This window comes from Hyperolius riggenbachi, chromosome 3, assembly GCF_040937935.1.
Source record: "Hyperolius riggenbachi isolate aHypRig1 chromosome 3, aHypRig1.pri, whole genome shotgun sequence".
In the NCBI taxonomy this organism is placed as follows: domain Eukaryota; kingdom Metazoa; phylum Chordata; class Amphibia; order Anura; family Hyperoliidae; genus Hyperolius; species Hyperolius riggenbachi.
Window position 1 is genome coordinate 385,346,666 of NC_090648.1, and position 1,021,164 is coordinate 386,367,829.

Here is a 1,021,164-nt window from a genome sequence, read left to right on the forward strand (position 1 = left end):
AAGGAACCACCGCCACTACCGCTAGGGCGAATGCGATCCAAACAGACAGAACGGTTTCCTGTCGACCGCCGATGGCGACAAGACAATCGCAACAGATAGACAGTACAAGGCAAAACAAATAATACAACCTGATTACGCTAGAAGGAATGCTTAGTGCACTCCCAAGGAATTACTCTAATATAATCTTAGCAAACAATTAGCAAAGGCTGAGACTCCAGGTAAGTTAGCAGGAACAAACCATCATGACCAGCAAGGAATTCTGGGAAGAAATGGTTTTTATACTGCAAGACATCAGAGGAAGCAGCTAAGCAATTTGCATGACAAGTGGATGCAAATTCCTCACCAGAACAGCAGCTCAGCAAGTTGCAGAGTGAAGACAGGTCTCCTTTTCAGAGACCTGCAACACTCAGACCTACAAAATGGTCAAAAAGCTGTCTGCCTGTGCAGACAGCAGAGCAGATCATTACAAAAAGAAATTAATTTGAAATTGTTATCTAGGTGGTATAGGACACCAGATAAATTAGCTGTAATGTATCAAGGAATAAGTGATAGATGCTGAAGAGGGTGTGGGGCAAAAGGTACACTGTTGCATTTAGTGTGGGAGTGTCCAGGTTATTTTGGGGTACTGGAAAGGTGTATTGAAGTGAATTGTGGGATTGTGTGAAGGAGAGGGTGATTTAGATGCTGTGAAAGTGTTGTTGAATGGAACAAGTGCATCTATTGGTAGATATAAGAGATCTTTGGTACCTCAATTATTGATTGCAGCTAAGAGTCTGATTCCGGTTAAATGGAGATGCCAGAGTTCTCCATCCCTTAAAGTGGACCCACATTAAAAATACAAGATTTCAGAAATAAAATCGATTTTCTAAATTATAATAATAAATAACCTTTTTTCAGCTTCATGATGACAAATATAAAATATTTTACATTTATTGGAGGAACCCCTCCCTTCCTTTCAAATTGCCGGGACAAAATCTGGCAAACTGGTGGAGTAGGTGGTGTCCGGCAATGGAGGAATTGCTAATGGCTGACCCCAGTATAACCCTGAAAAGAGAAGGGTGAAAAGCATGCACTGAAATGCTCATAGGCTTGAAGGAGTGTTTATTTATCTTTGTATGTGTCAGAGTGGTGCAACTAAATATTTAAAAATTAAAAAAAAATGTTTGGTTTGGGTCCGCTTTAAGGAATAGGTTGGAAGAGTTTTTTAATAAGGTAAAGGGGTTGGAGAATCAAATTGCATTACAACAAGATAAACTAGAGGGTTTTAATGTAGCACTGCGTAATATGTTGGCGCTTTATAAATACAATAAATAAATGGGAAAAATGGAATGAGTTTCAGGATACAAGGGAATACGGGGATATGATGAAGATGTAGGAGGAGGAGTACTCAGGAAAATGGAAGGGGGTGTTATAGGATGGAATGGAATCTAGGGGATGTATGAACATTATGGAACTTTTTTTGATTTTCTGTTATGAGATATTGATATGAGGATACTGTCTGTGGATAAGGGAGGAGGAGGGGATTGGGTAGTTTTTGTTTTTGTATCATTTGAAAATTTGGTGAAATGTATACCGTTGTCAGGAATATAAGATTGGAATGTTCAATTTTCCTTAATAAATTATGTGAAAAAAGAGAATGTAAATCAGGGATTTAAAAGTTTTTGCAATGGGCAAACAGACTAAATCATTTATACATAATTATTGTAAAAATGAAGCACTTTTTTATTACATTATTTTCACTGGCGTTCCTCTTTAAGTGTCCCCACTGTGCCTCCTCACCATATAAAGCATATAAAGGGCCCCCTCAGTGGTCCCCTCTCTTGTATTGTTTGTACTGTGGCTTCCTGTCCTGTTGTCCTCACTCTGACTCCCTTACGTCCCAGTTTTCCTCTCATGGTATTTAGTGTCCCCACCCTTTCTTCTTGTGAGCACAGTCCAATCTTGTGTCTTCATTGTGACCTCTTTCTGTCTCCGTACTATGCCCAGTTTGTCCCCACCTCATTGTGTCTCCCTAATCTCTAGTGTTTCCACTGAGTCTCCCTCTGCTCTCGACAGATTAGCACTGGTTTTCCACTGTTCTAACTGTACCACATCTCTAGAAACACATACAAAACTAGTGCAAAATTATTTGTAAGGAGAGACTCTCAGAACAATGCAAGTTACAAGTGTGGTGAAGTAGGTAGGAAATAAGAAAAAACTGTCTTAATTATTTGATAAATCTGTCTCTCTGTCTTTAGTGTCCTCATCTCCTCTGATGTCCCCACTGTTTAAGCCTCTTTCCCTCTAGTGTCCCCACTGTGAACTTTCTCCCCTTATAGTGGCCCCATTGAGAGCCTCCTATACTTTAGTGTCCCCAGTGTGAGCCTCCACCCCTCTAGTGTTACTGGTGTGAACCCCTTTTTCCTCTTGTGTTAGCAGTGTGAGCCCCCTTCCCTCTAGTGTTATCAGTGTGAGTTCCCTCCAGTGTTGATCCTTTAGTCCCTTGTAATAAAGCCACCCTTTTCTGGGTCACCTCTAAAGCACTCACTTATCTTCCATAATCAGTGCACCACTGTGTTCCTACCATTCTGCTCATCTGACTGTGCCCAAACTCTCTTAACAGAACTCATTTTTGGCAAGCTCCCTGCAGTTGGGTATTTTCTGGATTCCTAAGCTGGTGTGGAAGTAGGAAAACTGTGGGGGTGGGGAGACCGAGGAACAGCACCTTGAGGAGGGGGCCAAGAGAAGGGCATGTTGTTAAATTCTAGTGACTGTGGCTGGTGCCCGGGACACCTGAATATCCGCCTTGCGGCCCAGGTCCGAGGTAGACCCCTTGTTCTAGCCAAACACACTGGATGCCTGGAGAACACTGTTGAAGGGTCCTCTGGACCTCAACGGAGCCGGTGCCTTGTCTCAGCCAGATTGCTCCTACGGCTTCAGGGTATCTTCCACACAAAACAAAAGAGACGGCACACCACTGGCTACAATGAACTTTGCTGTATTAGAACGAGTACACTACATGTTACGGATATTACATCCTTCCTCAGGTGTCAAGGAAGGATGTAATATCTGTAACATGTAGTGTACTCGTTCTAATACAGCAAAGTTCATTGCAGCCAGTGGTGTGCCGTCTCTTTTGTTTTGTGTGGAAGACCCCTTGTTCTGCCTTGTGGATGATCTTCCTGTGACATTGTTACAGATAACTAGGGGTGGTCAATGAAATGCAAATATTTCCCGAGTTCATATAGAATTATGTACATTTTGATGCAAATATATGCAGCTTGAAAATGGAGCAATCAATTTAAACCTGGGTGGGACTTGATTGGTCCATTTTCAAGCTGCACAGATCTGCATAAAAAATTACATAATCCTGCGTGAACTTAGCAATATTGATCATCCCTACAGATCTCTCTGCACAGTGGTTCAAGAGCTGCATTTAGCAGCTAATCGCAGACTTTGACTGCTCTTCCCTATTCTGACTCAGGGATTTCCTTCTTGCGTTATTGGTTGTTCTGCATCATGTGATACAAAGAACATGAAAAGGGGAGCATAATTTTATCTGATAAGAAATACTGTTGAAATGGGAAAAGAAATCATCAAAATATGTTTTATGGCTATTAATAAATATGCCTCTTAGGGTTTCCTCAGTGGCTATTTTGTTTTAACATAGTGAAAATGTGTGGATAGAAATAGTTCCTTTTTTACAAAAATTGTCAAAACGGGCAGCTGTGCCTGTTCCTGGTGACAGAAAACAAGCACCTGTGATTGCATTGAAGGTGCAGAAAAGTAATGCTCAATGAGATGCAAATAATTTCGAGTTGATGCATGATTATGCAAATTTTATATGCAGCTGTAGACATTAAGGTATACTGCGCCAACCGCATAAAAAGTCCGGTATCAGCAACTGATAAGGGGTTCGCACATAGATAAGGTTCCAGGGTAAAATACAGTCTTTAACCTCTTGAGGACTGCAGGGTTAAACCCCCCCTAGTGACCAGGCCATTTTTGGTAAAATTGGCCACTGCAGCTTTAGGGCTAAGCTGCAGGACCGCACAACACAGCACAGAAGTGATTCCCCCCCCCTTTTCTCTGATCGCTCCCCCCATGTTTATTTTTTTAATAATACATATTATTGTTCCTGCTTTTAAAAAAAAAAACTGTGTCTTTAAAACCCTTCCCTCCCTCCTTCCCCACAGCCAGCCAATTACTGCGATCGGCTGTCATAGGCTTCTGCCTATGAGCTCTGCCCTCCGAGCATGAGATGCGTGCGCAGCGTGCGCGCGATCTCATGCAAATTACAGCCCCAGGACTTTACGCCAATTGGCGTTAGGCGGTCCTGGGGCTGCCGCCGCGGCCACGCCCATCGGCGTGACGCGGTCGGAAACAGGTTAAAGATACCAGTGCGCACTCCACAGTGGTAAATATCTGAAAAGAAAGCATAAAGCTCCCATAGCGTAATACTGCAACTGTAACTAATAAAAGGTCAGCAGCACACAGTGACCATAAAATCAGAATCCTCAATCAGACAGGGGCTCACTGGATAGTTGCCACCTCATACACCAGGTGGATCTAGCGCTTAGGCTGTCATCCAGCCAGTAAGGATAAACCAGGAACGATTCCACAGATAAGTTTATTCCAGCAAGCATCCACAAGGTTCCATAAAAGATAAGGCGCACAGAACATTACTTCTCCGGGGCACTGTAAGTGTAAACGCGGCGTTCCGCCAGTGAACTTTCCCAAGAGCATACAAACTACACAAGCACTCTTTTCCTTAAAGGGTCACTTAAGACACCAAAAAAAAAGTTTTACTCACCTGGGGCTTCCATCAGCCCCCTGCAGCTGTCCGGTGCCCTCGCAGCCTCGCTCTGATCCTCCTGTCCCCACCGGCGGCTACTTCCGGTTTCAGCGACAGGCGCCGACCGGCGCCGACAGGCTGGGAACGTGAGTGATTCTTCGCGTTCCTGGCCACAATAGCACCCTCTATACTGCTATTGCGGCCAGGAACGCGAAGAATCACTTGCGTTCCCAGCCTGTCGGCGAAACCGGAAGTAGCCTCCGGCGGGACAGGAGGATCGGAGCAAGGCTGCGAGGGCACCGGACAGCTGCAGGGGGCTGTTGGACACCCCAGGTGAGTAAAACTCATTTTTTTGGGTGACTTAAGTGTCCCTTTAAGTCTAATGATGTCAATGTGCACTGGCTCCGCCCTACGCCGTTTCTTCCAATAGGACTCATCAGGGGCTGATGAGTTCTATTGGACGAAACGGCATTGGCCCCTGATGAGTCCTATTGAACAAAACGACGTAGGACGGAGCCAGTGCGCATTGACGTCATTACACTTAATGAATAGAGTGCTCGTGTAGTTTGTACGCTCCTGGGAAAGTTCACTGGCGGGACGCTGCGGTGTTTAAACTTACAGTGCCCCGGAGAAGTAACGTGCTGTGCACCTTATCTTTTATGGATCCTTGGGGATGCTTGCTGGAATAAAGTTTTATCTGTGGAATCGTTCCTGGGTTATCCTTACTGGCTGTATGACGGCCTAAGCGCTAGATCCACCTGGTGTATGAGGTGGCAACTATCCGGTGATCCCGTCTGATTGATTGAGGATTCTGATGTTATGGTCACTGTGCTGCTGACCTTTAATTAGTTACATATGCAAATGTATTTATGCAAATTATTTGCATCTCATTGACCATCCCTAGTGCAGAATGAATCTACTGTTTTACGGTAGATATATTCCAGGGAGCTGCCTGATATATCTGCTTTTTCTAGTGCTGTATTTAGATCTTATTCTTATGTCCGTGCATCTTCTGACATCTCTTAGGATGGAGTGGCCTCCAGACCAGTTTATTCCCCCTTACGTCCCTCGCTTCAGAAATGGATGGGAACCACCGCTGCTAAATTTTGCTGCAACAAGTAAGGAGCAAGAAATGAACCAGCTGGCAGTTTCTGTACCAAAAACGACTGAGATCCAGCAAAGACCGGAACCAAAAAGTTTTTCAACTGAGGTACAGGTTTTATATATTACAGGAGAAATAAACTGAGTGTATTGTTTGTTACCAAGTTCTTCACACCAGGCTTTGTTCCTGAAGAGCTAACCCTGTAATATACTTACCACATATACACACTATTATTACCGGTACATATTTTGATTAAGCTTACGGTACCTATTCTTACATATTCTACAGTGATGCACGCAGATCAATGATCCATTCACATCAGTCTTTGCACCAGAGGACTCACACTTTAATGTCCCTACTCAAACCACACACTATTATAATAACACATTTATGCTTTGACCTTTTCTACCACTCTGCACAGAGATCACTGATCCATCGACATTAGTCCCTGCGTCAGAGATGCTTTTACTGTAATGACCTTACCACAGTCACACATTTTATATAGCTTAGACACATTTAACATCACTGTTAGGGCCTTTTTCCACTAGCCTGCGATTTGCGATTTGCTTCTGATCGCAAATCGCAAGGTACATTAAACTAATGGAAACTGCAGCAGCAATTTCCATTAGTGCGATCCGATTGCGATGCGATTTTGGTCAAAGCGCAATCGTCGTCCTGCCGCGTTTTGTATGCGATTGAGCTGTACTATAATGAGTATAGTAGCTCAATCGCAATCACAATCGCATGGTGGAAATTGAAACGCGATTGCGATCGCAATTGCGATCGCAATCGCGATCGCATTTCATAGTGGAAAAGAGCCCTTAGGGATGGTCACTGCTTTCCGCGGAATTGTATTTTCCGCGATTCCAGGCAGAAATTGGTCATTCCGCCGGTTTGAAAAAGCAATTCCATTCCGACCAAACGGAATTCCGAAATTGGCTGTGAAATTCCGCCGGTATCCATTGATGGTTTAAAACTGAAAATTCATCTCTCTCTCTCTCTCTCTCTCTCTCTCTCTCTCTCTCTCTCTCTCTCCTTCCAGGGATTTATAGGCTGTCAAAAGCAAGCTCACATGCATTGGCCAGGGTTCCAGGTCAACTGCTTGGAAGGCAGCTATGCTCACCACTATACCACCAACGCTACATGCTGAAGCCAGCCTCGCATGTACCATTGCAATATACCCAAGAGAAAAATGAGCCAATGTGTTAAGCTTTAGGTTACTTGGTATAGGTGAAACTCCGCTCACACTCTCCAACTGCCGAATGTGGTGATGGATTTTAGCCTTATGTGATTCACTAAAGCCATTTTGATTCTATCGACATCGTGCAGAACTCACTTTCTACAGTACTAAGCTTTAGGTTAGCAGGAATGGTTGCATGGCCACCTAGCTTTTCATGCTTCCCACCCTTGCCCTGGAATCTTCCAGACTTCAAATTGCTGTCCTTTGCTGTGTGTGTTACACCAGCATCATCCAGGGGGGCACATGATCTTTCTGAAGTCTTGAATTGAAGCCTGTAAGCAGTATCACCATGTATCCCACTGCTTTCATCTAGCAAATTAGGCAAATAAGCAAGCTCATTTTTCTCTTGGGTATATCGCAATGGTACATGCTAGGCTGGCTTCAGCATGTAGCATTGGTGGTATAGTGGGGAGCATAACTGCCTTCCAACAAGCAATTGATCTGGGTTCGATTCCTGGCCAATGCATGTGAGCTTGCTTTTGACATCCTACAAATCCCTGGAAGACGAGAGAGAGAGATTTTTCCGCGGAATTTGGAAAATTCCAACGGTATGTAGTAACGGAATTTTGTGTTTGGCGGAATCCTGCAATTCCGGCAGAGTGGAAATTGCACTTTCCGATCATCCCTAATCACTGTAGTCTAATACAGTGTTCTCCCCAGGATTTTTTTCCAGCCGGGTGGCATGAAAAAGTAGCCGGGTGGGGTGTGACAGGGGAATGCAGGACCAGTGCAACTCTGCTTACAGCATAGGTGGAGGAGGAGACAAGCTGATGTACCTGCTAGGTACACGCAATGCAATTTTCTGACAGATTTACTGTCAGATCGATTTGCAACATGGTAAATCTGAATTTCAATCGATTTTCCGTTCACTTCTATGGGAAACCGAGCAGAAATTTGATCAGAAATCAGATTGGACGTGTTGGAAATGGTCGATCTGATGGTAAATCTGTCAGAAAATTGCATCATGTGTACCAGGCATTAGGGAGAAATTGTTTCAGATGATGGTGCTCAGGTTCCCCCAGCGACATGATTGACGGCAAAGATTAGATTGTAAGATCTTCTGAGTACAGTTAGTAACATTACCGTAGGGTTTAGATTGCAAACTCCTCTGTGGATAGTTAGTGACATCACAGCAGGGATTAGATTGTAAGCTCCTCTGTGGATAGATAATGACATGAAGTCAGGAATTAGATTGTACGCTCACCTGTGGATAGTCAGTAACATGATGGCAGGGGTAATTCAATTATCATAAATGATCATAGATATTGATCCAAAATAGGCAGCAAAAAGCTGGATTAATAAAAAAAAACACACACACAGGTGACAGCCACCACGTATATTATCTCAGATGATCACCTGCACGCTGCCATCAGGCTATCTAACAAAGCCTTGTGACAGGACAAGCAGAGTCCCCTCGGTATGCAGCTGGCCAGTGTCCGAGATCTGCAATCCACACACACCGGGTCATCTTGAGGAGTGAGTAGGGGGAGGGAGGGGGAAGGGGTGTGAATCCACACTGCCAGCGCAGCCGCTCAGTAAGTGAAAATAAATTCCTAACATTCCAGCCAGGCAGACTTCACATTAAGCTAACCTGTATTTGTAGCTGCTTCTCTCTGCCTGGCTGTTCCGTGCGTGGTGCCCCGGCTCCCTCCATGATCTATCATTTGCCGCCAGCTGCCTCCACGTGTGTCACAGCACTGCATAAGCCACTCCCCAAGCCATGCTAGGAGCACAGCGATTGGCTGCACCATTACACAAGCCTGTTTTCAACATAAGGAAGCCTGGCAGCTCTAAAAGTTTCACCGGAGCCTAGAGAAAGAATTCCGGGCAGAATCCGTGATAGGCAAGACCCTCCAGCCTGCCCGCGGCCACACCCACTGCTGCCTATCTGCATAGTTATGCAGGCTACAGACGGAGGTAGAGATGAGGGGAGCCAGAGGACTGACTAGGAGGGGAGAAGGCGTGCGTGCAGACTGCAGCTGTCGGCATGATGTAGTGTAGCACGGTCGGACGCTTCTGCTTTGGCTGTCTTTTTCCTAGCTAGGTGGGCCAATGACAACAGGCGGGCGGGGTTTAAAAACACTCGGGCGGCCCGCCCCCCTGATTGGCCCTGGGGAGAACACTGTAATATTCCCATCATAGTTGCAAGCGATTATTACTAGAAGTTTATGTAGATTTAATGTATTCCAGAGTGCGGCACAGAGACCACTGATTCATTGTCTCTGTACTACAGGGGCTTACAAGCTGTATTCAGTGCAGCCTCACATTATTATTATACAATGTTGTAACCCGATTTATCCTTAAGCACTCGGCCCCGGCTGAGAGGAATCCACCAGACACTGACTCAGATGCGATTATCATGGATTTATTTGAGACCTAACAGTGGCCACTGGTAACTTCTCTCAACCAGTAACTCTCAACACAAATATACACTTTCCTTGCACATCAAAGGTCAAAATAATACAATCTTCTCCTCTTCACAGCCGGTGCATCGGTAAAAGCTGCAGAATAAAAAGGTTAAGTTGCACAGAAATTTTTAGATAGATTTGAGCTACAACAGGTCTTCTTGTACAATCATCAACCACTTTACAATACAACACCTTTAAATTACAGTACCATTACTGAGGTATAGGGGCTTGGGTAGGTACAGGTCTACTGAGCAATTCAGTTCCTATGCAGTCTCAGTCCCTTGTAGCCAATTCCAAGCTATATTGCTTAGCAAAACCTTAGGGGATCAATGACTCTCTCCAATATGGTACTGAGCAGGTTCCACAGTTCATTGGCCTCAATTCACTAAGATCATGCTGGAGATAAGGCAAGAGAAAACTTACCTCCACACAGTGAGAGAGTTATCTTATCTCTTCATTCCTTAAGTTACCTCCTCTGTAGTTAATTTACCTCCTCTGTAGTTAATTTACCTCCTCTGTAGTTATTTTCACACGCAGTTAATTAACAGCCTGTCTTTAACTCTGGAGTTATTTTAAGGATTGGAGAGTTAACTTAAAGACAGAAGAGTTAACTTTAGGCTTGCCTGAGGTAAAATGTTTCCTGAATACTACATGCCTTATCACCATGGTAACAACTCTAGAAGAGTTATTAAAGACAGGAGATAAGCTTAGTGAATTGAGGTCATTGGCTGGCAATATGGCATCCAAAAAGAATGTTCACTCTACTCAGAAGATCTCTGACTTTTGCTCTTTATACTGTATGTCTCAACTCACTATACTCTTGAGCACCACTTGTTTCGATAGGGCTTCCCAAAATAATAAACAAAATAAAGAAAGAATCAAACAATCAAAAAGGGGTTAGAGAAATAAAAATAAATCAAATAAAAGCACAAAATTGACCAATGCACCTAGCTATACCATCAATATCTCACTCCTTCAATATAACTCTTTTCTTATGCTATTTGAACTGTATGCTGAATAAACTCTAATTTTGATATGTTGCAAAACTTGTAACTCCAACTTTGACTCTTTATCTCTGTCAGATGTCACTCTGCTTTTTACTGTAGTTCACGGCTTTTGGTTATCTTTCTCTCTCTCAGGCCGTGCACTTAGGTAACACATAAATCACACTTTGGTTCACTTCTTATATCAGGCTTTTAGTAAACACTGCAAAACACATCAACTGATAAACTGATGAATTATGAACTGATGACTTGAAGCAGATTGACAGGAACAATGTCTTTGAATCAGGATTACTGCGAACGGCTAACTGTGTCAGTTCTGAGGGGGCTTAGTGGAGGCTGATCACTTTTCTGATGACAGAAAGGCACTTAAACTTAATATACTTGTTTGCAGTTGCTATTTTTTTTGGCAGGGCAGTACTATCTGGCATCAACAAACTGATTATCATTACAATGTCACTGTCTCTTTAAGGCTTTATCAAAAGTTTTTAGTCACACCACTTTCATCAGAATATGCCTCTTCAGTAACTTGCATTAACTGTCTCTATACTTAGCAAACCTCCACTGAACGCTGGCCCTATTCTGAACACACACACTGTGGCTTGTAGCTGGCGCAAGGCCCATATTCATCTGGCCTGTCAGGGTCTCTCTCATTCTGCGCTAGCTCGGATCTTCTCTGCAAACACTGCACTTGGCCTACGGTAACTTTCTGGCTTGGTTACCGCTGCCCTCCTCTCTCTGCTGGTGGTCTCTGGGTTGCCGCCGGGTCCCCTCTTTGCCTCATCGGTGACTGCTGCGGACGTTCTCTCCCCAGCCTCCTCTCTCTCTCCCTCTCACCGTCGCCTCCTGACTGACTCCAGAGCGCTGAGGGAAACTGGTTGAAACCAGTTCCCTCCGGCTGTGTCTTGCGCGCTCTGCCCCTCTGCGCCTACGCTGTGCTCTCTGCCTGGCCGCGCGGAGCTCCTAGAAGATTCCACAGCTTTGTATACATGGTCACCTTAGCGCTTAGGCTTCTCTCTCCATGTGCTGTTTTAGTTCCACCATGCTAATTTCCAAGGCGAATTTCCGCCTTAGATGCTAAGTTTACTCCACACATAGAAATGCATTAAAACAGTATATTACCCTCTTTTGGAGGGTTACACTTAACACTTATTTTGTGCCTGTTGGGTGTAGCACATATTGGCTTGGATAGATGATGGGAGCAGGTTGTTATGCAGGGTGCAGTCACTGGGTCTGGTAAGGTAGGTGCGCATAGTAAACTGGATAGTGTGTAAAAGAGGGGAATTAAACAATACTGATGAAGTTTATAGAGGAAGGTGTTTGATTGTAACATTGGAATTGAAAAGGAGGAAATGTAGGGGTTGATTGGGAAGAAAATGTGGATTCAAATTTTTTTTTTCCTGCATGTGTTTTTTATTGGTTTGCTTTAGATTTGATTGGCAAATGAGACAAAACGGGCATACCCTGTTGCAATGTGATAATTTAAGGGATGTGTAAAAAAACAAAAAAAAAACACAACTAATTGTTCAAATTGATGAATAATGAGTGACAGATTAGGGTAGTGTATGAACTGGAGTTAGGCTGAGCAAACGAAGTGAAGAACCGTGAAGATACTAGGACAGGTTGCAGTTTTTTTTTTTCTTTCTTTTTTTAGAAGGGTATGGTGTTAGTACAACAAGCGGTAGAAGTCGTGCAAAATTTAACGGTGGGAGCATGAAGTGTAGAGGTTGTGTGGTTGTTAGATGTGTAGGAATGTACAGAGGAGCAGTTAGTAGAAGTGAACAAACATGTAAGAGGGCTATCACTGTAGGCTGGGGCATGGACGGATCGGGGGGGGCAAGCGGGTATCTTGCCCCAGGCGCAGTTTGTTGAATTCTTAAAAAGGCGGCAAAATGAATGGCAGTTTAGGCGCCAAAACCTGACCTTTAGGCGTCAAAACCTGACCTTGCCCCAGGCGCAACTTGGTCTTGATCCGTCCCTGGGCTGGGGATTTAAAGAACAAGTGACACCCATGCTAACCTAGAAATAAAAAACACATATATAAGTAGATAAATACTACTTCTACTTACATAACCGATGCATTGTGCTATCCACTTAATGATTCCTGTGAATTTTTATAAAGGAAAATCAGAAAATCCTATTCTAGGCAGTGGCCATTTGCCAAGCTAATGCGGACATCCTATCCTCCCTGACTCTTGTTTTCCCCACTCCCTTCTCTTGCTTATTGTGTATTCATTAGCTGCCCTCCTCCCAGTGTCTTTAGACACTCCCACTGAGGTGTATACTAGGAACTGCACTCCTTTAATTTTTTTAATTTTTTTCTCTTCCAATCGCTGAGTCACCTCAGCCTTGCTTGTAAACACAATTGAGCAGAGGTGTTTCAGATAAGAAGCTAGGCAGGGACATGAGGTAAATGGAAGAGGAAGAATGTATTATAGATAAAAAGAACCCCCAGCATTCAACTGTTTGGCACTGACTACTAAAGGGCCAGTGCTCCTAAAGTATGTGATAACTCCAAATCATAACAGCAGAAAACGTTTTGCAAGTTTTGAATGCAGGATTAGCATCTTTATCACTTAAAGAGCAAGCGACACCCATGCTAACCTAGTAATAAAAAACACATATTTAAGTAGATAAATACTACTTCTACTTACATAACAGATGTATTGTGCTATCCACGTAATGATTCCTGTGAATTTTATAAAGGAAAAGCAGAATATCCTATTGCAGGCAGTGGCCATTTTGCCAAGCTAATGCTGACATCATATCCTTCCTGACTCTTGTTTTCCCCACTCCCTTCTCTTGCTCATTGTGTATTCATTAGCTGCCCTCCTCCCAGAGTCTTTTTTTTATTTACACATCCAATCACTGAGTCACCTCAGCCTTGCTTGTAAACACAAGTGATCAGCTAGGCAGGGAAATAAATGGAAGAGGAGGAATATATTATAGATAAAAAGAACTCCCAGCATTCAACTTTTTGGCACTTTTTGGCACTAGGGCCCGTGCTCCTAAAGTATGTGATAACTCCAAACCATAACAGCAGAAAAAGTTTTGAATGCAGGATTCTCATCTTTATCACTTAATACACTCAGACCAGGTGCTGTTGAAATTTGATTTTTATGGTGACAATACCGCTTTAATACACTCAGACCAGTTGCTGTTGAAATCTGATTTTTTTTCTTTTTTTTATGGTGACAATACTGCTTTAAACAAGATGGGTTGAAGTATGAGATGAGATGTTTGGAGTGCTTATCAATACTATCTGTCCTTGGTGTGTTCAACAATTGCCGACCACAATTGCTTCTGAAATGTTAAGAGATCAATTATTGCAAGGTGATAGATTGATTTCTACTCTCTGATCTACTTTCAAGTAGAGCCTGGCTGATTACTTTAGTGAATTTGGGTTTGTAAAGGAGGTGAGCCAGCTGGGTGTGAATGTTTGTGTTGATTGGTTTGGTGAAGTGGAGCAGCTGAGAGGGATAAGTATTTATTGTGTATGACTGTAGGCCATGGATTTAGAGAATATATATTTGAGTAGGAATTGGGTTGCAGACTTGCAGTAGGGCAGAAGCATACACTGGGGGTTGTAGGTCCATTTGCTAGAACACTATGGGTTTAGTTGGAATTGGCTACACTTGAAAAGCATAAACTGTTGGAATGTTTGCGGAATTCAGATAGTTGAGGTGGTAGTAGGGTGTGTTATGTTGGTGAAACTGACCTAACCATGTAAGTTGCGAAGTAAGTGTTTATAGGGGTGTTGGGAAGACCACAAATGTCTTTCCTGTGGTGAAAAAGGCAGAAAAAAGTTGCTAGAGATGTGGAGGGTTTTAGTAAGAGTTGAGGGACAGAAGGGTCTTTTCTTTGGCGGTAGGAGGTTAGAACACACACAGGAGTGGAGTTGAATTGTGCAGCATTTGATAACTTTCATTTTGTGGGAGCAAGGATAGTAATCAGTATTGTTAAGGGCAGAATGCATTGAAAGTTCTCTCAGCCGCAAATGTGGGTGGTTCTGACTAATGCAGCCTTATGATGTTCTAGTTTGCATGGAAACTCATACATGAAAATAAGGCAAAATAAGCAATTTTGTTGTATTTGTCTTTTTTGAGAAAATGAAGTACTTTTAACAAAATATGATTGTGACAAAAAGCAGAAAATCATACGAATGTGTCCCCTTTTCATAATGTCATGGCAAAAGACTGCAGTCTAAAGTAATTGGTATGATTTGGTTTAATTCAAGTGTCATATAAGATTCTAGAACTTTTCTTAGTGATGCTGTTTTTTTTTTCAATGATTGAGTGGATTGTCTGAACCTGCTGAGTTTGTTTGTTTATGAATCCACAGTGTCTTTAAAGTGAACCTGAGTTGAGACATATGGAAGCTGACATGTTTATTTCCTTTTAAACAATGCACATTGCCTGGCTGTCCTGATAATCCACTGTCTGTAATACTTTTAGCCATAGACCCTGAACAAAAATGCAGATCAGATGTTTCTGACCGCAATCTGACAAGATTAGCTACCGTATAGGTTTGTTTCAGGTATGTGATTCAGACAGTACTGACCAGAAAGATGAGCAGAATTGCCAGACAACTGGTATTGTTTTAAAGCTAATACATATGTCTCTCACCCCAGGTTCCTTTTAAGATTCCCGAAATAGTCCACAGTGTTGCCATAGTCAAAGGCTGCAAGCCTGTAAACCAGAACCGCATCCTTGCAGCCTGGACAACAAAATATAGGTTGCTGCCGCTTTAGAAAGTGGGAAAAGTTTATAACCAACCTTTTTTTATAACCAACCCAAGTTTTTTTATTAGCATAGCAAATTGGAGTCTATGTGACCTCATAATCAATCAGTTACATTGCCCAAAGAAGGATGAGAGATGCATTAAGAAGTAGAGATGGCCCGAACCGCCTATATTTGGTTTGCAAACTTCCGCGAAAGTTCGGTCCGCGCGAACTTCCGCAAACCACAATAGACTTCAATGGGGAGGCGAACTTTGAAAACTAGAAACATTTATGCTGGCCACAAAAGTGATGGAAAAGATGTTTCAAGGGGTCTAACACCTGGAGGGGGCATGGCGGAGTGGTAGATGCCAAAAGTCCCAGGGAAAAATCTGGATTTGACACAAAGCAGTGTTTTAAGGGCAGAAATCACATTGAATGCTAAATTGCAGGCCTAAAGTGCTTTAAAACATCTTGCATGTGTATACATCAATCAGGGAGTGTAATTAGAGTACTGCTTCACACTGACACACCAAATTCACTGTGTAACGCACTGCAAACAGCTGTTTGTGTAGTGACGGCCGTGCTGGACTGGTGCGCACCATGGCCAGAGTGCAGGCCATGGCGGTTTTCAAGCTCATATGGTCACCGGGCTGTGGTAGCTCAATGATAGAACAACAGTAACTGTCCAGCTGATCAAATTTGGTCTGTCCACAATGAAGCAACGACCTTATTATCTTGCGTGTGCCCCCCCACCCCACCCCCCTGAGACACTCATATAGCCGGCGGTACTTGCTTCATTGTGATACGCAAGCCCCTTCACCGCGGCAAGGTAATGATCACGAAGGGGAATTGGCACATGTACATGCCTTTTGTTTTGTTGTTGCCAGAAAAATTAGGCAGGCATGTACACGCACCGGAAAAATTATTATAGCGGCCGCTGCTAGCAGCGGCCTTAAAAATTCAGGAATCCTCCTGGAGTCCTGGACCCTGTTGGTGGTGGCGGAGAAGGCAGTCAAGCAGCTTGCGGGCAGAGGTGCTTTGTGGGTAGCGACTTAGTCTTGGGGCAGACAGTCGCACGGCGTGTAGGAAGAGATGCTGTGTGTGGGGACTGACTTAGTCTTCAGGGGGGCAGTAGCCCTCCGGGATCCATGCCTCATTCATTTTGATAAAGGTCAGGTTCTGAACAGTTTTGTGACTTATGCGACTTCTCTTCTCAGTGAGAATGCCTCCAGCTGCGCTGAAGGTCCTTTCTGGTAAGACGCTTGAGGCAGGGCAAGACAGAAGTTGGATGGCAAATTGGGACAGCTCTTTCCACAGGTTAAGCCTGCGCACCCAGTAGTCCAAGGGTTCATCGCTGCTCACAGTGTCTACATCCACACTTAAGGCCAGGTAGTCAGCTACCTGCCGGTCCAGGCATTCGTGGATGGTGGATCCGGAAGCGCTAAGGCGAGGCGTTGGACTAAAGAATGTCCGACATCACCATGAGATCGCTAGAGCGTCCTGTCCTTGCCTGCGTGGACATGGGAGAAGGATTACTGGCAGTGATACCTTTATTGCATTGTGCTGTGACATCACCCTTAAACACATTGTAAAGCATAGTTGCCTTCAGGTGAGTTGGTGCCTATACCGAGGGTCTAGTAGCATGGCCAGCCAGTACAGCTCATTCCCCTTGAGTTTTTGTATACGGGGGTCCCTCAACAGGCTGGACAGCATGAAAGACGCCATCTGGATGTAGACGTACTATCCATCTTCTTTTGCTCTTCCTCAGTGATGTCAGCTAAGTCCTCCTCCTCCCTCCAGCAACGAACAATACCACAGGAGCGTTGAGCAGCACAAGGCCCCTGCAACGCCTGCTGCGGTTGTTCTTCTGCCGCCGCCTCCTCCTCCTCCTCCAAAGAAACACCTTCCTCATCATCTGAATCTGACTCCTCTTCCCCACACGACTCTTCCTCCTCCTCCCCCCTCTGTGCGGCCGCAGGTGTTGAGGAAACATCTGGTTCTGATGCAAATTGATCCCACAACGCTTCTTCCCGTAACTGTTCCTCTTCACGCTCCTCCACAGCTTGATCCACCACTCTACGCACGGCACGCTCCTTGAAGTAAGCGTACGGGATCAAGTCGCTGATGATACCTTCACTGCGAATCACCAGGTTGGTCACCTCCTCAAACGGCCCCATGAGCCTGCATGCATTTCGCACGAGTGTCCACTTGTTGGGCCAGAACATCCCCATCTCCCCAGATTGTGTCCCTCTACTGAAATTGTAGAGGTACTGGGTGACTGCTTTCTCCTGGTCTAGCAGGTCTAGAAGGAGAGTCGAATTCCAGCGAGTCAGTCCATCGCAAATAAGGCATCTCACCGGCAACTTGTTTCTCCGCTGAATTTCGGCAAAGTGTGCCATGGTTGTGTAAGACCATGAAATGCTCACACAACTTCCTGGCCTGCTTCAGGACATCCTCTAAGCCTGGATACTTTGATTGAAATCTTTGAATGACTAGATTCAGCACATGTGCCATACAGGGTACATGTGTCAGCTTTCCCAAATTCAAAGCTGAAATGAGATTGCTGCCTTTGTCACACACCACATTGCCGATCTCAAGCTGGTGCGGGGTCAGCCACTGATCCACCTGTTTGTTAAGAGCAGCCAGGAGAGCTGCTCCAGTGTGACTCTCCGCTTTGAGGCAAGACCTGTCTAAGATGGCATGACATCGTCGTACCTGGCATGCAGCATAGGCCCTGGGGAGCTGGGGCTGTGTAACTGGAGAGGAAATCGCAGCACCAGTAGAGTTGAACTGCCACTCAGCCAAGGAGGGAGGAGGATGACGACAGCGAAGAGGATGTAGCAGGAGGACAGGAGGTGGAAGGAGGCCTGCCTGCAAGCCGTGGAGGTGTCACAAGTTGGTCCGCTGCACAGCCACGTATTCCCTGCTTGCCATCGGTCACCAGGTTGACCCAATGGGCTGTGTAAGTAATGTACCTGCCCTGACCGTGCTTGGCAGACCAGGCATCGTGGTCAGGTGGTCCCTTGACCCAACGCTGTGTGCCAGAGATGACACCACTTACCTCTCAACTTCACGGTACAGTTTGGGTATCGCCTTTGTAGAGAAATAATTGTGACCTGGCATCTTCAACTGCAGTGTCCCAATGGTCACAAATTTACGGAAGACCTCAGAGTCCACCAGCTGGTATGGTAACAGCTGGCGAGCTAACAGTTCCGCCAAGCCAGCTGTCAGATGCCAGGCAAGGGGGTGACTGGCAGAAATTGGCTTCTTCCGCTCAAAGATTTCCTTCACAGACACCTGGCTGCTGTGGGCAGAGGAGCAGGAACCGCTCAAGGTCAGAGGCGGAGTGGAGGAGGGTGGCTGTGAAGGTACAAGGGAGAAAGCGGCTGAAGATGATGCAGCTGAAGGAGGAAGAGTAGAAGGAGGGTGGTTTTTCTTTTGTGTGCTGCTTTTGCTCAGGTGCTCTTCCCATTGCAGTTTGTGCCTTTTCTCCATGTGCCTTCGTAAGGCACTTGTCACTATGTGGGTTTTGGCCTTTCCACGGCTCAAATTTTGGAGGCAGAGAGAACAGATGGCATTGCTCCGATCTGAGGCAGACACATTAAAAAATTTCCAAACAGCTGAGCCCCCTGGGGTGATGGCACTATGGTGTGGCTGTACATAGGTGGCGATACATTGCGCTGAACACTGCCACCAGCTATTTCTGACGACGAGCTCTCCCTGCTGCTTTCAGGAACTTGTTTCCTCCTACTCCTCTCTGACTACCCCTCTGAACTGTCCCCCTGTTAATCTCCTCTATTGGGAACATACGTGGCATCCGTATCATCATCATAATCATCCTGCCCAGCTTCGCTTGCCTCAGACACCTCCAAAACTGCACCAACAGCAGGTACTTCATCATCCTCTTCCTCACACGTTACATCCATAGTGTCTCCTAACTCAGACATATGAGGTGGTGTAACTTGCTTAGTGCCTTCATCTGGTTGTAACAATAATGGCTGTGCATCAGTGAGTTCCCCACCAAATAACTCCTGCGAACTGTCAAATGTAGTGGATGTGGTACTTGGAGTAGTGCTGGTGGCTGCGGAAGATGAGGTGTTCTGTGTTAAATAGTCAACCACGTCCTGACAATCTTGGGAGTTGATGGGACGTGCCTTCTTCTGAGCTGAACTTTTGTCCAGGGCCGCACGAAATCACATCACCACGACCTCGCACAGACCTGCCGGGTGGCCTTCCTCTGGGTCTGCCACTACCTGTTTTGTCCGTTTTGTCCATATCGGGGGGGATGAAGTGAAAGGTATGCACTTACTTGAGTAGTGCAATGTGCAGTCACACAGGTGCAGTTAACAGGTATGCACGGAGTGGTTAATCACACTGCATGCACTCACGTAGGTAGGTGGGTGCACTGAACACAACCGGTAGGTATATGCAGTGATGTGTATTACAAATGTGCACCTGTCACACACACACAGGTACCGAGTAGGTACAGTGACACTGCGTCCGCTCACGTAGGTAGGTGGGTGCACAATGAACAACAGGTAGGTATATGCAGTGATGGTTATTACAATGTGCACCTGTCACACACAGACAGGTACCGGACAGGCACAGTGACACTGTGTGCCCTCACGTAGGTAGGTGGGTGCACTGAAGTGAACAACAGGTAGTATGTATATGCAGTAATTGGTATTACAATGTGCACCTGCCACCTGTCACTGAATGTGCTGGGCCTGGCAGTGGCACACACAGTAGGAATTACCAAGGCTGTCTATGCAACACAAGTGTCAGTGGGACACGCACAAAAAAAAAAATAGATCACAAGTACAAGATTCGCTCTCAAAAGAGCTGTTGAGGCATGCTTTTTTAACAATAAAAATCAGCAAGAAGCAAGCTAAGAAGCCTACAAGAGCCTAACTAAGCTTTCCCTATGAGCGTCTGCAGCAGCTTTCCCTTCTCTAATTAATGCAGGCACACGAGTGAGTCCAATGCCGGACACTGCCTGCCTTTTATAAGGGGGGGGTGGAGCTCCAGGAGGGAATGTAGCCTGATTGGCTACAATGTGCCTGCTGACTGTGATGTAGAGGGTCAAAGTTGACCCTCATGATGCACTATGGGGCAAACCAAACTTCCGGAAAAGTGGCCACCAAAGTTCGCTGGGAACCGTACGCCGGCGAACCGCTCAGGCCATCTCTATTAAGAAGCAGAACCTCCTTCTCTGATTGTTAACCTCTCAGTGACAGTAGCTTCCCTGTCTTTCTAGTTTTTATATGGTAGGGACCAAGCAGGGGCCTTGCTAGGACCCTAAAAGATTTGGGGCACTGAGGATAGAGAAAATGCGTGGCCAAGTCATGGTGAGAAAATAGGCGTGGCCATGATGTGGACATAGCCAACTGTAATGTAACAAACTCAAAAGGGCCCTGAGTTTTTTTCTCCCAAAACACAGTTAGGTGAAGTGATCCTAAAGGTTATTAGACATTTGTTCCCCTCCAAAAGCACACATACTGTATAAGGCAGCATTCCCCCCGCAAAAAAAAAATACATACTAAAGAAGTGTTTCCCCACATGCTGGAAATGCAAAAACTGTTATCAAAGATGTGAGATGCAGAAAACATAACACCACATTCATGTAATGAAGAAACTGTTACCACAGATTTGGAATGCATAAAACCTTACACCACAGATTTGGAATGGATAAAACCTTACACCACAGATTTGAAATGCAGAAACTGTTACCACAGATGGGTAATGCTGAAACAGTTAACAAAAAAACTTCTACCCCCAGCACACAGGTGCTTCCCAGCCCACATAATTGTTTCAAGCACCCCCAACCACGACTTAAACACTTTTTCCCCCCTCCTGCCACCACACGTCTCACCACTAAAACACAGGTGCTGCACCACCTAAAAAAACCACACACACACACACACACACACACACACACACACACACACACACACACACACACACACACACACACACACACACACACACACACACACACACACACACACACACACACACACCCCTCGCGAACCTAAAATCGGAGGTTCGGCCCAACTCTAACAATCACACAGTGTGCAGTGCACTGTGCTGTCTGTCTCTTCCCCCTTGCACTTACTTTCTGGTTTACATTGGCTGCTTCTGCCCTGGAGGAGGATGAGGCACTGGGTTGGCAGCAGGCAGGTAGAGGTGGTGGGTGACACTGGCACTCTATGTGTGGCCCATAGTCCTTACTTGTTTCCAAGCCTTGATCTGGCTTGCTTATTGGTGGCAGAAACAGCCAGAGAGCAGGAACCAGGCTGAGGACGCCATGTGGTTGGCGGGCAAAGGGCTCTGCATCCACACGTGCAGCGGGCGGAGCTACTTGCACTCGCTCCACCCCCTGCCTTTTTACTTCAAATCACCGCCCCTGCCAAGTGATATAGGAGCACGGGCCACGGATATATGACCCTAACAAAGTGCCTGGGACCAAGGAAGCTGGTTTCACTCACATGCTGAACTGGTATTACATGTTAATGTAGAGTAATCTGTATTCTTTTGGGGATCTTTGCATGGATCTTAAGGCCTTGTGGGATTCAAAAAGTTTTGAAAGGCACTGTACGTGCCTCAATAGGAGATCCTTCAGACCCCTACAGAGATAAATATTAGGAAAAATCTGTCTCATCCCTAATTCCTGAGTTTGAAAATGCTTGCAATTATAGGCATCTCCCTGTTTTGGTAGGATTGGGGGGGGGGGGGGGGGTATGAACAAAGTGTGTAATTTGGGAAGGTCAACGAGGAATTTATGATGTCTAATGCAAATATATCCAGCTTGCAAGTGGACCAATCAAATGAAGCAGAGGGTGGGATTCAGTTATTCCATACTGCATACTGTACATTTCAATTAGAAATAGGCATACTTCTGCATCAACTTGTAATGTATTTGTATCTCCCTGATTATCACTAGTTTACATGTGTGATATTCTCAGCATTGTCCCAGGAGTCTGATTCAGTGAAAGTGATGACATGTCACTGAGCCGTCAGGAAGTCATCCAGAGTAACCTTGCTCTAACATATTTTATGTGCATGTCTTAATCACCAGTCTTTGCATTGGAGGAACTTAAAGATTGGCCTCAATTCACTAAGCTTGACTCCTGTCTTTAATAACTCTTCTGAGCTGTTTTACAGTTATCACCATGGTGATATAATTATGATAACTGGAAAACAGCTCAGAAGAGTTATTAAAGACGGGAGTTAAGCTTGGTGAATTGAGGCCAATATTCCCTAATATAGTTTAACACTATTGTTCTTAAAAATGTATACATTTAAATACATCTGACATTCTCCAATGATACTGTCCAAAAAAATGACTAATCTATTCCCATCAGCTTGTGCATCTGGAACGCTTACACTTTGTCCTCACTACAGGCACACATTATTGTTTATTAGTATTATTATTAGTAGTAGTAGTAATAATACAGAAATACAGCAAAATCTCATTATAGTACACTTCAATGGACCTGGCCAAGTAGTTTGCTATATCAGTAGTTTAGTATATCAGAATTGGTCAAACATAGCTGGGGACTGAGTTCACTCTAGCCAGAGGTTTAGGGCCCGTTTCCACCATTGCGAATCCGCATGCGTTGTCTGCATGCGGATTCGCATAGCCAATACAAGTGGATGGCCCTGTTTCCACTTGTCAATAATCCTGAGCGGTTTTCTGTGCGGGAGAAATTTGCATGGAAGAGCCCTCTGAATTCGCACCCCGCACATCGCTATGTGAATCGCCGCTAATGTATTAGCATGCGGTTTTGGTATGTGGTTTTTACCACGATTTCGCATGCGATTTCGCATAGAAAGTAATGTTAAATCACACAGGCAGTGACATGGTTAAAATCGCATAAATACTAACCTATGCGAACTCGCATGCGAAATCGCGGTAGAAAAGGCATGCAGAATCGCACCCGCATGCGATTTCGTCAGCGGGGAATCAACGGCGATTCCGCACCGCACAAGTGGAAATGGGCCCTTACTATATCACAATTAACTTTAAAGCGTATCTGAGATGAAAAACTAACTATAACAAGTAACTTGTCTATATATCTTATCTAAAGTTTAGATAATTTACTGCAAACCGCTTCAACAGTTTATGATTTATTCCTGTGATACAATGAGGGCAGCCTGTGAAAACTTCACTCCCCTCCTCCCCTCTGTCTCTGAAATCTCTGGCTAGTAACCTCCTCCTCTTCTTGCCCAGACTGTGCTCTCATAAGCCCTTGCTACTAAGGCTGAGAGTGCCAAGGCTCTCTGGAGAAGCTGTGGGCGAGGCTTGTTAAGTTTATAGGGAATTGGAGTGTTAAAACAAAACACAAAAAGTATTTGGCTTGAGGAATGCCCTATAAACTATATGAAAGGAATACAATTATGCAATGAGTAAAAGTTTATCTCGGATCCACTTTAAACAGATTCTACTTTAGTTGCAATAGAATTATTCACCTGTATAGTTCTGAAATATTCCACAGTGCTGTATAGAAATCACAAATGCATTCACTCCAGTTTGTTGTTTTTTTTTGCCATTGAACAGCTTACACTCCAGTATTTTCACCACAATCACGTACATTATTATAATCTACTGCTGTATACCTCTGTTAATCTCCACAGTGCTGAACATAGATCACTGATCCATTATTGTGGTTCTGTACAATTAACAAGCTGACACATCATTGCATTCCAGTGGTTCTGGAGGTGTGGCTAGCTTACAGGGACAACAAGGGATAATCAGCAGTGATGCATTGTGGGAGATATATGCTCACTCCAACCTGAATTATCACAAATTCCTTCTGTTTTAAGAAGGCAAACTTTTGTTTTGTTTTGTTTTGGGCTTTTTGGTCCTTTGTAGCTCCTTACACACTCCAGTTAGTTACATAGTTACATACATAGTTACATAGTTATTTTGGTTGAAAAAAAACATACGTCCATCGAGTTCAACCAGTATAAAGTACACCAGCCTGCTCCCTCACATATATCCCTGTTGATCCAGAGAAAGGCGAAAAAAACCCTTACAAGGCATGGTCCAATTAGCCCCTAAAGGGAAAAATTCCTTCCCGACTCCAGATGGCAATCAGATAAAATCCCTGGATCAACATCATTAGGCATTACCTAGTAATTGTAGCCATGGATGTCTTTCAACGCAAGGAAAGCATCTAAGCCCCCTTTAAATGCAGGTATAGAGTTTGCCATAACGACTTCCTGTGGCAATGCATTCCACATCTTAATCACTCTTACTGTAAAGAACCCTTTCCTAAATAAATGGCTAAAACGTTTTTCCTCCATGCGCAGATCATGTCCTCTAGTCCTTTGAGAAGGCCTAGGGACAAAAAGCTCATCCGCCAAGCTATTATATTGCCCTCTGATGTATTTATACATGTTAATTAGATCCCCTCTAAGGCGTCTTTTCTCTAGACTAAATAAACCCAGTTTATCTAACCTTTCTTGATAAGTGAGACCTTCCATCCCACGTATCAATTTTGTTGCTCGTCTCTTCACCTGCTCTAAAACTGCAATATCTTTTTTGTAATGTGGTGCCCAGAACTGAATTCCATATTTCAGATGTGGCCTTACTAGAGAGTTAAACAGGGGCAATATTATGCTAGCATCTCGAGTTTTTATTTCCCTTTTAATGCATCCCAAAATTTTGTAAGCTTTAGCTGCAGCGGCTTGGCATGGAGTACGATTATTTAACTTGTTGTCAATGAGTACTCCTAAGTCCTTCTCCAAGTTTGATGTCCCCAACTGTATCCCATTTATTTTGTATGGTGCTAGACCATTAGTACGTCCAAAATGCATGACTTTACATTTGTCAACATTGAATTTCATCTGCCATGTATGTGCCCATATAGCCATCCTATCCAGATCCTGTTGCAATATGACACTATCTTCCTGAGAGTTAGAGTTCTGGTTCACCATGAGGATAGTCTGATCCATTCAGAGCAGCAGAGAAGTATACTTTCTAACTCCACACTACAGTCGCATGCGGTTATTATACATGCATAAAGATCATTTATATCTCACATAGTCCACAGTTCTATACAGGGATAATGTCTACTCCAGTCATTTATATGTAATAGAAGTATTGTTTGAGTAGATGTCTGCAGTGAACACAGCTGTGCCTTTGGTAAATAACTTGCATCACAGGCAGGAGTAGTGTACATTGTGTCATGCTGTGATTATGATCTGTGTTTCTCTTACAGTTCCCTCCATACTCCCAGGTGTCAGACTTTGCAGCGGAGAGGTGAGTTGGAAGGGTGAGTGAGTGAAAGGGGGAGGGGGATATAAGTGTGTGTGGGTGGGGGGATGCAGATGTGAAGACCAGGAATAACCAGGGATGGGGAGGGAGCATGGTGTTAAGTTGGCTATACACCTCATATTGTTTCCTGTCAATTCCCAGCAAACTGGATAACTGTGTGGTAATCGATGTTCTAACATGCCAATGTGATCGGTAATTGTAATAGATTTTGGACAAAAATCATTTGAAAGTACGATCATACATAACAGGAAATTTAGAATGATTGGGGGCGGTTCAGTAGCAGTGGTAGGTTGATGGCCTGTAGCGCTGCACTGTTCCGATCAGCAGTTCGTTAGATACTCAAAAGATTTCATGTTGAAAGCGTGGAAGAAATAGATTCTAAACAGAGAGTGATCTATCTTTTGAACATTTCGGGTAGCCATCTTCCAATGTATGGTCATCCTTAGTAAACAGAGGGTAAGAGTGGAGATTAAGTAGAGATGGGAATCAGAAATGCATATTGCATGCAGCCTAAAATTCAACTAAATAAATGCTACATATTTAGCTTTTTTCACTTGCTAACAGACTGCAGGCTGAATGTATGCAATTAACATATGAATTTATATTCTGTCTCTCTGATAGGGGGGTTGAGATTCAATGGGGAAGTGGAGTGGTGAGAGAGGAGGGGGAGAGTAAGTGGATGTGGAACGAGGTGAGGGAGTGTTTTAGGATGGGGAAGGGGGGGGGGGGTGGATTTGGGAAAGAGGACAGCAGGGATGTTGTTTGTTATACTGTGGGGGGGGGGGGATCCATCACTGTTATCCTGTGGTGGGGATCCATCACTGCTCAGTGTAGACGGCATCATCTTCACTCTAACCCATCCAATATTTCTCCAGCCTACCGCCATGCTGCATTACATAATGGCAGTAGCACCTACTAAACGTAAGATTTAAAGGGGAAATTAAGTAAGAGGTATACAGAGGCTGCCATATTTATTTCCTTTTAATCAATACCAGTTGCCTGACAGCCCTGCTGGTCTATTTCTCTGCAGTAGTATCTGAATAGCACCAGAAACAAGCATGCAGCTAGTCTTGTCAGATCTGACTTTAAAGTCTGAAACACCTGATCTGCTGCATGCATGTTCAGGGGCTATGGCTAATAGTATTAGAGGCAGAGGATCAGCAGGGCTGCCAGGCAACTGGTATTTCTTAAAAGGAAATAAACATGGCAGCCTCCATATACCTCTCTCTTTAGCCCCCCTTTAAGTGTAAAGTCTATGGTTGCTTTTTATGATTTCTGGCTTTGTGATCTGTGTGCCCGCTATGATTAGTTCCCATGGTACACAAGCCCAAGGTGAGAATTGTGTTCTAAAGTACCTTGTTCGTTTTCTTCCACTGACCCATCTGCTTCTCTTTTCATCATAGGAATTCTTATTTCTATAACTGATAACCCCCAACCATGCTGGAATGGGCACAATAACTGCACGTTACCGCCTGTTGAAGAGCAAGTGACGCAACTCGCCCCCAATGCTGTCACTCGCTGCCAATGTGACTGCATTCAAATTGGCGCTATTTGCCGCCATTTGATTCTGCATGCCTCCTAATTTTGCCAGCTTTGTAAATAATGCAGATGCACATACTAATTATTATATATTTCTGTTCCACTGATCACTAATTATCTTTCTTTAAACAAGATTCTCAATTTTTATTTAAATAAATTACTGCTTCGAATACGAAGTTCATCCACAATCTAAAATCCTAATTAACCAGTCGATATGGGTGTCCTCCTTACAGATCACATGACTGATCACATGGCTGTTCTGCATGAAGCATGTGGCTTTTGAGGAGGCTCCCTTGCTGTAATCACTCATAAATTGTGTACAATAATAATATAGATCTCGATCAAAGTTAAAATCAAATGGTGCAAATCTATATGTGATGAGCCATGCTAAACCTGTTTATACTGAAAAAATACAGACACATCACATTAACAATAAAATTATTTTCACATGTTTGGTTTATTTTTGAATTATCATTAACAGAGTTGGTTATCTGCATTCTTTTTGTATTGGCTATACATTGTAGTACTGCAATGTGTAGTGTGATGAGCACCAACCGCATGGTAGTACTGCAACATGTCGCCTACTGTCACTACTGTGTGCATACATGTAAAAAGCACATTACTTTAATTTGGACGCCGCCGGGTGAAACTGCTAGTAGAATATTGGCTATCCTTCTCCCAGCTTCTCCTAAATCTAGCCCTACTGTACACCTTATGCTTCTTTAAGTAAATTCGGGCTCCAACTATTTCTGGCACGCTAACTATACACTAGGTCCTGCTGTAGCCGCAGTTAACATTGTGATGATGCATAAATTATGTTACAGCCACTCAGCTGCCTGCTCTGCTACACTGCCCCATGCCTTCTCACCACACAAGTCCCAGGCCTCTGTGGCCTTTGCAGAAATCGAGGCCGGGTGTAGCGCTGTGACATATTTGTGTGGTTTTTATTCATCACACCTGCACTGTAGCATATAGTGTGATCATCTTTCATCACATGGTGTAGCATTGTGACACTTGGCCAACCACACAACAAAGTACTACATTAAGTGATGGCAAGGCTTTGCAAAATGCTGTATGGTTAGCTCTTACCACTTCTTTCTCCTGTAGTTTCTTCAAAGTGGACCATTTCTGCTGGTAAACATTGATATTGCAGACCTAATACTTAAAGCAAACCTGAACCGAAAATTAAAAGTCAAAATAAACATACACATGTCATACTTGTCTGCTGTGTAGTCTACTCCTCAATCTTTCTCTTCTCCCATGTTCTGTTTGTCCACTGTGATTGATGTAATTCTCTGTTCTCCATTTAAAAAAAAGGCAATGACCCTGTAACAGCTTCTGGATCAGCACACTGTTAAACTGTAATATCGCCCACTTGAGCCATAGGGAAACATGGACATTACATTGCACATTAGTTGTCCTTTCAGTTATAACTGACAGCAACTGATATATTTCAGTTCTGACAAAATGTTGTCAGAACTGTAAGGAGTGATTTTTAGAAGATCATTCTGTGAGGAACTGACGGCAAGGTAAGTATGCAATATTCATTTGCAGGTGCATCATGTGTTTAGGTTAAATAATTTTACTCGGTTCAGGTTCACTTTTAGGATATTAATTGCCCAGATAGCATGCTAATCTCCTGGCTTCAGTATTTTCACGCATATGCCTGCAACAAACATGCAGCTAATGTAGTGACATGTCTACAGTGAGAAGTCAGAATAACTAATCTTTACAAAAAAGAAAAAACGGAACTAAGCACTGCTTCAGAATTTCATACAATGCATATGAATCGCCACAGCCATGCATGGCACGGCTAGAAAGATTTGAATGCGTAATCACGCTGTACAAGTGCCGGCATCCATCTAGGAGGCAGACGCCCGGCTCTAGTGAGAACCCGTCCTAACTCTGACATAGGCATTCAAGGAAGTATGCATGGATAGATGCACTGCAAATAGTGTGTGCAAACAACAACAAACAATTTCTTTACAGGTTTCAGTCAAAAAAACGCATGCTGAAAAAGTCAGAGCCTGTCTCTATTAATAAATACCGTATATCGGCATGGATAGGCTGACGTTTTGACATCCAAATTTTGGGTGTAAAGTATGGGGGTTGCCCTGTCCGGGGGTGATAATCCGTGGGTGACCTGTGCTGCATTATATATAGCTAACTGTCATTGCTCTGGCTTGCATCCTCAAGTGTGTGGTCCCATGGAAAGGAGTCCAGAGCTCTAGTTGCCAGTTTGAAAAGATGCCAGGAATGCAAGCTAGAGCGAGGACGGGTAGCTATACACACTCGTCATGCTCCAATGTGAACGCTGCATGGAGAGTGGCGGCTAAACATTGGGAGTTTACCTAATGGGTGCGTATAGCTTTTGGACTATATTTTAGTTTGTGTGTGTGTGCTGCTGTTCAGTATAAAAAATATTCCCCAAAAAAATCTCTTACTAATGAACAACTAAAGAATGATGATATATTTTGATCAGTTGGGCAGGTACCTAGTGCTATGATTAATTCATGCAGGATAGAATAAACAGATTATAAGACCAATTAATTCTAGAAATTTAATATAATATTACATATTGGCTGAAAGATGTACAATACATGTACAAGATGTACAATACAGGTGCAGAAAACGTATGAACGATTACAAATGGCAATGTGCAACAACGAGGAAATTAGAATTTTCTGTCAGGATTAGGGAAGTTTACCACTGTAATGTAAAAAGTAGGAGAAGTGTTGATCAAGATGTATGAGGTAAACACAATACGCAAGAGTACTATTTAAGAGGAGCTGAGGTAGACAGGCTGAGAACAGGAGCATAGGAAATGGAAAAAAAATTGTGGGCACACAATCATGGAGCAGTGGACTGGTATGCTAAAAGACAAGTGGACCGTTTCCTTTCCTCAGACGAACCTTGCGCGTATCGACATGGTTTGTTTTTTTAACTCTGGTTGAAACCTGTAAAGAAAACATTGTTTGTAATCTACACTGAAGTGAAAATAAACGTAGGAGATTATGAATTGTATGTGTAGTACGGATAATTAATAGAACATTAGTAGCAAAAAAAATCTCATTTTTAGTTATACAGTAGTCATATTTGTAGTTTAGAAACCACACTCTTGTATTTTAAGCTGTACTACAAAGCAGAGTGAATGACTTTTTGAACTTTCCTGCAGTAAAACCTTATCGCAAGCTCTCTCCCACTATTTTTATGGCTGTTTAACCTCCCCTGTGGTAACTCTGGGTAGGAAAAAAAAGTGCGATATAAATGTTTTGTCTTGTCTAATTTTTCTCTTGACAACTGTTAAACACAAAAGGCAAGGCCATGCCTGGCTACAAATCCTTAAAGAAAACCTGTACTGAAAATAAAAGTCAAAATAAGCATACACAAGTCATACTTACCTTCCATGTAGTCTACTCCTTAGTGTCTTTCTCCTCTCCTGCGTCCTATTTGTTCACAATGATCAAGGGAATTTTCCGTCCTTCATTTTGAAAATAGCCATTACCCCATAACAGCTTTCTGGTCAGCACACAGTTAAACTGTAACATCGCCCACTTGAGCCATAGGGAAACATGAACATTATCTGGTACATCCGTTTTCCTCTCAGCTATAACTGACAGCAACTGATATTTTACTGACAGCAACTGATATATTTCAGATCTGACAAAATACTGTCAGAACTGGAAGGGATTATTGTCAGAGGAAAATGGTGAGCTTCTGAGAGGAACTGATGGCAAGGTAACTATGTAATGTTCATTAGAAGTTACCTCATGTGTTTATTTTAAATATTTTTACTCAGTACAGGTTCTCTTTAAGCAGTGGCTGGATGGTGTAATGGTTAAGCCTCTGACACAGGAGACCAGGGTTCGAAATCTCGTCTGTCTGTTCAGTAAGCCAGCACCTATTCAGTAGGAGACCTTAGACAAGTCTTCCTAATACTGCTACTGCCTATAGAGCGTGCCCTAGTGGCTGCAGCTCTGGCGCTTTGAGTCCGCCAGGAGAAAAGTGTGATATAAATGTTATTTGTCTTGTCTAATTTTTCTCTTGGATTGAGCATAAATGGTACATGCTAGGCTAGCTTCAGCTAGTAGTGTTGGTGGTATAATGGATATGTTAGTTACCTACCATACACTGAGACCTGGGTTCAATTCTCAGCCATGGTATGTAAGCTGGCTTTTGAAATACTATAATTCCCTGGCAGATGAGACCCTCCTCCCTCCGGTAGAAGGGTAGGAGGGTAGAGGGTAGGAGGGTGGAGGGAGGAGGAGGGACTTCCTCCAGGTATTAGATCTCTGGAAATATGTTTTATATCATTTTTCCAGCCAGTAGAAATGTTTCTAAAATTGTAAGTTCGCCTGCCCATTGAAGTCTATTGCGGTTCGCAAACTTTTTCGCAAACCGAACTTTCCGCGGAGGTTCGCAAACCGAAAATCAGAGGCTCGCGACATCACTGCACAGAACATCATCAGTTAAATGTATGCATATTTATCCACTGTCAGTGTAAACCTAGCCTAAGGTAATGTGATACCAAGCTGATAACTAGGGATGCTCATTCGGATTCAGCGGAAATGCAATTTCCGAATTTCTGATCGGAAATTGCATTTCCGCATCGAAATTCCGAAATCTGTAATGGAAGTGCGGTAGGCGGATTTTTGCAGAAATCGCGGAAATTTCAGCTGAATTTAACATCAATTTTCTCAAAAACTACAAGGTCGTTTTGAAAGATTTTTTTTCCTCTTGTTTCTACTTTTCTGCTTAACATTCCCTGCAAATTTGGTGTTTCTTGCACCTATGGGGGATTTGCTATTAACCTCTAAATTCGGCACCATACCGCATAGCAGTTCCAATGCGGATTTTCGCTGTAGTTTCTGCCGATTTTAACATGGATTTTCTCAAAAACTACACGGTCTTTTTTAAATCTCTTTTTTCCTTTTGTTTCCACTTTGAAAATTTGGTGTTTGTAGAACCTACGGGGGCTTTGTTATTAACCGCCAACGTTTTTCACTGTTGAATGTAATGTAAAATGCAGAAATTTCGCAATACTGATATGCGGTATTATGCCGACTTTAGAGGTTAATAGCAAAGCCCCCATAGAAGCTAGAAACACCAAATTTTCAGAGAATGTTAAGCAGACAAATGGAAACGAGGGAAAAAATGTCAAAAATACTTTGTAGTTTTTGAGAAAATTAATGTTAAAGTCGGCGGAAATTACCGCGAAACTCCGCATCTGAATGCGGAAATCGTAAGCGGAAATGGTAGTGGTTAATTAGCGATGGCAGAATGCGGATTTTCGGCAGAAACGGAAATTGGCATTTCCGAGCATCCAGACTGATAACACTTACACACACACCTACGGATTTCTGGAAGTGCAGTTTTTTTAATCCACATTCAGGTCAGGTAGAGGTGTCCAAACGACCATATGTTTTAAGGCCCATTTCCCTTAGGAAATTCGCAAGGTTTCCACACACGTGAATTCGGATGGGGAAACAGCCTTTTGAATCAATAGGCTGCGCTCCAATTCGCAAGTGGAGAAAAAGATCTGATGACGTGATGCATCACACATACGAATCCCTAGAGCCATGCATGGCACAGCTAGAGGGATTCAGACGCGTCTTTCAAGACGCATGCCGAGCACAGTGGAAATGGGCCCTATTGATAAAAGGAAATAAGTTACATGAGTATTTACAGAAAAAGGAGATAAAGCAGTGACAAAGAAAGTTGCCTATAGTGTAAAAAAAACAGGATGGAAATAATAAGTACAGCAAAGATTTTTAGGGCCATATGCAATTCACTTTTTCAGTTTTTTCCTATTTTTAAAATAGATTTTCAGCATTTTGTGATCAAAAAAGTACCAAAAAGTACAGTGCTGCCCATAATTATTCATACCCCTGGCAAATTTTGACTTAGTTACTTTTATTCAACCAGCAAGTACATTTTTTGACAGGAAATGACATAGGTGTCTCCCAAAAGATAATAAGATGATGTACCGTATTTGTCGCCGTATAAGACGCACTTTTTCTCCCCCAAAAATGGGGAGAAAAAGTCCCTGCGTCTTATACGGCAAAGGCAGGGAATCCCCAACTTCCGAACGCCCGCCGATACGACCCGCCGCCATGTTGGGGATTCCCTGCCTTTTTGTCCGCTTCCCCCTTGCATCTCCTGGCCCCCCGTGCTGCAGAGCATAGATAGCCGCAACTTACCTAATCAATGCGCCCGCGGCGACGTCAGACCTCCGCGCTACCCCCCGCTAGCCTCCTCTCCCTCCCCCTCGTCTTTCCTGGCCCCCCCCCCCGTGCTGGAATGTATGGCGGCAGCTTACCTTCCAAGCGCCCGCGCTGGATGCAGACATCGGTCTCCACGCGACTTCTCGCTCTTGTGTCCGGCTTGTATTGATGACGCGTCATCAATACAAGCCGGACACAAGAGCGAGAAGTCGCGTGGAGACCGATGTCTGCATCCAGCGCGGGCGCTTGGAAGGTAAGCTGCCTCCATACATTCCAGCACGGGGGGGGGGGCCAGGAAAGACGAGGGAGAGGGAGAGGAGGCTAGCGGGGGGTAGCGCGGAGGTCTGACGTCGCCGCGGGCGCATTGATTAGGTAAGTTGCGGCTATCTATGCTCTGCAGCACGGGGGGCCAGGAGACGCATGGGGGGCATATTGGACACATGGGGGGGCATAATTGACACATACATGGGGAGCATATTGGACACATGGGGGGCATATTGGACACATGAGGGGGCATATTGGACACATGGGGGGGCATATTGGACACATGGGGGGGGCACATTGGACACATGGTGGGGGGGCATATTGGACACATGGGGGGGCATATTGGACACATGGGGGGGCATATTGGACACATGGGGGGCATATTGGACACATGGGGGGCATATTGGACACATGGGCAGACACACAGGGAGACACATGGGCCAGACACATGGGGCAGACACGCTGGATACATGGGGCAGACATGGGTTACACAGTAGCACACATCAGGACACATGGGGATACACTAGGACACCATTTGGGCTAGAACATGTACAAGACGCTCCTGGAACATGGACGCACCAAGTTTAGTATGTATATTTTTTTTTTCCCTGGTTTTTGCCCTTTAAACCTGGGTGCGTCTTATATTCCGGAGCGTCTTATACGGCGCGAAATACGGTAATAAGGGGCATTATTGTGGAAAATAACATTTCTCAGCTTTTTATTTGCATTTGAGCAAAAAGTGTCCGCTCCAAAATTATTCATACCCTTCACAAACTGTCACAGTCTGTGGGGAAATCCAAAGTTCTAGACCATTCCAAATAATCCAAGCTGTTCTAAAGCATCCTAATTACACTGATTATTTGGGAACAGCTGTTTTATTAAACTCAGCAGATGAAAAACAACAGCTCTCTGCAGTTGGTTTGTGGACAGTCATGGCTAAGACAAAGGAGCTCAGTGAGAATCTTCGGGGTTGCACATTGTGGCTGCTCGCAAGTCAGGAAAGAGCTACAAGGCCATTTCTAAATGTTGGCTGAATACAATTAACGAGTATAATTTGACATTTGTATGTGAGTATAGTACTAGTGAAGTAAATTATCTGGATTTGAATATTTTTGTGGAGGAGGGGAAGGTGAAAACTAAGACCTTTTTTAAGAAGGTCGATACTAACAGCTATATACTGAAGGACAGCTGCCATTTATTGAAATGGCTCACTAATATTCCAAAAAATCAGTTCACACGAATTAGGAGGAACTGCACGGAAGTGTCAGATTATGAAAATCAGGTAGAAGTTATTAAAAAACAATTTATTGAGAAGAATTATGATATAGATGAGCTGGAAGAGACAGCAAAGTTAGTGAAAAATTATGTTAGAGAAGATCTTCTAGTAGTGAAAGAGAAGAGTGTTAGAGTTCCACCTGTGTGTATTAAACTACAATATAATCAGCAGTCTAAGTTTATTAAGAAATCAGTAGAGAAATATTGGCATATCCTACAGCAGGACAAAACTTTGAATGGGATCCTTGATGACAGACCGAGATTTGTCTTTAAGAAGGCCCCTAACATTAAGACAATGATTGCACCCACAGTACCGCAACAAAGGATTAAAACAAAGGGTAATGGGTCCTTTAAGAGGTGTAGTTTCTGTAAATCTTGCAGAGACACTAAACATACAGCACCGGTGGAGAAATTTAAGTCTTATGTTACAGGAGAAGAATTCAATATTGTTGATAAAATGGATTGCAATACGACTGGCGTTATTTATATTATAGAATGTGGCTGTCGGAAACAGTATGTAGGGAGAACGAAGCGGAAGTTATTGGAGAGAATTGGGGAACATGTAAACAATATTAAGAAGAAAAGCACCAAGCATCCATTGAGTAAACATTTTATAGACCACCATGGGAGTAGTCTGCAGACTTTTAGTTTCTTTGCTATCCAGAAAGTAATAAAAGATTGGAGAGGAGGAGATTTTATTAAAAAAATGTCCAGAACTGAGACAAGTTGGATATATACGCTGGACTGTTTGGTTCCACGTGGTTTGAACTCTGACGTGGAACTATTTGCTTTTGATTAAGTCAATGGAAGAGAGAGCGGAGAGACTGGAATGTGGGAGGGAACGGAATCAGAGGGCGGAGTTGAGGCAGAAGGTTAAAAGAGCGAGAGACCCAATGAGAGCCAGCTCTGAAGAAGGTGGGCGGACCCACCGAAACTAGTAAGCGGATTGGCAACATACCTGTGGTGACGTCACCTGAATTTCCGGCAGACTGCGCCGGGAACTCCGTTATGCTCTTGGGTCTATCTGGCACATGCAATTTGTGAACATCCATTGGAGAGTCACCGGCCGGGACTCTTTGCCTTGCAGAAGACCGTATGGACTCTTGATACACTACTGCCTACTCCCGACAATTCAGGAATTCCGTGAGTCATTTATATCCCATATGCAAAGTATGAATATCTTGCTTTGAAGTGCCGATCTAAAAAGGGAACCACTATTGATGTGAGAAATCCCGCTGTGGCGGACATTAGGTGCAATACGGAATCTGTCTAAACACGGAAAGACCCAGCTGTTATCACTGGGCTGTTGAGGCTATTGCGCTTGTTGATTGGAAAGGGCGTTTCTGCCGTTGGAGGTGCTTATGGACTGGCAGATCTACATCAGTTGCCACTGGTTCTGTTGAAATTAAAAAGGCATTTGGAGCTTAAGTGAAACGCTGCTTTAGTATCTAAAAAGCGCAGCAAAAACGCAGCAAAAACGTCTATGAGAGCATACTGCTCATTTTATCTTATGAAAATTCCTTACAAATGACCCAATAGTGCACTATTGTTAGACAGGTGGATTGCCTTCAGAGGAGATTAATGGGTAATGAATGGCAGTTGCGATCTGTATGTATGTGTGCATGAAATGTCATTACGCCAATTGGTAATTTTATTGTGTTTTATATTGCTATTTTATTAAAGTACTTTATTTGTAAAGTATTTAGGGCGCCGGTGTCTACAAAAATTTTTTTCCATATTTTCCAGGTGAGGATGAGAGTAAACCCCTTGAATACTGTTGCAGCCCGAGTAGATTTAATTAGTTATATTCAGCGCCTCAACGTATTTTTTATTTATTTTGGATTTTATACTCTCACCAGTTGGGAGCGCTGTTGTAGAATGGAGGATATCTCCTTTAACAATTTTGAGCACAGTGAAAACTTATGGAAATATCGTGAAGATCGTTTAAACAGAATTGAGACTTTTTTTAATTTAGGGGAGAAGAAGACTCTTAGTGATTATAGAGATGATGAATTTATTAAAAATCATTGTAGGAAACTTGAAAAATTATTGATCCATGAAACAAAGAATTTATGGGAAATCTATGCACTAGATAAATATAAAGAGCAAGATAAATGCCCACCAGGATTAATTTTATATAAAACTCTGGCTTCTGATCTTCAAACTGAAGAAGTTCAGGAGGATTGGGATAGAATGTTTAAATCCTTTTCCATGCAGGTTCTAGATTTTATAAGAGAGGTAAGAAAAATGCAGGTGATGAGCAGGAGTGAGGAGGTCAGGAATCTATATGGTAAATTGGAACCACATTTAGAAAATGATACATTTAAAGAAATAGACTGGAGTATCCAAGGGAGGTTAATAAGATTAGAAGAAGATATTATGCATAGGAAAATGAAGAAGTTTACAAGGGATGAGGTGATGTATGACGATATGCCATGTTTCTTGGGAGCAGATAGAGAGGAAGTAGGTGATTGTGAGGAGGAATGTCTTGAATTAGAGGAACCCGCAGAAGTACTAAAGGTAGGGAAGGGGGAACTGAGGAGGGTGGAGGGGTCATCTCTAGCAGATGTTGAAGTGGTCAGTCAAATGAAGGGGGAGGGGGTTGGGGAGGTTGGGGGGGAGGGGGGAGGGGGAGGGTCATTAGGACAGAGAGAGGAAGAGATTAGGGAGGAGGTCAGTCCCCCACATGTAGAAAGAGGAGGTCAGTCCCCAATCTGTAGAAGTAGAGGAAGTTAGGTCACTTGAAGTGATAGAAAATCATAGGGTGAGTTGTATAGAGGAAGCACCATCGAGGGCCCCAATACCAATTGAAGCTGAGGTGAATGTCCAGATTCCTACACACAATAGGTTCTCCCCTTTGGATAGGCGGCCAGATTTCCCCAGACCCTCAGTAAATTTTTTTGACCATAGGATTGAACTGGACCACAGACCTGTTGAGAATAATATGAAGAAGCTAGAAAGAATGAAATTAAGATCACATATTAGTAGAACTAAAAACCAGAACCCGCCTGATCCACAGAATCAGAACCCTATATATAAAAATCAGGATTATCAATACAAAAATCAGAATCCCCAAAAGAAACATCAGTATAGGAACCCGAGGGGTTCCATACCTAAACCAGAAAATAAGATTACGAATCATTTTTTATACAGAAGAAAAGGAGGCCCAGATGTAGGGGGAGTAGAGGTAGAGGACTCAGTAAGAAAAAAGAAGTAATGGAGTTGGCTATTGGTCCAAAGGAAGTTAATGGGGGGATATTTAATTTGAGTAGTAGAGCACTCAAGCCAGCAGAGGTAGCACTTTTGAAGAAAGGATTGAAATTTGCCCCCTCTAATAAACTAAATAAAATAGACACCTTTGTTGGTATCAAGAAATACATGAGACAGCTTTGTCTAAAAAAGTATTTTGTAAAAAAACCGCCCACACAGGAAATAGAGAAGGATCCCTTTGTGCACACTGATCTTAAAGAAAAATCTAAATTTAATCCTAAGCATGAAATGAGCGATTCTATGTTAACTTTTGAAACAATGGTTCTGAATGATGTTAGGAAGATGAGGATTAATAAAGGATCTAACCTAAAAAGAGACGAGAAGGAAGCTATAAGAACATTACGAGAGGACACTAAAATTATTATCCGGCCAGCAGATAAGGGGGAGGGGTGGTGATACAAGATGTAGAGGAATATAATAATGAAGCACTACGACAGTTAGCAGATAGGACCACTTATGAGAGTTTAAAGAAGGATCCCTGCTTAGGATATCAGAAAGAACTAAAAGTACTGGTGGAGAAAGGGAAGGAGAAAGGGATCTTATCTGAAAAAGAGTATCAATATATAGTGCAGTCACACCCCCGACTGCCTGTATATTATCATCTCCCGAAGATTCACAAGAAGATTTTTGACCCTCCCGGGAGACCGATTATTTCCGGGATTGGGTCACTTACATCCAATTTGTCAGAATACGTAGATAGTTATCTACAGGAAGCTGTGGTTCAGACTGATTCTTATGTGAGGGATACTGGGCATATCTTGCGGATTTTGGAGGCTTTTGAATGGAAGGAGGGTTATCTGTTGTGTGTGGCAGACATCAGTTCATTGTATACTGTGATTAAACATGATATGGGGGTGAAAGCAGTCAGGCATTTTCTGACGAAGCTGACTAAGATCCCAGGCGATCAAATAGATTTCATTTTGGAGGCCATTATGTTCATTTTATCTCATAATTATTTCAGTTATGAATCTGAGTATTACCTACAGAAGATTGGGACCGCCATGGGGACGAGGTTCGCTCCGGGTTTGCTAATTTATTTGTGGCTTATTGGGAGGAGGTTATATTGGGGGGATTGGAGGGCCCCGGAGCGGACCTCGTCCTATGGAAGCGTTTCATTGATGATACATTGTTTATTTGGAAAGGAGGGGAGGAAAGTTTGAAAGAATTCATATGTTGGCTGAATACAATTAACGAGTATAATTTGACATTTGTATGTGAGTATAGTACTAGTGAAGTAAATTATCTGGATTTGAATATTTTTGTGGAGGAGGGGAAGGTGAAAACTAAGACCTTTTTTAAGAAGGTCGATACTAACAGCTATATACTGAAGGACAGCTGCCATTTATTGAAATGGCTCACTAATATTCCAAAAAATCAGTTCACACGAATTAGGAGGAACTGCACGGAAGTGTCAGATTATGAAAATCAGGTAGAAGTTAGTAAAAAACGATTTATTGAGAAGAATTATGATATAGATGAGCTGGAAGAGACAGCAAAGTTAGTGAAAAATTATGTTAGAGAAGATCTTCTAGTAGTGAAAGAGAAGAGTGTTAGAGTTCCACCTGTGTGTATTAAACTACAATATAATCAGCAGTCTAAGTTTATTAAGAAATCAGTAGAGAAATATTGGCATATCCTACAGCAGGACAAAACTTTGAATGGGATCCTTGATGACAGACCGAGATTTGTCTTTAAGAAGGCCCCTAACATTAAGACAATGATTGCACCCACAGTACCGCAACAAAGGATTAAAACAAAGGGTAATGGGTCCTTTAAGAGGTGTAGTTTCTGTAAATCTTGCAGAGACACTAAACATACAGCACCGGTGGAGAAATTTAAGTCTTATGTTACAGGAGAAGAATTCAATATTATTGATAAAATGGATTGCAATACGACTGGCGTTATTTATATTATAGAATGTGGCTGTCGGAAACAGTATGTAGGGAGAACGAAGCGGAAGTTATTGGAGAGAATTGGGGAACATGTAAACAATATTAAGAAGAAAAGCACCAAGCATCCATTGAGTAAACATTTTATAGACCACCATGGGAGTAGTCTGCAGACTTTTAGTTTCTTTGCTATCCAGAAAGTAATAAAAGATTGGAGAGGAGGAGATTTTATTAAAAAAAATGTCCAGAACTGAGACAAGTTGGATATATACGCTGGACTGTTTGGTTCCACGTGGTTTGAACTCTGACGTGGAACTATTTGCTTTTGATTAAGTCAATGGAAGAGAGAGCGGAGAGACTGGAATGTGGGAGGGAACGGAATCAGAGGGCGGAGTTGAGGCAGAAGGTTAAAAGAGCGAGAGACCCAATGAGAGCCAGCTCTGAAGAAGGTGGGCGGACCCACCGAAACTAGTAAGCGGATTGGCAACATACCTGTGGTGACGTCACCTGAATTTCCGGCAGACTGCGCCGGGAACTCCGTTATGCTCTTGGGTCTATCTGGCACATGCAATTTGTGAACATCCATTGGAGAGTCACCGGCCGGGACTCTTTGCCTTGCAGAAGACCGTATGGACTCTTGATACACTACTGCCTACTCCCGACAATTCAGGAATTCCGTGAGTCATTTATATCCCATATGCAAAGTATGAATATCTTGCTTTGAAGTGCCGATCTAAAAAGGGAACCATTATTGATGTGAGAAATCCCGCTGTGGCGGACATTAGGTGCAATACGGAATCTGTCTAAACACGGAAAGACCCAGCTGTTATCACTGGGCTGTTGAGGCTATTGCGCTTGTTGATTGGAAAGGGCATTTCTGCCGTTGGAGGTGCTTATGGACTGGCAGATCTACATCAGTTGCCACTGGTTCTGTTGAAATTAAAAAGGCATTTGGAGCTTAAGTGAAACGCTGCTTTAGTATCTAAAAAGCGCAGCAAAAACGCAGCAAAAACGTCTATGAGAGCATACTGCTCATTTTATCTTATGAAAATTCCTTACAAATGACCCAATAGTGCACTATTGTTAGACAGGTGGATTGCCTTCAGAGGAGATTAATGAGATTAATGGGTAATGAATGGCAGTTGCGATCTGTATGTATGTGTGCATGAAATGTCATTACGCCAATTGGTAATTTTATTGTGTTTTATATTGCTATTTTATTAAAGTACTTTATTTGTAAAGTATTTAGGGCGCCGGTGTCTACAAAAATTTTTTTCCACATTTCTAAATGTTTTCAAGTTCCAGTGCCACAGTGCAAAGTATTATTAAAAAATACAAGATGTTCCGCACTGTGGAAAATCTCAGAGGACGTGGTCGGTGTAACGATCAGTGTAACACAGAGAGGGTCTGATTACCGGTGATCTGCAGTATCACCGAGAATACAGATATATACCCGATTATTGATGATCTGCAGTATCACCGATAATCAGATACATCTTCTAACCTCTGGACACCTGAGAGATGAGTGTTTGGTGCAACAGTAATACTTTGAGGAAAGCACCTGTGAGATAAGTGCTAGACAGTAAGGGATACTGCTCTGGATCAGATTCCTTCCACAGGTCTAATGCTCCCCAAGGGGCGGAGCCAGGCTCAGAGAGTCGGAAGGACAGAGCGTGAGTGACACCAAGAGGCAGTGTCACTAACAGATCTGTGAACTATCTCTTAACAGGAGAGATAGCTCTCGAGGTCGGACAGGCCAGGTCGTAAACACACGGACAGATACAATACAGAGACAGGAGACCGATGCAGAATCCTGGGACTAACAGAGTTTGGCAACAAGGTATCAGAAAGACAAAGGTACAGAATCAGAGATCAGAAGAATGGTCAGGAAAGCAGAAGGTCAAACAGACCTAGACTTGAGTGTGAGCTCCAAGATTCTCACACTCCAGGGACTGGACTAGATAATAACAACAATACAGATGGTACAGAATTCCTAGACTAAGGTGTGAGTTCCTTGGCCATCAACACCTTGGAAACTGGTCTAGATAATAATACAGATAACAGAACTCCTAGGCTACGGTGTGAGCTCCGTGATCATCAACACCTACGAAACTGTCTAATAACACAGATACTGACAAGGTCTGAGTGCTACCACGTAGTGATCGCAATGCCAGACACCAGAAGAATGACCAGCACCCAGTATATATACCCTAGCGCTCTCCAGCGCCTCCTCTAAGTGCTGGACCAATGAAAGTTGCTGAAATTGTCAGCTGACCGGCTTGGTCAGCTGAACCCCTTCTGACTGCCATAAAGGCCCTGCCTCTCTGCGCGCGTGCGTCCTCCTAAACCAATGTGGACTATCAGTCCCAGCCACACCAGTCATGTGTTGTAATGTTTCTGCTTTGTTGGATGCGGAAACCGCCGCACCGCTGTCCGTGCGTGCGGCGTTTTTTTTCGCATTCCGCATTACTGAGAGGAGCAGGCCTATGCGTGCAACTTGTCGCATTGGACGCGGAATCCGCCGCCCTGTTGTTTGAGCATGCGGCGGTTTCTCTGCGCTCCGACTGCGCGCCAGCAGCCATGTTGAACGCGGAGTCAGCCGCCTCACTCTGAGTATTAGCGGCGGCTTATCCGCGTTTCCTCACAGTCGGAAGCCAAAAGTGACAGACAGAGAGGTGAAAAAGAATCCAAGGATCGCCACCGAGGCCATTCTGGTGAATCTGGGCTCTGCTGGTGGCAATGTCTCAAGGTAGACAATCCAACGGACACTGCACACTGCTGGGTTCCACAGATGCAGACAAAAGCTCGCTTGGCCTTTGCAAATGCTCATCTGGACAAAGAAGACGACTTCTGGTCTTCTGTGTTCTGGTCAGATGAAACAAAAAATTCATTGTTTGGTCACAATGATGTTTCCTTTATTTGGCGCAAAAAAGGAGAAACCTTCAACCCAAAGAACACCATCCCCACTGTGAAACATGGTGGTGGGAACCTAATGCTTTGGGGGTATTTTTCAGCCAATGGACCAGGGAACCTAATCACAGTAAATGGCTCCATGAAAAAAGAGCAATACATGAGCATTTTCAACGACCATATCGTTGAAAATGTCGTCTGCAGAGAAGCTTGGCTTTAGGCACCAGTGGACATTTCAGCATGACAATGACCCAAAACACATAGCAAAAGTGGTGAAGAAATGGTTAGCAGAGAACAACATTAACATTTTGGAGTGACCCAGCCAGAGTCCTTACTTGAATCAAATTGAGAATCTGTGGAGGGAGCTAAAGATCAGGGTGATGGCAAGAAGCCTCCAACCTGAAAGATATGGAGCTCACTGCTAAAGATGAAAGGGCAAAAATACCTGGGCAAAAAGCTGGTCTGCAATGATGGTAAGCATTTGATTACTGTAATAGCCTATAAAGGCTTTTCTATTGATTGAGAAGGGTATGAATAATTTATTTTGGACTGGACACTTTTTGCTCAAATGTAGATAAAAGCTGAGAAATGATTTTTTTCCACAATAATGCCTCTTGTACATCGTCTTATTATCTTTTGGGAGACACCCATTTAACTTCCCTTCAAAAATGTACTTGTTGATTGAGTAAAAATAATTTTAAGTCAAAATTTGTCAGGGATATGCATAGGGTGAAAAAGTACTATCAAAATTATTTTTGTATTTTCTTGCTTGCTGGTGGATATTGGCTAAAAGGGAATTTTATTAAGTTTAAAAATATCTTCTAGGAGAAAACTCAGGAGGAAAAGTTAATTGCATATGGGCCTTAGTGTTTTGGTTCCCAGCTGCTGTATTTAATCCTGTGGTAGTTAGCTCTTTTCTTTGAGCCCTTTATGGTCCTTCAGCAGCAGCAAGCAGATGGCCTAGGAGGACCCAACAATGTCTTTATTTGGATTGGGCTAGGCCAATTTATTGACTCAAATAAATGGTCATCCTCCATAGTTATGACCAGGTACCTGTCATGCAATCATTTTCCTCCATGTATCTCACTTAAAGGATCTCTGTCGCGAAAATCTTAAAATTTTAAATTATGTAAACATATATACATTTCTTCCACAGCAAAGTGAACAGGGAGGCTGGTCAGCATCTTTGTATACATTTTTTTCATAGAGTGTCTTTATAAAGAATAAAGGCCATGCTGAGAATCCCATATGGAGAGATGGACTAACCCAAAACCTGTCAATGTCAGATTTCTACTACTTTCTGTAAATGCCAGCAACATAGGAGAGAAGTAATTTATGGCTCATACTCAGGAAGAAATGTACTTCTTATTTGTATGTGTTTTAAATTTTAAGATTTTCACAACAGTGCCTCTGTAAAACCAATGTAGTTTGGCACCTGAATTCATGCTGTCTGTGTGTTTATTTGGGCTACAGTGTTTTAGGAATCTGTTTAAAGGAAACCAGAGCTGACCCAAAACAAAGATTTGATACTCACCCGGGGCTTTCTCTTGCAGCATAAACCCATTGGAGTCCCACTCCGTCCTCCCATGGTCTTCCATTCAGCTGCGATCAGCCCCGGTAATAAGCTCAGTTGCATCCAGTCTGGGTCTACTGTGCATGCTTGGACCTCGCGCTCATGCACAATAGACCCCGACTGATGCCACTGAGCCTATTACAGGTGCTGATCACAGGTGAACGGCAGACCGCGGGAGGACAGCATGGGACTCGGATGGGTTTATGCTACAGGAGGAAGCCACGGGTGAGTATCAAATCTTTGTTTTAGGTTAGCTCTGATACACTATAAAGAAAACCTTTTGAAATCTAGGTAATTTTATTTTGCAGGTGTGAGGATCCGCTTGGCTGCCTGCGCAGGCAGGCAGCCTTTTGACCACTGTTCAGATCTGCATTCTGCAGGTCTCTGGAAGAGAGACATTTTGTCAGTTGTGCAGCTTGCTGCTGAGGAATTTGCATACGTTTGTCATGCAGATTGCCTAGCCACATCCTTTGTGGGCTTGCTCTATAAAGAGCTATGTTTCCCACAGTAAGTTACTGGTCATAAGGGTTAGATTCTGTGAAACACTCCGGAGAGTGTCAGCCTTGCTCATTGTTTGAAGATTAGCTTAGAGTAATTCCTGGGACTGCACTAGGCAGGTTCCCCTAGTGCAGTTAGGATTGCAGTATTTGTATTGCCTGTTCTGTCTGTCTGTGGGGTGCTACCAGAGCAGCAGTTGTTACTGGTAGGCCCTTCTGTTCTATTGTTACTATACTTGGATCGCACTCGCTCTGGCGGAAAGAGCAGTGGATCGTATCGTTTACGTATTCCTGTTTTCGTGTATCTGTTTTGTCTTGTACAAACGCTTGCTGGAGGCTCGGTGAGGTAACCGTTAAGCAAGCGCTCGCGTCCTCTGTTTTATGTTTGTCTGTCGGTGGTTAGTTAGGCATGCTTGTCTCTATTGTGCTTATCACATGGAGGCCGCGCATAAACGCGTGCACTGTTGCGAATGAGTGCGGTGTTCGCGTTTAGCTAGCATTTATTTTCCTTATCTTCTCATTGTATGATTTGCTGTGCCTTTGCTACTCTCGTGTTCTGCCTTGCTGTAGCCTTGTGTCACCTCTGGCAATCACCTCTCTCGCGATTGCGTTCCTACTTCATATCTGCTGTTGTGTATGCACCGTCGCGGGTTGGCGACTAGTTTGGTGCGCACCCATACAATCTGTCCCTTTACTCAATCTCATTCGCAATCGCTTCTCAGGCGATTGCGTTCTCATTCGGTTTCCTTGTTGTGCGTCTGCAGTCGCAGGTGGCGGCTAGATTGGTGGACATGCATACATTCCTCATCTGTGCTTATTCGGTCTTGTGTCTCTGTTAGCAATCGCCATCTCTGACAATTGCCTTCTCACTTTGTCTTCATGGTTGTGTGTTCATCGTCGCAGGGTGGCGACTAGTTTGGTGAACACGCATACCCTCTGTCGCTTTGATCTCTCTCTTTCAGGGCTATCTTGCCCTGCGTTTCTTCCCTTCGTACAATTCCTGTCTGGCGTGTGTGGCAGGGCAGAGGAGCTGTTCCTCTGCACTCCACAGCTCCCCCTGTCGACAGGAATTTCCCTCTACAGGTGCATTGCACCTTTTGCTGGGTTCCCGCAAATTACACGCTTGTGGAGGATTTCCGCAGTGTCAGCGCACGTCTTGTGCGCTGATCATGGAGAGAATTCCACAACCGTTACAGCAGGTTTGAAAGAGTATGCATGAAAACGTGTTAAAGATGCCATTACATTGGCAAGAAGGTTAGAGCAATCATTTAGGTCTTTAACTTAAGGGAGGACTGTTGCGTCATGAAAATTAACATCAACACCCTAGAAATATCAAAAGGGATACTAATCACCAATAACATTTCTAGGGACACTAGTCACTAGACTGTTTTTACCATCATGAACATTACTAAGGGCACTAACCACCAGCTCCTCCAAGTACATTTTCACAGATCTTAAACAGAAGCGTGGATATTTCCAGGAACATGTACTGCCCATTGCTAGGGATACTAACCAGCAATATCACCAAAGACATTACTAGGCATGGTAACCACATTTCCATTAATGACATTACAGGTAGTACTGGGGATTAGTTTACTTGATAATATCACCAAGAGAACACTTCACCTCAGCATAGTCAGGAACACTAACTAGCATCACCACCTGGAAGATTTCTACTGACATTAACCAACAGCAACAACAAAGATATATTATCAAGGATACTAACCATCAGCTCTACCAGGAAATAACCAATGACAATATATACAGTATTAGGATCACCAGGAATAATAACCACTAGGAAAACTGTCAGGGTTATTAACCACCAGGAATATTACAAGGAACTTAATAAATCAGCAAATTATTGCCAAGGATTGTAACCACCAAGCAGGCATGTCACCAAGAATGCAACCTATCAAAGTTATTTCTAGGGACACAAGCCAAAGCATCATCAAGGACTTTACTAAATATATAAACTTAGATCACCGGAATGTTTCTGGGGATACAAACCAATAGGGTCTAGTAATAGTAAACATCAGAGACATTACCAGGAAATCCAGCTACCTGCATAGCTATGGACATTTACAGGGTCGTTAACCACCAGCACCAGGGACATCACTAGGGCTGTAAGTAACTGAGAAATTACCAAAGATTCAAACCATCCACCCCATAAGGGACAGTACCAAGGATACTAATACCAGCGCTAGCAGGAACATTGCATGCACATTGTGAAGAGACAAATCTCTTGTTGCCAATAGTTGAATTATTGGTAATGTTGTATTATTGATATTTTACCATTGGCTTCCTTATCTCGTAACACTAAACCCCGCAAAGCAAATTCCTTTGTATACGATTAATACTAACCCTCGAAGTCAGATCCTGCTTCAAATTCAATAGAAAACTTTATTCAAAAATATAGAAAACACTGTATTGACACTGTGTGTCTCTTAAAACCATAAAAACAGAAACAGAAACCTTTTTGCTGCTATCTTAAAACCATAAAAACTGCAAGATGTATAATGCACAGCCAGCTGGGCTCACACAGACCGCACTACTCTGTCACACCCGTCACACCAGGGATCCCATCACACATCTGTTATAATTAAAGCAAAGATGGTAGCTAGCAAAGCGTAGTCATGCTGAGCAAAGTCCCAAATGGAGAAACCTATCGCACAAGCAGGGCTGTCCATCCGCTAAGAAGCATAAACTGGTCATAGATATCACAGCTTAGCACAAGTCCGCAGAGCTTAGTATACTTGCACATAAACATAAACAGCAGGGTTCTGCCTCACTGAGGCTCTCACCACTCAGTGGATAAGTTCAAGGCCATCACGCATCCTGTTGCTGTGAAAGTGCTGCACTGCATGGACAATGGTAACTTCCACTGCTGCTAACAGTTCGCATGTTCAGCAGTTCTGGCAGGGTCCCTCACGTGTCATGGTAAGGGGACGTGTGCACACGTATTTAGCTAGCCAGGGTAACTCCAGCATCACTACCCTTTATGTATAGGGCTTCCCGCACGGTCAGCCGGGGCCGGGCTCCGTTGTAGGCTTCAAGCAGGGTATGTGGCCGAACTGTGCATGGTAGACAGTGAGGAGGCCTTCACCTTCACCATGCTAAACACCATCACCACCAGAAGCCGACACTAACCTCCAGTGCCACAAGGAACATTACCAAGGACTGGATATGGTCATTGAGATACTTGAAAGGTTGGAATTGGGCATGAATGGCAGGCAAAAAGTACATTTAAGTGATGAGAAAGTCATTTCTTCAGAGTGAAGATTGCTTTTTGTGGCTGGAAGAGTTAGGGACACACTAGGCAGAATGGAATATGCATTTTCCATAGCACATAGTTTCTATCATTAGGAAAAGTATTTTGTAGACAGGAAATGTTTTCATTGCTTCTCGCTGCTGTTGCAATAACAGGCAAGTGTGACAGCCAGGCTCAGGTTATTTGCTGATTAGGAAAGGTCAATGAAATGCTAATTTTGTGCATATTTATACTGTTTGAAAAAGGACCGGTGAAGTGCCACAGTAGCTGAAACCAGGGGCGTAACAATAGACCCTGCAAGGGATGCAGCTGCAGGTGGGCCCAGAATTCACAGGGAGTCCTGTCCTAAGAGACTGCAAAATTTCAGGCAAGGAGAGAAAAAAACGTTCTGCTCTCTGCACAATTGTTCTAATGACTGCATCTGCTTAGCTACTGATAAGGAATAATACAAAGTTTTGCAGACAACAATTTGTAGACAATCCCTTTTCAGTGTTCAGCAAGGTCTTGTTTACAGCGCTGTTCTAACCCCAGCCTTTCTACCCCTCCCAAGTGCTGTGTCCTATAGTGATGCTTGAGGAGTCTGCAGAGCCAGTTCTGCTCCATGGACAAAATGAGTGTAATAAGCTGAGGCTGGGAGCACACTTGTCTGTCGGTTTTCTGTATGTGTTTTCTGTACACCATGTGTGTCTGTATGTGTGAAAACATGTGCGTTTTATCACAGAATCTAATGTACAGGGAGTGCAGAATTATTAGGCAAATGAGTATTTTGACCACATCATCCTCTTTATGCATGTTGTCTTACTTCAAGCTGTATAGGCTCGAAAGCCTACTACCAATTAAGCATATTAGGTGATGTGCATCTCTGTAATGAGAAGGGGTGTGGTCTAATGACATCAACACCCTATATCAGGTGTGCATAATTATTAGGCAACTTCCTTTCCTTTGGCAAAATGGGTCAAAAAAAGGACTTGACAGGCTCAGAAGAGTCAAAAATGGTGAGATATCTTGCAGAGGGATGCAGCACTCTTAAAATTGCAAAGCTTCTGAAGCGTGATCATCGAACAATCAAGCGTTTCATTCAAAATAGTCAACAGGGTGCAAGAAGCGTGTGGAAAAACCAAGGCGCAAAATAACTGCCCATGAACTGAGAAAAGTCAAGCGTGCAACTGCCAAGATGCCACTTGCCACCAGTTTGGCCATATTTCAGAGCTGCAACATCACTGGAGTGCCCAAAAGCACAAGGTGTGCAATCCTCAGAGACATGGCCAAGGTAAGAAAGGCTGAAAGACGACCAAAACTGAACAAGACACACAAGCTGAAACGTCAAGACTGGGCCAAGAAATATCTCAAGACTGATTTCTCTAAGGTTTTATGGACTGATGAAATGAGAGTGAGTCTTGATGGGCCAGATGGATGGGCCCGTGGCTGGATTGGTAAAGGGCAGAGAGCTCCAGTCCGACTCAGACGCCAGCAAGGTGGAGGTGGAGTACTGGTTTGGGCTGGTATCATCAAAGATGAGCTTGTGGGGCCTTTTCGGGTTGAGGATGAAGTCAAGCTCAACTCTGTCTTACTGCCAGTTTCTGGAAGACACCTTCTTCAAGCAGTGGTACCGGAAGAAGTCTGCATCCTTCAAGAAAAACATGATTTTCATGCAGGACAATGCTCCATCACACGTGTCCAAGTACTCCACAGCGTGGCTGGCAAGAAAGGGTATAAAAGAAGAAAAACTAATGACATGGCCTCCTTGTTCACCAGATCTGAACCCCATTGAGAACCTGTGGTCCACCATAAAATGTGAGATTTACAAGGAGGGAAAACAGTACACCTCTCTGAACAGTGTCTGGGAGGCTGTGGTTGCTGCTGCACGCAATGTTGATGGTGAACAGATCAAAACACTGACAGAATCCATGGATGGCAGGCTTTTGAGTGTCCTTGCAAAGAAAGGTGGCTATATTGGTCACTGATTTGTTGTTGTTTTGTTTTTGAATGTCAGAAATGTATATTTGTGAATGTTGCGATGTTATATTGGTTTCACTGGTAAAACTAAATAATTGAAATGGGTATATATTTGTTTTTTGTTAAGTTGACTAATAATTATGCACAGTAATAGTCACCTGCACACACAGATAGCCCCCTAAAATAGCTAAAACTAAAAACAAACTAAAAACTACTTTCAAAAATATTCAGCTTTGATATTAATGAGTTTTTTGGGTTCATTGAGAACATGGTTGTTGTTCAATATTAAAATTATTCCTCAAAAATATAACTTGCCTAATAATTCTGCACTCCCTGTAATTGATGGAGGAAATGTGTGCAGTGCTTCACTGCTGTCTTTATATACGCGTCTAGTTAAAAATGGCGCCGGCAAAAAAATAGCACCCCCTTCTGCCCGATATATGTTTAAAACGATATTTATCGTTTTAAAGGTTAAAATAGTGCAGACCTTTTGAACGAAATTTATCGTTTTAAAACTTTTTTTTTTTGTCGTGCCTGAACGATATTTATCGTTTTAACCCTTGCTTTGCTGCCGTTTGGAAAATATCTGCCCGCAGGCTTTAATGTTTAATAGCAAAGCCCCCTTAAAAGCTACAAACACCAAATTTGCAAGGAATGTTAAGAAGAAAATTGTGAAAAAGAGGAAATTTTTTTTTTTTTAAAAAGACCTTATAGTTTTTGAGAAAATCGATTTTGAATATTCTTCTTTTGACCATGGGAAAATTAAACGCCCGCCGACTTTAGCGGTTAATAGCAAAGCCCCTTTAAATGCCAGAAACACCAAATGTGTAGGGAATGTTAAGAAGAATAGTGGGAACACAAAGATAAAAAAAATTGTTCAAAATGACCTTATAGTTTTTGAGAAAATCAAGTTTAAATCTTCAAAGAGGAAATGTAGCTATTTAAATCGCGTACTGACATTTCCGTGGAAACTTTTTCCGCCGACTTTAGCAGTTAATTGCAAAGTCCCCTTAAATCCTAGCAACACCAAATTTGCAGGATATGTTAAAAAGATACTGGGAAACAATATTTAAAAAAAATTTTGAAAAGTTTTTTTTTTTTTTTTTAAATTAAAATTTGTGGGTTATGTTCAGAGTGTGGGAAATGTTTTGAAAAAAATGACGTGGGGTCCCCCCTCCCGAGCCTCTGTAACCCCTTGTCTCCCATGCAGGCTGGGATAGCCAGAATGCGGAGCCCCGGCCGACTGGGGCTTCGCACCCTGAGCTATACCAGCCCGCATGGTCCATGGTATGGGGGGGCTTCGGGGGGAGGGGCGGCCAAGCCTTCCCCTCCCCCCCGGAGCCCTTGTCCAATCCATGGACAAGGGGCTCTTCCCCACCTCCGGTGCCCCAGGAGGAGGTGGGGGCGACGACTCCCTGGGGGGGGGGGGGGGGGTTGATGGTGGCATCTGGGAGTCCCCTTTAAGAAGGGGACCCCCAGATGCCCACCCCCCTCCCAGGAGAAATTAGTATAGGGCTACTTTGTACCCCTTACCCATTTCCACAAAGGGTTAAATGAAATAAAAACACAACAACGAGAAAAGTCCTTTAATGTTCTAAATTATCCAGAAATACTTACCTGTACCTTTAAGAAAAAAATCCCACGTCAATTAGGTCCCACGACAGTATCCTCTGTCTTGCGACCTTCTGTTACATCTTGATTGAAGATCTCCGCCGCCCCGACGCCACCCACGCCGCCTCCGCCGCACTGCTCTTAGCTATACTTAGTATAGCTAAGAGCAAAAAGCATCTTGAAATTTTAGCTTCAATGGTCCCCATTGGTTCCTTAACAGACCAATGGGGATCAGGAGGATCCCCATTGGTCGATAAGGAACCAATGGGGAGCCTTGGAGCCAAAATTTAAAGATGCTTTTTGTTCTCAGCTATACTTAGTATAGCTGAGAGTTGCGTCTATGCATCTATATAGACGCATTAGCGCTAGCTGCCGCTGCCCTCCCTGCCTCCCCCCACCTGTCACCCTCACCCATGCTGGCACCCATGGGTGCATTGGGTGTCAGCATGGGTGAGGGTGACAGGTGGGAGGAGGCAGGGAGGGCAGCGGCAGCTAGCGCTAATGCGTCTATATAGACGCATAGACGCAACTCTCAGCTATACTTAGTATAGCTGAGAGCAGTGCGGCGGAAGCGGCGTGTGGCGTCGGGGCGGCGGAGATCTTCAATCAAGATGTATCAGAAGATCGCAAGATGGAGGATACTGTCGTGGGACCTGATTGGCGTGGGATTTTTTTCTTAAAGGTACAGGTAAGTATTTGTGGTTAATTTAGAACATTAAAGGACTTTTCTCGTGGTTGTGTTTTTATTTCATTTAACCCTTTGTGGAAATGGGTAAGGGGCACTTTGTACCTCTATACTCATTTCTCCTGGGAGGGGGGTGGGCATCTGGGGGTCCCCTTCTTAACCTTCTTGGCGGTAACCCCGAACGTAGTTCGGGGTAAGCCGCCGGAGGGTGCCGCTCAGGCCCTGCTGGGCCGATTTGTTTAATTTTTTTTTTGCTGGACGCAGCTAGCACTTTGCTAGCTGCGCCAGCACCCCGATCGCCGCCGCCGCGCGCCCGATCGCCGCTATCCGGTGCGGCGCGCGGCCCCCCCCAGACCCCGTGCGCTGCCTGGCCAATCAGTGCCAGGCAGTGCCGAGGGGTGGCCCGGGACTCCCAATGACGTCCCGACGTCAGTGACGTCGGTGACGTCATCCCGCCCGTCGCCATGGCGACGGGGGAAGCCCTCCAGGAAATCCCGTTCTTTGAACGGGATTTCCTGATCGAAGAGGGCGGGGGGATGCCGCTGAGCAGCGGCTATCATGTAGCGAGCCCTGGGCTCGCTACATGATATAGAAAAAAAAAATTAAAAAAAAACTGCCGCGCTGCCTCCTGGCGTATTTTTTTATACCGCCAGGAGGGTTAAAGGGGACTCCCAGATGCCACCATGAACCCCCCCCCCAGGGAGTTGTCGCCCCCCGCCTCCACCTGGGGCAAGGGAGGCGGGGAAGAGCCCCTTGTCCATGGATTGGACAAGGGGCTCCGGGGGGGAGGGGGAGGCTTGGCCGCCCCTCCCCCCCGGAGCCCCCCCACACCATGGACCATGCGGGCTGGTATAGCTCATGGTGCGAAGCCCCAGTTGGCCGGGGCTCCGCATTCTGGCTATCCCAGCCTGCATGGGGGACAAGGGGTTACAGAGGCTCGGGAGGAGGGACCCCACATCGTTTTTTTTTTTTAAATTTGGTATCAATTTTTATTTTTTTAATGTTCTGAGTGTGGGAAATAAATTTTAAAAAAAACGACGTGGGGTCCCCCCTCCCGAGCCTCTGTAACCCCTTGTCCCCCATGCAGGCTGGGATAGCCAGAATGCGGAGCCCCGGCCGACTGGGGCTTCGCACCCTGAGCTATACCAGCCCGCATGGTCCATGGTATGGGGGGGCTTCGGGGGGGGGGGGAGGGGATGCCAAGCCTTCCCCTCCCCCCGGAGCCCTTGTCCAATCCATGGACAAGGGGCTTTTCCCCACCTCCGGTGCCCCAGGAGGAGGTGGGGGCGATGACTCCCTGGGGGGGGGGGGGTCATGGTGGCATCTGGGAGTCCCCTTTAAGAAGGGGACCCCAAGATGCCCACCCCCCTCCCAGGAGAAATGAGTATAGGGCTACTTTGTACCCCTTCCCCATTTCAACAAAGGGTTAAATGAAATAAAAACACAACCACGAGAAAAGTATTTTAATAATCTTAATTAACCACAAATACTTACCTGTACCTTTAAAAAAAATGTTCCCACGCCAATATATCCTCGGAAATGATCCAACGAATAACAATATCCTCTTATCTTGCGATCTTCAAATAACTTGATTGAAGATCTCCCACGCCAATTAGAATACTATACCTTACAATGCGTCCTGCGTAGGGACACATAGCACGGCTCCCGCTGTCCTCCCCGCCTCCTCACCTGTCACCCTCACCTAGCCTGGCACCTGGTGCACCCATGGGTGCCACCCTAGGTGAGGGTGACAGGTGCAGGCAGACGGGGAGAGACAGCTGAGCTGGCAGCTATACGTCCGCACAGGACGCATCCTAGGGGATAGTGACCGGCTCATAAATGAGCCGGTTCTTTTTGTATTGAATCAAATGGGAGAAATGGGTAAGGGTTACAAAGTAGCCCTATACTCATTTCTCCTGGGAGGGGGGTGGGCATCTGGGGGTCCCCTTCTTAAAGGGGACTCCCAGATGCCACCATGAACCCCCCCCCAGGGAGTCGTCGCCCCCACCTCCTCCTGGGGCTCCGGGGGGGAGGGGAAGGCTTGGCCGCCCCTCCTCCCGAAGCCCCTCCATACCATGGAACATGCGGGCTGGTATAGCTCAGGGTGCAAAGCCCCAGTCGGCCGGGGCTTCGCATTCTGGCTATCCCAGCCTGCATGGGAGACAAGGGGTTACAGAGGCTCGGGAGGGGGGACCCTACGTCATTTTTTTCAAAACATTTCCCACACTCTGAACATAACCCACAAATTTTAATTTAAAAAAAAAAATAAATAAAATTTTTCAATTTTTTTTAAAATATTGTTTCCCAGTATCTTTTTAACATATCCTGCAAATTTGATGTTGCTAGGATTTAAGGGGACTTTGCTATTAACTGCTAGTCGGCGGAAAAAGTTTCCACGGAAATGTCAGTACGCGATTTAAATAGATACATTTCCTCTTTGAAGATTTAAACTCGATTTTCTCAAAAACTATAAGGTCTTTTTGAACAATTTTTTTTTCTTCGTGTTCCCACTATTCTTCTTAACATTCCCTACACATTTGGTGTTTCTGGCATTTAAAGGGGCTTTGCTATTAACCGCTAAAGTCGGCGGGCGTTTAATTTTCCCACGGTCAGAAGAAGAATATTCAAAATCGATTTTCTCAAAAACTATAAGGTCTTTTTGAAAAAAACATTTTTCCTCTTTTTCACAATTTTCTTCTTAACATTCCCTGCAAATTTGGTGTTTGTAGCTTTTAAGGGGGCTTTGCTATTAAACATTAAAGCCGGCGGGCAGATATTTTCCAAACGGCAGCAAAGCAAGGGTTAAAACGATAAATATCGTTTGGGAGCAATACAAATATAAATGATAAATATCGTTTTTAAAGCTGGCGCCATTTTTTAGCTGTCGAAAACGAAAAATAACTAGCGATAGTGGTTCTCTATGGGGCGCCGTTTTTTAACTACGATAACTGGCGCCATTTTTAATGGACCCCTTTATATACATGGGGAAGAAAACACATACAAGTGTGCACTAGCCAATTGAATAACGTTGGTTCTCAGTTTACCTGTGCAGAAAATAGGGGAGGCATTCAAAGTTTTGTAGGGGGGCCCAGTGATTTCTGGTTACGCTCCTGGCTGAAACAATAGCGGTTTTCCTCAGCTTTTGGAACTATGCCCCTTACATAGTTACATAGCTATCTGGGTTAAAAAAAATAGACATGCGTCCATCAGGTTCAACCAGAAAATAAGGAACAACACTAGCCTAAACCTTCACATAACCCTGTTGATCCTCAGAGGAAGGCAAAAAACCCTTACACGGCATAGTCCAATTAGCCCCAAAAGGTAAAGAAAATCCTTACCGACTGCAAGTGGCAATCAGATAAAATCCCTAGATCAACACCAGCGGAAATTATCTAGCAATTATAGCCATAGATGTCTTTCAACTCAAGGAAAGCATCTATACGCCCTTAAACACTGGTATAGAATTTGCCATAACTACTTCCTGTGGTAATGCATTCCACATTTTAATCACTCTTAGGGCTCACACACACTATATAAGTGCTTTTTTTCTGAGCACTTTTTAGCCATCAGCGCTTTTTTGAGAGCTTTTTAAAAAAAAACTCTCCCATTGACTTACATTAAAACCTCTGTAAAACTGCAATTTTAATGTAAGTCAATGGGAACATTTTTAAAAAAACTGTCAAAGCACCCCCCCCCCCCCACACACACACACACACACCTTTATAGCACTATCAGGCAGACTGTGGCTCTCCTTCCAACCAAGTCACAGTGTAGCCCACAGTGGAGGCAGAGACTCGCCTCACCTGTCCCTCTTGATCAGCTTCCAAGCTTCTTTTCAGGCAAAGATGTGGTTGCCAATATGCAGTGGTTGCTAAGCATTAGCAGGTGCAAAGCTGCAGTAAGTGCCAAGGTGCAGTGGGTGCCCAGATGCAGTGGGTGGTAAGATGCAAATGTCCCATTTGTGCTAAGTTGCAGTGGGTCCCGAGATGCCAAAGTACAGTCTCACAAGCTGCTGTGGGTACCAAGGTCCAGTTTGTATTGGGTGTTTATTTGCAGTGGGTGCTAAGCAATATGAGTAGCAGATGGTGATAAACAATAGTGGGTGCTTTGTAAGTGCTAATTGGTACAGGGAGCCATGTGAGTGATGGGCATGAGTGAGTAGGGAGTGCCATGTGTGGTCTGGATGTGTGCCATGGGAGAGTACTGAGTCTCATATGGGTTCAGATATTGTAAGAACAGAGGCGCCAACAGAACAAAATACATCTAAAAACTTTAAAATTCCTCGGGAGGCGGTGATAAACTGATCTCCCCGAAGCAGACCTGATACTGTCAGTTTTAGTACAAACAAATTTATTTATATACTCCAACATACAGCGCAGCGCGTTTCATGGGCATATTCCCGCTTCTACAGGCAATAACAAACAGGAGTACACACTGAAAGACAGAGACAAATACAGTGTCCTCAGACTAATGAAATCATGTTTAAGTGTTGTCATTAAAGTCATTGGTAAGGGGGCATAAAAAAAAGGGGGGGGGATCATAATGTAATATATACCGGGGGGTGCAGGGGGACGGGTTGCCAGGCTGGGAAAAGCCTGCTAGGGTGCTGGATATGGTGGGTGGACTTAGTAGTGGTGGACCAAGTCCACCCACCATATCCAGCACCCTAGCAGGCTTTTCCCAGCCTGGCAAATCCCCCCCTGTATATATTATATTATGCCCCCCCCCCCTTTTTTATGCCCCCTTACCAATGACTTTAATAACACTTAAACATGATGTCCATTAGTCTGAGGACACGATTTGTCTCTGTCTTTCAGTGTGTACTACTGTTTGTTATTGCCTGTAGAAGCGGGAATATACCCATGAAACGCGCTGCGCTGTATTTTGGAGTATATAAATAAATTTGTGCTAAAACCGACAGTATCATGTCTGCTTCGGGGAGATGAGTCCACCACCGCCTCCAGAGGAATTTTAAAGTTTTTAGATATATTTTGTTCTGTTGGCGCCTTTGTTTTCCTTACAATATCAGCATCCGCCCCTGGTGGAGGAGTTGAATACCCTTTCTTCTCCCTATCTACAGAGAGCGACATCTTAATCCTGAGTGAGGACAGGCCTAATCGCCTCACCTGCCTACACAGTGGTTGCCTAATTGGTAACCCTGACTTGTGAGTATATCTATCATATACTTTTTCCATTTACTCATCACCCAACTTACTACACTGTATTGGGCTCTCGGTGTCCCATCTTTTTCATATGGGTTCAGAGCAAGGGTAATTACTGGGTGCTATTTGGGTGCTAGCCATGGACGGGTACTAGATGCATATAATGGCTTTGGAACTTAGTTCCGTGTGAGTACTGTGCCATGTGGGGGTTGATTATGGGGGGTATAGGGTGTAATGTGGGTCTTAGGTGCAAATACTAAGTGCCAAGTGGTTACTAGAAGTAAGTACATGGTGACATATGGGTGATGAGTGCTGCTTAGTGTGGTATTTGTTGTCATGTGGGTGCTAAATTCAGGTGCTGGGTGCCATGTGACATAAAAACTCGAGATGCTAGCATAATATTGCCCCTGTTTAACTCTCTAGTAAGGCCACATCTGGAATATGGAATTCAGTTCTGGGCACCACATTACAAAAAAGATATTGCAGTTTTAGAGCAGGTGCAGAGACGAGCAACAAAATGTATACGTGGGATGAAAGGTCTCGCTTACCAAGAAAGGTTAGATAAACTGGGTTTATTTAGTCTAGAGAAAAGACGCCTTAGAGGGGATCTAATTAACATGTATAAATACATCAGAGGGCAATATAATAGCTTGGCGGATGAGCTTTTTGTCCCTAGGCCTTCTCAAAGGACTAGAGGACATGATCTGCGCATGGAGGAAAAACGTTTTAGCCATTTATTTAGGAAAGGGTTCTTTACAGTAAGAGTGATTAAGATGTGGAATGCATTGCCACAGGAAGTCATTATGGCAAACTCTATACCTGCATTTAAAGAGACTCCGTAACAAAAATTGCATCCTGTTTTTTATCATCCTACAAGTTCCAAAAGCTATTCTAATGTGTTCTGGCTTACTGCAGCACGTTCTACTATCACCATCTCTGTAATAAATCAACTTATCTCTCTCTTGTCAGACTTGTCAGGCCTGTCTGGAAGGCTGCCAAGTTCTTCAGTGTTGTGGTTCTGCTATGAACTCCCCCTTCCAGGCCCCTCTCTGCACACTGCCTGTGTGATATTTAGATTAGTGCAGCTTCTCTCTGTTCTATTATCTTTTACAAGCTGGATAAATCCTCCTCTGAGCTGGCTGGGCTTTCACATACTGAGGAATTACATACAGGCACAGCTGTCTGCACTCTGCAGGAAGAAATAGCCTGACACTTCAGTGGGAGATAGCTGCAGGGGGAAAGAAACACACAAATGATCTCTTGAGATTCAAAAGGATGGCTGTATACAGCCTGCTTGTGTATGGATGTATTTTCTATGTGTGGACATACTGTACATCAATCTACTTCCTGTTTTGGTGGCCATTTTGTTTGTTTATAAACAAACTTTTAAAAACTGTTTTTAACCACTTTTAATGCGGCGAGGAGCATCGAAATTGTGACAGAGGGTAATAGGAGATGTCCCCTAACGCACTGGTATGTTTACTTTTGTGCGATTTTAACAATACAGATTCTCTTTAAAGGGGGCTTAGATGCTTTCCTTGCTTTGAAAGACATCCATGGCTACAATTACTAGGTAATGTCTGATGATGTTGATCCAGGGATTTTATCTGATTGCCATCTGGAGTCGGGAAGGAATTTTTTCCCTTTTGAGGCTAATTGGACCATGCCTTGTAAGGGTTTTTTCGCCTTCCTCTGGATCAACAGGGATATGTGAGGGAGCAGGCTGGAGTTGTACTTTATACTGGTTGAACTCGATGGACGTATGTCTTTTTTCAACCAAAATAACTATGTAACTATGTGGGTTCTGGGTGCTGGCACAGGGTGTCATCTGGATTCTGGCTGTATGGGTGGGTATCAAGTATCATGTAGGTGTTGACTGCAGATATTCAGTCCCTTGTGAGTTCTGGGTGCAAGTACTGGATGTCATGCAAGTGCTTGGTGTGGGTGCTGGGCAGGGCCGCCATCAGAAATTTTGGGGCCCCTCACACATCATCAGGCCTGGGCCTTCCAGGCCCACCCACTGGCTGATGTGCCCACTCACTAGACACCCCTCCTTGTGCCCGCCAGTAAGTGCTTTCATAGTATAGGATTAACCACCCTGGCGTTCTATTAAGATCGCCAGGGCAGCTGCATGAGGGTTTTTTTTAAATAAAAAAAAAACTATTTCATGCAGCCAACTGAAAGTTGGCTGCATGAAAGCCCACTAGATGGCGCTCCGGAGGCGTTCTTCTGATCGCCTCCGGCGCCCAGAATAAACAAGGAAGGCCGCAATGAGCGGCCTTCCTTGTTTTGCTTAGATCGTCGCCATAGCGACGAGCGGAGTGACGTCATGGACGTCAGCCGACGTCCTGACGTCTGCCGCCTCTGATCCAGCCCTTAGCGCTGGCCGGAACTATTTGTTCCGGCTGCGCAGGGCTCAGGCGGCTGGGGGGACCCTCTTTCGCCGCTGCTCGCGGCGGATCGCCGCAGAGCAGCGGCGATCAGGCAGCACACGCGGCTGGCAAAGTGCCGGCTGCGTGTGCTGCTCTTTATTTGATCAAAATCGGCCCAGCAGGGCCTGAGCGGCACCCTCTGGCGGTAATGGACGAGCTGAGCTCGTCCATACCGCTAAGGTGGTTAAGGATACCTTAATGGAAAACAAAATGAAAACCTGGGGGAGCAGGCACGTTTAGTGGGCTCTCCTCATGCCCACCTTTCCCCCATTCTCCTCCATCCCCTTCAATTAGTCAATAGCGATCCTCCTAACTTACTTCCGGGTCGCAGCTTACTGCGCAGGTGCTGCCTGGAGAAGCGTAGCCTTGTACACGTTTACCCGGCCAGGAGCGCTCTGCACAGGCCCACAGAGTTGTGATTTCATAACTAAGTAGTTCGCCTGCACAGAGCGCTGCTTCTCAGCCATGTGAACAAGTACAAGTGTACGCAGCACCTGCGCAGTAAGCCGCGACCACCCTTCCCCAGAAGTAAGTTCGGGGGGTAAGGATTTCATAAGAATATGTTGTTTTATAATTTAAACCACACTGGTCCTTTCTACCCTAGTTCATTTTCCTTCATTTTAGCAGGGATGGGGTTCTGCTAGCTACAAGTTCATAGCTACTCAGATTTGAAATCTTAATGAATGCAGGTGTGCCCACGGGAGACGGGTTAACTTACCCAGACGTCTGTGGGATCCTATGGTTATCACTCCCCTCACATGTGACGTATGTCTCCCCTGTTGGCACTTTCATTCTGCTCTTTGCACTGCATGTTTCCCCGTGGTGGGACTGCTGTTGTCTTTGTATCACCACTTTGTCACTTTCATGCACTTATGCACTTTGCAGAGTCCTGCATACTTACTACTGTTTTTGCACATAGCACGTGATACTTTCTCACCCTGGTCCTGTACCTATTGAACTATTTCTGGCTGTGAGTGAAGGTTGGGCTGGATTTATTTCTTGTATATCAGCTATCATTGTATTACCCTTAGCCATTGGGCTTGTTACACTGTGTCTACCTAGAATTCATTGTTTTAATTGTTTTTAATCTGAATTTTTGCAATATTGGTAATAAAGCTCATTATTTATATTTGATTACTCGTGTGGTGCGGTCTCTTAGGATTCACCTTTGTTGTTGCTTAGCCTATTGTTTGGAATCCCTTTCTGCACACACGGTTTATATTATTATTGTTTTTGAGCTTCTATTCTTGTACTGGTGCTACCCAAACAAGTGTTATGAACATGTGACGTATGTGGCGCATTCCACCGCTGACTACCGCACATCCTCCTTTCGGCTTGAAGAAGGAAGTGCGATAGTGAGTCGAGGAACGTGTTACATACATTGCATGTGAGGGGAGTGATAACCTCCCGCGGTCACACCTGCATTCATTAAAATAAATTAGCATTTTAAATCCGAGTAGCTATGAACTCGTAGCTACTTGGAAGCCCATCCCTGCATTTTAACATTTGAAAACAAGAAATCTATCAAGTTAAAGGATGGGAATAAAGTTTAGAGTCAGAAATATTTTTCAATAGAAAAATAAATATATTTACAGAGATTTGTACAGCGTGTAGAAAGAGGGACACATGAGGAAGACAGAGGGACAGGGCTCCCAAAGAGAGACTGTCAATCCAAACAAGAGACTGGGAGCTGTGTCAATACCTGAGAGAGAGAGTAAGCCTGCCTCCTTTTGTCATTGATAAGCTGGCTGTGGGAGATCTTCCTGCAGAGTCTTGCTGGCTATTCCGTGAGTGGCAATGTTGTATTTACACCAGTTTATACTGGTAAAGCACAATATCACTGAGCAGTGAAGGCCAGGAAGAAAGGTCTTGTGAAATGAGACCTGTTGCATGGCTGGTTAAGCAAGCGTCCGTGATGATCTTCACAGCGGGGAGCCTGCTATCTCCCTTCCTGGCTGTCTGCAGCAGACATGTGAGACACTGAGCCGCTGTCCCATTCAAACTCTGCATCCGCTGATCAGCTCTGCCAGCCGGAAACAGAGAAGGGATGAGGGGGGGGGGGGCGGAGTAGTGTCTTCCTGCTCGGAGCTCTGTAAACAGAGCCGATTCAACAAGAGGGCAGATACAGTCTGTGGGGAGACACAGATGCCGTTAACATGCAGAATGGCACCCTAAAGGGGGAAGAAGAGTGAAATTGAATTCAGGTTGGATGAGGGATATGCTTTAATGCCAGTGCATTTCGGAAGGGGCCACTCTGGGGCACCTAGGGGCCCTGGGCCCCTCACTGTTGTGATGGCTCACCGCCCCCCCCCCCTCCCCCGATGGCGGCCCTTTTAGGGTATGTCTCTATCAGCTTTGCACATTTAGAGACTGAAATCCTTTCCCATTATTCTTTGCAAAACAGCTCCAGCTCAGTCAGATTAGATGGACAGCATTTGTGAACAGCAGTTTTCAGATCTTGCCACAGATTCTCGATTGGATTTAGATCTGGACTTTGGCTGTGCCATTCTAAAACACACATGGATATGTTTTGTTTTAAACCATTCCATTGTTGCCCTGGCTTTATGTTTAGGGTCGTTGTCCTGCTGGAAGGTGAACCTCCACCCCAGTCTCAAGTCTTTTGCAGACTCCAAGAGGTTTTCTTCCAAGATTGCCCTGTATTTGGCTCCATCCATCTTCCCATCAACTCTGACCAACTGGGGGTGCTTCTCTTCAGCTCTGACCAGCTTCCCTGTCCCTGCTGAAGAGAAGCACCCCCAGAGCATGATGCAGCCACCACCATATTTGACAGTGGGTTCAGAGTGATGTGCAATGTTAGTTTTTCCGCCACACATAGCGTTTTGCATTTTGGCCAAAAAGTTCAATTTTGGTCTCATCTGACCAGAGAGCCGCCTTCCACATGTTTGCTGTGTCCCCCACATGGCTTGTGGCAAACTGCAAATGGGATTTCCTATGCTTTTCTGTTAACAATGGCTTTCTTCTTTCCACTCTTCCATAAAGGCCAACTTTGTGCAGTGCACGACTAATAGTTGTCCTGTGGACAGATTCCCCCACCTGAGCTGTAGATCTCTGCAGCTCGTTCATAGTCACCATGGGCCTCTTGATTGCATTTCTGATCAGCGGTCTCCTAGTTTGGCCTGTGAGTTTAGGTGGACGGCCTTGTCTTGATAGGTTTACAGTTGTGCCATACTCCTTCCATTTCTGAATGATCGCTTGAACAGTGCTCCGTGGGATGTTCAAGGCTTTGGAAATCTTTTTGTAGTCTAAGCCTGCTTTAAATTTCTCAATAACCTTGTCCCTGACCTGCCTGGTGTGTTCTTTGGACTTCATGGTGTTGTTGCTCCCAATATTCTCTTAGACAACCTCTGAGGCCGCCACAGAGCAGCTGTATTTGTACTGACATTAGATTACACACAGGTGCACTCTATTTAGTCATTAGCATTCATCAGGCAATGTCTATGGGCAACTGACTGCACTCAGACCAAAAGGGGCTGAATAATTACGCACACCCCACTTTGCAGTTATTTATTTGTAAAAAATGTTTGGAATCGTATATGATTTTCATTCCACTTCTCACGTGTACAGCAGTTTGTATTGGTCTTTCATGTGAAACTTCAATAAAATTGATTCATGTTTGTGGCAGTAATGTGACAAAATGTGGAAAACTTCAAGGGGGACGAATACTTTTGCAAGCCACTGTATATACAATGGAGCGTTGAAGGGCATGTGTACCATAAAGCCAAGATCTTGAAATTCCTCTCCTGTGAGTTATTACTCCTAGAGAAGCTATGCATGGATGTAGACTACTCTTCTGTGGAGAGTTGTCTATTTATTGTAGTCTCCTAATATCTCATATAAGGGAGCAGACCCTGGTACGTCTTCTCACTGAGCAAGGCATATACCTCACAAAGTAAATCAGTAGGCTTTTAAGACCTAGAGTAAAGGCGTTCAAAGTCAGTAAGGCCATTCTTGATGTAGACCATTGTATTATAATTATTTAAAAAAAAAACACTAACTGAGCCCACTAACGCAGTTGTGTGCGCTTTTGTCAGCTTTTCAGCATCTGTACCATTGATGTTTAACGAAAAAGCAGATATAACTGCGTTCGTGGGCTCTGGCCCTTAAAGAGAACCAGTGACAAGGCCCTCTCATTTATTTTACCATATATATCAGTAGGAACATTAGAGAAAACACCTACCTTGCTCTCTGTTTCATTCTTCATTCTCAGCCTGCTTCTGATCAGCTCTGATATAATCCCCGACTGTGCATTGTCTGGCTTTGCTCAGGAATTTTAGACCTTTCTAGGGCTACAAACTGTCTGGTCAGTCTTAAAGTAAACTTGCTATATTGGCGTTTGAAGACACATTTTGGGCAGAGCCTTTCCTTGAGTTTCTGAAAAATGGCTGCATGTGAGAAATGGTGTGTCCTCTGACACCAATATATCAACTTTTTAAAAACGCATTCTTTCTCTTTCAGTGGTATAGCCCAAGCAAAGGTGGTGTACCTGTTGGGGACCTGGCACTGACTAACTGCATCTAGCGACTAGTGGTTACAGAGCAGAGATGGACATTCTCTACTACCTACCAGGTCTCTTAGGCTTTACAAGGCATACTTACCACCTGTACCACCAGGATATTGCCTGGGCTGCTAAATACTAGGAACTACACCAAGGATACAAACCACTACCAACAGATAACCGGTATACTAACCACCAGAGACTTTAGCAGGGATGCTAACCACGAGCGCCTACAAGTAATTTTTAGCAATGCTAACCACTAGACGCTTTACCAGGGAAACTAAACTGAATCTAAGTTTCAAAGGCCTAGAGGCCCCAAAATCCCTTAAAACTAGGGTGACCATATTTTGATTTCCAAAAAAGAGGACGATCACAACAGCATGTGGGCGTGGTCATGGGTGGGGCCAAATATACAAGACCTTAGCAGTGTGCTGTTCAACTTCGTGGGCATGGAGGGACGTTTTTTTTTTCCAGACCACATGGTGGAGGGCCTGCCAACCACAAAATGCAATCAGATTCGCAGAAGAATTTTCCACAAAATGCAATGAGATTGGCAGATTTCCCCACAAATGTGCGGACAAGGTATATGTCCGCAGTATAGGTTAGATAGGAATATGGCCCCAGTATAGGTTAGATAGGAATATGGCCCCAGTATAGCTTAGAATCTCAGACCCTTATGCTCCCACAGGCTGGCCACACAGCAGTGACTTCACTGCTAACAACTCAGGCCCTTATGCTCCCACAGGATGCCCACACAGCACCAGCATGACTTGAATCAATTCACTGACACTGACAGACTGAACTCAGGGCTCAGGCTGTGCTGCTGAGCTGCTCCCACAGGTCACACACAAACAGCACCAGTGATCAGCCCAGCGTGAGTCCCACTGAACTCAGGCTGTCTCTGGCTGTCTCCACCCCTCTGCTCTGCAATTTGCTCTGTCTCAGTGGATGGGGGCGGCTGGAGGTGGAGCAGAGCAGCAGGAAGGGATTGACTCACTGCCTAGCCCGAGGAAGAGCCGTTTGAGTCAGGAGCTGAATGAGATGAGCCGAACACTGGGAGCCCAAGCTGCAGAAGAACAGCTTGCAGAGAGAGAAGATCCACTGAGGCTGAGATGAGCCAAACACTGTGAGCCAGCGACAGAAGAACCACTTGCAGAGATCCACTGAGGCTGAGATGAGCCAAACACTGCGAGCCCAAGCAGCAGAAGAACCGTTTGCAGAGAATCTCTGCAAATGGTTCTTCTGCCTTGGGCTCGCTGTATTCGGCTCATCTCAGCCTCAGTGGATCTCTGCAAGCAGTTCTTCTGTCACTGGCTCACAGTGTTCGGCTCATCTCAGCCTCAATGGATCTCTGCAAGCTGTTCTTCTGCCACTGACTCGCAGTGTTCGGCTCATCTCAGCCTCAATGGATCTCTGCAAGTGTGTTCGGCTCTCCGGACAGATCAAATATCCGGGAGGACAGCCCGGACAGGTCTGAAAAAGTGGACCTGTCCGGGCAAAAGAGGACACATGGTCAGCCTACTTAAAACGCTCTTCACCCTAAATCAAGCCGCTATCTTGTGATCGCACTCACCCCGCACCTTGTACACAGTGATGGTTTTATTTACAAAGCAGCGGCTCTAAATCAGCTTGACGAATAGACCTACAAGCGGCACCCTATGCTTACATCCGCCAGCACTCAGAGGAATAATCAAAATATTACTTTTACTCACCAGTATCTGAACTCTCAGAGAAGTGTCGGCCCCTACCAGCACCCAAAGATGAGTCCAGCAACATTTCCTGCTTTTACATTTCAGCTCCCAGTATAATGTCCCATAGCACCTTCTGCAGTCTTATAACTGCATCCAGAATAATATCCTGCAGCACCCCCTGCCTACACATGCCAGAACCTAGAGTAATACCCAGGGCTGCTCATCAGGATTCCAGCACCTTGGCCAGTCCCACCTGACCTCATTGAGCCAATCAGAGGCTTCCCAGCCTAAGCCCTGGCACCCGATCACAGAAAGGAACACTGGCCAGCCCCCCTGTATAATAAGGAGGGCTGCCATTATGAGACAGATCATACTAGCTTGCTGAATACTCACTGAGAGACATGCTCCAGTGCTGGTGGCCCACAAAGGGCTGTACACAGTGATAAACCTAAGCTGTTCAGTGATTAACTCCTTCACTACTATCACTACAGTATTGTTAAATCGTTAATTAGCTTGATTGATGTCATAGACTAGTGTGACACATACAGTGTGTACTCCAGTGCTGCTGGCCTAGGGCTGTACACAGTGATAAGCTGTTGCGTGATTAACCCCTTCACTATCACTACACTATTGTTAAATCGTTAATTAGCTTGATTGATGTCATAGTGTGACAGTTAGTGTGTGCTCCAGTGCTGCTAGCCTAGGAAGGGCTGTACACAGTGATAAACCGAAAGCTGTTCAGTGATTGACCCCTTCACTATCACTACACTATTTGCAAAATCATTAATTAGCTTGATGTCATTTGTGTGACAGTCAGTGTGTGCTGCATGCAGCTGCTATGTGTCCGTGTGTGTGCTGTGCACAGACCAGGCCAGCTGCTGCCTGCTAGCCAGCTATTAGCCTTAGGTATAGGTTAGTTTAGGGATTAGGGGATAGGATTACTGTGTTATTGTGTAGTTAGTACTGTAGTACAGCAGTCAGTGCTAGTAGTTGTTAGAGTAGTAGTACCACTGTGTTGGCTTTCTACAGAACTGCAGTGCCAGTGTGACAGTTAGCGTGCACTAGTGTCTTCTCCTCTGCTGTCTGACTGTCACTCGGCACTTGTCACGTTGCACTTGCCAAGTGTCATTTGGCACATGTCACTTGGCACGTGCCACATGACACTTGGCAAGTGCCATGTGACACGTGCCAAGTGACACTTGGAAAGTGCCAAGTGCCGCGTGACACTTGGCACGTGTCACATGGCACTTGTGACACTTGGCAAGTGCCACGTCTGGCATGCTCCTGACACACGTTACACCTGCTGCTGCTGCATTGCCCTGCTCCTGCTGCCTGTGCAGCTCCCACCACCAGGCCACCTATATTTAACCCAAAACACAATTGCTGTGTAATTTTTTTGGAGGTGTCTTGGCTGAAAACTGTCATGTCCCAGTTGTGCGGTTGGACTTCAGACACAAGGGGGGCTGCACGGCCGCTGTCTGGAACCTAGGCCTAATGTTAATTGACGGCTTTTTTTTGGGGGGGGGGGGGGATTTGAAGTCCCCACATTATCAGTGTTCCAGTGTTCCCCTTTGCAAAATAATGATACATGCCTCATTTACCTTAAAACCCCTTTTTAAAGCAATTCAAAGAGCACTTCCGGTTTTTCTATCCAAATCCGGCCGGATACTGAGGTTGGATATCCGATTCGGTTCGAATTAGTTCCAGATAGTGAAAAGTGGTATCTGAGCAGCACTGGTAATACCCACCAATGCTGCCACCTTACATTGAAGCACCCAGGGGAGCCTCTAGGCATAGGCAGTACAGGCCATTGCCTGGAGTGCCATTGGTCCTGGGGGCGCCATGTTGCTGGATTAAGCCTCGCCCCTGGACCAAACCGCACCCCTGACTATGCCCCACCCCCACGGGTGTTCTACTACTTGCTTCTAATGCATCTGCTTAGTGTAAGTTGCAGGCTGCTGCCACTGTGTCCCTCTGTGCCTTGTACATCCTCCCCCCTCCCCCCTTTGTGCCTCCTTCTGTCCCTTTTGTGCCTCCTTGAGTGTATTTTCTGGTGAAACGCTGTGCATTGTGTATTTTCTGTTGAAACACTGCCGCATTGTGTATTTTCTGGTTAAATGCTGCCCACATTGTGTATTTTCTGGTGAAACGCTGCCGCACTGTGTATTTTTTGATGAAACGTTGTCCGCATTGTGTATTTACTGGTGAAATGCTGCCACAATAAGTGTAATTTCGGGTGAAACGCTTCCGCATTACGATTTTTTTCTGGTGAAACGCTGCTGCAATACGATTATTTTCTGATGAAACGCTTCTGCAATACGTGTATTTTCTGGTGAAACGCTGCTGCATTATGATTATTTTTGGTGAAACACTGCCACATTACGATTATGTTCATAGGGGGGGCGGCGGGTTGGTAGCCACAGGTTTTCTTGCCTGGAGTGACAAAATGGCTAGAGGCGCCCCTGGAAGCACCAAAGTTGTATTCAGCAGCACTGTTCAAGACTTGGGATGAGTGAAATTGGTAAAATCTGTTTTTGATTTTTGTTCCAAGTTTACAGACCAAAGTACACCTAAAATTCAATTTTTTTGCAGACTGCATATGGCAAAGGGAATGTTGGGATGAATACATTATGCACATATATGTATGTGTAAAAATGGGAAAAGAAGAAGAGATATGTGTGTGTATGTATATGTATGTATATATTTATGTGTATATGTATATATATATATATATATATATATATATATATATATATATATATATACTACTGTATATAGTTAACTCCCGTACTTCAGACATGATCACTCCCATTAGTATTTATTAAGTCTATATATGTGTAGTGTATATCGTAGTTTAGAGCCAATTTAGGGGGAAGCTGTATACTTATCTGTATATTTATGGGGTGTGGGAGGAAACCAGAGTGCCTGTAGGAAGCCCACACAGACATGGGGAGAACATACAAACTCCATGCAGATAGTAACCTGGCTGGGATTCGAACCGGGAACCCTGCACTAACCATTACGCTGACCATAGTCGCAACCCTTTTGCAGAGTATATGGTGTTGCTAACTGTCCCTCAGAGAGATTTGCAGTTTAATTCCTACCATAGTCCTATATCCATTTTATTCTATGGCCTCTTAACTAAGCCTTTATCCACCTTTCTAAACCGTGAATGGTTGGTTCTAGGTACTTGTTTTAGAGATGATGTCAAGCAGCATGCAGTTAGTACTACGGTGGTATTCTGGTATTCTACCATTACTGTAGGCCTGAAGGAGGGGGGGGGGGGGGGGGGGGTGATTCAATACAGGGTCTCACTGAGAAAGGAACTAGTGAAAGTTATCCATGCTGATTTAGGCTGCTTTTCACAGTGGGACGTTACAGGCGCACGTTAGAGCAGCCTGTAACGCAGCCCAACTCACAGTAATGAACGCTGGACGTTCAAAGAAAGTGCAGCATGCTGTGCGTTATAGGTGGTTTTAGCTGCGTTAGACTGTTTGCACATGCTCAGTCAGGGGAGAGTCCCTATTGTTCCTAGCCACATGGCTAATTAATATTCACTGCACTGTAGTGTTGTCCAGATCATGAACAATTCGGATCTTTGGATCTTTTTTGTGAGTCGAATCATCCCGATCATCACAATGAAGGATTCTGTTCACAGTGGATGTCTGGAAGAAACAGGAACTGCAGCTTCTGTGCACAAGCCCAATCTTCCTGCTGCATCTCTCCCTTCCCCATTAGCACCCTCAATGTGCCCTCATTCTCCTGCACCTCTCACTCTGCTGCACCCCTGCTTCCCTAGTAAAATGATTCAAAGATTCGGTTCAAAGTTCCGGATCTTTTCAATGATCCGATTCGAATCATCTGAATCATTGAAAAAATCCGGACTTCCCAGGATAGCACCAAGAGCCTCATAATGCGGCTCAATCTGACGTCCAACTTCAACACCACCATACGTTGCGTTAGGGGCACGTTATGCGACCTTAACGTCCCATAAAACGCAACGTCTTGGTGTGAAAGAGACCTAAGGGAAGAGGAATATGTCTCGTGTAAGCAAGTCTGTGTAAGTCCTTCACTGGCCTCCTCGGTGTGAAGATTCCTGCAGGTAAGCATGTAAGCATTCCTGTAGTTAGCACATACATTGATAATCTGGTTGTGAATGAATACTGAAACATGTCCCACCCATTTATACCACTGGACATTTATTCTCTTTTTGTATATCAGCCTGTTGCTGCAGTCTCAATAATATAATGTTAATGAAAAATCCAGCAAGGAGAGTGGGTGGAACCAGTATCAGAGGGCATGATCTGGGAGCTAGTGTGGAAGAGACCTGTTTAAAGGGGAACTTCAGCCTAAACAAACATAATGTCATTAAGTTACATTAGTTATGTTAATTAGAATAGATAGGTAATATAATCTTTTACCCACCCTGTTTTAAAAGAACAGGCAAATGTTTGTGATTCATGGGGGCTGCCATCTTTGTCATGGGGGCAGCCATCCTTTTGGTTGAAAGGAGGTGACAAGGAGCAGGAGACACAGTTCCAACTATCCTGTGTCCTGATCACCCCTCCCAGCTGCACATGCTAGGCTTCAAATGTCAAATTGAAAGTGTAAAAAAAAAAAAATTGCCCCAAAACAGCAGAACGAGAACAACAAAATCAGAAATCCAATCATGCTTTGCTCAGCATGAGGGGAAAAAAGCCCGGGCAGTTTTCTTCTGTGCAGCTAAAAATGAGGCTTGTATAAGAGAAACAAAGTTCTGAAGCTGTGAAACTGTTAAAGAAACACAAAGCCTTTTCAGTGCTGCGGAGTCGATTTTTAGTCTGGAGGTTCACTTTAAACAAATGTGCTTGTAAGGTGACTTATCCTGCTTACATGCAAGTAAAGATTTCATGGCCCTTATTCAATTCATTTTTTCTTCTAAGTTGTCTCCTAGGTGTTATTTTCACATCTTATCAATAAAATGCCACCAGCAAGCAAGTACTGAGAATAATGTGGACGGTACCTTTTCACCCACTTTTTGGTACTATTTAAAGTTACACTGAAGCAAAAAATAAATAAATGATATAATGAATTGTACGTGTCATAGAGATAATTAATAGAACATTAGAAAAGAAAAGTCTTATTTTTATTTTCAGTTATATAGCTTTAAAAAAAAAATAACATTACATAATTTCTCAAATATTTTATCAGTTTACAAACTACACTTTGTATTTTAAACTGTGAAAGAGAGCAGAGCTAATGACCCTTTGAACTTCCCTACATTAAAAACTTATCTAAAGTTGTCTTTCACTGTTTCTTTGATGTTTAAAAAGCACTGCCATCCCAAGTTTTGTGGAAGCGCTTAGAGAAGCTCTTTTGCATAGATAACTGAAGTCTCTCTTAACTCTTCCTGTACTGAAAACAATATGAGACCCATATCTTTGCTACTAATGTTCTATTTCTTAGCTAAATCGCAGACTATGAGGGAAAGTTAAATCACAATGTGATTTAAGTTGATCTTTCTATGGCTGGATTCGTGCTGCTTTGCATTATTTGGTTCAATTTGCCTGTTTTTGTCCATTTCTTAGCTACACATACAATTCATTATCTCATAAGTTTATTTTCACTTCAGAATCCCTTTAAACTGCAGAATGCTAAAAATTTATTTTAAACTGAAGATGAAAAATTATCTCTCAGGAGGGACATTATTATTATTCATTATTATTATTATTAATAATATTATTATTGCTTTATATAGCGCCAACATCTTCCATGTGCTGTACAGAATGCAAGTTATAACGATACAATATAAACAATACAATCAAAACTAACAGTAATAGTACAAGGCAATGGTTGATTATAGATTATGCAGTGAACAAATGAATGACAGATTTTTACACAATAGTGAAAGATCTGCATGCATATTACACAGCATTAGGAGACAAAATGGAAAGAGAGCCTGACCCCTGGTCAATCAGCCTTACAGTCTAAATGGATACGGGATAAGACAATAGGTGAAGGGAAAACTTAGAAGAAAATGAGAACTGAATAAGGCTACATATCACAAAGCTGTCTAATAATACATATTTTGAGTTAACTTATAACTTGAAAGTAACTTGGGAGCTAGTCTACTTTAGGGGACCCACCGCAAATCCCCATAGACAATATTAGCTGGGTTGCAAAACGGAACAAATGTCTTCCGTTTGCTTGTTTAAACCTCCACAAGCCTTATAGCCTCTGGTAGCTAAGCATGTCCTCTAACGAATTTTGCGGGTTTCGGTCAAAAAAAAGTTGTAACTGACTGTACAGGAGCCGCCGAACGGCCGCAATTTCGGGTCCGTCAGCCAACTTGGTTCTGCTCTGCAGGTCGTTTCTTCCTCCTCATTGGAGGGATTGTTCGGTGGGGGGCGTGCCAGCTTCTGTCAGCAGCTAACAAACCCTCCAATGAGGAGGAAGAAAGGACCTGCACAGCAGAACGAAGATGGCCGACGGAACCGAGATTAAGGCCGTTCGGCGGCTCCTACACAGCTAATTTCAACTCTATTTTGACCGAAAACCTCACAATTTGTTACAGGATATGCTTACCTATCCATGGGTATAAGGCTTGTGGGGGTTTAAACAAGGTGAAAGCGGACATTTGTTCCGTTTCTGCAGCCCAGCTGAAAGTGTCTATGGGGATTTGCGGTGGGTCCCCTAAAGTAGACTAGCTCCGTAACTTGACTTTACTGGAAACCGAATGCAGCCAATGAGCAAGGTAATGGCTTCCATTGAGTTAATGTAATGATTTTTGTGACCTCTTACAGTCATGTTTATTTGTGCTGTACAGCTTCTTTGATGAAACTTTGCATTTCCAATCATTAAACTGTGTTCCTTTCAACCTAGACCTCTGGAGTCGTCGCCCAAAAAACACGCTATATGCAAGTATGACTTTGTAGCCAGGAATGTGAATGAGCTCTCCGTACTGAAGGACGACATTGTGGAGGTAAAGAATCAGTTTTCCAGAAGGCAACTGTTCTTCAGCTCCTTTGCAGATACCAGATTATGGTGGGCTTTTTTGTTGTAGCAGCTCTTTAATTACGCCCTCTACTGCAGGCTCTCTCTTGGATATATCATAATGGTACATGCTAGACTGGCTTCAGCATGTAGCATTGTAGTGTGTTGTGTTGGTGATATAATGGTTAGGATAGCAGCCTACAGAGCGGTAGGCCTGGGTTCTATTCCTGGCCAATGTGAGTTGTTTTTTGACATACTACAAATCCTTAAAGGAACACTTAAGTCCCAAAAAAAAATGAGTTTTACTCACCTGGGGCTTCCAATAGCCCCCTGCAGCTGTCAGGTGCCCCCGCCGTCTCCCTCCGATCCTCCTGGCCTCGCTGGCAGCCACTTCCTGTTTCGGTGACAGGAGCTGACAGGCTGGGGACGCGAGTGATTCTTCGCGTTCCTGGCCACAATAGCGCCATCTATGCTGCTATAGCACATAACATATACCATATAGCAGCATAGAGGGTGACCGAAACAGGAAGTGGCTGCCGGCGGGGCCAGGAGGATCGGAGGGAGACGGCGAGGGCACCGGACAGCTGCAGGGGGCTATTGGAAGCCCTAGGTGAGTAAAACTCATTTTTTTTGTTTGACTTAAGTGTCCCTTTAAGCAAGCTCATTTTTCTCTTGGATATATCATAATGGTACATGCTAGGCTGGCTTCAGCATGTAGCATTGTAGTGTGTTGTGTGGTGGTTTAATGGTTAGGATAGCAGCCTACAGAGCGATAGGCCTGGGTTCTATTCCTGGCCAATGTGAGTTGGAGGGTGGAGGGAGGGAGGAAGGAGGGAGGGGGGAGGGAGGAGGAGGAAGAGGAAGGTATAACAATCAGCTAGGAGCAAGCCTACAAGAGCCTAACTAAACTCTCCCTAGCAGAGTCTGTCAGCAGCTGTCCCTAAACTAATTACTGTAGGCAGACGAGTGAGTAAAACGACAGGAGAACCTTGCCTTTTATAAGGGAGGGTGGGGCACCAGGAGTGAGTGTGAATGTGCCTGCTGTCATGTAGAAGGTCAAGGTTGTGCTCAATGGAGCATTATGGGGGCGAATCGAATTTCCGCAAAAGTTCGCCGGCGAATGCGAACCATCTAAAGTTTGCGGGCGAACTGTTCGGACCATCTCTACTACTCACGGTTTAGGTCCCCTAAAATTCCAGGGCAGTATAGGAACACCACAAATGACCCCATTATAGAAAGAAGACACCCCAAGGTATTCCGTTAGGAGTATGGTGAGTTCATAGAAGATTTTATTTTTTGTCACAGGGTAGCGGAAATTGTTTTTTTTTTTTTCCACAAAGTGTCATTTTCTGCTTACTTGTGACAAAAAATACAATCTTCTATGAACTCACCATACTCCTAACTGAATACCTTGGGGTGCCTTTTTCTAAAATGGGGTCATTTGTGGGGTTTCTATACTGTTCTGGCATTTTAGGGGCCCTAAACCGTGAGGAGTAGTCTTGAAACCAAATGTCTCAAAATGACCTGTGAAATCCTAAAGGTACTCATTGGACTTTGGGCCCCTTAGCGCAGTTAGGGTGCAAAAAAGTGCCACACATGTGGTATCGCTGTACTCGGGAGAAGTAGTATAATGTGTTTTTGGGTGTATTTTTTACACATACCCATGCTGGGTGGGAGAAATATCTCTGTAAATGGACAATTGTGTGTGTAAAAAAAAAAAAAAAAAAAAAAAAAAATCTCATTTACAGAGATATTTCTCCCACCCAGCATGGTAAAAATACACCCCAAAACACATTATACTATTTCTCCTGAGTGCGGCGATACCACGTGTGACACTTTTTTGCAGCCTAGGTGCGCTAAGGGGCCCAAAGTCCTAAGAGCACCTTTAGGCTTTACAGGGGTGCTTACAGTTTAACACCCCCCAAAATGCCAGAACAGTAAACACACCCCACAAATGACCCCATTTTGGAAAGTGGACATCCCAAAGTATTCGGAGAGGGGCATGGTGAGTCCGTGGCAGATTTCTTTTTTGTTTGTCACAAGTTAGCAGAAATGGAAACTTTTTCTTTCTTTTTTTTTTTTTTTGTGTCATTTTCTGCTAACTTGTAACAAAAAATAAAATCTTCTATGAACTCACCATGCCTCTTAGTGAATACTTTGGGATGTCTTCTTTCCAAAATGGGGTCATTTGGGGGGTATTTATAATATTCTGGAATTCTAGCACCTCATGAAACATGACAGGTGGTCAGAAAAGTCAGAGACGCTTCAAAATGGGAAAATACACTTTTTGCACCATAGTTTGTAAACGCTATAACTTTTACCCAAACCAATAAATATACACTTATTGGATTTTTTTTTTTTATCAAAGACATGTAGCACAATAAATTTGGACAAAAATGTATATAGAAATTTTACTTTATTTAAAAAATGTCAGCACAGAAAGTTAAAAAATTCATTTTTTTTGACAAAATTCATGTCTTTTTTTGATGAATATAATAAAAACTAAAAATAACAGCAGCAATCAAATAGCACCAAAAGAAAGCTGTATTAGTGACAAGAAAAGGAGGTAAAATTTCATTTAGGTGGTAGCTTGTATGACCGAGCAATAAACCGTTAAAGCTGCAGTGGTCTGAATGGAAAAAAAGTGTCTGGTCCTTAATGGGTTTTATGACTGCAGTCCTTAAGTGGTTATAGGACAACTGTAGCAAGAAGTATATGGTGGCAGCTATATTTATTTCCTTTTAAACAAGACCAGTTGCCTGGCAGCTCTGCTAATCTATGTGGCTGCTGATTAACACCAGAAACAAGCATGCAGCTAATCCTGTCAGATCTGACAATACTGTCAGAAACACCTGATATGCTGCATGCTTGTTCAGGGTCCATGGCTAAATGCATTAGAGGCAGGGTATCAGGAGGATAGCCAGGCATCTGGTATTGCTTGAAAGGAAATACATATGACAGCCTCCACATTCCTCTCCCTACAGTTGTTTTTTAAGTAGTAGCATTGGTGTCACAAATGATAAGAGCAGCAATTTGTTGGCAGATTAACAAACTGCAAATCATTTTTTTCACCAGAGTCTGCTTATAACACATATAAAAGTTTATTAAATATATCTGCTAAGCAATAGAACCCCAAACCACTCTAAAAATGGGTACCTCAGTGGTTCAAACTGGCCTGATCTACTCACAGCTAGCTGGGTCACCCGTACACCAAATACATACTGCATACATCCCAATAAGTCCATATATTCCTGGGAGTTTTTACCAGCTGCAATGCATTGCTGTAATGGCATTTTACCAGGTTCTTTATGATCACTTCGAGTGTATGCAGTGCTATCCGGATTAAGTTGCTAAGTACTGGTTGTAAGATCACAGTTCAAGTTCACTTACTCACTGCTGCGTGAGTAAGGTCAGCGGGATTAACACTGCTGTTAGCGGTTACACACGCTGCCCTTAGGGCTCTCACCACCTCCTGGCAGCTATTGCATGTGTCCTTCGGCCGGCCTCACATACCCGGCCCTACCGTTCCATCAGTGTGACTTCCTCTGCCCTGCGTTATGTGGCTCACAGAGCGCTCAGCCTTGTACAAGCCTCTGTTCCGAGACAGACATTGCAGTGACGTCACCACGGTTCCCACATCATTACTAGTCTCACCCACCCACTGGGCTTCCATTCGTGGTGGCGTCACCAACTCCCATACAGACCCACCATGTGGGGGCTTGCCAGTGGTGGTCAGCAGATGGCAGGCTGGCAGCACGCCTGCCTTCTATTCGTGGTGGTGTCACTAACTCCAATGCAGAGCTGACCATGCTTTGCAGACCAGGTATCAGTGGTTAGACGGACCCTTGCCACAACACTGTGTGCCAGAGATGTCTTGACTTGGCTTTCCACGTTACGGTACAAGTTGGGGATTGCCTTCCTGGAAAAATAAGTTTTGCTGGGTACCTTCCACTGCAGTGTTCCAATCGCAACAAATTTTTTAAAGGCCTCAGACTCCACCAGCTTGTATGGTAACAGGTGGCAGGCAAACGTTCCGACAAGCCAGCTGTCAGATGCTGGGCAAGTCGGAGACATCGGCTTCCTACACTCAAAAATTTGAGAGAGGCAGAGTGGAGGGTGGCTGCGAAGGGACGTGGCTGAAGAAGCTGGACCAGGAAGAAGGTGGCTTAGACTTTGGGTGCTGATTTTCCTCATGTGTTGCACCCATTGGCATTGGTGTTTGGAGCTCAGGTGCCTTATCAAAACTGTTGTACCTAGGTGGGTGTTGGACTTCCCACCTGTCAGAGGCAGATACACAAAAAAATTGCCACACTTGTGAGCTTTGGGTTGACTGCATTCTGCTGGCAGTGTTAGTAACAGCAGAGGTTGGCGGGCATGTTGGCAAGCTGCGGGCTAGTAAAAAAGGGCGCACAGGGATAGTGGACAAAAAGGGCGCCGCCATAGAATGCAATGCAAAATATCGGCTATTCGGCGCCCGACAGGAAAAAAGGGCGCCCGAGAAATGGCGGTTACAGGGATCGTGTTAACAAGTTTTCGTTTACAGGATAAGGTTTATAACAAGTATTGTTTATATTTTATCTTATATTATTAATGTATACGTGATTTTAAGGCTAGTTATTCTATTGCAAATATATAAATTATTTTATTCATGTTATTTGTAGTGAAGTATTTTAAGGATTAAATATATGATTGTTTATATGTGTTTAGCATGTTTGTGCGGTGGGGATGGTTAGGTTTAGGCATTACCAGGGGGGTCTAGGGGTTAGGGACAAAGAGGGTTAGGTATAGGTATAGTTACAGTGCAATATATACCACCAGAGGGGTGGTTAGGTTTAGGCACCACCAGGGGGGTGGTTAGGTTTAGGCACCACCAGGGGGGTGGTTAGGTTTAGGCACCACCAGGGGGTGGTTAGGTTTAGGCACCACCAGGGGGTGGTTAGGCTTGAGGACCACCAGGGGGGTGGTTAGGTATAGCCACCACCAGGTGGGTCTTAGGTTTAGGCACCACTAGGGGGTCTTAGGTTTAGGCACCACTAGGGGGGTCTTAGGTTTAGGCACCACTAGGGGGGTCTTAGGTTTAGGCACCACTAGGGGGGTCTTAGGTTTAGGCACCACTAGGGGGGTCTTAGGTTTAGGCACCACTAGGGGGGTCTTAGTGGTTTAGGCACCACTAGGGGGGTCTTAGGTTTAGGCACCACCGGGGGGACTTAGGTTTAGGCACCACCAGGGGGGTCTTAGGTTTAGGCACCACCAGGGGGGTCTTAGGTTTAGGCACCACCAGGGGAGTCTTAGGTTTAGGCACCACCAGGGGGGTCTTAGGTTTAGGCACCACCAGGGGGGTCTAGGGGTTAGGGATAGGTACAGGGAGGGCTCTGTATGAGAGTAAGGTTAGCTATAGTTACAGTACAATATATGTAATACATACAATTTATTGCATTATGTGTATTTACATAAAGGGGGGTCTAGGTGTGAGGGATAGGGATAAGGAGAGATATCGGTGACCCTAAAGTTAGGTATAATTGCAGTAAAATACCTGTAAAATCTACCCTTCTATTACTATGCTTAATACAAGTGTAAATATAATTTTTGTTATAGACGCTATTTGACGTTTCATTTCAGAATTCGTTTGCTGTTATAGACGGTGTTTTGCTATTTCATTTCCATTTATTTAACCTATTTAGCACTACATTATCGTTTATAACCTCCTAAACGAAAAATATGGTTTTGCATTCAAACTTACAATTTCGGCTATACCCAGCAACCTTTTTTCCAGGCGCCCTTTTTTTATACACACGGCTAGCTGACCCCAGGTGCTGATACATGCCGTATGGCAGTGCCACTAGCTCCGTTTGATGATCTCCCCGTTAGTTACAACAACTCGTCTCCTCCTCCTCTCGGTCTCCCCATCTGAACTGTCCCCCTGTTCTTCATCTCTGCTTGCGGGAATCCATGTGACATCCATGGAAAAATGGTCATCATCATAAGCATCATCAAGTGCTTCACTTGTATCAGACACCTCCAAAAAGGCACCAACAATGGGTACTACATCATCATCATCTTCCTCACACCTTACGTCCATGTGTGTACTGATGCCTGACTGAGGCAAATCAGGTGGTGTAACATCCTTATCGCCTTAATCTTCTGCCAATAATAGTTGTGCATCACTAAATTCATCACACAAAAGTAGATCGGCTGTGATGCTAGTGGTGGTTTTTGCTGCTGGGTGAATGGTAAGTTGTTGTGGGGTGCCTGAATCAGAGCAGGAGGAGGATGGTGCATCAAGGTTTCATGCGGAAGCTGTAGAAGAGTGAGTGTGCTGTGTAAATCATCAAGGTTTCATGCGGAAGCTGTAGAAGAGTGCGTGTGCTGTGTAAATCAGTCAACTACATCCTCTGAATTTTGGGTGTTGATGGTACGTGCCCTCTAAACACTGGGCATTCTTCCAGAGCTGCAGGAAATCACAGCAGCACAACTTTGAGGACCCCCTGTGCGGTGGCCAGTCTCTGCCTGCCATTTTTTTATTTGTCTGACTGCCTACAACAGCAATAGTTTACACAGCTCTGGGTGTCAGTGAGCTGTGTAGTGTCGCACACAGAGAAATGCAGTAGTTTTATCACAATACAGTAAAAAAATAAGGCACTAGAGTAGTACTGTGCTTGTCTAATGTGAATACTATTATAGCAGTAGTAGTGGGCAGTGGGCACAGCTCTGAGTGCCAGTGGGCTCTGTGGAGTGTCACACGTAGATATATGCAATAGTTGAAACACAATACAGTGAAAAATAAGGCACTGTAGTAGTACTGTGCTTTGTGTCTAATGTGGTACACATTAGCAGTAAGCAGTAGTACTGGGCACAGCTCTAAATGTCAGTGTGTGCTGTAGAGTGTCACGCACACACACAAAAAACCCCCCAAAAAAGCCAGAAGGATGTAGTAGCCCTCAGAAGGGCTTTTTGGGTTGCTTTAACAGCAAGTCAGTCAGCGAGGAACAACAAAACAGGCCTAGCTAACGCTTTCCCTGTGTGCAGCAATGTCTCTCCTTTCCTCTGACTATAGTTGGCTGCCATTTGTCTGCTGACTGTGTGGTAAGGGGTCAAAGTTTATCCCAATGATAATGTATAGGGGCGGGTCGAATATGCCATGTGCTCGCCACCCGCCACAGGTGCGAACGGCTAATATCTGCCGGGTACTGTCTGCCAGCAAAGCATTCGGGCCATCTCTATAGATCAGTTCAGAGTCCAAAATACCCGTCTGGCTTAAATGCAGGTCCCACCCCACTGAAAATATTACGAAGAAATTTGATGAATTGCACTATGGTGGAGTGCTGTTGTCCTGAGTAGCGCAAGGCGAATGCCGCTCTGCTGTCTGTGCCATTGCGCTAAAACTGCCAAAGTCCAAAATGCCAAATTGAGGACCCCATACTCAGATTCCCAAGCTCAGATCATGGGATGTGTTGAAGAATCAGGCTCCGTCTGTGTTACGCTTCATGCTTCATCAGGTTGTGGCCCTGCGTACAAGGCTTATGTAGCACAGGGTCTATGATCCCCTTCCCTATCTATGCTAATTACTTTCTGCAACACAAGCACATATGGATGGGCAGGTGGCAATCCTAGCACACAAAGGGTGTGGATCAGATTCTGAGGGTTCGCGCAGAAGTAGCTTTAACAATTGCAGTAACGTGCTACAGAAAGTGGTTGATTTATCAAGAAGGAAAAGGAAAAAGAGGGCTAGGGGGAAGAAAAAAAAAGGGGGGGAGGAAATGTTTTCCTCCTGCAAATATCAACACCTGGGCAGGCAAACGAGCCCAATTCAAGTCAGTCAATCTACCTAGTAATAGTATATTACTTCTATATGGCCTAGTCCTACACCAACCCCTCATTCAAAGGGAAACCCTTCAAAACAAAATCAGGTATGCCCCAGGGGAATAAATGTTTGGAGTTTCTATAGCCAACTGCTTCCTTTCTGTTTAAGAATACAGTCAAAATCTTCTCTATGTGTCAAAAGATTTCATTTATAGATGCCCTTTATTATTTAAAATGTTGTGCCAAAGGTGTTGTATATTCAACACCTTTATATAAATCCGTCATGCATTATTTCAACAATGTTATTATGACATCTTGAAAAAGAAAATTCATAAAGAGAAAATCATAAAATTTAAGAATAATCCAATATCTCTGACACAATGAGACTAATTACTTCTACAATCCTGCATCATCACTTGTACAGTGTGAATACTACAACAGAACATTATTACTACTAAATAACTACAGAGAAAGAGTCATTACAACAGCATCACCAGAGAGAAAGTCCTTACTACAAGATTATTTCAAAGTCACTCCTACATCGCTACCAGATTACTTCTACATCACCACCACAGTGCATAATTACTACAAAATCAGATCGTGACTGCAACATCACAAGCATAGAGCATTGGTACTAAAAAAAAAAAATCCCTACCCTAATGAATAGTTTATCATCACTGCTACAGATCATTATTATTACACCATCATTAACATCCTCATTAAAATGTCACTACATCATCACGCTCACATAGCATTATTACAACTACATTACTGTTACAATATTATTACGCCATCACTACCACAAATCATGATTACAATATCACCACAAGAGAATGTCTTTACTTTGACACTATCACAGCGCATCATTACTACATCGCTACCACTGAGCATCATTAACACACCATCACTGTAAGAGACATTTCTATATCATGGTTACAAGAAAACTGTTACTACATCACTATCACTGTGAGACATTGCTATGTCATCACTAGTACCACTGTAGTTTTTAGGCTACATTACACCCAGGGCGAGGGTGTAAAAAATGCACCCCCTTCTCACCACCCAGTGGACTTGCAAACCCTTACTCTTTAGGGACAGTCACACAGCCACAGGTCACAAGTAGATCGGCCTTCTTACTAGTTACCAGCCGCTCTTCCAGGGGGTAACAGGGACCAGGAGAACACACAGGCAAAGAGAGCCCAGAAAGCCGACTCCCCCATGGATGCCGTACACTGACAGCCTGCAGTACCACTACAGGACATCAGGTGTCATCACACGCTGGTGACGTGATGACTTGACTTCTGACGCAGGCAACCCAGGAGGAGTCAAGGAACGTGATTGCGCTGTAATTTTCCTCTTCCATTTGGCTGCACCATGTGTCACCAGCTCCCTAGCGGCTATGTCCTTCTGCCTGCGCCCCCATTCTTCTACTTGCCGACAGTCCAAGGATAGGTTCGCACACCAGCTTCTCCAAAGAGCCAAAAGGTAGTTTTATTTCACCATAATGTGTCAACACAGAGTATGACAATTGTTTCGGGGCCACAAGGGGTCCCCTTCCTCAGATAAGTGCAGACAAACATTTCGCTATGAAGTGCACACCACATTAAATACATGCAAAGACTAAAGCAGGACAACCCACTGAGGCTGGGCACACACCCACTCATTAGAATATAAACATGTAAACATGTAATGAACATGTAAACATGTACTACATGGGGCTATCAATGCTACTGATACATGTTAAACACAAACTGAACAACTGTGCACATTATGTATACAATGCCCACTAATGGGTCTCCTGGCAAACTTTTGCGGGTTACCAAAGATACACAAAGGTGTAACCCCTTTAAAATATCGTCCGATTATATCAGGATCTGACTCGGTGACCCAACCCATTGCTCAATTCATTGACTTTCATCTTCAACCCATAGTACAATCTCTTCCAGCTTATCTTAAAGACACACAGCACTTTCTCGCTAAATTGAATGGGATCACAGTGCATTTGGATGGCATCATCCTTTGCACAATGGATATCGGCTCTCTTTATACATCCATACCGAACAGAGAAGGCCTCGATGCGGTAAGACACTTCTTTTTACAACAACAACAGAATGTACTTTTGCCGTCTGAATTCATTGTAGCAGGCCTGGAACTCATCCTTACATGTAATTGTTTTAGGTTTGAGAATAATTGATTTAGACAATGTAGGGGAACAGCGATGGGCAGCTCGGCCGCTCTGGCCTATGCCAATCTATTTGTTGGATATTTGGAGGAGACACTTGTGTTTAAGTCGTGGATGTACCTTGCCCACGTGGTTATGTGGGTGAGGTACATTGACGACGTGTTCGTGTTGTGGAGGGGGGGTCGTGCTGACCTCCTTAACTTCATTGAATTTTTGAACTCACTTTTTGTCGGCATTGTTTTCAATCCAGAAATTTCTGACAGTACTGTACCTTTTTTAGATGTCATGGTTTCTAAGACTACGTCTGGCCTGAGTACCACACTATATAGAAAGCCGAATGATCGGAATACTCTGTTAATGTATAATAGTGCTCACCCTAGCCACTTGATGAATGGGTTGCCTGTTTCACAATTTCTCAGAGTACTTAGAATCTGCTCAGATGTACAAGATGCAGAGAATTAAGTGAATAAAATGAAGGTCAGATTCACTAAGAGAGGATACCCTGAACATATTCTGCAAGGGGCAATCACTAAGGCATATGCTATCTTCCAGGGCACAACGATCAAACAGGTTAAGAACAGTATTCCATTTGTACAGGATTTCAGTCCAATGTCTACCATTGTGAGAAGATCAGTTGAGAAGAATTTGTCTATCTTACAATCAGATAAAAATCTAAATCCAGCTCTTAGAGAAAAACCTTTGGTTTCCTATAGGTCAAGTAGGAACATTAGAGATATTTTAGTACAAGCGGATCCATGTGAAAAATATAACAGACAGCAACCTGTATTCTCTGCAAAGAAGGGATGCTACAGATGTTGCAACTGTAAGGCCCCGTTCACACTGCACGCGTTTCCAGCTGCGTTTTGGAAACGCGTGCAGGTGGCCGACACGCACGACATCAGACATTGCATAGAGTGCAATGTCTGATGTTCACACTGCATGCGTTCCGGACCTGTGCGGTCCGGGAACGCATGCTGCACGCATTTTTGTAAAAACGCGTGGCTATCCCATTCACTTTTCAGTGATGGGATCAGCCACGCAACGCACACAAACGCGGATGGCGTACGTTCGCATGCGTTGCGTTCCGCATGCGTGGCCATCTGCGTTTGTGATGTGAACGGGGCCTGATGTGTGCAACTCTCTTATCACAGGTCCTTCTTTTGTGCATCCTAGATCTGGCAAAAAGTTCTTTATGAATCAATACTACAACTGCAACACTGAACATTGTGTCTACTTATTGAAGTGCCCATGTGGCTTGGGTTATGTTGGCAAGACGACTGGGGCCTTTAAGGTCAGATTCCAACGACATAGGAGTGACATTTGGGTTGCAATTAAGGCGAAAATGGAGGGGAAACCTCTTGACTCTACTAAACCTGTAGCAGTTCACTTTGTGGAAATGGGTCACTGAGTTAGTGAATTAAGGGGTCTTGTTATTGATCGTGTAAGGAAACCCAGGAGAGGAGGAGATTGGGACAAACTTTTGTTACAGAAAGAAACATTCTGGATTTATACCATGGATACAGTTACACCTAAGGGACTGAACCAGTTTAATTCCTTTACATGTTTTTTGAATGAAAGATAGCGCTTCTCTCTGCTACCTGCTGATTATTGTCATGTTCTTCTGAGATATGTTTTTTTATGATATGTGATGTAGATTGCGTTTATGATATCTGTACAGTATGCAACTGCACTGTTTTGGTTTGCAGGTCCCCCAGGAGCTACCCTTTTTTTTCCCATTTTATCCCTTTCCGGTCTCCTTCCCTTTTCCTTATTCCCCACCCCGTTACTTTTCCCTTTTCTTTATTCCTTACTTTCCCTCCCATGTTATCCCTTTCTGTACCTGCCTCCCTCCTACCCAGATCATTATTATTGGACATGTGGGTGTGGTCTTATTTGTTACTGTCCCTCACTAAGAATAGTGGCCCTTTTTTACTATGTGTGATGACATCCTTGCATTTCCTAGGATTCAATGGCTGTCATCACTGCTGTCCAGACTGCTTTAGGATTTGGTGTAATCCTCATGCTGCAATATCCATTATTATAGCAGCGAACTTTATGACACGCTCTTTCAGCATGTCTGTTTATTGCGTGTGCGCGTAACCATGGTTACGCGCTCTTTGGTTTGTTTACTGCTAGGATGACACGAGTTCAGGCATGCGTAGGAGGGTCCTAGCTATTGGATCCCACACGCAGTCGTCTGACACGCCCCTTCCTGGCCAGCGGCTCTCTGGCACTTGCTGTAATGCCTTTACGTCACGGGCTCGGTGATTGGCCAGACGTAGCTGAGCGTACCGGAAATACGCAATACGAGCTCCGGCCGCTCGGTATCGTAGCACGGTTAATGTGGGCAGCATGAGTGATCTCCTATGGCGGGAATTGACAGCCAATCAATTGAAATACACTGGTGAGTGACAGCATTGGTTTGCATTACATTTAGGACTATCATATGCTATTAGCAAAAGTTTGCCAGGAGACCCATTAGTGGGCATTGTATACATGATGTGCACAGTTGTTCAGTTTGTGTTTAACATGTATCAGTAGCATTGATCGCCCCATGTAGTACATGTTTACATGCTCATATATTCTAATGAGTGGGTGTGTGCCCAGCCTCAGTGGGTTGACCTGCTTTAGTCTTTGCATGTATTTAATGTGGTGTGCACTTCATAGCGAAATGTTTGTCTGCATTTATCTGAGGAAGGGGACCCCTTGTGGCCCCGAAACAATTGTCATACTCTGTGTTGACACATTATGGTGAATTAAAACTACCTTTTGGCTCTTTGGAGAAGCTGGTGTGCGAACCTATCCTTGGACTGTTTGAAATTATGATAGATGTAGCTTTGCATCTAAGGTTCAGCACCCTCAATATACGGAAAGGTGTGCCGCTCCTAACCATATGACTGCATTCTTCTACTTGCCGGTCTGTGCACAATGCGGTAGCCCTGTCTACACTGCCCAAAAAAGGGCCCTGACTAGTACAAAAGCACTGTTACTACATCATTATCACAGAAAGATATTACTACAAAATATGCATGGAGTCAGTTCAACTAACGAGCAGTAAAATATAGTACTGTGCAGTGATGAGCTACGGATTACTAACGGATGAAATCCGAATGGGTTTCATTCGGATTTCATACTCCTAATTAGTGCACCTGAGCGGCTTGTTTAGTGGGGGTTAAATTTACAGAGAAGCAGTCTTCTTTAATCTGTCCCATGGCGCCTCCCAAGCTACATTCCAATCTGCTGTCATGTGACTATACACTTCCTCCTTCAATCCAGAAGGAGGAAGTGCTTGTAGTCAGATGACCACAGATTGGAACAAAGCGTGAAAGGCGCCGTGGAACGAATTAAAGAAGGCGGCTTTTGAGTAAGTTTAACCCCCACTTAAGCCGCTTAGGTGCATTAATTAGGAGGATGAAATCTGGATGAAATCCGAATGAAACCCATTCGGATTTCATCCGTTAGTAATCCATAGCTCATCACTGGTACTGTGCACACTATTACCATTAGGTACTACAGCTTGATCTTTGATCACTAATTTTATCAGCAGATACGGGGATATCCATGGGGGCAGCATGTGCTCCTGCCTAGGCTAATCTGCACCTAGAATTTTGGGAATGCAGATGTGTGTATTCGCATCATCTTTGGCAGGTGTGGGCCGCCCTCTAGATTAGACACATAGATGGTATACTGGTGGTTTGGACCTATACTGAGGACTAAGTCTGTTCTTTTATGGATGATCTGAATGGCAATGTTTTTAATATTAGGCTGACTCACACTGTGAGCAATAAATCTTTGACTTTTTAGATCTCCAAATAAGAACAGAAGATGTTAAATTGGTGTCCTCTAGTTATAGAAACCTACAAAATGTAATACAGTATTATATGCCACTAGCTGTCACCCCCATCCTAAATTAAAGCAATCACCATTGTAGACTTTCAGAGATCAAGGTGCAATTGCAGCTCAGTTGAGTCCTCCACATAAGAGACCGGATAAAATGTACTCTCATTTTAGAGAGACGATTACTCATAAAATACTTGAGCCCTAGGAAAAAAATGTTGACAGTATTTTCTTAAACATGAGTAAAAAATAGGGATGTAGGGATTGTCTATAAAAGGCAAATAATTCTGAGCTGATGCAGGATGGTTCAAATTCTATATGGAAATGTATGTAGCTCAAAAATGGACCCAATTCCACCTTAGCTGGATTTGATTGATCAATTTTTAAGCTGCATATATTTGCATGCTAAATTTGCATAAACTTGCATTAGCTTGGAATTATTTGCCTATCATTTACCATCCCTACTAGGAAGCACTTGGTATCTATGCCTTTGGTATCTCTCTATTATATCAGAGCAGCTCCCACAATTAAATAGAGGAGGAGGGTCAAAAGCACATAAAGAGCAGTGTTTGGGGAGATGGGTAAACAAAAACACAACGGGGCGTATTCACTAAATACTGGTAAAATTGCCATTTGTAGAGACCATTACTAATATTACAAGTAATGTGCATATTGCTAGTGTAATGCACGCCATGCAACTGGCATAAGTACAGCAAAATTGCTGTGTGCTTCCTAAGCACTGGCAGACAGTTACATTGTACATTGTATAGTTTGATGTCCCCATCTGTATCCCATTTATTTTGTATGGTGCTAGACTATTGGTATGACCAAAATGCATGACTTTACATTTTTCAACATTGAATTGTATCTGCCATTTATGGGCCCATATAGCCATCTTATCCAGATCCTGTTGCAGAATGTCACTATCTTCCTGAGAGTTAATGGTTCTGGATTGATGCATACTTTTGTATCTGCAAATATAGCAATATTGCTTTCTACTGCATCTACTAACTAGGTCATTAATAAATACATTGAAGAGCATTGGACCCAGTAGTGACCCCTGTGGGACCCCACTGCTAACAGTCACCCATTTTGAATACGATCCATTGATCACAACTCTTTGTTTTCTGTCCATTAGCCAGTTTCCTATCCATACACACAGACTCTTCCCCAGTCCTTGCATCCTCAACTTTTGCACCAGAGTGTTGTGGGGAACGGTGTTTAAGGCCTTTGCAAAGTCCAAGTATATCACATCTACTGCATTCCCAATATGCATATTAGCGTTCAGTACCTCATAAATGCTGAGCATGTTAGTCAAACAGGACCTGCCTTTAGTAAACCCATGCTGATGCTGATAAATAAGATTTTCTACTATGAAGTATTGTATAGTATCTCTTAGTAACCCCTCAAACAGTTTGCACACAACTGATGTTAAGCTTACAGGTCTATAATTTTCCGGATCTGATTTCTTGCCCTTCTTAAATAATAGGAAAACGTGGGCTGTATGCCAATCTATTGGAACTCTGCCAGTTGAGTCACTAAAGATAAGATAAAAGGGTGTATTGATAACTGAACTTAATTCCCTTAGGACCCGAGGATGTATGCCATCTGGGCCAGGTGCCTTATCTATTTTTAATTTATGTAGTCTTGCCTTCACTTCTTCCTGCGTAAAGTATTTAATATTACAATTAGAAGATTGAGACCCTTCCGCATCTGTAATTTGCAACAGCGATGTTTCCCTTGTGAAGACAGAAGCAAATAAATTATTTAATAGCCTTCCCTTGGTCATGCACCATTGAGTTTCCATCCTCCTATTTTAGGAGTGCAATACAGTCGACCTTTCTTTTTTTCGTTTATTTCTTTTTTTTTTTCTTTTTTTTTTAAGAGTTGAAGTACTTGTAAAACTTCTTTGGGTTAGATGTGATATCCCTAGTGATTTGATTTTCAGCTTCAATCTTTGCCAGCCTAATTTATTTTGTACAACTTTTATGGCACTTCTTATAATTGCTTAATGCAGCCTCTGCCCCCTCCTGTTTTAGGACCTTATAGTCATTCTTTTTCCACTTAATTTTATCTCTAACCTTTCTATTCATCCATAGAGGCCTTTTTTTTATTCCTAGATGTTTTGTTTCCATATGGGATATATTTACTACAATATTGATTGAAAATCATTTTAAAAGCTTGCCATTTGCCTTCAGTGTCCTTCCCTTGTAGTACATTATCCCACTTCACCAAACTTGGTGCCTGCCTGAGTTGATTGAACTTTGCTTTTATAAAATTCATAGTTTTAGTTGTCCCGATGCTCCACGACCTATCAGTCACCAGATCAAATGTTAAGTTGTGATCACTATTTCCCAAATGTTCTTGAACCTGCACATTTGATACATTATCTGATCTATTTTGAACGATCAAATCCAGTAAGCATCCCCCCTAGTTGGTTCAGTTACCATTTGATTCGGTTGATTGGGAGAACAAAGAAGCGGAATTCCGGGCACCTTCCGTCCAATCTGTTTATTAGCAGTGACATCAAATTAGATGGCTTGTGTATGGCACATCCATATGGTGGATACTCAGATGATGGTGAGATGGAGGTGGGGGGGGGGGGGCACCGGGCACCAGATGGGGCTTGCGACGGCCGTTTCGCGTCTCACCGGACGCTTGGTCACGCTGCGCTCCAATACAGAGGCGAAATGCGGATTTCCGGAAAAAATGCGGGGATAGTCCCCGCCTCTTCCGGATTCCGCACACGCCATTGGTGAGAGGAGATATGTGGGGCAGTCCTACCAGCGGAAACGTCTAGCTACCATCACCTAACTACATTACCCATACAGCAATGCGGATACAATCCATGGGAGGGGTGTAGGCTTTCGCCACGCCCTGCTTGGCTGTCACTCATTCTGGACTGCCACTCCCCTTGATCCGCGCTGTCCCATGACCACTGTATGCATTTTAACAGTATACCATGACACGGGCATGTAGGAATGCAATGCTAAATTCATTCCATTGCTATTCAGTGGTGCGGTGCGAGACGTCACCAACTGGTGGTATCCTTATTTATGTGCATAAAAAGTGCATAATAAGTGCATAAGTGACACATGATTAAAAGGAAGAGTAAATTAAAATCCGGGCTATTCAGACCCAGCTGCAGCCAAACAAGCCCAACTGTTCAAGTACTTAAATAGTGGCACTGGACTATACTGCCCATTCGTGACCTATAGCTGTTCAAGACTACCGGGGGCTAAGCGGTTAAAGGGAAACAGCAGGAGCATGGCGGGGCGGTGAAAGGGCATGAAGGACCCTAATTCCACCTCCATCAGACCAGCACTGATCATTAACATTGACAGACTTCATAAGGATCAAGGGGACAGTGAACAATCATAATTCTCCATAACATACTGATATTTATCACACCATACTGGCCCGCTGTGCAGATCCTCAGGGATCCAACATGCAGGCCAATTCGATTTTGTCATTGAGGCCTGCTGGCCCCATTGCTTCAGTCCGCAGTATGATGCATGTTTCCCTCCTTAAAAGGAGTTTGTCCCTATCCCCTCCCCTTCTGGGGACCTCGATCCTGTCCAGAACTGCAAACTTTAGTCCATTGCAGCTGCCCCCATGTTCGTCCCTCATGTGGGAGACCAATCTGGTGCAGCTCTTCCCAGCTTTGATTGTACTGGTATGTTCCCCAATGCGTTTCTTAATAGATCTCGTTGTTTGACCAATGTAATACCTTTTACAAGGACAGAATAGAACATACACTACATAATCAGTTTGACATGTGATTGCAATCGCATTTCAATTTCCACCATGCGATTGAGCTACCATACTGATTATAGTACAGCTCAATCGCATCCAAAACGCGGCAAGACGATTGCGCTTGGACCAAAATCGCATCGCAATCGGATCGCACTAATGGAAATGGCTGCTGCAGTTTCCATTAGTTTAATGTACCTTGCAGTTTGCGATCAGAATCAAATCGCAGGGTAGTGGAAAAAGGCCCTTAGACCTGAGCACGTTCCTTTTTGTTTTATATTTTATTTATGTGCATATATACACAGTTGTGCTACGGATCTGCGCTCCACGTACGTCTAGTGATTCCACTATTTCCTATGTGCATTACTCGTGTTATTTTTACTAGCAAAGAGTGTATGTTTACCTTAAAATGTGAGATGGCAGTTACCTATAAGTTTATTAAGAATTAATGTTTGTTACCACTGTTCATTAACCTGAAAGGACCCGTTTCCACTAGCCATGGTGTGATGCGATAATCGCTTCAAATCGCAAGCAAACTGAAACCAATACAAGTCAATGGAGTAGTTTTTACCAGCAGAGTAGACAATGGAGTAGAATTTACCTATGCGACGCAGGGGAAATTATGGATAGCGTGCTGCAGATTTTCAAACTCTAGTAGAAATGGGCCCTAAGTAATCTATGTGTAGGTTTAGGATGGGAGAACAATCATCTTAGTGATGTTTTTATAATGACTCTTTTATAGGAATGATGTGTTCTAGGAATAGCTCTCTGTGGTAGTGATGTTTTAGTAATGTCTTTCTCTTGCAGTGATGCTATTAGCATATTGCTCTGTGATAGTAATATTGTAGCAATGATTGTCTATAGTTGTGATTAAAGATGTGCGAATATGGCCATTGTCACATTGTCGCACAAATGAGAATGTTTGCAAAAATATATTTGCACAAAAATATAAATGCACTTTTAAATCTATGGGCACGATGATGATGGTAACTCTCCTTTGGGTTTCATCTCTTCAAGGTTGTTGATGACAGAAAACAATGGTGGAAGGTCCGTAATTCCAGTGGCTCCTGCGGTTTTGTGCCAAACAACATCTTGGGCTTTGTGAAAGCTGAAGAGCCGTCATTGGCCCGTTCTGACCCAGTCTACAGCCAAACCATTCAGGTAAGAGATCCCTGAAAGCAATTCATTTTGTCTTATCATATATTTTATGAATTTATATTTCTGGAAGGTTTCAGTTTTATAATTTTAACCCCTTTAGTGTAGATCTTAATTTCCAGCCCTGATAGATCTCTAACCTGATAGATTTATTTTTACAGGGAGCCTTTCCAACGCATTGTTGTAGTATGAAAGGAAGAGAAAGCAAGGCACTGCTTTCTTACAAGCACTTTATTGTGGAATTGGTAGATGGGTGGGAGGTGGGGCGGACAAAGATGCCTGTCAGCTGTTTCACGAACTAGTCACTTCTTCAGAGGCAGTAACATGCAATGATGGAAGAGGTCAGCCTTTCTTGTGTATGACCAGCACACACCTATCAGGTTTGTAAACTTATGCCGAGTCTTTGCTCAGCCATTTATGATATTGTGTGCAAATGGAGGTGTAAGTGATCAGCTCTCACTAATCTCTGATGTGGGCATGTGGCAGAGTTATCCAAGTCCAAACTCTTTATCTGGCACTTTAGAGTACAGCTGTAGCTTCTGTAGTTCAGCATGCATGGCAAGAGTGACCAAGCAGCATGCACAGCAAGAGTGGTAGAGCAGCATACATACAGTGAAAAGAGGGGAGGCCAGCACTGCACGAACTCATGTTTATTTTGGCAACTTGCACTCACAGGTGGATAGACAGATGTTGCAGGAGTTCAAAAAGACATGTGGGTACCTGGTGCTATAGACCAGCCAACAGCTTGCACCCTCCTGTGCTTGTTCACAGCATTTATAATATGTATTTTTTTATTTTACTGACTGTAGATTTAAAGGTACACCTTCTTCTAACTATATTTTTATAAACTAAATCCTGAAGAAGTGAACCTTGTTTCACAAAATGCTTTGAATGTACGATAAATTAAATGCAGCCTATGTCATTAAATCTTTACTCACCTCTCAAAAGTATCTCATCTTCTCTTTAGCCCAACCTCCTTTGCAATCTAATACTACTTAGAATGCGGAGTCTATTATCATTATTATTATTATTGTAATTTTTTGAAATGATTTAATTGCATCCATTGGGCTATCACAATCTGTGAGCGCTCAGGGTTTTGCTTCTATGGAAACCTTACCTTCCAATGAATGGAGTTTACCAATGTGCTACCACATTGTCACTGTGTTGTAGCTCAGTTGACTAGACATATTGTATGGTACTAGTAGTAGGAAAAGAACACCTCAAAAATATACCGCCCCAAACTGGAATAGGCAAATAATCAATCCATCTTTATTGAAAAATCACATAAAAACAATTAATGACCAAAATTCAGGAGGTGGGCCAAATAAGACGAGATTGACACGAATATACCGTAGCAAGTAATAGCACGGGGGCCCTTTAAGGGAATACATAAGGTGCTAATAGTGCATAAAGTCCCATGATATTTATGTAGTACAAACAATTGTGCAAATGAGCAAACTTGTAATAAATATCACAAAGTGCAAATGATAATGAAAACAATGAAGCAAAATAAAAAGAAAGCTTTGAGCATCAGCAAACAGTAACGACACAAATAAGTGCAATAAGGATGGCCAAGAATGGAATGAACAGACAGTGAATATAAAGTAAGAATAAGAAAGGATCCCTCCCATGACAAGCCCTTACCTCCGCTATCGCGATTTGCGGTACCTCAGAGCACTTATTGTATATAGTATGGTAGTTTAAAATGATATCATGGTAAACTGCTCCAACACTATTGAACTCCCTACCTCCACCCGTTAGGGCAGCCCCCTCCTTCAACATCTTCAAGAACCCCCTCAAAACTCACCTTTTCACTCTGGCCTACCACCCCTCACAAGTGCTCTAAACCCGCAGCTGAACTCTGGTCGCCTACCTTTCCTGTCCCTACCTCTCATGTCCCTACCTCTCCCTCTAGATTGTAAGCCTTTGGGCAGGGTCCTCCTCCTTTTGTGTCCTATCTGATCATGCACCTCCATTACTGTGCACCCATGCTATGCATCTGAGTGAACCTAACTTGCCTAATCTCCATGCTCCATCCAGTGACTGACTAAGCATTACCTTGTATTCATACTGTGCTGTGTGATCTGGTCTTTCTTGTATTCCTGTATTGTCATATTGCTGTATGTCACCCCTAAATATTGTCTGTAACCTAAAATAATGTCCAGTGCTGCGTAATATGTTGGCTCTTTATAAATACAATAAATAAATAAGCCAAAACGGCCAATAATCTATTACAGGAGTGATTGCTGCCTCACACCAAGAGTTCTGAGCACTGGATAAGTATCTTATATCTATGGCAATGGTAGTGTTAGTGGCAGTGGTAGTGGCCAGCCAAAGAGGTCTCGCCAAGCTAAAGGTCTGAGAGCTAAGGAAGGCAGCCTGTAAGTGATCAGGTAGATGAGAAGAAGCAGAGAAGGGGTGTGATGTATACGCAGTCACTCTCCAATTCCTGTTCCCTTTGCCGCAGTTTACCATTCAGCCTTAGAGGGATTCCTGAAGGCAGTCAGCACTGCAAGCAATCCTTTTGGATTGATTGGCGAGTCCACACACAGTCCAATTTTGATTGTATGTACAATCTGTGGCCTCATATAGACCAGGTTGCTGCCACCAATTCGCAACTAAGCGTGCAAATACGCGAAGTCTAACTTTAGCTAAAACCTGTAGGAAAAAAAGAGTCAATTCACAACCTTTCTAGAGATAGCAAAACTAACAATATTAATATTTTTTTTCATTGACCAAAAGGTTTATTGAATAAAAAAAGGGGGCATTACAGAGTATACAAAATGTACAAACAGGTACAAGCAGTTGTGATATCTGAAAAGTACATATAAATTTACAGAGTCTTAAAGACAACATGCATCAAGTGAACACAGTACCAAGTGTGCGAAAAGGATTTAATATAAAGTGTATTAAAGTGAACCTCTGGACTAAAAATCAACTCAGCAGCACTGAAAAGGCTTGGTGTTTCTTTAACAGTTTCACAGCATCACAACTTTGTTTCTCTTATACAAGCCTCATTTTTAGCTGCACAGAAGAAAACTGCCCGGGCTTTTTTCCCCTGATGCTGTGCAAAGCATGATGGGATTTCTGATGTTGTTGTTCTCGTTCTGCTGTTTTGGTGCAATTTTTTTTTTACACTTTGAATTTGACATTTGAAGCCTAGCGTGTGCAGCTGGGAGGGGTAATCAGGACACAGGACAGTTGGAATGGTGTCTCCTGCTCCTTGTCACCTCCTTTCAACCAAAAAGATGGCTGCCCCATGACAAAGATGGCAGCCCCCATGAATCACAAACATTTGCCTGTTCTTTTAAAACAAGGTGGGTAAGAGATTATATTACCTATCTATTCTAATTAACATAACTAATGTAACTTGATGACAATATGTTTGTTTAGGCTGAAGTTCCCCTTTAAGTAGAGTGTACCCAAATGTCCTATCCTGTGGATTCTAAGGCCTGCACAAGAAGGAAGGTGAGAGGCTGTGGGGTTAGAGGATAGGAAACAAGTGAGTCACCACTTGTTTAATGGGCGGAGTTCTCCAGAAAGAAGCAAGATAGTCAGGCAGAAAGACCGGAAGCGGGAGGCATTAGCTTGTAAGGTTCCTATAAGTAGATGACAGGCTAATCAGGTAGTATTGTTCGTCCATCTATCCCAGATTTTATTAAATTTAGAAGGACAACCCCTATGCTGATATACTAATTTTTTTAAAGGGAGAGAATTTTTAACCTTAGTTTTCCAGTCAAGAAACGTGGGGAGAGTGGGGGATAGCCATCTAAATGCTATACACAATTTGAGCATGAATAAAGTCTCCAATAGAAAGTATTTGTCAAACTTATTTATGTCTTGGTCATATATGTTGAGGATACAGCTTTTAATATCCAAGGAGGCCGGGGAACCCATGGTATCATGAAGGAAGTTCACAACTTGTTTACACAGGTCGGCAATTGGGGGACAAAGCCATAGAAGATGTAGAAAGGAGGGGTCGGACAGTGCACATTTAGGGCAGGAGTTTGTGGTGTTCTGAGCATATTTTGAGATGCGGCTGGGGGTGAGGTAGCTTTGGTGGATTATATAAAGTTGGGACAGGCGGTCTCTAATGCTGGGAGATACGTAGCGAGTGGCTAGCAGGCAGTCTTCCCATTCTTCCTCATCTAGTTGGACATCCAGTTGTAACCATTTTCCTTTGGAATTTTCCACTCTTGGGCCTGAGATCTGTTCATTAAGTGTATTGTATAGGATACCGATATGGTGAGGAAGAGGGCCGTCTTTAAGGAAATCCATAAGGGTTGAGTTTTCAGTGAGTGGGAGTCCATTAGGGAATTGGGAACCCAGGGCATGTCTCAATTGTAGATACATATAGTGGAATTGCGGGGGAAGTGAATATTGACTTTGGAGGTCAGTGTAGGGAAGGAGGGTTGATTGCTTGATTATTTGACCCATGTAGTGGATACCCCTGTCTGCCCAGCGATTGGCATTATTGAGTTTAAGTAATTCAGGAAGTTTAGGGTTGTGCCACAGGGGAGTGTAGGATTCCCAGACCGGGGAGGACATCAATCTATTTGCAGTGCGCCAGATTTTGGAGGCTTGGAGTAGAATAGTATTTGAGGGGGATTAAGAGGTAAGCGTGCCCTTCAATAGAGCAAAAGGTAAGTTGTTGGAGCTGTCTGTGGAGGAAAAGCCAAGCAAATCTGGTGATTGCAGAGAGTTTGTTACAAACCAGTGGGCTAGCTGTTCTAGTTGGGAGGCGATATAGTACAAATGTGGGGATGGTAAAGCTATTCCACCCAGGGAGGTAGGGCATTGTAATATTGCATGTCTGAGTTTGGCCCGGGATTTATTCCATACTATAGATAGGAAAAGGGATCTGAGTTTATTGAAGAAGAGTAAAGGTAGATGTACAGGCGAGTTGTGTAGTATGTAGAGGATTTTTGGCATGAGAACCATTTTAATTAGGTTAGTTCGACCCATAACAGATAAAGGTAGTTTTGTCCAAGAGGATAGTTTATTTTGAGTGAGTGATAGTAAGGGAGTGACATTGTCCTGATAGTATTTAGCTATTGAGGCTTGGACTACTACTCCAAGATATTTGAAGGATGTGACTGGTTGAAGGGGGCATGTTAGCGAGGAGGCCGAGATCTCCAGACCGTCAAGAGAGAGAATAGCAGATTTGTTCCAGTTGATTGATAAACCTGAATATTCCCCCATTTCAGTAATCAGTTCAAAAGAAGTGTTGAGGGAATTATGGGGGTCTGCTAGGTATAGGATAGTGTCATCAGCGTATTGACTGATCTTCTCCTCGGTGTTGCCTATTTTAAAACCTTCTATTCGTGGGTCTGCTCGGATCTTACATGCCAGTGGTTCGGCAGAGAGGGCATATAGTAAGGGCGAGAGGGGACAGCCTTGTCTGGTCCCCCGGCCTATAGGGAAAGGGTCTGAGATATTTGAGTTGGTGCAGATCTGGGCCATAGGGTTTGTGTAAAGGATTTGCACCCATCTGATGAAATTATCACCGAACCCAAACCTGGAAAGTGTGGCTAGTAAGAACGGCCATTCTACGGCATCAAATGCCTTAGCGGCGTCCAAAGAGACCACAATTCTGTTGCCTTTGTTTATATGGTTGGCTTGGAGATTTGCATATAGCCTTCTAATATTAAGAGAAGTTTTTTTGCCTGGCATGAAGCCAGTTTGATCATCGTGGATAAGGGATAGAATGACTTTGCTCAGTCGTGCAGCTAGTATTTTGGCCAGAGTTTTAACGTCAGTTGGGAGTAGGGAGATGGGCCGGTAGGAGTCACATAGTGATAAATCTTTTCCAGGTTTGGGGATCAGAATGATAAGGGCGGTACGCATGGAGGCCGGGAAGATGCCCTGCTTGAAGGAAAATTGGAATGTCTGGAGGAGAGGGGATGAAATAGTTTCAGAAAATCTCTTAAGAACTTCACTAGGGATACCATCTATTCCAGGGGCTTTTTTATTGGGGAGCGAATGGAGAGCAAGTTCTAGTTCCTCTAAGGAGATGGGTGCATCCAGTAATTCTACTTGTTCTGGGGTGAGGCGGGGGAGAGAAATTTCAGATAAGAAGATCTCGGCCTCCTCGCGTGTAAAAGCAGATTTAGCAGTGTATAAATCTTGAAAGTAGGTGGCAAAGCACTTATTAATTAATACTGGACCAGTGATTATTGAGGACTTTTCGTCTTTAATGCTGCTGATAAAGCCTGTAGAGTTTCTATCCCTGGCCATTCTGGCCAGTATTGTACCAGTTTTTTCACCCTGTTCATAGAATGTTTGTTTGTAGAAAAAGGCTTTGGCTTGTGCTTTCCCCTTTAATATACCGGAAAGATGAGCTTGTTCCTTTTTCCAGGCTCTCTCATTCACCTGAAATATAAGCTTGTTCTAGTAACGGAATGTTAACCTGGAGTTCAGAAATAGATTTATTGGTTTCTTTTTTATAATGTGACACCGCACTTATGAGGAGGCCTCGTAGGTAGGGTTTAAAGGTATTCCAGATGAGTGCTTTATCATTTTCCTCTCTGTGTATGTGGAAAAAAGATGCCAGTTTATCAATTAGCCAATCGTCTGAGGTGAACAGAGATAACCAGAAGGGGTTAAATTTCCAAATAAATTGCATGGGTGAATCATCCCAGGATATTGTCATGCAGATTGGAGAGTGATCGGAAACTATACGGGGGAGGAACTCCGTGGACATTATTACCGGCAGCAAATTCTTGGAGACAAAGAAGTAATCCAGTCTGGATAGAGTATTGTAGGAGGTTAAAAAGCATGAGTAGTGTTTGGATAAGGGATGTAGATGTCGCCAGACATCAACCAGGGACATCTCAGACATTAAATGGGCAAAGGCAGTTGGTTTGTTCAGTGCAGCAGGAAATCTGTCCATGGCGGGGTTGCAGACCATAGTAACCTCCTGAGCGATAATCCCGAGCTGAGCTCGGGGTATATCGCGCAGGAGGATTTCTCAGGCCCTGGTGGGCCGATTTGCATATTTTTTTTTTGTTACACGCAGCTAGCACTTTGCTAGCTGCGTGTAACTTCCGCTCGCCGCCGATCCGCCGCCGCTCGCCGTGCCGCGCAGCCCCCCCTCCTCCCCGACCCCTTGCGCAGCCTGGCCAATCAGGCCAGGCAGCGCTGAGGGGTGGATCGGGACTCCCTCTGACGTCACGACGTCATCCCGCCCCGTCGCCATGGCGACCGGGGAAGCCCAGCAGGAAATCCCGTTCTGAACGGGATTTCCTGCTTACTCTGATCGCCGAAGGCGATCGGAGTGGGTGGGGGGATGCCGCTGCGCTGCGGCTATCATGTAGCGAGCCCTGGGCTTGCTACATGATTTAAAAAACAAAAAATTTAAAAAAATAGTGCTGCGCCACCTCCTGGGCGGTATAATTGTATCGCCCAGAGGGTTAAAATCGCCCACCCAGATACTAGGACATAGGGGTAATGTTGATGTAAAGGCCAGACCTTCTTTTAGGAGTAGTGAGGAGTAAGGGGGAGGAATGTAGAAGGTGAGTAAAGATATAGGCTTGTTGTATAACAGGCCGTGTAAAAAAATGTATCTGCCGTATTGGTCAATTTTGACAGAGTGGGATTGAAAAGGGACAGACTTCCTGATGAGAACAGATATTCCCCTAGAGTATTGAGAAAACTCAGTGGTATGCCCTGCCCACCCACTGTCTTTCCAGTGTTTTTAATTTGCTGCCTGTAATATGAGTCTCAATTAGAATGAGGATATCTGGCTTCTTTTTGTTCACTTAGTTCAAGGCAGTGGAGCGCTTGATAGAATCATTTAATCCCCTCACATTCCAACATATTATATTTAGGTTATTGGTGTTACTAGCCATCTAAAGAGCAGAGTGGGTATGTGAAGGGAACATCGGGGTAGAGAGAAAGGAGCAAGGGTATACATCATGTTAACATTATACTGGAACTGTGTTGTAGAGAGCAGGATTCTTATATGGTCAATGGGTAACTTAGAAAGCAACATAACCAACAAAAACAGACCACCTCCGTAGTAAAGTCGGGATAGAATGAGATTGTGGTACTTTCATATGTAATGGTGCCCTTTTCACGCGCAGCGCGCAGAACTGCGTCTCGGTCACGGTAATTTAAAAGTTTAAAAATAAAAGTGCGAGGTGGCTGACCTGGAGCTGGGATTTTGGGGGAGATCCTGTGGGCCCGTTCAACCACAAAGACGTGGGAGAAGATTTCACTGCCAAAGAGAGACTTCAGCAGCTCCTCTGTGAACTGCTCCGGGGTAGTGCCTTCGGCCTTCTCAGGCAGGCCTACGATTCTAACGTTGGAGCGCCTTTGGCGGTTCTCCTGGTCTTCCTGGCGGTCCGATGTGGACTTTGCTGTCTTTTGTACCTGGCCTATCTCCTTTTGGAGCGGGCGTACTGTGTCCTCCAGGTCGCTAATGCATTTTTCGGATTCGCACACACGGTCCTTTAAGGCGCCCAGGTCTTGTCGGAGAAAGGTAACGTCCGCCCGGACTGAGCCCAGAGTGGTGGTAATGGCGGCCAAACTGGCTTGGCAGTCTGTAATGGCTGTAAGCACTTGCGCCAGAGTAGGTGTTGCTTGTTCTGGATCCGGGGACTCCGGGTTTTCTTCGTCAAGGGCTGGGGGTGACGGCGCTTCCGCGCCATCTTGGTTCCCGCGGCGGAATTTCTCCAGTTTGGCAGCAGCTCGAGGGGTCGTCATGGCTGGTAAGAGGTTGGGAGTATCTTCAGCAACTTTAGGGAAAAGTTGGGAGAAGTAAATTGCAGTCAGGATAACTGTAAAGTACTAGCTGGACGGGAGCTCACTCGACACACGTCCTCACACCATGAGCTTGCGGCCACGCCCCAACAATATTAATATTAAAACGGTTATGGTAGTTTTCTCTCAGGAAACGTGAACTCTTTGCAGAGATTTCAAAACACTTAGACAAAAGATTTTTGAATTATTTATGTAACCACTTAAGTACCAGCGGCCTCTGCCCTCTTAAGGACCAGAGACCGCTGGTACAAGCAACGGTGGAATAGTGTTGAATACCGATGAATCGCTGCACATATTTATTTATTGTATTTATAAAGCGCCAACATATTACGCAGCGATGAACATTAATTTAATTTAGGTTACAGACAATATTTAGGGGTGACATACAGCAATATGACAATACAGGAATACAAGAAAACCAGATCACACACCATAGTATGAGTACCAGGTAATGCTTAGTCAGTCACTGGATGGAGCATGGAGATTAGGCAAGTTAGGTTCACTCAGATGCATAGCATGGGTTCACAGTAATGGAGGTGCATGATCAGGTAGGTAGGACACAAAAGGAGGAGGACCCTGTCCAAAGGCTTACAATCTAGAGAGAGAGGTAAGGACACGAACGGTAGGGGACATGAGTTCAGCTGTAGGTTTAGAGCACTTGTGAGGGGTAGTAGGCCAGAGTGAAAAGGTGAGTTTTGAGGGCTTTCTTGAAGATGTTGAAGGAGGGGGACCCACATACCCACCGCAGTCGCCGTCAATGCCGCACATTGGGAACCTGGGCCACCCACTCTTCAGTCTCTATGACGACAGAGTTCCTGTGAACTGGCCAGGAACCGATTTCGTTGGCTCCTGACCCGATCACAGGACTCTGCCATTATAGAGTAGCAGAGTGAGTGAGCTGCGGCAGGGAGACCGTTGCGAGATCGTCAGGAGCGACGAAAGCGGCGAGAACGCGCGGCGTCTGTGGATTGAAATCTATGCCCTGGCAGCCATCAAAACAGGGCGTAGATTTCAATCATCAAGGTCCTAAAGTAGTTAAAGAAATAATTAAATATAGCAATTGAAACAAATCCATACAGTAAAAATGATTAAAAGTGAAAATAACTGGCGATAATGTCATGAGCAGTCTTTGAGTCAAATTACTGTATTTCCTTTGGAGTATAAAGTCCAATTATAGAAAGTTCTGTGGATAGAAGTCCATGAATAAAATAGCCAATCCCAGATGTTACATGGATCGCTGGGCTCTCTCCCTGTGTCCAACAGTATTTTTAACCCTCCCACCACTGCAGGGTGGAGTTTGTAAAAGGAGATGGTCTGTATCTGCTAGACTGCTACAGGGCCCCTCTCCCCCCCCCCCTCCCTTGGTCATGACAGGCAGAAAAGAATATGCAATATCTGAAATGGTCATATCTCGGCGACAGCCAATCAGAACCCGCAAAGAATGCCACAGGCGCACTCCTGACCATTCCCAGTGTCACACAGACACCAAAAACGTGTATTGAGATATTCCACTTCTGAGCATGCTGTAACTTGTGGTAGGAAGATGTTAGACAAGCGCTGAGTGGTCCAGCCACAAACAAATCCTATTTAATACTCATCTGCTAATTTTGACTTGGCCAGCATAGACGGAAAACTAATTTAGTAAAATGTCTAAATGACTTATTCTTTCATCCCAAGATGAATTAAAAGTCATTTCTGTAACTCTGGTTCTAAGAAATGTATGACCGGTTGATGTTCTGACTCCGCTATAGTGCCCTTCTTATCAAAACCTTTGTAGTAGATCGTGACAGTATGATATGCCTCTGGTTTAGGGTTTATGGGGCGCCCTCTAGTGAACAATGACTAAAGTGAATCTGTTGTTTTATGGCACTCTCTCCAAGGGAGATAGATAAACAACCTTTTCCTGTGTAGCAGAGGTCCAGGCTGAAATTAAAACAGCTTTTCTTTTAAGCAAAATTAAAGGAGCACTCCTACTCAGGCTTTGTTTGCTCATTTTCATATGATTGGAGCATTTCTGCCGGTGAATCTGTCCATCCTAAGGGGTAGATAGGTGGTAGTAGCACTCACTACACATTACCACCCACTGCAGCTGTGCAATCACTGTGAATGAGCACCCACTGCAACCAGGCACTTGTCTCTTGCCTACTGCTTGTTACCCACAGCATTGATGTGTTATTGTTTAGTAAGGCTGATGTCATGTACCCATGTCATGCTGACAGAGCTTTTAAATGTCCGGTTTTGGGAAAAACAATGCCTACTTTGGAACTGAATCTCTCTGTCCCTCTTTTACTGTTGACTTAAATGTGCCTATGCAACGCTAACCATCATTCTTATCCTCTTAATTGATATATAGCTTATTTAAATTCTGAAAAATGTATTTTACTCATAAAGTCTTCTTGATATACTTGACTAGGGATGTGTGGGGGGCGTATCTGAAGGTGTTAGGGATGTGTCTAAAGGCGTCACTCTTTCGAATCTCAGGAAGTTGGAAGATATGCCAGAGTATCAAATGTGTAATTGGAATTTGGTAGAAAAGTTTTTTTTATCTTTTTCTTTTTTTAAATGAATTGAATATGGCACAGTGTAGCTTAATATATATATATATATATTGATGCATAGCTCATAACAAGTAGAATATAGAGAAAACTAGATCCCACATCCCAGTAACAGTGTATAACAAAAAGTAACAATTATCTTGCTTCACCAAAAGCTTTTGATGCCGAAGAAGGAGTTTGAAATATTCAAGGTGGGTCTGGCCATGTTGTGTTGGTTTGCTGCTATGTTTTCTCTGGGTGTGAATTAGTTTGTAGGTTTGTTTCAGTTCTTGTCTCGCTACAGATTATACAAACTGTCATAATACACAGTCATTTTCGAACCTCAACTTCTGGAATAAGTATTACAAGGACACGGAATGTATCTTGCTGATTATTCCCACCACAAGGTTTTCTTCTTGGTCATCCTGCATGTCCATCACTGAGTAGACAAGTGTGCTCTTTTGTCTAATGTTAAATGTTGTTCTTACTCAGCACACTAGTCACTAGTCATGAGGGTGACCTCTAATGGTGAACCTAACTAGAAGTGATGAGAAAAAATATATCCTAGAAAGCAAATAAGATAATGAGCAAGTCAAAGCCAGCAGCTGCCAAACAGAAGGCAGATGCTTAATTGGCCAACAGCCAGATGTAATTTTGGCTTAGTTTAATTCCCTACCTAGTAGGGTTGCAACGGTATGAAATTCCACGGTATGATAACCGTGAAAAAAAATACCACGGTATTACGGTATACAGTATTATACAATTATTTGTACACTTGGCCCCCCTTACATTAAATAATGTGGGGGTGCCCCACTCCTTCGGCATACATCTAATTAAGCCACCGAGAGATTTGGGGCCCCGGGTAAAACTGGAAAAAAGGGTCACCCTGCTCCTGCAAAAGTCCAGGTGGCGTTAGAGATAGGTGTAGCCAGTAATAGGTGGCCGCAGCATAGGTAGCCAGGGATAGGTGTAGCCAGTAGTAGGTGGCTGCAGCATAAGTAACCAGGGATAGGTGTAGCAAGTAGTAGGTGGCTGCTGCATAGGTAGCCAGGGATAGGTGTAGCCAGCAGTAGGTGGCCACAGCATAGGTAGCCAGGGATAGGTGTAGCCAATAGTAGGTGCCTGCAGCATAGGTAGCCAGGAATAGGTGTAGCAAGGATAGGTGCCTGCAGCATAGGTAGTAGTTGCTCCTCTACATGGGTGGCCTAGTCTGCTGCTGGAGCAGTGGCATCTGAAGGTGGTGTGGAGAGTGAGAGATCATTGACCAATTACAATCAACTGAAGGATTCATATAGACATTCTTCAGGGCTTGCAGTAGGCATAACAGTGTTATTTTAATTGAGTTTTACTTAAAGAGAACCAGAGACGAAGAATAAATAGATTTATACATACCTGGGGCTTCCTCCAGCCCCATAAGCCTAGATCGCTCCCACACCTTCTTTCTCTGTTGCCTCTATCCGCCGGCACGGGGTCCCGTCATTTCAGCCAGTCAGGGCCAGTCGACGCAAGGGCAGCTTGCTCCCTCCGTACTGTGCAGGCACATGCGTAAAGAGACGGAGGGAGTCCCTGTGGATGCGGAAAACTGGTTGCGTCCGGCAGAAGTGACGGGACCCGGTACCGGCAGATAGAGGCCGCGGAGAAAGGCGGCGTTGGAGTGATCCAGGTTTATGGGGCCGGAGGAAGTCCTAGGTATGTTTAAAATCTTTTTCCATTTTAACCACTTAAGGACCGCATGGTTTTTCTGTTATCTGTGCTGCGTGGGCTCTGCAGCCCACAGCACAGATCGTGTAAAAGGCAGGGCGATCAGACTCCCCCCCCCCCCCCCCCCCCCTTTTTTCCCCACTAGGAGGATGTCCTGCTGGGGGGGGGGGGTCTGATCGCCGCCTGTTTGTGGGTAGCGGGGGCTCCTCAAAGCCCCCCTCCGCAGCGCTATTCTCCCCTCCCTCTCCCCCTTTTTTCCTCCTCTGTATGGGCTTCAGCCTATCAGACGACGGCGATCCCCAGCCAATGATTAAGGTTGGAATTATCCTATAATTGAGTAAACTGAGAAATATAATGTTGTTCCCCAACATATTTAATCGTATTGGTCCACACTCTGCACACCGTAGTCATCGGGGTTCTACAACGTTCACCGCAGATGTACCTCAAAATACCAGAAGAGTAGAGTGTTCATATGAACCTAGTTTGGCAGCTTCAGAAATAATAGCAGCATTATAGGCATCCTGGGAAAACCACCACCTCACCGAGACCAACACCGATGCATAATAAATATAGTTGCATATTTGGTAAGGCCAAACCCCCCTGGTCAATGGGCAACTGCAGTGTTGTGAGAGCAATCTTATGCTGGGCATACACGGACAGGAGGGAGGCTCATCAATCGAGCCTGATGGCTCGATTGATAAGATCCAACTTGTCCGATACCCCGCCGAATCGATAGTGCGCTCAGTACCGGCCACCGGGGACGAGCGGGGATCGATCCGCACGGACAAGCGGGGATGCTCCGGCATTGAGCCAGCGGCTCGATCCGGCGCATAATCTATGTCGTGTATGCACGGCATTAGGGGTTTGGCCATTCCAGATAAAATAAGATATCATTGAATGGAGATTTTTGAATTCTTTTTTTTAGAAAGTGTTATAGATGTTTGCCTATTTGAGTAGGAATACTATTTTAAAAAGGTTAATTCTTCCTATAAGAGATAACGGGAGAGATTTCCAGACCTGGCTCTTCTGACGGAAGGCCTCTATCACTGGCTATATATTAAGTTTGTAATAATCATTAAGTTGTATCAGGATATGAATACCTTAGGACAAAAATATTTTTATATGTTCCGATATCCCTGGTTGAGTGCTGTGTTTGCATGTAGTGTGCTATAATGATGACTGTATATAACCAGCTCTGTCTCTTAACACACAGCAATTGCTGGGGGAGCTCTCTGAGGTAATCAGCTTATTATTGAATATTTTAAATGAATGCTCCCCTTAGGCCCGGGGCCCACTAGAGTTGTTTCAGCAGCAATTTCCACTGTCAAGGGCTAATGCAAGCTTATGACGGCGATTCCACAGGCTGGAAAGTGATTTGCCAAAATTGCAATCACGCAGCCTGCAGCGTTTTTGGAGCACTGGTTAAGTGCAAAAATCACGATTTTGTATCTCTAGTGGGTCCCAACCTCTACTCCTCCTATGTCTGTCCTACTGCTCATCTGCAGTGGCTGCAATTTGATGCACTCTTTCCCTGCTCTTTCTAGTCTCAGTGGCATCCTTTACCTATCCTGCCAAACATATTGCTTTTTTTTTTTTCTTTCTTTTTTTGCTTCGAGAATAAGTAACTTCTTGCTGTGCCAGGGTGTAACTGTATGCAGTGGGCCACCATAGGCATAGGGCCAGGAGCCCCCAAAGTATTTATTTCCCTCTAGACGAGTTCATTGCTGTAAGAAATAAGATCAGGCCCACAAAGTATAGTGACTGCAGAGCTCTACCAGCCATATCTGAACTGCTTCTCTAACCATCCTGCCAGAAGTGATAATCATTTTTATGTACAATTAATCAAGGCCCTGGCATAATCCTATCTCTGTTAATAAGAAAACTGAAATTGACATGAGGTTACTTTATACATATTAGGTTTAAAAATAAACTGATTAGGTTTTTTTTTCTTATCAATGCTATATAAATAAAGTAGACCCTACAAAATGGAATAAATATACTTTATTACAGCTCTAGGACAACATACATAAAGGGGCCTCTCTGCATGCTGCATTGTGAGGAGGCTTAGGACACTGTAGGATGAGTTGGAAAGGGGAAGGTTTCCTTCATTCATTGATTTTATTTTTTTCACATTATAGATTCATACAGTATTAAAGACATTGAAACTATGAACGAACACACAATGGAGAAACACATTATGTAGAAATAAGTGTTAAGCCAGAATGGTTTATATTTTAGTTTTTCTAAGTAGCTGTCATTTGCTTTGGCCACTTCTGGCATTATCTCAGTCTACTTTGTGAGGTAGTCACCTATAATGGTTTTCTATCAATCTTGAAGGTAATTCCAGAAGTGCTGAGCATTCGGAAGAAAATGCCTTTTTTTTTTGTCACCGCACTGGCTAAGGTACAATGTACACTCTTACATTTGATCTTGGCCATGTCCCACATTGGCTACCCAATGAAGGAACTGGGTACACTTCTGGCTTTGGCTCCCTCTATTTCCCTGGATAATGTTCACAAATCACAGTAATCTTTTTTTGGTCTGGTTAAAGATTACCTTAAAATTGCCCTTGTATATATTTCTGTGGGGTCAATTCACCAAACTGGTAACGCATAACACACCACACATTGTACGCACTAAGATATAAGAGAAGATATTCATTATCGTGAGTTCATAAGGTGTTACCTCCAAGTTTTTTTTTTTAATGTTAAAGCAAACCTGAAGTGAAAAAAACAAATATTTTTAAAACTACTTAAATGTCCTTCTTTTTTTTTTTTTTTTTTTTTTGTAATATTGCATTATTCTGTCATATTTGCGATTTGCAAACCACACTCTGTATTTTTATATATAAAACAAAGCAGAGCTAATGACCCTTTGAATGTTCCTGCAGTAAAACCTTATCTCAAGCTGTGTCTCACTGTCTCTTGGCTGTTTAAGTTCCTTTTGGTAACAGGACTGTATTCCACCCAAGTTGTGTTGAATAGTTCAGGGCAGCTCTTTTACATAGATAACTGAAGTTTAACTCTTGCTGTACTGGAAAACAATGAGACTCTCTTCTTTGCTGCTAATATTATCTATCTTATGCTGCGTACACACTTGAGATAAAAGTCTTTGGAAAAGGCAAGATCACAGACCAATTTTACCCCATTCCATGTAGTATGAGAGCCATACTCTACACAGTCTATTCTATGGAGCTGCACTCCCCATCAGATAAAAGCTTTGCAAGATGCTGCACACAAAGATGCCCTTACACATTCAAAAGATCATTATCTGCAAACGATCTGTTCCTGCAAAAGATCCATTCCTGCAAAATGCAATTCATAGGGCTTGATTCACGAAAAAGTGCTAACTGTTAGCACGGCCGTTTTCGCGCGAATTTTCGCATCGCACACGATCACGAATTTTCACGCGAAACGATAACGTTTTTGCGCGCAAACGCGAATTTTACTGCAAAATCGAGATCGTTTTCGCACGAAAATTCGCATTTGCGCACGAAACGTTATCGTTTAGCGCGAAAATTCGCGATCACGCGCAATGCGAAAATTCGCGCGAAAACGGTCTTGCTAACAGTTACTGTGTAATACAAACGAAAAAACCACAGAGACACCGGGAGCCCCTATAGTGTATTATCCTTGCGATATGGTCAAAAATTGTAATTAGTACTACTCACAAGTGTGGGTTGCTTGAAGAGGCAACCACTCGTATGCGCAGGTGGAGAAAGCCCGTCTCCACTCGGTCTTTGCGGTTTGAGGTCGCTGCTCCTTAGAAAAAAGATTTTTCGCCACAAATGTGGCTAAAAATAACACTCCCACTATGTGGGATGTTAAACTCAGGTAAAATAGCAGTAGGAGGCGCCCTTGGAGTGGTATTTGCACTTATGCGTACTTATAACAGTAGATGTATAATATATTGTAGATTGCCTACCTTAAGAATGGACACTCCACTCGGTAGGATGAGATTTAAGAGTTTAATGAAGATTAGCACCTAGGACAACGCGTTTCGCGGTACAAAACCGCTTCATCAGGTCAATATAGTGCTGTAGTAAGTCGGTGGGTATTCTGAGCACCGTCCTAGGTGCTAATCTTCATTAAACTCTTAAATCTCATCCTACCGAGTGGAGTGTCCATTCTTAAGGTAGGCAATCTACAATATATTATACATCTACTGTTATAAGTACGCATAAGTGCAAATACCACTCCAAGGGCGCCTCCTACTGCTATTTTACCTGTGCTAACAGTTAGCACTCTTTTGTGAATCGAGCCCATAGTCTATGAGATCTGCAGATCATCATACACACCTTGTTTAACAGGCAATCATCTGCAGATCAGATCCACCAGGATGGATTTTCAGATCTGCAGATGATTGCCAGATATGCAGATGAAGTCTGTTAAACAAGGTGTGTATGAGGATCTGCAGATCTCATAGACTATGAATGCATTTTGCAGGAATGGATCTTTTGCAGGAAGAGATCTTTTGCAGACAATAATCTTTTGAATGTGTACAGCATCTGTGTGTGCAGCATCTTGCAAAGATTTTATCTGATGGGGAGTGCAGCTCCATAGAATAGACTGTGTAGAGTATGGCTCTCATACTACATGGAATGGGGTAAAATTGGTCTGTTATCTTGCCTTTTCCAAAGACTTTTATCTCAAGTGTGTATGTAGCATTAGTTGTACAACACATACAATTTATTGTCTCATAAGTTTATTATTTATTTAGGTTTGCTTTAAATTAACTAATTTGTTTGCAATTCACAAAGACTTACCAGGTGGGGATTTATAAGTGTTTGAATTGCTCAGCATCCTCCGACCAGTTTTTATGTAGCTAGGCAAAGTAGGTTATTTTGTCTGCGTGTGTTTATTTATTTATTTTCAATCTTTGTCTACCACTAAACGTGGTAGCTTCCTTAATGCTCTTTTGTGAATTGACCCCTAGATTGCTTGGAACAGACCATGTTTTTGATTATAGGCGTTGTAGTGAAGCCAGCACTAGCTACCAGTTGCAGTAAAGGACTTATTCTTTACTAGAAAATAAAGTTGTTGTTGAAAAGGACTTGGATAAAGTTATTGATAGATTAGGAAAAAGCCAGTGCCCTAAATGGTCTGTGGATGCACCCTACATCTCGAGCTATTAGAGAATTAAAAAATGTAATCTCAAGTGAATAGGTCGCAGCCTTATCTGAGGGCTGATCAGTCAAGCCTTCAAAAAAAAAACTGCCAGCAGGGGGCTGGGGCTCACCCACACATGTAGTTTTCAGTCTAGCAGGTTAGCAAATAACATTTTTTGGCTTGTGAATTATAGTTTTACAAAATATTAGAAACTTAAAATTTAAAGTTGAGTACATTTAAGGTGCTCTTCAAGGTGAGAAAAAAGGAACACGACCTAATTCTTTGTAGGACTGGAACTCAACTTTCTTATGCTTAACTCATCATGTCATTTCAGGTATCCTTTAATGTCAAGTCTATTAATAGGGTTGCTGAAAAATCGTTGATAAGTTTATATATTTTTATAGCTAATCTCAAATTGTTCAATATAATCTGTATGTGGCTAGACAAGGCTTGCCCCTTGTGGCAATCACATGGCTTGTCTTGCAGCTGCAATTTTAAATTGGTCAAATTGTGCAGCCATAGCCAGGTAAGCAGATTTCCTTTCTGCTCTAAATTATCAATTGAAAAACACATGAAGAAACATATGATGTGTATACTGATAGATCAGTATTTCTTTGTTGTGGTAGGAGATTCGTGTTGAGCTATACATGTTTAAACATAGGAAAAGAAAAGTGGCATAATTGCTTTTGGCTAGATCAGATATTTTTTTTCCCCCACCAAAGGTCTTTGCAGATTGATGGATAGATGTTTAAAAATGGTTTAAGGAGTCAGTTTAGATTAAATCCCCTCTATCCACCTGCTACAAATCAGTACTTATGCTTCTTCCTCTTCTTGCCGTCCTGACAGCTGTCATAAGAATTCTTTATTCTGTTCTCAAAATTGAGGAAAATATTTTTGGGGTGTTTTGATTTTGCTTTCTATCACTTTTTATTTTCTTTAGTGTTTTTGAGTTGACCTAAATTATTAACAATGTGCCAGCTTTGAATTACTGCTTTTTTTATGCCAGCATCGTCTATATTTACCCAAAGTTATTTATAATATGCAAAATAAAAATTGGGCAACACAAACATTTGTTTTCATGTTGCACTGCTTTCCCCTCAACTTTCATAGAAGGCACACAATGTGGGCACAGATGATGGTGAACTGTCCCATAGGCAACAAATTTGTTACTGCAAAATGGGTTAAGTTTTGTCTGTCCTTCCAGAAACAAAAGTCGGAGATCACCTTAAAGCAAGGGGATCCAGGTTTGACTGCTCCTGCACCCCCTCCACACCCTGCCCCTTCTCCTCTTTCTATACCGGCATCAAAATCTTGTCCATCTGGAACCCTGGTTAGTCGCCAAAGCAGTACGTCCAGTGACAGCGGAGGAAGCAGTCTAAGAGACCACCAGAGACCACCTATTGATCGTAAGTAAGAAATACTGCAATTTTTTGTACTGAAATAAAAATTTAAAGCCTCTTGCAATTGCATTTATATCTTCAGTACTGACTTAAAGTTTTTATAACAGTAAAACCCAGCTGATCTGTTGAGAAGAATTCTATGTGTTTCTGAAATAAAGCTATTTAATAATTTGTGTCAGTTGTAGGATGCAGTAATGAGTATTTCATGTGAAATCTGAATGCATAATTTGATTGGTGAATGTTGTTTTTCAGGCAGGAAATCTCAGATGGAGGAGGTACAGGATGAGCTGGTACAGAGATTGACTATTGGCCGCAGTGCAGCCCAAAGGAAATTCACTGTACCACGGCAAAGCACCCTGGCAGCCAATATTTCCTACTCCTCATCTACAGAAGATGTGAAATTGTGGCTACAAGCAAAGGGATTCAGTTCCGTGTAAATTGTCATATTTTTGTAGAATTAAGAGCTATCATCATCCCCTACATATTCAACATGCTAACTTACATCTATTCCAATCACCATCATTTCCCCCTCCTTCAGTATATCCTGTTAACATGCCAGTGCAGCTTTTGACAGAGTTTGTGTTTTATTTTTTTTTAATTTTTTTTTTTACCACTGCTCAGATTTAATGATCCCTTTATCTTTCCTAGTGCCTAACCCCAACTGCCCCTTTCACAGACAGCTCTTCCAAATGTCTAACACTACACCCCTCCCCATATAAACCTCTTTTTAAGACCCCACCCCCTCCCCTTGTTATTTACTATGATGTATACTCAAGCTCATAGTGCTTGGCCTTTAGAGATGGCCCAAACGGTTCGACCGCGAACGGTTCCATGCAAACTTTGGGTGGTTCGCGATCGCATTCGAACGCAAACTTTCCCAGAAGTTCGGTTCGCCCCCATAGTGCACCATTAGGGTCAACTTTGACCCTCTACATCACAGTCAGCAGGCCCATAATAGCCAATCAGGCTACACTATCTCCTGGAGTCACCCCACCCCTTATACAAGGCAGGCAGCGCCAGCCATTATAGTCGTTCGTGTCCCTGCAGTAATTAGTGAAGGGAAAGCTGCTGACCAACTCTCATAGGGAAAGATTAGTTAGGCTCTTGTAAGCTTGTTAGCCTGCTCCTGGCTGATTCTTATTCCTAAAATAGCACCCCATAACAGCTCTTTTGAGAGCTAATCTTGTTCTTGTGTTTTTTTTTTTCTCCTCCCTTCCTCCCTTCCGCCCTTCCTCCCTCCTCCTCCTCCTCTCTTTTCTTCCAGGGATCTTGTCTTCCAGGGATTTGTAGGATGTCATGTCAATAGCCAGCTCACATACATTGGCCAGGAATCTAACCCAGGTCAGCTGCTTGGAAGGCAGCTATGATCACCACTATACCACTACATGCTGAAACTTCTTGGAGCAACAACAACAACAACAACAACAAATAACATTTGTAAAGCGCTTTTCTCCCGTGGGACTCAAAGCGCATAAGCATGGCTCCGACCATCGTGGTACAGGGGAAGAATTTTATAAATCTGGAAATGCCAGGCTAAACAGGTGGCTTTTCAGTCTGGATTTGAATAGCTCCAGGGATGGTGCTGTCTTTACTGGGTGTGGTAGGGAGTTCCAAAGAGTAGGGGCAGCATGACAGAAGGCTCTGTCTCCAGATTTTTTGAGGTGCACTCTGGGAGTGACCAAGTTTATAGAACTTGCTGATCTGAGGTTGTGAGAGGTGTGGTGCAGCTTCAGCAAGTCCTTCATGTATCCAGGGCCCAGATTGTGCAGGGATTTGAATGTCAGCAGTCCAATCTTGAAGAGTATTCTCCATTCTACTGGTAGCCAGTGCAGTGAGCGAAGGATCGGTGTAATGTGACAGTGGCGAGGCTGGTTTGTTAGCAATCTGGCAGCAGCATTCTGCACTAATTGCAGGCGACGCAAGTCTTTTTTGGGGAGGCCAGCATAAAGGGCATTGCAGTAGTCCAGCCGTGATGTGATGAAGGCGTGGACTAGGGTTTGAAGATCCTCTGGGGGAATCAGATGTTTAATCTTTGCAATGTTCTTCAGATGAAAGAAGGAAGATTTAACTACAGATGAAATTTGGTTTCTGAAACTCAATTCCCCATCGATTAGTACGCCAAGGCTGCGCACAAGGTTGGAGCTGTTTATGTCTGAATTCCCAATCCTGATTGGTGTTGCTTTAGGATAGAGCTGTTTTGATGGCGAGCACTGGCTTTGGACAAACAGGACCTCAGTTTTGTCAGCATTCAGTTTCAACCAGTTATCATTCATCCATGCCTGAAGCTCAGCTAAGCAAGAGTTTATTTTTGGGGTAGGGTCTGTTCCACCAGGTTTGAAGGACAGGTATAGCTGTGTGTCATCGGCGTAGCAGTGGTACGTCAGGCCATGTCGTTGGATAAGTGTACCGAGTGGCAACATGTAGATTGCAAACAGCAGAGGGGATAGGATTGATCCTTGTGGCACTCCGAATTGTAGAGGTGCAGGTTTGGACATTATAGGTCCTAGGGATACTCTCTGTGTTCTGTCAGTCAGGAATGATCTGAACCACTTCAGGACTGATCCACTGATGCCACAGTACTCCTGCAGTCTGTTAAGCAGGATTTCATGGTCAACTGTATCAAAAGCAGCTGAGAGATCCAACAGGATTAGGATGGAGCATTCCCCTCTGTCCCTTGCCATGAGCAGATCGTTGCAGACTTGGATGAGGGCTGTTTCACAGCTGTGGTGTTTCTTAAAGCCAGATTGTAGAGGGTCCAGGATGTTGTTTACTGACAGCCTGGTTTCAAGTTGCAGATAGACAGCCTTTTCAATAACTTTACCTAAGAAGGGGAGGTTGGAGACAGGTCTGTAGCTGCTCATAGCATCTGGATCCATGGAAGGTTTTTTGAGAAGGGGCTTGATGATTCCTTCTTTTAGAGAGGTAGGAAACCTCCCTGCTTGCAGAGAGCAATTTACTATTTTGTGAAATGCTGGACCAAGCAGGTCAGGGCATTTCAGCATATGTTTAGTTGGTCCAGGGTCCAGGTCGCAGGTTGTCTGGTGGAGACGACAGAGGGTGTCTGAGATCTCTTCCTCACTAATACTTTTGAAATCAGTCCAGGGTGTTAGGTTGTTTTTGCAGCTATTTCCATTAGTTGCATGAGTCTTGGGTGCTGTGGACTGAATGAGAGACCGAATAGAAGATACTTTGTCAGCAAAGTAGCAGGCAAATTTCTCACATAGCTCCTTTGAGGGAGTTATAGTGGGTTTTAGACAGGATGGATTACATAGTCTATCAACTGTGCGGAGCAGACTTACTTCCTCCCTCCAAAAGACACACATACATCCCCATAAAATAATTCAACAGCAACTGCATGCACAGTCTCTGTGGCACAATCGGTTAGCGCATTCAGCTGTTAACTTCAGGGTTGGTGGTTCAAGCCCACCCAGGGACAGCCTTGCCTTTTGCATTCAACAGTTGTCCAAAGAGAACACCAGATAGCCATATAGGATCATATCTTTCTCTCTCTGGGCTTGAACCACCAACCTTTCGGTTAACAACCAAACATGCTAACTGATTGCACCACAGAGGCTGTGCACACAGTTGTTGCTAAACGATTTTATGTGGATGCATGTGTGTCTTGTGGAGGGAGGAAAAAAGTCTGTTCCAAGAAGTTTAACGCCACTTTAAACAAAACCTGTATATATCAAATTTCTACATATATTTCTATGATCCTTTCATGATGACAAAGGCCAGAAAGAAGTAGGCAAAGGAGTGCCCATTTTTTCGTACGGCTAAGCGGTCTCACTCACTTTTTCCTACAACGAAGCATCTGCTGTACAGCGGCAGAGTGGCGCAGCGGAAGCGTGCTGAGCCCATAACCCAGAGGTCGATATATCGAAACCATCCTCTGCTAGGTGTACTTTGGTTTTTACACCTTGCTTTTTCACATGGGCCAATCGGTGGCCATAGCCCCGTAAGAGAAAGTGTCATTAGGGCCTTGCTGTAACATAGATTGTAGTGTAACTATTTCAACTAATGAACCCTTCTTAAACTTGAAGGTTATATACAAATAAAGGCAGAGTGGTGCAGCGGAAGCGTGCTGGGCCCATAACCCAGAGGTTGATGGATCGAAACCATCCTCTGCTAGGCATGATTTCATTTTTACACCTCGCTTTATCGTATGGGCAAAACGGTTTCCATGGCCCTGTAAGAGAAAGTGTAATAAGGGCCCTGCCGTAACATAGATATTATGGTAGCTAAGATTACTCCTGGGCCTTTCTTGTACTTGAAGAGATGAGTGAACTCTGACACCACACTTAAAAAAAAAAAAAACAAAAAAAAAAAACAGCAAACAGAGAAGCTTCCCCATATTGGACCATTGGATTTGGTAAAGTCATCAGACAATGTGTTGTAAGACACAAGTAAGGTAGGTTAGTAGGTTAGCAGGAATGGTTGCATGGCCACCTAGCTTTTCATCCTTCCCACCCTTGCCCTGGAATCTTCCAGACTTCAAAGTGCTGTCCTTTGCTGTGTGTGTTACACCAGCATCATCCAGGGGGGCACATGATCTTTCTGAAGTCTTGAATTGAAGCCTGTAAGCAGTATCACCATGTTTCCCACTGCTTTCATCTAGCAAATTAGGCAAATAAGCAAGCTTCTATTGGGTAAATCACAATGGTACATGCTAGGCTGGCTTCAGCATGTAGTGTTGGTGGTATAGTGGTGAGCATAGCTGCCTTCCAAGCAGTTGACCTGGGTTTGATTCCCGGCCAATGTATGTAAGCTGGCTTTTGACATCCTACAAATCCCTGGAAGAAAAGACAAGACAGGAGGAGGGGAAGAAGGATTACACTCCCTGATTGATGTATACACATGCAATATGTTATAACGCAGTTTAGGCCTGCAATTTAGCATTCAATGTGATTTCTGCCTTTAAAACACTGCTTTGCGTCAAATCCAATTTTTTTTCTGGGACTTTTGACGTCTATCCCACTGAACCATGTCTCCCTCCAGGTATTAGACCGCTTGAAACATCTTTTCCATCACTTTTCTGGCCAGCATATTTTTTTCTAATTTTCCAAGTTCGCCTCCCCATTGAAGTCTATTGCGCTTCGCGAAAGTTCACGTGAACCTAAAATCGGAGGTTCGGGCCATCTCAATTGGCCATATGCTATAACTTATATCAGGCAGGCAGTTGTGACAATACCCAAGTTCCATCACCCAAACATTTCATCTGGAATAGTGGCTTCTTGCTGCTATTTAACAACTGAGCCTATATGTGTCATGTTGCCATTCAATGTCCCCACCTCTGTCTATCACTATCAACACCCATAGGCTTCACACTACTATCCTTTGTCCTGGCCACAACCACCAACATTAGTTGCATAGTTATTTGGGTTGAAAAAAGATGTCCATCGAGTTCAACCAGAAAACAAAGTACAACACCTGCCTGCTCCACACATATCCCTGTTGATCCAGAGGAAGGTGAAAAACTCTTACAAGGCATGGTCCAATTAGCCCCAAAAGGGAAAAAAAATCCTTCCCGACTCCAGATCCCATATGTATCATCCTGTGTCCTCACCACACTAACCATTACTTTTTTTATTTGCATTGTGTTGCCATCCTGTGCCCTCCAAACACATACACAGAGACTTCAGGAGGCTCTCAGCTGGCTGCCCTATCCCTGTCTACATTTGTCAGTAAAAGCACAGGTGTTTGTGATTATGATTAAAAAGCATGTTCAACCACTTTTTCCACCATTACAGTATATCTGTCTCTCTGTGACTTCATCTAAGCCACCAGGACATAGATATAAGTTGTGTAGGTGAAGCACAGCGGTGCACAATTGGGCTTGCTTCTAGAGATGGCCTGATTTTAACTGTTTGCATGCAAACATATTCGCGCGAACATCGGTGGTTCGCGATCGAACGCAAACTTTATGCGAGTTCAACCCGCCCCCTATATTACATAATTGGGCTAAACTTTGACCCTCTACATCATAGTCAGCAGACACATGGTAGCTAATCAGGCTACATTCCCTTCTGGAGCCCCCCCCCCCCCTGCGTCAGCCATGATTTCACTCTGTGTGCTGCGTAGTTAGTGAGAGAAGGGAGCGTGTTGCTGCAGAGATTAGGGGAAGCTTAGTTAGGCTGTTGTTAGGCTTGTTAGCTTGCTCCTTGCTGATACTTATTGCTAAAAAGCACCCCCAAACAGCTCTTTTGCGCTAATGTTGTTCTTGTGATCTGTTTTTATTTTTATTTATGTGGCCCACTGACCAGGGCTGGATTTCTGGCAAGGCCACCTAGGCAGTGGCCTAGGGCGGCAGATAATCAGCCTTTGTTTAGGGCGGCTGACGGGTGTCAAAGCAAGCACACTATCAAAGTGCTTGCCTGCCCGCGCCATCATTCATTCTGGCCAGCTGCTACACTCTACCATTACACAAGCAGCCAGCACTGTAATATGACATGAGGCAGCCAGACCCGATCCATCCACGGCCACCCTCTGCTATCTTCAAACTCTTATGCAGGGCGGCCACAAACGGACCGGGTCTGGCTGCCTCACATTACAGTGCTAGCTGCTTGTGTAATGGTGGAGGAGAGTGGATCCGGTGCTCCAACACTCTATCCTACATGTCGAACTAACCTACATCCCATAGACTTTTACTATCCCTTCCCCTCCCCCAACCCTAACCCTAACCCTCCTGGTATACGTTTGATAGTGGATGTAGGCAAATTCGACGTGTAGGTTATCACGTCGGAACACCGGCAGCCAGAGTGAATAATAGCGCGATCGAGCAGCGGGCGCTTTGATATCATGTTTGCACAGTGCAGGAAGGCTGGATGGCCGGGGCAAAGCACAGTGCAGGATCTTGAAGGCTGGGTGGCCGGGGCTGCAGGCACAGGTGGAGGAATATACCGGCGGGAAGAAGCAGCAAATATACAGCTACGTGAGCCTGCATTTCAGCCTGGCCAGGGAGAACTTCAACTTCTGCAGAGATTAGGAGATGCAGGGCAGCTGTTTGTTCCTTTCCCCTCCGGTAAGAGTCAGACGCAGCAAAGCACAGGGGAAGGGGAGAGTGCTCAGCTGAGCGGAATTCAGCTCACATGGGGAGAAGGACTCTTATGGCTGGCTGCAGGAAGCACGATGATTGATGTGGCTCTGATGTGAGTCTCTGAAGCTGTTACCTGGCCTGCATGCATGCGAGTACCTGTCCTGCTCCTAAATCCTGACACCCTCTCTCCCACCCCACAGCATTAGGTGCTCCATTTTCCCCCTTCCTCTCTATCAAGGCACCACTGCTCCCAGCAAGCTCCCCTCCCTTTCCATAGAGCTACCACTGCACAGCAAACTCCCCCATCTTTAATATACAGATACTACCACTGCTCCCAGCAAGCCCCCCACTTCTATAGAGAGGTACAACTGCTCCCAGCACACCCTCCCTTGTTATAGAGGCAACACTGCTCCCAGCAAATATCCCCACCATTTATATAGTTACTACAGCTGCCAGCATGCCCTCCCCCCCCCCCCTCTGTATATGCATTAGAGATTCCAGCATGCTCCTCCTCCATATAGTATTGTGTTTTCCCTCGGCTCGGGGACCCAGTGCCATCTGGCGTGCCCCCCCCCCTTTCCCTGGTCTCCCCTACAGTGAATAGTGGTCCCCCAGAGCTTTGCAGAAGAGCACACAGACACACAGCTGGCATGCTCCTCTGAATGTTTTTCCGTCTTGAGTGTGTACATGCCGTCAGGTCACAGAGATGAGGCACCCACGAGGATGAAGCACACAGAGGAGCAAGGCAGCCACACAGGTGAGTGCGCTCCACTGAAAATGTTCTGCAGGGGACCACTATTCACATTGGAGGAGGCCTGGGGGGCCCAGCAGCCATCTTTGAGGCCTTAGGGGATAACCTGATACTATGTGGAGCGTGGTGCCTCTATGGAAGAGGAGGTACATGCTGGGAGCTGTGGTGCCTCTATGGAGGAAGGAGCATGCTGGGAGCTGTGGTGCCTCTATGGAGGGAAGGAGCACGCTGGGAGCTGTGTTACTTCTATAAACGGGGTGTAGGGCTTGCTGACAGCTGTGGTGCCTCTATGGAGGAGGGGGTAGTCCAGGGGCTTCCTGTAATTTTCCTATACCTCACCTTTCCAGTGCTGGGTTCCTCTCTAGTTCAATGGGTATCTTCAGTACACAAGTGTGACTGTGAGTGAGTGTATCAGTATTGGGTATGGACAAGTAAGGTCCGCACATGCCCAGTTAGAGTGAAAAAGCATTGCACAAGTGCCTTAGTTCTACTGGGCTTGCGCAGACCCTACTTGTACATGCCCAGTACGGACATGCTCATGCCTGCACAATGGAGAAACCTATTCGAGCAGAGTGACCCAGTGCTGGAACAGTGGGATGTAAGACGGTTTCTTTAGTAGTTTCAGGTACAGTTGTGGGGTTTTTATTTGGGGGGGGGGGGGGTTCAGCTGGTGACAGATGGCCTTGGGCAGTAGAATGTACAAATGCGGCCCTGGTGATTAGACACAGATGGGGAATTAAACAGCTAAAAGCTAAATACATACTTGGTGCATTTCTCTGTTTTCCTTCTGTCCTGTGCAAGAATGCATATGTTTGCTGGGGGAAAATTGTGTGTGTGTGTGTGTGTGTGTGTGTGTGTGTGTGTGTGTGTGTGCGTGCGCGGCGATTGGGGGGTGTTTGCGGTTAGTCAGGGGGCGGCTGATGGTAGTTGGCCTAGGGCAGTAAAAGGTACAAATCCAGCCCTGAACTCTACAATATTTTTAATTCAGGTTGATTTTGATGCCCGATCTGGGTGCTGTCCTAACTCTGGATCATAAGTATGTTCCAGAATACAGCAATGATTGTAGTGTTAATTTGGATTCTGTAGCCAGCGGTGGTAGGGCTGGCTTCGTTCTAGGGGTTTTCTGGCAGCAGCTGCTATTTTCCGGCATGTTTATCTCCAATGCATGTCCTGCTATTAGGGATGCTAGTCATAGGATCATGGCCAATACAAAGGTGGCTTAACCACTTTGCATTCAGACCTTGTTTCCCCCTTATGGACCAGAGCAGTTTTTACATTTTAGCTATGTCCCTGTTTAATCAGCAATAACGTTATCCCTACTTATGACACCTAAATAAAGTGTATATCATTTTTTTCAAGACTAACTAGACTTTCATTGTATGGCAATTTTACCCTTGAACAATTTTGTTTTCTATGCATTTTAATAGGAAAAAAAAGAGGGAAAAAAAAACCAAACATTATTTCAGTTTTACCAATTCCAGTTTAAAAATAAAAAGAGCTATTGTAGAAAATAAAAATAAAAAATTTGTTTGGCTATTTCTACTGTTTATCACAAAACCTAAATTACATTCCTGGCACAATTTATGGTGAAGATATTTGATTCTGAAATAATGCTACAGTGTGTATTTTTCACTATGAACTGAGAAAATAAAAGTATTTTTAATGGTAAAAATCAATCTGATTGGCTGAGGGAACATGTATGCGCTTTCACCAATAAGTGCTACAGCATATAGTGCCATAGGTTCTGCATAGAAGCAAGATGGCTCGAACCTCTGATTTTAGGTTCACGAACCTCAAACGTGAACTTCCGAAAAAGTTCGTGTTCGCGTGAACTTTGCGAACCGCAGTAGACTTCAATGGGAAGGTGAACTTTGAAAACTAGAAACATTAATTCTGGCCAGAAAAGTGATGGAAAAGATGTTTCAAGGGGTCTAACCCCTTGGATTAGGGCATGGCGGAGTGGGATACACACCAAAAGTCCCGGGGAAAGATCAGGATTTGACGCAAAGCAGCGTTTTAAGGGCAGAAATCACATTGCATGCTAAATTGGAGGTATAAAGTGCTTTAAAACATCTTGCATGTGTATACATCAATCAGGTAGTGTAATTAGTGTACTGCTTCCCATTGACAGACCAAACTCGCTGTGTAACGCATCGCACAAACGGATGTTTGTGTAGTGACGGCCATGCTGGACTGGTGCGCAACATGGTGAGAGTGCAGGCGATAGCGGTTTTCAAGCCCATATGGTCGCCAGGCTGAGGTAGCTCAATGATATAACAGTGACTGTCCAGCTGATCGATTTTGGTCTGTCCACAATGAAGCAACGACCTTATCTTGGGTGTACCCCGCGACACTTTCATGTAGCCGGTGGTCATTGCTTGTGATACGCAAGCCCCTTCACCGCGGCAAGGTAACGATCACGAAGGGGAATTGACACATGTACATGCCTTTTGTTTTATTGTTGCAGCCGCTGTGCAGCCAGTAAAATTAGGCAGGCATGTACGCGCACCAGAAAAAATTGTTATTGTTTTTGTTAGTGGCTGCTGCTAGCAGCGGCCTTCAAAATTCAGGAATCCACCTGGAGTCCTGGACCCTGGTGGTGGTGGCAGAGAAGGCAGTCAAGTGGCCTGCAGGCAGAGATGCTGTGTGGGGACTGGGGACCGACTTGAGGCAGGCAGTCACAAGGCGTGCAGGCAGAGATGCTGTGTGTGGGGACTGACTTGGTCTTCGGGCAGGCAGTAGCCCTACAGGATCCATGCCTCAGGTGAGGTACTGAACACTTTTTTGACCTAGGAGACTTCTCTTCTCAGTGATAATGCCTCCAGCTGCGCTGATAATCCTTTCTGACAGGATGCTTGAGGCAGGGCAAGCCAGAAGTTGGATGGCAAATTGTGACAGCTCTGGCCACAGGTCAAACCTACGCACCCAGTAGTCCAGGGGTTCATTGCTGCTCAGAGTGTCTACATCCACACTCAAGGCCAGGTAGTCGGCTACCTGCCGGTCTAGGCATTGGTGGAGGGTGGATCCGGAATGGCTAAGGCAAGGCTTTGGACTAAAGAATGTCTGCATGTCCGGCATCTCCATGAGATCGCTAGAGCATCCTGTCCTTGCCTGTGTGGACATGGGAGAAGGATTACTGGCAGTGGCACCTTTAAGGGTGATGTCACAGCACAACGGAATAAACGCACTGTAAAGCATACTTGCTAGCTTGTGGTGCAAGTGCTGCATCCTTTCTGCCTTCTGGTGAGTTGGTAACATCTCCACCACTTTGTGCTTATACCGAGGGTCTAGTAGTGTTGCCACCCAGTACAGGTCATTCCCCTTGAGTTTTTTTTATACGGGGGTCCCTCAACAGGCTGGACAGCATGAAAGACGTCATCTGCACAAATTTAAATGCAGACGTACTATCCATCTCCTCTTGCTCTTCCTCAGTGATGTCGGGTAAGTTCTCCTCCTCCCCCCAGCCATGAAGAATACCACGGTAGAGTTGAGCAGCACAAGCCCCCTGCGACGTCTGGTGTGGTTGTTCTTCCGCCGCCGCCTCCTAAAAAAAACCCACCTTCCTCATCTGACTCCTCTTCCCCACACGACTCTTCCTTCTCCTCCCCCTCCTCTGTGCTGCTGCAAGTATTGAGGAAACATCTGGTTCTGCTAATAATTGATTTCACAACTCTTCCACCTGTTTCTGTTCCTGTTCACGCTCCCCCACAGCTTGATCCACCACTCTACGCACGGCATGCTCCAGGAAGAAAGCATATGGGATCAAGTCGCTGATGGTGCCTTCACTGCGACTCACCAGGTTTGTCACCTCCTCAAACGGCTGCATGAGCCTTCAGGCATATCGCATGAGTGTCCAGTACTTCGGCCAGAACAACCCCATCTCCCCAGAGCATGTCCTTTTACTGTAGTTGTACAGATACTGGTTGACAGCTTTCTCCTGTTGTAGCAGGCGGTTAAACATCAGGAGCGTTGAATTCCAGCAAGTCGGGCTATCGCAAATCAAGCGCATCACCGGCAAGTTGTTTCTCCGCTGAATATCGGCCAAGTGTGCCATGGCCGTGTAGGACCGCCTGAAATGCCCACACACCTTCCTGGACTGCTTCAGGAGGTCCTGTAAACCTGGGTACTTACACACAAATCTCTGAATTATTAGATTCAGCACATGTGCCATGCAGGGTACATGTGTCAACGTTCCCAAATCCAAAGCCGAAATGATTGCTGCCGTTGTCACAACTAGGTCCTCTGCACACCCACATACTCCCTACTTGCCAGCGGTCACCAGGTTGACCCAATGGGCTGTGTAAGTAATGTACCTGCCCTGACCGTGCTTTGCAGACCAGGCTTCCGTGGTCAGATGGACCCTTGACCCAATGCTGTGTGCCAGAGAGGACACCACTTGCCTTTCAACTTCATGGTACAGTTTGGGTATCGCCTTTTTTGAGAAATGATTGCAGCCTGGTATCCACTGTGGTGTCCCAATTGCCACAAATTTTCGAAAGGCTTCAGAGTCCACCAGCTGGTATGGTAACAGTTGGTGAGCTAACAGTTCCGTCAAGCCAGCTGTCAGACGCCGGGCAAGGGGGTGACTGGCAGACATTGCCTTCTTCCGCTCAAAGATTTCCCTCACGGGCACCTGGCTGCTGCTGTGGGCAGAGGAGCAGGAACCGCTCAAGGTGAGAGGCGGAGTGGAAGAGGGTGGCTGTGAAGGTGCAAAGGAGAAAGTGGCTGACAATAATGCACCTGAAGGAGGAAGAGGAGAAAGCTGGTGGCTTTTCTTTTGTGTGCTGCTTTTGCTCAGGTGGTCTTTCCATTGCAGTTTGTGCTTTTTCACCATGTGCCTTCGTAAGGCAGTTGTCCCTATGTGTGTCTTAGCCTTTACACGGCTCAATGTTTGGTGGCAGAGAGCACAGATGGCATTGTTCTCATCTGAGGCAGACACACAAAATAATTTCCACACCCCTGAGCCCTGGGGTGATGCCACTATGGTGGCATCAGCAGCTGACATTGAAGGGCATGTTGGCTGGCTGTCTATAGGTGGCGATACATGCCGCTGGACAGTGCCATGAGCTGTTTCTGATGACGAGCTCCCCCTGCTTCTTTCAGCAACTCGTCTCCTCCTACTCCTCTCTGACTCCCCCTCTGAACTGTTCCCCTGGTCATCATGTCTATTAGGATCCCACGTGACATCCATGCCAGTATCATCATCATTGTCATTATTATAATCATCCTCCACAGCTTCACTTGTATCAGACACCTCATAAACTGCACCAACAGCAGGTACTTCATCCTCCTCCTCACACCTTACGTCCACAGTGACGCCTAACTCAGACATATGAGGTGGTGTAACTTGCTTAGCGCCTTCATCTAGTTGTAACAATAATGGCTGTGAATCAGTTAATTCCCCACCAAATAACTCCTGTGAAGTGTCAAATGTAGCGGATGTGGTGCTTGTAGTAGCGCTGGTGGCTGCAGAAGATGAGGTGTTCTGTGTTAAATAGGCAACTACGTCCTGACAATCTTGGGAGTTGATGGCACGTGCCTTCTTCTGAGCACTGTACTTTGGTCCAGGGCCACACGAAATCACATCAGCACGACCCCAAACAGACCTGCCGGGTGGCCTGCTTCTGGCTCTGCCTTGGCCTGTTTTGTCCATATTGGGGGGATGAAGTGAAATGTATGCACTGACTTGACTAATACAATGTGCAGCCACACTGGTGAAGTGAAAGGTATGCAGTGACTGGTATTACAATACAATGTGCAGCTGTCACACAGGTGCAGTTAACAGGTATGCACGGACTGGTATATAAAACAGGGTGCGGTCACACAGGTGCAGTGAACAGATATGCATGTACTGGTATTACAAATATGCAGCTGTCACACACACAGGTGCAGTGAACAGGTATGCATGGACAGGTATTACAAATGTGCAGCTGTCACACACACACACAGGTACCGTGCACAGGTATGCAGTGACTGGTATATAACACTGTGTGCTGTCACGAAGGTGCAGTGAACATGAACAGGTGTGCATGGACTGGTATTACAAATTTGCAGCTGTCACACACAGGTGCAGTGAATAGGTAGGCACTGAATGTGCTGGGCCTGGCACAGTATAGCAATTAGCAAGGGCCAGCTGCGACTGACAAGGCTGTATATACAACAAGTGTCAGTGGCAGGGCCGGATTTGTACCTTTTACCGCCCTAGGCCAACTATCATCAGCCGCCCCCTGACCAACTGCAAACACCCCCCCCACCACGCACACAATTTTCCCATTTTTCCCCCAGCAAACATGCAGTCTTGCACAGGACAGCTGGGGAAAACTGCAGCCAGTCTTTGTGCATTTTGTGGGGAAATCTGCGGTCAGTCTTTGTGCATTTTGTGGGGAAATCTGCGGCCAATCTTTGTGCAAAGACTGACCGCAGATTTCCCCACAAAATGCACAAAGATTGGCCGCAGATTTCTCCACAAAATGCACAAGGATTGGCAGCAGATTTCTCCACAAAATGCAGTCAGATTGGCCGCAGATTTCTCCACAAAATGCAGTCAGATTGTCCGCAGATTTCACCACAAAATGCAGTCAGATTGGCCGCAGATTTCCCCACAAAATGCACAAAGATTTGCCGCCGATTTCTCCACAAAAGGCACAAAGATTGGCTGCAGATTTTTGTGGGGAAATCTGCGGCCAATCTTTGTGCATTTTGTGGAGAAATCTGCGGCCAATCTGACTGCATTTTGTGGAGAAATCTGCGGCCAATCTGACTGCATTTTGTGGAGAAATCTGCGGCCAATCTGACTGCATTTTGTGGAGAAACCTGCTGCCAATCCGACTGCATTTTGTGGAGAAATCTGCGGCCAATTTTAGTGCATTTTGTGGAGAAATCTGCGGCCAATCTGACTGCATTTTGTGGAGAAATCTGCTGCCAATTTTAGTGCATTTTGTAGAGAAATCTGCGGCCAATCTGACTGCATTTTGTGGTGAAATCTGGGGCCAATCTGACTGCATTTTGTGGAGAATCTGCTGCCAATCTGGTTGCACTTTGTGTTAAAATCTGCTATCGCGCTAATTGCATTTTGTGGGGATACTGCTGCTAGATTTTTTTTTTCCCCCTTGGGGGGGGATCTAGCAGATGGAATACAGCGTAATGTTGCCGTCTTTGCAGATGATATAAAATGATGCAGAATTATAAACACTAAGCAGAGTAGTGCCATTTTACAACAGGTTCTCAACAGCATGGTTATATGGGCAGACAAATGGCAGATGAAATTTAATGTAGATAAACTTTACTTGCCAACTGCTCCATGCCAGTCGGCGTGAGCGGCAGCCCCAGGACCGCTCCATGCCGATTGGTGTGAATGGCCGTTTATGGGGCTATCAGGAGATCACGTGCAGGCTGCGCACGCATCTCCTCCTTCAGACTCCGAGCGGAGACTGTTAGACGGCGAAACCGCTGTCTAATTACTTTGTACAGCGCTGCAATCTGCAGCAGCGCTGTACTGGGGACAGCCGTGTGACACGGCTCTCCCCCTGGGACACAGGAAAGCGATCCACTGTGACAGGCTGAAGCCTATCACAGCCGATCGTGCTGATAGGCTGGCCAGGGGAGAAAGGGCAGGTAGTAAAAAAAAAAAAAAAAAGCAAAATATTTAAAAATAATACAAATAAATATTTATAAAAAAGAACAAACATTGGGGGAGCGATTAGACCCCACCAACAGAGAGCTCTGTTGGTGAGGAGAAAGGGGTAGGGGAATCTGAGTTTTACGGCCCTGCAGCTTGGCCTTAAAGCTGCAGTGGCCTATTTAACTAAAAATGGCCTGGTCTTTAGGGGGGGTTAACACTGCGGTCCTCAAGTGGTTAAAGGGAACCTAAACTGAGAAGGATATGAATTTTACCTTATAGAATAATACCAGTTGCCTGACTCTCCTGCTGATCCTGTGTCTCTAATACTATTAGCCACAGCCCCTCAACAAGAATGCAGATCAGGTGCTCTGACTGAAGTCAGACTGGATTAGCTGCATGCTTGTTTCAGGTGTGTGATTCTGCCACTGCTGCAGCCAAAGAGATCAGCAGGGCTGCCAGACATTGGTATTGTTTAAAAGGAAACTTCTTTATCCCTCTCAGTTTAGGTTCCCTTAAAGGTCATGCACCTTGGGCGTGCAAAGCAGCAGATAGAGCAGCATATAAGATACCGTAAATGGCTTACAGCTGGGAACACCAGACTGAAATAAGTACTTGGGAATACTGGTTGATAACAAGTTGAACACCCATATTCAGCACCAAGCAGCAGCAGCAGCTAAAGCAAATAAGTCTGGGATGCACAAAATGGGTAATAAAATCATGAGAGGTTAGTATACTACTCCCTCTGTATAAATCACTTGTGAGGCGACATCTGGTGTATGGGATAAAGTTTTGGGCACCACACTTTAGTTGGACTTCACCATACTAGAAGGGGTACAGAGACTGACAACTAAATTAATCAAAGGGGACCTGTTAAGATGTAATGTATATAGCTTAGACAAATGTCATTGACAGTGCCTTACTATGTCAGTTGTTTGCGCTATATTGTTTTCCTTCCAAAATAAAAAAAATGTCTGAAATTAAATGAGTCATAGGAGATGTATAAATACATTAGAGGGCAATACAAAAGCTTGGCAGATCACATTTTCACTGGGCTTGGACAAATGGACATGATTTGCGTATGGAGTAGAAAGGTTTTGCCATCTATTTAGGAATGGGTTATTTACAGTAAGCGTTGTTAAAATGTGGATTTTTATACCACAGGAAGTAGTTATGACAAATTCTATGTCTGCATTCAAAAGAGGTATGAATGCCCTGCATTGAGGGAAATCTACAGCTATAATTACTAGTTAATTCCCAGCAGATTTCATCCAGGAATTTTATCAGACTGCCACCTGGAGTCATACTTTGGTGGAAAAAAAAAACACTGTCCTGAATCCACGTATATATCCGTTTATCCAGAACAAGGCAACAAACTTTAGAAGGCCTGGGCCAATTGGCCTTAACCCTGGCGTTACACTAAAATTGCCAGGGTGGTGTGCGGACAGGTTTTTAAAAAAAAAAAAAATTTCTTCTGAATCATTGTAGCTAACTTTCAGTTAGCTACACGATTCACCACTAAAGGGTGCATCTGCCCATCTAATCCGCGGATTGCCGCCGGCTTTTACAGCAAGCAGAAAATACCGTTGTAAATGGGATTTTCTGCTTGGCTTCCCTCATCGCCATAGCGACGATCGGAATGACGTCATCCACGTCATGGTGTCGGGGGGTGTCCGATCCAGCCCCGTAGCGCAGCCTGGTAATGATTGGCCAAGCTGTACAAGGGGTCTGGGCAGGGGGAAGCTCCCTTACGATCGTACCCCACACGCAGCTAGCAAAGTATGAAAAAAAAAAATCAAAATCGGCCCACAGGGGCCGGAGATATCCACTGCGGCGGTAATGGACGAGCTGAGCTCGTCATTACCGCTAAGGTGGTTAAAAGGGAAAAATTCCTTCCCGACTCCAGGTGGCAGTCAGATAAATTCCTGGATCAACTCTCATGGGAATTACCTAGTAGTTATAGAGCCATGAAAGCATCCAAGCCATTTTTAAATGCAGATATAGAGTTTGACATAACTACTACCTGAGGGAAGCTATTCCAAATTTTATCCACTCAGTGGCGTACTGAAGGAATTTGACACCAGGTGCTGATGATTTACAGACACTCCTACACACACACACCCCACAAAAAAAGAGAGAGAAAAACAACCAATTTTTTTTATGGAAGGGTTGACAGGTTGGAGCACCGAGCGAGCGTGTCGCTGCAAATTTTGGGGGATTTGGGGGTAAAAGTCATCAGGATGTGGACGGAGCTAATAGTTATGAAACTCTGTACTCTATACAGTCCTGCAGAAGATGTCAGTGCTATATAAATATACAAAAATATTATGGTAGGACATTAGACTATGACTATGGTAGGGATTAGATTGTGAGCTCCTCTGAGGACGGTCAGAAAAGAGGGACATACGAAAGAGGGGGATGCATAGGAGGAGAAGGTGGGGGGGGGGGGGATAAAGAGGTAGAGACACAAGTCAGAGAGACTGGTGGAAGAGCAAAAAATAGCAGGCAGACCTCTCACCAGGACTGAAGACATCACCAGTGCTGTTTGGCAGGGACATGCTGTTAAAAGAAGCCACTAAGATCTGAAAAGAGTAAAGGGTCATGGGGTAGACAACAGGGTGGGAAGCGGAGCTGGGAAAAGAGATACGATTACCTGCAATCAAGCTAATCTAAATTGCATAGAGCTTGCTTCTCTGCTCACTACAGAAGTCAGCTGTCTGCAGCTGTATCACTGGCTTCTGCAACAGCAGACTGCCCTGCATTATTGGTTAATTACTCTGATCAGGATAAATAATCAATAGTCTAGGGCACTCTGGTATTACAGAAGCCAGTGCACATGGCTACTAATGACATGCAACTTCTGAAGCACTAAACACATCCTGCCACCTCTCCCTGCTAATGTCCCAGCTGCAGCACAGCAATCATTCTCTCTGCTCACCCTGCTGCTCTGCATATTCACTCACTGGAGGCTATGTGTAGACACATTGCCCACGGGACAAGAAGGGGGAGAAGTGCTACATGTAGTGCTGGAAGTAGTACAGTCCCCTGCACTGCCAGCTGCTATTTTCCCAAATGTTGCCAAATTATGAAAACGGGCCCCAGGTGGAAGAACACAGTGGCTGAGCACCACAGCGGCGCCTCTAGCCATAGTTACACCCGATGCTGTAAGCATCTGCAGCCTTATGGTAGGTACGCCACTGTCTACTCTTTCTGTGGAGGCAGGAATAAAGGTTTCCCCTTAAAGTGTACCTGAGACGAAGGGGACTAAAAGTTTTATACATACCTGGGGCTTCCTCCAGCCCCCTTCATGCAGATCGCTTCCACACCAGCGTATAAATCCTCTTAGATGCTCCAGTAGCTGCCCCATTCTCTGCTGCAAGTCGGGGCCAGTCGGCGCAGTGTGGACAAGCGCACTTTCCCGTCTCACCCCTGTGGTTAGGAGCATTTTGCAGTGCATTAGTACTGCACAGGCGCAAAACGCTCCCGGCAACATGAGTGTGCACGGCCAAGCCACACATGCGGAGAACAGGACTGCCATCTGAGCATCTAGGAGAATTTAGACATCGGCCTGGGAGCGATCTGTACGGAGGGGGCTGTAGGAAGCCCCATTAGGTATAAAACTTTTATTCCCTCTCGTCTCAGGGTCTCTTTAAAGGTTAATTGTCTCAAGCCTTGTGAGGGTTTTTTTTTTTTTTTTTTTTTTCTACGCTTTCCCCTGGCTCAACATGAATCTGTGAGGGTGCAGGAGAGAAACATACCTATTTTATGTTTATTTTTTTTTCTAGTTGATGGACTTGATGGATGAATGTTCTTATTTTATTTATTTTTTCTTTCAACCAAACTATGTAATTTTACCATCCTGCATGCTAGTCACATCCGCCATCATCACCACCAACCTATCTTGTTACCTTCCTGTGTCCGTATTAAACCCAACAACATTGTGTGTCCTGGCCGTGTGTACCTCCCTTCCACCCCCCCCTTCCCCAATGAATCACGTTAGCATCCTGTGTCCTCACCACATGCATCATCATCTCACCTACATTCATCCCCCTATTCTTATCACGTTGCTTTCCGGTGGCTTTACCACCACATCCAACTTTACCTTTATATGTATCATGTTACCATCTTGAGTTTTTGGCACATTGTCCCCCAAATCTAGTCTTCTAACCCGCCTTCATGCACCCATAACTATCATTTTACCATTTACAATTAATACTATAGAGAGTGGAGGAGGAGGAAAAGTGTGCTTACACACATCCAATTTTGATTGGCCAATTTTACCACTTCCATATAGTATGAACAGATTGTGTAAGTAAGTTCTCATACTATGTGAAGTGGTAAAGTTGGTCAATCAAAATTTGAAGCGTGTACGTACCATTAGAACAGGGATGTCCAAATACAGTCCTCAAGGGCTTTGTACAGCCTTTAGTTTGTACATCCCCCTGCTCCTTTGCATGGTATAATACAGTACATGCATACATGCAGCACCCTTTCCCCTCTTCACAGTTCAATACATGCAGCTTGCAGCTTGTTATATCCCCTCTTTTCTATAGTGCAAAAACTCTAAATAAAATGCTAACATTTGCAGCTGCTGAGTGCGCTCTTAGTGGGCCACCCTTGAGTGTTGGGGAGTCTTTGCTCAAAGACTCCTTACTTGTTTGGTAGAGGGCCCATCAAGCAGCGCCGGGCCAAGGCAGTGGCAAGAGAAGCTCCAGCCTCAGGGTGCAGTGTAGGAGGGGGCACACAGCTCACTCAGCTATCAATCTCCAGTTGTGTTTGAAGCAGAGAGAACTAAGAAAATGGCATACATGGCAGTGACTGCAAGCCAGATAACTAGAGATTAAGGTGTTGGGGACCCTGGGGCGCCTCTTAGTCTAATAGCAATCAGTGTGTGATGGCTGGTGTGGTAGGGATGGAGGGGCGCACTTTGGTGTCTTAGCCTTGAGTGCTGGAGAACCTTGTCTCTGCTCTACCATCAAGAATGTCATTAAACATGTCTATTCAAAAATTGCTTAAGTATGACCTGAAATGGCAACAGATTTTCAGTAGCGTGTACATGACTTTTGTCACCAGTTACTTCTTAATGTCCTATAATCCCCTATTCTTTCTTTTGTTTGGCATTGGTGATATTTCACTGAATGGAAATATTCCACGGACTATTGACCTTTTAATTGCCATCCACCTGTCCATTGCTATTAAATTTCAGCTAAAAATCGGGTTGAATGTAGACTCAATCAGATTGAATGTAAAGTCATCCATCACTATCTTTGAACTGCACCCCTGTGCTTCCACCATACTTGATTGATGAAAGAAAAGCCTTTCTTAATCAACATTAAATTACTTTTGTTTTTAATACAGTATTGTAGCCTTTAACATTATTTCTCTTGCTTGAAGGAGGGTTTTGAACTAACATCCAAATGGTTACTTTGCATCTCCACACATGATGTTGTTCACACTCGATTGACCTACCTACTTAGGCCATTTTATCTTCCTGTAGGACCATTACCAGTCTGGGAGTCCTTTCTGGTGCCCAACTGTTCTCGCTCAGCAAGGATGAACTGAGGACAGTTTGTCCAGAGGGAGCAAGAGTTTACAATCAGGTGACTCTACAGAAAGCTGCTATGGAGGTAACCATCTGTTTACATATATTTGTGATAAAAATGGATCAATCAGCTAGCCAGCCACAACATTGAAATTGCTTACAATTGGAGTGAAGAACATTGATTATCTCTTTACAATGCCAAGTCAACTAAAAGTTCTTGAAGGCAGGCGGATCTGAGTGACTTTTAACTTTGACTTTTTGACAATGGCAAAATTTTGATAGTTAAATGCCAGGGTCAGAGCATATCCAAAATGACAGGTCTTGTTGGATGATCACAATATGTAGTGGTTAGTAACTTCCAAAAATAGTCCAAGGAAGAGTAAACCGTTGAGTCATGGGCAGTGGGCACCCAGTGTTTATTGAAACCCATGGGGAATAGTCTGATCCTCCAGAAGAGCTACTGTAGCAGGGATGCTCGGATAGTACTTTTTAAAATCCGAAATGATCCGTATATCCAGATATCCGGATCCGGTTCGGATATCCGAATCCGTCCTTTTAGATATCCGCGTGAACGCGGATATCCGAACGCATTATCCGCAGATATCCGACCTATTCGGATATCCGGATAGAGAAACCGGAAGTGCCTTTTAAAATGCTTTAAAATCGTTTCTAACCTTTAAAAAATCTCTCTCTCTCTCCTCTCTCCCAGGTATTTGTAGGCTGTCAAAAGCAAGCTCCTATACATTGGCCAGGAATCGAACCCAGGTCAACTAACATTACAGGCTGAAGCCAGCCATTTCACTCATCTCTTCAACTACAAGAAAGGCCTAGGAGTAGTCTTCGCTACCGTCCGTAATATCTATGTTATGGCAGGGCCCTTATTACACTTTCTCTTACAGGGCTATGGAAACAGTTTTGCCCATGCGATAAAGCGAGGTGCAAAAATCAAATCATGCCTAGCAGAGGATGGTTTTGATCCATCAACCTCTGGGTTATGGGCCCAGCACACTTCTGCTGTGCCACTCTGCAGTCTGCTTACATTTGTATACAATCTTCAAGTTTAAGAAGGGTACATTAGTTCCCTTCACAAAACACAAAAGGCAAGGCCATCCCTGGGTGGGCTTGAACCACCAACCTTTCGGTTAACAGCCAAATGCACTAACCAATTGTGCCACAGACACTGTGCACACAAGTGCTGCTAAATGGCTATCTGGGGTTTTCTTCGGACAACTGTTGAACACAAAAGACAAGGCCATCCCTAGCAGGAAGGGTTGCATGGCCACCTAGATTTTTATCCTTCCCACCCTTGCCCTGGAATCTTCCAGACTTCAAATTGCTGTCCTTTGCTGTGTGTGTTACATCATGACGGTGCCAACTGCCTTTACTTCATCTAGCAAATTAGGCAAATATGCAAGCTAATTTTTCTCTTGGGTATATCACAATGGCAAATGCTAGGCTGGCTTCAGCATTTAGTGCTGTCGGTAGTATAGTGGCGAGCATAGCTGCCTTCAAAGCAGTGGACCTAAGTTTGATTCCTGGCCAATGCATGTGAGCTTGCTTTTGACATCCTGCAAATCCCTGGAAGGCAAGATAGGAGGAGGAGGATGATAATACCTGTACTGTAGCACACATTGCTAAAAAGTTAATGTTGGTCATGAGAGAAGGTTGTCGGCATACAGCCGATCAGAGCTTGCTGCTTAGCTGCACAGTAGTTAGAATTTTCAGGCTGACCCTGTTCACGAGTGCTAGTGAACTCTTGGAAAGCAGCTTCAGGAGATGTCTTGTTCATATTTTATTGTAGACAGTTAGGCCCGGTTCACATTAGCGGTGGCTATCCGGAATAGCCGTGCCGGAGCCGCACCGCATGCTGGCCGGACGAAACGGACGCACGGCATAGCAATGTAAGTCTATGCCAGGGTTCACATGTGTCCGTTTCGTCCGGACCGGAGCCGGACCGGATCCGGACTCCGGTGTCCGTTCCAACATGCGCTATTTTTTGGTCCGGCTCCTCCGGCAGCCGTATCCGGGGCGGAGCCGGACTGCACCATCCGGCCAATGGAAACCAATGAGAACCGGAGAGCGCACAACACACTGGCAAAAAATCCGGATGTTCTACCCCACTTCCTATGAGGATTGTTGCGGCGATATTGTATCGGGGACACATGGGCAACCATTTTGGAGTGGAGCAGCACGAGCTGGAGATGTTGGCAGCATGTTGGAGGTGGAGGTGAGTGCTAAACAGCGGAGGGCCTGATTCCACAGGTCCCCCTTCTGCTGACCTCCCAGACCCCAACATTTTTTTTTGTTTTTATACAGGTTGTTATCTCTTTTAGAATCCGGATCCGGACCGCAACCGTGTTCATACCGCACGGAAACCGTATGCAACCGGACCGGATCCGGACAGGAACCGTACGGTTCAGGTCCGATCCGGCTCCGGTGCGGTCCGGACATCCGGTGCGGTTTTTGCAAAACCGCAAGTGTGAACCGGGCCTTACTGTATATAAGATGTAGGAAACAGAGGGGGACTCGGCTATCTGTTCACTGGTTTGCTGGCTGGGAGATGGTATGTTTGATTCTAAGCTGACATGGCATGTTCAGTGTAACGGCTTGCAGCATTGTAATCAAAACAAGTGTAGACAAAATAGCACTGTCAAGTGAATATTCCTGCATTTATTGCTCCTGTGCGTAAAACATTTAAAGGATTTCACAGCTTTTACAACATACCATTATTGATGGTGGGTGCATAGTAGGAGAAACACACTGCTTTTTCTTCCAGGCAAAAGTTCAATTATTTGAATGTTTTACGTACAAGAGCATTAAATGCAAGATATTCACCTGACAGTGCCATATTTTATTTTAGATGGTTTGATTTTCTTTGACACAGTCTACCGACCTAAAGATTGTTACACTTACATCCCTTCATGGTAAATGTATTTTCTGCTGGTATTAAAGAGAACACATGTTAAGTATGCAAAATCGACGGCAGGAACGATCGAAGCCCGAATCAAGCACATCGGAAATAGTTGAATCGATCCCGATCGACCCACTGATCGAAAGAGAAAACGCATGGTGTGTACCCAGCATAAGGGCTCTACTCTCTCTGCTGTATTCTTCTACCTTATCAAGAATACCGTGCCACAAGAAGAATCTTGTGCTTTCCACCTGACTTACCTACACTGGTAGATTTGGCACACAGTTCACCACTATGGAAAATACACTTCATAAATATCACTATTGGATGACCATCTGCAATACCAGAGTAACAGGGTTGTATTTGTTAAGGTGTTTACAACTTAAAGTTCCTGATATTTGTCACACTTTAGCTGTGTCTCTTTGATACAGCAGTAACTTTTTAATTATCTATGCCATCTTAGTGATACATACCTTGTTTTTTTCAGTACAATCTAGACTTTCTTTGGTTAATATTTTCTCCCAAAACTATTTTGTTTTATAGTCCATTTATGGGAAAAAATAGGCGTAAATGCAGAAAACAAACATTTTTTTCATTTTTCACCCTTCCTAATTTTTACATCACATGTCCCACAGTTCTAAAACCTATACAAATAAATTGACAATGACACATTTTACTTCTAGGCGAACTGTTATCCCCAGTCTGCATGTCTGTGGTGATCAAATGCGTTCACTAGGGTGACTGTTCAGGGGGCATAGAGCTGTACAGATGCATCACTAGGCAATGGCCGAGCGTTACATCTGTAGAGCATTGGAGCCTGAAATTTTCGCCCTAGCGATTGCATCCGATTGCTACTGGTGGCAGTTAAACGTTTATAAACAGGCATAGGTATTGCAGGGGTTAATAATGGGTTAGTAGGCTAAGTTTGGGTTAAAAATTAATGGGGAAATAAAAAAAAAATACTTTTTATTTTATTGGACCCATGTCACTTTTTAATTTTAATTTTTTTTTAACTTTTACAACTTTTTTTCCTAACTTTATTGAATGATTGTTGGTAGCTAACAGCAATAATCATTCACAGGACCATTCACGTGTCTGTGCACTCGCGTGCATGGTCACATGCACTCGCGGGAGCTTGTGGTCATGTTTACTCGCGGGAGCGGCAGATGGTGGGATTTAACCAGCTGAGCGGTCTGGACGAGCTCAGCTCGTCCAACACCGCCAGCGGCTGCCGCTCAGGCCCTGCTGGGCCGATTTTAATGAAATAAAAAGCAGCACACGCAGCCGGCACTTTGCCAGCCGCGTGTGCTGCCTGATCGCCGCCGCTCTGCGGCGATTCGCCGCGAGCAGCGGCGAAAGAGGGTCCCCCCAGCCGCCTGAGCCCAGCGTAGCCGGAACAAAAAGTTCCGGCCAGCGCTAAGGGCTGGATCGGAGGCGGCTGACGTCAGGACGTCGGCTGACGTCGATGACGTCACTCCGCTCGTCGCTATGGCGACGATATAAGCAAAACAAGGAAGGCCGCTCATTGCGGCCTTCCTTGTTTATTCTGGGCGCCGGAGGCGATCGGAAGATCGCCTCCGGAGCGCCCTCTAGTGGGCTTTCATGCAGCCAACTTTCAGTTGGCTGCATGAAATAGTTTTTTTTTTATTTAAAAAAAACCCTCCCGCAGCCACCCTGGCGATTTAATCAGAACGCCAGGGTGGTTAATGCAGGATGTAGATTCTACGTCCTAGAACACACAGGGGGACTAATTAGGACATAGAATCTACGTCCTGGAACTGCATTCTGCCACAATGCTCCTACTTTGCATTTTCTTAGTGATGTGGTAGTTTTCATAAAATTTTGTTATAGGGAGTTGTCACCCATATGTAGATATGTCAATGCCAGATTTGGAGGCATTTGATATGCACCTGCCATCACGTTTTCTGTGGGATATATATTGTATTATTGTCACTTGTGTCTGTCCCAAGGACCATATCTGACTCGAGCACGGCCAAGACTTTTCGGATAGATTAGATTTCTGCAATTCCCTAACCTCAGCCAAGCATGACCAGTGTCCATTATGGCAACATCTATCTAGTTGGTGTGGGCGAAAGCTGTGTATGCAGCATAATTTAATACAGTACATATGATGGCCTGCAACAGTTGACATTTTCTCCTTCTTTGTGTCCTTCAGGAAGTGACTGGAAGTTCTGAGCTCCAAGAAATAATGAAAAAACGCCAAGAAAAGATTAATGCCGCTGCCAGTGATTCTGGGGTTGAGTCTTTTGATGAAGGAAATAATCACTAAAGATTTTCTAGAATAAACGATCTCAGGAAAATCTTCAGGTTTTACTTCGTCGTTTTGCCAACTAAAGACTTCAGAGGATTTGTCTGACTTTTCCATCGATTTCTGTGTGGTATGAGTGTCTATGCTGGTCTGGACAGCTGCAGTTCTCCTGTATGAGAAGAGGACACAACTATTTTGTTTCCTGTGTGGAGAGTATGTACAGTATATTGCTTCCTGGAAGGAGCTGCAGTTCTTGCCTGCATGAATGGAGCAGCTGAAGTTCTCTCCTGCATGGGAAGAGATACGCTGCTACTGTTGTTGAGAGTAAATATCCCTCTGTATAGAACCCTCCCAGAGAGTATGTTGCCATGTGCAGTGCCACTCACCTGCAGATGGCAGAGCTGTAGTTATTTTGTGTGTGGAGAGTTAAAGCCCCCCTGTATAGTGCTACCCAGGAGGAGCTGCAGTTCTCACCTCTACCTGTAGGTGTTTGAACTGTATGATACCCAGTATGGAGATCTCACTCTGTGTATAGTGTTACATGGAAGGACCTACAGTTCTTACCTGCAGAGGGGCAGGGCTTGTATTTTTCCTGTGCTGGAGTGAATGTCCCCCTTTATAGTGCCATCCTGGGGAAAATGGAGAGCTTACCTACACTTGCAGAGTACAGTGCTCTATTTTTATGTGTGGAGAGTGAATGTAAACCTGTATAGTGTCACCTGGGAGGAGCATATTGCTCGGGGTTTTTGCAGTAACAGTGTTGCTATGTCGACTTTCATTTTTCGAACTGCCATTGGACAAAACTTCTGCACTTCCTGTATATTTATTTGCCTTTATGTTTGTATAAAGCTTTGACCTGCTAGAAATAAAGGTTTATAAAGTTATTGTGGAAATGATGGAAGTCTTAAAATGATAAATTACGTTTTCTGTTTCATCCATTCAATCTTCCATTTGTGCTTCTATATTACAGAGTATCTGGAAACCTCCACATGACCCAGAACCACTAGGAGCATGTAAGGGACAAAATGGAACCAAAAAGCTCCCACACTAAAAAAAAAAAAAAAAAAAAAAAAAAAAGCTATGCAGAATACACACAACAACCTAATAGTGGGGGAGCATCTAGCTATCTGTACTAGGGAAGAGAGCTGCACAATGCTGGGTACATACTTGGCTACCTTTTATCGGGGAAGTGTGTTGCCTAATACTTGGGGGCACATCCTGCTACCTATACTGGGGAAAGTGGCTGGCTAGAACTGCGGTATCTACCTGTACCGGGAAGAGGGGGGGGTGTTCTACTTAATGATGGGTGCACATCCTGCGTAAAGGAAGGGAGCTACCGAATACTGGGGGCATTTATGGCTATATACAGTGGTGTGAAAAACGATTTGCCCCCTTCCTGATTTCTTATTCTTTTGCATGTTTGTCACACTTAAATGTTTCTGCTCTTTAAAAACCGTTAACTATTAGTCAAAGATAACATAATTGAACACATAATGCAGTTTTAAATGATGGTTTTTATTATTTAGTGAGAAAAAAACTCAAAACCTACATGGCCCTGTGTGAAAAAGATATTGCCCCCTGAACCTAATAACTGGTTGGGCCACCCTTAGCAGCAATAACTGCAATCAAGCGTTTGCGATAACTTGCAACGAGTCTTTTACAGCGCTCTGGAGGAATTTTGGCCCACTCATCTTTGCAGAATTGTTGTAATTCAGCTTTATTTGAGGGTTTTCTAGCATGAACCGCCTTTTTAAGGTCATGCCACAACATCTCAATAGGATTCAGGTCAGGACTTTGACTAGGCCACTCCAAAGTCTTCATTTTGTTTTTCTTCAGCCATTCAGAGGTGGATTTGCTGGTGTGTTTTGGGTCATTGTCCTGCTGCAGCACCCAAGATCGCTTCAGCTTGAGTTGACGAACAGATGGCCGGACATTCTCCTTCAGGATTTATTGGTAGACAGTAGAATTCATGGTTCCATCTATCACAACAAGCCTTCCAGGTCCTAAAGCAGCAAAACAACCCCAAACCATTACACTACCACCACCATATTTTACTGTTGGTATGATGTTCTTTTGCTGAAATGCTGTGTTTCTTCTACGCCAGATGTAATGGGACACGCACCTTCCACAAAGTTCAACTTTTGTCTCGTCGGTCCACAAGGTATTTTCCCAAAAGTCTTGGCAATCATTGAGATGTTTTTAAGCAAAATTGAGACGAGCCTTAATGTTCTTTTTGCTTAAAAGTGGTTTGCGCCTTGGATATCTGCCATGCAGGCCATTTTTGCCCAGTCTCTTTCTTATGGTGGAGCCGTGAACATTGACCTTAATTGAGGCAAGTGAGGCCTGCAGTTATTTAGATGTTGTCCTGGGGTCTTTTGTGACCTCTCGGATGAGTTTTCTCTGCGCTCTTGGGGTAATTTTGGTCTGCCGGCCACTCCTGGGAAGGTTCATCACTGTTCCATGTTTTTGCCATTTGTGGATAATGGCTCTCACCTGGAGTTCGCTGGAGTCCCAAAGCTTTAGGAATGGCTTTATAACCTTTACCAGACTGATAGATCTCAATTACAGTACTTTTGTTCTCATTTGTTCCTAAATTTCTTTGGATCTTGGCATGTCTAGCTTTTGAGGTGCTTTTGGTCTACTACTCTGTGTCAGATAGCTCCTATTTAGGTGATTTCTTGATTGAAACAGGTGTGGCAGTAATCAGGCCTGGGGGGTGACAACAGAAATTGAACTCAGGTGTGATAAACTAAAGTTAAGTTATTTTTTAACAAGGGGGGGCAATCACTTTTTCACACAGGGCCATGTAGATTTGGAGTTTTTTTCTCACTAAATAATAAAAATCGTCATTTAAAACTGCATTTTGTGTTCAATTATGTTATCTTTGACTAATAGTTAACGGTTTTTGATGAGCAGAAACATTGAAGTGTGACAAACATGCAAAAGAATAAGAAATCAGGAAGGGGGCAAATAGTTTTTCACACCACTGTAACTTGTAAAGGCATGCAGGGCTGGCACAATGTTCTGAAGCAGGTGGTTTCAGCGCTTAAACAGTAATATCATACTGCGCAGGGAGCGTAAGGGTAATTTGGGGTTAATATCAGACCCTGAGTGGCTATGACTCGGAGGGTAAATAGAATTTAATACTACTGGGGATTTGAGCGGCAGCAGGGTGAGCCGTCATTCAGCTCATCCTGTGCCCTGCTCACTGGCGGCGTACACATACATTCTCCAGCACTAGTAGTTGAAGGCATTTAAGGATCTGGAAGCGCAGCATTGCATATCACTGCAACTGGTGATGGTAGTGATCATTGGTGGGTAAGGTTGACAATGCTGGGGGTGAGCAGTCTCTGGATGGGACACAGGGCCAGGTTGGCATTGTTGGTAAATGACAAGAGATACCCACCACTAGTCATCTAAGGCCTTGATGGCCTGTATAAACATCCAGATCAGTCAGAGCGGTGTCACTGCATGTCAATCAGCCAGGGTAGTGGATGGACTAGTTGCCAGGAAAGCCACCAGGCCAGCACCAAGCCGTTACCCCCATTCATCAACTCCTTACCTCCCTCCTACCTATGCCTAACACTTGCCTTTTCCTGACCTATGCCTAACTCTAAACCCCCTACCTACACCTAATCTCTAAACACTCCATAAGTTGCCCAAGGAACCCCGAGCCCTGCTCTTGCCACGATGTCTGAGGTATGTGGAGTATGGCTACATAACACCTGCGACTCTGTGCACTGTTCAGAAACCAACTATCATATAGCTGATATTGACTGTGGAGAACTCCAGGTGCCACTTAATGACCCATGCTGCTGGTCGACACTTTGCCGAATTTGGCTATATAACAGCCAAAGCCCAGCACCCAAATTATATTGTGTTCTATGGTGGCATCCACTATACTGAACAGGCTTGTGTGTTATCTAAACCCAATAATCTGCAGGGGCAGGAGTAAGACACACTCTCCTACAACCCTGAAATAAGTTACTGGGGCTCTGCAGTCCTTTCTCTGTTACAGGTCAACTTAACACAGGCAATAAATCATTGTTAGGGCTGATTCACACTACAAGAGTTTTTTTAAATGCTATAGATTTTAAAAGCTCTTGCTAATGTAATGCTATGGGGACTTTTTACAAAACCACACCGCTCCAGTGTGCACACACACATAGGATAACATTAACAAGAGCTTTTAAAATCACAAAACACTTAGAAAAGCTCTTTTAGGGCCCTTTTCCACCAGCGCAAAGACGCAAACCGCTAGCGATTTTACAATCGCTACGGTTTGCTTTTTAACATAGGAATCGCGGTAGGTCATTTCCACTACCGCGATTCGTTTTTGACGGGAACGCGAACGTGCGGCGGAGCGATATTTGCTGCGATTTTGCTATGCAGTGCATAGCAAAATCGCGGCCGCGAACGTCGGGGAATCGCCGGTAATTGCGATTCAGCAATCGCTAGCGTTCAGCGTGAACGCTAGCGATTGCTAGTGGAAAAGGGCCCGTAGTGTGAATGAGCCCTTATTCTTACCTGTGTTAGATTTTACATTTTTTATACACTAACAGCAGTAATTTAAGCATTAGCTGTGCAGTGACCGTATGGCTGTTCAACAGAGGCGGCTCCAGCTTCAGATTTTTGAAGGGGCATAATGGTTAGCTGAGGAGGCCCATAGGGCAGACAAAAAAATTACCAGGCAATATTCTATTCTATAATGTACAGTATGTTTAGCAGAGACAGTATTCCATGTGTTCCACTTAAACTTATTTTTTCTTTTAAATGAACGTGCCACGTTCAACAAAGACCATTTAAAGAAGTATAATGCTCTTATTTCACTGAAAAACAATCTGCCACAGGATGACTAGTACTGCAGCATATTAAGAAAACCATAATACACCTGCATTTGTACAGGATAAGATCACAATAAAAATCATGACTGAACTCAGTAACTACTAACATTTGCACCCGTAAAATAGCCCACATTCTCAGAAATCAATGCACAAGTAACTTTTTGCCAATTCCAAACTGTTGGTCACATGGCCTGTGCACTGCTCCAAGACTGCTTCAGCTTAGCTAACTGAAATTATCCTTTATAACCTCCATTTATGGTATGCAACAATCATAACTGTGGCCCTCTAAGTCCCCCTCTGTCACATTGGAGCTCTTTGTCCCCATTAGAAAATGTGCAGCCCCCTTAACAGCAAGCCTGGCCTGCTTTGTGTACATGTGGCCGCTAATATGTCGCCCTGTCTCTCTTTATCTGTCTATTATTTCCCCAATAGCTCAAATAAATACAGTATATTCACCGCTTTCAGCCCTCATCTCAAAGCGTTTAGGGCTCTTTGAGAAGGGGAGCTGAGAGCGGTGAATATTTATTTTTTTAGACAGCTGAAGGAGTTGTGGGTTGTTATTGACCTTGCTGGCTGATGGCCTAGTCATTAGGGATGACGAGCAACATCGTCACTGGTAAGATTTTTGTCAAAATTCTGATTGGAATTGCGAAACTAGCATTATAATGGAAAATCGATTAGAGAAAACATCTATTGCAAATCAAATTGAAATTTTTTTTTTTTTGTTGATCATAAAATAATCATGCTAATTTTGCTTGATTAAACATTTGAACACACAAAACATCCAATTGATCGTAAATTTAAAATATATTAATTCACATCTTTCTAAATATTAGGGCTAAAATTGATTGAAGTATTGAATATCAATGGTTAATTTTTGTCAATCATGAAATAATTATGAAAACATTGATGAGATTAATTATTATAAGATTGTACTTCGTCGTTGTTCCCTAAACCTGCCACATGCCAAACTTGGCTGTCAGGTTCGAGAATCTTGCTAAGCAAAATTGGGACTGATTCACCATTAGACCGAACGTATCAATTTCGCTCGTTAATCCCTACTAGCCATACACAGGTTATTAATGTCCCCATTTGCCTAGCCGATCAATCACTCCTATCACAGCAAGCTTAATTTTGGCAGGTTTCACTAGAACTCAACCATCAAGCTTCAAACTGCAAGCGTTGTACTACTAAAACTAGGACAGGTATGAGCAGGGGATCATACGGTCTTGAGAAAGCCCACATTGCAGGGCTAAACGATCCTGGACCCTCCTCTGCACCTCTCTTACTGTCTACATGTGCCGATAAGTATACTGGATTTTAATGGCTGTCTTGCCTTTTTGAAGATTTAAAGATTAAACTATTGAGAAGTGTGCTGGTAAACAGCGTGTTGCTCCTGGAGTTTTTTCTATTTGAACATATCTATCCAACTGTTTTTTCTTATCCGGATGTTGCACCGCAATATGATTTGTTACCTCAGGTTATTGTAACCCGTAATACTAGCATACAGGCAGTGTGCACTCACTGGTTTTTCGTGATTTGCTGTACTGCTCAAGGTAGGGCAAAGCTATGGACCATTGATCCCCTATTAGTCTTGTCCTGCCCCCATTCAAAGAGCTTTTCCAACATGTCCAATCAGACTGTCGATCGATAAACTGCACAAAATTGATATAAAGTTAAAGAATTGGATATGTATGATATAGATAATAAATTACTGGCCGATTCAACCAAAGTAATCAAAATTAATGTGTGTATGGCCAGCTTAAAATATTTTTTTTACCTAATTTGGGTGTTAAAATGAAGGTTAATTAGTTCAACAATGACAGGAACCGAATGTGGACATTTCAAACAGAGCTCCTAGGCTTTTGAGCAGGGCAGATTACCCAAATTATGGTGCTATTACGGATGAAAAGTTAAACAAAAAAAACTACACATGTATCTGGCTAGCACACCTCAATCCAACTTCACCAGCAGGTCCTCCTATGTGGACAGGTCACAGACTGTGCATTCCAGCCCCCAGCTTGTCTGACTGCTCTACAAAACTGAGCCAAGAGATGAGGAAGGAGGAGAGTGAGAAAAACACCAAATGTGTACCTGTGTAATTTCTTATCTTTGCAGCAGAGCATTGTTGCAGACTAGAGCTTGATTTTTACAGACCCCAAAGAGCCTGGAAACAGTTAACTGTATTTTATTAAAGGGACCCTGAGCAGTGCGATAATAAAGAAATCTGGATTTACCTAGGGCTTCCTCCATCCCCCCTGTAGCCTGCAAGGTCCCCCGGCATCCTCCTGGTCCCTCCTGTGGTCTCACTGGCGGCTTTGGTAATCCAGTTTTAGCAGAACCATGGAGGGACCAGGAGGGTGCCGGGGGACCTCGTAGGCTACTGGGGGCTGGAGGAAGCCCCAGGTAAGTCTAGATTTTTTTTTTTTTATCACACTGCTCAGGGTCCCTTTAACTACTTGCTGACCGCTTCACGCCAATTGGCGTGAACGTGGCGGTAGCCCCAGGACCAATCCATGGCGATTGGCGTGAATGGCCTTCAATGGGGCTAGCAGGAGCACATCTCCGCTTGGAAGGTGGAGCTCCGCTCTGCCTTCAGTCTCCCAGCAGCGATCGCCGCTTGGAGACTGTTAGACGGCAAAACCACCATCTAATTACCCTGTACAGCGCTGCGATCTAAGGCGTGTGACACGGCTGTCCCCTCCAGAGGCAGGGAAGTGATCGGCTGTCATAGGCTGAAGCCTAAGACAGCCAATCACGCTGATTGGCTGGCGGAGGGGGGAATACAAAAATAAATAAAAATAGACCATTTTTATTTAAAAATAAAAAATATTTATAAATAAATAAAAAAAAAAACACTGGGGGAGTGATCTGACAGAAAGCTCTGTTGGTGGGGAAAAAAGGTAGGGGGGGGATCACTTGTGTGCTGAGTTGTGCGGCCCTGCAGCTAGGCCTTAAAGCTGCAGTGGCCCAATTAGTACAAATGGCCTGGTCTTTTGGGCGGAGGGGTTAACGCCATGGTCTTCAAGTGGTTAAGCAGATGGGGGGCACTCAAGGTGGCACAGTAATTTCCAGGATAGGGGGGTTGGCAGTGCTCCCAGCTCATCCCAGTGTAGCACTGTCACTGCTTCTGTGAATACATTTTTCTTCACCAATGTTCAGCGTAACACCCTGAACTCATTCTACATTTGTTTTTACCTCATCAAGATATCTCTATCTGATGAAGGGTCAGGACTGTGAATCCATCACACGGCAATGATAAAGCTGAAGTAAAAAGAAAGCAGTTTCTCTTCATCTCACTATTGTCCATATTTTATTTAATGTGCAATTTGCCTGTCCCATCCAACAACATGAAACAAATCCAGTTAGGGTTTTTACACTGAACAAATCCTGGCTGAGTACATGAAAAGTGTGATATAAAAAAATACATGAAAGTGATGTATCTGGGACTTCGGGGGTTCCCTGCTGGGAGGGTCTTTTGCCCCCATACGTGTGTCCTCTGCCCAGCTCAAGCCAGGTACAGGTAGCAAAAGCTGTACAAAGTGCTCACACAATTTACAGAGAACAATAAACATGAATGGACGCCTCTCATAATCCACATGAAGCAACGGCCAGAAGAGGCCTCTAATCACAACATGATTGACGAAATACAGACAGACTGTCACTTCGGCCACTTCTTTCTGGTCTATAATGAGGTATTGACTGCCAGACTCATATATGCTGTTCCTGACAATATTGTCAATCGTCTATCCTTGCATCATCTTCCTGGCCTTCTGCTTGCATTTGGTCCAGCTTTGGAAAGAAAAGTTCATGGAGGAAACATCCAAAAGACACATCAGGTTTTAAGGCTTCCCAGGGCTCGTCCGCACTTTCAGGCTGGGCGAGTCAGTAAAGAAAGTCTGAAACTGGGGAAGATGATTGTACGCTTTTCACCTAAGAAGCAAGTTCAAAAGGTTTATATTAGTCCGAGGCTAGACAAACGTATGCTGTTATAGCAGGAAGAGACTTTTTAACACTACTCTGTGCAGCTAATGTCAGACCTGAGGCTGAATAGAGCTATACTGTCATTGGCTTCAATTCACTAAGCTTATCTCCTGTCTCTAATAAAGTTTCTAGAGTTATCACCATGGTGATGAGGCATTTAGTATTCAGGAAACATTTTACCTCAGGCAAACCTAAAGTTAACTCTTCTGTCTTTAAGTTCACTCTTCAATCCTTAAAATAACTCCAGAATTCTAAAGTTAACCACTTCAGTACCAGCAGCCTATGCCCCCTTTAAGAACCAGAGGCTGCTGGTATACTAAAACGCCGCATCCCGACGAATCGCCGCAAAAATGCACCGCTTTCGCCGGTCACCCTGCTCTGTCCCTGCCGCAGGCTGCTTTCTCTGCCGTCTCTGTGACAACAGAGCGCTGTGCGCCGGTCAGGAGCCACTTTCATTGGCTCCTGACCCTGTCACTCAATGTAAGCCAATGGGAATGGCTTACAGTAATGACAGGGCCAGGAGCCAATGAAAACGGCTCCTGCCCGGCTCACAGTGCTCTGCCGTCATAGAGACGGCAGGGCGAGCAAATTGCGGCGGGGAGAAAGCGGCGGGAATGGCGGGGACGCGCGGTGAATGGGACGTAGAGCTTACGTCCAGTCAGAACCGCAGTGCCCGCTGCCCGAGGTAGATTTGTACTGCGTCGGTACAGAAGAAGTTAAAGACAGGCTGTTAATTACCTGAGTCTGAAAATAACTACAAAGGAGGTAACTTAAGGAATGCAGAGATAAGATAACTCTCTCACTGTGTGGTTACAAGTTATCTCTTGCCTTATTATCTCCACCATGATCTTAGTGAATTGAGGCCAATGTAGTAGTGAGATATAGACATCATTTCAGCATTACTCTGTATAGCTAATCTGAGACCTTAATTAACCAAGAAATTATACAGCGCTCAGGTGCCTACCCTTTATCTAATCAATATGATTTAGGTATATTGTATACAATCAATATGATTTTCCAACTATGACACACATATAATCCTTATATAATAAGCATACATCAATTCGGTGAGTCTACACAATGGGTTTGTAAAATATAGTCCCTGTATGCCACACACAGTTCTATGGGTGCGCTTCTGGAAAAAAAGCTTGAGTTGGTCCTTTCTTGTAAATACTGTCTCTATACCAGACCAGCGCTCCAACCATGAATCCTCTTTGTATAGATTGTAGCCACCACCAATGTATAGAGACAGTAATCTGAGACCTTTTTTTGTGTAGATACAGTAGTATAATGCTAGGTACACACCATACAATTTTCTGGCAGATTTATCTGCCAGATTGATTATTTCCAACATATCCGATCTGAATTTCAATCGCTTTTTCCATTTTTTTTAATAGTTTTTTAATCATTTTTGCAATCATTTTTCTGATTGATTTCTCAAAGAAGTGAATGGAAAACGATCAAAACAACGCTTAAAAAAAACAATAAAATCGATTGAAATTCAGATCGGACATGTTGGAAATAATCAATCTACACAAAGTAAGGTCTCAGATAAAGACATAATTCCAGCAATACTCTGTATATCTAATCTAACTACTACATTGACAGTAAAGTTCTGTTCAGCCTCAGGTCCTAGCAAGTGGACAAGTCACAGCCATTTTTTTACAACTTGTCAATAAAATACCTTTTAAATGATGAGCTAGCAAGAAAATGCTCAAAATATTTTTACTTACTTTTTGGTATTTTTTTCAATTGCGAAGTTCTGAAAAGTTATTTTAAAGGAGAACTGTAGTGAGAGGTATATGGAGGCTGCCATATTGATTTCCTTTTAAGCAATACCAGTTACATGGTAGCCCTGCTTAGCTATCTGCCTGCAGAATCACACCAGAAACAAGCATGCAGCTAATCTTGTCAGATCTGACAAAAATGTCAGAAACACCTGATATGCTGCAAGCTTGTTCCAGATCCAGGGCTAAAAGTATTAGAGGCAGGGGATCAGCAGGATAGCCAGGCAACTGGTATTGCTTAAAAGGAAATCGGCATGGCAGCCTCCATATACCTCTCACTACAGTTCTCCTTTAAAACAGATTAAAAATGATCCTCTAGGAGATATAGTTAATTGCTTACGGTATTGCAGCGTTAAATCAACAGCTGACCTGAGAACTGAGGCTTAAAGGGATACTGTAGGGGGGGCGGGGGAAAATGAGTTGAACTTACCTGGGGCTTCTAATGGTCCCCCGCAGACATCCTGCGCCCGCTCAGCCACTCCCCAATGCTCTGGCCCCGCCTCCGGTTCACTTCTGGAATTTCAGACTTTAAAGTCTGAAAACCACTGTGCCTGCGTTGCCGTGTCCTCGCTCCCGCTGATGTCACCAGGAGTGTATAGTACAAGCCTAGTATGGTCTGTGCCTGCACAGTACGCTCCTGTGACATCAGCGGGAGCGAGGACACAGCAACTCAGGCGCAGTGGTTTTCAGACTTTAAAGCAGGTATGTCAAACTGGTCCTACGAGGGCCGAGATCCTCACACATTTTTGATACAGCTCAAATGAATTAATGGGTCTGAATCAGTAAAGGTGTGGTCCATCAGGTAGAACACATTCCTCTCTTTCTCAGTCCATCCTAAACACAGGCATGGATGTGGCCCTCCAGGCCTGGAGTTCGACACCTGTGCTTTAAAGTCTGAAATTCCAGAAGTGAACCGGAGGCAGGGCTGGAGCATCGGTGGGTGGTTGCGCGGGCGCAGGATGTCTGTGGGGGACCATTAGAAGCCCTGGGTAAGTTCAACTCATTTTACCCCGACCCCTACAGTATTTCTTTAACAGAGTCCCAATGTTGACAGCATAATGTGTCAATCCAGCACAATACTGAACCCTGTATGAAATCTGAGGCAGAATAAAACCCTTATTTTACCATTAAAGTGAAGTAGGTCATTCTAGCACTAGCCTGTAAAATATTAAAGCTGGTATGAAATCAAATGTCAACCACAGCAAAAAGAAATGCAATTCCAGTACTCTTCTCACTCTATATCCAGCCTCAACTCATCTCTGTCATTGCAGTGGTGGTACTGGGCAGGGGCGTTCCTAGGATCCTAAAAGATCCAGGGCACTTTTGAGCACTGCAGCCAAAAGATGGGTGTGGCCATGCACCAGAATGTGGGTGTAGTCATGGGTGGAGCCCAATTTACATGACGTAACAGCAGTCTAAGTAGGCCTGCACACCAAAATGTTGGATGAAGCCCCTCTCTCCATTAATACAAAACAAAAATGCAGCATATCACATAGTGTCACTTAAACATAACTAGGCAGAGTTACCTGGCTTCTGTGCTGGCTGGTCTGGCTTTCTGCTGGATAAGCTGGTGGCCTACTGCCAGTAACCCCCCCCCCCCCCATAGCACCCAGCATACCCATCATTGCAGTGTGCTGTGGTGCCATGCTGGGGGCTATGGTGCCTCTATGGGCCATGCTGGACGCTGTAATGCTATGTTGGGTGCTGTAGTGCCATGCTGGGTGCTGTGGTGTCCCTGTGAGGCATGCTGGGTACTGTGTGCTGCCATGCTTGGTGCTGTGGTGCCTCTACTCTGCCAGGGGGACATCAGGGGCACCACAGAATAGATCCGGGGCATGTGCCACTGATATTTGGGGCTAGCAACGCCCCTGGTACTGGATCCAACCTCATATTTCATACAGGCTTCTTGACACTATAATTATGGTACTCTAGTGTAATGACATCTTTGGCTGTTATGACACTAGATCATTGTCCAGTTCGACACAGAATAGTGTGGAAGGACTTATCAGGCTGTTGCTTTGACATTGTGAAATTGATACCTGAGTTGAGGCTAGATTTAGATACTGTCATTATAACATGAGACTGTGTTCCAACACTCTCTATCTAGACTCAACTTACATTCTGGTTATAAAGACCCAGTATCACAATAAACAGCAGGATACTGTATATCATTCATGCACTGACTTGTGAACCTGAAATCTGAGGCTGTAAAGAGACCTGGGACCATATGCAATTCACTAATTCACCTGAGTTTTCTCCTTGGTGAAATTTTCACAGCTTGCGAATAAAATGCATTTTAAATCACCGGTAAGCAAAAAAATACTCGAAATAATTTTAGCAGTTGTTTTTCAATTTCTTTTTGGTACTTTTTCAATTCCAAAATGCTGAAAAGTTATTTTAAATACAAGATTTAAAATGATCTATTAGGAAAAAACTCAAGAGAAATGGTGAATTGCATATGATATGAGCCCTGCTGTCAGTATACACTCTGTAATGTTATTGCAGCATTACCCTCAGCTGGTGAAGTTGGTACAAGACCCAAGGCCACTGGCCTAGATTTACAAAGGTTCTCCTAGGCTTAAAAGATACCCGGGCCAATGTATTTTGTATAAACTATGCTTCCCCTGCAGCTGCCTGCTCCCTCCGTTTGTAAAAATGAGACTGCCTTGGGTATCCTATAAGAGCATAAAGGTGGCCATACACTGGTCGATTTGCCATCAGATTGACCAGCAGATAGATCCCTCTCTGATCGGATTTGATCAGAGAGGGATTGTATGGCTGCCTTTACTGCAAACAGATTGTGAATCGATTTCAGCATGAAATCAATTCACCATCTGTGGAGCTGCTGCCGCTGCCCCCCCCCCCCCCCGCCCCTACCAGCTATACATTACCTGATCCAGCCGGCGCGAGTTCCCCGGTCTCCGCTGTTAGTGCTGCTCAAATCCGGAACCGGGAAAAACACGGATAGTTGCTATCCGGATATCTCCCAGTAAACCTGTGTGGGCTGGGCGGGGTTCAATCTTACCTGTCTGACGTCCGTCCCTCGACGCCTCCCATGATGCGCTCCACGCGCGTCACGTGATTACAAACACTTCCTCCTTCAACCCGGAAGGAGGAAGTGTTTGTACTGACGTGACCGCCGCGTGGAACGCATCGTGGGAGGTGCCGAAGGACGGACCGAAGAAGACGTCAGACAGGTAAGATTGACCCCCCTGCCCAGCCCGCACAGGTTTACTGGGAGATATCCGGATAGAACTATCCGGATGTCTCCCGGTTCCGGATTTGAGCAGCACTGTCCGCTGTCTCGTCTCCAGTCTGGGCTCCTCCAGCTTCACTTTACTTCCTGCCGGGGGAAGTTTAAACTGGAGAGGGCGCTCTACTCTTTAAACTTCCTGCCGGGACAGGAAGAAGTGAAGCCTGCCGGACTCGGAGCCCAGCGCTGAGAAGGAGCAGCAGTGACCAGGGGACTCGCGCCGGCGGAACAGGTAATGTTTTGCTGCTGTATTGCGTCGGTCATCGTGCATTCGAACGCTGCTATCGATGCACTCCCGACCCGTCGACGATCGTGCGAAATCTTCCGCATGGACAGGAACGACGGGAACAATTGATTTCAGACAGATATCGATCGTTCGGTCAGCGTTTGCGCGACGATTTCACAGCTGATTCGATCACAGTGATCGAATCGGCTGTGTATCGGCGGGAAAATTGGTAAGTGTATGGGCCCCTTTTGTGACTCTGCAGATCTGGCCTGATCTCCTGATAGGTGGCAGAAACATGCAACACTCTTCCTACCAAAGATAAAAAAAAAAAAAACATCAGCAGGATGTTCTCCAGCTCAAGTGAACTGTAGTAAATTAAAGGGAACCTAAACTGAGAAGGATATGGATTTTTCCTTTTAACATAATACCAGTTGCCTGACTCTCCTGCTGATCCGGTGTTGCCAATACTTTCAGCCACAGCCCCTCAACAAGCATGCAGATAAGGTGCTCTGACTGAAGTCAGCAGGGCCGGGCCGAGGCATAGGCTGGAGAGGCTCCAGCCTCAGGGCGCAGTGTAGGAGGGGGCGCAGAATTCATTCAGCTGTCAATCCTAATTGTGTTTGAAGCAGAAAGAAATAAGAAAAGAGGATACATGGCAGTGACTGCAAGCCATATAACTAGATATTAAGGTGTTGGGGAGGTTGTGGGCCCTGTAGCGCCTCTTAGTCTAATAGCAATCAGTGTGTGATGGCTGGGGTGGCAGGGATGGAGGGGCGCACTTTGGTGTCTCAGCCTTGGGTGCTGGAGGACCTTGTCCTGGCTCTGGAAGTCAGACTGGATTAGCTGCATGCTTGTTTCAGGTGTGTGATTCAGCCCTACTTCAGCCAAAGGGATCAGGACTGCCAGGCAACTGGTATTGATTAAAAGGAAACATCCATATCCCTCTCAGTTTAGGTCCCCTTTAAACCCAATGACATTGTAATATAGATGTAGATGTCATGAGAAAACATTGACCTGACCTGAGATCTAAGTACATGGGAATTTCTGGACCTCCATTGACTGATGGTACAGTTTATAAAGCTATGAATTTATTACATTACAGTTTCATTGTATATCCAAATTGCTAATGTAACCTCACATTTGTAAATGCATTTTTAACTACTGGTCCCATGGCCTCTCCCACCCCTTCCCTCTATTGAGAGGTTACCTCTCTGTGGCCTGCATTACATCAACCTCTGTCTCATGTTAATAACAATCTGCTTAGCTTCAGTGCTGGCCGCAAACCGTTCATATTTCAGCAGCAGAGGGAGGAGCTGAAGAATGAGAGCTGCCCACTAGCTGGGAACACCAACTTTTCTCTCTAGCTTCCAATTTTCTGGTGGGAACTCTGCCTCGCACAACTGTCTTTTACAAATGGATTTTTCTGGAATGGCTGCATCAAATATACACACTGATGTGTGCAGTAGTGGGCGTGAGACCCCGAGAACCTATCTTCACAGGTAGTAAGGGATCTGTATACCAAGTTTGGTTGAAATTGGTCAAGGTGTTTTTAAGTGATGAACACACACATGCACACATTTTTATATATGTAGATTAATTGTATGTGCAGTACGGATAATAAATAGAACATTAGTGGCATAGAAAAGAGAGACTTGATATTGTTTTCCAGTACAAGAAGAGTTAAAAACATGAGTTATCAATGCAAAAGAGCTTCTCTGAGCTATTTGACTAACTTGGTCAAACTCCGTCCTGTTTTCTCAAAAGCTTAAACACTGGGAGCACAAATTTTGCAACATGGAAATTTACGTTTTTACCATGAATTGCAGTATGAGAATCTCAACACAATCACCCCCAAAATGCTGCATGCAGCAAGTTTGCGTTTTCTGCAAATCTCAAATGCTGCAGTGAGAATAATCCAATAGACATAGGAATACATTAGTCACAGCGCTTTGCTGATCGCTGGCGATCAGCAAATTGCTGTAAAGCTCCCAAGTATGAACGGGCGCTCAGAGACAGCTTGACATAAGGTTTTTCTGCAGGGAGGTTCAAAGGGTTATTAGCTCTCCTCTGTATTACAGCTTAAAAGGCAGCGTGCAACTGTGACAGTATGATGCAATGTTATAAAGATATAATTGAAAATAAAAATATGAAACTCTTTTCTTTGCTAATGTTCTATGAATTACCCATACCATATATACAATTTATTTTCTTAAGTTTATTTTCGCTTTATATTAGCTTTAAGGCACAGAACAAACAGTAAGGTTTTATAGTGCCTCAGTAATATTACAGGGATGTCTGTTATGCCACGTTTGATATGACAGTTGCAATTATGGCACTGGAGGACAGCTGTGTTATCTTGCAATACAAAAAAAAACCCCTTTCTGTATTGTTAAATATGATATTCGTCTAATGCGGCATTTGTATTTTTTTCCCCTTTTTTGCATGACATCACACTTCACCACTAAATGTTTTGTAAAAAGAACTGCAATAAGAGTAGTGGCACAATTAACTCCGCTTTACAAATAAGTACTCAATCATTAACACTCACAAGATAAAGTCTCCTCTATGACTTGCTGACATTCTCATAAATGACATCACTGATCCGGAACTGCTGCCTTTTCTTCTTCCATATTAAGTGAACACACTGATGGATAAAAATAAATTGTTCCTAGAAAAGTAAGAAAAGACAATGAATTGGGTAGCTGTGCAGACAAGATTTATTCCCATCATCTTTCCTTAAAGTGTAACCAGCTGTTACTTCTGGAAGTCAGAGATACTTGCGAAGAGGTAAGTTATGCAGTGGTGCAGCAATAGTGGATGCAGAGCTTGTGACTCATTCCTTTTCTACTGATCAGATATGGAGTATTCATTCCTCTCCTACAAACTGTGTATGGATGAATCATTTTCCCCACAGGTTGTGCATGAGTAACTCTTTCCTCCCTACATGACTTGTATATGCAGAGGCGCCTCTAGAGACCAGCTGATAAGCTAATTGCCTAGAGCGGCAGATTTATCTAGGGGCGCTTTGAGGGAAAAAAAAGTTGATTTTTCCTGTCCTTAGAGACTGAAAACTAAGGGAATGGAGAGAAAAAGCTCTAATGAAAGCCTCTGCTGCTCAGCCTCAAATAAGAAATCTACAAACCCTTTGTCTACAACACTTTGTATGGCATTCCCTAATATTAGTGTTATCGGAATCTAGAGTGTGTCTGTGTGACTCCTGTCCCGCCTGCCCCTCCTTATGACTTGAAAAAAAAGGGAGGATGAGGAGGATGGTGTCTTTCTGTGCATTCCAGAACGGACTGGCCAGGAGGAAGGAGGGAGATTTTCCCCCAGGCTGCTGGTACAGTGTATAAGGCAATGTGAAGCACTAGGCTGGTTGAGGGAAATAAAATAATAAGTACAATTTGACGGCAAGCTGGCAAAGGTGCGCCCAGTTAAAAATGGCGCCAGCCAAATAATGGCGCCTGGTTGCGTACGATATTTTTTTAAAAACGATATTTATCGTTTTTACGAAAAACAATATTTTTCATTTTGAGAGTTTAAAGTTCCTTTACTGGATGTGTGTGTGTGTGTGTGTGTGTGTGTGTGTGTGTGTGTGTGTGTGTGTGTGTGTGTGTGTGTGTGTATATATACATGTGTGTGTGTGTGTGTGTGTGTGTGTGTGTGTGTGTGTGTATACACACACACACATATATACATATATACATATATACATATATACATACATATACACATATATACATATATACATACATATATACATATACATATACATATACATATACATATACATACATACATACATACACACACACACACACACACACACACACACACATCTATATATACACACACGCGTTTAAGCTCACCAACTGCGCCAAAGTGTCACCGATCTGGTGAGATCTCATCCCTTGGCTTATATTATTTTCCCCTGTGAGCGTGCATAACCACACCCATCTCTAGCACAGTTAAGCATATAAATGAGCGGTGCTCATAGTTCAGTTAGTAGCTAGTAGAAGGTGAGGTGTTTTTAATTTCATTTCTCCCATTTAGCTGACCCCTGGGCTTTTGGCATGGTTCCCACTAGAACGCTGATAAAAACTAGTATGTTTGCCTGGTTAGAGTAGGACTCACCAGATCGGGGACACTTTGGCGCAGTTGGTGAGCTTAAACGCGTTAAAGCGTAACCAAGAGCCCCTGTCACTATTTTCCTGTTGTGTGCTGCAGCACCCTCTGTATTTATATATTTCTTATGGAGATTGGGGTTCTCCAGTGCTGCATGCATGCTTTGCATAGTATTGCATAAAATTCGGTTTGTGCTGCTCATCCCTTGGCTTATATATATATATATATATATATATATATATATATATATATATATACATACACACACACACACACACACACACACACACACACACACACACACACACACACACACACACACACACACACACACACACACACACACACACACACACACACACACACACACACACACACACACACACAGCAAAACCCATATTCAACACATTTCAAAACGATATTTATCGTTTTATGACTTACATTTCAAAACGATATTTATAGTTTTATGGAAGTCCTAAAACGATAAATATCGTTTTAGTGCGGCGACATTTTTTAACTCATAAAACGATAAATATTGTTTTATAATGCAAATTAATGCGGCGCCATTTTTACACTGTAGGCTCTGGCGCCATTTTTAACTGATCCCGGTAAAGGTACACAGCATGATGTAGAAGAGAGGCTTGCCTCCTACAGTGTCCATAGAAAAAAAACTCTGTCTGCTCTCTCACCATTGTAAAGACTGCATGTGGTCAGCTAGATAAGGTATTACACAGGTTGAAAAGATTTAGACAGTCCCTAGACTCCATGTGGCTGTTGCAGCCTTGTGTGAGAGACTGGCAGGGCAGGAGTCACATTACAAGCAAGTCGCCTCTGTGTTATGTGGCTGCAATACAGATACGCTCTCTGCTTCATCTCAGGTTATTCTCAGTCTCTCTCCACTCCTCCTCTCTACCTCATTCACTTTCATTTCCCCCCTTCCCCTAGTGCTGGTTGTCTTCTTGTCTTAAAGGAAAGCTAAATAAAAATGCTTTTCCTCCTCTCTCTGGATAGTGTAATTGTTAAGGGCTCTGCCTCTGGCACAGGCAACCTGGGTTCCAATCTCTGCTTTTTCCTACTCAGTAAGCCAGCACATATTCAGTAGGAGACCTTTGGCAATACTCCCTAACACTGCTACTGCCTACTGAGCGAGTCAGCACTTTGTCTGCCAGGAAAAAAGTAATTATAAATGTTCCTTGTTACTCTCTACTTTGCCCCACCCAATCTTACCCTTACAATTGAATCACCCAATCTTGTTATTAGTAACCCTAGCCTATAGCTTTCAATACATGCATTCATTTTTACAGACAGATTCTTTCAAAATGATAGAATCTGGCAATTATCAACCACCACATCGATTAGAATTTCAATCAATCCATGGCAAAAATGTATCAAAAGTACAATCAAACAGTACATTTTTACAATTGGACACAGTGGTATAGTGGCGGTAGATAGGCGGCTCGTAGTATTGCACTGAACCACTACCATACTACAATTATTTTCTGGTGAAATGCTGCCGCATTGTGAATATTTTCGGGGTGGGGGGGTGATGGGCGCCACAGGTTTCCTCGCCTGGAGTGACAAAATGGCCAGAGGCACCCCTGTGTATATGGGATGCATTCCATCCTCTCTATAAGCCAAGCATGGAAAAAAAATCCCTCCCCTACAGTCATGTATGGTAAAAATGTTAGGCACTGAATGGGTGGATGCAGGCTCTTATATGTTTGGAGCAGGAATATGTGTCTCCTGAGGAAATGGAGGGGGTTGTTTAGGTGTTGGTGGGATGTCTGGAGAGTCCACAACTCTGCAAGTCATATATGGATTTACTATTTTGCTGAATATGCTTGGAAAAGTAACAACTTTTTCATGTGTGGAGGAGTCAACTCTCAGCATGCCGTGTATGTAGGAGTCAGCCCACAGCTCTCCTGTGATTCAGGATTACATGTGATCTCTTAGGAGGCTTTGGGGGCTGGAGTCAAGGAAAAAAATTAAATGCTAACATTTGTATTTACTGCTCTGCCTGGATCCCTATATGGTCTTAATTTAATTCTGGTTCATTAGCATGGGTTTACTAAGACAGTTCTTGTCTCACCAACATGCTCAGCCTTTATGAAGTGGTGAATGCAAATTTAGATCTTGAGAAAGCAATAGATGTAGTATACTTTCACTGGCGCACGGAAGGGGTTGTTCCGGGTGTCTGGAACCACCCCCTTGCACCTAGACCGGAAGTGCCTCCGGAATCTGAGCAGCGGCAGCCACTGAATGTAATAGTGCAGCTGCCGCTTGCTCATGTGTGTGCGCAGTAGGGGGGCCCGGGGCCCGCTAGCCGTGTGGGGGGGGGAGCGCTGTCACCCTCCCTATTGAGGGACCCCCCAGCCAGATATGCTGCTTCTTCCCCGCAGTCTCCCGGAGGCAGATCAGGGCTACGGCAAGATGGCTGCCGAAGCCCTGCTCTGGAGACTGTGTCTCCAGTACAGGGCTTCGGGAGCCATCTTGCCGTAGCCTTGCACTCTGCCTGTCAGCGCGGGAGATGTGCTGCAGGAGGATCATCGGGGAGCTGGTGCCAGATGCCAGGAGAGGAGAAGACTTCTGTCAGGTAAGTGATTTGTTTTTTTTCACAGGTGCATTTTTTTTCTAGTTTCTGCTGCCCACATTACGATTTTCAGGTGTCTGCTGCCCACATTACGATTTTCAGGTGTCTGCTGCCCACATTACGATTTTCAGGTGTCTGCTGCCCACATTACGATTTTCTGGTCACTGCTGCCCACATTGCGATTTTCAGGTGTCTGCTGCCCATATTACGATTTTCTGGTCACTGCTGCCCACATTGCGATTTTCAGGTGTCTGCTGCCCACATTACGATTTTCTGGTCTCTGCTGCCCACATTGCGATTTTCAGGTGTCTGCTGCCCACATTACGATTTTCAGGTGTCTGCTGCCCACATTACGATTTTCTGGTCACTGCTGCCCACATTGCGATTTTTAGTTGTCTGCTGCCCACATTATGATTTTCAGGTGTCTGCTGCCCACATTGCGATTTTCATGTGACTGCTGCCCACATTACGATTTTCTGGTCACTGCTGCCCACATTGCGATTTTCAGGTGTCTGCTGCCCACATTACGATTTTCATGTGACTGCTGCCCACATTACGATTTTCTGGTCACTGCTGCCCACATTACGATTTTCTGGTCACTGCTGCCCACATTGCGATTTTCAGGTGTCTGCTGCCCACATTACTATTTTCAGGTGACTGCTGCCCACATTACGATTTTCAGGTGTCTGCTGCCCACATTGCGATTTTCAGGTGTCTGCTGCCCACATTACGATTTTCTGGTCACTGCTGCCCACATTGCGATTTTCTGATGACTGCTGCCCACATTGCGATTTTCAGGTGTCTGCTGCCCACATTGCGATTTTCAGGTGTCTGCTGCCCACATTACGATTTTCTGGTCACTGCTGCCCACACATTGCGATTTTCTGGTGCCTGCTGCCCACATTGTGATTTTCTGGTGACTGCTGCCCACTTTACGATTATTTTCTGATGACTGCTGGCTGCTGCCCACATTACGATTATTTTCTGATGGCTGCTGCCCACATTACGATTATATATATACACTGGCTGTATGCAGGGGGAACTGGCTATATACACTGGCTATATGCAGGGGGATCTGGCTATATACACTGGCTATATGCAGGGGGAGGCATCTGGCTGCATACAGTGGGTATATGGGTATATACAGGGGGGGGGGGGGATCTCTGGCTATATATACAGGGGATCTGACTATATACACTGGCCATATATACAAGGGGGATCTGGCGAAATACAAGGGGGAATGTACTGAACGGGGAGTTATCTGGCTATATACTATAAATGGGGATCATATGGTTACTTATCCTAACTGGGGGGGGCCTCATCTGGCTACCTGTGTGATAAATGGGGGTCATCTGGTCACCTATACTAAAGAGGGGTGGGGTAATTTCATTATCCATAATAAAGGGGGGTTATCTGGCTACTTAATCACTGCCACATTATATATATTTTGGCGAAACGCTACTGCATCATGTGTATTTTGTAGGGAAACACTGCGCATTGTGTGTATTTTGTGGAGAAATGCTGTGCATCATGTGGATTTTGTGGGCAAATGCATGCGCGGTAGTGTGCGGCTTGCCAAAAGAGACCTATCAGGAAACCCCCCCCCCCCTTGAAAATCCTGGATTTGCCCCTGACTTTACAAAGACTTTTGACACTGTTCCCATAGGCAAACACAGGGGGGATTACAGCTGCCCAGAATCCCCCCCTCAGACCAGGGCTAGAGCAGTGTCTGGGGACAGGCACAAGTTGAGACACAAGAATATCTGTAGGCATCCTGCAGCTCACAGCACCGCCCCCTTTCTTCAGAATCAGAATCATATTTATTCGCCAAGTGCAGCAGTTGCCACACCCGGAATTGTTTGTGGTACACATCGGTAAAGAGCATAGTGCAGCAACACCATTGAAACATAGTGGTGCAATACAGAAAACATTGAAGAACAGACATGGCATTGAAAACATGTAGTGCAAGTACACGTGCAGTGAAGACAGGCAAAAGATGGGTGCATGGCCGCTGGTTCTGCTAAAAAAGTTAATTAGTCCTAGGTGCATAGACACATGGAATGAAGAACCGCCCCAGGCCTGGGTGACAGTCCTGTCCTGCTATTTGACATTGAATGAAACAGCAGCATGTGTACAGAGCATGGAGCAACAGCGTGTGTACAGAGCATGGAGCAGCAGCATGTGTACAGAGTATGGAGCAGCCCTGGGGATCTCAAAGCGGAATATAACCCAGCATTTCATCTTTGCTCTAAAACATTATTTACAGCATATTATATGCAACCAGCATTTTTTTTTTACTTGACCAGCATTCGACGGGTTACACACAGAGATTGAAAGTTCAGTGCAGTGAAATGTGGATGCATCCGAAGTTGTAGATTATGTTATCTTGTGTTTACTTAATTGTATCAAGTAAGGAATGTGACACATTATTTGACTGTGGAGAAGCAGCTCTACACAGATAGAGAGTCAAAGCATGTCTGCCTTCAATACATAATGAATAAAACCAGTTATTAATAAAATGCAAAGTCAGCTCACAAAGCAAAAAACTACTTTTGGGAACCTATGATTTCTAAATGAATAATAATACTTATGCACAAATGCAAATATAACTGTATGGCATATAAAAAGTAGGAAAACATGTTTTTATTGAATATTATGTCAGGGTTTTAAACCGCTTTAACAGAGTCAGGTATGAGCACAGCCCTGTGCCCTGCTGTGTGAATACTTCACTTTCCCCTTCATTAACAATGTTGGCTGTCCTCATTATTGTCTGTATCCAAACTGCTCCTGATCGATCCCATTTGGTTGGTCTGATGGGAAATTGCATTATGTGTACCCAGCATGATGTCCTGCAATATTATAATGTATTGTGTGTGGCTGAGGGAGACCTTTCAGGAAAATCCTGGGTTTGCCCCTGGTTTCCACAATTAGTTGGTGAAGAAACTGTGAATACAGGGACTAGGAGACAATTTGTGTTTGTGGATAGAGAAATGGTTAAGGGTGGTGGTAAATGGATCAAACATAAATTTGAAACTGCCATCAAAGGGATATATGGAGCTGGTTGAGGCGCCCCAATAATTATGGTGTTCATTCAGACAGTGGTGGGGGTGGGTTGAATATATAAAAACTATATAGCAATAAAGAGAAAATAATTTTATTGGACGTGCATAAAGTGACGTGTTTTGCAGGTCTTTGCCTGCTTTCTCAGGTCTAGTAATCAGTGGTTGAAAACAGAAAAACAGACAAAAAACATACAGAAGCTCATAGTATGGAAAGAAGAAAATAAAATAGTAGAAAAAACAGTATGCATGAATATGTGTACGCTAAAGTAAATGAATACATGAATGCTATGGCATCCTGCATCCATAAATAACCTGCACAGGGTGCACACAACAAATAAATGGATTGTTCCAGCAGGCTGAAAACCAAGATACAGTGGCTTGCAAAAGTATTTGGCCCCTTGCAGTTTTCCACATTTTGTCACATTACTGCCACAAACCTGAATCAATTTTATTGGAATTCCACATGAAAGACCAACACAAAGTGGTGTACATGTGAGAAGAGAAAATCATACATGATTCCAACCATTTTTTACAAATAAATAACTGCAAAGTGGTGTGTGCATAATTATTCGGCCCCCTTTGAGCTGAGTGCAGTCAGTTGCCCATAGACATTGCCTGATGAGTGCTAATGACTAAATAGAGTGCACCTGTGTGTAATCTAATGTCAGTACAAATACAGCTGCTCTGTGACGGCCTCAGAGGTTGTCTAAGAGACTATTGGGAGCAACAACACCGTGAAGTCCAAAGAACACACAAGACCGGTCAGGGATCAAGTTATTGAGAAATTTAAAGCAGGCTTAGGCTACAAAAAGATTTCCAAAGCCTTGAACATCCCACGGAGCACTGTTCAAGCGATCATTCAGAAATGGAAGGAGTATGGCACAACTGTAAACCTATTAAGACAAGGCCATCCACCTAAACTCACAGGCCGAACAAGAAGAGCGCTGATCAGAAATGCAGTCAAGAGGCCCATGGTGACTCTGGACGAGCTGCAGAGATCTACAGCTCAGGTGGGAGACTCTGTCCATAGGACAACTATTAGTCATGCACTGTACAAAGTTGGCCTTTATGGAAGAGTGGCAAGAAGAAAGGCATTGTTAACAGAAAGCATAAGAAGTCCCGTTTGCAGTTTGCCACAAGCCATGTGGGGGACACAGCAACCATGTGGAAGAAGGTGCTCTGGTCAGATGAGACCAAAATGGAACTTTTTGGCCAAAATGCAAAACGCTATGTGTGGCGGAAAACTAACACTGCACATCACTCTGAACACACCATCCCCACTGTCAAATATGGTGGTGGCAGCATCATGCTCGGGGGCTGCATCTCTTCAGCAGGGACAGGGAAGCTGGTCAGAGTTGATGGGAAGATGGACGGAGCCAAATACAGGGCAAACTTGGAAGAAAACCTCTTGGAGACTGCAAAAGACTTGAGACTGGGGCGGAGGTTCACCTTCCAGCAGGACAATGACCCTAAACATAAAGCCAGGGCAACAATGGAATGGTTTAAAACAAAACATATCTATGTGTTAGAATGGCCCAGTCAAAGTCCAGATTTAAATCCAATTGAGAATCTGTGGCAATATCTGAAAACTGCTGTTCACAAACGCTGTCCATCTAATCTGACTGAGCTGGAGCTGTTTTGCAAAGAAGAATGGGCAAGGATTTCAATCTCTAGATGTGCAAAGCTGGTAGAGATATACCCTTAAAGACTGGCAGCTGTAATTGCAGCAAAAGGTGGTTCTACAAAGTATTGACTCAGGGGGCCGAATAATTACGCACAGCTCACTTTGCAGTTATTTATTTGTAAAAAATGTTTGGAATGATGTATGATTTTCGATCCACTTCTCACGTGTACACCACTTTGTATTGGTCTTTCACGTGGAATTCCAATAAAATTGATGCATGTTTGTGGCAGTAATGTGACAAAATGTGGAAAACTTCAAGGGGGCCGAATACTTTTGCAACCCACTGTATATATAAACATACACACAGGGTCGGCCTGGGACTCTAAGGGCCCACCAAGGAAGTTTCAGCCTGGGGCCTGCCAACCTCTCCTCCTAACCCCCCCCCCCCCCCCCTCCTCGATCGCCTCTCCTCCTCCACCCCCCTTCCCATTTTGGGCTCACATATACATGTACTCCAGAAATTTTGCATGATTTTATGGTAAGGAGTAGATTGTGAGCACTTCTGAGGACAGTCTCCAATAGGGATATGTCCACATGCGGCGAGGCTTCCCCCCCTTCCCGCTGCTCTGTGCACAATTTCCCCCATTCCTGCGCTGTGCCCCCCTGAGCCCCCTCCTTCTTAGCTCTGGGGCCCTCAGGAGGCGGGCTGGCCGGGGCCCACCGATGGGACCATCGGCACTTCGGCGGCTCAGTACGAGCCTGCATACACACCTACACATCCGCATCCATCCCTTTTTAAGAGTACATGGCATCTTGGCACCAGGCAGTTCATCGCAGGGCGAGCTGAATGACGGCTCTCCCGGCTGCCGCTGAACTCCCCAGCGGTGTTAAATACTATTTCCCCCTGAGTTGTCACAACCCGGAGGGAGATGTAATTTCAGATCTGGCAACCGCCGTGGCCCCGAATTACTGCTACGCGAGGCTTCACTTTTAAGGGATGGAATATGGTAAATCAACAAATGAATAGAATGTATATAATCCTAGATCTAATAGTTAAATCATGTTTGGACACCAGTTCATATAATCATGGAATAGTACTTCATGGTCTAAATGTACATAAAAAAGTAATTATATAACAATCATCGTATATATAAAATAATCAACTGTGGGTAGACATTACTTTTAAATGTAATCACAATTCCTTAATACAATCCAATTCATTCAATAATTGTAAACTACTTCACAATTGCATATAATCATAGATCAAATCATATTGCTTGTAAATAAGTTCATGATCATATGAACAATCTAATCCTATCTATCTATGACCTAGCAAATGGAATGCATAGTAATGTTTGCCGATGACACAATTATACAGAATTATAAACACAAAACAGGATAATGACATATTAAGACAGGCTTTTGACAGCATGGCCCATTGGGCAGGCATATGGCAGATGAAATGCAATATTGATACATGTAAGGTTCTTTGGGCGTGCCAATGGTAAAGGACCATATAAAATAGATTGCATACAGCTAGGAAAATAAGACTTGGACAAGGGCTCAGGAATACTGCTTTATAACAAGTTAAAAGGAACCTGAAGTGAGATGGATATGGTGCTGGCATAATTTCTTCTGCTTTTAGCCGTAGAATCAGAACAATCATGCACAGGGTTCTTTACAGTAAGAGTGATTAAGACGTGGAATGCATTGCCACAGGAAGTAGTTATGGCAAATTCTATATCTGCATTTAAAGGAGGCTTAGATGCTTTCCTTGCGATGAAAGACATCCATGGCTATAATTACTAGGTAATACTCAGTGGTGTTGATTCAGGGATTATATCTGATGGCCATCTGGAGTCGGTAAGGAATTTTTCCCTTTTGGGGCTGATTGAACCATGCCTTGCAAGGGTTGTGCTTTGTTTTGCAAGGGAGCAGGCCGGTGTTGTGCTTTGTTTTCTGGTTGAACTCAATGGACGTATGTCCTTTTTCGACCCAAACAACTACCGTATATACCCGAGTATAGGCCGAGTTTTTGGGACCAAATAATTGGCTCAAAAGTGGGGGTCTTGGCTAGTGTTGGGCGAACACCTAGATGTTCGGGTTCGCGAACGTTCGCCGAACATCGCCGCGATGTTCAGGTGTTCGCGCCGAACTCCGAACATAATGGAAGTCAATGGGGACCCGAACTTTCGTGCTTTTTAAAGCTTCCTTACATGCTACATACCCCAAATTTGCAGGGTATGTGCACCTTGGGCGTGGGTACAAGAGGAAAAATAATATTTGAAAAAGAGCTTATAGTTTTTGAGAAAATTGATTGTAAAGTTTCAAAGGAAAAACTGTCTTTTAAATGTGGAAAATGTCATGTTTCTTTGCACAGGTAACATGCTTTTTGTCACCATGCAGTCATACATGTAATACAGAGAAGAGGTTCCAGGAAAAGGGACCGGTAACGCTAACCCAGCACCAGCAGCAGCACACGTGATGGAACAGGAGGAGGAGACGCAGGAGGAGAAGGCCACGCTTTGTGAGACACAACAACACAGGCCTTGCATGAGGACAAAAAGCGTGCGGATATAGCAGCAATGCTTTTTGCCGCCATGCAGTCATAAATGTAATACAGATGAGAGGTTCAATAAACAGGGACCGGAAACGCTAAACCATCCCAGATGTTCATTGGTCATGTTACTTGGTTGGGGTCCTAGAGTGCTGCGTAGTCGTTTCCAATCCAGGATTGATTCATTTTAATTTGAGTCAGACGGTCTGCATTTTCTGTGGAGAGGCGGATACGCCGATCTGTGACGATGCCTCCGGCAGCACTGAAACAGCGTTCCAACATAACGCTGGCTGCCGGGCAAGCCAGCACCTCTATTGCGTACATTGCCAGTTCGTGCCAGGTGTCTAGCTTCATGCCCGGTTTCAGGTCCAGCGGTGCCAGCCACAAATCCGTCTGTTCCTTTATTCCCCTCCAAATTTCCTCCCCTGTGTGCTGCTTATCCCCAAGGCAGATCAGCTTCAGCAACGCTTGCTGACGCATGCCAACAGCTGTGCTGCACTGCTTCCACGATCCTACTGCTGCTGGTGCTGGGTTAGCGTTTCCGGATGAGGTACAGCTTTGAGATGCGTTGGAGGAGAAGGAGTCAGAGAGGTAGGTGCTGCTGTTGTTATCCAGTGGGAGGGACGGCGGTGCAGCTGTTTGCGGCGTGGGCAACACCCGCGCCGTAGCATGTGAGGAATCGCTGCCAGGCTCCACAAGGTTCACCCAGTGCGCGGTAAGGGAGATGTATCGACCCTGGCCGAACGCACTCGTCCAGGTGTCAGTGGTGAGGTGAACCTTGCAGGCAACGGCATTCTTCAAGCTTCGGGTTATTTTGCTGACCACGTGCTCATGCAACTCAGGCACTGCAGAGCGCGCAAAGTGGTAGCGGCTGGGAACCACGTAACGTGGGATGGCCACTGACATCATGCCCTTGAAGCTGTTTGTCTCCACCACTCGATATGGCAGCATTTCGCAGGCCAGAAGCTTGGCTATGCTGGCTGTTACTGCCACGGCCCGGGGGTCATTTGCTGGCAATTTCCTCTTGCGCTCAAACATCTCCGAGACAGACAACTGAACCGTGGGGCTGCACACCGAAGGGCTGTTGGTTGTTGTGTTTGATGAACACTGGGAGACCTCAAGAGCACTACTCCGGAAAGTGACAGTGTCAACGTCGTCTGATGTTTGTGAATGTTGTGAACCACGCAATGGCTGGGCTACTGCTGCTGCTGAGGCGGGTCTGGTGGTGAGTCTGGTGAACCCAAGGGAGGCAGTGTTGCTGGTGGTACCCTGTCCTGCCGCGTTTGCCCACAGAGTGGGATGTTTGGATAGCATGTGGCGGCTCATGCTGGTGGTTGAGAGGTTGTTAATACTTTTCCCCCTGCTCAGGTGGGTCTTGCACACCTTGCAAATCGCCATGGTAACATCCTCAGTGCAGTCTTCAAAGAAAGCCCAGACTTTGGAGCACCTGCCTTGCTGGCGATTTCTGTTTGCGCCTCTTTTGCCTCTCACTTGAACTTCCACGCTTGTGGTGCCTGAAATTGCGCGCCGCCTACCTTGTGGCACAAGGCGAACTCGTGCAGCAGTGGGTTCTTCAACAGACTCATCTGTGCTGCTGCTACGACGGCGATGTTCTCGTTCACAAACAAAATCTGGGTCTATGTCCACATTGTCCATACCCTCCTTTTCCATCTCCTCAAACTCGTCATATGTCATTGTGGGGGGCCGCCGCCGTGGAGTAGAGCTCCCCAGAACAACCTCTGTGCAGCTCACTCCAACGTCGTCTGGTTATCTGGCAGTTGTGTGCGTGGTGTCGCTGCCAGTTGTGTCAGCTTTGTGCCCACTGGATCCTTGTAACTGGCTGAGGACTCGGACCTCGTGCGTGATGTGCTGGTGCTGCTTAACCCACTGCTGGACGCTTGAGAGGTCATCCAAGTAATTATCTGGTCCTGTTCTTTTGGATCTGTGAGGGTGGTTGTCCTGGACAACATGGGCGGTATTGAGTGGGTTTTCTTGGGTGCTCCCCTGTGGCCTGTACGTGAACCGTCAGGGGAAACACCTCTTCCCTTGCCCCTCCCTCTTTCACCGGATTTCTTCCTCATTTCACTTATCCTTAAAGTACACGCTGACTGGCAGCAGTACAGTGGCAGTACAGAAATGCTATACAGTGGTGGGTGAGCGGTGTACCACTATTGCCAGCAGCGACACAGAGCACAATGCTATACAGTGGCGGGTGAGCGGTGTACTACTGTTCCCAGCAGACACAGAGTGGCAGTAAACACAATGCTATATAGTGTGGCTGAGCCGTGTACACAGAGTGGCAGTAAACACAATGCTATATAGTCTGCTATATAGTCACCCCGAACGGGGTGATGTTCTGCAGAACCCGAACAGTGGCGAACACTGTTCGCCCAACACTACTGGGAACGCAGATTTTAGTACCTAAACACACGATACAACATGTTTTCCGGGGTCGGACTCTGAGGCACATACAGATGGTCCCGATCATCATCCTCATCATACAACTCTTCTCCTGAGTCTGACCCACCCACCACCTCTGCCACCCCAACATCCCCAGACACAGACCCCTCATCGTCCTCAACATTAACTTGGGATGCTGGCCTGAGCCAGACCTCCTCCTCCACATCAGGCCCCATCATCTCCTCAATGGCAGCCCTCATTAATCGCTCTGGCGACGGACCGATGGACACAACGTTCTCCTCCGGGGAGGGCTGCTGCTGACCACTGGCTGCTGGGGTGGATGTTATAGCTTGCGTGGGGCGTTGGCTGTTGCTGTTGTTGGGAGTGCTGCTCACAGCGGAGGTCTCTGAGGAACTCATGGTGAGCTCATATAGTGGTTGGCGGTGAGTGGAGTATTACTGATCCCAGCAATATACACACTGACTGGCAGAGTACGCAATGCTATATAGTGTGGCTGAGCGGTGTACACAGAGTGGCAGTAAACACAATGCTATATAGTCTGGCTGAGCGGTGTACACAGAGTGGCAGTACACACAATGCTATATAGACTGGCTGAGCGGTGTACACAGAGTGGCAGTACACACAATGCTATATAGTCTGGCTGAGCGGTGTACACAGAGTGGCAGTACACACAATGCTATATAGTCTGGCTGAGCAGTGTACACAGAGTGGCAGTACACACAATGCTATATAGTCTGGCTGAGCCGTGTACACAGAGTGGCAGTACACACAATGCTATATAGTCTGGCTGAGCCGTGTACACAGAGTGGCAGTACACACAATGCTATATAGTCTGGCTGAGCCGTGTGCACAGAGTGGCAGTAAACACAATGCTATATAGTCTGGCTGAGCGGTGTACACAGAGTGGCAGTAAACACAATGCTATATATAGCGTGGCTGAGCGAGGTACACAGTGGCAGTACACACAATGCTATATAGTCTGGCTGAGCGGTGTACACAGAGTGGCAGTAAACAATGCTATATATAGTGTGGCTGAGCGAGGTACACAGCGGCAGTAAACAATGCTATGATATATGTAGTGTGGCTGAGCGAGCGGTGTACTACTGTTCCCAGCAGCGACACACAATGACTGGGGGGGACCCTGGCTAGCGTGGCTGGAGAGCGAACTACCCTGCCTGCCTACCCAAAGCTAAACCCACAGAGAAATGGCGGAGATATGACGTGGTTCGGGTATTTATTTACCCGAACCACGTGACCGTTCGGCCAATCAGAGCGCGTTCGGGTCCGAACCACGTGACCCGTTCGGCCAATCACAGCGCTAGCCGAACGTTCGGGGAACATTCGGCCATGCCCTCTTAGTTCGGCCATGTGGCCGAACGGTTTGGCCGAGCACCATCAGGTGTTCGGCCGAACTCGAACATCACCCGAACAGGGTGATGTTCTGCAGAACCCGAACAGTGGCGAACACTGTTCGCCCAACACTAGTCTTGGCTTATACTCGAGTCCTAAAAACACGAAAGTGACCCCCCCCCCCCTGTCACATTCCCAAAGCAGCCATGACCGCCGAGTGCCCCCTCTGCCAAATGCCGGGCAGAATCATGCTGACAAAATCTCAGCTCAGTGAGCTGATACGTGGGATGTCCCACCCCCTCTCCCTGTCCCCCCAAATCTTCTAACATCCCACTGGCAGAGCAGAGTAGCAAAGTAGTAGTTTATCCGCAGCGTGTCTATTAGCAGAGTGTACAGCGGAAGCTTTCACTCACCGCTCCTCGCCGTTAAGATTCCCCTGCTTGCCTGTTTTTCCCGGCTCATATCTATGATGCCATCTAGTGGTCTAGTGGTGAGGGGCCACTGCATAGCATCATAGATGTGAGCCGGTAATAGGCAAGCAGGGGAATCCTAACGGTGAGGAACGGTGAGTGAAAGCTTCTGCCGTATACTCTGCTAATAGAGCCTGTATGTGCCAGAGGGGGGCGGACACACTGCGGATAAACTACTACTCTGCTACTCTGCTCTGCCGGAGGGATGTTAGAAAACTTGGGGGGACAGGGAGAGGGGGCGGGACATCCCACACATCAGCTCACTGAGCTGAGATTTTGTGAGCACGATTCTCCCTGGCATTTGGCAAAGTGGGCACTTGGGGGTCACCTCTGCTTTGGGAATATGACAGGGGCACTCAGGTTTCTTTTTTTAGGATGGAGTGTGCATACCTGAACCACAGATTTACCAGTGTGGCGTTTGCATACCTGAACCACAGATGTACGAGTGTGGAGTGTGCATACCTGAACCACAGATGTACCAGTGTGGAGTTTGCATACCTGAACCTCAGATGTACCAATGTAGAGTGTGTATACCTGAACCACAGATGTACCAATGTGGAGTGTGCATACCTGAACCACAGATGTACCAGTGTGGAGTTTGCATACCTGAACCTCAGATAAAGCAATGTGGAGTGTGTATACCTGAACCACAGATGTACCAATGTGGCGTGTGCATACCTGAACCACAGATGTACCAATGTGGAGTGTGTATACTTGAACCACAGATGTACCAATGTGAAGCCCAACCAAACCTAAAACTTAAAAAGCAAAGTCTAAAGCCTATTATGTTGATTAGTGTTAATGAGTATTACCTTTGACATTTCACTTTTCAGCTTGGAGTTGAATTCAATTGTAGTTGTTCCTCTCTGCCTGGGGAATTTGTAGACTCTGGGAGTGAGTGAGGGTGGTGGGCACACGTCACTGGTTACTAGTCACACAAGGTGGTGCTGATGAATTTCAGCTGGCTGGGCTAACAGGTAGTACGTGGAGAGTATTTACAGCTTCTGTATTTCCTACCCCCGGCTTATACTCGGGTCAATCCCTTTTCCCTGCTTTTTTTAAGGAAAAGTTGGGAGGGCCGGCTTGTACTCAAGTATATACGGTATGTAACGCTGTACAGAGTATATTGTCACCTAAATGTCCTTCAGAGGGTAATCTTATCCCTACCATAGTCATATGTCTATGTATGTATCGTGTAGTGTATTGTAGTCTAGGGCTAATTTTAGGGGGAAGCCAATTAACTTATATGTATGTTTATGGGATGTGGGAGGAAACCGGAGTACCCGGAGGAAACTCAAGCAGACATGGGAGAACATACAAACTCCTTGCAGATGTTGACCTGGTTTGGATTCGAACCGGGGACCCAGCGTGGCAAGGCGAGAGCGCTAACCACTACGAAACCGTGGTGCATATCTGTTGTCCCTGACAAAAATCAGACCAGATTACCTACATTCTTGTTTCAGTTGTGTAATTCAGAAAATACTGATGCATAAAAAAACAAACCTCTGTTTGCACCATACACATCCTATAGGAGCGAAGTTCTCCCACCAATCCCAGAACATCAACATATTCATGATCGCGGATGTGCTGCATCAATCGATCGAGGGCAATAAAGGTACCTGTCCGACCAACTCCAGCACTGTCAGAAAAAGAGAGACACAATATAATAATATTACCTACCATATATTTACTCTACCATATATCATTATATGCTATCCTTTACTTCAACATAGAATAATTCAATTCAGTGCAACATAATATAACACACAGATATGGACATGTAGTAGATAATATATGCAGTGAACAGACTGGTGCAGACAATTCACTGTATAGATGTATACTGTACATATGCACTGGTTGGTAAGGGTCACTGTATGCCAGAGCTCTGTATACAGAGGAAAGGGGCACAGAATACAGAAGCACTGGGTACAGAGATGAGTGGGATACTAAATACAGAAGCCCGTGATGCAGAGCAGTAGGAGCCAATAGAGGTGAGAGCACTCAGTACCAGAATATGGGGCACAGAGTGGAAGAGTATAATGTGCACTGGTTGCAGAGAGGATGGGTCACTGAATGCCCTGGGTTAGGTACTCAGGGGAGGAAGCATGGAATACAAGAGCAGAGGGTAGCGAGGCAATATGACACTGGATAGAGAAGAACTAGGCAAAGAAGGGAAGTTCCATGGACAGAAGAGCACTGAGTAAAGAGTGGTGAGAACACTGGATACATGAGTGTGGGTATAGACAGGAGGGAAATAATGGCTATAGCAGCGCTGGCTCATGAGATGAGAAGGCATTGAAAACAGACGGAATGGGTACAGAATACCGCATACGGAGGGTGCGGAGCTACTAATGTAGACCCTAAATACAGGAGAACTAGATGTAAAGGGGAGGGGCTCTGCATCCGTGGCGGTACTACACTGGGGCCAGCTGGGGCACTGCCCATCCCCCCCTGGAATGACTGTGCCCTCTTAATGCCCCTCCCCCCACACACACACTGTAACATACAGTTTACTGTTTTCAGGCTACAGCAGTGTGCCCTGAAAGTGATAGGGTCTGTAATTCCTGTTGCTGGCTGGCAGCATATAGCCACTATTTAACATTTATTGTCAATGCATTTCCACAGTTTGCCACAGTGTGCCACAGTGTGGTCAGAGTTTCTGGCAGTGGTCACTTTGTAATTAGTCAGGTTTAGCTACACCCTGTCAGTGGGCTCTGCAGGCTCAGGAAACAAGGTAATGGACACTAATTTGGTGGTCATAAAGGCTATGCCAAGTAAGAGGAAGGTTCATTTGGAATTTCATGTTGGGTTCTGTTGATCTAAGGGCTACGTTCTAGGGTTAGCAGCAGTATTTGATAATGTTTCCTTCAACCTGATGGAGAAGTTACTCAACTCTTGGTGACAGAATCTTTCTTCAGCCACTGTTAGCATTAGCCAGCTGCGGCCACTGTATCCCCGCCCCGTGTGTAAAAGTGTTCAAGGACGCAGGGTGTATGGCATGTAATATGTGTTGAATACACTTTACATACTGTACAGAGGGGAGAGGGCACTGGATTATGGTGCACTGGGTACAAAAGGGAGAAAATGCTAAATATAAGAGCTCTCAATACAGAGAGGTAGGAGCACCACATGATGGACGGATGTCTTTTTTTTCAACCAAACTATGTTACTATGTTACATTGAGCACTGAGAGTAGAGATTTTATTAACTCACCCGCTGGGATTGACGAGTCACGTCTCTGGCTACCAAGACAGGGGGGTTCTCTGACTACAAAAATGGGGGTGGGAGAGAAGGTTCTGGCTACCAAGATGGGTGGCACACTAGCTCCCAGAATGAGGGCCTCTCTGACTACCTAAGTGAGCTGGGGGGAGGGGGGGGGGCTTCTCTTGATACCTAAACAATGGGAAACAATGTGGTGGCCCTCTGGCTACCTGAACAGGTGCTCTCTGGCTACCCACAGGGTGGACTCCTTGGCTACCTACATGGAGGGCTCCCTGACTACCTACAAGGGGGGGGGGGCCCTCTGGCTGCCTGTACTGAGGGCATCTTATACGGGAAGGGGGGGAGAGGGGCTGCATGTGGCTACCTAGTACTGGGGGCTCTTGTAGCTACCTATACTGGGGGCTGCATCTGACAAATACTCAGGCTCCTCTGGCTACCTACATGGGTGGCGGGTTTGTCTGGCTAACTAATACAGGGGGCCTCTGGCTAGCTATATTGGGGGCTATTTAATACTAGAAGGAACCTCTGGCTACTGCATCGCAATAGTGTGTCCAAGTCTATGAGAGGGCGCAATTTATATACCCTCGCCCTGGGAGCTATATGATCTAGAACAGTGACGGCTGACCTTGGCACTCCAGCTGTGATGGAACTACAAGTCCCATGAGGCATTGCAATACTCTGACAGCTCTAAGCATAACTCAGGGAGGCAGAGGCATGATGGGATTTGTAGTGTTGTCACAGCTGGAGAGCCAAGGTTAGCCATCACTGATCTAGAAACTGCCCTGATCAAATGATAGACATGAGATGTGCAACTAATCCAGGATACTATGGGTTACTGTGTAAATCATGATGTGGATGGCTGTTCAGGATTGAGTTCTTCTCTCTCTGCTAATATTTAATGGGTTATTGAATGGGGCACATTTGGTGCTTGAGGATATTAACAAGTACATGGTGGCTGTCTTTGAACTTTATGAGATGTATTAACTGTGTGGCAGTTGCTGCAGGTTAACTTTGTGTGATGGGGTTAATGAATGCAAAGATGCAAACTATGGCATTGAGAGATGCAGAGCTTGGAGTGGTGAACTTTTAGGTATATTGTTACAGGTAGTTGCTGTCATTGGACTAAGTAGGGTACCGTAAACAGTGGACACTGAATAAAGCATATCTGTGTTCAGTAGGCCATGTGGGTTGCAATAAGTTCTGTCAGAGTTGCTATACAGCTCATTTTTGTTTTCTGAAGGATATGTGGTTGCAGTGAGTGGAGAACAATTGATATCAGGGATGCTGATCAGTGCATACCTGCTGTCAGTGGACCATGTGTGGTGAACTAAGTGTTAACCTTTAAACAGTGCATATTGGCTGTCAGTAGACTATGTGAAGTGCACTGAATGTATGGAGAGCTGTTGTTTGGAGAAAAAAAAATGGAGAATGTTCTTCAAGATTGGACTGCTGACGTTCAAATCCCTACACAATTTGGGCCCTGGATACATGAAGGACTTGCTGAAACTGCACCACACCCCTCATAACCTCATACCAACAGGATCCATAAACTTGGTCACACCCAAAGTGCACCTCAAAACCTTTGCAGCCAGAGCTTTCTGTGATACTGCCCCTACCCTTTGAAATTCCCTACCACAGCCAATAAAGACAGACCCATCCCTGGAGCTATTCAAATCCAGACTGAAAAGCCACCTGTTTAGCCTGGCAATTGTGGACTTATAGAATTCCTCCTCCCTTACACCACAATTTTCTTATCAACCAATTACTGGTCTGAGCCATGCTTATGCGCTTTGAGTCCTAAGGGAGAAAAGCACTTTACAAATGTTATTTGCTATTGTTGTTCGCTATACTGAGGATATTGAGAATGCACTGATTGGTGGACACAAAACAGTGTATTCCTGACGTATTCCTTTACTACTGCTTAGGGGAAGCTAGCTCTTTTTTTTTAGAGCTTTTCTAAGGCAGTAGAATAGCATCAAATTACTCCCGAAGATCTGTACAAATAAGCTCAGATTTTCTCTTTTCTAAAAAGTTAAACTGGACAGAGATCTTTGCTTGATAAACATTACCTGCAGTGCACAGTTATCGGTCCTTTGGCTTTGGCTGCCTTCTGCCTCACCATGTATACAAATTGCAAGATGCTTTCTGCAGCACTGGCAGCTGGGACTCCATGGTCTGGCCAGGCTGTGAAGTTAAAGTGCATAACGTGCTGAGCATCATCTGCCTGATGACGGAAAAAAAAACCTGTTACAGCAGTAATAGTAATAATTAAAGACATCTGTCAGGACACTTAGCCTGGAGACTGCAGGAAAGGGGCAAAGGAGGCACATTAGCACCAGAGGTTTAGACAGCAGGGCAGGGTGGGTGATATTTAGGGTGGATAGTAGACTAGTATGAGCAATGCTACATCATAATTTGTAGTACTAGTAAAGATGTTTGTGAAGTATAAGTAGGTGAGCATAGCGAAAGTGGATAGGCAAATAGGTGGGCCAGAAGGAAGTTAAGGCACAAAAAGAGGTGGGCAGTAAAGGGGCTGGGTCAATAATAAGTGGTGGGCAGGTATTATTTTACATAAGCTGCTGGTGAGCTATTACAAGGCAGCTCAGCTACAGAACATTTGGGGGCCATTGGGTGCAGTCAGCGGGAGACCACCTGGGGGTCTGGTGGCACGGGGGCCCCCGGAGTGGTCGGGGCCCTGGGGCTATTGCCCCCTCTGCCTCACTGGCAGCACCAGCCCTGATATTGGCAATTGTATAGACTACTGTACTATATATGCCTATTTTCATAATGTATCTCCTTTTTGTAATTATGTTCAAGAATGAGCGATATTGGATTCATTTTTGAAATACTAGTCTTGCAGAATGCACTAATAATTATTGACTTCATGTTACATATATGGCTAGTGAAGTTGTATTAAGATAGCTAAATAAATCAATTACAGAGGAGTATAAAGGTCCTTGGAGCTTTATTATTTTTTTTTTTTAAATAACACTCAGCGATGTATCATCCAGCTTTCTAGTGTTAACTTGACGAAGTGGTTAAAGATTCAACATACAAAGAACTTACTTGTGACACCCGAAATACCCGGAGGGCCCAATCTGGCTGTTCATCTTCTGATACCATCTCTACTGTAATGTCACCATAGTTTACAGGTTCCACAGTGAAGGGCCAGTAGTGATCACATTTTATCTGCAATGTACAATATGACACATGAATAAATGAAAAATCAAGTGATGAATATCAAATTGTAAAAATATGGATATCCGCGCCTATGGAAAATGTCAGCAGCTAAGTGGACTAGGCAAATCCTCCAATATCTTGATCTATAGTTGAGTATATAAGTGAATGTCCACAGCACTATTTGAAAAATTAAATAAATTTATTAGTGAAATTAAAATGTTGCGTTGACCCTAGGCTAATGAAAAGCACCTTCCCCCTTAAACATTCCTGTCCTACAAAAACACTCATACAGTTTCACTGCAGTGAGCATTCATACAAAAATTGTAAAAAAAAAAGGGGATTCCAGTAAAAGGTCAAGGCTGATAATGGATTCAATATGTGCGTTTGCAGGGCTTTCCTTTCAGAGTAAATCAATTCCACAATGTAATAAAATACCTCAGTTTGGGGTCAAGTCCATGCATATGGTTAAAATTGCGTTTTAGTATGTATTGATATACTACACCGGTATCCTCTTCGGTAGGTGGATCCTTCAGTTGCCGTTTCCTCACACCACATGTATCACTGGCCTTGTGATAAAAAGCTGAGGAGTCAGCTGATACCGCCGGACTTAGATGACAAGTCCGTATGGACGCCCCTTCCGTCCTCTGCAGATGGACGGTCTCGTAAGCGGCTAACTCGTTACACACTGGCTTGGGCAATCCCCCAGTGACGTCACTGATTGCGTGGATACGTAGGACACTGACGTTTCGAGAGGTAACGCCTCCCTTCTTCAGAGCTGTCCATCAATTGCTTCCACCAGCTTATAAACGATCCTACCTCTCTTAGGATCCACCCACTTCTCCTTGGTAACAGCTTGCACTACGGAACTTCTTTAGTTCATATGGCAATGAAAATCTGTATAGCGGCCACTGTAATATATGCAATATTCCTTATCTTGTGTGTAAAGGGGAAGAAAAATGGTTGTCCCCTTCTTTTCATTGTTTTTTGGAAACAAAATCCTTGTAAATGTCTTTTTAATTTAAAAAAGCATAAAATTCAAAATCACAATTTAACCCCTTAGGAGTCATGGGGCTTGATTCACAAAGCAGTGCTAACCTACTTAGCACGTCTAAAGTCTTTAGACGTGTTAACCAGGGTGCTAAGTAGGTTAGCACCGGATTTCTCAATCAGATCGCGCGCAAAGTTTTGCGCGCAAAGTTTTACGCGCGCAAAGACCTATGCGTGTGCTGAGTCCCATACGCTTTAATGGGCACTTCGCGCGGAGCGCCCTGCGCTCTGTGCAGTGCACGCGTAAATTTTTATGCCCATAAAGTTTTGCGCGCGAAAAGCTGGTTTAGATGTGCTAAGGGGGTTTTCACAGGTGTGCTAACAGTTAGCACCGCTTTGTGAATCAAGCCCATGGTGTCCAATGAATATATCCATAGTGATTCAGTACATGATAACTTTCTTATATAGTCTCCTCCCCTCCAATCTTTCTCTACTATTTGCAGTCCACAAAATGTCGAGCCCTGTATCGAGCATTCATGGAATTTTTTATAATGCGCAGATAGGGGATGTTTTTCATTTCCTTTTCCTATATTATATAGATGCTCCCCTACTCTTTCTCTTGCTCCACTAAATGAGTAGTATATATGATATGCTGCCCCTGTCAAAAACAGTATGTAGAGAGAACCAAAAGAACTCTGAAGAGAAGATTAGGGGAGCATCTATATAATATAGGAAAAGAAAATGAAAAACATCCCCTATCTGCGCATTATAAAAAATTCCATGAATGCTCGATACAGGGCTCGACATTTTGTGGACTGCAAAAAGTAGAGAAAGATTGGAGGGGAGGAGACTATATAAGAAAGTTATCACGTACTGAATCACTATGGATATATTCATTGGACACCATGGGCTTGATTCACAAAGCGGTGCTAACTATTAGCACGCCTGTGAAAACCCCCTTAGCACGTCTAAACCAGCTTTTCGCGCGCAAAACTTTATGCGCGTAAAAATTTACGCGTGCACTGCACAGAGAGCAGGGCGCTCCGCGCGAAGTGCCCATTAAAGCGTATGGGACTTAGTGCGTGCATAGGTCTTTGCGCGCGTAAAACTTTATCTGATTGAGAAATCCGGTGCTAACCTACTTAGCACCCTGGTTAACACGTCTAAAGACTTTAGACGTGCTAAGTAGGTTAGCACTGCTTTGTGAATCAAGCCCCATGACTCCTAAGGGGTTAAATTGTGATTTTGAATTTTATGCTTTTTTAAATTAAAAAGACATTTACAAGGATTTTGTTTCCAAAAAACAATGAAAAGAAGGGGACAACCATTTTTCTTCCCCTTTACACACAAGATAAGGAATATTGCGTATATTACAGTGGCCGCTATACAGATTTTCATTGCCATATGAACTAAAGAAGTTCCGTAGTGCAAGCTGTTACCAAGGAGAAGTGGGTGGATCCTAAGAGAGGGAGGATCGTTTATAAGCTGGTGGAAGCAATTGATGGACAGCTCTGAAGAAGGGAGGCGTTACCTCTCAAAACGTCAGTGTCCTACGTATCCACGCAATCAGTGACGTCACTGGGGGATTGCCCAAGCCAGTGTGTAACGAGTTAGCCGCTTACGAGACCGTCCATCTGCAGAGGACGGAAGGGGCGTCCATACGGACTTGTCATCTAAGCCCGGCGGTATCAGCTGACTCCTCAGCTTTTCATCACAAGGCCAGTGATACATGTGGTGTGAGGAAGCGGCAACTGAAGGATCCACCTACCGAAGAGGATACCGGTGTAGTATATCAATACATACCAAAACGCAATTTTAACCATATGCATGGACTTGACCCCAAACGGAGGTTTTTTATTACATTGTGGAATTGATTTACTCTGAAAGGAAAGCCCTGCAAACGCACATATTGAATCCATTATCAGCCTTGAACTTTTACTGGGATCCCCTTTTTTTTTACAATTTTTGTATGAATGCTCACTGCAGTGAAACTGTATGAGTGTTTTTGTAGGACAGGAATGTTTAAGGGGGAAGGTGCTTTTCATTAGCCTAGGGTCAACGCAACATTTTAATTTCACTAATAAAAGTGTTTAATTTTTCAAATAGCGCTGTGAACATTTACTTATATACTCAAGTGATGAATATGCTGAGGCACACTGGCCACATTAGTAACAAACATGGGAAGGGGAACATTCTATAGATAATTCTTCTTAGCTTACTTGTAAGCGCAAATGTTATTTTTTGTTCTCCAGCTGTCTGAAATCTGATACTGTAGTGTCAGAAAGCTGAACAAATTGTCTGTTACTTTCTTCTTTTGTAGTAGCAGTAGGGTATTGTACCGTGTTAGCCATCAGTAAAAGCAAGAAGTTTTAAATCAGGATGATACCATTTATTGGCTAACTAAAAATGAATAAAAATAAGCAAGCTTTCGGCCTTGCAGCCTTCGTCTGGCTTATATCCTGTTAGTTTGCAAGCTGGTGGTACAGACAGCTTTATACATGCAACATCAAAAGGGAAAACAGATATTTTTTTCAAGCATAAATACATGTCATTAAGACATCACTTCAATGCCTTCCATCCTACAATCAAATTGAAACTTACCTACTCTCACACAGAGATTAACTTTCTGGACACCACCATATACATCAGGGGTAACAACATACAAACCTCTGTGTATCGCAAACCTACAGACCGTCCCACATACCTAAGATATGACAGTTTTCATCCCAAGCACATTAAGAACTGTATAATTTACAGCCAAGCTATAAGGTACAACCGAATTTGCTCTGACAGGATGGACAGAGACAAGCACCTGGATCGCCTTAAGAACACTTTCATAAAACAAGGTTACAGTCCTCCTGTGGCTGAGGCCCAAATCAGGAAAGCCAGCAACATCCCCAGGACTGAACTCCTGAAATATAAGCAAAACCAGAAAGAGGAACGTGTCCATTTGGTTGTCACCTACAACCCACACCTAGAAATCTTAAGGAGGATTGCTAAGGAACTTCATCCCATTTTACACAAGGATCACAGACTGAGAACGATATTCCCTAAACCTCCACTCTTGTCATATCGGCAACCACACAATCTAAAACAGATGATTGTCAGGAGTTCTTTGAATAGGCCTCAACAAAACATCACCCTGCCGACAAAAAAAATGTGGGACCTGCAGACACATTTACTCCACTGACAGGGTAACGATACCAGGTTCACAACAGGAGTACAGAGCACAAGGTACATTTTCCTGTGGTTCCACCAATCTGGTATATCTGATCATGTGTGCTAAATGTCCCAATGTTATGTACGTGGGAGAAACTGGACAAACTCTGCGCAAACGTATGAATGAACACAGGCACACTATTAATGATACCAAATCTGGACTCCCAGTTGCTACACACTTTCGGTCCAACGGACACAGCATGGATGATCTTCGTGTCACTGCCCTGAAGGGTGACTTCAAAACGTCAAATGATCGATTAATAGCAGAAACAAAATTTATAAATTTGTTCAAAGCTGTGCAGAACGGTTTGAATAAGGACAACAACTTTTTATATTGGTATGGGGCTGATGATATTTGAACTTTCTCAGCCATTCTAGCTGAACTTGTGAACTAAGAATTTACGATACCTCTGGGTCAATCCTAATCCCAGGTCTGTGAGCATCGAGTAAACAAGGATCCTTATCTTACCTAACAACCTCTAACCCAATTGAGATGGTCTGTTTGAATTAAGGCATCTTAATGACATGTATTTATGCTTGAAAAAAATATCTGTTTTCCCTTTTGATGTTGCATGTATAAAGCTGTCTGTACCACCAGCTTGCAAACTAACAGGATATAAGCCAGACGAAGGCTGCAAGGCCAAAAGCTTGCTTATTTTTATTCATTTTTAGTTTGCCAATAAATAGTATCATCCTGATTTAAAACTTCTGGTTTCTTCTTTTGAAGTCTCTTCTAAGCATCTGGTGCTCTTATTGTAGTAGTATAATTATTTCATATCAAAGTTACATACATTTGTCAATGCCAGAATGCTGCTGTTCAAAGTGCCGACAATGTCCAGGAGACATGCATCCCAACGAAGACCGTCAAAATAAACGATAAACCCTGGTGCAAGCTGCGGAGACTCCGAAGAATCAAGGAGGAAGCACACAAATCCGGATCCCCAGAGGAGTTCAGGGTGGCCAGGAACACCTTAAACCGTGAGCTGAAGGTGGCAAAGAGAGACTACTCTAACAAGCTGAGTCTGAACCTTCAGTCCAACAACTCACGGGTCCAACAACTCACGGGACGTCTGGAAAGGCCTCAGAGCAGCCACTAACTTCAAGCCCCCTCCTCAACACATACTTCCTAGCGTTGCGTTAGCTGAAGAGCTCAACAAATTCTATTGCAGGTTTGAGAAACAACCCACCCTTCCTGTGGACCTAGCACTCACCTCTTCTCCAAGGGAGTCTCCTCCCACTTCATCTCCCAACGCTGCTAGTGTCCCTCTGGCACTGAGGATAGCCCAGGAGGCCGATGTCTTACGACACCTCCGGAAGCTCAACACCAGGAAAGCTTCAGGCCCGGACGGCATATCTCCAACTTGCCTGAAGACATGTGCAAGCCAGCTAGCCCCAATCCTCACCTCCATCTTCAGCAAATCCCTGACGCTAGGCAAGGTTCCCTCCTGCTTCAAAAAATCAGACATCATCCCAGTCCCCAAGAAACCAGGAGCCACTGATCTGAATAACTACAGACCTGTTGCTCTAACTCCAATCATCATAAAGACCTTTGAAAGACTGGTTCTCACCTACCTGAAGGGACACACAGCCACCTTAATGGACCCCCTGCAATTCGCTTACATGGCCAACCGGTCCATGGAGGATGCCATTAATATCAGTCTAGCACACATCATGGCTCATCTGGACAAATCCAACACCTATGCCAGAATCCTGCTCCTGGACTTCAGTTCCGCTTTTAACACCATCTGTCCGAACATTTTGCATGACAACCTGGCACGACTCGGTGTGGACCTCTCTCTCTGCACCTGGATCAAGGACTTCCTCACCAACAGGACACAACTAGTGAGAATCGGCGGCTGCTCCTCTGGAGTCAGAACTACCAACACGGAGGCCCCGCAAGGGTGTGTGCTGTTCCCAATTCTTTTTTCCCTGTACACAAACAGCTGTACATCATCCGCTGACTCTGTCAAGGTCATCAAGTTTGCGGATGATACCACCATCCTAGGTCTCATTGCGAGATTGAGCGGATCCTCAGGTGGTGCACGGACAACAGACTGGTACTAAACACAGCAAAAACTGTGGAACTGATTGTGGACTTCAGAAGGAATGCCCCATCTCCCCATCCAGTCTACATTGATGGCACTGAGGTCTCCAGAGTACACAGCGCACGGTTCCTTGGCACCACCATCACTGAGAACTTAAGGTGGGATGTGAACACCTCCGTAACTCAAAAAAAAAATCCCAGCAGAGACTGTTCTTCCTAAGGCAGCTGAGGACGTTTGGAATGCTGCGGGAGCTAATGACTAGCTTCTACACGGCCACCATTGAGTCTGTCCTCTGCTCCTCCATCATTGTCTGGTACTCGGGGGCTAATACAAAGGACAAGCACAAACTTCAGAGGGTAATCAGCACCGCTGAGAAGATCATCGGGTCACCTCTGCCTCCCCTGGACCTCCTCCACACATCCAGAATGAGGTCCGGGGCCAACAGGATTACTGACGACCAATCCCACCCTGGCAGTGGCTTCTTCGACTCCCTGCCCTCAGGCCGCCGCTACAGGACCATCCCCACCAAAACCACCAGGCACAGAAACACCTTCTTCCCCCAGGCAGTTCTCCTACTCAACGAATGAGAGCATGCGTGCATGCCTGTAGTCCACACTGTTCCACGTGTTACAATCGTATCACGCTACTCTTGCACAATGGGGCTGTTCAGCCACACTATGCTTTTGTTATTGTTACTATCAATGTTGTTGTTATATTGTCGCTGTTAACTGTTGTATTCCTATATTGTTGCTGTTATACTGTTGCATTCCTATGTAGCTACTACTGATGCTGTCAGCCATGTCTGCCATGTGTCCACAAATAATTCTGGGTGCGGCACCTGTCGCACTTGGCGAATAAAGCTGATTCTGATCCCCGGTTGCTAGTACATGCTGGGAGATGAGGCATCCCCAGCTGCTGGTGCATGCTGGAAGATGCAGTGTTCCTGACTGCTAGTGCATTTTGGGAAATGTAGTAAATAATGTCTTGACTAATTAATGATATTCACTACATCTCCCAACATGCACCAGTGGCCGGGGTCACACTGGACATTGTGGGCACTTTGAACTGTGGCATTGCGGCATTCACAGCTGCAAGATGGATGACCTCGTGCAAACACTGATAAAACATTTTACGAAAACGGATTGAAAACAGGTTTCCCTTTACTAGGACTAGGTTAATGCGGTAAGGTGATACAGTGACAAAGCGACAAAGCGACTTGCACTTTTGCAATGGTTACGTAAGGTCACCCTCACTTACCCGTCTCTTCTCATTGCACTGGGTCAGCATCACAATGACCTGCGACTTCTGCTGCAGAATCATCTTCCAGAAGTCATTGCGAGTATCAGGCAGTGGTCCTTGTGTGGCTATGTATTCCTGCACAGAGGCGTATCCCTGCAGAGAGACACATATAATGTACAGCATTAATTCTCACAGAAATAAGTTTGTGTACAAAATAATCAGTCACATTCTAAAGCTGTTAACCCTGACAATTTAAATTCACTGCCTAAACTTTTCAAGGTATGTACACACTTGCAATAATTGTTTGCCGAAATGGCCAATAATGACCACTTCAGCCGACAATTGTTCTGTGTGTACATTGACCACCGATCCATCTTGCTCAGGCATCGTAGGTTGTTAAGGATCCCTCTTACTGGATCCTTAACGATTTCGGATACCCGAACATGACCAATTTCAATGTTATTTTCAAACCCCCCCCCCCAACCAATCGAAGCCGCTCCATTGTGTGCTGATTGCCGGCCCTATAGCCCCCTTCATGGGCACACTATAAGATTTTATATGTACACGGGGCTTCCTCCAGCCCCATGAGCACCTTGACATCCTCCCGAGTTCCTTCTTTCTCATAGTATTGGTCCCGGTATCCTGGCTCAGTGGCGCCAGTCGGCTCTTCTGCGCATGCGGTTGAGCCAGTTCCCAGAACCAATACCACCTAAACAGAGGCACTTGGGAGGGTAAGTATAACATCTTTTACTTTGCTGATCTCAGGTTTACTTTAAGGCTAGGAATGTGTCTGTGCAGCATTGTTCCCCGAATTGTCACCTGAGGATTGTTTCCCAATCCCTGACAGCCAACAATTTTTGTATGTGTGTACTTAGCTTCAATTCTGACACCAACTGTTCATACAAAATAGACATAATGTACAATGCTGGGTACACACATGTAAATACAAAGACACACACTCACTCACTCTCACTTTGGTTCAGTTCTGGAAAAGTCGATACGCTTTTTCATAGCATATAAAAAGGAAATTAATGTTAAACTGAAAGGCCGACTTTAGCTAACTTACAGGAATATAATTTGCATTAATGTAATCTGCTCCATCCTCCTCATCTGTGGAGACCAGCTTCACTCGGCTAAAGTCATCTGAGATAAAGAAAGAAAGTTAGTTCTGCACTCTTTATTACAAGCCTAAATTGTTCTTCCTGCCTTATAACTTAGGAAATACTTAGGGTCCTGCAATAAGTAGTAAACTTCCTCCTTGGAGGGCTTAATGTATCTTTCTTGGAATTAACATATCCTGTAACTCAGCAACAACATACCTTCTTCTATGGGGGTTCTACATTCTGGCTTCTAAATCACATTGTTTCTCCTAATAGGGTCTTGCATTTCCTGATACTGACACATCTTCTCTTTGGAGGACACCACAATCTTACTACTATGTAGCACAATAACACCATAGGGGGGTGGAATATTCCTGCTAGGTGACACACTTCCTCCTAGGAGGTGCCCACACTTCTGCTACTAGGTGACAACTTTCCTCCAGGAAAAGCTACACACTTTTGCTGTCTCTCTCTCACTGCTAAGGGCCCACATTCCTTCTACTAAATGACTCAGGGCCTCAAAGTTCCAAGTATCACAGCTCCTCACAGGAGAATCCCACTTTTGTGCTATAATGGAAGAAATTTTGTCATAGTCATTCCCCACTAGGTGATAAACTTCCTCCCAGGAGGGCTCCACATATTTTGCTGATAATCAATACACTCCTCCTAGTATGGCACCACACTTCAGTTACTATGTGGTACACTCCATCCTATGTGGGGCCCACAATCCAGCTAGAAATATACCTCTCCCTCAGAGAGTTCACCCTCCTATGATTAAGTGATACACATCCCCTAAGGAGGGCCTCACACTTCAACTACTCCATGACACACTCCCCCATAAAGATGCCTTTTTTCCAAGGATGACCCTACATTTTGTTCTACTAACTAGCACACTCTCTCTAGATAATCCCACATTCCTGATACTAAGTGGCACATCTCCTCCTTAGAAGGTCCTGCCGTGCCACTGCAAAATGGCAAACCTCCACTTAGGAGGGCCCCACAGTTCTAATACTAAGCAACCCATCTCTTGTTAGGAGGAGTCCACATGCCTGACATAAATAACATATCACTCAAAGGAAGGCTCCAGTTCCTGATGTTGATACATCATCTTCTCCTAGAAAGGGGACTATATCACCCCCACATTTCTGTTACACATCTCCTGTTAGAAGGGCCCCGTATTCATGCTTCTGAGTGATACACTTCCTCCTATGAGGGTCTCACATCCACCATTGAAAGGTCCTACACTCCTTTAGCTAAGTGGCACACCAATTCCTAGTACGATCATAGATTCTGCAATATAAAGGGTATTTGAACTGACATGTGACATGATATGATAAACGTCACATGTATAGTCCCAAACCTACACAGAACTAGGCTATATTCCCTTTCTTTCTTGCTGGAAGGCCAAAAAGCTAAGGCTGTAATTGACACTTTCTCTCCAATCATACTTGAGTCAGACTGTACCAAACTGTACTGGCCATACAACTCATGCTTGACAGAAAAACACTTGTGAGTTCAGGGAACCGATAAAAAAGGAAAATATTTTAAATCAGTGCTGTAAAACATTATACAACATTAGGTACACAAAAGAAGACTATGGCCTCAATTCACTATGCTTATCTCCTGTCTTTAATAATGTTTCTAGAGTTATGACCATGGTGATAAGGCATGTAGTATTCAGGAAACATTTTACCTCAGGCAAACCTAAAGTTAACTCTTCTGTAGTTAAGTTAACTCTTCAATCCTTAAAATAAATCCAGAATTCTAAAGTTAAAGACATGCTGTTAATTGACTGCTTGTGAAAATAACTACAGAGGAGGTAACTTAACTACAGAGCAGCTAACTTAAGGAATGAAGAGATAAGATAACTCACTGGCCCATATGCAATTCACTTTTTAATTGTTGTTTATCTTCTATATTCTCTCTTCTGTCTGTTAATGGACACAAGGAGCCATATGCAATTCATTTTTTCTTCTGAGTTTTCTCCTAAAAGATAATTCTTTATCTTCAATTTAAATTAACTTTTTAGCACTTTGCAATGGAAAAAGTACCACAAAGTAGGTGAAAAAGTACTATCAAAAATCAAGCGAGCATTTGCTTGCTTGCTGGTTGTGTAAAAGGCATTTTATTTACAAGTTGTTAAAGTATCACCTCGGAGAAAACTCAGGTGAAAAAGTGAATTGCATATTGCCCACTGTGCGGTGGCAAGTTTACTCTTGCCTTATTATCTCCAGCATGATCTTAGTGAATTGAGGCCACTGTGGACAGGTTTCACTTGTAATGTGGCAAATGCAAGAATAAAAGCAATAATAGGAATGGTGCATGGACTGTCTTTTTGTACCTAAACATTATAAAACAGTTGTTGTTCACCTGAGACAATCATAACTTGAAACATGTTTATTTTTTTTAAGCACACACACACAAAAAAAAAATCAGACTACAGGATTCCAGGAAAGTCTTATTTAGGATTAGTACTCATCAGCGCGTACGTTAAAAAGGGGCGCTGGGAAAAAAGGGCGCCGGGTTTTTAACGATAAGCATGGATAACGTTTAAAAATGTATTGTACTGTATTTCGTTTAAAATTAATGTTTTTTAAAGTTATAAATCATTAAATAATGTGCATTAAATCGGCAATTGTAAAAAACGTTAATCTTTCGTTTAAATACTGAAACGTATAATAACGTTTAAAAAAAAAAATTACTAAGTAACCCTCCCTGTACCTACCCCTAACCCCTAGACCCCCCTGTTGATGCCTAAACCTAAGACCCCCCCTGTTGGTGCCTAAGTAACCCTCCCTGTACCTACCCCTAACCCCTAGACCCCCCTGTTAGTGCCTAAACCTAAGACCCCCCTGTTGGTGCCTAAACCTAAGACCCCCCTGTTAGTGCCTAAACCTAAGACCCCCCTGTTGGTGCCTAAACCTAAGACCCCCCTGTTGGTGCCTAAACCTAAGACCCCCCTGTTGGTGCCTAAACCTAAGACCCCCTGTTGGTGCCTAAACCTAAGACCCCCCTTTTGGTGCCTAAACCTAAGACCCCCCCTGTTGGTGCCTAAACCTAAGACCCCCCTGTTGGTGCCTAAACCTAAGACCCCCCTGTTGGTGCCTAAACCTAAGACCCCCCTGTTGGTTTTTTCGTTTAAAAATAATGTAAAAAAAAATGTACTGTTTTTCGTTTAAAAATAATGTTTGAAAAAAAATATTGTACTGTTTTTCGTTTAAAAATAATATTTAAAAATGTATAAATCATTAAATAATGTGTAATCACGAGAAGCAGTAATAAAACATTAAGTCTCCGGGCGCCGCTTTTAAAACGTTATTTTTCTCCGGCGCCCTTTTTTCCTATCGGGCGCCCATTAAACGATATTTATTATAGGAGTGAATGGCGGCGCCCGATTTGTCCACTAGCCTCAGGCGCCCGAATTTACTGTTACCCTCATCAGCCTACTTTCAATTCAGGTTTGCTTTAAAGGAAACCAGAGCTAAAGTACAGAAAACGATTCTATACATACCTGGGGCTTCCTCCAGCCCCATACGCGCTGATCGATCCCACGCCGCCATCCACTGCTGCCCGCATCTACGAGAACCGGCTCCCATCACTGACGTCATTGGAGCCGGGCTACGCTGGAGAAGTGCGCCCTCTACATATCTCTCCAGCGGCTGCTGCAGAGATACGCAAAGAGCGCACTTCGGCTACGCTAGACTGGCTCCGACTGACGGAAGAGCAAGGAGCCGGTTCTCGTAGATGCGGGCAGCGGTGGATGGCAGCGTGGGATCGATCAGCGCGTATGGGGCTGGAGGAAGCCCTAGGTATGTATAGAATCTTTTCATTACTTTAGCTCTGGTTCTCTTTAAGTTTCCAGAAATCCATCTACAATGTCCACCAAAGTCTTTTACAAAGTAAACAAATATGATGTTAGAGAGGATTCACAAAACCTGCAACAAAGACACTGGAACATGGCTAAAATGTGTTTAACCTCCTTGCCGGTTCAATTCCTCCGGCAAGGAGGCAGCGCTGGAGGTTTTTTTTGGTTTTTTTTTTTTTTTTAAATCATGTAGCGAGCCGAGGGCTCGCTACATGATAGCCGCTGAGCGGCGGCATCCCCCCACCCACTCCGATCGCCTTCGGCGATCAGAGTATGCAGGAAATCCCGTTGAGAACGGGATTTCCTGCAGGGCTTCCCCGGTCACCATGGCGACGGGGCGGGATGACGTCACCGACGTCATGGACGTCGGGACGTCATAGGGAATCCCGATCCGCCCCTCAACGCTGCCTGGCACTGATTGGCCAGGCAGCGCAGGGGTCTGGGGCGGGGGGGAGCGGCTCGGCGCGGCGGATCGGCGGCGATCGGAAGTTACAAGCAGCTAGCAAAGTGCTAGCTGCTTGTAACAAAAAAAAAATTATGCAAATCGGCCCAGCGGGGCCTGAGCAATCCTCCTGCGCAGGTTACCCCGAACTGAGTTCGGGATAACCGGCAAGGAGGTTAAAGGACACCTGAAGTGAGAGGTATATGGAGGCTAACATTTATTTTCTTTTAGACAACAGTTATTTCCTTCTAAACAATGCAATTGGCTGGCGGTCCTGCTGATCCTCTACCTCTGACAGCTTTAACCATAGACTCTAAACAAGCATGCAGATCATGTGATTCTGACTGAACTCTGACTGGATTTCATTGTTTCAGGTGTGTAATTCAGACATTACTGATGCTAGAAAGATCAGCAGGACTGCCAGGAAACTGGTATTTTCTATAAAAAAAAGAAAAATAACAAAGTCAGCGTGCATATATAGTTCCACAAAAGATCTGAGTTCCACACTGGCTGCCAATTTTCTGTTGTGCTAACACAAAGTCCAAATGCACAAAAAAAACCTTCCTTATAATGGGCACTTCTAAGACACTTTGCAACGTATGTCAGAATCAGAATCAAATTTATTCGCCAAGTGCAGCAGTTGCCACACCCGGAATTGTTTGTGGTACACATCGGTATAGGGCATAGTGCCAGAACAACAATAAAACATAGTAGTGCAATACAGAAAGCATTGAAGAACAGACATAGGCATTGAAAACATTTGTAGTGCAAGTACACGTGCAGTGAAGACAGACATAGGGTAGGTGCGTAGCTGCTAGTGCAAAAAACGCATGGAGTGAAGAACCGCCCCAGGCCTGGGCCTGTGTGACAGTCTTGCTATTTAGCTTTGCTGTGTGCAGGGCTCGAGTTCAAAAGGCGCACTGCTTGGGGGAAAAAGGAGTTCCTGTGTCTGGAGGTTTTGGTGGAAATAGCTCTGTACCGGTGGTCGGAGCGCATGCGGTTGAAGAAGCGACCGCACAGGTGCAGGGAATCTTGCGTGATCCTATTTGCCCCTGTCCTCAGCCTGGATGCAAGGAGGAGGTCCAGTGGTAGCAGGGGTGTACCTTTATATGTCCTTTATAGGCATACAGCTTAGCGCAGGTGTTGTAAGAGTAACTGCGGGCAAAACTGCTACAGTGTTTACCACTCCACGTGGCTCCGGATGTCGGCTCTCCCTCTGCTCGTCCATCACCTAGCACCTCTCTGATCACCAATCCCCGACCGGTTTCATCGTTTGACTTCTTCAAGGGGACATCTGACGGACAAGCGAGTGGAGGGAGAACTTACAGTCAGAGTCAAGTTTAACGGCAATGGAGCCCCCTAGAGACCAGACACGCATAGGATTTACACAAGCGCATATGATCATTTGGTATAATCATAGAACCTGGTGAGTGTGATCAGTTTTTGAGGTGTGGTGAGGGTGATTGCAAGATTTAGGAAGATTGTTTGTCTAAGAAGCATCGATTATAAGGAAGATTGTCTATAGAGAAAAACAAATATGTTTGCCTCCATATGCCTCTCACTTCAGGTGTGCTTTAATAGAATAACTCCTGATATGCTGATATCCCAGCACCATCATCTGGTCACAAATGTCTACAGAATCATCTTCAAACAGAAATCTCTGAAGTGCTAAATAAATGATTAGTATATGGTTACTTACAAGGTAATATGTTTGTGTAGCGATTCTTGCAGCGGTTGGGTGAAAGGTCTGCAGCGCAGTGTGGTATGTCCAGACCAATCAATTTCAGCTCCTGGAAATAAAAGAAAAGTGAATGCAAGTGAACAGTTGTGGCAATATAGTGGACACAGAAGGAAAAATACTGAAAAATGTGTATAGTACACATGTTTTTTTCCATGAACAAACACCTTATTTACCAGCTAGTACTGACAGCTGCACTCCAAGGACATTTCTAGAGCTTTATGCAACTTAAAAAAACATTCAGAAAGACAAAATTAACCAGTAGACAAATGTAAACAGATTATGCAATACATATTGGTGCTCCTAGGTGCTGTGGTAATTACTATGCTTCGATCCGAGGTTGTCTTCGGTCAATTCACATCCTTAGTAGACATCCCACCAGGGAGACATTTTGATATCCTATTGTAATAAATTTAATATATATATATATATATATATATATATATATATATATATATATATATATATATATATTATAAATATATGGGATGTCTTGCTAATTGCCGATAATTTCCACCTGCTGTCTATTCCATTTGCACAACTTGTGAAACTGATTGTCAATCAGTGTTGCTGACTAAGTGGACAGTTTGATTTCACAGTGTTCCCTTTATATTTTTGAGCAGTGTATATTTAAAGGGTCAAATGTCAGTCTGCATTGTTTAATGTTATTCAATAAATGGTATCATCTGGATTCAACACTTCCTCCATTCAAGCTATAGAGACCTAAAATCACAGATAAGGTCCGTACACACGCCGGACTGCAGGCAACGACGGGTCTGTCGTCACCTCCCGCTGGGCGGGTTTTCAGCAGACAGTCCGGCGTGTGTACAGTCTGTCGGCGGACTGATACGGCTGTTTCGGAGCGATCCGCCGGGGGGATCGCTCAGAGACAGCCGTATCAGTCTGCAGACAGACGGTGCACACGCCGGACTGTCGCTGGAACACCCACCCAGCGGGAGGTGACGACGGACCCGTCGTTGCCTGCAGTCTGGCGTGTGTACGGACCTTTATTCTTTAAGTGGGAAAAAAAAACCTATGCCAAGTACTGTTTTGTCTTCAAAAAGCATACATTATTTCAGGGTATTTAGCTTCACAGGAGCAAGAGGTTACCACTATATTCAGTGAATATACAAGTCACCTGCTCCTTGACAAAAATTCGAATGGTTTTGCTTCTCTGTTACATAACTGGGTATTGCACAATACCTTTCCTTTTTTAAATTAGCAGTGTTCAACCATTTTGGCAAAATAGGGGACACTAGTTTAATTTTGGGCAATTTTAATTGTGCGTCTACTTCATATCAATACTAAATCAAATGTGAGCAGCTACAGTGTACTATTGAAATACGAATGAGTTCATAAGACATTACAGGCTTACTGCACAATCACATTTTATACATCACACTACTATTACTTCTCACTTTGCCTTGTCTTGTCAGTCCCATTTTCATATGTGTATAAATAACAGTGGTGTACCTAGGGAATTTGACACCTAGTGCTGATTATTTACAGACAACCCTCCCCCACCCCACAAAACCACCATTTTTTTTGATGGGACGGTTGACGGGTAGGGTGCCAAGCATGTTGCTGCTGTGGACGGAGCTGACCATTATGAAACTCTGTACTCTATACAGTGCTGCAGAGGATGTCAGTGCTAAATAAATACACAATAATATTATGGTAGGGCATTAGACTATGACTATAGTACGATTAGATTTTGAGCTCCTTTGAAGACAGTCAGGAAAGGGGGACATACAAAAGAGGGGAATGCATAGGAGGAGGGGGGATAAAGAGGTAGTGGCACAAGACAGAGAGCCTGGTAGGAGAGGAGAAATGGCAGGAAGGACTCATCCTAAAAAGAAGACACTAAAATCTGAAAAAAGCAAAGGGTCATGGGGAAGACAACTAGAGATGGCCCGAACGGTTCGCCGGCGAGCGGTTCCAGGCAAACTTCCGTGGTTCGCGATCACGGAGAACCGCAAACTTTCCCGGAAGTTCGGTTCGCCCCCATAGTGCACCATTAGGGTCAACTCTGACCCTCTACTTCACAGTCAGCAGGCACATTGTAGCCCTCCCTCCTGGAGCCACTCCCAGCCTTATAAAAGGCAGGTAGCGCCGGCCATCTTACTCACTCGTGTGCCTGCATTAATTAAAGTAGGGAAAGCTGCAGCAGACTCTCTCATAGGGAAAGATTAGTTAGGCTCTTGTAGGCTTCTTAGCTTGCTCCTTGATGATTGTTATTGCTAAAATTGCACCCCACAACAGCTCTTTTGAGAGCCAATCTTGTTCTTGTGATCTATTTTTTTTTTTTGTGTGTGCTTGTCCCACTGACACTTGTGTTGCATAGACAGCCTTGATAATTCATACTGTGTGTGCCACTGCCAGGCCCAGCACATTCAGTGACTACCTCTGTGTGTGACAGGTGCACATTGTAATACTCATCACTGCATATACCTACCTACCTGTTGTTCACAGTGCACCCACCTACCTACGTGAGCGCCAGCAGAGTCACTGGGCCTGTCCGCTACCTGTCTCTGTGTGACAGGTGCACATTGTAATACCCATTACTGCATATACCTACCTACCTACCTGTTGTTCACAGTGCACCCACCTACCTACGTGAGTGCACGCAGAGTCACTGGGCCTATTCGCTACCTGTCTGTGTGTGACAGCTGCACATTGTAATACCCATTACTGCATATACCTACCTACCTACCTGTTGTTCACAGTGCACCCACCTACCTACGTGAGCGCACGCAGAGTCACTGGGCCTGTCCGCTACCTGTCTGTGTGTGAAAGCTGCACATTGTAATACCCATCACTGCATATACCTACATGTTGTGTTGAGTGCGCACACCTCATCACTCATATACCTACCTGTTGTGTTCAGTGCACCCACCTCATCACTGCATATACCTACCTGTTGTGTTCAGTGCACCCACCTCATCACTGCATATACCTACCTGTTGTGTTCAGTGCATCCACCTCATCACTGCCTATACCTACCTGTTGTGTTCAGTGCACCCACCTCATCACTGCATATACCTACCAGTTGTGTTCAGTGCACCCACCTCATCACTGCATATACCTACCTGTTGTGTTCAGTGCACCCACCTCATCACTGCATATACCTACCTGTTGTGTTCAGTGCACCCACCTCATCACTGCATATACCTACCTGTTGTGTTCAGTGCACCCACCTCATCACTGCATATACCTACCTGTTGTGTTGAGTGCACCCACCTCATCACTGCATATACCTATCTGTTGTGTTCAGTGAACCCACCTCATCACTGCATATACCTACCTGTTGTGTTCAGTGCACCCACCTCATCACTGCATATACCTACCTGTTGCGTTGAGTGCATCCACCTCATCAGTGCACATACCTACCTGTTGTGTTCAGTGCACCCACCTCATCACTGCATATACCTACCTGTTGTGTTGAGTGCATCCACCTCATCACTACCTCGGGACGTGCATGCCATGCCTGCTGCCTTCCTTGGATGTGTGGTGGTAGCTGTTTCTCAGGCTCCAACTCCGGACCGGAATCTAACCCTGATTCCCCGGCCATTACCCGTGGTTACAATGGCAGACTTGCCCTCCAGAACTGATTCTCGTAAAAAGCAAGATAATCTGTTCTGGAGGGCAAGTCTGCCCTCCAGACTTGCCCTCCATAACTGTATTGTTATTTTTGGTCACTACATCGGGACGTGCATTGCCAAGCCTGCTGTCTTCCTTGGATGTGTGGAGGTAGCTGTTCCTTCTCCTTTGCCCACAGCGTGCCTGCGGCCTTCCTTGGATGTGTGGTGGTGGTGGTGGTAGCCGTTTCTTAGGCTCCCACCCCCACCCCGGCCATTACCCGTGGTCACCATGGTACTCAGAAAGTACCAAAGAACGTTTATCGCACAGTTGAATGAATGGCACACTTTCCCTCCATAACACATTCTTGGCAAATGCTTTCGATTTGGTTCGTCTTGCGCTGGGTCATGGGTCCATCTGACCACAGATGCCTGGTCTGCAAAGCACGGTCAGGGCAGGTACATTACTTATACAGCATGGGTCTCAGTCTCCCACTCCGGACCGGAATCGAACCCTGATTACCCGTGGTCACAATGGCAGACTTGCCCTCCATAGTAGATTCTCGTTGCAGGTACTGAACAGAAAGCAGAAAATGTAATTTAAAAAAATAGATGGAAGCTTTAACAATGGTAGAGAAAGAACCATCGAAAGTTGATAAGGCAGTCAGACATTACCTGATATCACTGAGTGAGGAAGAGCAATCTCGCCATGGTGCGCAGTAGTCCAGTACGGATTAGCTGGACAGTCACTGTTGTTCTATCATTGAGCTACCACAGCCCGGCGACCATATGGGCTTGAAAACCGGCATGGCCTACACTCTCGCCACAGTGCGTACCAGTCCAGCACGGCCGTCACTACGCAAAACAGCTGTTTGCGGTGTGTTACACAGTGAGTTTGGTCTGTCAGTGTGAAGCAATACACTAATTACACTACCTGATTGATGTATACACATGCAAGATGTTTAAAGCACTTTAGGCCTGCAATTTAGCATTCGCTGTGATTTCTGCCCTTAAAACGCTGCTTTGCATCAAATCAAGAATTTTTCCCCGGGACTTTTGACATGTATCCCACTTCACCATGCCCCCCTCCAGGTGTTAGACCCCTTGAAACATCTTTTCCATCACTTTTCTGGCCAGCACACAGTAAGTGTTTCTAGTTTTCAAAGTTCACCTCCCCATTGAAGTCTATTGCGGTTCGCGGAAGTTCACGCGAACCAAACTTTTTGCGGAAGTTTGCGAACCGAAAATCGGGGGTTCGGGCCATCTCTAAAGACAACAGGGGAGAAGAAGGAGATGCGAAAAGAGATGAGATTACCTGCATTCAAGCTAAATTCAAGCTAATCTAACTTGCTTGGAGCTTGCTTCTCTGCTCACTACACAAGTCGGCTGTCAGCACCTGACCTGTATCACTGGCTTCTGCAACAGCAGACTGCCCTGCATTATTGATTAACTACTCTAACTAGGATAGATAATCAATAGTCCAGGCACTCTGGTATTACAGCACATGGCTACTAATGGCAGGCAACTTCTGAAGAACTAAACACATCTTGCCACCTCTCCTTGCTTGTCCCAGCTGCAGCACAGCAATCATTCTCTATACTTACCCTGCTGCTCTGCACATTCACTCACTGCAGACTGTGTGTGGAGAGGAAGGAAACACATTTTCCCACAGGACAGGAAGGGGAGGGGTGCTACATCTAGTGTAGGAAGTAGTTCAGTCCCATGCACTGCCTGCTGCTTTTTTCCCAACTGTTGCCCAAACTATGAAAAAAAGTCCCAGGTGGAAAAACACAATGGCTGAGCACCACAGTGACATCCCATGGCTACACCCGGGACTGTGAGCTCCTGCAGCCTTGTGGTAGGTACACCACTGATAAATAATTAAAATAAATACGCCACTGATAAATAGTTAAAATAATGCAAACCCTTCAATTATCAAACTCCTGATAAAAAAGGCGAAAAAAGTTTGTATATTACAAATACATGTCTCACCTCAAACTGAAGAGAAAACTTGTAATCTGAGTCCTTTGACATATCCGCCATGTAAGAGTCAAAGTCATCCAGCTGAACAGGGCTTTGACAGAAAGAAAACAATTTATTTAAATCAGGCTGGGAGCACACATAACATAGCGTGAAAGGCTGTGTTTGATGTCATGTTTTATGTTAATGTTGTGTATGTTTTTGCTGCGTTTTTACTGCATTTTTGGTGCATTTGTGATGCGTTTTTCAAGCGTTTTGCGTGTGTTTTTATGCGTTTGCGGGTTTGCATATACAAAACTCATATCTGTTTTGTATGCATTTTCCATGCGTTTTTATATTTCCATTTATGCAAATCACTAGGAAGACAACAGGAAGCGGAAATACAGGGAAAAAAATATTATTGGGGAAAAACGCATATAAAAACGCATGGAAAATGCATGGAAAACACATACCATTGCATTCCCATTGACTTCTTATTATGTGCATTTTTGATGCATCTATGAATATTATGCAACAAAACCAGCGTTTTTTCCTGCGGCCCATAGACTTCCATTAGCAAAATTGCATCGTTTTACGCAATGCTAGCGTTTCTGCTATGTTTGCACCCGGCTCACAATTTCCTTGCTGTGTCATTAACAGATGGCATATTGATATTTCTTTTGTGCTGTGACTTCGTAATGCACAGCATTATTTTATATTAGAAATAAAAAGTCAGCGCTCAAAGTCATAGGCTAATAATACAGAAAGGTCTCACGTCCCTTATTCAGATCATCCACAGACAGTCTAAAGCAAGGGTTTAAAGAGGAACTCCAGTGAAAATAATTTAATAAAAAAAGTGCTTCATTTTTACAATAATTATGTATAAATGATTTAGTCAGTGTTTGCTCATTGTAAAATCTTTCCTCTCCCAGATTCACATTCTGACATGTATTACATGGTGACATTGTTACTGTGGGCAAGTTATGTAGCTGTTTCTAGCTGCTCTGGCTGTTACAGACAGCTTTAAACAGCCATTTCCTGTCTGTGAACATTGTTACATTGTGGCAGTTTGCCCAGAGTACCGCTGTATTCAGAGCCTCTTGTGGGAGGGGTTTCAGCACAAAATTAGTCACACAGCTCCCCCTGATGGTCTGTTTGTGAAAATCATTCTATTTCTCATGTAAAAGGGGGTATCAGCTACTGATTGGGATAAAGTTCAATTCTTGGTTGGAGTTTCTCTTTAAACTGTATCAGCCGCTCCAATCTGCATAAGCCATGACTCACGTCACATGCAAAAAAACAAAACACATATATAATGTATGTCAGGAGGATTACAGGTCAAGGGTCCTTCCTTCACTTCCGAGAAGAGGTTGCCTTTTTCTGTTAAAAGAGGGAAGACCGGGAGCCCAATAGTGCAGTATGGTTATAGATGCCTAATGGCTCGAATTCTTATAGAATGGGTACTCACAAACACGGGTTGCAGTCCTGCAACCACCGTATAAGCATTCGGGAAAAGACCATTATCGGCTATGACGTAGGCCGCCGAGCGCGAACAGGAAGAGCGCACTCAGTGCTTAATACTTAATGTTTAGTATATAAGAGCCGCGAGAGATGGACGTGTTTTGAATAAGGCGCCTGCGCTGCGGACGGTTCTTTGTAAAGGTAAGCCCCAATTTTATTTGAGGCGGGAAAAACAGAGGCCCCTGTTTTTCCCGGCTCAGTCAGTCAGCCAGCCAGCCATCAGGAGTGAATGCATGTGGCTCGGCTCGCTGACAGGACCCAGACTGTGAAGAGTTTTGCTTTCATGTGCCCAGCCAGTTTGTGGTCGGGGAGCAGCTTCAGGAGCTACCAGCAGCAGTGACTTGGGAGACAGAGACTGGATAGAAGGAGTCCGAGTGTGTATACTGAGGAGCAAAAGTGCTTACTGAGAAGCAGAAGTGGACTGCTTGGATTGCTGATGGCCCCAAACCCCCAAAAGCTGTCATTCTAACCTCCAGATATCTTGGAGGGTACTTGGGTAAGTGCGGGCACTTAGGGGTGGTCCCAGCACAGATGGTGTAGCGTGGGGTGACAGACAGAACACTTTGGAGAGGTGTTGGAATACTTCAGTCTCGCAGTTATACACTATATACGTGAGTCATGGCTTATGCGGATTGAAGCGGCTGATACAGTTTAAACCCTTGCTTTGGACTGTCTGTGGATGATCTGAATAAGGGACGTGAGACCTTTCTGTATTATTAGCCTATGACTTTGAGCGCGTACTTTTTATTTCTGATTTATATTGTTTGACACAGCAATAGTGGAACACGAACCACGTCTTCAATTATTTTATCCTAAGCGCATAAGAATTTCTTTAAGATTATTTTATATTAATTATATTGCACTGTATTTAGGCCATATTTGGATTATATGACTATGCTGTGTTTCATACAGTATATCACAATGAGCAATGTTCCTCACACTGCGCTACAGGCATGGAGATGGCAAACGCAAACAGATTTTTTCAGGTCTACTTGTACTACACAAATAACTGAGAAAATAAATCTTATTGCTGCACATGCCCAAACGATAAGTCTCTGATCATGTGCATTTATAAATTATGTCATAGCTCATCAGCTAGAAAAGTATTTTTTTAGAGTCATCTTCAAATATAGTTTAGTTTTCCAGCAGGCACCCTGTAGAATGGTGTACGTTAATGAAAGGCGCCTGGAAATTTGGATGCACAGGAAAGCCGATAGTAACATTTTGATATTAAATGCCAATATTTTTCTATAGCCAAGCCTAACCCTACCCTCACACAGAACCCTCCCACCCGACGCCTAACCTTAACCCCCCCCCCAGGCCGCACACTACCTGCCCGCACACACTACCTGCCTAATGCCTAAACCTAAACTCCCCCCCCCCCCCCCTCACACACTGCCTGCCTTATGCCTAATACAAACACCTCCTCCACACACCACCAGGTAGTCTACCTAATGCCTAAACTTAACCTCCATCTCCCGATGCCCCTGTAAACACTCCCTACCTAATGCCTAAACTCCCACCACCCGCACACGTTACCTACCTAATACCTAAACCCAACCCCTCCCTGGTAAATTTCTGTTCTACACTTTCACATATTCCAATTGATCTGAGGAAAGGTGAAGAACTCTTACAAGGCTTGGCCAATTATCCTTTAAAGGGAAAAACATTTTTTCCAACTCTAAGTGGCAGTCAGATAAAATCCCTGGATCAACTCTGCAGGGAATTACCTATTGGTTATAGTCTTGAATGTCCTTCAATTCAATGAAAGTATCCAAACCTCCTATAAATGATGAATACTTCCTGTGGTAAAATATTCTATATTTTAACCACTCTTACTGTAAAGAACCCCTTCCTAAACAGATTGCAAAAAACATTTTCCTCCATACACAGATCATGTCCCCTTGTCCTTTGTATATGCCAAGGGACAAAAAAACGTATCTGCCAATCTTATGTATTGCCCTTTGATGTATGTATGTCTGTTAATCAGATCACCCCTTAGCCCTGTTTTTTTCCAAGCTAAATAAACCCAGTTCGTAACCAATTTTTTCTTGGTAAGTGAGACCTTCCATCCCTTTGATTAATTTGGTTGCCTGTCTTTGTACCAGTTCTAGTTCTTTCTATAGTATGCTGCCCAAAACTCTATTCCATGCTCCAGATGTGACCTCAAAAGTGATTTATACAGAGGGAGTAGTATACTAGCATCTCATGATTTAATTTCCCATTTTATGCAAGAATTGGTTATTTAACTTGTTATCAACCAGCATTCCCAAGTCCTTTTTCAAGTCTGGTGTCCCCAGCTGTATGCCATTAATCTTTTATGGTGACCTACAACTGGCAACAGTGGCGTAACAATAGGGGATGCAAGGGATGCAAAGGGGGGGGGGATCTGGGGCCGCCCAAGGCCGTTTTGGGGGGAAGGAGGGATTGCAGCACATGAGGGGAGAGCATTGGCCACCTACACTGGTGGGGAGGGGGGCCCACTCCCCCGCTCCCTCACCTTTGGCTCTCCTTTTAGCGCTCTCCCTCCAGCATTAATCGACGGCAGCGGCAGTGGGAAGGAACAAGGAATGCAGATACACTTTTGCATTCCACGCAACGGAAGTTCTTCTCTGCAAGCATCTGATGCTACTTCCTGTTTATCAGGAAGGAGCATGAGGCGCTTACAGAGATTGGACCTCCAGCGCATGTATGGAAGAGGTATGTCTGCGTTCCGTGTTCCTGCCCTGCTGGAGGCGGGAGTGCTGAAGGGAGAGCCAAATGTGAGGGAGGGGGGAGAGGGCCCCCCTCCCTGCTGCTGTGGGTGGCCAATGCTCTCCCCTCATGCGCTGCGACCCTGGGCCTGGGGCACCTAACTGGCTGTCTATACCTGGCTACACTGTGGGCACCCATGCCTGGCTATATTGTGGGCACCTATACCTGGCAATACTGGGGGCACCAAAACCTAGCCATCCTGTGGGCACCTATACCTGGCTATACTGGGGACACCTATACCTAGCTATACTGGGGGCACCTATACCTGGCTATAGTGGGGGCACCTATACCTAGCTATACTGAGGGCACCTGTACCTGGCTATACTGAGGGCACCTATACCTGGCTATACTGGGGACGGGCACCTATACCTAGCTATACTGAGGGCACCTATACCTAGCTATACTGAGGGCACCTGTACCTGGCTATACTGGGGGCACCTATACCTAGCTATACTGAGGGCACCTATACCTGGCTATACTGGGGACGGGCACCTATACCTTGCTATACTGGGGGCACCTATACTTGGTTATCTGTACTGGGGGCACCAGTGAGCTCCATGTGCCAAAACCACCTGCTTTAGCACCTATACCTGGGGTGGGGGGCATCCAAATTTTCGCAGGGGGGCCCTGTGATTTCTAGTTATGCCCCTGACTGGCACGTCCAAGGTGCATGACCTTACATTTATCTACAATAAATTTCATCTGCCAGCTGTCTGCTCATATGGCCATGCTGTCAAAGTGTTTTTGTAAAATGTCACTGCCATGCTTAGTGTTTATAATTTTGCACAATTTTGCATCTGCAAAGATGACAACATTACTCTGTATTCCATCTGTTAGATCAGTGTTTCTCAACATTATTTTGGCATGTTCCACTTTTGAAAGTCTTTGTTCACCAAGTACCACTTGATATACAGTAGTAGAGATTATTTCAAGTACTCCTTGACACAGCTATATTTAAGGGGAACCCAAGGTGAGAGGGATATGGAGGCTAACATGTTTATTTCCTTTTAAATAATGTACATAGCCTGGCTGTCCTACTGATCCTCTGCCTCTATTACTTTAAGCTATAGACCCTGAACAAACATACAGATCGTATGTGTATGACAAATCAGACAAGATTAGCTGTATGCTTGTTTCAGGTGTGTGATTTAGACCCTACTGACCTGACCAGAAAGATCAGCAGGACTTCCAGGCAACTGGTATTCAAAAGAAAAAAAATATGGCAGCTTCCATAGATCTCACGCCTCAGGTTCCTTCTAAGAGCAGTACACAGTAATTGTTATTAAAAAGTTTCCAGTCATTCACTACTGCTTTTAATAAGCTAAAATATGAATTTGGTGTTATAGTTTATATAGTCTTCTCATTTTCTAAAACTCTAAATTTGTTACACTTAATTAACAACATTATAAGTGTGAATAGGCCCTAATTGTTATAAAAGCATCAGAAGAAGATTCTAAAAGAAATTGGTTATTATATATTTTTTTGTAGTACAGTATTTCTAATGGATGCTGTATTATCTGTTAGAAAATATGATTGTAGGAAATAATATTTTGTACTAATTGGTTTATTCAATAAGGCAGTAATCAAGAAAGACCACTCAGAAGTTATTGTCATCTGATCTATCTTCATTCCATAGACATTATTACGGTAGGTTAGTGCACCTTGGACCATATGCAATTCACTTTTTCACCTGAGTTTTCTCCTAGGTGAAATTTTCAAACTTGCCAATAAAATGCATTTTAAACCAACAGCAAGCAAGAAAATATTCAAAATAATTTTGATAGTACTTTTTCACCTACTTTTTGGTAGTTTTTTCATTGCAAAGTGTTCAAAAGTTATTATGAATCGAAAATGAAAAATTTTCTCCCAGGAGAAAACTCAGGAGAAAATATGAATTGCATATGGCCCTTGTGTCTATTAACAGACAGAAGAGAAAATATAGAAGATAAGCAACAACATACTTTGTCAGCTTCCTCTTCTTGAATCCATTCTTGTTCCTAGAAAAACACAAATATATCAAAAGGAATGTAATCTCACTAGCTAATTTTAGCATCAAGGAAGACAAGACACATAACATTTATGTCACACTTTTCTCCTGGCGGACTCAAGGCACTTCAGAGTTGTAGCCACTTAGGCTTGCCCAAAGACTCCATACTGTTTTTTTTTTTGCACTGGCTTAAGCCGGGATTCAGACTCCCTGGTCAAAGGCTCAAACCCTACATTGGAGGAAAACCCCTTAAAGAAAATCTGTAACTGGCAGATGGGAACCATGGGCGGTGCTACACTGGGGCATGCAGGGGCACTGGCCCCCCCTGGGTAACACTGTGCCCCCCCCCCCGCCCCCGAGTGCTCCCCCCTGCTCATTAACCAACAGGTAACTGTTTCCATGCTCCAGCAACGTACAGTGAACAGGATAGGGTCTGTAAAAAAAATCTCCATGTTAGCCTATGTCTATGTAGGCATTAAGTAAACCAAGGGTCTTATATATTTTCCATACATACCTCACAATCCTTGTAAGATTCCTTATAATGTATGTATCTAGATGCCACTTATGTTTGCAAAAAAAAAACCTCTCTACCTCCTTCTGATTGTATGTTCTAACATTGTCAGTCAACAGGAATAGAAGGCTTCCAAGCTCAAAGCTTACTGTTTTTCTTTTAAATTAGGCAATAAAATAGAGCTTGTATTTTACAAATAGGAAGTTTTGAATTATAATACTATTACAGGTAGTCCCCGACTTACGAACGCCCGACTTACGAATGACCCACCGATACGAACGGCATGGATTTTTAAATTGGACTTGTAGTTTTTGAGAAAATCGTTTTTAAAAAAACCAAAAAATGGCTTTTAAACTTGTATAAACAGGTTCAAAGGGCAGAGGTGACACAGAGGGGGACACTGGAGGTACAAGGTGGCACAGAGGAGGTACAGGGAACAGAGATGGCACAATATTCCGACTTAAGAACAGATTCAGGTTAAGAATGAACCTACAGTCCCTATCCCATTTGTTAACCGAGGACTACCTGTATAATAAAATACAAGCTTAGGTCTCAGACCAGCAATGCTTAGCTACACTGTGTGTGTAATTAGGAATTACACGCACAGGTTTTCTCTCCCTCTTGCTTTTTGCCGCTCCCCTTGCTTGTAGAGTTATCAGACATAGGCTGGGGGTTGGAATGATTTGTCTGTGATCAGTCCACACAGGAATAGCTAGCTAGCAAGTAAAGATTAAAGCATGTCAGCAAACCAGTCAAGTACATCTGTATTCAATATTAGCACATAGACAATCTGCTCTGCTCTAAAATATCTATTTATAATGTTTACATTTGGCTCCTATCATTGCTAAACTAGTTAGCCTTTAGTTTATCACCTGAGTTAGGCAAAAAAAAAAAAAATCTAAAGCTTGCCAGACAAGCATCGATTTTGATCATCCAAATGGGCCTTACCAATCCGGCCATCGTGCCCTCTCTGTGCCCCCCCAAAAATGTGAAGCTGGAGCTGCCACTGGTGGGAGTTGCTCCCAAAAACTAACATTTCAAAAACCTAATGTTAGTGCAAATACAAATAATATAGTATACTCAACTTCTTTGTTTGTGCTACAAGTGCACTAGCATGGCTATAATTATCGGACAACTAATTTCAGGCAATAATTAATGCTTTATAGTGCTGAGAAAATAGGAGATCCTGGACCCTCTTTCAGGGGTTCAGCTTTGAAAGGGCAAATACTTTACTGCAGCTGTAAAGAATAGATAACATTGTGTAAGTTCACAAGTAGCAGTTAATGTGAAGACCCAAATAAACGACCAAATTCACATTTTAAAGTTTGGAAGTGTGTCATCATGAGTATGTACAGTATATGGATTTGAAGGTGTGTAAGGTGTTTTTATGAGTCTGAATGTGTGTTAAATATGTGTACTATTAGATGTGTGTTTATGAGTGTAAATGTGTGATATGTGTGTATATGAGTGTGAATGTGTTACATGTGAGTATATACCGGTAAGTGTGTTTGTATATGTGTGTCATGAGGGCAAGGCACAGACAGAATGACATCCAGCAGAGAGTAATAAGCACAGATGCAGTCGGTGAAACATAATGGTAGCTTTCCACTGTCCATACATAGCAGACAGTTTCACAACTTACTATGTGAAAATAAAAGTAATATACAGCACATGTGAATTTGAAAGAACAAATATTAACCCATGAAAATTGGCCAGTATTGATCCTCATCATAATTCTGTCTTCTTCTCACAGTTAATCTGACCCTACTCCAGTGCATTCTTTTCACCATACCATCTCCTAATGCTGGGTTCTGTGGTATTCTAAAAATCAAACAAGCTGACACTTACTTCTATCAGCCCCCTGCAGCTGTAATGTCCCGCGCCATCCTTCTCCGATCATCTGTTCCCCGCCGCCGGTCCTGGTTTAATATTCGTCTGTTTAATGCTCGCTCCCACTTGCGTTATCTATCGGGAACTTACTGCGCAGACGCAGTACGAAGTTTTCTTGTACTGCGTCTGCGCAGTAAGCTCCTGATGACGCAAGCGGGAGCTTGTGTGATTACACCGGGACCGGCGGCGGGGAACGGAGCATCGGAAGAGGACAGCGTGGGACATTACCGCTGCAGGGGGCCGATAGAAGCCCCAGGTAAGTGTCAGCTTGTTTGATTTTTAGGATGCAAAAGAACTCCTTCAAGTCTTTTATCCTCCATACTCATCAGTCTGATCCAACCTTTATGCTATCTTCCCACCATTCACATCAGCCTGACCCTACCCATCCCAGTGCATTTTCTCCACCATATAACCACTCTCTCCCTAACTTTATGCTTTCTCCAGATCATACCTGCCAGTCTGATCCTACCTTTATGCATTCCCTTGACTCATTAGCCTAACACAACCCGTATGCCTTCTCCTCAACATATCCATGAACCCACCCCTACCCCTATGGATTTACCTCATCATGCCCATCACCTTGACCCTACCATTATGCATTCTCCTCACTACAATCATCGGTCTGACCCTATCCTTATACCTTCTTACTATGCCTATTACCTAGACTTTACTCTTTCAGTGATGAGCGAAAATGCCAATATTCTTTTTGCAAAATTCGAATTTCGACTGTAATTGCCTTCAAACATTTTTTTTATATGTTTGTGATTTTTTTTCTCGATTTTTTTGCGCTAAAAAGTATGATTTTTCATGGTTTTGCTAATTTTCGCATTAAAAGGAGTGTTGCATTATAGCTCCCCTTTGTGAATCCCTGCACTAGCTCCCTATCCATTTCAGGATAACTTTCAAGATTCTATGCCTGGCGTATAAATCTTTGCTCAAAGCCTGCCCTACCTACATCTCGGAGCTTGTTCACAAGTATACACCAGGACGACCCCTCCGATCCTCCAATGACCTTCGCCTCACCACCCCACGCATTTACCACTCCCATGCCCGCCTGCAGGATTTCTCAAGAGCCGCCCCCACCCTCTGGAATGCCCTTCCACCACCCATCAGACTTGCTCCCTCTTTCAACACATTCAAGCAAGCCCTCAAAACCCACCTCTTTAGGATGGCCTACCCAACCCCTACCACACAGTAACTCTCTACTGAATATTTCACAGCCCCACCTAGTGTTTCCACCACACCCTTTAGATTGTAAGCCTCTGGCAGGGTCCTCCATTCCCTAGTGTAATCTACAGGATCATGTGCTCCTGTCCTATGACAGCCTGTACTTGTATTACTGGGCCTACCTAACCAGCCCATATCGCATGATGATGTATTTTGTACAATTTGCATGTATAACTTTGTTCTATGTTGTATAACCTTGTTATGTCTGTTATCCTTGTATCATTGTATATATTTATTATCCAGTGCTGAGTAATATGTTGGCTCTTTATAAATACAATAAATAATAATAATAATAATGACCTGTGGGGCTAACATTTGTTTCATGAACATTAAACATTATGCAGTATAACATAAAAATACTTTTTTTTATAAAGAGCAACATTCAAGGGTGCATGTGATTGTGGAGTAGACCGCACAGACGTTCAACCAGAATAGTCAGCGACTAACCTAACTGGGCTTTGCAGCTCCAGACAAACGTTGCTACTTCTCTGGTAAAATATTCGGGTAACACTATGAGAAAAAACAGAGATCTCTTCATTGTGTGAAGCCTGCCAGAAGGCAAATTACAATTCACTTAAACCAGGGTTAAGGGTAAATGGGGCTTTACAGATATGAGATAAGTGGCCACCATTCAGAATATTCCATGCATTGCCAGACTTATTTTATCATACATTGCTAGATGTTTTCCACACACTTAAACTAACAAGAAGGACTTAAAAACATCACCTGCAGCTCAAATTCATCTCAAGATTTCAATAGCATTATTCAGCATTGTTGCATGGTGATGTGGTCACACAATAGCAAGTTAATGGATAAATTTGGTGTTTGCTTAACTCTACCAAGTCCTGCAAGCTAATGGGTTGATGCAGATGTTAACTAATGTTATTTATTTTTAGAATGTGATAAAAAGCTGCCTTTTCTATACATTAACACAAGGAGTTCCATCATGGTTAGCGCTGACCCAACAGTGAACAGATTGTGCAAAGGTGGACACATGGAACTTAGTAGAGGAATGGGAAGGACTTACCATGGATTAATATAAAAAGCCAAGAGGTAGTCGGTCCACAGACACGAGGGCAGGAGTGTTAGGAAAGCAAAAATGCTTCGACGCCTGTCAGCATTAATAAGCGAGGACAGAGAAATGGAGGTTAGAGAATGTGGCGGTCACAATGCAAGGATAATAAGAGATACTAAGTACAGGAATAAGAACTGACTCAAGCATCAACACTGCAAAGTTTTCTGCCATTTTGATGCCATACATGAAATAAATGTAGAGGAGTAGAAGACAAAATTCATTTCAAAACACTTACCAATTGTATGGAAGTTTCCCATCCCTTTCTAGCGTAGCAAAATTGACAAACGTTCCAGCACCACATTCCCTAAAGGAAAATATTGAAATGTATTTATTGTACTACCTAATGAAGTGAAACTCAACTCTGGTCTGCAGGGACCCCAACAGTGATGTTTTGTTGCTCTTTGTCCAAACTCCTGAGTCCCTGGTGAGGTGAGACCTTAACTTACTGATGGCTTTAGACATAAGATGATTGTTGGTTGCCAACCCCGAGGACTGCAAATGCGCATAGTAGCAGCAACACAGATGTGAATTATCTGACATAAAGGAATTGTATTCATAAATTTTCCTGTCATTCTGAAAACACGTTTTATTATAATCCCCTAGAATATTTTATATATATATATATATATATATATATATATATATATATATATATATATATATATAGTACATGGATCCATCTGAAAATGGCGCCTGCGAAAAATGGCGCACAGTGTTGCCGCGAATCCGTTTGTTGCTTATCACTACATAACGTTAAAGCCTTATCGTTATTTAGCTCTGTTTATTTTATTGAAAATTAGCGTTAACACACAGAACCCTCTCTGTACCTATCCCTAAACCCTAGACCCCCCTGGTGGTGCTTAACCTTAAGGCCCCCCTGGTGGTGCCTAACCCTAAGACCCCCCCCTGGTGGTGCCTAAGCCTAACCACCCCCCTGGTAGTGCCTAACCCTAACCACTCCCTGGTGGTGCCTAACCCTAACCACCCCCTGGTGGTGCCTAACCCTAACCACCCACTGGTGGTGCCTAATCCTAACCACCCCCCTGGTGGTGCCTAGCCCTAACCACCCCCTGGTGGTGCCTAACCCTATCCACCCCCCTGGTGGTGCCTAACCCTAACCCCCCCCTGGTGGTGCCTAACCCTATCCACCCCCCTGGTGGTGCCTAACCCTAAGACCCCCTGGTGGTGCCTAACGCTAACCACCCCCCTGGTAGGGCCTAACCACCCCCCTGGTGGTGCCTAACCCTAAGACCCCCCCCTGGTGGGGCCTAACCCTAAGACCTCCCTGGTGGTGCCTAACCCTAAATCTCCCCTGGTGGTGCCTAACCCTAACCTTGACATTAAATCCATTCACCGTTTTGCTGTTAAATAACGTCTGCAGTTTGTCTTATGTAGGGCGCTATTGATAAATAATGTTACTGTGCGCAATAACCTCTGCTGTTTGGCATATGAACAAATAACATTACTGTGTGCCGTTTTTCTTCTTTTTTCCCTGTGCGCCATTATTATGCAGTGCTAACGATAAATAGCGATAAGCGTATCTTTTTAATGCAGCGCCATTTTTAAGCATAGGCGCTGTGTGCCATTATTCACTGATCTGACAGTGGATATAGATATATATATATATATATATATATATATATATTTGTTTGTTTTTTATAACTATCTACAGATTGGATTTCCCTGTGCTAAAACGTTCCTGTATGCAGCAAGTACAGTGAGTCAAGGTAGCCATAAGACATTTATCCAGATGAAAATGCTCACAATTTTTTTTTTACTCCAACCCCAGAAAAAGAAAAGAAATAATCAATGTTAATAAAATACAGTTAGTGGGAATTTCATTAACTGCATTAACTGCAGTCATTATCTCAGTTAGGGTTTGATTTGATTGACTCATTATTGATCATTAAAGATTGTAATTGAGATGCTTATAATTCTGGCTTGCAAATGTAATGCATATTGTATGCAGATTGGAACTGGAGCAATCAAACTAATTAGAAAATGCAGATCACTGGGAAGTTGCTTTCCTTCCAGTAAGCCATTGTCCTAGAGCAGGGGTGTCAAACTCAATTGTATAAGGGCCAAAAATCTAAAACAAAGTCTAAGCTGCAGACGAAGTTGTTTACTAAGATTTAACATTTATTGACCTATTTCAAACTGACAATGTTTTAACCAGAAACATGAACAGAGCACGGCATTATTTCTCCTTATTAAACTAAATAAAAATATATGTTACGTTACGGCCAGAACCCGAAGTTTGGCCACTTCTAGTTCTGGCCAGCCACTTCGGGTTCTGGCTGGCCAATGTGCAAAGTGGCCGCTGCGCTGCGGCCAATGTGAGAAATGGATTGATTCCTGTGACATTAAGGTATCTTCTGGCCGCAGCGCAGCGGCCAAACGTATAACAACTTAGTTAATTTAATGCAATTAAGGCGGCGGCAATGTAACAATTCAAGCCGCCGGCTTTTTCTCTGCCTCTCTCCTCCCCCCGCCTCTCTCGCTCAGTCGCTCTCCTATGGGCAGCCGGCGGGGACATGCGTGTCCCCTCCGGAGTCGTTCGTCGCGGCAGGGGAATCCTGCCGTTCCTGCAGAGCGGGTGCTGGCAGAAGCAACGTCTGCAGCCTTCCCGCTCTGCTTCCCTGGTGCGACGAATTCGACTCTCCGGGACACGCATGTCCCCGCCGGCTGCCCATAAGAGAAGGAGGAGAGACGCGGGGGGGGGGGGGGAGGAGAAGGGGAGAGAGGCAGACCAAAAGCCGGCGGCTTGAATTGTTACATTGCCGCCGACTTAATTGCATTAAATTAACTAAGTTGTTATACGTTTGGCCGCAGCGCTGCGGCCAGAAGATACCTTAATGTCGCAGGAATCAATCCATTTCTCACATTGGCCGCACCGCAGCGGCCACTTCGCACATTGGCCGACCAGAACCCGAAGTGGCCGGCCAGAACTAGAAGTGGCCAAACTTCGGGTTCTGGCCGTAACATATATACCTGCAGAGCTCTCAACTGGCCCTCTCTTAGCACCCAGTCCCTCTTTCCCTTTGTCTTCCTCATCTGTCCCTTTTTCAGGACCGTTGTAAAGATCTATATAAATATATGTATTTTTTCGACTGAAAAATGTATTTAATTAACTCTAAACTTTATTCTTGTCTTTTAAATTGTTATATGTCTTTTTTTAATCAAATTTTAATATGAAGGAAACATAGTAATGATAAAAAGGACCAGTGTTCTTTGAATGATAAAACTACATCTTTGCTTCTGAATTCTTTACGGTTTGCCTGACTAGGGTGCAGTGGTCGTGTGACTAGGGATGTGCCAGGGGTGTGTCTTACAGGTGTCCCTTTTCCTTATCTCAAAATGTTGGGAGGTATGAACCTGCTCACATACTTTAAGCATGCAATGCTTTAAAAAAGCATCATCTGAAATATACCTCAAAAGGTCATATTGCCATATTGTCACTTCCCAGATCATGAAATCAAAGTTCGAGGTAGGAAATTTAGTTTATGGGAAATGTATGCTTTAAATTAGCATAGATCTTGTTTGAGACAACTGAGCACATTTGAAGCTCTTGTGGATCACATAAAAAGGCTAGGAGAGCCAGATAAGGCCCACGGCCTTGAGTTTGACTGTATAAGCTGTCTGATGTTCAGGTACAGAATGGCTTTTGGTAAATTACCAACTTTTCCTGCAAGCAGAAATTTTGTAGTTATTGCAGGTAAAAGTCTAAAATACTAACTTCAATATTTTACCAACCTATATTTTGTTACTGAACATGTCTTAGTGAATTGAAACCATAGGGTCTCCATGCTGGTTATTTTGTGCTCATGCATTTAATTATATAGTTATTTGGGTTGAAAAAATACATACGTCCATCAAGTTTAACCAGAATGAGATCCTGTAGCTGGCCAGCATTTTACTCATATTTCCCCAGGTTATAAGATCAACAGGGCTCCGTCTCTAATGCAAACTGCTCTCGTGGTACTGCTGGTCCATACAGCAAAACAAGTTCTTAGGATTTTTTTAGTAGGCATACACATTCCTTCCTACATTGGGTCCACAAATAACCACCAGCGTGTTGCTGTATGCTCACCAGTACATCTCCCGCCAAGGTGTTAAGACTCCACTGGGTGTACAGTAACATTATTTATAGGATGACAGTATCCGATCTTTACTGTACCCTCATCTGTAATTTAACAACATTAAGACGGTACTAAACCATCTTCTATCATGTGTAACCTCAGGACTGTACTATAACTTTGTCAATCAATGGAAAAACTGTATAAGGACTATACTGAATAATTACTGACTGTGCTGTACCAACAATTAGCAGATGACAACATCCAGTCTTTACTGTACCATAATCGACCAGGTATTGTCATCAGGAGTGTAAGTCACCACTCAGCACAATGTATTAGCAGAGATCAGGACTGTTATGAAACATCTTCTACCAGGGATTAAGATCATGGATGTGGTGGACTATCATGTATTGGGGAAGACATCAGGATTGCACAGAACTATCATCTGTTGAGTGATAATACCAAGATTGTACTAAACAATCATGTATCGTGGGAAGGCATCAAAATTGAACTGAACCTTCATGTTTCAGAGGGCAACATCAGGGCAGTACTGTTCCATCATTTATCAGATTATAACATCAGGTTTGTACTGTACCATTTTCTATCCAGGGAGAACATCTGGACTCTACTGTATAATGTACTATCTTATATTAGGTAAAACACAATTAAAAGACAACCGAGGGCCAAATATAGTGTAGTATATTAACCACTTACTGGCAAGCCGCCAAATTAAAATGTCCTGCTGGAGCAAAGCGGTTCATTTTGGAGCCTGGCGGCGAGTTCCGAAGCTGGGTGCCGTCATAGCAGCAATGCTATGCTGCACGACCTGCTTACCAGTAATTCTGAGCTCTGGTGGTTGCCAGACCCCGAATTACATGCGACAACTCGGAGGGAAAATAGTATTCAATGCCGCCTGGGAGTTTAGTGACAGCAGGGAGAGCCGAAATTCGGCCGAACTGCCGAACTGCCAGGCGCTGGAATAACATGCCCCGACAGTGTGTGTGTCCCCCCCTCCGCTTGAGTCTCTTAACTGCTCAGGAACATTTTTAATGTGTTGCCCGCTCCAGCCGCCGTGCATGCATTCCCCCCCCCGCTTGTACTCATTGGGAAACAGATATCCGTAATCGCAATGCCTGGAGTGAATGGACATGAGCCCCCAAACCCCCCCACACACACACACACGCACGCAAAACACTTGGAAAAAAGTTTTTTAAAAATACATAAATAGTTGCCTTAGATACTCAGCTTTTTCTTAATATCTCTTTTATGCGGGTATATTACTGTAATTTTACTTTTACTAGGACTTGTATTTATGGACCGGGCGCAGAAAAAACAACCAAACAAAAAACGCCAGAAAACTTACACCTATATTTCCAAATAATGTATTGTTGCCATACATTGTGATAGGAACATAATTTAAACAGTGTAATAACCGGGACAAATGGGCAAATCAAATAAGTAGGTTTTAATTAGCATGGTAGCATGTTTTATTTTAAAACTATGATGGCTGAAATCTGAGAAATAATGATTTTTTCTCATTTTTTTTTCATATTATTCCCATTAAAATGCATTTAGAATAAAATAATTCTTAGCAAAATGTACTACCCAAAGAAAGCCCACTCACACTTGTTGGCACCTCTGTTACATTCTTTGTACAGCTTATATCAGGGATCAAGATAAGGGATGAGCTGAACCATCAGTTATCAGGGAACAGCATTAGGACTGTACTGATTTATCATCTATCTTGAGTGTTCAACTTTCAAAGTAATGATTTGAATATGACATATGACAGAATTTATTTTACTTTTGACCATAGACACCACCCATTTATCATTTATTATCAGACCACTGTATAAGTTCATATTTACCGGGACATCTGTAGATGTTTCCGTCGCAGGACAATAAGAGTTAGCAGCAGGAGTCCGATGAGAAGAATGCTTAACACAGCCAACAGTGAAATCACCAGCACATTTGGGTTCATCTCAATAACTAGAAGCCAAAAAGAAGATACATCTTACCAGAAATCTGTATATATTAAAAACCTGCCTTTCTAATATGTAAATTGAACCTACATCCAGTTGCAGAATTTAACTAGCAGTAACCAATATTATACTAAATAGGAGATGCAGAGTTTGCGACCACACCTGAGCCCTTGAGCTATAGCCCCCCCTTCAACTGCAGTATTAGCTTTTTATTGGTCCTGTGCTGATATTTATTACTTCTATAGATGCTTTGAATAGTGGTAATTATTAACAAATTGTTCCCCATCCCCTTCTTGCACCTCTAATATTATTTTTCACTACTTTGCTACTGTCATAACTTCTGCTGCCTGTGCTAATAGCGTGGGTTTTATTTTTACAGTGGAGATCTGCTTTAAGTAGTATTAGGTATCCAGGTGTGCCTTTCATGTATTATATAAACAGAGGTGCCCCTAAATATTATTAGATAGCCAGAAGTAACCCCCAGTTTACCCCAGTGTTAGTGTAATGATCCGCTCAGCTGTCTGCACAGGCAGACAGCTGTTTGACCATTCCTTACGTCTGAAGGCTGCAGGTCTCTGGAAGTTCTGTCTTGTCTTTGCGATTGCACTGTCGCCAGTGGTTGGCGATGGTGAAACGTTTGGTCCTGAACCTGGATCGCACTTGCCCTAGTGTTAGTGGCAGTGGATCTCTCTAGTCTTTGTCTTGGAGTTTTACTGTAGCGGCAGTTGCTACTGGTTACTCCTTCTGTCGCACTCGCTCTGGCGGAAAGAGCAGTGGATCCTGCTAGGCCTATTCCTGTACCTGGATCACACTTGCTCTGGTGGAAAAGAGCAGTGGATCCTGTTAGCTCTGTTTCTGTACTTGGATCACACTTGCTCTGGTGGAAAAGAGCAGTGGGTCCTGCTAGCTCTGTTTCTGTACTTGGATCACACTTGCTCTGGTGTAAAAGAGCAGTGGATCCCGCTAGCCCTGTTTCTCTACTTGGTTCACACTTGCTCTGGTGGAAAAGAGCAGTGGATCCAGCTAGCTCTGTTTCTGTACTTGGTTCACACTCGCTCTGGTGGAAGAGCGGTGGATCTTATCTGACCTATTCCTGTTGTTCGTTCGTCTGTCTGTCTGGAGCAAACGCTTGCGGTTGCCTGAGGTAAGGCAGCCGTTTAGCAAGCGTTTCTGTTATTTGTTCACGTGTGGTCATTCGTTAGTCAGGGTGGCGTGCTTGTCTCTGTTGCGCTTATCGTGCGGAGACCGCGCCGTAAACGCGCTTGTCGCTGTTGCGCCTAACGCGCGCTGACCGCGTTTAGGTATTGCGTTTGTTATTTTCTTTGTCATTCTCATTGTATGATTTGCTGTGCCTTTCGCTCTGCTCCTGTGTTTAACCTTTACTCTGTCTTGTGTCACTGTTGGCAATCGCAACTCTTGCGATTGCGTTCACACTTTGGTTTTCGCTGTTGTGTGTCGACCGTCGCCGGGCGGTGTCTAGATTGGTAGACATACATCAATTCTGTCTCTGTGCTCTCTCCCTCGAGAGAAACTATCCTGCTCCGTATTGCCCCATTACGTACAATCCTTATCTGACATCTGTGGCTGTGCAGAGGATCTGTTCCTCTGCACTCCACAGCTCCATCTGCCGGTTGGAATTCCTCTCTACGGGTGCATCCGCACCTTAGCTGGGTTCTCTTATCCAAACGTTTGTGGAGGATTTCCTTGGTGTCGGCGCACAGGTTGTGCGCCGACCACGGAGATAATTCCACAATCGTTACAATTAGGTATTCAGAGATGCCCTCAAGTATTAGGTCATCAGATGTGCCCCCAGTAATATGTAGGCAGAGGCATTTCCCCAGTGTTAGGTAGCCAGACTTGCCCCCAGTATTAGGTACCAGAGATGTCCCCCAGCATTGGCTAGCCAAAGATGGCCCTGTATTGGGTATTCAGAGGTATCCCCCATCACAGTATTCAGTAGCAAAAGGGCCTACCCAGTATTACAGCAGGTAGCCAGAGATTCCACCAAGTATTAGATAGCCAGATTTTCCCCTCAGAATGGTGTACAGAGTGAAATCTGCAGGGAGGTAATTCAGAGGTAACTCCAGCAACACATTCTTCCTTCACTCTCCACAGCATTCAATCTCTGTGGCTCCAGCAGTGTTTCTCATCACATAACCTGCTGGAATGTGCCTGCGGACCACGTGATGGAAGATTCTGCTGGAACCATGGCGAGAAGGAGAAGGAAGGAAGATCATGTAGCTATAGGGTTGTCAGGTGAGTTACCTCTCCACAGGATAAAGGGGAAAGAGGCACCCAGAGAAGATAAAATGAAAAAAGTAAGGTGGCTTACTTCAATGAAGACAAATTCATGTATTAACAGAATTTTATTGCACTGGCAACGCATTTTGTTGGGGCATACCCACTTCCTCAGGGAAAATAACAGTGCCTAGTAGTACTTGTAGCCACAAATAAGGCACCTCTCCACAGACTCCACTCTATTCATTACTCTGCAGTTCAGCTGTCTTGTTCGCCGCACAATCACACAAGGCCCGCCACACAATCACACAAGACTACCTCAGTTGTTCTATCGGTAGTCTGGCCCTAGACAGGCCCTCCTAGCTCCTGAGGCCCTAACATGTGAAGGCTTTTGTTATTCCATTATGTGCGCCAGCTCTCTTTGTCTGCCCTTCTTTCCACTCAGCTTTCTCTTTTGCTTTCTTTTTTTCAAATTCTTTATTTAGATCCAAAGGCAGTCTAACAGTTATCAAAACAGTAGTCCTGTACACACTTGGACTTTTGCAATCAATTAGCATATGAGAATGTGAACCACAGGATATTTGTACATACATCAACCGCATGTGCTTACTCATAGAATTAGGTATAGCTTATTGTGTTAGGTGAACAGCGGAGGCAGCCGTAAGCCAAGACCCTCAACAGCTTGTAGGGCACATCCCCGGCCCATGCGTGTCATAGGCAGACCATCTCCCCTGTTCACCTCTCTGACCACCTAAGATCTTTACCAATTTTATCAATAAACTAATAAACATGTATTTAACTGAAACAACCCGGTTTTCTCACCTAGGACGGCAGATGCTTTCCCTAGCTAGACAGGAAACCCTCCGCCCTATATAAAACCAGTCCAATTACATGACAACACACTACTTCTTAGCTGTAGACGTAATGCCAAACAGTTCAGGGTAGATACCATCAAGCCCCAGGCCCCAGTCTGCCCACAGTAAGTGCTATTTTGCTCTGCTACTCATCTCCCAGTATTGTACCCAATTCCTCAGAGTCACGTATACCCGACCAATACCTCCAAGTCTTCCAGAACTTCTCAGGGTCATTGTTAGAGATATGTGCCATATTTTCCATCAGATATATCCGGTCTATTTCTGCTACCACTTCTTTAATACTAGGAGGGGCTGGGCTTCTCCAACGCCTGACCATCACACACTTTGCTGCATTAAGGATATGTCTTACTACTGACTTTTTGTATTTTTTATACGACCAGGAGTTTATGTGCAGGATGTAAAAACCTAAGGTAAAGGGGATGTCCCCATCAATGACCAGTTTCACTAGGCTTTCTACCTTTTTCCAGAAGGTGTTTAATTTGGTACATGACCACAAGATATGTGATAACGTCCCTCTTTCTGTGGAGCATCTCCAGCAATCTGGGCTAATTGAGGGGAAAATCCTATGGAGTTTACAGGGTGTTAGATACCATCTGGTCAGGATTTTGTAGTTGACCTCCTGGATATTGGTGGCCCTGGAAGACTTATGGGTGAAGGAACAGATCTTGGTTCTTTGTGCTGGACTAAGAGGCATTCCCATCTCCACCTCCCATTTGTCAAAGAATGACATAACTGGGGTGGTCTGCTCAATTAATAGCGAGTAAATAGTTGAGAGGGTTTTCTGTACAGGCTCGCCCTCGGAGCAGAGTTCCTCAAAAATGGAGGGTTTTCTCACCCCCGAGGGCGAGATTCTAAGGCTACGTAGGTAGTATCTAATTTGGAATAGGGTCCACCAGTTAAGATTCAAGGCTGGGTATTGGAGTTGTAGGTCCTCCAACGTCAACCAGTTATTCTGGACACAGAATTTTCCTAGGGTCAGCTTCTCCTGAGGTCTATGAGGTCTGTCATCTCTACTGCAGGCCAGGTGTAACTCTGGGTTGTGGGAGAGCGGGAGCAAGGGCGAGGGTAGAGGCGACATTTCTGGTAGGTGCCTGACTCTGCTGAGGCATTTAAACGTGTATATACTCAGGGGGGAAAATTGTAGCTCCCTTGTGTCATGCCCCTTTGTCCACAGAAAATCTAGCGGGGAATACATTGTTAGTCCTGTTTCTAAGACGGTCCATTGCTTAGTGCCTCTGTGTCTAGCCCAGTCCACTGCTCTAGTTAGAACAGCCGCATAGTGATATAGTCTGACGTTGGGTACTGCCAGGCCACCTGTTTGCTTGGTGCTATACAAGATCTCTCTCTTAATTCTAGGTGGTTTACCTTTCCAGACATATCTGTTGAAAAGAGTTTGGAAACGTGTCAGGAAGCTTGAAGGTATTGGTATTGGCAGAGTCTGGAATAAATATAGGAGACGTGGCATAACATTCATTTTTAAGACAGCAATACGCCCTAGCCATGATAAGTAAGGTAGGTTCCATCTCTCAAGGTCACCCGTTATGGTATTTAGCATGTGTGGAAAATTTAGTGCAAAGGTTTCGCAGGGAGAGTGTGTAATATTGGTACCCAAGTAGCGTATATATTGCTTATTCCATTTAAAGGGGAACTTCTGTTCTAGTCTCCGTCTAGCCAATTCAGAGATCCCCACATTGTAGGCCTCACATTTGTCCAGGTTTATCTTAAATGCTGACAGTTTTCCGAAGGTATTGAATTCTTCTAGTAGCCTAGTGAGAGATAAGTCTGGTTCTGTAAGGAAGAACAACAAATCGTCTGCGTATGCAGCTACTTTATTGCTAGATTCTCCCACCTCGATCCCTTTGATGTCTCTGCAGGCCCTAATGTGATTAAGGAACGGCTCCAATGTCAATGCAAATATCAATGGTGACAGGGGGCACCCTTGGCGTGTACCATTTCTAATAGGTAGTGGTTTTGAAAGTTCTCCATTAGCTTTGATTCTCGCTGTAGGATTTGAGTACAGGACACTAATTGCGGATAACATACGGGGGCCCATCCCAGTGTTTTTAAGTATTGCCATAATCCAGCTCCAGCTCACCCGGTCGAAGGCCTTTTCGGCGTCAGTGGAAAGTAGCATACAGGGCGTATTCCGAGACCGGGCAAGCTGCAGCAGAATCTGGGCTCTGATAGTATTGTCTCTTGCCTCTCTATGAGGTATGAATCCCACTTGATCCCAATGCACTAAAAGACCCATATGTTGGGCCAATCTGTTTGCCAAAGCTTTGGCAAATATTTTTATGTCTATATTTAGCAAAGATATTGGCCTGTAACTGCTACAACTAGATGGGTCCTTATCGGGTTTTGGGATCACGGTTATATGTGACTCCAGCATCTGTGTCGAAAAATTTGTGTTGGTCCTGTTATCTGCAACAGAGTTAAATAATCTGCACAGGTAAGGGGTCAGGGTTCCTTTAAATTTTTTGTAATAGTCAACCGAGAAGCCGTCTGGCCCCGGTGCTTTTCCAGTTTTTAAGCTTGCAATTACATCATTAATTTCCATTTCAGTGAATGGAGCCTCTAGTTCTTCAGCTATGGTTGCGTCTAAGTGGGGGAGTCTAGCTGCTGCGAGATAGTTTTCAATGGCTTCCTGTCTCCCTTGTACGTCTCCAGCGTCCTCTTTAAGTGATAAATTGTATAGGGTGGTATAGAATTTTTGGAAGCTATTGGCAATGGAGCCGCTCCTAACGTGCTTTACTCCCTTCTCATCAATTATCTGGGGTATGTATGTCCTCTGTTGCTGTTGCTTAAGGGCCTTTGCCAGCAGCTTCCCCGATTTATTACCCCGGGTGTAGTACATGTTCTGACATCTGTAGGCCGCCTGTTTGGCGTACTCCTGTAGGAAGGTATTCAACTTCCTTCTTTTTTCCTGCAAGAGTGTCAAATCTACCTGTCTTGGGCTCCGCTTATGTTTTTGTTCCAATACATGGATCTCCTCTAGTAGTGTCTGGATGGCCCGGTTTCTTTCCTTCTTGCGCTTTGCCCCCAATTGAATAAAAAACCCCCTCAGTACACATTTATGCGCATCCCACAATGATGTGGGGTGTATATTTCCATTGTCATTAATTGCAAAGTAAGCTTCCAGTTCTTTTAGAACACTTAAACTTGCTATTTCATCTTGGAGAATAGATGCATTTAGCCTCCATGTGAACGGTAGCTCTCTTTTAAGCCTGCAGTTAAGAGTGACACATACCGGGGCATGGTCAGAGTAGGAGATCACTCCAATGTCCGCCAAAGTATGTTCTGTCAGCAGATTATGGGATATTAGAATATAGTCTATTCTGCTGTAGGTTTGGTGGACACTGGAGTAATAGGTGAAATCTTTTGTGTCTGGGTGAGACAACCTCCACACATCAACCAATTGTCTTTCATGTAGCATGCGTTTAATCTTGTTTATTTTTGCAAAGGACAGGGATGCCTTACCCTGTGAATTATCAATTTTAGGGTTCAAAGTTGTGTTGAGGTCTCCCCCCAAGATAATGCTACCTTCTGCGAAGGAATCCAGGGCCTCCAGAAATTTAGCCAGGAAAGAGACCTGGTCCATATTGGGAGCATAAACGGAGCACAAGGTATATTTGAGATCATTTATGAGACACTTTACTAGGACAAATCTTCCATCAACGTCAGATTTCACATCAAGCATAACAAATGGTAAGTTTTTGTGGATTAGAATAGCGACCCCTTTTGTCTTTGAAATCGGGGAAACTCCCAGGAAGGAGTTTGGGTAGTTTTGGTCCCGAAAGGCGGGGTGGTTACCTGTCTTAAAATGTGTTTCTTGGACAAACACAATGTGTGCATTTTGTTTCGTCATGTCTTTTAGGAGAATTCTCCTTTTTTCTGGGGTGTTAAGGCCCCTGGCGTTGATGGAAATACACTTCACTCCTGCCATATATGCAGTCTGTTGTCTCCAGCTACAGTGTGTGTCATGTAGATACTATCAGGAAATCCGGGTTGTAAATGTATAACCAAACATATGTCCTTCAACATGAAGGAAAAACTAATAGCAGCTATTGCCCACTTTTGGGTTAAGACTACACGAGTCTTCCTATGTGGGTTCTGATCAACCATTGACAGCGTGGAGAATGGGACTCCCCCAACCCACACCGCCCAGTGCATTTTATCTGAATAATAAACAACCATATATTATAGATAGTAGAACCGATCCAGGGTACACATAACTGACCAGGTGTCTGCGGCCCATTACATCCTTACCTGTACGTCCTTCCCACCTCCCCCCTTTTGCCTCTGATGGTGACCCCTACCCCCATTCCTTCATGCAAAGACGTGGCAGTGATGGCCCTGTCAAGTGGGAGAGAAAACGGCCCAAGGTGTGTACATTCTCATTTTGGTCTCGCCTCTGTTACTTTGCAACAGCCACATAGATACTTCCAGATTGATTTTATGGGTTGCACTAATCCTGAGGTGGACCGCCGCCTTATAGCAGCAGCCCAGTCCCAGGTCCCCTTCCCCTCCTTCAGTGCCCACTAGTTTGCCTACTCCCACTAATAGATGTAGTATGCCACCATTACAGTTATGAACAGTAATCCCATTTATCAAAAGCGTACATATGTCCAGTGAACAAGTTGCCGAGCTCCCGTAACCCCTTTTCATAAAAGGCATATCTGGTAGCACCTATATCCAGTGAACAAGGTGGTATACGGGGGCCCCAGGCCCTGTGCTGTTAGCAATGCACGTACAGACGTGCGCCGTCTTCTGAGTGCTAAGTGGTAAAATTGTTCCGGTAAGGCACTCTCCATGCTAAGGATAAGCAGCGGGGGGGCTCAATCACATAACTGGCTAGACCATTCTCCAATGAATGTATTCAGAGGTATGGTCACTGCGTAGATAATCATATGGGGATTTCACATAGCGGCCAAATGGGCTGTGCCCACTCCATAGGAGGGAGAAGGTCTGAACAGTCTACATAGTAGGAATAAAATAAAATAGGGCTACAGTACCTGGTCCGTTGTAGTGTATTAAAGATAAGATAGCTTAAGGTGAGTCATCATTACCACCGTTACGCGGGTTCGACCTCTTGCGCCTATTTCTTTGCGGCAGGCCTAGGACCATTTGATCGGGGTTCCATTCCGGGAGCTCCACCGGTTGCAACTGTAGGGTCTCAAACAGCTCTGGGAGGTCTGAAGGGCTGCGGAGGATATGAGCCTTGTCGTCTTCCATGATTACCAGGTGAAACGGGAAGCCCCACCGGTATTTCCAGCCTTTGTCCACTATCAGCTTCAGTAGTGGTTGTAGGGCTCTCCTCTGAGCTAAGGTTCCTGGAGCCAGGTCCTGGAAGAGCTGCACTTTGTGGCCTTCGTGGTCGATGCTATCCTTCTGCCTCGCTGCTTGCATGATGGCGTCTTTCAGGCTATAGTGATGCAGTTTGCAAATTATGTCACGTGGTGGATCCCCCTCCGCCGGTTTAGGCCTCAGGGCTCTATGCGCCCGGTCAAATTTAATGACCTCTTCTGCTGAACGGTTCAGAACACCGTTGAAAATCGCCGTTAATGCTGGATCTATTTGTGCTGCGTCATAGGTCTCCGGCAACCCTCTCACCCTTATGTTGCAGCGGCGGCTACGGTTCTGCAGGTCTTCCAGGCCCGAGCGTAGTAAGGCATTGGTCGTGGCTTGCTGTTCTTTCTCCTTTTTTAGTTTTTTCACGTCCGCCTTTAGGTCGTCCAAATCGCTCTCCAGGCGTGCTATTCTGGAGTCATGTAGTTCGACCTCATCCTGTACCACCTGTAGCTCTGCCCGGGAGGCCGCCGTGATACGGTCCGCCAAGTCAGCGAGATCATCTTTAGTAGGTAAGGTGTGGAGGAAATCACGGATTTCGTTTAGGGACTTCACCGTGGCAGCCTCGGTGTCTGCCATCTTCGCTGCTTTGCTAGCGGATGGGGAGGCGTCGGCCATTTTGACTGGAGTCTGCGTCGCTTCGTTTCTCTTGGGAGATTTAGCGGCCTGTTGTTGTGTCTCTTGTGTCTTCCGCGGGGTGGGTTTTACTCCTGTTTTGTTCTTGGATTTCCCTGGCATGTTGCAGGAGTTCTACCTATATCAATTCTGGTCGTTTTAGCTAGTATTGGGCGGTTGGATCAGGAGCTCCAAGGAAACGTGTCTTCACGGCTGCATGGCTAGCTCCGCCCCCTCTTTTGCTTTCTATGAAACCTTTCCCTTTTTTCCAGTTTTGTTTTTTTTCCAGTCTTGTTTTTGTAAGGTTGCTTCTCTGTCAATCAAAATGGTCACTGTCAAATACTCTTACACTATCTAAGGCCAGTTCTGGATAAAACCAGTCTACCAGTATATTTTTTGCAATTAAGAGGACCAACAGGATTAGCCATAAAAAAGCTGCGTGTATAGGTCTAGAGTGATTCCATTCTTTGGCTAACTAAGGTGATAGAAAAAAAGTTATCTTTAAAAACACTGTATTTTTGATAAAATAAATGTATTAAAAAATGAATTATTTTACAACAATGAAATTCAATACAGCTGTATCATCAGCTCAATTTGTAACTGAACTCTCTAGCCAATGCACATTTCCTAAATTTAAAATATTTAAAAAAAATTCAAAATGCAAAACACATATGAATGCACAAACAATGTGATGCCAGTGAAATACATCAGATGTGCAATGATCACGATTTTGGTAAAACGCACTTGAAATCTAACTGTGAAATCTAAGTGTATGCTGACTTTTAGTCTAAAAGGATGTAAAAGTAAGTATGTTTTTCAAATGTGAGTTGTAACAATCACCGTTTGGAATAGTATGGCAGACTCATAGAGTTAATTGCTACCAAACATTCACAGGGTTGGCAAATGCCAGTCTGTTAACGCAGATATTCTCACCAGCTTTTGGTAGCAGTTTTACTCCATAATATTATTCTTTGAAGTACTCCTAGCACATTTACCCATTTTGAAACCACACATGGATAAATCTATGTTGCCTGGCATTGATTTAGCTTCATCAGCTCTTCACGCTTCCACCACAATTGTGTGCATGCACCACTGTTAACTCATTTTTCATTATACAGCTGAGTTCTATGTAAGGAACTGGCTTCTGATCTAAGTGATCACTATGAGCCAATCACAGTAAGCACATGGTGATAATTGTAAAAAGTGCACCAGTTCCTAAGGGGGGTATCATGTTGGTACGAAGTAAGTCAAGTATCAGGGCATTACCACTTTATTTTGCAACTGTGGCTCCTGAGGAAGAAAACTCTGTGTTACAAAACACTTATTAATCTTTGTGAATCTTGTTTACATGGGCATATACTGGGTTTCCTGTGGTGGCCACTGGCCAATCATTTGTCAATTTTTACTACACTCTAAAACCTCCACGAATACCAAAGCTGTCCTTTTTAAAGAGAACCCGAGGTGTGTTTAAAGAATGTTATCTGCATACAGAGGCTGGATCTGCCTATACAGCCCAGCCTCTGTTGCTATCCCAAACCCCACTAAGGTCCCCCTGCACTCTGCAATCCCTCATAAATCACAGCCGTGCTGTGAGGCTGTGTTTACATCTGTAGTGTCAGTCTCGGCTGCTCCCCCGCCTCCTGCATAGCTCCGGTCCCTGCCCCCGTCCCTTCCCTCCAATCAGCAGGGAGGGAAGGGATGCAGGCAGGGACTGGAGTTCTGCAGGAGGCGGGGAGAGCAGCAGACTCACACTATAGAGATAAACACAGCCAGCTCTGACAAGCTGTTTGTCAGCAGCGTGGCTGTGATTTATGAGGGATTGCAGAGTGCAGGGGGACCTTAGGGGGGTTTGGGATAGCAACAGAGGCTGGGCTGTATAGGCAGATCCAGCCTCTGTATGCAGATAATATTCTTCAAACCCACCTCGGGTTCTCTTTAAATACTTGTATTTGCTGACATGCATGTATTCTTCTGTCCTATCACTTTATATATCCATTAAAGATCTTTGATGTATTGTTTTTAAACTGTAATTGATGGTAACCTTTGAACACACTCATATATGGGTTTTTAATTGATGTGAATACAATTTTTATATTTTATCTAACATGTTCAGAGACATTTGGATTACTCCATTGATTTTCCATTAAAGTCTTATTGCAGGCTTCCTTTCCCTTACTATTCACACTACAGGATAATGGGATACATATATACTTGGTTCTTTTTTTCTGTGCACCCAAAAAGATGTACTTTATTTCTCTACCTACCATTAGTAATACCTGCAGATCATTGATATCTGCCTCTTATTGGTTTAACTGCACACCCTTGGCATTTGTCATGCATAAAAATGTAGATTTTCAGGCAATGCTTCCTTGTGGCACGTGGTGAAGAGGATTGTGGCACTTTATTACAGTGCCAATGGCATACAACCTACATTCATATATTTTTATGATATGCCAAATGTTTGAACATGCTCAAAATATGTTGTGGAAACACTGACCTTTTGCTGCAGCACGCAAAGAGATGCACCGTGTATTCTGGCATTCTAGCAACTCCTCCAATCAGTTTTCAGAGAATTATGGTTGCAATGGCGAAAGTACTTACATTTTTTTTATCATTATTTTACCCTACAGAATTTCAGATTATATATTTAAACAAGTTATTTTACTGTGTTAGTAAAAAGTAAATGTTGGTCATGTGGTGACACAGATGACCATGTTTTTGACATCAGATAGATCAGAAACGGACCAGATTTCATCACCAGTAAGGGACTAGCATCAATAAGTATCAATTCCTGTAACAATTTGCACTTTTCAAACTTCTTTCAAGTTTCTTTGGATGAGAATACCCTGCACTGGATCATCTGCATTTTCTGAATAGTGACTTGAGACTTTAAAATTCAGAGCAGATGTAATATTCATTTATTAAATGGGCCAATAATAAAGCTGTATTGATTCATTTTATTTCATTTTTATTTTGGACATTTACTTTATTAAAAATACAACAGGAATGTGATCGACACCTATGCAATTAGTTTAATGGTTAGATATACAAAAAAAAAAGGTATCTTCTCTGATGTTAGAAAATTTCCAACAACAGCCAAGCAATCGGCTTACCTAGCGTGGAGATGCTGATATACGTGGGCACACTTGCACTGTGATGACTGACACTGGTAATGCTGCAGTTATAGGATGTGCCAGGCTGTAGACTTGATATAGTCACCACATGAGAGAATACCATCACTGGGTCCTGCCATGAAGAACACACAAGAAACAGGCATTAATCAACAGAGACTCTAAATATGCAAAATTCGACAAATAACTTCTCTGAATCTTCTGTTGCCATTTTGGTTGGAACAGATTTCCAATATATTTTAGAATGAAATGTTTTGGAAATCGATCTAAATGCATTATTGGACCATTTGATCCAATGCAACTCTATGGGCCCTTGATTTGCTGCCAGCAGCAGATCGACCTAGATTTTCCATCCTGTCAGATAGATCAACTCGAATGAAATCGATTGAAAATGAGCCGCAAATTGATCGATAGATTTGATAGAATCGATTTCCGATCGATCAATTGATTCCATAGTTTCGATTGATCAATTGATGGCTAAAATCGACCAGTGTATGGGCCCCTTAAGAGGTGGGATAACCACGCTGATTCTGCTTTGTAATCTTATCTTGTGAGCAAATCTCTGACGAAGGATAAACTGCACACAGACACCATGCTTTGGTTTCTCTCAGGAGCACACATTGTTCTCCTTTGTCCTCGCTCTCTTCTCTGCTCTTTGAGTAAACTTTATTTAACACTTTCTGGTTAACAAACAGACAATGTTGTCACATGACTCTACAGTATATCAGTGGATAAGCTGTATAAGGGCATATAAATCATGACATATCTTAAAACCCCCACTTGCTCTTAAAATTCTAACATCTGTACTGCTAAAAAGGAATCATTTGGTACAGTTGCATCATAAATTGCTTATACACCAAAATTGTAACAGAGAAATCTATCTAGCTTAAACTTTGTTATTGGTTTAGTCATAATATTAGCTACCATTTTTTTTTTATAAGACAATAGTCAAGATCTGTCTTCCCCTCACTTATGCTGGATACACACGGTGCGTTCGTGCACTCGATTTTCCAGTCGATTCCCGTCGATTCGTTTATTTCCAACATGTCCGATTTGGATTTCGATGGATCGTTAGGTCGATTCGCATGCAAAGTATGCCGAATCGACCTAACGATCCATCGAAATCCAAATCGGACATGTTGGAAATAAACAAATCGACGGGAATCGACGGGAAAATCGAGTGCACGAACGCACCGTGTGTATCCAGCATAAGAACAGATCTATAGAAATGGAGATTAATGTCAATATGTTTGCACCTTTGATGGCAAACTGGGTTCTTTGTGAGAGCTATCACACTCTGATTGTCTTCAAGAATCTTTACTGGTTCATACTGACATTCACTGTCCAATGCTTTAACCTCCCTGGCGTTCAATTATACCTGGATTTTTGTGTAAAAGTGATTCAATACATTTTTCATAACCTTTTTTCCTGTAACTTACCAAAATGTGCCAAGCATACATACAAGCCGATACCCAGTCGATTTCAGGATGATATCTCTTGGGAATCAGCCGCATCCGCCGCCTTGTTACTGCCCCCCTAGTGGACAAATGTACCCCCATTTGTGCATTTATACATTACCTGTGCTGTGTTGCCCACCATGTGGTGGCTATCCATCTTCTGAATCCCCCACAGGTTATTGTATTGAATGCAATAATAATAAAAAGCAAAATAGTTTGCCGCCAGATGATGATGATGATGCTGTGTGACCTTGGCATAGTCAACACTGAAACCCCCGGGGAACATGTCAATATCGGAGGTATGCAACAAGGGATCAGCATACCAATTGTGAGTATAAGCCGACTTGAGTATAATACCCCCCCCCCATGTACGTGATGTAGAGATGCTAAGTTTCAGCTTCCAATCAGGGCAATTTGTAGGCCAAATTGCTCCCAAGGGTGCAAAAATTGCGCCCCCAACCCCCCGCAGGCTCGATAACTTTGTGTACTCCCAATATAGGTATCCAGGGATAGGTAGCTAGGTATGTGTCCCACTATACTGTAGGTAGCTAAGTATAGGTGCTCTAGTATAGGTAGCTAAGTATAGGTGTACCAGTAAAGGTAGCCAGTATATGTGCTCCAGTGTAGGTAGCTAAATATAGGTGCCCCAGTAGAGGCAGCTAAGTATAGGTGACCCAGTAAAGGTAGCCAGTATAGGTACTCCAGTATAGGCAGCTAAGTATAGGTTCTCCAGGATAGGTAGCTAAGGATAGGTGTCTCAGTAAAGATAGACAGTATAGATGCTCCAGTATAGGTAGCTGAGAATAGGTGCCCCAGTAAAGGTAGCCAGTATAGGTGCTCCAATATAGGTAGCTAAGTATAGGTGCTTCAGTAAAGGTGGCCAGTTGGGCAAGAAAAATAAGTTAAAAGCAATATGCCTGACACAGTGTCGGGCATGCTGCTCAGGAGGTTTTCTGTTAAATATTTTTCCCCAGAATAGGATAGCAAGGCATAGGTGGTCCCAATAAAGTTATCTAGCTATAGGTCAGCTAGTATAATTGCTCACACCCCTTCCTCTCTCCTTCCCCCACAGTGATCCTCGTTGCCGTTACTCACCAATCCTCTCTTCCGCGATGATTGCAGCAGCTCCGATCACAGCATCCCGCTGCACACAGCCCCAGTCTTCTCAGTGCAGAGCATTGGGAGTCGGCGTTATAACTTCAGATGCTCCACACAGAGAGTACCAGGGCTGTGTGCGGCGGGGATGCTGTGATCGGAGCTGCGGCGGTCATCGCGGGAGAGAGGCTTGCAGAGTAACGGCAATGGGGATCGCTGCAGGGGGAGGGGGAAGTTGAGGGGTGGCAGTAACTATACTAGCTGACCTACAGCTAGATACCTTTTTTGGAATACCCTATGCCTTGCTATCCTATTCTGTCCATTTGAAATCAAATATGTATTGTATATGTCTGCAGCAATGAAGTTTTGCATTGTGCAGTTCAAGCAAGAAGTTTTAAATAAGTTTTATGCTAGGTACACACCATACAACTTTCCGTTAGATTTTCTGTTATGCTGGGCATACACGGCTCGTTTTTGCGCCGGTATCGAGCCAGCGGCTCGATGCCGGCGCTTCACCACTCGTCCGCGCATATCGATCCCCGCTTGTCCCCGTGGGCACTTCCTTCTCAGCACTTATCAGCGCTTTGTTTTTGCCTATTGTCCGCCCACGGGGATCAAGGAGGGAATCGATCCCCCACGTGATCGGACATGTCGGAAATTATCAATCGAGCCATCAGCGGCTTGATTGATAAGAAGAATCTGGGCCGTGTATTCCCAGCATTAGATTTACCTGCCACATAGATAATTTCCAACATGTTGGAAATTATCTATCTAACTATCTATAATGACCATTCTCTACAGAAAATAATCTAATGCTGGGCATACACGGCATTCTGGCAGGCTTATAAATCGAGCCTGATAGCTTGATTGATAATATCAATAGATTCCCCGCTCGATCCCCGCCTGCGGACAATAGCGGGGAATCGAGCGGCTGATTAGGAGCACCCTTGGGGACGAGCGGGGTTCGATCCGCGCACAGGTGCGGACGAGCGGGGACGCGGCGGGGGTCGACCCATGTATGCCCAGCATAGCAGAAAACCTACCAGAAACCTCTAATGCTGGGCATACACGGCACTTTCTTTCCTTATCAATCGAGCCGCTGATGGGCTCAATTGATAATATCCAACAGGTCCGATGACCTGCCGGACAGATTCCCCGCTCGATCCCCGCCGGCGGACAATAGCAGGGAATCGAGCAGCTGATAGGGAGCGCCGGCGGGGACGAGCGAGAATCGATCCGGCGCATAATTGCATCCAGAGACGTGCCATGTATGCCCGGCATTACAGAAGATTGTATGGTGAAATCTAACACAAAATTGTATGGTGTGCACTAGGCATTAAGTTATGCTGGGCATACACGGACAGTTTTTGCGCCGGTATCGAGCCAGCGACTCAATGCCGGTGCGTCACCGCTCGTCCGCGCTGATCGATTGCTGCTCGTCCCCGCGGGCGCTGCTTATGAGCCGCTCGTTTCTTGCCACTGTTCTCCCCGCCGGTATCGAGCGAAGTATCGATCGGTATCGGACAGGTTGAATATTATCAATCGAGCCATCAGCGGCTCGATTGATAATATAAAACTTACCGTGTATGCCCAGCATTATATGTCTGAGTGATTTTGAATGCTGGAGGTGTTTCAAGTCAGAATAATGTTTGTCACCATGTTTGTCACCTTTTCAAAGTCATTACGCATCATGTCTGAGCACCAGCAGAAAACTTCAAAGTAGTCAGAAAAACCTTCTTCCACCCACAGGAGAGTGACTGACGTTTGTGTCTTATTCACTGCAAAAAGTGACTTTGGTGGAGCTGGATCTGTGGAAACAAAATAAGTGACAAAATCTCTCCACCATGGCTAGACTACTCACATTATGATTGGATATTCCAGACTAAATCTTAATTATAATATGTAATATGTAAAAAACAATTTCCCCATGATCACTGGATGGTCAGTGGTGTAGCAATAGGGAAGACAGAGGTTGCAACCGCATCAGGGCCCTTGAACCACAGAGGTCTACTAGGGGCCCTCTTTTATCCATCCTATTAGCTTTTCATTGGTGATATGCTGGTAATGTACTCCTCTATATGTGCATTGAATAGTGGTAATCCTAACCAAAAGGTTTATTTTCTTTGATGACACTTTTCTGACACTGCAGCTGTCCTTGGTAGGTGTTGGGGCTCTATATAAATAGAGCGCTTAGGGCCCCATGTAAAACTCACTCTGGAGCACCAAGCTCCTTGGTTACGTTACTGTGGATACTCCAGACTTATCCTTGTCATCCCTGGATATTGCAGACTACAACCCCTCAATAGAATGACTGGCTGTAAACAACTACTCCCCCTTCAACTCCGTAAATCATCATTTGAAAATTCCTTACTCGCTCACACAAGATATGGACTATAGGAACAAAATTACTTTCTAAATGTTATTACCAAGTTTGACCAGATAAGGCAATGATGAATTGCTGCTCCTCTCGGTGAAGGCAGTGACAGTGATATTGTAGATGTCCCCTGCAGGTAAAGCCATCATTGCTGTCATCATGTTACGGGATATCTGAAATGGAAATTAAGTTATAAGGCATGATATTTTACTTAACTGTAGCTACCAATTATGTGCATTGTGCCTAAGCAGCTAGTACTTGGACATTCTGGCTAAGCAGCTAGAACTCTTGGCTAGGACACTATCTACATGGAGTTTGTATGTTCTAATCTGTTTGTGTGGACGTTTTCAAGGTGCTCTGATTTCCTCCGACACCCAAAAGATGTTAAGTTAGTTTGTTTTGACCTTAGACTATGGCAAATCATCATTAGGCTATGACTATGTTAGATGCAGTAGATTGTGAGATACTCCAAGGAACATGTAATGAGGTGTACTGCAACTTTAAACTTTTTTTATTTGCTGTAGAGAAAAAGGGGAAGAATGTTCTGCAATGACAGCAAGTGTTAATGTGGTGCAGAAACTAGTGTTGATCGTAATCTACTAATTATGATTACGTATTGCCGCCATATATATTTACGATTTTGAAATTCAATTGATTTTGCGTAATCCATTTGTAATTTTGCATAATTACGCATAATTTAATAGCAAGGCCCCCATACATGTTTTTGTCACCAACATTTTCAAAAAGACCTTGTCGTTTGAGAAATTCGATTAAAAAAAATGTTTTTAAACTCAGCAAAATGAAAAAATGAAAACCATTTCTCTTTTGCAATTTTAAAATCTCTGAGAGAATTCTCTCAAGAACTACAAGGTCTTTTTGAAAAATTCTGTTTTCGAGTTCTTAATATTTCCCTTTATTGTATGTAGCAATTTTTGTGATAATAGCATGTATGTATGTGTTAACTGCTAGTCAGTCAGTACAAAATTACGTGGAATTGCGAAATGACAGTTCATGATTATGGTTACAAACAAAATGAATTAAAATGTTTCCTGAAGTTTCACATCAGGATTTTGCATTGTAATTGCAAATTACAATGCAAAATTATTATTTTGCAAAATTCATACTCATCACTAGCAGAGACACAGAGAAGAAATGTGATTCAGAGACAGAGAGCAGAAATGTGCTGCAGAGACATGGGAAAGGAAGCAGGAATGTGTTGCAAAGACAAAAAGGAGGAATGTGCTGTAGTGACAGAGGAGGAATGTAGTGGAGATGCAGAAGGAGAATGTCCTGCAGAGGCTCTGAGGAGAAATGTGTTGTGGATACAGTAACGGTAAATGTACCACACAGACACAGAGGAGAAACATGCTGCAGAGGCAGAGACAGTGAGGGAGGATGTGCAGTCGAGGCAGGAGGGGGAAATGAGAGGAATGTTCTATAAGAGGAGAGAGGAGATGGAGATGTTTCATGTTTCTGTACCAAACAGTGGAAAAAAAGGTAAAGGAGGCACCCAAAAATATATCAAATAATTAAAAACTATTTAAAAGTGGCAAGTATTGGCTTACCTTAAAGGGACACTTAAAGAGAACCCGAGGTGGGTTTGAAGAATATTATCTGCATACAGAGGCTGGATCTGCCTATACAGCCCAGCCTCTGTTGCTATCCCAAACCCCCCTAAGGTCCCCCTGCACTCTGCAATCCCTCATAAATCACAGCCATGCTGTGAGGCTGTGTTTACATCTATAGTGTCAGTCTCAGCTGCTCCCCTGCCTCCTGCATAGCTCCGGTCCCTGCCCCCGTCCCTTCCCTCCAATCAGCAGGGAGGGAAGGGATGCAGGTGGGGACTGGAGTTCTGCAGGAGGCGGGGAGAGCAGCAGACTGACACTATAGAGATAAACACAGCCAGCTCTGACAAGCTGTTTGTCAGCAGCGTGGCTGTGATTTATGAGGGATTGCAGAGTGCAGGGGGACCTTAGGGGGGTTTGGGATAGCAACAGAGGCTGGGCTGTATAGGCAGATCCAGCCTCTGTATGCAGATAACATTCTTCAAACCCACCTCAGGTTCTCTTTAAGTCAAACAAAAAAAATGAGTTTTACTCACCTAGGGCTTCCAATAGCACCCTGCAGCTGTCCGGTGCCCTCGCCGTCTCCCTCCGATCCTCCTAGCCCTGCCGGCAGCCACTTCCTGTTTCGGTGACAGGAGCTGACAGGCTGGGGACGCGAGTGATTCTTCGCGTTCCCAGACACATTAGCACCCTATATGCTGCTATATGGTATATGATATATGCTATAGCAGCATAGATAACGATATTGTGGCCAGGAACGCGAAGAATCACTCGCGTCCCCAGCCTGTAAGCTCCTGTCACCGAAACAGGAAGTGGCTGCCGGCGGGGCCAGGAGGATCGGAGGGAGACGGCGAGGGCACCGGACAGCTGCAGGGGGCTATTGGAAGCCCCAGGTGAGTAAAACTCATTTTTTTTTTACTTAAGTGTCCCTTTAAGGTGCCCATAACACTTGTCAGATTGGCAGCAGATAGATAAGAAATGCATCTGATGATCTATCTGATGCGTTTTTAGAACATTTTTTACCAGGATAGAATTCCAATAGATTTCAGTTTGAAATCTATTGAAATTCGATCTGATGGCATTTTTTTGCCATCAGATTTCCATTAAGGCCAATGCAAACTGATAAGCAACCTCATCAGATCGACCTAAATTTTCCACCCTGCCAGTTCGATGGAAATCCATCGAAATCGATCGATTGGCCAACCGATTTGCAAACGATCAATCGATCGATCGGTCGGCCAGAAAATCGGCTGAGTGTATGGGCCCCTTTAGTTATGTAGACAACTAATGTGGCCAAAACTAATTTATTGAGCACAATCAGACGTCAGGTTTTGGGAGAGTACATTTTGCTACATCAGGATCAGGTCATAACCTAACCCTATGACTGGCATACAGCTAAGGTTTTTCCCTTATTTAAGAAAGGAAACAAAGCAGAACCAAGAAACTACAGACCTGTAAGCTTAACATCAGTTGTATGTAAACAGTTTTACAACGTGGGTTTTACTAAAGGCAGACCCTGTCTCACCAACATGCGTAGATATAGTGCACTTGTACTCTGCAAAGGTATTGACACTGTTCCCCACAATATCCTGGTGCAGAAGCTGAGGCTACGGGGATTAGGAGAAAATGTGTATATGTGGATATAGAACTGGACACGGGACAGAAGGCAAAGAGTGGTGGTAAATGGATCATACTAAAAATGGCAAAATGTTAGCAGTGGGGTCCTGTAAGGATCAGTACAAGGTCCAATCCTTTTCAATGGTTTAAAGTGAACCCGAGGTGAGAGTTGTATGGAGGCTGCCATATTTATTTCCTTTATAGCAATTACCAGTTGCCTGGCTATCCTGCTGATTCTCTGCCTCTAATCATTTCAGCCATAGACCCCAAACAAGCATATGCAGATCAGGTTTTTCTGACAATATTGTCAGAACTGACAAGATTAGCTGCATGCTTGTTTCTGGTTTACTTCTGGCACTACTGCAGCCAAACAGATCAGCAGGGCTGCCAAGCAACTGGTATTGTTTAAAAGAAAACAAATGTGGCAGCCTCCATATCACTCTCACCTCGGGTTTACTTTAATAATGATCAAGTAAACAGAATACAGAGTACTGTTGCCATCTTTGCAGATGATACAAAAGGTTGCAGAATTATGAACACTTAAAGAGACACTGAAGCGAAAAAAAATATATGATATAATGAATTGGTTGTGTACTATGAATAATTACTAGAAGATTAGCAGCAAAGAAAATATTCTCATATTTTTATTTTCAGTTATATAGTGTTTTTCTAACATTGCATCATTCTCTAATATGTGCAGATTACACAACACTCAGCATTCAAAATGATTCTTTTAGAGCAGTCTGTGAACTAATGACCTCTCCTCTGGCAGAGAAAAAGACATTTGTTTACTTACAGTTGAGATAATAAAAGTCAGAAGACAGCCCTCTCCACGACTTTGAAAGTCGTAGAGCTTAAAGCCTGTTTTGCATAGAGATAACAACTGGAGTTTCTTAACTCTTCCTGTACTGGAAGCAATTAGACTGATGTATCTGATCTTAATGTTTTATTTCTTAGCTGTACTACACATACAAATCATAATATCATATTTTTTTTTTCGCTTCAGTGTCTCTTTAACAGGATATTTACATTCTACTACATGATCTTCACAGCATGACCATATGGTCATGAACATAGTAGATGACATTTAATGTAGATAATTGTGAGGTCATGCACCTTGGACATGCCAAAGGTAGACCACCATATTTGATAAAAGGCTTACAGCTGGGAACATCAGACGTGGACTTGGGAATACTGGTTGATAATAAGTTAAACGTATATATTCAAAGGCAAGCAGTAGCAGCTAAATCAAAATAAAGTTCTTGGATGCAAAAAAATGTGAAATAAAATCATGAGAAGTATATTATCCCTTCTGTATAAATCACGTTTGAGGCCACAACTGGGATACAGTTTTGGGCACCTTACTATAGGAAGGACATTGGCATTCTAGAAGCAGGTACAAAGAAAGGAAACTAAATGAATCAGAGGGATATAAGGTCTCTCTTACCAAGGAAGGTTGGAAAAATTGGGCCTCAAATAAGCTGCTTGGAAAAACAATGACGGAGAGGTGACATAATTAACATGTATAACTACATCAGAGGGAGACACAAAAGCTTGGTAGATTAGCATTTTGTTGCTAGACTAGTAGGCTTGTACTTAGGACAAGAGGGCATGATCTGCATATGAAGGAAAACAAGGTTTTGCCATTAATTTAGGAAGGGGTTCTTTGCAGTAAGAGTGGTTAAAATGTAGAATATTTACTTCAGGAAGTAGTTATGGCAAATTCTATGTCTGCTTTTAAAGGAGACTTGTGTGCTTTTCTTGCATTGAAGGACATCCGCAGCTACAATTACTAGGTAATTCCTAGAGGTGTTGATCCAGGGATTTTATCTAACTGCTACCAGCAGTATTTTTTCCCTTTAAAGGCTAACTGGCCCAGCCTTGTAAGTTTTTGGGGGATATTTTGCCTTCTACTGGATCAGCTGGGATATGTGAGAGTGGAGGATATCAAGTTTGTATTTATTTTTTTCTCTTTCATGCTTGAACCTGATGGTTGGATGTCTTTTTTTCAGCCAAATTAACTATGCAACTAATTAACTGTAAGGAATACTGAAAGTAGCCAAGGTTCAGAAACATACACTCTTCTTTATTCTTTTCTTCCCTTCTGCCGTCACCTGCCAGTGGAGCATTCTGGAATGTGACAAATCAAAGCTTTTGTCTCCATAACGCCATGTTATATACAGCAAATTCTTCACATAATCCACCTGGGTGATGCGAGGAGCTACAGGGGCTACAGAAACACAACATGGTCAATTCATTGATATAACAAGAAATACGTTTTATTTTTTACTGCATATGAGTAAGACAAGATGAGTTGGGAGGATTTGTACATAACACAAAGTAGGGATCAACATAAAACCAAACACTAAGCAATGACTACCATAATTAGTCCTTGAATTGGAAAATTGCTGCTCATCTAAAAAGGCTGACACACACATAAGTACAAGGGGGATAGGGCACTAGGGTATGTGATATGTAAAGAATGTACTCAAGCTGCTACTACTACTAAATGTCTAGTGCTCACTGCTCCCACTCCCACAGCCAGGCTCATCTGATAGTTGCTCTGTTGCACATTTGCACATTTTTGGCGCTATATAAATGCTAAATAATAATAATAATAATATTAATAAATATCCCTGACTGAGCCCTCAAAGGAAGGTAAAGCATATGTGATGTATAGTGGTGTTATATATGAGTTTATGTATGTTTAACTAGTGGGGGAGATCAATTACTGACCCTACATCCCCCCACTGTAACTTATAGTAGGAGCAGTGAACACTACACATTTAGGAGTAGTAGCTTGAGCACAATTTTGCAAGGTTACAAATCATAGTACCCAGCAAGCTTGGACTGGGCCACCAGGAACACAGGAATTTTCCCGGTGGGCCTAGCCCCTTTAACTTTAAATAGGCCCTCTCAGGCCCTGCACCGAGCAGCAGGAGAGGAGGGGGTAGCAACACAGGAAAGGGGGGCTTGGGCACACAGCGGCGGTGAGGGGGCCCAACTCCCCCCTCCCTCACCTGGGACCCCCCCTTTCCACACTTCCCCCTCCAGAATTTCACACAATGGCAGGCTACTTACTTCTCCTGCGTTCCAGGCGCTGGGGATCTGCGTCACTTGTCTTCCATCTCCAAAGCCTCTTACTGTACTTCCTGATTAGCGGAAGTACAGTGAGCGGCATTGGAGACAGAAGATACGTGACACGCAGAGACTCTGCAGCAGAACACCGGCGTCTGGATCCAGGATGAGGTGAGTCGTTCCCTGCCTTGCGCCACCAGCCCAACATTGCACTAAAAACTGGAGGGGGAGCGCAGAAGGGGAGGGGCGCAGGTGAGGCAGGGGGAGTTGGGCCCCCTCTTCACCGCTGTGTGCCAGCAAGCTCCCCCTTCCAGGCTATTGGGGACACCTATAGCTAACTATGGGGACACCTAAAGCTAACTACCTGGAACACCGGTAGCCAACCGTTTGCGGTTAGCGATAACCGCAAACACGCTGCATGCAGCGGTTTGGCAGCGATTTGCGTTTCGCGATTAGCGATTGTGATCGCTAATCGCGATCGCTCCAAAACCGCCGCAGTTTCCAGTGATTTTTCCACGTTAATCGCGGAGAAATCACTCCCGCAAAGCCGGCATTTTGCGATTCTAGGTGTGAACGGGCGCTTACATTTATACATCATCAGAGGTATCGATTTTGGTTTATAGAGGAAAAAGACTAGACATTGTTGTAACTCAGAGAGTGTGTTGTCTACTGAAACATCTGATGCTACTGTTGCTACATATAAGGACAGTGTTGCCAGCTTTTTTGTGAAATGTGCACGGTAATACCTGAACGGAGCATTTCCCTTTAGGAAAGGATCTTGGGAGTGTTCTGTTTTAGCATTTGCACTGTGAAAGCAGCATTCAGAACTACCCTGTTGATTAGCAGTGCTAGGTTTGTATGATTGTCTGTTACACAGTTGAGTTGAAAAAAAGAAAAAAAAAAAACATACCTCCATCGAGTTGTGTAGCCATTAGTGTGATACTCGACTTTTGCACAATCTGAACAGAACATATTATTGTTTTTTTAAGATCTAGGAGGGTGGTAACGCCCATAGTATTATCTTTTGTTTGTTTTTTATGGAAAAGACAACCATGTGTATAGGTGCTCAGGGCAGTTTTTAGGCTAAAGGTCCCCCCCAGTATAGGTAGCTAGGCATAGGTGCTTCCAGTATAGGTAGCCAGGCATAGATGCTCCCAGTATAGGCAACCAGGAATAGGTGCACCCAGTATAGGTAGCAAGGAATAGGTGCACCCAGTATAGGTAGATAGGCAAAGGCATTCCCAGTATAGGTAGCAAGGAATAGGTGCAGCCAATATAGGTAGGGAGGAATAGGTGCTCCCAGTATAGCCAGGCATAGGTGCTCCCAGTATAGCCAGGCATAGGTGCTCCCAGTATAGCCAGGTATAGGTGCTCCCAGGCATAGGTGCTGCCGGTATAGCCAGGCATAGGTGCTCCCAGTATAGCCAGGTTTAGGTGCTCCCAGGAATAGGTGCTGCCAGTATAGCCAGGCATAGGTGCTCCCATTAAAGCTAGACCTAGGTGCTTCCAGTATAACTAGCAAGGCGCGGCGGGGAGAGCGGACGTAGCGCTACAACTCACCGTCCGTGATCCACACTTCTTCCTCTTCTTCCTACCAGGTGTCCGTTGCGACGTTGGTAACAGTGGTCTCTGTGATAACATGCGGTTATGACATCACGGGAGTACTGTTACCCACGTGACAGACACCTGGGAGGTACAAGTATGAAAAAATGTGGATCACGGAAGGTGAATTGTAGCGCTATGACCGCTCTCCCCATCGCTGCTCTCCCCCACGCTCAGGGCAGTCACCCGGTCTGCCTGGCCCTGGAAACGGGCCTGTAGGTGCTTAGTAACTGTATAACATTTAGGGGTGCCAAATTCCTCAACTATGTGCATATTAATGGCTGGTGTTCAGTTATTTTGATAGGACAACAAATGTACACTGCTATACAAGCTGTACACTGACTACAGCTTGTATAACATCAACAGTATTTCAAACTTTTCTATACTGTATGCTTTATTAGTATTTTATAACTTTCATCTGGTTCATATTCAAAAGAGGAGATTAGATAATGCAAAATAAAAAACAAGCAGATGCATTTTATCAACAAGTACAGAGGACCACATTTTTAATAAAGGTGACTGATTGAGAACAGGTAGCAATGAGCTGGCTAAATTTAAAAAATTGCTTTTTTGGAAAAACACCCCACATTTTTGCCAGAGGAGACATTTTTGATAAAAAAAATATTTATTTTTCACATGACAACAACAATTATGAAGACCGTTTTCATAATAACCATTATTTTTTGATAAAACCAGGCTTTTCATGAAAATATAATTTCTTATGCTCAATTTACTTCAACTCCCTCCAAGAAAACAGGCATGTTTGCAAAAATGAAGTATAGGGTTTTGCAAAAATTCTCATGATGATATTTTAGCAAAAATAATTGTACAGCAAAAACATTTATATATTTTCTCATTTGTACACAGGAGTCCTGAAGTAAACCCCTTAAAGGACCACCATAATGAAAAACTGATCTGACAGGTTTTGGACTAGTCCATTACGTCATGGGGTTTCTCTGGGCTTTTTTGTTGCTTAGTCCAACTGCCAAAATAGTGTGCAAATGAGTAGGCAGACTTGGCCAGCATTTTTGTATAGATCATTTCCAGTGATTGCTTTTGTATAAAATAAAGCAAATACGGTGAATTCTCCATGAGGAGATGGACAAGTCCAAAACCTGTCAGATTTTTACTGCCTACTGTAAGTGACTGCAACATAGCAAAACAGTAATGTATAGTGCATTTTACTCTGTGAGAAATGTACTTCTTATAAGTATGTGTAATAATAATGGCAGTATTTGTATAGCGCCTTTCTCCTGTCGGACTCAAAGCGCTTGCGAGGCAGCCACTAGAGCGCACTCAGTAGGCAGTAGCAGTATTAAGGAGACTTGCCCAAGAAACTCCTTACTGAAATAGGTGCTGGCTTACTGAACAGGCAGAGCCAGGATTTGAACCCAGGTCTCCTGTGTCAGAAGCAGAGCCCTTAACCATTACACTATCCAGCCATGTGTACACATGTATTTTAAATTTAACTTTTTTTTCGCAATAGTGGTCATTTAAGACTTCTAGAAATAAAATACTAAAACAAACTGTATCAAGGGGAGGTTAGAATTTTTTTCCTGGAAGTCTGAATTGCCAGTACTTACCTGTAATAAAGCTTATGGTTGCTGTGTCACAGCAGCTTTGCTCTGGTTCAGCCCATGTCACCATTGTCACCCTGAAGTTATAATACCAGGCAGGAAGCAAACTGGTCAGTCTCTGCAAGAAGAAACCCATTCACACCAATGAGGGAAAAATACAATCTTTAAATATTCTCTTAAATTCTTCACATGTACAAAAACTCAGTTTGCCTATACAGTACTCTACATATGATACTCAGGTTCTGAAAATGCAGAGGAAATGCACATCATATTTCCTCAGCTTAGAGCTGCTGGCAAGTTTTGGTGAATGTACCATTATATTGCATTAATAAATCACCCTCCTGATATATCACATGACCAAAAAACTGCATACTACCCACTCAATGGAGGGAAGTGTGTGGCAATTTCATAGCTGAATAGGGTACTGTGCTGACTAAAGTCACTAACGTCTATACTACTATGATTCAACATGGAGAATGGGGCCATTATGCAATTTAATTAATGATAGTGATGCTTTCTTTTGTTACTTTTCACTAACATTCAGTGTATCTACCTGTATCTGCCTCTTTCTTTTTACATGTACATCATTCTTGTCAACCAAAAGTTCAGTGTATGTTTGAGAACATTTCTCCTCTAGCAAAAAACATACTTTTCATTGTGAAAACCATTTAGCAAATTTCTTCAGCTCATCATTATCCCAATTTTCATCAGAAGCTTTGACTACAGTTTGACTCCTTTCTTGCTGATAGAAGGCTTCTGCTTGTGTTGTTTAAAGTCTTACTCCTACTTTGTAGTCTTATTAATAGACTTAACAGGGTATGCAACAGACTGATGCAGCTGATGTATGCTGGGCATGTTAACTTTTTCACCCACCAGCAAGACCCAAAACCAAGTCTATAAACGGAAGGTGAAGCTGGTAGCAGCTCTTTAGTTGAGCTCTTAAGAGCATGGACCACTTAAAGGGCTCTTCATACAACACAGAATACTGCAAGCAACATGTCAAAATTAGCTTCTTTTAACAAGACAAAAAACAGCAGATGCATTCTATCAATTAGATGTTTTTGCAAGAGGTGAAATTTTGGACAAAATATATTCATTCTTCACAAGATAAATATGATCATGAAAATGGTTATTTTTGTGACGCCAGGATGTTTCCGAAATTTTTATCCTTGCAAAAATATGCAATTTTAGCTAAAACGGAAAAGAAAAACTGGCTATATTCTCCCCCCACTAGACAGGGGTCCTCAAAAAAAAAATCCCATAAGACTTCTAGAACATAAATACTACAAAATATACTGTACCTTTAGCGCAGCCTTGCACTGTATTAAGCCAGAACACACTGATGATGCTGGCTGAAGAGGAGTGGTGTTTTTAGGCAAATTCCCCCCATTTTTTACTACCCAAAACTAGTGTTGGGCGAACAGTGTTCGCCACTGTTCGGGTTCTGCAGAACATCACCCTGTTCGGGTGATGTTCGAGTTCGGCCGAACACCTGACGATGCTCGGCCAAACCGTTCGGCCACACGGCCGAACTAAGAGCGCATGGCCGCTGTGATTGGCCGAACGGGTCACGTGGTTCGGGCCCGAACGCGCTCTGATTGGCCGAACGGTCACGTGGTTCGGGTAAATAAATACCCGAACCACGTCATATCTCCGCCATTTGTCTGTGGGTTTAGCTTTGGGTAGGCAGGCAGGGTAGTTCGCTCTCCAGCCACGCTAGCCAGGGTCCCCCCCAGTCATTGTGTGTCGCTGCTGGGAACAGTAGTACACCGCTCGCTCAGCCACACTATATATAGCATTGTTTACTGCCACTGTGTACCTCGCTCAGCCACGCTATATATATAGCATTGTGTTTTCTGACACTCTGTGTACACGGCTTAGCCTGACTAATATAGCATTGTGTGTACTGCCACTGTGCACCTCGCTCAGCCACGCTATATATAGCACTGTGTGTACTGCCACTGTGCACCTCGCTCAGCCACGCTATATATAGCATTGTGTGTACTGCCACTGTGCACCTCGCTTAGCCACGCTATATATATAGCATTGTGTTTTCTGACACTCTGTGTACACGGCTTAGCCTGACTAATATAGCATTGTGTGTACTGCCACTGTGCACCTCGCTCAGCCACGCTATATATAGCATTGTGTGTACTGCCACTGTGCACCTCGCTCAGCCACGCTATATATAGCATTGTGTGTACTGCCACTGTGCACCTCGCTCAGCCACGCTATATATAGCATTGTGTGTACTGCCACTGTGCACCTCGCTCAGCCACGCTATATATATAGCATTGTGTTTTCTGACACTCTGTGTACACGGCTTAGCCTGACTAATATAGCATTGTGTGTACTGCCACTGTGCACCTCGCTCAGCCACGCTATATATAGCATTGTGTGTACTGCCACTGTGCACCTCGCTCAGCCACGCTATATATAGCATTGTGTGTACTGCCACTGTGCACCTCGCTCAGCCACGCTATATATAGCATTGTGTGTACTGCCACTGTGCACCTCGCTCAGCCACGCTATATATATAGCATTGTGTTTTCTGACACTCTGTGTACACGGCTTAGCCTGACTAATATAGCATTGTGTGTACTGCCACTGTGCACCTCGCTCAGCCATGCTATATATAGCATTGTGTGTACTGCCACTGTGCACCTCGCTCAGCCACGCTATATATAGCATTGTGTGTACTGCCACTGTGCACCTCGCTTAGCCACGCTATATATATAGCATTGTGTTTTCTGACACTCTGTGTACACGGCTTAGCCTGACTAATATAGCATTGTGTGTACTGCCACTGTGCACCTCGCTCAGCCACGCTATATATAGCATTGTGTGTACTGCCACTGTGCACCTCGCTCAGCCACGCTATATATAGCATTGTGTGTACTGCCACTGTGCACCTCGCTCAGCCACGCTATATATAGCATTGTGTGTACTGCCACTGTGCACCTCGCTCAGCCACGCTATATATATAGCATTGTGTCTACTGCCACTGTGCACCTCGCTCAGCCACGCTATATATATAGCATTGTGTTTTCTGACACTCTGTGTACACGGCTTAGCCTGACTAATATAGCATTGTGTGTACTGCCACTGTGCACCTCGCTCAGCCACGCTATATATAGCATTGTGTGTACTGCCACTGTGCACCTCGCTCAGCCACGCTGTATATAGCATTGTGTGTACTGCCACTGTGCACCTCGCTCAGCCACGCTATATATAGCATTGTGTTTTCTGACACTCTGTGTACACGGCTTAGCCTGACTAATATAGCATTGTGTGTACTGCCACTGTGCACCTCACTCAGCCACGCTATATATAGCATTGTGTTTACTGCCACTCTGTGTACACCGCTCAGCCAGACTATATACCGTTGTTTACTGACACTCTGTGTACACCGCTCAGCCAGACTATATACCATTGTTTACTGACACTCTGTGTACACGGCTCAGCCTGACTATAAAGCATTGTGTGTACTGCCACTGTGCACCTCGCTCAGCCACGCTATATATAGCATTGTGTTTTCTGACACTCTGTGTACACGGCTTAGCCTGACTATATAGCATTGTGTGTACTGCCACTGTGCACCTCGCTCAGCCACGCTATATATAGCATTGTGTTTACTGCCACTCTGTGTACACCGCTCAGCCAGACTATATACCGTTGTTTACTGACACTCTGTGTACACCGCTCAGCCAGACTATATACCATTGTTTACTGACACTCTGTGTACACGGCTCAGCCTGACTATAAAGCATTGTGTGTACTGCCACTGTGCACCTCGCTCAGCCACGCTATATATAGCATTGTGCTTTCTGACACTCTGTGTACACGGCTTAGCCTGACTAATATAGCATTGTGTGTACTGCCACTGTGCACCTCGCTCAGCCACGCTATATATAGCATTGTGTTTTCTGACACTCTGTGTACACGGCTTAGCCAGACTATATAGCATTGTGTGTACTGCCACTCTGTGTACACCGCTCAGCCAGACTATATAGCATTGTGTTTACTTCCACTCTGTGTCTGCTGGGCCTGGGAACAGTAGTACACCGCTCACCCGCCACTGTATAGCATTGTGCTCTGTGTCGCTGCTGGGAATAGTGGTACTGTATAGCATTTCTGTGCTGCCACTGTACTGCTGCCAGTCAGCGTGTACTGTAAGGATAAGTGAAATGAGGAAGAAATCCGGTGAAAGAGGAAGGGGCAAGGGAAGAGGTGTTTCCCCTGACGGTTCACGTACAGGCCACAGGGGAGCACCCAAGAAAACCCACTCAATACCGCCCATGTTGTCCAGGACAACAACCCTCACAAATCCAAAAGAACAGGACCAGATAATTACTTGGATGACCTCTCAAGCGTCCAGCAGTGGGTTAAGCAGCACCAGCACATCACGCACGAGGTCCGAGTCCTCAGCCAGTTACAAGGAGCCAGTGGGCACAAAGCTGACACAACCGGCAGCGACACCACGCACACAACTGCCAGATAACCAGTCCTATGAATTACCTCAGGACACAATGGGGTATTCGCAGGAGCTATTCCCAGCCCAACAAACTTCCACCTATGAAAGGTCAATGGAGGAACAGCCAGAAATGTTGTGCCCGGATTCACAACCATTAACTGTGGGAAATGCACCGCGCACTGAAATACAAGGCGAGTCCGAGGAGGACTCGGAAACCCAAATCCCAGAGCAAGTTGGGCAGGAGGGGTTGCAATTGCAGGAGGTCGGCCGACAAGATCTGGAAGACGACGTTGGAGTGAGCTGCGCAGAGGTTGTTCTGGGGAGCTCTACTCCACGGCGGCGGCCCCCCACAATGACATATGACGAGTTTGAGGAGATGGAAGAGGAGGGTATGGACAATGTGGACAGAGACCCAGATTTTATTTGTGAACGAGAACATCGCCGTCGTAGCAGCAGCACAGATGAGTCTGTTGAAGAACCCACTGCTGCACGAGTTCGCCTTGTGCCACAAGGTAAGCGGCGCGCAATTTCAGGCACCACAAGCGTGGAAGTTAGAGTGAGAGGCAAAAGAGGAGGAAACAGAAATCGCCAGCAAGGAGGCAGGTGCTCCAAAGTCTGGGCTTTCTTTGAAGACTGCACTGAGGATGTTACCATGGCGATTTGCAAGGTGTGCAAGACTCGCCTGAGCAGGGGGAAAAGTATTAACAACCTCTCCACCACCAGCATGAGCCGCCACATGCTATCCAAACATCCCACTCTGTGGGCAAACGCGGCAGGACAGGGTACCAGCAACACTGCCTCCCTTGGGTTCACCAGACTCACCACCAGACCCGCCTCAGCAGCAGCAGTAGCCCAGCCATTGCGTGGTTCACAACATTCACAAACATCAGACGACGCTGACACTGTCACTTTCCGGAGTAGTGCTCTTGAGGTCTCCCAGTGTTCATCAAACACAACAACCAACAGCCCTTCCGTGTGCAGCGCTACGGTTCAGTTGTCTGTGTCGGAGATGTTTGAGCGCAAGAGGAAATTGCCAGCAAATGACCCCCGGGCCGTGGCAGTAACAGCCAGCATAGCCAAGCTTCTGGCCTGCGAAATGCTGCCATATCGAGTGGTGGAGACAAACAGCTTCAAGGGCATGATGTCAGTGGCCATCCCACGTTACGTGGTTCCCAGCCGCTACCACTTTGCGCGCTCTGCAGTGCCTGAGTTGCATGAGCACGTGGTCAGCAAAATAACCCGAAGCTTGAAGAATGCCGTTGCCTGCAAGGTTCACCTCACCACTGACACCTGGACGAGTGCGTTCGGCCAGGGTCGATACATCTCCCTTACCGCGCACTGGGTGAACCTTGTGGAGCCTGGCAGCGATTCCTCACCTGCTACGGCGCGGGTGTTGCCCACGCCGCAAACAGTTGCACCGCCGTCCCTCCCACTGGATAACAACAGCAGCACCTACCTCTCTGACTCCTTCTCCTCCAACGCATCTCAAAGCTGTACCTCTTTCGGAAACGCTAACCCAGCAGCAGTAGGATCGTGGAAGCAGTGCAGCACAGCTGTTGGCATGCGTCAGCAAGCGTTGCTGAAGCTGATCTGCCTTGGGGATAAGCAGCACACAGGGGAGGAAATTTGGAGGGGAATAAAGGAACAGACGGATTTGTGGCTGGCACCGCTGGACCTGAAACCGGGCATGGTTGTGTGTGATAATGGGAGTAATCTCATTCGCGCTTTAAGGTTGGCTAAGCTGACACACATCCCTTGCCTGGCGCACGTGATGAACCTAGTAGTTCAGCGGTTCCTGAGGACATACCCAGGCGTGGCCGATCTTCTGTTGAAGGTGCGTCGAGTGGCCAAACATTGTAGAAATTCCAGTAATGCTTCGGGGGCACTCGCCAAGATGCAGGAGCGCTTCAATCTCCCCCACCATCGCTTGCTGTGTGATGTCCCTACGCGCTGGAATTCTACGCTGCACATGCTAGCACGCTTTTGTGAGCAGAAGAGTGCAGTGGTCCAGTACATGACGGCGCAGTACCGAGGCGCATCCGGACAGCTGCCAAGCTTCTGTGGATCCGATTGGGCCAACATGTTGGACCTCTGCCAAGTCCTCCAAAATTTTGAGCAATCCACGTTGCTTGTGAGCAGTGACAACTCTTCAGTCAGCATTACCATACCACTGCTGTGTTTACTGAAGAGGTCGATGTTAAAAATCAAGGAAACAGCTGTCATGATGCAACTGGGGGAATCTGAAGGAGAAAACGATCAGCGTGATGGTACCAACATCAGGCCATCCGCCTCAGGGAACGCTGGCCCCAGCAGCTATGACGAAGAAGAGGAGGAGGAACAGCTGGAGTTGGAGCAGGAATTTCATGCCACCACTGACGAGGGCCAGAGCGGTGCACGTTGGACTTCCACAATTCAACGCGAATGGTCAGCAGAAGCAGACCAGGAGGAAGGTGACGACTATGATGCATCACAACAACTATCACAACGCTCACAAGAGGATGATGAGGATTCTGGTAGGACTCTGGCACACATGGCTCAATTCATGCTAGACTGCATTGAACGTGACCCACGCATTGTGCGCATTCTGGACAACACCAATTACTGGGTTTATACCCTTCTGGATCCACGGTACAAACACAATGTTCCAAAACTGCTTGAAGAAAGAGTCAGACAGGTCAAAATGGAAGAATACCAGCAGGCCCTTGTGGAGACTTTAGAGAGGAGATTGACATCCTCCCCCTCCTCTAGCCAGTTGTACGCAGACAGACTGACTTCCGCAAACCCAGGACGACCAGGAGGGCAGCAAACAACGCAAGCCGCAGCTAGTACCCAAAAGGGAACGGTATCGGCAGTGTCCTTGGAGTGGGAAAATTTTCTGACACCCATGCAGCAGCAGCCCACTGAACAGCAAGCGTGCAGATCCACCTCCAACACCGATCGCCTGGAGAAGATGGTCAAGGACTACATGTCAGATGACGTAGCTGTGTCGAACAATCCATCTGCACCCTTCAACTATTGGGTATCGAAGCTAGACACCTGGCACGAACTGGCAATGTACGCAATAGAGGTGCTGGCTTGCCCGGCAGCCAGCGTTATGTCGGAACGCTGTTTCAGTGCTGCCGGAGGCATCGTCACAGATCGGCGTATCCGCCTCTCTACAGAAAATGCAGACCGTCTGACTCAAATTAAAATGAATCAATCCTGGATTGGAAATGACTACGCAACACTCCAGGACCCCAACCAAGTAACATGACCAATGAACATCTGGGATGGTGTAGCGTTTCCGGTCCCTGTTTATTGAACCTCTCATCTGTATTACATTTATGACTGCATGGCGGCAAAAAGCATTGCTGCTATATCCGCACGCTTTTTGTCCTCATGCAAGGCCTGGGTTGTTGTGTCTCAAAAACCGTGGCCTTCTCCTCCTGCGCCTGCTCCTGTTCCATCACGTCTGCTGCTGCTGGGTTAGCGTTGCCGCGTGGTCCCTGTTTATTGAACCACTTATCTTTATTACATTTATGACTGCATGGCGGTACAAAGCATGCTATCCGCACGCTTCTTGCCCTCATGCAAGGCCTGGGTTGTTGTGTCTCACAAAGCGTGGCCTTCTCCTCCTGCGCCTCCTCCTGTTCCATCACGTCTGCTGCTGCTGGGTTAGCGTTGCCGCGTGGTCCCTGTTTATTGAACCACTTATCTTTATTACATTTATGACTGCATGGCGGTACAAAGCATGCTATCCGCACGCTTCTTGCCCTCATGCAAGGCCTGGGTTGTTGTGTCTCACAAAGCGTGGCCTTCTCCTCCTGCGCCTCCTCCTGTTCCATCACGTCTGCTGCTGCTGGGTTAGCGTTGCCGCGTGGTCCCTGTTTATTGAACCACTTATCTTTATTACATTTATGACTGCATGGCGGTACAAAGCATGCTATCCGCACGCTTCTTGCCCTCATGCAAGGCCTGGGTTGTTGTGTCTCACAAAGCGTGGCCTTCTCCTCCTGCGCCTCCTCCTGTTCCATCACGTCTGCTGCTGCTGGGTTAGCGTTGCCGCGTGGTCCCTGTTTATTGAACCACTTATCTTTATTACATTTATGACTGCATGGCGGTACAAAGCATGCTATCCGCACGCTTCTTGCCCTCATGCAAGGCCTGGGTTGTTGTGTCTCACAAAGCGTGGCCTTCTCCTCCTGCGCCTCCTCCTGTTCCATCACGTCTGCTGCTGCTGGGTTAGCGTTGCCGCGTGGTCCCTGTTTATTGAACCACTTATCTTTATTACATTTATGACTGCATGGCGGTACAAAGCATGCTATCCGCACGCTTCTTGCCCTCATGCAAGGCCTGGGTTGTTGTGTCTCACAAAGCGTGGCCTTCTCCTCCTGCGCCTCCTCCTGTTCCATCACGTCTGCTGCTGCTGGGTTAGCGTTGCCGCGTGGTCCCTGTTTATTGAACCACTTATCTTTATTACATTTATGACTGCATGGCGGTACAAAGCATGCTATCCGCACGCTTCTTGCCCTCATGCAAGGCCTGGGTTGTTGTGTCTCACAAAGCGTGGCCTTCTCCTCCTGCGCCTCCTCCTGTTCCATCACGTCTGCTGCTGCTGGGTTAGCGTTGCCGCGTGGTCCCTGTTTATTGAACCACTTATCTTTATTACATTTATGACTGCATGGCGGTAAAAAGCATGCTATCCGCACGCTTTTTGTCCTCATGCAAGGCCTGGGTTGTTGTGTCTCACAAAGCGTGGCCTTCTCCTCCTGCGCCTCCTCCTGTTCCATCACGTCTGCTGCTGCTGCTGCTGCTGGGTTAGCGTTGCCGGTCCTTGTTTAGGGAACCTCTTATCTTTATTACATTTATGACTGCATGGCGGTACAAAGCATGCTATCCGCACGCTTCTTGCCCTCATGCAAGGCCGGGGTTGTTGTGTCTCACAAAGCGTGGCCTTCTCCTCCTGCGCCTCCTCCTGTTCCATCACGTGTGCTGCTGCTGGGTTAGCGTTACCGGTCCCTTTTCCTGGAACCTCTTATATGTATTACATTTATGACTGCATGCCGACAAAAAACATGTTACCTGTGCAAAGAAAACAGACATTTCCCGCATTTAAAAGACAGTTTTCCCTTTGAAACTTTAAAATCGATTTTCTCAAAAACTATAAGCTCTTTTTGCTAATTTTTTTTTTCCTCTTGTACCCACTCCCAAGGTGCACATACCCTGTAAATTTGGGGTATGTAGCATGTAAGGAGGCTTTACAAACCACAAAAGTTCGGGTCCCCATTGACTTCCATTATGTTCGGAGTTCGGGTCGAACACCCGAACATCGCGGCCATGTTCGGCCTGTTCGGCCCGAACCCGAACATCTAGATGTTCGCCCAACACTACCCAAAACTACTTGCTGTACCCACAAAGCCTTGCACTAATGGAAATTGAAAATGGCAATCTCTGTTAAAATCCATAGCACTAAATACCACTCATAATGGTACGTTTATTTTTAATCTTCATGCAATGTGTATGCTGTAACTCATGAAGTAACCGAATTAAAGAGCAAGTAACAGCAGTGCCAGCCTTTCTCCTCCTTCTCTCTTTTTGTATTAGTATCCGCTGCACAAAGCCAGAGCATGCTGATGATACTGGCTGAAGAGGAGTGGTGTTTTTAGGTGAATTCTCCCCCATCTTTGATTTGCATCTAAGCTGTAGTGCCAACAGTCCTTTCATTACCACAAATACACACACACACAGCCCAGACGACCAACGTAGACACACACACCTTGTATATGCTCATACATCCCCACAGATGTGCACAGAGGCGGCTCCAGCTTCAAATTTTTACAAAGGGAACACTGTGGCTGGCAGGTAGGGCCCATATGGGTGATCAAAATTGATGTTTCTATGGTGAGCTTTAGATATTTTTTCCTAACTCAGGTGATAAAATTGGGGCTAACTAGTTCAGCAATAATATGAACCAAATGTAAACATCACAAACAGAACTTGAAGGCTTTTGAGCAGAGCAGATTATACAAATGATGGTGCTATTATTGAAGAAAATGTACCTACAGATATACTTGGCTATTTTGCTAGCATGCTTTAATCCTTACTTGCTAGCAAGCTGCTCATGTGTGGGCAGATCACAGACAGGTATGAAGACAAATCCACAGCGCTTGGTGATCAGTTAGGCATCTGCAGTATCACCACAGTGCTCAAAAATTAACATATTATAGTGACCATCACCAAGAAGCAATATGACAACAGGTCACTTTTCCATCCAAATAAAAACGATTTATTTCTAAATGCATTAAAAAGGCACATATACAATAACTTACTTCAGGGGTCCTTTTGACAGGGACCCTTAGTAGATTGTATCACTCATACACAAAGAGTACACTCACGGTATCAGACAAATGCCCAGTCTCTAGTTTCGACCGGTTCCGGCCTTGCGCCGTTGTCAGTGAACACTGGAGACTGAGCTTGGATGGAATATATAGGCATTGACTTACATTGATAGTAATCCGGGACCGCCGCAGGCTCTAACGGGGGTAATTCAAAGCTGCCGGTTTCTCTGGGAGCTGATAGGCGCATAGGAGTCACATAATGACACGCTATGATCTCTGGGAGTAGTATACATACACCAGAGACTAATCGCATGTTGGCCACTGGTTGCTGGCTGTCACGTGGGAACGGGCGCACTGGCTGACGGGAGGTGTAGTTCTAAAGACCCTCCCATAGCCCATCTATGCCGATGCAAGGTTATTATTGTCGCATTCTATTATGAAAGTGCAGGCTATATTGACACGCATGCGGACTAGTAAAATTAAAAGTAGCAGAGTGAGAAAACACGGAGAAGCCGCCGCGTGTACTGGCGGCAGGGCGGCTGATTCCGCGTCCAGCACGGCGGTTTCCGCGCAGCAATGCATGTCTGGGTCGGCTGGGGTCTCTAGTGCACCTGGACGAAGAGCTACGCACGCGCACGCCAGAAGTCAGGACCTTTATGCCAGCAGGAGATGTGTCAGCTGATCAGGATGATCAGTTGATTGGCTGAGTGGCTTGGGCGGGGCGGCAGAGTCCTGCAACTATATATACAGCTTGCTTGTCAGTTGCTGGTTGTCTGCCGTTGCGATCACTACGTGTAAGTACTCAGACCTTAGTCAGATCCAACAGTGTGTTTGAACCAGGAGGACCTGGGAATTCACACTGAGCCAGATTACTTGTATTATCATTCTGTTATACTTCAGACTAGTTCCAGGGTGTAGAGACCACGGACCTCACACCCAAGACTAGGGAACTTGTATTATCATTCTGTTAAACTTCAGACTAGTTCCAGGGTGTAGAGACCACGGACCTCACACCCAAGACTAGGAAACTTGTATTATCATTCTGTTATACTTCAGACTAGTTCCAGGGTGTAGAGACCATGGACCTCACACGCAAGACTAGGGAACTTGTATTATCATTCTGTTATACTTCAGACTAGTTCCAGGGTGTAGAGACCACGGACCTCACACCCAAGACTAGGGAACTTGTATTATCATTCTGTTATACATCAGACTAGTTCCAGGGTGTAGAGACCACGGACCTCACACCCAAGACTAGGCATTGTTTGATATTTGTTATGACCTGTTGCTTTCCTGACTATCTCTCTGCTTTCTGATTCGGTACCACGCATATCTGATATCACGTTGCCAAACCCGGCCTGACTTGGATACCGAATCAGCCTTCTGTCTTTGTACTTTATCTGTCTGTGTGTTGTCGACCTGGCTTGCCCGATCTCGAGAGCTATCTCTCCCCACTTAAGAGATAGTCTCCAAGATCAGTCAGTGACATCCACCTTCAGGTGTCACTCACTCTCTGGTCCTTCCTACCTTCAGCCTGACTCCACCCCTTGGAGAGTCTCAGGCTGCTGGAAGGTTTCTGTACCCTCCATAGCAGTATCTTCTGTACTGCTTAGGGTCACCTGTTCATCAGGTGGATTGCTCAAAGTCATACTGTTACACCAAACACTCACCATATATATATATATATCTAGAGGTGTCCAGAGGTTAGCACTATATCTGTATTATTGGTGATTCTGCAGATCATCCATAATCAGGTATAGATTTGTATTCTTGGTGATACTGCAGATCACCAATAATCAGATTCTCTCTGCGTGCCGACACCGATCGTTACAAGCAGATATAAAAAATATATATGTATGGAAACACTAATACAAGATTTAAATCACATCTTAAATCACACAGTATAATCGTCAAAGATTAATAAATAAACTAGTAATACCGTGTTTCCCCTAAAGTTAGACATCCTCTGAGAATAAGACCTAGCAGGAATTTCAAGAATGCTTGAAATGTAAGACATCCCCCGAATTTAAGCCCTAGCTAGCAGCCCACATGATACCAGCAAGTCACGCTGAATACAAATCAAATCAAATCAAAGATAGCTTTATTGACATGACCAAGATTCAATACAGGTATTGCCAAAGCAAGGGGAAAAGGGGGACATGGAAGGGGGGTGGGGTAGGGGAACAATGGCTAAGCAGTCTGTGGACATTTTTTAGGTTTACAGTTCCGTTATTCTCCTCTCAGTCTGTGGCATGCTGTGACATAGCGCACAGCGAATGTCACTGTGGATTCCTCTTCTCCCAGTAGGATATATGTTTTTCTCTCATCTTCTAATGTGACAAAGTCTGGGAATAGTTCCAACAATTTCTTAAAGTAAGTTTCCCTGGTTGCAGTAAATTTGGGGCAGTGCAGCAGGAAGTGGCTTTCATCCTCAAGGGTCTTCTGCTCACAGTGTTGGCGCAGTCTCTCCTCCCTTCCTCCCTATCTGTGTCTCCCAGACTCTATTTCGAGGTTGTGAGCACTCAATCTGTAGACACTCAGGATTTTCCTCTCTTGAGAGTTTTGGAGCTTTTCCAGGTATGGGGCCATTTTATATTCTCTTTGTAGAGACTGGTATATGGTTAGCTTTTGTGTTTTATTTCACGCCTCCATTTTTCCACATAGTCCTCTTTGATCTTGGCTGTGGTCTGTTTTATCCGGATTAGTTATGACCTGTGGGTCGAGGGTTGGAGGGAGTATAGAGCTGACCACTACTTTCAGTGCACACGGCTTTTCTTGGTATTCATTGTGCAGCATGGCTTTGTAGTGGGGTGAGTCAGGGCTGCTGCTCTGTAGGTGGGCCCAGAAGGACAACACTCTCTTCTGTATCTCAAACAGTAATGGGAATCTCCCCAGCTCAGCTCGGCAGACATTGTTTGAGGTAGTCCAATGGACATGGAGAAGGTGTTTGCAGAACTCGAGGTGGAATACTTCTGTTGGGCTGGATTCCAATTTTGATTGGTCTGGGTAGGTGGTGGGGCTCCATACTTCACTTCCATAAGGTAGGATTGGGGTGATGACACTGTCAAATACTTTCAGCCAGACCTTTACTGGTGGTTTGAGGTGGTATAGTTCTTTCCTGATGGCATAGAACGTTGGGCATGCTTTGGCTTTTAGCGCCTCCATAGCTGGCTTAAGGGTTCCTGATTGGTTGATTTCCAGACCAAGGTAGGTATATTTATTAGTTCTGCTGATTTCACAGTCATTGAGTATACAAAGCCTGGATACAGGAGAGCAGCAGTATAATGTGAGTTCTACACAGTCCTATATCTGTGTCAGGCAATTTGTGTTTTTGTTGGAGCCAGCCCTCCTGATCTGTTGTGATAAGCATCAGCAGCACTTCATCTCTTTCCAGGACACACACACAGCTTATCTTATGCTCTGGGGAGCCTGACAGAGTTCTCTGCCTGCAACAAATAGACCAGCAGAATCAATTTCTTGTAAGTGAGAGCCAATATCTGCATACCACAAGCTCCTATTGCAACGCCGCAGTGGTGTAGCAATAGGCGTTGCAGAGGTAGAAACCGCATTGGGGCCCTTGGGCCGGAGGGGCCCTCCCTCAACCACAGTATTTGCTCTTTATTGGTCCTGTGCTAATAATTAATCACTTCTATAGATACTTTGAATAGTGGTAATTATTAACAAACTGTTCCCCAGCCCCATTTTGCACCTCTAATGCTGTGGTTGTCTTTGATTGGTTTTGGTGCGCCGTATCAATTGTTATGTATATAGTGCTTGGGGGGGCCATATGTAAAACCTGCACCGGGGCCCACAGCTTCTTAGCTACACCACTGGTTGCACGTGTTTTAGCATGGCATACAGTATGTACATTTTCTATAGGAAAACTACCAGTATTTGCCCAAAAATAAGACAGCCTCTAAAAATAAGCCCTAGCACATCTTTTAGAGCAAAAATTAATAACAGTGTCTTATTTTCAGGGGAAACGCGGTATAAAATTGTAAATTTAAAAATGTTCACATGATTCGTCCAGGCCAAAGCCTTCTAATGTCCACAAAAGTTATTGAACTTATGAATTATCTATAAAACAGTTTGTATTAAAGTCAATGTTCAGACCCCTAGGTTGCATAGTCACTAATGTAAAAATCCATTTTGTGTTAAGTTTATACACGTCTCTCTCCTTGTTTGTCCCCCTCCAGTCAGGTTTCAGCTGGTCAATAATACAGTATTTTAGTACAGAGGGGTCTTTGCTATGAGCAATTTTAAAATGATTAGACAGACAAATCATTCCAGCTCCCAGCCTGTGTCACACGACAAGCAAGGGGAGGAAAAGAGACAGGAGAGAGAGAGAAACAGTGTGTGTGTGTAATTCCTTATCTTAGTAGCTAAGCATTGCTGGAGATTCGAGCTAGTATTATACAAAAAGGAAGTTTTGAATCAGGATTATTATGCTGAGGTAGTGCCCCAGTGTAGCGCCACCCACGGTGCACACATGTGTACATTCATAAGTTTTAGTAAACTCTAGCATGTTGATATTTTGTATATACTATAAAATATGAGAATATTTTACCACTGTAGATGTTAAGGACACAGTTGCAGCAATTTCATAATAGGGTGTCCATTCAGATGTCATGGTTACAGGATTAAAGTAAAACATTTCCACAACATATTTCCGGAATGCGCTATGATATGGACGGCTCCAACTCAGCACTACAGCTGACGGTCCCAAAGGGTAAAGCACTAAATCTTTTACTCCAGTTGGCTCTGTGGATTGAAAAGCAGATAATTCAGTAGGACACACAATATGCATACTATATAATACACTTGCATGGTGAGTTACAGGGATGATCACTTTATCCTACATTAATACTCCTCAAGCAAGACCCATGAATAAATGTGATTAGATTGATCAGATGAGTGATTTGTAAGTCTCTAAATGACTCCATGCAATCATGTGACTATTGCTCACTAAACTCCTTTAGGGCCTAAGCTACAGTGACCAGTATTTTCTGGGTCCAACCTGGGACGGGGATTGGGGGCGGGCGTTGAAAAAATGGGCATGGCCATGACACTGTATGGGCGGAGCGTAACCCCAAAGCAGCAAATATAGTCAACTTTGACCATTAAATAATAAATGTAGCAACAGTTACCCCAGACACCAGAAAATAAACGCAACTTGGGCAACATTTCAGCAAAAAAACAAACGCAATTTAGGCAACATTTCAGTAGTAAACAAACGCATTTTGTGCAACATTTCAGCAGAAAACAAACGCAATTTGGGCAACATTTCAGCAGAAAACAAACGCAATTTGGGCAACATTTCAGCAGAAAACAAATGCAATTTGGGCATCATTTCAGCAGAAAACAAACGCAATTTGGGCAACATTTCAGCAGAAAACAAATGCAATTTGGGCAACATTTCAGCAGAAAACAAACGCAATTTAGGCAACATTTCAGCAGAAAACAAATGCAATTTGGGCAACATTTCAGCGGAAAACAAGTGCAATTTGGGCAACATTTCAGCAGGAAACAAACGCAATTTGGGCAACATTTCAGCAGAAAACAAACGCAATTTGGGCATCATTTCAGCAGAAAACAAACGCAATTTGGGCAACATTTCAGCAGAAAACAAACGCAATTTGAGCAACATTACAGCAGAAAACAAACGCAATTTGGGCAACATTTCAGCAGAAAACAAACGCAATTTGGGCAACATTTCAGCAGAAAACAAACGCAATTTGGGAAACATTTCAGCAGAAAACAAACGCAATTTGGGCATCATTTCAGCAAAAAACAAACGCAATTTGGGCAACATTTCAGCAGAAAATAAACGCAATTTGGGCATCATTTCAGCAGAAAACAAACACAATTTGGGCAACATTTCAGCAGAAAACAAACGCAATTTGGGCAACATTTCAGCAAAAAATAAACGCTATTTGAGCAACATTTCAGCAGAAAACAAACGCAATTTGGGCAACATTTCAGCAGAAAATAAACGCAATTTGGGAAACATTTCAGCAGAAAACAAACGCAATTTGGGCAGCATTTCAGCAGAAAACAAACGCAATTTGGGCAACATTTCAGCAGAAAACAAACGCAATTTGAGCAACATTTCAGCAGAAAACAAAAGCAATTTGGGCAACATTTCAGCAGAAAACAAACGCAATTTGGGAAACATTTCAGCAGAAAACAAACGCAATTTGGGCATCATTTCAGCAAAAAACAAACGCAATTTGGGCAACATTTCAGCAGAAAACAAACGCAATTTGGGCAACATTTCAGCAGAAAACAAACACAATTTGGGCAACATTTCAGCAGATAACCAACGCAATTTGGGCAACATTTCAGCAGAAAACAAACGCAATTTGAGCAACAATTCAGCAGAAAACAAACGCAATTTGGGCAACATTTCAGCAGAAAACAAACGCAATTTGGGCAACATTTCAGCAGAAAATACACGCAATTTGAGCAACAATTCAGCAGAAAACAAACGCAATTTGGGCAACATTTCAGCAGAAAACAAACGCAATTTGAGCAACATTTCAGCAGAAAACATAGGCAATTTGGGCAACATTTCAGCAAAAACAAACGCAATTTGGGCAACATTTCAACAGAAAACAAACGCAATTTGGGAAACATTTCAGCAGAAAACAAACGCAATTTGGGCAACATTTCAGCAGAAAACAAACGCAATTTGGGCAACATTTCAGCAGAAAACAAACGCAATTTGAGCAACATTTCAGCAGAAAACATAGGCAATTTGGGCAACATTTCAGCAAAAAACAAACGCAATTTGGGCAACATTTCAGCAGAAAACAAACGCAATTTGGGAAACATTTCAGCAGAAAACAAACGCAATTTGGGCAACATTTCAGCAGAAAACAAACACAATTTGGGCAGCATTTCAGCAGATAACCAACGCAATTTGGGCAACATTTCAGCAGAAAACAAACGCAATTTGAGCAACAATTCAGCAGAAAACAAACGCAATTTGGGCAACATTTCAGCAGAAAACAAACGCAATTTGGGCAACATTTCAGCAGAAAATACACGCAACTTGGGCAACATTTCACCTGTAAATAAAATAATTTACTCACCTGACAGAAGTCCCCTCTCCCGGCCGGCCTCTGGCACGCAGCTCCCCTGGAGATATTGCTCCTGCATATCTCCCGCAGTGAATGGAATAGCAGGGCTATGGGAAGATGGAGCCCGAAGCCCTGTACTCGAGACACAAATAGTCTCCAGTACAGAGCTTCGGACGCCATCTTCCCCTAGCCCTGCTCTGCCTGCCGCAAGACTATGCAGGCTGGAGCGGGGCTGCGGGCTATGAACTGGCGCGGCGTCTATTAGACGCTGCGGCCAGTTCATGCAATGGACGGTGGCCAGAGTCCCGAGGCCGGGACGTTTCCCGGGACCTAGCGCAGCCTGGGACAGGGGACCCCGAATCCGGGACCTGTCCTGAGTAAAGTGGGACGTATGGTCAGCGTACCTAAGCACACTGGTGATACTCTCGGCCTTTCAGCAAAGCGTATAAGTCTGTAACATTGATGTGTTGCTGAAAAGCGTTCAGAAGCATGTTAGCGTGTTCAGGCCCTTAGTGCTTTAACATCTGTTTTCTGTCTCTCACTTTCTTTTTTTTTTTATTATATTGCAGATTTCTCATAATTCAATAACTCCTCATTCCTACTTGAGGCAAATGTTCACTGATAACACACTGGCAACTTGTAATTTTGTCATTTCAAACAAACATTTGCTCAATCTGGCATTGTTTTTTTTTTTTTTTTGTGAGTAAGCAAAAAATAAAATGGTGTGGGGGTATATACTACCTTCTGACATACTGGCTGGTAATTAACAGTGAGACATCCAGTGGGTACTTCTCAACTCTTATACAATAATAAAAATTGAAACAGCGCTCACAGTTTATCTGGCAGACGAGTCAAGTGCTAAAGTCCCACACCGCACTCCGTTGACACAAAAAATCTGCACAAACTTTCTATACACTGATATCTCACAGTCTATAGTGAACTTTGTGTACAGTTCTCTAAAAGATCAATGTTGTGGAAGTGCAGCAGGACACACTAGGTTACACTAGTTCAATCAATTACAACAGGACAGTCCGTGCTCTTCCTTCAATGTAGTATTCAATTATGTTGGTAAATAAACCCCCTTAGGGTACAGACTCACCAGATCTTGAGGTTTAACGACCAATACTCGCATCCGGGGTGTAGGCCCCCCGTCGCCACTCGGGCACCGTGTCAGTCATCTGGATGACGCCTCGTGACCTGCTTCCTGATATGGATTATGCTTGTAAAACAATATGAATGACAGAGGACCAGCCTCTAATAGCGCATTACTCCTTTAATAAAAGATCAATAAAATGTCCATAAAAACAATATTACGGCACTATAGCGGGTATAGTTACACAACTGGGATAGGAGGAGTTAGCTCCCGGGTGGCCCACTGAGAGAGGAGTGAGTACAAGCCAGGCGAGGAGTCATCCAGACGACCGACACGGTGCCTGAGTGGCGACGGGGGGGACTACACCCCGGATGCGAGTATTGGTCGTTAGACCTCAGGATCTGGTGAGTCTGTACCCTAAGGGGGTTTATTTGCAAACATAATTGAATACTGCATTGAAGGAAGAGCGCGGACTGGTCTGTTGTAACTTCTCAACTCTTATAGTGCATTATGCCTGCAACTTAGCAGGCAGTTGTCTTGCAGGGGGTGGGTAGCACAACTTTCTCTTATCACAAAGCACCATGACCACTGTTGGGAGCTCAGAAGCTTTTCAGGAACCCCTTGGCCCCGTGTCTAAGAATAAGGTGAGAATTCATAGGGGTATGAAATTGATTTTTTGGAGTGATCAAGCACCCAATTTGCTCCAATTTTACTTGTCCTGCTTCTGATACATTTTCCCCCCTGAAAGGAGTATCTGTCTTCTTAGAGCACTACTTGCCAAACTGGTGTAATCCTACTGGCTGCTCCTATTTATAGACTTCTGGGGAATGATGCAGTAGATGCTACTGAGTTATATCACTGGAGATTACGCCACTTACATAACAAAGCTGAAAGTTTGGCAAGCAGGACAAATGTTCAACGCACAAGCCTGGCTGTCAGATTTTCTATTTTGACTATTGATGAGCTTTAAGATGAAAAAAATATTGATATAACTGTGTGGTTGATTTCCCTTCACCCCCTGTATGCGTACGTTAAAAAAGGGCGCCGGGAAAAAAGGGCGCAGGGTTTTAAACGATAAGCATAAATAACGTTTAAAAAAAATTATGCTATATTTCGTTTAAAAATAATATTTTATAAAGTTATAAATCATTAAATAATGTGTATGATATCGGCATATGTAAAAACGTTAATCTTCCCTGTTTAAAAAGTGAAATCTATAATAACGTTTATAAAACACTAATAAGAATTTTACTAAAACTATACCTAACCCTACTCTCACACAGAACCCTCCCTGTACCTACCTCTAACCCCTAGACCCACCCCCTTGGTGGTGCCTAAACCTAAGACCCCCCTGGTGGTGCCTAGCCCTAAACCCCCCCTGGTGGTGCCTAAACCTAAGACCCCCCTGGTGGTGCCTAAACCTAAGACCCCCCTGGTGGTGCCTAAACCTAAGACCCCCCTGGTGGTGCCTAAACCTAAGACGCCCCTGGTGGTGCCTAAACCTAAGAATCCCCTGGTGGTACCTAAACCTAAGACCCCCCTGTGATAAGCATTAATAATGTTTTAAAAAAAATATTGTACTGTTTTTCTTTTAAAAATAGTGTTTTTAAAAAATATTGTACTGTTTTTCGTTTAAAAATAATGTTTAAAGAATTATAATTTTATAAATAATGTGTAATCATGAGAAGCAGTTATAAAACATTAAAAGTCTCCATGCGCCGGTTTTAAAACGTTATTTTTCTCCGGCGCCCTTTTTCCCTGTTGGGCGCCCATTAAACGATATTTATTATGGTAGTGAATGGCGGCGCCCTTTTTGTCCACCTGCCTCATGCGCCCAAATTTCCTGCCTCCCCCTGTATAAAGGGCTGTTGTGGGATCTATAGTGATCATTTGCTGGGACAGGCTACGCATTGTGGGAACAAGTTATTGGCCAAGTAGAAAGAGGTTACCATGCTCCCATTCTTTTCCTGCTGGCCTGCCCTGTCGGTTGTACTATTATTATTATTATTTTTATTATTATTTAGTATTTATATAGCGCCGACATATTACGCAGCGCTGTACAGTGTATATACATATATATCTTGTCACTAACTGTCCCTCAAAGGAGCTCACAATCTAATCCCTACCATTGCCATATGTCTATATTATGTAGTGTAAGTACTGTAGTCTAGGGCCAATTTTTAGGGGGAGCCAATTAACTTATCTGTATGTTTTTGGAATGTGGGAGGAAACCGGAGTGCCCGGAGGAAACCCACGCAGACACGGAGAGAACATACAAACTCTTTGCAGATAGTGCCCTGGCTGGGATTCGAACCAGGGACCCAGCGCTGCAAGGCGAGAGAGCTAACCACTACGCCACCGTGCGTGCTATGTACTATCATACTTCCTTGTTCTTACCAAAATCTGGCCACATGGTGAGTATGGCTGCAGAGTTTGAGGAAAATATCAGGGAGATCGGGCAAATTCTCAGTGAGACTAAACTTGTGGTTATCGCTCGCTCATCCCTAGTAATGAGAATGCTGGTGGCAAGAAGTGTTGAGAATAACGGTTGTAATGTTGGAGTGGAATTGATGGAGAGGTTAGGCTGAGTCTGGTGGTGTGTAGCCGAGGCAAGATTAGTGATGAAGATAATGGTTTAGATTAGTGATGGAGAGACTTGGGAGAGGGAATGGTGATGGAAAGTTTAGCTTGATATTAGATATAGGGAGGTTCAGGTGAGATTATTGGGAGGAACCTGGAAAAGATATAAGTAAGATTAGTTAAAGGGATACTGTAGGGGGGTCGGGGGAAAATGAGTTGAAGTTACCTGGGGCTTCTAATGGTCCCCCGCAGGCATCCTGTGCCCACGCAGCCACTCACTGATGCTCCGGTCCCACCTCCGGTTCACTTCTGGAATTTCAGACTTTAAAGTCAGAAAACCACTGTGCCTGCGTTACCGTGTCCTCGCTTCCCCTGATGCCACCAGAAGCGCACGACGCAGGCACAGACCATACTGGGCCTGCGCAGTACACTCATGGTGCCTTCAGTGGGAGTGAGGAGACGGCAACGCAGGCACAGTGGTTTTCAGACTTTAAAGTCTGAAATTCCAGAAGTGAACCAGAGGCGGGGCCGGAGCATTGGGGAGTGGCTGCGTGGGCACAGGATGTCTGTGGGGGACCATTAGAAGCCCCAGGTAACTTCAACTCATTTTCCCCCGACCCCCTTACAGTATCCCTTTAAGGTGGACATTATGAAGCCTAGCAAGTGAGACAGTGGAGGAGAGGTTGGAGTAAATGTGTGGCGTTAATGGGGTTGAAATGGTGGGGAAAAATTGAAAGTGAAATTAGGGGTGGAGAGGTTGGGGTGAAATTGCACTGTAGATTTTAGAACTGGGAATGGATGTAAAAATGGGAAGATGACAAAAATGCTGGAGATATTGAGCTGGCAATGGTGGGGTAAGGCTGAGCTGAGACTAGTTGTGGAGAGGCTGGGAATGAGGCATCACTAGAGAATTTGAGGGTGGGTATGGTGATTGCAAGGAAAGGTGAGATTAGTCCTGAAGAGGTTGCAATGAGGTTAGTGGTCAAAAATTTGAGATAATGGGGTAAAGAGGGAATGGTAGTTTGATCATAGAGAAGAGATTAATGGTTGAAATGGTTAAAAGAAAAATTAGTTCCAGAGAATCTCGTAAAAGGGTATTGGGGGTAAGTGGAAATGGTGACAGAAGGCTGGACAACAGTTTAGTAATGGAAATGTTTGGAGTGATATTAATGCTGGAGAGTTTCAGTGCGGCAACGGTGATGAGAAGAAATTTGCAGTGAAAAGGTGAAGTATGACCCTGATACTGTTATGTATGTACTCAAGAAAAAAGAGATACTGCACATAAAGATTTATTTTATGTGTTTGGCTAATGATGATGATTATTATTTTTTTATGCAGAAAACTGAATACATTGTTGAAGACGTACCAATAGAGAAAAGAAGTGGGTCTGATGGCGGTCCAGTCAATGGGGCTTTCTGCAAGTTGACAACTACTCTGTACTGGGCACCAGGCACCAAGTTTGTGATGATATTCCCAGTTAAATTGACCTAAAAATACAGAACACAGTCATCTAGTATGAATATTTAGTTCTCTGACTTGCTGCTTTGATTAGCAAATGCCTCCCACATAAGAGTTACTATAATTTGAAATTATCATTTGTAATTCTTTTGCATGACAGTTTTTTGATGAACATTATACACAGTGCTGGATCTTTGCCAAGCAACCTGTTTTATTTTATGTAGAGAGAAGGGAGGAGGATAAGCAGGTGGTGCTATCGGAGTTGCTGCAGGAACAGCGATGGTAGTTGGTTCTAGTACCCCTGAACCAGGACTTGGAACAATACACTTTTCATACTGTTTTATGTATGGTGGTGTGACAAATGTGACAGCACCATCCTTCCCCTCCAGCACCCTCGCTCTGCTCAGCCCAAATATTCTACTGAGCAGAACGTCGATGATGGGTGTGTTACTGCACAGAGCACACAAGGGAGCTGCTCTGTGTGTGTCTGTGGTGATTGAGGTCAGAACAATATTTTACTAATACAACTATGAGTGCATCGTTCTGACCTCAATTACCACAAGCCCGCACACAGCACAGCATCTCTGTGTGCTGTGTGCAGTAACACATATGAGGCCAGGGGGCAGAGCTAAGGACAGGCAGAGAGGAGGAAGAACTACCACTTCCTCCTCACCCATCATCCACAACTGAGTAGAGCGGGGGACACAGGGGGAGCTGGAGGCGGAGAAGGATGGTGATGTGACATGTCACAGCACCACAACTAAGACTGTATGAAAGTATATTGTTCAGTTCCGGGGTACTTTAAGGCTACTTTCACACCAAGACGTTGCGTTTTAGGGGACGTTATGGTCGCATAACGTGCCCCTAACGCAACGCCTGGTGGTGTTGAAGCAGGACACCAGAGTGAGCTGCGTTATGCAGCTCTTTGTGCGCTCCGTCTGTCTCTGTGTGTCTCCGTGGCGCTGATCGGCTTGCAGGACCACGTGATGCGGAGTGTTCCACTCCGCATCACGTGGTCCCACCAGCCAATCAGCGCACAAAGCAGCCGCTCCAGGAAGAAAACACTGCACGTCAGCAGTGCAGTAAATATTAATTAGCCATGTGGCTAATTACTGCACATAGGCAACCAGTCTAACGTGGCTAGAGTCGTGTAGAGGGCACAGTATGCTGCACTTTCTCAGAACGTGCAGCGTTACAGTGTAACGCAACGTGGGCACTGTGAACAGCCCATTTAGTTTTCAGTGCTGTGAGTTAGACTGCATTACAGGCTGCACTAACATGCGCCTGTAACGTCTTACTGTGAAAGCAGCCTAAAGGACTATTCTAGCAAAAAAGTAAGCAGTTACAATGTCAGAACTGACATGTTTTGGACTAGTCCATCTCCTCATAGCGGATTCTCAGGGTTTTATTTTTTTCCAGAAGCATTTTCTGAATGGCAGTTGCTAAGTCTGGCAAATAGTAATATACTAGCTAACCTTCCTACTTACTTGCACACTATGTTGGCAGTTATACTTAACTGCCGTGCAGGAAATGCTTTTGAAAACAAAGAAAGCCCAGATAATCCTCCATGAGGTGATGGACTAGTCCAACACCTGTTGGTTCTGTCAGATTTTAACCACTTTTTCTGCTGTAGTCCAACTCGGCAGATAATCAAAGTGTAGGCCATTGTTGATGAAAGATATCTGTACTCAGACTAGATCTGTACCTAAAATCACCGTGAATGGTAGTCTTGTGCTATAAAAATGTGTTGCTAAATTCTGCAACACCTGAGTTGGGAGTGATGATCCCAAATTTTCCTTAAAGAGAAACTGTAACGAAAATCTTAAAATTTAAATCACATACAAATGAGAAGTACATTTCTTCCAGAGTAAAATGAGCCATAAATGACTTTTCTCCTATGTTGCTGTCACTTATAGTAAGTAGTAGAAATATGACATTACTGACAGGTTTTGGGTTAGTCCATATCTCCATAGGGGATTCTCAGCATGGCCTTTATTCTTTATAAAGACATTCCCTGAAAAAGATTTATACAAAGATGCTGGCCTGCCTTCCTGGTCACTGCACACTTTTTGGCAGTTGGACAGAGCAACTGCCATTCACTAAGTGCTTTTAAAAAATAAATAAAACCCTAAGAACCCCCTAAGAGAAGATGGGCTAGTCCGAAATTTGTCGGTAATGACAGATTTCTACTACTTACTGTAAGTGACAGCAACATAGGAGAAAAGTAACTTATGGCTCATTTAACTCCGGAAGAAACGTAATTCTTATTTGTATATGTTAACATATATCTTAAATGTTAAGATTTTCGCGAAAGAGGTCCTTTAAGCATGAATGACGAAATGTGTTGTTTAAGAGAAAATAGTAAAGCTAATACAAAAGCTGCCACTTCTCAGTAACTCAAGCCTTACACTTAAACCTGTTTCTTAAAATGCAGCAAGCAATGGTGATGTAGCCAATGGTTAAACTTCCCTATCTGCAGTAGCTGGACACCAAAGCTCTAAACACTTTCCACTCACTGGAGGAATGAAAAACCGCTGCCAAAAATTTGCACGATAACTTACATGTAAAAATATATAAATATCTAGTTACCTCCTTGCAGTAATTCTTCTCCAGTCTCTGACTTTCCTTCTGCCTCTGACATGTCAGCGATTGGACAGAAACAATATTGTCAGTGGCACCTGTCAAAGAGGGCATCCATGACACCAGTGCTGTCGTAGAATTCCGGACTGTCACCGTCACATTCTTTGGTTTTTCTGTCAGTTCTTCAAACCATTTCCCATCAGGACCTAAGAAGACACAGAAAGTAAAATATGGGGTGTATTGGTACCCTGATATGCTCCAATTACTTTAAAAAAGAACAGTATAGTCCAGTCATCAAATGGTGTTGGTTGAATATAACTTTGTTTGGTTCGAAGACAGTTCAGCCAAACAAGTCAAAATGTTTGTGATTTGGATGAGATCGATTATGAACACCAATGAAATCAGGGGAAAAAAAATTCTGCCATTTTGTCCTGACCTCTGAAAGGCAATTATAGCAGGCAAATCTAACAAAATATCATGCAGGGCTTGATCTGTACTCTTTACCGCCCAAGGCCAATGTCACCAGCCACCCCCCTTCAGTATAGCTAGCGAGATTACCCCTATCCAGTTCCCTCCAGTATAGGTAGCCAGATATACCCCTTCCCTCTCGTATAAGTAGCCTGATGACCCCTTCCCCTCCCGTATAGGTAGCTAAATGACTCCCTTAATCCCTCGCTTACCCATTCCCCCTATTTTAGTACAGCTTGCCTCCACACTGCTACAGCCATCAGTGTCACTCACTTCTCTGCTCATCTCCAGTGCAGAAACTTCCTCTTCCCCTCCGTCTCCAATGCTGCCCAAGTCCATAGCTGCCAGCCACAACGCCAACGTGAACAGAGAGCAAGGTGGCCACTGCACAGGTGGCTGGCAGCAGGGAGATTAGGCGCTCACCTGATCTGCCTGCATTGCAGCATTTGCAAATGCTGCACCAATTTAGCCCACTTTGGTGCCCTTGTTCCTGTGGTTCCCTAGGCCATGGCCTAGGTGGCCTTGGCCTAAATCCAGCCCTGATGTCATGCAAAGCCCACCATACATATCTGAGGAAAATATATATTTTTTAGGAGAGGAAAAAGCGGAGAGTAGCAAATTTGTGTGGCTTCAAGGGCGACAGAAACAAGATGAAAAACTGTGAGGAAACGCGGAAAGCCGACGCGTGTGCCAAGAGCTAGGCGGCTGACTCCGCGTCCTACGCGGCGGTTTGCACGCGTCTGGGTGTGTGGTGGAACGCGGAAAAGCCGCCGCATGTCCTGACAGCAAAGCAGCTGTTTGCATGCAGCAGCGTGTGCTTGGTGTGGCTGGGTCTGTTAGTGCACTTAGGCAGATGGAGAGCTATGCACGCGCGGGCCTGAATCCAGGACCTTTATACTAGCAGGGGAAGTGTCAGCTGATCAAGAAGGTCAGCTGATTCCTGCAGGACTCATGATTGGCTGAATGGTTCGGGCGGGGCGGCAGTGTCCAGCAACTATATATTCTGCTGCTTGGTCAGTTGCTGGTGGCCTGTCGTTGCGATCACAATGTGGGAGCACGCAGACCCTTAGTCAGATCCTTAAGTGTGCCGGGACCAGCTGGAGCTGTAATCCTACACTTAGCTAGATTCTGTTGATAGCTTAAAGTACTAGTTTGATTGTGATTATCTGTTATGACTTTCTGCCTGTCTGACTACTCTCCTGATATCTGATCCTGTACTTTGTTTGTCTGTGAGTTCTCGACCCTGAGAACTATCTCCATCGATAGGAGATAGTTCATGCCTTGTATGTGCTGGGCACCTGCTCCACAGGGCCAGCTCTGTATGTGCTGGGCACCTGCTCCACAGGGCCAGCGCTGTATTTGCTGGGCACCTGCTCCACAGGGCCAGCTCTGTATTTTCTGGGCACCTGCTCCCCAGGGCCAGCACTGTATTTGCTGGGCACCTGCTCCCCAGGGCCAGCGCTGTATTTGCTGGGCACCTGCTCCCCAGGGCCAGCGCTGTATTTGCTGGGCACCTGCTTCCCAGGGCCAGCGCTGTATTTGCTGGGCACCTGCTCCACAGGGCCAGCGCTTTATTTGCTGGGCACCTGCTCCACAGGGCCAGCTCTGTATTTGCTGGACACCTGCTCCCCAGGGCCAGCACTGTATTTGCTAGGCACCTGCTCCCCAGGGCCAGCGCTGTATTTGCTGGGCACCTGCTCCCCAGGGCCAGCGCTGTATTTGCTGGGCACCTGCTTCCCAGGGCCAGCGCTGTATTTGCTGGGCACCTGCTCCACAGGGCCAGCTCTGTATTTGCTGGGCACCTGCTCTCCAGGGCCAGCACTGTATTTGCTGGGCACCTGCTCCTCAGGGCCAGCGCTGTATTTGCTGGGCACCTGCTCCCCAGGGCCAGCGCTGTATTTGCTGGGCACCTGCTTCCCAGGGCCAGCGCTGTATTTGCTGGGCACCTGCTCCCCAGGGCCAGCACTGTATTTGCTGGGCACCTGCTCCCCAGGGCCAGCGCTGTATTTGCTGGGCACCTGCTCCACAGGGCCAGCTCTGTATTTGCTGGGCACCTGCTCCCCAGGTTCTCCAAGCTTGTTACTATTCTTCTGTATTCTGATCTTGTACCCTGTCATTCTGATACCCTGTTGCCGAACCTCGGCTCGCTCTTAGACTCTACATCTGAACGCGGAAAAGCCGCCGCATGTCCTGACAGCAAAGCGGCTGTTTGCATGCAGCAGCGTGTGCTTGGTGTGGCTGGGTCTGTTAGTGCACTTAGGCAGATGGAGAGCTATGCACGCGCGGGCCTGAATCCAGGACCTTTATACTAGCAGGGGAAGTGTCAGCTGATCAGGAAGGTCAGCTGATTCCTGCAGGACTCATGATTGGCTGAATGGTTCGGGCGGGGCGGCAGTGTCCAGCAACTATATATTCTGCTGCTTGGTCAGTTGCTGGTGGCCTGTCGTTGCGATCACAATGTGGGAGCACGCAGACCCTTAGTCAGATCCTTAAGTGTGCCAGGACCAGCTGGAGCTGTAATCCTACATTTAGCTAGATTCTGTTGATAGCTTAAAGTACTAGTTTGATTGTGATTATCTGTTATGACTTTCTGCCTGTCTGACTACTCTCCTGATATCTGATCCTGTACTTTGTTTGTCTGTGAGTTCTCGACCCTGAGAACTATCTCCATCGATAGGAGATAGTTCATGCCTTGTATGTGCTGGGCACCTGCTCCACAGGGCCAGCGCTGTATTTGCTGGGCACCTGCTCCCCAGGGCCAGCGCTGTATTTGCTGGGCACCTGCTCCCCAGGGCCAGCGCTGTATTTGCTGGGCACCTGCTTCCCAGGGCCAGCGCTGTATTTGCTGGGCACCTGCTCCACAGGGCCAGCGCTGTATTTGCTGGGCACCTGCTCCACAGGGCCAGCTCTGTATTTGCTGGGCACCTGCTCCCCAGGGCCAGCACTGTATTTGCTGGGCACCTGCTCCCCAGGGCCAGCGCTGTATTTGCTGGGCACCTGCTTCCCAGGGCCAGCGCTGTATTTGCTGGGCACCTGCTCCTCAGGGCCAGCGCTGTATTTGCTGGGCACCTGCTCCCCAGGGCCAGCGCTGTATTTGCTGGGAGCCTGCTTCCCAGGGCCAGCGCTGTATTTGCTGGGCACCTGCTCCCCAGGGCCAGCACTGTATTTGCTGGGCACCTGCTCCCCAGGGCCAGCACTGTATTTGCTGGGCACCTGCTCCCCAGGGCCAGCGCTGTATTTGCTGGGCACCTGCTCCACAGGGCCAGCTCTGTATTTGCTGGGCACCTGCTCCCCAGGTTCTCCAAGCTTGTTACTATTCTTCTGTATTCTGATCTTGTACCCTGTCATTCTGATACCCTGTTGCCGAACCTCGGCTCGCTCTTAGACTCTGCATCTGACTCCTGATTCTGTACCCCGATATTTCTGATACCCTGTTGCCGAACCCTGCCTGTTTATTAGACTCCGCCTCTGCTTTCTGTATCTGTACTGTATCTGTCCGTGTGTTACGACCTGGCTTGCCCGACTTCGAGAACTGACCTTGCTGTTAGAGGCAGTTCCCAGATCTGTTAGTGACGCCCTCTCCTAGGTGTCACTCACGTCCTGTCCTTCCTACGCTCCACCTGACTCCTCCCCCGGGAGAGTCCAGGCCTTCGGAAGGAATCTGTATTGCTGCAGTACTTCATACAGTACTGCACTTGTTTCTGAGGCTTAGTCCTCACGGTATTACTGTTGCACCAAGCACTCACACTACTCAGGTGTTCAGAGGTTAGCGTTATATCGGATTATCGGTGATACTGCAGATCATCAATAATTGGATATATATCTGTATTCCCAGTGATACTGCAGATCACCGAGAATCAGACCCTCTCTGCTACACCGATCGTGACAAAAATCTTCAGTTTAAAGTATTGAGGGGTCTCTTAAGACTGTAAACTCTGTTACATAATCACAATGGGTCTGAGAGTGACACATAACATTGGCAGTGTATATTTTGCTCTATATGGTAGCGCTTTATTAAAAAAACATACTTTTGCTTGTACAGTTTAGAGATGGCCCGAACCTCTGACTTTTGGTTCATGAACCGGGTTCCCGAACCTCCCACGAAAGTTCGGTTCACGCGACCTTTCGCAAACCGCAATAGAATTCCTTGAAACATCTTTTTCATCACTTTTCTGGCCAGCATAAGTGTTTCTAGTTTTCAAAGTTCGTCTCCCCATTGAAGTTCATTGCGGTTCGTGGACGTTCGCGTGAACCGAACTTTTTGCGGAAGTTCGCGAACCGAAAATCGGAGGTTCGGGCTATCTCTAATCCTGGGGGAGAAAGAGAGGAGAGGATAAGGAGAGAAAGAAAGATAGAGAGAGGAGGTGAAAAGGTGTCCGAAACAAGCTGACTGCAAGTGGAGTTGGTGTGGCTCTGTAAAATTTTAAGCTATAGGTTTGCTATACACCAGCGGTTCTGGATGTATACCTGGTTTAGGAGCATAAAGAGATAATTTGCATATTCAGTAGTGGTGCATTGTGGGTAACCACAGAATTATCACAAATCATATTCTACATAACCCATTATGCCTCATCCAAACCTTCAACCACCACTATCCCAGTCTCACTATAAATATTTTGACCCACACTACACATACTACAATAGAGATACCTAGTCCACCAAATCACACCCATTACACACAGTTATAATGTTGAATTTTTTTGCTCTTAATTAGTAGACGTATAGGCGGATACATACATGCAATTATGATGCATCAGTTAGTGGCCATTTGAAACACCTCCATGTAATATTCAGCCTTGGTAAAAAAAACAGTATACTAAGCTAACAGTCTTGACCAGCATACTACATGAAGGTGAAAACAATTTATACTAACTGAACAAAAATCAGGTGATTACTGCATAGCATTTAAAGGACAACTGTAGCGAGAGGTATGTAGAGGCTGCCAACACGATGCAAAACACAAAAAGCAAATGCTTCGGTCGGACATAATAGATTATGTCACTCAGCAGGGACACCGAGGGCAGGTACAGCCCCCACTTGGTCCCCTCCCTAACCACTCAGCTATCAACTGCATCCTGGAAGCCGCAAAAAGAAATGTAAAACCACAAAACACTGGTTCACACGACAATCAAGGGTCCCGGAATCTGCCACAGACCAGGACCCCTAAACTACCATGTGATACCCAGAGGGAGATACAGGTGAGCCATGGAGCTCTCACCACCAGGGGAATCACCCTCACTACCTCTGAACTGAATGCTGATGCAAAACACAAAAAACAAATGCACACTCTCAGCTAGCACATTCCTACCTTATATCTGATCAGCAGACGCCTGTCAGCCAATCAGGTGCAATGGTATACACCCTTTGTCTGCCGTATCAAATCTAGCAGGAATTGCATGAATTACATAAATTTAGCAGCATGGGAGGCTTTGCTCAGACGTAATCGTAGATTATGTCACTCAGCAGGGACACCAAGTGCAGGTACAGCCCCAACTTGGTCCCCTCCCTAACCACTCACCTAACAACCGCATCCTGGAAGCTGCAAAAAGAAGATTAAAACCTCAAAACACTGGTTCACACGACCGTCCGGGGTACCAGAATCTGCCATAGACCAGGACACCTAAACTACCATGTGATACCCAGTAGGAGATACAGATGAGGCCTGGATCACTCACCACCAGGTGAATCACCCTCACTGCCCTTGAACTGAATGCTGATGCAAAGCACAAAAAGCAAATGCACACTCCCAGCTAACACACCTGATCTGCTGCATGCTTGTTCAGAGTCTATGGCTAAAAGCATTATAGGTAGAGATTGCCCAAACCTCCGATTTTCGGTTCGCAAACCGGGTTCGCGAACCTCCCGTGAAAGTTCGGTTCGCACGAACTTTCGCGAACCGCAATAGACTTCAATGGGGAGGCGAACTTGGAAAACTAGAAACATTTATGCTGGCCACAAAAGTGATGGAAAAGATGTTTCAGGAATCCGCCTGGAGTCCTGGACCCTGTTGGTGGTGGCGGAGAAGGCAGTCAAGCGGCCTGCAGGCAGAGACGCTGTGTGTGGAGACTGACTTAGTCTTCGGGCAGGCCTGACCGTGCTTTGCAGACCACGTGGTCAGATGGTCCCTTGACCCAACGCTGTGTGGCAGAGATGACACCACTTGCCTTTCAACATCACGGTTCAGTTTGGGTATCACATTTTTTGAGAAATAATTGTATATCTTCCACTGCGGTGTGTGGATTTGCTTTTGTGTGCTACTTTCCCTCAGGTGGTCATCCCATTGCAGTTTGTGCTTTGTAATCATGCGCCTTCGTAAGGTAGTTGTCCCTACGTGGGTGTTGGTCTTTCCACGGCTCAATTTTCGGTGGCAGAGAGTACAGATGGCATTGCTCTCATCTGAGGCAGACACAAAAAAAATGTCCACACCGCTGAGCCCTGGGGTGATGGCACTTTGGTGGTGGCGGACGGAGTGTTAAGTGGGGTAACAGAATAAGAGCAGGAGGAGGAAGATATGTCACGCTTCTGTGCGGAAGCTGAGAAAGATGAGGTGTTCTGTGTTAGTCAACTACGTCCTGACAATATTGAGGGTTGATGGCACGTGCCTTCTTCTGAACACTGTACTTTGGTCATGGGCCGCACAAAATCACGATAGCGCGACCTCGAACAGACCTGCTAGGTGGCCTGCCTCTGCCTTTTGTTTTATCCATATTGGGGGGGATGAAGTGAAAGGTATGCACTGACTTGACTAATACTATGTGCAGTCAGTCACACAGGTGCAGTTAACAGGTATGCACGGAGTGGAATATCACACTGCCTGCACTCACGTTGGTAGGTGGGTGCATTGAAGTGAACAACAGGTAGTAGGTATATAAAGGTTGGGTATTACATGTGCACCTGTCCCACACAGACAGGTACCGGATAGGCACAGTGACACTGCGTGCGCTCACGTAGGTAGGTGGGTGCACTGAAGTGAACACAACAGGTAGTAGGTATATGCATTGATGGGTATAACATGTGCACCTGTCACACACAGACAGGCACAGTGACACTGACTGACAGGGCTGTATATAATGCAAGTGGGCCATAAAAAAAAAAAAAAAATAGATCACATAAACAAGATTAGCTCTCAAAAGAGCTGTTGAGGGGTGCTTTTTTAGCAATAACAATCAGCCAGGAGCAAGCTAACAAGCCTACGAGAGCCTAACTAAGCTTTCCCTAGGAGAGTCTACAGCAGCTATCCCTTCAGTAATTACAGCAGGCACACGAGTGAGTCCACTACCTGACGCTGCCTGCCTTTTATAAGGGGGGGGGGGGGGGGCTCCAGGAGGGAGTGTAGCCTAATTGGCTACAATGTGCCTGCTGACTGTGATGTAGAGGGTCAAAGTTGACCCTCATGATGCACTATGGGGGCGAACCGAACTTCCGGAAAAGTTCCCGGTTCGCAGCGATTGAGAACCACAGAAAGTCGCCGGGAACCGTTCGCCGGCGAACTGTTCGGGCCATCTCTAGTACAGTTATGATACTTGGCAGGTTATAACATTATGCCTTAGCCCACCAATCAGTGGTCAGGAAGGGGGGGGGGGGCTCTTTCCTATATTTAGGCTGCTGCCATCTTCAGTATAGCAGCTGTCAAAATATCAGTCACATAGGAAGCACTGCTGGCAACCTCTCCAATCAGAGCTTTCCAAAAATAAGTATTAAACATGACAAGGGTGTCTTTGACTTATAAAGTGATGGCTATTAAAACTATGTATTCATTTAAAAAAAAATCATGCTACATTATTGATCTACAAGTTGGCAGGGAAGTTCTGTTTCTAGGTCTCAGGTCAGCAGTGACTTTATAGAGGTAGCAATACCGTAAGTGCATTAGCCCTAATCTGATTAGCAAAGCAAAGCTTTATTTTTTTTACACTTATATTTTACATTGTGCATCCCACCTCAATGTAAAAAATGACAAACATATGACAGAGTGCTCCAACATGTTCATATGCATAGTGCCGCCTCCCGCTCAGTGACATACTCTCTGCTGGGCAGGAAGTACGTCACTGGGATTCCCGTGGGTCCACGCATATGCGCTGCTGCATCCCTGTGGAAGTCATACAGTAACGCGCTGCAGACTTTGCGTCAGCTTGGCAGCAATCTGGAAGCTTCTGGCGCAACATCATGCGATGAGGTAAGTGTGCAAGGCCCCATACATTTGCATTGCTCTTGCATCACCCTCTGATAAAAAGGGTAATGCAACGCATACTTGCAATGCAAGTGTAATAGAATTGAAGTCTATGATACCAAATGCCGCTGCCTTGCACCCTCTGAGAGTTCACAGCTGCGGCCCTATTTTTGCATGAGTGCGGCTGTACTGTGCCTGTGTGAGTTACAGCCAAGCCTCTGCAGTAACATGGAGCTGCTCATCAGGCTTACTGTGCAGACGAGGCCATACTAGCACAGGTGCAGTATTACCGCTGCAATCGTATACAGGAGTGAGGGCAGCCATAAGAACATATCCAACAAGCTCTTGTTGGATATGTTCAGAGTGTCCATGCACAGCAATTGTGGGGTCAAGGAGGAGATAGTTAAGAATCTAACTTTAATTTTTGGTCGACCACGGGTTCACTTTAATATCGTTTTGACAAATGGAGACAGTCATTGATGCCACTGTGGTAGAAGGAATGGCAGCTCTAAGTTGGATCAGATTGGATGGTGGCATTTCCAATCTTTGAAGTGATCTTTCGACTTCATCCAACAAATGCTCAATAGGATTAAGGTCAGGGGACTGAGCTGGCGATGATAGCAGGTTAAACTGTGATTGATGTTCCTGAAAAACAATTTGAGACCAATCAAGCATGGTGGCAAGGGCCCACAACAGGCGTCTTTTCCTATTCTTCTGTGATACCAAAAGCACTCTCCACTACTAAAGTCTAAAATTTCCAAAGTCCGCCTTGTTGTGCGCTGTGGTATGCTTTGTGATGCACCTGCATTGAAGTCAGCTGTAATTTGTTGTGTTGTTGCCCTTCTGTTGCTGCAGACTATGCATGCTACTGACCTTTTAGCTTTCTCATTCACCAGCCTTTTTTCGGACTAAAATCGTCCTTATCACTTGAAGTTTTATTTTTCCTCAACTGCTTCTAAAATCCTAAAAGATTTGTCATTTCAGAGATACTAGCACCAGCTCTTTTGCACCGACGATCAACCCTCGTTCAAAGTCATGTAAATCTTTCATCTTACCCATTTTGACATTAACTTCCATTATAACTACATTGTTTCGAAGCTGACCTTTCCTTATATAAGCAACTCTGCATGTTTAAGTCACTCAATGTCACTCTTGGACAGGTTTACTTTCAAATACAGTATAATTAATTTATTTCTTGGTTGAACGTGATTGATGAAATTCTTTTTTCAACCAAACTATGTAACAGCAGCTCATCTCTACTCATAACCTCTCTACAGGGTCTGCATCTATACACACAACATTTTTGCTCTCTACTTACTGATATAGAAGCTGAGTGCTTTGGCTTCATTGCTTTCTCTAGCATCACAGGATCCAGCTGAACTAAATGTTCTTACTGTAAATGTGTATTTTCCTGGCTCAAATAATTCTGTTGTAAACTCATGGGAGTTTTCATCCACCGTAGAAATCAAAGTCATATTTCCTAAGTGAAGAAAAATATTATTTAATTTTTCATAGAGGAAAATGATTTGTTGTACTTGATCTTAATTTATGTTTCTTCAGTGTAGTCACAATTCACTAATGGGCCCACAGCTCAGGAAGATGTGGGGTAGGTGTGGTCTACTATATGTGGAAGGATGCCTATAGTTATTTTAAAGGGATACTGTAGGGGGGTCGGGGGAAAATGAGTTGAACTTACCCGGGGCTTCTAATGGTCCCCTGCAGGCATCCTGTGCCCGTGCAGCCATTCCCCAATGCTCTGGCTCCGCCTCCGGTTCACTTCTGAAATTTCAGACTTTAAAGTCAGAAAACCACTGCGCCTGCGTTGCCGTGTCCTCGTTCCCGCTGATGTCACCAGGAGCGTACTGCGCAGGCACAGACCATACTGGGCCTGCGCAATACACTCCTGGTGATGTCAGCGGGAGGGAGGGCGTGGCTGTACAGGCACAGTGGTTTTCCGACTTTAAAGTCTGAAATTCCAGAAGTGAACTGGAGGCGGGGCCGGAGCATCGGTGAGTGGCTGCGTGGGCACAGGATGCCTGCGTGGGACCATTAAAAGCCCCGGGTAAGTTCAACTCATTTTCCCCCGAACCCCCCCTACAGTATTCCTTTAACCTCCTTAGCGGTAACCCCGTGTGTGACACGGGGTAAGCCGCCGGAGGGTGCCGCTCAGGCCCTGCTGGGCCGATTTAAATATTTTTTTTTTTGCTGGATGCAGCTAGCACTTTGCTAGCTGCGCCAGCACCCCGATCGCCGCCGCGCGCCCGATCGCCGCTATCCGGTGCGGCGCGCGCCCCCGACCCAGACCCCGTGCGCTGCCTGGCCAATCAGTGCCAGGCAGCGCCGAGGGGTGGATCGGGTCTCCCAATGACGTCCCGACGTCGCTGACGTCGGTGACGTCATCCCGCCCCGTCGCCATGGCGACGGGGGAAGCCCTCCAGGAAATCACGTACTTTGAACGGGATTTCCTGATCGGAGATCGCCGAAGGCGATCGAAGAGGGTGGGGGGATGCCGCTGAGCAGCGGCTATCATGTAGCGAGCCCTGGGCTCGCTACATGATTTAAAAAAAAAAATTAAAAAAAAAACTGCTGCGCTGCCCCCTGGCGGTATTTTTCATACCGCCAAGGGGGTTAAAGAAAACAGACATACCATACCATACAGTGGTGTAGATACAAAGCCACTAGCCCTAGTACACATTTTAAACTCATCTACTCAGCCTCACAGTTTGTGGTTTAGATAGATAAAAGCCTGTGAGTTCAGATACGAATATTCATTATAATGCACTAGAAAATATGTGAGCACTATATAAATAGAGGATGATGATGATGACAGTAATGATAATAATAATAAATATAATAAGATCACAGCTGTGAACTGAAAAGGCCATTTTTAATTTCATTAAATAATTAAATGGCTGGTGTGTCATCAACATAAATCATGAAAACTGTATTTATACTTTAATGGGGAACTAAGTTGCTATAGAGCATACATGTCAAACTTTGGTCCTCAAGTGGTTTCCCTACTTTACATTGTGTTTGGCCCACTCTAGACCACCAGGGAAGCTATATTGGAGGTGAAGCACTAGAATACCAGGGAAGCCATATGGGGATATGGGGGAAATAACTAAACACTAGGGAACTGTATAGAGGAGGGTGGGGGCATCTATATACCAAGGAACTTTATAGGGGAGGGAAGACCACTAGACAACAGGGAACTATATACTGGCTGAAGGGGGCCATTAGACACCTGGGAACTTTTATAAAGGAGGAAGGTGGCCACTAGACATTGAGGTTGGCCCGTGACTAGGTCCCAGTGTACAATTTTGGCCCACTTTGTATTTGAGTTTGACACCCCTGCTATAGAGCATCATTCATTCAATTAATATGAAGACTTCAACTGACAAAAGGACAGTTTTTGAAAGGGTGGTCAGTCACTTTGGTCTGTGACATCATTAAATTCACTTCTATTATTGTTACTTCTCTTATAATCTCACCAACAATGTGGATATTTATGAAATTTCACATTTAAAGAGAACCAGAGATGAAGCACCCTCATGTATTTTATTACATTTATCAGTGGGAACATGACAGTAAACACCTACCCTGCTTTTAGTTGTATTCTTCTCAGTCTAATCTATCTGTTATCAACTGTGATAAGAATCCACCGACTATTCAGTCGAGGTTTGACCTGGAATCATTATAGCTGAGTCACTCTTCTGTGGAGTGTTTTCAAGCCCAAGCCTTCCCCCTCCTGGCTCAAATTTCATGCTTTACATGTTGAGAGCTGTGATTACATGGGTGGAGCTGCTGCTGCAGGAAAAATCTCTGTCTAACAGACAAGTGTGGCTGTGTGATCTGTGTGCTCTGTCTGTGCAGCCAGTCATCATTATTATCTACTGTATGCAGTTTCATTACTATGAGAGACACTTCCTACAGGCAGCCACAAAGCATACCAGAATATGAAGTTGAAAGCACACAGATGAAAGCCTACAGCCGCCCTGCTTTTCTATAGTCTCATATAGCCTAGACAGCACATCCAGAACACCTCATAACCTGGAAACAGAAGGAATATGAGCCGGCGGCCATATTGGATATTTCCTGGAGAAATAATGGATAAAAAACACTCAAAAAGGCACACCAGAGTGGCGAAATTATCGGGTAGAGCATTTATTCTTTACAAGCTATCAACTGATATGTTTATTTTGTGTGAATCGTTCATCTCTGGTTCCCTTTAAAGATCTATGAATAGTTAGATTCGTGACCAAGTTAGATTCCTGACCAATTTGAATATTTAGATTCCTGACCAAGTTCTGTTGTTAATTTTTTTATCTTTTTAGTTTCAAAGATAAGTATTGAAAACTGGTAGCAAAAATTGAAAAGAACATTAACAGCATTAGACTATCCCCCATTAACCCAAATGGGGTAGCCAGCAGTATACAAATATACAAGTGATAAATAAAACAACAGAAAAAATTGTTAAAATAGCCAAATATTGCAGAGGTGACATAACAGTTGATAAGGCAAACCTCATTAGAAAATAGGGGAGGGATTAATGTGTACTGTGCAGAGCCAATATCAAGCCTGTAAAATACACCGAGACCAAAGTCCCCTCTAAACTTAATCTATGGCTCTGATATATTAGAGAATTGGGTAATTTTACCCTGGATTTGGGCATATAATTGCTTACAGACCATAATATGGTGTACGCAACCTTCCAGAACTGCTATTGATAGAGTTGGCTTAAGCCACTGGAAGTTTTAGCCGCCACCAAAATTTTCTCTTTTTTTATACAGCAACAAAGTCAAGACATAATAATCTGCGTAATATGTTGGCGCTTTATAAATACAATAAATAAATAAATACATAATAAATACTGCCTCAAACTTCCTGGCAATTTCTGTAATGTGGAACACCACACCAAAACTGTCCTCATTGCAAGTTGGATCTCTCACCTGTATTCCTTCATTGAAAAAACTTTCAGTTGACCAAAATTAACCTTGTGTGCACTACCATATTACTAGTGAACTATAGTAAAAGCAGACAGCTATGACCATTGGAAAAATTTGTTAGAATACTAGTCTGGCAAGCAGTAAGGGTGCTATGAACATCTCTCATTGGGCATAATGAATATCAGAGAAGCCGACAAAACAGCTGTAAATGGCATAGTGTTAACACTCTTGCTTGCAGAACTCCAGTTTGAATCTCAGCTACTATCTTCAAAGAGTTTGTTAGTTCTCGTGTCTGCAATGCATTGGTTTCCTCCAGGCACTGCAGTTTCCTCCCACATCCCAAAAACATACAGATAAGTTATTTGGATTTCTTCTTAATTGCCACTAAACTATGATACATACACTACACTAGACATAAATTGACCCATACTATGATACATACACTATGCATAAATTAGCCCTAGACCAAGATACATACACAGCACTATACATAAATCGGCCCTAGACTACGATACATACACTACACTATACATAAATTGGCACTAGACTACGATACATACACTACACTACACATACATTGACCCTATAATATGATATATACACTACACTATACATAAATTGGCCCTAGATTACAATACATCCTGGCCCAGAAACTTCTGACAAGCTTCTACTCCACTATAATTTAATTTGTCCTCTGCTCTTTCATCCTGGTCTGGTAAGCCGGCTCCTCCTCCAGCGAAGACACAAATTGCAGAGGGTCATCAGATCAGCGGAGAGAATTATTGGGCAACCTCTCCCCACACCACCTCTACCACTACAGGCTGTGCTCCAGAGCATTGAGGATTGCCAACAATCCCTCCCTCACACCCAGGCCACCGCTTCTTCAGTTGGGCTGGAGGTATCAATACACCTCCACCAAGACCTCAAGACACAGGAATAGCTTTTTCCTCCATGCTCTCTGCAATACCACCTGGCTTTTCTCTGAATGTGAAATGGTGTTCTATTCCTTTTGTGTGCCCTTACCTACTTGTATCCTGTATGTGCAAAGCCCAATTCTGAGCAGGACCCAGTCATGCTTGGCGAAATAAAAAAATTCTGATTCTGACATACACTATATTGTACATATTGTAAATTGGCCCTAAACTCTGATATATACTGTACATACATACATATACATACATACAATAATAATAATACTTGTCACTTATAGCATTCATTTTTTCAACTAATTGCTACACCATTGCAGACTTGTTACACAATTACTTTTTAGTTTATGCCATATTGATCTTGATCCAGTTTAATTAGTTCAACACGTTATAACAATTCTTAATTTTCCTTACCATCCTTCTGTATATAGATGTTTAAACCATCAAGTGCAGTTGGTGCTTTTGGTGGCAACCAGCTGAGGGAGACTTTATATCTGGGAGGCAGAAAATCCTGGAAAGTTTCAGTTGAATAGCTTACTGTGGTGGGGTTCTCATAGTCTGCAGGAATCTCATTCACAAAACCTTCAATATCCACTGTTGCAGTCTCACTGACCCACCAGTAAGGTGGAGCTGTAGTTTCAGAGCTGTCATTAGTTGCATATTTATCATAAGTCCAGGTAGAAGCGTTACCGGGCACTGAAATTTCAAATGGCTCATCAAATATTTCTTCTGTTGGTGTGATGAGGTTGTCTTCAATTGCTGACGCCTCTATAGAACTTCTTTCACCAGGATCCTCTGATTTGGTGCTATTTATAACTAATATTTGTATAGAAATGTTTCGGGGTGGGTAAGGAGCTTAAAGAGAAAAAGAGAAGAGGGGATGAATTAGCCAAGTCATTTGTTACAAAACTTGAGGCATTTACTTTGGAGTGGAGGTGAGGTTATTGATGTTATTAATCAAAGACTATTCAATACATTTTTTTTTTTGCTGCAAGAAATGAAAGTGTTAATAGAACAGCTTAAATTAAAGCTAAATTTAAGCTTTTAAACCCTAGGCCTGTACATAATACATGATCAGCGCATGGAGGAAAAAGGGGTTCTTCACAGTAAGAGTGGTTAAGATGTGGAATATCTTACCACAGCTTAGAAGTTATAATGAATTATATATATTGCAGTTATAAAGAGTTTGAAGGCTTTCTTAACTGGGAAGGGAATTCATGGCACAGCATCTTACACTTTGGATCTAGAGATGGCCCGAACGGTTCGCACGCGAACTTATTCGAGCAAACTTCGGTGGTTCAGGTGCGCGAACGAACGTGAACTTTATGGCGGTTTACATGTAGCACCCATCTACCTACGTGACAGCACGCAGTGTCACTGCACCTGTTCACGGTACCTGTGTGTGTGTGTGTGTGTGTGTGTATGTGTGTGTGTGTGAGACAGCAGCACATTTGTAATACCCATCACTGCATATACCTACCTGTTTTTCAGTGCACCCACCTACCTACGTGAGCGCACACAGTGTGATATTTAATACCACCAGTCACTCTACCTGTTTACGGTACCTGTGTGTGTGTGACAGCTGCACATTTGTAATACCCATCACTGCATATACTTACCTGTTGTTCAGTGCACCCACCTAACTACGTGAGCGCACGCAGTGTGATATTTAATACCACCAGTCACTGTACCTGTTCACGGTACCTGTGTGTGTGTATGTGTGTGTGTGTGTGTGAGACAGCTGCACATTTATAATACCCATCACTGCATATACCTACGTGTTGTTCAGTGCACCCACCTACCTACGTGAGTGCACGCAGTGTCACTGCACCTTTTCACGGTACCTGTGTGTGACAGGTGCACATTTGTAATACCAATCACTGCATACCCACCTGTTGTTGTTCAGTGCACCTACCTACCTACATGACCGCACGCAGTGTCACTGCACCTGTTCACGGTACCTGTGTGTATGACAGCTGCAGTCATTGCATAGTGTGTATGACAGGTGCAGTCATTGCATAATTGTTCACAGTACCTGTGTGACCGCACGCTGTGTAATATACCACTCCGTGCATACCTGTTAACTGCACCTGTGTGACAGCTGCACATTGTATTGCAATACCAGTCAGTGCATACCTTTCACTGCACCTGTGTGACTGCACATTGTATTAGTCAAGTCAGTGCATACCTTTCACTTCATCCCCCCTCCCCCTCGATATGGACAAAACAACAGGCAAAGGAAGAGGCAGACCCAGAGGAAGGCCACCCGGCAGGTCTGTTCGAGGTCGTGCTGATGTGATTTCGTGCGGCCATGGACCAAAGTACAGTGCTCAGAAGAAGGCACATCCCATCAACTCCCAAGATTGTCAGGATGTGGTTGACTATTTAACACAGAACACCTCATCTTCCGCAGCCACTAACGCTGCTACACGCACCACATCCGCTGCATTTGACACTTCACAGGAGTTATTTGGTGGGGAATTAACTGATTCACAGCCACTACTGTTACAACAAGATGAAGGTGCTAAGCAAGTTACACCACCTCATATGTCTGAGTTAGGCGACACTATGGATGTAAGGTGTGAGGAGGAGGATGATGAAGTACCTGCTGTTGGTGCAGTTTATGAGGTGTCTGAGGCAAGCGAAGCTGGAGAGGATGATTATGATGATATGGATGCCACATGGGATCCTAAGAGACAAGATGACCAAGGGGACAGTTCAGAGGGGGAGTCAGAGAGGAGTAGGAGGAGACGAGTTCCTGAAAGAAGCAGGGGGAGCTCGTTGTCAGAAACAGCTGGTGGTAGTGTCCAGCGCCATGTATCGCCACCTATGTACAGCCACTCAACATGCCCTTCCAACGTCAGCTGCTGATGCCACCATAGTGCCATCACCCAAGGGGGGCTCAGCGGTTTGGACATTTTTGTGTGTGTCTGCCTTAGATCAGAGCAATGCCATCTGTTCTCTCTGCCTCCAAAAATTGAGCCGTGGAAAGGCAACAGCCGCGTAGGGACAACTGCCTTACGAAGGCACATGGAGAAAAGGCACAAACTGCAATGGGAAGAGCACAAGAGGAAAAGCAGCACACAAAAGAAAAGCCACCCTCCTTCTCCTCTTCCTCCTTCAGGTGCATCATCTTCAGCCTCTCTCTCCCTTGCACCTTCACAATCACAGCCACCCTCCTCCACTCCACCTCTCACCTTGAGTGGTTCCTGCTCCTCTGCCCACAGCAGCAGTCAGGCGTCCGTGAGGGAGATCTTTGAGCGGAAGAGGCCAATTCCTGCCAGTCACCCCCTTGCCCGGCGTCTGATAGCTGGCTTGGTGGAACGGTTAGCTCGCCAGCTGTTACCATACCAGCTGGTGGACTCTGAGGCCTTCCGCAAATTTGTGGCCATTGGGACACCGCAGTGAAAGATACCAGGCCGCAATTATTTCTCTAAAAAGGCGATACCCAAACTGTACCATGAAGTTGAGAGGCAAGTGGTGTCATCTTTGGCACACAGTGTTGGGTCAAGGGTCCATCTGACCACAGATGCCTGGTCTCCCAAGCACGGTCAGGGCAGGTACATTACTTACACAGCCCATTGGGTCAACCTGGTGACCGCTGGCAAGCAGGGAGTACGTGGCTGTGCAGCGGACCAACTTGTGACACCTCCACGGCTTGCAGGCTGGCCTCCTGCCACCTTCTCTCCTTCTGCTACATTCTCTTTGCTGTCGTGATCCTCCTCCACCTTGGCTGAGTGGCAGTTCAACTCTACTGGTGCTGCGATCTCCTCTCCAGCTACACAGCCCCAGCTCCCCAGGGCCTATGCTGCATGCCAGGTAGGGATGCTCATTCGCATTCCGCAGAAATGCAATTTCCGCATTTCTGATCGGAAATGCCATTTCCGCATCGGAATGCGGAAATCGGTAATACAAGTGCGGTAGGCGGATTTCCGCCGGAAATCGCGGAAATTTCCGCCAACTTTAACATTGATTTTCTCAAAAACTATAAGGTCTTTTTGAAAACTTTTTTCATCTTGTTCACAAGATTCTGTTTAATAAACCCTGAAAATTTGGTGTGTCTAGGGGCTTATGGGGGCTTTTCTATTAACCGCTAAAGTCGGCGGATTTTTACTGTAATGTAAAATGCAGAAAATCTGCATTATCCGATATGCGGTAATTTTAAGCCAATCGGAAGACTCGGAATTAATAAACCAATCAGAGAATGGGGATTAAGGTTGAAATTTCCGCATTCTCTGATTGGCTTATTTATTTATTTTAAAGTTGGCAGAAATTTCCGTGATTTCCGGCGGAAATCAACATCGGAATGCGGAAATTGGTAGCGGAAAGCGGAATCGGTAGCAGTAGCGGTAATTGGCAATGTCGGAATGCGGATTTTCCGCGAAATTGGAAATTGGCATTTCCGACCATCCCTAATGCCAGGTACGACGGTGTCATGCCCTCTTAGACATGTCTTGCCTCAAAACGGAGAGTCACACTGGAGCAGCTCTCTTGGCTGCTCTAAAAAAAACAGATGGATCAATGGCTGGCCCCGCACCAACTGGAGATCGGCGATGTGGTGTGCGACAACGGCAGCAATCTCATTTCGGCTTTGAATTTGAGAAAGTTGACACATGTATCCTGCATGGCACATGTGCTGAATCTCATAATTCAGAGATTTGTGTTTAATAGAGATGGGCCGAACGGTTCCCGGCGAACTTCGGTGGTTCGCGTTCGCCTCCCGCAGGCAAACGTTTCCGGAAGTTCGGTTCACCCCACAATGCACTATGAGGGTCAACTTTGACCCTCTACATCACAGTCAGCAGGCCCAGTGTAGCCAATTAGGCTACACTAGCCCCTGGAGCCCCACCCCCCTTATATAAGGCAGGCAGCGGCGGCCATTACGGCCACTCGTGTGCCTGCATTAGAGAGAGTAGGGCGAGCTGCTGACAGACAGCCTGTCTGTCTCTCATAGGGAAAGATTAGTTAGGCTTAGCTTTTCCTGGCTGCATACCTGTTCAGTGATCCTGCCACTGCATACCTGTTCTGTGAACCCACCCACCACTGCATACCTGTTCAGTGATCCTGCCACTGCATACCTGTTCTGTGAACCCACCCACCACTGCATACCTGTTCAGTGATCCTGCCACTGCATACCTGTTCTGTGAACCCACCCACCACTGCATACCTGTTCAGTGATCCTGCCACTGCATACCTGTTCTGTGAACCCACCCACCACTGCATACCTGTTCAGTGACCCTGCCACTGCATACCTGTTCTGTGAACCCACCCACCACTGCATACCTGTTCAGTGATCCTGCCACTGCATACCTGTTCAGTGATCCTGCCACTGCATACCTGTTCTGTGAACCCACCCACCACTGCATACCTGTTCAGTGATCCTGCCACTGCATACCTGTTCTGTGAACCCACCCACCACTGCATACCTGTTCAGTGATCCTGCCACTGCATACCTGTTCTGTGAACCCACCCACCACTGCATACCTGTTCAGTGATCCTGCCACTGCATACCTGTTCTGTGAACCCACCCACCACTGCATACCTGTTCAGTGATCCTGCCACTGCATACCTGTTCTGTGAACCCACCACTGCATACCTGTTCTGTGAACCCACCACTGCATACCTGTTCTGTTCAGTGGACCCGCCACTGCATACCTGTTCTGTTCAGTGGACCCGCCACTGTATACCTGTTTAGTGAACCCGCCACTGCATACCTGTTCTGTTCAGTGAACCCGCCACTGTATACCTGTTCTGTTCAGTGAACCCGCAGCTGCATACCTGTTCTGTTCAGTGAACCCACCACTGTATACCTGTTCTGTTCAGTGAACCCGCCACTGCATACCTGTTCTGTTCAGTGAACAGTTTGGTGTGTCAGTGTGAAGCAGTACCTTAATTACACTCCCTGTTTGATGTATACACATGCAAGATGTTTTAAAGCACTTTAGGTCTGTCATTTAGCATTCAATATGATTTCTGCCCTTAAAACGCTGCTTTGCGTCAAATCCAGATTTTTCCTGGGGACTTTTGGCGTGTATCCCACTCCGCCATGCCCCCCTCCAGGTGTTAGACCCCTTGAAACATCTTTTCCATCACTTTTGTGGCCAGCATAATTATTTTTTTTTTTCAAAGTTCGCATCCCCATTGAAGTCTATTGCGGTTCGCGAACTTTAACGCGAACCGAACCTTCCGTGGAAGTTCGCGAACCCGGTTCGCGAACCTAAAATCGGAGGTTCGGCCCATCTCTAGTGTTTAATTACCCAGGCTTACAGGATGTCCTGAAGCAGGCCAGGAAGTTGTGTGGGCATTTCAGGCGGTCTTACACGGCCATGGCATGCTTTGCCGATATTCAGCGGAGAAACAACTTGCTGGTAAGACACTTGATTTGCGATAGCCCGACTCGCTGAGATTCGACCCTGCTGATGTTCAACTGCCTGCTACAACAGGAGAAAGCCGTCACCCTGTATCTCTACAACTACAGTAGAAGGATACACTTTGGGGAGATGGGGATGTTCTGGCCGAAGAACTGGACACTCATGCGAAATGCCTGCAGGCTCATACAGCTGTTTGATGAGGTGACAAACATGATGAGTCGTAGTGAAGGAGCCATCAGCGACTTGATCCCGTATGCTTTCTTCCTGGAGCGTGCCGTGCGTAGATTGGTGGATCAAGCTGTAGATGAGCATGAACAGGAACAGGAGGAAGAGTTGTGGGATCAATTCTCATCAGAACAAGATGTTTCCTCAACACCTGCGGCGGCACAGGGGGGGGGGGGGGAAGAGTCATGTGGGGAAGAGGAATCAGACTCAGATGATGCGTAAGGTGTTTTTTTTTTTTTGGAGGAGGAGGCGGCAGAAGAACAACGGCAGCAGGCATCGCAGGGGGCTTGTGTTGCTCAACGTTCCCGTGGTATTGTTCGTGGCTGGGGGAGGAGGAGAACTTACCTGACGTCACTGAGGAAGAGCAAAGGGAGATGGATAGTACGTCTGGATCCAAATTTGTGCAGATGGCGTCTTTCATGTTGTCCAGCCTGTTGAGGGACACCGTATAAAAAAACTCAAGGGGAATGAGCTATACTGGGTTGCCACGCTACTAGACCCTCGGCATAGGCACAAAGTGGTGGAGATGTTTCCAAATCACCAGAAGGCAGAAAGGATGCAGCACTTGCAGAACAAGCTGGCAACTATGCTTAACAGTGTGTTTAAGGGTGATGTCACAGCACAACGGAATAAAGGTACCACTGCCGGTAATCCTTCTCCCATGTCCACTCAGGCAAGGACATGATGCTCCTGCGATCTCATGGTGATGTCGGCCATGCAGACATTCTTTAGTCCAACGCCTCGCTTTAGCCCTTTCTGGATCCACCCTCCACCAATGCCTCGACCGGCAGGTAGCCGACTACCTGGCCTTAAGTGTGGATGTAGACACTGTGAGCAGCTATGAACCCTTGGACTACTGGGTGTGCATGCTGGACCTGTGCCCAGAGCTGTCCCAATTTTCCATCCAACTTCCGTCTTGCCCTGCCTCAAGCGTCCTGTCAGAAAGAACCTTCAGCGCAGCTGGAGGCATTGTCACTGAGAAGTGAGGTCGCCTAAGTCACAAAAGTGTTCAGTACCTCACCTTTATCAAAATGAATGAGGCATGGATCCCAGAGGGCTACTGCCTGCCCAAAGACTAAGTCAGTCCCCACACACAGCATCTCTGCCTGCACGCCGTGTGACTGCCTGCCCCAAGATTAAGTCGCTCCCCACACAGCATCTCTGCCTGCAGGCCGCTTGACTACCTTCTCCGCCACCACCAACAGGGTCCAGGGCACCAGGCAGATTCCTGAATTTTTAAGGCCGCTGCTAGCAGTGGCCGCTATAATAATTTTTCTGATGTGTTTACATGCCTGCCTAATTTTTCTGGCTGTGCTGCAGCTGCAACAACAAAACAAAAAGCATGTACATGTGCCAATTCCCCTTCGTGATCGTTACCTTGCCGCGGTGAAGGGGCTTGCGTATCACAATGAAGCAATGACCGATGGCTATGTGAGTGTCTCGGGGGGGGGGGGGGGAGGGGGGGAGGCACACCCACGATAATAAGGGCGTTATTTTATTGTGGACAGAACAAATACGATCAGCTGGACAGTCACTGTTGTTCATTGAGCCACCTCAGCCCGGCGACCATATGGGCCTGAAAACCACTATTGCCTGCACTCTGGCCATGGTGCGCACCAGTAGAGCATGGCCGCCACTACACAAACAGCTGTTTGCGGTGCGTTACACAGTGAGTTTGGTGTGTCAGTGTGAAGCAGTACACTAGTTACACTACCTGATTGATGTATACACATGCAAGATGTTTTAAAGCACTTTAGGCCTGCAATTTAGCATTGCATTGTGAGTTCTGCCCTTAAAACGCTGCTGTGCGTCAAATCCAGATTTTTCCCCGGGACTTTTAGCATGTATCCCACTCATCCATGCAAAAACTCAGATATTAGACCCCTTGAAACATCTTTTCCATCACTTTTCTGGTTAGAATTAATGTTTCTAGTTTTCAAAGTTCGCCTCCCCATTGAAGTCTATTGCGGTTCGCGAAAGTTCAGCAAACCAAACTTTTGCGGAAGTTCGCGTTCGAGGTTCGGGAACAGAAAATTGGAGGTTCGAGCCATCTCTATTTGGGTCACACCGGCCTGGAGTCTGAGTCCTTTGGTTGTCACAACATTAAACTAAGAAGACTTTGACCTATGAACGTGGAGTTGAAAGTCTCCACATGCTTGTTGGCGTGGTTTCCTTCTAGCAACCCAATGCTACTTACTTTTGTAAGTAGCATTTCTTTTACCCATTATCCCATTCATTGAAATACTACACTATAATGGTGCTCCTGGTGTTCTCAGACTTTTTTTTTTTCTCTGGATCCTGGAGTTAACCTATTAAAGTTCATCCACCAGATACACCCACTAACTGGCTTAGGAGACACATATTACCGGTATATTGTACACCTGTTCCATTAGATAATTTGTTCCTTTATAATATGATTCAATTTCAGGCATTATTTATACAGTATTACAATTATTATTATATTATGTCCTTACCTGTGCGGTGCCGTTGTGGCTCATGTCCCACTCCACTACTTTCCACCAGTGTGCTTTTATTAAAGGGAGCCTCAGACACCAGCTGGAAGGTGATGTTACTGTAGCACATTCCAGGCAGCCAATGATTAAATACAGTTTTGCCCTTGAAAAAATCTAAAACAATTATTTGAAACATTTCATGTTAGTAAAGGTGATGGATAATTTTCCTCATCATAATTACAACTTTCTTGTCAAGTCATGGTGGAAAATTATCCAGTATGGCCATGCATTGCTAAAGTATTCATAGTCTGAACAAGGAAATAGAAGCAAAGCTGCAGATTCCATCTTCAGTCAGATGCACACAATGGAAGTGTCCAACAAAATGTATTCTTTGACCCACCCACATCTTGCTCGGGCTCTGCCCCTTTAACCATCCTTAAGAATAAATAAGATCAGGGCCATCAATACATTTACTTTTTCTCCTAAGTTTTCTCCTAGGTGATATTTTCACACCATATCAATAAAATACCTTTTATGGCACCAGCAAGTAAGAAAATACTCAAAATTATTTTGGCAGTACTTTTTTTCCTACTTTTTGGTACTTTTCAATCTACAGATTGCTGAAAAAGTTACTTTAAACAGAAGATGAAAAATTATCTCTAGGAGAAATTGTAGGAGAAAAAGTGAATTGAATAGGTGACCAGGGCCCATATGCGATTCACTTTTTCACCTGAGTTTACTTTTTCCTCTTCTGTTTAAACTAGCTTTTCAGCATTTTACAATTGAAAAAGTACTGACAAGTTGGTGAACATGTACTAACAAATTTATTTTGATTATTTTCTTGCTTACTGGTGGTTCAAAATGCATTTTATGACAAGTTGTGAAAAGATCACCTAGGAGAAAACTCAGCAGAAAAAGAGAATTGCATATGGGCCCAGGTCTCCATGATACAGTCAAAATGAAACGCTGATTAGAACATGCCACCAGGGAGGAGGACAAAGCAGCAACAATTAGTAAGTTACTAAAACCAAGCTGAGGCCAATGCAGTACATCAGTTTAAACCCGGTAAACTACAGTACAGAATAAAAAAACTGGTATAGTCATCTAAAAATCATTGCTCTACCATTTAAATCAGTCCAGTTGGGTTGGAGGGTTTAATGTTTGGATGCACATGTACATAACAGAGGTTGGAAAACTAAAGATTACAAACAAAGAACATTTATATTGCGCTTTTCTCCTGCTGTACTCAAAGCGCCAGAGCTGCAGCCACTAGGACGCGCTCTATAGGCAGTAGCAGTGTTAGGGAGTCTTGACCAAGGTCTCCTACTGAATAGGTGCTGGCTTACTGAACAGGAGGAGCCAAGATTCAAACCATGGTCTCCTGCATCAGAGGCAGAGCCCTTAACCAGTACACTATCCAGCCACATATTTGGTCACATATATCCACAGAAGCACATCTGGGGTGTACAGGAATACATACGATATGGAAAACTAGGGGTTGGCACACTTAAGGTGCCCATAGACCTAAAGATTATGGGATGATTCGACAAAGAGACAAATGTATCTCTTAATCGAATCTGATTAGAGATAAATTTGTCTCTTGTCAATTCTGCCCATACACTACAGGCCGATTCCTGTCCGATTTCAGCATGAAATCACCAGGGAATCGCCTGAGCCCGCTGCCCCCGCACCGCCGCTGTCTCCCCCAATGTATAAATGTGCCCCTGTGTGCATTTATACGTTACCTGTCCTGTTGCAGCCTCCGCGGTGTCCCATAACCTCCGGGTGGTATTCTATATGCGCTACCGGCGCATAGCATCTGACGCCGGTGCATAGAGTCTGACGTCAGACGTTATGCGACAGTAGCGTGTACGGATAGCCGCCCGGAGGTTACAGGACACAGTGCGGAGGCTGCAACAGGACAGGTAACGTATAAATGCACACGGGGGCACATTTATACATTGCAGCAGGGGTTTCGTCGTCTCATCGCTCGCTCGGAAATCGCTGCTGTACTGCCGCACACCCAACCAACCAACTTTGTCCCGACATCTTGCAGCATGTGTGATAGAAAAAGCAATACATTTCTGTCCCGAAATTGCTCGCTTTTTCAGTCAGGCATGCACTTGTCGGCAACGATTTTCATACAATTTGATTATAATAATCGAATTGGATGGTCGATCGGCCACCAAGTCGCCTGATGTATGGGCACATTTAGTGTTTATTCATACAAACAGGATAATTGTGCAAATAATCACTAGATCTGATGATCAGACCGAGGTAAATGGCTAGACTGGGAGCACAGTTAAGTCGCATGTGTACATATCAGGTTGCATATGTACATACTAATGGAAGTTTCTACTTTGCTTCAACTTTGGATTCTTTGGAACTGTAGATAGACAAAATACTGACCTTTATAAAGCATAGTGCGAAAGGTGTCACCTTCCCAGTAACTGATATTCACTCTGGTGAAGACATTAAACTTTTCTGGGTATTGAACCTCAAATACGACACCAGTTTCTGGAGATGGTTTATAGTCATGAATGAAAAGTCGGCTCACTGGAAGGGGTTCTAGAAGAGAAAAGAACAGGCAGGAGGGCAGCCTTCCTATAGCATCACATATATAATTATTGCTCAAGTCTGAGATGCATAATGTAGATATACCTTAGCCAAATGTCAGCATCATCTTTGTTTTATTTTTGTACATAGTTTCAACTAGAGATGGCCAATAAGATGCAAATGATTCCAGCTTGCATACAAATGTATGCAACTTGGAATCTCGATCAAAATCGAAAGCTTAATTTGATTGGCCCAGTTCCAAGTTTTAGCTAACTTTTTTTTTTACTACTTAAGACACTTCTTTTTATTGTTTGCCAGCATAGCTGTAGCACAAACACGCCTCTTTCACAAGTCTGGCCCACCCTTGTATACTATTACCTCCTTCTCTGCCTCTCAGATCTCGCACATGCGCATCTGTGCCACTTCCCTGCAGTGCTCAGGAGCGAGATCTGAGAGGCAGAGAAGGAGGTATGGTAATAGGATACAAGGGCGGGACAGACGGGTGAAAGAGGCGTGTTTTTCTGGGCACAGTGCCACTCGATCTCTTTTTTCATACCCCGAGTGTCCCGAACGCCTGCAGCTTGCTCGGCCCTTTACTTACATGTTCCCAGCGAGGTGCAATGGCAGAAGTTAGGAACACTACCACCACCGCTGTACAGCCCAAGGGAGCAGGAATCACAAATCTCAGAGCATGTAGGCAAAAAAGGGTAATACCGCTACACCAAGGATGGGTAAAAACTTGTCTTCAACTTTATTAGCACATCAGAAAACACACAAAAGACTGACGCGTATTGGAGCTTCGATACGCGTCAGCCTTTTGTGTTTTTTCTGATGTGCTAATGAAGTCGAAGACAAGTTTTTTTTCTGATGTGCTAATAAAGTCGAAGACAAGTTTTTACCCTTCCTTGGTGTAGCGGGATTACCCTTTTTTGCCTACATTCCCAGCGATGTGCTTCCTCACCTCAACATTGGGACCCCGTTAAGTCACTTCTTACCATGAATCCTGGTGACTGGATTTCCTTCTACCATACTTGTACAGCACCGCCCTTGCTGCTTTCATACGGTTGCTGCATAAGTCGGTGATGCGGCCACGGACGTGTTTGAACTCCCCCAAACATATGCGGCAACCGCAGATTCTCCAGTCTGGCTTGGAAGTTTCAGCACCCGCCCTATAAGACAACCCCCGATGTCTAAGACAACCCCCGACTTTTGAGAAGATTTTCCTGGGTTAAAAAGTAGTCTTATATGCCAGAAAATACTACAGCTTTACCCTATGTGTTTAGGTCAGGTTCCCAAGAAGATGACCCTTAAACCCACTGGAGACTTGTAGTTTTTGAAGGAAAGGTGAACTCTGTGTCTGTGAGCCCAACTAAATACAAAAATTTCAGATAAAACATTTGTAATGAGGTCCATCCAATGATGCAGATGGCTTTTTAAAGCCATTGTAATCCAGAAAATGCAGTTGAGACAGGACATAGTCTTTGGACTGTGCAGAATAGCAGCACACAGATGGATTATCCATCTGCTTTATATTCCTGTAATAAGAAAGCTCACAGTGTAAAACTAGCAGTTGCCCCTTTCTCTTCTCTGTCATTCCCCCTGCTGCCTGTTCTTCTCTTTCTCTTCTATGACTCCTACTGGCAGCTCCTCTCTGTCATTCTCCCTGCTGGTTGCCCATAAACAAACAAAAAAAAACACAATTCAATATTCTGCTTATTATAATATTATCTGCTCTCTGATTACTATACTACACTAATTTAAAAAAAATACTACACAATTTTCAGTCTGCCAATGTTCTTCTCTAATCCACTCCAGTCACCTATTTCAAATCCCACAGTTGGGTTTCTTTCACACAGAAGGCTTAACTTGTTCAGCAGTTCTGCCTCCTGGCCACAAGCACCATTTGAGTGCAAATATAATACAGCCAAGTGTCAGCATTTGTAACACCAAGCATATCAGTGCTTGACACTTTACTCGGAGGCAGACAAGATGTGCCTCAGATAAGATGGCCGTCTCTTTACTGACGGCATTGGGTGCTAGCTGGTGCAAGGAAGCAGCAGAAAGGTGGTGAATTCACATTATTCAATCGCTGTATAAAATAAATCATAGGATTCCTAATCCTAATGCACCTTCTCCCTGTCCTGAAAAGGTTCCCTAAATCTTTTTGGCTTTTGTCAAACGTTGATATTTTAAAACACACTGTAAAAAAAAAATCACCTGTTTAGGCAAACACATACTTGGATCTAGAGCAGTTTTGCCAGTTGCTGAGCAACCCTTGTTTTCTTGCTTTTTTGCCAGCTGCTGAGTCACCCTTATACAAAGTACAATTTCTTAAGTATACTGTATGTCTTGCAATTAACAAAAAAACATTTAATGTAAGGTTCCTTTGTATTTTAAGTTTGAAATATCCTAATTTATGGTGGTTTTCTTAAAAAAAAAAAATCAAGCTCCGATGATGTATTCTTTCCCAGCATTGTTTAGATGTTTATGTCATTTCAATAATACTGCAGCCTATTCATTACCAGCCAGTGGTACTCCTTTCCTTGGTTATTTCAACCATGTATTAGAAAGATGTGTGCAGGTTGAGGAGAATCGTTAGGCTTGCACAGGAGACAAGGTTTTTTTTTACCAGAAAAAAATCTGTCGTTTGTGATGTGAAGTCCATACTTACTGGTCAGCACCGTCACTGATTTGGCTGGCCTGGAAGCCAGGTTGGCATTTACCACCATTAATGTCACTATGTAATACAGGCCATGGTAAGTCGCATTAAATAACAGTGGACTGGGCAACGTGCTATTAAACTCCTCAAACTGGAAGAAATAATTCTTGGACTCTCCAGTGATTTTGACAACATAGACAGAGGATGAAGCCATTATATCAGAATCTTCCAGAGACATGACGAGAAGGTTGTTGTCCGTAACACCCACTTGAAACATGGAAGTTTCCTGCAAATAGAAAGAAACCAATTCAGTGACTAGAATGAATGGAAAGGATTCTCTACTGTGTCAAATTAAAGAAAAACATTAAATCACACTTTACAGTGGTTTCTCAGTAGAAAGATTTAGGTTAACTTTAGGCACCTACAAAATACAAAAAAAAAAAAATCTTGGCGAGTTCTCTAAAACTTCAAGAGGAACTGAATATTGAACCATACTGAATTAATAAAATTGCTGATTTTTTTTTACAATATTTATTTACAATGTATTTAGTTAATGTTTGGCCATTGTAATAGCTTACCTCACCCTGAATAACATTTTTAAATGGAACCTGAGAGGAATACTCAGGGTGCCAAATTCATTCTTTAATTAACAATACCAGTTGACTGACTAATATGCTGATGGTTTGCTGCTAATACTTTAAGTCACTGGTCATAATGAGCATGCAGATGAGATGCTTTGACTCTGGGTGAGTCCACTGGCTGCATGCTTGTTACAAGTGTGTGACTCAAAAACAACTAAAGCCAAAATCTCAGCATGACAGGGAGGCAAATTGCATTGCTTACAAAGGAACGAAGGTAGCAACTTCTGTATTTCTCTCAGTTCAGGTTCTCTTTTAATGCATCACTGATACCGGCATCTTTACTGCTGGCAAGGCGAATCACTGGGGGATGTGTTATTTCTTCATCTGTGTAGTGAGCAGTCATGTTTGCTGATTTCACAGAGTGATCTGAGGCAGAACGCAGCATAACATTAAGCCTAGGCTAAAAATCACTAAGAGGGCAGGTTAACATGCCAATATACAGTACAGCACTATATATTTAGAAGAAACATTTCTAATGCTGAAACCAGGACAATTAATGTAAAACCAGATATCCTGTTTTTTTTTTAGGTTCTGCTATGAGTTGTTACAGGTTCTCTTTAACTGGGTAACCTATAATTTGAAAAAGATAATTGGTTGTCAATTATTGGATATTCAATTTAGCTAGGAAAATCCTGTGGAGCCTGTCATAGACCGCACGGGCCGGTCTTTGATCGGGTCAATCACTCAGAGTCAGAAACTCGGTCTCACTGTCCCTTTGCGCATTGATGCCCATATGTGGATTCACAGTCTATGAACCGACTAGCCGAGGGAACATCCTGACTCCAAAGGATTCACCACACACGTAAAATTCAAAAGCTTGCCACCACATGTGAGTCATCACATGACTGTAAATATATTAGCACACTGCGAACACTATAAGTTAACCCTTAGCTGTATGCAGGGATCGGCACCAGATTCATAGGCGTCCGCAGAAAATTTTCCAGGGGGTGGCAAAAAGGGGGGAGGAAGAAGTGGGGCGGCGCACTCAGCGTGTCGCGCCAAAATTTTGGGGTGGAGTTGTGTGGGGCTAGCCGAAAAATGGGTGTGGTCATGAACCACAATGTGGGTGTGGTCGTGGGTGGAGACAAGTTTACATGAACTTAGCAATGGTGGGACATTGGATTAGGACAGTGGTGGCGAACCTTTTGAAGGTCGAGTGCCTAAACTGCAACCCAAAAGTCACTTTACTATCGCAAAGTGCCAACAGCAATTTAAACTAAATACAAACGTTTTAACTCATACATGAACATTTTGGAAAATCCAAGTTAAAAACAAACTGTGAAGATAAACAATTTCATCCATCCGACTCCAGAAAAATGTGTTCATTTTTTTAGAACCTCCCAGTTTCATTTTCGGTTTTAAAAAGCTGAAAAAGTAGGTTTAATGCTATTGTCTCATATGATGATGATTCAGCTTTTTCCATAGTCTCGCAGTTAGCAATCATGTGACCCCCATCAAGACAAATTCAGCAATCATGAGGCCCCCAATATGACCAACTCAGCAATCATGAGGCCCCTAACAAGACAAATTCAGCAATCATGAGGCCCCCAACAAGACAAATTCAGCAATCATGAGGTCCCCAACAAGACAAATTCAGCGATCTTGGGGCCCCCAACAAATCATGAGGCCCCCAACAAGACAAATTCAGTAACCATGAGGCCCTTAACAAGACAAATTCAGCAGTCATGAGGCACATAAATAGACAGCATTTCACATAAATAGGCAGAATGCCCCCTTAATATGGTAGACACCTCTCACCAGGGATGCTCGGATGTGCCTCATCCACGAATTCGGCAATCCGCGTGGTTGCAAAAAAAAATCCGCATGCGGCCCCGCCGCATGCGGATTTTCGTCCGCGTCCACGCAACCACGCGGATTTTTTCCCGTGAATGGCGTAATCACGCGTGGATTCACGCCCGGAGGCGGATTTTCTTTTAACGTTAATAACAAAGCCCCCATACATGCTACAGTCCCCCAAATAGCATGGATTATCGAGGTGATAAGGGGCAACATAACTTCAACATAAACAATTCCCCAAAAAAATTTTTTCTAGAGAAAATGGATTTTAAAGTGAAATCAACACTTTAAATGGGGCTATTAATTGGTAATAAGTGGTTTTAAAAAGGGATATACGCGTTAAGCAGTCAAAGAGGTGAAGGCGAGTTCCAATGGCACTTGGCAGCGAAGGTACCACTGGAGGAGGATGAGTGGCTGACGGCAAAAAGGTTCCAGAGAGGTTTTTGTAAAAAAAATTTTTTGTTTTTTTTGCAGCAATTAGCAATGACATTGCAGCAGAGTTGTCAGTGGACACGGGCAGTGTGAACGCAGAGTGCAGTGGTGGTAGCGACTGAGTCAGGAGAAGGGAGCTGGGAAAAAAGGGCGCATGCCGCTAGTGGACAAAAAGGGCGCCGCCATTCACTCCCATAATAAATAGAGTTTAATGGGCGCCGAGTAGGAAAAAAGGGCGCCGGAGCTAAATAAAGTTTATAAACGGCGCCAGGAGCTAAATAAAGTTTACAAACGGCGCCCGGCGATGTTTAATGATTTATAACTGAACTTGTGGTGATTTACGTTTATAAAATGCACCCGTGCCGAATAACGTTTATGAAAATACTAAACATATTTATCTTATTTAAATAATTAAAACATTATTTAAAGTTTTATCCCTTACTGTTTGTAAAACATTATTATTCACAAAATAAAGCGATCAGTACGTAACATAAATTGCAAAATATTTTTTGAATCCACAATTAGTAAAACATTATTATCCACATAATAAAGGGGGGTCTTAGGTTTAGGCACCAACAGGGGGGTCTTAGGTTTAGGCACCAATAGGGGGGTCTAGGGGTTAGGGGTAGGTACAGGGAGGGGTACTTAGGCAACAACAGGGGGGGTCTTAGGTTTAGGCACCAACAGGGGGGTCTTAGGTTTAGGCACCAACAGGGGGGTCTTAGGTTTAGGCATTAACAGGGGGGTCTTAGGTTTAGGCACCAACAGGGGGGTCTTAGGTTTAGGCACCAAGAGGGGGGTCTAGGGGTTAGGGGTAGGTACAGGGAGGGTTACTTAGGCACCAACAGGGGGGGGTCTTAGGTTTAGGCACCAACAGGGGGGTCTTAGGTTTAGGCACCAAGAGGGGGGTCTAGGGGTTAGGGGTAGGTACAGGGAGGGTTACTTAGGCACCAACAGGGGGGTCTTAGGTTTAGGCACCAACAGGGGGGTCTTAGGTTTAGGCACCAACGGGGGGTCTTAGGTTTAGGCACCAAGAGGGGGGTCTAGGGGTTAGGGGTAGGTACAGGGAGGGTTACTTAGGCACCAACAGGGGGGGGTCTTAGGTTTAGGCACCAACAGGGGGGTCTTAGGTTTAGGCACCAACAGGGGGGTCTTAGGTTTAGGCACCAACAGGGGGGTCTTAGGTTTAGGCACCAATAGGGGGGTCTTAGGTTTAGGCACCAACAGGGGAGTCTAGGGGTTAGGGATAGGTACAGGTAGGGTTCTATGTAAGAGTAGGCTTAGGTATAGTTTTAGTATAATTTTAGTAATAATTACTAATGTATTACAACACTTATTACGAACGTAGTTATATTTATATCATCTTTATAAACAATATTTTCAGATTTTATTATAAGAACAAACCATAAATGACGGTTATTCACAATAATATACAATTATAACAATTAAACATATATTATTGTTTTTTTTATAAACGTAATTATAAGTTTAACTTTTGAAACAGGGAAGATTAACGTTTTCACAATTTCCGATTTAATAAACATTATTTAATGATTTATAATTTTGTTAAACATTATTTGTAAACGAAATATAGCACACTATATTTATAAACCCTATTAATGATTAATTATTATTTAGAGTTTACACCCCGCGCCCTTTTTGTCCAGGCGCCCTTTTTGTACGTACGCCAGGAGAAGGACTATGCGGGCGGTCAGTTCAGCAGCACAGAAGGACCACGGCAACATACTGGTGGTAGTAGTAGCAGCACAGCGTCATAGTGCTGGCCAAAAAATTAAATGAACCCGGTGACCCGGGCAGTGTGAACGCAGAGTGTAGTAGCGACTGAGTCAGGAGGACAAAGCGGGCGGTCAGTTCAGCAGCAGCAGCACAGTAGTAGTAGCACAGCGTCATAGTGCTGGCCAAAAAATTAAATGCACCCGGTGACCCGGGCAGTGTGAACGCAGAGTGTAGTAGCGACTGAGTCAGGAGGACAAAGCGGACGGTCAGTTCAGCAGCTCAGAAGGAGGACCATGGCAACTTACTGGTAGTAGTACCATAACACCAAAAAATTAACCAAGGTAGGCACTAGGCAGGTAGTAAATGTCTTTATAAAGGCAGGCATAGTTAACAACAGCACATGCAGCAGCTACTTCATGTCCCCCTGTGTCCGACAATAGGGGCCAGGAACTCACCTTCCACCCAAGCCTGGTTGATTTTCAGGAAGGTGAGTTTGTCCACAGAGGCGTGGGAGAGCCGAGAGCGCTTCTCTGTGACCACGCCACCGGCCGCACTAAAGCATCTCTCTGAGAGGACACTGGAAGGAGGGCAGGATAGGAGTTCCAGGGCGTACTGGGAAAGCTCGCTCCAGATGTCCAGTCTCTTGACCCAGTACTCCAAGGGGTCCACGGGGCTGTCGGTGTCATTGAGCCTGCTGGATGACCCCATATAGTCAGACACCATGGTGGTCAGTCGTTGGTGGTGGATGCTGTGGCGGGCACCTCTGTTCTGGGCTGCTGCACTGCATACAGGCTCTTGCTTAGGCTCTTCAGGTCTCCGGGGCGCCAGTTGCTGCTGCTGCTGCTGGTGGTTGTTGTTGTGCTGCTAGTGGCAATGGCAGGCACCTCTTGCTGGCTTGGCAGAGCAGTTACAGTGGGGGTGGAAGGCTGGGGGAATGCTTCCAGTAGTCTGCGCACAAGGGCCTCCTTCAACTCCCTTGTGCGTTGCTCGGTGGTGGATGGCGTCATTAAGTCTCCCAGCTTCCCCTTCAGACGGGGATCAAGCATCAAGTTAATCCAGATGTCCTCCCTTGAACGCATCTGGATCACCCGGGGGTCCCTGCGAAGGCAGCGCAACATGTGCACAGCCATGGGAAACAAGTGGGCCCTGCCAGCAAGATCTTCCTCGTCCTCGCCATTGTCCCATAACGCATGCCTGTCCTCTTCCTGTGCCATGTCGTTGTCCTCCTCAAACCGCCATCCACGTACAACGCCTGCTGCACTCTGCTCCTCCTCCTCCTCCTCATTCAGGTTAGGGACCTCCAACTCTTCCACTACCTGCTGTGAGCCCTCCTCTGAGCTGGACTGTGCTGCCATCTGCTCCTGTTCTTCCAACTGCCTCAGGGCTTCATCCCCACGCTCAATTAAATTGTCCATTGCCTGCTCCAGTAGACAAACCAAGGGCACCCACTGGCACACAGAGGCCCGCTCCTCACTGACCATTTTGGTTGCCTCCAGGAAGGGACTCAGCACCAGGCATACTTGCTGCATCAGTGTCCACTGAGTGGCAGTAATCATGGGGACTTGCTGGTTGCTGGGGACACTTGGGTCTAGCATGTAGGCCCTGAGAGCCAGCCTGTGCTGACACAGCCGCTCCAACATGGCCAGAGTCGAATTCCAGCGAACTGGCATGTCGATGATCAGCCGGTGTTGTGGCCTTCCATACTGCTGCTGTAAGGTGGACAAGAGTGCAGAGGCAGTGGCTGACAGGCGGAAAAAGCGTACCACCGCCCGGGCATCCTGCAGCAGCTTGCTCATCCCCTGGTAGGTGCGCAAGAAGCGCTGCACCACAAGATTGAGCACGTGGGCCAAGCAGGGGATGTGCTGGAGGTTTCCCTGCTGCACTGCTGCCACCAGGTTGGCCCCGTTATCGGCTGCCACATACCCCACTTCCAGGCCTCTGGGGGTCAGCCACCTCCACTCCTGCTTCCTGAGGGCGGCCAGGACGTTGGTGGCCGTAAGCCTCTCCTTCCCCAGGGTCACCAATTTTAAAAGGGCTTGGCAGTGCCGAGGCTTGGCGCTGCTGCTGCCGAGGCGGGCTTGCTTTCCGGGTGCTGAGGGAGTGTCGTGACAGGACCCTTCTGCATCCCCCCTGATCCCGCGTGGTGGCACCACTAGCTGGGCTGATGCGCTCTTGTCCTCCCTCCCTTCCATCAGTGTCACCCAGTGGGCCGTAAAGGACAGGTAGTGACCTGTCCCAAATCTGCTACTCCACGAGTCCATGGTCACGTGGACCCGCTTGCCCACAGAGTAGTCCAGGGAACGGGCCACGTTTTCCACCGCAAACTTGTGGAGTGCTGGGATCGCGCTCCTGCTGAAATAGTGGCGACTGGGGACTTGCCACTCGGGGATGCCAAATTGGAGCAGCGTCCGCATGGCGCTCCCCTCCTGCACCAGGGAGTAGGGAAGCAGCTGTGATGCCATGGCCCGGGCCAGCAAGCCATTTAGTTTGCGGATCCGCCTGTGGCTTGGAGGCAGAGGCTTGGTCAGACCCTGAAAGGTGTCGCTCAGCAGGGTCTGACGACGCTGGGATGCAGGGGAGACAGAGGAGAGAGACGAACACTGGCTGCCAGCCTCAATGTCTGTGTCCTGAGTAGCCGAGGTGGAAGAGCGCTTGCGTGCTACTACTGCTGCTGCTGTGGGGGATTCACGACCCTGAGGGAGGGATGATGCTTCTGCGCTGGTGGGCCTTCTGCTCTCAGGAACCCCTGCCAGCAGTGCCTGCTTCCTCTTAAACTCCGCATACTCGCGGCAGTGGCGGCTTCTCAGGTGGCCCTGGAGGGATGAGGTACCCATCTTGCTCAGACTTTTCCCACGGCTCAATCTTTTGCTGCATAACCTGCACACAGCATACCTTTTGTCATCAGTACATTCCTCAAAGCAATCCCACACTGGTGACTTTAATTTACTGCGGCCCCCACTAGCAGAGGGTGCAGCGGAACAATGTGTGGTAGTAGTTGCCGGGGGTTGCATGGTGGTGGTGCCGGCTGAAGCAGTGTCCTGTCTACTTCCTCCACGCCCACTGCTGCCGATGCCCCTGCCTGACATATGGCAATATCCTTGCCTAGGCCGAGGTGACTCGTCATCCTGCTCTGCCTCTGACCATTCTTCCACGGACTCAGCAGGCTGCACATAGTTAGGGTCCACAACGTCGTCATCAACAGCAGCATCTTCATAATCCAGCTCTTCCTCTGACTCCCCTGCCTCCTCTTCTGTCCCTACATCCCCAGACACAGACCCCTCTTCTTCATCATCAGAACTCAACAACGCTTGTGATTGTGGCCCGATCTCAATCTCTGCCACATCAGTCCCCAGTAAGTCCTGAGCTTCTTGCATCAGCAGGTTCCCAGAAGCCGGACTGAGGGACAGAACGCTGTCATCCTGGGAGGGCTGCTGACCAGTGGGTGCTGGGGTGGATGTCACAACAAGCGTGGGACGTTGGCTGCTGCTGCTGCTTGGAGTGGTGCTCACAGTAGAGGTCTGGGAGGAAGTCATGATGTCCATGAGTACGTCAGGTTCCATTTGCTCAACCACCACACGGGGACCAGAAACTTTAAAATATTTGGACAATGGCGTCCGCTGACTCGGCCCAGGCTTTGCTGCCCCCCTTTCTGCTGCATCACGACCACGTACAGCTGGGCGTCCTCTCCCTGGACGTGGAGCAGCCCCAGAAGTGGCTGAGGCAATTGAACTCCCTTTCCTCTCACCCCGCGAAACCCTGCCAGACATGTTGCTAGTAATGAATCACTGGATGCAGTGGGCACAGTACAAGGTCACTGAAGGATGCAGTGGGCACAGTACAAGGTCACTGAAGGATGCAGTGGGCACAGCAGTGGGCACTGGATATACAACTAGGTCACTGAAGGATGCAGTGGCCACAGTACAAGGTCACTGAAGGATGCAGTGGGCACAGCAGTGGGCACTGGATATACAACTAGGTCACTGAAGGATGCAGTGGGCACAGTACAAGGTCACTAAAGGATGCAGTGGGCACAGTACAAGGTCACTGAAGGATGCAGTGGGCACAGCAGTGGCCACTGGATATACAACTAGGTCACTGAAGGATGCAGTGGCCACAGTACAAGGTCACTGAAGGATGCAGTGGGCACAGTACAAGGTCACTGAAGGATGCAAGGGCCCAGCAGTGGGCACTGGATATACAACTAGGTCACTGAAGGATGCAGTGGCCACAGTACAAGGTCACTGAAGGATGCAGTGGGCACAGCAGTGGGCACTGGATATACAACTAGGTCACTGAAGGATGCAGTGGGCACAGTACAAGGTCACTGAAGGATGCAGTGGGCACAGTACAAGGTCACTGAAGGATGCAGTGGGCACAGCAGTGGCCACTGGATATACAACTAGGTCACTGAAGGATGCAGTGGCCACAGTACAAGGTCACTGAAGGATGCAGTGGGCACAGCAGTGGGCACTGGATATACAACTAGGTCACTGAAGGATGCAGTGGCCACAGTACAAGGTCACTGAAGGATGCAGTGGGCACAGCAGTGGGCACTGGATATACAACTAGGTCACTGAAGGATGCAGTGGGCACAGCACAAGGTCACTGAAGGATGCAGTGGGCACAGTACAAGGTCACTGAAGGATGCAGTGGGCACAGCAGTGGGCACTGGATATACAACTAGGTCACTGAAGGATGCAGTGGCTACAGTACAAGGTCACTGAAGGATGCAGTGGGCACAGCAGTGGGCACTGGATATACAACTAGGTCACTGAAGGATGCAGTGGGCACAGCACAAGGTCACTGAAGGATGCAGTGGGCACAGTACAAGGTCACTGAAGGATGCAGTGGGCACAGCAGTGGGCACTGGATATACAACTAGGTCACTGAAGGATGCAGTGGCCACAGTACAAGGTCACTGAAGGATGCACTGGGCACAGCAGTGGGCACTGGATATACAACTAGGTCACTGAAGGATGCAGTGGGCACAGTACAAGGTCACTGAAGGATGCAGTGGGCACAGTACAAGGTCACTGAAGGATGCAGTGGGCACAGCAGTGGCCACTGGATATACAACTAGGTCACTGAAGGATGCAGTGGCCACAGTACAAGGTCACTGAAGGATGCAGTGGGCACAGCAGTGGGCACTGGATATACAACTAGGTCACTGAAGGATGCAGTGGGCACACAAGGATGTCACACTGTGTAATGAGATGCTCATATGCCAGCGAGCGAGCGAGCAGTGGGCACTGGGCACGGCACAAGGTCACTGACAGAATGAATGAACAGCGCTGGCAGAGAGTGGCGGCGCCGGCGGTGTGACTGGCTGCCTGCAAATAGTACAAGTGTATAACTGTCACTGGAATATACAAGTGAACACTGCAGCTGCACTAACCTGCCTGCCTGCACTCTACACACAGATAATCCCCACTCCCACTACACTGCAGCACTGAACCTGCCTACACAGCACTACACACAGTTAAATAATCACTAGACTCCCACACTCCCACTACACTACACTGACTACAACTAACTACAGCAATCACTCACTGACTAGCTAACTGTGTACAGTATAAGAGCAGTGTTAGCAAAAAAAACGCTTTGTTTTTAACACAATAAATGCACTTGCTCAAACAACAATGGCCTGGAGATAATCCTCTCAGCACCACAGTCTAGCAAGGACAGAGCTTTTCCATCATGGCCGCAGCTTTATATTCAGGAGGGGAGGGCATAGCTCCCCTCCTGTGATTGGTTGCTAGGGCCTGGCTGGGGCACTCTGATTGGCCTGCAATTAGTCACTTCCACATAGTTTGACGCATTTCCGCAAACCACGACTTCAGCGCCGGGTTTCACGAGCGTGAATGCGGATTTCTGTCCGCATTCACGCGTAGCCGAAGCAGATTTTCGTGGTTGAAAATCTATTCACGGCTTAGCGTGTCCGAGGCGGAATGCGTCAAAATGGTCGTGAATCCACGCGTAAGCGTGATCACGACCTGGCGGTGAGCACCACTGCCTCTCACCTGGCAGCAGTTCCCCAAAAATAGGTAGCCCCAGGTCTATAGGTGTCCCCAGAATAGGTGGCCAGCGGTATAGATGTCCCAAGAACAGGTAGCCAGGGGTAGAGATGTCCCCAGTACAGGTAGCCAGGAGTATATGTAGGCAGGGGTATATGTGCCCAGTATATGTAGGCAGGGATATATGTGCCCAGTATATGTAGTCAGGGGTATATGTGCCCAGTATATGTAGCCAGAGGTATATGTGCCCAGTATATGTAGTCAAAGGTATATGTCACCAGTATATGTAGCCAGGGGTATAGATGACCCCAGTATATGTAGTCAGGGGTATATGTGCCCAGTACATGTAGCCAGGGGTATATGTGCCCAGTATATGTAGCCAGGGGTATATGTGCCCAGTATATGTAGCCAGGGGTATATGTGCCCAGTATATGTAGCCAGGGGTATATGTGCCCAGTATATGTAGTCAGGGGTATATGTCCCCAGTATATGTATATGTATATATGAACTTCCGGCGCTTGGAGCGAGACGGAGGTAAGTTCCACCCGCTGCACAAAACTTCGTTCCGGAGGGGGCGTCCGCAGAAAATTTTCCAGGGGGTGGCAAAAAGGGGGAGGAAGAAGTGGGGCGGCGCCGCGCCAAAATTTTGGGGTGGAGTTGTGTGGCGCGCATGGCGCGCCAAAAGATGAGGCTAGCTGAAAAATGGGTGTGGTCATGAACCACAATGTGGGTGTGGTCGTGGGTGGAGACAAGTTTACATGAACTTAGCAATGGTGGGACATTAGATTAGGACAGTGGTGGCAAACCTTTTGAAGGTCGAGTGCCAACAGCAATTTAAACTAAATACAAACGTTTTAAATCATACATGAACATTTTGGAAAATCCAAGTTGAAAATAAATTGTGAAGATAAACAATTTCATCCATCCGACTCCAGAAAAATGTGTTCATTTTTTTAGAACCTCCCAGTTTCATTTTCAGTTTTAAAAAGCTGAAAAAGTAGGTTTAATGCTATTGTCTCATATGATGATGATTCAGCTTTTTCCATAGTCTCGCAGTTAGCAATCATGTGACCCCCATCAAGACAAATTCAGCAATCATGAGGCCCCCAATATGACCAACTCAGCAATCATGAGGCCCCCAACAAGACAAATTCAGCAATCATGAGGCCCCCAACAAGACAAATTCAGCAATCATGAGGCCCCCAACAAGACAAATTCAGCGATCTTGGTGCCCCCAACAAATCATGAGGCCCCCAACAAGACAAATTCAGTAACCATGAGGCCCTCAACAAGACAAATTCAACAGTCATGAGGCACATAAATAGACAGCATTTCACATAAATAGGCAGAATGCCCCCTTAATATGGTAGACACCTCTCACCTGGCAGCAGTTCCCCAAAATACACTCAATCTGACAGCAGTGGTTCCCCAAAAATAGGTAGCCCCAGGTCTATAGGTGTTCGCAGAACAGGTGGCCAACGGTATAGATGTCCCCAGAACAGGTAGCCAGGGGTAGAGATGTCCCCAGAACTGGTAGCCAGGAGTATATGTAGGCAGGGGTATATGTGCCCAGTATATGTAGGCAGGGGTATATGTGCACAGTATATGTAGCCAGAGGTATATGTGCCCAGTATATGTAGTCAGGGGTATATGTCCCCAGTATATGTAGCCAGGGGTATATCTCCCCAGTATATGTAGCCAGGGGTATAGATGACCCCAGTATATGTAGTCAGGGGTATATGTGCCCAGTATATGTAGCCAGGGGTATATGTGCCCAGTATATGTAGCCAGGGGTATATGTGCCCAGTATATGTAGCCAGGGGTATATGTGCCCAGTATATGTAGCCAGGGGTATATGTGCCCAGTATATGTAGCCAGGGGTATATTTGCCCAGTATATGTAGTCAGGGGTATATGTCCCCAGTATATGTAGCCAGGGGTATATGTCCCCAGTATATGTAGCCAGGGGTATAGATGACCCCAGTATATGTAGTCAGGGGTATATGTGCCCAATATATGTAGCCAGGGGTATATGTGCCCAGTATATGTAGCCAGGGGTATATGTGCCCAGTATATGTAGCCAGGGGTATATGTGCCCAGTATATGTAGCCAGGGGTATATGTGCCCAGTCTATGTAGCCAGGGGTATATGTGCCCAGTATATGTAGCCAGGGGTATATGTGCCCAGTATATGTAGCCAGGGGTATATGCGCCAGTATATGTAGCCAGGGGTATATGCGCCCAGTATATGTAGCCAAGGGTATATGTGCCCAGTATATGTAGCCAGGGGTATATGTGCCCAGTATATGTAGGCAGGGGTATATGTGCCCAGTATATGGAGGCAGGGGTATATGTGCCCAGTATATGTAGTCAGGGGTATATGTGCCCAGTATATGAAGCCAGAGGTATATGTGCCCAGTATATGAAGCCAGAGATATATGTGCCCAGTATATGAAGCCAGAGATATATGTGCCCAGTATATGTAGCCAGCGGTATATGTGCCCAGTATATGTAGCCAGGGGTATATGTGCCCAGTATATGTAGCCAGGGGTATATGTCCCCAGTATATGTAGCCAGCGGTATATGTGCCCAGTATATGTAGGCAGGAGAGGGGTATATGTCCCCAGAATAAGTAGCCAGGTGTTCCCCTAGCAGGAGGGGAACAGCGCAGAGAAGAGGGAGAGCTATGGGCACAGTGGGGAAGGGCGGACGTCTCCCCCCCCCTTCCCTCACCTTAGGGCTCTCCCTCCCTCGCTCTCCCCTCCGGAACGAAGTTTTGTGCAGCGGCTGGGCAGCGGGCGGAACTTACCTCCATCTCGTTCAGGCGCCGGATGGATTTTCCGCTACTCTGGTCTGGTCCAGACCAGCGGCACCAGAACTTCCGGCGCTTGGAGCGAGACGGAGGTAAGTTCCACCCGCTACCCAGCCGCTGCACAAAACTTCGTTCCGGAGGGGAGAGCGAGTGAGGGAGAGCCCTAAGGTGAGGGAAGGGGGGGGAGACGTCCGCCCTTCCCCACTGTGCCCATAGCTCTCCCTCTTCTCTGTGCTGCTATTAGCAGCTGAGTGTGACCAGCTAGAACAAGCTTAGACATATTACACCAGGCTAGGGTTTCACACCCCTTGGCTAATTAACAAGTCACTGGCCAGCAAGGAATTCCTTTTCAGGGTGGGTGATGGGTTTGCTTTCACTCAGAAGAGAAGGAAAAGACATCTGTTGTACGTTTAAACACAAAGTGACATTCTGCTCTGCTGTGCGGAACGATACCGAATCACTAATCGTCTCGACTGTCGTATCATTCATGACAGAGCCAGCCAATGAGCTCTTTTGGGTTCAAGTTATGAAACTCAAAGCCAAAAAAATCTGTGCAAATATTTCCTAATCTGAAATATTTAAAGGACCACTATGGTGAGCATTCCCAAAAATGTAAATACATGTGTATGAATACATATAAGCTGAGTAAAATGCGGTATGAATGTATTTGTTCCTATGTCACTATTATTTACATCATGAAGTAAGAACCTTATAGGGGAACCTCACGAATTAATTTATTTTCAAAAGTACCCTCTGGATGGCAGTGGCGCAAGCGAGCTGTCAAAATAGTGAATACGTGGGGAGACAGGGTTGCCAACATCTTTGCATAAGTCCTTTCCATGGAGAGTATTTGTAAGACTGTAAACACTGAAAATCTCCCACAAGGAAATGGACTAGCTCCAAACCTGTCAGAGCTGGTATACTTTTACTATCTACTGTAAGGGAGAGTTACATAGGAAAAAGATAATTTATTGTGTATTTTACTCATCAGCTAATGTACATTTTATATGTATGCATACACATATTTTTTTGTAATAGTGATCCTTTGATCAATTCCAATTAAAGGAATACTATCAATACCCAAGTGTTCTAAAATGACAATGTACAAATAATGTCTACGTAGCTGTGTAAACATTTTTTATTCTTTTCATGTTAAATATCAGAAGCAAAAGCTTTAATTCACTGTGTGTAGGATTTAGCTCTATTGGGACAAATCATTCACAAAGGGGTGTCTGTTTCAATGCACAGCCAGTGTTGTTTTTTGCATATCAGACCACAGAGTATTTTTCCCTGAAAGGAAAAAAAAGTATGAAAAGCTGTGGTGTCACAGACAAGTACATGTTTAACTTGTTGCTGACTGGCTAACGCCAATGGGCGTGGCCACGGCGACAGCCTCAGGGCTGCCTAATACCAATCGGCTTCAAGTTCTGGGGCTCTATTTTGCAGGAGATCGCATGCAGGCTGCGCGGCATCTCCTGCTCGGGGGACAGAGCTCCGCCCCCTCTTCAGTCTCCGAGTGGCTATTGCCGCTCGTGAGACTGTTAGACGGAAAAACCGCTGTCTTCACACATAGTACAGCGCTGCGATCGGCAGAAGCCTATGACAGCCGATCGCAGGATTGGCTGGCTGCAGGGAGGGAGGGGAATATGAGAAAAAAAAAGGTACAGTTTGTTTAAAAAAAGTGACAGATAAATATTTATTAAAAAAAACAAAACACCTGGGGGCGATCAGGGGGGAAAAGCGAGGGGGGGGGGGGGGGCGGGGGCTTTTGTGTGCAGTGTTGTGCAGCCCTGCAGCTTGGCCTTAAAACTGCAGTGCCCATTTTAGTTAAAATTGTCCTGGTCTTTAGGGGGGTTTACCACTGTGGTTCTCAAGTGGTTAAAACAAGTTACATTTCCTCTGCTCTCTTGCAGACAGCTCAGAAACCTGCAGCTTCTCCCTCACATACAGAGTTAAGGCAGCCATACACTGGTCGATGTGCCATCAGATCGACCAGCTGACAGATCCCTATCTGATCGAATCTGATCAGATAGGGATCGTATGGCTGCCTTTACTGCAAACAGATTGTGAATCGATTTCAGCCTGAAACCGATCACAATCTGTTCAGCTGCTCCTGCCGCCTGTCCCCCCCCCCCGTATACATTACCTGATGCGGGCTCCCGGGCGTCTTCCCTGCATCTTCTCAGCGCTGCACCCGCTCCATCCCGGCACTTCCTGGGTCACTCCGTGACCAGGAAGTTCAAATAGAGCGCCCTCTATTTGAACTTCCTGGGTCACTGCAGTGACCCAGGAAGCGCCGGGATGGAGCGGGTGCAGCGCTGAGAAGATGCAGAGAAGACGCCCGGGAGCCCGCATCAGGTAATGTATTTTTCATCGGATCGGCCGCCGCTAGCGACGCGCACTTAACCGCGGGCGATCGAGGGTAATTTCCCGCACGGCGCGATCGACGGACCGATCCGATTTCGGGAGGAAATCGGATCGTCGGTGGCGTTTACCGCGAACGATTGGCAGCAGATTCGATCCCAGGATCGAATCTGCTGTCGAAACGGCCGGGAATCGGGCCAGTGTATGGCCACCTTTACACACAGAGTTAACTGATGCACTGTGAGGTAAACCCCCCTCCCCTCATTTTTAACTCTCAGAAATGAGCAGACTGCCATCAGTTCAGAGTGAAAGGAATTTGTTACAGTAAACAAAAGAGATAAGCAACTGAAATGTATACATCATTATTTACCAGCACTTCAGCAACTCTCTCAAACTCAGGTTAAAAAACACATGTTAATCGATAGTATCCCTTTCATTTTATCCCACCAACAGTGCAATTTTTTGGAAGCATGATCAGTGACTTCATATCGACAAGGGAGACCTGCAAGCCACAAACTCAACTCAGGTGATAAGGTTTTACTGTCTGCTCAGAACCTAAGGTTTTACTTAGCACCCAAGAAGCTTCTGAGAATATTTACTAGGTCCATTCCCACCAAAATGGAAACACATCTTGTGTCTTCAGTAAGTCTATCTTGTGTCTCACATTTTGTGCCTAAATATTTTCTCTGAGGACCTCAGTTTGAATATGTCTTATTATAGGACAGGCCATGAATCTAATTAAATTGGATGATTGGAGATGGAATTTAATGATTCTGAGAATTCACATGTTTGGACTGTGGATGTTCATGTAGAAAAATTGGTCAGAGGTTAGAACCTCTGTCAGACCTTCCATGCTGTCTGTGTCCTTGTTAGAACAGCTGGATTTATACTTATTCATGTCTTATGCTAATTTTCTTGTGGCTCCACATTCTATGTGCAGCCATTCTTTTAACTATAGCAAGCACCACTAGCAAGTGTTGTAGCCCTCTCCCATTCCACCAGCAGCTTTTCTTCCACATTTAACATCCTTATACAACAGCCTCACTCTACCATGTGCAGCTCACTTGGGAGGCAGCTCCCTTCTTTCATGTGTTGTTACCAGTAGTGTAGCTAAGGATCTTTGAGCCCCAGTGCAATTTTCACATTGGGCCCCCTCAGGCACTCCATACATAACAATTGTGCCAAGGACAACCACAGTGTCAGAGGTGCAAGAAGAGGATGGGGAAAAGTTTGGTAATGATTACCACTATTCAAAGCATCTATAGAAGTAAAAATGATCAACACAGGACCAATAAAGAGATAATACTGTGGTTGAGAAAGGGCCCTTAGGGGCCCCTCTGGCCCAAGAGCCCCAGTGCAGTTGCAACCTCTGCACCCCCTTATTGCTTTGCCACTGGTTGCTCCTAATGTGCAGCCTCTCTATTAATTTGATGAATCCTCTTCCATATGCAGCAACCATTCTTCCATGTTGGTCGTACGAATGGTCTAGCACCATACAAAGTAAATGGGATACAGATGAGGACATCAAACTTGGAGAAGGACTTAGGAGTACTCATCGACAACAAGTTAAATAATTATATTCAATGCCAAGCCGCTGCAGTTAAAGCTAATACAATTTTGGGATGCGTTAAAAGGGAAATAAAAACTCGAGATGCTAGCATAGTATTGCCCTTGTTTAACTCTCTAGTAAGGCCACATCTGGAATATGGAATTTAGTTCTGGGCACCACATTACAGGAAAAATATTGCAGTTTTAGAGCATGTGCAGAGACAAGCAACAAAATTGATACTTGGTATGGAAGGTCTCACTTACCAAGAACGGTTAGATAAACTGGGTTTATTTAGTCTAGAGAAAAGACATCTTAGAGGGGATCTAATTAACATGTATAAATACATCAGAGGGCAATATAAAAGCTTGGCAGATGAGCTTTTTGTCTATAGGCCTTCTCAAAAGACTAGAGGACATGATCTGTGCATGGAGGAAAAATGTTTTAGCCATTTATTTAGGAAAGGGTTCTTTACAGTAAGAGTGATTAAGATGTGGAATGCATTGTCACAGGAAGTTACATAGTTACATAGTTATTTTGGTTGAAAAAAGACATACGTCCATCGAGTTCAACCAGTTATGGCGAATTCTATACCTGCATTTAAAGGGGGCTTAGATGCTTTCCTTGCGTTGAAATACATCCATGGCAACAATTACTAGGTAATGCCAAGTAATGTTGATCCAGGGATTTTATCTGATTACCATCTGGAGTCGGGAAGGATTTTTTTCCCCTTTGGGGCTAATTGGACCATGCCTGGTAAAGGTTTTTTGCCTTCATCTGGATCAACAGGGATATGTGAGGGAGCAGGCTGGTGTTGTACTTTGTTCTCTGGTTGAACTCGATGGACGTAAGTCTTTTTTCAACCCAAATAACTATGTAACTATGTTAAACGTGGAAGAAAAGCTGCTCATGGAATGAGAGAGGGCTACTGCACTTGCAAGTGGTGCTTGCTATAATTGTTAAAAATAAAAAAAGGCAGAGTAAATCCAGGCACCCCTGCTAGGAATAACTTTAACTTTAAAATGTGCACATTTTCATGACCCTGTGAGAACAGGAAGGGGGGAAATCACCACAAATGCAAAACAAACAATATTTTAATCCCTATTTTTATTTACACTGGAGCATACAGACAACTCACATTTTATGTATTTGGATTCTTATGCTTAGCTGGTCCTCTGCAGCAATTATATGGTCTGTGTAAAAATATTATAATGTCTACCAGCAGGCTTTAGCTGTTGTTTTGTAATCTCAACTATATTTTCTAGCTGTTTCTAAAGCTGCAAAATTCATTAAATTAATGTTCAAAGAGCAGCTAAAAATACTCTGAATAATACCATCTAAAACCTTATCTATACCCAACAATATGTGTTTGTGTATGCTGATAATCCCAGCACATCACTAAAAGCCTTCTAAAGCCACTGTAAAGCTTCACCAACACAAGGGGGTTGATTCACTAACAAAAATAGCGTGAGTAACTTCCTGTTACTCGCGCTATTTAATCAGCGCGCCTTAGTTTTAAGACCCAGCATGCTACGCACACTAGTGGTAGCGTAGCGTATAATTAACCTCAGACACAGGAACATGTGCTCAGTGTTCGCTATGCTGCGGTAGTGCAGTGTAGCGAGCGCTGGTAACTTTTGTCCACTCCTTGCCAATAACGGGTGCTCCACTCATCCCACCCTGAGCCACAGTTTGTCCAGTGACTTTAAAGGATGTGATCTCTGTACTTGGATTGGCCCAATAGGCTGCCTGTCACCTGACAGGCTTGCTGATTAAATAGCTTGAGCAGGGGCGCTTCTTGCCACAGGCACTACAAGCAGTCGCCTGCAGCGCTGTGCCAATGAAAAGGCGCAACTGCGGCCGCCTGTCGCTACTGCCATGTCATTTATTTTTGTTCATGTCAGTGTTCCTGTCGGCAGCAGCAGCCAGCTTCTTTCTATGCTACACGTGCGTGTAGCGACACTTCCATCTCCCCTCCGCCCCCTGGCGCCAGCCGGCCAATAAGCAAAAGGGTAAGCTCTGCTCCAAGCCTCAGCTCTTGTAAGCAGCCACAGATGCAGTGTTTACTGCGAGTTGCCGTGCCCCCCTAACCCCGCCCCTGCCAGTCAAGCATGGAGTTAGATGCCGATCTGGATGCTGCTGACCCCCTGAAGGTGGCCAGTCTATGTCTCCCTGCATCCCCCCTGAAGGGGCATCAGAGTAGAGAGAGGTGGGCAGGCAGATGGCTCAGCTGCAGGCTGTGCTCGGAGGGTACAAGAGAGAGACAGCTACCAATCAGCAGAACGGATGGAGTGCAAGGAGGAGCACAGAAGCTGCACAGCTGAAGTGTGGGTAGAGGGACAGGACTGTCAGTGACACTGTGTTGTGAGGCAGCACCCCCTCACCTAGTGACAGGAGCAAAGACACAGGCTCTGTAGAAGGTAATCTGCCTTATTTACATAACATAACGTGCCTTGCATTTGTAACAGGGCTGAAAAGTTCCTGTGTTTGAGTGCCCTGTGATTGCCCTGATGCACTCCATCCCCCTCTCCCTCCCTCCTCTCCCCCTCCCAGTGCTTCAACATGCTCACTGTGTGCTCTCTGTCAGACAAGCCCACCTGTGGCGAGACACATCTGTCTCTCCCACATTCACTCTGACTCTCCTCCATTTTCCTCCATTTCTTCCTCCTATCCACCTATTTTCTTCACCATTCTCCTTTTCATGTGCCTCCTCTCTTTTGTGACACTCTCCCACTTTCCTGGTCTGTTTCTGTTATCTGCTACTGTCTCTCTCTCTCAGGGGCGCCTGATCCACCAATCGGTTGCCTGAGGCACCGTCAGTTTGTGTCACCTGAGGCGCAGCCAGATTGTGTGACCCCCATGGTGAAGTGGCTTGCAGCGTCAATTCGCTGGCCGAATCCTGCAGCTCACCTCAGCCTGCAGAGTCTTCCGGCAGGCAGAGCAGGGCTATGGGAAGATGGTTTCCAAAGCCCTGCACTGGAGACTATTTGTGTCTCCAGTACAGCGCTTTGGGCTCCATCTTCCCTTAGCCCTGCTCTGCCTGTGTTAGCGCAGGACTTTCACAGCGGCTGGCTGCAGGGAGATGACTGGAGGAGCTGTGCGCCGGGAGAGGAGTCTTCTGTAGGCTTTTTTTTTTTACAGGTGCATTATTTTTTGGGTGAAACGCTGCCTATATTATGATTGTTTTCTAGTGAGACATTGCGGCATTGCGATTATTTTCTAGTGATAAATTGCTGCATTACGATTATTTTCTGGTGAAACATTGCTGCATTATGATTATTTTCTAGTGAAACATTGCTGCGTTATGATTATTTTCTATTGAAACTTTGCTGCACTGTAATTATTTTCTGGTGAAACGCTGCCCACATTATGATTGTTTTCTACTGAAACATTGATGCATTACGATTATTTTATGGTGAAACGTTGCTACATTACGATTTATTTTTTTATGGTGAAACATTGCTGCATTACGATTATTTTATGGTGAAACTCTGCAAACATTACGATTATTTTCTGGTGGAAATTGCTGTATTACGATTATTTTATGGTGAAACTCTGCAAACATTACAATTATTTTCTGGTGGAAATTGCTGTATTACGATTATTTTATGGTGAAACATTACTGGATTACGATTATTTTATGGTGAAACATTAGTGCAGTACGAGTATTTTAAAATGAAATATTGTCGCATTACGATTATTTTCATGGGGAGTTGGACGGGAGGGGGGCGCCACAGGTTTTCTTGCCTGGAGTGACAAAATGGCTAGAGGCACCCCTGAGCTCGAGTAACAGGAGGTTACTCACGCTATTTTTGTTAGTTAGTAAACCACAAGGAATATTGCTGAGGATATCCTGTACTGTAACTTCAGGTAAGAAATAAGAGGTAAGGGGGATGCTTCAACAAAGGCTATTAGGCTGGGTGCCCACTTGCGTTGCAAATCGACATCACATTCACTCAGCATTTTATACAGTGATTTCTAGACAGACATCTAGGACTTTTAGAAGCAATTTAAAGAGTGACTGAGATTCGTGATTGCATTTTGCAATTTTTTTTGTGTTTAGGTGAAATTTTGCACAGCAATTGCAAAGCGATTTTGCAGCATTTTTTTCTTTTGTATTGGAGCTCAATCCCTGCAACAAATTTATTGGACCCGCATCTGTAATTTCTCAAATTGCAATCAGTCCTGTGGGTTTGCCACCTTTGGCTTTCATATGCTTATTGCTTTTGGAATTCTCGCGATTCCACAGCACGGCTAAAAGTGCTTTAGTGGGCCATAGCCCTCAGTGTGTTAATGCATAAATAAAATTTTATCTCGTGATAGTCAAAAATGTGCTTTATTGGTGCAACAATCTGCACCTAAATGACTTCATATGCACAGATTAGTGTGAAGCTCATGGTCAGCAGTGTTAAAATTCAAAACAGCATCTCAGCTGCTTTTAGAGTTTTTAGAGTTTTTTTCCCCACTATTGCCTGCTGGGACCTTCAGCACCTAAGGGAATAATATTTAAAAGAAGTGTTGCTACAGAGCCAAGGACTCCAGTGCAGATTTTACATTACGCCCCCCCCACCCACACACACACACACATACACACACATACACACACACATACACACACATTGCATTTACAACACCCACATTATAAGGAAAGCTAACACCTGCTTTCCCCGAAAAAACAACCTGTTAAAGAGGTAGTGCATTATATACGTAGCCAGGCATAGGTGCCCCTCCCCCCCAGTATAGGTTGCTAGCTATAGGTGCCCCTAGTATAGATAGCCAGGCATAGGTGCCCCCAGAATAGGTAACCAGGCATAAGTGCCCCCAGTATAGGTAGCTAGCTATAGGTGCCCCCAGTATTGGCTAGCTAGCAATAGGAACTCCCAGTATAGGTTAGCTAGCTATAGGAGACCCCAGAATAGGTTAGCTAGCTATAGGAGCCCCCAGTGCCCACGTATGGGTGATGGAGGGGGGAGCCACAGCCACACTTGGACTCAGCTGCAGGGAGAGAGGCCCTACTTATCCCTCCCTCGCTGTCCCTGGGGCCCCCCTTTGTGCTTCCCCCTCCAGTGCAGAGTATGCATTCAACGGAAGCCTCTAAACACAAGGAATCAGGAAGTAATCAGGAAGTAGAGCGATTAAGCGATGCTGCAGACAGGGAGCCCGGCTCAAGTGAACATCGCCTGGAGCAAGAAAGGAGGTGAGTTGTGTTGAGAGGCTTTCGTTTTGTGCAAACTCTGCAGTGGAGGGAGGAGCATGAAGGGGGCCCCCGTGGAGAGCGAGGGAGGGAGAAGTAGGCTCCCCCTCCCTGCGGCTAAGTCCAAGTGTGCTCCTCCCTTCAACTCTGCAACCCCCCCACCACCACCACAGTGCCCAGGGCGGACACCCACCTGGCCCACCCTAGAAAAGGGACTGAATACAATTATTTACATTATTACAAACGTTATTTATATCATGCAGACAACAATAAAAATTATGTAACTTATTTGTAATTTTATTTCCATAACATTATTCTTAAATGTTTTTAATATTTGGCCATTTACAGAAAGGTATACTTCTACCCTTTAGAGACTCAGCCTCTCTATAATATTCTTTTTACACCTGGTTATATTACTGACCTGCTGTCAACCTAATTAATTGAAACATATTCTGCCATATTTTTTGCAGCATGTGATATGCTGTCTTTCTAATTCCAATTAAATATATGGTTTAAATGGTTTTCAAATCAACAAATCTTTTTTGTTGAGCTATTAGATCCCTTGGGCTTGATTCACAAAGCCAGGCTAACTGTTTAGCATGGGTGTGCTAAACAGCACGTGAAGTGCCAATCGCAGACTTTTGCGCACGCAAAAGTCCACGATCGGCACTTCACATGCTAACTGTTTAGCACGGGGGTGCCCACACTTTTTCGCCTTGTGAGCTACTTTAAAAAATCAGCAAGTCAAAATGATCTACCTGTGTACAATTTTAGGAGCACACTTGTATATACAGAATGGAAAATGTAGTGGGGTCGGGATCTACCATGAAGGCCTTTGCGATCTACTGGTAGATCGCAATCTACCTAATGGGCACCCCTGGTTTAGCACACCCGTGCTAAACAGTTAGCACGGCTTTGTGAATCAAGCCCCTTGTTTTCCTCCTCATCTTTTTCTCTCTCATTTTGTTGCTTTGTTGCTTGAAGCCTTCAAGTGTCTGAGCAAAAAGGTGAGAGCAGAAACAGACAACAACAGATCAACAGACTCAGTCCATGTTGTCACACAATAGCAATCTGAGGCTTAAACCACAGAGACACACTAACAGATATCCAGAGAGTTAAAAGTCTGAGTGCTTGATACCGCAACATCCCTACCCCTAAGAATTTCAAACTTTACTGGTTGAGGCAATCATTGCATATAACTTGTTGGTTGGAAGTGAACCTACATTAGGCCTCTTGCACACTGCAAGCAATTCAGATTCAGATTCCGCTTTTTAATCTGTTTTTACTTCCGATTCAGATTCAGATTTGCAGTTTGCTCCTTGCACACTGCAAATCTGAATCTGAAACGGAGGTAAAAACTGATTAAAAAGCGGAATCTGAATCTGAATTGCTTGCAGTGTGCAAGAGGCCTAAAGGAATGACATGAATTCCATCACCAGGCAGCAACGCATCCCCTTTGTCATGACCAGGCAGATGATTAACTGTAAAAGGAATACCTGTAGAGCTTTAAAGCATGATGGGACTGTGACGCCGGGCGACGCCCAGTCGTCCGAGGATTCGCGGCCGATTGTCCGATCGCAACCGTGATCGGAAAACTGACATTCTTTATTTTTAAAATAGAAGTTTTTCTTTCCTGCCTTCCCCCCCCTTTTTGCCATGAGGGCTGAATGGGCCTGCGTTAGCATATGGCTAAAGCAACCTGGTTTAGCAAGAAATCCTGTTAAGGCTCCCGGAAAAGCTCTGGTGACACTAATGTGCTAATTGGGCAGAGCTGAAATACCAACAGAGTCTATTCAACAGGGGAAGCTAGCACAGCATGAGGTCTATTGACACCTACATTCCTCCCAGTCTTGACGGCACCGACTAAACTGAGTATGGAATGCATGGTGTTGATAACTTTGTCACATTTTGCAAATACCATCCATGGGAGGAATATGAAAATTACATAATTTTGTTTCCCTAATTCTGTAGAATATGGTGATACTAGACATAGCCAGGTAACCCGAGCAGGGGCTGAGATATGAATAATGGGGTCCCCGTGCGCCCCAAATATTGCAAGTTTGATGTCCTATGAACGTGTATTCTCAGCCCAATCTGAATATGAAATCGGTTTGCATGTGCGACAAAACCCCGGCGGGGTATGAAATTGGACATATTTTGTGGATGGTTGGAAGTTCCTCCCCTGAGAACTCACTGCCTGACACGCCCCTGGGCTGAGCTTGAGACTCCGCCCAGAAATGTCAGTGCTCAAAACTGATTGCATGAGGACCCCCAGCCAATTCCCCCACTTTCCATCATACCGAAAAGACTGCCACTGCTTGGGGAAATAGCAGTGGCCATCTTGCAGGCGGAGCAACGGCCATGTGGTTCGGCCATATTGCGAACTAACTGCAACAAAGGAACTTTGTCTTTTCCCGAACGGACTTTCCACAGAATCATAAGTATTCGTTCTTTTTATCCCTTTTTCTTTTATGTACTGTGTTATCACTGTCTCTCATCGTTTAATTGTTCACGATTGTCTGTATATATTAATTATTTATATTGTAACAAATAAAGGCTTTTTAAAAGGTCTTTACCTCTCAGTAAAACCTTCTATTCAGTATACACAGACGAGACCTAAACTTCCGAAGGGACGCTACTGTTTTGATAGATAGATAGGAATTGCACAGTTTTAACCGGTTGTTTGTTTCACAGGTCTATAGCCAGTTAGCAGTTATCTCTGGGCTGATAGAAAACAGAGATGGTGGCAAATCTACCCCTGGGTTGGAGTAAAAGTGTATTTTCGTAACCTCACAGGCTCCCTACTGCGTCGTGACGCTCAAACTCCGCCAATTCTACGCAGATTGCGTCCATAGCTCTCAATCTGTGTGCTAGAATCGGATCGGACGGTTTTGCGTGTTCACGGCCAGTGGGGCTCTTGTGACAGTGGTCGGCAGCGTTTGGGATCTGTGTGTGCTGATAGTATCTCAGGTAGGGCTATCGAATTAGCCCTATCGAGAAACGAACTAATTCGTTGGTAGTGACTGAGTGCAATATATTTTTCATATATACAGAGAGACTGTGTAACCAGTACCCCTCCCCTAAGTTTTCTTTTATTTGGCATGGAAATGTCCGGGAATTACAAGGTCATGGTCCTATCCGACCTGCAGAGTCTGTGCGAGGCGAGAGGCATGGACATCCGCGGCAAGAAACAGCAGGACCTGATAACGGACTTGTACCGATGGGATAGCCAGAATCTGCGGACGCTGGAGGTGTCCACTGTGGAGGACACCGGCTCATCTAACGCAAGTCGAGGGGAACCAGAGACTGAAGATCCTGTGCGTACCGAGGTTGAGCAACCCGCGGGCAATGCGGCAACAGATACGCAGGAGGCTGTCAGTGTGATCCCCGACCCCAGAACCCCTGAAAGTACTCGCCTGGAACCGGCCAGTACTGGACTGTCCAGTTATGTTGATCCAGTAATGCAGCAGGCATTGCAAAAGCTGATGGAAACTGATGTGGACAAGTACCTGCAGTACATGGCGGAGCAAAAGCGAGAGGAACGCCAATCTGCAGAGGCGCGGGAGAGACGACAGCATGAGCTGAACATGGCGAAAGTGCAGCAAGCCAGCCGGAGTTCAACGCCCAGCCTCCCTGCTGAAGGGACTGCCGCTCCAGTAAGTGCAAAATTTAAATTTGCTATTATCGAAAAAGACACTGACATTGACTTGTTTTTGAGGTCTTTCGAAAAGGCCTGCCGTCAGTATCGTCTGTCCCAAGACCAGTGGGCCAGACATCTGACACCCTTGCTGCGCTACAAAGCGCTTGATGCTTTCTCAGAGCTGCCTGTGGAAAAGGACAATGATTATACCGCTATAAAGGAGGCTATAATCACTAAGTACCAGCTGACGCCAGAAGCCTACCGGAAGAGGTTCAGGTCCTGGCAGAAAAAATCTACTGATTCTTATCAAGATGTGGTCAGCAGTCTGCTCACCACACTCCGCCAGTGGACGCTAGGCCTCACTAAAGGGTCTTACGGTGTCCTGGAGGACTTAATCGTCCTGGAGCAGTTTCTGAACATTTGCCCGGCTGATGTACGCCAGTTTGTGCTGGAGCGCCGACCGGCGTCAGCGACGGTCGCTGCAGACCTCGCTGAGACCTTTGCAACGACCAGGGTGCCGGAGACCCGCAGGACTGCCCCATCTAGCTGGAGAGGAGGTCAGTCCCACAATTTTGCAGACTCTCCTACCTCTGTGAGCCGTGCGCCCCAGAGGCCCTCCAGCGCAGCTGCTGCGTCCAGGCCTGCAGTAACAGAGGGCATCACCTGTCACTTTTGCCGCAAGCCCGGACACATGAAGTTTAACTGCCCGGAGCGGAGGCAGACCGCGCCAGCTCCTGCACCACCTACACCTCGCCCACGGCAACTGCCGCCAGCCAGCGCACCCCAGCCGGGAGCACCCAACAACGTCATGTTCGCAGGTGGGAGAGGGATCCACTCCGCTACGAGCAACCACCAGCTGGTTACAGTGAACGACCAGCTTGTTACCGGTTTCCGCGACACTGGAGCGGATGTCACCCTGGTGCGTGCGCACCTGGTCCCGACGGAAAATATCCTCCCTGACAAATACCTTACCCTCACTGGAGTGGGGGGCACTCTTTCTCGCATTCCCCAGGCTCGGGTGTCCATCGATTGGGGGGTGGGGGTTCAAGAGAAGGTTGTTGGGGTCCTGGACCAACTGCCGGTCCCAGTTTTGTTGGGGACCGACCTGGGCAAGCTTGTGTCCTATTATGAACCTGCCCCAAGCCCCTCAGACTGCCAGGAGGGAGACGGACTCTCCGCCCACACTAAGGTACTTTGCACCAAGGGGCAAGAACAGGGGGGAGGTGGGTTGAATGTGCCCAGTCCAGGGGTACCGAGTCCAATAGTACCTGTGTCACAGGTACCTGTGTTTGATATACCGATTGTTTGTGATGAAAATGTTGTTGTACCTGTCACTGTAATTCATGCATGCAGCCAGGATGTGAGTAATGCCAGTATGTGCCAGTCTGAAGGTGTACCTGTACTGGCAGTAACACGCAGCCGCGCTGCTCAGAACCTGGGCTCAGAGCAGGTGGAAGAGGTTCCGGCCTCCTCCCCCTCCTCTGACCACAGGGATGGTAGCCTTCAGCCACTAACTGCATATGCCACGGGCCAGCTGGCTGAGAGCGAGAGTGCTGCATTTGTGCAAGCACTCCAGACTGACCCTAGCCTCGAGGCACTCAGAAGGCAGGCTTCGGAGCCCCTCACGAATGAAGATACCTTCAAGGTATATTGGGAAGGTGGTAAGCTGTACAGCGAGCCTGTACAGCCCACCGAAGGTGAAACAAGTGTGGGTACCAAGTTGCTTGTGGTACCCAGTGCCTTCCGGGGGCATGTGCTGAAGTCCGCACATGACATTCCCCTGGCAGGGCACTTGGGAATCCACAAGACACTTGACCGTATCCAGGGTCATTTCTACTGGCCCAGGATGCGGATCGATGTGACCAACTATTGCCGCTCATGTACTGTTTGCCAAAAGGTAAAACGGGCTGGGAACCCCCGCAAGGCTCCCTTGTGTCCACTGCCAATCATAGGTGAGCCCTTTCACAGAGTGGCAGTCGACATAATTGGACCATTGCCCACTCCCAGCAGCAGTGGCAAAAGGTACATCCTGACGGTGGTGGATTACGCCACCCGCTATCCTGAGGCCATGGCGCTTTCCTCCCTGAGGGCTGACAAGGTAGCAGACGCGCTACTTAACATTTTCTCCCGAGTCGGGTTCCCTGCGGAGATGCTCTCCGATCAGGGATCCCAGTTTATGTCCGAACTCATGGAGGCCCTGTGCAAAAAGATACACATGACGCACATTGTCTCCAGTCCCTACCACCCGCAGACCAATGGACTGTGTGAACGGTTCAACGGGACGCTGAAGCAAATGCTGACCACGTTTGTTGAGTCGCAAGGTGGGGACTGGGAACGATACCTGCCTCATCTGTTGTTTGCGTACAGGGAGGTGCCGCAGGAGTCAACCGGGTTTTCCCCGTTTGAACTCCTGTATGGGAGGAATGTCCGAGGACCCTTACAATTGATGCGGGAGACATGGGAGGGCAAGGGCGACCCCACTGATGTCTCCGTGGTCGATTACGTCCTCAAGTTCAGGGACAAAATGGAGTCCCTGTCCGCAGTAGTGACCAACAACCTGGCCCAGGCTCAGGCCAAACAAAAAGCATGGTACGACCGCACTGCTGGAGAGCGGTCATTTGATGTGGGTGACAAGGTATATGCCCTTCTTCCCGTGAGGCAGAACAAGCTGCAAGCAGCCTGGGAGGGGCCTTTTACTGTAGTGCAGCGGTTAAACCCTCTGACGTATCTAGTGAACATGGGGGGCAGGAAGCAGAAGAGCTTTCATGTAAACATGCTGAAGGCCCACCATGACAGGACCCAGTATGCGCTGCCAGTGTGCAGCCGGTTAGAGCAGGGAGAGGCAGACCCCCTGTTAGACCTGCTGGCTGACGTACGAGATGTGGACGGCGACCTAAACGTCAATCCACAGCTCGCCTCAGCCCAGCAAGAGCAGTTACAGAAGGTGCTGGGCCAGTACCAGCACACCTTCTCCGGTATCCCGGGGCGGACCAGTATGGCGGTGCATGGGGTAGATACAGGTACCCATCCCCCCATCAGGCAATCCGCTTACCGTGTCTCTCCCGAGGTACAGGCGGACATGCAGAAGGAGGTGAGGGAGATGCTGGAGTTAGGGGTGGTTCAAAAGTCCAGTAGTGCCTGGGCAGCCCCTGTTGTCCTGGTCCCCAAGAAGGACCAGACAACTCGGTTCTGCGTAGACTACAGGAAACTGAACGCCATCACCACTACAGACGCCTACCCCATGCCTCGCATTGATGAGCTGCTAGATACACTGGCATCAGCCAGGTACCTATCAATCATGGATCTGAGCCGGGGGTATTGGCAGATACCACTTGCACCTGACGCGAGGCAAAAGTCGGCCTTCATCACCCCTTTCGGCCTCTTCGAGTTCACGATGATGCCCTTTGGGATGAAGAACGCCCCCGCCACGTTTCAGCGGGCCGTGAACGACCTGCTAGAGGGAATGCAAGGGTTCGCTGTAGCGTATCTGGGTGACATTGCGGTGTTCAGCCCCACCTGGGAAGAACACCTCAAACACCTGTCCCAGGTACTAGAGAGGCTGGCCATGGCCAATCTGACGGTTAAACCGAGTAAGTGTCAGATTGGCATGACCGAGGTGCAGTACTTAGGTCACCGGGTGGGGGGTAACCCCCTGAAACCTGACACGGGAAAGGTGGACGCCATCCTGGCATGGCCTCGACCTATCACGAAAAAGCAGGTCCAGGCGTTCCTGGGGACCGCCGGCTACTATAGGAAATTTGTTCCCGCCTATAGTACACTGGCGAAGCCCCTGACCGATGCCACTAGCAAGAAGCACCCCAAGGTTGTTAGCTGGACCCCCGCTTGCGAGAATGCCTTCCAGGCCTTGAAGCAGGCCCTCGCAAGCGCCCCTGTGCTTCAGGCCCCAGACTTCAGTCGTCGGTTTGTGGTGCAAACCGATGCCTCTGACTACGGTCTCGGCGCAGTCCTCAGCCAGGTGGATGGAAAGGGGGATGAACACCCTATCCTCTACCTGAGCCGGAAGCTCCTGCCCCGAGAGGTAGCCTACTCCACAACTGAAAAGGAGTGCCTGGCGATCGTGTGGGCCCTACAGAAACTGCAGTCGTATCTGTACGGCCGCTCCTTCACGATCGTCACTGATCACAATCCCCTGAGTTGGCTAAACCGTACTGCTGGAACCAACGGCAAGCTCCTACGGTGGAGCCTGTCATTGCAGCAGTACGACTTTACGATCCAACACAAAGCAGGCAGCCGACACCAAAACGCTGATGGGCTGTCGCGGTGTCAGGGGGAACCCGACCCAACAGCGCCAATAGCTGCTACGGAAGGCGTCCTGTTGACACCTCCCTGAGCAGAGCTCGGGAAGGGGGAGGTGTGACGCCGGGCGACGCCCAGTCGTCCGAGGATTCGCGGCCGATTGTCCGATCGCAACCGTGATCGGAAAACTGACATTCTTTATTTTTAAAATAGAAGTTTTTCCTTCCTGCCTTCCCCCCCCTTTTTGCCATGAGGGCTGAATGGGCCTGCGTTAGCATATGGCTAAAGCAACCTGGTTTAGCAAGAAATCCTGTTAAGGCTCCCGGAAAAGCTCTGGTGACACTAATGTGCTAATTGGGCAGAGCTGAAATACCAACAGAGTCTATTCAACAGGGGAAGCTAGCACAGCATGAGGTCTATTGACACCTACATTCCTCCCAGTCTTGACGGCACCGACTAAACTGAGTATGGAATGCATGGTGTTGATAACTTTGTCACATTTTGCAAATACCATCCATGGGAGGAATATGAAAATTACATAATTTTGTTTCCCTAATTCTGTAGAATATGGTGATACTAGACATAGCCAGGTAACCCGAGCAGGGGCTGAGATATGAATAATGGGGTCCCCGTGCGCCCCAAATATTGCAAGTTTGATGTCCTATGAACGTGTATTCTCAGCCCAATCTGAATATGAAATCGGTTTGCATGTGCGACAAAACCCCGGCGGGGTATGAAATTGGACATATTTTGTGGATGGTTGGAAGTTCCTCCCCTGAGAACTCACTGCCTGACACGCCCCTGGGCTGAGCTTGAGACTCCGCCCAGAAATGTCAGTGCTCAAAACTGATTGCATGAGGACCCCCAGCCAATTCCCCCACTTTCCATCATACCGAAAAGACTGCCACTGCTTGGGGAAATAGCAGTGGCCATCTTGCAGGCGGAGCAACGGCCATGTGGTTCGGCCATATTGCGAACTAACTGCAACAAAGGAACTTTGTCTTTTCCCGAACGGACTTTCCACAGAATCATAAGTATTCGTTCTTTTTATCCCTTTTTCTTTTATGTACTGTGTTATCACTGTCTCTCATCGTTTAATTGTTCACGATTGTCTGTATATATTAATTATTTATATTGTAACAAATAAAGGCTTTTTAAAAGGTCTTTACCTCTCAGTAAAACCTTCTATTCAGTATACACAGACGAGACCTAAACTTCCGAAGGGACGCTACTGTTTTGATAGATAGATAGGAATTGCACAGTTTTAACCGGTTGTTTGTTTCACAGGTCTATAGCCAGTTAGCAGTTATCTCTGGGCTGATAGAAAACAGAGATGGTGGCAAATCTACCCCTGGGTTGGAGTAAAAGTGTATTTTCGTAACCTCACAGGCTCCCTACTGCGTCGTGACGCTCAAACTCCGCCAATTCTACGCAGATTGCGTCCATAGCTCTCAATCTGTGTGCTAGAATCGGATCGGACGGTTTTGCGTGTTCACGGCCAGTGGGGCTCTTGTGACAGGGACTGCATCTGCATTAAAGAAATTCAAAGATTTATATTATATATTTATAAAAATATTGTTGTCCACATATATGGTAATACTGGGGAATCTGGATTTCCCACCTAGCATATATCAGAAAACCTTCATAGTGTGGGAAAGTATGGGCATAGGATAGGGACACTGGAGAACCTCCTGTATATATAGGAAGGTTCAAAACCAAAGAAAAAAGATCTCACAACGCACCATCTTTGCCAAGTGTATAAAATATAATTTTATTAATCCATCATAGTACATATAAAGACTACAAAGTACTACACCATAGATTACACAAAACGGTAGACATAAACAATAGTAAAAACACCCCACAATAAGGATAGAGTGGCTGAGAGAAATATTTATGTATACACACTGGCAATGTGGAAGCAAGCAGCAGGATCTATAATGAATAGAAATATATAATTAATCTCTCACAATAACAGGAAGGCAGGGAGACCCAACTATCTGGATATAGTAAACAATCCTGTACAAACAAATAGAATCACTGACCCTAACAACCCAGAATGAATTAATTTAAACATGATGCATCATGGTGCAATAAGCAATATGAATTTCATAAAAAAGCATGAATTCTGTTCAGAACAAAAATAAATATAACTGTATCAATATATACAACCGTTATACAAAAATTAATTGTGCAAATAGTTCAAAATGTATAGTGCAATTAAATGCTTGATAGGGAAAAGAGTCCTAATCTATAAGGTGCAAAAGGGGTCAGTCTAAATGTCCATATAGTGCTAAGTAACAGCGCAACCACAGCGGTGAACAATGCAAGTGTATGAGCCACCGCCAATTTACCAGCACGAAAGCCCCATGCCAGTACCCATAGAGTACGCCACAGCCACCCTCGAAAACGTAGATCTGACACATGTGTCGCCGGCTATCCACCGGCTTCCTCAGAGACCACAATTCGTCCCCAAAAGACCGGATGGGGCAGGTGCAATACAGTTATGTGCGCTCCCCTTTTGCGGATGGGCCGTGCATGCACAGTTTGCGGCCAAATTGCGGAGGATCCAGGCCATGGACAAACGCAGGGGGGATTACAGCTGTCCATAATTTCCCCTTCCCTCAGACCAGGGCTGGTGCAGTGCCTGGGGACAGGCACAAATTGAAACACCAGAATATCTGCAGGTATGCTGCGGCTCACAGCACTGCCCTCTTTCTTTACCTGCTAAAGTTGACTTTAAATGTAGCAGCAGCGTGTGTACAGAGCATGGAGCAGCTCTGGAGAACTTAACAGAGTCAGGTATGAGCACAGCCCTGTACACTATTGTGTGAATTCTTCACTTTCCCCTTCATTACCAATGTCGGCTGTTCTCATTATTATCTGTATCCAAACTTCTCCTGATCGATCCTGTTGTCGGTCGATCAGTTAGACGGGAAAGTGCATTATGTGTACCCAGCATGACGTCCTACATATTATTATACTGTTTTGTGCATGACTGAGGGAGACCTTTCAGGAATCGCCCCCCTCCCCCCCCTTTGAAAATCCTAGAGTTTGGCCACAAAATGCAGTGGGCATGCCCATAACATACAGTGGGCATGAACAATGAACATTTCCTAGTAAGAGTGCAACCCAAAGTCGGTGGGCCTGTGTTTCCTCCCCAGATATGAGTAAAGTGACCCTAAACAACAAGTAGGAAAGGTTCCCATCATAAAAACACATTAGCCAGTGTTCTCTTCCACAAAATAGTGGTAGGTATTAGATTTGAGCTCATCTGAGAAAAGTCAGTAACATGACTATTGTGCTGTAATATGTACGAACAGAGGCGCCAAGCAGAGTAAAACAATGTTCTAAAAATATAAAAAGAGGGAAGTCGAGGTGGACTTACCTCCCTCTGGTAGTGGACATATACTCAAATGCAGAGTAAAAATATATACAATTTATTCACAACTCCATAAAATCGCAACGCGTTTCACGGTCAACAGTCCCGCTTCATCAGGCAGTATAGGAGCATATAAAACTGGTTCAGGTCCATAAAGCGTGTGAGCACGTTGCGATTACGATTTTATGGAGTTGTGAATAAATTGTATATATTTTTACTCTGCATTTGAGTATATGTCCACTACCAGAGGGAGGTAAGTCCACCTCGACTTCCCTCTTTTTATCATTTTTAGAACATTATTTTACTCTGCTTGGCACCTCTGTTCGTACATATTACAGCACTATTAAGTCCACCCCTGGTGGAGGGGTTCTTTCTCCATTTTCCTATCTACAGAGAGCGACTTTTATACCTGAGTGGGGTCAGGTACTAATACCCCCACCTGCCTGTCAAGTGGTTGCCTGATGGTAACCCACCTTTGTGAGTATAAGAACCTTTGACATCATTTTATATATTGAGCTTACCAGACAATATTGCACTATTGGGCTCTCGGTGACCTCTGTTTTGTTTTTACAAGTAACATGACTATGCTCTCTGCAAAGTGCTGCAGAAGATGCCAGTGCTATATAAATACGTAATAACATGGTAGGACGATAGACTATGGCAGGATTAGATTGTGAGCTCCTCAGAGGACAGTAGTGACATGACTATGTACTCTGTGAAGTACTGATGAAGATGGCAGTACAATATACAGGATCTTCTCAAAAAATTAGCATACTGTGATAAAGTTCATTATTTTCTGTAATATACTGATAAACATTAGACTTTCATATATTTTAGATTCAAATACACACAACTGAAGTAGTTCAAGCCTTTAATTGTTTTAATATTGATGATTTTGGCATACAGCTCATGAAAACCCAAAATTCCTATCTCAAAAAATTAGCATATTTCATCCGACCAATAAAAAAAAGGGTTTTTAAAACAAAAAAAGTCAACCTTCAAATAATTATGTTCAGTTATGCACTCTATACTTGGTCAGGAACCCTTTTGCAGAAATGACTGCTTCAATGCGGCGTGGCATGGAGGCAATCAGCCTGTGGCACTGCTCAGGGGTTATGGAGGCCCAGGATGCTTCGATAGCGGCCTTAAGCTCATCCAGAGTGTTGGGTCTTGCATCTCTCAACTTTCTCTTCACAATATCCCACAGATTCTCTATGGGGTTCAGGTCAGGAGAGTTGGCAGGCCAATTGAGCACAGTAATACCATGGTAGGTAAACCATTTACCAGTGGTTTTGGCACTGTGAGCAGGTGCCAGGCCATGCTGAAAAATGAAATCTTCATCTCCATAAAGCTTTTCAGCAGATGGAAGCATGAACACACTTTTGAACCAGAAACAGCGGCAGAAGCGCCTGACCTGGGCTACAGAGAAGCAGCACTGGACTGTTGCTCAGTGGTCCAAAGTACTTTTTTCGGATGAAAGCAACTTTTACATGTCATTCGGAAATCAAGGTGCCAGAGTCTGGAGGAAGACTGGGGAGAGGGAAATGCCAAAATGCCTGAAGTTCAGTGTCAAGTACCCACAGTCAGTGATGGTCTGGGGTGCCATGTCAGCTGCTGGTGTTGGTCCACTGTGTTTTATCAAGGGTAGGGTCAATGCAGGTAGCTATCAGGAGATTTTAGAGCACTTCATGCTTCCATCTGCTGAAAAGCTTTATGGAGATGAAGATTTCATTTTTCAGCACGACCTGGCACCTGCTCACAGTGCCAAAACCACTGGTAAATGGTTTACTGACCATGGTATTACTGTGCTCAATTGGCCTGCCAACTCTCCTGACCTGAACCCCATAGAGAATCTGTGGGATATTGTGAAGAGAAAGTTGAGAGACGCAAGACCCAACACTCTGGATGAGCTTAAGGCCGCTATCGAACCATCCTGGGCCTCCATAACACCTGAGCAGTGCCACAGGCTGATTGCCTCCATGCCACGCCGCATTGAAGCAGCCATTTCTGCAAAAGGATTCCCGACCAAATATTGAGTGCATAACTAAACATAATTATTTGAAGGTTGACTTTTTTTTGTTTTAAAAACACTTTTCTTTTATTGGTCGGATGAAATATGCTAATTTTTTGAGATAGTCCAACACGAGAAGTCCACAGCACCACGTCAGTAATGTATAGCTCTTTTATTAAAAGAAATACAAAGAGATAGCCATAACAGCGACAGACGCTGTTTCGGACAAGGTCCTTCCTCAAGCTGTATCAGGCTCTCTCTGAAATACAAACCAATTGCTACTCCTATATATACTAGCTGTCAAAACGACATAACCAATCAGGATGCAGGATATATGGAGGACCTGATGGGGAACTGCAAGAAAGCCAAGTAAGCTACACCCACTAAGATGAAGAGCCAATCGCTGTCAGACCCAATAATTCAAATATTCCCTTACCTCCTCCTTCCAACTGACAAAAATGTAGAGGACCTGATGGGGAACTGCAGCTCACTCCCCGTGTGCCATGCCAAAACACTTCCTGGAACGTCATGGTGACATCATGACGTACGCATTGACGCATGCGTAAACGTAAATATACGCGTCCAAAAATCCGCATGATTACATGCGTACAAGTGTCTGCGCATGCGTAAAAATGTCCGCATGAATCCCAAAAGTGGGAAATAGAAAAAATGCAAAAAGGCACAATCAACATGTACACAAGTATAGAGCGTACAATATGCAAAGTGATGATGGCATGACAATAGGGGATATCAAAGACCATGCTAACCTACATTAGCCAAAATATGTTCACCCATAAAAAATTAATGGTTGAAAAATGGGCCTATCTGTGACTATCAGAAATCAAAACACAGGTTCCCCCATATCATATCTGCATCCCGACCACATAAAAGAGACACACATTACAAATATTAAAGCCATAGATATAAACCAACAACCACTTACACTAAAAAAGAAAGAGATTGTGGATCACAATATATCACAAGCATGCCACCCCCCAACCTCCACCCATAACCAAGCTAGACCAAGTATCGAAGACAACGGAGTTAGATACAAAAAGAGAGATCATAGTCCCTGTTCAGTCCACTATTACCCAATGCTCCCAGGCGTTTAATCCAGAAAGCTTCCTTCCTGAGAAGATCCTTCGCTCTATCCCCCCTAAAGTCGCTGGGAACCCCATCTATGACTTGAACTCTCAGTTGCGAGACCGTGTGGCGGCACACAGTAAAATGCTGAGAAACAGCTTGTTCCATATTAAGTGTTCTAATAGCAGATTTGTGAGAGGAGATACGTTCGCGCAGCCGTTGTGTGGTTTCACCCACATATACCAACCCACAAGGGCATCTAAGCAAATATACAACATATGAAGAATCACAGGTGTAGAGGCCCCGTATAGAGAACCTCTCACACCTGGATGGATGCGCGAACGTATCTCCCCTCACAATGTGGCTGCATAAATGGCAGCCTAAACACGGGAAAGTGCCCCTTCTAGAGGTCACCGCAGGGATAACAGGCCTAGATTTAATTTTATCCCTCACTGTAGGGGCCCGCTTAAATGAAAAAAGGGGCGGATAGCGGAACTCCTCAATATGAGGAAAGGATTCTTTCAAGAGGCCCCAATGTTTCCTCACAATAGACCCCAGCTGATTGCTGCAGGTATTGTAACGGGAAACAAAGGGGAGTCTTGGCCCAGAAGAACGTTTCCTACGTGAAGGCAATTCATCTAAGGTATATTCAGGATAACCTCTACGCCTAAACTTATCCCTCATTTCCACAATACGGGTCTCCCTGACGGCAGGATTCGAGACAATCCTCCTGACTCTACCCAACTGGCCACCCGGAATATGTTCACGGGTAGACTTAGGATGAAAGCTGGTAAATTCCAGCAAAGAATTTCGGTCAGTTGGTTTGACAAATAGATCAGTTTGGAATGTCATTCCAGAACGGATTACCATAGTGTCCAAGAAGGCAACACGATCGGGGTGCACATGCGCCATCAACCGGATACTCGGACAGCTCTCATGAAGATCATTAAGGAAGACCGCCAGGGCCTCCTGGGGCCCCCTCCATACGCAAAATATATCATCGATATATCGTAACCAGCACACAACATGCCTACGATAATATTCATGAGTGTAAACAAATGCCTCCTCATAGAGGCCCATATAAAGGTTTGCGTAGGAGGGGGCCACATTTGATCCCATGGCGGTCCCCCTGCACTGTTGATAGTATACGCCCTCAAAGACAAAATAGTTTTCCTCCAATATAATCTTAAGTAGAGAAATAGCAAATTTTCTCTGCCCCTCAGAGAGATCCGATTGGGTAAGTAAGAACCAATCCACAGCCTCTACACCCCCATCGTGTGGGATGGAGGTGTAGAGGCTTTCTACATCAAGAGTTACCAAATAAAAATCAGAAGATCCGACATTCAACAACTTCAACTTATCAAGGAACATGGTTGTATCCTTGAGATATGAATCTAATAATACAACAAACGGTTGCAATAACTTATCCAAAAATTTGGCCAAAGGGACAAAAATTTAACCTACCCCAGCCACAATGGGTCTCCCCGGTGGCTGGAGTAGGTTCTTATGGATTTTCGGTAGCGTATAGAATTGGGGGGTTGCAGGGTGGTCACATAGTAGAAACCTACGCATATCCTCATCTATGATATTTCTAGAATAGGCCTGATCTAAGGCAGTCTGTATTCTTCTGCGTATATGGTGAATAGGATCACCAGTTAGTCTCTTATAGACATCAGATTGACTCAATTGAGAGGAAATTTCATCCTTATAGTAGCTCGTATCTAGGACCACCACTGCTCCCCCCTTATCAGCCGCCCTTATAGTGATGTGAGAATTCGCCTGCAGTCTCTGAAGAGCAATCTTGTCAGATTGATTCATGTTGGACCTATATTGTAAATGTCCACTACGAAAATTGCGCTCCAGAGATTGTATATCTTCCAGAATTCTTGAAGCGAACATGTCAATTGCAGGGTTGCTTGGCGGAGAGAAAGAACTTTTATTTCTCAGGCCAAATTCTCTAGCTGAAAAAGTTCCCTCCTCAGAGGATCGAGGTCTAGACAAAAAGGAATTATTAGCGGAAAAAACTTTAAGTTTGACGTTGCGTAAAAAACGGAAACACTCTTGTTCAATGAGGAAAAAGTCAGGCGGATTGGTTGGACAAAATCCAAGGCCATGGTTCAATACTCGTAACTCCGTGTCATTCAGTTGATAACTGGATATATTTACAACTAACGGAGGGTCTGATTCTTTCGTTCTCTCAAGTTCACCCTGTTGGATGATGGCATGCGTACTCCGTCGTTGTTGTTTCCGCTTGAATCGCTTACCACCACGTCGTTTTTTCGTTGGGAGCCACTAGCAGCGCTATCATCAGACGACATCGGGGCATCAGTAGAATTATCACCTCCACCAGATCTAGGTGCCCGTTTAGATGTATGTCGAGGTTTCTTTGGTTTTGATACAGGAGGCCTTCTGCCTCTACCAAATGAGACTTTTTGCCACGCATACACAAAGCCAGACGTGTAGTCGTTACTATCTCTCTGGAACTTCTCCTATTTTTTGAGATAGGAATTTTGGGTTTTCATGAGCTGTATGCCCAAATCATCAATATTAAAACAATAAAAGGCTTGAACTACTTCAGTTGTGTGTATTTGAATCTAAAATATATGAAAGTCTAATGTTTATCAGTACATTACAGAAAATAATGAACTTTATCACAGTATGCTAATTTTTCGAGAAGATCCTGTAAATACATTATAATAATCATAAGCAGTTTACCCCAAAATACTAATAATGTGGCAGCGTTCCCACAACATAAACATAATGCAGCAACGTTCCCCAAAAAACACATAATGAGGCAGCGTTCCCCACAAAATAAACAATGTGGCAGCGTTCCCACAAAATACACATAATAGGGCAGCATTTTCACAAAATACTGCAGCGTTTCCACAAAATACACATAATGAGGCATTTCCTCGAAAATAATGTGGCAGTGTATCCCTCAAAATAAACACAAAGTGGCACAGTATCTCCCCATATACACACAATGCGGCAGCATATCCCCCAAAATATATACAATGTGTCTCTTGTCCCCCTGTGCCACCTCTGTTCTCCCTAGCCTAGGTAGCCATGCATAGGTGCCCTAGTATAAGTAGCCAGACAGAGGGGCTCCAGAATAGGTATACAGGCATAGGTGCACCCAGTATAGGTAGCCAGGCATAGGTGCTCCACAGTATAGTTAGCCAGTCAGTCATAGGTGCCCAAGTATAGGTAGCCAGACATACGTAGGTGCCACAGTATAAGTAGGTAGGCATAGGTAGGTGCCCCAGTATATGCAGCTAGGCATAGGAAGGTGCCCCAGTAGGTAGTTAGGCATAGGTAGGTGTCCCAGTACAGGTAGTTAGACATAGGTAGGTGTCCCAGTATAGGTAGGTAGGTGCCTCAGTATAGGTAGGTAGATGCCTCAGTATATGTAGCTAGGCATAGGTAGGTGCCCCAGTATAGGTAGCTAAGCATAGGTACGCACCCAATATATGTAGCTAGGCATAGGTGGGTGCCCCAGTATAGGCAGCTAGGCATAGGAAGGTGCCCCAGTAGTTAGCTTGGCATCAGTGGTCTCCCAATATAGGTAGCTAGGCATAGGTAGGGGTCCCAGTATAGGTAGCTAGGCATAGGAAAGTATCCCAGTATAGGTAGGTGCATGCTCCAGTATACATAGCTAGGCATAGGTAGGTGCCCCAGTATAGGTAGCTAGGCATAGGTAGGTGGCTAGGTGCCCCAGTATAGGTAGCCAGGCATAGGTAGGCACCCCAGTATAGGTAGCCAGGTATAGCAGGTGCCCCAGTATAGGTAGGTAACCAGGCATAGGTAGGTACCCCAGTATAGGTAGCTAGACATAGGTAGATGCCCTAGTATAGGTAGCCAGGCATAGGTAGGTGCCCCAGTATAGGTAGCCAAGCATGGGTAGGTGCCCCAGTATAGGTAGCCAAGCATGGGTAGGTGCCCCAGTATAGGTAGCCAGGCATAGATAGGTACCCCAGTATAGGTAGCTAGGCATAGGTAGGTTTTCCGGTATAGGTAGCAAGGAGGGCGGGGAGTGGAGCCATAGCAGCGATGCAGTGCTGGGCTGAGCAAGCTGAGGAAGCCCCATGTATGAATAATATTTTTTTAAATTCCCCCGTCTCAGGTTACCTCTCTGGCGGTGCATTTCTGTCTGGATTAATCTGCCATCTATGCCATGGCAGTCAGGAGACACAGGGGAAAGATCAAATTACAACTTGTGATTAGAGACAAATGAGGAGTAACCCAGGCAAACATTAGGAGCAGCAGTTTTAGCTAGCCTGAGCTTACCGCTTTCAGCTCCTGCATCCTTGCCCGAGCACAGCTCGGGATTACCACCAGGGGGGTTAATGATCTGGTAGACAGAATACAGGGCCAGATTTAGCAAAGCATTATGGACAGTTTTTTTCTTCTTAAACAGTTCTAACCAGCAGGGGGAACTCTTCTGCATGATAATAAGAAACGTCTTAAATCCTACTTAATAGCGGCAGTTTAGCATGAATTTCTAAAACTGCACTACAGTTAAAGGATACCTGAGGTGACATGTGATATGATGCAATAGACATATATATGTACAGTGCCTAGCACACAAATAACTATGCTGTGTTCCTTTTTTTCTTTCTCTGCCTGAAAGAGTTAAACATCAGGTACGTAAGTGGCAGTTCCTGTCTGAGTCAGGACTGGGTCAGACTACAGTATGACCCTCACTGATAGGAAATTACAACTATAAAACACTTTCCTAGCAAAAAATGCCTTCTGAGAGCTTCTGATTTTGTAAATCGCCACGATCACCGCTGGTACACTGTTGACGGAGCTCAGCTCCGTCATTTAAGCAGGAATGCACACGCAATCCCCGTTAATCTCCTCCACCCAGGACTCCTGGGGGAGCCACCTTCCAGACTCCTTTCGGCGTTAGGTGGTCGGGAAGGGGTTAAAGAGCAAACAGAATTGCCAAAAGAATTAAAAGGACTAAAATTCTTAAAAACGTATACAAAGGAGACAGTGGGGGACTTACTTCCTCCAAACAGACACACAGAACTGTTGGTTTGAACAGGCATAGAATTTTTTATTTTACGCACTACACCAATAACCCTGTGTGTCTGCTTGGAGGGAAACAAAAGTTAGCTTTCTTAAAACAGAAAAAATTTGCGATAATTTGGGTTGGAGTGAGTTTGAGATGTCTCCCAGTGCATCACTGCTGAATATATGCAAACCATTGTTGTCCCTAGAAGCTAAACGCACCTCCAGATCCGCTGGAATGCAATGATGTGTCAGCTTGTTAATTGTACAGAGCCATAATAATCCAACATGCATACAGACTGTTTCGGATTGGTTGATCCTCATCAGTGCATGGCATTGATTAATTTGGCTCTATGGAGTAGGACTTGAAACACCCAGAGGTCCAGACTAACCAGCAAGCTCATGGCGAACCAGAACTCATTGGATTATTATGGCTCTGTACAAATAACAAGCTGACACATCATTGCATTCCAGTGGATCTGGAGGTGTGTTTAGCTTCTAAGGACAACAATGGTTAATTTGCATATATTCAGCAGTGATGCCCTGGGAGACATCTCAAACTCACTCCAACCTGAATTATCGCAAATTCTTTCTGTTTTAAGAAAGCTAACTTTTGTTTTCCATAACATTTTAGTAAGGGGGCTTCTTGGACCATTGTAGTCCCTTACACACTCCAATGAGTTCTGGTTCGCTATGAGCTTGCCGGACCGGACCGGCATTATAAGAATTAAAAAAAAAAAGTCCTCTGCTGAGCCACAGGCCCCCTGTGACGTAGGGCTGCCGCGGGCCCCATAGCAACCGCTATGGTTGCTATACTGATTGCTACGCCCCTGTTGGTAATGGGTGGTAACGGACCGTGACATCTTACTCTGTGGGGGGCTACCTGTACAGCGAGTGCTAACAAGCAGTGGCGTAGCTAAGGAGCTATGGGCCCTGGTGCAAGTTTTACATTCCCCCCCCCCAAGCACTCTATACATAGTTGATACGGCACACAAAAACCTGCCAAGGACAACCATAGTATGTTAGGTGCAAGAGGGGGATGGGGAACAGTTTATTATTGATTACCACTATTTAAAGCATCTATAGAAGTTATAATTACCAGCTCAGGACCAATAGAGAGCAAATACTGCAGTTGAAGGAGGGCTCCTCGGGGCCCTTCTGGCCCAAGGGCACGGGTACAGTCAGTTCACATCGATATGCTATAGTAAAATATCGGTAGAATTTACTATTATTTTACTAAACAGCGGAACATGAAACTAGCAGCTGCGGCAGGACTTTACCTGAGTGTTCATCTCTCTGCAGCTAATATCGCACACAGTTCTGCTTCTGTGATCATCATGGCTACAGGCACTTGCCTGAGCCGATCCTCATTGTACAAAGTCTGCCTGCTCCCTGGGACCTCACCACAGCCAGTATAATGATGTTAGCCACAGAGAGATGGAAACTCAAGTCCTGCCGCAGCTGCTAGTTTTGAGTTCCGCTGTTCTGTACATTATCGGTAAACTCTACCGATATTTTACTAATGACATAAAACGCAAAATAGCATTTTGGCGTCATTTTTTTACAGATACGCATTGGTGCAGACCATGCACCATTTTTAAACACTAATGCTGCTAAATACTTTTTTACAATATAATTAAATGCGGCGCCATTTTTATACTGTCGGCGCTGTGCGCCATTTTCATCTGTCCCGCAAGGGCCCCGATGCGGTCGCAACCTCTGCAACCCCATTGCTACGCCACTGCTAACAAGCGCCTGGCTGGTGCAGGAGAGCAGTGAATTCCCCTGCTGTCATCTGCCCATGTGAAAGGGGCCTTAGATTTTTATTGCCTTCTGTAATTGACAGCAAAATAAATAGTGAATTTTAATCTGGGAGAAATGTTCTTCTTATAAATATATGTTTGAATTTCTTTTTTGAATTTCTTTTTTTTTTTCGCAATAGGGGTAATTTAAAGAGTAACTGTCAGGCTGCAAAAGCTAATTTAAACCTCTATTCTCCTGTGTTAAACAGTTTAGAAGGAAGCCAAAAAGGCAATACTGAAGTTAAAAATCTCTCTTACTTTGATGTGTGCTGAACAGCAAGGCTGGTTATTCCCAAGCTCGTAAGGAGGCCGGCAGGACGCATAACAGATACTGCAAAGCATTCTGGGGCAGCCTCTTCTCCCCACTGCACTACCTTGGGTCATCCCCTTCATTTCCCTATCACGCCCTAAGGCTGCTTTCACAGTGAGACGTTACAGGCTCATGTTACAGCAGCTTGTAACAGCAGCCTAAACTCACAGCACTGAAAAATCACAGGGCACATGTTCCGTTACAGTATACTGCATGAGTCCGCTATTGTTCCTAGCCACATGGCTAATTAATATTCACTGCATAGTAGTGTTTTCCATTTGGATCTTTTTTTGTGAGTGGAATCATCAGGAAGCAAGAAGGATATGACATCACAATTGGCTTCACAGGAGACAGACAAACATGGAACCTGCCATGAGCTGTCAGGAGCATCATTCTCTGCAAATACTATATCAAAATTCTGTGAAATCCAAACGTGGACAGTGAAATGCATATGTAATGTAAGTACCGGCAATATTTAGCTACTGATATATGTGTTTTTTTCTCCTCCTCTTTAAGTAGCCTTATTCTCCTTTGTTTGGTACTATGTGTTGTTGGTTGGCTTAGAACTCTCTTCTAAAATCTGTTTTACTGTAATTAATTGTCTATGTTTCAAGTTGAAAAAGATTGTATTCAGGCTCTGATCACTACTGTGTTTGCAAACTTTGTGCAGCTGCACATCAGCGGACAAAAAAAAACATTGTTTAAAAATGGTAAGACCTGTAGATACAACCACCAATTCTGGTTGCTGCCTGAGTTTTTATAGAAAACACATGGTGGTAGACATTGGTTTGTGTGTGGGCATGGACTAGCAGATTGGCTAACACTGTCCTGTGACTGTCCTTCTCAGGCCGCTGGTAAGTAGATTATTGTCCTGAGTACTGGAAATCATTGTGCATGGTGAAGCGGAGAGGACAATTATCGCAATGTCCACTTACAAACATACACAAAACTCTATACTTTTAATGGTCCCCTTACACAGATACACATACTATACAAATAATATACCTGTAATACAATACAGTGTACAAGTATATTCATTTTACACCAGGCCCGGATTTACCTCACAGGAGCCTGTAGGCACAAATGTCCTGGCACCGACCTTAGACTTAGCCCTACATGAACCTAACCCCTGCCAAACTGCACCACAAGCATGCTGGCTGTCCCAGCTGTCAATACACCCTTATTTCCCTTGCCGGTCATAGGCAGCTACAGGTGCCCCTTGGTATTAGGTAGCCAGAAGTGCTCTCAATATTAAGTAGCTAGAGGTGCCTCCCCAAGTATTAGGTAGCCAAAGGAACGTTAGTATTAAGTAGCTAGAGGTGCCTTTGACTAAAGGAGGGGATCTCATCAGTGGAATGCCTAGAGCAGGGTGAGTAACCTCTCATTTATACTCTCATCAGGTGTCTATGTAGGGAAGGAGGGAGGAAGGCACTAGGGGAAGGGAATTAATCGCCTTTCCATCATCAGGCGCCTGTAGGCACGTGCCTACAGTGCCTTATGATAAATTTGTCCCTGTTTTACACAAATACACACATGAAATATACAAGTAATGTCCCCTTACACAGGCACACACATTGTACCAGTACTGTCACGGTACAGAGAATCACACAATATATAACGATACTTATTATTATTTTTATTATTATTTACATAGTGCTGACATTTTCCACAGTACAATACATAATCAATAATAATATCACTTTAGGTCAGGCAAGCCTTTGTTCCTAGCTAATTAACAATTCACAGGCATCCTACACTTAGGTTGCTTTTCAGCTGCTGTGAGAGGGAGAGACCTCAGGCTGGGCTGCCAGGCAGCCCCTACAACTTCCATCCAGATTCTATCGTTAATCGCAATCGGTGCAAAAAATCGATTGCCATCGCATTTTTTCACGTGCAGGTCAAGGACGCCTTCTGCGGCAGCAAAACCGTCCGTGACAGATAGGACTATATGTTATGGGAAAGGAATGTTTTAAGAATACTGAGAAATCAGGGGATCAGGCTTCGGCATTTATGTGGGAAGGAGTTAGGTAAAGGAGTTAGGACGTTTGGCAAAAGTATCTAACATGGAGAAGGTTAGGGGAAATCAATACTTGGACAATTTAAGCTTAGGGGTTAGGATTATGGTAATAGGGATAACATTAAGGGAAAGTAGTAAGGTGGCCATACATGTACAGATTTTTGCCCCATGTAGCAAATAATATATCAATCCCTCTCTTATCTTAACCACTTCCCGACCGCCTAACGCACAGGGGCGGCCGGAAGTGGAGCCCTTAAGGACCAGCTCACCCACAGAGGCGGCGGTCCTTGTAAGGGCATGGGCGGAGCGATCGCCGCATACAAAGTGTATAATACACTTTGTAATGTTTACAAAGTGTATTATACAGGCTGCCTCCTGCCCTGGTGGTCCCAGGGTCCGAGGGACCACCAGGGCAGGCTGCAGCCACCCTATGTCGCACCCAAGCACACTGATTTCTCCCCCCCCCTGCCCCAGATCGCCCACAGCACCCCTCAGACCCCCTCTGCCCACCCCCCAGTGTTTGCACCCAATCACCCCCCTAATCACCCATCAATCACTCCCTGTCACTATCTGTCAACGCTATTTTTTTTATCCCCCCCCTGCCCACTGCCCCCTCCTGATCACCCCCCCACCCCTCAGATTCTCCCCAGACCCCCCCCCCAGACCCCCCCCCCCTGTGTACTGTATGTATCTATCCCCCCTGATCACCTGTCAATCACCTGTCAATCACCCATCAATCACCCCCTGTCACTGCCACCCATCAATCAATCAGCCCCTAACCTGCCCCTTGCGGGCAATCTGATCACCCACCCACACCATAAGATCGCCCGCAGATCCGACATCAGATCACCACCAAAACGCAGTGTTTACATCTATTCTCTCCTCTAAACACCCACTAATTACCCATCAATCACCCATCAATCACCCCTATCACCACCTGTCACTGTTACCCCATCAGATCAGACCCTAATCTGCCCCTTGCGGGCACCCAATCACCCGCCTACACGCTTAGATTGCCCTCAGACCCCCCCTTATCAATTCGCCAGTGCAATATTTACATCTGTTCTTCCCTGTAATAACCCACTGATCACCTGTCAATCACCCATCAATCACCCCCTGTCACTGCCACCCATCAATCACCCCCTGTCACTGCCACCCATCAATCAGCCCCTAACCTGCCCCTTGCGGGCAATCTGATCACCCACCCACACCAATAGATCGCCCGCAGATCGACATCAGATCACCACCCAAGCGCAGTGTTTACATCTATTCTCTCCTCTAAACACCCACTAATTACCCATCAATCACCCATCAATCACCCCTATCACCACCTGTCACTGTTACCCATCAGATCAGACCCTAATCTGCCCCTTGCGGGCACCCAATCACCCGCCTACACGCTTAGATTGCCCTCAGACCCCCCCTTATCAATTCGCCAGTGCAATATTTACATCTGTTCTTCCCTGTAATAACCCACTGATCACCTGTCAATCACCTGTCAATCACCCATCAATCACCCCCTGTCACTGCCACCCATCAATCACCCCCTGTCACTGCCACCCATCAATCAGCCCCTAACCTGCCCCTTGCGGGCAATCTGATCACCCACCCACACCAATAGATCGCCCGCAGATCCGACATCAGATCACCACCCAAACGCAGTGTTTACATCTATTCTCTCCTCTAAACACCCACTAATTACCCATCAATCACCCCCTATCACCACCTGTCACTGTTACCCATCAGATCAGTCCCTAATCTGCCCCTTGCAGGCACCCAATCACCCGCCTACATGCTCAGATTGCCCTCAGACCCCCCCTTATCAATTCGCCAGTGCATTAGTTACATCTGTTCTTCCCTGTAATAACCCACTGATCACCTGTCAATCGCCTGTCAATCACCCATCAATCACCCCCTGTCACTGCCACCCATCAATCACCCCCTGGCACTGCCACCCATCAATCACCCCCTGTCACTGCCACTCATCAATCAGCCCCTAACCTGCCCCTTGCGGGCAATCTGATCACCCACCCACACCAATAGTTTGCCCGCAGATCCGACGTCAGATCACCTCCCAAGTGCAGTGTTTATATCTGTTCTCTACCCTAAACACCACCTAATCACCCATCAATCACTCCCTGTCACTATCTGTCAACGCTATTTTTTTTATCCCCCCCCCCGCCCACTGCCCCCTCCTGATCACCCCCCACCCCTCAGATTCTCCCCAGACCCCCCCCCCCCCCCCTGTGTACTGTATGCATCTATCCCCCCTGATCACCTGTCAATCACCTATCAATCACCTGTCAATCACCTGTCAATCATCCATCAATCACCCCCTGTCACTGCCACCCATCAATCAGCCCCTAACCTGCCCCTTGCGGGCAATCTGATCACCCACCCACACTATAAGATCGCCCGCAGATCCGACATCAGATCACCACCCAAACGCAGTGTTTACATCTATTCTCTCCTCTAAACACCCACTAATTACCCATCAATCACCCATCAATCACCCCTATCACCACCTGTCACTGTTACCCATCAGATCAGACCCTAATCTGCCCCTTGCGGGCACCCAATCACCCGCCTACACGCTTAGATTGCCCTCAGACCCCCCCTTATCAATTCGCCAGTGCAATATTTACATCTGTTCTTCCCTGTAATAACCCACTGATAACCTGTCAATCACCCATCAATCACCCCCTGTCACTGCCACCCATCAATCACCCCCTGGCACTGCCACCCATCAATCACCACCTGTCACTGCCACTCATCAATCAGCCCCTAACCTGCCCCTTGCGGGCAATCTGATCACCCACCCACACCAATAGTTTGCCCGCAGATCCGACGTCAGATCACCTCCCAAGTGCAGTGTTTATATCTGTTCTCTACCCTAAACACCCCCTAATCACCCATCAATCACTCCCTGTCACTATCTGTCAACGCTATTTTTTTTATCCCCCCCCCCCGCCCACTGCCCCCTCCTGATCACCCCCCACCCCTCAGATTCTCCCCAGACCCCCCCCCCCTGTGTACTGCATGCATCTATCCCCCCTGATCACCTGTCAATCACCTATCAATCACCTGTCAATCACCTGTCAATCACCCATCAATCACCCCCTGTCACTGCCACCCATCAATCAGCCCCTAACCTGCCCCTTGCGGGCAATCTGATCACCCACCCACACTATAAGATCGCCCGCAGATCCGACATCAGATCACCACCCAAACGCAGTGTTTACATCTATTCTCTCCTCTAAACACCTACTAATTACCCATCAATCACCCATCAATCACCCCTATCACCACCTGTCACTGTTACCCATCAGATCAGACCCTAATCTGCCCCTTGCGGGCACCCAATCACCTGCCTACACGCTTAGATTGCCCTCAGACCCCCCCTTATCAATTCGCCAGTGCAATATTTACATCTGTTCTTCCCTGTAATAACCCACTGATCACCTGTCAATCACCCCCTGTCACTGCCACCCATCAATCACCCCCTGTTACTGCCACCCATCAATCAGCACCTAACCTGCCCCTTGCGGGCAATCTGATCACCCACCCACACCAATAGATCGCCCGCAGACCCGACATCAGATCACCACCCAAGCGCAGTGTTTACATCTATTGTCTCCTCTAAACACCCACTAATTACCCATCAATCACCCCCTATCACCACCTGTCACTGTTACCCATCAGATCAGACCCTAATCTGCCCCTTGCGGGCACCCAATCACCCACCTACACGCTCAGATTGCCCTCAGACCCCCCCTTATCAATTCACCAGTGCATTAGTTACATCTGTTCTTCCCTGTAATAACCCACTGATCACCTGTCAATCACCTGTCAATCACCCATCAATCACCCCCTGTCACTGCCACCCATCAATCACCCCCTGGCACTGCCACCCATCAATCACCCCCTGTCACTGCCACTTATCAATCAGCCCCTAACCTGCCCCTTGCGGGTAATCTGATCACCCACCCACACCAATAGTTTGCCCGCAGATCCGACGTCAGATCACCTCCCAAGTGCAGTGTTTATATCTGTTCTCTACCCTAAACACCCACTAATTACCCATCAATCACCCCCTGTCACTGCTACCTATCAGATTAGACCCCTATCTGCCCCTAGGGCACTCAATCACCCGCCCACACCCTCAGAATGCACTCAGGCCCCAGCCCTGATCACCTCGCCAGTGCATTGCTTGCATCTATTCCCCCCTCTAATCACACCTTGAGACACCCATCAATCACCTCCTGTCACTCCCTAGCACACCTACCCATCAGATCAGGCCCTATTTTGCCCCGTGTGGGCTCCTGATCACTCGGCCAAACCCTCAGATCCCCCTCAGACCCCCTTCCGATCACCTCCCCAGTGCATTGGTTGCATCTATTTTTCCCTCTAACCACCCCCTGAGACACCCATCAATCACCTCCTGTCACCCCCCCTAGCACTCCTATCCATCAGATCAGGCCCAATACAACCTGTCATCTAAAAGGCCACCCTGCATATGACCGGTTCCACAAAATTCGCCCCCTCATAGACCACCTGTCATCAAAATTTGCAGATGCTTATACCCCTGAACAGTCATTTTGAGACATTTGGTTTCCAGACTACTCACGGTTTTGGGCCCGTAAAATGCCAGGGCGGTATAGGAACCCCAGAAACTGACCCCATTTTAGAAAAAAGACACCCCAATGTATTCTGTTAGGTGTATGACGAGTTCATAGAAGATTTTATTTTTTGTCAAAAGTTAGCGGAAATTGATTTTTTTTTTTCACAAAGTGTCATTTTTCACTAACGTGTGACAAAAAATAAAATCTTCTATGAACTCGCCATACACCTAACGGAATACCTTGGGGTGTCTTCTTTCTAAAATGGGGTCACTTGTGGGGTTCCTATACTGTCCTGGCATTTTAGGGGCCCTAAACCGTGAGGAGTAGTCTAGAAAACAAATGCCTCAAAATGACCTGTGATTAGGACGTTGGGCCCCTTAGCGCACCTAGGCTGCAAAAAAGTGTCACACATGTGGTATCGCCGTACTCAGGAGAAGTAGTATAATGTGTTTTGGGGTGTATTTTTACACATACCCATGCTGGGTGGGAGAAATCTCTCTGTAAATGGACAATTGTGTGTAAAAAAAATCAAACAATTGTCATTTACAGAGGTATTTTTCCCACCCAGCATGGGTATGTGTAAAAATACACCCCAAAACACATTATACTACTTCTCCCGAGTACGGCGATACCACATGATTGGCACTTTTTTGCAGCCTAACTGCGCTAAGGGGCCTAAAGTCCAATGAGCACCTTTAGGCTTTACATGGGTGCTTACAAATTAGCACCCCCCAAAATGTGAGGACAGTAAACACACCCCACAAATGACCCCATTTTGGAAAGTAGACACTTCAAGGTACTCAGAGAGGGGCATGGTGAGTCCGTGGCAGATTTCGTTTTTTTTTTGTCGCAAGTTAGAAGAAATGGAACCTTTTTTTTTTTTTTTGTCACAAAGTGTCATTTTCCACTTACTTGTGACAAAAATTAATATCTTCTATGAACTCACTATGCCTCTCAGTGAATACTTTGGGATGTCTTCTTTCCAAAATGGGGTCATTTGGGGGGTAATTATACTATCCTGGAATTCTAGCCCCTCATGAAACATGTCAGGTGGTCAGAAAAGTCATAGATGCTTGAAAATGGGAAAATTCACTTTTTGTACCATAGTTTGTAAACGCTATAACTTTTACCCAAACCAATAAATATACACTGAATGTTTTTTTTTAATCAAAAACATGTTTGTCCACATTTTTCGCGCTGCATGTATACAGAAATTTTACTTTATTTGAAAAATGTCAGCACAGAAAGTTAAAAAAATCATTTTGTTGCCAAAATTCATGTCTTTTTTGATGAATATAATAAAAAGTAAAAATCGCAGGAGCAATCAAATAGCACCAAAAGAAAGCTTTATTAGTGACAAGAAAAGGAGCCAAAATTCATTTAGGTGGTAGGTTGTATGAGCGAGCAATAAACCGTCAAAGCTGCAGTGGTCTGAATGGAAAAAAAGTGGCCGGTCCTTAAGGGGGGTAAAGCCCACGGTCCTCAAGTGGTTAAAGGGGCACTATGGCAAAAAAATGTTTAAAATTTAAGATATGTGCAAACATTTACAAATAAGAAGTAAGTTTTTCCCAGAGTAAAATGAGCCATACATTATTTTTCTCCTATGTTGCTGTCACTTATAGTAAGTAGTAGAAAGCTGACAGAAGCGACAGGTTTTGGACTAGTCCATCTCTTCATGGGGGATTCTCAGGAGTTTATTTATTTTCAAAAGCACTTAGTGAATTGCAGTTGCTCTGTCCAACTGCCAAAAAACTGTGCAGCTAGCAGGGAAGCTGGCCAGCATCATTGTTTAAATCCTTTTTAGGGAATATCTTTATAAAGAATAAAAGAAAGAAGAAAAGAATCCCCTATGAAGAGATGGACTAGTCCAAAACCTGTCGGTTCTGTAAGATTTCTACTACCTACTGTAAGTGACGGCAACATAGGAGAAACATAGGAGAAAAGTCATTTCGTTTTTACTCTGGAAAAAACGTACTTAATTGTCTGTTTGCACATATTTTAAATTTTATGATTTTTCACCATAGTGCCCCTTTAAGGTGCCCACTAACGATCTAATTTCTAATGAAAAATCATTCGAGCAATCAGATAATTCTGATCGGAAGTGAAATATCATAATACATCATTCACTACAGCATCACCGAACCAATCCTTACTTCCTATCTATCAAAACCAACAAGAAAATCCAAATTTTGGGTCAACGAAAATCCAATCAGATTCGTAATTCATTGTGCCCAATAACAGAGATTATTTGCAACCAAGCCGATTACATCTGATCAGAATTATCTGATCGCTCAAACGATTTTTCTCTAGAAATTGGACTGTTAGTGTCCACCTTTAATCTGATCAGAGATGGATAAATTCTCCCCATACACTGCACACAGATTTGAACTACAGCTTTGCACAGTTCGATATAGTGCAATGCTACGGGCCGTCAATCTACCACCACTCCACGCTGTGTCCAAATGACCCAAATTTACCGTTTGATAGAAATTTTTAAATTACGATCAATGTGGCTGGTTGATAACCAGCAGATATGATCATAGTAAAAGAATTTGTCGGAAATAATAGATGCATGTATCGCCAGCTTTAGGTTAGGGTTCCTAATAGCAAGATTGGGGTGATTTAACTGTGAGGGTAAGATGGGGCTAGGGGCAAAGTAGAGAGTAATAACAGAGGAGAGAAAAGGGGAGAGGCAGTGAAGAGAGGGTAGAAAATCTGAAAGAGGGAAGAAGATTTTTGCCTCACCAGGATTGCACTTTTATTTAGCTTTTCTGCATGACAAGAAGACACAGACATCCAGCACTCAGGGAAGTGGGGAACAAAGGTGAATGAGGGAGAGAGTAGGAGTGGATAGAGACTGAGAATAGCCTGAGATGGAGCAGGGAGCTTACCCGTATTGCCTCCACATGAAATCCAGATCACAGACAGGACATCATTGTAATATTATATGACTCCTGTCCCTGTCAGTCTCTCGTACAAGTCTGCAGGCAGCCCTCCTGGAGTCTAGGGACTGTCAAAAACTTTTCAGCCTGTCCAATACCTTATCTAGCTGTGCTTGTGCAGTCATTACAACAATGGTGAGAGAGGAGACAGATTTTTTTTTCTGTGGACCCTGGAGGCAAGTCAAGCCTCTGCTCTGCATCATGCTATGTACATTTACCAGCTTGCCCACCCTTTAATTGCTCTGTAATTGTCATTTTATTTCTCTCAGCCAGCCTAGTGGTTCACATTGCTTTATACAAAAACATGAATGCACCAGGCACTGCTCTGGCTCTAAATCATTAAATGAGAGGCAGCCTGAAGGGAAATCTCACCCCTTCCCCCCTAGTGAGTCCGTGCCTGTGTTACAGTAGTAATGCTCCGTAGAAACAAACAATTATATTTCTGCTGGCACGGACTCAAACACACACACACACACTGTATCAGTAACGTCCTTTTTACACATACACACATGCTATACCAGTAATGTCACCCTTACACACTGTATCAGTAATATTCCTGTCACACAAATTATTCAGCTGATATTCATAGATGGAAGGATGGAGAGGCCTTGTCTCACCTGAACACTGTAGAGCAGAAGATAGAGAATGGGAAGGATTATGGAGACTCTTCTCCTCTCAGGCATTATTGTGGTGCTATGTCATCAAAGAGACAATAGAGAAGGCACCGGAAAAGAAGCAGATGTTCCCGGGGAGGAGAGGGGATAGAAGCGAGAGGATGCCGGAGGAAAGCGATCGGCCTCATCAGGACCACACAGAGCCCTCCTCACATGACATCACTCCTTACCAGCCCAGGGCCCCTCCTGCCACTATTACTACATCCGCTTTCAAGAAAAAGCATTTATATTTATTTTCTGATTATAAATCTACTTTTCACATATTGCTGAAAAATATGTTTTATGTATAAAGCACACTAGGAAATTATTAAATGCTGTCCTGTTGATGGAGAGCAAAAAAATAAATAAAATAAAGATTTTTTTTTAGACATAAATCTTATTACACAGTGGTTAATCATGTCATACATTCTGAGTATTGCTCCTGTCACACAGCATTCTACAGTGCCCCATGCTGTGACTTCTGCTTTTTTTTGGGCAATCTATAAATGCTACACAGTTACAACTGCTCCTTTGACACACGACTCTACAGTTTCACACTCCTGGACCACAGCACGCCTCACACAGCATTCTCCAGCGCCATGCTACTGTGTCACACCCTGACCAAAGGGCATGCAGCCTGAAACGTTGTGATCACCTGTTTTTGATGTATCACCGCGTATTGATTAAATAAATTACTGAAAATTTCTTCGATGAAGGGTTGAGTCCAGATTGGATTGTATGTGTATGGACACTACTCTGGTTACACTGTATTCTACGATGTCACAAACAATAACCTCTTTTCCTCTTAACCAGCACCCTGACAATGTTTCACAATCCATGCAATGCTCCCATCACACAAATCTCTGTCACTTACCATTGCCACTGATCCTGTCAGCAGGTCCACATTTGTACTTTTTACTGCCCAAGGCCCACTATCATCAACAGTATCCTAGCCTGATCACCACCCCAGGCAGTGGTGTAGCTGAGGAGCTTGGGGCCCATGTGCGAGTTTTACATGGGGCCCCAAGCACTCTATTGATATGAAGCCCCAAAACCTAACAAGGACAGTTTCAGTGTCAGAAAGGTGTAATAAGATTAAGGAAACAGTTATTTAAGGATTACTTCTATTCAATGCAAATATAGAGGTGTTCGTTACCATCATAGCCATGGCCGGATTTCTGGAAAGGCCAGAAGGGCCACGGCCTAGGGCGATAAAATCAGATAAGATAAGAAGGGCGGCATGACTTGAAGAGAGAAGAGGTCATATGTCAAAGTAAATCATCTCTTCTGGTCCCGCAGCGCAGCCAGGCAGCGCCCTGCTCTGCTGAATTCCAGAGTTCCCCAATCCCTGCTTCTCTCTCTCACATTTCCTGATGTGTTATAACAATCAGGATCAATCATAACTGTCACCATTCCTCTGTATGATAGACAAACAGATGATGTGAGAAATACCAGGGATTTACATTACAAAGCAGATAGAACTAAGTTACGCTGAGTTTTAATGCAGGCATTCCCAAACATCAGTGAGGTCTGCTAGTTTCTTCACCTCTTTTACAGCTTTGACACTGACCCAGCAGTTGTAAATTACTTTAACTAATCCTAATTTATGACTCTTTTTTTTCCCTAGCTAGCAGTGATGGCTTGTCTGATTTAGAGTTGGGCCGAACCTCCGATTTTAGGTTCGCGAACCGGGTTCGCGAACTTTCGCGGAAGGTTCGGTTCGCGTAAAAGTTCGCGAACCGCAATAGACTTCAATGGGGATGCGAACTTTGAAAAAAAAAAAATTATGCTGGCCACAAAAGTGATGGAAAAGATGTTTCAAGGGGTCTAACACCTGGAGGGGGGCATGGCGGAGTGGGATAGATGCCAAAAGTCCCCGGGAAAAATCTGGATTTGACGCAAAGCAGCGTTTTAAGGGCAGAAATCACATTGAATGCTAAATGACAGGCCTAAAGTGCTTTAAAACATCTTGCATGTGTATACATCAATCAGGTAGTGTAATTAAGGTACTGCTTCACACTGACACACCAAACTGTTCACTGAACAGAACAGGTATACAGTGGCGGGTCCACTGAACAGAACAGGTATACAGTGGCGGATTCACAGAACAGGTATACAGTGGCGGGTCCACTGAACAGAACAGGTATACAGTGGCGGGTTCACAGAACAGGTATGCAGTGACAGGTTCACTGAACACAACAGGTATGCAGTGACAGGTTCACTGAACACAACAGGTATGCAGTGGCGTGTTCACTAAACAGGTATACAGTGACGGGTCCACTGAACAGAACAGGTATACAGTGGCGGGTTCACAGAACAGGTATACAGTGGCAGGATCACTGAACAGGTATGCAGTGGCAGGATCACTGAACAGGTATGCAGTGGCAGGATCACTGAACAGGTATGCAGTGGCAGGATCACTGAACAGGTATACAGTGGCGGGTCCACTGAACAGAACAGGTATACAGTGGCGGGTTCACAGAACAGGTATGCAGTGGCAGGATCACTGAACAGGTATGCAGTGGCAGGATCACTGAATAGGTATGCAGTGGCAGGATCACAGAACAGGTATGCAGTGGCAGGATCACAGTACAGGTATGCAGTGGGCTGAGGGCTCACTGAACAGAACAGGTATGCAGCCAGGAAAAGCTAAGCCTAACTAATCTTTCCCTAGAGACAGACAGCAGCTCGCCCTACTCTCTCTAATGCAGGCACACGAGTGGCCGTAATGGCCGCCGCTGCCTGCCTTATATAAGGGGGGGTGGGGCTCCAGGGGCTAGTGTAGCCTAATTGGCTACACTGGGCCTGCTGACTGTGATGTAGAGGGTCAAAGTCGACCCTCAGGTGCATTATGGGGCGAACCGAACTTCTTCCGCAAAACGTTCGCGTGCGGCACCCGCACGCGAACCACCTAAGTTCGCGCGAACCACGTTCGCCGGCGAACCGTTCGGCCCAACTCTAGTCTGATTCAGTTAACTCTTTCCTGGCTTATTTCTTTCCTTCATCTCCTACCATCTATGAGAACTGCTTGCTTCCCTTTCATTGCTAAACAGTGACTTTAAAGGACACCTGAGCTGTTACTACCTCTAAGCTAGCGTGTTTGGTTTGGAATCCTTCTGCTTTCCTGTAGCAGTAGAGCATTGTACCATCTTAGCCATCAGCGAAATCAGAAAGTTTTGAATCAGGATGATACCATTTAATTGCTTAAAAGAAAAAGAGAAAGCTTTCTGCTAATAAGCCTTCTTCATACTTTGTTGCTGTATACTGTCAATATGTTAGAGCACTCAGCACACCACCATATGTACATTCAACATTCAAAAGAGATGCATAGATTTTTCAGTAAATATAAATAAATGTAATTTAGATGCTTTAAAGTGGAGCTGAACTCTTGCACAGGACTGAAGGAAAACAGAGAAATGTACGTATGTAGAGAGCCTGTCTAATTCCCCCTCCTCTGTGTCTAATCACAAATTGTAATTTATCTCTACAATGTGTCACCTGACTGCCACAACATCTAAGCTCATTTGAAAGCAAAGGATGTTAGCAATACGTCTGCTTCCATAAAAGCAGGAAGTAGACACACTGCAGATTTATTGCAGGATTTGTATCAGAGGTAACAAATAAATGTTTTTCTTTAAAGGTTAAGTTGTTGCATATCTTTTAGAGCAGAGAGGAAGTTTTGAGTTCAGGTCCACTCCAATTACAACAGAACATCCAAAGTGGGTCTTGACAGGATGTTTGCTACTTACCTGTTCTCTGTATTGGATGGGCTTCTCTCCATTGCACTGCCCTGCCACCTGTTTGTGGCTCCGACTGCAGCCAGTTGCACAGAGGACAAAGAAGCAGCGTATGCTCTGGCCACTCGCGCTCCCTGTAATTTCTCACTCCTGCTCAGATGTGCACAGCAACCAACGCCAGTATAGTGTTATGCATTCTTGACAAGTACCGGTCATACATCAGCGTCATTTCTCAAGTATGCATGCCCAGAACACTATCGGCTGCTGTGCAAATTCGGGCAGGAGCGCAAATTACAGGAAATATTTGCTGACTGGGGGGCAGAGCAGCACAACTGAAATGAGCCCATTCAAACCAGTGATTGCTAGTCAGAGTGTTGGACAAAATATATATTTTTTTTGGGGGGGGGGGGGGCACTTGGTGACTGCAGGCCTAGGGCACTGGAAAGTACAAATCCGGCCCTGAGCATAGCACCAATTAAAAGATAATTTAATGTATTAAGGAGGGCCCCTAATGGGCCTCTCTGGTCCAGGGGCCCTGATGAGGCCGCTACCTCTGAAACCCCTATTGCTACCCAATGCCCCCAAGTCTTGTTATCTATGTCTCTCTCCTCACCCACCCTGCCCCAACCCCTGGTCTCACTCTCACCTGCCAGGCAACTCAGTTTTAATTCTTCAGGGAGATCACAGTGACATCACTCTCTCTGCATCTGCACCCTAGGGTTTCTCTAAGTGGAACCCCACTGAGTGCTCACAGAGAGAAACAGATGGGTGGAAGGAGGGTCAGGACTCAGAGAGAGCCAGGTGTATGGCAGGAGAGCCATGGAACAGAGAGGGCCAGGTAGATGGTGGGAGAGTCAGGGCACAGAGATGGCCAGTTGGATGGCGGGAGAGTCAGGCCCCTTCAACACTTAATCAGTTGCTCTCAGTTAAGACAGAAAGAATATTGATTTTCAAAGTAATGCCCATGTTTTCCTATGGCACAGTTCCCACTATATGTGTTTTAACTAAAAGCTTTTTCACAATGCACTGCTATGGAAAAAACTAATGCATACTAAAGCATACCAACTTATTAAGTGTAAAAGGGCCCTCAGGGCACAGAGACAGCCAGGTGGATGGTGGAAGAGTCAGGGCATAGAGAGAGCCAGGTGGATGGCAGGAGGGTCAGGGCATAGAGAGAGCCAGGTGGATGGCAGGAGGGTCAGGGCACAGAGAGAGCCAGGTGGATGGCAGGAGGGTAAGGGCATAGAGAGAGCCAGGTGGATGTCAGGAGAGTCAGGGCATAGAGAGAGCCAGGTGGATGGTGGGAGTGTCAGGGCACAGAGAGGGCCAGCTTGATGGCGGGGGAAGTCAGGGCACAGAGAGGGCTGTAAAGTCACTGTCCCTGGGACAAAGAGAGCTAGATGGGTGGGCTGTCCGGTCACCTTCCCCCCGTGCATAGAGGGCTGGATGGGTGGTCTCTCTGGTTGGCTGTCCAATGAGCATAGAGGGCTGCATGGGTCGGCTGTCCGGTCACTTCTTTGTAATCCAGCAGCATGTACTGTATCTACTGTACATTAGAGATGTGGCGAATGGTTCCCGGACCGTTCGCCAGCGAACATCTCTAAATCCATGGGGGTTTTACTACTTCCGGGTCGCTCTGACCCGGAGAAGTACGCCTGCGCTGCCCGGCGAAGCGCGTCCTAGATCGCGCTCCTGTTGCCGGGCACTCTCTGCGCATGTGTGTGACGTCATGAGTGACATCACGCTCATGTGCAGAGAGGGCCCGGCAACAGGAGCGCGATCTAGGACGCGCTCCGCCGGGCAGCGCAGGCGTACTACTCCGGGTCATTGCAACCCGGAAGTAGTAAGAGGCCCAGAGAGGTTCGCCAGGCGAACGGTTCGGCCCATCACTACTGTACATACTCTGCAGAAGGGGGGACCAGTATTCTCTTTGGGGAGACCGGAGGGGGGGTCCTGTCAGCCAGCTCTGGGTCCTTGGGCAGTCGGCCCTGCTGGCTTTAAATCTCTAGGTGGAAGTTGGAGCTTTTGACTGATCTGATCAAAGCACGTAACTTTCTTGTTAAGCAAAGATGCATATACATTATATTGGCAATGGGTAATGGATGTTGGCAATCAGCCAGGTGTTAGTGTTCATCAAACACCCTGTTACCAGTACAGCAATACTTGCAGGTTACATATCGCATCCACTGGTAGCAGCTGAAATAGGGATGCTTGAAATGTGACCCCCTTATAATGGTTCAAATTTCTGGTATATACCCTGCTCCACTAATATACCTTTTGAGTATTTTGAGTGATGTTTTCTACTTTACAACATTATTATATGTTTTTTTATTTCTATAGCACCAGCATCTTCCAGTGCTGTACATACAGTGGGATGCGAAAGTTTGGGCAACCTTGTTAATTGTCATGATTTTCCTGTATAAATCGTTGATTGTTGCGATAAAAAATGTCTGTTAAAGAGACTCTGAAGTCTCAAAAAAACCCATCTTTTTATTTAACAAATATGTAATATGTTTGCCCTAACTAAACCGCCGCATTCTCGCCTCTCTAATCTATCTAAATCCCCCCAAACTCCCCGGGGGGCAGTCTGGGCAGCGCTTCCGTGAGGGGCAGAGCTATGAGCCGCAGCTCTGCCTCTCAGCGCGTCTGTCAGCCCGGATTGCCGCCTCTCCCCCACCCCTCTCAGTCTTCCTTTGCTGAGAGGGGCGGGGGAGAGGCAGAGATCCGCCGCTGATAGCGCATGGAGGAAGAGCTGCAGCTCATAGCTCTGTCTCCTAGAGCAGCAAAATCCACGACCAAGAAAGTAGTGCATTTTGCAGGGGAGAGGGAGGGCGAGTTAGGGGGGATTTAGATAGATTAGAGTGACGGAAATGCGGCGGTTTAGTTAGGGCAAACATTATATTAAACACATTTGTTAAATAAAAAGATGGGTTTTTCTTGAGACTTCAGAGTCTCTTTAAATATATCATATAGGAGACATACACAGTGATATTTGAGAAGTGAAATTAAGTTTATTGGATTTACAGAAAGTGTGCAATAAGTTTTTAAACTAAATTAGGCAGGTACATACATTTGGGCACCACAAAAAAGAAATGAAATCAATATATTCTATGACTTCTAGAATACTAAGACTCATGAATCATGACACTCAGCTGTTTTATTGCTCCTTCTGATAATTCTGTTCTGGTTTTATTCATCCCATTGTTATACCTATTTGCCATTTTTTCTTTGACTTAATAAAAACAGTGTTACAAAAAAAAGAAAAGAAATGAAATCAATATTTAGTAGATCCTCCTTTTGCAGAAATTACAGCCTCTAAACGCTTCCTGTAGGTTCCAATGAGAGTCTGGATTCTGGTTGAAGGTATTTTGGACCATTCCTCTTTACAAAACATCTCTAGTTCATTCAGGTTTGATAGCTTCCAAGCATGGACAGCTCTCTTTAACTTACACCACAGATTTTTAATTATATTCAGGTCTGGGGACTGAGATGGCCATTCCAGAACATTGTACTTGTTCCTCTGCATGAAGGCCTTAGTGGATTTTGAGCAGTGTTTAGGGTCGTTGTCTTGAAAGATTCAGCCCCGGTGCAGCTTCAGCTTTGTTACTGATTCCTGGGCATTGGTCTCCAGAATTTGCTGATACTGAGTGGAATCCATGCGTCCCTCAACTTTGACAAGATTCCCAGTCCCTGCACTGGCCATACAGCCTCACAGCATGATGGAACCACCACCATATTTCACTGTAGGTAGCAGGCGTTTTTCTTAGAAGGCTGTGTTTTTCCTCCATGCATAACGTCCCTTGTTATGCCCAAATAACTCAATTTTAGTTTCATTAGTCCACAGTACCGTATTCCAAAATGTGCTTTAGCATACCTTAAGCGACTGTTTGTGCTGTGGTCATCACTCTTGCATACAGCATCTCCTTGTGTAAAGTGCACTGGATGGTTGAACGATGCAGAGTGACTCCATTTTCAGCAAGATGATGTTGTAGGTCTTTGGTGCTGGTCTGTGGGTTGACTCTGACTGTTCTCACCATTCGTTGCTTCTGTTTATCCGAGATTCTGCTTGGTCTGCCACTTCAAACCTTAACTTGAACTGAGCCTGTGGTCTTCCATTTCCTCAATATGTTCCTAACTGTGGAAACAGACAGCTGAAATCTCTGAGACAGCTTTCTGTATCCTTGCCCTAAACCATGATGGGGGAAAATATTTGTCTTCAGGTCATTTGAGAGTTGTTTTGAGACCCCCATGTTGCTACTCTTCAGGGAAAATTAAAAGAGGAGGGAAACTTACAATTGACCCCCTTAAATACTTTTTCTTATAATTGGATTCACCTGTGTATGTAGGTCAGGGATCACTGAGCTTACCAAGCCAATTTGAGTTCCAATAATTAGTTCTAAAGGTTTTGGAATCAATAAAATGACAACAGTGCCCAAATTTATGCACCTGCCTAATTTTATTTACACAATTATTGCACACTTTCTGTAAATCCAATAAACTTCATTTCACTTTTCAAATATCACTGTGTGTGTCTCCTATATGATGTATTTAACTGACATTTTTTTATCTTAAAAAAAAATATAACAATTTTATACAGGAAAATCATGACAATTAACAAGGTTGCCCAAACTTTTGCATCCCACTGTAGTACAAAACAAATATTGGGCAACATATATACATGAGAAGTTCAAGACACTGTTGTGACGTATGCGCAGTCACCCACCAATTCCTGTTCCCTTTGCTGCAGTTTACCATAAAGCCTCAGACCCTGAGGGAATCCTGAAGACAGTCAGAACTGCAGGCAAAGTAACCTTTTGGATTGGTTGGTGAGTCCACACACAGTCCAATTTCGATTGTATATACAATCAATACAATCTGTGCTCTCATATAGAGGCCAGGTCGCTGCCACCAATCCGCAATAAAAGCGCGTGAATGCGCTAATTCTAACTCTAGCTAAATCCTGTAGGAAAAAGGGTTAATTTGACAACCTTTCTAGATATAGCAAAACTAACAATATTTAATATCATAGAGGTGTACAGAGGCGCCGGCAGGATAAAAATAACTAAAAAGTTTAAAATTGTTGTGGTTGTGGTGGTGGACCGAACAACCATAAACGGACAACAGCTGTCAAATTTCAAAGCATATAGACAGTTTATTTAATTACTCCTGGTACAAGAGTCGCAACGCGTTTCGCAGGCAAGAACCCGCTTCTTCAGGCAATAAGGGACAGGAGCAATACACTGGAAAAATGACAGAGATACGTAGCAGTAATCAGAACACTATGTGTGATACAATTGCAAAGTACAGTATGTTCTATAAGCACATGGTTATTATAGGTATCAATATATATTCACTGGTAACAACATGCATATAATCTCAGTGTGGGGTACAGTACTATGCTGTGATTTAGTCTCCCAAAAGTGCCATATTGGAATCATGTATTAGTTTCAATGTTTATATGTATGGCTTTTTCTTTTTTAGCTGTGAGATAAACATAAGCCCAGTGTGATGATATATGTGTGGGCTGTGTTGTATAGGTAAGGTAAAATTATTAGTGGTCGAGCTGAATGTATCAACCATTGTGTTACTGTGTGAGAAACCCTGTTGCCGGGCTACAAACACGTGAAGGGAAGGAATAAGGACTTACCAGCGTGTAGTCTGAGTAGAGCTTGGCACCTCTGTGCCGGCATGTTGTTAATGTGAGATTTAAAAAGGGAGCTGTTGACGTGGAGGACAACGTGGCGTGGGCGGGGCGATGAGGTGGGCGTGAATGAGCGGCCAGGTTTGTTTGGCCGCTATGGAGGGAATAGGCGCGGTCTGGAGGGCGGCTGAGTTCAGAGCGTTGCGTCGTATGAAACGTACGCACGCAGTGGAAGGTGGGGCGGGTCTGTTAAGGTCCTAGTCTTATGCGCATGTGCGCGCTGTGTATGTGGGCAGTGTAATGCGCACTAAGAACTTCCGCATCCACAGCGGACATTTTGGAATAGGGAAGGGTGGGGATGGCATGGATGGCGAATTTACCTTATCCAGAGAGTGTATGAGCACTGCATATTACAGTATGGTATATCCAACAATACAGTGCGTGGCTATAACAAATGAATATATACATTTATTTACTGTTATAGATTATGTGGCCATTCGTATATTCAGTTCTATTCTACAGAGAGCTCTGCTGCCCTCCACTGGACTATACGTATATATCATTGTCAGAGTTTGCATAGAGATAAAAAACAATGTTTTCCTGCCATTAATATATACTGTTTTAGCTAAAAATAAGTTCCCACTATTAAATGTTATTTCTGTTAATACAAAGCAATCTGGTTCAGTACACATTTATCTTAACACACGTGCAATGGAAAATATGAGTCTGCACAAGGGTACATATAAAAATACATATAACAGTTTCTAGTCATATAATATAAAAAACAAATAAAAACCGTGTTCAGATTATTTCTGCCTTACCCAAACAAGTGTTTAAATGTGGCTAAAATAATGCAATATACCATAAAACATATAATTATAGTATACCTTAAAAACAAAATCTCATATTTCTAAAAGGAGAGGAGGGATAAAAATTGTAATATTTAAAGGGATGGTTCATTAATCGATTTTTTCCAGTTGTTCATTAAGACCCCCTGGAGTAATATCAAACAGTTATGGTAACATGTCTCTCTTTGAAGATGTGAATTCTTTTGGCGGAGATTTGTTTAAGAACAGAACTTAGACGAACGATTTTTTAATCGTTTATTTAAAGAAATAATGCAGAACAAAATATAGCAATAGAAACAAATTGATACAGAAATAATAAGGGTTCAATATGAAAATAATAGCTGATTACAGTCTGAGCAGTTTGTCAAGTTACCGTGTCCTTTGCGGTAAGTCCCACAGAAGATATGTAGTACCATTCTGGAAAGTTCTGTGGAATGGGTATTAATCCTTTTATCATCCAGCCCAAATCAGTGATGGTACAGGATGGCTGGGGTCTCTCTCTCCAGGCTGAGTGTCAGTCGGTTTTAACCCTTTCTCTGCCAGAGGGTGTGGATGGTAACAAGAGAGGTTGCTCCACCCTTAACAATCTGACCTCAGGCTGCTGAAGTCCGCCCCTGTTGTCTAAGGGACAGAATTGGCAGTTTCTCCAACTATGCCATAACTCAGCGGATATCTGACATATCATATAAAACCAAACATTTTACATTCCGTCATCATGCGCTGATGACGGAATGTAAAATATCAAACTCGCTTGGAGTGCCACCTTCCCTGCCTATGTAATCTATATCTCAGGCTGGGAGATGACCAGGTGATCGATTAACGTCTCAGAAGGTGTGCTGCGCTGGTCGCATGGCGCACTGTGAGTTGTGGACCGCTGGGCCCAAACGATTCCGCAATATCCATCAAATGATGGACTACTATGAAATGAGATATCAAAAGCTCATTAAGCCAGGGACATGTCTCTGGGTATTCTCAGGACAGGCAGGAATGTGAATGGGTCCTAATGAGTTTATGTGGGGATCTGTTCCTCTCCTTATCTTTAAAACTAGAATGGGAGAAACTTCCTGGAGAATCTTTATTGCCCCCCTTATAGATAACCTTTTTCCTGTGTGAATGGTCTGGTTTTAGGGTGAATGGCTTCTCGCAGTAAGTACAACACAAACAAATACTCACTCACTCACATTCCCCAGGTCAGGGGTGGTGAGATGGAAGAGCACTGAGTTTCTAAAAGCCAGGCTAATGAATTAAAGGGGCTCTCCAGATCATAGTTTGGGCGCATTTACATGCGCTTGCCGCAATGACGTTCGCAAAATCGTGACACCTCCCCCCGAACTCGTTGTGGTAGGGCTAGGCATTCCCACAATGCCTTGAACTGAGCAACTTACTCCTTTGGTGTTGTAGGGTTCGCCACAGCGAGAAAGGCCATCTGCGTTTTGGTGGCGACTCCCAGCCTTATGCTGGATCGGGAAATCGCACTGCTGTAGCGCCAGGCTCCAACATAGGAGTTTCCCGTTGCTACCCGCAGTGCGATTCAGCCAGTTAAGGGGGTTGTGGTCAGTGATGACCGTAAAGGACCGTCCATAAAGGTACGATTGTAACTTTTGGAGGGCCCACACAATCGCCAGGCACTCTTTCTCAGTTGTAGCGTACACTACTTCTCTGGGGAGTAACTTTCGGCTCAGGTAGACGACAGGGTGCTCGTTTCCGGTCGCGTCCACCTGGCTGAGAACGGCTCCTAGACCAAAGTCAGAGGCATCGGTCTGTGCGATAAACCGACGGCTAAAGTCTGGGGCTTGAAGGATGGGAGCGCTAGCCAGCGCCTCCCTCAAGGCCCTCAAGGCCTCTTCGCAGTGTGGTGTCCACTGGACAGTTTGGGGTTGTTCTTTACTCGTTGCATCAGTCAGGGGTTTGGCCAGGGTACTATAGCTGGGAACAAACTTCCTATAGTATCCTACCGTCCCCAGGAACGCCTGCACCTGTTTCTTGGTGACAAGTCTCGGCCATGACAGGATGGCGTCGATCTTTCCTGTCTCGGGCCTCAGTTGCTGACTTCCTACTCGGTGTCCAAGGTACTGTACCTCAGTCAGGCCAAAGGGTGTGATGAACGCCGATTTCTCTCGTGCATCAGGCGTGAGGGGAATCTGCCAGTATCCACGGCTCAAATCCAAGATTGTTAGGTAGCTGGCAGAGGCCAGCTGATCTAACAGTTCATCGATTCGAGGCAAGGGATACGCATTGGTTGTGGTGATGTCATTCAGTTTCCTGTAGTCAACACAGAACCGCGTGGTCTTGTCCTTCTTGGGAACCAGTACGACTGGGGCAGCCCATGGACTAGAGGATTTCTGTATGACTCCTAACTGCAGTATCTCCTCAATCTCTTGCTTCATCTGTGCCTGCACCTCCGGAGAGGTCCGATAGTAGAATTGCCTTATGGGCGCATGGGTATCTACCCTGTGGACTGCTAAAGAGGTTTGCCCAGGGGTTCCCGAGAATGTGTGCCTATAGGTGTTTAGCACTTTTCCCAGCTGGGCTTGCTGGGAGTGCGAAAGATGGGGGTTGACATTCAAGTTGTCGCCCACTTCTCGTGTGGGAGCTATCAAGCCTAACAGGGGGTCTGTCTCTTCCTGTTCTAACTGGCTGTACACTCCTAGGACTTCCCGTGTTCTGTCTGCATGGGCTCCTAACCCATTCACAGGGATCATGCTTTCACCTGGTCACCTGTCTGCTACCTGGGGAATGGGGTCACTGGAGTATTTACCATTCTCCCGCCACACCTTTAATTGAGCTTCAACTGCTGGCAGCTTAGCGGTCAGGCCCGCAAGCATATCCAGGTGCTCTGTAGTATCCTCACGGATGTGGGACTACAAGTCTCAGTCAGCTGTTTAGTAGGGTTTGCGGTCAGCTGCTGAGAAACATACTCCCTGCTGGGGTCAGAGCTGACAGGCATGCCTGTATGCTCTGAGCTCAGGTTACTGGAAACACTGGGAGTGTCTTCCAGCACAGTTACACAGGTATTGTCATCATCACACAATATGTCCCTTACAGACTTGTCACAGTCCTGGTGATCACAGTGATCAGAGTGGGCTGGAACCCCTTCTGGTGGCTGTGAGCTCAGGCTCTTAGCCATATGACATGCACTGGCTAAAGTGGGCACAACACAATCTACATCACATTTTGTGTAAATCACATTAATATTGACATTGGTCTGGGGGTCAGAGATATCAGGGGAAGTCGAGACTTCTCCAGATAGTCCTGAGTCCAGACTGCTGATGTCACTGAAAGCATCAGCCAGCGTACTCTCAAAATCATGCACAACATTATCACAAACATTTGCATAACATGACATGTCATATTTAGCAGGAGTGTCACCCGCCTGAAGGTCAAGACAAGACAAGACAAGACAAATAACATTTATATTGCGCTTTTCTCCTTGCGGACTCAAAGCGCCAGAGCAGAGCAGCAGCCACTAGGGCGCGCTCTCTTGGCAGTAGCAGTGTAAGGGAGACTTGCCAAAGGTCTCCTACTGAATTAGTGCTGGCTTACTGAACAGGCAGAGCCGAGATTCGAACCCTGGTCTCCTGTGTCAGAGGCAGAGCCCTTAACCATTACACCTTCAGCCAACTGCCGATGAATCGTCCGAGAGAATCCTTCCTGTCGGCTCTGAGTTCATGCGGCTGGCCATGGCTAATGTACTGGCGAGAACAGGTACAGCAGTATTTACATAACAATTGGTAATACTGACACATGCATTTTTCTCAACCAATATATGACTTTCAACATTATCACAGGCCTGTCGGTCAGAGTGATCAGAGTAGGCTGAGACCTCCTCTGGTGGCTCTGAGCTCAGGCTCTTAGCCAGATTACGGGTAATGGCTAGAACCGGTACAATACAATCCACATCACAGTTATCATGGACACATGCATGTTCATCAGTAATGACAGGTGTAGAAACATGTAAACGGCAATCAGTGGGTTGTAAGTTTACATCTGATACCTCCCGCCTAGCTGCGTTAGGTACGGTAGAAAGAACAGTTAAAATGTCCCCGTCCCCCTGTTTCCCCAAAGGTTTGCACAGTACCTGGTTTTGTTCAGGGAGTCTGGCTTGGGCCTCCTGCATGTCCGCAGGGTACTCGTAACGGCACACAAGGGTGCCCAGATCCGTGCCAAGCACTGTTTCAACAGGAATATCATCCAAGACCCCAACAACCCGCTCTTGGCATCCCACTCCCCAGTCAATCACAACTCGGGCCTGGGCAACATGGGTGTGAGTACCACCGACTCCTGTCAGGGTGAGGTACTTTCCTGGGAGGATATCCTCCTCCTTAACAAGACTTGAGCGAACTATGGTAATATCTGCTCCGGTATCATGGAATCCGACGACGGTCTGCCCGTTTACAACAACAGGCTGGTGATTGCTGGATCCCTGTTGCATTTGGGGACCACCGACGAGCAGCACATTGGATGGAGGTGCGGCGTTGCTGACCCCGGCTGGGCCAGATGGTGGTGTGGAGTTGCTAGCCCCCTGTGGGCTAGATGGCTGGGCTGACTTCCTTGCATAGCAGTTTTGCTTGGTGTGTCCGGGCCTGTGACACAGCTCACACCAGGGCTTCCTTGCCTCACGGTTCCCAGGACCAGCAGGCCTGCCTTCTCTCCAGTTCTGGGACAGGGCTCTGTCTCGGTCAGGTACCAAGGATTTTCGAGTATCTGGTACCGCCGGTCTGCGGGTATCCGGGGCCGTGGGTTTGCGAAGATCCGGCACCTGGGTGGCAACAAACATGTCTGCCAGCGCAGCAGCTTCTTTGGCAGACGGCGGTTTCCGCTCCAGCACAAACTGCCTCACGTCTGTAGCACATATAGCGAGGAACTGTTCATGGATCATCAGATCCGCAATAGCTTCAAAAGTCTTTTCTTTAAGGACTCAAACCCATTGATGGAAGGTGGTGCCCAGACGGCTAACCACATCTGCGTGAGAGTCTGTGGGTGCCTTCTGCAGGGCACGAAACTTTTTCCGGTAAACTTCAGGAATTAACTGGAACTTAGCGATTATAGCCTCCTTGATAGCTTTATAATTGCCGTCTTGATCGGTGGGCATCTCGGCATAGGCATCCAGTGCTTTACCCGTCAGCTGGGGTGTCAGGTGGCCCACTGTGCCTCTGGGATGCGAAACTGTCGGCACGCTTTCTCAAACGACCGCAGATAGAGGTCAATGTCCACCCCCTTTTCCATGACAGGAAATTTTGCTTTGGGGGTCACAGGCACAGGTGTACCCCCTGCCAGAAGAGGGATAGGTGAGGAAGGCTGGCTGGCCTGGTTTACCTTAGCCATTTCCAGTTCATGCTGGAGTCGTCTCCCCTTTCTCTGGATTTTGAGTTGCAATCGCCGTTCATCTCCTCGAGAAGTAACTGCAGGTATGCCTGGTCGCCAGTGTCCCTCAGGTGCTGCAACAGCTGCTGTTCCACCTGATCAGTGACAGGAAAGGATGGGCCAGGGCTGTCGGTCCCTCTGTGGGTGTCATCCACAGCCTCTCTGGGTGCATCAAAGTCCCTGTGGGTACTTTCAGTTTCCTGAGCTGCGTCTGCAACATCAGCACTTTCCGGCTCCAGAGTATCCTGTCTCTCTGGACTGGATTGTGGCAAGACATCAATCACCTGGCCTTCGGCTTCCATGAGGATGGTCCTCAGTTTAACTTGGGGTTTCCCCCGAACATCGATGCCCCGAGCCTGACAAAGGTTTTGTAGGTCGGGCAAGGACATGTTTTGGTAATTGACTTGCTCAGACATAGCCAAATAAAAACTGTAACAATCTGTTTCTATGCTATATCAAGATGCACCGTCTATGTGCTCAAAGCTTAAGCTCTGTAGAACAGTAAGTTAAATAACAATGTTCTAATGTTCTGAAAATGAACTCCAAACAACTACAAAAATTAACAGCAATTTGGGCTCTGCCCCACCGCTGCCTACCAATGTGACATATGAGCAGTCACCCACCAATTCCTGTTCCCTTTGCTGCAGTGTACCATAAAGCCTCAGACCTTGAGGGAATCCTGAAGACAGTCAGAACTGCAGACAAAGTAACCTTTTGGATTGGTTGGTGAGTCCACACACAGTCCAATTTCGATTGTATATACAATCAATACAATCTGTGCTCTCATATAGAGGCCAGGTCGCTGCCACCAATCCGCAATAAAAGCATGCGAATGCGCTAATTCTAACTCTAGAGATAGCAAAACTAACAATATTTAATATCAAACAGTTATGGTAACATGTCTCTCTTTGAGGATGTGAATTCTTTTGGCGGAGATTTGTTTCAGAACAGCACTTAGACGAACGATTTTTTAATCGTTTATTTAAAGAAATAATGCAGAGCAAAATATATAGCAATAGAAACAAATTGATATAGAAATAATAAGGGTTCAATATGAAAATAATAGCTGATTACAGTCTGAGCAGTTTGTCAAGTTACCGTGTCCTTTGCGGTAAGTCCCACAGAAGATATGTAGTACAATTCTGGAAAGTTCTGTGGAATGGGTATTAATCCTTTTATCATCCAGCCCAAATCTGTGATGGTACAGGATGGCTGGGGTCTCTCTCTCCAGGCTGAGTGTCAGTCGGTTTTAACCCTTTCTCTGCCAGAGGGTGTGAATGGTAACAAGAGAGGTTGCTCCACCCTTTACAATCTGACCTCAGGCTGTTGAAGTCCGCCCCTATTGTCTGAGGGACAGAATTGGCAGTTTCTCCAACTATGCCATAACTCAGCGGATATCTGACATATCATATAAAACCCAACATTTTACATTCCGTCATCATGCGCTGAACCAATCGATATCAAACTCGCTTGGAGTGCCACCTTCCCTGCCTATGTAATCTATATCTCAGGCTGGGAGATGACCAGGTGATCGATTAACGTCTCAGAAGGTGTGCTGCGCTGGTCGCATGGCGCACTGTGAGTTGTGGACCGCTGGGCCCCAACGGTTCCGCAATATCCATCAAATTATGGACTACTATGAAATGAGATATCAAAAGCTCATTAAGCCAGGGACATGTCTCTGGGTATTCTCAGGACAGGCAGGAATGTCAATGGGTCCTAATGAGTTTATGTGGGGATCTGTTCCTCTCCTTATCTTTAAAACCAGGATGGGAGAAACTTCCTGGAGAATCTTTATTGCCCCCTATAGATAGGCAGCATGGTGGCGTAGAGGTTAGCTCTCTCGCTTTGCAGCGCTGGGTCCCTGGTTCGAATCCCAGCCAGGGCACTATCTGCAAAGAGTTTTTATGTTCTCTCTGTGTCTGCGTGAGTTTCCTCTGGGCACTCCGGTTTCCTCCCACATTCCAAAAACATACGGATAAGTTAATTGGCTGCCCCTAAAAAAAAAAAAAAAATTGGCCCTAGACTACAGTACTTACACTACATAATATAGACATATGGCAATGGTAGGGATTAGATTGTGAGCTCCTTTGAGGGACAGTTAGTGACAAGATATATATATATATATATATATACACTGTACAGCGCTGCATAATATGTCGGCGCTATATAAATACTAAATAATAATAATAATAATAATAATAACCTTTTTCCTGTGTGGATGGTCTGGTTTTAGGGTGAATGGCTTCTCGCAGTAAGTACAACACAAACAAACACTCACTCACTCACTCACTCACTCACATCCCCCAGGGCAGGGGTGGTGAGATGGAAGAGCACTGAGTTTCTAAAAGCCAGGCTAATGAATTAAAGGGGCTCTCCAGTTCATAGTTTGGGCGCATTTACATGTGCTTGCCGCAATGGCGTTCGCAAAATCGTGACAACTGTACAGTCATGACATCCAGTAAGACAAGTACAAATACATACATAGTCATACAAATACATACAAAAACACCATGGTGTATGCTAGCCACATAACCTGAAGACATCGGTCTGCATTATCAGATGAACTGTGGACACTTATTACAAAACTTTACATTTTTTTCAGTATTTTACCGTTTTATGTTTATTTTATGTTACTAGGTTACATTTATTATGTAAAAGACAGCAGCACATATTTTTTGAGCATGGAACTCTGATTTCAGAACACATGGAGATGAGGATTTGGATGCCATTTTGAAAGAAATTACAGAGTGTCATGAATAAAATAAGGGATTGACCACATGGTGGGATGTAGCAACTCTAAAAAGGTATCAAAAGAAAAGTATAGTGCCAAAAACAATACAATGGGAATTGGAGGCAAATGATAGGGAGGGGAATGCAGAAAGCAAGGAGGAATGGGAGGATCATTTCATTACCATAAATCAGGTCTGGGAGCCATCAAAATACTAGTCAAGAGAAAAGGTAAAAGACTAGACAGACTTGGTGTGGAGCTTGATAAACTTATCCTAGACCTATATAAGAACTCAGAGGAGTTCAAGGTTAAGTAAAAAAAACTACATGACCTACAAAAAAACAACATGTAACCTTAATAAAAGTGAGAAATCCATAATTAGTGACAAGCAAAAAAATAAAAAATAAAAAATCAGCTAGAAACAGTGATGCTCGGATACCTCCAATCTCAAATTCGGGTAAATCCGACCAAGACAGAATCGAAATCCGGATATGCCGTGATCGTGATCCGGAATTGTATCGGAGCTCCGAATTCAGTTTTTAGCCGTGATTACATGTAGAATCCGTGATCATGGACGAATTTGACTTTAACGTTAATAGCAAAGCCCCCATACATGCTACAATCACCAAAATTGCATGGATTATAAAGGTGAACAGTGGATACAACTATAAAAAAATCAAAAAGAAATTTTAGTTTTTGAGAAAAATCGATTTTAAAGTTTCAAATGAAAAAAGTATTCATGTTTAAAAACCCACCAAAACCCACAGACTTTAGCAGATAATAGCAAAGCCCCCTTACATGCCATAGACAGAAAATTAGCAGGATATGTTAAGTAGAACAGTGGGAACAAGGGGTTTTGGAATTTTTTTTTCAAAAAGACCTTATGGTTTTTGAGAAAATCGATTTCAAAGTTTCAAAATGTGGTAAATACATTAACCTTAAAATGTGGTAAATACATTAACATTGAAACTTTAAAATCGATTTTCTCAAAAACTATAAGGTCTTTTGGTGTTTATGGCATGTAAGGGGGCTTTGCTATTAACCACTAAAGTCAGCGAGTTTTCAGGTAATAATCACGGCTAAATCCGTGATCACTAGCCAGATTTGGACCACGACCACAAGAGCATTCGGAACTGAATCCGTGATTGAGAGGCAATCACGAATTCGGAATCCGACCTCGTGATCAGGAAAAACAGCTCGTGATCACGGTTTTACCCGTGATCTCGAGGCCGTAGAGAGCAACACTGGCTAGAAACTGTTAAGAGTTCAGTAATCATGTGGCAGGTGAGGAAACAAGATAAGGATAATCCTGTGCCCACAGGCTGCTCTAATCTGCGTAATGGGGGAGTTATCCCCAAATGGACCACCCTTGCAGCCCCCATGACTCCAAGGGGAAGAGGAGGAAGACAAATGTACCCACACCCAAAGCCCATCACCCACCCAGTGAGGGCAATGGCTATGGCTATGGCTATTCAAAACTTAGGCCTTACCAACACAGACCAAATGTTCACAATGTATTAAAAATCAGGTCAGTCATCCTCCCACCTTTAGGAATCCGCAACCAGGTAATCAGGAAAGTAAGTATAGTGTTCCCACATACAATAAGTATAAGCCCATTCAAGAGCAATGTGAGGACACCCCTTTTCCATGGGGCTCCCCGAGACCCAGAGACCAAGATGAGCAGATGAGGGGGGGGGGGGGGGGGGAATCAGAAAAGAAGAAGAGCTGAAGAGGGTGTAGAGGGGGGAGAAGGGAAAAAGCAAAAAATATAGGCCGTCCAAAGGATAGGATATCCAAAATTAGTGGCTGCCCACTAAGTAAAGTACACCTCAAATTGATAGAACATGAGGTAGAATATGCCCCCCCCCCCCCCAAGCTTCATGAACAAATTCGATACCTGTATTGATGTCCACAAATATGTCAGAAGAATTAACATTAAGAAATATTTTGTCAAAAAAGAAGGTCCTAACACAAAAATTATTCTACCTGACAAGTACAGGCATACTACTCTAAGAAATAGGTCAATTTTAAATCGCCAGGTCCATGATAGTGGAAGCACAATAGAAACACTTAAAAATATGGTACTTAGTGACTGCAATAAGATTAAGATACCAAGAAATGTGAGTAACATTCATTTCGTGGTAAAAGACCTGTTGAGTGAGAAGCCACTAGTAATTCGTCCTGTGGATAAAAGGGGTAATTTATACTCAACCAGGACCAATAAACCACGTAATTAAACAGACTGGTATATGATGAGGAAACATACTCAAAACTGAGTGGTGACCCAACCAGGACCTATTACAGTGAACTGAGAGCCATTTTGAAAATTGGGCTGCAGGAGGGCATTTCGAATGACAGGGAGTACGAATACCCACTATTGTCGGCTCCCCATAGCCCTGTCATTTACCAGACTCCCAAAGTCCATACAAAATCCTGAGCAGCCACCAGGGCCCCCGATTATTAGCAGGATGGGCTCTATCACCCATAGGCTTGGCGAGTATTTAGATGATATGTTACAAACAGCTGTGGCTCTTATTCATTACCTACTACAGGACACCAGACATACCTTGCAGTTCCTATGGGGGGTACAGGTGACTGAGGGAACTCTGCTGGGTGCAGCGGATGTGTCATCTCTGTACACCTGCATCCAGCACTATCACGGACTATGGGCTGTTAAGTATCTTAATACAACAGTTTTAAACCCGATTAAACCCGGTTTATCCTCACCCTCCTAGAGTTTGCTTTGAGACACAATTATTTATGGCATCCCCCCGAGCATACTTTGTCCAAAAGCCAGTTGTGCAATGGGGATGGGGTATGCCCCCAACTTTGTCAATATCTTTTCGGCTGTGTGGGAGGAGAAAATACTAGTGAGACCTGAATCAGCCAAGGTGGTCAAATGGACCAGCTATGTCAAGAGTTTTATACATACATTCAAATGGTGAATGATTTGTGTAATTCAGTAGCGTACCTAGGGTATTTGATACCCGGTGCTGATTATACACAGACATCCCTCCCCACCCCCACCAAAAAAAGAAGAAGAAGAAAAGTAGTGAGCGTGACAGCTAGACATTGGTATGATTCGATTGTGAGCTCTCTGAGGACAGTCAGTAAATGTAGTCAACATCTGTTTAAAGCATCAGATGTAATTTTAGCTCAGGTAAAAGTAGCTCTCATGCAGCCAAGCAATGGACCAACACCATCCCACATAAGGTGGAGATGTTCCCTAGTGTGAGTACTAGTATTTGAATCTTATTGGCTGTCAACATGCCATAACATTGCCGAAGTTCCCAATCAGGTCCTCCTGGGTAGTGATTGGTGGGGAGAGGAGGAGACAGGTATATAAAGAAGTGGTGATGCACACTTCAGTGCATTACCTACTTGACAAAGGATGGAGATACCGTCCAAAACGGTGACAGTCCATTGTTGGAATTATGCCACAATGTGACACTGCCCACTCCATCTGGTAGTTTGTCCATTTCTTGGCAGCATGAGAGCTATTTTTTACCTTAACTATAAATACATCTGATGCTTTAAATGGATGTTGGCTACATTTTGTTCACTATTGGAGGTGAATAAAATACCCTTTCTTCAAAGTCTTCCAGTGCCGGTCATTTTCTGCAATATACGTTGAGGGGATCTGTCGATGTAGGATGAACTGGACCATTGCATGGATTGAAAGTTTAAGGAAGGTGTGCCCTCACACTCTGGTTATACAGAGGACAGTCAGTAACATGACTATGTACTCGGTGAAGTGCGGCAGGAGATGTCAGTACTATATAAATACATAATATTGAAAGACATTAGACTATGACTATGGCAGGGATTAGATTGTGAACTCCTCTGAAAAAAGTCAGTCACATACCTATGTACTCTGTAAAGTGCTGCAGGAGATGTCAGTGCTAAATAAACAAATATAATGTCAGGACATAGACATTGACTATGGTAGGATTAGATTGTGAGCAGCTCTGAGGCAAAGTGGGTGTGGCCATGACATGATGTGAGTGGAGACACATTATATAGCCAGATGTGGGTACCGACCCCACCCCCAGTATAGGTGCCCAGATGTCCCATAAATATGTAAGGTGTCCCCAGTATAGGTAGTAAAGTGCCCCCAGTATAGGTAGAAAGGTGACCCGAGTGTAGATGGTACAGTGTCCCCACTATAGGTGGTAAGGTGTACCCTGTATAGGTAGTAAGGTGCCCCCAGTATAGATCGTAAGGTGTTCCCAGTATAGGTGGAAAGGTCCCCCTCAGTATAGGTGATAAGTGTCCCCAGTATAGGTAGACACAGACACAGAACATTTATTGTGCACGTTTCTCCAGGCATACTCAAAGCGCCAGAGGTGCAGCCACTAGGACATGCTCTATGGGCAGTGGGAGTGTTAGGGAGTCTTGCCCAAGGTCTCCTCACTGAATAGGTGCAGGCTTACTGAACAAGGAGAGCCAAGATTATATCCCTGGTCTCCTGTGTCAGAGGCAGAGCCCTTAACCAGAACACTATCCAGCCACTTTCCGTACAGTATCCAGCCACTAGCAAGGTGCCCCCCAGTATAGTAGTAAGGTGCCCCCCAGTATAGGTGGTATGGTGTCTCCAGTGTAGGTGGTAAGGTGCCCCCAGTATAGGTAGTAGGATGTCCCCGGGTGGTGGATGGGTGGGTAGGTAGGTAGGTAGCAGTGTGTGGGTTTAGGTAGGCAGGTAGCAATAAGTGGGTTTAGGTAGGTAGGTAGCAGTTTGTGGGGTTTCAGGTAGGTGGGTAAGTTCAAACAAGGGTCAGCAGCACACAGGTCCCAATTAGTGGGTGCACGCAAACAGCGAAGGTCCCCACCTCCACAAAGTAATGGCAATAAACACAAGGGGTTTGCAGCACACCAGCTCTTTTATTCAGAGCAAACAGATTACAAGCATCAGCAAGCTTTCGGACAATCTCTGTCCTTTGTCAAGCCAAGATACAAATGAAACAGCTTTGCATATAAGCACCTAGCAGCAGGAAATGACATCACATATAATCAAGCTTAATTGACACAGGGATTAACCCTATAATCAAAAAACAAAGACAAAAGAATATTCACGTCATCCTGCAGCTTTCCCTTGCATAAGGTAAAGTCCATTCCCTTCTTTCCCTCGCATAAATGTTGAATGGAACAAAGTCCATACGTGACCTGTAAAAATTAGAGAAATAAATGCAAGTCAAAATCATGATTTAGACCCTGTGGGGTTAACGTATCCAATTCATTAATCCAGAACACTTCTTTCCTTTGCAAAGTAAGTATGCGATCACCTCCTCTTTGTAGCCTGGGTACATGATCGACTACCATAAATTTGAGGTCATCACAGGTATGTCCCTTCTCTCTGCAGTGCCGGGGGATAGGTAGATCCAAGGTACCCGATCTCACAGTGGATCTATGTTGTGAGATCCTTCATTTAACTGGTTGGGTCGTTTCGCCCACATAAAGAAAACCGCAGGGACAACGGATAATGTAAATAGCAAAATTTGTTAGACATGTCAAAAATTGACGAATCTCATATTCCCTTGTTCCTGTGGAGTTCTTAAATGTGGTTCCCTTGAGTATATTAACACACTCTGAACAAGATAAACAGGGGAAGCATCCCACATGTTTAGAAACAGGGGCCATACCAGCTGTGCTTGGGGATTTGTCATCTGCCCTTACTATCCTGTCACCAATGGTAGGATTCCTACGGAATGCCTGTAATGGAGGGACTAAAAATTCCTCAACATGAGGGTATGCATTGGTCACTAAATGACAATGTTTCTTAAGGATGGCAAAGACTCTGTCTGAAAAAGAATGATACTGACATACAAATGGTAACCTTTTTGTATTAGACCTCTTGACCTCAGATCTATCTCTGCATGTATTAATGAAATCAATGGGGTAACCCCGCTCAGAAAATTTGTGGCACATTTCCTGTTCCCTCAGCCCAGCCAGATCGACCGGGCCCACAATACGCTGAACCCTGTCCAGCTGGCTGCGAACAATGGAACTAAACACTCTAGGGTGGTGATAGCTGTCAAACCTCAAAAGTCGGTTGCGATCAGTGGGTTTTTTATACAAATCAGACCAGAATTCGTTATTCTCAAAATGGATGGTGGTGTCTAAGAAGGAGACCCGAGATGAATGATGCTCAATATTGAAAGTGATTGATTCATGAATGTTATTAATCATTGAAGGCCATCAGGGAACCAATGTCGCCCCGCCATACCGCAAATATGTCATCAATGTAGCGCCACCACGCCACACAGTGGGTGGTGAACGCCACATTGGAAAAAATGGAGTTAACCTCCAACTGATTCATAAACGCACCCGCGAAGGACGGGGCGACATTGGATCCCATTGCTGTACCTTTCCGCTGTAAGAAAAAAGAATCCTGAAAACGAAAATAGTTGTTTTCAAGCACAAAGTGAAAAAGATTCTCAAAAAACTGTAATTGTTTATCATCATAAACATCACTTTCATGTATGAGATCCATGGCAGCCCGGATACCCAGGTAGGTAGGTAAGTGTGCTTATTTAGGTAGGTAGGTAGCAGTGGGTGGGTGGTTAGGTAGGTATCAGTGTGTGGGTGGGTGGTTAGATAGGTAGGGTTTTAGGTAGGTAGCAGTGTGTGGGTAGGTAGGTAGGTATGTAGATGGGTAGCAGTGTGTGGGTGGGTAGTTAGGTAGGTAGGGTTTAGGTAGGTAGGTAGCAGTGTGTGGGTAGGTAGATGGGTAGCAGTGTGTGGGTTTAGGTAGGTGGGTAGGTAGCAGTGTGTGGTTGGTAGTTAGGCAGGCAGGTAGGTAGGTAGGCAGGGTGTTTCTCTGCCCTCCCCGGCACAGACCTGCAGATCAGCGTGGCGAGCGGGGACAGACCTCAGATCAGTGTGGGACTTAGCGGGCACAGCGGGCCTGGAGAGAGTATAGGGGCATGGTTAATGCTAGCCCCCAACAAATGGCCATCAAGGGTGGGCTCAAAGCTGTTGCTTGCCTTAGGCACCATTTCAAGTTCCAAAAAATTGCATTGGTCTTCATAAGGCAGAGCAGTCAGAATATACCTACCTGTTGTGTTAAGTGACCCCCACCTCATCACTGCATATACCTACTTGTTGTGTTCAGAGCAGGGACAAGGTCCTCCAGCACCCAAGGCTGAGACACCAAAGTGCGCCCCTCCATCCCTCCCACCCCAGCCGTCACACACTGATTGCTATTAGACTAAGAGGGCCACAGGGCCCACAACCTCCCCAACACCTTAATATCTAGTTATCTGTCTTGCAGTCACTGCTATGTATCCCCTTTTCTTACTTCTTTCTGCTTTATACACAATTAGGAATGACAGCTGAATGAATTGTGCGCCCCCTCCTACACTGCGCTCTGAGGCTGGGGCCTCTCCAGCCTATGCCTCGGCCCGGCCCTGGTTGTGTTCAGTGCACCCACCTCCGGACGTCACTACCTCGGGACGTGCATTGCCATGCCTGTTGCCTTCCTTGGATGTGTGGTGGTAGCCGTTTCTCAGGCTCCAACTCCGGACCGGAATCGAACCCTAATTCCCCAGCCATTACCCGTGGTCACAATGGCAGACTTGCCCTCCAGAACAGATTCTCATTACACAAAAAACAGATGGAGAGGAGCACCAGAAAAATGTGTAACATGCCAATGCCCAAACCCCCAGTGTCTCCTGGGGAGCACACATTAATATACACCAGACGGGCCGGCACCGTTTAAAGTATTATAGCTCTTTATTTCATAAGTCTGGCAGCAGTGACAGACCGCTGTTTTGGGGTATTCCCCTTTCTCAAACTGCAAAATTGCCAATAAAAACACATACACACCTTACACCTTCAAATACGCCCGCCTGTGTAGGCGGGGTTACCAGAGCGGACCTGATGGGAAACCTGAGTCAGTACCATAGAAACACTCACTGGCAAACCAAGGAACAACAAATCCCAGCTGGCAGATCAGCGCACTCAGACACATCATCACACGTCCACTAAGCACGTCATCATGTGCAAGCCAGTCACGCTCTATTAGGTGTCACCGGTTCCTCCTCCTTCCTTCCCACGTGATCTTGACGACCACAATGCGCCGCTTGAGACGCATAGCTCCCAAAGTGGAGCGTAAATGCGTCCCAGTGGTCCTGTGTCATCAGGAGGAGTAGCCAGCACACCCAAGCAGGAAAATACCAGGTTGCCAGAAAGTAAAAAATAAAAATTAAAAATCAAAAATCCAATTACAGACACAGGCTGCAAGGAACATAAGGGTATCCATAAGAGGAGATCCCTTCCCAAAAATATTCCCACAAACATCTTAAAGAGACCGCAGTCTACCACAATTCGGGAACAGATGGGAGACCTTCACTCAATATGCGCCAGTGCCTGCGTATAGAACGTGCAACAAAATCACTGCAGACACTGTACGTTGAGACAAAAGGTATCCTGGGGCCTAATTTCCTAATGCTCTTCCTAGATCTGTTTTGAAATGTTCATTCAGGGTAACCCCGGGCTCTAAATTTCTCTCTCATTTCATCTCCTCTGACCACCCTCCTAGACTCCTCGCTCACTATTTTGGAAACCCTCGATAATTGGCTCATGGGGATACTTTCCCTAGAACTATCTGGGTGAAAGCTGTTAAAGTGTAGTACTTAGTTTCTGTCAGTTGGTTTAATAAACAAATCTGTTGAAAACACGCCATCCCCCAGAGTGACCAATGTGTCCAAAAAAGGAATGGACACAGGATCACTATGGATGGTCAACTAAATATGAGGACAAAGTCCATGCAGCTGGAAGACAAACTCCACAAGAGCCGAATGCGGCCCCCTCCACACGCAGAAAATGTCATCAATAAATCTCCACCAGCACTAGGCGTGGCGGTGGAATAGGGAATTGGTATAAACAAAAAGCCTCTTCATAGAGCACCATGAACAAATTCGCGTAGGAGGGGGCCACATTCGACCCCATGGCCGCCCCCCGTCTCTACATATAAAACCTTCCCGCAAAGGAGAAGTAGTTAAACTTCAACACAATTTCAAGCAACTGAACAGCAAACCTCATCATCATGAACCAGTCGACAGCCTCCACACCTCCATCATGTGGGATGGAGGTGTAGAGGCTCTTAACATCCAGGGTGACCAGAATTGCATCCCCCCCCCCCCCACATTCCCCAGACTCTGCAATTTCTCCAGGAACATCCCAGTGTCACACAAATAAGAAGGCACAGCTTGAACCAGAGGCTGCAATAGGCCATCCAGGAATTTAGCTAAGGGCACAAAAACTGAGCCCACCCCAGACACGATGGGTCTACCTGGAGGCCTATCCAGCCTCTTGTGAATTTTCAGCAAAATGTATAGATGAGGCGTAGCTGGAAAGTCTTCCCTAAGGAATTTAAATAAACCAACATCAATGATGCCCTTGGCTAATGCTACATTTAATACATTATCAATTTTACCACGTATTAACAACACAGGATCATATTCAATGCTCTCATAAACATCACTGTCTGCTAATTGCCGATATATTTCCTCCTCATACATGACAGTGTCCATCACTACCACCGCAGCCCCCTTATCCGCAGGGCAGATGGTGATGGTAGTGTTCCCCTGCAAAGATCCCAAAGCAGCCCGTTCACCCGGGGAAAGGTTGAAACCCACCCCCACCTTTCTCTGTATAAAGTCTCTCTCCAAAGATTCTACATCTCCCTGCACCTTGGAAACGAAATAATCTATAATAGGGTGGCTAGGTGGAACAAATCGACTTGGATTCCGTAGTCCATAGTCCTGTAACCTAAAACACCCTTTAGGTGTAGAAGTGGATGATGGAAATTGCAGCAGGGATGCAAAAAAATGTTTTAACTTAATCAATCGAAAAAAACGATAAAGTTCCTGATCAAGAACAAAGAAGTCAGGATAATGGGTGGGACAGAATGTCAGGCCCAGTTCGAGTACCCTCTTTTCATCAGCAGTCAAAGTATAGGAACTAATGTTGACCACCAGAGATTCCCTTAGTGTCTCTTCCTCAGGACTCTTGGGCTTACGTGGCATCCTCGCTTGTTGTTCCCGCCGGTACCGGCGCCCTCCCCTCCTCCGGCGGCCCCTTCGATGGCGTTTGGGGACCCATCTCTGGAATTACCACCTAATACATCAGAGGCTACATCAGACTCAGTTTGAGTCCCAGCCGGATCACGTGTTTTTTTACCCCGGGGAGGTTTTCCCTTTGGTGTAGGTCTGCGTGGACCAGCAAACCTCTGCCAGGAATATACAAACCCTGAGGTATAGTCGGTTTAATCTCGTGTGAACTTGTTTTTCTTTTCAGCTTCCACGGTTTTAGTAAAGGTCTCCATTTTAGTTTTGAAGGAGACCATATATTCCGTGAATTGATTAGCTGGTAAAACTTCCTCCAATTGTTGAATCAGAGTCTCTTTTTTTATCCAGCATCACGAACTCCTTATGGATCCTTACTATAGTGTGGAGCATTGCATCATAAGAGGCTTTATTCCAGATGCGTTCCCAGATGCCTGTAAACTCCGGGTCCTGTGAAAACATCAAAGGAGCCACCTGAGATCTCATGGCTCTTGGGATCCTTCGCACCCGGCAATATTCCCCTAATGTGTCCGCAAGGAGGTTCAGATTAATTCTCCTTTTCTTAAGGGTCTCCAGATCACGTTGCAGGGGGTTGGCATCCAGTGTCCTCAGATAAGGGACCTCTTTAGTAAGAAGAGCCAGTATCTCGCCAGCTTGCTGCTCACTGTAGCAAAAGATATCGGGGGTGGCCATGTTCACCCCTAGAAATAAGTCTGTGCTCACTCTCTGAGGCACTTAGTAGCACAAAAAACAGATGGAGAGGAGCACCAGAAAAATAGAAAAATGTGTAACGTGCCAATGCCCAAAACCCTAGTGCCTCCTGGGGAGCACTTGTCAATATACACCAGACGGGCCGGCACCGTTTCAAGCATTATTTATTTCATAAGTCTGGGGTATTCCCCTTTCTCAAACTGCTGGAGGACCTGATGGGAAACCTGAGTCAGTACCATAGAAACACTCACCGGAAAACCAATGGACAACATTAGGTGTATGCAGTGAGCTGGGTTCACTCAACACTACAGGTAGTCATGTGCAGTGATGAGGTGGGTTAAGTAAACACAACAGGTAGTAGGTATATGCAGTGAGCTGGGTTCACTCAACACTACAGGTAGTTATGTGCAGTGATGAGGTGGGTTAAGTAAACACAACAGGTATTAGGTGTATGCAGTGAGCTGGGTTCACTCAACACTACAGGTAGTTATGTGCAGTCATGAGGTGGGTTAAGTAAACACAACAGGTACTGGGGGTATATGCAGTACTGGGTAGTACAATGTGCAGCTCTCTGTCACACACACAGGCAGTCAGTCACTGAATGTGCTGGGCTGCTGGCAGTGGCACACACACACTATCAATTAGCAAGGCTGTACATGCAACAAAAGTGTCAGTTTGACACACAGTAAAAAAAAAAGTACAGGATGAGCTCTGACAAAAGCTAGGGTGCTATAAAGCAATAACAATCAGCCAAGGAGCAAACTAAGCAGCCAAAAACCTAACTAATCTGTCCCTAGAAGAACAAGTCTGCAGCAGCTGTCCCTTTCCTCTCACTAGCAGGCACACGAGTGAGTGTAATGGCCGCCGGAGCCTGCCTTATATAAGGGGGGGGGGGGGCTCCAGGGCTTACTGTAGCCTGAATGGCTACAATGTGCCTGCTGACTGTGATGCAGAGGGACAAAGTTGACCCTCATAGTGCATTATGGGGTGAATCGAATTTCCGTAAAAGTTCGCCTGGCGCAGGCGAACGCGAACCACCAATGTTCGCCTGGAACCGTTCGCCGGCGAACCGTTCGCTACACGTCTAGTCTTAACTAGAGGCGATGTGTCTGGATATATGTGTTTTTTTCTGAATACAAATAATGAGGACAACCGCCATTGGTAATGAAGGGGAAAGTGAAGCATTCACACAGCAGGGCACAGGGCTGTGCTTATATATGACTGTTAAGTTCCCCAGAGCTGCTCCATGCTCCGTACACTGCTGCTGCTACATCCAAAGTCAACTGTAGCAGGGAAAGAAAGGGGGCAGTGCTGTGAGCTGCAGGATATCTGCAGATATTCTGGTGTCTCAACTTGTACCTGTCTCCAGACACTGCACTGACCCGGTCTGAGGGGGGATTCTAGGCAGCTGTAATCCCCCCCTGTGTTTGCCTATGGGGTGGGAGAAATATCTCTGTAAAGGACAACTTTTTCCATTTTTTTACACTAAATTGTACATTTACAGAGATATTTCTCCCACCCAGCATGGGTATGTGTGAAAAGACACCCTAAAACACATTGTACTACTTCTCCTGAGTACGGCGATACCACGTGTGACACTTTTTTGCAGCTTAGCTGTGCAAAGGGGCCCACAGTCCAATGAGTACCTTTAGGATTTCACAGGTCAATTTTACTCATTTGCTTTCCAGACTACTCCTCGCGGTTTAGGGCTCCTAAAATGCCAGAGAAGTATAGGAACCCCACAAGTGACCCCATTTTGGAAAGAAGACACCCCAATAAATTCCGTGAGGGGTATGGTGAGTTCATAGAAGATTTTATTTTTTGTCACAAGGTAGAGGAAATTGAATTTTTTTTTAGTTTTTTTCTCACAAAGTGTCATTTTCCACTAACTTGTGACAAAAAATAAAATCTTCTATGAACTCACCATACCCCTCACAGAATACCTTGGGGTGTCTTCTTTCCAAAATGGGGTCACTTGTGGGGTCCCTATACTGCCCTGGCATTTTAGGAGCCCTAAACCGCGAGGAGTAGTCTGGAAAACAAATAATTAAAATTGACCTGTGAAATCCTAAAGGTACTCATTGGACTTTGGGCCCCTTTGCACAGCTAGGCTTCAAAAAAGTGTCACACATGTGGTATCGCTGTACTCAGGAGAAGTAGTACAATGTGTTTTAGGGTGTATTTTTACACATACCTATGCTGGGTGGGAGAAATATCTCTGTAAAGGACAACTTTTTCATTTTACACTAAATTGTCCATTTTCAGACATATTTCTCCCACCCAGCATGGGTATGTGTAACATTACACCCCAAAACACACTGTACTTCTTCTCCTGAATACGGCAATACCACACGTGTGACCCTTTTTTGCAGCCTAGCTGTGCAAAGGGGCCCACAGTCCAATGAATACCTTTAGGATTTCAAAGGCCAATTTTACTCATTTGTTTTCCAGACTACTCCTCACGGTTTAGGGCCCCTAAAATGCCAGGGAAGTATAGGAACCCCACAAGTGACCCCATTTTGGAAAGAAGACACCCCAAGGTATTCCGTGAGGCGTTGGTATGGTGAGTTCATAGAAGATTTTATTTTTTGTCACAAGTTAGTGGAAATTGATTTTTTTTAGTTTTTTCTCACAAAGTATTATTTTCCACTAACTTGTGACAAAAAATAAAATCTTCTATGAACTTACCATACCCACCAAACTCACCATACCCTTGTGACAAAAAATAAAATATTCTATGAACTCACCATGCCTCTCAGTGAATACCTTGGGGTGTCTTCTTTCCAAAAATGTGGTCATTTGTGTGGTCTGTCCAGGCATTTTAGCGTCTCCACAATCATTACATGTATGGCCAGTATTAGGAGTTTCTGCTATACTCCTTATATTGGGCATACGGGTGATGCACTTTTTTTTCCATAAAAGGAAAAATGAACTGCAAAGATTCTCACATTCGCATTGATAAATGTGGATGAAAAAATATCTGCCGAAATATGAGAAAAAAAGAGGGGGGGGGGCATGGCAAAATTTTCCAAACCCACTTTGCTCCTATGCCCTGGCAAACTGGATTAATCCATTTACATCGATCGATGTGGATGAAAAAACCTTTGCCAGTTTTGATACAACGTGCTTGCCAAAGCATATGAACTCCAACACCGCCCCTCAGCTCATATGCTTGGGCAAACGTATCTTACTGCGGAGGAGAAATCTCGTCCTGCAGTGCTGCATGCACCGACTTGTGTGTAATCTGACAGACGCGCAATGCTTCTGTCAGGATGCACCATCGGTGCTGCAGCTGGTTGTTCGATCAGTCGTTCGCTCGATCCATCTGGAAGGGTAAAGAATGGAAAAAGAGAGAGAGAAAAAAAACACACACAAAAAAAAACCAAAAACAAGCAAGCAGCAATGCAAGAAATTCATTAACATTAACATTAACTTTCATAAACATTATTGAACCTTTTTAACCAAACATTAACATTTGGAACTTTTACCTTTTTACTTACCGTCCGAGGACAAACTTCTCCTTCCCCATGGGACAGCATGGAAAGTGCAAATTGCACAGAGATATGGCGAAGTACACGATGCACTTTGTCCCAAGTGGAAGGAGAGGTTTCTGGCAGTCCTATGTATTTGTGTCTCTTGAAAACTGATGTGTGGTTTCACACTGCATATTGGTGTATCGGGTGAGTTACGCTGGTCGCACCGCATCGCCAAAAACAGACCTTTAGGGACAACTGCGTTAGTACATGGTATTCCCTGTCTGGCATTCGGCCAAGTAATCTTTGCGTTGCCATCCGGCCGACGCAAATTGCCGCAAGAGCCGCGCAATAGCGTAGGTATGCACTAGCGTTAAGTCACACACCTCCGGCGTAGTGGGGACCGCAAAGTGAGACTTTCGCTAGGCAATTTGCCGCAGCGTATCGTGCCAGTGTGAACGAGCCTTGAGAGACCTTTGTGTGCCTACTCTGTGTCTCGCGTTCCCTACTCTAATAGCGTACCTGCTCATGGTAGTTCTCAAAACACTCCCCTATGCATAGGGCAGGCCGGTCAGGACAGTAGGGACAATAAAAAGGGGTGTCACGCCTCATTCCAGCCCTGCTGCAGACACGACAACATTCTTTGGGGAAACTACATTTTGGGGATGGGCCACGGCTCCTCCTGGATACAGGAGTTCCGAAACCATATCTTCCTGAAATTTAAAGGAGTCATCAGGGATAATTAAATAAAATAAGTGCTACTTACCGGGGCCTTCCTCCAGCCCCAAGCTCATTGCTCCGGCCCACATGGCGGTGATTGACAGCACCGCTCGCGCAGGCGCAGTACAGGCCGACCTAAAGGTCACCCTGACGTCATTGCCAGGGACCGGGACGGAGCTGCGGCGAACGGCTGCGGGGAGAGCTGCGGCGAGGACATGCTGGGAGCTTGGGGCTGGACGAAGCCCCCGGTAAGTAGCACTTATTTTATTTAATTATCCCTGATGACTCCTTTAAAGAAGGATCCTGTTGTTCTACCAGCCTTACTGTAGAGAAACCCTCTCCCCCCGTGCAAGTCGGATACTAGTGAGCCATTGGGGGAAGCAAAGGCGACTAGGCTGCACGGTGCCATACCAGCGAATTCCAAGTAGCTGTAAATGCTGATAGAGGGCCACGCTTGTGTAATAATTGTCCACATAAAGATGGTACCCCTTCTGGAACAAGGGTGACACCAAATCCCAAACAATCTTGCCACTGCTCCCCAGGTAGTCAGGGCATCCGGCTCCAATTTTGTGTCTTTTCCCTCATAGACCCTAAAACTATATGCAGGGCCGGATTTACAACTGTGGAGCCTATAGGCACAGAAGTTCTAGCGCCCTAAACTCCGCCCCTCAGCACGACCCCTTCCCCCTATTCTTATGAAACAAAATGCTCATGCTATAAACAATAATAACATGTTAGGACATTAGACTATGTCTATGGTAGCATAGGATTAGATTGTGAGCTCCAGGACAGTTAGTGACATGACTATGTACTCTGTAAAGTGCTGCAGAAGATATCTGTGCTATATAAATACATAATAATAATAATAATATCACTATGGTAGGACATTAGACTATGACTATGGTACGGATTAGATTATGAGCTCCTCTGGGGACAGTCAGTGACATAAAAATGAGCTCTGTAATGTGCTGCAGAAGATGTCAGTGCTTTAGAAAATACATAATAATAATAATATGGTAGGACATTAGACTATGACTATGGTAGGATTAGAGTGTGAGCCCCTATGAGGACAGTCAGTGACATGACTATGGACTCTGTAAAGTGCTGCAGAACATGTCATTGTTATATAAGCGCATAATAATATGGGAGGACATTGCACTAGGACTATGGCAGGATTAGATTGTGAGCTCCTCTGAGGACAGTCAGTGACATGACTGTGTACTCTGTAATGTGCTGCAGAAGATGTCAGCGATATATAAATACATAATAATAATAATATGGTAGGACATAAGACTATAAATATGGTGGGTATTCTAGTGTGAACTTCTCGGGGGATGGTTAGTGACATTACTATGTACTCTGTAAAGTGCTGCAGAAGGTGTCAGTAATATATAAATACAATACATACTAATATGGTAGGATTAGATTGTCAGCTCCTCTGAGGACAGTCAGTGACATGACTATGTACTCTGTACAGTGCTGCAGAAGATGTCAGTGCTATATAAACACATAATAATAATATGGTAGGACATCAGACTATGACTATGGTGGGATTAGTGTGTGAACTCCTCTGAGGACAGTCAGTGACATGACTATGTACTCTGTAAAGTGCTGCAGAAGATGTCAGTGCTATATTAATGAATAATAATTATACGGTTGGACTTCTGTGATTATGGTAGGGTTAGATTGTGAGTGGCTCTGAGGCCAGTCAGTAACATGTGCTCTGTAAAGTGCTGTAGAAGATTTTAATGCTTCATAAATAATTTATAATACAAATGATCTAGGACCGTAGACTAGCTATGGTAGGAACTACAGGGTGGGCACATGGGGAATGCACAGAGGGTGGAGACGCACAGAGTGGGCAAGCAGAGGTCACAAAGAGGATGAGCACACTGGGGATGCACAGAGGGTGGGCATGGGAGACACATACAAATGGTGGGCATGGAGGGGGATGGGCATGTGAGGGACACTCAGGGGGTGGGCATGCGGAGGACACACAGAGGGTGGATACATGTGGGGGGCATGTAAGGAACGCACATGGGGTGGGCATGCAAGGGACACATAGAGGACGCATGTGGTGGGCATGCAAGGGACACACATGAGATTGGCATGCGAGGGACACACAGAGGGTGGGCAGTGGAGGACACACAGAGGGTGGGCAGTGGAGGACACACAGAGGGTGGGCAGTGGAGGACACACAGAGGGTGGGCAAAGGAGGATACACAGAGGGTGGGCAGAGGAGGACACACAGAGGGTGGGCAGTGGAGGACACACAGAGGGTGGGCAGTGGAGGACACACAGAGGGTGGGCAGAGGAGGACACACAGAGGGTGGGCAGTGGAGGACACACAGAGGGTGGGCAGAGGAGGACACACAGAGGGTGGGCAGAGGAGGACACACAGAGGGTGGGCAGAGGGTGGGCAGAGGAGGACACACAGAGGGTGGGCAGAGGGTGGGCAGAGGAGGACACACAGAGGGTGGGCAGAGGAGGACACACAGAGGGTGGGCACCAAGATCGTCAGAGAGATGGAGGATACTAGTAAAAGAGAGAGAGAGATAATGAGTAATGGCAAAAGAGAAGAGGCCATACATGGTACATTACCTCCTCCCTCACGGTCATTGCTCCGGACTGGCAGCTGTCTGGCTGTCTCTGTGTGCACACTGCTGCTTCTGGGTATTGCTGTATCCTCTGTGTCTCTCCGTGCAGCGGCTTCAGTCTCTGCTCTTCATGTGTGACAGGCTGCTTGCTGTGCACTGACAGCTGAGTGCCTGCCCGAGTTTCTCTTTCCTCCCATCTGCTCTCCCCCTCCTGCTGGGTGGGCTGCTGTGCTCAGTCGTGGTCCAGCGCTTCTCTCAGAAGATCAAATTCCCCGCCACAGCCGTCCATGTGTGACGCACAGCTGAGCTGAGCTCTCAGCATCCCGGGAGGAAAGGAGGAGGCGGTGCTCTAGCTGCCACTCAGTACCAGGACCAGAGCGGCTCTAGTCTGCATTCTGAATAAAATGGGGGTATTTTGCCAAAACACTGTTTCTACGGAGCAGCTCCAGCCTGCCCCTGACTGTGCAACTGGTCCGCAACTCCGTATCAGATAGCCGAGCGCAGGGCGGCGAGTGACATGATCACTCTCTCGCTCTGCATATAGAGAGGGGAACGTCGGGAATTAGACCCGCCCCTGACTAATGAGGCGCCTGTAGGCACGTGCCTAGAGTGCCTTATGGGTAATCCGGCCCTGACTATATGTATAGCCTGTGGCCCTGTCACAGAGCTTATACAGCTCGACCCCACACCGGGCGCGCTTGCTTGGTATGTACTGCTTAATGCCAAGGCGCCCGGTAAAATGTACCAGGGACTCGTCTATGCAGATATTCTGTTCAGGAGTGCAAGCATCTGCAAATTTGGATGACAAGTGGTCTATGAGGGGCCGAATTTTGTGGAGCCGGTCATAGTCAGGGTGGTCACTTTTATGACAGGTTGTATTGTCATTGAAGTGAGAGCTAAGCAGTGGTGCTCAGCAGAGCTCGAATATTCGAGTAGCTCGAATATTCGAGCTCTTTTTCAGCTATTCGAGCTCGGTATTCGAGCTCCGAATAGCTGCAGATATTCGAATGGGCTATTCGAGTAAACGCGAATAGCCCATTCACTATTCGAGCTATTCGAGCAAACGGCGCTATTCGAGCTCGGGTACCGAGCTCGAATAGCGTCATAGCCCAGATTGATGTCCTTAGAGCCAATCAGAGGGCTCCCAGGCCCTCTGACGGCAGCCAATCACAGAGGGGGACCCTGGCCAGCCCCTACCCTATAAAAAGCGGCCGCCATGTTAGGTTTCTCCGTCCTTGCCTGAGACTTGCATAGAGAGAGAGTTGCTCCTTTGTGCTTTGGCTTAGCAAGAGCTCTATTGTGGTCATTTACCTAGCGTTTTTGCTCACATACACCTCCTATACACACCTATATTGTTGTTAGTTAGATAGACATTGTATTTTAGTTAGTAGCTTTTGTGTTACATAGACAGAGACAGCTGCTGCAGGCAAGCTTACAGCTTTAGGCCTCAGGGCCTGCCTGTGTGGGCAGCTGTTCTCTCCTGTCCTCTGTTAGTATATTTCTCTCATCTATACCAGTATTTCTGCTGTCCTTTACTACTGATTGATTCTGTATTTAGTATTGTAGTTATACTGTACTAGGACACTCACTGTCACTGTTCATAGGCTAAGGCTAAGGCTACTAGCTCCTGCGTGTGTGCACTCACTGTCTTGTACACACACACTCTATTTCCTTCTGATTACTGATTGATTATTGTAATTAGTTGTATTTACTGTTACTACTTACTCTTACTGTACTAGGACACTCAGTCACTGTTCATAGGCTAGCTCCTGCGTGTGTGTCTGCACTCACTGTCTGTGTAGTGTGTACACACTACACACACTCTATTTCCTTCTGATTACTGATTGATTATTGTAATTTCTAGTTGTACTTCCTGACTCTTACTACTTACTTACTGTAGTAGGGACACTCACTCAGTCACTGTTCATAGGCTAGCTCCTGCGCGTGTTTTTGCGCGTGCGTGCACTCACTGTCTGTAGTGTACACACACTAAATTTCCTTGTGATTACTACTGATTATTGTAACTTCTAGTTGTACTTCCTGACTGTTACTACTTACTTACTGTACTAGGGACACTCACTCAGTCACCTCACCCACCAACCCACTCCATTAAAGTACCCCACTTTTAACCCGCCCTTTTAAAAAACTTTTGTCTTTACGCCCAAAACATCGAAGATGTCTGGAAGTGGCAGCCAGCGCGGTTTGGGCAAGGGGAAGGGCAGCAAGGGAATCAGGAGGAGAGGGAGCAGCATTGTGGCAGGCCGCGGCCGCGCCACCATGCACAGTTCCGCAGCAGCAGCAGCAGCGTCAGTGGCTAACATTCCTCCCATAGCCACTGGCCGTGGACGCCTTGGGCGCCGCCCAGCAGGAGCATCTGCAACTCACGCTGCAGAGACACAGCAGCAGCAGCGTGTAGCACCTGCTCCGATTTTCCTCCAGCCGGGTCGGAAACGTCCCATTGAGGAAAAGCATGCAGACACTGTGGTGCAACTCATGACGGAGGATGAGCAGCCCGCCATCAGCTCTGCATCCGAGGCCTCCACCCTCACCACCACCACCACCACCCCTGTTCGCAGCAGCCGCCCAGCAGGGTCTGGGGAGGAGGCCAGTTCACCGTCACAGGTTGGCGACCTGTCACTCAGCAGTATTTTTACCCCAGGCACCATCAGGGTATTGTCTGCTGTTGTTGGCGATTTGGAGGAGGAGATGCTGATGGGCACTTTGGGGGATGAGGGATTGGACAGCAAGACTGTGGTGACAGTCAAGCAGCCCATCCATGCATCAGGAGAGGAGTTTGGGGGGTCATCATCCCAGCAGGACATGTTTCAGGAGGGGGAGGATGATGATGACCCGGTGACAGACAGAGACTGGGTGCCACCACCTCCAGGGGATGTCGTCCTCAGCAGCTCTGAGGAGGAGGAGGAGGATGCGCTTGTGGGCCTTGCAAGGAGGCGCATCATTGCAAGCATTGGCAGCAGTAGGCAGGTCCCACAGCCTGCTGGTGTCTCAGGCTCAGCAGCAGCAGCATCTGCCAGTACCACCACCAGCCGCACCCAAGCCCCCCCCCAACCACCACAGGGAGACAGGCGGCAGCAGCGCTTCCATGCCGTAGGGGGATGTTTCTGTCACCAATCTGGCGATTTTTCACCATGCCCACTGTGTACAGCAAGTACGCCACTTGCAACCACTGTCAGCGGAAGTTGAGCAGAGGTGCAGACCCCTTAAAGTTCAGCACCAGCTCGCTCATAAACCACCTTGCTGCGAAACATTTCCACCAGCATGAGGAGTTCCAGAGGCTGAAGGCATCTGGTGCTGGCAGTGGCACCACACCCATCACTGCACAGCCTTCAGCTGCAGCAGCAGCAGCAACAGCAGCCACCCGCCCTCCTGCTCCTCCAGCAGCACCAGCAGGAGTGCGGAAACGCACTGCTCCTCCCCCCCTCTGCAACTCCTGCCGCCGACACTGAGGCCTGTTCTGGCAGCCAGTCCTCAGTGGCCTCCTCCGCTGTGTCTGCTGATTCCCGTGCCAGCAAAAGGCCACGCCAGAGCCTTTTGAGCGAGTCCTTCCAGGGGGTGGTTAGGGCTCTGCCTCCCAGCAGCCGTCGCGTGCGGCAGCTGAACGGCTTGCTGGCACGGGCCATGTGCTCCCAACTCCTGCCGTACACGCTCGTGCAGGAGGGGAGCGACATTCGTGCGCTGCTTGCTTGCGCAGCCCCAGACTGGCAGCTCCCCAGCAGACACTTCTTTGCCCGCAAGGCCATTCCTGCACTGCACCGCTTTGTGATGGCCAATGTGGAGCGAGGGCTGGAGCACGCGGTTGGTGAAAGGGTCCACGTCACCATGGACTCCTGGAGCAGCCGCTTCGGGACAGGCCGCTACCTGTCCTTCACTGTCCACTGGGTCAGCTTGGTGGAAGGGGGTGAGGATGGGAGAACAGCAGCGGGCACAGCAGCAGCAGCAACACAGTGGGTGGTGCCACCCCGCAGGGTCAGGGGAACTGCAGCAGGTTCCTCCGATCCTCTGCCATCCTCCGGCACACCTGGCCAAACCCCCCGCCTCAGCAGCAGCGTGAAGGCCCGCCACTGCCAAGCGCTGCTGCACTTGGTCAGCCTTGGGAAGACCAAGCTGACGGCAACCCATGTGTTGGCCAAACTCCAGGAGCAGGAGAGGATTTGGCTGACCCCCAGAGGCCTCAGAGTCGGAGAGGTGGTGGCCGACAATGGGGCCAATCTGGTTGCCGCAATAGACAGGGGAAACCTGACCCACATCCCCTGTCTTGCCCACGTGCTGAACCTGGTGGTGCAGAAGTTCTTGCGCACCTACCAGGGGATGGGCGAACTGCTGGAAACGGCAAGGAACGTTGTGCGTCACTTACGGCGCTCGGCTGCAGCCTGTGCGAGCCTGGAAGACGTGCAAAAGGAGCTAGATCTGCCACGCTATCGGCTGATCCTTGACGTTCCGACTCGCTGGAACTCCACCCTGGCGATGTTGGAGCGTCTGGTTGAACAGAAGCACGCTGTCAACCAGTACCTTGCCCTGGCCACTGTTTCCGCCGCTCAGAGAAGGGACAAGACCAGCAACATCCCGTCCATCGTCCCCGATGATGACTGGAGGCACATGCAGCAGGTGTGCTTAGTGCTGGCTCCCTTTCTGCAGGCCACTAACATGGTGAGCAGGGACCATGCTATGGTCTGCGAGTGGGTGCCCCTGGTTTGTCTGCTGAACAGGGCCCTCGATGCTTTGCTGGAACAGGGAGCGGCAGCCTTGGACCAGCAGGAGCGGCAAGCAGCTGCACAGTCCACCTCTGAGGGGGAGGAGGAGGAGGACTTGGTGGAGGTCCCTGACCTTGCTGCTGATGAGGGGGAGCAGCACAGTGCAGCTGAGTTGGTGCGGGGGTGGAGAGAGGATGAGGCTGAGGAGGCAGAGGAGGAGGATGAGGACAGCAGCACTGCCGTCGATGTGCCAGCAGACGTGGCCCGCCTCTTCCCAATGGCAGCGCACATGCTGACGTGCCTGCGCAGGGACCCCAGGGTGATCCAGATGAAGCAGAGGGAGGACATCTGGATCAGCATGATGTTGGACCCACGCCTCAAGGGGAAGTTGAGCCAGTTCCTGCCGCCTGCAGGAGGAGACCCAGCGCAACAAATAAGGAGCTTGCAGCAGGCCCTTGTTGAGCGCTTGGAGGAAGCCTTCCCCCAGCCTTCCACCCCCACTGTCCAGCAGCCAGCACAGAGGCAGCAGCAGGTGCCTGCATCCAGCAGCAAGCGCCCCACAGACCTGCTGTCTCTCAGCCACGAGCTCTACAGGACTGTAGAGGCTCCGGCAGCAGTGACTAGAGAGGAGGTGCATGCAGCAGCATCCTCCTCCGGTCACAGCCAGCGCCTGACCCGCATGGTGGCTGACTACATGGGGTCCTACAGCGGGCTTGACAGCAATGCCCCTGTTGATCCCATGGAGTATTGGGTCAAGCGCCTGGAGATCTGGAGCGAGCTGGCGCAGTACGCCCTGGAAGTGCTGTCCTGCCCCCCTTCCAGCGTGCTGTCCGAGCGCTGCTTCAGTGCAGCTGGTGGTGTGGTCACCGAGAAACGCTCACGTCTGTCTCACAAGTCTGTGGACAGACTGACGTTTCTCAAGATGAACCAGGCGTGGGTGGAAGGCGAGTTCCTGGCCCCTGTTGTCGGCGAGAGGGGGACATGCTCTGGCTAAGAACCATCGTTAATGTGCCTTACCACCCTTTACCACCTCCTGGCTCCTGCTCACTAAGCCAGCCTGGTTCACTTTGACTATTACGTCGCCTGCAGCCACACATTTTACACCTACAGTGGGTTGCTGTGTACTGCCCTTCTGCTGTCTGTCTGTGTTTCCCACTGCCAGGGTACACAGATTTACCTTCTGCTGCCACTCTGCCACCAGCTATTATGTCAAACAATAGCTATATATCTGTGTAATTTGTTTTACAAACAAAACCAAAAAACCATTAAAAAAAAAAAAAGGTTTAATTTTTCTGAGGTGCCCGGGTTGAAAACTGTGTTGTCCCAGTTGTGTATTGGACACGATGTGGGCTGCACGACCGCTGTCTGGGACCTCCTGTTGTGTTCATTTACGGCCTGGTATCACCGCTAGGTACCAGGGCTATTATGTCACGCTGCCTGCCTGCTGCCACACTCACACTACTCCTCCATTCCTCCTGCTGATGCTGCTGTCTGTCTGTGTTTCCCACTGCCAGGGTACACAGAATTAGCTTCTGCTGCCACTCTGCCACCAGCTATTACGTCAAACAATAGCTGCTCACATAATTACTCCTCCATTCCTCCTGCTGCTGCTGTCTGTCTGTGTTTCCCAACGCCAGGGTACACAGATTTACCTTCTGCTGCCACTCTGCCACCAGCTATTACGTCAAAAAATAGCTATATCTGTGTAATTGGTTGTAAAACCAAAACTACAAAACCATTACAAAAAAAAAGGTTTAATTTTTCTGAGGTGCCCGGGTTGAAAACTGTGTTGTCCCAGTTGTGTATTGGACACGATGTGGGCTGCACGACCGCTGTCTGGAACCTCCTGTTGTGTTTATTTACGGCCTGGTATCACCGCTAGGTACCAGGGCTATTATGTCACGCTGCCTGCCTGCTGCCACACTCACACTACTCCTCCATTCCTCCTGCTGATGCTGCTGTCTGTCTGTGTTTCCCACTGCCAGGGTACACAGAATTAGCTTCTGCTGCCACTCTGCCACCAGCTATTACGTCAAACAATAGCTGCTCACATAATTACTCCTCCATTCCTCCTGCTGCTGCTGTCTGTCTGTGTTTCCCAACGCCAGGGTACACAGATTTACCTTCTGCTGCCACTCTGCCACCAGCTATTACGTCAAAAAATAGCTATATCTGTGTAATTGGTTGTAAAACCAAAACTACAAAACCATTACAAAAAAAAAGGTTTAATTTTTCTGAGGTGCCCGGGTTGAAAACTGTGTTGTCCCAGTTGTGTAATGGACACGATGTGGGCTGCACGACCGCTGTCTGGGACCTCCTGTTGTGTTCATTTACGGCCTGGTATCACCGCTAGGTACCAGGGCTATTATGTCACGCTGCCTGCCTGCTGCCACACTCACACTACTCCTCCATTCCTCCTGCTGCTGCTGTCTGTCTGTGTTTCCCACTGCCAGGGTACACAGAATTACCTTCTGCTGCCACACTGCCACCAGCTATTACGTCAAACAATAGCTATATATCTGTGTAATTTGTTTTACAAACAAAACCAAAAAACCATAAAAAAAAAGGTTTAATTTTTCTGAGGTGCCCGGGTTGAAAACTGTGTTGTCCCAGTTGTGTATTGGACACAATGTGGGCTGCACGACCGCTGTCTGGGACCTCCTGTTGTGTTTATTTACGGCCTGGTATCACCGCTAGGTACCAGGGCTATTATGTCACGCTGCCTGCCTGCTGCCACACTCACACTACTCCTCCATTCCTCCTGCTGCTGCTGTCTGTCTGTGTTTCCCACTGCCAGGGTACACAGAATTACCTTCTGCTGCCAGTCTGCCACCAGCTATTACGTCAAACAATAGCTGCACACATAATTACTCCTCCATTCCTCCTGCTGCTGCTGCTGTCTGTCTGTGTTTCCCAACGCCAGGGTACACAGATTTACCTTCTGCTGCCACTCTGCCACCAGCTATTACGTCAAAAAATAGCTATATCTGTGTAATTGGTTGTAAAACCAAAACTACAAAACCATTACAAAAAAAAGGTTTAATTTTTCTGAGGTGCCCGGGTTGAAAACTGTGTTGTCCCAGTTGTGTATTGGACACGATGTGGGCTGCACGACCGCTGTCTGGAACCTCCTGTTGTGTTTATTTACGGGTTGGTATCACCGCTAGGTACCAGGGCTATTATGTCACGCTGCCTGCCTGCTGCCACACTCACACTACTCCTCCATTCCTCCTGCTGATGCTGCTGTCTGTCTGTGTTTCCCACTGCCAGGGTACACAGAATTAGCTTCTGCTGCCACTCTGCCACCAGCTATTACGTCAAACAATAGCTGCTCACATAATTACTCCTCCATTCCTCCTGCTGCTGCTGTCTGTCTGTGTTTCCCAACGCCAGGGTACACAGATTTACCTTCTGCTGCCACTCTGCCACCAGCTATTACGTCAAAAAATAGCTATATCTGTGTAATTGGTTGTAAAACCAAAACTACAAAACCATTACAAAAAAAAAGGTTTAATTTTTCTGAGGTGCCCGGGTTGAAAACTGTGTTGTCCCAGTTGTGTATTGGACACAATGTGGGCTGCACGACCGCTGTCTGGGACCTCCTGTTGTGTTTATTTACGGCCTGGTATCACCGCTAGGTACCAGGGCTATTATGTCACGCTGCCTGCCTGCTGCCACACTCACACTACTCCTCCATTCCTCCTGCTGATGCTGCTGTCTGTCTGTGTTTCCCACTGCCAGGGTACACAGAATTACCTTCTGCTGCCAGTCTGCCACCAGCTATTACGTCAAACAATAGCTGCTCACATTACTCCTCCATTCCTCCTGCTGCTGCTGCTGTCGGTCTGTGTTTCCCACTGCCAGGGTACACAGAATTACATTCTGCTGCCACTCTGCCACCAGCTATTACGTCAAACAATAGCTATATATCTGTGTAATTTGTTTTACAAACAAAACCAAAAAACCATAAAAAAAAAGGTTTAATTTTTCTGAGGTGCCCGGGTTGAAAACTGTGTTGTCCCAGTTGTGTATTGGACACGATGTGGGCTGCACGACCGCTGTCTGGGACCTCCTGCCTGCTGTGTTTATTTACAGCCCTGGTATCACCGCTAGGTACCAGGGCTATTATGTCACGCTGCCTGCCTCATTGACTGCCTGCTGCCACACACTCATCCTCCTCCTCCTGCTGCTGAATTTACCTCCTGCTGTCTGTGTGTTTCCACTGCCAGGGAGCACATACAATGGCGCTTCCAACATGCGTGCGCCACCAGCTATTTGTTACGCTCAAAAATAGCTGCATTTCTTTAAAAAAAAAATTGAAAAGAGAAATAAGTGAAGAAGAAGACGATATAGAAGAAGATGAAGAAGATGAAGAAGAAGAAGATGAAGAAGAAGAAGAAGAAGAAGAAGGAGAAGAAGAAGAAGATGAAGATGAAGAAGAAGAAGATGAAGAAGATGAAGAAGAAGATGAAGAAGATGAAGAAGAAGATGAAGAAGATGAAGAAGATGAAGAAGAAGAAGATGAAGAAGAAGAAGAAGAAGATGAAGAAGAAGAAGATGAAGAAGATGAAGAAGATGAAGAAGAAGAAGATGAAGAAGATGAAGAAGAAGATGAAGAAGATGAAGAAGGAGAAGAAGATGAAGAAGAAGAAGATGAAGAAGATGAAGAAGAAGATGAAGAAGATGAAGAAGAAGATGAAGAAGATGAAGAAGAAGAAGATGAAGAAGAAGAAGATGAAGAAAAAGAAGATGAAGAAGAAGAAGATGATGATGAAGAAGATGAAGAAGAAGAAGAAGACAATATAAAAGAAGAAGAAGAAGATATAGAAGAAGATATAGAAGAAGAAGATATAGAAGAAGAAGATATAGAAGAAGAAGAAGAAGAAGATATAGAAGATAAAGAAGAAGAAGAAGAAGAAGAAGTATATACAGTACTGAACAAAATTCTGGACACAACTTCTCTTTTCACCTTTTTTTTTTTAAAGGAACATCCCCACATAATCACTTGCTGTTGTTACTTGGAAAAAAAGATGTTTCTTGCATCATTCACCCTCAAAACAAGTGTAGGAAGCTATTTAAGGCCAATTCGAATAGTCAGCTCGAATAATGAGCTCGAATACCGACTCGAATAGTGAGCTCGAAGTCCGAGGTCGAATCGAATAGTAAAATTTATTCGACTCGAATATTCGACTGACCTCGAATAATTTACTATTCGAATTCGACCAAACTCGAATTTTGAAAAGGGGTATTTGAGCACCACTGGAGCTAAGTCGCTCCCCACACAGCATCTCTGCCTGCAGGCCGCTTGACTGCCTTCTCTGCCACCACCAACAGGGTCCAGGACTCCAAGCGTATTCCTGAATTTTTAAGGCCGCTGGTGCATGTACATGCCTGCCTAATTTTTCTGGCGGCACTGCAGCTGCAACAACAAAACAAAAGGCATGTACATGTGGCAATTCCCCTTCATGATCGTTACCTTGCCGCGGTGAAGGGGATTGCGTATCACAATGAAGCAATGATCAATGGCTATATGAGTGTCTCAGGAGAGGGGGGGGGGGCACACCCAAGATAATAAGTGGTCAGACCAAATTCGATCAGCTGGACAGTCACTGTTGTTCTATTATTGAGCTACCACAGGAAGTGAGAGTCTTTTGAGAGCTAATCTTGTTCTTGTGATCTATTTTTTTTTGTGTGGCCCACTTGCATTATATTTATATACAGCCCTGTCAGTCAGTCGCAGCTGGCCTTTGGCCCCTTAATTCCTACTGTGCCACTGCCAGGCTCAGCACATTCAGTGACTACCTGTGTGTGTGTGACAGGCAGCTGCACATTTGTAATCCCAATCACTGCACCTGTTCGCTGTTTAGTCCACCTACCTACCTACCTACGAGAGCGCACGCATTGTTAATACCATCAGTCATTGCACCTGTTCACGGTACGTGTGTGTGTGTGAGAGACAGGTGCACATTTGTAATACCCAGCAGCACTGCATATACCTATCTGTTCAGTGCACCCACCTACCTATGTGAGCACATGCATTGTTAATACCACCAGTCATTGCACTTGTTCATGTGTGTCACATTTGTAATACCCTGGGGCGTAGCTATAGGGGGTGCAGAGGTAGCAACTGCATTGGGGCCCTTGGGCCTGAGGGGCCCCGAAGGACCCTCCCTTAACTACAGTATTAGCTCTCTATTGGTCCTGTGCTCATAATAATCACTTCTATAGATACTTTGAATATTGGTTATCATTAGCAAACTGTTCCCCATCCCCTTCTTGCACCTCTGACACTGTAGTTTCCATTGGCAGGTTTTGGGGCGCCGTATCAATTGTTATGTATAGAGTGCTTGGGGGCCCCATTGTAAAACTTGCATCAGGACCCACAGCTCATTAGCTTCACCACTGGTAATACCCATCACTGCATATACCTACCTGTTGTTCAGTGCACTCACCTACGCAGTATGCTATTTAATACCACCAGTCACTGCATACCTTTTCACTGCACCTGTGTGACCGTACATTGTATTAGCCAAGTCAGTGCATACCTTTCACTTCATCCCCCCCAATATGGACAAAACAAGAGGCAGAGCCAGAGGCAGGCCACCTGGCAGGTCTGTTCAAGGTCGCGCTGTCGTGATTTCGTGCGGCCCTCGACCAAAGTACAGTGTTCAGAAGAAGGCACGTGCCATCAAACCCCACTTTGTCAGGACGTAGTTGACTATTTAACACAGAACACCTCATCTTCCTCAGCTTTCGCACGGAAGCGTGACATATCTTCCTCCTCCTGCTCTGATTCTGGCACCCCACTTAACACTATGTCGGCACCCATCACCAAAGTGCCATCATCCCAGGGCTCAGCGGTGTGGAAATTTTTGTGTGTGTCTGCCTCAGATGAGAGCAATGCCATCTGTACTCTCTGCCACCGAAAATTGAGCCGTGGAAAGACCAAGATCCGCGTAGGGACAACTACCTTACGAAGGCACATGATTACAAAGCACAAACTGCAATGGGATGACCACCTAAGGAAAAGCAGCACACAAAAGCAAAGCCACACACCGCAGTGGAAGATACTAGGCCACAATTATTTCTCAAAAAAGGCGATACTTAAACTGTACCGTGATGTTGAAAGACAAGTGGTGACATCTCTGGCACACAGCGTTGGGTCTGCAAAGCAAGCTCAGGCCTGCAGGAAGACTAAGTCAGTCCCCACACACAGTATCTCTGCCTGCACGCCGTGTGAGTGCCTGCCCCAAGATTAAGTCGGTCCCCACACAGCATCTCTGCCTGCAGGCCACTTGACTGCCTTCTCCGCCACCACCAACAGGGTCCAGGACTCTAGGCAGATTCCTGAATTTTTAAGGCCGCTATAATAATTTATCTGGTGCGTGTACATACCTGTCTAATTTTTCTGGCTGCACTGCAGCTGCAACAACAAAACAAAAGGCATGTACATGTGCCAATTCTCTTGATCGCTACCTTGCCGTAGTGAAGGGGCTTGCGTATCACAATTAAGCAATGACCGCCAGCTATATGAGTGTCTCGGGAGGGGGGGGGGGGGGGTTTAGCTTGAAAACCGCCACGGCCTGCACTCTCGCCAGTCCACCACCTGTCCTGCACGGCCGTCACAACACAAACAGCTGTTTGCGGTGCGATACACAGTGAGTTTGGTGTGTCAGTGTGAAGCAGTACTCTAATTACACTCCCTGATTGATGTATACACATGCAAGATGTTCCAAAGCACTTTAGGCCTCCAATTTAGCATGCAACGTGATTTCTGCCCTTAAAACGCTGTTTTGCGTCAAATCCAGATTTTTTTCCCCGGGACTTTTGGCATCTATCCCACTCATCCATGCAAAAACTCAGATGTTAGACCCCTTGAAACATCTTTTCCATCACTTTTGTGGCCAGCATAAATGTTTCAAGTTTTCAAAGTTCGCCTACCCATTGAAGTCTATTGCGGTTTGCAAAAGTTCGCAAGTTCACGAACGTTTGCGGAGGTTCGCGATCCCGGTTTGCGAACCTAAAATTGGAGGTTCGGGCCATCTCTAATTGATGGTAAAATCAAGTAGTGTATGGCCTTCTTAAGAGGACACCTACAACATCTAGGTAAGCTTCTATAAAGACAAAATAGTAATTCTTTTTATACACATTAGGTCGGAAGCAGTAAAAAAGGGCGTATATGGCTAATGGACACAAAGGGCGCGGCCATAGACTGCAATGCAAAATATCGGCTATTTGGCGCCCAAATTTGGGCGCCCGAGAAATAGCGGTTGCAGGGATCGTGTTGACAAAAGTTTTCGTTTACAGAATAAGGTTTATTACAAATATCGTTTACAAATTCGTTTTGACTTATGTTGACTTGTGTTATACTTATTTTTTCGTTTTTAAATTTCGCTTATAGGAGGTATTACTTATTTTTTTGTTTTTAAATTTCGCTTTCAGGACTGTAACAAGTACATTTTTGTTTACACTTATATTACCATTTTTAAATTAGTTTTCATACGTATAATGATTAAATATCGTTTTCAACCTTATTCTATTAGAAATACATCACTTTTGGTATTAACTTTGTTTTACACTTATAATACGTAGATTATAGTTTTCAGATTTATTAACTTACTAATATATGGCTTTTAATATTACCGTTATTTTAAGATTTTTAATGCATACGTGATTGTACAACAACAACAACAATAACAAATAACATTTGTAGAGCGCTTTTCTCCCATAAGACTCAAAGCGCATAAGCATGGCTCAGACCATCGTGGTACAGAGGAAGAGTTTTATAAGTCTGGAAATGCCAGGCTAAACAGGTGGCTTTTCAGTCTGGATTTAAATAGCTCCAGGGATGGTGCTGTCTTTACTGGGTGTGGCAGGGAGTTCCAAAGAGTAGGGGCAGCATGACAGAAGGCTCTATCTCCAGATTTTTTGAGGTGCACTCTGGGAGTGACCAAGTTTATAGAACTTGCTGATCTGAGGTTGTGAGAGGTGTGGTGCAGCTTCAGCAAGTCCTTCATGTATCCAGGGCCCAGATTGTGCAGGGATTTGAATGTCAGCAGTCCAATCTCGAAGAGTATTCTCCATTCTACTGGTAGCCAGTGCAGTGAGCGAAGGATCGGTGTAATGTGACAGTGGCGAGGCTGGTTTGTTAGCAATCTGGCAGCAGCCTTCTGCACCAATTGCAGGCGACGCAGGTCCTTTTTGGGGAGGCCAGCATAAAGGGCATTGCAGTAATCCAGCCGTGATGTGATGAAGGCGTGAACTAGGGTTGGAAGATCGTCTGGGGGAATCAGATGTTTAATCTTTGCAATTGTAAGGCTATTTATTCTAATATATATATATTAAATACACATTTTTCTATTTATAATAGTATTAATGTGTATGTGATTTTAGGCTATTTATTCTATTACAGATATATAAATTATTCTATTCATGTTATTTATAGTGAAGTTGTCACGCTCACACGGTTCCCGAGAAAACCGTGTGTGCGCCCTTTACGTCACAAACGCAAGTTTCATTGCAAGAAACCAAGATTACCTTTTTTAAATCAACTTTTTTTTTTCCTCTCTCTTCCCTGGCACTTTGATAGCTTCTAATTACAAAACACCTCACCTATGTGTAAAAGCTGTTCCCAAGCATCCCTGGAAAGTTTATGGCTCATCCATCAGATGAAGTCAGATATGAGCTTGACAGAACCAATCTAGACCAAGAATGTCAGAATGGCCAGCATCAATCTCAGCAGGGGTCCCCTAGGGTTCCCTCAGCTGCAGAGATCAAAGGAGGCCATCTCCCAGCTGAGATTCTCACTAAGTTAAGAAAACCTTTCTGTGAACTCACAAATATGAAATCCATCTTTTGTCATAAATATGACTTTCGAAACGGGCGTTGGCCGTTAGAACCCGCTTATTATGAAATTCGGAACAAATCACACGATTGGATGTTTCCAAATTCATGGTAAGCCCTGCCAAAGCAGAGATATGCATTTTGGGGTCACAGTTCACTCCAGACCCCTCAATTTCGATATCATTGTTATCGATAAACTCTGATCGACCTAAAAATGTTATTAGATTTAACTTGACCTGTACGGTTTTGGAGATACAACACCTATCCTGATTTAGATATATTTTGGTCTCCATGAGAAGGGGCTGGTTTATCTCAGGTTCCAAAGAGGTGTGTAATCCCCGCCCTAATTCATCCTTGCTGGAGTGAGGGGTATAACTTAACTGGGCCCAGGTTGTCGAGGGTCCAAAGTCCATCATCTGAAAGCTTTGTCAAATAACATCTGACAGCCAGCTGGACACTGGCAAAAATCCCTTGGATTATTTCACACAAAAGGGCCCCTTGGCCTCTATGGCAATCGGCCATCTTGGACTTTCTCCAAAGACTTACGATTGCCGTATGGACTACCAATAACGGTATTTGAACTGTATTTTAAGACATTCTGTTTCTCTCATCTCTACTCTCTTTCTATCAAACCAATCTGTTCTGCCGGGCAGGTATATTTATCTGTGGGCTAAAGTATGCTGTGTGTATGTAGTTTTAGAATAAAACGAATGATTTTATCGTTCATTCTTGTGCCTGTTCTGGTCATTTGATTGTTGCTACAAAGAATCTGCCCTCTGGAGAGTCATACTACCGCATTGTTTTATTATTTTCTTATAAATTGTTGATTTTCTAGTTAGGTTGTAAATAACAGTTTTCTTCCTTTTAGGAGTAGCTAGTTGGAGACTGTCCACTCCATTCATCATGGACAGTGGTGGCAGTGAAATTACCAGATTTCCAGCGTGAAATCGATATTTTTAGTTTATTGATTGTACATGCAATCGTGATTGTACATGTATGGGCACCTCCAAACAATCTTAACAGTTTACTACGCACACAGTGAATCTGCCTCCAGAAGTCTAGTACACGAGACCTGCATGGCAACAGTGGCCTAGTAATATGGGATTGGTGAGTGATTGTCACGTTACATATTGTCGGCAGTTGTGCGACCAATCGTTATTGTCAGTCTTCTGACCGTACTTCCTGCTAATGGTAACGGGAGCAGGTTAGACGAGATTGGCACGCTCTGTCACATTAACCTTCTTTTTCTGATGATCCAGCAACCGGTCTTTTAACGTCTTTTAGACCGCATCGCGGGGCTGGATTGTCACATTGGTTGGTAGTGGTGGTGATAGCACACGCCAAAACCAGGCATAGCCAGCTTTTGGGAAATCAGAGTGCAAAGATCTGACAAAATCAGTCTTTGCAACCAGAACAATAAGACAGTGGTCACTGAGTATCCTATCTTGCGGAGTTCCGGACACAAAACGGTACACATTGATAGCGAATAGATTGGTCTACATTTCCTAACGTTTTCTTTGCTATATTCTATTCTTTCTTGTACTCTTCTCTTCTGAATGTCTGATTCAGTTCAGAATCACCAAAATTGGTCAGTCCCTGACTTGCAAGCCCTCTGCAAATCGCACGGCATTGCTACTTACAGCACAAACAAGGCTAAGCTGGTGGTATTACCCCAGAGATGGATACCTTGTCACCACCTTGCTTAATGCCTCTATACCCTGCAATCCTGATATGCCTGTCATGGTTGCCAAACCTGACCGGCCAGGATCTGCGCATATTCCTAGAGTCTCGAAGACGATAACTTCGGCTCCAGCATGAGGCAGAGGTGCCAAGAGCGTCTGCGCCAGTGGGATCTCCAGATCAAAGAGCTACGGCTCCAGCAGGAATTGGAGTTGGCCCAGCTAACCCAATCGAATCTACACTCTTCACTATGTGCTTTGATGGAGAGCAGCGGACCTCTACCCATGACCCCCACAGCAAAACTTCCTGTCATGGAAGAGGGCACGGAACGAGACTTCCTGTATGCGCCTCTGAGCGGGCGTACCATCGGGTTTCTGTACCTGACAGCCAGAAACCCTGGTGCTGGACAGTCCCAGAACACTGTCCCAGGACTTAGAAGCAGGTAAGTGTACTGCATTTGCTCCACCTGGTCCGGTGAGCTTTGCGCCACCGAGACCTGCAGCTGCTGCTATTGCTGCATCCCAGTCAGACACACCTGCCGTTCGCATGTGTAATCTTTGTGGTGAGACAGGACACATACAGTTCTTCTGTCCCAAGACGAAGAGGACGACTGTCCCTAGCCCAAAGATGGCTAGAACCCCTGATCCGTCACCTGCATCACCCTCTGCACTGCCTGTCAGCGTGTCAGAGATGCTCTATGGTTCTGGAAATCTTCAGAGTGCTCCAGTGGACGACCAGATCTTCTTTTGCTGCAGTGCTCCAGAAGCATATGTCCCCTTGGTCTGTTCCAACCTTGCCACAGAGGAAGATATTCTCCCATGAAAGCTCCTCACCCTGACTGGAGTCAGGCCCAACCACCACAACCCTGTTGTCCAAGGTCCCGAGAAGGCCGGATGGAGGATGGGTTTTCAAGAGCGGGCTGTTGCAGAGATGCCCTCTTCTACCGTGCTTGGCACTGATCTAGGCACGCTTGTGTGCCCTTCTGAATTTTCTGCTGATATGCAGGAGATCCCAGCAGGACTCCCTGACAACCAGATACTGTACCAACCTGTGGGGAAACAGGAGGATGTAAACCTTACCTGACCTGCTATTACTACTGTACCTAACGCCGCTGGGCCGGAGGTATCCTCAGATTTAAATGAACCAGCAACTGACTTTTTTATCTATTTCTGCACCTGTTATTGCTAATGAAAATGCATGTGTCAGCGATCATTGTGATGGAAATGCTGTACATGTTCTGGCCATTACATGCCCTATGGCCAGCTGCATGAACTCAGAGCCGACAGAAGGGATTCCATCTGGCAATTCTGACCTTCAAGCGGATGACAATCATGCTAAAAATGACAAGTCATGTTATGCAAATGCTTGTGATAATATTGTGCATGATTGTGAGAGTACGCTGGCTGATGCTTTCAGTGTCACCGGTAGTCTGGACTCAGGACTATCTGGAGAAGTCTTGACTTCCCCTGATATCTCTGACCCCCGGACCAATGTCAATATTGACGTGATTTACCCCAAAATGTGATGTTTATTGTGGTGAACCTGTGCAGACAGATACGCACCATACTGTTGTTAACCTATAAATAAACCTATAAATACTAAATAATAATAATAATAATAACCTGAGTTAAGAGCATACAGGCATTCCTGTCAGCTCTGACCCCAGAGAGTTTTATTTTCAGTAGCTGACCTCAGATCGCATTAGGCAGCTGGCTGAGATTTGTAGTCCCACATCCATGAGGATACTACAGAGCGACTCCAACCTGCGTGTGCATAGTGGCCAGACCACTAAGCCACCAGCAGCGGAAACTCCATTACAGGTGTACAGGGAGAAAGAGATGTGCTCTTTCTTTAAAACAGCAACACCATGACCATTGCAGATTCTCACGAACCTGCTGTCAGTGGTGTCTGGGGATTGGTGGGTTTGAAGGGTGACAGTGGTGGGGGGAGGAGTTGAGAGTAGGGAGTTAGAGGGAGAGGGCGAGGTAACGTTAGTTACCTCAGATTAGCAGCGAGAGTGAACGTCTGTTCACTGTAGCTGCAGTGTCGGGTGATTTATTAGTTCAGGATGGCAGAGCGGGGATTTGCGGACATGGTCCGCAGACTCACCGAGGAGGCGGTGGAGCGGGGGGAAGGTTGGCTGCAAGAGCTGTTTGCGGCCGGACCTTGCTGCCCGGCGATGCAGGATCCTTCGGCCGCACAAGAATCCGCCGCGGGGAGCGGCTTACCACTGCCTGGTCATGCGGCTGCTGGGGACCCAGGTAATGCACTGCCAGAAGGAAGGCGTTCAAGAGCCAGGCGGGCAGTAGAGCGACTGTCCCCTCCACTTCACCAGCTCGCACCAGTGAGACACGTGCGGCCTCAGCCGGGACAGCAGGCGCCAAAAAAAAAGAAGGCCCAGGCCGGCACCAGAAGAGGTGGAGCAGTGAGTGCACACAGGGGGTCTGGTACGCGTGGGGGGCTCAGGGGGCAGCCGTTGGCGGTTGGGGGGGAACAGGACACCAGTGTAGGGAGTCCCATGGAGGTGGGGGGTGATTCAGCAGGGATTAGAGGCAGCCAGAGCACGAGCAGCTCCTGGGATAGTTTGGGCCCTAGCAGAGGGGTGGAGAGTGCTGTGGCCAGTTCAGACAGGGGGGCCCAGGGGGGGTCAGCAGCAGCAGCAGCCCAGACAGTGGGGTGGGGGTTCCCTGCCCCTGTCAGCATTTTATCCTTCCCTTCATTTCCTTTCGCGGGGTGGGGGGGATCTGGAGTAACTCCTGGCCCCCCTGCAGATGCTGCACAGCTGATGCAGGATACCAGTGTGGGCTGGCAGGGGGCACCGATGGTGCCACCGGGATGGAGCACCATGCCCATGTGGCCCACAGCGGGAGCCATGGGTCCAGGGGGTGGCCGTTTGGCATTTATCCTGGGGGCTTGTTTTGGCCGGGTACTTGTCCTCCTTTGCCTTTACAGGGTGCGGCCGGGTCAGGAGCTGAGAGAGCTGGGACCTCTTCAGGACCACAGCCTGGGCCTCGACAGGGAGAAGATTCCGGAGACAGGTCTGCGAGCTCAAGAGGATCAGGTGGCAGGAGTGATACACCTGCGCATCTTGCTGATGAGTTTCAACGTGTTGCACAGCAAAGTAGAGCGGGGGAGGGTCAAACTCTGCCTGTGGGGGATAGTGGCATTAACTTGTTGTCGGGATTAATGGATGGGGTAAGGTCACTACTCGGCCATTTTGAACCAGGCCAGAGGGGGGCAACGGTGGATGTGGCGCGGGTTTGGGATCCGGAGTCGGCGAGGGGTGGGGATATCCAGACAGCGGTGGGGGAAGCAGCAGGGGTTGTAGTGGAGGCCAACGTCGACAGTGCACCGCTTGCGACTTCAATGGAGGTTGTTGTGGCAGAAAAGGGGAAGGATAAACGCGTTCCAAATTGGGATTTAGCTAAGGGACATGCATATACTTGTTTTGAGGGACCGTTAGGAGCTCATTTGAAAGCAGAGGTAAAAGAGAAAATGTGGAAGAGGGAGTACGTAGATATATTCACGCTGCTGGCTCTCGAGCATTTTAATATACATCGTTGGGTTAAGGGGAAGGAACATCAGAAGGAGGAGGACAAGGATCGGAGGCGTTTTCGTCTGATACCCAGGACGTTTGGGAATTGGTTGCAGGTGTTTACGATAATGGGGAGTGTAATCGGGGAAAAATTCCCAGAGAAGTGTACGCCGTTATTTTGCTACTTGGATGCAATATGGGAGGCACACAGAATGTACGGAGGGTTAGCTTGGTTAAGGTACGATGAGCAGTTTAGGCAGAGGCTGTCAGTGCTAGAGTTGGGCCGAACCTCCGATTTTAGGTTCGCGAACCCTGTTCGCGAACTTCCGCGAAAGGTTCGTTTCGCGAAAAAGTTCGCGAACCGCCATTGACTTCAATGGGGAGGCGAACTTTCAAAGTTTTAAAAAAATTCTATCAACTGGAAAAATGATAGAAAACATGTTTCAAAAGCTCTAATACCTGGAGCCACACCTAATTGAGTGAAATACACATCACTGCTGGAGGACCCGCCCACCCTCCCTCCTCCAAGCAAGGTCCTTTATACCATTTGCCTACCTACACTAATTAGTTATGGGACAGCTGCTACACTCTCTGCTAGGGAGATTTTAATACCTCCCACCTCCCTCCTCCCTTCTACCGGAGGGAGGAGGGTCTCTTCTGCCAGGGAATTATACTATTTTAAAAACCAGTATACATCATACCATAGCTGGTACATCATACCATAGCTGGGAATACATACATGAGTATACATCATACCATAGCTGGGAATCGAACCCAGATCTCACTGTGTGGTGGACACGTCACCCTAAGCACTGTACCACTACAGAAGTAAGTGAAACTAGCCTAAAATGTAACATTTATGCTCAATGCAATAGAATCATTAGGTTGCTTAAAGGAGAACTGTAGTGAGAGGTATATGGAGGCTGCCATATTGATTTCCTTTTAAGCTATACCAGTTGCCTGGCAGCCCTGCTGATCTATTTGGCTGCAGTAGTGTGAATCACACCAGAAACAAGCATGCAGCTAATCTTGTCAGATCTTACAACAATGTCAAACACCAGATCATACCATAGCTGGGAATCAAACCCAGATCTCACTGTGTGGTGGGCACGTCACCCTAAGCACTGTACCACTACAGAAGTAAGTGAAGCTAGCCTAAAATTTAACATTTATGCTCAATGCAATAGAACCATTAGGTTGCTTAAAGGAGAACTGTAGTGAGAGGTATATGGAGGCTGCCATATTGATTTCCTTTTAAGCTATACCAGTTGTCTGGCAGCCCTGCTGATCTATTTGGCTGCAGTAGTGTGAATCACACCAGAAACAAGTATGCAGCAAATTTTTCCTTTTAAAATAATACCAGTTGCCTGAATTGCCTGCTGATCCTGTGTCTCTAATACTTTTAGCCACAGCCCCTGAACAAGCATGCAGATCAGGTGCTCTGACTGAAGTCAGACTGGATTAGCTGCATGCTTGTTTCAGGGTGTGATTCAGCCACTATTGCAGTCACAAAGATCAGCTGGACTGCCAGGCAACTGGTATTGTTTACAGGAAACAGCCATATCACTCTCAGTTAAGGTTCCCTTTAAAGGAGAACTGTAGTGAAAGGTATATGGAGGCTACCATATTGATTTCCTTTTAAGCAATACCAGTTACCTGGCTATCCTGCAGATCCTCTGCCTCCAATACTTTTAGCCCTAGACCCTGAACAAGCATGCAGCAGATCTGGTGTTTGACATTTTTGTAAGATCTGACAAGATTAGCTGTATGCTTGTTTCTGGTGTGATTCACACTACTGCAGCCAAATAGATCAGCAGGGCTGCCAGGCAACTGGTATAGCTTAAAAGGAAATCAATATGGCAGCCTCCATATACCTCTCACTACAGTTCTCCTTTAAGCAACCTAATGGTTCTATTGCATTGAGCATAAATGTTAAATTTTAGGCTAGCTTCACTTACTTCTGTAGTGGTACAGTGCTTAGGGTGACGTGCCCACCACACAGTGAGATCTGGGTTTGATTCCCAGCTATGGTATGATCTGGTGTTTGACATTGTTGTAAGATCTGACAAGATTAGCTGCATGCTTGTTTCTGGTGTGATTCACACTACTGCAGCCAAATAGATCAGCAGGGCTGCCAGGCAACTGGTATAGCTTAAAAGGAAATCAATATGGCAGCCTCCATATACCTCTCACTACAGTTCTCCTTTAAGCAACCTAATGGTTCTATTGCATTGAGCATAAATGTTAAATTTTAGGCTAGCTTCACTTACTTCTGTAGTGGTACAGTGCTTAGGGTGACGTGTCCACCACACAGTGAGATCTGGGTTCGATTCCCAGCTATGGTATGATGTATACTCATGTATGTATTCCCAGCTATGGTATGATGTACCAGCTATGGTATGATGTATACTGGTTTTTAAAATAGTATAATTCCCTGGCAGAAGAGACCCTCCTCCCTCCGGTAGAAGGGTAGAAGGGGAGGAGGGAGGAATTAAAATCTCCCTAGCAGAGTGTGTAGCAGCTGTCCCATAATTAATTAGTGTAGGCAGACAACTGAGTCAAATGGTATAAAGGACCTAGCTTGGAGGGAGGGAGGGCAGGTTCTCTAACACTGAAAGCAGTGTGTTTGACAATAACATGTCTGCTGACAGTGAAATGGAGGCTAAAAATTTTGCTCAATACAGCATTATGGGGCGAATCGAACTTCCGCAAAAGTTCGCCTGATGCAGGCGAACGCGAACCCCCAAAGTTCGCCTGGAACCGTTCGCAGGCGAACCGTTTGGCCCAACTCTAGTCAGTGCAGCCTGACCTTGATTGGCATCATAAGGACATCGGTATTTGGCTGCGGGTTATGAACGCAAAAGGCGGGCTGTACGGTACCACAAGCAGCTCACCGCCCTTTCCGAGCAGCACCTCCTCTGCAGGTGCAGGGGCTTCTAGCTCAGCCAAAAAAGGTGTGTGCTGGGCTATTAATGACTCCCAATGCAAGTGGGGAGCTTCCTGTAAATACCGCCACGAATGTTCCTTTTGCGCCAGCAATCATTCGGTGATTCTCGAGGCGATGGTGCCCTGGCTCGATCGCTATGAGGGTCGGCAGGCGGCGGCGGTGCTAAGGGAGGGTTTTAGTTGCGGTTTTGTGATCCCATCGTCAGCTCAATTTCGGCCCCCAAAAAAGAGGAATCTGAAGTCTGCAAGATTGCTTCCACAAGTCATTAGGGATAAATTAGAATAAGAGGTTAAATTAGGGAGAATGGCAGGCCCGTTCTCTACGCCACAGATGCAAGATTTGATTGTGTCTCCCCTGGGGGTTGTCCCAAAAAAGGAGGCAGGTAAATTTAGGCTGATCCATCATTTGTCATTCCCAAAAGGGGAATGATGGCATAGTCAGAGAATTGTCTTCGGTGTCTTATGCCCCATTCGATAAGGCACTGGGCATGGCACGAGTGGCGGGGGAGGGAGCTCTCATGGCAAAGACTGACATTGAGTCAGCATCCCAGCTGCTCCCAGAGCATGAAATTACTTGGATGTTATTTAGACGGTGGTGGCTACTATGTCGATAGAGCGTTCCATCTCCTGTACCCTCTTTGAAATGTTCAGCACGTTTTTAGAATGGGTGGTAAAACAACAGATGGGTTTTTATGCGATCACGCACTACCTAGATGATTTTTTCTGGGTCACGCCATCTGGTCTGCGGATGTGTGAATTGATTTTGAGGGAAGTGGGGCACATCTTCCATGAGTTCGGGGTTCCCATTGCAACTGAAAAAACTGAAGGCCCCAGTACAGTGTTAAAATATTTGGGGATAGAGATAGACTCCATTCAAAAAGTTTGAAGACTGCCAGAGGATAAATTGCAGGATTTAATTGCAGGTGTGGCAAAGGCAAAGGGAGAAGGAAGATGACTCCGTGAGGTCCAATCATTGTTGGGTAAGTTGAATTTTGCATGCAAGGTCATTCCCATGGGTCGGATATTTTCAGAGATTGTCTTTGGCCACGAGCGAGGTACTGGAGCCACACCATTTTATCCGTCTTAATAGTGATCACAGGGAAGATTTGGGGGTATGGTTGGAATTCCTACTGCAATTTAATGGCTTGTTGTCTTATTGGCTTGAGCCAGTGGCTGATAACGAGCAGCTGGAGTTGTTTACTGACGTGGCTGGCTCAGTGGGTTTCGGAGCGTATTTCGTGGGCAGGTGGTGTACGGAAGCATGGCCGGAGGATTGGATGAAGCGTTCAGTGGCTCCTGCCATGTGGGATTCATATTACAAGGTATGGTCTCTCTAGGTTCGGGTGGCAGTCGGAGCTGGATTTCCCCGACACTCGTGGGGGCAGACGGGATCTCTTCCTTTGGTTAGTGGGGCAGTGGTTGGAGGAAGGTGTATCACCATCGGTGCTTGACAAAAAGCTGGCAGCGTTAGCCTTCCTGTCTAAGATGTGGGGGTGGGAGGATTTTACAAAGAATTTCCTAGTGGGCCAGGCGTTAAAGGGTTGGCGTAGAAAATATCGGGTTCCCGGACAGTCGACGGCCAATTACTTGGGAGATACTGGGGGGTTTATTTCAGCAGTTGGCGATAGCGTGCACCTCTCCTTTTGAGGTGGCATTGTTTAAATTGGCTTTTGCGTTGGCGTTTTATGCAGCACTGCGGGTGAGCGAGCTTGTAAGCGCTAACCATCAGATATCGGGGGGTCTGCAGGTCAATAATGAGGTTGTGAGGGGAGGGGTTTTGTCAGTCCACATACATTCTTCAAAAACTGATCAGGTGGGGAAAGGGGTGAGTCTGGATCTTTACCCCTTACAAGGGTCTGAATTGTGCCCTTTGGTAGTATGAGTGAATTATATGAGGCTGCGGCCCCAAACCAGGGCGCAGCTATTGATTCATGAGGATGGCTGTTCTTTATCGATGTTTCAATTCCGGGTGGTTTTGAAGCGATGTCTAGTGGGCTTGGGCTTACGGAAGGAGGAATATGGGGCGCATTCGTTTAGAATTGGTGCAGCTACAGAAGCGGCAAGATTGGGAATGTCGCGGGGCATGGTTCAGAGGATTGGGAGGTGGCAGTCGAACAGATATAGATTGTATGTGTGTCCGCATATGGCCCAGAATATAGTGATACACTGATGAGCAGCAAGCAGAGGGGGACCGGGCTGGTATATTGGAGCGGCCGGAGCTGGATGTGTGCGGGGTGTCAGGATGGTGTTAGATGTGTGTGGGTGAGCATAAAAAAATAAAAATTAAAAAAAAAGTGTTATTATCAACGCGTTGTTGGTAATTTGTAATTTTTGGTTATTTTCAGTTCGCCGTGCCTGCACAAGCTGGCTGCTGGCCTGCTGGGTCATTCGTTTCTTTTCTGGGCTGAGAAGAATGCGTCCCTCCGACACAGTGGTACCCAGCTCGAATTTGCACCTGAGGATGTTTTATTATGCTGGTAAGGAGTGAGAGGTTTGCAGTGGTCAGATATGTTGGGATTGTTTTACAGGAAGTTGCAGAGGGAGCCAGCACTGGGGATTGTTGTTTTACACGCGGGGGGGGGGGGAATGACCTTGGGCTTGTACCATTGAGGTCACTGATGAGGTCTATGATTTCGGGCATCAACGCTATGCGGGAGGCAATTTCTGGCCTCTTGGTAGTGTGGTCTGACATCATACCCAGATTTCGGTGGCATTACGCTCGGGATCATGGTGCTATAGAAAAAGGGCGGATTAAGGTAAAATCGAGCAGTGGGAAAATTTGTTGTGCGAAACGGAGGCTCGGTGGCTCGGCATGTCGGATTGGAGGGAAACGGATGTATTTTCGTAAGGATGGAGTGCATCTGAACAGAGATGGATCCAACTTGTTCACATTGTTGCTCCAGGAAAAAATCGAGTTGGCGGCAAAATTGTGGGGCAGGTCCAAAGTAAGGTGTTCCTTTGGGCCTGTTTGTGGCAGTCCTTTGCTAGGGGTGTTGGAGACATTTTGAACGAGGGGCTACGCTGGGCTTTGAAAAGCCTTATTTTGGTTAATGGTGGTGATGGTCATGTGTGTGAGCTCAGGGAATCCCCGAGCCAAGGTTAACGGCTGGGGGTTGTTGGCTTCACGCAAAGTGAGTGTTGGAGGGCCCCTCTTTCCTTTTCCTAGCAATGGGATGAAGATCAATGCACTTTCTGTTTTGAGTGTTATGTTTGTTTATGCAAATTTTATATGTGATTCATGTTTGGAGATTATAACTGTTTGGATGTTGTTATTATGATGTTTTTGGTCTAAATAAATGTTTTTTACAGCTGTGGCCGGTTACAATAAAAATTGTATCGTTCCAACAGTCAAGAGTAGTCACGTGGTGATTTTAGTAAGTATAAGTTAAGGGGGTTCTGTTGGAACATGTTTATACGGCCCACAGCTTCTGTTTTTTGGTGGGGTAAGTTAGTACATAGTGAGGTATGAAAGCTGCAAGGTCAAAAGGTGTGCTGTTTCTTTAAAACAGCGACACCATGACCATTGCGGGTTCTCACGAACCTGCTGTCAGTGGTGTCTGGGGATTGGTGGGTTTGAAGAGTGACAGTGGTGGGGGAGGAGTTGAGAGTAAGGAGTTAGAGGGAGAGGGCGAGGTAACGTTAGTTACCTCAGATTAGCATCTTCCAGAAGCGGAAGCTCCATTACAGGTGTACAGGGAGAATGGTAAATACTCCAGTGAACCCTTTCCCCAAGTAACAGACACCCTAGGTGAAAACACGGTCCATGAGAATCTGTTACAAGCCCAGTCAGACAGAACACAGGAAGTGCTAGGAGTGTATAGCCAGTTAGAACAGAAAGACACAGATCCCTTGTCAGGCTTGATAGCTCCCACACGAGAATTGGCGGATGATGTAAAAGTCACCCCCACCTCTCATACTCCCAGAAGGCCTCGCTGAAGCGCACTGCGCAACCCGAGCGAAACCTTCACAGGAACCCTGGGCAAGCCAATACAGAAATTCACAGAAGGGCTCCGGGGACTCACAAGCCCTTACGGCAGATCCCCTACCCTCCAGAAGTGCAAGCAAAAGTAAAGAGGAAGTATGAGGAGATGTTACAGATGGCTGTCCTCCGCAAATCCTCTAGCCCACAGGCCACCAGGTTCTGTGAGGACTATAGGAGGCTGGATGACATCACAATAACCGATGCATATCCGTGCCTCCCCTCGGTGATCTGTTAGATTGACTGGCATCCGACAACTATCTAACGATCAGGGATCGGAGCTACAGATACTGGCAGATTCAACCATGCCTGAGGCTCGCCAGGAATCCACATTCATCCTGCCATTTCGCCTCGATGTGGATGTCTTTTGGTGTGATGAATGCCCCAGCCACCTTTCAACAGGCGTTGAACGACCCGTTAAGAGGCAAGCACGGTTGTGCAGTCATGTACCCGGAAAACATCCCTGTGTTCCGCCCAACATGGGAGCAACACTGTGATCACTTGTCCCTGGTACTAGCACAGCTGTCAGCTGACAATCTGACCGTTGAACCAGACGCAGATCAGATTGTCATGACAGAGGTACAGGCCTCTCTGGGAACAGCGGGGTACTACAGGAAGTTTGTCAAGCCCTGTAGCATCCTGACTAAACCACTGACCAACACAAAAAGGGCAACCCCCCAAGTTCATGTGAAACCCAGGCTTCCCCGCTGTAATGAACCCATGTAGCAAGTGTGTATTGCTTCAGTCGTGGTCTCGTGTGAGAACAGTTGTTCCGCAATCTTCCCCCGGAAGGACATGTGATGTTAACACGGTTCCCGAGAAAGCCGTGTGTGCGCCATTTATGTCACAAACGCACGTTTCATTGCAAGCAACCAAGCTGACCTTTTTTTTAAATCAACTTTTTTTTTCTCTCTCTCTTCCCTGGCACTTTGATAGTTTCTAATTAGAAAACCCCTCATCTATGTGTGAAAGCTGTTCCCAAGCATCCCTGGAAAGTTTATGGCTCATCCATCAGATGAAGTCAGATATGAGCTTGACAGAACCAATCTAGACCAAGAATGTCAGACTGACCGGCATCAATCTCAGCAAGGGAGTCCCCTAGGATTCCCTCAGCTGAAGAGATCAAAGGAGGCCATCTCCCAGCTGAGATTCTCACTAAGTTAAGAAAACCTTTCTATGAACTCCCAAATATGAAATCCATCTTTTGTCATAAATATGACTTTCCAAATGAGAGTCGGCCGTTAGAACCTGCTTATTATGAAATTCGGAACAAACCACACGATTGGATGTTTCCAAATTCACTTAAGCCCTTCCAAAGCAGAGATATGCATTTTGTTGTCACAGTTCGCTCCAAACGCCTCAAGTTTGATATCATTGTTATCGATAAATTCTGATTGACCTAAAAATGTTATTAGATTTAACATGACCTGTACGGTTTTGGAGATACAACACCAATCCTGATTTAGATATATTTTGGTCTCCATGAGAAGGGGCTGGTTTATCTTAGGTTCCAAAGAGGTGTGTGATCATCGCCCTAACTCATCCTTGCTGAAGTGAGGGGTATAACATCTGACAGCCAGCTGGACACTAGCAAAAATCCCTTTGATTATATCACACAAAAGGGCCCCTTGGCCTATATGGCAATCGGCCATCTTGGACTTTCTCCAAAGACTTGCGATTGCCGCATGGACTACCAATAACGGTATTTGAACTGTATTTTAAGACATTCTGTTTCTCTTTCATCTCTACTCTCTTTCTATCAAACCAATCTGTTCTGCCGGGCAGGCATATTTATCTGTGGGCTAAAGTATGCAGTGTGTATGTAGTTTTAGAATAAAAGTAACGATTTTATCATTCAGTCTTGTGCCTGTTCTGGTCATTATTGCTACAAAGAATCTGCCCTCTGGAGAGTCATACTAATGCAGTTATTATTTTCTTCTAAATTGTTGATTTGCCAGCTAGGTTGTAAATAACCGTTTTCTTACTTTTAGGAGTAGCTAGTTGGAGACTGTCTGCTCCATTCAACATGGACAGTGGTGACAGTGAAATTACCCGATTTCCAGCACGAAATCAATATTTTTAGTTTACCGATTCTACATACAATCGTGAATGTACATGTATGGGCACCTCCAACCAATCTTAACCGTTTACTACGCACACAGTGAATCTGCCTCCAGAAGTCTCTAGTGCACGAGACTTGCATGGCAACAGTGGCCTAGTAATATGGGATTGGTGAGTGATTGACACGTTACATATTGTCGGCAGTTGTGAGACCAATCGTTATTGTCAGTCTGCTCACCGTACTTCCTGCTAAAGCTAACGGAAGCAGATTAGACGAGATTGGCACGCTCTGTCACATTACTACCTTCTTCTGATGATCCAGCAACTGGTCTTTTAACGTCTTGGAGACGGGATCGCGGGGCTGGATTGTCACAGAAGTATTTTAAGGATTAACCTCCTTGCCGGTCTAAAAAATCCGGCAAGGAGGCAGCGCCGCACTTTTTTTTTTTTTTTTTTAAATCATGTAGCGAGCCAAGGGCTCGCTACATGATAGCCGCTGAGCGGCGGCATCCCCCTACCTACGGGATTTCTTGCAGGGCTTCCCCGGTCGCCATGGACGGGCGGGATGACGTCACCGACGTCATGGACGTCGTGACGTCAGAGGGAACCCCGATCCGCCCCTTAGCGCTGCCTGGCACTGATTGGCCAGGCTGCGCAGGGGTCCGGGGCGGGGGGGGGGGGCGGCTCGGCGCGGCGGGTAGCGGCGAATCGGCGGCGAGCGGCAGCGATCGCAAGTTACAAGCAGCTAGCAAAGTGCTAGCTGCTTGTAACAAAAAAAAAATTATGCAAATCGGCCCAGCGGGGCCTGAGAAATCCTCCTGCGCAGGTTACCCCGAACTGTGTTCGGGATAACCGGCAAGGAGGTTAAAGACATTATTGTTTATATGTGTGTAATAGTGTTTGTGCAGTGAAGATGGTTAGGGTTAGTTACCACCAGGGGGATGGTTAGGTTTAGGCACCACCAGGGGAGATTTAGGGTTAGGCACCACAAGGGAGGTCCTATGCTGGGCATACACGGAGCGATCTGGCAGTTCGATTAGCCGCCGGATCGACTCCCGCCGCATCCCCGCGTCGCCCAGATCAATTCCCGCTCGTCCCCGCCGGCGCTTCCTTATCAGCCACTCGATTCCCTGCCATTTTCCGACAGCGGGGATCGAGCGGGCGGGGATCGAGCAGGGTCATTGGACCTGCTGAATATTATCAGCTCCCGGCATCAGCTGCTCGATACATGGTACAGAAACATACCGTGTATCCCCAGCATTAGGGTTAGGCACCACAATGGGGGTGGTTAGGGTTACTCACCACCAGGGGGGTCTTAGGGTTAGGCACCACCAGGAAGTGGTTAGGCACCACCCAGGGGGTTTTAGGGTTAGGCACCACCAGGGGGTGGTTAGGGTTAGGCACCACCAGGGGGGTCTAGGGGTTAGAGATAGGTACAGGGAGGGTTCCATGTGAGAGTAGGGTTAGGTATAGTTACAGTACAATATTTGTAATATATACAATTTATTAAACTATGTACATTTACACAAAGGGGGGTCAATGGGTTAGGGATAGGGAGAGATTTGTGTGAGCCTACAGTTAGGTATAATTGCAGTAAAATACCTGTAAAATCTACCATTGTATTACTATGCTTAATACAAGTGTAAGGCCCCGTTCACACTGCACGCGTTTCCAGACGCGTTTTGGAAACGCGTGCAGGTGCCGACATCAGACATTGCATAGAGTGCAATGTCTGATGTTCACACTGCATGCGTTCCGGACATGTGCGGTCCGGGAACGCATGCTGCACGCATTTTTTGTAGAAACGCGTGGCTGTCCCATTCACTTTTCAGTGATGGGATCAGCCACGCAACGCACACAAACGCGGATGGCATGCGTTCCTACGTGTTGCGTTCCGTGTGCGTGCCCGTCCGCGTTTGTGATGTGAACGGAGCCTAAATATCGTTTTTTGTTATAGACGCTATTTGACGCTTCATTTCCGTTTATACAACCTATTTAGCACTAGATTTTCATTTATAAGCTATAAACGGAAAATATTGTTTTACACTACAACTTATCATTTCGGCTGTATCCCGCGCCCTTTTTTCCAGGCGCCCTTTTTTGATGCACACATTAGGTCCACATAACAGAGCACCTATATGAAATTACTCTATGGTTTATATTCACAAAAGAACAGTGAACGTAACATCTGGAGAGAGCGCAAGTGCGTTCCATGTGCAACTTCTGGGCTGAAGAGTGCAAATTGTCTTTCAGTATTCTCTGAATATGCTGACCAAATTCGCTGTGCTGCTGTAGCTCCCACACACCCAAAACATTGGAGATCCACCACCATGCTTTACAGTAGGGATGGTGTACTTTGATAATTCTTCTTGCTCCCTATCCTATGTAGCTTTCCCTGGTGGTCTAGTGATTCCCCTCACCCATATTGCATTATCTGGTGGTCTAGTGGTAATCTCTCCTCTTTATAACATTTCCTGGTGGTCTAGTTGTACCCCCCCCCCCCCCCATCATCAGGTTCCCTGGTGATCTAGTAGTCCCCCTTCTCCTTATAGTTTCCCTGGTGGTCTAGTGGTCCCACTTCCCTTGTGATAGTTCTTCCTAGTGGACTAGTGGTCCCCCTCCCACTTGGTCCCTTTCTCCTTATATAAATTACCCTGGTAGTCTATTGCCCCCCCCCCCCCCCCCCCATACAGCTATACAATTTTACTTGGTGGTCTAGTATCCCCCTCCCCATTCTCATATTCCATGGAGACTTGTGGTCTAGTAGCCCCCCTTGTATTATTTTCCTTGGTAGTCTAGTCCCCCCTCCCCATTGCTTCCCCTGGTGATCTAGAAGTTCCTGTCCCCTTTCTTATATTTTTCATGGACCCTGTTGGTTTAATGGTTTCTTTCCCCTTATATAAATTTCCCTGGTAGTCTAGTTAGTACAATGGAGCATACTATTGCTGCATGCAGATTCACATTGCAATTATTGTAACCTTGTAATTATGTTTTAAATTCAAACCCAAAAATAAATGTGTTCACTGCAGTTTGTATAACTTCATGTTTTGAATGAGGAAGTGGTAAAGGAAATGAGCAACTTTTCTGAGAAATAAGGACTGTACCATGGGGGATGTTTTCACTTTGTCAAAAGCTGTGTCAGTCTGCAGCTGAACGAACATGCAGTAACTTTTAGATGTAAGTTTCTTTGGCGCCATCATCACATCTTAGAAAACCTTTAGGATATATTAGCAGTTTATTTGTTTATATGTGACACAGGCTGTCTCGACATTCAAATATTTGAATCCTCTGTTATGAACTGCACTGCTCTCTAAATATAAGAATGGATTTTCGGAAAGTGCCATCTTGCGCCGAAGTGCACACATGGAGTCCCGATTCTCTTGTGGATTATTTTAGAATGGTAAGTTATTTATTAATAAAACAGTATTGCAAAGTTATTTTGTTTCATATTTGTACTGCTTTTCATAAAAGTACAAATTACAAAGTACAAAGTGCATGCTGTAAACAGGTTTGCTGTTCAATGTGTTAAATTATAATGCATACATATTGTTCATTTTGTGTATATTTTTACAGTGTGAACAGTAACACACACATACACACATGAAAATACATGTACAGTATATGGTTACATTATGTACAGAGGCTATATCTCTGCGCTATAGTAAAAGTCAAAATTCATGTTGTGGTTTTGCAGACACACAAGACACTGAAGACAGACACTACATTTTAACAAAACTGATCTAAAATGTGCAAAGAGAAACCAGAATGTTTCATAATAAGATCAGAACACAACATTTCTTAGTACCTTAAAGTGATCTTAAACTCTGACATAACATTCAATAAAAAATGTGTTTTCCTACTTTTTATTACTCATACAGTTATCATATTTGCTTTTGTGCACAAGTAATATTGTCTGTCTACAAATTACAAGTTTCTAAAGTGTAGTTTATCTTGCCCTGAAAGCTGCCATTGCATTATATTCTTTTCTATTATAACGGCTTTTTATTATATATGAAAATCTTCTAATTAGCTATTCTGAACACTGTGTGTGCCTGAAGCAGAGACAGCTTTTCAGAGAGTGTTTGTTTACATTCAGAGTTGATACATTTGTGTTTAACAAGTAAAAAAGATACTGTTATCTCCAGTTTGGATGCGGATTTGAAGCTGAATAGCAGGACAAAGTGCTTTGTTTAACCATTTCAGTGATGTTCTGCTAGAATTTTTTTCTGGGACAGTAGCTTTAAAGCTGTGAGGAATCTTTTAGAGCTAAGTAGAAATGCTGACTTTCAGGCCACTTTAATACCAACCAGCATTTCTCTGAATGCCTGATGAGGAGGGACTGACAGTACAGTGATGCCAGGGCCCAAAGAGATCAGGGTAAATAGCACAGTCGACTTACCAAGAAAAAAATGCTGTTTACACACCCTTGATGACAAGATCATATTCATGTTGGTGAACATATAGTTTATATGATGAGAGTGCAGTCTCTCACAAACCGACTTCGATAGGATCCATGATTCATAATGACAGAAAATGTACAAAATCGCTTTGAAATCCATTTAATAAAAGTGTGAATTTGTCAAATTAGCAAAAGCTATAAAAGTTGCACGCTGCATTTGGGAATTTATTAGCTATTTTAAATGGAACTCCTGTCATTTTCTTATGTACTTTAGCAATGTATCAAATGCAGAAAAGGTAGAACCTTTGTCAGACTTTTTAGTTTAGTTTGGGTTCTGGTTTCAGAAAGTATTCCTCATTCAATTCCTGTCCCCACTGAGAGCAGGAAGTGAGGTTGTGTGATAAATGGAAAAAAATGGAGAAATGGAAAAAAAAGTAAACGCTGCAGGTGCTCAAACAGTATGCAAAAAGTGTTTTTATTGGTAAAAAATGATCGACTGTGTGTTGATCAAACCACCCCTCACCCACCTCAGCATCCCACCCCACTAAAAACACTGGCACAGGAGGCTCAGTGGGTAGAGAGTCCCTAAGACACACACTACCCGGTTGTATGTAAGCTGCAGGACTGGCCCTGCTCAAGCACCCAGCACCAGTCACTTTCTTCACTCACACTGTGGATATTCACACTGATAGCTCAAGGACGGTGGCAGGTAGGTACACCTCCACCTCCTCCGAGTACTATGGGCTGCTGAGACTCGGAGGAGGCGGAGGTGTACGATAGAGATTGCCCGAACGGTTTGCTGGCGAACGGTTCCCGGCGATTTTCCAGTGGTTCGCGATCGCGGAGAACCGCAAACTTTTCTGGAAGTTCGGTTCGCCCCCATAATGCACCATTAGGGTCAACTTTGACCCTCTACATCACAGTCAGCAGGCACATTGTAGCCAATTAGGCTACACTCTCTCCTGGAGCCACTCCCCCCCTTATAAAAGGCAAGACATTATATTCACTCGTGTGCCTGCAGTAAATAGAGAAGGGACAGCTGCTGCAGACTCTCTCATAGGGAAAGATTAGTTAGGCTGAGGCTCTTGTAGGCTTCTTAGCTTGCTCCTTGCTGATTCTTATTGCTAAAATAGCACCCTACAACAGCTCTTTTGAGAGCTAATCTTGTTCTTGTGATCTATTTTTTTTTCTGTGTGTGTCCCACTGACACTTGTGTTGCATAGACAGCCCTGCTAATTCATACTGTGTGTGCCACTGCCAGGCCCAGCACATTCAGTGACTACCTGTGTGTGTGACAGGCAGCTGCACATTGTAATACCCAGTACTGTATATACCTACCTATCTGTTGTTCACAGTGCACCCATCTACCTACGTGAGCTGAGCGCACGCAGTTTCACTGTGCCTGTCCGCTATCTGTCTGTGTGTGACAGGTGCACATTGTAATACCCAGTACTGCATATACCTACCTACCTGTTGTAGGTGCACCCACCTACCTACGTGAGTTGCGCGCACACAGTGTCACTGTGCCTGTCCGCTACCTGTCTGTGTGTGACAGGTGCACATTGTAATACCCAGTACTGCATATACCTACCTACCTGTTGTTCACAGTGCACCCACGTGAGCGCACGCAGTGTCACTGTGCCTGTCCACTACCTGTCTGTGTGTGACAGGTGCACAGTGTAATACCCAGTACTGCATATAGACAAGACAAGACAAATAACATTTATATTGCGCTTTTCTCCTTGCGGACTCAAAGCGCCAGAGCAGAGCAGCAGCCACTAGGGCGCGCTCTATTGGCAGTAGCAGTGTAAGGGAGACTTGCCAAAGGTCTCCTACTGAATTAGTGCTGGCTTACTGAACAGGCAGAGCCGAGATTCGAACCCTGGTCTCCTGTGTCAGATGCAGAGCCCTTAACCATTACACCATCAGCCAACATATACCTACCTACCTGTTGTTCACAGTGCACCCACCTACCTACGTGAGTTTAGCGCACGCAGTGTCATTGTGTCTGTCCGCTACCTGTCTGTGTGTGACAGGTGCACATTGTAATACCTATCACTGCATATACATACCTGTTGTGTTCAGTGCACCCCCCTCATCATTGCATATACCTACCTGTTGTATTCAGTGCACCCACCTACCTATGTGAGTGCACGCAGTGTGATATACCACTCCGTGCATATCTGTTAACTGCACCTGTGTGACTGCACATTGTATTAGTCAAGTCAGTGCATACCTTTCACTTCATCCCCCACCGGTATGGACACAACGGACAAAACAAACAGAGGTAGAGGAAGACCCAGAGGAAGGACACCCAGTACTTCTACAATTTCAGTAGAAGGACACAATCTGGGGAGATAGGAATGTTCTGGCCCCCGAACTGGACACTGATGCAAAATGCATGCAGGCTCATGTGGCCGTTTGAGAAGGTGACCAACCTGGTGAGTCGCAGTGAAGGTACCATCAGCCACTTGATCCTGTACGCTTACTTCCTGGAGCGTGCCGTGCGTAGAGTGGTGGATCAAGCTGTGGAGGAGCGTGAAGAGGAACAGTTACGACTGGAACAGTTGTGGAAGCAATTTACATCAAAATTTGATGTTTCCTCAACACCTGCGGCAGCACAGAGAGGGGGAGGAGGAGTCGTGTGGGGAAGAAGAGTCAGACTCAGATGATGAGGAAGGTGTTTCTTTGGAGGAGGAGGCGGCGGCGGTGGCAGAAGAACAACTGCAGCAGGCGTCGCAGGGGGCTTGTGCTGCTCAACGTTCCCGGGGTATTGTTCGTGGCTGGGGGGAGAAGGAGGACTTACCTGACATCACTGAGGAAGAGCAAGAGTAAATGGATAGTACGTCTGCATCCAACTTTGTGCAGATTTCGTCTTTCATGCTATCCAGCCTGTTGAGGGACCCCCGTATAAAAAAAATTCAAGGGGAATGAGCTGTACTCGGTGGCCATGCTACTAGACCCTCGGTATAGGCACAAAGTGGCGGACATGTTACCAACTCACCAGAAGGCAGAAAGGATACAGCACATGCAGAACAAGCTGGCAAGTATGCTTTACAATGCGTTTAAGTGATATCACAGCACAACGCAATAAAGGTACCACTGCTAGTAATCCTCCTCCCATGTCCACTCAGGCAAGGACAGGACGCTCCAGCGATCTCATGGTAATGTCGGACATGCGGACATTCTTTAGTCCAACGCCTCGACTTCCGGATCCACCCTCCACCAACGCGTGGACCGGCAGGTACCTGACTACCTGGCCTTAAGTGTGGATGTAGACACTGTGAGTAGCGATGAACCCTTGGACAGCACTCTCCTTGTTTGGCCTGAGAGTTTAGGTGGACGGCCTTGTCTTGGTAGGTTTACAGTTGTGCCATAATCCTTCCATTTCTGAATGATCGCTTGAACAGTGCTCTGTGGGATGTTCAAGGCTTTGGAAATCTTTTTGTAGCCTAAGCCTGCTTTAAATTTCTCAATAACATTATCTATGACCTGTCTGGTGTGTTGTTTGGACTTCATGGTGTTGTTGCTCCCAATATTCTCTTAGACAACCTCCGAGGCCATCACAGAGCAGCTGTATTTGTACTGACATTAGATTACACACAGGTGCACTCTATTTAGTCATTAGCACTCATCAGGCAATGTCTATGGGCAACTGACTGCACTCAGACCACAGGGGGCTGAATAATTACGCACACCCCACTTTGCAGTTATTTATTTGTAAAAAAAATTTGGAATCATGTATGATTTTCGTTCCACTTCTCACGTGTACTCCACTTTGTATTGGTCTTTCACGTGGAATTCCAATAAAATTGATTCATGTTTATGGAAGTAATATGACAGAATGTGGAAAACTTCAAGGGGGACGAATACGTTTGCAAACCACTGTAGAAACACTTGTCAGGCAATCTATGCTGCTCCCAGATCTACTTACCTAGGGGCTTCCTCCAGCCCCTTGCAGACGACAAGTCCCTTGCCGCAGCTCTGCTCCCAGTACATACATACACACACAGATGTATTATTTTACTACATGAGAGCACATGCTATATGGAGGAATAACAATGACATGCTGAACATAAGATACAGTATTTACTGTAACTTTGGCAAAACATCTGAATATCACTGATTGATACTGTTATTACAGGATCTTGCACTCAGTATGAGACAACAAGCTCTCAATGAGGCAGCGACAGTCAGACATCAATCTTACCAACTCCATTGTGTCCCTCCCTAATCAGACACCATAAGGTCACTAGCCTGTGTGTGATAAGAATTTAAGAATCTCTTCTGAGGGATTACTGAATAAGGGCCAGTCTACAACTTTTTTTCAACCTATGACTCCTTTATTTTGTAAAGTCATCAGAACTTTGCTGCAGTGTGAGACAGATTTTTTTTATGAACCCAAAGGAGCAGGGACAGTGTACAAATTCCAAAGTATGTATAATTTCTTATCTGTGCGGTGAACACATGCAGTCAATATAACAATGGTACGAGGGCAGAATACATTTTCCCTCCATGCCTTGAGTTGTCAGTCTCTCAAACTTTTCCAACCACGGGGCCCCCTGTGGCTTCTGCCCCCCCCCCCACCCCCCGAGGAGGCATCTGTTGCAGTGTCTATTGTTCCGCCACTGTTTGTAAGTCTTGTTTAATACGTTCCAGTGCAGGTGTAAAGTTGTGAGCCACCAGGTGTCTGGGGCGTGGGGTAATGTGTACTCCCAGATTTTTAAAAGCCTGAGAGGGCCACTTAAAGTATACCAGAGACAAACATTAATAAACAATGCATGCATACTTGGGCTTCCTCCATCCCCCTCCACACCGATCACTCCCACGCTGTCTTCCTCCACCTCCTCGCCCCCCCTGTTAGCACAGCCCCATCATTTTGACCAGTTGTGGCCAGTCGGCGCATGCGCGAGCCCCCGTTTCGCCCCCGGCCACCGGAGCACGGCAGGGCGCACGCACAAAGGCCGGGCCGCGCAGTGCGCCCCGTCTTGCCAAGCTATCGGGCTGCTGAAAGCAGAACAAGGAGGCGGCAGAGGACATTGAAGGAGCTATCGGTGTGGATGGGGCTGGAGGAAGCTGCAGGTATGTATACATTTATTATTAATCTCAGGTTCACTTTAACCGCTTAAGGACCATAAGCTTACTAACAACCCCCCCCCAGTGATTTTTTTTTACAATTCAGTACACTGCAGCTTTAACAGTGCGCTGCACGGCCATACAACATAGCACCCAAATTAATCTGCCCTCCTTTTCTGCCCACCAACAGAGCTTTCTGTTTGCCTCTGGTCACTGCTGCAGGCTTCATTTTTTTTTATTCATTTTATTGTCTTTTATTTTTAAATAAATATGTCTATTTTTTCCCCTCCCCCGTGGTCCAATGCTCTCTCATAGGCGTCAGCATCTCCAGGGGACAGCCAAGTGACAGGGCTGTCCCCTTATCTGGTTTTCTGTAGTTCAAATGAAGATTAGAATAGGGGAGACTGTGTGGCTGGCCTTCTTTACTCCCGCTGTACTGTACTGCACTGCCCGTACTGTACTGCTATCAACCAGCAAATAGAAGAGACTACAGAAGTATTAGTTATAAACAGAGAATAGCAAATATGTGTCTGCTCAGGACAGCACAGGCCAGACAGTGATAAATGCTAAAGGTGGCCACACACCATACAATTTTTTTTAAATATCTGTTCAATTTAAGAATTGCAATCAGTTTTTCTGACTGTAACATTTCAAAAATATGGCCAATGTACCACACAACTATGTTCAATTTTTCCCCAATTATGATAAAAATGATTGGAAACTGTGAGAATCTGCTCAGTTGCCTACCCCAGTGTGCTCTGTGACCCAGAAAGCCCAAGTGTGCCTCGGTTACCAGCGTACTCAGATGCTTCCTCGGTGGAGTGGAGACATGCCCTGATATGGCCTGCCTGCTTGCATGCCCAGAAGTGGTACCTGAAAGTCTTGATCTTGATGGGTGTCCTCGTAATTCTGAATCCGGAATTGTCATTGGTTCCATGGGGGTTCTTGGTAATTCTCCATGTGAGCCTGGTGATTGTTCTGCCCTCTTGGGATCTCTGTGGAGCTTCAAAAGGTTCTGGGAGATTCCGGGAGAAATTTTGCTTGGTACCCTGGATAAGATCAACGGTGGCTTTTGTGTTGTAAGGGACACTTCAAACAGGTATTGTGGCAGGTTTGGTATTTTCGGACGCTCCTTGGAAGGTGGTGGGTATTGTCTGGAGGGTGTCGATGGCTTCTTCTCTGGCGTTCACAGTCCTGATGGGTGTTATACTGAGACTGGTAGTACTGATGGGCATGTTTCGGTGGCTTCTGTTTCCGATGAGGTCGGTTTCGGGTGGACTGACTCTGGAATTGGACCTTGTCGGGCTGCCCCGACCTTCATGAGTCTTCTGTTAGAGTGGTTTGGAGATATCAGTTTTGAGGGTCGTCTGGAATTCGACCCTAGAAGAGGGGGGTACTGTGAGAATCTGCTCAGCTGCCTGTGCAGACAGGCAGCGTTTTGACCACTGTTCACGTCTGCATTCTGCAGGTCTCTTTAAGAGAGACCTTTTGTCAGTTCTGCAGCTTGCTGCTGAGGAATTTGCATACATTCGTTATGCAAATCCCCTACCTGCCTCCTGTGATGACTGGCAGTATAAAGGTTGGGATTACTCACAGTCCTTTGCTGGTCATTCCTTCAGGGTTTGTAGTACACACTCCTAGAGAGTGTCAGCCATGCTACTTCTTGTTGACGTTATCTTAGAGTAATTCCTGGAAACTGTGCTAGGCAGATTTCCCTAGTGCAGTTAGGATTGTTTATCTGTTTTGTTTGTCTGTTGCGACTGTCCTGTCCCAGCGGTGGTCGATAGGAAGTCGTTCTGTGTGTCTGGGTGCTAACCGGAACAGCGGTTGTTGCTGGTAGCCCCTTCTGATCTGTTTCCCTGGATCGTGCTAGCCTCTTTTCGCTAGTACTGTGGATCCTTCTGTTCTGTTTCCCTGGATCGTGCTAGCCTCTTTTCGCTAGTACTGTGGATCCTTCTGTCCTGCTACTCTGTACCTGGATCGCACTCGCCTTGCGCTACTTCTGTGGATCCTTCTGTCCTGTCTTCCTGGATCGCGCTAGTCACTTTCGCTAGTGCCGTGGATCCTTCTGTTCTGTCGTGTGCTTGGATCACACTGCTCTGACAGCAAGAGCAGTGGATCTTTCTGATACCTGGTTCGCACTGGTTCTGACGGTAAGAGCAGTGGTTCCCGTTTGATCGATTCTCGTTGTCTGTCTGTTTGCGTGCGCTTGCTGGTGCCTGCGGTAAGGCAACTGTGTAGTAAGCACGTTTGTGTGGTGTCTGTCTTGTCTTGGTTAGTTAGGCGTGCTTGTCTCTATTGTGCTTATCATGTGGAGACCGTGCACGAACGCGTGCACTGTTGCGAATGAGTGCGGTGTTCACGTTCAGCTAGCGTTTGTTATTTTCCTTATCTTTCTCTTTGTATGATTTACTGTGCCTTTGCTACCCTGGTGCTCTGTCCTGCTCAGTCTTGTGTCGCTATTGGCAATCGCCATTCTTGCGATTGCGTTTCCTACTTCGTTTCTGCCGTTGTGTGTTCGCCGTTGCTGGGTGGCGACTAGTTTGGTGGGCACATATTGGTTCTGTCCATTTGCTCTGTTCCCTGTGAGCTATCCAGCCCTGCCTGATTGTACCTTGTCCTGGATCTGTACAATTCCCATTTGGCATCTGTGGCTGTGCAGCGGCTGTGTTCGCCTGCACTCCACAGCGCCATCTGCCTGTGGGAATTGCCCTCTGCGGGTGCATAGCACCTAGCCTGGGTGTCCTCAATTATACGCTTGTGGAGGAAATCCGCCGCGTCAGCGCACGTCTGGTGCGCTGACCACGGAGACGATACCACAATCGTTACAGAAACTCTGAGAAAATTGCTAGAGTGTGTATCTTAATGAACTGACATTCTAACACACACCATACAATCTTTAGAAAAATTGAAGAAAAAGTTCCAGCATTCTGGATTGATAAAAATCAGAAAAAAAAACAGGAAATCTGATCAGATTTTTCAGTTGAATGAAAAAAAAGCTTTCGATTTTTTCGGGACATAGGATCATACTTATTGAACTGACTTAAAATCGGATCATTTTATAGTATCGATTGTGGCCACCTTAGGAGGGACAACACTGGGGAAGGTGAGATAATTGGGTGGGTCCAGAATTTGGCTTATGGTGTGAGCAGAGTGATCCATGGAGCGTAGAACAGGTAGGGAGGCATAGAATATTGGTGGGTAGGAAAGGTCAATAGAGAGAAAGGGAATAGGGAAATGATTGGAGAAATTGAGGGGGAACACAAATTGGATATGGGAAGAAGAGGTAAGTAACAGTTGGAGAAGGGGGGTAAAATAGGATATTGGTGAGTATGTGAAAGTGAGATGGATAACACAAGTAACCGGGGAGGTGCTTATAGTAGGATAGATGAGAGGTAGTTAGGTCAGCGAAGATTAGAGTCAGGAGAGGTGACCAAGGAGCTGGATGGTGCGAGATGGAAGGATAACAACCTATAGTGTGCTAGGAGACTAGATGAAGGGTAGGTAGTAGGAGTAAGTTGAAATTCGCATTGTAATTAAATTACCTGACTCAAAATTTCAGTGAAAAAAAGGATGGAATCTTCACAATAAACAGCATTTTCATGAAAAAGAGAACTTTATTGAAAATGTGTTTTCTTAAGCCTATTTTTGATAAAATACGTTTTTGAAAAATTATGGTATGGGTGAGATTTAGATTTAGTGGTGAGGAAGCCTAGCAGATGCATACAAAAAGTTGTGAAGCATGAGAAGATGCAAGCATGCCAAGTCCTCTTTTATAATCATACTACTATGCAGTCATTTAGACAAATATTTTAATGGTGGTTTTATATAATATTTCTGAATTCGTGCATCTATTTTAAAGTGTGCCTGAAGTTTTTATTTAGAGCAGGGGTGAAGAAAACTCAGAAAGTTGGATATTTGCTTAAAAAAACAAGAACAAAAACATTACCTGAAAAAAGGAGCACATTTTAGGGCACATGGCTAAATTAACGTGAGCGTAGTCAGTGATAATAGGTCTCAAAGATAATTCATGCATTGATTGCCAGTGTTCCACAGTTTGCCAGTATTTCCCCAGTAACACCATGTCAAGGACCAGATAAAATTGTTGCAGGACAAGCGCTGATTAAAATGGCACCAATAGTAAAAGCCAGATAGTAAAAGCAAGGAAGTTAAATTATGGCACCTGATAAATAGGAACTAAGATTAGGCATGTTAAGGAGGTAGTTAAGTTTAGGCAGGGGAATGGTTAAGGTTCAGCATATGGTTGGAGTGGTTAGGATTAGACATGGGGGGTTAAGGTTAGGCAGCAGGGAAGGAGAAGTTAAGTGTTGGGCAGCGGGGGTGGAGTGGTTGAGGTTAAGCAGCAGGGGTGAAGTGGTTAAAGAGGAACTTCACCCTAAACAAACATACTGTCATTAAGTTACATTAGTTATGCTAATTAAATAGATAGGTAATATAATCTCTTACCCACCCTGTTTTAAAAGAACAGGCAAAGGTTTGTGATTTCATAAGGGCAGCCATCTTTTTGGTTGAAAGAAGGTGACGGGGAGCATGAGGCAGAGTTCCAACTGTCCTGTGTCCTGATCACCCCTCCCAGTTGGTAGGCAATGTGAATAACAACATAGGAAATACCATCATGCTTTGCACAGCATCAGGGGAAAAAAGCCTGGGCAGTTTTCTTTGATAGGGCAGAGCTTAGCTAAAAATGCAGCTAAAATTAGACTTCTATAAGAAAAACAAAGTTCTGATGCTGTGAAACTGTTAAAGAAACACCAAGCCTTTTCCGTTCTGCCGAGTAGATTTTTAGTCTGAAAGTTCATTTTAAGGTTAGGCAGCGGGGTGGAGTGGGGTCTTAGGGTTAGGCTAGGTAGAGGGAGAGTTCAGTGTGAGAGTAGGAAGGGGTGTAGTTATACATTACTTGTTCCCGTCTCCTCCACTTCCTGCTTAGTTTCCAGGTGTCCTGCAGCCAGTCATTCACCACGAGGCTTCAGTCCCCGCATGGTAATTGGCTAGCTGCAGGACTCCTGCAAACTAACCAGGAAGTGGAGGAGACGTAATCGCCAGGACCAGGTAATGTATAATAATGCTAGATGCTTGTAATGACATCTTGTTAATTATGTTTTTTAATGTGTTAGAAATGCCCTAAAATGCAGCCCTGCCTCCATGCGTGTCTATCAGCCGGCGGATCTCCGCCTCTCCCCCGCCCCTCTCAGTGAAGGAAGACTGAGAGGGGCGGGGGAGAGGCGGAGATATGCGCTGATAGACGTGTGTAGAGGCAGAGCTGCTGCTGAAAGCTCTGCCTCTACAGGAAGCGCTCCCCGAGTGTGCCCCAGGGGATTTAAGGGGTAAAGACCCCTCGTTCTGCCACGGGATAGCGGCGTTTTAACAGGGGCAAACATGCCTCAGATAAATATAAGGTAAAAAGACATTTTTAAACAGGCTTTAGAGTCTCTTTCACTTCCTTTAAGTCCACTGACTTCTCTGTAGAGGTTACCAGGTCACTTCAGAGATAAGAGCCTCTTTCAAAGTCAGCAGACATCATGGAATCAAATATTAGGAGTTTTGTCAACTGAAACAGCGCTGCATAATATGTTGGCGCTTAATAAATACAATAAATAATAATAAAAAAAATAATAATAAAGGCTGTAGCTCAGAATATACACATGGCAAGACTTAAGTCCCGATCCTTTGACCTATAGATCAGTGGTTGAGCACTTTACAGACATTCTGCTGTAGCAGAGTGACGCATCTGTTTCTATGTAGAATGCACTCGGGGCCGATTTCCACAGTACGCACCCGAATCCCCTTAGCTACACATAGCCTGGCTACATGAATTCAGATGCATACTCACATCTCTGAAAGTGCCAGCATGCGTCTTGCAAGACGCACGCTGGCTCAGGGGATATCGGCCCTAATTGATTTTCTTCCGCAGTCCCAGGTCCCCTGTCCATCCGGACTCCAGCAAAAGTTTCCCAGTGATTAGTGTATATCACTATGCCTCACTCTCTCCTCAAGTCCCCCTGGACTGTCTCTGGCCTGGCTCTCTGTGTGTGCAGTCAGCAACACATGCACTCCTCCTCAGCTCGGCTCCTGGGGCAGGATGATTGCATAGCACAGTAGCACTGGTCTGGCAGGCTCTGTCTGCTAGCTCCGAACTTTTCTCTCTCTCTTTTGCCAGGCGGGCTCTCCCCTCATCCTCATCACGACTGCCTGCATACTAGTAATCTATCTTCCATCTGTGCCATGCTCAGGCAGTCACAGACACAGCGTCACAGCGTCTGACAGATTCCTTTTCACTTTCTTTCACCAGCGTTGCAGGCTGGACTTGTGCCGCAAACACTGGATGGTGTGGCATATGATATAGTAGAGATGTCAGGAGTGTCATGCGATATAAGTGCCAGCCCATTGAGCCTAAGGGAGGAAAGAGGAAAGAGAGTTTACTCTCATCTGTGGAAGTACAATGGGGCTGGACAAGTATTTATGGGGATGTTTTGCTGGTGCTATGGAGTAGTTGGGAGGTGCTCCAGCACTGGAAAGCTACTTGTGCTGCCCCTGCCTCCAGAAAACCAAGAAACTCTCAGCTACAGAACTGGAATAAGTAAAAGTAGCCTGGATTTATAAACTGTACTGTACCAAGAAAATGAACACTTAACTGAAAAAAAAATGAGGAAATGAGGTGGCCAATACTTGTGGCTTCTTCTGTGCCTCCATAAACTCTGTGAACCATCAGCTTTGCCATCTCTCTTCAGTCTTGAGCCCCCCCCCCCCTTTCTTCCCTGAAGAAGGGCACATGCTCTGTACACTTGGGCATCTTCTTTGTGCATGCTCCCCAAAAACTATGTACAGGAGCCTCAGCCAAGAATATCCTGTGCATGCGTGGCTACAAAAGTTTCTGAATCAAGCATGCCCAGAATGCTCTTGGCTGGAAACCAAAGAAAAACAGCTCCAGATTTCGGTGCACCGGCGCCACCATAGGCCATAATAGGCTAAAGTGGCACTCAGACAGTAATTTGGGTGCCGTCAAAAGACAGCGTAAGTCGGCCGCCAGCCATGAATTACATCTTTCCCCTGAGTCCATGGCAGCCTTGCGGGGGAATAGTAGTTAACGAGTTTTGCAGGAGCAAGGTGAGCAATTTTTAGGTTTTACCCTGTGCTCAAATTTCCCGGCGGCGTAATTATATGTATGCCTTGGCCGTGGCTGCTGTGCTCAGCCTTTCATAAGTGTGAGGAAGGAGGTTAGTGGGGAGCACAGAGCATGTGCACTTTCTCAGACTGGGATCAGGCACAGCTTTGAATGGGGGGCATAGCACCAAAGGCGGAGGGGGGGCCGGCAAAGCTAAGGGACCATAGAGCTTATGGGGGCACGGAAGAAGCCCCAGGTGTGGCCACAATGTACTTTTGCTTCTTAATTCAGGCGCCCTTTAAATGGCACCTTTTAGCATTTTAATCATTTTATTTTTAATTGTACGCTAACTTGTTTATTTGATGTCTCTTTTTCTTTTAACTGAAAATATTCAGGCAAGGCATTGCTCTTATTACCTCATATTAAAAGATTTAAAAAACAACTAATTAGTTGTAAATGCTCTGAAGTAGAAAAGGGCTGAAATCTAGCCTCTGAAACCCTACTAGAAAAACTGTGCTTGCAACTCTTTCTAACATCTTTGTTTGATTTGGATGCTGTAGCAAGGTACAACACTTGTCAGCAGTAAACCAATCATGTTCAGCTATAATATAGCTAAATGCTTGTACCCGACTGATGTATTGTTGCCAAGAGCCAGCACAATATCCGAGAGCTGGTGTCCAAACACCTGCCTCCCAAAGCAGCATATATTCAACCAATTTCCATGTAGTGATTTGTAGTACTTAAATTATTAATCAGACAGAGAGATGAACTTATACTGACCCTGTCTACGCTATGCAAAATAGGGTCATCAGAGCCGGGACAAGCTCCTCCAGCACCCAAGGCTGAGACACCAAAGTGCGCCCCTCCATCCCTCCCACCCCAGCCGTCACACACTGATTGCTATTAGACTAAGAGGTGCCCAGGGATCCCCCAACCCCCCAATACCTTAATCTCTAGTTATCTGGCTTGCAGTCACTGCCATGTATCCTCTTTTATTATTTTGCTCTGCTTCATACAGAATAGGAGAATGATAGCTGAGCGAGTTGTGCGCCCCCTCCTACACTGCGCCCTGAGGCTTCTAGCCTCTTTTTCCTCTGCCTCAGCCCAGCCCTGACGATCATGCATGCTGAATAAATAATATTCAGGGGGGCGTGGCTTGCGCACTGGAGAGGAAAGATGCAGCCTAGCTGAGCTCCCGCCGTAAGAGCAGTGTATCGGCCCAAAGCAAGCACTAGTGTCCAGCTATTCCGGACATAATGGAGGAGGAGATGCCACAGGAGTCGGACCCCACAAGGAGGAGGAAAAGAGGCTCTCCGCAACCAAGAAAGGTCACGGATTTCTTTTCCGCCCGCTCTTCCAGCGACAACAAACAGGCCCAAGATGGCGCCGGTGCGACCCAGCCCATCCCTCCGCGAGACAGCAGCGCAGATACGAGAGACGCGGAAGACACAGAGGAGGACACCACGCAGCTCCAACAACTCTCCCCGTCGGACAGCCCAGCCAAGTCCAGACCAAGACGAGACTCCACCGAAGCGGTAAGGCAAGGGGACCAGCTTCCGCACAACCCTGGGGAAACTCTACCAGCATTTGAGGCCTTCTCAGCCTCAGAAACCACCGCTACACAATCCTTTATAAAAGAGATCCTGATCTCATTCCGATCATCCCTTATGGCAGACTTTGCCTTTATCAATGCGGAACTGCGTACAGAAATAGCGTCTATCGGAGACAGGGTAAGCTACGCAGAAGACAAACTCAGTGAGCTCACTAGAGAGCATAATGTCATGGTAGATACATCTCAGGTTCAATCAGAGGATATTTCATGGTTAAAATCAAAAGCGGCTGACTTGGAGGATAGAAGTCGCCGCAACAACCTTAAATTCAGGGGAATATCAGAGTAGATACCAACATCAGACCTTAAAAAATACTTACAATCGTTAGCAAAAGTGGTCCTGCCTAATTCTGTGGACTTAGAACTTACAATCGACCGTGCTCACCGCATACCTAAACCATCCAACCTTCCTGACTCGGTACCAAGGGATGTCCTGGCAAGGTTTCTCTTTTACAACATTAAGGATGATCTAATGACCTTCATACGGAAATCAGGTTCGCTGCCGGATCCTTATTCTCATATTCAACTTTGTCTGCCCCCACGTTAAGCCTGAGACGTGAATTGCAACCATATACCAGAGCCCTCCGGGCAGCACAAATCCCATATAAGTGGGGTTTCCCCACTAAATTGATCTTTTCCTTTCAAAATAAGCACTACGTGATCTATAACTCAGATAACGGCTTGAAGCTTTTTAAACAACTACAGATACGAATACCTGATAACCCTGCTCCTACACGCCCAGCAGGTTCTGCATCCAAGCTATCTCCTGCATGGCGTCAACAAAGCAATCGCTGAAGGATCACGCGCTGACATGATCTTTTCATCCCTCTGCTCCAGCGAGGCCATTTTCTGTGATTCTAACAGGTTCTTGTGCCCTGCTATATAGTGAGATTATTGAACTATGTCTCACTCCACATGTTATCTTTATGTGTTTAGACTCATTGTTTACCGATTATGTTTTTTATTTTTAATAGCTGCTAATGCTACTTGGATCATCTGTACTTCACCATTATATCTATGCAACCTTATCTTGTCCAATTCGATTGACCTCATCCTAGCCAGTTATGAATATGTATCTATCAAGATGTATATGTTGCTGTATATCGATTTTAGTAATGTACCATGCCTATAAAAATCACCTCTTTAAATGTTAGGGGATTAAACTCTCCTTACAAAAGGCACTTACTGTGAAAGAAGGTCAGGACGCAGGACTCTCAAATAATTTTCGCCCAGGAAACTCATCTTCTAGAAAGAGATACGCACTTATGCGCTAATCCCTTATTTCCCTTGATACTTCACAGCACCTTCTCAAAAAAGAAAAGAGGCGTCCTGATGGCCTTCCACAGGGATCTTAAAGAGAATCTGTATTGTTAAAATCGCACAAGAGTAAACATACCAGTGTGTTAGGGGACATCTCCTATTCCCCTCTGTCACAATTTCGCCGCTCCCCGCCGCATTAAAAGTAGTCAAAAACAATTTTAAAAAGTTTGTTTGTAAACAAACAAAATGGCCACCAAAACAGGAAGTAGGTTGATGTACAGTATGTGCACACATAGAAAATACATCCAAACACAATCAGGCTGTATACATCCTTCCTTTTGTATCTCAAGTGATCACTTGTGTGTTTTTACCTTCTGTCCCCTTCAGTAGAGATGGGCCGAACGGTTCGCCGGCGAACGGTTCCAGGCGAACTTTGGGGGTTCGCGTTCGCCTGCATCAGGCGAACTTTTGCGGAAGTTCAATTCGCCCCATAATGCTGTATTGAGCAAAATTTTTAGCCTCCATTTCACTGTCAGCAGACATGTTATTGTCAAACACACTGCTTTCAGTGCTAGAGAACCCACCCTTCAAGCTAGGTCTTTTATACCATTTGACTCAATTGTCTGGCTACACTAATTAGTTATGGGACAGCTGCTACACACTCTGCTAGGGAGATTTTAATTGGCCTCCCTCTTCTGCCAGGGAATTATACTATTTTAAAAACCAGTATACATCATACCATAGCTGGGAATACATACATGAGTATACATCATACCATAGCTGGGGATACATACATGAGTATACATCATACCATAGCTGGGAATCGAACCCAGATCTCACTGTGTGGTGGGCATGTCACCCTAAGCACTGTACCACTACAGAAGTAAGTGAAGCTAGCCTAAAATTTAACATTTATGCTCAATGCAATAGAACCATTAGGTTGCTTAAAGGAGAACTGTAGTGAGAGGTATATGGAGGCTGCCATATTGATTTCCTTTTAAGCTATACCAGTTGCCTGGCAGCCCTGCTGATCTATTTGGCTGCAGTAATAATAATAATCCAAACATTTGTATAGTGCTTTTCTCCTGTCAGACTCAAAGCACTCAAGAGCTGCAAGCCACAGGGACGCGCTCAAGAGGCCACCCTGCAGTGTTAGGGAGTCTTGCCTTGAACTCCTTACTGAATAGGTACTTGACCTAGCCAGGATTCAAACCCTGGTCTCCCATGTCAAAGGCAAAGCCCTTAACCAGTACACTATCCAGCCACTGTAGTGTGAATCACACCAGAAACAAGCATGCAGCTAATCTTGTCAGATCTTACAAAAATGTCAAACACCAGATCTGCTGCATGCTTGTTCAGGGTCTAGGGCTAAAAGTATTGGAGGCAGAGGATCTGCAGGATAGCCAGGTAACTGGTATTGCTTAAAAGGAAATCAATATGGTAGCCTCCATATACCTTTCACTACAGTTCTCCTTTAAGCAACCTAATGGTTCTATTGCATTGAGCATAAATGTTAAATTTTAGGCTAGCTTCACTTACTTCTGTAGTGGTACAGTGCTTAGGGTGATGTGCCCACCACACAGTGAGATCTGGGTTCGATTCCCAGCTATGGTATGATCTGGTGTTTGACATTTTTGTAAGATCTGACAAGATTAGCTGCATGCTTGTTTCTGGTGTGATTCACACTACTGCAGCCAAATAGATCAGCAGGGCTGTCAGGCAACTGGTATAGCTTAAAAGGAAATCAATATGGCAGCCTCCATATACCTCTCACTACAGTTCTCCTTTAAGCAACCTAATGGTTCTATTGCATTGAGCATAAATGTTAAATTTTAGGCTAGCTTCACTTACTTCTGTAGTGGTACAGTGCTTAGGGTGACATGCCCACCACACAGTGAAATCTGGGTTCGGTTCCCAGCTATGGTATGATGTATACTCATGTATGTATCCCCAGCTATGGTATGATGTGTACTCATGTATGTATTCCCAGCTATGGTATGAGGTATACTGGTTTTTAAAATAGTATAATTCCCTGGCAGAAGAGACCCTCCTCCCTCCGGTAGGAGGGAGGAGGGAATAGGTAGAAGGGTGGAGGGAGGAGGCCAATTAAAATCTCCCTAGCAGAGTGTGTAGCAGCTGTCCCATAACTAATTAGTGTAGGCAGGCAAATGGTATAAAGGACCTTGCTTGGAGGTGGGTCCTCCAGCAGTGATGTGTATTTCACTCAATTAGGTGTGGCTCCAGGTATTAGAGCTTTTGAAACATGTTTTCTATCATTTTTCCAGTTGATAGAATTTTTTTAAACTTTCAAAGTTCGCCTCCTAATTGAAGTCTATTGCGGTTCGCGAAATTTTTCGCGAACCGAACCTTTCGCGGAAGTTCACGAACAGGGTTCGCGAACCTAAAATCGGAGGTTTGGCCCAACTCTACCCTTCAGCTCTCCTGCACTGAATACTAGTGACAGGCTGTGAGGCTGATCCTTTCTTCCTGTCTAATTCCTCAGTATGTGTAGTGTTGAGCCGAAATTTTCGAAATTCTGCGTTACTATAATTACGCATGCGAAATTTGCTATTACGATGCGAAATTATGGTAGCGTAATTGCCATTAAAATCGTAATTGAAAATTCCGTAAGCGTAATTTTCAACGCGTAATTTTGCGTTTCGTTCATAACGTAATTTCGCGTTAAACCATAACGTAATTTCGGGTTCGCTTAATTTTCACGAAATTTAGCTTATTTTTTTCACGTTTTCGTCTGTATGGCGAATTTTGACGCGAAATATCACTACATGGCGAATTCTATATGCGTAACGCGAAAAACGAAGCGAAAATTAACGCTTACAGTAATATGAACTATTGCGAAATTACGTTATGTAACTACGCTTACAAACGGTTGCATGCAAGGCAAACGTAATTTCGCAATACCCACTGTAATGCGAAAATTACGCGAAAATTACGCTTACGCGGAATTTCACGAAATCCTTCTTCATTACGATTATGTACTTACGGACGTAATCGTAATTACACTAATTACGCGAAATTTCGCGAAATCGTAATTAACCTCTTGAGGACTGCAGGGCTAAACCCCCCTAGTGACCAGGCAATTTTTAGTTTAAAAGGCCACTGCAGCTTTAAGGCCAAGCTGCAGGGCCGCACAACATAGCACACGAGTGATTCCCCCCCCCCCTTTTCTCCCCACCAACAGAGCTCTCTGTTGGTGGGGTCTGATCGCTCCCCCCATGTTTATTTTTTTTTTAATAAATATTTGTGTTGCCGTTTTAAAAAAAAAAACCCTCTTCCTTTAAATCCCTTCCCTCCCTCGCTCCCTCCCCACAGCCGGCCAATTACGGCGATCGGCTGTCATAGGCTTCTGCCTATGAGAGCCGATCGCTCTCTTGTCCCCCAGGGGGACAGCCGTGTCACACGGCTGTCCCCAGTGCAGCGCTGCTGCTGATCGCAGCGCTGCACAGAGTAAATAGACGGCGATCACGCCGTCTAACAGTCTCCCGAGCGGCAATAGCCGCTCGGAGACTGAAGGCGGGGCGGAGCTCCGCCCCCCAAGCAGGAGAGGCGCGCGCAGCCTGCGCGCGATCTCCTGCAAAACAGAGCCCCAGGACTTTACGCCAATTGGCGTTAGGCGGTCCTGGGGCTGCCGCCGCGGCCACGCCTACTGGCGTGACGCGGTCGGCAAGAGGTTATGTCATTACGCTCATCTCTAAGTATGTGTCAGCCCAGCTCCTTTCACAGCCTAACAGAGGAGGATTTTTATCCAGCTCTCTTCTATCACTGATAAGATAGCAGAGACCTGCTGGCTTATGTAAATAACACACACACTGGAGTGTGCAGAGAGGGGCCTGGAGGGGTGTGCAAAAACAGACCAGCTCGGAAGAGTTGGCAGCCTTCCAGACACAGGGCGACAAGTCTGACAGGGGAAAGATACATTGATTTATTACAGAGACAGTGAAAGTAGAAAGTGCTGCAGTAAGCCAGAGCACATTAGAATAGGTTTAGGAACTTGTAGGATGGTAGAAAAAACGTTGTAATTTTTGTTACGGAGTCTCTTTAAAGTAGAAACCTCTCTTGTGGATCTAGACCCCAATGGAAGGGTTATTATTTTTATTGGTAAAATAAATGAAGAACCCCTGACTCTGGTCGCCTTATATGGCCCAAACTCAGGGAAACGCTCGTTTATCAAAAACTTTGTGCAAGAGTTAAGCAAATTCAGATAGGACATCTCCTCTTAGGAGGCGATTTTAATGCATGCTCAACTTCACTAGACTCATCTTCGAAGTCTCCCCACAGAACTACCTTTATTGACAAACAAATGTCCTGGTTTAATTTATATGACCCATGGAGGATACATCATCCCACAGACCGTGATTATACGTTTTTCTCTGGGGTACACAAAACTTACTCAAGAATTGATTTCTTTTTAGCAGATAAAATTCTCTTGCAGAAAGTAATGGACACTTCTATAAGTTCTAAATTGTGGTCGGACCACGCCCCAACCCACATAGTGCTGGATGACAAATTATCAGGGTCTAAACAATTTTTATGGAGATTAAATGGTTCTCTACTGACCGATGCCCCATTTAGAGCAAAACTCTCAAATGACATTCAAGAATTTATTCAGCTAAATCTCTCTCCTGAGGTAGGTGTCGAAACTGTATGGTCAGCTCTTAAAGCATTCACCCGAGGTATTCTAATACGCCAAGGCTCCTACATTAAAAAGGTGAGACAACAGCAATATAATTTGTTGCTTTCCCAACTACAAAACACAGAGAAACTCCACAAACAATCTCCCACCATAACTTTAGAAAGAGAGCTTTTTTCCATTAGACAAAACCTTGCTAAACACCTACAATCTATTTATGACCATATCCTTCAGAAAGCGAGGTTAACTTTCTACTCCCAATCTAATAAAGCGGGTAAACATTTGCCTAACCTATTGAAATATAAACAGAGTAAATCCAAAATCCATTCTTTATGCCACCCTCTTACTAAGGAGACTGTCTCGAACCCCAAGCAAATAGCGGACCTATTTTGTGACTACTACGCCAGCTTATACAACTTACATTCAGACTCCCAGACCCCCCAACCCAACTCTGAAAAAATAGACGCCTTCTCAACTGAAATTAATCTTCCGAGTTTATCCCCACCACAACTAGATAAACTTAACGCCCCCTTCACAGTAACAGAAGTCATAACTACTGTAAAAACTCTCAAAAGAAACAAAGCCCCAGGCCCAGACGGGTTTACCAATGGATTTTTAATATCCTTTTCGGATAACATTGCATCACTACTGTCAGAGGTATTCAATAAATTTGCCTCTTCAGGAAATATCCCAGCTAAATTTTTAGAGGCAATAATCACAGTACTGCCCAAGCCAGGAAAAGACCCAAGCTCCACCACCAACTACAGACCAATTTCCTTATTAAATTCTGATACTAAATTATATGCTAAACTATTAGCCAATAGATTAATGGTAATTACCCCCCACCTACTATCTCAAGACCAAGTGGGCTTTACAAAAAACAGGCAGGCATCGGACGCTACAAGACGCATGATTAACGTTCTGAGACATGTTGAGCTCTGTCGGGTGCCTTCTCTGCTCCTAACCTTGGATGCGGAGAAGGCATTCGACAGAGTCCACTGGCAATTTCTACGCGCAACACCATTGGTGCTCACCGCCAGGTCGTGATCACGCTTACGCGTGGTTTCACGACCATTTTGACGCATTCCGCCTCGGACACGCTAAACCACGAAAATCTGCTTCAGCTTCGCGTGAATGCGGACAGAAATCCGCATTCACGCTCGTGAAACCCGGCGCTGAAGTCGTGGTTAGCGGAAATGCGTCAAACTATGCGAAAGTGACACATTGCAGGCCAATCAGAGGGCCCCAGCCAGGCCCTAGCAACCAATCACAGGAGGGGAGCTATTCCCTCCCCTCCTGAATATAAAGCGGCGGCCATGATGGAAAAGCTCTGTCCTTGCTAGACTGTGGTGCTGAGAGGATTATCTCCAGGCCATTGTTGTTTGAGCAAGTGCATTTATTGTGTTAAAAACAAAGCGTTTTTTTTGCTAACACTGCTCTTATACTGTACACAGTTAGCTAGTCAGTGAGTGATTGCTGTAGTTAGTTGTAGTCAGTGTAGTGTAGTGGGAGTGTGGGAGTCTAGTGATTATTTAACTGTGTGTAGTGCAGGCAGGTTCAGTGCTGCAGTGTAGTCAGTGTAGTGGGAGTGGGGATTATCTGTGTGTAGTGCAGGCAGGCAGGTTAGTGCAGCTGCAGTGTTCACTTATATATTCCAGTGACAATTATACACTTGTACTATTTGCAGGCAGCCAGTCACACCGCCGGCGCCGCCACTCTCTGCCAGCGCTGTTCATTCATTCTGTCAGTGACCTTGTGCCGTGCCCAGTGCCCACTGCTCGCTCGCTGGCATATAAGCATCTCATTACACAGTGTGACATCCTTGTGTGCCCACTGCATCCTTCAGTGACCTAGTTGTATATCCAGTGCCCACTGCATCCTTCAGTGACCTTGTACTGTGCCCACGGCATCCTTCAGTGACCTAGTTGTATATCCAGTGCCCACTGCTGTGCCCACTGCATCCTTCAGTGACCTTGTACTGTGCCCACTGCATCCTTCAGTGACCTAGTTGTATATCCAGTGCCCACTGCTGTGCCCACTGCATCCTTCAGTGACCTTGTACCGTTCTCTGAAAGATGTCTCACCCCAGCACGTTCAGAATATCCTCAACTTCGACGTATAAACCAATCATTGCGCAGACCCAGACTCCATGGTCCTGATGTACAACCATGCAGTGTCATCTGCCTATGACGCCCTTGCTCCAGTTCACATTAAACGGTCTACACCACTTCACCATGCACGGTTGTTTGACAGCTCACTAAAGGACCTAAAGAAAGAAATGCGCAGACTAGAAAGGAAGTGGCGAAAATCTCAGAATCCAAAAGATAAACACACCCTTGTCTCTCACCTGGAAAGCTACCAAAAAGCGATCACCAAAAAAAATCCTCCTACCTATCACAGGAGATCGCAAAGGCCGCCAACAGACCAGCCCAGCTATTCCGCACAGTTGATAGACTATGTAACCCATCCTGCCTAAAGCCTACTATAACTCCCTCAAAGGAGCTATGTGAGAAATTTGCGTGCTACTTTGCTGACAAAGTATCCTCTATTCGGTCTCTCATTCAGTCCATAGCACCCAAGACTCATGCAACTCCTGGAAATAGCTGCAAAAACAACCTAACACCCTGGACTGACTTCAAAAGTATTAGTGAGGAAGAGATCTCAGACATCCTCCGCCGCCTCCGCCAGACAATCTGCGACCTGGACCCTGGACCAACTAAACATATGCTGAAATGTCCTGACCTGCTTGGCCCAGCATTTCACAAAATAGTAAATTGCTCTCTGCAAGCAGGGAGGTTTCCTACCTCTTTAAAAGAAGGAATCATCAAGCCCCTTCTTAAAAAACCTTCCATGGATCCAGATGCAATGAGCAGCTACAGACCTGTCTCCAACCTCCCCTTCTTAGGTACAGTTATTGAAAAGGCTGTCTATCTGCTACTTGAAACCAGGCTGTCAGTAAACAACATCCTGGACCCTCTACAATCTGGCTTTAAGAAACACCACAGCTGTGAAACAGCCTTCATCCAAGTCTGCAACGATCTGCTCATGGCAAGGGACAGAGGGGAATGTTCCATCCTAATCCTGTTGGATCTCTCAGCGGCTTTTGATACAGTTGACCATGAAATCCTGCTTAACAGACTGCAGGAGTACTGTGGCATCAGTGGATCAGTCTTCCAGTGGTTCAGATCATTCCTGACTGACAGAACACAGAGAGTATCCCTAGGACCTATAATGTCCAAACCTGCACCTCTACAATTTGGAGTGCTACAAGGATCAATCCTATCCCCTCTGCTGTTTGCAATCTACATGTTGCCACTCGGTACACTTATCCAACGACATGGCATGACGTACCACTGCTACGCCGATGACACACAGCTATACCTGTCCTTCAAACCTGGTGGAACAGACCCTACTCCAAAAATAAACTCTTGCTTAGCTGAGCTACAGGCATGGATGAATGATAACTGGTTGAAACTGAATGCTGACAAAACTGAGGTCCTCTTTGTCCAAAGCCAGTGCTCGCCATCAAAACAGCTCTATCCTAAACCAACACCAATCAGGATTGGGAATTCAGACATAAACAGCTCCAACCTTGTGCGCAGCCTTGGCGTACTAATCGTTGGGGATTTAAGTTTCAGAAACCAAATTTCATCTCTAGTTAAATCTTCCTACTTTCACCTGAAGAACATTGCAAAGATTAAACATCTGATTCCCCCAGAGGATCTTCCAACCCTAGTTCACGCCTTCATCACATCACGGCTGGATTACTGCAATGCCCTTTATGCTGGCCTCCCCAAAAAGGACCTGCGTCGCCTGCAATTAGTGCAGAATGCTGCTGCCAGATTGCTAACAAACCAGCCTCGCCACTGTCACATTACACCGATCCTTCGCTTACTGCACTGGCTACCAGTAGAATGGAGAATACTCTTCAAGATTGGACTGCTGACATTCAAATCCCTGCACAATCTGGGCCCTGGATACATGAAGGACTTGCTGAAGCTGCACCACACCTCTCACAACCTCAGATCAGCAAGTTCTATAAACTTGGGTCACTCCCAGAGTGCACCTCAAAAAATCTGGAGATAGAGCCTTCTGTCATGCTGCCCCTACTCTTTGGAACTCCCTGCCACACCCAGTAAAGACAGCACCATCCCTGGAGCTATTCAAATCCAGACTGAAAAGCCACCTGTTTAGCCTGGCATTTCCGGACTTATAAAATTCTTCCTCGGTACCACGATGGTCGGAGCCATGCTTATGCGCTTTGAGTCCTATGGGAGAAAAGCATTCTACAAATGTTATTTGTTGTTATTGTTGTTGTACTGTGCCCACTGCATCCTTCAGTGACCTAGTTGTATATCCAGTGCCCACTGCTGTGCCCACTGCATCCTTCAGTGACCTTGTACTGTGCCCACTGCATCCTTCAGTGACCTAGTTGTATATCCAGTGCCCACTGCTGTGCCCACTGCATCCTTCAGTGACCTTGTACTGTGCCCACTGCATCCTTCAGTGACCTAGTTGTATATCCAGTGCCCACTGCTGTGCCCACTGCATCCTTCAGTGACCTTGTACTGTGCCCACTGCATCCTTCAGTGACCTAGTTGTATATCCAGTGCCCACTGCTGTGCCCACTGCATCCTTCAGTGACCTTGTACTGTGCCCACTGCATCCTTCAGTGACCTAGTTGTATATCCAGTGCCCACTGCTGTGCCCACTGCATCCTTCAGTGACCTTGTACTGTGCCCACTGCATCCTTCAGTGACCTAGTTGTATATCCAGTGCCCACTGCTGTGCCCACTGCATCCTTCAGTGACCTTGTACTGTGCCCACTGCATCCTTCAGTGACCTAGTTGTATATCCAGTGCCCACTGCTGTGCCCACTGCATCCTTCAGTGACCTTGTACTGTGCCCACTGCATCCTTCAGTGACCTAGTTGTATATCCAGTGCCCACTGCTGTGCCCACTGCATCCTTCAGTGACCTTGTACTGTGCCCACTGCATCCTTCAGTGACCTAGTTGTATATCCAGTGCCCACTGCTGTGCCCACTGCGTCCTTCAGTGACCTTGTACTGTGCCCACTGCATCCTTCAGTGACCTAGTTGTATATCCAGTGCCCACTGCTGTGCCCACTGCATCCTTCAGTAACCTTGTACTGTGCCCACTGCATCCTTCAGTGACCTAGTTGTATATCCAGTGCCCACTGCTGTGCCCACTGCATCCTTCAGTGACCTTGTACTGTGCCCACTGCATCCTTCAGTGACCTAGTTGTATATCCAGTGCCCACTGCTGTGCCCACTGCATCCTTCAGTGACCTTGTACTGTGCCCACTGCATCCTTCAGTGCCGTTGTACTGTGCCTGGTGCATCCTTCAGTGACCTTGTACTGTGCCCACTGCATCCAGTGATTCATTACTAGCAACATGTCTGGCAGGGTTTCGCGGGGTGAGAGGAAAGGGAGTTCAATTGCCTCAGCCACTTCTGGGACTGCTCCACGTCCAGGAAGAGGACGCCCAGCTGTACGTGGTCGTGATGCAGCAGAAAGGGGGCAGCGAAGCCTGAGCCGAGTCAGCGGACGCCATTGTCCAAATATTTTAAAGTTTCTGGTCCCCGTGTGGTGGTTGAGCAAATGGAACCTGACGTACTCATGGACATCATGACTTCCTCCCAGACCTCTACTGTGAGCACCACTCCAAGCAGCAGCAGCAGCAGCCAACGTCCCACGCTTGTTGTGACATCCACCCCAGCACCCACTGGTCAGCAGCCCTCCCAGGATGACAGCGTTCTGTCCCTCAGTCCGGCATCTGGGAACCTGCTAATGCAAGAAGCTCAGGACTTACTGGGGACTGATGTGGCAGAGATTGAGATCGGGCCACAATCACAAGCGTTGTTGAGTTCTGGTGATGAAGAAGAGGGGTCTGTGTCTGGGGATGTAGGGACAGAAGAGGAGGCGGGGGAGTCAGAGGAAGAGCTGGATTATGATGATGCTACTGATGATGACGACGTTGTGGACCCTAACTATGTGCAGCCTGCTGAGTCCGGGGAAGAATGGTCAGAGCAGGATGACGAATCACCTCGGCCTAGGCAAGGATATCGCCATATGTCAGGCAGGGGCATCGGCAGCAGTGGGCGTGGAGGAAGTAGACAGGACACTGCTTCAGCCGGCACCACCACCATGCAACCCCCGGCAACTACTACCACACATTGTTCCGCTGCACCCTCTGCTAGTGGGGGCCGCAGTAAATTAAAGTCACCAGTGTGGGATTGCTTTGACGAATGTACTGATGACAAAAGGTATGCAGTGTGCAGGTTATGAAGCAAAAGATTGAGCCGTGGGAAAAGTCTGAGCAAGATGGGTACCTCATCCCTCCAGGGCCACCTGAGAAGCCGCCACTGCCGCGAGTATGCGGAGTTTAAGAGGAAGCAGGCACTGCTGGCAGGGGTTCCTGAGAGCAGAAGGCCCACCAACGCAGCAGCATCAACCCTCCCTCAGGGTCGTGAATCCCCCACAGCAGCAGCAGTAGTAGCACGCAAGCGCTCTTCCACCTCGGCTACTCAGGACACAGACATTGAGGCTGGCAGCCAGTGGTCGTCTCTCTCCTCTGTCTCCCCTGCATCCCAGCGTCGTCAGACCCTGCTGAGCGACACCTTTCAGGGTCTGATCAAGCCTCTGCCTCCAAGCCACAGGCGGATCCGCAAACTAAATGGCTTGCTGGCCCGGGCCATGGCATCACAGCTGCTTCCCTACTCCCTGGTGCAGGAGGGGAGCGCCATGCGGACGCTGCTCCAATTTGGCATCCCCGAGTAGCAAGTCCCCAGTCGCCACTATTTCAGCAGGAGCGCGATCCCAGCACTCCACAAGTTTGCGGTGGAAAACGTGGCCCGTTCCCTGGACTACTCTGTGGGTGACCATGGACTCGTGGAGTAGCAGATTTGGGACAGGTCGCTACCTGTCCTTTACGGCCCACTGGGTGACACTGATGGAAGGGAGGGAGGACAAGAGCGCATCAGCCCAGCTAGTGGTGCCACCACGCGGGATCAGGGGGGATGCAGAAGGGTCCTGTCACGACACTCCCTCTGCACCCGGAAAGCAAGCCCGCCTCGGCAGCAGCAGCGCCAAGCCTCGGTACTGCCAAGCCCTTTTAAAATTGGTGACCCTGGGGAAGGAGAGGCTTACGGCCACCAACGTCCTGGCCGCCCTCAGGAAGCAGGAGCGGAGGTGGCTGACCCCCAGAGGCCTGGAAGTGGGATATGTGGCAGCCAATAACGGGGCCAACCTGGTGGCAGCAGTGCAGCAGGGAAACCTCCAGCACATCCCCTGCTTGGCCCACGTGCTCAATCTTGTGGTGCAGCGCTTCTTGCGCACCTACCAGGGGATGAGCGAGCTGCTGCAGGATGCCTGGGCGGTGGTACGCTTTTTCCGCCTGTCAGCCACTGCCTCTGCACTCTTGTCCACCTTACAGCAGCAGTATGGAAGGCCACAACACCGGCTGATCATCGACATGCCAGTTCGCTGGAATTCGACTCTGGCCATGTTGGAGCGGCTGTGTCAGCACAGGCTGGCTCTTAGGGCCTACATGCTAGACCCAAGTGTCCCCAGCAACCAGCAAGTCCCCATGATTACTGCCACTCAGTGGACACTGATGCAGCAAGTATGCCTGGTGCTGAGTCCCTTCCTGGAGGCAACCAAGATGGTCAGTGAGGAGCGGGCCTCTGTGTGCCAGTGGGTGCCCTTGGTTTGTCTACTGGAGCAGGCAATGGACAATTTAATTGAGCGTGGGGATGAAGCCCTGAGGCAGTTGGAAGAACAGGAGCAGATGGCAGCACAGTCCAGCTCAGAGGAGGGCTCACAGCAGGTAGTGGAAGAGTTGGAGGTCCCTAACCTGAATGAGGAGGAGGAGGAGGAGCAGAGTGCAGCAGGCGTTGTACGTGGATGGCGGTTTGAGGAGGACAACGACATGGCACAGGAAGAGGACAGGCATGCGTTATGGGACAATGGCGAGGACGAGGAAGATCTTGCTGGCAGGGCCCACTTGTTTCCCATGGCTGTGCACATGTTGCGCTGCCTTCGCAGGGACCCCCGGGTGATCCAGATGCGTTCAAGGGAGGACATCTGGATTACCTTGATGCTTGATCCCCGTCTGAAGGGGAAGCTGGGAGACTTCATGACGCCATCCACCACCGAGCAACGCACAAGGGAGTTGAAGGAGGCCCTTGTGCGCAGACTACTGGAAGCATTCCCCCAGCCTTCCACCCCCACTGTAACTGCTCTGCCAAGCCAGCAAGAGGTGCCTGCCATTGCCACTAGCAGCACAACAACAACCATCAGCAGCAGCAGCAGCAGCAACTGGCGTCCCGGAGACCTGAAGAGCCTAAGCAAGAGCCTGTATGCAGTGCAGCAGCCCAGAACAGAGGTGCCTGCCACAGCATCCACCACCAACCAGCACAAGCAACGACTGACCACCATGATGTCTGACTATATGGGGTCATCCAGCGGGCTCAATGACACCGACAGCCCCGTGGACCCCTTGGAGTACTGGGTCAAGAGACTGGACATCTGGAGCGAGCTTTCCGAGTACGCCCTGGAACTCCTATCCTGCCCTCCTTCCAGTGTCCTCTCAGAGAGATGCTTTAGTGCAGCCGGTGGCGTGGTCACAGAGAAGCGCTCTCGGCTCTCCCATGCCTCTGTGGACAAACTCACCTTCCTGAAAATCAACCAGGCTTGGGTGGAAGGTGAGTTCCTGGCCCCTATTGTCGGACACAGGGGGACATGAAGTGGCTGCTGCATGTGCTGTTGTTAACTATGCCTGCCTTTATAAAGACAGTTACTACCTGCCTAGTGCCTACCTTGGTTAATTTTTTGGTGTTATGGTACTACTACCAGTAAGTTGCCATGGTCCTCCTTCTGAGCTGCTGAACTGACCGCCCGCTTTGTCCTCCTGACTCAGTCACTACTACACTCTGCGTTCACACTGCCCGGGTCGCTGGGTGCATTTAATTTTTTGGCCAGCACTATGACGCTGTGCTACTACTACTACCAACAGTATGTTGCCATGGTCCTTCTGTGCTGCTGAACTGACCGCCCGCATTGTCCTCCTCCTCCTGACTCAGTCACTTCCACCAATGTACTCTGTCTGCGTTCACACTGCCCGGGTCACCGGGTGCATTTAATTTTTTGGACAGCACTATGACGCTGTGCTGCTACTACTACCACCAGTATGTTGGCATGGTCCTTCTGTGCTGCTGCTGCTGCTGCTGCTGCTGAACTGAACGCCCGCTTTGTCCTCCTCCTCCTCCTGACTCAGTCGCTACCACGATACCACCAATGCACTCTGTCTGCGTTATCACTGCCCGGGTCACCGGGTGCATTTAATTTTTTGGCCAGCACTATGACACTGTGCTACTACTACTACCACCAGTATGTTGGCATGGTCCTTCTGTGCTGCTGCAGCTGAACTGACCGCCCGCATTGTCCTCCTCCTCCTGACTCACTCGCTTCCACCAATGTACTCTGTCTGCGTTCACACTGCCCGGGTCACCGGGTGCATTTAAATTTTTGGCCAGCACTATGACGCTGTGCTGCTACTACTACTACCAGTATGTTGCCGTGGTCCTTCTGTGCTGCTGAACTGACCGCCCGCATAGTCCTTCTCCTGACTCAGTCGCTACCACCACTGCACTCTGCGTTCACACTGCCCGTGTCCACTGACAACTCTGCTGCGATGTCATTGCTAATTGCTGCAAAAAAAAAAACAAAAAAAAAAAACAAATTACAAAAACCTCTCTGGGGCCTTTTTGGCGTCAGCCACTCATCCTCCTCCAGCGGTACCTTCGCCGCCAAGTGCCATTGGAACTCGCCTTCACCTCTTTGATTGCTTAAAAAAAAAATTTGGAATTTTTTATGTTGAAGTTATGTTGCCCCTTATCACCTCGATAATCCATGCAATTTGGGGGATTGTAGCATGTATGGGGGCTTTGTTATTAACGTTAAAAGAAATTCTGCCTCCGGGCGGGAATCCACGCGTGATTACGCCATTCACGGCAGAAAATCCGCGTGGTTGCGTGGACGCGGACGAAAATCCGCATGCGGCGGGGCCGAATGCGGATTTTTTTTTGCAACCACGCGGATTGCCGAATTCGTGGATGAGGCACATCCGAGCACCCCTGCGCAACACTACTCAAATTTGGCTTCTCAGGCACAATCTTATCCGCTATCATGGCATTATATACTGCCCCTTCTGCCCGGGTCAACGCTGCAGGCTTTATCCCCAAAGCATTTAATATAACAAACGGGGCTAGACAGGGGTGCCCACTATCTCCCATAATTTTTGTTCTAATTATGGAAACTATAGCCCAAAAAATACGCTCTAATAAATTAATCTCCGGAATAAATATCAACAACTCAACACATACCATTAGCCTATTTGCCGATGATGCAGCATTGATACTATCTAACCCCACAGTTTCTTTACCTCAAGTTATGCAAGAACTACAAACATTCTCCGAAGTCTCTCTCTATAAATTAAATCAGAGCAAATCCCTAATATTAAACCTAAACCTCCCCCCAAAGACCAGTATGATTTTAAAACAAAAATACAAATTCACCTGGGCAGAGGGGGCAGTATCTTACCTAGGTATTAATCTTTCCAAAGCCTCCTCAGAATTATTCAAATATAACTATGTTCCCCTACTTTCAGAACTAAAAAAGGAATGTTCGTCCATGTTCAAGTTTTGGCTATCCTGGTCAGGGCGCATAGCGGTTTTCAAACTTTTTCTTCTACCTAAAATCTTATATCTATTCCGCACATTACATATACCTATAAACAAATCCTGGTTCAATGATATTAAGAAATGCATTAACAACTTTATATGGAACGGAATCTCACCATCAAATTACTTCCCCCTATCATACTACCCGAAATATTTACAATGTTAAATTATAAAGGTCATTTTAGGGTCGGCATCTCTGTATGGCAGCGCTGTCCAACTGGCGGGCCGCGGGCCGCATCCGGCCCGCCAGGCCTCCTGTTGTGGCCCGCTCCTCTCCCCGGGATGCAGGCATGGCGTGCGCTATGGGCGCCATGCCTGCTCCCTCTTGTGTGGCCTCTCCTGTGTCCCCGCTGCCGCTGCCTCACAGCTCACTAGCTCAGACCTCACAGATCGCGGCGACTGAAACAAGCAGAGCGTGCGCATAACACCCGCACGGAGTACGTCACATGCGGAAGTGAAATCAGTCACTTCCGCATGTGACGTTCTGCCGCGCGGGTGTTATGCGCGCGCTCTGCTTGTTTCAGTTACCGCGATCTGTGAGGTCTGAGCTAGTGAGCTGTGAGGCAGCGGGGCACAGGAGAGAGGTAACGGTTGAGGCAATGGGGGAACACCTGTCACTCTCACTGGGGGGCACCTGTCACTCTCACTGGGGGGCACCTGTCACTCTCACTGGGGGGCACCTATCACTCTCACTGGGGGGCACCTGTCACTCTCACTGGGGGGCACCTGTAACTCTCACTGGGGAGCTCGTGTCACTCTCACTGGGGGGCACCTATCACTCTCACTGGGGAACACCTGTCACTCTCACTGGGGGGCACCTGTCACTCTCACTGGGGGGCACCTGTCACTCTCACTGGGGGGCACCTGTCACTCTCTTACTGGGGGGCACCTGTCACTCTCTTACTGGGGGGCACCTGTCACTCTCTTACTGGGGGTACCTGTCACTCTCTTACTGGGGGGCACCTGTCACTCTCTAACTGGGGGGCTCCTGTCACTATCTAACTTGGGGGCACCTGTCACTATCTAACTGGGGGGGGGCACCTGTCACTCTAATTTGGGGGGCACCTGTCACTCTAACTTGGGGGGCACCTGTCACTATCTAACTGGGGGGGCACCTGTCACTCTAATTTGGGGGGCACCTGTCACTCTAACTTGGGGGCACCTGTCACTATCTAACTGGGGAGGCACCTGTCACTCTAACTTGGGGGGCACCTGTCACTCTCTAACTTGGGGGGCACCTGTCACTCTCTTACTGGGGGGCACCTGTCACTCTCTAACTGGGGGGACACCTGTCACTATCTAACTGGGGGGACACCTGTCACTTACTGGGGGGGGCACCTGTCACTATCTTCTGCCTATTTATGTGAAATGCTCTCTATTTATGTGCCTCATGACTGCTGAATTTGTTGTGTTGGGGGCCTCATGATTGCTGAATTTGTCTTGTTGGGGGCCTCATGATTTGTTGGGGGCATCACGATTGCTGAATTTGTCTTGTTGGGGGCCTCAAGATTGCTGATTTTGTCTTGTTGGGGGCCTCATGATTGCTGAATTTGTCTTGTCGGGGGCCTCATGATTGCTGAATTTGTCTTGTTGGGGGCCTCATGATTGCTGAATTTGTCTTGTTGGGGGTCACATGATTGCGAACTGCGAGACTATGGAAAATCTGAATCATCATCATGAGACAATAGCATTAAACCTTGGATTTTCCATAATGTTCATGTATGAGTTGAAAAGTTTGTATGGAGTTTAAATTGCTGTTGCCACTTAGCGATAGATAAGTGACTTTTGGATTGCAGTTTGGGCACTCGGCCTCCAAAAGGTTCACCACCACTGTCCTAATCTAATGTCCCACATTGCTAAGTTCATGTAAATTTGTCTCCACCCGTGGCCACACCTACATTCTGGTTCATGGCCACACCCATTTTTCGGCTTGCAACGGAACCCCCATGTTTTTTGGCGCGGCTTTAGCAAGAGCCTTCGGCCCTCCACCATGGGGTCTGAAAAAAAATGGCCCTCCATGCCCGTGAAGTTGGACAGCACTGCTGTATGGTATGAGGCTCTCCAATCCCATACGGTCTCTCCCCTACTACGTTACGCAGATATATGGTCCTATGATCTTCAATGTAAAATTAGCAGCAAGCATCTAGTATCGGCAAACTGGTTGAACTCGATGGACGTATGTCTTTTTTCAACCAAAATAACTATGTAACTATGTAAAACGATTGTTAAAATCTCAAAGTGTAATACTCACTGGGAGACATCCCGCAAAATTTTATATAGATGGTATATGACACCTAGACGTATAGCCTCTTTCTCTACAGAAATGTCCCCTCTATACTGGAAACGCCAAAAGGAAATTGGCACGTATGTCCATATGATGTGGAATTGTCCTATCATCTCAGACTTATGGACACGCATTGAGAAGTTAATCCAGAGGACCATGATGCATAATTTTAACCTATCTCCCCAACTACCCCTACTCCTCGTAGGTGTGGAGACTCTCCCTCCTAAATTTAAACCCGTTATCTGTCACATCATCTTCGCAGCTCACCATTTAATTTTTTCAAATTGGAAGTCTCAAGACCACTTCCTCATTTCTCAAATTATTGCAATTACCCATAACATTCTTATGGAAAATAAAATAAGAGCTAGGATAGGCCAACCACAGAGTGAGTTTTATTTCCCAGCTGCATGGTTGCATATCTAAACAATTTTCTTCTCGTTATCATAGCCAAAGATCCTTGAAGTATATTACCCACAGTAAACTAATTCTGAGTTTATAATTCCAGATTAGGAATTGTTTTTTTTTTTTTTGCTTCTGTTTCTAGTTATGTTCTTTGTTTCTTGTCTTCTTTAGTCCTTCAGGTGATTAGTTTTATCTTCAAGAGCAGTATTGTATACCCCTACTCTTGCAGGGCTTCAATATATGATGGTAATACTACAATACGCCATTAGCTTATATGTCACCACAAATATGTTATTCCTACGGATCAATCGTTTACCTTATAGTGGAAGTAATCCTATCGTCATTGCTGACGGGGGTTCGTTCTAGCTCGCTGTAGCCGTCAGTTAAGCGTAATATCAATAGCACTCCCTAGCCACCCTCAGGGTCATGTTAAGGTTAGTGATGTTTGCTATATTCCTTAGGTCAATCATTATCTCCACTCTCATGTCATTGCAGAGTCCTGTTATTTGATATTTGTAAGTGACAATATGCATATCACCTTATGATGTATGTTACATATTTCATTTATACTTCAATAAAAAATCGTATAATGAAAAAAAAATAATAATAATATTCAGGACTTTGTGTAGTGGTATACAGTACATGTGTTATTAAACCTATAGTTTTACGAATTGTTTTAACATCTTATTCCATATATTTACTTTATATTTTCTTTTTATTTGTTTTTTTCTCTAGTGTAACCTTAAAGATTGTGAAAAAGTTGTTAAAAATCATGGAATAAGTGGCAGAAGATTTTTGGTAAGCATTTGGAAAACAAATTATTTTTAAAAGAGGCCTTTTTTATAAAATATTTTATTCGTTTTTAACATTTTTCATACAAAAAACTATTTCCATAGTTTGCTTAATTTATTTATTTTAAAAAGCTGCTAGTAGTAATTAATGCACTAAAGAAAACCTGTCATCGGCCTAATAAGTATATATTCATCATACGATAAAAAATGACACAGTTAAAATGTATCTTCCAATTCAAATGTATATGTAAAAAAAACCCCTTCTCTACATGTAAGTTTGTTTTTGGCCTTACTCACGCACAGCTTACTGGCTGATGTAATTGTTAGTTTAACGCTTGTATTGCCTATGTTAGTTGTAAATTGCCTGGTATACCAATGACCTTTTGCATAGACAGTGTACAGCGCCACAGAAGATGTTGTCGCTTTATAGATCACAAATATTAATAGGCATTTTGGTGGGTAATTTTTTTTTGACACACGCACGCATGCACGCACGCACGCACACACACACACACACACACACACACACCCCTCCACCTCTATCTGTATACGCATCTTAAAACATCCATTGGGATTCCTATTATTCCAATAATATGGACCAATGAGAATCCTACTTGAGAAGGTTTCTTAATGGTCATTAGTGAAACATTGAGAAGACCCAGTTTAAACCCTTATGTCTGGGCTCCCTTCTCTACACCTTACAGTTAATAAATAAATCAATAAAGAGGGAAAGGGTATGTCATTTTAGAAAAGAACAGGGGAGTATCTCGAACACTTATTCTAAACCAACAATACAGATAAAAAGACACTTCTTTCTCTCTGGATCACACAAAATACACATATAACTTACAATGCAAAGTTATTTATTATTAACCACTTCCCAACTGAGGGGTTTTACCCCCTGACCACCAGAGCAATTTTCACCTTTCAGCGCTCCTTCCATTCATTCGTCTATAATTTTATCATTACTTATCGCAATGAAATGAACTATATCTTGTTTTTTTCGCCACCAATTAGGCTTTCTTTAGGTGGGACATTATGCCAAGAATAATTTTATTCTAAATGTGTTTTAATGGGAAAATAGGAAAAAATGTGGGAAAAAATTTATTATTTTTCAGTTTTCGGCCTTTATAGTTTTTAAATAATGCATGCTACTGTAATTAAAACCCATTAAATGTATATGCCTATTTATCCCGGTTATAAAACCGTTTAAATTATGTCCCTATCACAATGTTTGCCGCCAATATTTTAGTTGGAAATAAAGGTGCATTTTTTTCAGTTTTGCGTCCATCCCTAATTACAAGCCCATAGTTTATAAAGTAACAGTGTTATACCCTCTTGACATAAATATTTAAAAAGTTCAGTCCCTAAGGTAACTATTTATGTATTTTTTTTAAATTGTAAATTTTTTATTTTTTTTTTAATTACAAAAAAAAAAAAAATGGGGGAGTGTGGGAGGTAAAGAGTTAATTTTTTTGTGTAAAACAAGTTTATTTGTGTGTAAAAAATGGTTAGGGTGTAGTTTTACTATTTGGCCACAAGATGGCAACATTACCAATTTGTTTCATGCGACCTGCAAGCGTCCTTCCGGACGCTTGCAGGAAGTAGAAAGAGGCTGGGACGTTATTTTTTCACAATGATCGCGCTGCTCAGCCGAGCGGCAGCAGATCTTTGCGGGGCTTAGATCAACGAACGGGAATGGATTTTCCCGTTTGTTGATCTCTGGGCGAGCGGGCGGCGGCGTGTTTACTAGCGGTGGGCGGCGTGTTTAAAGCGGAAGCGCGGACCGCGGCGGGCGTGCGCAAAGTACGGATTTCTCCGTCCCTGGGGGTGAAAGGATGGAAAAAGGGGCGGAGAAATCCGTACGCGCGGGGGTAAAGTGGTTAATAAAGAAATGTTAAAAACACACACATAAACCCACAAAATCGCATTACTCTCCTATACACGTATTTAGAAGACTGTGCAGTTGTGCTCCCTGCCATGGACAGTTCCTTACCCATGCACTAACTGGACACCCCACAGCTTCAATCAATCAAACGTTATGTTATTGGATCATCATGATAGATGCACCCATATAAATTATAGCCACTTCCATTGCCATCAATATCTGGTTATCTGTCAGTTCATCCAATCGCAGCTAGTATAGAGAAATTCATAATGGCCCAGTCCCAGCTCTGTTATAGCTCAAAATGCAGTACAAATTATCCAAAGTACTATTGTTCACTGGCAATAGGATAAAGCTGTTATCCATAAATAATTGGGTAGAACTCACCCATTTCATTGTGTATCATGTGTGGCAATTGACAGAAAAATCCTTCTGATGATAAAAGGAGCACACGAGATTCAGAGTAAAGCAGGGCTGTCTATGTTGTGAAACGACAGGAGACCCGGACTATTGCCCACCGGGGCCATTGATACTAGCTTCAATAGCATATGGAACGGTATGCACACCTGCAGAATTTGTTGCTGTTGTGTCAGGACAGCCAGCTTGACAGCACTGCAGACCTATAAACTTGTATACTTGCACCACCAGTCTGTAATTTATGCTTTTTTTATTGACATCAATGACATATCAAGTATCGGACATTTCAGAGAGTATACCTCCTTTCTCGAACTATGTCTAAGCATGCCTGATTAAACACATTTTATATCGTCCTTATATAGGGTTATACAATAATCAACTAACCAACCACATGGCTCAGTTCAAACTCACCAATCACCTTGTCCACCATCTTGCGTGGACCTGATGGTGAACTGCATCTTTAAATAGCTCATATGGGCAAAGGATATGCCGTCCAATTATCCTCCTCTCATGGCACTGTGATAGAGGAGCTGCACACTAACCCGACCGTCCGTTTGCCACCAGCATATCAGAGTGTGCAGTGGTGGAATTACATCATCAAGCTCTGCCCCTGACTGATGGCGGACCTGATGGGAAGCTGCAGAACTCTGCAGCCATGGGAAAGTGCAGAATTCTGTGGCCCAGTTTCCGAAGGGAGGTGATGATGCTCTGCTTCAGTATGTCACAGTATTTATTGGCATATATGGTTCTTCGAATGAACTGTAGCGCCTAGTGCCATCAGCACTCATGCAGCCCCAAACCAAGACACTCCTACCACCGTGCTTAAATGAAGCAAGACACACTTGTTTTTGTACTTCTTACTAGGTTGCCACCACACACGATTGACACCATCTGAACCAAATAAGTTTATCTTAGTCTCATCAGACCACAGGACATGGTTCCAGTAATCCATGTTTTTAGTCTGCTTGTCTTCAGCAAACAGTTTCTTGTCTATCATCTTTACAAGAGGCTTCCTTTTGGGACATTAGCCATGCAGACTAACTTGATGCTGTCAGGATCTCTCCTGTAGCATGCCCTGTTGGTTGCAGTGGAACTGCGACCAGGCAGTTCTGATTTCTCTGCATGCATTCAGTTGCATAGTTTTGATTGCATTCACAATCAAAGTGTCATTGCCATCTGCAATCACTCTGCAGTTCAGAGTAGCTCAGGAAGCTGTCATGAATCCAACTATGGCTTGCTGCAGATGAACTGCAGCCAGACACCTCTGAATTCCTTACATGCATGTTGCTGCATAATGTTGCGTGCATTTGTAATGAGAGTCCTAACCATCTGCAATCAGCCTGCAGTCTTCAATCAGACTAACACAGAATTGAGTGATTACCATTCAGCTGTGTTGGAATTTGCAAGCCTGCTCTCATTGGGTGATGTTCCTCCTCTGATACCTTGCCCGTCATAGCGTTCAGCTTTGCCATAGCTGTTTACTGAGTCCCGTTTTTCAGTTGTGAATTGCCATGTCTTGCTTGTGGATGGCTGCAGTTCCTGCATGGGTAAACAGCAAAGTCACTGCAGTAGTGATTGGCTAGCGATCCTGCTAGTTCTGATCCTGTGGCTGTGACTATAGCAGCGGTTGCTATTAATTACACTCCTTTCCTTGTTCTGTCTTGTTTGTGTGAATGTTTGCTATCGCTTTTAGCCACAGACCCTGAGCAAGCATATAGCAGATCAGGGCTCACTGACATTTTTGTCAGATCTGACAAGATTGGCTGCATGCCAGTGATGCTTGGATGTCTCGATCCACGAATTCGGCCACGGCCGTTGTTTAAAAAAAAAATCTGCCTCCGGCGTGATTGGTTCCGTATTATGAAATGCGTCCACGCCACGACGCCGATTTTCGGTCGTGAATGAGGCAATCACGGCCGGATCCACGGCCGGATCCGGATTTTCTTATAACGTTAATAGCAAAGCCCTCATACATGCTACAATCCCCCAAAAATAATTTTTTGTTTTTGAGAAAATGAATTTTAAACTGAAATCAACACTTTAAATGGGGCTATTAAGTGGTAATAAGTGGTTTTAAACAGGGAAATACACGTTAAACAATCACGGAGGTGAAAGTGAGTCCCAATGGCACTTGGCAGTGATGGTACCACTGGAGGAGGATGTGTGGCTGACGCCAAAAAGACCCAGAGAGGTTTTTGTAATTTTTTTGGGTGTTTTTTGCAGCAATTAGCAATGACATAACAGCAGAGTTGTCAGTGGACCCGGGCAGTGTGAACGCAGAGTGTAGTAGCGACTGAGTCAGGAGGACAAAGAGGACGGTCACATACCTCCCAACTTTCTGAGATGAGAAACCGGGACACTTAAGCCACGCCCCCGACCACGCCCCCAACCACACACCCTGACACACCCCTAGTCAAAAAAAATAAATATATATATATATATATATATATATATATATATATATATATATATATAAATGGTGGGGAGAAGGGTGAGGGTGCCCAGCTAAAAAGAAGGATCGAGGCGCCAGCCGCGGCTGTGGTGTGCGGGATGCGGGCCAAGCTTGTCCCCCCTCCCTCCGAATGTGCCCCCCAGTGTCCCCCTGTATGGCGAGATACGAGCGCAGCAGAGCGGCAGTCTTACCATTCCTCTTCGCATATGGGCATCTCGTCTTCTCCGCTTCCTGTGACGTCACAGGAAGTAGTTGGAAGACGAGATGCCAGTACGCGAGGAAGATGGTAAGACTGCCGCTCTGCTGCGCTGCGCCATACAGGGGGACACTGGGGGGCACATTCGGAGGGAGGGGGGCAAGCTTGGCCCGCATCCCGCACACCACAGCCGCGGCTGGCGCCTCGATCCTTCTTTTTTCCTCCGCTGGAGAGGAGCTGCTGCCTGCCGGGACACAAGGGGGGCTATCCCGGGACAGCGGGACCCCTCCCCCAACCCGTGACGGTCCCGGCGAAAACGGGACGGTTGGGGCCCCTGCGGTCAGTCAGTGCGGCAACACAGAAGGACCATGGCAACTCACTGATAGTACCACAGTTTGATAGTGCTGCCCAAAAAATCATATGCATCCGTGGACCCGGGCAGTGGGGACGCAGATTTTAGTACCTAAACACAAGATACAACATGTTTTCCGGGGTCTGAGGCACATACAGATGGTCCCGATTATCATCATCATAGAACTCTTCTCCTGACCCCCCCCCCACCACCTCTGCCACCCCAACATCCCCAGACACAGACCCCTCATCATCTTCAACATAAACTTGGGATACTGTCCCGAGTCCAACCTCCTCCTCCACATCAGGCCCCATCATCTCCTCAACGGCAGCCCTCAATAATCGCCCAGATGCCGGACCGAGGGACACAACGCTCTCGTCCGGGGAGGGCTGCTGACCACTGGCTGCTGGGGTGGATGTCATAACTTGCGTGGGGCATTGGCAGTTGCTGCTGTTGGGAGTGCTGCTCACAGCGGAGGTCTGTGAAAAACTCATGAGGGGCTCACGAAACGTGGTGAACGAACTGCATTGGCAGTCTGACTGTCTGTAAATAGTAACTAAAGCGAATCACTGGCTAACGAGCTGAATAATACCAGTGAGCAGTACAACCTAAGTGAAGGGTATCACTGGGTAATGAGATGATTAATACCACTGAGCAGTGAGCACAGTACAACCTAACTGAAGGGTATCACTGGGTAATGAGATGATTAATACCACTGAGCAGAGTACAATGTAAGTGAAGGGTATCACTGGGTAATGAGATGATTAATACCAGTGAGCAGTGAGCAGAGTACAACCTAACTGAAGGGTATCACCGCCAAATGAGATGAATAATACCAGTGAGCAGTGAGCAGAGTACAACCTAACTGAAGGGTATCACTGCCAAATGAGATTAATAATACCAGTGACAGTGAGCACAGTACAACCTAAGTGAAGGGTATCACTGGGTAATGAGAAGATTAATACCAGTGAGCAGTGAGCACAGTACAACCTAACTGAAGGGTATTACTGGTAATGAGATGATTAATACCTGTGAGCAGTGAGCACAGTACAACCTAAGTGAAGGGAATCACTGCCAAATGAGATGAATAATACCAGTGAGCAGTGAGCAGAGTACAACCTAAGTGAAGGGTATCACTGCCAAATGAGATGAATAATACCAGTGAACAGTGAGCACAGTACACAATGTCACTCACAAAATTTAATGAATGACCAGCACTGGCAGTGGCAGTGTGACTGTCTGTAAGTAGTAGCTGAAGTGTATGACTGGCTAGCTGAATACATGAAGTGAGCACTCTGAAGTCTGAACCTGCCTGCCTGCACTAAACACACTAATCGCCAGTACACTCTGACTACACTGACTACAGCAATGACTCACTGGCTCCTATCAGTGAATAATGGCGCACAGGGCCTATGCATAAAAATGGCGCCGCATTAAAAAGATACGCTTATCGCTATTTATCGTTAGTACTGCATAATAATGGCGCACAGGGGGAAAAAAATGGCACACAATAACGTTATTTATCAATATTGGCACACACTAACGTTATTTATCAATAGTGCCGTTCATTTGCCAAACAGCAGACGTTATTTAACTGCAAAACGGTGAATGGAATTAATGTAACACTGTCAAGGTTAGGGTTAGGCACCACTGGGGGGTCTTAGGGTTAGGCACCATCAGGGGGGTCTTAGGGTTAGGCACCACCAGGGGGGTCTTAGGGTTAGGCACCACCAGGGGGGTGGTTAGGGTTAGGCACCACCAGGGGGGTCTTAGGGTTAGGCACCAACTGGGGGGGTCTTAGGGTTAGGCACCACCAGAGGGGTCTTAGGGTTAGGCACCACCAGGGGGGGTCTTAGGTTTAGGCACCACCAGGGGGGTCTTAGGTTTAGGCACCACCAGGGGGTGTTATGGTTAGGCACCACCAGGGGGTGGTTAGGGTTAGGCACCACCAGGGGGGTGTTAGGGTTAGGCACCACCAGGGGGGTGGTTAGGATTAGGCACCACCAGGGGGGTTTAGGGGTTAGGGAGAGGTACAGAGACGGTTCTGTGTGTTAACGGTAAATAACAATAAGGCTTTAATGTTAAATAACAATAAGGCTTTAACGTTAAATAGCGATAAGCTACAAACGGATTAGCGGCAACACCATGCGCCATTATTCTCAGGCATTTTCAGATGGATTTTCACTGGCTAGCTAACTAAATACAACTGACAAGTACAATATAAGAGCACTGTTAGGAGTAAAAATGCTGGGTTTTGACACAGAAAACGCACTTGCTGAAGGAACAATGGCCTGGAGATGATCCTCTCAGTACCAGAGTCTAGCAAGGATGAAGCTTTTCCATCATGGCCGCCGCTTTATATGCAGGAGGGGAGGGCATAGCCTCCCCTCCTGTGATTGGCTGCTAGGGCCTGGCTGGAGGTCTCTGATTGGGCCAGGGAAGTCACTTCCGCCTACTTCCGCTATTCACGACCTAACCACAAGTTCTGCGCCGTTTCCATGAGCGTGAATACGTTTATTCGTGGTCTACCGAAGCGGATTTTAGTGAATGAAAATTGATCCACGGTGACGAATACCCAAGGCGGATAGCTGTAAAATGGTTGTGGAATCACGGCAAGTCGTGATCACGACCTCCATCCGAGCATCACTGCTGCATGCTTGTTTCTGGTGTGATTCAGACACTACTGCAGCCAAATAGATCAGCAAGGTTGCCAGGCAACTGGTATTGAATAAAAGGAAATAATTATGGCAGCCTCCATATATTTGTCGCTTCAGGTTCCCTTTAATTGTGTTAGACATGACCGAGGCAGGGCCCAACGAGAAGAACTTACCATCTACAACAAATTATGCTGTCACACCCAATTGAAGTTGAAAGGCCACAGCTTTATTAAAATGATTGATTATACATTTTTAAACATTAATACAAGCACACACACTCTGCAAGTCCTTTGGCAATGTCTCTACTTTCTTCTATTTGAGACCACCACCGTACCAGCCACTGGCTGCCATTATCCATTATTTATTATCCATTATTTCCATTATCCATTATATCAGCTCAGTGGGTACAAATTTAAAGATGTAACAAAAGACTGCATTGTCAAAATCCCACCACAGTCATTTGTGCTGGCCAATCAAGGCTAAAAGCCCTCCCACATGACAAGTCAGGCTTCTTTTCATCCAAACAGTGATTAGTTATTGCCCAGTTTGTTGATGTATGCTCTGTCATTCCTCAAGTTACCTGGAAACTTCTCTAGTAGCCTAAGGCGGACCACTATTTCTCCCGCTCTGTACCCGTTATTGATCTTTATTCTAGATTAATTTATTAATCCAGCTGAATTGGAGGACGCCACTTAGGCCTTGGGATAGACTTTGATCAAATAATAATCATTAAAGGGGAAATTAGGCCAGATTTGTGTGAATAAGTCTTTCATTCCTGCATCAGTAAATGCATAGGAAGAGACCCAAACTGTTACCACCTATAAGCAGGTGGCTTATAGGCAGGATTTTTAAGGGGGGGATTCCTGAAAGGTCCAGAAGCACTTATGTCTCCGAGTGCTTCCGAAGACAGGTGGCTCCATACTGCCCATGCACAAAAGTGCGCTGGCGTATTATGGAGCTGCCTATCTTTGGAAGTACTCAAGGACACAAGTGTTTCTGAGGGCTTCTGGCAGCAGCAAATCTGAACGGGGTACAGCGCTGGAACAACTCCCCCGAGAGAGGGACTTAGTTTGGACAATTCAGTGGAATATGCCACATAGTGTCACATAGCGCAAGCGATAGCCATATGATGCAGGGATATATGCATCTGCGGAAGATGTCGGCGCTATATAAATACTAAATAATAATAATAACATTAGCATCTGTAAATAAGCTACATATCAATTCAGAGGATAGAAACAAATTTCAAGTCTCACAAACCAATTCCAGTAGAAGGGTGCATATATTGTCAGTATATAGATCAGTACATCAGTTCCAAGGCTTGAAAAGGGACAACAGAATTTGACACCAAAAGACCTGTTCCTGTGTAAAAGGAACAGCTAGTATCCAGTTTTTACAAAACTTTCAAAGTCATACAAAGGGTTCATTCACACTAGGCAATGCATGCAAGAACGCAATTTCACACATGCATTGCAATGTGCTAAATCCGTAGGGCGGCAGCTTCCATTGTATAAAAAAAAATGCATGACATACGCCATCTGCGATGATTTTCCCAGCTAAGTTACAACGCAGCACACGGGAACGGAAACTGTAGTGTGAATGGTAACATGAAAGTCTATAGACTTTCATGCTACCTGCATTGCAGGCATTATGTGTGGTGCTGTCTGTCATGACTCACCGCACATAGTGTGAATGAGCCCTAAAGCAATACCAATACCAACTGCCATCTAAATAGTACCTTCAGCGAAGAATAGACAAACAAACCCTTGCAGTTGTGCTGGGCCTTTTAACACCTAACTTTTCAACACAGCATAGAAAGCAAACATATCTCCACATTTAATGTTCATATCAGAAGACACACTTTTTGTCACAAAGGTGCAATTCATGGCAGCATGGACCAGGGGAGGACTGGGACCTTTTGGCCTGGGGGGAAACATAAATTAGAGGCCCGTTATCATGGCAGCCCCAGACCTAATGACGTCACACATGCACCCCACGTCGTATATGCCAGTAGTCCCGTAGAGCGCCAATGCGGAAATACAGAAAGAACATTCTAGGGATAGAGATGGCCCGAACGGTTCGCCGGCGAACTTCCGGGGTTTCGCGATCGCGGAGAACCGCGAACTTTTCCGGAAGTTCAGTTCTTCTCCATAGTGCATCATCATGAGGGTCAACTTTGACCCTCTACATCACAGTCAGAAGTCACATTGTAGCCAATCAGGCTACACTCCCTCCTGGAGCCACTCCCCCCCTTATAAAATGCAGGCAGCGTCAGGCTTTGGACTCATTCGTGTGCCTGCATTAATTAGAGAAGGAAAGCTGCTGCAGACTCTCATAGGGTAAGCTTAGTTAGGCTCTTGTAGGCTTCTTAGCTTGTTCCTTGCTCATTCTTATTGCTAAAAAAGCACCCCTCAACAGTTTTTTGAGAGCTAATCTTGTTCTTGTGATCTATTTTTTTTTGTGTGGCCCACTGACACTTGTGTTGCATAGACAGCCTTGGTAATTCCTACTGTGTGTGCCAGTGCCAGGCCCAGCACATTCAGTGGCTACCTGTGTGTGTGACAGCACCACATTGTAATACCTATCACTGCATATACCTACCTGTAGTTCACTGTGCACCCACCTACCTACGTGAGCACACGTAGTGTCACTGTACCTGTCCAGTACCTGTCTGTGTGTGACAGGTGCACATTGTAATACCCATCACTGAATATACCTACTACCTGTTGTTCACTTCAGTGCACCCACCTACCTGGGGGAGCGCACGCAGTGTCACTGTGCCTGTCCGGTACCTGTCTGTGTGTGACAGGTGCACATTTGTAATACCAGTCATTGAATATTTGTTCACAGTACCTGTGTGACCGCACGCTGTATAATATACCACTCCGAGCATACCTGTTAACTGCACCTGTGTGACAGCTGCACATTGTATTGTAATACCAGTCACTACATACCTTTCACTGCATCTGTGACTGCACATTGTATTATACCTGGCAGTCAGTGCATACCTTTTACTTGAATGGATGGCAGACTTGCCCTCCATAACAGATTCTCGTTAAAGTATTTAAAATTGATTTGTCTCATATACACCAGGGCCTCGAAAGTCCTCCTGTATTGTTATTTTTTGTCACTACCTCGGGACTTGCATGCCATGCCTGCTGCCTTCCTTGGATGTGTGGTGGTAGCCGTTTCTCAGGCTCCAACTCCGGACCAGAATCGAACCCTGACTCCCCGGCCGTACGCTTTCTTTAGCAATGGTAGAGAAAGAACCATCGACAGCATGAGCAGCGATGGACTACTGGGTGCGCAGGCTTTACCTGCGGCCAGAGCTGTCACAATTTGCCATCCAACTTCTGTCTTGCCCTGCCTCAAGTGTCCTGTCAGAAAGGACCTTCAGCGCAGCTGGAGGCATTGTCACTGAGAAGAGAAGTCGCCTAAGTCACAAAAGTGTTCAGTACCTCACCTTTAACAAAATGAATGAGGCATGGATCCCGAAGGGCTACTGCCCGCCTGAAGGCTAAGTCAGTCCCCACACACAGCACCTCTGCCTGCATGCTGTGTGACTGCTGCTCCAAGACTAAGTCGCTCCCCACACAGCACCTCTGCCCACATGCCTCTTGACTGCCTTCTCCGCCACCACCAATAGGGTCCAGGACTCCAGGTGGATTTGCCACTATACTACTTTTTCTGGTGCGTGTACATGCCTGCCTAATATTTCTGGCTGCACTGCAGCTGCGACAACAAAACAAAAGGCATGTACATGTGCCAATTCCCCTTCGTGATCATTACCTTGCCGCGGTGAAGGGGCTTGCATATCACAATGAAGCAATGACCAACGGCTATATGAGTGTCTAGGGGGGGGAGGGGGGGGGGGGGGTTGGGCACACCCACGATAATAAGGTCGTTGCTTCATTGTGGACAGACCAAATTTGATCAGTTGGACAGTCACTGTTGTTCTATCATTGAGCTACCACAGCCCGGCGACCATATAGGCTTGAAAATCGCCACGGCCTGCACTCTCGCCATGGTGCGCACCAATCCAGCACGGCCGTCACTACACAAACAGCTGTTTGTGGTGCGTTACACAGTGAGTTTGGTGTGTCAGTGTGAAGCAGTACTCTAATTACACTCTTTGATTGATGTATACACATGCAAGATGTTTTAAAGCACCTTAGGCCTGCAATTTAGCATTCAGTGTGATTTCTGCCCTTAAAACGCTGCTTTGCGTCCAATACAGATTTTTCCCCGGGACTTTTGACATCTATCCCACTCCGCCATGCCCCCCTGCAGGTGTTAGACCCCTTGAAACATCTTTTCCATCACTTTTCTGGCCAGCATAAATGTTTCTAGTTTTCAAAGTTCGCCTCCCCATTGGAGTCTATTGCGGTTTGCGAAAGTTTGCGCGAACCGAACTTTCGCGGAAGTTCACGAACCTGGTTCGCGAACCGAAAATCGGAGGTTCGGGCCATCTCTATCTAGGGCCAATGTGACAGGTAAAGTACAGGCACCGGGGGGTATACAGTATAATACATGATAACTATCATTATCATTAGTTATCGCATGCTGTGATTATCGCACCTGGCAGCCACACCTGACAACCGAGATTTCTCAACATCTCAGATTGATACATTCAACCAATTTCCACCCAAAATTTTTATGCGATTTTAATAACATCAAAACGGTTGGCCGATGGGCTGTCAAGTCAACAGATGTATGGCCACTTTAATTCCCCAAAGCTCATTACACCCCCCCCCCCCCCCCAAGGTACAGGAGTCTCAAGGGGGTATTCCAGACATCGGTAACCCCTGGCTAAATACGCCATTGCCCCTCCTAGATGACACAACTGTGGCGTTGTGCGCAGAGCACTCCTGGCTGCCTGCGGGCTACCGCCCGACTCTGGTGACCTGGACTGAGCTGCAGTTGAGGATTTACTTTATATACGAGGAGAACGGGGGAAGCAGTGGGCATGAGGTCTGCACATAATACATGCCTGCTCCCCCCATTTTTAATATATTGTTTGGCTCTTGTATCCTTTAAAGGATATACAAGATGAAATAAGAAAACCTTCAGCTTTCCTTACATGGGGTTTCTTCCAGGACCCAGAAGTCTATCAGTTCCAGTCGACAATGTAACAGGCAGGACAGCGGCACCATGGAGGGTGGCCGAACTGCAGCACTGGAACTGATAGACATCTAGGGGCTAGAAGAAGCCCCAGGTAATAAAAGCTGAACTTTTTATTTCCCCTCAGATATTCTTTAAAGCAGTGCCCATACTTGTGACCATAATGCTGGACATGGACTGCATCCTCTGTTTTCCTACCCATGGCTCTATTCAGCTACAATTTGGACCGGAGTAAGCCCCGACCCAAGGAAGAAGTCTTTGCCCTGCATGCACAGTTTAGTTCTCAAGTACTGCTGGCAGCAGCTGTGAGTGCGCGCATCATGCTCAAGAAGCCACCGGGAGCACAGCCACGGCATTCTGAATAAATTGCTCATACGCATTATGCAAATGGCCTGAACTGCGCATGCGGGGCAGACTTCTACTAGTTCAAACACCCCAACCCCCTAGACCGGACCAAGTTGCAGCTAAATGGAGTCATGGGGGATGGAGAACGGAGGACACAATCTGTGTCCATATTGCATTTTGAACAAAAAGTATGGACACTACTTAATAACAATTACCCAGTATTTCGTTAGAAGGAAATCTAAAGTATAAAAAAAAGCAGTTTAACTTACCTGGGGCTTTTTGCAGTCCCCTGCAGTCATCCTGTGCCCACCCCATCCTTTCAGGGCAACCCCCATCAAAGCTGGCTGGCTGGCTGGCCGGCCGGCCACGCATCTCATCGCGTCCCCATACACAGCAGCATTCTGCACATGCTCAGTATGGGAAAATAGTTTCTGCCCATGTGCAGAATGCTCCTGTGATGACCATCCAGCTTCGAGGGGGTTACCGCTGATGACTGGAGGGTTCTGGAGTGACGGGACGTGCACAGCATGACTCAGTGGCGTAGCTAAGGAGCTGTGGGTCCCGATGCAAGTTTTACATTGGGGCCCCCCAAGCACTCTATACATAACAATTGATACGGCGCACCAAAACCTGCCAATGGCAACTACAGTGTCAGAGGTGCAAGAAGGGGATGGGGGGCAGTTTGTTAATGATTACCACTATTCAAAGCATCTATAGAAGTGCTTATTATGAGCACAGGACCGATAGAGAGCTAATACTGCAGTTGAGGGAGGGCCCTTTGGGGCCCCTCTGGCCCAAGGGCCCCGATGCGGTCGCTACCTCTGCAACCCCTATTGCTACGCCCCTGGCATGACTGCAAGAATCCCCAGGTAAATTAAACTGCATTTTTTCACTTAAATAACCCTTGAAAGCATACCAGAGCTGAAAGGAATTCGAAAAAAACAGGGGGAGCAGGCATGTATGGGAAGCTGTCCTCATTTCTGTTCTACTCCGTCCCCTTCCTTTGGGGGACGGAGGGATTGACCTGTGCTCTGTACCGATGCCCTTGGATTGGCCCCGTATGATAATTGAGGGGCACATTAGCTACATTCTACACGAATGGTACCCTGTGAAGAGAAGAAAGTATACTGGCACATATGCTAGCTGTATTTATGAGGAACCATTCCATGTATAAATATATAGTAATATTTAAAGAGAACCCGAGGTGGGCAGATGGGACACAGATGGTTTCCAGAGCTGCTCTGGCTGTGTCCCCTGCCACTCCCCCGCCTCCCTGCACGCTGCGAGAGACACACAGTCTCTCCTTGCAGCGTCGTGACCTGCAGGTCACAAAAGTGAAAGTGGGCCAGTGCGGCCCTCAGGGGCGGCGGGGAGCTGTGTTTTTTGTGGCTACCTGATCCCATCAGCCCCCCGGATCAGGTATCCTATTTTTTTTTTTAGCCCACCTCGGGCTCTCTTTAATGTTTGCTAGGTGAGGTCATCAATGTTTTCTAATTTGACTCAGCTAATTAAACATATTCCCTTACCCAACCCCCCCCCCCAGACAGACATGTTCCAACTTTTTTTTTTCAAGTAGTCCTTAAGACAGTTTTCACTTCCTGGAAAGTACCAGTAACATTCCTAAAGTAAGTTATAATTACACTGCAACTGCACATTTAAACTATGATTTGTGAAAGGGGTACATGCAGCTTTTCAGACATTGACCTCAATTAACTAAGCGTAACTCCTGTCTTTAATAACGTTTTTCTAGAGTTATCACCATGGGGATAAGCCATGTAGTATTCAGGAAACATTTTGCCTCAGGCAAACCAAAAGTTAACTCTTCTGTCTTTAAGTTAAGGTGAGATCTCTAAAGTTAACTTTTCAATCCTTAAAATAACTGCAGAATTCAAAAGTTAAAGACAGGCTTTTAATTAACTGCATGTGAAAATAACTACAGAGGAGGTAACTTAAGAGATAAGATAATTCTCTTCTTATCTCTTCAGCTTAATAAGGCAAGATCAATGTGTGGTGGTAAGTTTTTCGCTTGCCTTATTAACTCCAGCATGATCTTCTTAGTGAATTGAGGCCATTGTCTTTTCTGATGAAACTGTCCATGAATAGCCAGTTGAGTAAAGGTCCGTACACACGCCAGACTGCAGGCAACGACGGGTCCGTCGTCACCTCCCGCTGGGTGGGCGTTCCAGCGACAGTCCGGCGTGTGTACAGCCTGTCTGCAGACTGATACGGCTGTTTCTGAGCGATCCGCCCGGCGGATCGCTCAGACACAGCCGTATCAGTCCTCCGACAGACTGTACACACGCCGAACTGTCTGCTGAAACAGACGACAGACCCGTCGTTGCCTGCAGTCCGGCGTGTGTACGGACTTTTACCCTGGTACTATAACACACGCCTTTTGCTCCCCAGCACCTCATTTTGTCGCTGATGTATCAACCCTTGGAATCCAGCAGTGGAATTCAGCAATCTTCCCTTAAATATGGGAACTATCATTGTAGAGCTGGCCACACAGCCCGTTCCTAAATTTGAGCACATGATACAAGTATCACAGTGTGTACTGTAGCTGGGCTCAAAGTTGTACTAGTCACTCTATTATTGAAAGTTTTGAGATAAAACATTCTACATTATGTATAGATTAATATGTTTTAGTATAAACTGAATAAGCAGTTATAACTAGTCAAAAGCATCCAGGAATTTTGAAAAGGCAATGACACCCCAATGTAGAGTACATTTATGAAACTTTTTAGAGGGTATTTGAGAAAACATTTCTCACCATAGGGGTAATGAAAGATGACCTGGGGTGCAGAATGCGAGACTACTGGCTCATCTGTCCTAACTGGTTACTTCATGTGTGGGAGATGATAGGATGGGGAGGAGTCTAAACACTTTCTGTCCACTACATTTGCACTACTATCTCAATACTAGCAACAGATGTAGAACAACTGAAAAGATGGTAAGAAAATTTTTGAGAAATATTTGCTCATGGGGAAAGTCAAAATGCAGATGAAATCTATGGGAATAAAAACCATAGAAGAGACTCAACAATAAATATATCACCTCCAACACGTTCAGAAGTAAAAACAATCGCTCTGGAAGAGATAAAGGAAGGTAAGGGGCTAGGAGGGGGACAATATTGCTCCAGAAATGCTAAAAGCACATATGATATAAACTGAGGAAAACTTACCAGCAGAATGGAAGTAGGGAATTATTAATAAGATCTCGAAAAAAGGTGACCTAACCAACTGTAATAATTGAGGTATTTGATTAATTTAGGTTTTACACAAACAAAATATTGTCAAGGAAATGAAATCGAGTAAAAGATGTCATTGGTCTAAAAATCTGAAAAGAACAGGCTGGATTCAGCAAACACTGTAACTGTGCCAATCTCATAAACACCTTAAAGGACCACTGTAGCTAGAGGTATATGGAGGCTGCCATATTTATTTCCTTTTAAGCAATAATAGTTGCCTGGCAGCCCTGCTGATCTATTTGGCTGCAGTAGTGTCTGAATAACACCAGAAGCAAACAGCAGCTAATCTTGTTAGGTCTGACAATAATGTCAGACCTAACAGAGAATAAGCAGGATAGCCAAGTATACTGGTATTGCTTTACAGGAAATAAATATGGCTGCCTTCATATATATCTCTCACTAGAGTTGGGCCGAACCTCCGATTTTAGGTTCGCGAACCCTGTTCGCGAACTTCCGCGAAAGGTTCGGTTCGCGAAAAAGTTCGTGAACCGCCATAGACTTCAATGGGGAGGCGAACTTTCAAAGTTTTAAAAAATTCTATCAACTGGAAAAATGATAGAAAACATGTTTCAAAAGCTCTAATACCTGGAGCCACACCTAATTGAGTGAAATACACATCACTGCTGGAGGACCCCGCCCACCCTCCCTCCCTCCTTCCAGCAAGGTCCTTTATACCATTTGCCTACCTACACTAATTAGTTATGGGACAGCTGCTACACACTCTGCTAGGGAGATTTTAATTCCTCCCTCCTCCCACCTCCCTTTCTACCCTTCTACCTATTCCCTCCTCCCTCCTACCAGAGGGAGGAGGGTCTCTTCTGCCAGGGAATTATACTATTTTAAAAACCAGTATACATCATACCATAGCTGGTACATCATACCATAGCTGGGAATACATACATGAGTATACATCATACCATAGCTGGAAATCGAACCCAGATCTCACTGTGTGGTGGACACGTCACCCTAAGCACTGTACCACTACAGAAGTAAGTGAAGCTAGCCTAAAATTTAACATTTATGCTCAATGCAATAGAACCATTAGGTTGCTTAAAGGAGAACTGTAGTGAGAGGTATATGGAGGCTGCCATATTGATTTCCTTTTAAGCTATACCAGTTGCCTGGCAGCCCTGCTGATCTATTTGGCTGCAGTAGTGTGAATCACACCAGAAACAAGCATGCAGCTAATCTTGTCAGATCTTACAAAAATGTCAAACACCAGATCATACCATAGCTGGGAATCAAACCCAGATCTCACTGTGTGGCGGGCACGTCACCCTAAGCACTGTACCACTACAGAAGTAAGTGAAGCTAGCCTAAAATTTAACATTTATGCTCAATGCAATAGAATCATTAGGTTGCTTAACCACTTGCCGACCGCCCACAGCCCATGGGCGGCGGCAAAGTGGATGCCTTAAGGACCGCAATACGCCTTAGGGCGTTGCGTCCTTTTCCTATGCCGGGGGAGCGATCGCGTCATTGATGACGCGCGCTTCCCCCGGCAACTGGCTCCGCCCACCCGCCGTAACATCCCGCCGGCCATACGGAAGCGCCGGCGGGACGTTAACCCCCGATCGCCGCTACAAAGTGTATAATACACTTTGTAATGTATACAAAGTGTATTATACAGGCTGCCTCCTGCCCTGGTGGTCCCACCAGGGCAGGCTGCAGCCACCCTAGTCTGCACCCAAACACACTGATCTGCCCCCCCCGCCCACTGATCGCCCACAGCACCCCTCAGACCCCCCCCCCTGCCCACCCCCCAGACCCCTGTTTGCACCCAATCACCCCCCTAATAACCCATCAATCACTCCCTGTCACTATCTATCAACGCTATTTTTTTTTTATCTCCCCCCCTGCCCCCTGCCCCTTCCTGATCACCCCCCCCACCCCTCAGATTCTCCCCAGGACCCCCCCCCCCAGACCCCCCCCCCCCCTGTGTACTGTATGCATGTATCCCCCTGATAACCTGTCAATCACCTGTCAATCACCCATCAATCACCCATCAATCACCCATCAATCACCCCCTGTCACTGCCACCCAACAATCAGCCCCTAACCTGCCCCTTGCGGGCAATCTGATCACCCACCCACACCAATAGATCGCCCGCAGATCCGACATCAGATCACCTCCCAAATCCATTGTTTACATCTATTCTCTCCTCTAAACACCCACTAATTACCCATCAATCACCCATCAATCACCCCCTATCACCACCTGTCACTTTTACCTATCAGATCAGACCCTAATCTTCCCCTTGCGGGCACCCAATCACCCGCCAACACGCTCAGATTGCCCTCTGACCCCCCCTTATCAATTCGCCAGTGCATTAATTACATCTGTTCTTCCCTGTAATAACCCACTGATCACCTGTCAATCACCTGCCAATCACTTATCACCCATCAATGACCCCCTGTCACCCCCTGTCACTGCCACCCATCAATCAGCCCCTAACCTGCCCCTTGCGGGCAATCTGATCACCCACCCACACCAATAGATCGCCTGCAGATCCGACATCAGATCACCTCCCAAATCCATTGTTTACATCTATTCTCTCCTCTAAACACCCACTAATTACCCATCAATCACCCCCTATCACCACCTGTCACTTTTACCTATCAGATCAGACCCTAATCTGCCCCTTGCGGGCACCCAATCACCCGCCAACACGCTCAGATTGCCCTCTGACCCCCCCTTATCAATTTGCCAGTGCATTAATTACATCTGTTCTTCCCTGTAATAACCCACTGATCACCTGTCAATCACCTGCCAATCACCTATCACCCATCAATCACCCCCTGTCACCTCCTGTCACTGCCACCCATCAATCAGCCCCTAACCTGCCCCTTGCGGGCAATTTGATCACCCACCCACACCAATAGATCGCCCGCAGATCCGACATCAGATCACCTCCCAAATCCATTGTTTACATCTATTCTCTCCTCTAAACACCCACTAATTACCCATCAATCACCCCCTATCACCACCTGTCACTTTTACCTATCAGATCAGACCCTAATCAGCCCCTTGTGGGCACCCAATCACCCGCCAACACGCTCAGATTGCCCTCTGACCCCCCCTTATCAATTCGCCAGTGCATTAATTACATCTGTTCTTCCCTGTAATAACCCACTGATCACCTGTCAATCACCTGCCAATCACCTATCACCCATCAATCACCCCCTGTCACCCCCTGTCACTGCCACCCATCAATCAGCCCCTAACCTGCCCCTTGCGTGCAATTTGATCACCCACCCACACCAATAGATCGCCCGCAGATCCGACATCAGATCACCTCCCAAATCCATTGTTTACATCTATTCTCTCCTCTAAACACCCACTAATTACCCATCAATCACCCCCTATCACCACCTGTCACTTTTACCTATCAGATCAGACCCTAATCTTCCCCTTGCGGGCACCCAATCACCCGCCAACACGCTCAGATTGCCCTCTGACCCCCCCTTATCAATTTGCCAGTGCATTAATTACATCTGTTCTTCCCTGTAATAACCCACTGATCACCTGTCAATCACCTGCCAATCACCTATCACCCATCAATCACCCCCTGTCACCCCCTGTCACTGCCACCCATCAATCAGCCCCTAACCTGCCCCTTGCGGGCAATCTGATCACCCACCCACACCATCCGATCGTCTGCAGACCCGCAGTCAGATCACCTCCCAAGTGCATTGCATCTGTTCTCTCCTCTAAACACCCACTAATTACCCATCAATCACCCCCTGTCACTGCTACCCATCAGATTAAACCCCCATCTGCCCCTAGGGCACCCAATCACCCGCCCACACCCTCAGACCCCAGCCCTGATCACCTCGCCATTGCATTACTTGCATCTATTCCCCCCACTAATCACACCTTGAGACACCCATCAATCACCTCCTGTCACTACCTGTCACCCCCTAGCACACCTACCCATCAGATCAGGCCCTAATTTGCCCCGTGTGGGCTCCTGATCACTCGGCCAAACCCTCAGATCCCCCTCAGACCCCCTTCTGATCACCTCCCCAGTGCATTGAGTGCATCTATTTTCCCCTCTAATCACCCCCTGAGACACCCATCAATCACCTCCTGTCACCCCCCTAGCACTCCTATCCATCAGATCAGGCCCAATACAACCTGTCATCTAAAAGGCCACCCTGCTTATGACCGGTTCCACAAAATTCGGCCCCTCATAGACCACCTGTCATCAAAATTTGCAGATGCTTATACCCCTGAACAGTCATTCTGAGACATTTGGTTTCCAGACTACTCACGGTTTTGGGCCCGTAAAATGCCAGGGCGGTATAGGAACCCCACAAGTGACCCCATTTTAGAAAAAAGACACCCCAAGGTATTCTGTTAGGTGTATGACGAGTTCATAGAAGATTTTATTTTTTGTCAAAAGTTAGCGGAAATTGATTTTTATTGGGTTTTTTTCACAAAGTGTCATTTTTCACTAACTTGTGACTAAAAATAAAATCTTCGATGACCTCGCCATACACCTAATGGAATACCTTGGGGTGTCTTCTTTCTAAAATGGGGTCACTTGTGGGGTTCCTATACTGCCCTGGCATTTTAGGGGCCCTAAACCGTGAGGAGTAGTCTAGAAAACAAATGCCTCAAAATGACCTGTGAATAGGACGTTGGGCCCCTTAGCGCACCTAGGCTGCAAAAAAAGTGTCACACATGTGGTATCGCCGTACTCAGGAGAAGTAGTATAATGTGTTTTGGGGTGTATTTTTACACATACCCATGCTGGGTGGGAGAAATCTCTCTGTAAATGGACAATTGTGTGTAAAAAAAATCAAACAATTGTCATGTACAGAGATATTTCTACCACCCAGCATGGGTATGTGTAAAAATACACCACAAAACACATTATACTACTTCTCCTGAGTACGGCGGTACCACATGTGTGGCACTTTTTTACACCCTAAGTGCGCTAAGGGGCCCAAAGTCCAATGAGTACCTTTAGGATTTCACAGGTCATTTTGCGACATTTAGTTTCAAGACTACTCCTCGCGGTTTAGGGCCCCTAAAATGCCAGGGCAGTATAGGAACCCCACAAATGACCCCATTCTAGAAAGGAGACACCCAAAGGTATTCCGTTAGTAGTATGGTGAGTTCATAGAAGATTTTATTTTTTGTCACAAGTTAGCTGAATATGACACTTTGTGAAGAAAAACAATTCAAATCAATTTCCGCTAACTTGTGGCAAAAAATAAAATCTTCTATGAACTCACCATACTCCTAACGGAATACCTTGGGGTGTCTTCTTTGTAAAATGGGGTCATTAGTGGGGTTCCTATACTGCCCTGGCATTTTAGGGGCCCTAAACCGTGAGGAGTAGTCTTGAAACAAAAATGACCTGTGGAATCCTAAAGGTACTCATTGGACTTTGGGCCCTTTAGCGCAGTTAGGGTGCAAAAAAGTGCCACACATGTGGTATTGCCGTACTCGGGAGAAGTAGTATAATGTGTTTTGGGGTGTATTTTTACACATACCCATGCTGGGTGGGAGAAATACCTCTGTAAATGACAATCTTTTGATTTTTTTACACACAATTGTCCATTTACAGAGTTATTTCTCCCACCCAGCATGGGTATGTGTAAAAATACACCCCAAAACACATTGTACTACTTCTCCCGAGTACGGCGATACCACATGTGTGGCACGTTTTTGCACCCTAACTGCGCTAAAGGGCCCAAAGTCCAATGAGTACCTTTAGGATTTCACAGGTCATTTTGAGAAATTTCGTTTCAAGACTACTCCTCACGGTTTAGGGCCCCTTAACCTCCCTGGCGGTAAGCCCGTGCTGAGCACGGGCTATGCCGCCGGGAGGCACCGCTCAGGCCCCGCTGGGCCGATTTGCATAATTTTTTTTTTGCTACACGCAGCTAGCACTTTGCTAGCTGCGTGTAGCATCTGATCGCCGCCGCTACCCGCCGATCCGCCGCAATTCCTCTCGCCGCGGCCGCCCCCCCCCAGACCCCGTGCGCTGCCTGGCCAATCAGTGCCAGGCAGCGCTATGGGGCAGATCGGAGTCCCCTCTGACGTCACGACGTCGATGACGTCGGTGACGTCATCCCGCCCGTCGCCGTGGCGACGGGGGAAGCCCTCCAGGAGATCCCGTTCTTTGAACGGGATCTCCTGATCTCCGATCGCCGGAGGCGATCGGAGGGGCTGGGGGGATGCCGCTGAGCAGCGGCTATCATGTAGCGAGACTTTGTCTCGCTACATGAAAAAAAAAAAAAAAAAATTAAAAAAAAAGATTTGCTGCCCCCTGGCGGATTTTTTGCAAACCGCCAGGGGGGTTAAATGCCAGGGCAGTATAGGAACCCCACAAATGACCCCATTTTAGAAAGAAGACACCCCAAGGTATTCTGTTAGTAGTATGGCGAGTTCATAGAAGATTTTATTTTTTGTCACAAGTTAGCGGAAATTGATTTTAATTGTGTTTTTTCACAAAGTGTCATTGTCCGCTAACTTTTGACAAAAAATAAAATCTTCTATGAACTCACCATACTCCTAACGGAATACCTTGGGGTGTCTTCTTTCTAAAATGGGGTCATTTGTGGGGTTCCTATACTGCCCTGGCATTTTAGGGGCCCTAAACCGTGAGGAGTAGTCTTGAAACGAAATTTCTCAAAATGACGTGTGAAATCCTAAAGGTACTCATTGGACTTTGGGCCCTTTAGCGCAGTTAGGGTGCAAAAAAGTACCACACATATGGTATCGCCGTACTCAGGAGAAGTAGTATAATGTGTTTTGTGGTGTATTTTTACACATACCCATGCTGAGTGGGAGAAAGATCTCTGTAAATGGACAATTGTGTGTAAAAAAAATTAACAAATTGTCATTTACAGAGATATTTCTCCCACCCAGCATGGGTATGTGTAAAAATACACCCCAAAACACATTATACTACTTCTCCTGAGTACGGCAATACCACATGTGTGGCACTTTTTTGCAGCCTAACTGCGCTAAGGGGTCCAAAGTCCAATGAGCACCTTTAGGCTTTGCAGGGGTGCTTACAATTTAGCACCCCCCAAAATGTCAGGACAGTAAACACACCCCACAAATGACCCCATTTTGGAAAGTAGACCCTTCAAGGTATTCAGAGAGGGGCATGGTGAGTCCGTGGCAGATTTCATTTTTTTTTGTCGCAAGTTAGAAGAAATGGAAACTTTTTTTTTTTTTTTTTTTCCTCACAAAGTGTCATTTTCCGCTTACTTGTGACAAAAAATAATATCTTCTATGAACTCACTATGCCTCTCAGTGAATACTTTGGGATGTCTTCTGTCCAAAATGGGGTAATTTGGGGGGTATTTATACTATCCTGGAATTCTAGCCCCTCATGAAACATGACAGGGGGTCAGAAAAGTCAGAGATGCTTGAAAATGGGAAAATTCACTTTTTGCACCATAGTTTGTAAACGCTATAACTTTTACCCAAACCAATAAATATACACTGAATGGGGTTTTTTTTATCAAAAACATGTTTGTCCACATTTTTCGCACTGCATGTATACAAAAATTTTACTTTATTTGAAAAATGTCAGCACAGAAAGTTAAAAAAATCATTTTTTTGCCAAAATTCATGTCTTTTTTGATGAATATAATAAAAAGTAAAAATCGCAGGAGCAATCAAATAGCACCAAAAGAAAGCTTTATTAGTGACAAGAAAAGGAGCCAAAATTCATTTAGGTGGTAGGTTGTATGAGCGAGCAATAAACCGTGAAAGCTGCAGTGGTCTGAATGGAAAAAAAGTGGCCGGTCCTTAAGGGGTAGAAAGCCCTAGGTCCTCAAGTGGTTAAAGGGGAACTGAAGATAGAGGTTTATGGAGGCTTTCATGTTTATTTCCTTTTAAGCAAAACCAGTTGCCTGGCAGCCCTGCTGATCCTCTGCCTCTAATACTAATAACCATAGCCCCTGAACAAGCATTCAGCAGATCCGGTGTTTCAGCTGTTCAGACTTTAAAGTCAGATCTGACAAGACTAGCTGCATGCTTGTTTCTGGTTTTATTCAGATACTACTGCAGAGAAATTGACCAGCAGGTCTGCCAGAAAACTTGTATTGATTAAAAGGAAATAAGCATGACAGCCTCCATATAGCTCTCTCTTCAGTTCCCCTTTAAAGGAGAACTGTAGTGAGAGGTATATGGAGGCTGCCATATTGATTTCCTTTTAAGCTATACCAGTTGCCTGGCAGCCCTGCTGATCTATTTGGCTGCAGTAGTGTGAATCACACCAGAAACAAGCATGCAGCTAATCTTGTCAGATCTTACAAAAATGTCAAACACCAGATCATACCATAGCTGGGAATCGAACCCAGATCTCACTGTGTGGTGGGCACGTCACCCTAAGCACTGTACCACTACAGAAGTAAGTGAAGCTAGCCTAAAATTTAACATTTATGCTCAATGCAATAGAACCATTAGGTTGCTTAAAGGAGAACTGTAGTGAGAGGTATATGGAGGCTGCCATATTGATTTCCTTTTAAGCTATACCAGTTGCCTGGCAGCCCTGCTGATCTATTTGGCTGCAGTAGTGTGAATCACACCAGAAACAAGTATGCAGCTAATCTTGTCAGATCTTACAAAAATGTCAAACACCAGATCATACCATAGCTGGGAATCGAACCCAGATCTCACTGTGTCGTGGGCACATCACCCTAAGCACTGTACCACTACAGAAGTAAGTGAAGCTAGCCTAAAATTTAACATTTATGCTCAATGCAATAGAACCATTAGGTTGCTTAGCCTCCTTAGCGGTAACCCCGTGTGTCAGAATCAGAATCAGAATCGTTTTATTTCGCCAAGTACAACGGGAGTTGTACCCGGAATTATTTTTGGCACATACAGGGTCGGTGATGGTACGGTACAGTAAAAATCAGACATGCAGTAGATATACACTTGGCATAACACATGCAGCGTAGTATTACAAGAGTAGGCAAATACATAGCAGCAAAAACTAGAGGGGTCCCAGTGCTGTGTGAGCGGAGCTGCCTGCCTCCTTGACGGCGCTCAAGTACTCAGTAGCAGCAACTCGGATCCCCCCCATAAATGTCCGACAGTACATAAGAAGGAGAGAAAGAGAGAAGACAGGAATAAAGAGAGAGAGAGAGAGACAGAGAGAGACAGAGAGAGAGAATGAGAAGAAGAAGGATTGTTGGCCAGAGATAGACAGAGTTCAGAGAGTCCTGCTGTCCAGCTGGTTGGTGGTGTGGCTGGTGGATCCTATGGCTGCACTCAGAATTCAGCCCCCAGCTTGCAGCCTAGCGGCAATTTGGGAGAGGGGTGGGGGGACCCGGTGGTGGAGCACATCTCCTCTTCTGTGGCTGCCAGAGTGCTGTGGGGTGGCGGCAACAGGCCTTCTTTGGTCGCAGTGGAGGAGCGGCCATGTTCACATGGTGGCTGGAGTAGTAGCAGAGATCAGGCTGCCTCTGCTCATGTAGGGGAAACAGGCACAGGAGACGCTGTGCTGGGGCCCTGAAATTACAGTCCCATGACTTGCCCGCAGCGTTTCTGAGCCGCAGTGGTGGAGGCGAGCATGTTTCCCAGGGGCCATGCTGGGCCGCTTTAAAGAGTGGTGCCGGGGATCAGTAGCCTACCGTGCCGATCCAGGTCACAGCAGCAACGGTGGAGAGCTGCCAGTGTGGTCCCGTCTGCCATACGCCAGAGCGGCTGCAGGGGGAAGCATCCTGTGGGCCAGCGAGTGCACAAGGTTGGAGCAGCGGCTGGGTCCCGTCCGAGAGCCGCTGTGGATGGTGTCGGGACCGGCGTCAGTGCGTCACCTCCCCACGTGGCGGACCGATGGCTACAGGTCACGGGCCGTGTGATGTCGGAGACCAGGGAGAAGCCGATCTTCAGTGGCGGCAGTCACACAGTTCCCCCTGAGCGGCGAAAAGCAGTCTGGGCAGCGGTGGTGGAGCGCGGATCAGAGCACGTGGGCCCTGATCAGCTGGTCGCCCGATCAGCTGGCAGGCTGCCGCCGTCCCGTGGCTGATGATTGAGCCCTGTGGACAGGCTCTCCTGTGCCTCCACATCCTCCCCGGTAGGTAAGGGGGGATTCGGGCGCAACATAGTTAGAGGAGAAAGAAAGAGTTGAAGAATATTCCGGAGCCCTGTGGCCGTGGCTACTGGTGTGACACGGGGTAAGCCGCCGGAGGGTGCCGCTCAGGCCCTGCTGGGCCGATTTACATAATTTTTTTTTTCTGGACGCAGCTAGCACTTTGCTAGCTGCGCCAGCACCCCGATCGCCGCCGCCGTGCGCCCAATCGCCGCTATCCGGTGCGGCGCGCGGCCCCCCCCCAGACCCCTGCGCTGCCTGGCCAATCAGTGCCAGGCAGCGCCAAGGGGTGAATCGGGTCTCCCAATGACGTCCCGACGTCACTGACGTCGGTGACGTCATTCCGCCCCGTCGCCATGGCGACGGGGGAAGCCCTCCAGGAAATCCCGTTCTTTGAACGGGATTTCCTGATCGCCTATCGCCGGAGGCGATCGGCGGGGCTGGGGGGATGCCGCTGAGCAGCAGCTATCATGTAGCGAGCCCTCGGCTCGCTACATGATTTAAAAAAAAAATTTTTTTTTAAAAACTGCTGCGCTGCCCCCTGGCGGTATTTTTCATACCGCCAAGGGGGTTAAAGGAGAACTGTAGTGAGAGGTATATGGAGGCTGCCATATTGATTTCCTTTTAAGCTATACCAGTTGCCTGGCAGCCCTGCTGATCTATTTGGCTGCAGTAGTGTGAATCACACCAGAAACAAGCATGCAGCTAATTTTTCCTTTTAAAATAATACCAGTTGCCTGAATTGCCTGCTGATCCTGTGTCTCTAATACTTTTAGCCACAGCCCCTGAACAAGCATGCAGATCAGGTGCTCTGACTGAAGTCAGACTGGATTAGCTGCATGCTTGTTTCAGGGTGTGATTCAGCCACTATTGCAGTCACAAAGATCAGCTGGACTGCCAGGCAACTGGTATTGTTTATAGGAAACAGCCATATCACTCTCAGTTAAGGTTCCCTTTAAAGGAGAACTGTAGTGAAAGGTATATGGAGGCTACCATATTGATTTCCTTTTAAGCAATACCAGTTACCTGGCTATCCTGCAGATCCTCTGCCTCCAATACTTTTAGCCCTAGACCCTGAACAAGCATGCAGCAGATCTGGTGTTTGACATTTTTGTAAGATCTGACAAGATTAGCTGCATGCTTGTTTCTGGTGTGATTCACACTACTGCAGCCAAATAGATCAGCAGGGCTGCCAGGCAACTGGTATAGCTTAAAAGGAAATCAATATGGCAGCCTCCATATACCTCTCACTACAGTTCTCCTTTAAGCAACCTAATGGTTCTATTGCCATGAGCATAAATGTTAAATTTTAGGCTAGCTTCACTTACTTCTGTAGTGGTACAGTGCTTAGGGTGACATGTCCACCACACAGTGAGATCTGGGTTCGATTCCCAGCTATGGTATGATGTATACTCATGTATGTATTCCCAGCTATGGTATGATGTATACTGGTTTTTAAAATAGTATAATTCCCTGGCAGAAGAATAGGTAGAAGGGAGGAGGGAGGAATTAAAATCTCCCTAGCAGAGTGTGTAGCAGCTGTCCCATAATTAATTAGTGTAGGCAGACAACTGAGTCAAATGGTATAAAGGACCTAGCTTGAAGGGAGGGTGGGCGGGTTCTCTAACACTGAAAGCAGTGTGTTTGACAATAACATGTCTGCTGACAGTGAAATGGAGGCTAAAAATTTTGCTCAATACAGCATTATGGGGCGAATCGAACTTCCGCAAAAGTTCGCCTGATGCAGGCGAACGCGAACCCCCAAAGTTCGCCTGGAACCGTTCGCAGGCGAACCGTTCGGCCCAACTCTATCTCTCACTACAGTTGTCCTTTAAAATAAACTAGAAAAAGTGCAGAATGGAAAACTACACTGTACTTTGATATTTCAGAATCAGAATAAACTGTATCCGCCGAGTACGACAGAAATCGCCGCCGAAATTGTTTGTGGTGCATCCAACATAGACAATAGAGGAGGTAACAGACAGTATTACAAGCAGGGTCGGACTGGGACACTAAGGGCCCACCAAGAAAGTTTCAGCCTGGGCCCCCCCCCCCATCCTCCCCCCCCCCCATTTTGGGCTCACATACACATGTACTTTAGAAATTTTGCATGAATTTATGGTAGGGAATAGATTGTGAGCACTTCTAAAGGCCAGTCTTCAATAGGGATATGTCCAGCAAAAATAAATGTGTCACCACGCACTGGAACATGGGCGTGGTCATGATGGGTCAAGGCAGACTTAAAAAATAAAAACCACCAAGTAGTTACAAGCTTCATGATAATTCATCAAGTAGTCAAATGGCAGCAGATTTTCCGACCAAATGCAATCAGATTGGCGGCAGATACCCCCACAAAATGCAATCAGATTGGCAGCAGATGTACCCACAAAATGCAATCAGATTGGCAGCAAATATCCCCACAAAATGCAATCAGATTGGCAGCAGATATCCCCACAAAATGCAATCAGGTTGGCGGCAGATATCCCCACAAAATGCAATCAGACTAGCAGCAGATATCCCCACAAAATGCAATCAGGTTGGCGGCAGCCAGCAGATTTACCAGTTTAGGTAGGCAGGTATATATGTGTCAAATACGTGTTCCTACTTGGAATGAGGCCCCTAGTGCACTAAAACATAATTTTTATTTGTTACGAATAAAATCAGGATATTATGCGACAACAATAAATATAAAAAGACAGATCATGCAAGTGTGTATCTCACCAGCACTTTTGTGACATGGTGGATATCGGTATTCTAGGTCTGATTGCACAGCATTGGATTGCGAGACCAGTTCAAGTGTAATGGTCTCAATCAGTATAAGAGCTTATCAGACCTATCCACATTATGTCACAACTAGAGTAGACAGTATGGTGGTATACAACACACTCAGTGCACTAACTAGACATACTCGACATGTTTCAGCATAAAGCCTTTATCAGGAGTGATTAAACTATACAAAATATACAGTGCAGTGTATTACATATAAACATATAACCCCCCACCCTCCATAGTATCAGACTGTCAACATATATAGCCTGTCAGGTATATATGTGTCCCCAGTATAGATATACCCAGGTCTAGGTGTCCCCAGTTTAGGTAGGCAGGTCACCAGTTAGTGGGGGCCCCCATGCTGGAAGGGAGGGGCAGTGGACACAGAGCGGCAGGGAGGGGGGTTCCTAGGGCCCCCCCCCCCCTTCCACGCTCCCTCCTCCAAAATTGCATCCAGCAGCGGCAGCGAACAGGAATCACTTACTGGGAGAATCAGAGAGCTCTGCGTGCAGCTGCTGGTCTGGTCTCCTGCACTGCACTCAGGGCAGCTGAGCCTGGGCTGGCAGCAGGGCAGATCCCAGCGTCAGACAGTGTGGCTGCGGACGGCTGCCTCTCTCTCAGTCACTGAGAGTGAGAGTCCAGTCAGTCAGACAAGGTCCTCAGACAGACGTTCACCCTGCGGGCTGCGGCATCTCCAGCCAGGCCTCTGTCTGGCGCCAGGCGGCGTGCAGTGATGATGCGGTGTGGACGGAGGCGGAGCTTCTCATGTGAGAAAGAATGATGCCTCTTCTTATAGGCCTCCGGACTGCACCACACGGCTAGCGTGATGACGTCACGTCACCATGCGGCGCCTCGCTGAGATCTCACTGGCGCTGCCGCTGGCCCGGATATCAGAGAAAGAGGAGAGGGGGGCCCTTTGGCCATGTGACTGGTGATGTCACAGCTCTTAAAGGGGACCTACCGAATTTTACAACGGTGATTCGGTGGGTCAGTCCGACGGTGAGTACAAGCATCTAGGCATTTATGACATACCTGTATTTAAGGTAACATACAATAGTACAAACATCTAGGCATTTAAAGCAAACCTGAACTGAACAATAAAAGTGAAAATAAACATACACACATCATACTTGCCTTGCCTCCTGTGTAGTCTACTCATCAATCTCTTTCTCCTCTCCTGCGTCCTGTTTGTCCACTGTGATCAATTGAATCTTCAGTCCTCCATTTTGAAAATGGCCATTACCCCATAACAACTACCTGGTCAGCACACTGTTAAACTGTAATATCGTTTGAGCCAAAGGGAAACAAGGACATTACCTTGCACATCAGTTGTCCTTTCAGTTATAACTGAGAGCAACTGATATATAAACTACAGCAAACCAATATATGTCAGTTTTGACAAAATCTTGTCAGAACTGGAAGGGATCGTTGTTAGAAGAAAATGGTGAGCTTCTCAGAGGAACTGACAGGGAGGTAAGTATGTAATATTCATGTGCAGGTACATCATGTGTTTATTTTAAGTACTCTTACTCAGTTCAGGTTCACTTTAAGACAGAGATATATTTAAGCAAGAGTCTGCAGCACAGGGGCACATAAGAGGCAGGTGGTGAGGGGCTAGGGGATTTTTCAGAGGTTGGGGGCTGGAGTTCAGAAGGAGAAAATTTTGCTGATGACATCTGTGTATTGTTCCAAATATATATACTGTTACTGTAGGTATGAAAAAAACTGGAAAAGTGGGTGGAGCCTACAAAAGCCAATCAAAATTCACCTATTAATTTTCAAGGGGAATATTTAATTACTGCCATTCTTGCACTGGAAATGGCACAAACCTCAAACCTGGTACAGTTGGTCATTGGGTGACTGGGGTTCAAATAAAAAAGGGGGTGGAGCCACAGCCAATCAGATTTGATTATTTTAAGTGATTTGATTATTTTAAGTGCAAATTATTGATGCCAAAGACAGCAAAGCTCACAAACTAGGTCATTGAGTAATTGAGTAATTGTGTGTTAGGGTTAGAAAAAGTGGGCAGAGCCAACACCAGCTGTTAGAATTTAAGTATTATATGATTGAACTCGTAGGCCTCAGTTACTTTAACTAAATTTAGTTAAAGGACTTGATTTGCAGAGTCTCCCTTTAAGCAGCATTTCTAGAAACATTGGAACATGGTTTTGTGTCTTACATAAAACCAGCCAAGATTAAAGAGTTTATCTAGGCCCGATGGGCAGACATTGAGGCAGTCTTTTCTGTAAACATCAAGTGTTTGAATATTTCGTGAAGGAAAACAAGAGTCCAGTACATTCAATTATGTTCTTCTTAGAAATAGAGAACTAGGTGATAGTTCGTGCATGCGCAGTAAAGACCGTGCCTGTCATTATATCACAAGGTTTTATCAGCCAATAGCAGGCAATGAGTTATTGATACGTCTCTGCTCAGATGATGTCACATTTAACTCTTAGTGGTCGGTATTAAAGCAGCCGACGGGCTCCAGAGGGCCACGTCTGACTTCTGCTGCTTTTGACTTCTAGCTGATGATCCCACCCTTTAATCTTTTTGTAATGTATTGCCATCTTATCTAACTGTATGCTGTATATAGGCCTACGGGCCATGTAGTATAGATGTAACATAAGTATAGATGTAACATAAGAGAAAACCTGGTTGCTATGCAGTGGAACCAAGAGCTGTAACGCAAAGAGGACTTACTACAGAACAATTGCTTCGTTGTGCAGGGATAAGCATCTGTATATCTGTTTACTGAATAAACTCCTTGAAACTGTGATGACGCCTATGAAGTTCTATCTCCTATGCTGTTGCTGTGATTATAGTCAAGTTATCACACTTCCTGTGATATGGTGCCGAACGAAGGTGTAGTGTTGTTGCCCACAGCAACCAACGTATAGATTCTTACAGCAGCCAAATACATACCCAGGCATCAGCTAGTAGTGAAATAAAAAAAATCTTAAATATAACAAAAGTTTGCATGCATTTTTTTTAATACTAATGTGAAAGCAGTCCTTTTATATGCCCATGAAACATGGAAGGTCGCACAACCCATTTCCACAAAAACCCAAACTTTTGTAAACAGATGCCTATGGAGACTAAATGGGTGGAGAAAGTGACAAATGAAGAACTGTAGAAGAACACTAACGAGTTACTAATAGAAATTCAATTAAGGAAAAGAAAGTGGGGTTGGATAGGCCACACACTCAAGAAGGGAAAGGAATTTATACAAAGAAAAGTCCTAGAATGGACTACATAGCGATCAAGAAGAAGGGGATGGCCTCACAAAATGAATGAAGCAGATCTGTGTTAAAAGAATTTGAAAAGAGGAGGAAAACCTTAGAATAAGGTTAGGTTATAGTTAAATATCATTAAAGATTAATGATATTTTACTATCAGAATTAACTAGTAGAATATTGGTAATTTTACTTATATTCTACTAGCAGCTATCTCTGGCACCCTTTTTACCGGGAGCCCTTTTTACATGTATGCCTACTTACTCTGTTTGAAGTTTCTATTCAGTAATTATTCTATTTCTATTTCAGTAATTATTTCTATTTCTATTCAGTATTACTTTAAAGCAAAACTGATGGAATGCAGGTCAGTAGGGAGGACTGACAGGGGACATAGTCTGAAAGCAATAGCGTAGCTAACATGGGCGTCCTCAGAAAATTTTCCGGGGGGGGCAAAAAGGGCGGGGGAGGAAGAAGTAGCGTAGCGCCAAGAATTGGGGGTACATTGAAAAATGGGGTTAGTGCGCATAGCACCGAAAAATGGGTGTGGTCATGGACCAGAATGTAGGTGTGGTCACGGATGGAGACAAATTTTCCATAAACTTAGCAATGGTGGGACATTAGATTAGGACAGTGGTGGCGAACCTTTTGGAGGCCGAGTGCCCAAACTGCAACCCAAAAGTCACTTATCTATCGCTGTTACAATCTGCATCTGCTGGTAGATTCCTGTATGTACTACCTCTGCTTCACCAGCAGATGTCACCAGCCTCTATGAAGTTACAGCCTGAACTTTCCTCTGCCCACCAGCAGAGGGTGGACTCTCTGGAGATCTCTTCACAGCCAGGAAGGAGGCCTGGACTGTCACATGGCCTTTCAGCATGGTATTTAGGCCACACCTGAACACTCAGAACTTGCTAGCTCTTTGTTCCTGATCCTAGCCATCCTGTCTGGAGTTCCCTGTTCCTGATTACCTTGTTCCTTGATTCCCTGCTGTATTGATCTCCCGTGTTTTGACCTTGTGCTTGTATACCGACTACTCTTTGCCTAGCGATTACTGTACTGTTTGATCTCCTGTGTATGACCTCTGCTTGCCGACTATCCGTGTGTCTCCTCCTCGATTGTAATCTGTATTTTGTATATATATTCCTAGGTTTATGTTGTATTACTATTCTGGATCCAGGGTCTGTGTGCACACAATTCTATACACTGGATCTACTCTGCATAGCTCGCTTATGCAGAGAGGTCCTTGTATAAACCCTGATTTTCATACCTTGTATGCTTATTGTATATATCTGCCAGTATTCTTTGATGCAGTGTGTTGTATGTGTGTAGAATACATTGCCTGCAAGTTGATACTGATTGTTTCTGTGCATGAGGTGAATGCACAGTATTTCTTTATTTTCATTTAATAATAAATCCTTATTATTCATTTACTCCTGGTTTGGCAGTCTTTTCCTAAACAGTGACATCTCTGCCTGGTTGCGGGTTTGTGCGTTGGTTTCTGTTTGCTCCAGGTGCAGCGCACAAACTCCATGCAAATCATAACAGAAGAGCTAGCCAAACAATTTGTCACTAGGAAAAGGTCTGAGATCCTGTTTCTCCAGCCATGATTGACATGGATTTAAAGCACCTGTCTGAATATGCTATTCTAGCAAGAGACAAAAGGAAACTTTGCTATTATACGTTTGCAGACGATTCATTTGAGGATCTGCAGCAGCTGATTTCATGGGTTCAGTCTGTGAGTAATGAAAGAACCTTTCCTTATGATTTAAAAGACTTTTTGTCGGTTTTGCATGAATGTTGTTCTGAAGCCCAACAAAATTCAGTTGCTTATTCCACAATGCATGTTCCGGGTAATTTATCAGGCCCCATTAATTGTCCTGCTGCCCCTTTGAATCAAGCCAAATCCTGGCCAGTAATTAACCAGATTCAATCAATTAAGCCCACTCATAATCCTGCTACTTCCATTAATACTGGAATCTCTTTTGTTTCAGCTATGGAACTTGATTGGACTATTCAGCACAATAACTTCTACTCCTTGCTAGCAGAGGAAGACCAATATGAGTGTTATAAGGAATTGTCAGCATATTCCCGTAAAGAGTTAATGCAAATTGTTATGCACGTTAAATCTTTTATGCAGCAGGGCAACTCTGCAGAATCTGAGATGCAAGCATTGTTGCAGATTCTGCAAACCCTAATTGCAGTAAGAGACCCTTCTACCTCCTGGACTCAAGTTAGATCCCTGCCTGTCTATTGCAATAACAACTCCTCTTCAGTAATAAACCAAACCAAGCCAATTAAAACTAATCATATTCCTGTCACTTCCAAACAGACAGTTCAGTCCTGCAATTATGCTCAGGGTAATCTGCAAGCTCCCATTAAGAGTGATTGGGATCCCCCATTCAGTAGATGGGAAATTAATGCACTAAATGATGAATTAAAGTATGATTGGGAATCATTTAATGAATTCTATTCCACAAAAGAAAAGACATTTTTGGATGCATGTATAAAATCTGCAACTTCTCTGATGAACCTGAATGTTTGCAAGTCTGACCGTGTACTTCCTTTGATTGATGAATGGAAAAAGATTTTGCATAAAAAAGATCCTTCTGAGTTTTCTGGTAGTCAGTTTGTGCAGCATTCAGCAGCCAATGTTAACCCTGTCAGTTCCAGCAATAAGTTTGTCAGCTTTGATCCAGTATTCCATCCTGAACAGATTGATCAGATGTATGGTTACCTTAAGAGTGACTGGGATCGATTTCTTGAGTTCTATCTAGAAAAAGGGGATTCATATATATTTGCATGCATGCGTGCTGTCCAGTCTATGGTTGATCACAAGACTTGTAAATATGAATCAGGTTCTGGTCTAGTAATCGCTTGGCAAAGAATTTTGTCTCATTCTTATGATTATCAGAGCACACCACCTGTTAATTCTGCCCCAGGCATCAAGGGAGAGACATGCTCTCTGTCCTCAGTAACCTGTTCCACGGACTTGGAATTACCTGTATCCAAAAATCATAAAAGAACTGCTCCTTTACAAACTGCGGTCAGATCCACTCCATGGTCATTCCAGCTACCTACATCATACCTGCCCTGTTCTTCTGCACATCAGGACTTTGTTAAACCCACCCCTGCTTCCAGACTGAGTCAAAAATCTAAGTTCAAACGGAAATATTTTCCTACAGCCTCCATCCTTCCAGTTACCACCGCAAAGACTCCAACAGTTATGTTGCCAGTTTCCGCAGATCCACAAACTGTATCTTTACCGAAACATAATCCATCTTCACTCCAGCCTGCTGTCCCTGTTATGCCAGTTACCTCAGCTCTGCCTGTACCACTTACCTCAGTCGTGCCAGTTACTCCTGTCGTGCCAGCGCCAGTCTCCTCAGCCGTGCCAGTCTCCTCAGCCGTGCCAGTCTCCTCAGCCCTGCCTGTGCCAGTCTCCTCAGCCCTGCCTGTGCCAGTCTCCTCAGCCCTGCCTGTGCCAGTCTCCTCAGCCCTGCCTGTGCCAGTCTCCTCAGCCCTGCCTGTGCCAGTCAGCTCAGCAGTACCAGTGTCTGTAAGCTCAGCAGTACCAGTGTCCGTCGGCCCAATGTTTTCCCTTTCAGAAGATTTGGCAGTATCCTTGTCGGTCGGCTTGGCAGTGTCCCTGTTGGTCAGTTTGGCAGTGACCCAGTCAGACAGCTTGGCAGAACCTCTGTCAGTTGGTCCGGCAGTGGGTCCTCCAGACGTCTCAGCAAGTCTCCTGCCAGCTGCTCCGGCAAAGTCTCAGTCTGCCGTTCCAGCAGAATCGTACTCCACAGCTCAGCCAAAGGCCCAGCCGGGTGCTCGATCAGTTGGTCTGCCATTTGCTCGATCTGAGGTTCAGCTAATAGCTCTGCCAAGGGTCTTGTCAGCTATGCAGCCAGTGGTCCAGCCAGTCGCTCAGCCAAAGGTCCAGCTTTCTCGAGTCTCTGCTGATGCCCTTTGCCCTTCAACTTCTGCTAGAGCACAGACTTATGCTGAGGCTCAACCCGCACAGATGTCTGACACTCAGGCACCACAGACCCCTGTTAATGCCCTGTTTCCACAGACTCCTGCTGAGATCCAGCTTCCTCAATGCTCGGCTGAAAGAGGGCTCCCACAGTCTTCTGCTGAGGCTAAGCGCACACTCATTTCTGCTGATGGCTTGTCCTCAAAGACATTTTCTGGTACTCAATTCCCACAGATTCTTCCAGATACCCTGCATTTACAAACTGTTGTCCAGTCTGCTGCTTTGCCTGCTCTATTGGAAAATGACTTTCAGTTTATCCATCCTGATGGCCTCCAGTCCGCTGTTCCCGATGGCCTCCAGTCCGCTGCTCCTGATGACCTACAGTCTGCTGTTTCTGCTCCTGATGACCTACAGTCTGCTGTTTCTGCTCCTGATGACCTACAGTCTGCTGTTCCTGCTCCTGTTGCCTCCAAGTCTGAAGTTCCTGCTCCTGTTGCCTCCAAGTCTGCAGTTCCTGCTCCTGTTGCCTCCAAGTCTGCAGTTCCTGCTCCTGTTGCCTCCAAGTCTGCAGTTCCTGCTCCTGTTGCCTCCAAGTCTGCAGTTCCTGCTCCTGTTGCCTCCAAGTCTGCAGTTCCTGCTCCTGTTGCCTCCAAGTCTGCAGTTCCTGCTCCTGTTGCCTCCAAGTCTGCAGTTCCTGCTCCTGTTGCCTCCAAGTCTGCAGTTCCTGCTCCTGTTGCCTCCAAGTCTGCAGTTCCTGCTCCTGTTGCCTCCAAGTCTGCAGTTCCTGCTCCTGTTGCCTCCAAGTCTGCAGTTCCTGCTCCTGTTGCCTCCAAGTCTGCAGTTCCTGCTCCTGTTGCCTCCAAGTCTGCAGTTCCTGCTCCTGTTGCCTCCAAGTCTGCAGTTCCTGCTCCTGTTGCCTCCAAGTCTGCAGTTCCTGCTCCTGTTGCCTCCAAGTCTGCAGTTCCCGCTCCTGTTGCCTCCAAGTCTGCAGTTCCCGCTCCTGTTGCCTCCAAGTCTGCAGTTCCCGCTCCTGTTGCCTCCAAGTCTGCAGTTCCCGCTCCTGTTGCCTCCAAGTCTGCAGTTCCCGCTCCTGTTGCCTCCAAGTCTGCAGTTCCCGCTCCTGTTGCCTCCAAGTCTGCAGTTCCCGCTCCTGTTGCCTCCAAGTCTGCAGTTCCCGCTCCTGTTGCCTCCAAGTCTGCAGTTCCCGCTCCTGTTGCCTCCAAGTCTGCAGTTCCCGCTCCTGTTGCCTCCAAGTCTGCAGTTCCCGCTCCTGTTGCCTCCAAGTCTGCAGTTCCCGCTCCTGTTGCCTCCAAGTCTGCAGTTCCCGCTCCTGTTGCCTCCAAGTCTGCAGTTCCCGCTCCTGTTGCCTCCAAGTCTGCAGTTCCCGCTCCTGTTGCCTCCAAGTCTGCAGTTCCCGCTCCTGTTGCCTCCAAGTCTGCAGTTCCCGCTCCTGTTGCCTCCAAGTCTGCAGTTCCCGCTCCTGTTGCCTCCAAGTCTGCAGTTCCCGCTCCTGTTGCCTCCAAGTCTGCAGTTCCCGCTCCTGTTGCCTCCAAGTCTGCAGTTCCCGCTCCTGTTGCCTCCAAGTCTGCAGTTCCCGCTCCTGTTGCCTCCAAGTCTGCAGTTCCCGCTCCTGTTGCCTCCAAGTCTGCAGTTCCCGCTCCTGTTGCCTCCAAGTCTGCAGTTCCCGCTCCTGTTGCCTCCAAGTCTGCAGTTCCCGCTCCTGTTGCCTCCAAGTCTGCAGTTCCCGCTCCTGTTGCCTCCAAGTCTGCAGTTCCCGCTCCTGTTGCCTCCAAGTCTGCAGTTCCCGCTCCTGTTGCCTCCAAGTCTGCAGTTCCCGCTCCTGTTGCCTCCAAGTCTGCAGTTCCCGCTCCTGTTGCCTCCAAGTCTGCAGTTCCCGCTCCTGTTGCCTCCAAGTCTGCAGTTCCCGCTCCTGTTGCCTCCAAGTCTGCAGTTCCCGCTCCTGTTGCCTCCAAGTCCGCAGTTGCTGCTCCTGTTGCCTCCAAGTCCGCAGTTGCTGCCGATGCCCTCCCGTCTGCTGCTTCTGCCGATGCCCTCCCATCTGCTGCTCCTGCTGGTACCTCTCCTGATGAGATCCTGTCTGGTACCTCTCCTGATGAGTTCCTGTCTGGTGCCTCTCCTGGTGGTATCCTGCTCCTCCTGTTTATGGCCATTATGCATCCCTTCCTGATGGCATCCAGTTTTCTGTTTTATTTGATGACCTCAGATGCCCTGCTCCTGTGGATGTCCAATCTATGGCTCTTCTTGGTGTCCTTCATTTTTTTGTTTCACCCAAAGGTCTTCAGAGGGACTTGCAACATGTCCTATTGCCTCTGGGTCCTTTTGTCCAGTCAGCCTGGTAATACCCGGGTTGTGGCCTCATGTGCTGACCGATTTATGGCCTGCCTCTTTGCCAGTATTTTCTGGGACCCAGGTGGGCATAAGTCCAAATGGAGCATCCGGAGGCTGCTCCTTGAGGGGGGGGGTAATGTTACAATCTGCATCTGCTGGTAGATTCCTGTATGTACTACCTCTGCTTCACCAGCAGATGTCACCAGCCTCTATGAAGTTACAGCCTGAACTTTCCTCTGCCCACCAGCAGAGGGTGGACTCTCTGGAGATCTCTTCACAGCCAGGAAGGAGGCCTGGACTGTCACATGGCCTTTCAGCATGGTATTTAGGCCACACCTGAACACTCAGAACTTGCTAGCTCTTTGTTCCTGATCCTAGCCATCCTGTCCGGAGTTCCCTGTTCCTGATTACCTTGTTCCTTGATTCCCTGCTGTATTGATCTCCCGTGTTTTGACCTTGTGCTTGTATACCGACTACTCTTTGCCTAGCGATTACTGTACTGTTTGATCTCCTGTGTATGACCTCTGCTTGCCGACTATCCGTGTGTCTCCTCCTCGATTGTAATCTGTATTTTGTATATATATTCCTAGGTTTATGTTGTATTACTATTCTGGATCCAGGGTCTGTGTGCACACAATTCTATACACTGGATCTACTCTGCATAGCTCGCTTATGCAGAGAGGTCCTTGTATAAACCCTGATTTTCATACCTTGTATGCTTATTGTATATATCTGCCAGTATTCTTTGATGCAGTGTGTTGTATGTGTGTAGAATACATTGCCTGCAAGTTGATACTGATTGTTTCTGTGCATGAGGTGAATGCACAGTATTTCTTTATTTTCATTTAATAATAAATCCTTATTATTCATTTACTCCTGGTTTGGCAGTCTTTTCCTAAACAGTGACATCTCTGCCTGGTTGCGGGTTTGTGCGTTGGTTTCTGTTTGCTCCAGGTGCAGCGCACAAACTCCATGCAAATCATAACAATCGCAAAGTGCCAACAGCAATTTAAACTAAATGAAAACTTTTTAACTCATACATGAACATTATGGAAAATCCAAGTTGAAAATAAACTGTGAAGATAAACAATTTCATCTATCCTACTCCTGAAAAATGTATTCATTTTTTTTTTAGAACCTCCCAGTTTCATTTTCTGTTTTAAAAAGCTGATAAAGTAGGTTTAATGCTATTGTCTCATATGATGATTGTCACAGGGCCCCTAGTGGCCGGAATGCAAAATGCCTTCCAATCGGTTTCAGCACACAGACCATGCAAACTGTGGTCGCAGTTGGTGCGCAGAAACCGCTGGAAATTTGGCAGCAAACCGACTAGAAGGGAGCCTGTGATTTACGGTAATTACAAATTACACACTATTTCAGGGTATAACTGCCACCACCTCTGTTACCATGGGACAGAGGAGCCCACTGACTGGCTGAGCCTAGACCTGCAAATAAAAACGGTTAAACACACTCTATTCTGTCTAGCTAGCGACAATAGTAGCGTCTCTTCAGAAACCAGGTTCAGTTTGTGCGGCTGAATAGCAGGGTAGCTGAATCAATAAAGGACGGTTAGCGTCTTTTATTAAGAATGCAACATAAATAATTAATATATACAGAAAATCATTAAAATCAACAATTATAGAAACATTAATAGCCAGTATGAAAATAAAAAGGGAGAAAATACTTAGTTCGTGGAAGTATGTCCTTCTGGGAAAACTCAAAGTTCTTGGTTTCAGTTCAGTTTAGTAGCAAAGTCCAAACAAACAAACAAACAAACAAACCAGGGGCCAGCATGTCCTCAAGCTGGCAAGGATATAATCAGGATGATGTTCAAAGTGGAGGACCCTGAGTTTGGGTACTCTGCCATTCTTATGCCCCTGATCCAGTAGGAGGGAGTGAGGGTGGGAGCCACACACCCCCTTAGAACATGAGATGAGTCCTCCCCTTGTCCTGGGGACCAGAAATCATATTTAACCATATATGGGCTCTATCTCACAGAACCGTACAGGTCAGGGCAGATTTACTAACATTTTCAGTTCCGTCCCGATTTACCCAGCACCCTGATACCAAACATGAAGGGTGGGACACCTGTGGTATCATCAGGGCACTTTCGAACTGCCTAACTGGCAGTCTTTACCTCAGAATGTTCTGAAACTTTCTCTGAACCAGCACCCGACACAGCTCGGCACTCTCTGTGAGTTTGGAGGGCCGGGCAGCCTTGTAACACAGGAAATATGACAAATATAGTAGTTCATGGATTATTATATACATCTGGGATTTACAGCAGGTTATTTCTGGGTGAGTTGCTCTTTTGAAGCTTAGGGCAGCAAGCTATGTGTCAGCTCCCCTGCTGGGATTGTAGCCAGAGAGTCTGACTCTTTCCCCAATATATTGGTTCTGCCATGCTGCTTATCAACTTCATCTGATGGATGGGCCATTAGCACAGCTGGGTGCCAGGGACACTCTGCCGCAGGCTCCTGCCTTTTGGTGGAAGGAGAAAAAAAACCCTGTCTTTTAAACTAAGAAATGTCAGTTTCTGATCGCTTGCCATGACTGCACAAATCTCAGCAGGAAATCAGAAAAATCGACTGCGAATCTTCTAGATTCGCCCGCATTTCTCACGGCTGTTCCATGACAATGATGATTCAGCTTTTTCCATAGTCTCTCAGTTAGCAATCATGTGACCCCCAACAAGATAAATTCAGCAATCATGAGGCCCCCCCATCAAGTCAAATTCAGCAATCATGAGGCCCCCAACATGACAAATTCAGCAAACATGAGGCCCCCAACAAGACAAATTCAGCAATCATGAGGCCCCAACAAGACAAATTCAGCAATCATGAGGCCCCCAACAAGACAAATTCAGCAATCTTGAGGCCCCCAACAAATCATGAGGCCCCCAACAAGACAAATTCAGCAACCAAGAGGCCCCCAACAAGACAAATTCAGTAACCATGAGGCTCCCAACAAGACAAATTCAGTAACCATGAGGCCCCCAACAAGACAAATTCAGCAGTCATGAGGCACATAAATAGACAGCATTTCATATAAATATGCAGAATGCCCCCTTAATATGGTAGACACCTCTCATCTGGCTTCTGAATTCTCCTCAACAGGCTGCTGTGCCTGGCTGGCCTGGCAATACTGTTTTTGGCTAGATTGGGGATGATGTGTGAGCTGACAGTGATGCTGTGGCCGGGCTGGCGGTGATGCTGTGGCCGGGCTGGCGGTGATGCTGTGGCTGGGCTGGCTGGCGGTGATGCTGTGGCCTTTTTTAAAGTGATTTTGGGCTGGTTGGCTGGTGGTGATGCTGGGCTGGCTGGCCTGGATAGTTTAGGTAGTGACAGGTGCCCCTTAGTTTAGGTAGCACCAGGAGCCTCCCAGTTTATGTAGTGACAGGGTCCCCCAGTTTAGGTTGCGACAGGAGCTCCCAGTTTAGGTAGTGACAGGGCCCCCCAGTTTAGGTTGTGACAGGGCCCCCCAGTTCAGGTAGTGACAGGAGCCCCTAGTTTAGGTAGTGACAGTGCCCCCCAGTTCAGGTAGTGACAGGAGCCCCCAGTTCAGGTAGTGACAGGAGTCCCCAGTTTAGGTAGTGACAGGGCCCCCCAGTTCAGGTAGTGGCAGGAGACCACAGGGGGGGGGGGGGCAGCAGCTGGCCAGGGGAGCGCGCATGCCCCATTTTTCCCGACGTAGGGACGCCCATGGTAGCTAAGGAGCTGTGGGCCCCGATGCAAGTTTTACATTGGGGCCCCCCAAGCACTCTATACATAACAATTGATATGGCGCACCAAAACCTGCTAATGGCAACTACAGTGTCAGAGGTGCTAGAATGGGATGGGGAACAGTTTGTTAAATATTACTATTATTCAAAGTATCTATAGAAGTGATTATTATGAGCACAGGACCAATAGAGAGCTAATACTGCAGTTGAGGGAAGGCCCTGAGGGGCCCCTCTGGCCCAAGGGCCCCCAATGCGGTCGCAACCTCTGCACCCCCTATTGCTACGGCCCTGTCTTAAAGACACAAAGATATTGAGGAATCAAGCAGCAACAAATATATCTGAATAGAGTCTTCATGTATGACTTATGCTCCTTTGGGAGTAAAAGGAACAGATGATGATGACTATCACAATACAAAAAGAGCATCCAATTATCAACCATACATGCATACATTCTATGCATTCACCCACAATAATGCATTTAGGGGTTATAAGCAAAAGCCATGAGAGTGAGGTAACTGTGATCTGCCGGAACCAGGTGTGTGTGTGTGTGTGTGTGTGTGTGTGTGTGTGTGTGTGTGTGTGTGTGTGTGTGTGTGTGTGTGTGTGTGTGTGTGTGTGTGTGTGTGTGTGTGTGTGTGTGTTTGTATGTGCCTACTCCTCCATATACTAGCCATGTTTATTGACAAGCCGGAGCTTATATTACTTCTGGGATGCTGAAGCACTGTTTGGAAGGAGCTTACCACAGCAGCTTTGTATTAACATAAGAAACTTCTCAGCCTGACATATGTATTATGAAAATCTATTTAAAAGATTGTGATTTCGCGTTTAGATATTACATCATTGTCTATGTCAGGTATTTACCCAACTGCATAATCAGAATCAAAGCAGAATGTTTTGGCCCAATGATACTAGAATCAGATCTAGGATCTAGTTAGCTTTTATTCTTTGAGGTGAAGGTCTTTCCTCCTTTGTTTAAGTGACTGGACAGCTACACAAATTACCCTTGGACAAATTTATTGATGTCAGTTTCGCTTGAATGCGATCACAGAAATGCCACATTTTTCTTTGCTGACTCTCCAATAACCAACAGCATTAATCACTGATCTGATTCACAATTGCAGTCCCACCACTGCAGGCTACATTCTTTACTAATACGCCCAAGGACTCCAATTTATTTATCCCACAAGACCCCAAGAATTCTGTGTTTGGGTGACCAGTTCAGTATGCTGGCCCCGTTCTGTAAAACCCTTCATATTGTATTTAACCTTTATATAATTGTGCATAAAATGGACCAGGAAAGAGAAGCAATTATTATCATCATGCTAAAATGCATGCATGAACAGACAAAGTTGACCCATATGGAAACAAATTGCAGTGTCTCAGTTAAAAGTTGTTTTATAACTTATTGCACTTTAATGCACACATGCAGTGTTGTAGGGATCCACCATAGCAGTGCTATGGGACCCCTAGCCACAAGGGACCCGCCAGTCCTGGCTGCCTGTGCTGTTTTTTTTTCTTAATGCATCCATATGGGCCCAATGGCATACGCCGCCCCTCTCTTTTCATTGCAGAGACGCAAATGGGTGAAAAGGGACTCTTTTTCCACCTGCCACTACCCTGAGCATTGATATGACCCAACAATTACTTCATAATTCTGATGTGGTGTGGATACGGAATAGATTGAAAGCGAGCTTAAAGTGAACCTCCGGACTGAAAATCTATTCAGCAAAACTGAAAAGGCTTGGTGTTTCTTTAACAGTTTCATAGCATCAGAACTTTGTTTTTCTTACCAAAGCATCATTTTTACCTGCATTTTTAACTAAGCTCCACCCATCAAAGAAAAAAAGCCTGGGCTTTTTTCCCCTGATGCTGTGCAGAGCATGATGGGATTTCCTATGTTGTTATTCAGGGCTGTTGAGTCGGTACAAAAATTTTCCAACTCCGACTCCGGGTACCCAAAATTGCTCAGACTCTGACTCCTCGACTCTGACTCCTTAGTCTAATACTTAACTTACTTATACTCAGTTTCTGAAACCACGACTCCGACTCCAACTCCGACTCCGGGTGCCCAAAATTGCCCCCACTCCGACTCCTCGACTCCGACTCCAACTCCGACTCCACAGCCCTGTTGTTATTCAAGTTGCCTAGCAACTGGGAGAGGTGCTCAGGACACAGGACAGTTGGAACTGTGTCTCCTGCTCCCTGTCATCTCCTTTCAACCAAAAAGATGTCTGCCATCATGAAATCAAACATTTGCCTGTTCTTTTAAAACAGGGTGGGTAAGAGATTATAATACCTATCTATTTTAATTAACATAACTAATGTAACGTAATGACAGTATGTTTGTTTAGGCTGGAGTTCCTCTTTAACTGTCTTCATGCTCAGATTCATTATTATAGTCGGAAGATTACAACATTGGTCACCATGGAAACAGACTGCAGTAAGCAATAGACGAGACAGGAGAAGGTGGGACATCACACATCCCACCTTTATTCTTATTATTCATTACATAGGCAAAGTGCCAAGTGCAAACATGTGCAAAGTGCCATGTGCAAAGTGCCACGTACAAACACGTGCAAAGTGCCACATGCAAAGTGCCAAGTGCGAAGTGCCACGTGCAAACATGTGCAAAGTGCCACGTGCAAACACGTGCAAAGTGCCACATGCAAAGTGGCACTTTGCACGTGTTTGCACTTTGCACGTGGCACTTTGCATGTGTTTGCACTTGTCACTTTGCACTTTGAACGTGTTTGCACTTTGCACGTGGCACTTTGCACGTGTTTGCACGTGGCACTTTGCACGTGTGTGCACTTTGCACGTGGCACTTTGCAATTTGCACGTGTCTGCACATGGCACTTTGCACTTTGCATGTGTTTGCATGTGGCACTTTGCACGTGGCACTTTGCACGTGTTTGCACGTGGCACTTTGTACATGTTTGCACTTTGCACGTGGCACTTTGCACTTTGCACGTGTTTGCACATGGCACTCTGCACTTTGCACGTGTTTGCACGTGGCACTTTGCACTTTGCACGTGTCTGCACATGGCACTTTGCACGTGTTTGCACTTTGTACGCGGCACTTTGCACTTTGCACGTGTTTGCACGTGGCACTTTGCATGTGTTTGCACGTGGCACTTTGCACGTGTTTGCACGTGGCACTTGGCACTTTGCACGTGTTTGCATGTGGCACGTTTCACTTTGCATGTGTTTGCACATGGCACTTTGCATGTGTTTGCACGTGGCACTTGGCACTTTGCACGTGTTTGCATGTGGTACGTTGCACTTTGCACGTGGCACTTTTTACGTGTTTGCTCGTGGCACGTGGCACTTTGCACGTGTTTGCACTTGGCACTTTGCACATGTTTGCACGTGGCACTTTGCACTTTGCACGTGTTTGGACGTGGCACTTTGCACTTTGCATGTGTTTGCATGTGGCAGGCAGCAGATGGCCTGGTGTGTGCACAGCACACACACAGACACATAGCAGCTGCAGCAGCACTGGAGCACACACTCTGAGGGCTCGTTTCCACTATTGCGGTGCAGAATCGCCTGGATTCCACCGCTGTTGAAATTCCATGAATTAGCATGCGGATGCGAATTTTTGCGCGTTTTTTGCCGCGAATTCGCATGCGAATTCGCATAGGTAAGGGTATATGCGAAATTAACCATGTCACTGCCTGTTTGAATTACATTGGTACCTATGCGAATTCGCATGAAAATTCGCATACCATAGCCGCATGCGAATTTCCTATTAAATACATTAGCGGCGATTCGCATGCATTCCACTCGCAGGCGAATTCGTTGGCTCTTTTGTGCGTTTTTTTACCGCTGAAAAAAACGCACCTCAACAACGCTACAGTGGAAACAGGCCCATCCACTTGCATTACATGTGCGAATCTGCATGCGTTGGACGCATGCAGATTCGCGATAGTGGAAACGAGCCCTGACTGTCACACTATGACATCAATCAAGCTAATTAATGATTTAACAATAGAGTAGTGATAGTAGTGAAGGGGTTAATCACTGAACAGCTAGTTTATAACTGTGTACAACCCCCTTGCTAGGCCACCACCAGCACTGGAGCATGTCTCTTAGTGAGCATTCAGCAAGCTAGGACGATCTAGCGAAGAGCAAAGTGCCACGTGCAAACACGTGCAAAGTGCAAAGTGCCACGTGCAAAGTGCCACGTGCAAACACGTGCAAAGTGGCACATTGCACTTTGCATGTGTTTGCACTTTGCATGTGTTTGCACTTTGCACGTGGCACTTTGCACTTTGCACGTGGCAGTTTACACGTGTTTGCACGTGGCACGTGGCAGTTTGCACGTGTTTGCACGTGGCACTTTGCACGTGTTTGCACTTTGCACGTGGCACTTTGCACGTGTTTGCACTTTGCACGTGTTTGCATGTGGCACTTTGCACGTGTGTGCACTTTGCACGTGGCACTTTGCACTTTGCACGCGTCTGCACATGGCACTTTGAACTTTGCACGTGTTTGCACGTGGCACTTTGCACATGTTTGCACGTGGCACTTTGCACGTGTTTGCACATGGCACTTTGCCCGTGTTTGCACTTTGCACGTGGCACTTTGCACGTGTTTGCACATGGCACTTTGCACTTTGCACGTGTTTGCATGTGGCACTTTGCACTTTGCACATGTTTGCACTTTGCACGTGGCACTTTGCACCTTGCACATGTTTGCACTTTGCATGTGTATGCACTTTGCACGTGTTTGCACGTGGCACTTTGCACTTTGCACGTGTCTGCACATGGCACTTTGAACGTTGCACGTGTTTGCACTTTGCACGTGGCACTTTGCACTTTGCACGTGTTTGCATGTGGCATGTTGCCCTTTGCATGTGTTTGCACTTTGCACGTGGCACTTTGCATGTGTTTGCACGTGGCACTTTGCACGTGTGTGCACTTTGCATGTGGCACTTTGCACGTGTCTGGACATGGCACTTTGCACGTGTTTGCATGTGGCACGTGGCACTTTGCACATTGCACGTGTTTGCACGTGGCACTTTGCACATGTTTGCACTTTGCACGTGGCACTTTGCACTTTGCACATGTTTGCACATGGCACTTTGCACTTTGCACGTGGCACTTTGCACATGTTTGCACTTTGCATGTGGCACTTTGCACCTTGCACGTGTTTGCACTTTGCACGTGTATGCACTTTGCACGTGTTTGCATGTGGCACTTTGCAGTTTGCTTGTGTCTGCACATGGCACTTTGCACGTCGCACGTGTTTGCACTTTGCATGTGGCACTTTGCACTTTGCACTTTGCATGTGTTTGCATGTGGCACGTAGCACTTTGCATGTGTTTGCACTTTGCACGTGGCACTTTGCACGTGTTTGCTCGTGGCACTTTGCACTTTGCATGTGTTTGCATGTGGCACTTTGCACGTGTTTGCACTTGGAACTTTGCACGTGTTTGCACGTGGGACTTTGCACTTTGCACGTGTTTGGATGTGGCACTTTGCACTTTGCATATGTTTGCACGTGACAGGCAGCAGATGGCCTGGTGTGTGCACAGCACACACACAGACACATAGCAGCTGCAGCAGCACTGGAGCACACACTCTAACTGTCACACTATGACATCAATCAAGCTAATTAACGATTTAACAATAGTGTAGTGATAGTGAAGGGTTAATCACTGAACAGCTTATCACTGTGTACAGCCCTTGGCCCAGCAGCACTGGAGCACACACTCTAACTGTCACACTATGAGACATAAATCAAGCTAATTAACGATTTAACAATAGAGTAGTGATAGTAGTGAAGGGGTTAATCACTGAACAGCTAGTTTATAACTGTGTACAGCTACCTTGCTAGGCCACCACCAGCACTGGAGCATGTCTCTCAGTGAGCATTCAGCAAGCTAGGATGATATGTCTCGTCATGGCAGCCCTCCTTATTATACAGGGGGGGCTGGCCTGTGTTCCTTTCTGTGATTGGGTGCCAGGGCTTAGGCTGGGAGGTCTCTGATTGGCTCAATGAGGTCAGGTGGAGCTGGCCAAGGTTCCCCTCTGTGATTGGTTGGTAGGGCTTCTGCTGGGAGCCCTCTAATTGGCTCCAGGATTTTATCACCTTAGTTACAGTATTTTAGATCCGGATACCCGCAGATATCCGCGGATATCCGGGTTATGCGGCCAACTATCCGCAGATAGCTATCCGGATTTGGGCCCAGCTATCTGGAATCCAAATCCGGTCTGATAGCCCCACAAAGTTTGGATATGATGATCTTCCTTCTTTCTAGCCTCATAGTCTCTATGACTACAGCCCCTCTGTAATCATAGATCACTCTATGGAAGAAAGAAGATCATTAATATAGCCCGGAGAGGTATGTAACTGTACAGCACTCCGCTAAATTACTGTGCATATTGGGGGGCTACCTATACTTTAAAAAGGGGCTACCTATATTTGTGGGGGAGGGGGTAATCTGGCTACCTACAGTATACTTCGGGGACTAAGGGGGCACTAATCTGGCTACCTATACTTCAAGGAGGGAGGCTAATCTGACTTCCTATACTGGGGGCCCCCTTGCTACTTATACTGTGGCTACCTATATTGGTGCAATCTATTACTGGGGGGTATCTCTAGCATCCCATACGGGTGGTTACCTGGGGCACAGAGGTATCATATAATTATTTTTGGGGGGGGGCAATCAAAATTTTTCTATGGACCCCATGATTTCTAGCTACTCCTGGAGGAAATGGAGGAAATGCATGTAAGCATGAGAACGCACAAACCCCATACAGATAATGTCTAACCAGAGATCATATAACTTCAGTCCCCAAAGCACGATGCCTAGTGGTAATGTAACGATTGTGGAATTATCTCCGTGGTCAGCGCACAACCTGCGCGCTGACACCACGGAAATCCTCCACAAACGTTTGGATAACAGAACCCAGCTAAGGTGCAGATGCACCCATAGAGAGGAATTCCAACCGGCAGATGGAGCTGTGGAGTGCAGAGGAACAGATCCTCTGCACAGCCACAGATGCCAGTTAAGGATTGTACGTAATGGGGCAATACGGAGCAGGATAGTTTCTCTCGAGGGAGAGAGCATAGAGACAGAATGTATGTATGTCTACCAAACTAGTCGCCGCCCGGCGACGGTCGACATACAACAGCGAAAACCAAAGTGTGAACGCAATCGCAAGAATGGCGATTGCCAACAGTGACACAAGACAGAGTAAAGGTTAAACACAGGAGCAGAGCGAAAGGCACAGCATATCATACAATGAGAATGTCAACGAAAATAACAAACGCAATACCTAAACGCGCGTTAGGCGCAACAACGTCAAGCGTGTTTACGGCGCGGTCTCCGCACGATAAGCGCAGCAGAGACAAGCACTCCACCCTGACTAACGAATGAACACAAATGAACAAATAACAGGAACGCTTGCTAAACGGCTGCCTTACCTCAGGCAACCGCAAGCGTTTGCTCCAGACAGACAGACGAACGGAGAACAGGAATAGGTCAGATAAGATCCACCGCTCTTCTGCCCGAGCGAGTGAGATCTGGGTTCAGGGACAGGACAGGAAGGATCCACTGCTCTTTTACCGCCAGAGCGAGTGTGAACCCAGTACAGAAACAGAGCTAGCAGGATCCACTGCTCTTTTCCACCAGAGCAAGTGTGAACCAAGTAGAGAAACAGAGCTAGCAGGATCCACTGCTCTTTTCCACCAGAGCAAGTGTGATCCAAGTGCAGAAACAGAGCTAGCAGGATCCACTGCTCTTTTCCACCAGAGCAGGTGTGATCCAAGTACAGAAGCAGAGCTAGCAGGATCCACTGCTCTTTTCCACCAGAGCAAGTGTGAACCAAGTAGAGAAACAGAGCTAGCAGGATCCACTGCTCTTTTCCACCAGAGCAAGTGTGATCCAAGTGCAGAAACAGAGCTAGCGGGATCCACTGCTCTTTTCCACCAGAGCAAGTGTGATTAAAGTACAGAAACAGAACTAGCAGGATCCACTGCTCTCTTCCACCAGAGCAAGTGTGATCCGAGTACAGGAATAGGCTTAGCAGGATCCACTGCTCTTTCCGCCAGAGTGAGTGCCATCCACACGGCAAGACAGACAGAAGATGTAACCAGTAGCAACCGCTGCTCTGGCTAGCACCCCTAAGACAGAACACAGAAGGAAGCACTGCCACTACCACTAGGGCGAATGCAATCCAGACAGATGGAGCAGCCAGTAGCAACCGCAGCTCTGGCCTACACTCCCAGACAGACAGAACGATTCCCTGTCGACCGCCGCTGGCGACAAGGCAATCGAGACAGAGAGGGAAAAAGGCAATACAAATAATACAACCTGATTGCACTAGAAGGAATGCCTAGTGCAGTCCCCAGGAATACTCTAAGATAATCTTTAGCAAACAATAGCAAGGCTGACACACCAGGAGTGTTTTAGCAGTAACAAACCATCATGACCAGCAAAGGACCCTGGGAGAGCAAGGTATTTATACTGCAAGCCTTCAAAGGAGGCAGGTAGGCAATTTGCATGCCAAGTGTATGCAAATTTCTCAGCAGAGCTGGAACTTGCAAAGCGAAGACAGGTCTCTTATCCAGAGACCTGCAGCCCACAGACTTAAGGAATGGTCAAACAGCTGTCTGCCTGTGCAGACAGCTGAGCGGATCATTACAGGTAATATTTGATTCTGCTCTCTCATTTATTTCTCACATTCACTCCCTAAACAGCTCCTGCCATCTCCAACTCAAAAACATATCCTGCATCCGACCTTTTCTCACTCAGGAAACTACTAAAATGTTACTACTAGAGATGTCGCGAACCGCCGATTTTCGGTTCGCGAACCAGGTTCGCGAACTTCCGCGCAAGGTTCGGTTCACGGAAAAGTTCGCGAACCGCAATAGACTTCAATGGGGAGGCGAACTTTGAAAACTAGAAACATTTATGCTGGCCAGAAAAGTGATGGAAAAGATGTTTCAAGGTGTCTAACACCTGAGATCTTTCAGTGACTACAAGAGGGGGGAAAAATTCAAAAATACCTTATAGTTTTTGAGAAAATCAATTTTAAATAACTCCTTCTGACCGAGGGAAAATTAAGCGCCCGCCGACTTTAGCAGTTAATAGCAAAGCCGCTTTAAAAGCTAGAAACCCCAAACTTGCAGAAAATGTTAAGAAGAACAGTGGGAATAAGAGGAAAACATTTTTTTTTTCAAAAAGACCTTATAGTTTTTAAGAAAATCAATTTTAAAGTTTCAATGTAAATTCTCCTTCTGACCGTGGGAAAATATACCCCCGCCGACTTTAATGGTTAATTGCAAAGCCCCTTTAAAAGCTAGCAACACCAAAATTACTGGGAATGTTAAGAAGAACAGTGGGAACAAGAGGACATTTTTTTTTCAAAAAGACCTTATAGTTTTTGAGAAAATCGATTTTAAAGTTAAAAAAAAAAGAGTCGATTCATAAAAAAAGAACCGATTCATTAAAAAGATCCGACTCATTCATAGTTAGTATAGCAGAGAGCCGTTAGTATAGCAGAGAATGTGTCCTCGGAAGGACGTGAAGCTACTGGCTCCCGCTGTCTCTCCCCCACCTGCCTGCACCTGTCAACCCCCACCTAGGCTGGCTCCCAGCGCAACCATTTCGTGGTTGTGTTTTTATTTCATTTAACCCTTTGTGGAAATGTGTAAGGGGCACTTTGTACCTCTATACTCATTTCTCCTGGGAGGGGGTGGGCATCTGGGGTCCCCTTTTTAAAGGGGACTCCCAGATGCCACCATGAACCCCCCCAGGGAGTCGTCGCCCCCACCTCCTCCTGGGGCACCGGAGGTGGGGAAGAGCACCTTGTCCATGGATTGGACAAGAGCTCCGGGGGGGGGGGAGGCTTGGCTGCCCCTCCACCCCCGGAGCCCCCCATACCATGGACCATGAGGGCTGGTATAGCTCAGGGTGCGAAGCCCCAGTCGGCAGGGGCTCCGCATTCTGGTTATCCCAGCCTGCATGGGGGGCAAGGGGTTACAGAGGCTCGGGAGGGGGGACCCCACGTCTTTTTTTTTAGATTTCCCACACTCAGCACATAAAAATATATTAAAAAAAAAAAAAAATATATATATATATATATATATATATATTTGATTCAAAGCTGTGCAGAAGGGTTTGAATAAGGACAACAACTTTCTATACTGGTATGAGATTGATGATATATGAACTGTCTCAGCCACTCTAGCTGAACTTGTGAACTAAGAATTTACGATACGTCTGGGTCAATCCTAATACCAGGTCTGTGAGCAATGGAGTAAACAAGGATCCTTATCTTACCCCATTTAGATGGTCTGTTTGTATTAAGGCATCTTAATGACGTATTTATGCTTGAAAGAAATATCTGTTTTCCCTTTTGATGTTGCATGTATATAAGCTGTCTGTACCACCAGCTTGCAAACTAACAGGATGTAAACCTGACGAAGGCTGCAAGGCCGAAAGCTTGCTTATTCTTATTAATTTGTAGTTAGCCAATAAATGGTATTATCCTGATTTAAATATATATATATATATATATATATATATATATATATATATATATATATATATATACAATATACACATATCTATATATATATATTTATTTTATTTTTTTTCAGGACTTACGAGGCCACAAGTATGAAAAAAGTTAAATACCATTTCATAATCCAGATCCATGGAGGACACCATCTGCGCCCCCCCCCCGTTCATTCCGCCATGGCACCCGCAGTAATACCGGCCCCGGTCGGGTCCCAACCCCTCCAAACGGGTCGGGTTCTCATTCCCCCCTCAATATGGCCGCCACAGATTGCCGCGGCTGCGCAGTCCGCATAGATGCGATTGCTGGCTGTGCAGCTCTAGGTCCTCCTTCCGATGCATCCGATGTATGCACGCATATTGATGACGCGGCAGGAGGAGGCCCTAGAGCTGCGCAGGTGCAATCGCGTCTGTGCGGACTGCACGGCAATCTGTGGCGGCCATATTGAGGAGGGAATGAGAACCCGACCTGTTCGGAGGGGTCGGGAGTCGGGACCCGACCGGGGCCGGTATTACTGCGGGAGCCATGGGGGAATGAACGGGAGGGCGCGAATAGCGTCCTCCATGGATCTGGATTATGAAAAGGTATTTAACTTTTTTTCACATTTGTGGCCTCGGAAGTACTTTAAATATTGTTTCCTGCTATCTTTTTAACATATCCTGCAAATTTGGTGTTGCTAGGATGTAAGGGGCCTTTGCTATTAACTGCTAAAGTCGGCGGGTGATGATAACCAACCAGAATTATAGGGGTGCAAAAGTGCTGAATTCTGCTAAGGCTTCCATTAGGCTCCCTATTTCACTTTCCAAAATCTCATATCTTTTCAAAGGGCAATTGCTCAGCAGTGGCAAATTTTCTAGCATTGTAGGAACTGTTAGAGGGATCATAACTGGTGAGTTTCGGGCCCCTAGGCCGAAGAGGTCATAGCCTAGGGTCACAAAAACCTGTTTATTTGGGCAATTTCAATGGTGGCGAATCTGACGTACATAAATCGCAGCCATGGCCGTTAGCAACGTCTGGATCTTACGAAACGTCTCATGCAGGTAGAAGACATATTGTTAGACTTGGATTCCAAAGATGGGGTCCCTACATCTCTGCAAACCAGAGTTACAGGGGTGCAAAAGTAGTAAAATCCCCCATAGGCTTTCATTGGCTCCCTATTTCACTTTCCAAAATCTCACATCTTTTCAAAGGGCAATTGCTCAGCAGTGGCAAATTTTCTAGCATTGTAGGGACCCTTAGGGGGAACATGACTAGTGAGTTTCGGGCCCCTAGGCCGAAGAGGTCATAGCCTAGGGTCACAAAAACCTGTTTATTTGGGCAATTTCAATGGTGGCAATTCTGACGTACATAAATCGCAGCCATGGCCGTTAGCAACGTCTGAATCCCACGAAATGTCTCATGCAGGTAGAAGACATATTGTTAGACTTGAATTCCAAAGATGGGGTCCCTACATCTCTGCAAACCAGAGTTACAGGGGTGCAAAATTATTAAAATCCCCTATAGGCTTTCATTGGCTCCCTATTTCACTTTCCAAAATCTCACACCTTTTCAAAGGGCAATTGCTCAGCAGTGGCAAATTTTCTAGCATTGTAGGAACCGTTAGGGGGATCATAACTGGTGAGTTTCGGGCCCCTAGGCCGAAGAGGTCATAGCCTAGGGTCACAAAAACCTGTTTATTTGGGCAATTTCAATGGTAGTGATGCTGACGTACATAAATCGCAGCCATGGCCGTTAGCAACGTCTCAATTTCACGAAATGTCTCATGCAGGTAGAAGACATATTGTTAGACTTGGATTCCAAAGATGGGGTCCCTACATCTCTACAAACCAGAGTTACAGGGGTGCAAAAGTAGTAAAATCCCCCATAGGCGTTCATTGGCTCCCTATTTCACTTTCCATAATCTCACATCTTTTCAAAGGGCAATGGCTCAGCAGTACCAAATTTTCTAGCATTGTAGGGACTCTTAGGGGGATCATGACTGGTGAGTTTTGCCAGTGCTGAGCCATTGCCCTTTGAAAAGATGTGAGATTTTGGAACGGTAAATAGGAGGCCCAATGAAAGCCTATGGGGGATTTTACCAATTTTGGAGCCCTGTAACTCTGGTTTGCAGAGATGTAGGGACCCCATCTTTGGAATCCAAGTCTAACAATATGTCTTCTACCTGCATGAGACATTTCGTGAAATTCAGACGTTGCTAACGGCCATGGCTGCGATTTATGTACATCAGCATCACTACCATTGAAATTGCCCAAATAAACAGGTTTTTGTGACCCTAGGCTATGACCTCTTTGGCCTAGGGGCCCGAAACTCACCAGTTATGATCCCCCTAACAGTTCCTACAATGCTAGAAAATTTGCCCCTGCTGAGCAATTGCCCTTTGAAAAGGTGTGAGATTTTGGAAAGTGAAATAGGGAGCCAATGAAAGCCTATGGGGGATTTTACTAATTTTGCACCCCTGTAACTCTGGTTTGCAGATATGTAGGGACCCCATCTTTGGAATCCAAGTCTAACTATATGTCTTCTACCTGCATGAGACATTTCGTGACATTCAGACGTTGCTAACGGCCATGGCTGCGATTTATGTACGTCAGCATCACTACCATTGAAATTGCCCAAATAAACAGGTTTTTGTGACCCTAGGCTATGACCTCTTTGGCCTAGGGGCCCGAAACTCACCAGTTATGATCCCCCTAACAGTTCCTACAATGCTAGAAAATTTGCCCCTGCTGAGCAATTGCCCTTTGAAAAGGTGTGAGATTTTGGAAAGTTTTAAATCAGGATGATACCATTTATTGGCTAACTACAAATGAATAAGAATAAACAAGCTTTCGGCCTTGCAGCCTTCGTCAGGTTTACATCCTGTTAGTTTGCAAGCTGGTGGTACAGACAGCTTATATACATGCAACATCAAAAGGGAAAACAGATATTTTTTTCAAGCATAAATATGTCATTAAGATGCCTTAATACAAACAGACCATCTAAATGGGGTAAGATAAGGATCCTTGTTTACTCCATTGCTCACAGACCTGGTATTAGGATTGACCCAGAGGTATCGTAAATTCTTAGTTCACAAGTTCAGCTAGAGTGGCTGAGACAGTTCATATATCATCAATCTCATACCAATATAGAAAGTTGTTGTCCTTATTCAAACCCTTCTGCACAGCTTTGAACCAATTTATAAATTTTGCTTCTGCTATTAATCGGTCATTTGACGTTTTGAAGCCACCCTTCAGGGCAGTGACACGAAGATCATCCATGCTGTGTCCGTTGGACCGAAAGTGTGTAGCAACTGGGAGTCCAGATTTGGTATCATTAATAGTGTGCCTGTGTCCATTCATACATTTGCGCAGTGTTTGTCCAGTTTCTCTCACGTACATAACATTGGGGCATTTAGCACACATGATCAGATATACCAGATTGGTGGACCCACAGGAAAATTTACCTTGTACTCTGTACTCCTGTTGTGAACCTGGTATCGTTACCCTGTCAGTGGAGTAAATGTGTCTGCAGGTCCCACATATTTTTTGTCGGCAGGGTGATGTTTCGTTTTGTTGAGGCCTATTCAAAGAGCTCCTGACAATCATCTGTTTTAGATTGTGTGGTTGCCGATATGACAAGAGTGGAGGTTTAGGGAATATCGTTCTCAGTCTGTGATCCTTGTGTAAAATGGGATGAAGTTCCTTAGCAATCCTCCTTAAGATTTCCAGGTGTGGGTTGTAGGTGACAACCAAAGGGACACGTTCCTCTTTCTGGTTTTGCTTATATTTCAGGAGTTCAGTCCTGGGGATGTTGCTGGCTTTCCTGATTTGGGCCTCAGCCATGGGAGGACTGTAACCTTGTTTAATGAAAGTGTTCTTAAGGTGATCCAGGTGCTTGTCTCTGTCCATCCTGTCAGAACAAATCCGGTTGTACCTTATAGCTTGGCTGTAAATTATAGAGTTCTTAATGTGCTTGGGATGAAAACTGTCATATCTTAGGTATGTGGGACGGTCTGTAGGTTTGCGATACACATAGAGGTTTGTATGTTGTTACCCCTGATGTATATGGTGGTGTCCAGAAAGTTAATCTCTGTGTGAGAGTAGGTAAGTTTCAATTTGATTGTAGGATGGAAAGCAATGAAGTTCCTGTGGAACTGGAGAAGATCAAACACTGCGCAAACGTATGAATGGACACAGGCACACTATTAATGATACCAAATCTGGACTCCCAGTTGCTACACACTTTCGGTCCAACGGACACAGCATGGATGATCTTCGTGTCACTGCCCTGAAGGGCGGCTTCAAAACGTCAAATGACCGATAAATAGCAGAAACAAAATTTATAAATTGGTTCAAAGCTGTGCAGAAGGGTTTGAATAAGGACAACAACTTTCTATATTGGTATGAGATTGATGATATATGAACTGTCTCAGCCACTCTAGCTGAACTTGTGAACTAAGAATTTACGATACCTCTGGGTCAATCCTAATACCAGGTTTGTGAGCAATGGAGTAAACAAGGATCCTTATCTTACCCCATTTAGATGGACTGTTTGTATTAAAGCATCTTAATGACGTATTTATGCTTGAAAAAAATATCTGTTTTCCCTTTTGATGTTGCATGTATATAAGCTGTCTGTACCACCAGCTTGCAAACTAACAGGATGTAAACCTGACGAAGGCTGCAAGGCCGAAAGCTTGTTTATTCTTATTCATTTGTAGTTAGCCAATAAATGGTATCATCCTGATTTAAAACGTCTTGCTTTTACTGATGGCTAACACGGTACAATACCCTACTGCTACTATTTTGGAAAGTTAAATAGGGAGCCAATGAAAGCCTATGGGGGATTTTACTACTTTTGCACCCCTGTAACTCTGGTTTACAGAGATGTAGGGACCCCATCTTTGGAATCCAAGTCTAACAATATGTCTTCTACCTGCATGAGACATTTTGTGAAATTCAGATGTTGCTAACGGCCATGGCTGCAATTTATGTACGTCAGACTCGCCACCATTGAAATTGCCCAAATAAACAGGTTTTTGTGACTCTAGGCTATGACCTCTTCGGCCTAGGGGCCCAAAACTCACCAGTCATGTTCCCCCTAAGGGTCCCTACAATGCTAGAAAATTTGCCACTGCTGAGCAATTGCCCTTTGAAAAGATGTGAGATTTTGGAACTGTAAATAGGAGGCCCAATGAAAGCCTATGGGGGATTTTACCAATTTTAGGCCCCTGTAACTCTGGTTTGCAGAGATGTATGGAACCCATCTTTGGAGCCCAAGTCTAACAATATGTCTTCTACCTGCATGAGACATTTCGTGAGATTCAAACGTTGCTAACGGCCATGGCTGCGATTTATGTACCTCAGAATTGCCACCATTGAAATTGCCCAAATAAACAGGTTTTTGTGACCCTAGGCTATGACCTCTTCGGCCTAGGGGCCCGAAACTCACCAGTCATGTTCCCCCTAAGGGTCCCTACAATGCTAGAAAATTTGCCACTGCTGAGCAATTGCCCTTTGAAAAGATGTGAGATTTTGGAAAGTGAAATAGGGAGCCAATGAAAGCCTATGGGGGATTTTACCAATTTTGGACCCCTGTAACTCTGGTTTGCAGAGATGTATGGAACCCATCTTTGGAGTCCAAGTCTAACAATATGTCTTCTACCTGCATGAGACATTTCGTGAGATTCAGACGTTGCTAACGGCCATGGCTGCGATTTATGTACGTCAGACTCGCCACCATTAAAATTGCCCAAATAAACAGGTTTTTGTGACCCTAGGCTATGACCTCTTCGGCCTAGGGGCCCGAAACTCACCAGTCATGTTCCCCCTAAGGGTTCCTACAATGCTAGAAAATTTGCCACTGCTGAGCAATTGCCCTTTAAAAAAGATGTGAGATTTTGGAACTGTAAATAGGAGGCCCAATGAAAGCCTATGGGGGATTTTACCAATTTTGGACCCCTGTAACTCTGGTTTGCAGAGATGTAGGGAACCCATCTTTGGAGCCCAAGTCTAACAATATGTCTTCTACCTGCATGAGACATTTTGTGAGATCCAGACGTTGCTAACGGTCATGGCTGCGATTTATGTACGTCAGACTCGCCACCATTGAAATTGCCCAAATAAACAGGTTTTTGTGACTCTAGGCTATGACCTCTTTGGCCTAGGGGCCCGAAACTCACCAGTCATGTTCCCCCTAAGGGTCCCTACAATGCTAGAAAATTTGCCACTGCTGAGCAATTGCCCTTTGAAAAGATGTGAGATTTTGGAACTGTAAATAGGAGGCCCAATGAAAGCCTATGGGGGATTTTACCAATTTTGGACCCCTGTAACTCTGGTTTGCAGAGATGTAGGGAACCCATCTTTGGAATCCAAGTCTAACAATATGTCTTCTACCTGCATGAGACATTTCGTGAGATTCAGACGTTGCTAACGGCCATGGCTGCGATTTATGTATGCCAGGATCTCCTCCATTGAAATTGCCCAAATAAACAGGTTTTTGTGACCCTAGGCTATGACCTCTTTGGCCTAGGGGCCCGAAACTCACCAGTCATGATCCCCCTAAGAGTCCCTACAATGCTAGAAAATTTGCCACTGCTGAGCAATTGCCCTTTGAAAAGATGTGAGATTTTGGAACTGTAAATAGGAGGCCCAATGAAAGCCTATGGGGGATTTTACCAATTTTGGAGCCCTGTAACTCTGGTTTGCAGAGATGTAGGGAACCCATCTTTGGAGCCCAAGTCTAACAATATGTCTTCTACCTGCATGAGACATTTCATGAGATTCAGACGTTGCTAACGGCCATGGCTGCGATTTATGTACGTCAGACTCGCCACCATTGAAATTGCCCAAATAAACAGGTTTTTGTGACCCTAGGCTATGACCTCTTCGGCCTAGGGGCCCGAAACTCACCAGTTATGATCCCCCTAACAGTTCCTACAATGCTAGAAAATTTGCCACTGCTGAGCAATTGCCCTTTGAAAAGGTGTGAGATTTTGGAAAGTGAAATAGGGAGCCAATGAAAGCCTAGGGGGATTTTACTAATTTTGCAACCCTGTAACTCTGGTTTGCAGAAATGTAGGGACCCCATCTTTGGAATCCAAGTCTAACAATATGTCTTCTACCTGCATGAGACATTTCGTGAAATTCAGACGTTGCTAACGGCCATGGCTGCGATTTATGTACGTCAGCATCACTACCATTGAAATTGCCCAAATAAACAGGTTTTTGTGACCCTAGGCTATGACCTCTTCGGCCTAGGGGCCCGAAACTCACCAGTTATGATCCCCCTAACAGTTCCTACAATGCTAGAAAATTTGCCACTGCTGAGCAATTGCCCTTTGAAAAGATTTGAGATTTTTGAAAGTGAAATAGGGAGCCTAATGGAAGCCTATGGCAGAATTCAGCACTTTTGCACACCTATAATTCTGGTTGGTTATCATCACCCGCCGACTTTAGCAGTTAATAGCAAAGGCTCCTTACATCCTAGCAACACCAAATTTGCAGGATATGTTAAAAAGAATATTTTAAGGACTTCCGAGGCCACAAATGTGAAAAAAGTTAAATACATTTTCATAATCCAGATCCATGGAGGACGCCATCCGCGCCCTCCCGTTCATTCCCCCATGGCTCCCGCAGTAATACCAGCCCCGGTCGGGTCCCGACTCCCGACCCCTCCGAACAGGTCGGGTTCTCATTCCCCACTCAATATGGCCGCCACAGATTACCGCGGCTGCGCAGTGCGCACAGACGCGATTGCACCTGCGCAGCTCTAGGGTCTCCTCCTGCCGCGTCATCAATATGCGTGCATACATCGGACGCATCGGGAGGAGGACCTAGAGCTGCACAGCCGCAATCGCATCTTTGCGGACTGCGCAGCCGCGGCAATCTGTGGCGGCCATATTGAGGGGGGAATGAGAACCCGACCCGTTTGGATGGGTCGGGACCCGACCGGGGCCGGTATTACTGCGGGTGCCATGGCGGAATGAACGGGGGTGCAGATGGCGTCCTCCATGGATCTGGATTATGAAATGGTATTTAACTTGTTTCATACTTGTGGCCTCGTAAGTCCTTTAAAAAAAAAAAAAAAAAAAATATATATATATATATATATATATATATATATGTATATATATATATATATATATATATGTATGTATATATATATATATATATATATACATATATATATATATATATATATATATATATATATACATATATTTATTATTTTTATGTGCTGAGTGTGGGAAATAAATGAAAAAAAAAAGACGTGGGGTCCCCCCTCCCGAGCCTCTGTAACCCCTTGTCCCCCATGCAGGCTGGGATAGCCAGAATGCAGAGCCCCGGCCGACTGGGGCTTCGCACCCTGAACTATACCAGCCCGCATGGTCCATGGTATGGGGGCTCCGGGGGGGAGGGGCAGCCAAGCCTTTCCCTCCCCCCCCGGAGCCCTTGTCCAATCCATGGACAAGGGGCTCTTCCCCACCTCCGGTGCCCCAGGAGGAGGTGGGGCGACGACTCCCTGGGGGGGGGGTCATGGTGGCATCTGGGAGTCCCCTTTAAGAAGGACAAGACAAGACAAATAACATTTATATTGCGCTTTTCTCCTTGCGGACTCAAAGCGCCAGAGCAGAGCAGCAGCCACTAGGGCGCGCTCTATTGGCAGTAGCAGTGTAAGGGAGACTTGCCAAAGGTCTCCTACTGAATTAGTGCTGGCTTACTGAACAGGCAGAGCCGAGATTCGAACCCTGGTCTCCTGTGTCAGAGGCAGAGCCCTTAACCATTACACCATCAGCCAACTGAAGGGGACCCCAGATGCCCACCCCCCTCCCAGGAGAAATGAGTATAGGGGTACAAAGTACCCTTTACCCATTTCCACAAAGGGTTAAATGAAATAAAAACACAACCACGAGAAAAGTATTTTATTATTCTAAATTAATCATAAATACTTACCTGTACCTTTAAAAAAGTTTTCCCACGCCAACATCCACGGTAAACGATCCAACGAACTGTATCCTCTTATGTTGCGATCTTCAATTAAGTTGATTGAAGATCTCCGACGCCTCCCATATAGCAGAGAATGCCTCCTTTTGGACGCATAGCTGCTGGCTCCTGCTGTCTCTCCCCACCTCCTCACCTGTCACTCTCACCTAGCCTGGCACCCATGGGTGCGCTGGGTGCCAGGCTAGGTGAGGGTGACAGGTGCAGGCAGGTGGGGAGAGACAGCAGCGAGCCGGCAGCTTCACGTCCTGCTCAGGACGCATTCTCTGCTATACTAACAGTTCTTGAATCATCCGGTTCTTTTTAATGAATCGGTTCTTTTTTTATGAATCGGCTCATTTTACTTTGAAACTTTAAAATTGATTTTCTCAAAAAGTATAAGGTCTTTTTGGAAAAAAAAATGTCCCCTTGTTCTCACTATTCCACTTAACATTGCCAACAATTTTGGTGTTTCTACTATGTAAGGGGACTTTGCTATTAACCGTTAAAGTCGGCGGCCATTAAAGTCTATGGGGCGAATCGAACTTCCGCAAAAGTTCACCTGGTGCAGGCGAACGCGAACCCCCAAAGTTCGCCTGGAACCGTTCGCCGGCGAACCGTTCGCTACATCTCTAGTTACTACATGCTCTTAATATAACTCGCTTGGACTACTGTAATATATTGCTTGGTGGACTACCAACGAACCGACTGGTACCCTCCAATCTGTACTGAACACGGCTGCTCCTCTCTTTTCTCAGACTTTCTCTTCTGCTCCTCTCTGTCAAGCTCTTCATTGGCTGCCAATTACAGAGAGGATCTGTCACAGGGCCCCTAGTGGCCGGACCGCACAATGCCATCCAATCGGTTTCAGCACACAGACCATGCAATCTGTGGTCGCAATCGGTGCGCAGAAACCGCTGGAATTTTGGCAGCAGACCGACTAGAAGGGAGCCTGTGAGTTACTCTAATACAAATTACACACTATTTCAGGGTATAACTGCCACCACCTCTGTTACCATGGGACAGAGGAGCCCACTGACCGACTGACTCTAGACCTGCAAATAGAAACGGTTAAACACACTCTACTTTATCTAGCTATCAACAATAGTAGCGACTCTTCAGAAACCAGGGTTCAGTTTGTGTGGCTGAATAATAGGGTAGCTGGACAAATAAAGGACGTTAGCGTTGTTTATTAAATATGCAATATGAATAATTAATATATACAGAAAATCGTTAAAATCAACAATTATAGAGACAAATAATAGCACAGTATAGAAAATAAAAATAAGGGAAACAATATGGATACTTAAAGTTCGTGGAAATATGTCCTTTCTGGGAAAACTTGTAAAGTTCCTTTGTTTCAGTTCAGGAGAAAAGTTCAGACAAGATGGCCGCTAACCACATGGTCCTCTGGCTAGCAGCAGCATGCTCTCATGAAGATGGAATTTGGAGGAATGAGGGAGGAATCCCTGGCAAACACTTTTGACTGATCCCCATCTTTGGGTGGAGTCTCAGTTCCAGCCTAGGGGCTGGACAGGGTGCGGTTAATCCCCTGGGTGGATTCCTTGTGCCCACCAAATATGAAATTTTTCATATCTCAGCTTACGCTTCCTGCACACACTTAACGGCCACATGTTCATGTTCCTCAGAATATGACAGTTCATATGACATCAAACTCGGGTGCTTTCGCATGCCTGGTTATGAAATAACGGAATACCTCTGGTTCTGGGTATGTCAGTGGCCTCAATTTAATATTAAAATATTCACCAGATCCGGACCAGCAGAATGAGATAACTTTCATACCTCTCATATGAACGGTATTCCTTAAAACATGCTAAAAATCATATACAGCATTCATTTCTCTCTGCTGCTGACGGAGTCAGCCCGTCTAGTCTCCTGCTGTGAGGGAAGCTTCCTCTGGCTCCCCCTGGATGAAAGGACTTTTGGTGTGTTAATTAACATCTGAGCGTGACCAGCAGAACAACCTTGGAGTTTTACACCTCTGGCTAATTAACAAGTCACTGGCCAGGACGGGGACTCTTTGATCAAGTTAAAAAAAGAAAATGTAATTTTCTGATCGCTGCAAAGACTGAGCAAATCTAACCGGAGAGCGATCAGAAAATCGACTACGCAAATCTTCCCAATTCGCCTACGTTTCTCACGGATGTTCCATGACAGCCCTCCCTGGGGTGAAGACAAATAGACATACATCCACAAGATGTGTGGCGTTGCCGCTAATCTGGCTGACGGGTCTTAAGCTGCCGGTATGGCGGGATAAGCCATTGGAGCCTGCGGGTCGGTTCACCTGGACAGGTCGCAGTCCGCTACCCTCAGGTTTGACCCGGCATGGACCTTTCGGGACAGGGCGTTGGCGCCACCGTGTTCGGACGTGGTGTCTGCCAGGACTGCTGACAACGGGCAGTAGGTTGGGTAGGTCAACAGCCAGTCCACGCAGGGGTTCCTTGCTAAGTGGCTGTGGACCTAAGGGAACCCCACGGGAATCCCTGGACCTTCCAAGCTTCTGACAGACGGCACATGCCTTGCAGTATCTTGCTACATCCATGTTCATCCTGGGCCAATAAAACTGTTTTTGATACAGGCAAGTGTCTTGCGGACCCCCAAGTGTCTGGTCAGAGGACTGTCATGTGCGGAGTGCAGCACATGGCCCCTGAATGCACTCGGTACAACAAGCCACTTGGCTATCTGCCTGCGGCTTACCTGTAGTAGGCTGCACAGGCTTGCTGTACAGTCTCCCACCTTCCCAGTACACCTTGAAAGTGGCCCCGTCTGCGAGGGGCTCAGAGGCTTGCTGCCTGAGCGCCTACAGGCTTGGGTCACTTTGTAGCGCTGCTGTGAATGCAGCACTGTCAGTTCCAGCCAGCTGGCTCATGTCACATGAAGTCAATGGCTGAAGGTTCTCACCGCTGGGGTCAGCACTGAACGAGGAGTTCGGCACTGAGCCCACAACCCTTGCAGTCACCTGGGTGACTGCTAGTACAGGCACAGCATTAGCATTACAATAATTGACATTCTTCACATCATTGACACATGCATTAAAGGGATCTAAGCAGCTCCTGGCTTCAAATAGCTGCAAGGGCTGCCATTGTTCAGAAACTCAATCCCCTGCTCAATCCCCTAATGTTTTACCACTGGCATTATCCAGGCTAGGTGTGAAATTCTTCAACTGTAACTGAAGTTTTCTGTTTGAAGTACAATGGGGGTTTGTTTGTGGTCAATTAAGTCTAATGAGGTGATTTCTTATCTGTTTTCCACCATCTCCTGCTCAGCGTCCGCAGGTCCTTTACGGACAGACAAAGTGGCTATTTTAACCCTTACATGTTAAAAAATGAGGTAAAATGAATTTTTTTTAATAATAAACCACATTTTTAGAATGCATTTTTTATTTGCTATAGAGCTTCCCTGTGTGTTAAAAATGATGCTCAATTCACTTTAATGACAGTGACAGGTACAGAAACATTTTCACTACAGACAGTTTGTACATCAAACACAGGTGCTATTGTATCCGGTACCCTTGAACTGGGCACATTCAATCCACCTCCCCCTGGTGCTCCCCCAAGTGGGTAAAGTACCTGGTGGTGGGCGGAGAGTCCGTCTCCTTCCACGAGGCGGTTGTGGCAGGTTCGTAATAGGACACAAGCTTGGCCAAATCAGTCCCCAGCAACACAGGGCCAGGGAGATCATCCACAACCCCAACAACCCTTTCTTGAACCCCCACCCCCCAGTCGAGCTTCACTCTCGCTTGGGCTATGTGTAAAAGGGTGCCTTCTACTCCAGTAAGGGCAAGGGATCGGCTGGAGCTGATGCTCTTCTTTGGAACAAGGTGTGAGTGAACTAACGTGACGTCGGCTCCGGTGTCTCGGAATCCGGTGACAACCTTGTCGTTCACTCTAACAGGCTGCTGCTGGTCGGTTCGGTCAAGGATTTCCTTTCCCGGGCAAACAGAACAAAATCTGATGATCCAGGCTGTGGTTCGCTGGCTGGTTGCACCTGCCGTGGGCGAGGTACAGGTGGTACAGGTGATCCAGGTGCTGGTGGTGTCTGCCTCCGCTCCGGACAGTCGAATTTCATGTGTCCGGGCTGGCGGCAGTAGTGACAGGTGACCACCTCAGGTGCTGCAGGATTGGGCACAGCAGCTGCGCTGGGTGGCCTCTGTGGCGGACGGCTCACAGGGGCAGGAGAGTCTGGCAGGGTATTTGGCTGACCTCCTCTCCAGCCTCTATGGTGCAGTCCTGCGTGTGTCAGGCACCCGGGTAGGCACAAAGGTTTCAGCGAGGTCTGCAGCGACAGTTGCTGACGCAGGCTTGAGCTCCAGCACAAACTGTAGTACATCAGCAGGGCAAATGTTCAGAAACTGTTCTAGGACTATCAAGTCCTCCAGGACATCATAAGACCCTTTGGTTAGGCCTAGAGTCCACTGCCAGAGTGTGGTGAGTAAGCTGCTGACCACATCTCGATAAGAGTCCGTAGATTTTTTCTGCCAGGACCTGAACTTTTTGCGATAAGCTTCTGGCGTCAGCTGGTATTTAGTAATGATAGTGTTTTTTATAGCTGCCTAATCATTATCCTTTTCCCGCAGGTAACTCTGCGAAAGCATCAAGCGCTTTGTAGCGCAGCAAAGGCGTCAGATGTCTGTCCCACTGGTCTTGGGAGAGACGATACTGACGGCATGCTTTTTCAAAAGACCGCAAAAACAAGTCAATGTCAGTGTCTTTTTCAATAGTAGCAAATTTAAATTTTGCACTTACAGGTGATGCGGCTCCTTCAGCAGGGAGGCTGGGCGATGAACTCCGGCTAGCCTGTTGCACTTTGGCCATGTTCAGTTCATGCTGTCGTTGGCGCTCCCGTTCTGTAGCAGCAGCCTCGCGCTCCTCACGCGCTTCTGCAGCCTGGCGCTCCTCACGCATGTACTGCAGGTACTTTTCCAGGCATTACCGGGTCAGCACAAATGGACAGTCCACTACTGGCCGGTTCCGGGCGAGTACTTGGAGCTCTGAGATTGGGGTCCACACTGACAGTCTCCTGCGTAACTGTTGCAACAGGGCCTGCAGGATGCTCAACCTCTGTACGCATAGGATCTTCAGTCTCTGGTTCCCCGCGACTTGAGTCAGATGGGCTGGTGTCCACCTCAGCGGACACATCCCGCTCCTGCAGTTGCTGGGTATCCCATTGAAACAAGTCTGTTATCATGTCCTGTTTTTTCTTGCGGAGGATGTCAATGCCCCGCGTTTGACAAAGATTTGCCAGGTCTGCTAGGCACATGTCCTTGTAGTTCCCGGACATTTTCACGCCAAATAAAATAAAACTTTTGGGGAGGGGTACTGGCTACACAGTCTCTCTGTATATATAAAAAATACAGTGGCTTGCAAAAGTATTCGGCCCCCTTGAAGTTTTCCACATTTTGTCACATTACTGCCACAAACATGAATCAATTTTATTGGAATTCCACGTGAAAGACCAATACAAAGTGGTGTACACGTGAGAAGTGGAACGAAAATCATACATGATTCCAAACATTTTTTACAAATAAATAACTGCAAAGTGGGGTGTGCGTAATTATTCAGCCCCCTTTGGTCTGAGTGCAGTCAGTTGCCCATAAACATTGCCTGATGAGTGGTAATGACTAAATAGAGTTCACCTGTGTGTAATCTAATGTCAGTACAAATACAGCTGCTCTGTGACGGCCTCAGAGGTTGTCTAAGAGAATATTGGGAGCAACAACACCATGAAGTCCAAAGAACACACCAGACAGGTCAGGGATACAGTTATTGAGAAATTTAATGCAGGCTTAGGCTACAAAAAGATTTCCAAAGCCTTGAACATCCCACGGAGCACTGTTCAAGCGATCATTCAGAAATGGAAGGAATATGGCACAACTGTAAACCTACCAAGACAAGGCCATCCACCTAAACTCACAGGCCAAACAAGGAGAGCGCTGATCAGAAATGCAGTCAAGAGGCCCATGGTGACTCTGGACGAGCTGCAGAGATCTACAGCTCAGGTGGGGGAATCTGTCCATAGGACAACTATTAGTTGTGCACTGCACAAAGTTGGCCTTTATGGAAGAGTGGCAAGAAGGCCATTTTTAACAGAAAACCATAAGAAGTCCCGTTTCCAGTTTGCCACAAGCCATGTGGGGGACACAGCAAACATGTGGAAGAAGGCTCTCTGGTCAGAGGAGACCAAAATGGAACTTTTTGGCCAAAATGCGAAACGCTATGTGTGGCGGAAAACTAACACTGCACATCATTCTGAACACACCATCCCCACTGTCAAACATGGTGGTGGCAGCATCATGCTCTGGGGTGCTTCTCTTCAGCAGGGACAGGGAAGCTGGTCAGAGTTGATGGGAAGATGGATGGAGCCAAATACAGGGCAATCTTGGAAGAAAACCTCTTGGAGTCTGCAAAAGACTTGAGACTGGGGCGGAGGTTCACCTTCCAGCAGGACAACGACCCTAAACATAAAGCCAGGGCAACAATGGAATGGTTTAAAACAAAACATATCTATGTGTTAGAATGGCCCAGCCAAAGTCCAGATCTAAATCCAATTGAGAATCTGTGGCAAGATCTGAAAACTGCTGTTCACAAACGCTATCCATCTAATCTGACTGAGCTGGAGCTGTTTTGCAAAGAAGAATGGGCAAGTATTTCAGTCTCTAGATGTGCAAAGCTGGTAGAGATATACCCTAAAAGACTGTCAGCTGTAATTGCAGCAAAAGGTGGTTCTACAAAGTATTGACTCAGGGGGCCGAATAATTATGCACACACCACTTTGCAGTTATTTATTTGTAAAAAATGTTTGGAATCATGTATGATTTTCGTTCCACTTCTCACGTGTACACCACTTTGTATTGGTCTATCACGTGGAATTCCAATAAAATTGATTCATATTTGTGGCAGTAATATGACAAAATGTGGAAAACTTCAAGGGGGCCGAATACCTTTGCAAGCCACTGTATATTGCATTCAGCTTACACCAACGAATTAGTTCGTTTCTCGATAGGGCTAATTTGATAGCGCTATCTTAGATACTTTCAGCACAACACAGATCCCAAATGCTGCCAACCACTGTCACAGGGCCCCTAGTGGCCGGACCGCACAATGCTTTCCAATCGGTTTCAGCACACAGACCATGCAATCTGTGGTCGCAATCGGTGCGCAGAAACCACTGGAATTTTGGCAGCAGACTGACTAAAAGGGAGCCTATGAGTTACTGTAATACAAATTACACACTATTTCAGGGTATAACTGCCACTACCTCTTTTACCATGGGACAGAGGAGCCCACTGACCGACTGACTCTAGACCTGCAAATAGAAATGGTTAAACACACTCTACTTTATCTAGCTATCAACAATAGTAGCGACTCTTCAGAAACCAGGGTTCAGTTTGTGCGGCTGAATAATAGGGTAGCTGGACAAATAAAGGATGTTAGTGTCGTTTATTAAATATGCAATATGAATAATTAATATATACAGAAAATCATGAATCAATAATTATAGCGACAAATAATAGCACAGTATAGAAAATAAAAATAAGGGAAAAAAATACGGATACTTAAAGTTCGTGGAAATATGTCCTTTCTGGGAAAACTTGTAAAGTTCCTTTGTCTCAGTTCAGGAGCAAAATTCAGACAAGATGGCCGCTAACCACATGGTCCTCTGGCTAGCAGCAGCATGCTCTCGTGAAGATGGAATTTGGAGGACTGAAGGAAGAGTCCCTGGCAAACACTTTTGACTGATCCCCATCTTTGGGTGGAGTCTCAGTTCCAGCCCAGGGGCTGGACAGGGTGCAGTTAATCCCCTGGGTGGATTCCTTGTGCCCACCAAATATGACATTTTTCATATCTCGGCTTACGCTTCCTGCACACACTTAACGGCCACAGATTAATGTTCCTCAGAATATGACAGTTCATATGACATCAAACTCGGGTGCTTTCGCATGCCCGGTTACGAAATAACGGAATACCTCTGGTTTTGGATATGTCAGTGGCCTCAATTTATATTAATATATTCACCAGATCCGGACCAGCAGAATGAGATTTCATACCTCTCATATGAACGGTATTCCTTAAAACATGCTAAAAATCATATACAGCATTCATTTCTCTCTGCTGCTGACGGCGTCAGCCCGTCTGGTCTCCTGCTGTGAGGGAAGCTTCCACTGGCTCCCCTGGATGAAAGGACTTTTGGTGTGTTAATTAACATCTGAGCATGACCAGCAGAACAACCTTGGAGTTTTACACTTCTGGCTAATTAACAAGTCACTGGCCAGGAAGGGGACTCTTTGATCAAGTTAAAAAAAGAAAATGTCATTTTCTGATCGCTGCAAAGACTGAGTAAATCCAACCAGGGAGCAATCAGAAAATCGACTACGCAAATCTTCCCGAATCGCCTGCGTTGCTCACGGATGTTCCATGACAGGACCCATTTTAAACTCTTAACCCTAACCTACAAAGCTCTCCACCATCTCTCTCACTGGTACATCTCCTCACTAGTTTCCAGATACCAACCTAACCACAATCTCAGATCTGAACAGGAGCTTCTTTTGTCCTCCTCTAGAATTACCTCTTTGCATTCGCATATACAAGACTTCTCATGTGCCTCACCCCTCCTCTGGAATGCCTTTCCACAGCACATTCATCACTCTCCAACCCTTGAAATCTTTAAACGCTCCCTCAAAATTCACTTTTTCCAACAAGCATATTATTTAACATAGGCCATTCCCCTTCAACCTCTCAAGTTTTACTTCTTACTAGATAACCTAAACAGGCACTGTGCCTGTATTTATACCTCATAACCTCCCCACCTTTTGCCCCCCCCCCCCCCCCCATTCCTTTAGACTGTAAGCTCGCAAAGGCAGGACTCTCTCACCCTTATGTGTCTTGGATTTTGTTGTTCATTTCATAGCTTGCACTCTGTTATACATTTTATTCATCTTGCTACATCTGTCATTGTATCCACCAGTTCTGTATTTTGTATCAGTGTCCATATTTTATGTATTTCATTGTCTGTAACATTATGTACCCCTTATTTGCTTTCCTACTTTGTACAGCGCCATGGAATATATTGGCACTTTATAAGTCAATAATAATAATCTGGGACTAAAGTACTGCAAAGCGAGAGTTCTATCTACTTGGCCACCATGCTGCCCAGAGTCTGCCATAAGTTTCCTGACACTATTATCCACATCTGCTTACACAGGGGCCAAGGACTTTACTCTGTAAAATAAAAATCCTGTCTAGTAGTAGTTGAAGAATAGAATATTAATGCTTTGTCCTTTTTTTGCAGGAGATGTCTGAAAATGACATGCAGAGGTTCCCTACAGTTAGAGTACCGTAAGTATATACTTTTAAATATGTAATAAAGAGGGTCATTTATTACTGACTTATGGTGATAGGTAAAAAATGGATGTACTAAGAAGTTGTGATATTATTTGAAATCTTTACTTTTTAACGCTATGTAAGGGTACTTATACACAATACCTGTTGCAGTGCACATCCTTAAAATAGGATCGCAATGAAACGGTGTTCAACAGTCTCACCCCACATTGTCGGTGCATTGTCACGCATGCATTGAAGCACACAATCTATGGACATGGTTACGCCTCAACCTCTAATGTACAGCAGGCTGTGATTATTCTGACGGGAATTGTTGCACCATAAAGCACCAGAGTGAAAGTGAAACGTTTACGAACCAATCGTTCATAGCGAGCCCCATTGACTTGGCAGGTGAAGTTCTTAAACCTTCATGGCATCTCTGCAGCCATCATTTCTATAAAAAAAGGTGTACAAACTATATCAAAACTTCGACAGTGGCATGACGAAGGGTAGGTGGTTCGTTACCGGTGGGCGATCATTAGTCAGGGATTCCCTGCATTCGGACAATAAGACGCAGGAACTTTTTATCCCCACTTTTACGGTAGTTTCTAGATTTATCAAATAAAAAAGGTCTTTAGTATGTCAACCAAGGTTAACTTCCTAAAAATGATTTGCAGTCACGTTTGCAGAGACTAGAAACACGTGTTATTACAAATTCATCTATTACAGTTTGAAACTTTTTGTGACATAAATTTCAACATTTCAGATATTTCAACTCAACGAATGTGCCATGTTGCCAACAACGTAATAATCCTAATAATCCTACACTCTACAGCCATACCAACCTTCTTGTCAAATGGAAAACAACGAAAAAGGCCTCAGAGAGGCTTGAAATATGTGTTATTCCAAATTTATGTATTACATTTTTAAAAATTGTATATCACCCTCAACATTTTTAATTTCAAATATGTCAACTACTGTACAACATTGAAAATGTAGGCCTGTAAATGTGTGGTGTTAGTAACTCCACTCTAGAGCCACACGATCCTTCCTGCCTGGCGGAAACGAATGCCAGTCCTCAGAGAGGCCTGAAATATGTGATTTTGCCAATTTATCTATTACATTTTTAAATATTAGATGTCATCAAAAGCCACTCCAATGACATGTTAGTTGCAGCAGGCACTGTAGCACGTCCAAAGAGAAGGCAGCAGTCTATGATGAACAAATATTTAAATTTTTATAAAGTTATTTTTACAATGAAAATGTTTGATGTTGGTTGCAGCAGGCACTGTAGAAGAAGGTGGCAGAGTAAACATTGTTAGTTGCCTCCACTGTAGGAGAGGCCAGAAATATACGGTATTCTATGATGAACAAATGTTAACATTTTTATAAAGTTATTTTTTTTACAAAGAAATGTGCCTAGTGCCCCCCAAACATATAAAGAAATTGAAATGTCATAAATGAAAAACAATTACAAATACAAAATTACAAATCCAAAAATTAAAAATACAGTGTCACAGACTTAATTGAAGAGTACAAGGAAGAAATTCCTGTAATGTACCATGACATGATGCCACCTGTCTAAGCAGGATGCAACAAGAGGAGTAGCGACAACCGGATGCCTGACTCACAAGACAAAAAATAAATTCCAATTCCAATTAAAATTATAAAAATTAAAAACTTTAAGGTACAATGTCTGATATTTAAAGACTCTCTTACAGTTAAGGCAACCAACAATGTTTACTCTGTCGCCTGCTGCCTTCTCATGGGCCATGCTACAGTGCCTGCTGCAAATAACATCAAAAATAATGTGGCATACTCCAATGTTAGTAGGAACAAATGATGGTGGTATGCTGAGTGAGCCAATCAACCACCTCTTATGCACTCTGGGAAGTAATAGCTCTTTTCTGCAGAAGATCATATATGCCATGGCCACGGAATAACGCACCACCACAACCCCTAAAACCTTTGTGCTTTGACCTGCCTCTGCCTGTCATGTTTGTTGTAGTGATTGACCAGCCAAGTAAAATCACCAGAAATGTCTGTGCCACTTCACCGACACACTGACTGTCTGATATCACCAACAGTAACTCACACTAAGGTTAGGTGTCAGGTGTGTTGGTGTAACACTGTACCCTAATCACTCAGTGACATGAATGGCCGACCATGACACTGTATATTAAGGACATACTATCTGCTATCACTAACAGTAACTTACAGTAAGGTTAGATCACACAGATGTGTTGGTGTAACACCAGTGGCGTAGCTAAGGAGCTGTGGGCCCCAGTGCAAGTTTTACATGGGGCCCACCCAAGCACTTTATACATAACAATTGATATGGCGCACCAAAACCTTCCAATGACAACTACAGTGTCAGAGACAGAGTTGCAAGAAGGGGAAGGGGAACAGCTTGTTAATGATTACTACCATTAAAAGCATCTATAGAAGTGATTAATACCACCACAGGACCAACAGAGAGCTAATACTGTGATAGAGGGTAAGCCTTCAGGGCCCCTCTGGCCCAAGGGCCCCAATGTGGTCGCTACCTCAGCACCCCCTATTGCTACGCCCCTGTGTAACACTGTACATCGTTAATCACTCAGTGACACAAAGGTCTCTGGTGAAATTTGTCTTCTTAAAACAGAAGTAAATTTGCAATAATCCAACTATGCACCACTAATGAATATGCAAATTATCCCTTTTCACCCCTGTAAGCAAGGCAAGCATCCAGAGCCGCTGGTGTATAGCAAGCCTATAGCTTTAAATATTATACAGCCACACCAACCCCACATGTAGACAGCCTGTTTCGGGCTTTTGGCCCTCATCAGTACATGGCAGGGATTGATATGGCTGTATGGGATAGGGCTTGGACCAGTACAACAGAGTAACAAATCAGCTTAGGGTGACCCAAACCACTAGGAATGTATGGGGGAATAAAAGAGACCGAAAAGCCCTCTGACAAAGCCCGGTGACATGGGCGAAACATATCAGTGATTGTGAGGTGGAGTCAAAGTATGGTATGTCTCATCAGCTATATTAATGTAGAATAAAAGAGAGTGTGCTACAATTGAAGTCCAAAGCTCAACTTACTGTATATAAAAAGACTAATGACCTGGTATAAGGACTACTTTACTTTATTATAAACAATCAAGAAATAGAAATAAATAGAAATATGGGTGCCAAACTTTTGATACAAAAAAACACACAGTAACCAGACAAGAGTTACATTAAAAAAGTATATGTAAAAGAGAAACCGAGAGCCCAATATAGTGTAGTAAGTATTAAAATTGGTTGTAATGAAAAAGTACAAAAATATACTCACAAACCAGGGTTACCTCCAGGCAACCACAGTATAGGCAGGTGAGGAGATTGTCCTGTCCTCACTCAGGGTTAAGAAGTCACTCTCTGGACAGGAGAAAGAAAGGGGTATCCCCCCCCCCACTAGGGGTGGATATAGATATGACAATTAATGGAACAGAGGCGCCAAAAGTATAAAAACAGTTATTAAAAAGTTTAAAAGTGCTTAGGAGGCAGTGGTGGACATACCTCCTGCAAGCAGACTCAAGAGATCTGTCTTATTCAAAAATACAAAATGTTTATTTGGTATACTCCAGGGGGTTCGCAGCGCGTTTCACAGGTTTATACCTGCTTCCTCAGGCAATAGACAAAAGGAGCACACAACTGGAGACGAAGGCACAGATTGATGTGTAATAGAACCAAATGCATAAATGTATAGAGATATATCAGGCATTAATGTGTTATGCGATATGTAGTTAGCTTGCCATGTCTGTGAGGAAAGGTATTATGTATTTTCACATATAACGTAGTAGTGGGGGTAGATCATGGCGGTTATTGTGGTCCATATGCAAGTGAGGGGGTTGTAATGAGGGAACCAAAAAGTGTTTAGGTTGTAGCAGCTACGTGTAAAATAGGGGGGTAATAGAGAGAGATAAAAAGTGCATGATATATTCCGGAGGAGGGTGGGGGGGAAGGGGGCTAATAGTGAGTTGGTGTCTATAAAGGTACATTCTCATGTGGGCAGCGGGTGCAAAAGCCAAAACAAACAACAATAAGCAGGTATAAAGAGAATGGTATCTAAGGAAACTTACCCAGGGCAGGTTCAAGTAACAATTGGGCCCTAGGCAGGGGTGGACTGACAACTCATGGGGCCCCCGGGCAATAGGAGATTATGGGGCCCCCATACCAGTGTTTCCCACCTTTCACCGACTAAGATATAATAATTTACTGACAACAGTAAATATGTTATATTGTGATATTTTATACTGATAAAAACCCCTGCGCTGCGCTGCGCATAGCGAGGCACGCCAAAAATGGGTGTGGTCACGCAACAGAATGTGGGCGTGGTCATCGGTGGGGCAAAATATACATGACCTTAGCAGTGGTGTAAAAGGTCTGCTGGGGAAGTTTGAACTCTGCCATAGTGTTTCCCCCCAAAATACATGTAATCTGACAGCATTTCACCAAAAATCCATGCAATTTGACAGAGGTTACTCCAAAATATAGATAATATGGCAGTCGTTCCCCCAAAATAGACGTTATCTGGCAGCAGCGGTTCCCCCAAATACACATAATTTGGCAGCGGCTCCCCAAAATATGCGTAATCTGGCAGCGGAACACCAAAAATACATGTAGCAGCAGTGGTTCCCCCAAAATACACAGAATCTGGAAGCAGCAGTTCCCCCATTATACACAATCTGGCAGCATAATCTGCCAGCTGTTTCTCAAAATACACTTAATCTGGCAGCAGCAGTTCCCCAAAAATAGTTAATCTGGCAGCAGTTCCCCCAAAATAGGTGCCCTAAGTATAGGTAACCAGGTCAAAAGGTATCCCCAGTGGAAGGAACCAGGTCTATAGGTTTTCCCAGTGCATGTATCCAGGTCTATACTCGCAAGCAAGCCGACCCGCATGTAAGCCGACCCCCCCACTTTTACCCCAAAAACAGGGAAAAATGATTGACCCTCATATAAGCCGGGGGTAGGAAACGCTGGCCGCGTGATCCCCCCAGTATGTCCCAGTATAGCTAGTATAGTGCCCAGTATAGGTAGGTAGTGCTCAGTATAGCTAGTAAAATGCCCCAGTATAGCTAGTATAGTGCTCAGTATAGCTAGTATAGTGCTCAGTATAGCTAGTATAGTGCTCAGTATAGCTAGTGAAGTGCCCCAGTTTAGCTAGTATAGTGCTCAGTATAGCTAGTATAGTGCTCAGTATAGCTAGTATAGTGCTCAGTATAGCCAGTATAGTGCCCAGTATAGCCAGTATAGTGCTCAGTATAGCTAGTATAGTGCTCAGTATAGCTAGTATAGTGCTCAGTATAGCTAGTGAAGTGCCCCAGTTTAGCTAGTATAGTGCTCAGTATAGCTAGTATAGTGCTCAGTATAGCTAGTATAGTGCTCAGTATAGCTAGTGAAGTGCCCCAGTTTAGCTAGTATAGTGCTCAGTATAGCTAGTATAGTGCTCAGTATAGCTAGTATAGTGCCCAGTATAGCCAGTATAGTGCCCAGTATAGCCAGTATAGTGCTCAGTATAGCTAGTATAGTGCTCAGTATAGCTAGTGAAGTGCCCCAGTTTAGCTAGTATAGTGCTCAGTATAGCTAGTATAGTGCCCCATTATAGCTAGTATAGTGCCCCATTATAGCTAGTATAGTGCCCCATTATAGCTAGTATAGTGCCCCAGTATAGCTTGTATAGTGCCCAATATAGCTAGCATAGTGCCCCATATAGCTAGCATAGTGCCCCAGTATAGGTGGGTAGGGGCTGTCCCTCCCCGCTCCCCCGCGGCCGCCGCTGCTATTACCTTAGGCGGCACCGCTTCCTCTATCCCCGTCCTCCTCCGGTAACTAATTCACAGCAGCGCGCCCCTCGCTGCTGTGTGATGACGAGGAAACCATAGAGAGCGGCTTCCTGTAGCGGCGATGCCGTTACTATGGGAACCGCTCTCTATGGTTTCCTGCGTCATCACAGCAGCGGGGGGCGCGCTGCTGTGAATTAGTTACCGGAGGAGGACCGTGATAGAGGAAGCGGCGCCGCCTAAGGTAATAGCAGCGGCGGCCGCGGGGGGAGAGGGGAGGGACAGCACCTACCCACCCACGACTCGCAAGCAAGCCGACCCCCCAACTTTTGGCCCACTTTTAGGGGGTCAAAAATTCGGCTTGCTTGCGAGTATATACGGTAAGTAGCCTAGTCTACAGATGTCCCCAGAATAGATAACCAGGTCTATAGATGTCCCCATTTAAGATAGCCAGGTCTATAGATGTCCCCAGTTAAGATAGCCAGGTATATAGGTGTTCCCAGTATAGGTAGCCAGGTCTAGAGGTGTCTCCAGAATAGGTAGCCAGGCCTATAGGTGTCCCCAGTACAGATAGCCAGGTCTAGAGGTGTCCCCAGTACAGATAACCACGTCTATAGGTGTCTCCTGTATAGATAGCCAGGTCTTTAGGTGTCCCCAGTATATGTAGCCAGGTGTATAGGTGTCCCCAGTATAGCCAGGTCTATAGGTGTCCCCAGTATATACAGCCAGGTGTATAGGTGCCCCCAGTATATGTAGCTAGATCTATAAGTGCCCCCAGTATATGTAGTCAGGTGTATAAGTGCCCCTAGTATATACAGCCAGGTGTATAGGTCTCCCCAGTATATGCAACCAGGTGTATAGGTGTCCCCAGTATAGCCAGGTCTATAAGTGCCCCCAGTATATGTAGTCAGGTGTATAAGTGCCCCCAGTATATGTAGTCAGGTGTATAAGTGCCCCCAGTATATCCAGCCAGGTGTATAGGTCTCCCCAGTATATGCAGCCAGGTGTATAGGTCTCCCCAGTATAGCCAGGTCTATAGGTGCACTCAGTATATGTAGCTAGATCTATAAGTGCCCCCAGTATATGCAGCAAGGTGTATAGGTCTCCCCAGTATATGCAGCCAGGTGTATAGGTGTCCCCAGTATAGCCAGGTCTATAGGTGCCCCCAGTATATGTAGCTAGGTCTATAAGTGCTCCCAGTATATGTAGTCAGGTGTATAAGCGCTGATCTGTGTGCCGCTAGTCTGGGCTTGAGAAGCCCAGACTAGTGGCACACAGATCAGTGCTCCCTCCGGTGGCTGTACAGCGGTAAGTCTCCGCCCGCTGTCAGCCGCTGCTCGCTGTGAGTCCGACACTTTACAGATTCTGGAGGGGAGAGCCAGGAAGGGGGGCCCCAAGGTGAGGGAAGGGGGGGAAACTTTCCTCCTTCTCCGCTGCTATGCCCATCGCCCTCCTTCACTGGCTGTCTCCCCTCCTGCTCAGGGTTCTCTGGCGGGCAGCGGGCCCCCCCCCCCCTGACCACGGGCCCTCGGTCTGTGCCCAAGTGCCCTAATGGTCAGTTCGCCCCTGGCCCTAGGGCAAAATTAGCCTGGGGGCCCCCCAACAGACACCCACCGAACCAAAAAGCGTCATTAGAGGCCCTTTTGTTGCAGCCAAATTTCCCTCTTGGGCCCCTGAGCTGGCTGCTGACCCTCCCCGAATCACCTCCCAACTTAACAGACTCTGCAGAGTCCCTGCGGAGCAACAGTTAAGATGGGAAGGGACACCTTTGGGGCCTCTACAGGCTCTGGGGCCCTGGGGCAATTGCCCATTTTTTCCTATGGTAGCTCCGGCCCTGAACTTACCAGCAAATGGTCCGGGTAACACCTGGCGCCTCAGTGCCTCAGTGTTCCCATGCTGCAGTTTATATAGTCATTAGACACACCCCCTAGCCAATCCGAGAGCGGGGCGGGCAGGCATTTTCCCGCCAAGCGGGGATGCGACTTTATCGTTGCATCATCATTATGCATCCCGTGCGACCTTTTCGTTGCACCTATTACATAATGTGTGGGCATGCGAGTGCGACCATTACGTCCCACTGTGGGCAGGGAACAGCGGCTTCCGGGTGGCGGTTTGGGTTACTTCCTTTCGACGTCATGCAAGCGTAGTGTGCATGCGCCGGGGGCCTGTCTGCCATTTTTATTATGGGCAAATGGAAGGGAACGGATCGTTGCTGTAAATGTGGCCTGGGGAAAAGACATCATACAATAGAAAATAGTTGGAGTTTATTTATTACATGCGCGCTACACAGAGCGTGATATATTATGTTTATACTAGTCTTGTTTTATGATAAAAAAAAGGCTTTGTGTGCATGTTATTGTAACAAAAGTGTGTTTGCTGCCATCTAGTGGTCGGTCAGGTTATTAATGGTATCAGAAGCAAGAGCAATGTTAAGTGTAGATACATGTAGCAATTATTGATCCAATATTGTGATATGTAGAAAAACAGTTTCAGAACAAATTAATGACAGCATTAACCTTCCAATAGTTCACCGGTTATCTAGAGCCTAGGTTCTCAACGTGCGGTACGCGTACCCCAGGGGGTACTTCTGATGGTTCCAGGGGGTACTCAGACTTGCTATACTTAACCAAGAATAACAAATTTAGAGTTTTAGAAAATGATAAATCCCATTTAAACAACACCAAATTAATATTTTAGCTAAATAAAAGCAATAGTAAATGCTTGGAATTTGTTTAGAACCAATTATCATGTAATATGATACATACATACATTTGTCCAGGGGTACTTGCGATAATGTTTACTATGCTAGGGGTACTTGGCGAGTACAGGGTTTTAAAAGGGGTACATACTAATAAAATGTTGAGAAACACTGATCTAGAGTATAGTATAGGCTATAATAAAAATACAGGATATCAGAAAATGATTCAAGAATGATACAAAGGTTAATATACAATACTCATATAAATCAATTGATTATCCAAGAGTGTGAAAAATTAAAGTGCATATATGTTAAGAGGAGGATTGGCAGTAGGATCAGTACTCTTTTAGTACTCATGTAGTGGCTGGATAGTGTACTGGTTAAGGGCTCTGCCTTTGACATGGGAGACCAGGGTTTGAATCCTGGCTAGGTCAAGTACCTATTCAGTAGGGAGTTCAAGGCAAGACTCCTTAACACTGCAGGGTGGCCTCTTGAGCGTGTCCCAGTGGCTGCAGCTCTTGAGCGCTTTGAGTCCAACAGGAGAAAAGCGCTATACAAATGTTCGGATTATTACTTTAGGGTGACCCTAATAAAGTGCATATAGTATTGTTAAGAAGAGGATTGGCAGTAGAATCAGAATTCGTGGGGTGACTCTGACAATCCTCATGTCTGGCATAACAACGTGCACAATGGCGGTGATAGTCACGGAAGGTTAAAATAACATGGAACATGCGATAATGGTAAAAGTAATAATAAGAATAAGAAGAGAAAGACATTACAAAAATCGATAAAAATGATATATAAAAAAACGTAAAATATATAATACATATCGTAAAAAACAATAACAAGGTATAATAAAAGAGGCGACTGGATAAAATAAATATTACAGTATATGTTTGGTCAGTAAATTTATTCAAGCTGTTCGTTGAGGCCCTCCGGTACCAGGGTCCTCAACATTTGAATCCAGAACATTTCTCTCGATTTTAGTTTTTCAAAAGCACCCGGCTGGTGTTGGTTAATGGTTTATATGAGGGTGATGTGAAAGTTGGTGGGGTCGCTGTTGTGGTGGGTGCCGAAGTATCTGGACACACTCTGGAGAGGAGAATTTTTACGTATATTCCCCTTGTGCTGTCCTATCCTACTTTCTGCCGCAACACTTCGGCACTGAGGTGCCAGGTGTGACCCGGACCATTTGCTGGTAAGTTTCCTTAGATACCATTCTCTTTGTACTTGCTTATTGTTTTTTGTTTTGGTTTTTGCACCCGCTGCCCACACGAGAATGTACCTTTATAGACACCAACGCACAATTAGCCCCCCTTCCCCCCCCTCCCCTGGAATATATCATGCACTTTTTATCTCTCTCTATTACCCCCCTATTTTACACGTAGCTGCTACAACCTAAAAACTTTTTGGTTACCTCATTACAAACACCCCCCCCCCCCCCCCACTTGCATATGGACCACAATAACCACCATGATCTACCCCCACTACTACTTTATTTGTGAAAATACATAATACCTTTCCTCACAGACACTGCATGCTAACTACATATCGCATAACACATTAATGCCTGATATATCTCTATACATCTATGCATTTGGTTCTAATACACATCAATCTGTGCCTTTGTCTCCAGTTGTGTGGTCCTTTTGTCTATTGCCTGAGGAAGCAGGTATAAACCTGTGAAATGCGTTGCGAACCCCTTGAATTATAGAAAATAAACATTTTGTATTTTTGAATAAGACAGGTCTCTTGAGTCTGCTTGCAGGAGGTATGTCCACCACTGCCTCCTAAGCACTTTTAAACTTTTTAATAACTGTTTTTATACTTTTGGCACCTCTGTACCCTTTATCATCATTAAAAACGTGCATGCGATTGCATCTCAACATGAATTGAATCCCCCATATGGCTTGTGGAGATAGATGGACTGGATCTTTCATCACAATATCCCACCTAATTTGCACAGAATTGTGCTTTTTGGCTTGGTTACCTTTATTTTGGGCACTGTTGTCTTTTAAGATTTTTTAGTTCTACATTTCCGCCTTCCTCTATGAATGTGACATATTTTTGAATTGAAGTTGAGATTACAAATGTGTCTTTCTCAACCGGCTCTGATGTTTGTCTTCCTCTACGTCCTAGGTTCTCAACGTGTGGTACGGGTACCCCAGGAGTTACGTCTGTTGGTTCCAGGGGGTACTCGGGCTTGATAAACTTAACCAAGAACAACACATTTAGAGTTTTAGAAAAAGATAAATCTTATTTAAACAACACCAAATTAGTATTTTAGCTAATTAGAAGCAATAGTAAATGCTTGGAAATTGTTTAGGACCAATTATCATGTGCTACTATTGAATATATATTTGTCAAGGGGTACTTGTGATGTTTACTATGCTAGGGGGTACTTGATGAGTACCAGGTTTTTAACCACTTTACCCCCCGCAGTACGGATTTCTCCGTCTCTTTATCCATCCTTATAAAACGAAGGGACGGAGAAATCCGTACCTCCCGCGCTACCGCCGCTGTTCGCGTTCCCGCAACTCGTGCGTGCGCTCCCGCCGCTTGTGCATGCCGCCGCCCGCTCGCCCAGAGATCAATGAACGGGAAAATCCATTCCCGTTCGTTGATCTAAACCCCCGCAATGATCTTTTCAAGATAAAGACCTTGGCGACCCAATTGAATTGGAGTAAGTTGCTACTGTGTGGAGGATGAATCCTCACATCCAGAAAGTCAATAGTATAAAAGTAACACAGCGCAGATATACTCTTCTCCTCAGATGTGTATCTCTCCACCTGTATGCACTCAGTGTGCGAACAGAGTAAACAAGGATACTTTCAGTGGAGTATATACGTTCTCTTTAATACTGGATAAAAGGCAATACAGGCAATTCAAGGTAGGGCACTTACTTCCAGAGGGTCCTAATCCACTTAGGACCCTCCCTGGCTGGTTGCGCTGCCCACCCAATGTGGTACTAAAGCCCCTCCACTCGATCCTGTGTCCGTGCTGGCCGTTCCTGCTTCTATGAGAAACAGCGCGATCATTGTGATTTTCCCAGCCTCATATTGCTTCCTGTAAGCGTCCTTCCGGACGCTTACAGGTCGCATGAACACAAACTCACTGTGGCCATCTTGTGGCCAAATAGTAAAACTACACCCTAAAGCATTTTACATATACAAATACATGAGTTTTACAAATTAAATTAACTCATTACCTCCCACACTCCCCAATTTTTTTTTTTTGTAATTAAAAAAAAAATACAATAAAAAAAAACATAAATAGTTACCTTAGGGACTGAACTTTTTAAATATTTATGTCAAGAGGGTATAACACTGTTACTTTATAAACTATGGGCTTGTAATTAGGGATGGATGCAAAACTGAAAAAAATGCACCTTTATTTCCAAATAAAATATTGGCGCCAAACATTGTGATAGGGACATAATTTAAATGGTTTTATAACCGGGACAAATGGGCAAATACATTCATGGGTTTTAATTACAGTAGCATGCATTATTTAAAAACTATAATGGCCAAAAACTGAAAAATAATGATTTTTTTCCCACATTTTTCCTATTTTCCCATTAAAACACATTTAGAATAAAATAATTCTTGGCATAATGTCCCACCTAAAGAAAGCCTAATTGGTGGTGAAAAGAACAAGATATAGTTCATTTCATTGCGATAAGTAATAATAAAGTTATAGACGAATGAATGGAAGGAGCACTGAAAGGTGAAAATTGCTCTGGTGTTTCAGGGGTAAAACCCCTCAGTGGTGAAGTGGTTAAAGGGGTACATACCAATAAAATGTTTGTTGAGAAACACTGCTCTACGTCTCTTCCTATTCCTGGATCGCATGCATGTAATTAAGGATCCTGGAAATTCGGGTGCAGGGCAAAGCTGAAAGGGAACAGGGTGAAGCCAAAAAATGGCTCACCCTACTCCTGCAAAAGTCCTGGTGGATTGAGCACTTTCTAGCCATCAGAACTTTCTGAGAGCTTTTTAAAAAGGGCTCCAATTGACTTACATTAAAATCATGGTAAAATCGTGATCACAGTAAAATCGCTCAGAAAAGCACTCATAGCTAGGGCTTGATTCACTAACTGGCGCTAAGCCGGTTAGTGAGCCCTATCACTTAGTGGGCGCAAACTACGACCTGATTAGTTTGCGCCCACACATCAGTCTTAGTACCTCGCAGTCTTAGCTCGCGCAGTGCGGGTGCACCTATATTAGTGCGCGGTGCAACAATAACGTTGCACCCGCTGCCCCTTGATATTGGCGCACCGGTACCCCTGAAACGGCACATTAATGCCCCGCTTCAGGGGGAACCTGATGCGCCGTTATCGTTGCACCAGGTGCGACGTTTAAGGGGCAGTGGGTCGCACCGCGCACTAATATAGGCGCACCCGCGCTGTGCGTGCAGTGAGCGGGGCTGCGCGCGAAGTAGCTTTACGCGCACTAGGGGCAAAAACGGCTTTTCACAACGGCGCTACCACTTAGCGCCGCTTAGTGAATCAAGCCCATAGTGTGTCTGAACCCTTATGCAGAGAAGGGGAGAAACAGTGAGGAGAGAAAAGCTGAAAGAGAAGGAAGAAGATAGTTAAGTGACAAGACAATATGTTCTGTACAGCACTGTGGAAGATGGCGACGCTATCTAAATACTAAATAATAATAACAATAATTTTCCTCACCAGGATTGCACTTTCATTTAGCTTTCCTGTATAAGAAGAAGACACAGCCAGCCAGCACTAGGGGAAGAGGTAAACAAAGGTGAATGAGGGAGGTCTGGTGCACACCAAGAGTGCTTCTGAGCGTTTTTCAAATGCACAGAAATTTGAAAAGCGCTTGGCTAATGTTTCCTTATGACGGTGTTCTCACAGCAGCATTGTGATTTTTTTTTAAAATCGCAAACATGTTGCATGTAGCAATTTTTGGAGCGAGTCATTCAAAAATCGCTCTGAAAATCATTTCACAAAATCGCACTCGCAAATTGCTAGCAATTGCTATTGTGATTTTGGCGTTCACTAGCCCAGAGAGAGGAGGAGTGGAGAGAGAACGAGAATAGCCTGAGATGGAGCAGAGCTGTATTGCAGTCTCACATCACACAGAGGCTACTTGCCTATAATATGACTCCTGTCCCTGTGACATGTGACATGATGAGATAGATATGTGTATGTACAGTGCCTAACACACAAATAACTATGCTGTGTTCCTTTTTTTTTCTCTGTCTGAAAGAGTTAAATATCAGGTATGTAAGTGGCTGACTCAGTCCTGACTCTGACAGGAAGTGACTACAGTGTGTTTCTTACTGATAAGAAATTCCAACTATAAAACACTTTCCTAGCAGAAAATGGCTTCTGAGAGCAAGAAAGAGATAAATAAGGGAATTTCTTATCAGTGAGGGTCACACTGTAGTCACTTCCTGTCTGAGTCAGGACTGAGTCAGCCATTTACATACCTGATATTTAACTCTTTCAGGCAGAGAAAGAAAAAAAGGAACACAGCCTAGTTATTTGTGTGCTAGGCACTGTACATAAACATGTCTATCTCATCATGTCACATGTCACTTCGGGTGTCCTTTAACGCCTTATCCACACATGCAGTCATAACATAGGGGAGAGACCAGACAGGTGTTTGCCCACGGACCCTCCAGGCAAGCTCTGCATCATGCTATGTATATTTACCAGCTTGCCTGCCCTCTAATTGCACTTTTATCATCTAGCCTACTGTTTCACATTGCCTTACAACAACAAACCTGAATACACCAGGCACCGTACCGGCCCTAAATCACTGAATGAAAGGTGGCCTGAAGGGAGATTGCCCCCCTTCCCCCCTGGCCAGTCCGCCCCTGTCCCTTACACTAACTTTCCTTTCTATATATACCTAACACTAACCCCCTCTTACCTATATAAACACTGAAAACCCAGTATCTAAAGTCGTCCTTGGTGCTCAGCTATGCTATAGCCAAGCCCGGAATGCTAAATTATGTTAACCCGCACGTATATGATAACCCAGCACCTACATTACCCCCTGGTGCTTGGATATTATAGCTAAGTGCCTATTACCGCCCGGCGCTCTCCCACCAATAGATGTAGTTTAACCAGTACTATTGGCGAACTGGGTGCCGCTATAGCCGCTAATTGCCTAGCACTTTACAGGGGTGAACAAAATACCAGGCATGCCTTGCGCCCATTTTAACTGTTTCAGATATTTAACGTTATATGCTATAATATATTGTAGGCTGTTAATCATAGTAGATGGTAGTTCTCTAATATGATTTCATATCTTTTTTTAGCATGTTAATTAAAATTCAACAAGATATAAAAAAAAAAGAAGAAAGAAAAACATTGTTTCCATTAAGGTAAGCAATACAATATTAACTGCTTCCAAGCAGCGTGTGTGTGTGTGTGTGTGTGTGTGTGTGCGTGCGTGCGTGCGTGCGTGCGTGCGTGTGTGTGTGTGTGTGTGTGTGTGTTTTTAGAGGGGGGCTTATGTGCAAACTGGTTGTTCACCTCGATGAGTGCCACCAATAAGGGCCACCAGTGGGGATCCTAAATGGTTTATCTGAGTCCACCTGAGTCAGAGTGACTATTTTGTGGACTGCTTATTAAGAAGGTGATCATAATAACCCTCCCTCCCCCCCCCCCCCCCCCAACACACACACAAACATTATCTTTACATCCTCTTGGGTCAGCAGAGGCACTTTAAGTTTTAAAGCCATGTGGGCTGGTATGGCTTACAGAGGGTGGGGCAGATGTTCACCTCACCCTTTTTTCTGCCAGGACACACTTTGCAGGGATGTATGTATGCTCTCTCCATGTTTGCATGGGTTTCCTTCCCACCCCAACTCAAAAACATACAGATACTGTGAGTTAACTGGCTCTCCTAAAACATTAATCTGTGACTATTCAAAAAGTATGACTATTGCAGAGATTCAATTGTGAGTTTCTCTAAGGGGCAGTTAGTGACTTGATTATATACTTTGTAAAGCAGTGCAGAAGATGTCAGTGCTATATAAATTTAACTGGAAGATAATTTTATATTGAGCGCACTGGGGGTTGCCTTTTCTTACTTATTTATTGTTTAATGATCTACTATTATTAGGCAATTTATTTTAATGATCTATTAAGCAGTGTGTTGAGCAAAGTTTATGTCACTTAGGGCCCTTTTCCAACAGCGCGTTTGCGCTGGCTGAATCGCAAAACCGCAAACCGCTAGCGATTTTACAATCGCTACGGTTTGCTTTTTAACATAGGAATCGCGGTAGGTCATTTCCACTACCGCGATTCGCTTTTGTCGGGAACGCGAACGCGCGGCGGAGCGATAATTGCCGCGATTTTGCTATGCAGTGCATAGCATAGCAAAATCGCGGCCGCAAACGTCGGGGGAATCGCCGGTTTTGCGATTCAGCAATCGCTAGCGTTCAGCATGAACGCTAGCGATTGCAGGTGGAAAAGGGCCCTGAGGTGGCGTGGCATTATGTTTTTTTACATGATCAAGTTATTCATAAGTTATTCATATGTTATTAATCACTATGCGTGCAGTTTACTAAAAATCAGGATGAGACAATCATAGTTACATAGCTTGTTTGGTTGAAAAAATATGTCCATCCATGAAATCCAACCATAATAATAACAAATAAATATATAAAAAATTAATAAGAAGTAAACATAAGGTACCATTCAGTCCTGCCTTCTCACATATCCCAGTTGATCCAGTGAGTATTTACTTAAAAAAAGGTGGTGAATGCTACCGTTGATACTGAGAATGCTGTGAATGTGATATACTTGGCCTTTGCAAAGGCCTTCCATACTATTCCCCACAACAGTCTGGAGCAGAAGTTGAGGATGCAGGGTCTGATGAAAAATCTGTATGTGTACCTAAGAAAATGGCTAATGGACAGAAAGCAAAGAGTTGTGGTCAATGGATTATATTCAAAATGGGTGACTGTCAGCAGTGAGGTCAGACAGGGTTGGTACTACCCAGTTTTCTTCAATTTATTTATTAATGACCTAGTAGATGAAGTAAAAAGTATTGTTACTATTGTTACAGTTGACACAGAATTGTGCAGAATTATCAACACAGGAAGATAGTGATATATTGCAAAAGGATCTGGATAGGATAGTAATATAGGCATGTAAATGGCAGATAAAATTCAATGTTGAAAAATGTAAAGTCATGCATCTTGGTCGCACCAATGGTCTAGCACTATACAGAATAAACAGGATCCGGATGGGGACATCAAACTTGGAGAGGTACTTAGGAGTACTTGTTGCATTCAATACCAAGCAGCTGCAGCTAACACAAATTAAGTTTTGTGATGCACTAAAAAGAAAAGAAAAACTTTGGATGCCAGCATAATACTGTCCTTGTTTAGCTCTCTAATAAGGCCGCAACTGGAATATGCAATTCAGTTCTGGGTAGTACCACATTACAGGTGGGACATTACAGTTTTAGAGCAGTTACAGAGACAAGCAACAAAATTGGGTAGAGGGAAGGAAGGTCTCTCTTACTAGGAAAGCTTAGATAAACTGGGCTTATTTATTCTGGAGAAAAGATACCTTAAAGGAGATCTAATTAAAATGCATAAATACATCAGAGAGCAATAAAAAAAGCTTTGCAGATAAGCTTTTTGTCCCTAGGCATGTGCAAAGGACCAGGGGACATAAGCTGTGTATAGAGGGCAAACGTTTTTGCCATTTATTTAGGAAGGGGTTCTTTACAGCAAGAGTCAGTAAAAAATGAAAGTTGTCATGGCAAATTCTATATCTCTGTTTAAGGGGGGCTTAGATGCTTTCCTTAAATTGAAAGATAACCATGGCTATAACTATTAGATAATTCTCAGTGGTGTTGATCGAGGGTTTTTATCTAATTGCCATCCGATAAATTTGGGTAGGATTTTTTTTCTTTTAGGGCTAACTGGTCCAAGCCTTGTAAGGGGTTTTTACTCTCTTTTGGATCAATTGAGATACGTGAGGGTGCAGGCTAGTGTTGTTCCATGTTCTATATTTTCTGTTTGAACTCATTGGACGTATGTCTTTTATTAACCCAAATAACTATGTACAGTTACTTAGGATATGAAACTGTATAGATAAGTTCAACATGGTCATTGATCAAGTAATATATTATATTATGGTGATTTCTATATGCATTTTTTAAAAAGGTTATCATTATTTGAGTGGTGTGTGTGTGTGTGTGTGTGTGTGTGTGTTTGTTTGTTTGTTTGTTTGTGTTTGTTAGCTCCTTTCTCTTTCTCTGTGCAGTGAATGAAGATTAAAACAAAAATTCACATTTGAGCCACAGTGGGAAGTGAAAGTTTGGGCAACGTTGTTAATCGTCATGATTTTCCTGTATAAATCGTTGATTGTTACAATAAAAAAATGTCAGTTAAAGGTATGAAGGTTATGGGAGACTCCCCTGAGTATCGGTGATTGAAAATTGATAATTAAGAACGGTAGATTAAAAGAATTTGGACTGACCCAATAAATGGATGAAGGGGTTGAATGAATGAGGGTAGAATGAAATGAGTGGGAGTGGAATGTACAGGGTGATAGATGTGATGATGAGAAAGGCAGATGGAAGATTGTTGTGGCTCTAAAAGAGCAAACATTTGAGGAATATTATAAGGGGCTTGTCACTGCATTAATAATGAATAATACGGAAATAATGAATTTAGCAATAATGAATTGAACTTAAACACTTTTTGTAATAATGAAAAAAGATTGGTTGTTGATTGTATATATATATATATATATATATATATATATATATATATATATATATATATATATATATATATATTAAAAATGTATAAATAAAGATATTAAATGTCAGTTAAATATATCATATAGCAGACATACACAGTGATATTGGAGAAGTGAAATTAAGTTTATTGGATTTACAGAAAGTGCGCAATAATTGTTTAAACAAAATTAGGCAGGTGCATATATTTGGGCACCACAGAAAAGAAATGAAATCAAGTAGATTCTCCTTTTGCAGAAATGACAGCCTCTAAACACTTCCTGTAGGTTCCAATGAAAGTCTGGATTCTGGTTGAAGGTATTTTGGACCATTTCTTTTTACAGAACATCTCTAGTTCATTCAGGTTTGATGGCTTCCAAGCATGGACAGCTGTCTTCAACTCACATTACAGATTTTAAATAATATTCAGGTCTGGGGACTGAGATGGCCATTACAGAACGTTGTATTTGTTCCTCTGCATGAATGCTTTAGTGGATTTTGAGCAGTGTTTAGGGTCGTTGTCTTGTTGAAAGATCCAGCTCCGGCGCAGCTTCAGATTTGTCACTGATTCCTGGACATTGGTCTCCAGAATCTGCTGATACTGAGTGGAATTCATGCATCCCTCAACTTTGACAAGATTCCCAGCCCTGCTCTGGCCACACAGCCCCACAGCATGATGGAATCACCACCATATTTTAATGTGGTTAGCAGGGGTTTTTCTTAAAATGCTGTGTTGTTTTTCCTCCATGCATAACGCCCCTTGTTATGCCCAAATAACTAAATTTTAGTTTCATCAGTCCACAGCAAATTATTCCAAAATTATGGTGGCTCGTCTAAATGTGCTTTAGCATACTTCAAGCGGCAATGTTTGTGCTGTGGGCGGCGAAAAGGCTTCCTCTTCTTCATACAGCATCTCCTTGTGTAAAGTGCGCCGAATGGTTGAACGATGCACAGTTACTCCATCTGCAGCAAGATGATGTTGTAGATCTTTGGTGCTGGTCTGTGGGTAAACTCTGACTGTTCTCACCATTAGTTGCTTCTGTTTATCAGAGATTTTTTTGAACTGAACCTGTAGTCTTCCATTTCCTCAATATGTTCCTAACTGTGGAAACAGACGGCTGAAATCTCTGAGACAGCTTTCTGTATCCTTCCCCTAAACTATGATGGTGAACAATCTTTGTCTTCAGGTCATTTTAGAGTTGTTTTGAGACCCCCATGTTGCAACTCTTCAGAGAAATTTAAAAGAGGAGGAAAACTTACATTTGACCCCCTTAAATACCCTTTCTTATAATTGGATTCCCCTGTGTATGTAGGTCAGGGGTCACTGAGCTTACCAAGCCAATTTGAGCTCCAATACTTAGTTCTAAAGGTTTTGGAATCAATAAAATGACAACAGTGCCCAAATGTATGCACCTAATTATATTTAAATTATATTTAAACAATTATTGCACACTTTCTGTAAATCCAATAAACTTAATTTCACTTCTCAAATATCACTATATGATATATTTAACTGACATTTTTTTATTGTAACAACCAACAATTTATACAGGAAAATCATGACAATTAACAAAGTTGCCCAAACTTTTGCATCCCACTGTACCTGCGCAAGGTTTTTGAGTTTTGTATCTGCAAAAGCTGCACAGGGTGAGGCCATTGAGTTGTGGCCATGGCTATATGGTTAATCGGTTGTGGGTGTGAGAAAGAACATAATATCATGCAGCCCAAAATTAGAAGCTACAACACCTCATACTTGTCTGGATTTTTAAGTCTGATTTGGGGGAGGGCTGAGCCGAGGATAAGTCTCAGTGGGAGGGTGGGCCTACATACCAATATACAGAAATATATAGCTATAGTAAGTGTTTCTGATGTTGAAACCCAGGATATATAACATAAAAGTTGTTATCCTAAATACAGAAATTTCTTCTATAAGTCATTACAGTTCTTCTTTAATATGCACCTGAACTGACATTTGAAATGAAGAGATAAATATTGGTACATATAGTACTAGCCCTACTAAGGAAATGTTTGAAGTCCTGGCCCTTTCAGGTGGCTGGATAGTGTACTGGTTAAGGGTTCTGCCTTTGACATGGGAGACCAAGGTTCAAATCCTGGCTAGGTCAAGTGTCTATTCAGTAAGGAGTTCAAGGCAAGATTTCCTAACACTGCAGGGTGGCCTCTTGAGCGCGTCCCAGTGGCTGCAGCTCTTGAGCGCTTTGAGTCTGACAGGAGAAAAGCGCTATACAAATGTTCATATTATTATTATTATAGTAAAGCTAATAATACAAAACTAAAGTTATTTAGACAAATTAACTTGTTGTACAGCTTGTGGAATTCAGTCAGGTTACTTGAAAAGTAAATAGAAGGCAAAACCCTTTTTGTAGCTAAGAAAACACTGCTGATAAGGTTTTAGTGCTGGAAAGTTGAAAGGCCAGTACTTCTATTTGTTTTGCATCTATATTAAGTAGATTTAGCATCAGACTGTCATGGCTGCTGTTTAGAATTCTTGAACATGAAGCCCTTACATTTCAAATAAAAATATGAGATTCTATTCATAGTCACTAATTTTATTTTTTTTTAAGTGCCATTAGCGCTACACATACAATTCTTTATCTCATATGTTTATTTTCAATTCAAGTTTGCGTTAACCCTATTAATAAGGTATAAAGCTTAGTAACCTTTTCATAAAACTTTTGTTCAACCCATTTTGCTCCCTCTTGTTAATTTAGGTCTGGTCAATCTGGTTGCTCAGACCAGTCATTTGTCTAAGGAGGTTAATAGAAAATGACTGCAGTAGGATTTTTCCTCACCATAAACAAAGGAAACTAACAGTCCACCTTTGATTAAACAAAAAACAAAAACAAAAAGAAATAACTTGTGAAACTTAAGATTGAGAGAGAGTTATTAAGAATAAACTGCACATAACAGCAGGGCAGTCATCTTTATAATAAAGACTTGAGTAAAACATGCAATTTTGTTTGAATTTGGATGATGTATCTTCCTTTTTATATCTACCATGTGGGTATTAACCTTAATATAGAGACACATTTTAAGTAGAATAGTCACTTCTTTTTTGCCTTTTCCGTGTAAAATTGTGTGGGTAATATTTAGTTACAAATGTAAAGGAACTTCCATTAGCTAGATATTTGTGTGTGTGAGTTTGTTTTTTAACCAACAGTGCATCAGCAATACTGTTTTTACATAGTTTGAAATTAAGATAACTTTTCTGTATGCAGTTTAGTCCCTTCAAGTTAAACACAGTTGTACTTAAAGTATACCAGAGACGAGATACTATAAAAGATTTATACATACCTAAGGCTTCCTCCAGCCCCACCCGCACGCATCGCTCCCAAGAAGAAGTATGCCCTCTACGTATCTCTCCCCTCGCTGGAGGAAGCCCCATGTACGTATAAAACTTTTATATTATCTCATCTCTGGTGTCCTTTAAAGCATATATCATACTAACTAATATTAATTGCTAATTAAAGACAAATAAGTACTGGGCCTGGCAGCAAAGTCCCTTTTAATTGTGTCCTTTAGTTGGAAAGGTCTCAAGGGTAGTGCTCTCTAACCCTTTTGTGTTTTGGATTTTGTTACACATTTATACATATAAATTCTGTCACTGTTATTACTGATTCTGTACTTTGTACTGGATCTGTATTTTGTATTAACTCTGTATTTAGTACATTGGTGTAGATCATTGTCTGTATTATTTTGTACCCCATGTTTGTTTCCTACTTGTACAGCGCCATGTTGGCGCATTATAAATTAAAGGGAACCTTAACTGGCGGGGAAAAAAATAATTCACTTACCTGGGGGCTTTCCCAAGCCTCCTGCAGCCGTCCTGTGCCCGCGCCGGTCCTTCGGTGCCCTCCGGTCTCCCTCCGCCGCTAAGTTTCGTTTTCGGACGACTGCCAGTCGTCCTCGGGCAAAGCGTCCTCTTCTTCTGCATTCCCCGTCGTAAAGAGCCGTAAAGCGCGTCCGCATGACGCTAAACGCGTCATGCGGACGCGCTTTACGGCTCTTTACGACAGGGAATCCTGAAGAAGATGACGCTTTGCCCGAGGACGACTGGCAGTCGTCCGAAAACGAAACTTAGCGGCGGAGGGAGACCGGAGGGCACCGAAGGACCGGCGCGGGCACAGGACGGCTGCAGGAGGCTTGGGAAAGCCCCCAGGTAAGTGAATTATTTTTTTCCCTGCCAGTTAAGGTTCCCTTTAATAATAATATTATGTCTACTAAAGCAGGTGTTAATTACTTAATAATAATATTCTTTGTTTTTAAAATCAGTTTTATTGCAATCATTTAACCACTTCATACCAAACACTGAAGGGAACAAATGTGCATGCACATACATAAGCATTTGCGTACACCTCAGTAGAGGGAAGCCTTCCATTAATTTGTGTAATAATATGTATACATCCTAATGCAATTGAAAGGGAGGCTAACTGCTGTGAGCCAGGGAGAAATGACTCAGTTCAGTGGTCAACTGTGCTACAGAAGGTTGCTTCCACTGCTAAGTTCTGAAATAAAAGATATTTTGTTTAATAAATAAAGAGTATTTTTTATAGTTAAGACCTGCTTTAGCATATACTGCATAGTTTATGAAAGAAAATCCTGCCAGTGATTTAGTTGAGATTTATAGTAAAAGTTGAGTTCAGCTTTTTACCATAAAAGAGAAAGCCATCTGCACCAGTTGTTACAGTAAAAGTTAAAAACGCCCTTGAATACTGTACATTTTAAGTGTTACTTTTCAAACCAGTTGTAAAGCTGTGCTTGCCTGCAGTATATCTATACATATAGACAGGGCATTTTTTAGGCATAGACAAACTAGGCAGATGTCTAAGGTGACACCGCCAGTCACCAGCTGCTGCGCACCCTGATAGCGCTACCGCTGCCAGGAGCATTCTGTGCATGCACAGTAGCGTTTTTTATGTACTGCTCATGTGCAGTACAATCCCAGCATTTAAATATTTTAGATCGTTTTATCCTTCTGGCACCCCTGTATCCATATTACACAATTTAAGGGAAAAGAATGATCACATTCACTGAACCACCTGTTGTATAATTACAAAAATGTTTATTCAATATTCATTTATCATAAAAAACATTTTAAAACACAAATAATAGACATCCACAATTGGCAATGTATCACAAAAATATATTATAGATTATTTCCATAGTTCAGTCAGAACCACTTCCATGTAGAACCTGGGTTCCACAAACAATTATTATCATAAAGTGCATTCAAATTGACATTGTTCACAATATACAAAAGAATGCCAGTGCAAAAATACAAAAATATGTAAAACATCTATAAAGTATAAACTAGTTATATAAGAAATAAATAACCAATCTAAAGTGCATCAGCAATGGAGCAGCATACAAAGTACTGGATAAGGTGTAAATTGAGTCAGTGGCATAGCTAATGAGCTGTGGGCCCCAGTGCAAGTTTTACATTGGGCCTCCCCAAGCACTCTATACATAACAAGTGATACGGTACACCAAAACTGGCCAAGGACAACCACAGTGTCAGAGGTGCAAGAACGGGATGGAGAACAGCTTGTTAATGATTACTACTATTCAAAGCATCTATAAAAGTGATTATTACCAGCACAAGACCAATAAAAAGCTAATACTGTGGATAAGGGTGGGCTCCTCTGGGTCCCACTGGTCCAAGGGCCCCGGTGCGGTCGCAACCTCTACACCCTCTATTGCTACACCACTGAATGGAGTGCATAAATAGTGCATACTACACTGGGTACTACTATTTTGTCCATCTTAATACAGTCTCATAATACCTGGTGGAGGTCCAGGGTGATTTTCCCTCAGCATGCTACAGATGTATCACTGGAATCAATACCCACTTCCACACTGGCCCTTGAGGAAACGGGTATTGATTTTTACAATCCATGTGGGGCAAGCTGAGGGGATTTATGTGCTGTGCAGCCAGCAATGAATTCAGACAACACACTGCTGCGTGCATTTCTATGCCTTAGGGCTGGTGCACACCAAAAACCGCAAGCAGATCCGCAAAACGCTAGCGTTTTTTGAACCGCTTAGTGTCATTTTGATAGCGCGGTTTTGGGGCGTTTTGGGGCGTTTTGCGTTTTTTGCGTGCGTTTTTGCGTGCGTTTTTGGAAGCGTTTTGCGTTTTTCAGGAAAAGAGGTAGAAAGACCTTAAACAAAGGGTTAAAGTGCGATATATTGATGACACATGTGAAGCACATTGAGCAATTGAAGTAAAAAACCCAATATAAAAAGGGTGGGGTCCTTAACAACATTGTGGGTTAGTTCAGGAGAGGTGACACTGTGGTTTGGAGAGAAGAGTGACTTGTTTTTGAAAATGTTTCCTGATGTGCTGTTATTGCTCTGTGTAGCAGCATATATGAGACGTAGGCCAAGGACAAGGAGATACTGGGTGCATCCCATGCTACAAGAGCGGCGCCGGAAGGGTCAATTTAGGACCCTATATAGAGATTTGAGGCACCATCCAGAAAAGTTTTTTGGCTACACCCGCATGTCTGTGTCCAGGTAAGAATACTTGTCACTTATTTTTATCATGGGGCTAAGTATTTTGGGGAGGAATGAAATTGGAAGCACTTTTTGGCCCTTAGTTAACTGTGTTTGACTGTAAACAGAAAAACAACACAATAATCAATCCAGTGTATACATAAGCTAACCAAATAACTGTGATACTTGATCCTGGTGTGTTATGTATTCAATGCCTAAGGCCTCCATCTAATTTTTCTATAGGAGTAACTACTATATTATATATCCATAGTTTACCCAAAACATTTGGAGTATATTATGACCTTACATACTCCTGGTGCATACTTCATTAAGTATATGGCAACAATCAGCATATGGGACACAGTAATGAAGCAATGTTTGAACAAAATCTTTCGTTTTAATGTTTTGTTCTTCTGTGCAAAGAATATTTTGAACATGTGTTGTCCATACTTTGCTTTCAGCAGCAAAAGTAATATGTCACAAATGAAAAATGTTTCTGCAACAAACAACAGTAGATCTAAAGATAAGCATGCTCTTTTTTCCTAGTTTTGATGGCCTTTTAGCCAAACTGAAGGATGCCCTTCGCCGACAAGACACTAACTTTCGCCTAGCAATCACACCAACTGAGCGACTCCTCATAACATTGAGGTAATGTAAACTAAGATCCAAATCTGAGCATTGAACAATAAAATAAAATGTAAAACTACAAAAAACTAGTCATGTTGTGATAGCAAATCACACATACTACCAGGGCCCTGATTGTAAGCATGTGTACCTGATTCAGCATTTGTATGAGGCTGGCTGTGCGATGTTAAATCAGTGTACACTGTAGAGTCACTGTGCATAGATGATGTTTGAAATCGCATACCTTGATGAGGGCGCTGAGGTGGAGGCATAGAGTAATGAGGCTGTTGACCATATGGCATGTTATGCATATGCATTGGTGGGTAGTGGGGTGGGTCATAAATGCGTTGCATATGGTAAGAGAGTTGTGGGTGTGCATTATATTGTTGGCTGGAAGCAGGCAGGTGTGGTTGCTGCAAGTAGTTGTGCACATTGTCATCTGCATGGCTCTCAGGTAGTAAGAATCTCCCCAGGGTCTCAGAGATGGCATGTCTGGCTGCCCATTGCTTATCAGGAGGCACTTTTTGTAATAGTGGCACCAAACTTAAAAGATACTGTGTGCATGGCTCTTTAAGTTGTTTCATTTCATCCTCTCGCTTCTCCATATGATCAACAGCCTTTTCTATTGAACTAATCAGCTTCTGGTCGTATTCAGCCCTGCTCATACCTCTTCCTATTCTCCTGCCTTGTGTAGCTACCCTCACACCTCTACTAGACCTGACAGTTGTGCGTGTCCGACTACTCACTGGGCTGTGTGGTGTGTGATCTGGGGTAGTAGAGTCAGTGTCTTCCAGTGTAGCAGTGTCAACATCCTGTGTAGTGTCTTCTTCAACTTCCACATCACTGGTGGTGGTAGGTGGCACCTCTACATCGTCCTCCTCAGGATCTGGTGGTAGGCTATCTTCAGTCCTTTGGAAAGGGGAAAGCACAACTTTAGTTCATGGAATAGTGACCATGGATGTCACAGCAAATATATGGGCACAATGCGATGCATCTTTCATTGCAAAACAATAGCAGTAGCCTGTCTATTTTTCCCATTATTTGTGTACATAGCTTTTAGGCACAGCCCCTGAGCAAGCATAGAGCAAAACTGGCCTGAGTAAACTAGCACTGATTTTGGTAGATGTGTGTTACAGATGTGTGATGCAGACACTACTGCAGCCAAACATATAACCAGCACTGTCAGGCAACTGTTATGTTGGGTAACGAACAGTCCACATTCCTGTCATGTAATAATCATTTTAAACTGGACCTATGCCATCCTTACATTAAGCTACGTCCCCCAATATATTTGGTAGAGTGATGGCAGATTATGTGTTCCACACTACTGAATTGCATTGTGGGCCTACTCCTTCCTTCACTGTTCTATTGGCGAAGTTGACAAACATTGCAATAGGTTAACATTTACGCCATACTTACTCAGCCGGTTCATGATGTTTTCTTAGAAATTCTAATATGCCACAATATTTATATTTTGTTCGCTGCGAACTTCCAGACCCACTTTTGGATTCATGGTATTGCTTTTCAATCTCCTTTTTGTAACTGTCTCTGACCGACTTCCATCTTGTCCGCAGGAGGGCAACTAGGAATAAAAATAAACATACATGTTATTTATTTTCTTTTGCAGATTTCTGGCAACAGGGCATTCATATGCAGCACTTCACTACCAATTCCTCATGGGAAGAAGTACAATCCGATACTTAGTTTTGGACACCTGCAAATTGATCTGGAAAGTACTTCAACCGGAATTTATGCCAACTCCTGACGTACCTATGTGGGAGGCTAACATGCAGCTTTTTTGGGAGAAACATGATTTCCCTAACTGCCTTGGAGCAGTGGATGGGAAACATGTCAGACTGGTTATGCCTGCATTCACTGGCAGTCTCTATTACAATTATAAAAAATTCTTTTCACTAGTGCTCATGGCTGTTGTGGATCCTAATTTGAAATTTATCTATGTGGATGTTGGGGCTTACGGAAGTTCCCATGATTCCTCAGTCTTCCAGCACAGTCGATTTGGCGTGAAGCTTCGCACAGGCCAGATGACTTTACCACCACCACGCCCCTGGCCTGACACTGTAGAACCACCTTACCCCTGTGTGTTTGTGGCTGATGAGGCCTTTGCACTGTCTGAGCATGTTATGAGACCGTATGCACAGAGAGATATGACTCATAAGAAAGTAGTCTTTAATAACCGCCTGACCAAAGCCAGACAAGTAGTAGAATGTGCTTTTGGAATTCTGGCAAACAAATGGCGCATTTATCACACTGCTATAAAAATGCAACCAAAGTATGCTATAATAGTGGTGAAGGCAACATGTATTTTGCATAATTATGTGAGAACACTAGATAGCATGACCATAGAGGAGGAAGAGGGGGATCTTTCAAACAGTGCTCTTGTCACTTTACCACCAGCTACTTTACGTGGTCCCATTTCTGCCATTCACAACAGAGACAAATTAGCTGATTATTTTGTGCCATAACTGTAAGAACTAAAAAACCTGCAGGCTGCTATTTACTTACATGACGAGATCAGTATTATTGTGCAAATAAACATTCTTGAAACCGTGTTGTATGTCTATATCATTCATGACACTCTAAAGTGGCAAATAGCGCCCTAATAATACATGTGAGTACATACACACACATGTACCTGCTGTTTATAAGGAGAGATGGCTATAGAGAGAACAGCTTTGCCAGAGACCTGTGATAATGAAATTTCTAATTGTTTAATTACTCATTTAGTGGAGGGGTGATGATATATTGTCTGCAAAGTGCTGCATGAAATCAATAAAATACAACAATTCTGTACACATATACTTACTCTTAGAATCCTTGCCCTTTTGGCTCAAAGTATTCCATTTTTCTCCAAGAAAATCTTTTGCAATGTTGCTCCAGATTTCATGAGCCCTTTGGTGGTCTTTATATCCAGGCAAAGACTTGTCATAAAGTTCTGGGCTGTTTTCAATCTTAATTATCAGGTTTTCTGTGGTAAACCACTTTGCTGCCATCTTCCTCCTGCGCAGTCTAAAATCCCTCATGCAAATCTGCCACACAGGAAGCACACTTTGACCTGGAAGTGCGCATTCTTGAAAAAAACGCATCCGCATCCGCATCAAAATCCACTTGATCAAGCGGTTTTACAGGCGTTTTGCGTTTTTCCTATACTTAACATTGGAGGCAGAAACGCATCCGAAATCCAAAAAATGCCTCACCCAGGCATTTTTCGTTTCTGCAAAACGCCTGCCGCTCTGGTGTGCACCACCCCATTGAGATACATTGACCAAGCAGATCCGCAGCCGCAAGCGGTTCTGAAAACGCCCAAAAAGCCGCTCGGTGTGCACCAGCCCTAACTCAGTGCTGTCCCATTCTGTGTAGATGAATGGGGTCAACCCTGCAACACATGGCAAGCAACATGAATGTGTGCACAAGCCCTAAACAAAGATCAAATTGTTTGGTTTAGATACTACATACAGATCTGTATGCTAGTTGGAGGGAGGCGCCAGGGCAGATCCTGAATAGAATGGCCAAGCCCTTATGAAAAGGAAATTGTGAAGCTAAACATTAAAACTATATCTGAAGTTAATGAATTGATATACATATTAAATATTTAAGCCAGTTGCTGAAAATGCGTTTTGTATCATTGCAGAGGAGAAGTGCAGAAACCTTTACCAGCATCTTACCAACATCCAAGTTATGAAAAAAGTAAGTAACTCTTACAGCAACTCACACTCCAAGTAATGAGAGAATTGAGTAACTTTTTCAGACCAAATTACCTTTCCAAATGACCATATTAAAAGCACATGGAAGTAGAGTGGGATTTGGTATCATCCTACTCCACATTTACACAATAGCAGTACAACTCTGCAGGAGAAGCTCATAGAGATTACGGAATAACTGCATGGAAGGATTACAGAGAGCGGCAGCAATATAATAAGGGACATGAAATTTCAGTTATGGGGGAAGGCTAAATTAAATAGGTTTATTCACTCTTGAAACAAAGAATGAAGGTTAGAATCAACTCGTAAAAAATATTTAAGTGATCCTAAACACCAACACCGACCTCATACCAACTGTCAAGCACGGTGGTAGAAACATGATGATTTGGGCTTATTTTGCAGCTGTAGTACCTGCACACCTTGCAGTCATTGAGTGGATTATCAACTTTTCTGTATACCAAAATATTCTGGAGTCAATAGTGAGGTCATCAGCTAAATCTTGGCTGAAGTTGGGTCACACAACAGAACAATGATTCAAAAAACGCCACAAATTCCTCAACAAAATGGCTGAAAAAGAAAAGAATCAAGTCTGATTTTTGTGGCAGGACCCTTGGAGAGCTATGCAAAAGTGTATGCTTAACAGCCTCAATGAACTAAAGCGATGCAAAGAAAAGTGAACCAAAATTCCTTAAAGGATACCAGAAGTGACATGGTTCATGATGAGATAGACATGGGTATGTACAATGCCTAGCACACAAATAACTATGCGGTGTTCCTTTTTTTCTTTCTCTACCTGGAAGAGTTAAATATCAGGTATGTAAGTGGCTGACTCCTTCTTGACAGGAAGTGACTACAGTGTGACCCTCACTGATAAGAAATTCCCCTTTTTATCTCTTTCTTGCTCTCAGAAGCCATTTTCTGCTAGGAAAGTGTTTATAGTTGGAATTTCTTATCAGTGAGGGTCACACCGTAGTCACTTCCTGTCTGAGTCAGGACTGAGTCAGCCACTTACATACCTGTTATTTAGCTCTTTCAGGCAGGGAAAGAAAAAAAGGAACACAGCATTGTTATCTGTGTGCTAGGCACTGTGTAACACCTCCAGAACACTTTAACTGTAAAGAAATCCTCCAGACACCAATCAAGTTCTTTTTAAGAAATATTTGTATTAAATCATATGGATAAAAAAGTTCAGTGACAAAACACATTCATAAACTTCTTCTTAGCAGATGAGTATAGGTAGGCCTCTTGTATACATCCACCTGCTAGGATCAGGGCTAGTTCAGGAAACGGAGGAGAATATACGAGTAAGGAGATGGACTCATACAGTCCTGGCCAAAAGTTTTGAGACTGTCAAAAATATTGGAAATTAGAAAAGTTGCTGCTTAAGTTTTTATAATAGCAATTTCCTTTCCATATACTCCAGAATGTTATGAAGAGTGTTCAGATGAATTGCATAATCCTTCTTTGCCATGAAAATTAATTGAATCAGAAAAAAACCTTTCCACTGCATTTCATTGCTGACATTAAAGGACCTGCTGAGATCATTTCATTAATTGTCTTGTTAACTCAGGTGAGAATGTTGACGAGCACAGGGCTGGAGATCATTTTGTCAGGCTGATTGGGTTAGAATGGCAGACTTGACATGTTAAAACTAAAGGAGGGTGATGCTTGAAATCATTGCTCTTTCATTGTTAACCATGGTGACCAGAAAAGAAACGCATGCAGCTATCATTGCGTTGCATAAAAATGGCTTCACAGGCAAGGATATTGTGGCTACTAAGATTGCATCTAAATCAACAATTTACAGGATCATCAAGAACTTCAAGGAAAGAGGTTCAATTCTTGTTAAGAAGGCCTCAGGGCGTCCAAGAAAGTCCAGCAAGCACCAGGATTGTCTCCTAAAGAGAATTCAGCTGCAGGATCAGAGTGCAACCAGTGCAGAGGTTGCTCAGGACTGGCAGCAGGCAGGTGTGAGCGCATCTGCACGCACAGTGAGGTGAAGACTATTGGAAGATGGCCTGGCGTCAAGAAGGACAGCAAAGAAGCCACTTCTTTCCCAAAAAGACATCAGGGACAGATTGATCTTCTGCAGAAAGTATGATGAATGGACAGCTGAGGACTGGGGCAAAGTCATATTCTCAGATGAAGCCCCTTTCCGATTGTTTCGGGCATCTGGAAAAAGGCTTGTCAGCAGTGGTGCTCGAATGTACCCAAATTCGATTCGAGTACATTCGAATTCGGGTCCGGGTCAAATTCGGATTCGGCCTTGATCACGCCCATCGAATTCGATTAGAATTCGAATTCGACTCGTGATAGCTACTTGAATTCGGGTAATAGTCGTGATCACGAATTCGGATGGCCTTCAAGCCAATTTTTTTTTAAAGGGAAATCACAATGAAATAGGTGTAATGTAAAAAAAAAAAGAAAGAAAAAAGAAATCTGATGGAAAACTTTTTTTCTGCATTTCTTGCTTATTCTTCTTCACCGTTTTCACCTTCTTCTTTTTCTTCTCTCCATCTTTTTCTTTACCGTCTTCTTTTTCTGTTTTACCATCTTCTTTCTCGTCGTCATCATTCATCACCATCATCTTCTTCTTCACTGGCACCTGGTTCTTCTCCTTCTTTACCTGGTTCTTCTTCTTCTTCTTCTGGTTCATCTTCACTTGGTTTTATTATCTTCTTCTTCACCTGGTTCTTCTTCTTCTTCTCCTTCATCAGCATCATCATCTGGTTCTTCTTCTTCATCATCATCTGGTTCTTCTTCTTCATCATCATCTGGTTCTTCTTCTTCATCATCATCTGGTTCTTCCTCTGTTTCAATCATCTGGTTCTTCTTCTTCTTCATCATCATCTGGTTCTGCTTCACCTGGTTCCTCTTCTTCTTTTTCTTCACCTGGTTCTCCTTCTTATTTTTCTTCACCTGGTTCTTCTTCTTCTTCACCTGGTTCTTCTTCTTCTTCTTTTTCTTCACCTGGTTCTTCTTCTTCTTCTTCTTCTTCTTCTTCACCTGGTTCTTCTTCTTTTTCTTCACCTGGTTCTTCTTCTTTTTCTTCCCCTGGTTCTTCTTCTTCTTCACCTGGTTCTTCTTCTTCTTCACCACCACCATCTTTTTTTTTCTTTTGTGTTCATATTCTTCCTCTTGTACCCACAATGTTTTTTCCCTTACAGAACTCAACTGTTTTCTTCAACAGCATAGCTAAATTTGTGGCGTAAAGCTATTGGCGCATGACAGCAGCGCATAATTTTGTGGACCCTGGTGGTGGGAACACAGACAGCAGGAGATTAAACACAGTGGCAGCAGCAGGAGGAGGAGGAGTGACGTTTGGCAGCAGGCAATGTAACGGGCCATGGTACCTAGCATTGGTACCACGGCTGTAAATAAACACCAACAGCAGGAGGTTCCGGACAGCAGTCGTGCAGCCCACATTGTGCCCAATGCACAACTGGGACAGCACAGTTTTTCTTTTTACAACAAAATGTAGCTATTGGAGTGAAGTAATAGCTAGTGGCGCATGGCAGCAGAGCATAATTCTGTGGACCCTGGCGGTGGGAACACAGACAGCAGGAGGATAAATACAGCAGCAGCAGCAGCAGGAGGAGGAGTGACGTCTGGCAGCAGGCAATGTAACGGGGCCATGGTACCTAGCATTGGTACCATGGCTGTAAATAAACACCAACAGCAGAAGGTTCCGGACAGCAGTCGTGCAGCCCACATTGTGCCCAATGCACAACTGGGACAGCAGTTTTCAACCCAGACACCTCCGAATTTTTTCTTTTTACAACAAAATGTAGCTATTGTAGTGGCGTAATAGCTAGTGGCGCATGGCAGCAGCTCCAAAGGGGTAGCTAGGGTTTTCAGCGCCCGGGGACAAAGACTATTAATGCGCCCCCTAAGGTGAAGGGTCGTGACCAAATGTGGGCGTGGTTATGGGTGCTCCACATTTGGTCATGCCCCTTCAAATGTACATGGAAGTTAGCAGGCTCACGCTCACCCACCCTCCCTCAGTATGTACCTTCCAGCATGTTCCAAGACAAATTCAGCAATCATGAGCCCCCCTATCAAGACAAATTCCGCAATCATGAGCAAACATGAGGCCCCCAACATGACCAACTCAGCAATCATGAGGCCCCCAACAAGACAAATTTAGCAATCCTGAGGCCCCCAACAAGACAAATTCAGCAATCATGAAGCCCCTAACAAGACAAATTCAGCAATCATGAGGCCTCTAACAAGACAAATTCAGCGATCTTGAGGCCCCCAACAAATCATGAGGCCCCCAACAAGACAAATTCAGTAACCATGAGGCCCCCAACAAGACAAATTCAGCAGTCATGAGGCACATAAATAGACAGCATTTCACATAAATAGGCAGAATGCCCCCTTAATATGATAGAAACCTCTCATCTGGCAGCAGTTCCCCAAAATACACTCAATCTGACAGCAGTGCTTCCCCAAAAATAGGTAGCCCCAGGTCTATAGGTGTCCCCAGAATAGGTGGCCAGCAGTATAGATGTCCCCAGAACAGGTAGCCAGGGGTAGAGATGTCCACAGAACAGGTAGCCAGGGGTATATGTGCCCAGTATATATAGTCAGGGGTATATGTGCCCAGTATATATAGCCAGGGGTATATGTGCCCAGTATATGTAGCCAGAGGTATATGTGCCCAGTATATGTAGTGAGGGTTATATGTGCCCAGTATATGTAGCCAGGGGTATAATATGTGCCCAGTATATATAGTCAGGGGTATATGTGCCCAGTATATGTAGCCAGGGGTATATATGCCCAGTATATGTAGCCAGGGGTATATGTGCCCAGTATATGTAGCCAGGGGTATATATGCCCAGTATATGTAGCCAGGGGTATATGTACCCAGTATATGTAGTTAGGGGTATATGTGCCCAGTATATGTAGGCAGGGGTATATGTGCCCAGAGTAGGTAGCCAGGGGTATATGTGCCCAGAGTAGGTAGCCAGGGGTATATGCCCAGTATATGTAGTTAGGAGTATATGTGCCCAGTATATGTAGGCAGGGGTATATGTGCCCAGAGTAGGTAGCCAGGGGTATATGCCCAGTATATGTAGTTAGGAGTATATGTGCCCAGTATATGTAGGCAGGGGTATATGTGCCCAGAGTAGGTAGCCAGGGGTATATGTGCCCAGAGTAGGTAGCCAGGGGTATATGCCCAGTATATGTAGTTAGGGGTATATGTGCCCAGAGTAGGTAGCCAGGGGTATATGCCCAGTATATGTAGTTAGGAGTATATGTGCCCAGAGTAGGTAGCCAGGGGTATATGTGCCCAGAGTAGGTAGCCAGGGGTATATGCCCAGTATATGTAGTTAGGGGTATATGTGCCCAATATATGTAGGCAGGGGTATATGTGCCCAGAGTAGGTAGCCAGGGGTATATGTGCCCAGAGTAGGTAGCCAGGGGTATATGTGCCCAGAGTAGGTAGCCAGGGGTATATGCCCAGTATATGTAGTTAGGGGTATATGTGCCCAGAGTAGGTAGCCAGGTGTCCCCCTCCCCAGCAGGAGGGGAGCAGCGCTGCTCTCCCTCCCTCGCTCTCCCCTCCAATGTCCGGGTGGCTGGCAGCGGCGGGCGGAACTTACCTCCGTCTCGTCGCAGCGCCGGATGGATCTGCCACTACTCTGGTCTGGTCCAGACCAGAGCAGCGGCTGCGCACCCGAACTTCCGGCCGGCGCTGGAGCGAGACGGAGGCGAGTTTCGCCCGCCGCTGCCAGCCACCCGGACATTGGAGGGGACAGCGAGGGAGGGAGAGCACCTAAGGTGAGGGAAGGAGGGGGGAGATGGCCCCCCCTTCCCCACCGTCCGCACAGCTCTCCCTCTTCTCTGCGCTGCTCCTCTCACCCCCCGCAAAAAAAACAAAACAAAAAAAAAACCCCTGAAGCTCAGCTGGGCGCCCTTGGGGACCAGGCGCCCCGGGGCACTTGTCCTACCCCGACCCCCCTAGCTCCGCGCCTGAGCAGCTCATAATTCTGTGGACCCTGGTTGCGGGAACACCGACAGCAGGAGGTTAACTACAGCAGCAGCAGGAGGAGGAGTGACGTGTGGCAGCAGGCAATGTAACGGGCACCCAATTGCACCCAGCATCTGTCTTTAGCACCCACATGACAACAAATACCCCACTAGCCAGCACCCATCACCCATATGTCACCATGTACTCACTCCCAGTACCCACTTGGCACTCAGTATTTGCACCTAAGACCCACATACCGCCATAATCAGCACCCACATGGCATAGTACTCACATATCATCAAGTTCCAAAGCCATTATATGCACCTAGTACCCGTCCATGGCCAGCACCCAAATAGCACCCAGTACCCATCATTGGTCCGAACCCATATGAGACTCAGTACTCTCCCATGGCACACATCCAGACCACACATGACACTCCCTACTCACTCATGTCCAACACTCACATGGCTCCCTTTACCAATTAGCACCCACTATTGTTAATCACCATCTGCTACTCATTCAGCACCCAATACTGCATAGCACCCACTGAAAATAAACACCCAATACAAACTGGACCTTGGTACCCAAAGCAGCTTGACACAGACTTTACTTTGGCATCTCGGCACCCACTGCAACTTAGCACAAAGTGAACCTTTGCGTCTTACCATCTACTGCATCTGGGCACCCACTGCACCTTGGCACTTACTGCAGTTTTGCATCTACTAATGCTTAGCAACAACTGCATATTGGTAACCACTTCTTTGCCTGAAAAGAGGCTTGGGTGCTGATCAAGAGGGACAGAGGTCCCAGTAATGAAAGGTGAGTCTGTGCCTCCACTGTGGGCTCCACTGTGCCCACTCTAACCCATTAACAGTGGGCACCTATCACTGCTGATTTGAGGGTGGTAGCACTAAAAGAGTTGGTTGGAAGGAGACACAAAGTCTGCCTGATACTGCTATAAAGGTGTACGTGTGTGTGTGTGGGGGGGGGGGGGGCGGTTAAGACTGCCTTATGCTTTCTGGAGAGGGGGTATTACATACACAATTTAGCACGATTTATCGATTTCAAATTTGAGCACCACCCCCTTGAGGATCCTCTGCATGGCCCTGCCCCTCCCTGCAGCACCCACACTGACCTCTACTTTTCCCATCAGCCACCCCTTCCCCTCATAGCTGGCACCCAGTACTCACACTCACATGACACCAAGTATCTGCGCCCAGGCCTAAAATTGCACCCAGTACTCACACCTGCACACAGCTTCCACATGGCCAGGGGCGTAGCAATAGGGGGTGCAGAGGTAGCGACCGCATCGGGGCCCTTGGGCCATAGGGGCCCCGAAGGGCTCTCCCTCAACTACAGTATTAGCTCTCTATTGGTCCTGTGCTCATAATAATCACTTCTATAGATCCTTTGAATAGTAGTAATCATTAACAAACTGTTCTTCATCCCCTTCTTGCACCTCTGACACTGTAGTTGCCATTGGCAGGTTTTGGTGCGCCGTATCAATTGTTATGTATAGAGTGCTTGGGGGGCCCCATTGTAAAACTTGCATCGGGGCCCACAGCTCCTTAGCTACGCCACTGCACATGGCCCCCACTATCTGCACCAAGCACCCACTTAACCCGTACCTGCACCCAAAGTACCTGCATTCAAAACCCATGTGATGCCCAAAGCCCACCCATAGCCATCACCCAGTACAGGCATAGCACCAAGTATTCGCACCCATGTCACATCCGGTACCTACACCCAGCGCCCACATGACATCGAGTACATGCACCCAGATCTTACATGGCACTAAGTATTTGCAATCAACACCCGCATGACACTCAATACCCAACCATAGCCAGAACCCACATGACACTCAGCACTTACACCCAGAACTCACATGGCACTAAGTACTTGCAATCAACACCCGCATGGCGCTCGATACCCAACCATAGCCAGAACCCACATGGCACCCATCATCTGCATTCAGCAGCATGACAATCAATACCCCCTAGCCAGAAACGAGGAGGGGGGAGGCATGCGGGGGAAAGCATTGTCAAGCCCCTTTTTTAAATTTGAGCACCCCCACTTAAGGACCCTCTGCACGGCCCTGGTTGCAGCAGGGCCCGCAGGATGCTCAACCTCTGTACACATAGGATCTTCAGTCTCTGGTTCCCCTCGACTCGAGTCAGATGGGCTGGTGTTCACCTCAGCGGACACATCCCACTCCCGCAGTTACTGGGTATCCCATTAATACATGTCTGTTATCATGTCCTGTTTGTTCTTGCGGCGGATATCAATGCCCTGCATTTCACAAAGATTTTCCAGATCTGCTTGGCACATGATCTTGTAATTCCCGGACATTTCCATGCCAAATAAAATAGAACTTTTGGGGAGGGTTACTGGCTACACTGTCTCTCTTTATATATAAAAAATATATTGCATTCAGCTACAACACCAACTAATTAGTTTGTTTCTCGACAGTGCTAATTTGATAGCGCTATTTTCAGCACAACACAAAGATCCCAAATGCTGCCAAACACTGTCACAAACCACCTAGTGGCCGGATGGCACAATGCCTTCCAATCGGTTTCAGCACACAGACCATGCAATCTGTGGTCGCAATCGGTGCGCAGAAACCGCTGGGATTTTGGCAGCAGAACGACTAGAAGGGAGCCTGTGAGTTACGGTAATACAAATTAGAGCTAGTCCACACTAGGTCCGGAAACGTATCCGTGGCTGCGTTTTTCAAACCGGATGAAAAACGGAGTCCCGGATACTAATGTTGATAATAGCAGCCAGCCTCACCCAAGTAAAAAACGGATCCATCTGCGTTTGCGGGGATCCGTTTTCAAAACCTGAACGGAAGGTCCGGATCTGCTGCATTTTCACGCAACGGATCAGGACCACGGATACACGCAGGGGGTAGTGAAAGCAAATAGAAAACGCATCTCCAGCTCCACAGGCAAAAAACGGATGTTAAAACGGATAACCTGAGCATTATGATTGGCCCAAAAAATCCTCCCACTCCTTCTTAATGATGGAGACGTTTTCTATCAGGGAAAAACCTGAACGGAAACTGATGCAAAACTGATGCACTTTCATCAGTTTGCAGTACGGTGGGTACTTACCCTGATCCGGACTGCAGTGTCCGTCCTGCAACTGTGTCTAGTGTGGACCAGCTCTTACACACAATTTCAGGGTATAACGGCCACCACCTCTGTTACCATGGGACAGAGGAACCCACTGACTGACTGACCCTAGACCTGCAAGTAGAAAACGGTTAAACACACTCTATTTTATCTAGCTATCAACAATAGTAGCGACTCTTCAGAAGCCAGGTTTCAGTTTTGTGTTGCTGAATAATAGGGGCAGGCGAACAAATAAATGACGTTAGCGTCGTTTATTATAAAAGCAATATAAATAATTAATATATACAGAAAATCGTTAAAATCAACAATTATAGAGACAAATAATAGCGCAGTATGAAAAAATAAAAAGGGAATAAAATACTTAAGTTCGTGGAAATATGTCCTTTCTGGGAAAATCTGAGCACGTGGAAAATGTCCTTTGTTTCGGTTCAGGAAAATGGCCGCCAGCCACGTGGTCCTCTGGCTGGCTTGATCCAGTGATGGTACACAGGGGAGGACTGAGGTTCGCCTGCTGGCAATGTGCTTTTGATTAGAGATGGCCCGAACGGTTCGCCGGCGAACGGTTCCAGGTGAACTTCCGGTGGTTCGCGTTCGCCGTGGAACGCAAACTTTTCCAGAAGTTCGGTTTGCCCCCATAGTGCACCATTAGGGTCAACTTTGACCCTCTACATCACAGTCAGCAGGCACATTGTAGCCAATTAGGCTACACTCTCTCCTAGAGCCACTCCCCCCCTTATAAAAGGCAGGCAGCGCTGGCTATTACACTCACTCGTGTGCTTGCATTAATTAGTGAAGGGACAGCTGCTGGCAGACTTTCATAGGGAAAGATTAGTTAGGCTCTTGTAGACTTGTTAGCTTGCGCCTGGCTGATTGTTATTGCTAAAATAGCACCCCTCAACAGCTCTTTTGAGAGCTGATGTTCTCCTGATGTTTTTTTGTGTTGCCCACTGACACTGCATTATACAGCCCTATCTGTTGCAGCTGGACCTTGGTAATTGCTATCACTGTGCCAGCCAGGCCCTGCCTAACTATCTATACTGGGACACCTACCTATGCCTACCTAACTACTGGGGCACCTACTTACCTATACGGGGACACCTACCTATGCATAACTACCTACCTATACTAGGGCACCTACTTATGACTACCTACCTATACTAGGGCACCTACCTATGCCTACCTACCTATACTAGGGCACCTACCTATGCCCACCTACCTATACTGGGTCTCCTACCCATGCCTACCTAACTACTGAGGCACCAACTTGCCTATACAGGGACACCTACCTATGCCTACCTACCTATACTAGGGCACCTACTTATGCCTACCTACCTACACTGGGACACCTACCTATGCCTAGCTAACTACTGGGGCACCTACCTATGCCTATCTACCTATACTGGGACACCTACCTATGCCCACCTACCTATACTGGGACTCCTACCTATGCCTACCTACCTATACTGGGACTCCTACCTATGCCTACCTACCTATACTGGGACTCCTACCTATGCCTAGCTAACTACTGGGGCACCTACCTATGCCTATCTACCTATACTGGGACACCTACCTATGCCTACCTACCTATACTGGGACTCCTACCTACCTATACTGGGACTCCTACCTATGCCTAACTACCTATACTGGGACACCTACCTATGCCTACCTACCTATACTGGGACTCCTACCTATGCCTATCTACCTATACTGGGACACCTACCTATGCCTACCTACCTACCTACCTATACTAGGGCACCTACCTATGCCTACCTACCTGTACTAGGGCACCTACCTATGCCTACCTACCTATACTAGGACACCTACCTATGCCTACCTACCTATACTGGGACTCCTACCTATGCCCAGCTAACTACTGGGGCACCTATCTATGCCTATCTACCTATACTGGGACACCTACCTATGCCTACCTACCTCTACTGGGACTCCTACCTATGTCTACCTACCTATACTGGGACTCCTACCTATGGCTAGCTAACTACTGGGGCACCTACCTATGCCTACCTACCTATACTGGGGCACCTACCTATGCCTACCTACATACAAGAAGATAATAAGGTTGTTGCTTCATTGTGGACAGACCAAATTTGATCAGCTGGACAGTCACTGTTGTTCGATCATTGAGCTACCACAGCCCGCGCGACCATATGGGCTTGAAAACCGCTATAGCTATGGTGCGCACCAGTCCACTACGGCCGTCACTATGCAAACAGCTGTTTGCAGTGCGTTACACAGTGAGTTTGGTGTGTCAGTGTGAAGCAGTACTCTAATTACACCTGATTGATGTATACACATGCAAGATGTTTTAAAGCACTTTAGTCCTGCAATTTAGCATTCAATGTGATTTCTGCCCTTAAAACGCTGCTTTGCGTCAAATCCAGATTTTTCCCCGGGACTTTTGGCATCTATCCCACTCATCCATGCATCCCTCCAGGTGTTAGACCCCTTGAAACATCTTTTCCATTACTTTTATGGCCAGCATAAATGTTTCTAGTTTTCAAAATTCGCATCCCCATTGAAGTCTATTGCGGTTCGCGAAAGTTTGCGCGAACCGAACCTTTTGCGGAAGTTCACGAACCGAAAAAAGGAGGTTCGGGCCATCTCTACTTTTGATGAAGCTGGTTTGGGGTGTGGCATTGCCTACCCCCTCTGAATTACAAACCAATCACAGTTCATTCCCTCGGAGAGAGATTTAGGTTTAAACTTATAAAACGCTGTAATTCAAAACCGATAAATGCCACATTTGCGCTGATAACAGATTAATATTCCTCAGATCAGTGATGCTCATCCGAGCTAGGATATCCGAGATACTCGGATATCCTAGCTCTTTTTTTACTATTCGAGCTCGAATACCGAGCTCGAATAGTATTAGCTATCCGGGCTGTGCTATCCGAGCGCACTCGGATAGCAATCAGCTATCCGGAGATATCCTAGCTATCCGAGCTCGGATAGCGTCATCAACTCGGATAGCATCACGTCAGACGTCACCTCGAGTCCTCACAAGCGAATCAGAGGGCTCCCAGCCCTCTGACTGCAGCCAATCACAGAGGGGGAGCCTGGCCAAGCCCCCCTCTACAAATAGCGGGCGCCATGTTGCCTCACTCGTCCTGTTTGCGACTTACTGACTGACTGTACTGAGAGACTGCTCCAGTGCTTTTTGTCTGTGCAAGTGCATTTATTGCTCAATACACCAAGCGTTTTTACACTCCAACACTTGATATTCACCTGTATTGCTTTGTATTGTAGATAGATTCTATGTTAGGCAGTTTAGTTTGTGTGATTAGGGACTAGGGAGGGAGACTGTCACTGGTGCTGCTGCAGCGGCAGCAGCTAGGCCCTGTGCCTAGGCAAGGCAGCCTGCCCTGCTCTGTGCTCTAGTCTCTAGTTACCTGTGCTCTCACCTGTCCTACTCTACTCCTGTACTACTTCTGTGTTAGATAGATTATTGTACTATTTTGTAGTTAGCAAGGCCCAGCTTTACTGCTATACCTGTCCTGTATCTGCTTTCTGTAATCTAGTCACACCTGTTCTATTGTTTAGCTAGATTCTTCTATTGTTTAGTTAGTACTGTAGTGTACTCTAGTCTGTGTATAGGGACCGTCCGTCACCGCGTTACCTAGGGTATTTGTGTGCGCAGTGCACGTCTGCGCTGTCCGCACCCTCTCGTTAGTGCTACACCCGTCCTATCTATATATATAATAGACTAAGTGCCTCAACCTTCAAACAAGAAGAAGAAGTACTTTGCATGAGAAAATTTATGCGTGCTCAAACACCAAGTTTAAGGCCTCTTTTCCACGGACTGTTGAGCTGTGTGCTCAGCAAGCAGTTACCAGGCAGCAGTGAGCAGATACCAGGCAGCAACAAGCAGTTACCAGGCAGCAGCAAGCAGTTATCAGTCAGCAGTGAGCAGATACCAGGCAGCAACAAGCAGTTACCAGGCAGCAGCAAGCAGTTACCAGGCAGCAGTGAGCAGATACCAGGCAGCAACAAGCAGTTACCAGGCAGCAGCAAGCAGTTACCAGGCAGCAGTAAGCAGATACCAGGCAGCAACAAGCAGTTAACAGGCAGCAGTGAGCAGATACCAGGCAGCAGCAAGCAGTTACCAGGCAGCATCAAGCAGTTACCAGGCAGCAGCAAGCAGTTACCAGGCAGCAGCAAGCAGTTACCAGGCAGCAGCAAGCAGTTACCAGGCAGAAGCAAGCAGTTACCAGGCAGCAGTGAGCAGTTACCAGGCAGTAGTGAGCAGTTGTGAGAGTTTGAGAGCCATTTCACTGCCTATTCACAGTCCATGGAAAAGAGGCCTTACCCTAGCAAGTCTGACATTGCAAATCTGGCCTAATTGGCTATTCATGAGGCAATGCTCATGCAAATGCATGCACAAACCAATACCACAAAGCAGTCACCCTGCTACATGCTGCATTAGCACTATGCGGCTTAGTGCACACCAGAGCGGTTCGGCAGCGTTTTGCGATCCACTTGCGGCTGCGGATACGCTTGGGTAATGTATTTCAATGGGCTGGTGCACACCAGAGCGGGAGGCGTTTTGCTGAAACGCATACTCCCGAGGTGAGGCATTTTTTGGATTGCGGAGGCGTTTCTGCCTCCAACGTAAAGTATAGGAAAAACGCAAACCGCTCTGAAAAACGGCAGTTCAGAGCGGTTTTGCAGGCGTTTTTGTTACAGAAGCTGTTCAGTAACAGCTTTACTGTAACAGTACATGAAATCTACTACACCAAAAACTCTTTACAAAACCGCAAAATGCTAGGTGAAATGCTACAGAAAAATAAGAAAAAGCGTTTCAAAATCTGCTAGCATTTTGCGGATCTGCTAGCAGTTTTTGGTTTGCTCCAGGCCTCCAGGAGCGCCACGGGGAGGATTCCCAATGCCCCCTTTTTATACAACTGGGGGGACCGCAGGGTCCCAGGCTCTCTCACTGCCTGGAAACCACAGCGGCACCCCGGAGGGGGAGGTTGGGTGGCGTGGACGACCCCCCCCCCCCAAGTGTGGCCAGCGCCGGGGAGAGCCGTCTGCACCCATCTCCCAATATTAAAAACAGGCACTTACCTTAACGTCCATTGCGTTCTGCTACATGCGCATTAATTTGGGGGCACCACATGAGAAAGGAGAGAAGCATGGGTCACCCCGAGCTTTAGAGCTCAGGGCTGGCTTACATACAGCACTCCAGAGGGGGGGGGGGGGGGGGACAGGCGCACTCACTCCAGGGCTCACACCACCGGAGCAAGCCATCCACCACCTGCCTCCAAAGGATACAAACTGCACAAAATGCTTTCCATGAGAAAATTAATGCGCATGTAGCAGAACCCAATGGACGTTAAGGTAAGTGGCTGTTTTTAATATTAGGAGGTGGGTGCGGACGGCTCTCCCCAGCGCTGGCCACGCTTGGGGGGGGGGGGGGCGGCTGCGCCACCCAGCCTCCCACTCCGGGGTGCCGCTGTGGTTCCCAGGCAGCGAGAGAGCACTTTGCAGTATTGGTTTTTTGACCCTGCATAGTTTGGCATGCGAAAGCAAATGCATATTTGCATGAGCATTGCCTCATGAATAGCCAATTAGGCCGGATTTGCAAAGCCAGACTTGCTAGGGTTAAACTTGGTGTTTGAGCACGCATACATTTTCTCATGGAAAGCCTACTTCTTCCTGCTTCAAGGTTGAGCAGATAGATGCGGCGTATGCTACGACGCGGGTTGGCTAGTTGTTTATATTACTTGTATTGTGTATTCGCTGAATTCTACTGTACTGTAGTCTGTGTATAGGGACACCGTCAGTCAGCGTCAGCTAGGGTCTTTGTGTGCGCACTGCGCACCATCTCGTTAGCGCTACACCGATCTCTGCTGTAGAGTACACCTGTCCGTCACCTCACACACCCACCACCAGTCCCACCCCATTAAAGTACCCCACTTGTCCCACCCGCCTTTACATACATAACTTTTTTTTTCATTTGTATAATATTAAAAATATACGATGTCTGGCACTGGCAGCCGCGGTTTGGGCAGGGGTAGCAAGGGCATCGGCAAGAGAGGAGGTCGTGGCAGCCACGCCACCACCACCACCATGCGCAGTTCTGCGTCTGCACCAGTGGCTATTCCGCCATTAGCCACTGGCCGTGGACGCCTTGGCCGCCCAACAGCTGGGAGTCACGCTACAGAGACACAGCAGCAGAAGCAGCGTGTGGCGCAGATGTTCCTCCCACCGCCAGGTCGTAGCCGTCCTATTGAGGAGAAGGACGCAGACTCTGAGGTGGAACTGATGGTGGATGAGCAGGCCACCATTAGCTCTGGAACTGAGTCCTCCACCCCCGCCACCACTCCTGTTCGCAAGAGCAGCAGCAGCCACCCAGCACTGCCTGGGGAGGAGGAGTGCAGTTCTCCAGCCCCAGCGGGCAACACCAGCACCCTGTCACTCAGCACTTTCTTATCCCCAAGCACAGCGGGGCTATGGAGTGCTGTTGTTGCAGAATTGGCAATGGAGGAGGAAGAAATGCTGATGGGCACCATGGGTGTCCGCAGAAAATTTTCCGGGGGGGGGCAAAACGTGGGGAGCAAAAAGCGGGGCTGCGCGCGTAGCAAATCTGGGTTGCGCGCGTAGCACGCCAAAAAATGGAGCTACGTCATGCGGCGCGGTGTGGTCATGAAACAGAATGTGGGTGTGGTCGTGGGTGGAGACAAGTTTACATGAACTAAGCAATGGTGGGACATTAGATTAGGACAGTGGTGGCGAACCTTTTGGAGGTCGAGTGTCCAAACTGCAAAGTCACTTTACTATCACAAAGTGCCAACAGCAATTTAAACTAAATACAAACATTTTAACTCATACATGAACATTATGGAAAATTAAGTTGAAAATAAACTGTGAAGATAAACAATTTCATCCATCGTACTCCTGAAAAAATTATTCATTTTTTTTTAGAACCTCCCAGTTTCATTTTCTGTTTTAAAAAGCGGAAAAAGTAGGTTTAATGCTATTGTCTCATATGATGATGATTCAGCCTTTTCCATAGTTAGCAATCATGTGACCCCCAACAAGACAAATTCAGCAATCATGAGCCCCCCCCATCCAGACAAATTCAGCAATCATGAGGCCCCCAACATGACCAACTCAGCAATCATGAGGCCCCCAACAAGACAAATTCAGCAATCATGAGGCCCCCAACAAGACAAATTCAGCAATCATGAGGCCCCCAACAAGACAAATTCAGCAATCTTGAGGCCCCCAACAAATCATGAGGCCCCCAACAAGACAAAGTCAGTAACCATGAGGCCCGCAACAAGACAAATTCAGCAGTCATGAGGCACATAAATAGACAGCTTTTCACATAAATAGGCAGAATGCCCCCTTAATATGTAGACACCTCTCACCTGGCAGCAGTTCCCCAAAATATACTCAATCTGACAGCAGTGGTTCTCCAAAAATAGGTAGCCCCAGGTCTATAGGTGTCCCCAGAATAGGTGGCCAGTGGTATAGATGTCCCCAGAACTGGTAGCCAGGGGTATTATTATTATTATTATTATTTATTAGATTTATATAGCGCCAACATATTACGCAGCGCTGTACAATAAATAGGATTACAGACAATGATAACAGGGTTGACAGAACAATACAGGTAACAGACCATAGATACAACAATACAGGTAATAGCAATAAGATACACAACACAATGCAGATAATTGTACAATGCCAGATCATAAACTGGAATGGTAGTGGTAAAAAATTACCAATTCCAAATTCTGGGTAAAGTGCACACAGTCAAGTATGATACACAAGGGGAGAGGGCCCTGCCAAATGCTTACAATCTAGAGGGTAGAGATGTCCCCAGAACAGGTATCCAGGGGTATATGTGCCCAGTATATGTAGGCGGGTGTATATGTGCCCAGTATATGTAGGCAGGGGTATATGTCCCCAGTATTTGTAGGCAGGGGTATATGTCCCAGTATATGTAGGCAGGGGTATATGTCCCAGTATATGTAGCCAGGGGGATATGTCCCAGTATATGTAGCCAGGGGGATATGTCCCAGTATATGTAGGCAGGGGGTATATGTCCCAGTATATGTAGGCAGGGGGTATATGTCCCAGTATATGTAGCCAGGGGGATATGTCCCAGTATATGTAGCCAGGGGGATATGTCCCAGTATATGTAGGCAGGGGTATATGTCCCAGTATATATAGGCAGGGGTATATGTCCCAGTATATGTAGCCAGGGGGATATGTCCCAGTATATGTAGCCAGGGGGATATGTCCCAGTATATGTAGGCAGGGGGTATATGTCCCAGTATATGTAGGCAGGGAGTATATGTCCCAGTATATGTAGGCAGGGGGTATATGTCCCAGTATATGTAGCCAGGGGGATATGTCCCAGTATATGTAGGCAGGGATATATGTCCCCAGAAAAAGTAGCCAGGGGGATATGTCCCAGTATATGTAGGCAGGGGTATATGTCCCAGTATATGTAGGCAGGGGTATATGTCCCAGTATATGTAGGCAGGGGGTATATGTCCCAGTATATGTAGCCAGGGGGATATGTCCCAGTATATGTAGGCAGGGGTATATGTCCCAGTATATGTAGGCAGGGGGTATATGTCCCAGTATATGTAGGCAGGAGTATATGTCCCAGTATATGTAGCCAGGGGGATATGTCCCAGTATATGTAGCCAGGGGTATATGTCCCCAGAAAAAGTGGCCATGTGTGCCCCAGCAGGAGGGGAGCAGCGCAGAGAAGAGGGAGAGCTATGGGCACTCACCTTAGGGGGCTCTCCCTCCCTGTCCCTGTGTGCATCGGCTGGGCAGCGGGCGTAACTTACCTCCTCTCGTCGCACGCAGGCAGGGAAACACTTTCATGAGCATGAGGAGTTCATGAAGTAGAAGGAAGCTGGCAGTGGCAGTGGCAGACCCGCCACCACTGCAAAGCCGTCGGCAGCAGCCACCCGCCCTCCTCCACCTCCTCCAGCAGCACCAGCAGGAGTGCGTCAGAGACGCACTGCTCCTCCTCCCTCTGCAACTCCTGCCGTCGACACTGAGGCCTGTTCTGGCAGCCAGTCCTCAGTGGCCTCCTCTGCTCCCTCCAGTGATTCCCGTGCCAGCAAAAGGCGTTGCCAGACCCTGCTCAGCGACACCTTCCAGGGGGTGGTCAGGGTTCTGCCTCCCAGCAGCCGTCGCGTGCGTCAGCTGAACGGCTTGCTGGCACGGGCCATGTTCTCCCAACTCCTGCCTTATTCCCTTGTGCAGGAGGGGAGCAACATGCGTGCGCTCCTGATGTGTGCAGCCCCCGATTGACCAATCCCCAGCCGACATTTTTTTGCATGCACGGCCATCCCTGCACTTCACCACTCTGTGATGGTCAATGTCGGGAGAGGGCTGGATCACGCGGTGGGTCAACGGGTCCACGTCACCATGGACTCGTGGAGCAGCCGGTTTGGGACAGGCCGCTATCTGTCCTTCACCGCGCATTGGGTCAGCTTGGTGGAAGGGGGTGAGGAGGGGATAGCAGCATCGGGCACTGTCAGAGCAGCAGCAGCAGCAGCAACAACGCAGTGGGTGGTGCCACCATGCAGGGTCAGCGGAATTGCAGCAGGTTCCTCTGATCCGCTTCCATCCTCCGGCACACCAGCCCAAACCCCCCGCCTCAGCAGCAGCGTGAAGCCCCGCCACTGCCAAGCGCTGCTGGAATTGGTCAGCCTGGGGAAGACCAAACTGACGGCGAACCATGTCCTGGCCAAACTCCGAGAGCAGGAGAGGAAATGGCTGACCTCCAGAGGCCTCAGAGTCGGAGAGGTGGTGTCCGACAATGGGGCAAACCTGGTTGCTGCAATCAGCAGGGGAGACCTGACCCACATCCCCTGCCTGGCGCACGTCCTGAACCTGGTAGTCCAAAAGTTCCTGCGGACCTACCAGGGGATGGACCGACTCCTTGAGGCGGCAAGGAAGGTTGTGCGTCATTTCCGCCACTCGGCTGCAGCCGTAGCGAGCCTGGAAGAGGTGCAGAAGGAGCTGCACCTGCCACAGCACCGGCTCATGATCGATGTTCCAACTCGCTGGAACTCCACCCTGGCGATGTTGGAGCGTCTGGTTGAACAGAGGCAGGCTGTCAGCCAGTACGTTGTACGAGCAACAGTTGCAACTGGGCGTGCCGCCACCAACCTCCCGTCCATCATCTCCACGGAGGGCTGGGGGCACATGCAGCAGGTGTGCTCAGTGCTGGCACCCTTCCTGCAGGCCACCAACATGGTAAGCAGGGACCATGCAATGGTGTGCGAGTGGGTCCCCTTGGTGTGTGTGCTGGACAGGGCCCTGTATGCACTGCTGGAAGAGGGAGTGGCAGCCTTGGACCAGCAGGAGCTGCAGGCAGCTTCACAGGCCACCTCTGAGGAGGATGGCTTGGAGTTGGTGGAGGTCCCTGACCTTGCTGCTGATGAGGGGTAGCAGCAGAGCACAGCTGGAGTGGTGCGGGGGTGGAGAGAGGATGAGGTGGAGCAGGCAGAGGATGAGGAGGACAGCACTGTCGGCTCTGGGGCTGCCGATGATGTGCCAGCAAACGTGGCCAGACTATTCCCAATGGCAGCGCACATGCTGAGTCGCCTGCGCAAAGACCCAATGGTCATCCAGATGAAGCAGAGGGAGGACATCTGGATCTGCATGATTCTGGACTCACGTCTGAAGGGGAAGCTCAGCCAGTTCCTGCCTGCAGGAGGAGACCGTGCGCAACAAATGAGGGATTTGCAGCTGTCCCTTGTTGAGCGCTTGGAGGAAGCCTTCCCTCAGCCATCCACCCCCACTGTCCAGGCAGCACAGAGGCAGCAGCAGGTGCCTGCATCTACCAGCAGCAAGCGCACGCGCACCACAGACCTGCTGTCTCTGACCAACGAGCTCTGCATGAGTGTAGAGCTGCCAGGGACTAGAGAGGTGCCTGCAGCAGCATCCTTCTTCAGTCACAGACAGCGCTTGACCCGCATGGTGGCTGACTACATGAGGTCCTTCAGCGGGCTTGACAGCATTGCCCCTGTTGATCCCATGGAGTATTAGGTCAAGCACCTGCCGATCTGGAGCGAACTTGCGCAGTACGCCCTGGAAGTGCTCTCCTGCCCCCTTCCAGCGTACTGTCAGAGCGTTGCTTCAGTGCAGCCGGTGGAGTCGTCACTGAGAAGCGATATCGTCTGTCTCACAAGTCTGTGGACAGACTGACGTTTCTCAAAATGAAAGAGGCTTGGGTGGAAGGCAAATTCCTGGCCCCAGTTGTCGGCGAGAGGGGGGCATGAAGTGGCACACACACATTACACCTGCTGCTGCTGCTGTATTTCCTCCTGCTGTCTGTGTCTCCACTGCCAGGGAACACATTACAAGGTGCTGCTGCCCATGCGCCACCAGCTATTTACGCTCAAAAATAGCTGCATTTCTGAAAAAAAATGTAATAATTTTGTGTTATTTTAGAGGTGTCCGTGTTGAAAACTGTGCTGTTCCAATTGTGTATTGGACACAATGTGGGCTTCACGACCGCTGTCTGGAACCTCATAGTGTTTATTTACGGCCCTGGTACCACCGCTAGGAACCAGGGCCTATTATGTCTCGCTGCCTGGCCTTCTGCTGCCTGCTGCCAGTCTGCCACACACTCATCCTCCTCACGCTGCCTGCTGCTGTATTTCCTCCTGCTGTCTGTCTCCACTGCCAGGGAACACATTACAAGGTGCTGCCTCCCATGCGCCACCAGCTATTTACGCTCAAAAATAGCTGCATTTCTGAAAAAAAATGTAATAATTTTGTGTTATTATTTTAGAGGTGTCTGGGTTGAAAACTGTGCTGTCCCAATTGTGTATTGGACACAATGTGGGCTTCACGACCGCTGTCTGGAACCTCATGGTGTTCATTTACGGCCCTGGTACCACCTCTAGGAACCAGGGTCTATTATGTCTCGCTGCCTGCCCTCCTGCCTGCTGCCAGTCTGCCACACACTCATCCTCCTCATGCTGCCTGCTTCTGTATTTCCTCCTGCTGTCTGTATGTTTCCACTGCCAGGGAACACATTAAAAGGTGCTGCTGCCCATGCACCACCAGCTATTTACGCTCAAAAATAGCTGCATTTCTGAAATTTTTTTTTAATAATTTTGTGTTATTATTTTAGAGGTGTCCGGGTTGAAAACTGTGCTGTCCCAATTGTGTATTGGACACAATGTGGGCTTTACGACCGCTGTCTGGAACCTCATGGTGTTCATTTACGGCCCTGGTACCACCGCTAGGAACCAGGGCCTATTATGTCTTGCTGCCTGCCCTCCTGCTGCCTGCTGCCAGTCTGCCACACACTCATCCTCCTCACGCTGCCTGCTGCTGTATTTCCTCCTGCTGTCTGTATGTTTCCACTGCCAGGGAACACATTAAAAGGTGCTGCTGCCCATGCACCACCAGCTATTTACGCTCAAAAATAGCTGCATTTCTGAAAAAAAAATGTAATAATTTTGTGTTATTTTTTTAGAGGTGTCCGTGTTGAAAACTGTGCTGTCCCAATTGTGTATTGGACACAATGTGGGCTTCACGACCGCTGTCTGGAACCTCATGGTGTTCATTTATGGCTCTGGTACCACCGCTAGGAACCAGGGCCTATTATGTCTCGCTGCCTGCCCTCCTGCTGCCTGCTGCCAGTCTGCCACACACTCATCCTCCTCACGCTGCCTGCTGCTGTATTTCCTCCTGCTGTCTGTGTCTCCACTGCCAGGGAACACATTACAAGGTGCTGCTGCCCATGCGCCACCAGGTATGTCTCGCTGCCCGCCTGCCTGCTGCCACTGCCACACACTCATCCTCCTCACGCTGCCTGCTGTTGTATTTCCTCCTGCTGTCTGTGTCTCCACTGCCAGGGAACACATTACAAGGTGCTGCTGCCCATGCGCCACCAGCTATGTCTCGCTGCCCGCCTGCCTGCTGCCACTGCCACACACTCAACCTCCTCACGCTGCCTGCTGCTGTATTTCCTCCTGCTGTCTGTATGTTTCCACTGCCAGGGAACACATTACAAGGTGCTGCTGCCTATGCGCCACCAGCTATTTACGCTCAAAAATAGCTGCATTATTTTGAAAAAAATGTTTTAAATTATTTTAGAGGTGTCCGGGTTGAAAACTGTGCTGTCCCAATTGTGTATTGGACACAATGTGGGCTTCACGACCGCTGTCTGGAACCTCATGGTGTTCATTTACGGCCCTGGTACCACCGCTAGGAACCAGGGCCTCTTATGTTTTGCTGCCTGCCCTCCTGCTGCCTGCTGCCAGTCTGCCACACACTCATCCTCCTCACGCTGCCTGCTGTTCTATTTCCTCCTGCTGTCTGTGTCTCCACTGCCAGGGAACACATTACAAGGTGCTACTTCCCATGCGCCACCAGCTATTTACACTCAAAAATAGCTGCATTATTTTGAAAAAATTTTTTTTTATTATTTTAGAGGTGTCCGGGTTGAAAACTGTGCTGTCCCAATTGTGTATTGGACACAATGTGGGCTTCACGACCGCTGTCTGGAACCTCATGGTGTTCATTTACGGCTCTGGTACCACCGCTAGGAGCCAGGGCCTATTATGTCTTGCTGCCTGCCCTTCTGCTGCCTGCTGCCAGTTTGCCACACACTCATCCTCCTCACGCTGCCTGCTGCTGTATTTCCTCCTGCTGTCTGTGTCTCCACTGCCAGGGAACACATTACAAGGTGCTGCTGCCCATGCGCCACCAGCTATGTCTCGCTGCCCGCCTGCCTGCTGCCACTGCCACACACTCATCCTCCTCACGCTGCCTGCTGTTGTATTTCCTCCTGCTGTCTGTGTCTCCACTGCCAGGGAACACATTACAAGGTGCTGCTGCCCATGCGCCATCAGCTATTTATGCTCAAAAATAGCTGCATTATTTTGAAAAAAACATTTTTTTTATTATTTTAGAGGTGTCCGGGTTGAAAACTGTGCTGTCCTAATTGTGCATTGGACACAATTTGGGCTTCACGACCGCTGTCTGGAACCTCATGATGTTCATTTATGGCCCTGGTACCACCGCTAGGAACCAGGGCCTATTATGTCAGCAGTCACATCACACTGCCTGACACACACTACTCCTCCTCCTGTAGCTGCATTGAGCTTCTGCTGTCTGTGTGCTGCTACCACTGCCAGGGAGAACAGAAGAAGAACTATTTTCTGCTGCCACCCACTCTCCTACCAGCTATTACCACACTACAATAGCTGCAACTACTTCCTCCTCCTGCTGATGTCTGTGTTTTACCACCGCCAGGGTACACAGAAAAGGGCGCTGTGGCTTGCAATGTGCCACTACCTATTATGCCATCAACACAAATATAACTATGGTGTTATTAAAATAAAATATTTCCACAAATGAAGTAAAAAAAAATATTACAAAAGAAAGGAAAACCAAGACACATAATATAACGAAGAAGTTTTAAATCAGGATGATACCATTTATTGGCTAACTACAAATGAATAAGAATAAATAAATATAATAAGAATAAATAATATAATGATAGAGAAGAGGAAGAAGAAGAAGATATAGAAGAAGAAGAAGATATAGAAGAAGAAGAAGATATAGAAGAAGAAGAAGAAGATATAGTAGAAGAAGAAGAAGAAATAGAAGAAGAAGAAGATATAGAAGAAGAAGAAGATGTAGAAGAAGAAGAAGAAGATATAGAAGAAGAAGAAGATATAGAAGAAGAAGACGAAGAAGAAGAAGATATAGAAGAAGATACAGAAGAAGAAGAAGAGGATACAGAAGAAGAAGAAGAAGATATAGAAGAAGAAGAAGATATAGAAGAAGAAAAAGATGATTGAAGCATATACAAGAAGTAGAAGATGAAGAAGATTCGAGTAGAAGAAGATATAGAAGAACAAGAAAAAGAAGAAGATATAGAAGAAGAAGAAGATATAGAAGAAGAAGATGAAGACGACGTAAATGAAGACTTCCAACTTACAACCATTTTTGACACACCTTCTCATGCAAACACTTTTCATGACGTTAATTTACTATTTTTGATACCTTTTTTATAACGACTACATCACCACATAATCACTTGATGTTTTTCTTCATAAAAAATGTGGTTTCATGCATCATTGACCTCCAATACAAGTTTTAAACGCTATTTAAGGCCAGCTCGAATATTTTACTCGAATACAGACTCGGATAGTGACGTCGGATATCCGAGGTCGAATCGGATATTCGATTAACTCGAATATCGAACTTCGAGTGAATTCGGATAGTTTACTAGCCGAATTCCACCAAACTCGAATAGGATAATGAGGTATCCGATCAACACTGCCTCAGATTATGACAATTCATATGACATCAGGGTCCAGGAGGGTCCAGTTCCTGAGAAGTTTAATAACTTGGTTGTAGAGTACCCCTTGCCCCCCAAGACTGGTATCAAAAGATTCAGCAAGACACTACAAACCCAATGATACAACTCTCATAATTATCCTAGATGCTAGATTCCATAAAGAGGAAAAAAATCATATAAAGCATTTAGTTACTCTCTGCTTCTTACAGAGTCAGACAGTCTGGCCTCATGCTGAGTTTATCCTGTCTTTTCAAAAGGCAGTAACACTTGCCATTTGCTTGGGGCTGGGGGAAGCTTTCACACCTGGTGTCCCTGGCAGGAAAGGGACTCCTTTGATCAAGTTATTTAACCACACAGGCCTTATCAGACAGCACACTTGGCTTTAATGAAAAGAACTCTGACCCCTATGATTGCAACAGAGACCCCCAGGCTTGATTGCCTGGTATCCACAGACGGACGATTCTGATCTGGCACGTCAACGGCAATCGGTGCAGTAAACCGATTGCGATTGCGTTCGCTTTTTTCATGGCTCTTCCATAACACGTGTGTTTATAGAAAGGAGACAGCTGGGAATACTTATCTGCATGAAGACAGTTTCCACCCTGCAGCCCAAAAATGGGGGATCCCCTATGGGCAAATGGTGAGAATAAGTTCAGTAGAAAAAGACTTTCAAGAGGAGGTGGGGGAAATGAATAACCGATTTAGAAAAAAGGGATACCCAGAGGAGGTTTTAGAAAAGGCAATGAATAGAGCTATGTATCTAGATCGACAAAGTTCATTAAAAAAGAGGAGAAAAGATGATGATGATGATGGAAAAGTGAGATTAATAACAAGATATGGTTCACATTGGCCCCAATGAAGGGAAATATTGAACAACATTATGGGAAGAGACCCAGTACTGGCAAAAATTGTAGGCCCCTATCCAGCAATGACAGCAAGGAGAGCACCAAATTTGAAGGACTCACTGGTCAGAACAGAAATATATTCTAAAACACAGAGTACGGGATTGGAAGGTAGAGACTTTTTGGGCCCACGTCCAGTTGGAATGTATCCATATGGTAAGTGCACCTATTGTAAATTGGTTGACAAAACTAAAACATTCAGTAATGCCAAGGGTGATAGACAGTATGATATTAGAACAGAAATTTAGTGTAGAGTGAACACCGCTGCATCCCACCAAACTCCACAACAGTGCAGGACCTGGTCAGCAAATCCAGAAATCACAGGTGAAAAAGAGAGGGTCCGCACATGTCAATGAAGATTTCCTTTATTGTTGGACATATCCAAAACATCCAGGGCAAACATCAGGTAGCTGACATGTTTCGGACTAACTGTCCTTAATCCTAGCTAACAAGATAATGGCCAACTTGACATATAAGTAGATGTATCAGTACATAGCACCCGCCCATAAGTCCCACCCTTATGGGGAGGAGTCATCTAAATGGTTAAGTGCATGAAAACTCAACACACACACTAATTATATCCTATACAAATGTACAAAAAATAAAACTGCATGAATACAGAATAAAAACAAGAAACAACGTTCTCAAATATCCGCTGAATGACATAAAGTCAGAAATGGAGAAAATCAGACAATGGTAGCCAAATCCCATTTGGCATTTACGCCATGTGGAATTCTAGTGTTCAATTCGAATATCCACATGGCTTCTCTTCGCAACAGTTTTTTGTATAGATCGCCTCCTCTACTAGATGGCCCAACTTTCTCAATCCCACAGAATGAGAAGCTAGTCATGTCTCCTCTGTGAATATCCCGAAAGTGTCCGGCCACATTACTAATGTTTAAAGTTATCCAACCAGCACCCAAATAATGTTCGGGTATCCTTTCTCTCAAAGGCCGGATGGTGCACCCCACATACTGCAGGGAACATACCCTGCAGGTAATGAGATACACAACATTTCTAGAGCCACATGTGGAAAAAGCAAAAAGACAATCGAGAGCCCCCAATAGTGTATTACTGGTAGACAAGTAGCGTATTTGGTAAAAGACGAGATAATACTGACAAGTATGGGTTGCCAGCTTCAGGCAACCACTCTCAATGCGTAATGGGAGATTAGACCTGTCCCCACTCAGGCTAAAAGAAGTCGCTCTCCGTAGAAAAGAAAGGGTAAAACACCCATCCACCAGGTGGATTCCAATGTACAAGAAAAAGAACAGAGGCGCCAGCAGAATAAAAATAGTAACCAATTAAAACCAATTAAAATGTTGGTGACGGGGGTGGACCCGTCTCCCCAACGAAAACACACAACCACTGTATGATATAACAAATTTAATCAAATTTAGTGAGTACTCCAACAAAAAATTGCAACGCGTTTCTCGGGTCTCAAGCCCGCTTTCCCAGGCAAAATGCAACAGGAGCAACTGTAACATAAACACATAAAAATTCATATAATAAAAATTATAGATAAATAATAATAATAATAATAATAGTAATAGTAATAATACTAGTGCTAACAAGAACATGCATAAGATATATAGCACACATTAAAATTCATAAGACCACGGTTATCTGTAATTGTTAATCACAGTAAGAATTCATTAAAGAAGCAAGCCCTGGGTTAATCATATATAAAAAAGGGGGAAAATACATATACATATATATACACACGCATCATAATGACCCAAGAGTGATTACTATAAGTAGTGGGTTGTTACCTGTATACACGGGGCAAACATTACCACATATATACACACACACCCCCACCACCCATTCCTATCCACTCAGCATCCTTATTGGTAATATGGTAAAGGAAGATAATGTGCATGTTAATGATTAGCCCAATGTAAGTGGCCTAGAGCATGTAATGCTACGTCCCCCTAGATGGGTAGAGCCCCGTTCAAAGATGTCCTCATTCCCTAGTCTTCACTATGATAGGAGGACTATAAGTTGTGGGCAGAGGGACCTACCAGCGCAGTGCTGTGAATAGTAAAGAAAGGGACTTACCAGCGCAGCGCTGTGGGTAGTATAGAGAGGGACTTACCAGCGCAGTAGTGTAAGCTAGTGTAGCGTCTCTGCACCGAATGGGCGCCATACCAGCTATTCAAATACCCTCCGTTTGTAGACTGGTAACGGAAGGATTTGTAGGGGTGTGTGGTTTCAACCAGCGGAAGCCGTATTGTGCATCCTCCTATTAGTTCGTAGCGGAGGTGCGTAGGTGCGTTATGTAAGGGCAATGAGTGCCCGGGCACCATCATTGTTGTGGTACATGACGCGCATAGCCGTTCGTCAACAGCGGACGCGCGTCATATATGGGCAATGAACGCCTAGGCGCCATGTTTTCTTTAGCAAGTGGTACGTTTAGTTGTAAAGAGTGTAGTGGAGGTATGGGAGTGGGCAGACCTGACGTAATTGTAAGGGCATGTGTGCCCGCCCGCCATCTCAAATGTGGTCTAGTATAAGCGATGTGGAGATATTCCCATATCTCGGAGCTCGGCTCCAAATTAACCCTTTGTGTTCCATAAGTCACTGGAACCGATCTCCCCGAATTGTGGACATTATCAATGTCAATGTTAGAGGGCTAACCTCTAACACAGTTAATAAACTGTTTAATTTTAAAACTCCGGCCTGTTGAGACAGAGACAGCGATCTTAGTTTTATTATGTACGTGACAATACCTACAAGTAGATATGCCACATTTGTGAGAACCAATAGTTGATAACCACGTTCTGCAGGTGGACCCCGAACTGAAAAAACTTGGGGACAAAAGTTGTCCCAAAGTCGGGGCCCACCTGCTCGAAAACCTGACCCCATCTTTTAAGACTTCTGTGAGACCACTATTTGCCTGCAGAACTGGAAGATATCTAACAATGATGTCAGTGACCTGCTTGTATTCAGACGAATAGGTAATGACGAAGGTCGGTCGAAGGGATTCAGATTGGCGGGGTTCAGAGGAATTAACTAAATCTGTTCTCGGTCTTCTAATTGCCCGAGCTCTACCCCGCCTAATACACCACCCCGGGTACCCTCTCGCCTTAAGACGAGCTTCCACCGTATCGAATTCCTGCTCCAGATTGCGTACATCAGAGCAGTTACGCTTCACCCTCACAAATTCGCCTACTGGTATACCACGTATAGTGTGGGGTCTTACCCCCTCCAAACAGACACAGGCAAAGACTGCGATTCAGACAGTCAACAATTTATTCGGAACTCCAAAAAAAAATGCAACGCGTTTCATGGGCCATACATCCCGCTTCCTCAGGCAAAATACAGTAGGAGTCACAGCATCTGTATTATATCAGCGAGCTTGGTTAGCAACAGAATGGGTAAACTGGTTCTGGTTGTTCTGGTTGTTGCTATTAACCAATCTTGGGCAAATGGTGAAAAATGGGCACAACGGGAGATTTAACCCCCAAGTATTCCATCATCTTGCGGTCAAAAATGCCCATACTTTCATCACAGGACAAAAGACTCAGTAATCTTTGCTGAAAATCTGCAGTGGGGTCGGTCTTCAAGACCATATAAGTATCACCATTTCCCAGCTGTCTCAAAGCCTCATTTTTATACATGTCACTATAGAGATGATGATATTAGAACACTTATCAAGTGTAAAACAGTAGGGGGGGTTTACATGATCTCTTGCCCATGTGGCTTGAAATATGTTGGCAAGACTGGCAGGTTGCTAAAAAAAACGAATAGGGGAACATGTAGCGAATATTAAAGATGCAGAAGAGGATAGTCCATTAGCTACCCATTTTGCGATTTTTCATAATAGTGACCACAGTGTGATGAGATTTAAGGGTATTATTAAACCCAAGCAAAGTTTAAGAGGTGGGGATTATGATAAGATATTACAGTATATCAAGTGGAAAGTAGGTGGATTTATACTCTGGGAACGTTGTACCCAGGAGGTTTGAACACGGACCTAAATTTGGCAGTGTTTTTGCCAGATTGAAATCAATTCTAGATTGAATAGGTCAGTCTTGCCACTTGCATCATTTGGGCCACATTTGCAAATTTTAGCAACTACTTTTGTATTGTGGAAACTTTTTTGTACACTCTTTTTGCATTACATTGCATTTATCTTGCATTTTTGCAATTTCTGCATTTTTGACATTTTTGCAATTTTTGCAACTTTTCATGCTCTTTTTTGCATGCACTTTGTGATTTATAGGTACCCATTCATCCTCTCTGAGCCAATAGATCAACTAGAGGGCTATGAAGGGTTAAGGTATAAATGGAGAGACAAATGTAGATTTGCTAAGCAGCGATGATGTACTGTGGAAACTGCAGTGTGTCTCTACAAAACAAACCAAAGCAACTACCAGTATATGCTGTTCAACCACCTGAAGTTTATTACAAATTATTGATCAATTCACATAGGTCGATCAGAAGTAAAAATAGGACCTATTCAAGCTTATACATATTGCACACACCTATATTGCACAATAATCATTGTAAAGGGATTCCCCTAACATGTCTCCTCAGGAGGTCCGAGATGACTGTGCCCCGAACAGAACACCAATGTTGCAAAATTAACCATGTCAAATCCACACATGGGAAGAGGCAAACCCGGACACTTACAATGCCAAGAGATTAAGCATCTAATATGCCAATTGCTTGTCCGTTTGTCTGCGTCGTCCCATGTGCCGACAATAATGGTGGTCAACAGCAATTTGAATGCACCACCCCATGCCCCCCTATGCCCCCCGCAAATCACAGCACCATGCCCCAACCACAAGCGATACCCCAAAGATTCTGTCATAAGGGGTCGTCACCCCTAAAAAACAAAAATGAAAATGAGAACAAAGTTAATGATATATATGAAAAGATTCCACAAGAGTTCCCAATCAGGACTTCAATTGTATTGAACAAGGTTCAGCATCAATATCATCATCATAGCAGAATATGAAAGATCACTGGCTTTTTTTCCCAAGAGTCTTTTCAACACAATAAGGCTGGTGCACCTAGCCAAGTTGCTATATGTAGATTACAGGAATGGTGCTCCGCTCTGGGCATGGGTGTTTGGTGTTTATGTGCAAATTTATTGAAAGATGCAGGGGACTGTATATATATATCAACGCCACCAGGGGGAGCTATGTGTGCGTGTGTATCCGCTGAATACGTAAATTGTGCCATATGATGTCATCTGGATGAACAGACCTGCGCAGTATGATGTCTGGTGTTTAAAAGAACTACTGGCGGAAGCGACCTCCGGGTCGCATAAAAGGCGATCATGTGATCCAGCGCAGTTGCGCAGTACGTCCTGAGGAAGTCCCTGGGCGGGGCGAAACGCGTCGACGTAGGCCTGCGTCACGCGCTGAGATGTGCCTCTCTGCCCCCCTCTGCCCTCCCGCTGGATCGGGGCGCGGTGCCCGGGACTATGACGTGTATCCCCTAAGATTGGATTCCCGCTTGGACGCGAGGACACAGGCTTAAGGCCCTGAGTGGAATACTCCTGCAGACATACATCACAGACGCTGCGGTTAGCTGGGCCGGCCTAGCAGTCTATGCGGACATTGCATCTCGTATCGATACAGGAGGTGGTAACTATGAGAAAAAGTTTATATGATACCAATATCCACAGAGCTCCATGGAGGAACACTGTATGCATCGACACCTGGATGGTGAGATGCACGGCTTTGCTGAATGAACGATCTCTTTCATCAACATAGGCCTGTAATCTACATATAGCAACTTGGCTAGGTGCACCAGCCTTATTGTGTTGAAAAGACTCTTGGGAAAAAAAGCCAGTGATCTTTCATATTCTGCTATGATGATGATATTGATGCTGAACCTTGTTCAATACAATTGAAGTCCTGATTGGGAACTCTTGTGGAATCTTTTCATATATATCATTAACTTTGTTCTCATTTTCATTTTTGTTTTTTAGGGGTGACGACCCCTTATGACAGAATCTTTGGGGTATCGCTTGTGGTTGGGGCATGGTGCTGTGATTTGCGGGGGGGCATAGGGGGGCATGGGGTGGTGCATTCAAATTGCTGTTGACCACCATTATTGTCGGCACATGGGACGACGCAGACAAACGGACAAGCAATTGGCATATTAGATGCTTAATCTCTTGGCATTGTAAGTGTCCGGGTTTGCCTCTTCCCATGTGTGGATTTGACATGGTTAATTTTGCAACTTTGGTGTTCTGTTCAGGGCACAGTCATCTCGGACCTCCTGAGGAGACATGTTAGGGGAATCCCTTTACAATGATTATTGTGCAATATAGGTGTGTGCAATATGTATAAGCTTGAATAGGTCCTATTTTTACTTCTGATCGACCTATGTGAATTGATCAATAATTTGTAATAAACTTCAGGTGGTTGAACAGCATATACTGGTAGTTGCTTTGGTTTGTTTTGTATGTTCTTTTGACCAGTGCGTGTACCCACCTGTATTGCACACATGAATATGGACACTTATGTGTAGTTGGTTTTTGCAGTGTGTCTCTAGCTTGGTGAATAACAGTGGAGAAATAGAAGTGGTAAAGGACTGTGCTAGGTGTGATATCAATCAGTGTGGACTCATACTGAAAAGCTGCAACGAACCTTTTTTGAAAAACGGGGGTGGTGTCCCCGAATATAGTTAAAAGGCAAGCTGTCTAGTGAGGACTTTTTGAGAATCAACCACTTTTGCAAGTCACTTTATCCCACACTCTGGCCAGAATACTTATCCCTGTGCATGCATGTGTTGTATGGATGTGAGGAGCGCTCAAATTCCTAATCGGCATTGTTTTTAGTGGGGAGGGAGTTGGGAATTGGGTTTTTGATGTGATTTTGATACTTTAATAAAAGTCACACATTGTGAGTATTTGAACCTTGAATTGTTGTTAAATATTGATTTCATTTCTTTTTGTGGTTACCAAATGTATGCACCTGCCTAATTTTGTTTAAACAATTATAGCACACTTTTTGTAAATCCAATAAACTTAATTTCACGTCTCAAATATTACTGTGTGTGTCTACTATATGATATATTTAACGGACATTTTTACAGAAAAATCATGACGATTAACAAGGTTGCCCAAACTTTCACATTCTACTGTATAAACTATGCTCCAATCAGTCAAGTCCGCACCATCAAGTAGTACTTTAGCTCTTTTATTGGTAAAGATTCAGCATAACAAGCATCTTCAGCGACAGCAGCGCTGTTTCGGTCCTCAGACCTTTCTCAAGCTGTATCAAGCGATGTTATCATGATAACATCGCTTGATACAGCTTGAGAAAGGTCTGAGGACCGAAACAGCGCTGCTGTCGCTGAAGATGCTTGTTATGCTGAATCTTTACCAATAAAAGAGCTAAAGTACTACTTGATGGTGCGGACTTGACTGATTGGAGCAGACGGTGGAAGTGTCTGAGTGTGCAGAGGCACTGCAAGTTCCAGCACATCGCCTATTTCCCTCCGTGGGTGCTTGCTACACACTGCTTTACTGTATAAACTATGGACTGCTGCCATATCTTGGTTGATTAATCAACCTGGATTGGATGTATGAATAGGCAGCCATATTCAGTTCGCAATAAAGTTTCAGAGTGATCTTGATTGAAGTAAGTGTCAATGTAATGCAATAGGTTGAGTAAACTCCTGGTGCAGAGAGTGTTGTGATGCTGTAATGACAAGAAGTAATGGAGCGCTCCAATAATATATTACCCTTTTATTCACAATCACAATAATGCAGAAAATATTAAACATACAAGAAGATAATGAAATACAGCTTATATCAATCAGAGGAAACATTCCCACTTAACATCCACCAAGACCATTGGGGATAAGTCATCCAAAACCACCTGAGATGTTGAGCTCCTCTGCTAGCCGACTCAGTGTGGTGTGTGGTGATGGCATCATGTGGCTTGGCACTGCTTCTGTGCCATACTACTCTAGCCAGATGACCCCCTTAATCCCTCCTTTTCCCACCCCCCTTTCAGTATAGGTAGCCAACTTGCCTTCACACCGCAGCAGCCATGAGTGTCACTCATTTCTCCACTCGTCTCTCCAGTGCAGAAGCTTTCTCTTCCTTTCCATCTCCAAAGCTGCCCAAGTCCATAGCCGTCAGTCACAATGCAAACGTGCACAGAGAGCAAGGTGGCTGCTGCACAGGCGGCTAGCAGCAGAGTACCATGGTCATGCACTCGCCTGATCTCACTGCATTGCAGCATTTGCAAGCTTGCACATGCTGCACCAGTTTAGCCTGCTGCTTTGGTACCCTTGCTCCTGTGGTTCCCTAGGCCATGGCCTAGGTGGCCTTTGCCTAAATCTGGCACTGCTCCAGGGTCCATTCTACCATGCATGCAGTAGTCGGAATTTGGCTAATACTACAGCTGATCTCTGGCATATAACCATTGTAAACTCCGACTCATCTGATGCTGGACTGTCCTCCACATTCAACAGGTGAAGTTGGGCTATACTATAGCCAAACTCCAGTGTATAACTATTGCAAACTCACCCACATCCAGTAGCCAGAGTTTGACTATACTATAGCTGAACTCCAGTGCCCAAATTACTTTGTCAGTGCCACCATAGCCGCAATTTACATTGTGGCCCATGGTGAAACCCAAACTACCAGGCAAGCCATTTTTACTGATTTGATTTGAGACCTTGATATCTCACAATGTGATAGACATATGTTATTTGCAGTGCATGTGTAATAAATGATGTTGTTTTCCTTCCCAGGTTCATCAGTAAACTTTGATGGATCAGACTCTGACTCATTTGTAAGTGTATATCTACTGAATACTGAGATTGGGAAAATGTGTATTTTAATTTTTAATTTGTTAAATATGAAATTGCACAAGAATACAATGCATTAGTGCATGAGAATGAACTGTCCATAGAACTGCATGGGCAAGATGACATCTCTGTATTGTAATAGATTGTGTTATCCTAAGGCACAGTCTATAGTACCTTTCTGGATAATTTGTGCAATTAATGTGCCACAGGCAGGGGTGCTCATCAGGACTCTCGAATATGAATCTACCTGAAAATTCAGGTAGATTTTCCGCGTTGCCGAAGTCGAAGCTGAACCCGAAGTTACCGAATGCTAATTGCGAAGGTTCCCGAATGTCGCACTTGAATTCGGTCGAATGATGCGTTGGTTCAGCTTGTTCGGCTTCAGTATTCGGGACTGACGTCATTGGGCCAATCAGAAGTCCTCCAGCCAAGGCCCTGGCAACGCTAGCAACCAATCAGAGGAGGGGAGCCTGGCCCTCCTCTCCTCTATATAAGGCGGAGGCCATCTTGCGGAGCCCTGTAATTGCTTTGTGACTTGGGTGGTACTGAGAGCTTCTCCAGTGCTGCTGCGTCTGAGCAAGTGCATTTTTCTTGTGCTAATCCCAGCATTTTGCATCCTGATCACCTCCTAAACACATCTATTATACTCATATATAGATAGATAGTAATTTGATTGTTTGTAGTACGCTAGTGTATACTGTACTGTGCTAGGCTAGTGTTAGTCTGTGTGCAGGCTAGGCCTGCTAGCCTAGGGCAGCCTTAGCCTACTACTAGCTTAGGTAGGTTAGGGATTATAGTTAGTTTTTTACTAGTACTAGTTTAGTTAATTTGTACTGCTGCAGTCTGTTAGTTTATAGCTTTAGTACTGTGTTAGTTAATAGTTAGTTACAGACTGTGTACAGGCCAGCAAGGATCTGTTGTGATCTGTGACAGACAGTCATCTGCCCGACCCTATTGATTGATTGCCTCTGACCGTGTGTGACCGACTTTAATTGTCACCCTCTGTCTGGCACACGACTTAGTTATTGTGTAGTACACTAGTGATTTATAGTTAGTTGCGTACTACTACTACTACTACTACCCGTTCAGTTAATTTCTACTGTTAGTCTGTGAGTTTATTAGCTTCTGTACTGTGTAATAAATAATAGTTACATCACAGGCCAGCATCCGTTGTGACCTGTGACTGTCATCTGTCCGACCCTATTGATTGATTGCCTCTGACCGTGTGTGACCGACTTTAATTGTCACCCACTGTCTGGCACATGACTTAGTTATTGTGTAGTACACTAGGGATTTATTAGTTACTTGCGTACTACTACTACCACCCGTTTAGTTAATTTCTACTGTTAGTCTGTGAGTTTATTAGCTTCTGTATTGTGCAATAAATAATAGTTACATCACAGGCCTGCATCCGTTGTGACCTGTGACTGTCATCTGCCTGACCCTATTGATTGATTGCCTCCGACCGTGTGTGACCAACTTTAATTGTCACCCACTGTCTGGCACACGACTTAGTTATTGTGTAGTACACTAGGGATTTATAGTTAGTTGCGTACTACTACTACTACTACCACCCGTTCAGTTAATTTCTACTGTTAGTCTGTGAGTTATTAGCTTCTGTACTGTGTAATAAATAATAGTTACATCACAGGCCAGCATCCGTTGTGACCTGTGACTGTCATCTGTCCGACCCTATTGATTGATTGCCTCCGACTGTGTGTGACCGACTTTAATTGTCAATGTCCGTCACACGAGTTAGTTAGTACTGTAGACTACACTGCTGCTGTTAGTAGTACTAGTACTACTACTATTTAAATTAAAGGGGAACTGAAGAGAGAAGTATATGGAGGCTGTCATGTTTATTTCCTTTTAAGCAATACCAGTTGCCTGGCAGCCCTGCTGGTCTATTTCTCTGCAGGAGTATCTGAATAAAACCAGAAACAAGCATTCAGCTAGTCTTGTCTGATCTGACTTTAAAGTCTGAGCCACTGAAACACCTGATCTGCTGCATGCTTGTTCAGGGGCTATGGCTAATAGTATTAGAGGCAGAGGATCAGCAGGGCTGACAGGCAACTGGTATTACTTAAAAGGAAATAAACATGACAGCCTCCATATCCCTCTCTCTTCAGTTCCCCTTTAAAAAAAAAAAAACTTTCATTTTTTTGTTGTCACTCAACACCAGTCACCACCACCAACCCAGACTTTATTAAAGTTTACACCTTTTCCCGCCCTTTTCTACGCATATTTTCTTTTTATTGTATTTCTATATTATTGCACAATGACTGGCAGAGGTAGAGGGCGAGGCACCATCAGGAGAGGCAGCGCCATTGCAGCAGCCACTGCCAGCAGCAGCAGGTCTGTGACTGGTCCACCGCCAGCCACTGACCGCAGAGTTGAGGAGGGAGCAGAGGCACAACACCAGCGTGTGGCGCCCATCTTTGAGACGGGTCATCGCCCCCAGCCCATTGCGGAGAGCCAAGCACAGGCTGAGGTGGAAATGATGGTGGAGCAGCAAGCCACCATTTCCAGCCAGACCTCCATTGCCAGCGAGACCAGTGCCACCACCACCAGCACTCCGGTCCGCAGCAGGCCTCCACCACCGCTTGAGGTCATGGTCACGGTGACCCCAGCCTGTCCTCAATGAGCTTGCTCTTCACCCCAGGGACCCTGAGCGCTTTGAGGGATGTTGTGGAGCAGTTTGAGCAGGAGATGATGGGGACATGCAAGGAGGAGGAGGAGTTTGAGGTGGAGGAGATTGTTGTTGGCGCTGATGAGGAGGGGCGTGATGCAGGGGATTTTGGGGTAGAGGAGTTGGTTGAGGCGGGCTCAGAGGAGATGTTTGGGGATGATGATGATGTGCTGGATCCTTCCTATGTGCCAGCAGTACCACCAGCACAGTTGGTTGAAGGCAGCTCATCATCGGAGGAGGAGGTGTCTCTGGCGCAGAGGCGCGGCAGCAGCAAGGCGGCCAGCACAGGGCGTGGAAGGCAGGAGCCACAGCCTGCAGGTTGAAGTCCCCAGTCTGGCGGTACTTCACAGTGCACAGTGGACAAGACCCGTGCAATTTGCAACAGTTGTGGTGTCAGTCTCAGCAGAGGTTGCGATGTCCTCAAGTTGAGTACCTTGTGCCCGCAGACCCACTTACAGAGCAGACATTTTGAGGACTTTAGTGAGTTTGAGCAGCTGACACAGAGTGGCGCAGGCACTGGTCAGAGCCAGACAGCCACTGCACAGACTTCAGCAGCAGCATCCCACCCTCCTGCCCCTCCAGCAGAAGGAGCACATAGTTACATAGTTATTTTGGTTGAAAAAAAGACATGCGTACATCGAGTTCAACCAGAGAAACAGCAGCAGCAACTCACTGCCCCCCCCCCCGTCTGAACAGCAGCGTGAAGGCCCACCACTGCCAAGCGCTGCTGGAGATGGTCAGTCTTGGGAAGACCCAACTGACGGCAGCCAACATCCTTCTCAAACTGAGGGAGCAGGAGAAAACCTGGCTGACCCCCAGAGGCCTCCGAGTCGGATTGGTGGTGTCCGACAATGCCGCCAACCTGCTGGCTGCCATTAGCAGGGGAGACTTGGCCCACGTACCCTGCTTGGCCCACGTCCTGAACCTGGTGGTGCAAAAGTTCATGCGCACCTACCAGGGGATGGAAGAGCAGTTAGAAGCGGCGCGGAAAATTGTGCGCACTTTCCGCCGCTCATCTGCTGCCACAGCAAAACTGGCAGACATCCAGCAGCACGAGGGCCTGCCACGACACTGCCTCGTCATCGATGTGCCAACTCACTGGAACTCCACCCTGGCGATGTTGGAGCGGCTGGTTGAGCACAGGAGGGCTGTCAACCGCTACATCGTTGATGGCACTCTCGCCGGCACCACCAAACTGCAGATCCTCACCAACGCACAGTGGGGCAGATGCAGCAGGTCTGCTTGGTGTTGGCTCCCTTCCTGCAGGGAACAAACCTGGTGAGCGAACAACGGGCATCCCTCTGCCAGTGGGTGCCCTTTGTTGGTCTGCTGGACAGGGCACTTGGCGATTTGGTGCATTTGGGAGAGGAGACCCTGAACAAGATGGAACAGCAGCCGCCTGCGCAGTCCACTGCTGCACAGGTATTTGAGTCCCTGGAGGAGAATGAGGAGGAGGAGTTGGAGGTGCTGGACGTTGCTGCTGAGGGGGCACAGTGGAGCGCAGCAGCAGTGGTGCGAGGGTGGAGAGAGGAGGAAGAGGCTCAGGGGCCAGAGGATGGACCACCCTGTTCCCCATGGCAGCGCACATGCTGCGCTGCCTGCGCACAGACCCCAGGGTCAAGCAGATGCAAGCGAGGGAGGACGCCTGCATCAGCATGATCCTGGACCCACGGCCGGACAGGGAGGTGGGCTCAGTTTCTGCCTGATAGAGGCCGTGAGCAGCGAACAAGAGAGTTGCATGAGATCCTTGTTCAGCGATTGGAGGAAGCCTTCCCCCAGCCTTCCACCCCCTCTGTCCCTGTCCAGCCAGCACAGCAGCCGGTGCAGCAGCGTCAGGAGACCTGCTGTCATTGACTAAGGCGCTGTACATGACGGTAGAGCAGCCGAGAGGGGAGGTGCGTGCAGCAGCCACCTCCTCCCAAAGTCACAGCCAGCGCATCACCCGGATGGTGGCCAACTACATGGGGTCCTTTAGTGGGCTTGACATTGGCAGCATGGACCCCACGGAGTACTGAGTGGAGCGCTTGAACATCTGGAGTGAGCTGGCGCAGTACGCCCTAGAAGTATTGTCTTGCCCCCCTTCCAGCATGCTTTCCGAGAGGTGCTTCAGTGCGGCCGGTGGCGTGGTCACCAAGAAGCGCTCTTGTCTGTCGACAGAGGGCGTGGACAGACTAACATTCCTTAAGATCAACCAGGCCTGGATTGAAGGCACGTTCCAGGCACCTGTTGTCGGCGAGAGGAGGACATGAGGTGCCTGGGAATTATTCTTTGACATCAACCTTCAGTCCCTTGGTCCTGATAATTTGGCCTGTTTTTTCTTTAGTTGCTGGGGTACTAACACTATGTACCATGGCCCGTGACATGCCTGCTGCTGCCACACGTCACTCCTCCTCCTGCTGGTGCTGTATTTATTTATTTATGAATTTATTTATTTATGTATTTATTGTATTTATAAAGCGCCATCATATTACGCAGCGCTGATTTTCATCCTCCTGCTATCTGTGTTCCCACTGCTAGGGTCCACAGAATACATTGCCTGCTGTCATACGTCACTCCTCCTCCTGCTGCTGCTGTATTTATCCTCCTGCTATCTGTGTTCCCACCGCTAGGGTCCACAGAATACATTGCCTGCTGCCATACGTCACTCCTCCTCCTTCTGCTGTTGCTGATGTATTTATTTGATCAACCAGGCCTGGATTGAAGGCACGTTCCAGGCACCTGTTGTCGGCAAGAGGAGGACATGAGGTGCCTGGGAATTATTCTTTGACATCAACCTTCAGTCCCTTGGTCCTGGTAATTTGGCCTGGTTTTTCTTTAGTTGCTGTGGTACTAACGCTATGTACCACAACCCGTGACATGCCTGCTGCTGCCACACGTCACTCCTCCTCCTGCTGCTGCTGTATTTATTTATGAATTTATTTATGTATTTATTGTATTTATAAAGCGCCAACGTATTACGCAGCCCTCATTTTCATTTTCCTGCTGCCTGTGTTAAATAATAAAAAATTCTGAGGTGTCTGGGTTGAAAACTGTGCTGTCCCAGTTGTGCATTGGACACAATGTGGGCTTCACAACTGCTGTCCGGAACCTCCTGATCTTGGCGTCTTTATTTACAGCCGTGGTACCAACGCTAAGTACCATGGCCCCGTTACATTGCCTGCTGCCACACGTCACTCCTCCTCCTGCTTCTGCTGCTGTATTTATCCTCCTGCTGTCTGTTTTCCCACCGCCAGGGTCCACAGAATACATTGCCTGCTGCCATTCGTGACACCTGAAGGTGGATGTCACTGACAGATCTGGAGACTATCTCTTAAGGCGAGAGATAGCTCTCGAGGTCGGGCAAGCCAGGTTGGCAACACACGGACAGACAAAGTGCAAAGACAGAAAGCTGATTCGGTATCCAAGACAGGCAGGGGTTGGCAACGGAATATCAGATATGCGTGGTACCGAATCAGAGAGCAGAGGAGTAGTCAGGAAAGCAATAGGTCATAACAAATATCAAACAATGCCTAGTCTTGGGTGTGAGGTCCGTGGTCTCGACACCCTGGAACTAGTCTGATGTATAACTGAATGTTAACACAAGTTCCCTAGTCTTGGGTGTGAGGTTCGTGGTCTCTACACCCTGGAACTAGTCTGAAGTGTAACAGAATGATAACACAAGTCCCTATTCTTGGGTGTGAGGTCCGTGGTCTCGACTCCCTGGAACTAGTCTGAGGTATATCAGAATGATAACACAAGTCCCTAGTCTTGGGTGTGAGGTCCGTGGTCTCGACACCCTGGAACTAGTCTGATGTATAACAGAATGATGATACAATAACAAACAGAAGTAATCTGGCTCAGTGTGAATTCCCAGGTCCTCCTGGTTCAAACACACTGTTGGATCTGACTAAGGTCTGAGTGCTTCCACGTAAGTGTTCGCAATGGCAGACAACCAGCAACTGACAAGCAAGCTGTATATATAGTTGCAGGACTCTGCCGCCCCGCCTGAGCCACTCAGCCAATCAGGAGTCCAGAAGGAATCAGCTGATCATCCTGATCAGCTGACACATCTCCTGCTGGCATAAAGGTCCTGACTTCTGGCGTGCACGTGCGTAGCTCTCCATCCAGGTGCACTAGAGATCCCAGCCGCCCCAGACATGCGTTGCTGCGCGGAAACCGCCGCGCTGGACGCGGAAACAGCCACCCTGCTTCTCCGTGTTTTCTCACAGTACACCCCCCCCCCCCCCCTGAGGAGTGGACTCCGGACACTTCCCTCAAGGCTTTCCAGGATGTGGGTCTAGAATCTTTTCGGCCTCACATTCCGATTGGTTTTTTACCATCACAGGGAGGGAGGGAGGGGAATCCACGTGCACTGCTGGCTTCAACAGAGACACATGGACTGCTCTTACACCTCTCATACTGGATGGGAGATCGACAGCATAGGTGACAAAATTAACTTTCTTGGTCACTGGGAATGGTCCTATGAATGTAGGACCCAGTTTGGGTGATGCTCACTTCAGGGCCCCATGCCGAGAGGATACGTACACCATGTCCCCAGGGGAAAACTCCCACTCTACAGTCTTTCTCTTATTAGTCTGATTTTTCTGAGTCTGGGGTTTCCTTGACACTGGTAAGTGTTGTAAAGTACCCGGTGAGGTCTGACTAGATGTTTTACCATCTAGAATGTCTCGCTGGCAAGGGCCCAGATTAGGCACCCAGTCCTCCACCGTCTCCGCAGGTGCCCTGACCACCTTCCGAGGTAGGCCGGTCTCAGGCTCGGAACATTTAATTAAAGCTTCGGCTTTGACCTGCACTGCCACTTCTCTGACCTGTATCTTGGTAGCACCAACCCCAACTCTCCCCAAACAATGCCGATGACAATGGGCTGACCATTTCAGTAACTGTCCTGAAGCCCAGTCAATCTGTGGGGAATGGATTTGCAACCAGGGCATACCAAGAACAATGGTGGAGGTTGCCATGGGCATCACCAGGAACTGTAATCTCTCTTCATGTAACGCCCCTAAACAACATGACAACCAGGGGGTTTGGAAGAGAGTCTGACCACTCTGCAATGGATAGTCATCCACTGCAGTGACCAGAATCTGCCGGTCAAATGGGACCAGGGGTATCCCCAATCTTTTTACAAAATCGTAATCTATGAGGTTTGCTGCAGAACCGGAGTCCACAACGGCTTCTGCGGAACTAGTCTGACCCTCCCATGTAATAGAGCAGGGAAGGAGCAGACGATCATTGTTTGGAGGTAACGACTGCTCGCCTCTGGTGTTGACCAACCCCAGACGGCAGCATTCTCCTGGCCCCTTAGCACCATATAGATCGCGTTTTCTTGGCCTTTTGTGACCCTTCTTCACCTGACTCAGCCCTGTATATCTGATTTGCATCGGCTCGTCAGAGGGTGACGAAGATCGAGAAGGGTTGTCTGAGATAGACCTTACAGCATTCCTACCACGAATCTGTTTCTGGTAGCACAGATGTCCTATCATTACGTCATGGATTGCATCTGACAATCCTGCCAAAAAACAGTCCAATAGTGCAAATGACCCCCATCTCGCAGATACTGCCCATTTCCTGAACTCAGCAGCGTAACTTTCAACCGGACCCTTGCCCTGCTACAATGTCTTGAGCTTCCGCTCAGCGGTAGAAGCAATGTCCGGATCATCATAAATTATAGCCATTGCTTTAAAAAATTCCTCAACCGAGGCTAGGGCCTCATGCCCTGTCGGGAGACTATACGCCCACGTCTGGGAATCCCCTGACAACAGAGTCTTAATAAACGTAATTCTCTGTGCCTCGGTTCCAGACGAATTAGGCCTCAACTCAAAGTATGATAACACTCTATTTCTAAAATTCTGAAAGTCAGATCTATGGCCAGAAAACCTTTCAGGTACGGACATACGGATGTCCGTGACTAGAGGAGATCGTACTGAGTTTATAGCTGATTGAAGTTCCTGAATAGCCCCAAATAGCTGGCTAATCTGGGTCTGTTGGATCAAAACTGCCCCGGAAAGATTGTTTACCACGGCAATCAGGACTTCAACATGACTATACTGTGCGTCCATTTGGTTTTGGTCTGCCGTTCTGTAAAGGTACTGTGTAGCGACTCAAATGTCCGATTATATGGTGATCTGCAGAATCACCAATAATGCAGACTCTATACCAGATTATGTGATGACCTGCAGAATCACCAATAATACTAGTATAGTAGAGAGCTACAATAATGTACTAACCTCCGGACACCTGTATGTAATCGTGAGTGTTTGGTGTAACAGTAAGACTTTGAGTAACGCACCTGGAACTAGTACACGCGGCGGCTTCTCCGCGTTTTCTCACACTAACAAAGAAAAATGTGTAGACTTTCAAAATCCATTACGTGACAGTGGCTATGTTAGTGATTAAGTAAATGTTGCACATATGATGAATTAACTCCACAGTGCAAAAGGGGTGAGAAGAAGCCGGTACTTATTGAGGATCAAACAATCTGGAGTGAGGTGGACGGCACCCTTTTTCTATGACAGGGACAAAGCAACTACATAAAACTTACATGACAACATTATATGACTCAGAAATAACATCTGTTCAAATACACAGCAGCATTATCACAGGTAACAACCAGGGGCGTAGCTAGAAATGACTGGGCCCCATAGCAAAAAAATTTTTGGGCCCCCCTCCCCCGACCTTCCAACCCCACGGACCTCGGACCTCCCACCCAAACATTCCTCCAGGACCCTCCACCCCAACATTGCCACACCCCTCTAAGTACAGTATAAGTAGCCAGGTCTATAGGTGTCCCCAGTTTAGGTAGTAGTCAGGGGCGTAACTAGAAATCACTGGGCCCCCTTGCTGCAACAGCAATTTAAACTAAATACTGCACAAACGTTTTAACTCATACATGAACATTATGGAAAATCCAAGTTGAAAATAAACTGTGAAGATAAACAATTTCATCCATCCTACTCCTGAAAAATAAATTCATTTTTTTACAACTTCCTAGTTTTATTTTCTGTTTTAAAAAGCTAAAAAAGTAGGTTTAACCTCTTGACGACCAGCTAACGGCGATTGGCGTAAACTGGTTGTCTGCGGGTTTCCATGGAAACGGCCGCTCCATGTCAGTTCACGGAGGGTGTCTCCGTGAACTGCCTGCGAGCCTCCGATCGCGGCTCGCAGGCAAAATGTAAACACACGGGGGAAAAAAATCCCCGGGTTTTACACTGCACGACGCTGCAGCTGCAGCAGCGTGTAAAAGAGATCGGCGATCCCCGACCCCTATTAGGCCGGGGATCGCCGCCGTCTGATAGGCTGAAGCCTATCAGAGGCGGTACAGGACGTATCGCCGTCCTGTACCGCCCACAGAGCCAGGGAGAGGGAGGGGGGGAATAGCGCTGCGGAGGGGGGCTTTGAGGAGCCCCCCCCGCAAGGCACAGCAGAGCGGCGGCGATCAAACCCCCCCAGTAGGACAAGGACATCCCCCTAGTGGGGAAAAAAGGGGGGAAGTCTGATCGCCCTGCCTGCAATACGATCTGTGCTGGGGGCTGAAGAGCCCACCCAGCACAGATCAATGGAAAATCACTTGGTCGGCAAGTGGTTAATGCTATTGTCTCATATGATGATGATTCAACTTTTCCCATAGTCTCGCAGTTAGCAATAATGTGACCCCCAACAAGACAAATTCAGCAATCATGAGGCCCTATCAAGACAAATTCAGCAAAAATGAGGCCCCCAACATGACAAATTCAGCAATCGTGAGGCCCCCAACAAGACAAATTCAGCAATCATGAGGCCCACAACAAGACAAATTCAGCAATCATGAGGCCCCCAACAAATCATGAGGCCCCCAATAAGACAAATTAAGCAATCATGAGGCCCCCCAACAAGACAAATTCAGCAATCATGAGGCCCCCAACAAGACAAATTCAGCAGTCATGAGGCACATAATAGACAGCATTTCACATAAATAGGTAGAATGCCCCCTTAATATGGTAGACACCTCTCACCTGGCTTCTGAATACTCCTGTACTGGCTGCTGTGCCTGGCAATACTGTTTTTGGCTGGATTGGGGATGATGTGTGGGCTGAAAGGCCTGGCAGTGATGCTGTGGCCTGGCTGGCGGTGATGCTGTGGCCGGTTTGGCTGGCGGTGATGCTGTGGCCGATGCTGTGGCTGGGTTGGCGGTGATGCTGTGGCTGGGTTGGCTGGCGGTTATGCTGGGCTGTGCTTGGCTGGTTGAAGTAAAAGCTGGCCTGACTGGTGGTGATGCTGTGGCCTTTTTGACAGTGATTCTGGGCTGGTTGGCTGGTGGTGATGCTGGGATGGCTGGCCTGGATAGTTTAGGTAGTGACAGGTGCCCCCTAGTTAAGGTAGCGCCAGGAGTCCCCAAGTTTAGGTAGTGACAGGAGCCCCCCCCCCAGTTCAGGCAGTGACAGGAGCCCCCCAGTTCAGGCAGTGACAGGAGCCCCCCAGTGTAAGTAGTGACACGTGACCCCCAGTGTAAGTAGTGACAAGTGACCCCAGTTCAGGTAGTGACAGGGACCCCCCAGTTCGGGTAGTGACAGGGACCCCAAGTGTATGTAGTGGCAGGAGCCCCCAGTTTAGGTAGTGAGTGACAGGGACCCCCAGTTAGGTAGTAATGGACCCCCAGGTTAGGTAGTAAGTGACAGGGACCCCCAGGTTAGGTAGTGAGTGACAGGGACCCCCAGGTTAGGTAGTGAGTGACAGACGCCTCCCAGGTTAGGAAGTGACAGGAGCCCCCCAGGTTAGGTAGTGAGCGACAGGGACCCCCAGTTAGGTAGTGAGTGACAGGGACCCCCAGGTTAGGTTGTGAGTGACAGGGGCCCCCAGGTTAGGTTGTGTGCAACAGGGACCCCCCCAGGTTAGGTTGTGAGCGACAGGGACCCCCAGTTAGGTAGTGACTGACAGGGACCTCCAGGTTAGGTTGTGAGCGACAGGGACCCCCAGGTTAGGTTGTGAGTGACAGGCGCCCCCCCAGGTTAGGTTGTGAGTGACAGGGACCTCCAGGTTAGGTTGTGAGTGACAGGGACCCCCAGGTTAGATTGTGAGTGACAGGCGCCCCCCCAGGTTAGGTAGTGAGTAACAGGGACCCCCCAGGTTAGGTTGTAAGTGACAGGGATCCCCAGGTTAGGTTGTGAGTGACAGGCGCCCCCCAGTTATGTAGTGAGTGACAGGCGCCCTCCAGGTTAGGTTGTGAGTGACAGGGACCCCCAGGTTAGGTTGTGAGTGACAGGCGCCCCCCCAGGTTAGGTAGTGAGTAACAGGAACCCCCCAGGTTAGGTTGTGAGTGACAGGGACCCCCAGGTTAGGTTGTGAGTGACAGGCGCCCCCCAGGTTAGGTAGTGATTGACAGGCGGCACCCCCCAGGTTAGGCCGCCACTCCCCCCCCCGGGCCCGCTCAGGGCCGTTTTGGGGGCTGGAGGGGTCTCAGCATGAGGGGAGAGCTTGGTGGCACGTCGGTGGGGAGGGGGGAAGGTCCCCCCCCCCCTCACCTCGGGCTCTCCCCTCTGCACTCCCGTCCAGCATTGAATAAACACTGTATGCAGGCGGAGGCGGCGGGGCAGCGGCGGCAGATACATACCTTCCGTGCGTTCCACCGATGCGTCTCTCTCCAGCTTCTGACGCGACTTCCGGTATAAACAGGAAGTCGCGTCAGAGGCTAGAGAGAGATGCATCGGTGGAGCGCATGGAAGGTATGTATCTGCTGCCGCTGCCCCGCTGCCTCCGCCTGCATACAGTGTTTATTCAATGCTGGAGGGGAGCGCAGAGGCGAGAGCCCGAGGTGAGGGAGGGGGGGCCCGTCCCCCCTCCCCACCGATCTGCCACAACGCTCTGCCCTCATGCTGCGACCCCAGCACCTAGCGGGGCATCCTGCTGCGAGCCCCCTGGGAGGTAGGGGCCCCATAGCAACGCTATGGTTGCTATCCCCATTGCTATGCCCCTGGTAACAAAAGTCAGCATTCTGCTTAACATGTGCTCATCATGTCTGCCATATGCAATTCCTAACAGCACTGCAATGAGTATCATGGTAGCTGTTCTGTGACTATACAGCTCTCATCTCTTTCTGTAGCATAGGATAAATCAAGGAGATTTGTAACAAGTAACGTTTAGTAAAGCTAAAAGAAAAGTTCTCCAACAACAAGAAAGTACAATTTGTTCTGCCTCCCACAGGAAGTGCAGCAGATATGCTGGGTGAATGTGTGTCCTCTCTATATAATACCAGGATTATATATCTGGATCTATAATGATTATATCAATTCACGAAACTGACAGTAATAAATGTTTACTTTGTATGGACATACAGTAAGACTTGAAACAGTGTTTGCAAGGATTCCTTGGCCCTTTGCTGTAGTCCTAACAAATGGATTTCTTGTCTCCATAAAGACTGCAGTATTTTAACCAAGACACAAAGGATTAGGGTTATGTACACCTTAAAAGGAAAACACGGACAACGGGACCCCAATAGTACAAAATGTCACTTAGTTTGTTGGAGGAAAAAAAGAGGGGTGATAAGATTATACTCATAAGGGTGGGTTGGGCAAGGGGCAGCTAACCACATGAAGCAGATGGAGCACACAAGCCCGTCTCCACTTGGGGATCTCCAGGGATAACTGGATGCAAGGTCTTTGCATTCTTTGAAAAAAAATACATTTGGAACTACCAGTGGCAGAGCCACTGTAGACTGTCACTCCCCCCCCCCCCCCTTCGGGGAAGCAGGGGAGGTGAGCCAGCACAACAGGGGTAAAGAGGCACCCAGGATATGATAAGTTAAATACAGTTAAAAATGGAAAAAAAGTAGAGGAGACATACCACTCAAGATGTCACAATCAATTTGACAAAGATATATTCGTTTATTAGCAATGCATTTCATGGGTACATGCCCACTTCATCAGGCCAATCAAGTGCCACAATTTAACAGCGATAAAGCTCACAGTGCCTTTTTTAACCAGGAGCTCTGCTGTGTTCAATGACACTGGCACAGTGGTTGCTAATATTGCACCAATATCAGAGGTAGAATACTTTCCTTCTTCTGATGCTTCTTTAAATAATTTCTGAATCAGATTATAGCCAATGATTTGTTGCTCAGCAATCCTCTAATACTATTACTGGAACAAGTAGTTCTTTGATACGGTTGTTGTTGTTACTTCAATCCGTCCATTGAAAGGAATGTCTGTTTTCTTTGATGCCTGTACACATAAACTCCAGGGCCTAGTAACTCTTCTAGTGGTCCTAGTGCTTTATGTGAGAGAAATTTCTGCCTCCAGGCTTCATTGACTAAACTAACCCGTGAGCCTGTTTCCCATATGGTTATGACTGGAATATTGTCCATCTTGCAATTCACATGGTATCTCTTCCCAAAAAATTCCTGTACCTTATGTTGGTGTCTTGATGTCACACTTAAATTTAAGTTGTGGTTTACTAGCTATACTGGATTAGTGTTAACAATCATAGCCTTGTACCTCTTGTGATTGATTTGAGCATAAGTTGTCCATTACAGAGCTTACTGCTATAGATTCTGCTATAGATGTTTCTTTTCACTGGCTTCTTGGGTCTCTGTTGAGCTGCAGGTTACTGACTGTCTCTTAACAGCAGCCATCAGCCTTTTCCCTAAACCTGTTTCTTCACTCTGCATCTTTTCGCTAAATGTCTACACTGACCACATTTGAAGCAGTGATTATATGCAGTACCTAGATCAGCATTTTTACAATATTCACAGGGTTTTTTCCTAGTTCCTTGAGTGACTGCCAATCTTTTATACACAGATTACTGTGTCATGTAACAAAAGTGCTTTCATTTCTTCTATCTCTTTCTGCATCTGCAGAATCGCTTTGTCAAGACCAGGTTTTCTCTTCTGAAGCAAATAGCCTGTCTGGGTACAAATTGTCGGCTGTGCCGTTGGCTCCACCAAGGTCGTATTATTTGCTACAGAGACTTGGTTTGGAAGTTGGCATAGAGTATTTTCAAAAACTTGAGTGGGTCTTGCCTTTTGCATGGTTGCTATCTCAGTAAAGGATCAAGCCTTTAAAGCGTTGCTATCAGATAAATCCGGCATAGCGGGGTCTGAACCCTCTATAACAGTAATTACAGATTGACGGTATACCTTATAATGAATCAGAGCACTCTGTATTTGATTTCATATAAAATTTGTATTTGCTTATTATACAGCATATATACAAAATATGAACAGTTCCAAGTAGTGTTTCCTTCTAACAGTATTCTATCTCATAAGGCCTTTGTAGCCAAGCAATAAAGAATCTTCTAAGTACTTTAAAAAACTAATTATAACAGTTGTGTTATGTAGAATAGGATCAATAGGATCAAAAGTCTCACCTGCATTAGTAGCTGTGTAAAAACTTGTAGTAATCTTCTTGAAGAAATAGCATAAAAATAACTTCTAACAGAACTTCTTGCTAACATCTTAACAGAAATTAATGCTAAAAACGTAATAAAGTAAATCACCAGAATATTAAGCATTACCCCTCTCTGTCGCCTTTTCAGCATCTAGAACCATGTGTGCATGGGCGTCCGCAGAACATTTTCTGGCGGGGGGCAAAAATGGCAGCAGAGAGAGAGAGAGACAGCGTGTAATGATCGCTGCTGCAGCAGGTGTTGCTGGAAGTAGTAGTGCTGCAGCTCAGGCAGTTCTGATCTCTTTCCATGCAAGCTGCATAGCTTTGTCTGCCTTTCCCTGCTGCCAGCTTGTGACTGATTATTATTCACCTGTGTGGGAATCTGCATGTCTGCTCCCATTGGATGACCTCAGTATAAAGATCTGCTTCCTGCAGGACTTCTCGGGTTTTCATAGCTTCAGTTTAAGCCTGTCTTGCTGTCGCTTCAGCCCCCGATCGTGTTTCTTGTTCTAAAGATACTTTGCTGGTCTTTGCATCATATATTGGTTCATTGCCAATATATATGCATACCAGCACGTTTATTATTTTCCTTGTATTCGTGTTACGTTGATACATCAGTGTCGCTGATGTATACGTACACGAACTGTTTATATCCTGTGTGCAGTTAGTCAGCTTTCCAGCACGTTTTGGTAGGTTGCGCGTACCGTGATCACCCATGCTGAGGTAGTTACCCTGCTCCTGGTTCTGTTTGTGGATTGCGTTCATCTCTGCGAAGAGATAACGAATCCTTCTGAATCCTGTTCTGTTACCGTTTGTGGATTGCGTTCATCTCTGCGAAGAGATAGCAAATCCTTCTGAGTCCTGTTCCCTGTATTACTCCAGTCCTAGTCAGCGTTCCTGCTTATGTCATATATCGGTTCATTGCCGATATATACATATGTTAGTCAGACGTTACAAATAGTTTCATTGATAGCTGTAATTGTAATATGCTAGGAAAACATACTTATTGTATATTTGTCTGTGTTACGTTCATCTATCTTGATCCTGCTATTTCCTGACTATCCTGTCCTGTCTTTGTGAGGCACGCCATCGCTGCAATCGCATTGGCTGCCTCATTCCAGTCTGTCTTGTTTTGGATGCTTGCTGTCGCTAAGTAGCCGCTAGCTAGCAAACGTTCATTCTTTCTACCTGTCCTGATCTCCTCAGTTCTGGTTTATGCGCTCAGCGCTACTTTGCGCTGAGACGTTATAACGAAAGCATTGTTTGTGGCTGTCAGATCTGCACCGGCTCTGTGCGCCACAATCTCCTATTGGAGTCAGTCCTCCCCTCCACTATACTAGGGATAGCCTGTTTCCTTGTGCTGGTGTGTGTACCTCCTCCACGCCAGCTCATGCGTTGCATGCTGACTGTGGAGAATACACCACCAAGCCTTACATTATGAAAACCCCATTACCAATCCCCATTGTGGGGGGGATTCCCAGAAAGTACGACACTGTTAATTATGGTTCCTATTCCTTTAAGAAATTTGAAGAACTTAGCTCTGAAACAGAAAATGAGTTTTTCTCTGAATGTGCCAGGTTCCTGGCCAATCCTGATCTCCAAGCGACTCCTGTTTCAACCTGGGCACTCCAACTAAGTTATATTTTGTTTAAAGGGGAATTATTCCAGTGGGCATTTGATGTTCTCAATCATTCCGATTTGAAAGAGAGACCGCTGGAATTTCTAGCGTTTGTGATCCATAACTGGTTGCGCATAGATCCATTGCCTTTTCCTCTTAATGAACTCCTGGCAGCAGGCCAATCAGCTACTCCTTCAATTGCTTGCAAAAATGTTCAGCAAGCAGAAAGTGTTACTGATAATTTTCCTGCAGCCTTGAATAAATCACCAAAAACAGCAGGGTCTAAGGCAAAACGCAAACGTTCTAAGAAACGTGTCCGATCTGCAGAGTCGTTATCCTTAGCGACTGAGACCTATAATGAGATTCTGCCATTAACAGATAATGAAATGCAATTGTCTTTCAGGGGAGTTAAATGGACTTATGAAACTACTAATGAACTTTCCTCCCTGGCTAGGGAAAATAAAGATTTTTGTTTAAAAGAATTATCTGAGTATGATTATGAGGAGATATTACAGAGTATTGAACAAATCAACTTATTTGTGAAGCAAGGAAAGTTTGCATACACTACAGTTCAGCACTTGCTACAGGTATTGGAGATTCTTAGGAATAAGGAATCTGCCAATCACCTGCTAATTAACTCAATATATGTCCCTGCTACAATCATATCTGCAAACCATGATCTGCCTGTTAAGTATGCTTGGAATCCTCCATTTGAGAAAGGAGAGATGGAAGCTCTGGTCAATGAATGGAAGAATGATTCAAGTTCATTTTGTCAATTTTACAGTGCAAAAAGTGAATTAGTATTGAATGCATGCATTAAGTCTGCCTATAACCTAATAAAAACTGGTGTGTGTGGGTATGACTTTGTGGCTCCATTGATTGATGTGTGGGAACTGATTTTGGATGATTTTTATGTGACTCCGAATTCGCAAATTTGGCGTTCTGACCCGCCTGCTTCAGCACCTTTGGCTGATTCAGCAGGTGATTCGGAGCTCTTTTTGTGTGAAATTGAAGTTCCTGCAATTCCACCCTGTACCTTGGATAACTCAGTGTTACTTACCAGTAAAACAGAAGCCACTGATACATTCTTAACCTTGCCCTGCGCAAATTTCTCAGCAGAGAATCCAGAGGTCCTGCTGACTTCTGAGTCCAGCCTAGCCAGTACTCATGACTCTTTGTTCAGTGAAACAGACACCAGAAAAATCTTGCCTGCCTCTGCAAACACTTCTGCAGAAATTACCTGTGTTAATAAAGTTCAACTCCTGTCTGATCCAGCAGATGCCAATAGATGCACTACATTAGTTTCCGAGTCCCAGCAATCCTGTCTAGAAACCTCAGAACCCCAGCATCTGAATTTTCCAATTTTACAAATGAATGGTGATTCAGATGCGCAAACATTGTGTCTTGATCTTCCTGTTTCTACACCTCACTCTAGTTTCGTGAATAGCTCAGAGAATCTGCTATGTGAACCTGAAATTGCAGAATTATTACCTTGTTCAGAAAATATTCCAGTAAATTTGCCCTGTATCGTGAATAGCTCAGAGCATCTGCTATGTGAACCTGAAATCGCAGAATTATTACCTTGTTCAGAAAATGTTCCAGTAAATTTGCCCTGTACCATGAATTGTGCAGTAGATCTCTCCAATGAAACTCAGGTCACAGAATCATTATGCTGTCCAGCAGGTGCTTCCATGGTTTTGCCCTGCAATATGGACTGTTCAGTGATCCTGTCCAGTGAAGCTGTGGTCGCAGAGTCTTATGCTTCACCCAGTACTTTGGATACTTCAAACCCTCTAGCAGAGGAGTCTGAGGCACTGCTTACTTCAGTTGGTGTTGCAGTAATATTCACTTGTCTAGCAGCTGTTTTGGAATTACAGTCTGCTCTAATAAAACTTGATGAATTTCTGCCCAGCAAAGCAGAAGCCATTGAAATATTGTCCTCGTCAGCAAGTGTGTTAGATACCTTGCCCTGTACACAGTCTGATTTAACCAATGTTGTTGAGTCCCTCTCCAGTGTTGTAACAGCCGAGGAACTCCAGCCCTGTCCTCTGAATGTTTCAGAAGTCTTGCCCTGTAACATGGATAATTCTGATTCTCTGGTCAAAATAATAGAAATCTCAGAATTTCAGTCCGGTCTGATGAGTGTTCCTGAAACCCAGCCCTGTATCCTGAAAGATTCTGGTTCTCTGGCCGCTGTGGCAGAGGTTCCAGAGTCCCCTTCCTGTCCAGGGAATTCCTCAGTTTTGCCTAGTCCAGTGGGGGCTGCTGCAATACTGACTTGTTCTGCAGCGCCTCATGAGCTCCAATCCAGTGTATTGGATGAGTCTCTGTCCAGTCCAGAGGTAGTTGTGGAGTCCCTATCTGGTTCAGTGCATACATCAGAAGATTTGTCCTGTCTTGTTAGTGCCCCTGAATCTGATTTGTTACTGACTTTGCTGGAATCAGCGACATCTAAGTCTGATCCTGCATTCTCGTGTAAAAGTCCAGTAGTTGCGAAGTCTAGTCATGATGATTTTTTTTGGGCCAGTCCTGGTTTTGGTCCTGTCTTGGCTGACCCTGAGGCTCACAGTTCCTTGACATGCCCAGAGGTTTCTCTTGTGCCAGTGTGCCCAGATGTTCTTTGTGTGCCAGAATGCCCAAGTGTGTCTAAGGTGTTAGCGTGCTCTGATGCTTCCTTAGTGGGAACATGTTCTGATGTTGCCAGTCTGCCTGCATGCCCAGAGATGGTTCTGGTCCCTGAAAGCCCTGATCTTGATGTTTGTCCTTGTGGCCCTGACTCGGGAATTGCCCTAGGTTCCATAGGGGTTCTTGATAGTTCTCCATGTGAGCCTAAGGGGCGTTCTGACCTATGGGGATCTCTTTGGAGCTTCAAGGTGTTCTGGGAGGTCTCTGAGAAAACTTGTCCTGGTGCCTTGGACTGGTTCAACAGTGGGTTTTGTGTTGGTAAAGACAGTCCCGGTGGGCATTGCAAAGGCTTTGGCGTTTTTGAACGGTTCCTGGAAGGCGGTGGGTATCGCTCAGGGAGTTTCGGAGGGCTTTCTTCTGGAAATCATGGTTCTGATGGGTGTCACACTGGGGCTTGTAGTACTGATGGGCATGGTTCTGTAGGTTCTGGTTCCGATGGGTCCAGTCTTGTGGGGACTGATTCTGGAATTCGGTCTTGCCGGGCTATCCCGGTCATCATGAATTATCAGTCAGACTGTTTTGTTGGGAATTTCAGTTTTGAAAAGCGTCTGGAATCCGCTTTTAAGGGCGGGGGTACTGTAATGATCGCTGCTGCAGCAGGTGTTGCTGGAAGTAGTAGTGCTGCAGCTCAGGCAGTTCTGATCTCTTTCCATGCAAGCTGCATAGCTTTGTCTGCCTTTCCCTGCTGCCAGCTTGTGACTGATTATTATTCACCTGTGTGGGACTCTGCATGTCTGCTCCCATTGGATGACCTCAGTATAAAGATCTGCTTCCTGCAGGACTCCTCGGGTTTTCATAGCTTCAGTTTAAGCCTGTCTTGCTGTCGCTTCAGCCCCCGATCGTGTTTCTTGTTCTAAAGATACTTTGCTGGTCTTTGCATCATATATTGGTTCATTGCCAATATATATGCATACCAGCATGTTTATTATTTTCCTTGTATTCGTGTTACGTTGATACATCAGTGTCGCTGATGTATACGTACACGAACTGTTTATATCCTGTGTGCAGTTAGTCAGCTTTCCAGCACGTTTTGGTAGGTTGCGCGTACCGTGATCACCCGTGCTGAGGTAGTTACCCTGCTCCTGGTTCTGTTTGTGGATTGCGTTCATCTCTGCGAAGAGATAACGAATCCTTCTGAATCCTGTTCTGTTACCATTTGTGGATTGCGTTCATCTCTGCAAAGAGATAACGAATCCTTCTGAATCCTGTTCTGTTACCGTTTGTGGATTGCGTTCATCTCTGCGAAGAGATAGCAAATCCTTCTGAGTCCTGTTCCCTGTATTACTTCAGTCCTAGTCAGCGTTCCTGCTTATGTCATATATCGGTTCATTGCCGATATATACATATGTTAGTCAGACGTTACAAATAGTTTTATTGATAGCTGTAATTGTAATACGCTAGGAAAACATACTTGTGGTATATTTGTCTGTGTTACGTTCATCTATCTTGATCCTGCTATTTCCTGACTATCCTGTCCTGTCTTTGTGAGGCACGCCATCGCTGCAATCGCATTGGCTGCCTCATTCCAGTCTGTCTTGTTTTGGACGCTTGCTGTCGCTAAGTAGCCGCTAGCTAGCAAGCGTTCATTCTGTCTACCTGTCCTGATCTCCTCAGTTCTGGTTTATGCGCTCAGCGCTACTTTGCACTGAGACGTTATAACGAAAGCATTGTTTGTGGCTGTCAGATCTGCACCGGCTCTGTGCGCCACAATCTCCTATTGGAGTCAGTCCTCCCCTCCACTATACTAGGGATAGCCTGTTTCCTTGTGCTGGTGTGTGTACCTCCTCCACGCCAGCTCATGCGTTGCATGCTGACTGTGGAGAATACACCACCAAGCCTTACACAGCGACAGCAGAAAGGCAGAGAGAGACAGCAGAAAGGCAGAGAGAGAGAGAGAGAGAGTGAGAGCTGAGAGGCAAATGTCAGCTGGGGAAAGAGAAAGAAGACCAGGAAGAGAATAAGCAGGCAAAAGGAGAAGATAAGCAGACCACCAGCTGCTACAGACTGTCTTACCACCTCCCCAGGGTACGGATTTAGGCCATGGCCTAGGGCACCACAGGATCAAGGGCAACAAAGCAGCAGGCTAAACTGGTGCAGCATTTGCAAGCTTGAGAGCTAGCGCCTAACCACGGTACTCTTCTGCTAGCCGCCTGTGCAGCAGCCACATTGCTCTCTATGCACGTTTGCATTGTGGCCGGCGGCTTTGGACTTGGGCAGCATTGGAGACGGAAAGGAAGAGGAAGCTTCTGCACTGGAGATGAATGGAAAAATGAGTGACACTGATGGCTGGTGCAGTGTGAAGGAGAGCTGGCTATCTATACTGAAAGCAGGTGGGAAAAGGAGGGATTACGGGAGTCATGAGGCTACTTATACTGGAAGGAAAGTGGGAGGGGTCATCTCGCAACCTATACTGAAAGGGGGGGGGGCAGCTGGAGACAGTGGCCTATGGCGGTAGAGAGTACAAATCTGGCCCTGCACCTCCCCCCATCTCCGCGAAGAGTGAGCTCACTGCACACAGTCCTGTCAGTGTCCCAAGTGATGTGATGATTTAGTACTCACAGTTTGTAGAGACATTGCAGGGTTGCACACGTCTGTGGAAGAGCCTCTATCTTAGAAGCTGCAGCAGTGCAGACGGGACAGTGCACTGCTTGCTGCATGTGTGCTGAAGATAGCTCCCACCGTCCTATTGCCGGATCGTGCACCTCTATGAATCCCAACACCAGATCCAGCCCTGCGCTCCTCATCATCTGAGAAAAGCGTATACAGAACATGGATGTTAGCTCCCGGGAAGCCGTTCATACACCTCCAGCTTCAGATCCACACATCTCCTTTCAAAGTTCACTGTTGGTCACATGGATCGTAGCTCCGCTCAAACTACATTGTGAGTGTTTTTTTATCTTTCCTCTATTAAATTTAATGGTTTTACACTATTGGAGTTTATCTTGAGTTGCAGCGACGGCCGAGAGTCTGGATGACTGACCCCCAACGCTATCATTCCTGCCTCTGGATATTTAAGAGTTTATTATATTATATTTAAGACTGTGGAAATATCCACCACACGGTGATTTCTCAGAAGTGTGGTTACCTCTGAATGGGAACCCCGTGTGTGAGATCCTCGGCCCAAGTGAAGATTGGGATCTCAGCACCTGGCAGTAATCGTCTGCTAGGGCAGGCGTCTCGGAGAGGCAAGCCTCAGAGATATCCCACCAGTGGGAGACGTTCCACTGGGGAAAAGAGAAAGGTCAGACAGGCAGAGGTTCGGCAACAGAGAGACGGTAGCAGTACAAGAACAGAAGGCTGATTCAGAGTCCCTAAAACAGGCAGGGTCGGCAACTAAGAATCAGATAGGCAAAGGTACAAAATCGAGAAGAGGAGAGAGAAGTCAGGAATAGCCAAAGTCAAGACACAGATAAATATACAATACGATCCTAGACTGAGGTGTGATGTCCTTGATATCAACACCAGGGAACTGAGCTAACGTCTGAGCGTTTACACCTAAGTATTCATGACAGCAGACAGTGAGCAATTGACATCTGTGGGCTTAAATGCTTAAGCCCAGTTCCACCAGCCCGCCCAGGGGGCTGGAGCTGAAGTCAGCATGTGATTGGCTGGCTAAGGTCAGCTGATCGCCGGATCAGCTGACCTGTCTCCTCAGGGAATAAAGATCCTGCCGCCTTGCGCGCGTGCGCATGACCCTCTGCCTCTGAATCTCTGTTAGGCCAGGTCCCCAGTCAGCGCACGCCCGCACACGGAAGTCCGCCGGCTGAGCAGCGGGACCCGCCGCCATCCTGTCAGCCACGGCGGTGCCCACCCTGCTCTGCGCCGGCGGCTCAGTGTGAGGTTCGGAAACCGCCAGCTGGGACGCGGAGGCCGCCGCCACGCTGCCCTGTGCGGCGGCGGCTCCGCTATTGCTCACAAGACATAATAGGAAAATTGCTCTGCATTTGCGGACTCAGAATTTATTGAGCTGAATGACTGGACTGGTCTGTCAATAACACTTTTCAACATCAGATCAGCGCTTCCTTGCATCTGTGTATTCATCCACTACACCTCCACCAGGTTCACCCTGTGAGATCCACACTCACCAACGGCGGAGGGCCTGGATTACAAAGGCCCTATCACGCTTTTGGGGTATTTGCAGGCTCCCCTCAACCTTCTCTTTGCCTCCTTTGCATCAGGATTCCATCATAGATATCACCAGGGCATTGCTCCACGCAGTATACCTCAATAACAATAATAAATCCTCATTGCGCAGCTTATTAAAAACCAATACATTTTATTAAACCATTGCACTGTATTTTAGGAGTTTTCAAAAAGCCTGCAGAGTATATGCTTGCGGTCACGTAGGTAGGTAGGTGCACTGAACAGGTAGGTATGCATTGATTGGTATTACAAATGTGCAGCTGTCACACACACAGGTACCGTGAACAGGTGCACTGACTGGTATATAACACTGCTTGCGTTCACCTAGGTAGGTAGGTAGCTAGGTGCACTGAACAGGTAGGTATGCATTGATTGGTATTACAAATGTGCAGCTGTCACACACACAGGTACCGTGAACAGGTTAAGTGACTGGTATATAACACTGCTTGCGGTCACGTAGGTAGGTAGGTGCACTGAACAGGTAGGTATGCAGGGATTGGTATTACAAATGTGCAGCTGCCACACACACAGGTACCGTGGACAGGTGCAGTGACACTGCGTGCGCTCACGTAGGTAGGTAGGTAGGTGCACTGAACAGGTGGGTATGCAGTGATTGGTATTACAAATGTGCAGCTGTCACACACACACAGGTATTCACTGAGTGTGCTGGGCCTGGCAGTGGCACAGTAGGAATTACTAAGGGGTCAAGGTCCCACCAGCAACTGCGACTGAGTGACAGGGCTGTATATGCAACACAAGTATCTATAGGACACACACACACACACACACACACACACACACACAAATAGATCACGAGAACAACATTGGCTCTCAAAAGAGCTGTTGAGGAGGAGGAGTGCTTTTTAGCAATAAGATCAGCAAGAAGGAGCAACCTAACAAGCCTAACACAAGAGCCTAACTAAGCTTTCCCTATGTCAGCAGGTTCCCTTCCTTCTCTAATTACTGCAGCCACACGAGTGAGTAAAAAGGCTGACGCTGCCTGTGTTTTATAAAGGGGGGGGGGGCTCCAGGAGGGAGTTTAGCCTGATTGGCTACCCTGTGCCTGCTGACTGTGATGTAAAGGGTCAAAGTTGACCCTAATGATGTAGTATAGGGGGCGAGTCGAACTCACATATAGTCTGCGATTCACCGCGAACGCGAACCACCGAAGTTCGCGCAAATAAGTTCGGGACATCTCTACTTAGATTACACACAATACACCCTTCATTGCCAGGGAGCGGCCAGGGTACAAGCCAGGCAAACCCCTGCTTGGGGCATCACTTTAGAGAGGGCCTTGCTCTCCCTGGTGGGCCTGAAGCTGGGCTGCCCTGTGCTCTGCAGCCCCCGGCCCCTTCTGCTGTAACTCACAAGGCCTCGATCGAGTCTCAACCCTCTCTTGCTGACCACTTAGCATCCTGTCACCATAGTTACTTCCGTCTGGCACCTGTCATGATGTCAGAGTATCCAGCTCAAAGTAATCATAGTGACCGGAGCTAAGTGTCCGGCAGGAGAGTGGTGAGATTTGATGCTGGATTGTTTACCACAGAATGGGCTGGGGGCTGTGAAGCACAGCACAGAGACACAGGGAGGGGGACGAGGTGGCACAAAGGGAAAAAAGAGGTGACACAGAGGGGGAAAAGAGGTGACACAGAGGGGGACAAGGGGTGGCACAGAGGGGGACAAAAGAAACATGGGGAATAAAGGTAACACAAGGGGACAAGAGACACAGGGGGAACAGAGGTAACACAGGGGAACAGAGGGGGACAAAAGAGGCACGGGGAGCAGAGGGGGACAAAAGTGGCACAAAGGTGACAATGCTCTGACTTAAAAACGGATTCAGGTTAAGATCCACAATCCCTATCTCCTTTGTTAACCAGGCACTACCTGTATTTCGCAAGTCACTTTATTAGGTACGTCTTGCTAGTACTGAGTATGACATTTTTTGCCATCAGAACTGCCTTAATATTCATGGCATTCTTCAAAGATTTTTGGTCCATATTGACATGATAAAATCATGTCTTGGCCATGCCCATCCCCCCCCCCCCTTTGGTGGGGGAGCCACACCCATCCCTTCAATGGGGGTGGGGTCCACAAATTATGTGCTGCTCCCGGCTACAAAAACCTTAGCAGCACTCCTGTTCATAGCCGTAAATGCCATTACAGACAAGGGTGGCATTCATTTTCTCCTACAGGCTGTGCGCCCAAAATTAACTATAGTTACCTGTTTTTTCCTTACAGGTCTTTAACCCTATCTAGTATTGATCTGCTTTGTCATGCATCCATTGCCAGGTTCTGTATGTGGTGATGCAACTACCTTGAGACCGGCGACAGCATCTGGCAATGCAATCGGCACATCTCTGGTCTGTAATACAGTGCTTTGCAAAAGTATTCAGCCCCCTTGATTTTTTTCCATATTTTGTAATATTACTGCCACAAACATGAATCAATTTTATTGGAATTCCATGAGAACGACCAATACAAAGTGGTGTACACGTGAGAAGTGGAACGAAAATCATACATGATTCCAAACATTTAAAAAAAAATAACTGCAAAGTGGGGTGTGCGTTATTATTCAGCGACCTCAGTCAATACTTTGAAGAACCACCTTTTGCTGCAATTACAGCTGCCATTCTTTTAGGGTATGTCTCTACCAGCTTTGCACATCTACAGACTGAAATCCTTGCCCATTCGTCTTTGCAAAACAGCTCCAGCTCAGTCAGATTAGATGGACAGCGTTTGTGAACAGCAGTTTTCAGATCTTGCCACAGATTCTCGATTGCATTTAGATCTGTACTTTGAGTGGGCCATTCTAACACGTGGATATGTTTTGTTTTAAACCATTACATTGTTGCCCTGGCTTTATGTTTAGGGTCGTTGTCCTGCTGGAAGGTAAACCTCTGCCCCAGTCTCAAGTCTTTTGCAGACTCCAAGAGGTTTTCTTCCAAGATTGCCCTGTATTTGGCTCCATCCATCTTCCCATCAACTCTGACCAGCTTCCCTGTCCCTGCTGAAGAGAAGCACACCACTCTTCCATGAAGGCCAACTTTGTGCAGTGCACGACTAATAGTTGTCCTATGGACAGATTCCCCCACCTGAGCTGTAGATCTCTGCAGCTCGTCCAGAGTCACCATGGGCCTCTTGACTGCATTTCTGATCAGCGCTCTCCTTGTTCGGTCTGTGAGTTTAGATGGATAGCCGTGTCTTGATATGTTTACAGTTGTGCCATACTCCTTCCATTTCGGAATGATCGCTTGAACAGTGCTCTGTGGGATGTTCAAGGCTTTGGAAATCTTTTTGTAGCCTAAGGCTGCTTTAAATTTCTCAATAACTTTATCCCTGATCTGTCTGGTGTGTTCTTTGGACTTCATGGTGTTGTTTCTCCCAATATTCTCTTAGACAACCTCTGAGGCCATCACAGAGCAGCTGTATTTGTACTGACATTAGGTTACACACAGGTGCACTCTATTTAGTCATTAGCACTCATCAGGCAATGTCTATGGGCAACTGAATGCACTCAGACCAAAGGGGGCTGAATAATTACGCACACCCCACTTTGCAGTTATTTATTTGTAAAAAATGTTTGGAATCATGTATGATTTTCGTTTCACTTCTCACGTGTACACCACTTTGCATTGGTCTTTCACGTGAAATTCCATTAAAATTGATTCATGCTTGTTGTGGCAGTAATATGACAAAATGTGGAAACCTTCAAGGAGGCTGAATACTTTTGCAATCCACTGTAAGTATACTCTATGCAGTTCTGCCCTTGATTCATTTCAATGCATAATGTGGCAGCATTACTTTAAGCTGACATGTAGCTAAAATCAGTTATTGTTGTTCACCAATTATTCTGATGCCATGCAATGAATAAATTCTAATGTTTAGCTTTTCCGGTCAGGGATAATGTCTTCTTGATTCAGTATTTAATTTCATTTGAAGCTCAAGAAATGTGTTGCAAGGTTTCAAACTGTTGTTCTTCTTTATTCGATACTAATATTTCTGTTGCTTAAAATTTGTTTTGGACAATAACAGCTCAATATGTATATGTATGGTTCCCATCTAACATAACAGAATTGTGTTTTTTGGTCCAGTGTGCAAAATTAATTAATTTTTGTTTTCCTCTACTAGGATGATGACTATGAAGATCCAGATGCATCATGCGATGAGGCAGACTATGAGTCTCCTTCAGCAGAAAATGAAGATGAAGATGTAGATTATGAGCCACCACCCACTGATGTACCTATTGTGATCAATGCACACCCATCATCTACTAGTAACCCAGTTTATGTTGGTAAATATGGACAAGGTTTACATAATGTATTTGTTGAAAAAGGGTAAAAGTATTTAAGTAATAAGCATACACTAATATTGCAATGGAGCTTCAATGTTTATTGGTTGGCAATTTTTCTATGTTTTACTACCACAGGTATAATACCTGCAACAGGAAAGATACACTGCCTGTCCCAAAAAAGTCATCATCTGGATTTAACAAAGCAGACATGCTTATGTTGCTGTAATTGGTTAGCTCTCAGCAATGTTATGTGCCCAAAGAATGAGGTCCCTGACTACCTGAATATACAGACTGACCAGGTGATTCCGTCAGTGAATTTCAGATTTCCTAAGGGCATGGGCATATTCCAAGATGACAATTGGCCAGGTGTAATAAACTGTGTAAAGTTGCTATGCGCAGGGAGAGCACACCATTTTTACCGTTACTGCCACCTGTTGTGCACTACCTGTTAAACCTTTAGCAAAATGGGCATTACTGTGTTAACACGTGCGTAGCTATGGTAATGCATGGTGTAATGCCAGTGGCACTAACAAGTTAACAGACAATGTTCCACAGGCAATAGTAATGGAAAAATGTATTGCATCAGGATCAATGCCAGGATTCATCAGGCTTAAATTGTGAAAGTATTGTTCAGGGAACATGAGCCATAATTTTCATACATGGATAGGTGACCACAGAGTCCAGACCTTAATACCAGAGAATCTTTTGGATGTGCTGGAGAAAAATGTGCACAGCATTCCAACTTCCAATTGCAATCATCTCCCCGAGATCTTGGTGAAAAATAAATGCAACTGTGGACAGAAATAAATGTTGTGGCATTGCAGAATCTCATTGAAATTATACCACTGCAAATGCATGCCATAATGAAAGCTGAAGGCAATACACCAAAATATTAGAGTGTGTGACCATTTTTGGACACCATTTGCAGTGTATGTTTTAGTATACTGTAAATGTGGTAAAATACAAGTTGATTACTTCTCTTCTGGAAAGAAACAGCTTTATTAATTTAATCAATTAAGGAAACATTACATCTATTTTATTTTAGACACACTGGGCAATATGCAATTCGAGGTGATAAGAAGCTCAAAATGTGTGAATTTCTTATCACCTCACATTGTTTTGGATTTAGCGGCAAAATCAATTGTTGGCCTCACCTGAGCAATGTCGGAGCATAAAGAGTGATGGAGTGATGCTCCTGTATCCTGTGTGATGCTGAGCAATGTGGAGTGAAGTTTTTGCGCTGTGGAGCTGTCCTCCAGTCCCACGATTATGCTGCCTTGCTCCCCTAGGAGAACAGCGCGCACAAGTTGCTGTCACCCAACGTACATCGCAACAGCTAGTAGGCTCCCAGGCAAATACCTGATGTCTGCTGCAGCATGCCAGACTCTGTTGGCACCATCACTCCTCGTTGTCTCCCGTCACTCTGCGCCAGCCGCCAAACCTGCTGCGTCCACCGCCGCTGGTCTCCTTTCCATCTTCTAACACTGGAGCCCTGGCAAAAGCACCTTTGAAGCTCCTTCCCTATTCATCCACTAGTTAGACCAATGGGAATCACAATGAGAGTTTGCATGATTCTCAATGGTCGACCTGGTGGTCGTGGATGAATGGGGAGCCTGTCCCGACCTTAAGACTGCATCTGACTACTGAGCCTTATGCTTACTACTACCTTGCTAGAGTCTCCACATTGAGGTGTCACTGTTCTCTTTACCACTAGCTATAGTTATCCTAACGGTGACCTGGCGGGCACTATGCTGCAAAGTCCATCATCCTTTGCAAGGTGTACTGGAAAAACCCCATGGTCACTTAGACTCCATATCTGGGTAATGCCTCTGCCACTAGAGGAAGGGTCAACAGTGTGGGACCTAACAGATATATACAGCCAAAACATGGATACCTCTGGAATATCCACTACACCTGTACCTTCCTCCATTGAGCAATTGTGTTGGCAAATCATTGCATTAAGAATTTCAGTTCAGGAGGTTCAAAAAGTTTATCTCCAATTGCAAAGTAAATTTCAAGTAGAACAGCACCAGATCTTGTGGTTCAGCCAGCCAGCCCCATCAGTAACTGTGACTACGCCAGCTCCAGAACCCAATATTCCTTTGCCTGACCGTTTTTTAAATTAAGTCTACTTAAAAGTGCCTGTCTACTTTATTTTTCTTTACACCTTAGAAGGAATTAAAGTTAAGTAGACACTGTTATTTCTCTTCTTCTGGGTAAACCGCAAGCCTGGGCTCTGCAGTTGAGTGATCTACAACATCCCACATTAGCCTCCATTTAAATCTTGTTTAATGCTCTGGCATGATGATTAAATCAATTTAAGAAAAACAAAATAAAAAAAATCTCCCCCATCAAAAGCTTTGTTTAACCCATTCTCACCCATGCAGGATGGTATAGTCAGGATGGCTGAGTCAACCTGCGTGGAGTTCTGCCATACTAGCCATAACAGCCCACATGACATTCTTCTGTTTTTCATCTGTCACTTCTTTTTTTCTTTTATTTTTTACTTCTTTCTTCTCCTTTACATCTTGATTGAAGTGTCCTTCCTGCTGCCTGTTGCTAGCCGCCACTCTTGTGACTACCCGTTGCTCTGCTGTTGGGATCAACCATCACTCTTCTACTGCCTGCTGTTAAAACATGCCACATACGCTTCTTCTTCTGCCAGCTTTCCCGGGGCTCTCTGAACAGTGCAGCCAGAGAGCTGGCATAAAGAGGGAGTGTTGTCCTGTTGACCATGGGGGGGGGGGGGGCATGTACCTCGGTGGCCAGCGGTGTGTGCCCCGGTGGTTGACAAATGTCCCAGCAGTCGCATTACATCACCCAGGCAAGTTCTTTATTGTCCAGCCAGTTTCCAAATGCAATTTATCTAGGAAACGGTTGCCTAATTTTAGTATTTGCCAGCGCTTATCACTGGGGAGTTTGTGAATTGCATAGTGCCCACAGTATCGTTTGATTATTCCTCCACATAATCACCTACTATATTTAAGCATTTATCATTATCTTTTTACAAGGTTTTCAGTTTGATTGTTCAAAAAGCTTTACACTCCTCACCCATGGGTTAAACAAAGACTTACGTCCATCGAGTTCAAACAGAGAAAAAAGTACACCAGCCTGCTGCCTCACATATTCCTGTTGATCCAGAGGAAGGCGAAAACCCCCCCACAAGGCATGGTCCAATTAGCCCCAAAAGGAAAATATTTCTTCCCGACTCCAAATGGCAATCAGATAAAATCCCTGGATCAACATCACTGGGCAGTACCTAGTAATTGTAGCCATGGAAGTCTTTCAACTCAAGGAAAGCATCTAAGCCCACTTTAAATGCAGGTATAGAGTTTGCCATATCTACTTCCTGTGGCAATGCATTCCACATCTTAATCACTCTTACTGTAAAGAACCCTTTCCTAAATAAACGGCTAAAACGTTTTTCCTCCATGCACAGATCATGTCCTCTAGTCCTTTGAGAAGGCCTAGGGACAAAAAGTTAATCTGCCAAGCTTTTATATTGCCCTCTAATGTATTTATACATGGTAATTAGATCCCCTCTAAGGCGTCTTTTCTCTAGACTAAATAAACCCAGTTTATCTACCCTTTCTTGGTAAGTGAGACCTTCCATCCCTCATATCAATTTTGTTGCTTGTCTCTGCGTCTGCTCTAAAACTGCAATATCTTTCCTGTAATGTGGTGCCCAGAACTGAATTCCATATTTTACATTAGTGATGGGCTGAACCTACGAACCGCAGTAGACTTCAATGGGGAGGCGAACTTAAAAATTTTGAAAAATTTCTACTGGCTGGAAAAATGATATAAAACATATTTCAAGAGATCTAATCCCTGGAGGAAGACCCTCCACCCTTTACCCTATTACTTTCTCCCTCCTACTGGAGGGAGGAGGGTCTCATCTGCCAGGGAATTATAGTATTTCAAAAGCCAGCTTACATACTGTGGCTGGGAATTGAACCCAGGTCTCAGTGTGTGGTAGGTAACTAACATATCCATTATACCACCAACACTACTAGCTGAAGCTAGCCTAGCATGTACCATTTATGCTCAATCCAAGAGAAAAATTAGACAAGACAAATAACATTTATATCACACTTTTCTCCTGGCGGACTCAAAGCACCAGAGCTGCAGCCACTAGGGCACACTCTATAGGCAGTAGCAGTGTTAGGAAGACCTGCCCAAGGACTCCTACTGAATAGGTGCTGGCTTTCTGAACAGACAGAGCCGAGATTCGAACCCTGGTCTCCTGTGTCAGAGGCAAAGCCCTTAACCATTACACCATCCAGCCACTGCTTAAGGATTTGTAGCCAGGCATGGCTTTGCTTTTTGTGTTCAACAGTTGTCCAAAGATAACCCCAGATAGCCAGGTAGATTCATCTCTCTCTCTCTCTCTCTCTCTCTCTCTCTCTCTCTCTCTCTCTCTCTCTCTCTCTCTAGTAGGGATGGTCACCGCTTTCCGCGGAATTGTATTTATGAGCATAAATGGATTGAGCATAAATGGTACATGCTAGGCTGGCTTCAGCATGTAGTGTTGGTGGTACAGTGCCACTGTACCACCAACACTACATGCTGAAGCCAGCCTAGCATGTACCATTTATGCTCAAAAATACAATTCCCCGGAAAGCGGTGACCATCCCTACTAGAGAGAGCGAGAGAGAGAGAGAGAGAGAGAGATGATGATGAACTGTTGAACACAAAAGGCAAAGCCATGCCTGGCTACAAATCCTTAAGCAATGGCTGGATGGTGTAATGGTTAAGGGCTCTGCCTCTGACACAGGAGACCAGGGTTTGAATCTCGGCTCTGTCTGTTCAGTAAGCCAGCACCTATTCAGTAGGAGACCTTAGGCAAGTCTTCCTACCACTGCTACTGCCTATAGAGTGTGCCCTAGTGGCTGCAGCTCTGGTGCTTTGAGTCCGCCAGGTGAAAAGTGTGATATAAATGTTATTTGTCTTGTCTAATTTGCTTTTGGATTGAGCATAAATGGTACATGCTAGGCTAGCTTCAGCTAGTAGTGTTGGTGGTATAATGGATATGTTAGTTACCTACCATGCACTGAGACCTGGGTTAAATTCCCAGCCATGGTATGTAAGCTGGCTTTTGAAATACTGTAATTCCCTGGCAGAAGAGACCCTCCTCCCTCCAGTAGGAGGGAGAAAGTAATAGGGTAAAGGGTGGAGGGTCTTCCTCCACGTATTAGATCTCTTGAAATATGTTTTATATCATTTTTCCAGCCAGTAGAAATTTTTCAACATTTTTAAGTTCGCCTCCCCATTGAAGTCTACTGCGGTTCGCGAAAGTTCGCGCGAACCGAACCTTCCATGGAAGTTGGTGGTATAATGGATATGTTAGTTACCTACCATGCACTGAGACCTGGGTTCAATTCCCAGCCATGGTATGTAAGCTGGCTTTTGAAATACTGTAATTCCCTGGCAGAAGAGACCCTCCTCCCTCCGGTAGGAGGGATAAGCCTACAAGAGGCTAATTAAACTCTCCCTAGCAGAGTGTGTATAGCAGCAGTCCCTTAACTAATTAGTGTAGACAGACGAGTGAGACGAATGGCACAAGGACCTCGCCTTTTATAAGGGGGGGGGGGCTCTAGGAGTGAGTGCAGTCTGATTGGCAACAATGTGCCTGCTGACTGTGATGTAGAGGGTCAAAGTTCTGCTCAATAGAGCATTATGGGGCGAATCGAACTTCCGGGAAAGTTCGCGAACCACCGAAGTTCGCCGGCGAACCGTTCGGCCTATCTCTATTTCAGATGTGGTCTTACTAGAGAGTTAAACAGTGGAAATATTATGCTAGCATCTCAAGTTTTTATTTCCCTTTTAATGCATCCTAAAATTTTATTAGCTGCAGCGGCTTGGCATTGAATACGATTATTTAACTTGTTGTCGATGAGTACTCCTAAGCCCTTCTCCAAGTTTGATGTCCCCAACTGTATTCCATTTATTTTGTATGGTGCTAGACCATTGGTACGACCAAAATGCATGACTTTACATTTTTCAACATTGAATTTCATCTGCCATTTATGTGCCCATATAGCCATCCTATCCAGATCCTGTTGCAATATGTCACTATCTTCCTGAGAGTTGATGATTCTGCACAATTTTATATCATCTGCAAAAATAGCAACATTGCTTTCTACTGCATCTACTAGGCCATTAATAAATACATTGAAGAGCACTGGATCCAGTACTGACCCCTGTGGGACCCCACTGCTAACAGTCACCCATTTCGAGTATGATCCATTGACCACAACTCTTTATTTTCTGTCCATTAGCCAGATCCCTATCCATGCACACAGACTCTTCCCCAGTCCTTGCATCCTCAACTTTTGCACCAGACTTTTGTGGGGATCAGTGTCGAAGGCCTTTGCAAAGTCCAAGTATATCACATCCAGGGTTGCTCGGGTAGTACTTTTTATTACCCACCCGGATCTGGATCCGGGTACCCAGATATCTGGATCCAATTCGAGTACTCGGATCCGACCTTGCGGATACCCGAGTGAATTTGGGTATCCTACTAAATTACCCGCGGGTACCCGACCTATTCGGGTATCTGGATAGAAAAAACGGAAGTGCCCTTTAAATAGCTTTAAAAAGGGTTTTTAGGGTAAATGATGCACGTAGCAGCATGTTTTTTAAAAGGAAACACTAATTTATTATTTGGTGGACATAAAATTAAAAAAAAAAAAAAAAGCTGTCAATTAACATCAGGACTAGGTTCCAGACAGCGGTCGTGCAGCCCACATTGTGTCAAAAGTCCAATCGCACAATTGGGACATGACAGCTTTCAGCCCAGACACCTCCAAAAAATGACACCGCAATTGTGTTTTGGGTTGAATATAGGTGGTGGTATCAGCAGCAGTGGCCTGTGGCACCGTGGCGGTGGGAGCCAGCGCCAGCTTGCTTCAGCCTCTTAAACTCTGTCATGCTCAACAACATGTTTTTTGGCCAGATGGGTGATGAAGCTGGAGGTGCCATAATTGTAGGGGTCACAACCTCTGCTCATCTGTAGTTTGCACACATTGCATATGGCAAACTTGCTGTCCAATGAGGGCAGAGTGAAAAACCGCCAGATTGGGGAGGTGAAGATTCCCCTGCGGCCTGAATGGGATGCTGCGGCTTTTCTCCCTGTGGCGGTTGAGGGTTGAGTGGTGCGGCTGGTGGTAGCGGCAGAAGCATGTGGTGGGTCCCGCATTCCACGGCCACTGTCTGCAATGCTGATCCTCCGTGCAGAACCCACCGATGCATCCTCCTCCTCAGAGTCAGAGCTGACATCCCCATCCTGTGGATGGTAGTCACAGTACTTCATCCCATCATCAACATCATACCCCCCCCCCCTCCTCAAAACCCAGAACATCCTCCTCAAACTCCTTGCGGCTAACAGCCCTGAGTTCAATCGTGGCTCCTGGAGCGAAAAGCTCGCTGACTGAGGGTAGGCTGCCCACTGGGGTCGACACTGACATGGCAGACCTTCTGAGGGTGGCCGCAATGTTGCTCCCTGTCCTCTTGCCCTTGCTGTCCCTCCCCCGGCTGCCGGTCCCAGCAGACATAGTACAACTTATACGTGATGATGTCACCAGATGATGTGGGGTACTTTTACTTTAATGAAATCGGGGTTGGACTTTAAATCAAATCAGCACGGAGGGACAGACCGCAGAGTAGAGGACAGACAGTGCACACTATCTGTCTAACTGTCACACTGACAATGCTCAGCACAGCAGCACTGCAGTAATCTGTAGTAAGCAAACACAGTACTACTCTCTCTAACAACTAACTGCAGTACTAACTAACTATAAAGTACAATTCAATAACACAGTAATCCTATTACCTAACCTATACTGTCCTGCTGGCCTGCACAGCACACACAGACGGAAGCGGGAAAAAAGGACGCAGGCAGCTAGTGGACAAAAAGGGCGCCGCCATTCACTCTCATAATAAATAACGTTTAATGGGCGCCGAGCAGGAAAAAAGGGCGCCAGAGATAAATAACGTTTACAAACGGCGCCCGGAGATTTTTAATGATTTATAACTGTGCTTGTGGTGATTTACGTTTATAAAATGCACCCGTGCCGAATAACGTTTATAAAAATACTAAACATATTTATCTTATTTAACTAATTAAAACATTATTTAAAGTTGTATCCCTTACTGTTTGTAAAACATTATTATTCACAAAATAAAGCGATCAGTACGTAGCGTAAATTGCAATATATTTTTTGCAGCCACAATTAGTAAAACATTATTATCCACATAATAAAGCGATCAGTAAGGGGGGTCTTAGGTTTAGGCACCACCAGGGGGGTCTTAGGGTTAGGCACCACCAGGGGGGTCTTAGGTTTAGGCACCACCAGGGGGGTCTTAGGTTTAGGCACCACCAGAGGGGTCTTAGGTTTAGGCACCACCAGGGGGGTCTTAGGGCTAGGCACCACCAGGGGGGTCTCAGGTTTAGGCACCACCAGGGGGGTCTTAGGTTTAGGCACCACCAGGGGGGTCTTAGGGTTAGGCACCACCAGGGGGGGTCTTAGGTTTAGGCACCACCAGGGGGGTCTTAGGTTTAGGCACCACCAGGGGGGTCTTAAGGTTAGGCACCACCAGGGGGGTCTTAGGTTTAGGCACCACCAGGGGGGTCTAGGGGTTAGGGATAGGTACAGGGAGGGTTCTGTGTGAGAGTAGGCTTAGGTATAGTTTTAGTAAAATTTTAGTAATACTTACTAATGTTTTACAACACTTATTACGAACGTAGTTATATTTATATCATCGTTATAAAGAATATTTTCAGATTTTATTATAAGAACAAACCATAAATGAAGGTTATTCACAATAATATATAATTATAACAATTAAGCATATATTATCGTTTTTTAATAAACGTAATTATAAGTTTCACTTTTGAAACAGGGAAGATTAACGTTTTCACAATTGCCGATTTCATAAACATTATTTAATAATTTATAATTTTGTAAAACATTATTTGTAAACGAAATATAGCACACTATTTTTATAAACGCTATTAATGATTAATTATTAATTAGCGTTTACACCCCGCGCCCTTTTTGTCCGGGCGCCCTTTTTGTACGTACGCCACACAGACACAGACAGGACCTAACTGAGTGAATGAAATCAAACAATTACACTAGCTAGCTAAAAAAACCAGTTTAGAACAATAGTGTAGTGAAGGTGTTTAGCACTCAAAGCTTTAGGTTTATCACTGTATACATGCAGCACTTGCTAAGCCAACAGCACTGGAGCAAGTCTGTCAGTGACCAGCCAGCCAGCCACACAAACAAGGACGATCTGTCTCATCATGCCAGCCCTCCTTATTACACAGGGGGGCTGGCCAGGGTTCCCTTCTGTGCTTGGGTGCCAGGGCTTAGGCTGGGAGGCCTCTGATTGGCTCAATGAGGTCAGGTGGGGCTGGCCAGAGTTCCCCTCTGTGATTGGTTGCTAGGGATTCTGCTGGGAGCCCTCTGTTTGGCTGGGAGCCCTCTGATTGGCTCAATGACATCATCTCCCTTGTTACAGTACCCAGATCCGGATATCCGTCAGATATACGTCGGATATCCGCGGGTACCCGCGGGTATCCGGATTATGCGGCCAGATACCCGCATAGAGCTATCCAGATATTGGCCCAGGTATCTGGATCCGACCCGGATAGCGTAAAAATGGTCGGGTACCCGGTTTTACCCGGGTACCCGGATCCGGATGAGAATCCCTGATCACATCTACAGCATTCCCAATATCCACATTAGCGTTCACTACCTCATAAAAGCTGAGCATGTTAGTCAAACAGGACCTGTCTTTAGTAAACCCATGCTGATGCTGAGAAATAAGATTATTTTCTACTATGAAGTCTTGTATAGTATCTCTTAGTAACCCCTCAAATAGTTTGCATACAACTGATGTTAAGCTTACTGGTCTATAAGTTTAAAAGCTTCCCATTTCCCTTCAGTGTCCTTCCCTTGTAGTACATTATCCCAGTTCACCAAACTTAGTGCCTGCCTGAGTTGATTGAATTTTGCCTTTCTAAAATTCATAGTTTTAGTGGTGCCACTGCCCCGTGGCCTATCAGTCACCAGATCAAACGTTATCATGTTCTGATCACTATTTTCCAAATGTTCTTGAACCTGCACATTTCATACATTATCTGATCTATTTGAAATGATCAAATCCAGTAACGCATTCCCCCTAGTTGATTCCGTTACCATTTGAGTCAGGTAACTGTCCTGTAGTGTTGCCAGACTTTTTGCTAATAATTATTTTATTCTAAAAGTGTTTTAACAGGAAAAATTAGAAAAAAATGGAACAAATTCATTATATCTCAGTTTTCGGCCATTATAGTTTTATATATTGTCAATACATGCTAACATAATTAAAACCCACACATTTTATTTGCCCATTTGTCCCAGTTATTGCAACTTTTAAAATGTTTCCCTAGTACAATGTATGGTGCCAAATTTTATTTGGAAATAAAGGTGCATTTTTTCAGTTGCGTCCACCCCTAATTACAAGCCCATTATTTATAAAGTAATACTAATATACCCTCTTGACATACATATTAAAAAAAGTTCAGTCCCTAAGGTAACTATTTATGTATTTTTTTTATTTGTACATTTTTTGGGGTAACTATTGGGGAGTGTGGGAGGTCAGGGGTTAATTTAAAATTTTAAAATAAGATTGAAATAGGTCTTTTATTGAAAAAAAATATGTAGATTTACTCGCACCTGACTTCCTTATGCATAGTATTACTACGCAAAAAGAAAGTGGTGTGTGGACGGTCTTTGTGAATGGTGGCGCCGTCTCATGGATGGCTGTGTTCATTCACACAGAGACTGTGTTCTTATTCATTGATCTAGCAGGCTAACGATCAATGACGGTAACAAGCACAGGAACGCACAGGGAAGGGGGAGGAGAGGGGAGCGGGATTGTGCGGCGGGGATTGCTTGGCAGCTTGCGGCCTTTGTTGTTGTTTTTTTTCCATGGCCGGACTCCTGAAATGAGAGGGAAGGAAGGGTAGGCCTTCCCATTCCACCCAGGTACACACCTGGTTTTCTGTGAAGCAGGAGGAAGCTCTGTGTGCAAATTTGCATACGAGAGGCAGCATAGATGCAGTATGAGGAGAGTTGATGTGCATGGAGCATGTGTGCTGCTGACCGCCTCACAACTGGGTTTGGAGGTGTTGCTGGGAGCCAGACCATACTGTGGATTACTGATTTGTATGGCTTTGGCCTAAGGAAATGAACTGTATTGAATAAGCTGGACTTTACTCCTGCTAAGGACTGCAAAGCTGAAGTAAGCCTTTAAAGAGTAACTGTCAGGCTGCAGACGCTAATTTAAACCTCTATTCTCCTGTGTTAAACAGTTTAGAAGGAAGCCAAAAAGCCATTAGTGAAGATAAAAATCTCAGTTACCTTTGATGTGTGCTTATCAGAAAAGCTGTTAGACCTAAGAGGACGCAAGCCGCATACTATACTGCAAAGCATTCTGGGGCCCTCCCCTCGGCTGCTAATGAGACGTTACAGCAGCTTGTAATCAGTCCAGCGCGTAGCACTGATAAATCTCCGGGCCGAGTACACTGCAGGAGTCAGCTATTGTTCCTAGCCACATGGCTCATTAATATTCACTGCACACTGTGTTATTCAGTATGAGCTTTTCTGTGATCAGGAAGCAGGCAGGACATGACGACACATTTGACAGAAAAACATGGAACCTGCCATGAGCTGTCAGGAGCATCAATCTCTGCATATACTATATAAAAATTCTGTGAAGTACAAACGTGGACAGTGAAATGCATATGTAATGTAAGTACAGCCAATCTTTAGCTACTGATATATGTGTTTATTTTCTCTGAGACCTTATACCTAACAGCTCCTCTTTAAGTTATTTTCCCATTTCTGCTGGACCAAAGCTGTTTAAGTTACTGCTGCAAATAACCAGACTTTTGTTTTATACAACTGGGTACTGCATGCTGGCTGCGACCCCTCTAAACATCACAATAGATACCCCGCGAGTAAATCAAACTGCAGTACCTTTAAAAAAAATTCTTCATCCTCCACTTTAAAGGCAATATAACTTTGTCATTCAAAATAATTATATATAATTATGGTAAGTGACAGTTTACCCAGCAACCTCTGAAAAGTACATGAAACGTCCATCATCATCCCTGTACCAAAAAAGCAAAACATTTCAGACCTCAAAAACTTCAGGCCCGTGGCACTCCCATTCATTGTCATAAAGCACTTCACATTAGACTGTCTGAACCTGTTTCAGTTTGTGTACAGAGCAAACAGGTTCACTGACAACGCCCTCAATATCTGTCTGCCGTACATCACCACCCACCTGGACAGATCAGACTCATACAATAGGATTCTTCTTCTTGACTTAAAGGAAACCAGAGATGGTTTCCTAGCGCTAATTTATACTTAGCTGGAGCTTCCCAAGCTCCATAAGTACCATGGCCTCCCTTGTTGTTCTCTTCGGCCCATCCGTTAAGATGCTATGACTCCTGATAATCTGGGCAGTCACAGGCTTCTGCATATGTGCTGCTCGGCCATGCGCGCACCCCTTGTTGCACTCCCGTCCCCTGGAGTGTTCTGCGTGCGCTCTGCCTTCAGTACCATCTGTCCCCACTCTCCGTCTTTGGATCACAGACTTTCTCACAAACAGGTCCCAAGTTGTTAAGCTGGGTGACATCTCCTCTAGAAAAAGATTCACTAACGTCTGGAGCACCACAAGGCTGCATCTTGTCACTGATCCTGTTCTCCCTCTACACGAATAATTGCATTTCCATGGCAAACTCTGTCACAATCATAACATTTTCTGATGACACCACCATTGTTCAGAATCAGCAGTTTATTATCGCCAAGCACGACTGGGTCGTACCCCGAAATGGGTTCGGAGACAACAAGGCACCATGACAGTAATATACAATGACAGTAACAGAAGTAGACAATGCGTATTCAGGATAGTAACAATTGACAGTGCATCAGCAGCCATCAATAGATATCAGTAGATAAACTGCTATAACCTAAAAGGCAGGGGGGGGGGGGGTGCAGAGTTCAGGAGTCTGGAAGATGCAGGGAAGCAAGTGTCCATTCACATAATCCGTCCCAATTTGAGCTGCCTGAAGAAGCTGTGGCCTAGGTGAAAATGGTCACTAGAGATGGCCCGAATGGTTCGCCAGCGAACGGTTCCCGGCGAACTTCCGTGGTTCGCGATCGCGTAAAACTGCAAACTTTTCCAGAAGTTCGGTTTGCCCCCATTGTGCATCATGAGGGTCAACTTTGACCCTCTACATCACAGTCAGCAGGCACATTGTAGCCAATCAGGCTACACTCCCTCCTGGAGCCACTCTCCCCCCCCCCTCATAAAAGGCAGGCAGCATCAGGCATTGGACTCACTTGTGTGCCTGCAGTAATTAGTGAAGGGATAGCTGCTACAGACTCTCTTAGGGAAGGCTTAGTTAGGCTCTTGTAGGCTTCTTAGCTTGCTCCTTGCTGATTCTTATTGCTAAAATAGCACCCCTCAATAGCTCTTTTGAGAGCTAATCTTGTTCTTGTGATCTATTTTTTTTTTTGTGTGTGTGTCCCACTGACACTTGTGTTGCATAGACAGCCTTGGTAATTCCTACTGTGTGTGCCACTGCCAGGCCCAGCACATTCAGTGACTACCTGTGTGTGTGACAGGTGCACATTGTAATACCCGTCACTGCATATACCTACTACCTGTTGTTCACTGTGCATCCCCCTACCTATGTGAGTGCACGCAGTGTCACTGTGCCTGTCCGGTACCTGTCTGAGTGTGACAGGTGCACATCGTAATACCCATCACTGCATATACCTACTACCTGTTGTTCATTTTAGTGCATCCACCTACCTACGTGAGCGCATGCAGTGTCACTTTGCCTGTCCGGTACCTGTCTGTGTGTGACAGGTGCACATTTGTAATACCCATCACTGCATATACCTACCTGTTGTTCAGTGCACCCACCTACCTACGTGAGTGCACGCAGTGTGATATACCACTCCGTGCATACCTGTTAACTGCACCTGTGTCACTGCACATTGTATTACTCAAGTCAGTGCATACCTTTCACTTCATCCCCCCCGATATGGACAAAACGGACAAAACAGGTAGAGCCAGAGGTAGAGGCACACCCAGAGGAAGGCCACCTGGCAGGTCTGTGCGAGGTCATGCTAATGTGATTTTGTGCGGCCCTGGGCCAAAGTACAGTGCTCAGAAGAATCAACTCCCAAGATTGTCAGGACGTGGTTGACTATTTAACACAGAACACCTCACTACATTTGACAGTTCGCAGGAGTTATTTGGTGGGGAAATCACTGATGCACAGACGTTATTGTTACAACCAGATGAAGGCGCTAAGCAAGTTACACCACCTCATATGTCTGAGTTAGGCGACACTATGGACACACTATGTGTGCGGAGGAGGATGATGAAGTACCTGCTGTTGGTGTAGTTTTGGAGGTGTCTGAGGCAAACGAAGTAGGGCAGGATGATTATGATGATGACGATGATATGGATCCCCCGTGTGTTCCCAATAGAGGAGATGAGGGGGAGTCAGAGAGGAGTAAGAGGTGACGAGTTCCTGAAAGAAGCAGGGGGAGCTCGTCATCAGAAACAGCTGGTGGCAGTGTCCGGTGCCATGTATCGCCACCTATGTACAGCCAGCCAACATGCCCTTCAACGTCAGCTGCTGATGCCACCATAGTGCCATCACCCCAGGGGGGCTCAGCAGTTTGGAATTTTTTTAATGTGTCTGCCTCTGATCGGAGCAATGCCATCTGTTCTCTCTGCCTCCAAAAATGGAGCCGTGGAAAGGCCAACACCCACCTAGGGACAAGTGCCTTACGATGGCACATGGAGAAAAGGCACAAACTGCAATGGGAAGAGCACCTGAGCAAAAGCAGCACACAAAAGAAAAGCCACCCTCCTTCTACTCTTCCTCCTTCAGGTGCATCATCTTCATCCGCTTTCTCCCTTGCACCTTCACAGCCACCCTCCTCCACTCCGCCTCTGACCTTGAGCGGTTCCTGCTCCTCTGCCTACAGCAGCCAAGTGTCTGTGAAGGAAATCTTTGAGCGGAAGAAGCCAATTTCTGCCAGTCACCCCCTTGCCCGGCGTCTGACAGCTGGCTTGGCGGAACTGTTAGCTCGCCAGCTGTTACCATACCAACTAGTGGACTCTGAGGCCTTCCGTAAATTTGTGGCCATTGGGACACCACAGTGGAAGAGGCAAGTGGTGTCATCTCTGGCACACAGCGTTGGGTCAAGGGTCCATCTGACCATGGATGCCTGGTCTGCCAAGCACGGTCAGGGCAGGTACATTACTTACACAGCCCATTGGGTCAACCTGGTGACTGATGGCAAGGGGGGAGTGCGTGGCTGTGCAGCGGACCAACTTGTGACAGCTCCATGGCTTGCAGGCAGGCCTCCTGCCACCTCCTCTCCTCCTGCTACATCCTCTTCACTGTCGTCATCCTCCTCCTCCTTGGCTGAGTGGCAGTTCAACTATACTGGTGCTGCGATCTCCTCTCCAGCTACACAGCCCCAGCTCCCCAGGACCTATGCTGCATGCCAGGTACGACGGTGTCACGCCATCTTAGACATGTCTTGCCTCAAAGCAGAGAGTCACACTGGAACAGCTCTCCTGGCTGCTCTTAACAAACAGGTGGATCAGTGGCTGACCCCGCACCAGCTGGAGATCGGCAACGTGGTGTGTGACAATGGCAGCAATCTCATTTCCGCTTTGAATCTTTGGGAAAGCTGACACATGTACCCTGCATGGCACATGTGCTGAATCTAGTCATTCAAAGATTTGTGTCAAAGTACCCAGGGTTAGAGGACGTCCTGAAGCAGGCCAGGAAGTTGTGTGGGCATTTCAGGCGGTCTTACACGGCCATGGCACACTTTGCCGAGATTCAGCGGAGAAACAAGTTGCCGGTGAGATGCCTCATTTGTGATAGCCCGACTCGCTGGAATTCGACCCTCCTTATGTTCTCTCGCCTGCTAGAACAGGAGAAAGCCGTCACCAGCCATGGCACACTTTGTGGACATTCAGCGGAGAAACAACTTGCCGGTAAGACGCTTGATTTGTGATAGCCCGACTCACTGGAATTTCGACCCTGGTCATGTTTGACCACCTGCTATAATAGGAGAAAGCCGTCACCCAGTATCTCTACAACTACAATAGAAGGACACAGTCTGGGGAGATGGGGATGTTCTGGCCCAAGAACTGGACACTCATGCGAAATGCCTGCAGGCTCATGCGGCAATTTGAGGAGGTGACAAACATGGTGAGTCGCAGTGAAGGCGCTGTGCGTAGAGTGGTGGATCAAGCTGTGGAGGAGCATGAAGAGGAACAGGAGGAAGAGTTGTGGGATCAATTCTCATCAGAACCAGATGTTTCCTCAACACCTGTGGCAGCACAGAGGGGGAAGGAGGAGGTCGTGTGGGGAAGAGGAGTCAGACTCAGATGATGAGGAAGGTGTTTTTTTTGGGAGGAGGAGGAGGCAGCATAAGAACAACTGCAGCAGGCGTCGCAGGGGGCTTGTGCTGCTCAACTTTCCCGTGGTATTGTTCGTGGCTGGGGAGGAGAACTTACCTGACGTCACTGAGGAAGAGCAAGAGGAGATGGATAGTACGTCTGGATCCAAATTTGTGCATATGGCGTCTTTCATGCTGTCCAGCCTGTTGAGGGACCTCCGTATAAAAAAACTCAAGGGGAATGAGCTGTACTGGATGGCCACGCTACTAGACCCTCGGTATAGGCACAAAGTGGTGGAGATGTTACCAACTCACCTGAAGGCAGAAAGGATGCAGCACATGCAGAACAAGCTGGCAACTATGCTTTACAGTGTGTTTAAGAATGATGTCACAGCACAACGGAATAAAGGTACCACTGCCAGTAATCCTCCTCCCATGTCCACGCAGGCAAGGACAGGACGCTCCAGCGATCTCATGGTGATGTCAGACATGGGGATATTCTTTAGTCCAAAGCCTCACATTAGCCCTTCCGGATCCACCCTCCACCAACGCCTGGACCGGCAGGTAGCCGACTACCTGGCCTTAAGTGTGGATATAGACGCTGTGAGCAGCGATGAACCCTTGGACTACTGGGTGCACAGGCTTGACCTGTGGCCAGAGCTGTCCCAATTTGCCATCCAACGTCTGTCTTGCCCTGCCTCAAGCGTCCTGTCAGAAAGGACCTTCAGAACAGCTGGAGGCATTGTCACTGAAAAGAGAAGCCGCCTAAGTCACAAAAGTGTTCAGTACCTCACCTTTATCAAAATGAAGGAGGCATGGATCCCGGAGGGTTACTGCCCGCCCGAAGACTAAGTCAGTCCCTAAGCACAGCATCTCTGCCTGCACGCCATGTGACTGCCTACCTGCCCCAAGACTAAGTCGGTCCCCACACAGCATCTCTGCCTACAGGCCGCTTGACTGCCTTCTCTGCCACCACCAACAGGGTCCAGGACTCCAGGTGGATTCCTGAATTTTTAAGGCCGCTGCTAGTATAATACTTTTTCTGGTGCGTGTACATGCCTGCCTAATTTTTCTGGCTGCACTGCAGTTGCAACAACAACACAAAAGGCATGTAGATATGACAATTCCCCTTTGTGATCGTTACCTAGCTGCGGTGAAGGGGCTTGAGTATCACAATGAAGCAATGCCCCGCTCCAGGTGTTAGACCCCTTGAAATATGTTTTCCATCACTTTTGTGGCCAGCATAAATGTTTCTAGTTTTCAAAGTTCGCCTCCCCATTGAAGTCTATTGCAATTCGCGAAAGTTTGCGTGAACCGAACTTTTGTGGAAGTTCGCGTTCGCGAACTGAAAATCGGAGGTTCAAGCCATCTCTAGCTATTACTAGCTGCTGCGCTTAAACTCCTTAGCAGTATGCCCGACACTATGTCGGGCATACTGCTTCCTTGATCTACAATTCTCCCACAAAGATTGTAAAAGATGCAATGGCCCCACAAGCTAGGCTAGCTATTCCGGGGCGTGGCTAGCCATGCGTGAGTGAAGACGTCTCTCCCTGCAGCTCTCCCGGCTCGACACTGAATCCTTGCGGTGTAAGCCGGCGATACTCACCCTGCACGCCTGAGAGCGCGCTCTAAGTGCCTGTGGAGGACTCCTGCATAAGAGGATGCCCAAATACGGACCCCTCGATGGCTACAGATGCCGCTGAAAAGCTGGCAAAGTACGCGTGCGAGGAGAGGCAAGATGGAGCCCGTGCGAGGACGATGTGGAAGGCTACGCCTGACTGCACAGACTCAGAGGAGGACTCCCACCCCGATATCACATCCGCTCCTCAGACAACAACGGCAGATGAGACTCATAGCCTGGCCAGTAAGCCTCAGTCAGAGGAACCCTCTAAAGAGCAGAGAGACAGGCCAGGCCCCAAGATGGCAAAGCATAGCTCACATAACATGGAGGAGGAGGGTGAGTCTGAGAGCGCTGAACCCACTAGGGCGGATCTCTTCGCCGCCATACACACTTTACAGCTATCTTTAACAACCAGATTAGACTCCATCCAAACTGAACTGTCGTTTGTCAAAACGGATTTTAACAAGCTTAAGTAATTAGACAAAAAACGGAGGGGCAAGCACCATCAACCACTCTATAAATAACAAGTATTATAATGTGAGTGTGCAGAAGGGAACTAAAACACAATGAACATCACAAAAAGAACAGTAGTTCCCTAAATCACCGCACCACTCGAATATTCAATAAACTCATCATCTTTATTCAAAAAGTCATTAAAAACACTTAAAAACATAGGATGGCCGCCATGCAATAACAATATAAGTCAATAGTAAATAAATAATGATCAATATATGAAAAAAGCTCCACAATATGCAAGGGTATCAGACAGAAAAAAGGGTCAATCAGTAGTAAGTATCAACAATCAAACAGATGATCTCATGGATAATATGTAGGTAAGAGCAGCAGAAAAGTGATAACAAGTAACAAACAACATACTTAAGGCAAGTGTGCTGGGAAGGATAAATAAACAAGGTGCCAATGTGCATGGATCAGCTCAGAGAAGCTGCTAGTAGAAAAAGTGCAGCGAGAACAAAGTGACAGGTGCAAGAGGACAGCAACGTGTCTGAAGGACACTTCAGATCCTTAGCCCAGTGGAAGCCGCCGTACCTTAGTGGCGGCGAATCGCGACGGCGGTGTTTGGCACGCCATGCCCTACATGCTCCACACCACTTCTGCTCGGTAAGCACTAGCCATCCTCAGCGCTTACGTTGCTGTCCTCTTGCACCTGTCACTTTGTTCTCACTGCACTTTTTCTACTAGCAGCTTCTCTGAGCTGATCCATGCACATTGGCACCTTGTTTATTTATCCTTCCCAGCACACTTGCCTTAAGTATGTTGTTTGTTACTTGTTATCACTTTTCTGCTGCTCTTACCTACATATTATCCATGAGATCATCTGTTTGATTGTTGATACTTACTACTGATTGACCCTTTTTTCTGTCTGATACCCTTGCATATTGTGGAGCTTTTTTCATATATTGATCATTATTTATTTACTATTGACTTATATTGTTATTGCATGGCGGCCATCCTATGTTTTTAAGTGTTTTTAATGACTTTTTGAATAAAGATGATGAGTTTATTGAATATTCGAGTGGTGCGGTGATTTAGGGAACTACTGTTCTTTTTGTGATGTTTAACAAGCTTAAGGACAGAACCACTGAAACAGAATGAACAGGGCTGGATTTAGGCCAAGGCCACCTAGGCCATGGCCTAGGGCACCACAGAAGCAGGGACACCAAAGCAGCAGGCTAAACTGGTGCAGCATTTGCAAGCTTCCAAATGCTGCAATGCAGGAAGATCAGGCGAGCGCTTGACTGCGGTACTCTGCTGCTAGCCGCCTGTGCAGCAGCCACCTTGCTCTCTGTGCACGTTTGCATTGTGGCCAGCTGCTCTGGACTTGGTCAGCATTAGAGATGGAAAGCAAGAGGAAACTTCTGCACTGGAGACGAGCGGAGAAATGAGTGACACTGACGGCTGCTGCTGTGTGAAGGTGAGCTGGTTACCTATACTGAAAGGGGGATGGGAAAAGATGGGATTAAGGGAGTCATCTGGCTACCTATACTCGAGGGAAAGGGGGGAGGGTCATCTGGCTACATATAATAGAGGGAAGGGTCATCTGGCTACCTATAGTGGGGGGGGGGTCATCAGACTATCTATACTAGAGAGAAGGGGGAAGGGGTCATCTCGCTACCTATACTGAAGGGGGGCGGCTGGTGACAGTGGCCTAGGGTGGTAAAGATTACAAATCCGGCCATGAGAATGAAGGGTGAGTGATCTGGAGGACACTGTTAACCCACTACGTACCTCACACTCCCAGGTTACCAAGGTCTCCCAAGAACACTCTTTCAAACTGGATGACCTGGAGAATCGATCTCGCAGATCTAACTTACGCTTTATTGGTATCCCTGAGAAAAGTGAAGGCACTGTCCCAGAAACCTTTTTAGCGGTCTGGCTAAAAGATTCTATCCCGGACCTTGCTCTGTCACACACTTTCTCTATTGAACGTGCTCATAGAGTTCCGGGGGGCCCTCCTAAACCAGGAGCTGCACCGAGACCGTTGCTTGCAAAGCTGTTCAACTATAGGGATAAAGTTGAAATATTAAGAAAATCTAGATCTGCCCCTGATCTTACTGTTAATGGGGTCAAAGTATCCATCTATCAAGATTTCTCAACCGAAATTCAGAAGCTACGCGCTACATTTACTGCTGTGAAAGCTGGCCTTAGAACACAGGATATTCCGTATAGTATGCTGTTACCTGCCAAGCGACGTATTCAGTACAAAGGGAAATTTCATTTTTTTTCCTCACAAACCGAGGCTGCAGCATGGATGGAACTAAAAGGCTTCCCAATCCCTGTACTAACTCCTCTACAAAGAAAATAACTCTCCCTTTTTGATCATTCTAACTTAACTCCTCTCACTGCACTGTTTTTGCCATTTTAAGCAGTATACCACTTCTACATGATTAATTAATGCAAGTCAGACAACTTCGTATCCCATGTCTTTTCAGTCTGACTTGACACTGATCGATCCACGAAGTACTTTTTGGAAACCTGACCCCTGCATATCTATTTGATATAACGAGTCTATTCTCTATGTATATGCACCCACCTGTACTTTTCTTTTTAGAGGTCATCCAATTGTTATCTTATATGTTATATGCTTAGCAATAATAATAACTTTTGAATCCTCAGGTATATACGGATTCACCTAAGCTATTAGCATGGACTGAACTGACTCTTTCACTTGAGGCTGGGATGTACAAGACTCTTGGTTGACATACTGCGGGCACGTTTAGCTTACAATTCAACAGTAACTTTCTTTCAGTCTCCATCCTCTGGAAGGCCCAGCTGCATTTTTATATAGCTTGACCGCCATCTACTGGAGGAAGACGGTGATGTTTTATCCAAATTTCTTTTATCTCCTTGCAGCGTTGCTGTTATTATCTCCAAATGGAGACATGGCCGCAGGGCTATTCTTTTTCGGTTCTTCTATTAGTTCGGTTTGCAATTTGTTTTGTTCAAGTATTTGGTGCCTATCCACAGGTAACTGTGGATATGTCTTTATCTCGAGCCGGGACAACAATTAATAATTACTTCAGTTGCTAGTTTAGCTTATCTCGTCCTCTTTTTGTTTACAGTTAAGGGAACAAGGTCCTTTGTAGTTTTCAAGCAAGGGATGGGGTGGTTTAGGGGTAAGTTGAGGTTTTGTAGTGCACTCAGGACACCTTGTTTTGTACGATTTATTGTCACTTTATTTCTGATGATAGATCCCACTGTACATATACTGGTGAGGCCCCAACATTTTCCAATGTTTATGCTATGACACATATTAAACAAGTCTCGTGGAATGTGAGAGGCTTAAATAACCCTATCAAGAGACGTCTGGTTTTTGAACATTTACGGAAAATCTCCCCACATATTATTTGTCTTCAAGAAACTCATTTAATGGGCTCTAAAGCCCTATTACTTAAAAAACCCTGGATTTCCTCATACTTCCTTGCTCATTTTTCCTTCTTTTCTAGGGGGACGGCCATATTAATTGCCAAATCCCTTTCTGCCCAGGTCTCCGAGGTCAGAATTGATCCTAATGGCAACTTTGTCATTATTAAGTATACTATTGAAGGTAGACCACTCGTATTGGGATCTATTTATATCCCACCGCCTTTTAATGTCCAGACGCTGGAACGACTCTCTAATAAATTACATGTGTTTATGGATGACCCATTTATGCTTATGGGGGATTTTAATGCTATATTGGAACCTACCCTGGACAGGTTCAATGGATCAGGCAGATCATACCCTCCGTTTCTAAGATGGCTCTCTCAATATGATCTGCAAGATATCTGGAGGTGGAAATTCCCTGATACTAGGGAGTTTTCATGCTATTCTGATACCCATCAGACCATGTCCCGTATTGATTTATGCTTTGGTTCTAAAGATTTGTTACCCCTAGTGGATACGGTAGAATACTTACCTCATGGTATTTCGGGCCACTCCCCTTTGGTCTGTCAATGATATCTTCCAGGTCATAGATCGTCCTCAATTGGGTGATTGGGTGCCTGCTGGCTGGAGGATGAAACTATACTGGGGGATTTCCAGAGGGATATGACTAACTATTGGCATATCAATCAGGGAACAGCATCCCCATCAGTATGTTGGGACGCTAGTAAGGCAGTCCTTAGGGGAGCTTTTAGAGCATCAATGTCTGGGCTTAGACAAAATAACATCGCCTCACAGCTATATCATGAAAAGGAAGCTCGGGAAGCCAAAATAAGATTGCTACTGCAATCTACCCGTAAAAAATTTTGCCAAATGGAAACTAGAGCGTAGGAAACTTGAAATACTTCTTCTCAATAGGACCAAACGTAGAGACCTAAAACATACACAAAGAGGGTTTGAATTTGGGAACAAGTGTAGCAAGCTCTTAACTTATCTCCTGAAATCCAATGAACACTAAGTAGACATCCCGAGAATAGTGGACGATAAAGGTAAAATGCATACAACTTCTTTTGAGAGTGCCAAAGTTTTTCAGGAATTTTGCACACAACTCTACTCTTCTAGACTTCTTGAACCTATGACTGATCCTGGGGATCTTTTGGGGAGCTTGGATCTTCCTCTATTATCTGAGGAAGCCAGACAGGAACTAGACGCCCCAATTACTGCAGATGAGATCAAAATGGCTATCTCCTCCTTTAAGGCCAATAAAACCCCAGGCCCGGATGGCATCCCTGCCGAGTGGTACGCAAAAAAAAAAATCTCTGGTAACCCCACATCTCCTCCAATTATTTCACCATGTCTTTGAAGTCGAATCTCTCCCCGACACTATGCACGAGGCCTTGATTGCCCTCATCCTTAAACCTGGCAAGAATCCAATCATGTGCGATTCATATCGCCCAATATCCTTGATAAACACTGACCTTAAAATTTTTACAAAAATCCTTGCCAGCCGGCTGAATCGGCATGTAGATTTAATCATACATCCTGATCAAACCGGATTTATTCCGGGTCGCAATACCAGATTAAATATTCGCAGACTACTGACTAATATCCAATATTCTCATCCTAACACTGGTAAGAGGGTAATCATATCACTTGATGCCAAATTGCCAATAAGGCCTTTGATTCTATTGAGTGGTCATACGTCCTGAAGGTCTTGGAGAGATTCGGCTTTGGTCCTAACTTTAGGAAATGGTTTAGTATATTATATAATTCCCCTCGAGCAAACCTCAGAGTAAACTCAACCATATCTAACAGCTTTGAGATTTCCTGTGGTACTCGGCAGGGATGTCCACTTTCCCCCCTCCTGTTCGCCATTACAGTGGAACCCATAGCTCAATCTATTAGAGAGTCCCGGAGGATTCAGGGTCTCCGAATTAACAGGATAGAGGAACGTGTCGCTATATGCAGACGATATGCTCATATATCTAGCAGACCCTGGCCCCTCTTTGGATGCGGTATTAGATATCTTTGATAAATTTGGATCTATTTCTGGCCTCTCAATTAATTGGTCTAAGTCAGTAATATTTCCCTTAGATGACTTCGCAAACCACCTTATCTCATCCCGTTCCCAATTACAAATAGTCGACAAATTCAAATACCTAGGGGTTTGGATCCAACGCTCCCCGGGGGGGGTTCCTCGAACTTAATTTATATCCAGAGCTGGATTTCTCTCCCTCTTAATCTTTGTGGTAGAGTTTGTGTAATCAAAATGATTGTGGCTCCCAAAATCTTATATATTCTTCAGATGGCCCCGACTTGGATCCCCAGGAGAGTATTTCGTCGTATCGACTCGTTAATTACTTAATTTATTTGGGCAAATTCGATACCTAGAATCTCCCTATCTACATTGCAACTACATACCTCCATTGGTGGGCTAGCGGTACCCTGGCTTCCCAACTGATCCCCATTACCTACTGGTTGAGTGGCATCAGGCGGGACTCAACACTGGCACTAGAAGCGGACCTTGCATCCTCATATGAATCCTTGTGCGGAGCCATCTATAGATATGAGATTCCCAATTGGGGGGGGGGGGGGGTGGAACTTCTCTCATACAAAACACCATTAAAGTGTATAAATCCACTCGAACATTTCTGGGTGAACCCATTACTCCCGTATCCTTTAGTTTTCCCCTATGGTTTAATAAAAATCTCCCTGAGCTGCTCTCAATCCCTGATCCTAAATTCTGGATCCAATATGGCATTAAATACATGCACCAACTTTTTTCTGAAGGGAAATTTAAAGACTTCTCTGGACTCTGTGGGGAGTTTGGTCTCCCCAGGCAATCTATGTTCAGATATTTCCAGCTCAGGCACGCCATAGCGGCCCAGACTGGATTGACTGGCGTGGACCTGGCCCCATCGGGTTTAGAGAAATTACTATTGCAAAAGGATAGATACAGATCTCTAAACATTATAACTTTTTATTAACCTTTCAATCCTCAGCTAGATTTAACCTTATTAAAGGGAGATGGTCTGATGTGGTAGGTGATATTGAGGAGGAAGACTGGCTAGATTTAACAGACAATTATCAGAAAACTACCATTGCAGCCTGTGATAGGTTAATTGGACTAAAATGGCTCCATCAAGCCTATTTATCCCCAGTCCGACTGATGCGGATGGGTCCCTTACACGATGGCCGATGTTTTAAATGTGGTCAGGACGCAGCAGATTTCCTACACTGTGTCTGGTCCTGCCCCCAAGTCAATAACTACTGGAAATCAGTGACTCATTTTCTGAGAGACGTTCTCGATCTCCCTGTTGTTCACTCATTTAAAGTCTGTATGTTGGGCATGATTCAGGGTATCCCATGTAATCAACGGAAAAAAACACTTATCTGAATTTTGCTGTTCTATTCCAGAAAGGCCATTCTCCTTAAATGGAAGAATAATAATCCTCCCAATATGACTGACTGGAAGAGATTAGTAAATTCTGCACTGCCACTCTATAAATTAATATATTATTGATCAGTGCACTTCTCAGAAAACGTTTTATAATTAATATTAATATTAATATTGTTATGCAGTCGGGTCGCTATTTCACAAACTGTGTGTGTCACACTGCACAAAAGTATACATTACATAGAAACAGCGCTCAACAACCAAACAGTATGATATGAAAGGAAGTTCCACACTAAAAACGTCCACAACACCCTTAATAGGTGTAATCAAGGGATTTCCAGCAGATGGTCCACCTATGAGATCTTCACATGCAGCTCATAGTAATAATAATATGCTCTCACCGGAACAATAGGCCAACCAACAAAGATTAGCATTCACGTTTTTTATGCCAGCACTCCGCTAGAACGAACTCCTCCACTGGTTCAAGGCTCCTCAGATGTGCATGTACATGTCATATAAATAGAGACACAGCAATAGTGTGATACTGTTTCAATACACACAATATCCAGTATCACCAGTGCTCCCACTCCACTCACAGGTCACCCTAAGTGCCTCCACCAGCTGAGCACTCAAGCCTCTCACCGAATAGTTTGGCCGACCCCTCACAGACCAGCAGCTTAGCTTGTTAGATGACTTTTTTCTTGTGTCAGCATAAATGATCTAGGGCTCAAACGGGTGTAACATAGCGTAATTCCATTTATTTAAAAGTATTAAAAAAAGCAAGTGCACTTACAGACATCCATTTAAAATGCGCATATAAAACAATCCTCGAGGTAATTCAGTGTCTACCCGGCTCCTACAGCGCCTCCCGACTAGTTTCGTCACTTGGACTCAGCAGCTCCTGATGAGTCCAAGTGACGAAACTAGTCGGGCGGCGCTGTAGGAGCCGGGTAGATGCTGAATTACCCGAGGATTGTTTTATATGCGCATTTTAAATGGATGTCTGTAAGTGCACTTGCTTTTTTTAATACTTTTAAATAAATGGAATTACGCTATGTTACACCCGTTTGAGCCCTAGATCATTTTTGCTGACACAAGAAAAAAGTCATCTAACAAGCTAAGCTGCTGGTCTGTGAGGGGTCGGCCAAACTATTCGGTGAGAGGCTTGAGCGCTCAGCTGGTGGAGGCACTTAGGGTGACCTGTGAGTGGAGTGGGAGCACTGGTGATACTGGATATTGTGTGTATTGAAACAGTATCACACTATTGCTGTGTCTCTCTTTATATGACATGTACATGTGTAACACCTCTATAATGCTTTAACTGTAAAGAAATCCTCCAGACACCAATCAAGTTCTTTTTAAGAAATATTTGTATTAAATGATATGGATAAAAAAATAGTTTAGTGACAAAACATTCATAAACTTCTTATCTTCAGCCTGTTAGGATCAGGGCTAGTTCAGGAACCATATAAGTAATTCAGTTTATTAGCATTTACTTGCCAGAATTTTCCATACACAGCACTCTGCTATTTGTCACTTCTTCACTGCTGTCTTTTTAAAGTGGATCTGAATTCTTGCATAGGACAGAAGGGAAAGTAGAGAAATGTCTGGTGGTTACCTAGCAACATCCAGGATGAGACAAATATGTTGAATTGATAATTGTGAATGATCACTTAATGTATAAGAAGCACCGCTGTATTCTCTGTATTTTGTCTGCCAGCTGTTGTCACACAATCTCTTCAGACACTGCACTGCAGTCTTCACTCCTTTTCTGTAATCCTGTCACTTGTTGCTCTGTGTCACTCTTGTATGCATTGCTGTCCTGTTGTCTCTGTGTCACTGTAATGTCTCTGCTGTTTTCTGTTATCTCTCTCTCTTGTATGCATTGCTGTCCTGTTGTCTCTGTGTCACTGTAATGTCTCTGCTGTTTTCTGTTATCTCTCTCTGTTACAGGTACATTTTAATATCCTTGTCTTTCTTTCTTATTGCTTACTGTTTCTCTTCTGGCTTATCTCTCCAGTATTGCTGCTCTTTACTGGCCTGTAGCTGTGAGTGGTCTCTCTCCTCTCATGTAATGTCTGCAGCTCTTTTTCTCTTCCTTAGTTCAGTTTCCGGTAAGTGCTTACTTGTCTGTGCCTCTGCCTTGCTCAGACCGTCTCACCAATGGCTGGTCTCTTCCCGTGTCTCTACTCTATTTCCTCACAAATCAAGCGTATTTCTTGCTGCAGTACAGTATAGTATCGTGACACACTTTATTTCTTGCTGCCTCATCACCTCAGTCTCCATGGCTACTTGACTCCTCCCCCTCACTAGCCTTCAACTGTAAAACTCAACTGTTACTTCCTCCCTGCACATGCCCAGCTTCTCTCTCTTCTTTCCTGCTCATGGGCTCCACCTGACAGCACCTGCAGGTTCCCTTTACAGCAGCACTTTCACAAAAAGTAAATGCATCTGTAACCCTTGGTGTGTGTGTCTGTTGCAATGACACACACACAGGGTTACACATGCACATCTGAGGAGCCTTGAACCAGTGGAGGAGTTCGTTCTAGCGGAGTGCTGGCATAAAAAACGTGAATGCTAATCTTTGTTGGTTGGCCTATTGTTCCGGTGAGAGCATATTATTATTACTATGAGCTGCATGTGAAGATATCATAGGTGGACCATCTGCTGGAAATCCCTTGATTACACCTATTAAGGGTGTTGTGGACGTTTTTAGTGTGGAACTTCCTTTCATATCATATTGTTTGGTTGTTGAGCGCTTTTTCTATGTAATGTATACACTCTATAAATTGACTTACCAGTCTTGCAATCAACCAAATAAGTTTTCTAAAGTTTGGTCTACCTGGGTGGACTCTATGGACACGGTAATCCTAAACCTTGATATCAATATCTCTGTCCAGAATCTAGTATTCTAATTTCCCCATATAAGATGATGATACCACATTCCACATGTTATTCGCTAATCATATTTGACACAATCATTTGTCTACCTTTGTTCTTGTTCATAAATGTATGTTTAATTTTATCTTCTGGAAATGGATCTCACCGTATCTTTGATACATCTAATGTCTTGAATTGCACTACTTTGGGAATGTTTCTGTTATGTTTTTAGCTGTTTTAAGAGCTATTTGTTTATGAAAATAAATAAAAATTCTCTTTCGGCGATCGGAGGGTGCCGGCTGCTTATGCTAGCTAGCCTAGTGCTAGCTACAGCTTGTGGGGGCAAGAATTTTTTTACAATCTTCAGGGGGACTCTAACTGGAAAACCTCCTGAGCGGCGTAACCCTCGGGTGGTTAATAGCTGGAGGAGGAGAGCAGAACGGAGGACCCAGGTGAGGGAGGGGGGTCCAACCCCCCTCCCCGCCACTGTGCCCAATACCCCCTTCCTGCCAGGCTACCTATTCTGGGGGGTGGGGGGGGTAGTTTTCTCACAAGTTTACCTCAGCAAAAAGTCTAGAACCGGCCCTGGAGATACCTATACCAGTCTCTTACCCAAAATGATAGCGAATGAGTGATTTGACCAACAAAAGTCTAATATCGGTATAGGTTCTTTGGCCACCATATGCCATTAAACATTCAAACACAGTGGATTAGAATTTAAGTTTTGCAAAGGAAGAAAAAGTGGTGAATATGATTATAAGCTAAACATTCAGAAATGGCCCCACAATTTGTTCATAGTCAAAGCATTACCCATTTTTCTAATCATTAATTTTGTTTATTTTAGACAAAAAAGTCTCAGGAAGTACATTCTCAGATCCACCAAATTTTCCTTTAAGATCAGTACCTCCCACATTCTCTACAAGAGGCAATACGGTAAGTAATTTTGAACCTCAGATTTAAAATGTTGGTGTTTGCATTTTTTATGCTAGTCTTTTTTTTTAATTATTACATAATTATTATAGACATATTAGAGTATGGTCGAAAGTAAAGAAACGCATCTGTTCCAAGGTTCACATCTAACAGCTTCCTATGTTGGAAAAATTCTCCCAGTTGCTTAAAAATACTGGAGTGTGGTGCACATACATACAGTTTAGCATATCTCAAAGATTTTAGATTCACATCAAACAGATCTTTGGCCCCTCGGGCCAAAATTTTCACTTATTGCCGAAAATACCTGATTTGATAAGGAACACTGATTAAGTAATAAAAGGCATCCACACTTATGTTTCATTGACTATTTCTGTAGGGATGTTACATCATAGCAAACTTTTTCTCTATTCAAAATAAATGGAGTTGCAGATCGTCAACTACGTAATTACAGAAATCTAAGCACTGGGCACCACTGACCTAAATTTCATAACCCTTTCATGAATTTAGTGTAGTAAAAGTGATGTCCTGAATTTATAAATAGGCCACCTAGCATTTTTTCGTCTCAAAAAAAGTGAAATTTCCTTTTAATCTCTTATGGTTCTTTGGTAGGTGGTCAACATGGTAAATCTTGATGTTTAAAGCGGACCCAAACCAAATTTTTTTTTTCAATTAAAAATATTTCCGCAAAGCAAATGTTTCAAAGTGTGAAATTATGTTCCTATCCAAGCAGGCCCTGATCCCCCCGCAAGCCACTTATCCTGTAAAAATATGCTCACAAGTCAAATATCTAGGACTGAACTTTAGTAGACACCCAGATAAGCTATACACGCTTAACTACACCCCCTTGATAGCCAAAATAAAACGCCAACTGTTGAGCTGGGCCTCTCTGCCAATTAATCTAGTGGGCAGAGCAGCACTTCTCAAATCTGTCAGTTTTGGCAGACTTCTATACCCACTCCAAACCCTACCAATCCTCATGAAACATATAGATATCAAAGAACTGAACAGAGCCTTTGCGCACTTCTTATGGGGAAAGGGAAAACATAGGATTGCCTTCAGTAAACTCCAGATGCCCAAAGAAAAAGGAGGGTTGAACCTACCAGATATTAGACGCTATAACCTGGCGTGTATGACCAGACATATAAGAGACTGGATCAACGGCTCTAGCATTTTTTCAAATCACACTTTAGAGGCAGCATATGCTGAACCATGGTCCCTACCGGGCCTTCTACACAGCAAGATTACATCATTGCCCCTACGCCTCAGATACAGCGAAACAATGCGAGACACAATAATCACATGGAAAGAAATATGCAAAAGATTTAAAATACCTTACCAGATCACAAAATACATGCCCTTTTGGGGCAACCCCGGTTTCCCTCCCAGCCTAACACATAGGGGATTTCTGGACTGGGAAAAGAGAGGCCTAGTGAAACTAGGTCAGCTCATACATCTAAGAGAAAACAAAATACTGTCCTTCTCCGAAACCAGAGCAAAATTCTCCCTCCCGCCTCACCACTTTTTGTACTTTGGGCAGATGAGAGCCCACATAGCCAGCATGCTGAAAGACCTATCTAGCCTAACACATATAAATGCATTTGACTCCTTCATCGCCCCACACCTAACAAGGGTGTCCCTATCTCAACTCCAATCCTCCCTACAGATTCAGGATAGCACCTCGAAAACTTGCCTTTCTTTCCAATCATGGGGTAAAGACCTACAGGACCCAAACATATCATCCAAAATAATATCGGGACTGGGAACTTTCAGAAAACTGATGATAGGGGAAAAATGGAGAGAATCCCACCTCAAATTTATTCACAGAGCAAAATATGCTTTTAACATTAAATATACCAGACCCCCCCCATACTATTCACCAAAATGCCCCAAATGCCAACTCCCAAATGCAGATATACTACATTGTATATGGTCATGCCCTCATATTAGAGTATTCTGGCTAAAAGTCCTAGACTACATCTATAAACTGTGCAAACAAAAACTGCAGTTAGACCCAGCATTATTGTTATTTAATTGCCATGAGACCCCTGAAGCACGAGATGGGGCGGAAAGTACAGCCAAAGGTGTGGGCCCTTTTCCACACTTGGTCATTATCGCATCCAGAAAAGTAATTTTCAACAAATGGATCCATGCAGCACACCCTTCCATTTGGGATGTTAAGGAAGAACTAACACACCTGTTCAATCTGGACAGGCTGGATGCCCTAGTCCATAAAGAAAAACGGACTAAACACCTCTTTAAAACTTGGAAGCCTTTCATCCTGGCTACCTTCACTACAGCGGAAAAAAACAAACTCATGGAACATTTCAAATATACTGGCTGGTACTGCACTGCTCAACTGCAAGGCACCCTGGGCAGACTGGAAATTACAAATTAAAGTCATTTACCACGCTCTATGCTGGAAATAATTACTGCAGAAACAGAAGATCCTAGCTAAAATTCGTCCTAATAGCAAATTCACCTAGGCAAGAACTGACCAACAGGGGTGGGTTAGGGAGGGGTAGTTAAAATGTTTCTTTGTTGTGGTGCCCTGGTTTGGGGGCAACCTCATGTGACACATGGACAAATATCAGGCACCCTGGCAATATCTTGTATATCATATTACCCATGTTGGGCTGTAACCTGGTGTCTCAGACTTCTCACGATCAGGAAACTTGTTAACATCTGTTATTTGCTTTGTTGTGTAATTTCCTGAAAAATCCAAATAAAATATGTTTAAAAAAAAAAAAAAAAATATTTCCGCTCTACTCTGACACATACAAAGATAAATAAATAAACACTCCTTCAAACCTATGATCATTTCAGTGCATGCTTTTCATCCTTCTCTTTTCATAACTAGGGTTATACTGGGGGCAGCCATTAGCAATTCCTCCTTTGCCGGACACCATATACTCCACCAGTTTGCCGGATTTTGTCCCGGCAATTTGAAAGGAAGGGAGGGGTTCCTCCAATAAATGTAAACTATTTTATATTTGTCATCATGCAGCTGAAAAAAGGCTGCTATTTATTATTATAATTTAGAAAATAGATTTTATTTCTGAAATCTTGTATTTTTAATTTGGGTCCACTTTAACAAAAAATTAAATCAACTTAAAGGGGCACTATGGTGTAAAATGTAAACATTTAAAATATGTGCAAACATAAACAAATAAGAAGTACGTTTTTTTCCAGAGTAAAATGAGCCATAAATTACTTTTCTCATGTGTTGCTGTCACAGTAGGTAGTAGAAATCTGACAGAAGTGACAGGTTTTGGTCTAGTCCATCTCTTAATAGGGGATTCTCAGCAAGGCTTTTATTCTTTATAAAGATATTCCCTAAAAAAGGAATTTAAACAATGATGCTGGCCAGTCTCCCTGTTCACTGCACAGTTTTTTGACAGTTGGACAGAGCAACTGCCATTCACTAAGTGCTTTTGAAAATAAATAAATCCCTGAGATGGACTAGTATAAAACCTGTTGCATCTGGTAGATTTCTACTACTTACTGGAAGTGACAGCAACATGGGAGAAAAGTAATTTATGGCTCATTTTACTATGGAAAAAATGTACTTCTTATTTGTATCTGTTTGCACATATTTTAAATTTTACAATTTTTCGCCATAGCGGCCCTTTAATACATATAAAATATATTTTCTAGAACATCTTCATTAGGTCTTTAGTAGACACTACAATATGATTGTCCTTTATTTTGAAATTTGACTCAATAACAGTTCTCTTTTGTAGCAACACACCTCCTCATTTATTGGTGTCATAGGCAATGATTAATAGATTAGAGAATTCTAATTTCAAAATACATATAAAGTAGTTATAGCAAACGTGTCAGCAATAAACTTAATGGTTATGCCTGTTCCACAAACAGTTAAAGGGAAGGTGTGAGCAGAAAAAAAATAGATCTACTTACCTGGGACTTCCTCCAGCCCCTGACAACCTATGTGTCCCTTGCTGCAGCTCCGGTCTTCCGGAATCCCCTCCGTTGCACAAAAGAGTTATGCATGAATCTCAAAGTAGCAGTGAATGTCTGCTACTTTGAGAATCAGGCACAACTCTTTCTGAATTGACCTGAGGAAGAGGGCAAGTACCTGTGAAATGTGTTGTCATACCGGTTTTGTGTGAATTAGAACTTTTCTTTACCAAGTTGGTGACATATCATCTGGAGAGATAAGCGATTGCCTCTTCATATATACATTTTTAAAGACATAAACAGCACATATGTGGGGGTTCATTATTGAAACTATCCAAAGTACATCCTATATAATAATCCCCCTGTATCCCTGCGTCCTCCTTTGTCCCTGTGTCCATGGTTTGCGCTACTGTGCATGTGCTGCACGGACAGCTGTTGGGACAGGGGGAGGATGGGGCCAGGGGGCGAGCGGGGAAGTGTGCACGCTGACAGATGGTGGCGGAGGTCACAGGGAATATAGGGGAGGGGGGTTGTCAGACAGACCTAGTGTAATGATCCGCTCAGCTGGATGCACTGGCAGACAGCTGTTTGACCATTCCTCTAGTCTGTGGGCTGCAGGTCTCTGCAAGAGAGACCTGTTTTTCCATTACAAGTTTCTGGTCTGTCCTGCTGCTGAGGAATTTGCATACACTTGTTATGCAAATCCCTTACCTGCCTCCTTTGATGACTGGCAGTATAAAGAGCTATGTTTCCCAGAGTCCTTTGCTGGTCATAAGAGTTAGTCCTGTGGAACACTCGCCTGGAGTGTCAGCCTTGCTCTTTGTTTGAAGATTAGCCTAGAGTAATTCCTGGAACTGCACTAGGCAGTTTCCCTAGTGCAGTTAGGATTGCATATCTGTTTAGTTTGTCTGTTGCGATTGTCCTGTCCCAGCGGTGGTCGACAGGAAATCGTTCTGTGTGTCTGGGTGCTAACCGGAACAGCGGTTGTTACCGGTAGCCCCTTCTGATCTGTTTTCCTGGATCGCACTAGCCTCTTGCGCTAGTGCTGTGGATCCTTCTGGTCTGTCTTCCTGGATCGCACTAGCCTCATGCGCTAGTGCTGTGGATCCTATCGCTCGCTTATTCCTGTTTTCGTGTATCTGTCTTGTCTGCTACGAACGCTTGCTGGAGGCTCGATGAGGTAACCGTTAAGCAAGCGCTCGCGTCCTCTGTTTCATGTTTGTCTGTCGGTGGTTAGTTAGGCGTGCTTGTCTCTGTTGTGCTTATCACGCGGAGACAACGCATAAACGCGTGCACTGTTGCGAATGAGTGCGGTGTTCGCGTTTAGCTAGCGTTTGTTATTTTCCTTATCTTCTTAATGTATGATTTGCTGTGCCTTTGCTACTCTCGTGCTCTGCCTTGCTGTAGCCTTGTGTCACCTCGGGCAATCGCCTCTCTCGTGATTGCGTTCCTACTTCTTATCTGCTGTTGTGTATGCACCGTCGCGGGTTGGCGACTAGTTTGGTGCACACACATACAATCTGTCCTTGTGCTCATTCTCTTCCGCAATCGCTTCTCTTGCATTTGCGTTCTCACTTGGTTTCTTCTGTTGTGTGTCCACCGTCGCAGGTTGGCGGCTGGATTGGTGGACATACATACATTCCTCATCTGTGCTTATTCGGTCTTGTGTCGCTGTTAGCAATCGGCATCTCTGGCGATTGCCTTCTCGCTTTGTCTTCATGGTTGTGTGTTCATCGTCGCAGGGTGGCGACTAGTTTGGTGGACACACATACCCTCTGTCACTTTGATCTCTCTCTTTCAGGGCTATCTTGCCCTGTATTTCTTCCCTTCGTGCAATTCCTGTCTGGCGTGTGTGGTAGGGCAGAGGAGTTGTTCCTCTGCACTCCACAGCGCCACCTGCCAACAGGAATTTCCTTCTACAGGTGCATTGCACCTTTTGCTGGGTTTCCTCAAATTACACGCTTGTGGAGGATTTCCGCAGTATCGGCGCACGTCTTGTGCGCTGATCATGGAGAGAATTCCACAATCGTTACAGTATGACCAGCCAAACCGAAATTCCCAGTGTAGAGGGAATTTCCGATTTGTACGATTTGGTCAAGTATGGGTCATGTGTCTTTAAGAGCTTTAAAAGGCTAAACTCAGAGACCAAAGCGGAATTTCTCTCTGAATGTGTGAGGTTTTGCCTGAATCCCACCTTTCAGATTACTGATCCGTCAACGTCGGCTCTTCAGTTTGCCTATGTGCTCTTAAAAGGCGATTTGTTCACCTGGGCGTATGATGTGCTAAAAAACAATTCTTGGAATGATAATCTGTATCAGTTTCTTGCAGTGATATTCTCTCACTGGTTTAAACTGCCTGGCTTACCACCTGCTCTGATTGAATGTGTAGCTGCTGATAAGTCAGCTGATCTTTCCCTTCCATGCAAAACCTTTCAGTATGACAATCAGTTCAATGCGTCGGTTGCCACTTCAGGTTTTAAACAGCAGACATGCAAAGTTGCAAAGAAGGGGAAAACTAAAAAAAGCATCTGAATAAAACGCTCCCTATTGATGTTTATAATGATGTTGTTCAGTCTCCGGGTTTTTTACCCCAATCCAAAGCTTTTGTGGATCCTTTAATAGGCAGAATCATTTTCTATATTAAAGGAGTAAGAAAGTCTATGCATGTACCTGACCCCAACCCATATGAAAGCTACTTAGATACAGGGTTATTTGAGCCCCCATTTGCTTCCTGGGATATTGGGGCCTTGCTGGAGGAATTTGATTTTGATTGGAAAGCCTTTTGCGATTTTTACATCGCAAAAAGCGAAGATGTCTTGAATGATTGTCTCGATTCTATGTACCTTTTGATTGATTCCGATGAGTGTGACAGGTGTTTTGTGGATCCAGTGATGTGTGTGTGGCAGACGATTTTGGATGAGTTGCACACACACCAATCGATTGATTTCAATAAAGAGACATCATTGTCGGATGATTGTTCCTGCCTTTCTGGGGTAAAGCATGTGAGTCGTGACATTGTGCGATCTGAAATGAGTGGGAGTACCACTGTGCTTGATTCCTGTGCGAATCCTGAAAGATTCTCTCCTGACTGCGTGCAGTTTGAATCGGTGCGATCTGATGCCTGTTTCTCGGATGTTCCTGCAGATTGTGATTGGCATGGATGTGCCAGTTTTCTCAAGGATGTGTGGGACCCCTTGTCATTTAGAGACAGATCTTTAAGATCTTCCATCTGTGATCCTGCTATGGGGAAAAATTCCTAAATTATGCAGCATCAAAAGTAAAATGAATATAAACTACCCTTTGCATCCCCAATACCTTTTCCCATTCTTAATGGTACACGCCAGGGATGCCCCCTCTCCCCTTTATTATTCGCCCTTAGTATCGAACCACTGGCGTGTGCAATACGACAGAACCCGGACATCACAGGAGTTAAACAGGGAACCAGAGAATATAAAATCTCGCTTTTCGCGGATGACATCCTGTTAACCTTGACTCAGCCTCTCACCTCACTCCCCATACTACATACTATATTAAGGAAATTTGAGTCCATCTCAGGCTTCAAACTCAATCAAGAAAAAACTGAAGCTCTCCCTATCAAGATCCCACAAAACACACTTGATATCTTACAAAGCTCTTTCCATTATAATTGGAAGACACAGGCCATTAAATACTTAGGTATCAACTTAACCCACTCTTATTCTACCCTATATAAAGCAAATTTCCCATCTCTAATTCAGTCTATACTCTCAGATTTGCACAAATGGACTGCTTTTAAAATATCATGGATTGGCAGAATATATTCTCTCAAAATAAACATATTACCGCGGCTATTATATTTATTTGAGACCCTCCCTGTTAGAGTACCATCCTCACAACTCAGAATACTACAACGTGCCTTTTTAAAATTTGTTTGGAATAATTCCCATCCCAGAATTAACTCCACTATTCTAATGGCATCTCGGGAGCAAGGAGGTCTAGGATTACCCAACCTAAAACTGTACTACCAGGCGGCTCATTTAAGGCAACTCTCTGAATGGTCCGACCTCAAGGTATATACCAAATGGGGTCTCATTGAAGCAATGAGCATCTTCCCAATGTCCCTCCCAGCATTAATTTGGCCCCAGATTCCACCTAAGATCCCTACCGACCAGCTACTCCCTACCATCAAATTTACCTTACAAATATGGCGGGCAACTGCAAAAACGGCCAATCTTAGATCCCCCATATCCCCACTATATCCCATATTGGGAAATCCAGCCTTTATCCCTGGGATGGCAGAAGACTTTATGGCTAGATGGTATACTCTTAAATACACTAACTTCAGCAATTGGATAGATGTACTATCGGGAAATATTGTGACTAAAGAAAAACTAGAAGGCAAAATACAACTCACAGCTAAGCTCAATATGGAATATAATCAAACCTATCATTTTCTAAGATCCCTCTCCAAAGGCAAAAGTCCCTTACTCGAATATACCCCATTTGAACGTCTATGTGATCACAAAGGGCATCAAAAAGGCCTCATCTCATCAATATACACTCTGTTACTTGATAAATCTGGTTCCATTAAACCCAAACATGTTTACATGACAAGATGGGAAAAAGCCTTAGGCCGACCCATAAGCTTGGAGGATTGGTCCTCTATATGGGAAAACACCAAACATACTTCTATGTGCACACAGATAAAAGAAAACATTTACAAGATACTGTTTAGATGGTACAGAACCCCTGAAGTATTGGCTAAGATCTACCATGAACTCCCTAATACTTGTTGGAGGGGTTGTGGACATATAGGCACACTCGAACACATCTACTGGGCCTGCCCTGTCATTCAACCTCTATGGATAGAAATTCAAACCTTGATCCTAAACGTAACGGGTACTCATATTCCCATGGATCCTATATATATGCTGCTAGGTAAACCCATTCCTAAAACCAAAAAACACACCATGAGACTAATAACCCATATTTTGACGGCTACCAGACTCGCCCTGGCTTCACACTGGCGAAGTCTCTCTATTCCTTCAACTTCCGAAATTATGGCCAAAATTAGATGGACTAAACTGATGGAACTTTTAACAGCTATACTGCGAGACACAGAATCCAAGCATGATAAAATATGGGATCCATGGGAAACATACTTCCTGAACTACAACCCTCCATGATTATAATAGATATCTGCTCTATCAACCAGGACCTGAAGAAACTACGTCTTAAAATACCAGATAATAGACAAACGGACAGACCCACATAAATAGACCTATCTCTCTATCCCTTTTGTTTTTTTTCTTCTCTTCTTACTCAGTTTTCTTTTTTTTCTATATTGCTCTCCCTTGAGCTAGAGTACTATAAGTCTCCATAGCTTTAAATATCATTTCGATATGAGCAGAAATAATTACTATTAGAATGATACCAATATGTCATAATCTTTTACTACTCACATTGCTTTCCCTTTTGTTTCTCATAAGAGGCATTTGTATGTGTTTAAAATACATTGATCATGCACTATCTCTTATCCAGTTGTTTAAGCTATGTGAATTTCATCAATAAAAATTTGTGTTAAACGAAAAAAAAAAAAAGTAAAATGAATATGTCTAATAAAATTTTTCCTGATGTTGTCGCTATTTCTACTGCAAATGCGTCTTTGTCTCACCCTGTTCACACCTGTAAGAGCCCGTTGCCTGGTGACAGTTGCTGCAGTGTTTCGGTTCGAACGCCTTACAGTCTGCTCCGCAGATCGCGTAGGTTTGCGCTATGGAAGCGTCAGTTTCACAACCTAAAGCGATTTTTGATTCGCAAGTTTTGCATTCTGACTCCTCGGATTTGACATGGTTAGCCGAATCTAAGAGTGAGACAGCACTTCGGTTTTGCGAATCTGATGCTGAAGCTTCTTTGCTTTGCCCAGAGAAGCTTTCTCTGAATCTGCCCTGTACCATGAATGAAAACATGATCTCCACTCGCACTGACATTTCTGAGTCCCTTTCTTGTTCTGAGGAAAATGCTGATTCTGCACCCTGTACTCTGGATGAGTTAAGATGGCCTTGTTTAGAGTCTCCTGCAGTGTCCCTAGAGGCTCGTCTAGGTATTGCCACTATACTCACCTGTTTTTCTGCAGTTTTAAAGTTGCAAGCTAGTTTGACTGCTATGCAGAATTCTGGGTGCAGCGAGATTAAAGTTAGGGAGTCAGTGTGTGTTCCAGTAAATATTCCTGTACGTTCCGCTCATGATGATGAAATTCAGTCTCAGTTTATGGTGGAACCTTCCCTGGGACATCTGCCCTGTCCACAAAATAAAGTTCCAGTTTTGCCCTGTAACATGGATAGTTCAGAATCCTTCTTAGAAAACTTGAAAAATGATGTTCCTGAGGTCTTGCCTGATGTCCTGGAGACCTCCGAGTTCCTCCCAAAGGGTGCAGAACTTGTAGGAGATGTCTCCTGCCCCCCAAGTCCTTCTGAGGTGTTGCCCACTTCAGTAGGCATTGCTGCCTTGCTGGCTACTTTTTCAGCTCTGGTGGAGCTTCAGTCGTGTGTAGTCAATGCTCCTGAGGTTTTGTTTGATGCTCTGGAGGCCTCCGAGTTCCTCCCAAAGGGTGCAGAACTTATAGGAGATGCCTCTGGCTCTCCAACTCCTTCTGAAGTATTGCTCACTTCAGTAGGCATTCCTGCCATGCTGACTACTTCTGCAGCTCTTGTGGAGCTTCAGTTATGCGTAGTCAATGATGAGTTTTTGTCAGATACCATTATAGTCACTGAGACTTCTAAGCCTGAGTCCGAGGTTTTTTTTGAAAGTCCAGTGCTTGAGACCACTGCTCATGATGATTCTCTGCCCGGTACTGGTTTTGGTCCTGTCGTGTCGGACTCTGAGGTTGGCAGTTCCCCGACATGTTCTGTGGTTTCTCCTGTGCTGGTGTACCCCAATGTGCTCTGTGACCCAGAAAGCCCAAGTGTGCCTCGGTTACCAGCATGCTCAGATGCTTCCTCGGTGGAGACATGCTCTGATATGGCCTGTCTGCTTGCATGCCCAGAAGTGGTCCCTGAAAGTCCTGATCTTGATGAGTGTCCTCGTAATTCTGAATCCAGAATAGTCATTGGTTCCATAGGAGGGCTTGATAGTTCTCCATGTGAGCCTGGGGATTGTTCTGCCCTCTTGGGATCTCTGTGGAGCTTCAAAAGGTTCTGGGAGATTCCGGGAGAAATTTTGCTTGGTACCCTGGATAAGATCAACAGTGGCTTTTGTGTTGTAAAGGGCGCTTCGAACAGATATTGTGGCAGGTTTGGTATTTTTGGACGCTCCCTGGAAGGTGGTGGGTATTGTCTGGAGGGTGTTAATGGCTTCTTCTCTGGCGTTCACAGTCCTGATGGGTGTTATACTGAGACTGGTAGTACTGATGGGCATGTATCGGTGGTGTTTGCTTCCGATGAGGTCGGTTTCGGCTGGACTGACTCTGGAATTGGGCCTTGTCGGGCTGCCCCGACCTTCATGAGTCTTCAGTTAGAGTCTTTTGTTAATATCAGTTTAGAGGCTCGTCTGGAATCCGACCCTAGAGGGGGGGGGTACTGTAATGATCCGCTCAACTGGATGCACTGGCAGACAGCTGTTTGACCATTCCTCTAGTCTGTGGGCTGCAGGTCTCTGCAAGAGAGACCTGTTTTTCCATTACAAGTTTCTGGTCTGTCCTGCTGCTGAGGAATTTGCATACACTTGTTATGCAAATCCCTTACCTGCCTCCTTTGATGACTGGCAGTATAAAGAGCTATGTTTCCCAGAGTCCTTTGCTGGTCATAAGAGTTAGTCCTGTGGAACACTCACCTGGAGTGTCAGCCTTGCTCTTTGTTTGAGGATTAGCCTAGAGTAATTCCTGGAACTGCACTATGTAAAAAAGAGAGGAGCGCTCTGAGATTTCCAGCAATGATAGGTCAATTAACACTAGGAAAGGTCTCACCTAGTAGTAGTGTGGCCGGTACAGCGTACTCAGCCGCGATTCGCATGCGTCCCTCTTAGGCAGCCGGGGACTGGGCTCTCCGTGGCAGCAAGGCAGAGACAGGGCGGAGGCGACGTCACCAGCTCCAGACCTCCTTGCGATGGTAGCGAGGACGTCTGTTCAAACACACGCTGGAAGGCGTGGTGAGCAGCGTCCAATTATCCGTGAATGGTGAAAATAGAGGCAGGGGAATAGACTGGCCACAGTGTTACAATATGGCACAAAATACATATGGGACTATAAAATAAAGGTTTATTAAAATGACAACGCGTTTCCCGGAGGAACATCCTCCGCTTTCTCAAGTCTTACATTTACAATTGACAAGCACAATCCTTTATACAGCATACATCCTACATGATAGCCAATCAGCTTAGCCTGGGAAATGACCTCAAGGGATCCTAATGATCCTAATACATCCGAAACTACCTTAGTACCCTTAGTAGAAAGGAAAGGAAAGTCTGTTAGTTACTATGCATGCACTAAGATAGTAAGGCAGGTAATCAGTCACCCAGTGCATAGTGGAGGAAATCTAGCAAGGACCAGAAGTAAAACATAAAAGTTCCCACTGCAGTTTGAACTCCCACATTCTCCAAAATTAACGTGACAATACAGAGCCATCAAAAACCCCTAATAAGGACTCATGGGTTCGAACTAGGACCCAAAGGGACAATTATCAATTTATAACATACATACACACATCAAGGTGCGCATGTACAGTTAACCTATATGAACATACATATGAGTCTGGGGGCCCGATTCACAAAAGAGCGCCCACCCCCAGCGCGGCCGTCCCCGCGCGAATCCCCGGCGTCCCCGCGCGAATCTCCGCGCCCGCGCGCAACCAGACGCCCCGCGCGAAACAGCCACCGCCCCCGCGCGCAAACGCGAACCCCCGTGCGAAAACAGCAACGATCCCGCACGAAGATCCGCGCCCGCGCGCGAACATGACAACGACCCCGCGCGAAAACGCCCAACCGCGCGCGAACGCCCAACCGCGCGCGAACGCGAAAACCCGCGCGAAAACGGCCGCGCCACAAGCCAGCACCCCCCTGCGAATCAAGCCCTATGTCTCACAGTCCCCACCTAGCGTGGGGACTGCGAGGCAGATATACCATTCTTTGGCACACTCCAATACTATTGCAAAGTGGGTTGTAGGTGGCTCATCTCCTCAAGGCACTTATTCAGACCCCCCGGCTCCAATGTCCCCAATTTCAAGATCCAAAAGGACTCCCGTCTACAAAGCATGCGATATCTCTCATACTTATTGGAATGATGCACTTGTTCTATTATGGTGGCCCTCAGAACGTCAAAGTTCCTATTGTGCGCTAAATTACAATGGTTAGACACCCCATGTTTTGGCTCCCACTTGGTAACATTAAATCTGTGTTTATTAAGTCTGGTTTGGAATTTTTGGGTAGTGCGGCCTACATAGGCCAGGTTGCAGGGGCATGTTAGTAAGTATATTACATATGCACTTTGGCAGTCTACGCGACTTTTAATCGGATATTGTATTGAGCCATTGGTTTGGAAGGTAACTGCACCATCGTTAATAGTTTTGCAACTGAGACACCGTGTGGACTTACATGAATAACACCCCAACTTCGCCTGATTCTCATTGTGGACTGGATTCCTGTTCATTGGCAATCTACTTGGCGCTACATAGCCCCTGATGGTCTCACCCCTCCTGAAGACCAATTGGGGTCTCGGGGGGAGGGTCTGTTTAAGTACTGGATCACTCAGTAGAACTGGCCAATATTTTTCAAAAATATGTTTACATTCTCCAGCCTGTCCAGAAAAATCGACAATAATGGGCAGACGATTGGTGATTGGATTCGCTGTTTCTAGATTCTTTCCCTTCCTAGAATCTTTGGGCAATAAACAATCGTGTTGTGAGAGGGCAAAGGCCCTCTCCTGGGCAGACTCTATCAAGGGAAGGGGATAATGTTTTTCCAAAAATCTTGATTTCAATACTTTAGATTGACGATTGAAATCATCATCATTGGTGCAGTTTCGGCGCAATCGTTTAAATTGGCCGAATGGCACATTTTTTAGCCACGGCTTGTGGTGGGCACTATGGTAATCAAGATACCCATTTCTATCGGTGGGTTTAAAATAATTCACTGTGCTAATGTTGGCAGTATCAGAATTGACTCTAATCTCTAGGTCCAAAAAATGTATCTTATGGGGGTTGGTCTCCATAGTAAAGGATAGACCCAATTGGTTGTCATTCAGGTATTCCACGTATCTCATTAATTCCTCCTCTGAACCCTCCCATACACATAGAATATCGTCTATGAAACGGCGATGTAGGACGAGGCCCGCCCGGAACGGGTTGTCAGTGGACCACACAAGTTGGTCCTCCAACCAACCCATATATAGGTTTGCAAAGGCCGGAGCGAACCTCGTCCCCATCGCCGTTCCTCGCAACTGTAAATAGAAACAATCCAGGTAGGTAAAGTAGTTAGTCTTCAATATAAACTCGATAGAATCAAGTATGAATTGTTTTTGGGCGTCCGGCATAAGCGGATCGCCCTCCAAATAGTAACCAATGGCCCTGAGGCCATTATGAGAGATTATTCCCCAAACCCCCTGTGAAAAAGGCAAAATACTTGAACTACAGAGAAAGAGTCAATATCTCTAAAGGACTAACCCAGACAGGAATTAATCAGAATAATGGTACAAGGGTTTTCTACAACTCCAAAAAAACAACCAAGCCACCCATGGCGGCCAAACCAAAGTTTGGTACACCTAGGAATAGCCCTATCCCCATATCTGTGCCAATTATAACCGAGACTATGCAGCTAAATACGGATGGACTCTCGTCCGAGGCCGCCGCATCACTGTTGGCAATGGCAGCGGATGACAGCCTTGAAATGTCGCTGGAAAATTCTTATACAGACCTACCCACTATCGCCCCTTGTAGTCCACTGGTCAGTGCATTGCAATTGGTAAGTGAGGCTCAGACCCTTACCATACTGCCCATTAATAGTCCCTTGACCAATATTACTCAATTGATTGTTGAGGCCCAGGTACATGCTGAACCTGCTAAAAGTGCACCTGAGGGTGATAGTGATGTAGACAAGATGGAGAATACTACCATTAGACCCCCCAGATATAGATCCCCGTCTGGTGATTCTCCCTGTAAGATTTTTTTTAGGGGGGGACAGGGTTCCGATTCCACAACGAATATCCAGGAGTCGGCTCCCTGTCCCCACATATCCACGAATCACGGAGTTCTTCAGGAAAGAGAGACTCAAAAGATCTCTGTCAGATCTAGATCTCACAGAAGGGGTAGAAGAGGAACTGGAGCCCGGAAAAAAACGACACCAATCGTAAATGTCCCCATCGACCCTAATCCTGTAGTTCCCATTTTTAATCTATCCTCCTATATCTTATCCTCTAGTGAGGTATCTATTTTAAATAAAGGACTGTCCTTCTGTCCTAGTGATAAGGTGAATACATTTCAAATCTCCACACCCCTGACATATCCACCACTACCATGGACAAGGTCTCCTCCTGCCTATCTGCCATCTCCTCCTGGATGTCCGCTAGGTTCCTAAAACTAAATCTAGACAAAACGGAATTTATGATTCTCCCACCCCAGTCATCCCTGGACCTCCCAGATGTGCAGGTCACTGTTAACCACACTACTATTCACCCTACCTCTCAAGCCCGCTGTCTGGGTGTCACCCTGGACTCCGCACTCTCCTTCACTCCCCACATCCAAAACCTCACAAAGTCCTGCAACTTCCACCTTCGTAACATCTGTAAGATTCGCCCTTTCCTGACCCCTGCCACCACCAAACTCCTCATCCATTCCCTCATAATTTCCCGCCTCGACTACTGCAATGCCCTTCTGTCTGGACTCCCTAAGACCCGAATAGCCCCACTGCAGTCCATCATGAATGCGGCTGCCAGAATTATCCACTCCTCCCATCGCTCCACCAGGGCGGCTCCCCTCCGTGAATCCCTCCACTGGCTTCCTATCCAGTCCAGAATCAGATTCAAGATATTGTGTCTGACCTACAAATCCATCCACAAAACCTGTCCAACCTACATTTCTGATCTTACTCAGAGATACACACCAAGCCGCTCACTCCGCTCCTCCAATGAACTTCGCCTGACCGTCCCCCGCATCACCCAGTCCCATGCACGCCTCCAAGACTTCTCAAGAGCCGCTCCGACACTATGGAACTCCCTACCTCCACCCATTAGGGCAGCCCCCTCCTTCAACACCTTCAAGAAGGCCCTCAAAACTCACCTTTTCACTCTTGCCTACCACCCCTCACAATTGCTCTAAACCCACAGCCGAACTCTGGTTCCCTACCTCTCGTGTCCCTACCTCTCCCTCTAGATTGTAAGCCTTTGGGCAGGGTCCTCACTCCTTTTGTGTCCTACCTGATCATGCACCTCTATTACTGTGCACCCATGCTATGCATTTGAGTGAACCTAACTTGCCTAACTCCATGCTCCCATCCAGTGACTGACTAAGCATTACCTTGTACTCATACTGTGCGGTGTGATCTGGTTTTCTTGTATTCCTGTATTGTCATATTGCTGTTTGTCACCCCTAAATATTGTCTGTAACCTAAATTAATGTCCAGCGCTGCGTAATATGTTGGCGCTTTATAAATACAACAAATAAATAAAATAAATAAATAAATCCTTACTGATGTACATGCATACATCCGCAAGCTGTCCTTACAAAGGTACTTTGCCCTTAAGAAAAATAAGAAAACTTCTAGTGATGTAGAGGTTAGTACTGTGGAGATAGTGGGTACAGTGGATCTGAGTGATCCCCTTTCCACTAGTTTTGATAAATTTGCAGACTCGCTACTATTCAATTCTATTCCAACTAAATTAAAGGGCAAGTCTAAATTCAATCCTACTCAATACAAAGGTCCTCAAGTAGAAACCTTTTGCCAACTGGTTACTAATGATATACTAAAATTGTCTAACAAATCGGTTCGCCGATCCAATCTCACTAGGTCTGAAAGGAAGGCCTTGAAATCACTGAGGGAGAATGACACTATTGTCATCAGGGAGACAGATAAGGGTGGTGGTTCAGGACAGGGATACATACGTGGAAGAGGCCCTTAGACTACTGGAGGATCCCCTATATTATTAGAAGCTTACCTACGACCCCACGGCTGACTTTCTTAAAAAATATAGAGAGCTTATTGGCCAGGCCCTTTCCAATGGTGTAATAAAGATCGACGAATATAATTATCTTAACATCGAGGCTCCCAAAATCCCTTTTTTCTACCACCTACCAAAGGTGAATAAATGCACCAAAAATCACCCTGGCAGACCGATTGTCGCGGGGGTGGACTCGATTACGAGTGGTCTTTCCCACTATATCGATCTCCACCTCCAGAAGTTCGTCTGCCAGCTACCTGCTTATTTAAAGGATACGACCCATACCATACAGGTACTGAAGGAACTACAATGGTCCATTCCCCTACACAGATGGGTGACCCTTGACGTCTGTGCACTATATACTAATATACCACATGATTTGGGCCTCAGGGCCAATGGTTACTATTTGGAGGGCGATCCGCTTATGCCGGACGCCCAAAAACAATTCATACTTGATTCTATCGAGTTTATATTGAAGACTAACTACTTTACCTACCTGGATTGTTTCTATTTACAGTTGCGAGGAACGGCGATGGGGACCAGGTTCGCTCCGGCCTTTGCAAACCTATATATGGGTTGGTTGGAGGACCAACTTGTGTGGTCCACTGACAACCCGTTCCGGGCGGGCCTCGTCCTACATCGCCGTTTCATAGACGATATTCTATGTGTATGGGAGGGTTCAGAGGAGGAATTAATGAGATACGTGGAATACCTGAATGACAACCAATTGGGTCTATCCTTTACTATGGAGACCAACCCCCATAAGATACATTTTTTGGACCTAGAGATTAGAGTCGATTCTGATACTGCCAACATTAGCACAGTGAATTATTTTAAACCCACCGATAGAAATGGGTATCTTGATTACCATAGTGCCCACCACAAGCCGTGGCTAAAAAATGTGCCATTCGGCCAATTTAAACGATTGCGCCGAAACTGCACCAATGATGATGATTTCAATCGTCAATCTAAAGTATTGAAATCAAGATTTTTTGGAAAAACATTATCCCCTTCCCTTGATAGAGTCTGCCCAGGAGAGGGCCTTTGCCCTCTCACAACACGATTGTTTATTGCCCAAAGATTCTAGGAAGGGAAAGAATCTAGAAACAGCGAATCCAATCACCAATCGTCTGCCCATTATTGTCGATTTTTCTGGACAGGCTGGAGAATGTAAACATATTTTTGAAAAATATTGGCCAGTTCTACTGAGTGATCCAGTACTTAAACAGACCCTCCCCCCGAGACCCCAATTGGTCTTCAGGAGGGGTAAGACCATCAGGGGCTATGTAGCGCCAAGTAGATTGCCAATGAACAGGAATCCAGTCCACAATGAGAATCAGGCGAAGTTGGGGTGTTATTCATGTAAGTCCACACGGTGTCTCAGTTGCAAAACTATTAACGATGGTGCAGTTACCTTCCAAACCAATGGCTCAATACAATATCCGATTAAAAGTCGCGTAGACTGCCAAAGTGCATATGTAATATACTTACTAACATGCCCCTGCAACCTGGCCTATGTAGGCCGCACTACCCAAAAATTCCAAACCAGACTTAATAAACACAGATTTAATGTTACCAAGGGGGAGCCAAAACATGGGGTGTCTAACCATTGTAATTTAGTGCACAATAGGAACTTTGACGTTCTGAGGGCCACCATAATAGAACAAGTGCATCATTCCAATAAGTATGAGAGATATCGCATGCTTTGTAGACGGGAGTCCTTTTGGATCTTGAAATTGGGGACATTGGAGCCGGGGGGTCTGAATAAGTGCCTTGAGGAGATGAGCCACCTACAACCCACTTTGCAATAGTATTGGAGTGTGCCAAAGAATGGTATATCTGCCTCGCAGTCCCCACGCTAGGTGGGGACTGTGAGACATAGGGCTTGATTCGCAGGGGGGTGCTGGCTTGTGGCGCGGCCGTTTTCGCGTTCGCGCGCGGTTGGGCGTTTTCGCGCGGGGTCGTTGTTGTGTTCGCGCGCGGGCGCGGATCTTCGTGCGGGATCGTTGCTGTTTTCGCGCGGGGGTTCGCGTTTGCGCGCGGGGGCGGTGGCTGTTTCGCGCGGGGCGTCTGGTTGCGCGCGGGCGCGGAGATTCGCGCGGGGACGCCGGGGATTCGCGCGGGGACGGCCGCGCTGGGGTGGGCGCTCTTTTGTGAATCGGGCCCCCAGACTCATATGTATGTTCATATAGGTTAACTGTACATGCGCACTTTGATGTGTGTATGTATGTTATAAATTGATAATTGTCCCTTTGGGTCCTAGTTCGAACCCATGAGTCCTTATTAGGGGTTTTTGATGGCTCTGTATTGTCACGTTATATTTTGGAGAATGTGGGAGTTCAAACTGCAGTGGGAACTTTTATGTTTTACTTCTGGTCCTTGCTAGATTTCCTCCACTATGCACTGGGTGACTGATTACCTGCCTTACTATCTTAGTGCATGCATAGTAACTAACAGACTTTCCTTTCCTTTCTACTAAGGGTACTAAGGTAGTTTCGGATGTATTAGGATCATTAGGATCCCTTGAGGTCATTTCCCAGGCTAAGCTGATTGGCTATCATGTAGGATGTATGCTGTATAAAGGATTGTGCTTGTCAATTGTAAATGTAAGACTTGAGAAAGCGGAGGATGTTCCTCCGGGAAACGCGTTGTCATTTTAATAAACCTTTATTTTATAGTCCCATATGTATTTTGTGCCATATTGTAACACTGTGGCCAGTCTATTCCCCTGCCTCTATTTTCACCATTCACGGATAATTGGACGCTGCTCACCACGCCTTCCAGCGTGTGTTTGAACAGACGTCCTCGCTACCATCGCAAGGAGGTCTGGAGCTGGTGACGTCGCCTCCGCCCTGTCTCTGCCTTGCTGCCACGGAGAGCCCGGTCCCCGGCTGCCTAAGAGGGACGCATGCGAATCGCGGCTGAGTACGCTGTACCGGCCACACTAATACTAGGTGAGACCTTTCCTAGTGTTAATTGACCTATCATTGCTGGAAATCTCAGAGCGCTCCTCTCTTTTTTACATATTCCTCTAGTGATTAACATGGGAGCAGCCGAGTGATTGTCGGGTGGCCAGATCGCACCTTGAGGGGCTCACTACCCCAGAACTTTTTACTTGGAACTGCACTAGGCAGTTTCCCTAATGCAGTTAGGATTGCATATTTGTTTTGTTCGTCTGTTGCGATTGTCCTGTCCCAGCGGTGGTTGACAGGAAATCGTTCTGTGTGTCTGGGTGCTAACCGGAACAGCGGTTGTTACTGGTAGCCCCTTCTGATCTGTTTTCCTGGATCGCACTAGCCTCTTGCGCTAGTGCTGTGGATCCTTCTGGTCTGCTACTCTCTTGCTGTACTTGAATCGCACTAGCCTCTTGCACTAGTGCTGTGGATCCTTCTGTTCTGTCTTCCTGGATCGCACTAGCCTCATGCGCTAGTGCTGTGGATCCTATCGCTCGCTTATTTGCTGGAGGCTCGGTGAGGTAACCGTTAAGCAAGCGCTCGCGTCCTCTGTTTCATGTTTGTCTGTTGGTGGTTAGTTAGGCGTGTTTGTCTCTGTTGTGCTTATCACGCGGAGACAACGCATAAACGCGTGCACTGTTGCGAATGAGTGCGGTGTTCGCGTTTAGCTAGCGTTTGTTATTTTCCTTATCTTCTTATTGTATGATTTGCTGTGCCTTTGCTACTCTCGTGTTCTGCCTTGCTGTAGCCTTGTGTCACCTCGGGCAATCGCCTCTCTCGCGATTGCGTTCCTACTTCTTATATGCTGTTGTGTATGCACCGTCGCGGGTTGGCGACTAGTTTGGTGCACACACATACAATCTGTCCCTGTGCTCATTCTCTTCTGCAATCGCTTCTCTTGCGTTTGCGTTCTCACTTGGTTTCTTCTGTTGTGTGTCCACCGTCGCAGGTTGGCGGCTGGATTGGTGGACATACATACATTCCTCATCTGTGCTTATTCGGTCTTGTGTCGCTGTTAGCAATCGCCATCTCTGGCGATTGCCTTCTCGCTTTGTCTTCATGGTTGTGTGTTCATCGTTGCAGGGTGGCGACTAGTTTGGTGGACACACATACCCTCTGTCGCTTTGATCTCTCTCTTTCAGGGCTATCTTGCCCTGTGTTTCTTCCCTTCGTGCAATTCCTGTCTGGCGTGTGTGATAGGGCAAAGGAGTTGTTCCTCTGCACTCCACAGCACCACCTGCTAGTGTTGGGCGAACAGTGTTCGCCACTGTTCGGGTTCTGCAGAACATCACCCTGTTCGGGTGATGTTCGAGTTCGGCCGAACACCTGATGGTGTTCGGCCAAACCGTTCATCCATATGGCCGAACTAAGAGCGCATGGCTGAACGTTCCTCGAACGTTCGGCTAGCGCTGTGATTGGCCGAACGGGTCACGTGGTTCGGACCCGAACGCGCTCTGATTGGCCGAACGGGTCACGTGGTTCGGGTAAATAAATACCCGATCCACGTCATTTCTCCGCCATTTGTCTGTGGGTTCAGCTTTGGGTAGGCAGGCAGGGTAGTTCTCTCTCCAGCCAGGCTAGCCAGGGTCACCCCAGTCATTGTGTTGCTGCTGGGAACAGTAGTACACCGCTCAGCCACACTATATAGCATTGTGTTTACTGCCACTCTGTGTCTCTGCTGGGAACAGTAGTACACCGCTCACCCTGTATAGCATTATGCTCTGTGTCGCTGCTGGGAATAGTAGTACACCGCTCACCCACACTATATAGCATTGTGTTTACTGCCACTCTGTGTCTCTGCTGGGAACAGTAGTACACCGCTCACCCACCACTGTATAGCATTGTGCTCTGTGTCGCTGCTGGGAATAGTAGTACACCGCTCACCCACCACTGTATAGCATTGTGCTCTGTGTCGCTGCTGGGAACAGTAGTACACCGCTCACCCACACTATATAGCATTGTGTTTACTGCCACTCTGTGTCTCTGCTGGGAACAGTAGTACACCGCTCACCCACCACTGTATAGCATTGTGCTCTGTGTCGCTGCTGGGAACAGTAGTACACCGCTCACCCACCACTGTATAGCATTGTGCTCTGTGTCGCTGCTGGGAATAGTAGTACACCGCTCACCCACCACTGTATAGCATTGTGCTCTGTGTCGCTGCTGGGAACAGTGGTACACCGCTCACCCACCACTGTATAGCATTGTGCTCTGTGTCGCTGCTGGGAATAGTAGTACACCGCTCACCCGCCACTGTATAGCATTTCTGTACTGCCACTGTACTGCTGCCAGTCAGCGTGTACTTTAGGGATAAGTGAAATGAAGAAGAAATCCTGTGAAAGAGGGAGGGGCAAGGGAAGAGGTGTTTCCCCTGACGGTTCACGTACAGGCCACAGTGGAGCACCGAAGAAAACCCACTCAATATTGCCCATGTTGTCCAGGAAATCAACCCTCACAAATCCAAAAGAACAGGACCAGATAATTAATTGGATGACCTCTCAAGCGTCCAGCAGTGGGTTAAGCAGCACCAGCACATCACGCACGAGGTCCGAGTCTTCAGCCAGTTACAAGGAGCCAGTGGGCCTTCTCCTCCTGCGCCGCCCTCCTCCTGTTCCATCACGTGTGGTGCTGCTGGGTTAGCGTTACCGGTCCCTTTTCCTGGAACCTCTCATCTGTATTACATTTATGACTGCATGCCGACAAAAAGCAAATTGCTATCCGCACGCTTCTTGTCCTCATGCAAGGCCTGGGTTGTTGTGTCTCAAAGCGTGGCCTTCTCCTCCTGCGCCGCCCTCCTCCTGTTCCATCACGTGTGCTGCTGCTGGGTTAGCGTTACCGGTCCCTTTTTACTGAACCTCTCATCTGTATTACATTTATGACTGCATGCCGACAAAAAGCAAATTGCTATCCGCACGCTTCTTGTCCGCATGCAAGGCCTGGGTTGTTGTGTCTCAAAGCGTGGCCTTCTCCTCCTGCGCCGCCCTCCTCCTGTTCCATTACGTGTGCTGCTGCTGGGTTAGCGTTACCGATCCCTTTTCCTGGAACCTCTCATCTGTATTACATTTATGACTGCATGCCGAAAAAAAGCATGTTACCTGTGCAAAGAAAACAGACATTTCCTGCATTTAAAAGACAGTTTTCCCTTTGAAACTTTAAAATCAATTTTCTCAAAAACTATAAGCTCTTTTTGCTATATTTTTTTCCTCTTGTACCCACTCCCAAGGTGCACATACCCTGTAAATTTGGGGTATGTAGCATGTAAGGAGGCTTTAAAAAACATGAAAGTTCGGGTCCCCATTGACTTCCATTATGTTCGGAGTTCGGCTCGAACACCCGAACATCGCGGCCATGTTCGGTCTGTTCGGCCCGAACCCGAACATCTAGATGTTCGCCCAACACTACCACCTGCCGACAGGAATTTCCCTCTACAGGTGCATTGCACCTTTTGCTGGGTTTCCTCAAATTACACGCTTGTGAAGGATTTCCGCAGTATCGGCGCACGTCTTGTGCGCTGATCACGGAGAGAATTCCACAATCGTTACACCTAGAGCCCGTTATATTAACGGGCTTAGGTCTACTAGTAATGATATAATGGGTCTTACTTGCTGTTAAGTTATACAAATTATATATTGGGGAGAATATCCACATTTTAAGTGGTTTTATATATGTTTGATTCTGTAGACTTAATAAATATTGTTATTCATTTACACAACAGGCGGTGTTGATGAGCCAGTCTTTTCTCTTTTCTGAATGTATGCAGGCGGAGGGTAAATGGATTTATCACTTGGGGTGCTTTGCACCTAAGGTTATGAATATCGAATTTGACTTGAATTGCTTTATATCCAATGATTAAATGGATGCAGGTGTAGGTTTTGTTGCACTGGACAGCTATGGTGATAGAGAAAATAATTTATAGGTGAGTATATGGATAGGAGTGAGAGTGGTAGCACTACTCATATAATTTATGTGTGGGGACTTGAATACATAAGGGGTGGTATAGTTTACGGGGGGGGGGGGGCAGTTAGGAATTATTAATGGGTATTACTAAATTCATACAGAACATTGGGTCATAAGAGTAATGAATAGTGACCACTAGATGGCAGCAGGTGGATTGATTAATGCATGACATTTAAATTTATAATGATAGCATAATCAAAGATGTTTACGATATAATTTTAGAGTGTATATAGGTTCTTGCTATGGTATTGTATTAATAATTTTTTGTATTAATAATTTTATGTTTTAGATGTATTTTAGTAATTTTGTACAGGGTATCAGAGTGGTGACTCAAAGGGCAGTGCCGAGTGATCACGTGGGAGGGAAACCGGGAATTGTGGTGGGAACAAATAGAGGATCGCGTACTGGCAGCCCTAGCCCCTGATGAGTCTGGTTGATGACAAAACGTGTAGGGCGGAGCCAGTGCACGTGACGTCAACACGCTTGGGAAACTAGCGGGGGTGACTGAAAGGGAGCCCGAGCAGTATGGGGAGTTTCAAAGTGCGGGACGCCGCCCGGGAGCCATCCACAAGCCTAAGAGGGCCCTAGGATCACCGCTAAGATATGCCTATTTCCTTTCTGCAGTCTGTAAGTAGGTGATTGGCTTGTTTCCAGTGATCAGGATATCCCCACAGCGAACTCACAGGACTAATCTGTATTAGACATACTGGTGACTGTTTATATTTAATCTTGCCAAAAGTGGCACAGCCTGTGATATAACAAATATAAAATTAAACTGTGGGATATCTAAAAAAGTCATTTTTAGGAGACCGAGGATAGATACAATTGTTTTCCTCATTAGTTTCACCTCGGATGTCCTATAAGCTAACATATTGTTGTTTCTGTTGTTTACAGTTTCCAGGAGTCCAGTCATCTTCAGGCCAAGAAAGCCACAGAATTCAAAAGGCACCAAGATGTAAGGTTTATTTATATAATTTTTTATTTATATGACTCAAACTTTTAGGAGCGTTCTAGAAAGAACATTGTACGTATGCGTACGTGAAAAATGGGCACCCGGACATTTTGGCTCCCAGTGATCCCGATAGCCAATTTTTCTATTAAAGTGTAAAAACGATAGTAAATACCAGTATTGCATACCAATATTTTACTATAGCTAAACCTAAGCCTATTCTTACACTGAACATTCCCACTACTGATGCCTAACCTTAACCACCACCCCCACACCTTCCCTTAACCATTCACACCATGCAAACCCCCAGATTAACCCTTCTTATCCCATGCCTAACCTTAACTGTCCCTGCCACCATAAATCCCCTATGGCTAATCCTTTCTTCCCCACATCTAACCTTAACTGTCCCTGCTGTTGCACCCCCCCATAGCTAACCTTATCTCACCCATGCCCAAATTTCACCATCTTGCCAATAACTACAATAAGCCTCTATGGCAGTACCCAAATTTCTGCCGCTAGCGGGCAACCAAATTTCCAGCTTCCATACAAATGGGCAAAGAAATCTAAACTATGCAGATTTATTATCAATTACAAAGTCCAAGGACTAAAAGCCTACCTACCTATTAATTGTAAAACTTAGCTTTTATTGGGTATAATTAAATCTTAATTTAATTGACAAAAAGTGCAAGTGCAGGAAACAGTGCAGCCAAAACTGGGGTTTGAGTGTTTCAACTATAGTCCTGTCTGGACAGTGAAATATAAAAGGAGTCTGACCGTCACAAGCTCTGCGCTCTATGCAAGTAGACATAATGCACTGTACATAGTACACCCGAAAACCCCTGTAGGATATATTTGAAGGATCTAATCAGGATAAGTATGGATGCTTTCCTGTCAAGGCATCTAAATGCAACTAGGAGCATGCATATAATGGTACTTTCTGACACTAGTAACAAAGCCTCCTACAACCCCCACTAGCACTGAAAAACATATGCACACCCTAAATCCTAACATTTTCTGCCCCTAAAGGGGCTTCGTCAAGGGACAATCAGATACAAAGTGCAGTAGTGCATGTGCAGTGCATGTAGCATAGATAGCCCAAGTCATGGCTAAACAGCTGCCTCTCTGCACTGACTTTATACATTCACAGCTTGTGAAGCCTACCCCTGCATCCACTCTCTCTGCCCTATCATGTGTCCATTACTCCTTATCCTCCTACCATAAGTGGAACTACTTCGTCCACCCACAGACTGCATAGCAAACCTTAGATAGCAGGTCTCTATCAGGAAGTTCATGCTGGAATACAGGCTGGCCATGCCCCCATGCCACACCCACTGTGCTCACATAGGACAAATAGAGATGGGCCGAACGGTTCCAGGCGACCTTTGGGGGTTCGCGTTCGCCTGCATCAGGCGAACTTTTGCGGAAGTTCGATTCGCCCCATAATGCTGTATTGAGCAAAATTTTTAGCCTCCATTTCACTGTCAGCAGACATGTTATTGTCAAACACACTGCTTGAGAACCCGCCCACCCTCCCTTTAAGCTAGGTCCTTTATACCATTTGACTCAGTTGTCTGGCTACACTAATTAGTTATGGGACAGCTGCTACACACTCTGCTAGGGAGATTTTAATTAGCCTCCCTCCTCCCTCCTACCGGAGGGAGGAGGGTCTCTTTTGCCAGGGAATTATACTATTTTAAAAACCAGTATACATCATACCATAGCTGGGAATACATACATGAGTATACATCATACCATAGCTGGGGATACATACATGAGTATACATCATACCATAGCTGGGAATCGAACCCAGATCTCACTGTGTGGTGGGCACGTCACCCTAAGCACTGTACCACTACAGAAGTAAGTGAAGCTAGCCTAAAATTTTACATTTATGCTCAATGCAATAGAACCATTAGGTTGCTTAACCTCCCTGGCGGTTTATTAAAATCCGCCAGGGGGCAGCAAATACGTTTTTTTTTTCTTTTTTTTTTTTCTTTTTCATGTAGCGAGACAATGTCTCGCTACATGATAGCCGCTGCCAAGCGGCATCCCCCCAGCCCCTCCGATCGCCTTCGGCGATCGGAGATCAAGAGATCCCGTTCAAAGAAAGGGATCTCTTGGAGGGCTTCCCCCGGCTGCGGCGACGCGTATAGCGGCGGATCGGCGGGTAGCGGCGGCGATTGGAGGTTACACACAGCTAGCAAAGTGCTAGCTGCGTGTAACAAAAAAAATTTATGCAAATCGGCCCAGCGGGGCCTGAGCGGTGCCTCCCGGCGGCATAGCCCGAACTCAGTTCGGGCTTACAGCCAGGGAGGTTAAAGGAGAACTGTAGTGAGAGGTATATGGAGGCTGCCATATTGATTTCCTTTTAAGCTATACCAGTTGCCTGGCAGCCCTGCTGATCTATTTGGCTGCAGTAGTGTGAATCACACCAGAAACAAGCATGCAGCTAATCTTGTCAGATCTTACAAAAATGTCAAACACCAGATCATACCATAGCTGGGAATCGAACCCAGATCTCACTGTGTGGTGGGCACATCACCCTAAGCACTGTACCACTACAGAAGTAAGTGAAGCTAGCCTAAAATTTTACATTTATGCTCAATGCAATAGAACCATTAGGTTGCTTAAAGGAGAACTGTAGTGAGAGGTATATGGAGGCTGCCATATTGATTTCCTTTTAAGCTATACCAGTTGCCTGGCAGCCCTGCTGATCTATTTGGCTGCAGTAATAATAATAATCCAAACATTTGTATAGTGCTTTTCTCCTGTCAGACTCAAAGCGCTCAAGAGCTGCAAGCCACAGGGACGCGCTCAAGAGGCCACCCTGCAGTGTTAGGGAGTCTTGCCTTGAACTCCTTACTGAATAGGTATTTGACCTAGCCAGGATTCAAACCCTGGTCTCCCATGTCAAAGGCAGAGCCCTTAACCAGTACACTATCCAGCCACTGTAGTGTGAATCACACCAGAAACAAGCATGCAGCTAATCTTGTCAGATCTTACAAAAATGTCAAACACCAGATCTGCTGCATGCTTGTTCAGGGTCTAGGGCTAAAAGTATTGGAGGCAGAGGATCTGCAGGATAGCCAAGTAACTGGTATTGCTTAAAAGGAAATCAATATGGTAGCCTCCATATACCTTTCACTACAGTTCTCCTTTAAGCAACCTAATGGTTCTATTGCATTGAGCATAAATGTTAAATTTTAGGCTAGCTTCACTTACTTCTGCAGTGGTACAGTGCTTAGGGTGACGTGCCCACCACACAGTGAGATCTGGGTTCGATTCCCAGCTATGGTATGATGTATACTCATGTATGTATCCCCAGCTATGGTATGATGTATACTCATGTATGTATTCCCAGCTATGGTATGATGTATACTGGTTTTTAAAATAGTATAATTCCCTAGCAGAAGAGACCCTCCAGGAGGGAATAAGTAAAAGGGTGGAGGCCAATTAAAATCTCCCTAGCAGAGTGTGTAGCAGCTGTCCCATAACGAATTAGTGTAGGCAGGCAAATGGTATAAAGGACCTTGCTTGGAGGAGGGAGGGAGGGTGAGTGGGTCCTCCAGCAGTGATGTGTATTTCACTCAATTAGGTGTGGCTCCAGGTATTAGAGCTTTTGAAACATGTTTTCTATCATTTTTCCAGTTGATAGAATTTTTTTAAACTTTCAAAGTTCGCCTCCCCATTGAAGTCTATTGCGGTTCGCGAACTTTTTCGCGAACCGAACCTTTCGCGGAAGTTCGCGAACAGGGTTCGCGAACCTAAAATCGGAGGTTCGGCCCAACTCTAAGGACAAATACTCTAAGCACATGGGTGGGCAAAAGTGTGTAGGGGGCAGGTCCTATAATAAAAATCCATATTCACATAATACTGAACAACCAGAGATCAGTGGACATTGCTTAAGTAACTTGGCTCTTAGTTGTAAGCCCAAGTCATGCACATTTCTCCCATAACTGGTACAGAGTGCTTACTAATTATTGCCTATTGTGTGGTGCCAGATAATGAGGGGGCAGTCATAATCATTGTTTGCATACCAGTGGATCCTGAGTACTGAGTATTTTTCACCTTCCATATTCTTGTCAACTTCCTTGGAGCAGTACTGTATCTCAGCCTCCCTACTCCATATGCAGAGAAGCCCTGTGAATTCCAAGGACTCCACCTCCCATGCATCACAAACATGTCGAGGGTAGATGCTATACCACATTGAGACTCCCCCACTCAACCGCATGAGTGGGCATGATAAGGTGCATGTATGGGTTAGGGCTGGCTCAGAAGGGTGGCAAGCAGGATAACTTATGACGGCTCATTTACCCAATGTTAAACACTTTTCTGCTACTGAGCAGAAATGCGTTCAGTATCAATTCTCTGCGCTTTGTTGTGGCGTTGCGTTTTGAGCCCCTAGGGGGACATGGAAATGCTGAAGACAGCTGCCACTGGACGTTACATGTAGCATCCAAAATGAGATGTTGGGATCTACCATTTACATATATGCAAACTATGTCAAAAGATGTCCTTGTCATTTAAAAACTGCTTCCATCACTTTGAATGGAATGGCGGTAGATCCCTTTTAAATGATGCTTTCGTCAGCTGCCACAAATGCTGCATTTACTGCCCCTGTGAACTAGTCCTTACTCTTCACTGCAGCTATGCTTGGTTTTACCCCCCACTCAAGGAATGAGGGGTTTGGTAACACCACCACAACCCTCATCCTTTGGATCTCAATGGACAGGGGCATGACCATAGCTCTGAGTAGATGGTTTATTGTCCTATTAGGGAGCAGTGAGGTGGAATGTAAACTAAAGACCCTAGGCTCTCAACATGTGTCTACCATTAATACATTTTGAGTTTGAGAAAAATACATTAAAAATCTAAGAAATCCTATATAAACAACACCAAATTAGTATTTTAGTGTAGTAAATTGAATGGTAAACATGTGGAAATTGTTTAGAAACAAATATCATGTACCACTATTAAGTACATCTATGCCAAAGGGTACTTAAGATAATTTTTTGGGTAAGCGCAGTGTAACGACTGTGGAATTCTCTCCGTGATCAGCGCACAAGACGTGCGCTGATACTAGTGTTGGGCGAACATCTAGATGTTCGGGTTCGGGCCGAACAGGCCGAACATGGCCGCGATGTTCGGGGTGTTCGACCCGAACTCCGAACATAATGGAAGTCAATGGGGACCCGAACTTTTGTGCTTTGTAAAGCCTCCTTACATGCTACATACCCCAAATTTACAGGGTATGTGCACCTTGGGAGTGGGTACAAGAGGAAAAAAAATTAGCAAAAAGAGCTTATAGTTTTTGAGAAAATCGATTTTAAAGTTTCAAAGGGAAAACTGTCTTTTAAATGCGGGAAATGTCTGTTTTCTTTGCACAGGTAACATGCTTTTTGTCGGCATGCAGTCATAAATGTAATACATATAAGAGGTTCCAGGAAAAGGGACCGGTAACGCTAACCCAGCAGCAGCACACGTGATGGAACAGGAGGAGGGTGGCGCAGGAGGAGAAGGCCACGCTTTGAGACACAACAACCCAGGCTTTGCATGAGGACAAGAAGCGTGCAGATAGCATGCTTTGTAACGCCATGCAGTCATAAATGTAATAAAGATAAGTGGTTCAATAAACAGGTACCACGCGGCAACGCTAACCCAGCAGCAGCAGACGTGATGGAACAGGAGGAGGCGCAGGAGGAGAAGGCCACGCTTTGTGAGACACAACAACCCAGGCCTTGCATGAGGACAAGAAGCGTGCGGATAGCATGCTTTGTACCGCCATGCAGTCATAAATGTAATAAAGATAAGTGGTTCAATAAACAGGGACCACGCGGCAACGCTAACCCAGCAGCAGCAGACGTGATGGAACAGGAGGAGGCGCAGGAGGAGAAGGCCATGCTTTTTGAGACACAACAACCCAGGCCTTGCATGAGGACAAAAAGCGTGCGGATAGCATGCTTTGTACCGCCATGCAGTCATAAATGTAATAAAGATAAGTGGTTCAATAAACAGGGACCACGCGGCAACGCTAACCCAGCAGCAGCAGACGTGATGGAACAGGAGGAGGCGCAGGAGGAGAAGGCCATGCTTTTTGAGACACAACAACCCAGGCCTTGCATGAGGACAAAAAGCGTGCGGATATAGCAGCAATGCTTTTTGCCGCCATGCAGTCATAAATGTAATACAGATGAGAGGTTCAATAAACAGGGACCGGAAACGCTACACCATCCCAGATGTTCATTGGTCATGTTACTTGGTTGGGGTCCTGGAGTGCTGCGTAGTCATTTCCAATCCAGGATTGATTCATTTTAATTTGAGTCAGACGGTCTGCATTTTCTGTGGAGAGGCGGATACGCCGATCTGTGACGATGCCTCCGGCAGCACTGAAACAGCGTTCCGACATAACGCTGGCTGCCGGGCAAGCCAGCACCTCTATTGCGTACATTGCCAGTTCGTGCCAGGTGTCTAGCTTCGATACCCAATAGTTGAAGGGTGCAGATGGATTGTTCGACACAGCTACGTCATCTGACATGTAGTCCTTGACCATCTTCTCCAGGCGATCGGTGTTGGAGGTGGATCTGCACGCTTGCTGTTCAGTGGGTTGCTGCTGCATGGGTGTCAGAAAATGTTCCCACTCCAAGGACACTGCCGATACCATTCCCTTTTGGGCACTAGCTGCGGCTTGCGTTGTTTGCTGCCCTCCTGGTCGTCCTGGGTTTGCGGAAGTCAGTCTGTCGGCGTACAACTGGCTAGAGGAGGGGGAGGATGTCAATCTCCTCTCTAAAGTCTCCACAAGGGCCTGCTGGTATTCTTCCATTTTGACCTGTCTGACTCTTTCTTCAAGCAGTTTTGGAACATTGTGTTTGTACCGTGGATCCAGAAGGGTATAAACCCAGTAATTGGTGTTGTCCAGAATGCGCACAATGTGTGGGTCGCGTTCAATGCAGTCTAGCATGAATTGAGCCATGTGTGCCAGAGTCCTACCAGAATCCTCATCATCCTCTTGTGAGCGTTGTGATAGTTGTTGTGATGCATCATAGTCGTCACCTTCCTCCTGGTCTGCTTCTGCTGACCATTTGCGCTGAATTGTGGAAGTCCAACGTGCACCGCTCTGGCCCTCGTCAGTGGTGGCATGAAATTCCTGCTCCAACTCCAGCTGTTCCTCCTCCTCTTCTTCGTCATAGCTGCTGGGGCCAGCGTTCCCTGAGGTGGATGGCCTGATGTTGGTATCATCACGCTGATCGTTTTCTCCTTCAGATTCCCCCAGTTGCATCATGACAGCTGTTTCCTTGATTTTCAACATCGACCTCTTCAGTAAACACAGCAGTGGTATGGTAATGCTGACTGAAGAGTTGTCACTGCTCACAAGCAACGTGGATTGCTCAAAATTTTGGAGGACTTGGCAGAGGTCCAACATGTTGGCCCAATCGGATCCACAGAAGCTTGGCAGCTGTCCGGATGCGCCTCGGTACTGCGCCGTCATGTACTGGACCACTGCACTCTTCTGCTCACAAAAGCGTGCTAGCATGTGCAGCGTAGAATTCCAGCGCGTAGGGACATCACACAGCAAGCGATGGTGGGGGAGATTGAAGCGCTCCTGCATCTTGGCGAGTGCCCCCGAAGCAGTACTGGAATTTCTACAATGTTTGGCCACTCGACGCACCTTCAACAGAAGATCGGCCACGCCTGGGTATGTCCTCAGGAACCGCTGAACTACTAGGTTCATCACGTGCGCCAGGCAAGGGATGTGTGTCAGCTTAGCCAACCTTAAAGCGCGAATGAGATTACTCCCATTATCACACACAACCATGCCCGGTTTCAGGTCCAGCGGTGCCAGCCACAAATCCGTCTGTTCCTTTATTCCCTTCCAAATTTCCTCCCCTGTGTGCTGCTTATCCCCAAGGCAGATCAGCTTCAGCAACGCTTGCTGACGCATGCCAACAGCTGTGCTGCACTGCTTCCACGATCCTACTGCTGCTGGGTTAGCGTTTCCGGATGAGGTACAGCTTTGAGATGCGTTGGAGGAGAAGGAGTCAGAGAGGTAGGTGCTGCTGTTGTTATCCAGTGGGAGGGACGGCGGTGCAGCTGTTTGCGGCGTGGGCAACACCCGCGCCGTAGCAGGTGAGGAATCGCTGCCAGGCTCCACAAGGTTCACCCAGTGCGCGGTAAGGGAGATGTATCGACCCTGTCCGAACGCACTCGTCCAAGTGTCAGTGGTGAGGTGAACCTTGCAGGCAACGGCATTCTACAAGCTTCGGGTTATTTTGCTGACCACGTGCTCATGCAACTCAGGCACTGCAGAGCGCGCAAAGTGGTAGCGGCTGGGAACCACGTAACGTGGGATGGCCACTGACATCATGCCCTTGAAGCTGTTTGTCTCCACCACTCGATATGGCAGCATTTCGCAGGCCAGAAGCTTGGCTATGCTGGCTGTTACTGCCACGGCCCGGGGGTCATTTGCTGGCAATTTCCTCTTGCGCTCAAACATCTCCGACACAGACAACTGAACCGTAGCGCTGCACACGGAAGGGCTGTTGGTTGTTGCTCCGGAAAGTGACAGTGTCAGCGTCGTCTGATGTTTGTGAATGTTGTGAACCACGCAATGGCTGGGCTACTGCTGCTGCTGAGGCGGGTCTGGTGGTGAGTCTGGTGAACCCAAGGGAGGCAGTGTTGCTGGTACCCTGTCCTGCCGCGTTTGCCCACAGAGTGGGATGTTTGGATAGCATGTGGCGGCTCATGCTGGTGGTGGAGAGGTTGTTAATACTTTTCCCCCTGCTCAGGCGGGTCTTGCACACCTTGCAAATCGCCATGGTAACATCCTCAGTGCAGTCTTCAAAGAAAGCCTAGACTTTGGAGCACCTGCCTCCTTGCTGGCGATTTCTGTTTGCTCCTCTTTTGCCTCTCACTTGAACTTCCACGCTTGTGGTGCCTGAAATTGCACGCCGCCTACCTTGTGGCACAAGGCGAACTCGTGCAGCAGTGGGTTCTTCAACAGACTCATCTGTGCTGCTGCTACAACGGCGATGTTCTCGTTCACAAACAAAATCTGGGTCTATGTCCACATTGTCCATACCCTCCTCTTCCATCTCCTCAAACTCGTCATATGTCATTGTGGGGGGCCGCCGCCGTGGAGTACAGCTCCCCAGAACAACCTCTGCGCAGCTCACTCCAACGTCGTCTTCCAGATCTTGTCGGCCGACCTCCTGCAATTGCAACCCCTCCTGCCCAACTTGCTCTGGGATTTGGGTTTCCGAGTCCTCCTCGGACTCGCCTTGTATTTCAGTGCGCAGTGCATTTCCCACAGTTAATGGTTGTGAATCCGGGCACAACATTTCTGGCTGTTCCTCCATTGACCTTTGAAAGGTGGAAGTTTGTTGGGCTGGGAATAGCTCCTGCGAATACCCCATTGTGTCCTGAGGTAATTCATCGGACTGGTTATCTGGCAGTTGTGTGCGTGGTGTCGCTGCCGGTTGTGTCAGCTTTGTGCCCACTGGCTCCTTGTAACTGGCTGAGGACTCGGACCTCGTGCGTGATGTGCTGGTGCTGCTTAACCCACTGCTGGATGCTTGAGAGGTCATCCAAGTAATTATCTGGTCCTGTTCTTTTGGATCTGTGAGGGTTGTTGTCCTGGACAACATGGGCGGTATTGAGTGGGTTTTCTTGGGTGCTCCCCTGTGGCCTGTACGTGAACCGTCAGGGGAAACACCTCTTCCCTTGCCCCTCCCTCTTTCACCGGATTTCTTCCTCATTTCACTTATCCTTACAGTACACGCTGACTGGCAGCAGTACAGTGGCAGTACAGAAATGCTATACAGTACCACTATTCCCAGCAGCGACACAGAGCACAATGCTATACAGTGGCGGGTGAGCGGTGTACCACTATTCCCAGCAGCGACACAGAGCACAATGCTATACAGTGGCGGGTGAGCGGTGTACTACTGTTCCCAGGCCCAGCAGACACAGAGTGGAAGTAAACACAATGCTATATAGTCTGGCTGAGCGGTGTACACAGAGTGGCAGTACACACAATGCTATATAGTCTGGCTGAGCGGTGTGCACAGAGTGGCAGTACACACAATGCTATATAGTCTGGCTGAGCGGTGTACACAGAGTGGCAGTACACACAATGCTATATAGTCTGGCTGAGCGGTGTACACAGAGTGGCAGTACACACAATGCTATATAGTCTGGCTGAGCGGTGTACACAGAGTGGCAGTACACACAATGATATATAGTCTGGCTGAGCCGTGTACACAGAGTGGCAGTACACACAATGCTATATAGTCTGGCTGAGCCGTGTACACAGAGTGTCAGTAAACAATGCTATATATAGCGTGGCTGAGCGAGGTACACAGTGGCAGTACACACAATGCTATATAGTCAGGCTGAGCCGTGTACACAGAGTGTCAGTAAACAATGGTATATAGTCTGGCTGAGCGGTGTACACAGAGTGTCAGTAAACAATGGTATATAGTCTGGCTGAGCGGTGTACACAGAGTGTCAGTAAACAATGGTATATAGTCTGGCTGAGCGGTGTACACAGAGTGGCAGTAAACACAATGCTATATATAGCGTGGCTGAGCGAAGTGCACAGTGGCAGTACACACAATGCTATATAGTCAGGCTAAGCCGTGTACACAGAGTGTCAGAAAACACAATGCTATATATAGCGTGGCTGAGCGAGGTGCACAGTGGCAGTACACACAATGCTATATAGTCAGGCTGAGCCGTGTACACAGAGTGTCAGTAAACAATGGTATATAGTCTGGCTGAGCGGTGTACACAGAGTGTCAGTAATTAAACAATGGTATATAGTCTGGCTGAGCGGTGTACACAGAGTGGCAGTAAACACAATGCTATATATAGCGTGGCTGAGCGAGGTGCACAGTGGCAGTACACACAATGCTATATAGTCAGGCTAAGCCGTGTACACAGAGTGTCAGAAAACACAATGCTATATATAGCGTGGCTGAGCGAGGTGCACAGTGGCAGTACACACAATGCTATATAGTCAGGCTGAGCCGTGTACACAGAGTGTCAGTAAACAATGGTATATAGTCTGGCTGAGCGGTGTACACAGAGTGTCAGTAAACAATGGTATATAGTCTGGCTGAGCGGTGTACACAGAGTGGCAGTAAACACAATGCTATATATAGCGTGGCTGAGCGAGGTGCACAGTGGCAGTACACACAATGCTATATAGTCAGGCTAAGCCGTGTACACAGAGTGTCAGAAAACACAATGCTATATATAGCGTGGCTGAGCGAGGTGCACAGTGGCAGTACACACAATGCTATATAGTCAGGCTAAGCCGTGTACACAGAGTGTCAGAAAACACAATGCTATATATAGCGTGGCTGAGCGAGGTGCACAGTGGCAGTACACACAATGCTATATAGCCAGGCTAAGCCGTGTACACAGAGTGTCAGAAAACACAATGCTATATATAGCGTGGCTGAGCGAGGTGCACAGTGGCAGTACACACAATGCTATATAGTCAGGCTGAGCCGTGTACACAGAGTGTCAGTAAACAATGGTATATAGTCTGGCTGAGCGGTGTACACAGAGTGTCAGTAAACAATGGTATATAGTCTGGCTGAGCGGTGTACACAGAGTGGCAGTAAACACAATGCTATATATAGCGTGGCTGAGCGAGGTGCACAGTGGCAGTACACACAATGCTATATAGTCAGGCTAAGCCGTGTACACAGAGTGTCAGAAAACACAATGCTATATATAGCGTGGCTGAGCGAGGTGCACAGTGGCAGTACACACAATGCTATATAGCCAGGCTAAGCCGTGTACACAGAGTGTCAGAAAACACAATGCTATATATAGCGTGGCTGAGCGAGGTGCACAGTGGCAGTACACACAATGCTATATAGTCAGGCTGAGCCGTGTACACAGAGTGTCAGTAAACAATGGTATATAGTCTGGCTGAGCGGTGTACACAGAGTGTCAGTAAACAATGGTATATAGTCTGGCTGAGCGGTGTACACAGAGTGGCAGTAAACACAATGCTATATATAGCGTGGCTGAGCGAGGTGCACAGTGGCAGTACACACAATGCTATATAGTCAGGCTAAGCCGTGTACACAGAGTGTCAGAAAACACAATGCTATATATAGCGTGGCTGAGCGAGGTGCACAGTGGCAGTACACACAATGCTATATAGTCAGGCTAAGCCGTGTACACAGAGTGTCAGAAAACACAATGCTATATATAGCGTGGCTGAGCGAGGTGCACAGTGGCAGTACACACAATGCTATATAGCCAGGCTAAGCCGTGTACACAGAGTGTCAGAAAACACAATGCTATATATAGCGTGGCTGAGCGAGGTACACAGTGGCAGTAAACAATGCTATATATATAGTGTGGCTGAGCGAGCGGTGTACTACTGTTCCCAGCAGCGACACACAATGACTGGGGGGGACCCTGGCTAGCGCGGCTGGAGAGCGAACTACCCTGCCTGCCTACCCAAAGCTAAACCCACAGAGAAATGGCGGAGATATGACGTGGTTCGGGTATTTATTTACCCGAACCACGTGACCGTTCGGCCAATCAGAGCACGTTCGGGCCCGAACCACGTGACCCGTTCGGCCAATCACAGCGCTAGCCGAACGTTCGGGGAACGTTCGGCCATGCGCTCTTAGTTCGGCCATGTGGCCGAACGGTTTGGCCGAGCACCGTCAGGTGTTCGGCCGAACTCGAACATCACCCGAACAGGGTGATGTTCTGCAGAACCCAAACAGTGGCGAACACTGTTCGCCCAACACTAGCTGATACTGCGGAAATCCTCCACAAGCGTGTAATTTGAGGAAACCCAGCAAAAGGTTAAATGCACCTGTAGAGGGAAATTCCTGTCGGCAGGTGGCGCTGTGGAGTGCAGAGGAACAACTCCTCTGCCCTATCACACACGCCAGACAGGAATTGCACGAAGGAAAGAAACGCAGGGCAAGATAGCCCTGAAAGAGAGAGATCAAAGCGACAGAGGGTATGTGTGTCCACCAAACTAGTCGCCACCCTGCGACGATGAACACACAACCATGAAGACAAAGCGAGAAGGCAATTCTCTTGCGGAAGAGAATGAGCACAGGGACAGATTGTATGTGTGTACACCAAACTAGTCGCCCACCCGCGACGGTGCATACACAACAGCAGATAAGAAGTAGGAACGCAATCGCGAGAGAGGCGGTTGCCCGAGGTGACACAAGGCTACAACCAAGGCAGAGCACGAGAGTAGCAAAGGCACAGCAAATCATACAATAAGAAGATAAGGAAAATAACAAACGCGAACACCGCACTCATTCGCAACAGTGCACGCGTTTATGCGCGATCTCTGTGTGATAAGCACAATCGAGACAAGCACGCCTAACTAACCACTGACAGACAAACATGAAACAGAGGACGCGAGCGCTTGCTTAACGGTTACCTCACCGAGCCTCCAGCAAGCGTTCGTAGCAGACAAGACAGATACACGAAAACAGGAATAAGCGAGCGATAGTATCCACAGCACTAGCGCAAGAGGCTAGTGCGATCCAGGAACACAGAACAGAAGGATTAACAGCACTAGCGCAAGAGGCTAGTGCGATCCAAGTACAGCAAGAGAGTAGCAGACCAGAAGGATCCACAACACTAGCGCAAGAGGCTAGTGCGATCCAGGAAAACAGATCAGAAGGGGCTACCAGTAACAACCACTGTTCCGGTTAGCACCCAGACACACAGAACGATTTCCTGTCGACCACCGCTGGGACAGGACAATCGCAACAGACAAACAAAACAGATATGCAATCCTAACAGCATTAGGGAAACTGCCTAGTGCAGTTCCAGGAATTACTCTAGGCTAATCTTCAAACAAAGAGCAAGGCTGACACTCCAGGCGAGTGTTTCACAGGACTAACTCTTATGACCAGCAAAGGACTCTGGGAAACATAGCTCTTTATACTGCCAGTCATCAAAGGAGGCAGGTAAGGGATTTGCATAACGAGTGTATGCAAATTCCTCAGCAGCAGGACAGACCAGAAACTTGTAATGGAAAAACAGGTCTCTCTTGCAGAGACCTGCAGCCCACAGACTAGAGGAATGGTCAAACAGCTGTCTGCCAGTGCATCCAGCTGAGCGGATCATTACACGCAGGCTTTCAAAAGGGGTACATACCAATTAAATGTTGAGAACCACACGAGGATCTTCTAGCCATCTGGAACAATATCCCTACTACCTCAATCAATGCCGACCTATTAGAAATCAACTATAAGGTACTTCTCCGTTGGTACTTAGTACCATCCAGATTAGCTAAGTTTAATAGGTCTAATACTCCTAACTGTTTCAGGGGTTGTCCCTCTCAGGGCACCCATGGTCACATTTGGTGGTCCTGTAGTATAGCCAGGAGATTGTGGGTGAGGGTATGTACCTGGATATCATCCTTACTTCATGTGCATGTTCCTAGACACCCTGCTCATGCTCTCTTGAGCCTTCCTTACACTGAACTATCCCATGCTCAAAATTCCCTAGTTAACTACATATTTATTTTCACTAAAATTACTATAGCTTCTGCTTGGAACTCTAGGTCTCTATCGGAGATCTCCTAATCTCCGATCGCCGGCGGCGATCGGAGGGGCTGGGGGGATGCCGCTGAGCAGCGGCTATCATGTAGCGAGACCTCGTCTCGCTACATGAAAAAAAAAAAAAAAAAAAACGTATTTGCTGCCCCCTGGCGGATTTTGCCAAACCGCCAGGAGGGTTAAAGAGACTCCGTAACAAAAATTTCATCCTGTTTTCTACATTTCTACAAGTTCCAAAACCTATCCTAATGTTCTCTGGCTTACTGCAGCACTTTCTACTATCACCATCTCTGTAATAAATCAGCTTATCTTTCTCCTGTCGGACTTGTCACCCTGTGTCTGGAAGGCTGCCAAGTTCTTCAGTGTTGTGGTTCTGTGATGCATCTCCCCCCTCCAGGCCCTTCTATGCACACTGCCTGTGTGTTATTTAAATTAGGGCAGCTTATCTCTGCTCTATTATCTTTTACAAGCTGGATAAATCATCCTCTGAGCTGGCTGGGCTTTCACATACTGAGGAATTACATACAGGCAGAGCTGTCTACATTCTGCAGGAAGAAACAGCCTGTCACTATTCAGTGGGTGATAGCAGCAGGGGGGAAAAAACACACAAATGATCTCTTGAGATTCAAAAGGAAGGCTGTATACAGCCTGCTTGTGTATGGATGTATTTTCTATGTGTGGACATACTGTACATCAACCTACTTCCTGTTTTGGTGGTCATTTTGTTTGTTTATAAACAAACTTTTAAAAACTGTTTTTAACCACTTTTAATGCGGCGGGGAGCGGTGAAATTGTGACAGAGGGTAATAGGAGATGTCCCCTAACGCACTGGTATGTTTACTTTTGTGCGATTTTAACAATACAGATTCTCTTTAAAGAAAACCTGTAACTAAAAAAGTTCCCATGGGGGGTACTCACCTCGGGTGAGGGAAGCCTCCGGATCCTATCGAGGCTTCCCCCATCCTCCTGTGTCGCACGGCGGTATTGCTGTGCCCCTTCGAACAGCAGGGATGTAAATATTTACCTTCCCAGCTCCAGCGCAGGTTCAGTATCGACTCTCCGCTCGGAAGATAGGTGGAAATAGCCGATCGCTGTCGGTCCACTCTACTGCGCAGGACCCAAAAGGGATTGGCTATTTCCACCTATCTCCATGCTGAGACCCGCAACAGCACCCCCACTGGAAACAGGGAAGATAAATATTTCAAGCCTTGTCCGGCTTGTCGAGCCAAGATTGCGGGTCATTTCGGGGGGGGGGGGGGGGGACAGCGCTGGATTGCCTACAGCTACAGGGGAGGGGGAAGTCTCATTGGGACACTGAGGCTTCCCCCTCCTGAGGTGAGTACCCCCCAGGGGAACTTTTTTTGTTACAGAGTCTCTTTAACCCTTTCCCTGCTAGCCAATTTGTCCCAAATGCGAAAATCTACTGCCAAGCAGTTTTTAGACATTTTGCACTCATTAGGTTTACTTACTTTACTTTACCTACATGAAATAGGACATAATAAATATTGTTTTTTTTCGTTATGAATTGGGCTTGAACTCTGAAATAAAATGTTGTACTTTTTCTGGAGATATAACAAAAATGTTGAGTGAAATATCTTAAAATATGTTTGCAAAGAAGAATTAATTTACTAGCACATTTTTTTTTTACTGTTTTTAAAAGCCCCGATTCTGCTAAATTAAATGATACCAGATATGTATTGGTACCCACTTTTCCTGTCCTGGAATATGTGCCCCCAGTACAGATAGCCAGATATAAGTGCAGCCAGTATAGGTAGCCAGGAATGCATACCCCCAGTACATGTAGTCAGGTATAGATGCAGCCAGTATAGATAGCCAGGTATAGGTTCAGCCAGTACAAGAAGCCAGATATAGGTGCAACCAGTATAAGTAGGTGCCCCAGTATAGGTAGTAGGTATAGGTGCCCCCAGTATAGGTAGAAGATATAGGTGCCATTGCAGGTGGGGGGGCCAACATCATCCTCCCACCCTCCACATAGGCCCCACTTCTGTGGCCCCTTGCAGAGCTGGAGTGCAGCGGTGCAGTGTGTAATTACTCACCCAATTGCTCGCTCCCCTCCGGCAGCAGGTACCTCTCTGGCCGCCCAATCTCTGTATGACACATATGTAATCACGTGTTATGCAGGAAACAGGAAGAAGAGGAGACTGCTGCCGACAGTAGACATGTGGCATGGAGTGAGCGATTGGGTGAGTAAGTACACACCGACAACTGTTCCAGCATTGCAGGGAGGCAGAGAGGGGGACCCATGTGGAGGGAGGGAGAAATGATATTAGCCCCCCTCCCCACTGCTTTCCCAGGGACAAAATGCCGAATAACGTACTAGGAACGTTATGGGCAGTTGGAGTCTTTTCCAGCCACAACGTAATTAGTGAAACCCAAACATAATATAAATATATTCTATAAATTAACAGAAAATCCAACATAAAAAAACAGCAACAGTACCATAATTTTCATTTCTATTTTTTATTGATTTAGCTATTACCGCTAAAGGGACCCTGAGCAGTACACTAAAACAGGCAAATTAACTTACCTGGGGCTTCCTCCAGCCCCTCGTAGTTGATGAAGTCCATGAGTGTCCTCCGAGCTCCCTCCGTTCTGCCCTCAGCAGCTCCATTAGAGCGGCGACTTCGGCTGAAGTCGTGGGCCAGTGTACATGCGCGGCCTCTCCATGCACCCCTCTCGCTCATGCGCACGCATTCTGCATACAGGGAGGAGGGGCACACGTTTGCACTGGCTCATGACATTGGTGGAAGTCGCCGCTCTAACAGAGCTGCTGGGGGAAGAAAAAAGGGACCTGGAGGACGCCGAGAGACTTCATCAACTACAAGGGGCTGGAGGAAGCCCCGGGTAAGTTAATTTGCCTGTTTTAATGTCTGCTCAGGGTCCCTTTAATTTTGGGGCATCTCCTCCTCTCTAGTTTTAGCTTTCACAGAGACACTCTTTATACAGTGGGGGTTGTTTTTTTGTTAGTGAGGACAGGATTTTCTCTCTGGGGATTGCACTGTGGTTGCTGGTCTTGAATCTCTTGTTTGTGAATATTACTCAATCTTTCACCTATATGCAAGGAATCATCTTAATATACTACACCATGAAGGGCTCCCAGTGTCCCTCTTGTTTTTTCCTGTATCCCTCAGAAAGAGCTTGTATCCCTTAAGTGTACAACACAACCATTGAACAAACCTTTGTATATAATGTAACATGATACAGTGGCATACCTAGGGTATTTGACACCTGGGCCCATGTACATTTTACTTTTTCTCCTGAATTTTTCCCCTAGGAGATAATTTTAACTTTTCGACACTATGCAATTGAAAAAGTAACAAAACGTAGATGACAAAGTACTATCGAAATTATTTTTAGTATTTTCTCGCTTGCTTGTGGCTTAGAAAGCATTTTGATTACAAGGTGGGAAAATACCACCTAGGAGAAAACAATTCACTTTTTCTCTAGAGTTTTCTCCTAGGAGATAATTTTTCATCTTCTCTTTAAAATAATTTTTCACAAGTTTGCAATTGAAAAATGACCGAAAAGTAAGGTAAAAGGTACTATCAAAATTACTATGAGTAGTTTGCTGCTTGTTGGTGGTATAAAGGGTATTTTATTGACAAGGTACAGTATGAACATATCACCTAAGACAAGTGTAGGGAACCTATGGCTCGGGACCCAGATGTGGCTCTTTTGATGAATACATCTGGCTCACAGTTAGGGGTTGATTCACTAAGCTACACTGCTCAAGGAGCGCAGCTTAGTGTGGCAGCGCAAGTAAAATTTTCAAAGTAAGCACGCTACTGCTGTAGCGTGCACTACTAACTTACTTGCGCTCCCCCCAAAATGAACAGCTGCTCCAATTGTCCCACTCTGGACCCTGTCAGGTCCAGTGACTTTGTAGGACGAGATTGCCACGCTTTGATTGGCCCAATAGGCTGCCAGTCACTTGACAGGCAGCCTATTGGTGCAAAGTGCAGGGACTTCGTCCTACAAATTGAATCAACCCCCAAGTCAGCTAGCTGTTAGTCGTTATTTCTCCTGTTTGGCTCTCGGGGAAATTGCTGATGTTGATGAAACCCTAAGAGAAGCTGAAGATGTGTCTGACACTTCCGCTGCCCGGCGGATCACCAGTATACACATTGCTATGGCAACAGTGATGTGGGCCCTCTGCTGCACATGCGCACTGTCCCAGTTTGAAACATATGGCTCTCATAGAATTACATTTTTAAAAAAAGCCTACACACATAATAAGGCAGTGCCCCCCCCCCCCCCAAAAGAAAAAAAAAAAACTTGCTCACACACATCACACATAAAAAAGCAGCATTTCCCCCATGATGTGATGGTAAGGAAGATTCACAGCATGCATGTGCAGACATCTGTGCAGTGCTGGGCCGAAATTACGCATTAGCGTAATTACGCATTGTAATTCACTACAAATGCACCGTAAGCGTTACGTGTAAGGTTACGGTATTACGCGTAATTAATTACGCGTAGACCGTAGGTTACGTTGTTACGCGTAACAAATTACGCGTAAGACAGTAAACTCCCATTGAAATTACACAGTCTGCCGTAATCGCGTAATATTACGCTCCTGTATAATATAAAAAAGCCGTCGACTTTAAGGGTTAATAGCAAAGCTCCCTTAAGTCCTAAGAGCCTCAAATTTGGAGAATATATTAAGGAGATCAGAAGGAATAAGAGGAAAACATTTTTTTTCAAAAAGACCTTATAGTTTTTGAGAAAATCGATGTTAAAGTTTCAAAGGAAAAATATATACATTTAAAAACCCGCCGAATTTAACGGTTAATAGCAAAGCCTGCTTAAAATGTAGGAACACCAAATTCACAGGGTATATTAAGGGGATCAGTGGGAATAAGAGGAAAACATTTTTTTTTTCAAAAAGACCTTATAGTTTTTGAGAAAATTGATTTTTAAGTTTCAAGGGCAAAAATGTCTTTTAAATGCGGAAAATGTCAGGTTTATTTGCACAGGTAACAATAGTGTTTTATTTTCATAGATTCCCCCAAGTGGGAAGAGTTTTACTTACTTCGTTCTGAGTGTGGGAAATATTAAAAAAAACGACGTGGGGTCCCCCCTCCCAGACCTCTTTAACCCCTTGTCCCCCATGCAGACTGGGATAGCCAGAATGCGGAGCACCGGCCGCGTGGGGCTCCGCACCCTGACTATACCAGCCCGCATGGTCCATGGATTGGGGGGTCTCGGAAGGGGAGGGGCAGCCAAGCTTTCCCCTCCCCCTCCGAGCCCTTGTCCAATCCAAGGACAAGGGGCTCTTCTCCACCTCCGATGGGCGGTGGAGGTGGAGGCCGCGATATCCTGGGGGGGGGGGGGGTTCATGGTGGCATCTGGGAGTCCCCTTTAAAAAGGGGTCCCCCAGATGCCCACCCCCCCTCCCAGGAGAAATGAGTATAGAGGTACTTGTACCCCTTACCCATTTCCTTTAAGAGTTAAAAGTAAATAAACAAACACATAGAAAAAGTATTTTAATTGAACAAAAAACATAACCACGAAAAAAGTCCTTTAATATTCTTAATTAACCATTAATACTTACCTGTCCCTTTAAAAGCCAGTTCCCACGCAATATCCTCGGAAATATACTAATCAGTTACAATGTAACAAAGTTGTTACAATGTAACAACTTTGTTACTTTGTAACACCACCGCACCCGACGTCACTCGCCGCCGCCGCTGCATACCCGTCTGCGCTGCACGGACCCGACAGAGCTCTGAGCTATATAGCTCAGAGCTCTCGAAAGCATCTTTGTATTTGGGCTCCAAGGAGCCCCATTGGTCCTTAGCAGACCAATGAGGTTCCTTCTGATTTGAAGGAACCCCATTGGTCTGCTAAGGACCAATGGGGCTCCTTGGAGCCCAAATACAAAGATGCTTTCGAGAGCTCTGAGATTTATAGCTCAGAGCTCTGTCGGGTGAAGGACGCTAAGTCCCCGCCGGCTCCGCTGCCCTCCCCGCCTCTCCCACATGTCACCTATATACATGCTGGCACCCATGGGTGCCAGCATGTATATGGGTGACAGGTGTGGGCGGAGTGGACGGCGAGAGCCGGCGGGGACTTAGCGTGTATGCGGCGGCCGGCGGGTGAGCGGCGAGTGACGTCGGGTGCGGTGGTGTTACAAAGTAACAAAGTTGTTACATTGTAACAACTTTGTTACATTGTAACTGATTAGTATATTTCCGAGGATATTGCGTGGGAACTGGCTTTTAAAGGGACAGGTAAGTATTAATGGTTAATTAAGAATATTAAAGGACTTTTTTCGTGGTTATGTTTTTTGTTCAATTAAAATACTTTTTCTATGTGTTTGTGTGTTTATTTACTTTTAACTCTTAAAGGAAATGGGTAAGGGGTACAAGTACCTCTATACTCATTTCTCCTGGGAGGGGGGGTGGGCATCTGGGGGACCCCTTTTTAAAGGGGGCTCCCAGATGCCACCATGAACCCCCCCCCCCCCAGGAAATCGCGGCCTCCACCTCCACCGCCCATCGGAGGTGGAGAAGAGCCCCTTGTCCTTGGATTGGACAAGGGCTCGGAGGGGGAGGGGAAAGCTTGGCTGCCCCTCCCCTTCCGAGACCCCCCAATCCATGGACCATGTGGGCTGGTATAGTCAGAGTGCGGAGCCCCACGCGGCCGGTGCTCCGCATTCTGGCTATCCCAGTCTGCATGGGGGACAAGGGGTTAAAGAGGTCTGGGAGGGGGGACCCCACGTCGTTTTTTTTTAATATTTCCCACACTCAGAACGAAGTAAGTAAAACTCTTCCCACTTGGGGGAATCTATGAAAATAAAACACTATTGTTACCTGTGCAAAAAAAACTGACATTTTCCGCATTTAAAAGACATTTTTGCCCTTGAAACTTAAAAATCGATTTTCTCAAAAACTATAAGGTCTTTTTGAAAAAAAAAAATTTCCTCTTATTCCCACTGATCCCCTTAATATACCCTGTGAATTTGGTGTTCCTAAATTTTAAGCAGGCTTTGCTATTAACCGTTAAAGTCGGCGGGTTTTTAAATGTATATATTTTTCCTTTGAAACTTTAACATCGATTTTCTCAAAAACTATAAGGTCTTTTTGAAAAAATTTTTTTCCTCTTATTCCTTCTGATCTCCTTAATATTTTCTCCAAATTTGAGGCTCTTAGCACTTAAGGGGGCTTTGCTATTAACCCTTAAAGTCGGCGGCTACCTAACGTTGATCCATGCGTCAACTTTTCCGCTTGGCAGCATGACCTTACGCATTAATTGCTAATAGGATTTTACGCGTAAGACTAAATTGTAACAACCGGAATTACAGTATTCTTACGCGTAATTGCGTAAGGGCTATGCGTAATTACAGACATGTACCGAAATTGAATGTCTATGCCGTAAGCGTAATTCCGTAATGCGTAATAGCGTAAAATTACGCGTAATGATCCGTAAGCGTAGCTTTTTCCATTACGCCCAGCACTGCATCTGTGTGATGCTGTTGTGCCAATATAGACTAGACCAAATCTCTGAGAAATGCAATGGATGAAATTCTGTACATAAGTGCTTTACCATATTAAAGCCCTTAAAATAACTGCCACAATACTAGATATACATGGCCTAGAGGGAGGATTAGTGTGGTATCTAATAGTAGTAGTGGTGCACATCTACAGTATCAGATATATGAGAATAACAATAATATAGATGATATATTGGAGGCTCCAACGTGCCCTCCAAACTTCCAACTTTCAGGCACCAGGAACCTGGTCAGAATGTGATATACAGTATATATGATATACTAAATATTTTAAGTGGGTCTAAAGCTAATTAAGGAATATCAACCATGTATTAATATAAATCATTACTAATACCAAAAGTATTTCAATGTGACTCAGTGCATAAAAATGAATACATTCTCTGTATTTTATACATTGTATTTTATACTTTTTATTTTAATCGGTTTTATTTTAGCATTGGCACCAAGTGTTGACAGAACAAAAAAGCCAACAATGGGACTGCCTTCCCAAACAAATACAGAAAAACCTAATTCTGTTTCAGGTTAGTAAAGCACCTATATTGATATTGTGTTTGTGTAGCTACTTAGCTGTGGCATTTACTCTTTCTTTTAAGAAGAAAAGTGTTAAAAGGGATTAGGGAAGGATAGTTATAAACCAATACCTAATTAGTAGATGCATATAGTTCAAACATTTTAAATGTGACTCACTGCCTTGCTGCATTTAACATTTAGCTGAGCATTTCTTTAGTGGACTTTGAAATATAAGCAGTTTAACCTCCTTAGCGGTATGGACGAGCTCAGCCGGAGGGCGCCGCTCAGGCCCCGCTGGGCCGATTTTCCTAATTTTTTTTAAAATCACCCAACTAGCACTTTGCTAGCTGCGTTGGAGATTCGATCGCCGCCGATCCGCCGCTACCCGACGCGAAAGGAGCCCCCCCGCATACCCCGTGTGCAGCCTGGCCTATCAGTGCCAGGCAGTGCTGCGGGGTGGATCGGGACTCCGGATGACGTCACGACGTACATCACGATCGTCGCCATGGCGACGGGGGAAGCCCTCCTGGAAATCCCGTTCAGAACGGGATTTCCGGACGGGCTAATGCGCCGGCGGTGATCGAAGTGTAGGGAGGGATGCCGCAGGGAGGGGGGAATCACGTCGCTAGCGCTAGGCTAGCTACATGATTTAAAAGAAAAAGCAAAAAATAGTGCTGCCCTGCCACCCTGGCGATGTTAATAGAACGCCAGGGTGGTTAAATATGTATTTTGAGGTAAGCCAATATTTTATTTTCATTCAAAATTTGTATTTTAATTGCAATTTGCATTCTAGTAACTCAAGTTTTTAAATGCCAAAATTAGTATGCATTTGTTTTATGTTTCACCATTGCTTTTTGTAAAATCTTTCAATATGTATCATGTAGTACAATACTTTGTAGCATTAATAATGGGATTGTATTTCAAGTAAAATGAGAAAACATAAAATGCACACAATGCATGCATACTACCTATTACTAAAAGCCAGCACAAATCTGCTTCCTAGCAAATAAAAACTGCTTAAAGCAAATGACAGCAGTTTTTATTTTTGCACATTGTTACCTTTACCCATCTTGGGGCTGTTTGGTGAACAGTTGGCCTACTTTCCTTCTCATGATTACTGTTATGCCAATGCCCTTTCGGGGGGTAAATGTTCAGCAAGCCCAGTAAGAATAATAATTGTAGTTTAACCACTTTACCTCCAAGGGTTTTTCCCCTTAAAAACTAGAGCAATTTTCAACTTTCATTGATATGTCTATTCACCTGCCAATAACGTTATCAGTACTTCACACTTAAATAATCGTTACTACCAATTAGGCTTTCTTTGGGTGGTACTTTTCAGTTACATTTTTCAGGTGGCCATCTGTCCACCAGCTAAAGCTCATCAGAAGATGGATGTTGCAACAGGACAACGACCCACAGCATAGAAGTAAATTAAAACCAGAATGGCTTAAACAGAAGAAAATATGCCTTCTGGAGTGGCTCAATCCTGACCTCCACCAGATTAAGATGCTGTGGCATGACCTCAAGAAATCGATTTACACCAGTTCTGTAAAGAGGAATGGTCAAGAATTACTCCTGACTGTTGTGCATGTCTGATCTGCAACTACTGGAAACGTTTGGTTGAAGTTATTGCTGCCAAAGGAGGTTCAACCAGTTATTACATCCAAGGATTCACATACTTTTTCCACCTGCACTGTGAATGTTTACATGGTGTGTTCAATAAAAACATGGACACATTTAATTATTTGTGTGGTATAAGTTTAAGCAGACTGTGATTGTCTATTGTTGTGACTTACTGTAGATGAAGATCAGATCACATTTTATGACCAATTTGTGCAGAAATCCATATAATTCCAAGGGGTTCACATACTTTTTCTTGCTTTTGTACAAGCTCATAATTTAAAAAAATAGCGGTAATATACCCTCTTGACATACATATTAAAAAAGTTCAGTCTTTAACCCATTCAGGTTCCGTCGTTTTCACGTGAGAAATGTTCACCTCCCATTCATTAGCCTATAACTTTATCACTACTTATCACAATGCACTGATCTATATCTTGTTTTTTCCGCCACCAATTAGGCTTTCTTTGGGGGGTACATTTTGCTAAGAGCCACTTTACTGTAAATGCATTTAAACAGGAAGAATAAGAAAAAAATGGAAAAATTCATTATTTCTCAGTTTTCAGCCATTATAGTTTTAAAATAATACATGCCTCCATAATTAAAACTCACGTATTGTATTTGCCCATATGTCACACTTCTGGGCATTTGTTTGTTGCACCGCTCTTACACCCCAATGGTGATTATAGCTTCACCCAGCTACCTTCTATGAAGGCATTTATGTCCCCTATGGGGATTATATATATGTGGTGTATCTAACAAATGAGGTTGGCTGTATTTAACAAGCAACTCTAATACACCGTGAGTTTGTTGATCATACACCAACAGATTGCTGTTGAATTTCAGACATATGTATTACACATTGTCAGTGAGGATCATGTGGGATAGCTACACCCCATGATACAGTTATCTGGGGGGGATCAGCAAAGACCCCTGCAGGATCACTCACCCAGCTGACAAATTACTAGCATATTTTACAGTATAAATTAATCTGAGGGGTGTCTCTGACAATAAAACTCCCTTGCAAATCCCTGGGGACAGTAAATTTGAATCAGACAAATACTGCCAAACAGGGAAAAGTTTTAACTAACTTTATTTGTGTACATAATGGTCAAGCCTGGTTGGGCAACGTGTGACAGACATTAATTACCTGTGCAACCCTTTCGGTAGTGAGATATTGGTATAAGTTTAAGCAGACTGTGATTGTCTATTGTTGTGACTTACTGTAGATGAAGATCAGATCACATTTTATGACCAATTTGTGCAGAAATCCATATAATTCCAAGGGGTTCACATACTTTTTCTTGCTTTTGTACAAGCTCATAATTTAAAAAAATAGCGGTAATATACCCTCTTGACATACATATTAAAAAAGTTCAGTCTTTAACCCATTCAGGTTCCGTCGTTTTCACGTGAGAAATGTTCACCTCCCATTCATTAGCCTATAACTTTATCACTACTTATCACAATGCACTGATCTATATCTTGTTTTTTCCACCACCAATTAGGCTTTCTTTGGGGGGTACATTTTGCTAAGAGCCACTTTACTGTAAATGCATTTAAACAGGAAGAATAAGAAAAAAATGGAAAAATTCATTATTTCTCAGTTTTCAGCCATTATAGTTTTAAAATAATACATGCCTCCATAATTAAAACTCACGTATTGTATTTGCCCATATGTCCCGGTTATTACACCGTTAAAATTATGTCCCTATCACAATGTATGGCGACAATATTTTATTTGGAAATAAAGGTGCATTTTTCCATTTTGCATCTATCACTATTTACAAGTTTAAAATAAAAAAAAATATAGAAATATTTCATCTTTACATTGATATTTAAAAAGTTTAGACCCTTAGGTAAATATTTCCATGTTTTTTTTTTTTTATTGTAATGGATTTTTTTTTTTATAGTAAACATTTTATTTGGGTACTTTTGGGAGGGTGGGAAGTAAACAATAGATTTATAATGTAAATGTGTGTTAATTCTTCTTTTTTTTTTCAGGTGTAGTATTACTTTTTGGCCACAAGATGGCGGCCATGAGTTTGTTTACATGACGTCACTCTAAGCGTAGCACGCGCTTAGAGTGACACATCGGGAAGGGAACGGCCAGAAAAGGCGCAGCTTCCGAGAGAAGCTGTTGCTTTTTCAGCGGGGGAGAGGAATCAGTGATCGGGCTCCATAGCCCGATACATTGATTTCTTGGCTACCGAATCCGCGGCCGGGAGTGCGCGTGCACGCGCACGATCGGCCGCGGGAGAGCGCGGTAGCGTGCATGGTTCCTGGACGTAGAAACTACGTCCAGGAACCAAAATAGTTTAAGGTAACTATTTATGTATTTTTTTTAATTGTTAATTTTTATTTGTGTAACTTTTGGGGAGTGTGACGGTAAGGGGTTTATTTTAAGTGTAAATATTGGTCTTTTAAAAAAAGACAATTGTGTAGGTGTAATTGTACTATTTGGCCACAAGATGTCCTCGCACATAACTTTCCTGTGCGTACTATCAGTATGCAAACAGGAAGTAATGCGTGGACGTGTAAGTATTGGCTTTTATTGATGCTGGCGATCATTCACTCGGTGACTTAGATCAATGAGCAGGAACTGCATTCCCATTCATTGACCTCCCCTCTAATGATCAGCGGCGAGAACAAGCGTGGGAGCGAACGGGAGTGTAAGACGGCAAAAGACGTTGGTGAAGAGGGGTTTTGCAGGGACGTAGATACTCGTCCCGGAGTAGGGCAAGTGGTCAAAAGTAAATACTTACACAACTATGTCTCTCCATCATGGGTCACTTGTCTCTCCTCTTGGTGCTCCTCTTGTCTACTGCTCGCTTTGCTCCTCTTGTCTACTGCTTGCTGGAACTATGTGAGATGTGTTGGGGTGAAAGCATTTGTCTGTCTGACACTTCCCACATAGTTTCAGTTAAGAGTTTAACAGAGTAGAGGAGAAACCACAAGGACAAAACACGGAAGTGGAATAACATGTAGGTATTTAACACTTAATGCCAATTCTTATTTTTAGTATGAGGAGGGGAGCTCCTGTGGCTGATCTCAATATGGGAAATTTGGAATTGTTTCTTGCTTGCACTCTATATAATGGCTGCACCCAGGACAGAGCATCCCTTTGCTCCTCATCTTCTCATCGGGTTGTTAGAAATACCACTGAACGAAAGAGGTGGAAAATAACCAGAACCCTGGAAAGCAGCTATCGAACTCTTCAACTCTGCAAAAGCTCCTTCAAATGAGTATATGGTACAACTTAGTAATTTATTTTTTGGACTATAAGACGCTCCGGACAATAAGATGTACCTAGGTTAAGAGGACAAAAACCTAGGAAAAATTATACTAAACCTGGTGCGTCAATGGTGCTGGCGCTTCTTATGGACATTCTCCTCTCATTTATTATGTCCACCTTGTGCAATCTTTGTAGCTCTTGTGTCCCGGTGTCCTCCTTTGTCTCCCTGTGTGTGTCTTATGTCCCCGTGCCCTCTTTCCTCCTGTGCCCCCTCCCGCCCCCCCGTCCTCTGTCCCCCTCTGTCCTATGTCTCCCTATGTCCTGTGTCCTCTTCCAGAAGATGCCAGTGCTTTATCGATACATAATAATAATATGGTAGGACATTAGACTATGGTAGGATTAGATTGTGAGTTCCTCTGAGGACAGTCATTTACATGACTATGTAGTCTTTAAAGTGCTGCAGAAGATGTCAGTGCTACTGTATATAAATACATAATAATAATATGGTAGACTATGACTATGGTAGAATTAGATTGTGAGCTCCTCTGAGGGCAGTCAGTGAGTGACATGACTACGTACTCTGTAAAGTGCTGTAGAAGATGTCAGTGCTATATAAATAGATAATAATAATAATAATAATAATAATAATATGGTAGGACATTAGACTATGACTATGGTAGGGATTAGATTGTGAGCTCCTCTGAGGACAGTCAGTGACATGACTACTCTGTAAAGTGTTGCTGGTCATGAAGGAGGAAGGGCATATTTCCACTCCGAATCTGGGTCCAATAAAACAATAACATTTCTATAGCGCTTTTCTCCCATAGAACTCAAAGCGCATTACAAGAGGGGAAAGGAAATGCTGCCCATCTCACCTATGGCTTGCTGTCCAGATTGCACTTTGGTGTTAAAGTGGATCCGAGATGAACTTTTACTCCTTGCATAATTGTGTTCCTTACATATAGTTTATAGGGCATTCCTCAAGCCAAATACTTGTTTTGTTTTGTTTTAATACTCTAATTCCCTATAAACTAAACAAGGCACACCCACAGCTTCTCCAAAGTGCCTTGGCGCTTGCAAGGGATTGTGGGATTTCAGTCTGGGCAGGTGAAAAAGGTGTTACTAGCTATAGATTTCAGTGGCAGAGTTTTCACAATCTGAGAGCTGCAGTGCAGATACAGATCAGTTGCCTGTGTAATGGAGGAGATAAGAGTGGAGTTTTCACAGAATATGCAGATTAGCATGCCTAGATACAGATAAGCTTGCCTGTGTGTGTAATTGTGTAATAGTGACAAGCAGAAAACATGTCTGCTCCCATTGTATCACAGGAAAAAAATATTAATATACTGTTGAAGCGGTGTCAGAATTCTAGCGGTTTTATTTATGCAGGAAAAGATGTCATATGTTTTAATGTTCTATGCAAAATTTCATGGTAAAGTGAAAAGTTAGAGTACTTTATATTGCTCAGTGACATAGCATATTCCAGGCTGTGAGGCCTATAAGATTATTCTAGTTACAAAAAGTTAGAGCATTCTTGTTTATGCTAGTGCGTGGCCATGACATTTAAAGTGGCTTCTGTGTGAAGACAGAAAAGCAAGTTAAAGAGAATCTGTATTGTTAAAATCGCACAAAAGTAAACATACCAGTGCGTTAGGGGACATCTCCTATTACCCTCTGTCACAATTTCGCCGCTCCTCGCCGCATTAAAAGTGGTTAAAAACAGTTTTAAAAAGTTTGTTTATAAACAAACAAAATGGCCACCAAAACAGGAAGTAAGTTGATGTATAGTATGTCCACACATAGAAAATACATTCATACACAATCAGGCTGTATACACTCTTCCTTTTTAATCTCAAGAGATCATTTGTGTGCTTCTTTCCACCTGCAGCTATCTTCCACTGAAGTGTCAGGCTGTTTCCTCCTGCAGAGTGCAGACAGCTCTGCCTGTATGTAATTCCTCACTATGTGAAAGCCCAGCCAGCTCAGAGGAGGATTTATCCAGCTTGTAAAAGATAAGAGAGAAGATAGAAGCTGCTCTAATCTAAATAATACACAGGCAGTGTGCAGAGAGGGGCCTGGAGGGTGGAGATGCATCACAGAAACACAACACTGAAGAACTTGGCAGCCTTCCAGACACAGGCTGACAAGTCTGACAAGAGAGAGATAAGTTGATTTATTACAGAGATGGTGATAGTAGAATGTGCTGCAGTAAGCCAGAACACATTAGAATAGCTTTTTGAACTTGTAGGATGATAAAAAACAGGATGCAATTTTTGTTACGGAGTCTCTTTAAACTTACATTACTGCAGTAATTATAAATGCACATAATTATTACACACAGATATTATTAATCTAAATATTAATGATCAATACAGTCCTTCTAAAGAAAGGAATAGTTATTGTTAAACCCTATATAATAGAATCTATTACTTTGAAACATGTAAGCTGTATTCTACCCATGAAAGATGAGACAGTAAGACATTCTCGTGAGATTGTTATGGTTCTGGAAGAATTGTTGACGTGCTCTAGTCTCAGAAAGCTGATAACACATGATGTTTTGGGAACAAGTTATATAAATATTAAACAAAGAAGGTGTTTTCCCAATTAGTTAAAGATGACAATGATGCCACCTAGTGGTCTCATATTCTTATGAAATCAACATTATTAATAGATTGTTATTTGTTATGAAATGCTGACCTCTGCCGGTGGACATTATATTTATTTTATAAGAAAGACAAAAATATAGACATTGATTTTATATTATTAAGATTTAATATGTAATTATTCCTTATATGATTCATTGTTTTAAGAAGAATTATATAATAAGCTTTATATTTAAATAAGTATATTAGAAGCCCTGTATGTTTTAATAAGCCTTAAATTGCTGAAGGCTCTTGCAGGTCTGTGTTAGTGTCAATCTGACCTGGGAAAGTACCAAGACATTCCAACATAATTAACAGGGAACACTTTATCAGAAATGCGTCATGAATGACATTGTTTAGTCTCCATGTCTGGGTCAGCCAACAGACAAGATGGCTGTTGACGTCCATTTTAAATTACGTGCGTCAGAAATGACCTAAACAAAATGTCAAGCACTCCAAATGACGTTAATTCCCACAAGATAAGGTAATTAAGAATTTATAAACAATAATATTGTGATTTAGGTATTCAAAACATGATAAAGCATTGACGCACGAAAGCTTTAGCCAATCAGAGCCTGGGATCCAGGGAAAGTCCAGATTAGGCAGCCATATTGCCTCCAACCCCTATAAAAGTAGAAGCTGAAAGCTCATAGTTTGCAGAAGCCCAACAATCTCCTGAGAAGACACATGAGGCAGAAGCTACCTTCCCACAAGTGGTTCTAGATGCTGAAGAGATAACAGAGAAGGGGTAATATGCTTAATATTCTGGTGATTTACTTTATTAATTTTTCAGCATTAAGTTTTATTAAGATGTTAGCAAGAAGTTTTTTTAGAAGCTATTTTTTATGCTATTTCTTTAAGAAGATTACTACAAGTTTTACACAGCTACTAGATACACAGCTATTGATACAGATGAGACTACTTTTGATCTTATTCTACATAACACAACCGTTATATTACTTTTTGAATGTACTTAGAAGATTGATAATTGCTTGGCTCTAAAGCCTTGATAAGATGGAATACTGTTAATAAGGAAACACTACCTGGAACTGTTTATATTTTGTATATATGCTGTATGATTAAGCAAATACATTTTTTAATATAAAATCACATACTGAGTGCTCTGATTCATTTCAAGGTATACCGTCAATCTATAATTACTGTTATAGAGGGTTTAGACCCCACTATGCCGGATTTATATGATAGCAACGCTTTAAGGGCTGGACCTTTACTGAGTTGGCAATCATGAAAAAGGCAAAAACCGCTCTGGTTTTTGACAGCGGTTTGAAGATAGATTTGCTGTGTAAACTAGTTTTATGCAGCATGCAGCTGAATTCCTATAGCCGTGTTTAGTGATTCAGGCTGCGGTTGCATAGCAGAACAGCAACCGCGGCGGAATCAGAAATGGCCATGGCTCCTATTGGAAAATGGCCATAAGCAACAGATGAAGGAGGCTGGGGCGACAAAGAGGAAGTTTAGAAGGGGAGAAAGGGCAAGAAAGAGAAGGAGAAATAGAAAAGTAGGGAGAATGGAAGCAAGGAAGAGAGGGAGGGAGAAAACATCATGCAATTTTCACTGCAAATGTGATTGCATTAATAGTTGATAGAAGATCGATTGGAAGGGTAAAAACTATACACAGTTGCCTGCCATTGGACCAGGGGCAGGAAGAGTGACAGAGAGGACACAGGAGAGAGGAGGAGGGTGTAGGGAACAAGTAGAGAGAGACTGTAAGATAAAGGAAAGCATGCTTTTTTTTTTTTTGTTAATGCTGGGCAGATAGAACAGTCACTCTAACATCCAAAAGCACTCCCTCCTCCAGCCTGTAAATGGGAGGGGGTGAAGCTGTGCAGTGTGTGTGTTTGGGCTGACTGGGGAGCAGAGCTGAAGGGCACAGGGAAACATATATTTATCTGTCATGGCACATGCTGCTAAATTTATGCGCAGTGTATTAAGTGTAAAATCTCAGTTGTCCTTTCATGCTTTCTGTCCTTAATACATTTATGTTTACATATTTTCTTTTTCTCTTGTAGGTAAAAAGGAATCACCAAAGGTATGTGTCACATATATAAGGCCATCAGTGTCATGAAGTTCAGTTGTTTTGATTTTTGAGTAGGGGGGGCTCACCGTATTCCGCGGAATTCCGTTTTCCGCAATTTCGTCCGGAATTTGGTGGTTCCGTTCCGTTGCATCGGAACGCAATTGCTATAGAGCTAAAGCGGAAATTCTGCGGAATTCCGCTGGAATGCGGATTTTTGTAAGCCAATCACAAGGAAGCCCCTAGAAGAAGCTTAAAGTGAAAACAACAGGATTTCTGCATGAAAATAGGAATTTCTGCACCAATCAGAGGCTTACAAAAACCACCCAAACGGATTTCTGCATGAAAATCAGAATTATTTCAGCACCAAGTACAGTCTTAACAAAAAACAATCAATCCTATGTTAGCAACCAGCTCCCTAGCTAGCTCACCTATCCCAACCATTTTGTATAGGTCCCATAGCCTATGCAACACCTCCTGCGGCGCCAAAACGACCGCCATGGAACCACCGCCAGGTCTCATAGCTTACGCGACACCTCCTTTGGCGCCAAAACCACCGCCATGGAACCATGCCAGGTCCCATACCTTACGTGACACCTTCTGCAGGCGCCAAAACCACCGCCAGGTCCCATAGCTTACGCAACACCTCTTGCAGTGCCAAAACCACCGCCATGGAACCACAGCCAGGTCCCATAGCTTACGCGACACCTCCTGCGGCGCCAAAACCACCGCCATGGAACCACTGCCAGGTCCCAAAGCTTACACGACACCTCCTACAGCGCCAACATGACTGCCATGGGACCACCGCTAGGTCCCATGGCTTAAAGAGAATCTGTATTGTTAAAATCGCACAAAAGTAAACATACCAGTGTGTTAGGGGACATCTCCTATTACCCTCTGTCACAATTTCGCCGCTCCCCGCCGCATTAAAAGTAGTCAAAAACAGTTATAAAAAGTTTGTTTATAAACAAACAAAATGGCCACCAAAACAGGAAGTAGATTGATGTACAATATGTCCACACATAGAAAATACATCCATACACAAGCAGGCTGTATACAGCTTTCCTTTTGAATCTCAAAAGATCATTTGTGTGTTTACCTTCTGTCCCCTTCTTCTCTCATGCACTGAACATTACAGGCTTCCTGCAGACAGCTCTGCCTGTGTTTGTAATTCCTCAGTATGTGTCAGCCAGCTACTTTCACAGCCTAACAGAGGAGGATTTTTATCCAGCTCTCTTCTATCACTGATAAGATAGCAGCGAAGCTGCTGGCTTATGTAAATAAAACACACACTGGAGTGTGCATAGAGGAACAGACCAGCACAGAAGAGTTGGCAGCCTTCCAGACACAGGCCGACAAGTCTGACAGGGGAAAGATACATTGATTTATTACAGAGACCGTGATAGTACAAAGTGCTGCAGTGAGATAGAACACATTAGAATAGGTTTAGGAACTTGTAGGATGGTAGAAAAAAACGTTGTAATTTTTGTTACAGAGTCACTTTAAGCGACACCTCCTGCGGCGCCAAAGCGACCGCCATGGGACCACTGCTATGTCCCATGGCTTAAGCGACAAAAATTACTTCTTTCCTATGTTGCTGTAACTTACAGTAAGTTGTAGAAATCTGACATTACCGACAGATTTTGGACTAGCCCATCTTGACATGGGGGGTTCTCAGGGTTTTATTTATTTTTAAAAGCACTTAGTAAATGGCAGTTGCTCCGTCCACCTGCCAAAAAAGGGTGCAGCGAGCCGGGAGGCTGGCCAGCATCTTTGTATAAATCTTTTTCAGGGAATGTCTTTATAAAGAATAAATGCCATGCTGAGAATCCCCCATGAAGAGATGGACTAGCCCAAAACCTGTCCGTTCTGTCAGATTTCTACTTCCTACTGTAAGTGACAGCAACATAGGAGAAAAAAAAAGTATGAACGCTAATGTAGTGAACGCTAATGTGGATATTGGGAACGCTGTAGATGTGATATACTTGGACTTTGCAAAGGCCTTTGACACTGTCCACACAAAAGTCTGGTGCAAAATTTGAGGATGCAAGGACTGGGGAAGAGTCTGTGTGCATGGATAGGGAACTGGCTAATGGACAGAAAACAAAAAGTTATAGTCAATGGATCATACTCAAATATGGGTGACTGTTAGCAGTGGCTACAATTACTAGGAATCAGGGATGGTCGTAGTCAGTAGTGTTGATCGAACACCCAGTTATTCGGGCTCGTGTCGGCTCGGCTGAACATGGTCCAGATGTTCGGGATATTCGGCCGAACACCAAGCCTAATTGAAGTCAATGGGGACCCGAGCATGCCTGAAAAAACGTGCAAAATGAGGGAAACTTTTGCAAAATAGGTTGGAAATAGTGTGTGTGTGTGTGTGTGGGGGGGGGGGGGGGGAGGGCATTTACACATAGATCTTAGGCTCACAATAACAGCAGGGACTCATGTTTGCAGAGCAGTGCGCCAGTTATACTTGACTATAAAACAAATAAAACTCCCAAAAAAGGCATATGTGTATGGGGAAAAACTGCACACTTAAGGCCAATGCAGTTTATCACCATAAATTTATAAATGTTATACAAATGAGATCCTGAAAAGCTGTCCTAGTACCAATGGGACCGGCAACGCTAACCCAGCACACATGATGGAAGAGGAGGTACAGGAGAACAAGGCCATGCTTTGTGACACAACCAAGGCTTTGCATGATGACAAAATGCATGCTTAAAGCAATGCATTTTGTCGCCATGCATTGATAAAAATAATAGAAATTAGATATTCCTGAAAAGCAGTCCTACCAATTTGACACAACCCAGCCCTTGCATGAGGACAAAATGCATGCTTAAAGTCAACCCGAGGTGCTGGTCCCAGATAGGAATAGGACTGCTTTTCAGGAATATCTCCTTTGTATAATATTTATCAATGCACGGCGGCAAAATGCATTGGTTTAAAGTGAATCTGAGGTGAGAATGAGATGGAGGTTGCCATATTTTTTTCCTTTTAAGCAACACCAGTTGCCTGGTTGTCCTGCAGATCCTCGGCCTCTAATACGTTCAGGCATAGACCCTGAACAAGCATGCAGCAGATCAGGTGTTTCTGACAATAATGTCCGACCTAGCAAGATTACCTGCATACTTCTTTCTGGTTTAATTCACACACCACTGCGTCCAAATAGATCATTATGGCTGCCAGGTAACTGGTATAGTTATAGCTGTGTTTACTGAAGAAATCAATGTTGAAGATCAAGGAAGACGCAAGCACAATGGAACAGGAGGAATTCAGAGAGGACACCGCACAGCGTGATATACACATCAGGCAATCTGCCCCAGGAACTGCTGGTCCCTTGTATGATGAAGAGGACGAGGAACAGCTGGAGTTGGAGTTGGAGCAGGACATGGTTGCCTCCACTGCCGAGGGACATGGCCATGCACGTTTGACTTCCACAATTCAGTGGGAAATGGGCAGGAGAAGACGAGGAAGAAGGTGGGCATGATGCTGGTGATGGTGCATCACAAGCAAGCACAGAACATGATGATGATGATGACGAGCAACCTGTTGGGACTCCGGCACACATGGCTCAGTTCATGTTAGGCTGCATTGAATGTGACCTGCACATTGTCAGAATTCAGGCAGACGTGGATTACTGGGTTTATACTAGTGATGGGCGAACACCTGGATGTTCGGGTTCGGGAAAGTTCGCCGAACATGGCCGAGATGTTCGGCATGTTCGGGCCGAACCCCGAACTTCCCGAACATCCTGCTTTTGGGGGCCCTATGGGGTCGCAGGCATAAGGGGGGAGCATGCCCCGATCGCGGGGGGGGGGTCGGAAATTCCCCCCACCCCCTCCGCTAGCGCTCCCCCCTCTGCCCGCTTCCCCATACAAAAGTTTAAGCAAAGTACCTGTAATAGTGGATGGCCTGGCAGTGGCACTGTGGAGTGAGGAGGAGGAGTCCGGAGAGTGACGCGTTGAGGGAGGCCGGGCAGCGGGCGGTTCAGCGGTAGTACCCTTGTGGTACCTCCGCCCTTTCTCTGACCTCACGCTCGCTGCCCGGCCTCCCTCAACGCGTCACTCTCCGGACTCCTCCTCCTCACTCCACAGTGCCACTGCCAGGCCATCCACTATTACAGGTACTTTGCTTAAACTTTTGTATGGGGAAGCGGGCAGAGGGGGGAGCGCTAGCGGAGGGGGTGGGGGGAATTTCCGACCCCCCCCGCGATCGGGGCATGCTCCCCCCTTATGCCTGCGACCCCATAGGGGGGCCGTATTCGGCCGAACAGGGCCCTGTTCGGCCGAACAGGGGCCCTGTTCGGCCAGGTTCGGCCAGGAATTGAGCCGTTCGGACGAACGCGAACAGTTCGGCCGAACACCACCAGGTGTTCGGCCGAACTCGAACATCACCCGAACAGGGTGATGTTCTGCAGAACCCCGAACAGTGGCGAACACTGTTCGCCCAACACTAGTTTATACCCTTCTGGATCCACGGTACAAAGACAATTTTACAACATTGATTGAAGAAAGTGTCAGACAGGTAAAAATGCAAGAATATCAGAAGGCCCTTGTGGAGAAATTGGTGAGCAGATTTGCATCCTCCTCCAGCCACGCCAACAGACTGACTTCCGCTAACCCAGGACTAGGAGGGGAGCAAAGAACAACACAAGCTGCAGCTAGTGCCCACAAGGGAATGGTATCGGCAGTGTCCAAGGTGTGGCAAAGTTTTCTGACACCCAGGCAGCAGCCCACAGAACAGCATTCACGCAGTTCCACCTGTAACAATGCTCGCCTGCAGAGGATGGTCAAGGACTACATGTCAGATGGCGTAGCTGTGTTCAACGATCCATCAGTCCCCTTTAATTAATGGGTCTCTAAGCTAGACACCTGGCACGAACTGGCACTGTATGCAATAGAGGTGCTGGCTTGCCCTGCCGCCAGCATTATGTCCGAACGTTGTTCCAGTGCTGTCGGAGGCATCATTACAGATAGGCGTATCCGCTTCTTCACAGCAAATGTAGACCGTCTGACACAAATAAAAATGAATAAATCATTGATTGGAACCGACTTTGCAACACCCCCCGACCAAGCACAGAACATCTGTGCCACAGAAGTTTGGCAGTTGACTGGATAAGCCTCGGTACTGCTCCATCAGGTACTGGACTACTGCACTCTTTTGCCCGCAAAAGCGTGCTAACATGTGCAGCGTCGAATTCCAGCGCGTGGGAACATCACCCACTAAGCGATGGTTGGGTAGACTGAATCGCTGCTGCAACTTGGTGAGTGCGGCTGAAGCGGTACTGACTTTGCGAAAATGCTTTGCCACTCGTCGCACCTTTTGCAGAAGATCTGCCACGTCTGGGTATGTCACGTCGGCGATCGAGCAAAATCTTCCGCATGGACGGCTAGACCGGAATCGGCGGGAACTATTGATTTCGGTCGGAAATCAATTGTTTGCGTTTGGGCAACGATTTCACAGCAGATTTGATCACAGTGATCGAATCTGCTGTATATCGGCGGGAAAATTGTTAGGTGTATGGGCCCCTTAACACCTTATACTGTACACACAGTGCAGGCACTAGAGAACAGCCTATACTGTACACACTGTAGGCAGCAGAGATCAGCACACTGCAGCTAGCACGCCGAAAAATATGAGGGTTACATTGTGCAGTGCGCTTAGCCGAAAAATGGGTGTGGCCAAGGACCAGAATGTGGGTGTGGTCACGGGTGTAGACAAATTTACATGAACTTAGCAATGGTGGGACATTAGATTAGGACAGTGGTGGCAAACCTTTTGGAGGCCGAGTGCCCAAACTGCAACCAAAAAGTCATTTACAGTGGCTTGCAAAAGTATTCGGCCCCCTTGAAGTTTTCCACATTTTGGCACATTACTGCCACAAACATTAATACATTTTATTGGAATGTCACTTGAAATACCAATACAAAGTGGTGTACATGTGAGAAGTGGAATGAATATCATACATGATTCCAAACCTTTTTTTTACAAATAAATAACTGCAAAGTGGGGTGTGCGTAATTATTTAGCCCCCTTTGGTCTGAATGCAGTCAGTTGCCCATAGACATTGCCTGATGAGTGCTAATGACTAAATAGAGTGCACCTTTGTGTAATCTAATGTCAGTACAAATACAGCTGCTCTGTGACGGCCTCATAGGTTGTCTAAGAGAATATTGGGAGCAACAACACCATGAAGTCCAAAGAACACACAAGACAGGTCAGGGATAAAGTTATTGAAAAATGTAAAGCAGGATTAGGCTAGAAAAGATTTCCAAAGCCTTGAACATCCCATGGAGCACTGTTCAAGCGATCATTCAGAAATAGAAGGAGTATGGCACAACTGTAAACCTACCAAGACAAGGCCGTCCAACTAAACTCACAGGCTGAACAAGGAGAGCGTTGATCAGAAATGCAACCAAGAGGCCCATGGTGACTCTGGACGAGCTGCAGAGATCTACAGCTCAGGTGGGGGAATCTGTCCATAGGACAACTATTAGTCGTGCACTGCACAAAGTTGGCCTTTATTAAAGAGTGGCAAGAAGAAAGCCATTGGTAACAGAAAAGAATAAGAAATCCCGTTTGCAGTTTAACACAAGCCATGTGGGGGACAAAGCAAACATGTGGAAGAAGGAGTTTTGGTCAGATGAGACCAAAATGGAAAGTTTTGGCCAAAATGCAAAACGCTATGTGTGGCAGAAAACTAACACTGCACATCACTCTGAACACACCTTCCCCACTGTCAAATATGGTGGTGGCAGCATCATGCTCAGGGGGTGCTTCTATTCAGCAGGGACAGGGAAGCTGGTCAGAGTTGATGTGAAGATAGACGAAGCCAAATACAGGGCAATCTTGGAAGAAAACCTCTTGGAGTCTGCAAAAGACTTGAGACTGGGGTGGAGGTTCACCTACCAGCAGGACAACGACCCTAAACATAAAGCCAGGGCAACAATGGAATGGTTTGAAACAAAACATATCCAAGTGTTAGAATGGCCCAGCCAAAGTCCAGATCTAAATACAATCGAGAATCTGAGGTAAGATCTTAAAATTGCTGTTCACAAATGCTGTCCATCTAATCTGACTGAGCTGGAGCTGTTTTGCAAAGAAGAATGGGCAAGGATTTCAGTCTCTAGATGTGCAAAGCTGGTATAGACATACCCTAAAAGACTGGCAGCTGTAATTGCAGCAAGAGGTGGTTCTACAAAGTATTGACTCAGGGGGCTGAATAATTATGCACACCCCACTTTGCAGTTATTTATTTGTAAAAAATGTTTGGAATCATGTATGATTTTTCTTCCACTTCTCTCGTGTACACCACTTTGTATCGGTCTTTCATGTGGAATTCCAATAAAATTGATTCATGTTTGTGGCAGTAATGTGACAAAATGTGGAAAACTTCAAGGGGGCCGAATACTTTTGCAAGCCACTGTATCTATCTCAAAGTGGCAACAGCAATTTAAACTAAATACTGTACAAACGTTTTAACTCATACATGAACATTATGGAAAATCCAAGTTGAAAATAAACTGTGAAGATAAACAATTTCATCCATCCTACTCCAGAAAAATGTATTCATTTTTTTTAGAACCTCCCAGTTTTATTTTCTGTTTTAAAAAGCTAAAAAAGTAGGTTTAATGCTATTGTCTCATATGATGATGATTCAGCTTTTCCCATAGTCTCGCAGTTAGCAATCATGTGACCCCCAACAAGACAAATTCAGCAATCATGAGGCCCCCAACAAGAAAAAATTAGCAATCATGAGGCCCCCAACATGACAAATTCAGCAATCGTGAGGTCCCCAACAAGACAAATTCAGCAATCATGAGGCCCCCATGGGGGGGTGTCTTATAATAACCAGCACCGGGTGTCAAACGCCCTAGGTACGCCACTGGGTAGACACCTCTCACCTGGCTTCTGAATTCTCCTCTACTGGCTGCTGTGCCTGGCAATACTGTTTTGGGCTGGATTGGGGATGATGTGTTTGCTGAAAGGCCTGGCAGTGATGCTGTGGCCTGTCTGGCGGTGATGCTGTGGCCGGATTGGCTGGCGGTGATGCTGTGGCCGGGTTGGCTGGCAGTGATGCTGTGACCTAGCTGGCAGTAATGCTGGGCTGTGCTTGGCTGGTTGAAGTAGATGCTGACCTGACTGGTGGTGATGCTGTGGCCTTTTTGACAGTGATTCTGGGCTGGTTGGCTGGTGGTGATGCTGGGCTAGCTGGCCTGGATAGTTTAGGTAGAGACAGGAGCCCCCCAGTTTAGGTAGTGAGTGACAGGCACCCCAAAGGTTAGGTAGTGAGTGACAGGGACCCCCAGGTTAGGTAGTGAGTGACAGGCACCCCAAAGGTTAGGTAGTGAGTGACAGGGACCCCCGGGTTAGGTAGTGAGTGACAGGCACCCCAAAGGTTAGGTAGTGAGTGACAGGGACCCCCAGGTTAGGTAGTGAGTGACAGGCGCCCCCCAGGTTAGGTAGTGACAGGGACCCCCAGGTTAGGTAGTGAGTGACAGGGACCCCCAGGTTAGGTAGTGAGTGACAGGTGCCCCCAGGTTAGGTAGTGAGTAACAGGTGCCCCCCATGTTAGGTAGTGATAGGCGCCCCCCTCACCTGACAGCCAGGAGCAGCATCAGACCTCAGTATAAGCCAGCGACCAGTTAGAGCGGGCGCACAGACCCACCACACTGTATATGCGGAAGTGATGTCACTTCCGCATATCAGTGCAGTTTCCGCTAGGTCCTAGTGCCCGCACTAGTGTTCGCCGGCTGATCGAGGTTTGATGCTGGCAGCGGCGGCCAGCGGGGAGGGGGGGGGGGCAGCAGCGGCCGGGGGAGACAGCGCGGCACCCCAGTAAATAGATTGGGGCACCCTAGGACATGTTGGGGGCACAGGCCCCCCTAAAATAGGGCTAGCGACGCACATGGCTGTCAGCAACTCGTAGGGACGCAGGTCCGGCTATTTGAGGTGTTGGCAAAACCTGTGCCATAGCGGGTGAGGAGTCGCTCCCAGGCTCCACAAGGTTCACCCAGTGCGCCGTAAGGGAGATGTACCGACCCTGGCCAAATGCACTCGTCCACGTGTCGATGGTGAGGTGAACCTTGCAGGCAACTGCATTTTTCAGGCTTCGGGTGATGTTTGCGACCACGTGCTCCTGTAATGCTGGCACGGCACAGCGCGCAAAGTAGTGGCGGCTGGGAACCACGTAACATGGTATGGCCATCGACATCATGGATTTGAAGCTCACTGTCTCCACCACTCTATGTGGCAGCATTTCGTGACATAGCTAAAACATCCCAACAATACTACCACTCCTTATACAACCTCAAAGGGAAATATGATAACATGCCAACTGGAGATCTTAAAGCTAAAATCATGACCTATGCCACTGAAACTAAGCTTCCCACGGTTCTGAACGAGACAGTAGCAGATTTCAAAGCAGATTTCACAGGAGATTAGTTGCTTGCAAGCATCAGAGCAGCAACAAGAGGTAAATGTATCACTATTATTAATAACTGGGATCCCAAGGGATTTGAAGAAATGGACATCTATGTACCTATCTTGGTCTGCCAGGATGTGTGTGGTCAAGATGAACATAATGCCATTACTTTTGTATGCCATGCAGACTGTCCCAGTCTTCCAGTCTACTTGCCCAACACCTTTCTGGCTAAAATACAAACTTGTTTTTCTAATTTTATTTGAAACTCTAAACCTCACAGCTATAAGTTACTGTGTAGACCCAAAGACAGAGGTGGTAGCATTATAATTATTATTATGGATTTGAATAGCGCCAGCATTTTCCATGGTATGGGATTGCAAGACCCTAAACATACTATCACTCAGTTTTGTTGATGCAAATTTTAGACTGGATTCAGAATTGGGAGTCAAAACAATGGGTGGAGCTAGATTCTTTATTGTAAACTGTTGATCATAGAGCCCAACTATGGACTCTACCTGCTCCTAGGCCACCCAAAGAAAATCAGTTGTTTACTCCCAGGACGCATTTAAAAAGTTGGCACTTGTTCCAGCAGCAGTATAATTTGTCTACAGGACAAAGTACCTTGGAATCCTTACTAGATAATGCAGCATTTGCAATAGGCATGGGGCCTCCCTCTGACTTGGGTTGGGCCAGCCAATTTTGACCCTAATTGAGGCATATTGAGGGTAGTAGAAACATCCTGGAAAGGGAAAATATCGCAAACATGACAGGCAACCAGTGATCAACTGGTTCTTATGGAATCAAATTAAAACTTTTTATCTCTCAATCACCCCAAGATCAGAAATAAATAGGGATATTGACTTCCAATAGGGAGAATAATTTTGGTTATCAATTAGAGTCCGAACAGCGGGAAAAAATATTCACTACAATCCACAAATCTTCTACTACAGCCCATTTCCAGGAGAGGAACAATATAATAATGGCAAGATGGTTTAGATGGATACGTGTAAAAAGGCGTCTGGGAAAAAAGCCCGGATGTAGCCAATAAATGTAATTTTATTTAAAAAGGCGCCAGATGTAGCAGATAAACCTGATTTTGTTAATCAAAGGGTGCCCTATGTAGCCAATGAGCGTGATTCTTTTTACAAAAAAGCGCTGGATGTAGCTACTATTTGAATAAACCCTAATCATGGTGGTGCCTAACCTTAAACTAATCGCAGCAAATATCATGGTAGTCTATGGTAGTGCCCTTTTTACACAGGCTGCTACGGCGCCCTTTTCAACTGATACTGTTTAGATGCCCCAGCCAGGTGACTATAGTCAGATGAGTCAGACATATGCTTGAGATATTGTAGGGAGAAAGGAACATACAACCAAATCTGGTGGCACTGCTCTCTTATTAAACCATTCTGGAGATCCACGTTTTCCCTACATGGATACGTATACTCTAGAAAACATCCTTTTATACCAGAAATAGCATTGTCACTGATCCCTGGAAAAGTCTCACAATGCAAAAATGATGATCTTGATAGTGGTAAAATTGCTGATTGCTCATAATTGGAAAAACACTACAATTACAACCATGCATCAAGTTCTTACAGAGATGAATGATATCAGTAAGCTAGATATTTCCCAAATCACCTTTATTCTTAAGCGTGATCTGAGGTACGCCTGTTTTCTGCCCTTCTCCCGCCCACATCTATGTGGCCTGTTTTATATACAAACTCAAGAGGAGGGGTTTGTCTCTTTGTTAAGAATTCTTTTACAGCTGTCCTCAACAATGAGATGGAGGAAGATTGAAAAGATGTGGAGTCCGTTTGGGTAAATATTCATGGTGGAAATAAAAGTTGCCAATTGCTTATACAGGCCACCTCTTATTAATGAAGCTGCAGAACTGCGATTACTACAGCAGATTGAAAAAGCTGCAAGTAAAAATGAGGTCATAGTTATGGGCAACTTCAACTTTCCAGACATTGACTGGGGTATTGAGGCTACCCATTCTGGTAAAAGCAGCAGATTTCTGGCAGCACTACAGGACAATTACTTGACTCAAATGGTAACGGAACCAACTAGGGGGAATGCGTTACTGGATCTGATCATTTCTAATAGACCAGATAATGTATCAAATGTGCAGGTTCAAGAACATTTGGGAAATAGTGATCACAACATGATAACCTTTGATCTGGTGACTGATAGGCCACGGGGCAGCGGGACCACTAAAACTATTCATTTTAAAAAAGCAAAGTTCCATCAGCTTAGGCAGGCACTAAGTTTGGTGAACTGGGATAATGTACTACAAGGGGAGGACACTGAAGGGAAATGGCAAGCTTTTAAACTTATTCTCAATCAATATTGTAGTATGTATATCCCATATGGAAACAAAATGTCTAGGAATAAAAAAAAGGCCTCTATGGATGAATAGAAAGGTTAGAGATAAAATGAAGAGGAAAAAGAATGCCTATAAGGTTCTAAAACAGGAGGGGGCCGAGGCTGCACTAAGCAATTATAAGGAGTGCAATAAAAATAGTAAAAAAGAAATTAGGCTGGCAAAGATTGAAGCTGAAAATCAAATCGCTACGGATATCACATCTAACCCAAAAAAGTTTTACAAGTACATCGACTCTAAAAAAAGAAAGGTTGACTGTATTGGACTCCTAAAGGATTAGGGGGGAACTTAATGGTGGATGACCAAGGTAAGGCAGAGTTATTAAATGCTTTCTTTGCTTCTGTCTTCACAAGGGAAACATCACTGTTGCAAATTACAGAGGCAGAAGAGTCTCAATCTTCCAACTGGAATATTAAATACTTAACGCAGGAAGAAGTGAAGGCAAGACTAAATAAATTAAAAATAGACAAGGCACCTGGCCCGGATGGCATGCATCCTCGGGTCCTAAGGGAATTAAGTTCAGTTATAGATAAACCCCTTTATTTTATCTTTTGTGACTCTCTTTCAACTGAAAATCAAATCGCTAGGGATATCAAATCTAACCCAAAAAAGTTTTACAAGTACATCAACTCTAAAAAAAGAAAGGTTGACTGTATGGGACTCCTAAAGGATGAGGGTGGGAACTCAACGGTGGATGACCAAGGTAAGGCGGAGTTATTAAAGCGGACCCAAACCAAACATTTTTTTTTTTATTAAAAATATTTAGTTGCACCACTCTAACACATACAAAGATAAATCAACACTCCTTCAAACCTATGAGCATTTCAGTGCATGCTTTTCACCCTTCTCTTTTCATAACTAGGGTTATACTGGGGGCAGCCATTAGCAATTCCTCCATTGCTACTCCACCAGTTTGCCGGATTTTCACCCTTCTCTTTTCATAACTAGGGTTATACTGGGGGCAGCCATTAGCAATTCCTCCATTGCCACTCCACCAGTTTGACGGATTTTGTCCCGGCAATTTGAAAGGCAATAAATGTAAAATATTTTATATTTGGCATCATGCAGCTGAAAAAAGGCTGCTATTTATTATTATAATTAAGAAAATAGATTTTATTTCTGAAATCTTGTATTTTTAATTTGGGTCCACTTTAAATGCTTTCTTTGCTTCTGTCTTCACAAAGGGAACAGCACTGTTGCAAATTACAGATGCAGAAGAGTCTCAATCTTCCAACTGTAATATTAAATACTTAACGCAGGAAGAAGTGAAGGCAAGACTAAATAAACCTGTAAGCTTAACATCAGTTGTATGCAAACTATTTGAGGGGTTACTAAGAGATACTATACATTACTTCATAGTAGAAAATAATCTTATTTCTCAGCATCAACATGGGTTTACTAAAGACAGGTCCTGTTTGACTAACATGCTCAGCTTTTATGAGGTAGTGAACGCTAATGTGGATATTGGGAATGCTGTAGATGTTATATACTTGGACTTTGCAAAGGCCTTCGACACTATTCCACACAAAAGTCTGGTGCAAAAGTTGAGGATGCAGGGACTGAGGAAGAGTCTGTGTGCATGGATAGGGAACTGGCAAATGGACAGAAAACAAAGTGTTGTGGTCAATGGATCATACTCAAAATGGGAGACTGTTAGCAGTGGGGTCCCACAGGGGTCTGTACTGGGTCCAGTGCTCTTCAATTTATTTATTAATGACCTAGTAGACGCAGTAGTGAGCAATGTTGCTTTTTTTGCAGATGATACAAAATTGGGCAGAATCAACTCTCAGGAAAATAGTGTCATATTGCAAGTTGGAGACATCAAACTAGGAGAAGGACTTAAGAGTACTCATCGACAACAAGTTAAATAATCGTACTCAATGCCAAGCCGCTGCAGCTAAAGCTAACAAAATTTTGGGATGCATTAAAAGGGAAATGAAAACTCGAGATGCTAGCATACTATTGCCCCTGTTTAACTCTCTAGTAAGGCCACATCTGGAATATGGAATTCAGTTCTGGGCACCACATTACAAAAAAGATATTGCAGTTTTAGAGCAGGTGCAGAGACGAGCAACAAAATTGATACGTGGAATGGAAGGTCTCACTTACCAAGAAAGGTTAGATAAACTGGGTTTATTTAGTCTAGAGAAAAGACGCCTTAGAGGGGATCTAATTAACATGTATAAATACATCAGAGGGCAATATAATAGCTTGGCGGATTAGCTTTTTGTACCTAGGCCTTCTCAGAGGACTAGAGGACATCATCGGTGCATGGAGGAAAAACGTTTTAGCCATTTATTTAGGAAAGGGTTCTTTACAGTAAGAGTGATTAAGATGTGGAATGCATTGCCACAGGAAGTCGTTATGGCAAACTCTATACCTGCATTTAAAGGGGGCTTAGATGCTTTCCTTGCGTTGAAAGACATCCATGGCTACAATTACTAGGTAATGCCCAATGATGTTGATCCAGGGATGTTTTCTGATCGCCATCTGGAGTCGGGAAGGATTTTTTTTCCCTTTTGGGGCTAATTGGACCATAACTTGTAAGGGTTTTTTCGCCTTCCTCTGGATCAACAGGGATATGTGAGGGAGTAGGCTGGTGTTGTACTTTGTTCTCTGGTTGAACTCGATAGACGTATGTCTTTTTTCAACCAAAATATCTATGTAACAGAAGGCATGATATAATCCATACTATGCTATGAAAATACATTGTATCTACATCTGCAGTTCATCATTTATTACGAAAAAAAATTGAAGAGCATTTGAGTTTCATAACCAAGAGGTGTTGATCTATATATATAATAGACTAAGTGCCTCAACCTTCAAACAAGAAGAAGAAGTACTTTGCATGAGAAAATTTATGCGTGTTCAAACACCAAGTTTAAGGCCTCTTTTCCACGGACTGTTGAGGTGTGTGCTCAGCAAGCAGTTACCAGGCAGCAGTGAGCAGATACCAGGCAGCAACAAGCAGTTACCAGGCAGCAGCAAGCAGTTATCAGTCAGCAGAGAGCAGATACCAGGCAGCAACAATCAGTTACCAGGCAGCAGCAAGCAGTTACCAGGCAGCAGTGAGCAGATACCAGGCAGCAACAAGCAGTTACCAGGCAGCAGCAAGCAGTTACCAGGCAGCAGTGAGCAGATACCAGGCAGCAACAAGCAGTTACCAGGCAGCAGCAAGCAGTTACCAGGCAGCAGCGAGCAGTTACCAGGCAGCAGCGAGCAGTTACCAGGCAGCAGCGAGCAGTTACCAGGCAGCAGCGAGCAGTTACCAGGCAGCAGCGAGCAGTTACCAGGCAGCAGTGAGCAGTTACCAGGCAGCAGTGAGCAGTTGTGAGAGTTTGAGAGCCATTTCACTGCCTATTCACAGTCCATGGAAAAGAGGCCTTACCCTAGCGAGTCTGACATTGCAAATGTGGCCTAATTGGCTATTCATGAGGCAATGCTCATGCAAATGCATGCACAAACCAATACCACAAAGCAGTCACCCTGCTACATGCTACATTAGCACTATCCGGCTTAGTGCACACCAGAGCGGTTCGGCCGCGTTTTGCGATCCACTTGCGGCTGCGGATACGCTTGGGTAATGTATTTAAATGGGCTGGTGCACACCAGAGCGGGAGGCGTTTTGCTGAAACGCATACTCCTGAGGTGAGGCATTTTTTTGGATTGCGGAGGCGGTTCTGCCTCCAATGTAAAGTATAGGAAAAACGCAAACCGCTCTGAAAAACGGCAGTTCAGAGCGGTTTTGCAGGCGTTTTTGTTACAGAAGCTGTTCAGTAACAGCTTTACTGTAACAATATATGAAATCTACTACACCAAAAACGCTTTACAAAACCGCAAAATGCTAGGTGAAATGCTACAGAAAAATAAGAAAAAGCGTTTCAAAATCTGCTAGCAGTTTTTGGTGTGCTCCAGGCCTCCAGGAGCGCCACGGGGAGGATTCCCAATGCCCCCTTTTTATACAACTGGGGGGACCGCAGGGTCCCAGGCTCTCTCACTGCCTGGAAACCACAGCGGCACCCCGGAGGGGGAGGCTGGGTGGCATGGACGACCCCCCCAAGTGTGGCCAGCGCCGGGGAGAGCCGTCTGCACCCACCTCTCAATATTAAAAACAGGCACTTACCTTAACGTCCATTGCGTTCTGCTACATGCGCATTAATTTGGGGGCACCACATGAGAAAGGAGAGAAGCATGGGTCACCCCGAGCCTTAGAGCTCAGGGCTGGCTCACATACAGCACTCCAGAGGGGGGGGGGGAATACAGGCGCACTCACTCCAGGGTTCACACCACCGGAGCAAGCCATCCACCACCTGCCTCCAAAGGCTACAAACTGCACAAAATGCTTTCCATGAGAAAATGAATGCGCATGTAGCAGAACCCAATGGACGTTAAGGTAAGTGGCTATTTTTAATATTAGGAGGTGGGTGCGGACGGCTCTCCCCAGCGCTGGCCACGCTTTGGGGGGGGGGGGGGGGGGCGGCTGCGCCACCCAGCCTCCCACTCCGGGGTGCCGCTGTGGTTCCCAGGCAGCGAGAGAGCACTTTGCAGTATTGGTTTTTTGACCCTGCATAGTTTGGCATGCGAAAGCAAATGCATATTTGCATGAGCATTACCTCATGAATAGCCAATTAGGCCGGATTTGCAAAGCCAGACTTGCTAGGGTTAAACTTGGTGTTTGAGCACGCATACATTTTCTCATGGAAAGCCTACTTCTTCTTGCTTCAAGGTTGAGGCACGTACTCTATTAGATACATAGATGCGGCGTATGCTACGACGCGGGTTGGCTAGTACTGATTAATTTGCTAACTATATCAGAAAATGATCTGCATTCAACTGATATCAAAAAGGCCTTTGATGGTGTTAACTGTAACCTCCTAAAACAATTCCAGTATAAATAAGTTTTTCCTTCCAAAGTATATTTTTAAAATATTTTCTCTCTATAACAGAACCTTCTCAAAAATGGTACTAGATAAAATCTTCTCTTTCCCCTGTATTGGCCTAAATTATGGTAGGCTTGGCATCCGTTTTACCGCATACATGGTACTTTACTGCATGTGGTAAAAGCAGATTGCTATTCTGGTAGGTTTTAGTAAGAATTTACGCATGTCGTAGATTAGTTCATATAATGTGGAGTAATTTAGTAGTATTTTACCGAAAATCAAAATTTTCATGAAAAATAGGAGGCATGTTAGCACAAAATTTACCCATCAGTTTAAGACCTGCCTGTACCTTGCGGCAAAGTCAATTTGTATGCATTTTGCAGCTTTTAGTGGAGTTCCTATTCAGTTCCTATTCCTGTTTTAGTGGAGTTCTGATCCAGGCCGTGTAATAGAAAAGAATAGTAGAAATAAAACTTCAAATATTTCCTGGATTTTTTTTATAGGGGATGTGTAATGATTGGTGTCAGCATGAACAGATTTTCTGATTATTGGTGATCTGCAGTATCACCAATAATACAGATGTTATACCTGATTATGTGGTGATCTGCAGAATCACCAATAATACAAGTATAGCAAGACACAGGACACACAGGTGTAAGATAGTGTTTGGTGCAACAGTAAATATTGATAGAGATACCCACTATCCCAGAGGGGCTGGTAGAAGGGGGTACCTCTAAAGAACACAGTAATCAGTACTCCAGCAGGCTGGAGACACAGAGGAATAGTGATAGTTTCACCTGAGGAGCGGGTGATGCCTGGTGAGACAATCTAGAGTGATCACTCGAGGAGCGAGTGATTCTGACTGTACTGCAGCAGGTGATTCCCTGAGGGGCAGGAGATCTAGACAGTATGGTAATAGCTAGTCACCTGAGGAGCAGGTGATTAAGACTGTACTGCAGCTATCAACCTGAGGAGCAGGTGATTAAGACTGTACTGCAGCTATCAACCTGAGGAGCAGGTGATTAAGACTGCACTGCAGCTATCAACCTGAGGAGCAGGTGATTAAGACTGTACTGCAGCTATCAACCTGAGGAGCAGGTGATTAAGACTGTACTGCAGCTATCAACCTGAGGAGCAGGGGATTAGCACTGTACTGCAGCTATTAACCTGAGGAGCAGGTGATTCAGACTATACTGCAGCTATCTATCTGAGGAGCAGGCGATTCAGACTATACTGCAGCTATCTACCTAAGGAGCAGGTGATTCAGACTATACTGCAGCTATCTACCTGAGGAGCAGGTGATAACTAAACTGAGAGTCTCTCACTAGGACTAAGCTCCCTGGTGAGGGCAGAAGAGTCAGACAAGCAGGTTCGGCAACACACGGACAGATACGGTACAGAGACAGGAAGCTAAAGCAGAGTAGTAGTTCAGGCAAAGTCGGCAACTTATATCAGATAGGCAAAGGTACCGAATCAGAGAGCAGAAGAATAGTCAAACTAGCAGAAGGTCATAAAAAATAATACAATTCAATTACGGTAGTACTTTAAGCTATCAACAGAATCTGGCTAAGTGTGGATCCCCAGCTCCAGCTGGTTCTAGCACACTTTGGGATCTGACTAGGTCTGAGTGCTAACACGTAGCATATGCAACAGCAGACACGGAACAACTGACAGTCAGGTCCTATATGAACTAAACGCGCTCTATAGCGCCGCCCCGATCACTCAGCCAATCCAGAGCATAGCTGGAGTCAGCTGACCGAGTTATCAGCTGACTCCCTTTCTAGATGCATAAAGGTCCTTTCGCTCGGCACGCGCGCGCGTAGCCCTTAGTCTATGAGCGATAGAAGGACCAGGCAAAGCACCAGCATGTAACTGTGCGGCAGAAACCGCCGGCTGCGATGCGGAGATAGCCGCCATGCCGCTTGCTGTTGCGGCGGTATCTCCGCTATCCATTACAGGATGACTATAAATATACTATACTACATAATCAAATACACTGCATAATCAAATACACTATACTACATAATCAAATACAAATGCATTGCCACAGGAAGTAGTTATGGCAAATTCTATATCTGCATTTAAAGGGGGCTTAGACGCTTTCCGTGCATTGAAAGACATCCATGGCTATAATTACCAGGTAGTGCCCAGTGGTGTTGATCCAGGGATTTTATCTGATTGCCATCTGGAATCGAGAAGGATTTTTTTTCCCTTCTGTGGCTAATTGGGCCAGGCCTTATAAGAGTTTTTCGCCTTCCTCTGGATCAACAAGTATATGTTAGGGAGAAGGCTGGTGTTGTACTTTGTACCGACTGCGGTATTTTACCAACATAAATTTTTTTTACCGCACACAGCTACCAGAATTTAGGCAATTATTTATTCTCTATATCAATGTACTTCCCAGAGAGTTAGAGGAAAAGAAAATGTATAAAAAACAGATAGATAACATGAGTAATACATTGCTATTTTTTTAATTATTTCTACCTCTGTAGTAAATTGTAATAGTTCTTATGTGAAATGAAAGTAAAGACGATAACTTTACCTAATGAACTAATTATTTCTTTCCTCTTTCCCAAGGCTACTACACTGCCTACTGTTTTAAGGTAAAGGATTTCAATGTACTGAATTATTATTATTATTATTATTGATTTATAAGCACCAATATATTCCATGGCACTGTACAAAGTAAGAAACGAACCTGGGGTACATACTAATACAATGGTGTACACCAATATACAAAATACATAATTGGAGACAAAATACAAAAACGATACAAAATACAGAATTGGTAATGACAGTGATAAAAGTAACATGATGAATAAAATGTATAATGATTTTCAGGACACAATAGGGGGAGAGAGTCCTGCCCATGCGAGCTTACAACCTAAAGGGAATGGGGGGGGGGGGGAGACAAGAGGAGGGGTAGTATACAACAAACATATAGAGGCAGTGTGTTTTAGGATACCTAGCAGGAGTGCAATTTGATCTTAGGACAAAGGGAAGTCTATGCTTGTCAGAAGTAAGTTTTTAGAGAGCATTTAAAAGTATCAAAGGTTGGTGAATGACGGATGGCTTGAGGGAGGGCATTCCAGAGGAGGGGTGAAGCGCATGCAAAATCTTGTAAGTGTGAATGTGAGGAGGTTCTTCTAGAGGAGGACAACAGAAGATCATGTGCAGATCTGAGATTGCGATTGGGTTAGTATCTGGAAACTAGTGAGTATTAGGGATGGCCCGAGCGGTTCACCAGCGAACGGTTCCGGGCGAACTTTGGGTGGTTCGTGTTCGCATGCGATCACAAACTTTCCCGGAAGTTCGGTTTGCCCCCATAATGCTCCATTAGGGTCAACTTTGACCCTCTATATCATAGTCAGCAGGCACATTGTAGCCAATCAGGCTACACTCACTCCTGGAGCCACTCCCCCCCCCCCTTATATAAGGCAAGGAGCGCCGGCCATTACACTCACTCGTGTGCCTGCTATAGTGAGAGAAGGGCAAGCTGCTGCAGACTGTTTCTCCTAGGGAAAGATTAGTTAGGCTCTTGGCTTGTTAGTTTGCTCCTGGCTGATTCTTATTGCTATAATAGCACCCCACAACAGCTCTTTTGAGAGCTAATCTTGTTCTTATGATCTATTTTTTTTCTGTGTGTCCCACTGATCTAACTGACACTTGTGTTGCATAGACAGCTTTTGTAATTCATACTGTGTGTGTGCCATTACCAGGCCCAGCACATTCAGTGACTACCTGTGTGTGTGATAGGCAGCTGCACATTGTAATACCCATTACTGCACTTGTGCTGCATAGACAGCTTTTGTAATTCATACTGTGTGTGTGCCACTACCAGGCCCAGCATATTCAGTGACTACCTGTGTGTGTGATAGGCAGCTGCACATTGTAATACCCATTACTGCATATACCAAGCTGTTGTGTTGAGTGAACCCACCTCATCACTGCATATACCTACCTTTTGTGTTGAGTAAACCCACCTCATCACTGCATATACCTACCTTTTGTGTTGAGTAAACCCACCTCATCACTGCATATACCTAGCTGTTGTGCTGAGTGAACCCACCTCATCACTGCATATACCTACCTTTTGTGTTCAGTGAATCCACCTCATCACTGCATATACTTACTTAGCTATTGTGTTCAGTGAACCCACCTCATCACTGCATATACTTACTTACCTTTTGTGTTGAGTGAACCGAGCTCATCACTGCATATACCTAGCTGTTGTGTTCAGTGAACCCACCTCATCACTGCATATACCTAGCTGTTGTGTTCAGTGAACCTACCTCATCACTGCATATACTTATCTACCTTTTGTGTTGAGTGAACCCACCTCATCACTACATATACCTAGCTGTTGTGTTCAGTGAACCCACCTCATCACAGCATATACTTACCTACCTTTGGTATTGAGTGAACCCACCTCATCACTGCATATACCTAGCTGTTTTGTTCAGTGAACCCACCTCATCACTGCATATACTTACCTAGCTGTTGTGTTGAGTGAACCCACCTCATCACTGCATATACTTACCTACCTTTTGTGCTGAGTGAACCCACCTCATCACTGCATATACCTAGCTATTTTGTTGAGTGAACCCACCTCATCACTACATATACCTAGCTTTTGTGTTAAGTGAACCCACCTCATCGCTGCATATACCTAGTTGTTTTGTTGAGTGAACCCACCTCATCACTGCATATACCTAGCTTTTGTGTTAAGTGAACCCACCTCATCACTGCATATACCTAGCTGTTGTGGCAAGTGGTGTCATCAATGTCCGCCATAACAGATTCTCGTTAAAGCATTTAAAGTTAATTCATTTCAAATCCAGCAAGCCCTTGAAAGTCCTCCTGTATTGTTATTTTTGGTCACTACCTCGGGACGTGCATGCCATGCCTACTGCCTTCCTTGGATGTGTGGTGGTAGCCGTTCCTGCTCCTTTGCCCACAGCATGCCTGCTGCCTTCCTTGGATGTGTGGTGGTGGTAGCCGTTCCTTAGGCTACCACTCCAGACCGGAATCAAACCAGGATTCCCCGGCCATTACCCCTGGTCAGTCACCATGGTACTGAGAAAGTACCATCAAAAGTTTCACACAGTTGAATAAATGTCAGACTTGCCCTCCATAACACATTCTTGGCAAATGCATTCGAAATGGTTTGTCTTCCGCTGGGTCAAGGGTCCATCTGACCACAGATGCCTGGTCTGCAAAGTACAGTCAGGGCAGGTACATTACTTATACAGCATGGGTCTTAGGCTCCCACTTCGGACCGGAATTGAACCCTGATTCCCAGGCCATTACCCACTGGTCACAATGTCAGACTTGCCCTCCAGAACAGATTCTCGTGAAAGGCAAGTGGTGTCCTCATTGTCCACCATAACAGATTCTCATTAAAGGATTTAAAGTTAATTCATTTCAAATACAGCAGGGCCTCGAAAGTCCTCCTCCTATATTGTTATTTTTGGTCACTACCTCGGGACGTGCATGCCATGCCTGCTGCCTTCCTTGGATGTGTGTGGTGGTAGCCGTTTTTTAGGCTCCAACTCCAGATCGGAATAGAACCAGGATTCCTTGGCCATTACCTGTGGTCACTCACAATGGCAGACTTTCCCTCCATAAAAGATTCTCTCCTCCTTGAGGAGGAGACCAACCTGGTGAATTGCAGTGAAGGCACCATCAGACTTGCCCTCCATAACAGATTCTCGTTAAAGGATTTCAAGTTGATTCATTTCACATACACAGCAGGGCCTCAAAAGTCCTCCTCCTGTATTGTTATTTTTGGTCACTACCTCGGGACGTGCATGCCTGCCTGCTGCCTTCCTTGGATGTGTGGTGGTAGCCGTTTCTTAGGCTCCGACTCCGGACCGGAATAGAACCAGGATTCCCCGGCCATTACCTGTGGTCACAATGGCAGACTTGCCCTCCATAATTCTCGTTGCAGGTACTGAATCGCAAGCAGAAAATGTAATGTAAAAAAAATAGATGTAAGCTTTAACAATGGTAGACTTTTGGCATGTGTCCCACTCCGCCATACCCCCCTCCAGGTGTTAGACCCCTTGAAACATCTTTTCCATCACTTTTGTGGCCAGTATAGTTTTTTCTAGTTTTCCAAGTTCGCCTCCCCATTGAAGTCTATTGTGGTTCGCGAAAGTTCGCACGAACAGAACTTTTGCGGAAGTTCGCAAACCCAAAATCGGAGGTTCGGGCCATCTCTAGTGAGGATATGTACTGGGGAGACAGATTGTGGAGAGTTTTGTAGGTTAGGTTAAGAGTTTGAACTGAATGCTCTGGTTGTCCACTGAATAAAGACTGTTACCCTTGTGCAACGGTGATTTTAGGTTTGTGGATATAATAATATGGAAAATAAATAAATCCCATTATAACATTAGCAATTCTTAAGTACCGTAGTCATATTTATAATTTCTACAGATAAAGATAGTTATGACATTGTAAAAAAAATAATACAACACAAAAAAAGCCACCATCTCTTTACCCAATTCCACTCAGCTCCAGTATGACCTGCATGTACATAGTTTAAAGAGACACTGAAGCGAAAAAAAAATATATGATATAATGAATTGGTTGTGTACTATGAATAATTACTAGAAGATTAGCAGCAAAGAAAATATTCTCATATTTTTATTTTCAGGTATATAGTGTTTTTTCTAACATTGCATTATTCTATAATATGTGCAGATTACACAACACTCAGCATTCAAAATGAGTCTTTCAGAGCAGTCTGTGAACTAATGAACTCTCCTCTAGCAGAGGAAAAGTAAACAGTTCAATTACAGTTGAGATAATAAAAGTCAGATAACAGCCCTCTCCACGACTAAGTCAGTCGGAGAGCTTAATAGCCTTTTTTGCATAGAGATAACAACTGGAGTTTCTCAACTCTTCCTGTACTGGAAACAATTAGACTGATGTATCTGATCTTAATGTTTTTTTTCTTAGCTGTACTACACATACAAATCATAATATCATCATTTTTTTTCGCTTCAGTGTCTCTTTAAAAGAAATGGTTGGCAGCCCTCTCACTGGCTCACCATAGTAATTTGTCAATTAACCATTACGGCCGCACAAGGAAAGGAAAATAAGTAAGCTCTACACTATGAGTAATACAAAAAATTATGAAAATTGTATTCAATATATATCATTCCAAAAGTTTAAACCACAATTAAAAACTGGTCATACCCTCAAATTATTTCCAGTCATACACACACATATCAATATATATTATATTATGGATATCATAACAATGCCTCTATTTGTAGCAAATATTGTAATGTACTAGCACTTGGGGTGTTCAGTACAGAACATCCATCAACTGTGAACCCGGGTTCAGTAACTCCAAAAAGAGCAAAATAGTGATGATATTCGATACCAATAATAAGCCAAGTGTAATAACCAAAACCACATATTGTGTATAGTAATGATCAGTATATCAAAATAAAGCTGCAGTCAGTATAACATGCATAGTTTAAGTGAGACAGACATAATAGGTGAAGCCACAGAAAGAGGGTGCACAGGAGGTATACTTAGCCGGTCTAAGATGTATGTGGAAGAGGGTATGGAGGAGACAGGAGCCCTCGGTGGACTGCCCCACCGGTATCGCTTTTTCAAAGAGCGAGGGGAATCTCCGCAATGTACCAGCGATAGACGCCGGTCTAAATAGTGTAAGAGGGGCGCGCCAGTCGAAACGTCACATGTGGCGCTCGGAGGGCGGAACCGCCGCACGGAAGCCGATGGGGAACCAGAAGGCCACGTTGGAACGCAGAAAGGCGGAAGTAAGTATGTTATAGGTGAAAATGAAGGCAGAGACCAATACAAATGATTTACAACTCTATGCATGCTACAACTAGATGTTTTAAACAGTCAATACCAGTGCTGGAGGGAGGAAAATAACAATGATTAGCAATACAGGTATTACATAGTCCAATATTAATCATACTACTCTGGTAGACCGTATCATATATAGCCATACAGACAGCAAATTAGATCAAATGTCCATGATGCTATAGAACACTTAATGTTTTAAAGGGACCATTACATCAAAGTCTACAACTCCATCCAGAGAGATTCCAAGCAATCCAGAATGGGAACAGCGATGCAAGATTATAAAAAAAAATGTTGTAGTATTGAAATGTCCAAAAAGACAAAGGGACTGTGGTCCTTCCATCCAAACATAAACAACAACACAGGCAGAGCAGGCCAGTATATGTATAAATGTGTGTCCATCAATATAAAGGGTCCAGAACATCGCTCCAACATCAAGAAGGTAATACAGCCAAACACAGGTAGAGACAGGTACACCAGAGTATACAATCTGTTGAAAAACAAAAAGAACATTATCAATTCAGTAATCAGATAAAGCCAGAATAATCAATTTCTTCATTAAGGCCCAGCGGGGCTTTTGACTCAAGACTGAAGATCCACCTAGCCTTTTTTTGTAACAGCTTGGTGACAATGTCATCACGTCTATTGGTGGACTTGATATGTTCAAGGCTAAATACCTGCAATTGACTATAAGATCCTGCATTGTGGTCCAGAAATTGTGCAGTCACTGAGGTAAGAGTCTTGCCTTCTCTACGGTCACGTTCAGCTAATCTGAACTTAGATAAATGTTGTTGTATTCTATTTTTAAGAGCATTTCTGTTTGGCCCACATAAAGCTTTGAACAATTACATCTAAGTGCATAAACAACTCCATTGGTTTGACAGTTGATATATTGATTAAGTCTATATCTTCTGGATGCAGAAGAGTTACTTATCTCTGTTTGACGACTCATGTAGGGACAGATATTGCATGCCCCAGAGGGGTAGCTCCCTCGAACACCTGCACCAACTGCCGACCACTGCTGGACGAAAAATGGCTGGAACAAAGTTTGTCCCTAAGTGTGGGGCACCTTTTAGCAGTGATCGAGGGGTAAGGGACAATTAGAGATGAGCGTAATGACCTAATTACGAATTTCCGAAATTTCGCGAAATTACTACAATTACGATTTTAGCAGTAATCGAAATTTCGTAATTTTCGCAAATTACGCAAATTTTCGTAATTACGATTACGAAATTTAGTATTCTAAAGTTTGCAAAGGTTTCTATCCCTCTAGATGCCTAAAATGAATAACCAACCAACCTCCTCCCTCCCTCTCTCTCTCTCTCTCTCTCTCTCTCCCCAGAGATTTGTAGTATTTCAAAACCATACTCACATTCATGACATGTCCAGGGATCAAACCCAGGCCAACCACTCTCTCTCTCTCTCTCTCTCTCTCTCTCTCTCTCTCTCTCTCTCTCTCTCTCTCTCTCTCTCTCTCTCTCTCTCTCTCTCTCTCTCTCTCTCTCTCTCTCCCCAGAGATTTGTAGTATTTCAAAACCATACTCACATTCATGACATGTCCAGGGATCAAACCCAGGCCAACCACATGGAAGACAGCTATGCTCACCACCATACCACCAAACACACACTAAATAAACTGCTAACCTAAATCTTACTTGTAGACAGTCATATGAGACACATGCTGGGTGCAGGGCTTTGTGATTGGACCATGCGATAGAGTGAGGTGCAAAAATGAAATCATGCCTAGCAGAGGATGGTTTCACAGTGCTAAATGCTAGGCTGGCTGTGGTGCAATTGGTTAGTGTGTCTGGCTGGTAACAGCAAGGTTACAGGTTCAATTCCATCCAGGCATGTCTTTTCCTTTTGCGTTCAACAGTTGTCCAAACAGAGCCAACAGAGCCCCAGATAGCCATGTAGAGTTAGGTCACAGCTAGCCTGGCTGTGGTGCAATTGGTTAGTGTGTCTGGCTGGTAACAGCAAGGTTACAGGTTCGATTCCATCCAGGCATGTCTTTTCCTTTTGCGTTCAACAGTTGTCCAAACAGAGCCAACAGAGCCCCAGATAGCCATGTAGAGTTAGGTCACAGCTAGCCTGGCTGTGGTGCAATTGGTTAGTGTGTCTGGCTGGTAACAGCAAGGTTACAGGTTCGATTCCATCCAGGCATGTCTTTTCCTTTTGCGTGCGCGCGCTGCGCCATTGAACCCCATGGGGTATTTTGCGTGCGTAAAACTTTACGCATGCAAAACTTTGTGCTCGGTGTTTGGACAACTGTTGAACTCAAAAGGAAAAGACATGCCTGGATGGAATCGAACCTGTAACCTTGCTGTTACCAGCCAGACACACTAACCAATTGCACCACAGCCAGGCTAGCTGTGACCTAACTCTACATGGCTATCTGGGGCTCTGTTGGCTCTGTTTGGACAACTGTTGAACGCAAAAGGAAAAGACATGCCTGGATGGAATCGAACCTGTAACCTTGCTGTTACCAGCCAGACGCACTAACCAATTGCACCACAGCCAGCCTAGCATTTAGCATTGTGAAACCATCCTCTGCTAGGCATGATTTCATTTTTGCACCTCACTCTATCGCATGGTCCATGGTCCAATCACAAAGCCCTGCACCCAGCATGTGTCTCATATGACTGTCTACAAGTAAGATTTAGGTTAGCAGTCTATTTAGTGTGTGTTTGGTGGTATGGTGGTGAGCATAGCTGTCTTCCATGTGGTTGGCCTGGGTTTGATCCCTGGACATGTCATGAATGTGAGTATGGTTTTGAAATACTACAGATCTCTGGAGAGAGAGAGAGAGAGAGAGAGAGAGAGAGAGAGAGAGAGAGAGGGAGGGGAGGAGGAGGAGGACTGGCTGGCTGTGCTATTCATTTTAGGCATCTAGAGGGATAGAAACACTTACAAACCTGAAAAAGTAAAATTTCGGTTGAAGACACGAAATTCGTCATTACGGGAGTGAAATTTCGATTACGAAATTGTAAATTACAATTTGAAAATTAATTAAGAAATTACGAATTTGGGTCGTAATGTTAAATTTCGCATTCGTAATAAAAGCAGTTCGAAATTTCGAAAATTTCAGCTCATCTCTAGGGACAATGCACCCAATTAGATCGAGGTCAGATTGTAGAATTGGCCATGCACTTTTTAAGGCATTATGAATATCAGTCCATCCATTATTAAAAGAAGAACTGAGTCTCACCAAATTATCTCCCACTCGGGGGCTAGTGTTGATCAGCTCTGTCCGGTTCTTCATTCTGGCCACATGTAGAGCTTTTTTTATTACTTTTCCAGGGTATCCTCGGTCCAAGAACCTCTGTTGTAAGTCAAGGGCCTGTTTGTGGAAATCACAATCATTAGTACATACACGTCGCAGTCTGAGAAATTGGCTAGTTGGAATATTGTTTTTAAGAGCTCTATTGTGGGTGCTCTTATAGTGTAGGAGGCTATTTATCGAAGCAGGCTTCCTATATAAATCCAAAATAAGGGTACCGTCTTCCTGTATTTGTAACTGCAAATCCAAGAACTCTGCTTGAATTGGAGAAATCTGCATTGTTTGGAAAATTATTCAAGTTATTATTGTTTATTTCTTTCACAAACTGACTGCATAACTCGGCTGGCCCATTCCATAGAATTAAGAGATCATCTATGTAACAATAACACCCCAAAATATGGGGGTGGTATGTCACATACATCACTGGTGCACAGACATGAGTGTCACGTCCACGGCAAGTGCTGCTATAGCTGCAGGGATGTGAGGCTCACGTCTGTGCAGTCTGCGGGGCTGTGCACGTGATCGTGCAGGCGGAAGCCCACATTTCCAATGTTCTCAGCGACAGGGGGGATGTATGGCTTGGTCCCCGGAGCCAATCCCTACTTGTCCGGCGAGAATGATGACTGTTTCTGTGATCATTCTCAATTTGTGCAGCCGCGCTGCCTCCCGCTCGCTCGTTTCTGCCGCTCCCGCCTCTGATCATTAGATTAATGAATGGGAACTTTGTTTCCATTCTTCTCTCCTCTAGGCCACCGTGATCGCAGGCATCAATGAGATGCCTGGATCACTTCCTAGTAACACAGCTACACATTACTTCCTATTAAGCATACATCTTGTGGCCAAATAGTAAAATTACACCTACATATATTAGGGATTAAAAATGTTTAATATGTATGTCACAACAGTATATTATTATTAAACTAGTAAAAAGGCCTGCCCGCTAAAAAACGGGCGCTAGACCACGGCCGCTTTACCTCAGCAAGGGGCATACCGATGCGTCGCTGCTCACCCATCTCCCACCACTGTCCGAAGTATATGCACACAGGGAGATGTTGCTTGCTTGGCAGTTGGAAAAATCTGTTATTTCCCACAATGTAATGAGGTTCTCATACAGCAAACTGTCAAGTCTGGAAGCAGGGACACACACAAAGGGACAGAATGCAGAGACACAGGGGTTATATTATATAGGATTATGGGCATGTTATTAGTGATGGATGTAAAACTGAAAAAAATGCATCTTTATTTCCAAATATTGTCACCATACAGTAATATATGTGGGAAAATATTAGCTAATAGTATCAGAAAAAAGAGGGAATCAAACTATATTCACAAGATTAAGGGGCAAAATGGCATGTTGGAATATCAGGCGGACAAAATAGCAAATCTTTTTAAGAAATATTATGAGACCCTATACAATGTAAAGAAAGGTCAAACAACAGACGATCAAATACTATGTAAGCAAAAAATAGGAGAATATCTGGAGAGGTTAAAAATGCCTAAGTGGTCGGAGGAGTGTGTGGGTCTGGAACAAGAGATTACAGTAGGTGACCTCAGAGAAGTACTAAAATCAACCCTGAATGGCAAATCCCCGGGACCCGAAGATTTTACTCAAAAATATTATTCCACATATGCTAACCATTTATTGGAGCCCTTAAAGAGACACTGAAGCGGAAAAAAATATATGATATAATAAATTGGTTGTGTATTATGAATAATTACTAGAAGATTAGCAGCAAAGAAAATATTCTCATATTTTTATTTTCAGGTATATAGTGTTTTTTCTAACATTGCATCACTCTATAATATGTGCAGATTACACCACACTCAGCATTCAAAATGAGTCTTTCAGAGCAGTCTGTGAAGTAATGAACTCTCCTCTAGCAGAGGAAAAGTAAACAGTTCAATTACAGTTGAGATAATACAAGTCAGATAACAGCCCTCTCCACGACTAAGTTAGTCGGAGAGCTTAATAGCTTTTTTGTATAGAGATAACAACTGGAGTTTCTCAACTCTTCCTGTACTGGAAACAATTAGACTGATGTATCTGATCTTAATGTTTTTTTTCTTAGCTGTACTACACATATAAATCATAATATCATCATTTTTTTTTCGCTTCAGTGTCTCCTTAAGAGATGTGTTAAATAGCCTTAAGGGAGGAGGGCGTTTTTCCTCACAAAATATGGTGGCCCACATTGTAGTACTCCCTAAGGAAGGTAAAGACCCTGCCTTGTGCAAGAGCTACAGGCCGATATCGCTCATCAATTTAGACATTACATTATTTTCCAAAATTCTGGATAACAAAATTAAGGAGGGTATTCCGTCCCTAGTTCTCCCTGATCAGGCAGGCTTTATTATGGGAAGAGAGGCCAGAGTCAATTTGTATAAAGCGCTAAACATTACTCATCAGGCTCAATTCTCTAACACATCCATAGTACTCCTTTCCACAGACGCAGAAAAGGCCTTTGACAGGGTGAACTGGGGATTTACAGTGGCTTGCAAAAGTATTCGGCCCCCTTGAAGTTTTCCACATTTTGTCCCATTACTGACACAAACATGAATCAATTTTATTGGAATTCCACGTAAAAGACCAACACAAAGTAGTGTACATGTGAGAAGTGAAACAAAAATCATACATGATTCCAAACATTTTTTACAAATCAATAACTGCAAAGTGGGGTGTGCGTAATTATTCAGCCCCCTTTGGTCTGAGTGCAGTCAGTTGCCCATAGACATTTCCTGATGAGTGCTAATGACTAAATAGAGTGCACCTGTGTGTAATCTATTGTCAGTACAAATACATCTGCTTTGTGACGGCTGCAGAGCTTATCTAAGAGAATATTGGGAGCAACAACACCATGAAGTCTAAAGAACATTCCAGACAGGTCAGGGATAAAGTTATTGAGAAATGTAAAGCAGGCTTAGGCTACAAAAAGATTTCCAAAGCCTTGAACATCCCACGGAGCACTGTTCAAGTGATTATTCAGAAATTGAAGGAGTATGGCACAACTGTAAACCTACCAAGACAAGGCCGTCCACCTCAACTCACTGATCAGAAATGCAGTCAAGAGTCCCATGGTGACTCTGGATGAGCTGCAGTAATCTGTCCATAGGACAACTATTTGTGCACTGCACAAAGTTGGCCTTTATGGAAGAGTGGCAAGAAGAAAGCAATTGTGAACAGAAAAGCATAGAAAATCCAGTTTGCAGTTGGCCACAAGCCATGTGGGGGACACAGCAAACATGTGGAAGAAGGTGCTCTGGTCAGATGAGACCAAAATGGAACTTTTTGGCCAAAATGCAAAACACTATGTGTGGCGGTAAACGAACACACCATCCCCACTGTCAAACATGGTGGTGGCAGCATCATGCTCTGGGCGTGCTTCTCTTCAGCAGGGACAGGGAAGCTGGTCAGAGTTGATGGGAAGATGAATGGAGCCAAATACAGGGCAATCTTGGAAGAAAACCTCTTGGATTCTGCAAAAGACTTGAGACTGGGGCGGAGGTTCACCTTCCAGCAGGACAACGACCCTAAACATAAAGCCAGGGCAACAATGGAATGGCTTAAAACTAAACATATCCATGTGTTAGAATGGCCCAGTCAAAATCCAGATCTTAATCCAATCGAGAATCTGTGGCAAGATCTGAAAACTGCTGTTCACAAACGCTGTCCATCTAATCTGACTGAGCTGGAGCTGTTTTGCAAAGAAGGATTTAAGTCTCTAGATGTGCAAAGCTGGTAGAGACATAGCCTAAAACAGGGGTCCCCAACCACCGGGCCGCGGCCCACTGCCGGTCCGTTGGCAGCGGCGGGTCTGTCATCTCCCCCCTCTCCCCCGCGGCCGCCACTCCTGTTGCCTTATGAGCGGGCGGCCGCTTACGGATTCCCCCCGGCGCCGCTCTCCTTCAGTATATCCGATAACAGCAGCGCGTCTTGCGGAGGAGGGAAGGAGGCGGGGCAGCGGTTGCCATGGTAGCGGCTACAGGAAGCCGCTGTCCGCCTCCTTCCCTACTCCGCAAGACGTGCTGCTGCTGTATCGGAGATACTGAAGGAGAGCGGCGCCTGGGGGAATCCGGAAGCGGCCGCCCGCTCATAAGGTAACAGAAGCGGCGGCCGCGGGGGCACCACCTCCCTATACTGGGCACTTTACTAGCCATGCTGGGCAGTATACTAGCCATGCTAAGCACTATACTAGCCATACTGGGGCACTATATTAGCTATACTGTGGCACTATACTAGCCATGCTGGGGCACTATACTAGCCATGCTGGGCACTATACTAGCCATGCTGGGCACTATACTAGCCATGCTGGGGCACTATACTAGCCATGCTGGGGCGCACTATACTAGCCATGCTGGGGCACTATACTAGCCATGCTGGGCACTATACTAGCCATGCTGGGCACTATACTAGCCATGCTGGGTACTATACTAGCTATACTGGGGCACTATACTAGCTATACTGGGGCACTATACTAGCCATGCTGGGGCACTATACTAGCCATGCTGGGCACTATACTAGCCATGCTGGGCACTATACTAGCCATCCTGGGGCACTATACTAGCCATGCTGGGCACTATACTAGCCATGCTGGGCACTATACTAGCCATGCTGGGGCACTATACTAGCCATGCTGGGGCACTATACTAGCCATGCTGGGGCACTATACTACCCATGCTGGGGCACTATACTAGCCATGCTGGGGCACTATACTAGCCATGCTGGGGCACTATACTAGCCATACTGGGGCACTATACTAGCTATACTGGGCCACTACCTACCTATACTGGGCACTTTACTAGCCATGCTGGGCACTATACTAGCCATGCTGGGCACTATACTGGGGTAACTATACTACTATACTAGCCATACTGGGGCAACTAAACTCCCTATACTGGGGCAACTATACTAGTCATGCTGCCGCACCCAACCCCCCCCCCCATAACCCGCTGCGCACAACACTGTCCACTAGGCCGCACACCACCCACATCCTCCCCCTGACCCATGAATATGGTACTTTTCCCTTGGATAACTGGAGGTTACAACACATTTCACATTGGCTATACACTAAAGGAGGGGTTAGGGCATTAATTGACTTAACAGACTGGGAGAAATTATTTATACCGGACTCAAAACCCGCACATGCAATATCCCTTATATACAAAACTATAATAGAAGAATTAGGCAAAGGTAAAACAAAATTTTCGAGAGAATGGGAAAGGGATCTAGATTATACTCTGACTGAAGCTCAGGAGACTAGAATAATATATTTAGCTCATATATCCTCAATAAGTACAGGAGAGTTGTTATAAATTACTAGAGATGGCCCAAACCTCCGATTTTCGGTTCGCGAACCGCGAAAGCGAACTTCCGCAAAAGTTTGTTTCCCGTGAACTTTCGCGAACCGCAATAGACTTCAATGGGGAGGCGAACTTTGAAAACTAGAAACACTTATGCTGGCCACAAAAGTGATGGAAAAGAGGTTTCAAGGGGTCTAACACATGGAGAGGGGCATGGATGAGTGGGATAGATGCCAAAAGTCCCGGGGAAAAATCTGGATTTGACGCAAAGCAGTGTTTTAAGGGCAGAAATCACATTGAATGCTAAATTGCAGGCCTAAAGTGCTTTAAAACATCTTGCATGTGTATACATCAATCATGGAGTGTAATTAGAGTACTGCTTCACACTGACACACTAAACTCACTGTGTAACGCACCAACTGTGTTGTGACGGCTGTGCTGCACTGATGTGCACCATGGCGAGAGTGCAGGCCATGGCGATTTTCAAGCCCATATGGTCGCCGGGCTGTGGTAGGTCAATGATAGAGCAACAGTGACTGTCCATCTCCACCATTTTGTATACTGAGGGTCTAGTAGTGTGGCCACCCAGTACAGCTCAAGTACAAGCTGGAGTACAAGCTGCTCCACAGCTTGATCCACCACTCTACGCACGGCATGCTCCAGGAAGAAAGCGTACGGGATCAAGTCGCTGATGGTGCCTTCACTGCGACTCACCAGGTTGGTCACCGCCTCAAACGGCCGCATGAGCCTTCATGCATTTCGCATGAGTGTCCAGTTGTTGGACCAGAACATCCCCATCTCCCCAGAGTGTGTCCTTCTACTGTAGTTGTAGAGGTACTGGGTGACGGCTTTCACCTGTTCTAGCAGGCGAGAGAACATAAGGAGGGTCGAATTCCATTGAGTCAGGCTATCGCAAATCAGACATCTCACTGGCAACTTATATCTCCGCTGAATATCGGCAAAGTGTGCCATGGCCGTGTAAGACCACCTGAAATGCCCACACATCTTCCTGGCCTGCTTCAGGACGTCCTTTAAGCCTGGGTACTTACATAGTTATTTGGGTTGAAAAAAGACATACTCCATCGAGTTCAACCAGAGAACACCAGCCTGCTCCCTCACATATCCCTGTTGATCCAGAGGAAGGCGAAAAACCCTTACAAGGCATGGTCCAATTAGCCCCAAAAGGGAAAAAAATCCTTCCCGACTCCAGATGGCAATCAGATAAAATCCCTGGATCAACATCATTAGGCATTACCTAGTAATTGTAGCCATGGATGTCTTTCAACGCAAGGAACGCATCGAAGCCCCCTTTAAATACAGGTATAGAGTTTGCCATAACTACTTCCTGTGGCAATGCATTCCACATCTTAATCACTCTTACTGTAAAGAACCCTTTCCTAAATAAATGGCTAAAACGTTTTTCCTACATGCGCAGATCATGTCCTCTAGTCCCTTGAGAAGGCCTAGGGACAAAAAGCTCATCCGCCAAGCTTTTATATTGCCCTCTGATGTATTTATACATGTTAATTAGATCCCCTCTAAGGCGCCTTTTCTCTAGACTAAATAAACTCAGTTTATCTAACCTTTCTTGGTAAGTGAGACCTTCCATCCCATGTATCAATTTTGTTGCTCGTCTCTGCACCTGCTCTAAAACTGCAATATATTTCCTGTAATGTGCTGCCCAGAACTGAATTCCATATTCCAGATGTGGCCTTACTAGAGAGTTAAACAGGGTCAATATTATGCTAGCATCTCGAGTTTTTATTTCCCTTTTAATGCATTCCAAAATTTTGTTAGCTTTAGCTGCAGCGGCTTGGCATTGAGTGCGATTATTTAACTTGTTGTCGATGAGTACTCCTAAGTCCTTCTCCAAGTTTGATGTCCCCAACTGTATCCCATTTATTTTGTATGGTGCTAGACCATTGGTACGACCAAAATGCATGACTTTACATTTTTCAACATTGAATTTCATCTGCCATTTATGTGCCTATATAGCCATCCTATCCAGATCCTGTTGCAATATGTCCTTATCTTCCTGAGAGTTGATGATTCTGCACAATTTTGTATCATCTGCAAAAATAGCAACATTGCTCACTACTGAATCTACTAGGTCATTAATAAATAAATTAAAGAGCACTGGACCCAGTACAGACCCCTGTGGGACCCCACTGCTAACAGTCTCCCATTTTGAGTATGATCCATTGACCACAACTCTTGTCCATTAGCCAGTTCCCTATCCATGCACACAGACTTTTCCCCAGTCCTTGCATTCTCAACTTTTGCACCAAACTTTTGTGGGGAACAGTGTCGAAGGCCTTCGCAAAGTCCAAGTATATCACATCTACAGCATTCCCAATATCCACATTAGCGTTCACTACCTCATAAAAGCTGAGCATGTTAGTCAAACAGGACCTGTCTTTAGTAAACCCATGTTGACGCTGAGAAATAAGATTGTTTTCTACTATGAAGTCATGTATAGTATCTCTTAGTAACCCCTCAAATAGTTGGCATACAACTGATGTTAAGCTTACAGGTCTATAATTTCCTGGATCTGATTTTTTGCCCTTCTTAAATAATGGGAAAACGTGGGCTGTACGCCAATCCACTGGGACTCTGCCAGTTGAAAGAGAGTCACAAAAGATAAAATAAAGGGGTTTATCTATAACTGAAATAATTCCCTTAGGACCCGAGGATGCATGCCATCCGGGCCAGGTGCCTTGTCTATTTTTAATTTATTTAGTCTTGCCTTCACTTTCTGTGTTAAGTATTTAATATTCCAGTTGGAAGATTGAGACTCTTCTGCCTCTGTAATTTGCAACAGTGATGTTTCCCTTGTGAAGACAGAAGCAAAGAAAGCATTTAATAACTCTGCCTTACCTTGGTCATCCACCATTAAGTTCCCTCCTAATCCTTTAGGAGTCCAATACAGTCAACCTTTCTTTTTTTTAGAGTTGATGTACTTGTAAAACTTTTTTGGGTTAGATGTGATATCCGTAGGGATTTGATTTTCAGCTTCAATCTTTGCCAGCCTAATTTCTTTTTTACTATTTTTATTGCACTCCTTATAATTGTTTAATGCAGCCTCGGTCCCCTCCTGTTTTAGGACCTTATAGGCATTCTTTTTCATCTTCATTTTATCTCTAACCTTTCTATTCATCCATAGAGACCTTTTTTTATTCCTAGATATTTTGTTTCCATATGGGATATACATACTACAATATTGATTGAGAGTAAGTTTAAAAGCTTGCCATTTTTCTTCAGTGTCCTCCCCTTGCAGTACATTATCCCAGTTCACCAAACTTAGTGCCTGCCTGAGTTGATTGAACTTTGCTTTTCTAAAATTCATAGTTTTAGTGGTCCCGCTGTCCCACGGCCTATCAGTCACCAGATCAAACGTTATCATGTTGTGATCACTATTTCCCAAATGTTCTTGAACCTGCACATTTGATACATTATCTGGTCTACACAAATCTTTTAATGACTAGATTTAGCAGATGTGCCATGCAGGGTACATGTGTCAGCTTTCCCAAATTCAAAGCGGAAATGAGATTGCTGCCATTGTCACACACCACGTTGCCGATCTCCAGCTGTGCGCAGTCAGCCACTGATCCACCTGTTTGTTAAGGGCAGCCAGGAGAGCTGCTCCAGTGTGACTTTCCGCTTTGAGGCAAGACATGTCTAAGATGGCATGACACTGTCGTACCTGGCATGCAGCATAGGCCCTGGGGAGCTGGGGCTGTGTAGCTGGAGAGGAGATTGCAGCACCAGTAGAGTTGAGCTGCCACTCAGCCAAGGAGGAGGAGGACGACGACAGTGAAGAGGATGTAGCAGGAGGAGAGGAGGTGGCAGGAGGCCTGCCTGCAAGCCGTGGAGGTGTCACAAGTTGGTTCGCTGCACAGCCACGTACTCCCTGTTTGCCATTGGTCAACAGGTTGACCCAATGGGCTGTGTAAGTAATGTACCTGCCCTGACTGTGCTTGGTAGACCAGGAATCCATGGTCAGATGGACCCTTGACCCAACGTTGTGTGCCAGAGATGATACCACTTGCCTCTCAACTTCATGGTACAGTTTGGGTATCGCCTTTTTAGAGAAATAATTGCGGCCTGGTATCTTCCACTGCAATGTTCCAATGGCCACAAATTTACGGAAGGCCTCAGAGTCCACCAGCTGGTATGGTAACAGCTGGCGAGCTAACAGTTCCGCCAAGCCAGCTGTCAGACGCCAGGCAAGGGGTTGACTGGCAGAAATTGGCTTCTTCCACTCAAAGATTTCCTTCACAGACACCTGGCTGCTGTGGGTAGAGGAGCAGGAACCGCTAAAGGTCAGAGGCGGAGTGGAGGAGGGTGGCTGTGAAGGTGCAAGGGAGAAAGTCGTTAAAGATGCTGCACCTGAAGGAGGAAGAGGAGAAATGGGGTGGCTTTTTGTTTGTGTTTTGCTTTTGCTCAGGTGCTCTTCCCATTGCAGTTTGTGCCTTTTCTGCAGTTGTCCCTACGTGAGTGTTGGCCTTTCCATGGCTCAATTTTTGGAGGCAGAGAGAACAGATGGCATTTCTCTGATCTGAGGCAGACACATTAAAACATTTCCAAACTGCTGAGCCCCCCTGGGGTGATGGCACTATGGTGGCATCAGCAGCTGACGTTGAAGGGCATGTTGGCTGTCTGTCCATAGGTGGAGATACATGGCGCCGGACACTGCCACCAGCTGTTTCTGAAGATGAGCTACCCCTGTTTCTTTCAGGAACTCGTATCCTCCTACTCCTCTCTGACTCCCCTTCTGAACTGTCCCCCTGTTCATCTCCTCTATTGGGAACCCACGTGGCATCAGTATCATCATAATCATCATAATCATCCTACCCAGCTTCGCTTGCCTCAGACACCTTATAAACTGCACAGCAGGTACTTCATCATCATCCTCCTCACACGTTACATCCATAGTATCACCTAGCTCAGACATATGAGGTGGTGTAACTTGCTTAGCGCCTTCATCTTGTTGTAACAATAATGGCTGTGCATCAGTGATTTCCCCTCCAAATAACTCGTGCGAAGTGTCAAATGCAGCGGATGTGGTGCTTGTAGTAGCGCTGGTGGGTGCAGAAGATGAGGTGTTCTATGTTAAATAGTCAACCACGTCCTGACAATCTCGGGAGTTGATGGGACGTGCCTTCTTCTGAGCACTGTACTTTGGGCCAGGGCCGCAAGAAATCACATCAGCACGACCTTGCACAGACCTGCCGGGTGGCCTTCCTCTGGGTCTGCCTCTACCTCTTCCTCTACCTGTTTTGTCTGTTTTGTCCATATCGGGGGGGATGAAGTGAAAGGTATGCACTGAGTTGACTAATACAATGTGCAGTCAAACAGGAGATCGCGGCACCAGCCAAGGAGGAGGAGGAGAATGAAGACAGTGAAGAGGATGTAGCAGGAGGAGAGGAGGTAGCAGGACAGTGACAGTCACACAGGTGCAGTTAACAGATATGCACGGAGTGGTATATCACACTGCATGCACTCACATAGGTAGGTGGGTGCACTGAACACAACAGGTAGGTATATGCAGTGATGGGTATTACAAATGTGCACTTGTCACACACACGTACCGTGAACAGGTACAGTGACTGGTGGTATTAAATATCACACTGCATGTGCTCACGTAGGTAGGTGGGTGCACTGAACACAACCGGCAGGTATATGCAGTGATGGGTATTACAAATGTGCACCTGTCACACACGTGTACCGTGAACAGGTACAGTGACTGGTGGTATTAAATATCACACTGCGTGCGCTCACGTGGGTAGGTGGATGCACTGAACACAACAGGTAGGTATATACAGTGATGGGTATTACAAATGTGCACCTGTCACACACACGTACCGTGAACAGGCACAGTGACTGTTGGTATTAAATATCACACTGCGTGCACTCACGTAGGTAGGTGGGTGCACTGAACACAGCAGGTAGGTATATGCAGTGATGGGTATTACAAATGTGCACCTGTCACACACACAGGTACCGCCGTGAACAGGTGCAATGACTGGTGGTATTAACAATGCGTGTGCTCACGTAGGTAGGTAGGTAGGTAGGTGCACTGAACAGAGAACAGGTGCAGTGATTGGGATGGGATTACAAATCTGCAGCTGCCTGTCACACACACAGGTAGTCACTAAATGTGTTGGGCCTGGCAGTGGCACAGTAGGAATTACACCAAAGGCCAGCTGCGACTGACTGACAGGGCTGTATATAATGGAAGTGGGCCACACACACACACACAAAAAAAATAGATCACAAGAACAAGATTAGCTCTCAAAAGAGCTGTTGAGGGGTGCTTTTTAGCAATAAGAATCAGCAAGGAGCAAGGTAACAAGCCTACAAGAGCCTAACTAAGCTTTCCCTATAGTTCTCTATGCAGCAGCTCTCCCTTCTCTAATTACTGCAGGCACACGAGTGAGTCCAATGCCTGAAGCTGCCTGCTTTTTATAAGGGGGGGAGTGGCTCCAGCAGGGAGTGTAGCCTGATTGGCTACAATGTGCCTGCTGACTGTGATGTAGAGGGTCAAAGTTGACCCTAATGATGCACTATGGGGGCGAATCAAACGTCGGTAAAAGTTCGCGAACCACGGAAGTTTGCCGGGAACCGTCCACCGGCGAACCGTTTGGGCCATCTCCATAAATTACTGACACGCTGGTACAGAACTCCAGTATTCCTCTCTAGAATATACAATACACAAGGAGTCGGATTGCTGTAGGGGGTGTGGAGGAAGGGGGACGATTCTCCACATATTCTGGGAGTATCCAGTTCTCATTCCTTTCTGGAAGAAGGTTGGGGAGATTATTGAAGAGGCCTCCGGGTTGGAGCTAGAGTGGAATCCTTGGCAGTTTCTACTTCATCTTGCCCCCATATCCTCAAAGAAATATAGGGCTTCAATTATACCACATATGCTAAATGCTGCAAAGGGCCTGATACCTGTTTATTGGAGATCGAGTTCAGTCCCCACTACTAAAAAATGGTTCCAATATATTGACAGACTCCAGGAGGCAGAGGAAACCATATTATCAGGGAAAGATAAACTAGACAAGTATAAATTAACATGGATGCCTTGGATCCTGTATCAGACCACAGATCAATACCAAGACATAATAAAAGAATAACCCACAGACAGAGGTGAAATGATTTACCCATGGACACTTATATGTCATTTACATAATGAGGGTTACACTTGATCCGCTAAAATAATTTTTATGGTACTGATGCATCGGATAGAATGTTGTTGGGTTCGGTTATTATATGTTTTTCTTTTTTTTTGTATATTTTTTTTCTTTTCTATTATTCTTTTTTCTCTTTTCCCTTTTTTTTCTTTCTTTAATTCTACTGTTTTGGTTCTATGAGGTGTATAAAGAAAGGCCACCCAGGTATCAGATATTATTTCCTTTTCTTTAAACCATGAAACAGGATGACACCTGAACCTGATGGAAGTCTAGGGCAAATGTAAGATTTAAAGCAAAAACAACCAAAAGAAACAAACACAGGTTGTAAGATTACTGTCTATTTCATAAATGCTGTATTCAGAACACCCTATGTTATATAATTATGTGTCCAAGATATATAATGAAACGTTGATGTTGAAGAGATATTCGCATATCTGATGGAAAATTGTACAGTGTAGACGAGGCTTAAGAGATTAAACCACTAAAATATTGCTGCTGCTATAATAATAATAATAATATTGTTTTTAGGCCACCATCAAAACCAGACCATCTTAGGAAACCTCCTTTGCCAGGTCAGCCTTCTTTGGGAAAACCAAGTTTTTCAAGGTAGGAAACAATTTCATAGTTCCTTAAAAAAAAGTGTTACTTTCTTGCTTGTACTTGTTCTCTCAGAAATACTCAACATTTACACTAGAGGCAACGGCGAGTTAAATTAGAATCTTATGACACACCACAGCAATACAAATCATATAAACAAGAAAGATATACAGTACAAGATCATATGGAGCATCTTAAAGGACACCTGAACTGAGAGGGATATGGAGGCTGCCATATTGATTTTTTTTTAACCAGATGCCTGGCATCCTGCTGATTTATTTGTCTGCAGAAGTGTCTGAATTACACACCTGAAGCAAGCATGTGGCTAATCTAGTCAGACTTCTGTCAGAAACATCTGATCTGCATGCTTGTTAAGGGTCTATGGCTAAAAGTATTTGAGGCAGGGGATCAGCAGGATTCCAGGCAACTGATATTGTTTAAAAGGAAATGAATATGGCATCCTCCATATCCTTCTCAGTTTAGGGGGACTAAAGGTGGCCATACACTGGTCGATTTGCCATCAGATTCGACCAACAGATAGATCCCTCTCTGATCGAATCTGATCAGAGAGGGATTGTATGGCTACCTTTACTGCAAACAGATTGTGAACCGATTTCAGCCTGAAACCGTTCACAATCTGTTGTGGTGGTGGTGCTGCTGCTGCCCCGCCCGCCCGCATACATTACCTGCTCCGCCGGCGCGACTCCAGTCCCCCGGTCACCGCTGCTCTGTCTGCGCTCTGGTCTCCAGGTCCGGCATGCCTCACTTCTTCTAGCCCGGCAGGAAGTTTAAACAGTATGGCCAGCTTTTAAAGTTAAAATATTTTTAGTTTTGGCGGTTAGAATCACCGTCATTGTGTATTTGCTGTATGTATCCCCATCGGTGGTTTCTGTATACTTCTTGAATTTTGCAACACCAGAGGGACATTCTTCTTTTTACAGGGGGGACGGAGGTCAGATCAAAGCAGGAAGTGCCCTGTTAAAATCAATGCTGCCAAAGGCAGCAATGTTAATAGTCACGATTAGGGGCTATTTGCGGTCATTTTGGAGCTGCAGGAGCCCAATAAAATGGTACCAGGGCAGTGGCGCAGCTAGACATTATGGGGCTCCATAGTAAAATTTTCATGGGACCATCATATCTAGGCACTCTTGAGCAAAGTCACCTGCCCCTACCCTATGAATTGATTGGTCAATTTTCATTCTCATGCAATGCACACTGTGTATAGTTCTTGAGCACTGAGACAGAGTCAGAGGGTGGAGCAACAAAGCAAAGTTAATAGTGAACATATCAAGTGCCATCTGGGCCCCCTCTTCTCCAGAACTCCATAGCAGTTGCTATAGCTGCTATGGCTATTGCTACACCCCTGTGCCAAGGCCACCCGGTAAGCTAAATGCAGCTACAAATAGCAGGAGCAAATGTCAGCTGTTTTTATCAGTGGATAGGGTTAGGTAGTAAAGCGGGGTCTTTAGTGTTAGGCACCAGTGTTACGCATGGGGGGGGGGGGGTAAGCTTGGGCATCACCAGGGCTTTAAGGGTTAGGTAGTATCGGGGATCCTTAGGGTTAGGTGGCGTGGGAGGGGTGTTAGGCACTGCCAGTGTAGTTTTAGGGTTAGGCAGCACCAGGGGGAATCGGTTAGTGTTAGGCTGATGTTAGGGATAGATTAGGTTAGGTCATAGCAAAATATTGGAATTTACTAGTAGCATATGGGTAATTTTACAGATATTCTGCTAGTGGCTATCTCTGTGACCCTTTTCCTCGGTGGCCTTTTTTAGATGTAGATGGGCAGGCAATGCATTATTTTAGTCACACTCTTTTAGAAAAAAAAATTACACAGTAAAGGCCAGTTTTCACTACAAAGTGATGCGAATGCGGCTACCTAGCCGCATCGCATCACTTCCGCCGAAGGCCGCATCACTTCCAAAATTACTCCAAAATTACATAGTAAGGGCCAGTTTCCACTACAAAGTGATGCAAATGCGGCTACCTAGCCGTATCGCATCACTTCCGCCGTCGGCCGCATCACTTCCGTATCGGGAGATGCGGAAGTGATGCGGCCGGCGGCGGAAGTGATGCGATGCGGCTAGGTAGCCGCATTCGCATCACTTTGTAGTGGAAACTGGCCCTTACTGTGTAATTTTGGAGTAATTTTGGAGTAAATTTGAGGAGATGGGACGTGGCTGCAGGCGACTGCGGCCGTGCGCACCACATACACGCAGTGGAAACTCTTCCATTGCAGTGCATGTGTTTCAGCACACCTGCGGTTCGATGCGGCTATGCGCTCCTAGTGGAAACGAGCCCTTAGGGTTTTTTTGTAAGTTCTATTCTGAAAGTGAGGCCCAAGAAAACTTTGAGCTGAGGAATGTTTGTAGGGGTACACCTTCTGGCCAATAAAGAAGTGGGATTTGCTGCTGCAAATTGCTCCACATATAGATTGTTCTGCTCTATGATGTCCTGCAGAAATGCCTCTGTAAGGAAAAGCCCCTCAAAATTAACCCCCTTGGCGGTATGAAAAATACCGCCAGGGGGAAGCGCAACGGTTTTTTTTAATTTTTTTTTTTTTTTATCATGTAGCGAGCCGAGGGCTCGCTACATGATAGCCGCTGCTCAGCGGCATCCCCCCAGCCCCGCCGATCGCCTCCGGCGATAGGCGATCAGGAAATCCCGTTCAAAGAACGGGATTTCCTGGAGGGCTTCCCCCGTCGCCATGGCGACGGGGCGGGATGACGTCACCGACGTCAGCGACGTCGGGACGTCATTGGGAGACCCGATCCACCCCTCGGCGCTGCCTGGCACTGATTGGCCAGGCAGCGCTCGGGGTCTGGGGGGGGGGGGGCCGCGCGCCGCACCGGATAGCGGCGATCGGGCGCGCGGCGGCGGCGATCGGGGTGCTGGCGCAGCTAGCAAAGTGCTAGCTGCGTCCAGCAAAAAAAAAATTAAGCAAATCGGCCCAGCAGGGCCTGAGCGGCACCCTCCGGCGGCTTACCCCGTGTCACACACGGGGTTACCGCTAAGGAGGTTAATAGGCTTCATATCTGAAGTATCCACCAAGATGTCACTTCTGGCAGTAAATGTGGGCAAATTTGGACGGTAACCACTGCGGGTGCACCCAGGGCCGGATTTCTGGAAAGGCCAGAAAGGCCATGGCCTAGGGCGATAAAATTAGATAAGATAAGAAGGGCGGCATGACTTGGAGAGAGAAGAGGTCATATGTCAAAGTAAATCATCTCTTCTGGTCCCGCAGCGCAGCCATCCAGCGCCCTGCTCTGCACTAATAGCTGAATTCCAGAGTTCCACAATCCCTGCATCTCTCTCTCTCACTTCCTGATGTGCTAAAACAATCAGGATCAATCATAATGGTCACCTGATAATTCATTCCTTTGTATGATAGACTTACAGATCGATGTGAGAAATACCAGAGATTTACATTACAAAGCAGATGGAACTAAGTTACGCTGAGTTTTAATGCAGGCATTCCCAGACATCAGTGGTTCTTCACCTCTTTTACAGCTTTGAATCTGACCCCAGCAGTTGTTAATTTACCTAATCCTAATTTATGACTGTGTTTTTCTTTTTTTCCCCTAGTAGCAGTGGTCGCTTCTCTTCCTTAGTTAACTCTTTCCTGACTCATTTTCTGTCCTCCAGCTCCTACCTGAGACTGCAGGATAAAAAATGCTGTTTTCTTCCCTTTCATTGCTAAACTGTCATTTTAAATGACACCTGAGCAGTGGTGCTCATCCAATATTTGGGTATCCAAACTACCCAGATAATCTGAACTTTTTCCACTATCCGAACTTTGAATAGCAATTCGGATATTTTTTAAAATCTGAATAGCACCATCCGAGCAAACTCGGATTACCCATCTGAGAGAGAGAGGGATTTTAAGTCCCCACATCATTAAAAAAACATGATGCTACATGCATCATTTACCCTAAAAACATTTTAAAGGCAATGTAAATAAGCCTTCTTCAGACTTTGTTCTCGTATACTGTCAATATGTTAGAGCACACCACCATATGTACATTCAGCATTCAAAAGAGTATAGATTTTTCAGCAAATATAAATAAATGTCATTCAGATGCTTTAAAGTGGAGCTGAACTCTTGCACAGGACAGAAGGAAAACAGAGATATGTACCATGTATGTATTTCGAGAGGCTGTCTAATTCCCCTTCCTCTGTGTCACAAGTTGTAATTTGATCTCTACACTGTGAGTGTCACCTGACTGCCACAACAGCTAAGCTCATTTGAAAGCACAGGATGTTAAAAATATGTCTGCTTCCATAAAAGCAGGAAGTAGACACACTGCAGATTTATTGCAGGATTTGTATCAGCTGTAACAAAAATGTTTTTATTGAAAGGTTGTGTTGTTGCGTATCTTTTAGAGCAGAGAGGAAGTTCTGAGTTCAGGTCCACTATAATTACAACAGAACATCCAAAGTGGGTCTTGATAGGATGTTTGCTACTTACCTGTTCTCTGTTTTGTATGGGCTTCTCTCCATTGCACTGCCCTGCCACCTGTTTGTTGGTCTGACTGCAGCCAGTCGCACAGAGGACAAAGAAGCAGAGCATGCTCTGTCCACTCGCGCTCCCTGTAATTTCTCGCTCCTGCCCATGGCAGGTACAGTGTTATGCATTCTTGACAAGTACCGGTCATACATCTGCGTCATTTCTCAAGTATGCATGCCCAGAGCACTATCGGCTGCTGTGCACATTCGGGCAGGAGCGCAAATTACAGGAATTATTTGTTGAATGGGGGGCAGAGCAGCACAACTGAGATGACTCCATTCAAACCAATAATCGCTAGTCAGAGAGTTGGACAATTTTTTTTTGGGGGGGGGGAGGGGGGGGCCTTGGTGACAGCAGGCCTAGGGCACTGGAAAGTACAAATCCGGCCCTGGGTGCACCGCATAGAAAGGGGGGAAAGGTGGGGGGTAGATATACTGCTGCAAACCTGGCTAGTGGTTGACTTGTTCTCTATTCATATACAGACATTTTCTTCTACTTTCTGTATTCTCAGCTTCTATTGTGGGGAACAGTATCAAAAGCCTTTACTATGACTTTTTCATAGATATAAATGGCTGATTTCAAGTGTCATAATTTTTATTATCTAAAAATATAGAATGTTTTAGTATGCTAAAGTCTTCTAACAATGTTTTTCTACTTTGCAGGTCACACACTGATATGGTAAGCAAGTTTTTTTTATCTTCATTAATTAGCAGCAGCTGATTTAAATGTGGCCTAATGGCATCATTAGTTATTTGCTCCACCTTATTTGCAAGCTGAAAATGTTAGAAATAGCAAGTAGAATACTTTTTCAAGATTTCACATTTTTCTATGCTGTAATCTTTTAAATGAGAAGTAAGCAAAAAAAACAAAAAGACAACAACATTGTTGTATATTCCTCCCTAAATTAATGAGGATAGCCATACACAGAAACATGTAAAGGAATGATGGAGCTGCATAATATATTAACCCTTTCGCTCCTAATAGCCCTACCCAAATGGCACCTCAATTTGGTCAAGCCAGTTTTTCCATTTTCATGTGTCCCAAGAAAGTACTCATTACAAATTAAGAGTTCTTTAAATGCCCCCTAACTTCTTAAAGCAGAGAGCCTACAATATTATAAATATAGTATTGTTTGTTAATTTTAGCATACCACATGATTATACATTTAAAATGAATGCAGGAAATGTAATAGCAACTTTAAAGTAAGACCTTTAAAGTTTATAGAAATTATAGACCTGCAAGCTTAAATGAGTCATCAGGCAGTATTAAAGAAAATAAGTGCTACTTACCGGGGGCTTCCTCCAGCCCCAAGCTCCCAGCACGTCCCTCACCGCAGCTCTCCCCGCAGCCGTTCACCGCAGCTCCGTCCTGGTCCCCGGCTATGACGTCAGGGCGACCTCCAGGTCGGCCTGTACTGCGCCTGCGCGATCGGTGCTGTCAATCACCGCCACGTGGGCCGGAGTGGATTGCGCAGGTGCAGAACTACTGTGCCTGCGCGGTCCACTCTGGCCCACGTGGCGGTGATTGACAGCACCGATCGCGCAGGCGCAGTACAGGCCGACCTGGAGGTCGCCCTGACGTCATAGCCGGGGACCAGGACGGAGCTGCGGTGAACGGCTGCGGGGAGAGCTGCGGCGAGGGACGTGCTGGGAGCTTGGGGCTGGAGGAAGCCCCCGGTAAGTAGCACTTATTTTCTTTAATACTGCCTGATGACTCATTTAACATCAGTTGTATGCAAACTATTTGAGAGGTTACTAAGAGTGGCCACTAACGGTCCAATTTCTAGCGAAAAATCGTTAGAGCGATAAGAAATTCTGATCGGATTGGTTGTAAATAATCTCTGTTGATGGGCACAATGGATTATGAATGATTATAAAAACAGTCGTCTGATTGGATTTTCGTCTAAACAAAATTTGGATTTCTTGTTGGTTGTGATAGATAGAAAGCAAAGATTGGTTCGTTGATGGTGGATCACTTCCGATAAGAATTTCTGATCGCTCGAACGATTTTTCGCTAGACATTCAACCGTTAGTGGCCCCCTTAAGACCCTCCCCCCATGTGGTGCCTAACCTTAACCCTCCCGTTTGTGCCTAACTTTAGAGATACTATACAAGACTTCATAGTAGAAAATAATCGTATTTCTCAGCATAAGCATGGGTTTACTAAAGGCAGGTCCTGTTTGACTAACATGCTCAGCTTTTATGAGGTAGTGAACGCTAATGTGGATATTGGGAATGCTGTAGATGTGATATACTTGGACTTTGCAAAGGCATTCGACACTGTTCCCCACAAAAGTCTGGTGCAAAAGTTGAGGATGCAAGGACTGGGGAAGAATCTGTGTGCATGGATATGGAACTGGCTAATGGGCAGAAAACAAAGAATTGTGGTCAATGGGGCATATTCAAAATGGGTGACTGTTAGCAGTGGGGTCCCACAGGGGTCTGTACTGGGTCCAGTGCTGTTAATTTATTTATTCATGATCTAGTAGATGGAGTAAGCAATGTTGCTATTTTTGCAGATGATACACAATTGTGCAGAATCATCAACTCTCAGAAAGATAGGGACATATTGCAACAGGATCTGGATAGGATGGCTATATGGGCCCATAAATGGCAGATGAAATTAAATGTTGAAAAATGTAAAGTCACGCATTTTGGTCATACAAATGGTCTAGCACCACACAAAGTAAACGAGATACAGATGGGGACATCAAACTTGGAGAAGGACTTAGGAGTACTCATCGACAACAAGTTAAATAATCGTATTCAATGCCAAGCCGCTGCAGCTAAAGCTAATAAAATTTTGGGATGCATTAAAAGGGAAATAAAAACTCGAGATGCTAGCATAATATTGCCCTTGTTTAACTCTCTAGTAAGTCCACATCTGGAATATGGAATTCAGTTTTGGGCACCACATTACAGGAAAGATATTGCAGTTTTAGAGCAGGTGCAGAGATGGGCAACAAAACTGATACGAAGGATGGAAGGTCTCACTTACCAAGAAAGGTTAGATAAACTGGGTTTATTTTGTCTAGAGAAAAGGCGCCTTAGAGGGGATATAATTAACATGTATAAATACATCAGAGGGTAATATAAAAGCTTGGTGGATGAGCTTTTTGTCCCTAGGCCTTCAAAAAGGCCGGGCGGTTCGCTCAGAAACAGCCGTATCAGTCCGCAGACAGACTGTACACACGCCGGACTGTCGCTGGAACGCCCACCCAGCGGGAGGTGACGACGGACCCGTCGTTGCCTGCAGTCCAGCGTGTGTACGGACCTTAAAGCGCACAGTCTTATGCTATAGTTATAGAAAAGGCTGCATAAAAATTGTGTATGTGGAGGTCAGATAAATAATAAAAGTTTATAGGAAAGCTTATAATTCTTCAAACTATTAGACTGCAATGTGTGCCACCCTGGCAGTAGAGGAAAGACGAAAGGCACCTATACTTGACACCAAGACACCCTCATACCCCAGTCTCATGATAATTTCCATGCTTACCTCTAGGGCTGGTTCTAGACTTTTTGTTGCCACAAGCAAACTTGTGAGGATACACCCCCAATTTTGAACCTGACAATTTACTCATATTTTGCCCCATGTAATGTTCTCCCATGACATGCTGCAGCTCAGCACAATAGCACACTGGCTGGCTGTGAGTCTGTGACAAACAAACTGTTCACCCTCAGCCACTCCATTCCTCCTCAGGAAGGTACACACAGTACAAAAATGCTGCCCCTGAAATCTCTGCGCCTGATGCAAATGTTTCACCTTGCTTCATGAGAGAACCGGACATACCTCTTCCCACACTCTATTTCCCGAAGAAACTTTGATGATTAAAATGCTATAAAGAGGAAGCAGCACACAGTAGCAGCTTCACCCTCACAAAGAATAGTGGCTGTTTAGCCAGAACAAGAGATACAGCATGGAAACAGTTTCTGAGGGCCAGGTAGGTCTACAGTCACAGTGTCATTATCGTCATGAGTGATCAAGGTGCTCTCACCAGAATCAGAATCAGAATGCTGACTTAGTCCTGGTTAAAATTCGGTCACAGAATGTAATCAAAATATGGTGCAAGTTGCTGCCAGTGGTCATATTGTTTTTCAAGTCTCTGTAAGTGGGCAGTGGTATTTCTGCTTGGGCCTGATGAATTGTTAAAACTCATTATTTAGGCTCATATAAAGGCTTTTTTTTCAGAATGTTTTAGATTCACTCTTATCTCATGATTCACTAACATTAATGCATATTTGTGAGACTGGGTAAAACGTTGGATGTTACAAATTGGTGTAGTGAATAGCACTCTTGCCTTGCAGCTCTGGGTCCCCTGTTTGTATTTCAGTCTAGACACTATCTGCATGTTCTTCTCATGTCTGCCTTGGTTTCCTCTTGGAATTCTGGTTTCCTCCCACATCCCAAAAACATACAGATAAAATAATTGGCTTCACCATAAAATTGGCCCTAGAATATAAAAATCAGAATAGATTTTATTCGCCAAGTACAGCATCGTACAATGAATTGTTGTTGGCAGTACAGATCTGCAAGAAACTTCATGGACAAAGACATACATTGAATAGGTACACATGGAGAACAGATAATAATAATAATAAAAATAATAATACACTTAAATGTGACATACAGTTTACAGTACATTATAGTACATAATACGCGGTGCAGTGTGGATAGATAGTTGCATTGCTCATAGTGGGAAGGCGAGGCGAGAGGCAGAGTTGAGGGCCAGGACAGCTTGGGGAAAGAAAGTTTCTGTGTCTGGCGGTGGTGGTGGAGATAGCTCTGAAGCGGCGCCCCAGTGGGAGTACATTAACCACTTGACGACCAGGTGTGGTTTGCCTGATCTGTGCTGCGTGGGCTCTCCAGCCCGCAGCACAGATCAGGATTATGCCAGGGCGATCAGACTTACCCCCTTTTTTCCCTACTAGGGGGATGTCCTGCTGGGGGGGTCTGATCGCCGCTGGCTTGCTGCGCTTTGCGGGGGGGGGCTCTTCAAAGCCCCCCTCCGCAGCGTTTTCTGTGCTCCCTCCCTCTCCCTCCCTACCTTCCATCCTGCGCATTGAAGGATAGGCGTCTGCCTATCAGATGCCGGCGATCCCCGGCCAATCAGAGGCCGGGGATCGCCGATCTGCCTTACGGCGCTGCCGTATGATGTAAACAGCTGGGATTTCTTTCTTCCCCGCGTGTTTACATTTTGCCGGCGAGCCGCGATCGGCGGCTCTCCGGCTGTCACGGAGACACCCTCCGTGAACGGACATGGAAAGGCCGCTCGAACGAGCGGCCGTCTCCATGGAAACCCGCAGACGACCAGTTTACGCCAATCGGCGTTAGCTGGTCGTCAAGAGGTTAAAGTAGTGGTCCCAAGTCGCCAAGTAACAAGTCGTTCTCCCTCTACACAAACAACTGCAGATTGGAGGCCGACTCTGTAAAGGTCATCAAGTTCGCCGACGAGTACCGCCAACAGGTGGAGAGTATTTGCAACTGGAGCAAGGAGAACAGGCTGGTGCTTAACACTGCAAAAAACGTGGAGCTAATCATTGACTTCAGGAAGTCTGCTCCCCCTCCGCCCCCTATTTATATTGACGGCACCGAGGTAGCCAGGGTGCCATGCGCCCGGCTTCTGGGAACTATGATCTCCAGTGATCTCAGCTGGATGCCCAACATCACTGCCACCCAACGGAAAGCCCAGCAAAGACTCTTCTTCCTCCGCCAGCTGAGAAAGTTTGGCATGACTCAAGAAATCCTATCCAACTTCTACACCGCCACCATTGAGTCAATCCTCTGCTCCTCCATCTTGGTCTGGTATGCTGGGGCCACCGCCAGTGACAAGGACAAACTTCAGAGGGTCATTAGGTCAGCGGAGAGGATCGTTGGCTGCCCCCTCCCCTCTCTTGACCTGCTACACAACAACAGACTGAAATCCAGTGCTCTGAGGATTGCAAATGATCCTTCTCACCCAGGCCACCGCTACTTCAGCCTGCTGCCATTGGGCCGGAGGCTTCGGGCCATCTCCACAAAGACCACGAGACATCTGAACTCTTTCTTCCCCTCCGCGGTCAGCCTCCTTAACTCCCTCCACATACTTCCATCAATGCAAGCCCCGATGAGCTGCGGGGCGTTCTGTGCCATGGCAGATCAGTCAACTGCACCAACCCACTAGCCCACAAGACTAAATGCCAGACATCTCGGTGTCACACTGGGGACTGTGATGCTTGGGATGCATAGGGCAATGCAATACGACGTATAGTGCAATGCAATGTACAGAGCAATGTATAGTGGAATGCAACGAAATGTAATGCTAACTCATGCTAATCCATTGCCCATATGGCTCGCTGCTATCTATCTATGTCTCTATCTAGGTCTCTATCTTCTCTCTAAACCTGATGTATGTATTGTGCCAATAACAATTCCGGGTATGACCCAGTCATGCTTGGCGAAATAAAGTTTTTCTGATTCTGATTCTGGTTGCCAGGGTGAGAGGAATCTCTTGCAATCCTGGTTGCTCTAGATTGCAGTCTGGAGTGGTGCAGGTGCTCTAGAGATGGGAGGGGGGTTCCCTGATGGACATATGACTATGGCAAGGATTAGATTGTGAGCCCCTCTGAGGCACAGTAAAGGGACAAGACTATTGTATATATTTTCTACAGTGCTATTATGTCAGCACTATATAAATATTAAATAGTAATATTTTCAGCTGCTGACAGAGCATATGTCAACATCTAATCTTAAAGAGAGTCTGAAGCGAGAATAAATCTCACTTCAGACCTCATAGATAGCAGGGGCACGCGCTATCCCGCGGCTTAACGGGGGTCCCTTCACCCTCAAATCCCCTCGTTTCAGCGGGGGAGCGCTTCCTGGTTGGGGCAGGGCTAACCGCCGCAGCCCTGCCCCATGCGCGTCTGTCAGCGCGTATCTCCGCCTCTCCCCCGCCCCTCTCAGTCTTCCTTCACTGAGAGGGGCGGGGGAGAGGCGGCGATGCGCCGCTGATAGACGCGACTGGAGGCAGGGCTGCAGCCGTTAGCCCTGCCTCCAGGAGCTACCAAGTCTGCGACCAAGTGTCGCAGTGGGGGGTTTGGGGGTGAAGGGACCCCCGTTTAGCGGCGCTATAGCGGCGGTTTAGCAGGGGCACACGTGCCCCTGCTAACTATGAGCTCTGAAGCGAGATTTATTCTCGCTTTAGAGTCTCTTTAAGCATAGGAGACAGTCAAGCTATATTTTTAGCTAAATGTACTGCTTAGTCCAGATTTCTTACATGGTCCCATAGTTATCTGGTTTAAAAAGAAAATACATTTATCTATTAAGTTCAACCTTTTAAACCTTAAAGCCCCATCTACACGATACGATTCTTTGCGCGATTCGATTATGATTCTATTTACGATCTGATTAAATCCGACATGTCCGATCGGGATTCAATTCGATTTGCCATTGTTTTTCATAATATATATTTGCATATATAATGAAAAAATTACTTTTCTATTAATAGCAACATGGGTGACGTTTCAAAACCTGAACTGGTTAAGAAATCAGCATAAGGCCTTTTTCCACTACCCTGCGATTTGCGATTTGATTCTGAGCGCAAGGTACATTAAACTAATGGAAACTGCAGCAGCAATTTCCATTAATGCGATTGCGATGCAATTTTGGTCAAAGTGCAATCTATACTATACTATACTATATATACTGTAATGAGTATAGTAGCGCAATCGCATGGTGGAAATTAAAACGTGATTGCGATTGGGATCGCAATCACGATCGCATTTCGTAGTGGAAAAGAGCCCTAAGGGTCTGTTCAAAGGGCTTAGCCGAAAAATGGGTGTGTCCATGGACCAGAATGTGGGTGTGGTCACAGGTGGAGACAAATTTACATGAACTTAGCAATGGTGGGACATTAGATTAGGACAGTGGTGGCGAACCTTTTGGAGGCCAAGTGCCCAAACTGCAACCAAAAATTCACTTATCTATCGCAAAGTGGCAACAACAATTTAAACTAAATACTGTACAAACGTTTTAACTTATACAGGATCATAATGGAAAATCCAAGTTGAAAATAAATTGTGAAGATAAACAATTTTATCCATCCTACTCCAGAAAAATGTATTCATTTTTTTTTTTTAGAACCTCCCAGTTTTATTTTCTGTTTTAAAAAGCTAAAAAGGTAGGTTTACCGTAATGCTATTGTCTCATATGATGATGATTCAGCTTTTCCAATAGTCTCGCAGTTAGCAATCATGTGACCCCCAACAAGACAAATTCAGCAATCATGAGGCCCCTATCGAGACAAATTCAGCAATCATGAGGCCCCCAACAAAAAAAATTCAGCAATCATGAGGCCCCCAACATGACAAATTCAGCAATCGTGAGGCCCCCAACAAAACAAATTCAGCAATCATGAGGCCCCCAACAAGACAAATTCAGCAGTCATGAGGCACATAAATAGACAGCATTTCACATAAATAGGCAGAATGCCCCCTTAATATGGTAGACACAGTGGCGTCCCTACCATTGGACGCAGGGGGGTGTGGCGCCCCGGGTGACTGACACTCATGGGGTGTCAGCACGACCCCCCCATGGAAGGGTAAGAGCAGTGCTAGAAGGAGGGGCGCGGGACAGCAGCAGGGAGGGGGGATAAATCCCCCCCTCTCTCACCTGAGTCCCCTCCTTCTGCCTCTCTTCCCCGCTGCCCGCCCGGAACCCCCCAGGTGTTGAAATCCCTGCAGCCCACTGCGGGGACTGCCTCCCGGAGGCAGAGCAGGGCTACGGGAAGATGGCTGCCGAAGCCCTGCACTGGAGACTATTTGTGTCTCCAGTACAGGGCTTCGGGCGCCATCTTCCCGTAGCCCTGCACTCTGCCTGTCAGTGCGGGAGATTTACACTGGCTGCAGGAGGATCGTCGCTGGAGGATCGTCGGGGAGCTGCGCGTCAGAGGCCGGCCAGGTGAGTGTTTTTTTTTTTACAGGATTATTTTCTGGTGAATGCTCCCTGCATAACGGTTATTTTCTGGTGAATGCTGCGCCATAACGATTTTCTGGTGAATGCTGCGCACATAGCGATTATTTTCTGGTGAATGCTCCCTGCATAATGATTATTTTCTGGTGAATGCTGCGCACAGAACGATTATGTTCTTGTGAATACTGCGCACATAATGATTATTTTCTGGTGAATGCTGCGCACATAGCGCTTATTTTCTGGTGAATGCTCTCTGCATAATGATTATTTTCTGGTGAATGCTGCGCACATAACGTTTATTTTCTGGTGAATGCTGCGCACATAGCGATTATTTTTTGGCGAATGCTCCCTGCATAACGATTATTTTCAGGTGAATGCTGTGCACATAGCGATTACTTTCTGGTGAATGCTGCGCACATAGCGATTATTTTCTGATGAATGCTGCGCACATAGCGATTATTTTTTAGTGAATGCTGCGCAAATAGCGATTATTTTCTGGTGAATGCTGCACACATAGCGATTATTTTCTGGTGAATGCTGCGCACATAGCGATTATTTTCTGGTGAATGCTGCGCACATAGCGATTATTTTATGGTGAATGCTGCGCACACAACGATTATTTTCTGGTGAATGCTGCGCACATAGCAATTATTTTATGGTGAATGTTGCACACATAACGATTATTTTCTGGTGAATGCTGCGCACATAGCGATTATTTTATGGTGAATGCTGCGCACATAACGATTATTTTATGGTGAATGCTGCGCACATAACAATTATTTTCTGGTGAATGCTGCCCACATAACGATTATTTTCTGGTGAATGCTGTGCACATAACGATTATTTTCTGGTGAATGCTGCGCACATAGCGATTATTTTCTTGTGAATGCTCACCACATAGCGATTATTTTCTGGTGAATGCTGCCCACATAACGATTATTTGCTGGTGAAATGCTGCTCACTTTACGATTTCTGGTGAAATGCTGCTCTCTTTACGATTATTTTATGGTGAAATGCTGCCTACTTTACGATTATTTTCTGGTGAAATGCTGCCCATTTTATGATTGTTTTCTGGTGAAATGCTGCCCACTTTACGATTATTTTCTGGTAAAATGCTGCCTACTTTACGATTATTTTCTGGTGAAATGCTGCCCACTTCACGATTATTTTCTGGTGAAATGCTGGGGGGGGGGGGGGGGGGGAGTTGGGAGGTGGAGGGGTGGTAGTGGTGGGGGGGAGGGGTGTCTTATAATAACCAGCACTGGGTGTCAAATGCCCTAGGTACGCCACTGGGTAGACACCTCTCACCTGGCTTCTGAATTCTCCTCTACTGGCTGCTGTGCCTGGCAATACTGTTTTTGTCTGGATTGGGGATGATGTGTGGGCTGAAAGGCCTGGCAGTGATGCTGTGGCCGGGCTGGTGGTGATGCTGTGGCTGGATTGGCCTGGATAGTTTAGGTAGTTAATAAAAGTACAACATTGATGAAAGCTGCAGTTAATGGTGCACATACCATGTGAGAAGAGGCGTGGATGGTGGTGGGTGCAGGGCAGTGGATCCAGTAAGGTAGTGAGTGACAGGGACCCCCAGGTTAGGTAGTGAGTGACAGGGACCCCCAGGTTAGGTAGTGAGTGACAGGCGCCCCCCAGGTTAGGTAGTGAGTGACAGGGACCCCCAGGTTAGGTAGTGAGTGACAGGTGCCCCCAGGTTAGGTAGTGAGTGACACAGACCCCCAGGTTAGGTATTGAGTGACAGGGACACCCAGGTTAAGTAGTGAGTGACAGGCACCCCAAAGGTTAGGTAGTGACAGGGACCCCCAGGTTATGTAGTGAGTGAAAGGCACCCCAAAGGTTAGGTAGTGAGTGAAAGGCACCCCCAGGTTAGGTAGTGAGTGACAGGCGCCCCCCAGGTTAGGTAGTGAGTGACAGGGACCCCCAGGTTAGGTAGTGAGTGACAGGTTCCCCCAGGTTAGGTATTGAGTGACAGGGCCCCCCAGGTTAGGTAGTGAGTGACAGGTGCCCCCCAGGTTAGGTAGTGACAGGGACCCCCAGGTTAGGTAGTGAGTGACAGGGACCCCCAGGTTAGGTAGTGAGTGACAGGTGCCCCCAGGTTAGGTAGTGAGTGACAGGGGCCCCAGGTTAGGTAGTGAGTGACAGGGACCCCCAGGTTAGGTAGTGAGTGACAGGGACCCCAGGTTAGGTAGTGAGTGACAGGGACCCCAGGTTAGGTAGTGAGTGACAGGCGCCCCCCCAGGTTAGGTAGTGAGTGACAGGGACCCCCAGGTTAGGTAGTGAGTGACAGGGACCCCCAGGTTAGGTAGTGAGTGACAGGGACCCCCAGGTTAGGTAGTGAGTGACAGGGGCCCTAGGTTAGGTAGTGAGTGACAGGGACCCCCAGGTTAGGTAGTAAATGACAGGGACCCCAGGTTAGGTAGTGAGTGACAGGCGCCCCCCACCCAGGTTAGGTAGTGAGTGACAGGTGCCCCCAGGTTAGGTAGTGAGTGACACGGACCCCCAGGTTAGGTATTGAGTGACAGGGACCCCCAGGTTAAGTAGTGAGCGACAGGCACCCCAAAGGTTAGGTAGTGAGTGACAGGGACCCCCAGCTTATGTAGTGAGTGAAAGGCACCCCAAAGGTTAGGTAGTGAGTGACAGGGACCCCCAGGTGAGGTAGTGAGTGACAGGCGCCCCCCAGGTCAGGTAGTGAGTGACAGGGTCCCCCAGGTTAGGTAGTGAGTGACAGGTGCCCCCAGGTTAAGTATTGAGTGACAGGGACCCCCAGGTTAGGTAGTGAGTGACAGGTGCCCCCCAGGTTAGGTAGTGACAGGGACCCCCAGGTTAGGTAGTGAGTGACAGGGACCCCCAGGTTAGGTAGAGAGTGACAGGGACCCCCAGGTTAGGTAGAGAGTGACAGGTGCCCCCAGGTTAGGTAGTGAGTGAATGGGACCCCCAGGTTAGGTAGTGAGTGACAGGGACCCCCAGGTTAGGTAGTGAGTGACAGGGACCCTCAGGTTAGGTAGTGAGTGACAGGGGCCCCAGGTTAGGTAGTGAGTGACAGGCGCCCCCCAGGTTAGGTAGTGACAGGCGCCCCCCTCACCTGACAGCCAGGAGTAGCATCAGACCTCAGTATCAGCCAGCGACCAGTTAGAGCGGACGCAAGGACCCATCATGCTGTATATGCGGAAGTGATGTCACTTCCGCATATCAGTGCGGTGTCCGCTAGGTCCTAGCACCCGCACTAGTGGTCGCCGGCTGATCGAGGTTTGATGCTGACAGCAGTGGCCAGTGCGGGGGAGGCAGCTGCGGCCGGGGAGACTGCGGGGCACTCCAGTAAATAGATTGGGGGCACCCTAGGACATGTTGGGGCACAGCCCCCCCTAAAATACGGCTAGCGACGCCCATGGTGTTAGACATGTCTGTCATAACAGCCATACTGTACGGCAGTCACAATTGTTTTGAAAAGTTGGACACAGATCATGTGACAATCAGCTTTGGATAATAAAAAAGAAAAATGTGGTGTTTGTGCAAATTATTTTGTAAGTTGTCCAACCACTTTTCAAGGTCTTGGATCTCATTCAAAATATGCTTTGAATTGATATGCCATTGTTTTCATAATGGTCATCAATTAACATTTTACTAACTAGTATAACTAGCTATGGCAAATATATAGGACTAAACCAAAGGTCCAAAATGTATATTGCAGCCTCATTAGTTAGAGTAATAATCATTTTACATTTTAATAAGAATATTATTTGTGCATAAAACAGTACTTGAACAGCCTTGAAGAAGCAAGTAACATAAATAAGCATAAATGCTCTATTTGGCCATCCTCTCCACCAATAGTGAAGAAGGTGGAATTTAAAATTTTTCTATTTATGTAAACTTAGTGACATTGTAAAAATGATTTGACTGTATTTGCACACCTACTAAATTGTTACCTTTTCACTACCGCTCACTTTAGTGTTACGTGACCTAAGAAGGGGTTGCAAACTTTTGCTACCTGGCAGCAGCAACCTTTAGTAAATTAGAATGTGCTGTAACTACTATTTGTAATTTCTAAAACTACAGTATAATAATTGTTTGATATACTGATGTCATTTTACAATTATTTATTTCTTCTTTCATTGTAGGATGAAGAACATGGTATGTGCAAATCCGTTTATGTGTGTGTATATTTATTTCTTAATAATGGTTTATATATTTCCATCATCTTTAATGGCCTTGTGAGATACAAACATATACAGAGTTCATAAACAGTAAACATAGTTGAGGCAAAAACATGTACAGCAATGAAAAGAAAAAGTATTTGGAGTCCCCCTTCTTTCTGAGTGGACAACTTTGAAAAATGAAGGGATAGAGGCACTAGATAAGGCCAAGAGCGAACTGTAACTAATAAATCTTGTGTAGACTGAACCTAACGTATCTTGGTTCTTAAGCGGTCTTGGATGAGCTTTCTAGCACAATAAAAATGCATGACAGTCTTCTGAAAGTGTCCACCATCAGCATGAAATTTAACTAGATTCTACAATATTCGCACCCCCCCCCCCCCTTCCTGACAAACACAAAATAAACATAAACAAGGCCACTCAGGCTGGTTTCAGTATCTGTCCACCATAATGCCCAACCTAACTTTAAATAATCTTCACAGGCCTATGAAAAGTAAATAGCTAACTTTTTCAGAACTCCACTGACCAGCTATGTCCTAGGCAAGAAAAAGTTTGATTCTAAACTCCAGCACTATACAGGGCAACTGGAAATAACACAGGCGAGTGACATGTATCTCTGTGTTTAGTCTGCTGTGGGAAGGAAGGGAGAGGGCTGCCTAATACTGCTAGCTAAATAAGACAGAGGCTACTTAATAATACTACCGAATGCATAAATCTTAGTGAATTGCAATTTCTTCACATTTCTTGAGGCAATTACCGCACAAGTCGGTAATTTACCTCACTAGTCAGAAATTCTTATTTTCTGTGCGGTAATAGGTTTATTGCATTGGAATTTGGGAAGGTGTTTGGTAACATCATCTGTTTTCAGCATTACTGGATGTGGCAATGCTTAGTGAATTGAGACCTTTGTGTCTGATCAGCATGCTCATTATGGGCAAGTGACTTAAAGGAACACTATCGATTAGCATTTTTTTCAATGGAGATAGGAATAGTTTGGTAATTGCTGTTAAGTACAGGTGTATGCTTTAAAATTCATATCTCTTTTTTACTGTTATCAAATTTATTTCACACTTATTGATGGAATCTGAGGCAAAATCTGACGGGACTACACATTCATGAAGGGAGGGGGGATTCCCTTACACTGCATCAGTTAACCCTGTGTGTGAGAGAAAGCTCTCACTGCCTGTCTCTGAATGATCTGTCTGCAGAGAGCAGAGGAAATTTAACTTGTTTTTAATTAGGACAATTTTTACACAGCTACTTAGACATTATTTGTACATTGTCATTCTAGGACACTTGGTTTGATACTGTTCCTTTAAAGTATTAGAGGCAGAGCATTATCACAGAAGTGAGGCAACTGGTATTGTGTATTACAGAATGAAGATGGCAGCCTCTGTATTCCTCTTACTTTAGATTCCCTTAAATGTTAACCATTTGGACCATTAACAGTATGCTGTTTCCAGATGGGAAGGTATGGATTTGTGCACCACAGCTGAGCCAACTGATTTGTGCACCACATTCCCTGCTGAGTTAACTGTGCCTATGCTAAATTATATTTTACAAGGAACATTACCATAGAGATCCTATACAATAATGTGGCCAACTAAGCTGTTACATAGAGTTCTATCACCTTCCCAGGTTTCCTTCTCTAAAACCCATAAAAGATTTGGAAACTTTATGGATTGAAAACAATAAGAAAGGAAGTAAAAACAAAATCAAAATTCTTGTCAGCAACTTTCCTCAACTTGTTTTAATCTTTTATTGAAATGTTCTACAAAAAAAGTCCACAACTGGGACACCTTAAGCAGTTTGCAAAACTCCTCCCTGATCTCTTGCATAAACAGAATACCTTAAAGAGAACCTGTAACAAAAAAAACATCCACTGGGGGTTACTCACCTTGGTAGGGGGAAGACCCTCCGTTGTAACTTCAGGCAGTCCAGCGCTGGCTCCCCCGAAGTGTCCCGGAATCCTCCCTCGGCAAGGCTGACAAGCGCTGATTTATTTACCTTTCCTGGCTCCAGCGTGGGCGCTGTTGTGGCTCCCCACACGGAGATAGGAGAAAATAGCCGATCTCCATCGGGTCCGTTCTACTGCGCAGGCGCAGGAGACTTGTGCCTGCGCAGTAGAGCGGCCCGACAGCGATCGGCTATTTCCACCTATCTCTGAGGTGGAGAGCCGATACTGCGCCTGCGCTGGAGCCCGGGAGGTAAATATTTACATCCCCGCTGTTCGGGGAGCTTTTTTGCCACTGCTGCCGTGGGACCGAGAAAGAACGGGGGAAGCCTCAATAGGATCCGGAGGCTTCCCCCACCCGAGGAGAGTACCCCCCAGGGGAGGTTTTTCTCGACACAGGTTTTCTTTAAGGAGTAATATTAGGGACCCCTAATATTACTTGGTATTTTAGTGAGTAGGGACCTCTACTCACCAATGGAAAGTGAACCCCCTAATGGAAAGTGAATTTATACTCTGACATCACCATTCAATAAAAAGCATGTCTCACAACTTTTCTTTCGCATATATAGTTATTCAAACTGTTTTTGGTCCAAAGTAATGTTATGTACAGTAAAGTCTTGGCTATTCCGGCACTGACAGGGATTGGCTGATGCCTGATAAGTGTGCCTTCTGGTTGCAACCAGCAAAGCCAACAAATAGCCTAAGAAGTTGACCTTCAGCACTGTGAGCACTACCGGCAATTTGTGCTGATTGGTTGAAACTGCTCGTTAACCAAGCCCTGGATAACCAATACTCTACTGTATGTAAAAATCATATTCTCTGATGAATCTACTAACCTACATAATCTGATTACTAATCTGATTATCTGCTTTTTTGTCATGGTTTGTTGAAACTTTTACCTAATCATTTGTTTCCTTAAAGTGATCTGAAACTCTGACAGAACATTCAATAAAAATGTGTTTTCCTACTTTTTTTTTTACTCATACAGTTATCATATTTGCCTTTGTGCATAAGTAATATTGTCTGTTTACAAATTACAAGTTTCCAAAGTGTAGTTTATCGTACCCTGAAAGCTGGCATTGCATTTTATTCAAACTGCATTTTATTATATATGAACATCTTCTAATGAGCTTTTCTGAACTGTGTGTGTGTGTGTATGAAGCACATAGAGCTCCTTTTCACTTGTTAGACTGTGTTTACACACATTGTAACAATATTGGAATGGAAACAAAGATACTGTTATCTACAGTTTGGCTGCGGATTGAAGCTGAATAGCAGGACAAAATGTTTTTGTTTAACCATTTCAGTGAGGTTCTGCTAAAAAAAAAATTCTGGGATAGTAGCTTTCAAGCTGTGAGGAATCTTTTAGAGCAAAGTAGAAATGTTGGCTTTTAGACCACTTTAAATCTTCACTATTCAGGTAATTTTTTTTATCAACATTCAATTATTTATAACAGGGTTGATCACTTTCAATTTGTGACAAATTTTGAATTATGGATAGTACTACTTATAACAAATTGTGTGTTTTTTAATTTCTGGAATATTCTGCTCCGTAGCACCATTTCCTTTTTATCATCTGAATAAAAGTGAATTGAAACATGAAATCACTATTTCACCCTGGCCAGAGTCAGTACACTGGAAATAGTCGTCTTACATAATAATGTGATTCAGTTCAATCAGAAAACTTTAAAGTGTGGAAAATACAGTCTGTTTATCTTGCACACAGAATGTCTCTACTAAACATCATGCCTTATCTTGTGCTCTCTGAGCTGAAAGAAAGGTCTCCCAGCAGCCTTCAGTGGGCATAGCTCAGCGACTGATCAGACTTGCAGGTGAAAAAGTAAAGAAAACGCATTAACCTATAGTTAATGAACTATTCAACTATTTCCATTGCGCTTTTAGTTACTTGATATACCAAATCTCCCTAGTTTAGCAAATCTGTAGGAAATGCAATGTATAAAACACCAGGCATGTTTACTATGCAGCTGGCTCTTATAGGAAAGGCTGCCATCATTTTAGAACATTAATAGAAGTGGACAGATACCAGCATATTAAAATGACTTTTCAGATCCCTAATCTGCATGCCTTAAAAAGGTTAGTAACATCCCCCCCTCCCCCCCAAAAAAATTGCCAAAAAATTGCCAAAAAATAGTTAGTGCCTCAAAAATATATGTAAAGTCCTTTTTTTTCTAAAATAGATGCATATAGGTCCTATTTGTTTTTTTTTACCTGGTCTGCAGGACTTTGCCTAACTGCAAGAACTGTGCAGCACCAGAAGGATTGGGGGAAGTTTTTTTTTAATAACTACAGCAACAAGCTTATCTCAGCATGCAAATAAAAAAGCTTCCTGTTTTGGATAAGATAAGGACACTATGACCAGAAGGTAATTGAATCCCCTCCTCCATTTGAAAACTTAACACCGTGATGTAAGCCTATTGTGTATGTTATGTTTGCTGTAGGAGGGACAATACGCTTGGTTAAAGGGGAACTGACCTTAAATTTTGATAATGTAAAAGTAATCTGATGTGTTGCATAATACTGCTTTAATAAATAAAAATATATGTTTGCTGTAATACATCTGTCAGGTGTCCTTATTTCTGTTACTGCATTCTAGAACAGTGTGGAGCCATATGTTGGTTGGCAAGTTTACAGTGCCATTCAGCTGATTTCTACTTCCTCCACCCCTCCTTCCTCAAGCAGCTCCTTTCTCTAATCAGTATGCAAATTAGCCTGTGATAGTGTACAGTTACAGTGATGTCATCTGGCTGCGCCTGTGTATGAATGTCTGCCTGTGTTTTCCAGCCTGCCATTTTTCTGCTCTGTATTTTGTCTGTCCTCTGTAGTTACTCTACTGTCAGTACACCGCACTGGGCACATTTTACACTAGAGGAGGGGAGCCATCCCCACGGGTTCTGTCATGTTTGTCATCACAATATCTCACTACATTTCTGCTGCGCACCAGATTGAGCTTGTTGGCCCTACATCTTCCAGGATACCTGGTCCATACAAACAACACAAAATTGGTTGCATCGTCAATTGAACATGCTCTTGGTGGTACCAATCTTCATCCGATTAGAATAATGGAATCAACTGGTCGATTGACTGCCAAGTTTCCAGATGTATGGCCAGCTGTACACAATGCACATATCTAAATCAGTTATTAAATGCAAGTTATCTCCCATACAATGTATTAGAAATTCACCAACGACCACCATATATTACAACAAAAAACAACTCCATAAGATCTGTAAGCCAGGATTTATAAGCCAAGATTTGGGGCAGCATGGAGTTGTAGTGGTTAGCGCTCTCATCTTGCAGCGCTGGGTCACCGGTTCAAATCCCAGCCAGGGCTCTGTCTGCATGGAGTTTGTATGTTCTCCCTGTGTCTGTGTGGGTTTCCTCCGGGGACTCTGGTTTCCTTCCACATCCCAAAAACATATACATGCACTACACAATACACAAAGAGACACATTTCATTCTGAAATCTATTGGAAATCTGTTCCTAGTGTGCAGCACACATCAGATAAGTTTCTGTCAGATTCGACTTGACAGGCATCTGCCAGAAATCTATCTGATGGTCGAATCTGCTGCAAATCTATAAGTGTATGGCCACCTTTACACATTATCACAGCACAGCTCAGGCACAGTTCACAGCCCTCATTACCCTTAGGGCTGGTTTACACGGACGGCAGGCGACATTGGGGCAGCCGGGAATCAGCGTCGTCCTTTGACGTCTCGTCTGGGGGCGGCGGTACAGCGATAGTCTGCTTCCCGTCACATTGGCGTTTCTCGTCTCCGTAAGGGGACATGAAGTCGCGGTGGCTAGCCGGCCCTGGATGCCGCATGTGGCTTATAAAGCCAGCCGAAAAGATGCGATAAATCAGGATCGGGAAAAAAATATATATAACCAAAGCAGTTCATTACCCCCTGCTGGACTCATTTTTGCTCTCTCTCTGCTTGGCTCTCATGCCTGCTGGGCTTCTTGTAATGCTGTCTCTGCCTGTCTCTATGCTGTGTTCTCTCTACCTCTTTCTGCTGGGCTATCTGCTGTGCAAGGGGAGGAGGGTCTCATCCGTGCTCTCGTACTGGTCTGTCTCCACTCTGCTTTATGTCCCTTCACTTCTCTGCAATGACAGTTTCCCTCTCTCTCTCTCCACTCCTCTCTGAGTCTCTATCCTCCCTCCAGCTCCTCTACTCAGTTCTTTCCCTCCCCCGACACTTTGCATCTCTCTCACATCTCTTCACATTCCTGCTCGCTGCTGTCTGCTCGCTCTGCTTGCTGTACTATCCCTACTGTCAGCATTCTTTTTACATCGGACCAGGCGCCCCCTGATGACATGAGGTTGTAAATACATAGGAACTCTCGCGAGATCATGGAGGAATCAGGAAAGTCCCAGTGTTCTCTGAGCCTGCCGCGGCAGGATATGTCTCAGGGGGAGTGGCTTGTCAAATGATTTAAATTATAAATGTTATTTACATTTTTTTTGATCATGTATTGTTAACTATTTGCCTATGATTTTTAAAGGGGATTCAGTTGGTTTATTTTGTTGTTTAGAGTTCAGTTCCTCTTTAAAAAAAAGGGGCAGAAGTGATGTCACTCAATGAGAAACAGTAAAAATGGAAAACAGCAGAAATATTATTTTCTTTCATATCACCTTTTTCCAAAATCAGTGAAAACTAGAACACTAAAAACAACAGGATAGGTCAGATTAATAAGTATTTTCTTATTTAATGATTTTTTCCCCAGTTAACATGAGGTTTCATCTCACTTTAAGCCCTGTACACACAGAGGTGGTCATTAATGACCCTTCCTGTCGAGAATCCACCATGTGTACAGCAACCCTTAGCACCTCTCAGCCGCTTGGCGACTGATCTACCAGACAAATTGCTTCGGTCCACCGATGGCTAGGAGTATTGTTCCTCCCACTTACCCCACCCTCCGTATGATGCCACACCTACCTCGATCCGCCCCCCCTCCCCCCGCAAAAGAATAGAACAAGTTGTCAGCGTGGTCCCAGCCGTGTCACTCATGGGTTTGGGTACCCAGCTTTCGGCTATTATGTCTGATAATATAGAATACTTTTGCTGTACACTGTTGGTGGTAAAAAGTAAGATAGAATAGCACATAAAAAAATGATCATTTGACAAACACAGCCGCACATATATTTGTTTTGTTGTATACAGTTTATTTTGTTTTAAATTATTTGGATCACAAATAATTGGAACAGAACAAAATGGTGCCCTCCAGTGAAGTTGTTCTAAATTAAGTGTGCATTTTAGTTTGTTGAAACTTTTTTTTTACGTTATAGTTTCCCAAAGGACATTTCCTCACTCTTCAAACACTTTCCCTACGACTTCACCAAAACCTTCGTTGAGGCATGTGATTTCAGGATCCACAAGTTTGCCTATTACAGATATGTATGTTTAACTTGAATTGTACTATGTTTTTGTAACTTGTTTTGTAACCTGTAATTGATAGATGTGATAAAATATAATTATATTTAATTAATCAAATGAATGAGAAAAGGAAAAAGGTGTGGCACTCCCCTTAAAGTCAATGTATTCTCAGCGTGTACATAAAACAGAGGATAAATGTAATCCCACTGAAGCACTCCCTAAAATCACTTGTGCTTACTAAGGCCCAAAAGAATCAGAACACAGTGGTAAGGTTATGTCCAACACAGATAACCTGGGATAGAAATTTATTTTTTAGAATAAACAATATACCACAAAGCAATAGGTTCAGTATTAAAGTTCAGCCTAATACAATACTTTCAGTCTTAGCAATGCAATGGGCATCAGACAGGTTTCCTAACATCAAAAAAATACATTCAGTGTCAGATTTTGGTACAATACATCATCAACTTTGCAAATAGCATGTGCATGATACACTTAATTACACTTATAGTTCAATACTCGGTCGTTCTGGCCCGAATTGAACTGGATATGACCCAACTTTAACAAATATCACTGTATGACCCTGATACAGCTTCTATCTTCTATGCGCTTTGAGTCCTATGGGAGAAAAGCGCTTTACAAATGTTATTGTATTGTATTGTATTGTATCTTAGCACAGCAATAATCAATTAGTACATAGGCACTACAACACATCCTGGGTAACACAAGCATTGGATAAATCTTAAGTTATAAAACTGGGCAAGCAAAATATAACTTTATGTGCGAGGACCTGAGAGTACAATCAGAACCAGTGGTGAGTAACCAGGGAGCTAATCTCCCTCTAAACCAGGGGTCTCAAACTCGCGGCCCGCGGGCCATTTGCGGCCCGCGATACAATATTTTGTGGCCCCAGAGCTTGTAGGGGCCCCCAGTGGCTACAAGAGGAAAAAAAAATTTTCAAATCGGCCTTATAGTTTTTGAGAAAATCGATTTTAAAGTTGCAAAGGAAAAAAATACACATTTAAAAACCCACCGACTTTAATGGTTAATAGCAAATCCACCTTAAATGATATAAACCCTAAATTTGCAGGATATGTTAAGGAGATCATTAGGAATAAGAGGAAAAAACAATTTTTCAAAAAGACCTTATAGTTTTTGAGAAAATCGATTTTAAAGTTTCGAAGGAAAATAGTATACTTTTAAATGCGGTAAATGTCACTTTTAGTAGCAAACCTAACGGTAGTGTAATTTTACATGTATCGAAAGAAAGAGCAACACATTTCCAGACAGGGTTTCCAGTGGGTCCATACGCAGCCGCAGTGCTTTGGCCAGGGATCGCTATACAGCCGCAATATGGCTGTATGAACTTAAGATTCCTGGCATTTTTTCCTATTTTCCCATTTATTTTTTCTTTATGTTTAGAGTGTGGGAATTTTTTTAAAAAAAATTATGTGGGGTCCCCCCTCCTGAAACTTTTTAACCCCTTGTCCCCCATGCAGGCTGGGGTAGCCAGAATGTGGAGTTCCGACTGATTGGGGCTTCACACCCTGACTATACCAGCTGCAAAAAAGGTCCCTTAATGCCGATTTTTGTTCCAGGGTATCTGTTGGGGGGGGGGGGGGGGGGCAGGTTTATTTTGCTCTGGGGCCCCATTGTTGCTTAAACCGGCCCTGCCTGCCGGCAAAAGCAAAAGAGACACGGAAGTGAACTATATTTGCCCATTTTACCTTATAGTTCGCTTCAGTGCTCCCAAGTAATCTGCTGCATCCCCGCCGCTAAACAAGGGCTGCAGACCCCCAAATCCCCCGCGCAAACATCCACGACTGCGCTGAGGGGCATAGCTTCCAGCTGTAGCTCTGCCCCTCCTGACGTCAATCGCCGAATGGATCGCCGCCTCTCTGTGAAGGAAGAGTGAGAGGGGCGGGCAGAGGCAGCGATCCGCCGCGATTGACGTCAGGAGGGGCAGAGCTGAAGCTGAAAGCTCTGCCCCTTCCAGGAAATGCCGGCGGATTGCCCCCCCGGGGCGATTTGGGGGCTCTGCAGCCCTCGTTTTGCGGCGGGGACACGTGAACTCCCTTATGCGGCCCAGCCTCATCCTGACTTTGCCTCCTGCGGCCCCCGGGTAAATTGAGTTTGAGACCCCTGCTCTAAACAGTCTCAGTCAGAGATGATAGAGCTATTTTTAAGCCCTGTGATTGAAGTGATCCCACAGTGCGAAATAGTCCGCTAACAGTTTCTGTCCTAATACTGACAAGCTATGCACTGAGAATCTCTGGTTTGAGCAACTAGGACCAGCCGGTACTGAGTGACAACGACTTAGCACTCTCAGGCTGCTTGCTTTCAAAACTCGGACAAAGATCACTTGAAACAGCACAATACTGTACACATGTTATAACAATACATTTGCCCTTACATGAGGGCCTAGGGAGAGGTTGCCAGGTAGGAACAGACACAAGCCGTATTCGCCTGTGAACAATAGTGGATAGGCCATCTTGGAACAGACACAAGCTGTATTTGCCTGTGTATGGCTCTCAATTAGCGATGCAATAAACAGACATAAGCAGATTTCAGCCTATGTATCACTCTCTTTCAGTGGTGCAACTGACAGTCACAGGGAGGCCTGATTAAGTGCAAAGAAAGTAAGAAACTGTAAAGTGCTCTGGTGTATGGGTAAGCTCAATCATGGGCATGGAACTGGTCTGCTTCCAGGCAGCTCGCCTCACTTTCTCTGTCAATCTCCTCTAGATCTGGGGTACAGAATACACTCATTAGTGGCCACTTTGCTCCACATGGTATATCTGAATGCCAGAACTCTCAGGCCCTCACTAGGCCACAATGTCACACTGGTTTCTTCTCTCTCCTCAGACCCAGCTCAGCTTCTGTACTCACGATTTCTGGCTTCAAAAGCCCAGCACAGCTTCTGCAGTCTCAGGCCTTTTCTCCCCAGCCTTTCCTTAGTGCAGCCACACTGCTCTCTCCATGTGCTTCTTAAGGTGGCCACTAACTGTCCAATATCAGGCGAAAAATCGTTCGAGCGATCAGAAATTCTGATCGGACGAAAAATCATTCACTACACCATCAACTAACCAATCTTTGCTTCCTATCTATCATGACCACCAAGAAAATCCAAATTTTCGTTCGACGAAAATTCATTCGGGCGACATTTTTTTCAATCGTTCATAATCGATTGTGTCCACCAATGGAGAATATTTACAACCAATCCGATCAGAATTTCTGATCGCTCGAACGATTTTTCGCTAGAAATTGGACCGTTAGTGGCCAGCTTTAGAGCCAGCCTACTTCCTGGTCTGGCTCAATCTAGGTTTTTTTTTTTTTTTTTGCACAAAAAAAAAACTCAGCCCTCTGCTGCTGACATCATGAATTACAGCAGAGAAAGGAAAAAAACACAGAGCCAGCCTCTTCTTTTCTCTGGCAACCGCTCCACAACTAGCAACAAGCAATTAAAGAAGTACAATCCTGTTACACCTCTACCGCTGCTGCGATTCCAAAGAAGGATTCCGGAGGTGTGCTTTGTTTAATTTGTGGCTGAAGGAAGAATCATCATGTTTTGTAGTAGAAAGGAAAAGTACGTGCACCTTCCGTCCTGTGACAAGCATGTTTTTTTGCATCATCATCATCATCATTGCTGGAATCAAATCTAGGAATCAGCCTGATCCAGACCGCTAGGATAGTCGTGGGAGTGGAGGTGGGGGGCACCAAGGTGGGACAAGTGACGGCCATTTCACAGTCTTCTGGACTTGGTCATGCTGCGTTCCACTAACACACAGCAAGGCGTGGACATCCGGTATATTGCGGGAACTGGTCCCACCTCTTCCGGGTGCCGCGTGAGGCCAGTGATTGGAGTTGATGTAGGCGGTACCAGTGCAATCATTCAATAGAGGGGGCTACGGAGTCTCGCAGAGATCAAAAAGTGAATGGGCATACTATACGCTGCATGCACATATCATGCAAACGCATGCAGCGTGCATACTTAATTACAGGATAGCCCACTCAATGCGGAAGTGGCTGACTTAGCAACCTTAAAGGACATGTACATTTTTAATTAATGCCTGAATAATCAGATACAATTAAAGGAAAAAAGATTTTCAATTAACCTAAAGAGGAATATTGATATTGAAGTGTTTCTGAAAAGATAAGTCAATAACCCTTCCTACTTCGCACATCAGGCAAAAATAACAATAACAATAACAATAATATTTATATAGCGCTTTTCTCCCTGGGGACTCAAAGCACCCTGCAGCATCCAAGATCCCTATTTATATGAAAGCCACTGGCAGTCTCATCAAGACAAGTGCAAATCAAAACATTGCTTTGCAAGGGCACAGGCTAAGGAAGATTATAGCAAAACTACTGTATGATACAAAGAGCATTCATTAAACTCCATTGTCCTTTATGGAAAAGCCTGTCCCACCCACTGGACACACTCTGGCAAACTTTGGCATTATTTGCTTTTGTCCTTGAAGCAGTGCTCACCTGTCTGGCCAGTGCACACCTCCATTAGTCCGCATGCTCCATGACTTTATTCCTGCCATCACCTCTTCTCAGTGATCCAACACATGTAACTCTTGTAACAACCCGACGTTAAAGAGGAACTCCAGTGAACATTTTACTGTAGGCAGGTGATGCAGCTGCTGCATGGATTTTGGCAGTTGGAAACAGCTAGAAACAGCTATTTCCCACAATGCAGCAAGGCTCACAGACAGGAAACTACCAAGAGTACGTACTTTTCTTGTTTCTTGTGGCAGGGGTTTCACCACAATATCAGTCATACAGCGCCCCCTGATGCTCTGTTTGTGAAAAGGAATAGATTTTTCATGTAAAAGGGGGTATCAGCTACTGATTGGGATAAAGTTCAATTCTTGCTCGGAGTTTCTCTTTAAGGATACCAAGGAATCACAGGAATGTTGCAATCTCTCCTCACTCCCTTCTGGAATCCCTATACATGTCAATACCCAAATCAGTGGGGTGACAGCTATGGAGTAGCAAAATTTCAATATTCCGGGTTCTGAGTTTTTCAGTTTTTACCTAAACCAGAGCCTAGAATGTCAGAAAATGAAGTAAAAAAGCTGAGGGGTTTTAATAACAATGCCCATTTCCCAGCGAACGATTGAGTTATGTAGCCAATTAATTGCCGGAGCTACCTTCAAGTACAACAACAATAAGGACTACATTAATTGTATTTAAAAGTTCATTGCAGATACTGATCCCAAGCCAATATTTTCTAGATCTTGATGCATGTTCACACACTGCACTCAGCTGCCACACTACCTTTAACTCCCAGATCAAACAATTTAACAGCTTTTGCAGCCAGCAAGCTGATAACCTACCATGAGAAGGAGTTTCTCAGCTATAGTAAGTTCAGGGCATGCTATGAGGCATCATTCACACCTAAAAATGAAAACGCAAACACAAGCGTTTTGGTGCGCTGTTTTTTTTCCCCTCCCGACGCTCCACTGCGGTTTTTTGAAAAAGCGCTTTACTAAGCGCTTTGCCAGAGCGATTTTGAGATTCACTCCTTGACGCAAGTCAGGAAGTGAACTCTTTGACCCGGAGAATAAGAAATACAATGTATTTTTTTTAAAAAACGCGAACACAATTGCCACATAAAGCAGTTTTGTGAACATTTAGCGCTCTTCCTATACCTTCCATTATAGCAAAAACGCCCCAAAAATGGTACAGGCACTGCTTTGCTGAATGCACAGCGCACGAACTGCGCTGATATGAACCTTCTCATAGAGATTCATTGCACAAGCGTTTTGTGGACGATTTAAAAAATCTCCTGCGCTTGAAAAAAGGCAGAAAATGCCCCTAGTGTGAACAAGCCCTAAATGAGAAACTCCCTGTTATGGTAGTTTGCCAGTTTAAGTTGCAAATCAGCTGTCTGATAATTTGCTTGCTCTAGAAGTTTGTCAGGAATTCTACAGCAGGTGAGCGGCAAGTTTGTGATGGTCACCAGGGGCTCTTAAATCAAGATCAAAGAAAATACCCCTACAACCTGGTGCACACCTTCAATTTTTTTTTCTCAATATATTTATTGAAAATTTTCAATTTACAAGTAATGCAAGGTAAATTTTCATACATGCAGACGTCAACCCTTAACAGACAGGGTTGTCTTAGTACAAATAGCAGTGGTTCTATATTTAAATACAAAGGTATAAACTTATAAGTATAAATGGCCTACAAACACAAATTTTAATTATAATACACAAAAGGAAAACTGGAAAAATAGGTGATACTATTCAAAAAGAATTTCCGACCAATATATCATAAAATATTAACCTCGGTCTACTTTAGCCTCTGTATGATTCTACTAAGAAACTATTTAAAAGAGGGGCTGCAAGAAGAGGACTCGTCAAAGCAGTGGGAAGGGGGGTAGAACAGGAAAGAGTTTAAGGGGTAGATTTTTCTGGTATACTCTAAATTAAGTCTTGGGAGTAGACTGCTTGTGATTCTTTAATTGTTTCAGTGGTAACTGGGGTTACTGGGCGAACTCATGTGGACCAGTTTCTGTTGCCAGTCTATTTTGTGTGGAGGAGGGTCTTTGAGGACATGGCATAAAGGAGTCAGTCTTTCCTCCATCTCTAAATTATAGCTAATTGTGATATTAACTGAGTTATGGAAGGGGGTTCTTTATTTTTCCAATTAGCAAGAATTAGTTGGCGAGTGGCGCAGATGGTGTGAATTACGTTCTTTCGGGGAGGAAGAGGGATTACATGGATATCAATTAGGGAGAGCCCTTTGAGGAGATAATGAGAAAGGACTATTAAGAATTTCAGAGAGTAACAGGGTAATAACTATGTTCCAAAATTCTCTAATGATTGGGAAACCCCATAAGATATGTATTAGGGTTCTTGTTCGGTTGCATTCTCTCCAGCACAGGTGTTAGTGTTGATTAGAGAATTGAGCAAGGGTTCTAGGGGGAGGTACCATTTTTGGAAAATGTTCTTGTTGTTTCGGCATGGGAGATGCATCTAGAGTATCTTTTCAGCAGAGAATCTACTGATCTAATAGAGTATAAATTGTTGTAAAGAACAGTTTGATTTAGTTCTTCTGTCCAAAAATTTACATATTTTTCTAAAGGTAATTTCCGGGCAAGGGATAGATATTGATACTAAACTGAGATCCCTCTCCGGGGATTGGAGTTATTTTTAAGATGTATATGGATATAATGGGGGAGTTTTGGGATTTTGCCTCGTCTATGTGTAAACCAATGTTTTATCTGGTAGGTAGTAGTGGTATGCCTGATTTCTCAAACGTGGGAAATTAAGTACTAAATCTTGGAAGGAAATAAGAGAATCTCCTCTCAGGAATTCGTTGAAAAAGTGAATACCTGAGGCAGTCAATTTAGAATAATTAAATCTGGTATTAACAGGGGAATTGTACACACCTTCAATTTTGATTGGCCAATGACTGGCTAATTTAAACACCTCCATGTATTTACCATATTTTTCAGACCATAAAGGTGGCCATACACTTTTGATTTACAGCAGATTTCGACCATCAGATAGATTTCTGTCAGATGCCTGTCTTTCAGGCCTGTAAGAATATCCACCCACGAATAAGCTCCAATGCCCCAATCTAACTCCACACACTTCACCCTATGTGGTGCGTCCCCACTTGAACAGGAGGTGTGGAGACAACATCTACCCAACTTCAGTTACATGCAGGCCTTTAGTGTGCAAGGTATTAGAGCTGAATGCACGGCAAGCGAATAAACTTCCAGGCCAAACAGAGATTAAGAGTTAGCAAAGTCCAACAACAGTCCAGGGTCATACACGGGTGATCAGATGTATCGCAGTACAGGAGGGAGGTCAAAAACGTATCCGAGGTGAAACCAGGAAGCAAACAATCGTAAAGATAATCCAGACAAGAGGTAAATTCAGGCGGCAGACAAGGGAGGTCCAATAATAGGCAGAGGTTGAAATCCAGGTAATCCAATATAACAAGACAGCACAATACAGAGCACCCAGCAACCAGCAAGCTAGAGCTATCACGGGCAAGGAACAAGTGCACTAAGCAGCCTTAAATACTCCAGTCAGCCAATCAGTGGCCGGCCACACATAACATTCCACCAATCACACAGAAGCCTACCTAGATGTCAGCTGACTAAGAGATCAGCTGACATCATACCAGATAACAGAGAGTCAGCTGACCATTAATACTTTCTGCACCTGAGCACATACGGATGTTTCCTAATGCTTAGCGCGCTATCATTGCGGACAACAGGAACGGCACACGCAGAAGCAGAAGAGGAGAGCACCACGCTGGTACCAGCATCACAGGTCTGATTCCTTACACTGTCAAGTAAAATCTGACAGGAATCTATCTGATGTGTGCCACACACTAGGAACAGATTTCCAATAGATTTCAGAATGAAATCTATTGGAAATCTATTGAAAATCAATCTAAATGCATTATTGGACCATTAGATCCAATGCAACTCTAATACTTTTAGCCATAGACCCTAAACAGGAATGAGGATAAGATGTTTCTGACTGAAGTCTTACTTTATTAGCTACATGCTTGTTTTAGGTGTGTGACTTAGAGACAACTAAAACATCAAAATTGACTACAAGGACTAATGCTGGGAATAGACGGTACGTTTGTACTGCTCGATTATGCCGCCTGCTAGTCCCTGCCCACAGCCTGGATCGATTCCCACTCGTCCCCGCGAGCGCTTCTCTAATCTTCTGCTCGTTTTTCCTTATCTTTTCCCATTGTCCCGCCCACGGTATCGAGCGCGGAATTGATTCGGCGGGTGATCGGACATGTCGGAATTTATCAATCGAGCCATCTAATGGCTCGATTGAGCGGTACAAACGTACCCTCTATTCCCAGCATAAGAGAAAGATCAGTAGGACTACCAGGCAACTGGTATTGTTTAAAAGGATATAAATATGTCAGCCTCCATATTCCTCTCACTTTAGGTGTGCTTTACAGGGGGCTTCAAGATTCTAACATAAGTCACTACTCCTCCTCTGGGTCCTACCACCACAAATGTGGTGATAGTTTCCTCTGCCTCTTGCTTGGCACTGAAGGTGAGGATGAGCCCCTTGCTTATAGTCGTGGACAAGGATGGTCTGTATAGAGGGTAAGGCGGTGTATGGGGTAAGGGATGCTCAGGGGGCAGGGCACAATGCTGGCAGCCTCCAAAAATACCCTAAGGAAACACTAATATTTTATAGATTTAAGCATGAGAAAACTAATTAGATCAAAAGAGCTGCAATCTGACACCACACATGGCATAAAAAAACACTTTTTTGGCAAAACTTTTCAATCAATTTTCTCTAAAATACACAGTGTTTTCTATTTTTTTTTTTTTTAAAGCAAACCTGAAGCGAAAAAAAAACATTATATAATGAAATAGCGAAAGACTTTTTCCAACCTTAAAGAGACTCTGTAACAAATTGTTTATCTTTATTTCTTCTATGCTATAAGTTCCTATGCCTTTTCTAATGTGGTCTGGCTTACTGCAGCTTTTCCTAATTGCACAGTAGCTGTGTTATCTCTGTTATATGATCTAATCTTCTCTCTATAGTCGGCACAGTCAGGCTGAGGCAGTCAGACTGGAATGTGCAGGGCTGCTTGTGATTAGCTAGAAGCTGTACACACCCCCTGCAGGCTCTGTGTGACTAACACACTCTGCTTAGCTGAGCCTATTAGAAGCTGGTTAGTTTGTTTGTAAACACTGCCTAAAACTGGCAATTACAAGCCAGGTTTGCAGCAGAGAATGGCAGAAACAGCACAGAGGGGACCAGGAGCACATAATGAATAGAATGGTATGCTTTTTATTGTAAGAATTTCAGAGTACAGATTCTCTTTAACACACAGACACTTAATGACAAAATTTGTGAGCTTTTGGGTTTCTCTGTATCAATAATTTTAATTTTTCCATATCATAAATGTAATTGCTGTTTGTGGCTCCACCCCCTTCTGAATTTGAACAGCAGTTGCCCAATGACGGACTGTACCAGGTTTGAGCTCTCTGCTATTAACAGTGTAAGAATGGCAACAATTCCCCTTGAAGATCAATAGGCGAATTTTGATTGGCTGTTGTAGGTCCCACCCACTTTTCTGAATATTAATCTCAGTCACACAATGACCAACTGTCTGAAGTTTAAGAACCCTGCCATTAAAAGTGTAAGAATGGCTGCAGTTTACATTTTCCCTGTGAAATGTTCTTTTGCTTTACCCACTTTTTGTACCCTTGACACATAGTCACTCAATGACCAAGTTTGTGAGCTTTTGAGTTCCTGACATCAAAAAATGTGTAAATGAAAGCAGTTTATTCAATGAAGAAATGTGATTGGCTGTTTGTGGCTCCACCCCTTTAGTAAATTTAAACCACAGTCACCAAATGACTCAACTGTACCTGGTTTGAGGCCTTTGCCATTAACAGTGTAAAAATGGCAGCAGTTTAAATATTCCCCTTGAAAATCAATAGGTGAATTTTGATTGCCTGTTGTAGGCTCCACCCACTTTCCTGAATATTAATCCCAGTCACCCAGTGACCAAGTGTGCCATGTTTGAAAACTCTGTGTTTAATAGTGTAAGAATGGCTGTAGTGTACATTTTCAGATTCAAAATGAATTGCTCAAATTTGATAGGTTGTTTTATGCTTTTATGCTTTTATGCTTTCCAAGGATTTTTCACCTCGGTCACCAACTGTGCCAAGTCTGGGGACTCTGGCTATCTTACTGTGAGAATGGCAGCCTTTACATTTTTTCCATTGACGTGAATGGGTGAAATGTGATTGGCTGTTTGTGTTTGTGCCCAGGTATGTAGGGGGACACGAGACCCCCAGAACATATGGTATCTTCCCAGTTAGTAAGAAATCTGTATACCCAGTTCCATTGAAATCGATCAAAGCATTTTTGAGTGATCGCGGCGCACACACACGCACGCACACACACACACACACACACACCACACACGCACGCACGCACGCACGCACGCACACACACACACACACACACACACACACACACACACACACACCACACACACACACACACACACACCACACACACACACACACACACACACACACACACACACACACACACACACACACACACACACACACACACACACACACACACACACACACACACACACACACACACACACACACACACTACATAGACTGTATGTGTAGTATGGATAATGAATAGAACATTAGTAGCAAAGAAAACAGTCTCATGTTTTTATTTTCAGTTATATAACTTTTTTTAACAATTGTGTCATTCTGTCATATTAGAAGTTTAGGAAACACTGTCTTTTAAAGCTATAAAACAAAGCAAAAATAATGACTCTTTCTTGCAACCTTATCTCAAACTGTCTCTCACTGTTTCTTGGCTGTTTAAGTGCTTCAGAGAACGGGACTGTATTCGACCTAGTGGGTCGAATAACTCAGAGAAGCTCTTTTGCATCGATTACTACTGACGTTTTTTAACTCTTCCTGTACTGGAAAACAATATGGGACTCTTTTCTTTGCTACTAATGTTTTATTTCCTAGCTGTACTACACATACAATTCATTATCTCAAGTATATTTTTGCTTCAGGTTTGCTTTAACATGTTCCCACTGGAGATTTTGACATACATTGCAAATTTGGAGATGATGACATGCTTTGTTCCGAGCCAAAAACTATCCTGCTATGGTTCATTATCCCTTATTTATACTTGCCTGGGACTTCCTCCAGCCCCATGAGCACCGTGGACTCTCTCACAGTCCTCTTTGGCCACTCTGTTCTGCTACTATGACTCCCAATAATCCGGGCAGTCGCAGGCTTCTGCGCATGCGTGGCCTGGCCATGCACACCCCAACCCCCATCGCGCTCCCATCCCCTGGAGCGTTCTGCCCCTGCGCAGTGGTACTGCACATGTGCAGAACGCTCCAGGGGATGGGAGCACTTTGGGGGCGCACACAGCTGCACATATGCAGAATCCCATGGATGGAGGCGACAGACTGGATTACTGGGATTTGTAGTGCCAGAATGGAGGGGCCGAAGAGGACAGCGAGGGAAGCCTTGGTGCTCATGGGGCTGGAGTAAACCCTAGGTAAGTATAAATATAGGCCAGTGTACCATCTCAGGTACACTTTAAAGGACTTCTGAGGCGAGAAATTAAATCTAGTTTTACTTACCTGGGGCTTCTTCCAGCCCCTAGAAGTCATTTGGTTCCCTCCCTGCACCTCCGGTCTTCTCCGGGGTCCCACTGGCACCCTATAAGGTTAGTTGTCCCTTGATGGTGTGTGCCTGCTGGGCGCGAGAACACACCCATGTCACCGGGATGACGTGGGGTCGCGGACCCTTAGGGGCTACCAGTGGGACCTCGGAGAAGACCAGAGCTGCGGCGAGGGACCCAAATGACTTCTATGGACTGGAAGAAGCCCCAGGTAAGTAAAATAAGATTTTATTTCTCGCCTTGGAAGTCCTTTAAGCCCCATAGACACAAGCTAGATGAAACTCGGCTGAGACGGTCGATAATGATTAGCTTCCGACCACGTGGCCACACTGGCCAGTATTCCGCCAGGCGGATCGCTTTGGCTGTTTAACAAATGAGAGCATTGTTCTCTCCACTTAAGCTGTCTGCTGCGTGACATCACATCACTCAGTCCCCCGTATAGGAACAGAACAGGTCATTAGCCTGCAAACAAGGTGTCTGTCAGTATCATCCCGGCTATGTCACCTTAGGGATCGGGTATCAATAAGGGTGCCATACCTCGTACTTGTGTATAGGCTTTAGTGTTTTTATACTACCTGCAATATGTTGTTTATTTTTTTTCCGACTGAGCACTTAATAACCTGTTTTTCATTACAGCACTGGAGGTGCACAGATGTCAGGAGGGCTATCCAGTTCTGCATATAAGCAAGGTAAACAATAATTGGTCTCTCATCACATGTATTCAGTTTTTTTTTTATTAACTCATTGATGCTCTATTTTTCAAGAAATGTAAATGTTTAATGTTTTAAACTGAACCTCAATTAATTATTAAACATATCAAGCATCAGTGAGACTAAAGGGATTTTTTAATCAAACATACATCTTTTTCACTATAATAGTTATTTCACATTATTAGTTTAAGTATAACTCCAGCTAACCGTTGTTTTTAGTGTCAGAACATACAAAAATATATTTCCATTCACAAACTTTTTGGCAAAAAAACTGCGTATATTAGAAAATAAATATTTAACATGAAAAAACAAATTGTGAAATTAGCTCTACTAGAGACACGGGTCTTCGTGGATCTCATGTCTTCAGGACCCCTTTATATTTGCAAAATCTTGCTGTCACAAGCCCCCTTGTGGCCGGACCGCACAATGCCTTCAAATCGTCTTCAGCACACAGACCATGTAACAATCGCAAACTGCGCCTGCCCGTTATGCACAAACTCAAACCTCTATGTGATAATTAGAGTGTTCGCCACCACAGTTCCACATGAATCAAAGTCTATTAATGAATGGCAGCGCTCCTCTTGAAGGTATTGCATCTGTAAAAAATCAAAACATGCTCCACATAGTGCATTACTGCAAAATTATGTTATAAAAATGTAAACACCCCGAGTGATCAGTGATGCAACCGTGATCCACACCGTGTATCAATCCACCAGGCTCTCCTACAAAAGTGACCGCTCACCAGATGATAGCCACCTCAGATCCAGGTGGGTCTAGCATTCAATATCATCACAGAACAAGGCAACATCAGCTCCTCTTGCACGGTATTCAAAATAGTTTTAATTCAGCATACATGTAAAACAAGATCATAAAAACCGCTCATAGCGTAACTTTGCAATAAAAGTATAGCAGCCCTGCGCCATCCAGCGCACTTACGTAGTCTTCAATGAAAAAACGCCTATAAAGCTATCCAGCCCAGCGGTTTGGTCCCCTCCAGTGGCGTCGGCATCCCGTACATCCACCGTGGCACTCCCCGCTAGTTCAATGATGTCTTTCCGACCGGCCGGTATCCTCTTCCACATCCAGTGACGTCAGACACCCTAAGGGCGGAGCCAGGTGCATCTGACGTCACTGGATGCGGAAGAGGATACCGGCCGGTCGAAAAGATATCATTGAACTAGCGAGGATTGCCGCAGTGGATGTACGGGATGCCGACGCCACTGGAGGGGACCAAACCGCTGGGCTGGATAGCTTTATAGGCGTTTTTTCATTGAAGACTACGTAAGTGCGCTGGATGGCGCAGGGCTGCTATACTTTTATTGCAAAGTTACGCTATGAGCGGTTTTTATGATCTTGTTTTACATGTATGCTGAATTAAAACTATTTTGAATACTGACTGGCTGACTCTAGACCTGCAAATAGAAAACGGTTAAACACACTCCATTTTATCTAGCTATCAACAATAATAACGACTCTTCAGAAGCCAGGGTTCAGTTTTGTGTTGCTGAATAATATTAGTGTCATTTATTAAAAATGCAATATAAATAATTAATATATACAAAAAATCATTAAAATCAACAATTATAGAGACAAATAATAGCGCAGTATGAAAAAATTAAAAAGGAATAAAATACTTAAGTTCGTGGAAATATGTCCTTTCTGGGGAAATCTGAGCACATGGAAAATGTCCTTTGTTTCAGTTCAGGAAAATGGCTGCCAATGGTCCTCTGGCTGGCTTGATCCGGTGATGGTACACAGGGGAGGACTGGCAATGTGCTTTTGATGAAGCTGGTTTGGGGTGGGGCAACGCCTGCCCCCTCTGAATTACAAACCAATCACAGTTCATTCCCTCAGAGAGAGATTTAGGTTTAAACGCTGTAATTCAAAACCGATAAATGCCACATTTGCGCTGATAACAGATTAATATTCCTCAGATTATGACAATTCCTATGACATCAGACTTGATTAGGGTAGAGGGTCCAGTTCCTGAGAAGTTTAATAACTTGGTTGTAGAGTACCCCTTGCCTCTCAAGACTGGTATCAATAGATTCAGCAAGACACTACAAACCCAATGATACAACTCTCATAATTATCCTAGATACTAGATTCCGTAAAGAGGCAAAAAATCATATACAGCATTCACTTACTCTCTGCTTCTGATGGAGTCAGACAGTCTGGTCTCATGCTGAGTTTATCCTGTCTCTTCAAAAGGCAGTAACACTTGCCATTTGCTTGCTGCTGGGGAAGATTTCACACCTGGTGTCACTGGCAGGAAAGGGACTCCTTTGATCGAGTTAATTAACCACACAGGCCTTATCAGACAGCACACTTGGCTTTCATTAAAAGAACTCTAACACCTATGACTGCAACAGAGACCCCCAGGCTTGACTGCCTGGTCCATAGATATACAATCCAGATCTGGCAACACAACGACAATCGGTGCAGCAAACAGATTGCGATTGCGTTCTCTTTTCTCACGGCTCTTCCGTGACACTTGCCTATAACAAGGATTTCATGCTTGAACCTCAATTGTGGCCAGCATATGTTGGGGTGTGTCCATAAAACTCCAATATAAATAAAACGGCCACTTCAAAACCTTCTTGACCCCTATCCTTGTGCAGACCAGTATTGACTAGGAAGGTAAAACCAATGAGTATTGGAATCTGCCACATGAACAATACAAGTCCATATGGTTCTTAATATTGAGGGGTACTCTGCATTGTGGTAGGGAGGATTTCAAAGCACCCATGCAAAGCACTCTTGTTCAATGTTCAGGATAAGGGGCTCTTCTCCACCGCTAGATCCCAGAAGTAGTTATTGTAATATTACCCCATTGTTATTAAAAGGAAATTAAAATGGCAGCCTCCATATCACTCTCTCTTTAGTTGTCCTTTAAAAGGAAATAAATATGGCAACCTTCATATGCCTCTCACTGCAGGTTCTTGTTCAGTACACATAAACAAAAAGAAACTCTGAAAAAATATTTTCATTCAAAAAGTCATATGACAATAAATAAATCAAGGTTTTCATTATGGACTTCCTCAATAATCAAAAGCACAAAAGTTTCCAAGTTATTGTAATAATCTAGGGTCTTTTTCAAATCTTGATTGAACAGCCCCTTCACGCTATGTCCACTTTGCTGCATCACAAATGCAAAAATAACCAACCCAGAAAATATATTTGGGAAAAAGCATGGTGCTCGGGCTGTTCCCTCCCTCTGCTGCTAATGTGAGGGGAAGCATGGCTGATACAGCTACACACTTAGGGCCCTTTTCCACTGAAAATGACGATTAGAATTGCTAACACACTACCAGGGCCGGTTCAAGTAACAATTGGGCCCTAGGGCAAAATTAGCCTGGGGGCCCCCCAATAGACACACCCGACCAAAAAGCATCATTAGAGGCCCTTTGTTGCAGCCAAATTTCCCTCCTGGGCCCCTGAGCTGGCTACTGACCCTCCCCCAATTAACTCCCAACTTAGCAGACTCTGCAGAGTCCCTGGGAAGCAACAGTTAAGATGGGGGAGGGACACCTTGGGGGCCCCTACAGGCTCTGGAGCCCAGGGGCAATTGCCCATTTTTTCCTATGGTAGCTCCGGCCCTGCACACTACAATGTCAATTGTGATTTTCACCATTAACGGGAATCTGAAGTGCAAATAAACTTATGATATAATGAATTGTATGTGTAGTACAGCTAAGAAATAGAACATTATTAGCAAACAACAGGGTCTCATATTGTTTCCAGTACAGAGAGAGTTAGGAAACTTCAATTATCTATGCGAAAGAGCTGCTCTGAGCTCTCCAACCCAACTTGTGTCAGAGACAGTCCTATTTTATTTTGTGAAGCACTTATACATCAAAGAAACAGTGAGACACAGCTTCAGATAAGGTTTTACTGCAGGGGAGTTCAAATGGTCATTAGCTCTGCTCTGTTCCATAGTTTAACCACTTGAGGACCACAGTCTTTTCGCCCCTTAAGGACCAGAGCCTTTTTTTCCATTCAGACCACTGCAGCTTTCACGGTTTATTGCTCGGTCATACAACCTACCACCTAAATTAATTTTACCTCCTTTTCTTGTCACTAATACAGCTTTCTTTTGGTGCTATTTGATTGCTGCTGCGAGTTTTAGTTTTTATTATATTCATCAAAAAATACATGAATTTTGTCAAAAAAATGACTTTTTTAACTTTCTGTGCTGACATATTTCAAATAAAGTAAAATTTCCTATACATTTGAGTGCAGAAGTTATTCTGCTACATGTCTTTGATAAAAAAAAAAACATTCAGTGCATATTTATTGGATTGGGTAAAAGTTATAGCGTTTACAAACTATGGTGCCAAAAGTGAATTTTCCCATTTTGAAGCATCTCTGACTTTTCTGAGCACCTGTCAGGTTTCATGAGGTGCTAAATTTGCAGGATAGTATAAATACCCCCCAATGACCCCATTTTGGAAAGAAGACATCCCAAAGTATTCAGTGAGAGGCATGGTGAGTTCATAGAAGATTTTATTTTTTGTCACAAGTTAGCGGAAAATGACACTTTGTGACAAAAAAAAAAAGTTTCCATTTCTTCTAACTTGCGACAAAAAAAAATGAAATCTGCCACGGACTCACTATGCTCCTCTCTGAATACCTTGAAGTGTCTACTTTCCAAAATGGGGTCATTTGTGGGGTGTGTTCACTGTCCTGGCATTTTGGGGGTGCCTAATTGTAAGAACCCCTGTAAAGCCTAAAGATGCTCATTGGACTTTGGGCCCCTTAGCGCAGTTAGGCTGCAAAAAAGTGCCACACATGTGGTATTGCCGTACTCAGGAGAAGTAGTATAATGTGTTTTGGGGTGTATTTTTACACATACCCATGCTGGGTGGGGGAAATATCTCCGTAAATGACAATTTTTTGATTTTTTTTTTTACACATGTATATTTACAGAGATATTTTTCCCCCTCAGCATGGGTATGTGTAAAAATACACCCCAAAACACATTATACTACTTCTCCTGAGTACGGCGATACCACATGTGTGGCACTTTTTTGCACCCTAACTGCGCTAAGGGGCCCAAAGTCCAATGACTACCTTTAGGATTTCACAGGTCATTTAGCGACATTTGGTTTCAAGACTACTCCTCACGGTTTAGGGGCCCTAAAATGCCAGGGCAGTATAGGAAACCCACAAATGACCCCATTTTAGAAAGAAGACACCCCAAGGTATTCCGTTTGGAGTATGGTGAGTTCATAGAAGATTTTTTTTTGTCACAAGTAAGCGGAAATTGATTTTAATTGTTTTTTTTCACAAAGTGTCATTTTCCGCTAACTTGTGACAAAAAATAGGGTCTAGGTAAACAGTGACAGGTGGTGATAGGGGGTGATTGATGGGTGATTGATGGGTAATTAGTGGGTGTTTAGAGGAGAGAACAGATGTAAACTGACAGGGAGTGATTGATGGGTGATTGAAAGGTGATTGACAGGTGATCAGTGGGTTATTACAGGGGTGATAGAGGCATACAGTACAAGGTTGGGGGGGGGGGGTCTGAGGAGAATCTGAGGGGTGGGGGGGTGATCAGGAGCAAGCAGGGGGCAGTTTAGGGTTAAAAAAAAATAGCGTTGACAGATAGTGACAGGGAGTGATTGATGGGCGATTAGGGGGGTGACTGGGTGCAAACAGTGGTCTGGGGGGTGGGCAGGGGGGGTCTCAGGGGTGCTGTGGGCGATCAGGGGGCAGGGGGGGGGAAATCAGTGTGCTTGGGTGCAGACTAGGGTGGCTGCAGCCTGCCCTGGTGGTCCCTCGGACACTGGGACCACCAGGGCAGGAAGCAGCCTGTATAATAGGCTTTGTATACATTACAAAGCCTATTATACGCGTGTCATGCGGCAATCCGGGTGCTAGTAACCCGCCGGCGCTTCCGAACGGCCGGCGGGTTACAGCGCGAGGGGGCAGAGCCAGTCGCCGGCGGCTGATCGCGTCACGAATGACGCAATCGCCGCATAACCACGCCCGCCGCCGCCACCGCCGGCTTAAGGCGGTCGGCAAGTGGTTAAAATACAATGTATAGTTTGTAATTGCAAATATGACAGAATAATGCAATGTTATCTTTAAAAAAAAGCTATATTACTGAAAATATGAGACTCTTTTCCTTGCTACTCATTTTCTATTAACTATCTGTACTACACATACAATTCATTATATCATACTTTTTTTTTTTGCTGCAGTGTCACCAAACTTGTTTTCAGCTGCGATTTGCAGCGAGTATTGAAAAATCTAATCCCATTTGCACACAAAAAATGCAGTTGGCAAATCGTGATCTAAAAACACGAAAGCAAACGCGGAAAGTTGAAAAGGGCACTTAGTGGTGGATCACTAAGCTTGCGTATCAAAGAATAACACGGCTAGCTGTGAGAATGAATGTTAATTGCAGGTCACACTGTTCAACAACAAACCGTCCCTCTTATACTTTATACTGGGCAGCACGTTGACGCAGTGGTTAGTGCCAGATAGAATCCCAGCCAGGTCAACATCTGCAAGGAGTTTGTATGTTCTTCCTGTGTCTGCATGGGTTTCCTCCAGGCACCCTGGTGTTCTCCCACATCCCAAAAACATACAGATAAGTTAATTGGCTTCCCCCTAAATTTGCCCTAGACTATGATACATGCACTGCACGATACATACGACTATGGTAGGGACTAGATTGTGAGCCCCTCTAAGGGACAGTTAGTGACAAGACTATATACGCTGTACAGCGCTGTGTAATATGTCGGCGCTATATAAATACAAAATGAATAAATAAAACTATCAAGTAACAGGGGTTTAGTTTCAGTGTGTGAAGCATGTGGGGTTGTAGCACAAAGTCACCGACTTAAGGGTTCCTAACAGATTGGAAATTGGGACAGCAATAATCAAAGCCAAAGCAGTCTCCCTCCAAGTGCTTCAATTGACATGGAAGTTGAAAACCTTGGGAGTGAGTATGGGTATAGCTGTGCTCAACGCAGTGCAATATTATGTGGCCATCAATCCCAGTCATTATGCCTCCATCCGCTTGCACAGAGAAAGTGAGTGAACCAGACCTACTGTATGTGCTTAGCATTAGAGTGCCCAGAGCTAAAAGATGACATTGAAAACTATAAGAGGTTCACTTTTCAGGATGATTTTTGCTTAATGCAATTTTTTAATATGGCCCACTACACATGAAGTTGTTTTGTTACTCAGTAGGTGAATTTATTTTTTTTAAACTACTTTTTTTTAAGGCTACAGTTCAGCTGAAGGAATAGGAAATGACAGATCATCAGCACAAAATACTTTCAATAATGTGTCACAACAACTTAATGAGGTAAGGGCATAAAATGATGATATAAGAATATAAGATATCTCTAACAGTATCATTAAATGGTCTATGAGATGTATGTTAGAAAATTAATAATCTCCTTCTGAAAATTATTGCCACTTGTTTACAATGCTGTTTATCAGGTTTTAATATTTTCTAAATCACTCACATGGAACATGGATGCACAACAGTGAAAAGGACACTCCTTTGATTACTCTATCTGCGTACCTGTTCCATACTAGTGACACAGAAAAGGCTGATTATTACAGCTAGGATGCAAAACTGAAGATGATAGTTCTTGCGTCACTGATGCATTTTAAGACGCAGTTGATAGAAATAAATGATGCTAGGGTCAATCAATAACTCACCAGGCTGTTTGGTGATATTCTTTTTACAAGAGGTCTAGATTTAGGCAGTAAAAAGCTGTGAGCAGAAAACCACTTAGGTGCCCCTAGTAATGTAAAAGTATACACATACCCGACAGAGTCTCAAATATATATATGTTACGGCCAGAACCCGAAGTGTAGCCACTTCGCGTTCTGGCCAGCCACTTCGGGTTCTGGCCGGCCAATGTGCGAAGTGGCCGCAGCGCAGCGGCCAATGTTAGAAATGTAATGTTTACACTTATTTTACAGCCGTCTCGCTGCGGCCAAATGTATTAAAAGTTGCTTAATTTAATTAAATATAGCCGGCGGCAATGTGATAGATGAAGCCGCCGGCTTTCGTTCGCACTGCCTCCTCTTCCTCCCCATCCCCCCCCCCCCCCCGCCTCTCTCCTCTCCCTGCCTTCCATACAATACGGAGCCGCCGGGAGAGTCGTTCGTCGTGGCAGGAGAGCAGAGCGGGGAGGCTGCAGACATTGCTTCTGCCAGCACCCGCTCTGCAGGAACGGCAGGATTCCCCTGCCGCGACGAACGACTCTAGGGGACACGCGTGTCCCCGCCCGGCTGCTCTGTATGCCGTATAGGAGGCAGGGAGAGGAGAGAGGCGGGGGGGGAGGGGGGGGAGGAGGAGGCAGTGCGTAAGCCGGCGGCTTCATCTATCACATTGCTGCCGGCTATATTTAATTAAATTAAGCATCTTTTAATACATTTGGCCGCAGCGAGACGGCCGTAAAATAAGTGTAAACATTACATTTCTAACATTGGCCGCTGCGCTGCGGCCACTTCGCACATTGGCCGGCCAGAACCCGAAGTGGCTGGCCAGAACGCGAAGTGGCCACACTTCGGGTTCTGGCCGTAACATATATATTTTTCAAAATAGTTTCCTCTTGAAAGGTACTAGTGATGCACAGGTATGTAGACATCCCATTCAGCTAGAACCTGACTAGGGTAAACAAAAATAATGAAATTCAATGACTAGAGTAATCAGAAACTAACTTCCCAGAGATACTTTTTTTTATAAGTGTTGTAATCTGGTAGGAAACCTGACACAACAGGAATTTTCACATTTGCCCAACTATCAAATAACTAGCTGATGTGCTTTTATGGACAAGTGCTATAAAATTGTAGTTTAGTCTACACAATCTCCACACGTACTAGCTCTACCACGTTATTAGGCTCTGAGGCTTGGAGAGCTCTTCACATTTCTATTTAATTTTTTTTAAAAAAAGTTTTATTTTATTCTTTCAAATTTTCATATACAAACAGCAGACAATGGCAATATTGACCATAGTTATAACCAGCATAGCAAATCTGAGTAAAGTTGGTAGGCTACAAAAGATATCTTGGCATTTATGGCTATAATTACTAGGCAATTCCCAGGAGAGTTGAACCAGGGATCTTTCTGACTGCCATCTGGAGTCGGGAAGGAATTTCTGCAGAGTTGGGAGCGGAGCTAGTTGGCAGCGATGGGCTTTGTAATAGCAAGCCATTCAAATTCAGAATTAAAATGAGGCTTAATTGCCTCAGGTGTGAGCACGGGAGACAGGGGGTTTCTTACCCCTAAGTCCATCAGCTTCTATGTGTCTCAATCCACTCGCACGCGACCTATGGGACGCGTTGCACGACTCACTAGCGCACTTCCTCCTTCCGGCTTGAAGGAGGAAGTGTAGCATCCCATAGGTCACATGCGAGTGAGTTGAGATGCATAGAAGCCGATGGACTTCTGGGTAAGAAACCCCCTGTCTCCCATGCTCACACCTGAGGCAATTAAGCCTCATTTTAATTCCAAATTCGAATGGCTTTCTACTCTGAAGACCATCGCTGTTAGTTGGCACAGATACTTTAAGTACTTATGTGCTCTAGGCTCCAGCACCGCCTGTGACGAATCAACGTTTATTCGTCCTAAAAAGGTAGTTAGAGCCTTATAAAATATTCCCTGTCGTCACTATTAAAAAGTGACAGATAGGGAAAGGCTTAATTTACAAAAAGTCCAGGGAAGCCAGGGGTTAACAGTTCCTCTCCCTGGTCAAATGTAGCAAACCCTGGCTCTCTGGTAGCTTCTAATTACAAAACCTTGCACCTACATGGGACCGGGTGTTTCCTGGCCTTATGTGACCCCCTAGAAAGTTTATGGCTCATCCATCAGATGAAGCCAGAGATGTGCTTGGCCTAAATTGTAAAAAACAAGCTTCTAGGAGAATTCTGTCTGTATTTTTGCCACCTCGGCCAGAACAGCCAAAAGGCATTAATTCAGAGTCCCTACATGAAAGGAACAGCCAGAGATCTAGCCACAGGAGGTCCTGCTAACCTCTTGCAGAAGCCACTTAGAGACAACAGCTGGCTTTCTCACTGACAGTTAGGAAACCTATCTGTGACCTCACAAATATGAAATCCATCTTTTATCATAAAGATGACTTTCCAAATAGGCAACGGCCTTTAGAACCCGCTTATTATGAAATTCGGAACAAACCACACAACTGGATGTTTTCGAATTAACGGTAAGCCCTGCCAAAGCAGAGATATGCATTTTGGGATCACCGTTCACTCTAAACCCCCCAAGTTTGGTATTAGCAGATGCACACACTTGTGCTGATTATGAATATTTATTCAGGTTCTTGATATTACCCACGGGCATCCCGAGAGCGGGCAAAATATGAATGGGCCAAAAACCTCTCCCTGCCTAAGGGGGCACTGACTTATTCAAATTGCACAAGGCTGGACTTGTATGTGTCATAACTCCTCCCACCTACAGTGAGGAGCAAAACTGCCCTGACCCAAAAGTCCAGGTCCTTTACCTTGAATCTGACGTCGAAGTAACATCAAATCGACCAGCCCACAGGACACGGGCCCAAAACCTCCATCTTGGAACTTTTTCACAAAGGCCTAAGGCCGCATGGCAATCGACCATTCTGGAGTTTGATTGCCGCATGGACTACCAATAACGGTATTTGAACTGTATATTCGGACATTCTGTTTCTTTTCATCTCTTCTCTCTGTCAAATCAATCTGTTCTAAAATAAGCTGTGTGTATGTAGTTTAGAAATAAACTAACAATTTTTATCGTTCAGTCGTGTGCCTTTTCTGGTCATCTGATTGCTGCTATAACGAATCTGCCCTCTGAAGAGTCAGTCATACTACCGCATTGTTTTATGATTTGCTTATAAATTGTTGATTTGCTAGCTAGGTTGTAAATAACCGTTTCTTCCTTCTAGGATTAGCTAGTATCCGATTTACTGTGCGATATCCATAACTTTCGTTTCTCGATTGTAAACACAATTCGAGATTGCATCATATAGGGACCCAGTAACCTTTCTTTAATGTCACATTGCTCACAGTCTTTAAGCCGTCGGAGGTGACTATTCCCCGAACGGTGACTGGAGCGTGTTGAACATGATTGGGCTGGCTACCGTATTGTGACTGCGGGAGTCTCTTTCCTCCCTGAACTGGAAGAGTGGTGGCAGTGTATTTACCCGATTTCCAGCGCGAAATCGATATTTTTAGTTTACCGATTGTATATACAATCAGAATTGTACATGTATGGGCACCTCCAACCAATCTTAACCATTTACTACGCACACAGTGAATTTGCCTCCAGCAGTCTCTAGTGCATGAGACCTGCATGGCAACAGTGGCCTAGTAATACGGGATTGGTGGATGTTTGTCCCATTACATATTGTCGGCAGCTGCGCGACCAATCTTTGTCAGTCTGTTCACCGTACTTCCTGCGTTGGCTAACGGGAGCAGATTAGACGGGATTGGCACGCTCTGTCGCCTTTTCTTTCTTCAACCTCTGACGATCCAGCAACCGGTCTCGTTGTCCGTCTGCGCCCGTACTTCCTCTGTACGCTAACGGGAGCAGATCTCGACGGGATCGCGGGGCTGGATTGTCACACCGCCCCTCTCACTGCTCTCTCTGCCTCTGGCATCCTGTCCCCATGGTTTCGGCGGCATCTCCTATGACGTCATAGGAGGCACTGTCGGCCGGAAGATAGGACGCTAGTGGTGAACAGAGAGCAGTCAGTGCCGCTGCATGCTGGAGCCTGCCCTGGAGCACGTAAGTATCTGTGACAAGCCAACTAGTCCGCTCGCAACTCAGCAGGGTGGGAGGGGGGCCCCCCAGCACCACCCAAAACTCACACTGAAACCGAGCATCACCCAAAACTCCCTTGCAAAGCAAGCAGCACCCAAAGAACCCTCCCATGCACCCAAACCAACCTTTCAGCAAACAAACCACCCTCCCTCCCACCCAGCACCCAAACCACCATCCCAGCACCCAAACCACCCACCCAGCACTCAAACCACCCTCCCTCACGCTCAGCACCCAAACGACCCAAAGGATTTCATGTGTGGGAGCTAACGGGTCTTGCATTTCATGTGTTAAAGGTAAATGGTTCTTGAATTTCATGTGTCAGAGTTAATGGTTCTTGCATTTCATGTGTCGAAGGTAATAGTTGCTGCATTTATTTATTTCATGGTCATAGTGGCTACATTTTAAGTAGTAAACATTTATGTTGAACATAGTGAAGAGAAAGTGTAGGTTATGTGGATGGGGCTGTGTGTGGCTTGCAGGTGTACAGGGCCCCATAATCTCCTATAGCCTGGGGGCCCCATTGTCAGTCTGCCCCTGCCGGCGGCATTAAATACTTTTTCCCCTCCAAGTTGTTGCAACTTGGAGGGAGATGTTAAGAGGGGTCCGGCAACCGACAGAGCCCCGAATTATCCTTACGTGCCCCACGTAGTATTACATTGCTGCTATGGGGCGTCTGGTTTCAGCACCCGATGGTGAGCGACATGCGCTGAAACCACCTATTTCAGGAATTTCTCCTTTTTAAACCTTTCGCTGCCAGCCGATTTGTCATAAACGCAAACATCTACTGCCAAGCCAAGACATTTTGCATTCCTTAGGTTCACTTTTTGACAAGAAAATCTACATGAAGTAGGACATATTATATATTGTTTTTTCTGAGAGATAACAACATTTTAGAGTGAAGTATGTAAAAAAAATATATATATTTCTATTGTATTCTTTTTCAAAGACATGTAATGACAAAAATGTTAATGTTTGTAAAAGCCCTGATTCTGATGAATCCAACAATACCAGACATAGGTGCAGGCAGTATAGGTATCCTGGAATAGGTGCGCCAGTACAGGTAACCAGATATAGGTACAGCAAGAATAGGTAGTCAGGAATAGATACCCCATAACAGGTAGCCATGTATAGGTGCCGCCAATACAGGTAGCCAGGTGTATAGGTGGCACCAATACAGGTAGCCAGGTATAAGTGCAGCCAGTATACAGTAGATAATGATTTGTTTGTGTAGTACATCTAAGAAATAAAACATTAGCAGCAGAGATATGAGTCTAATATTGTTGCCAGTACAGGAAGAGTTAAAAAACTCCAGTTGCTATCTAAGCAAAAGAGCTTGTCTGAGCTTTATGACTTTCAAAGTCCCAGAGAGCTCTGTCTTCTAAAGCTTATTATTTCAAGTGTCTGTCACTGTATTTTGTTTTTTTCTGCAGAGTAAAGAGCAAAAGTTCACTAGTCTGCTCTGTGAAATCATTTAGAATGCTGAGTGTAGTGTGTAAATTGTAAATATTAGAGAATGATGCAATGTTATAAAAAAAACTATATAATTGAAATTAAAAATGAGACTATTTTCTTTGCTACTAATGTTCTATTAATTATCCGTACTACACATACAATTAATTATATCATAATATATAATTTTCACTTTAAAAAAATTCCTAACTTCCCTCCATGTTACAAGAGTGTCTCATATGATCTGACTATGTCTAAGGCAGGGAACACACTTGACTGTTTTCGTGCGCGTTTTCTGCACAGAACTCATGTAAATCAATGGGCTAGTCCACACTTAATGCGTTTTTCGCGTGCAGAAAAAAAACAAATTCTGCATCATGATTCTGCACATTTTGTCAGTTTTCTCTATAAGTTACATTAGCTGCTGTGAAAAAACGTGCGCGTTTTCCTGCATAGAAACACACTTGGTGTGCAGAAAAAGCGTGCAGAAAAACGCGTACGGAAAACTGAAAGACAAGTGTGTTCCCTGCCTAAATCTTAAAGGGAGGAATGCCCAGGGCAATATAGCAGTCATTTTAAGTTCCATGGCTCCGCTATGGCACTTTCGAGAGAGTAATTGGAGAATGAGCTAGTCTCAGATAGAGATGGCCCGAACCTCCGATTTTCGGTTCACGAAACGGGTTAACGAACTTTCGCAAAAAGTTCGGTTCGTGTGAACTTCCGCGAACCACAATAGACTTCAATGGGGAGGCGAAGTTTGAAAACTAGAAACACTTATGCTGGCCAGAAAAATGATGAAAAAGATGTTTCAAGGGGTCTAACACCTGGAGGGGGACATGGCTTAGTGGGATATGTGGTGATATATTGGGGTGCTTATGATGTAAGGATAATAGGAACATATTCTTTAATAATGTGTGTGTTTAGTGTTGGGCGAACAGTGTTCGCCACTGTTCGGGTTCTGCAGAACATCACCCTGTTCGGGTGATGTTCGAGTTCGGCCGAACACCTGACGGTGCTCGGCCAAACCGTTCGGCCACATGGCCGAACTAAGAGCGCATGGCCGAACGTTCCCCGAACGTTCGGCTAGCGCTGTGATTAGCCGAACGGGTCACGTGGTTCGGGCCCGAACGCGCTCTGATTGGCCGAACGGTCACGTGGTTCGGGTAAATAAATACCCGAACCACGTCATATCTCCGCCATTTGTCTGTGGGTTTAGCTTTGGGTAGGCAGGCAGGGTAGTTCGCTCTCCAGCCACGCTAGCCAGGGTCCCCCCCAGTCATTGTGTGTCGCTGCTGGGAACAGTAGTACACCGCTCGCTCAGCCACACTATATATAGCATTGTTTACTGCCACTGTGTACCTTGCTCAGCCACGCTATATATAGCATTGTGTTTTCTGACACTCTATGTACACGGCTTAGCCTGGCTATATAGCATTGTGTGTACTGCCACTGTGCACCTCGCTCAGCCACGCTATATATAGCATTGTGTTTTCTGACACTCTGTGTACACGGCTTAGCCTGACTATATAGCATTGTGTGTACTGCCACTGTGTACCTCGCTCAGCCACGCTATATATAGCATTGTGTTTACTGCCACTCTGTGTACACGGCTCAGCCAGACTATATAGCATTGTGTGTACTGCCACTGTGCACCTCGCTCAGCCACGCTATATATAGCATTGTGTTTACTGCCACTCTGTGTACACCGCTCAGCCAGACTATATACCATTGTTTACTGACACTCTGTGTACACCGCTCAGCCAGACTATATACCATTGTTTACTGACACTCTGTGTACACGGCTCAGCCTGACTATATAGCATTGTGTGTACTGCCACTGTGTACCTCGCTCAGCCATGCTATATATAGCATTGTTTACTGACACTCTGTGTACACGGCTCAGCCAGACTATATAGCATTGTGTGTACTTCCACTCTGTGTACACCGCTCAGCCAGACTATATAGCATTGTGTGTACTGCTACTGTGTACCTCGCTCAGCCACGCTATATATAGCATTGTTTACTGACACTCTGTGTACACGGCTCAGCCAGACTATATAGCATTGTGTGTACTGCCACTCTGTGTACACGGCTCAGCCAGACTATATAGCATTGTGTGTACTGCCACTCTGTGTACACCGCTCAGCCAGACTATATAGCATTGTGTGTACTGCCACTCTGTGTACACGGCTCAGCCAGACTATATAGCATTGTGTGTACTGCCACTCTGTGTACACCGCTCAGCCAGACTATATAGCATTGCGTACTCTGCCAGTCAGTGTGTATATTGCTGGGATCAGTAATACTCCACTCACCGCCAACCACTATATGAGCTCACCATGAGTTCCTCAGAGACCTCCGCTGTGAGCAGCACTCCCAACAACAGCAACAGCCAACGCCCCACGCAAGCTATAACATCCACCCCAGCAGCCAGTGGTCAGCAGCAGCCCTCTCCGGAGGAGAATGTTGTGTCCATCGGTCCGTCGCCAGAACGATTAATGAGGGCTGCCATTGAGGAGATGATGGGGCCTGATGTGGAGGAGGAGGTCTGGCTCAGGCCAGCATCCCAAGTTAATGTTGAGGACGATGAGGGGTCTGTGTCTGGGGATGTTGGGGTGGCAGAGGTGGTGGGTGGGTCAGACTCAGGAGAAGAGTTGTATGATGAGGATGATGATCGGGACCATCTGTATGTGCCTCAGAGTCCGACCCCGGAAAACATGTTGTATCGTGTGTTTAGGTACTAAAATCTGCGTTCCCACTTCCTAGTACTGCCCGCAGTGCCCGGGTCCACGGATCCATATAATTTTTTGGGCAGCACTATCAAACTGTGGTACTATGAGTGAGTTGCCATGGTCCTTCTGTGCTGCCTGTCACACTCACCGTCTGTCTGCAGATGGATTGTTCAACACAGCTACGCCATCTGACATGTAGTCCTGGACCTTGACCATCTTCTCCAGGCGATTGGTGTTGGAGGACGTGGAACTGCCCGATTGCTGTTCTGTGGGCTGCTGCATGGGTGTCAGAAAATGTTCCCACTCCAAGGACACTGCCAATACCATTCCCTTTTCGGCACTAGCAGCAGCTTGTGTTCTTTGCTGCCCTCCTGGTCCTCCTGGGTTTGCTGAAGTCAGTCTGTCGGCATACAACTGGCTAGAGAAGGAGGAGGATGTCAATCTCCTCTCTAAAGTCTCCATCCTCAAGGGCCTGCTGGAATTGTTCCATTTTTGACCTGTCTGACACTTTCTTCAATCAGTTTTTTAACATTGTGTTTGTATAAACTGGGTATAAACCCAGTAATTGGTGTTGTCCAGATTCCAGAATAATGAATAATAATGAATAGTGAATAATGCGCGGGCCGCGTTCAATGCAGTCTAGCATGAATTGAGCCATGTGTGCCAGAGAGTCCTGCCAGACTCCTCTGTCTTCATGTTCTTGTAAGCGTTGTGATTGTTGTGATGCACCATATTCGTCACCAGCATCACTTTCTTCCTCTTCTGCTGTCCTTTCCCGCTAAATTGTGGAAGTCCAACGTGCACCGCTCTGTCCCTCGGCAGTGGGGGCATCCAATTCCTGCTCCAACTCCAGCTGTTCCTCGTCCTGTTCTTTGTCATAGCTGGGACCAGCGTTTCCTGAGGCAGGTTGCCTGATGTTGGTATGATCACGCTGATCGTTTTCATCTTCAGAATCCCCCACTTGCATCATGCCAGCGGTTTCCATCTTCAACATTGATTTCTTCAGTAAACACAGCAGTGGTATTGTAATGCTTACTGTAGAGTTGTCACTGCTCAGTCACGCAACGTGGATTGCTCAAAATTTTGGAGGACTTGGCAGAGATCCAACATGGTGGCCCAATCAGATCCACAGAAGCTTGGTAGCTACTAGCTGCTGGAATGCGCCTCGGCACTGCGCAAAAGCGTGCTAGCATGTGCAGCGTAGAATTCCAGCGCGTAGGCAGGGACATCACCCAGCGAGCGATGGTGCGCTAGATTGAAGCGCTCCTGCATCTCTTGGTGAGTCCTTCAGAAGCGGTACTGGACTTTTAACAATGTTTTTTTTTTTTTTCCTTCAACAGAAGATCTGCCACGTTGGAGTGAGGAGGACGCCGCCGACCCCGACACCAAGCTGAACCCCGGCGAACTCCAAGCAGAGGATCTTCAGGAACCCTCAAGGCTTTGAGCAAGCTGAGGAGGATCAGCAGTCCCGACGAGACCTCTCCTCATATGCGACTGAGTGCAGTGGAGCTCCCCAGAACAACCTCTCAGTTGTCACTTTGTCACTGGTCACTTTGTCACTTTGTCACTTTGTCATTTTGTCACTTTGTCAGTTGTCACTTTGTCACTGGTCACTTTGTCACTTGTCACTTTGTCATTTTGTCACTTGTCACTTTGTCACTTGTCACTTCTCACTTTGTCACTTGTCACTTTGTCACTTTGTCACTTGTCACTTCTCACTTTGTCACTTGTCACTTTGTCATTTTGTCACTTGTCACTTTGTCATTTTGTCACTTGTCACTTTGTCACTTGTCACTTTGTCATTTTGTCACTTTGTCATTTTGTCACTTTGTCACTTTGTCACTGGTCACTTTGTCACTTGTCACTTGGTCACTTGTCCAGATGATCTCGGTACACCTCCTGAGATTCAAATTCCTGCACACATTGCTCTGGGATTTGGGTGTGATGAATGATGCATCTAACTGGCCACCGGAGGCAATTAAGGCCTTCAAAACATTGAAAGCAGCTTTCTGTTCCGCCCCCATTTTGCGTCATGTTGAGTTGTTGACGTCATGTTCATCCTCGGCCTCGCCTTGCATTTCAGTGCGAGGTGCATTTTCCACAGAAAAAGGTTGTGAATCCGGGCACAACATTTGTGGCTGTTCCATTGACCTTTCACAGGTAGAAGATTGTGGGGGTGGGAATAGCTCCTCCGAATAGCCCATTGTGTCCTGAAAACTACTCATTGCATTGCTTTGCGCACACATTTTTTTGTCCTCATGCAAGGCCTGAGTTGCACCTGAAAGCGTGGCCTTCTTCTCCTGCGCCTCCTCCTGTTCCATCACGTCTGCTGCTGCTGGGTTAGCGTTGACGCCCGGTCCCTGTTTATTGAACCTCTTATCTTTATTACATTTATGACTGCATGGCGGTAAAAAGCATGCTATCCGCACGCTTCTTGTCCTCATGCAAGGCCTGGGTTGTTGTGTCTCAAAAAGCATGGCCTTCTCCTCCTGCGCCTGCTCCTGTTCCATCACGTGTGCTGCTGCTGCTGGGTTAGCGTTACCGGTCCCTTTTCCTGGAACCTCTTCTCTGTATTACATTTATGACTGCATGGCGACAAAAAGCCTGTTACCTGTGCAAAGAAACATGACATTTTCCACATTTAAAAGACAGTTTTTCCTTTGAAACTTTACAATCAATTTTCTCAAAAACTATAAGCTCTTTTTCAAATATTTTTTTTCCTCTTGTACCCACTCCCAAGGTGCACATACCCTGCTAATTTGGGGTATGTAGCATGTAAGGAAGCTTTACAAAGCACGAAAGTTCGGGTCCCCATTGACTTCCATTATGTTCGGAGTTCGGCGCGAACACCCGAACATCGCGGCGATGTTCGGCGAACGTTCGCGAACCCGAACATCTAGGTGTTCGCCCAACACTACCTGTGTTCCATGGAGGGAGCTGTTGCCTTTGATTGCTTGGGGCAAGGAAGTGGGTATTGTCTTGACCATATGAAGTGCTTTGAGTTTCTGCTAATGGGATTATCTGCCTGGCTTTTTGAACTCAGGAGACGGCCCATTGTCTCAATACACAAAGCAAGCCTAGTCAGGAAAAGACTAACACATGTCAACTTGTGGTGAAGAAACGCAAACATACCCTGTAAATTACATCTATTGGAAGGGGGTTGGAAATCTCTGCAGACTTTAAAAACAGGAGACAGGAAAAAGCCTTAATCAAGTTTTCACCTGGAATTGAAAAGCCTCACTTAACAATCTCTTGATGTATAGACATTGTAACCTGGGGAAATTGGGTTAAGGAAGTCTTTTGTTGGGTGTGGGTACTATAGTGGATGTTGGATCTCTGGAAAAGGAATTGCTTTGAAATCTGTAAGTGTCAACAGGATATTTGTTGTTCTCAAGATTATGACAAGCGTTCGGTGATGTCACAAACGGGGAAAGTGCATTAGTTCCTGGGGGCTGGACATTAAATGCCCCAGGGGACACTTCGGACTATTTAAGCTGACCCAGGACAGCCACCGGTATCTGCTCTTGGAGATAGCGCATAGCTAGAGTTGATCTCGACTTCTGGTCGAACAAGCGGCATGCTCCTGCCGACAACGTTGAGACCTTCAAGTTGGTATCGTTTTTAATCCCCATTTTTATTTTTACGCAAGTATCCGTGTGTATCTTTGTAACTTGTATCTTTGTAACTTTTATCTTTGTAACTTTTATCTTGTAACTATTTTTACTTTGTTTTTTGTAATTTTTTGTATATATTAAGTTCTGCATTGTTCTATGTTTTTCTGGAATAATAATTATTATTTAATAAGCTTGACTTCTGCCGTACTAAACTGACACTCATAGCCTAAAGGAGACTGCAGTGTAGCTGTGTATAAGTCCGTGCCTAGTTGTATGTTTGAGCAACACTACCATATGAAATTGTAATTGCATTGTGTGTGTGGGGGCGTTTGTCATACATTGGCCTAAAGCGCGCAGCTGACCCAACGTACGAAACGCCAGTGCGAGTAGCTAACAGTATGATTCGGAACGACTGTTAGTGGTTTTGCTGCACGACAGTGTAACTTGCATTACAAGTCAGTGTCTAAATGTGCTGTGTTACTGTACAACTGTACTGTGTGTGTGGGTGCGTGGCGTTGTCGTATTCAGAATCAGAATCAGAATCAGAATCAGAAACTTTTATTTCGCCAAGCACGACTGGGTCATGCCCGGAATTGGGCTTGGCACTTACAGGGTACTGATACACGGTACACAGTAGTTACAGATAGAGGACATGCAGTAGTAACAGAACATTATACAGAAAAACAGAGCATTAAAGAACATGTATGCAGAGGGAGACAATGGCATAAGTTACAATACAATAAAAAAACAACCAAAAAAAGTACGCTTGAGCTATGTGCAAAGTGCCTCAGTGCGTCTTGGTATTTTGGGGTGGGGATAGGCATTTCCATGGCGAGAGTTCAGGAGGTTGACAGCAGAGGGAAAGAAACTGTTCTTATGTCTTGAGGTCCTGGTGTAGATGGATCGGAACCGGAGCTTCCGGCTCGAGGGGAGCTGATTAAAGAAGCGGTAGCCTGGGTGTGAGGGGTCGTTGGCGATCTTTAATGCTCTGGTGTTCAGCCTGGAGTGGTAGAGGAGGTCCAGAGTGGGAAGGGATCTTCCGATGATCCTCTCTGCAGATTTGATGACCCTCTGCAGTTTGAGCTTGTCGCTGGCGGAGGAGCTGGTGTACCAGACCAGGATGGAAGAGCATAGGACGGATTCGATCGTGGCTGAGTAGAAATTTGTCAGCAGTTTTTGGGCCATACCGAACTTTTTCAGTTGGCGGAGAAAGAAAAGTCTCTGTTGGGCTTTCCTCTGTGTTGAGGTCGTGTTGGTGTTCCACCTCAGGTCATTGGAGATAGTTGTGCCCAGTAGGCGGACACTGGGGACTCTTTCCACTTCCATGCCATCCATGTGGATTGGAGGCGGGGTAGAAGCGCTCCTCCTGAAATCAACAATCATCTCCACCGTTTTTGCTGTGTTTAGGACCAAACCGTTCTCTCTGCACCAGCTGCATATGCTTTCGACCTGGTGGCGGTACGCCTTCTCATCGTTTTTGGTGATGAGACCCACAATGGTCGTGTCATCGGCAAATTTGATTACTTTTACCGAGTCCGAAGTGGATTTGCAATTGTTCGTATACAGAGAGAACAGGAACGGCGACAGGACACAGCCTTGTGGGGCCCCTGTGTTGGTGATCCTAGGTTGTGAGGAGATGGTGCCTAACCTAACGACCTGGGACCTGTTGGTGAGGAAGTCCGTGATCCACAGGCGTAGGGTGGGGTGGACTCCTAGCGCAGCGAGATTGTCCTGAAGTATTTTAGGGCTGATAGTATTGAATGCTGAGCTGAAGTCCAGTAGGAGGATCCTGGCGTAGGAGTCCGGTCTATCCAGGTGATCATAGACGTGCTCCAAGCAGATGTTGATGGCGTCATTTGTGGACCTGTTCGCTCTGTACGCGAACTGGTGCGGGTCCAGCAGTCCCTCAGTAGAGTGCTTAAGGAGAGGTAGCACCATGCTTTCAAAAGCTTTCATGATCACGGATGTAAGTGCCACGGGCCTGAAGTTGTTGAGGTCGAGGATGCCCTGCTTTTTGGGGACCGGGATAATGGCAGACCTCTTAAAGCACGCAGGAACTTTGCCTTCCTGGAGGGACCTCGTGAAGATGGAAGAGAGGGTGGGAGCGAGCTGGCGAGCACAGGTTTTCAGGCAGGCTGGCGACACACCGTCCGGACCTGAGGCTTTCCTAGCATTTAGCCTTAGCAAGTGTTTCAGTACATCCTCCTCCCTCACTGATGGTGGGGGTGAGTAAGGGCCTAGGGCTACCGTGGCAGATTGTGCAGGTGGCTGTGGGAGTCCTGCAGGTGCTGGCTGACTCTCGAATCTGCAGTAGAAGTCACTGAGACTCTCGGCAAGCTCAGAGCTCGGTGTGGCGTGCTGAGGGGGGGGGGGCTTGTAGTTGGTGGCAGCCTTCAGTCCCTTCCACACGGCTCGTGAGTCGTTTGAGGAGAGGTTCTGTTCCAGCTTTTCCGCGTAGCCCCTCTTAGCGGACCTCAGTTCTCTGTTTAGGTCGTTTCTTGCCTTCTTGTATTCCACCTGGTTGCCGGACTTATGTGCGGCTTCTTTGCTACGACGTAGTTGTCGTAGTCTTTTTGAGAACCACGGTTTATCATTTGGATACAGTTTGAAGGTTTTTGTTGGGATACAGGAGTCCTCACAGAAGCTAATGTACGAGGATACATTGTCTGCCCACTCGTCCAGGTTAGGCGATTCCAGAGCCTTCCAGTCTGTGCAGTCAAGGCAGGCCTGAAGTTGAAGTTTAGCCTCACTTGACCACACTTTGGAGGACTTAGTGACAGGTTTTGAGGTTTCCAGGCGCCTTTTATAAGTAGGTACCAGGTGGATGATGCAGTGGTCAGATGAGCCTAGGGCTGCCCACGGTGTCGCTTTGTATGCATCCTTCAGGGCCGTGTAGCAATGGTCGAGGGTGTTGGCACTCCTGGTGGGGCAGGTGATGTGCTGATGGAAGCGGGGCAGCTCTTTGCGGAGGTTTGCCTTGTTAAAATCCCCCAAGATAATGAACAGCGAGTCCGGGAGGGCCGTCTCCCACTGCATGATGGTATCACTGAGATCACGCAGGGCAGCATTTACCTCTGCATCAGGAGGGATATACACACCCACGAGGACGTAGGAGGAGAACTCCCTGGGCGAGTAGGTTGGCCTGCAATTGATGAGGAGGAGTTCAAGTTCTGGTGTGCATTTCTTGGCCAGTACAGAGGTGTTTGAGCACCAGGCGGAGCTGACGTAGAAGCAGATGCCACCCCCTTTCTTCTTCCCAGAGAGGGTGCTGTCCCGATCTGCTCGGATGAGGCTGAAACCTGGGAGCTGGAGGGCACTCTCAGGGATGTCGTCGTGGAGCCACGTTTCAGTAAAGCAAAAGACTGGGGTGTTGTTACCGAGTTCCCTCTTGTCGCTGAGGAGTCTCAGCTCATCTAGCTTGTTGGGGAGGGAGCGGACGTTAGCGAGGAGGACCGCAGGGATGGCTGACCGCAGGCCCCTCCTCTTCAGTCTCGCCCGGACGCCTGAACGACAGCCCCTGCGGCGCTGGCTAAAGGGAGGCCAGGGCGCAGAAGCAGTGATTTCCTGGACGTGGCTCCCAACAGAGTTGTACAAGAGCCCATCCTCCGGGTGTGCGGCTGTGATATGTTCCCATTTCAGGAGCTGAGCTCTGGAGTAGGTGGTACGAGGGGGGAGGGGTAGCATATGGGGCATGGATGGTAAGCAAAACTTGTGCAGGCGAGTGCGATAACTGACTATCAGCAGTGTGACACAGATGTAAGAGGCGAGTGCAATAACAGTCTATCAGCAGTTGACACAGATGTAAGAGGCGAGTGCAATAACAGTCTATCAGCAGTGTGACACAGATGTAAGAGGCATGTGCAATAACAGTCCATCAGTGGTGTGACACAGATGTAAGGGGCATGTGCAATAACAGTCCATCAGCAGTGTGACACCGATGTAAGGGGCATGTGCAATAACAGTCCATCAGCAGCGTGACACAGATGTAAGAGGCATGTGCAATAACAGTCCATCCGCAGTGCGACACAGATGTAAGGGGCATGTGCAACAGACCATCAGCAGTGTGACACAGATGTAAGGGGCATGTGCAGTAACAGTCCATCCACAGTGCGACACAGATGTAAGGGGCATGTGCAAATAACAGTCCATCAGCAGTGTGACACAGATGTAAGGGGCATGTGCAATAACAGTCCATCCGCAGTGCGACACAGATGTAAGGGGCATGTGCAATTAACAGTCCATCAGCAGTGTGACACAGATGTAAGGGGCATGTGCAATAGCAGTCCATCAGCAGTGTGACACAGATGTAAGGGGCATGTGCAATAACAGTCCATCCGCAGTGACACAGATGTAAGGGGCATGTGTGGTAACAGTCCATCAGCAGTGCGACCCAGATGTACGAGGAGAGTGCAATAACGGTCCTTCAGCAGCAGTGTGACACAGACGTAAGGGGCGAGTGCAATAACAGTCCATCCGCAGTGTGACACAGATGTAAGGGGCATGTGCAATAACAGTCCATCCGCCGTGCGACGCAGATGTGGAGGCGAGTGCAATAACAGTCTATTGGCAGCAGTGTGACCCAGATGTAGGAGGCATGTACAACAACAGCCCAACCGCAGAGTGCCCCGGGTGCAAAGGAATGTGCACTAGATAACATCAGATAACATCAGTGGGACACCATCGCACGCACCTAAAAACAACCAACAGCCCCTTTCAGCAGTGCAGCACAATCCATAAACTGGCAGCAGTGCACCTTAGATGCCCACAGCAGTGCAAAAGGCAGTGATAGGTGCACTCAGCTGATCCCAGTGCTGATCCGGCCCCAGTACCCAGCAGTTCCAACAGAGGCCCCCGGAATGTGTGGCGGGGCCCAGAACCAGAAGTCTCACCTGGTGGCAGGAGTCTTGGTGCAGTGGAAAGTCGGATCCGCTGTGAGAGGTAGCCTCCTGAGATGTTGTTTCGGCTACCTTGGAAGTGCAGGAGGCGGTGGGCCGCAAGTACAGCCAGATGTCGGCTGAGGAGCGGTCTGGGCTAGAGCACTGCGTCCGGGCTGGAGGTACGTGGCCAGCTGCGGAGGGGCATCCGTGGAGCTGCAGACCGGGTTGCTCCACGTGGGTGGCCTCCTCACGTTCTTGGTGCCGGTGCGGGTGAGCTTGAGCTGGTGCCCGGCCGTGGATGGTCAGCGCCAGCAGATGTGTTGGTGGTGGTGCCTGTGTTGGTGGAGGAGCACGTGGACAGCACGTGGGCAGCAGCTGCTCTGGGGTTGCGTAGACCGCGCGGCTGACCTGAGCTGCCTCGAGCGGAGTGTGATGGCCGAGCGGAGTGTGATGGACGGCAGCCGGGGGGAATATCCAGGAGGCCGTGGCCGGACAGGGCTGCTGGCGCTAGCGTCAGACTTGCCGGGGAGGACTCTCTGCGCAGCGGGGAGATCCGTTCCTTATACGCTAGCTGCGTGGGTGGCCTGGCAGGGCCCGAGTCGCCGGCGAGAGTGGATCCCGGACCGCTCTGTAGGAGGGCACTGGCGGCGTGGATCCCGGACCGCTCTGTAGGAGGGCACTGGCGGCGTGAAGAAGTAGTCGGCTGCTGTAGGAGGTTCGGCGGTGTCTTGCCTGATGCTTGGCCGCTGCTGGGAGCCTGACGCCCGGGGGGGCTGTAGCGGGTGGCGATCTTGGTGGAGGTAGGTGACTGGGCTAGCTAGAAAAAAACTAAAAACTATCTAAAACTAACTACTACTACTAACTACATACTAGAAAACAAAAGAAAACTGGCTAAGGGAAGCGAAATGAAGCAAAGCAAAGTATCAAAGTATCAAAGAGCTGGGAGCTCATGTGTGCCGTGGCAGCTAGTTCAGCACCAGTATTCGGCCTAAGCGCAAAGCTGACCCAAATACGAAAACGCGGAGTGCGCGCTGAGGACTCGACAGCAGAGTGGAAGTGTCTAGCGAACCGCTAGTGGTGGCAGTGAGAGGTGTTCTGAGGGGTCCCAGCCTTGTTTTAGCTTGACTAAGGCTGCTTCCCCTCTCAGTCTGGTCAAACCCGCAGTCGGGAACCGTATACGCAGGCGTGCCGCGGGCCGGTTCCTGACAGGATACATGCCAAAAGTCCCGGTGAAAAATCTGGTTTGACGCAAAGCAGCGTTTTAAGGGCAGAAATCACATTGAATGCTAAATTGCAGGCCTAAAGTGCTTTAAAACATCTTGCATGTGTATACATCAATCAGGTAGTGTAATTAGTGTATTGCTTCACACTGACAGACCAAACTCACTGTGTAACGCACCGCAAACAGCTGTTTGTGTAGTGACGGCCGTGCTGAACTACTGCGCACCATGGCGAGATTGATCTTCCTTACTCAGTGATATCAGGTAATGCCTTATCAAATTTCGATGGTTCTTTCTCTGCCGTTGTTAAAGCTTACATCTACATTTGCCAAGAATGTGTTATGGAGGGCAAGTCTGCCATTCATTCAACTGAGCGATAAACTTTCTTTGGTACTTTCTGAGTACCATGGTGACCACGAGTAATGGCCGGGGAATCCTGGTTCGATTCCGGTCCGGAGTGGGAGCCTAAGAAACAGCTACCACCACCACACATCCAAGGAAGGCCGCAGGCAAGCTGTTGGCAAAAGAGCAGGAGTGGCTACCACCACACATCCAAGGAAGGCAGCAGGCATGGCAATGCACGTCCCGAGGTAGTGACCAAAAATAACAATACAGGAGGACTTTCGAGGCCCTGCTGTATATGAGATGAATCAACTTTAAATCCTTTAACGAGAATCTGTTATGGAGGACAATGATGACACCACTTGCCTTTCACAAGAATCTGTTCTGGAGGGCAAGTCTGCCATTGTGACCACAGGTAATGGCCGGGGAATCAGGGTTCGATTCCGGTCCGGAGTTGGAGCCTGAGAAACGGCTACCACCACACATCCAAGGAAGGCAGCAGGCATGGCATGCACATCCCGAGGTAGGGACCAAAAATAACAATACAGGAGGACTTTCGAGGCCCTGCTGCATATGAGATGAATCAACTTTAAATCCTTTAACGAGAATCTGTTATGGAAGACGATGACACCACTTGCCTTTCACAAGAATCTGTTCTAGAGGTAAAGTCTGCCATCCATTCAAGTGAAAGGTATGCACTGACTGCCAGGTATAGTATAATGTGCAGTCACAGATGCAGTGAAAGGTATGCAGTGACTGCAAACAGCCATTTGTGTAGTGACGGCCGTGCTGGACTATTGCACACCATGACAAGAGTGCAGGTGATGGCGGCTTTCCAGCCCATATGGTTGCCGGGCTGAGGTAGCTGAATGAAAGAACAGTGACTGTCCAGCTGATCAAATTAGCAGTGACCTTAAAAATTCAGGAATCAGCCTGGTGTCCTGGACCCTGTTGGTGGTGGCGGAGAAGGCAGTCAAGTGGCCTGCGGGCAGAGATTCTGTGTGGGGAGCGACTTAGTCTTGGGGCAGGCAGTCACACGGCGTGCAGGCAGAGATGCTGTGTGTGGGGACTGACTTAGTCTTGGGGTGGGAAGTAGCCCTCCGGGATCCATGCCTCATTCATTTTGATAAAGGTGAGGTACTGAACACTTTTGTGACGTAGGTGACTTATTTTCTCAGTGACAATGCCTCCAGCTGCGCTGAAGGTCCTTTCTGATAGGACACTTGAGGCAGGGCAAGACAGAAGTTGGATGGCAAATTTGGACAGCTCTGGCCACAGGTCAAGCATGCGCACCCAGTAGTCCAAGGGTTCATCGCTGCTCACAGTGTCTATATCCACACTTAAAGCCAGGTAGTCGGCTACCTGCCGGTCCAGGCGTTGGTGGAGGGTGGATCCAGAATGGCTAAGGCGAGGCATTGGACTAAAGAATGTCTGCATGTCCGACATCACCATGAGATCGCTGGAGCGTCCTGTTCTTGCCTGCATGGAGATGGGAGAAGGATTACTGGCAGTGGTACCTTTATTCCGTTGTGCTGTGACATCAACCTTAAATGCACTGTAAAGCTTACTTGCCGGCTTGTTCTGCATGTGCTGCATCCTTTCTGCCTTCAGGTGAGTTGGTAACATGTCCGGCAATTTGTGTCTATACCGAGGGTCTAGTAGCGTTGCCACCCAGTACAGGTCATTCCCCTTGAGTTTTTTTATACGGGGGTCTCTCAACAGGCTGGACAGCATGAAAGACGCCATCTGCACAAAGTTGGATCCAGAAGTACTATCCATCTCCTCTTGCTCTTCCTCAGTGACGTCAAGTAAGTCCTCCTCCTCCCTCCAGCCACGAACAATACCACAGGAACTTTGAGCAGCACAAGCCCCCTGCGACACCTGCTGCGGTTATTCTTCTGCCGTCGCCTCCTCCTCCTCCTCCAAAGAAACACCTTCCTCATCATCCGAGTCTGACTCCTCTTCTCCCCTCTGTGCTGCCGCAAGTGTTGAGGAAACATTTGGTTCTGATGAAAATTGCTCCCACAACTGTTCCTGCCGTAACTGTTCCTCTTCATGCTCCTCCACAGCTTGATCCACCACTCTACGCACGGCACGCTCCAGGAAGTAAGCATACGGGATCAAGTCACTAATGGTGCCTTCACTGCGACTCACCAGGTTGGTCACCTCCTCAAACGGCCGCATGAGCCTGCATGCATTTCGCATCAGTGTCCAGTTGTTGGGCCATAACATCCCCGTCTCCCCAGATTGTGTCCTTTTACTGTAATTGTACAGGTACTGGGTGACGGCTTTCTCCTGTTCTAGCAGGCGAGAGAACATGACCAGGGTGGAATTTCAGTGAGTCGGGCTATCACATATCAAGCGTCTCACCGGCAAGTTGTTTCTCCGCTGAATGTCCGCAAAGCGTGCCATGGTTGTGTAAGTCCACCTGAAATGCCCACACAACTTCCTGGCCTGCTTCAAGACGTCCTCTAAGCCTGGGTACTTTGACACAAATCTCTGAATGACTAGATTCAGCACATGTGCCATGCAGGATGCATGTGTCTGCTTTCCCAAATTCAAAGCAGAAAAGAGATTGCTGCCGTTGTCATACACCACGTTGCCGATCTCCAGCTGGTGCGGGGTCAGCCACTGATCCACCTGTTTGTTAAGAGCAGCCAAGAGAGCTGCTCCAGTGTGACTCTCCGCTTTGAGGCATTACATGTCTAAGGTGGCGTGACATCGTCGTACCTGGCATGCAGCATAGACCCTAGGGAGATGGGGCTGTGTAGCTGGAGAGGAGATCGCGGCACCAGCCAAGGAGAAGGAGGAAGATGACAACAGCGAAGAGGATGTAGCAGGCGGAGAGGAGGTGGCAGGAGGCCTGCCTGCAAGCCGTGGAGGTGTCACAAGTTGGTCCGAAGCAAAGCCACGTACTCACTGCTTGTCAGCGGTCACCAGGTTGACCCAATGGGCTGTGTACATAATGTACCTGCCCTGATCGTGCTTGGCAGACCAGGCATCCGTGGTCAGATGGACCCTTGACTCAACGCTGTGTGCCAGAGATGACACCACTTGCCTCTCAACTTCACAGTACAGTTTGGGTATCGCCTTTTTAGAGAAATAATTCTGGCCTGGTATCTTAAACTGCGGTGTCCCAATGGCCACAAATTTACGGAAGGCCTCAGAGTCCACCAGCTGGTATGGTAACAGCTGGCGAGCTAACAGTTCCACCACGCCAGCTGTCAGACACCAGGCAAGGGGGTGACTGGCAGAAATGGGCTTCTTCCGCTCAAAGATTTCCTTCACGGACACCTGGCTGCTGTAGGCAGAGGAGCAGGAACTGCTCAAGGGCAGAGGCGGAGTGGCAGGCGCGGAGCTAGGGGGGTCGGGGTAGGACAAGTGCCCCGGGGCGCCTGGTCCCCAAGGGCGCCCAGCTGAGCTTCGGGTTTTTTTTTTTGTTTGTTTTTTTTGCGGGGGGTGAGGGGAGCAGCGCAGAGAAGAGGGAGAGCTGTGCGGACGGTGGGGAAGGGGGGGCCATCTCCCCCCTCCTTCCCTCACCTTAGGTGCTCTCCCTCCCTCGCTGTCCCCTCCAATGTCCGGGTGGCTGGCAGCGGCGGGCGGAACTCACCTCCGTCTCGCTCCAGCGCCGGCCGGAAGTTCGGGTGCGCAGCTGCTGCTCTGGTCTGGACCAGACCAGAGTAGTGGCAGATCCATCCAGCGCTGCGACGAGACGGAGGTAAGTTCTGCCCGCCGCTGCCAGCCACCCGGACATTGGAGGGGAGAGCAAAGGAGGGAGAGCAGCTCTTCCTCTTCTCTGCGCTGCTCCCCTCCTGCTGGGGAGGGGGACACCTGGCTACCTACTCTGTGCACATATACCCCTAACTACATATACTGGGCATATACCCCTGGCTACCTACTCTGGGCACATATACCCCTGCCTACATATATTGGGCACATATACCCCTGGCTACCTACTCTGGGCACATATACCCCTGGCTACCTACTCTGGGCACATATACCCCTGGCTACATATATTGGGCACATATACCCCTAAATACATATACTGGGCATATACCCCTGGCTACCTACTCTGGGCACATATAACCCTGGCTACCTACTCTGGGCACATATACCCCTGGCTACCTACTCTGGGCACATATACTCCTAACTACATATACTGGGCATATACCCCTGGCTACCTACTCTGGGCACATATACCCCTAACTACATATACTGGGCATATACCCCTGGCTACCTACTCTGGGCACATATACCCCTGGCTAGCTACTCTGGGCACATATACCCCTGCCTACATATACTGGGCACATATACTCCTAACTACATATAATGGCACATATACCCCTAACTACATATACTGGGCATATACCCCTGGCTACCTACTCTGGGCACATATACCCCTGGCTACCTACTCTGGGCACATATACCCCTGCCTACATATACTGGGCACATATACTCCTAACTACATATACCGGGCATATACCCCTGGCTACCTACTCTGGGCACATATACCCCTGGCTACCTACTCTGGGCACATATACCCCTGCCTACATATACTGGGCACATATACCCCTAACTACATATACTGGGTACATATACCCCTGGCTACATATACTGGGCATATATACCCCTGGCTACATATACTGGGCACATATACCCCTGGCTACATATGCTGGGCATATATACCCCTGGCTACATATACTGGGCACATATACCCCTGACTATATATACTGGACGCATATTATACCCCTGGCTACATATACTGGGCACATATAACCCTGACTACATATACTGGGCACATATAACCCTGACTACATATACTGGGCACATATACCCCTGGCTATATATACTGGGCACATATACCCCTGACTATATATACTGGGCACATATACCCCTGGCTACATATACTGGGCACATATACCTCTGGCTACATATACTGGGGACACATACCCCTGCCTACATATACTGGGCACATATACCCCTGGCTACCTGTTCTGTGGACATCTCTACCCCTGCCTACCTGTTCTGGGGACATCTATACTGCTGGCCACCTATTCTGGGGACACCTATAGACCTGGGGCTACCTATTTTTGGGGAAGCACTGCTGTCAGATTGAGTGTATTTTGGGGAACTGCTGCCAGGTGAGAGGTGTCTATCATATTAAGGGGGCATTCTGCCTATTTATGTGAAATGCTGTCTATTTATGTGCCTCATGACTGCTGAATTTGTCTTGTTGGGGGCCTCATAGTTACTGAATTTGTCTTGTTGGGGGCCTCATGATTTGTTGGGGGCCTCAAGATCGCTGAATTTGTCTTGTTAGGGGCCTCATGATTGCTGAATTTGTCTTGTTAGGGGCCTCATGATTGCTGAGTTGGTCATGTTGGGGGCCTCATGTTTGCTCATGATTGCGGAATTTGTCTTGATGGGGGGCTCATGATTGCTGAATTTGTCTTGGAACATACTGGAAGGTACATACTGAGGGAGGGTGGGTGAGCGTGAGCCTGCTAACCTCCATGTACATTTGAAGGGGCGTGACCAAATGTAGAGCACCCATAACCACGCCCACATTTGGTCACGACCCTTCACCTTAGGGGGAGCATTAATAGTCTTTGTCCCCAGGTGCTAAAAAACCCTAGCTACGCCTCTGCGGAGTGGAGGAGGGTGGCTGTGAAGGAGCAAGGGAGAAAGCGGCTGAAGATGCTGCACCTGAAGGAGGAAGAGGAGAAGGAGGGTGGCTTTTCTTTTGTGTGCTGCTTTTGCTCAGGTGCTTTTCCCATTGCAGTTTGTGCCTTTTCTCCATGTGCCTTCGTAAGGCACTTGTCCCTACGTGAGTGTTGGCCTTTCCACAGCTCAATTTTTGGAGGCAGAGACAACAGATTTCCCCTTTGAATTTGGGAAAGCTGACACATGTACCCTGCATGGCACATGTGCTGAATCTAGTCATTCAAAGTTTTGTGTCAAAGTACCCAGTCTTAGAGGACGTCTTGAAGAAGGCCAGGAAGTTGTGTGGGCATTTCAGGTGGACTTACACAACCATGGCACGCTTTGCGGACATTCAGCGGAGAATCAACTTGCCAGTGAGATGCTTGATATGTGATAGCCCGACTTGCTGGAATTCGACCCTGGTCATGTTCTCTCGCCTACTAGAACAGGAGAAAACCGTCACCCAGTACCTGTACAATTACAGTAAAAGGACACAATCTGGGGAGATGGGGATGTTGTGGCCCAACAACTGGACACTGATGCGAAATGCATGCAGGCTCATGTGGCCGTTTGAGGAGGTGACCAACCTGGTGAGTCGCAGTGAAGGCACCAACGGCGACTTGATCCCATACGCTTACTTCCTGGGGCGTGCCGTGCATAGAGTGGTGGATCAAGCTGTGGAGGAGCGTGAAGAGGAACAGTTATGGCAGGAACAGTTGTGGGAGCAAATCTCATCAGAACCAGATGTTTCCTCAACACCTGTGGCAGCACAGAGAGGGGAGGATGAGGAAGAGTCGTGTGAGGAAGAGGAGTCAGACTCGGCTGATGAGGAAGGTGTTTCTTTGGAGGAGGAGGAGGCGGCGGCAGAAGAACGGAGGCTTATGCTGCTCAACGTTTCCGTGGTATTGTTCGTGTTGACTAACATGCTCAGCTTTTATGAGGTAGTGATCGCTAATGTGGATGTTGGGAATGCTGTAGATGTGATATACTTGGACTTTGCAAAGGCCTTCGACAATGTTCCCCACAAAAGTCTGGTGCAAAAGTTGAGGATGCAAGGGCTGGGGAAGAGTCTGTGTGCATGGATAGGGAACTGGCTAATGGACATAAAACAAAGAGTTGTGGTCAATGGATAATACTCAAAATGGGAGACTGTTAGCAGTGGGTCGGTACTGGGTCCAGTGCTCTTCAATTTATTTATTAATGCCCTAGTAGATTCAGTAGTGAGCAATGTTGCTATTTTTGCAGATGATACAAAATTGTGCAGAATCATCAACTCTCAGGAAGATAGGGACATATTGCAACAGGTTCTGGATAGGATGGCTATATGGGCACATAAATGGCAGATGAAATTCAATGTTGAAAAATGTAAAGTCATGCATTTTGGTCGTACCAATGGTCTAGCACCATACAAAATAAATGGGATACAGTTGGTGACATCAAACTTGGTGAAGGACTTAGGAGTACTCATCGACAACAAGTTAAATAATCACACTCAATGCCAAGCCGCTGCAGATAAAGCTAACAAAATTTTGGGATGCATTAAAAGGGAAAGAAAAACTCGAGATGCTAGCATAATATTGCCCCTGTTTAACTCTCTAGTAAGGCCACAACTGGAATATGGAATTCAAGTCTGGGCACCACATTACAGGAAAGATATTGCAGTTTTAGAGCAGGTGCAGAGTCGAGCAACAAAATTGATACGTTACATGGAAGGTCTCACTTACCAAGAAAGGTTAGATAAACTGGGTTTATTTAGTCTAGAGAAAAGACGCCTTATAGAGGATCTAATTAACATGTATAAATACATCAGAGGGCAATATAAAAGCTTGGCGGATGAGCTTTTTGTCCCTAGGCCTTCTCAAAGGACTAGAGGACATGATCTGCGCATGGAGGAAAAATGTTTTAGCCATTTATTTAGGAAAGGGTTCTTTACAGTAAGAGTGATTAATATGTGGAATGCATTGCCACAGGAAGTAGTTATGGCAAATTCTATACCTACATTTAAAGGGTGCTTAGATGCTTTCCTTGCGTTGAAAGACATCCATGGCTACAATTACTAGGTAATGCCTAATGATGTTGATCCAGGGATTTTATCTGATTGCCATCTGGAGTCGGAAAGGAATTGTTTTCCCTTTTGGGGCTAATTGGACCATGCCTTGTAAGGGTTTTTCGCCTTCCTCTGGATCAACAGGGATATGTGAGGGAGCAGGCTGGTGTTGTACTTTGTTCTCTGGTTGAACTTGATGGACGTATGTCTTTTTTCAACCCAAATAACTATGCAACTATGGGGCTGGGGGGAGGAGGAGGACTTACCTGACGTCACTGGGGAAGAGCAAGAGGAGATGGATAGTACGTCTGGATCCAACTTTGTGCAGATGGCGTCTTTCATGCTGTCCAGCCTGTTGAAAAAAAAAACTCAAGGGGAATGACCTGTACTGGGTGGCAACGCTACTAGACCCTCGGTATAGGCACAAAGTGACGGACATGAAGCAAGAACGGATGCAGCACATGCAGAACAAGCTGGCAAGTATGCTTTACAGTGCGTTTAAGGGTGATGTCACAGCACAACGGAATAAAGGTACCACTGCCAGTGATCCTTCTCCCATGTCAAAGCAGGCAAGGACAGGACACTCCAGCGATCTCATGATGATGTCGGAGATATCCCCACAAAATGCAATTATATTGGCGGCAGATTTCCCCACAAAATGCAAATAGATTGGGGGCAGATATCCCCACAAAATGCAATTAGATTGGCGGCAGATATCCCCACAAAATGCAATTCGATTGGTGGCAGATTTCCCTACAAAATGCAATTAGATTGGTGGCAGATATCCCCAGAAAATGCAATTAGATTGGCAGCAGATATCCCCACAAAATGCAATTAGATTGGAGGCAGATTTCCCTACAAAATGCAATTAGATTGGTGGCAGATATGACCAGAAAATACAATCAGATTGGCGGCAGATATCCCCACAAAATGAAATTAGATTGGCGGCAGATATCCCCACAAAATGCAATTAGATTGGCGGCAGATTTCCCTACAAAATGCAATTAGATTGGTGGCAGATATCCCCATAAAATACAATCAGATTGGCAGCAGATATCCCCACAAAATGCAATTAGATTGGCAGCAGATTTCCCTACAAAATGCAATTAGATTGGCAGCAGATATCCCCACAAAATGCAAATAAATTGGGGCAGATATCCCCAGAAAATGCAATTAGATTGGCAGCAGACTTCCCCACAAAATGCAATCAGAATGGCGGCAGATATCCCCACAAATTGCAATTAGATTGGCAGCAGATATCCCCACAAAGGCAGGTCTCCAGTTAGTGGGGGCCCCAGAGCTGAGAAGGAGGGGGGCACAGCGCAGGAAGGGGGAAATTGTGCACAGAGCCTCCCCCCTCACCTAGGGCCCCCCCCCCCTCCGCGCCCCCCCCCCCCCCTCCAAAATTGCAGCCAGAGGCAGCAGCATTCTGTACTTTGCCTTCAGCCCTGCTGCCTGTGTCTCCTCCATTCGGCACATGTTACGTGTAAATAATATGAGTCATAGGGGCAGGCAGCGTGGCTGAAGAGGGAGCACGGGATGGAGCTGCTGCAGGGACAGGTCAGTTATTGCAAGGCAGCAGGGTAGGGGTGTAACTACATCAGGCCCCTCTGCAGAGATTTGTTGGTGGACACCCCCCTTGGACCAGAACAGAGACATACCAGCAGAATCAATCAGTAAGGAAATTAAGAGTGTCGCCCAAGAATGTCCCACAAAGCTAAGTATGCCATGTTCCAACAAGCTATTCAGTCAACTATTCAGACATTTAAAAAAATCACCAGGATTGCACTTTTATTTAGCTTTCCTGTATGACAAGAAGACACAGACACCCAGCACTAGGGGAAGAGGGAAACAAAGGTGAATGAGGGAGAGCTGGTGCCAACCAAGAGGGCTTCTGAGCTTTTTTCAAATTGACAGTGATTTGAAGAGCGCTTGGCTAATGTTACCTTATGACGGTGTTCTCACAGCAGCGTTGTGATTTTTTCAAAACCGCAAAAACACCGCATGTAGCATTTTTTGGAGCAATTCATTAAAAAATCGCTCTGAAAATCGTTTCACAAAATCGCACTCACAAATTACCTGCGATTGCTATTGTGATTTTGGCGTGCACTAGCCCAGAGAGAGGAGGAGTGGAGAGAAATTGAGAATAGCCTAAGATGAAGCAGATCTGTATTGCAGTCTCACATCACACAGAGGCTACTTGCCTGTAATAGGAGTCCTGTCCCTGCTGGTCTCTCACACAAGTCAGAAAGCAGCCCCCTGGAGTTTAGGGGGCTGCCTACACCTTATCCACACATGCAGTCATTATAACATTGGGAAGAGACCAGACAGATTTTTGCTCACGGACCCTCCAGGCAAGCTCTGCATCATGCTGTGTATATTAATCAGCTTGCTTGCCCTCTAATTGCACTTTTATCAGCTAGCCTAGTGTTTTTACATTGCCTTACAACAACAAACCTAAGTACACCAGACCGGCCCTAAATCACTGAATGAAAGGCGGCCTGGGGTGAGATTGCCCCCCCCCCCCCCCTTCCCCCCTGGCCAGTGTGGACCTGCCTGCCACTGCAGCTGAGCTGAACATGCAGGCATATGGGAGCAGTCAAAAAGACCACCTTGGGGGCCCAGCAGAGGTCAGAGACCCCGGGGCAATTGCCCCCTTTGCCTCTATGGTAGGGCCGGCTCTGCACATCAGTTAAGGAACTTCAACCTGCCTACTAACTTGGAAGCCTCTGTATTCAGTAATAATCAGCTTGCTCTGTCCCTTGATACATGCTCTTGCTACTATATGCTTCATTTGGAAACCACTATTTGTTTCACCTGCATCAGTGAACTTCTTGCCTGATTTTTTGCCCATCCAAGTGCACTTTAACATCAGGATTTTGCCAGTATGGATGCAGCCTCCTTAGGGTGTTCTTTGATAGAGGGGTGTTTCAATTTTACGTTGTACTAGGATGTACCTTTTAATATATGGGGACTTTTGTAACATTATTTAAATTTATATACCTTTTGATATAATAAAGACAGTTTTTTGTATGCACCCAAGAGCCAATTTTCCTTTGTTTGCATATATAGTTAGATAGATAGTATATGTTTAGTGGCATCTTACAGAAGGATCATAACACTATTACTATATGGGCAGGTAAAGTTAGGCTGGGTTCACAGCGTTCAGTTGCATAACCCACACGTTACGCAATAGAGACTGGAAATAGACTTTAAAGTGAACCCGAGGTGAAAATAAACAGATGAGATAAATTATGTTTATACTCCTACTCCTAAAAATTACTTTTTTAACAACTTTCGGACCAGCGGTCTCTGGGCACCTAAGGACCAGAGACCGCTGGTCCAATCCCGACGGTTTCTCAACGAATCACCGCACCTTACCGCCGCAACAGATATCATCGCCGCTCGCCGGGACCCCCAGGATACAGACTCTTTCGTCTGACGGAAGAGTCATGTGAGTGGGTCAGGAGCCGCTCTCATTGGCTCCTGACCCTGTTTTCCCATGTAAGCCAATGGGAGCTGCTTACATGAAAGACAGGGCCAGGAGCCAATGAAAACGGCTCCTGCCCGGCTCACAGTGCTTCGCCGTCATAGAGGCGGCAGAGCATGCAAATTTCAGCAGGTTGAACGCGACGGGAGCGGCAAAAATGGCGGGGGCGTGCGGTCAATGGGACGTAAAAGATACGTCCGGTCAAGACCGCAGCGCCCCCTGCCCGCCGTAGATTTGTACTGCGTCAGGCTGGAATCGGTTAAGTATCTCATGTTTTTTTCTTCATTTTTAAGCATTTACAAAGTAAGTTGAATGTTTTACTGTCTCTAATCAGTGGCAGCCTATTAAGTGTCTATGATAGAAGAAGAAAAGCGTCTGCACTACAGTATTTGCGCTGAATTTGAAAGGATATAGCATATAACACACACCTCTTCATCCACACTTCTGGTATTGATAGCGTGCTCTGGTTGATTAGAAGTTGCAATACGATAAAGGAGAGGAGAGGGAGACAATCGGCACTGCTTCTATTGCTATTTAATCCAGAGTGTGGTGGAACACATGTAAACAATCCAATACAGTGTATCTTCAAATTGTGGCATCAAAATTATTCATTCAACGCAAACATGCATGAACATACCATTGTCTGAGGTGGTGTGGTAGCGGTGGGTGCTGGGCACAGATAGCCTTACAGCCGTTTCACGCATCTGTGCTTCTGCTACATGTGTTCCACCATACTCTGGATTAAATAGCAATAGAAGCAGTGCCGATTGTCTCCCTCTCCTCTCCTTTAGCCTATTAAGTGTCCCAGAGTGAAAATGCATGAACTATTTACTTTGTCCTATCTCTCCCGTCCTCAGAAGTTGTATTCTGCCAGGAAAACATTTATGGCTTTAATCTGCCTACCAGTGAGGTTTACTATATTCTAGACAAGGTACCGACAAGACAGAAGCCGTCACTTCCATGCCTAGAAATTAACTATTTCAGGCAGCAAAATAAAACAAGTTAAACAGCCTGGTTAATAATATGTTTTGTACTGTATGTAAACGTTTATGTCATCAACTCAACTACACTTTAATGCAAAGCCTACATGCAGCGAGTTAGAATATCGCATTCAGTTACAACGCAGTACTCTGAAAAGCCCCATAGAACTGTATGGGCAGTGATCTGACATTATCTATCTATCTATCTATCTATCTATCTATCTATCTATCTATCTATCTATCTATATATCTGCTCACCAATCACATGAATGAATGTAGGAGCCGTTGCAGACTCAATGTCTATTCACAAAGGGTTAAAATGAACACAAATAAATACACCGAGACCTTAAAAAAGCCTTTGAATGAAAACAGGAGATAAGACAGCAATACAATACAAAACTACCACACAATAATACAGTCAGTATAAAGGTAGCCATACATCAGGCGACTTGGCGTCCGGTTGACCATCCGCTTCGATGATTATAATCGAATCGAATGAAAATCGGTGCTGCCAAATACATGCCCGACCGACAATGCAACCAATTTTGGGCCGAAATTGGTTTTCATAACAGGCAGCACAGTGGTGTAGTGGATAGCATTCTTGCCTTGCAGCGCTGTGTCCCCAGTCCAAATCCCAGCCAGGGCAATATCTGCACAGAGTTTGTATGTTCTCCATGTGTCTGTGTGGGTTTCCTCCAGGCACTCCAGTTTCCTCCAATATCCTAAAAATATACAGATAATTTATTTCCCCTTAAAATTGTCCCAAGACTATGATGGGTACATGACTATGGTATGGATTAGATTGTGAGCCCTTCTGTGGGACAGTTAAGTAACAAGACTATAAACTCTGTACAGTGCTGCGGGAGATGTCGGCACTATAATAATAACAACATTAGAAATAGTTGACTTCCTCACATTCTTTCTGCGGTATGACCATTGTAGGAAATGTAGTAGTCAGTAAAATAAAAAAAAATCCCTTAGTTTTTTTTAACTGGTAAGCCTATTAACCTTTTAACAGCCCTGCACGCATTATTTAGTGTGACCTAATGCATGCAAGGGCATTCTCAGCCAGTACATTTTGTTTTTCTGTCTAATGCAGCCATGCAGAGCAGCGCAGCTAGCATTTTATATTTACCTGTTCCGGGTGGCTGGAGAAGCTTCTCCTCTTCATCCACCCATGGCGCTGCACTCCCGGCATCATCTTCTGAGTTCCGATCACATGATATGACGTGATCATAACCCAGGGGATGTTGTCAGCATTGCAATGCCGTCTGGTGGTGGAAGAGGGGTGAGGGAAGAGTCATATGATGTGATCGGAACTCAGAAGAGGAGTTTAGCGCTGTGGGTGGATGAAGAGCCTATCCTGCCCTCCAGACAGGTAAATGTGACTGCTCCCTGTGCCACTCTGCATGACCTGCCAGGCTGGGAAGGCACACTTCCCCAGTGGCAGAAAACATTCGGCCCTGCAACGTACATACAGTTTTACTATATGAGGCTGCTAAAGGGTTAACCTCCTTGCCGGTCTAAAAAATCCGGCAAGGAGGCAGCGCCGCACAAAGGCTCGCTACATGATAGCCGCTAAGCGGCGGCATCCCCCCACCCACTCCGATCGCCTTCGGCGATCAGAGTATGCAGGGCATCCCGTTGAGGACGGGATTTCCTGCAGGGCTTCCCCGGTCGCCATGGCGACGGGGCGGGATGACGTCACCGACGTCATGGACGTCGGGACGTCATAGGGAATCCCGATCCGCCCCTCAACGCTGCCTGGCACTGATTGGCCAGGCAGCGCAGGGCTCTGGGGCCGGGGGGAGCGACTCGGCGCGGCGGATTGCGGCGGATCGGCGGCGAGCGGCGGCGATCGGAAGTTACAAGCAGCTAGCAAAGTGCTAGCTGCTTGTAACAAAAAAAAAATTATGCAAATCGGCCCAGCGGGGCCTGAGATATCCTCCTGCGCAGGTTACCCCGAGCTGAGCTCGGGATAACCGGCAAGGAGGTTAATGTGAAAAAAAAATGGTGTTGTAATTTTGTAATCAAGCGCTTGCCTGTCTATGCCCTGTTCAGTGAGTCTATTTTATTTTAATCGTGCGGTCTTCATATATTGTAGGATCTTTATTCACAACAATGGTATTTCGGCCATATGTCAAGAAAGGATGCAGACATTGCTCTGAGGTCGATGAATCAGGTAACCTTTTACAATAATAATCATGATAGCTAAATCATATATATATATATATATATATATATATATATATATATATATATATATATATATATATATATATATATATATAGGAAATAATTATTTGACCCCCTCACTGATTTTGTAAGTTTGTCCAATGACAAAGAAATGAAAAGTCTCAGAACAGTATCATTTCAATGGTAGGTTTATTTTAACAGTGGCAGATAGCACATCAAAAGGAAAATCGAAAAAATAACCTTAAATAAAAGATAGCAACTGATTTGCATTTCATTGAGTGAAATTAGTTTTTGAACCTCTCCCAACCATTAAGAGTTCTGGCTCCCACAGAGTGGTTAGACACTTCTACTCAATTAGTCACCCTCATTAAGGACACCTGTCTTAACTAGTCACCTGTATAAAAGACACCTGTCCACAGAATCAATTAAGCAGACTCCAAACTCTCCAACATGGGAAAGACCAAAGAGCTGTCCAAGGATGTCAGAGACAAAATTGTAGACCTGCACAAGGCTGGAATGGGCTACAAAACCATTAGCAAGAAGCTGGGAGAGAAGGTGACAACTGTTGGTGCGATTGTTCGAAAATGGAAGGAGCACAAAATGACCATCAATCGACCTCGCTCTGGGGCTCCACGCAAGATCTCACCTCGTGGGGTGTCAATGGTTCTGAGAAAGGTGAAAAAGCATCCTAGAACTACACGGGAGGAGTTAGTGAATGACCTCAAATTAGCAGGGACCACAGTCACCAAAAAAACCATTGGAAACACATTACACCGCAATGGATTAAAATCCTGCAGGGCTCGCAAGGTCCCCCTGCTCAAGAAGGCACATGTGCAGGCCCGTCTGAAGTTTGCCAATGAACACCTGAATGATTCTGTGAGTGACTGGGAAAAGGTGCTGTGGTCTGATGTGACCAAAATAGAGCTCTTTGGCATTAACTCAACTCGCTGTGTTTGGAGGAAGAAAAATGCTGCCTATGACCCCCAAAACACCGTCCCCACCGTCAAGCATGGGGGTGGAAACATTTTGCTTTGGGGGTGTTTTTCTGCTAAGGGCACAGGACAACTTAATCGCATTAACGGGAAAATGGACGGAGCCATGTATCGTTAAATCCTGAACGACAACCTCCTTCCCTCTGCCAGGAAACTGAAAATGCGTTGTGGATGGGTGTTGTGGATGGGTGAGCACGACAATGACCCAAAACATACAGCAAAGGCAACAAAGGAGTGGCTCAAGAAGAAGCACATTAAGGTCATGGAGTGGCCTAGTCAGTCTCCGGACCTTAATCCAATAGAAAACCTATGGAGGGAGCTCAAGCTCAGAGTTGCACAGAGACAGCCTCGAAACCTTAGGGATTTAGAGATGATCTGCAAAGAGGAGTGGACCAACATTCCTCCTAAAATGTGTGCAAACTTGGTCATCAATTACAAGAAACGTTTGACCTCTGTGCTTGCAAACAAGGGTTTTTCCACTAAGTATTAAGTCTTTTATTGTTAGAGGGTTCAAAAACTTATTTCACTCAATGAAATGCAAATCAGTTGCTATCTTTTATTTAAGGTTATTTTTTCGATTTTCCTTTTGATGTGCTATCTGCCACTGTTAAAATAAACCTACCATTGAAATGATACTGTTCTGAGACTTTTCATTTCTTTGTCATTGGACAAACTTTCAAAATCAGTGAGGGGTCAAATAATTATTTCCTTCACTGTATTAAAATTCTTGTTTGTTTCCAGTTGAAAAATGGTTCAAGTGCTTATGCGCTATGCATGTGCACAGCAGGGGAGAACTAGAACTAAAAATGTTTTAAAAGCCAAGTTTAAACAGCTAAAACGGAAAGAAAACTACAGAAGAAGGACACTAAAAGTAAATGGCAAATGTTAAATTAAAGTGTACCTGAGGCAAGAAGTGTCTCAGTTATCATACTTACCTGGGGCTTCCTTAAACCCCCTTAAGGCCGCTTGTCCCTTGCGGTCTCCCCGGGTGGCCCTTGTCCCCCGCAATTCAGCCTGAAAGCTTGGCCGAGTCGCGCTTTGTTACACATGCACACCCTGGCCAGACGCTCTCCCCATCGCGCTTCCAGCGGCTGGGAGCGTTCTGCGCTTGTGTAGTACTGCTGCACAGGCGCAGGACGCTCCGAGGGACAGTAGCACGATGGGGAAGTGCGCCTAGCTGGGCCACACATGCATGATATAGCGAGACTTGGCCAAGCTTTCGGGCTGAATTGCAAGTGACAGGATCCACCCAGGGAGATAGCGAGGAACTGAGTGGCCTCAAGGGGGCTTAAGGAAGCCCCAAGTAAGTATGGAACCTGAGACGCTTCCCGTCTCCGGTTCCCTTTAAATTTTAGGTAATGAGACCAAAATGGAAAAATAGATGGACTTGTTTAAAGAGAGTTTGAAGTGTTTTTTTTTCTATTTTTATTAATCAGTAATCATCAGTATGAAGATACAAGCTGAATGAACACGAGGTACCGTATATACTCACATTATAAGCCAACCCGCTTTTCCCTCAGAAACCAGGAAAAAAGTAATAGACTTGCATATAAGCCCCCTCTCCTCTCCAGTAGCCAGATGTGCCCCCAGTACAAGTCAGTCCCCCTCCCCATAGCCAGATATACCCCAAGGATCATTCAGCTGCATGCTAAGATGCACACTAGATGGCGTCATAGATATGAGACACAGCAGTTGCCACACAGGGAGAATCCCTGATCATTGCACTGACAACTGATATTTTGCTTGCACACTCCACTCCACAAGCCAAGACACAGGTAGTGTTGAGCAGTACACTCTGCACACCATGTTGCAGGGGATGGGGTGCATGCAGGGCCGGCCCTAGACTTTTTGCCGCCTGAGGCAAATTTTAAAAAAATTGCCACCGCCGCCCCTCCCCCCCCCCCCCCCGAGAGGGGGGGGGGCACGCTCTGGGGGGCCGCCGAGCTGGAGGGGTAGCTGGCAGGACGGGGGTATTGGGCCAGCGGCGGGGAGGGGGGTCGGACCCCCCCCCTCCCTCGCCTGGGTCCCCGTCCTCCGCTCCCTTCCAGCCTAAATAGACGCAGCCGAAGTGTAAGAGGCACGGGCGGGGAAGACACTCACCTCTTCCTAGCGTGCGCTCCACTGACGTCACTTCCTGCAGCGTCCTGCAGGAAGTGATGTCAGTGGAGCGCACGCTGGAGCGAGGAGGAGGTGAGTGTCTTCCCCGCCCGTGCCTCTTACACTTCGGCTGCGTCTATTTAGGCTGGAAGGGAGCGGAGGACGGGGACCCAGGCGAGGGAGGGGGGGTCCGACCCCCCTCCCCGCCGCTGGCCCAATACCCCCGTCCTGCCAGCTACCCCTCCAGCTCGGCGGGCCGGCTCCCCGCACCCACGGACGGGCGGGTGCCGCAATGCCGCCCCTGGAAATTTGCCGCCTGAGGCAAAAGTTTCACCCCGCCTCATGAGCGGGCCGGCCCTGGGTGCATGCACACAGCAGGGAGCCAGCTGGCAAAAGCAGGATCACTAGTGCATGATCCTTACGCTCCTATGCCAGTTACAAAGCCTGCTCCACCATCCCTTCTGCTCCACAGTCTTGCATATAAGCCGAGGTAACATTTTAGCCCATTTATTGTGATGAAAAATTAGGCTTATATGCAGGTACATAAGGTATTTATCCCCTTGAAATACCCGGGGCAAAATTCCACAACTTTTGAAGTCGTAGATTTTGCTGCCCGGTAGAGGCAGAGCTGTGTGCAGTAGCTTTGCCTCTTATCCAGTCAATCTCCGCCTTTCCCCGCCCCTCTCAGTGAAAGAAGACTGTGAGGGGTGGGGAGAGATTGACTGGATAAGAGGCAGAGCTACTGCGCATAGCTCTGCCTCTACCAGGAATCAAAATTCTGCAATTGCAGAATTTTGCCCCGGTATTTCTGGAGGGATAAATACCTCGTTCTGCCACGGGGATGTGGCGATTCAGCTGGTATCTTAATGCTGAAGATGACTGATTAATAAAAAGAGAAAAAAAACACTTCAGACTCTCTTTAAGTGTATTAGGAATGCATTTAGGATCCTTATAGCATGAGGGGAATGAATCTGTATTAAAAAATGTAAAAATTAAAACAGGATAGCAAAATTGGAAGCTTAAAAATAGATCACTAGAGATACTGGCTCTGATTCACAAAACTGCAATAGAATTGCCATGCACAGACAGTGCACAGCAATTTTACTGATGTTTATGTAAGTAACTTAACATACATTGCAACGTAGGGCAGCTTGCATTATGTACATTATGTCGTGTGCCTGTTACCAGTGTAACACATTTTGCAAATAATTTAACATGTGTTATAGAAGCAACACTCACATTGCCCTAATTATGCAAGAGTTGCACCATGTGCAGAATACACCTAACATCAATTGCAGGGGCGGACTGACCATTAGGGCACTCGGGCACGGACCGAGGGCCCGTGGTCAGGGGGGGCCCGCCACCCGCAAGAGAACCCTGAGCAGGAGGGGAGACAGCCAGTGAAGGAGGGCGATGGGCATAGCAGCGGAGAAGGGGGGAAGTTCCCCCCCCTTCTCTCACCTTGGGGCCCCCCTTCCTGGCTCTCCCCTCCGTAATCTGCAAAGTGCAAGCAGCTGGAAGCGGCTGACAGCGGGCGGAGATTTACCGCTGTTCAGCCATTGGAGGGATCGCTGATCTGTGTGCAGCTAGTGTGGGCTTGAGAAGCCCAGACTAGCGGCTCACAGATCAGCGCTCCCTCCGGTAGCTGAACAGCGGTAAGTTTCCGCCCGCTGTCAGCCGCTTCCAGCTGTTTGCACTTTGCAGATTACGGAGGGGAGAGCCAGGAAGGGGGGGCCCAAGGTGAGAGAAGGGGGGGGGAGGAACTTCCCCCCTTCTCCGCTGCTATGCAAATCGCCCTCCTTCACTGGCTGTCTCCCCTCCTGGAGACACCTACAAGCCTGGCTGCATATACTGGGGGCACTTACAGACCTGGCTATACTGGGGAGACCTATACACCTGGCTGCATATACTGGGGGCACCTATACACCTGGCTGCATATACTGGGGGCACCTATACACCTGGCTGCATATACTGGGGAGACCTATACCTGGCTACATATACTGGGGGCACCTATACACCTGGCTGCATATACTGGGGGCACCTATACACCTGGCTGCATATACTGGGGGCACCTATACACCTGGCTGCATATACTGGGGGCACCTATACACCTGGCTGCATATACTGGGGAGACCTATACACCTGGCTGCATATACTGGGGGCACCTATACACCTGGCTGCATATACTGGGGGCACCTATACACCTGGCTGCATATACTGGGGAGACCTATACACCTGGCTACATATACTGGGGGCCCCTATACACCTGGCTGCATATACTGGGGGCACCTATACACCTGGCTGCATATACTGGGGGCACCTATACACCTGGCAGCATATACTGGGGAGACCTATACACCTGGCTGCATATACTGGGGAGACCTATACACCTGGCTGCATATACTGGGGGCACCTATACACCTGGCTGCATATACTGGTGGCACCTATACACCTGGCTGCATATACTGGTGGCACTTATACACCTGACTACATATACTGGGGGCTCTTATAGACCTAGCTACATATACTGGGGGCACCTATAGACCTGGCTGTATATACTGGGGGCACCTATAGACCTGACTGCATATACTGGGGACACCTATAGACCTGGCTATATTGGGGACACCTATAGACCTGGCTATACTGGGGACACCTATAGACCTGGCTATACTGGGGACACCTATAGACCTGGCTATACTGGGGACACCTATACACCTGGCTACATATACTGGGGACACCTAAAGACCTGGCTATCTATACAGGAGACACCTATAGACCTGGCTATCTGTACTAGGGACACCTATAGGCCTGGCTACCTATTCTGGAGACACCTGTAGACCTGGCTACCTATACTGGGGAAACCTATAGACCTGGCTATCTTAACTGGGGACATCTATAGACCTGGCTATCTTAAATGGGGACATCTATAGACCTGGTTATCTATTCTGGGGACACCTGTAGATTAGGCTACTTATACTGGGGACACCTATAGACCTGGATACCTGCACTTGGAAAACCTATAGACCTGGATACTTCCACTGGGGATACCTTTTGACCTGGTTACCTATACTGGGGGCACCTATTTTGGGGGAACTGCTGCCAGATTAACTATTTTTGGGAAACTGCTGCTGCCAGATTAAGTGTACTTTGAGAAACAGCTGCCAGATTATGTGTATTTTTGGGGAACTGCTGCCAGATTGTGTATAATGGGGGAACTGCTGCTTCCAGATTCTGTGTATTTTGGGGGGACCACTGCTGCTACATGTATTTTTGGTGATCCGCTGCCAAATTATGTGTATTTGGGGGAACCGCAGCTGCCAGATAACGTCTATTTTGGGGGAACGACTGCCATATTATCTGTATTTTGGAGGAACCGCTGCCAAATTGCATGGATTTTTGGTGAAATGCTGTCAGATTACATGTATTTTGGGGGGAAACACTATGGCAGAGTTCAAACTTCCCCGGCAGACCTTTTACACCACTGCTAAGGTCATGTATATTTTGCCCCACCCATGACCACGCCCACATTCTGTTGCGTGACCACACCCATTTTTTGGCGCGCCGCGCTACGCACGGCCCAGGGGTTTTTGTCAGTGTACAATATAACATATTTACTGTTGGCAATAAATTATTATATCTTAGTCTGTAAAAATATAACGTGAAAGGTGGGAAACACACACTGGTATGGGGGCCCCATATTCTCCTATTGCCCGGGGGCCCCATGAGTTGTCAGTCCGCCCCTGATCAATTGTGTAAACACTTGTAAAACCTGTGCCATGCGCTGTCTGCGAACAGCAATTTTACAGTAGTTAAAAAGGGACTGTAGTAAAAATAACATACCGTATTTTTCGGTATATAAGACCCTCCAGCATATAAGACACACCTAGATTTAGAGGGCAAAAATCAGGAAAAATAAACAAAACCTAGGTGCGTCTATGGTGCAGGGGCGTCTTATGGACCTCTAACCCCCCCCAAAACTGTCTTTATCTAAGCTACACTGCCCATCTATACTAACACCTGATACACTGCACTTCACTTACCCCTGCTGCCCCCACCAACTACACCTTACTTCACTAACCCCTACTACCACCACCAACTACGCTACACTACACTACACTATACTACACTTCCCTCACTAACACCTACAGCCAACCCAAACTACACTACACTTCACTAACTAACCCCTCCAGTCAATACAAACTACACTTCACTATCACTAACTAACCCCTCCAGCCAACCCAAACTACACTATTGCAACGCTTGGCAGTGTATCCTCTACAGTCAGCGTGCAATGTACACTCTGACGTAAAGGAAACACGCACAAGACGCAAGCAAGGCATAAAACTATGAATCTCAGGGTATAGTGCGAATGCACTGGTGGAGGAGAGGACGGACTCCAGCAGGAAATGTGACGCACAGAGCAGGCGTAGCTCCGAGCAACCACACTGACACTTAACAAAGTTTGCTCAGCGCAAAAGCAGCATTGAGCGTTCTTAACCAGAACTCAGAGAGAAAAGGACAGGCAGACAGAATGAACGCTTGCTAATCTAGTTACTCCTCAGTGACAGCAAGCATTCAAAAACAGGACAGACTGGAATGAGGCAGCCACTTGCGACCGCAGCGATGGCTTACCTCGCAAGAACAGGACAGAAAGGATTCGCCATTCCTCCACAAGAGATGGCGCAATCCACAAGGCAAGACAAAGGCAGAGCAAGAAACAGGTACAGGAGATACACAAAAATACACAGTAATCCGCGTCGCAATATGGAAAATAACAAACGCGCTAGTATGCGTATATATTGGCAATGAACCAATATATGACGCAACACCAACTAAAATGCAATAATCCGCGTCGCAATATGGAAAATAACAAACGCGCTAGTATGCGTATATATTGGCAATGAACCAATATATGTCGCAAGACTAGCAAAATAACAAATCTAACTAAGATATGAATATACTGGCGAACCAATATACAGTATATGCACATATCAGGAACTAACTACGGTCCCGAAGGACACACATAAACAAGGACTGAGACAAACGGAATGAACGCTTGCTAATCAAGTCACTCCCTAGTGACAGCAAGCGTTCATACGTAGACAAACAGACAGGAGTGAGATAGTCAATAGCAACCGCAGCTATATGACTAATCTCCAGGAACAGGACTGGAAGGATTCACTGCTCCTCCGCCAGAGCAAGTGCAATCCACACGAGAAACACAAGAACCAGGAACAGAGGTCCAGAAGTAACAGCTTAGACACACTGAGACTGAAACTATGACGGACGGGGAGCACAGCAGGGAGCAACTCTTTATACTGTGGTCATCAAATGGGAGTGGACATGCAAATTCCCACACAGGTGAATGGTAATCAGGCCCAATAGAACTCAGAGAAATTCCCAGGCCAGATTCATGTGGACTACTGTCTCGATCAGAGTTTTCAGGAATCAGAACCGTATCAGGACATGTGGCACTACCGACACCATCTGGACACAGCACCACCAGGGGAACATCAGAGCACACTAACACACAGGGCACTTCTGGGCAACTTGACTCACAGAACATATCTGGGCACACTGGCACAAGAGCAACTTCAGGGCACGTTGGGGAACTGTGGACCCCTGAAACTGTCACAGCCAGACCAGGACCAGAACAGGGCAAGGAACCATCATGACCAGCAGTCTCAACCACTGGATTTTTACAAAGTGATTCTGAATCAGACTTAAAAGTCATTGACTCAACCAGAACCAAAGAAAAAAACATTTTCTAAGGCACCAACAGGACAAGACAATTTTTCAGGTATATACAGGGCCTCAGTGGCTTCCTCTGAACAAAACAGAGACTCATCACTGATCGACTGGAGCTCTAAATGAGCTGCCAAACAGGTAGGCATTTCAGCAATGCCCTCTGAAGTGGGCAACACTTCTGAGGTACTCGAGAGGCAGGAAAGGTACCCTGGAACCTTTGCCACACTGGACAGAGAATCAGAATTATCCATGATACAAGGCAAGACCTCAGGAGAATGATCAGAACTATCCATGTTACAGGGCAGGACTTCTGAAACATTCAGGGGACAGAGCTGGAGTTCCATGGGTGTCTCTGCAACAGACAGGGACTGAACTTTATCAACACAGGTTAACTCCACAGAAATGTTTGCTGAAGCGGGCAATGATTCTTTGGTTTCTGTTTCACGGAACAAAGAATCATGAGTACTTGCTAGGCTAGACTGCAATTCTAAAACGGCTGATAAACAGGTGAGTATTACTGCAATACCAACAGAAGTCAGGAGGACTTTTGAGTCCTCTGCTAAGAAATTAGTGCAGGGCAAGGCTAAGGAAGTGTTTATAGCTTCAGTATTAATGGAAAGTAACACTGAGTTATCCATGGTACAGGGTGAAATAACAGGAACATTCACTGGACAAGGCAAGGATTCAGAAACTTCAGTTTTACTGGAAAGAAACACTGAGTTATCCATGGTACAGGGCGAAATCACAGGAACATTTACTGAACAAGACAAGGACTCAGGAGCCTCAGTTTCGCATAGCAGGAGCCCTGAATCATTCACTGAATCAGCCAAAAGTGCTGAAGCAGGAGGATCAGAACGCAAAATTTGCGAATCTGAAGTCAAGTTTAATTGTGAAGCTGAAAAGCTCAGATACAGGGGGTCTGAGGTCACCAGACTTGCTGAGCCTCAGGAACTGAAGAACTGGAAGAATCTCCTACTGACAGTGTGCTTCCCCAGGTATTAGCAGATTGAAGCGCATGTAGTTGATTCAAAATCATTTTCCACACGTCAATCAACAGAATCACAAAGTCATACATACATTCACCAGTTTTTATTAAAGTATAAGCAGACTCAATGCATGTATTCAAAACTGCTTCACTCTTAGCAATGTAATAATCACAAAACGACTTCCAATCACACTCCAATTCATAGACCAGAGCTTCAATCTCCCATTTCTCAAAGGCAGATAAAACTATGCGACCTGCATGAAAGGAATTGCAGCTCAGCTGCAACAGGCAATGTTTGAACTCACAAGAGCATCTCAAGCTGCCATGAACTGCAGAGCTATTGCAGATGGAATCAACACTTAAAATGAGTGCACGAAAAGCTATGCAAGCAAATGTATGTAAAGAAATCAGAACTGCTTGGCTGCAGTACAACTGCAGCCAGCAGTACAGGCTGCAAAAGCGATCATGACAACTACACTTCACTAACTAACCCCTGCTGCATCTCACGTGATCCTGTCACCGCGATCCTCCCCTCCTTCATCTGACTGTCATCATCCGAGGGTTACAGCAGCCAACATCTGAGGGTCCCATTAGCTGTCATCCGAGGGTCAAGCAATCCCATCCAAAATTACCGCTCTTAAGTGTCCCAACCGCCGGCTTCTTTTCACTGCAGTCTTGTATGCAGACTGCAGCCTCGCGGTGATCACGCGCTGCCGCCCCCCCCCCTCCCCCGACTTCCTCCATAGTTACGGCGTCCTCTTCTTAGTTACAGTGCCCCCTTCTGTGTGACGAGCGGCGCACGTGATAGTAAGGTGCTGTGGACTGATGAAACTAAAATTGAGTTTTTTGGCCATGACAAGGGGCGTTATGCATGGAGGAAAATGAACACAGCATTCCAAGAAAAACACCTTCTACCTAAAGTAAAATATGGTGGTGAGTCCATCATGCTGTGGGGCTGTGGGGCCAGTGGAGGGACTGGGAATCTTGTCAAAGTTGAGGGACGCATGGATTCCACTCAGTATCAGCAGATTCTGGAGACCAATGTCCAGGATTCAGTGACAAATCCGAAGCTGTGCTGGGGCTGGATCTTTCAACAAGATAGTGACCCTAAACACTGCTCAAAATCCAAGGCATCCATGCAGATGAGCAAGTAGAATGTTCTGGAACGGCCATCTCTGTCCGCAGACCTTAATATAATTGAAAATCTGTGATGTGAGTTAAAGAGAGCCGTCCATGCTCGGAAGCCATCAAAACTGAATGAGCTAGAGATGTTTTGTAAAGAGGAATGGTCCAAAATACCTTCACCCAGAATCCAGACTCTCATTGGAACCTACAGGAAGCGTTTAGAGGCTGTAATTTCTGCAAAGGGAAGATCTACTAAATATTGATTTCATTTATTTTTAGTAGTGCCCAAATGTATGCACCTGCCTTATTTAAACAATTATTGCACATTTTCTGTAAATCCAATAAACTTACCCGTATATACTCGCATATAAGCCGACCCGCATATAAGCCGACCCCCCAACTTTTCCCTAAAAAAACAGGGAAAAATGATTGACCCCCATATAAGCCGGGGGTAGGAAATGCTGGATTGGTGCAGCCCCCCAGTGTGTCCCAGTATAGCTAGTATAGTGCCCAGTATAGGTAGGTAGTGTCCAGTATAGCTAGTATAGTGCCCAGTATAGCTAGTAAAGTGCCCAGTATAGTGCCCAGTATAGCCAGTATAGTGCCCAGTATAGCGCCCAGTATGGGTAGGTAGTGCCTCAGTTTAGCTAGTATAGTGCCCCAGTATGGCTAGTAAAGTGCCCAGTTTAGCCAGTATAGAGCCCTGTTTAGTTAGTATAGTGCCCAGTTTAGCTAGTATAGTGCCCAGTTTAGCCAGTATAGTGCCCAGTTTAGCTAGTATAGTGCCCATTTTAGCTAGTATAGTGCCCAGTTTAGCCAGTATAGTGCCCAGTTTAGCTAGTATAGTGCCCAGTTTAGCTAGTATAGTGCCCCAGTATGGCTAGTAAAGTGCCCAGTTTAGCCAGTATAGTGCCCAGTTTAGCCAGTATAGTGCTCAGTTTAGCTAGTATAGTGCCCAGTTTAGCCAGTATAGTGCCCAGTTTAGCTAGTATAGTGCCCAGTTTAGCTAGTATAGTGCCCCAGTATGGCTAGTAAAATGCCCAGTTTAGCCAGTATAGTGCCCAGTTTAGCCAGTATAGTGCCCAGTTTAGCTAATATAGTGCCCAGTTTAGCTAGTATAGTGCCCCAGTATGGCTAGTAAAGTGCCCAGTTTAGCCAGTATAGTGCCCAGTTTAGCCAGTATAGTGCCCAGTTTAGCCAGTATAGTGCCCAGTTTAGCTAGTATAGTGCCCAGTTTAGCTAGTATAGTTCCCCAGTATGGCTAGTAAAGTGCCCAGTTTAGCCAGTATAGTGCCCAGTTTAGCCAGTATAGTGCCCAGATTAGCCAGTATAGTGCCCAGATTAGCTAGTATAGTGCCCAGTTTAGCTAGTATAGTGCCCAGTTTAGCCAGTATAGTGCCCAGCATAGGTAGGTAGTGCTCCCCCCCAGCTCCCCGCTCCCCCCGCGGCCGCCGCTGCTATTACCTGCTTAGGCAGCGGCCGCTTCCTAATCCGCGTTCCCCTTCTGAAACTTTTTCAGAGTGTATCACAGCAGCGCGCCCGGCGCTGCTGCTGTGACGATGCAGGGGGCAGGAAAGAGCGCGGCTCCCTATAGCGGCGATCTGTATCGCCGTTACCAAGGGAACCGCTCTTTCCTGCCCCCTGCATCGTCACAGCAGCAGAGCCGGGCGCGCTGCTGTGATACACTCTGAGAAAGTTTCAGAAGGGGAACGCGGATTAGGAAGCAGCCGCTGCCTAAGCAGGTAATAGCAGCAGCGGCCGCGGGGGAAGCGGGGAGGGGGGGGAGTGGGGAGGGGGGGGAGAGCGGGGCGCGGCCCACACACCACCCACCACTAGCCCACCAGGGAAGACTCGCATACAAGCCGACCCCCCAACTTTTGACCCCCTTTTTGGGGGTCAAAAATTCGGCTTGTATGCGAGTATATACGGTAATTGATTTTGACTTTCTGCCTACCGCCTGCACCAACCTCTGCCTGGATTTGACTACTTTCTGCCTGCCGCCTGCACTGACCTCTGCCTGGATTTTGACTACTTTCTGCCTGCCTTATTTGTACAGTTTCACAATTTTTTAAGTTTATTCATAAATTTAATTAATTCAACAATTTTGTGTTCCAGTCTTTTATTTATATGCAGAATGTCTACCAGGCTTTTATTCTGATATATGGGCAGCACAGTGGCATAGTGGTTAGCGCTCTCGTCTTGCAGCGCTGGGTCCCTGGCTTGAATCCCAGCCAGGTAAACATCTGCAAGGAGTGTGTATGTTCTCCCCGTGTCTGGGTGTGTTTCCTCAGGGCACTCCGGTTTCCTCCCACATTTCAAAAACATACAGATAAGTTAATTGGCTTCCTCCTAAATTGGCACAAACTACAATACATACACTAGACGATACATATATAGACACATGACTGTGGTAGGGACTAGATTGTGAGCTCCTCTTAGGGACAGTTAGTGACAAGACAATATACTCTGTACAGGGCTGCGTAATATGTTGACGCTATATAAATACTATAATAATAATATTTTGGTGAGTTATTATGACTTAAGAATTGGAGGCCTGAAATTATTGAAAAAAATGTACCGCTTTTGACTCATAATTCCAGACAGAAATGCACCACCAGGGAGGTTAAGTGAGCCAAGGACATTGAGTCAAAGAAAAAAGTTATAAAAACATTTAAATTCAGAACAGGGAACTCTGCTCCAGCAATGCTAACAGGTTTTTCATACATGATCTCCATGATTCAGTAGAAATGCCACTGTGAATCTCATGTGTGTATGTTCACATGTATTTAAAATGTTTACATTTTTCATGACAATGGTCCTTCATCAGTCCTTAGCCATGTTACACTGGCATTTCTACTTAAAGTGGTCTGAAACTCTGACATAACATTCAATAAAAATGTGTTTTCCTACTTTTTATTACTCATTCAGTTATCATATTTGCTTTTGCGCACACCTAATATTGTCTGTTTACAAATTACAAGTTTTCAAAGTGTCGTTTTTCTTGCCCTGAAAGCTGGCATTGCATTTTATTCTTTTTCTAATATAACTGCTTTTTTATTATATATTAAAATCTTCTAATGAGCTATTCTGAACACTGTGTGTGCCTGAAGCAGAGACAGTTTCTCAGAGAGGGCCTGATTCACAAAGCGGTGCAAACTTTTTCGCGGACTTTTGCACGCGCAATTTGCTGCGATTCGCGGAAAATTGCGCGCGCAAAAGTCCGCGATTGCGCGAATCGCGGCACTTTGCGCGCGCAAAAGTCCGCGAAAAAGTTTGCACCGCTTTGTGAATCAGGCCCAGAGTGTTTGTTTTCATTCTAGTGTTGATACATTTGTGTTTAACAAGTAAAAAAATATACTGTTATCTCCAGTTTGGATGCGGATTTGAAGCTGAATAGCAGGAGAAAGTGCTTTGATTAACCATTTCAGTGATGCTCTGCTAGAATTTGTTTCTGGGATAGTAGCTTTCAAGCTGTGAGAAATCTTTTAGAACAAAGTAGAAATGCTAGCTTTCAGAGCACTTTAACAATGGATGTGTCTAAAAAAACATACAGATAAGTTGATTGGCCCTAGACTACGATACATACACTACACGATACATACAGAGACATATGACTATGGCAGGGATTAGATTGTTAGCCCCTCTGAGGGACAGTTAAGTGACCAGACAATATACTCTGTACAGCGCTGCAGAAGGTGTTGGCACTATATAAATACTTTACAAAGGGTGGAGGTAGTTTTCTGGCCTCTCTTTGGAAGACATCCCCTCCCCCATACCAAAAGGCACGTAAGCTGGATGAAGTAAAAGGGGAAAGCGTTATCCCTTTTTACAAGTAGCCTTTATACCTTAGTGCTATCTATGTTGGTTTGCATTTGCAACAGGATGTCACATTGTGTTTTCTTTTTGTTTTTTGTTTTTTTTAACTGTCAGACCGAAGTTCAGTGTAATATAGGGTAACGTCCTCTGCAGTGGCTAAGTTAATTAAAGGGGCACTACAGCGAAAAACTGTAACATTTAAAATATGTGCATATACAAATAAGAAGTACGTTTCTTCCAGAGTAAAAGTAGCCATAAATTACTTTTCTCCTGTAATGCTGTCACTTACAGTAGGCAGTAGAAATTTGTCAGAAGTGACAGGTTTTGGACTAGTCCATCTCTTCATTGAGGATTCTCAGCAAGGCTTTTAAATTATTTATAAAGATATTCCCTAAAAAGGATTTAAACAATGATGCTGGCCAGCTTCCCTGCTCCCTACACAGTTTTTTGTCAGTTGGGCAGAGCAACTGCCATTCACTAAGTGCTTTTGAAAAAAAATATATCTCTAAATATATCCCTGAGAATACACTATAAAGAGATGGACTAGTCCAAAACCTGTCATTTCTGTCAGATTTCTACAACCTACTGTAAATGTCAGCAACATAGGAGAAAAGTAATTTATGGCTCATATTACTCTGGAAAAAATGGCACTTCTTATTTTCTTATTTGTATATGCACATATTTTAAATTTTACAGTTTTTCGCTGTAGTGCCCCTTTAAGCTTAAACTATTGCACCAGATAAAGTACGGTGCTTCTCATCTATTAACATGCAAAAAGTGAATCATGTCAGAACTAAGAACATTGCTTTGCTGTCTTAATGCATCAACTGCTAAGTTTGTTAAAGCAACAAACATACTAAACCTACTTATCATTGTGTTTGTCATAGGATGGGACATTTCTAGTCAGAGATTGCTCTCAGCACTCAGTCTCACAACCTTATGTTCTTATGGTTTTATACAAAGATAAAGTCTACAATGTACGGATTCGCTTTCATCAAGATACTGAAGTATATCTTCTAGGCTCAGGAGGACAAGAGGTATGACAAGCATGATTATGCTTTGTTGTTATCCTTAGTTGTTTCTGTTAAATTGGGATGGTCAATGAGATAAATAAATAATTCTGAGTTGATGCAGGATTCTGAAAATTTTGTATGCAAATGTATGCAGCTTGACAGTGGGCCAATCAATTCCTACCAAGGTGGAATTCAATTTGTCCATTTTCAAGCTTAAATACAAAATTTGGATAATCCAACATCAACTCTACAATTAATTACATCTTATATTCTATATACAGTATATTATATATATATACCATTCACAGGCCAATTTTTTTTTTCTAGCTTTTTAGACCTTTTGTTTTATCTGCAATGACATCATAAGCACTTGTTCTCACAGACTTCTAAAGTTAAAATATTCCAGTTCTTCAGTTAAAGCACATGACTGATCAAGCATTTGGGCCATGTTCACAGTGGCTGTTATGTACCCTGTGATAGCAGGAACGCAACACAATGGAACGGGACAGCGACGCAGCATGCTATGCTTGCATTGCGTTGGGTACAGTGAAGCATACAGTTAATGAAAAGTATGCTTCAACTTTACTGTTAATGCATGCATGTAGTGGTAACGCACTACACGCATGCTGTGCGTTGCAATGCTGTAATCAGTTATACTGCAATGCACCCGCTGCACTGTGAAGGACGCAGTGCAGACTATTATGCCGCACCACAACACACCACAGTGAACGTGGCCTTAGGGTCAACCACAGATAATTCCAGCTCCAGTACTAATGCCATGTTACACACATGCTTATTTTTGTTACGACTTAACCTCCTCGCCATTCAGATTTTCTGGATTTCTGTGCAAAAAGAGTTTCAGTTAAGGCCCGGTTCACACTGCTATTTTATGAGCCAAACGGATCCGGTCTCCGCTTCACTGGATCGGGAGGGCTCTGTGCACACTGCCAAATGCAAAGTGAAAACGGATCTGATCAGCGATCAATCAGATCGGTTTTCACTCAGTTTTCCAGCAAATACATACCTAATGCTCTTTTGAGGCCGGCTGTAGAGGCTTCCTCTTCTTCCGCTGTGACTACACAGCGCGTCATGTGACTAGAAGGAAGACGGAAGACTCTACCGCTGGCTTCAAAGGAGCATTAGGTGTGTATTCTACCATCGCTCACCCACCCAACCGGCTGCTGCACCCTCCCTCACGCTCCTGCTGCTCAGGTTCGCATCTCCAGTCCCCACATCCCCCCACGCCTTGTGGAACATCCGTTTCTTCACTAATGTGAAGAAACATTCTGTTCCCCATTACCCCCAATCACAAGCACTTTTTTTCCGTTCCGTTCCGCTGGGCAGAACAGTCTGAAAAATTAGGGCCTGCAGCATTTTTTTGGTCCGTGGAGTGGAACGTATGCCACAGATCCGTACCAACAGACGCATGTGAACAGTCCAATAGGTTAACATTGGATCCTTTCACATCCGTTCCATTTGTACAGTATACGTTATGCTTCAGGTCCGCAAAAAAACACAGATGTGAACCGGGCCTAATTTTCATAACCTTTTTTCCTGTAACTTACCAAAACGTGTCAAGCAAGTGTCTAGTATACATTTTGAGTGTAATAAAAGCTTGAAACATAAAATCAAATCAAAACTAAATTTCTTTCCAAAATAGGTTTGACCAGTATAGGTAGCCAGGTTTAGGTGTTCCCCAGTATAGGAAGCCAGGTACAGGTGTGGCAAGTATAGGTAGCCAGGTTTAGGTGTTCCCATGTATAGGTTAGCATATGTGTCCCCCTCCCCCCTCTGAGCGTTTTTACTTACCATGCGTCTCTTAATCGCTGCACCCCACTGCACAGCTTGGGTCTTCTCCTGCGGATGATTGGGACCCTTCTTCAAACAGAAGGGTCAGCACCACCATAAGTAATTAATGCTCTTTTAATGCAGTGGCAGCAATTACAGACTGCTGTTTCAGGCTAGCATGTGAAACAGCAGTCTGTAATTGCTGCCACTGCATTAAAAGAACATTAATTACTTATGGTGGTGCTGACCCTTCTGTTTGAAGAATCTGTGAGTGCACCCCTGGAGGTGCTGGGGTAGGGGTCGAGCACGCCACATTATCCATTGGGTGCTCCTTCACTGCTATAGATGTCGATGATTGGGACCCGGCATCATGACATTGATTGTGTTATGACGCCGGGTCCCTATCCTTCACACGGAAAAGACCCAAGCTGTTCGATGTGGTGCTGGGATCGCTGTAGAGAGGCACGGTAAGTAAAAGCACTGGGGTTGGGGGTGGGGGGGTACATATGCTAACCTATACAGGGGACAATTATAGGTCAGGAAACCTCCTGGGCGGGCATACCTGTAATGGTGATGGGCATACTGCTTTCATCTTCTTTTTCCTGCCCGTCACCATTACAGGCTAAATGCCAGGGAAGTTAAAGTAAATCTGAAACCAGATTTAAAATAAAAAAAAGATACTTACCTAAGGAAAAGCGAAGCTCTGGATCCTAATGAGCCTTCGGTCCCTGTGTTCCAGCACTGTATCCCCGGTTCAAATCTCCCATTGCGGGAGACTTCGGAAGTTGTCGGGAGCCCGAGTGCTCCCAAAGAGAGGTGGCTCTGTACTGCGAGTGTGCGAGACGCTATGCTCTACTGAAACTTCTGAAACCTCGGGCAGTGACAGAGAGCAGTCTCCGACTGACCGGTCCGAGACTGCTAACGGTGGAGCCAGCACAGGAACGATGCGACCAAACAGGAAGGCTCTAGCAGGGGTCCCCAACCTTTTTCAGCTCGGGGACCACTATCCAGACCAAACCTTTCCCTTGGGCCCGGTCGTGGGGGGCTGGAGGGTTCCAGTTTTCGGGGGGGGGGGGGGGGAGGAGTATGTGGTATCTAGGAAGTATAGCTGCCCCAGTATAGCCAGTATAGATGCCCCAGTATAGCTGCTCCAGTATAGCCAGTAAATCTGCCCCAGTATAGCCAGTATAGCTGCCCCACTATAGTTAGTATATCTGCCCCAGTATAGCCAGTATAGCTGCCCCAGTATAGCCAGTATAGATGTCCCAGGATAGATGCCCCAGTATAGATGCCCAAGTATAGATGCCCCAGTATAGTTTAGTTTTTGGATAGGTGAGAGAGATTGCCTTCCTATAAACATTAGTGTTTTGCTATGTCTATATACATTCCATCCTTGTAAATATGATTGTGATGTCAGTCAGCATGTTTTGTAAATGAAAAAACTTTTTATAAACATTGTTTGTAGCAATAAAAAAAAGTGTAGTTTGCAAGTTCCTCTATAGAAACTTGCTTCTAATGGTACAATGGTTAATTTGCATATATTCCGCAGTAATGCCCTCGGAGACATCTCAAGCTCACTCCAACCTGAAAAGCAAATTCTTTCTGTTTTAACAAAGGAAACTTTTGTTTTTCTTAACATCTTAGTAAGGGGGCTTTTAGGACCATTGTAGTCCTTTACACACTCCAATGAGTTCTGGGTCACCATGAGCTTGCTGGTTAGTCTGTACCTCTCGGTGTTACAAGCCCTACTGCATAGAGCCAAATGAATCCATGCCATGCACTGATGAGGATCAAACAATCCGAAACAGTCTGTATCCATGTTGGATTATTATGGCTCTGTACAAATTAACAAGCTGACACATCATTGCATTCAAGCGGTTCTGGAGGTGTGTTTAGCTTCTAAGGGTACAATGGTTAATTTGCATATATTCAGCAGTGATGCCCTGGGAGACATCTCAAGCTCACTCCAACCTGAATTATCGCAAATTCTTTCTGTTTTAAGAAAGCAAACTTTTGTTTTTCTCTATAGAAATAGATGTGCATAGGATTTGTTTTTGCATTTCCACACCCACTGTGTTGCAGTGACCTGCACCCAGCTCAGTTGCTGCAGCATGATAGGCAGCCGCCAAGCTGGGGGCAGCAACACAGTGGGGGTGGCCACTGAGCTTTTATATTGCCGTTCAAATGCTGAAGGTACATTCAGGTACTGTAAACATACTAATAACAGCATAAAAAAACCACTGGAGGTACTCCAAGTATTTTCACTTTAAGACATTCCTTCTTTCACAAGTCCATGGCATTTGGAGATGTCTGCCTGAGTTTCCTCTGACAGACTCCAGTATCCTACAAAAACCTTTTGAAACTAACAAATTGGCCATTGACACCATTACATCCTGGTCCAAATACTCAATTCTTTATTGCACAATTTTCCTCAACATACAAGAGGCTCCTCAAAGGAACCAATACACAGATATAAATAAAAACCTTTTTCTGTGCAGAAATAGAGTAAAAAGTTGAAAACTAGGAGCCAACCCACATTACCCGTATAGGTTATCAATCTAGGCTTGTGTGCATGGAGTCCATCAATCAACTTGATCATACTGCTCCATGCACCCAAGCCCAGTCTGCCTAGCTGTCACACATACAGTAGGATGACAAGGCGTCCACTTTTGCCCGGACAGGTCCACTTTTTCTGGCCTGTCCGGGGCGTCCTGGCGGGTTTTAGAAATGTCCGGGTAGTGAAGAGCCGTTTGGGAGCCGAACGAGGCGGCTCTTTAAAGGGAGCTGAGCGGCCAAGCCAGAAGAGCCGATGCTTTCTAAAGAGCTGAAATTCCCATCACTAGACTGAGTCTACTAGACAGAGACTCAGTCTAGTGATGGGAATTCCGTCTCTTTAAGCATCGGCTCTTCTGGCTCGGCCGCTTGGCTCCCTTTAAAGAGCCGGCTCGTTCGGCTCCCAAACGGCTCTTCACTACCCGGACATTTCTAAAACCCGCCAGGACGCCCTGGACAGGTCAGAAAAAGTGGACCTGTCACGGGCAAAAGAGGACGCCTTGTCAGATTATGTGGTATCTAGGAAGTATAGCTGTCCCAGTATAGCCAGTATAAATGCCCCAGTATAGCTGCCCCAGTATAGCCAGTAAATCTTCCCCAGTACAGCCAGTATATCTGCCCCAGTATAGCCAGTATAGCTGCCCCACTATAGTTAGTATATCTGCCCCAGTATAGCCAGTATAGCTGCCCCACTATAGTTAGTATATCTGCCCCAGTATAGCCAGTATAGCTGCCCCAGTATAGCCAGTATAGCTGCCCCAGTATAGCCAGTATAGATGCCCCAGTATAGCCAGTATAGATGCCCCAGTATAGCCAGTATAGATGCCCCAGTATAGTTTAGTTTTTGGATAGGTGAGAGAGATTGCCTTCCTATAAACATTAGTGTTTTGCTATGTCTATATACATTCCATCCTTGTAAATATGATTTTGATGTCAGTCAGCATGTTTTGTAAATGAAAAAACTTTTTATAAACATTGTTTGTAGCAATAAAAAAAAGTGTTGTTTGCAAGTTCCTCTATAGTAATCGATATGCATAGGATTTGTTTTTGCATTTCCACACCCACTGTGTTGCAGTGACCTGCACCCAGCTCACTTGCTGCAACATGATAGGCAGCCGCCAAGCTGGAGGCAGCAACACAGTGGGGGTGGCCACTGAGCTTTTATATTGCCGTTCAAACGCCGAAGGTACATTCAGGTACTGTAAACATACTAATAACAGCATAAAAAAAACCACTGGAGGTACTTCAAGTATTTTCACTTGAAGACATTCCTTTTTTCACAAGTCCATGGCATTTGGAGATGTCTGCTTGAGACTCCAGTATCCTACAAAAACCTTTTGAAACTAACAAATTGGCCATTGACACCATTACATCCTGGTCCAAATACTCAATTCCTTATTGCACAATTTTCCTCAACATACAAGAGGCTCCTCAAAGGAACCAATACACAGATAGAAATAAAAACCTTTTTCTGTGCAGAAATAGAGTAAAAAGTTAAAAACTAGGAGCCAACCCGCATTACCCGTATATGTTATAGATCTAGGCTTGTGTACATGGAGTCCATCAATCAACTTGATCATACTGCTCCATGCACCCAAGCCCAGTCTGCCTAGCTGTCACACATACAGTAGGATTACAAGGCGTCCTCTTTTGCCCAGACAGGTCCACTTTTTCTGACCTGTCTGGGGCGTCCTGGCGGGTTTTAGAAATGTCCGGGTAGTGAAGAGCCGTTTGGGAGCCGAACGAGCCGACTCTTTAAAGGGAGCTGAGCGGCCGAGCCAGAAGAGCCGATGCTTTCTAAAGAGCTGGAATTCCCATCACTAGACTGAGTTTCAGTCTACTAGACTGAGACTCAGTCTAGTGATGGGAATTCCGGCTCTTTAAGCATCGGCTCTTCTGGCTCGGCCGCTTGGCTCCCAAAGAGTCGGCTCGTTCGGCTCCTAAAACGGCTCTTCATCACCGCTAACACACATCAGATCAGCGGAGAGCAGGAGATGGGAACCAGCCAGACCGGCGCATAGCAGCCGCACGGTGGACTTTAAATGCTGTACGTGACCGATGATGTCACTTCCTGCATTTGAATTCACCGGCGCGGCTGGTGTGGCTGACTCCTATCTCCTGCTCACCGCCGATCTGAGGTGTGTTAGCAGTGGCAGCTGCACTGCAGGGGAGAACGAGAGAGATATATGTAGGCAGCCGCACGCAGCATGGGGGAAAGAGCATTTTGTGGGGAAGTGTGCTGCCAATCTCATTGCATTTGTGGGGAATATGCGGCCAATCTCATAGCATTTGTGGGGAAATCTGCTGCCAATAAGATTGCATTTGTGGAGAAATCTGATGCCAATAAGAGTGCATTTGTGGGGAAATCTGCTGCCAATCTGATTGCATTTGTGGGGAAATGTGCTGCCAATCTCATTGCATTTGTGGGGAAATGTGCTGCCAATATCATAGCATTTGTGGGGAAATCTGCTGCTAATCTCATTGCATTTGTTAGGAATATGCGGCCAATCTCATAGCATTTGTGGGGAAATCTGCTGCCAATAAGATTGCATTTGTGGGGAAATCTGCTGCCAATCTGATTGCATTTGTGGGGAAATGTGCTGCCAATCTCATTGCATTTGTGGGGAAATGTGCTGCCAATCTCATAGCATTTGTGGGGAAATCTGCTGCTAATCTCATTGCATTTGTGGGGAAATCTGCTGCCAATCTCATAGCATTTTTGGGGAAATCTGCTGCCAATCTCATTGCATTTGTGGGGAAATCTGCTGCCAATCTCATTGCATTTGTAGAGAAATATGCTGCCAATCTGATTCCATTTGTGGGGAAATCTGTTGCCAATCTCATTGCATTTTGTGGGGAAATCTTCTGCGAATCTGATTGCATTTTGTGGTCGGCCGGCCCTCCACCATGTGGTCTGGAAAAAAAAACGGCCCTCCATGCCCACGAATTTGGACAGCACACTGGTAAGGTCTTGTATATTTGGCCCAACCCATGACCACGCCCACATGCTGTTGTGATCGTCCTCTTTTTTGGAAATCAAAATATGGTCACCCTAACATACAGCATACAACCATGCACACAGCAGCTGCTTCCCTCTAATAGGGATAAGTGCTATTGTAAAAGTACAGTGCTGCAGCAAATACCATTGGCAGCTGTGTTATTCACAATTGATCAAATTTTGGTTAGGAGGCAGTACATCATTATTCATATTTCTCCAATCGATATACACTGTGAATACTTAACTAAGAGTATACTTGCGATAGTCCGCCTCTCTTATGCTCCCCACTTCACACAGCGTGTCTCAGATAGCCGGGTAGTTATGCAATAGCCACCACTCTGGGCTGTCAATCCGATAGTCCATACTCGGCTTCAGCAGTACCTTGTCCTTTTAGGACAGGCTCCTGTAGGCTTGAACGATTTTAGGAAAAAATTGAATTGAGCGATTTCTGTCTGAAATTGCGATTTCGATTCGATTCACGATTTCCTTCAAATGAAGCTTTGTTCCCCCTCTGCATCTGTTTGTTCCCCCTCTGTCCCTCTGTCTCTCTTTGTGCCCCCTTTGCCTCTGTAACCTCCTATGTGTCTCTCTCTGTGCCCCCTCTGTGTCCGCTCTGTCTCTGTGCCCACTCTGTATCTCTCTGTGCCTCCTCTGTCCCCCAAGCTGCATCAGTACTTCAAGCATGAGTCCAGCGATCCCCGTCTATCCACTTTGCCTCCTTCAGGCTCTAATGCACGGAATACTTGCTGTATATCATGTGACATACAGGAACCCAGAGTTTTGCCAAGCACAAGAGCTGGCAGATAGCAAAAGATGACGGACAGCGTTGGACTTGCGCGGAAGGTATGTCCAACGCTGCGGACCGCATGCGCCGGGACTTTGGGGAAGTTTGAAGCCACTTCTTCAAACTTCCCCCATGTGGAAATGACGTGGTTTGCGATAATTGCCACTTTGACGATTCCGAAATTGTGATCTTGGTTTAAATTCGACTTATCTTTCAGTCTCCGCACGCTAAGTGCTTTGCTCAAAATGCCCTTAGATGTTTGTGTGGCATCCGGGGCTGGCGATACTCGCGCCTCCTACCTGTACTAGCGGCAGGTGATTAGCATATTCCAGTTGGCGGTTATGGTGTAGGGCAGAGAGGACACGTGTAAGCGTGCCGTGCAGTGGCTGGCTGCTCCCACCTATGCGTTTTGCATCACGTGACGCTTCTTCAGGACGTGGCCTGTGGCTGTTAAGTCCATTATTTTATAGGGGGCTGGATCTTTCGCTGCTATGTCACATTGCCCCACTATAATGACCTCAGTGTTGTCTTGGCGAAACTTTATTGTTCCTGCTTCGTCTCTCCTATCTGTTCCATGGGCGGGCAGCCTTATTTAGTTAACAGAAGTTACTTTTCAGATTAATCATATCACGTTGTTTTCATTCTCATTACACATCCATTTTATTTCACAAATATCATCCTTGTTTCCAAGATGATTATATTGATACTTTTAAAGCAATTTTCCATGTATATACACTGAATCCTGTACTTCTAGCACCATCTACAGGGCATTTTCCCAATTGTCACCATATAGGTTTTCTATCAATCACAATTTTATTATACTTGATCCTATGTCATTCATAATCCAACTTCACACACTCCACTTACTAGTTCCCTTAGTTTTTTCACCACCTTAACTGCATGTCCTTACAGCTGTTGCAGTAGCCCACTCAATATTTAGTTCAATGACATATATAAATTGAAAGCAATAAATAGATCAGTCCTATTCCATCATAAGGTGACCCACATATTTGCTCGACGCAAGGACTACATGAAGGCCCGAGAGGGCAACCAATTTAGTACATATAGCTCCGGTTGCGCATTGGAGACTTAGCCAGGAGGCCCCCGTTGTCCGCCCGGCTACATCTCAGAAATTTACCCATGGCTAGAGGGGGTAATGGCTATCGATTATAGGCCATTTGACGCAGGAAAGGAGTCAAGTCGAGGTCAGAGTTGAAACCATGTGGTTTCACAGTGTTCAATCTGTAGATCCACATGGTCTCCTTGCTCAAGAGCACATCATCAAAGTCTCCAAAGTCCTCTCGGAGAGATTTAATCTATATATTGTTTTCACTGTTGTACCCCTCAAAGAGGCTCCATGCTGCCCTCTATAGTGCTTATACAATGGCATCTCCACCTCCCCCTCCTCAATCTTTCTAAAATGTTCCAGAATTCTCTCCTCGTTTTGCCCACGTACATCAATTTGCACAGGCATTCAATCAGGTACACTACCCTTTCTGTATTACAGTTCATAAACCCATTCATTTTGTATGTATGATTATCCATACTATCTTTAAATGTTTTTGATTTGTCTACATAGTGGCACATTTTACATTTGCCACATTTAAACATGCCCCTACCCGCATTACTTCACAACTACTGCCTCCTCTCAGATTTTGTGCCCTTTTTGCCGTCAACATCGGTCGTGGGCCCACTATTTTATCTATCTCAGGGCTGGCTCTTAGAATACCCCAGTGTTTTTCAAGGAGTTGCCTTAGTTCCTCCCAATGAGTACCATAGGGGGTGATTATTCTCAAATTACTCCTGTTTGGATTCTCTTTTCTTGGCTTGGATGACAGTAACTCAGTTCTAGCATTGCCCCATGCTTTCTTAACTGCAGATCTCAGGATTCGATGCAAGTACCCTCGCTCTCTGTACCTAGAGTACATTTCCCTCGATTCTATCCTAAATTGCTTATCAGTTGAACAGTTCCTGAGAATTCGCAGGAACTAACTGTAGGGAATTGAACGTATCAAGGCAAGGGGATGATGGCTGGCAGCATGGAGGACACTATTCCCCGCTGTTGACTTTCGATAAGTAGAGGTGGCAATTTTTTCATCCTTTAATGTCAGTTTCAAATCAAGAAACTACATCTCCACGTCGCTTACAGTATATGTGAGATGAATATTTTATTTATTGCCATTCAGCTTGTCTGTGTAAGTAGATAGTACCGACTCCATGCCCCTCCACACTACCAGCACATAATCTATAAAACGCAGCCAGAGGGCGACATGTGCCCCAAATTCCAGGTAGACATCTTGTCTCTCCCAGAGCCCGAGATGCAAGCATGCAAATGCCGGTGCATCCCAGAGTCCGAGATGCAAGCATGCGTATGCTGGCGCACATGCCGCCCCCATCAACATTCCCCTGATTTGCCTGTTATATCTACCATTAAATTTGAAGCAATTCAGCTTCAGAATTAGACTCAATGCTCGTAACAACCTTTCATTGTGTTCCGCTGCTTCATATCAGCTTTCCTCCAAGAAAAAGTCAACTGCCCTGAGCCCCTTCTCATGCGGGATCGATGTGTACAGAGATTTCACATCGATCCCCACAAGGAGGGACCCAGGGGGACATCAAAGTCCTCCAAAACCTTCAGAAAGTCTCTACTGTCCTTCACATACGATGGAAGTTGCATAACCAAGGGCTTCAACTTTTCATCAATTAATCTTCCCAATCTCTCTGTAACGATTGTTGTAGCAACACAGACGTCTGATTATGTGGTGATCTGCAGAATCACCAATAATACAGACGCTATACCTGATTATGTGGTGATCTGCAGAATCACCAATAATGCAAGTATCGCTAACAGGATAGCAGAGTATATGGTGCTTGGTGCAACAGTAATGGAATAGTTTGGTTAGACCTCACCAGAGGGGCTGGTGGGTACTATTGATACACAGTAATCTGAATAGTCTGACTAGACCTCACCAGAGGAGCTGGTGGGTACTATTGATACACAGTAACCGAATAGTTTGACTAGACCTCACCAGAGGAGCTGGTGGGTACTATTGGTACACAGTAACTGAGTAGTTTGACTACACCTCACCAGAGGAGCTGGTGGGTACTATTGGTACACAGTAACTAAGTAGTTTGACTAGACCTCACCAGAGGAGCTGGTGGGTATTATTGGTACACAGTAACTGAGTAGTTTGACTAGACCTCACCAGAGGAGCTGGTGGGTACTATCTACACTGGTGAGTAGAGTAGTCAGACAGGCTAGGATCGGTAACAGATAGACAGTAACAGTACAGAGTCGACAGGCAAGAGAATAGTGATAATTCAGGCAGAGTTCAGCAACGGAGTCAGATGGGCAGAGGTACAGAATCAATTAGCAAGAGCAAGGTCAGAGATAAGCCAGAGTCATACACAGGATATCAAAATATACAATAATACAATAATCCTAGTCTTGTGTGAAATCCCTGGTTTCCTCCCAGATCAAAGCACACCGGATACTGTCTAAGGTTAGAGCGCTAACACATAAGCATTCGCAACAGCAGACAGGTTGCGAGTGAATACTGAAGGCTTTTGAAGCAGAGGAGACCCCACGGCCGTGCCTACTCCAATCAGCCACTCCGGAGCGCCGTGAGTCACCTCTGACGTCAGCTGACCGGTGGGCCTCCTCCCCGCATAAAGGTCCTGTCTACGCGCGCGCCTGCGCGATACAGCAAGCTTCTGGGCAAATGACAATCCCGTCCTCGGCGTACTAGACGCCAGAGGAAAGGGCAAACCTCCTGAGCAGGAAGGCGAGACGGCTGCGGAGACACCCTGCTTGCCCGCAGCCGCAGCTATAGCAAATATTACACTCTCACAGGGTCCTCCACACCCCGACACAATTGGGCGGTCCGGAGGGCTGGCAAGGTTCTTGTGAATTTTTGGGATAAAGTAAATAGTTGGCACATTATAATTCGCAACTAGCAGGTATTCCCATTCCTCACGGGTAATCACTCGCCTTTCGCGTGCTTCATCAACCCAATGATTGATCTTGTCCTTTATTTCAGGAAAATTATTATTCATCAACTTTTCATAAGTACTTTTATCAGACAATTGCCTCATTGTCTCAGTTACATAATCATTCTCATTGAGTAGTACAATGTTTCCCCCTTTGTCACTTGGCTTAATTATCAAGTTGGGGGCCTTGTTTAATTTAACTCATCTACTGCTTTCATTTGCGCTGCAGTTAAATGGTTTACATCATTTTGTTTCCTATTCCAATCTTTTGTCTTTAATTCGTTATTTAAAGTCTCAAGAAATACTGATAATGTCAGTTACTTGTCAGGGGGGGCATAGTTGTAGCATGTTTACGCAGGGACGTAGCTGATGGAGCACATGCTCCCTGATTGTCATCCTCATCGAGAAATTGGCCACCTTCATCCAAGAGAGTTTGTAAATTTATTATCGTCTCTCTATCCCCAGCTCGTAAAACTTCCTGTTTACATTGTTCTCCCCACTCTTGTCTCAAATTTTTTTCTCCCATTTCATTATTCTGCTTCCCCTTATAGTGTACTTGTAACATGACTTTTCTTAGGAATAAATTCACATCCTTATAATTTTCAAAGGTGTCACCAATAGTGGTAGGGGAGAAAGATAGACCTTTCACTAATACCTCAATATGGTTATTATTTAGTGGGAAGGTGGATAGATTTATTTCTACTCCCGAGGGGTCAAATGTTTTTAATTGTTCCCCCTGTATGATCTGTTGCTCCTCATGACCCCCCACCAATCCTCCTCTAAGCTGTCGTCCTCTGATTCTAGAGCCACCCCCCTCCCCTTGTAGTTTATTCCTTTTTCTCTTTCTTGTTTGTTGTAATTTTTCCCTTTTAAAACTCCTTTTGTGGTTTTTTTCTGTTTATCTTTCTTTGAAAAGGTAACTGATTTTTTGCTATTACCAGAGGCCTCACATGCATCAGTTTCACCTCCAGATGCCCCTGTTGATGGCCTTCGGTTTCACAATCGGCTCCTCTTCCTATGCTGACGTTTAGTTACTTTGATCCTAGGGTCAAAAGCTTTTTCCTGATCCCATTTTTTACGATCATTCTGAAACGTATTCTGTTTTATTTTCTTTGTTTCTGCCTGTATTTTTTCAATAAATAGTTTTAATGACTTATTTAAAGCATCAAACTCCTCATGATGTCTTTGTTTGTTTAACTCAATGACATTACCGGAGATGAGGTTAGTTATTTCCTCCAACTGGGCACGCTCTTCCTCAGCTATAAATTTCACTACTTCTATGCCTCTCTCATAGGCCTTCTTTTTCCATTTTTCTACAAATCTTTCTGTTAGTAAGTTTTCTGCTGGGATCATTTTGTCGATCAGACCGTCAGGAACGATTCCAGCCTTTTCATACCACTAAAGGTGGCCACACACCATACAATTTTTTAAATATCTGTACAATTTAAGAATTGCAATACATTTTTCTGATGGATTGTAACATTTCAAAAATATGACCAATGTTAAATTTTTCCCCAATTATAATAAAAATGATTGGAAACTCTGAGAACATTGCTTGGGTATGTATATTAATAAATTGACAATCTAACACACACCATACAATCTTTAGAGAAATTGAAGAAAAATATCTGGCATTCCAGATAGATAAAAATCGAATAAACCGGGAAATCTGATCAGATTTTTCAGTCGAATAAAAAAAAAAAAAGCTTTCGATTGTTTCGGGAGATCCGATCGTTTTTATCGAATTGCCGTAAAATCGGATCATTTTATTGTATCGTGTGTGGCCACCTTTAGAGGGAGGCATGCCATTTACGTTTAAGTTGTTTTAACAACAAACTTCTATGCGCTCTAAACATGGCCTTCATCTCCGCTGTGTCATAATCCTCTCTTTCTACAGGAGCTGCAAAGCTATCTTTGATCTCATCATCAATTTCATCTGATATCATATACACCATTTTACTGTCGTCTTAGTCACATTTATTGCAAAGCCACAAAGATTTTTACTAAAAACACAAATAAAAATATATTCTGTTAATTAATGGTTTCCAGCACTATTTGCTAAATGGGCCAACTCGCAGTTGAGCAGTTGAGCTTGGGCTACCAGGTACTCTGCAGATAATACTTGATGGCATGGACCAGTGAGTTGATGCAGCCATGGTAGACTACAAAAACCTTTTGAAATGAACAAATTGGCTATTGACACCATTACATCCTGGTCCAAATACTCAATTCTTTATTGCACATTTTTCCTCATAGGAACCAATACACAGATAGAAATAAAAACCTTTTTCTGCGCAGAAATAGAGTCAAAAGTTAAAAACTAGGAGCCAACCCGCATTACCCGTATATGTTATCTATCTAGGCTTGTGTTCATGGTGTACATCAATCAACTTGATCATACTGGTCCATGCACCCAAGCCCAGTCTGCCTAACTGCCACACATACAGCATACAACCATGCAGGGGCGTAACTTGGCCCCACCGGGCCCCCCTGCAGAATTTCAGAGCGCCCCCCCCTGTGTGAATAACACAGCCGGCCACGGCTTTCCCCTCATGCTGCGACCCCTCCAGCCCCCCAAAACGGCCCTGAGCAGGCCCCAGGGGGGGGGGCCGGGCCCCCCCGCGGGAGCAGAGGCTGCAGGCACTATTGTTACGCCAGTGCAACCATGCACACAGCAGCTGCTTCCCTCTAATAGGGATAAGTCATGTTGTAAAAGTACAGTGCTGCAGCAAATGCCGTTGGCCGGCTGTGTTATTCACAATTGATCAAATTCTGGTTAAGAGGCAGTAAATCATTAGTCATATTTCTCCAATCAATATACACTGTGAATACTTAGAGTATACTTGCGATAGTCCGCCGCTCTTATGCTCCCCACTTCACACAGCGTGTCTCAGATAGCCAGTAGATATGCAATGGCCACCACTCTGGGCTGTCAATCAGATAGTCCATACTCAACTTCAGCAGTACCTTGTCCTTTTAGGACAGGCTCCTGGTCTCCGCACGCAAAGTGCTTTGCTCATAATGCCCTTAAATGTTTGTGTGGCATCCGGCGCTGGCGATACTTGTGCCTCCTGTTTGTACTAGCGGCAGGTGATTAGCATATTCCAGTCGGCGGTTATGGTGTAGGGCACATGTAAGCGTGCCGTGCAGTGGCTGGCTCCTCCAACCTATGCGTTCCGCATCATGTAATGCTTCTTCAGGGCGTGGCCTGTGGCTGTTGCGACCATTATTTTATAGGGGGCTGGATCTTTCCCTGCTATGTCTCCCCTGCTATGTTTCCTCCGGTATCCTCCCACATCCCACAAACATACATATAAGTTAATTAAATAACCCTAAAATTGGCCCCAGACTATGATGGACATATATGATTATGGTAGGGATTAGATTGTAAGCACCTCTGAGGGACAGCTGAGTATCAAGACTATCAAGACTATATATACTATGTATACAGTAGAGAAGAAACAGAGCACCAATCCTGCTCATTCGGGTTTATTAGGTAGTTATCTGATACCTATCTTGGTCTTTGAGGAAGCGTAATACTGCAAAATGGCTGTAAGGCCGGTAACTTCATCTGTACTGTATCTGGTATGCCTGTAATGCAGTGTAGTCACTAATAAACCCGAATGAGCAAGATTAGTGCTCAGTCTCTTCTCTACTGTATACATTGGACTTCTACTAACGTGAGCACAATCCAGGGGAAGTGACACATAGCTTGTGTCTGAAGCCACTATTTAGTGCCAACCATCTTACTCTATATTGGTGATATATATGCTATGTAAAGCGCTGTGAAAGATGTTGGCACTATATAAATACTAAACAATAATCAAAAGCAAGCAGGTAGCTATAAGAAAAACCCCAGTTGATTATGCTTTTCTATAATGCCATCCTATGCATACAGGTTTGATAACTACACCTGCAATAAGTCTATTTTTTTTTCTACCAACAGACTTTTAATTCAGTGTCTGAAATCATCGACTTTTTCCGTAGCTCTCCACTTCTTCTTATTGATGGAAAAGATCGAGGATCAAAACAACACTGCAAACTTACATCTGTTGCTTCAAGAAATTTCCACTAATGTGTCTCTGCATGCATTCTCATAAATGTATACAAGTAATAAACTTTGCAATTAGCTACTGTTTTCATTTACCAAAGGATATAGGTTTGTTCAGTATCTCTTTTGAAAGTGAATGTATTGTATTTTTTTTTACAGTTAAATCCCTGTTTTGTTAATAGGAATGCTCTAATATATACATGACAAGATTATTACCCTCATTTCTTGCAGACTCCTCTTAATAGCTTCATAATCTAGACACATTACAAGACTTCTTTAATTATTCACAGGCCAAATGTTTCAAAATGCATTGCTTTATGCAGAAAATCAATTCAATGCAATTTTTTGGAAAAAATAATACTTTACTTACTCTATTTTCTGAGAATTTGGACTTGAGGCACTGCTTCTTTCAATACCACTAACTATATAAAAGGTATCATGAATCAACTACATTTGTTTCTCTAAGTGATTTTTCCTAATGCAAACAATACAATGGCGTAAGAAGTGTTTTAAAGGAAAACTGAATTGAGAGGGATATGGAGGCTGCCAATGTTTATTTCTTTTTTAACAATACCAGTTGCCCGGCACCCCTGCCTCTAATACTTTTAACCATATACCCTGAACAAGCATGCAGTAGATCAGGTGTTTTTGACATTAATGTCAGGTCTGACAAGATTAGCTGCATGCTTGTTTCTGGTGTGGCACACAAAGGAAATCCCGCTGCACCAATGTGTAAGGTGAACACTGTTATTGTTATTTATAATATGCAGACATTTTCTACTTGGTGCATGTTTTATCATGTATATGCATATTTTTAGCAGTACATAGTATTTTGTAACATGTTATTGATGTCAGTGTTTCATAGTTTTATTTAGAGTGTGTACCTTTAAGATTTAGGGACACACCCATAGGGAGTGTCCATTTGTCTCTATATATACTATGTTATACATGTGTATGTGAGCTATGATTAAGGAGCCATTCTTGCTCCGATACACGTGAGCCTTTTATCTGTATGCTGAGATGCTGGATTTGGAATAAAGATTTTTTTTCAATTTTTCACCTTACACATTGGTGCAGCGGGATTTGCTTTGTGTGCTATCTTATGTTGGTCAAGATTCCCTGCTCCCATTGCTGGGTGAGTGTATGTGCAGTGGCCCTTTCTTCCATAAACTTGTTTCTGGTGTGATTAACACACTTCTGCAGCCAAATATATCAGCAGGGCTGCCAGGCAACTGGTATTGTTTAAAAGGAAATAAGTAGGGCAGCCTCCATATTCTTCTCACTTCAGTTGTCCTTTAATACAATGGGATGCAAAAGTTTGGACAACCTTGTTAATCATCATGATTTTCCTGTATAAATTGTTGGATGTTACGATAGAAAATGTCAGTTAAATATATCATATAGGATACACACACAGTGATATTTGAGAAGTGAAACAAAGTTTATTGGATTTACAGAAAGTGCACAATAATTGTTTAATTAAAATTAGACAGGTGCATAAATTTGGTCACTGTTGACATTTTATTGATTATTGATTCCAAAACCTTTAGAACTAATTATTGGAACTCAAATTGGCTTGGTAAGCTCAGTGACCCCTGACCTACATACACAGGTGAATACAATTATGAGAAAGAGTATTTAAGGGTGGTCAATTGTAAGTTTCCCTCCTATTTTAATTTTCTCTGAAGAGTAGCAACATGTGGGTCTCAAAAAAACTCTCAAATGACCTGAAGACACAGATTGTTCACCATCATGGTTTGGGGAAGGATACAGAAAGCTGTCTCAGAGATTTCAGCTGTCTGTTTCCACAGTTAGGAACATATTGAGGAAATGGAAGACCACAGGATCAGTTCAAGTTAAGGCTTGAAGTGGCAGACCAAGAAAAATCTCGGATAGACAGAAGTGACGAATGGTGAGAACAGTCAGAGTCAACCCACAGACCAGCACCAAAGACCGACAACATCATTTTGCTGCAGATGGAGACACTGTGCATCGTTCAACCATTCGACGCACTTTACACAAGGAGATGCTGTATGCGAGAGTGATGCAGAGGAAGCCCACAGCACAAACAGAGCCACTTGACTTGAGGTATGCTAAAGCACATTTGGAGAAGCCAGCTGTTTTTTGGAATAAGGTGCTGTGGATTGATGAGTTATTTGGGCATAACAAGGGGCGTTATGCATGAAGGAAAAAGAACACAGCATTCCGAGAAAAAGAGCTGCTACCTACAGTAAAATATGGTGGTGGGTCCATCATGCTTTGGGGCTGTGTAGCCAGTGCAGGGACTGGGAATCTTGTCAAAGTTGAGAGACGCATAGATTCCACTCAGTATCAGCAGATTCTGGAGGCCAATGTCCAGGAATCAGTGAGAAAGCTGCAGCTGCGCCAAGGCTAGATCTTTCAACAAGACAACAACCCTAAACACTGCTCAAAATCCACTAAGGCATTCATGCAGAGGAACAAGTACAACGTTCTGGAATGGCCATCTCAGTTACCAGACCAGAATATAATTAAAAATCTGTGGTGTGAGTTAAAGAGAGCGGTCCATGCTCGGAAGCCATCAAACCTGAATGAACTAGAGATGTTTTGTAAAGAGGAATGGTCCAAAATACATTCAACTGGAATCCAGACTCTCATTGGAACCTAAAGGAAGTGTTTAGAGTCTGTAATTACTGCAAAAGGAGGATCTACTAAAAATTGATTTCATTTTTTTGTGGTGCTCAAATTTATGCACCTGCCTAATTTTGTTTAAACAATTATTGCACACTTTCTGTAAATCCAATAAATTTCACTTCTTAGATATCACTGTGTGTGTCTCCTATATGATATATTTAACTGACATTTTTTATCGTAACAACCGACGATTTATACAGGAAAATCATGACGATTACCTCCCTGGCGGTATGCAGTTTTAGAGATTTTTTTTATAAAACGTGTTTTTTATGTTTCAGCTAGCACTTCGCTAGCTAACTATGTCCCCCAAGCCCTAACTAAGCCCCCCGATTGCCGCCGGCAATATTTACCCCTCTGTGATCCTGTGAGAGCCGCAGCTTCCCCATTCAGCTTCACTCATCGCTATGGAGATGATTGGACATGACGTCTGACGTCATCAACGTCATGCGAAGTCCCGATCCTCCCCATAGTGAAGCCTAGAGCTGATTGAGAGGCTGCGCCATCGCAGGATCCCTGGGGGTACGTATTACGGCTGCGATCGGGGGGGGGGGGGAATTGGTGGAGAGCGGCGAAACTTGGGGGACATAGTTAGCTAGCCAATTGCTAGCTTAAGCATATAAAGCACATTTTTTTAAAAAAAATTCTCCCAGGTGTCACATGCCCCCTAGTGGCCAAACCACACAATACCTTCTAATCAGTTTCAGCACACAGACCATGCAATCTGTGGTCGCAATCAGTGCACAGAAACCACTGGAATTTTGGCAGCAGACCGGCTAGATGGGAGCTTGTGAGTTACAGTAATACAAATTACACACTATTTCAGGGTATAACTGCCACCACTCCTACAGAAGGGTAGGATACTAATACCTGCGAATAAAATGGTTAAACACACACATTTTATCTATCTATCAACAGTAGTAGCAACTCTTCAGAAGCTAGGGTTCCGTTTGTGTGACTGAATTGCAGGGGTAGCTGAACAAATAATGACTTTTTAGCCGTTTATTATAGATTCAATATAAATAATTTATGTATACAGAAAATCATTAAAATCTACAATTATAGAGACAATAATAGTGCAGTATGAAAATAAAAGTGTATTACTGTACATGTGTATGTACAGTGCCTAGCACACAAATACCTATGCTGTGTTCCTTTTTTTCTTTCTGTGCCTGAAAGAGTTAAATATCAGGTATGTAAGTGGCTGACTCACTCCTGACTCAGACAGGAAGTGACTACAGTGTGACCCTCACTGATAAGAAATTCCTTTTTTTATCTCTTTCTTGCTCTCAGAAGCCATTTTCTGCTAGGAAAGTGTTTTATGGGTGGAATTTCTTATCAGTGAGGGTCACTCTGTAGTCACTTCCTGTCTGAGTCAGGACTGAGTCAGCCACTTACATACCTGATATTTAACTCTTTCAGGCACAGAAAGAAAAAAAGGAACACAGCATAGGTATTTGTGTGCTAGGCACTGTACATACACATGTCTATCTCATCATGTCACCTGTCAGTTGAGGTATCCCTTAAACTAATGAAACTCTGTAATTCAAAACCGATAAATGCCACATTTGCGCTGATAACAGATTAATACACAGTGGATCTGGGGAATCATACAGAGACCAAGAATCCTGAGTCTAGCCCAAGTGGTTGCACCAAAATTAATAACTCGGCTTAGGAATGGGCTACGAACTCCCACGATCTCTTAAAACGTGCACAATTTCAACTGCGCCTAAATGTGTTATTTTTGTAGCGATAGTCAGTGGCATTCTGCTACAAACTTACCAACAAATGACTGGTTATATTTTCACTTTGGGCTGTCCATACTACGAAGTCATGCTGTGTTGCTGCCATTCTGTCTATGTGACTGCAGTTTCTGAATAGGCCCCCCTTTTCCTGACTATTCCTGTGTTGTTGTTCACAGGTAACTGTGATGAGGTTAATTACCTGTTCAGAGTTGTGACAGGTGCGGGTGAACTGTCTTCTGGGCTCCCTGCATTCTAAAGTAGGTTAGGCCAAATGGTGCTGAAACACACTCAGCTGTAAGTTTCTTTTGAACCAGCTAATTACATTAACTTCACTGGTCAACAAACATACTTCAGGAAAATAAAAAATGTCATTCTGATCGCTGCAATGACTGCGCAAATCTAATCAGGAAGCGATCAGAAAATCGACTGCGCAAATCTTCCCGATTTGCCTGCGTTTCTCACGGCTGTTCCGTGACACCGAGGCCATGTGATCCTCTGTGGTGGCTAGCCCGAGCGCAGCTCAGGGTTACCGCCAGGGAGGTTAACAAGGTTGCCCAAACCTTCGCATCCCACTTTAGCTGCTCTTCTGTTGATGGGCTATTTGATTTAAAGTGACACTGAAGCCAAAATAAAATTATGAGATAATGAATTGTATGTGTGGTACTGATAATTATTAATAGAAAATAAGTAGCAAAGAAAAGAGTCTCATTTTTTCAGTTCTATATCTTTATATATATAACATTGCATCATTCTGCATATTTACAGTTTAGAATCCACATTCCACACGTTAAGCTGTAATATGAAGCAGAGCTAAATAAAACCTTTTTCGAAAAGCTGTCTTCTCACTTCGCACTTTTCTTGGCTGTTTAAGCTATTTAGAAAACAGGACTGACATCAACCAAGTTGGTTGAATAGCTCTTTTGCATAGATAACAACTCAAATGTTTTAACTTTTCCTGTATTCGAAAACAACATAAGACTTTTTTTCTTTGCTACTAATGGTCTATTCGTTATCTGTACTACAGATACAATTCATTGTCTCATACATTTATTTTCGCTTCAGAATTGCTTTAACTACTATATGACTGCTCCACGCAAATGGGTGTGGCCGCAGCGGCAGCCCCAGGATCGCCTAACTCCAATTGGCATCAAGTCCTGGGCCTGCAGTTTGCAGGAGATCGAGCGCAGCCTGCGTGTACATCTCCTGTTCGGGGCGGAGCTCCGCCCCGCCTTCAGTCTCCGAGCTGCGATCGTCGGGAGACTGTTAGACGGCGAAACCGCCGTCTTTCTAGCAAGTACAGCACTGCGATCTACAGCAGCGCTGTACTGGGGACAGCCGTGTCTTGTTAGCTTGTTCCTTGCTGATATTTGTTGCTGAAAAGCACCACAAAAAAAGCTATTTTTAGAGCTAATGTTCTTGTGATGTGTTTTTTTTTTTTGAGTGTGGCCCACTGACACTGCATATACAGCCCTGTCTGTCACAGCTGGCCCTTGCTAATTGTTATACTGTGCCAGGCCCAGCACATTCAATGCATACCTTTTCACTGCAACTGTGCACATTGTATTATACCACCAGTCACTGCATACCTTTCACTGCATCTGTGTGACAGCACACTGTTTTGTATACCAGCCAGTGCATACATTTTCACTGCACCTGTGTGACTGCACATTGTATTATACCACCAGTCACTGCATACCTTTCATTGCATCTGTGTGACTGCACACTGTTTTATATACCAGTCAGTGCATACCTTTTCACTGCACCTGTGTGACTGCACATTGTATTGTACCACCAGTCACTGCATACCTTTCACTGCATCTGTGTGACTGCACACTGTATTATACCAGCAGTCAGTACCAGGGTTGCTCTCAGTGATCTCTAATTCGAATTTACTCGATCACGGGTAGTTTTTCATGAATCCAGAACTCGAATTTGAAAATCGATACTGATCACGAATTCGATTGTATCCGAATTTTAAATTCAATACAAAAGTCTGGTGCAAAAGTTGAGGATGCAAGGACTGGGGAAGAGTCTGTGTTCATGGATAGGGAACTGGCTAATGGACAGAAAACAAAGAGTTGTGGTCAATGGATCATACTCAAAATGGGAGACTGTTAGCAGTGGGGTCCCACAGGGGTCTGTTCTGGGTCCAGTGCTCTTCAATTTATTTATTAATGACCTAGTAGATGCAGTAGTGAGCAATGTTGCTATTTTTGCAGATGATACAAAATTGTGCAGAATCATTAACTCTCAGGAAGATAGTGTCATATTGCAACAGGATCTGGATAGGATGGCTATATGGGCACATACATGGCAGATGAAATTCAATGTTGACAAATGTAAGGTCATGCATTTTGGACGTACTAATGGTCTAGCACCATACAAAATAAATGGGATACAGTTGGGGACATCAAACTTGGAGAAGGACTTAGGAGTACTCATTGACAACAAGTTAAATAATCGTACTCAATGCCAAGCAGCTGCAGCTAAAGCTAACAAAATTTTGGGATGCATTAAAAGGGAAATAAAAACTCGAGATGCTAGCATAATATTGCCCCTGTTTAACTCTCTAGTAAGGCCACATCTGGAATATGGAATTCAGTTCTGGGCACCACATTACAAAAAAGATATTGCAGTTTTAGAGCAGGTGCAGAGACGAGCAACAAAATTGATGCGTGGGATGGAAGGTCTCACTTATCGAGAAAGGTTAGATAAACTGGGTTTATTTAGTCTAGAGAAAAGACGCCTTAGAGGGGATCTAATTAACATGTATAAATACATCAGAGGGCAATATAATACCTTGGCGGATGAGCTTTTTGTCCCTAGGCCTTCTCAAAGGACTAGAGGACATGATCTGCGCATGGAGGAAAAATGTTTTAGCCATTTATTTAGGAAAGGGTTCTTTACAGTAAGAGTGATTAAGATGTGGAATGCATTGCCACAGGAAGTCGTTATGGCAAACTCTATACCTGCATTTAAAGGGGGCTTAGATGCTTTCCTTGCGTTGAAAGACATCCATGGCTACAATTACTAGGTAATGCCTAATGATGTTGATCCAGGGATTTTATCTGATTGCCATCTGGAGTCGGGAAGGAATTTTTCCCTTTAGGGGCTAATTGGACCATGCCTTGTAAGGGTTTTTTCGCCTTCCTCTGGATCAACAGGGATGTGTGAGGGAGCAGGCTGGTGTTGTACTTTATACTGGTTGAACTCGATGGACGTATGTCTTTTTTCAACCAAAATAACTATGTATGTAACTATGTAACTATGAATTCGGCCGTGATTACGGGTGTTAACCCGTGATCACGAATTCAGATTCAGCTACCGTCGCCCGAAACCCATCGACTTTAAGGGTTAATAGCAAAGCCCCCTTAAATGCCAGAATCACCCAAAAAAAAGCAATACATTAAAATGCCGCCGGTCAAATAGAGTGGGAAATATTTCCCAGTAGTTTATAGCAAAGGCCCCTTACATCCTAGCAACATCAAATTTGCAGGATATGTTAAAAAGATAGTGGGAAACAATATTTTTTAAAAAAAATTTAACATTTTTAATTTTGGGGAATGTTCTGTCTGAGTGTGGGAAATCTGAAAAAAAAAATGGCATAGGGTCCCCCTTCCCGAGCCTCTCTAACCCCTTGTCCCCCATGCAAGCTGGGATAGCCAGAATGCGGAGCCCCGGCCGACTGGGGCTTCGCACCCTGAGCTATACCAACCCGCATGGTCCATGGTATGGGGGGGCTTTGGGGGAGAGGGGCGGCCAAGCCTGCCCCTCTCCCACCGAGCCCTTGTCCAATCCATGGACAAGGGGCTCTTCCCCACCTTCGGTGCCCCAGGAGGAGGTGGGGGTGACGACTCCCTGGGGAGGGGTTCATGTTGGCATCTGGGAGTCCCCTTTAAGAAGGGGACCCCAGATGCCCACCCCACTCCCAGGAGAAATGAGTAAAGGGGTACAAAGTACCCCTTGCCCACTTCCACAAAGGGTTGAATGAAATAAAAAACACAACCACGAGCAAAGTATTTTAATATTCTTAATTAACCATAAATACTTACCTGTACCTTTAAAAAAATGTTCCGACGCCAATATCCTCGGTAATGATCATGTTCCGACGCCAATATCCTCGGTAATGATCCAACGAATACAGTATCCTCCAATCTTGCGACCTAGCAAGACCTAGCAGCACCCATAGGGGTATAGTGTGTATATATATATATATATATATATATATATATATATATATATATATATATATATATATATATATATATAGTGGCTTGCAAAAGTATTCGGCCCCCTTGAAGTTTTCCACATTTTGTCACATTACTGCCACAAACATGAATCAATAATATTGGAATTCCACGTGAAAGACCAATACAAAGTGGTGTACACATGAGAAGTGGAACGAAAATCATACATGATTCCAAACATTTTTTTCAAATCAGTAACTGCAAAGTGGGGTGTGCGTAATTATTCAGCCCCCTGAGTCAATACTTTGTAGAACCACCTTTTGCTGCAATTACAGCTGCCAGTCTTTTAGGGTATGTCTCTACCAGCTTTGCACATCTAGAGACTAAAATCCTTGCCAATTCTTCTTTGTAAAACAGCTCCAGCTCAGTCAGATTCGATGGACAGCGTTTATGAACAGCAGTTTTCAGATCTTGCCACAGATTCTCAATTGGATTTAGATCTGGACTTTGACTGGGCCATTCTAACACATGGATATGTTTTGTTTTAAACCATTCCATTATTGCCCTGGCTTTATGTTTAGGGCCGTTGTCCTGCTGGAAGGTGAACCTCTGCCCAGTCTCAAGTCTTTTGCAGACTCCAAGAGGTTTTCTTCCAAGATTGCCATGTATTTGGCTCCATCCATCTTCCCATCAACTTTGACCTGTCCCTGCCCCTGCTGAAGAGAAGCAACCCCCGAGCATGATGCTGCCACCACCATATTTTACAGTGGGGATGGTGTGTTCTGAGTGATGTGCAGTGTTCGTTTTCTGCCACACATATCGTTTTGCATTTTGGCCAAAAATTTCCATTTTGGTCTCATCCAACCAGTGCACCTTCTTCCACATGTTTGCTGTTTCCCCCACATGGCATGTGGCAAACTGCAAATGGGACTTCTTATGCTTTTCTGTTAACAATGGCTTTCTTCTTATCACTCTTCCATAAGAGCCAACTTTGTGCAGTGCGCGACTAATAGTTGTCCTATGGACAGATTCCCCCACCTGAGCTGTAGATCTCTACAGCTCGTCCAGAGTCACCATGGGCTTCTTGACTGCATTTCTGATCAGCGTTCTCCTTGTTCAGCCTGTGAGTTTAGGTACACGGCCTTGTCTTGGTAGGTTTACAGTTGTGCCATACTTCTTCCATTTCTGAATGATCGCTTGAACAGTGCTCCGTGGGATGTTCAAGGTTTTGGAAATCTTTTTGTAGCTTAACCACCTTGGCGTTCTATTTCCCCAGGATTTCCGTGCACAAATTGATACAATTAATTTTCATAACCTTTTTCCTGTAACTTACCAAAATGAGTCAAGCAAGAGTTTAGTATACGATATGAGTATAATAAAAGTGTCAAACACAAATTCTTGTCAAAAATAAAATAAAATGTATTAATGACAAACAGAAATAGCTTGCATTTTTAATCGATGCAGTAATAAATAATAAGTTATACAAATAAATAAATGCCGTAATATGCAGAAAATAAAGGCAGAAATAAATGGAGGCAGAAAAACAAATGATATACCTCAAAATACCTCCCCGTGTGGTATACCTTGAAACAAGGTACTGCACAAAGTGCAACGTCACAGTCCGGTGCGTGTCTCCTTGCGCACTTTTTTGCCATCAGGGCCTTTTTTTAGCACAGCAGACCGCACACCTTTTTGTAGGTTGATTCTTTTGTGCGGTCGGGGGCAAGAACTCTGGAAAGTGGCGTGCAGTCAGTCTCTCCGGGTTTACCACATATGAGGATCTGCGCCCCACTCTACTGGACTCCGGTGGGGGGTGTTTTAGATAAATTTTTTCACACAATTGTCAAATAAAGTCGTGGTACGTAATAGCCCTTTCATTGTTCAGTTTGAACAGCACACAGGCATTCCACATGCACTGTTCCAGGAGGTACCTGAAAATTTTTTTGTAGTATTTTTTTTGCTGCTTGCGGACAGCCGGATAGAAGGTCATAGCAGCATCAGCCCTGTCCACACCCTGCATTGTGTGGTTGTAGTCCACTATAGCCTGAGGCTTGTCCACCTCCTTGCTACCTCTGGTGGTGGTGTGCACAGTAGCAGCGTTGTGCACGGTGCTGAGGATGCACACGCCCCACTTGTCCTTCCACCACAGGGCCATCATTTTCCCCTTCTGCCAGGCAACAATTTCTCCCTTTTTCAAGCGCCTGGCAGAAAAGGCCGGTGGAAGTTGGCGCCGGTTGGGTCTCATCGTGCTGTAGGAATCATGTAGTCTCAAGGTTCAGGGGAGGTATAAAAGTTGTCAGTCGTTAGACAGTACCCCTGACCCAGCAACGGCTCGATGAGAGTGAGCATGGATGAGGTAGCCAACCCATACTCACTGAACTGGGGACCAAATTTTGTGCCTATGCCCATGTAATAGAGTTCCAGATGTACCCGGACTTGGCCTCACAAAGCATGAATGATTTGATCCCAAAGCGTTTTTTTTTCGATGCGATGAACTGCACCCAGCTGAGTCTTCCCTTGTAGGCCATGAGACTTTCGTCGATGGTGATGTCTCAATCTGGTGTGTAGGCATCCCGGAAATTGCCTACCATCATCTGGTAGATGTCCCAGACCTTTTTCAGCTTGGGTGCAGGATGGGTGGCCTCACGGAAGTCCTTGTTGTTGGCGAAGTGGAGATACTTCATGATGAGGCTGAAGCGGTATTCCGGCATCACACAACCGAAGAACGGAGTGGCAATCCTCCGGTTGGTGGACCAGTACCACTTCTGCAGCGGCTTACCGACTAGTCCCTGGAGGAAGATGAGGCCCAGGAACAACCAGATGTCATCCCTGGTGACAGGTTCCCACCTCCTGCTCCTGGACAACCTGCTGAGAGGAGCACCCTGCTGCTGCGCTGCGTAGCGGTTGGTCTCCTCTATGATCCGCTGGATGACATCCTCGGTCAGGAAGATTTCCAGGTAGGCCAGCGGGTTGTGGTCGCAGCTGCGCTTCTGCCCAGGTACCCCAGTGAAAGGGAACCTGGGTGGCGGAGCTTGGTCCAGGCTCTCCAGCTCACACCATGTGCGCATGACGACTGCCTCCTCGATGTCGGTGTCACTTGTGGCTTCGGTCTCTGATGACAGGTCCGCAGGAACGTCACTGTCGGTAGATTCCTCCGCCACAGACTCGACATCACTGCCGCTATCCTCAAAGACGTCCATCAGCTCCTGGTCGCATAGACACCTCCGGGAAGACGAAGCCATGACTCCAAAAAAAAAGATACGGGGTCAGCGGCAAAAAAAAAAAAAAAGAACTCCAGCAAAAGCAATCACACAGAAATCACAGCGTCTTTAGAAAGACTAGCAAGACTGCAACACTGTATGATTCAAAGGCAGGAAAATCAATCAAAGCACAGCAATCACCAAAAGTAGCTGACAAGCAGACTAGCAACGGGACACCAGTGACTCTGAAAGAGGAAGAATAAGTAACAGCCCACCCTTTTTATACTGTGATGATCCGCATCACAGGAAGGAAGAGGAAGGAGCTGGGGATCGCCATCTTGCCCTATGCGGTGATCAGGACGCATGGAGCCCAGGAGGGAGAAGGGGACAGCCGGGGAGAGCCGACAGATGCAGCGGGAGCAGCGGACGCGCCGCCGATTGCGCTGGTGAGTCCCTGCTACTACATGACGAGCTCAGCTAATCATTACAACTTATTGCATCGGCAGTATGGACGAGCTCAACTCGTCCATACCGCCAGGCTGGTTAAACCTGCTTTAAATTTCTTAATAACTTTATCCCTGACCTGTCTGGTGTGTTCTTTGGACTTCATGGTGTTGTTGCTCCCAATATTCTCTTAGACAACCTCTGAGGCCATCACAGAGCAGTACTGGTACTGACAGTAGATTACACACAGGTGCACTCTATTTAGTCATTAGCACTCATCAGGCAATGCCTATGGGCAACTGACGGCACTCAGACCAAAGGGGGCTGAATAATTACGCACATCCCACTTTGCAGTTATTGATTTGTAAAAAATGTTTGGAATCGTGTATGATTTTCGTTCCACTTCTCACGTGTACACCACTTTGTATTGGTCTTTCATGTGAAGTTCCAATAAAATTGATTCATGTTTGTGGCAGTAATATGACAAAATGTGGGAAGCTTTAAAGGGATACTGTAGGGGGTCGGGGGAAAATGAGTTGAACTTACCCGGGGCTTCTAATGGTCCCCTGCAGACATCCTGTGCCCGCGCAGCCGCTCACCGATGCTCCGTCCCCGCCTCCGGTTCACTTCTGGAATTTCAGACTTTAAAGTCAGAAAACCACTGCGCCTGCGTTGCCGTGTCCTCGATCCCGCTGATGTCACCAGGAGCGCACTGCGCAGGCCCAGTATGGTCTGTGTCTGCGCAGTACACTCCTGGTGACATCAGCGGGAGTGAGGACATGGCAACGCAGGCGCAGTGGTTTTCTGACTTTAAAGTCAGAAATTCCAGAAGTGAACCGGAGGCGGGGCCGGAGCATTGGGGAATGGCTGCGCCAACACAGGATGTCTGCGGCGGACCATTAGAAGCCCCGAGTAAGTTCAGCTCATTTTCCCCCGACCCCCCTACAGTATCCCTTTAAGAGGGCCGAATACTTTTGCAAGCCACTGTATACAGTGGTGTGAAAAACTATTTGCCCCCTTCCTGATTTTTTTATTCTTTTGCATGTTTGTCACACTTAAATGTTTCTGCTCATCAAAAACCGTTAACCATTAGTTAAAGATAACATAATTGAACACAAAATGCAGTTTTAAATGATATTTTTTATTATTTAGTGAGAAAAAAAACCCAAAACCTACATGGCCCTGTGTGAAAAAGAAATTGCCCCCTGAACCTAATAACTGGTTGGGCCACCCTTAGCAGCAATAACTGCAATCAAGCGTTTGTGATAACTTGCAACAAGTCTTTTACAGCGCTCTGGAGGAATTTTGGCCCACTCATCTTTGCAGAATAGTTGTAATTCAGCTTTATTTGAGGGTTTTCTAGCATGAACTGCCTTTTTAAGGTCATGCCACAACATCTCAATAGGATTCAGGTCAGGGCTTTGACTAGGCCACTCCAAAGTCTTCATTTTGTTTTTCTTCAGCCATTCAGAGGTGGATTTGCTGGGGTCTTTTGGGTCATTGTCCTGCTGCAGCACCCAAGATCGCTTCAGCTTGAGTTGACGAACAGATGGCCGGACATTCTCCTTCAGGATTTTTTGGTAGACAGTAGAATTCATGGTTCAATCTATCACAGCAAGCCTTCCAGGTCCTGAAGCAGCAAAACAACCCCAGACCATCACACTACCACCACCATATTTTACTGTTGGTATGATGTTCTTTTGCTGAAATGCTGTGTTACTTCTACGACAGATTTAACAGGACACGCACCTTCCAAAAAGTTCAACTTTTGTCTCGGCGGTCCACAAGGTATTTTCCCACAAGTCTTGGCAATCATTGAGATGTTTTTTTAGCAAAATTGAGGCGAGCCTTAATGTTCTTTTTGCTTAAAAGTGGTTTGCGCCTTGGATATCTGCCATACAGGCCATTTTTGCCCAGTCTCTTTCTTATGGTGGAGTTGTGAACACTGACCTTAATTGAGGCAAGTGAGGCCTGCAGTTCTTTAGATGTTGTCCTGGGGTCTTTTGTGGCCTCTCAGATGCGCTTTCTCTGCACTCTTGGGGTAATTTTGGTCGGCCAGCCACTCCTGGGAAGGTTCATCACTGTTCCATGTCTTTGCCATTTGTGGATAATGGATCGCACTGTAGTTCGCTGGAGTCCCAAAGCTTTAGGAATGGCTTTATAACCTTTACCAGACTGATAGATCTCAATTACAGTACTTTTGTTCTCATTTGTTCCTGAATTTCTTTGGATCTTGGCATGATGTCTAGCTTTTGAGGTGCTTTTGGTCTACTTCTCTGTGTCAGATAGCTCCTGTTTAAGTGATTTCTTGATTGAAACAGGTGTGGCAGTAATCAGGCCTGGGGGTGACTACAGAAATTTAACTCAGGTGTGATAAACCACAGTTAAGTTATTTTTTAACAAGGGGGGCAATCACTTTTTCACACAGGGCCATGTAGGTTTTGAGGTTTTTTTCCTCACTAAATAATAAAAACCAACATTTAAAACTGCATTTTGTGTTCAATTATGTTATCTTTGACTAATAGTTAACGGTTTTTGATGAGCAGAAACATTTAAGTGTGACAAACATGCAAAAGAATAAGAAATCAGGAAGGGGGCAAATAGTTTTTCACACCACTGTATATATATATATATATATATATATATATATATATATATATATATATATATATATATATATATATATATATGTATATATACACACACACACACACATACATACACGGTGTATGTATGTAGACAACTTTAATAATGAATATTAACCTATAAAGACTCCAAAACCTCACAATCTTAAGCAATTTCTGCATACATAGCACACATAGCAGTGCTAATAAGTTTAAGTAAGTAAGTTATTTAATTAATTAATACGTTTTTCAAACAGACAAAACCATTCCCTTTTTTGTCTAATTGTTGTATGGGATTTGCTGCCTCCCACATTCAAAAATGCAGCAATGTCGGCTGAATCGTTAAAGTGGATCCGAGATTAACTTTTACTCATTACATAATTGTGTTCCTTTTATATAGTTTATAGGGCATTCCTCAAGCCAAATACTTTTTTGTTTTAATACTCTAATTCTAACTAAACAAGCCATGCCCATAGGTTTTCAGAGAGCCAAGGTTCCCAAAGGCTCCCAGACTTAGCTCCCAAGCAAGGGCTCATGGGAGCTCAGTCTGGGCAGTAGGAGGGGGAGGTATTACTAGCCAGAGCTTTCAGAGGCAGAGGGGAGGAGGGAGGAGGAGGGGGGATTAGTTTTTTTCACAGGCTGAGTGCTCAAGATGCAGATAAGCCTGCCTCTGTGTAATGTTTACAAACAACATGGCTGCTGTCATTGTATCACAGGAAGAAATAATCATAGTCTGTTGAAGCTGAATGCAGCTAGATTTGCTGTGTAAACTCTAGATAAGATAATAAGATATATAGACAAGTTACTTGTTAGTTTTTCATCTCAATTCCACTTTAAGACAAGCGATTCAGATGGCGGCAGCATTATCCCCTATGGCAGCGTTTCCCTGTGCTATTTGCTTGCGGGGAAACTCTGCAGATTTGGACAGATTTCCACAGCAGTGGAAACAGGCCCTTAAAGAGCAAGCCACAGACTGAGTCCTGCCAGGGCCGGCGCTACAATTAAGGCAAGGGGGGCAATTGCCCCGAACCCAGGGGGGGCCCCAAGCCTGTCATATCTGTGTTTGCTGCAGGCAGCCGCAGATGGCTGGGTCTAGCAGTCGGGCATGTAAGGTGCAGGAAGCGACAGGGCTGCAGCCAGGCAACTGCAGTGACGCTGATGCCTGTCGCTCCCCCAGTCCTCCTCCTCTATCTCTGTAGGGCACTGTGTCCAGCAGCCATGCCCCTTTCCTCTCCAGGCTGCTAATATCACACAACTGCAATGCCGGGAGATTCAAGAACTCACCGCTGAGAGATGTAAAAGCTGCTTTCAGCTGTAGATGGGGAAGAAGACACAGGCAAGTAAGGAAACAATTATTAAGATATCTGCAGCCAAATATCTGCAATAAAGATAAGCTCACCTACAGGAGGGAGAGGGGATGGGGGCTGTTGCTGCTGATTATTTACGTCTTTCCTCCCCCAGTAAGACAAACAGCTCAAACTGCAATCCTGGGAAGAAAAATGTCTCTTTTCCTCCTACATTTTCCTCACCATCACAATCTATCTCTGTCTCTCTCAGCCATCTAGTGCTGTCTTCCCTCTCATTTACATCCTATCTTGCAGTCTGCAACCCCCTCATTCCCTTACCAACACTGACATCTTCTGCAGTACATTGCAGAGTACATAGTAATGCATCTGACTGTCCTCAGAGGAGCTCACAATCTAATCCTATAATAGTCCTAGTCTAATGTCTTACCATATTATTGTCATGTATTTATATAGCACTGACATCTCCTGCACCACTTTACAGAGTACATAGTCATGTCACTGACTGTCCTCAGAGGCAGGGCCGGATTACTGACCAGGCAACAAAAGCAGTCGCTTGGGGCCCCATTCAGAGTCAAAGGGGCCCCATCAGCACATAAACCAGCCCTCGCCATCCTGTCAGCGGTGGCTGGATGGTATAATGGTTAAAGGGACTCTGAGCAGTGCAGTAACTATGGAAAGATGCATATCATTTTAAAGCTCTCTTTCTCCTCTTTCCAATGATACATAAACCGCCGCTCTATGCCTTTTAGTTTTCACTATTTTCTCAATCGAAATTGCGGTCACAGCAATTTCGATCGCAAAAATAGCAAAAACTAAAAGGCGTAGGGTGGCAGTTTATCATTGGAAAGAGGAGAAAAAGAGCTTCAAAATGATATGCATCTTTCCATAGTTACATTGTATTACACAGGACAACTTTTCTCCAAAGTCAGCAGCTCGATTCAGCACAATGCAATGAAATATAAGAAACCCAATGGGATATCATTACAAACATCATGTTGGTAGGTGTGAGGATGTAATTAATTAGTTGTGGGTATGCTTAAAGGCATACCCACAGGCACTGCTCAGAGTCCCTTTAAGGGCTCTGCCTCTGACACAGGAGACCAGGGTTCGAATCTCGGCTCTGCCTGTTCAGTAAGCCAGCACCTATTCAGTAGGAGACCTTAGGCAAGTCTCTCTAACACTGCTACTGCCTATAGGGCGCATCCTAGTGGCTGCAGCTCTGGCGCTTTGAGTCCGCCAGGAGAAAAGCGCAATATAAATGTTACTTGTCTTGTCTTGTCAAATGATGCCGTGCGCTGCTGATTGTCTTCAGAGCCAGGCTCTCCTCCTAGGTCCCTCTCCTGCTACTGTGCGCTCTGCCACTGCCCACTCCTCCCTCCCTTCCTACAGAGAACCACAGCTGCAGCAAGAATGATAGCAGCAGATGGCAAACGCTCACTCACCTATCCATGATCCAAGTGATAGAGATCCCGTCATCTGAAACCCATCTGTCTCCTCTACAGTGCAGCCGCTCGCTCTGAACTTCCTGATTCTCAGATCAGACAGGAAGTAGGAAGTAGTAATAGTAGTAGTAACAGAGCGGCAGCACTCTAGAGGAGACAGATGGGCTCCGGATGACGGGGCCTCTATTGCTTGGATCGCAATAGGTGAATGTAAGTCATCTGGTGCTGTCATTCTCCCCTGCTGCGGCTGCCTTCTCTGCTGGACTATCGTATCCACTGGGATGGAGGCTGCATGGTGGCTGTCTAGTTTGGGAGGAAATCGGTTGTTTGGTGGTGGGGTGGTTATGTAATTCTGTCTGGGGAACGGCTTCCGGTTTGGCGGTGTCCAGAGCTTTCTGCTATTGCCAGGCTGGAGATGCAGGGGGAAAGTGCTGCTACTGTGATATCTGGCGCTCTCTTCACAGGGGTGCCCCAGCCCCTGAGTGCAAATGTCCCAGCCATTCATCTCTCACTCTGCATTTTGCCACTGCTATTCCCTGCATTGTGCACCCACAGAGGAAAGCGGGCTGTTGCCCATAGCAACCAGTAGCTTGGCTGCCCCGGTGTGTGCGGCATGTTGCTGTGCAGCTGCATCTTCTGATTCTATTACGACATGATGGGGGGGCCCAAATCAGTTACTTTGCTTAGGGCCCCATTTAGCCTTAATCCGGCTCTGCTCAGAGGAGCTCACAATCTAATGCCTACCATAGCCATAGTCTAATATCCTACCACAGTGGTCCTCAAACTAAGGCCTGTGGGCCGAATGCGACCCCCTGAGGCTTTTTTACCGCCCCCCCCACAGTGCTGCAGCCTTTTGCAGGCCATTGGGTGACATTATGACCTGCTTTGTTAGGGTCACAATATCTGCGCTGTGTTGGGGGGATACTACTGTATCTGCACATGCTGTGTTGGAGGCATAACATCTGCTCTGGTTAAATAGGAGACATGAGGGCTGCCCATGTTAATAGGCGCTGTCTACAAAACCTAGGCTCAATGTTATGCTTTTCTACCTCATTTTATGTATACTTCGGCCCTCCAGTAGTCTGAAGTATGTTGACCTGGCCCTTGACTGAAAAAGTTTGGAGACCCCTGTCCTACCATATTATTATTATTATGTATTTATCTAGCACTGACATCTTCTGCTGCACTTTACAGAGTACATGGTCATGACAATGACTGTCCTCAAAGCTCACCATCTAATCCTACCATAGTCTTAGTCTAATGTCTTACCATATTCTTCTACAGCACATTAGAAAGCACAGTCATGTCACTGACTCCTCAGAGGAGCTCACACTTTAATCCTACCATAGTCATAGTGTAATGTCCTACCATATTATTATTATGTATTTATATAGCACTGATATCTTCTGCAGCACTTTACACTGTACAAAGTCATGTAAATGACTGTCCTCAGAGGAACTCGCAATCTAATCCTACCATAGAATCAGAATCAATTTTATTTCGCCAAGCATGACTGGGTCAGGCCCGGAATTGGGTTTGGCACAATGGAGCAATACATAGAAAGAAAGGCAGGAAAACATTAGAATGACAGTAGTATCTCAAACTCAAGTATAAGCATACACGAATATACAATCACAATTAGATATACACAGCCGAAGTCCGCCACTCCTATGCAGGTGGTAGGGCGCTGATAGTGGGTGGTAGGATGTTAGGGGAGTTCAGGAGGCTAACGGCCATCGGAAAGAAAGAGTTCTTGTGTCTGCTGGTCTTGGTGGGGATGGCCCGAAGTCTCCGACCCAGTGGAAGTGGGGTGAAAAAACAGTGGCCTGGGTGAGAGAGGTTACTTGCAATCCTCAGTGCCCTGGCTTGCAGTCTTGTGTTATACAGGTGGTCAAGTGGGGGCAGAGTTCTCCCAATGATCCTCTCCGCCGACCTAATGATCCTCTGTAATTTGTGCCTGTCACTGGCGGTGGCTCCCACATACCAGACCAAGATGGCGGAGCAGAGGATCGATTCAATGGTGGCAGTGTAAAAGCATGTTAGAATCTCCTGAGCCATGCCGAACTTCCGCAGTTGGCGGAGGAAGAAGAGTCTTTGCTGGGCTTTCTGTTGGGTTGACGTGATATTGGCTCTCCAACTGAGATCGCTGGAGATGGTGGTGCCCAGCAGGCGAGCACCGGGCACTCTGGCCACCTCGGTGCCATCGATGTAGATGGGAGGTGGGGTAGGTGCTGACTTCCTAAAGTCAATTATAAGTTTGACGGTTTTGGTCGTGTTGAGCACCAGGCTGTTCTCTTTACACCAGTGGCATAGTCTTTCCACCTGCTGCTGGTACTCCCAGATGTTGTCATTGGTGACGAGGCCAACAATGGTGGTGTCATCCACAAATTTTATGACTTTGACAGAGTCTGCCGTGGATCTGCAGTCATTTGTGTAAAGGGAGAAGAGCAGCGGGGACAAGACGCAGCCCTGGGGTGCCCCTGTGTTTGTAACCTCTACCCGTGAGTGGATGTCCCCCAGCTTGACAACTTGGGTTCTGTTGGAGAGAAAGTCGGTGATCCATAGCCGTAGAGTGAAGTGGACCCCCAGTGTGGTCAGGACATTCTGGAGGGTGCGTAATGTCCTTGCGATCTATGAGTATCCATAACCCCCTTCCCCCCTTCCCTATGTCAGATAAATCTATCTTAACCCCACTGTGGTCATGGGGCGGCTGGAGAGAGTGGGCCTTGGGCAGTAAAAAGTACAAATCCAGCTCTGGCCACTAGAGCAGTCAGAGGGGAGACATGGAACTGTGTGATGGGGAGAAGACTTGCTGAAGTTCCTGACGGCGCTGCCAGTTGAGTTGTACTGGTGCTTCCACTCGCATTACTCTGCATTTGGGGGGGGGATACCTAAAATGGGGGTACATCTGGCTAGCGATAATAGGGGGAGACTACCTAATACTGGGGGTTCAGCTGTAAATTTATATATGGAGGGCTACCTAATCCATGGGGGGAGGGGGGGTATATGTCTTTCTATACTGGGGAGTGGGGCTATCTAATCCTGGGGACATATCTGTTTATCTATACTGGGGGCTACCTAATCCTTGAGGACACATCTGACTATCTATACTGGGGGAGCTACCTAATCTTAGGGGGGCACATCTGGCTACATACACTGGGGGGCTTCCTAATCCTGGGGGCACACCTGGCTATCCATACTGGGGAAACCACCACCACCACCACAGCAGCACAGTGATGGCAGTGGCCGGGTAGGGGGGTTGGTCAGGAGGGCCCCCAAGACACTTTTTCCTCTGGGTCCCATTGGAGCTAGAACTGGCCCAGAGTCCTGCAACTTAATTTATACCACTTGATAAAGGAAACCCTTTCCCTAATTAGCCATAGCTAAAAACAAATCAGACATGCACAGGTCACCCTATATGTACAATAAGTAATCATAGATTTTTAATTCAAACAAAAGAAATTAAGACATTTTACAATAATAGTTTTACATATAAACATAATTTACTATATTTATAGTTAATTAAAACCTATACTACCTTAAAAAGTTGTTTATAACTGGGAGCATCTTGCACAGTTTGTAAAAAAATTACTACTGCGCACACACCAATTTCTCCCAGCTATAGGAGCGTGATCGAGGAAAGTGCACAGCAACTGGCTTAGTTGGCCAGCTTTCATAGGGGCATGTCTGCTGAACGGATTGGACCAGAATAACAGCAAAAGCCTTGAAGGACTGCAGGGGGCTAGAAGAAGCCCCAGGTAAGTTACACTGAGCACCTTAAAGAGAACCCGAGGTGGGTTTCTGACATCAATATTAGGACACAGAGGTATATTCTGCATACAATGCCCAGCCTCTGTGTCCTTACAGTGTGCCCTCAGTCTCCCTCCATGCTCTGCTGACCCCCATTATAAAAACCGACAGGCTAGCGACACACAGATTGTCGCTAAATGGCTGTTTACCTTTTGGCTGCCATTCAGCGCCGCTCCCCCGCCTCCTCTATAGCGCGGCACCCCGCCTGTGTCCCCTCCCTGCCTCCGTAAGCTTCCTCCAATCAGATTACAGAGGCGGGGAGGGGAGGGACACAGGTGTGGAGCCACACTATAGAGGAGGCGGGGGAGCGGCGCTGAATGACAGCCAAAAGGTAAACAGCTGACTAGTGACAATCTGGATGACACTAGCCTGGCGTTTTTTATAATGGGGGACCGCAGAGCATGGGGGGGGAAACTGGGGGCACACTGTAAGGACACTGAGGCTGTGCATTGTCAGCAGAATGTGCCTCTGTATCCTAATATTGATGTCAGAAACACACCTCGGGTTCTCTTTAATCTCCCTGGCGGTAACCCCGACCTGAGCTCGGGGAAGGAAAAGAAAGCTATGAACGGTAACCCCGAGGTCAGGTCGGGGCAGTGAAAACAGCTGTTTGCCTGCTAGCAGGAGACCCGCGCGTTGATCGGCGCTGCTCAGTGGGGCTTCTGCCTCTCTCCCCCAACTGCTGCAGGCATTGTATGGTCGCCGGGATCCCCATATCCCCGGTAATCTTGCGGGGACACGGCGGCCCATGTGATTGGGATCGGCGGCGGCATAGTTACCTCCAGGCAGGAGTCCCTAGCGCGATCGGCACTGTCCAGGGACTCCTGCCTCTCTCCCCCCAGCAGCAGCTGCACTTATCCGGCCACCGGGATCACCATATCCCCGCTATTCTTACGGGGACCCGGCGGCCAATCAGAGCGGCGTTGGCGGCGTCACGTCACGTGGTGGGGGGGCGGGGCTAATTTTTAAAGTGGATTTGAAGATGTCCACATAGTGAAGAGAGCCCATGTGTGTGCGTGCACGTATGTACATGTATGTATGTATGTATGTATGTATGTATGTACATACATATCATCCCCATCTGCTCCAACTTCACTCTTCCTTGACAACCTGGCCTCCTGGCTCCTCCACATCCTGTCATCTGACCTCCCCACCATCATACTCGGGGTTTTCAACGTACCTATCGATGAGCCTAACTCCACTGCTGCCAAACAGCTACTCTCCGTCACCGAATCCCTTGGTCTCTCTCAGCACACAAATTCCCCCACCCACCGCGCTGGTCATACTCTTGGCCTCATATTCTTAAAGTCCACCTCCCTCAGCAACCTGGACATCGCACCTTTCCCTATCTCCGACCATCACCTCCTCACCTTCACCATTTCCCCATCAACCACTTCTCTCCCCACCCCTCAGCCTGGTCGATGGCAGAGAGACCTTAGTAATCTCAGCCCAAATGTCCTAGCAAGTCCTCTTCTCTCCCTCTCTTCCCACCTTACCCACCCTCACATGCCCCAATGAAGCGGCTGCACAATATAACCTTGCCCTCTCATCTGCTTTAGATCAAGCTGCCCCCTTAATCTTCTGCCCTAACAAGCTCCCCAACCCCCAACCTTGGCACAACACCCACACACGTAACCTCAGGAAAGAAACTCAAGCAGCCGAATGGAAATGGAGGAAATCATGTCTCAATTCTCACTTCCTAGATTACAAGGCCAAACTGTTACTCTTCCACACTGCCCTTTCTGAGGCTAAACAAAAGTATGTTGCAGCACTAATTAGAACCCAAGCTTCCAACTGTATTGGATTTACAGAAAGTGTGCAATAATTGTTTAAATAAAATTAGGCAGGTGCATAAATGTGGGCACTGTTGTCATTTTATTGATTCCAAGACCTTTAGCACTAATTATTAGAACTCAAATTGGCTTGGTAAGCTCAGTGACCCCTGACCTACATACACAGGTGAATCCAATGATGAGAAATAGTATTCAAGGGGGTCAATTGTAAGTTTTCCTCCTCTGAAGAGTAACAACATGGGGGTCTCAAAACACCTCTCAAATGACCTGAAGACAAAGATTGTTCACCATCATGGTTTAGGGGAAGGATACAGAAAGCTGTCTCAGAGATTTCAGCTGTCTGTTTCCACAGTTAGGAACATATTGAGGAAGGAATGGAAGACCACAGGTTCAGTTCAAATTAAGGCTCGGTTAAACAGAATCGATGAATAGTGAGAACAGTCAACCCACAGACCAGCACCAAAGACCTACATCATCATCTTGCTGCAGATGGAGTCACTGTGCATCGTTCAACCATACGGCACACTTTACACAAGGAGATGCTGTATGCAAGAGTGATGCAGAGGAAGCCTTTTTTCCGCCCACAGCACAAACAGGGCCGCTTGAGTTATGCTAAAGCACATTTGGACAAGCCAGCTTCATTTTGGAATAAGGTGCTGTGGACTGATGAAACTATAATTGAGTTATTTGGGCATAACAAGGGACGTTATGCATGGAGGAAAAACACAGAATTCCAAGAAAAACACCTGCTACCTACAGTAAAATATGGTGGTGGTTCCATCATGCTGTGGGGCTGTGTGGCCAGTGCAGGGACTGAGAATCTTGTCAAATTGAGGGACGCATGGATTCCACTCAGTATCAGCAGATTCTGGAGACCAATGTCCAGGAATCAGTGACAAAGCTCAAGTTGCGCTGGGGCTGGATCTTTCAACAAGACAACGACCCTAAACACTGCTCAAAATCCACTAAGGCATTCATGCAGAGGAACAAGTACAACAAGTTCTGGAATGGCCATCTCAGTCCCCAGACCTGAATATAATTCAAAATCTGTGGTGTGAGTTAAAGACAGCTGTATGTATGCATGTATGTAGCGCTGCGTAATATGTTGGCGCTTTATAAGTACAATAAATAAATAAATAAATAATAAATAAATGTATATAGGGAGAGAGAGTTTAGCCTCCTCATTTGTCTCTAATCACAAGTTGTAATTTGATCTCTCCCGTGTCACCTGACTGCCATTGCAGAGATGACAGATAAGCTTATTTGAAAGCAATGATTTTTGCCTGGATTTTGACTACTCTATGCCTGGCACCTGCACCGACATCTGCCTGGATTTTTAATACTCTCTACCTGCCTTATTTGTACAGTTGCCCAATGTTTAAAATGTATTCATAAATTTAATTAATTCAACAAATTTGTGTTTCAGTCTTTTATTTATATGTAAAATGTCTACCAGGCTTTTATTCTGACATATTTTGGTGAGTTATAACTTAAGAATTGGAGGCCCTAAAAATTTGGTACAGAAGCCTTTTTTTTTGCAATTACAGGAGGTCAAACATTTCATGTAGTTCTTGACCAGGTTTGCACACACTGCAACAGGGATTTTGGCCCACTCCTCCACATAGATTGTTAGGTTTTGGGGCTGACGCTGAGCAAGAGTTTCAGCTCCCTCCAAAGATTTTCTACTGGATTTAGGTCTAGAGACTGGCTAGGCCACTCCAGAACCATGATATGCTTCTTACGAAGCCACTTCTTAGTTATCCTGGCTGTGTTCTTCGGGTCACTGACATGTGTAACGAGCAGTGCATGCAGATCTGCACTGAATGCAGAATGTCACTGTTGTGGAAATACTGAACACCAAACCACGGAATAAAGGGGAAATAAAGTAAAGGTTTATTTACAAAGTGCAGGATATATACAGGTGAAAATGTAGTTGGTGCTTGAACATAAATACAAGTGTATGCAAGTGATCTGTACAAGTAGTAATATGATTGCAAACACCTGGTAATACAATAGCAGGTGAATGTCTTATGATAAGACATACAACAACCCAATGAATATAAATATACAGTGTGCACACAGTGAACCCCGGACTCTGTCTAACTAAGCTAATATATATATATACACAGGATAATATACATTCAAGCGCAGGACAAATGCAGCAGGCAATAGGTTAGTCAGCAAGCCGAGTTCAGATACCAGGACGTCAAGCAATACAATCGGTAAGCAGAAGAATAGTCAGACAAAGCCAATATCCAATATCATACACAGGGAAGTCAAGCAAACAGTAATCAGGAAAACATACAAACAGGCACAGGTAACGGGAATCGAGAATCAAATAACACAAATCAAGGACCAAGTAGTGATCAGAACACAGGCTCTAGGGCTATCCACATCAATTAACTAGCAAAGGTGTTCTGTTGGAGCTGGACTTATATACTCTGCAGGATGGTCATGTGACATCTTCAAATGCTGCAGAAACACAGTTCTTGAGTACAGAGACCTCTGCTGTTGGGCAGAGGGAACTTCAGGAGAATTGCAAAAATGTTCTTGCTGAGAGAGGGGACATCTGCTGGTGAACAGAGGAAGTCCATGCGAAAGTTCTCAAATGTCATCAGCAGGAACAGATCGTGACATATATAAGCAAAAGAACACGTGCTGTTTACAAAAAATGATCAATTTAATCTATGATTTTCTCCAGATATGCATAGAAAACTTCAGAAAAATCCTGCACTAAAAGTAATTACTTTGTTAAAATAAACATTAATGCTCCACAATCAATCCCCCAAAACACCATGCACTCATTAAAAATAGCACACGCTTATATAATGTGTAAATATAAAGGCTGCGCGCTACAGATTGGCAATTCTCACTACCCGTGATGGACAAGGCATAAGTTGCAAGTGTCGATTCTAACGGCTATTTCAAAAAATAGATCGTAATGTAGGATCCTACTTCAAGAAAAAATGCTGGTCGACCTCATGATTCAAAAGTACTTCTATTTCCGGAAAGTGGATGGGTCCGTTTTTAATGGATTTATCCCATACAGTATACACTAACAGTCACGTTTAGGTACACCTTCTTATGACTCAGTTTCAGGGCAAACTACATTTACTGTGGGTACCTCTGAACCTTGGAAGCTCCTCTCACGAACTTTCGAGTTGTACACTCAGCCATATACTTCAGGGCTTCTCTCTCCAGTCAGCTCACGGCGTTGCTCGGCGGCCTACGTCACTTCCTGCTGGCAAGTCCAGTGTGACGCTCGCTCACTATCCCAGAAAGCCCAGAGCGGTCTCTTCGGGTGACGTCACCTTAAAGCAATAGGACCTTTGTTGCGTAAATGGTCGCTTTAGCGCTATTGCGGCCAACCTGGCTCCTATACTTCAGAAACAGCTTATTTCAGGAGAACCTCTACGCGTTTCAGCTAAAAATCGTTAGCCTTCATCAGGAGGAATAGTTCTGCCGAGTGTAGTTCATCCATTTATACAGGTCTCTGCCCATATGCAAATGTCTCTCCGCCCACCTCATAATTATGTTTATATGGGTATATGCAAATCCTTCCGTGCTGTTGCAATGTCACATGCCTTATTCCACTCTGCCTATTGGCCAATCTGAGTAGTTCCAATTTATCAAATAAAACATATTACTTAAACATATCTTATAGTTAATCAAAGAATGCGAATGTTTCCATCTCACTATTAAGTCCCCTTGGCATCAATGGATACATATGATTTGATTTTAATGAGTGCATGGTGTTTTGGGGGATTGATTGTGGAGCATTAATGTTTATTTTAACAAAGTGATTACTTTTAGTGCAGGTCTTTTATGAAGTTTTCTATGCATATCTGGAGAAAATCAAAGATTAAATTGATCATTTTTTGTAAACAGCGCGTGTTATTTTGCTTATAATTGTATTTTTAACCTTTTGAGGGTTTTGGGATCCCCCTTTTTGGAACGTGCAGCTCAATAGGTATTACTTTCCCAGCGCCTACTCCCATTGATATATATTTTTTGTGAGATCGTGACATATGTTTGAAGACCCAACCATGACTCATCTTCAATGCTTTGACTGAGGGAAGGAGGTTGTTGCTTAAAATCTCACAATACATGGCTCCATTCATCCTTTCCTTAAAACAGTGTAGCCATCCTGTCCCCTTTGCAGAAAAGCACCATGCTTCACAGTAGGGATGGTGTTCTTGGGATGCAACTTATCCTTTCACCTCGAAACACAGAGTAAAGTTCTACTTTGGTCTCATCTGACCACATGACTTTCTCCCATGCCTCCTCTGGATCATCCAGATGGTCATTGACACACTTCAGACAGGCCTGGGCATGTGATGTCTTAAGCAGGGGAACCTTCCGTGCAATGCATGATTTGAAACCATGACGGTGTAGTGTTCTACTGACAGTGACCTTTGAAACTGTGGTCCCAACTCTCTTCATGTCATTGACCATCTCCTCCCTTGTAGTTCTGATAATTCCTTAACTTTCTTATCATCAGCGATAACCCCATGAAGTGAAATCTTGCATGGAGCCTCAGTCCGCGGGAGGCTCCAACAGTTGATTTATTTTCACCAAGCTGCATTTGCCCAGTAGCCCTTTCCAGCCTTGTGGAGGTCAACAATTTTGTCTCTGGTGTCTTTTGTCAGCTCTTTGGTCTTGCTCATGGTAGTAGTTGGAGTCTGACTGACTGTGGGCTGGACAGTTGTCTTTAAAGAGCTTAGTGCTACTAATTTAGATTGAGTGGAGTTTTTGAGGTGGACTTTTTGAAGGCAGAGTAACATGTCTTTGAGAGCCAGTATTCTTGCAGATTGCCAGGTGTTCAAATACTTATGTGCAGCAGTGCAATATAAATACATTCTTTAAAAATCATAGCATGTGATTTACTAGACAAGACAAGACAAGACAAATAACATTTATATTGCGCTTTTCTCCTTGCGGACTCAAAGCGCCAGAGCAGAGCAGCAGCCACTAGGGCGCGCTCTATTGGCAGTAGCAGTGTAAGGGAGACTTGCCAAAGGTCTCCTACTGAATTAGTGCTGGCTTACTGAACAGACAGAGCCGAGATTTGAACCCTGGTCTCCTGTGTCAGAGGCAGAGCCCTTAACCATTACACCATCAGCCAACTGCTTACTTACTGATTTTTTTTTTCTAAAATGCTGTCTCTCACAGAGGGAATGCACCTACAATGCGAATTTTCATGATTTCCATGATTTTTAAGTGAGGAACGTAGGTATTTGAACACCCTGTGATTTGGCAAATTACCCACTGTAAATATTATTTATTAGCGGTGTAAGCTTGTTTCTACTTTTCATGTCAAGAATTACCTCTGCTAATGGATGCAGCTAAAAGCTTTTATCTCCTATTTTTTTTTAATTTGAAATGGAACATCGCAGCCACTGCTGGTCTCTGCATCTATTCTTAGAAGACTATAGACTAATTTTCTTTGACGGGAAAAAAAAAACAACTTGTGTGAAAATCCTGCCTTTGTGTCTGGTTTCACAAACAATAGTACAGAATGTTTGTTTTACTCCTGTAGCAAAGAAGACATACACTTCTTTCTACTTAGCATTGTAAACCAGTTCTCTTAAGACACTACAGCTTTCATCGAGAGCCCCACATTATCTAGACAATTTACTGGTCCTTCTCAAAAAATTAGCATATTGTGATAAAGTTCATATTTTCTGTAATGTACTGATAAACATTAGACTTTCATATATTTTAGATTCATTACACACAACAGAAGTAGTTCAAGCCTTTTATTGTTTTAATATTGATGATTTTGGCATACAGCTCATGAAAACCCCAAATTCCTATCTCAACAAATTAGCATATTTCATCCGACCAATAAAAGAAAAGTGTTTTTAAAACAAAAAAAAGTCAACCTTCAAACAATTATGTTCAGTTATGCACTCAATACTTGGTTGGGAATCCTTATGCAGAAATGACTGCTTCAATGCGGCGTGGCATGGAGGCAATCAGCCTGCGGCACTGCTCAGGTGAACTTACCCAGGGCTTCTAATGGTCCCCTGTAGACATCCTATGCCCACGCAGCCACTCACCGACGCTCCGGCCCCGCTTCTGGTTCACTTCTGTAATTTCAGACTTTAAAGTCTAAAAACCACTGTGCCTGCGTTGCCGTGTCCTCGCTCCCGCTGTTGTCACCAGGAGCGTACTGCACAGGGACAGACCATACTGGGCCTGCGCAGTATGCTCCTGGTAATATCAGCGGGAGCGAGGACACGACAACGCATGTGTAGTGGTTTTCAGACTTTAAAGTCTGAAATTCCAGAAGTGAACCTTGTGTTTTCTGCCATGTGCATTTCTGCAATTTTCTGTGTGTTTTGGTATGTATTTGCATACGTGTGTTTTTAGCAACCTGCCTATTCGATGGACAGATGTAATTACTAGGTAATGCCCAGTGGTGTTGATCCAAGGATTTTATCTGATTGCCATCTGGAGTCGGGAATTTTTTCCCTTTTGGGGCTAATTGGACCATGCCTTGTAAGGGTTTTTTGCCTTCCTCTGGATCAACAGGGATATGTGAGGGAGCAGGCTGGTGTTGTACTTTGTTTTCTGGTTGAACTCGATGGATGGATGTCTTTATCCCTACTTATGACACAGAAATAAAATATATTTTTTTTTTTTCAAGACAAACTAGGCTTTCGTTGTATGCCATTTTTTTTCCTCGAACAATTTTGTTTTCTATGAATTTTTATTGGAAAAAAAGGGAGAAAATAGAAAAAAAACACATTATTTCTCAATTTTACCAATTCCAGTTTAAAAATAAAAGTGCTACTGTAGATAAAAAACACAAATTTTGTTTGGCTATTCTTACCGCTTATCACAAAACTTAGATTATGTTCCTAAAAAAAACAAAAATAATGCGCTCGCTCTGTATAAAAATGAGTGGAAATCACCAAACAGGCTTAGTCCACTGGAATGTTCCTTTAAATCAATACTGTCATGTGCAGCAACACAGTCTCTGGGTTGTACCAGTAAATCAAACAGTAAAAAAGTCCACAAGTTGCGCTCTTGACATATAAAACTTGCTGCAAACAATCCCCCCTTTCAGAGGTCACTCACCAGATGATGTGGTCTAAACAGGCCAATATGCGCCTCCGGGGTGTATGGCCCCCCGTCACCTCACGATCTCACCACCTCCTGTATAGTCCAGTGGAAAGTGGATCCTTAGGTCCTCGCCGGGATGGGGATCGATGACTTGCAACAAAAAAGCACACAGGAAGACCAGCTTCCAATAGTGTGATACTGCGTTTATTAAAAAGTTAAAAAACTAAAAACAAAGTCTATGCGCTGAGCATACGTGGGCTTGTAATACACATGGGTTGTGGGGGAAGGTACATCCCGTATGGCTGCCAAACCCTCTGCCACCCTGTGCAAACCCCGTCCGCTTTGCGGATGCAAAAGCGGACGGGGTTTGCACAGGGTGGCAGAGGGTTTGGCAGCCATTCGGGATGTACCTTCCCCCACAACCCATGTGTATTACAAGCCCACGTATGCTCAGCGCATAGACTTTGTTTTTAGTTTTTTAACTTTTTAATAAACGCAGTATCACACTATTGGAAGCTGGTTTTCCTGTGTGCTTTTTTGTTGCAAGTCATCGATCCCCATCCCGGCGAGGACCTAAGGATCCACTTTCCACTGGACTATACAGGAGGTGGTGAGATCGTGAGGTGACGGGGGGCCATACACCCCGGAGGCGCATATTGGTCTGTTTAGACCACATCATCTGGTGAGTGACCTCTGAAAGGGGGGATTGTTTGCAGCAAGTTTTATAAGTCAAGAGCGCAACTTGTGGACTTTTTTACTGTTAGATTATGTTCCTGTCACAATTTATGGTGAAGGTATTTGATTCTGAAATAATGCTACAGAGTGTATTTTTCACTATGAACCGAGAAAATAAAAGTATTTTTAATGGTAAAAATCAATCTCATTAGCTCAGGGAACATATTCCCGTTCACCAATTAGTGCTGCATCAGATGGTGCCAAAAAATGTGCACAGGAGCAAGCCCAATCCTGCACAGCCCTACTTCTGCTACAAGACGTATATCTACTCGTGGCTTAGATGAAGTCACACAGGACGTAGATATACTGTAGTGGTGAATAAAGTGGTTAAACCATGCACTAAGAAACACAGCGAGATGGGATTTACTATGCGCCCCAGAGACTTTCAGTGAATGCGATTTCACGTGCATTTCCACTATTTGGCAAAATGCTCACAGTTAAATCAAGTGTGCTCCCAGGTAAAAAAAAAAAGTTCCTTTTTCTTGTCTCCAGAAATTAAAGGGACTCCGAGCTCAGAAAAAAAAGGAAAGTTGTACTCACCAGGGGCTTTTTTCAGCCCAGTGCTGGTCGGGAGGTCCCACGCCGGCGTCCTGGCTCCTCTCCTTCTCCCCGCTCCGGAATGGCTGGCAGGCCGCAGCCCGGGCGACACTCTCCCGAGTGTCGGGCTGCTTCTTCCGCATATGACGCGGATTACGTCACACGCCGGCCGTCTCGCGTCATCACGGCGGCCGGCGTGAAAGTACTGCGCATGCGCAAACAAAGCGCGCATGCGCAGTACTTTCACACCGGCCGCCGTGATGACGCGAGGCGGCCGGCGTGTGACGTAATCCGCGTCATATGCGGAAGGAGCAGCCCGACACTTGGGAGAGTGTCGCCCGGACTGCGGCCTGTCAGCCATTCTGGAGTGGGGTGAAGAAGAGGAGCCAGGACGCCGGCGTGGGACCTCCCGACCAGCACTGGGCTGGAAAAAGCCCCTGGTGAGTACAACTTTCCTTTTTTTTCTGAGCTCGGAGTCCCTTTAACATAATATTTATGCTGCATTTCTTGAGGGCTAAAGAACAGTAAATGTGGACTGGATTTATTATAACAATGGCTTATTTATTGGAAAAAAAAATGCAATCCTAGCCTAGGTCATAGCAGACAAAAAGAGAAATTTCTAAAAGGTCAGTGATCTAGCAGCCATGCAACTCCCGTCTTCTAGACACACCTGCATTGAGCAATTTTTGTTAAAAAAAAAATCCAATAGAACTGGATTTAATAAATCAATTTGTTGATGTTGGACAAAGCTATGCACCCACTCATTCCTCAAGCTATCAAAGGGTCAGCGCACACCAACAACCGCTAGCGCAGGGATGTCAAACCGGTCCTACGAGGGCCGAGATCCTCACACATTTTTGACACAGCTTAAATTAATTGATGGGTCTGAATCAGGAAAGGTGTGGTCCATCAGGTAGAATACATTCCTCTCTTTCTTAGTCCATGCTAAACACTGGCATGGATCTGGCCCTCTAGGCCTGGAGTCCGACACCTGTGCGCTAGAGGATCCGGAAACGCTAGCCGTTTTTGAAGCGGTTTTCAAAGCGATTCTAGGCATGTTTAGAGCGATTTTCTAAACATGCCTAGCGTTTTTGTGAAGCAGATTTTATATTCTGTTACAGTAAAGCTGTAACTGAACAGCTTCTGTAACAAAACGCTTGTAAAACCGCTCTGATCTAGCATTTTTCAGAGAGGTTTTCCACTTTCCTATACTTAACACTGAGGTAGAAATGCCTCTGAAATCCCCAAAAATGTTGCAAGACCCGAGTTTGCGCTTGGGGAAAAAAAAATAAACCGTTCTGGTATGCACCATCCCATTGAAATAGATTAGCTAAGCAGTTTTCAGCTCAAAAGCATTTTTAAAAACGCTCAGAACCGCTCTTGGTGTGCACCAGCCCAAAGAAATATCAACCATTGGATTGACTACATTTGTTTACCTTTGCAAAAATCAAGGTCAGTTTTGCTGAATCTCTCAAGTTCTCCACCCTTAGATGACCTTAGTAAATCATGTCCTATAGGTCATACCACACAGCTAAAGGAAGTAAGTAGCCCTTATAATGGACACTGAAAATGAACCTTATTTTTCGGCATATAAGACTTACCATATATACCAAATACAGGGAGTCCCAGACTTACAAACACCTGCCAATCTGAACCGCTGCGATGTTGGCAACTCCCTGTACTGTGTCCTCTGCTCCCCCTGAATTATGTAAAGCAGCAGCAGGGCTCAGTAGGCTCACCTCATCCATTGGCTCCAGCAGCGATCAGAGACCTTTCTTCTCCCTCACGGCTCTTCTAGTGCTGGCTTCTGCTGATGATGCGATCAGAAGACGGCACTAGGGGAGCTGTGAGGGATAAGAAAGGTCTCTGATAGCCACTAGATTAAGAAAGCCCACTGAGCCATGCTGCTGGTGCTTTACATTATTCAGGGGGAGTGGAGAAGGACATAAGGGGGAAGCAGAGGACAGCAGGGAGCCAGAAGGGGACACAGGTAGACAAGACTGGACAAAGGACAGCACATGTGGACACAGGATGACACATGGGGGACACAAAGTACAAGGGTGACAAAATAATTGGGAGAGAACATCTACAAGAACATCTACAAGACGCTCCTGGACCATGGACGCACCAGTTTAAATATATTTATTTTGTCTGTTTTTTGCCCCCTAAACCTAGGTGTGTCTTATATTCTGGAGTGTCTTATATGCAGAAAAAAATATGGTAAGTTATTGAATTACTTTTTGATATTTTTAGACAAATGTAGAAGTGCAATGAAAAGGTGTTTGTATATGAAAAATCATTATGTATCACGTTTTTGTAATAGAGAATAAAAATACATTAGCCTATTAACAGTGTGGGTCAACTTGCTATTTCACGATATTATTGTGATATTTTGGTTTTCTTAAAAAGCAAATCAACTCAACATTTTTGTGATCAATACAGTGATCAGAAATTCTTACCACTCCATCATTCTTCTTAAAGTACACCTGACCCCAGGCAAAGTTACCCAAGGTAAGCACAGAAGTATGTTTAAGCTGCACCCACATACATATCTGTTGTCCATACCTCACCTTATGGGAATAAATATGGTAGGGAGGAGGTGGTAATGGGAGGGTGATAGAGGAAACATCTGAGTAAGCCTGCCTCTTTCAGTCTGAAATTTGACTTTAGCTAAAAGTCAGACTTTTGCAGGAGTGAGTACTGTGAGGAATAAGAGGAGGAATAAACAAGGCACAGAGGTGCATAGGTCCAGCATAAACATATCTCTGTGCTTACCTTAGGTAGCTTTGCCTTGGCTCAGATATACTTTAAATGAAAATCGTAGTGCGCTTGTCACAGTTGATAGAACAATTTTAGCTATACAAAGCGATGCTCCTTAAGTAATTTAAAGGTCTGTAATTCTGAAGCAGTACCTCAGCACTTAAGGGATACCCGAGATACAGATAAGACAGTATGGATAAGGACAGCACACTAATGGTTGAACTTGATGGACGTATGTCTTTTTTCAACCCAAATAACTATGTAGCTATGTAATGTGATGAAGCGGCTGAAGGATTAAAATGGGCCAGTCCAAAAAGCCCACACAAAAAAAACAAAAAAAAAGTATCAGTGTTCAAAAATGCAATTAATCCCAGTGCTTTGTAATCAGGAGGCCTTCCAACCAAAGTCAATAGTTCCTAGTCAGTCAGGCTGCAAATTAAATGAAACCAACAAAGGGCTTATGCACAGCCTGAATGCAAATCAATTTCAGGTGGGTCAATTCAGGTGCAGCCGATATATCGAAACCAACTTGTGAAGAAGCGCGGAAAAGCCGCCGTCTCTCAAGGTGAGGCGGCTGTTTCCGCGTCCAGCATGGCGTCACAACGCGGAAAAAACGCCGCATAGGCAGAGCGGCGGAATCCGCATTGGGAACGGCGGAATCCGCATTGGAGGCGGCGAACTTGCCGCATGGCAGTGTCCCTGGCAAAGGGGTTGAGCAAGGGGAAGCCGCCGCTGGTGTAGTGAGCGGTGCGGCGGCTCCCACGCTCGGTTCACTGGATACATTGCAAAACAGTACTGGTGTGGCTGGGACTGATAGTCCACCAAGATTCAGAGTGACACGCGCGCGTGCACAGAGGCAGAGCTTATATAACAGCCAGAAGTGAGTCAGCTGACCAGGCCAGTCAGCTGACAAATTTTACACCTCTCATTGGTCCAGCAATTAGGGAGGGGCCTGGAGAGTGTTCTGGTATATATACTGCTGGCTGTTCAGTTGCTGGTTGTCTGGCGTTGCGATCACTACGTGGTAGCACGCAGACCTGAGTCAGATCCGAAAGTGTGCCGGGACCAGCTGGAGCTGTAATCCTACACTTAGCTAGACTTTGTTGATAGTTTAAAGTACTAGTTTGATTGTGTTTGTGGAGATATATTGAGGTGCTGATGATATTAAGGATAACAGGAACATATTCTTTCATTTTTTTCTGCCAGAAGGGAGCAGGTTACCTTGAGTTGCTTGGGGCAAAGAAATGGGTGAAGTCCTGTTGATACCATTTTTTACCTGTGGAAATTAAATCATTAGTGGAGGTGCAAAACTATACCCTGTAAATTACATCTAATAAAACGGAGACAGGAAAAAGCCTTAATCAAGTTTTCACCTGGAGTTGAAAGACTCACTTCACAATCTTTGATGTATAGACTTTTACCTGGAAATGGAATATGTCTGAGATTTAATTAAAACCTAGTTCCTCCCCTCCCCAAGGAAGTTGCAGCCTCCAGGCGTAGCTCAGAGTATAAAAAGCAGAGGCAAATGCCTAGTGACCATCTGCTCTGGGAGTTAGCGCATAGCTAGAGTCGTTTTCGACTTCCGGTCGAACAAGCGGCATGCTCCTGCCGACAACGTTGAGACCTTCAAGTTGGTAACTTTTTTTTTAATCCCCATTTTTATTTTACGCAAATATCCGTGTGTGTTATCTTTGTAACTTTTATCTTGTAACTATTTTTACTTTGTTTTTTGTAATCTTTTTGTATATATTAAGTTCTGCACTGTTCTATGTTTTTCTGGAATATTAAATTATTATTTAATAAGCTTGACTTCTGCTGTACTAAACTAACACTCATAGCCTAGAAGAGACTGAAGTGTAACCGTGTATAAGTTCATGCCTAGTTGTATGTTTGAGCAACACTACCGTATGAAATTGTAATTGCATTGTGTGTGGGGGCGTTTGTCATACGTTGGCCTAAGCGCGCAGCTGACCCAACGTACGAACAACGCCAGTGCGAGTAGCAACAGCAGAGTGGCTAACAGTATCGTTCGGAACGACTGTTAGTGGGTCTTTGCTTCACGACAGTGTAAGATTGCAACTGTGTGTGTGGGTGCGTGGCGTTCCCGTATTTAGCCTAAGCGCAAAGCTGACCCAAATACGAACACGCGGAGTGCGCGCTGAGGACTCGACAGCAGAGTGGAAGTGTCTAGCGAACCGCTAGTGGTGGCAGTGAGAGGTGTTCTGAGGGGTCCCAGCCTTGCTTTAGCTTGACTAAGGCTGCTTCCCCTCTCAGTCTGGTCAAACCCGCAGTCGGGAACCGTATACGCAGGCGTGCCGCGGGCCGGTTCCTGACAGTGTTTATCTGTTATGACCTTCTGCCTGCCTGACCATTCTCCTGAACTCTGATCCTGTACTTTGCCTTTCTGATACTCTGTTGCCGAACCCCGGCTCGTCCTTAGACTCTGCATCTGCCTTCTGACTTTGTACCTCGATATTTCTGATACCCTGTTGCCGAACCCTGCCTGTACTTTAGACTCCGCCTTTGCCTTCTGATTCTGTACCTTGTCTGTCCGTGTGGTTACGACCTGATCTGTCCGACCTCGAGAACCGACCTTACTGTTAGAGGCGGCTCCCAGTCCTGATAGTGACACTTCCTCTTGAGTGTCACTCTCGTTCTGTCATTCCTTCTCTCAGCCTGACTCCTCCCTTCGGGAGAGTCCAGAAGGAATTGTGCAGTACTCCTTACTGCACTGAGGCCCAGTCCTCTCAATATTACTGTTTGCACCAAACACTCTACTCAGGTGTCCAGAGATTAGCTTGTATATCTGATTATCGGTGATACTGCAGATCATCAATAATCGGGTATATATCTGTATTGCCAGTGATACTGCAGATCACCGGTAATCAGATCCTCTCTGTGTTACACCGATCGTTACAGAACGCCAGACCAAATACAAAATGGACGCAAACACTGATCGTCTGGGTGTACTTGCCACTTCGGTGGACAACATCAATCAAGTACTGGGCACCAACATAACTCTTATTGATGCCCTATCAGGGTCTGTACAAACCCTCCAGACATCAGTGGATCATGTGCGATCCTCTTCTAGCTCTGACATACGTATGCCTGTACCTGAAAGCTTTTCTGGCCACAGATCTGACTTCCGGAATTTTAGGAGTAGAGTGTTGTCCTATTTTGAGTTGAGACCCCAATCTTTGGGTACTGAGACCCAGAGGGTCACGTTTATTAAAACTTTGTTGTCCCGCGACTCCCAGTCTTGGGCGTATAGCCTGCCCACCGGAGTCAAAGCTTTTACCTCTATAGAGGAATTCTTTAAAGCTATGGCAGTAATTTACGACGATTCGGACCTTGCCTCGACTTCTGTGCGTAAGCTCAAGCTTTTGCGTCAAGGCGAAGGTCCGGTCGATGATTATGCGGACTAATTTTAGGAGGTGGTCAGTTACGGCCAGGTGGGACACTTATGCCCTGTTAGATTGTTTCTTGTCAGGGCTGTCCGATGAGGTCTCTGATGTGATGTTAAGTCAGCCCGAGCCCAGAACAGTCGATGAGGCCATCTCAGCGGCCATCCGAATCGACCGCAGGCTGCGCTACCAAAAACAGACCAGGGGTAGTTCCCGTGTCAGAAGGGTGTCTTACACCACGGCCCCAGTGATTCCACCTCCTACTGTTTCATCTTCTCCTGTCTTGCCTCCATCCGAGCCGATACAGATTGGTCGGTCAAAATTGACCCAGGTGGAGCGAAGACGGAGAATGACCGAACAGCTGTGTCTGTATTGCGCTGAAGGGGGGCATATAGTACGAAACTGCCCTAATAAGCCGGGAAAACGCTACCGCCTAGGAGTTGTAGGGGGTAACACTCTGGGCGTCCGACTCATACCCTTAAAAGAGAAACGTTTGCTCCTTCCATGTACAATTACGTGGGGGGACAAATCTGAAGCCACAGAGGCCTTTGTTGATTCAGGTTCAGCGGCTAATTTTATGAGTTCCGAGTTTGCAGAGAAGTTGGGCATTTCACTCACCCCAGTAAAACGACCTATTCAGGTTACTGCCGTGGACGACTTCCCGCTACAAAGGGACCGTCCGCTGTCTCAGACACCAGAGGTGGAAGTCACTATCGGGGTACTGCATAAGGAAAGTTTAAGTTTTTTTGTATTACACATGACTACCTCCACGATTGTCTTAGGTATGCCCTGGCTGCAGCTCCATTCGCCACAGATCAGTTGGGCTGCAGGACAATTAACCAGTTGGTCAGATTTCTGTTCCCAGCGGTGTCTAGGGAAAGTGACATTAGGGCAGACTAAGATTCATGTGGAGGGTGTTCCCGAGCAATACTCAGAATTTTGGGATGTATTCTTTCCCAAGGCGGCTGATAAGTTACCTCCTCATCGCCCTTTCGATTGCCCTTTCGATCTCCGTGCCGGTTGTATGCCCCCCCGGGGTCACCTGTATAATTTGTCTGGACCCGAGAAAGTGGCTATGCAGGAGTACATCCGCGACAATCTAGCCAAAGGGTTCATTCGCCCCTCCTGGTCACCTGCAGGGGCCGGTTTCTTTTTTGTTAAGAAAAAAGACGGAGGTCTTCGACCTTGCATCAATTACCGTGGCCTGAATAAAATCACGGTGAAGAATCGTTATCCGTTACCATTGATAGACGATTTGTTCACACAGGTCACAGATGCTAAGATCTTCTCAAAATTAGATCTGAGGGTTGCATACAACCTGATCCGCATTAGAAAGGGCGATGAATGGAAGACGGCCTTCAACACACCCGACGGTCATTACGAGTACTTAGTGATGCCCTTGGGGTTGTGCAATGCGCCAGCCGTCTTCCAAGAATTAATCAATGAGGTTTTCAGGGAGGTGTTGGGTAGATTTGTGCTGGTATACCTCGACGATATACTGATCTATTCCAACAACCTCTCTGAGCACAGGATCCACGTTAAATTTGTGTTGGACAAATTGAGACAAAGTATGCTTTATGCCAAGGTGGAGAAGTGTATTTTTGAGGTGACCACCGGCACATTTTTGGGGTATGTAATTTCCACCTCGGGCCTGTCGATGGATCCTGCCAAGGTCACAGCTGTCTTGGAATGGCCACAACCAGTGGGGTTGAAAGCTCTGCAAATTTTTGGGCTTTGCGAATTACTATAGGAGGTTCATAAAGGGGTACTCCACAATAATTGCCCCCCTTACCAGTCTCACAAAAAAGGGGGCAGATACCAACCACTGGTCCCCTGAGGCTGTTGCAGCCTTTTCTCATCTGAAAAAATTATTTTGTTCAGCACCTATTTTGAGACATGCAGATACGTCTTACCCTTTTATTGTGGAGGTTAATGCCTCGGAGGTTGGGGTGGGGGCGGTGCTGTCTCAACGGTCAGGGTTGCAGGGCAGATTACATCCATGTGCTTATTTTTCCCGTAGGTTTTCACCGGCAGAAAGGAACTACGATATAGGCAACCGGGAACTTCTGGCCATTAAGTTGGCGTTTGAAGAATGGCGCCATTGGTTAGAAAGGGCAGAACATACGATCACGGTCTACACTGATCACAAGAATTTAGAATACATCGAGGGGGCTAAGAGGCTGAGTCCCCGACAGGCCCGTTGGTCTTTATTTTTTACGAGATTTAGGTTTATGATCACGTACACTCCAGGCAGCAAAAATATCAAGGCAGATGCCCTGTCCAGATGTTTCGAACCAGAGACAGCACAGCCCCCTGCTCCTGAATCCATCATCCCGCAGAGATTAGTGTTAGCAGCCACAGAGACCTGGGAAGACTGGACAGAGACCTTGAGTCCCTTTCAGCAGGATGTCCCTGAGGGGAAGCCTGAGGGGGTGTTATTTGTGCCTCTGCCATTCCGTCTCTGGGTGCTACAGATGTTCCATTCACACAAGAATGCGGGACATCCTGGGGCATCTAGAACGCAAGATCTTGTGGCCAGGTGTGCAGACTGCAAAGAATTTGTTAGGGAATGTATGGTATGTAGAGTTGGGCCGAACGGTTCGCCTGCGAACGTTTCCATGCGAACTTCAGTGGTTCGCGTTCGCGTCCCGCAGGCGAAGTTTTGCGGAAGTTCGGTTCGCCCCATAATGCACCATGAGGGTCAACTTTGACCCTCTACATCACAGTCAGCAGGCCCAGTGTAGCCAATTAGGCTGCACTAGCCCCTGGAGCCACTCCCCCCCTAATAAAAGGCAGGCAGCGGCGGCCATTAAGCTCATTCGTGTACCTGCGTTAGTGAGAGTAGGGCGAGCTGCTGCAGACTGTCTCTCATAGGGAAAGATTAGTTAGGCTTAGCTTGTTCCTGGCTGCATACCTGTTCTGTTCAGTGAGCCCACCATACCTGTTCTATTCAGTGAGCCCACTGGATACCTGCATACCTGTTCAGTGAACCTGCCACTGCATACCTGTTCTGTGAACCCACCACTGCATACCTGTACTGTGAACCCACCACTGCATACCTGTTCAGTGAACCCACCACTGCATACCTGTTCAGTGAACCCACCACTGCATACCTGTTCAGTGAACCCGCCACTGCATACCTGTTCTGTGAACCCACCACTGCATACCTGTACTGTTCAGTGAACCCGCCACTGCATACCTGTTCTGTTCAGTGAACCCGCCACTGTATACCTGTTCTGTTCAGTGAACCCGCCACTGTATTCCTGTTCAGTGAACCCACCACTGCATACCTGTTCTGTTCAGTGAACCCGCCACTGCATACCTATTCTGTTCAGTGAACCCACCACTGCATACCTGTTGTGTTCAGTGAACCCGCCACTGTATACCTGTTCTGTTCAGTGAACCCACCACTGCATACCTGTTCTGTTCAGTGAACCCGCCACTGCATACCTGTTGTGTTCAGTGAACCCGCCACTGTATTCCTGTTCAGTGAACCCACCACTGCATACCTGTTGTGTTCAGTAAACCCGCCACTGCATACCTGTTGTGTTCAGTGAACCCGCCACTGTATACCTGTTCTGTTCAGTGAACCTGCTACTGTATACCTGTTCTGTTCAGTGAACCCGCCACTGTATACCTGTTCTGTGAACCTGCCACTGCATACCTGTTCTGTGAACCCACCACTGCATACCTGTTCTGTTCAGTGAACCCGCCACTGCATACCTGTTCTGTTCAGTGAACCTGCCACTGTATACCTGTTCTGTTCAGTGAACCCGCCACTGTATACCTGTTCAGTGAACCCGCCACTGCATACCTGTTCTGTTCAGTGAACCCGCCACTGCATACCTGTTGTGTTCAGTGAACCCGCCACTGTATACCTGTTCTGTTCAGTGAACCCACCACTGCATACCTGTTGTGTTCAGTGAACCCGCCACTGCATATCTGTTCTGTTCAGTGAACCCGCCACTGCATACCTGTTCTGTGAACCCGCCACTGCATACCTGTTGTGTTCAGTGAACCCGCCACTGCATACCTGTTCAGTGAACCCGCCACTGCATACCTGTTCTGTTCAGTGAACCCGTCACTGCATACCTGTTCTGTTCAGTGAACCCACCGCATCAGTGCGCATACCTGAGACCTTGAGTCCCTTTCAGCAGGATGTCCCTGAGGGGAAGCCTGAGGGGGTGTTATTTGTGCCTCTGCCATTCCGTCTCTGAGTGCTACAGATGTTCCATTCACACAAGAATGCGGGACATCCTGGGGCATCTAGAACGCAAGATCTTGTGGCCAGGTGTGCAGACTGCAAAGAATTTGTTAGGGAATGTATGGTATGTAGAGTTGGGCCGAACGGTTCGCCTGCGAACGTTTCCATGCGAACTTCAGTGGTTCGCGTTCGCGTCCCGCAGGCGAAGTTTTGCGGAAGTTCGGTTCGCCCCATAATGCACCATGAGGGTCAACTTTGACCCTCTACATCACAGTCAGCAGGCCCAGTGTAGCCAATTAGGCTGCACTAGCCCCTGGAGCCACTCCCCCCCTAATAAAAGGCAGGCAGCGGCGGCCATTAAGCTCATTCGTGTACCTGCGTTAGTGAGAGTAGGGCGAGCTGCTGCAGACTGTCTCTCATAGGGAAAGATTAGTTAGGCTTAGCTTGTTCCTGGCTGCATACCTGTTCTGTTCAGTGAGCCCACCATACCTGTTCTATTCAGTGAGCCCACTGGATACCTGCATACCTGTTCAGTGAACCTGCCACTGCATACCTGTTCTGTGAACCCACCACTGCATACCTGTACTGTGAACCCACCACTGCATACCTGTTCAGTGAACCCACCACTGCATACCTGTTCAGTGAACCCACCACTGCATACCTGTTCAGTGAACCCGCCACTGCATACCTGTTCTGTGAACCCACCACTGCATACCTGTTCAGTGAACCTGCCACTGCATACCTGTACTGTTCAGTGAACCCGCCACTGCATACCTGTTCTGTTCAGTGAACCCGCCACTGTATACCTGTTCTGTTCAGTGAACCCGCCACTGTATTCCTGTTCAGTGAACCCACCACTGCATACCTGTTCTGTTCAGTGAACCCGCCACTGCATACCTATTCTGTTCAGTGAACCCACCACTGCATACCTGTTGTGTTCAGTGAACCCGCCACTGTATACCTGTTCTGTTCAGTGAACCCACCACTGCATACCTGTTCTGTTCAGTGAACCCGCCACTGCATACCTGTTGTGTTCAGTGAACCCGCCACTGTATTCCTGTTCAGTGAACCCACCACTGCATACCTGTTGTGTTCAGTAAACCCGCCACTGCATACCTGTTGTGTTCAGTGAACCCGCCACTGTATACCTGTTCTGTTCAGTGAACCTGCTACTGTATACCTGTTCTGTTCAGTGAACCCGCCACTGTATACCTGTTCTGTGAACCTGCCACTGCATACCTGTTCTGTGAACCCACCACTGCATACCTGTTCTGTTCAGTGAACCCGCCACTGCATACCTGTTCTGTTCAGTGAACCTGCCACTGTATACCTGTTCTGTTCAGTGAACCCGCCACTGTATACCTGTTCAGTGAACCCGCCACTGCATACCTGTTCTGTTCAGTGAACCCGCCACTGCATACCTGTTGTGTTCAGTGAACCCGCCACTGTATACCTGTTCTGTTCAGTGAACCCACCACTGCATACCTGTTGTGTTCAGTGAACCCGCCACTGCATATCTGTTCTGTTCAGTGAACCCGCCACTGCATACCTGTTCTGTGAACCCGCCACTGCATACCTGTTGTGTTCAGTGAACCCGCCACTGCATACCTGTTCAGTGAACCCGCCACTGCATACCTGTTCTGTTCAGTGAACCCGTCACTGCATACCTGTTCTGTTCAGTGAACCCACCGCATCAGTGCGCATACCTGTGCAGTTAAGTGAACCCACCTACCTACGTGAGTGCACGCAGTGTGATATACCACTCCGTGCATACCCGATATGGACAAAACAGGTAGAGGAAGAGGTAGTGTCAGAGCCAGAGGAAGGCCACCCGGCAGGTCTGTGCGAGGTCATGTAAATGTAATTTTGTGTGGACCTGGCCCACAGTACAGTGCTCGGAAGAAGGCACGTCCCATCACCTCCCAAGATTGTCAGGACGTGGTTGAGTATTTAGCGACACAGAACACCTCATCTTGCTCAGCCACCAGCGCTACTACGAGCACCACTTCCGCTGCATTTGACACTTCGCAAGAATTATTTAGTGGTGAAATCACTGATGCACAGCCATTGTTGTTACAGCCAGATGAATTTTCACCAGCTCATATGTCTGAGTTACGCAGCAACACTATTGATGTAACGTGTAAGGAGGATGAAGGACCTACTGATGGTGCATGTTTGGATTTTTCTGAGGCAAGCGAAGCTGGGCAGGATGATTACGATGACGATGATACGGATCCTCTGTATGTTCCCAATAGAGGAGATGAAGAGGGGGACAGTTCAGAGGGGGAGTCAGAGAGTAGTAGGAGGAGAGAAGTTGCTGAAAGAAGCTGGAGCAGCTCTTCGTCAGAAACAGCTGGTGGCAGTGTCCGGCACCATGTATCGCCACCTATGTACAGCCAGCCAACTTGCCCTTCAGCATCAGCTGCTGAGGTCCCCATAGTGCCCACATCCCAGGGTGGCTCAGCAGTGTGGAAATTTTTTAATGTGTGTGCCTCAGATCGGAGCAAAGCCATCTGTTCGCTCTGCCAACAAAAATTGAGCCGTGGAAAGGCCAACACTCACGTAGGGACAAGTGCCTTACGAAGGCACCTGGAGAAAAGGCACAAACAGCAATGGGATGGCCACCTGAGCAAAAGCAGCAGCAGCACACAAAAAAAAAGTCACCCTCCTTCTCCTCTTCCTCCTTCAGGTGCATCATCCGCTTCTGCCGCTTTCTCCCTTGCACCTTCACAGGCACCCTCCTCCACTCCGCCTCTGCCCTTGAGCGCTTCCTGCTCCTCTGCCCACAGCAGCAGTCAGGTGTCCGTGAAGGAAATGTTTGAGCGGAAGAAGCCAATTTCGGCCAGTCACCCCCTTGCCCGGCGTCTGACAGCTGGCGTGGCGGAACTGTTAGCTCGCCAGCTGTTACCATACCGGCTGGTGGACTCTGAGGCCTTCCGTAAATTTGTGGCCATCGGGACACCGCAGTGGAAGATGCCAGGCCGCACTTATTTTTCTAGAAAGGCCATACCCCAACTGCACCGTGAAGTTGAGAAGCAAGTGGTGTCATCTCTTGCGAAGAGCGTTGGGTCAAGGGTACACCTGACCACGGATGCCTGGTCTGCCAAGCACGGGCAGGGCCGCTACATTACGTACACAGCCCATTGGGTCAACCTGGTGAACGATGGCAAGCAGGGCGCAGCGGACCAAATTGTGACACCTCCACGGCTTGCAGGCAGGCCTCCTGCCACCTCCTCTCCTCCTGCTACATGCTCTTCGCTGTCCTCCTCCTCCTTGGCTGAGTGGCAGTTCTCCTCTCCAGCTACACAGCCCCAGCTCTACAGGGCCCATGCTGCATGCCAGGTACGACGGTGTCACGCCATCTTAGACATGTCTTGCCTCAAAGCGGAGAGTCACACTGGAGCAGCTCTCCTGGCTGCTCTTAAGAAACAGGTGGATGAGTGGCTGACCCCGCACCACCTGGAGATAGGCAACGTGGTGTGCGACAACGGCAGCAATCTGCTTGCCGCTTTGCATATGGGGAAGCTGACACACATACCCTGCATGGCACATGTCGTGAATCTAGTTGTTCAAAGATTTGTGTCAAAGTACCCTGGCTTAGCGGATGTCCTGAAGCAGGCCAGGAAGTTCTGTGGGCATTTGAGGCGGTCTTACACAGCCATGGCACGCTTTGCGGAAATTCAGCGGAAAAACTTGCCGGTGAGACGCCTCATTTGCGATAGCCCGACTCGCTGGAATTCGACCCTGCTCATGTTCTCCCGCCTGCTAGAACAGAAGAAAGCCGTCACCCAGTACCTCTACAACTACAGTAGAATGAAACAGTCTGGGAAGATGGGGATGTTCTGAACCGACAACTGGACACTGATGAGAAATGCATGCAGGCTCATGCGGCCGTTTGAGGAGGTGACCAACCTGGTGAGCCGCAGTGAAGGCACCATCAGCGACTTGATTCCCTACGCTTACTTCTTGGAGCGTGCTGTGCGTAGTGTGGCGGATGAAGCTGCGAATGAGCGTGACCAGGAACAGTTACGGCAGGAACAGGCATGGGACCAATTTTCATCAGACCCAGCTGTTTCCTCAACACCTGCGGCAGCACAGAGGGGGGAGGAGGAGGAAGAATAAAAGTCGTGTGCAGAAGACGAGTCAGACTCAGAGGATGATGAGCAAGGTGTTTCTTTGGGGGAGGAGGAGGAGGGGACGGCGGCAGGAGAACAATCGCAGCAGGCGTCGCAGGGGGCTTGTGCTGCTCAACCTTCCCGTGGTATTGTTCGCGGCTGGGGGGAGGAGGTTGACTTACGTGACGTCACTGAGGAAGAGCAAGAGGAGATGGATGGTACATCTGGATCCGACTTTGTGCAGATGTCGTCTTTTATGCTGTCCTGCCTGTTGAGGGACCCCCGTATAAAAAACCTCAAGGGGAATGAGCTGTACTGGGTGGCCACACTACTAGACCCTCGGTACAGGCACAAAGTGGCGGACCTGTTACCAACTCACCTGAAGGTGGAAAGGATGCAGCACATGCAGAACAAGCTGTCAACTATGCTTTACAATGCCTTTAGGGGTGATGTGACAGCACAACGCCAGCAAGGTACCACTGCCACTAATCCTCCTCCCGTGTCCACGCAGTCAAAGACAGGACGCTCCAGCGATCTCATGGTGATGTCGGACATGCGGACGTTCTTTAGTCCAACGCCTCGCCGTAGCCCTTCCGGATCCACCCTCCACCAACGCCTGGAACGGCAGGTAGCCGACTACCTGGCCTTAAGTGTGGATGTAGACACTGCTGTGAACAGCGATGAGGAACCCTTGAACTACGGGGTGCGCAGGCTTGACCTGTGGCCAGAGCTGTCCCAATTTGCCATCCAACTTCTCTCCTCTCTGCCGCAAGCGTCCTGTCAGAAAGGACTTTCAGCGAAGCTGGAGGCATTGTCACTGAGAAGAGAAGTCGCCTAAGTCACAAAACTGTTAAGTACCTCACCTTTATCAAAATGAATGAGGCATGGATCCCGGAGGGCTGCTGCCCGCCCCAAGACTAAGGCCACATACACACATCAGACCATAGTCTTTGGAAAATGAAAGATCACAGACCAATCTTACCACCCTTTCTGTAGTATAAGAGCCATACTCTACAGAGTCTTTTCTATGGAGCTGAACTCCCCATCAGGAAAAAATCTTTGCAAGATGCTGCACACACAGATGCTGTACAGACACAAAAGATCAGTATCTGCAAAAGATCTGTTCCTGCCAAGAATCCATTCCTGCAAATTGCAATGATAGTCTATGAGATCTGCAGATCATCATACACACATGATTTAACTGACATTCATCTGCAGATCAGATCCACCAGGATGGATTTTCAGATCTGCGGATGATTGCTTGATCTGCAGATGAATGTCAGTTAAATCATGTGTGTATGATGATCTGCGGATCTCATAGACTATCATTGCAATTTGCAGGAATGGATTTTTGTCAGGAACAGATCTTTTGCAGATACTGATCTTTTGTGTCTGTACAGCATCTTTGTGTGCAGCATCTTGCAATGATTTTTTTTCTGATGGGGAGTTCAGCTCCATAGAATAGACTGGTGTAGAGTATGGCTCTCATACTACATGAAGGGTGGTAAGATTGGTCTGTGATATTTCATTTTCCAAAGACCATAGTCTGATGTGTGTATGAGCCTTAAGTCAGTCCCCGCACACACAGCATCTCTGCCTGCACGCCGTGTGACTGGCTGCCTGGCCTTCCCCAAGAAGACTAAGTCGCTCCCAGTCCCTCCAAACAGCATGTCTGCCTGCAGGCCGCTTGACTCCCCGCACACACAGCATCTCTGCCTGCACGCCGTGTGACTGGCTGCCTGGCCTGCCCCAAGAAGACTAAGTCGCTCCCAGTCCCTCCAAACAGCATGTCTGCCTGCAGGCCGCTTGACTACCTTCTCCGCCACCACCAACAGGGTCCGGGACTCCAGGCGGATTGCTGAATTTTTTAGGCCGCTGCTAGCAATAATAATGTAATAATGTAATAATTTTTCTGGTGCGTGTACATGACTGCCTAATTTTTCTGGCTGCACTGCGGGCAGCTGCAACAACAAAAGAAAAGGCATGTACATGCGCCCATTCCCCTTCGTGATCATTACCTTGCCGTGGTGAAGGGGCTTGCGTATCACAATGAAAGAAGCAATGACCGGCGCCTAGATGAGTGTCTCGGGGGGCACACCCACGATAATAAGGTCGTTGCCTCATTGTGGTCAGACCAAATTTGATCAGCTGGACCGTCACTGTTCTGTCATTCAGCTACATCAGCCAGGCGACCATATGGGTTGTAAAGCCACCAAAACCTGCACTCTCGCCATTGTGCGCACCAGTCCAGCACGGCCGTCACTACACAAACAGCTGTTTGCGGTGCGTTACACGGTGAGTTTGGTGTGTCAGTGTGAAGCAGTACCTTAATTACACCTGATTGATGTATACACATGCAAGATGTTTTAAAGCACTTTAGGCCTGTCATTTAGCATTCAATGTGATTTCTGCCCTTAAAACGCTGCTTTGCGTCAAATCCAGATTTTTCCCGGGGACTTTTGGCATGTATTCCACTCCTCCACCTGGGGGTCCAGGTGTTAGACCCCTTGAAACATCTTTTCCATCACGTTTGTGGCCAGCATAATTTTTTTTTTTCAAAGTTCGCATCCCCATTGAAGTCTATTGCGGTTCGCAAACGTTTACGCAAACCGAACCCTCCGCGGAAGTTCGCGAACCCGGTTCGCGAACCGAAAATCGGAGGTTCGGCCCCACTCTAACGGTATGTGCTAAAAGCAAACCCTCCCGACTGGCACCTGTAAGTACGTTGCAGCCTTTACCCACACCGAGTGAACCATGGACCCACTTGTCCATGGATTTTGTGGGTGAGCTTCCCAGGTCAGAGGGCATGTCGGTCATTTGGGTGGTAGTCGACCGCTTCAGCAAGATGGCCCATTTTGTGCCCTTGAAAGGACTCCCTTCGGCCCAGGAATTGGCCGACTTGTTTATCATACACATGTTCCGGCTGCACGGCATTCCGGAAGACATAGTGTCCGATCGGGCAGTCCAATTCGTATCTAGATTCTGGAGGGCATTCTGCCATCAAATGGGCATGACGCTGTCATTTTCATCGGGCTACCACCCACAGACCAATGGGCAGACAGAGAGGGTCAACCAGTCTTTGGAGCAGTTTTTGAGATGCTACGTTGCAGAGGCGCAGAACGACTGGGTCAAATTTCTGCCCTTTGCGGAATTCGCACAAAATAATTTGAAAAGCTCTTCTACCGGATTTTCTCTGTTCCAGGTAGTGTCTGGAAGATTGCCCAAATTCTCACTATTGCCAGTGGCCTCCACCCCGTTTCCAGCTTTGGAGGCCTGGCAAAGGTCTTTCAAAGACATTTGGCGGACGGTGAGAGATAGTTTGCAAAAGGCGTTTTTGAGTCAGAAGGGTCAAGCTGACAAAAGACGTTCGGTGAAGTGGAGGTTCCAACCAGGAGACTTGGTTTGGGTATCCACACGTCATTTGACCCTGAAACAGCCCTCAGACAAATTGGGCCCCAGGTTTGTCGGTCCGTTTCCGGTAGCGAAAAAGATCAACAACGTTACTTATACCGTTGATCTTCCCGCCAGCATGCGTGGGGTAAGGTCATTTCACGTATCCCTACTCAAACCAGCAGTCCATGTGGGCCCTACTCCTCCTCCTCCTGTCCTGGTGGATAGACAACCTGAGTTTGAAATAGAGAAAATTTTGGACTCACGCATTGTCCAGAACTCAGTACAATATCTGGTACATTGGAAAGGGTATGGCATTGAGGAGAGACAATGGGTGCCGGGGATTCGCATGCATGCGGACGAGTTAAGGAAGGAGTTTCATGCCTTACATCCCGAGAAACCTGGGAGTTGTCCGGAGTCCACTCCTCGGGGGGGGGGGGGGGGGTACTGTGAAGAAACGCGGAAAAGCCGCCGTCTCACAAGGTGATGCGGCTGTTTCCGCATCCAGCATGGCGTCACAACGCGGAAAAACCGCCGCATGCCGCATAGGCAGAGAGGCGGAATCCGCATTGGGAACGGCGGAATCCGCATTGGAGGCGGCGAACTTGTCCCTGGCAAAGGGGTTGAGCATGGGGAAGCCGCCGCTGGTGTAGTGAGCGGTGCGGCGGCTCCCACGCTCGGTTCACTGGATACATTGCAAAACAGTACTGGTGTGGCTGGGACTGATAGTCCACCAAGATTCAGAGTGACACGCGCGCGCGCGCGCGCACAGAGGCAGAGCTTATATAACAGCCAGAAGTGAGTCAGCTGACCAGGCCGGTCAGCTGACAAATTTTACACCTCTCATTGGTCCAGCAATTAGGGAGGGGCCTGGAGAGTGTTCTGGTATATATACTGCTGGCTGTTCAGTTGCTGGTTGTCTGGCGTTGCGATCACTACGTGGTAGCATGCAGACCTAAGTCAGATCCGAAAGTGTGCCGGGACCAGCTGGAGCTGTAATCGTACACTTAGCTAGACTTTGTTGATAGTTTAAAGTACTAGTTTGATTGTGTTCATCTGTTATGACCTTCTGCCTGCCTGACCATTCTCCTGAACTCTGATCCTGTACTTTGCCTTTCTGATACTCTGTTGCCGAACCCCGGCTCGTCCTTAGACTCTGGATCTGCCTTCTGACTTTGTACTTCGATATTTCTGATACCCTGTTGCCGAACCCTGCCTGTACTTTAGACTCCCCCTTTGCCTTCTGATTCTGTACCTTGTCTGTCCGTGTGGTTACGACCTGATCTGTCCGACCTCGAGAACCGACCTTACTGTTAGAGGCGGTTCCCAGTCCTGATAGTGACACTTCCTCTTGAGTGTCACTCTCGTTCTGTCATTCCTTCTCTCAGCCTGACTCCTCCCTTCGGGAGAGTCCAGAAGGAATTGTGCAGTACTCCTTACTGCACTGAGGCCCAGTCCTCTCAATATTACTGTTTGCACCAAACACTCTACTCAGGTGTCCAGAGGTTAGCTTGTATATCTGATTATCGGTGATACTGCAGATCATCAATAATCGGGTATATATCTGTATTGCCAGTGATACTGCAGATCACCGGTAATCAGATCCTCTCTGTGTTACACCGATCGTTACACAACTTCCTCCTGTGTTGCATCTGTTTTGAATGCAAGTTGTGTAATTTGCCCATATTTGGGCTCTGCCCATCTATGCAGCTGGTCAATTTGGGTGTAGCCTAGATTTGAAAGCGATGCAGTTTCCTCCTGTTGTACAGAATTGCAATTAGTGTTGCCTTTCATGGTGGTTCAGGTAGTAAAACTGCTGCAAATTTGCTTTTGCTCCCCACTTTCTCACTAATTATACAATTTCCCATCTCTACATGCTAAAAAGATGTGGACTGGTATAGGGGCAAGAAGAAAAATATTGACAGGATAAGGTAAGCACACATACTACAGTAATAAGTTACAGAGATTATTGCTGTAAAACTTAGCAAGGCATACCAGTCTCAGGCTAGTGTGGAAATGCACAGAGGCACCAAAAGGATAAAAGTAGCTAATAAAAAAATAAAATAAAAAAAAAACGGGGGAGGCAGTGGTGGACTTACCCCCTCCAAGCAGACGCATAAAAACAGGTTGATATATCAGCAGGAAAATGTATTCATATATACACTCCAAAGGGTCATCGCAAAGCGTTTTGCAGGTGTGGCCCTGCTTCATCAGGCAATAGGGGATGGAGCATACAGCAACAAGTGTCTATGTCTCAGCCTAGCACCTATATTGGGCTCTCTGTGTTTTCTCTCATTTTCTCGTTGCAGTCTCAGGCTAGGAACACACATAGCAAAAACGCTAGTTTTGCTGAAAACACAGTGTTTTTGCCGCTAATGCAAATCAATGGGCCGCATAAAAAAACGCATATAAAAAGGCATATGCATTTTGTATGTGTTTTGAAACATAAGTTTTTAAAAACGCTGCTTTTGTTGCATAATTTTCAAAAACGCACATAATAAAAATCAATGGTAAAGCAAAGGTTTGAGTCTTTCATGCATTTTTATGAGTTTTTTTATTATCGTTTTGTGATGCATTTCCGCTTCCTATTGTCTTCCTAGTGATTTGCATAAAACGTAATATAAAAATGTATGGAAACCACATACAATATGCATATGCATTTTGTATATGCGAACTGCAAATGCATAAAAACGCACGAAAAACGATTGAAAACGCTTATTCGGTAGAAAACCCAAACACCCAAAAAACGCACACAGAAAACCCCGTACATGATAGATAACTCACCCTTTCACGCACAGCCATGTGTGCACCCAGCCTCATGCTTCTAGTACATAAACAAATGCAGATTCATCGTAATGAAAAGCTTGGTGTAATTGCCTTCTTAAAACAGAAGGAAATTTGCAATAATTCAGTTATAAATGAACATTTGTGAAGTCACAATGCACTACTACTAAATATGCAAATTATCCCTTTTCGCCCTGGTTAAGCCAAGCAAGCATCCAGAACCGCTGGTATATTTGCATATTTAGTAGTAGTGCATTGTGGGTAACCACAAATGTTCATTTATAACTGAATTATTGCAAATTTCCTTCTGTTTTAAGAAGGCAATTATACCAAGCTTTGCTTTTTTAGTAAAAGGGATTTTTGGTCCCTTTTATCCCCCTACACATTCCTAGTAGTTTGGGTCACCCGAGCTGCTTGGTTACTCTATGATAATGAAAAGAAGCACTAAAGTTCCTTATAGGAAAGCACTGACAAACACTACACTGAATTTCTTCGTATGACTCACTTGTAATGTTATGAACGCCACTGTTATTATATTACTTATTTTACTGCAGTTTTAAGTTACCAGTAGTTGTAGCATGTTTCTGTCAAATATCAATTTGCCATATTTCTGTGGTCTGCTACATTAAAAAGTGGCCATCAGCAGCAAAAACAGTGGTTAATATGGGCCATTTCTCTGACATATGTACAGGGTGGCGCACGAAAGACCGGTCTGGATGCTTGTCACGTGCATGAGTTTACAGGTAGATTAACAGACCATCTGCAGATCAGACAATCATCTGCAGATCCAAAGATCCATCCTGATGGATCTGATCTGCAGATGATTGTCCATTAAACAAGGTGTGTATGAGATCTGAAGATATCATAAACTATGAATGCATTTTGCAGGAACTGATCTTTTGCAGATACTGATCTGTTGCATGTATACAGCATCTTGCAAAGATTTTTATTTGATGGGGAGTTCATCTCAATAGACTAAACTGTGTAGGTATGGCTCTCATACTACATGGAAGGGAGTAAAATTGGTCTATGATCTTTCATTTTTCTAAGACTATAAAGACTAATAAAGTTTTATTTTGGTGCTAGTTGATTGCTGCTGCTATTTTTAGTTTTTTCTTTTAAATTAATAAAAAAAAAAGGACCAAAATTGTATTTAACAATAAAAAACATACTGATAAGTTAATTGGCTTCCCCTTTATTTGGTCCAAGACTAAGATACATACACTACACTATACATACATAGACAAATGGCTATGGCAGGTATTAGATTGTGAGCCCCCCCTCCCCCCGAGGGACAGTTAAGTGACAAGACTATAATCTATGAAGTGCTGTGAAATGTCGGCACTATATAAAAGATAAAATAATTGTGAGATGACACCATATGGCGTCAGCCACCATCCTGCGCTAGGCGGTCGGCAAAAGGTTAATAAAGGCTGTTTCGCCTGCATTTGCTGTCATATGAGAGCATTACCCATACTGCAGGCAAAACAGGCATCAATAAGCCAGAGATTACCCATAAACATTCACAGTAGGGATAAAGTTAAGAGACGCATGGAGACTGGCCAGCATCTGCCTGTAAACTCGCACATTTGACGGGCAGCTGGGCCGATCTTTTATGCGCCTCCCTGAAATATTGAAAAAAGATTCCATTCAAATGAATGACGTTGTTGATAAAACGTTTAGGGGATACAGATAGGCAATGAAAACACAATGTAAAATATACCGCAAACACACAAACAGTCATGGTTAAAAGTTTTGAGAATGGCACAACTACAAAGTTTGCTGCTTCAATTTTATGAAGGCAAATTGCATATACTCCAGAATGTTATGAAGAGTGATCACATAAATTGCTAAATCCTTTCATACCATGAAAAAGGAAAATTCTAAAAAACAAACGTAAATAAAAAAAAACAAAACACATTGCATTACCATCCTGCCACAAAAGGACCTATTGAGATAATTTCAGTAATCTTTTTGTTAACACAGGTGGACAAGCACAAGGCTGGAAATAATCAGTTAGAATAGCATACTGTATGCTTTAACCACTTCCGGATACCGGGTGGTTTTGCTGATCGGTGCTGCGTGGGCTCTCCAGCCCGCAGCACCGATCAGCTAGCAGCCAGGCCGATCAGACTTCCCCCCTTTTTTCCCCACTAGGGGGATGTCCTGCTGGGGGGGTCTGATCGCCGCCGGCTGCTTGCGCTTGCGGGGGGGGGGGCTCTCTTCAAAGCCCCCCTCCGCAGCGCTTCCTGGCCGCCTTCCCCTTCCCTCCCTCTACCTCCCCCTGTGAGCGGCGCAGGACGGAATTCCGTCCTGCGCCTGATGGGATAGGCTTCAGCCTATCAGGTGCCGGCGGTCCCCGGCCAATCAGAGGCCGGGGATCGCCGATCTCCGCCACGGCGCTGCTGCGCAGCAGCGCCATATACATGTAAACACCGGGGAAGATCTTCCCCGTGTGTTTACATTTACCCTGCGAGCCACGATCGGCGGCTCGCAGGGTGTTCACGGAGACACCCTCCGTGAACTGACATGGAAAGGCCGCTCATACGAGCGGCCGTTTCCATGCAATCCACTTCAGGATTCAGGGGCGTAGTTAAGCGTACGCCGAATCCTGAAGTGGTTAAAGGAGTACTGTAGGGGGGTCGGGGGAAAATTAGTTGAGCTTACCCGGGGCTTCTAATGGTCCCCCGCAGACATCCTGCGCAGACACTCACCGATGCTCCAGCCCCGCCTCTGGTTCACTACTGGAATTTCCGACTTTAAAGTCGGAAAACCACTGCGCCTGCGTGGCCGTGTCCTCGCTCCTGCTGACATCACCAGGAGCGCACTGCGCAGGCCCAGTATGGTCTGTGCCTGCGCAGTACGCTACTGGTGACTTTGGTGGTAGCGAGGACACAGCTGTGCAGGCACAGTGGTTTTCCGACAAAGTCGGAAATTCCAGAAGTGAACTGGAGGCGGAGACCGGAGCATCGGTGAGTGGCTGCATGGGCATAGGATGTCTGCGGGGGACCATTAGAAGCCACGGGTAAGTTCAACTCATTTTCCCCCGACCATCCTACAGTATTCCTTTAACACGAAGGGCATGCTTGAAATCATTGTTCTTCCTTTAACTACGGTTACTTGCACAGAAACACCTGAAGTCATCATTGCATTGCATAAAAAGGGTTTCACAGGCAAATATTTTACTGCTACTAAGATTATGCCCAAGATTGATTCAGCTGTGGGATTGGGAGCGTGGTAAACTCAGTAAGGGAGTGTGTGTGTGTGTGTGGGGGGGGGGGGGGCTTAAACCTCAGCACACTAGGGTAAGCCAAGGCTGTTTTTGTTTTTTTCAGAACATTTTAGGTGCTGAAAAGCTTCTATGGTAAGTACTGAACATTATTGTCTCTAGGATAATGTAAATATTTACCTAAACTTGCTGATAGAAAAGGGAAATAGCTTACAGTTGACTTAGTTTCATAGAACTTTTTGGATCTATGTAGCTATGTTTACTAAACCCAGAAAGTGCGTATGAGAGGAATCGGCGCAGGAGACTTTGGCATAAGATACAGCCGGTATATGGCTGATCCTGCTGCTGCACAAGTCCCGGCCATATTAAATACTATTCCCCCTCCAGGCCGCCATGGATGGTAGGGAATGAAATAATTCGACTTCCAGCAATTGCTGGAGGCCGAATTATAGTGTTTTATAAGTAACTTCAGCACCATCTTCTGATGGCGCTGAAGTTACTCACTGCTGCGCCAAAGTCTCTTGCACTGGAATGAAAGTGTTCGCAGAAAGTCACATTGTGAATGCAATTAGCTGATACCCATTGCACAAAATTGCCCAAAACTCTTCATCAGTTATTCTGTGCACTATGTCTATAGCAGGCCAGCATGCATGTAAGCATTTGTATCATATTTCTTTTGAAATGTAACTAAAAAAGTGTCAATGAAAATTTTTATATTTATCATATAATGTGAATATATGTTTTGCAAGGCTTTACCCCCCCTAGTAACCAGGCTATTTTTTATTTATTTTATTTTTTTTACAAATTAGGGCTCTGCAGCTTTAATGGCTTGCTGCAGAGCCACACAACCAAGCACACAAATGAATGCCCCCCTTTTTCTGCCCACCAACAGAGCTTTCTGTTGGTGGGCTCTGATCGCTACTGAAGGCAGTGTTTTTTTTATTTAGTTTTTTTTTTTTTTTATATATAAAAAGCGCTATTTTTTAATTTTATTTTTTCCTGCCCCTCCATCCCCCCCGCCAGCCAATTACAGTTAAGCATCAGCCTATGAGAGCCGATTGCTCTTAAGTCTCCCCAGGGAATAAAATAAACAATTGCATATATCTTTCTTCTCCCAAAATTGACTTTTTAAGAAATTCCACAGTTTTATTTTATGTTTAAATCTACTTTTTAAGTTTTAACCGTTTTATTGTTTTTTGCTCAATGATACATTCATTGAAGTATGCCAGAGCTAAAAGCTATTAACTATTGACCCTTTTTATCTCTTTCCTACTCTCAGAAGCAATTTTCGGCTAAGAAAGTGTTTCATAGTTGGAATTTCTTATCAGTGAGGGTCACACTGTAGCCACTTCCTGTCTGAGTCAGCCACTTACATACCTGATATTCAACTCTTTCAGGCAGTGAAAAAAAAAGGAACACAGCATAGTTTTTTGTGTGCTAGGCACTGTACATACCCATGTCTATCATCATGCCAAGTCACCTTGGGTATCCTTTAACAATTTCAGCCGCCCGGACATGATCCTCACGTCCAGACGGCTGCTGCATTTCTAATGCGCGCCCCCATGCCATCCCCTGGTAGCCCAGTGGACGCAAAACTGAAAAAATGCACCTTTATTTCTAAATAAAATATTGGCACCATACATTGTGATAGGGTCAAAATTTAAATGGTGTAATAACTGCGAAAAATGGGCACATAAAATACATAGGTTTTAATTATGGTAGCATGTTTAATTTTAAAGCTATAATAGCCGAAAACTAAGAAATAATGAATTTTTCATTTTTTTTTCTTACTTTTCCTGTTAAAATGCATTTAAGAAAATAATGCTTAGCAAAATGTACCACCCAAAGAATGCCTAATTAGTAGTGGAAAAAACAAGATATAGATCAATTCGTTGTGATAATTAGTGACAAAGTTATTAGCGAATAAATGGGAGGTGAAAATTGCTCTGTTGCAGAAGATGAAAAATGAAATGGTTAATTTTGAATTCCAAGTTAGTATCTTTAACACTGCTTTATAAAGCTAAGAAATTACAAAACAAGTTTGATGACAAATCTGGAAAATAGTGATAATAGTTAAAAAAAAAAAAACCTAACAAAAAAAAAAAAATTTTCAGCAACAGTACCTTGTTCAAGTATTCACTCCCTTCAGGGGTTTGTGCTGTAGTTATCCTACTACATACAACCTTGAATTAAGTCAGTACTTTGTATAGCCATGTTTTGCTGCAAGCCAGTCTCAAATCTCATGCAGGGTGAATTTATTTAGGGCCATTAATCTTTCCTTCAGCCCTACTCAGTTTTTCTGTCCATGTCAATGAAAAACATGTCCATCATATTTCAATGTGGAAATTTTGCTCTAGGGGTGATGGCAAGTGCTTGTGCCATTCATAGCACTTCCCTTAATGGCCAAATAACTACATGTTTAGCTTAATTTGCCCAGATAACCATCTTCCATTTGTTTGCAGAACCCATTTTGTAAACTTCAAACATGTTTTCTAACTTTCCTCTTTTAAACATTGGTCATCTACTAGCAAAGCCCCACTCAGCCACTTTATGGCTTGGGGTGCATACACCTATTCAATTTTGACTAGCCAATAAGTGGCAGCTTACCTACTCAATCAGCTTCTAGTATTCCAAATCTGTTGGCCCTAATACTACATGGAAGTGGTAAAATTAGCCAATAATTTGCCAATCAAAATTGGTAGTATGTACAAGGATTTAAACAGGTTATTGTTTTATGTACAGATACTCATGTTCCTGTTGTGGCTCCTTCAGTGTTATCCTTATTGTCTTTGTTGCATTTTTAATGAATTACTTCTTTGTCCAGTCTCTGAATTTTGGTGGGCAATTTTCCATTGTCAAATTTGTAATGTTTCATATTCTTTCCACACTGTTATAATTTAATAATCCTCTGTGGGACACTCAAAATTTGGGATTTTCTTTTTAATAACTTATACCAAGCTATACTTTTCCAAAAGTTTGTCTTTGCCTTTTTGTGCACAACCCTTGTTCTTCATGAGGTTTGCTTCCTGGTTTTGATAAGCCTCCCCCATTATCATCATGTAAATAATTTACGATAAATTATTCTACAGTTAAGTTCAAAGAAAATCAAACACACACGCTTATAATTGAAGTTTTGGTCTTTCAAAAAAAGTCTTCAATTATTTACACTTAACATACAGTAAGGCAAGCAGTTATTTCACCAAAAAAAAAAAAATATATATAGTAACGGTCTACAATGAACAGAGATATTACATATCTAGACAAAGTGTTTGATTATGGGCACAATGTGGTACATTCTGAAATATACAGACTTGAAAGTGAAGCAATGTTAGCTTCAATTAAACCTTATTTTGGTCAACTGATACAGCCTTAATGCAAAACAATCAAATCACATTCACATACACGTTTGATGTAAAGAAAAAAAGAAAGGTAAAAAAAAAGAAAAGAAAAAGTACAGCAAATAGTCAAGCCCTGCCTAAGGCCCGGTTCACATTAGCGGTTGTTTGCCAAACGGACCGGATGACCTGACCGGATCCGGACCGGATCCGGATCGGAACCGTACGGTTCTGATCCGGATCCGATCCGGTCAGGTTGCATCAGGTGGTAATCAGGATGCGATCCGGATCCGTTTGGCAAAGTTAACGTAAAAAAAAAAAAAATGTTGGGGTCTGGGAGGTCAGCAGAAGGGGACCTGTGGAATCAGGCCCTCTGCTGTTTAGCACTCACCTCCACCTCCGACATGCTGCCAACATCCTGCCAACACCTCCAGCTCGTGCTGCTCCACTCCAAAATGCTTGCCCATGTGTCCCCAGTCAATATCGCCGCAAAAATCCGCATAGGAAGTGGGGTAGAACATCCGGATTTCTCAGCCAGTGTGTTGTGCGGCCTCCGGTTCCCATTTGTTTGTATTGGCCGGATGGTGCAGTCCGGCTCCGCCCCGGATACGGCTGCCGGAGGGGCCGGATGAAAAAATAGCGCATGTTGGAACGGAGGCCGGAGTCCGGATCCGGCCCGGATCCGGTCCGGCTCCGGTTCTGCAGAACGGACCCATGTGAACGGACGCATAGGCTTTAATTGCTATGCCGTGCGTCCGTTCCGTCCGTTCTGCAGGCGGTGCGGCTCCGGCACGGCGATTCCGGAGGGCCACCGCAAGTGTGAACCGGGCCTAAAATAAAAGGCCATACATAAACCTCACTATGAAGAAATATTTATAACATGAACTCGGTATACTTTGCCACAGATTGGTCCAAATAAAAATGGAGGAGATGAAACAGTATATGTAAGGTACATTATATATACACACATACATGTATACATATATTGTGTGCAGCATAAAGCTGCAAATAACAAAATTAGTACCAAAACACATGAAGTGCAATATGTGTCCACCTCTGTTTTTCTTGTCCATAATACTTCAGTATAAAGTATAATTAAAGTATAAATAAAAGTATTTTAACAGGATGGTGATGTGCAAGACCTGCACAGCTCTACTTGGCAACACACTGCCCAAGACAACTTTCCAGTTGGTAAATTTTGACATCACTGAATGAAAGACACTGCCTGAAGATGAATGAAAACACAATTCTTGTTATGCAGCAATATCTTCTTTGATGCGTACAGATTCTGCCGACTTCAAGCTTCAGAAATATTTGCTTCTCAGTTTTATTATACATGACATTTCATGAAAAATTGGGTAACCCTAAAAGAGCACCAACGGCACCAAAGTAACCCTGAAGAAACAAAAAGTATAAAATTAATAACAGCAGGCAATGCATTTAGTACTTCAGTAATGTCTATAACCTTCTCAAGAACCTTAAACAAAGTGATCTAATGTTTAATTCTATAATACCCTGCCATTATATATGGCTCATCTGTGCTAACCTGATGACAACAATAGTATACAGAAGGGATGCCCAACTCCAGTCCTCGAGGGCCATATCCATGCCAGTGTTTAGGGTGGACAGAGAAATGGAGAAATGTGTTCTACTTGATGATCCACACCTTTCCTGATTCAGTTCCATCAATAAAATTAAGAAGTTTAAGTTTTAAATCAGGATGATACTATTTAAGAATAAGCAAGCTTTCGGCCTTGCAGCCTTAAATCGGGCTTAAACCCTGTTTGCTTGCAGGCTGATAGTACAGACAGCTTTATACATGCAACATCAAAAGGGAAAACAGATTTTTACTCAAGCATAAATACGTCATTAAGATGCCTTAAAGAGAACCCGAGGTGGCCTTGTATTACGTAAGTGGGGCACAGAGGCTGGTTGGGCACACTAACACCAGCCTCTGTTGCCCCATCGTGTGTCTCAAAGACCCCCCTGCTCGCCGCTATACCCCCGCAGTGCTGGCGACACGCAGCGCGTCGCCAGCACAATGTTTACTCTAGCGCTGTCTGTCAGCGCCGCTCCCACGCCTCCTCCGCATCGCCGCTACCCGCCCTCGTCCCTTCCCTCCAATCAGCGGGAGGGAAGGGACGAGGGCGGGTAGCGGCGATGCGGAGGAGGCGGCGGAGCGGCGCTGACAGACAGCGCTAGAGTAAACATTGTGCTGGCGACACGCTGCGTGTCGCCAGCACTGCGGGGGTATAGCGGCGAGCAGGGGGGTCTTTGAGACACACGATGGGGCAACAGAGGCTGGTGTTAGTGTGACCAACCAGCCTCTGTGCCCCACTTACGTAATACAAGGCCACCTCGGGTTCTCTTTAAGTGAAACAGAACATCTAAATGGGGTGAGAGGTTGTTAGCGGAGATAAGAATCCTTGTTTACACCATCAAAAACTCGGTATACAGAGGCGCCAGAGTAGAGTAAAACATTTTAAAAACCGCTTAAAAGGAGAGGGGGATGTTAAGGTGGACTCACCTCCCTCTTACAAAAAAAGAAAACTCACTTGAGTCTCAATAAAATAGAATTGTCAAGTAATTTATTCAACTCCACAAATGCAACGCGTTTCGCGGGCGTGACCCCGCTTCCTCAGGCAAAAATGGGAGCACAACTGGAATAAAAACAAAATATACACAAAATAACTACCCACAGAATTGCAACAATTGGCGCAGCAGATAATTGGTAGAGAACACATAAAATAATTGCTACATAAAGCATTGCTACAAAAAAAAAAAAAACACATTTTCCGCCCACATAAACACAGGGCTATGCAAACAAGCTTAGATGTCAGAAATCAAATAGCTAAGGCTTAATGCTCCCAGATTAAAGGAATCATATTGTATGTCTCAAAGTGAAACAGTTACATGGTAGAGCTGGGTATAGGCCACGGTCTATTCTCAGATAGCATATAGAGCTTTATATGGACACAAAAAGGATTAAAATAAACTGCAAGCATAAAGTATAAGATAACTTACCTCAGTGGGTCAAGCAATAAGTTTGAGCGCCTCTGTGTCAGTATGAAGTGAGGCTTGCTTTAAATGGGAAGAGAGGTTAAACTGACAGGACTGAAGTCCAATCAGGAATGTTTGGTAACAGGAAGTATTTGGTAACAGGAGGTGTGAACAACTTTGCACAGGAAGTGAATCTCTCCAGTGGGATAGTTACGAAATCCCCAGCAGTGGCTGGGACATGGGATAACCAGCAATGGCTGGATAGAGTAATGGTCAAGGGCTCTGCCTCTGACACAGGCGACCCGGGTTCCAAACCCGGCTCCACCAGTTCAGCAATTTTTTGTGGCAGCTAGACAATTCATGTAACTTTTAGCCATGGATGTTCGTATAAAGATGTCACTGGGTGTGCACATGTATACATACGGATTCAGGTGTAAAACGGTAAAAATGGTAAAATATAACAGTATGAGTGTTTTTTAAAAACCATATAAACATGCCAACAGTATATAATAAAAGTATACATGAGATAGACCATAAGAGGCTGCCAATGATAAAAATGTGAACACAATGTTATTATAAAAATGTGGGTAATGATGATATAAAAAAAAAAAAATTTTTTTTTTTTAAAATAAATAAATATATACACATACATATACACATACATATATGTATATACATACATACATACACATAAAAAACTTAGACGTATAAAAGTAACATCTATAAATTTTGACATCATAAAAGGGGTCAAGAGTAAGAAAGATATAAAAGAGAGGACCATTAAAAGCATAAAAAAGGTTTGGAGTATAGATGGAGCTATTTACCTATAATTAAACACTTGGGAGGTGGGATCAAAATACTTTTTCTAAGACCTCATTTAGCCCTGTTGGTGTTAGGGTTTTGAGGATCTGTATCCACATCTCCCTATGCCGCAAAGTCTCAAAAACATTAGTGGTGTTGGGGGGTAAAGCTTCAATCAAAGTGATAGTGAATAGGTGTGGGTTGTTTTGGTGATGGGTGCCAAAGTGCCGGGAAACACTGTGGAGTGCATAATTATTAATGATGTTCCTTTTGTGTTGCCCAATTCTGGTTCTGGTGGTCTGGGTGGTCCGTCCGACATATTGCAGTTTGCAGGGGCATGATATTAGGTATATTACATTTTTGGTTTCACAGGTGATGTTTTGTTTGATCGTGTAATGAGTATTGGTGGTAAATGATTGAAAGGAATCTGTTTGGGTTATAAAGGAACAGGCCTGGCAGCGGGACTTTTGACAAGCCCGTGATCCTAGGAGTAGTGAGTTGGTGTGGTGGCTTGGTTCACTGGGTTGGATCATTTTAAGTCTGCTGGGGGCTAATAGGTTCCGGAGGTTGGGAGCTCTCCGGAAGGTAAGTGTTGGATTTTTTGGTAATGTGTTGAGTAGATAAGGATCCTGCTGTAGGATTTCCCACCTTGACTGAAGAATGGTTCTGATAGCACTATGTTGCATACTGAATTTGGTGATAAACCTTGGAAAAAGGGCGGAGGGGTTGGCTGATTGTGTGGGTTGGGTCTGGGCTAGTTGATGGGTATTCATGGCCCTGTGTTTGGCATCCTTCAGGAGTTTGCGTGGATAGTTACGGTCAGTGAATTTGCCTGTAAGTATTCTGGATTGGTCATGGAAGTCCTTAATGTCTGTGCAGTTACGGTGTATGCGTCTGTATTGGCTGTAGGGTGTGTTGGTTGTCCATGGGCGGTGATGATGACTGTCAAAGTGGATGTAATTGTTAGCGTCTACCTTTTTAAAGTGGGTTTTGGTTTTGATGTGGATGGAATCAGTGAACAGTAGGAGATCTAAATATTCTATGGAATTATGGTTATATTGACAGGTAAATTGGAGTCCGGCAGGGTTGGTGTTAAGGAATTCTAAAAATAAATTAATGCGTGTGGGGTCACCTTGCCAGATAAAGATTAAGTCATCGATATAGCGGCGGTAAAAAATTATGTTTGATGAAAAGGGGTTGTCATGAGTGAATTTTAGAAATTTTAGGTAGCCCATTGCTAGATTTGCATATGAAGGGGCAAATGAGCTACCCATGGCTGTGCCTGTTAGTTGGTGGTAATGGTTTCCTGCAAATGAAAAAGCATTATGTTTTAAGATAAATTCTGTACATTGTATTAGAAAAGTCTGTTGGGCGATGGGCATATCTGGATTTTGGTTTAGGAAGAATTTTAGGGCTGAGAGTCCAAATGGGTGAGGTATATTTGTGTATAAGGAGGTGACGTCACAGGTTAACCAAAGGAAATCGGATTGCCAGTTTATATCTTTGAGGAGTTAGATGAGATGTTGGGAGTCTTTTAAATATGACGGAAGTGCCTGAACATGAGTTTGGAGATGTTGGTCAAGAAAATGAGATAAATTGCTGGTTGTAGATTCAATTCCAGAAATAATTGGTCGGCCTGGTGGTTTTATGAGTGTTTTGTGGATTTTTGGGAGAAAGTAAAAAAAGGGTGTTTTGGGGTGCTGATTTATAATGAAAGAACATTCGTTTTTTGTTAAGATACCGTTTAGAAAAGCCGTATTGATGAATGTTTTAAGTTTATTGTTAAATTCGAAAGTGGGATCATGATCTAGCGGAGAGTAGTGATCAGTGTTGTTAAGTAGTCGGTATGCCTCTTCTAGGTAATCAGCTCTGTTCAGTAGAACCACTCCTCCGCCCTTGTCCGCCGGCTTAATAACAAGGTTATGATTATTCTGTAAGGTTTTGATGGCTCTAGTTTCTGATGGGGTTAGATTTGATTGTTGGATAGAATGTTTTAGGGGGAGTTTTTGTAAATCCTCAAGAACCAGGGCATAAAACGTGGGGATAAAGTTACCTTTGGAGCCTGTAGGGTAGAACCTAGACTTTCCTTTTAATTGAGTTGTAATGTATTTTTCTGTGGCCAATTCCCCTGGATCTATGGAAACAATGGGAATGTTGTCATTAGCTGTAATGATCAGGGTTGTATCAGTGTCAGGATTTTGTTGGTTTTTCATGGCAAAGTGGCGTTTAAGGGTAAGTTTACGGATATATGCATTTAAATCTGAGAAGAGTTCAGACATACTAGATGAATTGGTGGGGCAAAATGAGAGGCCCTTCTGTAACATCTCATCCAACTCCTCAAAGATATAAACTGGCAATCCGATTTCCTTTGGTTAACCTGTGACGTCACCTCCTTATACACAAATATACCTCACCCATTTGGACTCACAGCCCTAAAATTCTTCCTAAACCAAAATCCAGATATGCCCATCGCCCAACAGACTTTTCTAATACAATGTACAGAATTTATCTTAAAACATAATGCTTTTTCATTTGCAGGAAACCATTACCACCAACTAACAGGCACAGCCATGGGTAGCTCATTTGCCCCTTCATATGCAAATCTAGCAATGGGCTACCTAGAATTTCTAAAATTCACTCATGACAACCCCTTTTCATCAAACATAATTTTTTACCGCCGCTATATCGATGACTTAATCTTTATCTGGCAAGGTGACCCCACACGCATTAATTTATTTTTAGAATTCCTTAACACCAACCCTGCCGGACTCCAATTTACCTGTCAATATAACCATAATTCCATAGAATATTTAGATCTCCTACTGTTCACTGATTCCATCCACATCAAAACCAAAACCCACTTTAAAAAGGTAGACGCTAACAATTACATCCACTTTGACAGTCATCATCACCGCCCATGGACAACCAACACACCCTACAGCCAATACAGACGCATACACCGTAACTGCACAGACATTAAGGACTTCCATGACCAATCCAGAATACTTACAGGCAAATTCACTGACCGTAACTATCCACGCAAACTCCTGAAGGATGCCAAACACAGGGCCATGAATACCCATCAACTAGCCCAGACCCAACCCACACAATCAGCCAACCCCTCCGCCCTTTTTCCAAGGTTTATCACCAAATTCAGTATGCAACATAGTGCTATCAGAACCATTCTTCAGTCAAGGTGGGAAATCCTACAGCAGGATCCTTATCTACTCAACACATTACCAAAAAATCCAACACTTACCTTCCGGAGAGCTCCCAACCTCCGGAACCTATTAGCCCCCAGCAGACTTAAAATGATCCAACCCAGTGAACCAAGCCACCACACCAACTCACTACTCCTAGGATCACGGGCTTGTCAAAAGTCCCGCTGCCAGGCCTGTTCCTTTATAACCCAAACAGATTCCTTTCAATCATTTACCACCAATACTCATTACACGATCAAACAAAACATCACCTGTGAAACCAAAAATGTAATATACCTAATATCATGCCCCTGCAAACTGCAATATGTCGGACGGACCACCCAGACCACCAGAACCAGAATTGGGCAACACAAAAGGAACATCATTAATAATTATGCACTCCACAGTGTTTCCCGGCACTTTGGCACCCATCACCAAAACAACCCACACCTATTCACTATCACTTTGATTGAATCTCTACCCCCCAACACCACTAATGTTTTTGAGACTTTGCGGCATAGGGAGATGATGTGGATACAGATCCTCAAAACCCTAACACCAACAGGGCTAAATGAGGTCTTAGAAAAAGTATTTTGATCCCACCTCCCAAGTGTTTAATTATAGGTAAATAGCTCCATCTATACTCCAAACCTTTTTTATGCTTTTAATGGTCCTCTCTTTTATATCTTTCTTACTCTTGACCCCTTTTATGATGTCAAAATTTATAGATGTTACTTTTATACGTCTAAGTTTTTTATGTGTATGTATGTATGTATATACATATATGTATGTGTATATGTATGTGTATATATTTATTTATTTATTTTTAAAAAAAAATTTTTTTTTTATATCATCATTACCCACATTTTTATAATAACATTGTGTTCACATTTTTATCATTGGCAGCCTCTTATGCTCTATCTCATGTATACTTTTATTATATACTGTTGGCATGTTTATATGGTTTTTAAAAAACACTCATACTGTTATATTTTACCATTTTTACTGTTTTACACCTGAATCCGTATGTATACATGTGCACACCCAGTGACATCTTTATACGAACATCCATGGCTAAAAGTTACATGAATTGTCTAGCTGCCACAAAAAATTGCTGAACTGGTGGAGCCGGGTTTGGAACCCGGGTCGCCTGTGTCAGAGGCAGAGCCCTTGACCATTACTCTATCCAGCCATTGCTGGTTATCCCATGTCCCAGCCACTGCTGGGGATTTCGTAACTATCCCACTGGAGAGATTCACTTCCTGTGCAAAGTTGTTCACACCTCCTGTTACCAAATACTTCCTGTTACCAAACATTCCTGATTGGACTTCAGTCCTGTCAGTTTAACCTCTCTTCCCATTTAAAGCAAGCCTCACTTCATACTGACACAGAGGCGCTCAAACTTATTGCTTGACCCACTGAGGTAAGTTATCTTATACTTTATGCTTGCAGTTTATTTTAATCCTTTTTGTGTCCATATAAAGCTCTATATGCTATCTGGGAATAGACCGTGGCCTATACCCAGCTCTACCATGTAACTGTTTCACTTTGAGACATACAATATGATTCCTTTAATCTGGGAGCATTAAGCCTTAGCTATTTGATTTCTGACATCTAAGCTTGTTTGCATAGCCCTGTGTTTATGTGGGCGGAAAATGTTTTTTTTGTTTTTGTTTTTGTTTTTTTTGTAGCAATGCTTTATGTAGCAATTATTTTATGTGTTCTCTACCAATTATCTGCTGCGCCAATTGTTGCAATTCTGTGGGTAGTTATTTTGTGTATATTTTGTTTTTATTCCAGTTGTGCTCCCATTTTTGCCTGAGGAAGCGGGGTCACGCCCGCGAAACGCGTTGCATTTGTGGAGTTGAATAAATTACTTGACAATTCTATTTTATTGAGACTCAAGTGAGTTTTCTTTTTTTGTAAGAGGGAGGTGAGTCCACCTTAACATCCCCCTCTCCTTTTAAGCGGTTTTTAAAACGTTTTACTCTACTCTGGCGCCTCTGTATACCGAGTTTTTGCTGATCTTCTAGTCCACCCTGGGTGGAGGGGTGCATCCCCATCTACTATCTACAGAGAGCGACTTCTTAACCTGAGTGGGGTCAGGTCCTAATGCTCCCCACCTGCATTTAAAGTGGTTGCCTATTGGTAACCCGTGTTTGTGAGTATATATATACATAAAATTGTATTGAACTCTTCATTTTACCTGACAATACTGCACCATATTGGGCTCTCGATTCTCTTCTTGTTTTTAAGCATTGTTTACACCATGCTCACAGACCTGGGAGTTGGACTGACACAGAGGTATCGTAAATTCTGAGTTCACAAGTTTAGCTATATAGGCTGAGAAAGAGTTTAAATATCATCAGCCTCATACCAATATAAAAAGTTTTTGTCCTTATTCAAGCCCTTGTCCACTGCTTTGAAAGAAATTTATACATTTTGTTTCTGCTATTAATCGATCATTTGACCTTTTGAAGCCACTCTTCAGGGCAGTGACACGAAGATCATACATGCCGTGTCCGTTGGAACGAAAGTGTATAGCAACTGGGAGTTCAGATTTGGTAGCGTTAATAGTGTGCCCGTGTCCATTCATACGTTTGTGCAGAGTTTGTCCACATACATAACATTGGGGCATTTAGCACACATGATCAGATATACCAGATTGGTGGAACCACAGGAAAATGTGCCTTGTACTCTGTACTCCTGTTGCGAACCTGGTATTGTTAACCTGTCAGTGGAGTAAATGTGTCTGCAGGTCCCACACCTTTTTTGTCGGCATGGTGATGTTCCTGGAAATCTTAAGGAGGATTGCTAAGGAACTTCATCCCATTTTACACAAGGATCACAGACTGAGAAAGATATTCCGTAAACCTCCCCTCTTGTCATATCGGCAACTACACAATCTAAAACAGATGATTGTCAGGAGTTCTTTGAATAGGCCTCAACAAAACGGAACATCACCTTGCCGACAAAAAAAGGTGTGGGACCTGCAGACACATTTACTCCACTGACAGGTTAACAATACCAGGTTCGCAACAGGAGTACAGAGTACAAGGCACATTTTCCTGTGGTTCCACCAATCTGGTATATCTGATCATGTGTGCTAAATGCCCCAATGTTATGAACACGAGAGAAACCAGGGCTGTGGAGTCGGAACAAAAATCTTCCAACTCCGGCTCAGTTTCTGAAACCACGACTCCCGACTCAAACTCCGGGGACCCAACATGGCTCAGACTCCGACTCCTTAGTCTAATACTTAACAGGGCTGTGGATTTTGTACAAAAATCATCCGACTCCGACTCCTCAGTTTATGAAATCAACGACTCCAACTCCCCAAAATTGCCCCGACTCCGACTCCACAGCCCTGAGAGAAACTGGACAAACTCTGCGCAAACGTATGAATGGACACAGGCACACTATTAACGATACCAAATCTGAACTCCCAGTTGCTATACACTTTTGTTCCAAACACAGCATGTATGATCTTCGTGTCACTGCCCTGAAGGGTGGCTTCAAAACGTCAAATGATCGATTAATAGCAGAAACAAAATTTATGAAGTGGTTCAAAGCAGTGAACAAGGGCTTGAATAAGGACAAAAACTTTTTATATTGGTATGAGGCTGATGATATTTAAACTCTTTCTCAGCCTATATAGCTAAACTTGTGAACTCAGAATTTACGATACCTCTGTGTCAGTCCAACTCCCAGGTCTGTGAGCATGGTGTTAACAAGGATTCTGATCTCAGCTAACAACCTCTCACCCCATTTAGAGGTTCTGTTTCACTTAAGGCATTTTAATGACATGTATTTATGCTTGAAAAAAATCTATGTTTTCCCTTTTGATGTTACATGTATAAAGCTGTCTGTACTATCACCCTGCAAGCAAACAGGATTTAAGCCCGACGAAGGCTGCAAGGCCGAAAGCTTGCTTATTCTTATTCTTTTTAATTAGCCAATAAATGGTAGCATCCTGATTTAAAACTTCTTGCTTTTACTGATGGCTAACACGGTACAATATCCTACTGCTACGATCAATAAAATTGAGCTGTGCTAAAAATGTGTGAGGATCTCAGCCCCTGAAGACTGAAGTGAGGCATCCCTGGTATAAAGTGATAAGCTACTGTAGATTTTACCAAAGCAAAAAAAAAAAAAAGCTTAGTAGGGAGAATGCCCAAATGTTACCTTTTTCAGCATGAATGAGGCTTCTGGAGCTAAAAAAATTCTATGTAAAAAATTCGGACCTGAAGCTGAACACGATTTCATGTGTTATAGTGTTCAGCTTCAGGTCAGAACACGATAACATGATGTGTGACCAGCTACATAAAAAATGCCACTGACAGGTAAAATAGATAAAAATTGATCTCATTACAGTGGTCCTTGTCTAGAAGTAAGATACATTATGTGACACGTCAAACTTCAGTTCCAGAAGGTGAGGTGTTGGAACCCGGGAAAATGTGTAAATGCAAGGATCTATGCCAATTTGACAAGGGTCAAATAGTGATGGCCAGACAAGTGGGTCTAAGGACCTCTAAAACAGAAAAAGGTATTCCAGTATTTAGTGGTTAATACCAACAAAAACTGGCCCATGGAAGGAGAACTGATGTACCAGCAGATATCCTAATTAGCGCTTAAAAAGGACCACTGCAGCGAGAGGGATATAAAGGCTGCCATATTTGTTTCCTTTTAAGCAATACCAAGCCTGGCTAGCCTGCTGAACCTCTGCCTCTAATATTTTTAGCCAGACACACTGAACAAGCATGTATCAGATCAGGGGTTTCTGACATTATTGTCAGATCTGACAAGATTAGCTGCATGCTTGTTTCTTGTGTTATTCAGACAATACTGCAGCCAAATAGACCAGCAGGACTGCCAGGCAACTGGCATTGTTTAAAAGGAAATAAATATTGCAGCCTCCATATTCTTCTCACTTAAGTTGTGCTATAATGGTTAATTGATGTGTATTAAGCTGGCCATACATTACTCGATGTATGGCCGGATCAACCATTAGATAGATCCCTCTCTGATCAAATCATCACTGCAAGCACCTGTACCACATGAGTCAGTCATGTACCAATGCCACGTGGAACATGTGCTAGTGGCAATGGCAGACACCGCCAGGCAAGGAGTTGAACCAGAGGAGAGGTGAGACCAACGCTGAGCACAGGGACGATGGTAGGATTAAACACTTCTACTTTTGGGGGGGCACCGTACTATGGTTGTCATGATATTGAATGCTGTTACAGCTGTTGAGCACTTGCAACCAAGATTTTTTTTTCCACCATTCCTGATCAAGTGGAAAGCGGATTTCTTGTGGAGTTATGTTTCTGGTCACTAACTGTCCCTTACAGTCTAATCGCTATCATAATCATATTTCATCGTAGTCTAGGGCCAATTTAGGGGAAAGCAATTAACTTATCTGTATGTTTTTGGGATGTGAGAGGAAACTGGAGCATCCGGAGAAAACCCATGGGTATACGGGGAAAACATACAAACTCTGTGCATTTAGTGCCCTGGCTAGGATTCAAACCGGCTCTCCACTATGCACCATGTTACTAATCTACATCATTAAAATAATTGAGGGAAGAAACTCTCTTGGGTGCAACATGTGTTCACTTTCAGTACAGTAAAAATTACTTACAAAAAAGGTGCAACTTAAACAAAAAAAGTAGTGCAGGTGTCCAGAGTAACCAGTCAGAATCCTTGTATCATATACCAGCTTAAAGAGACTCTGTAACAAACTTTTCAGCATTATTTCTTCTATCCTATAAGTTCCTATACCTGTTCTAATGTGGTCTGTCTTACTGCAGCCTTTCCTAGTTGCACAGTGGCTGTATTATCACTGTTATATAATCTAATCTTCTTTCCTCTGACGGCTTTGTCGGGCTCAGGAACTCAGGCAGGAATCTGCTGCTCTGCTGTGATAGGATAGAAGCTATACACACCCTCTCCACGCCCCCTGCAAACTCTGTGCGAGTCACAGACAGAGCTTCTCAGAGCCTATCACAAGCTTTTAGCAGCCATGTCTTGTTTGTAAACACTGCCTAAAACTGGCAATTACAAGCCAGGATTGCATCAGGGAGTGGCAGAAACAGCACAAAGGGGCCCAGGAGAACATAATGAACAGAATGGTATGCTTTTTATTTTAAGAATTTTAGAATACAGATTCTCTTTAAGGTCTGTTCACACATAACATAACGTGCAATGCTGCGTTTTATGTCATGTTTAATTTTATGTTGTGTGCGTTTTTACTGCGTTTTTGGTGTGTTAGCTCTTTTTTTTTTTTTTACCACAGATGTGTTTTACAAGCGCTTTGCGGTTCGCTTATATACAAAACGTGTATGCGTTTTTCTTTAGTGTTTTATGCAAATCACTAGAAATACAACAGGCAGCGGAAATACATCATAAATCTTTTTATTTTTATCAACAAAAACGCATAGAAAAACGCATGGAAAAAGCATGGAATTGCGTTTCCATTGACTTTCATTATGTGCGTTTTTGAAGATTATGCAACAAATCCAGTGTTTTTGAAAATGCATACGTTTTTTTTCTGTGGCCCATAGACTTCTATTAGCAGCAAAATGCAGCGTTTTCCGCAACGCTAGCGTTTTTGCTGTGTGTGCACCTAGCCATACAGCGTGCTCAAATGCTATTCTGCTACTGAGCACAAAAGTAGTTGGCCTAACTTTGCTTTGATTTGTTGTTGTGTCCCATTTTGAACCCCTAGGTTTCCGAAACAAATGCAACCGACATTAAATGCTACATTCAGCATCTTAGAAAATCTGGTTGACCACAGTGCTTGAACAATCGACTGAACGCTTCCATTCATCTCAATGGGGGATGCAGCAGATCCTGGCAGTAAAAGACAAGGACGGACTGTCTGGACTGCCCCCAAAATCCAGCTGTTCTTGGGAACTGCTCCACATTGTTGAATTATTCTTTATAAAAAAAAACCGTCTTGCTAAACCAGTCCCAGCAGGTACAAACTTTTACTGTCTGTGGGTCTAGGTTTGGATAATGTGTATTTCATATGTATGTAACTCAGCTATACCTCCACCCAGTTGCGGCACCACACTGAAGCCACCTTCCCCTCCCAGCGGAGTGTGCTTAAGTTACTTGCTTCACTCACTGCACCGTGATCTCTCTTTAGCCGTAATGTGGCACCCCCCCTTCAAGGACTATAGCAGTGTCAGTTACTGTGACACTACATTACATGTCACAGAGAAGGGTTGCTGGACGCGACTGAAGAGAGGTTTTGGCACAGAGAGGTGGTAACTTTAGCACAATCTGCACTCTGCATACAAGAGGAGGAAAACAAAAGTGACCTAATGCTAAGTACACATGTGGCTACCTATATACTGGAGGTCAGGGGGCTACTTAATACTGGGGCACATACCCTAATATTAGGGTACCTTATACTAGGGGCACCTCTAGCTATGGAGGCTAACAGGGCCCATGTGATTACCTAAAAATTGGATAAGGATGGCTACCTAATACTGGGGGACATGTGGCTACCTATATACTGGATTGAGGGGGGGGGGGGGTTACCTAATACTGGGGCACCTGTGGCTTCCTATATACTGGATAAGGAGGGGCTACCTAATACTGGGGCATACATGGCTGCCTATATACTGGATGGGGTTGGCCAGGGGCATGCAGAGGAACTTTAAGGGGGCAGTGCTCAAATTTTAAAAAGGGACACCAATCAATGGATAAATTGTGTATGTAATTCCCAAGCAGTTTTTTTTTCTCCACCACACTCATATCAGCAGTAAAATGTACCCCCTATTAGAGTGGGCACAGTGAAGCCTAATGTAGATCTGGACTCGTCTATCATGACTGCACCCTCTGGCCCTATTTATTTATTTATTGTATTTATAAAGCGCCAACATATTGAGCAGCACCAGGTAGTGGTATGCGCGGGACTAATTTTGGATTTGATACCTGCTCCCGATCCACAACCTGCTTTTTCCATTTCCTTCTAAAATATACATTTTAAGTATCATTGGGTAGCTGTAAAATAAATAAAACCTATTTTTTTTTGGTTTATACAAACAAAAGCCAAATCAATAAAAAATGAGAAGTAATGGCTGGTACACACTATACAATTTTCTGTCAGATTGACATTGAATTTCCCACTGGTCCGATCTGATTTTCAATCATTTTTCTGATCGTTTTTGTATAGAAGTGATCAGAAAAACCATTGGAAATCAGATTGGATCTATTGGAAAAAATCAATTTGACTGTCAATGTGACGGAAAATTACATTGTGTGTACCAGGCATTACAGTCATGCTCACACAACAAACAGCAGAACAGAGCACCCACATCCCTGTCCCCGTCTGCTTTAGGCTGTTTCGCATCTAAATGCACAGCTCCATCTTCTGAAAGTGAAGGTCATAGCTGCAGCGATGGAAGTGTCACTCTGGCCGCCGCAATGCACACTGGGAGGCATAGTAGTACATTCATGTGATCACAGGAGACTCTCTTTCAACTGGCAGAGTCCCAGTGGATTGGCGTACAGCCCACGTTTTCCCATTATTTAAGAAGGGCAAAAAATCAGATCCAGGAAATTATAGACCTGTAAGCTTAACATCAGTTGTATGCAAACTATTTGAGGGGTTACTAAGAGATACAATACATGACTTCATAGTAGAAAATAATCTCATTTCTCAGCATCAACATGGGTTTACTAAAAAGACAGGTCCTGTTTGACTAACATGCTCAGCTTTTATGAGGTAGTGAATGCTAATGTGGATATTGGGAATGCTGTAGATGTGATATACTTGGACTTTGCAAAGGCCTTCTACACTGTTCCACACAAAAGTCTGGTGCAAAAGTTGAGGATGCAAGGACTGGGGAAGAGTGTGTGCATGGATAGGAAACTGGCTAATGGACAGAAAAAGAGTTGTGGTCAATGGATCATACTCAAAATGGGAGACCATTAGCAGTGGGGTGCCACAGGGGTCTGTACTGGGTCCAGTGCTCTTCAATGTATTTATTAATGACCTAGTAGATGCAGTAGTGAGCAATGTTGCTATTTTTGCAGTTGATACAAAATTGTGCAGAATCATTAACTCTCAGGAAGATAGTGTCATATTGCAACAGGATCTGGATAGGATGGCTATATGGGCACATACATGGCAGATGAAATTCAATGTTGAAAAATGTAAAGTCATGCATTTTGGTTGTACCAATGGTCTAGCACCATACAAATTAAATGGGATACAGTTGGGGACATCAAACTTGGAGAAGGACTTAGGAGTACTCATCGACAACAAGTTAATAATCGTATGCCAAGCCGCTGCAGCTAAAGCTAACAAAATTTTGGGATGCATTAAAAGGGAAATAAAAACTCGAGATGCTAGCATAATATTGTCTGGAATATGGAATTCAGTTCTGGGCACCACATTACAAAAAAAGATATTGCAGTTTTAGAGCAGGTGCAGAGACGAGCAACAAAATTGATACGTGGGATGGAAGATCTCACTTACCAAGAGGTTAGATAAACTGGGTTTATTTAGTCTAGAGAAAAGACGCCTTAGAGGGGATCTAATTAACATGTATAAATACATCAGAGGGCAATATAATAGCTTGGCAGATGAGCTTTTTGTCCCTAGGCCTTCTCAAAGGACTAGAGGACACGATCTGCGCATGGAGTAAAAACGTTTTAGCCATTTATTTAGGAAAGGGTTCTTTACAGTAAGAGTGATTAAGATGTGGAATGCATTGCCACAGGAAGTCGTTATGGCAAACTCTATACCTGCATTTAAAGGGGGCTTGGATGCTTTCCTTGCGTTGAAAGACATGCATGGCTACAATTACTAGGTAATGCCTAATGATGTTGATCCAGGGATTTTATCTGATTGCCATCTGGAGTCGGGAAGGAATTTTTTTCCCTTTTGGGGCTAATTGGACCATGCCTTGTAAGGGTTTTTTCGCCTTCCTCTGGATCAACAGGGATATTTCAGGGAGCAGGCTGTTGTTTTTTGTTCTCTGGTTGAACTCTATGGACGTACAGTATGTCTTTTTTCAACCAAAATAACTATGTAACTATGTGATATACTACATCTCCCAGCATGCACTGTGGTGGCCAGGGTGACACTTCCATCACTACAGCTATGATCTTATATAATTTTCAGATGTAAGGGTGCATATATACACACACACACACACACACACACACACACACACACACACACACACACTCTTGATTGGTAAATTTTACCACCTCCATGTAGTATGAGGGACAACAGATTTTATTTCTAACAAAGCTCTCGTACCAAATAGATGCGTTAAAATCAGCCAATCAAGATTGGGTATGCGTATGTCCCCAAAGAGCAATTACTTCCGGTAGAACCGGAATTCAGAATACTGAATGAAAGTGCTTCCCATGCAAAAACGTGCAGGCTTGAGAAGAAATATTGTTATGTGCCAAAATTAACCTGTCTTTCCAACTTTGGATTATTTCTTCCTTACATACATACATTCTTGGTCTAGCAAGCAATCAAGATTTCCATCAGTTTACAGCATCAAGTGTATGCCACGGCACACATGTATGGGCAGCATTAGTAAATTTGAACTTGTACATAAGGGTGCATACACACATTCAATTATGTTTGGCCAATTTCCTGTTCTTGTTTCTTAGCCAACAGGAGTGCCACCCAGAGCGCTCTTATGCTACTGTAGCCTAGGTTTGATGTATTGGAGTCTTTAAAGATGGTATTTTGCATACCTGTGTTGTATCAAGGGCTTATTTGAGCTACTGTCGCTTTTCAATTTTCTCAAAGCAGTCTTTTCTTGCTCTTCTGACTTTCAACATCAAACAGGCATTTTTGTCCACACAATTGCCACTCAAATATTTTCTCTATCATTGGAATATTCTAGATACGGTTGTATATGAAAATCCCTGTAGATCAGCAGTTTTTAAAGTAGAGACCAACTCTTCTGGCACCAAAAACCTCTTAGTCACTTATATGCTCTTTCTCCTCCATTCTGAAACTGTTAGTCTTCACCACATCTAGAGATCTAAATGCATTGAGCGTCTGCCATGTGTTTGGCCATTTAGCCATTTGTGTTAAAGAGGAACTCCAGTGAAAATAGTGTAATAAAAAAAGTGCTTCATTTTTACAATAATTATGTATAAATGATTTAGTCAGTGTTTGTTCATTGTAAAATCTTTCCTCTCCCCGATTTACATTCTGACATTTATTACATGGTGACATTTTTACTGTGGGCAGGTTATGTAGCTGCTGCTAGCTGTCTTGGCCGTTGGACACAGCTGTAAACAGCTATTTCCTGTCTGTGAACCTTGTTGCATTGTGGCAAACTGTCAAAAGTACCGCGGTCCTCAGAGCTTCTTGTGGGAGGGGTTTCACCACAATATCAGTCATACAGCGACCCCTGATGGTCTGTTTGTGAAAAGCAATAGATTTCTCATGTAAAAGGGGGTATCAGCTACTGATTGGGATAAAGTTAAATTCTTGGAGTTTCTCTTTAACAAGCAATTGAAGAGGTGTGCCCAATAAAGTAGTCAGCGAGTGTAAGCAATTGTATGATGGCCTTATGCTTTGAAGCAGTACAACCAAACCAACTATGTAACTATATCTGCATTTCAAAGGGCTTGGATGCTTTCCTTACATTGAAGGGCATCCACGGCTTAGGTTATTCCCAGATTTGTTCCAGGGATTTATTTGACCGCCTTCTGGAGTCAGGAAGGAATTTTTCCCTTGTTGTTAGTTGGCACAAGCCTTGTAAGGTTTTTCACCTTCCCCAGGAACTGGGATATATGCAGGTTTAGGATTGTGTTTTTATTATAATTATTTTTTATTTTCTGGTTGGACTTGGATGTCTTTTTACTATCAAACTAATATCTGTTTTTGCTCCAAAACATGAGCACAACAGGATTTTATTTTTTCCTCAAAGAAGAACCATAAAAATAGTGACAATTTTCTTTCAATAGGCGGTTGATTCTGAAGCAAGGACAGAAATCACAGTAGGGTAATAGTAGTTGTGTACAACGTATAAAAGTGATTGCATAGAAACAACTGGTATGCTCCCAATATTATACAAACCTCATGTTCCAGAAACAATGCTTTCAGCTGACCATTTGACCAGTAATCTAATGCATAGGCAAGAAGCTTCATAGATAATGTGTTCACACGTAGAAAATTGCCAACAAATATGACTTTGTTTATTTTCTAGAAGACAAAAAGACATAACATGTTATCATATTTAACCATAAAGCCTTAAAAATCCTAGTTGCAGCAGACTAAAAGTGAAAGGTAATTATTCAGTAACGCATTACAAAATGGCTTGTACATCAGTTTTATTTTGGTTTTTCCAAAAGTAGAGCTACACTTTAAGCATACAGTACATTTACAAATTGTAAACATTAATTTGAATCACCAACACTGAATGCATTTACTGTATTTAAAAGAAGTTCCAGGTAATTGAATTAAGCAAAAAGTTCAAATGCGAAATGGTGCAACTTCAAAAATATTTTATTTCTGTCTAACTAGTCTTGCAGCCAGCAGAACACTTCCATTCCAGCGCAGGATATTTGGGTACAGCCGGCGCCACCATAGGCCGTAATAGGAATTACAGCTATAGCGGCGGAAAGTGAGCAACGTTAGCGCCGTCAGAAGATGGAGCTAAAGTTACTTATAAAAAAAACTATAATTCAGCCTCCAGCAATTGTTGGAAGACAAATTATTTCATTCCCCTCCATCCATGGCGGCCTGGAAGGGGAACAGTATTTAACGTCGCAGGGAACTTGTGCAGGAGCAGGATAAGCCATACTGGCTGTATCCTGTGCCCAAGTCTCCTAGCGGCGATTCCTTTTGTACGCATTTCTACAGGTGAACAAACTAGGTGACTAGTAGATAAGAAAAAAAAAATTATAAGGTGATAGAATCCCAAGAATTCTTTTTTTTTTAACATACACTTTTCACTAGTGAAATTGCAACACCATGATGAAATGCGTATATACAGGTAGAAGAGTTGTGTATTCTCAGGCAGTTATTTTTCCTGATCCATGTTAGTATAGAGCAGTCTTCCAATGCCAAGATTCATGTTAATTAACCCCTTGAGGACCGGCCACTTTTTTTTCCATTCAGACCACTGCAGCTTTCACGGTTTATTGCTCGCTCATACAACCTACCACCTAAATGAATTTTGGCTCCTTTTCTTGTCACTAATAAAGCTTTCTTTTGGTGCTATTTGATTGCTCCTGCGATTTTTACTTTTTATTATATTCATCAAAAAAGACATGAATTTTGGCAAAAAAATGATTTTTTTAACTTTCTGTGCTGACAGTTTTCAAATAAAGTAAAATTTCTGTATACATGCAGCGCGAAAAATGTGGACAAACATGTTTTTGATTAAAAAAAACCCATTCAGTGTATATTTATTGGTTTGGGTAAAAGTTATAGCGTTTACAAACTATGGTGCAAAAAGTGAATTTTCCCATTTTCAAGCATCTATGACTTTTCTGACCCCCTGTCATGTTTCATGAGGGGCTAGAATTCCAGGATAGTATAAATACCCCCCAAATGACCCCATTTTGGAAAGAAGACATCCCAAAGTATTCACTGAGAGGCATAGTGAGTTCATAGAAGATATTATTTTTTGTCACAAGTAAGCGGAAAATGACACTTTGTGACCAAAAAAAAAAAAAAAAAAAAAAAAAAAAAAGTTTCCATTTCTTCTAACTTGCGACAAAAAAAAATGAAATCTGCCACGGACTCACCATGCCCCTCTCTGAATACCTTGAAGGGTCTACTTTTCAAAATGGGGTCATTTGTGGGGTGTGTTTACGGTCCTGACATTTTGGGGGGTGCTAAATTGTAAGCACCCCTGTAAAGCCTAAAGGTGCTCATTGGACTTTGAACCCCTTAGCGCAGTTAGGCTGCAAAAAAGTGCCACACATGTGGTATTGCCGTACTCTCCTGAGTACGGCGATACCACATGTGTGACACTTTTTTGCAGCCTAGGTGCGCTAAGGGGCCCAACGTCCTATTCACAGGTCATTTTGAGGCATTTGTTTTCTAGACTACTCCTCACGGTTTAGGGCCCCTAAAATGCCAGGGCAGTATAGGAACCGCACAAGTGACCCCATTTTAGAAAGAAGACACCCCAAGGTATTCCGTTAGGTGTATGGCGAGTTCATAGAAGATTTTATTTTTTGTCACAAGTTAGTGAAAAATGACACTTTGTGAAAAAAAAACAAAAATCAATTTCCGCTAACTTTTGACAAAAAAAATCTTCTATGAACTCGCCATACACCTAACAGAATACATTGGGGTGTCTTTTTTCTAAAATGGGGTCCGTTTCTGGGGTTCCTATACCGCCCTGGCATTTTACGGGCCCAAAACCGTGAGTAGTCTGGAAACCAAATGTCTCAAAATGACTGTTCAGGGGTATAAGCATCTGCAAATTTTGATGACAGGTGGTCTATGAGGGGGCGAATTTTGTGGAACCGGTCATATGCAGGGTGGCCTTTTAGATGACAGGTTGTATTGGGCCTGATCTGATGGATAGGAGTGCTAGGGGGGGTGACAGGAGGTGATTGATGGGTGTCTCAGGGGGTGGTTAGAGGGGAAAATAGATGCAATCAATGCACTGGGGAGGTGATCGGAAGGGGGTCTGAGGGGGATCTGAGGGTTTGGCCGAGTGATCAGGAGCCCACACGGGGCAAATTAGGTCCTGATCTGATGGGTAGGTGTGCTAGGGGGTGACAGGAGGTGATTGATGGGTGTCTCAAGGTGTGATTAGAGGGGGGAATAGATGCAAGCAATGCACTGGCGAGGTGATCAGGGCTGGGGCCTGAGGGCATTCTGAGGGTGTGGGCGGGTGATTGGGTGCCCTAGGGGCAGATAGGGGTCTAATCTGATAGGTAGCAGTGACAGGGGGTGATTGATGGGTAATTAGTGGGTGTTTAGGGTAGAGAACAGATATAAACACTGCCCTTGGGAGGTGATCTGACGTCGGATCTGCGGGCGAACTTTTGGTGTGGGTGGGTGATCAGATTGCCCGCAAGGGGCAGGTTAGGGGCTGATTGATGAGTGGCAGTGACAGGGGGTGATTGATGGGTGGCAGTGATAGGTGATTGACAAGTGATCAGTGGGTTATTACAGGGAAGAACAGATGTAACTAATGCACTGGCGAATTGATAAGGGGGGGGGGGTCTGAGGGCAATCTGAGCATGTAGGCGGGTGATTGGGTGCCCGCAAGGGGCAGATTAGGGTCTGATCTGATGGGTAACAGTGACAGGTGGTGATAGGGGGTGATTGATGGGTAATTAGTGGGTGTTTAGAGGAGAGAATAGATGTAAACACTGCGTTTGGGTGGTGATCTGATGTCGGATCTGCGGGCGATCTATTGGCGTGGGTGGGTGATCAGATTGCCCGCAAGGGGCAGGTTAGGGGCTGATTGATGGGTGGCAGTGACAGGGGGTGATTGATGGGTGATTGACAGGTGATCAGGGGGGATAGATGCATACAGTACACAGGGGGGGGGGGTCTGGGGAGAATCTGAGGGGTGGGGGGGGTGATCAGGTAGGGGCAGTGGGCAGGGGGGGGGGGAGATAAAAAAAAAATAGCGTTGACACATAGTGACAGGGAGTGATTGATGGGTGATTAGGGGGGTGATTGGGGGCAAACAGGGGTCTGGGGGGTGGGCAGGGGGGGGGGGTCTGAGGGGTGCTGTGGGCGATCTGGGGCAGGGGGGGGGGGAGAAATCAGTGTGCTTGGGTGCAGACTAGGGTGGCTGCAGCCTGCCCTGGTGGTCCCTCGGACACTGGGACCACCAGGGCAGGAGGCAGCCTGTATAATACACTTTGTAAACATTACAAAGTGTATTATACACTTTGTATGCGGCGATCGCGGGGTTAACATCCCGCCGGCGCTTCCGTATAGCCGGCGGGATGTTGCGGCGGGCGAGCGGTGACAGGCGCCGGCGGAGGATCGTGTCACGGATGACGCGATCGCTCCGCCCATGCCCTTAGAAGGACCGCCGCCTCTGTGGGTGAGCCGGTCCTTCAGGGCTCCACTTCCCGGCCGCCTCTGTGTGTTAGGCGGTCGGGAAGTGGTTAATTAACATGGTTACATTGGGAAGGAGTGTGGGGTGGCTGTAAGCTTTCAGTGCTGCAGACCTAGCAACCATTGGCAAACAGAAACAATGTGGCACTTTTACATTGCAAAAATGTCTTTACAATGAAACATTGCCCCAACAACTAAAATAACACAGATAAGCAGAATTTTGGGGACCAAAACAAAAATGACCCAAAAGTGTGTGCATGTTTGGAAATCCGCTTATCGGTGGGTGCTTAAGTGCAGGTGATATTTGTGGGGCCCCCATATGCAAAGCAGATGCGAGCACAGGGAGATATATACGCGGCAGCATGCTCAACGTGCACTCTGCACCCACCAGCACATGTAGAGCACAGGAGAAGATGAAAGGAGTGATTAAAGTCTCATCTACACGCCACAATTTTACGTCAGAATGGATCTATAAGGCCCGGTTCACATTAGCGGTCGCCGTCCGGAATCGCCGTGCCGGAGCCGGACCGCATGCGGAACGGACGCACGGCATAGCAATGAAAGTCTATGCGTCCGTTCACATGCGTCCATGTCGTCCGGACCGGATCCGGACTCCGGCATAAGACCCAACATGCGCTATTTTTTGGTCCGGCTCCTCTGGCAGACGTATCCGGAGCGGAGCCGGACTGCACCATCCGGCCAATACAAACCAATGTGAACCGGAGAGCGCACAACACACTGGCTATAAAATCCGGATGTTCTACCCCACTTCCTATGCGTATTGTAGCGGCGATTTTGGATGGGGACACATGGGCAAGCATTTTGGAGTGGAGCAGCAGTGACTTTAAACGTGCTGGAGATGTTGGCAGTATGTCGGAGGTGGAGGTGAGTGCTAAACAGCGGAGGGCCTGATTCCACAGGTCCACCTACTGCTGACCTCCCAGACCCCAACATTTTTATTCTATTTCTACTATCTTTTGCCAAACGGATCCGGATCGCATCCTGATGGAACACCTGATGCAAACTGACCGGATCCGGATCAGAACCGTACGGTTCCGGTCCGGATCCGGTCAGGTCATCCGGTCCGTTTGGCAGAGAACCGCAAGTGTGAACGGGGCCTTAGGCGGATCCATTAGATAATTTCCAACAGGTCCAATCTGTTTGCGTTAGATTTTGCAATAGATTTTGGGTACTTAAAGAGAACCTGTACTGAGTAAAAATATTTAAAATAAACACATGAGGTAACTTCAAATGAACATTGCATAGTTACCTTGTTATCAGTTCCTCTCAGAAGCTCACCATTTTCTTCTGACAATAATCCCTTCCAGTTCAGACAATATTTTGTCAGATCTGAAATATATCAGTTGCTGTCAGTAAAATATCAGTTGCTGTCAGTTATAGCTGAGAGGAAAACTGATGTACTAGGTAATGTCCATGTTTTCCTATGGCTCAAGTAGGCGATGTTACAGTTTAACTGTGTGCTGACCAGAAAGTGGTTATGGGTAATGGCCATTTTCAAAATGGAGGACGGAAAATTCCCTTGATCACAGTGAACAAACAGGACGCGGGACAGGAGAAAGACACTGAGGAGTAGACTACATGGAAGGTAAGTATGACTTGTGTATGCTTATTTTGACTTTTAAGTTTCAGTTCAGGTTTTCTTTAAAGCAAAATCTATCGCAAAATTGATCTGAAACAATTTGGACGTCTACACACAATGCAATTTCCCATTAGATCTAATAGATCAGTCTATCTGATGGAAAATTGTACCGTGTAGATGAGGCTTTAAGCCCCATCTACACCATGGGACATTGAAGCGATCCGGCGGCTCGATTAGCCGCCGGATCGCCTCTTCCGCGTGCCCGCCGCGTCCCCACTCGCCGCGCGTGCGCCGCATTCAATTCCCCGCTCGTGCCCGCTCGTCCCCGCCGGCGCCGCTTATCTCCCGCACGATTCCCTGCCATTGTCCCCTCGCGGGGATCGAGCATGGAATCGGCGGTGCGAAGATCCGTCCTGCCGGATTTTATCAATTGAGCCGCATAAGCGGCTCGATTGATAAGGAGCATCGCGGCCGCATCTACGCATGTAGATGCGGCTTTAGACAACACCAGAGGACAGGAGAATGGAGACATGAGGTGGACAAGAAGAGCTACAAATGGAAATTAATGGGATTAGAAAAACACAAGGTAAGAGACAAAAGAAGAAATGGCAGAAAATAAGGAAAGCAGAAAGAATAATGCAGGACTAAAGCCTTGTACACAAAATAACCCTCTGCTAAAGTGATTGTTTAGTGCAGTCTCAGATGAGAAGCGTCATTAAAGGGAAATTGAGACTAGAAGCCTCTCAGGTTCCATACTTACCTGGGGCTTCCATCAGCCCCCTTGAGGCCGCTCGTCCCTCGCCGTCTCCCCGGGTGGCTCCTGTCCCCCGCAAGCCTGAAAGCCTGGCCAAGTCGCGTTTCATTGCGCATCCATGGCCCGGTGCGCTCCCATCCTTGGGAGTGTTCTGCGCCTGTGCAGTGGTACTGTGCAAGCGCAGAAAACTCCCAGCCGCAATGAACAAGCCCACTGAGGTCATACTTACTTTTGTGCTGTCCTGTTGTTGCACCTCTACTCTATGTGCAACAGTGCAAACTATTTGAGGGGTTACTAAGAGATGCTATACAAGACTTCATAGCATAGAATCTTATTTCTCAGCATCAGCATGGGTTTACTAAATACAGGTCCTGCATGACTAATATGCTCAGCTTTTATGAGGTGGTGAATGCTAATGTAGATATTTGGAATGCTGTAGACGTGATATACAGTACTTGGACTTTGCAAAGACCTTTGATACTGTTCCCCACAGAGGTCTGGTGCAAAAGTTGAGGATGCAAGGACTGGGGAAGAGTTGGTGTGCATGGATAGGGAATTGGCTAATGAACAGAAAGCAAAGAGTTGTAGTCAATGGATCATATTCAAAATGGGTCACTGTTAGCAGTGGGGTCCCACAGGGGTCAGTACTTGGTCCAGTACTCTTTAATTTGTTTATCAATGACCTAGTAGATGGGAGTAGAAAGCAATGTTGCTATTTTTGCAGATGAATCAAAATTGTGCAGAATCATCAACTCTCAGGAAGATAGTGACATATTGCAAAAGGATCTGAATAGGATGGCTATATGTGCACATAAATAGCAGAAGAAATTCAATGTTGAAAAATGTAAAGTCATGCATTTTGGTCGTACCAATGGTCTAGCACCATACAAAATAGATAGATTACAGTTGGGGACATCAAACTTGAAGAAGGAATTAGGAGTACTCATTGACAACAAGTTAAATAATTGTATTCACTGCCAAGCCGCTGCAGCTAAAGAAAATACAATTTTGGCATGCATTAAAAAGGGAAATAAAAACTCGGGATGCTAGCATAATATTGCCATTTTAGAACCTGTGCAGAGAGGAGCAAGAAGATTGATTACAGAGATGGAAGGTCTCACTTAACAGGGAAGGTTAGATAAACTGGGCTTATTTAGTCTGGAGAAAATTTGCCTTACAGGAGATCTAATTAACATCTATAAATACATCAGAGGGCAAAATAAAAGCTTGGCAGATGAGCATTTTGACCCTAGGTTTTTGCAAAGGACTACTGGACATGATCTGTGCATGAAGGAAAAAAGTTTTAGGCATTCATTTAGTAAAGGGTTCTTTACAGTAAGATTAAAATGTGGAATATATTGCCACAGGAAGTAGTTATGGCAAATGTTATATCTGTGTTTAGTGGGGCTTAGATGCTTTCCTTGCGTTGAAAGACATCCATGGCTATAATTACTAGGTAACTCCCGGTGGTGTTGATCCAGGGATTTTATCCGATTGCCCTCTGGAGGATTTTTTCCCCCCTTTTCGGGATAATTGTACCATGCCTAGTAAGGGTTTTTCACCTTCCTCTGGATCAACAGGAATATGTGCGGGTGCAGTCTAGTGTTGTACTTTATTCTCTGGTTGAACTTGATGGACGTAGGTTTTTTTCAACTCAAACAACTATATAACTATGTAACTCTCCATCAACAGTATATGTTGCTGAACTATAGCTGATAGCATAGCTAAGGCACAAATAATTCCATTAAGGTGTCCATTAACAACACTATACCAGCGGAGAATGATTGTTAGGATCGATCGGAAATGATCCCACTAACAGCCAAAAACCTGCTAACCAGTTCGAGCAGATCAAGGGAATCGACCTGAGTTATTTGGATCAATCTGATCAGATTAGCTAACGGGTTTTCAGCCATAAGTAAACATGACCGATCAATCATAATGACTGGTAAACAATTGATAGTCTATTGGATAGTATAGGTACTGGCCACCTTTAGAGCGATTTGTAAAACTAGATAGATTATTTAAATAGTATCACAGTATAAATATCTGATCTTGCAATTCACACACAAGACACAGAACATTTATATTGAGCTTTCCCACAAAGCACTAGAGCTGCAGCCACTAGGACGCACTCTATAGGCAGGAGTCTTGCCCAAGTTCTCCTACTGATGGTGCTGGCTTACTGAACAGGCAGAGCCGAGATTCGAACCCAGGTCGCCTGTGTCAGAGCCCTTAATCATTACACTATCCAGCCGTAGAACACCATACAAGGTGCATACAGGTGGGAAATCAGACTTGGAAATAGTCATTGATAAGTTAAACAACAGTATTCAAAAAAATTATAAATTCTGGGATGCATAAAATGGGAAGTACAATTTTGAGATGCTAATATAGTACTCCATTTGAATAAAGCACTTGTAAGGCTATTTCTGGAATATGGAATACAGTATTAGACTACATACTATAGGAAATACATTGATGTTCTAGAACAAGTATAAATTTGGACAGCTAAATTAATAAGGGGATGGAAGGTCTCACTTATCAACAGGGCTGTGAAGTCGAGGAGTCGGAGCAATTTTTGGGTACCTGGAGTCTGAGTAGGTCATTTCATAAACTGAGGAGTAGGAGTGATGATTTTTCTACCGACTCCACAGCCTAGCTTAACAAGAAAAGTTGGACAAACTGGCCTTATGTAGCTTAGAAAAAAAGATGGCTATACATCACAGGGCAATACAAAAGCTTGGCAGATTAACCATTTCTCCCTAGTCTTGTACAAATGTAAAGAGTACCCAATCTGCTTATGGAGGATCAAATCTTTTGCCATCTATGTAAGGATTCTTTGCAATTAGACTAGTTAAAATGTGGAATATCTTACCATATGAAGAAGTTACCATGTTTTTCGGACTATAAGACGCACCTTGTGGGGCGAGGGGACGTGAATGGTGCAGGGGCATCTTATGAGCCTTCTTTCCCTGAAGCTGTCTCTAAGCTACAATGCCCAGCTACACTACACTGACCCATGCTTCTCCACCAGCTAAGCTACACTAAACTAGCCCCTTTTGACCTAACAGCTAAGCTACACTACTCTGCACTACACTAACCCCTGCTGTACCCCCCCTCCCCCAGCTAAGCTACACAACTCCCTGCTGCCCCACCAGCTAAGCCACACTACCTCCTGCCCCAATAGTTTAGCTACACTACAAAGACCACTTTAAGCTCTCACCTGATCCTGCCGCCTTGCTACTCTAACCCTCGCTCCGGTCCTGTTGATGTACACGAGGACCGGAGTGTGTATAGCGGCAGGCGGCCGTAGTGTATATTGGCAACTGTAGGAGGCGGAGCGCATGTATATCACCAGGACCGGAGTGAGGGGGAGAGAAGTGCTGCAGCAGTATGCTATAAGTGCTTTTCTGCGCACGCTGCACAATGAATTACAGTATATTCTAAACAAAAGACACACCCACTGGGGAAGAAAAAAAAGTGTGCCTTCTATTTTGAAAAATACAGGATGTCAAATTCTAGATCACCATTTATAAAGGGGCTTGGATGCTTTTCTTGCATTAAATTACATCCATGGCTAGGATCACTAGGCAATTCCTGGCAGTGATCCAGGGGTTTTATCTCATTAACATCTGAAGTCAGGAAGGTTTTTTTTAAAGGTGCGTACACACACACTACGGCCACCAACGAAGGGTCCGTCAGACCCTCCTGCTTGGCGGACGTTCAGCTGACAGTAGAGCGTGTGTACGCACTGTCGGCGGACTGATAAGGCTGTTTCTGAACGATCCGCTCAATAATGCACAAGGAAGAGAAGAGATGTTTACAGGCTTGTGCCAGCTTCACTTCAACTGCAATTCATGATGAGATATAAGTAAATATAAGTAACTTCTGGGTGATCTTTAGAAGAAAAAAAAAATCTGCCTCATTGCCATATTACAGTATTGTATAAAACAATGTTGAATTCTTATTCCAAGTACAAACATCTCATTAAAACAGCTGTATAACACTACATTGTTGGCAAAATAAGTTGTTGGTTGTCTTTCTCCCACGGCCTTCATAGCCCTGTATAATGCTGCTTGATCTATAATCAACAAGGCAGCACTATAAAGAAGCTGAAAGACATGAGACTATCTTTCCTGAAAGTAAACACACAAATTACACACACACCAAGATAATATTTTATTATTATTTAGTATTTATAAAGTGACATCTTCCGCATCACTTTTACAGAGTACATATAGTCGTATCACAAAATGGTCCCTCGGAGGCGCTCAATCTAAACCCTACCATAGCCACATGTCCATCTGGGGTTATTTTAGGGGAAAAAAATTAACTTATCTGTATGCTTTGGGGATGTGAGAGGAAACACAAGTGCCCAGAGGAAACCCATGCAGACACAAGGGGAACATATAAAATTTGTGCAGAGGGCGCTGGGCAAGAGTGATATCCAATACACCACTGTGCAAATAAATGCTTTCCATTATGCTGTAGAGTTTGTGAACCTTTTGGAATTTTTTGTACTTCACTGCCTAGAAATAACCTAAAAATCAGTCTTTTACTCTACTCCAAAAACTAGATGAGAACAAGTCCAAAACAAACTCCAAAAACTAGATGAGAACAAGTCCAAAACAAACTCCAAAAACTAGATGAGAACAAGTCCAAAACACTACATTTTGTTAAATGATCAAAAGATGCATATTTGTGTGTGGCCAAACTCCATAAACCTATAGGATAATTCGTTTCTTTTTAAAACAAAATTAAAGTCATTTCTTTGAGTTAGCCAAGCAGTAGCAGCAAGCAGACACTTCACGCATGAAATCTTCATTGGGAGCATATTGGAGTTCTGTTTTAGAAACAGTACCTTGTGCACCACGCATCAAACGCTCACAGTATTTATTTACTGTGGACACTTTTTTTTTAGCCAGGTCACAGTTTAACCACTTCAGCCTTGAGGGCTTTTTCACAGTGCTCAGTTGCGTTGCAGGATAAGGCCTCGTTGACATCTGCTGCGCTGAAAAACGCGTGAAAGCGCGTGATAAAAACGCATGCGCTTGTGCACGCTTTAGTGCGGGTTTGTGCGTTGTGCTGCGCTTCTTTAAAGCACATTTTGCTTATTGTAGCAGTTGTCAATAAAACTTTGTTTTCTATGTAAATGTATTTTTTTCTCCAATTAGGGGTAAACAACACATGCGCTTCTACGCGCTAAAAAAGCACACCCATTTACTTGCATTGATGTGTGCTTTACAGCTCAACGCACAGAAATGCATGCAATCCTACGTTTATTTAACGCTGCTCAGCGCAGCGCATAGATGTGAACCAGCTACATTTAGTTACATTGTAAAATTAATACCTTGCTGATCGCACAGGGTAGTGTGCGCTGTGAAAAGCGCACAGAAACGGCCCTGATGTGAACGAGGCCTAAGTCTGCATGTCAGCTCACTGCCCATACAATTCTATGGGGCTGTTCACAGTACTGTGTTGTAACGGTTTGCGTTATTCTAACTCACTGCATGCAGGCTTCATATTAAAGTCTGTGTTCAGTCTCCATTGCAGTTCACATTCACTGTAACTCATACAGCATGCAACTGACCACTGTGAATTCAGCCTCAGTGTTTTTTCACCTTATGCATCTGAACAATTTTCATATTTCAGTAGCTCCTATGTCTAGGAAGCATGAGAGACCTCCTTTTAGGATGTAGGAACTAGATCAAAAATGCAAAATTGAAGAAAAATACTTTTAAACAAATGGAAATCTGATCATCGGTATGATTTTCCGTGTGATAGATGGATCCGATTGATAAAATCTGTCATGTCCAATATTGCTCCCGATCGTTTCTGCACTCGATTTCTCATAGCAGTGAATGTAAAAAGATAAGAAAAACAAATGAAGATAAGAAAATTGAGCACAGAATCGAGTGCAGAATCGCGCAGAAAAAACAAATGCAAATGTATGCAGCTTGAGATTGCATCAATCAAATGCAGCAGCTGTTGTATTCAATTGTTCAAATTCCAAGCTGCATCATTTTCCATAAACTAGCATAAAGATTGCATAAATTCAGTATTACTAGAATCTCATTGACCATACCTAATCAGAACTAAAGCCCCATGTACACGATACAATTCTTTGTGTGATTCGATTACGATTCTATTTACGATCCGATTAAATCTGACATGTCTGATCAGGATTCGATTCAATTCGATTTGCCATTGTTTTGCAATGGCAAATCAAACTGAATCGAATCTAATCCCGATCGGACATGTCGGATTTAATCGGATCATAAATAGAATCGTAATTGAATAGCACAAAGAATCGCATCGTGTAGATGGGGCTTAAAAACACATGCTAGACCTGACCCCTATTCATATTTATACCAAGGCTTTAGTTAATGCAATCATTTTCCCAAAAGTAATTTTATAGTAGTAGCATAAACAAAACCTAGTAAAAAATATTTAGCATGCTGGAACTCTGGTCATATCTACGCACCTTTTTTATTAGTCATTGACTGTCTGATAATATGCCTGATAATATCTGCCACCATACATATTCTTAACCATAAGGCACTATCGAGGGCCTAACGTGTTCAGAGAGGTATAAAGTTGATAGAGGAGCACAGGAGTTAATTCAATGCTAAAGTAGATTTGTTGTGTTATAACAGTCATGCACTTCTCCAACATTCTAATACAGTGAACGGGAGGGAGGTTAAATGGCAGCAGACAACTTCCTCTTCCAGGTCACTGCTATAATGTGGCAGCCCAAATGAAAGATCCAAGCCAGAAAGCAACCGATGATGTCACCATAGTACTTTAAAGAGACTCTGTAACAAAATTTTGAGCCTTATTTCTTCTATCCTATATGTTCCTATAGCTGTTCTAATGTGCTCTTGCTTACTGCAGCCTTTCCTATTTGCACAGTGGCTGTGTTATCTCTGTTACATGATCTAATCTTCTCTCTTCTGTGGGCTGTCGGCTGAGGCTGGAATGTGCTGCACTGCTTGTCATTGGCAGAAGCTATACACACCCTCTCCAGGCCCCCTGCACACTCTGTATGACTCACACACTAAGCTACGCTCAGCGTATCAAATTGCTATGCCTTTTGTTTGTAAACACTGCATAAAAATGGCAATTACATGCCAGGATTGCAGCAGGGAGAGGCAGAAACAGCCCAGAGGGGCCCAGGAGAACATAATGAATAGAATGGTATGCTTTTTATTGTAAGAATTTTACAGTACAGATTCTCTGTAACTAGGGTTTTGCTATCAGTATTATTAAAGTGACACTGAAGTGAAAAAAAAAAACCAAAACCTTATGATATCATGAATTGTATGTGTAGTACAGATAATTCATAGAACATTAGTAGCAAAGAAAATAGTGTCATATTTTTATGTTCAGACATATAGCTTTTTTTATAACCATGCATAATTTTGTCATATTTCCAATGTACAAATCACACCCTGTATGTTAAACTGCAAGGGCTTGTTCACAATATGGACGATTTCGTTATTTTTTTTTTTTTTTTTTTTAGCGCTGTCGATTTTAAAAGTGCAACGTTCGCTTCTGTAAGTGTTTTCACATAAGCGATGAGCTTTCTATCCAATCGCAAATGCGCTCCTGCACCATTTTCAAAGCGTTTGCGATTCAATAGAAAGGATAGGGAAATCGCTAAGTGCTTGAAAAAGTGCTTTGAAAAGTTATTCAAGAGTTTACTGATGTAAAAAAAAAAAAAAAAAAAAAAAAAAACTACACAAAAGCGCTTAGAAAAACGCTTTTCTACGCGAAAATTGATCTGAAATCGCTTACAAAAGTGCTAACAAAAAATAAAATAAAAAATTGCTCAATTAATGGCTCAGCGCTTGTGATTTATAATGTGAACAAGGCCTAACACAGGGCAGAGCTAATGACCCTTTGAACTTCCCTGGAGGAAAATCTTATCTAAATGTGTCTCTTGTCTCTGACAGTTTCATTGATGTTTAAGTGCTCTAGGAAACAGCTACTGTAGCCCACTCAAGTTGAGTGGGAGAGCTCAGAGAAGCTATTTTGCATAGATAACAACTGAAGTTTCTTAAAGAGACTCTGAAACGAAAAAAAGTTCCCCTGTGGGGTACTCACCTCGGGAGGGGAAAGCCTCAGGGTCCCAATGAGGCTTCCCCCACCCCTGTAGCTGCAGGCAGTCCAGCGCTGGCTCCCCTGAAGTGTCCCGGAATCCTCCATCGACAAGTCTGACAAGCGCTGATTTATTCACCTTTCCTGGTTTACAGCGGGGCGCTGTTGCGGCTCTCCGCACGGAGATAGGCGAAAATAGCAGATCTCCGTCGGGTCCGCTCTACTGCGCAGGCGACTTGCGCCTGTGCAGTAGAGCGGCCCGACAGCGATCTCAGGCGGAGAGCCGATAATGCGCCTGTGCTGGAGCCGGGAAGGTAAATATTTACATCCCCGTTCGGGGAGCTTTATCGCCGCTGTCGCGGGACCGAGGACGACGGGGGAAGCCTCAATAGGATCCGGAGGCTTCCACCACCCGAGGTAAGTACCCCCCAGGGGACGTTTTGAAAGTTACAGGTTTTCTTTAACTCTTCCTGTACTGGAAACAATATGAAAATAATTACTTTGCTAGTATTGCTCTATTTCTTAGCTATACTACACAGAATTCATTATGTTTATTTTCAATTCAGGTTTGCTTTAACCACTTCACCACTGAGGGGTTTTACCCCCTGAGCAATTTTCACCTTTCAGCGCTCCTTCCATTCATTCGTCTATAACTTTATTATTACTTATCGCAATGAAATGAACTATATCTTGTTTTTTTCGCCACCAATTAGGCTTTCTTTAGGTGGGACATTATGCCAAGAATTATTTTTTTCTAAATGTGTTTTAATGGGAAAATAGGAAAAATGTGGGGAAAAAAATAATTATTTTTCAGTTTTCGGCCATTATAGTTTTTAAATAATGCATGCTACTGTAATTAAAACCCATGAAACGTATTTGCCCTTTTGTCCCGGTTATAAAACCATTTAAATTATGTCCCTATCACAATGTTTGGCGCCAATATTTTATTTGGAAATAAAGGTGCATTTTTTCAGTTTTGCGTCCATCCCTAATTACAAGCCCATAGTTTATAAAGTAACAGTGTTATACCCTCTTGACATAAATATTTAAAAAGTTCAGTCCCTAAGGTAACTATTTATGTATTTTTTTTAATTGTAAATTTTTTATTTTTTTTTTTAATTACAAAAAAAAAAAATGGGGAGTGTGGGAGGTAATGAGTTAATTTTATGTGTAAAAGTCATTTATTTGTATGTGAAAAATGTGTAGGGTGTAGTTTACTATTTGGCCACAAGATGGCCACAGTAACTTTTTGTTTTAATGCGACCTCCAAGCTTCCTTCCGGAAGCTTGGAGGAAGTATAATGAGCATGGACACGTGAGTTTTTTCTCACAATGATCGCGCTGCCCATAGGAGAGCAGCTGATCATTGCGGGGCTTAGATCAACGAACGGGAATGGATTTTCCCGTTCATTGATCTCTGGGCGAGCGGGCGGCGGCGGTTTTACTAGCGGCGGGCGGCGTGTTTACGAGCGGGAGCGCGGGCAGCGTCGGGAACGCGGAAAGTACGTGTTTCTCCGTCCCTGGTTTTTAAAGGATGGAAAAAGGGGCGGAGAAATACGTACGCGCGGGGGTAAAGTGGTTAAACTATCTCTGCTCAGGAATGGATCAACAACCTCAGGAATTGCCATCCATTTTCCCATATATTTTTTAAATCTAAAAAGGATGACCCCTGTTGGTACATACATATTTTTTACAATTTAAAATATTCAATGCTTTTGCTAGACCCAAGAGTGAACCGCTGGAGGAGTGTTATTTCTGCACTGTTTAAGAATGAATAAAGTTAAAGTGAACCTCAGGGCTAAAAATCGACTCAGCAGCACTGAAAAAGCCTGGTGTTTAACAGTTTCACAGCATCAGAACTTTGTTTCTCTTATCCAAGCCTCATTTTTAGCTACACAGAAGAAAACTGCCCGGGCTTTTTTCCCCTGATGCGGTGCAAAGCATGACGGGATTTCTGATGTTGTTGCTCTTGTTCTGCTGTTTTGGTGCAATTTTTTTTTTTTTACATATTGAATTTGACATTTGAAGCCTAGCGTGTGCAGCTGGGAGGGGTTGGAACTGTGTCTCTTGCTCCTTGTCACCTCCTTTCAACCAAAAAGATGGCTGCCCCCATGACAAAGATGGCAGCCCCCATGAACCACAAACATTTGCCTGTTCTTTTAAAACAGGGTGGGTAAAAAATTATATTACCTATCTATTCTAATTAACATAACTAATGTAACTTAATGACAGCATGTTTGTTTAGGCTGAAGTTCCCCTTTAAATATATCATATAGGAGAGACACACAGTGATATTCGAGAAGAGAAATTAAGTTTATTGAATTTACAGAAATTGTGCAATAATAGTTTAAACAAAATAAGGCAGGTGCATAAATTTGGGCACCACAAAAAAGAAATTAAATCAATATTTAGTAGATCCTCCTTTGCAGAAATTACAGCCTCTAAACACTTCCTGTAGGGTTCAATGAGAGTCTGGATTCTGGTTGAAGGTATTTTGGACCATTCCGCTTTACAAAATCTCTAGTTCATTCAGGTTTGATGGCTTCAGAGTATGGACAGCTCTCTTTAACTCACACCATGTAACGATCGGTGTCAGCACACAGAGAGAATCTGATTACTGGTGATCTGCAGTATCACCAAGAATACAGATTTATACCTAATTATTGATAATCTGCAGAATCACCAATAATACAAGTATAACTAACCTCTGGACACCTGATAAATGTAAGTGTTTGGTGCAACAGTATACGAGTCTGGACCACCTGAGGAGCAGGTGACTCCAGACCGTATAATGAGTATGTCCTGATAGGCTTGGAGTACACAGAGAGTCAATGTTTCCCTGAACTGTTGGGAATCAGACTCTACTGCAGTCAAAGGACTCCTGTGAGATTGAGTCCCTGACTGGAATGCAGAGAGGTCCCTCTGAGAGACAGGGAGTCCCTGCAGCTACTGGACACCCCACTGAGGGGGTCACAGGTAGAAGGGTCGGTCAGGCCGGGTCGGCAACACACGAGCAGATAAAGTACAGAGACAGAAGGCTGATTCGGTAACCAGGGACAGGCAGGGTTGGCAACAGGTAATCAGATGTGCAAAGGTACCGAATCAGAGAGCAGGAGCAGAGTCAATGGAGCAATAGGTCATAACAGATATCAAGCAGAGGCCTAGCCTAGAGTGTGAGGTCCGTGGTCTCAACACTCAGGGACTGATCTAAAGCACAACACAGTATCCCTAGTCTTGGGTGTGAGGTCCGTGGTCTTGACACCCTGTTACTGGTCTAAAGTATAACACAGTAATACACAGTAATCTGGCTAAGTGTGAATTCCCAGGTCCACCTGGTTCTAACACACTGATGGATCGGACTATGGTCTGAGTGCTAACACATAAGCATTTGCAACGGCAGACAACCAGCCACTGACAGCCGAGAAGTATATATAGCAGAGCGCTTCTCAGCGCCACCCAGTCCCATTCAACCAATCGCCTGCTGCGCTGGGATCAGCTGATCGTCCTGATCAGCTGATCCCTCTCCTACTGGCATAAAGGGACTGCCTGTCAGCGCGCACGTGCGCGTAGCTCTCCATCTGTGTGCACTACTAGGCTCAGACAAACCACACGCAAGGCCCTGCGGAGAAACCGCCGGTCTGAACGCGGATTCAGCCGCCCCGCTGTCAGTCCGCGCGGCGGTGTCTCCGCAATCCATTACACACCACTGATTTTTAATTAGGGTCTGGGGACTGATATGGCCATTCCAGAACATTGTACTTGTTCCTCTACATGACTGCCTTAGTGGATTTTGAGCAGTGTTTAGAGTTGTTGTCTTGTTGAAAGATCCAGAACAGCTTCAGCTTTTTCACCGATTCCTAGACATTGGTTTTCAGAATCTGCTGATACTGAGTGGAATCCATGCGTCCCTCAACTTTGACAAGATTCCCAGTCCCTGCACTGGCCACACAGCCCAACAGCATGATGGAACCACCACCATATTTTACTGTAGGTAGCAGGTGTTTTTCTTGGAATGCTGTGTTTTTCCTTCATGCATAACGCCCCTCATTATGCCCAAATAACTCAATTTTAGTTTCATCAGTCCACCGCACCTTATTCCAAAATGAAGCTGGCTTGTCTAAAATGTGCTTTAGCATACCTCAAGTGGTTCTGTTTGTGCTGTGGGCGGAGAAAAGGCTTCCTCTGCATCAGTCTCATTAACAGCATCTCCTTGTGTAAAGTGCGCCAAATGGTTGAACCATGCACAGTTACTCCATCTGCAGCAAGATGATGTAGGTCTTTGGTGCTGGTCTGTGGGTTGACTGACTGTTCTCACCATTCGTCGCTTCTGTTTATCTGAGATTTTTCTTGGTCTGCCACTTCGAGCCTTAACTTGAACTGAGCCTGTGGTCTTCGATTTCCTCAATATGTTCCTAACTGTGGAAACAGACAGCTGAAATCTCTGAGACAGCTTTCTGTATCCTTCCCCTAAACCATGATGGTGAACAATCTTTGTCTTCAGGTCATTTGAGAGTCGTTTTGAGACCCCCATGTTGCTACTGTTCATGTTACAGTATACTACAAGTTTTTATTACATAGTGAATTATCTGCACTCCAGTCTGGGATTCTCAGTTTCTCAGCATGCGACAGGCAGTTCCCTCCCCCAAGCCTCACAAACAAAGCACACAGAACCTGCAAGGGGCGTGCCTAACTTGTATTCATTAAAACAGAGGTAGCCCATTCCTCCCTGGGTCTACAAAGCTTGACAAAGAAAGGAAGATTAGATATATTACAGAAACAGTGCAACTAGAAAAGGCTGCAGTAATCCATACCACATTAGAACAGGTATAGGAACTTATAGGATAGAAGAAATAAGGCTGTAAATTTTGTTACAGTCTCTTTAAACATTATATATTTCAAGCTCTAAGACAAAACTTCTTTTGGGTAAAAAGATCTTCATAACATTGCAAAGCAGCAGGGAAAATAAAGGAAAACGTTTCAAAGAAGAAAGGAAATTGATATTCAGCAAGGCTGAGCATGAATAAAAAAAAAGCAAAGGACTGAAGGGATTTTATTGTAATTTAAGCAGGCCAAGACAAATTTACCGTACTTTTAAAATATTATTTACCTCATTTAGAGCACTCATCCTTGCTATTGATCCTATATTATTGGTTATTGTTACCAATGTCGCACGAGCCAAATCTTCTTTGTTAACAGATTCTCTTTTATCTTTGTAGATCAGGTTTCCAAAACTGTAAGAAAAACAAATCCCTATTAACACATTAACAAAGTGAGCTCACTAAAAGATCACGTGTAACAACGATTTTCTCTTCTGATTCTTAAAGCGGGATTGTCACTATAAAAATTAAATTTCAACAGCAACTGGTGTGAGTGTATTAAGTGATAAAGATGCTAATCCTGCATTCAAAACTTTTTCTGCTGTTATGGTTTGGAGTTAAAAGAGCATTGGCCCTTTAGTAGTCAGTGCCAAACAGTTGCATGCTGGGGGTTCTTTTTATCTATAATATATTCTTCCTCTTCCATTTATTTCCCTGCCTAGCTGCCTGTCTGAAACACAATCCCCTGCTCACTAGTGTTTACAAGCAGGGCTGAGGTGACTCAGCGATTGGAGAAAAGAAAAAAAAAGTAAAGGGCAGAAATTACATCAGGATTTAGCCTAAACTTTGGGCAAAAGACATGGTTCCCACCAGGAACAGAATTCTCTTCATTTACTATATAACATTCACTGAAATCAAAACGTGGACAGTACAATGCATGTGTTATGTAAGTAGATTAAGTATTTACTTATACATGTGTTTTTTTCCCTGGCATAGTATGGCTAACCCTACTGCTATAACGGATTCTTAACAGTATACTGTACTTTGTGTAAATCGATGTTTTCAACAAGGTCAGCAGCCGGGCTAGTTTAAGCTGTATACTCTCCTGACGAAGCAGGAAGATGGATCTCAGCAACGTCACCTTGCGATGAGCGTTCCCCGATACATCATCCTGCCAGCGGGTACACACAACGTCACACGAATGAGAGTTCAAATGACCACGGCAGTTTGGACGGAAGTAGTCTAGGATCTTAAGGGCATATTCACAGTGGGACATTGCATTGTAATGGGACGTTAAAGTCGCAACGCAGCATTACAACGCAATCCCAAAAAAAAAAAAAAAAAGGTGTTAACGCACATTAATGCTGCATTACCGTGGCATACAGTAGAGCATACAGGCAATGAAAAGTATGCCTCTCTGTATCTGTTTAACGTCGGTGTTTAGAGGTAACGCATTGCAAGCTGTGCGTTACCATAACTGTGAATGTTGCATAAGCTTAATTAACATTACAGTGCATTACCCTGCATTATAATGACTTTATAACGCAGGACAAGAACGTCCCACTGTGAATGCGATCTAAAGATCTGATTCACACAACACAACAACACATATGATATAGTGAATTGTATTTGCAGAACGGATAATGAATAAAAACATTAGCAGCAAAGAAAGAAGCCTCTTTTTTTTTCTTTAGTTATATACCTTTTTTTTTTATTATAACATTGCATCATACTGTCACAGTTGCAGTTTTAAAACCACACTCTTGTCTTCTAAGCTATAAAACAAAGCAGAAATAATAACCCTTTGACCTTCCTGTAGCAAAACCTTATTTCAAGCTTTATCTCTTGGCTGTTTAAGTGCTTCAGAAAACAGGACTGTATTTGGCCAAGTTGGGTCAAATAGCACAGAGAAGCTCTTTTGCATAGATAACAACTGTGCATTACCCCCTTTAATATCAATGACAGCTTGAAGTGTACCAGAGACTGTAATAAAGAAAGAATCAATACTTACTTCCTCCAGCCCCATAAGCAGCACTGAGGCCCCCGCTGTCCTGGTCTTGCGGGAGGTTCGTGCATGCACAGGAGACTGCGACTTAGGCGACTGAGCCAGTTACTGAGGCTGATGGCGGACGAACGGAGGCACTCAGCGCTGCTTATTGGGCTGGAGTAAGCCCCGGGTAAGTATAAATTCTTTATTACCGTCTCCGGTTTCCTTCAAAATATCTTTTGTGGTAGTTGTGGATGAGGCTCTTTATCTTCTCAGATGGTAAAGCTGCCCATTCTTCCTGGCAAAAAGCTTTCACTTCACTTAATTCTCAGGCTGTTTTGCATGAGCTGCATGTTTTAGGGATTCCCCATAGTGGCTCAATGATATTGAGGTCAGCAGACTGAGACCGCAACTTCAGAACCTTCACTTTATTTTGCTGTAGCAAATGACAGGTGGACTTGTTTTTTGGATCATTGTCATGTTGGAATGTCCAAACACGTCCTATGCTCAGCTTCCTGGCTAATGAGTTCAAATTTTCTTCAGTATTTTTGGATAACTTACTGAATTCATATTGCCATCAATTCTGACCACAGCTCCTGTGCCTTTGTAGCTCAAACATCCCAAAAACATCAGCGATTAACCCCGTTTCACAGTAGGGATGGTGTACAATGTATCATACTTTTTGACTCTCCAAATGTAGAGTTTATGGTTGTGGCCAAAAAGTTCAGTTTTAGTCTCTTCAGTCCAAATGACTTTGTGCCAAGAGGTTTGAGGCTTGTTTTATGCAGTTTGGCATATCATATTGTAAGTGGCATACTTTGTGTCATTTAAGCAGTAATGGCTTTTTTTTTCTGGCAAATCAACAATGCACCCCATCTTTTTTTCAGGTGCCTCCTTATTGTGCATCTTGTAACTACCACATCACATTTTTTGAGAGTCCTGCATTTCACCTGAAGTTATTTGTGGCTTTCCTTCCCAAACAATTTTCAGCAGTTGTGGCTAAAATTATAGTTGGTCTACCTGACCGTGGTTTGGTTTCAACAGAACCCATTATCTTTCACGTCTTAGTTAGAGTTTGAACCCCTGAGAAAATCTATACAGACCAGATTCAATGGGACTCTAGCTCCAAACATTGTTCTATTATAATGCACAGTGTGTTTATTTGGTCTGTGCAAGATCTATTCTTGTGGAAGCCAGCTTGTTCTCTCCTAAGTTTTTGATGCACATAGTCTTTCACTTGATCAAGTAATGTAGTGGGTATAGATAGCAGTGTGATCCCCCGCCAATTATCACAACACTGTTGTATCACCTTTTGACAGCTTCACAAGGACACCCTTTTTCCAGTCAGTGGGAATTTGATGTTCCTCCCAGATTTTCTCAAAAAATGGCTGTAAAGGTGCTGCTGAAATTTCAGCATCTTCTTTTAACATTTCTGCTGTAATGTTATCGACCCCAGGTGCTTTGATGATTTCTTCTTTCCTCTGTACTTCTGTGTTTAAGTTTGGGTCCTGTTTGTTGCATTCTGGATGTTCTTGGCTGCTTTCTCTGCAACCCATGTTCAAAACTTCCTGGAAGTGTTCCTTCCATCTTTGAAGCTGTCCCTCTCATTTGTAAGGATTGCCTCACTTATCTTTGACATTGCTTCCTGTTTTGCCTTTCTTCCTTGAGAGAACTTTAGTAATATTATACAATGTTCTGAGGTCTTCTATTCTTGCTGCCTTTTCAGTTTTTTTGAGCCTGCTCATCTACCCAGAGCCATCGGTCCCCTTCTGGCACTTTGATTTCTTTATCTTGTTTGTTATTTTCCTTGGAGTATTGCCTTTTGGCCCCTTGTTTTGTAGGAATTTAACTTTAGCTTTGTTTCTTTTCTTGCTTTGATTTTCTGCCACGTATTAGACATCCAGTCCTTCCTTCCTTGCCCCCTAAAGCCTAGTACTTCTTCACAGGTCTCTGTGTACACTTCTTTTACTTTGGTCAATCTAGTCTCAGCAGTGTCATTCACAACCACCTCCACCATCTCTCGAAGTGCCTCGAATCGGCTGGGCAATTTTGTTCTGAACTTCAACTTTTTGTCCTGATCTTGGGAGTTTTAGAATGTCGTACCTTCTTGGATGTCTTTGTGATATCTTTCCTGCTTTGATATTCATTCGAAAGATGGCAGTAACAAGGCGATGGTCACTTCCCACATCAGCTCCCCTCCTATTACGTACATCCAACAGAGATATTCTATGTGGTCTATCTGATTTTCTGTAGTGCCTTAGGGTGAAACCCAGGTTACTCTATGGCATCCTTTGTGTGGAAAGATGGTATCACTTATCACAAGATCTTTTTCAGCACAAAAATGTACTCTTCCTCCATTTTAATTCTGGTTCCCTACACCATGAGATCCCACAATATGTTCTATTCCTTCATTGTCAAAACCTATTTTTGCGTTTCAGTCACCCATCAGAATGACAAGGTCTTTCTTCTTTTGTTTTTGTTTATCAAAAGGTTTTTGCAGTATTATATAGAATTCAGTCTGCAACAAACTTCTTTTCATCCGTGACCTTTTCAGTTCCAACGCCTTCACCTTCTTTGGGGTCACAGAAACATGGCTGACGCCTTCTGACATGGTCTCACCTGCCGCCCTCTCTTATGGGGGATTTTACTTTAGTCACACGCCTAGAAGTGGGAATAAACATGGCGGTGGTGTGGGCATTCTTTTCTCTGATAGATGCTCCTTCAAGCCACTCACCCCCATTCCTTCCCTTTCTCTAACTTCCTGTGAAGTCCATGCAGTCCGTCTATACTCTCCCTCTAACCTTCAGATCGCAATAATCTACCGCCCTACGGGCCCTGCTTCCTTCTTCCTAGATCACTTCTCTGCATGGCTCCTCCAGTTCCTGTCCTCCGATATCCCTACCATCATTATGGGCGACTTTAACATTCATGTTGACACCAAAAATTCTGCCGCCACTAAACTTCTGTCACTTACTTCCTCCTACGGCCTGTCTCAGTGGTCCACTGCTCCAACTCACTCTAATGGTCATACACTTGACCTCATATTCACTCGTCTCTGTTCTATCACTGATTTCACTAATACTCCTCTCCCGCTCTCTGATCATAACTTACTAAACTTCTCTCTCTCCTCCTCTCTTCCTACCATGCTGCCTCAAGCACGCTCATATACACGCAGGAACTACCGTAACATAGACATGCAATTTGTCTCTGATGCCTTGGCACCTCTCCTCACACAACCATTCACTGACCCTGACTCAGCAGCTGCACACTATCACTGCTCAATCACGCAAGTCATGGATGCAATCGCACCCCTCACCAATGTCCACCCACAGCGTGTCAGTCGCCAACCCTGGCTGACCAAAGCTACTAAACAGCTAAAGGGGTGCTCTAGGGTAGCTGAACGCCGTTGGAGAAAAACTAATACTAATGAGGATTTCATCACTTACAACAAAAAAAAAAAAAGTTGAACAAGTTTAAAACCGCTCTCTCTTCTGCAAAACAATCATACTTCTCCCTCATATCCTCCCACTTGCACAATCCAAAGCGCCTGTTCAGTACTTTCAACTCCCTTCTACGTCCTCCCTCTCCTCCTCCTTCTTCATGCTTATCAGCTAAAGAATTTGCAACATACTTTACAGATAAAATTGCAAAAATCTGTAGTGTGTTTTCCATGCAGACATCAAACTCCATCTCCACTCCTCTTGTTGACTGCTCTCTTTCCAGTTTCTCTCCACTCTCCGAACATTCACTCTCTTCCCTTATCTCCAAATCCCATCTAACCACCTGTTCTTTGGATCCTATCCCATCACATCTCATTCCACAGCTATCCACATTCCTCATCCCTGCCCTAACATCGCTGTTTAACCTATCCCTCTCCACTGGAATTTTTCCATCCTCACTGTTGTAACACCACTACTTAAAAAAGCTCTCTAGACCCCATCGAACTTGCTAACTACCGCCCAGTGTCACTTCTCCCATTTGCATCTACATTACTTGAACGCCACATTCATGCTGAACTAAGTCAGTATTTATCTGCAAATTCCTTGCTTGATCAGTTCCAGTCTGGCTTCCGGCAAAACCACTCCACAGAAACAGCCCTCACCAAAGTAGCTAATGATATCCTCACAGCTAAATTCAAAGGCTATTATTCAATACTCATCCTTCTAGATCTGTCATCAGCATTAGACACGGTCGACCACACTCTACTCCTACAGATCCTTTCATCTATAGGAATAAAGGACCTTGCTCTCTCCTGGATATCTTCCTACCTCTCTGGAAGGTCTTTCACTGTTTCTTATTCAGATCAGGCTTCCTCTTCACATCCTCTGTCTGTAGGGGTACTTCAAGGCTCTGTCCTCGGTCCCCTCCTCTTCTCCATCTACATACACGGTCTTGGTAACTTAATCAACTCATTTGGTTTTCAATACCACCTATATGCAGATGATACACAACTGTACCTCTCGGCCCCAGACCTTAACTCCCTCCTCACACGGGTTCCCGACTGCCTGTCCGCTATTTCCTCTTTCATGTCCTCTCGCTTCTTAAAACTTAATATGAATAAAACTAAACTAATAGGCTTTCCACCATCCCTGTCCACCTCTTTGCCTGATATTACAATAAATGTTAACAACAAGTCTATAACTTCAGTTCCCAAAGCATGGTGCATAGGGGTAATATTTGATTCTTCTCTCGCATTTACTCCTCGCATTAACTCCCTAACCAGCTCCTGCCATCTCCGACTCAAAAACATAGCACGCATCCAACCTTTTCTCTCCCATGACACAACCAAAATGTTAGTACATGCTCTTATTATATTTCGATTGAACTATTGCAATATATTGCTTGGTGGACTCTGCTGCTCGACTTAATTCATCTCTCCTCTCGCTCTTCCTCTGCTGCTCCTCTCTGTCAAGCTCTTCACTGGCTACCAATTAACGAGAGGATTCAGTTCAAACTCTTAACCCTAACCTACAAAGCTCTCCACAATCTCTCTCCCCTGTATATCTCCTCACTAGTCTCCAGATACCAACCCAACCGCAATCTCAGATCTGCACACAAGCTTCTTTTATCCTCTTCTACAATTACCTCCTCACATTCACATGTACAAGACTTCTCACGTGCCTCACCCCTCCTCTGGAATGCCCTTCCACAATACATCCGCCACTGTCCCACCTTTGAAATCTTTAAACGCTCCCTCAAAACCCACCTTTTCCGACAAGCATATTCTCTAGCTTAGGCCATGCACCCACTAAATAACCTAATTACGCACTGCCTGTACATATACTGTATACTTCCCCACCTCTTGTTTCCACCCCATTCCTTTAGACTGTAAGCTCGCAAGGGCAGGGCTCTCACCCTTTTGTGTCATGGAATGTTATTAATTTAATTGCTTGCACTCTGTTAGACATTTATACATTTTAGTCATCATATTAAATCAAATTGTAATCAGCAGTGCTGTATTTTGTATCAGTGTTCATATTTGATGTATATAATTGTCTGTATCATTATGTATCCCTTGTTTGTTTTCTTACATTGTACAGCGCCATGGAATATGTTGGCGCTTTATAAATAATAAGAATAACTGGTCTTTCTATTCAGTAGTTGAGGTTTCTGTTGGAACATAACATTGGACTACGGTTATATTGCTAATGTTTGTTTTTAAGCGAGCTGTTATAATTCTCCCTCAGATGTGTTCCCATTCAATCAAGCTCCTTTTTACTTTCTTGCTTAGAAGTATTCTAACACCTTCTAAAGGGTCTTTGCCTTCCTCATTGCCAGAATAAAATAAAGGGTTGGCCCTTCTTGTGTCTTCAGATCTCCATGGTTTTTCCAGCGCACCTCACTCAGGCCTAAGATGTCAAGCTTGTAATAGATCATTTCAGAGCAAACTTGCTTTAATTTTGTGACAAGCTTTTCAAGCCAAAAATAATCTTCAGTTCATCAGTCCGGTTTCTTTTCTTTGTTGGGGTTTCTGTAATCAATCATTTTTTGGAATGCGGGTCCCCAGTCCCCTAGCCCAGTATCCCTTAGCCTTTCAGGAACTCCTCTCCGCAAGGCAGCAGTTTCTCTCATTGACACCAGAGAAAAAAACTGTGCCATTAACATCGTCAGTGCAATTCCAAGAGACTCCCTCTCTGCTACATTTGCTGTTTAAGGACTTTTTACCAGAGCTCCATTAGCCGCCACTTTCAGGATTCCTCCAGGGCCTTTACAGCTACAGTAGTGGTCACGGGACACACAAAGTTCCCACCGTACTTTGCCTGCATAGGCAATTCCCTACTTTGTGACGTTGCCTGTCTCTCACGACATGGACGAGGGGATGGACTTTGGAAGACTCCTTGAAAAGAGTCTATGTGGAGATCTCTAGGGAAATATGGAATTATGGAATACCAAGAAACCTCATAACAAAAAAATTCTACAAAGATTATACATGCCAGGTTGTTCAAAATGGTATGCCAAGTAATCCAATAGAAGTCAACTCAGGAGTCAAATAGATGTAACCTCTTCCCCAATATCTTCCTGACAGTAATGGATCTGGTCATAAGGAAGACATGCCTTAGGGAACAGAACTAGACTACAATGGGGGCTGACAACATACAGAAGTTCTCGACTTTGCAGATTATATTTGCCTACTGTCCCAACATATGGAAAAAGTTAGCCCATCTACTAGAGAAGAGCAGGAAGGTGGGTTTGATAATTAATTGTAAGAAAGTGATGTAATTAAACAGCAACAAAGATCCTAAAACAAATTTCAGGTGTATGAAAAACGTCTGTGACCCAGTTTAAGTATCAATACTGTGACCCAGTTTAAGTATCTGGGCAGCCTGATGACAATGGATGGTGGTGCTGGTGCTGATGTTAAAAGCCAAATAAAGAAGGCAAACGCAGCCTTTGTACAACTGTATCAAAATTTGGAGATTCCATGCAATCTCCACACAAAAAAACAAACAGAATATATTTCAGAGTAACGTGAAGACAGTCCTTCTGTATGGATGTGAGACATGGAAAGTGACAACAGAGATAACAAAAAGCCTCCAAACCTTTATAAATTGCTGTCTTCAAAGAATACTAAGCATCTGGTGGCCAAAAGTAATTTCAAATAAAGAGTTGTGGGAAAGAATCCAAGAACAAGTGGACTTGCACATCTAACACAGAAAGTGGAGATGGATTGGCCATACTTTTCACAAGGACAAATAAATTGAGAAAGAAACCTTAAAATGGAAGCACCTCAAAGAAGCAGAAAAAGAGTAAGACCAAAGAGAACTTGGAGAAGAAGTGTGGAGGAAGAAATGAAGAAGGCAGGGACATCATGGACTGGGATGTATAAATTACATTATATATACACATATACACACACAGTACAAACCAAAAGTTTGGACACACCTTCTCATTCAAAGAGTTTTCTTTATTTTCATGACTATGAACATTGTAGATTCACACTGAAGGCATCATCTAAACTATGAATAAACACATGTGGAAGTATAGTACATAACCAAAAAGTGTGAAACAACTGAAAATGTCATATTCTAGGTTCTTCAAAGTAGCCACCTTTTGCTTTGATTACTGCTTTGCACACTCTTGGCATTCTCTTGATAAGTTTCAAGAGGTAGTCACCTGAAATGTTTTTCACTTCACAGGTGTGTCCTGTCAGGATTAATAAGTGGGATTTCTTGCTTTATAAATGGGGTTGGGACCATCAGTTGCGTTGTGGAGAAGTCAGGTGGATACACAGCTGATAGTCCTACTGAATAGACTGTTAGAATTTGTATTATGGCAAGAAAAAAGCAGCTAAGTAAAGAAAAACGAGTGGCCATCATTACTTTAAGAAATGAAGGTCAGTCAGTCCGAAAACTTTGTGTCCCCAAGTGCAGTCTCAAAAACCATCAAATGCTACAAAGAAACTGTCTCACATGTGGACCGCCCCAGGAGAGGAAGACCAAGAGTAACCTCTGCTGCGGAGGATAAATTCATCCGAGTCACCAGCCTCAGAAATCGCAGGTTAACAGCAGCTCAGAATAGAGACCACAGTGTTCTCCCCAGAGCCTTTCAGCTGGGCGGAGCGCCCACCTGACCCTGCCCTCCCGCCCGGCTGCCGTTTGCCCTGGTCTGTGGCAGAATTACTGTACTTTCTCCTCTTGAATCATTACAGCGAGCAGAGCAGTAGCTGTGTCTGTGCAGCCAGCTCGCTGTTATTCAGGGAGATTTCTCCGCCCTCTTCCCCAGCTCCTTCCGTAGTGTAGAGGGGTGGGGAAAGCTCCTGTGAAGTTACACGCAGCAGGACAGATAAACTTACACCTCGGGACGCCTGGCTCAGTTCATTCCACCGGCAAGTCTCCTGTCATGATGGGGGAGGGGGGTTGTTGCGAAGCCGTTGCTGTGTGGTAAGTGCTTTTTATATGCAGAGAGCATTAGATTAGCTTCACACACTTGTACAATACTGTTCTCACCAATGACTAACTAATGTTTAAACAGATGTGGAGGAGAGCTGTAACATTGCAGATTTCTGCTGAAAGATTATAAAAAAGGTGGCATTTCTGACCTTATTTCTAAAATAAAAAAGCAGTTTAGCTGTAATCATAGCTGAACTTGGAAAATACTTGTGGTTATTGCAGTCTAAACTTTAGAGCACTTTATTCAGCAGCCTCCATGATTGTCCCTCTTAAAGTAAGTGTGTGCGTGCGTGAGTGTGGTGTGCATGTGTGAGAGAGCATGGTGTGTGTGTGTTTATGGTGTGTGTGTGTGTGTGTGTGTGTGTTTTATCCTGGGCTGTCCATAATCCAGTAGTACCTAGCATATCCCCCCCAGGCAACCAGTGGTGTGATTCCGCACCCTGGGCTCGATTCACAAAAGTGTGGTAACTGCTCTCAGAGCAGCTATCACGTGATCTGCCGACGCCAAGGTTTGCACGCGTACACCATAACTCCGCATGGTAAAGGAAGGTTTGCATGAAACACGCAGCCGATTGCGAGCAAACCTTCCTTTATCATGGGGAGTAATGGAGTACGCGTGCAAACCTCGTCGCGCCGGCAGATCACGTGATAGCTGCTCTGAGAGTAGTTATCACACTTTTGTGTATCAACCCCCCAGTGTGACCCTACCCACCCGGCTACTTTTTCATGCCACCCGGCTGAAAAAATATTCTGGGGAGAACACTGGACCAGGTCAATGCCACAGAGAGTTCTAGCAGCAGACACATTTCTAGAACAACTGTTAAGAGGAGACTGTGTGAATCAGACCTTCATGGTAGAATATCTGCTAGGAAACCACTGCTAAGGACAGGCAACAAGCAGAAGAGACTTGTTTGAGCTTAAGAACACAAGGAAAGTGTTAGAATTTAAGTATTATATGATTGAATTCGTAGGCCTCAGTTACTTTAACTGAGGTTAGTTAAAAGACTTGAGTTGCAGAGTATACCTTTAAAGAGGATTTCTAGAAGCACTGAAGAACAGTGTGATACAGGAACTCCCAAGGCTGTATCAGAGATATCCAGTGCAGAGGCCAGACTAGCTGGCAACGAACAACATAAATATGAGCCATTGTTATGAAAATATTCTCACAAGAACATTAAAAACTGGCTTCTTCAGAACACGATGACCGGTGTCTGGAACATGGAGGTTTCCAGGGCATGCGCAGTAAAGACTGGGCTGGTCATTATATCACGAGGTCTTATCAGCCAATAGGGGGAGATGAGTTAGTGATAAGTCTCTGCTCAGATGATGTCACATTTAACTCTTTAGTGGTCGGTACTAAAGCAGCTGACGGGCTCCAGAGAGCCACTTCTGACTACTGCTGATTCTTCTGATGTTTGGCTGATGACTTCCACCCTTTACTTTTATTTGTAATGTATTGTCATCTTATCTAACCGTATGCTGTATATAGGCCTATGGGCTACGTAGTATATATGGAACATAAGAGGAAAACTAGTTGCCATGCACTGGAACCAAGAGCTGTAACGCAAAGAGGACTTACTACAGAACAATTGCTTCGCTGTGTAGGGATGAGCATCTGTATATCTGTTTACTAAATAAACTCCTTGAAACTGTGATGACGCCTACGAAGTTCTATCTCCTATGCTGCGATGAGAGTCAAGTTATCACACTTCCTGTAATGTGGTACCGAATGTAGGTGAAGTGTTGTTGACAATAGAAACCAACGTATAGATTCTTACAGAATGGACATTAGACCAGTGGAAATCTGTGCTTTGATCTGATGAGCCCAAATTTGAGATTTTTGGTTCCAACCACTGTGTCTTTGTGCGATGCAGAAAAGGTGAACGGATGGTCTCTACATGCCTGGTTCCCACCATGAAGCATGGAGGAGGAGGTGAGATGGTGTGGGGGTGCTTTGCTGGTGACACTGTTGGGGATTTATTCAAAATTGAAGGCATACTGAATCAGAATGGCTACCACAGCATCTTGCAGCGGCATGCTATTCCATCCGGTTTGCGTTTAGTTGGACCATCAATTATTTTTCAACAGGACAATGACCCCAAACACACCTCCAGGCTGTGTAAGGGCTATTTGACCAGGAAGGAGAGTGATGGGGTGCTGCGCTAGATGACCTGGCCTCCACAGTCACCAGACCTGAACCCAATGGAGATGGTTTGGGGTGAGCTGGATCGCAGAGAGAAGGCAAAAGGGCCAACAAGTGCTAAGCATCTCTGGGAACTCCTTCAAGACTGTTGGAAGACCATTTCAGGTGACTACCTCTTGAAGCTCATCAACAGAATGCCAAGAGTGTGCAAAGCAGTAATCAAAGCAAAAGGTGGCTACTTTGAAGAACCTAGAATATGACATATTTTCAGTTGTTTCACACTTTTTGGTTATGTACTATACTTCTGTCAAAAACCTGAGCGTTTCTTGCCTTTTTCATGATTGCTAACTCAGTAAAGGACCAGCCCTTAAAGCATTGCTATCATATAAATCCGGCATAGCGGGGTCTGAACCCTCTATAACAGTAATTATAGATTGACGGTATACCTTGAAATGAATCAGATCCCTCAATATATGATTTTATATAAAAAATTGTGTTTGCTTATCATACAGCATATATACAAAATATGAACAGTTCCAAGTAGTATTTCCTTCTAACAGTTTTCCATCTTAAAGGGGTTCTGTGGGGGTTGTGGAAGAGAAAAACTGACACTTACCTTGGGCTTCTATCGACCCCGTGCAGCGGTAATGTCCCACGCCGTCCTCCTCCCATCTGCCGTTCTCCGCCGCCGGCCCCGGTCTAAGCGGCATGGGATCCAACTGTGGCTGCGCTAGAGTGGCCGCGCACCCGCTCGCTTCCGCCTGCGTCATCGGAAGCTTACTGCGCAAGCGCAGTACAAGGCTCCGTTGTACTGCGCCTGCGCAGTAAGCCTCAGATGACGCGAACGGAGGCACGGCAACGCGCATTATTCCTCTGTATGTCAGACGAATAATAGCCCGGTGCCGGCTGCGGGGAACGGCGGATGGGAGCAGGACGTTGTGGGACATTACCGCTGCACGGGGCTGATAGAAGCCCAAGGTAAGTGTCAGTTTTTCTCTTCCACAACCCCCACAGAACCCCTTTAAGGCCTTTATAGCCAAGCGTTCATCAATCTTCCAAGTACATTCAAAAAATAATATAACAGTTGTGTTATGCAGAATAAGATCAAAAATAGTATCATCTGTATCAATAGTTGTGTATATAATAGCTGTGTAAAACTTGTAGTAATCTTCTCAAAGAAATAGCATAAAAAATAGCTTCTAAAAAACTTCTTGCTAACATCTTAACCAAGGGCGTTTCTAGGGTCCTTGGAGATCGGGGGCACCTGTGGGCACCAGGTGGGGAGGTATATGCGGAGCGAGCAGCGGCACAAAATGGGTGTGGCCATGCGGTGAGTGGGCGTGGCCATGGGTGGGGCCAAATGTACATGGACTTAGCAGCGGTGTAAGCTACAGATAACGGGCCTGCCCATCGAAATATTGGATGGAGCCCCCTGTCCTTTATTTAGATAATTTACAATCAGTATAGGCATAGATCAAACATGTATACGCACATACTATTTTGATTGGTAAATCACTGACCCCCAAATTTACCACCCCCGTGCAGTAAGTGGGCCAACAGACAATGAATTTTATGAACAGAGCTAAAATTGGCTAATCAAAATTGTATGTGTGTACCAGGCTTTACAGCTAATACTGTACATACTAAAAGTAGCAGGGATCAGCATACAATACAGCTGGTTTACAATCAGTAAAGGCACAGAGTAACACCTTACACTGTACACACTGCAGGTAAATCAGCACACAGTGCAGGCACTAGAGAACAGCGTATACTGTATATACTGTAGGCAGCAGAATTCAGCACACTGCAGCTAGCGTGCCAAAAATATGAGGATCACGTTGTGCGGCGTGCTTATCGCGCCGCACCGAAAAATGGGTGGGCCATGGACCAGAATATAGGTGTGGTAACGGGTGGAGACAAATTTCCATGAACCTAGCAATGGTGGGACATCAGATTAGGACAGTGGTGGCGAACCTTTTGGAGGCCGAGTGCCCAAACTGCAACCCAAAAGTCACTTATCTATTGCAAAGTGGCAACGGCAATTTAAACTAAATACTGTACAAACGTTTTAACTCATGCATGAACATTATGGAAAATCCAAGTTGAAAATAAACTGTGAAGATAAAAAATTTCATTCATCCTACTCCTGAAAAATGTATTCAATTTTTTAGAACCTCCCAGTTTTATTTTCTGTTTTAAAAAGCTAAAAAAGTAGGTTTAATGCTACTGTCTCATATGATAAGGATTCAGCTTTTCCCATAGTCTCGCAGTTAGCAATCATGTGACCCCCAACAAGACAAATTCAGCAATCATGAGGCCCCCGACAAGACAAATTCAGCAATCGTTAGGCCCCCAACATGACAAATTCAGCAATCGTGAGGCCCCCAACAAATCATGAGGCCCCCAACAAGACAAATTCAGCAGTCATGAGGCACATAAATAGACAGCATTTCACATAAATAGGCAGAATGCCCCCTTAATATGGTAGCCCCCCAAGTTAGGTAGTGAGTGACAGGGACCCCCAGGTTAGCTAGTGAGTGACAGGCGCCTCCAGTTAGCTAGTGAGTGACAGGCGCCTCCAGTTAGGTAGTGAGTGACAGGGACCCCGATAGTGAGTGACAGGGAGCCCCTTTAGGTAGTGAGTGAGTGACAGGGAGCCCCTTTAGAAAGTGAGTGAGTGCCAGGGAGCCCCTTTAGGCCGTGAGTGCCAGGGAGCCCCTTTAGGCAGTGAGTGCCAGGGAGCCCCTTTAGGCAGTGAGTGAGTGCCAGGGAGCCCCTTTAGGCAGTGAGTGAGTGCCAGGGAGCCCCTTTAGGCAGTGAGTGAGTGACAGGGAGCCCCCGCCGCCGCTCCCCCCCTTACCTCGCACGCGCGCTCGCAGACTTCAGGATCAGTGGCGACCCGACCAATACGAGCGGGCGCCGGACGCACCCGCTCTATATGCGGAAGTGATGTCACTTCCGCATATCAGTGCGGGCGCTGGGTCCTAGCGCCCGCACGATTGGTCGCCGCCTGATCGAGGTGTGAGTGACGCGGCGTCGGCAACCGGGAGATCCGTGGCACCCCAGGACAGATTGGGGGCACGTGCCCCCAAAATAGGGCTAGCGACGCCCTTGATCTTAACAAAACATAATACTGAAAAATTAATAATGTAAATCACCAGAATATTAAAGGGAAGGTTCAGGGAGTCTCCAAAAAAAATAAAAATACAAATCCACTTACCTGGGGCTTCCTCCAGCCTGTGGCAGGCAGGACGTGCCCTTGGCGCCACTCCGCAGGCTCCCGGTGGCCGACCCGACCTGGCCAGGCCGGCTGCCAGGTCAGGCTTCTCCTGCATTCCAATCTTCGTGCCACTGGTGCGTGCTGACGTCATCGGACTTCCTCCAGGCTGTACTGCGCAGGCTCAGTAGTTCTGCCCGGAGGACGTCCCAGTGTTCTCCCCAGAGCCTTTCAGCTGGGCGGAGCGCCCACCTGACCCTGCCCTCCCGCCCGCCGTTTTCCCTGGTCTGTAGCAGAATGATTCTCTCGAATCATTACAGCAGCAGCGGGTTGCTATCTCCGCCCTCTTCCCCAGCTCCCTTCGTAGTGTAGATGGGCGGGGAAAGCTCCAGTGAAGTTAAACACAGGAAAGATAAACTTGTACTGCAGGACGCTTGGCTCTATTCATTACGGCAAGTCTCCTGTCCTAACGGTGGCGGGGGGGGGGGGGGGGGGGGAGGAGGGGGGCTGTTTCGCAGCCGCTGCTGTGGTAAATGCCTTACATGCAGACAGCATTAGCTTCACTTGTATTGTGCTCCTCACTAATGCACACTAGTGTTTAAACAGATATGGAGAGGAGAGCTGTAACGTTGCAGAAGATTTCTGCTGAGAGATTATAACAAGGGTGGCATTACTGACCTTATTTCTAGAAAATAAAAAAGCAGTTTAGCTGTAATTTTATCTGAACTTGGAAAATACTTGTTATTGCAGTCTAAACTTCAGAGCACTTTATTCAGCAGCCTCTTCCTGATATTCATAGCAGAGTATCTTCATGACAGATGATTAGTCCTCTTAAAGTGTGTGTATGTGGTATGGTATGTATGGTGTGTGTGTGTGTGTGTGTGTGTGTGTGTGTATGTGGTATGGTATGTATGGTGTGTGTGTGTGTATGTGGTATGGTATGTATGTGTATGGTTTGTGTGTGTGTGTGTGTGTGTGTGTGTGTGTGTGTGTGTGTGTGTGTGTGTGTCTCTCGGTGTGTGTCTGTGTGGTGTGTCTGTGGTGCGCGTGTGTGTGTGAGTGTGCATATATTGTGTGTTTGTGTGCATATATTGTTTATAGTGTGTGCGTGTGTGTGTGCAGCATGTGGATGTGTACAGTGTGTGTGTGTGCATATATTGCGTGTGTGTGCATATATTGCGTGTGATTTATCCTGGGCTGCCCCGACACATCCTGTAGTACCTAGCATATTCCCTTCCCCCCCGACACCCAGTGTGATTCCGAACCCAGTGTGACCCTCACCACCCGGCTACTTTTTCATGCCACCAGGCTGAAAAAATATTCTGGGGAGAACACTGACGTCTAATGATGTCAGCGTGCACCAGTGAAACGCAGATTGGAGCGCAGAAGAAGCCCGACCTGGCCAGGTCGGGTTGGCCACCGGAGACCACCGGGAGCCTGCGGAGCGGCACCGAGGGCACGTCCTGCCTGCCACGGGCTGGAGGAAGCCCCAGGTAAGTGGATTTGGATTTTTATTTTTTTGGGAGACTCTCTGAACCTTCCCTTTAAGCATATTACCCCTTCTCTGTCATCACTTCAGCATCTAGAACCACTTGTGGGAAGGCAGCTTCTTCCTCATGTGTCTTCTCAGGAGATTGCTGGGCTTCTGCAAACTATGAGCTTTCAGCTCCTACTTTTATAGGGATAGGAAGCAATATGGCTGCCTAATCTGGAATGTCCCCAATTCCCAGGTTCTGATTGGCTAAAGCTTCCATGCGTCAATGCTTTATCATGTTTGAATACCTAAATCATAATATTATTGTTCATAAATTCTGATCAGGTCATTTCTGACGCAGTTGATTAAAAATGGACGTCACTAGCCATCTTGTCTGCTGGTTGACTTTTTTCCCAAGACATTGAGACTAAACAATGTCATTTATGAAGCATTTCTGATAAAGTGTTCTCTGCTAATTAGGTGGGAATGTCTCGGTACTTTCCCAAGCATAAGGTTGGTCAAACTGACACTAACACAAACCTGTGAGAGTCTTCAGCAATTTAGGGCTTATTGAAACATACATGGCTTCTAATATACTCATTTAAATATAAAGCTTATTATATAATTCTTCTTAACACAATCATATAAGAAATAGTTGCATATTAATTCTTAATAATATAAAATCATGTTCTATATATTTACCTTTCTTATGAATAAATATAACGTCAACCGGCAGAGGTCACCATTTCATCATGTAATAACAATCTAATAACAATTTTATAAGCCTATGAAACCGCCAGGTGGCATCATTGAATCATCTTCAACTAATTGGGAAAACACCTTGTTTTATGTTTTTATAAAGCCTGTTCCCAAAACATCATGTGTTATCAGCTAGCTGAGACTAGAACACGTCAACAACTCTCCAAAATCATAACAATCTCACGAGAATGTTTTACTGTCTCAAAGCATTACCAGCTTTTAAATGTATTTCAAAGTATTTAAATTATATTACATAGGGTTGAACAATAAATATTTATTTCTTTATGACTGTATTGATTATCAATATTTAGATTAATAATATTTATATGTAATAATTGAACAAATGTGTATATATATCTGCAGTAATGTGACTTAACTTGTTCCCAGTCTTTACACAGAAGCATCTTTCAAATGTCAAGGCCACGCACTAACAAACAAGAATGTTCTGGCTTTTTGTAACTAGAATAATCCAATTATGAGTTTCACTGCTTGGAATATGCTGAGATGTCACAGAGCAATATTTTAAAAAAGTACTCTAACTTTACAGTTTACAATGAAATTTTGCATAGAACATTAAAACTTAAAACCTATACATGACCGCATTTCTTGCATAAATAAAACCGCTTACATTCTGACACTTCCATATGTGTTAATTCATAGTTTAGATCAGTGCTGTCCGACTTCACGGGCATGGAGGGCCACATTTTTTTCAGCGTACATGGTGAAGGGCCGACTCCCCTCCCCCTGACCCCGCCCCACCACACCCCGAACTCCGCCCCCAGACTGTCCACCACCCCAAGAGGGTTAAAAACACAATCTGCCAGCAATTTACACAAAATACACATAATTTGTCAGTAGTCAGTATAGTTGCCCCCCAGTATAGGTATCCAGAATAGTTGCTCCCAGGGCCAGTATAGGAAGTAAGTATAGTTGCTCCCAGGCCCAGAATAGTTAGCCAGCATAGTTGCTCCCAGACCCAGAATAGGTAGCCAGTACAGTTGTCCCCAGGACCTGTATAGGTATCCAGTATAGTTACTCCAAGGCCCTGTAAAGGTATCCAGCATAGTTGCTCCCAGGACCAGTATAGGAAGTAAGTATAGTTGCTCCCAGGCCCAGAATAGTTAGCCAGCATAGTTGCTCCCAGACCCAGAATAGGTAGCCAGTACAGTTGTCCCCAGGACCTGTATAGGTATCCAGTATAGTTACTCCAAGGCCCTGTAAAGGTATCCAGCATAGTTGCTCCCAGGACCAGTATAGGTAGCCGGTATAGTTGCCCCCAGGACCAGTATAGGTAGCCAGTATAGTTACTGCAAGGCCCAGTATAGGTAGCCGGTATAGTTGCTCCCAGGCCCAGTATAGGTAGCCAGTATAGTTGCTCCCAGACCCAGTATAGGTAGCCAGTATAGTTGCTCCCAGACCCAGTATAGGTAGCCAGTATATTTGTCCCAAAGACCAGTATAGTTGCTCCCAGAACCAGTATAGGTAGCCAGTATATTTGTCCCAAAGACCAGTATAGTTGCTCCCAGGCCCAGTATAGGTAGCCAGTATAGTTGCCCCCAGGACCAGTATAGTTACTCCAAGGCCCAGTATAGGTAGCCAGAATAGTTGCCCCCATGCCTAGTATAGTTGCCCCATGCTTAGTATAGGTAGCCAGTATATTTGCCCCCTATGCCCAGTATAGTTGCCCCATGCCTAATATAGGTAGCCAGTTTAGTTGCCCCAGTACAGTTAGCCAGCCCAGATAGGTAGCCCCCTCCCTGCGGCCGCCAATAATCTTACCTTTGGATCAGCAGCCGTTTCCTCTTTAACTGTCCCCGACCTCTTGCATGCAGCCACCCGCCGCAACTCACAGACCTCAGATCAGAGCATCTGAGTGGCAAGTTTCCCTTGCCGCTGGTCGCCAGAGTGCCCGCTGTCTCACCTGTCTGGCGTGCTGCAGGCACGGACACAGGATGCGGAATCGAGCGAGGCTCTGCCGAGAAATGCGCTCAGCAACGTCTAAATGGGGGCGGAAATGTATCTGTGCTGTCTCTTTTCTCCGCCTCCGTCGCTCCCACACCAATCAGTGCACCGCATACGTCCTCTGACAGAGGACGTGTGCGGTGCACTGATTAGTGTGGGAGCGACGGAGGCGGAGAAAAGGGACAGCACAGATACATTTCCGCCCCCATTTAGACGTTGCTGAGCGCATTTCTCAGCAGAGCCCCGCTCGATTACGCATCCTGTGTCCGTGCCTGCAGCACGCCAGACAGGTGAGACAGCGGGCACTCGGGCGACCAGCGGCAAGGGAAACTTGCCACTCAGATGCTCTGATCTGAGGTCTGTGAGGGTGGAGCGGTGACACGGAGGGAAAAAAAAAAAAAAAAAAAGAACGTTTGCGAAGGAAGGAGTGGGGGAAAAAAAATAAATGAATGGAACAATTCGAGCAGCCAGTGGGCCACAGAAAGACCGCTGGCGGGCCGGATGCGGCCCGCCAGTTGGAGAGCGCTGGTTTAGATGATGCTTTCAGTGTGAATCTACACTGTTCATAGTCATGGAAATAAAGAAAAAAACTCTTTGAATGAGAAGGTGTGTCCAAACGTTTGGTCTGTACTGTACGTACGTACGTACGTACGTACGTATGTATAGAAAAACAAAAGTTTGCTTTCCTAAAACAGAAAGAATTTGCGATAATTCAGGTTGGAGTGAGCTTGAGATGTCTCCCAGGGCATCACTGCTGAATATATGCAAATTAACCATTGTACAATGGTTAATTTGCATATATTCAGCAGTGATGCCCTGGGAGACATCTCAAGCTCACTCCAACCTGAATTATCGCAAATTCTTTCTGTTTTAGGAAAGCAAACTTTTGTTTTTCTTAACATCTTAGTAAGGGGGCTTTTAGGACCATTGTAGTCCCTTACACACTCCAATGAGTTCTGGGTCACCATGATCTTGCTGGTTAGTCTGTACCTATGTATGTATGTACCTATGTATGTATATATATATTATATATATATATATATTAAAATCGCCCAGGAGAGTAAATCGTCGCATACATTTGTTTAGACCCTTTGCTCTAGTGGGAGACACAGGATTAATTAAGTAGTTGGAGTTTGAAAACTGCTGATTGGCATTCTCAATTACTTGGATATTTTCTTATATCCCTTTCCTGTTTTAAAAAGTTCAACTAACTTTTCCAGCAGATCCTTTGATATTTATTTTGTTTTCACCATGACTAAGGGCTCAGACACAGTATAAGCGCTTTTCTGAGTGCTTTTTGTCCTCCAGAGCTTTCTGAGAGCTTTTTAAAAAAACGCTCCCATTAACCTGCATTAAAATCACTGTAAAAATCGCAAAATAAATTCGCACAATTTTAATGCAAATCAATGGGAGCATTTTTTTTAAAAAGCTCTCAGAAAGGTTTGGAGGCCAAAAAGCGCTTCTAGTGTGTTTGAGCCCTTAGAATCCAAAAACCATCAGTGCCACACTGGATGAAAGATGCAAGCATCTGTCTGGAGTTCAGAAACTCGTTGATCTTTTATACACACCCACTAATTACTTGCAAACAGATCACATTAGCCAGAGTATCGGGGGCGAGTGTGTGAAGTCACACTCGCATGTAACTATGCCAGCAGCCACGTGGGGCGTGTGTATGGACAAAGGACTGCGCTCATAGCCAGCAGAAGATAAGCGGCGGTCACAGGAAGGTAATGTATAGTTAACTGGGGGCCACATTACACATTAGTGGGACGGCGTCGGGTCGGAGAGGCGGCAGATGCGGTGTCACAAGGAAGATTCCAGATCAATTTCACCATGAAATTGATCTGGAATCGGAGTGTGGTGTATGGGCAGCCGACAGATCTCTCTCTAATCAATTTGATTAGAGAAAGATTTTTCTCCTGGTCGAATGTGCCAATCATCGCTATATGTATGGCAACCTTAACCACTTAGCAACCCTTGCCACGCTTATCTACGCCCCTTTAAAATTCACCTGGGGCACAGGGGCGTAGATAGGCATCTCCTGTTTGTTTTCCCGCTGTGAGCGTTCGCGATCGCGTGCACGCGGATGCGCGGTCGCGTGCACGCGGATGTGCGGCCGCGTTCGGCACCCGCTGGTCAGCCAATCAAAGTGCTTACAAGTTTGAATGAGCACTGCCAAAGCCAATGACAGTGCTCATTCATTCAGAATGTGTGTAAACATTGAATCAGTCACTATGCTGTTACAGTTACTGAGATCACTCGTGAGAGGATCTCAGATAACCAATACAGCATTAGTGAGTGATCAGCATCAGTGAGGGTTTTTTAAAATAAATTATACCCCCATTAAGCCCATTAACCCTTGCCTCCCTGAAATGTTAAAATTGCTGTGGTTTTTAGGTGAAAAACCCTGTGGTAGAGAAGTGGTTAAAGAGAATCTGTATTGTTAAAATCGCACAAAAGTAAACATACCAGTGCGTTAGGGGACATCTCCTATTACCCTCTGTCACAATTTCGCCGCTCCTCGCCGCATTAAAAGTGGTTAAAAACAGTTTTAAAAAGTTTGTTTATAAACAAACAAAATGGCCACCAAAACAGGAAGTAGGTTGATGCACAGTATGTCCACACATAGAGAATACATTCATACACAAGCAGGCTGTATACATCCTTCTTTTTGAATCTCAAGAGATCATTTGTGTGTTTCTTTCCCCCTGCAGCTATCTTCCACTAAAGTGTCAGGCTGTTTCTTCCTGCAGAGTGCAGACAGCTCTGCCTGTATGTAATTCCTCAGTATGTGAAAGCCCAGCCAGCTCAGAGGAGGATTTATTCAGCTTGTAAGAGAGAAGAGAGAAGCTGCCCTAATCTAAATAATACACAGGCAGTGTGCAGAGAGGGGCCTGGAGGGGGGAGATGCATCACAGAACCACAACACTGAAGAACTTGGCAGCCTTCCAGACACAGGCTGACAAGTCTGACAAGAGAGAGATAAGTTGATTTATTACAGAGATGGTGATAGTAGAACGTGCTGCAGTAAGCCAGAACACATTAGAATAGCTTTTGGAACTTGTAGGATGATAAAAAACAGGATGCAATTTGTGTTACGGAGTCTCTTTAAGAAGTCTGTGTGAGAGAAAGGAAAGGGGGGTAAGCCAGAGACACTGCAGAGAATAAACACCACATTGCCAGCGGCATTAACTCCTCAGCATCTTTCTAGCCAGAATGGCAGTTGCTCCAGTCCTTCCCCCCCATGGTTAGTAAGCTCTTCTGACATATGTTGCTTAATTGTGTACGTCTCATCTTCCCAGCTGCATAAATATGTACTGTTACACACCACTTTATGTTTCAACAGCCATTTACTTTGAGGATTTGGAAAAATATAAAAAATAACATACTAAATGCGGTATTTTAATGAGCTGATTTTTGTTTATATGAACAGTCCTTTGTGAACTGAAGCCATTCTCTTAATAGGATGGGATCTCAGGTAATAGTAAGGAAGATGCCACTGCATCTAAGCAACTACTACAGTAGAATTTTGTTATAGTAAATTCTGATAAAGTAAACCTCTGGGTATAGAGAACTTAGTCCCCAGGTCTCAGTCATGCGCCTGTATAAATATACAATCAATGACAAATTCTGATTTAGTAAACTACTTGGACAGGGCCCTTGAAGTTAACTATATAGGAATTCCCCTGTAGTCAGAGGCGGGACAAGGTCCTTCAGCACCCAAGGCTGAGACACCAAAGTGCGCCCCCCCCAGCCGTCACACACTGATTGCTATTACACTAATAGGTGCCCCAAGGCCCCCAACCTCCCCAACACCTTAATCTCTAGTTATCTGGCTTGCAGTCACTGTCATGTATCCCCTTTTGTTATTTCTTTCTGCTTCAAACACAATTGGGAATGACAGCTAAATGAATTGTGCGCCCCCTCCTACACTGCACCCTGAGGCTGGAGCCTCTCCAGCCTCTGCCCGGCCCTGCCTGTAGTGCATTGTACTGTGGACAGTACACAACTGTATCATACTTTGGATTACTACATACAAATAACCAGGTTTGTGTGTACAGAAAAAAAAAAATATTTATTTTGTTACCTTGATGCCACAGCCCAGCCAGGAAGCCCAAACCGTTCATAGTCCCCTCCATATATGTCCCGTACTAATTTATCTGCTTTTGTGCTATCGCCAGTTGATGCCATCTCCAGAGCTTCCTCAAAACTATCGCAACCAGTAAGTAAACTGCAGAGGCCAAGAAAAGTTCCACCACCTAGACTTTAAAAAAATAATAAAAAAAAATACGTTTTTAACTCATATCAATATCAGATCCTGAAGTCCCAAGTAGAAATAACATATCTAAATTGTTACATGATTAAAAGAAACGTAACATGAACCTAAAAAAGTGTTTCCCTTACCTAGGGGTTCTACCAGTCCCCTCCGGCCGCCCTGTGCCCGTGCCGCCAAGGAACGATTCTCTAGTCCCCTGCAGGGAGGATCGCCTTCATGGAATGATCCTCTGGTCCCCCGAAGTAACTAAGTTTCGATTTTGGTGACAGAGCTAGTCGCATGCCACTGCGCCTGCACAGCCCTGGCCTTGCGTGATTGAGGACGCGTGGCCAGGGTTGTGCAGTCGCTGAAATCAAATCTATACTTAGTCACTGCAGGGGACCGGAGGATCATTCCTTGAAGGCCATCCTCACTGCGGGGGACTGGAGGATCATTCCGTGACGGCGCGAGCACAGGGTGGCTGCAGGGGGCTGGTAGAAGCCCCAGGTAGGTGAAACTTATTTTTTTTTTTTTTTTTTAATCCAACCTAGCGCTACTTCATAAATCAGGTGGCACAGTGGTGTAGCAGATAACATTTTTGCCATACAGAACTAGTGTCCTAGGTTCAAATTTAGGCCTAGACACTATCTGCATGAGTATGTATGTTCTCCCTCTGTTTCCGTGTATTTCCTCTGTGCGCTCGTTTCTTCCAACATCATACAGATTAGTTAATTAAGATTAGATTGTAAGCTCCTCTGCTGGACCATTAGTGACAGGATTATGGACTTTATGCTGCAGAAGATGTCCCATGTCATATGTCAGTTCCATATAAATCTTATGTAGCCAAGAGGAACCAAGGTGAAGATCCATGTGTAATTATGTTAAATTTAGGGCAGGAGTATAGTGTCCCACATTTTTTTTATCACAGACTACTCGTCAACGTTCCCACAGCCTGTATTAATTTCTTATTCAAATGCATGGCAATATACAACTTTTTCAGGTAGTGGTTAGGTCATTTGTTCTATTAAAATTCAAAGTTTATTAACAAGACACACAAAAACTAAAATATTCAAAATAGCGAAACTACGCATATAGCCATTAAAGGGATCATAGCAGCTCCTGGTTTTAAATAGCTAAAAGGGCTGCCATGTTTGAGAAGTTAATCCCCCTGCTCCCTTTTCACTGCCATTATCCACGGTTGGTGTGAAGTTCCTCAGGTATGACTTATTTCTTTGAAGCAGTCTTTCCCCTCCTCCCCACTCTCTAATGCTGAATGGGTTTGTTTGATTGTAGCTCTTTGACAATTAAGTCTAAATTAGAGGAGTCATTGTCTGCTTTCCATACTCTGTGGCTTGGGGACTAGCTTGCAGATGGAGGAAGTAGAGGAATACTGCCTGTAATTAACCCTTAAAAGCAGAAATGAAGATAGATTTAAAACAAACTTTTTCACTTACCTCGGGCTTTTGCAAGCCCCCAGCAGCGGTCCTGTCCCACGCCGATCCTCCACGAGCCTCCGTTCTCCCGCCGCCACCCCGTTCCTCGACTTGTAAGTCAAGGCCAGTGCAGCCCTGCCAAGCGTATCCTTTTTACGCGTTCCCGTCTGCAACAGCACTATTGATGACTGGAACACAAAGAAAGCCGTGGCCCGGTGGCGCAGTGGCCCGGTGGCAAAACTGAAAGTAGCTGGCAGCGGGAGAACAGAGGCTCGTGGAAGACAGGCTGCTGGGGCAGGTAAGGTGAAACAGTTTGTTTTAAATCTATCTTCAGTTCCGCTGTAAATGTGAAAAAATGAGGGTTTTTTTGGGTAACAATCCACATTGTTAGTATGCCTTTTTAATGTGCTTTTAAAATTGCCCTGGGTGTTAGAAATGGTGATTGTACATTTTTTTTCTGTTTAAAGTGAACCAGAGTTTTTCAATAATCACAATTCTCACATATATTGGTAATTCTTTCATCCTTTTTAGTGCAGAAAAGAGCAAGTTCAAAAGTCCACAAAAGCCTTTGAAGACCTCTGATCAGACTTTCGATTCGAAATAAAGGCTAATTAGTTCAGTAATGACAGTAGCCTGAACATCTTTCTGAATTCTGAACATCACAAACAAACCGTTTGTGATGTTCAGAATTCAGAAAGATGTTCAGGCTCCTGTGATTACTGAACTAATTAGCCTTTATTTCGAATCGAAAGTCTGATCAGATACAGTGGGTTGCAAAAGTATTCAGCCCCCTTGAAGTTTTCCACATTTTGTCACATTACTACCACAAACATGCATCAACTTTATTGGAATTCCACGTGAAAGACCAATACAAAGTGGTGTACATGTGAGAAGTGGATCGAAAATCATACATGATTCCACATTTTTTACAAATAAATAACTGCAAAGTGGGGTGTGCGTAATTATTCGGCCCCGAGTCAATACTTTGTAGAACCACCTTTTGCTGCAATTACAGCTGCCAGTCTTTTAGTGTATGTCTCTACCAGCTTTGCACATCTAGAGACTGAAATCCTTGCCCATTCTTCTTTGCAAAACAGCTCCAGCTCAGTCAGATTAAGATTAGATGGACAGCGTTTGTGAACAGCAGTTTTCAGATCTTGCCACAGATTCTCGATTGGATTTAGATCTGGACTTTGACTGGGCCATTCTAACACATTGATATGTTTTGTTTTAAACCATTCCATTGTTGCCCTGGCTTTAGGTTTAGGGTCATTGTCCTGCTGGAAGGTGAACCTCCGCCACAGTCTCAAGTCTTTTGCAGTCTCCAAAAGGTTTTCTTCCAAGTTTGCCCTGTATTTGGCTCCATCCATCTTCCCATCAACTCTGACCAGCTTCCCTGTCCCTGCTGAAGAGATGCACCCCCCGAGCATGATGCTGCCACCACCATATTTGACAGTAGGGATGGTGTGTTCAGAGTGATGTGCAGTGTTAGTTTTCCGCCACACATAGCGTTTTGCATTTTGACCAAAAAGTTCCATTTTGGTCTCATCTGACCAGAGCACCTTCTTCCACATGGTTGCTGTGTCCCCCACATGTCTTGTGGCAAACTGCAAACGGGACTCCTTATGCTTTCTGTTAACAATGCCCTTCTTCTTGCCACTCTTCCATAAAGGCCAACTTTGGTCAGCCGCTCCCACTTAACAGCTTTGCTTTTGGTGTATATGCAGAGCCTCTGTTTGGGTTCAAGGTGCGTTTGCAGTCTCGGGGGGGGGGGGGGGGGGGCTCAGCGCATCTCTGATCAGAGGCCGTTCGTAGGCAGCCTGGTGATGCGCTGATCCCACTTTTTGCGCAATTTTCAATTTTACTTGGTAGTGCGCCCAGGCTATGCATAGGTAGGATTTAGTTAGTGTTAGGTCCCCTCCCATGGAGGATTGATTTCTTCGCAGTGGGAGGGACGAGTACTTAACAAGTTGCATGCAAGCTGTTACAGGAAACCAACATCCTCCAGTGGTAGACAGGGCATGTGTATGCTTAGTGTGTATTTTATCCCATAAGTGGGGCTTGCACTCCCTTGCAGGTAGGCACTCATCTGTTTTTAAGTAGCGCTGTTCATTTCCTTGCTATGTACTAATTTAATTCATTTTTGGTCAGCGACTCCCACTTAACAGCTTTGCTTCTGGTGTATATGCAGAGCCTCTGTTTGGGTTCAAGGTGCGTTTGCAGTTTCGGGGCGGGGGGGCAGAATGATCGGAGGCCATTCAGAGGCAGCCTGGTGATGCGCTGATCCCACTTTTTGCACAATTTTCCTTATTTAATATGCCTGTGCAAAACGAACCTTAGATTATGCAATTATAATTATAGACCTATAATCTTAAAGAGAACCTGAAGTCAGGAGATGAGGGGGGGGGGGGGAAGCAGATGGGGCACAGAGGCATGTTCTCTGCCTCACGACATGCTTCTGTGTCCCCACACCGCCGCTCTCTGGCTCCCCTCTCCCCCCCCCCAGACTCCCCTCTGCTATAGCCCCCCGAGATTAGCGACAATATTTGTCGCTATCTCGGAGGTAGACATGGAGTGAGAAACATGGAGTGGGAGTCACAGCGCCCGCCAGGGGCATTCCTGCAGGGTTTCCAGAGCTGTCATTGGGCAGCTCTCTCTCCCTGGTCGTGCCCCCTGCCACTCCCCTACCTCCCTGCACGCTGCGAGAGACACACAGTCTTTCCTTGCAGCGTCGTGACCTATAGGTCATGAAAGTGAAAGTGGGCCAGTGAGGCCCTCAGGAGCGGCGTTTTTTGCGGCTACCTGTTCTGCTCTGCATCTGAAAGTAAACTCCAAGGGACTGAGCAAAGTAGTTTACTATAGCAGAAATTGACATGCTGAAGCACAAATTATAATATAATACTGCATCTTAATTCAGTCAATAATTTGGAGTCTTTTTTTTTTTCATTTCAATGCTTCAGCAAGTGAGCACAGACAGTGTCTAATGGTGCCTATTCACGTTACAATTTTTTCATTTTATTTTCGATCAGAGAAATTTGATAGATTATTCCATTTGGTCGAACAGTTTTTAAAATAATTTTTGGAGGTACCATACACTAACGTTCGATTTCTCTTAAAAAAACAACAACAAAACGATCGAATATTAGAGAAAAAGTTGGTTTATCCAATAGTATTTTCTTATATAACCTACCATACACTATACAATCACCCAGATTTTTCTAACATGTCCTATTACAGAATAATCGTTAGTTTTTTTCTAATTCGGAAAAAAAAATTTCTGTTTTCTCCATTTGATCGTTCTGGTCAAATAAACAAGAAAGTCGAATGCTTCAATTGTGGTTGGTTTTGATGGAGGGATGGCTTTTTTCAACCAAACTAACTATATAAATAACATGTAACAAATCAAACAATTTCTAAAATAAGTATGAGGTGCTGTACCTTGTCCCACAGACTCTTCTATAGCTGTCCTTAGAATGTACTGCAAGAATGCTAACGCCAGATCCAATGTTCACAACTAATAAAGGATAAGGGTCATCCAGATTAAATGGGATCTTTTGACAATCCTCAGGATGTGAAGCATTTTCAAAGTAATAGCACTCAGCTTGTCCGTTAAAAGTGACAGAGTCTATGAACAATAAACCTTTAACAAGAGAATCCAGCTCATCCACTTTGTGCAACTGCAGATTTCCAATCTGCAAAACAAAACATATAAGAGATTATATATATATATATATATATATATATATTATATATATATATATATATATATATATATATATATATATATATATATATATATATATATATATATATATATATATATATATATATATATACACACAATTTACCAAGATCTCAGACTTTCCTATGCTCATGTTTGGTTCATAATATGGTCCACATTCAATGGCCTCAATTCACTAAGCAGTTTAGACTAGTCTACAGATGGTTTGGTGTAATGGTTAAGACCTGTTTTTAGACCTGGTCTAACATTCAGTAATTACACAATTCACAAAGGCTAAGAAGGAGTAACCACGCCCATTTTTTCAGACATATTGGACCAGCTGATTTCTGTAGGTAAAGTAATTCTGTGAGGAATTTTAGACGCGAGGATGGAACCTTTTAAATTATGCAGGAGTTTAAATGTATGCAGAGGAGAGTTCATCAAAGGAGAAGGATGTCAGTCATAGCTACTCATTTGTGAATTGCATCTTTTGATCATTTCCCCTGCTTTACCCACCTAATTACCAAATGATTTAGACTAGGTATAAAAAAGGTCTTAAACATTTGGTAATCGTGAATTCCCCTTTGATGCAACTGACCAAACCATCTGTAGACCATCAGTAGACCAAAAACCATCAGTAGACTAGTCTAAACTGCTTAGTGAATTGAGGCCAATGTGAACTTTAGGAGCACATGGGCCCGTTCTCAATTGCAAATGCAAAACGTTAGTGATTAGCATCAACATTTTGCGCTAGTGATTTAAATCGGAACAGTAGAGAGAAAATAAACACATTGCTTCACTTACCTGGGGCTTCCCCAAGCCCCCAGCAGCCGTCCTGTCCCGCGCCGCTTCTTGACGAGCCTCTATTCTCCCGCCGCCAGCTACTTTCAGGTTTTGCTGCCGGACCACTGCGCCTGCGCGGCTCTGGCCATGCATATCCTTTCTTCGCATTCCCCACTATTGCAGAGGGGAACGCGAAGAGAAGATACGCGTGGCAGGGCTGCGCTGGCATCAACTTACAATTCGAGGTACGGGACGGAGCGGCGGCGGGAGAACGGAGGCTCGGGCAGGACCGGCGCGGGACAGGACAGCTGCTATGGGCTTGGGGAAGCCCCAGGTAAGTGAAACAATGTGTTTATTTTTTCTCTACAGTTCCGCTTTAACCGTGATTAACGTAGTAAAAATCACTGTACACTTCACGATTTTTGAGTGATCACGATTAGCGTTTTTTACCATTGTAATCACAGTCGCTCTGAAACCATGAAAAAATACTGTGTGTATTGCACTTAGCGCTAATCGCGGCAGTGAGATCACTGCCATATAGTTAATACTGTGCTAGCACTTTAAATAGCACTAGCAATCGCTGACGATTAGCAGTAATCGCCCCAGTGTGAATGGGCCCTAAGGCTGCACAGAAACAAGATTGTTATCCAATCTGTCCATTTATGGCTGGATTGATCTGTAATCATAATCCAAACATTTTATATAGCACTTTTATCCTGGCAGACAAAGCGCTCAAGAGCTGCAGCCACTTGGAAGCGCTCAAGAGACCCAGTGGCTGATAGGAAGTCTTGCCTTGAACTCCTTACTAAATAGGTACTGACCCTAGCCAGGATTCGGACCCTGGTCTTCCATGTCAAAGGCAGAGCCCTTAACCAGTACACTATCCAGCCACTACTGCAATGCTTGTCTGTCTGTCTCATTTTGGGACGGTTTAAAGCACCAGGGTGCATTTTCCTGGTTAGTATCTATTCTAAAAAAACACAATTTTATAAAAAAAAAAAATCTTACAAAGAGTACAAGTACCAGTAGTTTTTAAATTATAACAACTCTTCTGCTTCACCTTAGTACCAGTATCCAAAATGTTCTCATCTACTCCCCTATACCCTAAACATGGTAAAAAAAAAAAAAAGCATACAAGTCACCCCGTTTTTTTCAATCCCAAAAGGCTAATTACATAATTTTAAAGGTCTCAATATGCATCCAGGGCTACGGAAGATAAAGCTAACATCATATGACTTGCATAGCAGAATGATACACTGGTCAGGACTGAATTTGCCAAATATGCTGCACCAGAGACACCAGAGACCCTACACTGCTAGACAGGTAATAATCACTACGTCACCATGCTGTACAGGTATAAAAAATACGTTTTTGTGCAAATTATAATAGATAAATTTAAGAAGACCTACTGTCCGAAATTCTTCCTCAAATTTATAAGCGCCACCTCCTGTTGCACACAAAACTGTGTGAATTGTTGAGAATTTTTTATCCTTTGCCATTTGAATAAATGTTGATAAATCCTGGGTTGGAAATCTAATAAAGTGCATATTTCCACTTCTACCAAAGAGAGTGAAACCTTTCAGCTCCAAATGAATGTCTCGTATGCCAGTGGAACCATAGGCTACGTTAGATGTGAGATATTTACAGATACTCTTTAGGCTTTCTACTTCCTCTTGCTCTTCTTCCGCTGTAATGTCGATAGGTTCAAAATAGACCAGCTTCACCAGTGTGCCACCAATATCCATGCCAAACCATGGGAAAGCTGAGAAAAAAAAAATATAGTTATTCTGTGAAAATATATATATATATATATATATATATATATATATATATATATATATATATATATATATATATATATATATATATATATTTATTTTTTTTACTTCTATTTTGAAACACTTTTATACATTAGTCAAGGTGTAGAAAAACAAGCAAAGCAATAAATCTGAGAAAGCTGGCAAAGCATGCAAAATGTTAAACATTTTGTGTTACGTTGAAATCAGGGCTGTGGAGTCGGAGTCGGAGTCGTGGAGTCGGGCAATTTTGGGTGCCTGGAGTCGGAGTCGGGAAAAAATGCACCGACTCCGACTCCTAATGAATTTGTAACTGTAATTAAAATAAAAAATATGATAAAATGTTCTATTTCTCAGATAATAGTCATTAAAAATAATGTATATATATACACAGTAATAGCTGTGCTTAGTCCACAAAAATGAAATAAACCAATCAAAATTAGTTACTTGTGCTGCTTCAATAAAGCAGTCCCCGTATTTTTAAGGTCAGATATACACATCTGATTGTGACTGTATATATGATGTGTACACAGGAATCTCTTATATATACTAAATAACATCTATGCTGTAAGAATAAAGCCTGATGTGTAGCTGTGTCACTAATAGAGATGGTCAACGAGATGGAAATAATTCTGCATTGATGCTGATTTATGCAAATGTATGCACTCCCTTTGCTGATGAAATCAAATAATTTGATATGTTGTTAAAATTTGGTTTGGTGACTACAAATTAAAGGGTAACTGAGACGGATGAAAAGTAAAGTTTTATACATACCTGGGGCTTCCTCCAGCCCCCTTCAGGCTAATCAGTCCCTCGCTGTCCTCCACCACCCGGATCTTCTGCTATGAGTCCTGGTAATTCAGCCAGTCAGCGCTGTCCGGCCGCATGCCGCTCCCACAGCCAGGAGCATTCTGCACCTGCGCAATAGTGCTGCACAGGTGTAGTATGCTCCTGGCGGCGGAGTGTGTGCATGCGCACTACGCCTGACTGGCTCAAGTACCTGGACTCATAGCAGAAGATCCAGGTGGCGGAGGAGGACATCGAGGGACTGATTATCCTGAAGGCGGCTGGAGGAAGCCCCAGGTATGTATAAAACCTTAATTTCATCTGTCTCAGGTTTACTTTGTTACACAGTAGTACTATACTCTACATATGCACTCCCCACAGAGCTGCAGGGAATCCACTGAGAATGCTGTGCACATTGAACACAGAGGTGTTGTCTGTTTACAATCTCCTCATTCCCCTGCAGAGTACCTGCACATCATTCTTACATGTACCCACACTTACACTGCCTAGGGCCTGATAGATGTTCTTTGTTCCGGTTTGTACCTTTTACAAGTACTCTTACCAAGGACTAGTTTTAGTCTAAAGGGAATAAATATAGTAGTCTACATATCCTTCTCACTTCAGTTGTCTTGTAAAATTCCTAAGCGTTGGCAGTTAAGAGACGAATTTCATGTTACATACTTTTAATCAACAAAATTGTAATATGCAAATTAGAGGAGTCGGAGTCGGTGGAATCCTAAACTGAGGAGTCGGAGTCGGAGTCGGTGGATTTTTGGACCGACTCCACAGCCCTGGTTGAAATTTCAGGAAAATACTAGCCTACCTGAGGTGGGGGCAAAAAGTTAAGATATTACCTACTCCATGCAGCTAGAAAAGACTACCTACTCCATGCAGCTAGAAAGCAAACACTTCAGTAAACCAGAGGTAATCACTGGCTCTACCTTCAAGCAAAGGGAACACATGCACACACAATCTTACGTCTCCAGGGATCGACCACTCCTTTAATTCAATTAAATGGACTGAGCTAGCCTTGGGGCAAGAAAGCTACAGCCTGACCACACTGGCTGCTAATGCTACACGATACAATGTTCTGGCAGATTTACCTGCCAGATCGATTTTTTCCAGCATGTCTGATCTGAATTTCGATCGATTTTCTGATCGATTTCCATAGAAGTGAACGGAAAAGCAATCGAAATTCAGATCGGAAATTTTGGAAAAGATTTGTTTTGGCAGGTAAATCTGCCAGAAAATGTTATCGTGTTTACCTAGCATAAGACACATATGCAAACTAGGGTGACCATGCTCATCCTGCTGGGACTTAAATCACACTTGTAGTGAGAGGAATATGGATGCTACCATATGTGTTTCCCTTAAATGATGCAAACTGCATATGGCTGTCCCTCTACAATGAAAACAAAGACATATAAATGCAAAGTGATTTTATTGTCCAGAAACCAAGAGAAAAATGCATGAACTTTTCTTCAACGCAAGATGTAAAAAGACACAATCAGTGGAAAAAAAAAAATCTTTCCATGTATATAGTTAAAGGGAACCTTAACTGAACGGGGGGTAAAGAGTTTCACTTACCTGGGGCTATTACCAGTCCCCTGCAGCAGTCCTGTGCCCTCGGAGCCGCTCTGGAATCCTCCGGTCCCCCGCTGTCACTTAGTTTCGTTTTTGACGACTCACCAGTCGGCCGGCCGCCATGCGTATTATTAGATGCATTCCCTTCTGCAATTAGCGCTGTTGCGGACCGCAACACGTACAAAAATACGCGTTGCTGCATTCCGCACATGTAGATATGTGGCAACGCGTATTTTTGTACGCGTTGCAGTCCGCAACAGCGCTAATTGCAGTAGGGAATGCGACCAATAATACGCATGGCGACCGGCCGACTGGTGAGTCGTCAAAAACGAAACTAAGTGACAGCGGGGGACCAAAAGATTCCAAAGCGGCTCCGAGGGCACAGGACTGCGACATGGGGCTGGTAATAGCCCCAAGTGAAACTCCTTACCCCCCGTTCAGTTAAGGTTCCCTTTAACACAGTAGAGGGGATGTCTACTTGTTTCGTATCGTAGTGACCCTTCTTCAGGCCTTTATATACATAGTATATCCTCAAGATGTTTGAAGTAGGAGCCGCATAACAGCAGGATGACTAGTCCCTGGTTGTCCTGCTGTTATGCGGCTCCTGCTTCAGACATCTTGTGGATGTACACCATGTATATAAAGGCCTGAAGAAGGGTCACTACGATCAGAAACAAGTGGACGTTGTCGCCTCTAGTGTGTTCACTATATACATGAATAGATTTTTTTCACTGATTGGGGTTGATTCACTAAACCATGCTATGACAAATAGCACACCTTATCAAAGATAACATAGAGTAGCATAGCGAGCGCTCTGAACCCGCAGGGGCTCAGGGCAGGACGAGTGCCATTGCCAATTAGCAGGCATAAGTTTGTAGCGCTCTCTATGCTACTCTGATAAGGCATGCTATTTGTCATAGCACGGTTTAGTGAATCAACCCCATTGTGTCTATTTACATACTTCTTGCATTGAGGCTACTTGCACACCAAGACGTTGCGTTAGGTGCTACGTTAAAGAGAACCCGAGGTAGGGTTCTTCCATGGCAATCCCCATACAGAGGCTGGGTCTGCCTATAGAGCCCAGCCTCTGTTGCTATATAGCTTCCCCCAAAGACCCCCCTGCACGCTGTCAGACACCATAAAACACACGCAGCCGGCTGTATTTATCTCACTAATGCCAGTCTCGCCGCTCCCCCGCCTCCTGAATCGTTCCGGTCCCCGCCCACGTCCCTTCCCTCGCTGCTGATTGGAGGGAAGTGACGCGGGCGGGGACCAGAGCGATTCAGGAGGCGGGGGAGCAGCCGAGACTGACGTTAGTGAGGTAAACACAGCCGCATAGCGCGGCTGTGTTTTATGAGGTCTCGCAGCGGGCAGGGGGGTCTTTGGGGGAAGCTATATAGCAACAGAGGCCGGGCTCTATAGGCAGACCCAGCCTCTGTATGGGGATTGCCATGGAAGAACCCCACCTCGGGTTCTCTTTAACGTAGCACCTAACGCAACGTCTTGGTGTGCAAGTAGCGTCAATGCAAGAAGTATGTAAATAGACACAATGGGGTTGATTCACTAAACCGTGCTATGACAAGCCTGGTGCTCTTCGATGTAGACGTCAGAGTGGGCCGCGTTGTGCAGCTCACTCTGGCGTCCGTGATGCGTACTCTTGGACGCATGCGGCATAACGTGGTCCCGCCGGCCAATCGCCGCACAGAGCTGCCGCACCAGGGAGTAAACACTGCACGTCACAACGTGCAGTGAATATTAATTAGCCATGTGCTTAGCCGCTCTCCGATCCTCCCCAACATGACTGAGCATGTGCAAACAGTCTAACGCGGCTTAAGCCGCTGTAACGCTACAGTATGCTGCACTTTCGGAAGAACGTGCAGCGTTACATGTAACGCAACGTGGGCAGTGTGAACAGGCTACTTGTGTTACATTGTTGTGCATTAAGGGAGCGTTACAGGCTGCACTAACGTGCGCCTGTAACGTCTTAGTGTGTAAGTAGCCTGAAGGGGGGGGGGGGAGTTATGCATTTTTCTCTTGGTTTCTGGACAGTAAAATCCCTTTGCATTTATATATCCTTGTATTCACCGCAGTGCTTCAGATTGGTGGAGTGGAACACCTCTAAGGATATAATATTTTTCTCGCAATTATTGGTACCTATACTGCTGTTCCTCTACCCCCTAATAATTTTAGCTATCCCTGAACAAGTATACAAAGCGTGCTGGTTTTAGGTGTGTGATTCAGACACTACTGACGCCTGAAATATCAGCAGGATCCCAGGTTGGTATTGTTTAAAAGAAAATAATTATGCCAACCTCCATATTCCTCACACTTTAGGTGCCCTTTAAATAAGGAAACAAGTGCAAAAGCAGGTGTTGAAGGGAGTTGCCAATTTCCATACAGTGGTTTGGATATTTCTGGCCCACCACATCGCACCGTGTTAAGTGCGCAAGTCTCCAAAGACTTCCATTGCCCTTACGGCGGGGAAGCCTAACGCGGGGTGACACGGGCCACAAGTGTAAAAGAGGCCTTAAAGTGGATCTGAGATTAACTTTTACTCATTGCATAATTGTGTTCCTTTTCTATTGTTTATAGGGCATTCCTCAAGCCAGGGCTGTGGAGTCGGTCCAAAAATCCACCGACTCAGACTCCTTAGTTTAGGATTCCACCGACTCCGACTCCTCTAATTTGCATATTACAATTTTGTTGATTAAAAGTATGTAACATGAAATTCGTCTCTTAAAGAGAACCCGAGGTGGCTTTGTATAACGTTAGTGGGGCACAGAGGCTGGTTGGGCACACTAACACCAGCCTCTGTTGCCCCATGGTGTGTGTCAAAGACCCCCCTGCTCGCCGCTATCCTTCCCGCAGTGCTGGCGACACGCAGCGCGTCGCCAGCACAATGTTTACCCTAGCGCTGTCTGTCAGCGCCGCTCCCCCGCCTCCTCCGCATCGCCGCTACCCGCCCTCGTCCCTTCCCTCCAATCAGCGTGAGGGAAGGGACGAGGGCGGGTAGCGGCGATGCGGAGGAGGCGGCGGAGCGGCGCTGACAGACAGCGCTAGGGTAAACATTGTGCTGGCGACACGCTGCGTGTCGCCAGCATTGCGGGGGTATAGCGGCGAGCAGGGGGGTCTTTGACACACACCATGGGGCAACAGAGGCTGGTGTTAGTGTGCCCAACCAGCCTCTGTGCCCCACTAACGTTATACAAAGCCACCTCGGGTTCTCTTTAACTGCCAACGCTTAGGAATTTTACAAGACAACTGAAGTGAGAAGGATATGTAGACTACTATATTTATTCCCTTTAGACTAAAACTAGTCCTTGGTAAGAGTACTTGTAAAAGGTACAAACCGGAACAAAGAACATCTATCAGGCCCTAGGCAATGTAAGTGTGGGTACATGTAAGAATGATGTGCAGGTACTCTGCAGGGGAATGAGGAGATTGTAAACAGACAACACCTCTGTGTTCAATGTGCACAGCATTCTCAGTGGATTCCATGCAGCTCTGTGGGGAGTGCATATGTAGAGTATAGTACCACCACCTGGATCTTCTGCTATGAGTCCTGGTAATTCAGCCAGTCATCGCTGTCCGGCCGCATGCCGCTCCCACAGCCAGGAACATTCTGCACCTGCGCAATAGTGCTGCGCAGGTGTAGTATGCTCTTGGCGGCGGAGTGTGTGCATGCGCACTACGCCCGACTGGCTCAAGTACCTGGACTCATAGCAGAAGATCCAGGTGGTGGAGGAGGACAACGAGGGACTGATTATCCTGAAGGCGGCGGGAGGAAACCCCAGGTATGTATAAAACTTTAATTTCATCTGTCTCAGGTTTACTTTGTTACACAGTAGTACTATACTCTACATATGCACTCCCCACAGAGCTGCAGGGAATCCACTGAGAATGCTGTGCACATTGAACACAGAGGTGTTGTCTGTCACCCATAAACCTTGTTCAGATTGTGCATGAAGAATGTGTAATAGAGGAAGAATCTCCTCATTCCCCTGCAGAGTACCTGCACATCATTCTTACAAGTATACCCACACTTACATTGCCTAGGGCCTGATAGATGTTCTTTGTTCCGGTTTGTACCTTTTACAAGTACTCTTACCAAGGACTAGTTTTAGTCTAAAGGGAATAAATATAGTAGTCTACATATCCTTCTCACTTCAGTTGTCTTGTAAAATTCCTAAGCGTTGGCAGTTAAGAGACGAATTTCATGTTACATACTTTTAATCAACAAAATTGTAATATGCAAATTAGAGGAGTCGGAGTCGAGGAGTCGGTGGAATCCTAAACTGAGGAGTCGGTGGATTTTTGGACCGACTCCACAGCCCTGTGGAGGACAGCGAGGGACTGATTAGCCTGAAGGGGGCTGGAGGAAGCCCCAGGTATGTATAAAACTTTACTTTTCATCCGTCTCAGTTACCCTTTAATTTGTAGTCACCAAACCTAAAATTTTAACAACATATCAAATTATTTGATTTCATCAGCAAAGGGAGTGCATACATTTGCATAAATCAGCATCAATGCAGAATTATTTCCATCTCGTTGACCATCTCTATTAGTGACACAGCTATACATCAGGCTTTATTCTTACAGCATAGATGTTATTTAGTGTATATATAAGAGATTCCTGTGTACACATCATATATACAGTCACAATCAGATATGTATATCTGACCTTAAAAATACAGGGACTGCTTTATTGAAGCAGCACAAGTAACTAATTTTGATTGGTTTATTTCATTTTTGTGGACTAAGCACAGCTATTACTGTATATATACATTATTTTTAATGACTATTATCTGAGAAATAGAACATTTTATCATATTTTCTATTTTAATTACAGTTACAAATTCATTAGGAGTCGGTGCATTTTTTCCCGACTCCGACTCCAGGCACCCAAAATTGCCCGACTCCATGACTCCGACTCCACAGCCCTGCCTCAAGCCAAATTCTATTTTGTTTTAATACTCTAATTCCCTATAAACTAAACAAGTCACGCCCACAGCCTTTCAGAGAGCCTTGGCACTGTAGCAAGGGCTCATGGGAACTCAGTCTGGGCAGGAGGAGGGGGGGGGGGGGTATTACTAGCCAGAGATTTCTGAGGCAGAGGGGAGGAGGGGGGGGATTAGGCTGAGTGTTGAAGATGCAGATAATCTTTTGCCTGTGTGTAATGTTTACAAACAACATGGCTGCTGTCATTGTATCACAGGAAGAAATAATCATATTCTATTGAAGTTGTCTGTAGCTAGATTTGCTGTGTAAACTATCTAAGCGTTAGATAAGATATATAGACAAGTTACTTGTTATAGTTAGTTTTTCATCTCGGATCCGCTTTAAGTCTACACATATCATAATGGGCATTGTACATACATCATTAAGAGTAAAGGTGCCCATACATTGCTCGATTTTCCTATTCAATCAACCATTCCATCATTTTTAGAATCAGAATCAGAATAGTTTTATTTCGCCAAGCATGACTGGGTCATGCCCGGAATTGGGTTTGGCACAATACATAGCTCTGAAAGGTACATAGGCAAAATAGAGCATCACAAATACAGTGCAATACAAAGGGACAGACAGTAAAAAACATCGTACTCAGGAATATTGCACTCAAGAACGAGGAAATGTATGTACACAAATATACATTCAGCAGACGTAAGCATTATTCCAGGACACTGCTGGATTCTAACCAGGGTGCAGGGACAAAGTCCAATCAGTTAGGGGTGATGGCAGGTTGCTTCGAAAAGCGTATTTATTACAGACTACTACTGTGCAGGTGGTAAGGCACAGATAGAGGGTGGGAGAATGTTACGGGAGTTCAGGAGGCTGACAGCTGCAGGGAAGAAGGAGTTCTTGTGTCTGGTGGTCTTAGTGGGGATGGCCCGAAGTCTCCTGCCCAATGGTAGTGGGGAGAAGAACCCGTGGCCTGGGTGCGAGGGGTCACTTGCGATCTTAAGCGCCCTGGCACCCAGTCTTGAGTTATACAGGAGGTCAAGTGGAGGCAGAGGTCTCCCAATGATCCTCTCCGCCGACTTGATGATCCTCTGTAGTTTGTGTCTGTCACTGGCAGTGGCTCCCGCATACCAGACCAAGATGGAGGAGCAGAGGATCGATTCAATGGTGGAGGAGTAGAAGCAAGTTAGAATCTCCTGCGCCATGCCGAACTTCCGCAGTTGGCGGAGGAAGAACAGCCTCTGCTGGGCCTTCCGCTGGGTTGCCGTAATGTTGGCCTTCCAACTGAGATCTCTGGAGATGGTGGTGCCCAGAAGGCGAGCACAGGCCACTCTGGCCACCTCGGCGCCATCAATGTAGATGGGAGGTGGAGTGGGAGCGGATTTCCTAAAGTCAATTATTAGCTCGACAGTTTTGGCTTTGTTGAGCACCAGACTGTTCTCTATGCACCAGTGGCATATTCTCTCCACCTGCTGCTGATACTCCTGGATATTGTCTTTGGTGACGAGACCCACAATGGTAGTGTCGTCAGCAAATTTTATGACTTTGACAGAGTCCGCCGTGGATCTACAGTTGTTTGTGTAGAGGGAGAACAGCAGTGGAGACAGGACGCAGCCCTGGGGTGCCCCTGTGTTGGTTCTCATTTCCCTGGAGTAGATGTCCCCCAGTCTGACAACTTGGGATCTCCCAGTAAGAAAATCCGTGATCCATGAGCGTAGGGTGGGGTGGACCCCAAGTGTGGCCAGGACATTCTGAAGGATGTGTGGGCATATGGTGTTAAAAGCCGAGCTGAAGTCTAGTAGCAGTACTCTGGCATACGCATCTGGTCTGTCGAGGTGGTTAAGGATGTATTCCAGGCAGATGTTTAAGGCGTCATCAGTAGACCTATTTGCCCTGTAGGCAAACTGGAGAGGGTCCAGAAGGGGCAGGGTGGATAGCTTGAGGATGGATAAGACCACTCTCTCTAGTGACTTCATGATGACAGACGTCAGGGCCACAGGCCTGAAGTTGTTGAGGTCCGTGATGCCTTGTTTCTTTGGCACGGGTACGATGGTGGACCTCTTGTAGCACGCAGGGACTCTGCCCTCTGCCAGTGACTTACTGAAGATTGCGGAAAGGATGGGAGCAAGTTGCCATGAACAGGTCTTGAGGCAGGCTGGAGACACACCGTCGGGGCCCGAGGCTTTCCTGGCCTTTAGCTTGGACAGGAGGCGCCGGACATCTGCCTCGCCCACTTCCAGAGGGAGTGGGTCTTCGCTACTTGTGTCACTATTTGCGTGGACTGGGGGGAGGGTCAGAGGTGTTTTTACGTGGTCGTGGGAAAATCGATTATGTTCCATTCTGCTCAATCAAGAGAAATTGGCAGATATATGCCCGATTCCACAAATTTACTTGGTCAAACAGGTTAGAAAACCAGAAACCAATTATCAACATCACAAACAGAACTCAAATCCTTTTAAGCAGAACAGATTGACCAAATGATCATGCTATCATATACAGATGTACCTGGCTGGCACGCTTTTAGTGGACCTTCAGTGTATCTTAATTGTTAATGGCAGGGACACTATTTCTATATTCTATAATGTATTGGGATAGCCACGGTTTCATTAAAACTCACTGCTTGCCCACTCTATTCCATATAAGAAGCAGCCCTGCCCCTGTTACAAAATAACACTAAGGTATTTCTCTAAAGGCAAGGTTGCATCTTTCACAGCACAGCTTCCAGCACTGTAGCCAGTCACCATCACTGTGGCATAGGAGATTCCTCGTTGAGGAGAGAGGAAGGCACTAGTCTACTTGAGGGGACTTAGCAGGAAACATTTCTTCAATCACAGCACCATCTACAGCGCAAAGTGTTGCAGTTGGCTGAATAGTGTGGGTGTCATTTACCACAGCCTATTTGAAACCCAAAAGTTTGACAGGGTGCTGATCCGCCCAATCATGTTAGCAGTATTTCTCTATGAGGTTTCCTGCTGGATCCCATTAGACAAGCACCAAGAGCACAATTCACAAAAATGGAGAAGCACCCATGCAAGAAGACCTCTGTGTGCCTTAGCTCATGGTCACAGTACCTAGTGACCCAGTAACAAAAATTCCACAAAGCTGGCACCACCGAATGTAGTAAAAAAAGCTCTTTATTCAAACGTCATTAAAATGACATTTAGTCAGTAATCAAAAAATGTAGCAATGGCATTGCTACATTTTTTGATTACTGACTGAATGTCATTTTAATGACGTTTGAATAAAGAGCTTGGTACTTATCCGTTAGCCGGGCGCATCCGGCAGGTGGCGCTAATTACTATTCCTCCTCCAGGCCGACATGGATAGTAGGGAAAGATGTAACTCTGGTAGAGTTTTGTCGCCACCTGCCGGATGCGCCCGGCTAACGGATAAGTACCAAGAGCTTTTTTTACTACATTCGGTGGTGCCAGCTTTGTGGAATTTTTGTTACAAGCACCAAGAGAAAATATTGTGCAACTAAGCCGTGGTCACAGTGCTAGGGGCTGACAGCGAAGCTGGAGGCTGGGCTGTAAAAGATTTAACCCCGCCTTCAGAAAAATGTCAATGTTATTCTGGAAAGGGGCAGGGCCTTCTTGTATGGAATAGAGTGGATGTAGGGGCGAGCAAATAAAATTAAGGCTGTCTAAATGCGTTATATAAAGGGAAAGTGTCCCTGCCATTAAGTTAAACTGGAAGTCCACTTAAAAGCAGATATCCAGCCCAGAAAATAATGTTTATGCAAGGCAAAGTTATAATTACCTGCGCTGTTTGGTGCTCTGTACTCCTCCCCAAATCATCCAAAAGAGTCCCACCCTCTAAAAAAAAAAAAAAAACATTCTGTTCTCTCTATCGAGATAGAGAAAACTGAATGGCATTTTTTCAGGGGGCTAGGCCACGCAGCAGAAGTCAGGCGATTAAGAGGCAACTTTGGGGGACAAAGCAGCACAGGTAATTATAACTCTGCCTTACAGGAGGGCTCGTGGAGATTAGGATTAAGGCTAGATATACACTTAGACTAAAAGTACAAAGGTAATATATCACTTTATTTACAGAGCGTCCATAAATTTACTGATGACTGGCAACACCATACAGACATTTGTGTTGGCTTGTAATTGTTACCTGCCTGCAGTTTGTGAGAATTCTAATATTAAAGGAAGCGAGAAGAGATTTGTCCTCTTAAACATATGCAACACACAAAATAGGTTTTGACGTTCTCAAGGGAAAGAAAATGTAAATATTATGCTAGTGTCATGAAATTATGTTTCAAGAAAGAAAGCTTTACCTACATGGTTTTTTGACATCCTTGATCTTCATGGCTCTTGGGTACGTTATTCACTGTGAATGAAAGATGCAAAGTCACAGATAAGGCAAGAAAAAAAGACAGAATACAACGTGCAATAAATCTTCTCCGCACCGCAGGTGGTAAGCAGAACCGCAGAGCATTCACCAACCCTACTCAGACCTCTGCGAACATCACCTCCCTGCAAAGAATTACACATTTGCTCCACCCTTCTGCTTCAGCCATACAAACAATCATAACATCCTCTCCGGGTAAGTCCGGTACGGAAATGACGTCAGCACATAAAGCCACATAGCCATTTGGGAAATGTAGTTTTCATTGATCTTGTGCGCCGGTGTAATGTCTGATTGCGCTGCCCGGAAGCTCTCTTCCACACTGAGTAGCACGCATGCTCACTTGCTCAGTGTGAAGTTAATGATGCTGCTGGAGATAAAATGCGAAATATCTCCGCTCCCACACCTCTTACACTCCCCAAATTTTCAGGGTAGGGGGACCCCCCCCGAACGACCTCTATGCCAAATTGCAGCCCCCGAGACCCACTGGTTCAGGAGATAGATTAGAGAAATCTATCTCGGGAACCGGCGGGTCTCGGGGGCTGCAATTTGGTTAAGAGGTAGTTGGGGGGTCCCCTCTCTACCCTGAAAATTTGGGGAGTGTAAGAGGTGTGGGAGCGGAGATATTTAGTATTTTACCTCCAGCGGCATCATTCTACAGGAAATGTGGCCGCACAGACTAGTCTCCTACTGCGCATGCGGGGCAGCGCGATATCCACAGGCAGCGTAATCAGACACAACACCAGAGTGTAGCTATATGCGCGTTAACCCACCCATTCTTTCTTGTTACATGATATGAGCCTTGAAGGAGTGAAATGTTGCGTGGAGTCGAATAAAAAGAAACTGAATTTGAGTAGACAGAGCACTCCATGAGAAAATGGACCATCACTATAACCAGTGGCGTAGCTAAGGAGCTGTGGGCCCCGGTGCAAGTTTTACATGCCCCCCCCCCCCCAAGTAGTGATGGGCAAACACCTGGATGTTCGGGTTCGGGAAAGTTCGCCGAACATGGCCGAGATGTTCGGCATGTTCGGGCCGAACCCCGAACTTCCCGAATATCCCGCTTTTGGGGGCCCTATGGGGTCGCAGGCATAAGGGGGGAGCATGCCCCGATCGCGGGGGGGGGGGGTCGGAAATTCCCCCCACCCCCTCCGCTAGCGCTCCCCCCTCTGCCCGCTTCCCCATACAAAAGTTTCAGGAAAGTACCTGTGGTAGTGGATGGCCTGGCAGTGGCACTGTGGAGTGAGGAGGAGGAGTCCGGAGAGTGACGTGTTGAGGAAGAGCCGGGCAGCGGGCGGTTCAGCGGTAGTACCCTTGTGGTACTTCCGCCCTTTCTCTGACCTCACGCCCGCTGCCCGGCCTCCCTCAACGCGTCACTCTCCGGACTCCTCCTCCTCACTCCACAGTGCCACTGCCAGGCCATCCACTACCGCAGGTACTTTCCTTAAACTTTTGTATGGGGAAGCGGGCAGAGGGGGGAGCGCTAGCGGAGGGGGTGGGGGGAATTTCCGACCCCCCCCCCCCCGCGATCGCGGCATGCTCCCCCCTTATGCCTGCGACCCCATAGGGGGGCCGTATTGCGGCATGTTCGGGCGAACAGGGCCCTGTTCGGCCGAACAGGGGCCCTGTTCGGCCCTGTCGGCGGCCATTCAATAGTTCGGGCCGAACCCGAACTTAAAAGGCCGAACACCGTCAGGTGTTCGGCCGAACTCGAACATCACCCGAACAGGGTGATGTTCTGCAGAACCCGAACAGTGGCGAACACTGTTCGCCCAACACTACCCCCAAGCACTCTATACATAACAATTGATTTGGCGCACCAAACCTGCCAAAGACAACCACAGAGTCAGAGTTGCAAGAAGGAGATGGGGAACAGTGTTTTAAGGATTACTACTATTCAAAGCATCTATAAAAGTGATTATTACCAGCACAGGACCAACAGAGAGCTAATACTGTGATGAAGGGTGGACCCTTCGGGGCCCCTCTGGCCCAAGGGCCCCGATGCGGTCGCTACCTCTGCACCCCCTATTGCTACGCCCCTGACTATAACTTGAGAGCTATATGCCACGTGATTTTAATTTTTGAAACGTTTCAGGCTTCTTCTGCACTGTAAAAGCAAGAAGTTTTAAATCAGGATGATACAATTTCAGAATCAGAATCAAATTTATTTCGCCAAGTACAACGGGGTAGTACCCGGAATTATTTTTGGCTCATACAGGGTCGGAGATGGTACAAACACATGCATGCAATTCAACACATACAATCAGGTACAGTAGTACAAGTAAGCATATGCTTATATATACACATGTCACCTACAGTGGTGTGAAAAACTATTTGCCCCCTTCCTGATTTCTTATTCTTTTGCATGTTTGTCACACTTAAATGTTTCTGCTCATCAAAAACCGTTAACTATTAGTCAAATATAACATAATTGAACACAAAATGCAGTTTTAAATGATGGTTTTTATTATTTAGTGAGAAAAATAACTCAAAACCTACATTGCCCTGTGTGAAAAAGAAATTGCCCCCTGAACCTAATAACTGGTTGGGCCACCCTTAGCAGCAATAACTGCAATCAAGCGTTTGCGATAACTTGCAACGAGTCTTTTACAGCGCTCTGGAGGAATTTTGGCCCACTCATCTTTGCAGAATTGTTGTAATTCAGCTTTATTTAAGGGTTTTCTAGCATGAACCGCCTTTTAAGGTCATGCCACAACATCTCAATAGGATTCAGGTCAGGACTTTGACTAGGCCACTCCAAAGTCTTCATTTTGTTTTTCTTCAGCCATTCAGAGGTGGATTTGCTGGTGTGTTTTGGGTCATTGTCCTGCTGCAGCACCCAAGATCGCTTCAGCTTGAGTTGACAAACAGATGGCCAGACATTCTCCTTCAGGATTTTTTGGTAGACAGTAGAATTCATGGTTCCATCTATCACAGCAAGCCTTCCAGGTCCTGAAGCAGCAAAACAACCCCAGACCATCACACTACCACCACCATATATTACTGTTGGTATGATGTTCTTTTGCTGAAATGCTGTGTTACTTCTACGCCAGATGTAACGGGACACGCACCTTCCAAAAAGTTCAACTTTTGTCTCGTCGGTCCACAAGGTATTTTCCAAAAAGTCTTGCCAATCATTGAGATGTTTTTTTAGCAAAATTGAGACGAGCCTTAATGTTCTTTTTGCTTAAAAGTGGTTTGCGCCTTGGATATCTGCCATGCAGACCATTTTTGCCCAGTCTCTTTCTTATGGTGGAGTCATGAACAATGGCCTTAATTGAGGCAAGTGAGGCCTGCAGTTCTTTAGATGTTGTCCTGGGGTCTTTTGTGGCCTCTCGGATGAGTTTTCTCTGCGCTTTTGGGGTAATTTTGGTCAGCCAGCCACTCCTGGGAAGGTTCATCACTGTTCCATACTTTTGCCATTTGTGGATAATGGCTCTCACTGTGGTTCGCTGGAGTCCCAAAGCTTTCGAAATGGCTTTATAACCTTTACCAGACTGATATATCTCAATTACAGTACTTTGTTCTCATTTGTTCCTGAATTTCTTTGGATCTTGGCATGATGTCTGGCTTTTGAGGTGCTTTTGGTCTACTTCTCTGTGTCAGATAACTCCTATTTAAGTGATTTCTTGATTGAAACAGGTGTGGCAGTAATCAGGCCTGGGGGTGACTACAGAAATTGAACTCAGGTGTGATAAACCACAGTTAAGTTATTTTTTAACAAGGGGGGCAATCACTTTTTCACACAGGGCCATGTAGATTTGGAGTTTTTTTTCTCACTACATAATAAACACCATCATTTAAAACTGCATTTTGTGTTCAATTATGTTCAGGGCCGGGCCGAGGCATAGGCTGGAGAGGCTCCAGCCTCAGGGCGCAGTGTAGGAGGGGGCGCACAATTCATTCAGTTGTCATTCCTAATTTTGTATGAAGCAGAAAGAAATAAGAAAAGGGGATACATAGCAGTGACTGCAAGCCAGATAACTGGATATTAAGGTGTTGGGGAGGTTGTGGGCCCTGTGGCCCTCTTAGTCTAATAGCAATCAGTGTGTGACGGCTGGGGTGGGAGGGATGGAGGGGCGCACTTTGGTGTCTCAGCCTTGGGTGCTGGAGGACCTTGTCCCTGCTCTGATTATGTTATCTTTGACTAATAGTTAACGGTTTTTTATGAGCAGAAACATTTAAGTGTGACAAACATGCAAAAGAATACGAAATCAGGAAGGGGGCAAATAGTTTTTCACACCATTGTATAACTGTAGTGAAGGACGTGTGTGGAAATCTGGAGTGCTATGTGAGGGGAGCAGCCTGCCAACTATCGACGGCACTCGCTCGCTCCACAGCAGTTCCAGATGCCTTGCAGTGTGTCCTGGAAAGAGTGGATAGAGGAAGAGAGAAAGGATAGCTAAGAGAGATGAAGAGACGACCAAGGCAAGAAGAGAGAGCAGAGTCCATGAGGCTGCAGATTAAAAAAAAACACCCCTGGATCCGGCCCTCAGTCCAGTTGATGTGCAGGGATCTATGGTGGATGTAGGCAGATGGGACCCCGTGCTTCTGGCTGCTGAAGCGTGCTGGAGGACAGGGACCCGTGGGATAGCTGGAGCCCTCAAGGCAGCTGGTGATGCGGCGGGCTGACTGATGACCACTTGTCCTGGAGCTGGTCCTCTGGTGACTGGAACTAGGCCTTCCAGGGCTTACGGGGATCCAGGGCTGCTGTGTAGGCTGGTCTTGGTGGCCTGGTGGATAAGAGCAGATGGGTACTCTAGAGCTGCACTGTGGTGCTGGTGACTTTAGGGCTCGGTGGTGGGGAGCAGGGCCTGGCTTTTTCCAGTGGCATGCATGAAGCAGGAGAGGAATTGGGGTGAGCGAAGGTGCACATACCCTACGGGCTGCAGTGGTGGAGCGGCCGTGGCCTTGATTCTCAGTGGCCATAAGGAGCAGAACAGGGAGCAGGGTGAGTGGTGGTGTACATACCATCGGCATCGCAGCATTGGAGAGGCCCCGCATGTTTCTGTGATGGCCTCTCCGGGGTGTAGTGGCCCTCAGTACATGGCAGGGTAGTCACATGTCCTTGGCGGCGTCTCATTTCCCTGGAAGTGGTGTTGAACCTACAGCAGTGTGGGACAGGCAGTCCTCGGATCGTCGCAGAGCAGCTGCATTTCCTAGGCTGCGTCTGGTTGCCCCGGCAGCAGAGCCTTGGCTGCACCACGTGGGATCCTGCGGGTCCTCGTTCCTCCTATCTTGCTGGTCCAAAGGCGATGTGGCAGCCAGCAGTGATGGATGGCTCCCTTGCACGGTGGTGGCTAGCCAATAAATGGTATCATCCTGATTTAAAACTTCTTGCTTTTACTGATGGCTAACAGGGTACAATACCCTACTGCTACTTCTACACTGTAAGGCATACATGTCAAACTCTGGCCTGCGGGCCAAACCCGACCCTCAGAGCCATCAGATTTGGCCCTCAGGTGCTTTCCCCACTTTGCATTATGTTTGGCCTGCTCTAGACCACCAGAGAAGCCCACTAGAAAGACCAGTAGAAAAAACATATAGGCTGGATGGTAAGCCCTAGATCAGGAGGGAAGCCAAAAGGGGAGGGGGAAATCACTAGATACTAGGGAACTGTAAAGGAGAGGGAGGGATCTAGAAACCAGGGGATTGTATGGGGGAGGGAGGGGTGGCACTAGACAGACACCAGGCAACTCTATAGGGGAAGGAGAGCACCACTAGCCACCAGGAAACTTTATAGGGTACCGGTAGGGATGGCCATTAACACTCAGAAACTGAATATATGAGGAAGGGAGGACCACTAAACACCAGGTAACTGTATAGGTGAGGGAGGAGGGCCACTAGACACCAGGAAAACATATAGTGGAAGGAAGGGGTACTAGACACCAAGGAACTGTATGGGGAATGGAGAGGGATATAAGACACCAGGGACCACATTTTCTCCTTAGTTTTCTCCTTGGTGAAATTTTCACAACTTGCCTAAAAAAAATATTTTTTAAGCCACAAGTAAGAAAATAGAATAGTTTTGATAGTACTTTTTCACCAACTTTTTGGTACTTTTTCAATTGCAAAGTGCTGAAAAACTATTTTAAATGCAAAATGAAAAGTTATCACCTAGGAGAAAACTCAGGAGAAAATATGAATTGCATATTGGCTTATGACTTGGTCCCAGAGCTCAGTTTTGGCCCACTTTGTTTTTGAGTTTGACACCCTTGCTGTAAGGGCTGGCGCACACCAAGAGCACTTTTTAAAACGCTTGTGCTTTGAAAGACGTTTGGCTAATGTATTTGAATGGGATGGAGCACTCCAGAGCGATGAGTTTTTTTCCCAAACGTGGGTCGTGCAGCATTTTTGCTGATTTCTGAGGCAATTCAGCCTCAATGTTAATTATAGGAAAGTGGAAAATCGCTCTGAAAAGCACTACATCAGAGCAGTTTTCCAAGCGTTTTTGTTACAGAAGCTGTTCAGTTACAGCTCTACTGTAACAAATAATAAAAAATGCTACACCAAAACACTCCAAAAAATCGCTAGGCATGATAAGAAAATGTCTAGTACCGCCTAGAAAAATCACTTCAAAAAGCGCTTAGGTTTGCGATTACGCTAGCGCTTTTTGGTGTGCATTGGCGCAGAATTGCAATTTCAATTCTAATTTTGCGATTTTCACTGGATGAGAGCAATACAGAAAGAAAAACACACAAAAAAACCCCTGCAGCATGCAGGAAGTTTGTTAATCGCGTAACAATCTCATGCAAAATTGCATGCAAAATCGGAATCGCATATAGTGTAAAAGCCCTGAAAGTCATGCATACTAAATTTTTTTTTTTTTTTTTTTTGCACGCTTCTTCTTGGGTTACTAGCATTTACTGAATATCAGAATTGCAAATCAGAATAGTATTGCGATTTGCAGTGTAAAAGAATCCTGACTTGTGTGTATTATAGGACATTATAGTCATTTCTCTCCTGTTTATAGGGTACCCTGGTTGAATCTAGAAGTCCTTTATAGTGAAAATGGTAACTTATAGGCCTTCTGTAACATAAGTTTTGGACAGCTCTTACATGCAAGAACATCCAAAGTGCACAGACTGCACTGTCTGATTTTCAGACTTTATGGGCTGCACAGTAGAGCAATAGGCATGGGCTTTCGAGTAATAATCTGCTCGAATTCAAAATGCAAATGAAGTCTAATGACTTCACCGGGATAGGCTGGTTAACTTACTCAGAAGTCTTCTGGCCGTCTGTATTCCATTACGCGAGATAGGCGTAATGAAAGCCGCATTGCATTACTCACTGTCACCCTCCAACCCACCTATTCAATGTCCCACCCACACCAAGTCAGTGTCACCTTCCTTCACACATATGGGGCTTGATTCACTAAGACAAATAGCACGCCTTATCAAAGTTAACACGCCTTATCAGAGTAGCATAGCAAGCGCTACGAACCCGCAGGGGCTCAGGGCAGGACGAGTGGAGCTCTCGTCATTGCCAATTAGCAGGCATAAGTTTGCTATGCTACTCTGATAAGGCGTGTTAACGTTGATAAGGCGTGCTAACTTTGATAAGGCATGCTATTTGTCTTAGTGAATCAAGCCCCTAGTGTCATCCTCCTCCCCACCCAGTTACTGTCACCCTCCAACCCACCCAGTCAGTGTCCCGCCCCCCCGCCCAGTCAGTCTCACCTTCCTCCACACATAGGGCTTGATTCACTAAACCATGATAACTCATATCATTGCCACACTAGCGTTTTGTTTCTGCACGCGTTTTCGCAATTCGCTCACGAAAACGCGTGCAAAAACAAAACGCTAGCGTGGCCGTGATATGAGTTATCACGGTTTTGCGAATCAAGCCCATAATGTCGTCCTCCTACCCATCCAGTCTGTGTCACCCTCCTCCCCACCTTGTGTCACCCTCATCTCTATCCAGTCAGTGTCACCCTCTCCCATCCAGTGTCATCCTTCTCCCCACTCAGTTACTGTCACCCTCCTACCCACCCAGTCTGTGTCACCCTCCTCCCCACCTTGTCAGCCTCCTCCCCACCCAGTCAGTGTCACCCTCCTCCTCACCTTGTGTCACCCTCCTACCCACCCATTGAGTGTCACCCTCCCACCACCCAGTGTCACACTCTTCCCCACCCAGTCAATGTCACTCTCCTCCCCACTCAGTTAGTGACACTTTCCTCCCCACCTAGTGTCACCCTCCTCCCCACCCAGCCAGTGTCACCCACCTCCCCACCTAGTGTCACCCTCTTCCCCACCTAGTGTCACACTTCCCACCCAGTCAACATAGCCCACCTCCCCACCATGTGTCACCCTCCTCCCCACCTAGTGTCACCCTTTTACCCACCTAGTGCCATTCTCCTCCCCATCCAGATAGTGTCAACCCTCTCCCAACTCAGTCAGTATCAACCTTCTCCCTACCCAGTCATAGTGTCACTCTCCTCATCACCTAGTGTCACCTTCCTCCCCACCCAGTCAGTGCCACCCTCCTCCCCACCTAGTGTCACCCTCCTCCCCACCCAGTCAGTGTCTTCCTCCTCTCCACCCAGTGTCACCCTCCTCCCCGCCCAGTTTCACCCTCCTCCCCGCCCAGTTTCACCCTCCTCCCCATCCAGTGTCAATCTCTTTCCGCCCAGTGTCACCCTCTCAGTGGCACCCTCCCTCACCAGCACCCAGTGGGTGGGTACATTTAATGCAATTACGTCTGAGGTAACAGTTTGCTGCATATATGTATGTGCATTTCACAAGTGTGCTGCATTACATGTGTGGGGGTAACGTTTACTGAATTTTAACATGTGTGGGAGGTAATGTTTTCCTCATTACCCATTTGCTGCATTTCATGTGTCGGAAGTTGTGTTTGCCACATTGCATGTGTTGGGGAATCGATTGCTGCATTTCATTGTTGGAAGTAACGGTTGTTGCCAGTGCAGTTTCTAGGCTAAAATGCACCTAGGGCGAGGGTGTAAAAATTGCACCCCCCCCCAGTATAGGTAGCCAGCTATAGGTCCCCCCAGTATAGGTAGCCAGGCATAGGTGAGCCAGTATAGCTGCCCCCAGTATAGGTTAGCCAGGTATGTGCTTCCAGTATAGGTAGCCAGTATATAGTGGGTTGCAAAAGTATTCGGCCCCCTTGAAGTTTTCCACATTTTGTCACATTACTGCCACAAACATGCATCAATTTTATTGGAATTCCACATGAAAGACCAACACAAAGTGGTGTACACATGAGAAGTGGAACAAAAATCATACATGATTCCAAATATTTTTTACAAATAAATAACTGCAAAGTGCGGTGTGCGTAATTATTCGGCCCCCTTTGATCTGAGTGCAGTCAGTTGCCTATATACATTGCCTGATGAGTGCTAATGACTAAATAGAGTGCACCTGTGTGTAATCTAATGTCAGTACAAATACAGCTGCTCTGTGAGGGCCTCAGAGGTTGTCTAAGAGAATATTGGGAGCAACAACACCGTGAAGTCCAAAGAACACACCAGACAGGTCAGGGATCAAGTTATTGAGAAATTTAAAGCAGGCTTAGGCTACAAAAAGATTTCCAAAGCCTTGAACATCCCACGGAGCACTGTTCAAGTGATCATTCAGAAATGGAAGGAGTATAGCACAAGTGTAAACCTACCAAGACAAGGCCATCCACCTAAACTCACAGGCCGAACAAAGAGAGCGCTGATCAGAAATGCAGTCAAGAGGCCCATGGTGACTCTGGATGAGCTGCAGAGATCTACAGCTCAGGTGGGAGACTCTGTCCATAGGACAACTATTATTCATGCACTGTACAAAGTTGGCCTTTATGGAAGAGTGGCATGAAGAAATGCATTGTTAACAGAAAGCATAAGAAGTCCCGTTTGCAGTTTGCCACAAGCCATGTGGGGGACACAGCAACCATGTGGAAGAAGGTGCTCTGACTAGATGAGACCAAAATGGAACTTTTTGGCCAAAATGCAAAACGCTATGTGTGGAGGAAAACTAACACTGCACATCACTCTGAACACACCACCCCCACTGTCAAATATGGTGGTGGCAGCATCATGCTTGGGGGGTGCATCTCTTCAGCAGGGACAGGTAAGCTGGTCAGAGTTTATGGGAAGATGGATGGAGCCAAATACAGGGCAATCTTGGAAGAAAACCTCTTGGAGTCTGCAAAAGACTTGAGACTGGGGTGGAGGTTCACCTTCCAGCAGGACAATGACCCTAAACATAAAGCCAGGGCAACAATGGAATGGTTTAAAACAAAACATATCTATGTGTTAGAATGGCCCAGTCAAAGTCCAGATCTAAATCCAATTGAAAATCTGTAGCAAGATCTGAAAACTGCTGTTCACAAACGCTGTCCATCTAATCTGACTGAGCTGGAGCTGTTTTGCAAAGAAGAATGGGCAAGGATTTCAGTCTCTAGATGTGCAAAGCTGGTAGAGACATACCATAAAAGACTGGCAGCTGTAATTGCAGCAAAAGGGGGTTCTACAAAGTATTGACTCAGGGGGCTGAATAATTACGCACACCCCACTTTGCAGTTATTGATTTGTAAAAAATGTTTGGAATCATGTATGATTTTCGATCCACTTCTCACATGTACACCACTTTGTATTGGTCTTTCACGTGAAATTCCAATAAAATTCATGCATGTTTGTGGCAGTAATGTGACAAAATGTGGAAAACTTCAAGGGTGCAGAATACTTTTGCAACCCACTGTAGTTGCCCCAGTATAGGTTAGGTAGGCAGGCGCCCCCGGTATAAGTTAGATAGGTAGGTGCCCCCAGTACAGGTTAGCTAGGTGGGTGCCTCTATTATCTATCTGACCATAACCTACTTAGCTTCTCTCTCTCCTCCTCTTTTCCTACCATCCTGGCACAAGCACGCTCACATATTCGAAGAAAGTATCACAATCTAGACATTCAAACTGTCTCTGATGCCCTGGCACCTCTCCTCACACAATCTTTCACTGACCCAGACTCGGCTGCTATACACTACAACAGCTCCATTACAAAAGTCATGGATGACTTCACCCTCCTCGTCAATGCCCGTCCTCACCGCATCTGTCGCTAACCCTGGATGACCAAAACCACTAAACAGTTAAAAAGATGCTCTAGAGCAGCTGAACGGCGCTGGAGGAAAAGTAACACAAGTGAGGATATCATCTCATATAAAATTGCCTTTTACAACTTCAGAAACGCACTCTCTGTGGCAAAAAAGTCCTATCTTTCTTCCCTAATATCCGCCCATTTACACAATCCAAAACGCTTGTTCAGCACCTTCAACTCCTTTCTCCATCCTCCTCCTCCTTCATCTTGCTTATCAGCTGAAGAAATTGCAACATACTTCACTGATAAAATTGACAAAATCAGAAGTGAATTCTCCACTCAGCCCTCAAATCCCACCTCCACACCTCTCATTGACTGTTCTCTAACTGCCTTCAATCCACTCTCTGAACACTCTCTCTCCTCTATAATTGCCAAAGCTAATCTAACCACCTGTTCTTTGGATCCTATTCCCTCCCATTTCATTCCACAGCTATCCTCATCTCTCTTGCCTGCACTAATAACGCTATTTAACCTGTCCCTCTCTACTGGCATCTTTCCGTCCCCACTCAAAAAAGCTGTTGTGACACCACTACTTAAAAAACCTTCTCTAGATCCTACCACACTTGCCAACTACTGCCCAGTGTCACTTCTCCCATTTGCATCCAAACTACTTGAACGCCATATACATGCAGAATTAAGCCATTATTTACAGTATAACAGACTGGCCCCGCTCCAGTTGGTACTGAACTCAGCTGCTCGTCTCATTCATCTTTCTTCTCGATCTTCCTCTGCCGACCCTCTTTGTCAAGCTCTTCACTGGCTGCAATTTAACCAGAGAATTCAGTTCAAACTTCTAACCCTAACCTACAAAGCTCTCCACAATCTCTCTGCCCGGTACATATCCTCACTAATTTCCAGATACAAACCCAATCGCAATCTCAGATCGGCACATGATCTTCTGTTGTCCTCCTCTAGAATCAACTCCTCACATTCACGTTTACAAGACTTCGCACGCGCTGCACCCCTCCTCTGGAATGCCCTCACACAACACATCCGTCACTCGCCAACCTTTGTTGCCTTTAAACACTCTCTAAAAATACACTTGTTCCGACAAGCATATGCGCTACCTTACGCCACTTCCCTTTGTCCTAGAACCAAATTGCACTTCTACTAGGTATCCTAAAACACAAAGCCTCTATATATTTGCTGCATACTACCCCTCCTCCTGTTCCCCCCCCCCATTCCCTTTACAGTGTAAGCTTGCAAGGACAGGGCTCTCTCCCCCTTTTGTGTCTTGGTAACCATTATACATTTTATTCATCATGTTAATTTTATCACTGTCATTACCAATTCTATAATTTGTATTTTGTATCATTCTTTGTATTTTGTCACTAATTATGTATCTTGTATTTTGGTGTACACCATTGTCTGTATTATTATGTACCCCATGTTTGTTTCTTACTTTGTACAGCGCCACAGAATATGTTGGCTGTAACGATTGTGGAACTTTCTCCGTGATCAGCGCACAACGCGTGCGCTGACACGGCGGAAATCCTCCACAAGCGTATATTTGCAGGCACCCAGCAAAAGGTGCTACGCACCTGTAGAGGGAAATTCCTGTCGGCAGATGGCGCTGGGGAGTGCAGAGGAACCAATCCTCTGTACCTCCACAAGTGCCAGACAGGAATTGTACGAAGCGCAGAACGCAATCGCAAGAGAGGCGATTGCGAATGAGATTGAGCAAAGGGACAGGTTGTATGTGTGTGCGCCAATCCAGTCGCCACCCCGTGACCGCGCACACACAACAGCAGATATGAAATAGGAACGCGATCGCGAGAGGTGCGATCGCCAGACCTGACACAAGGCAGATCAGAATAGAATACGAGGGTAGCAAAGGCACAGCAAATAATACAATAAGGAGATACGGAAAATAACAAACGCTAGCTAACCGCGAACACTGCACTCATTCGCAACAGTGCACGCGGTTATGCGCGGTCTCCATGTGATAAGCACAATAGAGACAAGCACGCCTAACTAACCATCGACAGACAAACATGAAACAGAGGACGCGAGCGCTTGCTTAACGGTTACCTCACCGAGCCTCCAGCAAGCGTAGCAGACAAGACAGACACACGAAAACAGGGACAAGCGAGAGATAGGATCCACAGCACTAGCGAAAAGTGGCTAGCGCGATCCAGGTACAGAGTAGCAGAACAGAAGGATCCCCAGCGCTAGCGAAAAGTAGCTAGCGCGATCCCAGAAGACAGAACAGAAGGATCCCCAGCGCTAGCGAAAAGTAGCTAGCGCGATCCCAGGAGACAGAACAGAAGAGATAGCTGGTAGCAACCGCTGCACCAGCTATACTCCAAGAACAGAGATCAGAACCATTTCCTGTCGACCACCTTTGGGACAGGACAATGGCAACAGGCAAGACAAGACAGAACAGGCAATACAGATAATACAACCTGACTGGGCTAGAAGGGGAGCCTAAAGCAACCCCCAGGAATTAACTATACTAGATAGCAATGGCTGACACTCCAGCAGTGTCCATCAGGAACAGACCATGGAAAGGAAATGACCAGCAAAGCCTTCTGGGAAACATAAAGCTCTTATAGTGCCAGTCATCAAAGAAGGCAGGTAGGGGATTTGCATAACGAATGTATGCAAATTCCTCAGCAAGAGAACAGACCAGAAACTTGCAATGGAAAGACAGGTCTCTGTTCCAGAGACCTGCAGCCCACAGACTAGAGGAATGGACAAACAGCTGTCTGCCTGTGCAGCCAGCTGAGCGGATCATCACATTGGCACTTTATAAACCAATAATAATAATAATTATAGGTAGCCAGAATAGTTGCCCCCAGCATAGGTTAGATAGGTAGGTGCCCCCAGTATAGGTTAGTTAGGTAGGTGCCTCCAATATAGGTAGCCAGTATAGTTGCCACCTGTATAGGCTAGGTAGGTAGGCGCCCTCAATACAGGTTAGATAAGTAAGTGCCCCCAGTATAGGTTAGATTGGTAGTTGCCCCCCAGTATAGGTTATATAGGTAGCTGCCCCCCAGTATAGGTTAGATAGGTAGCTGCCCCCAGTATAGGTTAAATTAGGTAGGTGCCCCAGCATAGGTTAGATTAGGTAGGATCCCCCCAGTATAGGTTAGATTAGGTAGGTTTCCCCCAGTATAGGTTAGATTAGGTAGGTTTCCCCCAGTATAAGTTAGATTAGGTAGGTGCCCCCCAGTATAGGTTAGGTAGCTTCCCCCCAGTATAGGTGAGGTAGGTAGGTGCCCCCCCCCCCCTATAATGGAGGGGGGGACGCAGCAAGGGCAGCCCGACCTCTCCCTCCCTTCCTCTCCCCGGGCCGCCCTCCGTGCTCCCCCCTCGGAGTGCAGAGTGAGAGCGCAGGGAAGCGCTATATACAACTACTCACCTCCCAGGTCCCAATCACTGCTCGCTCGCTGCCGCTTTCCTCTCTGCATAGACGCTGATACACACGCTGTTTCCTGCTAAACAGGAAGCAGCGTGTTGTATACCCAGCTATGTAGAGAGGAGTCCAGTGGCAAGTGAGCAGCGATTGGAACCTGGAAGGTGAGTAGCTATTTAAAGCGCTTCCCTGCGCTCTCACTCTGCACTCCGAGGGGGGAGCACGGAGGGCGGCCTGGGGAGAGGAAGGGAGGGAGAGCTCGGGCTGCCCTCCCTGCGGCGGTGGCTCCCCCCTCCATTACAGCGCCCCCCTCCCAATAGCGATCAGGGCGGCCGCACGGCTGCACGGCCCCTAGAAACGGGCCTGGTTGTTAGCATATCATTTTGCAAAGGCCTTCGACGCTGTTCCCCACAAAAGTCTGGCGCAAAAGTTGAGGATGCAAGGACTGGGGAAGAGTCTGTGTGCATGGATAGGGAACTGGCTAATGGACAGAAAACAAAGAGTTGTGGTCAATGGATCTTATTCAAATGGGTGACTGTTAGAGATGTAGCGAACGGTTCGCCGGCGAACGGTTCCAGGCAAACTTAGGGGGTTCGCGTTCGCCTGCAGCAGGCGAACTTTTGCGGAAGTTCGATTCGCCCCATAATGCACTATGTGGGTCAACTTTGACCCTCTGCATCACAGTCAGCAGGCACATTGTAGCCATTCAGGCTACACTAAGCCCTGGAGCCCCACCCCCCCCCCCCTTATATAAGGCAGGGTCCGGCGGCCATTACACTCACTTGTGTGCCTGCTAGAGAGAGGAAAGGGACAGCTGCTGCAGACTTTTTCTCCTAGGGACAGATTAGTTAGGTTCTAGGCTGCTTTGCTTGCTCCTGACTGATTATTATTGCTTTTAAAGCACCCATCAACAGCAACAGCTCTTTTCAGAGCTCATCCTGTACATATTTTTTTTTTCTGTGTGTCAAACTGACACTTTTGTTGCATGCACAACCTTGCTAATTGATAGTGTGTGTGCCACTGCCAGCAGCCCAGCACATTCAGTGACTACCTGTGTGTGTGACAGGGAGCAGCACATTGTACTACCCAGTACTGCATATACCCCAGTACCTGTTGTGTTTACTTAACCCACCTCATCACTGCATATACCTAGCTTTGTGTTGAGTGAACCCAGCTCACTGCATCTAAAAACCTGTTGTGTTGAGTGAGAACCCACCTCACTGCATCTTAAGTACCTTTACTGTTCAGTGAACCCAGCTCACTGCATCTAACTACCTGTTGTGTTGAGTGAGAACCAGGGGCGTAGCAATAGGGGGTGCAGAGGTAGCGACCGCATCGGGGCCCTTGGGCCAGAGGGGCCCAGAAGGGCCCTCCCTCAACTACAGTATTAGCTCTCTATCGGTACTGTGCTCATAATAATCAATTCTATAGATACTTTGAATAGTGGTAATCATTAACAAACTGTTCCCCATTCCCTTCTTACACCTCTGACGCTGTAGTTGCCATTGGCAGGTTTTGGTGCGCCGTATCAATTGTTATGTATAGGGTGCTTGGGGGGCCCCCACAGCTCCTTAGCTACGCCACTGGTGAGAACCCACCTCACTGCATCTTAAGTACCTTTACTGTTCAGTGAACCCAGCTCACTGCATCTTACTACTTGTTGTGTTGAGTGAGAACCCACCTCACTGCATCTAACTACCTGTTGTGTTGAGTGAGAACCCACCTCACTGCATATACCTAGCATCCCCCCCGAGATGGACAAAATGGACAAACCAGGTAGAGGAAGAGGTAGAGGCAGACCCAGAGGAAGGCCACCAGGCACCGGCAGGTCTGTGCGAGGTGGTGTTGCTGTGATTTCGTGCGGACCTGGCCCAAAATACAGTGCTCAGAAGAAGGCACGTGCCATCACTTCCCAAAATCGTGAGGAGGTGCTTGAGTATTTAACACAGAACACCTCATCTCTCGCAGCCACCAGCGCTACAACAAGCACCACATCCGCTGCATTTGACACTTTGCAGGGGTTATTTGGTGGTGGTGGTGAAATCACTGATTCCCAGCCACTACTGCAACAACAACAAGAAGGCACAGGTACACCACCTCATACGTCTGAGTTAGGTGGCGATAGTATGGACGTAACGTGTGTGGATGGGGATGATGGACCACCTATAGTTGGTGCAGTTGAGGAGGTGCCTGAGGAAAGCGCAGCTGGCCAGGAGGATTATGATGACGATTATACAGATACCACATATGTTCCCGGTAGAGAAGATGACCAGGGGGACAGTTCAGAGGAGGAGTCAGAGAGGAGTAGGAGGAGACGATTCCATGATAGAAGCAGAGGGAGCTCGTCCTCAGAAACAGCTGGGGGCAGTTTCCGGCGCCATGTATCGCCAGCTATTGCCAGCCAGCCAACATGCCCTTCAACGTCAGCTGCTGATGCCACCGTAGCGCCATCACCCCAGGGGGGCTCAGCGGTTTGGAAATTTTTTCACGTGTGTGTCTCAGATCGGAGCAAAGCCATCTGTTGTCTCTGCCAGCAAAAATTGAGCCGTGGAAAGGCCAACTCTCACGTAGGGACAAGTGCCTTACGAAGGCACCTGGAGAGAAGGCACAAACAGCTATGGCAAGAACACCTGAGGAAAAGCAGCACCCCTCAAAAGACAAGCCACCCTCCTTCTCCTCTTCCTCCTTCAGGTGTATCAGCTTCATCCACTTTCTCCCTGGCACCTTCACAGCCACCCTCCTCCACACCACTAGTGTTGGGCGAACATCTAGATGTTCGGGTTCGGGCCGAACAGGCCGAACATAGCCGCGATGTTCGGGTGTTCGAGCCGAACTCCGAACATAATGGAAGTCAATGGGGACCTGAACTTTCGTGCTTTGTAAAGCCTCCTTACATGCTACATACCCCAAATTTACAGGGTATGTGCACCTTGGGAGTGGGTACAAGAGGAAAAAAAATTAGCAAAAAGAGCTTATAGTTTTTGAGAAAATCGATTTTAAAGTTTCAAAGGGAAAACTGTCTTTTAAATGCGGGAAATGTCTGTTTTCTTTGCACAGGTAACATGCTTTTTGTCGGCATGCAGTCATAAATGTAATACAGATAAGAGGTTCCAGGAAAAGGGACCGGTAACGCTAACCCAGCAGCAGCACACGTGATGGAACAGGAGGAGGGTGGCGCAGGAGGAGAAGGCCACGCTTTGAGACACAACAACCCAGGCCTTGCATGAGGACAAGAAGCGTGCGGATAGCAATTTGCATTTTGTCGCCATGCAGTCATAAATGTAATACAGATGAGAGGTTCAATAAACAGGGACCGGAAACGCTAACCCATCACAGATCTTCATTGTTCATGTTACTTGGTTGGGGTCCCGGGAGTGTTGCGTAGTCGTTTCCAATCCAGGATTGATTCATTTTAATTTGAGTCAGACGGTCTGCATTTTCTGTGGAGAGGCGGATACGCCGATCTGTGACGATGCCTCCGGCAGCACTGAAACAGCGTTCCGACATAACGCTGGCTGCCGGGCAAGCCAGCACCTCTATTGCGTACATTGCCAGTTCGTGCCAGGTGTCTAGCTTCGATACCCAATAGTTGAAGGGTGCAGATGGATTGTTCAACACAGCTATGCCATCTGACATGTAGTCCTTGACCATCTTCTCCAGGCGATCGGTGTTGGAGGTGGATCTGCACGCTTGCTGTTCTGTGTGCTGCTGCATGGGTGTCAGAAAATTTTCCCACTCCAAGGACACTGCCGATACCATTCCCTTTTGGGCACTAGCTGCGGCTTGTGTTGTTTTCTGCCCTCCTGGTCGTCCTGGGTTTGCGGAAGTCAGTCTGTCGGCGTACAACTGGCTAGAGGAGGGGGAGGATGTCAATCTCCTCTCTAAAATCTCCACAAGGGCCTGCTGGTATTCTTCCATTTTGACCTGTCTGACTCTTTCTTCAAGCAGTTTTGGAACATTGTGTTTGTACCGTGGATCCAGAAGGGTATAAACCCAGTAATTGGTGTTGTCCAGAATGCGCACAATGCGTGGGTCGCGTTCAATGCAGTCCTAGGCCAAAGAGGTCATAGCCTAGTGTCACAAAAACCTGTTTATTTGGGCAATTTCAATGGTGGCGAGTCTGACGTACATAAATCGCAGCAATGGCCGTTAGCAACGTCTGAATCTCACGAAATGTCTCATGCAGGTAGAAGACATATTGTTAGACTTGGGCTCCAAAGATGGGTTCCCTACATCTCTGCAAACCAGAGTTGCAGGGCTCCAAATTTGGTAAAATCCCCCATAGGCTTTCATTGGGCCTCCTATTTACAGTTCCAAAATCTCACATCTTTTCAAAGGGCAATTGCTCAGCAGTGGCAAATTTTCTAGCATTGTAGGGACCCTTAGGGGGAACATGACTGGTGAGTTTAGGGCCCCTAGGCCAAAGAGGTCATAGCCTAGGGTCACAAAAACCTGTTTATTTGGGCAATTTCAATGGTAGTGATGCTGACGTACATAAATCTCAGCCATGGCCGTTAGCAACGTCTGAATTTCACGAAATGTCTCATGCAGGTAGAAGACATATTGTTAGACTTGGATTCCAAAGATGGGGTCCCTACATCTCTGCAAACCAGAGTTACAGGGATCCAAAATTGGTAAAATCCCCCATAGGCTTTCATTGCCTCCCTATTTCACTTTCCAAAATCTCACATCTTTTCAAAGGGCAATTGCTCAGCAGTGGCAAATTTTCTAGCATTGTAGGGACCCTTAGGGGGAACATGACTGGTGAGTTTTGGGCCCCTAGGCCGAAGAGGTCATAGCCTAGGGTCACAAAAACCTGTTTATTTAGGCAATTTCAATGGTGGCGAGTCTGACGTACATAAATCGCAGCAATGGCCGTTAGCAACGTCTGAATTTCACGAAATGTCTCATGCAGGTAGAAGACATATTGTTAGACTTGGATTCCAAAGATGGGGTCCCTACATCTCTGAAAAACAGAGTTACAGGGGTGCAAAATTGGTAAAATCCCCCATAGGCTTTTATTGCCTCCCTATTTCACTTTCCAAAATCTCACATCTTTTCAAAAGGCAATTGCTCAGCAGTGGCAAATTTTCTAGCATTGTAGGGACCCTTAGGGGGAACATGACTGGTGAGTTTCGGGCCCCTAGGCCAAAGAGGTCATAGCCTAGGGTCACAAAAACCTGTTTATTTGGGCAATTTCAATGGTAGTGATGCTGACGTACATAAATCTCAGCCATGGCCGTTAGCAACGTCTGAATTTCACGAAATGTCTCATGCAGGTAGAAGACATATTGTTAGACCTGGATTCCAAAGATGGGGTCCCTACATCTCTGCAAACCAGAGTTACAGGGGTCCAAAATTGGTAAAATCCCCCATAGGCTTTCATTGCCTCCCTATTTCACTTTCCAAAATCTCACATCTTTTCAAAGGGCAATTGCTCAGCAGTGGCAAATTTTCTAGCATTGTAGGGACCCTTAGGGGGAACATGACTGGTGAGTTTTGGGCCCCTAGGCCGAAGAGGTCATAGCCTAGGGTCACAAAAACCTGTTTATTTAGGCAATTTCAATGGTGGCGAGTCTGACATACATAAATCGCAGCAATGGCCGTTAGCCGAAACCTGGCAGCGGATCACCCAAAATACGCGTAACACCCAAAGGACATATAATCTGGCAGTAGTGGTCCCCCAAACATACACAATCTGGCAGCAGTTCCCCAAAATACACGTAATCTGGCAGCAGCCGTTCCCCTAACATACACATAATCTGGCAGCTGTTCCCCAAAATACATAACAGCGGTTCCACAAAAATGCAGATAATCTGACAGCAGTTCCCCCAAAATAGGTACCCCCAGGTAGCCAGGTCTATAGGTGTCCCCAGTATAAGTAGCCATGAGTATAGTAGTCCCCAGTATATGTAGCCAGAGATATAGTTGCCTAGTATATGTAGCCAGGGGTATATGTGCCCAGTATATGTAGGCAGGGGTATATGTGCCCAGTATATGTAGCCAGGGGTATATATGCCCAGTATATGTAGGCAGGGGTATATGTGCCCAGTATATGTAGCCAGGGGTATATATGCCCAGTATATGTAGGCAGGGGTATATGTGCCCAGTATATGTAGCCAGGGGTATATATGCCCAGTATATGTAGCCAGGGGTATATGTGCCCAGTATATGTAGCCAGGGGTATATGTGCCCAGTATATGTAGCCAGGGGTATATGTGCCCAGTATATGTAGCCAGGGGTATATATGCCCAGTATATGTAGGCAGGGGTATATATGCCCAGTATATGTAGTCAGGGGTATATATGCCCAGTATATGTAGGCAGGGGTATATATGCCCAGTATATGTAGGCAGGGGTATATATGCCCAGTATATGTAGGCAGGGGTATATGTCCCCAGTATATGTAGGCAGGGGTATATATGCCCAGTATATGTAGGCAGGGGTATATGTCCCCAGTATATGTAGGCAGGGGTATATATGCCCAGTATATGTAGGCAGGGGTATATATGCCCAGTATATGTAGGCAGGGGTATATATGCCCAGTATATGTAGGCACGGGTATATATGCCCAGTATATGTAGTCAGGGGTATATATGCCCAGTATATGCAGCTAAGGGTATATATGCCCAGTATATGTAGGCAGGGGTATATGTGCCCAGGTAGCCAGGTGTGCCCCCACCCGGAGGGAGCAGAGCAGAGAAGGCGAGCTATGGGGACAGCGGGGATGGGCGGACATCTCCCCCCCCCATCCCTCACCTTCGTGCTCACCTTCCTGCCTCTCCCCTCCAGCGTTGTGAAGTGTCGGGCCCGCCGGCGAAAGTGGGCGGAGACTTACTTAGTTCCAGCCGCAAGGGAAACTCCGCTCTGTGTGCGGCTAGTCTGGTCTTCTAGCCGCACACAGAGCGGAGCGTCCCTATTGGCCGGAAGAAGGCGGAAAGTCTCCGCCCACTTTCGCCGCTGGGCCCGCCACTTCACAACGCTGGAGGGGAGAGGCAGGAAGGTGAGCACGAAGGTGAGGGATAGGGGGGGGATGTCCGCCCATCCCCACTGTCCCCATAGCTCGCCTTCTCTGCTCTGCTCCCTCCACACAAGCCAGGGTGAACGGCGTTCACCCTGAAGATAAAGTGGGTGGACGCCGTTCACCCGCGTCCACGCAGGACTCGACCCCTGGGAATGGATCACGGAGGGCTACTGCACAACCGAAGACTAAGTCAGTCCCCACACACAGCATCTCTGCTTGCAGGCCACTTGACTGCCTTCTCCGCCACCACCAACAGGGTCCAGGACACTAGGCGGATTCCTGAATTTTTAAGGCCGCTGCTAGCAGCGGCCGCTACACTAATTTTTCTGGTGCGTGTACATGAGTGCCTAAATTTTCTGGCTGCACTGCGGGCGGCTGCAACAAAAAAACAAAAGGCATGTACATGTGCCCATCCCCCTTCGTGATCATTACCTTGCCGTGGTGAAGGGGCTTGCGCATCACAATGAAGCAATGACCGCCGGCTATTTGAGTGTCTCGGGTGGGGGTGGCACACAAAAGATAATAAGGTCGTTGCTTCATTGTGGTCAGACCAAATTTGATCAGCTGGACAGTCACTGTTGTTCTATCATTGAGCTACCACAGCCAGGCAACCATATGGGCTTGAAAAACGACACGGCCTACACTCTGGCCACGGTGCGCACCAGTCCAGCATGGCCGTCACTACGCAAACAGCTGTTTGCGATGCGTTACACAGTAAGTTTGGTGTGTCAGTGTGAAGCAGAACTCTAATTACACTCCCTAATTGATGTATACCCATGCAAGATGTTTGAAAGCACTTTAGGCCTGCAATTTAGCATTCAATGTAATTTCTGCCCTTAAAGAGAACCCGAGGTGGGTTTGAAGAATATTATCTGCCTCACAATCGACAACACAACCATTCTCCCTACCTCCCAGGCCCGCTGCCTGGGTGTCACCTTGGACTCTGACCTCTCCTTCATCCCACACATCCAAAACATCACAAGAGCCTGCAATTTCCACCTCCGTAATATCTCCAAGATCCGCCCATTCTTAACCCCGGACACGACCAAACTGCTCATCCATGCCCTCATCATCTCCCGCCTTGATTACTGTAACTCACTCCTTTCTGGCCTCCCCCTGAAACGCACTGCCCCCCTTCAATCAGTGATGAACGCGGCTGCAAGACTCATCCATTCTTCGCACCGCTCTGCATCCACATCTCCCCTTTGTGAATCCCTGCACTGGCTCCCTATCCGTCTCAGGATAAGTTTCAAGATTCTATGCCTGGCGTATAAATCTGTTCACAAAACATGCCCTACCTACATCTCGCAGCTTGTTCACAAGTATACACCAGGTCGCCCCCTCCGTTCCTCCAACGACCTTCGCCTCACCACCCCGCGCATTTCACACTCCCATGCCCGCCTCCAGGATTTCTCAAGAGCTGCCCCCACCCTCTGGAATGCCCTTCCACCACCCATCAGACTTGCTCCCTCTTTCAACACATTCAAGCAAGCCCTCAAAACCCACCTCTTTATGATGGCCTACCCACCTCCTACCACACAGTAACTCTCTAAGGAATATTTAACAGCCCCCCCTAGTGTTTCCACCCCTCCCTTTAGATTGTAAGCCTCTGGCAGGGTCCTCCACTCCCTAGTGTAATCTACAGGATCATGTGCTCCTGTCCTATGACAGCCTGTACTTGTATTACTGGGCCTACCTAACCAGCCCATATTGCATGATCATGTATTTTGTACAATTTGTATGTATAACTTTGTTCTATGTGTATAACCCTATGTATGTCATCCTTGTATCATTGTATATATTTATTGTCCAGCGCTGCGTAATATGTTGGCGCTTTATAAATACAATAAATAATAATAATAATAATAATAATCTGCATATAGAGGCTGGATCTGCCTATACAGCCCAGCCTCTGTTGCTATCCCAAACCCCCCTAAGGTCCCCCTGCACTCTGCAATCCCTCATAAATCACAGCCACGCTGCTGACAAACAGCTTGTCAGAGCTGGCTGTGTTTATCTCTACAGTGTCAGTCTGCTGCTCTTCCCGCCTTCTGCAGAACTCCAGTCCCCGCCTGCATCCCTTCCCTCCCTGCTGATTGGAGGGAAGGGATGGGGGCAGGGACCGGAGCTATGCGGGAGCAGCTGAGATTGACACTACAGATGTAAACACAGCCTCACAGCACGGCTGTGATTAATGAGGGATTGCAGAGTGCATGGGGGACCTTAGTGGGGTTTGGGATAGCAACAGAGGCTGGGCTGTATAGGCAGATCCAGCCTCTGTATGCAGATAACATTCTTTAAACACACCTCGGGTTCTCTTTAAGGCGCTGCTTTGCTTCAAATCCAGATTTTTCCCCAGGACTTTGGGCATGTATCCCACTCCGCTATGCCTCCCTCCAGGTGTTAGACCCCTTGAGACATCATTTCCATCACTTTTGTGGCCAGCATAATTTTTTCTATTTTTCAAAGTTCGCCTCCCCATTGAAGTCTATTGCGGTTCGCGAACTTTTACGCGAACCGAACCTTCCGCAGAAGTTCGCGAACCCGGTTCGCGAACCGAAAAACGGAGGTTCGCAACATCTCTACAGGGCACTTGGCGATTTGGTGGATTTGGGGGAGGAGGCCCGGAACCAGCTGGAACAGCAGCCACCTGCGCAGTCCACTGCTGTGCAGGAATTTGAATCCCTGGAGGAGGATGAGTTGGAGGTGCTGCACGTCACTGCTGAGGGGGAATGGCGGAGCGCAGCAGCAGTGGTGCGAGGGTGGAGAGAGGAGGAAGAGGCTCAGGAGCCAGAGGAGGATGCTGACCCTGATGTCTCTGTGTCAAGGACCACCCTGTTCCCCATGGCAGCGCATATGCTGCGTTGCCTGCGCACAGACCCCAGGGTGAAGCAGATGCAAGCGAGGGAGGACGCCTGCATCAGCATGATCCTGGATCCACGGCTGAGGGGGACGTGGGCTCAGTTTCTGCCTGCTACAGGATGTGAGCAGCGCACAAGCGAGTTGCAGCAGCTCCTTGGTCGGCGACTGGAAGAAGCCTTCCCCCAGGCTTCCACCCCCTCTGTCCCTGTCCAGCCAGCACAGCAGCCGGTGCCTGCGGCCAGCAGCAGCAGCGTCAGGCGCCCAGGAGACTTGCTGTCATTGACGCAGGCGCTCTGCATGACGGTAGAGCAGCCGAGAGAGGAGGTGCGTGCAGCAGCCACCTCCTCTGAAAGCCACAGCCAGCGCATGACCCAGATGGTGGCTGAGTACATGGGGTCCTTCAGTGGGCTTGACACCGGCAGCGTGGACCCCATGGAATACTGGGTGGAGCGTGCTGTCCGAGAGGTGCTTCAGTGCGGCCGGTGGCGTGGTCACCGAGAAGCGCTCTCATCTGTCCACAGAGGGAGTGGACAGACTGACATTTTTGAAGATCAACCAGGCTTGGATTGAAGGCACGTTCCTGGCACCTACTGTCAGCGAGAGGAGGACATGAGGTGGTTGGGAATCATTCTTTGACAACATAAACCTTCATTCCCGGGGTCCTGATAATTTGGCCTGGTGTTTCTTCACTTGCTGTGGTAGTAACGCTAGCTACCATGGCCCGTGACATGCCTGCTGCTGCCACACGTCACTCCTTTTCCTGCTGCTGTTGCTGATGTATTTATATATTTATGAATTTACTGATTTATTTATGAATTTATTTATTTGTGTATTTATTTATTTATTGTATTTATACAGCGCCAACATATTATGAAGCGCTGATTTTCATCCTCCTGCTGTTCACCACACAATGCATGCCTGCTGCTGCCACACGTCACTCCTCTTCCTGCTGCTGTAGTTATCCTGCTGTCTGTGCTCCCACCGCCAGGGTCCACAGAATACATTGCCTGCTGCCATTCGCCACTCCTCCTGCTGAGTTTATCCTCCTGCCTGTCTGTGTTCCCACCGCCAGGGTCCACAGAATTATGCGCTGCTGCCAAGCGCCACTAGCTATTACGCCACTACAATAGCTATACTGTTGTATAAAAAAAAAATTCTGAGGTGTCTGGGTTGAAAATTGTGCTGTCCCAGTTGTGCATTGGGCACAATGTGGGCTGCACGACTGCTGTCCGGAACCTCCTCCTGCTCTTTGGTGTTTATTTTCAGCCATGGTACCAACGCTAGGTACCATTGGCCTGTGACATTGCCTGCTGCCATACGTCACTACTCCTCCTCCTCCTGCTGCTGCTGCTATAGTTATCCTCCTGCCTGTCTGTGTTCCCACCGCCAGGGTCCACAGAATTATGCGTTGCTGCCATGCACAACTAGCTATTACGCCACTACAATAGCTATGCTGGTGTTGAAGATAACATTTTACAACAGTACAGTTCTGTAAGGGAAAAAACAAAGAATGTTGGTGGTGGACGGTGAAGAAGAAGAAGAATAACTATGTGAAGAAGAAGAAGAAGAAGAAGAAGAATCAGGTGAAGAAGTAGTAGAAGAAGTAGTAGAAGAGGAAGAAGAACCAGGTGAAGAAGAAGAACCAGATGATGAAGAAGAAGTAGAACCAGGTGAAGAAGAAGAAAAAGAAGAACCAGGTGAAGAAGAAGAAGAACCAGGTGAAGAAGAAGAAGAAGAAGAACCAGGTGAAGAAGAAGAAGAAGAAGAAGAACCAGGTGAAGAAGAAGAACCAGGTGAAGAAGAAAAGAACCAGGTGAAGAAGAACCAGATGATGTTAACGAAGAATAAGAAGATGAAGAAGAACCAGGGGAACAAGAAGAAGAGAAGAACCAGGTGAACAAGAAGAAGAGAAGAACCAGGTGAACAAGAAGAAGAAGAGAAGAACCAGGTGAAGAAGAAGAAGAGAAGAACAAGGTGAAGAAGAACCAGATGATAATTATGAAGAAGGAGAATAAGAAGACGAAGAAGAACCAGGTGAAGAAGAAGATAAAAAAACAATTGAAGATGAACCAGGTGAAGAAGAAGAAGAACTTAAAGAACCAGATGACAGTGAAGAAGAAGATGATGAAGATGATAGTAATGAATATGATTGATGACGAGAAACAAAAAGAGGGTAAAACAGAAAAAGAAGATGGTGAAGAAAAAGATGGAGAGAAAAAAAAGAAGAAGGTGACGATGAATAAACAAGAAATGCTGAAAAAAAAGTTTTCCATCACATTTTTCTTTTTTTCTTTTTATATTAGACCTATTTACATGTGATTTCCCTTTAAAAAAGAAAAAACCCATCCGAATTCGCGAACAAGAATTTTTCCCGAATTTTTTTATGCAACCCGAACCGAATTCGAATCCGAACCGAATTCGGCGATCACATCCGAATCCGAATTTTCCGCGGGCCCGAATTCGAATGTACCCGAATCGAATTTTGGTACATTCGAGCAACTCTGCTTGCGTCCTCCCGCATGAAAACTGATGGCAATGTCGGCCGAATCGTTAGGGCAAGCAATTCGGCTGGCGGCGCCATTATTTCCTATGGCAGAGTTTCCCTGCATGATTTGCCTGTGGGGAAACTCTGCGGATTCGGCCCGGTTTCGGTGCTAGTGGAAATGGGCCCTTAAAGAGAAAACGTGACCAAGAATTTAACTTCTTCCCAATCAGTAGCCGATACCCCCTTTTACATGAGAAATCTATTCCTTTTCTCAAATGGATCATCAGGGGGCTCTGCATGGTTGATTTTGTGGTGAAACCCCTCCCACAAATGTCAGCGCCTCACAGCTCTGAGGTACTGACATTACACTGTGGGAGCCTTGTTGCATTGTGGGAAATAACAGCTGTTTACAACTGCAAAAAAAGCAAGCAGCAGATACTTCCAGTGACATCACCTGCCAGCAGTAAAAATGTCACCATGTGATAAATGTCAGAATGTAAATCAGGGAGAGGAACACTGACTAAATCATTTATACATAATTATTGTAAAAATTAAGCACTTTTTTATTACATTATTTTCACTGGAGTTCCTCTTTAAGGTTTCACAGCGAGTCCCAGGGTAAATTTTATGCACTGATTTATGAGGGAAGCACCATAGCTAATATATATGAAAATTAGTTTTTAAAAAACACCTTTTCTAATTTAATTAAAATGTTACCTTAGTACCCCACCCCCTTCCATGTCCACCTTTTCCCCTTGCTTTGGCAATGCCTGTTTGAAGCTCAGCTCCGTCATCAGTCTCCCAGTGGAGATCGCTGCTAGGAGACTGTTAGACAGCGAAACCGTTGTCTATTTACATTGTACAGCGCTGTGATCTACAGCAGTGCTGTACTGGGGACATTCGGCTGTCCCTTGGGGCGGTGCAGAGAATGATCGGCTCTCATAGGCTGATGTATATTTATTTATTTATTTATTTATTGTATTTATAAAGTGCCAACATACTACGCAGTGCTGGACATTAGTTAAGGTTACAGACAATATTTAGGGGTTACATACAGCAATACGACAATACAGGAATACAAGAAAAAACAGATCACACAGCACAATAGGAGTACAAGGTAATGCTTAGTCAGTCACTGGATGGAAGCATGGGGATTAGGCAAGTTGAGTTCATTTAAATGCATAGCATGGGTGCACAGTAATGGAGGTGCATGGTCAGGTAGGACACAAAAGGAGAAGAACCCTGCCCGAAGGCTTACAATTTAGAGGGAGAGGTAGGGGCGCGAAAGGTAGGGGACCAGAGTTCCGCTGAGGGTTTAGAGCACTAGTGAGGTGTGGTAGGCCAGAGTGAAAAGGTGAGTTTTGAGGGCCTTCTTGAAGAGGAGGGGACTGCCCTAATGGGTGGATGTACGAAGTTCCATAGTGTTGGAGCAGCTCTTGAGAAATCCTGGAGGCGTGCATGGGACTGGGTGATGCAGGGGGCGGTAAGGCAAAGTTCATTGAGGAGCGCAGTGAGCAGCTAAGTGTGTACATCTGAGTAAAATCGGAAATGTCAGTTGGACAGGTTTTGTGGACAGATTAAAAAAAACACAAATAAATTGATTAAAAAAAACAGCTGCAATCCGAGCCCACAAAGAGCCCACCAACAGAAAGCTCTGTTGGTTTGCAGAAAGGGGGGGGGATTCATTTGTGTGCACCGTTGTGTGGCTCTGCAGCAAGCCATTAAAGCTGCAGAGCCCTAGTTTGTAAAAAATAGCCTGGTCACTAGGGGGGTAAAGCCCATGGTCCTTCAGTAGTTAATGTTAGGCAGAGGAGGTTAGGAATACATTTTTTGCTGGACAGGATGACTGCATTTGAATTACACTGCTGCTTTGTTCATGTACATTTGGAT

At 45.3% G+C, this 1,021,164-nt stretch overlaps 6 protein-coding genes across 14 annotated transcripts; 3 read left to right on the forward strand and 3 right to left on the reverse strand.

Moving 5' to 3' along the window:
• The first annotated feature begins 5,801 nt into the window (after window positions 1-5,801).
• LOC137562352 (epidermal growth factor receptor kinase substrate 8-like) lies at window positions 5,802-138,505 on the forward strand. The gene is made up of 10 exons (XM_068273688.1): window positions 5,802-5,984; window positions 25,472-25,512; window positions 73,151-73,250; window positions 91,851-91,994; window positions 103,462-103,497; window positions 106,200-106,223; window positions 111,299-111,500; window positions 111,747-111,927; window positions 132,397-132,526; window positions 137,529-138,505. The coding sequence occupies exons 1-10, from the start codon at window positions 5,802-5,804 to the stop codon at window positions 137,640-137,642; spliced, it is 1,155 nt and encodes a 384-aa protein (XP_068129789.1). The 3' UTR covers window positions 137,643-138,505.
• A 7,260-nt stretch (window positions 138,506-145,765) lies between these two features.
• PTPRO (protein tyrosine phosphatase receptor type O) lies at window positions 145,766-348,885 on the reverse strand. Of its 4 annotated transcripts, XM_068277390.1 has the most exons (28): window positions 348,671-348,885; window positions 294,449-294,722; window positions 291,631-291,789; window positions 289,243-289,395; window positions 280,587-281,027; window positions 275,619-275,780; window positions 265,675-265,871; window positions 262,994-263,114; window positions 255,440-255,633; window positions 240,088-240,199; window positions 235,903-236,054; window positions 230,695-230,815; window positions 229,937-230,076; window positions 225,699-225,831; window positions 213,398-213,518; window positions 207,689-207,757; window positions 207,406-207,489; window positions 206,826-206,888; window positions 202,725-202,760; window positions 196,522-196,603; window positions 190,913-191,003; window positions 184,873-184,949; window positions 183,825-183,959; window positions 176,203-176,325; window positions 175,206-175,360; window positions 171,418-171,553; window positions 154,264-154,383; window positions 145,766-146,398 (listed from the first exon to the last, which is right to left on the reverse strand). In XM_068277390.1, exons 1-27 carry the CDS (start codon window positions 348,734-348,736, stop codon window positions 154,279-154,281), a joined length of 3,702 nt encoding a protein of 1,233 aa, XP_068133491.1. In that variant the 5' UTR covers window positions 348,737-348,885; the 3' UTR covers window positions 145,766-146,398; window positions 154,264-154,278. The 4 variants fall into 4 exon arrangements, with proteins under 4 accessions (XP_068133491.1, XP_068133493.1, XP_068133492.1 ...); XM_068277392.1 differs by lacking the exon at window positions 207,406-207,489; XM_068277391.1 differs by lacking the exon at window positions 206,826-206,888.
• On the forward strand, window positions 314,096-851,856 carry LCP2 (lymphocyte cytosolic protein 2). 3 transcript variants are annotated; one of them, XM_068277396.1, is made up of 21 exons: window positions 314,096-314,197; window positions 451,654-451,716; window positions 523,294-523,340; window positions 538,119-538,184; window positions 552,351-552,406; window positions 586,495-586,535; window positions 614,168-614,330; window positions 643,460-643,548; window positions 668,388-668,448; window positions 690,975-691,061; window positions 700,578-700,597; window positions 719,856-719,881; window positions 741,426-741,503; window positions 746,662-746,677; window positions 759,073-759,085; window positions 766,372-766,480; window positions 779,305-779,357; window positions 786,617-786,699; window positions 819,725-819,802; window positions 835,467-835,616; window positions 851,652-851,856. In XM_068277396.1, the coding sequence occupies exons 3-21, from the start codon at window positions 523,297-523,299 to the stop codon at window positions 851,778-851,780; spliced, it is 1,362 nt and encodes a 453-aa protein (XP_068133497.1). In that variant the 5' UTR covers window positions 314,096-314,197; window positions 451,654-451,716; window positions 523,294-523,296; the 3' UTR covers window positions 851,781-851,856. The 3 variants fall into 3 exon arrangements, with proteins under 3 accessions (XP_068133497.1, XP_068133496.1, XP_068133495.1); XM_068277395.1 differs by lacking the exon at window positions 314,096-314,197 and adding an exon at window positions 416,474-416,528; XM_068277394.1 differs by lacking the exon at window positions 314,096-314,197 and adding an exon at window positions 416,488-416,751.
• LOC137564065 (uncharacterized) lies at window positions 547,731-551,270 on the forward strand. The gene is made up of 3 exons (XM_068277389.1): window positions 547,731-548,098; window positions 548,624-548,725; window positions 550,329-551,270. The coding sequence occupies exons 1-3, from the start codon at window positions 547,911-547,913 to the stop codon at window positions 551,182-551,184; spliced, it is 1,146 nt and encodes a 381-aa protein (XP_068133490.1). The 5' UTR covers window positions 547,731-547,910; the 3' UTR covers window positions 551,185-551,270.
• On the reverse strand, window positions 548,526-551,776 carry LOC137564064 (uncharacterized). The gene is made up of 3 exons (XM_068277388.1): window positions 551,526-551,776; window positions 550,121-550,283; window positions 548,526-549,610 (listed from the first exon to the last, which is right to left on the reverse strand). The coding sequence occupies exons 1-3, from the start codon at window positions 551,740-551,742 to the stop codon at window positions 548,791-548,793; spliced, it is 1,200 nt and encodes a 399-aa protein (XP_068133489.1). The 5' UTR covers window positions 551,743-551,776; the 3' UTR covers window positions 548,526-548,790.
• A 58,470-nt stretch (window positions 851,857-910,326) lies between the features above and the next one.
• On the reverse strand, window positions 910,327-992,857 carry PANK3 (pantothenate kinase 3). Of its 4 annotated transcripts, none has more exons than XM_068277398.1 (8): window positions 992,516-992,857; window positions 992,388-992,436; window positions 980,386-980,738; window positions 977,911-978,164; window positions 972,872-973,048; window positions 949,143-949,266; window positions 929,617-929,742; window positions 910,327-911,937 (listed from the first exon to the last, which is right to left on the reverse strand). In XM_068277398.1, exons 2-8 carry the CDS (start codon window positions 992,413-992,415, stop codon window positions 911,887-911,889), a joined length of 1,113 nt encoding a protein of 370 aa, XP_068133499.1. In that variant the 5' UTR covers window positions 992,416-992,436; window positions 992,516-992,857; the 3' UTR covers window positions 910,327-911,886. The 4 variants fall into 4 exon arrangements, 3 of the variants coding, with proteins under 3 accessions (XP_068133499.1, XP_068133501.1, XP_068133498.1); XM_068277400.1 differs by having other exon boundaries at window positions 992,384-992,436; XM_068277397.1 differs by having other exon boundaries at window positions 992,388-992,857.
• Window positions 992,858-1,021,164: the final 28,307 nt, after the last annotated feature.

What these genes read in the sequence shown, in the direction of transcription:
- LOC137562352 (XM_068273688.1), top strand. Translation starts at nt 5,802, where the DNA reads ATGGAGTGGCCTCCAGACCAGTTTATTCCCCCTTACGTCCCTCGCTTC. An exon ending in TCTACAGCCAAACCATTCAG is followed by an intron (nt 91,995 to 103,461) that starts GTAAGAGATCCC and finishes CTTCACCAAAAG; the next exon opens with CTTTTGATGCCGAAGAAGGA. An exon ending in TGCTGGGGGAGCTCTCTGAG is followed by an intron (nt 106,224 to 111,298) that starts GTAATCAGCTTA and finishes CTGTCCTTCCAG; the next exon opens with AAACAAAAGTCGGAGATCAC.
- PTPRO (XM_068277390.1), bottom strand. Translation starts at nt 348,736, where the DNA reads ATGCCTGAGAGGAGAAGAGTCTCCATAATCCTTCCCATTCTCTATCTT. An exon ending in TTCTGCTCTACAGTGTTCAG is followed by an intron (nt 294,723 to 348,670) that starts GTGAGACAAGGC and finishes TTCTATTTGCAG; the next exon opens with GAAACTTCCATGTTTCAAGT. An exon ending in GAGCTGCAAAGCCCAGTTAG is followed by an intron (nt 202,761 to 206,825) that starts GTTAGTCGCTGA and finishes GTGTTTTTCTAG; the next exon opens with GAACAAGAATGGATTCAAGA.
- LCP2 (XM_068277394.1), top strand. Translation starts at nt 416,674, where the DNA reads ATGGATTTTCGGAAAGTGCCATCTTGCGCCGAAGTGCACACATGGAGT. An exon ending in TTGTGGATTATTTTAGAATG is followed by an intron (nt 416,752 to 451,653) that starts GTAAGTTATTTA and finishes TTTTTTCTCTAG; the next exon opens with TGTAACCTTAAAGATTGTGA. An exon ending in GTAAAAAGGAATCACCAAAG is followed by an intron (nt 700,598 to 719,855) that starts GTATGTGTCACA and finishes CTCTTTCCCAAG; the next exon opens with GCTACTACACTGCCTACTGT.
- LOC137564065 (XM_068277389.1), top strand. Translation starts at nt 547,911, where the DNA reads ATGTTTCCTGATGTGCTGTTATTGCTCTGTGTAGCAGCATATATGAGA. An exon ending in ACCCGCATGTCTGTGTCCAG is followed by an intron (nt 548,099 to 548,623) that starts GTAAGAATACTT and finishes CTTTTTTCCTAG; the next exon opens with TTTTGATGGCCTTTTAGCCA. An exon ending in CGACTCCTCATAACATTGAG is followed by an intron (nt 548,726 to 550,328) that starts GTAATGTAAACT and finishes TTTCTTTTGCAG; the next exon opens with ATTTCTGGCAACAGGGCATT.
- LOC137564064 (XM_068277388.1), bottom strand. Translation starts at nt 551,742, where the DNA reads ATGAGGGATTTTAGACTGCGCAGGAGGAAGATGGCAGCAAAGTGGTTT. An exon ending in AAAGGGCAAGGATTCTAAGA is followed by an intron (nt 550,284 to 551,525) that starts GTAAGTATATGT and finishes TTTTATTCCTAG; the next exon opens with TTGCCCTCCTGCGGACAAGA. An exon ending in AAACATCATGAACCGGCTGA is followed by an intron (nt 549,611 to 550,120) that starts GTAAGTATGGCG and finishes CCCTTTCCAAAG; the next exon opens with GACTGAAGATAGCCTACCAC.
- PANK3 (XM_068277398.1), bottom strand. Translation starts at nt 992,415, where the DNA reads ATGAAGATCAAGGATGTCAAAAAACCAT. An exon ending in TTGAGGAAGAATTTCGGACA is followed by an intron (nt 978,165 to 980,385) that starts GTAGGTCTTCTT and finishes TTTGTTTTGCAG; the next exon opens with ATTGGAAATCTGCAGTTGCA. An exon ending in CATTGTTTCTGGAACATGAG is followed by an intron (nt 911,938 to 929,616) that starts GTTTGTATAATA and finishes TTGTTTCTTCAG; the next exon opens with GGTTACTTTGGTGCCGTTGG.